The 972,694-nt window shown below is 43.7% G+C and overlaps 15 protein-coding genes and 3 long non-coding RNA genes across 60 annotated transcripts; 9 read left to right on the plus strand and 9 right to left on the minus strand.

Moving 5' to 3' along the window:
• Window positions 1–13,648: 13,648 nt before the first annotated feature.
• HMG20A (high mobility group 20A) lies at window positions 13,649–80,056 on the minus strand. Of its 8 annotated transcripts, XM_053402673.1 has the most exons (11): window positions 79,596–79,692; window positions 40,079–40,166; window positions 38,564–38,670; window positions 37,691–37,838; window positions 35,160–35,372; window positions 32,372–32,504; window positions 29,874–29,905; window positions 19,345–19,420; window positions 18,072–18,287; window positions 17,073–17,216; window positions 13,649–14,377 (listed from the first exon to the last, which is right to left on the minus strand). In XM_053402673.1, the coding sequence occupies exons 3-10, from the start codon at window positions 38,650–38,652 to the stop codon at window positions 17,080–17,082; spliced, it is 1,044 nt and encodes a 347-aa protein (XP_053258648.1). In that variant the 5' UTR covers window positions 38,653–38,670; window positions 40,079–40,166; window positions 79,596–79,692; the 3' UTR covers window positions 13,649–14,377; window positions 17,073–17,079. The 8 variants fall into 8 exon arrangements, with proteins under 8 accessions (XP_053258648.1, XP_053258644.1, XP_053258647.1 ...); XM_053402669.1 differs by lacking the exons at window positions 40,079–40,166; window positions 79,596–79,692 and adding an exon at window positions 79,933–80,056; XM_053402672.1 differs by lacking the exons at window positions 40,079–40,166; window positions 79,596–79,692 and adding an exon at window positions 79,937–80,054.
• A 69-nt stretch (window positions 80,057–80,125) lies between these two features.
• PEAK1 (pseudopodium enriched atypical kinase 1) lies at window positions 80,126–151,839 on the plus strand. 3 transcript variants are annotated; one of them, XM_053402640.1, is made up of 5 exons: window positions 80,126–80,242; window positions 118,083–121,304; window positions 135,013–135,209; window positions 135,970–136,718; window positions 148,759–151,839. In XM_053402640.1, the coding sequence occupies exons 2-5, from the start codon at window positions 118,192–118,194 to the stop codon at window positions 149,887–149,889; spliced, it is 5,190 nt and encodes a 1,729-aa protein (XP_053258615.1). In that variant the 5' UTR covers window positions 80,126–80,242; window positions 118,083–118,191; the 3' UTR covers window positions 149,890–151,839. The 3 variants fall into 3 exon arrangements, with proteins under 3 accessions (XP_053258615.1, XP_053258617.1, XP_053258618.1); XM_053402642.1 differs by lacking the exons at window positions 135,013–135,209; window positions 148,759–151,839 and having other exon boundaries at window positions 135,970–136,163; XM_053402643.1 differs by lacking the exons at window positions 135,013–135,209; window positions 135,970–136,718; window positions 148,759–151,839 and adding an exon at window positions 122,108–122,315.
• A 20,764-nt stretch (window positions 151,840–172,603) lies between these two features.
• Window positions 172,604–195,484, plus strand: TSPAN3 (tetraspanin 3). The gene is made up of 7 exons (XM_053402683.1): window positions 172,604–172,708; window positions 186,310–186,501; window positions 186,910–186,984; window positions 188,359–188,460; window positions 189,051–189,203; window positions 189,981–190,064; window positions 194,574–195,484. The coding sequence occupies exons 1-7, from the start codon at window positions 172,646–172,648 to the stop codon at window positions 194,664–194,666; spliced, it is 762 nt and encodes a 253-aa protein (XP_053258658.1). The 5' UTR covers window positions 172,604–172,645; the 3' UTR covers window positions 194,667–195,484.
• LOC128420777 (uncharacterized) lies at window positions 178,436–179,488 on the plus strand. Its single transcript, XR_008332118.1, has 2 exons — window positions 178,436–178,726; window positions 179,379–179,488. It is a non-coding gene; the product is annotated as an uncharacterized LOC128420777 (long non-coding RNA).
• A 2,622-nt stretch (window positions 195,485–198,106) lies between the features above and the next one.
• On the minus strand, window positions 198,107–241,643 carry PSTPIP1 (proline-serine-threonine phosphatase interacting protein 1). The gene is made up of 15 exons (XM_053402661.1): window positions 241,376–241,643; window positions 227,811–227,911; window positions 224,381–224,455; window positions 216,769–216,803; window positions 215,176–215,282; window positions 212,533–212,595; window positions 208,779–208,877; window positions 207,720–207,765; window positions 207,417–207,496; window positions 206,992–207,090; window positions 206,297–206,393; window positions 205,235–205,322; window positions 203,926–203,996; window positions 202,070–202,170; window positions 198,107–199,947 (listed from the first exon to the last, which is right to left on the minus strand). Exons 1-15 carry the CDS (start codon window positions 241,406–241,408, stop codon window positions 199,816–199,818), a joined length of 1,227 nt encoding a protein of 408 aa, XP_053258636.1. The 5' UTR covers window positions 241,409–241,643; the 3' UTR covers window positions 198,107–199,815.
• Window positions 241,644–246,132: 4,489 nt separating this feature from the next.
• Window positions 246,133–263,054, minus strand: RCN2 (reticulocalbin 2). The gene is made up of 7 exons (XM_053402682.1): window positions 262,879–263,054; window positions 258,847–258,952; window positions 252,085–252,281; window positions 251,403–251,516; window positions 250,450–250,546; window positions 248,220–248,362; window positions 246,133–246,848 (listed from the first exon to the last, which is right to left on the minus strand). The coding sequence occupies exons 1-7, from the start codon at window positions 263,011–263,013 to the stop codon at window positions 246,696–246,698; spliced, it is 945 nt and encodes a 314-aa protein (XP_053258657.1). The 5' UTR covers window positions 263,014–263,054; the 3' UTR covers window positions 246,133–246,695.
• A 4,501-nt stretch (window positions 263,055–267,555) lies between these two features.
• Window positions 267,556–474,765, plus strand: SCAPER (S-phase cyclin A associated protein in the ER). Of its 10 annotated transcripts, none has more exons than XM_053402648.1 (33): window positions 267,556–267,772; window positions 269,530–269,588; window positions 272,485–272,560; window positions 278,046–278,163; window positions 279,243–279,313; window positions 283,646–283,840; window positions 305,845–305,945; window positions 311,238–311,354; window positions 312,169–312,329; window positions 318,157–318,419; window positions 319,346–319,576; window positions 320,593–320,763; window positions 321,249–321,324; window positions 322,216–322,333; window positions 323,905–324,016; window positions 326,707–326,847; window positions 331,590–331,745; window positions 332,005–332,147; window positions 344,889–344,970; window positions 345,764–345,916; window positions 346,894–347,001; window positions 362,394–362,530; window positions 369,071–369,136; window positions 377,447–377,558; window positions 400,844–400,959; window positions 415,765–415,888; window positions 424,831–425,060; window positions 431,010–431,165; window positions 438,301–438,541; window positions 442,090–442,239; window positions 469,000–469,191; window positions 472,634–472,685; window positions 473,910–474,765. In XM_053402648.1, the coding sequence occupies exons 3-33, from the start codon at window positions 272,498–272,500 to the stop codon at window positions 474,011–474,013; spliced, it is 4,260 nt and encodes a 1,419-aa protein (XP_053258623.1). In that variant the 5' UTR covers window positions 267,556–267,772; window positions 269,530–269,588; window positions 272,485–272,497; the 3' UTR covers window positions 474,014–474,765. The 10 variants fall into 10 exon arrangements, with proteins under 10 accessions (XP_053258623.1, XP_053258622.1, XP_053258624.1 ...); XM_053402649.1 differs by lacking the exon at window positions 267,556–267,772 and adding an exon at window positions 268,027–268,180; XM_053402647.1 differs by lacking the exon at window positions 269,530–269,588.
• ISL2 (ISL LIM homeobox 2) lies at window positions 469,156–508,967 on the minus strand. 3 transcript variants are annotated; one of them, XM_053402678.1, is made up of 7 exons: window positions 508,888–508,967; window positions 507,917–508,106; window positions 506,353–506,624; window positions 501,602–501,885; window positions 497,409–497,576; window positions 491,679–491,791; window positions 469,156–469,234 (listed from the first exon to the last, which is right to left on the minus strand). In XM_053402678.1, exons 1-7 carry the CDS (start codon window positions 508,943–508,945, stop codon window positions 469,219–469,221), a joined length of 1,101 nt encoding a protein of 366 aa, XP_053258653.1. In that variant the 5' UTR covers window positions 508,946–508,967; the 3' UTR covers window positions 469,156–469,218. The 3 variants fall into 3 exon arrangements, with proteins under 3 accessions (XP_053258653.1, XP_053258652.1, XP_053258654.1); XM_053402677.1 differs by lacking the exon at window positions 469,156–469,234 and adding an exon at window positions 490,889–491,548; XM_053402679.1 differs by lacking the exon at window positions 469,156–469,234 and adding an exon at window positions 490,889–491,548 and having other exon boundaries at window positions 507,917–508,165; window positions 508,888–508,966.
• Window positions 508,968–530,155: 21,188 nt separating this feature from the next.
• LOC128420779 (uncharacterized) lies at window positions 530,156–533,934 on the plus strand. Its single transcript, XR_008332120.1, has 2 exons — window positions 530,156–530,703; window positions 532,417–533,934. It is a non-coding gene; the product is annotated as an uncharacterized LOC128420779 (long non-coding RNA).
• Window positions 533,935–541,919: 7,985 nt separating this feature from the next.
• On the minus strand, window positions 541,920–548,446 carry LOC128420778 (uncharacterized). The gene is made up of 2 exons (XR_008332119.1): window positions 548,373–548,446; window positions 541,920–545,324 (listed from the first exon to the last, which is right to left on the minus strand). It is a non-coding gene; the product is annotated as an uncharacterized LOC128420778 (long non-coding RNA).
• Window positions 548,447–548,875: 429 nt separating this feature from the next.
• Window positions 548,876–589,242, plus strand: ETFA (electron transfer flavoprotein subunit alpha). Of its 2 annotated transcripts, XM_053402680.1 has the most exons (12): window positions 548,876–548,992; window positions 554,896–555,045; window positions 555,848–555,929; window positions 556,021–556,103; window positions 556,384–556,483; window positions 562,195–562,305; window positions 564,242–564,343; window positions 566,881–566,949; window positions 567,678–567,760; window positions 575,809–575,874; window positions 580,377–580,457; window positions 588,969–589,242. In XM_053402680.1, exons 1-12 carry the CDS (start codon window positions 548,948–548,950, stop codon window positions 589,002–589,004), a joined length of 1,008 nt encoding a protein of 335 aa, XP_053258655.1. In that variant the 5' UTR covers window positions 548,876–548,947; the 3' UTR covers window positions 589,005–589,242. The 2 variants fall into 2 exon arrangements, with proteins under 2 accessions (XP_053258655.1, XP_053258656.1); XM_053402681.1 differs by lacking the exon at window positions 575,809–575,874.
• A 5,990-nt stretch (window positions 589,243–595,232) lies between these two features.
• On the minus strand, window positions 595,233–687,671 carry TMEM266 (transmembrane protein 266). Of its 6 annotated transcripts, none has more exons than XM_053402655.1 (11): window positions 687,394–687,671; window positions 660,001–660,161; window positions 648,917–649,105; window positions 635,631–635,785; window positions 628,586–628,659; window positions 621,173–621,229; window positions 619,444–619,582; window positions 618,656–618,771; window positions 614,028–614,217; window positions 599,467–599,529; window positions 595,233–596,553 (listed from the first exon to the last, which is right to left on the minus strand). In XM_053402655.1, exons 2-11 carry the CDS (start codon window positions 660,021–660,023, stop codon window positions 595,934–595,936), a joined length of 1,626 nt encoding a protein of 541 aa, XP_053258630.1. In that variant the 5' UTR covers window positions 660,024–660,161; window positions 687,394–687,671; the 3' UTR covers window positions 595,233–595,933. The 6 variants fall into 6 exon arrangements, with proteins under 6 accessions (XP_053258630.1, XP_053258629.1, XP_053258632.1 ...); XM_053402654.1 differs by having other exon boundaries at window positions 659,961–660,161; window positions 687,394–687,670; XM_053402657.1 differs by lacking the exon at window positions 621,173–621,229 and having other exon boundaries at window positions 659,961–660,161.
• Window positions 656,068–726,993, plus strand: NRG4 (neuregulin 4). Of its 11 annotated transcripts, none has more exons than XM_053402687.1 (10): window positions 656,068–656,295; window positions 696,192–696,326; window positions 702,759–702,824; window positions 704,794–704,855; window positions 708,252–708,311; window positions 716,029–716,122; window positions 723,373–723,522; window positions 724,500–724,579; window positions 724,684–724,773; window positions 726,291–726,993. In XM_053402687.1, the coding sequence occupies exons 5-9, from the start codon at window positions 708,302–708,304 to the stop codon at window positions 724,689–724,691; spliced, it is 342 nt and encodes a 113-aa protein (XP_053258662.1). In that variant the 5' UTR covers window positions 656,068–656,295; window positions 696,192–696,326; window positions 702,759–702,824; window positions 704,794–704,855; window positions 708,252–708,301; the 3' UTR covers window positions 724,692–724,773; window positions 726,291–726,993. The 11 variants fall into 11 exon arrangements, with proteins under 11 accessions (XP_053258662.1, XP_053258666.1, XP_053258659.1 ...); XM_053402684.1 differs by lacking the exon at window positions 656,068–656,295 and adding an exon at window positions 656,490–656,704; XM_053402686.1 differs by lacking the exon at window positions 656,068–656,295 and adding an exon at window positions 687,118–687,297.
• Window positions 726,994–737,478: 10,485 nt separating this feature from the next.
• Window positions 737,479–752,405, minus strand: FBXO22 (F-box protein 22). The gene is made up of 7 exons (XM_053402666.1): window positions 752,219–752,405; window positions 747,481–747,613; window positions 745,779–745,872; window positions 744,924–745,019; window positions 743,844–744,008; window positions 742,169–742,334; window positions 737,479–738,811 (listed from the first exon to the last, which is right to left on the minus strand). Exons 1-7 carry the CDS (start codon window positions 752,320–752,322, stop codon window positions 738,385–738,387), a joined length of 1,185 nt encoding a protein of 394 aa, XP_053258641.1. The 5' UTR covers window positions 752,323–752,405; the 3' UTR covers window positions 737,479–738,384.
• Window positions 752,406–755,139: 2,734 nt separating this feature from the next.
• On the minus strand, window positions 755,140–794,549 carry UBE2Q2 (ubiquitin conjugating enzyme E2 Q2). 4 transcript variants are annotated; one of them, XM_053402662.1, is made up of 13 exons: window positions 794,212–794,549; window positions 782,285–782,392; window positions 777,810–777,914; window positions 776,901–776,957; window positions 775,926–776,063; window positions 775,449–775,533; window positions 768,311–768,371; window positions 766,528–766,618; window positions 766,225–766,283; window positions 761,258–761,306; window positions 759,104–759,199; window positions 758,235–758,310; window positions 755,140–756,851 (listed from the first exon to the last, which is right to left on the minus strand). In XM_053402662.1, the coding sequence occupies exons 1-13, from the start codon at window positions 794,464–794,466 to the stop codon at window positions 756,820–756,822; spliced, it is 1,212 nt and encodes a 403-aa protein (XP_053258637.1). In that variant the 5' UTR covers window positions 794,467–794,549; the 3' UTR covers window positions 755,140–756,819. The 4 variants fall into 4 exon arrangements, with proteins under 4 accessions (XP_053258637.1, XP_053258638.1, XP_053258640.1 ...); XM_053402663.1 differs by having other exon boundaries at window positions 782,285–782,389; window positions 794,212–794,548; XM_053402665.1 differs by having other exon boundaries at window positions 758,244–758,310; window positions 782,285–782,389; window positions 794,212–794,547.
• A 104,170-nt stretch (window positions 794,550–898,719) lies between these two features.
• On the plus strand, window positions 898,720–911,877 carry CHRNB4 (cholinergic receptor nicotinic beta 4 subunit). Its single transcript, XM_053402821.1, has 6 exons — window positions 898,720–899,047; window positions 901,702–901,847; window positions 905,283–905,327; window positions 906,253–906,362; window positions 907,898–908,873; window positions 910,407–911,877. Exons 1-6 carry the CDS (start codon window positions 898,993–898,995, stop codon window positions 910,545–910,547), a joined length of 1,473 nt encoding a protein of 490 aa, XP_053258796.1. The 5' UTR covers window positions 898,720–898,992; the 3' UTR covers window positions 910,548–911,877.
• Window positions 911,878–926,687: 14,810 nt separating this feature from the next.
• On the plus strand, window positions 926,688–938,352 carry CHRNA3 (cholinergic receptor nicotinic alpha 3 subunit). Its single transcript, XM_053402719.1, has 6 exons — window positions 926,688–926,975; window positions 930,703–930,842; window positions 932,004–932,048; window positions 933,545–933,654; window positions 935,885–936,899; window positions 938,077–938,352. Exons 1-6 carry the CDS (start codon window positions 926,930–926,932, stop codon window positions 938,203–938,205), a joined length of 1,485 nt encoding a protein of 494 aa, XP_053258694.1. The 5' UTR covers window positions 926,688–926,929; the 3' UTR covers window positions 938,206–938,352.
• An 8,145-nt stretch (window positions 938,353–946,497) lies between these two features.
• On the minus strand, window positions 946,498–963,510 carry CHRNA5 (cholinergic receptor nicotinic alpha 5 subunit). Of its 4 annotated transcripts, none has more exons than XM_053402698.1 (6): window positions 963,403–963,510; window positions 954,801–954,952; window positions 953,438–953,482; window positions 953,057–953,166; window positions 947,355–948,056; window positions 946,498–946,729 (listed from the first exon to the last, which is right to left on the minus strand). In XM_053402698.1, the coding sequence occupies exons 1-6, from the start codon at window positions 963,488–963,490 to the stop codon at window positions 946,705–946,707; spliced, it is 1,122 nt and encodes a 373-aa protein (XP_053258673.1). In that variant the 5' UTR covers window positions 963,491–963,510; the 3' UTR covers window positions 946,498–946,704. The 4 variants fall into 4 exon arrangements, with proteins under 4 accessions (XP_053258673.1, XP_053258671.1, XP_053258672.1 ...); XM_053402696.1 differs by having other exon boundaries at window positions 947,225–948,056; XM_053402697.1 differs by lacking the exon at window positions 963,403–963,510 and adding an exon at window positions 962,972–963,143 and having other exon boundaries at window positions 947,225–948,056.
• Between the last annotated feature and the right edge of the window lie 9,184 nt (window positions 963,511–972,694).

Here is a 972,694-nt window from a genome sequence, read left to right on the forward strand (position 1 = left end):
TTATTTCAACCCAACATCTCTCCCAAAGTGTTAAGACAATAGGTGTGCTATTTTCTTTCTTTTATTTCTACTCATCCTGTAAATAGTTCCTGCCAAGATAAATCTGCTCCTGCATGAATAAAGCCTTTGAACTCCAGAAACTCTAAGTGATTGTTTCAATATAACTCACCCAAGCTGCAAGCTCTCCTAACAGGAAGCACCCCAAAGCCCCTCCATGGCAGTTGCCCAGTGTTGAACCCAGATGCAGTGAAAACCAAGCATCTAGGATCTCACTGGGTTACCAGGATGAAAGATTCCATCCAGGCCAAGACTTTACCCTGAGCTTAGGGTGTCTCTTATCCAATCCTCCCCTAAGGCCCCTTAGGGAAGCCGCCTATACTATGGTGTTACTGCCCAGTGCCATTTCCACCAAGAATAATAACAACACGTATTTCACTGAGGGAGGTCAAAAAACCTCCAACTGAGGACCAATTGAGGTTGAGAGAAAAAAATTATTTCTGGCCCGTTCAATGGTAAACGGGGGGGAGCGGAGCTCAACAGCAAAATGGCCCCCAATCCCTGGGCGAGGCCTTTTAAATGCCTCAGCCCCACCTTCTTAGTGCAAGAAGGTGCAACCAAAATGGTCAAAGGCCTGGAAACGATGCCTTATAAGGAACGGCTAAGGGAGCTGGGCATGTTTAGCCTGGAGAAGAGGAGGTTAAGGGGTGATATGATAGCCATGTTCAAATATATAAAAGGATGTCACATAGAGGAGGGAGAAAGGTTGTTTTCTGCTGCTCCAGAGAAGCGGACACGGAGCAATGGATCCAAACTACAAGAAAGAAGATTCCACCTAAACATTAGGAAGAACTTCCTGACAGTAAGAGCTGTTTGACAGTGGAATTTGCTGCCAAGGAGTGTGGTGGAGTCTCCTTCTTTGGAGGTCTTTAAGCAGAGGCTTGACAACCATATGTCAGGAGTGCTCTGATGGTGTTTCCTGCTTGGCAGGGGGTTGGACTCGATGGCCCTTGTGGTCTCTTCCAACTCTATGATTCTATGATTCTAAGAGCCCATGAGATTATCACTATTCTGTGAGAGAGACGGTTCCACCTCCCCCATGACTTTCTGGGCCACACCCTGCTGGGCAAACCTGCCCCCCCCCCCATAAAATAGTACTCCAGAATAAATCTTACAAAAATGTGTATATTAGGGAAGTTTCACATAGAAATGCTGATGAATCTTCATGAGGAAGAAAGAAAGAAAGAGAGAGAGAGAGAGAGAGAGAGAGAGAGGGGGAGAGAGAAATTGCAAACTGATCTGGAAATGTGGAGATCTGAACTCAAGACTGTTGGGAAATGAGAAATGTAGAGAAACCAAAACTGAGATATTCACCCATCCCTAGTCCTGACTCACCCCTTAACAACTGGTGAGGAGGGTGCTGACATAATAAATGCCAAGTTATAAATGTCAAGACAGCTGAATATTGTTGTTGGCATCTGTCTGTCCCAAGAGTGTGTCGCTGGGGGTGAAGTCAAACCTCTGTGTTAGCAGCACCCAAGTAACCTCCCCAGGGCTCAAGCCTGGGCAGTGTGTCTGGAGGTCCTGGGCTGCCCAGACGACAAGACTCCCCTCTCAGCCTCACTGATGGGGTCCAAAAGGAAGCACCAGCTGGGCTGCAGGAGTTACAGGAAGGAGGCAGACAAGGTGCCATCCAATTGCTTTAGGGACCACTTGCTCCTGAGCCTTTTCTTCTCCTAGATGGGCTCCCTTCCCAAGTTGATGAGCCTCAACTGCTCCTCACTTTCCTCTACAGCATTTGCACAAACTGCCTTCTTTACTGTTTGACCCACTCTTGGTCACGTTCGGCCAATCTACCAGATCCTGTCTTTGCATGCAGGGAGAAGATCCCTTTGATTATGTGCAAATGATGGGGGGGGCACTGACTCCTCATTCACAGGAAGTATTTTCACAGCTGCGTTTCCATTGCTGGCAAGATGTCAGCTCTCACAAAGACTTTTGCTCAATGTGCCACTTTTGGACTGTTGTAGCAAAATGTCTTCCCAGCATCTTGATTGGCTCTGAAAGCTCCAGGTGGTCTTTGAATAGAGTTGCCATCTAAGAAGGAAGGAAAGGCAAAAGCTGTGGATTGGTTTGCGTCCGGGAGAACAGAGAAGCTCTGACGTCTGATGGATTGCAATTACTTGCTCTCACCGGTACTGCAAAAAGGAAAAGGAAAAAAATGTGTCTTCCATCTCAGTTTCACGCAGCTGCAAAACCAAGTGTTGCCATCAGAGGGCACTGTCTCTCCCTGCTGGGACCAGCTCTCTCAATTCCAGACATCTGGAAATATGCATTTGCCACATTGTTGTGAAATCCTTTGGATCATCGGGCACACAGCACAAAGCTCGCCTTTGCATTTGCTACATTTCTCCCCCCCCTCCTAAAAAAAAGCACTCTTGGAATGTGTGGAATGTACAGGACTCAGCCCAGATATATACACACATGGAGTAAACAAAGCTTCCTCTGGAAACTCTTCCAGTCCATCAGCAAAGAAAGAAAAAGGAACTTTGTGGGCTGCCTCCAGCTCAAAATATTTTCTGCTGCTTGCCAAGACACCCTTTGTTTGGAGGTGGGGGCAGAGAGCGAGAGAAAGAGATCAGCCAAAATAAAACACAGCACAAGATAAGCAGAGCCCTGCAGGAGCAGATGACGGTCTCTTTCATTAGCAAGGTCACAGAAATAATGCAAAATACAGTTCCCAGGATGTTTGGGGGGAAGCCATGGTGGTTAAATAGGGACAATGCTGCTTGAAAACGTAAGGTTTGGATGTGAGCTTGGTTGCCTCTGCCTGGCATTGCTCTGGTGCCACCTCCTGTCAGTCTCCCTGCCTCCCTCCCGACCCAACAGTCTCAGCAGCTGCACACGCAAGCCGCCCGTCTCCAGCACCGTCTGTTTCCAAGTAACACAACCATGCAGAACACTGACCCCACTGACTGTGGAAGCAAGCAGTCCGCAAGGCTGCTCTTTTGTTTCTCCCGCAGCAGTCTTGGCCCACTGGGGCATCTGCCACATGCTTTAGACTACAGCTGGTGGGGCTGATGGGACCAGAGGGCGACAGGTTGGCCAAGACAAGGTGCCCCATGATATTCTTGTAACAAAGCTGGTAAAATGCGGTCTTGACTATGCTACCACTCAGTGGATTTGTAACTGGCTGACTGACCGAACCCAAAGGGTGCTCATCAATGGTTCCTCTTCATCCTGGAGAAGAGTGACTAGTGGGGTGCCACAGGGTTCTGTCTTGGGCCTGGTCTTATTCAACATCTTTATCAACGACTTGGATGATGGACTCAAGGGCATCCTGATCAAATTTGCAGATGACACCAAACTGGGAGGGGTGGCTAACACCCCAGAGGACAGGATCACACTTCAAAACGACCTTGACAGATTAGAGAACTGGGCCAAAACAAACAAGATGAATTTTAACAGGGAGAAATGTAAAGTATTGCACTTGGGCAAAAAAAATGAGAGGCACAAATACAAGATGGGTGACACCTGGCTTGAGAGCACTACATGTGAAAAGGATCTAGGAGTCTTGGTTGACCACAAACTTGACATGAGCCAACAGTGTGACACGGCAGCTAAAAAAGCCAATGCAATTCTGGGCTGCATCAATAGGAGTATAGCATCTAGATCAAGGGAAGTAATAGTGCCACTGTATTCTGCTCTGGTCAGACCTCACCTGGAGTACTGTGTCCAGTTCTGGGCACCACAGTTCAAGAAGGACCCTGACAAACTGGAACGTGTCCAGAGGAGGGCAACCAAAATGGTCAAAGGCCTGGAAACGATGCCTTATGAGGAACGGCTAAGGGAGCTGGGCATGTTTAGCCTGGAGAAGAGGAGGTTAAGGGGTGATATGATAGCCATGTTCAAATATATAAAAGGATGTCACATAGAGGAGGGAGAAAGGTTGTTTTCTGCTGCTCCAGAGAAGCGGACACGGAGCAATGGATCCAAACTACAAGAAAGAAGATTCCACCTAAACATTAGGAAGAACTTCCTGACAGTAAGAGCTGTTTGACAGTGGAATTTGCTGCCAAGGAGTGTGGTGGAGTCTCCTTCTTTGGAGGTCTTTAAGCAGAGGCTTGACAACCATATGTCAGGAGTGCTCTGATGGTGTTTCCTGCTTGGCAGGGGGTTGGACTCGATGGCCCTTGTGGTCTCTTCCAACTCTATGATTCTATGATTCTATGACTGTTTTACAGAGTGTTGCAGAGTCCAAGCGCTCAGGGATAGGCAGTGGTGGACCTACATTTTGGGGCCCTGAAGCCTGAGCTGCCATGGGAGCCCCTTCGCAACCCATGGTCTGGGTAACCATGGTTTTCTTCTTCAGTGGGGTCGTTTCTCTTTGGAACATCTCTGCTGCTGACTTTCAAACTTTGAGGTTTTTGAAAAATCAATCCATCTGAGTAACGCAACTCATATTGGGCCTACTAGACCGATTTTTTTTTAAAAAAGCAATGTGAACTAAAGTCACTTTTGGGGTCCTTCTGGGATTAGGAGCCCTGGAGCTTAAGCTTCATTAGTTTTATAGCAGATCCATCCTTGACAGGAGCGCCAACAAATAAAATGATGGTAATATAAGCAAGCCCCATCCTGCGTAATCGATCCCAAGACATGGTGCGCACACACACCATTTAAATGGTCGTGCTCTTCAACTTGGGAGGGGGGCAGGTCCTTGGCCCCTGGGAGTTGGTCCCATGGCCTCTGGTGGTGGACACAACCTTCCCTCCTGCTCCGTACCACTGATCCTATCTAGGCAAACACACCTGGCCCAGAACAATGGATAAATGAGTGTCTGGCTGTGTCTCTGAGCATGTGGGTCGCATTTTGTGCTGAACAAGCAGGCTTCTTCTTCCCCTGCTCTTGCAAAAGCAGACTGGAGGGCCCAGCAAAGCCGTCAGATTCTCTCCCCCCCCCCCCCGCCTTCCAAGGCAATGTCCCCCTGCTGACTGCATTTGCACTCTGGATGCACTCTGGGGAGGAAAAAGCAGCAGAGATTTCATGTGTCACACAGGAGCACCGCGAACTTCCTGTGGCTGGATCAGCAGAGCCAGCAAAGCGGTGGAATCGCATCGAGAAAAGTGGGGGCGGGGACCTGGAAGGCAATTCCTGAAACTCAAGCCTTAAGAGCCTTCACTAATTATCAGAGTTCAAGGACACATTTTTGCCACACACAAATAGTCAAGGATGGTACAGTACAGGACCAGGGATGGGGATGGCCTGGGGAGAATCCAGAGGGCCAAATGGAAAACTTTGGAGGGCCACTTAACAGCTAGTGCATTACTATGCCAAGAATGCTGCTCTTGCAGAGTTCAATGGGATGGATTTCCTAAGAGTGGTGGGATATATACCGTTCCATTTGCACATGTGTGTTTTAAAATTCAGCACAAATTATTTGCATTCAAGGTGGTGATCCAAAAGCTACATTTTAATTCTCCCCCTCCCTTTTTCCCTTATGCAGGTTATAGATGCTTGGAGTGGTACTAGGCACAGCTGCTGCTGTTGCAACACCTCTTGGAAATGGGGTTCCAAAAAGAGCAACAGGGTGTGATCATGCCTCATCCTTCCTGGGGACATTCTAGCAGGGGGGAAACAAGAGAGCTGCATCGTTCCCACCAGAGTGTGCAACTCAAGGGCCGGCTGATAGCAAACATGCTCTTCTGTCAATCTGCAAAAACAATATTAACAGCATTTTAAAACAACTTACAACCATAAAAATAAGCATGCAGCTCAAGTGTGAAATGCCAGCATTAAAAGGTGAATTCCACAGAATTCAGACTGAAGCACATTCAGACATTGGCAGGCATCTTCACTGTATTCCTTCCAGTGCCTGCTACAAACATTCTAGTTTAGGTGAGCCTACCAAGATACAAAGACTGTTGGTATATATTTTAAGGTAATTGTTTATTTTATCTTTTGAATGTTTTTTAAAGAGTTGCTTTGACTGACAATTGCTTTATTCTCTTTGTAAACCATTTTGAGGTTTTCTAATGATCATGGGGTATATAGGTAAAGGGACCCCTGACCGTTAGGTCCAGTCATGACCGACTCTGGGGTTGCGGCGCTCATCTCGCTTTACTGGCCGAGGGAGCCGGCGTACAGCTTCCGGGTCATGTGGCCAGCATGACTAAGCCGCTTCTGGTGAACCAGAGCAGCGCACGGAAACGCCGTTTACCTTCCCGCCAGAGCGGTACCTATGTATCTGCTTGCACTTTGATGTGCTTTTGAACTGCTAGGTTGGCAGGAGCAGGGCCCGAGCAACGGGAGCTCACCCCGTCGCGGGGATTCGAACCGCCGACCTTCTGATCGGCAAATCCTAGGCTCTGTGGTTTAACCCACAGCGCCACCCGCGTCCCTCATTGGGTATATAAATTTTATTAAATAACTGATGCTAGCTTAGGTGGCCAGATGCAGTATTGGGCTGCCTGACTGCCGAATTTTGAACTGCTTTAAAATGTCCAGACTGCCCAACGTTGGGCAAAAGATCCCTGCATTGCAGGGGGTTGGACTGGCTGACCCCTGTGGTCCCTTCCAACTCTACAATCCTAGCATTCTCTGCACAGAGTGCATTACAGTAATCTAACTGGTTATCCCAATGACTGAAGCGGGGTGGGGAGTAGGGACTTTCAAGGCAAGCAACTGATGTTGTGTCACAAAATGAGAGGCCCCTTGCATGCACACAGCCCTAATTTAAGATCCAAAATAACCATGTGACGGGGTAGCAGCCAAATCACAACTGAAGTGTGTGTGTGTGTGATTGTGAGATCTGTGGATGAAGGGCAGTAGACAAATTTAATATATAACAAAATAAAACAATAAAATGATGCACAATACTTCAGGCCAGGACCGTGTCTGAACAACCACCATGACACGCTTTGTATTTGAAGTGGTAAGAAAGATCTCAGTGGCGTTTGAACTGTAGTTTTCCTTCCACAACGCCATCACTGGCTCCCTTAGCCCTCACACGACGAATCGTAGGCCTCACACAGTGAATAAACACTGAAACGACCCTAAAGGCCACCCTCTTAAGTGAGCTCCATTCTGAGTGAACCCAACTCCCACCAACAGATAGAATGCCTGTTTGGAACATTGAAAGACCTTTCATTTCAAATACTCCCGTTTTTGTTTGCCTTGGAAAGATTATGGCCCATATTAAGTACAAACGTCTGGCTTTCCACTTTAAAAAGAGAGGAGAGAAAATTCTGGCAGAGCTAGATTTGGGGGTGGGGAGAAACAGAGAGAGATTACACAGATTTTTCTGTGGCATTTTCAAACTCTTGCTGCCTGAGATATTAACCCCCAAAGCATATGGGCGATTGCATTAACCCCAGGGGTGGACCTGGGTGTCTCAAATTCCAGGGGCGTCCAGTGCAACGCTTCTCGTGCTGCATTCCAAAGCAGAGTTGCAGCGCCCCTAAAGCTCAGCACCCAATACGAGGGACCCAGCTATACTCCCCTAACTCTGCCTCTGTTAGCACAGATGTAAGCGCTTCCAGGCATTTAGGAGCATATCACTCTCCCTCATTCTGCCCTAGTCCTCACAAAGACCCATGTTCACGCACATCTAAGAATGAGTGATTCAGCTCACTGCCCCATGCAGCACCACGTGCCAGGACCTCGGGTCTTGAGGCAGGAATGTCTGGGTCCAACACCCTCAGGGTTACTGGCACTGTGAAGACCCATCTGAGGAGACTTCAGCTATAAGGTCTGGGCAGGGCTGACCATTGACATCTACACACTCGCATTAAAATCTGAGCACCAGCTGCACAGTCCTCAGTCGCAGAAGGTGGGGCAGGGAGGGGCCTGGGGCAGTCCCTTTGCCACAGTGGCGCAGCTAGCAAAGGTTCTATGGTTAGGCTTGCTCCTTTTACTAAATGGCAACTTTTATTGCTACACTACATAGAATAATAATAATAAAAAAAATTATTTATATCCCGCCCTCCCCAGCCGAAGCGGGGCTCAGGGCGGCTAACAACAATAAAATAATACAACATTCATCAGCTTGGATGCGTTCGTTCCAGGGTCTAGAGGATGAATCAGAGAACTTTAGGGGTAGGAAGGGTCTCCCAAGGGTCATCTGGCCCACCCCCTGCAATGCAGCTACCATGTTTCTAGTTGTTAGTAACCACCTTGGTTGGGGGATTCCAGTGAGGGAAATCCCAACAGAGGAAGCTCCCTTGTGAAATGGACGCTTCCAAGTGTCTTTTGCAAATCACAAAGGCATCCAGTCCAGAAATCCAAAGGCATTTATAAGGGGATAAAAATGTCCACAAAGAGGAAGGGAAGGATGGATTGCCTACCTTTTGCTAAGAGAGAGTAGATCTGGAGTGGGGGGAGATATAAGCCTTTACTGAGGCTCCCACTGAGCTTGGATGTGCTCGTTCCAGGGTCTAGAGCAGGGGTGTCAAACTCAAATTCATCGTGGGCCGCATCAGCAGTTTGGTCACCCTCAAAGGGCCGGTTGTATCTATAGGACTCAACATGCGCTCAATATAAAAACAAGTGGAGGTTTCCTGAATGCATGTAAAGTGGAGGTTTCCTGTGTAGAACGGCCGGCGCCGCTAGAGGGCAGACGTTCTCTGGCTTGTAGGCTGCCGCGCATGCGCTGAAGAGGCGGCTTTCTTGTGTCAAAAAAAAAGAAGAAGCGAGAATAAAAGGTGAATGCTGGCGGCCGGCGGCGGCTACACGGGCCACATGACGAGGTCTGGCGGGCCAGATTTGGCCCACGGGCCTTGTGTTTGACACCCGTGGTCTAGAGGATGCAGCTAAACTCAAAGGTATCCCCCACCCCAATCCCACATAAGTTACAGAAGGGAAACTGCCTGCAGAAGAGGAAGGGGCTGTGACCTTGCGTAAGCATTGATTCCTAAATGATTTTTAAGGAGAAAACCACTACAGCAGCTGCCGAGTAGAGAGGGAGGGAGAGAACTTGCAGAGATACTTTGGCCCCTTTGCTTTTCCTCGCTATGACAATGCCAGCATGATGGAAGCAAGGCTAGCAACTCTGGCTGAACTGGAAACCAGACCCCTGCCTCTGGGGCAGAGAGGCTGCCTCAGAGCTACTGCCTCCCTTGTCCTGGAATCACACAAGTCAGAACGTAATTACTCTTGTAAGATTCAGAGAAGTGCAAAGCCTGAAGAGTAATTACATTCTGACCCACGTGTGATTCTAGAACAGGGGTCAGCAACCTTTTCACCTGTGGCCAGTCCACCGTCCCTCAGACCATGTGGTGGGCCGGACTATTTTTTTGGGGGGGTGGGGGGAATGAATGAATTCCTATGCCCCACAAATAAGCCAGAGATGCATTTTAAACAAAAGGACACATTCTACTCAAGTAAAAACACGCTGATTCGCGGACCGTCCGCAGGGCGGATTGAGAAGGTGATTGGGCTGCACCCGGCCCACGGGCCTTAGGTTGCCTACCGCTGTTCTAGAAGGTGCAAAGTTAAGCCAGTCTGCTTAAAATGTGGACCAAACAAAAGGGTTAGCACCACAAGGCGACTTCATATAACCCCACAGCCTTCAATTGAAGGGCTGCAGCCAACTTTCCTTGCTCAAATGCTGGCACAGGGAGCCAGTGGTACACCAAGACAAGCGGTGGATGGCTCCGAAGCATTAATCTCTGAAGTTTAAAAAAACAGATGAACATGAGAAATTGACATGAACCAGAAGCAGGCTGTTCTGTCCATCCCTAGTTTGGCTGATGGGAACCCAGGAATGGGTCTATCCCCAAAGTTGCAATCTGATGGTTTCAGGTTCCCCCCAGAAGATCATCTGAGGCTCTGGTCCTTGACCACAATGACACTCACAAGATTTTTCTCCCCTGCCTTGCCTCTAACAACCCCCCCACCACCACCACCACCAATGAATTAATACTTCATATTGCAACTGAAAATTCAATCTTGCCATTTAAAAAAACAAACCACAAAAGCACATTGAACTCTCAAACTGGCAACACGCTATTCAAAACACGGTCAAGGAAATGAGCGTATTACCAATTTGTAGCATCTAGGAATAAGCACTGGTGATGAATGTGAACTTGACGGAATCTTTCAAGAACAGAAGGCAACACTAGTAAAAATTCACTCATTAAAACACAGTTGAAATCTAAATCAGAACAGATTTAGCATTAAGCAGATTTAAAGAAGCAAATGTTAGAAGAGCACATTGACTCACTTTCAAACAGATCTTAGAAATTAAATTACAAAAAAAAAAACTTCTGCAGGAAACTTGAAGAGCAAAGACTTATCTAGTCCAGCCTCCTTTCCCTCAGAAGCAGCTTGCCAGCAGGATCTGACAGCAGCAGCAGCCCTCTGCTGCTCTTGGTGCTCAGCAACTGGCAGGCCTGATCCTGGATCCAGCGCATAGCCGTAATGATTAGTAGATATGGATAGACCTATCCTCCACAAGCTTGTCTAACCACCTTTTAAAATTTCATAGATCAGCTATTCTCTGAGTAAAGGGACCAGGATCCCAAAAAGCCCCCCTGCACCAGAGCCAATAACAAGATGTGGCACTGTCCCTAGGCAGTTGAGATTTGATCCTTATGAATTCTAATGATTTGACCTAATCTGACTAATTGGTGGATCAGAAAAATTGAATCAATTAAAAAAAAACTAATCCTGCAGATTAATGGAATGGAACAGACTAATGAGTGAATATATGTAAAAGTGACACAGACTTGAAATAACAATCCACCAGTTCCTAGTTGTGACTTTGCAAGACATCGTGCTGGTCATATACTGTGATTGGGTTTGGGCTGGGTGTTCATCAGTATGCGGATGATACCCAGCTCTACCTCTCTTTTAAATCAGAACCAGTGAAGGTCCTGTGTCTGCAGTGTCTGGAGGCGGTTGGAGGATGGGTGGCAGCTAACAGATTGAGGTTGAGTCCTGAGAAGACAGAAGTACTGTTTTTGGGGGACAGGGGGTGGGCAGGTGTGGAGGACTCCCTGGTCCTGAATGGGGTAACCTGAAGGACCAGGTGCGCAGCCTGGGAGTCATTTTGGACTCACAGCTGTCCATGGAGGCGCAGGTCAGGGCAGCTGTCTCCCAGCTCCATCTGGTACGCCGGCTGAGACCCTACCTGCCCGCAAAATGTCTCGCCAGAGAGTTGTATGCTCTGGTTATCTCCTGCTTGGACTACTGCAATGAGCTCTATGTGGGGCTACCTTTGAAGGTGACCTGAAAACTGCAACTAATCCAGAACGTGGCAGCTAAACTGATGACTGGGAGTGGGCGCCAAGACCATATAGCACCTGTCTTGAAAGACCTACATTGGCTCCCAGTACGTTTCCAAGCACAATTCAAAGTGTTGGTGCTGACCTTTAAAGCTCTAAATGGCCTTGGCCCAGGAAACCTGAAGGAGCATCTCCACCCCCATCGTTCAGCCCAGAAACTGAGGTCCAACTCCAAGGGCTTTTTGGCGGTTCCCTCACTGTGAGAAGTGAGGTTACAGGGAAGCAGGCAGAGGGCCTTCTCTTTAGTGGCACCCACCCTGTGGAACGTCCTCCCACCAGATGTCAAAGGGAAGAACAAACTACCAGACTTTTAGAAGACACCTGAAGGCAGCCCTGTTTAGAGAAGTTTTTATGTTTGAAGTTGTATTCTGTTTTTAATGTTCTGTTGAAAACTGCCCAGAGTGGCTAGGGAAACCCAGCCAGATGGGCAGGGTATAAATAATAAATTTGTTGTTGTTGTTGTCCCCCTCTACTAAACCATAGGGCTGAAAGTGTCAGCAGCAGTATCCCTCAAACCTTCCTCTGCAATTTTCCACTGCAGCAAACCTTCCTACTGTACTGTTGCATCTGGGCAGCAATTACTTGTTTTGACCTTTGCTCTTTTAATATGATCCTGTTTTACTGGTCCACTTCTGCCAGGACATTCCCATCGCAAAAGTTATCTCTATTCAAATGCTCACAGATGCCAATTGTGCTCAAAGTACAATTTGAAAGGTTTTATTACCCAATGGAAAACTTGGACACACCTCTTAGAAACAGGACTTTTATTCTGCCTGCCAGCTCCCTCATACAAGACCAAGGCCTTCCTTCCTTGCTATTATCTCTAGAGGAGAGAGGAAGGAAAGGGTCAAGTGTTGCTAACCCTGCTGCTGTTGTTGCTTCCTGTCAATGGGAGTTTTCCACACATTGCTGCCAGGAGAATTGTCCTGCATTGTGTTGCAATCTGTGTGTAGCTGCACAGTTGCTAGGGACTCTCTGGGAGGGGCTGCCACTGTTCCTGCACTCTTTGCACACCGTCGGTGCAAGAAAATACAGCTGCTGTGTGAACAAGGGGTACCAACTCAGACTGTACAGTTGCTATCAATAGCATTGTAGCAGCCCTTCTGCTGAAGCCACAAGATCAGATTGATGTCAGGAGGTACCAGGTTTACACGAAACTCAGATAAACATTCAAAAGGCAGTATTTTATCAGAGTTAAACATATGCCAACAGTACACTTTTGTGATGTTACACCAGTGTTTGCAGAAACCAATAGAAGGCATTAAATTGGGGGGGGGGTCACATTTGAGGAAGAAAAGGATTCATTTGTCAGCCCTGCAATCACTGTTTTTCCTCATCTATTGGCTGAAAGTACTGTAGGACCTTGCATCCACAATACATGTCTTTGTAATGAATCCCTGGCTAGCGACACACCAATGTCCTTAAGCTCGTTCCTCCAAATGTGATCTATCCAGAAATTCAGCAGCTCACAGGATTATCTGTAAATAAGGTAATAGGACAGCAAACTCAGGTGAAACTTATTTCATGGGTGGTCTACACTGGTTTCACACAAGGTGTTAGAATCTGGGCCAAACATACTCATGTTCTTGCTTGATTGATTCTGCAGCATTTCACATTTGTAGAGACATAAATGTAGAAGAAGAGTTTGGATCTCATATCCCGCTTTATCACTACCCGAAGGAGTCTCAAAGCAGCTAACATTCTCCTTTCCCTTCCTCCCCCACAACAAACACTCTGTGAGGTGAGTGGGGCTGAGAGACTTCAAAGAAGTGTTACTAGCCCAAGGTCACCCAGCAGCTGCATGTGGAGGAGCGGAGACGCAGTCTCATGTGTGCAGACTCAATGGAACACAGTGAGATTCTAGGTTAGGGTGACCCACATAATTCACTCTGGCCTCTACCACTGGCTGAAGCATGTACTGCAGCTCTTCAAAGGGGCAACTAGGGGTTTGCTACAAAGGAAGATCCCTGCCCCAAAGTAGGGCTTGCAGTCAGCGCTGATCAGCTGAGTGGCACCAGCTTCAAGCCCTGCTTTTGGCAGGGATCAGCTGGATTACTGAGCAGGAACTCCTGAGTGCAGCAGATCCCAGTGGAGCTCGCTATCAGCCCTGCCAAAGAACACTCAGAAGTGCACTTCAGGGCTCCCCAATGCTCCTTCGCAGTCATGTCTTTAGCTGCCCCACTCTCGACAGTGTAGGATGTCAGGTGTATGGCAGAGAAAATGCCTCTGCAGGGCAAATTATGAGCCCTACTAAGACTAATTTAGTCTGTGGGTCGGAGGTTATCCATGCCTGCTTTATGGTAGCCTCCAGATCCCCATTTTATTTACTTTGTTTTTGCTAGATCTCTGTAAAAATCCATAGCAAGAGACCTGTTTACATAGTTTATTTCTTTGGGATGGCCACACATTACCAGAAGGGGAAGGGCATGTGATTTCTCCTTCAGGCCCATTTCCTGTTGCTCAGAAGAGATATTTGAATCACAAGACTACCATGTAACAACTAGGTAACAAACTACAAAGAAGGTTTCAGTCCAACATGAAGGTTTTGAACTTACAATGCCGGGAGAAAAAAGAAAGCTGATGGTCCTTTTTCTTTTCTTTTTTTACTGAATTATCACAGAGGGTTGTTTTTTAGCAATTAACAGACGTCTGCAGACATTTTCACCAAATGGAAGAGAGGCTTTGATGGCCAGCAGAGCACACAGTGCATGCAACAGAGGTGCAGGGAAACAGGGTGGGACTGCGCTGGGGGGAGAGAGAGACTCTGTCAGAGCCTGGGCAACAGAAATTCCAGAGCTTTGTATTACCAAAGACAGACAACTTTGACCTGACAGAGAAGGAAGCATCACCATGGCATCTTCTAGTCCAGAGTGTGCCCACAGCCAGGTGATAAATAACAGGAAATGGCACACAGCAGTGCAAGCTTGCTCCGGAAGTTGGATAGAGGAGATGTCATCTTCTCTTGGGCTGCTCCTGGGTCCTCACAGAAGATGCTCGTCCAGTAAGCAAGAACCAGTGTCTTCGGCTTATTCCCAGCATGTCCCTCGTTCCTCACATTTGTTTCATCCCTTTAAGAAAAACATCCAGGGCCTAAGAAACTGCAAATAAAACAAAGGGGACGACGATGAGAAGATTTAGAAAAATGGGCATGAGCCGCGTTGCTGCAATTAGCCACTGTCATACTCAGTTCCCCCCCCCCCCCAGCTTCCCTAAAGACAACTTGATCAGGAATTTGCATACTGGGGCTATGCCCAAGAGGAAAGGATTTCAATGGGAATGCCCAACATGGTTGCCAGGCTCAATTGCCCTGCCATCATCAACTCAAGACAAGTTGGATACGAAAACTGTATGGAAGAGGTTTATTCAAAGTCACAACATCCTGTTAAACCATCCTTGAAGATGTAGAACTTCTATTTAAACACATTGTGAAGTGTTGGCTGAAACAGCTTAGGGTAAGTACCCACCCCAAAACTCTACAGATGCAGATGTGATAAAATACACATTTAAAATTCGAAAACACAACACCATAGATAAAATTGTCAATATGCAGCTCCCATCATCAAAAGAAGCAAGAAGAAGCAAAAAGCAGCAGTTTCAACTGCACAGACATGATGTAACTTAAAATTGAAGTGTGTATAAAAGAAATCCAATGTTACTAGCCCCGGTAGTGAATTAATTTTTTGTACCTCTGTAGAATATACACATTTTGAAGTGACATTAAGATCAGTTCTGTTAAACTTAAAACGATTTCTGGTGTTTATAATATGAATCAAAACATTAGGGTGACAGTTTGAGGTGAGTGCTGTAAGGGAAAGCAGGAGTGAAATAGTATCCAAGTGACCAGGTCCCACTGAGATGCGAAACAAGGACCCCATTACTTTCAAGTGATCTATAAGCTCCTTAACAGCCTTTCCCATCTAAAGTTACAGTGTTTTCAGTTAGCCTAACAAAAACGGGTGGAGCATCTTTTGCCAGAGATGTCAGAGTTTTGGCAATGGTCTCTGATCTCATACACCAGGAATCATTAGGTGATAACTGATTTTGTTCCCAGCATTTCTGCGTTTTTCTTAAAGGTAAAGGTAAAGGTACCCCTGCCTGTACGAGCCAGTCGTGACCGACTCTGGGGTTGCATGCTCATCTCGCTTAAGAGGCCGGGAGCCAGCGCTGTCCGAAGACACTTCCGGGTCACGTGGCCAGCGTGACGAAGCTGCTCTGGCGAGCCAGCACCAGCGCAGCGCATGGAAACGCCGTTACCTTCCTGCTATAAAACGGTACCTATTTATCTACTTGCACTTAGGGGTTTTTCTTACCTGCAGGTTAAAAGCCGTGCCAAAACTACATTTGACAGGGAAAAAGTTTTTCTAGTTAATGCAACCTGACACACAGCAAGAGCATTAAAAGCTACGTGGACTTATTGCTTTTCAGTGGTGGCCCCACCCTGACAGTTCCTATCCTTTGCCTTCAAAGCCTCCTCGTGTTCGATGAATATTTTGCCAAGTGAATGTCTAATTACAAACCGTGGTTGGAACATCAACAGCAGTTAAGTGTTCATATTTGTATAACTAACTCAGTCTGACATTAACATTTTAATTGCCTTATCTATGTTGTTTTTAGGGAGCGAGAACATGAGAACATGCCTTCTTAACCAGAACAGTGAGGAAAGAGGAGAAGCGTGGTAGTTGGTTTTTTGTGGCTGTTGCTTCAAATGATTCAAATTTGAATGCAATTTTTTCCAGAAGCAGAACACATTTCCATTTTGATGCCACAAATAATGTTGATAAGTCTCCTAGGGTCACTCACAACAGCAGAGACAACTGCATACAGCTAACTGTCTTAACATCTGAAGCTTCGAGTCAGGCTCTGCTGCAAGGTGTGTTGAATGGGAAACATCTGGTTCTGGGCCTGAGGTGCCCTTCCAATATCTGCCTAAAGGGAGACCTCTTCACTGACTGCCACATTCTGTCGCAGACAAACAGCCTCCCACCTGTCAATTCCCCAAGCCTCTCCTTTCCAGCTTACAGGCATCCTAACAGAAAATGCCCTGTTAAAACAAGAAGGCTGATGAACCGCAGAAAAATCCCAGACTTGTGTCCGCAAGCTGTTCCCTTTCATAAAACAGCGGCAAAAGTGCTGCTTCTAAATCCTGCAGGGAGCAGACATGACTTGGAATGCTCGTCTGTTCCATCTGGCTGCTTGAGGGAAGGGCAATGGCCTTTTTACTTAAGCTAAGCTGAAACGGGAATCACGCAATTAACTGCACTACGCAATTATCACAAAAGGTCAGGACCAGAAAGGTTGAGGACCTCTGGCTTCCCATGGCACAGATGGACCTCCGCTCAGAATCCACTGAATCAAAATGCCATTTGGTTTCATGCTGGCAATTCAGAATAATGGCTCAGGAACTTAGCCTTGCAGGTTTAAAACAAAAAGGTCAAGCTAGTGCTTCTGCTTCTTTTCTTCAAGTACAGCTGCATACAAGAGTTGATAAACACTGCTAACAGGAAATATACCATGGTGGGGAGACTTGATTTGTCTCTTTAGCAACCCTATTAAATATGCCCTTCTATATGGAAGTGTAACTGTGAAAAATGTAAGATATCAGAATATCAGAAACAGTGATTGTGGTGAATGTGGCATTTGTGCTGGACAACTAAATACTATTGGAGTTTGATTTCACCAAATACAGTCTATGGGATCTGAAATCTAACTTGGAAGCCAGCCATTTCAGAAGCCAGCGGCATTTCACTTAAGACTGAAGGAAGAGCAAAGAGTCCTGGCAAGGCAGCGGCTCACCCAGGCACTAGCGTTCAAGGCGGTTTACAACTTCTCGGACAGTGGCTATAAGATTCTCATTATCCTGCGGGTTTGACAGGATGATGTTGTGCAGCCGATTCATGTATGAATCAATGGTGTCCATTGTGGGGATCTCTCCACTTCCTGCAAGGTGTAGATGAGGAAAGGGAAAAAGAAAACAGCGTGTTAACTGCAATAGCTACAGCAGGGACTGGAGCTTCACTCTTATGCCAAATTGCAGGCGAGACTTGAATTCTCAAATGCTCCGTCAGTGCAAGGCACATGGGATGAAGGTGGTTTGCTTGCATGGATACAGCATTTGGCCAACAGTAGGACAAAAGGGACTGCTTCACCACACTGTATCACAGGAGGGACTAACCCGTGCCAACAAGTCAAATCAGGACCTCACAAGAGATTTCTGTGCCTCCCACCTATCACTTCTCAGATGTTTTCATTTTTTTTAAAAAAATAGTTTTAAAATGATCACTGACTGCTCCCATGGCTCCCTTGATGTGATATTTGGAGTGCCAAAAGGTTTTTGTGGGTCTCTGAGGCCTCCCCAAATTTGTCCTTAAAAATAAAAAAGGAAAAAGGTCACGTCTCACTTTTTGTGCTTTGGCAAATCCCCCTTTTATATGCAGCCCCCAGCCTGAATGAAGGCAACTGCCCCTGCTGTGCTGCATTCCTATGACTGTTGACAGGCCTTCAAGGTCCAACAGGCACCTCCATTCAGCTGGCATAGAGTGAAGGCCTCTCTTCTGAAGTACTCATAGGCAACAGAATGGCACAGCTAATTCAAACTTCAAACTTCCTCTCTCACACACATGCTCACACCATACACACGAGAGCAGGGGCAGCTCTCCACATTTAGAACATCCGAAAGCGCCCTAGCCAGACATATAGCATGCAATCCCTGAAGCAAACCAAGGGCTACAAACTCCCTGCCCCCCCCCCCCAATGAGGCTTCCGAGGTGAGCAGGCTCTGGAAAGGGTTTTCACCTGGCAGAGGGACTCCAGCAAAGCTGCTGCTGAGGGCCTGCCGCAAGGTCTCCAGGTGCTGTTGCAGGACTGTGTTGCGGCTGCGCTCCTGCACCACATCCACCTCCAGCTTCTCCACCGCTGTGCGCATGCTCTCCACGTGCTTCTGCAGGGCAGCATTCCTCTCCTCAAACTCCATGTTGGACTTGCGCAGCTGGCGCAGCTCGGCTTCCCGTGCTGTCAACCCCCCACCGGAGAAACAGATGACAAGGGGAGGGGAGATCATAAGCAAGCCCTTTTGTCCAACAGTTGGCTATGGAGAATATTTGGTAATATCCAATAAGGGAAGCGAAATAAACAACAAGCAGGTATATAAGGATTAAACTGAAGGGGGCAAGGGAAAGGGGGAGAAAATCAAGGCCTGGAACGTATTTGATGGCAAAGTAAGTCAGCCACAGCCACTGTTCCAACAGGCATATGCCAAGGTACTTTAGAGACCTCTTTTGACAAAGAGCACAGATAACTCAAATCCTCTTTGCCACTCAATTTCAGAAGAAAAGCCCCTAGCATCTGCTTGATTAATAAAATTCTTCCCATTCTCTGAAAATTATTTTCACCTTGATATAACTAAAAGGATAGGCTGCCCAGGGAATATCTCCAGATCTTGCTAGTACAAGTGTCTGCTGCCACTGCATCAAATGGAATGACATTCCAAGCCAGGCATTGCTGCAAAATCCAAGGGGAAACTCTCTCGCTGCAGATTTTGGTTAGCACCAGAAGTTCACAGCTGCTTTCATGGAGGAGAAGAAGGGGGTGAAAGGGGCTCCGAAGACTGGCTGATCTGGTAAAAGAACCAGTAAGTCTAATACGGGAACAACAAAGGGGTGATCTCTTTTTGAACAGGACTGGGACATACAAAAAATCAGAACAAACTCTACACCTTGAGCACAAGAGAGGGTTAGTATAGAAGAAGTTATATTTTTTTCAGTCTTGAAGCTGAATGGTAGCTAACCAATTTTAGACTTCATGAAAATTTGCTTCTTTAATTAAAATACTTCTATCCCTCCTCTTTGTCCCACAACTGTCCCGCCTCAAAGTGACTAAGGCCGAAATTCTATATGCACTTAACATGGGAGAAAGCCCCAATAAACTCAAGGGGACTTACTTGAGTAGATGTGCATAATGTTGTCACAAAACAAAACACTGCACAGAGCAATGTTTGCTCAACCCTTTGCTCAACTCTGCCAGTTATTGGGTGGGTGGAATGGGGACACATGTCTTGCATTCTGCTCACCTTTACTGTGGTTCAGGAACTCCTCCGTGAAGATTGGAATATCAAAAACGGACCTCTCCTTTGTATCAGCTTCCTTCTGCATACAGACAAGAATGGTACACACATCTTGAAGATTTCTCAGCATAACAACAGACAGATATGCTGAAGGTAATAGCACGTGAGGATTTCAATAAGCACCTCTCCCTTAACAAGTTTTAGGACATTCTCAAGATAGGATGAGATACTAAGATCTATAATAAGAGACAATGCCTCAGGGTGCAGTCTTAAGGAACAGAAAAAAACACGGATTCAAGTGAATTTCCTAGTGAAATTGGCTATTGCATGGAGCTTCAAAAACCTTAAAGCTTCCCTAGAGGAACAAGGAATGGCTTTTTAGCAGCTAACATTAAGTGAAGGCAATGGGCATTTTTGCAGTGGTTTCTTCATTTTGTCTATCAAGGGCCTCAGAGGTTAACACTCAGCTGAAAAGTTGAAGCCTCCTGAACCCAGGAATAAGCCCCCTTTCACAAAATGGGGATGCTTCAAAGTGAACATGCTAAGGATTGTGCTGCACATTTGTGAAACACTCATCTCCACCAAAGGAAGCACTAAAGAGACCATTTTCAGTTATGGATATTAATGGGGGCATGCAAATGATACAGAACTTAGGATGGCACAGCACTCACTCTTGACCCACTTCCTACTTCACATTTCCCATGTTCACTTGATGAAAGTTACTTAAGGATGAGACTCAGCCAGATTTCCTTATGCCACTGTAACCCATAGGCTCAGTTCAACGGCGCCACAAGGGGAGGGCATTTGCTCCTACATCACATCTCTGGCAGGTGAAGAGCAAAGCAAAATGTTGGCTCCAAAGTGTTGCTCAGAATTATATGCTGGCAAGAGCTATTAAGGTGGCTTTATTGTCCCAGCTGAGTCTAGAAGCAATCTGGGTATGTGCATGTGTGAGAAGAATGCAAGCCAGGAAGGGGAGTGAGGCAATCCTCTGCATCAGAGGCCCTTCTTCCAAGGAAAGCTCTTGTATTTACTCATGGTAACATCCTCTGTGTCAGTTCATCACTCACAAGCAACAAAAAAATGGGAGCCTACAGAACAGTGATCAAATCTCTTTTTTTTTTTAAATATATTTTTATTCATTTTCCAAAACAATAATACAAATTGTACAAATTTCCATACATTTGATTCCTTTTTTGACTTCCTTCAACTTCTCTGATAATCATCCGTGTTTACATCTCAGATACGCATTTCTCTATTTATATTGCCAGTAGTCTTCCCTCCCACCTCTATTGCTTTTTAACAATATATCTCAACTTTTACGGTGCTTCTTGAAACCCCGCCAGCGTTGTTTGCACATCACATATTCTTTTCAGATATTCAACAAATTTCCCCCAATCCTCGATAAATTTTTGGTCTTTAAAGTATCTAATTTTTCCAGTTAGTCTGTCCAATTCTGAATAATCTGTCAACTTCAGTCTCCATTCTTCTAACGTCGGAATTTCTTCTTGTTTCCATTTCTGGGCCAGTAGGGTTCTTGCTGCTGTGACCGCATATTGAAAAAGTTTACAGTCTTTCCTTCTTATTTCATTTCCTGTAATTCCTAAAAGGAAGGTCTCTGGTTTTTTCACAAATGTATATTTTAACATCTTTTTCATTTCGTTGTAAATCCTCTCCCAAAAACCCTTCACTTTCCTACATTCCCACCACATGTGATAGAACGTGCCTTCTTTTTCTTTGCACTTCCAACACTTATTGCACGTCTTGTACATTTTTGCAAGTTTTACCGGAGTGATGTACCATCTGTAAAACATTTTCATTACATTTTCTTTTAGTACTGTACATGCGGTAAATTTTAAGCTCTGATTCCACAATTTTTCCCAATCTTCAAACTGTATATTATACCCAAAGTCCCTGGCCCATTGTATCATCACTGATTTAACTTCTTCGTCTTTCAAATTCCATTCTAACAAAATTTTATACATTTTCGATAAAATTTTGCACTCATTATTTATCACCTCTATTTGAAACCTTGAATCTTTTTCTGCATAGCCCCTTTCTTTGACATCTTTTTTAAACATCTCATTAACTTGAAAATAGTGCAACCAATCATAAACATGTTCTTTAACTTGTTCATATGGCCTTAATTTCCATTTTCCTCCTTCCTTAATTATCAATTCACCATATGTAATCCAATTACCTCTCATATTTATTTTCTTTACAGTCATTACCTCTAGTGGTGACAACCAATGTGGAACTTTTGGCTCTAACAGATTTTTGTACCTGTCCCATATTTCCAATAATGAACCCCTAAATATATGATTCCCAAAACCTTTATGAATTTTCCTCTTTTCACACCATAAGTACGCGTGCCACCCGAATCTGTTGTCAAAACCTTCTAAATCTAATAGCTGACTATTCTCTAATTTTATCCATTCTCTCAACCAGCAAAGACCTGCTGCTTCGTAATACAATTTCAGATCCGGCAGGGCAAAGCCGCCTCTCTCCTTTGCATCCGTTAACAACTTATATTTAATCCTCGGCTTCTTGCCCTGCCAGATATATCTTGAAAGCACTCTTTGCCACTCACTAAAGATTGTTACCCCCTTTAATATGGGGATAGTTTGGAACAAAAACAACATCTTCGGGAGAACACTCATCTTTATCGTGGAAATTCTTCCCCAAAAAGATAATTTCATTCTCCTCCACACGTCAAGATCTTTCCTTATTCCATTCCAAACAGGTATGTAGTTATTCTGATATAAATCAATATTTTTAGGGGTTAGCCAAATTCCTAAATATTTAACCTTTTTTGTCACCTCTATCTCTGTACTTTGTTGCATTATTTCTATCATACTTTGATCCATATTTTTTGTAATTATTTTTGTTTTCTTCTTATTTAGTCTAAACCCTGCCAAATTGCCAAACTTCTCAATCTCATTCAAAACCTCTTTCACGCTTTCTAATGGTTCTTCAATTGTAATTACCAGATCATCTGCAAAGGCCTTGACTTTGTATTCATTCTGACCAACTGTTATCCCTTTTATTAATTTATTTTGTCTTATTGAACTCAGGAAAACCTCCAGGACCATTATAAATAGTAGTGGAGAGAGTGGACATCCCTGTCTAGTACCTTTTGTTATTTTTATATCTTCTGTGGTTACATTATTTATGATTAACTTTGCTTTCTGCTCTGTATAGATTGCCTTTATCCCATTACAGAACTCAATTCCCGCATCCATAAACTCTAAGTTTTTCAACATAAAGTCCCAAGCGATATTATCGAAGGCCTTTTCTGCATCGACGAACATTAACATAGCTTGTTTTTCATTCCTGGCAGACAGATATTCCAAAATATTTATTACATTCCTTATATTATCTTTCAACTGCCTGCCTGGAAGAAAACCCACTTGATCTTTATGGATAATTTCTTGCAGTATTTTTTTCAGTCTATTCGCTAAAATCCCTGCGAATATTTTATAATCTACGTTAAGTAGAGAGATAGGCCTGTAATTTTTAACTTGTGATAGGTCTGAGTCCTGTTTGGGAATCAACGTAATATATGCTTCTTTCCAAGTCTCTGGGATGTCTCTTTCCTTTAAGATATTATTCATAACTTCTTTCAATGGCGACATTAAAACCTCTCTCATTTCTTTATAATAACCTGCTGTAAATCCATCTGGACCTGGGGCTTTCCCTCTCTTCAATTCCTTTATGACTTCTTTTATCTCCTCCTCTCCTATTGGGGCGTTCAGTTGGTCTTTCTTTTCTGTCGGGATCTTTTGCACCTTTTTTTCTTTCAAAAAACGCTCTATTTTCCTCATATTGTTTCTTTCTCTGTTTTTATATAATTGTCTATAATAGTCCGTGAATCCTTTCCTGATTTCCTTCGGATTGTCCACTTCTTCTCCATTTATCACGATTTTATTAATCGTATTTTGCTCTTTCCTTTTTTTGATTTGCCACGCAAGCCACTTGCCAGATTTATTTGCATATTCAAAGTTCTTTTGTCTTAGTCTTTTAATATTCAGTTCTATTTCTTTGTTTATAATCATTGCAAACTGTGATTGTAGAACCTTAATCTCCTGTCTTGTTTTTATGTTGTTTGGTTTTTTAATAAGTTTTTGTTCATTGTCCATTATTTGATTTAAGATTTCTTTTTTCCTTTTTTCTCTGTTCTTATTCTTCAATGCATTCTGTTGGATGAAAAAACCTCTTAGCACTGCCTTGCTTGCGTCCCAGACTATGCTCATCTTCGTTCCTTTGTTGCAATTGTCCACAAAATAATCCATTAACTTCTTTCGTGCTTTTTCAACAATTTTTTGATCATCTAAAAGATAGTCATTAATTCTCCATCTAAAAGTTCTTTCCTCAAATCCTTTCAATTCCATTTTTATTGGATTGTGGTCCGAAATTACTCTTGGTTGTATCTCAATTTGTAGAATTCTTGGAGTCAAGTCGTTCGAGACCCATATTTGATCTATTCTTGACAACGACTGATTTGGTTCCGAAAAATAAGTGAACTGTTTATCCAATGGGTGTCTAAGTCTCCAAATGTCTATCAGATTGCAGTTTTTAACCATTGAGAAAAAAGTTTTTGGTAATTTTCCTTCTTTACTCATACCATCTCTGAGCCTATCCATCTCCAATGAAACCACCGCATTCATATCTCCCATTACAATAATTTTCTGATCCATATATTCAAATAACATTTCTTCCAATTTCTTATAAAAATCAGTCTTATTTCCATTAGGTGCATAGATCCCGACTATTATCAAATTTTCGCCTTGCCATTTGATCCTAACTGCTATAATTCTACCTTCTTCGTCTTTAAAGATTTGCTGCGCTTCAATTTTGTTTTGGATGTATAAAACTACTCCTCTTTTTTTCTCTTTATCTGATGATATGAATTCGTTTCCTAATCTCTTATTGATCAAAATTTTCCTGTGTTTCTTCGCAACGTGTGTCTCTTGTAAACATATAATGTCCAATTTTTTCTTTTTTAAGATTTGTTCAATTTTATTCCGTTTTTTTCTCATTTATCCCATTAATATTCCAACTCCACAACTTTAGTGCCATTTTGATTTTTGATTAAATAAAATTTATTTGTCTTTCAAGTCTTTTATAATTCCGCCAATTCTTCTTCATCCTCTCGTTCTTCCTCCTCTTCCTCTTCCGTCTTGTCTTCTTTCTCTTCTTCCAATTCATCCTTAGCACTTGCACCTCTTCCTGCGCCTTTAACTTCTTCTAATGCCTCTTCCTCTGTTTTAAGTTCTTTGTACCTCCTCAGAAATTTCCCTGTTTCTTCTGGACTCGTCAATCTTCGTTTTTTGGTTTTATAGAAAAAGGAGATTCCCTCCGGAAATTCCCACCTAAATTCAATATTATTCTTCTTCAGAATCTGTACCAATGATTTATATGGGTCTCTTCGTTTCAATATTCTTATTGGTATATCTTTAAAAATGATGATGTAGCTTCCATCTATATACAGTCTTTTCTCTCTGTTCTTCTGTAAGACCATATTCCTCATCTCTCTATCCTTAAAGGTAATTAGACAATCCCCTGGAAATTTCTTTGTTTTAAGTGTTTTTACCCTCATTCTGAAGGCATTTTGGACTGTCTTAGCTACCTCTTCTATTAGTAGCTCCAACCATTGGGCTAACTCAGAGACCAATCTTTCTTTAATATTCTCATTCTGTATCTCCGGAACTGCTCTTAACCTCAAATTAACTTCCCGTTGTCTAAGTTCATTCATCGCGATCAAATCTTTAATTTCTTCTTGGGATTTGTTTAATTCCATCACCTCCACTCTAATTCTTTCTTCTTCCCGCTTCACTTCCTTCATTTCTTGTTTCGTCTTCTTAAATCCTTCCTCCAATGTATGTGTTCTCTTAGAAACTTCTTTTATTTGCCCTTTCAGTTCATTAACTGTCTCATCAATTTTTTTATCCATTTTTCCAATCTTGTTATCCACAGATTCTAATTTTGATTCTAAATTTTTTTCACTTTGTTTTATTTCCGCAAACATCTTTAAGATTTCTGCTTTGAACTCTGTTTCTTGTTTAGACCCTTTCCTCTCTGCTGGCGTCCCCCCATCTCCTCCCTTCTTTACTGCATGTGACATTTTCACTTATATATTTCACTCACTTAGTACACCTTAAATCAGATATCAACCTTAACAATCCAAACTTCAATAAGCTAAATGTACCAGGTATACCAAGTAGAGAACAAATTAGTAAACAAATAGTGAACAAGTAGTGAACAAATTAGTAAAGGAAAAAAATCCTACAAAACCCAAATTAAACTTCTTGCCACCAATTAGGCTATTCCACCAAGGGGGGGAAGGGTTACGTCCATTATATTACAAACAGAGTTCTCTGATGAGCTTTTAATCTTCTTGCCACCAATTAGGCTAATTCCAGATTGTGTTTATGCGTTTGAAGGAAAAGGAAAGGAAAGTAACAAAAGTCACATCCAGACCTCCCAGAAAGAACAGGAGTACCAAAGGGGAGTGGATTTTAATCCAGCTTCGAAAATTTCCAGGGGTTAGCTCCAATTAATAATTAAAGTTTTCCATCAAATATAAATCAAAATTGTCACACAAAATAGGAGATAAAAGTTTTTAGTTATATGAAAAGCATAGGCACAGTTATTTGCGCTTCAGAGGCACTTAACCCTTTCAAATATTCCTCATAAAAAAGGAAGAAAGAAAAAAAGACTTGAAAAACAATGTGTAATATCTCCTTCCCGCCACTAGAGTTTATGTGGTTTGTCGTCTCCAAGAGTCCAATTTATAAAAAAGAGAATAAAAAGAGGGGAGGAAAATCCAATATGATATAACTTAGGTGACAGGTTAACTAAGTTCCTTTTTGATAATAAAAGGGGTCAGCAAAAAAGTTTTCAGTCTCTTTGCCCCCCTCAATATTCTGCTGCTGCGTAGTCAGAAACTAACAATGGCGTCTGAAGTTCCCTTTTGTCTTTTGTCTCCAAAGCCTTTGTTCTTTGCTCTTGGAAAGTGAAAGTATCAAATCTCTCCTTCCCTCTGTTTACTTTTCGATGTTATCGAGGTCTAGAAAAGTTCAAATCATCACCATCTGCTCTCCCTTTTTTAACTCTACAAGCATGTAACACTTGTAGCTTCCAAGAAAGTTACTTTTTTAAAAAAACTTTGGGAGAGAAGGGAAACAGTAACCGCAAGCGGCAACTCACTTTCTCTTTCCAGCTCTGCACGCTGCGCTGCGTCCGTATTGATTCCAGATGACAGCTGAACTCCGCAGTTTTTTATTTAATCTCCGATACCTTCCTTAGCCAAATTATACCAACTTTATAGTCCAATTGGGCTCGGAGTCCTTATATTTTGAGAATGTAGCGCTCCTCTTGCAAGCTCGGGGCTTCGCTATTTGGATATAGAAAATGGCTTCCCTTAGCCCGCTGCCCGCTCCGCCGTTCTCTTCGCCCCTTTTGGAGTTACCTGACGGCCGTGCGAGTTGCTCCTGGCTTCGCTGGGAACCTGACCCTCTGGTATCCCTCAGAGGTTAATATTGGGGGCCACTGCGCCCTGTAGCACCCCTTTTTATCCAAAATAGCTCGGGATTCACCTCGCGGTAAAATCCCCGCTTGCGGAGAGAGTCGCGCTGCACCGGAAGTCCACAGTGATCAAATCTCTTAATGCGCTTTCCTCCCAGCTAAATCTACAGCACCAAGGCCTAGGGCTTCCCATTTGATTGGAGCAGAGTTTCCATTTTACACCTGCCACATTTCTTCCCAAACCAAACTGTCTATTGAAGCCGCTATTAGCTCTGCTTTTTGCAGCGGCTGGGGGATGTGGTTAACTACATCGTGACCTTGCCCACATATGCCAAGTAGAAAATGCCGCTCTCCTGTTTTCACCAACACCGTGGCCTTTTGTTTTTGAACACCTTAGGCTTTAAATGATGTGTCAAACATGATTTGGGGCCAAGCAAGAAAGCTAAGTGGTTAAGAGCCTACAAGGGAATTCTGGCAGTTAAAGCTCAGTACTTCACATCAGTGTATGCCTCATAAAAGGGGGCTTGGCAGAGTTAACGGAGAGCCATTTGGCAGACAGCCAAGATAGACAACGGCTCGGTGGAACTTCAGAAAACTCTTTGTGTGTTTGCCTGAGCAAACTCCAAGACAGCTGCTGTATCTTCTAATAAAGAAAGCTGGCAGTTGGGAATGCAGACACAGGCAGACATATGAGGGGGAGAAGGAGAAAAGGAAATCAGGAGGAAGCAACAGGATGTCAAAAATGTTTCCGGTATCACTCCCACCATCTGCCAAATCCAGACATTTCTAGCAGCAAGAAGCTCTTAAAAAATAATAATCAAAAAATCCTTGTGTGTTAACTGTACATAACAACTGCACAAGGCAGTTACATATGCTCATCAGCATTCAAGAGGATACTTTGGGAAACCCTCATTGAGTGCGCAGGGGACAGCATCTCCCCTCAAATCGGGAAGGTCCCAACCACAATTTGACAGCCTCTTTTCCCCGCTTGGATTCAATACTGGAGCAGGGGAAAGGACAACCCTTTGGGAGGGGCCACTAAGTCACAGTCATTTGGACTGCGCTAGATCCATCACAGCAAACTGTAGCCCTTCAGATGTGGCAGGACTGTAACTCCCACCAACGCTGACCATTGACCATGATGGCTGGGACTGATGGCAGCTGCAAGTCCAAGAATATACTGGGAACCACAAGCCTCCCTGCCTCCCTGCTTAACCACAACTTGCTGTGTCGGCCAAATCCAACAAACCGCAACTAACCTTGTCTATAGTGTGAAACAACTCCATTTCAAACTGAGTTAATAAGCTACTGTCAGGATAAACCATAGTTTATGGTTTCAATGTAATACTAAGCTATGGTTATCTGAAACTGTCATCAAAAGTCATGCTGCAATAGAAGAGGGAAGTGGGTGGTGGTTGTGAGCCCTAGACTCACCTATCCTCATTCCCACTGTTTATTGTGACATCTGACTGCAGCCTTTGTATACTGCTTTTCTGGATATATTACGCTCAAAGCAATTCATAGTATAGCATGACAAAAGCAACCAAATATATCAACATGTCAACAACACATCACTGTATATAATGATCTCCATATAAATAATTCAAACAGACTGATTGTAAAAAACAAAACACCATAATAAAATAGCATAAGCCTCTCAACATGCTGCACAAATGACATTAAGAAGGAGAATGCAAAATGAGTATTAGCCTAAAGGAGAAATATGATGAAAGTCAGTCCTGAGGAACTCCCAAGGAAATCTGGCACTAAACCTTGGGAATGAATCACAAATAACTCCTCCTTCAGACTGGAGGCTGATGGAAGAAGACACTCTGGGCATTATAATTGCTGTCCCCAGGGTAGAGATTCTCTAAGTACAATCTCCCAACCCCCAAGCATTTAAGCAATTAAGCAAAATTGCTCAGTCTCTAAAAGGCAGAAAAATTCTGCTTAACGGAAGAGTGGTAATGAAAACCATCAGCACTCTTCCCCTATCAAGTGCATTACCCCAGCATGTAAAGGATCCTCTTGGGGGCTCCTATGTACTTAAACCACTCTAAGGCTCACTCCTGGGATTAAAATCATACGGATTTGATTACCACTTCATTGCAAAGGACTAATTTGTTCAGGCTTAGTGTCATTTATCATAAATTAGAAGAGAAATACAAAACCAATGCTTCTTTCATTATCCTTAAAATGAGACAGAGGGACGTTTGTACCAAGTGTCAGTCTGGAAAATAATTCTCTGAACTGCTAGAATACGCCCTAGTGTTCAGGTTCCACAAATTATCCCAAACCTGATGACACTAGCAGAGAAATAATTGGGAGGTGGGGTGGAGTGGGCAGGGAGGAGTAACAAACACAGAAAATGTCCGCAAAGCCTATCTTGAAATTTTCATTATCATTTCCGATTTTGTATTACTCCCAGTCAGATAACAATTTTTAAATCAACACCAGTGCTCTTTCAAGCCACTTACCTACCCATTACAAAATATGTGACTGAAAATTGTCAGCCTGCCCTAAACAATCCAAGTGCTTGCCTGGGACAATACCATTAAGATCAATAGGAACAGGATTTTTTATTTTATTTTATGTATGCATGAAAAAGCTACACCTTATTAACATCTCTGCTAGAAGTGAACTCAGGCTGCTGAAATTGGTTGAGAGCTTTACCTACATAGGCCAATGAAATGGAGCAAGTTGGCTTTGGGAGACTGCATACAGGAGCACCTTGGGCTAGAAAACAGTCTACCTAGCTTGTTGGTAAGAGTACTGTGATAAGAACAGCATTCCAGAAAAAGTACTAAATGGAGCTCCATTTAAAGCCAAGGAAACAAAGAAATCACGTATGCCGAGATCATGGTTTTATTTCCCTTTGTTCCTTGATCAGCATCACACAATTCACACTTGGATCATGTCACCCCCCACTTCTCCCCCACCCCACCCCTGGCCAAACTTAAACTACTGTATTATTTAAAAGTCAGGCTTGGCTGTATGAGCAAATTTACCTCATGGTCATGGGCAGCCTGTCGTGCTCCTTCTGGAAAAAACAAAACAAAAAGGGAAACAAAATGAATTTTGAAAGAGGGAAACAATTTCTTGAGTAACTTTGAGACACATCCCTTAATTCCTTTCCTAGTTACACTATATATCCCTATGAGAATGGTTATTCCATGTTATTTGTAACTTTTTAAAAAATGACCATTGCTGTGATAGGCAGAGACAAAGTTTTGTTTTAAACTGTTTTAAAAATTGTGTTTACATATTGTGAAGCCCACCCTGGGACCTTGGGGTGAAGAGAGCAGGTAATAAACAGTAGTAATACTAATACTAATGCTAACACTAATACTATTGCTAATACTAATAATAAACCAACAACAGGTCTATATATTGTCCAGCCCCCTGAGGATGCAATGCATTCAAACATACATTTGTGCCTCTATATCATGGGAACTGGGACACCCAATGTCAGGGCCAACAAAAGATTCCAGAAGCAACCAGTCTTTAAGTGACTAAGAGGAGCAGAGTGGCTACACCTGAGTTTTTGTGGATTTGGAGCTGTCTATCACCTTCAGAGTAAAATTAGTCTATAGGACAGGGGTCAGCAATCTTTTTCAGCCGTGGGCCAGTCCACCATCCCTCAGACCATGTGGTGGGCCGGACTATATTTTGAAAAAAATAAAAAATGAATGAATTCCTATGCCCCACAAATAAGCCAGAGATGCATTTTAAATAAAAGCACCCATTCTACTCATGTAAAAACACACCGATTCCCGGACTGTCCGCGGGCCGGAGTGAGAAGGCGATTGGGTCGCATCTGGCCCCCAAGCCTTAGGTTGCCTACCCCTGCTATAGGAGTTCATCTGTTTATATTTATTCTACCTGCTACAGGTCAGGGAAACTCTTTCCTCCCTTGCTTTTAGAAGGGAGTTGGAGTACCTGTGCAATGTTTAAGGAATTCCAGTCTCCCCCTGCACACCTGCTGCTAGCAAGACATGCAGGGCATGAGAAGTTGGTTTGGGAGATGGCGGGGAGAAAGAGGGTACAAGTGACATATAAAATGATTTCCAAAGTGGTGCCCATGTTAATCTGTTGCACAAGACTCTTCGTTATAGATAAGTACCATATTGGCCCGAATATAAGCCGTACCCGAATATAAGCAGCACCTTTAAAATTCGGGGGGGGGGGAGAGAATACCCAAATACAGTGGTACCTCGGGTTACAGACGTTTCAGGTTACAGGCTCCGCTAACCCAGAATAGTACCTCAGGTTAAGAGCTTTGCTTCAGGATGAGAACAGAAATCGTGCAGCAGCGGCACGGCAGCAGCAGTAGGTCCCATTACCTAAAGTGGTGCTTCAGGTTAAGAACAGTTTCAGTTTAAGAACGGACCTCCAGAACGAATTAAGTTCTTAACCCGAGGTACCACTGCAAATGTGTCCCTAAGCCAATCCTGGGAAATGCAGTTTCTCCCAAGGGGTATTTCAATAGTTTCCCTGTGGGCTTCTTGGATGTGGCACCAGAAGGAGGTGGTACTTCCCTGTTCCTGCCCCCCCCCCAAATTAAGAGTGTCAGCAGCAGCCAGGCATGTGGGGCAGGAAAAAGGGGTGGGTGGGAGGGAGGGAAGGAAGGAAGGAAGGAAGGAAGGAAGGGGAGTATTTGGAGGAACAGGGGGCAGGCAAGGAGGCTTATGGGGAGATAAGGGAGGGAAGCTTGGAGTTTAGGGCTGCTGCTGCTGCTGCTGCTGCTGGCCTCCAGTCCAAATTCAGATTGGCTCAAAAACAAGCCAAGTTATTTTTCACTTTTACAGACGGGATGGGGAATAGCATGGCTTATTTCTGATCCAACCCTGTTTGAGGAGGTGGGGGTCACCCATCACTGCTTCGCAACCTATGGTCAGGCCATAACATTAGGGCTACATTCACAGTGAACAACAGAGATATCTGTGCCTTCAAAACACAAAAAAATGTTGTGCTTAAAATACTTGTGTTGGCTTCAGGGCAAGTCCCATGCTCTGCAACTGACCTGTGCTTGGGGGCAAACTTGGGAGCGGTGGGTGGGCGTCGCACTGTTGCCCCACGCTCCCAGGCTGCTCTCTGGGGAGAGGGAGCCGCGCCCGCTTTGCCGGAGGCCTCCCCACCTTTGTCCCAGCAGTTCAGGGGAGGCTTGGGGGCCACGGTCAGGATGGGCGCCATTGTCCCGCACCCCCGACGGCCCTCCGGGGCAGCTGTTTCAGCAGTGATATCGTAAGGTCGCAAACACAAGCCGCACTTTAATTTTTCATGGTCGGAATTTGGGAAAAAAGTGCAGCTTATATTTGGACCAATACAGTATCCACATTGCAGGTACATCCTGTGCTCAAAGCAAGGAAGGGAGAACAAGTTAAATGGAGTGGCCGTGACCTACTGCAAACCATTATTCAATACCTGTTAAATGAGAACAAAATAGACAGACTAGTCAACAGTTCTAGGAGTTACTTTTAAGGACTCCTATGCCATAGTTCAGTACCTTGTCGATGCGATTTGCCTTTCTGCCTGTCCTGTGCTTTCCTGCTGAAAACTTTGTACGCCTCCGTCTTCTGGTACTGCTCCAGCTCCCGCATGTAACGTTCCTTATCCCTATCTGCTTCATCAAGGTAGCGCTGCAATAAGAGAAGAGATCATTCGTCCCCTGCTTCAGTGCACCAAGCAAGTCAACCAGGCAGGTCAACTTCTGCTGCAATCTTTGAATAAGCAGAACGGAGAAGTGTAAATGGAGAAACTGAATGCCAAAGGTTAAGGTCAGCTGAGGCTTCCTTCTTCTGTATGCCAAAGTCAAGGATACACAGAAAGACATCTCTGTGGCTGCTCCTCATCTGTGTAACATCCATCCTCTGGATATGTCCACTTTATGCTTTTCTGAATACATAAAACCATCCAATCTGAAGTGGCACTTACTTGCCAGAGTTAAGCCAAGACAAACCAATGTGAGTACACCTATATTGTAATGGGTCCCTGCCTTGAACTCTTGCAATGGGGTGGGCTATAAATGGAAAAGACAAAGAGATTGCATCTCAAGTTTAACTTCACATGCACAAATCACATCACCCTTGTATCCGTATGGGATGAATCAAATCCAGAGTTTTAGCTTTCATAACAGTGATGAGCTTGAATATAGTTCTAAAGAAATCATATCAAATGTTGCCTGGAGCATTCTGTCACATTTGCTTAATGAACGGAGCTTGGTTGCAGAAGACTTCAAAGGGAGCTGTCAATGTGTAAAGAACTTAAACAGTAGACACAAGCTAGCATGGAGATGATTGTGCCCTTTTCCATAAAGGCTTCTCTTCCCTCCTTTTCCATTTGGTTTTAAATTTGCTCCAGGCCTCTCCTCTTATTCTACTTTATAGCCTTATCTAGAAACTGGTGGTGAATGAAAAGAGTATGGGCAGTTTTACTTATTCTAGAGAGGCAAATAATTGTGGAGGGCCAGAGTGACTGCACGTATCTGTATACAAGATGCAATACAAGAGATTCTGGTGCTGGAGGCCCTGGGGTAACCCTCATACACATACGGCAATATCGTAATGCTTTTATGTAAGCCTACAGGATACCCCCATTTTGAATAAGCAATCAGTGGCTAATTACCATGGCTATCACTATCTTCAGAACCAGAGGCAGGATGCCTAAGAGTACTGGTTGCTGGGGAATGACGACAGGTGGCTCTTCCAGTCATGTAAACCACTCTAAGGTTGTTTTTAATAATTGGGTGGTGTATAAATTTTATGAAACAAAATAAATTTCTGCATAGCTGGGGGTTGGACTAAATGAACCTCCGGGTCCCTTTTAACTCTTCAATTTGTGATCCTATGAAATAAATGCCATGCTTGTGAGCTTTCCATGGGCATGTGGGTGGCCACTGAAGCAGAATTGTGGCTTTGGTCTGCTCCAGCACGGCTGCTCTTATATTAACTATGTAGGGAGCAGGGGTTTATCTCAGTCAGCTCTTTGCTATTCTTCCTCTTTACTCCTTCAGAGTTACCCTCTTCCCAAAGAGAAATCCTGGGCATATTTGCTTAAAAACAAATTCCACTCTTTTCAATAGGGCTTGCTCCTAACATAAGCGTGCTCGTAACTGCAGCCAAAATTTCCCTCCCCACCTTGCTGCAAGTCCTCCACAACTGGGCACAGGAGCAATTCTCAAGGGTCCAGGTCGCCCTGCATCACAGGTAGAGCTGAGGTGGTGGCATCCTGGCTTCCTCGCCCCCATCCAGCAATTCCATTGCAAGGTCTCTGATGACAGACTATATCCCAGCTTCTCCCTAACCAGGCCTGGGGTGCCCCACTTTCCGCTGCTGGTTCCCTAGGTTCTCTTGCTTGATGCAGAGAAAATGTGTGGCCACAGCTGATGTCAATTCTAAGCATTTACAGGCTGTGGCCAAGACGGGCAAACACCAAGGGGGAGAACAGGATGAGGCATGGTGGGAATGAAGATCCACCTATCTCCTGGGTAACTCACACTGCAGCACCTCTTAGAACACATGCAAGAAGCACCATTTTTTGGATGTTTTTGTGGACAGGTTATTAATGATGTGGTATATGCTTACAATGGCATTCTTTATTCGGCCTCCTATTCCCCAAACCATTCCATTTCTGCAGATTGCAAGTCCCTTGGGCACAAAACTATTATCACTAATGCTTCAATCCTACACCCACTTACCCAGGAAAGAACCCCATTGCTCTTCAGTGGCATTTGCTTCTGAGTAGGCAGCATGTGTAGGATTGCACTGTTAGAAAAACTGCTGTAAGCCACTCCGGGCCCATCAGCCCCCTCTTCACAATCCCCATTCTGGGATGGATCTTTTGATTAAAAATAGACTAATGAAGCAAATCTTCCTACCCAAAACCCTAGTGAGTTTAGCTTTCTCTGCATCACTAGCAGCCCTTCTAAGTGGAAGGATAAATCGTCAACAGCACCCCCATTTTCAATATGCATCCTGTCTTTTCCAAGACACCAGCTGTGCTGATGAATGTACAGCATGAAGCAATTCTACCTCTTAGCAATCCGGCTTGCCATTTCCCCATTCCCATTACGGGCAAAGGCAAACTCTTGTCCTGACATACTTTGTGATTCTCTCCTGAAGACTCACAGGGCTATGTTACATTGCAGAGAAAATTTAGGCCCTACCTATCTAAAATGAGCACGTAATTTTCTAGAATCCCTCTTTAGTTACCTGAATAGACTTTCTGTTAGCACCTGGGAAATCTTTGAAATAAAGCACCAAATTCCAGAATAAAGGAAAGTAATGTAATAGTACCCGTTTCTCTTCAGGAGGGAGTTTGCTCCACTCATTGCCCAGCATCCTGGTGATTTCTGGGAATGGAACTTCTGGCCTCTTCGCTCGAAGTTGCTCCCTCCGCTCATTCATGAACCGCACATAACCTGTTAGGGGAGATTTAGGAGCATTGCTATCCCTTAAGGGTTTCTTCCTCTTTCGCCCTTTGGACCAGCCTCCTCTCTTAGTTCTTTGCTACAAAGACAGGGAGAGGAAAGTTCAGTGTGAGACATCAGTTCCTTTAAAGCTGGAGGGAAGAACAACAACAGGTGGCCTCTGAGATGTTGTCACACTCCCATCACCCATAAGCCCCAGGCAGCAGAGCCAGTGGTCAGGGGTGTTAGAATCTGGGAGTCCAGCAACATCTGGAGGGCCATGGATCCCTGCTCCAGGTTTAAACCTACATTAGCATCTCAAATGCTTTTATCATTCACACACAGCTTCAGTAAACATCCCTGGTACAGTGGTACCTAGGGTTACATTCGCTTCAGGTTACATGCGCTTCAGGTTACAGACTCCGCTAACCCAGAAATAGTACCTCAGGTTAAGAACATTGCTTCAGGATGAGAACAGAAATCGTGCGGCGGCAGCGGGAGGCCCCATTAGCTAAAGTGGTGCTTCAGGTTAAGAACAGTTTCAGATTAAGAACGGACCTCCAGAACGAACTAAGTACTTAACCCGAGGTACCACTGTACTCTTTTTCAACAATCAAATTATGGTTCAGCCAAGCAGGCATGATCAAATACATCAAAAAATAAGCTGTGTTCAACAAGCAAAGTTGTTAAGTAATGGAGAAGGGGGCATGGTGAGGATCAGATAAGAGTGTAAGGGTTAAATTTGGGCAGAATCGGCTTTCACTGGTAAAGCCAAAATCAGAAATTCTTAAGAATTGTAGATAATTTTATTGTGGATTTAAATACACAACCCAAAAAAATGTTTTCAAAAATTTCCTACATGATAGCCATGTTGGTCTCCTGCAGCCAAAACAAAAAAAACTTGTGGCACCTTAAAGACTAAAAAATGTCAAAATAAATAAACCAAGACTGATATGGTTTGAAAGGCCCGATGAAAAGTTAGGAAGAGTTAAAACAGAAGATTTGGGGATAAGCCACACTCAAAGTACGTACAAAATGTACTAAGGTTTTAAAGATAGACAAAGCTGCCAGAAAATCAACCGCAATTTTAATAAATTTAAAACTGTTTGGGAATCCACAGCAATATTTCTCAAACAGTAGGCTGGGATGTGCCCATGGGTCGTGAGCCACTTTCAGGTGGGCCCCTGGGCCCCACCCACTAGCCGTGCCAAAGCCTTTGGGATGGGCAAGCGTCCGCACCAGGAACTCCTTGCATGCTGAGTAGAGGAGGCCAGGATACAGAAGTGGGGGTGGGGGGAACGTCTCCCACCTCTGAGGGGAAAGGGCACAGGAGGTGTTGAAGGTAATTAGAAACTGAGATAAAAGTCTAATATTTATTATTGTTATTATTATTAAAGAAATAAACAGAAAATAAAAAGAAATCCCTTATAGTAAGAGAAGAAGAAAATGTAAAAGGACCAGGAAGGAAGGATGAAAGAAACTGGAGTGGGGGTTGGCAGGGGGGTGGGGTAAAGTACATGTTGGCTGTAAGAAGAGAATGGGGCAAGACATTACAGGAGATGAGTAAAAATGCTTTGTGGGAAGTAATAATAATAATAATAATAATAATAATTTTTTATTTATACCCCGCCCTCCCCAGCCAAGGCCGGGCTTAGAGCGGCTTACAAGCAATAATAAAAACAAGATGAATGATTACAACTTAAAAACAAAAATAAAATACAACATTAAAATAACGGAAGTAGGGGAGGAGGGACTAAAAGAAAAGTGCCTTCTGCACCTAAAGCCTCTGGATCCACAAATTATGGCTAAAATGGGGAGGATGCCACAATATCCCCAGAGTCAATGACTGCACTTAGTTTGAGGAAAGTTGGGTAATGGGAACTCCTTGCCACAAAGCAAATGTTGTAGCAAAGAATTTAGCAAGTTCAGAAAAAAATGATGTCGGGAATTACCAGCTGATATTTGAGCAGCTTCTCATGGGTTATCTCTGTGTGACCTCACAGTTTGTACCTACCTGGGAACTATCCCCTGCATGTCAACAGGTGGGTGCAGCTCCCATCGCCTTGTTGACCGGGGGGGGGGGTGGCCTCTCTGTATTTCAGTGGCTTATTTCCACCACACCAGGCTAGGACCACCTCAGCCGTGTTTGCCCCCCGCCCCGGGCTTCCTGAGCTTTACTTAAGCTGGTGTAACTTATGCCAGCTTCCTAGGATTGCTGTAGTTCTACTGTCAGTCACTCATTCAAGGAAGGATTAGGAATGACAGCATAACCTGTTTCACTGCAGGTGTTATCCATTTACAGAGGAGAGGAATGCTAATCAAATTCCAAATAATCAACTCTCTTGTTTTATTTTTTGAAGATATGAATGGATAGAGAATTTAGGTGGAGGAAGACGACTTCTTCTAATTTCTGCTTACCTCCTCCTCAGGCCTTGGCTCGCTATTTTCAGCTTTATTAGATGACTCATTTCGCAACAGTTGACTGTGCAGCAAGTCCTCTGCAAAATCTGGATTGTTGGCGGACTGGGAGGCACTGCCAATGCACGATCCTTCTGAATGATTTAGCCTGGGGGGGAAATAGGTAATTATGCAATATAGTCCCACAATTGTTAGGAAAAGGTACTTCCTATTTTACTCCCTGGGATATTGTGTGATATTGCAAATATCAAAAGTAGTTGGAAAGAAACACGTGCCAAAGAATGACCGTCAGAACACGGCATGTTGCACCTGCCAGAACAATTTCTCTTACAGTCTATCCCAGTTATCATGTATTCCAACAGAATGATGTTCTAAAGCCCAAGGAAGTCTAAACAGTCATCATGCTGGAGCTTGGGATGAAAGACTGAGCTTTAACCACTAGCTCTATCCCATTCCTTGGAGCGTTTACAAGAGGGGTTCTACCAAAAAACTACCAAAAAGGGCACCGTCAAAGGCAAAGCATCCCCTCAGGAAGCGGCCAGTGGCCATGGCTCATATACTCCATCGTCTTAAAAACTATGCAGGTCTATCACATCACCAATACTAAGGAAATCTACCTCAGCTGATCAACACCACCCCTTTGGGTGCAGTTTATTTCAGGTATGAATAAGCACCACATGAAAACCACCTCTCCAACATACAAAGGGAAATGCTAAGTGTTTTTCTAAACAAGTATCAATAAGTCACTGAAGACAGAGTTTAGAAGTGGGTGTTTTAAACCAAAGCAAAGGAAAAATATTCAGCAAATCACCATTGTAGGTCCTATAGTGGACTATGTATGCATGAGCCAAAACTAGAGGAGCAGTTGCTTACCCTGATGGAACAACGTCATTACTCTCTTTTGAGCCATCATCTTCTGGAAAATGTGACAAGGGAGATGAAGTGGTCATTGGGTTCTCCATTACTGTTGCAACAGAAAACTGTAGAAGAATATTTCACATTACTATTACTTTAATATACCAGTTTGTCATCTGGCAAGCAGACTTGCAGTGTAATCTTAAATGTTTCTTCCCAAGTACTGTCCAGCAACTTGAGCAACATTTGCTTCTAAGGACAATTGTTAAGCTGCAGAACCCCAATTCAATCCAATCTCCCAAGTGGGATATTACTAGATCATGGACAACTGAGGCCAAGTTATCCCCATCCAGGAATGGCAGTAGCTGAGGGGTTCATCCATAACTGGAAAGAGGCCCTCTGTTTTACTGAGGCCACTTGGACCTCAAGTGACAGAGCATGGGAGAATTCTATGCACATGGTCCTTTAAGGAGAGTGCGACCCTATCTTCAGCAAGTCACCTTACTATTTCCCAGATTTGGGAACCACCAAGCCTCAAAACTTTCATCTTCTCAAGATTCAGTTTCAGTTTACTGGCAGTCACTCGACTCTCACTACCTCAAGATCCTGATCCAACACCTGCACAGCATCCCCTGATGCAGGCGGCAAGGAGAAACAGAGCTGCAGTGCCATCTTCGTAGTGATGGAACCTCACCCTGAGCTTCCAGTTGAGAGCTCCTAAGAACTTTGTACAGATGTTAGAAAGCACAGGAAACTAGATCAGTGTGTGACTGTGCAGCATAATTGCCATGCTGTGGTCGAAACCACTGAGCCTCTTGGGCTTGCCAATCGGAAGATCTGCCATTTGAATCCCCGAGACGAGATGAGTTCGAAAGCACATGCACTCTGGTTTTCATTGTGGTATTCCGTTGCACCAGTAGCGGTTTAGTCCTGCTGGCTACATAACATGGAAAGCTGTCTGTGGACAAATGCCGGCTTCCTCGGCCTGAAAGCGAGATGTGCACCACAGTCGCCTTTGACTGGACTTAACTGTCCAGGGGTCCTTTACCTTTACCTAATGACCATGCAACTGAGCAAGTGCCCTGCCCCTGCTAGAAATGAAATACATTTCCAATTCAAAAGTCATTTATTTTATCCCTCATCCACCAAACTCTATAGAGCAACAAGCTTGTAAATACAAATCTGAATCCTGCTTCTACCTTGCAGTCAGATAAACACTCCCCCCCCTTTAAATTCTGCATCAGCTTAGAGCCACTGCCATCTCTGCCAGCACTCAAGCCACACTCAGAGTTGGACCTTCTGGCTACTTGGAAACATTTTGAGGATATAAAATGACAGCAAAAAAAGAAAAGAGGAAATGGCTAATAAAACAATTCACACCTGTTTTACAGCAATTCTTTTAAAGAAAAATGTATCTACAGCAACTGCAGTCTGTGAAGAAGTGTTAGGCAGAATATGAGTGCCACAATGACATTTACAGATAGCCTTCTGCTCTGTTCATTTCAGGCACAATCTAAGGGCAATGACACCTACCCAAGCCTGAGAGAGATGAAGGGGATGCCTTGCAAGCACATGCTGATGTATCTGCCTTCCATGCTGACTTTGAAGATTTATTTCTATGCTGCAAGAAAATGCACTTTGTTGCTTTCAAATTGTTCAAATTTTGCTATATTATTACAATATATGTATGTAAGAGGCAGACAGGTTAGGCTGTAGTTTATGATGAATGCATCTCTTTGGATGCACAACCAAGGTATTCTTTGAAATAAGCCTTCCATTAATGCCCAGACGAGCAGATCAATGGAAGGTCTAGGTGGAACAGAGGATCCACATCAATCTTGCTGCCTCCAGGGAGAGATGCTATACTAGCCATTTGCATTTTAGAGAAGAGTGATGTAAGGGGTGTCAGTTCTACTAACCAAGGACATAATTTGCAATGGATGTAAGGAAGCAACCTGTTTCCTAAGGGAGGCAACACAAACACTTATAAAGCTATCTGTAGATGTGATTCATAGTTTGAGAGCAAAAATGGTGGACACTACCAGGGGTGTTGTCATGCTTTTCAAGGATAGGGAATCTATTGGACTACAACTCCCATTATCCCTGACCACTGGCCATGCTGGCTGGGGCTGATAGGAGTTGGAGGGCCACAGGTTTCCCATCCCAACTATGCACCACACTGCCATTAGACATAGGAGCAAAGCCTGTATTCATTGCAGACATTGTCAAATACAGGAGAAGAACTTAAGCTCTTAAATGCAATTCCTCAACTTACACAATTTATTAATATTTTGGTTGAAACATGGATCATTACACTAAAAATTGAAACTTTGATTTGTGTAACATGGAGAGTTTGGGCTTGTTTTCGTACAATCCAATTTGCCCATCTATGGGGGAAGATCTTCACTGTTCTGAGGAGCAAAGCTTTATACTCTCCTGTGCAAAGGTACCATAAAGTAGACTTTTGTAGAAGAGGCTTCAAAACGCATCTTTAAAATGCTATCCTTCACAATAGGAAGATATTTATTTATCTCACACAAATACAGTTTAGCTGAACATGGCACAAGGGCTTGGTATTCTGCCCCTTATGTTCCACAATGGCACACCTCTTTTGTTTTACATCTGGGGCCAGTCAGTGTCAAAGTTCCAACCTGGCTTTCAGTCTTGTAGAGGAAGCAGCTGGACATCAGCTTTAACACCACCCAAAACAGACCATATAAACACAGGAAGCTAGAAGAACACAAACTTCTTTCTTGTTTTAAAGCTTTGTTTTATTCAGTCCATATGGCTGGGCACTGAGAGTCAAGTCTCAGAAGTAGAGGTCAAATATTTGTGAGCATGCAGAGGTTATTAAACTATCCCAACAGGCAAGAAGGGAGAGGAGGAAGCAAGTTCCCACTGGAACTGAAATGGATAAAAACGTGCACAGGATGCTGTGTCAGGGGCTGATCTGCTAGCCTTGGGACCTCCAAATCCCATAGCTGTGCTGACAATAATCCTTTTTTCCATCACTGCCAGGTAGACTTCAGAGTTCCAAAACTGTAAGATGGCTCACAGAAACTCAAACATAGGTAGGATATATTTATGCTTTGGTAGGACATTTATGCATATTCTTCTGGTTGGAAAGTCTTGTTAATGGGTTAGTCCCAGCCAGATCCTTCCTTCCTTCCTGTATACTTTTGTCAGGATGAGAAAAATATTGAGCTGGATTCCAAAAGGAAGTAGCACCTTTGCCCTTCCAACCTCTGGTACAGCAGGAAGCCGCAGGTGCAAATAGAAACTTGAACATTTATAGAAACCACAGTGTTAATAAATGGGGATTTAAAATAAAAGGTTACTTGGTGATCCCCAACTTTTAAATCAATATTAGCATGTGCCACCCCAAATGGACAATATCATAATTCAAAGTATTTAAAGAATTCATAGGGAGTCTGCTGCAGAGTCAGCACTAGCTGATAAAATGCAGCATTTGACTCTTGGCTTTTCAATAGATATTGCTGTGACATGAAGCTAAAAAACCAAGCAACTTATGGAAAGCAGCATATGAGCCAAAGCTCTGGACTCAGTGTCATAACCACAATTTAGCAAATCAGCATCAGTGTATATGTGCGCACCGTTCCCAAGACAGTTCACAACAAAGAAGCAGTAAATACAAATTAAAGCTCAGAACTTTAAAAGGGCTGGAAGAACAAAAATAGAGCTGATTGGCAGGGAAAGGATAAAAAGTAGGCCTCTCTGGGGTAAGTTCCATAAATGGAGCACCATCAAATCCCTCTCTTATGTCAGATGGCAGAGGCACCTAGAAGGGAGCTATAAATTTGCTGACATCACTGCAGGTTGATGTGGGAGACTCTTAATCCCAGGGTCATGGCTTCAAGCCCCATGTTTGGCAAAGAATTTCTGCACTGCAAGGGGTTGGACTAGATGGCCCTTGGGGTTCCTTCCAACTCTACAATTCTATGATTCAGGTATTCCTTCAGATACTCAGTCAAAAGTGTAGACAACAAGATTTGAATCAGGCCACAATTTCATGGTTTGGGAAACACCAGCCTTAGTCCCAGGTGCTGTTGTAGGCTCTCCAATTCATGTTCAGGGTCTGTCTAAGTCCAATTCCTTCCTTCCACCACCCACAATTCACTACCGGGAATTCTGATTTCCTTTTGACAGAAATGGATGAAATTTAAAGGCTATTACCTCCATACTGGATTAAATTGGCCAAATTACAGGAAAATGGGTTCAGGGGGTTTGCCTGTTGTTGTTTTTAGGAAGCATCTCTATCTTCTTTACTTTGGGACAGAGTACAAGCAAGGATGTCCATTTTGGGAATTCCATCTCCCCCCACCTGCTGGACCTGCGGCCACTTGTGGGACTTCCAGACCAGGACCTGCCTGCAGCTGAACAAGTAGGGCAGGGACCAGGACCCTGGGCAAGCAGGAAGCACTGGAAGCACGCCAGCTAGGTGTGCTGGGGCAGCTCTATAAAGCCTGCCTGCCCTGGAGGCAGGGTGCCCCAGCAGTGCCACCACTGAAGCGGTGAAACAAGGCGTGGGCCAACCCCCTTGTGCTACAATTATGGTTTTGACAGGAATGAGTTTTTAACTTGGATGGGTGTTTTATTTGGTGGGGGGTTGTTTTAAAGTGTTTTAAAATGTTATAAGTTAATTTGGATTTTGTATCTTTGTGGGCCAGGGTATCGTTTACAGGCTTTTGTTGGGAAATGTTATTGGTTTGTACACATTAGTATTGTTAAGTGTTTTAATTATTTTTATTATGTTTTACTACTTTTTACATTGTACTTTGTCCTAAAAGTATAGGGCAGCATTATTATTATTATTATTATTATTATTATTATTATTATTATTATTATTATTTCCTGCCATTTCCAAAGTGCCACAAAATGTTGCTTGGATTCCTGGATGTGATCTCTACATTCCTAGTAACACTAGGAATTCCTAGTAACATTCCTAGTCCTTGGCTACTGACCTATTTTTGTTCATAAGAGTTTCAGTAACGTTTGATTACCTGGTTCTGATCCTTTTTGCAGATTGAGACAAATGGCAGCCACCAATCCTAGCCTTAGGCCTCAATTCAAGCCCTGACAAAGTCCCAAACCATGCAATAAATGTCTACAATTCCGCATCTAGAAAGAAAATGCTTTGCAGAAAAAATATGTGCACCATACCTATTTTTAAAAACCTGAAGATGCCATATAAATTCATGAGCCTGGAAATATTAAAATTGGAAGATTTTTAAAGTAAGACTTCTATATTACCAATGGATTAAGCTGAGTGGAGATCAGTAAAGCCATATATCAGGATGAGGAAAGGAAGGGAGAAATGCAAAAAGCTGCCACTAAATAAAAATTTAAAAATTAAAATAATAATAATAATAATAATCTGTAAATCATTAGTAGCGGCCACCCTCAAATTGCTCTGTGTAACTTAACATCTTCCCCCCAAAAAATTCTTTAAATACAATAAAGCCCCACCAGACATATTCTATTGTGGCTATAATGGTATTCCCAGCTATGGCTGTAAAAAGAAGATGGCAAACCTATGCACACAAAATCACCAGAGAGGTTACAGTTCAACATGGGATGCGATTTTATAATGATACTTCACACTTTGCATCCTATTATCGTTGCTTAGCAGCCACTCAACACATTCTCCAGTTCTCTCCTTCCTTTTCCCTGGAACAAAATCTGGCCAACTATGGAGTGGCAGCAGCCCTGGTATGAAGATGGGAAATATACTTCCATGCAGAAGCACATACATATATACAGCACCTAGAAAGTACAGAACTGGAAATTTGCCTGCTCATTTCCAAAATGTGGCAAGTCTAGTCAGAACCAATTAAACTCATGCTTGATTTACCAAAAAAGCAAAAAAGCTTGAAATGGGGCATAGCTCAGCACACCCTTTGAAAATAAGAAAAATATGTACATACCGTATTTTTCGCGCTCTAGGACACACTTTTTTCCCCTCCAAAAATTAAGAGGAAATGTGTGTGCATCCTATGGAGCGAATGCAGGCTCCTTGGCTTCAGCAATAGCAACACGAAGCCTACGAAGCGCAGAGGGAGCGCTCCCTCCATGCTCCGGAGGCTACGCGTTGCTTTCGCTGAAGCCTGGAGTGCGAGAGGGGTTGGCGCACACCGACGCCTCTCGCTCTCCAGGCTTCAGGGATAGCCGCCTGAAGCCTTTGGAGCGCAGCGGGACCTCACGCTGTGCTCCAAAGGCTTTGGGTTCCTTTTGCTGAAGCCGGGAGAGCAAGACTCTCCTGGCTTCAGCAGAGAGGGAGAGCTGCGCAGCGCCCCTTCAGCGAAGTGGGAGGAGAAATGGAAGGAGCTCCGTTTCTCCTGCCGCTTCGTTGAAGGGGCGCTGAGCAGAGAGGGAGAGTTTTTTTTTCTTGTTCTCCCCCTCTAAAACAAGGTGCATCCTATGGTCGGGTGCGTCTTATAGAGCAAAAAATACGGTAATTTGTTCTTTAAAGAGGCTGTGTGAGTGCTTGGCCCACAAACCGCAGGCATGAGAACAAATTAATGGGCACTTTGCAATTTTTTTGTATGAAATTTATGTATTAAATCAAGATTTTAAGTAAGCCCAGAAGTGTTTACCTGTTTGCTGCAGAAGAGGGATTTCCTAACACACATCTGTGACCACCATAGAAATGAAAGATGCTTGCCTCTTAGAAGGCTAGTAGGGGAAGGGCAGCTGAGGGATGGGCCAGCAATGAAACCAAGTAGACAGAGAAGGAATTGAGCAATTCTTCCTCCTTTGCCAGCTCACTCACTTCTCTACATGGAATACCTGGTCACTTAGGGCTATTGGATGAGTTTCAATACAAGGCTGTATTAAATCACTAAAATGCCCAACTATTTATTTTTAGATTTGGGCTATTTTGCATTGTCATAATGGCATGCTCCTTCTACCATTAAACTCAAAGACAACAAGCTTTCTGGCTCTGTGCCTGGTGGGAAATGGAAGTTGGTTCTGCTTAAAAGAGAAATAAAATTGGGGGAGAAATGTTTTCATTACTTCTCCTGGTATCCACAACAGTACTAAGGTTAAACATGCAAAAAGCATCTCTCCTAGGGAGCACATCTAGCTAGCAACCATTTATGGCCATTTATGGAAACAGTTCAGCAGCTGGAGATCGAAATGATAGTTGTGCCTCTACTTTCAGTAGCAAAAAGGTACCTAGGTACAGAGCTCAGATATACATATTTCATAAAAATCTGGAGGCATTGTTATCAACCGGTTTGGCTATATGCCAGGCACGCCAGCCTAGCTGCCAGCTTCCATAGCTGCCAGCAACATAAGCCAACATGCCTGCCTTCCCAAAGCCAGTGTAACATCTTGTGCAAACAGAGCATCCCTTTATCTGCCCATGAGCACACGATTTAGCAAGTCTTCTTTCCAAGTCTCTCTGTACATGGAAGATTACAAGGCATCTTAACATTCTACGCAGGCAGCATTTTAAATACGCAATCTATGGACACTCCACCTACAGGGGAAGGGAGGCAGCACAATGGCCCCTTCGGTTCCCAACAAAGTGTGGTGCCATATGTTAAACTGGGCACACAAGACAGCCATAGTACATCCACCTCATACTTGCAGCAAAAATCAGCCATACGTACAGGATGGAGCAGGCTTCAAACGCACAGATCCTGATAATGCTGACAAGCCACACAGTTAGGACTGACTTTATGTACTGGGATTAACACAAAAACAGGGTCTGGCAGGAAAATCTTTTTTGCTTTGCAAAGATACACAAGGTAGCTCTACACAAGCAGCTCTACCTCACATCACTGGAGAGATTTCTGTTTGCAGGCAGAGATGTGATATCCTTGTAGGTTCCCATATTTAATTCTGCTCTTCCTTGGGGCTTTTGGCTTTAAATCTTTAGAAGGATTTCTGCAGCCACTTACCATCTGACATACATGCATCACCTTCAAAGATGTTACAGAAGCACTGTGCGATTTTAATTAAGGCCAGAAAAATATCTAAAGCAAGTGTTCTTCCTTTCTTCATTTCACTGATCAAAACCACTACAGCCCATTTTGATATTTGTTCAAAGAGCCTGAATTTGCCTGCCAGTGCAATATATGCCCAAATGATTTGGCTGGGCTCTATGCCTTAAGTGTTTTTCACAATTCAAAACAAGGTCTCCAAAGCATTTCCGGTGGCCCATTTTCACAAACTGTCAGCACTACTCTCACCAAACAGAGAAGTTTTCCCCCATCCCGCTTCATAATCCTCACTCAGGAATAAAGCGGTAGGATTTGGTATTTGGTATTATTAATATATTGTCATCAATGGGCATCTACATTTTCAATTGTGATTTGATTATGTTTTCAGTTTAACTAACCCACCCCCACCCACCCACCCCCCTCTTTCCTTCCCAGCCTGCAACAAATGAAACTGATCTGTAGAATGTCTCACAACAAATGAAACTGATCTGTGGAAAACACAACTTGAAAAAAGACAATGCACATGCTTTTGTAAACTAGGAAATCTTTAATAAAAATTATTTGGGGGGGCATCCCACTTGCATACTCATCATACATCCATAATTCAAAATGTTTCTACTCCTTGTGACTTGAAAATGACCAAACACAGAAATCCATTATTTTTCACATTGCTTAAAGGTGTCTACAGCTGCGTTTGAGCATCATGCCAAACCCCAGTTCAGTGTAAATTGCATGAATTACAATGAGCTGCGGCAAGCATCAGGTTCATGAGCTACTTTTTCCTCTCTTGTGTGGACAGGAGTTCACATGGTTTTACTTCTGCTTTTTGCTAAACCATGGTTTGCTGTTTCATGAAACTGATGACTGATGACTGATGATTTAAAACAAAGTCAACCTGAAACTATTATGCAAACCATAATTAATCGTAGCCTTTTTGTCAGTTTGGATGAAGCAACAAACCATAGTTGAACAAAAGTGGAAACTTCTGAAGTAACCTCCTGGCCATGTGGGAGGAGAAGGGAGAGGGGAGAACAAAGTTTGCTGTGGCTTATTCACAGCACACAAAACTACTGTTAAGCATCATGTCCAGATGCAGCATATCAATTTTTTTAAAGAATATTTCCTTCTTTTTAAGTCCAACTATTTCAAGATTAAGACTATATTGCAGAATTCAACCAGCAACAGTATGATACCCAATATGCTCATGAGAATTATATAGGCAACTCCGCACTGATGTGGGTTATATTCCGGACCCCTGTGGGGGGGCGTATAAGTGAAATGTGCATAAGTGGGGAGCACCCTGGAAAGTCTTTGAGCTCTGGGGAGGGTCTCCTCGTGAGCCACAAGGACTTTCCAGCTCTCTTCCTCCACTTCCAGGTTACCAGCACTGCATGTGTGCACGGTTGTGCGCAAGTAGATCACATGCAAGTGGAGGAGCTGCCTGTATGCATCTTCTGGGCCACAATATTCTCATTACACCTTTCCATGCTGAACAAGCTGCCTGATCTTGCTCTGTGGGCCCCCAAAAGTATAGCCAGGCACTGACTTTATATTTTCATTAGTATGCTATAAGAACAGCCCTTTAAAAGCCCTGCAGTCATGACTGCCTGACTCTGCTGCTAAGGAAAAGCAAGAGTATCACCAGATTTTATGCCAGCTACATATATACCAGAGAGCTGGTGCCCAGATTGATATTTAAGATGAGAGACATGTAACAAAAAGGAACAATCAGGAGGAGTTGAGACAATTGTTCTGGCTTCCTTCACCTTCCCTTCCCTTTCTAAGAATCTCTTTTTGCAGAAAATTATAAAAATGAATTTTACAATTGAAAAACATTTCAAAACAATTATTTAGGAGATAAACAAAATATGTCCTAAGTTATTTTTATGGTACACCAAGGAACTTAAACACAGTCATACCTCGGGATGCGAACGTGATCCGTGCGGGAGGCCCGTTCGCAACCCGCAGCGTTCGCAACCCACAGTGCTGCGTCTGTGCACACGTGTGACGTCATTTTGCGCTTCTGCGCATGCGCTGAAACACAGAAGTAACCCATTCCGGTACTTCCGGGTTCGGCGCATTCCACAATCCTAAAACGCGCAACCCGCAGCGTTCGCAACCTGAGGTATGACTGTATCTCTCATTTGGATTCAGAAAGTTTCTACAGCAAACCCTTTCTATCATTAGAGAAACAGAGAGCTAATTAAAGATTGATCATGAGATAGGCAATCAATTTGCAGTTGGTTATTTGATTTTAGCTTGGAGTGACTTTTATTTATAATCCTCGTATTTCAAGCTAAGAAAACCCCTAAAGGTCTCTATTGTACTAACAGTAAATAGAGTTTACTATATTTTAAGTCTGAGATATACTGTGGCTCCTACTTTTTTTTTTAAAAAAAAAAGACCTGTCGTTTATTTATAGCAGGCTTCTCCAACCTGGCACCCCCCATATGTTTTGGACTACTGCTTTCATCTTCCCTGACTATTACCATGTTGGCAGAAAACGGATGAGAGTTGAAGTCAACCAACATCTGAAGGGAACTAAGTTGGGAAAGGGTGGGTTAAACCTTACTTTTCAGCCAGGATTGGCTTCCAGAGCATCTTACAACAATTCAATCTATCATAAAGATACCCTTAATAGCCTATCTTGTATGACATGGGAGTTTGACAGTTTCATGTTCTCTTTAGGAATAGGGGGCAGGAGCAGCTACATATGGACTCAGGGCAAAGATGCCATCACAGAGAAGCAGCTCTTCTCTGCAGAGGCTTTTCAACTCACTGCTGTGCTCCAGTCTCCGCCCAAATATGGCAATTAAGGTGACCAACACCTTCCTGCTTCTGTTCAACTGGTCCAGCCTTCTGCAGAGGGGTGGGGTGGGAGGCCGGGGGGCTGAGCACGGATGTGGCTTTAAACCTGCATCCTCTTGCAGAAGGGGGCTACCAAGCAGTTCGTGTTCTTTCTATGGCTCACTACTGAAATAAAATTTGCATGCAATAATGTATTACAATAACTTTAGTCTAGAAACACCAATGTCTTTTTGTGCATTGATACTTTGGAAAAAAATGATGAGCCTTCCAGGTCAAGCTGGCCCAGACTGGCCCAGACTACCACGTGGCTGACCCAGGAAAAAAGAGCATCAGTCATGGCTGGAAAACAGAACAGTCTACACTTCCGATTGCAACCTGTGCCAACTTGAAGGGTTGTCACGCACTTTTTTCCTCCTTATTAAAAAATAAAGTACCTTGCGAAGCACCAGAGCCTGGCTTTAGAATCCCGTTCCCAAGCAACTGAACACGCTGGTACATGCGACAGAATTTCTAGGCAGAGCATGTTCATTAAAAGGGTGGGAGGATGCAAGCTTTGCACTAGTGCCAAAACTGAATGTCACAGCAGCATTAGCCAAATTGTTTTTTGCCTAAGACTGCATGGGGGGGGGCGGGTGTTAGAAAAAGAAGAGATACAGCAACAGACATGATTGCAGCCCATATGTTTAAAATCAGGCCAAATATATCTGCGGAATAATCTGTGTAATAAGCCACTCTTCTGCTTCCTCCCCCCCCCCACTACCTCCCCCAAAAGTGAGTATTCACAGTGAGTCACTTGGAAAATGGAACACTCAGTGCTACCAGACAGACTAAAAAGACATACATGGAAGTACAGACTATTTGGCTGAGCTCAAAAACCCTTTGGGTAGGCAGGAAGAATTTCTTTCCTATATGCGTGTTCTCTTCCTAAAACCTCAGCTCTTTTTTTCCCTTTCTGGCATACGAAAGAGCTCTGAACTGGGAACAGGTACAAAAATATGCTTCCCTCTATAGAAAGGCATTATGCTTCTTTTTATGAATGGCTTGAAAGTGTAGGCTTTCTGAGAACTAAGAAGAGAAGGTGGTTCACAGCTTGAGAGAGGAGAGGGAAGGGAAGGGGGACACAATTTGAACAGAATTGTACGCTAAAGCAGCACGTTCACCATACACAGGTTCACAACCCCTTAGATAAATATACAAATTACAAGGAAAATGGGGGGAAAGAATCCAATCAAGCTAAATATAATTGAGCAGATGAAAATCACTATCTTGCACTAATTAATCCCACTTATGGTATTACTGAGTTTTCTACACTAAAGTGGCCAATAACCTCAGACAATATAAAATTGGAAATGACTCCCTTGTCAACAACCACACTGAAGGAAAGAACAGCAACAAAACATTAAAGTTTAATCACAGCAAAGTTAATTCAACCCCTTCACACAGTGCACAACTCCATAGCTAATGGTGCAAATCTTGCCTAGCCATTTGAGTTTTGTAGGCTAGTGCTACTGAATAAGGTAGTTTGCAGATATATATGAATATTTTTAAAAAAGAAAGCACATTAGCTTCTCTCTCTCATATCTTTGTTCAGAATCCATCTCAGTCTCACTCCCAGACCTGTTTTAGCTCATAGCACACTATTCATTATGACTACGGTAGATTCCAGAGAGAGTGCTGTTTTCCTACCTCCAATACACCTGAGATGTTTAACAAACAAACCCCAAACCCCCATGTACTTCATGGCAGAAACATTTTGACTTTTTCCATTACGTATGAATCGTGGCGTGCTTAGGAGGGGAGGGGCACCGCTGGGGGCACTTACCTTTGGGGGTGAGCCAAGGGGGTCCACAAGCCTAGGCACCCAAGAGCTCAGCACACCACCCTCAAAAGCAGCGCAGAATGGGTCTGTAGGTACACACACACACACACACACACACACACACACACACACTGTATTTTTCGCTCCATAAGACGCACCTAGTTTTTAGAAAAAAAATATTGTGAACGAAACAGTGGATGTATGATTCTTGTGGTTCATGCTGTGGCCACAGACATGTGATTTGACGGTGAGTTTGGGGTAGCCCAATGCAGAAATCTTGAGAATCCATATGGATCCGTGCTTTGTAACCATGTTTTTGCCCAGGAAACAGTAGATGCATGGTTTTTTTGGTGCAGGCTGTAGCCATGGACATGCTACGTGATGTGATGGTGAATTTGGGATGACTCAATGCAAAAATCCTGAGGATCCATGGGCTTTTACCTCCCCCCTCCCAGGCAGCCTCCTTTATCGCGTCCCTCCCCGAGCTGGAGCAGTTTTTTCCTCCTCCTTTTCTTCTAATTTCTCCCCTCATTGCTTTCCTATTCCTGTCTCCTCTCCTTGCAAGTTCGCTGTCTTTACCCCCACCCCCACCCCGCCCCAGGCAGCCTCCTTTACCAGCAGCCTCATCTCTGTCCCCGATTGCTTGCTGATCAGCGGCTTTGTTTCAACACCCACTTGCCTCTTTCAAAAAGAAGAAGAAGAAGAAGAAGAAGAAGAAGAAGAAGAAGAAGAAGAAGAAGAAGAAGGCATGATCTGCTTTTCGCCCCTGGGCAATTCAACTCCAGGGACCATGCATTCGCTCCATAAGACGCACAGACATTTCCCCTTACTTTTTAGGAAGAAAAAAGTGCGTCTCATGGAGTGAAAAATACGGGGGGGGGGTGTCTGTGTGTGTGTGTGTGTGTACATACACACACACATCATCATCATCATCATCATCATCATCATCATCATATTGATCTGCCTGCCCTTCACTCCAAGGTTCCAGAGCAGTCATATCAATTTAAAACAAATTACAATCACAAGAATAGTGTGGGTCCTAAAAATATGCCTAAAAATAAAAATAAGTGTCAAAGGCCATGATTACAGTTCAAGACACATTCCAGCCCGCAAGAGCTGAGGAAGCCCAAAGGCTGGTTTGAAAGGCCTGAAGGACTGCATTTAGCTCCCAGGCCTTAATATCCTCACCCCTGCTAAAAATGCAGATAATTTGTCACTAACTGAAAAATCCTGACCTATGAACTTCAATAGATCATGAGAACTGAACAATATAATGACCTGCATTTCTGTTTACTTAGCACAATTTACAAGCCTCTAGTAATTTTTTCTGCCCCAGTAACTATGACAGCTAAATTTTGACACAATGACAGTAGGGTCTCTCAAAATGCTAAGCTTCTGGGTCACATAAAAAATGCCCTAAGGTTGCAAGTCAGCTTTCTCTGAACAACTGAGGCACATTTTTCTTCTAACTTAGCTGTACCTTTTTTACTTCCTGAAAACTTTTACTGTGAAAGAGAATAATAATTACGTCATCTCAGAAATGTGCATCCTCTGAATGCAAATGGAATGCCCCTTGATTGATATTAGGCACTCATGCAGTTTAACAACAGGAAAACTCCACTGAGGAAGAGGAGGAGGAGGAGGAGGAGGAGGAGGAGGAGGAGGAGGAGGAGAAGAAGAAGAAGAAGAAGAAGAAGAAGAAGAAGAAGAAGAAGAAGAGGAAGAGTTTGGATTTGATATCCCGCTTTATCACTACCCAAAGGAGTCTCAAAGCGGCTAACATTCTCCTTTCCCTTTCTCCCCCACAACAAACAGTGGGGCTGAGAGACTTCAGAGGAGTGTGACTAGCCCAGGTCAGCTTTCTGCATGTGGAGGAGCGGAGACGCGAACCCGGTTCCCCAGATTACGAGTCTACCGATCTTAACCACTACACCACACTGGCTCTCACACCACACTGGCTCTCAGTAATTCTGGAGTAATTTTGGGGCAAAAGCACAATAGGAAGGATTGAATCATCCAGTCACAACCAGTGCACAAAGGTAGCACAATTACCAGTCCGGCAGGAAAGGGCAACTAGAAGGCAGCGAGACCAGGAAGATAAATCCTGCAGAGAAGCAAAAGGCAGCCTCCTCTGTGAATGTGCACTTTGGCCTTAGGAGCCTTTGCTGAATTTAATATTTATTGGCTTTCAAATATTTATCAGCTTAGTATCAGACTGGGGTTGCCACATGGGTGCAGTGGTGCCCTTGAGGACTTCTCCTGACACCCATGAAGCTTCTTAAAAAACCCACCCCCGCCCTCTTCACTATGAAAGGTGGTTACATTCTGCCCTCCACCCCCTAAAAAATTATGCAGACCTGAAGGAGGAAGTTGAAGAGAAATGCTTTTTCCTACTTCTTCCTTCAGCTGTATCTGCTTTTCAATGCTCAGCCTGGCACCTGAACAGCTCAGCAGAAAACAGAACAACAAAGCCAGCAATGGGGACATACAGGAGGGTCTCCAAAGCAGATTTCAGTTGATAGAGAAGTTCATGATGGAGCAGGCAGTCCTTTGGGGACCCCAGACTCTATCTGAACCTGCACAAGCACTTAACAAATATTACCAACTCAGAATGAAACAACAGAAAAATAAATGTTCAACCTACAAAGGCTACAAATAATACGATTGTTCTAGAATAAGTGTGTTGCTCAAACATTATTAGAAATATTTGGGTTTGTGCAAAAAGACAATAAAACCTTGCTTCCAAGAAATTGTAACTTCTGAAGAACATCATAAACTTAAAAAATTGTCCAGTAGCACCTTAGAGACCAACTAAGTGCTACTAGACAATTTTATTTATTTATTTTGACTGTGTCAGACCAACACGGCTACCTACCTGAATCTAGAATCATAAACTTAGGGTGTGATGTTTAAAAACTTTTTGGTGTACCTCCAAACAAAGTCCAACAAAGTCCTCATTAGAAAAGCAGCAAGAAGCATGTACAGTGGTACCTCAAGTTAAGTACTTAATTTGTTCCGGAGGTCTGTACTTAACCTGAAACTGTTCTTAACCTGAAGCACCACTTTAGGTAATGAGGCCTCCTGCTGCTGCCACGCCGCTGGAGCACAATTTCTGTTCTCATCCTGAAGCAAAGTTCTTAACCTGGAGCACTATTTCTGGGTTAGCGGAGTCTGTAACCTGAAGCGTATGTAACCTGAAGTGTATGTAACCCAAGGTACCACTGTAGTAACAATAGCTGTCATGGCAAGTTAGAGTTGCCCAAGAACTCTCTGGCAATTTCAGAGGAGTCGAATGACAGCATGCTTCAGATCTGCTTAATCTCCAGGGAAAGGAATGTAAAGCTCAGAGATATCCAGAGTTTATATCAAGCCCCGACAATACTATTAATATTCAGACTCCAGAAACTGTTGCCAAACATCTGTAGAATTCTATTTCAGCCAACCACCACATATTGCTACTCCCATCTTTATTACCCTACCCAACACTCTCTCTTTTTGTTAATGGCAGGAAAACTGTTCACCCAGTTCCTAGACACATCCACTGCAATCACACATTAAGGGGAGTGAGGAATGTGCGAGCCCAAGGCTATATAATAGTTAATGACACATATGAACACAGTAATTATCCAGGAATCCACTGCTTCACCCTATTCTCAATAAATTGTATTTGGAGCCTTGATTTTTATTCTCCTCAATCATCTACCCCAGTTAACCCAGTCTGGAAGCCATCAGAGGCCCTCTGTGAAAATTTTTGTAAGACAATTTGAAAACAAAAATCATGTAGACTTGAGTGACACCATTTATAAGTCTGCTATACTATCCTGTCCAACTCCGTGGGGTCAGTTTCAGTACTGAGGCTTGAGATTGGACAAGACTCTCCCAACCTGTGCCCATCCTGGCATATTCATGCCAGTCACAGAGTGCTGATCAAGTGGATCCAGAGTGTGGTGAATGTGCCATTACTTCATGCACTGTTCCTTGTTTCCTTGATGGAGGAAGTGGTGTGAGCATTAAAAAAACACCACCCTAGACAAAGATTTATACTAACTACCACCTTGTCACTGAGACACCTTTGTGGGGGACAAGGTGCTCAAGAGGATGGTAGTGGTTCAGCTGCAGGTGTTCCTTGGTGAAAATGATAATCTGGACCCATTCCAGTTTGGGCTCAGGCCCAGTTTTGGAAGAGAACTGATTTTTTGTCTCCCTGATGGAGGACTTGTTTGGATGAGGAAAAGGGGGAGTACAAATCTTCTGGATTTTTCCCCAGTGATTTTTGAAGTACAGCCTCTAGGAGGGAGGGGTTGGGAGCACCTTTTATGATGGTTTTGCTTCTACCAGTTCCAAAGAGTAGTATTGGATGATTGTGCCTCAGCCCCTGACAGCTGAACTGTGCAGTGCCACGGAACGTGATTTTGTCCCCAATGTTATTTAATATAGTTATGAGTTTGTGGGGTGTGAGACACCCTAAATTCTTGGGTCCAACAAAAGTTAAAATTAATCAAGGTTTGGGGAATTAAACCAGGGATCAGCAAACTTTTTTTGAAGGGGGCCCCAGCCCCTCCCCTCCCCCTGCCTACCTATGGTGCTGCTGGCGGTGCCGGCAGTGGAGGGACGAAAGTGGACAAAAAAGGGGGGGAAGCCAAACCCCAAAGGTCTCCAAAATATATCATCTGGGATAGCTGAAAAGCATCAGATCTGCCGCAGTTTAAAAAGTTGGGGGAGATGCCCGGTGTCAGGGAACTGCCATCTGAGACGCAGGAGGTGAAGGGGCTCACGGAGGGTGAGAGAGACCATTCAGCTGAGGAGGGGACCAGCAGGGGGAGAAGTGGAGTTCCAAGGGAAAGTGAGTCGGAGGGAGGGCTCAGAGACACTTCTAGCGAGAACAGTGGGGAGGTTTCAGGACCTCCTGTAGGGACACCCACTCCTCGCCGGAAACTGTCACGCTGAGAGTCCAGAAGACGCGTTTCCGTTAAGGAGCTTTTAGGCTGGAAGAAGTTCCGTAAACGCCCACTGTCCGATTCAACGAGCGACTGATGGAGCCATGCTTAAGGAGCTCCGTCACAGACAGAGGTTTGTGGACTTAGCCAAACTCTGAGGGACTAGGATTTTACGCACAAGCAGCTCACCATCCCATCACAGCAATCGGACAGTCCCTGAAAGCAGCTTGTGCAGAGAGGCATCATGAGCAACCCAGCCGGAGCCGGGGGAGCAGGAGGAGCTGGAGAGGGTCCAAGCCTGGAAGAAAGGTACAGGGTGTTGGAAGTCCAGCTAGCACTGCAAACGGCGAGGCTAGAGGAAAGGAGGGCGCAGGATGCAGAAAAGGCAAAAGGCGCTACACTAGCAAGAAAGATGCCAGGTTTGGTGCAGAAGTTTGGGGGGGACCCCAGGAACTACCAAGCCTTTAGGACAGAGATGCAGTATGCTCTCGAACTGCAGTTTAACGACTTTCCCGACGAGGCATCGCGAGTGGCGTTTGTGATTGGCCATCTCGAAGGGGGGGCGAGAGACTGGGTTAGACCCCTGATGGCAGGGAATAGTGAAATGCTGAAGGACACGAGGAAGTTTTTTCGCGCCATGGATTTGATGTTTTCCAGCGAGATTGAACAGGGACTGGTGCGCAGACAATTGATGGCTTGCAAACAGGGTAGCCGATCGGTTCGTGAGTACTGGACTGAGTTTACAATGTTGATACATAAATTAGGGTGGGACCTATCGGCGGAACCCATTCAAATGCTCTTTGAAGAGGGGCTTTCTTCGGCGGTGAAAGACGAACTTTCCCGAGCGCCCAGGGCGGAGTCTATGGACCAGCTGACCAAATCAGCGCTGACCATTGGAGCGCGCCAGGAGGCAAGAGCCTTGGAGAAGCGGGAGGGGAAAGGAGAGCGTTGGAGGGATTTCCGCATTCCAGAGATTCCAGAGCCGAGTTTCCCGCCAGGAGAGCCGATGGAAGTTGGAACAGCGCGCGCGCGCGCAGTTTCAAATCCCAGTGAAGGGAGGAAGAAGGAGGAAAAGAGCGCCAAGAAATGTTATCTGTGCCAGCAGCCAGGTCACTTTGCCAGAGTCTGCCCGCAAAGAAAGGAATGGCAAGGGATGGCGGGAGCTGTTGGGGGGAAGGAGGAGGGAGTACAGGAGCCAGTAAAAGCCAACGCCTGGCTGCCACCGTCAGGGCACTGCAGCCAGGCCAAGGAGCAGTAAAAGTGCCCACTCCGGAACCTCCAAGACCAGCCCTAGTAATAGAGGTGTTGCTAGAGCTGGCAAACGGATACCCACTAAAGACAAAGGCGCTGTTGGACTCAGGCAGCTCCTGTAATTTTATGAGTAAGGAGTTTACAGCCGAACACCAGATACAGATACTCCCTTTAAGCAACCCCCTGCAGGTGACCACGATCGATGTGAGGGAGCTGTTGGGAGGAGAAGTTAGCCTACAGACCGTCCCAATGGTTATGAGGGTGGCCAGGCACACCGAAAGGATAGCGTTCAATGTGGCCACCCTGGGAGGGGCTCCCGTCATTTTGGGAATGAGCTGGCTAGCGTTGCATGACCTGCTAGTGGGCTGGCATCAGAGAGTGGTCTCCTTTGGGTCAGCACATTGCCTGGAACACTGCAGAGAAGGAAAGGTGCCAGAAGGGGCAAAAGCCTTTCTAGCAGGGACGGAAGTGGCGGACAAAGGGAAGGTGCCCAAACAATACGCTGACCTGAGCAAGGTCTTCAGCGAAAGGGAAGCAGATAAACTACCACCGCATAGAGACTTTGACTGCCAAATTAACCTGGTCCCTGGGGCCCAGCTCCCCGTGGGCAAGCTGTACGCCATGTCAGACAGGGAAATGCAGGAGTTAAGGGAGTTTATTGATAAAAACCTGAAGAGGGGCTTCATCAGAGAGTCCAGAGCGGTGGGGGGGAGCCCAGTGTTTTTTGTGGACAAAAAAAACACGGATAAACCCAGGCTTGTAGTGGACTACCGGCGGCTAAATGCCGTGTCAGAACCAGTGACTTTCCCCATGCCCAGGATTGATGACATTTTGACCAGGGTGAGGAAGGGAAAGATATTCACGAAACTGGACCTGAGAGGGGCATACAACATGATACGAATAAGGAAAGGGGATGAATGGAAAACCACCATGTTCACCCCTTTGGGGGCTTTTGAATATCTCGTTATGCCATTCGGATTGCAATCAGGCTCCGCCTGTTTTCAATCGCTCATGAACCATGTCCTGGGACCTCTGCTCTACAAGAATTGCGTGGCCTTCCTCGATGACGTGCTGATATATTCAGAGAATGAGGAGCAGCATGTAAAGGATGTCAGGGAAGTGCTGAGCCAGCTGCAAGCAAACCAGCTGTGGGTGAAATTGGAGAAGTGTCAGTTTCACACCAAGGAGGTGGAATTCCTGGGGTACCGCTTATCAGACAAGGGATTAGCCATGGATCCAGGCAAGGTCCAGGCGGTGCTGGAATGGAAGACACCGAAAACGAAAAAGGATGTGCAAAGGTTCTTAGGGTTTGGGAACTTTTACCGTAAATTCATCAAGAACTTTGCCCACTTAACGGCTCCCATCACGGACTGTCTAAGCAGCAAGAAGAAATTCGTTTGGACGGCAGAGGCGGAGCAAGCATTTGAGGAATTGAAAAGGGCATTCGCTTTGGAAGAACAGCTCCTGCATGTGGATTTACAAAAACCCATGAGAGTGGAAACTGATGCCTCAGACCGGGCGGTGGGGGCGGTGCTGCTTCAGCCAGGGAGCAATAAGTCGGAATGGAGACCGTGTGCCTTCTTTTCGCGTAAGCTGAACAAATCCGAGAGGAACTACACCGTATATGACCGAGAACTACTCGCCATTCACAAAGCGTTCCGGAGATGGAGACATTTACTAATTGGCGCACAGCATAAGGTGCAAGTGTGTACGGACCACAAGAATTTGGAGTATTGGAGAACGGCACGAGTGCTCAACCAACGACAAGTGAGGTGGGCCCAGGAGTTCTCCAAATTCCATTTTGAAATCTGCTATGTGCCAGGTCCAGAAAACATTAGAGCGGACGCTCTCTCACGCAAACCAGAATATTTGGAGGGGGAGGGAGTGCCTGAAGAGAGACATATTATCCCAGAGGACCACTGGGTGTGTGGGGCGGCCTGGGTGGGGCAAAGAGAACTGGTAGAGGGAACGGTAAATGATGAATACACCCAGGATAAGCTCAGAGGTTTAAGGAGAGAGGGAGAAGACCCCGGAGGTTTTGAAGAAAGAAACGGGGCATTGTATTACAAAGGGGCACTATATATACCCGAAGGGGAATTGAGGGGGAGAGTACTCAAACAGCTGCACGACAACCCCACAGCGGGGCATTTTGGGCAACACAAGACCATGTGGTTGGTGACCAGGGAGTTTTGGTGGCCCAAGGTGAGGGAGGATGTACGGGAGTATGTGAGAAGGTGTGACCAATGCCAGAGAGCCAAAGGAGAAAGGCGGGCACCAGCGGGGTTATTAGAACCGTTACCCACACCAGAACAACCGTGGGAGGCGGTATCGATAGATTTTATGACTGATCTGCCCAAATCCCAGGGGAAAACAGCCATACTAGTCGTAGTAGACCTGTTAACTAAGATGGGTCACTTTGTAGCTTGCTCACATGCAGTCACGGCGGAAGAGACAGCGAAATTGTTTGTAGAACATATTTTTAGGCTGCATGGCGCCCCCTTGAGGGTGGTCTCCGACAGAGGGAAACAGTTCACGTCCAGATTCTGGAGGAAACTTATGAGCTTGTTGCACGTAGAGGTCAACTTTTCGACTGCCAGGCACCCTGAGACCAATGGGCAGGCGGAGAGGGCAAACGGTATCCTCCAACAATACCTGAGGTGTTATGTCAATGACAGAGAGAACGATTGGGTCGAAAAGTTGGCGCTAGCGGAATTTGCTTACAATAATGCAGAGAATGTGTCCACCGGGATGAGCCCCTTTTTGGCTAATTATGGGTGCCACCCCAGGGCGTTTCCAGGGGAAGGAGGGGAGAGATGGAGTGTCCCGGCCGCTGAACATTTTGTAGAAGAGATGGAAGCGATCCATCGTCAACTCCAACTCAACTTAGAAAGGGCCAAAGAAGAATATAAGAGGCAGGCAGACAAGAGCAGAAGGGAAGGTGAAACCATTAGGGTGGGGAGTCAGGTCTGGCTATCAACCCAAGGGTTGCCGTTCAAGGGGGGTTGCAAGAAATTGAGACCCAAAAGATTGGGACCGTTTGAGGTCATCCAACAGGTCAACCCAGTGGCTTTCAGACTCCGGTTACCGAACCACATGAAACTGCACCCAGTATTCCACAGGTCATTACTGTCACCATATAGGGGGGAAGGTGAAGGGGTATCCACACGGGGGCCAGCCATAGAAGAAAGGGAAAGCAGCAACCATGTGGCGGAAATCATCGACTCCAGGTGGAAGGGTAATCAGGTGGAGTATTTGGTCGCGTGGGAAGGGGAGCCAGAGTCGGAAAACACCTGGGTGACGGCAGAGGAGGTCCGTGACGAGATCTTGATAGAAACGTTCCACCAAAGGTTCCCCAGGAAACCTCAGCCAGTAGCGAGGTTCCGGAGGGAGTACTTTGGCACCACCGACGATGAGGAGGAACTGGAAGGATTCAGGGAATCGGAGTTGGAAGAAGGAGCAGACTCCGATGAGGAGGAGTACTTGGAAACCGGAAACAGCAACAGGTGGAGGGAAGTGTTCGAAACTTCGGAAGATGAGGGAGGTTCCTTCAGGGGTTTTGCTCCCTCGCCTCCCGCAGAGGAGGGGAGGGAAGGGGGTGAAGGGGGCCCTGGAGGGGAGGTGGATGTCAGGGAACTGCCATCTGAGACGCAGGAGGTGAAGGGGCTCACGGAGGGTGAGAGAGACCATTCAGCTGAGGAGGGGACCAGCAGGGGGAGAAGTGGAGTTCCAAGGGAAAGTGAGTCGGAGGGAGGGCTCAGAGACACTTCTAGCGAGAACAGTGGGGAGGTTTCAGGACCTCCTGTAGGGACACCCACTCCTCGCCGGAAACTGTCACGCTGAGAGTCCAGAAGACGCGTTTCCGTTAAGGAGCTTTTAGGCTGGAAGAAGTTCCGTAAACGCCCACTGTCCGATTCAACGAGCGACTGATGGAGCCATGCTTAAGGAGCTCCGTCACAGACAGAGGTTTGTGGACTTAGCCAAACTCTGAGGGACTAGGATTTTACGCACAAGCAGCTCACCATCCCATCACACCCGGGATATTTGAAGAGGGGGCTGAGATTGAGGGTTGCACTGAACTCCCCTTAGCCTCGGTGCCTTCCCTGGTCAGCCAAATCCAGAGCTCTCGGGGACCTTATATCACTTTAGGCAGGGCCGAAAGCAAGAGCAGGGAAAGGGGAGGAAGTTTTCCTGGTGGCTCATTTTACAGCCTCTTCCTGAGCAGGAATTTAAACACACACAATGCCTGCCCCCGCTCCCCCCCCCGAGCTCTCCAAAAACAACAGCAGGCCACCACCCTCTCTCCTGGACAACGAACGCTGACGAGGAAATGTGCCACCAGGCAAAAAGGTCCATTTCAAACTCCGGTTTGCCGCTGCCTCCCAAGTACTGAGAACCCACCGGCTCATCCCCTGAAAGACACCTCCAAAGATAGCAGGAGAAGGCAGGCAAGCAGCGAGAGCAAAAGCACAAGCTGAGCAATGCAAGTAATGCGCGCAGAGCTCCCGCAAAGTGCCTAGTCAAACTCCCCAAGAAAACGAGGCTGCAAAACACCTGCCCTTGCAAGTGGCAGAGGCTGGCGGCGGCAGGACGAGCGGGCCGAAAGGGCTGGCTGGCTTCGGAGAAGCGCTGCCCAAAATGGTGCTCAGCCCAGCCCCCTTCCTCCACTACACAGGGTGGGGAAAAGCCAGGAGGCACCACGGTGTGTGGGGGGGGGGGAATGACGCCGGAAAAAATGGCAGCGCCAGGGGGGGAAATAACAGAACAAAATTAACAAACAGAATCGGCCGATCCACGGACCGTCCGTGGGCCAGATCCAGCCTGCGGCCTGTAGTTTACCGACCCCTGAATTAAACTGTGCCAAACAGCTTATGTTAAAAATAAGAGCCACGCCAGCCTGGTGATAGCTCACTGACCGTGGGCCATTATGGGAACAAAGCCTTGGAGGTGAGCCATCAAAGCAGAATATTAAGAGGCAGAGAATGTGCCAGGCAACAAATGGATGAAGCCCTGCCCTGAGCAGAGAGGTAATTACAGCAGTTCGAAAGCACGTCTAAGTGCAAGTAGATAAATAGGTACCGCTCCGGCGGGAAGGTAAACTGCGTTTCCGTGCACTGCTCTGGTTTCGCCAGAAGCGGCTTAGTCCTGCTGGCCACATGACCCGGAAGCTGTACGCCGGCTCCCTCAGCCAATAAAGCGAGATGAGCGCCGCAACCCCAGAGTCGGCCACGACTGGACTTATCCGTCAGGGGTCCCTTTACCTTTAATTACCTCACTGAGCTGTCCAAGGATGTAGACCTGCCCAAGGCTGGACTGGGCTACAAGACTATTGCCAAGCAGCTTGGTGAGAAGGTGACAACAGTTGGTACAATAATTCGCAAATGGAAGAAACACAAAATAACTGTCTACCTCCCTTAGTCTGGGGCTCCATGCAAGATCTCATCTCGTGGAGTTGAAACGATCATGAGAATGGTGATGAAGCAGCCCAGAACACAGGGGGAACATGTCAATGATCTCAGGGCAGGTGGGACCATAGTTACCATGAAAACAGTTGGTAACACACTACGCCGTGAAGGACTAAGATCTTGCAGAGCCCGCAAAGTCCCCTTGCTCAAGACAGCACACATACAGGCCCGTCTACAGTTTGCCAATGCACATCCGAATGACCCAGAGGAGAACTGGGTGAAAGTGTTGTGGTTATAATACAGATTATAAGATATTTTCTGGAATATTAGCAAAAAGACTAAAAAAGATTCTGCAGGAAGTTATCCATGCAGATCAAGCAGGTTTTCTTCCAGGCAGACAGATGAAAGACAATGTTAGGAATATAATAAATATATTGGAATATCTGACTGCCAGGAATGAGAAACAAGCTATATTAATGTTTGTGGATGCAGAGAAGGCTTTTGACAACATATCGTGGGAATTTATGTTAAAAAATTTAGAAATGATGGAAGTTGGAAATGATTTTTACAATGGAATAAGGGCAATTTACTCAGAACAAAGAGCTAAATTGATTGTAAATAATATACTGACAGAAGAAGTTAAGATACGAAAAGGTACCAGACAGGGATGTCCTCTATCACCACTGTTATTTATAATGGTTCTGGAGGTCCTTTTGTGTTCAATCAGGAACAATGAAATAATAAAAGGAGTGACAGTCGGTCCAAATGAATACAAAGTTAAAGCCTTTGCCGATGATCTAGTAATAACGATTGAAGACCCAAAAAATAGTTTAAATGAGGTATTAAATGAGATTGACCAATTTGGCAGACTGGCTGGATTTATGTTAAATAAGAGAAAAACCAAAATAATGGCTAAGAATATGGATCAGAGTCTGATAGAAGAAATGCAAAGAGAATCAGGGATTGAAGTGGCTAAAAAGATAAAATATTTGGGAATTTGGTTGACCCCCAAAAATATTGATTTATATCAGAACAATTATACACCGGTATGGAACGGAATTAAGAAAGATTTAGAAACTTGGAGCAGAATGAAACTTTCTTTTTGGGGCAGAATATCAACGATCAAAATGTGTGTGCTACCAAAGATGTTATTTTTGTTTCAAATGATCCCTATAATCAGGGGAACAAGCGTGTTCAAAGAGTGGCAAAGAATGATCTCAAGATATATCTGGCAGGGCAAGAAGCCAAGAATACAATTTAAGCTATTAACAGATGCTAAGGAAAGAGGCGGTTTTGCCCTGCCAGAAGCGTCTTGTCTCTGTTGGTTAAGGGAGTGGATAAAATTAAAAAATAACAAATTATTAGATCTAGAAGGTTTTGATAATAGATTTGGTTGGCACGCCTACTTATGGTTGGAGAAGAAGAAAAGTCACAAAGGTTTTGACAATCATATCTTTAGGAGCTCCATAATAGAAATATGGGAGAGGTATAAAAATATATTAGAACCCAAAGTTCCGCATTGGTTGTCACCACTAGAGGTAATGAGTGTAAAGAAAACTAATATGAGAGGGAACTGGATAACTTATGGAGAGTTAGTAATCAAAGAGGGGGGGAAATGGAAAATGAAGCCATATGAACAAGTTAAAGAGCATGTTTACGATTGGTTACACTATCTTCAAGTAAATGAAAGGTTCAAAAAGGACCTTAAAGAGAGGGGATATACAGAGAAAGAATCGAAATTCCAAACAGAGATAATTGACAATGATGTTAAGACAATGTCAAAAATGTATAAAATACTTCTGGAATGGCAAACAAAGGATGAGGAGATAAAGTCGGTTATGATACACTGGGCCAGAGGTTTTGGTTACAATATACAATTGGATGACTGGGAAAAGGTATGGAATGAAAATATGAAATTTACTGCATCTATGACGTTAAAGGAGAATGTTATGAAAATGGTATATAGATGGTACATTACACCTGTAAAGTTAGCAAAAATGTATAAAACATGTAATAAGTGTTGGAAATGTAAAGAAAAAGAAGGTTCATTTTTTCATATGTGGTGGGAATGTAAAAAGGTAAAGGGTTTCTGGGAAATGATATACAATGAATTGAAAAAGATGTTTAAATATACGTTTGTTAAAAAACCAGAAGCCTTTTTGCTAGGAATAACAGGAAGAGAGATAAATAGAAGCGATTATAAACTTTTTCAGTATGCAGTAACAGCGGCAAGAATACTGATGGCCCAAAAATGGAAACAAGAGGAATTACCGACCTTGAATGAGTGGAGAATGAAACTTATGGACTATGCAGAACTGGATAAAATGACTGGAAAAATCGGATACCAGAAAGATCACAAATTCATCGAGGACTGGGGAAAGTTTACGGATTATCTGAAAACCATATGTGATGAACAGATAACGCTAGTGGGTTTTAAGGAGGCTTTGTGAGAATATAAGGTATATTGTAAAAAAGAAACAGAGATGGAAGGTTAATACTAAATCGGCAATATCATACAGAAAATGCGTGAAGATAAAAAAAATGGATGATTGAGGGAGGTGCCGATGGAAGTTTAAAAAAACAGTAATTATGTAATTATGGTTGCACGAATTATTTGTAAAAGAAAAACTGAATAAAAATTTATATATATATAAAAAAGAAAGTGTTGTGGTCAGATGAGACCAAAATCGAGCTCTTTGGACTCAACTTGCTGTGTTTAGAGGAGGAGGAACGCTGCCTACGACCCAAAGAACACCATCCCCACCGTCAAACACAGAGGGGGCATATTATGCTTTGGGGGTGTTTTTCTGCTAAGGGGACAGGACGCATTTAAGGGATGATGGACAGGACCATGTATTGTCAAATCTTGGGTGAGCACCTCCTTCCCTCAGCCAGGGCATTGAAAATGGGTCAAGGATGGGCATTCCAGCATGACAATGATCCAAAACACACGGCCAAGGCACCCTTAAAGGAGTGGCTCAAGAAGAAGCACATTAAGGTCCTGGAGTGGCCTAGCCAGTCTTCAGACCTTAATCCCATCAAAAATCTGTGGAGGGAGCTGAAGGTTTGAGTAGCTACACATCAGCCTCGAAATCTTACTGACTTGGAGAGGATCTGCAAAGAGGAGTGGGACAAAATACCTCCTGAGATGTGTGCAAACCTGGTGGCCACCTACAAGAAACATCTGACCTCTGTAACTGCCAACAAGGGTTTTGTCACCAAGTACTAAGTCATCTTTTGCAAAGGGATCACTTATTTCACTCATTATAATGCACATCAATCTCTGACTTTTGTCTTCTGGGTTTCTGGGGGGTTTTCCCAGGCAAATTTAGCAGGGGATCAAATACTTTCCCCCCTCACTGTAGTAAGACCAGTTATTTTTTAGAATTGCAGCTGGCAGTGCAGCACTAGCAAAAACAGTGACAGACTATAAAAGGAGACAGAGAACATGGCTGATTTCTGTTTTGAATCCAAGGCTGCTGTGCCCATGGAAGAAGCAAGAGACCTGCTTGGAGTGTAATGTTAGGAACCCCTCCAAAGTACGCTCATACACAACCTGAGTAATTGTGTAAATAAACCATATATCCTAAAGATACTGCAGTCTCCACTGTGCCACATTTCCAAAGGAAACACGAACCCTGGAACCTTGCACAAGCTGTGGAGATTGGGGTGGCGACTGATTTCTATATGAAGCTAATGGGAGTAGTCCTTAGAAGATTTGGGGCAAGATGTCACAAGTATGCCGATGATACCTAGCTCTATTTCTCTTTAACATATTGATCTGGAGAGGCTGGGCATGTCCTAAACTGGTGACAGAACAAGAGCTAATAAATGACAACAGACTACTGACAAGATGGAGATCCTATGGATAGCCAGCTCTGGGATTCTGGTTTGTACACCAGCTCTAGATGGGCTTTCCACTGAAGGCAAGCTATATATGTGGTTATTTGGAAGGGGGTTTTTTTGTTACAGACAACCCACATTTAAACACTTGAAGTGACCACTTTAAATGCTACTCCCAAATGACTTGTTTTCCACAACATTATAAACCAAACTATTCATTAGAATGAATAGCTTTCTCTGTATCTGTAGAATTATTGCATCTTCTCTACCTCCACCCCTGGCTGCCAGAAGTAAGAGAATGTTGTGTCTCTATTTGTTTATTAGAAATAAAGGTTTCCCATGAATTGTCTCTCAGGCTACAACCCTCACACTGTCCCATGCCCTCAGTATCAGGATCCATGTATCATTTTGTCTGAATGAGAGCCGTGAGAAAGGGCATTCCTCCAAACCCATGACCTTTCCTCAGCTCATATGGAGTCAACATTTTTGCTGGGAGCATAAGCACCACTGACAACGTGGAATTTGGGTGAAACAGGAAAGTCAGAGTTATTGTTTCAAGTCCATGACTCACCAAAATGCCACTCAATAATAGCTAAGGCTGCTCTGCCACCCACCTCCCCTTGATCACCAATGTTCCACTTGGAGGCAAAGAAGTGCTTTCTCCCCAGCTGCGTGGTCATTCATCAACACATCTGACTCACCGGAAACTAAGGAAATATTTCAGCACATAAATCTGTTCAGATTTCAGAGAAATTTTAATGCTGCTTTCATGGAGCAGCTAAAAGTCGAAAATCAACCAACAGAACTCTTCTCAGAATTGATGTTAAAGGGGAAGAGGAGAGAGAGGGGAAAAAATGGTATTGCTTGTAAAGGTGATGGCAGAAGCCTAGTCTGCAGCATGTTAGCCTTAAATAGTTATTCGCAGACTAATAAGATTATACCAGCCTCCCCCAACTGAGAACTCTTCAGATATTTTAGACTACAACTCCCATCAGCCTCAGCCAGAACAGCCAAGCTGGCTTTGGCTGCTGGGACTTGTAATTCAAAATATCTGGAGAGATCCAGGTTAGGGAAGGCTGGGTCAGACCAACACATTGCTGGCATTTTTTCCTTTCATGTTTGTAAAACACTGCATTTTTAAAAATCCACTGTCCTAGTGAAGCAACAATATTTTACTACTTTTCTGTATGATCAACCCATTGAAGAATCACAGTGAATGGACCCAGAATTGTTGGGGGGGGGGTAGAATAGAAACAATAGGAAAAGTTGGGACATTTGCTAACCTTTGCACCTGGCACTGAAGTTAGCAACCACTCTAAAATAAGGCTGAAAGTTTATCCCGAAATGTAATGTTTCATCTTAAAAAAAATCAGAATTTTACAATGAATTTAAAAGAGAAAACATCTCTCAACTTTCTGTAACAAAAGGAACACATCTCACAAACAACAAATGTGGTGATCATCTGGCTTCAGACTGTAGTTGTGTCTCACAAGACTGGACACTCCTCTCTCTATACATCATATTAAATACCTTTGCAGAAGCTTACAAAAAGCTTGGCCTATCGCTCAACATCCCAAAACCAAAATACTGCACCAACAAGTACAAAATAACCCCTCTGCAGCGCCACAAATCCAACCTAATGGTGTAACGTTGGAAAATGTTGATCACATCTCCTACCTGGGCAGTTATCTTTCCACAAGGGTCAATACTGATGCTGAAATGCAGTACTGCCTGAGCTCTGCGAGTGCGGCTTTCTCCCGATTGAAGTGCAGAGTGTTTGAGGACCAGGATATTCGCAAGGAAACCAAAATGCTTATTTACAAAGCTATTGTACTACCATCCTTACTGTACGCTTGTGAAACATGAACCACTTATAAACACCATCTCCAATTCCTTGAAAGATTCCATCAATAATGTCTCCAAAAAAATTTACACCTCACTTGAGAAGACAGGCGAACTAATACCAGTATACTGGAAGAAGCAAAGATTACCAGTGTTGAAGCAATGATTCTTCAACATCAACTTCGTTGGACTGGTCACGTTGTGTGGAAGCCTGATGATCGTCTTCCGAAGCAACTACTCTATTCCAAACTTAAAAACGGAAAGCATAATGCTGGTGGTCAACAAAAGAGGTTTAAAGACTGTCTCAAGGCAAGTCTTAAAAAATGTAGTATAAACACCAACAATTGGGAAACACTTGCCTGCAAGCACTCCAATTGGAGAACAGCCTTTACCAAAGGTGCCATGGACTGTGAAGACACTCGAACTCAGGACGCAAGGGAGAAACGTGCTAAGAGGAAGGCACGCTTGGCAAATCCACACCGTGATCAACTCCCGCCTCCAGTCACTTACGGACTCTTTGTTAAAACCGTGTTTATGGAAGACAATCTTACTCAGGTGGAAGATCTAGCTGAAGATGAAATACGGTAAATGTTGTGCACAAAAGAAAAATTATTTAAAACACAGAAGTGGAAAAGCAGTCTAGAAGAGTTGTGACTGCAGTTTCATTCTACCAAATGTAAAAACTAAACCTCTTTTATTCAATTAGAGGGGACAGTTCACCCAAACCTGTATCTTTATAAATTTGTGAGCAACTTTGTGTAGAGAATTTATTTGGTTCTTTTTGCAATTTGTGGTATATGGAGGGTGGTATATGTCACCTTCAAAAAACCTACAGCCACTCTATGTAAACAAAACGAGTTACATTATACACTGTGATCTTCACATTACTACAGTTACTTGGGGATCTAAAAGAGGTGGGCCTCTAGAAAGTGTCTACTCAATCAATAACACTGAACTTTAAAAGATAATGTGCTACAGTATAGAATATGTACTAAATGATTTTCTTGGCATTTGAAGTTTCCATCATCCACCCACTCTGTCTATTAGAAGGCTTCAAATCCATTCTTTATTTGCATATCAATACCCACAATGCTCTTCCAGCTCACAGCAGTGCACCTAAGCTCAGGGAACAAGTTGAAAGGTTTTCCCACAATCGTGTTATTTTCTGTATGCTTTGAAACCTTTCTAATAAACATATCCTTATAATAGCTCCCTTGATAATTGCTTTGCTGGAATAGGCTCTCAGAACAGAATTTCAGAAACTCTACAAGTGGCTACGAGAATTACATAAACTTTGAGAATTCTCCCCACCCACTCACCAAAAAAAGAAAAGAAAATTAACATTCCTTAAAAACTCTTAAGTGGCAGATGAAATAAATATAAGTTCAATTATCTGTTTTGTAATAAACAGTACAGAATACAGTGGTACCTCGGGTTAAGTGCTTAATTCCTTCTGGAGGTCCGTTCTTAACCTGAAACTGTTCTTAACCTGAAGCACCACTTTAGCTAATGGCGCCTCCTGATGCTGCCGCGCCGCCGGAGCACGATTTCTGTTCTCATCTTGAAGCAAAGTTCTTTTTCCACATCTCTTGTTGTTATTTTCATATATTTTTCCTTTCTCTTTGTGAACTCTGATAGTCTCCGCAAGCTGGTTAGAACAGTTTGTAATCCTGCGTGGATATTATTATTTTTTATCCAGTAGCCATATCCAGACGTTTTCCATATAACATCACTTCCATACATCAAAACAGTCTTAGCGTCATTCATCTTCACCAATCTGCCTCCTTTCTCAAAACCTCTGAGGAGATTCACTAGGAATGCAGTCTAAAAACAAGTCCATTCTTCCTCCCGGCTATAAATCCTTTGGCAAGATGGCGACTCCGAATTAATTGCTGCGCTATTCCAAAAGCTATTATTGCTTCTCGGTCTCCATAAAGCATACTTTTGGTTAAAGTTTATCTCCACACAGACCTTAATCATCCTGCTTGGGTCAGTTCAACCGACGGTTCTAATGAGGAGGGGTTCTTGTAAATCACATAGAAGGAAAGTAAAAAAGGTCCGTCCCCCCCCCCCATTCAGCCCTGTTGTCAACATACCCCGCCTTTGGTGTATCTTCATCGTAAAATATTCCTGTTTCTCCAACCCGTCGTCTTCTTTTGCAGAGGTCACTTAAATTAGCAGACTTCACCCCCCTTCTTCACTTGAAATATGTGCATTTGCTTCTTCTGTAATTAATTATTCCAAATTGCTGCAACTAGTGCGCGACCAGAGACAGCGTCCAGGAGAGCCGAGGTCCACACGGGGGCATTCTGCCTAGGGCCCTCACCCCCTTTTTTGGAATTAGGGGGTGATTTATGGGCACAGCAGGCAAGGGCAGTGTTCCCCATTTCCTTGGGGCAACAAGGGAGGCTGCCTACTCCCATAACAGCCTCTTAATTACCCCGTGTGGGTCGGAGAGATGGCATTGTCGGCCATCTTCCAATGCACCCCCTAGTGGCCCCCCCCCCCTGCACCGCGATATCTCAGTTGGTAGAACATGAGATGCTGAACTTCAGGGTCATGGGTTAGAGCCCCAAAATTCCTGCATTACAGGGAGATGGACTAGATGGCCCTCGTGGTCCTTTCCAACTCTACAATTCTATAAATTGTATACCTGAAGAAGCATCTCCACTCCCATCGTTCAGTCCGGACACTGAGGTCCAGCTCTGAGGGCCTTCTGGCGGTTCCCTCACTCTGAGAAGTGAGATTGCAGGGAACCAGGCAGGGGGCGTTCTCAGTAGTTGTGTCCGCCCTGTGGAATGCCCTCCCATCAGACGTCAAGGAAATAAACAACTATCTGACTTCTAAAAGACATCTGAAGGCAGCCCTGTTTAGATATGTTTTTAATGTCTGGTGTTTTATTGTATTTTTAATATTTTGTTGGAAGCCTCCCAGAGTAGCTGGGGAAATCCAGCCAGATGAGCGGAGTATAAATAAATAAATAAATTATTTTTATTTTTACTTTATTATTATTATTATTATAAACCTCATTACCTGAAAACATGAAAGACCATGCAGAAGAATAAGCACACAATTCAGAATCATCTGCTCCAGACAGTGTTCCTAGCCTCCATTTGGAAGGAAGGAAGGTGGGGAGATTTCTCATCCCTTCAGATAGTTGCTATTGTTGAATGGTTAAAACCAACAAAACTAGACAGCAATTATAGTGCTATTCTTCTATATCAATGGCATTAGCCTTCAAGAACAGCACACACTGTTTTCAACTTGTAAGATATTTGCATATATAACAACATGTATCAAGGCTTTGTCTGGAAAGCAAGGTATTTCTTCCTCCCAGAGCATCAGTATCTAATCTGTCAAACACATATCAACAATTTAACAGTGTTATTTATCCTCAAAAGCAATAGCCTTTAAAAAAAAAAGAAAGACAAAACAGTACTAGTACTTGCAGATGACCTGCTAAACTAGACAAAATAAGAGGAACTGTTAGGTTTGATTCAGACTACCATGTTTGCATTCTTTCATCACTGAAAATACTTCTGCCACTACTGTATAGGGTGCCTACTACCCTTACAGCTGCTCTTTCAGGCTACATCTTCAACTGTCAGGTTCACCTGTCACAGAAGCTGTGACTTTGCAAACTGAAAGAAAAAGATTCTCGCCAGTGAGTCAGTGTGGTGTAATGGTTCAACTTCCATTTTCTTTGCCCAGATTATAGCCACCAATTCCTCCTAAAATCAGAACATTTTAATAAATCCATACAAACTAAAGCACAAAGTGACTGTAGAACGTTACCAGTTGCCAGTTTTACAGAGCATTCCTATGCCATGTCCACCTGAGTTCAATGGGACATTGTAGGTGGGCAGATCAATCCTAATGAGTGGCTGGGGACAAGAGAAGTGGCAAAGCCACCAGCACATAAGAAGCCCTGCCAGCTCCTATCCGTCAGGGCAGAAGGTGAGTGGCAGCTTTGTAGGGATCATGCCACACCAGCTCCAAGCCCAGACTGGACCTTTCTCCACAAACTGGGGCAATTTAGGATCCAGCAGTTCCTCTCCACCACATAATGCTCCATCACAGGGCCCTCTGCCAGCATTAGCTGTGCACCCATTCAGGAAGAGATCACAGCTCTCCTGCAGAAGAGCCCATTGGCCAACGGCACATTCCTCTAATCAGCACTACCAGGCATCAGCATCAAAGGGACAGTGAGAATGAAGCACAGGGCCCTTTGTCTGCAAATCTTTGCCTGCAATGGCCACCTTTATTGTAGGTCAGGGCATCAGTCTTCGGAAAACTGATAAAAACAAATACTCAAGTAGCCTAGGAATTACCTCTCTACTCAGATATCACATGGCAGCAATGGAAATCTTTAAGAGGTCTGTGTTAGCAGGCTGTTAATCATAGCGGATTCTCAATTCTAATTGTACTGTCTTCTTCAGTCACCAACATTAGTTTTAGCTCCAAAACCAAATCCATAAAGGATAAGGGTTGACAGTTTGAGGTGATACAAATCATTTGGGAGAGAGGAGAAGGAAAATAAAGGTGGTGGTGGTTATGTTATGTGGGATGTTTATAGCAAAATCACTCATGTGACTCGGCTACAATAAGCACAAATTGTCCTTACGCATGCCTTAGCTTCAGCTGGGGAGGGGAGTGCGGAGAATGCACCATGCATTATGCACAGGCCAGCAATGTATGCTCATGGAATTTTAATCACACATCACATTCAATGCAAGTACTTTCAATCTGTGCATGCACAGATCAAACTACCCCCCAAGTTGTTAATGTATTTCAAAGAGATACCGTATTTTTCGCCCTATAGGACGCACCAAAAATGAAGGGGAAATGTGTGTGCGTCCTATGGGGAGAATGCAGACTTTCACTGAAGCCTGGAGAGCCCCCCCGCCAGCCCCGCAAGCTCGGGGGACAGCGGGGAGGCGCAGTGCGCCATCCCGCTGTCTCCCGACTTGGTTTGGAGGCTGGCAGCAGGGAGAAGCACGCTTCTCCCCGTTGCCATCCCCGCAAGCTCGGGAGACAGCGGGGAGGCGCAGCACGCCATCCCGCTGTCTCCCGACTTGGTTTGGAGGCTGGCGGCGGGCTTCCCCCGCCCCCAGCCCCGCATGCTCCCAGAGCGGGCTTCGCGCAGCTCTCCGCAAGCTGTGGGAGCCTGGTGCGACTTCGCGCCGGGCTCCCACGGCTTGCGGAGTGCTGCCTGTTCTGGGGGCTGGGGAAGCTCGGGCTTCCCCCGCCCCAGCCCCCCACCTGGGGGGGGGAAATAATTTTTTCCCCTTTATTTCTCCCCCTCCCCAAAAAAATCTAGGTGCGTCCTATGGGCCGGTGCGTCCTATAGGGCGAAAAATACGGTAGCTGAGGAGCTGGTTCCTTCTAAGTTTTTTTTTTTCACTTCAGCAATAGAACAGGGTGCCAGTGGGAGGGGGAGGAGGAAATATTCCACAGTAGTATAGCTGAGAAAACATTGGATTGGGATCAGTGTTTATAATATGTTCTGTGTTATGTTTACTTGAATATATAAACTTTGAACAGCACACATTTACACTGCTAAGCATTCAAACTTCTAAGATTCTACTACATGGAACTTTTGATGCACGCTCAAGGGAGTGAAGTGGGCAGGAAGCAGAACTCTTAAAGTTAGCCTTTATCAGTTATGGCTCTCTGGGAAGACCTAGAGATAGTAGCACCCTCCCAAACATCATGCGGGTGACTGCAAGACATGTGGCAATACTTGGAAGTGAGCTGAAGCAAATTATGGGGCAAAAGGGTGAGGAAGATGGAACAGTGGCAGTTGCTCAGAAGAAAATATTTGAATCACAGTGGATGACACTTTAAATTCCATTCTTTATACTACAAGGCCCAGTTAGGAGACCCAAGAGGCTAGCTCAGCCAAGAACTTTTCAAAGGGTCATTTACAAGATCACATATTTAATACACCCTTTGCTTCTGTGCTCACTATTCTAGTTCAGATTAGAATATCCAATTGACCCTTGAAAAATTCCCAAGATCACTTAACGTATCATCATCCTTTCATTCTTAGAACATGGTACTAAGGATGGTTGCGGTCCTATGTCAATGGTTTCCAACGGCTGATGCTTGGAGGTTGCTCTTTGGCCCCGAGGAGCCTTCAACAAAGGGCTTCCTAAGGTTCCCATTTACCGTATTTTTCGCCCTATAGGACTCACTTTTTCCCCTCCAAAAATGAAGGGGAAATGTGTGTGCGCCTATGGGGCGAATGCAGGCTCCTTGGCTTCAGTGATAGCAACGAGAAGCCTAGGAAGCCTGCGCTCCGGAGGCTTCGCGTTGCTTTCGCTGAAGCCAGAAGAGTCTGCGCTTTGAGGCTGGCGGTGGGGGAAAGCAGCGCTTCCCCCCATTGCCAGCCCCAGAGGATCGGGGGGCAGCGGGAAGGCACGTGACGCCTTCCCGCTACTCTCTGACCCAGCTTTGAGGCTGGCAGTGGGGGAAAGCAGCGCTTCCCCCCATCCCCAGCCCCAGAGGATCGGCGGGCAGCGGTAAGGCACTTGACGCCTTCCCGCTACTCTCCGACCCGGCTTTGAGGCTGGCGGTGGGGGAAAGCAGCGCTTCCCCCCATCGCCAGCCCCACAAGCTGGGTCGAAAAGCCAGCAGAAGCCGCGCAGCCCCTTTAAAGAGCGCACGGCTTCTGCGGGAGGTGGGAGAATTCCCCCACCTCCTAGAAAAGCCAGCAGAAGCCGCGCAGCCCCTTTAAAGAGCGCATGGCTTCTGCGGGAGGTGGGGGAATTCCCCCACCTCATAGAAAAGCCTGCAGGAGCCGCGCAGCCTTTAAAGAGAGCGTGGCTCTTGGGGGCTTTTCCCCAAGGAGGGAGAAGGGATGGACTGCCCGAGTCCGTCCCTTCTCCCTCCTGTGGGCTTTTGCAGGAGATGGGGGAATTCCCCCACCTCCCGCAAAAGCAGGCAAAAGCCGCGCGCTCTTTAAAGGATGCGCGCCTTGTGCTGGCTTTTCTAGGAGGTGGGGGAATTCCCCCACCTCCCACAGAAGCCCGCATAAGCCGTGCGCTCTTTAAAGGGGCTGCGCAGCTTCTGCTGGCTTTTCTAGGAATTCCCGCACCTCGTAGAAAAGCCCGCAGGAGTCGCACAGCCTTTAAAGAGTGCGCCACTCTTGGGGGCTTTTCCCCGAGGAGGGAGAAGGGACTGACTGGCCATTTCAGTCCCTTCTCCCTCCTGGTCGAAAAGCCCGCAGGAGTCGCGCGCGGCTCCTGTGGGCTTTTGTGGGAGGTGGGGGAATTCCGCCACCTCCCGCAAAAGCGGGAAGGTCTTGGAGTAGCGCACAGGCCGCGTGCAGCCTGTCCGCTGCTCCTAGAGCTGCGGGGGGGGGTATCATATTTTTTCCTTGATTTCCCCCCTGAAAACTAGGTGCGTCCTATGGGCCGGTGCGCCCTATAGGGCGAAAAATACGGTATGCCCTAGGCTGTTTAACATCTACATGCTGAGTGAGGTCTTCTGCAGTTATGGGGTATGTTGTCAGCTATATGCTGAAGACACACAGCTCTACTTCTCCTTCACATATGGAGTTGAGGCAGTGGATGTGCTGGACTCAGGGTTTGAAATTCCCCTTGTTCTAGGCACATTTTGTGACAGGGAATTTCGTCAGCGCAAGCAGTTTCTGAGCTCTGGGCACAGTACTATGCCAAAGATTTCAGTTTAAAACTGGAGAGTGGAAGAAAAGAAGAACCTTTTTCTGCCTCCCTATTTCCAGCTATTCTCTGAAGACTGAAGAAGAGACCCTCTTAAGAATATTAGGGGGGGGTGGGCAAAGAAAGGACTAGACCACGTGAAAAATGAACATAATATTTTAGCTGCAATTCATTCATTTTCAGCTTTGTATTCTTATTATAAAAAAGTGTGCCTAGACATTCTGTTGTTGTACCCATAACCTAATTTTAAGGTGCTGTTTAGCTCCTAGCTTTCATATCTCTTTCTAACACTGGCTGGACCATTGTCTTGCCTTGGTAATGGACTGGGTGAGAGCTAACAAACTGAAGCTCAATCCATACTGAGGCACAGTTAGTGGATGGTTCCCTGGACCATTAAAACCAATCCTGGCCCAGTTGCACTGGCTGCCATTTAGTGTTTGGGTCCTGTTCAAAGTGTCAGTTTTGACCTATAAAGCTCTAATTAGCTCCAGCCTACAACACCTCAAGGACTGTCTCTTTCCATATGAGCCAATCAAGACCCTGCAATCATCATCTGAGGCCTTTCTGTGTGTGCCTTCTCCACAAGAGGTCTGGAGGGTGGCAACATGAGAACGGATCTTTTCTGTGGTGGCTCCCCATTTGTGGAATGCTCTCACCAAGGAGGCTTGCCTGGGACATTTGTTACATATCTTTAGGTGTCAAGCAAAAACAACACTCTTCTCCTCTGCCTTTGGTTAATTAAACAATCTATGGCCTTTTATACTGTGTATGGGAGGGGGGTATGCAGCTATGTTATGTATTTTTATGTTTCTATATTGTAAACCGATCCTTGGATGAAGGTTGGTATAGAAATGTAGTAATTTAATAATAAATAAATATATAAATATTAGCCCTGAATAGCAGTTGCTGGAGAGTAAGAAAGAGGGCTGTTGCTCAGTGTTAGAAACTCATATATATAAGCTAGGTGCCAAATGGCACCTTAACCCAAGGTTACAGTCACCAAAGCAGATGTCTAGTTGCCATTTTGGGGCAAGGTGGCTCTAAAGTCTTATTTTTCATAAGAAGTCAAGATGAAATATTGTTTAACGAAGAATGGATACATGGATTATAATTAAAAATATTGTAAACAACTAAATACATTAGCAGGATTAATTTAAAATCAAGCAGTTTAAAGGTGATTTTGGAAGAAATATAGAGAGTAATAAACAAAAGAAGTTAAGGGGGATATACAGTTTTAAAAATGTTTTTATAAGAAACCAAGGAAGGGGAGAAGAGAAGTCAAAATACGTATGTATGTAATTTATTATGATTACTGTTAAATTGAAAAATGAAATTTATTTTTTAAAAATAAGCATTTTTCAAATGATTGATTGACTGTGATTGATCATTAGTTAAACATCTGGCTAGTTCAGATGACAACCATGAGCTAGGTTAAGAACTTTGAGAACTTTAAAAAGGCAGACCTTCTGATTAGCATATCACACTTCAAGTCCATAATATAAGTCGGCGCTACATCAGAGCACATTGCTACACACTGACCTGGTTTGCACTCAAATGTTAAAATGCAGTTTAAAATAAACAATGGTTTAATATGCTATGATACATGCTGCTCAATAGTGTTCAATTCCTTCCTTCCTTTACCACATCAGAGAGGAAACAAACCAGCAGCTTTGCGTCACATGCAAACCAGTGCTTGCAGTTTGTTTGGAGAGAAACAAACTACAAGAGCTGGTCCACGCATATCGCAAAGCCCAGGAGAGGCAAATCCAACACTATTGAGCAGTATGCACCAGCTTGCTATTCATATATTCATAAACCATAGTTTGCTTTAAACTAAAAGTCTCGTACCCAGCATTGCTCAGGAATTCTTTTGACTGGCTCAGTCCACCATCTTAATTCAAAATGGTGTCCAACTGTATTAAAAAAAAACAACCCCTGCTTCTTGTGCTCAGAAGTTATCATGCAGAATTTTGTTACGATATCTTAAGAGTTGCCCAATTGCACAACAAACAGGGGGGGGAACTTTCCATAGTACACTTGTACCTTGGTTCTCGAACACCTTGGCACTCATACGTTTTGGCTCCCAAACGCTGAAAACCCGGAAGTACCGTAAGTTTTCGAACCTTTTTTCAGAAGCCGAACACCCAACACGGCTTCTGCTTGAGTGCAGGAAGCTTCTGCAGCCAATCGGAAACCGTGCCTTGGTTTTCGGACGTTTCAGAAGTTGAATGGACTTCCAGAATAGATTACGTTCGAGAACCAAGGTACAACTGTATATAGTTTATACTGTCTCTAATCTTCTGAGCCACAAAGCAGGCAGCAGCAAAGCACAGGACAATGCTAGAAGGAATGGAGGCTTGGCTACAGCAAAGCCAGGACCATGAGGCCTTCCCCCACTGGTTCATCCGTTCCACAAACTCCTGCTTTCTGTGGCACTTGTGGCGTCTATTCTGCAGGCAGACCAAACCATCCATGATGTGCATTATGGGTAAGGGCTTTCCACAATACAGTTCAGTCTCTGAAAAGCTATTATTTGCACACAACCAGAGAAAAACTAAGTTTAGGAAGGCTGAAGTCTTAGTATGTAACAACACCAACAACAAAGTAAAATGAATTATTAAAAAGGGAAGGGCCTTTTGATATTTCTAGCTTTGAAACCACAAACCTTACATAGATAGTGCCACTGAAAATGTATTATTTTACAATAAATCAGCAACAGGAAACCTCTTCCACCATGCCTCCCCATGCTGTTTGGTTGAAGTCACACCCACCTGTCCATCACCCCCTGTCATATGCAGAACAGGTAAAACTGTAGCAAAATTCAAGCTGTGGATTCAAAGCAAGAGCCAAGAACACACTCCCAATTTCCCCTTTTCAATTTGGCACCTTACCACGTCATGCTGCTTTCAGCAGCAACTGGATACGCTCAGGAGTCCCAATTGCCTCTGGAGGCAGCATAGCCCCCCCTCCCTCTGCCTAACCAACCTCACAGGGTTGTTGGCGGGGCGGAGAAGTGGGGGGAAGGCGGGACAGAGCTGAGGCGAGGGGGAAGCTGCACAAGGACCCCGAGGTGCATTTCACAGAGCCATTAAGACAATATGGATGGGTTCTCATCGGAACAAGCCGAGGACCATGAGGCGCCAGACCCAAGGCGCCCCTTGCTCGGCCTCCTGCTCCCCCAGAGGCCCCCCGGCAGAGCCGGGTCCGGCCGCCCTCTTCTCCGCCCGAGGCCCCGGGCCAAGGCGCCCACTTGGGGGACATCGCAGCCCGCCGGAGCGAGCGCCGCCGGGACCCCGCGCTGCCGCCCCCTTGGAGAGAGAGGGCCGGAAGGCGGCACGGGGCGGAAGCGGAGGGAGGGGGTCACGGGGCGGAGGAAGACCCTCTCGAGGGGAGCCTGGCGGGAGGCGCCCCCGAGGCCCGCTCGCCCCTCCCGCGCCGCCGCCGCCGGCTGCTGCTGCTGCAACCCGACAGCCCTCGCCCCCCCCCCACTGACCTGTCGCTGAGTGGCGGGCGGGGGGGCTCCCCTTGAGAGACTGCTGCCCCGTCACCCCCACTCGGCCTCCGCCATCCTTCTCTCCGCCCTCTCCTCACACGCAGGGCGCGTTGCCCCGCCCCTTCCGCGTATCCTTCCGCGGGGACGCTCTCCGCCCCCCCCCCCTCCACACACAATTCATTGTCTCTCCCCACCCCTTTATAACCTCCTTCGAGAAACAAACCTCCGAAAAAGCCTTAGCTGCTTTCTTGGAATAAAGGCAGTAGCGGAACTATTTTTTGAAAGCGGAAGAATTACACATACGCGAGTTCGCACACCAACACCGAAAAAAACCTACCCACAGGGCGGGTTAGCAGCAATGCATGCTGGGGATCGTAGTCTCGCCCTTGGGCGAGCGGGATCCTCTTTTTGTCACCTTCCAGGGAAAGCGGAGCGTCGGCGTTGCTAACGGGACGGAGAAAACTAGGCGGGGAGCCACGCCCCTTTCCCCCTCCGCCCGGGCGCGCGCGGGGACGCGCGAGCGAGGGGCGGGGCCTGCGAGGGAGGCCGGCAGTTTGAGTTGCGAGGCGAGGAGTCGCGGGCGGCGCGTGAGGCGAGCGGGGCGCCCGGAGGGGAGAAGGGAGGCAGCCCGACCGACCGCCGCCCAGGTAACTGTCCTTCGCTGTTTCTATCCGGCGGCGCGTGCCCGAGAGTTCTCCGCCTCAGGCGGGACGCGAACCGGGGCGAGAGGGGGCCGGGTGGGGGCGCCGGAGGCCGCTTGGCGCCCGCGCCGCCTCCCCGCGGGGCGGGGTCGCCTCCGCTTCCTGGCGGGGGGGGGGAGGCCCCTTGGACGCCCCCGAAGCAGCGGAGAAGTTTCTCCGCGAGAAGTTTCGGGCCGGCCCGTCTCGCCCCCCTTTGCCTTGAGAAGGGAAACTTTTCCTGGCCTGTCCCGCCAGCAGCTCCGTGGGGCTCGGGCGCCTTGCCGCCTGCCTTGCCCGCCCTGAAAGCGCAGTCCGTGAGGGGAGGCATCCGGGCGGCGGGTCTCCTCGACGGGAGAGCAGGGAGACTCTGGGGAGAAGGGGCTGGAAGACGGGCGGCGGGGTTCCGTGAGCCTCTTGCCTCTCCCGCGCAGGGAAAGGCTCATCCTGGGCAGGAGGGCGACCGGGCGGCTCTGGGATCCGTGGCCTGGCCGCTTCGGTCCTGCTGCCGCTGATGCCATGAAATTTAAGGGGCCGGAAGATCTGCAGATCTGTAAGCGGATCAGGGCCCTGGACAAAATCAGCAAAGGGCTCCCTGGAAACCTCCCCTTGGATCTTTGCTCTTGACTGGATTTGCCTTGTGTTTTGTTTTGTTCTGCTCTTCAAGTCAAGAGGTCCTTGGTTTTTAGCCCTTGAAGTTGTATCCCTTCATTCCCATAAAGGAAATTCCACATAGGAAACTGACACATTGTTTCAGAACCACATCCCCCTAGTCATTGTATTTCTGGCCCATAGCTCACAAAATATGAATATGTTCCAAAATATATTGATTATTTTAGGCTTTTGTATGTTTTTCTTCCTTCCCCACACCCATTTCTTTTGCACTTGGACAGCTTGTGGAGGACAGGGCTAAGAACTTGATTACAGTATGTAAATGGTTAGCATTCAACATAATTGTGTTTCTGAATGGCTTTTTGAGCACCTTAACACACAGGCTGCTGTTATATGGAGGTCATCTATCAGAATTAGAAATGGAAAAATATGGGGCAGTTGATTGTACAGATGTTTAAAAGATCTTTCATTCTCTTATCTGCATGACTGGTGCTTAAAAATTATGTGTTTGCTTCTAAAAATTTGGAACTTTACTTCAGCCTGACAGCATATGGACAGTTTTACAGAAATGTGAAGTTTCTTCTTTTATCCCAAGTTGATTAAGTGCCTTCTGTCACACTTGCTAAAGCTGTTGCTGTGCGGTTACGTCAAATCTTTCCTCAGACATGAATCCACTGTGCGGCAAGTCACTATCTGCCTCAGGCTCCCCATTTTTAATATAGGCATAGTGCTAGTAGTAGCCCATTGTAACAATGAGGGAAATGCAAATCACTTTGAGCATGGGGAAAAAACATTAAATACTTTTTTATTCCTTAATCTTATGAATTATTAGATCTGTGAATGTGCTTAATGAACAATATATATTGAAAGAGAACAATATCTTCTGGCTTATCATCAGGTTTCCTTACCCCTCCTCTCCCCCCCCCAGCAAGGTCTTCTGTTGTGCTTTCCAGGATCAAGACTACCTTCCAAAGTATGAAATCCACAAGGTCACGTACATAATCATTGTTCTTGGCTTTTCAAGGCTATGTTAACTACTTATACAAAGTAAGAGTTTAGCTCTTTGCTTGATAAGAGTTTTCCGGTATTGAGAATCCATCCAGCTTTTGTTAGATTCTTTTAAAGTCATGGAGGCTGGTCCATTGGGTCAAATGGGATGCTACCCAACCAACCTCAGTCTGCAGTCGGCCAGTTCTCACCTCCCTCCCTTCTTTCTTACAACCAGTTTAGAGAGTGGCATTGGCTGTAAGCTTCCTTCTCCTTAGTCTTAGTCTCAGCCTTACCTTCATTGAAATGAGGGGAGGTTCTGACTGTTATTAGCTTTGACTTCACGTGCTGTTGGCCTTCCTCCCTACCAGTCCAATGGGCACTAGTCCCCACTGTTTAAGATTCCCTAGCCAAGAGAACAAAAAGTATTGCAATAAAGCAGGCTCCCTCAAACTCGGCCCTCCAGATGTTTTTGGCCTACAGCTCCCATGATCCCTAGCTAGCAGGACCAGTGGTCAGGGATGATGGGAATTGAAGTCTCAGAACATCTGGAGGGCCGAGGTTGAGGAAGCCTGCAATAAAGGAAAGCAGGAGCTATGTGTCTTATGTAGACTTGCATGCAGAAGCCAGGAAGGCCAAGTCGCTAGTGCCATCAGCTCCTTAAATAAGGCTGGGAATACTATACCATTGGTTTCTGTTATATTAACAGAATATTAACAGAAATATTAAGCTGTGTAAACAGTCTTTGGTACCTTGGTGGAAACTCAGGCTGGGTGATACCTGGTTTTCAACATCGCGATATGTCACCAGGTATATCACAAACTAAACATTGCAATTTAGTGATATATTGTGATGTCTGAAACATGGAACGGGTGGGGAGGGTGGAGATTGGGCGAAGGAGCAGTCATTGAAGATTGCACAGGGTGTGTGTATGGAGATTGGATGAAGGAACAGTCAAGGAAATTAATAGGTATGTGCTGTGTGCACTGCAGGTTCCTTCTCTTGGAGGCAGACAAACCCTCACATTTGGTGGGCGAACTCCTTCCACTCCTCTCTGGAAGTAGAAAGAGGAGGCGGCCCAGCCTTGATTCCTACATTGGGTAGAGACACCATGGTTATGGGGAGGCGCTGAGGCTGGGAGTGGGGCTCTTCTGCCATAGGAAGGGAAAGTGAGCTGAAAGGACAGCCAGCCAGCCGCCTGCCAGAGAGCTCATAATTATAGCACCCCTTGGAGTTTTGAAGGCTGTGCTTTGCAATACACGGCCGGTTCAGTTTTTTTGAAGTGGTTCATATGATGTGGTCTACAAGCTGGTGTTGGATGATCGATACATCGGTCAGATCTAGCGGAAAGGTGAAATATAAATGCAGGAAATAAATAAATGGGGAAGAGCAAGAACTAGAGATGACAGACGCTCTAGTAGATATACTCTTTCATGTAGATCCCTCTTTTTTTGCAGCATGCTTTTATCTCCTCACAGTTGTAGCAATTTGATTTTTGAGTGGTCTTACAGGATTTTACTTATATGTGGGAAAGTGTGTTTCAACCACAGATTAAAAGTAAATTCTGGTTATATAAACCAGGAGCTACTTTTATTTTATTTTTTAATCTAGAAGCTTTTCCTGTGCCCACTTTACAAATGAAATGTGGATCGAAGCATTGAGAGGCTGAATTTTTTGCATTGGTAGATTTACTTTTCCAACAATGCTAGATTTTTTAATGGTAAAATAGCAGCTGAAGTTGTACAGATCAGGATACTTCCTGGCAAAAGTATGATCTCCATTCTGTTTCAGGAAAACCTCATTTGTTCTCTGAAACACAGAAATACGTTAGAAATTATTTCTCTACCCAGTTGTTATTTCCATGAGTAGTCTGCTATTGTATGAAAATCCAAAGATAAAGATAATGTCATTTACTGACTTCCCAACTAAACTTTTTATCCTTATTCATATGAGTTGTACCTGACTTTCAATGGCAGATAAAACACATTTCTGAAATATTAGGTGCATAATATTAATCAGTTACATGATGATAGATTTTGTTTTGAAGCCTGCTCATATTTGAAGTGTCCTTTAAGTCTTAAGGACATCTGCAACTAGAAAGTAAGTTTTGTTGGTTAGGTTGATTTCAGAGTAGGGAGTTCATAGCTCAATAGTAAACTTGCACTGGCTTGAGCTCACAGCTTCACTTGTATATCTGGTACTGAAATGTGTCTTGTTGGATTGGGACAGTTATACCCTGATAATCTTGGTCACCCTCCTCTATACACAGTCCAGCTTGTCAATATTCTTCCACCAGATTACTATTATGCCTGCTATATCTCTGCTCTTTAAAATCAAATACTTCAGCTCACCCATAAAGTAACTCAGCTCAATCCGGAGAGCCTAGTTAGGCTGCTTGATGTTTGCCCACTCCCTCCCTCTGCAGCCCAGATGCCAGCCTGGGGAGCCTGAGACAAGAGTGGGGCTAACTTTGCCTGTCAGCCAGCAACTTCATTTCTTTCTCTGGCCACACAAGTGCCAGCAGGCTGCCACCTTCCCTCCCTCCCTGTGCAATTGCTGAGCAGATTGAAACTGCCTCCCATGCCTTGCGTAGTGCTCCAGAGGGTGGCTTCGGGTAGCTATCGCTTGTGTGGTGAGAGGCTATCTTTGGGGCTAGCCGCAGCTGGCGGCTCCAGGGAGGCCATTGGAGCCCCGGGGCTCTACGTTTCTGTGCACAGTGCCATGCCATGTGGTGCCCCGGCTGATGCACTCTGCCCGGGGCAGCGCTGCCTACCCAGCCTCGCCTGGAAGCGGCAGAAGCTGTGCACAGTTATGTTGATCATCTGCATGGCCAACAACTGCCTTCTTCGCACCTTCTTTCCTCCTTTATCAGGATATCACAAGGTTTAAAAAGGTAAAGGTACCCCTGCCCGTACGGGCCATTCTTTGCCAGACTCTAGGGTTGTGCGCTCATCTCACTCTATAGGCCGGGAGCCAGCGCTGTCCGCAGACACTTCCAGGTCACGTGGCCAGCGTGACAAGCTGCATCTGGCGAGCCAGCGCAGCACACGGAACGCCGTTTACCTTCCTGCTGGTAAGCGGTCCCTATTTATCTACTTGCACCTGGGGGTGCTTTCGAACTGTTAGGTTGGCAAGCGCTGGGACCAAACAACGGGAGCGCACTCCGCAGCGGGGATTCGAATTGCTGACCATGCGATCGGCAAGTCCTAGGCGCTGAGGTTTTACCCACAGCGCCACCCGGGTCCCATATCACAAGGTTTAGCTGGCTGTATATTAACAATGTTGGAAAGCAGATATCAGCCATCCCTAGTCAAAAGTCGCCCAACATACTGAATCCACCCCAATCTAGAGGATTTATTGCAGTCCCCTCCATCTTTTGTAACATATTACTTTTATAGTTGCAGTGTCCACTCTTAGTATCATACAAGTAATTTGGAATAATGATGTAAAAGTTAAACCTCACATATATCTTTTGTTTTTACTCTCTTGTGAACATCTCATGTAGCTTCTCTCTTTTTTACAGTGGTACTTCGGGTTAAGAACTTAATTTGTTCTGGAGGTCCGTTCTTAACCTGAAACTGTTCTTAACCTGAGGTACCACTTTAGCTAATGGGGCCTGCCGCTCTGCTGCTGCCACACAATTTCTATTCTCATCCTGAAGCAAAGTTCTTAACCCGAGGTACTATTTCTGGGTTAGCGGCGTCTGTAACCTGAAGCATCTGTAACCCGAGATACCATTGTATTTTCTTTATAGCTGGCTGATGTGTTGTTGTCTGAAACTAAGAGCGATAGGAGGAGGTAATAATGATAACTTAAAAGCTTTCACGATTGCAAAATGAAAAGGAATTGTCTACATCATGGGTAGGCAAACTAAGGCCCAGGGGACGGATCTGGCCCAATCACCTTCTAAATCCGGCCTGCGGATGGTCCAGAAATCAGTGTGTTTTTACATGTGTAGAATGTGTCATTTTATTTAAAATGCATCTCTGGGTTATTTGTGGGGCATAGGAATTTGTTCATTTTCCCCAAAATATATAGTCCGCCCCCCCCCACAAGGTCTGAGGGACAGTGGACCGGCCACCTGCTGAAAAAGTTTGCTGACCCCTGGTCTACATTATTTAACTATAACTACCAATGAAATGGGAAACATAGTTGTGTAGAATATGATAGAGGAACAGCTAGCTGTGGTTTCTTTATTGGGTTTTGTATCAGTTATAACAAACATGGAGGGAAATGCTCACCAATGTCAATTTGTGCAAAACACTGTTGCCTTAGTGCTGATTATGCAGGTCAACACTACAGTAACCTAATCCAGTGAAATTAGCAAAGAAATGACAGACTTCCTTAAAACCAGATTCTAACAAAAATGTGGGTGGAAAACCTTTCATAACAAAGAATGGTTTGGCATTCAGGGTGAAGTAAGTTGTTGCTAATTAAAAGGTTAGTACATATTCTTATAGATGGTAAATCACAGAGTACATTGAAAAGTCATACATCGTATCAGTGACACAGTAGTGTCTATGCAATATTAAGGCACTAATGGGAAGAAATAGTCATTTTCTTTTTGCTTAATACATATTCAGCAATATCTTACATGCTAAGAAAATATTTTTAAAGGATATGATTGTATGTGTTTTGTAAGGTATTATCCACCACTCTTAGATACAGTAGGGAAATGGAATCTTTATATACAGAGATGGGAAACATCATCTGATCCTGCCACAGTGACCCATACCTTAGTTACCTGGTATTTGGACGGCTTAGTGTACTCTATGTGAAAAGTTCAGAGACTTCAGCTGGCTTACAGAGCTGCAGCCACTGTTGACCAGGGCTGATTCTATGGAGTAGAGGTCGCTTGCTTCAGCAGCTCCACTGGTCTGTTTCCAGGCACAATTCAAACTGCTGATTATGACCTATACAGCTTAGGCCCAGGGTATCTGAAGGACTCTGTGCTTCCCTATGAATTCGCCCAGGCTCTGAGATCCTTGGGGAACCACCTCTCAGTCCTGCCATTTTCACAGGCACGCTTGGTTTAGATGTGGGGAGTGCATTCTTGGTGGCTGCTCGGAAACACTGGAACTCCCTTCCTAAAGTAGCTAGATTGACTCCCTCCTTGAAGTGAGCTTTCCTATCAGCAAGCCTTTAATGTAAAATGCAAGTAAAATCCTACCTTCAAAACCATCAGAACAGATTGCAGGAAACATAAAGCATTACATTTTCTGTACTTCATCTACATGTGTAGCTGTACAAATAATAAATACTATTTGTGCCTGTTTTTATGGTCTGATGACCAGAATTTTATAAATACTGCGTCTGTGTATCTTTTAAGCTTTGAGTGTTTTTCCTACTATGAGGACTTAAGGTGCACCACCATATGGAATGTTGTTCTCTAGCATTTAAAGTACCTGTTCTTACCCTTAGATACTGTTGGTTACAGTTGCCATGCAAAATGTTCTGCAACAGCTTAAGTGGTTTAAGGTGAAAATGCCAAACAATTAGATGCAGACTCTCCACCCTTAAATGATCTTTAGTTAAGGTAAGTTTGTACTGCATCCATGTCAGTGTGGTTGGGTTTGTTCTGTTTTATATAACACCAGACATAATTTGATCATTTCTCTGGTGCTGTTTTCATCAAAGACATGGATGCTTAGTTGTCTTTCTTATTAGTGTTGGTATTTGCATGGCAGTGAATCAAATAATATATTGCAAAATGCAGTTGATGGTGTAATTGTGAAACAGCAAGATTTATGTATTTATTCCCTCTTAATTTTGCAATATGGTAGTTCTGCATTTTTCTTTGTGTTTTATAAGATGGGTTTTGCTGGCTTTCGTTGATTAAAATGATGCAAATGTCATTGCAGAATAACAGGTATGACGAGAATTGGTGCTAATTAGACTAACTAGGGAAACACTGTAGTGAAGAGTGTTTCTGCAGATAAACAGAAAAAGATCTATGGTCAGAATATCCTGTATTTTATGTGCTGGTTGTACATTGAAACAGTGTAGGTCTGTTGCTGAATAACTACCATCACATCTCTTTCTCAGATACTTTAGCCAGTATAGAAATGTACAGCCATGATAAAGCATTGAGATGTTAATATTACAACAATAAATAAAAAAAAGAAAAATGCAATATAGCTTCATTTTAAAATAAGGGAACAATGTGTTACATTGAAAATCAGAAAACTAATTTCAGTGCTATCTTTCTCTGCGTTAAATTCTGCAGTGGGCATCTTAACAGATATCATGTCTACGTGTAAAGTATATGATACATAGATACATACTAAGGCATTCAACAAAAATATGTTGAGTACTGCAAGAAGTACATATAATTCATGTTATGAAGTTATATTCTTCCCACTATGGGGTAGTTGAATTGGGGTATTATAATTTCACCAATATGTCACTGGTATGTTGCAATTTGCCTTTTTATTTAGATTAAATTGCTAGCACAAAGGGGGGGGGAACTATTAAAAAATAAGACAGTGGAGCTGATGGTAGGGGAGCAGAGGCAGCACAAAATCGAATGGCTGAGTCATGGATGAATGATTTATTGTGCTACTGTAATGATTAGAAATAAGTATTGACAGATAAGCAGCAGCCTGCACTTCTCAAAGTTACATAACAGTTGTATTTTTAGGCATTCAAATTAGAAATAGTGTACAGTACATGATAAATTTCTATGTGATGTGATTAAATGCAACTTTTTCATGGTGGTAGGGTAATAGCATTATTTTTAACGAAAGCTAATATCAAATTTTTCAATGTCAGTATCTTAAAACAAGGTCCAAAACTGCAGTTGGGGAATACCTTGCATTGAAGGGAGCTGGACAAGATAAAATTTGGTAGAGCCTTCCAACTCTACAATTCTATTTTTCTATGACTGATCAAAATGTCTCCAAATAGTGGCAAGCTTTCAAGTTCTTCAGAACATTACATTAGGGCTGGGCGATATATAGTCCAAAACTACTTTGAAGTTCATTTTGTGATATCAGTTTCATATTTTTTTACCTGGCAATATATTGGAAATCATGGTTGGGTGTGCGCACTATGCAAAAAGCACAACGTGGGAAAAACTGCGAAGCCAGCCAATGCCTCTACATAGCTCCATCCTTATTCCAGCCATTGTGATATATATTGTTCAACTGATCAAACCCCGACTGGCAAATCTACTGGGAAAATCTGAAGCCTCCCATATTAAATATCTTTTGGATGACAGGTCTAGTGATATTACACTGGCCGTGGCAAAGTTACTTTCGGAAGTCAAAAGAAACAAACATCATCAAGCTTGAGACAAAATGACCACCTCGGTTTCTCTCTGTATTAACTGTATTTTGTTCTGAAATTGTTCTATGCGTCTTTGGACTGCAATAAAGAGTTTTTTAAAAAAAAAATTGTGATGTTTAGCTGGTGATAGTCCGGCCCACCACAAGATCTCAGGGGCGGTGAACCGGTCCTCTCCTAAAAAAGTTTGCTGACCCCTGGACTAGAGGACCCTTAGGGTCGCTTACAACTCTACAATTCTATTATTCTATGCTGCACAACATAGTAAGAGCCTACTGGATCAGGCCGATCACCCATCTAGTGAAGCATCCTCTGTGGGAACCCCACAAGCAGGATTCAAGCACTCTCCCCTCCAGTGGTTTCCACTCTGAGTTTGTGTATACAGTGGTACCTCAGGTTACAAACACCTCGGGTTACAGAATCCGCTAACCCAGAAGTAGTACCTTGGGTTAAGAACTTTGCCCCAGGATGAGAACAGAAATCGCATGGTGGCAGCAGCGGGAGACCCCATTAGCTAAAGTTGGTACCTCAGGTTAAGAATGGTTTCAGGTTAAGAACGGACCTCCGTAATGAATTAAGTTTGTAACCAGAGGTGCCACTGTAAATACAAGGCTGTTTTCCTATTTTCATGTTAACAGTATCAAACTGTGTTGTCATGGCTTAGCATTCCCTGTGAACGTATCCCTTTATGTTGCTAGTCCTACACTCTGTCCTTTATTGCCTTTAGAGAATAATTTGGTCTTTGACTGGCCTGGGATATCACTGATGCATGTACACATGCTGTGTTCTTGGAAGTAAAGAACCTACATTTGCAATACCTGAAATACTGGCTTCTGCTTGTCTACAGGCATGTAAACTCTTGTATTAAGGTACCCAAATTTGGTACCTTGGTGGGTTTTTTAGCATCCGAGATATGGCAGTAATTTAAATTTGTGCGGAATGAGAGAGTATTGGACAGTTTATGAGATGTGATAAAAGATTGCATAATATTTTAAAGAAATAAATAGACTGACTAACTTGATACTGTTTTGCCCATTCTTGACCTAATTAGCTTACATTGGGTCATTGGTGATGTTGTTACCTGAAGGCTTTATCTAAAAACATTTGATCATCCTTCCCCCCCCCCTTTTTTTTCTTGTTCAAAATCAATCAATATTGCATAGTGCTCTGTCTCTCCAGCCTATAAAAGAGGCCTTAAGTATGTATTTATATGTTCAGATCAGTGATTGCGCACAGTGTCAGGACCAATGAACTGTGAAATCAATTATTAAATCTTATTGACACTGCCTGGAAGCTGTTTTGTTGAGATTATTAGAAATATTAAGTAAATAAAACTTCAGTCATGCTTTTAATATTAAGGTTAATAAACTACCATTGAAGGAGTGGCAATACGGTAGAACCTCTACTTACGTCCCGTTCTACTTAGGCTCGTTCCAGTCGCGTCCGCGGCAAACCTGGAAGTAAACACCAGGTTTGCCACGATACACACAGAAGCGGCTGCCACGGTCTGCACATGCGCAGAAGCGGGCTGCCTCCGAATGCCCCTGTGCACAACAGCGCTTCTACCAGCAACCCGTTCCACTGTGTATTGTTTCTTCTATCATTCATTTCTAATGAAGTGGACTGTGGTACACAAAAGCTTATGCCATAATAAATTTGTTAGTATTTCAGGTGCCACTAGACTCTGTTTTTGATGCAACACATTAATATGGTTACGCCTGTGTAATTTCTATCTCATTTAAACCTCTACTGCCTTATGGAATACCTTTGGGAGAAGAAAATGATAAAGAGTAAACCCTGAACAAATCCAGAGTGGAGTTCCTAAGGCAGTTGGATAGCACCATGTATGCTTCCTTCCTGCAACTCCTGCAGCCAAGCTGGTGCCCAACATCTTGCTCTGCTTCCTTTTGGACCCCATCAGTGAGGCTGAGAGGGGAGTCTTGTCGTCTAGGCAGCCCAGGACCTCCAGACACGCTGCCCAGGTTTGCATCCTGGAGAGGTTACCTTGGTGCTGCTAATGCAGCAGTTTGATTTCTCTCCTGGACACTCACTGCACAGTCTCTCAAGACAGATGGATGCTAACCAACCAAAGCCCTCATTTTGCAAAAATGGTTTCTTTTGTGTACTAAACATTTGTGTGTTGTTGGCGTCCGTCTGTCTCTCACTACTTCACCATTGAATTCTATAGCAAAGGCAGTGGTGAGCCCCCATTAAAGGATGCAAATATAAATCACCCAAATAGAATGTGATCTGCAAAGCTTTATATAGTATCATTTAAGATTAAGGATTTGTCTTGAAGATTTCAGCTGAGGAAATGACACTTATATAAGAATCTGATCCACTGAAAGGAAAAACTATTAATTTGTTCATGGTTTGTAGGATTTGGTGATTTGAGTTCTGCACTCTGACGTGAGATTAAATGGTTATAAAAGCTTGAGCAGAACATGATTTCTGTGTCATTGCAGATAGTAAGGATAGATGTGGCATATAGATTAGAGAGCTAATCCCATACAATTTAAATTATTTAAATGTTTCATGGTTTTTAATAGGTGCACCTCCATATTATTTTTTTTCATCTTAGTCTTGATGGCAAACAATTCACTGTAATTTTTGTACTTGGCTTCCCAAGGACACATATGGGAGAATGAATACCAAAACATTATTTTTTGTGGAAACTAATACATGCAAAATTCCTTTTATTATAATATTCTGGTCATCTATATCCGCTGCACCATTCCACAGTCATGCTGTTGTTCCTCCACAGGAACCATCTCATGATCAGGCAACTGTTCTGTCCTGTCTCATATGCATATTGTTGCTAATTGTGTGTGCTATTGTTTTCTGGAAGTGTGGGTATGTGTTGAAAATGTAATTTGTGCTCAGTGTACAATAAGCACTTCCTTCCTCAGTTATTTGAATTATTGACATCTTATGCAGCAGCCTTCAGGATTCCAGAAGGGTGTATGAGTGAACAGCTTGTGTTGCTGTCTTTCAACCAATATTCTACACAAGACAAATGCAAGAGAGCCATTCCCCTCTGCTGCATTTTCCTTTCAGAGCTTTACAAGCACCTCGCCAAAGCATTTTACCACTGCACTTGAGAGCCCCCTTTCCACTACTTAAAAATTTATCCAGAATAGTTGGGAATGCAAAAATAGTTAAGCACACTTACTTGGTAATGTGATTCCAGTAACAAACTTTCCAAGTCCCTGAATTACTCAGGCTTTCTTATACAACTGTGAAAAATTGTTTGCGTGCTCAAAGGTGTTGTAGCTAGCCTTACTTTGTGTGCAAACAGGAAGATAAAGTGAAGGAAATCTCTTACCTATATTCAGTGCTGGTCTGTGAGTAGACGCTCATTCCTCTGAGGCGGAGCAATAGGCTATTTTTCAGAAGTCCTTTCTGTGTTCTGCTTGAGGCCCAAGTACATCACTAATGTAAGATGCTTCGTAGATGCTGGAAGGTGTACAGGGCAAACAGTGTATGTTTTTATTATAATTATGGGACTAATAGAAATATAGATTTGGCCTACTAGAATATTCCATAGCTGCGTTGCAGGTCCAGCCTATGGGAGACACTTGTGGTCAAAGTAGATGTGACAATGGTTGGCACACATTTCTTTTTGCGTTTCTGTTTCATTCACAAATAAAGTGGCAGATCTTACTTGAACAGAAAAAAATAGGATGTGCAAGAAGGAGGATTTTTCCCGTCCGTCATTTGCTCAAACATGAATTCTTTATTCCCTAAGCGGTGGTAGCAAAGAGATGACGTGTAGAAGGAGGGAAAGTTCAGTGTCTCTCCCTATTGTTTATTTTATTAACCACCAGAAACTTTATATGTTTATGGAGAGAATACATGAATGACAACTGTGCCATATCAGGTTTAGTCTTAAGCAGTTAGTAAAATATGAGTTAGAACTCTACTCGGATACTAAAGCTTCTACAAAACATGGAGTTCATTCCAGTTTCCTTGACTCATAAAATAATGCTTTGTGCTCACTGTTGTGCTTTGCCATTACATTTTGTTGTGTTAAAAAAAGTTTCAAGCATGGTTTTATTATTCAAATATTCCAAGTCAGGAAGCACAAGACAGTTCAGATATGACTTTATTCTTGTGAATATTTTCTTTTTCATAATCGGCTTTTAAAATTATTTATTGTGCTCCTAGCTGACAACCAATGCTTTCATTTGTTAATGTTTTATTTCATTTCATCAATGTGAATTGTAGGGCTAATTTAGAAGTGCTTTATAATTCCACAGATATAATAGAAAATACGTTCTTTAAAAGCGTTCTAAATGCATTTCTTAGAGCAACATATCAAATTTAATGTCCAAGCACACCTTCTGTTATGGTAAATATGTTATGGTAAACATAGTTTACTTCTTTAATTCATCCAGAAGCCCTGGCATTTGAGGCAACTTTTACTCCACATACTTGGCAGTTGGCCCAGAGGCTGCTTAAGCCGTGTTCAATGCTGTTATTGCAGAATAGTATAAATAGCTTAACTTAATCCCCTTATATGTTCACAGTCATCTCCAGTCTTAAGGTTCTGGTTTGCAAGGGATCAGAGAATTTTCAAAAAGTTGCAGGTGTCTGTATAGATGGACTTAATACATGAATATCTTCCTGTCTGTCTGTCTGTCTGTCTATCATTCCAGTCACTCATTGGGCTATAGATCTAAAACTAAATATAAATTGGTGAGTTGTTTCTTACTACTTTAAGCATGTTGTATTTTGTATTTTGGATTCTGTTTCTAAAGACTGAGCACTTATATAGAAATTTCTGTGGCAGATTTAATCCCCTGTTACTGCACTTCAATGAACTACATACTGGTTGCTTACTACTATAAACACAATTGAACAGGGGGGGGGACACCAACAAAATTCAAAAAAATGAAAGACAAATTGAGTCATAATAATATAAAGCAAATGTGGAAATGTCTTTGAAAATGAGTTTCAAAATCCTGTATTCACTAATTTGCATGAAAATCATGCCATGGTTTTATATAATTGGCATCCAATGCCTCAACTGTTATGGAAGTATAATAGGAACATGACCAGCAGCTGGAGATGTCATTTTCCAAATGATTTTTTGGATTGTTTATAATAAGACAAATAATGATTCCATAATCCTGACAATTTTATTATTAGATTATATAAATGATACTGCTCCTATTAAACATTATATACTGGTAATTGTAGCTATCTTCTGCTAGGAAGGAAGTTGATCACAAACAGTGTTAGAAATTGAGATATGAAAGCTGGGAGCTAGGTTATGGGTGTAACAACAGACTGTCTAGGCACGCTTTTTTTAATAACAAGAATACAAAGCTGAAAATGAATGAACTGCAGCTAAAATATTGTTCATTTTTCACATGGTCTAGAGGTTCATTTTAAATAAAAGCACCCATTCTACTCATGTAAAAACGCACTGATTCCCGGACCATCCACAGGCCGGGATGAGAAGGCGATTGGGCCACATCCACCCCCCTGGCCTTAGGTTGTCTAGTCCTTCCCCTGCCCACCCCCCTAATATTCTAAGAAGGTCTCTTCTCCAGTCTTCAGAGAATAGCTGGAAGTGGGGAGGCAGGAAATGGTCCTCCTATCGTTCCACTCTGCAGGTTTAATCTGAAATCTTAGGTGTAGTACCCAGAGCTCAGAAACTGCTCGCACTAATGAAATTTCCTGTTGCAAAATGTGTGGAGAACAATGGGAGTTTCGCATACTGATCACAAATGGGGAAAAAATGTTAATGGTCCAGTGATCATTGACTGGATGATTAGGACATTGGGTATATAACACATCTGATAAGGAATCAAAAATATGCAAATATTTACGAAAATTTATATAAGGTTATGTAAAGTATAAATTGATCATACATATAACCTTGTTTGATTCATTTTGATTTTTGTTATGTTTTAATTAACTAAAGCATAAGGTGTAATTTATGGAATAATGGAAGGGACCTCAAGGGTCATCTAGTCCAACTCCCTGCAATGCAGGAATCTCAACTAAAGCATTCATGACATATGGCCATCCAACCTCTACTTAAAATCCTCCAAAGAAAGAGAGTCCACAATCTCCCGAAGGAGTCTGTTCCACTGTTGAACAGCTCTTACTGTCAGAAAGATTTTCCTAATGTTTAGTTGGAATCCTCATTTTTGTAACTTGAAGCCATTGGTTTGTGTCCTACCCTCCAGCGCAGAAGAAAACCACCTTGCTCCATTTTCCATGCGCCAGCCCTTCAGATATTTGAAGATGACTATGAGATCTCCTCTCAGTTTTCTCTTTTCCAGGCTAAACATACCCAACTACTTCAACCATGCCTCATAAGGCTTGTTTTCCAGACCCTTGTTCATCTTGGTTTCCCTCCTTTGCATACATTCCAGCTTGTCAACATCCTTCTTAAATGGTGATGCCCAAAACTGGACACAGTATTCCAGGTGTGACAGAATAGAGTGGTACTATTATTACTTCCCATGATCTGGACAGTATACATCTGTAGTTGCAACCTAGAATAGTGTTAGCTTTTTTTTGCTATTGCATCATATTGTTGACTCATATTAAGCTTGTGGTCCACTAAGACCCATAGATCCTTTTCACATGTACTGCTGGCAAGACAGGTGTCCCCCCCCCTCCCTCTTATATTTGTGTATCTGGTTCTTCCTGCCTAAGTGCAGTACCTTACATTTGTCCTATCTGAAATTAATTTTGTTCGTTTGGGTCCAGTTCCCCAATCTGTTACGGTCATTTTGAATCCTGATTCTGTCTTCTGCAGCATTAGCTACCCCTCCCAGATTGGTGTCACCTGAATATTAGATGAGCATCCCCTCAATTCCTTCATCCAAGTTGTTTATAAGGACATTCAACAACAACGGACCCAGGACAGAACCCTGCGGCACCCCACTTGTCACTTTTTTCCAGGATGATGAAGAATCAGTCAATCAGCTACAAAGCCACCTAACAGTTAACCTCGTTCAGCCTAGATTTCACCAGCTTTCTCCTAATAATATCATGAGAGACTTAAGCTTTACTGAAATCTAGATACAGCAACATAAAGAGGATTAAAATATTGTTTAGCATTCATGTTTTCTGTGTACACACAGATGTAGTCAACCTGGTCCCTACCACCCACCAGTGGGCTTTTCAGGATTCTAGGTGGGCGGTAGGGGGTTCTACGGCACAAGCTGAATCCTCCTTCCATTGAGCACTGGTGGGCGGTAAGGAAATTTTACCATCAAGAAAGATACCTTAGTGAGCGGTAGGTATAAAAAGGTTGGCTACCCCTGGTGTACAGTATATGAATTCTCTCTGACTGCAGTACCATTTTTCTCATGCAAAATATATGCATTAACCCATTGGTTACTAATTTTGAATAGCTCATCATTGATCAAGCACAGAGATATTCTGAGGTGAATGTCCCCACCCCCAAATAGCAGAAGCAGCAAAAAGAGGATTTTTAAATTCATACCATTTCAAAATGTTGCAAGTTTTCCCTTTTGCTTAATCATAAGTGCTGATATTAGTTAGAGATGAGGTGTTACTTGCCTGTTGATGAAAATCATCATCCTCTATGTACAGGTTAGTAGCATTTGGCCCTAGGAATGGATCCAGTCTCCTGTGAAATCCAGCTGCCCTCTCCATTTGTATACAACAGACATGTCTAGAAGGAGGTTGATATGCAGACAGTCTACGTACTTGGAGGAGCCTTGAGGCTTTCCAGAAAAAGTTGCTGACAAGGCTGCCGTGCTTTGCTGTGGTGTAATGTACTGTGTAAGCCACCTCACTACTTGAAGCGGGGAAGCATTAGGCAGTTGTCAGGATTCTATTAAACTTTTTTTTTAAGTCAGTAGGAAAATCATTAAGTTCCTAAGGCAGTTCAGTCAGTTCACTGACAAACACTGCAGTGGGTAGGTGGAGCTGAGCTCCTGGCTGGGCCCTGTGTTATCTCATTTGACTCAACAGCAGGACCAGAACGCTTAGACTCTCTGAAAATGTTCTAGGTTGTTATTTTGTTCCAATATTCTTTTCCTCTTCATCTATAACAGTGAATAACACAAAAATGAAATGTTTTTGGTACAGAAGCTAAGGTTAAGAAATTTTAAGTCATTTCTCAACTTTTTATTTCCCTATTAGATTGATTTCAATATTGATTTAAATAACGTTGCTGTTCATGCATTCAAAAACAAAACTGTAGAATAAAAGTTGGAAGTTACCCCCTGTAAGTCCCTGTGGAACTCAGATGTCATCATGATCTTAATCAGTACAGTGGTACCTCGCAAGACGAATGCCTCGCAAGACGAAAAACGCACAAGACGAAAGAGTTTTCCATTTTTTGAGTCGTTCCGCAAGACGAATTTCCCTATGGGCTTGCTTCGCAAGACGAAACGTCTTGCAAGTTTGTTTCCTTTTTTTTAAAGCCGCTAATAGCCGCTAAGCCGCTAATAGCCGTGCTTCGCAAGCCGAAAAAACCGCAAGACGAAGAGACTCGCGGAACGGATTAATTTCGTCTTGCGAGGCACCACTGTACTGATTTGGGGAAAGTGCTGTACTGTACTTCCTGTTGGTTCATTAGCTGAATCACCTTTAGATACGTGAATCAGTTTGAAAGGCAGCGTATGGCTTGGCTTGACTGCCAGTTTCATTTTACAAACACATATACATGGTGCTCTATAAGGACTATGACAAGTACAGTGGTACCTTGGGTTAAGAACTTAATTTGTTCTGGAGGTCCGTTCTTAACCTGAAACTGTTCTTAACCTGAGGTACCACTTTAGCTAATGGGGCCTCCTGCTGCGCTGCCACCGCACAATTTCTGTTCTCATCCTGAAGCAAGGTTCTTAAGCCGAGGTACTAAGCCGAGGTACCAAGGAGTGTGGTGGAGTCTCCTTCTTTGGAGGTCTTTAAGCAGAGGCTTGACAACCATATGTCAGGAGTGCTCTGATGGTGTTTCCTGCTTGGCAGGGGGTTGGACTCGATGGCCCTTGTGGTCTCTTCCAACTCTATGATTCTATGATTCTACTATTTCTGGGTTAGCTGAGTCTGTAACCTGAAGCATCTGTAACCTGAAGCGTCTGTAACCCGAGGTAGCACTGTATTCTTATTTGGTGGTGTTATTTTTTGTTTATGTATACATACTTATTTATTGTTTCTTCCGGTTGTTTGAATTTACGTGTTTGTGTTTCTTATGTTGAGTTGAGTAATTTCAACTTATTTTGGTTTGTAATTGTTTATACTTGTGATATAAAATAATGTGCAAATTGTATTTTAAAATTACTTCATTATTTGGACATTTAGATTCCAGTTTGTTGTTAATCGCCATCATGATCTTAGACCATTCTGGGAAGTCATTTTTGAAATAGTATCTGCTACAGCTTCCTCAGTGAGTCAGTAAGGATATTTACAAAGCATAATGCACACCGTTACATTCATGATCTTCCACTTGTCAATAACTGGGGCCCACTTCCACTTGGGTGCCTACCTGCACCATGGGATTCACTCCCAAGTGCCCATGCAGTCACATGGCAGACCTCATTATCTAAACGTATGGGGTCAATGTACTAGATTATTTTATACCCATTCCCCCACTCAAAAAGCCAACTGTGAGTACCTTCATTACTATAGGTACATTATTAATGTGCATTTTTCAGTAAATATGTGTCCTTTCTTCATGAATGAATGTCTTCAAACGATACAGCTTTTTTAAAAAAAAAATCATAGTCATAATGATTGAAGGGGTGTGGAAGCGTTACAATGCTTATCATAAATAATAGCCAGTGGGGCTTGTTGACACTTGTGCAAGCATGTTGTACAGAAAAATCACAACTGAACACATTTGCTAGAGGGAGATAAAAATATTTCCTGGAAAATATAATATCCCCGTAATAAAATCACAACCATGAGGAAATGCATGGATGGGGAATAGCATATGGAACAGATTGGCTCTTTGACGTGGTAGGAATGACGGTGTGGCAAATTCCTTAAATTAGGATATAAAGAATTTCTATATATTGTGATGGGAGGCTCCTTTTAACATCTCAGTTTAGGGGTGTGCGGCTTCCTGCACCATAACGGAGAAGTGTAATGGAGCCCCCATCTTGCCTCTGGCTTGCACGAGGTGGGGACTCCATTACACTTGAGAGAGCCCTGATTCAGAATAGGTTGTCAGCAATATGCTGATGACAACTTTTTCTTTCTGCAGGTGTGACTGTGGGTGTGCTGGACTGTTGTCTTGCCTCAGTAATGGGCGGGATGAAAGCCAACAAACTGAAGTTCTGTCCAGATAAGAGCAAGGTGCTGCTAGTGGGTGGTTCCCTAGATCAGATGGATGGGAGGTTGCCCTCCTTCTGAAGGAGTAGGTACATAGCTCCTGGATCCATTACTGTTGCTTGAGGCTCAGGTGGACTCGGTGGCCTGGAGTGCCTTCTATCACCTTCGGCTGATGGCCCAGCTGTGCTCTTAGCTGGACAGGGATAGCCTAATGTTTTCTATGCTCTGGTAACCTCTAGATTAGATCACTGCAATGCATTAGATGTGGGGCTGCCTCTGAAGACAGTTCTGAAATTAGCAGCCATATGAACTGACCCTGGGCAAAGTGACTTAACAAATTCAATTAATAATAATGATGATGGTGATAATAATAATAATGGTTTATCAAAATCCTGTTGTAACTTTGGTGTGTGTGCTTTTTTGATCTTCTTGACCTAGTGCTAGATGCGCGTAGAGAGAGGACAGTGGGTAGCAAGCAGACACAATGCTGCTGCTGAAAGCTATGAGTTCACTTCACACAAGTCTGGGTATTGGGAGGTAACTGAAATGTCATTTGCCAATAATGCATTGTCTTCATTCATTGTGTAAAACCCTGCAAGGCAGGGACTTAGAATCATAGAATCATAGAGTTGGAGGAGACCACAAGGGCCATCGAGTCCAACCCCCTGCCAAGCAGGAAACACCATCAGAGCACTCCTGACATATGGTTGTCAAGCCTCTGCTTAAAGACCTCCAAAGAAGGAGACTCCATCACACTCCTTGGCAGCAAATGCCACTGTTGAACAGCTCTTACTGTCAGGAAGTTCTTCCTAATGTTTAGGTGGAATCTTCTTTCTTGTAGTTTGGAACCATTGCTCCGTGTCCGCTTCTCTGGAGCAGCAGCCAGGCTAGCTCATTTCACAAAAATTACAAGTTGGCTTAGAAAACTTTGCTTCTAGAGCACATAGGAACTTACTTCAAAGAAAAGAAAAGCTGAGAGTGAGCCCGGTACTGGCTTTGGGCTCCCTAAAACCCTACCCTTTCTATCCATTTATCAGTAGCCCTGGATTAAGATTTAAATAAAAGTAGTTGATTGTTCTGGCTTATGAAGTGCTAGATGTTTCTGTGTGGGAGGAATTCCTCTAGGGTTTGGGAAGGGTTGAGTAGTGCTCTCTGAACAGAACTATCTCAGCTGCATTGATGCATTGTATAATTTGGACAGGAAATAAAAAGGCTACTATTTAGATTATATTTTCCCTCTTCAACAACTGAAGGCTGTGGAATGGGAAAGAGTCTGTGTCCTTTGGATACATGTTTTTCAGTTGGTTTTCTGCTGGTGAACACAATTTTTCCACTTGACTCACTGGGTGAAATCTAAATGAACATTACAACATGTGTTTATAATCGCTTTTAAGCAAAGTATGTCCTGACCTGCTTAACAATGTTTGATTACATTATTTTACTCCTATATTGATGGATTTTAGCAAGGTTTAGTTTGCATTTCAGAAACATATTGAAGCTCAGACAACCTCCATTGGGAAGATACAGTTAATTCAGATGCAACATTCCTAGTCTCCCAATACATAGGATTGTAGTTCTTTCCTCAGCCCCTTGCACTCAATTTATTTAGTTGCTTATTCTTTAGTGCAGATCATTATTTATTACATCTGAATGGCAAACCATGGTTTACACCTCCTGTCAAATCAGAATTAAAAGAAGTGTGAGGAATATGAAACACTGACCCAGCACAGCCATTGCTTAGTGTGAATTAGCCAACATATGGGATTGCAGTTGCAGTTGTTTAGCTTAGAACTGCATCCAAACACAGGTTTGTGGTTTGCCTGAAATGAGGCAACCCATGAACCCAGGTTTGGGCATAATGCTAAGCCAAGCCACAGCTTGGCACAGCAGCAGGACCAGGCATAAAGCACTGTAGTCCTGATTTTCTCTCCAGGAACCTGCACATCTGCTCATTGTGTTAAGGTTAGCCTTAGTGCTATATGAGATTTCCAGATTTAAATAATAATAATAATAATAATAATAATAATAATAATAATAATAATAGTAATAATCTGTTCCAATTTTGACTGTGAGAAAAGTGTGTGCTAATGAGTCCCCTTTATTCGTTTCTGTATTCAGAGGACATCTAGCATGGATATTAAAAAGATGTAATCTTTGTTATCCTAGGATTTTTTTTCTGAGGCGTCAAGGCTGCTTGTTCCTTTATCTAATCTACTTCTCTAGTGCACTGCCAATGTCCTTTATAAAGACAGAAGGTAATGTGCTGAGATAGAAATTGTGTATCTTTTGAGTGAATAATGTGGAAATGCTTCTCCCCTGATACATTTTCCTTGGTACTTTTAAAACCTATTGGGGATAATCTAAATGTCAACAGATAATTATTAAAAGATTTTTACAAAATCAAGTTTGCATGCTACATTGTTATAAGAGTAAATATTTTGTTGAGTTGTTGATATCTAGCTGTAAAGGCTTACTCAGAAATTAAGTGCAACTTCTGTTACAAAAAACAACTTTATCAAGGGGGCGTGGAATGTTACTTGTTCAGAAAACATCTTGTTCAGAATAAATATTAAACATAGAAACATATTGTAGACCAAAACAAAACAGAAAGATCACTTCTCTTAACAGTTTCTGAGCCATTTGACTCAAATGCTTTTCTGGTTTCATCAGCAACAATAAAAGTTGGGAACCTAAAGGAGTTATCTTACCATTCTTGGCTTTCAGATATGCAGTTCCTGTTCTAAATGGTTCAAATGGTACAATGGTTCTAAATGGTACAAACTAGAGTGGCACCACATAATTTTTTTGTGTAGCTTGGCCAGTTAAAGTTGTTGTGAAATCCCTGTTGATTGGCAATTTCATCTTATGATAGCTTAAAATATAAAACAAAGGACAGAAAGCTTTCTGGGCATCTCAGTTAAAAATCTTGTTTTAATACATTTTAAATGGGGGGATGAAGAAAAGTATTTGTCCTGAATTTTGATGGACTGTCCAATTAAATCTGCAGCAGAAATCCTGACAGAAGAGTGTGTTGAAAATTCCAAGGTTCATCTGGAAGACCTGCCTCAGTTACTGGCATGTTTGTGGATTTGATCCCCGTATGGGCCAGCTGCACATTCCTGCATTGCAGGAGGTTGGACTAGATGTTCCTTTGGGCCCCTTCCAACTCTACAATTCTATGATCTTATTGTCTTCCCTCCAGTGTCTTATATACAGTTTGACATTCATTATAATGTAATTCTAGTTAGTTCTTCTGAAAACAGCAACAGCACTATTTCTAGTGAGGCTAATGAAGAAAACCACTGATATTGTATTCAGGACTGACAAAGGCAGAACCCTCATTCTCAGCCCTATAATGATCAATAAAACTAAGTATAAATGGAAGCAGTAAAAAATGTTTTAAGGAGAAAAATAATGTGTGCAGTTGCTATAGAAACTAGCCAGACACACATTCAAAGCAAAAATTCTAGCCTGCAATGCATGCTGTTTACTGACAATACCATAAATCAGAAGTTATATTGACTCCTTTTTCCCAATTATGAAATGTTACATTGATTATTATATACAGCATATTTCTTATGACACATTGGTGGCAATTGGGTTGTAGGAGTGAAACAATATGGTAGGTAAAAATAGAAATGAAAAGGGAGGGGGAATTCCAGTCATAAGGAAAAGTGACCAGAGTTGTGTAAGAGAGGAGACCAAAGTCAATAGCTAGTAGCTAAAAGAAGACCAAAGCTAATAGGATTGGAGATTCAAATGTCTCATAAGCACTGTAGTTTTACTAACAGCACCAAGCTATGCTGAAAAGTGTCTTACTCTGATTCAAATGGGCTTTGTGCTGTCACAGTTGCTTCTCTTCTAGGATAAATGTTGTGTAGCACCTGTCTTCTTCCTGTTCTTCTCCTTTGCAAATAAATACTGAATACTTAAACATTTCAGTTTTATCAATGCTTAACACCAAATATTCTTACCTTGGCTTAGAAAGGCTGTCACAATTGCTAATGTGGATTCATGCCACAACAACTGTACTCAGAAATAGGGCTGGGTGATATATCGATAAATCGTCCAAAACTGGTTTGAAATCCATATTGTTATATTGGTTTCATAATTTTTTGGGCTGGCAATATATCGTGAATCATGGGGGGGGGGTGCGCGCGCGCTATGCAAAATCACAATGCAAGGAAAACTGAAGGCAGCCAATGCCTCTACATAGCTCCATCCTTATTTCAGACATTGTGATACATCAGTATATTGCAATGTTTAGCTGGTGATATACAGTATTGTGATGTTGGAAACCAGATATCACCCAGCCCTACTCAGAAGTAAGTCCCACTGAATTCCATAAGGATTGTTCCCTGGTAAGTATGTACAAGATTCCAGTATGAATTGGTTAGTTTAAAAAGGTGCCACACAGCCCTCATAAATTTCCAGACCTATGGGAAAATATTATTCCTCTCTCCCCAGCTTATTTGCCTCTACATCTTTTTGTCCAGGCTAGGACTTAAAATCAAGTCCAGGGTTAAAATCAATGACAAAATTCACTGTGTGACCTTGTACTAGTCACTGTCTCTCAGCCAAACCTTCTTCTGTTCATGCACCTTGCAAGCTGGCCAAGAGAATCTGTCCAGATGGAAAGACGAAGAAGGGAGGGATGGGAAGAAAGATATGAAGGGTGGGTTTAATCCTTTTGTCCTCCCTGTGAGTGAATCTGTGTGTGCACATGAGAGGGATTGTATGCATGCATGCGCACATGCGCCACACTCCGACTCATCACCGCATGTGTCCTCCAGAGCCTGTTGCTCTGCTATGTTTGATTGTATTTGTCCTAAGTTTAATTTATGATACTCTGTTTCCATACATACTTTGATATGTGTGACTCACCTGGAAGAGCTGCCTTGGGGAATCAACGGTTGGCAATACTGTATTTCCATCAGTATGACAATGAAACCATAGTGGAGGATGTCAATAGAACTGAAGCTGGCCGGCATTTCAGTGTGTATGGATCCTTCTTTTGGGAAAGGAAGAAGTAGCTTAACATACCTTTTCAAAACTCTGATGCTATCGGTGTTAGCTACATCAAGTTGCTCAGAAGAAAAACACAAAAAACTATGATAAAATAAAATTGAATTAGATGGTTATTTTATAGGCACTTAAAACTACTGATGCCTAAGAGCACTAATGAGTGAGCAATACAGGGAATTTGTGTAATCTTTATTCTTAGACTGGGTTGTAAGGCTTTATTTGATGGTTATTTCCAATTTCATCAAGTCAACTCAGTGCTACCTAGTGTCAGACAATGTTTAATGAAATTTTAACATCTTCCCATAATAATTAGTTTATTATTTCAGAAGCTAAATGGTAATAATTGGACACTGAATGCTGGTGGTGTTTATGTAATAGTGGGGGAAAGTACAAGAGCCTTAGAATTTCAATAATAAAACAATTTAGTTGTGTGCATTTTCTAACAGTGTAAAATTTTGCTTCTACATTGGTACCTCTGGTTACATACTTAATTCGTTCCGGAGGGCCGTTCTTAACCTGATACTGTTCTTAACCTTAAGTACCACTTTAGCTAATGGGGCCTCCCGCTGCTGCTGCACCACCGCTGCGTGATTTCTGTTCTCATCCTGAAGCAAAATTCTTAACCCGAAGTACTATTTCTGGGTTAGCGGAGTCTGTAACCTGAAACGTATGTAACCTGAAGTGTCTGTAACCCGAGGTACCACTGTACTTAGTTATGGCCAGGTATGGGCAAATTTAATGCATACTATTAATATTTACATTGTCCTGTTTTAGTACAGTATTTGAGGGGGTTTTGTTGCATATTGGGATATTGTGTTCTACAAGACCCAGTGTGGTATAGCAGTTAGAGTGTCAAACTAGGACCTGGAACACGGGTTGAAGTCATCACTCAGCCATGAAGCTCACTGGGTGACCTTGGGTCAGTCATTCTCTCTCTTGGCCTAACCTACCTCACAGGGTTCTTGTGAGGATGAAATGAGGAGGAGGAGAATCATGGGGAACAAGGTGGGGTATAAATGCAATGAATAAATGAATAACAACATGATCTATAAGAATAATGTTTTCCCCCTTTTGTGTTTTGTCCTTTATTTTTTCTCTCTCCCTTTCTCTTTCTTTTCTTCTTATTGTTTCTTTTCATCCCCCCCCCCCCTCTTTTTTGTCTCTCTTCTTTGTTTTCCTATTTTTCCTTTTTCTTTGGAATCCTATGTCTGGGGTCTTTATTAGGGTCCAGGGAATGCATGCTCGTGGGGTGGTAGGTGGTTGATGGAGGACTCTGGATGGGAGAACAGGGAAGTGTTGGTATCCCAGGGTAAGAGGCTGGGAGGAGAAAGGAAAGATCCCAGGTGAATACTGGGAGGAGCTACTTAAGAGAGAACTGTGTATGCTACTTATTTATATTTTTTGTAGCTGTTATCTTAGTGTATTATGAAAAACTTCAATAAAAATCTTATTCAGTGTATAAAACCATGAGATCTGAACCTGCTGGTTTGGGCTTTAGGGCCTGTCAAGCAGTAAAAGCTAGTACATAGTGTGTCATGGGAGGCAGGAACCCCCATGTTTCACTGAAGCACCCAAGTCTGCTCTGCCTCCATCAAAGACTCACACACACCCATTTATTTACACTCCCATTTTTGCAGCTTTCTCTCAGGCAATTCATTCATCTCTTTTTCACGATTTTAGTTTTGCCTTTTTTTCTCATTCCGATCACTCTTGAGTGTCAGTTGCTGTTCATTGGCTGTTCTATTGCTCTCCTTCTCTCCCTCTCTCTCCCTCTGGTTCTGATTGCCATTTTGTGCTCTTCCCCGTTCTCCATCATCTCTGCCTCCCAATCACCATTTTGTGTTGTTCCCACTTCTTTTCTGGTCTGTTTTCTATATAAAGATAAAAAATAGGAAAAAAAATTCTCTCTGCTGTTTTCTTGTTTCCTCGCTTCCGCCCCTTTCTTCCGTTGTGTGTGACTGTGAGGCAGGGGCAGTGGGGTTAGCTTTGATCTATAAATAATAATAATAATAATATTACTATAAAACCATGAGTTTAGTCCATATGTTGCTAAAAGTAATTTTAATTTCTAAAGTAATTTTCATGATAGTGAGAAAAATTCAAAATGACTGAACTGCTCTTTTCACTGTAGTGAAAGTATTCCTGCATTAATATTCAGTCTTAAATTTGCATAACCATAAGCTTTGAACTGAATGGAATTATTGAATGTATGTAATAGGAGTCTGTTTGCAAGCATTAAGACATCACCAGGATCCAAAGAGAGTTTCTACATTGGCAGCAGCTCTCTGCTGTAATAGTTTACTGTGCCATGCAACAAAAAGCTCTTGAAACCCAGGGAAACTTCAGGAATGACCTATTACTGTATATTGTAAGATTGATTTAGATTGTGGACTGACAGAACAGGCACCTCTGTAAACTATCCGCGCCTGTGCAAAAAGAAAAGAAAAATAACTTCTAGGACAGCCACCAATTGCCAAATTTGATTGCATTTGATAATAGAATCCTCAGAGCTTGTGCTAAAGGCAGGGATGCTTCAGGAAGTTGCTACACCAGGGGTCAGCAAAAGAGGGCTAGTTGACTGTCCCTCAGACCTTTTGGGGGGCCAGACTATATTTTGAAAAATATATATGAAAGAATTCCTATGCCCCACAAATAATTCAACAAGAAAAGAATGTGTTCAAAACTCACATAGAACTGGGCATGTTTTACAAAAGGGAATTTCATTAGCGTGAGCAGTTTATGAATTCTGGGTGCAGTATACTGCACCTAAGATTTTAGATTAAATTTGCCACTGATGGTGCTGAGCGTGTGGGAGGAGAAATTCCTCCCCATTCAACTTCTGGCTGCAGCAGCCGGAGGGGACATGCTGCGTGTAGCAGGACAGGTAGGGGCTGAGAGAAAGGAAAAGATTGGGACAGCAGGAAGGGCCTGGCCCAGGTGCTGCCTTCCCTGGACACCGCTGGGGCTTCAATTTTGCTCCATTCGCCCAAGAGTTCACTCCCTCTGTCCCATGCCTCTGTTGCTCCGCCTCCATAGAAGTGCATTTGAAGTAGTACTCAGAATGGTATTTGAAGCAACCCTGGGAAGTAGTACTTGATGTGAATTTCTGTGAAGTAAAGTTGTTAGTGTTTGAAGTAGCCCTGAGATTATGAAGTGTTGGGAAATACTCTGGCTAACCTGCATTTACTTATCCCACCATTAAAAACAACATGAAATGAATTCATCCATAAGCATGAAGTGGTATTTCTCCTAAGCATTCTAACAGAAAACTCTATGTAGGAATAGCTGAAAATTTCTTACTTGATACTCAATGGGTCGTAGTAATTAGAAGCTAGCATGTTTGAGAATCTTTGAATTTTTGCCTGCACAAGTTATTATAGATGCACTCATACAGGCCATTTGTTGTGAAATTCTAATAGTAAATCAGCATTTTAAATTAAAGTACCTTTTCCATTTTCTTCTCCCTCTCCCAGCCAAAACTATCAAGCACATATGTGTGACTGGCATGTGAATAAGATTTTCTAATCTTTCAGAGCTGCCATAACTAAGTGAAGCAAGTTAGAATCATCTAAAAGTAAATCATTCTGTGATTATTCATAACAAAAATAATCTTTTCTATCAAAGCCAAAAATAAACAAGTGAATTGTAATACAAATACTATATATTACTCTGCTGGAACAGCCTCATCTCTGATAATGTTGTTATGACTACAAATCAGGACTAATATTACGGAAGTTATTGCTTTACTGAACAGGGAATAAACTCAGTCCAGTTTCTCTCTTCCCATCTTCAGTTTAGCAATTTTCAGTAAAATACCAATTGTTTTTTCTAAGAGTTTTAACTAAGTTATAACTAAGAGTGAGACACATTCCCTCTCTGTGGTTTTTGAGTCTTGCAAAGTTGGCCAACTAGCAAAACATCTAGAGCTGAATTTATTATGAAGAGGAGTAATTGTTTCTATCTTCCTCTAATGTACGTATATACCATTCTGCTTCTGAGAAGAAGTTCATAGAACACCATAGGGCAAGGTAAGCTGGTCATCATATCACCAAGCGCTCCTAGTAAGCAAGTTGCTCCAACTATTCTTGAGACCAGACTGTAGCCTTTAATGCCTTGATATCCTGCCTCCCCCTCCTTGGAAAGGTAGAAGACCTTGTGGGGCAGGCATCTGGCTCGGATTCCCAGCACTCCTTCTCTCCAAGAGCTCATCCTGGGAGCACTCTGCCTATACTACTGCACCAGCTCTGTGGTGTGAGAGGCTTTTGGAAGTAAGTATGCTAGCCTTTTGCTAGACCTGGATTGAGGTGTCTCAGTCCAGATGTTACTGCCATCTTTGTATTGGGCATTTTTCTTTCAGTTGTGGTTCTTGGGCCTTTTCCACCTTCCTTGGCACCACTGATCCCTTAGCCTCTGGGCCTGGGTCCAGGTCACTGCTGGCCTTTGGGGTCATGACAATACCTTTATTTCTTTCCTGTTTATAAACAATGGGAGGCAGCCTTCCCAGACTTGATACCCTGCAGATGTTTTGTAAAAGTCCTATCACCCTCAGCCAGCTAAGCCAGTGATGCTGGGAGTTGTAGAACAGCTTGGGGAAGGCTGCTTTGGAGAAGCAGCTTTCTTAAACGTCTCTTATAAAAGAGCCCCACTGCACATTTAACAAAAAGCGGGTTTGAATTTGGGTTCCCCTACGTCCAAACCTAATCCATTATACCACCAGTATCAGGTGATAGTCTCATCAGGGATACTTTTTGCAAGTAGATGAGGAATAATTGTGCAATCTTTTTTGTTTAGAAGAGGCTTTGTATATACCGTATTTTTCGCCCTATAGGACGCACTTTTTCCCCTCCAAAAATGAAGGGGAAATCTGTGTGCGTCCTATGGGGCGAATGCAGGCTTTCGCTGAAGCTTGGAGAGCGAGAGGGGTCGGTGCGCACCGACCCCTCTCGCTCTCCAGGCTTCAGGAAGCTATCAGCAAGCCTGGGGAGCCCGCGGGAGTTCCCGCAGGGCTCCCTAGGCTGCGGATAGCAGCCTGCCGCCTGGAGCGCTGGGCGCTCTGAAGTAGAGCGCCCCGCGCTTCGGGCAGATATCCGCAGCCTAGGGAGCCCTGCGGGAGTTCCCGCAAGGCTCCCTAGGCTGCGGATAGCAGCTTGCCGCCCGGAGCGCCGGGCGCTCTGAAGCAGAGCGCCCCGCACTTTGGGCAGATATCCTTTTCTCCTCTAAAAACTAGGTAGGTGCGTTTTTAAAAGCTCAGGCTTCCCCCGCGACTGGGGGGGGGATTTTTATTTCTTTATTTCCCCCCCAAAAAATTAGGTGCATCCTATGGGCCGGTGCATCCTATAGGGCGAAAAATATGGTATATCACATTCTGCTATTGTTCAGTATCAATTATTTTATCATCTAGAATCAATTGGGTGTTCACTACTATTATCATTGCTCCCTTTTTGGGGACACTTTAGTATTCTGACACACAGTGAACAAGCAGTGACTAGCTTTCAAACTTGTCATCTTCCCAGTCAGTATGCAGTTACTTAACTGGCACTTGAAGGAGATGAATATGTGTGCCCTGGAGTATGTTTAAAAATGTTCCAAGGGATTTCCATGGAAGCTATGTAAGGAAATTGTATATCTGGGCACGGGAATATGCCATGCTGTATTGAAGTGCCTTTTTACTCTTCACTCTTTGAAGTGCCTGGTCTCATTTCTATGTAGACACATGTAACTGGGTGTCTTTACTGCCTAGCAACTCATTTTAGTCCTTGTGTGTACCTAATCCACATAGAGGTTATCCATGGCTACCAGCCATGATGGCTTTGCTCCGCCTCCATGGTCAGTCTCCTCCTAAAGACCAGTCACTGGAAACCACAGGAGGGGGAGAAGGCCTTTGCACTCAGGTCCTGTTTGAGGGTTTCCCACAGGAATCTGGTTGGCCACTGTGAGAATAGAAGGCTGGACTAGATGGGTCAGTGGCAGGTGGTCCAGCAGGTGGTTCATACGTTCTAAAGTACAGTTTATTCAGACAATAATTGTGAATTGGATTTCTTTCTTTTCCTTTTTTAAAAGAATTATTGCAAATGAAGCTACAAGCTTCTGAACTGAAGAAGGAACCTAGCACTTATGTGGCTTTGCCAGTTTATGAGGAGTGGGCAATAAAAACATACAAAACCATCAGCATTACACTGGCACCTCTGGTTACAAATGCATCTGGTTACAAATGCTTCAGGTTACAAGCTCCGCTAACCCGGAAGTAGCTGCTCCTGGTTGCGAACTTTGCCCCAGGATGCAAACGGAAATCGCGCGCTGGAGGCCCCGTTAGCAAAAGCGCACCTCAGGATAAGAACGGTTTCAGCTTAAGAAAGGACCTCCAGAACAAATTAAGTTCGTAACCAGAGGTACCCCTGTATAGTAAAAAAAGAAAATTACCGTATTTTTCGCTCCATAAGATACACTTTTTTTCCTCCTAAAAAGTAAGGGGAGATGTCTGTGCGTCTTATGAAGCAAATGCTGCACGGAGGAGGGACGGACGGGAGCCATGGCTCCCCTCCCTTCCCTCCTCCATGGCTCACTTTAAAGCAGCAAAGCGGGACAAGAGCTGCTTACATGGGTGTAAAGCAAGCACAGCGGGAGCCATGTAATCCCTCCTCCCCCATGCTTGGCCACCCCATTTTGATGGGCGGGCGCGCACCACCCCCTTGGGACGATGCTTGTGTGGGCGACGTCCCACATCCCCACAGGCGACGTGCCACCATGCAAGACCTTCCCTCTGCCACTGGTCTTGCTGGGACAGTAGTGCCTTCCTTTGCAGAAATGGGAAATTTGAAGTGTGGCCGTGGTTTGGTCCTTGTGTTGTGTACGAAGGTGTCAATTAGGTAGGTTTGACTTTAAATGGGAATTGAATCGGATTTCTCTCTCATTCCTCCCAAATATGAAAGCCCCCAGAGCTCTCGGCAATGAACAAAAGGGAAGGAAGTCCCACTTCTTTTGGCTTTATTAAAATAATTGTGTAGGGCCAACCATACAGTCCTTAGATCTAAGGGACTCAACATGGGAAGCTCATATATTTCCATTGCCTGCCCCCCTTACTAGGGGATAAATTATTATTATTATTATTATTATTATTATTATTATTATTATTTATACCCAGCCCATCTGGCTGGGTTTCCCCAGCCACTCTGGGTGGCTTCCAACAGAACAATAAAATACAATAACCTATTAAACATTAAAAGCTTCCCTAAACAGGGCTGCCTTCAGATGTCTTCTAAAAGTTTCTTCATTTGTTAATGACAGTGATGGTTCTTAATGCCACTGTTGACTGCTGTTCACTTTACATGGTTGAAATATTATTATGATATACCAGTAGGTTATTAAATAGTTTAGTACAACATTTGATTCAGAATATTTTTTTTCTTGTTTTCCTCCTCTAAAAACTAGGTGCGTCTTATGGTCAGGTGCGTCTTATGGAGCAAAAAAATACGGTATTATGAATTTTGAAAACTTTAATTTTCAGTCCTTCAGTATCAACAGACATGAAATATTCAGAGAAAAAGTGTGGCAGGGGAGAGACAATGAATGTTACATGAAATTTAATCATTCTTCTTTTCTGAACTATCATGATCAGTTTCAGCTTTTTCGTATTTGTCATAATATTTATCATGGACTTCTAAAAATTGAAGGTTTGTGTAGACTGAAACAAGTTTCTCTGCTCTTTCACATTTCATAATACATATTCTTTTCCTGGAAAAAGACAAAGGTTTTGAAGGGGGAAAGAACAAACTTCCCTCTGAATATTTTCAATTTTTCCCCCTGGGCCTTTACACCTCTAATGATAAGCAACAATCCTCCTTTCATCTCTCTCTGCTTCCATTCTGTAATGGCTTTCCCCCATCTGTAAGAAGAGGTCCTCTTGAAACATGAAGCTGCCTTGTGCTGTAAGATCATTGGCCCATCTCCCCCAGTCTTGTCTATCCCAACTGGCTGTGGTTATTCATGGTCTCAGGCAGAGCTATTTTCTTGGCACCTGGAGATACCAGGGATTGAATCCTGAACATTATATATGCAAAGCATTTCTCTACCACTGGACTGTGTCCCTCATCTCCATTATATTACCTGAATTGGCTAGCTTTCCATTGTTGTCTTTTAAAGAGAGATTTATTTCTACCATTTTCATTTTCCTATTCCTACCACTTTGCTTGATGTTACGTAAAGGTAAAGGGACCCCTGACTGTTAGGTCCAGTCGCGGACGGCTCTGGGGTTGTGGCGCTCATCTCACTTTATTGACCGAGGGAGCCAGCATACAGCTTCCGGGTCATGTGGCCAGCATGACTAAGCCGCTTCTGGCGAACCAGAGCAGCGCACAGAAACGCCGTTTACCTTCCCGCTGGAGCGGTACCTATTTATCTATTTGCACTTTGACATGCTTTCGAACTGCTAGGTTGGCAGGAGCTGGGATTGAGCAACGGGAGCTCACCCCGTCGTGGGGATTCAAACCGCCGACCTTCTGATCGGCAAGCCCTAGGCTCTGTAGTATAGACCACAGCACCGCTCGTGTCCCATTCACTTGATGTTAGCCTTTATTAATAATCTAAAAAGAAGTAATTCACTGGTTCTTCTTGCTCTCTGCAATAGTTATAACTATTTATAGCTCAGTTTTATAACAGAAGCAATGGAAGAAATTGTAATAGTTTATGTACTGTATGTTAGTTTAGTTAACAATATATAACAACTTAGGATGACACTTACTGATGTGTGTAAATAGCATTTAAATACAATGGGTGATACCTAACATTAGTCATACTCAGAGTAGACCAGTTAAGTTGGATATCACCCAAAGTACTGCCTGCTCTAGCCATAGGAATGTAGAAATTATTCAATGAATTTTATAAAGAGAAAGCTCCTATGAGATGCATTTAGACATTTTCCCCACTTGGAACACTGCATAGGAATAAATGTAGTAGCTTACTTCAGAGGGATCAACATGAGTTATATTCCCTTCACCATTGCATATTCTATATTTATATTCATGTCAGTGATTTTCTGGAGTGATTTGTGGCCCATGCAATCATTTATTCTTTATTAAAACACCTGAGCATATCAAGGCACATTGTTCTCAGTCAATCTGGAGAGCTCCTGAATGTGGTCATTTTTGGAAACACAAGTACCCTTTGGTTTCAACAACATCTGCAAGCATGGAAAACAATTTTCACAAAGCTTCTGTAGGTAACACCCAAAGTGTTTGTTGATAGAAGGCAAGTGGATCATAGAATGAAATGCATGTAGTATAAATTAGGCATTGAGAAGATTTGTCAAGGACGTTTACATTTATGCACCCTTTTGTGATTTATACATTCTTACAATATTTGCTTTTTCTATGGGCAAATCTTAATTGATTATTTTGTAATGGCCTGAATGCAGTATGGTGAAACATAGTTTGGTTTCTCTTTTTCTTAGAAGTGCTGATGAAAGGCAAAACTCTCACAATTGCCTCCTATTGCTGTGAAATAATGATTAGCTTAGCTCTATGAAGAGCTGTCAGGGTTGAGCTGTGGTGCCTGCAGCACATTCTGGAGTATGCTGAAAGTGGGCAAACTCCTCCCAAACAGGTGAAACGATAAGTGTTCAACATTCCCAGTAGAAGAAAAACAACATAAACCATGCTTTGACACGAAGCATCTAATGATATAAAGGCAGTTGATTGGCTGGCACCATTGCACACTCAGATGACTGTAGCACACACTTGTCTGTATTGCTCACTAAATGAATCAGGCATTCATTTAAAGGGAGGCTTTTGCAGCAGAGAGCATTGAAAACACATGCCTAATAGGTACATTCATTTTAATAGGCTCATTCATTGAGCTGGCCTGATTAATTAGTGCATGTCACCATCTGGTACTTATGGAGACTATTCATTTTTAGAATGCTGAAATTGAGGGAATAGCGCACACCAATTAAGTTCCTTTTAACTGGATTATGTTGGTATAAAGTATTAGTGTAGGAGGTCTTCATTGTGATTCAGACAGCACACATCTGAAGAGGACCTGCCAGAACAAAGAAATAGTGCCTGAAATACATAGAAGAAAAAAGAGGCTGCATGTATCTCTTTCATTAGACAAATTGTTAATACCAAGAGAAGTAAACATAAGAAATTGCTTGTAAGCAAGTGGAGATTTCAGGCTTCCTCTCTCTGTCTGTCTGTCTGTCTCTCTCTCTCTCTCTCTCTCTCTCTCTCTCTGTGTGTGTGTGTGTGTGTGTGTGTGTGTGTGTGTGTGTGTGTCCTGGAAATAATGTAGCTATTTCCCCCCTAGCTTTTGCCTTGATGTCTTTAGTATCACAGGAAGAAGTTAAAATATCAGTATTCACTTTTTCCTCAATCTTACTTTTTCTTTTTGGTATTCAAAACCATAGCTCACTCTTGTCTCGGAAGACTACATTTTCCTGCATTAGAGTTAATAAAATCTACACAAAAAACTTTCACAAATTAATGCACTGAAAGGTCCAATAACCCAATGAAAGAATTTTAAATTTTTGTTCTCTACACACCTATCCTTATACTTTGTGCAGTTCATTATTACAATTTGACCACATTCATGTTGATATTGTTTGCAAATAGGTTATTTCTTATTTTGCTGTGTTCTTGCTTGCTTGCTTGCAACTGGTTTTACCCTTTTGAGCAACAGGGAAGTTTGTCATCAAAGGGGACTGTCAAGGGATTTCTTTTGCTGTCTCTGCCAGCCTTCAGGTTATTTAATTCATTAGTGTCTTCCGTTGTCTATAATACCGATAGGCTTTTTTAATGCTATAAAACTAAAGCACTTTGAAATATTCTATCAGCACCACTGAAATTAGGGCACCTAATGAATAACAAAGGGTGTTCATGAAAAGTATTCATCCCACAAACTGACTCTGATTTTAAGTCCTCTCTCCTGTCTGTCTCAATTCATTTAGTAATGTTTGGCACCTAGACATGAGAAAGCAGTTTGATCCGATTTATTATATTTCTAAGCCACTTTTCATTCAAATGAATCCCAAAGCAATTTACAAATAATAAATAACAGTAACATGACAGAACATAATAGAACATCACCAATACAACATAAATCATATAGAGTAATTAACAAATTATCAGTGAAACAATTACAATGTATAAAAACACTGTTAACAAAGCAACAAGTATAAAATAAGTTAAACATCACAATTAAAGCAAAAGTCTTATGATTAACAAATCAATGCAGCATCTATAATCTATAAAACAATTGTAACAGTAACAAAACAGCAACCCAAAAATAAACTAATTAATATTTATTATGATTTATTCAATTTATATACCACCCTTTATCAAAAGATCCCAGGGCAGTGTACAACATTAAAAACACATTACAGAACACCAATGATAAAAACATAGTAAAAACATGGTAAAAGGCATACTGACAGAAAGCCTAATAATAAAATAATCCTATACTCTCTCCACACCCCATTGCTCATAATACACATATTTTGTCTATTTTAACGTGGTGATCATAAAAGACTTAAGTTTTTCCACCTGTCTTAAAATTTGAAGTCCAATGGAAGGCATCATTTTGCCACAGTCTGATTAGTAGAAAACAGTGGTTCTAAAGATGTTGAAGCAAAGGCTGCTTTATCAAGGCAAAGAACACATACATATAAGCCAACCAGTCCTTTAAAAACCTTGTGAACTCAAATTCTTTGGTGGTTATGCTAGTGTATTTTCTAAGACATTTTACTCTCCTGACACTGCTTTAAACAGATAAAAGCTTTTCAATGGCTACCTGAAAGCAGGTGATAGCCAAAGTAATATTTCTCTCAACTATCTTCCTAATTATCTTCAATATTTTGGGAAGCAATTTCTTAAATTTAAACTTTTGAAGCAAGAATATATAGAACATACTTGCCTACCTTATATTCATATTGTTTTATACAGTAATTGTGTGCAATATTATCTTGTATGCAACAGCTAAAAGTAGTATGCATGTTCTACTGTCTTATAAGATTGTTTATGAGATAGTGAACCAAGGCTTGCATGTGATATTATTATTATTATTATTATTATTATTACTACTACTACTACTACTACTATTACTATTATTTTTTATTATTATTATTACTTGCCCATCTGGCTGGGTTGCCCCAGCCACTCTGGGTGGCTTCCAACACATGTGAAAACATAATAAAACATTACACATTAAAGGGCTTCCTGATACAGGGCTGCCTTCAGATATCTTCTAAAAGTTGTGTAGTTCTTTATCTCCCTGACATCTGTTGGGAGGGCGTTCCACAGGGAGGGTGCCACTGCCAGGAAGGCCCTTTGCCTGGTTCTCTGTAGCTTCACTTCTTGCAGTGAGGGAACCACCACATTCATCTTGTGTTATACTGCAGCTCCATCTGGTGTTTGGTAGGAGTGGTTACCTATTAAGTATAAAAATTAACAGTATCACTTACTATAAAGCAATCTAGTATTTATGCAGAGTGACAGATAAGTACCTGATTTCATTACCTGTACTTGCTGCATACCACAGTGTGATAAAGGCCAACTGCCATTATATTCTGAACAGTATTGTATTTTGTGAAATCCAATTTAGTAATGTAGTTGTCAATTTACAGTAAATTTGTGTGCATTCCATAACATCCACACACAAGGAGACAGCCACTAAATCAACATCAGAATAGTTTTTTCACTAAATAAATAAAGTTTCTCTGCTCAAGTGATATTCATTCAAATCAGTCAAACAGATTTCTATTTTTCCACACAATTCTAGATGTAAATAAGTTGATGTTTGGTTTTTTCCTTTGAGGTTAGTCATTACAAAAGCAAATTGCAGTTAATTTTCAGATTGACTATTCTCTAAGGCAGCTTGCTTTGTGAGCAGCTGCTTAAAAGACAACTTGCTTGTAGGCTGCTCCATCCAATATATATTTGTATAAACAGCTTCTTATGTGGTTTCAGCATTTTTAATCATGTGATCAGAAGCAAAATGAGAGGAGACAATGATTTGGTTGAAAATCACTGGTACTACATGGGTGTCCCTCATACAGATAGTTGACACAAGGAACAGCCTCCATGTGGTTGCATTTGAAGCAAGCACACAACACACACAATGTCGCTTAGCTACAAATCTCAGAGTTCTAGGAAGGAGGGACTGACTTAAGCAACTCTGAAAATTATAGCTCCTGGAGGGGAGTAGATGTTTCCTAACAACTCTCAGAAGCCTCAACAAACCACAGCTCCCAGGATTCTTTGTGGAAAGCCATAACTGTTTAAAGTAGTGACTACTTTAAAGTACCATCTGCACTATAGGCTAGCTAACTAACTAACTAGTGTTAGTTTATCAAATCGTACTTCTTGCTGGGATTATGTATTCCATGGTCATGTCAGGTTAGGGAAGGCTGATAAAGTGTTGGTTTGTTCCTATGTTAAAACACATTTTTTTATCCTGCCCTTTCTCTGGGTTCTCTGTATACCTGTTTCATCTCACAATAACCCTCTGAAGTAAGTTTGGGTGAAAGATGGAAGGGTAAATAGAACTTCTGAAGTTCCTTCTTCTACAGGTTGGGAGACATAACCTCTTGAGTAGGAACTAACTTCTCATTGATCATTTATGACCATTTTTTCTTCTTTTTTAGGATGACCAGGATTTGATTACACAGACAAGATGAACAAGCAAGATAACAAATAAAGGAGCTTACCATGCATTGAACAACTTCTGAGAGTCAAGTGCTTAGCCCTGGGAAAATGTCTGCTTGCAATGCATTCACTGAACATGTCTGGAAACCTGGTGAATGTAAAAACTGCTTCAAGCCAAAAAACTTGCACCAACTGCCTCCAGCTTCTGAAAAACCTCCCGTCTCTACAAATCTGAAAATCAATGCAAGTCACAGCAACAACCAACGTACTAAAAATACAGGAAATTTTCGACCTCCTGTGGCAAAAAAACCCACTATAGCTGTGAAACCCACCATGATGACAGTAGATGGACAGGGTATATGTGGCGAGGTCAGCCCACAAGATCTTTGCGAGAACAAGCCAATTGCAGGCTGGAACCAAAATAGGACTGTCTTGAAAAAAACCCCACATAACAATAATAATAATGAAGAAGAAATTGAAGGTTATGGTCATGTTCATAGGCCTTATGGGAATAGTGATGGTGTAGGTAAAGCTCCAAGCAACAATAATGGACTGACAGAAATGTTGAAGGAAATTGCAGGCTTGGACACGTCGTCTTCTCTAACAGGAAATGAAATTAATTCAAGGGAAGCATTCTTGGGAAGAATAAACAATTGTTATAAAAAGTCATTAGAAAGAAAGGTCCCTCCAAGTTGCATGTTGGGTGCCATGAAGGATTCGCAAAATAAGCATGTTGTTCTGAGTGGAAGCACTGATGTAATAAGTAATGAAGGTGGTCGTTTCTGTTACCCAGAATTCTCCAGTGAGGATGAGAGTGAGGATGATCTGCTTTTTGGCAATACGCATGAAGACCATGAGAGCTGGGATGAAAGTGATGAAGAGCTGCTGGCAATGGAAATTCGCATGAGGGGACAGCCACGCTTTGCTAACTTTAGGGCTAATACGCTATCACCTGTCCGATTTTGTGTTGACAAAAAATGGAACACAGTGCCTTTAAGGAACAAGTCTCTCCAGAGGATTTGTGCTGTGGACTATGATGATAGCTATGATGAAATTTTGAATGGTTATGGAGATGACACTGTGATTCTTTATGGGCAAGCAAGCATGCAAAGCATGGTGTCATCTGATTCCATGTCTCCTGACTCTTCTTTGACTGAAGAGTCTCGCTCTGGGACAGCAAGCAGTTCTTCTCAAAAGCTCTTCAATGGTGGATTATCTCCTAGCACTCCTAAAGATATCAAATTAATTGAGGAAGAATACAAAAGCTTTTGTGATGATCAGCAATTGACAGTTGTAACTAAAAACCCTCAAATTGCTACCAAAACTTTGGAAACTCATAAGGCTGTGCTTGCCCTTAGGTTGGAAGAAAAGGATGGCAAGATTGCTGTTCAAAGTGATAAGCAAGAATGCTGTAGTCCTTCAGGTATGCCAAGTCCAGCATCAGCTGCAAGTTTACTCCCCGTTGAAGAACAAGCAAAACCTTATAGGGTAGTAAACATGGAACAACCCATATGCAAGCCATACACTATTGTGGATGTATCAGCAGCCATGACCCATGAATGTATAGAGAATCGAACGAGAAGCTGTGATTCAAAAAGTAGCCTATCTAATCCAAATTCACACGATACTCTAAGTACAAAGGTTGCGCCTCATTCTGTATCATCTGGGCAAGTGAACACCAATCTTAAAAAATCTAGTGCAGTCAGATACCAGGAAGTTTGGACTTCCAGTACAAGCCCACGGCAAAAGATTCCTAAAGTGGAACTAATTCCCAACATACCAGGACCTTCTGTACCTTTAAGGAAGAACATTCACAAATCTGCTCCTGCTTCACCTACATCAACCAATATTTCTACAAAAACAATCCCTGTTAAATCTCCTAACCTGTCTGAAATAAAATTCAATAGTTACAATAATGCTGGCATGCCACCCTTCCCAATCATTATTCATGATGAGCCAACGTATGCTAGAAGTTGTAAGAATGCAATCAAAGTTCCTATTGTAATCAATCCCAATGCATATGACAATTTAGCAATCTATAAAAGTTTTCTAGGGACTAGTGGAGAGCTCTCTGTAAAAGATAAAACCACAAGTGTCATCAGCCACACATATGAAGAAATAGAAACAGAAAATGCCGCTCTGAAAAACATAACTAGCAAATCTACTGAACTCTCCCAGGCTAAAGGGTTAACTAATAGCTCTGAGAGAAGACTGGGCTCTGTGGCTCAGAAGGTTCAGGAGTTCAACAGCTGTCTTGGCAAAGGTCTGACTTCATCCAAAAGCTCTGATCACAGCTCCCCAACAAAAATACCAAGAACTCTTCATGATCCTGTGGCCAAAACAGAAGAGACACAGGAGATATGTAGTGGAAGTAGGGAAAATGCCTGTACAGTACTATCACAAATTGTGGCTTCTATCCAGCCTCCACAGTCTCCCCCAGAAGTATCTCAGACTGGACCCAAGTCTTGCAGTGCGGAAGAATTGTATTCTCTGCCTCCTGATGCAGACACAGGTGAAAGTGTCCCAGTGCGGCCCAAATCTCTCTTTACCACACAGTCGAGTCCTGAGAGTGAGGCAGGAAATTCCACAGAAATGGTGCCTAAGGAAACCCTGTCCAAGTCACTAGTTGCCTATTCCTCAAAGCCAGTGGCTGCCTCCCAGAATACCACAAATCCCCAGACTGAACAGACTCCCCCATTTCCTCCTCCTCGTTCCACGTCTTCGCCATATCATGCCAGCAAAGTGTTGCAGAGACATTTCAGCAATTGGACCAAGCCCACAAGCCCCGTAAGATCAACAGAGGCTGAATCAGTATTGCATTCCGAAGGTAGGCGAGCTCTTGATGCAAAGCCCAAGCGCTGGATATCATTTAAGAGCTTCTTTCGTCGCAGAAAGACTGAAGGTGAGGAAGAGAGAGAAAGAGAAAAGGGGAAACTGGTGGGTCTTGATGGAACTGTCATTCATATGCTTCCCCCTCCTCCTGTTCAACGGCATAATTGGTTCAGTGAGTCAAAATCAGATTCAAGTGAGAAACCCTCAATTGTGTTTATGTTTCAATGTGAACAAGCAAAGATGGAGGCAAAATCTGATCGAAACAAGACTGAAGTAGAGCCAGCAGTTGAAGTTGTGGTATCTGAAAGAGACGAGAGGGAGAAGTCTTCAGAGGTATTGGAAGAAAAGAGCCATTCTTCACCACCTAATATTCCAAAGGAAATTCTCAGGTAAAAATAGATAAAGGTTTCACTGACAATTTATGCACCTTGCTATATATTTCCAAAAGTGAGAAATTTAAAGGCTGCTAAATAAATGTACACATAATGTTTACAATTCATTAGACAGCCATTTCCATTAATGGTAACACCACAAAGTTTTTGGGAATCTATTTATTAACACTGTGTTCCTTCACACCAGTGTTCAGTAGATTTGGTGGAACTGCCTAAAACTCCATTTGTGTATGGAGAATAAAGTGCAGAGAGACTCCACATGGAACTGAACCCTAACCCTCCCCTTTCATGCCAGCCTCACATCAGGTGCAGTGCAGCATGTGGAGCTATTTATGAGAAGCACCCCAGCACACACGGTGCTCATAAGAGAGCTAGGAGTAGTGGCCCAACATGGGTAGGAGGATGGAGAGGAGTGTGTCAGTTAATTTTCTCAGCAAGATGATGGTGATGATGATGAAGGATTAAATGGCAGGGGTATATGCATCAGTATATAGAGCCTCTTTCTTGTCTGTACACAGGGAGCAGAACCGTGGCCTAACTTGCTGGGGAGGGGCGGGAACCATGAGTTTTGGCACCTTGCAGACTAATTTATTATGTTATAAGCTTCCATGATTAGTGTTCACTTCATCAAATGTATAAAGAGGCTTTGCATCTGATGAAGTGGGCTCTGTTGCGAAGACATCGGAAGGCAGCCCTGTCCCTGGTAGTTTTTAATGTCTCACATTTTATTATGATTTTATATGTACTGGAAGCCACCCAGAGTGGCCTAAAATTATTGTTAAATTATTATTACTATTCAGACTGACGGAAAGTACCCCATGAAGCACTCAGGAGTCAAGCTGTATTTCAAGTAGACTTTCTTCAAGTTGCAGTCTTGCATCATCATAAAGCAATCTTCTTACATCCAGGAATCATCATACACAGGAGGGATCACATACACGGGAGAAGCCAGCAGGGGGAGTCAGCCATACCTACAGTGGTACCTCGTTTTTCGAACAGCTTAGTTCATGAACAACTTGGAAATTGAATGCTGCAAACCCGGAAGTAGGTGTTCCGGTTTGCAAACTTTTTTCAGAATCCAAACTGTTCCGTTTTGAGTGTTACACTTTCTTTTTCAGTGCCACACTTCCGTTTTGAGTGCCCCCACTCCTGCTTGCATGCAAGTAGGAGCTGGATGGGGTAGCTCAGCTGGGGAGCACAAAGCCTCCATTTCCCAGCTGAGAGATCCAGTAGAAGCTGGATCGGACTGCTCAGATGGGGAGGTGCAGGCTCCGTCACACTTTCCAATGAGGGGTTCTCGGCTGGGGGCTCCTTTAAACTTCTCCCTTGAGGGGAGAAGTTTAAAGGAGCCCCCATCTCAGCATCAGAGCCCATGCACCACCTGAAGGCAGCCAGGCGGAATAGTTGCTGGGGTGGCGAAGGTGGAGGTAGCCTAGCAGCTGCATCTGAGAGCCCCTAAACTTCTGCTGAGGCAGTTGTCAGGCTGTCTCCACATTGCCACACGATGCTCCTTTAAACTTCTCTATTGAGGTGAACGCAGCCAGTGATGGAAAAGTGATGGAGCCTGCGCCTCGCCAGCTTAGCAGCCCCAATCCAACTCCTACTCCCGTGCAAGCAGGAGCAGGGGCGGAGATCTCTCAGCTGGGAAGCGGAGGCGCTCCTCAGCTGAGCTGCCCCATTCAGGGGCAGAGGAAGGGGATGCGGTAGGTGCAGGCTGCCCTGGGTGTCACCACTGAGGGTGCCAGGCCGCACTCACCGCGGGGCCTGCAGGGGGTCTCTCCTTGGAGAGACATGGTGGCTTGATCGCACACAGGCTCCGCGCTGCCCAAATGGTCCACCCACTGCCTCCCCCCCCCCAGCTGTAGGGCGGTTGAGTGGGAGGAGGCAGGTAGACTCCAGAGGCCCCGCAGTGCGCCACACCCCTGGGCGCGCCACCCCAGGCACCCGAGTGGCTTCCTCCGCCGCTGGCCCCATCCAGCTCCTACTCCCGTGCAAGCAGGAGTGGGGGCAGGGATCTCTCCGCTGGGAAGTGGAAGCTTTGTGCTCCCCAGCTGGCATTCAAAATTAAAACTGAAACTATCCAGAAAACCACAAAGCCAACAAACTTGCAACTCATGAAAAAGCAGCAACACCACAAACTGAAAAAAGCAAACCAACCACAAGTGAATCAAAATCACAAGAAAACATAAAACAACACTGACCCTAACCCTAATTCTAATCCTTACCCTAACACCAACCCAATCCTAAAATTAACCCTAACCCAGAAATGGTCTTGTTAAATAGTGAAATTCATGTTAAATTGCTGTTTTAGGGGTGTGTGTTTTTAAAAGTCTGGAAATCCATTTTGCGTTATGTTCTATGGGAAAGCGTGCCTTGGTTTTAGAATGCTTTGGTTTTAGAACAGACTTCCGGAACGGATTAAGTTTGGGAACCAAGATACCACTGTATTTATCCTAACTGGCAATGCCCCACCACTCATGATGCCAACTCATAGCGCCAGAGTCAGCATTTCCACTTCACACAGTGTTAACTCCTTGATACCCACAACACTCCCAACAGGCTCTGGTCCCCAAAAGCTTGTGGCATAGTAAATTTGTTAGTCATTATAATGTCACAATACTCTTTGTTATCTTTTGCTGCAACAGACTAACAATAACTACCCCGCTGGAAATGGTAATTTAAATTACCATGTTTTACTGAAATATGACATCACAGAAACTGGTTTTTAACCTTAAAACTGATTTTTAACCTCAAAATATCAGTACCTCTGATTTATTACAAACACTGAGATATGCTTGAGCATTTTCCATCCTAAGTTGGATGAACCCAGTAGAGTAAATGTATATAGTATTGCACCCTTAGTGTTTGAAGTAACTTATTTCTAGAAATTATTATCTGTGCAAATAGAATCAGAACTGAATAACCTCATGATACTGTACTTATATTTATGGGGTGTATATTCTTGCCATATAGTTTTGTTACCTGTGTATGCTATATTTGTTATACTTTGAGTTGTCAGGTTTTTTTTTTCATTCATTGCTACTTTAGGGGAAGGGGAAAAAATTATGTGAAATGTAAACTGCAAATCTTTAACATTTGCAGCCTTCACAATTCTGTCTTACAGTCGTACCTTGGAAGTCAAACAGAAACCATTCGGGAAGTCTGTTTGATTTCCAAAACGTTCGGAAACCAAAGCACAGCTTTGATTGGCTGCAGGAAGCAGCTGCAGCCAATCAGAAGCCCCATCAGATGTTCGGCTTCCAAAAATAGTTCGCAAACCAGAACAGTCATTTCCGGGTTTGCGGCATTCGGGAGCCAAAACGTTTGGGAACTAAGCTGTTCCAAAACCAAGGTACGACTGTACTTGGATTAGCTTTGAGGCAATCATGTCAGTTTTTATTGAGTTTTCATAGCATTACATCCCTGAGTAAACAAAGCAGAACCAATAACAAACAATACTGGTCTACCACATAAAAAAGGAATACATCAAAACAAGAGGTAAATATCATATACATCACTTCTAACTTGAAAATCAAACGACATAAACTGAAAGCTTTGTACACAAATCTTCAGGTGGCTTTCCTGCATGCCATCAGGAACATAGGAGTGGTGCCGATCCCTCCCTTGATACTGAGGATCAATTAGCGGAACAGGCAGGGGCTTCTTGCTAATCTTCACATCTTCTCTTCCCAGCCTGGGACAAGGGCTCTTACCATTTACTGTTGCACTTGTTAGAGCAGAGTCCAGATCCTTTTCACACATAAGGAAATAAAACAAAACAAATTTCTTACTTTGTCCTTGGAGTTGCCTTCCTTCTTTCTGCATTTCTTGATTGTCCAGCCTGAGCCGGTGCTCTTGCAGACTTGAGCTGAGGAGAGGTGCTGGGGGGGAGTGCCATCTGCTGCTTGGGACTGGAGCTCTTTCAGCATGTTGTCAGGCTGCTGGTTATCACCCAAAAGCCATGTTTTGCCTTTGTGCTGGACTATCAACTTTAAAAGGAAGCCCCGTCGATATACTTTGCCCACTTCTTTTAGTGCTGATGTGTAAAGGTGGAGAGCTGTGGCCAGGCTGATATCCTGGAATATTTCAGTGGTAGCTTCACCATATTTTAGGTTTCTAACATTCTGTAGTGCTCTGAAAATTGAGCCTTTGAGCCTATAGTGTTCAAAGCAAATTAGCATAGTTCTGCTTCTGCCTCCCCCATGTCCTCTCTCTGTGTCATTGGAGGACAGTGGTATGTTAAAATTCAGGGAGAATAGCCAGTCAATAATGAATAATGAATCTTCCTGATTCTCCGGTAGGCCTTGTAGACCAAAATCTTTGCCTCCTATCCCTTTCTGATTATTCCTCCAGCTTCATAGGTAAATCTTCAGTCATTTATAAAACCTGGATCTCAGACAGGTTGGTTAGAGCAAGATTGTGTGCATAAGTTACTGTTTTAGAAATAACTGACAATTCATTAGGTAGCATATCAAATTGGGCTTCTGTTTCTGGTAGCGAGCACAGAAAGTCATTCCCCTGGGCTCTCTGGAGCCCTGGGGGACTTAAATGGAGATACAGTGGTGCCTCGCAAGACGAAAAGAATCCGTTCCGCGAGTCTCTTCGTCTTGCGATTTTTTCGTCTTGCGAAGCAAGCCCATTAGCGGATTAGCGCTATTAGCGGCTTAGCGGATCAGCTGATAAGCGGCTTAGCGATCAGCTGTTAAGCGGCTTAGCGGATCAGCTGATAAGCGGCTTAGCGATCAGCTGTTAAGCGGCTTAGCGGATCAGCTGTTAAGCGGCTTAGCGGATCAGCTGATAAGCGGCTTAGCGGCTTGGGGAAAAGGGGGGAGAGGAAAAAACCCCCGCAGGAACTCGCAAGACATTTTCGTCTTGCGAAGCAAGCCCATAGGAAATTCGTTTTGCGAAGCACCTCCAAAACGGAAAACCCTTTCGTCTAGCGGGTTTTCCGTCTTGCGAGGCATTCGTCTTGCGGGGCACCACTGTATGGAGGGACAGTTGGGGGCTAGCATTCCCCTTAAAACCTCTGATGAAGTTGGAGGGTGTGATGTGAACCCACAGACATCTTTAAATGCCTGCTTTGGTCTTAGACGGAGTACTAAGTAGACAGAATACTTTGCCAGGAAAGGGGAGGCAGGATGCTGGATTTTATTGGGACTCCATTCTTGAGAAAGCCTCAGTCAGCAACCATGTTTGCTGTGGATCTCCTTTGATTTCAGACAATTGGGCCAAAGTGAAAAGGCACCCCAACTGACATGATGTCAACAAAAGCTGTTGGAGACTGTTGTTTTTGTCGGGATTCAAGCCAGAAGAGCCTCCAGCTCTTCTCTTAGTCCAGAGGAATTTGGCCACCCTCCAGGTGCCCGGCTTGAATCCTTGTTTACCTCCCCTGCCAGCGCCTGCCGGCAAGATCAAGGGAGGTCTCTTCGGCGATTCTCCTCAACGTGAAGGAGAACACACCACTCCTCCCCCACTCCTCTCCCAGGGAGGGGGAAAGAGACAGACAGAAATATATCTACATGTCTTTATTCCTGTCTTTCACCAGTACAGAGAAAACATGTCTGCACACTCTGATTCCCACTGCAGAGAGAGAATAAACTCCACCCATGTACTTCCAGTACAGGGTCATGTGCTGCTCTGAGGTAACATCCGGCTCTCAGAGCACTTTACAAACTGCTCCTGGTTCCCACGGTACAATCCAATAACACCCACATCCTGTTTACCATTCCAGCCACCTGGTGCTTGCTTTTGCATTGCTCCTTTTTCGTAACATCCTCCCCCAAAAGAATCAATGCGTGTTGCAGCAAGCAAAGCATGATCCAGAGAAGAAAACAAACAGTTGTTATACACATAACACTCCCCTGTTGTTTCAGTTCCACCCTTGGAACTCCCCGCCACTGGTTTCCCCAGTGTACCACTCTGGTTGTCTGGTTTCCAAGGAATGAGTGCATCTGCATTACCTTGGCTAGCAACTCTCTGTTGTGTCTTTGTCTCTGACTTAGACACAGCTCCAACCTGTCCTCGGTTGTTTACAACAGCAACACATGCAACAGTTAAGTTAGCAAACTCTTTTGAGTACCTCTTGGGTGGTTGACCCTTTGTAACTCTCTCAGACCTACGTATGAGGTGCTGATCCTCTCTGCTCACTGGTCCAGTCTCAGGACTCTTTGGAGAACTAGTTCCAATGGTAAACAGTGGTTCATCCTTCAGTTGTGAAGGCCTATCTATTGTGTGAGACTTCCTCTCAATGACTGTGACAACTGAGCTCTCCGAGCTATCAGTGTCATCACTTTCTGTACAGCCGAAATCAGTGAAATCATCATCATCTGAATCGTCCTCAGTGGGAAATGTGTGTACTATCACTCTCTCCTGTTCAGGAGCACTCTCTAGAAATTTTGTGAGAATCACCTGACCAGATTCAGACAAAATTACTCTGTAGAGACCCTTTTTATACCCCACAAAAATGCCTCTGGCATTCTTTACTCCACCTGGAGCTTCTGTTCTCACATGAGACCCAAAAACCTTGAAATGGGCAACAGAAGGTTTTCTGTGGAACAGTTTCTCAAAAGGAGAACTTCCCAACTCTTTTGAAACCTTTCTCATTTTCGTATAACAGAACGACATTAGAGACTCGGCCCAGTACTCATGTGACAGATGTGAACTAAGCAATTGCGCTTCCATCCCCTTTTGCAATTCTCTGTTCACCCGTACACAGACACCCCTGTTCCACGCTTCCGCTGAAACAGCAATCTTGTGTCTGATCCCCTTCTTCTGCAGGAACCTTTGGAAATCCTGTAAAAGAAAAATCTGCTTCTCATCTGTGAATAGACAATCAATGTTAGCATCATGCATACTCTTAACTTTGTCACAAAACTCCTGAAACCTCTCCAAGGCTTCCTGTGGCTTTCTCAACACATAAACCCAGACATAGTTAGAGAAATGATCCACACACACAAGATAATATCTTGCATTGCCTCTAGATGGTTCTAGAGGACCAATCACATCAGCATACACCCGCTGAAATGCTCTGTTGACTCCGGTCACCTTCTTGCTCACACCTGCAAGAGAAACTAGGTTAGACACAGATGAATTACATTCCATGTAATCACTTTGTGCAAAAGTCAACAAATATAGTCCATCCTTCTGTTTGGCAGAAAGATATAACTCTCCATCTTTGTAGATCTCGCAGCTCTCAGCATCGTAGCACAGTCTCAGTCCTCTCTTTGCAATCTGCGAAACACTTAGCAGATTGAACTTCAATTCAGGAACCAAGTAAACATTGTTTATTGTCAAGTCCAGACTCTTAAGATAGACAGTCCCCACGCCGGCCGCTTCCAGCTCCTGACCGTTGGCCTGTTTCACAGCGAAGCTTTGCTTCTTAAACGATGAAAAAAGATCTCTGTGTGGGGACATATGAACCGTGGCTCCCGTGTCAATAACAAACGAGTTCCCAACGTCTGGCGTGGTTCCTGTCGCCATCAAAGCTTTTCCAGGTTTCACCATAGGCTTGGTATGACCTTTGCCTGACGCCTCAGGCTTTACTGAGCGGCCCTTCGCTCCTTCTGGCTGATGTGGCTTCTTGCAGTTCCGCTGAAGATGCCCAGCCCGTCCGCAACTGTAACACTGGACAACATTCAAAGCTACAGCATCCTTTCCAGTAGCCTCATCGGTGGGGGAATTAGAACTCCGTTCCTCCCTCCCCCTGTCCTTTTCTTCCAGTGCAGCATGCCGGCTGTGTTCATCTAGAACCACGGCATTCAGGGGCACTCCCCCCTTCTTGGCATCCATGCTGAATCCAAGGGTCAGCTTTACAGTCAATCTCAAGCCAGCTTTCACTTTTCAAGCCAGTAAACTCCCAAAAGTCTCTGTTTACTGCTTCACTGGCAGGCTTGCCTTTGGGCTGTTTTTTCAAAACCCTTGCACAGCTGCGCAGATACACTTTCGATTTCCCAGGCTCTTTCCCAGCCATTCAGTTACTGGCAGACGTTGCCTAGCAACCTGCTTAGGACGGAACTCCTTATCTCACCACAGGAATTCCTGGTATGCAAGCTTGCTCTTTCAGAGCTGTTTTTTTCAAACGCAGCTCTTTCTTGTGAACCAGAAAATAAGCCTTTCTGCGTTCATTCTCTCTCTCCCAAAATGCTGCATACCTTTTCTGGCTCCGTTGCCTTGGAACACACTCCTCTCGGTGTCCAGCTGTCTGTTTCAGCTTCTGGCTGCAGGCAGACGCTTTTCTTTATCTTCTTAGGTGCAGAGGATGGCAACGATTCATCGACCTCTCACCTCTCATGCAGATTCTCATAGATCAGATAACCATCGTTCTGCTACCAGTTGTCGGGATTCAAGCCAGAAGAGCCTCCAGCTCTTCTCTTAGTCCAGAGGAATTTGGCCACCCTCCAGGTGCCCGGCTTGAATCCTTGTTTACCTCCCCTGCCAGCGCCTGCCGGCAAGATCAAGGGAGGTCTCTTCGGCGATTCTCCTCAACGTGAAGGAGAACACACCACTCCTCCCCCACTCCTCTCCCAGGGAGGGGGAAAGAGACAGACAGAAATATATCTACATGTCTTTATTCCTGTCTTTCACCAGTACAGAGAAAACATGTCTGCACACTCTGATTCCCACTGCAGAGAGAGAATAAACTCCACCCATGTACTTCCAGTACAGGGTCATGTGCTGCTCTGAGGTAACATCCGGCTCTCAGAGCACTTTACAAACTGCTCCTGGTTCCCACGGTACAATCCAATAACACCCACATCCTGTTTACCATTCCAGCCACCTGGTGCTTGCTTTTGCATTGCTCCTTTTTCGTAACAGTTTTTTAGTCGTTTAGTCGTGTCCGACTCTTCATGACCCCATGGACCAGAGCATGCCAGGCACTTCTGTCTTCCACTGCCTTCCGCAGTTTGGTCAAACTCATGCTGGTAGCTTCGAGAACACTGTCCAACCATCTCGTCCTCTGTCGTCCCCTTCTCCTTGTGCCCTCCATCTTTCCCAGCATCAGGGTCTTTTCCAGGGAGTCTTCTCTTCTCATGAGGTGGCCAAAGTCTTGGAGCCTCAGCTTCAGGATCTGTCCTTCCAGTGAGCACTCAGGGCTGATTTCCTTAATAATGGAGAGGTTTGATCTTCTTGTAGTCCATGGGACTCTCAAGAGTCTCCTCCAGCACCATAATTCAAAAGCATCAATTCTTCGGCGATCAGCCTTCTCTATGGTCCAGCTCTCACTTCCATACATCACTACTGGGAAAACCATAGCTTTTACTATACGGACCTTTCTTGGCAAGGTGATGTCTCTGCTTTTTAAGATGCTGTCTAGGTTTGTCATTGCTTTTCTCCCCAGAAGCAGGCGTCTTTTAATTTCATGACTGCTGTCACCATCTGTAGTTGGAGACTATTCAACTGTTAATTGAAGGTTTGGAAAGATGCTAATTTCTGCTGCAATGGGATTTTTAAAGAGCAGAGTAGACAGTTTCCATGTATTATTTCCTTCTCAAGGGTTTTTGTAACTACCCTCCTCTTAGCAATTGCAAGAGAAATTCCCTGCATCTCTCTTGAATCCTCTCTTTGTCCATGAACTCAGAATCCACACACAGACCCCAAAGTGCCCTTTTAATCATGTTTACATTTTGTAGAAACAAAATGCATATTTAGATGGTGTTCATGTTCTGTAGGGTTGTGCGCCCATCTCACTCAAGAGGCCGGGGGCCAGCACTGTCCGGAGACACTTCCAGGTCACATGGCCAGTGTGACATCGCTGCTCTGGCGAGCCAGAGCCGCACACGGAAACGCCGTTTACCTTCCCGCTAGTAAGCGGTCCCTATTTATCTACTTGCACCCGGGAGTGCTTTCGAACTGCTAGGTTGGCAGGCACTGGGACCGAACAACGGGAGCGCACCCCGCCGCAGGGATTCGAACCGCTGACCTTTCGATCGGCAAGCCCTAGGCACTGAGGCTTTTACCCACAGCACCACCCGCGTCCCTTATAAAAGGGGATATGCATTATATGTAATGTCTGTTTATATATAAAGGGGATATGCATTGTGCTGCATATTTGTGGAGGCAGTGGAACTTTGAAGTTGGGCTGTTTCTCAGGTTTTATCCAGTTTCTTGTATATTTTGGCTGGATCAGATTTTTTAAGGTTAGACTTCATTGAAGGAGTCTATCCACAGACCTATTTGTCCCCTGCAAGAAACTTGATGAAGAAGCAGGGGGGTGAGGGAAGATAAATGTGATGCTACCAGAAGGGATAGCTCAGTCAGTAGATAATGAGACTGTTAATCTCAGGGTTTTAGGTTCAAGCTCAGTGTTGGGCAAAAGATTCTTGCATTGCAGGGGGTTGGACTAGATTACTTTTGTAGTCCCTTCCAACTCTGCAGTTCTATGATTCTAAGTCAAAATGTTGTCATACTTCTCTCATTTAATTGCTAAGAGATTAAAGCTTTCAGTAAAATTAATATCACCTGTAAAACTTCATTCTTCGGTTTGGAACTCAAGCCTCTTCGCTTGATTCTTGTGCCTGAATCAGAAATTGTCATTGTCTTATGTTGAGTTTAGGTTTAGTAGATACAGGTCTTTGCTACTTCTAGTGAGAGAAGTTTGCATGTCAGATGGACATTTCTTATAGTTTGAAAGAGAATATAAATGAGAGGCCCTTAAACTTTGTTCTTCTGGACTGTTGGTCCTGAGTTGCTGGAAAACAATAAAGACTTGTGGGGTTTTTTTGGTTTTGAAAGAAAGAAAGCGGAGGTTCTTCATTCCTTCTTCAGTCCTTGCTGCTTCCCACTTCCCAGCTTTGCATGCAAAGAGCTTAGGTTCAATTTCTGGCATCTCTAGGTGGATTTAAGAAATACACACACACAGAGAGAGAGAGGGGGGGGCTGGCACCCCTCTGGAGGCTTTACCTGGGGCAAAGAAACCTGGCTAGCCCCACCCCCCTAAGCTAAAGCAGCTTCCTGTGTTCCTATTTTGGGATTGATATTCCTTTACTTCAGTGGGTGTTGGGGTGCTTGTATTTGCCCTTGCAGGGAGACCAGTCCAGATTCGATCAGGATTTGTAGTTCAGAGGTATTAAATTAAATAACTATTGTTTGTTTGCTGCATCTTTATGCTAACTTTTATCTTAGGAGCTCAAGGTAATATGCATAGAATTGGAGTTGGAAAGGACCACCAGGATCATTTAATGCAACCCCCTGCAATGCAGGCATTTTTTGCCCAATGTGGGGCTTGAACCATAATTTCTCTCTCCCTCAGACACACACATGCTCATAACAGGCATGCCAGGGGGTTGGACTAGGTACGTTAGTTTGAGATATGAAGGGCATAGTCCAGGGGTCAGCAAACCTTTTCAGCAGGGGGCCGGTCCACTGTCCCTCAGACCTTGTGGGGGGCCGGACTATATTTTGAAAAAATAAGTAAATGAATTCCTATGCCCCACAAATAACCCAGAGATGCGTTTTAAATAAAAGCACACATTCTACTCATGTAAAAACACGCTGATTCCCAGGCCATCCGCAGGCTGGATTTAGAAAGCGATTGGGCCGCATCCGACCCCCGGGCCTTAGTTTGCCTACCCATGGTATAGTGTATATAGCTGAGTGGTGAACTGAAAATCTCACATTCTGTACGTTACCCACAGAGGCTCTCCCAGAACCCCTCCCTTTTTTTACAACTTTGACCAGGGAATGGAAGACGTTTCCTCCTTCCATCAAGACTGTTGCCGCATGATTGCAGTTCTAAAATCGATGTGTGTCCCTGTTTCTGTGACCATGTTTTTAAAGCAGATTCATATGTCTTCTTTTTGCCAAGGAGATAGCAACTGCTCTTTGGACTTTGTCAGCTTCTTAAGTGACTTGGCCAAAGAAACCATTCTGAAGCAATGTCCGTTGTGTGCTGTAGTCAGGAGAGGGTTAAGAGGGCATGGCTTTGGCTTGGCTTCTGCTGGTTTTCCTGAGGTGTTCTGGCACATTCCCCAGACCATCCCCTGGAGGTAAACATCAAGGTGCACTAGGTGAGATCATTCCTATGCAGAGTTCAGTCCTGGTTGCTCACAGCTTTGCACAACTTGTAGCTCACCCGACCCCAGTGGAATAAATGCTTCGCCAGAGTTTCGAGACATGATTCAAAGGCTCAAGAAGGCTCTGAGAGAATTGCCTTTAATGGGGAACTGTGTGAGTGAATATAGTGGGTGAGTTCCTCTTCTTTCTTTTTTAATTTTCTTCCTTACTAGTTGTTGATTTACTTTGGCAGCATGTTTCTCAAAAGTATATGTAGAAAATTTTCACATATCTGGGGGGCTAGAAAGGAGCCTGTTCTATACTTCACCAATCAATAAAATGTTTTTAGAGACACTATCCTGTAACAGGAACCCTTGTTTCAAAATAGCACAGCTATCAGAGGAAGGCTGTTTTGAAAGACTAGCTCTATCTATTGGTGAGTAAAAGGGGGGTGTTATAAGGTTTGATAAACACTGTCTCCTCCATACCTCTGTTCCCAAAGTGAATTTACAACTTCTCAGATTTGATTTTTGAATGTGTCCTAATATGTGGAAAATTACATAGACTAACCCTTTGCTGTATGCACTGTTTTACACTTAATATGTTGTGATTTACACTGGTTTTCACATGTTGATAAAACAGACATCAGTAATGAAAGGCTCAGTAACATGACAGGTTTTTGGGGAACACTTTTCTGTCTAGGTTTGCTAACTTTTGTGGATGATTTATGCCAGCATGTACAGGTGGTTTCAGTAATATGTAAACATTGGTTGCCCTAATTTGTTGATTGCTTGTGAGCTGCATTTTGTACTTCGATCAACCACTTTTAGGCTGCAATTTTATGTTGACATTGACAGCTCTCTAATGATAAAACCTTGCCTTCCAGTCATATGGGAAATCATTCCTTCACATAGATACAGCATAAACCCTGTATACTTCCATGTCCTGTTTTGCACTGTTTTGGACAATAATTTAGAACCATTGGTATATATAGATTTTTAAATAGGATTGCAGCCTTTCTCTGATTGGAATAAATGATGTTATTGTTTTGCATGATTAGTTTAGTTTAATACATTGTGCTGAATACTACAGATATGCTAAGTGACAATGAGCCAGTGTATTCAGTTTTCTTGACTGAGATCTGAAACTGCTTTATCTTTTCTCCTTGAGTGTGATAGGATGCATTTTATGGAGTTTTGAATGCTTACCTCTCCAGTGTTAAATACTGGGCCTAACCTTTTTTTAAAAAAAAACTGGTTAATGGTAGCAATATACAGTCATACCTCAGGATAAATGTGCTTCAAGTTAAGTATTTTCGGGTTGCGCTCTGCGGTGATCCAGAAGTAATGGAGTGTGTTACTTCCGGGTTTCGCCACGCATGCATGTGCAGACGGTCAAAATGACATCATCCGCGGAAGTGGCGACACGCGCAGGCATGGGTTGTGTTCGCTTCAGGATGCGAACGGGGCTCCGGAACGGATCCCATTCGCATCCCGAGATACCACTGTATACTTTTAAATACTATCTACCATTAATGTGGTAGTGAACATGGATACATCTTTTAATATTCAGGAGCTTTTAAGCTAGAAACTCTGAAAAAATCAAAACAACAGCTTTTTGCGGCACCATGAGTCAGTTCAGTAAAACTGAGACTGCAGTCCTCTAAAGAATTTACATTGCTGGTGTCCATTTGGAACTTTTGCTTTTGTTTTAGTCAAGTGCCTGATGAACAAACTCTGGAAAATGGTTCCCCTCGGATTCCAAGATCTGCAATTGAAAAGCAGGAAAGTGGCAGTAATGCGTCCCTTGTTCCACTGTCCCCTCCCGAAATACCACAAGGACAAGAGGAAAGGGAGGAAATGTCAGATTCTTCTGATGTGAGTGCCTGCAGCGCTACATATAGTAACTTAGGTAAGCACCTTGCATCAGCACAGAAATAAATTGTTTCTTATTTCTTTATGTGTTGTCTGAGTTTTTCACATTCACTTGAAAAACTGGTTATGAGAATATGCATTGGTTTAATGTTCTTATGGGAACAAACAGACCTTTATATGTGTTCAGAACTCATAAAAATAAATATTGTTGCTTAACTTTTTGTGCCTCCCAAACTTTTGAAGTAAAGATTTAATTTTTAAATGTTCTATGTACTCTTTGAGTTAAATTTTATTTGAAATCCATTTTAATGAAAACTCCAGCACCCCATGTGCAATGACCTCAGCAATAGTTATACCATAAAAAATGTAGATGACTTTAAGAACATGTTTGATAGGTGCTAAATGAGTATATGTAGGAGATGTGAAAGGTTTAAGGAAGTCAATGCTACAATGCTATGGGGCTTCAAATGTTCAACTGAACATAGTTCTAATTGAAGATAACATTTGCCTTGTATATACTGTATTCCAACTATGTTTTTATAAATACAGATTTTTATTTAGGTCTTCAAGGCAATGACTAACACCTAACAAATAATTGCAGTCTCTCTGTATATTCTCTGTTATAGTGATACTGGTTTAGGTTCTGAAGTTTCAGTCTTCCCACGAAAGAATTACTTCCTGTCCAGCCTTAAACTGAGATACTCATGCTCCTCTTCATTCTCTCAATGAAAATGTCTTGTGCATATGTAACTTTCTAAGTAAAAAAAATACAATGACTGTTTTCTATTGTCACATAGGGCAATCCAGAGCAGCTATGATACCTCCAAAGCAACCGCGGCAACCAAAGGGGGCTTTGGACGATGCCATTGCTTTTGGGGGAATATCTGACCCAGACATGACAGCTACCTTACATCCCACACCACCTCCATTGCCAAAGAAAACCATTATAAGAGCTCACACGGAACCACTTCCAAATGAACACCAGAATCAGGCCCTTGAAAGTGTCCTGTGTGTGATGGCCAATCCAACTTATGACATTGACACCAACTGGGAAGCAAACAGTGCCTGCTCTTCTGTCAGCTCCGAATTCAAGGCAATGGACCATGAGTCCGGAGATTCCTTGGACAGGCCTCCAGAAAAGGGACTGGCAATCTCATCAGCAGCCAATGGTTTTTCCAATCTAACTGCTATCGGTGTGAAAGACAGGTGTTCCAGTAGTATGGAGTTTCTGTCAGGTAGACCTGCTACCCACAGCAAACATGGCAAGACTGTCCAGAAACCACAGAGACAAGCACTTTATAGAGGAATCGAAAACCGAGGGGAGGTGGTGAGCAGAATTAGAAGCCTTCACACTGATTCCCTGAAGAAACTGTCTGCCAAATGTGAAGACCTTTTCATGTCTGGGCAGAAAGATCAGCTTCGATTTGGGCTAGACAGCTGGTCAGACTTCAGATTAACCAGTGACAAGCCATGCTGTGAGGCTGGTGATGCTGTCTACTACCCAGCTTCTTATGCAAAAGATCCACTCAACAACTATGCAGTCAAGGTAAGAAGATAAGTAAAAAGAGTCACTCCACTAATCATATTCCAGAACTGTACTTAGTGTCCATTGCACTTCATTACTATTGACTTTGTGCTTAGCGGTTACAAAGAAACATGTTCTTTTGTGAGAGCTAGTGAATTTTTAATTAGTGAAATATTACATTTATGGCAGCATATAAAAATGCAATACAGTTAAAACAATAAACAACAATACCTACAACCTCAAAACAGTAATTTCATCCTGATCCTAAATCATTGTCTTTTTATCTTGTGAACCACCCTGAGATCTCTGGATGGAGTGTTGTATATAAACCCCATAAATAAGTAATAAATAAATAATTGCAGCAGAATAACAGGATTTTATTATTAGCTTAGGGCCATATTTGGGTTTACATGCTTGTATATCCTGTTATAAACTTTTATTTGCTAGAGCAGCAATTTTTAGGATCATTCTTTAAGCCCTTTCTCATACATTCCATTCCATATGTTTCCAGGATGGTCCTGGGAAATGCCCTCCAATGACCCTTCAGAAATGCATTGAGTAAACAAAACCTGAGGATGTTAGTGCCCCAAATTCCTTCTTTCTTTAAAGTGAATTTTTTGGCCTCCCCTTGTTTGTTTTTTTACCCTTCTGACTTTTAAAACAAAAAAAACGATTCTTGCCTATTTAGCATACTGCTGTTATAATGAGTTACTGTATATGAGGAGCTACACTTTTCCATTATTTATACAGAGGAGCAACTTAAATTATTTTGTTTCTATTTATTTTCAAAAGTGTGCATTATTTTATTAAAGTTAAAGTGGTTTACAATGTAGAAATTAGGATAATACAATACATAATTTTACAGAAAAATATAATATTTTTAAAAATACATTACAAATTGCAATTGGATGCAGACTTTTTATGGCAAGGACTTACAGAACTATGGTTTCACCACCTAAGGATCAAATTGCATTTGATATTAGTCAGGTATTTAAACAATTGTGCTTCTCCTGGTCACTTTTAATTTGAAGAAAAGTTAGCTGCAGGGTCCCAGTCTGTAATGTGCTCTCAGTTGGGATCCTGCACAGGTTTTCTGCTGAAAATCACTGCCTGCTTGGTTTTTGTTTCCCCTGATACTACTGTTTGCAGTAATCAACACTTTCAGGAATGAAAAGCAGCCAGGTGGGGACGGTTTTCAGTACAAAACATGTGCAAGGCTCTAATCAGATACACATTCTGGAACAGTGCACTGTGGGAGAGAGTACCCAACATGACTGCTGCTGAGTACTTTCACATTAGCAGTTTTGGTTGCAGAGGGTCTGCAGGATGTGGCGACCAGCAGGAAGGGGAGGGGATGAGAGAAAGAGAAAGCATTGCAGAATTACAGATGTTGAAGCTGGGAATTGGATCTGACATGTTGAAGAGTATTGTCCAAAATAATTATGCAGATCTCACCAATGGAGGTGACTTTGACAGTGCTTTTCAAAGGCACCCTTTGTTTTTTGAAAGATAACTGTCAAACAAAGCTGCAACCATGGTTTCAGTACTATGCCCAAGCTAAAATCTAGACTGACAGGAATTCAAAACCAAACCAAATTGAGAAATTGTACTCCTCCTCAACAGCCTTTGCCAGAAACAGAAGTTTAGAAACAAGGCATTAGCTGTGGAGTTTGTCTCCAGATTACAGTGTGAGCTAGATCTCTTGAAGTCATCTACCAAATGTTTGCCGGTGTACCAGGGGTGGGGTGGGGGTAAGATATCAGTATACCAAAGACTAGTGCACCAAAATGCTCTGAACTGGGCAGCAGCCTAAGATGACCATTGGTGCCAAGGGAGATGCAAGGTCATATGACCCAATACAGTTTCTTATCTGTGGGCTCATCCACACTTCCATTTGTCCCGTGATTTCTAGGCATGGGCTCAAGAGGTTTTTCTTTTGTATCACCGCTTTCCCCAGGAAAATCTGTAGTTTACTGTTGATTCAGAACAAGCACCAATCCACAGGTAAAACCCAATTTACCTTTGTTCTAATCCAGCAGTATACAGCAGGTTTTCCTGGGATCAAAGATGAACCTCTCGGACGCACGCCTAAAAGCATGAGACAAGCAGACGTGTAGTTGAGCCCCAAGTCTCTGTTCAAGCCAACCACCACCCTGTAAGGTTCAGCAGTTGCCAGTCATACAGAAAGGACTATACCATATAAATGTTCCATAATACTTGGTTCCATGCCAGGTGCTGTTTTACAAGATGTTAATTGGGTTTGTCATAAACTTTATAAAGGGAATAAAATCTGTTTAACACAGACCTTTAGTTTAGCTCAAGTGTTAATTTTATTCTGTAGATTCTATTACATACAACTGTAATATAAAATTACATTCGATGTACTTATATTGAAAACAGATATTTAAATTGTCCAATTCATTGAGGTCAAAAATTACCCAATCTTGCTGTGAACCCATAACACAGGGCTGCCTACTAGATTTAAAAATATTCACAAGTGGCAAAACATGTACAAAGGATCCCATTAAGATAAAGAAATTATGCCCTATAGGCCGCATATTCAGCAGGTGCAGCTGTATTGAGTTATTTCTATGGCATGGAGCCCAGCTCAGCTAATTGGAGGCATGGTTCTCATTTCATCTTGATAAGAACAAGTTTAATTGATTTCCTTGAGAAACTGATAGTGTGATTTTTATTTAACTTACCATGATTATTTTGTAGAAATAAAATGAACCATGGATTAGTTTTAAAACCATGCCTAAATATTACACATTGATGTCCTGTCAAAATACACCCAGACTTGTTCGTGAGTGTGCCATTTATTCTGATTAAGTACAATAACAAAGCTTTTCTCAGGTATGGCAGAAATAAAGCTCCACAGCATCTTACCGTCTTTTTGCTAAGTAGGTCAAGTTGTAGGGTGGTATAGATTAACTATAATTGCTCACATCCTAGCTCCTTTTGGCAACAAAAGCACAGGAATTACTGTAATACTTTGTAAGACAATGTGAAACTTTAAAATACAGTGGTACCTCATGTTACAGACGCTTCAGGTTACGCGTTTTCGGGTTGTGCACCGTGCTAAACCCGGAAGCATCGGAATGGGTTACTTCCAGGTTCAGTGCTTGCACATGTGCAGAAGCGCTAAATCACGCTTTGTGCATGTGCAGAAGCGCCAAATCGCGACCTGCGTGTGTGCAGACACGGCGCTGTGGGTTGCAACGCTGCAGGTTGCAAACGTGCCTCCTGCACGGATCATGTTTGCAACCCGAGGTTCCACTGTACTACAGTGGTACCTCTGGATACAAACACTTCTGGTTGCGCAAGTGTCAGGTTACAAACTGTGCTAACCTGGAAGCAGTTGCTCCCGGTTGTGAACTTTGCTTTGGGATGCAAGCAGAAATTATGCGCCAGAGGCACGCATGCAGCTGGAGACGCACTTTCACTAGTGGCGCCTCATGTTAAGAACAGCTTCAGGATAAGAACGGACCTCCAGAACGAATTAAGTTCATAACCAGAGGTACCACTGTACTCTCAAAGTCAGCATCCTTTTCTCATAAAGCTTCTGACTTGCATAATAAAATTTGTTGTTATAAAAAACCTACACTGCTGTGTTATACATAACACAGACCTGTGCTCACCCCATCATGATAATCTGCATCCTATAATGATGAGGGGGAGTTGGAATACAAAAGAGAGCGGTGCTGTAAGATGTTTCCTTTATTGCCCAGACAGTCCATCCTCTGACAACCCGTTCTGCACCTCAGTTTATCAATTATAGAATCATAGAATCATAGAGTTGGAAGAGACCACAAGGGCCATCGAGTCCAACCCCCTGCCAAGCAGGAAACACCATCAGAGCACTCCTGACATATGGTTGTCAAGCCTCTGCTTAAAGACCTCCAAAGAAGGACACTCCACCACACTCCTTGGCAGCAAATTCCACTGTCAAACAGCTCTTACTGTCAGGAAGTTCTTCCTAATGTTGAGGTGGAATCTTCTTTCTTGTAGTTTGGATCCATTGCTCCGTGTCCGCTTCTCTGGAGCAGCAGAAAACAACCTTTCTCCCTCCTCTATGTGACATCCTTTTATATATTTGAACATGGCTATCATATCACCCCTTAACCTCCTCTTCTCCAGGCTAAACATGCCCAGCTCCCTTAGCCGTTCCTCATAAGGCATCGTTTCCAGGCCTTTGACCATTTTGGTTGCCCTCCTCTGGACACGTTCCAGTTTGTCAGTGTCCTTCTTGAACTGTGGTGCCCAGAACTGGACACAGTACTCCAGGTGAGGTCTGACCAGAGCAGAATACAGTGGCACTATTACTTCCCTTGATCTAGATGCTATACTCCTATTGATGCAGCCCAGAATTGCATTGGCTTTTTGATTATGATGACAGAAATTCCCTATGGATGTAAGAATAACTAAACAGTAGCTGTTTCAATTAATGGTGCCCTATTTTCAGATACAGAGAGAATATAGGCAACCAATTTTACCACTTCTGCACCTGCGCTTTGAAGGATTATATAGTTAACTTCTGAATGAGAGATTTTACCCGGATAGTTTGCCTTGGCTCAAGAAGGAGCCAAAATGCATATCGTAGAATCATAGAATCTTGGAGTTGGAAGGGACCCTGGGGGTCATCTAGTCCAACCCCTTCCAATGCAGGAATCTCAGCTAAAGCATCCATGACTGATGGCCAGCCAAACTCTGCTTAAAAACCTCCAAGGAAGGAGAGTCCACCACCTCTCAGGGGTGTCTGTCCCATTAAAATAAAAAGCAGGTTGCAGTATCAAAATCTCACTGCTCTGAACCTGCAAATATTTGACTTTTTGTGTCCTTTGAGCTCAATTGTGTGTTTCCTTTGGAGCAGGAGCTAATATTTACTTATTTTTATTCAACAAGATTGACATACTGCTTAATAATAATAATAATAATAATAATAATAATAATAATAAATTTCTAAGCAGTGTGCATGTTCAATTTTTAAAAGCAATAAAAACAGTAAATATAATGGGCTGAATCCAACTAAGTTGTTACTCAGAGCTGAACCATGAATTTGCATCCAAGTTGAGCCATGCTTGGGGCAGACCCATTGAAATGAATGGATGCATGGCTTACTTTGAGTGGAACTTACTTGGCTACCACCCTGTTCATTTCAATGGTCTACTGTGAGTTTGAGTAATGCTGGATACAATCCATTAAAATGATCAAAATATCAGATAAACAGACATCCTTTACTGCTGCTGTAGTAGTGGGCGTTTTCTCTCCTTCCAATAATGGCCCAACACAACTATTTTGACAAGGGTCATAGCTCAGTGGTGGAACACCAGCTTGGCATGCGGAAGGTTCCAGGTTACCTCCCCATGTAGGGCTGGGAATTGCCCCCTTCCTGAAACCCTAGAGAGCCACTTCCACTCAATGTAGATAATACTGAGCTAGAAAGACCCAACAGAAGACATCCCAAAGCCAGATGTCACATACGCAGTTGCGAGATTTTGCGCTGCCATGATGGACATCCATCAAAGGATGGTTTGTGGCACAAACCAGGCCTAAACTGGAGGCCCATGATGCAAGACCTGTGCTGCTTCACATTCCCTCCCTTATGGTCACTTTTAACTGCTTGTCTTTTGTTTTGGTTTTAGGTTTATGTGAGTTATAATCACTTTTACTATTAGCTTTTATCCCTTTCCTCTTCAAGTTTTATGTGCTTTATTTTATTTGCATGTTTTTATCTTATACTGGTCTGCATAAGATAGCTTCCTATTGAAATCAGCCCTCTGTTCAGAACCATGAGGACTAGAATCTTTTTTATTTTAATGGCGCATTCCATTTTTGCCTCTTCAGTGCAAAGCTCCTCTTTCTCTGGTTGAGAAGTGTTAAGTTGTGGGTGAACATATCAGACGACACAGCGATTCTTCCAAAGCCGCTCTTTATTTGTAAGCTGGAACAGAACTGAACTGAGCTCCAGAACAACGTAACTGTAGCAACTTTCTAAAACTATCCAATCACTGAACATCACTTTCGATCCTTCATTTGCATAACTATCTACAGTATCCCCCTGCTGGCCCAGGGTGAGAACTTCAGTACATAACACCCCTCCCCACCGAGATAAGGCATTAGTTACAATCGTAATGGTTTCTTTATATACAGCACTACACGTAATGGTTCAATTAGGCACAAAAGCATATCGGTTACATTTCACATACTTAGACCAACAGTGATACATGTCCAACAACATAGTCCCTTAAATAAGTTGGGCGCTTGGAAACTCTGCCAGACCACCGGGGACTGGTAGCCAAGTCCGGGGGGCCACACAATTCTTGCTGAGGCTGTGATGCGACCCTAGGTGGCATTGAAACCAAGTCCCCTGGATCCGCTGCTGTGGGTAGAACCTCCGCAAGTGGAGTTGGCGGAATGTCAGGCACGGCAGTGGTCTGAGTCTGTGGGAAGTCCAGCAGACCCTCTGAAGTGGCTTGGTTCGGCTCCACGCCCGCAGTTTGCGAGAGAGGTGTAGGTGGAGCCTTGCCATCTGTAAGTGTCTGTTGTGGAGCCACGAGCGCAGTTGGGGGCACCACAGTAGTGTCCAAATCCCCAACCCTGTGCCTAAGCTGGTCTATGTGCCGGTGACACAAGTGTCCGTCTTCGAGTGCCACCTGGTACGAGCGAGGTCCAGTGACTCCCACTACTGTGGCTGGCACCCAAGGAATGTCCCCCACAAAGTTCCGGGCAAAGACCTGGTTTCCTGGAACAAAGACCGTGGCGCGTTGGCACAGCCTGGGGGTTCGGCCACGGCAAAGTCTGGGTGCAGCCTGTCGATCGGGGACCTGAGGCGGTGGCCCATAAGCAGTTTGGCAGGACTCTGCCCTGTGGCCGCATGAGGGGTGATGTGTTGTACAAACAAGTATTCGGCGACCCGCTCGTGCCAGTCTCCCCAGTCCAGGCGCGCCAGTGCCTCTTTTGCTGAGCGCACCATTCTCTCTGCTTGCCCGTTGCTGGATGGATGAAATGGTGCCTTTAGGGCATGGTGGATGCCCAGTCCCAAAAGGTACCGCTCAAAAGTGCCTGACGTGAACTGCGGTCTGTTGTCAGAGACAAGGACACCAGGACACCCATGCATCGCGAAGAGGCCTCGCAGCACCCGGATGACGGCCTCGGTAGTGGTGGAGGGCATCAGGGCCACCTCCAGCCATTTGGAATAGGCGTCCACCACTACCATAAAGGTCCAGCCGTGAAAGGGGCCGGCCAGATCGATGTGCACCCTCGACCAGGGTGTCTTGGGCGTCTCCCAGGTGTGTCCCTTAGCTGCCGGTGGCGCAGGCCTCGATTCTTGGCATGCTTGACAGGTGGAAACCCAGGCAGTGATGGCATCGTCCATGTTAGGCCACCAGACGTAACACTGAGCCAACACCTTCATTTTGACAATTCCCGGGTGGCCAACGTACAGAGCCTCAAGGACACATTGACGGAGTCTTTGGGGAATCACGACGTGGTCTCCCTACAGCAGACAGCTACGATGAGCCGAGAGTTTGTGTTGTCTGGTTGTGAAGGGCTGGAACTCCGATGCAAAAGGCCCTTGTGGCCACCCCCTCCACACCCAGTTGAGCACATGGCTGATGGTGCGATCCTGGGCAGATGCGGAGGCCACAGTGGCAGCTGATACAGACGCTGTCGGAAGATCCTCAATCAGGAGGAGCGATGAAGCAGGAGCCGGGTCTTCCACAAACGCTGGAAGAGGGCAACGGCTGAGGGCTTCGGCATGGCCCATCGATTTCCCCAGGCGATGGACGAGCTGGTAGTGGTAGGCTGCCAGGAAAACAGTCCATCGCAGTGTGCGCGGCTGCAGGACCGGAGGAGTTGGACGATCACCAGCAAGGAGGCCCAGGAGTGGCTTGTGGTCGGTGATGAGGTCAAAAGTCCTGCCGTAGAGGTATTAATGGAACCTCTTCACTCCAGCCACAAGTGCCAGTGCCTCCTTGTCGAGCTGGCTGTAATTCCGTTCAGTCAGAGATAGCGTCCTGGAAAAGTAGGCGAGCGGTGCTTCTCTTCCATCTGGAAAACGGTGACTAAGGACAGCGCCAATGCCAAAAGGTGAGGCGTCGCAGGCAAGGACCAGCGGCCTGGATTCACTGTACTGTACCAGCACACTGTCCGATGAAAGGAGAGCCTTGACCGTGTTGAAGGCCGTCGTCTCCCAATGACCCCAGGACCAAGGTGTCTTTGTGCTGAGGAGTCGGTGAAGAGGCTCAGCCACCGTGGCTTTGTGGGGCAGGAACATGTTATAAAAGTTCAGCAGTCCCAGGAACGCCTGCAACTCTGTCTTGTTCTTTGGGATGGGGGCCTGCTGGATAGCATGGATCTTGGATGTGGTCGGGTGAAGGCCGGAGGTGTCAATAAGATAACCCAGGAACTCCACCTTTGGAACGGCGATCTGGCACTTCTCCCTCTTTACCTTGAGCCCGGCCTCCTGGAACCTGGTCAGCACGGCGCGGAGGCGCTCAAACAGCTGCTGGTGAGTCTGCAGACACCAAGACATCATCAAAATATGGTACCACGCCCGGAAGCCCTTGCAGGAGACGCTCCATAAGGCTTTGGAAGATGCCAGGAGCCACACTTACCCCGAACTGCAAACGGCTGCAACAGAATGCCCCTCGGTAGGTGACAATCGTCTGGGCTTCAGCAGTGGCATCATCGACAGGCAGTTGTTGATAGGCTTGGGCAAGGTCCAGCTTAGCAAAGACCTTACCTTCACCCAGGGAATGCAGCAGGTGTTGGGCAACAGGAACCAGATAAGCGTCCTGCTGAAGTGCCTTGTTGATCGTGCACTTGTAGTCAGCGCAGATTCTCACCGACCCGTCTGGCTTGACAGGTGTGACGATGGGGGTTTCCCACTTGGCGTGGTCAACCGGCGCCAAAACTCCTTGGGCAATCAGCTTGTCCAGTTGTTCGTCCACCTTAGCCTTGAGAGCAAAGGGAACCCGGCGTGGCTTTAGCTTGATGGGGGCGACTTGTGGATCAAGGTTAAAGGAGGTGGTCATACCTGTATATTGCCCCAAAGTGCCGTCAAAAACCTCGGCAAAGTCTTTGACCAGACCCTCAGTCTCTGCGTTAGAGATGCAGTTGATGCCGGTGACTTCCAGGCCGAGGGCATCAAACCAGTCTAGCCCTAGGAGGCTTGGCCGCTGACCTTTGACCATCACCAGTCGGAGCAGACCCGAAAAATCCTTGAAGGCGATCCGGAACCGGCCAATGCCTACCATGGGAATGCCGTTTCCCTGGTAGTCTCTCAGGTGTATATGGTGAGAGTCGAGTTGCCTTTTGGACACTCTGGGTGCCAGTCTTTTGATGGTGCTCCAAGACACGATGGACAGGGCAGACCCGGTGTCGATCTCCATGTCACATGGAGCTCCTTCAATGAGCACCGTGACGTTCAGCTTGCGTCGTGTAGGCGAATCGGTTTGGCCAATCGTGGTTCCAGACGGGCAGTGGCAGTTGGTGAGAGCGAAACAGCTTTCCTTGGCGGACTGGAGTGAAGACTTGGACTTGCGAGTCGGTGAAGGGGGGGTGTCAGCCGGAGCCGATCGGCAGACCTTAGCGATGTGGCCCCTTCTGGAACACTTCCGACAGATGGCATCTCTGAATCGACACTTGGCACGGGAATGGTTGCCTCCGCAGCTGGCACATTCTGATTGGCCCTTGGACTTCTTTTGGAACTTCCTGCACTCCCGCTTTGTCTGGTGCACGTCATTGTCTTCACTGGAGGATGCCTCATCACTGCTGGCCTCTTCATGATGCACTGGAACTGGCTTTCTAGCAAGACACGGGCTGCTGGCCTTGCGGATATCCTGGGCGGAGCGTTTGGCAGCTTCCGAGGCCACGGCCTCCTCAATGGCTTTCTGCAGCATGAGGTCTGGCGTAGCGAGGAGACGCCGTTACAGACGGATGTCCCGGACCCCACAGATGATTCGATCCATCAGGGCATCGTCTAAGTCTCAGAACTCGCAGTGCATTGCAGCCTGTCGGAGGGCGGTGGTGTACTTGTTGATTGACTCCCCCTCTGCCTGGTTCCAGTGGTAGAACGCATGGCGGGCAGCAATCTTGGACGGCTTTGGTGCGTAGTGGTTGCGGAGCTTCTCTTAGATCGTGTCCCATGGTGTTGCCCAGACTGCTTCAGGCGCAACCAATGCTTGGGCCGTCTCAAACACCTCAGGCCCACAGAGGCTGAGGAATAGGCCTCGCTTCCGCTCCTTTGATACTTCTGTCAGCTCGTTGGCTTGGAGGTAGCAGTCGAACCGAGCGAGGTAGGAGTCCCATGATTCAGAGGCTGGCACAAACGGCGGTAGAGGCACAAGTGACGCCATGATTCCGATGCCGGCGTGGAGGGCAATGGATGGAACACTGTGCTCTAGCCAGAACAGTCAGCTCTGAATTGGTTCTGTTCAGTGATTTCGCTCAGTGATTCAGCTCAGTGATTCAGCTCAGTTCAGAGGGTGGCTGCATCTGGCTGTGCTCTGATGTCCATCGATCGATCCCACCTTCGTCGCCAGTGTTATGTTGTGGGCGAACATATCAGACGACACAGCGATTCTTCTAAAGCAGCTCTTTATTTGTAAGCTGGAACAGAACTGAACTGAAGAGCTCAGTCAGCCTGCTTATATAGAGCTCCAGAACAACGTAACTGTAGCATCTTTCTAAAACTATCCAATCACTGAACGTCACTTTCGATCCTTCATTTGCATAACTATCTACAGTATCCCCCTGCTGGCCCAGGGTGAGAACTTCAGTACATAACAAGAGGTTTGGTCTTTAGAGCTGAAACAGAGCTAGGGTGGTTTTTTCAGGCCAACTCTTTGCTTTTACAGACGCAGGTTGCACCTGATAGGAGTCAGGAACCACAAAAGCAGCAGTCCTGGACAGCTTGGACAGGCAGCTGCATGTTTTGGGGAACTTCTGGGGATCAGCTTGGGGTAGCACCACATGCGATGCCAGGGGCCCACTTTCCCTTGGGGTTGATCTGTTGTGGGGCGGAGAGGGGGGTGTTGGCTGCAGGCAGAGCCAGAGCAAAGCATGGGTGGAGTCTGTAATAATGCATGTCCTCGGCTGCACCCCATCTATTTTATTTTGCACTGAAAGCACACTATTTCTTAATTCTTGCTTCTTAGATTGAAAGCAGAACCAGACTCCGTCTTGAATGCAGACTTGAAATGGGAATTTGGATTCAGATTCAGTCTGTCTTCCATCTTGTTATAGATAATTTGATTTCTTTGTATGTTTTTATGGGGAACAGGGAAAAGGTTATAAACATTGATGGGATTCTAACAGGGACTTCTTCACGGTTCAGAAGTTACCTGTGTGGAGCTAATCTCTGAGCACAGGTGTGATATGCAGACAAGGCCTCAGTCCCTCCAGCAATCGGGCTGCAGCATTCTGTACTAACTTCCAAGGAAAGTCCCACATATGCAAATAATATAGTAGTTCTGCTGTCACCACATTTCTTATTCTGAAGAATAGTCGCTAATAGACTAGATCTGTTTACAGTCTGCTTATATTTCCATCTGAAAATCAGCTCAAACCATAAGCAGCATTTGAGAGAAAAGGCTTTGCTTTTGGCATCCAATTTTGGTTTTCAAACACTTGTATACTAATAATACATCAGTTGTTCCACTGAACTAATTATAATTTTTCATCTTTGCATGATGACTTTGTGCTGACTAAATTGTTTTCAGTCATTTTTAGGCTGGGCACATCACACTACAGAAAAGGGATTGAACTACATAAACACATTTCAGCAATATAATGCAAAACTTTCTAAAAACAATTCTAAAACCCTTCATTTTGAGTGGTCAGGCCAGTCCTAGAGTCCCTGTGAATGACAACAAGCAAATATAAAACTCATAAAATTGCATTGTAAGGGGGAATAGTAACATTCCAGATTACAAAATGAGTTTTCTGCGATCAGAACGTGAGGTATTCCAGGCATGCTCTTCCCCTTGCTCTGTATCTGGAATGGGAGGGTGTAGTCAAGGGTGATAAGTGATCTATTTTTCTTTCATCCCTTCAGATCTGCAAGAGCAAAGCTAAAGAATCGCAACAGTATTACCACAGCCTGGCCATCCGCCAGAGCTTGGCCATCCACTTCAACATCCAGCAGGACTGTGGCCATTTCCTAGCTGATGTGCCTGTTCGTCTGCTTCCATGGGAAGATCTCCATTCACCAGAAGAGGATGAGGAAGAGCAGGAAGATGACAAGCAGAAGAACACCGTGGACGTTTCACAGAAAGACAGCTCAAATCTGCCAGGAGCCACAAGCAAGCAGCGCAGCAGAGTTGTAGTCATCACTCGAGAAGTTCCCTACCTAACTGTGGCAGATTTTGTGCTGGAGTCTTCAGACTGCCATGCCAGCAGCCCAGACTTGTATGAAAGGCAGGTATGCCTCCTCCTCTTACAGTTGTGTTCTGGTCTAGAACACCTGAAACCGTATCACATCACTCATTGTGATCTGCGTTTGGAGAACCTTTTGCTGGTGGACTATAGGGCAGGGGGAAGCCTTCTGAACAATGAGAGCGTGGAGCCCTCTCCCAGTGCTGCTTGCCCTGCCAGGCTTATAGTGAGCAATTTCTCTCAAGCAAAACAAAAGAGCCATCTGGTGGACCCTGAAGTCCTAAGAGACCAGTCCCGCCTTGCCCCAGAGATCATCACAGCAACACAGTATAAGAAATGTGATGAGTTCCAAACCGGCATCCTCATCTATGAAATGTTACACCTGCGCAATCCCTTTGATGAAAATCCAGAGCTGAAGGAAAAAGAGTATACTTGTGCTGACCTGCCCAGTATCCCTTGTCGTTCCCTTTATTCCCTGGGGCTTCAGCAGCTTGCTAACTGCCTGCTAAACCCTAATCCATCGGAGAGAATCCTTATATCTGAGGCCAAGGGAGTCCTTCAGTGTTTGCTGTGGGGGCCCCGGGATGATTTGTTTCAGACTCTCAATGCCTCTTCCAGACCAGCACAAAGAGATACTGTGCTCCAAAACTGGCTGGACATCAAACGGACGCTGATGATGATCAAGTTTGCAGAGAAGTCTTTGGACAGGGAATGCAAAGTCAGCCTCGAAGACTGGCTTTGTTGCCAGTATCTGGCTTTTGCCACTACAGACTCCCTCAGCCGCATAGTGAAAATCATGCAGCAACATTAGTTTGTAGCCGCTGCTTTCACTTGGATGCACCACAATCCTCTCTTCACCCCCAGCCTCATCTATGTGTGCCAGTTTTAAAATTATAACCTAGAACTCAAGGTCACCAATAGTGAGCAAACTGATCTTGCCAGGAAGCTCTGTTTCCTGTCGTAGGTGCCAGGGAGAGGTCTGAAGCCTAGTTTAGCTGGTGGTTTGTTTGGACAAAGAGGTGTGTAAATTTATTAAGGAAACCACTATTTATTACATTGCTGTTTGGAGGTGTAAGAGTGTGGCGTGAGTGCTGCAAATGGCAGCATCCAGTAATAACTGCAAACAGAATTGAGTCAGCTGTGAATGAGCCACCAGAATGCACACCACTCTTCACAAAGACATGGCCTCTGCTTCATGCCTTTGTCATTCTGGCCCCATCTCAGGGGTGACTTGGCCATATCAGTCATACTTCCTGCAGGTGCAGTCTTTTATTTGATTGTTCCTTCCCCATGAGACAACCCTGGACCACAACAGGCGGCCACTGTGTGACTTACAGTCAGCTGCAGACTGAACAAGTTTCCTTGTTTCTTTTATTCTTGCTGGGGTCAAAGGACACATTACATGGAAAGCCCCAATATTTGTGGTGTGTTTTTAAAAAATAAAAACACAACCTAGTGATTTTGAGTGGAAGTGTGGCAGGAAAGATGGGCTCATCCCTTCTCCTTACAGGTCATTTTCCCATTCAGATTTCTTGCCTGCACGGCTTCCCCTCACCCCACAGAGTTCCAGGTGCAAGTTTACCCTTCTTGTGTGTTGCTTTTTCGTGCCTTTGTCTTCTTAACTCTGATGTATCAATCTAGAATATTTCCAATAGCAGCAGCAGATGTGTTTTTCTCTTTTTGCCAGCACATTTGACACAGTAGTTCTGCTAGAGATTATTGATGGTCTGTTAATTATAATGTTAACAGAGCAATGCCAAGAGCAAAGGGACGGTTTGAAGCAAATAGGAACAGCTATTCCCCTTCTGCTATCTGGCTGGTGTTTTACCCCAAAACCAAGGGTAAAAATGCCAGGCTTCCATGTCTTCTTTGCAAAGCAACAAGGAAGCAGGGTATTAAAGTTGCTCAGAGCTCATCTTTATGTAACAAATAAGCTATGTAAATAGAGATGAGTTTTCTACAGGTGTGGTTCTCTTGGGGGCAAAAGATGTTGTGCAGCTATCACAAAACAGTTACGTTTAGCAGTTTTAGTTTATGTAGAATCTGGCTATCCAATTGCTGTCAGTATCTAGTTTTTGGACATTTTAGCTGTTTAAGCATCATTGGCTCAGAGGGAATTGCTGCCTACTAAGTCCAGTGGCCTGTAGAAATGTTTGCGCTCCTTCCCTGACACACTGGCCTTTTCCTGTGGATCCATTACAGTACAGTCCTACTGCGCCTGATCTCTCTGCTCAGTATTGGTTGGACTTGTTTGAGTAGCTCTGAACTGATGGAACTGCAACCCAGTATTTAATTCCCACAGTTGGGGGTGGTTTTTGAAATGTGGACAGCTCTTGTGTTGAGCCCATGCTGCTGCTGCTCCTCCTCCTATGGATATATGTGCAATTTTTTTATGTATTATATGAGAAAGCTGTGTTAGTGTTTACGTTGCTTAACAGACTTAACCATATGTTAGATCTTCCCCCTTTCCTTTTCATGGCACATAGATGCACAAACTTATGTGTCATCTTTCTCCAGATTGATGTTTCCTTTCTTTATTGTTAAACTGTGACTAACCTGTTTACTTCAGCCTTAGAGACAAATAGCCACTTTGAACAGTTCTTGCATGTTTGGACCAGAAACTGAAAAGCAGACCTGCAGAAATTATGTCAGCAAAGTCAGCTCTGTGGTCTTGGAGCAGGGTGTGGATTTCTCACTGATGCCAACCCTGTAGTTCATGAAAATCTGACCCCAGCATAAAATATGTGGTGGCCTCTTTAAATGCTTTGAATCTTCTTGCTTCAGTACTTATTGATTATCAGAAAAAGACCAGACAAAGCTAAGAAGTGTGTGAATGTGTCCTGTATTGCTTTAAAATAAAAGTGCAAAATTTGTAGGCAGGCAGCTGTCCTGGCACACAAAAGGCCCCTCCAGACTGGGTGGTGTGAGGGGAATGGCGAGTGTATTCTGCAGCATGTCACTGACACAATAATAGTGCATTAGTGGTAGAATTATTCTGCACTGTCCACACCTCATTCCACTTTAATGGCTGCCACCTGGAAGGGCACTCTTGTACGATAGCACAACAAAAGCCAGACAAAAAATAAACATGAACATCCATGGTGTAAAAGGTTACAGGATTTCAGCAAGAGGTTGCGGGCTATGCACTGATTGGAAATGAAGCAGTGCTGACCACAAAATGTTTGCAAACAGTATTGAAAGTGGGGTTTTGCATAACCACCACAATTTCATCATGAGCACAGATCATGGAGGCACAGTCAAAAGGACACCTGGAAGGCCAAAGAGCCAAATGTAATGTAATGCAGCCCAGAATGTAAGAGGTGGTTTTGCTCCATGAAGCCCCCTGAATGGGGCATTTGGTACAGACCTCTGGCCAGATTCTTTGGAGAGTCTTGCACAAATATCCCATGCAGCCCTATATCACACAGGTAATTGTGTGATTGCTTGACACAATGCTTGCCTGTATGAGTCCACGTTGCTCACAGCTATGCGCTGGAAAGGTAGAGAACACCTCCTTCCCAAGTTTTATATATGCTTCTAGCTGATATCTGTGTGCACATAAGTTCTCACTTAACCAGCATGCTCATCCTAGTGGAACATGGACTACTGACCATTGCAGCAGGGCACATTCCTTTAGACCACTGCTCTACTTTTGTGCAGAGAGATACGTGCTTTGTGTCAGTTTCATGTGGATGTGCAGAGTAGACTATTGAATGTTACATAACCTTGTGTGTTTTATGCAGCAGATCCCAAAATTTTGTATCTTGTCTTTTAGTAGCTTTGTGATTTCATTTTGCATTTTGATAGCAGATTTCAACCAGTATTAGCATTGTGTACTCTAGGTGAGCATGGGGTATACACTCACTGCCGTCTCCTTATTTTGTAGCACTGAGTAAATTTGGTAATGAAGGATGGTAAGAGGAATTCTGTGTAAGAGAGGGTGCATGAGGGAGAGAGAGGTACAACCAGGCAAGCATTTCCATTCTTGGTAGTGCCTGGAGCTACCTTTGCAAGCATCCTATCAAAGTCTCATTAATTTGCTGAGCATTTGCCATTTAAGAGTTGGGCCCAAACCAAGCAGATTTCAAACCAAGACACTAGAACAAAATATTGTTACAGCACAGCATTTAAACAAAAGCCCTTGTTGCCCTCACAATTTGCTTCTGCAAGCATCAGGAATGAAACCTTAAATACACAGGCACATATATTTGTAGGGTTTGCATTTTAGAGCCTTTTGAGTTGAGCTCACCACAATTCATAGGATTGTGATTCTCAAAATAGCCATATTGACCATAAATGTATATATTTACTTATTGTAAATATATATACATTTAGAAAGCTGACACTCAGGCTTATTTTAGCACAATAAACCTAACCACAAAAAGTTCTGGGAAATTAATTGTGGGTTAAAAGAATTTGAATGTGTACTTCTCAGAGCTTTTGGTGTCATTAATCTCTTCTGGGATGGCAACCTGAGTCAATGATTAATTACACTAACAACAGTGCCTTGTCACAGAATTAAAGCTAACAGGGAGAGAATTTTGCAGTGAGAATCGCCCACTGCTACCTACCAGCTTAAAAAAACAATATTCCCCATATTTTGAAGGGCGTGGAGTCTAAGAAAGCTTAGTTGGCAATTCAACCAGAAGGGAACTCTATCTGGTGGCTTGGATTCAGACTTGTTTGATACTATTGAAAAACCAAACTAAAAGTCAAACATATTATTCAAATCTGCAACTTGTATAGGGTATTTAAAAAAGAACCTTTTGAAATAGCTGCTTAGACAATGTAGAATTGGAAAACCTGTTGCTCTGACAATCTTTTTCAGACTCCAGCAACAAAATTGTACACATAAACCACCTGCAACTCTTGTTACAAAATCTAATATTAGTTAGTAATATCAAGGAAGACTATACCCAACCTGTCCGTTAGTGTGGAACTCAGAGCACATGGAAGACGAGAAAGGGGAAAGTGGCAGACTTCTTACAGGACCATCCTGCATGTTGAATTTGGCTAGAAAAGAAACAGAAATGTTGCTAAGGAAACTGGTATAACAGGAGCTAAATGGGACAGTACCTAAGTTTACAACTTACTCCCTCTCTCCTTTCTGCAAATTCAAGCCAGGAAGCACCATGATACATTGTTCCCTTTTGAACTCTGTTTACAACTATTCGAATAGGATCTGGTCAACTATCCAACAAAGTTAAGAGGAATTCTGCCTTTGGGACAGGTTTTTATTAGGGAACATCTAGAACCCATCAAAGCATCCTCAAACTTTTCACTTGTTACCATTTTATGTTCTTGTATTTTATACTACCCTTCAACCAAAATTTTCAGTAAATTAAACATAAACCCAACAATAAAATTATTAATTATTATTTAATTAAACTGGAGCTGGTATTGTTTTGTTTTTTACCTGTAATCCTTGGGTGAAGGGCAGTATAGAAATTTAGCTAATAATTGAATTACAAAGTCTATTCAATGCAGAAGTGAAGTGACCAGGAACTGACTAACCACCTATTTGGTCCTCAAAAGCCAGACAAACAGGTGTCTTTAGCAGGTGTCAGAAAGCCATCAGAGAGGGAGATCCATGTACCTCTAAAGGGAGGGAGTGCCCACATTCCACTGATAAGGGCTCAATGTTCCTGTTTCATGAATATGTATTCTCCTGTTTTGTACATTAATTGAATCCCAAACCACCAAAGTAGGAATCGGAAGTACCCCATAAATGAGATTCTTCATGGAGAGAGAACTGAGGTAACATATAAGATGGATTAAGGAACACCAGGCAGCCTTCCGATGTAGCTTTGATCCAGTCTGGCCCCTGTTACATTACCAGCTAGGTTTGGTTTAGTATGCTGTCCAAGCCCAGGATTATGGTTAAGGTCTCGCCTTAAAACCACACTCTGTAGCCAAGGTTTGCCCTGTGGTGACAGTTTGTGGCGAAGGATGATAACACTTGATTCCAAGTTTGGAAAATGCACTAAGCCAAACTTTCATTGAACTCAAGACCCCGGGGGGGGGGAACAAGTGGGTGCAAGCGTCGCTCTAGGAGCCACATGTTTGCAAGTCATTCTCTGGCTTACCGTGAGGTGTGACCCAGGCCACAGTCCCAAGTACGCCTTTCGCCTTCTTCCATATAAATGAATGGTTGTCATTTAATCGGGGCAGGAAGGAAAGAGTTGCACTTGTGTGTGACCTCCATGCTTGGTTAGTAACAGAAACCCCTCCCTGCGCTGGTTGGGTGTGGGATCCCTCCATAGCTTGGAAGTACTTGGAACCTTAGTCTTACCTGTGTGGCAAGTCTTTGGTGCTGCACTGAACTGCTCATCTTTTGTTCACAAATAAATACAGCTCCTGAAGTTTTACTGACTCTTGCTGCTTCATAGTATTAGGACTTAAACAGGGAGCACCCTTCACAAACCCCAGGGAATACACAGGTAGTTGGTGACAATACTGCAGCGGAGGCAAAGTCTCCCTGGCTCTCTCTAGGAAGGCCCTGCAGAATTGCACTGGGGTTTTGTTGCCATTTACAAGCTTAGACATGCAGCCCTAGGTCCATCATCATGACAAGCATTTTGAAAGCTATTCATCCAATCCAAATCAATTTTACAAAAGGCATATTGAAGAATATTCACTCTGTAAAATTGCTGCAACTGCTAAAGTAGCCCTTTCCAGCTGTTTTTGGAATTCTGATGAGAGGAATGCGTAATTTGAAAATGACAGCCAACAAAATAGAACGGGCCTAGATGCACAGTGCCAGCCCTGCACTGAGTTAACGGCACCTAACTATTGGTTTCAGTGGGTTTGGCTCCCCTTAACTGCAGCCTTTATACTTGGGAGATCAATTGAAAGCACTCAACTCCCGAGAAAACCTCTACAGAAGTTGCTACACCTTCCTATTTCTTGTGGGAAAGCTCTTGGCTGCAAAGCAGACAATTGAGCCTAGAAGAGAGGGGAAAACAGATGGTAGTTCACAAAATTGCCCGCTCACTTGTATGGAAGTGCTTCCCTTTACTCACACCAATACCTTGCTTCCAACTCCTTGATTATCCCTTTAATTCAGAAAAGATTGAAATATTTTTTAACAAGGAAGAAATGCATCTATCCATATTTTTATAAATGAATTTTACTAACTACAAGAACAACCCACTTTGCCCTTTTGTTTTTCTGTGCCCTGTCTATATATTATATACATAGCTCATATGCACACAATGTGCTTGAATTTTAAAAATTCTTTTTTTTCCTTCAAAATACCATTTTCAGGATACAAGTAGTTAACCTGAACTTGCTCAGGCTTAGAAAGTTTTATAGCTTTTGCCCTGAGGGATATTTTCTTTTAAATTGAATTATGCAGAGCATGTAAAATATTAAAGAACAATCCCTATGTTTTTATTAAAAAGCTAATTTTTAAAAAATAAAAAGTTCTACACAAAGGCAGTGGTATTTCTTTGCAAATGCCTCCAGGTGGGAAATAATCTTCTCTGTTGAAAGACTCCATTCTCCTGGGTAATCTGTGTTTGGAGTTCACAGAATCGCAGTATCCGTTGTTTCATATCTATATTTACACATTTTTATAGATATAACTCCTAGGCTACCTTTGTGATCAGAGGGCAATAACACTCTGGTTTGCTGTGGTACTTTGCTGTATACTCTGTGGCATACATGTTACTGTGTAAATAAACTAGTTTTATTACACTGAGAATCCAGGTGTGCCCTTGCCTTCACTTCTTCCCCTACTGGGAGTGTTGCTGACAATAAAGCGGCCTGAGTGTGGCTCTTTTGTGATAGATGCAAACAGGTGCAGCTTAGGGGAAGGAAGGTAGCAAGGAAGGAAGGAAGGATCTTTCTTGAGGATACCTGGCAGAAACGGATAGCAGCTTTTAAGGCCAATGTCCCTACTGCATTCTGGATGCCAACATCTGTGGTGCCTCCCCTGCGGAAGATCTCACACCAGATGGAACTGACCTGTAGAAAGGACTCCATGAATGGAAAGCAGAGATGTTTAATGCACCCTTGTTAACTATGAAAACACTTTAAGTGATAGCATGCAGTCTGAAAGACACAAAACAAGGGGAAAGTAATGGGCAGACGGGAAAAAATTCTTGTGCAACACTTCACGGACTTTCATTGACACTGTGGGAGGAGAGGAGCCAACTTGTCCTTGGTCCCAGGAGAGTGGGGGGGGGGTGAAGAGGCAGCCTCCCCTTTCCCCTTCTGCAGCCAAGAGAAATACTTGCTAGTGGAGGCACTTTGGGTAGGGAAGGAGTCCAGCATTCCTTGGTTGCTGTCCAGGGGGATAGTGCGAGTCTCATTTCATGACTTCTACCATACAAAAGCATTATTATTATTATTATTATTATTATTATTATTATTATTATACTTACTTATAAATTTATTAATATCCCACCATTTTCCCATTCTAGGACTCAAGGCAGTTAACATAGATAAAATAGGAAATGAGGTAACTTGATGAAATTGGGGTTGAACAAGGTAGCTGTTAAGCGGCTTTGTAGCTGGTTGACTGATCGAAGAGTACTTATTAATGGTTCCTTGTCATCCTGGGGGAAAAGAATGTTTTAGTTGAGATTCCTGCATTGTGGGGATGGACTAGATGACCCTTGGAGTCCCTTTCAAATCTACAATTATATCATTCTATGACGCTAAGAAAGTAAACTATTAGGCACCATGCAGGGAGCTGCTGCGTGGGATCATGCAGCCTGGCAGTGATGCTCAGATCATTCCATACAGGAGAAATAACAGGCAAACGCTCAAGCTTTGTTACTCACAGGAGAGGCACCAGTTTCATAGAGGGAGAAGCCAGTTTAGCTCTGTTCAGGTATTTTCTGCTCCTGTATTGAAAAAGGGCACACACCCCTCCCAACATTAGACATGCCTTCCCTGGAGCCTGCACATGCATCACAAACATCGTTGGGAAACCTGTAAGCAGGGTTTGAGCTCAGGAGCACGCTCCTCCTCCTGTGGCTTCCAGCAACTGGTACTCTGGGCACAGGTGTTCTATGCAAGTGTGCTACAGCATTCTGTACTCACTGCAGCTTTTGGATCAAGTGCAAGAGAAGCGCGCCCCGCCCCCCTTCTTATGAGAATATTTTTTGTCAGTTGCTCTGAGAGTCTCCCAGGGTTACGGAGCACGCATTCTACATGCACGCATGCATGTGGAACTCAGTACCACAAGATGTTGCAATAGCCACCTGATAGCTTAGCTGGCAGAAGCCCAAATGCTATTTTGCTTTAGAACACGAGTTGTGGAAGATGCAGGTCCTCATCCAAATTCTAACGCACCAAATTTGAGTCCTTTGCTTCCGGATGATGTCGCTGGCGCCTCTAAACTATAAAACAGCACTGAAAAGTGATGAGAGGGGCTGAATGAGAAACTAGCCAAGCAGATCAAAAGAAAGGGTGCAGGATCTCCTGTTCCCAAGACAGAACAACATCTCTTTTCCTCCTGACATAAATAGGTTGTGCCCACTTTTGATCCACAGTGGTCTGGTTCTTTAGAAGTGATGCTTACTCAATTACACGCACAAGGGGAGGAAAACCCCACTCATGGAGCAAGAGGCGTGTTAGTTCTCAATGAAGGCAACATATGTTTTTTGACTAATGACAGGACCAAAAATGGACTACCAACACTCACCATATTTTTCGCTCTATAAGACGCACCAGACCGTAAGACGCACCTAGTTTTTGGAGGAGGAAAAGAAGAAAAAAAATATTCTGAATCTCAGAAGCCAGAACAGCAAGAGGGACCGCTGCGCAGTGAAAGCAGCAATCCCTCTTGCTGTTCTGGCTTCTGGGATAGCTGCGGAGCCTGCATTCGCTCCAATAAGACGCACACACATTTCCCCTTACTTTTTAGGAGGGAAAAAGTGAGTCTTATAGAGCAAAAAATACGGTATTTGATCTGTGACGTGGTCTTGTGTGCTATTTCTCTAGGAACTGACAGCGTTCCAGGCATCTGTATGCATCTGGCCTGAAGAGCAGCCTTGCTGGATGAGACCAAAGGTCCATGTAGTCCAGCAGCCTCTTTCTGGTAGGGAGCCAGCCACAGGCAAGACAAGAAGACAGCCCCCCTTCCATGCTGCTGGCCTCATGAACCAGCTTGGAGTGGTATACTGCCACCACACAGAGAGGCTTTGTTTAGGAAATGTGGTCCACAGCAATTGAGATATACATTTCCCGCTTAGGTTATGACAGTTCTATCCTGCCTTTCTGGAAAGGAGCTCAAGAAGACCCCAGCTTGATCAGGCAAGTGGCAACCGTTGAGTCCAGCATCCTCTCTTGCAGCTGACCAGATACTTGAATGTGTGGCCCCAAATTCTAGCATTAAGAGAGAGGGGGAGAGAACATGCTATCCATTTTCTCCACATCATAGAGGAGGAAGGTCCTCGTGGCCACAATCCAACACGAACATAGACAGGCTTAAGCTGATTGCAGGCTCCAACTGTTTTGCATTGTACCCATTGTGGGTATTTTTTCCCAAAAAAATAAATACATCATCACCTTCCATTCCAAATGCATCATTAGCTTGCCATCTAGAGGACACTTTGAGAAAAGACAGGATCTTTGCATGAAGATAAATAACAATGGAAGGAGGGAGCCTGACCTTATTAGTTCTAACAAAATGAATGCACTGCTTCATGGTAAGAGAATCTCTAAGCGCCAAGGCTTTCAGCTTGTTCTTTTCCTCAAGCAGTAGAGGGATTTTGTCTGCTGTTTTTTTCTTCCACCATTCATAGAATCACAGAATTGTAGAGTTGGAATCATCTCAAACTTGAAGTCGTCCTGGGAGGGGCAGACCACGAACACAACAGGTCATCATTTGGATGGATCAGAGGCAGGATATCACGGAGTCCAGGGCAGGTGCAGAGCCCTTTCCATTTTTTGTAATGGCAAAGTGTAGTTCCTCTGTTCTTCTCCTTCAAGTCAGGCAGGAGGTCAGCAGAGCACCTGTCTCTCTTGCAGAAGTCCCAGGGTCCAGCTGCCAGCACCTCCAGCCGACGAGTGAGGAGCCAGTCCTGCTCCCTGCGGGGTTCTGTTTCACCAGCATGTCCCTGGCAGAGCCAGTGGGTGTAGTGGTTAGAGTGTCAGACCAGGGTTCAAATCCCCACTCAGCCTTGAAGCTCTTTGGGTGAGCTTGGCCAGCCACTGCCCCTCAGCCTCACCTACCTCACAGGGTTGTTGGGGTTAAATGAGGAGGGAGAGAACCATGGGTGCCACCTGGAGCTCTCTGGAGACAAAAGTGGGGGGTGAATGCAACTAAATAAATAAATAAGCCTGCCCCAAACATCAGCTGTCAATATTTCCATCTGGGGTTCCCAAGACAGTGTCTGTGGGCAGGGTGCCCTCAGACAGCACTTTTGGCACCAGCCAAGGCCTTCTGCCCCTCCCAGTTGATTTAACATAATAATAATTGAGGGGGTGCGGTGGGGGCATTGCCTGCTTTTTTGTATGAGGGAATAGCTGGTTTGCCTGTTGCTTTGGAGGGTGTGCATTTTCTTCTTTGAAATGCTTGTTTTGTAGTACCCACGGCAGTTTATTAGATTCCCAAATCTGCCTCCAGGCCCCAGAGGGGATGAAGACCCCCATCATTAGAAATTTTGAAATGTGACAAGGAGACCAGGTTGCACTGGAGACCCTTCAGGCTCCCTCTTCTGGGTGGGGCCCGGGGTCTCTGCCCCCAAGTCCTCTCCTGATGGCACCACAAGCCCCAGGCGCTTCCTGGGATGCTTTGCACCTTTGCTAAGCTCAGAGTGTTCCCCCTCCCCACATCCTTTGAATAAGGCTATGCCCCTTAATTAAATGTCAACTTCCTGTTGCCTGTAATCAGATTATCCAATAATACCTGCTCAAAGAAGTCAGAAAATTAAGTCTGGCCACCATATGATTCCTTTTCACTATGAATCATTTGATTCCTGAGGCTTGGATTGAAATAAATTGGAGATCAAATTGTTGCATGAATTAATTAAATCAGACGCAGTATCTTTAACAAAGCAACCCATATCCCAGACATAGGCTGGCACTGTTACTGGGAACTTAAAAGGAAATCAGAAGCTTCTTGAAAATAATAAAATAAAATCATTATTCTGCATGTGAAATGGAAAGTCCCTAAAGGATGGATAAAACAAGTGCCAAATCACGTGCCATTGTGATAAAAGACGACTGAGCAGGGGTCTTGTAATGATGATAAGAGCATGGTGCACAGAAGGCTGTGTGTTGCAACATGCCAGGCTCCCCTTTGTAAAACCCACCCAAAGAGCAGCTGAAAGACAAGCCCTCTGAGATCAGACTAAGGGTCCACCAAGTTCAGCTGCAGCCCACATTATGCTCCATGGAAGTTAAATTAACTATGAACCCAACGTTGTCTGCTTCACTCCAAACCAGTGCCAAAGTGTGGCAACAATTTAGCAGTGTTTTGCAGCAAAAATAAAAATAAAAAACCCACATTTTGCAATGTTGCAGCAACTGAGCAATTGCTACTCAAACCTACGTTAGTATTTTCACTGCAAAACTTTGGGTTTGGGGGTGATAACTATGACCCCAGTTTGGGCAGCAGTTGCCCAGTTGGTGGGGCCCTGCAAAATGCTGCTAAACTGTTGCCGCACTTTGGCACTGGTTTGGAGTGAAGCAGACAACGTTGGATTTTGGGGGTAGCTATCACCTCAGGTTTGAGTAGGATTGCTCAGTTGGTAGGGTGCTTCAAAATGTGGGGTTTTCACTGCCAAATGCTGCAAAATGACTGCAACAATTTGGCATCAGTTTAGAGGGGATACTAAATGTTTGGGTTTGTAGTTAATGTTAAGTACTAACCCTGAGTTGATGTATCAATTACTCGGTTTGTGGGGCACTGCAAAACACGGGGGGGGGGGTTTGCTGCAAAACTGCTGCGAAAAACCTGCAAAACTTTGACACAGGTTTGCAGAGGGTCCCAAATTTTGGAGTTAGACATGGCTGGACTACACTTCCCATTTTTTCCTGGCTATTAGCCACGTCAGATCAGCTGAGCTCTTCCATCCTGTTTCCGGAACCATTACTCTGGGTACAGGGCAGTTTATAAATACAATAAATAAATAAATATTGCCCCCTCTAGCAACTGGCATTCAGAGATACACTGCCTTTGGACAGGGAGGTGATATTTAGCTAGCATGGCTGGAGAAGAGCCCTTTCTCATTCACTTGCAAATTCTGATTTGGTTCCATTCGTTTTGTTTTAACCATGTAGGATATAACCTGCTCCTTTAAAAGCAAAAACCCTCATTAATTTGCAGGCCCAAATTTAAGGGGTTTGGGTTGTTTGAGCGCTTGGCAGGCTGGCCTGTTTGGCTGTTTTGTGTGTTTCCTCTTTGTGATAGATGTTAATTACATAACAAGGCAGATTGGTTCCTCGCACCCTCCCTTCTTTCCTTATAGCTATCTGGCTGCTTCCCAACATGCATAAAAATTGCGTTTAAAAATATTGCTTTGTGCTTGAAGAATAATTCAGCAAAGTGCAGAGAGTGGATTATTCCCTTTGGGACATTTCAAATTCAGTCAAGTGCCCTTAAAAAGCAGTAAGCAAAGCAAGAGGGAAATCTTGGCACTGCAGCACAGTATGACCTGATTTTCTCCTTTGCTGCTCTAACTTGATGCCTCATCCCCTCTCCAGCAAGAGAGAATTCTCCCAGCAGGGGGAACAGTCTTCATTCATTTATTTCTGATCTGATGGATGCTGCAAGAACAAAGCAGGCGAGGGGAAATTGTATTTTCCTAGAACACAAATCCTCCTCTGCTCAGAGTGGCAATAGGGAGAGGGAAATTGTAGGTCAGTTTTTTCAACCTGATCCTAGGCAAAGGCAGAGAGAAGTTGAGCCCACCCCTCCATCCCCTCTGCATTTTATTTCTTTCCTGTCTGCACCTTAGGGCCAAGACAGATGTGGGCATTGAAGGCATCTGTGCATTTCACTTGAGCATTTTCCTTTCACAATAGGAGCTGAGAGGGGGCAGAACCAGGACTGTGGCATGCAGAGAGAGAGCCAAACTCTCCCCTCCATCGCAGTCCTGCCAGAACCCCACTCTTTCCCCCTCCCCATCCTCCAAGCTGCTATTCATCCCAGGAGGGAGACTGTTGTTGCATTGTGTCTGGGTGAGATTTGGGGCAGTGGTCTGATGTGAACTGGGAAGCCAGGAGTCGTGGAGCAAAGCTGCCAAAAGAGGACTGAGAAGCAAATCAGGACCACAGACAAACTGCGAGGCAGGATCAAAGAGCAAGCAAAAGAGACAGGGTCATGCCAGAGCTCTGTTGCTCCTCAACTGGAAGGCGCAACTGGAACATGGCGCCTGGTGTAAGCCTCATCAGTTCCTGGCATCTTGGCAGCACCAATTGCCTTAGAATCACAGGTCTGTAGTGTTGCTTTGTCAGGGTCACCAATTGCACAGAGACCTTCAAACAAGCACAAAGTAGATATGCTATGAACTGCCCTGAGATCTGTGGATGAAGGGTGGTATACAAAATTAATAAATACAAAATAATGAAATAACCCCCTTTCAATCTCCTTGCTGGGAGTGGAAACATAAAGTTCAGAGGAGTCAGGGCTGCTGGCACATATGACCACAACGCCCCAACACTGCAAGATATTTTCTGGGCAGTGTCCCCTGTGAAAAGGTTATTGTTCCAGCACCCAACAACTATTCCCCAATGTATCATAAAAGAAGCCACTGTGCTCTTTTGTCCATTTTGGAGCCTGGATCTGAGTACCCTCCTGGATCCCTCCTGCAACTGGTATCCCAGGCAAGGTAAAGGTAAAGAACCCCTGGACGGTTAAGTCCAGTCAAAGGCAACGATGGGGTTGCAGTGCTCATCTCGCTTTTCAGACCGAGGGAGCCGGCGTTTGTCCACAGACAGCTTTCCAGGTCATGTGGCCAGCAGGACTAAACCGCTTCTGGTGCAACAGAACACTGTGATGGAAGCCAGAGCACATGGAAACACCGTTTACTTTCCCACCGCAGTGGTACCTATTTATCTACTCGTGCTGGTGTGCTTTCGAACTGCTGGATTGGCAGGAGCTGGAACAGAGCAATGGGAGCTCACTCCATTGTGGGGATTCGAACCGCCGACCTTCTGATTGGCAAGCCCAAGAGGCTCAGTGGTTTATACCACAGCGCCACCCGCGTCAGTCCTCATGGCTAGTAGCCACTGATAGCCTCTTCCGCCACCATGAATTTGTGTAAATCTCTTTTAAAGCCATCCAGGTTGGTGGCCACCCCTCCCTCTTGGGGGAGTCAGTTTAATAGTTTAACCATCTTGGCCATTATCATACTGAGCCAAATTTTCTTGCATCAATCCATCATTAGAGGTGTGGCAGTGGATTTTTCCAGAGTTTAAAACAACCACAGCAACACATTCAACCCCAGATATAATAGTTTGTGATCCTCAAGGTTTCTGTTGTGTCCCCTCCTGGTGTGCCAGCAGATCAACTTCCAGCTAATTCTCCCCAGTCACCTGTTTGAGGCAGTGTTAAGTGCGTGCGCATGTGAACTTCCAGAGACACGTGCTCACAGTACCTCTACGGGACTGAATTTGGATTGTTCTGGGTGTTCCTGAGGATGGCTGCCACAAAGGTGGGCCTGGTGCCAGAGAGCAGACCCAGCCAGGCTGTTGCAAATAACAAAGATCGCTGCAAGTTGCCATCCACAAAATGGGACCCAAAAGCTTCCCCAGAGCAACGTGTTTCTATTCATTTTCTGACTTTTCCTTCCAGCCCCACACTGGGGAACACTGCTAAAAACACAGCTTGGGCACTTCTGGTGCTTACTTCCTTAATGGATGTAGCTCCCATGCTAACGGAGATCATTTGCAGAAGAAAGCAAGGATGATTTGGGAGTAATTGTCCTTGCAAGCTCCCCCAGGGCCTGGGGGGAGTGAGCTTCACTCGTAGATTGTCTTGATAAGTGGCTCTCGCTCTGGTATGGAACCCGAGAGGCAGTAGAAGCTGAGTGTAAAAGCGCTTTGCATATCGGTAAACCCCCCCCCCACGCAGCCGTGAAGAGCAGAAGTGCTTCTGTTTATTAGGATTAAATTGGCTCTAATTTACAGACAGGTGCAGAATGAAGGGGACAAGATTATAAACTGGCAAGTGAATCCCATTACTGGGTTGCAACATTTCGAACTGGAAAGATTTCCTTCACTGAAAAATACGGTACGTGAGGGAGGAGGGGAGTTTTTACCCTTTTTTACATATACTATATTTGCTACATAAATGATTTGGCAAACCTCCCCCTAAACGATAACAAATTGATAAAAAGCAAGAAGAGAAAGAGAGAACGGAATTATATTTATGTCCTAATATAAAAATAGAACTGTGTGAGAACACTGAAATGATTTAAAGCATCTAACTTCCACTGGACGGCAATTCGAATTATGGCCTTAGAAGACCTGGCGGGACGCCAGATTGTTAAGAGATCTAAGAATTGGAAGGAGAACTGGAATTTCGCCCAGAGCTACGGCGGGAAACCAGATTACTCCCTTACTCAGACACAAACAACAAAGATGGCGTAATGATGCAGCTTGAATTTCAGCAGAAGAAGAGAAAGATTGGAAAAGCGGAAGAAGAGATGCTGCTGCAGGACATGATTAGAACAATGAAGAAGCAAATGGGAAAATAAACATCTCACACAGAGAATTTACAGGATATAGAACTCTCCTGGAGGGGAAAAAATCTTTTTTTTAATATCTCAACACGAATGGAAGTCAAGAACTCTGTAGCTATGGATAAAGGACTAAGATCAGGACTTAATGCAACTGGATTAACTAAGATTTTGGAAGCAGGGGAAAATAAGAACTTTGCATCCCAAAACCCAGCACACAGGAAGTCACTCAAAATTTATAATTGGCTGTATAATTGATCTATATTTGGATGGGAATAGTAACATGATATTGATAAAATGTGGCTGTTATTAGATTTTAATAATTGAAAATTAATAAAAAATATTTACCAAAAATAACACCGCACAGCTTGGGATATCTGAGATATTTTTAATTTAAGTAGAGGATCTAAGATTGAACTTGGGACTTTCTGCATGAAAATATGTGCTGTACTGCTGAGCTATGGCACCACTTATGTCTGAGAGGGCAGGGTCTTTTGCCTCACCATCCCCACTACTGAATGCAATCTGAGTTGCTACTCAGCTTCAAAGTGTACCTGGATTCATTGAAAAAAATCTGGTAACCATATGATAGGAGGCAGGCACCAAGAACAAAGTTGGTCACAACTTTTAAAGGTTAGCATTTTGGCGTGGACATCCCCTTTGCAAACGTCAGTGGCACAAGGGTAGAGCGTCAGAAATACATCACACATAAGGTGGGAGTATAGTGGCTCAGGCGCAGATCAAGGTGTCACATTCCTGAGGATTAGTAAAAATTACATAGTTCCAGACAGAGGTTAGGCAGAGCTGGGAATAGGTTCTCCTAGGAATTGATACGGGAATCAGAACATCTGGAAGAACCTGGAGATCCTTTCAGGCGACACACCTGGGGAAACTGTCAGGAAGCAGCCTCCATGATCTCAGGAAAGGGGGATTGTGGGGGGTGAACAGCACAAAGAGGCACACATGACCAATGGTATAAGATAAAAAACTGCTCCTTTTCCCTTAAGGGGTACCCAAGAGCCCATATAGAGTCCTTTTGTAGGTTCTCTATCGGTAGGAGAAAATAACAGAGACCAACCAGAGAATATTGAGAAGCAAAGCAGCTAGTAAGCCTGATCTTTATTAACCGTTGCAACAGGGTGCCCCCTTCACGTGCAGGAGAGACAAGGAGGACCCCGATCCATGCATGCAAGCCCTTATATAGACATTTTACATTGCCCGCCCTGGAGTCCAAGACCACCCCCAGAAACATCATACATACATCACAGAAAAGGCGGTCTACAACAGAAATCTGAATGCGTTGTTTATCTCCTGTCTGGCAAGTTACCTGATTGCATTATCTGGGTTTTGGCTGCTCTTTGGTTATTATAACTACTTAATCCTGAATCTAGGTCACAGGTCACAGGCTTACACCCTCTTTATATCTTGAATGTGCCCTTAAGAGAGGATTTGTGAGGAAAGAGACAATGGGGAGGTTTCCACTTTGACCTTGCAGAGAAATTTTTGAGGTCAATTTGTTCAGGACCTAATCTGAGGGGTTTCAGACATGTGGTTTATATATACAGTTATGAACATATGTTTTATGTGTATGACCTTAAAATTCTTATAACAACCAACAAGTTTCAAAAGCAAGAATCATATACATTTATAAACAATTTTATACCCTGTTTCATAGGGAAATACGTTTTCCTTGTTTTAACATGCTAGCATGAAGGATGAAGGAAGATTGGGGAACATGCCTCCATTAGAACCAGGCAAACAAGGGGGGGGGAGCTTTCCCTGGGGAGCATGTGATGTGTGGTGCTTTGGGGCAACACAAGGATGTACTTATTTTATGTGCATCCTGGGGACTGTGGGGCACAGGGTGGTGCAAAATTAATGTACAGAGATAAGGGGGATTTTTCTGGTAGTACAGTGGTACCTCGGGTTACATACACTTCAGGTTACATACGCTTCAGGTTACAGACTCCGCTAACCCAGAAATAGTACCTCAGGTTAAGAACTTTGCTTCAGGATGAGAACAGAAATCGTGGCGTGGCAGCAGCGGGAGGCCCCATTAGCTAAAGTGGTGCTTCAGGTTAAGAACAGTTTCAGGTTAAGAACAGACCTCCAGTGCACCAGGGGATCACCTGGATCACCAGGTGTCAAGAAGTATTTAGTCAGTGCCTCTCACTGAAAATGACTCAGAAACAGATTCCAGGAGTACGATGCTCCTTTTTGTCCTGTTGTGTCTGGATCTGCGCATCACAACATACAGATTGCCTTGTTTTCTCATAGCCTGCAGCTAGGATCAAATTTGTGGAATACCATTTACTTGAAAGTAATGCCTGAATCCTGAATTTAGGAATTTGGAATGTGAGTCTTGGCTTGCAAGTCCTGTTGCAAAGTTGCCCAATTAAATGGGCACTTTTGACCTTTGGATACAAAGACGGCTGCTACACATTTTTTATTTCAAAGGAAGCAAAGCACTGTAGAACTTGTGCAGTTTTGTAGTGTGACAGAAAGACCATTTACAACGGATGCTTGAGTTTGCTTTTATCCCCTTCCAGATTTCTTTTCTGGGGTGTCTTCTGGATTGTAAGCCTGAGACAGGGCCTACCTTTTTACTGATCTTTGTAAGCTGCTCTGGGAGCCTCTTTTTTGGCTGAAGATTAGGGTAAAAATACTTTAAATAAATAAAATCAGAAAGCTGGAAAGGAATGTAAATTACATCTGGTCAAAAATCACGTGATGCAGGAAATCAGAGAGAGAAATTTAAGAAATTACTGCTATTTACTTCATGTTTGTTCCCAAATGAGCTACTCAAGTTTTACTTATTACTAGAACTGCCATCTGATTTTTAAAATGTCAGTTAATCAAAGGAGTTTCAATCAATTGATTAAGACAGTGCATGACCAAACCAATAGCTTTTTTTAGGGGAGAAAAGCATAGTTTGTTCTTCACTGGAGTGAAGATTCATTTAGCAGCAGACACATTAAGGAAATGCATTCTCACATGCCATCCCTGACCACTGGCCATGCTCATGAGAGCCCAACATCCCAGGGCTGTAAGTGAATGAGCTATCCCCAAATCCTGGCTCACTAACCAGACACAATATAAAACAAGATGAGGAACTCTCAAAAGAAATGTACTTCTCCAGTTACACAAATAGTAGCAAACCTCGGCTGTAACCCCTTCCAAGCAGGGATTCCACCTTGACTAAAATGGGGGGGGGGGCAGGTGAGCTCCAGCCCACATAATTGATCACATGACAGCACCCACCCACACCATTTTAATGGCAATGCCCATCAACGTGGGGGTGGGATGCTGGCCCCCTCCAATATTTTATGGGGGGGGGGAGGGACCTCAGCCCCTAGCAGTTGGCTCCCATGCTTCCCACTGAAGCTCTGAGTCACCAGTCCAAAATTCCATTTTGATCCTGTGAATAATGTTCCTGGCAGGCACCAGAGTCGCAATTCCTCGGCTCAGTATTTGCAGGCTCTCTTAGAAAAGTAGGTCACGAGGCAGCTATTCAATGAATCAGTCTTCAAATCCACAGGCAAGAAACAGCCACACAAGCCTCTGTTGTGTAACTTTCCTAGCATCGTTCTTTATCTGTTTACAAACCATTGCATCCTAAAATAGTCAAACGATTATTTCCCAACAAGGAAGCATTTCTGAAAACATCCAAAAACACATTATATATTTCACAGAAAGCTGTGCAGAGCAATATTTCACAGATAACAATATCATTCATTTCAATTTATTGTATATCACCAAAGTCCTTCACAATGAACAAAGAGGATCAAAAGCAAAACATTCCTCTAAAATCACACATTTACAGCATAAAAATTGAAAATTACAAAGCATTAACATAACTGGAATGAAGCTTCTTAGGTGCCAGAGCAAATATGGCTACCAGATGTGTATTTATTGGCTAAGAATTCAACTATCACTTCCTGGGAGGATCAATTTAAGAACCAATAGAGAATTTAAAAATTTCTCTGGACACCATATGTAAAGGGCAAATCTACAAGCAGTGCATCTGCAACCTGGTTACATCCAAAAATGCCATTCCATGTGTGCTATTCCAACCAATATGCTGAGGGCATCTGTTGAAACCTAAGTTCAACAAGGGCTCAACGTAATTGCAGAAAAGCCAGCATCTCAAGGTAGTGAAGCCCTGAATTGTTGTCCTTGATTTGAGGGGATGAAATAGAATAACAGGCTGTGATAATGGATGTGTGTTCTTGGCTGGCATCATGGCCCAGTTTCCAGTAAGTACAGAGAGTGCCTAACCACCGTATCTCAACAGGAATACTGCTGTTCCACAAAACAGGGACCTCCTCCCTGAAAACTCTGCTCCAAGTTACTCAGGAGCAGGCTACTGATATTATTGGGACCTGCAAAGTCCAATTTTGTTCACAGAAAACAAAACTAGGTCATCAGCTTATAACAGAATGGACACATTGCGATCCCCAAGAATCAGAGAGCCTGCTCCATTGTGGCACCTAACTGAACCAGTTCAAAACTCTCGAACTACTTCTGAGAGTAGTTCCCAGAGTTGCCAGGTAAACTGAAGGTGAATTAAGTTCATTTTGGGGTAGAACTTTGAATGATTTCATCTTCACGTCCATTCCTGCACTTTCGTGTTTCATCTTCTTTCTTTTTTAATGTCAGTTGGACACCTATGAAGAAAATTAGAAAGCAAAATATGAAGACAGCATTCCAAGTCTTATTAAGCAGATACAGAGACACTGCTGTTGCTGAGGCTGCTCAGTCATTTAATCACTATTGCTAAGCAATTGGAGGGAATCTGAGGCATTTCCTTTATCTTCCTTGCTGAAGAGACTGACTCTCTTCCAACAGAAGCAGCTTGCAGTGAAAACAGGTACAAGAAAGGATGTGATGCCTTACACCTTTAACAGCTGTGGGGCTAGCACAAATTAAGGAGGGCAAAACTTCTTTTTAGTAGAATACAGTTATGGGGAAATTGTCACTCTCTGTCAGACATCTTACACTGCATTACTTGTGTGGCCCTGAATAACACTTGGATCCTGTACTTTGGCACAACAGCTTATAACATTCTGAACCCGGGGGGAGGGGGGGAGGGATGGCTAAGGATGAACCCCAGCTGAACTAGCTAGTTTTGTAAAAAGAAAAACTGGAGTTAGTTCCTTTATGGGCCGGAGAAACTTGAACAACTTCTTTTTTAAAATGAACTTCACAAGCACTATTTATCATCCTGCTGTTCCCCTTTTTAATCGACCTTGTTTTTGTGGTGAACCACAGTACGAGTTTGAACCCTTCTAAGCCAAGAAAAATGAGGCAGAGCAGCAGAAAGACCAAATCAGTTCCTGACTGTGCCTATATTTAGTCTGCCCAAGATAATCTGGGACAAAGCTAACCAGAAACAGCAAACTTGATTGAGATGGGGAATTTTTTAGGTATTTCTAACCCTGTTCATTTGGGGCTAGTTTAGATTAATGGGCTAGTGAGTTGATGGGATAAGAAGTTCTAAGATGGTAAACCCCACCAGGTCAGTTAATCCAAAAGCGGGTTGGGGATACTCTTGGGGCTCAGAGATGCTAGACCATGGGTAGGCAAACTAAGGCCCGGGGGCCGGATCCGGCCCAATCGCCTTCTAAATCCAGCCCGCGGATGGTCCGGGAATTATTGTGTTTTTATGAGTAGAATGTGTGCTTTTATTTAAAATGCATTTCTGGGTTATTTGTGGGGCATAGGAATTCGTTCATTCCCCCCAAAAAAATATAGTCCAGACCCCCACTAGGTCTGATGGACAGTGGACCAGCCACCTGCTGAAAAAGTTTGCTGACCCATGCTAGACAATGAGCAAAAAGGCTCATCACAAACTACATGCATTAGTTGCAGACATTACGATTTCACCCTTGCTTTAGGCACAAATTGGTAGACATGTGTTCAGGAAATACAAGTGGTGCCTACCTACATCAAAATGTTGCAGTATGGACCACTCCTGTATAGGGCAGCCAGCCAGTCATACCCTTTTCCAGGATACTCCATTGCACAGAAATACCATTTTCTCCCCTGCAGCTCCTGTGGCCTCAGCATCTTGCCTAAAGCTTTTTTGTTATTCTGTACACCTAGGGGCTTCCCCAACCCTAAGCAGACCTCCCTCCTGTGACTAGACAGTGTGTGCCTTTTGTCGGTTTTTTGCCACATCAGGAAGAGAATGAGAGAATGAGTTTGGTATGACTTTGGAGGCATTCCATAAAGGCCTCTGCAAGAAACAGGACCTAAAAAAACACCCGAAAGCAAAACACTTCCCCATGGAAACTTCCACAGGTCCCATGTAATTGAACTTGACCTGTCAATCAATAGCTGGGCTGCAAGTGTCAGGACGTTGCCCGTAATAATAATAATAATAATAATATTTATTTGTGCCCCGCCCATCTGGCTGGGTTTCCCAGCCCCTCTGGGCGGCTCCCAACAGAATATTAAAAACCCAATAAAACATCAGTCCTCAAGAGGGCTGCCTTCCGATGCCTTCTAAACGTCAGCTAGTTGTTTCTTTCCTTGACGCTCCCCAGGGCGGGCGCCACCACCGAGGGTGCAGGGGGTGCAGGGCGACCCCTCGGGGAAGACAACGCAGGCGGAAGGCGGCCAGAGATGCTTCTGCCCAGCGGGGAGGCCGGGGCGAGACAGGATCAGGCCAGCGAAGGCCTTCCTCCGGCCGGGACGCGCGTGCGCAGACGCCTTGCAGGCCGGCGGCCATCTTAGAGGCCCTTCCGCCGCTGAGCGCCTCCCCCGGCATCACGTGACGCGGGCGGCGCCATCTTAAGCCTCGGCGAGCCTCGCCCTCCTCGCCGCCGCCATGGCGTCACAAAGGGGCGGAGCCACGTGGCGCAGGGCGGCGGAGGGAGCGCCGAGGAAGAAGAGGCGGCGGCGGAGGCGGAGGAGACGCCGGCCATGGGGCAGTGCGGGATCACGTCCTCCAAGACCGTCCTCGTCTTCCTCAACCTCATCTTCTGGGTGAGGCGCCGCGCGAGGGGGGAGGGCCCCTCCCGCTCCCCGCCCTGTTCAGACACGCATATAAACTACACGTGTGGACGCTGCACACGCGGGGCAGACCCGCCCAGGCCTGAATGGCGAGGGATCCCCGGGGGACGCGGCTCTTTCTCGCCCGGGCTCCGGTCGCGGGAGACGGAGGCGCCTCATCCCGCCAGGGGCGACCGGTTGGGAAGAGCGGGCCGGGAAAGGCGGGCCCTGGAAGAGCCGCCCGGGACAGCCCCTTCCCTCCGCCGCGTCCTGCCCTCCGGGGCTGGGAGGGATTCGCTGGGCCTCAAATTCTCTCCCCACCGCTTTCGCTCCTTGGAAGAGTGGTTGGGTTAGGGGGAAATCCAAGGCCGCCTCAGCCTCGCTCGCCGGGGGCCGGAGGAAGAGGCTTGTGTGGACCCGGCTGAGGTCCCGCCCCGTTCGCTTCCCCACTTCATCCTTCGCCATAGGTGGGAGAAGGGAAGATGCAAGCCGGCGCTCTTCTTGGCGACTGCAGGAGAGAGTGGGAATGGGTCTGCCCCAAACTAGGACAATGGGCGGGGCTGGCAGGGCTGGCATTTAGGATTAGGTCGGGCACAAAGTGTGCACAATTTTCAAGACTGGCCCGGTGTTCTGTTTACATAAATGGTTTGTGCCAAATTTTTATTCCCCCTCATTTAAATTTATATCCAGCTGAGCTCAGACTTTTGGGGGGGAGGGGGCTGTTGTCAATATTAAGGTGATGTGTGCAGGTTAGTAGAGCAGCAGTTTAGGGGAAAAAATACCTCTAGAAAATGGAGAGATGGGAAGGAAGACATGAGATCAGCATAACCTAACTTAAGGGAATACAATTGAAGAACATGATGGCATGTACAGTATAACCTTCAAGCGCCAGTGGGCTGGAGTTCATAGAATCATAGAATCATAGAATCATAGAGTTGAAAGAGACCACAAGGGCCATCGAGTCCAACCCCCTGCCAAGCAAATTACTGTAATGTCAGATTCATTATGCCAGCTGTTTGAAAAAAAGGCTCTGGAATGCGGTAATACTATATTAATAAGCAAAAATAACATAGCTATAAATAGTACTTCTACAGTTCAGTTGTTACCCACTTCTAGTCCTTTCAGTGTTATGTGGCATGTTTCTTTGGCAGCTCTCAGTAAGTTTTTCCTGATTTTCTTCTACTTGTTTTGGTATGGCAGTATGAACAGATGCCAATAAAAAAATACAACATTAGGCAGTTTCAAAGTTTTTAGTTTTGTTTACCAAATAAAAGTAAAATAATCATGCTACGTTAGATCACACTCTAGTTAGGACATCAGAAAATTTTCCAGTTCAAAGGAAAAAAATATTGTGCTATTTGTACGAATATACACACACACTCACTCTCTCTCTCCTGGCCTTACCTGGAGATGCCAGGGATTGAATCTGGGACGCTCTGCATGAAAATTGGGTGCCCTGCCACTGGGCAATGATCCTTCTTCATCAAACGTCCCAGATAAGATTAGGGTACAGTAGTTTGCAGCAGCAGAAATATAGTTGCAGACGGAAACATTTGTGCCACAGCTGTTTTTAGATCATAGAGGTGATTTTGTATACAAGGGAAAAGTAGAATTAAAGAAATACAAGTAAAAAAGTCAAAATAAACCAAGCTATAATTTAAAGACTAGAAAAGTAAGCAAACCAGTGTTAGAAACTGGAACAGAAAAGCTATTTGCCTCCTGGAACCTGGGTTACAGGGGCAAAAATAGAATGGCTAGTTGCCATCCCCCCCCCCCAGATGTGGGAGCACTTTCAATGTTTTTGAAACACCTGAACACAATTCATATCAGTGACACATTGTTAATATCACATTTTTAAGAGCAATTCTTAATTGGACGTCGCAAACATAAATGGGGCTCAGCCTCAGCAATAGTGGTCCACCATAAGTATTTGTAAATACTAGGGTGGTGTGTGTATATATGTATGTGTCACACACACACTTAGCCAATTGTGTTCACAATGGAGTCTCTTCAGCATGTAAAAAGGCTTTCTGGGAAGGGAATGCCAGATGCTCAGCCGCAGAAACCTTGCAGCAGGAAATCTCCGCTTGGTTCCAAGGGAGCTTTCCTGGGTCGCCAAAGGTGCCTGGTTGGTTTCGAACACTGAGGCAAATGCAAGGCTTTTTAAAAACAGTGCCTTATAAAAGATTTCAACCAGACCATTGTGTGCTTAGTGCCGAGCAATGTGCTTCTCTAGAAGGCAGGATTTTGAAAGATGTATGGGATACAGTGGACACTATTATACGGTGGTCAGCTTTTCTTTTGCGCTGAGATGAGAAGGGATGGCTCATCCATTGTTTCCAAGTTAGTGTTGCTCTGAAGGCAATATTGCTGCTGAGCTAGGTGCATTGTTCAGTTCTCTGGGAATTTCAGAAAATCTGTAAGCGAAAGATACAAATAACTTGGCCTGTATCAATTTAGAGCTAGTGGGAAATGTTGCATTTCAAACTACCTGTTGTTGTGTAAAAACATTTGAGTTAAAGCTGTTGTCGATAGGTAATTCTAAGACTCTGGGGAGGCGGAGGCATAGGTGGGCCTGAGCTGCCTTGGAGTAGCAGCTCCGATATTGACAAAAAAGTCACTGTATATTTCAGGAGGGTTTCTGGTATTCAGATCCATTTTTCTCTGCAACTAGGAGAAACTACTGTAGTCTGAAAAATGACAGTGGAAACATGCTAGGTTTTTTTCATCACAGGCTAGGGGAAATTAGCAAATTCATCTGCTATTTTAACTGGAGATGGTGCCTCTTTTATATACAAGAATTGGAGCTTGTCAAATTAATAGGCAGTAGAGTTTGGTTACTAAAGACAATAGAAAACACTTCCCACAATTCATATGGAATTTATTACCACAGCATGATGGGATGGCTTTAGAAGGCGATTTGACAAATGAGTGGAGGAAGAGAGCACTTTCTGTACTGGAGGCAAATGGAACCCCCTTGTTTAGATGCAGGTGTGCAGGATACAGTTTGCCAGAGGATGGGTGGGCAAAAGTAAGAAAGGGCAACCGCCTTCATGCCCAGTTTGTGGTTGGCCTCTCTGACAAAGAGGACGCTGGACTAGCTAGATACCCTGCTTTGTATGTTCTTATTAAATTTTCACAGGGGCACATTTAGTACAGAATAGGGACACATTTACTCCCCTAACCCTTGGTCAACCAGTGCATCCTTAGATGTTTTATATCTATCTCACCATGGTTTAATATGTGTAGCTATTAAGATCTTGCTATTTAACAAATTTGATTTAAGAAATGTAAAAACACACCAGAGCATTACAGAACAGACAGTTGGAAGTTCTCTGCAGATTTAAAAAAATTGTTTTCTTGGCAGCTTTTCTACCATACAGCTCTCAAAGGTGTTGCGTTGTACAGAACAATTGCAGCACATTCCTTAATAGCTTTGCGTGTATACTAGTTTAGCTTGGCTCCTGTCTGGGTTCAGCGTAGTGCTGCAAAGGTGCACCAAATAAGATTGATTAGTACCTGAGCCTATGAATTATTACTAAGTTTGAAACTTGAGAACTACAGCTAATGTTCTCTCCTCCTCTTCAAAACTGGACTAGTGTAATGTGAACACCATTTGAGAGCAGTGAGCTCCTAAGGCAGAACAAGTGGCTCACAGTTGCTTAGATGTGCATCAGTTTCTGTTGACCTGGAGCATGCTGTTTCTCTTGGGATCTTGCTGGGCACCTTTTCTTTCATGGCAGCCTTGAACTGCATGTAACTTCATCTTGGAAGAAGCTTGCTGTGGGCTGCATTGTTCTTACACACATCAAGGAAGCTGGTAGTGCTGAAGAGCCAGCTCAGGTTACAAAGTGGACAGAAGAGAATGAGAACAAAAAAATTTTTTTCCTTCCAGTAGCACCTTAAAGACCAACTAAGTTAGTTATTGGTATGAGCTTTCGTGTGCATGCACACTTCTTCAGATACCACTCTCAGAAGAGAATGAGGCTTTTGTTGTCCTGCTTACCTTTCTTTCCCATTCTTCCCCCCCCCCCCCCATTTCCTCTTGCCACTCATTGGGAGTTTTTTCAATACTAAGCCAGAGGTTTTCAGCCTTTTTGAGTTCCTGGCTCCCTTGACCAGCTACATTTTTTTTGCGGCTCCTCTGTGGAGAAAGCAGTTCTTTAAAGGGCAAAATGCATTTGCAAATGATACCTGTTCCATCTGATTCTGGTAATCTTGGGTCAGAGACTGTATGACTCTGAATACCAGTTCTTGGGACATAATTGCAGAAGAGGGCTTTTGCCTTTATATCCTTCCTATGACACCTGGTTGACTTATTAGTGGAAATGGCACGCTGGACAATGTTCCAGCAGGGCATTTCTGTTTTGTGATGCTTTTTACAAAACAACAACTGCTGTAGTTTTGAACTGGATTTCAGTCAAGAGATGAGAATGGGGCTTGTTTCTTAGTATTGACAACCTTTATATGATGAGAAATGTATTCAGTGTACATGTGTGGACATAATTTGAAGCCCAGGCTGCATCAGTGGTTGCAGTGCCTACAACAGGCATTCCCAAACTGCTTTCCACGAACCATCAGTGGTCAGCAGCTCTATTGACCAGATGCCCCTTAAATCTACGTTACAGGCGCAACACTGAAATGTCTAGTCACCTTTTTCCCCTTTAAGATTACAAAGCAAAAAATGCTTTTTGTATATTGTTGACGTTAATATATTTTACAATTCAGTCACACATTTTACCAATTACAGTAATCTTTTTTTAAAAAAACACGTGAACTAATACAGTGGTACCTCGGGTTGCATACGCTTCAGGTTACAGACTCCGCTAACCCAGAAATAGTACCTCGGGTTAAGAACTTTGCTTCAGGATGAGAACAGAAATTGTGCTCTGGCGGCGCGGCAGCAGCAGGAGGCCCCATTAGCTAAAGTGGTGCTTCAGGTTAAGAACAGTTTCAGGTTAAGAACAGACCTCCAGAAGGAATTAAGCACTTAACCCGAGGTACCACTATACACAGTTCACATCAGTGACACATTTGTAATATCACATTTGTAATAGTAATTTAATAGCAATTGTTAATTGGACACCACAAAAATAAATGGGGTTCAGCCTCAGCAATAGTGGCCACCCATAAGTATTTGTAAATACTGGGGTGTATGAGTGTAGACAAACACACACACAAACACACAATTTCAATCTCTCTCCTCCCCCTCTCTGTGCCAAATACGTTGTTTCATTTTCAGCAAGTACTGCAGCCACAGTACTATTATATCAAAATTAATAGTCTATTATATCAAAATTCTTGGAAGAACAGGCCTAACAGCACAATCCTAACCATTTATACACAGAAATAGATCCTACTGCAATCAAAAGGGCTTACTTTCAGGCATATGGAATTGGGATTGCAACCTAATTATTTTTGAATAGCACCTCTCCAGCAACATGCTTATGAACACTCCTTTCACAAGATACCGTTTTTTGCAGGACTGCCTGTACAGTTGAGTCTTCAAAATCTTGATACATTAAAGGTTGGGCATACCTGAGATGCCACAATTACCATGGCAAAATAACTATGTAAATGTTAATGCATTTTGCAGACCTTCCTTTTAATATCCACAATTTGAGAATCCCTTAAAACATTGAAAGATTAATGTTAGCACCATCCTCCCCCTCCCCCTTCACGGAGGCTATGTCCACTCCAGTGTTTCCTTGTGTAAATGCAGCTAATGGGACCCCATTATTAGAGATCTCAATAAAACAAGATGTCAGACTTGTGCTACAGTGGCATAAATGAAGCAAACATTCGTAGACTGCAGCCACCTTCATTACCTACTTGATTTGTAAGTTTAAAATTAAAAAGCATGACAATATCCTTGTGTTCTCTCTAACACAACTGTGTTTCAGTGATGCTGTGCATGCATTTTTTCTGAAGAGCAGAAATGCTGTGCTGGGATAGACCCTGTGTGCTCTGCAAGTTTTGCAGCTGTCTTACAAATGGTTCCGTGATCTCCTGGTGAGCCCTTTCTTTTCCTTCTGCACAGTCAATCTAGAAGCAGGCCTCTCTTTCAGATACTTAAGGGAATCTCCATGGACACAAGTATTTGTACTGGCAACTGAATCCCTGCATGTTTAATGAAGGTGCAGCTAAACACTCGCTTGGGATTTCCTCATGCAAACACACTTAACATTGTTACCCTTGAAGAACCATTAATAACTGTGATCAGGTTTGATGGATGGATGAGTGTTTCTGGGCGATGAGTGCAGAGATCAAGTTCTCTCCTGGTAGTTCAGGGACATTGAGTTTTCTGTGAATGGGAGAAAGTAGATACCTTTGCTCAAGCCATAGCCTATGATTGGTAACAATAAAAAGGAATGGTGGTACAGTGGTACCTCGGGTTACAAACACTTCGGGTTACAGACTTCGCTAACCCAGAAGTAGTACCTCAGGTTAAGAACTTTGCCCCAGGATGAGAACAGAAATCGGTTGGCAGCAGGAGGCCCCATTAGCTAAAGTGGTACCTCAGGTTAAGAACGGGTTTCAGGTTAAGAGCGGACCTCCAGAACGAATTAAGTTTGGAACCAGAGGTACCATTGTATTTCAGAGATATTGGAAATAATATATTGTGGTATTTTAATTGACTTCAGATTGCCGTTTGACTTCTTAGGAGATAACATGAAAGACTCCCCAAATGTGTGTGACAACTTTGTTTCTAACATCTGCTCTACTTGGAACAGGTATTGCTTTTTTTCTTTAAATAAAAGCCCTTTAATTCTGCAGGTTTGGATGCCTCATTCGGAAGTTTCCCTGATTTCTGGCCAGTGTGATTATGTGTTTCTTTAAGCTGGTGTGGGACAGAGCAGAACAACGTGGTGTGACACTGATTTTGCCATACTGATTTAAAAAAATAAATGCGTTCGAAATGATTTCTACAGACATTCCACAGTTGCATTAACTTGAGTCAAACGCATACTTTACTGGCATTATGACTGTGGCATTTGTTAAACAACTTTGATAGCCATGTATGGACCCAATCTAAAATAGCTGTGGTGGGGCTTTGGCAGGTAGCTCAATGTAGGGTTGGAACACCAGTCAATTAGCTGCCTGTTTTGTGGTTGGGAGTTATATAGTCCATGAATCCAATAAATACTCTTCCCATAAGAAGCGACCTTTCCTTTCAATTGTATTATGGGTTGGTTCCCATCTTTAGAATTTCTTCCTCAGAAAGGCTTGTCTGGCACCCTTCCTTTTCACATGTTAGCTGTTAGCACTGGGTTAAAATGACTTTCTTTACCTTGGTTTTTTTATCAACAACAAGGTGCTTTGCTGCTGCTGTTTTGTGGTCCTGGTTTTATTGATACTTGTTTATTTGGTAGTTTTGCTGGCTGTTTTGCTTCACTTCAGTTGTAAACGTAACTTGTGAACCCGTTGGATTAAAAAAGCTAGGTAAGCATGTCTGAATTAAATAAATGAATGCCTTGGGTGTGTGGCTGCTATTGCTGCTGTTCTTCCTTGGGGGCATGAGCAGCTGCCAAGGAAACTTAAAAGTTATTTGAAGTTTGTATTAGGAAATAGAGCCCAGCCAAACAGTATTATAAGAGATTGTGTCAACTATTCTAAAACAGATTTGAATGGATTTTACAGTATTTATTTTTTTAAAAGTGGTGTACGATATTTGATAAGCCTAGTCGCTTGTTGCTTATTTCTGCTCCTGATGTTAGAATCATAGAATCATAGAGTTGGAAGAGACCACAAGGGCCATCGAGTCCAACCCCCTGCCAAGCAGGAAACACCATCAGAGCACTCCTGACATATGGTTGTCAAGCCTCTGCTTAAAGACCTCCAAAGAAGGAGACTCCACCACACTCCTTGGCAGCAAATTCCACTGTCAAACAGCTCTTACTGTCAGGAAGTTCTTCCTAATGTTTAGGTGGAATCTTCTTTCTTGTAGTTTGGATCCATTGCTCCGTGTCCGCTTCTCTGGAGCAGCAGAAAACAACCTTTCTCCCTCCTCTATGTGACATCCTTTTATATATTTGAACATGGCTACCATATCACCCCTTAACCTCCTCTTCTCCAGGCTAAACATGCCCAGCTCCCTTAGCCGTTCCTCATAAGGCATCGTTTCCAGGCCTTTGACCATTTTGGTTGCCCTCCTCTGGACACGTTCCAGTTTGTCAGGGTCCTTCTTGAACTGTGGTGCCCAGAACTGGACACAGTACTCCAGGTGAGGTCTGACCAGAGCAGAATACAGTGGCACTATTACTTCCCTTGATCTAGATGCTATACTCCTATTGATGCAGCCCAGAATTGCATTGGTTTTTTTAGCTGCCGCGTCACACTGTTGGCTCATGTCAACTTTGTGGTCAACCAAGACTCCTAGATCCTTTTCACATGTACTGCTCTCAAGCCGGGTGTCACCCATCTTGTATTTGTGCCTCTCATTTTTTTTTGCCCAAGTGCAATACTTTACATTTCTCCCTGTTAAAATTCATCTTGTTTGTTTTGGCCCAGTTCTCTAATCTGTCAAGGTCGTTTTGAAGTGTGATCCTGTCCTCTGGGGTGTTAGCCACCCCTCCCAGTTTGGTGTCATCTGCAAATTTGATCAGGATGCCCTTGAGTCCATCATCCAAGTCGTTGATAAAGATGTTGAATAAGACCGGGCCCAAGACAGAACCCTGTGGCACCCCACTAGTCACTCTTCTCCAGGATGAAGAGGAACCATTGATGAGCACCCTTTGGGTTCGGTCAGTCAGCCAGTTACAAATCCACTGAGTGGTAGCATAGTCAAGACCGCATTTTACCAGCTTCTTTACAAGAATATCATGGGGCATCTTGTCAAATGCCTTGCTGAAATCAAGGTAGGCTACATCCACTGCGTTCCCTTCATCTACCAGGCTTGTAATTCTGCCAAAAACGAGATCAGGTTAGTCTGACATGACTTATTTTTCAGAAATCCATGCTGACTATTGGTGATCACAGCATTCCTTTCTAGGTGCTCACAGACTGTTTGTTTAATGACCTGCTCCAGAATCTTCCCTGGTATTGATGTCAGACTGACTGGGCGGTAATTATTTGGGTCCTCTCTTTCCCCCTTTTTGAAAATAGGGACAACATTTGCCCTCCTCCAGTCTGCTGGGACTTCGCCTGTTCTCCAGGAATTCTCAAAGATGACTGCCAGTGGTTCTGAGATCACATCTGCCAGTTCTTTTAATACTCTTGGATGCAGTTCATCTGGCCCTGGAGACTTGAATACATCTAAACTAGCCAAGTATTCTTGTAGTATCTCCTTAGTTATTCTGGGCTGTGTTTCCTCTGCTGAATCATTTGCTCCAAATTCTTCAGGTCGGGCATTGTTTTCTTTATCGGAGAAGACTGGACAGGAGTAGCTACTTTTGCTAAACTTTCATTAAGTTCAGTATGATTTTGGAATGGTTGTTTGCTTCCATTTTTCAAAAGGCCACACCTGAAATAACCCAAGGGAATCAAAACAGCAGCAAAAAAGTGGGAAAACAGCACATTACGCTTTAAAATTTTTATTGTACTGGCAATATTCACAATTCATTTTCAGCTCTGTGATCTTGTTTTATTTATTTTTTTAAAAAAGAGTTCCTAGACATTGTGTTGTTGCGACTGTAACCTAGGCTTCTTCTTAAAACACTTGCTAGACTTCGGAGAACCACAGGCAATTATAGGCTCTTTATGCATTGCTTAATAACCTGTGGCATATGCTGCCATAGAATGTGCCACAGAATAGGCTGGTTTATGTAGGGGGGTTTTAGGAGCACATTAAAGAAGCATGGATACATCAGTAACTATTAACTATGATGGCCAAATGGAACCTCTGAATATTAGACAGGAGGGGAGAGCTGGTTCCTTCATTTTCTGAGTGTCCCAGAAGTGCTGGTTGCTATGAAAAAGGAGGGGGGAGTCGATGCACCCTTTGGGTCAGATTCATCAGGACATCCCTGAGGCAGAGGGAATGAATCACACACCCAAAAGTCGTAATCAATTGAAAATGAAAAGGCAGCCAATAAAAGCACTCCAAAAATATTCACAAAACCAGGCACAGATGCTAATGGATCAGGGAGCCCAAGACAAAAAAGAAGGGAGGGGGAGAGGAGTACAGTGGTACCTCAGGTTAAGTACTTAATTCATTCTGGAGGTCTGTTCTTAACCTGAAACTGTTCTTAACCTGAAGCACCACTTTAGCTAATGGGGCTTCCTGCTGCCGCTGCGCTGCATCCTGAAGCAAAGTTCTTAACCCGAAGTAATATTTCTGGGTTAGCGGAGTCTGTAACCTGAAGCGTATGTAACCCGAGGTACACTGTATAATTTTATGGAATTCAAACTGTAATACAATAAATACAATTTATAAGAAACAAAAGAAGCAATTTGGGAACCATTTGGAAAAAGAAAAGGGTTGTTTCCAATCCTGATCTGGAGGCTGCCTTCTACTTGAAAGTAAATCCCTACAGTTCAGTGGGGTTTCCTTCCAAGTAAAGTGTGCATGGATGGGGACCTCAATGGCTAAAGCTGTGTGTGTGTGTGTGTGTGTGTGTGTGAGAGAGAGAGAGAGAGAGAGAGAGAGAGAGAGAGAGAGGGAGAGGGAGATTATTAAGGCTAGGGTAAAAGGGCACATATTAGATATCTAAATATTTATCTATACACACACATATGTTGGTATTTGTAAATATTAATTATTCAAATGACTTACGGTTTTGGCCATTTTTACAGGGTCTGAGCCCCATTTACGTTTGTGGTGTCCAATTAAGAATTGCTTTTAAACATGTGATATTAAAAGTGTGTCACTGATGTGAATTGTGAATTAGTTCATGCATTTCAAAAAAACAAATATAAAGTGTTGCTGAACTGTGAAGAAAAGGCAATTAGCCACTTATGTTTTTTGTGGCCATAGCCTAGGTTCCAGGAGCCATGTGGCAAATAGCTGTTCTCTCCCTGTTTCTAACACTCCTTTCAGGTAGACAATCCTAGTTGTCCCCAAGAACATAGATTTGGAGACATCCGGCAAAGTTGCTTACACTGAAGCCAGACGTTGCAGGTGACAGCTCTAGTGCTGTAAATTGAAAGCAGCAGATATAATGGAGTTTTTCTAGCACATGTCCTGAAGAATGTTAACTGCTTGATGAATATCCCATGTAGGATCAGACTTGGGACCTATGGTGTGATCCTGTGCAAATTGATTTATGGAACTTAACCCACTCTACTGAGGCTATGTGAGAACACCTCTTTATGTGTATGGAGGTTAGAAAAACATTCACCAGCATTAATGCTGCTGGTGTTGGTGTGGGATGTAATCCACTGGGAGCAGTCAAATACAACATTCCTTGTTTTGCCAGAGTGGACATGCAAGGGAATGTTTGGTCCAGCCAGTTGAAACTTCCTGTTCCTCCTGGCCTGGAGCATCCTTCTTTTCATGCAACTAGTAGGTGGGTGTGACCTTTCCAGACCCGAGAAAAGGCCAAGTCATGCAGCCACCTCTCTCTTTTCCATCTTCCTTTCGTCCTGTGAACTGCCGGACTGCTAACTGCAGTCACTAGGTCAACCCTCATGGGATAAACCTGTTAGTATAAGTTTGTAACTTTAAGCCTAAAGCCTGCCTTCAGGGATCACACTGTGCTTTGCCTGATCGTGAGTAAACTTTCTTTTTGTTAATTATGAATAAGACACTGGTGTCTTTATTCTTTTAGGAGGGATTCAAGGGGTTTTACCAGGAAAATATTAGAACACATTTCAATCTGGACAGGCCAGATCGAATTGCGTATTGTCAAGAAACTCACACAAGTTTGCAACAAGTTTTCTGCTGTGTAAAGGAACTTGCTAGCGCAAGTTAGCAAGGATGTTAATAAACAATATATCCTCTCCTGCCACCCTGAACGTTTCTTCTTTTTTTTAAAATAATTTTTATTAACTGGCCAATCACATCAAATTAAATCACATCACATAAATTCCAAATTACAAAGCCAAATTTTTAAATTTTGTTGGGGGAACCCATACTTCAAGATCCAAAGGGGGATTCAAATCATCTTCTTATTACTGCGTTAATGTCCAAATCAGTCCCAATCAGTCCAGACAAAGTTCATAATTCTATCCAGTCTTATCTTGGTGTTTCCACATCATATCTTGTTCATATAATTTCTCTTTTTCTTTTACGATCTCTTCTGTTAGTCTCCTCAAGCCGATAAGCAAATATAATAATCCTGTGTGAATTTCCCATTCTTCCAGTCTAAGTCCAGATGGTTTCCATATATCTCCTTCGTAGATAACATCGCTCTTTCCATCATAAATTAGGCATTTGTCACTATTAAGTCCCACTGAGGAGTTAATCCACAATATGTAAACAGCTCTATTTCTCTCTTTCTCCTCCCAGACACAAGAGCTCCAACAGTGCCTCCCAAAATGGCAACGGCATTTTTAACTACGTCATTCCAAAACTCTTAACTTTCCAGCTTCGTCTTGAAACCTTGCTTTGGTTTGAAAGTTTATCTCCACACAGCCTTAAATCCACAGCTTAAGTCCTTAAAGCGACATTTCTGACTCATTAGGGGAGGGGATTCTTGTTTAATCACATAAAAAAGGAAAGGAAGGTTTTTCCCCCCCTCCCCCCTCAGTCGTTTGCCATACCATATCTTGACGTATCTTCTCATATTTTATTCTTGCCTTGTTATCAGAGATCTCTTCTGTCAGCAGTCTTTACTCCCCCTTTTTCCTTGAAGTATGTGCAATTTATCTCGTCCAAATTGTTTCTTTTGAAGATTCTTGCAACTAGAGGCGCGGATCAGAGACAGCATTGAGGAGTGCCGGAATCCCACAGGAGGGCTTTGTGCCTAGTGCCCCCACCCCCACAAATTCGGGGGTGGTATAGGGCACAGCAGGCAAGGGCCGTCCCCCCCCACAATCCTGGGGGGGTTAAGGAGGCTAATTACCCCCATCATAGGCTCCAAATTACCTCGTGTGGGTCGGAGAGATGTTATTGTCAGCCATCTTCCGATGAGCCACCTAGTGGCCCCCCCACCCTGAACGTTTCAACAGTTGGAAGTGGAAATAATTTTGCGCTATTAGCACAATCAGCAGCTTGAGTTGGAAGTTTGCTGGGTTTGGGCAATGGGGCTTAAATTGGCAATGACCTTCGGTGCAGTCGCCATGAATAATATATAACGTAGCTTTTCTGGTTTCTGGGATTGAGGAATATCAGTTCCTCAAGTTGAGAGGGGAAGGAGTTGGTGCATTTCTCATCTGCTAGAAAGTAGGTCGTTAATTGTCAGGGATGTAATGCTTAGCACCTCAATCCTTAGTAGAAGCTTTGTGTGTGAGGCAATTAATAGCATCTCATGCTGAAGTTCATGCTTAACCAGTAGCTTGTACTAAGTGGTTATGATTGCAACCATAGATTTGCATAATGCTGCATTTAGTTTGGTATTACTGAGCTACAGCATAACCTGTAAAGAAATCACCCCATAAAATATTTGTATATTTGTTGAGCAGAAGCCTGAAAACCTGTGTGTGTTTGCACAAATACACACAACCCAAGTGTTAGGCTAAAAGGAATTCTGATCTTACCTCCCTTTTTTTTGCAGGCAGCAGCTGGCATCTTGTGCTACGTGGGAGCCTATGTCTTCATCACATACGATGACTACGATCACTTCTTTGAAGATGTTTATACACTCATCCCTGCAGTGGTTATCATAGCAGTGGGGACACTTCTCTTTATCATTGGTTTGATTGGCTGTTGTGCCACGATCCGGGAAAGCCGCTGTGGACTCGCTACAGTAAGTCTGATGTTTGGAAAGGGTTTTCTGTTTGACACACTGGCAAGCATTTCCTCAGAACTGCCAGTGTGTTTTGGAGCCTAATAGTTGCTGTAAATGCTACCTGTCTTTTTCATAAAATAATTGCTTCTTGAAATGCACCATTTGGAATGCAGAGTCAGCTTCCTAAGCTTAGTGTACCTTGTCTAAAGAAGCTGTATGCTGAACTTGACCATTTTGATGTTTTTGAAATGGTGTGTTTGCTTCCTCAAATTACCGGTAGAGTTGAGGCTCTTTAACACAATGGGTATTGAGTGCATTCACCATTACCGAAGGACTTTATTAGATTATCTGGGTGTAACCTATAAATAGCATAGTTATATCTTCACAAAACTGTAAGTTGCCAACATAATATGTTTTTTCTTGCAGTTTGTGATCATCCTTCTGTTGGTTTTTATCACTGAAGTTGTGGTGGTTGTTCTGGGCTATATCTACAGAGCAAAGGTAGTTGTCTCTTCTTAAGTGCTAAGTATTGTGGTTAACTGTGCTTAGGATTCTGTAGCATTGTATTTCTGATAAATAAAATTGCTGGAGGCTATTGGAATGGAATTATAGATGTAAAAATAAAGTGGGCACATGCTAAGAAAAGTATTTTAAAATTTCAAAGAGATAAAAAGCTAGAGAAAAATAAGGTAGTAAGCAAAGAATTTGGATGACTGTAGCTAACAGAATCCTTCAACCTTAGCGTTATCAGTACCACGCTCTAACCTGCTGAGCTATCCAGGAAGTTACTACTGTATGCCCAGCTGCTGTTCTTATGGCATTCTATTCTGCCTTTGTAGAAATTTCTAAAAACAAAAACCCTAGGGTTAACACTGAACTAGACCCACAGAAATTTCACTAATTTCAAAGAGCTGGATGAATTTTAAACAAATGTACAGTATTAAAATGTGTTTTTTAACATCGTACATCATTTGTTGCTTGTTGCGGGGCCTCAAACTCTTACTGGTCTCTCCAGTTTTTTTATGGTCAGATGCTTACTGTTTAATATGTTTGTGTACTGTTGTTTTGTGAGTTTTCAGTTGCATTTTTGTTTACTGGTATTGTTTGTTATTCTACACCACTTAGAATTTTTTTCAATATTAAGTGTTTATAAATGCTTTTAAGTAAATCATAAAATCATGGAATTGTTCAGTTGAAAGGGACCACCTCAGTTGATAAGTAGATTTCAGTTTTAAAAATTTCCCAAAGCTTTTCCCTTGATTGAGGGAGGGTAGAAGCGAAGGAGACCAGAAAATGCACGAGGGTTGCAGGCATACCAGCTTCCGCACTAGAAGGCTGCTGTATGCCTTCACCCCATCCATTAGTCTTCAACCCATCTTTGCCCCATTTGGGGGCCCCACTTAGATCAGGCTTTGACCAAGTAGTGAGAACCAGCCAAGCCAATCAGCTTGAAGCCTTTGCCCTCCAGCTGTTTTGAATTCCATTCAGCCCCCCGCCAGCATGGCTCAATGGACCAGGATGGTCAGAGTTGTAGTTCAAAGCATCTGATCAGACCCAGGTTGGGCAAGCCTGGTAGAGGCCACCATTTCCAAATGGTGAGTCAGAGCAATACAAGCAAATACAGTTGCTTCCAGCTTGGGTGTTGCATTCAAGGTACAGCAGCCTTGCTCTTCCTATGGCAATAGCCGTCTTGTGAGTGAGAAAAGCCCAAAGTCACCACCTGCCTTGCTTCAGAAGGTGAGGGCCCCCTAAGCGATGCATCAGGGAACTATAACTGTACACACTGATCAATAGACTCATAGAGGGAGTGGGGGCTCAGCAGGCCTCTAAATGGGATAACTTTAGAAAAGAACTTGCACTTGTTTGTTTTAATAGGTGGAGGCTGAAGTCGATCACAGTATTAAGAAGGTGTACGACACGTATAATGGAACTAACCCGGATGCTGCGAGCCGTGCCATTGATTATGTGCAGAGGCAGGTGAGAGCCAATGTAAACACTGTCAAGGCAAGCACTGTACTGCTTCCTGAAAAGGGAAGAAGTCCACATTTACAGCTCCTGGCTTGTTGCTTTCTATAAGATAGTATTCCTCTTTTCCCTTCCCAACAATGCTAGGGAGGATGCTGTCAGAAGGGTCTTCTGTTTTAGTTCTTGCAGGCACTTTGCTTTCTGTGCAGAAGGAAATTTTGAGTGTGGAGCAGCATTTCATCACAAGCTCCTGCCTGTAGCCTGATCTGGGGAAGCCCAGGCTTACCGCCTCAGTGAGAACTGGCCTAAGTCTCTGGCCTGGAAGCAGCTGGAGGCACTCTGTGCATGATGTTGCTCACGTAGAAGGGTGCTGGTGTATTGTTCACACATGCTTTATGTGCTGAAGTATGTTAGTTGGAAGATACCCAATTGCTGCTCATCTTTTGAGATAGGAGTCTTTCTTTATGAAGTAAGCAGAGGAATCCTGGGACATGCTGCCTCGCTCCACAGACCTTTATGCTTTGCTAAATATGTATCCCTTTTTAGTGAGCACAATTTGATTCACTGAGGGAATTTTTCACCCTTTCTCTCCTTCTTTGTAGCTGCGCTGCTGTGGGATCCACAACTACAGTGACTGGGAGACCACAAACTGGTTCAAAGAAACGAAAAACAACAGTGTCCCTCTCAGCTGCTGTAAAGCCACCAGCAGCAATTGCACAGGAAGTTTGACTCACCCCACAGACCTTTATGCCGAGGTGAATAGCTCTTTTGCTTAAGCTGCAAAATTTGCAAGGAAAAGGAGCCACTCTGTGAGGTAGGCTAGGCTGGGAGTGCGCGGGCGGACCTGATGCAAGGCCATCCAGCCAGCAAGGCAAAGGTGGCTCTGAACCTAAATGGTCTCAGATTTTGTCTGCCATAGCCTGCTGACTATTACATATTGGCTAGCAAATACCTTAATTGGGACCTATGGTTCCATTATAACCTATGAACCCCCCCCCCATATGCATCTTTTTCTTTTCTCTTGGAAAATTCAGGTATGTGATAACACTTCTGTAAGGGTTTTGCACTGTGTTTTCACCCAAGTGATTTGTATGTGAGTCCTCATACGCTAAAACAAAATGTTATAAAACCCAGGTTATCACAGTGTAGAAAAGGATGACACCAGCAGCGCCATCCTTAAAAGGGTTCCGTGGAGAAGCGCAAGTGCCAAGACTTGCTGTTGCAGGCAGTGCATCTCAGCCCTCTTCTAAGGCAGCAACTGTAAGCAAGGGCTTGAGGACAGCTGTTTGTTTCTTGCCTTTCTGGTTAATGCTTAGAACAGCCAAGGGTTCCCTTTTGCCTGGCAAGAGTGCAGAGGACACTGGAGGGCAGAGAGAGCAGTACACACAATCTGCAGTTTACTAAGCTTCATAAATCTAACAGACGGCAAAGGGTTTGGATTGAGGAGAGGGGTGTCCCAGAATGTAGCATAAGCATTTTAGAAGAGAAATACTACCGCTAACAGCACCACTGGCTTGTTCTTTTTCCTTAAGGGATGCGAGGCTTTGGTTGTAAAGAAACTACAAGAGATCATGATGTATGTTATTTGGGCAGCTCTGGCATTTGCTGCCATCCAGGTAAGACTTAAAATATATAACTTTTGATGTGTGTGTTCTCCATCTCCTACAGAGATTTTTACAAAGCTTTCCCATTTTCTCTGTATTGTTCTGACCAGGTTTACCAGGCAAAAAAACCCTCAAATATCATTCTGTCTCCATACATGATGGTTCTTAAATGGCCTCATCTCAATATGGGCATTTCTGGAATTGCCAACACACTGTTTCTTCAAAGACTGGTTAAACAGTGTGTTGAACTAAGCACACAAACATCTGCACAGAACAACTAGTCCTGAAGTATTGACAAAAGTGATATTACACATGGGACTATGCAATGTGCCCTTCCTAAAACTGGATGGTTAAACATCCAGTTCCGGAACAGATTGAAGTATGCCGGCAAGCAAAGAGGCTTTGCCTGTTGGCACAGTCCCATCCCTGGTGGGGCGGGGAGTAAGATGCCAGAAGGATTATTCTCTCACCTATGTCCTTGCCCATCACAAGCTGTTCCAAGAAGCTAGGCAGGGAAAGGGTGTTTGCAGTTGATTCTCCACCCCCAAGGCCTTCCCATGTGGCCTGGTTTTCATTAAACCACATCCATCTGACACCAGGTGTGGGAACAGGGAGAATCGGGACCACACCAAGTCTTCATTGCCGAGTCTTCATTTTTCCTTTGCAAGAGATATTCTTTCAAAGATTTTTCTTTGCAGCCTCTGCTTCAGTTCAAGCTGGGCTGCAAAGGAAGAGTTACCTGACATCAGGTAATTGACAAGTGAGCAGCTCCGCCCACACGTTCAGATGACCCAGAGGGAGAATTTTGAATCTGGCTTATCAACCAGATAAGCACTTTCCTTGAGTCCAATTTACCTGGTGGTGGTTCATGCTGAAAAGGCATCAACACAAATCAGAAGTTTGGACCCTTACCCTCTTTGCGATAATTTTAGATGTACCATTTTAGCATGTTATGTTTGAGAGGAAACTGATCTCCAGTGAAATTCTCAGATTTTATAAAAGCTGTAGTCAGGGTGCCAAACACTACTAAATACTTGAGTGTGTTTGAACATCAAGATCTGCACAGATACACAGATGCTGTACTTTCTTATATTAAAATGTGCACCGATAATGTAACAACAGAGAGGTGCATCAGAGTCTATGGGAACTGCAAACCCTGGATGACTGCTGAAGTAAGGTCACTCCTGAAAGCTCGGGATACTGCCTTCAAGGCAGGGAACATAGATATATACAGAGGGGCAAGAACAAAGCTCAGGAAAGGCATTAAGGCGGCAAAACAACAATATAAGCTTAGGGTGGAGAATTGCCTAGCTGATAACAACGCAAAACAAGTGTGGCAGGGACTGCAGCATCTAACCAACTACAAAGGCAATATGAGGAACACTGTTAAGGCTGATGATTTCTTAGCAGAGGAGCTGAACATCTTTGCTCGCTATGAGGTAAAAAGATCAGGTGTCATAGCTCCTGCCTGCCAGCCTACAAACTCTCAGCCACTTATTCTGTATGACCATCAAGTAAAAGCTGCAATGAGGGCGGTGAATCCCAGCAAAGCTGCTGGTCCAGATGGGGTGCTGTGGATAGTGGTAAAAAACTGTGCCGATTCACTAGCAGGGGTCTTGACAAGGATTTTTAACATCTCTCTGCAAACGGCTTGTGTTCCATCATGTTTGAAAGCAGCCACCATTGTCTCAGTCCCAAAGAAAACAGCAACTAACTGCCTAAATGACTACAGACCTATTGCATTGACACCTGTAGTGATGAAATGCTTCGAGAGATTGGTCCTTCAACACCTTAGGACATGTTTTCCACTGGATTTTGATAAACATCAGTTCACCAATAGGAGAAACAGGTCAACAGATGATGCCATAGCTACAGCCTTTCACCTTGCGGCGAGTCATCTGGAGAGACCAGGGAATTATGTTACAATGTTGTTTATTGATTATAGCTCGGCTTTTAATACCATCCATTCTTAACAAAAGGCTGATGGAACTAGACCTTTCTTCTACCATCTGTGACTGGATTAAAGACTTTCTGAGGGATTGTACACAAAACAGTGAGGATTGGGCCTGTTACATCTACCTCCCTGAAGCTCAGCACTGGCACCCCACAGGGATGTGTGCTGAGTCCCTACCTGTAATCGTTGTATACATATGACTGTATTTCATCTGATCCATCCACTGCAATCATTAAGTTTGCAGATGATACTACCATAATTGGTCAGATGGAGATGAATCAGTGTACAAGAGGGAGGTTCAAAAAGTATCTACATGGTACCTAGAGAATAACTTGCACCTAAATATTATCAAGACAAAGGAGATGGTGTTGGACTTTCGGAGGGAGAGAGGGGAACTAGCCGCGTTGTATATCGGAGGGTTGTGTGGAGAGAGTCTCTTTCTTTAAATTCCTGGGAGTTTGCCTTAGTGAAGACCTCACTTGGAAAAACAATATAACTCAGGTGGTTAGGAAGGCCCAACAGAGACTCCATTTCCTCAGGTTCTTGCGAAAGAACAATGTTAAACAACAATTGATGACCACCTCCTACTGGTCCACAATAGAAAGTGTCCTCTCATATTATATCACAGTGTGGTACGTTGGCTTGACAGCCACAGGCAGAAAGTCTTTATAGAGGGTGGTGAACACAGCACATGATAGCATAGGCTGTCCCCTGAGCCCGCTAGACAATATCGCAAGGGATCGTTGCCTTAGGAGAGCGAGAAAAATTCTCAGGGATGATTCACACCCCGGCCAGCACCTCTATAATCTTCTGCCCTCGGGCAGGAGATATAGAAGTATAATCAGTTGTAAAGGTAAAGGGACCCCTGACCATTAAGTCCAGTTGCAGATGACTCTGGGGTTGCGGCGCTCCTCTCGCTTTACTGGCCAAGGGAGCCGGCGTACAGCTTCCAGGTCATGTGGCCAGCATGACTAAGCCGCTTCTGGCGAACCAGAGCAGCGCACGGAAACGCCGTTTACCTTCCCGCCGGAGCGGTACCTATTTGTCTACTTGCACTTTGACGTGCTTTCGAACTGCTAGGTTGGCGGGAATAATCAGTCGTACCAACAGGCTAAAAAAAAGTTTCTATCCGTGGGCTGTTAGGCTGCTGAATGGAAAATAATATGCTGCAACTGACTTTCGGGGTTGGTGTGTTGTACGACAAGCACACAGAGAGCAAGGAGATTGAGTGTATGGGGGGGGGGAGGCTCAGTTAATTTCATTGTACACAGGTTGTACATTGACAATAAAGGTATTACAGTGGTACCCCGCAAGACGAATGCCTCGCTAAACGAAAAACGCGCAAGACGAAAGGGTTTTCTGATTTTTTAGCCGCTTCGCAAGACAAATTTTCCTATGGGCCTTTCTCGCAAAACGAATTTTTTTTTGAGTTTTTCCCCACAGGCTCCCTCTAAACTTCAGCGGAGCGGGGCGGGCTGGGAGGGAATCCCTTGGACCCCCGCCGGACTTCCCGATGCTCTTTTGAAGTCCGGCGGGGTCCAAAGGATTCCCTCACCGCCGCCCGCCTTTAGAAGCGCTCGGGGAAAGCAGTGCGCTTCGCTGCTTTCCCCAGAGTCCTTTTAAACGCGGGCGGCGGTGAGGGAATCCCTTGGACCCCCGCCAGACTTCCCGCAGCTCTTTTGTCATCCGGTAGGGGGAGAAGGGCTTTTCTTCCTACCGCCAGCCTTCTGAAGAAAAGCCGTTCTCCCCCCGCCTGCCTACAGAAGAGGTTCGAGGAAAGAGGCGAAGGAGCGCTGCCCCTTCACCTCTGTCCCCGGAGCTTGCCGTTCTCCCCCGGCCTGCCTTCAGAAGAGGTCCGGGGACAGACTGTCCCCGGACCTGGTCTGAAGGCGGTCTCCATAGGAACGCATTAATTGATTTTCAATGCATTCCTATGGGAAACCGTGCTTCGCAAGACAAAAAACTCGCAAGAAGAAAAAACTCGCGGAACGAATTAATTTCGTCTTGCGGGGCACCACTGTATTATTATTACTATTATTATTTATTATTCTTGAACTTTCCCTACAGAAAACACATGGCAACCAATGACAGCGCTTTTCCCCATGAGGCCTCACTGAATATCATTTCTCCTGTTGTGAGTCAGGGCACTTGTGTGATTGATAAACATGCCTAGTGTGCCTGTGCCAAGTTCTGCATATGTCACAGCCACAGATTTGAACTGTTCCTGCTGAGTACCAGAACCAGATATGCGTGCAGGCTCCTGCATGTGCCAGGTGGAACCCCCCCTCCTCTTCAACTCATGGCAGCCCCCATGGTGGGTTGATTCCTAAAACCTCTGGTGCTAAAGGGAGTTGCAAATAGCAAGCACTTCTGATTCTGAATGAAACACAGAACAAATGAGGGATTGCACAATGGAAAGTAGCTTGAAGGGAGAGGTCTGGCAATACCCTCCTGAAACAGAATGGCTTGAATTGCATCTGTGTGGTGTCTAGGCAGCTTTCAGAAAGCCAATACCTGGTACAAATAATGCTCCTGTGTTCTCAGTTTCCTTCTCCTCTTCTCTGCAGCTGCTGGGTATGCTTTGTGCCTGCATTGTGCTCTGCAGGAGGAGTCGGGACCCTGCTTACGAGTTGCTCATCACAGGAGGAACCTACGCATAGAAGAAGCTGCAAACCTAAGCTTGAACTCCATTTTCTCCACTTCGGAAGGTGGCTTGCCTGAGTCAGCTGCAGCAGTTCCTTTGCTGGCTTTGACTGGGTGAAAGTCCATTTTTCATAAACTGGGACTACAGGCACATTCACTGGTGATGGGCAAAGGCTTGGCTCTTGGTACCTCCATATTACTGTGACCCCCCCACCTACTACCTTAGCCAGCTTTCCACATATCTAGACATCATAGTAACCAAGTAAACACTATTTTGAGGCCATTAACTAGGGGAAGAGAGCAGCTTGGCACAAAAGCCAAAGGTAAATTTGGTAAGTTACTGCTAGAAGTTGTACTGATTTGATTCTTGTATGTGGAGTCCTTCCAATCTTCACTGAGCAATTGGCCAAAGTCTATACGAGGGAAGTCTGGTACCTTAATTTTGCAACACCTTCTTTCCCACCCCACCCCCCTTTTTGCTGCTTGCCTGTCACCAGTGTTTGTTGAGCATTACGTCAAGTCCAGAACACAACAACATGACTACTAACCAAAATTTTAGAATCACACGAGTGCATCTCTTGACCTTAAATTCAAATGAACAAATCTTCCAAACTTTTAGTGTGTTAAAGTACAGGCTGGCTTTTCAGGAGTATAATGTATGCACTACTGTTCTATAATGAATATTTCATTTTTTCTATGAAAAGGCTGTTGATGTGTTGAGTGAATTGTTATCATAGAGTAGCAAAATAGTATGTGAAAGTGAAATGTAAATAGGAAACCTGATTAAATAAATTGTCTGTACATCCCTCTCCAAACTAAATCATGCTTAACTATTTTTTATCAATGCCTGACTCTTAAGATATTTATGCTTTTCGTTTATGTAAAAGATGGGGCAACTTGTACCTGTGGGGATAATATCCAAAGCCCCCCGGATCCTGCCAGCTCAAACCTCCCTCCCCCTGCAGCCTCTGGGGAAGAGGGGTGGGCTGCTCTGCTTTGTGCTCTGGTCCCCGTCCCCCCCCAGTGCTCCCCTCAGCCACATCCTGCACCAGCATGTGGCCCCTGGACAGGTTCCCCCGAGGGAACGTGGCTGTGGATAGACAGAAAGAAACTCCTCATCTCTGATGTGTAACCATAATTAAGCATTTGTAACAGACTGGTGGTGCTTTTTGGGGTGTTCGACACAACACTCTATCTGGCTGCAGCAAACAGGCTGTGGTCTATCAATCCTTCACCTTTCCACATTTTTTCAGTCCAAATATTATGGTAGCATAAGTTTTCGTAGGCCAGAGCCTACTTCAGCCTGAAGTGTTACCTCCGATTGGCAGGTGCCTCTCTCTTTTTAGAGAGGTGTAGAGCATGGGGGTTGCTATTGCAAAGTGAGGCCCAGGAGCTACAGGCAAGTAAACACAGTCAACTGAAAAGGGCAGAAGATTGCAGGGGTAGTGACCCACTTCCAGTTCTGAAATGAATAGGCAAAACAAGAACTGTTCTAGTCCCTACCAGACTCCATTTAGCCCCAGAACGGATAAGGATGGTGTCTTCATAAGAATTCTAATTCTGCAGCTTCTTTCTGGAGTCCCACTTTTGATACTTTCCAGCGAAAGCATAGCAACTTCCAATTCTGTTACTGAATGTCCAACAAGACTGAAATGCTCCCACTATTTTGAGTGTTAACATTTTTAATGTCTGATTTGTGTCCGTTTATTCCCCTGCAACTGATAAACAACAGCAGGGTATTGCTGGCACACATTATCAGATTGGAAGATGTGAAGGGATTTTTGATAATGACTTAATTGCTTATTTTCCCCCCCAAAACACTTGGGGTTAATCTGTCCTCCCTGAGCCTGTAGCAATTGGTGGGTTTACACATTCAAATTAATAGATTAAGAAATACGCCCCAGCATCTGGAATGTGGAACTCCTAACAGCAATGAGTTTCAAGGAGAAGCCAGCTCTGAGCAAGTATAGATCAAAGGCAGTCCCTTTCTTGAGTGCCGCTTGGGTCCCACATTTTGCCCCCTCCGCGCCCCCCCCCGCCTCCTTGCTCAGCTTAGTATTGAATATCCTAAGCCAACAGTGGCCATTTAGTGTCACTTGCAGTGCCGAGATCTGAGGCACCTGCCATTTTCCATTCAGAGGCAACACTTTTCTCACATCTCCCAGCCCCATTGTCTGATCCCACTTCTGGCTGGGAGAAAGGTGAAAGATCACCACTTTCCCAAGCAGCTCCTCCACTGGCCTCTGTCTGCTCCCTGCAGCCAATTCCCCCCTTCCTGAATGCCACTGGTTGAAATCACCCTGAGCACAAGCCTTTTGTCATACAGCACCTCCCCTGCACACCACCCGTCAAATCAAATTACAAATCCTGACAAGGGAGCCAAATGAACCAGCTTTCCTCTGGGTCCAGCTGCAAAGAAACCTTCACCAGAGGCTTTTGTTTTGACTGAAGTAGGGATTAAGCTGCACCAGTGACAGGCCTTATTTTCCAAGCTCATCAGCTAATAAACACCCATGTTATTTCAAAGGAAATAAGCCTATTTTCATGTCCTTTTCTATTGAAAGAGCAGTAGTTGAACTGCATGTATCTTAAAAGATTTATCCATAACTGCAAGTGAAGACAGTGGCAGACTCACCCGAGGAAGAAGAAAATAGGAGAAAGATTGACTCTTAACATTTTAATAAGGTTCTCTATAATGCCTGCTAATGGAATTCTGCGGGAAGAGGAAGAAATGTAGTCATTGGAATTTCCTGCAAAACATACCTACAAAAAGTGCTTCAGGTGTGATCTTCCACTATTGTGCAATGCCAGCAGTTATGAAGTGATCTGGACAAGGAATGTGGGGGAAGAACATCATTCAATATATGACCACTTGTCTAGCCCTGGGACTAGTGGGACTAGAGAGGGAGCTATGTTAGTCTGTTGCAGCAAAAGGAACAGCCTTGTGACATCTTGAAGATTAGCCACTTCATAAGATTATTATTATTCATTGAATTTATATACCGCCCTATACCCAGGGGTCTCAGGGCGGTTCACAGAATATGCCATGATAAATTTGTCTAGGCTTAAAGGTGCCCACAAAAGTGTGTTTTCTCTGGCCAGAGGGTTATGGTTTGAGCTGTGGGGCCTGCCACTCGTAAGGCGCAGCTCCACACGTTAATCTGAAGATGGCGTTAGGGAGAAGGAAGCCCCTGTTACTCCTAACATTTCTGTTCCTCTGATTTGAGCACTTGGCTTTGTGCAGCTATCTTTGGATGGACAAGAGATAAATGTAGCTGAAAGACACATGACACATGGTTTGCATGAATTGGATGTAGTGGTGTGGTAATTTAGCAATGGGAAATTAGGCAGCTATAGTAGTATTAGGTGGTCTTGGAACAGCAAAAAGTCTTGTCCAAACTCTCAGTCTGTAAAATGACAAGCTAAGAGAGCTTAACAGAAAATTACACCATTCTGCTCATTGCAATCTATTTTTTATTATTTTAAAACTTTTGGATATGCTGTTAAATGATATGTCTGCAATTAAATACTTTAGACTACATTTTTAAAAATATAACATCGTTAATGTTTTACTTGTAACATAACTTTCATCAGTGAAACACGGAAAATTCATTGACTCTTTTTGTTTAAAACATATATTAAATTACTCTCAGTATTCACATCACTTGCCATCTCACACAACCCTGTCAGGTTACAAGACCATTCTTGCCTCCTTCCTTTTTCATTTATTAAAGGCACCTGCTTCCTTTCTATACCTTTAGAGTCAACCCCAAAGCACAGGAGATGCTCTCTCGCCTCCCTCCCAAAGCAAGCAAACTGTGCCTCCAGAGCAAAGCTGGACTGAGTTCCCAGGTGACTTGTTTCTGCGCTCTCTCCTCGTGTAGCTCCTGCATGCGGTGCAACTGGGCGGCAAATAAATGCTGGCATAGTTTGGTGTGGATGGCTCAGAAGGGGCTCAAAAAGGCCCTTGCTCAGTCTCCGACCTGTGAGCAAATTTGTGGAGGGCATGAGACTTCAGGGTGCGCATACATAGTTGGCTTCCATTGGGAGATGAGTACGTCAGTAGCCTTAGGACACCTGCAGGAATCTGCAAGTTGAAAGAATTTACAGGATGGGTTTCTTTCTATCTAATGAAAGAAACGGTCTGGCGTGTCATTGCAAGAGGGGTCCCTGGAACAGGTCATGGGAGTATTTCTCAGGCCTTCCACTTGCTGCTTGCCACTTGTACAGTGGTACCTTGGCTTTCGAACATCTCCGTTGACTAACATTTTGGTTTTCGAATGCCATAAACCCGGAAGTAGATGCTTCGGAAAGTCAACATGCCACACGGCTTCCGCTGAGTGCAAGATCCTGAGGCCTAGCTGTCAGCTGTTGAGTTTTCGGTTTTCAAACGTTTCAGAACTTGAACGGTCTTCCAGAATGGATTACATTCAAAAACCGAGGTACCACTGTATTCAAATTCTCACTGCTGGTACCCTAAACTCAAGCTGCGGCAGAAACCAGTGTTGGCACCCCAGTGGAACAACTGCAAGTGCATTTCATCCCCCTCCAAAGGAGCTTTTGATCCCAGGCAGCTGAGAATTTGAATGATTGCTGAGTGCAGCTCCAATGACAGCTCCCCCACCTTCATTTCCAGGGGGCAACTGCAGAGCCAGGAAAGGGCTGGTTTGATCTATGTGCTTTGGGTTCCGTCCGCTGGAGAGAAGAGGAACGACACCAGCACCAAGACATCCCTCCAGAGTGGCACTTGAAATGGCTGCTTTGCTGCCCAGTTGGGCTGCGTTGCAACAAAAGGGTCTTTTAGAGAGGTCCTCTGTGGATCCCTTATGAGGCCATCATCTTAGAAATCATAAACCTGGGGTTGCTAACCTGCGCCGCTCCCAGCTCCCATCACACCCAACCAGTGGTCAGGGATGACAAAGAGTTGCAGTTCAGCAACAGCAGGAAGACTGCAAGTTACCAAAGCCTGCTAAAATAGATAGGGGTGTATCTTGTAGTTGTGCTGTTTTGTTTTTAGCAGCATGGGACACTAGGCAGCAATCTCTGTTAAATTTAAGTGTAGACCCAAAGCTCTTCATTTAATGACATTCACAAAGATTATTAAAAGGCATATCTGGAGGGGGGTTGGAGAAGGGAAAACCCAAACACTCCAGGTTGCTCCTCTCATCAAAGTTTTTCCAGATAAGACCCAGGCACAAATCCTTGCTTTCCGTTCTGTTCTGCAGTCCACCAGCCATCATTGCCTACTTCGATGATGGAGATGACATCACCTGCTTGGATATCCAGTTCATCCTCATTCTAGAAAAAGAGAACAAATGGAGGACTGAAGAGAGGTTTGCTCCAGCAGCAGCTGGAAGGTCCCAGGCTTCTCCATCACCATCCCAGGTAGAAGGCTAGGCCAGATCCCTTCTGCCTGACTCCCTTGTTGTTCAGGTGGAGACAGCATTTTGCTTTCCCCACACCTATAGTTGGGAGTGGAGCTGCCCAGTCCCACCCAGGTGCTGCTACAGGTGCTCTGATGGGTGGGCAACCTTGCTCAGCCAGAGGCAAAAGTGGGTGGAGTAACAAGACTAAAGTTTTCCTTTGCACATTAGACAGGCTTCTGCACACACACACAGACACACATACACACACTCCAGACAAGCAAGGGAGGTTATCGGATATCAAGGACACATTCATGCCAGGCAAAAACATTCCAGGTTTGAAGCAGAGCTAGTGGCAGGGAAGTGGAGTGTTGCCTGGGAAGAGTTTGGAGGGCCAGGTAAAGAGACCTGGAGGGCCACAATCAGCCTGTGGCCTTGAAGTGCCCCCCCCGGCCCTGCATACCATAAAGGGCCAAGGAGCCCCTCCAGCCTCTTCCCCCTTTTGAAGAATGTTAATTTTAGTAACAAGCACAACCTTAAGCAAAATTAAGTGACTGACTGACCAATTAATTATAACTTAGTTGATAGATCAACACATTTCTTTAATCAGGTGATGGCCTTCCTTTTCGTTAATGTATGCTAAACTCTATAACCTGGTTACCATGACCCAAATCAAATTGTGAACATACACAGCAGCCAAAGCTGCTCTGGGTACCAGGCGCCCAGACGGAGCTCATTGCTGACTTGTGACTTTGACGCCCACAAAGCGTTTCCTTACCTGGAGCTCTAGCAGCTGATGGAGCTGCCATTCAACTTCCCAACATGAAGACCATCTGCAGCATTGTGGAGAACAGCAGCAGCAGCAGGGCCCAACAGCCCTGCTCCCAGCCACCCTGTGAGGCCAGGGGCTTGTCACTTTGCCCAGGAACCAGCTCTGATAGCAGTGGGGCTTTAGGAAATCCCACCCGCCGGCTCTTTGCCTTGGAGTGTGGAGTAAGGGACCTCGAGGTAGTTCTGCTGTGCTCCTGGGCTTCAGCTGATGGCTCCTGTCACTGATTTTTCTTCAAGGCCTACACTAGCTCCCAGTACGTTTCTGAGCACAATTCAAAGTGTTGGTGCTGACCTTGAAAGCCCTAAACGCCCTCGGTTCAGTATACCTGAAGGAGCGTCTCCACCCCCATCATTCTGCCCGGACACTGAGGTCCAGCGCCGAGGGCCTTCTGGCGGTTCCCTCATTGCGAGAAGCAAAGCTACAGGGAACCAGGCAGAGGGCCTTCTCGGTAGTGGCGCCCGCCCTGTGGAACGCCCTCCCATCAGATATCAAGGAGATAAACAGCTATCTGACTTTTAGAAGGCATATAAAGGCAACCCTGTATCAGGAAATTGTTAATGTCTAATGTTTTACAATTTTTTATGTGCTGTAAGCCGCCCAGAGTGGCTGGGGAAACCCAGCCAGATAAGCAGGGTATAAATAATAAAATTACTACTACTACTACTGCATGCAGAGAGATCAGAGGAAGAGCTCTCTCTGCAGCTCCCATTTCTTGGGATAGTTTAACTAGAACTGCTTTGTGGCTTTGTGTTTAAAGATTTTCATCCTTGTTTTTGGGATCACGAAAGCGGCCTGCAAGGGAGCACGTCAGCTGTGCATGGCCTCCACTTAAAGGCAATTCATTCAATCAATCAGCCAATAAAAATAAAACCACATTTACCTCCTGGAGTTTGTGTTCAGATTGATATTGATTTTGTTTAAGCAGATTCTATGCCAGGGGTCCCCAAACTAAGGGAAGGATCAGGCCTGAGGGACTCATTTATCCGGCCCACTTCTGGGTTGGAGGAGCACCGGAAATAATGCTTGCGCATGCGCACAAGCTATTTTCGGTGCTCCTCCAACCCGGAAGTGCACCGGAAAGAGCGTGTGCCCACGCATATGGGCACGTGCTCCCCCACCCTCCAGCCCTCTGGCCCGTAGCGCGATCAGCGCTGGAGACACTGTCCCGAGGTGCAGTAAATTTGCTGACCCCTGCTCTATGCACCTGGGGGGATTTGATGCTTACCTGGGCTGTGTAATCATAGAGGACTCTGTAGTCCTCAGATGTAGAAAACTCTTCTTCTTGGGCTACGTGAATTGCTGCATAAACACCATCTGCTTTCTCAGCTGTGGGAACAAAGGGGTTAACTGCTTGGAGAGGTGAAGGATCCTGTGCAAGTGCTCAGAAAGGGAGAGAATCTGTTCTCTATACAGGCAACTCCCAGGAATGTACTGAGGCATTCCAAGGTGGCAGCTCAGCAGGTGCAATTGAACCCGTCTATCTAGATTTAGCCTTAGTAACCACATTAATTCCATGATGCATTCATAGCACAAAGAAAATATTTTGGCCTCAGCAATTGTTTTCAAGTACCGGTGCTGTTTTGAAACCTCAAAGAATGGGATCATTTTTTTAAAGGGATTTTATTGTTTATTATGAGTATTTATTAACCACCAGCTCATTAAAAGACTACCATGGCAGTATACAATAAAATCATTAAAATATCATAAAATTATACAGAACAAACTAGCAACACCAAATCAGATTAATTCTCTGGGGTGGATAACTATTAGAGATCATTGATTTCTATCCTCCCAAAAGGCAACAAACACTATACAAAAAGTGTAAAACAAAAGCAATTGCATCTCACAGCTACTTTTTTCACAGTCGCCAATAACTGTATTTCAGCTATCAAAAGTCTGTGTGAACAGAAGTGTTTTAAAATTCCTCCAGACATGGGTGAGAGAGACGCACATCCGCAGGGAGGGCATTCCATCAATATCAATATTTGCACCAGCTGATATTGGGGGAGGTGCTCTTTGGTCTCAGAGCATGGAGGGCTTCAAGGATGCCTGAGCGGCAGCAACTGGGAAGGGAAGGCCCTAAGTGTGGCAGCACCTCATCTTTGGAACTCCCTGCCTATTGAAATCAAGCAGGTGCCTTCTCTGGACTCATTCATTTTGGCACCGGATAAAAATATTCTTGCTTAGACAAGGCCACACATGCTTAGAAAGTTGAGGTAATCTTAATATGCATGTTAACTTTGAGGGGTTTCTTTTACATTCAAGTGGTGTATGAATCTTATGAACTAACTAAATACACAGTTTATCGTCGTCATCATCATCACACTGCACTGAGCAGCAGGAGGAGGCAGGCAGGCAGCTTTGCACAACGCCTCTTCTGTGCCAGACCCAAACTCAGGTAATCTTTGTTTCTCCGGGCTCCTTCTGCCTGCTCCTGCTTCTTCCAGGGCTGGTATGACCTGAGGTTTCACTTCCTTTGCAAGACAGAGTCCTGACAGCATTGCTGCAATAGCAGCACCCTGTGGCCCACAAGCATGTTTTGGCCAAGTCACGCCCACCGTCCCACCAGGGGGACCCAAGGGCCTTTGCAGGCACAGCTGCAAAGGGGCGCCAGGTTTTGCCAGGGGCAATAATCAGCTGGTTTCCAGGGACTGCATAGCTCTGTGCACAAAGCGCCCAAGCCCCAGCCACCAGCTGATGATGGGGCCTGCACAGAGCTCTGGAAGGGGCTTTTGCTTATGGCCTTGATTGCTCGGGCAAAAACAGATCGCCTGGCGCCACTGTTCCTCTCCCTCTCCCCTGCCCCCCCCCATCTTACACAGAGGCAAGCAGAGCCTGACGGGAGGCAAACAGCAGCCCCTCCCTTCCCCTGCTGGGCCCCCCTTTCTCCATCAAGTGCTCTTGGGGGAATGGGGAAAAACACCCATCTGTTGCAAGCTTTGAGTCCCTTTAAACAGATTAACACAGCAATGCCCAAAAGAGTGAAGGGGGTGGATTTGTGTTTAATCCTGAGAAGGTGCCAATGGCCCTTTTAAAATGTGGGCTCGCTTCCTAAAAAGAACATCAGTTGACCAAACATACCAGCTGGTGGAGCTGTGGGAACAATACTGTCGGAGGTGTTTCGATTGTTTCCGTGGAGCAATCCAGAGAATCTGTGGAGCCATAAGAACCCAGGATGAGCTTCAGAGCAAGAGGCATTGTCAGCCCCCTGCTTTCTTATTTATCATGGCTCCTGCGCTCATGGCCAGCGTTGAGGGTCACCCTCAGTGGGCCCCTGCCAGCGCCCAGACCCCATCAGGGCCCCCACTGAGGACTTCCATAGCCTCCTGGCCATGCCCCCCTCTTAGGAACCTGAGAGGAGCCCTGCTAGATCAGACCCAAGGCCTGCCTGCTTCACCAGGTGCCTCTGGGAAGCAGGACAAAAGGGCAACAGGCCTCTCCTGTACTGCTGCAACTGCTGTGCAGGGGTAGACTGCCCCTGAACATGGTGGCTCCATGTTGCCGTCCTGGTTAGTATCAATGGGCAGCCCCATCCTCCATGAAATACATCAACGCTTCTCGAAGCCAGAATGCAGTGCTTGAAGGGGCAATGAGTCCCACAGGCTAACTCTTGCCCCCGCCTCCCCCTTGCTGCCTGGACACCTGACCTCCGCAAGTGTGCAATCAGTGGCAAAAGTCAGTCCCCTTGCCCTTTCCTGCTGGGTGGATTGGGCCCAGAGTCAGAAGGAAAGCCCATGGCCAGCCATCAAGATGGCAGTGTCATCGCTCAGGCCTGGAGAGACAGTTCATGCGACACCCGAGATCACTGCTTCAAGAGAGTTGTGTTCATTGGTATTTCAGAGGAACTGAGCTGCAACTTTCCCTGCAGCCGGGGGAGGGGGATGCTGATCCCTCTGGTCTCACGTCTGTTTTGAGGTTATTTATTACATATATGGCAACGCAGTCGCGTGGGTGGCAAACTCCTTCCCAACTCCTTCCCTTTCTTATTTATTTAATATAATTTATAGACTCTTTGATTGCAGAAGGACCTCAAGGTGATTTACAAAAGAAATATGATTTTATTTGGCAGCTTCTCTGTCTCTTAAATTGCTGTGTTTTCGTACCCAATTTTAATAATATAATAATCATATCTGTTTTATTCCCTCCTGAATTTTTATTTTTCTTTTGACTTTAACAAAAGCTCTGTGTGTCGATTATTTTGTTATTCAATTTTATTTTATTTTTTAAAGATAGCAGAGATGTCCTAACTCACAGAGGGGAGCCTGGTAACTGCATATTCCCCAAAACACCCCCCAAAAAACAGATGGCTCTACACCTGTGCTGAGAAAGCTTCCCCAAAGTCTCTTGGGAGAGTCCCCCATATTCAAGTTGCCCAATGGGCCTGTGTTACCTCTTCATCATCCCACATGTCGGGATGGGGCTGCTGCAGGTTTTAGCCGTCAGGACTCGGTCGTAGTAGTTTTCGTAGCCAATGGCAGCTGCATTGGAGAAGGGGTGGAAGGCATGGGAAAAACCAGCTCAGCATCCTTGTACCATTCCCCCCCCCCACTACCGCATGGTCATTATCTCCTCTAAAGCTCACATTTAAAACCTTTCACAATATTTTAAGAACGGCAGGTTTCTAATGGTCTGGCAGGGGAATGCTACTGGTGATGGCTTGGGAGTGGAATGGGAAGCAAAGGATCTTCTGGACATTCCCCTTTGAAGAGGGCACGAGGGGGTCGGGGGGGGGGGCGGAAAAGCCCCAAGGGCCAGATAGGAAGTTCCCCATTCCTGCTGCAGCAGAATGTGGAATCCAAACAAAACAATTCCACAAAAAGGGATCTCAGCTAAGTATGTGAACTTCCTGGCAGTGTGGGCCATTCAAGAGTGGAACAGGCTGCTTAGGGAAGATGGTGGACTCTCCTTTCTTAGAAGCTCATAAACAGTGTTAGAAATTCAGATCTATAAGCTTGGTGTCAAATGGCTCCTTAAACCAAGGTTACAGTTGCCAAAACAGAATGCCTAGTTGCCACCCCCAGAATACAACTTTTTGGTTTCTGAAATTCATTCCGATCGTGTGGATAAAATATAATGGATATAATTTTACGGGTTGTGGTACTGGTGTGTGAAAGCAGTCTAGATCCAAGGACCCCAGGGAGGCCCCTCCAGGTGGTGGAGGCGACAGGAGCCATTCTAGCCCCCGGGCATCTTCATTTGGTCGCAAGGGGATGAGAGCCAGGTGCCACGGGTGCTTATAAGCAGAGGCTGGATGGTCACCACCCACAAGCAATGCTGCTGCTGCTGCAGAAGGTCTCCTGCAGCAGCAGCAGCAGCAGCAGCCGGGGGCTGGACTAGCTGCCTGGGAAGGGCCTTCCAGTCGCCCTTATTCCCACCCCTCCTTTCTGGAGTTCAGAGGTGACAATCAGACAACCAAAAACGCTAAATAAAAAAGTTCCCTCAGCTGGGTTACCTGGTGGCTCCATCCCAGTCATCTTATTCTGAACGAAGTGATTCATATCCGAGTCTATGTTGCAGTTCTCCAGGCTCACGCGGACCTCTTCATACAGCTGGGAGAGCGAGAAAGGGAAGACATGGGTTGGCTCCTGATCAGCACATTTTATGAACCAAAAACTTTTGCTTCTTTTGACACCAGTCATCTTAGTTCCTTCCTTGAAAATGGGTTTTTCTGAGGCTAAGATTCTAAGACTGTGGGCAGAGCCTGTTGCAGCCTTAATTCAGATGAGGCTACTGAGCACCTTCAGATGCTTCATAAATAAATAGAACAAAAACATGTTTTTTAGGAGTTAAGTTGCGGTTGAAAGTGTTGCGCTCTTCCTCAATGCTCTGGGCCATTTTGTTGTTTAATGGTTACTAGGAATCCCTTGGATCTCTTCTGAGTTTCTGGGATTCCCTTCCACTTTAGTTTTATTTATTTCCTTTCTATCCCACCTTCTTCCCTCCAAGGAGCTCAAGGTGGTGGTAGATAGCCCTCCCCCCCCCCACTGGATCCTCACAGCAACAACCCAGGAAGGTAGGTCAAGCTGAGAGCTGGCCCAAGAGGAGAGCTTCCAGGGGAGAGCTTCATGGCAAAGGGGGGCAGGATTCCAACCCTGGCCTCCCTGGCCTTCTAACCACTACACCACCGCTGGCGTGCATTTCCCTTACCTCATCGTCCTTCACGCACTGCAGGGAGAGCTGGTTGCAATGGACCCACAGGGAATTCCGGAGAATGGTGATTCGGTCGCATTCCTGGAGCTGGAAGGCCTGTATCCATGAAGGACAAAGGGGGGTTCCGTTGGGTCCATGGTGTTCTGCGACAGGGCCGCCGTCCAAAGGTGGCAGCTTGGGCATTTGGCAAGGGGCCACACTCAGGAGGGGAGCCACGGCTAGGGGCCCCCGGGACCTGCTGCAGCAAAGTGGTGCAGACTCACGGAAGGGCTTTGCAAAACCTGGACCTGACCCCATTCCAACATGGCATGCAGAAGTCCCACATGTCAACACGGAGAATGCATAGGCGTCAGTGGACCACGAAAACTGTGGCTCATATTGAGCCGTGGATACAAAGTGCTTTCCAAATGCAAACCTCTTACCTCGCAAGTGCTGATATGCTCCTGCTCCCAGGCAGTCCGGGCCTGATCCAGCAATTCTATGTTCTGCTTGTACACTCTTTCTGCAGCAGCAGAAAAACAAATGAGAGGTGTTCACCAATGAGGTACAAGTCTCTCTTTGTGTAGCCCCATCCCATGATTAGGAATCCTCCAGGACAAAATACCCAGGACTTAAAAGAACAGGAAGACCCTCCTGGATGGCTGGGTTGCCAGGACCTGTGCCTGCCCCAGCAGTGTGGGGCACATGTGACCTACTGTGGGTTTTCTGGATATTTAAAACAATACCTGCTTCATTTGCTGCCTCTTTGCACTGCCTTGCTTTGGTCTGACTCTGAAATATAAAAAGAGAAGACTGTCATGGCTCTGCAGAAGAAAGAGAAGGGATGCTAATTATTGTAAATACTGGATACCCTTGCCAACACAAGAAGAGCCAAAATGGCCTCTCTAGTCCTGTTCTCACAATGTCCAACCAAATACCCAGACGGAAAACCCACAAGCAGGACTCAAGCACAAGAGCAATCCGCTCTCCACCTGTGCTTTCCAGAAACTAGTATTCAGAAGCATTTCTGCCTCCAACTGTGGAGCCAGAGCAGAGCCCCCCCCCCCCCCGGCTCCCAGCCACTGACTCCTCCATCGAGGTTGCTGGACATCCCTGCCCATTTGGCCAAGGCTGGCCCAGGAATTCCTCTGCAGCTGGCATTTCTCCCGTCACATCCCAAATAATCCAAATCCTGCCATTTATTAATTTCTAGGGTTTGGAGGCTCCCCCCCAAATCTATAACAATATACAACATATACAGAGTACATATATCAGAGTACAGCTCAAATCACCTCCAAACCCCACCCAGCCCCCTCGGTAGTTACCAAAATTCTTCCCATTAGCACAATATACAACACTATCAAAAACCAGCCCATACAAGGAATAAATATACCATCTTTAGCATGCAAGCCAACTGACTAAAAGAGCCAACCCAATCTGCACTGAACAGGAACAGACTTATTATTCTTTTTGTGTTAGCGAATTCAATAAAAGGGCACCAGATAAATACAAATGGGTCATTTTCCTGTTGACCATGCACACAAGTTTCTAACAAAGCAATCCTTGGGAACTGTGAATTTTGAAGGATAGCTGTGTTTCAGTTTGCATTAAAATACAGGCCAACCCAAATTTCTCCTCCACCTCTAGCTAAGGGAGAAATGACACCCTAGTTTTTCATCAGCTGAGTCAAATGGGACAACCCAGGAACCAGGGAACTAGGGAGATCACCACAGCGAGAAGCGGGTGTTTGCTGGAGGCCCAACACCCAGCTGCTCCCTTGAAAGACCACTGAGATTCTAGGATACCTTTTCTGTTTGCTTTGGGTTGCCCACGGCACTTATCCTCTCCAAGGTCTGTTCAGCCTCATCGGTGTCTTTGCACTTCTGCTCATAAGACTTCTTTGACTGCAGGCAAAGATATAAATACCGTCGATGTGTTGTGAACCACCTTGAGATCAATGGGTATAGGGCAGTATAAATTTAATAAATAAAATGAATAAAAAATAAGTAAATGAGATTGGGTGGGACGTGGGTGGCGCTGTGGGTAAAACCTCAGCGCCTAGGACTTGCCGATCGCATGGTCGGCGGTTCGAATCCCCGCAGCGGGGTGAGCTCCCGTCGTTCGGTCCCAGCTCCTGCCCACCTAGCAGTTCGAAAGCACCCCCAAGTGCAAGTAGATAAATAGGGACCGCTTTCGACTTCCGGGTTAGCGCCATCGCCTAATGGCGGATTCCCTCCGAGCTCCGGAGGGAATCGGCTTAGTAGGGGCCGGGTCCTGCCGCGGCGGCGACGCGGGGACCCTCAGAAACCACAGGCGCTGAAGCCTGTGGACCTGGTGACTCGGCGGGCACCATTTGCGCCCCCCCGACCCGCGAAGGAGCCTTTTTAAAGGCTCCGGAACGGGGGACGGAGAGCGGTGTGGTGCTGTGAGTCGACTGCTTCCCCTACTGAGTGAAGCCGCATGCCATGGACGGAGAGCGCTGACTTCTTTCTCAGAACATTTGGACTAAAAGTAACAACCCGTGAGTAATACGGAAATTGGACTTAAAAAGAGAATTTTTTTTTTTTTGGAATTAGGTACGACCAGGTAAGGTGCAAAGAGGAAGTCCGCCTACCCACCTTGTAAACATCTTAAAGCAAGGATTTTATAACTAAGGTTGAGAGAACACCTTTCTCTTTTGTGGATAAAAGCAATTAACTCCACGTTTTGGCAATATAAGTGATTGTGCTGGAGGATAAGAGCTAATATTGAGAGCGGAATTGTCACCCCTCCCCCAGGACCCGGGAGCGATCGGTGAGAGAGCCTGCGGAAGAGACATAGAAGACTTTGACAGCTGTCAAACTAGCTGTCAAAGTTGGGGGGAAAGGAGAACTTTGTTTCTGTTGTCTTTGCTGGTTATATTTGTTACAATTTGGTAACAAATTGTTAAAAATAAAGAAGAAAAGGCTAACTTGACTTTTGGGTTGGAACTGGAAGATACTAAGAAACCAGAATCCCTCTAGAGGACATTACAAAAATGGCTGTAAGTGGAAAAACACTGGCTGAACTGGAGAGGACTTTTTTTCTCTTGGGAAAGTTGCAGGAACAGAGTGATGTTTTGGCTACAAATGTTACAATATTGAATGGAACAGTAAATAAAGTTACTGAGCCTGGGAGGGACTTGACTCAAGTCTTTGCAGCTGAACAAAAAAGTTTTGCAGTTGAACTAAAAATTTCTGCAGCTGAACAAGAAAAGAAATCTGAGAAATTTGAGAATGTGATGAAAGAGAAACATGATGATTTGAAGGAAAAGGAAGGAGGAGCTATAATGCCACAGATGATTGAGGAGAGCCAGAGGCCGGTTAAGATGGATACAAAGGAAAATAAGATCAGGATGATGAAAATCTGGTTTGAATTGAAGAATGGAGAATGGAGAGATCTCCTTATGTGGAGATCTGAAGACCTATGGAATACAAACCTGGCTAAAGTGGAAACTGGAGCTTTTGGGACATTTGGACTTAAGAGAAGCAAGAAACAAGATTTTGGCTCCACTTTTAAATATGGAGGCCTGGCTGGAACATGGACCTTATTGGGACAGAGCTTCTTCGAGATTTGGTGTTCAATATAAAGGACTATCAAAAAAACCGGCAGAGAGGAATTGAGAGAGAATTAAGAGCCTCGGACGTGAGGTCGCCAGGCTGACAGCAGATGGACTGATGGACTTTTGTTGGGGTTCGAAACCGGGAAAGGGGGGGTGGGGCTTTGGGTGTACAATTATATTCTGTTTCATTCAATTTTGTTTTGCCACTAACATAAAAATGGGGAATTCGTGGAAGGGAATTGGGGTCGACCTTAGAAAAAGATTTTTAAGAATAAGTACTGATGTATAAAGATTGAGGTTTATAAGTTAAAATTGGTTAACTAAAATGAATTAAAGAAAATAAGGTAAAGTTTGGGGACAAGAACTTGCTGAGCTAAAAATTGGAACTGGAATACAAGAAGGGGAGGTGTGGGGAAGTCAAGGAAATTGGTTATTGATAGTAAGAAATGTAAATTTTATGTGTTTTTAATTGTTTTTTTGTTTTTTCTTTATTTTTTGAAAATTTCAATAAATATTTTTTTAAATAAATAAATAAATAAATAGGGACCGCTTTCTAGCAGGAAGGTAAACGGCGTTTCCGTGTGCGGTGCTGGTGCAGGCTCGCCAGAGCAGCTTCGTCACGCTGGCCACGTGACCCGGAAGTGTCTCCGGACAGCGCTGGCCCCCGGCCTCTTAAGTGAGATGGGCGCACAACCCTAGAGTCGGATACGACTGGCCCGTATGGGCAGGGGTACCTTTACCTTTACCTTTAAATGAGATTGGAGGCGAGGGAGGGAGGGAGGGAGGGAGCTGGCGGCACGACAGCAGGGAATCCCCAGAAGCTGAAGGCCCTTCTTAGGATAGTGTCCTAGGCTAGTCCTACTCGGAATGGACTCACTGACGAACTTGGGCTCATTAATTCCTAGGGACATTAAAATGCATTGCATTTAAAGCCTGCACTGCGGGGGTTGGACTAGATGACCCTTGGGAATCCCTACGAATGTAGGATTCACTGTGATACCGCTTTAGAGTCATGGCTTCCCCAGCGGCAGAGCATATGCCCGCGCTGCCCAGGGCGGGTGCACTCCTGAGGGGGGTGGGGCGCAAAGGGTGCCCTCCCAGGCGCGGGGTAGCCACTGGGGTGCGCCCAGCGGCCGGGGGCGGAGCGAGTCGCCAATGGCAGACATTCGGTGCACCGCCTGCCCGTGACTGCCAAATGTCACCCCCCCTCAGTGAAAACACCCGGGGGGGTCCGCCCCCGCCACACCCCCCTTCCTGTGCCCCCGGCTTCCCCAAAAGGATTATAAGAAGTGTAGTTTGTTAAGAGACTAAGAGTTGTAGGGAGAGCCCTCGTGGCCTCACAGAGCTATCATTCACAGTGCAGTCTAACAGTCAATCCCTCTTCTGCACACTGAACAAACTACAGCTCCCATAATTCTTTGCAAGGAGCTAGACCCCTTTAAAGGGGTATAATAGTGCTTTGAATGCATAGGGTGAATGTGGCCCAAGTGCTACTCAGAGAAGAACCTAAGTTAGTCCTGTCTATTAACTTCAATGGGTCTACTCTGAGTAGCATCCTAAAAATCTACGCACCTCAATGGATCATACCAAGGTCAAAGGTGGATTCTGGACAGGGTGGCCGGTGTCTCTGCACGGGGCATCAACAGGGCACCGCAGCTATAATGCGGTGCAATGAGCAGAATGGAGGGAGGGAGGCAGGGTTGCCAAATTTTGGGCTCACTCAGGGCACCACTGGAATTTTAAAGTCTGCCACTGCCAAGGGCCTCTATCCCATGGTGGCCAACCAAGTGCCTCTGGGAATCCCACAATCCCATGTTTGGAGGGCAACTCTCTCCCTCAGAGGAGACCCACCGGCAAGAAGGGACTTCAGTCACTCATGCCTAGGTGAGCTCCATTGTAAGGGGCCTCATCCTCAGCCTGATTAAAGCAATTATATAGGCTGTGGTGAAATACGTGCGCTCTTTAAGCTCATTTCTTACCTCCATGGTCTTCTTGTACATTGAGAGCTTGTTCTTGTGCACTCGCTCCATTGTACTTTCATACTGCAGGAAACACAGAAGATTTACAACTCTTGTCCCCCAGCAAAAGAGCTTTTAAGCTGGGGCTGCCCTACACCTGGAATTTCCTGGATAGAACTGGGATTCGGGGCAGAAATTGCTGAAATGTCCGGGAAAATCCAGACGTATGCAACCCATGTTGGAGGTCTATATTTTGACAAATTTCCTTAAAAATAGCTTAACAACTTTGTCTGCCCCCTCCCATAAAAAAAAACCTTTGGATTTTCCCTTTTTGAAACTGGGCAACCCAATTTTAAGCTCTCTGCCTTGCTTGGATTAAATTTGTGTGATTTCAACAAGCCTGCCTTCAACCGTGCAGAGCTGAAATAGTGCAAGTTAAAGACACATCAGATGCAATCTTGCTGCATTCACACAATTCCAGACGACTGGTGAACCTTGGAACACCACCTCGAACAGACAAAACCCCTGTGCACACCTCAAAACAGAACACAGGCAAAAAAAAGCAGGCAGCGCCCGACCCACCACCAAACAAGTAAAAAACCAAAGCATAAAAAGTAAACATTTGGGAGGAAGCCTTGAAGGTGCCTTGTCTCCCTTTGGGGATCTGACTGACACAGCGCTTCTCCTTCTGCTCTGGCTGTCTATTTGTCAGTAGGGCCAATAGGGCAACATCCTCAGAAAGCCCTTCTCCACAGTTAAACCCAGCGGCACTTATCACCTCCATTCAGGAAAAGCGGAGAGTTAGGATACAGCCTGTCTGTCAATCACATCCAATATATTAATGTCTCTCAAACATCAGAGAACCATTTACAGGGATGCTGTCCCTAAGTTATTGGGCGAAGTTAAGTCCCTTCGTACTCTGATCTGCAGCCTGGAGGGACCTGGGTCAGAATTCACAAAGTGGAGAAATGGCAGCATGTCTTTGAAAAGAAGCCCCTCAATATCTGAGGCAAGTTAGGCTTCATGGAAGGTCAAAGTGCACACGATGGACAGTTTCTTTCTTTCTTTCTTTCTTTCTTTCTTTCTTTCTTTCTTTCTTTCTTTCTTCTCCCTAAAGTTTTCTTTTAAAATGAAAAATAGCCAAGGAAAGCTGGAATTGGAAGGCACGGAGTGTTGGGAGAGGGGACTGTTTAACCATTTCCCTCCCTGTAGTTCCCCCCAAATTTCCCCACCAGATCTCTTCCTTCTGAATGAGAAAAGCAGCTTAGAGAGGAATGTAAGCAACCAAAGGGAAACAAGACCAAGTTGTTCTGCCTGTTTTCTCTACTTCTGATTACAGCCTCCTTCAGCTTTTTCATTTGGAAGAAAGAGCTACAATTCCCAGCATCCTTAAACTACAGTTCCCAGGATTCTTTGGGTGAAGTCACATGCTTTAAATGTAAACGCTGAACATCTTCAAATGTATGGGGTGGATCTGCCCTTCCAAGAATCACAGCAGTGCCTGTCATGTGAAGTTTGGCTCTCAGTCTGACTGAAAGCACAAGAGACAAACTGATTTCACTGGCATTGAGCTGCAACAATTTTAGGTGCATCAGGCCCTGCAGGGTTCTGGTTTTGTTTAAAAAGTATATTTCTACATTGCCTGGGCTGATTTAGCCTTTTAAATAATACACAGGTGTGTATAAAATAGATGAGCAAGAGGAACAAATGAGATTTCTAGTGCATTTGCCCCTTTCAATTATGCACCTGTCCCTTAAGTCTCACATATATTTTAAAGTTAATTGAGACGACAGTGGAAAACGGGGCAGCCAGAGGGGAAAGAGATTCTCTCCTATTTCCCAAGCAGACTTGAGATTCTGTAAGGTGACTCAGGAGAGGGCTTCCAGCACCTTCCTCTCTGCACTGCCACTATCATCCTGGGTCCTCAGAATGAATCCCAGGCAGGAATAGGGAACCTGGCCTTTCAAACCTCGTTGCACCTCTGACCACTGGCCATGCTGGCTGGGCAAGAAAAGCCTCCCTGTCTCTTTTGCTTGGAGGAAAATAAGGCCACCCTGCCCAGCTGGGCCTGGGCGCATCAGACAGGCTGCTGCTAACTCTCTTGCTCCAGAGTTGATTCCAGTTTCTGCTCTCTGAGACTAACGACTCTGGAGAGAAGGGAAGGGGGAAGGGGGAAGGGGGAAGGGGGATGGGGGAAGGGGGAAAGGGGGAAGGGGGGAAGGGGGGAAGGGGGAAGGGGGGAGGGGGGAAGGGGAAGGGGGAAGGGGGGAGGGGGAAGGGGGAAGGGGGAAGGGGGAAGGGGGAAGGCTTCTTGAAAGGCCATGTCTGCCTGTGATGCCTGGATGCATCCCCTGAAAACAAAGAAAAATTCTCTCTCTCTTTAGAACTATTGTGCTTTTCCCACTTGATGCAGACTTAATCAACTGAAATGCATAGAGTTAATCAACTAACCTTCTTTAATTGGGTTATGGTCATTATCATCACCATTCATATTATTTATACAGTAATTAACATTCATTTTCATTATTAATGATGGTGATATAAACATCTTCATAATCAATAATATAATACATAAATGTCTTTGCTGCTGCTCTGTCCCTTTGCTATCTAGTTGGGGACCCAACTGTTCACTCCTCCTGGGGTGACCATTATTTTATGCCTCACCTTTTTCCTCTGCTCCTTCTGCCTTTCTCTGAATTCTTCCAGGCCCTTCAGTTCCTCCTTCATCATTATGGCCAGCTGGATGTGAGAGTTCCCAATACTTTCAATTTCTGCAGAAAATCAGAATGCAGAGTTTGTCCGGATGAATCTTCTACACAGGAGCTGAGCAATCCCACCTTTGCAGGTGACCTTTCCTTCACAGTCACAGTGAAAGTATCCTTAGCCAGCATGAGGATGTTCACTGTTGGTGTGTCTGCTCAGCATTGCTGGTCATTGCTCAGCATACAAACTGACAGCATCCTTTATTCCCAGTGAGTAAAGTAAAATAAGCAAGCTGCACAAACACACTTCAAAACTAGTGCCTGATGGGGCACTTTCAACCTGCCACTATCACATCTTGGAAAATTCAGGTTGGGCAATTAGTGCGGATTGAGAGGTCTTGCGCAACAAACCCACTTCCCCAAAACAGATTCGGTTTTTTGCAGTAACAAAAGTGATGAGGAAATACAGGAAAGGGTGAAATAATATTTCCTTCAACAGCGCTTTCTAACCTCCCCACAGACAAATCAGGGTGAATGCTCATTAAAAAGTTGGCATCGTCCTCCTATCACCCCGCAAATGAATCAGGATGGCTGTTCAGTAAACAGGTTGGCTTGAAGCACAAGTATTTGTAACTACGCACACCAGGGACCCTCCCACAAGTTTCCTTCAGGAGAAACCAAGCCTAGGAAAGTGCTTTGCCCCCGGAACTTCTCACTGCTGAGAGAATTGTAGTGTGTGTGTTGTTACACTTCAAGTGGTCAGAGACTCTAGGGATTCCATAATATTAATTATTGTACTCTCCTTCTGTCTCTTTTTCAGTTGACAAGCCAATAATTTTCCGCATTTATTTTGGGATTCCAAGCTCTTTTTCAGGGTTCAGATTCCTTAGAAAGAGGGTCAAGGGACACTGCAGTGTCTTTAGGCTATATGGTTTTGTTTAAACACATATACCACCTGGGCGTAGGATGGATGGACTTGCAGCGTTAACACCCTGAAAAATCTTACTTCCTCATTAGGGTTCCAGGGGAGCCCCAAAGTCCAGCACAGGTTCAGCATAAAGCAAGACATGCCTCTCTGCGTCCCCACCCACAATTATGTCCATTGTTCTTCTACCTACCAGCCAAGGTAGGGGCCTGGGGGAAAGACACAGCGAGACTTCTTAGGGTATGCTAAATTGTGGACTTTAACCAGCCCAAGTCATCACCTTAACAAAGGAACTGTTTGGCAAGCTGCTGCTTTCTCAGGTACAGGATCTCAGGTTTGGGAGGGCCCCCAGGGCCCCATCCAGACTGACCCCCCACAAACTCATAACAATCCATTAGCATATGAGCTGCAATAAAACAGTTAACACACTCTAATGCTGCACTTAAAGGGATAAAAACACCCATCTGCAGTGAAAGTAAACTTCTTACTGGTGGGAGATGTGTAAAACCTGCTCTGTTAATCTGCAGCCTGGCTGGCCTCTTCCCCTGAGTAACCTTGGATGTTCTGCCCTTCCACAAATTACTCTCCAAGTGGAGAAGGGCAGCGAGAGGAGCTTCCTACTATACTTACGTTGCTTTAGGATTTCAAATGAAGCTTTCAGAGTGCTGAGAAGGAAGAGATAAAAGGGCAGTTATTTTTCTTACAGATAGAAATAACAAAACAGAAGAGTCCACAGCCACTCGCTTCATCACCCAGACTGCCAACACAACAATCACAGCTGAGGAACACAGGAGGAGCCTGGCTGCAGGATCAGTCCAGAGGCCCATCCAGCCCAGCAGCCTCTGGAACACAACGAAGAACCTGAGCGCAACAGACTCACTTTCTCCCCGCTTGCGATTCCCAGCAACTGGAGCTCACAATGGTGGCTGGTGCCCTCTGGGACTGGTAGGCAGCAAGCTGGGACCCCAACAGAAGGTGGCGCCGGAGCCTAGGGCAAGCAGAGCCAGCTAACTCTAGTTTTGCCCTCTCCTCCTCCCTGCCAAGTTCTGCAAGGCCGGGCAGATGAGGGCTGGCCGGAGGCAGAGTGACTTTGGCCAGCCTCCATGGGGTATTCAGAGGCCGGTTGTCTCTAGCAGTGGAGGTAGAACATCCTTTTCATGGCTAGTAGCCATGACACGGGTGGCACTGTGGTCTAAACCACTGAGCCTAAGGATTGCCAATCGGAAAGTCGGTGGTTCGAATCCCCGCGACGGGGTGAGCTCCCGTTGCTCGGTCCCTGCTCCTGCCAACCTAGCAGTTCAAAAGCACCTCAAAGTGCAAGTAGATAAATAGGTACCACTCTGGTGGGAAGGTAAACGGCATTTCCGTGCGCTGCTCTGGTTCGCCAGTCATGCTGGCCACATGACCCGGAAGCCAGTAAAGCAAGATGAGCGCTGCAACCCCAGAGTCGGCCATGACTGGACTTATCCGTCAGGGGTCCCTTTACCTTTACCTTTACCTTTAGCCACTGAGAGGCATATCTTTTGTGAGACCTTTAGCTGAGATTCCAGCATTGCAGGGCTTGGACTAGAGTCCCTTCCAACTCTATAATTCCATGATTCCACAACCTGATCAAGCCTCTTAATGTCTACACACGCAGCAACCACAAGTCAGACAGATACTGTAGACCAACTCACAGAGAAAAGATGTGTGAAATCGATTTCAGAATATCTTATAACCCCAGGAACAAATTTTCTACCTATCTGCTAACTGTCCTAACCTAAAAGCTAACTATATTCAGTATAAATCACTAGCATTTATAGAGAGGGAGAAAGAGAAAGAGTTGGCGAAAGCAATTAAATGCTTAGTGGAGCAGTGAGCTAAAGATTCCTTTGAGCTTTATGTGCCTTTCTTATCAATCCAACCTTCCTTACTGTGATCTCCAAACAGCTCCATTTCTTATCATTTTTACTGGGATTTGTGTGTGCGCATAGCAATTTTCTGATCCGTATCAGTGTGCTGGAATGTTACAAAAGCAACTGTGATAATGGATCTGCCTTTTTTAGTGCCTGAAAAGAAATCCGAGCCAATTACTGGTCATTGAACTCCTATATCTTAATTTTCCCTCGCTTCTCCGGCTTCCTTCAAACGAAAACAGGTAGCCCATAATAGAGCCCATGACGATGTTTCTTGGCCGCCCTCTTGTGGCATCGTTCCACCTTCTGCTTAAGACTCCTTAAGTCCTCTGGACAGCGCTTCTCCAACCAAGGGGCCTTGGACCACTTCCAGGTGGAGCTGAGGGCTGCCGCCGCCACCGCCTGCCTAGCGCCTCCTCGCTTGCCCAGCCGCCCCTCTGGCTGTGCCACAGCCTTCAAGTTGGACCAATGGCAGCGCCAGCAGCTCTTTATCTGCTGAGCAAAAGTTGCCAGGAGGCAGAGGGCATGAGAGGAAGAGGAAGGTAGGAAAGTCTCCCACCGCTTCTGAGGGGAGAGGCGCTAAGGAGGGGTCACTAGGAACTGTAGTGCAGTGTATTAACCTTATCCCAACTATTAAATTTAAGTAGTGCACATATTTCCAAATCACTAGTAATCTCCTTAAACATCTGGTCCAAAATCATTTTAATCATTTGAGAAATATCTATCGGAACTAAAATGCCTAGATATGTTACATCTGGTCACCAACAAAATGGCCAATTAGTGTATTAATGCCCATTGGCATTAATTTAAATTTTGACAAATTAATTGTATACCCTGAAATTCTATCAACATGATTAAATATTTTGATTAATACCAATATGGATGTTCCAAGTCTACTAATAAATAATAATAATAAATCGACATCCTGGTTCTGGGGAGTTTGTCACATGCCTTTCCCCCAGCCGGACTCATCTCTGCTTTGTGGCCTCCCTCCTCTCCTGTTTCAGCTTCTGCCTCGGCCTGGACTTCTTTCTGCCCCAGACTCCCCCTGCTCATTGAGCCCTGTGACATTTTCAGCTTCCGACACCTCCTCCTCCTCCCAGTCTTCTTCCTCTCATTGTCATCTCACCCCCAGGCTCTGAGCCTTCCTCCCTTGGGGGCTCCCCAGCTTGTTCCTCCCCACATCCATCCAGTTCAAGACAACTTCATAAATTCTTGAGGAAATCCACCTTTTTCCAAAGTAATAAACATAACCTCCTAATATACTTTGTCAAATGCTTTTTCAGCATCTAAGGAAAGAGGTGCAGCTGGATCCATTCTGTTATTGTTTAAGGCCACCAGATCAGTTACCAGTATTAGGTGATCAGTGCCTGACTATGCTACATAAAACCCACTTGATCCCTGTGCGTTACTGCCTGAGCTCTGCTCTACTAGCTAAAATCACGGTTAATACAGTGGTACCTTGGGTTACGAACGTAATTCATTCCAGAGGTCCATTCTTAACCCAAAACCGTTCTTAACCTGAGGCGCGCTTTAGCTAATGTGGCCTCCTGCTGCCGCACAATTTCTGTTCTCATCCTGGGGCAAAGTTTGTAACCCAAGGTACTACTTCTGGGTTAGCGGACTTTGTAACCCGAAGTGTTTGTAACCTGAGGTACCACTGTATTTCAATATCTATAATTTACACAGTTGGTTGGTCTTGGCCAGGCTTCGATTTAGTAGGACTATAAGCACCATACATTGAAAGAGACAAAGTGCCTAATCCAAAGCCCTTTTGTTAAACACAGAGAAGCTTAGAGGTCAAAAGATCTGGATGAGTTTCATACCATTCTGCAGAAAAGAAATCTTGTCCCCAGCACTTTCTCAGTACTTGTTTTATGAATGACATTCCTAATTTCTTCCATCTGTAATGGTTTTGCAAGAATATCATAGAATCATAGAATCATAGAGTTGGAAGAGACCACAAGGGCCATCGAGTCCAACCCCCTGCCAAGCAGGAAACACCATCAGAGCACTCCTGACATATGGTTGTCAAGCCTTTGCTTAAAGACCTCCAAAGAAGGAGACTCCACCACACTCCTTGGCAGCAAATTCCACTGTCGAACTGCTCTTACTGTCAGGAAGTTCTTCCTAATGTTTAGGGGAATCTTCTTTCTTGTAGTTTGGATCCATTGCTCCGTGTCCGCTTCTCTGGAGCAGCAGAAAACAACCTTTCTCCCTCCTCTATGTGACATGTGATGCAGCACAAATAGGAGTGTGCTAATGCAGTAGATGTGTGCAAATGAAATAGATGTGAGATTATGCTAAGCTGTTAAAGGAACTATAGCTACCTAAACCATGAAGTGTGAAGAGGAGAGGAAGGTGCTTTTTAAAAACATGATAAAGATCTGTACGTTCTGGACATCTGTTTTGGAGTCAGAGCAGAAGCTACAGGAGACTTGATGCCCCAGGCCGCAGACTGATTGCAGAAGTCTTAGAGCACATCCGTGAGCCCTGTTACCCTCGCCCTTTCTGCATTCTCCGTGCCATTTCTCCTTGCAAGACTGAATCTTCATACTTTTGCAGAGTGCAATTGCAGGGAAGATAGATACCGAAACCTCCCCATTTGAAAGACAGGAAGTGAACATTGAAGATGTTGAACAACGTCACTCACTCTTTGGGGACTGTTTGTTTCCCAGTTGCCTAGGGAAATATAATCAACTTCTCTCTAAAGACCCATCCTCTTAACAGGAACTGACTCTGGCTTTTCTGAAACTGGGGCTGGCTTTGCCTGCCGATTCAGGCAGCAGACGCCCGAGAGAGGGGGCCATGAGGTCCCTCCTAAGTGAGCAGGAGAATAAAAGGGGAACCACCGGAGAATCAAGCTGAAGGCCAAAATTGGTTAGGAATTATGGCAGATCACAGTGAGAGTCTGGAAGAAGAACCTGTCCCTCCTGTTGAGTTAGATATGACATGGAAGGGTACCAGCTAACAGTAAAAGATTTCCTAGATCTTCCCTATCCAGTCTAATATGCTAAGTCACCTTTTCTGTATAGCCAAAGCCCCAACACTGTTCCACCAGCCCTGAAACTCAGTGTATAATATCTCCTGTGTTGCACAATTTATATACAATCAGCCACAAGCAAAAACAAGATTAAGTCCTGGTATATAATGTTTTGCCTTGTCTCCAGAAAAAAATGGCAATAAAGCTAACTCAAGGCCTTTCAGAATGCCCACTTGTCAATCGCCTGCCTGATGTCATATGCTGTCGGGTGAGTCTTCCTTCTTCCTTTGAAGGTGTGGCTCTGCTTCAAGATGCGCCTGCAACTCTCGATTCTTCCTTTCCAACTGTAAGTGCATTTTGAATTTGGCTCTATTTTCTGTTGCTGTAGGGCAAAAGGAAAAAAGGTGCCAAATGCTAAAAGCACCAGATTCTACCAATATCTGGAAAGGAAGAATCTGGAGCAGGAAAAGCCAGAAGCTCATCTCCAGAAACCTCTACACTCTGCATGTTCACATTAAGCCAAATTAGCTGTGATTCCTGCATTGCATGGGGGGGGGGGTAGGACACTACAATTCTTTGCTTCCATGTTTTGGCTTAGCATTGCATTCAAATCAGCTTGTGTTGTGAGAGCACCCCGCCTTCTATGCTCATCTGCAGGAATATTACACAAGCTCAACAGAGGGAATAGGACAGGCACACTTAGTTATGGCTTCCCGTGGATAAGTGCATAATGCTTAAGCCAGACATTGCAGGGATCAGATGTGCAACCAGGGTTGGTCAAATCTGCCAATTTCACTTTCTTTTTTTCTGTATTTAAGTTCAGTTTTCCAGACCAGTTTGCAATAAAAAAAAGAGTCTTCCTGAAAATTCATCAACATTTTAGCGCAATTTTTTCCTAATATACACTTTTTTGTATGCAATTTTGCCTAACACAATGCATTTTGGTATGTCATTTTCTCTAATATGTGCATTTTATACACACTTCACCCTAGTATATGCATTTATAATGCTTTTATACTTGTTGGAAGTCATCCAGAAAGGCTGGGGCAACCCAGTCAGACGGGCGGGTACAAGTAAAATCCTTCTCATTCTCATTCACACTCCTTGGCTAGAGAACTGCACTGCAGACTTCAGAGGTCTGCTAATTCCAAGGGATGGCTTGTGCTTCAGCTCTTCTCTTATTCCAGAAAGTACATACAGTGGTACCTCAGGTCACAGACGCTTCAGGTTACAGACTCCGCTAACCCAGAAATATTACCTCAGGTTAAGAACTTTGCTTCAGGATGAGAACAGAAATCGTATTTGGTAACTTCACCTTTGAGTGCAAACTGAATCGATTTCTCCCCAGGATTTCTTTGCAACAAACAGGAAATGCACTAGCTGGCTCAAGAGTACATTTTTGCTCCTCCATCTGCAACTATGATTCTATATAAAGCCTAACACAGGAAGTCTCTACAAAGCATAGCTATTTTTCCTGCTAACATGAGTCAGAACTTCTAACATGTACTGGGTTATGCATTCTGATTGCATTTCTTAAGGACTTCAGCACAGTTGTGACACTCCAAAAGGCTTGGCTACCTTTTCTGATTTTGCACATGGGAATTCATGAACACATGTTGTGACAAAGCGTAATTACAAGCTACAGTGGTACCTTGGTTTAAGAACAGCTTAGTTCATGAACAACTTGGATTAAGAACGCTGCAAACCCGGAAGTAGGTGTTTTGGTTTGTGAACTTTGCCTTGGAATAAGAACATGTTTCACTTCCTGTTGATTGTGTTCCATATGTAAACTGAATCCCCCACTGCTATGGGAAAGCATGCCTTGGTTTAAGAACAGAGTTCCGGAGTGGATTAAGTTCATAAACCAAGGTACCACTGTGCTGACTGTGTGAGTTTGAGCCAAGGCACCTTTGCTTCAATGGGGCAGAAGACAAGCAAAGGAGGCCCTGGATCTTCGGTGGAGAACCTCCTGGTCTTTCTGTGTAGCCCTCAGGACTCTCCGCTGGGCATGCCCGCTCCCCAGACCACCCGCTCCTCTACTGGCCCGATCCCTAGGCTTTTACCCAGCTGGCATGTGTCCTTGAACTGGGACCATGCCTCAATTGAGGATGGATTGAGGATGTTTTTGGCAAAATGTTCTTGTTTAGTCAAGCCTACCTAGATATGTAAGCTTGACATGTATGTCATTTAATATTTGATATGTCATTTAACTAATAATAATGTACAAGCGACTCGCTACTTATGCAGGGGTAGCATTTCGGGGACCCATGCACATAAGTGGGGTGTCCACTGCAATACATACAGCTTCCCCCCATAAGCCCTTGGAGTCTTTAAGAAATAGGGTTTATTCACCTATTTACAGCTTCAGTCTGCATGGAGGAAGTGCAGATCTCACAGCAGGGTCATCTCAAGAGGGGCTTGTCCCTCAGAGCAGTGAAGCCCTGCAGTCCAAGGCATCTCTCCCAGCCAGCCAGCCTGCAGCCAGCCTACCCAAAGATGGAGCCCAGTCTTTCTTCTCCCATTCTTCTTCCCTGAACACCCTACTAAAAACTCTTTTCCTGTCATCTCACACCCAGTTACCCTGGCAACCTTCCAAGCTCCCAGTCTCTGTTCACACCTCAGGGCAAGAAGGGAGGACAGTTTTTTTGCATTACCAGTGGCCTCCATGGCCCTCTATTGTTCCTTAATGGCCCCTGCTTGGCCAGGCTGTTTGGCAGAGGCTGGCCCAAGAATTCCTCTGCAGCTGTTATTTCTCCCTTTACATCCCAAATGATCCAAATCCTACCATTTATTAATTTCTAGGGTTTAGGTAGGCGATCCCCCTCCCAAATCTATGACAATACTGTACATTGGTGTGAAAAAGTCACATAATCATCAAAATTTTGCACCTTGTTTGTGTAACCACTGATTGTGTAACCACTATTAATTAAAATCAGAGGTACCATATTTTTCGCCCTATAAGGCGCACTGGCCCATAGGACGCACCTCGTTTTTGGAGGGGAAATGAATAAAAAAAAATTATTTCCCCCCCAGCAGCCCGAAGCACGGGGAGTGCTCTGCACCCTGCCCTGTGCTTCGGGCTGCTGGCTGCCGCCCCAAGCCTCGCGCGCCCGGCGGGACCTCCCGCCGGGCGCGCAAGGCTTGCGGATAGCTTCCTGAAGCGTGGAGAAGGAGAGGGGTCGGTGCGCACCGACACCTCTCGCTCTCCAGGCTTCAGCGAAAGCCTGCATTCACCCCATAGGACGCACACACATTTCCCCTTCATTTTTGGAGGGGGAAAAGTGCGTCCTTATAGGGTGAAAAATACGGTACTTTGCAGTCATTGCTATCATGTTACATTCATGTTACATTCAAAAGGACTTACTTGATTTCTGTTTGGCCTCCTGCCTTCCGAGCAATTTGAACCAGCTCCTTCCCGTACCGCTCTTCTGCTTGTGCCCTGCAAAAAGAGAAGAAAAAACTTCACTATTTGAAGTTCAAAGAGTACCAACGCCCATATATTTTGGGGTCTCTTGCCCTGACAGGCCTTGTACTGGTCACTATTTGGGTACATTAAAAACAAGCCTATCAAGTAAAACAAGTAAGAAAAGGGAGGTGGTGCAAGCCAGTATTGGAAAGAGGCAGGTGCACACCCCATAAATGAAGACAAAACTGAATGGGATTCTTGCAATAATTAAGAACTGATGCTGGGAGGGAGAAGTAGGTGGGATTTTCCAAAAAGGCCACATGGGCAGTTGTGCTGCACAGCTGCAAAAGGCTCACCCTTTGCAGAATTAAAGACATGCAGCGGACATGAGCCTTGTGATGTGAGCACTGTGCAACAGTTGCACGGCAAAGTGACACATCACAGTCACTGATAGTGCTAGATGGTGATTGAGTTGCTTTTCTTTGACAATTGCAATTTCTTGTTAGAACTATTGGAGGAACAAAATGTGTCACAAGGGAGGTGCAAAATAATAAAAGTTCCAAGGCCATGGAAACAATTCTAATAGCTCAAGCAACATTGTGTTGTCTTGGTCCTCTTCACAGCAACCCTGAAGAAGCAAGTCACTAATATTCCCAGTTTGCAGAGAAAGCCTAAGAAACAGCAATCTCTCCCACATCAAAGGAATTCAGTTCATATGCTCAAAGAAATAGTTTTCCGTCGTGGATGCGATGGCAGGACAGAGATGCAAAGCCACAGCTGGTTGCATGGCAACATTTCCTAATCCAATGCACTGCCAAGTCCCACATGTCTACGCAAATTCATGGTGGCATTCTTTTCTTGTGAATCTGGTCTGGGACCGTAATACATTTCTTTCTTTCATTCTTTTCTTGTGCCCAGGGCTAGCAGGAATTACAAAACCCAAACAGCACTGAAGGCAGACTGCAAAGCATGGTCACGTGTCCACATCACAAAATTGCCATGTTCCCCTTTGCCTGGTGACAGCTCTCTTTTTTACCTCCGGACTTAGAACTTGGAAACCCAAACATGTTTTGCATGTCATGGCAGTCAGAGGAGAGTGTCTGCACAATTGTAATGGTTTGGGGAGGAGCAAGCCAGCTAAACAGTCGTTTGCTTATTTTACTTGTATGATTGTTTGTTATGCTTTTTCAGGTCTATGGCCACATAATGTAGAATCTGAATCATATTTAACTGAGAAAATGAGAAATTGAGAGAAACTGAAAATGACCCATCCCCCCTCACCTTCTCCATCCCGGCACCATCCAGATGTTGTACAGTGGACTACAATTCCCATCACCCCCGGCCATTGGCCATTCTGGCTAGGGTTGATGGGAACTGTGGTCCAAAACATGGAGGTCACCAGGTTAAGGAGGCTGGCCTCACCCCTTCAGCGTCCCACAGCGTCGCCTCATTTGACCAGCTTCATGTCCTGGAGGTCACCCAAAAAAACCCCTAATGCCTCCCATATATTTTAGATGACAGCTCCCAACAGCTCCAGTCGGGAGGAACCAGAAGGATGATGGGGGAAGGCATCCCTTAAACCAGCCAAGTGAGCCACCCCCAAATTAGTTCCAGGGGCCCAGAGCCACTCAAACCCACCTGCGCTTCTCACTCTGCCTCCACCCTCAGCAGGTTAACCACTCTGGTGCCTATGCGAAGCCACTGTTTCCACCAGGAGAAAGAAAACTTTGCTCACATGTTTTAAAATAGCTCTGGAGAGATGACAGGGGGCTGTGTCACTTGTGAGTGTATAATGATTCATTAGCAGGACACTGGGAGAGCCCATTTTACTCTCAGGGGCTGTGCTCCTACAAAGGTGGGGGGGGACAGAAGGGAGCACTGGGTGGGGAGACCACACTGCTTTCCTGAAGCTGAATGTTGGGCAGCTGAAAGACTTCTTCAGGCAGCACATAGTTACACTATGAAACTCCCTCCCTCCGCCAGGAGACACGGAGGGCCACCAGCTCGGATGGCTTTAGAGAGGATTGGACCAGTTCATGGAGGAGAAGGCGATCAAGGGCTGCTAGCAGGATGGCTCTGCTCTGCCTCCACAGTCAGAGGCAGCAATGCTGGAAACCGCAGGAGGGGAGACGGGGCTCTTGTGCTCCAGTCCTGGTTGTGGGTTTCACTTTGGCGCATCTGCTCAGCCGCTGTGAGAACAGGATGAGGATCTATACGTGCCACTGGCTTGATCCACCAGGCTTCCATTATTCTCTTCTCTTCCAAGTATATAAATATGCATTAGGAAAAATTCACAATTTTCATAATTCATCAGCATCTTAGCGTGAATTTTTCCTAATGCATACTTATATTTCTCTGCAGTTTTGCCTAATATCCACATTTTTGCCAAGCAGCTCTCACCTAATACAATGCACGTTCCTCTTTAACAACACTTAGCCCCTGGACTTACTACTTCAGCCAAGAAATGTGCTAGGAAATTCAAAGAATTGAACATTTTGAAGGATGGCATTGTTTCAGCAAGCACAGATATCAACTTTCATCCCCACTCAGAGGAGTGCAAGGCGACGTATGTGGCTCCCTGCTTCCCCATTTTCTTTCCCTTCTTCCCTTCCCTGTGAGGGAGGTTTCACTGTGGCCCTCTGCCAGAGATGGTAGTGCACTCTTAGATTTGCACCAGCAGGACTAGCACCTTGAATTCATCCCAAAACCTAACTGGGAGCTGGATCATTAACCATTACTGTTGCATGTTTTCTCACTGGCTGAGTGGGGATTTGAACTCTGGCCTCCCAGGTCCTGGTCTGGCACTTTTAATCTCTACCCCACACTAGATCTCTCCAGCTCAGTGTCTTTGCTTGTTTGCAACTCTCTCTCTCTCTCTCTCTCTCTCTCTCTCTCTCTCTCTCTCTCTCTCTCCTTCCTTCCTATTCAGCAAGGAACAGCAGGTGGAGGAGGAACTTCTTAGTCTGTCCTTCCTCCAGCAACTTGCTCTGCTTCTGAGCTGGCCAGGAAGGAAGAGGTCTCTCTGCAGCCAGCCCAGAAACCAAGTGAGCTGCTGCAGGAGGGACAGAGTATCCCACTACTACCCACCACAGAGCTGGAAGAAATCCCAAGGGTCATCTAGTCCACCCCCTGCAATGCAGTGGAGGAGAGTCCACCACCCTCTGAGGGTGTCCGTCCCACCATTGAATGAAGGTTACCACCGGCAAGTTCTTCCTAATGTTTAGCTGGAATCTCCTTCCTTACAATTTGAATCTATTGGTTTGGGTCGTCTCCTCTGGAGCAACAGAAAGCAAGCCTGCTCCATCTTGGTCCACGGTGCGCCCAGCGCCCCGACAGGGGCAGGGGGCAGGGCAGCCAGTGTTCCTTCTTAATTACCCTATTCAGTTACCTTTGTTTGATGAGGTCCTCCACATCCTTGCACATCTTCCTCCCATCCAGCAGTCGTTGTAGAAGTGCATCGTACCCAGCATGGACAGTGAATTCTTTACACTAGGAAATGGAAATTATGAATTCCAATTAGCTAAAACCATTCTCACCATATAAACAACTAGATTAGTCAGTCTAGATCAGGTGGGGGATCTTAGCGCTGCACAGTCATTTCCAATGCAAGTTGCTATCGCTCAGCAGTTCACCCAGCGCTGCCCTTGGTTGCTCCCTTGGTGCTCTGGACAGTGAAAAGACCCACCGCCTGGGGGGAAAGGAGGACAGAGCAAAGAAAAATCCCATCTCATGCATGTTTAACTTGCACAATTCCAGCCATAAACGGTTGAAGGCCAGCGGTTGAAATGCCACAAGTTAAATGCAAGTTTAAAAGTTTCAGATGAATTTAATTTGTTTTGGTCTATTTTACTGTGGTTTTAACTTACTGTAGTTTTAAATTGTGGTTGTAATTTTTTTACTGATCATTTTATTGATTCATCTTTTTTGTAAGCCGTTTTGAGGGTTTTTTCTGCAATCAAACAGTATATAAATTTCATGAAATAAAAAAATACCTAGATAGAATGCAAGGAAGGCAGAGAGCTTGGGGGGCAGCAAAGGTCCAGGAGGCTGGGGGTGCTTGAGCAGAGGTGAGTCTAAGGGGTGGGCTGAAGAGGTGATCATGCTGCACCCCAGAGCTACGCCATGTGCCAAGAGAGCATGGAGGCATCTTTACAAATGTGGTTGTACTGTGTTGTTTTATGCAAGCAGCCAAGGGGATTCTTTTGGCTTGAAACAGAGGAATTAAATAAAATGAATCAGTATCATGATGCAAATTCACAACTGATGTTCTACGCTTCATCAAGTATAGCACTCTGTGTGTCCCAGTAGGTTTCATCCACCTCCCTGGGGGTAGCAGTGTCACGCAGGCAAGAGAATAGGGATGCTCTTGGGTGTGAGTCCTGGCAGAACTGCTCCCGGCTTGGCAGCCTTTTCCACCTGGCCTGGGAGGGCCCTGACTGACTCTAGCAGCAAAAGCTGAGGCTGCTGAAGAGGCCAGAGACCATCTTGACGGTCTCTTGGGGCAGACCCAGGTCTGAGCTTCCACAGCCACCATCCGCCATGAACCACCACTGGCAGGTGAAGGGGTTTGGGGCAAAGGCGCCTGTTCCTGGGGTGACCCAAAAGCAAATAATCACTTCCAGGGGTGGAAATTTCCCCAGACAATCTTACATGACCTTACAGGTCTAAAATACAGAAACAGCTGCTGCAGGATACAAACACACATGGGATGGGATGGGATGTATGGTTGAAAAGGAGAAGGAGTTCAACCGTTTCCACTGCCCCCAGCGGGAGATTTCCTCCATTTGCAAAAGGCAGCAAGGAAGGGATTTATTGGGATTACTGTAGGGAGAGAGGTGAAACTCTTCCTCTTTGCCCACCTTACTCCTAATCCTGCGTGGGCCTCCCATGGTGCCTATTTCCTTTTTTTAAAAATGCCCATTAAAGAGACAAAACAATGGATACACCTAGAGAGGGACACAATTGAAAATACCTGCGCCACAGCATACCCTCTCCTCCCAAACAAACTAAAGAAAATTCCCACAACACTTAACAGGTACACACAGACCACACTCAAAGCATGGAAAGCAGAAATAGACAAACTATCCCCAACCCCACTAATTCTCCTGGCGCACCACCCATTATTGCACCACACAGCACAAAACCTCCAGATAAAAACCTGGCAAACCATAGACTTTTATCGCCTAATAGACTTATATAAAAATAAGAAACCTTTGTCAACACAAGAAATACAGGACAAACTAGAAGACTCCTAAATGTCCTGGTTAACACATCACCAATTACATGCCCTCTTAAATAATCCAGCAGTAAAATCAGCAGCAACTTGGCCCCTGACAACCTTTGAAAACCTCTTCCTAACAACAAAGGAACACGGCAAAGGGTTGGTATCCGCCATATACAAAATATACAAAATACTACTCCAAAATACCATGAACCCCCTAGATGCAATCAAAAAACAATGGGAGGATGACATAGGCTTAACCCCATAGGATTAACCCCACTCAGTGGACCAGAATATGGTCTAAACCCCCCTTTAAATCCATATCAACGAAAACGGAAGAACTCACTCTGAAACTCATCTACAGCTGGTACCTAGCAACAAGAAAATTAGCACTAATATGCGTAGGAACCTCACCAAATGCTGGAGAGGGTGCACCTCCACAGGCACATACCTCCACATGTGGTGGGAATGTCCCAAAATCCAACTATTCTGGACAACAGCCATATGAGAAACAGCCTTACTAAAAAAATTAACAAATAAACTGAAACTGACACAGGGACAAATAGAAGAAGACGCCTTCACCCCTGTATGGCTTCCCTTTATCACATACACAGCTCAACAAGACAACAACAAGAATCGATCAACAGCATACAAATCAATCTGGCTAACCTGATCCAAAACACCCACCCACCCCACTCACACATGAAGACAAAGATCACCACAGCCAATCACAAATGGAAAACCACACCCTAGGCCAACCCCAACCTCTCTCACCACCAAAGGAACACAAGTGAATAGCAGAGAACCTGCACAAGCGACGTTGACACAAAACCCCACACATACATTAAGTAAAATAGAAACATCGCCACCTGGCCCCACCCCCACCCATCTTCTCCCCCTCCACCTCTTTGCCCCTTTTCTTCCTAATGTCTCAACAAATGAAACTGATCTGTAAAAATGTTACTTGAAAAAAAATGCACATACCAAGAAAATCTTTAATAAAAATACATTTTAAAAAAATGCCCGTTAAATGCCCTATCACTTTTAATGTTGCTTCTTGTTTGGCCCTAAGACTTGTGGATGAGTGGAGATTTGAACCTGGGTCTCCCTAGCCTAGTCTGACCTGCCACACATGCCCACCCTTCTTAAAAGTAGAGACAAAGCTTTCCAACTTCGCTGAAGCACAGGAGAAAAGTCAGGTCATGCAATGACCCAATTAGCCTAAAGAGATAATATGTCACAGTCACAAAATTAACACATAAGGCAGCTGGCTGTAAGAAAAGCAAAAAAAAAAAAGTTTAAAAACTCTCTCTCTCTCTCTCTCTCTCTCTCTCTCTCTCTATATATATATATATATATATATATTCTAAGCATATCAAGTGGCCCAGCAGCAACTGGTGTGGGTGGGGAAGGGAACAGCTGCCTAAGGCATATACAACTCTTCCTTTAAGGCTTTCTTTAAAAAATGGAATACATCCTAATTTTTCTCCAAAAGGATGGGGGGGGGGAGACACCTTCCAGGCCTCCTGGTGGAAAAGATCCCTAGAGAGGGGGCCACCAAACGTAAGGCTGTGTCTCCAGCAGCCACCATCCTGCACTAAGCACATTTCCCTGAGAGGAAGCGCCAGGGAATTCACAGGACCTGCTTCTGAATAAACATATGTAGGATTTGTGCTGCCGTTTCCAGATTTTGTGCTATAGATACAATGACAACACACCGGTAGAGTAGCACAGTGGATATTTCCCAGCCAACATTTAAAAAGAAAACGGATTGCACCATGGTGTAAAATGCCTTTCAGAGCATCTTTTTTCAACACCCCCCCATAACTGAATAAGCAAACCTACAGTTGTGTTCGCCATCTCTCGAGTGTTCTGCCACACGGCTGGAGACGGACAGCCTGGAGGGCTCAGAGCCTTCTGGAACAGGCTGCTGGAGGGAGCAGCTGCTGGTGCTGCTGGCGCTGGTGTGCCAAATGGTCACAGCCACGTTGCCCGTCCCCTTCTGAGGCTGCCTTTGAATCATCAGATTCAAGACAGGGCTCAGCCACTGTCAGGTTTTCCCACCAGGGAAATTACACTGGATTTTAGAATAGAGGAAGATGAAAAACTGTATTGCAACAAGTCAGATAATGGGCTAATTAGCACAGGGTCATAAGAACATATAGGAAGCGGGTGGTGTTGTGGTCTAAACCACTGAGCCACTTGGGCTTGTTGATCAGAAGGTTGGCAGTTCAATTCCCATGATGGTGGTGAGCTCCTGTTGCTCTGTCCCAGCTCCTGCCAACCTAGCAGTTTGAAAGCACACCAGTGCAAGTAGATGAATAGGTACCACTGCAGCAGGAAGGTAAATGGCATTTCCATGTGTTCTGCCACTCATCACGGTGTCCCATTGTGCCAGAAGCAGTTTAGTCTTGCTGGTCACATGACCCAGAAAGCTGTCTGTGGGCAAACACTGGCTTCCTCAGTCTGAAGCGAGATGAGCGCCACACCCCATAGTTGCCTTTGACTGGACTTAACCATCCAGCGGTCCTTTACCTTAACCCAGGCATAGGCAAACTTGGCCCTCCAGATGTTTTGGGACTACAACTCCCATCACCCCTAGCTAACAGGACCAGTGGTCAGGGGTGATGGGAACTGTAGTCTCAAAACATCTGGAGGGCCGAGTGTACCTATTCCTGCCTTAACTCATAAGAACATGAGAAGAGCCTTCTGGATCAGGCCCAGAAGGGGGGCCCCTCTAGTTCAGCATCCTGTTCTCAATGTGGTCAGCCGGATGCCCCCCGTGGAAACCCACAAGCAGGACTTAAGCACAGGAGCCCCCTCCTCGCCTGTGGCTTCCAGCAACAGGCATTCAGAAGCACTGCTGTCTGAGTAGCCATTAATAGCCCTCTTCTCCATGAACATGTCCATTCATGTTGGTGGCCATCCCTGCCTCCTGTGGGAGCGAGTTCCACAGGATATCCGCCATGTGCCTATACCTGACCCGCACTGGCTGATCTCCGGGAGCCATAGCCAGCGCAGGTATTGGAAGGGCTTGGGAGCAGCAGAGAGGAACACAGAAAGGCACCTACTCTAAGACAGACCTGCTAGTTCGCATAACACAGCATGGTCTCCACTGACTGACTGTGGTCATCAAGGGTTTCGGGGTCTCTCCCGGAGCTACCTGGAGATGCCGGGGAATGAATCTGGGACCTTCTGTATACAAAATAAATGCTCTACCCTGAACCATGGCCCTTCCCCTGCCAGCGGGATGTCAGAGAAGCCAGACCACCACAGCGAAAACGGAAAGATTACTTTCCTAGTTCAAAGAATACAGCACGGAAAGTAGATTGTCATAAAGGTGGAAAGTTAGATTTCCTGTTTAGCAGCCTTTTTTTAAAAAAAAGGCATTTCCTTCTTACCAAATGCTTGCACTTGCTACATAAGTCACCTGACGTGGGGCTGGGCAGGTACAGAAACAACTAACCATAAGAAACAGTGCACAGAATGTCCATGGTGTCTCTTGCACGTTGCAATCATGTTTTTATTTATTTAATTACAGGCACCTGCATTTTAGAAAGACCACAGTGAAGCAGTTAGGTTTTGTTGGGGGGGGGATTTCTGTTGCTTTTGGTAGAAGCTTTTTTCAAAGCCAAATTTGCATCACAAGAAAGACGGGCCAGTACAGATTTTCATTGCAGTTATGATGGTTAAAGTCCCTGTTATGAATGGGGGGGCAGATTCCCCCATAATTCCTGGGTGCCAGATCCCCCCCATAAGTTCTAGAGTTAGTAAATGTAGGGGATTGAATGCTTGACGTCTTCACCCAGGTGTGAGACAGTTGAGCAGTGCAGAAATGCAGTCTGAATCACCTGGGGAGAAGAACCATTCTGTAATACAAAGGAAGGTGCCTAGTTGGTTTTTTAAAATCAATTCTATTAAGAGTTTTCAACATACAATACAATAAAAGCCAAACTAATCTAAAGAAGATAAATAGAACAGAAGCAAAAGAAGAAAATAAAAAGAAGAGAAGAAGAAAACTAAAAATAAGTAAAATAAAATAAAAACCAGGTCCACTATTACAATTATATTATAACCCTTATTCCACACACATCCCAGCACATCCCACACACATTCCACACAGCCATCCCAGCTCTCACCTGGGAGCTTCCCCCTCTTCCCCCAGTCTCCCACCCTGAGAGATCCTCTCTATCATCCATCACCTTCCTGGAAACATCTTCATCAATCCAAGATAGGAAACTTCAAAAAACGAAGCATAGATATAGATAGACTTAACTGGGAGAAAACAAGAATTAAAGAAAACAGAAAAACAAAATAAGAAGAGAAACAAGAAAAGAAAAGAAAAGAGGATCTTCTGATTCTCTCTGCTGCTGATTATGTATATGACAATTATGCAAAATATTCAAAGTATGCCAGGATACCATCTAGCTGCATTAATATCCAGCCTTTTCTCAGTCTGCTGGTGTTGTTTTCTCAGTCTCCAGTCCCCAGGCATCTCAAATTTGCCGTTTTCCACTCAAAAAGTCCAAAAGTAGCTCTTCAGTTATTACTATGTGACCAAAATAGTCCTTCTGTGGTCCAATATGATGAATTTCTCCCCAGGTTCTCTAACAAATCTTAATAGTGTAATAGTCTGTACTTATTTGCTTGTGTCTTCATTAAACCATAGTCAGTTCCTTATATTCCAGTCCCATTTCCTGTTGGTCCTGCTTTATCCTTATTTAAAGAAAAAAGGAAAAATCCTTCTTCCATTCTTTTTCCAAACCAATCACTGAGAGCTTAGAGGCTTTTTCTTCCGTGTTTGCTTCAGTTTCTGCCCTTTCTCTCTCTGCCTCATCTCTGCCATCTCAGATTGCCTCTTAAACCCCTTCCTTTCTCCTGTTTCCATCCTCCCATCCACTCCAACTCCTGCTGCTGTCCCGTGCTCAGGCAGAAGTCAATCCGCATCTTTCCCCACAGCTCCTGTGCATTCTGTAGTCTGACAGAGATCAGATCTAACTTCTCTTAAAGTTCTGCGCACCTCGGATCTTAACTCTGCCAGCTGTTCATCTGGGAGGCTTTGTAGGATATCAATGATTGGAGAAGCATCTGGTGTTGGCTTTGCCACATTGGGTTCTGCTAAGCTCCTCCTTGGGAGAAGTTCCACTTCCAGGAACTTGTCTCTGCTTGCACATTCCTTCCTCTTAAGAACCTCTGTTTCATTTTCGCAGCCAACACAGCACGTACAAGACAGAGATTTATAGGCTGTATAAATTGAAAATGTAAAGCAGATTCAGAGCTATCTTATCAGTTAATAATAATAATAAATTAATTTTTATTTATATCCCGCCCTCCCCAGCCGAAGCCAGGCTCGGGGCGGCTAACAACAATAAAATTAACTCAAATCAAATTGATGGCAACCATTGGGCTAGAGTTCTGTGAAGATTGCCAAAGGAGGGAGTCAGGCTGTGCCCTGGCCAAAGGCTTGGTGGAACAGCTGTCTTGCAGGCCCTGTGGAAAGATGTCAAGTCCCGCAGGGCCCTAGTCTCTTGTGGCAGAGCATTCCACCAGATCGGAGCCACAGCCGAAAAAGCCCTGGCTCTGGTTGAGGCCAGCCTAACCTCTCTGTGGCCTGGAACATCCAAGATGTTTTTGTTTGAAGATTGTAAGTTCCTCTGTGGGACATACCAGGAGAGGCGGTCCCGTAGGTACGAGGGTCCTAGGCCATATAGGGCTTTAAAGGTTAAAACCAGCACCTTAAACCTGATCCTGTACTCCACCGGGAGCCAGTGCAGCTGGTATAGCACTGGGTGAATGTGATCTCGCAGCGAGGACCCCGTAAGGAGTCTCGCCGCGGCATTCTGCACCCGCTGGAGTTTCTGGGTCAGTCTCAAGGGCAGCCCCACGTAGAGCGAGTTACAATAATCCAGTCTGGAGGTGACCGTCGCGTGGATCACAGTGGCTAGGTCAGGGCGAGAGAGGTAAGGAGCCAACTGCTTAGCTTGGCGGAGATGGAACTATGCCGCCTTTGTTATAGTTGCAATCTGCACCTCCATGGAAAGGGAGGTGTCGAAGATTACACCCAAACTCTTAGCGGACGGTGCTGGCACTAATTGCGCCCCCGCAAGAGATGGGAGTTGCCCCCTCGATCCCATATCGTCCCGGCCCAGCCAGAGGAGCTCTGTCTTCGAATGATTTAACTTCAACCGGCTCCCACGTAACCATCCAGCCACAGCTTCCAAACATCTGATCAGTGTGTCTGGGGCCGAGTCAGGATGGCCATCCATCAACAGATAGAGTTGGGTGTCATCAGCATACTGATGGCAGCCCAGCCCAAAACTCCGGACAAGCTGGGCGAGGGGGCGCATAAAGATGTTGAAAAGCATCGGGGAGAGTATCGCACCCTGAGGTACTCCACACACCAAGGAGTGGCGCGATGACAATTCCCCCCCAAGCGCCACCCTCTGTCCCCGACCAGAGAGAAACGAGCGCAGCCATTGAAGGACTGTGCCCTGGATCCCCACGTCGGCAATGCGGTGGTCCAGGAGTTTGTGATCGACCATGTCGAAGGCTGCTGACAGGTCTAGAAGAATCAGCAGCCCCGACCCACCTCGATCCAGCTGCCTGCGGAGATCATCTGTTAGGGCAACCAGAGCCGTCTCAGTCACATGACCAGCGCGGAAGCCGAATTGGAATGGATCCAGAGCCAATGTTTCATCCAGAAACCCACCAAGCTGTTCAGCAACCGCTCTCTCAATCACCTTACCCAGAAACGGAAGATTCGAAACCAGGCGGTAATTGGATAGATCTAAAGGATCTAATGATGCTTTCTTTAAGAGCGGGCGCACCACTGCCTCCTTCAGTTCCCCTGGGAATGTCCTGGTGCCAAGGGACAAATTGATGATATCCCCCAGGGGGGCCTGCACCTCATCTGGACACGCTCTAATCAGCCAAGACGGGCACAGGTCAAGAGGACAGGTGGTGGGCTTTCCAGCTCGGAGGAATCTGTCCACATCGGCTGGGGATATCCGGTCAAAGTGGTCCAATACTGGACCCGAGGACAGTCGAGGGGCCTCCAGTTCCTTTATTGTATCCAAATTGGCAGGGAGGTCATGGCGGAGCAACAATACCTTCTCCGCAAAAAAGCTCGCAAATGCCTCACAGCCGTGTGTCAAATTGTTATTTAAATTTGGCTGTCCTTCAAGGGACGTTAAAGACCTGATTATACTAAATAATTGCGCCGGGCGAGAGCTAGCGGATGCAATGGAGGCCGAGAAGTAAGACTTCTTAGCGGCCTTCACTGCCATCTCGTAGGTTTTCATAAAAACCCTATAAGATGTTCTTGAGGCTCCATCACGGGCACCCCGCCATACTCGCTCTAGCTGTCTGAGGTCCCGCTTCATTTTCCGAAGCTCCTCGGTAAACCAGGGAGCCCGGTTTCTGTGGGGTCGCAGAGGGCGCTTAGGTGCGATCTCATCGATGGCTGCCAGGAGCTGGGTATTCCAGCCCTCAACAAGCTCAGTCAATGAGTCGCCATGGGGACCAAGGTCCCACAAGGCTTGATGGAATCTATCAGAGTCCATCAGCCTCTGCGGGTGAGCCCAAATCGGCTCAGCACCTAAGCAGGGTGGGGGTGGAAAGTCAATCCTGGCTTTCAGAGCGTAGTGATCAGACCATGGCACCTTCATCAAAGGAAACATGATCACATCTATACCGACGCCAAAGATCAAATCCAGCGTGTGGCCTGCTTGATGTGTGGGGCCCGAAACAAACTGGGAGAGCCCTAGTGTCGCCATGGAAGACACCAGGTCCAGAGCCTGTGAGGAGGGAGTGGCATCAGCATGGATGTTGAAGTCCCCCAATACCAATAGGTTAGGGAACTCCAAGGTCCAGCCGGCCCCCGCCTCCAGCAGGCCTGACAGAGTGGCTGCTGGTGCGCTAGGTGGCCGGGACACCAGCCAGACAGCCAAGCTCTCCTCGGAGCCCCACACTAGGCCAACACATTCAATGCTGGGGATCAATGGCGATGGTAGAGCCCTGAAAGAACAATCTTCCCAGATTAATAATGCCACCCTTCCCCCCCCGGCCCACAGTCCGCGACTGGTGGAGGACAGAGAAACCCAGGGGTGCCATCTCTCGTAAGGTAACTGTTTCCCCTTCGCACACCCAGATCTCCGTCACACAAGCCAGGTTGACCCCCTGCGAGGTAAAGAAATCTTGCAGGGTGGCGGTTTTGTTGCCTATAGACCTGGCATTGCACAGCACCAGTGACACCCTACCCTCGTCCCTCGGGATGGGGCGCAGATTGGAAGGGGTACGAGCATATCCGTATCTCGGTCCCCTTCGCTGATAACATCTGCCCCCCCACCATACCTCCCTCGCCCCCCCACGGTCGCAGTCCCAAGCCTCATACTAGCCTCCATTGATGGCAATTGGCGTTATTCTTTCCTAGCCTAGTTGTTCTACTTATAGTATCAACAACTCGATAATTCTAATTAGTCGAGTAGAACAAGCCAGCTAACCTCAGCTACCTCTCTGATTATATGAAACTATTATGTTCTTTATCAGCCTACTATTATAATATTAGACAAACCAATTAATAAAATTAAAAAATAACCCCCAAAACATTCCACAGCTAAACAGAACTACCATATAACGTACATAAAGGAAGAAAAAACACCTAAATAACAGGAGAACAACAATCAAGCATCTCACAGTAAGCAAGCAAAAACTTAAATATTATCATGAAACAAAGGACTAAAACAAATGGCAAAGGAAGGGGGGAGGGGGAAAGGGAGGGGAAAGGTTCTTGTAGCAGACGAAGTTCTTGTAGCATCATGCGCCAGCTCAAGTCTGCTCAAATGATCTCTGAATCTGCCAACCTGAACAACCAGGCGGCATCGGGGGATGGGCAGAGGAAGGCGGGGTAGGCTCAGTAAATGCCCTGTTTGATGTCAATGCCGTGCCCGATGGTCTCGGGCAACTATTCTCTCAAAGAATAGTTGTATTCTTTCTTTCGAAGTCGCCAGTAATTAATTTAAACCTTTTGGTTTATTTTCTAGCCTGTTAACCAGTGTTTTTTCAGCCCCCAGCAGCCCACATGTTCTTTGGTGCTAATTAACTGACAGATAGAAAATCCAATTAGTATTTACTTTTAGTCTTAAAGGTAAAGGGACCCCTGACTGTTAGGTCCAGTCACGAACGACTGGGGTTTCAGCGCTCATCTCGCTCTATAGGCCGAGGGAGCTGGCGTACAGCTTCCGGGTTATGTGGCCAGCATGTCTAAGCTGCTTCTAGCGAACCAGAGCAGCACACAGAAATGCCGTTTACCTTCCCACCGGAGCGGTACCTATTTATCTACTTGCACTTTGACGTGTTTTTTAACTGCTAGGTTGGCAGGAGCTGGGACCGAGCAATGGGAGCTCACCCCGTCGCAGGGATTTGAACCGCCAACCTTCTGATCGGCAAGCCCAAGAAGCTCAGTGGTTTAGACCACAGCGCCACCCGCGTCCCACTTCTAGTCTCAGAAATAGTTAAAAGAATGAGGTTTGCTGACCTGACGCCCTAATTTAAGGGCCATTGTGTGGTGCATGGGATTGGTGAATGTTCCTTCCTTGAGATCTTCCTCCACCCCTGAAAACCTCTGTCTCTGGCATGATGAATGTCTCCTTCTGAAGACATGTGAGGTTTATCCCTGAACTCCCTTATCTCAAAAGGGAGTTTTGGTATACCTTGGTTTCTTAATCAATACATTTCATCTCTGTATAAGCAGTCGATGACCAATCCACCATCTTTCCTCCCCAGAGGTCCACAAACAATTAACTTTTGTGGTTTTGTGAGACCCTCTTCCCATGAGAGGAAGATGATCAGAGACGGAGGTCAAGGTTAGAATTTCAGTGTCCAATGATATAAGCTGGGAGGGGGGAGGTTGCTGGGAGGCATGATGTCACCGTAGGAATAAAAGGGGTTTAGAGGAACAGGAGGAGAATTCCATGCAGGGCTGGCTGGGAAAGGCTGCATGCAGAGACCAGGGAGCCTGGCTGTTTACTGCTCTGGGCGCAAGCATCTATGTATCTATGAGGGGAGCAACAAGAGACACTCTTGGGGTGTAATGCTCTGCACCCCCTGCACCTAAACTCAGGTGTAAATATGTGTAAATAAACCATTTTTCTAAAAGACACTACCGTCTCCACTGTGCCTTAATCCACAGGAACACAAACCCTGGTTACGTGCCAAGACCCCTGGAATCTTGCACCTGCTCAGCAGAGACGGGTGTAAAGCCCCCTTCCCTGTATACTGCCGTCCTGATAAAAGCCACACCTTCCCCACTGCTCCTCTGTAGCTAAATAAAACAGAAAATGAAGATGCGGCTGCAAGAGGTGCAATGAGAAGCACATATAGTTAGGCCCATAGAGAATAAAAGTTTGAGAAGAGGTTTAAGACATGGCTGCAGAAAGAAGTTCTTGTGAGATTTCCCGACATAACTGCACTTGGGACCCTATGTGCTCTCGGGGCAGCAAGGGCCTTGCCATTTGCTGTTCTGACACAACAACATGTATTGGGGCAGCCCTGTGGTGAGGAAGTTGCCAGGGTACGTCCACACACCATGACCTGTAGCTCCTAACTGGACATGATAGCCTGGAAGGCAAATTCTGAAAAATGTCCCTGCTTCTGGGACACCCACAAACCAAAAGTCTTCTCCTGTGATAGCAGAGTGTGGTGGCCAATCCATAGGCAAAGTGGAGTAGAAACATAGCCTGAAGCCCCCTACATCCAGAAACATGAGGCCATTCATCATGTTAGATAGATCAGTGCTCCTCAAACTTGGGTCTCCAGACGTTCTCAGACTACAGCTCCCATCATCCCCAGCCAGCTTAGCCAAATGGTTATGGATAATAGGAGCTGTAGTCCAACATCTGGGGATACAAGCTTGAGGAACCATGGGCTGGATTTACCCTCCAGATTCAGAGGCAGTATATCACTGAATGTCAGTATTGGCGAGCAAAAGAGGAGCAGAGGGCTGCTTCCTCCATGACGCATTTGCTGGCTTCCTAAGGCATCTGGCTGGACCACGAGATCACAGGGGGCTGCATCCGATGGACCTTTGGTCTGACGGAGGAGGGCTCTTCATGCCCTTATTTTTAGAAACAACCCCCACCAACTGGGAAAGGCCAAGATATTCAAGGGTGACACCTGAGCACCAGGGTGGGGCAACCGTTGCATAATAACATTCAGGTTTTGCATAAGACACTCTCTGTGTGGTGCCATGAGCATCCCCTCCACCCAAATAAAAGCGGCACTAGCAAAGTTGTATATCTAAGACAAAAAGCACCACGTAAGAATAGAAACATGAGCTGTCGACAGCAATGAACATTAGACCCATGTTCTGCCAGCATCCCCAAGAAAGAAGTTAGTCGTTCAAATTTTTTTAAAAATTAAACATTTAGGAGTTCATTTCCTTCTCTCTTTTTTAGCAATTAAAAGTTTGAAATAAGTGATTCTTTTAACTATAGTACAAGTGGATCCTAGAAGTCCCTTACCTTTTGACTGTGAGGATTCAGGTGTCCTAAAGAGGCCCCTTCCGCCGTTTCCTGTGGTAACCAGTTTGCAAACGTGCCCCGAAAACGTGCCCCGAAAACTAAACTTGCAGGCAAAATTGTGACAGTGCGGCACCAGGTCAATTCAGACCACGCAGCCAGCCAGTGTTGCCTCTTTATCTCCATGAAGGTGAAAATCAAGATGTTGGCACTTACCCAGAAGGTGTCTTTGAACTGCAGGTGTGTCATGAGGAGCTGAAGGAAAGGTCCCCTTTGGGCAGGCTTCCCCACAGCACCAAAAGTTTGACGGAGAGGAACCCAGTTGGCTCTGGCTGCCAAGCACACGGAAGCCGAAAGAGGAATGCTCTCTTTTGCAGCTTGCAAAACAGCTCTGGGCGGTTTAAGGAAGCTGAGTGTGAAATGACTTGCTACTTCGAGGGAGAAAGCACACCCCAAACCTCACAGGTCTCCCCTTCCTCTTTCCCTCCTCTTGCCCCACCCCTATGCTCTGCTATCAACCTCACTTCAGTTCTGGCAAATGGTGAGTATTGAAATGAGGAAGCAAAAAAACACCCTATCATCTGTGTGCAAATGAGGCAGGTTTTTTATGGGGGGGGGTTAGTGACAAGATTAGCTACACCCCAGAAAGCCAAAGTGTTGTCTGATCAATGGACAAAGCTACAAACTCTGGGAAGAAAACTGAGAGCAGGCCCATTCTGTTGACCACGGAGGCTGCATTTCTTGATGCAAGGCAGTTTGCGTGTGTTTTTGGTAATCTTTTGTGCTGGGCTCAAATCATAGCCACAGGAAGCAGACCTGTGACATTGCAGGCTCAGCAATTGCTGCAATATTTTCCAATTCTCATAAAAATTAAGGAAATGGGTAGATGGCACTTGCTTCAGCTTAGCCTATTTGGATCAATATGTAGCTTTTGGATGTGCTATGTTCATTCATTGCAGCTGTGAATATGAATGAAGTGGTAGCACACAAGGAACGTCCCTGGAATACTAATAGAGAGTCTTCTCCCATCAATATCACTGGGCGAGAAGTTTTAAAATGTGACATTTCAGTCACTGTTTGCAGACGGACCCGAGAACCATCATTTCCTCTGTTATGCCATTTGCAGATAAAACGTAGCAGAAGTTGCTTTTTGCCTGGCTATTTAGCTGGCGAGCACTTTCTTCAAACGAAATGGCAAACATTTTCACTGTTCCTAAGCTGGAAACAAAGAGCAGAAGAGAGTTAGATGCTCAGTAGAACAAAGAAACTTCCAAAGTATCTTAAAAGGGAAATGTAATTCAATGTACAAAATACATGCCCATTAAGAAGCGGGGGTAGAATTCTAATCCAGGTATAGGCAAACTCAGCCCTCCAGATGTTTTGGGACTACAACTCCCATCATCCTTACCACTGGTCCTGTTAGCTAGGGATGATGGGAGTTGTAGTCCCAAAACATCTGGAGGGCTGAGTTTGCCTATGCCTGTTCTAATCTAACAGTATCTGGAGTGCACTGCATTGACTACCCTGGCATGAACTGAGTATCAGTCATGAGGTACAATAAGGAATTGCCCCCACACCACTACTTTGCACCCTGACTATAATTTGTGGGCCTTGTGATTTTGAGTGAAAACAAAGTCGATTCCACAAGCTTGAAGTCTGACCACCCTCCTTTTCCACAGCACATCCCATTCTCCAAATTGCTTGTGCCAATTGCAATGGGAGAAGCAGCAGGAAAAGTTGTGCCTTGGAGGGAGAGATGCTGGCTTCAAGAAGCCAGTCTCATCTGTGAATATACAGTGGTACCTCGGGTTAAGTACTTAATTCGTTCCGGAGGTCCGTTCTTAACCTGAAACTGTTCTTACCCTGAAGTACCACTTTAGCTAATGGGGCCTCCTGCTGCCGCCACACGATTTTTGTTCTCATCCTGAAGCAAAGTTCTTAACCCGAGGTACTATTTCTGGGTTAGCGGAGTCTGTAACCTGAAGCGTCTGTAACCCGAGGTACCACTGTATATTCTTCTAATCTCACTCTGTCCTATTGTCCATCCCATTCCCTAAGTAGGAAAAGCCGGGGGGGGGTTGGGGCTGCTTTGGCCTGGGGGAACCTCTGCCAACCTTGCACCCTCCAGAGATGTTCTAGACTGCAGTTCCTGTGATGCTACAGCTGATGGGAGTCCTAGTCCACAATATCTGGAGGACAGCGGCAAAGGCTGGTCTAGGGCGTAGCAAATATTTTTCTATTCCAGACCAGCCTGAAAGGCCTGTCGCTTCACCTGCAAGTGGAGGGGTGGAGGCTGTTAAGAGAGGAGAGCTTATTCCTCTAGCAGCCAGTCATGCAAACCCACTTCCTCCAGTGTCACTCCAATGAAATCAATGAGTCTATTCAGCAGTGCCTGCAAGCCTTATCTACTGGCAGCTCCTGAAATAAGGAACTGGGCTGTTTCTTCCCATCTTACAGCTGTAACAAAATGGAGCAAGCAGAATTTGCTAATCCACATAAAACAGCAGCTGCTGCCTCTGCTGCCACCCTGTCCACATTCACTCCCTTCTCCTTTCCGTGAGTATTCCACCGCAGATGTGGCTGGGCTGAGACCACACCTGCTTTGCTGTTCCCTGGGCTTTTTAAGTCAGTGCAGGATGGCAGCTAAGTGAAGGCAATAATGTAGGAAGACCCTGCAGCAGCTAGACTGGGGACTGGGACTGGCCGCCGGGACCAGTGGCCAGTCCCAGTCCCCAGTCTAGCTGCTGCAGGGTCTTCCTACATTATTGCCTTCACTTAGCTGGGGTCCCAGGCGGGGGCAGGGGTACACGGAGGGCGCCTGGTGGTGGCTGGGGATGTCGGCTCCCTGAATATTGGGGGGTGCTGGGCCCTCTGCCTCAAACTATTGAGGGGGCTAAAGCCCCCTGCGCCCCCTATGCCCAGCACTGCTGTACCAGTATAAAGGGAAGTTGCAGGTCTAATTCTGGTCTCACCAGAATTGTGCTGGGCCTGCTTGGACTCTGGAGAACCAGACTTCTAAGGTTGGATTTCCCCTGCAGAAGACCCTTTGCCACACTAAACTGAGCCAGCCAAAATAAAGCCAGTCATATAAAGTAGCAGCCAGTAATCATTGCTCCTCCAGATGTTGCTGAACTACAACTCCAATCAACCCAAGCAAGCATGGCAAATAGCCAGGGAGGATGGGAGTTGTAGTTGAGCCACATCTGGAGGGCCAAATGTTCCTCACACTTGGCATAGAGGGTTAAATCGAAAGGTAGCCATGCTCACAGTAGACACACTGAGATGAATGTGCAACTTAGGTAATTGCAATGGACATCCTCTGAGTAGAAAGTAGTTGCATATGACTCATATACCAGAGGTAACTCATCAGCACGTGTCCTCTATGTAGAGGAGGGTGAAAGGTTTAGTAAGCTGTTTGTGAGGTTTTATACCACAAATCTATTTACTACAAGTGTTTTCACATTTACTCTAAAATGCTAAATTTGTCTTTGGTGTTTTCTGAAGTTTCCAACAGTTGAGACAAGAAAAAACAAGCTGATGCCTTCTTCTCTACTACGGTCTTCTTCCCATAACCCTGAACAGCCTGCTCCCTGCCCCATATTCTAGCGCTGGTTTTTGAGCCCTCCTCTCTTCCACTCCCTTCCCCTTCAGGCTGGCCAAAGATTGAAGTGCTCAGCTCTAATTCTCACTGCAGAAGCAAAGCTCTTTTACAACACAAACCTATGCAGGTTTACTCCGCAGTCATTCCAGTTACTTAACGGACCTTACTTCCATGTCAGGCTGCTTGACTGCACCATTAGGGCTTTGAGGGTCATTTGTTATATTTTTCTTTCAACAGCTCTCTAAGTACTTGGATCTGTACTGTATGTATTTTCCCTTCCCTACCAGTCAGAGACCACCGAGACCTTATCTGATGCCCTCAGTAACAACCATAATCTCCAGATTCCACTGGGAAAAAGTTAAGTTTCTAAAGTTTTTATATCCTGAGATACAAGGCAAATTGACGATGCCACTTGTCTCATTTTTTGGTAAGAAATTAGTGCAGACTTCTAGTGGGTGAGAGGGTGCAGGTGGTTGGGCGAGAGAGAAAACACATCTGCCTGCCTGGTCTGTGCTCTTGGGCAGAGATAAATGTACGGGTGAGAAAGACATGCGTGTCTGTGGTCTTTGGGTGCATAAGAGTACACTCTTTCCTGTACAGCAACAGAATCAGTATCTCCACAATCAGGGCCGGAAGGACAGAGCTTCCTTCCCAGGGCAAGCCTGTTATGCCATGTCCCCCACGGCAGCCATTTTGTGACTGGTGCCCACCAGACTTCCACAGCACTTCCATGTTGATTCATGTTTTCTTTTTGAACTTATTTATTTCATTTATTGTTTCCCACAGAGCAATCCAAAGCGATTTTAACAATAAAAACAATTTCAAATCCAGTACACATACATACAAACTGGGATAAAAATCGCCACTTAAAAGGCTTGATGGAAAAGGGAAGATCTTAAATAGGTGTTGGAAAGACAGGTATTGCACCTGCCTGGTATTTAGCAGGCAGAGTTTCTAAAATGCACATACATCTAGCATAAATCACTGGGAAATGCAATCCTGGCTTGATACAAATATACTTTCAAGTTAAGCATTTAGGATCCTAACAAATGACAAGGAATACATAGCAACAGTGAAGTGTGATACTGTGGACATGGAACAGGCTCCTAAGAGATTCACCTAGTACCTTTGCAACTTTCTTTTATGCGGCTGGAGAAAACAAGGCTTTCAGAGGCAAGTAGTTAACAGGGCTTTAAAGGATTTTGATTTGCTGTTTCAAACCAATGTTGGCTTTTAAAGCTTGTATCTGTATCCCTGCATTATATTTATTTCATGTAAACCACGTTGTGTGCTTTTGGGAGAATAGTGGGTCTAATGTATTAATTTAGCCCTAGTTAAGGGAGTCATAGCAAGAATGACAAGAAAAAATGAGGACATTTTGAGTTTTTAATCTTTAGTGTTTAAAGTTTGTTTCTTACTTAAATACAATACACTTTCTAAAGCGATTATCATTACAGTAAAAATAATTGCTATCTAGCTGCAAAAATAAGATTCTCAGAATATAAACACCATCTACAGAAGTTAATATACACAGAAACCTTACAAATATGTAAGGCTTTATTCATATTCATACAGAAAGATTCTTACAAAGATGAAACAAACACCGTAATAGTCTTTCCTCTTTCCCAAAATCTAACACAAACTAGTGGTATTCTCTATCCTATCACATAGTCACATCTTTGCATTTTTTCAAGTATGTTTCAAAAAGCAGGACTAAAACATGAAATGCTGGAGAAGGCTTCTGCTTCCTTTAAAAGTACAATAGGTTTGTAGTACCAAAATTATGGAGGCTAAAACATCGAAGGCAATGTACAAAGAAACCCAGGGATGCAGAAACTGCTGCAAACACCAGTATATTACTGTGTTGCTGTCTTCAAAGCTGAACACATAAAAAAAAAATCCAACTCTGGAACAAAGAATAGAGTCTCTTGGAAACTAGAGTTCTTCATGGTAAAAGCTTTCATCATGCAGCTGCCTGCCATAATCTGTGGCTTCACTGTTGAGAAACAGATCTGGATTCTCAAGAATCTCTGCCTCTGCCAGCCTTCCGTTACCATCCAAGTCCATTTCTTCAATGAGGTGGACAGCCTAGAGAATAAAATTAACAAGCATTAAAGTAGCTCACAAATTCATCTCTTGTCTGCCTGTCTGTCTTTCTTATTTGAAAAGACTGTACGGTACCTGTAAAGAGTTTCATAGAAATAATGTATCATCTGCTGTGTAAATATGATAAAAACATATGATGGAAAGGAGAAATCCAAGTAGTTTCTGCATTCTCTTTTGGCTGTCCATATTACACTGGTGTGTTGCCAGGGGTAGGGGTTGGATTGCCAGATTAAAGTCTCATCCTCCAAAAATCTCTATGCTGCTCAGATATTGCAGCAGGGAGTAAAGAAATCTATAGTGCTGAGCTGGGGAGTTATTTTTTGCTAGAGACCCGGATGCTTAGGTTCCACCAATCTCTTCAGGCCATCTTAACAGGTAGATATGGCTGCCTACCTATCAATCACCTGATGTCAGGTGAGGCGTTTTCTGTTGCCTATGTGGTTTGCCATCACTCAGGCTAGGACACAAGGTTTTGCAGGCACGGGGGCTGTAATCTGAAGGTTGCCTGTGCAGTGGCAGTTGCAAAGGCACAGGGTTCTGCCTAAGCCAAGGATCAGATAAACCCACTTTGAGCAGAAAATTGCATCTTTACCTGCTTAATAATAATAATAATTTTATTATTTATACCCCACCCACCTGGCTGGGTTTCGCCATCCACTCTGGGTGGCTCCCAACAGAATACAGTCAAACCTTTGTTGTCGAACATAATCCGTTCTGGAAGCCTGTTCAGCTTCCAAAATGTTTGACAACTGAGGCACAGCTTCTAATTGGCTGCAGGAGCTTCCTGCACTCAAGTGGAAGCCACGTCGGATGTTCAGCTTCCGAAAAACATTCGAAAACTGGAGCATTTACTTCCATGTTTTTGGCGTTCAGGAGCCAAAACGTTCCAAAACGGAGGTGTTCGGAATCCGAGGTTTGACTGTATTAAAAACATGATAAAACAGCAAACATTAAAAACTTCCCTAAACAGGGCTGCCTTCAGATGTCTTCTAAAAGTCTGGTAGGGAGGGCAGGTGCCACTACCGAGAAGGCCCTCTGCCTGGTTCCCTGTAACTTCGCTTCTCGCACTGAGAGGACCGCCAGAAGGCCCTCAGTGCTGGACCTCAGTGTCCACACCGAATGATGAGGATGGAGACGCTCCTTTAGGTATACTGCTCCACACTAGATGGGCACAGGCTGGCCAAAATGGCCTTGCAGGCCAAATGGGGGAGGCCTTCCGCACTACTGCTAGAGTAGGCTGTTACAATGCTGAGCCACAATTAGGTGTGTTAAAGTCTAATGGATTCCAGGGAGGACTCGGTACATTTGCGACTGTGTGATTGAAGTCTGGCTATCAAGTTCATAAACTCTTACCTCTTCCTGAGCAATACCTTCATTATTAGGTACTACCCAGCTTAATAACTCTTTAGGGTTGAGTTTCCCATCCTTATCCTTGTCGTAATCATTTGTAAATCGATCCTTCTCCACAAGTATCCATTCTGGGTCTTCACTGGCAGCTAAACACAATTTTTCACATGGATTAAGTCTCTTTCCTTTGTATACCATCAGTTAAAATAAAGGAACTGGAAAAGCAACCATGCTTTCTGAAACAGTATCAGAAGAAACTTTAAAAATGCTGTCACGGCAATTATTAGCAAAATGAAAACTATGTTCCAAATGTTGGATGTGCCAAAAAGGCTACCATTTGGTATAATGAAAAAAAGAAAAAAGGAAAAAGAGCATTGTGGGGAAATTTAATTAAATAAAAATATCTGAATTATTTTTATTTTTAAAAAATAAACAATTCATATATTACATTTCATTCCAGTGAGGACCAAAGTGATTTACAACCAAAGCAATGTAACAATAAATCATAAACCTCATTGATAAAAAGTCTCTAAAAATTTATCAGCAAAATATATACTATCCCATAGGATCTTTTGCTTATGCTCTTAACCTATCTGAATAATACAGATAATTATTATTTCAACTCAGCACCTCTGGCATAGGGAGGTACCGTCTACTACAGAGAGATATTGGAGGCTTAACACTGGGAAAGGCGGGTTGAGGCAAATGGCGTGAGGCTGTCCAGTGTACGCACTTTCTGGTCTGACTGCGGTATCTGAATGAATTTTGTCATTACCTTGTGGATCCTTTTCTGGACATTTGGAAGGCTTTTATGAAACATTTAAGTTAACTTAAGATGTATGTTATTGTATCCATGATGTGAATGGATGAGGGACTGTTTGGTTACTATTGGTGTATAGACAGATTAGATCGGGGTCAGCAACCTTTTTCAGCCGTGGGCTGGTCCACCGACCCTCAGACCATGTGGTGGGCTGGACTTATTTTGGAAAAAATTTTTAACGAATTCCTATGCCCCACAAATAACCCAGAGAGGCATTTTAAATTAAAGGACACATTCTACTCATGTAAAAACACACTGATTCCAAGACTGACTGCGGGCCAGATTCAGTAGGCGACTGGGCCGCACCTGGCCCCCGGGCCTTACGTTGCCTACTCCTGGATTAGATAGAGGAAGCCCCCCCCCCCCATTTACAGACGTTTGATGTGTGTGCAACTGTGTATTGCGCCGAACCCACAAGTGACCCGGAAACATCATAAAGTCACTGAAATGTAACAAAATGGGCAGGATGAGGGCGGGGGCAGAATGGGGTGTTTGCAGGCTTTTTCAATGGGTTTCAATCATACAGGATTTCACCGACGCACGTGGTGCCTCAGAACATAATCCCTGCATAAACAGGGACTGCTTGTACACACTCCTTATTTTATTGGTTTAATTATTTTATTCTCTTCCTCCTCTAGTTTGTTAAATCTGCAAATAATTAAAAAACAACTATGCCGATGACAGCATACCTACTGGAAACTGAGAACAGGTTACATAAATATTTATAGCAACCAGAATCACAGCAGACAAGCAAAACTACCAAGTATGGGCAATATAGAACAGATTCTGATTTCCGCTTGTGCAGCAGGACTTCCACTTTCTCAGAACATCCTATGCATCACACACCCCGCCGAAAAAAATGTGGTAGAGAATTGGGAGACCTTCCTAGGAGATGGAGGGGCTGCACGGCAGAGGAAGGGAGCTGAGCTTGTGCAATGCTGGTTATCACCCACTGAATCAACAAGGGTGTTTTTCATTAAATGTGAATGAACACCTTCTGGTGGCAAACCCCCCCCCCCAAATTATATTCTTGTTAGTTCAGTTCAGTTCTGAAAAAAATGATATTGCTGTATCAAAAACCAGACAGCTTATATTAACTCCCCACATTACTCCAAAGATTTAGGGCCAAAGAGCACTACTGCCATAGAAAAGGAGATGGACAGATTCCTATTTAAATGCTTACAAACTGAACAGCAATAGTCATAGAACTGCAGAAGCTAAATCTCCTTTCTCCTTCCCACATCTACAAGGCACACAAGGTCACTGCTATTCAGAAACCAACCAGTTGCCAAAGGGAAGATGAGTGGAAAGTTTATGGAGAACACCTGTGTAAAATTAAGGGCCTTGACAGATGTACTTTGCAAATGCAATGCAAAGAATTTATGACACTTCTAACATCATTCCCCGCCCACTCACTTGGATCTCTTCTGTAGTCACCAAGGAACTCTTCAAGGCTCACAAATCCATCGCCATTCTTATCATGTTCGTCCAAAGCCTCCTGAATTACAAACTCCTAACGGGGAGAGAAAAGGTCGGGTAACTTTGGCCAGTTAACCAACAGTGTTTAAAGCGCCTGCAGAAATCCACAGGATTCTTAATTTAGATGAGGTGCACTAAATTCCAAGTAAAAATACAAGAGACAAGAATGAATGCACTGTGTAGCTGGGCAAATTCTCACCAACACAGTGAATGCTCATTCTGGTATTTGCATTTTCCTTAGAACTTGTTTCATCATCATCCAAGTAAGTGAGCAAGTTGCACTAAGACAACAGTTTGAACTTGTGTATTCAGGTAAATAATTTTGTTAGTGAAGTCCAACCATTGTCCTAAGCAAGTGTGAGAGCACAGGAGATAGAACTAAAAGGTGCACAAATGGTGCAGAAGATACTGAATATTCTCCCATGCTAAAATTTGTTGAGGTGAGGGCAAAGGAAGGGCCATTCAAGAACACACACTTTTTTTTACATGAAGCAGCTATAAAGGTTTCTAACTTGACAGCATCAGAAACAAATACTGAAATGAGGGTTCCTTGATTTCTCCCCTTCATTTCAATGTGGCATATGCAGGACTGCTTGCCCTCAGCTGTTACACAGCATTGCAGGGCCTCAGCCTGGGGAGAGAGAGAGGTCTCACCGGCTTCAGTGGAAATCCTGCCCCCCAGCGGCTGAGCACTGGATTGCAGTCTGAAGAAACATCATCGCCACCACCTTTCCTGCGTATGTAAAAGCCCAGTGGTGGATTCTCAATGCTATGGAGAAGCTTGTTTTACTCAGAAAAATCTGTATGTTGTGCATCCCTATAGTGTCCCTCAGGATCTGAAGAATGAACAAACAGCATTTCCCGTGGTAGCGCTTTCTCTCAAAACTTGCCTTCATGTATTCTGCTTCCTCAGGATGTTCAAATGCAATGAATTCATCCAGATTCAGGCCAGAACTTCCATCCCTATTAGCCTTTTCAAACCTCTTCTTGTCCTTTAAATGGAGCTTAGAAAACAGTTTGGGGAATAACAGTTACATGAACGGAAGTCATATTGTATTCATTAGTTTCAAGCTACATAAACCTAACCTGCTTTTCCTTTTATTTTAAATACATGTTACAAGATCAATCTTATATACACTGAGAGGAGTTAGAGGTTCATCATAACTTATATCTAGCTAAAAGAGGGTTGATAAAGGATCTAGTCAGAGTGTGATTAGTGATGTAAAATGAGAAAATACAGAAACTACAAAATTATGTAAGCAAATGCCACATCTGTCATGGAAACCTATGAAGTACAATGTGTCATATTAGTATACATAGTGCTTAATTTTTTAAAAAGCTTCACGCAGATGAGTAACTTTACAAAAAACTGTTTACATGCAAGTTATTATTATTCTTTCCTTGTGTCAAGCCGACTGGCAAGGAAGGGGGAATTAGTGCAATGGCTAGAAAACTTAGAGAGGATCTCTCATACTCTGAACTTGTGGCATTCTCATCCACAGGGCTGGCCTTGACCAAGGGAGGCAACAGATGTTCCAGGCTGGAGCTACAGGAAAACACATGGTGTCTCACCTGCCGGAAAGATTCTTCTTCGGCATCTTCCAAAGTCGTATCATCATCAAAGTCTATTACACGATCATACATCTGAACATTGTATTCTTCCCAGGATACATATCCATCTCCATCTTTGTCATATTCACCAAACTGTTGCTTCGCGTCTTCTACAACGTAATGCTTAAAAGATTGCTGGATCCATGAACTCAGCTCACCTGTGGAGATTCCCCATAACATAAGGAGGTGAAGGGATTCCCCCCTCCCCGCCATAAATATTAAGAGGAAGCCAGCATTTTCTAGGCTCCTTCAAGCACAGGTGCAACCCTCATGCTACCTCCACAACAAATGGTGCCCCACCTGCACTAAACATTTAAAATACTATTATAGCATGTTTCATTTCAATTTCACAACATTTATACACCAAAAATTTGGAAAACTAATAAAAACTATTGGGCAAAATAAAATTTATACACTGCTTGATTGTAGGGGCAAACCCTCAAAGCAGTTTAAAAAAAGGTAAAACAGTGAAATCAGGAAAAAATCACAACCATACTTTAGAACATACAAACAGATTCAAATTGCCTCAACTTTCTAAGCATCTTGGTAGGCTTGTCTAAACAAGAATGGTTGTAGCAGGTGCCAAAAGAGTACAGGGAAGGCACCCGCTTGCTCTCAGGAGGCAGGGAATCAACTGCGATGGCTTTCCCCAAAGAATCCTGGGAGCTGCGGTTTGTCAAGTGTGCCGACAGTTGTTGGGGTGCCCCAGTCCCCTCCCTAAGCTACAATTCCCAGTGTGGCTCTACAATCAATTCCTCATCCCAGAGATGTGAAATGTAGTTCTGTGAGGGCAATAGGGGCAGCCTGACAACTCTCAATACCCTTAGCAAACTTTGTTTGAAGTGATAACAGTGCTCTAAATATATAGTGCAGATGAGCCCTTGGACAGAATTTGCTGATTAAATGTTGCAAGACTATTTCACTCCGTATGTATCCATCAAATCTTTATTACAGTCATAGAGAGGCATAAGTAGGGTGGGGAACAATCATTTTAAATCTGTAAAACATTTTGGGAAACTAAAATTATTAAAACAGAAGGTATATATAAAAAACTGTAAGAGGCTTAAAGAATCTAAAAGAAGGGTTGGGATCATTAAATGGATACGGAAGAGCATAAAAGGTTAGTATATAAAAGGCTATGGCTTCAATTTACAGAGCACCCTGATATGAGTGTTCATTAAATCTAGTTTGTGGCCCAGGTCATCATGCAACAAATTTTGAGCACTGCTATGCAGAACCTGGAAACACTGTATGCTGTAGCAGAGCCGGCCCTCCTTGCAACACTGTGTTAGCGCTCAGTGCTCTTTTGAGGCCAATGGGTGTTCTTGAAAGCTTTGCTGCATTGTCTGCCTAGAGCAGAACAGGGATGTGTCTTCCAGCAAGTTTTGGGGAGTGAAAGTTTGAGCTATGGAGATGACCCACCATAGAGTTGATGTAGAAATTAAACAAGAGTAGGGCCAGTATGCAGCCTTGCTTGACACCTTGCTCAGTTTCAAAGGCATTGGTGAGATGGCCCCAGGGGTTACATCTTACTTTTTGAGGTCCCTTCATGTAACATACAAATTAAATGGAGTAGACATGGATCTATTGAGATGGCCTCCAGTTTTTTTCCAGTTTAGCTCTGAGTATGGAATCAAATGCTGCTTTGAAATCTATAGAAGCAGCAAAGAGGGAGGTTGTGTTGCGGGAGGAATACTTCTCAATGAGATGATGGAGTACTAGGCACAGGTCAATAGTGGACTGACCTTCCCTAAAGCCAGCTTGCTCCTCTGAAAGTATATTTTCTTGTTCCATCCAGTCGTGGAATTTCCATTGTAGGTGTCTTGCGTAAAGTTTGCTAATTATGTTAAGGAGGCTAATCAGTCTGTAGTTTGTAAGATCATCCTTTTTCCCTTTTTTATATATAGGGGCAATGATTACAAGCCCCCAGTCCTTGGGGGCTCGGCGATGGGTGTCAATGCAGGTGAAGAGTGAGGCCAGAATAGGGGCCCAGAAGTCCATATTGTTTTTAATGGCCTCTGGAGGAATTAGGTCTTCCCCTGGGGCCTTCCCCAGTCTTAGCTGAGCTACCAGGTTGTTAATCTCGTTACCATCACTGGTGCCCACATAGGCAGATTCTCTATAGTTTGACTAGAGCCTCCACTTTTAGCAGAGGTGTCTGAGTAGAGTTCCTGAAAGTGAGCCTCCCAGGTCTCTGGCGGGATGTGAAAGTCCACCATGGTTGGGCCATTGCTTTGTGGGCTAGATGTAATATGCCAAAATGTGACTGAATCATTGGATTTGGCTGCCTGGATAAGTCGTGTCCAGGTGTTCTTCATGGCATCCCTTTTCTTTCGTGCCAGAAGGTACTTGTAGTATCTCTCCTGCTGGAGGAGGACCATTGCAGCTGTTGGTTTGGTCTTGGATACATAAGCCTTGTAAGTGGCAGCAAGAACTTTTCTGGCATTAACACAGTCCTTGTCAAAGCATGGCTTGGAGTGGTGCTGTTGTTGTCTCAAGGGTGTGCTATTATTCCAGGTTAGGTGCTGGTGGGGCTCTTGCATAAGGGTGTTACAATTCTCCAAGAGTGCATCAGGAACTCAGCAGATGTCAGGGCAGACCAAAGGCACTGTAGGCGATCTGAGGCCAGTAGTTCAGTTATCATTTGGTTTAGATGAGGAGTCCACTTGGGTCCTGATGGCATTAGGAAGGGGTGGTAGCAGTCCTCAGTATGTATCACTTGGGTGAAGGCTGTTAGCTAAAGGAGAATTGGGAAGTGATCACTGTCAAATTTAGGCATAACTTCTAGGGTCTTAACATAAGGAAGGAGGTCCCTAGAAACATATAATCTATAGCACTCATTCTGGAGCCAGATAGGTAGGTGAATTCAGCTGGGTAGTCACTTTCAAGGGCACCATTTAAAATGTAGAGGTTTAGCCTAAATGCTGTTTGAGCCAAGCAGAGGACTGCGAAGTTTGATTTCTGATCTTTTGAGCTGCGAGTGAGAAGGAATCCATCAGCTTCAAGGTTGGGAGGAGGACATTTGTGCCGTGCATACAGTGAGTGGTCCAGTCTGGCGTTGAGGTCCCCTCTCAGAACTACAATTGCATTTGGGTTGAGCAGGATAAGGTCAGTGATATAAGTTTCCAGATCAGTCCACAAGACTCTGATCTGAGGATTCTGCCTCATTGGTGGCATATAAGCATTTATTACCAACAGCGCATGACTGGATTAACACTGCCATGGCATAGTACTTGAATGGGGGAGGGCTTGAAATGGCACGTCGAGTAGTGGAGACTAGGACCCCCCAGGACCCCTTTTGCTCTTCCGTGCTTTACCCCTGGTTCTGCCCCAGTTGAGAATGAATGAAATCCACTGAGTAGTAGTATTAAGTAGTGGGTGGACATAGCAGATGGCACAGAGATTTCTCCAAGTGGTTCTTTATAGTAAGCTGGAACTGAACTGCTCAGCCGGCCTGCTTTTATAGCCAGGTGGCTGTCAACATTGTAACAAAAACACTCCAGGGTTTCCCACCTATATTAACTGACATGGACCTGAGTGAAAACTATATACACAATACCCCTGGTGGCCAGGGCGAGAACTTCAATACACAACAAGTAGTTCATCCACAGTCGGTGTTTCCTGGATCATGATGTTGTCATGATGCAGGTCATGTTTTGCTCTTGCTCAGAAGGGGTCTGTGAAGATTTTTTGAGATTTTCTTCCAGGGTCCCATTTTCCAAAGGCATGTTTCTACCCAGGCCTAGTCGACCCACCCAGGGAGCAGCATCCTTTTGGGCCCATTTTATAGAACTCACCCTGTCCCTGTTAGTAGTTTCTGGAGGGTCGACTTTGTCCCTTTCTGCTAGAATCACAAATCAGTTGGAAATAGTAGTCTGTGGCGGGTAAAAGTCTTCATTTCTTAGCTGTTTAGCAGCAGAAAGGATGTAATTCTCACAATCTTTCAGACAATTTAATTTAGCTTTAGTTTTGTGATGATTTAATCCTTGTCAATCCCAGGGCAATGTATTTTTAAGGTTTGTCCATTTTTGTTGCAGCTCAATATCATTATTTTTCATTGTTTCTTTACTAAGGTAGCATCTGGATATTCAATCGTTTTGGTCATTGGACATATTATACTCACACCTGTAATCACTGGGCCTTTCCTTTCTAAATTGGCCAATGGAGTAATTTCCTTTTGTGTTGATCCAATTTCCTCCTAGGTATCTCATTTCTGTCCAGAGCCCAGGATTTGACATCTTATGAATTGTTTTGGTCGCAGGAGGAAATAAGTTTTCCTTTTCCTCCTTTTTACTTTGTACATTATTATTTGATAACAGATTTATCTCTGCCGTAACCCGTTGTAATGTGGGGTCATTTTGGGGAGTGATCTGTCCGTTGACTGTACCATCGTCCATCACATCTCTGGGCTTGGCTTTCCCAGGACTTGTTCTCCCTTTCCCATTTTTTATCTCCTTTATCACTTGCAACTTAAATTCCTTTAATTTTAAGCCCGTTTCTTCTTCTGTGTTGCTTCTCAATAAGTCTAGCCTTTCCAAGATTTCTTTTTGGGCCACAGTTGGCAAGGTCCAATATTGATGCATTAAGGCTTTCTCTTCTGAAGTAAAATTTTCTATCCACTTGATCACAGAGTATTGTGGGTTATGTGTAGGTGGAGTCTTCCATTCTAGTTTTGATGTCTCTTGTTTATAATAGAGGAGGAAGGATTCTTGGGTCCAATTCAAATCTATAAGGTTTTCATCACTGTTTGGTTTCGGAGAATCTCTATATTTGCACTCGACAGCCATATCACCAAGAAAGGATGCCACTGGTGCCCCGTTTTAGAAAAATCTTATAATTTCTAGCCTATTATTTTAAAAAACTCCCTGATTTTATAAATAAAGTTGGCTAGATCTGGGTCCTTGAAAGTAACCACTGCTCATGCCCTAGCACTGTCATAGTATAGATATTCTATGAAGACAGTAGCATCGGGCCTCTTTGCTCCTGGTAGGGTCTTATCTAGAATAAGCAGCAGATGTGTTATACGTTCTGCCTGGGTAAGGAGGCCTTTCAGTTTTGGATCATTTGCGGTAACTAGTTTTTGTGGGATCATCACCAAATTCCACCCTTTTTCCTGGTGAAAAGTCACGTTGGGCTTCTGGATAATCAGCTGTTGAGTCAAGTTCAGTTTTGTGGACAGTATCCTCTCTGTTTCCCTCGTTCCCAGGTGCTTTCCCTCCTGGAGTCAAAGCAGCAACCTCAACTGAGGCATCTGTTTTATTTTACTCTGTCGGATTTTCCTTCTCTAACATTTGCTGTGATTTAGCAGCATTTGCTACTATCTTCTTCCCTCTGGGCTTTTGATGCAGACTTATTTGTATCCAAAGTGGAATCTGTTGGTATCAACATGTAAAGCTTCTGTAATTGATTTTTACATGCACATTGAGTTTTATTCTTCTTCTTTAAGTCTTTAATATTTTTACTTTTCTTCAGTGCTTTAGATTTTTTGTTATACAGTCTTTTGGTGATTTCTTCAGTATTTTCCTTTGCCAATGCAGTGATTACCGGCTGGGTTTGTCTAGCTGTCCTTTCAGTATCTTTTGGCTCTAAAGCTCTCTCTTGAGTTGTAAAATTTTCCACCAATGTTGTAAGCAGCCCCATGCTTACTGTAAGAAAGTTTTTGATGAGGGTTAATTCTAAGCAAACCACATGAAGCTGATCCTGGAGGTCAATGTCTCTCTCCTCTGCTTGTGTGCCTTTAGAAATGGCTTGTTGTTGGGTGGGCTTTTGCTTAGTTCAAAAGAATGCCTCTGTATAGGTTAACCCCAATTTATTTCTCAAATTGGCCTTGCTTATGTCCTCTGCCAAGGCCAAGTCTAGGGCTAATTTATTGAGGGACTTATGTTCCTAGGTTCCTGCATGTCCCCTTTAAGATGTATTGACCAGTCCAACGCAGGAAGTATAGGGGATACTTCATCTTGTATCAGCTTGCTCGACTCTTCTTTACTCTCCTGAAGGAAAAACTTTGTGATTTTACTTTGTCTTCTCCGAGGTTCAGGAGAGCTACTTGTAAAGTTTGGCGTAATTCCCAGGACTTTACATGCCTTCCTTGTGTAGACCATATTGGTCAACCACTCAGGGAGACAATGGAGCAGAGTCCCACAAAGAGTTACATCCAATGAAATGGAGGGGAGTTAATTCTTTCGTTTCTTTTCTTCCTCACCTTATCGGTAAAACACTGACTCACCCATCGTTTCTCTCAGCCCAGCACTTCTTGTATCCCAGCAGTTTTCTCAACGGTTTCTCAACTGGATTGTCTCATCTGGTAAGTTGCAGTTAGTGCAAATGCATTAGACTCGGAGGTCGGTGGCCATCTTGAAACCTCCACCCCATATATATTATTTGGGCCAACTCAAACTTATGTAGTGCATTCATACAGAAGCAACTGTATTGGACGGGTCATCTGCCAGCTTGTCCTCTCGCTTCTCATCCTTCAGCCGTTTGCTGAGCAGTTGTTGAAGTTCAGGAAATATTCTAACTGGCCAGAGTGAAGTGGTCCACCTGCAGTTGTGGTCAGACTGCAGGCCCACAAAGAAGCCCACCCTTGGGCTACCAAACAGCTGAATTATGTGGTTTGGTTAGGATTCATATCTGCTGCAAGCTGATGTAAAGATCTTTATATATAGTACAATGTCTATATTTTTTCATGAATAATTGGTAAATACTCTTTTCATAACATCATACCTTCTGTGAGAAAGCCATCAGCATCCACATCAATTTTTTTTATAATACCCTTCAATCTTTTCTGCTGCTCATCTGGACTCAGTCTGGCAAACTCTTCCACTTCTTCCTTTGGAGGGAACAAGAAATCATTAAAAATGAGCACATAATCTGGGTGGGTTTATCACTTTTGGCGTGCTGTCAAAGAAGGTATTTTCAGCAGACAAAACATCTTTGGATCCTCCACTCCTACCATCAAATGCCCAGCTGCTGCTCACTAAAAGGAACTGTGTGGCAGTTGGGCCCCTTCCCAAAACTGGGGAAAGTTGCCTGACTGCTAAGGCTGCAACCTGGGGCTTGGGAGTAAGAATGACTCTCAGCCATGGGCGTAGCCATGATTTTTGTTAGGAAGGACAGGACTTTTGTTAGGGGGGGCAGAACCACCGTGATTGGTCAGTTAAGTATTTCTATTGTTTTACTTGATGGGGGGGCCTTGGCTACTCGCATGCTCTCAGTGAGACTTTGGAGTTGGAAGGGGCCCAAGGGTCATCTAGTCCAACCCCCTGCAATGCAGGAATCTCAGCTGAAGCTTCTATGACAACTAGCTATTCAACCTCTGCTTAAAAACCTCCAAGGAAGGCGAGTCCACCACCTCTCGTGGGAGTCTGTTCTCAGTAAACATGAGTAAAGCTGTGGTATATATCACTTTATTCCAGCTGGTTCATCTAAAATTACAGCTGTTGTTAGACTCAGAATCCAGCCTAGTAATTGCACAGGGAGGAGATGAGAGATTCTAGCAAGTAGGCAACAAACTGGCTAGAAATAGTTTAAATAACTGTTTCATCATCTGAAATCTTACCAGTTACACAAACATGCCCTCTTTTATCATCATCATCTGAAGGTCCTATTTTGAGGTGCCAGGTAAGGGGCAGTCCAAAAATCTTTGCCACCTAGTGCTCTCCAGCAATGGCAACTGCCACCCTGCCACTACCAATCTCTTTCGTGCTTCAGGATCTAGCAGACACTAAGGCTTGGAACAAGAGCATCATCAAAACAGCATGTATGGAAAGGAAAGAGAGCATCAAGGATATTCCAAATTAATGGGCAATTGCCAATGCCTTGGTCCTGCACATCACATATCAGAAATCCTTCTTTGCATAAAACCATACACTGAAACAGTGCAGTGTGGGGAAAGCAATATTTCAATTGCCCTGCCATCCTGATTTTGAATGGCAACTGATGTAAGTGATATGCATTTGTAAACTTGAATGAGGAGTTTGTGTGTCCCAGGGGGAAGGAGTTGTTCCACAAAGGGGGGGGGGAGGAATCTGTGAACCTCCAGATATTGCAGGACTCCCATTCCCATCTGGAGTGTGATAGGTACCTCACTTCTGGCTTACAGAATATTTGGTGGCAACTTAAGTTTATTTGTGCAGTGATCTTTATGCAGAGGCAGAGCCACCCCAAGGCAAGATGCAGGAGCAACCTCAGGCAGGCAAATCTGGCGGGCAAATCTGACTCCAAAGTACACAACCCAAGGGAACGTTTTCTGGAACAAGCTCCATTGTCATGAATAGGAACTGTGCAAGAGCACAATGTTATAATAATAAATAATAATAAATTTTATTTATATCCCGCCCTTCCCAGCCGAAGCCGGGCTCAGGGCGGTTAACAACACTAAAATAGTGCAACATTCTAAAAACATTATAAAAATTAATTAAAATCAAAATTGATGGCAACCATAAACTAAAGTTCTGTAAAGATTGCCAAAGGAGGGAGTCAGGCTGCGCCCTGACCAAAGGCCTGGTGGAACAGCTCTGTCTTGCAGGCCCTGCGGAAAGATGTCAAGTCCCGCAGGGCCCTTGTCTCTTGTGACAGAGCGTTCCACCAGGTTGGAGCCGCAGCCAAAAAAGCCCTGGCTCTAGTTGAGGCCAGCCTAACCTCTCGGTGGCCTGGGACCTTCAAGATGTTTTTATTTGAAGACCGTAAGTTCCTCTGTGGGGCATACCAGGAGAGGCGGTCCCATAGGTATGAGGGTCCTAGGCCGTATAGGGCTTTGAAGGTTAAAACCAGCACCTTAAACCTGATCCTGTACTCCACCGGGAGCCAGTGCAGCTGGTATAGCACCGGATGAATGTGATCTCGCAGCGAAGACCCCGTAAGGAGTCTCGCCGCGGCATTCTGCACCCGCTGGAGTTTCTGGGTCAGTCTCAAGGGCAGCCCCACGTAGAGCGAGTTACAATAATCCAGTCTGGAGGTGACAGTCGCGTGGATCACAGTGGCTAGGTCAGGGCGAGAGAGGTAAGGAGCAAACTGCTTAGCTTGGCGGAGATGAAAAAATGCCGCCTTTGTTATAGCTGCAATCTGCGCCTCCATGGAGAGGGAGGTATCGAAGATTACACCCAAACTCTTAACGGATGGTGCTGGCACTAATTGCACCCCTGCAAGAGATGGGAGTTGCCCCCTCGATCCCATATCGTCCCGGCCCAGCCAGAGGAGCTCTGTCTTCGAATGATTTAACTTCAACCGGCTCCCACGTAACCATCCAGCCACAGCTTCCAAGCATCTGATCAGTGTGTCTGGGGCCGAGTCAGGATGGCCATCCATCAACAGATAGAGTTGGGTGTCATCAGCATACTGATGGCAGCCCAGCCCAAAACTCCGGACAAGCTGGGCAAGGGGGCGCATAAAGATGTTGAAAAGCATTGGGGAGAGTATCACACCCTGGGGCACTCCACACACCAAGGAGTGGCGCGATGACAATTCCCCCCCAAGCGCCACCCTCTGTCCCCGACCAGAGAGAAACGAGCGCAGCCATTGAAGGACTGTGCCCTGGATCCCCATGTCGGCAAGGCGGTGGTCCAGAAGTTTGTGATCGACCATGTCGAAGGCTGCTGACAGGTCTAGAAGAATCAGCAGCCCCGACCCGCCTCGATCCAGCTGCCTGCGGAGATCATCTGTTAGGGCAACCAGAGCCGTCTCAGTCACATGACCAGCGCGGAAGCCGAATTGGAATGGATCCAGAGCCAATGTTTCATCCAGAAACCTACCAAGCTGTTCAGCAACCGCTCTCTCAATCACCTTACCAAGGAATGGAAGATTTGAAACCGGGCGGTAATTGGATAGATCTAAGGGATCTAATGATGTTTTCTTTAAGAGCGGGCGCACCACTGCCTCCTTCAGTTCCCCTGGGAATGTTCACCCTCCTTATAAGGTTGATGCAAACATATCAAGAAGAGCACTTTGAACTCTTTAGACGCGCTATATAGTATTATCATGATTCACATTATTGACTTATTATTAATTAATCTAGAGAGACTGGTTTATAACTAGCATTCATTTAAGCAGTTCAAAACATCCATTTCTTCACACAGAAAACACAGTGCACCCTGTTGCTGAGGTCCAAAAGCAACTTGAAGCCCCAACCAATACCTGGGTTGCTTCTTTTTCCCTAGCATATACAACTATGTCCCAGTTCTTTGTGTTACCTATCCCCAAAGGAGGGGGGTCACTGTCCTCATTTTCCTGCCTTTTGTGAGTGCCTTATTCTGATTTGGGGGGGGGGGTTGGGGTTGGTGCAACATCTTTGTATGTGGGGTCACAGTCCCCCTCCCCTAGAAGTAAACCCCCCTGAGCTCCGGGGGACTGGATGCCCGGGCACCTGGCGAAAGCGAGGCCCTCTGCTCCCCAGCCCCTTCCGCCGCCCTCAGCAGCCTCCGTGCCGCAGCTGGGGGTGTTTTTCTTCGGGTGTGGAGGGAGGCGGCCTGCCGCAAAAATGGAGCCCCAGGGCAGCTGGAGGCGCTGCAGCCGCAGGCTGGCCACCCCGAAGCCCGCCCTCCCGGCTCGCCGGCTCCGCTCCCCAGCCCTGGGGCAGGAGCGGCTCCCCGCGCGCTGGCCGGGGGATTCTCCGCGGGCGCCCAGGGACTCCGGCTTCTCCGGAAAGGCTTCTCTGCCCCTTCTCGGTTTGCACTGCTGCGAACTGGGAGCGAGCGCGCGCGCGGCTTCCCCCGGCTCGAGATGGCGCCTTCCCTCCCTCCCTCCCTCCGGGCGACCCACCTGGCCTCCCAGCAGCGCCTCGCGGTCGTAGTCCGGGCGGTGCTCGCCGTCGCCGCCGTAGTGCTGCCTCTCGGCCGCCACGCCCAGGACCAGGCCCAGCAGCAGCGCCAGCGGAGGGCCAGGCGCCGCCCGCATCGCGGCCGCTCTCTCGCTCTCTCCCGCGCGCCGGCCCGGGCGAGGCTGCCGAGCGACGGGCTGCTCCTCCTCCCGCCCTCGAGGCCGCGCCGCGCGCTCCCCCCGCCTCCTCCCTCGCCCTGCGCAGCCGCGGACGCCGCCGGGCGCCTGGAAGCGGCTCCCGGGAACGAAGGCGCGAAACCGTCGCAAAGCAAGCTTGGAACGGGGCAAATAAACGTCTCGTGAGGAACGGTGAAACAGCGCACACGCCACGTTCCCTTTCCGTACATAGGGTTTTCGGGGGTTTTGCCGGTATTATATCCTGCTTTGGAACGAATTCCTAATTAAAATAGGGGAACAAATTACCTGCATTGCACAGGACGCTAAAAATCAAACTACAAAATCCAAGGTTTTTTTAATCCATTTTGAAAGGTTCCACACACCATCTGGCATCCAGCTGTATCCCAATGTACAGAAATCGCTTCTGTGCATGCCCAGATGCCAGAAATCGCACCTGCGCAGAAGTGATTTCCAGCATCTGGGCATGCGCAGGAGCGATTTCCAGAGCCACAGAAGAGAGTCCCCACACTGTGCAGCACTGGTTTAGTGCAGCGCATGGGGACTTGCTGAGCAGACAGCTCAATTCGGGGCTGGCTCATGCGCCAGTTAAGCAACCCTCATGGGCCGCTTCCGGCCCATAGGCCTTAGGTTGCCGACCTCTGGTATAGACCAAGACCTGCTCCTTCATTTCGGGAACCTTCATGCAAAAATTGGTTAAAAGCAGCGCAGTTCTGAAAATTTCACTCTGCCCTCTTGATTGAAAATGGTGTCCAATTGTATCCACAAAACCTGCTCCTTGATATTAAGAAGCATGAAACAGAATTGTTATGACATCTTACGAGGCGACTTAATGTTTCACAAACAAACATTTCAAAATACCGTATTGTGCGGCTCTTGGGGGCTTTTCCTCGAAGAGGGAGAAGGGACTGACGGGCTGCCCTTCTCCCTCCCCAGGGAAAAGCCCCCAAGACCCCTCTTCGCCGTGCAAAGCCTCTTCAGTGCAGCGGGAGCCTTCATCCCGCTGACCTGAAGAGGCTGCGCGCGGCTATCCGAGAAGCCAGAACAGTGAAAGGGACTGCTGCGCAGCAATCCCTCTTGCTGTTCTGGCTTCTGGGATTCAGAATATTTTTTTTCTTGTTTTCCTCCTCCAAAAACTAGGTGCGTCTTATGGTCTGGTGCGTCTTATAGAGCGAAAAATACTAGTAGATACTCGGAGAGGGAGGAAAAGCATAGTGAAGCATAGTGGACCAACACCAGCTGATGATATGGCTCCCCAAATCAACACATACTGTGGAAACTTCACACTGGACTTCAAGCATCTGGCATTGTGTGCCTCCCCATTCTTCCTCCAGACTCTGGGTCCTTGGTTTCCAAATGGGATGCAAAAGCTGCTCTCATCAGAAGAGAGATTTGGGGAGCCATGTCATCAGCTGGTGTTGGTCCACTGTGCTTCATTAAGTCCAGGGTCAACGCAGCCTTCTACCAGGAGATTTTGGAGCACTTCATGCTTCCTTCCGCAGACTTTGCAGCTCAGTATAGCCTTAGATGGATCAGCTGGAGGGTGATGGGTTTGAATGAAGAAAAAAATGGTCTGCGATAAGACTGTTTTTAGGGAAAACATTGCCTACACTTTGAAGGCTAAAGCACTTCTGGATCTCAATGCCTCTTCTACATCATGGGAGCAACTGGCTTCCTAATACAAAGCCTAGAAGATACTTCCGGTCTGCAGACTAGTCATGCCAGAGTGGTATGTGCCTTTACAGAGCATGGTGGGGATGTGATCCCAGGTTCAAATCTTTATGAAACATGCTCTAGGACTTCTCAGCTCAGAGAGCTGTTGTGAGGATTAAAAAAAACACCCTGCCACTTCAGCTCTGGCCTCGAGTCAGCAGTGCAGACAGCACAGGAGTTACTTACTTTCCTGATTTCAATATTGTCATCTATAGTTATAAACAATGACTTGACTCAAAGTATTTTAGTGATGAAGTAATTGTTAGAGCTGACTCTCAACTTACGCCAGGATTATGTTCCAGGGATAGCAGGTGAAGCTAAACCCATGTACACTGGTACCTTGGTTTTCGAACGTCTCCATTGACAAACGTTTCGGAACTTGAACGCTGGAAACCCGGAAGTAAATGCTTCGGTGTTTGAATGCGCCTCAGAAGTCGAACAGGAAACACGGTTTCCATTTTGAGTTTTTGACCGTTTCGGAACTTGAACAGTCTTCCGGAACGGATTGCTTGAAAACTGAGGTACCAGTGCAGAATCAAAACGCACTCTCCCTGCACCTCCAAATGCTCCCCCCACCAATGTATCCAGTCTCCCAAGGCTGCTGAACGTTATCCCTGCACCTCCAAGTACTCTCCCAAGGCGAGTCCAATGGTGGGCGGGATTGCTGACCTTTTTTCCTGGATGCCCACCCCTTTAAAATCCACCCCCTGTCCTGGGTTAGACCATTGCCCCATCTAGCTCAGTACTGCCTACAGTGAGCGGCAACAGATGCTAGAAGTTGAACATGAATCTTCAAATTTAATTAGCAACAATTAACAACCTGGAACCTTCTGCATGCAAAATAGATGTTCTTCTACTGAGCTGCAGCCCTTCCAAGGATGACAATAAATACTTTTATGTACCATCTGCATTAGAATTTGTACTTGAAAGGTGGATAGCAAAATCAGGTAGCACAAAACCAGTTTTAAGCCAAGAAATGTCAGAAGATGCAAGCAACAGTGTTTTCACACTGAATGCCTTTTCAAGCTGTCTTTGTTTACTCAAAGCTCAACAAGATCTCCTTAGCAACAAAAGCAACTTTCCTCTTTACAGCCATCCTTAGCAGGTAAGCCAAGATCTGTTTTGTGAATTTTTAACGTTAGCATTCATAAATTCTAAAATAGTCCAATGATCTTACAAGGCTACAATGCTAGTTTGTTGTTCTCTTAACACTGTATTGAATTTTCTAGAGCTCATGCTTTTCCTGGTTCTTTTGACACTAACATGAGTGGGAATGCATGAAGTACTGGCAGGAATCAGATGGGTGAGAACAATGAGGCAGATTTACGTGTTGGAGGAAAATGTCAGCAAATGACAAAACCGAATTTGCATTCCTTCCCATTACATGAAAACCTAAAGTTTGAGAAGTGATCTTAGCCAGTGCTTTTTTTCTTAAAAAATGTTTAGGGGTACTGTCATTTTGACTCGAGGAAAAAGTACAAAGATTCACAAAATGTTTAGGGGAATGCGTACCCTAAAGCACTGATGATCCTAGCAATAAGAAGGGTTGCCTTGTTTGTGATAAACAGAAAACCTACTCTTTAGAGCTGTCAGCTAATTAAATAAATTTTGGTTGCTTAATAAAACTGGAGGTGCCGTTTGGAAGAAGCATTTCCTCCTGTGTGAGTGAAGAGGAAATGCCTTTTTTAAAGATGCCAAGTTGATTGTTTTGTCACCTATTACTGTTTTTGCAAGAGACGCTGTACTTATTTTGCACACATTCTTCTAGCTATAATTGCCACTATCTGTCCTTGCATTTCCTTTCCTTCTGACCCCCCTGATCACATTACAAACATGGGTATAGTAGAGACTGCCCCCTGCTTGCAGCACTCGCCCACCCCACTCCGTTTCCCCCCTCCCCTTTCCACTTCATGCCACCATTGCTGCTGCCGCCACGGGTCCCAAAGTCAAATGGCTGTTGCTCCTGAGCGCGAGGGGCAATCAGCTCGAGAGACGGATGAAGCAGCGGGGGCAGCAGCGGCGCCTCCTCCTGGCCTTCCACGCCTTTCCCTCCTTCCAGGTAAGAGAAGAAAAAGAGGAGTTTGGATTTGATATCCCGCTTTATCCCTACCCGAAGGAGTCTCAAAGCGGCTAACATTCTCCTCTCCCTTCCTCCCCCGCAACAAACACTCTGTGAGGTGAGTGGGGCTGAGAGACTTCACAGAAGTGTGACTGGCCCAAGGTCACCCAGCAGCTGCATGTGGAGGAGCGGGGAAGCGAACCCGGTTCCCCGGATTAGGAGACTACCGCTCTTACCCACTACACCACACTGGCTCTCAAGAGCCCTCTGTTAATGGGCAGAGACCCCCGATTCACGCAGCGCGGGCTGTGGGAAGTCGCTCCCGCAAGAGGCTGGGACGGCCGCCAACCCAGATGGCTTCGAAAGAGGCCTGGCCTGCCTGGCCACTGGCCCTGGTGGCTCGGCCTGCGCAGTCGAAGGGCGGTCCGCGAGGGAGGGATCCCGGGGCACCCAACTCTTCCGCTGCGGAGAGCGCGCGCCAGAGGCCGGCGGGGCCGGGGCCTCATCCTGGCGCTCCTCGCCCCGCCAGCCCTTGGCCCGCAGCGGCGAGGGGAGGAGAGCTCGGCCCCGACTTTCCCGCCTGCTTCTCGCGCCTTCCCGCGCCTCCTTCTCCCTCGTGCGGCGAAGGGGCGGGCGCGCGCCTTCGGGCGACGCTGCCGCGCATGCCCGGAAAACCAGCCGCGCACGCTCCGTGGGGGCAAGAAGTGGGCAAAGGAGAGCGGGAAAGCAAAGTCCGAGGCGGCTTCGGCAGCCCCACGGAGCACGCGCAGAGCTCGCCGCGCACGCTCAGTCGGCTCCCCTCGAGCCGGGGGGAGGGGCAGGCGCTTGCCCCGCGAGCGCCTTTCGTCGCCGCACCGGCAACCGGCGGGACGAGATGACGTCACAGCGGCGGGACGCACGCAGGCGGAACGGCGCGGCGAGGAGGCGCGTGTAAGTGGCCCCGCGGCGCCGCAGGGGCGGGCGGAGTCGGAGGGGCGGGAAGCAAGATGGCGGCGCGCCGGTCCCTCTGCCGGGCCGCCCCGGGAGGGCTGCGCCTCTGGGCCTCGCCCGCCTCCTCAGCCCGGCGGCTGAGGCCCAGAGGCGGGCGGAGGAGGAGGGGGAGGACTCCTGCCTTGCCTTCCCCGTCTCCCTTCGGAAAAACTGAGAAGGAATAGTGGTGGCAGCCAAACCCCGCTGCCCTCGGGGCCGCCTCCGGGAGAGGCCGGGGAGCCGCTTCGCCTCTGCGTGTGGCGCGAGCAACAGAGGCTCAAGCGCAGGTGTCGAGGCCGGGAGGAGGGGTCGCCCTCGGGCGCCTTAAACACTAACCGAAGAGCATTGCGGACACGGTCTATCCCAGGGGTAGGCAACCTAAGGCCCGGGGGCCCGAGGCAGCCCAATCGCCTTCTCAGTCCGACCCGCGGACGGTCCGGGAATCAGCGTGTTTTTACATGAGTAGAATGTGTGCTTTTATTTAAAATGCATCTCTGTCCTATTTATGGGACATAGGAATTCGTTCATTCCCCCCCCCCCCAAATACAGTCCATCTCACCACATGGTCTGAGGGACGGTGGACCGGCCCACAGCTGAAAAAGGTTGCTGACCCCTGGTTCATCCAGTTGTGGAGGGTTAAGACATGACAGGCACGTCGTGCTTTTAAGGCGCAGTGGGCTTCTTGGATGAATGCCGGGGGTGTCAGAAGCAATAGGGGCATATTTCAGAGGGGCAGCCTTGTAAGTCTGTGGAAGCAAAAAGGACCGAGGAACAATAGGACTTTGGTTCTGGTTGATAGCCATGACATGCCTCCTTTACCCAGTTCCTCCTGCTTTTCTATGTTCCAGAGTGTATGTGAACAAGTGTTTCACTCACCTTCCCACACTTTTCATTAAATGGTCACAGCTGAGTGAAAGCCATGTCATTCTTTTTAATCAAAAAAAGTGTATACACGCTTCCATTTCTGGTCCATGTAGTTGTCCCCTTAATAAACAGTGTTTTCAAAAGAAACGCACTTGAGGCATTGGTGAAATTGGTAAGGGTTTTGTAAATTTCCTCCAGAAGGGAAACCTGTACTGATAAAAGGTACATCTCCTCCCTCCACAGTCCTGCCTGCCAATTTTATTGAAAAAAGGAATGATGAAGCAACTGGAGGGAGAGTAGGTAACACAGAAAAGGAGCTTATGCCCTGTTACACCGTCACCAAACATGTCATCATGGGATTGCATTTCTTACCAGCTGCAGAACAGTATGTTCATTATCCTAGGTAGACAAGTATGGAACCGTTTCCTTGCATTACATATCACCACAACCTCTCCAGCTAAAATGGGGGAAGTGTAATTTGTGAATCGTGATAAATGTGCATTAACTGAAGCAGAAGGAGATTCCAGAGTGATCATTAAAGTGCTTGAAATGGTTGTGTGATTTTTGGGCTGATTCTTCCAGCGGCCTCTGGTACTTTCAGACTCAGTTGCTGCTCGAGGAAAGGTGCTGAAGGTGGTGGTTAAAGCCAGGATAATTGAGTTGCTGAGGAATACTGTTCTGCACACTCCCCTTTCTTTTTTTAAAAAAAACGCTAATACCTTTGTTATTGTTATTGAGACACTACTGATTCTTTGCACATAAGCAATGCCTACCTGAGGGGGTGGGTTGGGAACACACTAAATGTTTTCATTCCATAACTTGATATGTATATATTTTCTTTCTTTCTCCAAAAGTGGCTGCACACTTTATCCGGACTAAAAGTCCCATAACGGACATAACTTTGCCTTTCATGGTATGAACAGCACTTTTCCTCTTCCTCCTATAGACGGTGCTGTGGCACTTAAAAGTTTGTATTAGTTCATCATGGCATGACTAGGGAGGCATTAGATGTTTTGTTGCACGGCACCCTCCCTCATACATCTTGGTCAGCCTCTTCCGCCTCCCACCCCGTCAGCCCCTCCCCTTGCTCCTTGCATGTTTTTAGCAGTGGTCACAGGCACTGCCTCCTTGCTCCCATGCCTTGTCACCATCTGCAGCTCAGCCTTCCACTTGATGCACCTGCATTGCCACTCTCTCTTCTGTCTCGTCTGGTGGAAGATTATCCTGGGAGGCGCTTCTACAGCTTCCTAGATTAACCAGTTCTTTTCAAAGACCCTGGCTAATCTGAGAGTCTGGCAGCACCTTAAGAATGTTAGGAGACCCCTGCTGGATCATGCCAGATGCCCATCTAGTTCAGCATCAAGTTGATTTTTGTAAACTGCTTAGATATTTTATTACAATAAAGCTATATATAAAGGTTGTGGAAGAAAGACAGACCTGAGTGGAAGACCACTCTCCTGACTTGTGATTCCCAACAACTGATACCCAGAGGCATGCCACTTCCAATACTGGAGGTAGTACACAGCCATCCTGGGTAGTAGTCACTGATAGCTTTATCCTCCAGAAATCTGTCTAACCCCATCTTAAAGCCATCAAAGTTTGTGGCCAACACTTTATCCTGTGATAGTGATGCCATAGTTTAACTATGCGCTGTGTGAAAAAGGACTAACTGATCTTTTCTCTCAGCTAAAAAGCCCCAGTAGTAACCTTTCCACATAGGGGAGTTGTTCTAGCTCCTTGGTTATTTTGGCTGCCCCTTTCTCAGTGCTTTCCAGCTCAACAATATCCTTTCTGAGTTGCTGTTTTATTGTAGATTGGCACTGTGATGCTAGTATTGAAGACTGTTGGCCGAAAAGAGTCTGAAAGATGATGCGGGTTTTCTAGTGTGGTGCTTTCAGGTAATAGTGCCACCTTAGCTCCTTTCCACCAGAGGAGGGATAATGGGATAAAGCTGTGAAGGCTGCAATCAGTGTGTCAAATTCTGGACATGCTCTCATTCTTGGCTGCCCCCTCCCCAGTGGGCTTCTCCTGCCTCATGTTTGAGCTGCTCCATGGCATGTGCTTTCATAGGCAAAAGCCTGTTTCGTCTGATGCACGTTGTGAATTGAGCAGCTATGTGTCCTCTTCAGTTCATTGGAGGAAAAATGAAAAAAAAATGAAGGCCAAATTTGTGTTTGCTTGTATGGTTCTGTCTGTTGCACCAAGTTGAATGATTCAAATATATATCTCTTGAGCAAAATGAGGTGTTTTGTTGCTTCTATGGAACTAGGATTTAGTGTTTTGCTTTCCATTTCGTTGTGTGTTTTTGCACCAAGAAAAGTCCAAGATAAAGCAATCTTACTGTTTTGGAGTGTGCCAAGGAAATAATGGTAGTCAGCAGCAAAACAGCAATATACATTCGGTGTAGGATTTTTGTACACAACCCAGTGCTTATTGCAGTTGCAGTTTTGAAAACCTGACATTTTAGCAGCATCCTTGACCCACGTTGACCCATGTTGTTTTGTTTTATACATTAAGTTTTCAGAAATGTAAATTAGCATAAATTAAATTCAACAATAGATCTCATTGTTGTATCCATTCTGGAATCAACAACAGTCCCTAAGAGAAAAGAGTTGGAAAAGTTTGGTAAATCCCACTTATTCCAGAAGGGATGACTTAGGCCTAATGTCATGAGGGTGTGGGAAATAGAAACAATAAGATGTAAAGCAAAATAATGATTATAATAAAGAGTTGAGGTGACTAGTTTGTTTAAGGGTATTGCTAGGTATGTTGTACTCAGCACCACCACAATTGATGATCTTTTCCCATTAGTAGAATTGAAGGTCCTCCTCTTACCTTTCATACAGATAGCTACCACCTCTTGATTTATCCTTGGTTGTCTATTTGCATATTAGGAGTTTCTTCCGATAAAATCATACCATGCAAGGAGAAATATTTTTAAATCCTGTTCAGTTATAGAAGCAACTAAAATGTGAGAAGAATAGAGTGGTTTGTTCTCAAGACATGACAGTATTAATCCTGGTTTAAAGGTGACTTATAAGGGACGCAGGTGGCGCTGTGGGTTAAACCACTGAGCCTAGGACTTGCCAATCAGAAGGTCGGCGGTTCGAATCCCCGCGACGGGGTGAGCTTCCGTTGCTCGGTCCCTGCTGCTGCTAAGCTAGCATCCGAAAGCACATCAAAGTGCAAGTAGATAAATAGGTACCGCTCCGGTGGGAAGGTAAACGGCGTTTCTGTGCTCCTCTGGTTCGCCAGAAGCGGCTTAGTCATGCTGGCCACATGACCCGGAAGCTGTACGCTGGTTCCCTCGGCCAATAAAGCGAGATGAGTGCCGCAACCCCAGAGTCGGCCACGACTGGAGCTAACAGTCAGGGGTCCCTTTACCTTTACCTAAAGGTGGCTTAGGGCAGTGTTATGAATGTGGGACATTGTCATGGATATTTTAAATGTAAGAATTGAAACATGATGCTTATTTGATTGCAATCTTCTTATATCTATGCTTCCCCAAGTTGTAGTTTTCTAGTGGTGATTACTCTGGTTGTTAATGAATAAAATGCATTGTTCATTCATGTTTGTTTCTGTAACAGCAGCGTAGTGCCCCATCATTGTTAGTCTAATACCATAGTCTTGCTAGCATGGCGGTCAGTGTGACTAGTCTAAGGAATTATCTGCTAGGCCAGCAAACTGTGGTCCACTAGCAGTATAATTGAATTTGGTGCCTGGGTGTAAATGTTAGTTGACTTTGCAACTTTAGGAATTCCTGATGCTTGTGACTTGAATATTAAATGTTTCTCTTTTATATTAAACAGCTATGATGACTTCATGGGGTCAGCAAAAAATGTGATAAATGAACCGGTTGATGTAGAAGACAGTTATAACATGATGGTAAGTTGTATGTCTACTATGGCCATATTTTAGGATCTTAACTTGTTTGGCTTGTCCTAGTTCACAGTTTTAGTTTCCACATATGTGGGTAATAGTTACCAGTCTTCCATGAAACTGTAAGGTGGTGGACTGTTCTTCACTGAAGGTTTTTAAGCAGAGGTTGGATGGCCTTCTACCAGGAATTCTTTAGTTGTGATTCCTACATTGAAGTGGGTTGGACTAGATGCCCCTTGAGGTGCCTTCAAACTATACCATTCTGTGATTCTATAATTTGATTTCTTCCCCTGCTGCTGAATCCTTCTTTGCTGTGTTAACTGATCACTACTAATCCTTTTTCTTTCTTTCTAACCCAGTCCCTTTCTATGTTTTGATGGATTTTCACATTTTGCACTATTAGGAATCAGGCAACTGTTAAACAAATTCGGAATTCATTTCTTATAGAAGCATTGCTATAACCTAGTTGTGTTGTTAAAAGGTCATAACTTTAATTTTATATCTTTTATGCTAGCTTGCACCAAATCCTAAAACTTACTCATCAAATTTTCCCCACCAGTGATGCATATTATGTCCTTTCTTTTAGGAATGGGCAATGTATAGCTGCTCTACACACACATATACTGTCAGGACTGGTCGTTGTCCTCTTCAGATCACCACACAAATGCTTCTTGTTCTTTTATAAAACTTTTTATTGCGTATTAACAAAACATTCTTATAAACGGTTCTTAACTATTATTCCTCAGAGTCACTTCTTTCAGATACCTTCTGAGCTCTGCTTCTCCATGACCAGCCACTCTCAAAATGGCGAAGGCGCCCTTCCCTTCGCTTTCCCGCTCTTTTTCCTCCCCTCCTGGCTAGAGCTGGCTTGTATCTCCCCTCCTCCCAATCTGAGCTAGAACTGAACCCTTGCCTTTCCTGGGAACAGCCGGTCCCTCCCTGTTGTTCCTCTTGCTCTCTTCTCTTCAATTCACTGCTCTCCTCCCCCCTTGGGGAATGCTTTCTCCCTCTGGGAAACTGGAATCTTCTAACTCTAACTCTTCCCTGACATATACTGTGAACGTTTCTAGTTTTAAACTGTTCATGATGGTTTTATTACATTTTTGGTTGTTGTTAGCTGCAAAAACAGTGCCCTCCTCACTGAATTAACCTCTTCACATAAACCTTCAAATGCAGTTAGTGGTCTAGTAACTTTTAAACATAATAAATTGTTTTTATTCATGAGATGTTCTGTTTGAAAGTGCTGTAGCCATGTCTCTGGTGAGGAAAGTTTTTTTCTTATGACAAAAGCACGTATATATTACCATAGAGATTTTGAAAATTGCTATTTATGAAAAGAGAACCAACGTTTGCCTAAGAAATTGCCTTTGTTTGTTTGTTGGTTTGTTTGTTTGTTTAAATTTGTATACCACCCTTCATCCAAAGATCCCAGGCCGGTTCACAACAGAAAAATACAAAATGAGAATACAAAATACATAATAAAGAACATGTCACAACAAGTATTTTAATGCATCTTAAAATCTGGTGTGGCCATTTGCCACAGTTTTATAAACAACAGGAATCACACTGTTTATATTTGAAAGGCTTTTTGAAAGCATTGTGAAGAATGGATCCTTTCCAGTCCCTCACAGATCTGTCTTTTATCAACAAAATGATGGGGAGATCGAGGCAAAGTCCTTACCCATCAAGTTCAGCAGTCTCTGGAAGACACCCACTCCCTGTCTCAGATAGAAATTGCAGCTAGTTCACACAAGACGTTTTTCCTCAATGCATGAACAATTCTAACTATCCCTGAGTCTCATGTGGGTAAAGTTAGGCAAAGAGCAGACAAACTTTGCCTCAGTTCCTATGCTGATCATTGGAATTATTGCCTGCTGTATTCTCAAGTGCCTGGTTCATGGGTTGAGCTGGTTCGGGGCTCCTTGTGTGACTTACTATGCACGGTCATCTGCTGCCTCATGCCTCTGTCTGTTTTCTTTGACCTCCTTTTATCTGTGGAACTCCTTGCCACCAAATATTCAATTCTTCAGTCCCTCAACTTCCTTCAGAAGTGACGAATGCAGTCTTTCCTCACCTGGTGCCCTGCAGTTGCTACTGCACTCCAACCCCAATAATCCCTGGTGGTCAGTGGTAAGAGATGAGGTGGAGTTGCAGCCCAGAAAAACATGCAGGGCACCAGGTTGAGGAACTGTGACCTGGACAGAGCTATTTTACCACCCCTTCTCTAACTCACTGCGCTTTTAACTGAGATGGGTGGTGTGCCAAGTGATCAGCTTTTTTTGTTGTTGTATTGCTTGGAGGGCTTACAGCCAAAGCGGTAGCGGCGGTGGATCTTTTATTTCTCCTCCTGCTTTTGGGGTGCTGATTGCAGTAGCAGCGGAGATAGCAGCACAACGCACAGTTGTGCTGCCAACTTGCAATCAGCGTTTTCTGTCCCATCCACCCCCCCAAATGCCCCTTAAGTTGTGTAATGCATTCAGGAAAGAGTGGGGAGATGGCAGCCTGTAGCAGCAGCAGCAGCAGCTGCCTTTTTTGTGGCAACTGTCTTTATCCTTCCCAGAATATGTCTGGGGTGTTCTGGGTGGTGGTGTTGCAATTAGCAGTGACTGAGAGGCTCTCTGTTCCTTCCACCCTGCATAGCAAAAATAGTGTTAAAAGAAAAATACCGTATTTTCTGCTCTATATAAGATGCACCAGACCACAAGACGCACCTAGTTTTTGGAGGAGGAAAACAAACAAAAAAAATATTATGAATCCCAGAAGCCAGAACAGCAAGAGGGATCGCTGCGCAGCAGTCCCTTTCACTGTTCTGGCTTCTGGGATAGCCGCGCGCAGCCTCTTCAGGGCAGCGGGATGAAGGCTCCCCCTGCCCTGAAGAGGCTAAGCCAGAAGCTAGAACAGTGAGAGGGAGCGCTGCGCAGCGATCTCTCTTGCTGTTCTGGCTTCTGGGATAGCTGCGCAGCCTGCATTCGCTCCATAAGACGCACACACATTTCCCCTTACTTTTTAGGAGGGAAAAAGTGTGTCTTATAGAGCGAAAAATACGGTAAGTTGATTCTATGACCCATAATGACTACCAACACAGTAGCCAGTAGGCCTGGACAATGTATTGATATATCACCCAGGACCAGTATGAGGGGCGGACCGCGATGGCGGCTTCACTCGGCGGTATGTCGCGAGTGAAACCGCCACCTCTCCTGAGTCCCTCTGTCACCAGCTCCCAGCACACCAGGGGAGAAACAAGCTGCAGCCAAGCGCTGGAGGCAGGGGGACTCGGGAGCGGCTGCGGTTTCACCCACAACATACTGCCGAGTGAAGCCACCATCCCACTCAGTCCTCATACCAGCAAAGAGGGAGAAACAAGCTGCATTGTCAAGGCGCCAATACAGCTTGTTCCTCCTCTGCTCCTTTAGACTGCTTGGCTTAGAAGTGGGCAGCTGCCCTTGCCTCAGTCAAGCAGTTTTTTAAAAACCCTGTCTTGTCAAATTTTCCCCGAGTTCTATCCTTCCAAGAAGATAAACAAATCCACTCTCTTCCTCCCCAGAAATTTCAAGCTGAAAGTTCTCACCTGAGAATTTCCAACTCAATTCTACTTGCTTCTTCAGTTGTCTTTCCTTACCTCCTCCTTTATTTCTCTGTTTGCCTAGATGGTAAGCCTAGGAGCAGTTTCTACATTGTTAAGTTTGTTACATATCATTCAGTGTCTTGTTTTTAGGTGTCGCAGAAAAAACCCTGATATTAATGGTTAATATTGCACAGCACTGTATTGTGTAAAGTCTTGAATGTCCCTTCTTATACCTTTTTTAAAAAGAGTGTGATTTATAAGGTATAATTTCAATATAGCAAACTGCAGTGTTCCAGCTTGGTTTGAGTAGCACGTGAATGCCTTTCCAGCTCCCACCTTGAGCTTGCATTAAGGATTTTGATTCTTTTGCAGAATCATTTCACCTGGTGCAGAATTAATGTTGGGTCCTGACAAACCATAGTTTTCAGTTAAGGAGATGGTCTTGATATGTGCAGTTTCATTCCTGTCCTTTCCATACTGGTATTTAACTGTGGTCTCATATGTGCCAAGGCAAACCATGGTTTCCTTGCAAACCAAAGATTTACACCAGTTGTTTGAAGTGGGTTTGTGAAACATGGTTATAAGAGAATTGGCTTATGTTAACCATGGTTTTGTCAGGTTGCACTCATAGCATGACACCGTGGTTAGCACTGGAAAGTTATCTTAACACTGGAAACATAGTTATCTTAATAGAGGAGAGGGTTCACATATTTTTAATACTGGCTCCCTGTTTACAAATTGTGGTTTGTTGGGAGCCAGCAGTCGCGCTACACTAACCTATTTGTGCCTATTTTGCTTTCACAACCAAATGCATTTATGTAATGTTCTTTCTCTGGGCAACAAAGATGTCTGGTGTTTAGAGTACTGTCAAATTATTACAATGCTGTCCTTCTGGGGGAGAAATATTGGATGGAGATGGTTCAGTTCATGTTAAGGAACTTGAGAAGCATATCTAAAATGTGCAGAATTGTGAATAGTGACAGTTCCACCGTTTGCAAAAATTTGGGAAAGCAAAACATTGTGAAAGAAGCAGCTCAGAGATGCCTGTTTGAGTTCTTCTGCATGACACTAGATGGCACACTGTGGCTTTGAAATCAAGACACTAGAAAATGATTGGAGGTGAAATAAAATATAAAAATTATCAACATAGCGCAGTATGTCCTCTTCGTATTCTGCATTTCACCCCATCCATTATTGCTTGGAAAAGTCTCTTGCTGAGGGGTTTTATATGTGCAACTGCTTCATACACGTATCTGAATGTATTTGCTTGAGCTTAATTATTAACTTGTTAATTAATATTTTAGACTATAGCTCTCATAGCTTCTCTGACCATTGGCTATGCTGGCTGGAACTGATTAGAACTGGAGTCTAGTAACATCTGTAGGGCCACAGGTTAGCCACCCATTGTAGATCTTTGTGGCTGGTGTATAAAATAACAGTTATATAAAACTTTTGTGTGTGGTTTTTTTATTGATCAGAAAAAATATATTAGTGACCGAAGACTTAAGAGATGTTTCAGAAGTAACAGTAAACTATGATTTGCCAATGGCTGATAAATCAGGATATAAAATAATGCTTTAAAGCTAATTTGCAAACCCCAGTGTGGGCACATTGTGGTTTTTGATAAAGTGTCTTAACTGACAAACCATGCCTTGGGACATTGCTCAGTCCATGGAGGCTGCAGTTTAGGATAGCATCTAGGTACTCTTAGGGAAGGCATAAACAATATTTTTTCTTATACAGCTGGAGCATGAATCACCACTTGAGTAAAGGAAGGTTAGCTCAAACCATGGTTTAGCATTGAATTGGAACCAACCCAATCCAATGACTGCAGTCCTATGCCCTTTAGAGTAATCCTCATTGAATAAGGTGTAGTATGGATAGGATTATTGTGCTGTTAGTGAAACAATTTCCTTCTCTTTTCAGGCTTCCTTCCAGCGTTCAAATAGTCATGACAAGGTTAGAAAAATTGTGGCTGAAGAGGGTCGCACAGCAAGGAACCTGATTGCATGGAGTGTGCCCTTGGAAAGCAAAGAGGATGATGGTATGCATTAACCATGGATCATATTTATGTTCAGCAAGTAATTATGCCAGTGAAACAGATTGGCATTCTGTTCTGCACAGGCAAAGGAAAGTTCAAATGTGGTGTACTTCAACTTAATGGAATTCGCCATCACATGATTTAGTTGTGGTCACTGTTTTAGATGGCTTAAAGGGGGATTAGATGAAGTCATGGAGGAAAAGTCTGTCAATAGCTGTATACTGTTTCCATGTTCAGAGGTCGTAAGCCTCTGGACACCAGTTGCTGGGCATGGCAGACAACAGCAGGAGAAGACGGTTGCCATATTCACGTCTTGCTTCTGATGTATCTGGAGAGTGGCCTCTGTCCCCAATTAGCTAAATACTTCAGCCCCAGTGTTTCACAAAAGCCAAGCCATGGACCCCCTACGTTTGAAAATGCTTATATCTCTATGGTAGTTTTGGTTGTGTGAATGGTGCCATGGACTGCCTGGGTGGGTTATGCAGATCCTCTTGGGTCTGCGGTCCACCAGTTGGAAACCACTGAACTAGATGGACCTTTGGTCTGCTCCAGTAGGGCTTGTACTGTATTCTTATTATGCCTGTCAGTCTCCCCCATAAGGCATGCAGCTAGAACTATAAAAGGAAGAAAAGGTTGAGCACCAGCAAAACTGTATACCCCCAAATTAGTGCTCTAATTATGGAGTGGAATGTTCTCCTTGACATCTGACATGTCTTACAGAGTTGCCATTTTTACAGAGTAAATTTTACTAAAATTGGAGAGAGCCTGGGGTTGTGAGCTATGCATACCATTAAGCCCCCCCCCAACCTCTTCTCCTTTAATTTTTGCCAAAATCCGATAAAAATGCAACCCATCTGCTAGGCATGAAGGAACTCAAGAGTTGTTAGATTTATGAAAAGGTCATATAAATGCCAGTGAAGTTGGATGTTGATTTCCAGCACCCTAACTAACCACTGTCCATTCTGGTTGGAGCTGATGGAGTTTTAAAAGTCGAGCAACATCTGGAGGACCACAGGTTTACCATATCCAATGTAAGCATTACGGAATTATTGCTTGCTTCAAATGCTGTTTTCTTTTCACAGGAAAACAAAAATGGCAAGTAGGAGGGAAATCCAAAAGAATAACTCAGGGAACTCATAAAACTACTAAACAGGTACATGCAAGTTTTCTTGTTGGGTTGCTCTTCATACCACACTAGAAAAGTAATGTGTTCTGAAACAAAACTTAAATGCTTCATTTGGAATGTTTTGTTCAACTGTACTGGAGATAAAATATATCTTAAGCCATTCCCATCCTTCCACAAAGCAGTTTTATTTCAGTGTTTGGTTTGCTGGCATTGTGTTTGGATGATCATATGCCAGTTAAGCTGTGGTATGAAGAAGCTTTATGGATGTGCATGCAGTCCTCTTCACATGAGCCATAAGACAAAGCAGGGCGGGGTTTAAATAATTGTTGTTGTTATTATTATTCCATTTTACCAGAAAGCTGCAGGTAACAGGTATGGAACAAGAAAGTATATTAAGCAACGTGGCATAGTGGTTAGAGTGTTGTACTAGGACCTGGAAGACCAGGGTTCAAATTCCCACTTGGCCTTACTAGGTGACCCTAGGCTAGTCACTGCCTCTCAGTCTAACCCACCTCACAGAGATTAAAGGAGGAGGGAGAGAACCATATATGCCACCTCGAGATAAATGAAGTAAATAAATAATAAATTCATGTGACCTGAGGGATTGAAGACTATTTAATCATGTGACCTCCCTTCACTGTCTGAAGCAATATGCAGGATTGTTGTCTCATCTGTCAGAAATTGTGAGAAATAGTCCTTTCTGTGAAATAATGATCACTGAGTGCTTAGTGTTCTCTTGATTCTACCATGCTTTGTGAAATTACGGATGTTCTCCTTGGGTGGGGAAAAGAGGCATGTGTCAACGATCATCTTGAAACCCAACCCCTTAATTTTCTAAAAATAGTTTTTAGCACCTGCCCTTCTAAGTGTTCTCTGTGTTCCTTACCTCCCTTTTATTCTTCCCTTAATCCTATGTGATGGGTTCTTGCCAGCTGAGCAACTGTTCAAGGCTTACAGAGACAAGTGTGTGCTGCACATGTTAACAGGCTCCTGGGATGCCAACCAGGAAGCAGGCCTCAGGCTCAGTGCTGCCTCCAGTAACAGCTCTTCTCTCATCATCGTCTAAGATCGCTGGGGTTTGGAGGCAATACCTCCTTGTTGACCTGTGTGTCTCCTTGAGGCTAGTTTTTCAGCAGTTCCTAAGTGATAGACTTGGGCGATGAGAAGCTTTGCATCACAGAAGGTGGAAACAGCAGCCCAGATAAGTCATGACTCATACTGTGGGATTTAAAATAAACTTTGCCTTAACCTCCCAGCCCCCAATTCTTCATTTAATCTTAGTCTGCAGTCTCACTTACTAGCAGGTAGAAGCCTGCTTCATATGAACACATGAAAGAAACCGAAGATATTGTCTGCAAGTTTGCAAGTCATTGATAACTTCCTGGAGCTCTGTGTCAGTTGGGACATGTCTCCTGTCTGTGCGTCTCAGTTGCCACATGTGTTGGTCAGATCCCTTGTATGTGTCATCTATGGTGAGTGTAATGTAGCTAACCAAGTGGGGCAGTTATACGTGGTCACGACCCCATTTTTCATTTTAAAGAAAAAGGTGGTATTGATGGTTAAAATGATAAAAACAAAGGGTAGTATTTGTCTAACTCCTACTCAGAGCAGACACATTGAAATTAATGAACCTAAATTGTTTGTCTCCAACTTTTATTTTAGGGCAGGCACTTTATCTGATAACTACTAAATGAAGTTTTAATTTTCTTTTCCATATTGTAAAAATATCAAGAACATACACATTGCATTTATTTTGCTGACAATCTGTAGCCTGAACTTTAAGGGTTTATTTTGCAGGTCTGGTTTTCCACAGATTTCTTTTAAAAAAGAAAAAGAAAGAAAGAGAAAATCCCTAAGTATAGCCGCATCTCATTTCAATTCTTTTTTTTTTTTTTGTACCAGATATGCTAAAATATTGCTGAAGAGCTAACAAGAAATAGATTTTAGATGCTCAGCAAATAGAAAATTCTTCTGGTCAGAGCAAGTGGAGGGTGAAACTAACATCCAGACGTGATGAATGTCTGTCTCACTCTCTGGGGGAGACAGAAAATTACACTGATATTTCAAACCACCTGGAGATTAAAAAGGGCAACACTAACACAAATACCCAACTGTTCCACTTCAATAATGAGGCTTTATGAAACACAAAATGGAGAAGCATAGATGTAAAATGATAGTCAGATATCACTAATGGAAACTTAATACTTTCTCTCTTGGGGCTGTTCGGTCACTTTGACACCAGAGCTGACTGGCAAAGGCAAGATTAATTTCCATAGGTTTTATATTAAAAGCAACAACTCTTATACAGTTCATTTAAAGGTATTTCACAGAGCAGTCCTAATGCATTCATGCCCAAAAGCAAGTCCCACTGTGCTCAATAGGATTACTCCCTTAGTAAGTGTGTTTAGGGTTGCAGCCCAGACACTATACATCAGTGGTTTTCAACCTTTTTGTTGTCCACCGCTCCCTTGACCAACCGCTTTATTCCTGTGACTCCCCTGTGGGTTCCAGCTCATCCTGGGGTTTTGTTACAGGATGTGCGTGAGTGGGGATTCCCCCGCTCTGCCCCAACCCATTCTGCCCTTGCCAGCTCCCCTGAATGTTCCTCGGAGGAGAAGAAGAGTTTGGATTTGATATCCCGCTTTATCACTACCCGAAGGAGTCTCAAAGCGGCTAACATTCTCCTTTCCCTTCCTCCCCCACAACAAACAGTGGGGCTGAGAGACTTCAGAGAAGTGTAACTAGCCCAAGGTCACCCAGCAGCTGCATGTGGAGGAGTGGAGACGCTAACCCGGTTCCCCAGATTACGAGACTACTGCTCTTAACCACTACACAACACTGGCTCTTGGAGAGAAAGAGAGATGATACAGGAAGATATGGGCTGAAAGTGAATGAAAGGACAGCCCCCCAGGGCTTCTCTGAACATTCCTCAAGTCTCCCCAGGGTGCCCCGGTGCGCTGGTTGATCACCAATGCTGTACACCTACTCTGCAGGACAGGGATGAGAAACCTGTGGTTCCTCAGTTCCCATGGGCCACAGCTTGCACAGCCAATGGCCAGGGATGGTGAAAGGTCTTGTCTAGCAGCACCTGCAGGAAGAGAGCTTCTCCATCCCTATTTTAGGAGCAGCTTTGGTGGCCAGCAAACATGGAAGAAGGAATGTTAGCCAAAGAATGGAGGAGAGTGTCTCCTGTGCTGCCCTGGATTCCTAGGCTGTGCTTGTAGACACTACAGCAAAATGCTTGGCAGTTCTGCCTTGTATGTGCACAGAGGGCTTTTTTGTGGGAATGGATGGGAAGCTGCTTGCACATGTATAGGAGAGGGCACATAATACGACAAGAGAACTGAACATGCCTCGTAGGTATATATTGAATTCTCTAGCTAGAGACATTAAAGAGTATTACTGTAATTCTATTGAATATAAGTGCTTTGTAGATTCTACCTGTGAATGTTAATTTAACATTTGCCATTATCACAATGTCTATGAGAAGAACTAAAAAGTTCCTTCACTGTGCTTGAAATGCTCCCTCTTTCTGTCCCATGAATGTGGCTCAGTGGATAACTTCCTGCTTTCATCAGACTGTACTTTGCTGCTTTGCTCAAATCAGCAAACTATGATCTGAGTGAGCCCTCCAAACTACGATTGTAAACCACAATTTACTCCTAGTGTTGTTGTTTTTAAATTGCTTTTATTGAAGATTTTCTTGGGTTATAAAAGTACAAACATCACCTCTGCTTTCAGATCACAGAGTTCTTTTTACAGATCATTTATATTTGATATGAGACTTTGATGCTGTATACAGTATAAGGGGGGGAAGAGAGGTAGGGGGAGAGAAGGGGGTAATTTGCTCCTAGTTGATCAAGCCAAAATGTTATGCGATCAAGGGAGTGCATGAGCAGAGGGCTTCCTCCCCATCCTTCAAACCCTTGAGCCCCCCCTATGTTGTTGGATTCCAGGCCCTCCCATCACAGACTTATGGCCAGTGGTCGGGGTGATGGGAGCTGGAATCCAGCAGGAGGCTTATCTGTGGAGTCTTGGAAACATTATATTCGGTGCTTTTTTTTCTGGGGGGATGCAAGGGGACGCATACCCCTAAACATTTTGTGAATCTTTGTACTTTTGTCCATTTACTATATTTATTGTTCCCATTCTGAACTATAAAATGGTGATTTTCTTGAGTCAAAATGAGAGTACCCCTAAACATTTTTAAAAGAAAAAAAAGCACTGATTATATTTAAATACTTTCAGTGCTTTGTTTTAAAAGTGTTTGGGCTGAAGCAAAATGCATGTCCTGTGAATCGCCAACTGTCGGCCACACTTGCTGGATTTTGCATTTCAAGTTGTGCCCCTTCTTTGCAGAGTACCACATCAGATTGCAAAATAACATCAGCAGCCGGAGAAAAAAACTTTGATAAAAGCCCAACTAAAACAAGACAGCCTCGGAAAGTGGATCTGCGAGCACGATACTGGGCCTTCCTTTTTGACAACTTAAGACGTGCAGTTGATGAAATCTATGTCACCTGTGAATCAGATCAGAGTGTAGTAGAATGCAAGGTAAGTTCTTCTGGTAGTGCAGTACATGCATGGATGATGCTTGGTTGTTACTTATAATCCTCAAAGTACTGCAGGACTCTTGAATCTTGTTGCTCTGTTCTTTATGAGTAGGCAGATATACTGTGGTCTAAGCTTTCATAGACTAGAGCCCGTTTCGTCATCTGCCACTCCAGACTTTAGGTTCTGAACGCTTATGTGCTAGAGAACATTCATTTCCATTGTGGTTGGGATCTGTGGTGAAACCACTGCCCCATCCAGGACCTTGCTGGTGAGCTGTGGCCAGAGTTGAGGGTGTGATTGGAGTGGCTTTTTCTATTTTTCTCTCCCCCCCCCCATAATGTATTTCCCCTTGACGGCATTGAGAGGAAAATTAAATCATTGACTCCAGGGCCTGTTTGTGGTGGGGATGATCCTGTAGATCCATAGCCTCCCTGGACCCACTGCATTCAGGGCAGCACCAGTGGGTCAGTGGCAGCAGCACTGATTTCCACAGCCACATTGGGGAAGGCCTGTGGCTGCAGACCTTCTTCTCAGTACACTGAGAGGGAGCCTAATCAGCTGCAATGTATTTTCATATGGTTCTGTTGGTGGGTGCTTTCATGGTCTCCGGCTGTCTTTTGCAGTAAGTTTTCAATGGAGTGGATGATAGTGGTTGAAAGAAAGGGAGGTGTTGGAGCAATTGGGTGGATGGTGTGTTTGTGTGTAAGGTGGACTTGTTAGTGGGGGCGGGGTCAGAGTGACGTATCGTAAATCGGTCTGCTTGGGCAAGAAGGGAGGATGAGACAGAAGGGATCCTTGACTCTGAAAATCTTTTCAAAATGTTCGTGTTTTTGCTTTTCAGAAAAGTTTATTGTTTTATTTGTTATTACAGGTTTTTGGTTTGATTGTTTATCTATAGTATAAGTTATTTTTGTAAATTGGTCTAAAACTGAAATGAAATAACAAATCTGCAGGATCCACATGAACCTTTAACCACCCTTCCTGGGAGCTTAGGATAGTTTCCTTATTCTTTAAGTTGCCTTTGGATTCCAGTTTGCTCTTTGTATGGACTGTAACAGGCTAACTTGACTAACCCTTTGAGCAATTGTCATTTTTAAAATTGGCTGTTTAAAACTCTCTAATCTTGTTTGTTTGCAGAAGATTAATCATAATTTAATTTTATATATACCCTATATGGTCAAAACTGCTTTAAAAACAAGAATATTATGGCAGTGTAAACCACTGAAATCCAATAAAACCAGAAGCTCTCAGAACAGAGGAAGCTCTAAAATAAGAAATCTTAAAGTCCTCTAATTAAAGAATAACTCTGAAATAAATTATTCATTAAACAACATTTAATATTTATATGATTCCCCCATTGCAGTGAGATTAACACACAGTAGACTGTATATGAATATATTGTAGTTGATTTACCTGCAAGTCCCCCAATATTTCAGTAATCAATCCTGTAGGTGGCACTATTGAGATTCAGCCTGAATTCACATTCTTTCGTTTCCTGTTTAATATCTTAATTACACATTGTTCCCTTTCTCCAGAGATAGCTATCGCTCCTCTCATTCACTTGCTGGTGGTAATTATGGAAGATTGATGGCTCAGTATAAACAGTGTCTGGGTGGGTCGTAGTCATAAGTTGGCTTCCCCCATATAATTTTAGATGGAAAACAGACACATCACCCAGTGTATTTTTCACCAGCTCAACTGAAAGGAAGCTGGCTTCCTTCTTTATAACATCAAATTTACTCCTTGGAGTTTTATAATAAGTAAAACAATTTGAATATATACATACATACACACACACCCCAAGAAATACATGGCGAGCAAAAGAGAGAAGTTTAACATTATGAAACTGTTGAAGGTATCCAAATTACTTTCCTATGAACTTTGAGTGAAAATATTCACCACATTCTGGAAACCATTATTATTGCTAGTCCATGACATGTAAAGAGAACTTTCATCTGGTCATGAATATTTAGTTTTCTGTTGAAATGAAAGATGACCAAATTGACTCTAGGGTTAGTGTACAAATAAAGCTGGAAGAAAGCAAATTCTGAAACCAAACAGTGGCTTGAGGTTTCCAAGCTGTCTGTTAGTTTAACACAATTTAACTCCCCCCACCACACACAAAAAACGAAACACTGAACTAAACTGAACTGTCCTCCTGCTCAGGAAATTTCCCCAAAGACCCTCCCCCCACTTTAAAGAGACCTGATACTCCCTGCAGTGTAATCAGATTATGATTTTCTAAACTTTTGTGGCTGAAAGAACAGTAGTTTATTTGTATGACATCTCCATAGATCCAAAACTGCATTCAGAATTCTGGTCATACCATTCATGCTAAGTTGGGAAGGAAATATTATATATCCAAAACCGCATTAAAACTAAAACAAAAAATCCCCCAAACATTCATTTTACAGAAGAGTTAAGATTGTTAAGTGATACCAGTGTAATTATCCAATGAATAATTTGTATACAAACCCTAAACATTAGGAAACTGTATAGAATTCCTGCCTTTCAAAAAAAGGGGGGGCTGTATTTTATTGTGCCACTGGAGCTTTAGTTCAGTCTTATGCATTGGTGACAATCCATGGCCACTTCAGTTATGGCATTTATGTTTTAGAAAGTACAAATGGGACCTACAAATGGGGGGGGGAGGTGTTTGTGTATGTCTGAGGATGCTAACTTCCCTCCTGTTTCTTAGCTGACCTTGTTTAATGTATATATGTATTTATTCTTTTCCTTAAAATATTGTAAGTCACTTTGGGTTGCTGTGGTAAAAAAGGTGTGAAAATAATAATTTTGCCTCTAGTTCTGTTGGCACAGGGCCACTGACGTCAATATTAGCAGGAGTGATTATCTCTATTTGCTTTATTGTGTGGGGTGTGTACATGTGTGGGGTGTGTACCCTGTAAAATGCTTATAGCTATGTGTTAGTTGGGGTGGGGGTGGGTGGCGCTGTGGTGGCGTTCTTGGGCTTGCCAATCAGAAGATCACAGTTTGAATCCGCATGACTCAGTGAGCTCCTGTTGCTCTGTCCCAGCTTCTGGTAACTTAGCAGTTTGAAAGCGTACCAGTGCAAGTAGATGAATAGGTAGTGCTGTGGCGGGAAGGTAAATGGCGTTTCCGTGTGCTCTGGTTTCTGTCACAGTGTCCCATTGTGCCAAAAGCGATTTAGTCCTGCTGGCCACATGACCCGGAAAAGCTGTCTGTGGACAAATGCTGGCTTCCTCAGCCTGAAGCGAGTTGAGAGCCGCACCCCATAGTCACCTTTGACTGAACCATCCAGGGGTCCTTTACCTTTTAGTTGGGGTGGGGAATATTCCACTGCAAAAGAAAGTGAAAATAATGATGGTTACGGTGACACTGCACTGTGATGTTGGCTTCTTCTGGATGGAAGTAATTCTGCTTCCCCTGTCTTTAGCACCAACCTTCTCTCATTTATACCATGCAGTGATCTCAGTTTTTGATGTGACTTTGACTGAGGCTACAGTGGCAGGCTTGAGCTTCCGTATCTGCAAGTTCCATCTTTTTCTGATATGTGCAAGTAAGTAGGACTGGGTGATGGTTGGTTTCCAACATCGCAGTGTATCACCAGCTAAACATTGTGATATACTGGTATATCACGATGTCTGAAATAAGGATGGAGCTATGTACGGTGGGCCTGGAGACTGGGTGTGCGGGTGGCTGAGGAAGCAGCCACAGAGAGGCAGGCAAGCGAGGGGCAACTGAGGCAAGCTCTTGCGTTTGGAGGGCAAACTCCTTCCACTCCTCCCTAGACAAAGAGAGGGAGAAGGAAGAAGCAGGAGCCTCGATTCCTGGCTGGGGTGAGGATGGATCGTGGAGGAGTGAGACACTGAAGGGGAACCCCCCCTCCAGAGCCTGGCAGGTGGTTCTTTAGGTGCCAGGAGGGGCAGGGCAGCTGGCTGAGATGAGCCACAGGGAAGCAGCTGGAGGGGGGAGGCAGAGCCGCAAGGAAGCAATCAGAGAGGAAAGGCAGGGAAAGAAGCAGCCAGCCAATCTCACTTTGGGGGAGGCAAAACGGTGTTTGGAAGGCAGCAGCCGGCAATCACCAATACACAGGGACAGGACTTCTCAAATTGCTCGCAATTATACCACCTCCTGGAGTTTTGAAGGCTGTTTGCAATGTATTGCCAGATCAAATATACTGAAACAGTTATCGCAATGTGGGCTGCTTCAAACCGGTTTTGAATTATGTATTGGTACATCGCACATATTTCCTCCTCATACATTATTCCGTAGTTTGGGGCTTTATTTAAGGTTTGAAGGAACAGAACAGAAATAGCAGTGTGTGATGTGCACCCAATTCTCCAGATGTTTGCTCATTAGTAAGTTCCACTCAGTTCTGCTTACTCCCAAGTAAGCATGCGTAGGGGATTTGTGCTCATTTCAGCATTGGCCATGGCTGATGGAAGAGAGAATGGAGCCATCTCAATCTCACCTGCTCTCCATCAAGGGGTCCAGAATTTGGTGTTTCCAAAGGTCTGAATTGCACGTGCTTTGGGAGAAGTAGACACTTTGTTCTCTTTTGTTTCCCTCCCCCTTCGTTTTGAAAAGTCTTAACTGTTTTTGTTCCAAAAGGGCGTCAGGAAGGAGGGCTGATGTGTCAAATATTTGGAGGCAACAAACATATAGAGATAGAAAAGAAGTAAGGAAATAATAATAATAATAATAATAATAATAATAATAATAATAATATCTTTATTGTCATTGCCCCCTCTCGGGGACAACGAAATTACTTGACTGCTCCATAAAAACACTAATTAAAACAATACAGTATAGTACAGCAAGGAAGATTAGATGACTTTCAAAGTCCAGGCTTCCCATTCAGGGCCGAGATCGCTCTGGAGAAGAAGCTGTTCTTAAGACGGCTCGTTCTTGTCTTCATCGTCCTGTATCTCCGTCCCTACGGCAGAAGCTCGAAGAGACAGTGACCAGGATGCGATAGATCTTTTACTATGTCCAGTGCCTTCCTATGGCACCTTGTGGCATAAATCTGCTCTAAGGTGGAGAGTGGGCAGCCAACAATGCTCTCTGCTGCCTTAACAACTCTGCACAACCCCATCCTGTCCTGGGTAGTACAGCTTCCGTACCACACATATAAGCCATAAGTGAGCACGCTCTCAATGGCACAGTGATAGAAGGCAGGCAGCAGTTTCTGCGGAAGATGGTTTTTCCTTAGAATTCTCAAAAAGTACACATATTACTTTTTAAACAGGTATATGTGCAAAACATGTTTGTGTACCTGTGAAAACATCACATGTGCATGTGGCAATCCATATTTATAGACACCAGTGTTAACAGTTTGGGGAACCAGACCTATCTGCTGCTCTCTGAATCATATACAGTGGTACCTCGAGTTAAGTACTTAATTCATTCTGGAGGTCCGTTCTTAACCTGAAACTGTTCTTAACCTGAAACACCACTTTAGCTAATGGGGCCTCCAGCTGCTGCCAGAGCACAATTTCTGTTCTCATCCTGAAGCAAAGTTCTTAACCCAAGGTACTATTTCTGGGTTAGAGGAGTCTGTAACCTGAAGCGTATGTAACCTGAAGCGTATGGATTGCAGAGTTTTGAGAAACTAAAAGGGAAGGTGAGAGATTGGTTGCACTATCATCAAATAAATGAAGTATTTAAAATGGACAGTAAAATTGGCTTCCAGGTGGAAAAATCAAAATTGGAGACTGAATTGTTAGAATCCAGTACTAGAAATTTGTCAAAAATGTATAATTTGCTGCTGAAATGGAATACACAAGATGAAACGGTTAAATCAAGTATGATTAAATGGGCTCAGGACATTGGTCATAACATCTTGTTTGCTGATTGGGAGAAGTTGTGGACCACCGGGATGAAATTTACGGCATGTAATGCCTTAAGAGAAAATATTATGAAAATGATCTATAGGTGGTACATAACCCCAGTCAAGCTTGCAAAGATTTACCATTTGCCTGACAATAAATGTTGGAAGTGTAAGGAAAAGGAAGGCACATTCTTTCACCTCTGGTGGACGTGCCCGAAGATTAAGGCATTCTGGGAAATGATCTATAATGAACTGAAAAAGGTATTTAAGTATACCTTCTCTAAGAAACCAGAGGCCTTTCTCTTGGGTATTGTCGGCCAAGGGGTGTTAAAGACGGATATAACTTTTTTTATGTATGCTACAACAGCAGCAAGAATACTCATTGCAAAGTACTGGAAGACACAAGATCTACCCACCCTGGAAGAATGGCAGATGAAGGTGATTGACTACATAGGCCTGGCAGAGATGACGAGCAGAATCCGAAATCAGGGAAGAGAAGCAGCGGAAGAAGAATGGAAAAAATTTAAGGACTATTTAAAGAAATATTACAAAATTAATGAAAGTTAGAATGATGTTGGATTAGAAAATAAATGGTTACTATTAGTAATGGATAAGATAAGGAGAATAAGTAAGATCAAACTAAATTAAAATAAGGGAAGATTTGCTGAATAAATGATTAGAAATTGGAATACAGAAAAAGGGAGGCATGAGGAAGTTGGAGAAGTAAGGGATAAGAAAACAAGATCTGAAATTGTACTTGTTTTTTTTGTTTGTTTGTTGTGTTTATTGTATTGTACTGTTATGTTTTTGTTGTTATAAAAAAAAATCCTTTAATAAAAAAATTAAAAAAAAAAAAACCTGAAGCGTATGTAACCTGAGGTACCACTGTACCCACAGCAGCCATGTTCACATTTCAAAGTAAGCCAGGATTCATAATACAACAACAAACCATGTTTTAAGGCATACTAAAAATCCTGACTCATTAGGAGAGGAACAAACTAGGATCCTGGGCTCAGATGTCACAGGCATGCCAAGCTCAATGGTGGCTTACTGGGTTTGTTTTTCCTCCTCATTCCACAAGAGGAGTGAAGCAGGAGCAATCAGGATGGGTGCCCCACCAGCCTTGGATTGTTGTTATGTGTAAATGCATCCAATAGAATCATAGAGTTGGAAGAGACCACAAGGGCCATCGAGTCCAACCCCCTGCCAAGCAGGAAACACCATCAGAGCACTCCTGACATATGGTTGTCAAGCCTCTGCTTAAAGACCTCCAAAGAAGGAGACTCCACCACACTCCTTGGCAGCAAAGTCCACTGTCAAACAGCTCTTACTGTCAGGAAGTTCTTCCTAATGTTTAGGTGGAATCTTCTTTCTTGTAGTTTGGATCCATTGCTCCGTGTCCGCTTCTCTGGAGCAGCAGAAAACAACCTTTCTCCCTCCTCTATGTGACATCCTTTGATATATTTGAACATGGCTATCATATCACCCCTTAACCTCCTCTTCTCCAGGCTAAACATGCCCAGCTCCCTTAGCCGTTCCTCATAAGGCATCGTTTCCAGGCCTTTGACCATTTTGGTTGCCCTCCTCTGGACACGTTCCAGTTTGTCAGTGTCCTTCTTGAACTGTGGTGCCCAGAACTGGACACAGTACTCCAGGTGAGGTCTGACCAGAGCAGAATACAGTGGCACTATTACTTCCCTTGATCTAGATGGGCATAGCCAAGGGCGTAGCCAAGGGGGGCGTAGCCAAGGGGGGCAGGGAGGGGCAGCTGTCTCCCCCCAAATCAATAAAAATACATAGCAACTGAGGTTCTGCCACCCCTAACAAAAATCTTGACTATGCTTATGATCCAATTTGAAGTGCACATGTGCTGTCATATAAGTGTGTGAAAGGGGCCCAATTTCCCCTTGCAAATAGTACTTGCAATAATATTTTTCCCTTTGCAAATAGTATGTCAGCATTTAGGTTTTTATCCCTGTAAGGAAGGATGGAGAGCCAAGCGCATAAATTTACTTGAAGTCCGTTTGAGGCTTCTAAGTATACTATAAATTGTTACTGAATGAAAATAATGATACAAAATCTCTTTAAACTGTTAATTGTTTTTAATTTTTCTACTGCAACTGAAGGATTTTATCATTTTTCTTAAAGTAATATCAGAAAGGACAATTGTATGTTCATCTGTGGAATATCTGGTCAAGTTTGTTTGCATTTTTGGAATTTGAAACAATATTTATTCAAACACAACAAGTAATATTTATTATATTCCTAAAGCAATTTGTTGCCTTCCTAAAAGAAAACCCCCTGCATTCATTTTAAATGAAGAAAGAGCAATCATTACATTTCAGTCTTTACATAATAGGAATTGGAATGTCTGTGTGCAGTGCAATGAGGGAGTGGGCCAGATTATTGATTTACAGTGTTGTTGAGGATAATGTTTATTGTATTTGAATGAGACAGGGCTCTGGTGACTGTTTGCGGTTGAAACTGCAGACGGAAGGGTTGTGGTGGAGATGCAAACAGGCTTGTGAGAAAATCAGCTGTTGGTAATCTCTCCAAGCTTTGGAGTTTGCCTTAAGGACAGTTGTATTTTACAGCTCAAACCTATACACATTTACTTGGAAGTAAGTGTTGTGTTCAGTGGGACTTGCTTTCTTGTGTTCAGGGTTGTAATCATAGTAGCTCTTCTTAAGCTGCAATATGCACATGCCATTTTTTCATGGTTTGGAATACAGGAACAAATAGTTAAAGCAGGCTGTCTCCATCAGTTGTGTGTTTTGGCGACTAATGAAATGAAGTCTGCAAATTTTCCAGGGAAAAGCAAATATATATGGATGAGATATGTCATTGAAATCCATGGAATTTCCAAGTATGTTCAAAGTTGCGTTCTGGATTTATCAAGGTTTTGAGGAGTTTGATCCATTTTCATTTAAAGGAGCTTTATTTCTGTGCAGTGATTATCCTAACCGGATAATTCTAATTACAGGTAGGTAGCATGCACACTTCTTCAGATGCACTGAAACAGAAGTCACCAGACCCTTATATATAGCGAGAGGGTGGGGATCAACCATTCCCACCACCCTTCTGAATAATACCCCTCCCCACCCTCTCACTATATATAAGGGTCTGGTGACTTCTGTTTCAGTGCATCTGAAGAAGTGTGCATGCACACAAAAGCTCATACCAATAACAAACTTAGTTGGTCTCTATGGTGCTACTGGAAGGAATTTTTTTATTAGGATAATTCTAAGTGTCTGATTATAGATATTAATGAAGGATGTGGGTTGAAATAGTGCCTTCTTTACCTCAAGAGGAGGGGCCATATTTTGGTGAGAGAGCACTTTGCTTGCCTTCAGACGGTTCCAAATCCAATCTTAATAGCTAGATGATAGGAAAGGATGAGTCTTACTCCAAGACTCTGGAACACTGCTGCCAGAGTAGACCACAGGTGAGCAACCTGTCGCCTTAAGGCTTCATGTGACCCTTGACCCAAATGTCATGAGAGTGGCAAGGATGGGGAAGCCGGTATTATCCCTCCTTGGTCCGCAGCCCCCAACAGATTACACCCAAGGAATTGCAGCCCCTGACAGGAAAAGGGGCTCCACTCTGGAAAGGACAAGACTAAGACAGATGGGCTACCAATCTGATTTGTAAGACAGTGTTGTATGAACTGGCAGCAGTTCTAAATCTAAGCCGTTAAGGATGTAATTATGCTAGAGTTGCACATGTACAGGGCTGGCAGTGATCACAAGAAGAGCCCTTCTGGATTAGGCCAAAGTCCCATCTAGTCTAGCTTCCTCTTCTCACTGTGGCCAACCAGATGCATAAGGGGAGCCTGCATGCAGGACTCAATTGCAGCAGCATTCTCCCCACATGTGAATCCCAGCAACTCATATTCAGAGGCTCCTTGCTTCCAGCTGGGGCGGTAGAACATAGGCAATAGGCTTTTCTCAACCTTTTCTCAACAAGATACAGCTCCATAGTCTCTTTTCTGAATACTGTAACCAGTACAGTGGTACCTCGGGTTACATACGCTTCAGGTTACAGACTCCGCTAACCCAGAAATAGTACCTCGGGTTAAGAACTTTGCCTCAGGATGAGAACAGAAATCGTGCTCCCGTGGCGCGGCAGCAGCAGGAGGCCCCATTAGCTAAAGTGGTGCTTCAGGTTAAGAACAGTTTCAGGTTAAGAACAGACCTCCGGAACGAATTAAGTACTTAACCCGAGGTACCACTGTATTCCAAGTGTGTCTTTACCGTAGATATAGTGTCATTATGGTATTGTCAGTTTGGGGCTCAGTCCCTTTCCTAATTATTCCTAGCATGGCATTCACCTTTTTCACAGCTACTGCACTCTTAAGTCAACATTTCAGTCACCTGTGTTTCAGATTCCATTTAGCATCTGTTCTATTTTTTTAAATTGCCTCAATGTGCAGCAGTGTACATTTGCTAACATTGAATTGCATTTGCTTTTACTGACTGTTAACCAATTTTGAAGAGAGTATTTTGGAGTGCCTTCAATCCCTTTTTGTTTTAACCACTTGCAAAATTTGGTAGCATAATCAAATTTGGCTAGCACACTGTTCACCTCTAACTCTAGATGATTAATGGACAAATTTAAAAGCACAAGTCCTAATACTAATCTGTGGAAGAAATCCACTTTCTATCAGTGGGGAACCTGCCCCTTTATTCCTACTCTCTGCATCCTGTTTTTTAGCTAGTTACTGATGCATATGAGGACCTCTCCTCTTATTTCATGACTTCTAAACTTATTCAGGAGCCTTTGGTGAGTTATTCCTAGACACCAGCATTGCTTTTTCAGTGCTAGCCCACACAGAACTGAATGAATGAATATTTCAGTATAGAGACAACAATCAAATTACTAAGTTCTCAGGGGATCTGGGCTTTCTCTCGCTATCCAACTTCCATAGACTTAAACAGGAATTGTTGTGTACAGAGTTGCAGCCTTGTTACAGTCTTGTTTCTTCTCCTGCATTTGTTGAGGTGTCCGAGGCAGATGAGTAGGATAGGGAGACAAAATACATGAGATTTGTTCAGGGCTTCTCCCAAGTTACTTTACATTGGTGGCATTCCACATCAATGCTCTTTTTAGCAGTTGACATTTTTGGTTTTCCCCCCTTAAATGTGGCTTAAGTCTCTAGCAGTTTTACAGAGCAATCATACATATTTTATAAACTATGCAGAAGCCATACAAGAGAAACTAGCAAATGGAGGTATTCTACTCAAGTGGATAGCGGGTCGGGCTGTGGTCTAAACCACTGAGCCTCTTGGGCTTGCTAATCAAAAGGTCGGCAGTTCGAATCCCCGCAACGGGGTGAGCTCCCGTTGCTCTGTCCCAGCTCTTGCCAACCTAGCAGTTCAAAAGCATGCCAGTGCAAGTAGATTAATAGGTACTGCTGCGGTGGGAAGGTAAACGGCGTCTCTGTGCACTCTGGTTTCCGTCACAATGTTCCGTTGTTCCAGAAGCAGTTTAGTCCTGCTGGCCACATGACCCAGAAAAGCTGTCTGCGGACAAATGCCAGCTCCCTCGGCCTGAAGTGAGATGAGCGCTGCAACCCCATAATCGCCTTTGACTGGACTTAACTGTCCAGGGGTCCTTTACCGTTTCCGTTACCTTTACCTTTTAATCTGTAGAACTGTTTTGAAAATACTGTATGAAACTTTGAAGCTTAAGAATCAGACTCACAGAATCATAGAATTGTAAGGGATCAACAGAGTAATCTAGTCCAACCCCCTGCAATACAGAAAGCTCAACTAAAGCATCTGTGATAGATGGCCATCCAATCTCTGCTTAAAAACTCCCAAGGAAGGAGAGTCCACCACCTTCCGAGGGAGTCCCTTCTACTGTTAAACAGCTCTTTCGCCCAGAAAGCTCTTCCTGATGTTTAGTCAGAATCTCCTTTCTTATGACTTCAACAGGACCTTCCCTCTGGAGCAGGACAAAGCCAGATTGCTCCATGTTCCATGTGACAGCGCATTAGATATTGAAGATGGCTAACATATCATAGACTTGTAGAGTTGGAATGGACCCCAAGGGACATCTAGTCCAACCCCTTACAATGCAGGAATCCTAGCTAAAGCATCCAGGACAGGTGGCCATCCAGCCTCTATTCCAAAACCTCCAAGGAAGGAGAGTCCACCACCTCCCAAGGAAGACCATTCCACTGTTGAACAGCTCATACTGTCAGAAAGTTCTTCCTGGTGCTTAGTCTGAATCTACTTTCTTGTAACTTGAAGCCAAGTTCGAGTTCTATCCCCCAGAGCAAGGGAAAACCATCTTGCTCCCTCTTCCATTGAGTTACAGCACTTGAGATATTTGAAGATGGCTATCATATCTGGGTATGGCTAAACATACCCAGCTCCATCAACCAATCCTCAGAAGGCTTGGTTTTCCGATCCTTGATCATATTGGTCACCTTTCTCTGCACACGTTCCAGCTTGTCAACATCTGTCTAATTTGTGGTGCCCAGAATTGGACACGGTATTCCAGGTGTGGTCTGACCAAGGCAGAATGTTGTTGTTGTCGTTTAGTCGTGTCCGACTCTTCGTGACCCCATGGACCAGGGCACGCCAGGCACTCCTGTCTTCCACTGCCTCCCGCAGTTTGGTCAGACTCATGTTTGTAGCTTCAAGAACACCGTCCAACCATCTCGTCCTCTGTCGTCCCCTTCTCCTTGTGCCCTCAATCTTTCCCAACATCAGGGTCTTTTCCAGGGAGTCTTCTCTTCTCATGAGGTGGCCAAAGTATTGGAGCCTCAGCTTCACGATCTGTCCTTCCAGTGAGCACTCAGGGCTGATTTCCTTCAGAATGGAGAGGTTTGTTCTTCTTGCAGTCCATGGGACCCTCAAGAGTCTCCTCCAGCACCATTATTCAAAAGCATCAATTCTTCGGCGATCAGCCTTCTTTATGGTCCAGCTCTCACTTCCATACATCACTACTGGGAAAACCATGGCTTTAACTATACAGACATTTGTTGGCAAGGTGATGTCTCTGCTTTTTAAGATGCTGTCTAAGTTTGCCATCTCCTTTCTCCCAAGGAGCAGGCATCTTTTAATTTCATTTAAAAAAATATATATTTATTGAAATTTTCAAAAAAGAAAAAGAAAACCATAAAAAAAACATAAAAGAAAAACAACAATTAAAAACACTTAAAGTTCACCTCTTACTGTCAATGACCAATTTCCTTGACTTCCCCACACCGTCCCTTCTTGTATTCCAGTTCCAATTTTAGCTCAGCAAGTTCTTGTCCCCAAACTTTATCATATTTTCTCTAATTCATTTTAGTTATCCAATTTTAACTTATAAACCTCAATCTTTGTACATCAATACTTATTCTTAAAAATCTTTTTCTAAGTTCACCCCATCAATTTAATTAACCAACTTTAACTTAAGAACCTCAATCTTTATACGTCAATACTTATTCTTAAAAGTCTTTTTCTAAGGTCGGCCCCAATTCCCTTCCCTAAAATCCCCATTTTTATGTTAATGACAAAACCAAATTAATTAAAACAATATATAGTTATACACCCTTCGGATTCCCAGGACCCCACCACCCCCTTTTCCCGGTTTCGAACCCCAACAAAAAGTCCATCAGTCCATCTGCAATCAGCCTGGCGACCTCACATCCGAGGCTCTCAATTCTCTCTCAGCTCCTCTCTGCCGGTTTTTTTGATAGTCCTTTATATTTAACACCAAATCTCGAAGAAGCTCTGTCCCAATAATGTCCATGTTTCTTCCAGCCAGGCCTCCATATTTAAAAGTGGAGCCAAAATCTTGTTTCTTACTTCTCTTAAGTCCAAATGTCCCAAAAGCTCCAATTTCCACTTTAACCAGGTTTGTATTCCATATATCTTCAGATCTCCACATAGGGAGATCTCTCCATTTTCCATTCTTCAATTCAAACCAAATTTTCGTCATCCTGATCTTATTTTCCTTTATATCCATCTTGGCCGGCCTCTGGCTCTCCTCAACCATCTGTGGCATTGTAGCTCCTCCTTCTTTTTCCTTCAAATCATCCTGTTCCTCTTTCATCATATTCTCAGATTTCTCAAATTTCTTTTCTTGTTCGGCTGCTGAAATTTTAAGATCAACTGCAAGACTTTCTTGTTCATCTGCAAAAACTTGAGTCAAGTCCCTCCCAGGCTCAGCAACTTTGTTTACTGTTCCCTTCAGTATTGTGATGTTATTAGCCAAAACATCACTCTGTTTCTGTAACTCTCCCAAGAGAAGAAAAGACCTCTCCAGTTCAGCCAGTATTTTTCCACTTACAGCCATTTTTGTAATGTCTTAAATCCCCTCTAGAGGGATTCTAGTTTCTTGTTATCTTCCAGTTCCAACCCAAAAGTCAAATTAGTCTTTTCTCTTTATTTTTAACAATTTATTACCAAATTGTAACAAAAATAACCAGCAAAGATAGCAAAAACAAAGTTCTCCTTTTTCCCCAACTTTGACAGCTAGTTTGACAGCTGTCAAAGTCTTTATTTCTCTTCTGCAGGCTCTCCCATCGATCTTGGGGGGGGGGTGAATTCCGTTTCCAATGTTAGCTCTTATCCTCCAGCACAATCACTTAAATTGCCCCAACGTTAATTGTTTTTCTCCACAAAGTTAATTGCTTTTCTCCACAAAGAAGAAAGGTATTCTCACAACCTTAGTAATAAAATCCTTGCTTTACGATGTTTACAAGGTGGGTGGGCGGACCCAACCCCTGCTGAGCCGATTCCCTCCGGAGCTCGGAGGGAATCCGCCATTAGGCGATGGCACTAACCCGGAAGTCTAGGCATCTTTTAATTTCATGACTGCTGTCACCATCTGCAGTAATCATGGAGCCCAAGAAAGTAAAATCTCTCACTACCTCCATTTCTTCCCCTTCTATTTGCCAGGAGGTGATGGGACCAGTGGCCATGAGCTTGGTTTTTTTTTTATGTTGAGGTTCAGACCATATTTGGCGCTGTCCTCTTTCACCCTCATTAAAAGGTTCTTTAATTCCTCCTCACTTTCTGCCATCAAGGTTGTCTCATCTGCATATCTGAGGTTGTTGATATTTCTTCCAGCAATCTTAATTCCAGCTTGGCATTCATCCAGCCCAGCCTTTCGCATGATGAATTCTGCATATAAGTTAAATAAGCAGGGAGACAGAATACAGCCTTGTCGTACTCCTTTCCCAATTTTGAACCAATCAGTTGTTCCATATTGAGTTCTAACTGTAGCTTCTTGTCCCACATAGAGATATCTCAGGAGACAGATGAGGTGATCAGGCACTCCCATTTCTTTAAGAACTTGCCATAGTTTGCTGTGGTCGACACAGTCAAAGGCTTTTGCATAGTCAATAAAGCAGAAGTAGATGTCTTTCTGGAACTCTCTAGCTTTCTCCATAATCCAGCGCATGTTTGCAATTTGGTCTCTGGTTCCTCTGCCTCTTCTAAATCCAGCTTGCACTTCTAGGAGTTCTCAGTCCACATACTGCTTAAGCCTTCCTTGTGGAATTTTAAGCATAACCTTGCTAGCGTGTGAAATGAGTGCAATTGTGCGGTAGTTGGAGCATTCTTTGGCACTGCCCTTCTTTGGGATTGGGATGTAGACTGATATTCTCCAATCCTCTGGCCACTGCTGAGTTTTCCAAACTTGCTGGCATATTGAGTGTAGCACCTTCACAGCATCATCGTTTAAAATTTTAAATAGTTCAGCTGGAATATCATCACTTCCACTAGCCTTGTTATTTGCAGTGCTTTCTAAGGCCCATTTGACTTCACTCTCCAGGATGTCTGGCTCAAGGTCAGCAACCACACTACCTGGGGTGTACGAGACATCCATATCTTCCTGGTATAATTCCTCTGTGTATTCTTGCCACCTCTTTTTGATGTCTTCTGCTTCTGTTAGGTCCTTACCACTTTTGTCCTTTATTATGGTAATCTTTGTACGAAATGTTCCTTTCATATTTCCGATTTTCTTGAACAGATCTCTGGTTCTTCCCATTCTATTGTTTTCCTCTATTTCTTTGCATTGCTCGTTTAAGAAGGCCTTCTTGTCTCTCCTTGCTATTCTTTGGAAATCTGCATTCAATTTCCTGTATCTTTCACTATCTCCCTCGCACTTTGCTTGCCTTCTCTCCCCCGCTATTTGTAAGGCCTCGTTGGACAGCCACTTTGCTTTCTTGCATTTCCTTTTCATTGGGATGGTTTTAGTTGCTGCCTCCTGTATAATGTTACGAGCCTCCATCCATAGTTCTTCAGGCACTCTGTCCACCAAATCTAAATCCTTAAACCTGTTCCTCATTTCCACTGTGTATTCATAAGGGATTTGACTTAGATTGTATCTTACCGGCCCAGTGGTTTTTCCTACTTTCTTCAGTTTAAGCTTGAATTTTGCTATAAGAAGCTGATGATCTGAGCCACAGTCCGCTCCAGGTCTTGTTTTTGCTGACTGTATAGAGCTTCTCCATCTTTGGCTGCAGAGAATATAATCAAGCTGATTTCGATGCTGCCCATCTGGTGATGTCCATGTGTCATCTCTTGTGTTGTTGGAAAAGAGTGTTTGTGATGACCAGCTTGTTCTCTTGGCAGAACTCTATTAGCCTTTGCCCTGCTTCATTTTGAACTCCAAGGCCAAACTTGCCAGTTGTTCCTTTTATCTCTTGACTCCCTCCTTTGCATTCCAATCCCCTATAATGAGAAGAACATCCTTCTTTGGTGTCATTTCTATAAGGTGTTGTAAGTCTTCATAGAACTGGTCAATTTCAGTTTCTTCAGCACCAGTGGTTGGTGCATAAACTTGGATTACTGTGATGTTAAAAGGTCTGCCTTGGATTCGTATCGAGATCATTCTATCATTTTTGAGATTGCATCCCAGTACAGCTTTCACCACTCTTTTGTTGACTATGAGGGCCACTCCATTTCTTTTATGGGATTCTTGCCCACAGTAGTAGATACGATGGTCATCTGAACTGAATTCGCCCATTCCCGTCCATTTTAGTTCACTGATGCCCAGGATGTTAATATTTATTCTTGCCATCTCATTTTTGACCACATCCAACTTACCCAGGTTCATGGTTCTTACATTCCAGGTTCCTATGCAATATTTTTCTTTACAGCATTGGACTTTCCTTTCGCTTCCAGGCATATCCGCAACTGAGCGTCCTTTCGGCTTTGGCCCAGCCGCTTCATCAGCTCTGGATCTACTTGTACTTGTCCTCCACTCTTTCCTCAGTAGCATGTTGGATGCCTTCCGACCTGAGGGGCTCATCTTCCAGGGTCATAACTTTTATATGCCTGTTGTCTTTGTCCATGGAGTTTTCTTGGCAGGGATACTGGAGTGACTTGCCGGTTCCTCATCCAGGTGGATCACGTTTGGTCAAAACTCTCCACTATGACCGGTCCATCTTGGGTGGCCCTGCACGGCATAGTTCATAGCTTCTCTGAGTTATTCAAGCCCCTTCGCCACGGCAAGGCAGTGATCCATGAAGGGGAAGGCAGAATAGAGTGGTACTATATTTTGCCTTGATCTGGACACTATACAGTGGTGCCTCTGGTTGCGAATGGGATCCATTCCGGAGGCCCGTTTGCAACATGAAAAGCCCGTAACCTGAAGCGCCATATCTGCGCAGGGGTGCGGCGCGATTTGGTCTTGTGCGCATGAGCGATTTAGCACTTAATGCGTGAGCGGCGAAACCCGAAAGTAACCCTTTCCGGTACTTCTGGGTTGCCGCGGGATGCAACCTGAAAAAACATCATGAAGCAAACATAACATGAGGTATGACTGTACTTCTGTTGATGCAGCCTAGAATAGCATTAGCTTTCCCCCCCTGCTGCATCACACTGTTGAGCTTGTGGTCCACTGAGACCCCTAGATCCTTTTCACATGGATTGCTAATAGGCAGGTGTCCCCCTTCTTATATTTGTGTATTTGTTCTTTCTGCCTAAGTGTAGAACCAGGGTTGACATATTTTGAAGAGCAAAAAAGAGGACACATTTGGTGACTTCCACTTTTAACCATGGAGCAGTATGATGACTCTGTCCATGAAAAGAAGGATGTGTCCTGGAAAAAGAGGGCATATGGCAACCTTATAATGTGGAGTTTTACTCATGCAGCAGAACTTTCCTTACCCTGGTCTGGTCGCCCAACCCTCTGTAGCAGATTTTGAGCATACATTGGGGAGGACTGCAGGAGAGGAGGTGGAAGTTCCATTGCACAAGTTGGATTCAACCCTCTGGCTGTATTTGCATGTACCACTAAAACATGGTTTAATGTTGCAAGAACATGTCTGTGTAGGTCTTGGGCTTGTGTGCTTCCCTCTCTCATCTGGCATGGCCACAAGGAAAGGTCCTAAACCTTTTCTTCCTTTGTAAACTAACCACAGCTTACAGGCATATTCATCTAGTCAAACTGTGGTTTATGAAGCTGGCTTGTTTTCTTAGCTTAAGATTAAGCACACTTTAGGTTGAGCATTACACTAAGCTGTGATTAATCAGCGATGGTTAATCAAAAGTGAAAGTAGAAGCTTCCAAGTTTCCCTGTGTTCCTGTCGGATGAGGAGAAGGGAAAGGGGATCTCAAAAGCCCAAAGTTCACCCAGGCTTGTCCTTGTAACATGAAACCATGGTTTAGCTGTTTACTTGGGAGTGAGCCCCATTGAGCTCTGTGGAGCTGACTTCTGAGCATACATGCATGGAGTTGTACTGTTAATAGCCAGCTTCATAAATACAACCCCATCTCAGCTCCGATAAATCAAGTTTTCTTCCCCTAAAAATTGCTGTAGGGATGCACTTGCCCTTGAAAAATAATGGGATTTTTAAATGATCATGACTATAGCACAGAAACAGACTTTCCTTTTTTGTCAGCACCTTTTCAAGTGGTACATATTTCCACTGCTTCAGCACTGTAGGGTATATCTGCTGCACTCATGACTGTGGGTGAACTGGAGAGCTGTATTGATGGCCAAGACCCCAGGGCCCTGTGCGCAAGGATTGTGTGTCAGTAGGACAAAAGGGATGGCGCCAACCATCCTGCTGTGTGCGCCAGTAACTAGAATTAATTACAAACCAATCGAATCCGTTGCAGCCAATTGGTAAACTAATTGGTAATTTTAGCTGTACATCTATATGTAGTTATCTGGGTGCCTGCCTGTAACAGCGCTTTCAGAGCCACTTTTGTTCGGCTGCCTCCTGATGGACAAAATGGCCTTCATAGCTTTAGGGAGAAAGATGTGCATCAGTGGATATGGGGCCGCTCCAGCTGCTTGTCTTGTTTGTATTCCCTTGTTCGTAAAACAGGATTCAGATTACAGCTGCATGGTGCTTGCTCTGATAATTTTGGATAACAGCAGAGCTACGCATTTCTTGAAATAGGCTCCTTTAAGCCATTAACTGTAATTTCTGTATGGCAGGCATCTCTTGAAACAAAATGTCATGTTTTCAAGTTAACTGGCTGTTTAGGAACGGGCAAATCTTCAGGTTGAGAGTTCATTTCTTAGCCATGTTCTCTGGGCAAATTGCTTCTTGTGGCCTGCGCTCCCATCTATGGCCACCTGAAAGAGAAGAAGGTTTGATCTGCCATTGGCAGGGTTGCGACTGGATGCCAGCTCTAATATTTCATTTTGTGGAACATGTCTTGCTACCTGCTGACTTGGCACTGCAAACAACTATCTATTGTGTCCACCTTTCCCTTTAAAAAGGAAAAGGAAAAGAAAAAGTTCTTATTAGAGCTACCTCTTCCAGCTGATTTAAAGTTTTAGTGTATTAATGTTTATATATTGTATTGTATTTTCTTTTTTTTTTTGCTTCTTTTTTTTCTTTTTTGTAAGGTTTAAAAGTAATAAATATTATTTTTAAAAAATAAAGTTTTAGTGTATTAATCATCTCTTTTTTAAACAAATAATTGATGCAAATGTACTTTTATTTAATATTAATACCTACTTTAAAAGTGCTGTTCTGGGTCCACCCTCCTGCTTTGTGCAGTGGCCAGTCAAGGCATGGTGGCAATAGCCCTCCCAGGCAGATGGACACTTCCCAGCAGCTGATATTCAGTGGCAAATTTAAGAAGGAAAACACACACAAAACCAAGTTTTTTTCTTCATAAAGGAGAGGCAACAACACAACACAGACTGTCAACTTACACTGAAAATACAATCATACTTCCTTCTAAAATTAAATGCGAGTTCACATAAGCACCCCACATGTCAATTTTAACATAATGGATAGCAGCCATTTGATAGATCCTCCATGAATTTATCTGGTTGCCTTTTAAATTAATGTGAAGCTGATCTCCTTTACGCTACTGTCCAGGATTCAGCACTTTTAAATAAAAAGGGAGTTGGAAATCGGATTGTGATGTTGTGGCAATGGATCCCATAAATTTAATTCTATGTACTTTTTTTAGACATGGAAGAGAGGCTGGAGGTGTTTTACAATTTAATAAACAAAAACTGCCACTCAGTTTTTGGCAGGGAAGGCCATCTTTAATAGTCTCTCTTTTTATTCCCTATTACACCATCTTGGCAGAATGGATACAGCTTCAGAATAATGAAGTGTGACCTAAACTCTCAGCACCTCTCTTCATAATTAATCAGCTAAAGAGAGGGTGGCCAGTTGCATGTTACCAACAAAGACTTGCCTCAGCAAAGCAGAGGATAGACGATTACGTTAATTTGCATTAAAACTGCATATAGTAACATATGCATAGACACAAATTTGGAAATAATAGCTATAATTTAAATAGAAATATAGTACATCTCGCCATGGTGGAGATGCCTGCAAACTCTGCTGACCAGGTGCTGCTAAGTGTTGGTGGGCAACTTCGAGGGCCACCAACCCTCCTTTCGTCATGATTTTTTGACATTCCTCAAATAGAGAGTCCCTTCAAATAGAGGACTTTCCTGTGTAGAGCAGAGCACATGGTAACCCTAAGGTGGTGAAATCAACAAATCCCAAATCAACTGGGCTCACGCTGGCAAAGTAGAAAGGGTGGGGGAAGCATTTTTCCACACCTTTGTTTCTTCTTCCATAGGCCTATAGTTTGGTTTTTCAGATTTTTGTTTCTTTCAAATTTTGCCTCTCATTGCTCTCCATGGAAGAGGAAATTAATATGGCAGCTCCAGGGCTGTTGTACTCCCTCTCCTCTTTGGGAGCCCCCTTTTTTTTCCATAGGAAGAAGAACACACACGGATGCAAAATGGCACTCTTCAGAATATGAGAATTAGTATAATTCTGGCAGAACTTAGAATAATTCTGGTGCAACAGCAGCAGTCTGGCTTGCTTGGAGTCTGCTGTTAAGGGAATTCAATTTTTTAAAAATCATTCCTCTTTTTCTGCTCTGTTGACTTGGACAAATTAGGTCTCTTAGTATGAACTACTGAATGGATTGCTTAAGCTGGACATAATGATGGTGTCATTGGACACTGTTAATTGACTTATTGAATATATTTTGTATGCATCTAAACTTGATTGTAATGTATTATGGCTATTGTTCTATTGTTGTTGTTGTTGAACTGTCTTATTTTCTGTACCATTGTCACTGGTTTCAGAGTCAAGGGTGGCTAAACCCATTAATCTTTGGGAAGGGCTCAAGCTCAGTAGTAGAGCACATGAATGCCCAAGGTCCCAGGTCCAATCCCCAGCAGCTCCCAGTAGGGCTGGGAGAAACCCAGTTTGAAACCTTGGAGAACTGCTGTCAGTCCATGGTAACGGTACTGTGCTAGATGAACCAGTATAAGGCAGCTTCCTAGGCTCATCATATGTGAACTTGGCCTTTAAGTATTGAAGTGAGAGCTGGAGTCGGAATCAGCATTGATGAGCATTTGCTAAAGCCCATGCCTGCATAGGGGGCCACTGGTGACCTCTACACCACCACCACGCCAACCAGCCCTGCTGCTCTTGCACCTTCTACTATTCCTTATTGTTGCATCTTCCTGGGAATTACTTGATAAGCTTCACCAACTCCAAAATACTGTCATTGTTCTCTTAAATGCCTTGTCTCCAAAGGCTGCAAAACAATGGAAATCAGGTGTGTTCTGCCAGTCTAGATATACCGTAGCTGGTGAAATATTATATAGAATAAGTACTGTTTTAAAAACAGGTTTTTTCCTCATAATTATTTGCTGCTGGGTTGATCCTTGTTTGTTCTATTTCATTTCTGTTCTTGGTTTGTATATGATATGTTCCTTTGATAAATTTATGTTGTAGGAGGTGTTAATGATGCTAGACAACTATGTACGAGATTTCAAGGCTTTGATTGATTGGATACAGCTTCAAGAAAAGCTGGAGAAGGCTGATGCCCAGAGCAGGTAATTGGAAAAATATTTCCATATAACTTTCCACATAACACTGGTCCTAAAGGATCTTTACTGGCTCCCAGTATGTTTCTGAGCACAATTCAAGGTGTTGGTGCTGACCTTTAAAGCCCTAAACAGCCCTGGCCCTGTACTCCTGAAGGAACATCTTCACCCCCATCATTTAGCCTGGACACGGAGGTCCTCCTCCGAGGGTCTTCTGGTGGTTCCCTCACTATGGGAAGTGAAGTTACAGGGAACCAGGCAGAGGGCCTTCTTGGCAGTAGCACCCTCCTAATGGAATGCCCTCCCATCAGCTGTCAAGGAGATATAAAAAACAACAACATTTAGAAGACCTCTGAAGGCCTTCAGGGAAGTTTTTAATGTTTGACGCTTTATTATGTTTTTTATATTTTGCTGGGAGCCTCCCAGAGTGCTTGGGAAACCCAGCCAGATGGGTGGGGTATAATAATAATAATAATAGTAGTAGTAGTAGTAGTAGTAGTAGTAGTAGCAGTAGTAGTAGTTGTTTTTATTATGCTTGTTCTCTATATGGCAGGCACTTTGTTTCAGATACTGTCCCAAATGCTAGCATGTTGTGGCCTAACCAGAGTTTGGCCTTCAGTCTTGTGCACTCCTTTCTCTGTGTGTGCTTCAATTCCCTTCCTCATTTGTAATAGCTGTAGTTTGAAATCAGGTAAACAATTATTATTGTAAACCATAGTTTGCATCTAAACTAGAATGGGAACTCATATTTGAACTAGATCTGGAGGCAAGCTGCAGTTTGTTCTCACTAAGTTTGTCTGATCTGAGATTACTGCAAACCTATTGTTACGTTGAACCAGAAGTGAGGGAGATGCAACTCAGTGCAGGTGGGGAAGATGGCGCATAGCACTTCAAGGCACGACCCTGAAACCCAAGCCATGGTTTGGCTGTTATATCTGAACCAAACTCTATGCACAGTTATGGTTAACTGTGGGTTCCTGGTTTATTTTCTGGATTATGTGAAGTGTGGAGTAAAGGAGCTGTATGCAGATGTATTGTGGTTTGTAAGCCAGGATTGTGTAAACCATTTCTCTCTGGCCATTTTTAACGCTAATGTTACGATGGTTCTGTATAATGAAGTCCTCTGATCTCCACCTGGCCCCTTCCCAAATTCATCTGAGGCTCTTGCTCATGCAACTTCATCTTCTGTATCATGTAGATTCTAGATCAAAATTATTATTCAACAGAAAGAAGCATCAGCCATATGAATGTTTGAATTTGAGAACATCACCTAAAAGAAACATTTCCCCTATATATAGCTATTCCATTCCAGCAGGGTTCAGTTTTAAAGGAGTTTTTCTCATTCATTCATTCATTCATTCATTCATTCAAATTGATGCTATGCCTTGTGTGTGTTTGATTTATATGCTTCTAAAGTTTTAATTAACCATTTGTCTCCTGGCTCAACCAAGGGGATTCAATTAGTTCATGGAGGATAGTTCTGTCAGTTGCCTCTGGCAACATTAGCTGAATGAAACATCCATATTTCATAATCTTAAACCTCTGAATTCCAGCTGCTGGAGGGGCAAACAACAGGCATCTTCATTGCCTTCATCCTCTGATGATGATACCCTGATGATTAATACCCTGCCCATCTGGCTGAGTTTTCCCAGCCACTCTGGGCGGCTTCCAATCAAGTGTTAAAAACAATACAGCATTAAATATTAAAAACTTCCCTAAACAGGGCTGCCTTCAGATGTCTTTTAAAGAGAAGATAGCTGCTTATTTTCTTCACATCTGAAGGGAGCGCGTTCCACAGGGCGGGCGCTACTACTGAGAAGGCCCTGTAACCTTACTTCTCACAATGAGGGAACCGCCAGAAGGCCCTCGGCGCTGGATCTCAGTGTCCGGGCTGAACGATGGGGGTGGAGACGCTCCTTCAGGTATACAGGACTGAGGCCGTTTAGGACTTTAAAGGTAAGCACCAACACTTTGAATTGTGCTCGGAAACATACTGGGAGCCAATGCAGATCTCTCAGGACCAGTGTTATGTGGTCCCGGCGGCCACTCCCCGTCACTAGTCTGGCTGCCGCATTCTGGATTAATTGCAGTTTCTGGGTCACCTTCAAAGGTAGCTCCACGTGGAGTGCATTGCAGTAGTCCAAGCGGGAGATAACTAGAGCATGCACCACTCTGGCGAGACAATCCGCAGGCAGGTAGGGTCTCAGCCTGCGTACCAGGTGGAGCTGGTAGGCAGCCGCCCTGGACACAGAATTAACCTGTGCCTCCATGGACAGCTGTGAGTCCAAAATGACTCCCAGGCTGCGCACCTGGTCCTTCAGGGGCACAGTTACCCCATTCAGGACCAGCCGCCATCCATCCTCCAACTGCCTCCAGGCACTCACACAGGACCTTCACCGCCTTCACTGGTTCTGATTTAAAAGAGAGATAGAGCTGGGTGTCATCTGCATACTGATGAACACCCAGCCCAAACCCCCTGATGATCTCTCCCAGCGGCTTCATATAGATATTAAAAAGCATGCGGGAGAGGATGGAACCCTGAGGCACCCCACAAGTGAGAGCCCAGGGGTCTGAACACTCATCCCCCAACACCACTTTCTGGACACGACTCAGGAGAAAGGAGCGGAACCACTGTATAACAGTGCTCCCAGCCCCTCTAGACGGTCCAGAAGGATGTTATGGTCGATGGTGTCAAAGGCCACTGAGAGATCCAGCAGAACCAGGAAACAGCTCTCAGGTACCTTTGTCCCTAGCCTGCCGGAGATCATCGACCAGCGTGACCAAGGCAGTTTCAGTCCCATGGTGAGGCCTGGAAGGGATAAAAATGGTCCACATCCTCCAGGCGTGCTTGGAGTTGTTCAGCAACCACCCGCTCAATCACCTTGCCCAAGAATGGAAGATTTGAGACTGGGCGATAGATGGCCATAATGGCCAGGTCTAAAGATTTTTTTTAAGAAGCGGTTTAATGACCGCCTCTTTCAGCGGATCTGGGAATGTTCCCTCGCAGAGGGAGGCATTCACCACCCCACGGAGCCCATCGCCCTGCCCTTCCCTGCTTGCTTTTATTAGCCAGGATGGACAAGGATCAAGAAGACAGGTGGTTGGTTTCACTCGTCCAAGCAGCTTGTCCACATCCTCGGAGGTAACAGATTGAAATTGATCCCATATAACATGACTAGACAGTACTCTAGCACTCTCCCGCCCCGGCCCTGCTCCCACGGTGGAGTCTACCTCCTTCTGAATCTGAGCGACTTTATCTGCAAAAAACTTTGCAAAAGCATTGCAGGAGATCTTGGGGTCCCTACCCGGCCCCGATGACAAAGGTGGTTCCGATAGATTACGAACCACCTGAAAGAGTCTCCAGCTGCTGTTTTCTGCAGATGCAATAGAAGCGGCGAAGAAAGTCCTCTTCGTTGTTGCCATTGCCACTTGGTAGGCTCGACTTTGAGCTCTAACCCGTGTCTGATTCAGAGTGAGTTTTCCGCCACCAGCACTCTAGCCGTCTCAACGATTGTTTCATCCCCCTCAGCTCCGGGGAAAACCACAGGGCTGTCCGGGCTCCATGCAATTGGAGAGGGGACTTCGGAGCCAGTCAGTCAATATCCCTGGTTAACTCCGTATTCCAGCGGGTCACCAGGGAATCAGCTAAAAGGCCATCAACTTGGGATAAAACATCCCCTACCACTCCCTGGAAACCATTTGGATCCATTAAGTGGCGGGGGCGGACCATCCAAATCGGTCCCCCCTCCCTGCAGAGGGAAAGGGTCGCGGAGAAGTCCAGTTGCACCAGGAAGTGATCTGACCATGGCACTTCTTTCATTTCGCTTTTACTTAGTGTCAGATCACCAACATCCATAGAGGTAAACACCAGGTCCAAGGCATGTCCACGGCTATGGGTTGGGCCAGACTTATTCAGGGACAGCCCCATGGAGGCCATGCTTTCCACGAAGTCCCGAGCGGCCCCTTGTAAGGTTGTGTTGGCATGGATGTTAAAATCCCCTAGGACAACCAAGCTAGGTGTCTCCAGGAGAACATCTGCCATGACCTGAAGCAGCTCGGGCAGGGAATCCTTGGTGCAGCGGGGAGGTCGGTACACCAAAAGGAATCCTGTACTGCCCCTATTTCCCAACTTCCAGAACATGCACTCCGAAAACTGGGTCTTCCCAATAGGACGCCTGGTGCAAACTAATGACTTCCTAAAAATCACTGCAACCACCCCTCCCCACCCACATGACCTGGGTTGCTGTGCGTAAGAGAAACCTGGTGGGCAAGCAGCGGCAAGGACAGGCCCATCTGCTTCATCCAACCAAGTCTCTGTCACACATGCCAGGTCAAGTCCTCCATCCACAATCAGGTTGTGGATCGCAGTGGTCTTATTCATCGTTGACCTGGCATTGCACAGCAACACTTTCAGGTCATGTGGGTTTCCCCTGCTGATTCCAGTATCCTTCTGGTCAGGACCAGACCTGGAGGTAGGGATAGTCCTCAAACAACGACTAAATGGTCTGGTATTAGTATAGCTCCTCCTCCTGCCCGTGACCACTGAGATCGGGTGTCCTGGTGCTTCTGCCCCTGTGGAACCTGCCCCAGCCATTCTGTTGGCTGAGGCCCACTCCCAGGCAGCCCTGACCCTTTCCCCTTAAAAAGCAAAATACAAACTTTGCAATGGCCTAACAAAATAGTAAAAGCAAAACAAAGCCAAAAACAATTATACTAAAATAAAACTAATCCTCACCCCACTCAACATTTATCCAACCCCAAACAAAAATAAAATAAAAATACGTAAATAAAAACCATCGTTCACAGTGGTGCAACAAAGTAAAAACGCTTTTAAAACATTTTAAAATATGTAAAAACATTTTCGACATTTGCTGCAGCAGCACCAGTGTCCTGAGGCCTCGCTGGAGCCTCTTAAAGCTGTGGCGGTGGTGAGTGTGGGCCCCGCCCCCTAGGCCCGGTGGAGGGAGTGGCCTTCCCCAACACTCACGATGGGCTTTCCCACAAGCATCTGGCTTTCACTGCTCTAAGCAAGAGTGTGGATTAGACAGACCGAATCATAGAATAGAAAGGGACCATGAGGCTCATCTAGCCCACCCCTGAACTCTCCATATGTGGCAATTATCAGGGATAAACTCATGCACCAAGGAGGGTGTCTGAGAGCGCTTGCATGGAGACCACTAGATGCAGTCTGCAGGCCTTGCATTGTGCACTTTTACAGCATCCAACATTGTGGCTTTAACTGCAAACAAGTAGGAATACCAGTGCCTAGTTTTTACTTAGTATTCCACGTTGAACTTGCAGGCCGACTTCACTAGCATGGGAAGTAAAGAAGATGTCTCCAGGACGCCATGTAATTCCAAGCCCATCAACTGACAGAATAAGTGTAACATCAAACGCTCGAAGAAGTCTGAACTTTGGGTATGGAAACGGAAACACTTTCCTATTTCAAGAGTGAAAACAGAGATGTTTTGAAAAGATCTGTTCATTGGCATAGATTTCTCACTGTAGCTTTTATTGCTAAACTTAACTTGCATCAGTTTTCTGTTTTTCTCTTCCTGCTTAGCTACTATGTTCCTATCATTGTTGGGCTGTTTGTCCCCCCCCCGCCCCCCCATTATGGAATGATTGTTCTTGTAGTTGTTGTTGCTCTGCAAACCTTACAGTTCCTCTGAGCATTCTCTCAGCATTCACCATATGTGTTTGCTATGAGAGGGAATGATTAAAATTAAAAATAAATATCACTGTCTTCATGCACACCTAAACTCATGCTAGAGCCTTTGAGGATGCAAGTTCCAAATTTGAAATTTGCTCCAGTGTAAGACAGCTGTCATTTTGCTGTGGAGAACTAGATGGAAAAGTAGTTCATGGAAAGAGGCAACACAAGTGAAAGTTAGCATACATACTTTTGTCAAAGCTCAACATTTTGTTTTGCCATGTTTCTAGACCATTTCCCACAAACGTATTCTATATGGTTCTATGTGGATCCCACTTTGATAAAATCAACCTATTTGGGTAGAATAGTCATGTGACTGCATCTTTAGATGTTCAGGTTTTAAATTAGTGGTGTTGAGTAGTGCAATCACGGTTAATTTTTGTGCTTTGGATAATTAATGATTAGGTTGAGCCAATAGAAACCATGAGGAACTGAAAAAGTGAGAGACGAAGAATACATGGAAGGTATCAATCTGTCCTTAATGAAAATGCTAGATGTGTGACTTTTTTCTTTGCTTAGGACACCATCTGCAACAGTGACTTCTAATCGTCTGGCTCCAGTGGGTGTAAGTTGGGCAGATAAAGTGAAAGCAAACCATATAGCAACGGTTACCAGTTCAGAGATGGCAACAGCACAAAAATGCATACCAACACCAGTGCAGAAAACTTCACGGAGAAATGGCAAGTGTTTATAAGTGACCTGATTAGTAATGTACCTTATGGTCATGTGCATACATTTATATGCATGTGCACTTGAGGTAAAGATGCATCCATAGCAAGATGTGACTTCTTAGGTATTTAACTTCTAGAGCAGTGGTCTCCAAACTTTTCACCCTCATGAACCACTTGATAGTTGCAGATAGTCTTGGTGGACCATTTAATGATTTTCCTGCCAGACATAACAATTGCAGTGCACTGTGCTAGATTCTCTATGATTCTTAATTGTATTTTTATTGCTGCTTTTATTTCTTTCATTGTATTAGCATTTTGAAGTTGGAAATGTTAAAATTGTGGTTGAATAATAGTTGTAATATATATAAATGAGAAAATACATATATTTCATAGAATTCAAATAGTAATACATTAAAGAAGCATTAAAATTACAATTAAAAAACTATGAATATTTAATTTGAGCATGCCACAGACAGTCCTCGCACCACATTTTGGGAACCCCTGTTCTAGAGATACTGTGGAAGCTGACAAACTTGGAGAAATGACAGCTTTATAAACTCATGCTAACAAGTGCTGTTAAGTGCTATTTTCATATTGATTTTATGCTGCTCCATAATGACTTTAGGCCGTTTGTGTGTTTAGCCCCGAGGCTAAAAACAAAGCCAGGACAGCGAGCGGGATCCATCCCGCTCGCTGTCATGACTTCTTTGGGGCTGGGGGGGGGGATAATTTTTTTTCTTTATTCCCCCCCCCCCAAAAAAAGTGCGTCCTATGGGCCGGTGCGTCCTATAGGGCGAAAAATACGGTAGTTTAGTTTGTATTTATCAATTTTGTTTCATTTTTTCCAAAAATAATTTCAGTCACTGGAAAAACTGGGTTAATTGGGCAGTGTAGACAAAGATCATACATAAACTAGACACTGTACAAAAATGGAAATAGTAATTTATCAGGGACAGGTACAAGAAAATACAAGGCTGGCCCTGTAAGAAGCAACAGTTGGAGCTGCATTGCTCAGTGTTTGTGCCAAGAGTTACTGTTTATGTTTATCCATTAAAAACTAAGTATTTCTTTTGTTTGGACAAGTTAAAAAGATATAGTTTAGTAATCCATCTGACTATTTCAGAGGGGTAGGCTTGTTAGTTTGTTTTTGCTGTAAGAGTCTTAAAAGACTCACAGATTTATTGTGGCATGAACGCTGGTGCGTGCAATTTTGTGCCACAATAAATCTGTTTGTTTTTAAGGTGCCACAAGCTTCCTTGCTCTTTTCATTGCTGACTACTAACCTAAATGTAAAGAATTAGAAAAGTATTAAGGGTTTTTTTCTTACGTAATTAAAAAGTACTGGATTTGTTCCCCCTTTGTTTTAAAATTCTCATAGACACTTTATACATCATCATGGACATCAGGGACCACTATTAAAAAAACAACCCCAAAAGTGTTGAGTTTCACAAGTTTAGACAAGTGACCCCACAAGAGCAGCGTTTGGCTAATATTTTCAAGAATATCAATATCTATTGATATTAATATGAACACTCTACATACAGGGTGGAAAACGTGGTTCTCTGGGTGCTATTGGATAAAAAATAAAAACCTAGCACCATTCATTTAAAAAAGTCATTCATTTAAGTAATCTTAAAAGTACTACTTAAATTTTAACAACAGTGACCAAATATTGATTGAGTGATTTATTCATTATATTTCTATGCCGCTTTTCATTCAAATGAATCACAAAGCAGCTTACAGACAATAAATAATAACAACAAGCTAGAACATGGGTTTTGAGATTTGAACATCACAACCTATTGGCTGGGATCAGAAGCCATGGGGTAGTGTTTGCACATGCATCCAAGCAGCTCGTTCCTTAGCTGACATTCCTCTCTGAGGAGGGACTTCATTAATCAGGAAGCAGGGCACACGAGTCACACTGGACCTCAGAAAACCCTCACATGAACAGAAGGCAGCAGTTTAGGATTTAGGAGCAATATAGAATTCACTGAGATATAGACTGTTTGGAACCAACTCATTTTGAGAACCTGTGTATTTAACTCTTATTGAATTAGGGGTCCTGCCCTTGTGTGGACCTGTTCCCTATCCATAATAGGACTTGTCCTCTTATTCCTCTCTATTCCTGGACTCCTAAGCTTACTCGGGAATCTTTGTAGAAAGACTTTTGAAAGTCCAAGGAAACCTCTGTCTGATGCGTTTTGACACTCAAAGAACTCTACTAAGGTAGTGAGAGAGCACTTGCCCTAGGTGGTCAAGTTGGTTGAGAGCTATTTGTTCTACCTCCAACTCCTATTAGAGTGGACTGAAGTGCAGGAAATGAGTCTGTTTCCCTTTTGCAATTACCAGTGACATTTGCTGGCTGCTGGTAAGGTTGTGATTCTTTGTAGCCCTGAAACAGGTCCTTTAGATCAGGGTTGTCAATGTTGTATCCTCCAGATGTTAAACTCCACCTGTCCTCAGCCCCACCAGTAGTCAGGGCTGTGGAGAGTGAGTCCACAATATCTGGTGAGCACCATGCTGGCTATCTTTGTTCTAGTAAAATATTTCAATGAGTGTGAGCTAACTAATGGTAGAGGACAACATTCAGTGTGACAGATCTCTACGAAAGAGATGTTTTAATATCAGGAACCGACAGCTTACCATAGTGCAAAGGGGCCCTTTTCTGACTAGTCTTGTTAATAGGGTTGCAGGACAGTTATTCCAGATGCAGTAATGTTGGAGGCATAACGCCTAAGGGGCTTTGGGAGGTGGGGTGGTGGGGGCTTACAATAACAGATGGTTTGTCACTTCAGTGTAATACAAGAAGAAGCCAAGAGTGGGAAGCTCAGATGTGACTAGAGAATTGTCAGAATACCCCAATGAATTATTCATTGACAAAACTGGGCATGTAACACAATCCAGATTGTGATACTCAGTGTGGGCTTGCCCATAAAGTGCCCCACACTTAACTAAAACAAAAACCTTCTCCTTTCTAGTTTCAGTTTGTGGTCTTAGTATGGGCACTCCCATCCAACCTCAAAGTGTGTGTCTGGTATTAAGGGCACCAACTGCACACTCTGTTAAGTCATGTAATGTAAAGCACCATTTTTAAAAGGCATATTTCCTATTTATGCTGCCCTCCAGATGTTGTGAACTGCAGTTCCCATCAGCCCTGACCATTGACCATGCTAACGGCAGATGATGGGTGTTGCAATCCAACAATGCCTGGAGGGCACTGGGGTTTTTTTTTTAATCTGAGAACTGCATTGTAAACTCGAAATGATAGCTATGTTCCAGGCTGCTGTTGGCGGGCCCTGCATGCTGGTTTCTCTCATTCATCTGTTTAGCCACTGTGATAACAGGATGCTAGACTAGATGGGCCATTGGCTTTACTTGAAGTACAGTAATGTAAGTGTACGTAGCCCTGGATCAAGATGGATCTGCCTTCCTTGAGGGGGCGTGATTGTTTGCTCCAGTGACAACTGTGCTTGGCTTGGCAGTGGAGGGAGGCCCTCTGGGGTGGAATTGGAGGAGGGAAGCAGACCTTCTGCCCCACTGTCCCTTGGGTCTCCTCTTTCTCTGCCGCTTTACGGACTGTGCCTCGTGGTGGTTCAACAGCCTACTCCTCTCTGTCTTCTTGGTGTTCCGTCCCTCTCTCTGAAGCGGAGCCTGGACCATGACACAGCTCCATCTTCATCAGGATACAGTCCAGAGGCGCCCTGGCTCCATCTTTCCCGATAGCCTCTGTTTTTAGAAGGCTACCCTGGACATGATTTGGTTAAAAAGAGGGTGGGAAGTCAGGGCTTGGGGTTGCCATTAAAGGCAGCTCCTTTATCCCCTCAGTTTGGTGACTGCTCTTTACTACGTCTCTTAATTCTTCCTTAAGGCGAATCTTTTCCGCTTTGCCCTTCCCATCTGCCCCCATGTTTGAGCAGCTTGCTACAGATAATATTTCTTCTCAGTGCTTTTTGACTTGACTTCGCATCTTTTTGTGGTCATGAGGAGCCTTGAGAAAACTTAGCGTACAGTAATGATTATATAACTCAAACTCTATATGTTATAATAGCCTTTGCTTGCAAATCGGGATGACAATCTTTTTATCAGTTTCCTGTGTGTGATTTGTTATTCTGCCTGAATAGCTATTCTTTATAGATCCTTCTCATTTCTTATTGAAATGCTTCTTTAAAACCTTTTAGATATAAAAGTAGCATTAACAAATATTCATAATTAACATCTTGCTTTCTTTAGGTACTAAATTTTGATTCGAATTTGCCTCCTGTGACCATTTTTCTTTTATTGTTTTTATATTTTATAACTTTCTAATGTTTGTGTTGGCAGTATCCTTGCCTAATGGATGAGTTCCAGTTTTTAAACAGCATTTCTTTTCAAATAGTGCTTTATACTCTTTAAAGTCCCCTCCACCCCAGGTCACACAAACCATGCTCGCCCTAAAGAGTAAAATTCCCCTGGAGATAAAGATTTGTTTGTAATCTGAGTAGAGTAAAACCCATGTTACTTTACACTCCAGCATTGTTTTCTTTTAAATTTAATTTAAGCCAGCTTCTGTTGGTGCATTTATAATTGCTAAATCATTTCCCCCCTTTAATGTGCAGTGCTCAGAATCACACGTTGCCTCCTATTAAGTTAGACCATGGGCCAAATCCAGCCCAAGCCTGTCTACCTCAGGGTAGCCAACGTGGTGCCCCCCACGTGCTGCTGGACTCCTGTCAGCTCCAGCCAGAATGGCCAAGGGTCAGGGGTGATGGGAGTTTTCCTTCAGCAGCAGCTGGAATGCACCGCTCTGGAAGCAGATCTCCAGGGTCTCTGGCATGGAAAGATCTTGCCCAGCTCTGCTGCCTGGTGCTGGGGACTGAGCTCAGGGCGTCCTCTGCCACTTAGCTGAGGCCCTTCTTACATATCGGACACAGTTGGCTCTAATCCATGCAAACTTACCCTGTAAAAGTTCTTTTAGTCTTTAAGATGCCACAGGCCTCTCTCTGTTGCTTTTTAAAATTCATAGCGCCTATGCAAATGTAAGTGCTGTGTGGCTCCATTTGCAGAATCAGAGCAGGAAAGTCAACTAGTTAAGGTATTTGATACGCACATCCCTTTGCCAGAAAACGTCCTCCTGACAGGAATATTTGAGGAATTAGTTCTTTGTGAATTTCAATATGAGTGGACCTAATCAATGCCCCCCCCCCGACTAATGCACAGATTGGAACATATTTTTATTTTATTTATATACTATAAATATTCTATACTTACCTTCATCTGAGGATTACAGGGTGGTTTATAATATAAAAACACAAAAAAGCACAGCACAGTAACAAACCATAACAGTAACAGTAAAAGGCCACAGGACTATTTACTTAGCCATAGCTATTCTTTGGATTTTGCAATGCAATTTTCAGATCAAAAATATCAAAATGCATATTATAAGATAAGATATAATATATCTTATACTTATAACACATATACTTATAATATATGTGTTTTAGAAAAATCGAAATATCGGCTTTTCTGCAGTTTTTATTTTAAATTTTTTGGAATTATGAGGAAGTGGAACAGAACTGATTTAGGCATAAAGACTCAGGAGGTTGTGGACTCTCCTCCCATGAAGGTTTTTAAGCAGAGTTTGGATGGCCATCTGTCCTGGGTGCTTTAGTTAAGATTCCTGCATTGCCTGGGGTTGGGCTAGATGACCTTGGGGGTCCCTAAAACCCCCAAAATCCTATGATTCCATGACACAGACTAACCTGCTCGTCCCTCACTCCTGATTTCTGTGTGCTCAGATATTTGTACTCAATCTTGCTTTTGATTTCTTCCTTTGCTTTTTAATGGTGCCATGTAGAGCGGAGGGATGCTGAAGGATGGGAAACAGTCCATCGTGGAAGACCTGTGAGATCCAAGTCTTCTGCTTTGGCCACAAAACCGACTTCATGTACAGAGTTATCACGCTTCAAGGATGACAGCGACAAAGAAAATGTCGCTCTTCAACCACCAGAGAATAAGCAGAAGGCCTTGCTAAATGAAGAGAGTCTATCTAAAACTGTAGAGCCTGCCCCCAAAGATTCTTGCTGTCTGTCTGAGCACCCCCTTGCTGAAAGGACTCAGGTACATGCAGTTGAGGGGAACTGTTTTCAAAAGAATGTTGGGAGCTAACTCTTGCAAGTAAAATTATTAAGCATTAGGTACTTGCTATAAAAAGAAAATTAATTCTGGAGATTAATAAACTAATGCGTTAGGACTGGTCGTTGTCCTCTTCAGATCACCACACAAACGCTTCTTGTTCTTTTATAACTTTTTATTGCGTATTAAGAAACAATCTTATAAACGGTTCTTATCTTTAACTATTATTCCTCAGAGTCACTTATTTCAGATAACTTCTGAGTTCTGCTTCTGAACTGAACCCTTTCCTTTCCTGGGAACAGCCGGTCCCTCCCTGTTGTTCCTCTTGCTCTCTTCTATTAGATTCACTGCTCTCCTCCCCCCTTGGGGAAAGCTTTCTCCCTCTGGGAAACTGGAAACTTCTAACTCTAACTCTTCCCTGACATAATGTTTCTTGAAAGATCACCATCCCCAACAGCTTTTAGAAAATTCAGCACAGTGGTACCTCTGGTTGCAAACGGGATCTGTTCTGGAGCCCCATTCACAACCTGAACGGAACACAACCCATGTGCAGGCCATGATTCGCCGCTTCTGCGCATGCGTGTGACGTCGTTTTGCGCGTATGTGCATGCGTGAGCGGCGAAACCAGAAGTAACCCTTTCCGGTACTTCTGGGTCGCCGCAGGACACAACCTGAAAAGATGTAACCCGCAGCGTTCGCAGCATGAGGTATGACTGTATTTGTAAAAAAACCAAAAACCTTGATTTTAATTATTACAAGTGTGTAAAGTATTTCAAGCTATGCTAAGCAATGAACTCTTACGCAGAGTAGAAATGACAAAATCCCTTAAGCAAAATTTGCTCTTGGTCAAATGTATGGGTGCGGTTGTGTTTGGAAGCTCAGTATCGATTTCTGTCTATCTTGCATATTAGTTCGCAGCCCGTGTCCTTGAGGACATCAAGATCTCTGAGAAGAGCAACAGTTTGCCAGGTAGTTCTCTACTTCCATCGTCTGAAGTGCCTGTGGTTCTCTTAGAGGCTGAACATACTTCAAAAAGTCTTCAGGTGGAAGAAATAATCTCTACTGATTCCAGGAGCGATGGAGGGAGTCAAACAGAAAAAAATAAGATTGAAAGAGAAATGGACCCTGCAGATATTTCAAATGTGAGCGCTTGCAGATGGGCAAGAGGATCTGTTCTAAAAACAAGCCCCCAAACTTAATGGCATGTAGTAAATAGTTACCACCTTCCCCTTCTGTAACACAGCTGTATTAGTCAAGTATGAGGGGATATAATGCAGTGATAAAGGAGATGCCTGGGAGGTCACAGGTTCAATCCCCTAGCGTCTCCAAGATGGTAGCAGAGCCATCAGTGCATCTGCATGCTCCTAACGGCCTGGGAGTGGAACTAGAGGAAGAGCTGTTTGGCTGGTTTTTAGCAGGTCCAGTGGTGAATCTTATCTCTTTGTTTTTAAGGTCCAGAAGGGGTGCCAAATACAAATGCTGCCTACATATAAATGTAGGAAAGCAGTTACTTACTCGAGTTACTTACTCCTAGCAGTTCGAAAGCATACCAGCACGAGTAGATAAATAGGTGGGAAGGTAAATGGTGTTTCCCTGCGCTCTGGCACTCGGCATGGTATTCTGTGTGCCAGAAGCGGTTTAGTCCTGCTGGCCACATGACCTGGAACAGCTGCTGTGGACAAACGCTGGCTCCCTCGGCCTGAAAGCAGAGATGAGCGCCCCAGCCCATAGTCAAATTTGACTGAACTTAACCATTCAGGGGTCCTTTACCTTACTATACAATGGTACCTCGGGTTATGTACTTAATTCATTCCGGAGGTCCGTTCTTAACCTGAAACTGTTCTTAACTTGAGGTACCACTTTAGCTAATGGGGCCTCCCGCTGCCATGCGATTTCTGTTCTCACCCTGAAGTAAAGTTCTTAACCTGAGGTACTATTTCTGGGTTAGTGGAGTCTGTAACCTGAAGCGTATGTAACCCAAGGTACCACTGTACCACCTCTGAGGGAAAGGGAGGAATGGAAAGTCAGATAGTTGGATATATGAATGATGGGGGTCAAATACCATCAGGTTGACACTTGGAATGGGAGAACCATTTACATAGCAGTAAAGTATTTTCAGGCTTCCAGCTGAACTCTGATTTTGGTTTTGCTTCTTTAGTCCATGGCTGAAGTTCTTGCTAAAAAAGAGGAGTTAGCAGATCGCCTGGAAAAGGCCAACGAAGAGGCTATTGCAAGTGCCATTGCGGAAGAAGAACAGTTAACCAGAGAAATTGAAGCCGAGGAGAACAATTACATAAACATTGAAACAGACAATGACAGTGACTTTTCCGTGAGTTTTCTGCATGTGTTGAAATAATTTATAGTGGATCAGGTTAATATTCCCAAAACAGGCTAGAATTTGACAATAGTTTTACATATTTGTATAGTTTTCAGATCCTGCCTTGTCCTCAAACCATAGTTTTAATAACCTTCAGTTTCCAAGTTTGGTCCTAAAAGAACTGAGGTTAGGTTAAAATGGAAAGCTATACCTTACAGGTGTGAAAGGAGGGCAGGAAGAATGTGTAAGGCCTAATCTGCTTTTTCTCACAGCAAAAACATTGGTTTCCTATTATGTCTGAAGTGGGCCATAATAGCGGCAACAGCTGCCTTTTGTGTTGGTCTGCTATTTTAAAGGAGACTGGAAGAAAGATGCTCTTGAACATTTGATTTATTTTTGCATTTATATATAGTTTGCATGGAAACTATGTAAGAAAGGTTTCTTTTCCAAATAGAAAGGTTGGTTTCTGTTTTCTGTTTTGCACTATGGAATTTTAGGCTGGCATGGGCAGTGGAAGCACATCTTTCTGTGGAATTTCCATGGACTGGAATGATGTCCTGGCAGACTATGAAGGTAAACTTCCTTGTCCAGAAATGTGAATTAACAATATCAGAGCGCATGTCTTAAGGCTTTCATTCTGTCACCCGCTGCTTTATTCCCCTTGCTTTTTAATCACAATAAATTTGTGAGAGTGATAACCATCACCAAAGTTTGGTGTACTGTGCAAATATTATCAGGCAAGTGGTTTTGATATTAATGCAATTGTTTAATTAAAAAAAAACTCTATGGAATAATAAAAGGGAACATTTTCACTATATTATTGTTCCAGAATTCTCTCTTTGGTCATTTCCATTCTGATTACATTCCAGAATGGAACAAATTCTGTACATGCACTATTCCTTTGATTTGTTTTTAAAACTCTATTGTATTGTTGATAACAAAGGCCAAGTTTGAACATCACGTTAAACCATGGTTTGCCACAAACATATCAGTTGCAGCTTCCCACTAGCATCCAAGAGAAACAAACCACAAGCCCTGGCTTAGCATTATGTCCAAATCAAGGGTTTTGGTTTATTTCACTCCAGATAAACTACAGTCTGTAGCCAAGATTTGTTCTTAGCTTACAGAACATGGTTTGTTTGAGTGAAACAAACCTCAAACCTTGGTTCAGACATAAGCCAGGGATCATGATTTGTTTCTCCTGTGCATCAGAGGGGAGCAGCAGCATCCAAGGTCATTTGGTTCATGGTAAACCATTAACTGCGATTTACTGTGATGTGTGAACAAGACCAAAGTCACCAATGTTACGGCACAAGTGCTACAACAGCCAACAATTTTAGAATGTGCTCCTTGAGAGTGGCATGGCCAATTGGGAGTAGGATCATGTACCAGAGTAAATATTGAGGATATTTTGCTTCCCATATGCTAGCTTTTACTTTAAAAAGGGATCCTGCTTTTGTGCAGCTCGTGAATCATGGCGTCAAAATAACACTTGGGGCGACATTGTAGAAGAAGAACCAGCTCGTCCACCCGGCCACGGAATACACATGCATGAGAAACTCTCCTCACCATCTCGCAAGAGGTCTTTAATATTTTTAAACTTTTGGTATAGAATAAGCTCAACAGGATCAAATTCCATAGTTGAATTACCGGTACAGTGGTACCTCAGGTTACAGACGCTTCAGGTTACAGACTCCACTAACCCAGAAATAGTACCTTGGGTTAAGAACTTTGCTTCAGCATGAGAACAGAAATCACGGCGTGGCAGCGGCGGGAGGCCCATTAGCTAAAGTGGTGCTTCAGGTTAAGAACAGTTTTAGGTTAAGAACAGACCTCCAGAACTAATTAAGTTCTTAACCTGAGGTACCACTGTATATATTAATCATTAGAGCATAGGAAGCTGCCTTTTACGAAGTCATACTATTTATTTGTCTATCTAACCCAACCTTCCCTATTCTGACTGGCAGTGTTTCTTCTGGGTCTCAGGCAGAGGAGCTGCTCAGAGTGCTGCTGCCACCACCAGAGAAGCCCACCAAATTTATCTTGTCTTTATCATTTATTTTTAACTCCCAACATAATGAGCTAACTTGGCCATTGAGGCAAACTCTGTTATTTCTTCACTAATTGCTTCAGACCCCGTATGTGATAGCCGTTCCTTACGGTCCATTCTCATTAAAGCATGGTGCTATTTTCCTAGAAAAAGAGGTGCTGGAACTGAACACGAACGCCTCCCTTGTTCTCTTAGAATGGCAATGGTGCCCATCTGAGAGAAGCCAGAACTTAGTTCCAGTGAGTTCTGGCTGGGGAAAAAAGCCCAGCTAAATCATATGTATAGTTGAACAGAAAGAATACTAGGTCCAATGGTTGTTGTTGTTGTTGTTTAGTCGTTTAGTCGTGTCCGACTCTTCGTGACCCCATGGACCCCATGGACCAGAGCTGGCCAGGAACTTAAGGTCCAATGGTACCTTAGAGCTTAACATATTTGAGAGTTGAATCTTGATTACCATATATTTCCATCCTTAAGATGCCCCTATGTATAAAACGCCCCCCTATTTTGGGGTACTCATATTTAATAAAATGGGGGGAGATGGCCCCATGTATAAGACACCTCCTAATTTTTGACATTATTTTTAAGGAAAAAAACCTAGTCTTATACACGGAAAAATACGGTAATTTCCAGAGGGTTTTTTGCCACTGCACATTCCCACCCTGAACATCACCCCTGCTGTTGCTTGACCATGTGGTAAATCACTTCAGTTGTGATCCCAAAGGGCCTGCATGGGACACATGCAGCAGGGCTTTTCTGTCCACCCGTCCACCCCCGAGTCTTTCTTCAGATCCAAATATATTTTCGAGGCTCAAAGAAAGCCCTTCCATGTGCTTCCATGGTGAATAGAAAGTTTTGAGGTTTGTTTCAATGATAATCCTTGCTAAATTGATGGACTCATTGATTTAAATGGGCCTACTCTGAGTAGCATTTACTTGGGTATAAGCCATAGCTTAAACTATTCCAAAATTATGTTCAGTGCCTGAACTAGATATTTGTGAGGGATTTCTTCAATTGTTGCCCGGTAACATAAGTTTCAGGTTTCCCCACATACCTTTGTTTTGATTCATTGTCCCATTAGCTTTTTCAAATATTTATTTCAAAAGGACAATAGCAGAATCTAAAAAGAAACATGAAGAAAAGCAGATGAAAGCGCAACAGCTGAGAGAGAAACTGCGTGAGGAGAAAACGCTAAAGCTTCAGAAATTAATGGAACGGGTAAGTTTGCTGTAGTTTAGCTTTTCATGCTCCATTGTGACTCATAATCATACCTTTTGTTAGATCTTTGGGCCACACTCATGCCTTTGGGAACAACTGGTCAATGCACATTCAGAAGAGCATTCTCCAAAAATCTGCTGGTTGGATTTCAAAGGTCCATGTGTAGCGTTTTACACTGGGGATTTCAGAAGCCCTTTCTCACTTTAACCCCATATATTCCCTGAAAAGATTTTCCTGAGTTGCAGGGGACCCTCAGGGAACAGTGTGTGATGAGGATGGGAATCATTGACCTCCCTTCTATGTGGATGTGATTATTGTCTGCTCATGTACAATGTACTAAGGTGGGTGTGTCTCTGAATAGGACCTCAGTGTATTGTTCCAGTCCTTTCAGCTTGAAGGTGTTCTGAATACAGCGGGCGTAATCCAGTTTGTCCTCCTAGGGCTCTTGCCTTGCTGAATCAGACCAATGCCTTAAATAGTCCAGCATTCTGTTCTCACAGCGGCATCCAGATGTCTGTGAGAAGCTAGGCAGAGCCTGAGGGTAACAGCCCCTCCCTCCTTGTGATTCCCAGTAATTGGTATTCAGAAGCATACTGAATATTTCAGTAGTACAGTGGTGCCTTGGTTCTCAGACTTAATCCATTCCAGAAGTCCAAAACCAAAGCATTCCAAAACCAAGGTGTGCTTTCCCATGGAAAGTAATGCAAAGTGGATTAATCCGTTCCAGACTTTTGAAGACAACTCCTAAAACAGCAATTTAACATGAATTTTACTATCTAACGAGACTACTGATCCATAAAATGAAAGCAATAAACTATGTACTATAAAATGAATAAGACAGTATGGTAGATGATAAAAATTTAAAAAAATTCTTACCTGCTCTGATGATAGTCATTGTTTGAATGGGGGGTTTATATCCATTTCTGCAGTCACACAATCAATCAGTAGCTGAACTGGGTTCCACACAGTCACAAAAACAAATTAACCGAATAAGCCTCAAAAACAAAAATGCCAAATAAACAGCACAAACAAAAGCACCAAACGTAATCCGTTTCGGAAGTCCATTTGACTTCTGAAATGTTCACAAACCAAAGTGCAGGTTCTGGTTGGTGCTGGTGCCCCGGAAACGGTAGCTGACAGCCACACTGGATGTCCTCTTCCGAAAAACATTCAAAAACCGGAACACTTACTTCCAGATTTTCAGCGTTTGAGAACCAAGGCGTTTGAGAACCAAGGTACCACTGTACAGAACACTGTACTTTGTAGACCCCAAACCCGCATGCTTCCTTCCCCTCTTGGGAGCTCTGATTCTCTCCCTAACTTCCTGGTTTGTGCTAGCCATGATTTGCCCTCATGTCCAAATTAGGCAAACTATGTTTTGTGCAAACTAGGAAGGGGAGAATTGGAGCACACAACAGAAAGAGAGGAGGTGATAGACAAACCTGAGGCTAGTTTTCTACCCCCTGTAATATGATTTAGAAGAGTATTTTAATGGACCTGTTGGTGAGGCATTTCTATTCTTTAGAAACAACTCCCATCTTCAGTGTCTGTTTCTGTTCTTCCAACCCTCCTTAAAGCATTTAGACTATAAATTACTCAGATACTTAAGCAATGACATCCTGTAAAATTATATTTTCCTGATCTTTGTCTGTCTTATGCAAATATTTCCCCTAGCATGGGATTGGTGCTGGTAAATATTACCTGAGGTTTCAAGGTTCATTTGCTTCTCTTACGTTAAGTGAAGTGAGAGCTTTTGTCATGCTGTGTATTGCGTTATGTTAGACCTTTTAAAATGTTGACTTGCATTAAACTTGGAATGATTGCCAACTCATGAAATATGAGATTTATGACATCTTTCCTTAACTCCATATTCCTCATGGTTGGTGCCATTAATGCTAACCTTGATTGAAAGACTTCACAATATCTTCACTATTCAGTTTTGAGTTAGGCTGACATTGCTCCAAGATTACTCTAAGCAGTATTTCTAATGGCACTTAAATGGTTATATTTATTGAATTGTTGGCAGAAAAGTGGAATAAAAATATCCTGAGAATTTAACACAATATAGACCTATAGTAAACCATAAATCATGATTTACTGTGCTTAATCAAATCTTGTCTACTTCATTGCTGCTGACTCATGTAGGGAGGAAATAAGCCATGATCCTGACTTAGCATTATGTCCAAACCTGAGATTCTGGGTTTCTTCATTCTCAGTAAATTATATTCTGTAGCCTAAGCTTCTTTTTGGCTTACTAATCATGGTTTCAATCCTCAGTTTGAATGTACTGCTAAGCCAGGGATATAGGAAACAAACAGCCCAGAATGACCCATTCACAGTATAGAACCATAGAACCCAAAGGTCCTCTAGTCCAGTGTTCCCCAACCTTGGGCCTCCAGCTGTTTTTGGACTACAACTCCCATCATCCCTCGCTAGCAAGACCAGTGGTCAAGGATGATGGGAATTGTAGTCCAAAAACAGCTGGAGGCCCAAGGTTGGGGAACACTGCTCTAGTCCAACCCCCTCCCCTGTAATGCATGACAGATGGCCCCCCAACCTCTGCTTTAAAACCTCTAATAAAACCATTAACTATGATTTACTGTGATGTGTGAACTGAATCATTGTGTGTATGTTGTTAATGTAGTCAAAAGATATCAAGGGATCTGTTGCTTTACTTACTATTTATGTAGGAAAAAGATGTGCGAAAGTGGAAGGAAGAATTGCTAGATCAGAGGCGGAGGATGATGGAGGAAAAATTACTCCATGCTGAATTTAAGCGTGAAGTGCAGTTGCAAGCAATAGTGAAAAAAGCACAAGAGGAAGAAGCCAAGGTGAGCCTCATGAATTTGGGGAAGCTTTTGGGGAGCTCCTGTTCATTTCAGTGGCTCTTGCACAGGAGAGAACTTCATTCTGGATTCTGCTCAATATTTACATTTCTCTTAAGATTGTGAATGGCCTGGTGGAAGAGAAAATATCAGAGCTTTTGAATGGTGTATCCAACTATGTCCTACTCAGACAAACCCATTGAAATTAATGGCATAGCTAACTTAGGTCCATTCATTTCAGTGGGTCTATTCTGAGGAGGACTTAGTTTTCTTTAGCCCTATTTCTGTCTCTCAGTTCCAGAACATCCGCTGTCCATGTGGGAGCCCTTAAACCAGGGCTGGGGAATCTGAGACCCCGCTGACGTTGTTGCATGCTGACTCCTGTTAACCCAGACCAATTGCCATGCTGGCTGGGACTGCTGGGCGGTGTGGCCCAACAGCCTCAGAAGAGTCACAGATTCCCCAACCCTGCCTTAGGCATTGTAATTAGCATGGAGATAAAACAGGACTCTTCCTCCCCTCCCTTGCCTCAGTTTCTTGTGGGCTGGTGCTCATCCATTGGTCTGTTGCTTACTTGACCACTTGTTTTGTTGCATATTTTTGTTGTTAATCATCTTGAGCATTTCCATAGAAAGTTCAAGGACAATTAAATACCAAAGGTTCCCTTCCTCTGATGGAAGGAGTAGTTCTGTTGGAGCAGCAGAATGTTTGGATACAGCCCAACGGTTACTTGGTTTGCTTGGCTAGTAACTGCAAATTGATGCTGTGTCATGGCAGATGGACAATTATGAAGCATTGTAATTGTATAAACCACTGTTTCCCAAAGTGGGCAATACCGCCCCCTGGGGGTGCTGCAACGATCCAGGGGGGCAGTAGTAGCCTTGGGTGCAATGAAGGGGGCATTGAATAAAAATTAGGTGGCAATGGAGGCATAAAGAAAGAAGAGAATAAGAAATTGAAAAACTGTTTGTACACATTTCATCTGTTGTTTGAAGATACTTACTGCCAGGTCGGGTGCCGTTGTGAGATGGTGATGACACACACACACACACACCCCCCGGATCCAGCAGTCATGCTGGAGGCAAGGGGTTTTCCCAGGCTTGGTGAACCCTTTTCAGCTTCATCCATGCCCAGGAAGTGGATTGCAGCTTGCCTGCCTATTTAGTCAAGGGCAGGCAGCTGCAACACCGGCTCCATCCCTGGGCGGATCAGAGGGTTCGCTTAAAGAAGGTAGATGTTCGGGGGGGTGTCAAGTAATTTCCCCCCCTGAAAAGGGAGCAGTAGGCCAAATAAGTTTGGGAATCTCTGGTGTAAACTCGTTCTTTGGTTACTTTGGTGATGGCAGTGGCAGTACTTTATGCATATGAGTTTGCTATGTTGTCAATCAAGGCCAACAGCCTGTTCAAGAGTACAAGTAATGAATCCCACATGTCAGCCTTCCCCAACCTGCTATCCCTTAGATGTGTTGGCCTGCACTTTCCATCAGCCCCAGCCAACACAGGCCCAAACTATCTTGCGAGGAATAGGTTGGAGTCGGCTGCTCTGTGTGATCTTTGGAGAGAGCCCTTGTGGTTGAAGCTCCAAGGAAAAGCACCTTTGGCTTCTTCTGTTAGCGTAGCAGCTGTTTCCATCTCTTAGTTGAGAATGGAATTCTAACTGGATTTGCCTTCATCCTTGCTTCATTAAGCCTATGTGACTTCTGTAATCAAATTAACTAAATAATGTAATGTAATTCTCAGCTAAACAGATGTGTGAAAAGTGTTGCATATGCTAAGCTGTGCAATATCTGTTGTCCCTTTGCTCTTGAAGATCAAGATTAATTGGGTCAGAATTACTAGTTGAGAGGAAGTAGAGGAAGAAAGCTAGGACTTCTGCTGCCACCTATTTTGTCTCTTAAATTCGCATTGATGGCTGCTCACTGAGCTGCAAAATCCATTCTGTAAATGTGGTCCTCTCAGTAAACAAAGCAGAAACCTGTCTTTTGTTTCTTCATTTAGTATCCCTGTAGACAAAGGTCTTTCATATGCGTGCGTGCGTGCGTGCACACACAGTAAAAGAGATGCAATGGTGCTGTAATGTTTTCACTGCAGTAATTTTATAACAATAATAATAATATTTTTTTATTTATACCCCGCCCTTCCCGGTTCAGGAAACCAGGCTGAGGGCGGCTAACAACAAATTTAAAACACTTAATTGATGCTCAAAAAAAAAAAAAGCATAAAATACGGTATAAAGCATAAATAACCATAAAATCAAAAATCAATTTAGGGGGGAAATCCATCCAATAAACATTAGATAATTGCCAGGGCTAGCTGGCTAAATTAGTCCCACTTGGGCCAGCGAGGAGACCAGGGGAGAACCAGCTGTGGGATCCCAGAGCAGGCAATCTTCACAAAAAGGGGAGGGGGAGGGAAGGAAGTGGAACAAAAGATCGGGCCAGGTTCAAATTGAAAACCAGGCAGAATAGTTCTGTCTTACAGGCCCTGCGGAAGGAGGTTAAATCCTGCAGGGCCCTGGTCTCATGGGACAGAGCATTCCACCAGGTCGGAGCCATCACTGAGAAGGCCTGGCCCTGGTGGAGGATAATCTAATTTCCTTAGGGCCCAGGACCTCTAAACTATTATTATTCATGGACCTTAAGGTCATCCGAGGGGCATACCAGGAGAGGCGGTCCCGTAAGTACGAGGGCCCTAAGCCACAAAGGGCTTTAAAGGTCAAAACCAGCACCTTAAACCTGACCCGATACTCCACCGGGAGCCAGTGCAACTGGTAAAGCACTGGGTAAATATGCTCCCATGGCAGGGACCCCTTGAGGAGCCTCGCTGCAGCATTCTGTACCCGCAGAATCTGGTGTCTGGGAAACCAGGAAGCAGGATCCGAGCACAAGAGCCCTCTCCCCTCCTGTGGTTTATAGCAACTTGTATTCAGATACATTGCTGCTTCCTATTCAGAGAAGGCCTGTTGAAATTAAAGGACATGGCTTATTTAGGTCCATTAATTTTGATGGGTCTACTTTGGGCAGAATTTAGGTGGATGCACCTACTTTTGTGCAGTGATCCAGGTTTGGTTTAGAAGTTTCTAATTTGCAGTGGAGACAGTGGCAAGGAGGAGGGAGCCCTACTGGGGGCATCTCACCCAGTTAAAATAAGCTTGCCTTATGAGGACGACCACCCTGCCCATGTTGCCACAACAGAGCAGAGGATATTGTGCTGCTTAACAAGCAAGCACAGCTTACCACCAGCAGCATTTAAACTTCATGCAAGAGGAGCACAACTCATATGTCAGGGCACGCTATATGGGGCTATATCTCTCTGGCGTCAGGGTGAGCACAAGGAGGAAGTTTGCTTATTGGAAACTTATCAGGAAAGGGCACATAGCAGAAAAAGGACAACACACCCTAGACTTACAACACACATAGGAACTTCTGTATATAAACATCTTACAGCTTAAACCCACTTCAAAACTGACTCAGATAACTTGGCATTAGGGAAATGATGGCTTTCCTTATATTTGTAGAGCTGATCAGAACTCCTTGTAAGCAATTTAATTAATCTTTTGCTGTTGCTTGCCAAATTAGAGTCACATAACCTCATTATTCTCTTTGACTGTTCCAAGAGTTGGAGGCTTTCCCAGCTCACGCACCAGGCCTGTTCCCAAAGTTTAAAATATCTGAAATGGCTGCCGACGCATCAGTTGAGGCTTCTGAAATTCTGAGTTAGAGAAATTAGTCAGCAACATGGAAAGTGTTTATTTGAAAACATCAAACTATTGCTAATAATGTTAAAAGTCAGATTTGGAAACAGTGACCTTTTTTTGCAGCATGTATTGTAGTGCTTAACCATTTTCTTGGTTGGTTGGTTGGTTGGTTGGTTTTAATATGGCCCTTGCAAAGTCATACCAGAAAGTGAACTGGTTGTGTAAACTGGTTCAGTTGGGTTGGATGCAGATCATCAAATTACTGGTGGAATTTCTCAGGTGCTGATATCCTCAAAACCAGGGCTGTCTAACCTTTTTGGCCAGTGGGCACATTTGGAATTTTGAGAAAGTGCAGTGGGCATCAGTCAGAAAATGGCTACTGTGGGAGCCTATCATAAAACAAGATGACTGCCAGATCCAAGAGACAAGAGTAGTTCTTTTGGGCAGGCTGATGATTAGTAAAGGATCCTAGGCAGCTAAGGAGCAGAGTGCTCTGTAGGGGAAGGGCCATAGGGTCTGGTAGAGCACATGCTTTGCATGCAGAAGGTCCCAAGTCCAATCTCTGTCATCTCCAGGCAAGGTTAGGAAAGACAGGTTAGGAAAGTCAGTTAGCAGGTTTATGGAGCACCACGTCAGTTTCCTGTGCCTCAGTGAGGCTATTATTCCCAGTAGCAGTTGTTCCTTTGTCCTCTCTAATATTGTCTCCATCTCCCTCAGGATTTAGTATAAAGCTTTCCTGATCAGTTTTGCGAGACTCTTAGCAAACACATTTTTGCCAACTGCTATGAGGTGCAACACATCTCTTGCCATAAGTCCTTCCTCAAGGAAGCCGAGACTGGGTTCTAAGAAGCCAACCTGCTCAGCCAGTGGTTTCTTTCCAGTACTTTCCTCTCTCACCCTGGGCCACAACCTTCAACAGGAAGGAGTGATTTGGTTTCAGGTTTCTGGTTGCTGTTAATTGTCCAGAGTCTTTATGATGTTTTATATACTGCTCTTACCCAATTTTTAAAGACTTCTTTATCACTCATATTCAAACTTTGCTTTAATTGCAGGTAAATGAGATAGCATTTATAAACACATTAGAAGCCCAGAATAAGCGCCATGATGTTTTGTCTAAGCTAAAAGAGTATGAGCAAAGGCTGAACGAGTTGCAGGAAGAGCGTCAGCGAAGGCAGGAGGAGAAACAAGCACGTGATGAAGCTGTGCAGGTATTGCTGGACTTTACAAATGCAACCAGTAATAACAGAGTCAGTATAAAATTGCTTTTAGCAGTTTCATTTGTTTTACTGGTGTGATACTTTCAAGCAGTATAACAGTGCATAAAAATAGGGCCGCAGTTCTGCCCCCCTGGGCTGAACTATCTGTCCCTGCGCTCATCCAGAAGTTTTTGAAAATGGGCCTATTAAAAGCTGCTTGCTTCTTGTGCTCATGTTCTGAGATTTTTAACCTGAGATGCTTGCTCTCCAGGAACGTAAAAGGGCTTTGGAAGCAGAACGCCAAGCCCGGGTTGAAGAGTTGCTAACGAAAAGAAAAGAGCAGGAAGCTCGGATTGAACTGCAGCGGCAGGAGAAGGAGAGAGCCCGGGAAGATGCAGCTCGTGAAAGGGCCAGGTAGCAACCTTGATTCTCTTAAACTCTGCTATCCTCAGCACTTTTTATGGGTCTTGGTAAAAGACAGGTTCTTTAGGGTTTTTGTTAAGGTGGTCAACCTTTTTTTCTGTCAAGAGGTTGCATCTCCTCAGGGCCGTGTCAGGGCAGCACGCCGTCAGTGGTGAGGTGCAAAGCCAGCAGCAGAAGGGGCCAAATCCAAGAGTGGCCATGACCACCCCTTTCTCCCTCCATCTAAGCAAAACATCATTTGTGGAGCAGCCATGTTTCTGACATTATGTGGATGCTGTCTCTCACACAGGTTGACCGGAAGTTTTGCCATCAGTATCAGATTGCCCAAATAAGTGATACGCTTCAGCTTTGACAAAGCTAGCTATTAACATTCTGACCTAGAATCGAGTTTCACTTGCAACATTACTACTGTAAAGTCAGGACATGCTCTACTACAGAATCTGAATGTGGCCCATTTTTTAGAAGAGAACATAATGTACCAGAAGGTATTTTGAAGGTTCTAGTTGACATAGAAACTGAAATTTTCTTTCACAGCCTCTTCCTGAACTATCCAATGTAACCTTAAGTTTTGATTTGAAACTGCCCTGTGAGTAATCCGGCTAGAGAGGTGGAAGTCAGAAAGTGGTTGTTTTATATGTCACTCACACACACAAATAATGGCCATTATTTTGCTAGCTTTTAAACATGCTTTACCTGTCAGGAGAAGATTATGGAGCCCATTATCTAAGAAATAGTGGCAGGCATTTTGTTCTAGTTCATGTGTCTGTTCTTCATTATTGAAGTTCTGTCTATGTAATATTCATTCCTGATTAAAATATTAGACCTGCAACCAAAGGTTGCAGTACTGAATGCTTGGGGAAGGTCTCAGGGGTGGAGCATCCCCCTTCTTTCTCTCTTCTCCTGACAGGCAGTTGTGGGAGGGACAGGTTGCTCTTGCCAGCGGTCTTAACCAGTTGCTTGCAGAGGGCATTTGAAATTATTTAGTGGACAATCTTCCAAGGGTCAAGGGTCACCCACCCCTGCTTTAGGGGGCTTTTGTGAATGCTGGTAGCTTCGAGAACACTGTCCCACCATCTCGTCCTCTGTCGTCCCCTTCTCCTTGTGCCTTCCATCTTTCCCAACATCAGGGTCTTTTCCAGGGAGTCTTCTCTTCTCCTGAGGTGGCCAAAGTCTTGGAGCCTACAAGAAACACATGTGACGAGAAAACACAGGAAAATCTTAATAAACAAAAAATTAGGAAATGAATTTATTTCATCGGACAAAATTAAAAAGAGAGGAGTGATATTATATATTAAAAACAAATTAGAAGCTCAACAAATTTTTAAAGATGATGAGGGTAGAATTGTGGCAGTACAAGTTAAGTGGCAAGGTGAAAAATTAATAATTGTCGGAGTATATGCACCAAATGAAAATAGAATGGACTTTTTCAAAGAATTAGAGGAAAATTTATTTGAATATATGGACCAAAAGATTATAATAATGGGTGACATGAACGCAGTTGTGTCATTGGACATGGATAGACTAAGAGCTACAGGTAAATCCAAAGAAGGGAAATTACCAAAGACATGCTTTTCAATGGTAGAGAACTGCAATTTAATAGATATTTGGAGATTGAAACACCCATTAGAAAAACAATTCACGTATCCGTCAGAAGCAAATCAATCAATGTCAAGAATCGATGAGATCTGGATAACTAATGAGCTTACAACAAGAATATTAAAGATCGAAATTCAACCTAAGGTACTATCGGATCATAATCCAATAAAGTGCATCTTGAAAGGATATGAAGAAAAATCTTTCCGATGGAGACTAAACGAGACTCTCTTTGAGGATCAAAAAGTTGTAGAGGAGGCACAAAAGTGCTTGAAGGACTACTTTCTAAATAATATGAATCAAGGAACAAAAATAACCACAGTTTGGGACGCTAGTAAAGCTGTAATGAGAGGACTTTTTATTCAACAGAATTCAATTAAGAATAAATTAAGAGAAAAGGGGGAAAAAGAAATTTTAAAACAAATAATGGAGAATGAGAAGAGATTGGTTACTAGTCCCGAAGATAAAAAAACGAAAATGAATATTAAAGCGTTACAAGCACAATTTGCAATGATAATAAACAGAGAAGTAGAATGGAATATTAAAAGAATGAGACAAAGGAACTTTGAATTTGCAAACAAGTCAGGAAAACTGCTTGCTTGGCAGATAAAAAAAAGGAAAGAGCAAAATACTATTCACAGAATAATTGTGGGAGATAATAAGATTGAAGATCCGAAAGGGATAAGAAAAGGATTTGTGGACTTTTACAGACAATTATACAAGAGAAAAGAAAAAGTCAATATAAAAAAAATAGAGGAATACTTAACAGAAAAAGGGGTGCAGAAAATCCCGACAAAAGAAAGAGGAAAATTAAATGAGAAGATAGAATTAGAGGAGATTAGTGCAAGACTAAGTGCAAGATATCATAAAGAATTGAAGGACATCCTACTTGTCCCATTAAAAGAAGTTATGAACAACATTTTACTAAACAGGGAAATACCAGAAACTTGGAAAGAAGCATACATCACTTTGATACCCAAGCAAGACTCTGATCTAAATCAGGTTAAAAATTTTAGGCCGATCTCGCTTTTGAACAATGATTATAAATTATTTGCAAACATACTAGCAAACAGGTTAAAAAAGTATTGAAGGAATTAATACATAAAGATCAGGCGGGTTTCCTGCCAGGTAGACAAATGAAAGACAATATTAGAAACATAATTAATATTTTGGAATACCTGAATGCTAAGAATGACAAACAAGCGATGTTAATATTTGTGGATGCAGAGAAGGCCTTTGATAATATTTCTTGGGAATTTATGTTAAAGAATTTTGAAATGTTGGAAGTGGGACAATCGTTTTTAAATGGTATTAAGGCTATATATATGGATCAAAGAGCTAAATTAATAGTTAATAATGTGACGACGGAAAATATAAAGATAACTAAGGGAACAAGACAAGGGTGTCCTCTATCACCTCTGTTATTTATCACGGTCCTGGAAGTGTTTTTAAGGGCAATCAGAAGTAATGATCAGATAAAAGGGGTAACGGTGGGTAGAAAAGAATTTAAGGCCTTTGCGGATGACTTAGTATTAACTTTGGAAGACCCCATGAATACGGTAACAGAAGTGCTGAAAGAAATGGACCAGTTTGGTCAGTTGGCAGGATTCATTCTGAATAAGAAAAAAACTAAAGCAATTACTAAAAATATTGATTCGGAGAATGTAAACAGATTACAGCAGTGAACTGAAATAGAAGTAGTAAAGAAAGTTAAAAATTTAGGAGTTTGGTTAACCCCCAGGAGTATTGACTTGTTTCAGAATAATTATATTCCAACATGGAATAAGATCAAAAGGGACTTAGAGGTGTGGGGAAGAATGAAATTGTCATTTTGGGGAAGAATTGCAACGATAAAAATGAATGTGCTACCGAAGATGTTATTCTTGTTTCAAACAGTTCCAGTAATCAAAGGGGCAGCAATTTTTAAAAATTGGCAACAAGAAATTTTAAGGTATATCTGGCAGGGTAAGAAGCCAAGAATAAAATTTAAGATATTGATGGACGCAAAAGAAAGAGGAGGCTTCGCCCTGCCAGACTTGAAACTGTATTACGAAGCATCTTGCCTCTGTTGGTTGAAGGAATGGATGAAATTAGAAGACACGGATGTGTTAGATCTTGAAGGTTTTGATAATAGATTCGGGTGGCACGCGTATTTGTGGTATGACAAGAGACGAGTACATAAAGGTTTTGAAAATCATATTATAAGAAGGTCTTTGATTGAAGTGTGGGAAAGATATAAAAACTTGTTGGAACAAAAAACTCCATATTGGTTGTCGCCGTTGGAGGCGATAAGTGTGAAGAAAGTCAATATGACGGGGCTGGGTGACATATGAAAAGTTAATGTGTAAAAGTGTAGGAAAATGTAAAATGAGACCATTTGAAGAAGTTAAGGACTATTTGAATGACTGGCTGCACTATTTTCAAATCAATGAGATGTTTAGAAAAGACTTAAATCAGAGGGGTTTTGCTGATAAAGAATCAAAATTTCAGACAGAAATATTGAATAATGATTATAAGAAATTAGCAAAAATGTATAAGATATTACTGGAATGGTGTACGAAGGATGAGGAGGTAAAATCAGTTATGATTGACTGGGCCAAAGATATAGGGCATAATATACAAATGGGGGATTGGGAAAGACTTTGGAAAGAAGGTTTAAGATTCACTGCATGCACAGTTATAAAAGAAAATGTTATGAAAATGATGTACCGATGGTATGTAACACCTGTGAAGTTAGCAAAAATGTATAAGATAAGTAACAAATGATGGAAATGTAAAGAAAAAGAAGGTACCTTTTTTCATATGTGGTGGGAATGTAAGAAGGTAAAATGCTTTTGGGAAATGATTTATAATGAATTGAAGAAAATGTTGAAATATACATTTGTTAAGAAACCAGAAGCATTTTTACTAGGCATTACAGGTAATAGATAAATAAGAAAGAAAAGAAGTTATTTTTATATGCAGTGACAGCAGCAAGAATATTGATGGCCCAGAAATGGAAACAGGAGGAATTACCTACGATAGAAGAATGGAGAACTAAAATGATGGACTATACAGAACTGGATAGAATGACAGGAAGGATTCGGAATCGAGATCAAAGATTTACAGAAGATTGGGAAAAGATTGGGAAAAGGTAACAAAAGGAAGGAATGGCAGACAAATTGAGGGAAGTCAAAAAAGATAAGTAAGATATAATTAAGATGTATGGAATGTATAAATTTGTTTTTGTATTTGAAAACTAATAAAAATATAATATATATATATATATAAAAAAAGTCTTGGAGCCTCAGCTTCACAATCTGTCCTTCCAGTGAGCACTCAGGGCTGATTTCCTTAAGAACAGATTTCCTTAAGGTTTGATCTTCTTGCAGTCCATGGGACTCTCAAGAGTCTCCTCCAGCACCATAATTCAAAAGCATCAATTCTTCGGCGATCAGCCTTCTTTATGTTCCAGCTCTCCCTTCCATACATCACTACTGGGAGAACCATAGCTTTTACTATACGGACCTTTGTTGGCAAGGTGATGTCTCTGCTTTTTAAGATGCTGTCTGTGGGGACAGCCCTAAGTAAATCAATTAGACAAGGAATGGTGATAAGCACAGCCCAGATTGTGATAAGCCCAGCCCAGCCACACAGGGCTTCAAACAGGACACAATGCATTCATGTGCTGCGATAAGAACAGATCATTTGGGAAACCTGGCCCTTGCAAAATTTGCACATCTGCTTTTGCAAGAAAATGTCATAAACAATCTTCCTCTCTGTTCAGTGGGGCAGAAATATCAGGGAAGAGTTCACACATCCATAGTGGAAATTAAGGCATTGTTGTGGAAGGAGTCTTGTCTGTCAACCTGCCAGCTTGGATTCCCCCTGCCTACAACATAAATTGAATTGGTTATCAGGAAGGTTTCTGAACATTTTAGATGTCAAAGAAGTTGAAGAAAACTAGTCCCATCAATTCAATTCATGCAACAACACCAATAAATGTTTGTGAGGTCAATGTAGGTGCTCTATAGTTGTTGTTGGCATCCGTCTGTCTCAGGAAACGCTGAGATTCCCTCTAACTTTGGGGGGGGTTAGCTCCGCGGAAATCGGGTCTTGCCGCTACGGCGAAGCGGGGACCCTTTAAAAAACCACAGGCGGGTGAAGCCTGTGACCGTGGGACTCGGCGGGCACCTTCAGCGCCCCCCCAATTTGCAAAGGAACCCGGCTCCGGAGCGAAACGGGGTGAGCGGCGCGGTGCTGAGAGTCAATTGCTTCTTCTGTGGAGTGAAGCCGCACAGCTGTTGTCGGAGAGCGCTGACTTTTTTCCTGTGACAATTCGGCTATCAAAACAACTACCCGTGAGTAGGTTAAACTCAAAGATTTGAAAACAAGGGAAGAAAAAAGCATTAATTTGGCACCGAAGCGGGAAGGTTTAAACAGGAAGTCCGCCTTCCGTTTCTTGTAAACAGATCAAAGCAAAGATCATCTAAGCTAAGACCTGGAAAATCGCTTTAAAAGGACTTAAATCCTAACATCAATACAAGAGATCTCCCTCCCTGAGCTGCAGGAGAGGGGAGGGAAAAGGGAGAAGTATTTTTGCCTGCAAAAAGAGAGGAAAGGAAACAAAGACCACCACTTAATGCCTGGGAACGGGCTGTCAATGGACAATAAGATTGCCGTACTGTGAATCGTGCTGTTTATGGACAATGTAACTTTTTGACAGTTAACTCTGCAAGAGAGATACTTTGATTCTGACTGGTTTCTCCGGACTTTAAGGAATTGTAAATTAACTGAAATTGAAACTGTTGCTTATTTTGTTAAATGGGGGACTTGGAAAAGTTATTTTAATGCAACAAGTATTGACTGTTACTGTGTCCCCCTAGAGGAACTTTGAAATTGTTACAACTGGCCAGGGAATTTTCCACTTTAAACTGGCCAAGGGAATTTTCCACAGCAAAACAAACTCCGGCCGTGGGATTGACCTTGAGTCTCAGATAAAGTGTTATGGCAGACTCGCTTCAGGAAAAAACAACAAGATCTGGTAAAATTCGGCAGCAGCGAAGAGCATCAGCATCTGGCCCTTCTGCACCACCAGGGGCAGCATTTGTTCAAGTTGGGTCAAAAGGAATGGCATCTGAAGATGTTTTAGCTTCGGCATTAAGTAAAATTAATGAATCTTTGGGAAAATTAAGTAAACAAGTAGCTGAAGCAACAACTAAAATTGACCAAAATACTACAAGCATTAATAATTTGGGACAGAAGGTGTACTCTAACACAGAATCTATTGAGAAATTGCTGCAGGAATCTACTTTGACCCGAAAGACAGCTGAAGAAGCAAAGGAAAAAGCACTGGCCGTAGAGGAAAAGATACCACCGATATGCAGGCAACTTGAGGACCACAGGTCGATGTTGTCCATGATTGAACTGAAGGAAAGACAGACAAATTTAAGGATCAGGGCTGTACCTGAACTTGAGAAAGATAACCTAAGTGACTTTGTTATGCAGGAATTTGCAGACTTTTGGAACCTAGATTCAGATAAGCAAGATTTCAAAATAGTAAGTGCTTTCAGGCTTGGAAGAGGGGGGAGAAAGAACAGGGTGAGAGACTGTTTGATTACCCTCCGAACAAAAGAGGAGAGAGACAAAATATTGAGTCTGCATTTTCACAAGACCTTGGAAATACATCAATCAAGAGTGGAGATATTTAAAGACATCCCGAAATATCTTCTGGATCTTAGGTCTAACTACGGAGATCTGGTGACCTTGTTCAGAAGTAATAGAATTGTTTTCAGGTGGGAATTCCCCCAAGGCCTATCTTTTACCTTCAAAGGAAGAAAGTTAAAAATAAGATCAGTGGATGATAAAGAAAGATTTTTGAAAGATTACGGAGAAGACCTACAGAAAGAATCTGAAGAAGAGCCAAGAACATTAAAACCAGGGATACTAGACATAGCATCACTATCTTTTGGATTGGATAACTCAGAGAAAGTGATACCACCGACAGAACAAGAACAATTACTGGGTGCAGTTGGAGGAAAATTAAAGTAACCACGCCATGGCTCTGCAACTATTAAGTTGGAATATTAATGGTTTTAACTCCCCAGAGAAAAGGAAAAAAGTCTTTCATTTATTGAAAAAGGAACAATTGGACTTGATTTGTTTACAGGAAACACATGTGGTAAGGCTACATAGGAAAGTATTGATCAATAAAAGATTGGGTCAAGAGTTTATTTCATTGGATAAGGTTAAAAAAAGAGGAGTAGTGATTTATGCAAAAGAGAGCCTATCACCGAAATTTATTTTTAAAGATGACTAAGGAAGATTCGTGGCAATTGAAATTCAAACACAAGGAGAGAAATTTTTGATAGTAGGAGTTTATGCACCAAATGAGGGGAAATCTGAATTTTTTTAAAAGTTGCATGAGACATTGCTGGACTATATGGATTACAACATTATCATGATGGGAGATATGAATGGAGTGGTATCTACAAATATGGACAAGGCACAGAGACAGGTAGTCACCAAGGATGGCAGACTACCAAAAACGTTTTTTGAGATGACTGACAATATGGACTTAATTGACATTTGGAGAACAAAGAATCCCTTGGGTAGAGAGGGAACTTTCTTCTCTGAAGCCAAAATGACATGGACAAGAATTGACCAAATCTGGATAACTAGAGGACTGGCTCCTAAGATTCGAAAAGTAGAAATTTGCCCTAAAACTTGCTCCGACCATAATGCTGTGAAAATGGAGATGAAACTAACACCAACTGGTTCCTTCAGATGGAGGATGAATGACACCTTGTTTAGAGACGAAGAGGTTACCAAGAAGGCCCAAAAAACCTTGAGAGACTATTTTGAGATAAATATGAACACTACCATTGAAAAAAGAGTAATCTGGGACGCAAGCAAAGCGGTTATGAGGGGGTTTCTAATTCAACAGAATGCAATAAAGAAGAGAACTCAAAATGAGAAAAAAGACAAAATTTTGGAGAAAATAAAAGAGGGTGAGAAGAAACTGAGAGCGAAACCAAAGTCACAAGAGATTCTGAGAGAAATAAAGTTATACCAAGTCCAATATATGAAAATGATGAATCAGGAAATAGAATGGAAAATTAAACAGATGAGACAAAGGACATTTGAATCGGCTAATAAATGTGGGAAACTGTTAGCTTGGCAAATGAAAAAAAGACAAAAACTTAACACCATTACTAATTTGGAAGTGGAAGGAAAGAATATACAGAATCCAGTGGAAATTAGAAAATGTTTCCAGAGGTACTTTAAACAGTTATATACACAAGGGCCACAGAAAGAGATTGATATAGACCAATTCTTAAAAACAAATGGACTACAAAAAATCTCTCAAGAAAACAAGTCAATGTTGAACTATAAAATAACAGAACAGGAGGTAGAAGGTGCCATCCAGAATATGCAGTTGGGCAAATCTCCAGGGCCGGATGGTTTAACCTCAAAATACTATAGATCCTTGAAAGATTGGATAATTCAACCACTAAAGGAGGTTTGTAATGAAATTTTGGAGGGGGGAAAAGCGCCAGAGTCATGGAAGGAAGCCTATATTACACTTATACCGAAAACTGAGTCTGAAAAGACACAACTTAAGAACTACTGTCCCATATCCCTGCTTAATGTGGATTACAAAATTTTTGCAGATATTTTGGCTAAAAGATTTTAAAAAAGTATTAGTGGAGGAGATACATAAAGACCAAGCTGGCTTTCTCCCGGGCAGACACTTGTCTGATAACACAAGAAATATAATTAACATTTTGGAAAAACTGCAAGTGAATATTAATACTAAAGCAGTCTTAATATTTGTAGATGCGGAGAAAGCTTTTGATAATATCTCTTGGAGTTTTATGAAGAAAAATCTTCAGGGGATGGGGGTTGGTCAAGGCTTTGAAAATGGTATAGGTGCAATTTACTCAGAACAAAAGGCTAAACTAATTGTTAACAATGTGGTGACAGAGGAATTTAAGATAGAGAAAGGGACACGACAAGGCTGCCCAATTTCCCGATTGCTCTTTATTTTGGTCCTGGAGGTTTTGCTAAATATGATTAGAAGGGACCATTTGATTAAAGGTATACAGGTCGGAGCCAAACAGTACAAATTGAAAGCTTTTGCAGATGACTTAGTACTGACACTACAGGAGCCAGAATCTAGTACTAAAAGAGTATTGGAACTGATTCAAGAATTTGGTCAAGTGGCAGGATTTAAGTTGAACAAGTTAAAAACTAAGGTTCTTGAAAAAAATTTAACACCGATTGAGAAAGAGAGGTTTCAGAAGGAGACGGGTTTAACACTGGTTAAGAAAGTAAAATACCTGGGGGTTAATATGACTGCTAAGAACTTAAATTTATTTAAAGATAATTATGAGAAATGTTGGTCAGAAGTGAAAAAGGATCTAGAAATATGGTCAAATCTGAAGCTTTCCTTGCTAGGTCGAATTGCTGTTATAAAGATGAATGTATTGCCAAGAATGTTATTTTTGTTTCAATCATTGCAAATTTTGGACAAAATGGACTGTTTCAAGAAGTGGCAGAGAGACATTTCTAGATTTGTCTGGCAGGGCAAGAAGCCCAGAATAAAATTTAAAATACTAACCGATGTAAAGGAAAGAGGTGGATTTGCCCTGCCAGACCTTAAACTCTATTATGAATCAGCAGCATTTTGCTGGCTGAAAGAATGGCTGCTTCTTGAGAACACAGACATTTTGGATTTAGAAGGCTTTAATAACGTTTTTGGGTGGCATGCATATCTGTGGTATGACAAGGTTAAAGCACATAAAGCATTTAAAAACCATATTGTCAGGAAAGCATTGTTTAATGTCTGGATAAGATATAAAGATTTACTTGAAAACAAAACCCCAAGGTGGTTATCACCGATGGAAGCGAAGGCTCAGAAAAAGCTCAATATGGAGGCCAAATGGCCGAAATATTGGGAGATTTTGGAACAAGAAAGAGACAAATTGAAATTGCAGAGTTTTGAGAAACTAAAAGATAAAGTGCGAGATTGGCTTCATTATTATCAAATAAGGGAGGCTTACAATCTGGACAAAAAAATTGGCTTCCAGGTGGAAAAATCAAAATTGGAAACAGAACTGTTAGACCCCAAAACTAAGATACTATCAAGAATGTATAACTTGCTGTTGAAATGGAATACTCAGGATGAAACGGTTAAATCTGCTATGATTAAATGGGCACAAGATGTTGGACATAACATTATGTTTGCTGACTGGGAACACTTGTGGACCACAGGTATGAAATTTACGGCATGTAATGCCTTAAGAGAGAATATTATGAAAATGATAATACAGGTGGTACATGACACCAGTCAAGCATGCAAAAATCTACCATTTGCCCGATAATAAATGTTGGAAATGTAAAGATAATGAAGGCACATTCTTTCACCTTTGGTGGACGTGCCCAAGGATTAAGGCTTTCTGGGAGATGATATATAATGAAATGAAAAAGGTATTTAAATATACCTTCTTGAAGAAACCAGAGGCCTTTCTCCTGGGCATGGTCGGCCAATTGGTGTTAAAGAAGGATAGAACTTTTTTTATGTACGCTACAACAGCAGCAAGAATACTCATTGCAAAGTACTGGAAGACACAAGATCTACCCACCTTGGAAGAATGGCAGATGAAAGTGATAGACTATATGGAATTGGCGGAAATGACTGGCAGAATCCGAGACCAGGGAGAAGAGTCAGTGGAAGAAGATTGGAAGAAATTTAAAGATTATCTACAGAAACATTGTAAAATTAAGGAATGCTAAAATGATGTCGGAATGAAATGAAGCGGTTTTAGCAACAATGTTAAAAAGGAGTATGTAAAAATGGATTGTTAATAGATGAAAATATAAAGTTATAATATGTTAAGATAAAGAATTAAGATAAAAACAAAGAGGGAAAGGATTTGCTGAATTAACCATTCGAACTGGAATACAAAAAAGGGAGGTGTGAGGAGGTCAGGGAAACAAGTAAATGAAAGGCAAGACATGGAAAGATGGATTTATTTTTAATTGTTTTTATTTCCTCTGTATTTTGTATCTTTTGTTTTCTTTTTTCTATCTCTTTATTACTTTTGTAATTTCTTTTGAAATTTTAATAAATATTATTTTTTTTTAAAAAAAGGAAACGCTGGAGGTGTGTGCCTTTGGGGCTGAAGTCAAACCATTGGAGAGTTACAGCGCCTGCTGTGGCTGTAGAGACCGATATGGGAGAGACAGCTGGGGCAGCGGAAGGCATCCGCTTGTGCTCCTGCAGATGCACCATGGCATTTTTTCTCTCTGTGCTCCTCCCATTGGTCATCCCTCCTCTGGCCACTTCTGTTGGATACACAACCTGGCTGTCTCAAGGCGCTGCAGCCATCTCCAAGGCATTTCCTCACAGCGGGGGTTAATGTTGCCAGCCTTGTTTTCTCTAAAGTTGTTGTTTATATATTACTTTTTATTGAAACCAGAAGTTTCCGTGTGTGTTTTTCATCAGCTTCAGATGTCCAGTAGGTTTTTGTCTTTGAATTCTCAAACAATAAAAGGAACAGTCTTTCTCAGCTATTGGATCCATTTCTGAGCTCTTGAGGGTTGACCTGGTAATCCGCTGCCGGGAATATTCATTGTCACAGCTGGTGTTATTTACAGTGGCCAGGAACTCTGCATAGAAAGGGTAAGCAGGTTAGGCATCCTTTTAAACCTCAAGGGAGGCATTTCTTTTGGCGCCTTGGGTCCTTTAGGCCCCCAAACAAATCCTGAAGCATAAGGGTGGAAGCCAAGGGTGTTGATCTGTGTCAGCCTTTGCCTAATGCCACCTGCTGCCTTGTAGCTGATGCAGTTGGGTGCTGCTTTCTATTTAGAAGTGTGTCAGTAAAAGCTGCAGCCAGCTTTTAACCCAGTTGTGTGTTTTGCCCCACTTTCATCCCCACCTGCTCCTGCATTGGACACAGTTCATTTTATTCCATTTGGAAATGGTGGGCATTCTTATTTATTTATTTATTTAGCTAGCTAGCTAGCTAGCTAGCTAGCTTTATACACTGCTTGATTGTAAATCACTTTGAGATCAATATCTATATATTACAAGGTATGGGGTGAATTCTTTGTATCTTTTAAAATGTTTTTATCTTCACCCTCTTATTTGCATAGAGATCGAGAAGAGAGGCTAGCTGCTCTGACAGCAGCTCAGCAGGAAGCTATGGAAGAACTGCAGAAAAAGATCCAGCTGAAGGTAGAGCCTGAAAATTAGTTGCTATTTGTGGAGTTCTTGTCTTTATCTCTGGCATTTTTTGTTTAGCAAAGTGATATCAGGACCGAGTAGAAGAAAGCAGTTGTGTGGCAGAAGAAAGCTGCCTGCAGAACATTCCAAATATGTTAGCTCCCTCTCTGGTTTTCTGGTTTTGGTCAAACTTCTCTGGCTTCTCCTTGTGAAAAGTTAGTTCTTCCTTTATTGTCAAATCTTGAAGGTCTTTGGTCCACAGGTCAGCGAGTCATGAGAACCTGCTTCCCAGTGTTGGCACACTAGGCTTTTGGGCACAGCCACCACGTGTGGAAGTCATAGGCGTTGCTGGAAGATAGTCAAACACCAATTTGTCCGCCTGCGAACATTGTTGTAAGCGTCATAATGATTCTGTACTTAAGTCGCATTAAGCAACAGTGGTTCAGTATGGAGACAAAAGATGGGGATGGGAAGCAGATCACAGCAAACAGAGCTCTAGAAGGTGGGACTAACAGGAAACATTTAAAAGGATTGCAAAGTGGGGAGAGACAGGCAGGATGGAATAAATAAGGCCAAAACTAACCTAAAATAAAGCTAAACTCTACCGTTAATTTATTGGAAGGTGTGTGGCACTGAGAAAAATTGCATCTCCATTCCCCCAAACTATTTGTTTATGTTTAGGATTTTCTAAATTAACTTGCTATTTCCAGTAGTGCCATTGTTTTACACTGATTTGATGTCAAGCCCTTTAGCTGTCTTTTTGAGCATTTTGATGTCACTGTTTACTACTTCTGATTTTGCTCAGCATGATGAGAGCGTTCGGAGGCACATGGAGCAGATAGAGCAGAGGAAAGAAAAAGCAGCAGAGCTGAGCAGCGGAAGACATGCAAATACGGACTACGCCCCTAAACTTACACCGTATGAGCGGAAGAAGCAGTGCTCACTCTGCAATGTCTTGGTGAGCTTATCATTCTCTTGAGTTTGTGCAGACTGTGGCGCATGATCCGCTCCTTCCTTTTTCAACAAACTTTTTGAGTGGAGATAGGTATCGCAGTCTGTGTTTATATTGGATTTGAAATTGTTTTTACATCTGAAAGTGTTTTTAATTGGGTTGAATCCAATAGCAGTCCTACTCTGAATATACCCATTGAAATTAATGAGCAGGTTGACTAAGTTAGAGTCATTAGTTTCAGTCCACCTACTCTGGAGTATACCTTAGTTGAATTGACCCCACTATTTTTTATTGCTATATGAAATTGGTTTTATTGCAGATGTTTTTATTGGGAAATCACTTTGAGATATTTTGGAGGGGAGAAATTAATAAATGGAATTAAATAAATTACCATGCAACATCTCAAACTATTGCAGAAGAGTAGCTTAAACTAAGAAGTGTTTTGTGAGACAGGAAGGTCCCCTGTTTCGATTTCACCTCAGCTGGTCCTTAGGCCAGCCACTCGATTCCCCACTCCTGCTTCCTCTCACAAGTGTAGGTGTGCACACGCAGACAGGTCATCTGCAAGATGGCAATAATAATAATAATAATAATAATAATAATAATAATAATAATAATAATAATAATAATACAATGGTATTAGCCTACGTTACAGAATTGTTCTAAGGTTGCTTTTTTTTGTTTTGTTTTTGGTGTAATATTTCCGCTAGCAATGCAACTCAATTTTTTTAAAAAAACAACAACTCATTAATAACATTATTTATGATTGAGTAATCAATTTTGCCTATGGGTAAGACGGTACTTCTGAAGCAAGGAGTATTTTTCATTTTTAGATATTATATGTGTTTATAATGGAAGGCATGTTGGACAGCTCCCTCTTGTGTGGGAGAAAAGGAGGACACATTCACTGCTGCCTAATTTAATGCAGGACTCCTCTTTGCACTGTACTTTTACTCAGATTATTTTTTTAAATCCCTTTTCAGATTTCCTCAGAGGTCTATCTCTTTAGCCATATTAAAGGTAAAAAGCATCAACAAGCAGTGAGAGAAAACAGCAGCATCCAAGGACGGGAGCTTTCAGACGAAGAAGTGGTAGGTCTTCGTCCTTTTTCTTTCCGCCTCTTTAAGGTCATGTTCATATTTTCCCTAGAAATCTTTCTAATCTTCCCCAAATTAATAGGTGGTTAAACAATTTTTTTAAAAAAATATTTTTTTTATTAGATTTTCCACAGTGATAACACAAACCACAAAGCAAAATGATACACAAAAACAGAAAAAGAAAAAGGAAGAAAGAAAGGGGGGAAAGGGGGGAACAATAAACAGATAAACAATAACAACAAACTTAATTCTTCACAAATCCAACCTTTTAAACATCTTGGTTGACTTCCTCAAATCCCTCCCTTCTGAGTTTCCTTGTAATTAAAAGTAACAGCTTTCCAATATCATTATTAAACTAAAACAATTTCCAATTATAGTCTATCTTATTCACTTTTCTTAACATTCTAAATCCCATTTATTTGATTATAAATTAATTTAATCCTAGGCCTATTTGTTTCTTTCAAGTAATTTCTAATTTTTTATATTACAATATTTATTCAAATAGTCCTTGAATTTCCTCCAGTCCTCTTGAAACTCCTCTTCTTTCTGGTCGCGGATTCTTACCGTCAGGTCAGCTAGCTCCGAAAAGTCCATCATCTTCATCTGCCAATCTTCCACTGTTGTTAGTTCTTATGTTTTCCAATTTTTAGCAAGTAATATTCGGACGGCCGTTGTGGCATACAAAAATAATTTAACATCTTTCTTGGGCAATTCTAAACCTGTTATTCCAAGAGGAAAGGCCTCTGGTTTCTTAATAAGTGTATATTTCAACATTTTTTTCAGTTCATTATAAATCTTCTCCCAGAAGTCTTTCACCTTGGGGCAAATCCACCACATATGGAAAAAAGTACCTTCTTTTCTTTACATTTCCAACAAAGGTTATCACTATTGTGATAAATCTTTGCTAGTTTTACAGGGGTCAAGTACCATCTATACATCATCTTCATAATATTTTCCTTTAACATCGTACATGCAGTGAACTTAACCCCTTTCCTCCATAGCCTCTCCCAGTCCTCCATCATTATATTATGTCCCACATCTCTTGCCCAATCAGTCATAACCGATTTAACTTGTTCATCCTTTGTATGCCACTCCAACAACAAATTATACATTTTAGACATATTCTTATCATTAGTATTTAACAACTCCGTTTCCAATTTGGTTTTTTCTGTTGCAAAACCATTTCTCTTATCCATCTTATATAATTCATTAATTTGATGATATTGCAACCAATTCACTTTATCTTTAATTTGTTCAAATGGTTTTAATTTAAAACCTTCCTGATCCTCTAACAACAAATCTTATTACCTCAACCATTTGTTTTCCTTATTTAACTTTTTTGGGGCCTGTGCTTCCATTGGCGAAATCCATTTTGGTGTTTTTCTTACTAAGAGATCTTTATATCTAGTCTATATATTGTATAACACCTTTCTAATTACATGATTCTTAAAACCACTGTGGGCCTTTATCTGGTCATATCATAGATATGCATGCCATCCAAATCGATTATCCAGTCCTTCCAAATCTAGCACATCATTCTCTAATTGAATCCAATCCTTGATCCAGCAGAAGGCAGCAGCTTCAAAGTATATCTTCAGGTCTGGTAGGGAAAAACCCCCTCTTTCTTTTATATCTGTAAGTAATTTATATTTAATTCTAGGTTTTTCCTCCTGCCAGATAAATTTAGACAATGCCTTCTGCCATTCTTTAAAACATTTAACATTATCAATGATTGGTAGAGCTTGAAATAAAAACAACATCTTCGCCAATACATTCATCTTAACCACCAATACTCGGCCCATCATTGAAAGTTTTAGGTTTGACCATATCTCAAGATCTCTCTTGATTTCATTCCATAATTTTTCATAGTTATCTTTTTGTAGAGATTCAAATTCTTTACTGATAAATTCACACCCAAATATTTAACTTTTTTTCACAGAAAGGCCTATCCTTTCAGAAAGGGTTTTTCTTTCCTCATTAGCTAAGTTTTTTTCTAAAACTTTGGTTTTGCTCTTGTTTAATTTAAATCCTGCTACCTGCCCAAACTCTTTTACTGCACTAGTTTCTGGATCTTGTAAAGTTAAAACCAAGTTGTAATGGTTATGGGGTTGCTCGTGCGTAAGTTGCCGCCACTCCTGGGTAGGTGGCCTGGTTAAACCTTTCCTGGCTGGACAGCCCCTCACTTCGTGGCTGCTCAGTCGCTGGCAGAATCCAACAGTGGGCGTTTCTTCAACCTTTTCCAACATAAAAGTTGTTTGACGCCCAGTCTCCTCCTAGCCTCCCTGCGCGGAAGCCTTCTGCGCAGGGTGGGCGTGGGTAGCGGAGGACCTGTGCTCTCTCCGCTGGTGTCCAGTGAAGAGTCTCTGAGCCTGCTCTCCGCTTCCCCCATTGGTCCCCCTCCATCGCGCTGATTTTCTTCCCCAACAGGAGACCTGCCTCTCTCCCTACTTGGCCCCTCTCCAGCATCGTCGTGGAGCCCCTCCTCCTCCTCTCGTTCCGATGGCAGTTCCCTGACACAAGTGATCAGCAAAGGCTTTTAATTTATATTGCTTGGATCCTACTACAATGCCTTTAACCTCCTCCTCTTTCCTCAACATGTTTAGCAAAACCTCCAGAACAGAAATAAATAGCAGAGGGGAAAGCAGGGACCCTTGCCTGGTTCCTTTCTCAATTCTGATTTCCTCGGAGACCACATTATTAACTATGATTTTTGCTTTTTGTTCAAAATAGATCGCATTGATACCATTTAAAAATTCCTGGCCAACCTCAATTCTTTCTACGTATTTCATCATAAATAACCAAGAAACATTATCAAAGGCCTTTTCAGCATCAATAAACATTAACATTCCTTTACAATTTCTTTTCGCTTCCAACCTTTCTATTATATCAATTATATTTCTAATGTTATCTTTCATATGTCTCCCAGAAAGAAATCCTGCCTGGTCCTTATGTATATAATTTGATAGAACCTTTTTTAATCTATTGGCCAAAATGTTTGCGAAGATTTTATAGTCCACATTAAGTAATGAGATTGGTCTATAATTTTTTACATCAGATCTATCTTGATCTATTTTTGGAATCAGAGTGATAAATGCATCTTTCCAGGTTTCGGGAGCTTTGTACCCTCTTAAAATCTTATTACACACATCTGCCAGCAGTTGAATTAGCCAATCTTTCAATATTTTATAATATTTTGCAGAAAGACCATCCGGTCCTGGGGCTTTGCCTAACTGCATCTTATTTATTGCCATCTCAACCTCCTGTCTTGTAATCATGCCATTTAGTAGGAACCTTTTATCCTCGGGAATTTTCTGCATTTCATTCGCCGCAAGAAGTTGCTCAATTTTATCCTTATTTTCTTTACCTTTTTTATACAGCTGTTTAAAGTATTTCTGAAAACATTTTCTTATATCTGCAGGGTTTTCCATAGATTTTCCATCAGATACAATGTTTGTAATAGTACTTTGCTTCTGTCTCTATTTTAATTGCCAAGACAACAATTTCCCACATTTATTCGCAGATTCAAAATTTCAAAATGTTAGGTCAGAAATACTAGATAGATAGATAGATAGATAGATAGATGTAGTCTGAGAGTCTATGGGAATGGGGACTATTTCTACCTAGAATTTACACATCCAAGGATTATATTTGTGTATCACTTTTACTTCTGAAATGAAGCACAAAGCAGCTGACCCAAATTTAGAACAGGTTTTACCCCTGCCAAATTTAATGTCCTTTCATCAGAATTATTGCAGAGCAGATTTGAAGGCAAACCATATTCAAAGCAAAAATGCCTGTGTGGTTTGAAGGAAGTTGAAACTGCTACTCATGCCCTATTACATTGTCATTACTACAAAGTTATATGCTCTACGTTTATCACTCCAATCATGCAGCAAACCCCAAGCAGAACTGATGATTATTACTTAAAATACTTAATAGGAGACAGGAAACAGAGATTACATTAAAAGTTGCTAAATTCTGTGCTGCTGCTATAAAATTAAGGAGACAAGCTTTGAATGAATCTAACAGCTGATGTCTTAATATGTTTTAAATTAGTGATTAGGGTTTTAACTTAAAGAATCATAGAACCATAGAGTTGGAAGAGACCACAAGGGCCATCGAGTCCAACCCCCTGCCAAGCAGGAAACACCATCAGAGCACTCCTGACATATGGTTGTCAAGCCTCTGCTTAAAGACCTCCAAAGAAGGAGACTCCACCACACTCCTTGGCAGCAAAGTCCACTGTCGAATAGCTCTTACTGTCAGGAAGTTCTTCCTAATGTTTAGGTGGAATCTTCTTTCTTGTAGTTTGGATCCATTGCTCCGTGTCCGCTTCTCTGGAGCAGCAGAAAACAACCTTTCTCCCTCCTCTATGTGACATCCTTTGATATATTTGAACATGGCTATCATATCACCCCTTAACCTCCTCTTCTCCAGGCTAAACATGCCCAGCTCCCTTAGCCGTTCCTCATAAGGCATCGTTTCCAGGCCTTTGACCATTTTGGTTGCCCTCCTCTGGACACGTTCCAGTTTGTCAGTGTCCTTCTTGAACTGTGGTGCCCAGAACTGGACACAGTACTCCAGGTGAGGTCTGACCAGAGCAGAATACAGTGGCACTATTACTTCCCTTGATCTAGATGCTATACTCCTATTGATGCAGCCCAGAATTGCATTGGCTTTTTTAGCTGCCGCTAAAACAACTATATATCTTAGTATATAGTTTTATAGTTTTATATCTTAGTTTTATATCTGAGTTATTTATTGTGTATCAGGTCATAGAGCTTAATTTTAATCTATTTATGTTTGTATGCTCTCTGTTGTTGTATAGGTTGCATTCTGGTCAGTGACCAAAATAAATTGATTTGATTTCAAACTCCCTTGTTTTTGTTACCACCAAGAGATGTACCATATTTTTCGCTCTATAGGACGTACTTTTCCCCCTCCAAAAATCAAGGGGAAATGTGTGTGTGTCCTGTGGAGCGAATGCAGGATCCTTGGCTTCAGAGATAGCAACGCGAAGCCTCTGAAGCGCAGAGGGAGCGCTTCCTCCGCGCTCCAGAGGCTTTGCGTTGCTTTCACTGAAGCCTGGAGAGCGAGAGGGGTCAGTGCTCACCGACGCCTCTCGCTCTCCAGGCTTCAGGGATAGCTGCCTGAAGCCCTCGGAGCGCAGCACGAGCTCCCGCTGCGCTCCGCAGGCTTTAGGTTCCTTTCTCTGAAGCCAGGAAAGCAAGACTCTCCTGGCTTCAACAGAGAGGGAGAGCTGCGCAGCGCCCCTTCAGCCAAGTGGGAGGAGCAATGGAAGGGGCTCCGTTTCTCCTGCCGCTTCGCTGAAGGGGCGCTGAGTAGAGAGGGGGAGAAATTTTTTTTCTTGTTCTCCCCCTCTAAAACAAGGTGCGTCCTATAAAGTGAAAAATATGGTATGTTGTATTGAAATGCTGTTGAAATGAAATGTTGTTGTTTGGAATGCTGTTGCATTTGTTCTCTGTTGCTTTTTATTATTCCTCTTATGAAACGCTTCTTGCAGTCGTTGATTTTGGGATGTTTTGTTATCATGATTTTGAGGATAGGTTGCATACAAATGAAATGATGATGACTTGGGGTAAGATTTCAAAGCACAGGGTAAATAATGTGTTTGTGGGTATGCTTTGTTGTCAGTGCTTCCCATTTTATTTTTAATCAATGAAGGTAGGAACACACTATTCCTACTTAAAGTTATTGCTTGTCATCTCCAATGTCTTCATATTAAATGACCTTTCTTCTTTGGCATATACGATTTTTATTTATACCACCTCTGACCTAATGAAATTTCACCTTTCACCTTGTGCACTTGACACTTCAGGTAACATACAGTTGATCTTTGACACATTTTTGTTTTAAGCCCTGTACGCACAATAGCTGCCTGCTGAGAAGCAAAGGCCCTTTGCTGGATAGAAAGCTCAATGGGGAGCTTCCATAGGGTTCCCTGAGCTACCAAAGGAGCCAGCAGATTATGTGGTATTTATCTTGATCAAGAGAAAATCTACTGACAAAGAGCTGGCCGATTTTTAAAGTTGTTTCATTAGCAATCATACAGCAATGCCATTGAGGATTGTCATGATCTGTTCTGTAGATTTTCATCCAGGGCAGGGGGACAGGATTGCTGATTTTGTTCTTTAGATTAGTTTTGGATCACTTGTTTATAAAAGAGGCGTAAAAATGGTGACGGTTAAGAATCCTTCTCCTAAACTCCATTATCTTCTTATTGTAGCTTGTGCTCCTTGGAACTTCATTTTCTTTCTTTGATGTAATCTCCTGTAGTATGTTTGAGTTTTATGGGACACAACAAGCTGCCACATACTAGGCAAGACTATTTGTCCACCGGGCCCTATATTGTCCGCCATGACTGGCAGCAGCTCTCCAGGGTCTCAGGCAAGGCTATTTCCCGTCACCTGGTACCTGATCCCTTTAACCTTCCTTTCTGACCATGTTTCAACTGATGCAATGTGGTATCTCTTTACCTTTTCTGTGCTTTGAGCCACATTTCATCCGGCATGTGCGTTGCAGAGGGTTGGACTAGATGATGTTTGGGATCCCTTCCAACTCTACAGTTCTATGATTTCATGTTCCTTAAGGGAGTCAAAAATACATTGGATCTGAATGGAGGGCATCCTGGCATAGGACCTAGCAGAGGGCAGTGGTAACGTGTGTTGCTCTGGATTGCCCAGAAACAATATTATGTTTAATCTTCTTAAACCATCTTAATAGCATAAAAATCTGCAAGCATCCAGCACAATGATTACACATAAAAAGTGGAAGCATAAACCTCATTCATAGTACAAAATGCTACTTCATGTCATGCAGAAGTTCTGTTTGGTTGTAAATCAGTGTTTGACTGAACAAATGAGAATGTGCTTTCTTTAAAAAATGAACTACTAATGGAGAGGTTGATTAAAGTAATTGATTTAAATAGAGGCTTGGTGATACAATTTGTCTTGATTTTAAATCAATTCTGAACACATGAACTCTGATCTAAGCTGGAATTACACTAGGAGTAAAAGGCCCAGTCAGCTGATACTGGGGGTTTTTAAGTAGGAATTTTTTGTTACAGTGTCCCAAGGAGAACTCTTCTGTAATGATTTCACTAGATAGAAGATGATATACAAAGCTTCAGAGGACCAGCTTTGGTGTACCGGAATCTGTTGCAACTGTCACTGTTTTCTGGTATGTTCTTGCCTGACTCCAGGCTTTGGAAGGCCTGCCTGCCCTGGCCCTCCTCCCTGCCATTCTCCCTAGCTGCTGCTGCTGCTGCTCCTTTTCTTCTCCTCATCGCTACCACCGGCTGGCTTGCCAGGCAGAGCACCAAGGAGCAGGGGGTCTGCTGCTTCTCCTTACTGCCACTGTTGTCTGGGCCAGAGTGAGAGGCAGCTGAGCAATCCATCTGGGTTGTCCTGTTTCTCACCGTATATTGTCTTCTTGAACCTAGTGTGTTGTGCTGACATATAGTGTGGTGGGTGGGGGAAGAAGGGGGTTAGAGTTACGGATGGACTGAAGATGGGGGGGTAGGTTATAGAAAGTAGCCGTTATATAGATGTTTGTTTGGGGTAGCTTGGACCATTTGGCTCCCAGCCGGTTGGTCCTGTGTCTCAGCTGGCATGGATGGCCTTGTTTGAGAACAGGCCGTCCCCTCTTGCGCTTGTGATGGGGGTGAGTCATTGAGATGGTGTCAAGTGCCTTTGTAGTGCTTGTGTTGGGTGTAAAGTTTATAAACAATGTTGTCAGTATTGTTAACAACATTTTTGGTTTGTTGGGGTATTAGGGTAGGGATGCGAGTGTTGGCACGCTCTGGCGCCACCGTTATGTTAGATATTTGTTGGGTTTTAGCCTATTTGTTGATTGTTTTATTGGGGTGGGGATGTTGTTTTAGTTAGTATGAGTTTGCCTTTTTCTGTTTGCTTTTATTTTTTAACCTGAACATTTTGTTTGTTGCATTTATGTGGTGGGTGGAGATGAGGAGGCGGGTGAGCTCTATTTTTGTTTGTGTGCTTATTTTTTGTATATAGTCATTGGAACAAGGGGTGCATGTGGTTGTGGGGGTTGTTGAGGGATGGGTGGAGTTGGGGAGAATGGAGGAGGATGAGATAAAAGACAAGAAAGAAGAGAGAGCGCTATTGAAAATGGTTGGGGAAGTATGTTGTTGTTGTTTAGTCGTTTAGTCGTGTCCGACTCTTCGTGACCCCCTGGACCAGAGCACGCCAGGCACTTCTGTCTTCCATTGCCTCCCGCAGTTTGGTCAAACTCATGTTAGCAGCTTCAAGAACACTGTCAGCCATTTTGTCCTCTGTCGTCCCCTTCTCCTTGTGCCCTCCATCTTTCCCAGCATCAGGGTCTTTTCCAGGGAGTCTTCTCTTCTCATGAGGTGGCCAAAGACTTGGAGCCTCAGCTTCAGGATCTGTCCTTCCAGTGAGCACTCGGGGCTGATTTCCTTAAGAATGGATATGTTTGATCTTCTTGCAGTCCATGGGACTCTCAAGAGTCTCCTCCAGCACCAGAATTCAAAAGCATCAATTCTTCAGCGATCAGCCTTCTTTATGGTCCAGCTCTCACTTCCATACATCACTACTGGGAAAACCATGGCTTTAACTATATGGACCTTTGTTGGCAAGGTGATGTCTCTGCTTTTTAAGATGCTGTCTAGGTTTGTCATTGCTTTTCTCCCAAGGAGCAGGCGTCTTTTAATTTCGTGGCTGCTGTCACCATCTGCAGTGATCATGGAGCCCAAGAAAGTAAAATCTCTCACTACCTCCATTTCTTCCCCTTCTATTTGCCAGGAAGTGATGGGCCCAGTGGCCATGATCTTCGGTTTTTTGATGTTGAGCTTCAGACCATATTTTGCGCTCTCCTCTTTCACCCTCAATAAAAGGTTCTTTAATTCCTCCTCACTTTCTGCCATCAAGGTTGTGTCATCTGCATATCTGAGGTTGTTGATATTTCTTCCAGCAATCTTAATTCCGGCTTCGGATTCATTGAGCATAGCCTTTCGCATGATGAATTCTGCATATAAGTTAAATAAACAGGGAGACAATATACAGCCTTGTCGTACTCCTTTCCCAATTTTGAACCAATCAGTTGTTCCATATCGAGTTCTAACTGTAGCTTCTTGTCCCACATAGAGATTTCTTAGGAGACAGATGAGGTGATCAGGCACTCCCATTTTTTAAAGAACTTGCCATAGTTTGCTGTGGTCGACACAGTCAAAGGCTTTTGCCTAGTCAATGAAGCAGAAGTAGATGTCTTTCTGGAACTCTCTAGCTTTCTCCATAATCCAGCGCATGTTTGCAATTTGGTCTCTGGTTCCTCTGCCTCTTCTAAATCCAGCTTGCACTTCTGGGAGTTCTCGGTCCACATACTGCTTGAGCCTTCCTTGTAGAATTTTAAGCATAACCTTGCTAGCGTGTGAAATGAGTGCAATTGTGCGGTAGTTGGAGCATTCTTTGGCACTGCCCTTCTTTGGGATTGGGATGTAGACTGATCTTCTCCAATCCTCTGGCCACTGCTGAGTTTTCCAAACTTGCTGGCATATTGAGTGTAGCACCTTCACAGCATCATCTTTTAAAATTTTAAATAGTTCAGCTGGAATACCATCACTTCCACTGGCCTTGTTATTAGCAGTGCTTTCTAAGGCCCATTTGACTTCACTCTCCAGGATGTCTGGCTCAAGGTCAGCAACCACACTACCTGGGGTGTACGAGCCATCCATATCTTTCTGGTATAGTTCCTCTGTGTATTCTTGCCACCTCTTCTTGATGTCTTCTGCTTCTGTTAGGTCCTTACCACTTTTGTCTTTTATTATGGTAATCTTAGTACGAAATGTTCCTTTCATATCTCCAATTTTCTTGAACAGATCTCTGGTTTTTCCCATTCTATTGTTTTCCTCTATTTCTTTGCATTGCTCGTTTAAGAAGGCCTTCTTGTCTCTCCTTGCTATTTTTTGGAAATCTGCATTCAATTTCCTGTATCTTTCACTATCTCCCTCGCATTTTGCTTGCCTTATCTCCTCCGCTATTTGTAAGGCCTCGTTGGACAGCCACTTTGCTTTCTTGCATTTCCTTTTCATTGGGATGGTTTTCGTTGCTGCCTCCTGTATAATGTTGTGAGCCTCCATTCATGGGGAAGTGTGTGATCTTTTTATTTGTTTGTCTATTGAGAGGGGGAGAAAGAAGTGGAAAAGAAGAGTGTAATAACGTGTGATTAAAAAAAGCAGGAGAGGAGGATGAAAACGTAGGGACTTTAAAAAGTTTAAATTAATATTAAAAATGTTGAGGTGTTGGAATCTAAAAAATAAAAGGTAGAAATAAGATGTAGTGAGAGTGAGAGAGCAGACTTTTAAATGAAAAAAATTAAAAAGGGGGAAAATAATTTAAAAGATATATACAGTGGTATATAAATATACATACAGTGGTACCTCGGAAGTCGAACGGAATCCATTCCAGAAGTCCGATCGACTTCCAAAATGTTCAGAAATCAAGGTGCGGTTTCCAATTGGCTGCAGGAAGCTCCTATAGCCACTCGGAAGCCGCGTCGGATGTTCGAACTTTCGCAAAGCGGAACACTCACTTTGGCCAGTGTGGTGTAGTGGTGAAGAGCGGTAGTCTCGTAATCTGGGGAACCGGGTTCGCGTCTCCGCTCCTCCACATGCAGCTGCTGGGTGACCTTGGGCCAGTCACACTTCTTTGAAGTGTTTGTTGTGGGGGAGGAAGGGAAAGGAGAATGTTAGCTGCTTTGAGACTCCTTAAAGGGAGTGAAAGGCGGGATATCAAATCCAAACTCTTCTTCTTGGCATTCAGAAGCCAAAACGTTTGACTTGCAAGGCATTCAGGATCCAAGGTACAACTGTATATTAAAAATTAAGAAGGGATTAAAAAATATAGTTTAAAAATGAAGAATAGTAAAAAAATAAGTGAGTAATTATAGAAAATGTGTAACAATGAATTAAAAAACAAAAACTAATGGTTTTATGAAAAAAGGGGTTATTTATATAATTAAAGAATGAAGAATGTATTGGTAGTAATTTTGACTCATGGGCAGTTTTTGATTTCACTGTGGGGCTCAGAGGGCCTGATTATCAGGTCCCTGGGTTAGGGCCAAGGCTGCATCCCTTCAGTGGTTCAGGCCTCCTGCATGAACACGATTACAGTTCTTCGAAGAAGAAGAAGAAGAAGAAGAAAGTATGATAACGATAATATTTAAAATATAAAATATGAAATATAGTAATAATAACAACAACAACAATAATAATAATAATTCAACAACAACAACAATAATAATAATATTTCCCAGCAGAGGAGGGCCCGTACTGCATTTGTTTTCCCCCAGGGTGGCCTCTGGCACGCAGTTTTTCCTGGGCCCCAGCCTGCTCTTGTTGTGCCAGCTGGGGAAAGTTTGTTAATAAGACAGCTGACATGCATTTTCCGGGAAATTATCATTTCTTTGTTTGAAATGCTTTTTTAATATGCCGAGCTGTAATCTATTTGTAAGCTTCATCTGAAGTGTAAAGTCTAACTTTTCTATTCTAATGCATTCGGATGATTATAAATGCATTAGAATAATGAAGTTTACATAAATCTGAGTTTATATATCATTCATGAAAGTATTTATGCACATCAGTATTTTTTTTTGTCCTTAGCAGAATATAAAGAACCAAAACAATATTCAGCATCTTCCATTTTGTGTGTGTGTGTGTGTGTCATTTTTCACTTCCTATAAGCCATTTTTGTGTTCAAAATCTCTTCCAGCTTCATAGCAATACCATGTGGGGCTTTCAAATGCGATTCAGTCATGTTTCGCTTTTATGATAAAGGTGTAATCATAAAAGTGATCACTGATGTTTCTAAGAAGTATTTGCTTCAAATAACCTCTGCTGTTTCCAGAGTTTACAATACTAAGTGTTGCCTTTGCTTACCAGAATATTATAGAAACACTTCTTCAGAAAGTGTTAGTGTACTCACACATGAAACAGAATGCACTAGATTTTTCTTCCCTACCTTCTGCTATTGAAATTTGAAATTATTAACTAATATATTACTTACATGGAAAACTGACTTCTGAGCTGTTTACAAGTATAAAATTACCATAACATCCTTACATAATTAAAATTCACAGTAAAACAATTCCATCAAAGCATTAAAAACAACCATAATTGAAATATACAACAAAACATGCCAGGTTAAAAAGTTAACAGTTAAAACTATTAAAAATAGTAAATGTTACATGACCCCTGTGCATGTCTTAAAGGGTAGGCCTTTGGATGAGGGACTATTACAGTTTACTTTTGTGCACAGTAGTCTATTAGGTGTTTGATAAATGTTAAGTAATGCTTTAGGAAATAGAACCTGACATTTTGCAGTATATTTCCTGAGGTCTAGAAGAGGGCATCAAGAAGTATTTCTGCAAATATTTATAAACTAAACAAAAGATGGATGATTCTCTTTGTCAAGTGACAGAAAGAAGAATGCTATGAAATATAGTTAAAATCAACCTAGATTTAATGGCTTTCCTTTAGATGTGGGCTAAAACCATTATATATGGTATTTGTAGGGCACAATCTAGAAAGGATAACTTTCCATTGAATGAGTCTTTTAAGCACATTTGACTTTGATGGGAAATTTAAGCAGAAGTTTAACTTAACAGTGTTTCCCTTTGCTCGGCTTGTGCCCATGTGGGATTGATAAAGGCTTGACGGCTTCCTGATTTCAATGGGAGGTTGGGGCATTTATCGTTTTTTACTAGCAGGTGACCCATGTATTGCAGAACCAGACAAGTTGTATGTCAACGGCTATGATAATATGAATGGGTAGAGCAGTATCTCATGTCACTTAAACATTCAGTTTTATCTCCTTTTACTTCCAAAAACTACAAACATAAGTGGGGTTGGTGATAAAATAAACAATTAAACAAAGATGCCCAGGATTGCAAGAACAGCAGGGCCAGGTCTGTGTGTCCATGGGGCCTGTGGGACTTCTCAGACCAAACTGCCCCCTCCCTGCTCCCAGTTCTGCATGGCAAACTAATTTTGAAACCAGTGGGACTTTCAAAAGTGTTGGTGGTATGTCCTGTTGATTTGATCTACGAAAAGAAAAAAACTGGACAACATTAATTCTGTTTGGGTCTCAACTCTTATCTTCTCTGGAACAGAGTGTGCGTGAGACTTCCTTGCAAGCTATATTTCTCCTTAAGTAAAAGCTTGAGGAAGATTAGCACAATTTGTTGAATATCATACCACTGTAGGACCTCCAATTACTTTGCATACGCGGACACCATCTTTTTCTGTGTTGAACTTTGCTAAGTTTCCAATAAGTGAAGTGCTCACAAGGTAGATTTTCGTGAATTTAGCTGGACGTGATAGCCAGTGAAGCATAGCACCGCATGGCAGCTCCAAGATTCACAATCTGCCATTGATATTTGATACTTTTTGAGCTTCTGGTTGGATGTCCTTTTCTCCCCCCTCCCACTTTAGATATTAGATCTGCCCCTGCTGATAATCCCCCACTTTGATCTGCTTCTTGAAGAAGTGACAGTTGGATGTGATGCAACGTGTTATTATTCTGCTTCTGATTTAGAAAGATGAAGTTTGAGATTAATCTGAGCTGCTGCAGCTGAAAGCCGAGAACTCTGGGAAACCCCTTTTTGTTCAAGCGCCCGTTAAGATGAATGAATGTGTGTGCTGTATTCTTATCGTTCGGATAGAGATGTCTGTTGGGTCTCAGATTAGATCAGGAAAGACACGTGAGGAGTTAGAGGAGGTCATACCTCATTCATAATTTCCACCTAACAGGCAGAGTGTTTATCAGTTGTTGCTGAGCATACGGGGAGGGGGCAGGTAATGTCACCTTAGATTTGGTGGTGGCCCACATGTGAAGGTACCTGTTTCAGAGAAGGGGATTAACATTTCCTTCCTTCTGCTTTCAGAAGAAACTAAAATAAATAGGGAGTAATGCCATGGAGCTTAATTACAGGTTGACAACCCAAGGGGCTGATGTACATTTTTGTTTCTAGCTGTCAATAGGACACCAGGGGCATCAAACCAGCAAAGTCCAGCCACTATTTACTCTCTGCACCACCATTGGCTGGGGGCAGGAAAAGGGAGCTTCTGGCTTGGAGCACCATCACTGCAGATGGCCAGGGGTGGTATTGCAGCTAACAGTACAGCAAGGACCAGGTGACATGAGGGGCCAGTTGAGTTCCACCCATTCCCAAAAAGCTGCTGACTCCAGTCAGGTGCTGAACCAGACCAGTTTTTGACTTGGGGCACCTGCTTGCCTGCAGTCCTGGTCTTGTTCCTCTCCCTCTCTGAGTGCCTTCGTGTGCCTAGAATAAGTCCTTAGCCTGTGATGATGCCTCTTCCTTGACCAGATGGAGAGAGGTGTGGGTGGAAACCTCTGAATTTGCATGACTTGAGTGTGGCCTCCTGACCAAAAGCCAGTGTCACATCTGTTGCTCTGACGGTTTTTGCTTCTGCCCACACTCATCACTGGTATCCAATGCCTGGTAGGATGCTCACAAGGGAATTTGGCCCTCAGGGTGAAAAAAGTTCCATGCTCCTGTTGTACACCATGTATGTGATTTAAGTGGTTTATAAATCTTCCTTTAAAAATAATATAAATAAATGTACGTTTGGGAGGAAGTACCTTTTGATCTATTCAACATGAGTACAGTGGTACCTCAGGTTAAGTACTTAATTCGTTCCAGAGGTCCGTTCATCACCTGAAACTGTTCTTAACCTGAAGCACCACTTTAGCTAATGGGGCATCCTGCTGCTGCCGTGCTGCCGTAGCATGATTTCTGTTCTCATCCTGAAGCAAAGTTCTTAACCTGAAGCACTATTTCTGGGTTAGCAGAGTGTGTAACCTGAAGCGTATGTAACCCGAGGTACCACTGTACTTGAATCCGTTCAACAGATTCCTGACCTCAAACCTCAAGGAAAGAGTTCGTTAACTTGAGAGCTAGGTCATTGCTTTGTAATAGATTAGTTATTCCTAATAAAGGTATTTGCAATACTGTTAGATTTTCATGTAGAAATGTTACATAACCCACTTTTTGTCCATTTCCCATGATCATGGTGGCTCATGGTTCAGCTGCAGCGATGGTGGGTACTGGAGAACACAATTCATGCCTTCATCTGCCAAGCATGGCGTGGGAGCAAAACTGAATTTCTGAACTGGCCTTGAGCCTGCGATTCTTCTATCATTTTTCATTATCATCTTGCATATTTTCTTTAAGCATGTACCGGTAGTTTTTTAACATTTTAAAATGGTCTCTTTTTGATGCAGTGGAAATAATATTTTATTGCTTTTTAAAATAAAACCCCCCAATACTTTCTCTGTTAAACACTGATTCCTTATTTCCTCCAGGAGCATTTGTCATTGAAGAAGTACATTGTGGACATAGTAGTAGAAAGTTCAATCCCAGCAGAGCCCTTAAAAGATGGTGAAGAGAGACAGAAATCAAAAAGGAAGGCTAAGAAACTGAAGGCACGGATGAACTCAAGGTATTGGGGGGAGATTCATCTAGCTTTGCCATATGTAAAGCTTGTTTTTTCTTTCGTCCTTCAAAAAAAATAATGCTATAAAATATTTTTTAAAAAACCTTTTGAAGTTATTTGTTTCAGGAACATCTTGAAAATAACACTGATGAGCCTAATTTATGGCCACTTTCTCTGATTGAAGAAGAAAACTGAATATCGATCTAGAGCCCTTTCTTTCACCTGTTAAGAGCTTTCCTCGTAATTGGATGCTAGAGCCCTGCCAAAACTGTAGCCTCTTCCAGCATACAATAGTATGTTTAAGTATGTGTAAACCATGACTATTTTTCTTCCTGGCTATTGATTTTTAAAATGAAGTATCAAAGAAAATCAATAGTAATCAACAAATAGAAGCCTGTCGGCTGGAGTGTCAAATCCCCAGGCCGGGTTTAATCCATTTTGTTGCCTGCCACAACAAGGAAAAGTTAGAAATATCTTAAAATGGAAAGTGAGTTGTCAGACCTGCCCTTTGTCATTGGCCTAAAATGTGACATCTGCGTTTCAGGATGGAATGAGGCATCGTTCGGTCATGAGCCGTGGCGCTGCAACGGTGTCCCCATCAGAGGGTCATCTCCGCTCCAACACACACACACACAATTGATATTGTTAATTTTGTTAAATATCTTCCTCTTTAAAAGATTCCTTTCCCTTGGTTGGAATCAATCATAAGCAATGAAATATTGGCACAGCTCTTCTTAATTGTCAAAAGGACAGTGAATCTGTTCAGCAGCTTTGTTGTCTGTTTTATTACATTGTAATAAAAATTGTTTTGCATTCACATAGCTGTTCCTCTGATGTCAGGATTTTCCTCATTTTTCAACTCAGTGGCCAATGTCAATGAATAGGCTTATCATTTAGCACACAAATCTTTTAGATAAGTTAGCATCTTTGCAACTATTCACTGTTAAAGTGTGATATTTACAGTGGCGTAATTTTGCATGTTACATTCAGTAGGACTCTGCAGTATTGTCTTGAGTGCCTTTGCCAACCTGGTGCCCTCCGGATGTTCTGCATTACAAGTCCCATGAGCTCCAGGTAGCACAGCCATAGTTAAAAACATCTGGAGGACACAAGGTTGCCAAAGGCTGCTATAGAGCAGGGTCAGGTGGTTTAGACCATAGTGCTAAGCCTTTGGGGTTGCAGCCAATGGTGTCACTCCAGTAATGGTGAGTCTTTCATCAGTAAAAATGGGGAGGGAAGCAATATTTGGCAATTTCCCCTCCCACTGAAGCCCCCAGAACAGAGAGGCAGGGACGGGGGATGATGCAGGAGGGAGGGGGAATTACTGAAAATATATTCTCTCTTTATACCATCAGCTGTACAATAACATGGCTTGTTTTTAGTTTCTGTGACCAGTAAGATTATTTTTTGTTCTTTGAGCAGCAAATGTAGCCTATAGAATAATTTGTAGCTGAACTGGAATTAAGCCCTGTTGAGAATCACTTTCTTAGCACTGTGGGGCAATTGGGAAAAAATGTCCCCTTTTGAGCAGGTTTTGAAGACCTTTCCTTTTTAGATAGGCTTTTTACCTGTAGTTGTTGTTTCCAATGCTGACCCTTGATTTAATTTTGTTTCTGCTTGCAATTTTAGTTCTATTGCAAAAATATTTAAATTGTACCCTACTTTGAGAATCTGGTAAAACTGAAAGAGTAGGCTTAAACTAACTCTAAACAATGTGCGTGCATCCTTAGGATTAGAGGTTTAAGTGTATGTACATTTAATTTTAATTACACATCTCTTGCTGTACTTTAGCTTACTACTTGGCACATTGGCAGCAATGGTAAATACTGTGCATATTAAGGAGGAGATTGCTCATGGCTCGTAAATTAAAGAGGTTATAATCAGTGGAATGTGAGAAGATTCTTTTTCTTGGTTTTAAGTGCTTAATTCTAAACACAATTTACTAGGAAGTAAGCTCCTTGGAACCAAGTGGGACTTGCTTTTGTGTAAACATGCATAGGGCTGTGTTGTAAGTGGAATTGTTAGATGAAGAAATAGTTGGAGATTGTTAAAATGGAACTTGATTAGATTTCAAATTTAAATAAATTAATTAGCTTGAGGCAAGTAAAAGGTTGAAGAGCAAGACCTGCTCTTAATCCATCTACAACATAGGCTTGGAGGTGAGCTGCCCACATCATTCATTTAAGTATGCATTTGTAGCTGTTCTGCAACCTTTATTGTAAGACACATCATAAAGCAAAACCTGCCCAATTTAAGAACTTGTAATGTTAAGCACACTTCAGAAATTAAGAAAAGGGTAACATTTTAAAAATAATAACATATTAAAAATTGAGGACAAGCAAGTAAGTGGACCCAGTTGTTAGATCTTAAATCAAAACCAGAATATGCAACTACCCATAATGGCAGAGGTGAATGAAGGGACAGCCCTTGATCAATGAGATATCTATTCTCTTAAGAAGTTTTCTTGGTCTTATTAATAATATTTATAACCTGAAGCCATTAAGCAGGTGCTGTTACTGCTGATATATAGCAAAGTAAATTATTCCATATTAACATGTATGTGACGCTATCAAAATAGTGCTTCAAGATGCACACAGCAAATTGGTGACTGATGAACAAAATTCTAAATTGTAGGCAAATGGCATGGCATTAATGAAGTCAATTGATGTGATTTGCCTGTGGTTTTCTCTTGCAGACTGCATATAAAACTTTCTACTTTCCTAAGATTTTGATAGCGGTTTTGGTTTGATGAAGAAATAGATTGCTTATCTGAACCAACTTCATAATGTCACTTTCTAGTTAAGCAGCTTTTACCAGCATTTAGAAACAACATTCTAAAATGTACTCACCTTTAGAGGTAAAACATGAACTGAAGGAAAACAGGAAATAGTGCCCTTCTGAGCAAAGCAAACCTCATATGCGAAAAAATAGCAAAGCAAATTTGAAATTAATCCTGCTGTTGGACTGAAAAATGGTGCTTAGCATCTTGAGTTAGCCAAAGAAATAAAAAATCACTTGCCAGCCAGCAACAGGAAAACTATGAACTAATCAAGGAAGATAATTAAGGGGCAAAGGATAGCCCAGGGCAAGAATTTAGTGAAGATAAATATTTGCAGAACATACAAAAGCTACTTCTCACTGACTTTGTGCAAACTTGAAAATCAACTTCCTTGCTTGTCACTCTAATCATGTCATGTCTCTCTCCGAATCCTTCCTTTCTCCTGCTAGATAAAGGTCAAGCTTTTCATCCCTGACTTAAGAGCTTTTCATAGTTCTGCCTCTCCCTTCTTACCCACCCATGCCTGTCTGTCTGGTACACCCAATTTGCTGATAGAATCTCACAGGTTTGGGAGATGACTAGAAAGAGAGAGTAAATAATAAGTGCAATTACACGATTTTTTCCTCCTTCACAACATCAAAGGGGGATATCTTTAATGGGCACTGATGACTATGAATTTATGTATTTTAAAGCCAGATGCGTTTTGTCAAGATCTCCCTGGTGGCTATCTAACATTAGTGATGCTCAGCATCAACACATTCTAAACAATGCATAAGTAACTTACCTCCATTGTGAGTATGACTTAGTTGGATTTAGAATCATAGAATTGCAGAGATGAAAGGGAGCCCAAGGGTCATGTAGCCAACCCCTGCAATGCAGGAATCTCAGCTAAAGCATCCATGACGGATGGTCGTCCCATGGTATTGATAGAAAGTAATATCTAAGTTTATTAATGCAACTGCTGCATTGGATGTGTAATTTAATTTGAAAATGTTGCAGTTTGGGCTCTGTTTACATTGATTACTTCTTCTTATTATTAATATTAATATCATCGTCATCTGAAGATCCCAGGGTAGTTCACAACAGAAAAATACAAAAAGCATAAAACACAAACACATTTAAACACATTTAAAAGCCACAAAATCAGCCAAACATAAGGCAGTACAGACATAACTCGCTTACCAAAGTCAAGTAATTGTGAGTGAGCTACAGGATTGCTGCATCCTTTCCCCAGTTTCCATTCTGGGCAGAAAACCACTCTGATATAGTGGTTAGTATTGGAGAGGAAGAGACCTGGGTTTAAATCCATGCCTGATTGGGCATCTTTAAGTCCATTCTCTCTCTCGGCCTCACTTTCAATCAAATGCTTCTTGTGAGGGTAAAAATGGGGAAAACACATAAGCTTCCCTGAGCTCCTCGGAGGAAGCGCAAAATAATAATGTAACCAGGAGAAAACTAAGTAAATGCAAATTCATTTCAGTCACAGTTAAGTGTTGCAATAATTCCTTTGTTTGCTTATTTATTGCAAAAATGTATGCCCCACTTTTCTTATAAGTAGGTAATGACAAAAGTACTAAAAGCAATAGTGAACACTATAGATAAAAAAAAATGTGAACCCTGACCAGAGAGATACCAGAGTCAGTCTGCAGAAACTCAAAAGCGAGCCGTGATCAGCAACACAGGGAGCAGCAGCCCATACCAAAAATAATTCCACAGAATTGGAAACGGTTGCTAGTAAATAGGGTCATGTTTGCAACTAAGGGTTCTACAAAACTTGCTTTCGTGACTAGAACACATGCAATTGCTGGTTTGTTTACTTTTCTGCTTTTCTTTTTTAGCTTTTTTGGTGTACTTTTTCCCAATGAAATGCTACTACCTTTTAGCTTATTTGTTTCACCTCTGGGCTTTGTTTGCAGGAGCTGAGAATTTAAACATTTCTAAATCATCAAAGTATCTTCTGAATTTAATTTTGCCAAGGCTTTGTTTGAGTCGTTGGCTGGGCTGGTGAATCACATCTTGTCCCAAGCCAGATTGAACAGAGTTAAGCTGTGTCAAAAGGAGCGTTTGCCTCTGTCTCCAGCATGTTGGCATTTTGCCAACATAAACCTGAATACTTTTAATTGTCTGAACAGGTTTGTACTGCTGACTCCTGCTTACATTTCTCTTAAGTGAAACAGCCATTCATACAGGGCTTTCCTGTGAGCAGGGGACGGGTAGGGGCTCATGTAATTGCATCAATTGCTAACCCTGTTATTCTGCCACAAAACATTAATGAAACCCAAGTGATTAAAACACTGTCAACCAATTAATAATTCTGTTATCAATCAGAAGACATACCTTTTTAATGCTAGAAGTGTGTTTTCCTCTCTTGTAGTTAATGCTTATGATAATTATAGATGCTTCAATTGTTTCATTAGACAGTTACTAAAACGGGAGCAGTGTCTTCTCCAAGTATCAGGAAATGCTGTTGATGGGGGAAATGGTCTTACAATTAGTCTAGTTTTCTAGGATGCCTGCCAATTTCTATTAGAGGAGTAGTAGTAGTAGTAGTAGTAGTAGTAGTAGTTGTTGTTGTTAATTGAATTTATATACCACCCTATACCTGGAGTTCTCAGGGTGGTTCATAGAACAAAACAGAAATATAAAATCACAAAATATATACCGTAGATTCCGGCGTATATGGCAACTTTTTAACCCCGAAAAAGAGGTTAAAAAGTTGGGGGTCGCCTATACGCCAGGTATGGGTGGCGCAGAGCGGAGCCCCCCCTCCCCCCCGTTGCTGCTTTGGAAGCAGCAGCAGCGAGCGGCAGGCTCAGCTCCGCGCCGGGCGGCTTTCTCCTGGCACGGAGCTGCCCAGCGCATTAGGCGACTGGGCTTATAAGACAAATCCCCAAATTGCAGCTGCTAATTTGGGGGGTCGTCTAATGCGCCCAGTCACCTAATACACCGGAATCTACGGTAATCAAAATAAAAACAACAACCCCTCCCCCAAAAAACCACATTTTAAAAGGGCATAGGATGTCAATCAAATGTTTTTGCCTGGTGCCTAAAGGTGTACAGTAGTACCTCGGGTTACATACGCTTCAGGTTACAAACTCCACTAACCCAGAAATAGTACCTCGGGTTAAGAACTTTGCTTCAGGATGAGAACAGAAATCATGCTTCAGCAGCACGGCGGCAGTGGGACGCCCCATTAGCTAAAGTGGTGCTTCAGGTTAAGAACAGTTTCAGGTTAAGAACGGACCTCCAGAACGAATTAAGTATATAACCAGAGGTACCACTGTATAATGGAGGCACCAGGTGAACTTCCCTGGGGAGAGCATTCCATAGATGGGGAGCCACTGCAGAGAAGGCCCTGTTCTCGTGTTGCCACCCTCCTGGCCTCTCAAGGAGGAGGCACACGAAGAAGAGCCTCAGAAGATGATCTCAGGGTCTGGGTAGGTTCATAGGGGAAGAGGCGGTTCCTGAGGTATTGCGGTCCTGAGTCGTTTAAGGCTTTATAGGTCAAAACCACTACTTTGAATTGGGCCCAGAAACTAATTGGTAGCCAGCGCAATCAGACCAGGATCGGTGTCATATGCTCAAACTGTCTTGCTCCGGTGAGCAACCTGGCCGCTGAATTCTGCACCAGCTGAAGCTTCCGAACCATCTTCCGAATTTCTATTCTGTCATTGCTATGAAAGAAAGGGAGGAGTAAAATTGTAAGGAAGTCTACAAGGTGCCTTGTGTGAGTTATAACTAATATTTTAAAATGTTTTCCTCCTTAGGGCAAAGGAATATGAAAGTATAATGGAAGCAAAAAACAGCTCTTGTGACTCCCCTTACAAAGCAAAGTAAGCATTTAGACCTTGTTTTAAATTTGATATGTAGCACTTAGATAAAATTGTGTTACTGGAAGATGAAGATGTTGATGTTCAATGCATGTAATATGGTCAGCCATTTTTCGTTCTTGTCAGCCATTAAATCACAAAAAGCGAACCATTAGGAGTAAGTTGAATTATCAGAACTGCACATTGTAAAATTGTAAAGTTCCCAAAATCATTTAAATTAAAAAATCTATTTTGCAGTCGGCACTGTTTTTGATTTTGAAAAAAAAAGTCTGTAACTCTTTTACTGCTGGTGCATATAAAGCTACCTTATAGATAACTACCGTATATACTCGAGTATAAGCTGACTTTTTCAGAACATTTTTTATGCTGAGAAAGCCCCCCTCGGCTTATACTTGAGTGAGGCGGCGGCAGAGGGATGAGCGGCCCAAAAGGAGCCCTTTCTCGCTGCTGGTCCTTTTGGGCTGCTTGTTCTTCCTCCGCCGCTGCCGCCGCCACCACCAGGTTTGTGGTGTGGTGAACTGGCTTATACTCGAGTCAATAAATTTTCCCAGTTTTTTGTGCTAAAATTAGGTGCCTCGGCTTATATTCGGGTTGGCTTATACTCGAGTATATACGGTAACTGGCCCACATAGGTCGGCAGCTATCTAATTTTGAAACCCTCTGAATGACCTTCTAGAAATTAATGAAATGAATAAATAAATCTATCCCTTGCGTGAATAGTATAAAGGACAATGCACAGCATCTTTGATCTCACTTGATCCATGCACATAAAGACAGTCATTTGTTGGCCTGTTAAAGCATTCACCGGTCAGATATTCTGTGGGCATAGTTTGAAAGCTAAGCTGCATAAATGCATGTCTAAAAAGGGGAAAATGCTAATTCCCACAGATAAAAAGCCATTTTGTGGTTAGTCTTAAATATACCATACAGAGGATCCACATATGTGGTGCTTTGCAAAGTTGGAGTGACAGAAAACAGACTGTGGGTGTAGCATGAGAAGAGGAGGCAAGGGACAAATCTCTGGTCATTTCAGTTACATGGACTTAGGCCTTACTGAAAGGTCCCCCGTCGTTGCCTTGTTTTGTCAGCCTGAGGGCTTCATTCCCCTCTGGGCAACCTTCCACGTGGCTGGAGCCAGGGGCAAAAAATGGAACAGAACAATGGATGTGACTCTTTCATTTGTTCAGTAGGCAACATTTTGGATGCAAAAATCAGAGGTGTACACATGCCTGCACACTCACACTCCTCTACCCTCTATTCAGGCAAGCAAGAGGCATTGTTGCAGTCAAGAACACATTGCAGCCAGGGCAGATCAGTCATGAAGGACTCGGAGCAGCCCTGGAGAAGGGCCTCCCTGGGTGGGACCTAGGTATTGTCCCAAGGGCCAGATAGAGAGTCCCGGAAGGCCTTGTTAGGCCCAGAGCCTGAGGTTCCCTGCCTCTAGGAAGTTGTGCCAAAGGCTTCACAGAGAAGTGTGGATGTGGGGGAATATCTGTACACATACACAGCTAATGTGTCCATTGACCATCCTATGAATACGGGGGGTGGTATTATTTTTCAGATTAGTCTTCATCACAAAACTTCAGATCTACTAGAGGTTTTAAGGGTGAAAATCCTCTGGTTCCCGAGATTGAAAAATGAGAATTTGAGGAGGCTTTGCCTGTATCTGGAGCATATGCTACTCGTGGTGGTATATGGGGCTCATATAGGGACCCTGGGGACCATCTAGTCCAACCCAATGCAAGACAGGGGCTTGAAAACCTACTCCTGGCCCTCCCCCCCCCACTGTGTATTTCCTATGGCCAGGTAGAGCTTAAAGCACCCACTTTTTTATCATGAAGCCAATTTGGTGTATTGAAGGAAGAAGTGAGGGGATAGGACGATTTTATTTATCAATGGCCTGAATGTAGTTTATACTATAATTTAAAGCTAAGCACAGAGAGAACTTTTTAATAGAGTTTTAACAGTATTTCACAATTTCCTTCTACTGGCAAACCTACCCTAGTATAAATCTCTCTAGCTTGACTTAAGTTCTCTGGAGTTTTGCCAGTATATACAAATAGAGGAACAAGCCTTTCTCCCATGCAGTCTTTTTAAATACATTAGTGGGAAAGCGCAGAATGTTGAGGAAGAGGAAGAAGTAAAATCTGAATTTTGTACTACTGTTGCGGTGTCTGTGGAGTTCTGTTTTCTACCACCTCTGCACCTGTGTGTTGTGTGTCTTCCACCCTTATTTCAAGAACCTCCAAAAAGTATACAGTATACTTGCAGCATCCTGTCTGCTTTTGAATGGGTGTATTGTTGATATTGGAGGGTAATAACATATCTATCGATCTATCTATTTGACAGAGCCAGAATGTAGTCCTCAAGGTCTTGGGATATTTTCCCTTGAGGCTAAAGAGTTACTATTTCATTGGAGATGTTTGAACATTCCTGCAATCATCCTCTGAGGCCCTCCTTCATGTGCCTCCTCTATCAGAGGCCCAAAGGGGGGCAACACGATTGCGGGACTTTTCTGTGGTGGCTCCCTGTTTGCGGAATGCCCTCCCCAGGGTGGCTCACCTGGCACCTTCATTACATATCTTTAGGCAAAAATGTTTCCCTTCAACCAGGCATTTGGCTGAATTTGTGGGTTTTTTAATGTGTTTGTGGGCGAGTGGTTATTGGGTTGTTTTTGTTTTATTTATTTATTGTATTTTTCTGTTGTGAACCGCCGTGGGATCTTCAGATGAAGGACAGTATACAAGTTGTTGTTGTTAATACATAAAATAATGTTAGTATTTTTATTTTGCCCTCTACTATACCTTAATTTCTGAGTTCGTTTTTCAGCAATAGCAATGGATACAGATTAGATTATACTTTTAATCTTTATTTAACCCACCTTTAAATATTTCTGTTTTCTTAAAATAACCATCCTAGCAGCTAGCAGTAAATATAGAATCAATTAATTGTTTGAGAAACAAACAGAAAAAGATAAAAAGGTAACTCTTCTTGATTAATAAAACTGGTTCCATCAGAAGATTTCATTGGTCTTGTGTGAGACAGCTTGAGCTTGCTGTTTTCTTGCCCGTTATTGTTCAGAAGTTTCCTTCTCAGTTCCAGCTGTGAGACATCTGAGTTTCCTAGTAAGATCATTTCAGGAAATTGGGTATTTTCTTTTAATCCATTTCATCTAACAAAAATAATGGGTCTGTCGGGTGTTTTTACTATTTTGGGTATCTGTTTGCTAATATCATGACTCTCAATAGCTAATCTTTTTATTGTGTTGATTGTTTGTAACAAATGGGAATCAGAGAAATTGTGAGCATAATTTTTTCCCCTTCCTTTCCCGTGAAAGGTTTGTGAATTGATTTGGTACAACTGGAAACCATTACATGGCATGTTCTCCATTCTTCTTTTTGAAAATATGTTTATTGAAATCTATAATAAAAAAGGGAAATTGAAGCCAGTAAGACAAAGAGGGGGGAAAGCAAGAACCCCCAAGATTCACAAGGCATGTGTGCAATTAGAAAAACTGAAATCACTGTCTTTCATTTTTCCTAGGGGAGTTGTTTAAAAGAAGAAAGATGCCTTTCACAGGGCATTCCGCTCCCCACCCCCATGTTCCGTTGATGCTCTAGGCCAGCCATGTCCAACTTCAAATAGGCTGCCATCTACTACCCAGGATATTAAAAAAAACAGGCAGTGATCTATCCATTGTCATTGGAGAGACGAGGAGCGTGCATGGGTGCATGTGTGGAAGGAGGTGGCTGAGGAGACAGTCTCCCCCCCCCCCAAGCCAGCCCTTCTTGCCTAAAGTCTTGGTGGCACTGACCACCTTAATTGGCTATTAAAAGGAGTGATGATTTTCACTCTCTATTTTGAGAGACTCTCTGACTTCCTGTGAATGAGAAAAAGACATGCAGAAAGTTACTTTGGAATGGGGAGGGGGAATTTTGCCAAAATCCATAGTAGAAGTAAGAAGCTAAAAAAGTTTGAATCTATAATCACAGTGTAGAATGTACAAAATGATTTTGGTGCTGATAAAGGTAATGTTTCCATCAATTCCAAATGTAAATACTCTTGTGTGGATTGTTGCTGCTGCTATTATAGTGTTTAAATAAATGAAGGGCTGCATGGGATGGTGGGCTATTAAAAAGCTAGTTTTGCCTGAAGGCTTACGATCCAAATACTGGGATAAGTAGAGGGGGAGGGGTTTAGGGAGTCAGAAAGGGCAACTAGAATATGCAGAGGCAATGAGGCAGGGGGCCGTATCCAGTCCTAATCCTCCTCTGAGTTGAGCCATGGAAGTTAATGATCTTGACTATCTTAGGTTCATTAAGTTAATGGGTCTGCTCTGAATAGGACTATCCTTGGGTTCAGCTGTGAATCCCTTTCCCCAGGCATAAGGCATTTTCCACTCAGGCACCTTGTGCTAAAGAATAGCTTAAGAAAAGTGAGCCTGTTTCTAACATGGTCCCCTCATTGTTCAAGCTGGGATAGAAGAGCATGTACAGTCTCTTGCAAGAGCAGAAACTCAAGAACCTCTAGGGACCCTACCAATTAGGCCACCATGGGAACTTTTGCCAAGCATTTGTGGGACAAAACTAGCACCACAAACCACTGATACAAGATGGGTGGAGGTTTTATCCCCACCCAGACACTCTTAATCTGCTTTGCAGAGACGCAGGTGGCGCTGTGGTGTAAACCACTGAGCCTAGGGCTTGCCGATCAGAAGGTTGGTGGTTCGAATCCCCGTTGCTGAGTCCCAGCTCCTGCCCAGCTAGCAGTTCAAAAGCACGCCAAAAGTGCAAGTAGATAAATAGGTACCACTCCAGTGGGAAGGTAAACAGAGTTTCCGTGCGCTGCTCTGGTTTCGCCAGAAGCGGCTTAGTCATGCTGGCCACATGACCCCAAACAACTGTGGACTCGGCCAGTGAAACGAGATGAGAGCCGCAACCCCAGAGTCGTTTGCAACTGGACTTAATTGTCAGGGGTCCTTTACCTTTTTTACCTTTATAATCAAGCAGTGTATAAATTTTGTGAAATAAATTTAAAATAGTTCCCCTTGCTTCCTCCGACTTTCCCACAAAACAGATCACCAAAAGCTAGTTCTTGATGCTTCTCTAGACTTTTTTTTTTTTTAAAAAAAGGAGAGCTCTCCACTTACCAGGGGTGAGAGGCCTTGGGATAGAAGCAGTCTTTTGTACAAAACCTGTTGAACGACAGAGCAACTTGAGCCCCAGCCAGCATGGCCAATCATCAGGGATAAGAGGAGCTGAAATGCAGCAGTGTCAGGAGTGTATGACGTTGGGGAAAGCTAAAGTAAACCACAATTAAATCCCCCTCCTAATTTTTTTGATAGAGACTGATTTAAGAATGAACTTCCTACACAATCCAGCATAGTCTTAAGTTTGACAGATCCTCAGGCGGTTCCTACAATATTGATAGGGAGGCTAGATGAGCATTTAAAAAGAAAGGAATATGACTACTTTCCTTGAGTCCACAGACTGCTCAGTCCATAGTTCTCCAAGAAGTTAAGCAATTCTGTAACAATCAGAGTTATCTAAGAGAAGGTAACTTTATATTCTGCAATATGAGGGGAAATGAGAGAGAAAAATCCTTTAGGGATGCGGAAATGCAAGTCTCGGTAGATAGGGCTTTGAAGAATTGTGGAAATATTGTAAGGCTCCCCTTTGACTTAACTATAGCTGGAAAAACAGAAGGAATGCAGCACCATTAAGACTATATCTGGGGTTTGTTTCAGGGGGGGGAAGGACTATTTTCAAATGTATCTGTCAAGCCAGAATACACATTAGTTGAGTGACAGCCCCCAATCCTGTACCTGGCTGATTAAAAGGAAACTAATAGCAGGGATCTACGGTCTTTTAAAAAATGATCCGGCTTTAAAAGGCCAGTTTAAGGTAATCATGACAATGGCTGTAATCAGTGTTTTTTAAAATTAATTAATTAATTAATTGTTTAGGGGTGCTCTCATTGACTCAAGAAAATCACTATTTTCTAGTTCAAATCGGGAAAAATAAATATAGTAAATGGACAAAAGTTCTACAAAGATTCACAAAATGTTTAGGGGTATGCGTGCCCCCCAGAAAAAAAAAAACACTGGCTGTAATCACAAACACACTGATTTTATTCCAAGTAAACATATGAGTAGCAAGTAATTTGGTGTCAATAGAACACACTCATAACTGTTTCCTGAGTTGAGGCCATTTTTACTATGTCCACTCTGAGAGACCTTTTAAATATATCAGTTTAGATGGAGATTTCTTCTGATTTTTTTTTTTATTGGACAGGATTTATATGCTGCTTTACCATCAAAACCTCAAAATACGTTAAAATATTGATAAGGAGATGTTACAAATTATTATAATGCTCACTAAACATCTGAAAAAGAAAGTTAAAAATACAAAATAAACAGCTGCTGTCAGCACAATTATAATCACAGCAGAATCCACAGTAGTGAGGAGAAATCAGCTAGCCAGGACTTAATACACAGCTACCCCCCCCAACCCAAAGCCCCTCCAGAATAGAAAGGTTTGACAGCAGAACAGAAAATAGGAGTGACAGGGCCAGGCAAACATCTGGGAGTGGCCCGTGGGGGGGGAGATACAACCTAGCCACATGTATGACTTTATAGATGACAGTCCTCTTTTTAAGGAGCCTCTTATTTGCAGGCTGACCAGTCCAGGGGCTGTTTAAAGAATCAGAAGGAAAGGAAGGAAGGAAGGAAGGAAGGGCAGATGAGCCTTGATGTTACCTGTCAGCTTTTAGCACCTGGATAGCAGACTGAGCAGGCACATAGGTCACCCACAAGGAGAAGAGGGGACTGTGTTTCTATTTAAGCTACAGGAAAAACGGGAAACTTAATGTAGCCAACTAAGCTGTACTCAAGAGTTGTCCCATTGAAATAGATGGATCTGGCTTAGGTCCATTCATTTCAATGGGTCTGCTCTGAATGCAGCTTAGCTGGATACAGCCCAGTAGTTTTTAGTGAAGGGTCTTGTCAAAATGGCCTCAGAAAAAAATCAGCTGAGTGTGGTGCAAGTATAGATACCACTGACTCGTGGGGTGACCACAGTTTGAGATTCTCTGTCCTTGCTCATAACGCTGGCTGTCAGCATTTCTCCCAGCCGGAAAAATCCTGGAGCCTTTTGCAAGCTCAGCATGCACTGCACCAATGAGCCCTCTCCCTTCTTGACTTTATCTAGCTCCTGGTCAATCTAATAACTGATAAGTGTCCATTTTGTATCCTTTTTTTTAAAAAAAAATATGCTTTTCAGATTTATACATTTCACTAGTTTTACAATCTAATAATAATAATAATAATAATAATAATAATAATAATAATAATAATAATAATAATTTATACCCTGCCCATATGGCTGGGTTTCCCCAGCCGTTCTGGGTGGCTGTCCACAGATTAAAAACAGAATAAAACATCACACATTAAAAACTTCCCCAAATCATTTTAATATTTCAGAACTTGACTTCCTTCCCTCTCTTTCCTTTAATTTATTTTTAATATCTTCTGCATATCCAAATTAACATAATTTGCTCATTTATTCATCTACTTAAAATATATACCCTTAGAAACTGCAGGTTATTACAGTAATCCTGTCAGTGTTCTTATCTGTTTACAATTTATCTGTAAATATTAAATAAACCATTTCCATTCTTTTATTAAGTTTGTTATCTTGATTTCTTATTCTTCCACTAAGTTTTGCCATTTCTGCATATTCCGTAAGTTTTTGTGACCATTCTTCCTTTGCTGGGACTTCTGCTTCTTTCCATTTTGGGGCGAGTAACATTCTTGCCGCTGTAATAGCATACATAAATAAGTTTCTATACAGGATTTTACTTGCTCATCCTTTTGTCTCCCATTCCAATAATATTTTATACATTTTAGACAGCACTTTTACATTGCATTCCAATAGGTCTCTCTCCAGTTGTGATATCCCCGCCCAACCCTCGCCAAAGTGCGAGAGGAGAGGCTGGATAGTGAGAGAAGCTTCCGACTCCCAGAAGGCAACCCGCTAACAGAAACCCAACCCTGTGCCTTGGAGCATTTCTCCGCCATTGGATGCCACTGCAATATAAACACACATTTGGATGGCAGTTACTTACACACTTACCGGGGGGGGGGTCCATTGAACTTGGTGGAGTTTACTTGTGAGTAGGAGTGCCTAGGCTCACAATATTTCTCTCTTTAGCATGCTATGATTAATCAAGTCTCAGTGATATATTACAGGAATGCCGTTTTCCCAATTCTGATCTTTATCTTTCTTCTCTCCCCCCCCCCCATTTGCATGGAAGGCTGCAGCGATTAGTAAAAGACCTACTAAAGCAACTTCAAATTCAAGACAGCAACAAAGTCTCAGCTCTGGATAGGATATTGGGAGAGATTTCGCGTATCCTGGAAAAAGAGGTATCATAACTCTTGTTGCTCAACTCACCATTCCTCTGCAGACCCATCATTTGGTTACTTAGACACGCAGGGGCGCACTCTCTCTCTTTCATGCACACGTTTGTGTTGGTATAGATATGTGTGTATGTGGATTAATTAATCTGTGGCATTTATGATATTGACTGACCATGCAATTCCATGCATGTTTATTCAAATCCCAGTATGTTTTGTTCATGTCACTTTTGAAAGTGTTGTTACATCCAACTAGTTTTACTTGGACAAAACTCACTGAAATGGATGGCCATTACTAACTTACTCCCATTAATTTCAGTGGGTCTACTCTGAATAAAATGTAGTTGGTTGCAACCCCAAGAGGTGTAAATGAGAGGTTTTATGATTATGTGTTATATTCTACAGCTATTAGGTGAAAGTTGCACTATCAATATATCGAAAACAGAAAAACTAGTTGAAAATGCCATCCTGAGCTGCTGCATCCTTTTGAGTTGATTTAATTGTTTTTAAATGTTCTTTTCAAATATTTTTATCATAAATATAGAAAAAATAGAAACCAATCATTCATTAAATATCACTAAATCTCCAACATTAAACCTCAGAAATCTACTACAGCATCAGAGAACAGTGCATACGCATATATATTTATTGTTCTGAAACGAGAAGAAGAATACATTTCACAACAAATTGGGCATCTTATGTTTGCTTCTCTTGTATGCATATGGAACAGGTGGGGCTTTTTTTCAGCCGGAACTCAGTTCCAGCACCTCTCAGGTGGGTGCCATTGCCACTATAAGAAAAGGGAGGCATTAATCTTCTTCTAGAAAAATAGCACTGGGAGCAGGTAAGCTTTTTTTGCAGCCGCCACGTCAGTTGTATTCTCACAGCTCAACAGGCCCTCTTCTCCTTGTCCTCATACCTTACAGCAAGGATGAGGACCTGTTGCCCTCCAGGTGTGTTAGATTAAAACTCCCATCATGTCTGGCCATTGGCCATGCTAGTTGGAGTTCAGCAGCTTCTGGAGGACCACAGCTTCCCTTTCAGTGCCATACAGCTTGATGGAATATAGAGCCAGGCCTTGCTTACAGATCCTAGTTCTGGAGCACAGAGAAGGAGCCAAACGGGAGAAGGCATTTCCTACAGTGTTTTTCCTACAAGTAATTTACTGTTCCCAAAGTGTGTGTTTCTCCTATTTCATCTAACATTGTGAAAATCCTTAATGCTTTAACCAAACAAAATGGAAAATCACTGCATCTCGATTCAGTCTCATGTAAAACCATTTCTCTGGTTATTGGTTAAAGATGAATTTAACTTCAGGCTTTGAATCGCAACAGAGTAACATAAGCTTTGTGCGGCTTATCAGCAGCTTTTCAGACATGTGTGTGCCATTACTACAAGTAAACAGAATTTAAATGGATGGAGTTGACATGGATCCCCCCACAAAAAAATACCAATCCTGTTTTTAAGAATACAGCCAGACTGCTGCTTAAAGCTGGCAGCATGTCACACAGACGTTACTAAGTAAGTTCATATCTGCCAAAGTTTATAAGCTGGTGGAAGTGAGAAGGCAAAATATTCCCTGACCCATGTCGCCGAGTGTAATGCGGTGCAATATCAGATTCTGGCAAAGCCTGCTTTGGTTTGGGTTCATTGAAATCCAAATACCACAAGCAATGGAAGAAAAATAAATATGGGCTGTAGAAGTATCTGCTTGAAAATGGGAGATCTGTACTGTGCAATGTCTATTCTACATGTCACCACTCATGTAGCATAGCACAACTGAACCATTCTCCTAGGAGAGTGCAATGTGTGCATTCAACATAGGAGATGTACATGTGAGAAAATGTACCCTGGGGTCTACTACACAGTTATTCATGCCTTGGTAACTTCCGGGTTAGACTACAGCAGGGAGTGACTGGCATGTGGCCCTCCAGTTGTTTGTACTCCAACTCCCATCATCCCTAACCATTGATCATGCTGACTGTGTCTGACAGTAGTCTTAACAACCTCCGGATGGAATTACATTGGCTACACCTGCTCTAACCATTACGCCATATTGACTCTTGACTAAAGATGTGTGTTCACTTCTCAACATGTGAAAAGCTGATCTGAATGGGGTTTTTAATTTGTTGTGGAATGAAGGCTAACAAGTTCCATTTGTACTCATTAATACCATTTGGGCGAATGGTCAGGAATACAGAGCACCTCTTTGGCTACCCCTGGTTAGAGTTTGGACTTGAATTGGGGAGGACCCAGGTTCAAATTCCCTCTTACCTTACCTCTTCCATAAGCCTGCCCGACCATTACAATAATCTTTGGAGCCCACCTACCCTTCCAAAGCCCCCTTTCAATCTGAGATTAGGTGGGTAGTGACAGGAGAGAGGGCTTTTTATGGGGGGAAATAAGATACATGACCCACGTGTGGGTAATTACCCACACCCCATAGTCTCCTTTGACTGGACTTAACCATCCGGGGTCCTTTACTTTTAATTAAAAGAATTGGCTGGGTGTCTAGATTCAAAGCATGGTGCTTAACACACTCTCCAGCGGGAGTGAGCCCCCAGCAGAGTTTAAAATGGTCACAAAGTCAAGGAGCAATATAACATGGGAGTAATAGGCTGATAGACCTTTGTATATATCCCGATTAGTTTGCTTGCAGCGTTTCTCCTTTTCTTCCCCCCTCTCAATGAACAGACCACTCTTAAGTAGGTTTTTAAAAAAGGGTTTGCTTACAAAATCCAAAGGTCCGATTTATGCGCTATCACATTCAGCAGCAAGGAGAACACAGGTAGAATACTCTTGGGTACAAAATACAGAAATATGGTTTTGAGCATGCAGGCTGAGCTTAGAGCAAACTTAGACATGTCCTTCCTGGTTACAGAAGGCTGCCAAATAAAGGCTGCCCAAGAGGTGATGATAATAACACACACACACACACACAGAGAGAGAGAGAGAGAGAGAGAGAGAGAGAGAGAGAGAGAGAGAGAGAAACAGACAAACATGCAAGCCTTCTCTCAGGCTAAAAGACATGACCTAAAAGGGAAAGAGGGATTGAGAGGGAAAGGATATGCATTTGTAAGGGGCCTCAAAGAGAAGGATTTAAATTCATTAATTACATAAACCGTTAAAAGATTCAGTTTCCTTGAATAAGAGCAGGCTTACCTGAAAGACGGCTTTCTCCCATCCTCAAACATTAATGTCCTAGGAGGCCCTGCTCCGTATTCCCAGCAGAATGAAATGGGGCAGGCCTTTTCAGGTTCTGGAATAGTGTTCCCCAAAGGCACACCGGACACCGTGTTTCTGGTCATTTCAGCACCTGGTGAAGATGTTTCTAGTCACCCAGGCCTTTTAAATAGATTGCGCCTCTGTTTTAGAATTCGTTTTAATTCTAGGAATGCAGCAGGTTGGGGGTTTTATATTCTTGTTTTTAATGGTTTTATTTGAATTTCATTAATTTTTTCACTTATTTATTCAAAGCTGCCATACAAACATCATGTTATGAAGATGGCACACAAATGTCATCAATAAATGATGGAGGATATTTGAAAAAAAAGGCGAACAGTTTGTAACACTTCCTTAACTCAAAAGGTTTATTGCAGTAGATCTGCCCCTATAATGGGACACCATTTCGCTATAAGTTATTTAAATCTTGCACAGATGGCAAACTGTTCTTTAGGCCTCAGGGCGGATAAGGAAAAAATGAACATATGTACAGTATTACGAATATCTGTTCTTAATTGGTCCATTTGAGCCAAGGGTGTGTATATATTTTAACAGGAAAACATGGATTCTTGCTGCTTGCATTGATATCCATCAGCTAACAGCATAATAGGTCTAACTCTTCTCAGGAACTATTGTACACATGAACTTAAAATGTTTTTTTAAAAACAAGCCTGCAGTTTAATCAAACAAGTATTTTCCCCTTATCGCAAGGAGGTATCTCTCTTCGGTGGCAGATTTGTAAGCAGTGCGGGTTGTATTTCTGATGCTGTCTGTAATCATACCATTGCTAATTGTGGCGTAATACAGTAACCTAAACAAACGTTATTGAATTTTCCTCACAAATTCTTCACGAGTCGTTTTACTACAGAGACTGTTTTGTAGGTAGTACAGGCAGTAATTTATTTATTTTTTAAGGGGGGGAAAGAGTGGCACAGAAGTGGTTCTGTTTATATAGGTGTGTGTATACACAAGATAGCACTGCGAAACTTTATTTGTCTTACTTATTTTGAAAAATTAGACCCGACATTTCTCTATAAATATACTCAAAGCATTTATAGATTATACCCAATTTAACAAATTAGCAATAACAGAATAAGTGAAAAATGAAACATAAACCCACACTTTGACAGCAGAAAGAAGCAGAGAAAATAGTGATGCTGCAGTGCAAAACAAATAACACCCCCAAAACAACACCCGCCCCCCTCCGGGCACCTGAAGATGTAGGGAAGCTGTTGCCTGCCAGGTGTCTTCTCATTCCTGACAGTTGGCAGTGTTGGTTGGGGCAGATGAGAGTTGGGAATCCAACAACTGGAGGCCATAGCTTGTGGGGGCGCACGTTTGTGATGAGGTTGGGCGGGTCTCCTGGCCTCCCAAGGCCCCTTGGGGAGGGTATTGAGAAGGCCCTGCTCCTGGCAGAGTTGTGCTGGGCTTTGGTTGGTGGGAGCACCTGGAGCAGGATCTCACTTGTCGAACAGAGTGAGTACACATGAGGAATGGCATCCAAATATTCAGGTTACTTACACCATCATTTCTTTGACTATAATTTAATTTCCATTTACAAGTGATTCTCCACTTCCACTCATAGCTAGACGTGGGTGGTTCAGAAGATGGGTAAGCACCTCTTTTTCTTTCCAAGCTGTTTCATGTGTTCTTGGCACCAGCTGCTAGAAGTGAACATTCTGATTTAATCTGGTGACATCTTTGTGGTTAGTTATTTAAGTCGTGTGTTGGTTATTTGAGTTGCTTTTCTAGCATTCCGGTCTCCAAGTTGGCTCAGAACAATTAATTTAAATGTTAACATGAATTAGCCCTTCCTCTCACCAAAGTTTCTTCCAATGCCCACTGTCTTCTCTCATCTGCTGTCTTCCTCTACACGCCAGGCAGGAACAAGCCTCTCTCCACTGGTAGCCTGAAAGTGGGTGACCTGGTGGCTGAGGGGGCTTCTTTTACTCCCTAGGAGCAGAAACAACAGAGAGGCAAGATGTTTCTGGCTGCTGTTGGTTCTTGAAGCCATGGTAGGCTCAGTGTGAACATAATAGGGAGCACATTGGATGCAGCATGGTGTGTGCCTGGGCTGTGCAAAGAAGAAATGGCAACAAGGGAGTGGGCCTCTTCGGTTGTGGCATGCTCTGCTGTGCCAACACTAGCCTCTTCTCAGCATCAGGCTGAGACTTTCCTCTTCAGTTGGGAGCTTGATGGAATTTTTATTCTTTTACCGTATTTTTCGCTCTATAACACGCACCTGACCATAACATGCACATCGTTTTTAGAGGAGGAAAACAAGGGGGGGGAATTCTGAATGAAACAGTGGATGTATCATTTTTGTGCTTCATGTTGTGGCCACAGACATGTGATGTGATGGTGAATTTGGGGTGACCCAATGCATAAATCCTGAGAAACCCTGTGGATCCATGCTTTGTAACCACGTTTTTGCATCATTGCAGCCCCAGGCAACAGTGGGTGCGTGATTTTTTTGGTGCAGGCTGTAGCCATGGACATGCTATGTGATCTGTTGGTGAATTTGGGGTGACCCAATGCAAAGATCCTGAGGATCCATGTGGATCCATGCTTTTTAACCACATTTTTGTACCATTGCAGCCCCAGGCAACACTGGGTGCGTGATTTTTGGGGAGCAGGCTGTAGCCATGGACATGCTGTGTGATCTGATGGTGAATTTGGGGTGACCCAATGCAAAGATCCTGAGAAACCCTGTGGATCCATGCTTTTTAACCACATTTTTGCACCATTGCAGCCCCAAGCAACAGTGGGTGTGTGATTTTTGGGGGGCAGGCTGTAGCCATGGACATGCTATGTGATCTGATGGTGAATTTGGGGTGACCCAATGCAAAGATCCTGAGGATCCATGTGGATCCGTGCTTTGTAACCACGTTTTAAGTGGGGAGGGAAGGAAAAACACAGAAGGGACAAGGAGCACGAGAGGGGTGTGCGGAGAAGCAGCTGGCTAAGAATGCAGGAGACGGATTTAACGGGAGGGAGGAAAGAAAGGCAAAAGTTCCCCCCCACACACACACCCAAGCCAGCCCTCTCTCTCTCTCTCTCTCTCCCTCTCTCCCACCTGCATGTTTTCTGGCTGCCTGCGAGGAGCAGGGAGAGGAATTAGAAGGAAGGACGCTCTGCTTTCCCCTCTGCTTGCCTGGAGGGGAGGGGATTTGCCTGCTCTTTGTTCCGTTTGAGCAAACACAGCAACGAAACACAAGAGAGTGGGCAGTAAGACCCTGAGGCAGAATGCAGGAAAGCAGCAACTTCCTCTTTTCAGGTTTCCCTTCTCCGACACACGATTTGATTTTTGCCTGATTTTTGTTCCTGCGCTCGCCCTAGTCGGCTCCAGGGACCACACATTCACTCAATAACACGCACAGACATTTCCCCTTCCTTTTTAGGAGAAAAAATCTGCGTGTTATAGAGAGAAAAATATGGTAATTTGATTGTAAGTCGCCTAGAGACTGCCCTGCATTAGACAATTAATTAATTAATACTTATGAATTCATAGAATGATAGAAATGTAGAGTTGGAAGGGATCCCAAGGGCCATCTAGTCCAACCCCCTGCACTGCAGGCTAAAGCATCTGTGACAGGTGACCATCCAATCTTCGCTAGAAAACCTCCAAGGAAGGAGAGTCCACAACCTCCCAAGGGAGACTGTTCCACTGTCAAACAGCTCTTATCAATTGGTGGGACACGGGTGGCGCTGTGGTCTAAACCACTGAGCCTCTTGGGCTTGTCAATCGGAAGGTCAGCAGTTCAAATCCCCGTGATGGGGTGAGCTCCCATTGCTCTGTCACAGCTCCTGCCAACCTAGCAGTTCCAAAACACACCAGTGCAAGTAGATAAATAGGTACTGCTGCGGTGGGAAGGTAAATGGCGTTTCCGTGCGCTCTGGCTTCCATCACGGTGTTCCTTTGTGCCAGAAGTGGTTTAGTCCTGCTGCCCACCTGACCTGGAAAGCTGTCTGAGGACAAATGCCGGATCCCTCGGCCTGAAAGCGAGATGAGGGCCACAGCCCCATAGTCACCTTTGACTGGATTGAACCGTCCAGGGGTCCTTTACCTTTACCTTTATCAATTGCTTGACAGTTGCTGGTCCCATGGCTAAAAAATCAAAGCCAAAATAAATTGCCTTCTTAAAAAAAATATACTGATGGATAGTTAGTTCATAGTTGCTGCTTGGGCAGTAGTGCTCACCGAAATGTGATATAAGCAGGATTGAATAATCTGGCAAATTAGAATGCCTACTCTGGCCTGTTTTCTAAATACAGAAAGGACGCTTTTAGTATTCCTTGGTATTGCAAATTCCCTTAGCAATCGACACAGTTTAAGGATACACTAGTGATGGATGGCTGAACTTCCTCTCCTTATGAATAAAGTTACAATGTTCTTCACATTTTGTGAAAATAATATTTTTCTTGCATTTAGTGACACTGCCAAAACCGACCACTTTAGTGTAACAAGAAAGGAAATAAACTGTCAGTAATATAAATGCAGTTCCCCCCAAATGACATCCATCTTCCTTCAACATTACATAATCAGCAGGCTACCAAGAGCTTTAAGTTTCTGAGAATTTTAGTTGACTTTTGTGAAAAGAATTGTACCAGTGTGCATGTTGCTATTGCATACTCCTGGGCAGTGCTTTTTTTCTACGCATACCCCTAAACATTTTGTGAATCTAAGTTTGGCCTCATTGAGGGAGAGTATTTCAATATGGTCCTATCACCTCCTGGCAAATAGAAGGGGAAGAAATGGAGGCAGTGAGAGATTTTACTTTCTTGGGCTCCACGATCACTGCAGATGGTGACAGCAGTCATGAAATTAAAAGACGCCTCCTTCCTGGGAGAAAAGCAATGACAAACCTAGACAGCATCTTAAAAAGCAGAGACATCACCTTGCTGACAAAGGTCCGTATAGTTAAAGCCATGGTTTTCCCAGTAGTGATGTATGGAAGTGAGAGCTGGACCATAAAGAAAGCTGATCACCAAAGAATTGATTCTTTTGAATTATGGTGCTAGAGGAGACTCTTGAGAGTCCCATGGATTACAAGAAGATCAAACCTCTCCATTCTTAAGGAAATCTGCCCTGAGAGCTCACTGGAAGGACAGATCCTGAAGCTGAGGCTCTAATACTTTGGCCACCTCATGAGAAGAGAAGACTCCCTGGAAAAGACCCTGATGTTGGGAAAGATGGAGGGCACAAGGAGAAGGGGACGACAGAGGAGGAGATGGTTGGACAGTGTTCTCGAAGCTACCAACATGAGTTTGACCAAACTGTGGGAGGTCCATGGGGTTACGAAGAGTTGGACACAACTAAACGACTAAACAACAATTTCAATATGAGTAGGAAAATCATAATAGCACTGCTCTCGGGCAGAATTTAAGCAACCTTGTTGCATTGGAAGTGCTTGAAAAACTGAAGAGGTACCAATAGTTGTTAGCATAATTGCTCCCGTGTTAATTTGAGATCTCATTGGCTCTATCTTTCCCTGCTTGCCAGAATAGCCTGTGTTTTCTGATCGCTACCTCTGATAAATCACTGTTCTAAGCTTGTCCTTCCAGAGGATCCTTGTTAAAAAGTTTAACGTGAGCCGCTAAGATTGTTGTTTTTCATGGTTCAGCTCCCTCCCCAGTAGCCTGGTTAAAGTTCAGAGTGGGGAGCAGACACATCACCGAGTGCTTGCGCATAAACCTTAAGATACTATACATTGCACAGCCTGCCATTTCACTAACTGCAGCTGCAGAGGCATTGGTTGAACTGCTGATCACCTGTTATTGGACTGCCATGTGTTCCTAGCATAAAGCCCTGCTGAGGCATTCTGTCAGCATAGAAATATGAGAAGAAGCTGACTTATACTGAGTCAGACCATTTATCCATCTAGTAAAGTGTTTTCTACACTGACTTACACCACTCTCTTCTGCCTTGGTCAGACCACACCTAGAATACTGTGTCCAGTTCTGGACACCACAATTTAAGAAGGATGTTGACAAGCTGGGACTTGTACAAAGGAGGGCAACCAAGATCATCAAGGGTCTGGAAACCAAGCCTTATGAGAAACAGTTGAAGGAGCTGGGTGTGTTTAGCCTGGAAAACGAGACTGAGACAAGATATGATGGCCATCTTCAAATATCTCAAAGGCTGTCACATGAAAGATGGAGCAAGGTGGTTTTCTTCTGCTCCAGAAGCTAGGACTTGGACCAATGGCATCAAGTTACAAGAAAGGAGATTCTGAGTGAACATCAGGAAAACCTGTCTGACAGCAAGAGCTGTTTGACAGTGGGATGAACTCTCTGGGAAGGTGGTGGACTGTCCTTCCTTGGAGGTTTTTAAGCAGACGTTGGATGGCCATCTATTATGGATGCTTTAGTTGAGATTCCTTCATTTCAGGGGGTTAAACTAGATGACTTGGGGTCCCTTCCAACTGTATGATTCTTATACTCTCCTGATTTTGAAAAAGTCACATTCATCATGAAAGAGAGGGGAAACATTGATTGCTGCCTTTATAATCTTGTTCCGTTGCTCGTAGATTGTGCAGTGAGAAAAGGGCAAAGGAAAGGTGAATACGACGGCATTTGTAAGGAACAGATACATTCCTCCCTCCTTTCCCCACCCAAGCATTATTCTGCCACTAGTGAAGTCTCATTATTTCTGAGTGTCCTAATCAATAGGGTCATGAAAGATTGATTTTGGCAGCTGTCACGCTGTTTATGACACAGATCATATATAGTCATTTATAGAAGTGGGCAGTAATTCTCTTGTTAACTTGCAAGTCAAGAAATCAGTGGACACATCTTGCTTGTCAGGGGTGGTGAAAAAGATCTTGATAGTGTCACTCATTGACTGAGAGGAGGAGACTTGACACTGTTAATTGAATTTCCCAGGGGAACATAAAAAGAAAGAAAGAAAGAGACCCTCATACCATGCCGTCAGGAGGAAGGAGGGGTGGAAACAACACAAGCTGTCACCATGGGAGAACTGCTTGCATTGATTTAACGTTGCTAATGGTTGGGCCTGGATGAAGCATTGCCCAAAGGGAGAACAGAGGTCACCACAGTTGCTCCTTCGCACTTACTAAAAGTCTTTCAAACTTGTTGCCCTTTTACTTGTGGAGTTATAAGAGATAATGCACAAGCAGTATTAAAGTGACTTAAAAATAGCTTAAAACAAATGAGACCACTCGTATTTATGTTCTGGCTCTGCCACAACAATTCGCCTCCCCTAATCCCCCCGACTGTAACATTTCTGGCTACGGGCCTGAGACTGGAGTACAACCTGGTTTGTGTTTCTGCATAATGTGAAAAATGGCCTTTATGAATGAAACATTCTTCCCACATGGACAGGATGCTGCACTTCTGCCTGTAAGGCCTGCATTCAAATCCTGAAAAGCAGAGAACTTGTTTTGGGGACATGCTGCACCCCTTGATTTAAAAAACATGGAAATATTGGGGCTGTCTTCCTCTGTATGAGCTGTCCAGGTTTTGAGATCTTTCAAAGAAGTCCTCCTCCCAGTTGTACCTGTTTGGCTGGGACATGAGAGAGAGCCTTCTCAGTGGCTGCACCCAACAGTGGAGCTTTCTTCCTGAAGAGACTCACTCACCTCTTTCTTGTCCTTTTGCTGCCAAGCAAAGTCTTATATTTAGGAAATATTTTGGTCTTCAGTGTCGCTCTTTCTTGATTTCTTGTCCCTCTTACTGATTGAGAGTTTTCCGTTGTCTGCTGTCTTATGCTTAATGTGTTGATGTGCTATGCTTTGATGACATGGCTTTTTCGTTTGGTTTTAGTTTTGTTAGCTGCTTTGAGTATCCTCTTAATAAAAAGACGGGTTTGTGTGTGTCTACTGTTGTCTGTAGACCAGGAATGAGGAACCTTTGGCTCTCTTGACCCTGTTGGACTTCAGCTCCCATCAGCCCCAGCCAGCATGGCCTGGGGGTTAGGGATGATGGGAGTTGGAGTCCAACAGTTCTCGATCCCTGCAAAAATAGTTTAGAGTCCTTACCTCTTCCACCTGGGGCTGCTTTTTGGATTTGAGCTTTGCAAAATTTAATGCAAACTGACCTGATCTGAGCCTCCTCGGCTGATTTGCAGATTGGAACTTGTTTATTCTCTGGCTTTCGCTTTTCCCAGACATATCAACCCCCTTTCTCAGTCCAAAAACAGAAATAAATATCAAAGTATGTTTAAAGGTGCAATATTTGAGGGAGAACACATTCACTCAATGCATATTTTAAGAGAAAATACATTGAAATAATATTTTATATGGAGTTTTCCAGTGAATATGTCTTTTCTTAAGAAGATGGGTGCAAAAACAAGATGGTACAATTTACGGGTGAACCCATATGAAAGCAGCATGGATCAAAAGTGGAAAGTTTTGTTTTCTCCTTTCCCACTTCCAGGGCATTTCTCATTTGGCAGAGAAACACGATGCCATTTTAATACCATATCTTGACTTCAGCATTGCTGTAGGAGTCCTCGCTTCTTTAGCTTTAAAATGTCTTTAGTCTATATCATTCAGCAACTTCACTTGCTGTGTGTATTTTTTTAAGAACAAAGCACAACACTCCTGACCTCCTCCGAGTGCTCCCTTAGTGACCACTAAGGTTGGCTTTTTTAAAGAAAACAAGGCGTCAAACAACATTTTGGGGTTTCATTCTGTTTTTTAGATAAATTTGCCGTCCATTGCTTCACCAGTCATGATGTCAGATATTTACATTTCAGTCCAATGTTTGTCGTAACTTTCAAATACAAGGGACTGTGGGCAGACAGTGTTTATCACAGTGGAGAGACAGTCGGGAATGGTTGGCCTCAGCGGTGCAGAGTCCGGCTTGGTTATTTACTCTAGAATCTGCACATTGTCAGGACCGTAGCAAGTGGCTCATTGCTGCCATGGCTGTCCCATCTGAAGCTTCGAGGCAAAGGGGGATACACTGAAAGTTTCTTTTAAAAATATACATCTAAGAGTTGAAGCAAAATCACCATATCAGTAGATTTTTATAGTATCTGGAACTCTTGGGAGTTCCTGCAATTTCTTTAGAGATGTATTTTCTTTTTTATACTAACTGTGAAAAGGGGTAGCATTCTTTCTGTTGGTTTTACAGATGAAATTAGCATTTTTTTTAATGGATTGTGATTTTTAAACATTGTGTTTTGTTTTTATTTATTTCTCTCTTTTATTTTTTGGTACACTGCAGTGAATGGTAGATGGTTTATAAGTTCTTTAAATCAAGGATGGGGAACCAGCGGCACTTCAGATGTTTTTGGACTTCTAGTCCTATGCGCCCAAGCAAGCATGCCCAGGGGGGAGGAATTATGGGAGTTTTTCATCAAACAGTTGGGGGTCCAGAAGTTTCCACCCCGATATACACATAAAAAATTAACATCTGCTAGCAACAATTTCAAAACTGAGTACAGGATGGAGGTCAAAAAGATGCACAAGGGTGGAAGGCTTTGGAACTACCCCTTCTCTTTGCAGTTACAGCGGGTGGTGAGGTGCCTTCTGGAAGCGGCAGCATCTCCACTTGAGGGATCTCCAGGTGGGGAAAGACCTCTGAGGCAAGAACATAAGGCCCCTTTCTCATCTCACCCGGCATCCTGTTCTCCCAGGGACCAACCAGATACCTGCTGGAAACTTGCAAGCAGGATTCAAACACAAAAGCCTCTCTCTTCCTGTAGCCTACAGCAACTGACATTCAGAAGCATTGCTGCCTTGGACTATGGAGCCAGAGCACAGCCATCAGGGCTAGTAGCCATTGATAAGTCATGATAGATGAATTTGTCCAGTCCTCTTTTTAAACCTCCCAAGTTGGTGGCCATCACTGTCTCCTGTGGGGGTGAGTTCCATAGGTCAACTGTATGCTGTTTGAAGACGTATTTTTATCTGTCTTTCAAACATTCAGCTTCATTGGATTTCCCAAGTTCTAAAGAGGGAAAAAAGCCTGTCTCTGCCCCCTCCATGACATGCTTAATTTTATAAACTTCTATCATGTCACCTCCTACTTGCCACTTCTCTAAACTATAAAAAGCTTTCTTCATAAAGGAGTCACTTGATCTGCTTGAACATTTTGGTTGCCCTTTTCTGAACCTTTTCCAACTCTACCAAAACTGCACAGTAGTCCAAATGTGCTTGCACCTAGAATTGTAAAATGGCATGATGATATTGACAGTTTTATATTCAGTTCCTTTCCTAATGATCCCTAGCATCTGGAGGGCCACCAATATTCATTCACGCTGCTTTGGGGACACCACTTTTTCCTGAGTTTTTTTGCACAAATATTTCGTGGGTTCGTGTTGTCGCTTCTTATTTCTTCTCCCCCTTCCACGTTTCTTGGGAGGAAGAATCTTCCTCTTCTGCAACAGTTCAGGGCAGGTGCGCCATCTCCATGGGGCAGAAACCTCTACAGCACCCCCCATGTCCACAAGGATGGGGCCAGGAGGCCTGAAGGGATGCCGCCCCAGACTGTGCAGCGTCAGCCTGACAGGCGAAGGTCACGCATGCAACGCGCAATGCATGGGGTGTCACGTACACTGCATGCATGACGTCACCCCCCAAAAAAATGTTGGGTGCAACTCAGTGCCTGTGTTCGGGGGGCGGGAATGTGGCCTTACTTGTGTCAACCAGTAGCTTCCATTGTACAGCCCCCACACCCCACATCAGAAGACCCAGCAAACTGGCCCAGCATGCATTTTGTAGCATCATAGATCTTGCCTAATCTGAGCACCAATTTGGTTTTTATTTATGGGGACTCTTTTTCTCCAGGAAGCTCTGTTGTAAAACTGTATTGGTGCATAAATGTCCTGCTGTTTGGTTTTTTCCTTTAAACACACACACACACACAAACACACACACACACACACACACAGAGAGAGAGAGAGGGGGGGGTACAGGTGCCTCAACTTGGCCACTAGAGGGAGCAGTGCTGGCAGGAATATGGTGCTGTCTTTGACTGGGCTTGAAATCACAACAGCTGAAAATGGGAGTCTTCTAGTGTATGCTCAGTATTCAGTGTAACGTATGAATAAAAAGTAAACTTTTTAATCTATTCCTAGGCATACTTTTACTGAAAAAACAAGTTCCAGCAACTTCAGTGAAGATTAATCCCTTACGTATCTATTCACAAGTAAGGCCCACGTTATTAAGCAGGCTTGCATTTGAAAAATAGGCAAACAGTACAGGAGACAAACAGGGACGCGGGTGGCGCTGTGAGCTAAACCACAGAGCCTAGGACTTCCCGATCAGAAGGTCGGCGGTTCGAATCCCCGCGACGGGGTGAGCTCCCGTTGCTCGGTCCCTGCTCCTGCCAACCTAGCAGTTCGAAAGCACATCAAAGTGCAAGTAGATAAATAGGTACCACTCCGGCGGGAAGGTAAACGGCGTTTCCATGCGCTGCTCTGGTTCGCCAGAAGCGGCTTAGTCATGCTGGCCACATGACCCGGAAGCTGTACGCTGGCTCCCTCGGCCAGTAAAGCGAGATGAGCGCCGCAACCCCAGAGTCGTCCACGACTGGACCTAATGGTCAGGGGTCCCTTTACCTTTACCTTACAGGAGACAAACATCCTCAAAGGCTTCTGCTCAAATTCCTCTGATTGCACTATTTTTTCCATTCTTGTGATGACCAGCTGGAAGAGAGAAGTTTTTAGGGAGAACAGCTGGAGAGGCCTTAGTGTCCCATCTCTTTCACTGATGAAATGGCTCCTGTGTCATTTGTAGTACAGTGGTACCTCAGGTTAAGTACTTAATTCGTTCCGGAGGTCCGTACTTAACCTGAAACTGTTCTTAACCTGAAGCACCACTTTAGCTAATGGGGCCTCCTGCTGCCGCCACACGATTTCTGTTCTCATCCTGAAGCAAAGTTCTTAACCCAAGGTACTATTTCTGGGTTAGTGGAGTCTGTAACCTGAAGCGTATGTAACCTGAAACGTGTGTAACCCGAGGTACCACTGTAATTCAAGTTAAGAAATCAGTAATTAATATTGATAATTGGGTGCCTGAGTTTGCTTCCTCTCTTTCCTCCCCTCCCCCTCCCCCTCCCTTTCCCCTTTCATGTCAGGTATTTTTAGAATGTAAGCCTGATTTTTTTGGGGGGGGGGGGTTGCTGCTTTCATTGCTTCTAAGCCACTTTGAGAGCCTTTCTGGCTAAAGGGGAAGGTATAAATGCTTTGAATGAATAAAAAATAACACTCTGGAGAGTGGGCAGTAGGAATGAATTGCAAATTCTGCCAAGATTCAAATAATTTCAGCAAAAAAGTTTGCCAATTGACCTTTCTCTATTTTTTAAAAAAATAAGCATCTCTGAATATAGACCAGTTTACGTCATTTGTTTTTTGCAGAGAATTTAAGTTTTTTCTTGGCACAGAAACGGAATAGTTCGTCTTGTGTGCCTGTGGTGATGGGGATGCTGCGAGTCTCGGACCCCTGCCAAGAATAATCCCAGAGCCTTCACACCATAGGAATATAGAGAGAGTTGCAATTGAAATTATTCAGCCCCCATTGCATAGCTGTCAACATTTCCCTTTTTTAAAGGGAAATTCCCTCATTCCGAATAGGATTCCTCGCAAGAAAAGGGAAATGTTGACAGCTATGCCCTATTGCAAATCAGGTTATTATCAAAATTTACAGACTTTCAACTATTTGAAATGAGCAAATCAAACAAAAGCAATTGAAATAGCTCAAGACAACTGATGCTTCAGGTGGTTCCCCCAAATTCAACTGAAATTGCAACTTCTAGTGGCTTCTCCAGTCTCACTATTATTCAACCCCTTCCCAAAACTTCTCTTTCTTATTTATAGGATTTTGAGCATATTGGAGCCAACCTTTCTTGTGCTTTTAGGTCAGCAGTGCTGTACGTCTTGCAGTTCTAGCAGGGAAACCTGTGTTTAGTACGTGCCTTACTGTGCTCACTGAAACACACCCACCCGCCCCTGGTGCATCCTGCCCCAGCCATTCTGTTAGCTGGCTCCCACTCCCAGTCAGCCCTGTCCTCCCCCCTTAAAAGAAAATAACTTAACTAATATAAAAAAGTAAGCTAAAAATACAAATACAAGTTAAAACTACTAGTTCTCAAAGTAAAACAATTTAAAACAACCCCCCCCCACACAAATAAAAGCTCCATCCCTATTAAAATAGTAACTTTGTAGTCACAGGTAAGAGAGCATAATTACTCTTTATAAACCTCAATACAGATTCAAAGGATTCCCATATACCCTAAACCAGTAAATTAGACTTTGAACACATTTATCCCCAGTATGATCACAGCACCTCCTACTGCCTACTGTATTAAGGACTGGGTAGGGTTTTCACACCCAGGCTAAACTCGCCTTGCCAATAGCTTCTACCTGCCTTAGCAAACGTCCCACAGGCCAGATGACTGCATGTTAAACTTTCTTTCCAGTCACTGTTACACTAACGAACTGTTACTGGGATCTAAATGAGGTTGCAATTTCTACTGGAATAGCTTGCATGGTAATCAAACTCCTTTCTGAAAGAAATGTCAGAAGCTTTATTGCTTAAATGAGGGAGAGGGAATTTGTAGCTTTCCATATCGGTTTAGCCATGTTGGCCACATGACCCGGAAAGCTGTCTGCGGACAAACGCCAGCTCCCGCAGCCTGAAAGCAAAATGAGTACTGCACCCCATAGTCGCCTTTGACTGGACTTAACCATCCAGGGGTCCTTTACCTTACCTTTTTTCTATGCTAGATGAAGAGCGGAACTTTGTAAAGAACTTAGAATAGCCCTATATTTCTATATTACTTGAGAGACCAGGGTTGAAATTCCTGCTCAACCATGAAACTCATCAGGTGACCTTGGTGAGAGAGCCATACTTCCTCAGCCTAATTTACTTCACAGGGTTGTTATGAAGATAAAATGGGAAGGAAGAGAACCATGTTTGCCACCTTGAATTCCTTGGGAAAGAGGTGTGATATAATTTTAATAAAATAGAACAAGGTTGCTTCCAATGACAGTTATCAATACATTGTGGCTTTAAACACTTTGAGGTTTTATACCACTTTGAGGGTAGGGGGTAGATTTCAGATAGTAATTTATTGTGTTCCGATGTGGCTGAAGGTATTCACACCCAATGAGTTCATAAGTGCATAGATCTCAGAATACACAGAAGATTGGATCCAAAGGGACCCATGAAGGAATCTTCCACCCAAGGAGTTTAAAGAGCTGCCTTTTGGATCAAGTGGCAGGAAGACAAGCATTGCTGGAAAGCTTTATGAAGAAGCCAAGTAGATTTGATTGTACTTATTGCTATAAATCTAATGTAGTTTATACTGAAGATTACTAATGAACAAATCAGTATTAGCTTTTTGTCAAATGTATTGATTTTATGGATTGGGGAAATTGCGTCACTGCAATTAAATATTTTCTTTACTGTGTTTTGAAAGTAGCAACAGGTTCCCACTGTTTCTACAAGGGTACTATTCAGTCGGGGACGCGGATGGCGCTGTGGGTTAAACCACAGAGCCTAGGACTTGCCGATCAGAAGGTCAGCGATTCGAATCCCCGCGACGGGGTGAGCTCCCGTTGCTCGGTCCCTGCTCCTGCCAACCTAGCAGTTCGAAAGCACATGAAAGTGCAAGTAGATAAATAGGTACCGCTCTGGCAGCAAGGTAAAGGGCGTTTCCGTGCGCTACTCTGGTTTTCCAGAAGCGGCTTAGTCATGTTGGCCACATGACCCGGAAGCTGTACGCCAGCTCCCTCGGCCAATAAAGCGAGATGAGTGCCGCAACCCCAGAGTCGGCCACGACTGGACCTAATGGTCAGGAGTCCCTTTACCTTTACTATTCAGTCATTTCTTTTAGGCTCTTAATAAGACCCAAGTAGTTAATAAAAGTTATTTTGGGCCATTTTATGCATTGATTTTCATGGTATGACCTTTAATATCATGGCCTATGCCAAGACCCCCCCCCTTTTTTTTTTTAACCTTTTCAGTGAAAACGAGGTCCTCCCAAACCGACTCAGATGTAGAAACAGGCTTAAGGTGCAGCTTGGAATATGCATCCCTATAACCTTTAGTGTCTTAGTTGGCCAATGGCATTTACCAAGAAGGGCAACTTTTAAAACAATTAAACTGTGACACTTGTAACAAGTTAGACCATTGGTCCATCTGCGCAAGCAGTTCTCTGGTTCCCAAGAGGAGACTTTCCCAGCCCTGCCTGGAATTGATGGTGGGTTCGATCTGGGATGTTCTGCATGCAAACGAGACGCACTGAGCTACATCTATTTGCTGTGTAGAGCCACAAAGCCTCCCTTGAATGTGACTTCAGCACTTTCATAAATGCAGAGCTGATAAGAACAACCTTAGTACTTTCTCTCAGTGTAAAGCAATTTGTACCCTCATTGTACCTTCATTTTGAAGCTGGGTTCAAATTGCTTTCAGTTTTGCAGTTTGATCCTTCCTGTGATTTGTAGGCAATTGCTACCATTTCGAAGATCAAGGTTTTTTTTATCCAATCAGAGGTGTCTGCTAATGGATGATTAAAGGTGAGGGAGACAATTTTTGCCAATTTCCTCCTCCCACCAGTAAACCCCCCCCCAAAAAAGGCATTCAAGCAGGTTTTTGGGAAACTGTAGTGGTTGCCTGGCAGAGGGGAAATCATAAAAAGCCTCTTCCTGTCCACCTCTTCAAGCAGACACTTTCACCAGCGCAATGGTGCTAGAAGGACCAATAGGATTTCACCCAGGCTATTTAGGTAAGTGGTGGGCTGCTATTGAGGAGTCAAGAGGAATGTCTCTATGCCTCTCTCAAGTTGAGGAGCATGCCAGAGTTTTCTTCACCAAATATCTTTGACACAGTTCTGACAGATTCACACATTGCTTGTGATTGTAAACAGGGGCGGAGGAAGGGGATTGAGGTGGGGGAGGGGTGCCCCGAGTGTACCCACTGAGGGGGGTGACAAAATGCCGGGCGGCACTCACCCCAGCACACCCCAGCCAGACGTCTTTCCTGGGAGTGACGCGGTGGCTTGGGCTCCTGCAGGCTCTGCGCTGCCCAAACGGTCTGCCAGCTGCCCCCCCCCCGCCCCCAGCTGTAGGGCGGCTGAGTGGGAGGAGGCAGGCAGACTCCGGAGGCCCCGCAGAGCGTCCTGCCCCGGCTGGCCCTGCCCCTGGGCGCAGGGCACGCGCACCATCCCAGGCGCCCGATCGGCTTGCTCTGCGGCTGATTGTAAAACAATATAGTAAGAATTAGGGTTGTGACATTTAATAGATTTACAGTATTCATCAATTACAGTAACAATTTAAAACTTTTTGATTGAATTGTCGAATATTGCAGAGTATACGCAGACTTTCTGGAAGTATCTTGTTGGAAGCTGACAGGATGACCAGGAACAAAATGCTGCTCATTAGTAACTTGGTTACTTAGAGGCTTATTATTTACAGTAGACTCACAAGTTACTACAGTGGTACCTCAGGTTACAGACGCTTCAGGTTACAGACTCCGCTAACCCAGAAATAGTACCTCGGGTTAAGAACTTTGCTTCAGGATGAGAATAGAATTCGTGCTCCAGCGGCGCAGCAGCAGCAGGAGGCCCCATTAGCTAAAGTGGTGCTTCAGGTTAAGAACAGTTTCAGGTTAAGAACGGACCTCCAGAACGAATTAAGTTCTTAACCCGAGGTACCACTGCATATACAAGATACAGACACGGATCTTAACTTTCTCTCACACTGAACTCAACTTCAGCTGACTCCAAGCCTCTCCTACACCCACCAACAGACCAACCAGAGAAGTCATGAGTCATTATGCCTATATGGGTGACCTCGACCAAGAGCAAAATTGTATCCAAGGTTCCCATATCACCAGGCAGAAAAACTTCTCTGCTCAGACTTCCTGGCCTTCCGCCAACTCACTAATTGCTTTTGTGAGAAAGCTGGATCAAAGCACGTAGGCAAAATCCCAACATGAATAAACAGGCATTCTAATTAATCTGTTAACACATTATTATTATTATTATTATTATTATTATTATTATTATTATTATGCTATTTTCAGTACGTTTGTCCAAAGGCTAACATGGCAAGTAGGCTCTTAGAAGAGGCATTCCGTCCTGTAGGAGAGAGGAGGGAGATGAGGGAATGCCTCATTTAAGAGGATGATTGTTAGAAGATATATGTGCATCTTCTAAAAACAAAATAAGGGGGTTTTTTTTTTGCTTGCAAGTACTTAATTTCAATCAGCCTACATATTTAATAGATAGGTCAACATCCTATGATTATAAAAGTTTAAAGCCTGGTGGTGGTTGTGATGATAATAAACCAGTTGAAACCATTTATGAGCTTTAACAGATTGGTAAAGGCACCTGACGTTTGTAATTTGGCTGCAGAAGAGTCTGTGGAACATTTTTAAAGGAAACATAAGGATTTTTAAAATAACGAAGTAGTTAGCCAGCTGATTTTCAGCTTTTCCAATCCTACAGCTTCCAGACCCAGACACCCACCTCTGCCTTGTAAATGAATGTGCAGAGCCTTGTTCCCCATCTGCTGCCTTTGCCTACAGCCAAGGATGCTCTTCTCCCCACCCCCACCTGGCCTTGATCACAAAGGACGTAATTATTGTCTGCGGGAGAGTCAAGTACAAAGACAGTTCATCCAGCCTGACCGCCACTGCTCTATGGGCCACCAAAGATTAACAGCTGCTTCTCCTTTGATTAGGTTAGGTAATAACAGTTACTTTAGTTAATAATTGGATGGGTTCCCAGTCTGTGTAATTCAGGTTTAGGCTGTCATTTTTGCTGGCATGTAGCTGAGCTGTAGTATTGGAAGGGAGCCTGTAATCCTATCAGCTGCCACTAAAGTCATAGCAGATTCAGATCCATTAAGGTGTTGTCAGGTAGAGAAATAAAGAAGCCACACGGTCAAGGTGCAGCCTTTCTTCTGTGTCTAATCAAATCTGAACCGAATAGTTTTTTAAAGGGTGTTTTAAATACAGTATACATATATGAATACAAAGAGCTTTGTCTGTTTGGGCCTGCTATTTTCTTTCCTTCCATATATATATTTCCTATCTGCAAAAGCACTCATAGCATTTCACAGTTTAAAATAACTGGTAGTAATTCAATTAAAAAATATATGAAAAAGGACAAGTTGGGAAAAGGAAAATAAGCAAATTCAGATATTACAGCCTCAGTTCTTGGGGAGGAAGAGCCCCGTGGCCTTTGGTCAGACTAATCATGGGGATGCACATTGATGGAGCCAGATCTGAGAGGGGATGAACAAAATGGCAATTAGAATAATAATATAATTGTAGTTGGAAGGGATCCAAGGGTCATCTAGTCCAATCCCCCGAAATGCAGGAATCTCAGCTAAAGCATCCATAACAGATGCCCATCCAATCCCTGCTTAAAAACTTACAAGGAAGTAGAGTCCCACTGTCCAGCAGCTCTTACTGACAGAAAGTTCTTCCTGATGTTTAGTTGGAATCTCCTTTCTGGTAACTTGAAGCCTTTTTTTCAAGTCCTAGCCTCCAGAGCAGGAAGAAACAATGAGACCCCCTTGAATCCAGAGATTTGGATATATGCCCCAAGTTTAGATTTGTGACACATGGCCATTTCTGCCTGTGGTCACACCTTGGACAGTGGCGAACTCAAAGGTGTTTTCATTGCAGGGTGAAGTCTTTCTCCCCCCAGCTCTGCTTCTGACAGAGACTCCAACCCAAGTGCTTTCAGGATCAGGACTTCTTCTGGTTAGAAGGAAGCTGGGGTTGAAAGGTCGACTCTAAGAACTCTCTCTTGCTGTCAGGCTAGTGCTGGCTCCGTGCTTTTCCTAACGAGCTTGCTGTTGCTTGCCTTGTCACGTCTTTCAGATAGTTCTTCTTCTTAGGCTCCAGTGCTCAAGTCTTTTCCCCTAGCTAAACAGCTCTCCTCATCTTGCTTGCAAGCCCATGTCTCCATGAATACCAATTTCTGTTGGTATTCAGCTGCTGGATGTTCCAGCTGTGGCAACAGTTGGATGCATAGGTCTTTTCCACATGGATCTCTTTTCTTTTTAGCTGGAGATGTCAGGAATTGAACTTGTGACCTTCCGCACACAAAGCATGTACTCTTCCGCTGCACTGCGGCACCTCCCCTGTGTGGTCCCTCCTCCCTTTGAGCATGTGGAACTAGCTGTGTAGTTCTCTGTGTCCTGGTCAAATTGCCCAAATGTCACCTAAGTTCATACATTCTGTGCGCAGACTTGGCATAACCAAAAGCAAACAATCCCTAAAGCAAGGAGCATGAATCATCGTGGGGGGGGGGCAGTAATAAGGTCCTTTTGCTTTGCATGGCTTGGTTCGTGTGTTTGCTCATTCACAATAGAATTGATTATAGGTAGTTCCCACTAGTGGTTGCCAAGGTTTCTCCAAAATATAGTCAAAGCGAGAGGTGTTTCTTTTTCTTTCCCCCAGTTATCTGGCTAAGACCCAAAGAACTGTGTGACTGGTTCTGCACACCAAAAGGATTGGTTTACCTTGCTCAAATAGCTGCCTCCTATGTCTTTTGGCAAACTTCTTTTGAAACTGAAAGGACTTCAGTGGCATGGAGGATCCAATACCTGGAAGTCAAAGAACCCCACTAGCTCAATGGAAAGCTTGGTGCTTGGCTGAACCATTTGTAGTCAACATTTTAATCAGGCACACATGCATCATGACCAGGCATTGAAGAAACATGCTCTCACGGAAGGCAGTGATGGCCACCAACCAAGAAAGAGGATTAGACAGATTGACGGAGGAGAGGGATGTTGATCACTCCTAGAAAGGATGGAGGCAGCAAGGCTTCTGGAAGCCACAGGAGGGAGAGGGCTCTTGTGCTCTGGTCCTGCTTGTGGGTTTTCCACAGGGGCATCTGGGTGGCCCCAGTGGGAACAGGATGCTGGTCTAGATAGGCCTCTTCTGGCCTGATCCAGCAGCTAGCTCTTCTTACATCCTTGAGGGGAGTTCATGCCTAGTTCTCAAAGGTTTGCTGCATTTGAATGTGTGCAAGAGTTCTATATAGCACTGAACAGTAAACTTGTGCAGTCAGACAAAACATTGCCTGATAAATCAGTAAAATACTTGGACTAATTACTCTTACTTTTTATGTTTTCAACACAGAATACAGCAGATCAGGTTGCATTTCACGTGGCAGGGGGATTTACAGCCCTGGAACAAGTCCTTCAAGTTGTGACAACTTCGGCCAATGTGAATGCAGTTTCACGAATCCCTCTGAAGTGAGTAGGATGTTTTTTCCCTTGCCTTTTTTTCGCGGTCAGTAAATTAATGGCATCATTGGTGGCTAGAACTATTTTTCTGGCTCTTGTTCTATCTGGCCTTCCTCTTTATTGATCTGTAAATGATAGTTGGTTTGCAGAGGGTTTTATATCGCTGTGTCCTGCTTTTGAAATCCTTTGTGCAAGGCAGGGCCTGACGCCAGAGCAAGTTTTTAAGCTATGTATTTATTTAAACTGTTTATATGCCACCCTTTGAGACTCTTTCAATGCAGCTTACAATGAAAACACAGAAATACAATGAAACTGCTGATAGATAAAATACTAGATGAGACTAGATGATAACACAGGCAACCCTTCTAAAATTACTAAAATATTAAAATTATTTTAGATGGCTTTGAGTATATTTTCACACGCTTGGACTTGCAGTTGTTGCGTATTTGTACAGAGAAAGTTATCTTGTCAGTCAAGCGCATAGGAAGATGCTGCCCCAAATCTATGGTAGGTGCCAGCTTGCCATAGGTTTCATTTTGTGCCCACATGGAGCCACTTGGCAGCTGAAGTGACTTCCTCAGCACCGGTTGAAAAACTGTTCTGCCGGTGCATCGTGTGTCCCCCCCCCCCGCCCCCCTGGAACTGAGAAGCCATCATGCACAGGCTTTTGACTTTGATTATTTATGTTGGTGGGATCTGTTGCAGAAGCTTTGTGCTACTTGTGATCTGTAATTTTGAAATGATTCTTTTGAAACTAGAGGACTCATTGAAATAATTTTGTGTTGGGCAATGGTTTTGAAACCCTACAGGTTTTGAATACCTTTGCAAATTATTTTTGGTTACCTCCAGTCTACCAGATTGTTGTGTATATGCAAGTCTCATGTCACCCCGCTGCACTCCCCAGCCATACCCCATTTTAGTGCTACCTCATCCTCCTGTCCCTTCCATTGAAGAAGGAAGAAAAGAGGGAGGACACATGCAAACTTTGCAGGCAAGTTTTCCTCCCATTTCTACTGATGGGGGAAACTGGCATCTAGGCTGAGGGTATGTAGGAAATGAGCAGCAAAAAGGGGAGGGGAGGCACATGAGAGAAACGTGGAACTTAAAAGAAGGAAGTTCCTAATGAATGCTGAACTGCTTTCCAAGTTGTGTGAATGGAGCCTTTTGTGAGGGTTGCTGGATTTCTATGGTACCTTTGGCAGTGATTCCAATTGCAGGTTCAGGACAGGCATACAGTTAATCATAGATAAACCTTGGCAAATACTAATTTCAGGGCTTCAAAAGAACTAATCATAAAAGGAAGGATCCTATGTAATTCCAGTAGAAGCCTACATGGTATCCAGACAAGTGCAGAACGCTATACATCTCACAGTCATTGCAGTTACTGATTTTAGGGTCACTATGACATGTTTATTGTATATGATGATCCTCTAGATTTCAGCAGTCATGAGACACCAGAGGTCATTTCAGAAGTACCTGAAAATTCAAATAGTTTGTAAAGGTACAGGCAGCAATTTCCTACCTATCTTTTCCCTGCCATTGCAACAGAGCAGTGCTCTGGGTGTGTGTTGTGCTCATGTCAGGAAGAGAAAACAGCCTAATACTTAAGGAGGGACAAATGGTAGCGTGAATAGAAAAACTCCTTTGTGACTAGTGCTCAGTTTGCACACAAACTGAAACAAAACTATGACTCAATGAGCATATGTTAGTGTGGGGGTACCCAGAGCAAAAATTGTGGTGGCTGCGCTCCCTGCTCCCTCCTCCAGCTGTGCTGCCTGGAGCTAAGCCATGGTTTGGCTTAGACTTATTTACAAACCCAGGCTTGTCGTTTGTCTTGCAAGCTGTAACTGAGGTTGGTTGTTCATCTTCTGCTTGCAGTTTGTTTTGGGGAGACAAAACATGAGCCCAAGTTGACACATAACACTAAACCAAACCATGACAGAGCTCCAGATAATGCAGTGGAGCTGGGGCTGCAGTAGGAGGGACGCAGCATAGTATCCACAGGCGCGCACGCTCTCGCTCTCTCAGCCATCGTTTGTCTTAGCACTGCAGGTGAACCAGGCCAGTATTAGTTAAGGTTAGTCTCTTCCACATTCTCTGCTGTAGATGGACTGTTCTACAGAGGAGCTTCCATTAGACAACTTTCTAAAAATCATCAGAGGCATTTCCAATATGGTTACCAAGAGCAATAGGCAAATGCCAAATATCTTGCCCACGTTATATAACTGAGGGTAAGCTCTTGTCTGCCAAGTATTAACACAGAACTGGCAGATTTATATTTAAAGCAAACAACTTAGAATAAGAACCTTAGATGAGGCCCTTCAGAGAAACTTTTCAGTCATAAATTACATTGACGTTCCAAGAAAATATGATAGAGATGATATGCTTATGCAGTTTACGCAATGATTTAAAAACACCAGTTTAGAGATACTGTGACGTGCCATGGAGAAAGAAGTGTCGGGTTATATGAGGGCAGCATTTGGGTGCTGAGGAACCCTTCGGAGGTAATGGAAGGCTGCCACAAATTGTTCCGTAAGCATCATGGGACGCCTCGGGGTTCTCATGCTGCTGGTGGTGACACGTGAACCCCCAGCGCCCCTTGGGTGGAGCTGAAGAAAGGAAAGGACCAAGACAGAACGAGAGCTCCAGACAACTTGCCGGCGTGGCTTAGGACCGGGGAGGCCACGGTGAGGTGTTTGGTAGGAGAGGAATAACAGGCAAAGGAACTTGGCCTAGTGTGGGATTGTATGGCAGAGGTCCGCCGCTTCCCAAATCTATTCCATTGAAAGGTATTCCTCCCACCTCAGCCTGGTGCCGCTCCTTGTGAAATTATTGCTTCTAAGCAGCTCTTACATCTGAAGGTGTCTTTATACTGCTAGCCCTGCCAGGCCTCCGGACAGTGGTGGCTGGAGGGCCAAGAGGAAGAAAAGAAGGCAGGTGGATTTCTCAAGCGAAATCTGCTCTGGAGGGAGGAAAGTGAAGCAAACGTTTCGCCTGGGCAACACTTCTGCGGTGCTAGAAAAATAGCCTGCAGGGCCAACTCTCTTTTTGGGAAGGTTGTCAGCAAGACAACTCTGTGTTTCCCAGCAGTGTCTGTCCCTTTGGGTGTATCCCATACAATCTTTCCTGATATTAGTTGTTTCTTTTGGTTTCAGTCGGGTTTCTTTGTTGTTGTTACACATTATCCTTTTAAAAAAGAGAAAATAAAAGGCCCCAGTGGTATTTTAATAACATACCTGTTTATGTCTCCCTCGGGGTGGATGTGAGGAGATTATATGCACTGTTATCCTCATCTCTTTCCCCAAAATCCTGGCAGCATGGGGCAGCTCAGAACCTTAATCCAATGTCTACAAGATAAAGCTTTATTTTAGCAAAGGTTTAACGGTATGCCTTTTGTTTTGGATTTGCTGGTATTATTAGATCAGCAGGGTAGACAGTGCTATGAAAAAATTTGCATTTGTTCATGAAAGATGAGGGTTGGTTCCCTTACTGCCCTCTAATAAAACATTCAATCTTACAAAATAGAGGATACATTTAATATTATGAGCCATAGAGATGAACAGTTTTATTAGAGGCATGTGCAGAAAGTCAACAAGACCTGCATATCAAAACCTACAAATGAATGTAAGAAGAGGATTCACATAGCTGCTTCATAAATTGCTCAGATTTGCTACTGAGTGTGCTTGACACGTGTTTGTGTATACCTGTATGATAAACGTTGCGATATCTGGTGCAGAATTGTGATTTGGTTAGGAGTAATATATTTAGATAGACATTTTGTCCTGTGCTTCTGCTGCCTATGCACTACTCAGGGTGGCTTATAGCAATTTAATATAAGCAGAAAGACAGGTCCTTGCCCCAAGGAGTTTACAATCTAAAATTCAACACAGGGGAAACAACACAGCAAAGAGAAGTGGATGCAGATTATTTACTTATTGCATTTATAGGCCACCTTTCCGCCATATAGTTCCAGGCAACATATATATTTCTCTCTCTCTCTCTCTCTCTCTCTCTCTCTCTGACACACACACACACACACACACACACAGAGAGAGAGAGAGAGAGAGAGAGAGAGAGAGAGAGAGAGAGAAGCAGCTGCAAGAAAAAGTCAGGTGGTTAAGTTAACTCATACACAGATTTATAATCGATAGTGTTTGCTGTAGAAAAAATGGCTGTCACCTAGAGAGGCAGCTTCTTTACATGCTCCAAAGGGCTTCTTTCCGCCCTTGAACAGCAAGCCAATGTGCTGTATCCCCAACTGCTTTTGAAAACCCAAGTAAGAGGTTGCCATGTGTGGCTATGACTGTATGAAACAATGCAGGTCCACATCCTATTGGACACACAAACTAGTAATTATTTGGATCCTGGCCTATGTCTCTATAGCTAATAAAATGACAGATTAGAGTAGTTAAGCTATGGAAATATTTCAGCTTGCTAGAGTGCTTAATCACTTCATCACCTCCAAATATTTCATTTTCATTGGAAGTTGGGAAATAGAATCAACCTTCATATAAATCATACAGATTTCTATAATCTATCTATCTATCTATCTATCTATCTATCTATCTATCTATCTCATGTTAGGCAGTTAAATCTGAGGTTTGAGAGAGTGTATGAGTGTGCATATGCATGCAAGTGTGGGCAAACAGAAGCACTCTATTGTTTTTTATTATTGTTTTCAAGGTACAGTACTAAAGATTCAAACCTTTTCTCTGTAGCTGCATGGCTTGGAAATTCACTTTTAAGAAATGGAATACTTGCATTTATTACCTAATGTAAGATTTTTGTAGGAAGACCGGCTACAAATCCCTAAAATATTTTCATGATTTTCCATTTTGGAGCTTTTGGGTGCATTCACATGTTACAGTAAGCCATAGTTGATGGTTTACCATGAACACATGTTGCATCCACTTCCCTCCTCCCCTGGCATGAGCAGGAGTGACAAACCATGATCACTGCCTAGCATTATATCCAAACTAAGGATAATTGCTTGATTCACTCCAAATCATGATGTGTTTCCAAGTCTTGTTCTTGACTTAGTAGTTGTAGTTGGAGCAAAACAAACAGTGATCCATGGTTTTGGCCTAACACTAAGCTAAGGATCATGATTTGTTGCTCATGCTAAGGAAAGTGCAAAGCTCCATGTTCACAGCAAAACATTAACTATGGTTTTCCATGATGTGCAAACTGGGCCATAGCCAGACTTAAAATTTGAAAAAGCATAGTAAATTCTATGACGTTTCCAATTCTAACTTTCTCTCCCCCCCCCCCCCGTTTCCTTTGACTTGAGAAAACAAGCAGATGATAAATGTGCTGGGCTTAACACAAGTTGCTGATCCGAGGCATGTGGAAAACAGTAGCTTATCCATGTGTCTGGGCCATCACCTGTGGCAGGTAGAGGAGTTTGCACTGATGTAGCTTCAGAGCCTGGCGTGCTCTGGTTCATGGGGTCACGAAGAGTCGGACACGACTAAACAACAAAGCTTCAGCAGTGCTACTCTGGCTTGGCAGGTAGAGAAGAACATCTTGTTCTGCCAGACATCAAGTTATAATTTCATTATAAATCTTTCTTTTAAAATATCATAGGAACGTAGGAAACTGTCACAAGCCAGGTCAGACTGTTCATTTGTCCTTCCCAGGGTTGTCTGCCCAGACCGGCAGTGGCTCTGCAGAGTCTCAGACAGAAATCTTTCCCCATCGCCTGCAGCCTGGTCCCTATAGGGGAAGATGCCCGGGATCAGCCAGGAAACCCTCTGCCTGAAAAGCATGTGCTCTGCTATGGAGCTCTGGTGCATCCCAGTATACAATGCGCCTATTTTTTACCATTGCATGACAAAATACATGTAAACATGCTGTGAATCAAGTTGTACATAGTTTCTTGCAGCCAAATCTTAGGAAAAATAGGAGGGATTTACTAGAAAAGCACAACCATGCTTCAGAGGTAGACAGATTGTAGGGTTCAAGCTGATTTAGGGAACCTAAGACAAAGCAGCCACCAATCATATTACATTCAACTATTATAATAAGCTCTTTGCATGCTGGATATGCTTTGAGGTGTGTGATGCTGGGCAGGGGAAACAGGAAATGCCCCAATTAACTAAATCCAATAAACTGAAGCTCAGTCCAGATAAGACAGAGGCAACGTTAGTGGATGGTTCCCTAGACCAGATAGGTGGAAGACTGCCTGCTCTTGATAGGGTTTCCCTCCTTCTTAAGGAGCAGGTACATAGCTTGGGGGTGCTGCTGTGTCCACTGCTGTTGTTGGAGGCTCAGGTGGCCTTCTGTCAGCTTCAGCTGGTGGCCCAGCTGCATCCCTCTCTGGACAGGGAGAGCCTAACTTCTGTGGCCTACATTCTGGCAACCTCCAAGCTGTATTGCTGCAATGCATTATGCGTGGAGCTGCCATTACAAAATGCAGTGGCCAGATCACTCACCAGAACAAGACAATTTGAGCATATAACACATATAATCTGGCACAATTGCACTGGCTGCTGATTAGCTTCTGGGCCCAATTCAAAGTGCTGGTGTTGACCTTACAGAGATCAGGACCTCAATACCTTAAGGACTGCCTCTCCCCATACGAACAAATCTAGACCCTGTGCTTGTCATCTGTGGCCTTTCTTTGTGTGCCTTCTCCCTGAGAGTTTTGGAGGGTGGCAGCAAGAGAACAGGCCTTTTCTGTGGTGGCTTGATTGTGGAATGCTCTCCCCAGAGAGACTCACCTGGCACCATCGTTACATGTCTTTAGGCACCAGGCAAAAACATTCTTCTTTACCCAGGCCTATGGCTATTAAATATTCTATGGCCTGTGAGGGGGGGGCGACTATTATTATGATGACTATTTTATTATTAGGCTGTCTGTCTGTATGCTTTTTACTGTGTTTTTATCATTGATGTTCTGTAATGTGTTTTTAATGTTGTACTGCACCCTGGGACATTTTGATAAAGGGTGGTATATCAATTGAATAAATCATAATCCCAGTGGTGCAGCGGTAAAACTGCTAGCATATTTGCAAACCTGTGCAGGGTCCGGTATGGTTTCAGATTAAATGGGGACTGCATGTTGAGATTCCTGCATTGCAGAGTGTTGGACTAGATGATCATCGGGGTCTCTTCCAAATCTACATTTTTATGATTCTATGAACAACATACATGGAAAGTGGAATTTTGCAAACCTTTGTGTTTAAGTGGGGGTGTCTTGTTTTAATTCATAAACCATTTCATGCTCATCTCAGGGACCTTGTACAGAAATGGTAACACTAGACAGCTGTCGTTTCCTTAATAAGATTAAAATTAAGAAATTAGTTTGCTGACTTTAATCTGCCATTTAACCCTGTAAAGCACCTGGGACCTGCTCTGCTGCCAACACTTTGCATTCTGAATTTAAAAATTGTATCTCTGAACCTGAGCCGATAACATTTCTGAATATATTCTAATTATCGCTGTCTGAGGTTAACAAGCTTATACTGCCGGTTTTCTGCCTCCATGTTGTAGCATAGAATAAATGACAGAATTTGCCTTTGCCGCCTTGGTGAAGTTCCTGAAGTTTTACCACTTGGGGAATGGATGCTTGTGTGAGTTGGCTTTAGAAATGTTGCAGTAAAACAGCCAATGTGTGGACTTTAATTCAAGATAAACAATTAAAAACATTTTCAAATAAATTTATTTGAATGTATGTGTTTTAAATTTATTTTTTGTGTTAAGCAAAAAAATAGAAGAGGTTCTTTATTAATAAATGACAAATCTTGATTGAATGATTTTTAAGAACAAACCATTTTAGTTATCCTTTATAGTCAGGATATGTTGATGGGCAGCTGACTCACCCAGATTCAAATAAACGGTTGGATGACCACACTGCCGAGTTACTATTGGAACAATGCCTTGTTTTTTGTTTCACAAATTTAATTTCTATGAAATATTTCTCTCCTGCCTTTTGAGCATGTGATTTCTAAGGTTGTGCAGAAATAAAATGCTAACATAATAGTATGTTGTAAAAAATGGAAGCTGGCTACTTTAAAAATGGTAGGCAGAAATCCACACAGAAGTGGGAATAATTAAATATCCTTAAACATCTGTGGAATTTTCGTTTAACCTAATATCCAAATGTCAAAGCTGGCTCCAGGTTTGCGCAGGCCCAGTCTGGGCAGTGTTCCCTGTCGGTGGGCCATGATGGACTTGCTGAGTGGCTGTCTCTGGACACCCTTTTTATTTCCCACAGTGTTGACTCTATTATGGGAAATGAAAAGAGTGGCTAGATCCAGCTGTTTGGCACTGCTTGGAGTCCCCAGATTTTGCAGGGGGGGTTAAGGGAGGCCAAGGTCGGGTGGCATCCGTGGGCACTTTCAGGGCAGCTGTTCTTCCAAATGGCACAGCTGCCTGGTAAATCAGCGGATTGAGTTGCAAGACATTATCTCTGGTTGACAACCAGCTTACCTCTGAAGGTGGGGGCACGCAGAATGAGACCTACTCTGAAGTTGTCAGGAATTGGGCAGGTCTGGCAGAAGAAAGGCAACTGGGCAAAAGGAAGGACATAACCTTTCCTATGGGAATCTTGACAAATAATCCAATCACAGTCCCTGCCGGCAAGCAAGTATATACCTCGCATTTGCTCAAATGTCTGGTGGTCACTGTAGATGTAAGATTTGCTTTAACTATCTAGCCTTCCATGGGTGTAGACAAGGAGGGACAGCTGCCCCCCCAATCAAGTAAATCAGTACAAAATACTTAACCAACTAAGGTTCTGCCCCGCCCCCAACATAAATTCTGGCTTCGCCCATGTACCCATCCCTATCTTGAGGGCTCTGGATTGGTTGCAACATCTTTAAAACCCATGAACAAGGCAAAAGTTTACTAATCTCAACATGGTTAAAGTACCGTATTTTTCGCTCGATAACACGCACCTGACCATAACACACACATAGTTTTTAGAGGAGGAAAACAAGAAAAAAAATCTGAATGAAACAGTGGGTGTATCATTTTTGTGCTTCATGCTGTGGCCACAGACATGTGATTTGACGGTGAGTTTGGGGTAGCCCAATGCAAAAATCCTGAGAATCCATGTCGATCTGTGCTTTGTAACCACGTTTTTGCACCATTGCAGCCCCAGGCAACAGTGGGTGCGTGATTTTTTTTGGTGCAGGCTGTAGCCATGGACATGCTATGTGATCTGATGGTGAATCTGGGGTGACCCAATGCAAAGATCCTGAGGATCCATGTGGATCCGTGCTTTGTAACCATGTTTTTGCACCATTGCAGCCCTGTTTTTGCATCAGATCATTGCTATGTGATCTGATGGTGAATTTGGGGTGACCCAATGCAAAGATCCTGAGGATCCATGTGGATCCGTGCTTTGTAACCACGTTTTAAGTGGGGAGGGAAGGAAAAACATAGAAGGGACAAGGAGCACGAGAGGGGTGTGCGGAGAAGCAGCTGGCTAAGAATGCAAGAGAGGGGTTTAAAGGGGGGGAAGGAAGGCAAAAGTCCCCCCCCCAAGCCAGCCCTCTCTCTCTCTCTCCTGCATGTTTTCCGCTGCCTGCGAGTCCCTAGATGCAGCAGCAGCAGCACCGGAGCACGGAGAGGAATTAGAGGGAAGGACGCTCTGCTTTCCCCTCTGCTTGCCTGGAGGGGAGGGGATTTGCCTGCTCTTTGTTCCGTTTGAGCAAACACAGTAACGAAACAGAAGAGGGTGGGCAGTAAGACCCTGAGGCAGAATGCAGGAAAGCAGCAGCCTCCTCTCCTCTGTGACGGTGCGATATGATTTTTGCCTGATTTTTGCCCTGTACTTGGGACAGTCAGCTCCAGGGACCACACATTCGCTCAATAACATGCACAGACATTTCCCCTTACTTTTTAGGAGAAAAAATCTGCGTGTTATAGAGGGGAAAATACGGTAAAACAATTCCGATACTGCTTTCCTTTTGGCTACAAGAAGCCGTAGCACAAACAGAAACTTGGCCATGGATTTTAAATGTTCCTCTTGTTCTTCTTCTTCTTCCTCTTCCTCTTCTTCTTCCTCCTCCTCCTCTTCTTCTTCTTTTTAAGTCAACAAATGATTCCTGATACTCCTGTTTGACAGGGATATGTCTGCTCTTTTATCTGCTCTTTCCTAAAGAAGAATTGCTAGAATATGCTCATGTTCAGGGGTGCCAATCGTCTCCCAACCTGACCTCCTGGCACTACATAGCACGGCAGAAGGATGACAGAAAGATTTGGATTCCTGTTCACAGGAGAGAAAAGATAAAACTGGAGGGTGACAATAAGAAGATCTGTCCTCTCCTTGGTCTCTCCTCTTCCTGCCCAGCTTTGTCTTCTTTTTTCTTCTTTTTTAAAGTATGTCCACAATTTTATTCAGGTAAAAACCTATTTTGGTGCTAGAACATTATATAAGCAGCTACCGATCCACCCAAAATAATTGTCGTCACCAAGAGTTTTTCCAGAGAAAACAGCATGAAATGTGTGTACACAACACAACCTTACATCAGTTGCTCCAAAATACAATTTTGCAATATATATATTCCTTGTTTGTTCTCTGTTTACTAACATCACACACTCAAAACAAAAGCTCTCTGTACAAAAACAGATTAATAGCACCAATTAACCTCTGGGTTTGGAGAAACACAGGAGAGCAGACCTGGGCAAAAACATGCCCAGTGATGCTTCCCTCAATTCCTTTTTTTTAATGTTTTTTTATTAAATTTTCCACAAACAACAAATAAAACAATCTTTTACAATCAACATTTTGTGTCATCTTATTTACATTGCGTATCTTCATGCCACGACTTCCTTCCTTCCCTGCGTCGGTTTTCTTAAAACATATCTTATTTTGTAGATTCTTATACACATCACAGGATTTATGTTAACCCTGCCGTAGTTTTTAAACTTCTACAGTTATTTCTTATATATACCACAAATTTACCCCACTTTTCTTCGAACTTTGTACCTTTTTGGTCTCGAATTCTATATGTCATTTTAGCTAATTATGTGTACTCAAAAAATTTGGCCTGCCGTTCTATTATCGTTGGGGTCTCCTGTAATTTCCATTTTTGGGCCACAAGTATTCTGGCTGCTGCAGTAGCATATTGAAAAAATTTATGGTCTTCCTTTTTTACTTCCTTCCCTATTATCCCTAATAAAAAGATTTCCGTTTTTTTCGGAAATGTGTACTTGAAAAGTTTTTTCAATTCATTATATATTAGGTCCCAAAACTTTTTCATCTTTTCGCAATCCCACCACATGTGGTAGAGATCCCCATCTTTTTATTTACATTTCCAACAGGCTTTATTGTTCAATTTATACATTTTGGCCAATTTGACCGGGGTAATATACCACCGGTACATCATTTCCCCCAAATTCTCTCTTAAGGTTGAGCATGCTGTAAATTATATCCCTTCGTTCCATAGTTTAGTCCATTTATCGTATTCAGTATTATAGCCAAAATCAACAGCCCACTTTATCATAACTTCTTTAACCATCTCATCCTTAGTATCCCATTCCAGCAGGTAATCGTACATTTTAGACAGGAGTTTTGTTCTGCTTTCCAAGATGTCTATTTGATATTTTGACTTTTTCCTCACTGAATCCCTTTTTTTTTTAATCCTCTTTTACTAAACCATTTACCTGATGGTATTGTAACCATCCTGTAAGCCCATCTTTTATTTCCTCATATGGTTTAATTTTCCACCCGTACTCTGTTTTCACTAATATATCTTCATAAGTTATTCTCTTTCCCTCCATATTTAATTTTTTAGTTATTAACACATCTGTCGGGGATAACCACCAGGGTGTAGTTCTCTCTAGCAAGTTTTTATTTTTGTCCCATACGTCATATAAGGCCCCCCTGAAGATGTGGTTTGTAAAACCTTTGTGTATTTTCACCTTGTTATGCCATAGATAAGAATGCCATCCGTATCTATTATTATATCCTTCAAGGTCCAATAAATCAATATTTTTTAAAATTATCCATTCTTTTATCCAGCATAAACAAGATGCTTCATAGTATAACCTCAAGTTTGGTACAGAGAACCCTCCTTTCTCCTTCTTATCTGTCAATAGTTGAAATTTAATCCTAGGTCTCTTTCCTTGCCAAATGAATCTTGATAGAGTTTTTTGCCAGTCTTTAAACTGGGATGTCCCTTTGATCACAGGTATCATTTGAAAGAGAAACAACATCTTCAGTAAGATATTTGTTTTAATTGCAGCTAATCTTCCGCTCCAGGATAGCTTTAATCTGTTCCAAATGCCCAGGTCCTTTTTAATCCCTTTCCACACTGGCATATAATTATCACTAAATAAATTAATATTTTTCATCGTTAGCCAAATCCCTAAATATTTTACTTTTTTCATCGCATTAATTCCAAATTTTTGTTCCAGTTATTCTGTCTCATTCTTATCCAGGTTTTTAACCATCATTTTAGTCTTTGTTTTATTTAACTTAAATCCGGACAGTTTACCAAATTCCTCTAATTCCTCTATTGCTTTCCCGACACTTGTTCATGGTTCCTCTAAAGATAAAACCAGATCATCAGCATAGGCCTTCAATTTAAACCCTGCCCAGCTTTGTGAACCACTTGGAGGAGGCAGGTGGGGTCAGAGCCACAAAAGTCAGGGGCACACACTCCCCAAAGTCAATTTGCCAACCTCTACCTTCATGTACATCACGTTTGCCTTTTAACTGAAGGAACTGCTGCAACCTTTGCAAATTACTGCATCAGCTGTGCCCAAAGTGCCAGAAAGCATATGTTGCCACAAAAAAGAAGAAAAGTTTTCAGAAGGCCTAAATGGTTGACAATCATATAGCAGTTCGTTCTGCTTGACTGCTGTCTGACATCTAGTGTAGTCATTTATAACTGCACGCAGCTTAGTACAAAATAGCTGCCTTTGTGTTCTTTCCACACTCTTAAGAGGTGTAAATGGCTCCCTAAACTATGGAATAAGTCCCAGTTGTCTGTAAGGTGATTGGTTATGACCTTTTGTAGTCTCAAAAGTCATTCAGGTGCATTGGCAAGGTTCTGTTTTTTTGTTGGCTTTTGTTTTGTTTCCCTGTTTCCTCTTTTGTCACATTGCACCACTTCCCAGGTGATGCCTTGATGAACTGGTCCCAGCTGAGCACTGTCAGTTAGACAGGAAGATGGTGCTCATGTACCCTTGTCGCTGATGATTTTTCAACAGAATTGACGTTGATTGTCTCTTCCCTAATGCTTACATTTATTGTAAAAGATGGTTACATGGCAATGTCAAAATGCTAGAAATGTCTGCTATGATCATTTGCAGATGCTCTTTTATTAAGGATTAGTAAAACATGTATCATTTTAAGGGCTTTTGTATACATATGGAGCCACGTGTGTTTCACCCTTTACCTTGTTATGCCCTGTACAAAGAGGCAGCACTTTTAATGAATCTTAGCTTTCAGAGTTTTTGTTTTATGCTTAAATTTCCGCCACAGGGCAGCTGTTGAGACTGCCATGGACAGGCAGAATATTTATTTATTTGCATAATAGGTAAAGGTAAAGGGACCCCTGACCGCTAAGTCCAGTCGCGGACGACTCTGGGGTTGCGGCGCTCATCTTGCTTTACTGGCCGAGGCAGCCGGCGTACAGCTTCCAGGTCATGTGGCCAGCATGACTAAGCTGCTTCTGGCGAACCAGAGCAGTGCACAGAAACACTGTTTACCTTCCCGCACTTTGACGTGCTTTCGAACTGCTAGGTTGGCAGGAGCTGGGATCGAGCAACAGGAGCTCACCCCATTGTGGGGATTCAAACCACGACCTTCTGATCGGCAAGCCCTAGGCTCTATGGTATAGACCACAGCGTCACCCGCATCCCATAATATGTATATTGCCCAAATACCATAGTTTCTGGCGTATAAGGCGACTTTTTAACCCCAGAAAAGAGGTTAAAAAGTTGGGGGTCGCCTTATACGCCGGGTATGGGTGGCGCAGAGTGGAGCCCCCCCAGATGCTGCTTTGGAAGCAGCAGCAGCGAGCGGCAGGCTCAGCTCTGCACCGGGCGGCTTTCTCCTGGCCCGGAGCTGCCCAGTGTATTCGGCGACTGGGCTTATAAGACAAATCCCCAAATTGCAGCTGCTAATTTGGGGGGTCGTCCAATGCGCCCAGTCACCTAATACACCGGAATCTACGGTAATAATGTCCTCTGAGTGGTAACTTTTTATAGAAAGAACCACACTGTTCCAAAATGAGCCCACATTGCTCTATGAACAATCATGTGGTCGTCTTAAAGAATAAAGGTTTACACTCTCAAATTTTAGGTTGTTGTGTGCATTGCAAACAATTACCCCATTTAAATAGGCTGCATCTGAGGGACAGGTGAGAAAGCAAGAGCCGCAAGTACAGCAAGAGTTGCCGTCTGCCGCCATTCCACAGGGCCACATTGCAGGAGAGATGAGCCACAGCAACCACCTTTGGCTGCTGAGCAGCGACTCCTGGCCGTGGTGACAGTGCTCTTATTATTCACATCATCATCAGGCTGGACCTGTGGAGAAGCAGCCCAATAATCGTGGATCTCTCTCCCTTTGTATATTTACCTAAGAATCTTACCAAAGTATTTTAAGTAGTTTGCTGGACCTTTGAGGGCCACATTTAACTTCATCTTTTTATCTGGAAATTCAATTTTTTTATTTTATGGGTTCTTTCTTTCCTCCTGTTGTGTTCCATAGTCAGAATTTGCTTTGTCCTTTGGCTGTGGTCTGCTGTTGGCATAAAAGTCAAGCTCAAAAGATGTCCCACAGAACTATTGATTTATATCACCTTGATTGGCAATTTCCCCTTAAGATGATTAAAATTTCACTTTATCTCTTAGGTCACTCTGCAGTACAATAAACGCTTATCACCTGGCCTGCAGTAACTGTGTGGAAAACTGCACCTATGTTTTGTTCAGCAACAAGATTACATTTTTAATGGACCTGTTGATGCACCAGTTAATGGTATGTAATGCTTTAACTTTGAATTAACTGTGTTAGTGCCATAGTGGTGACTAGAAATACCTGATATAACTGGACCACTTACATCATGGATGTTGTGTTTACTTGATTTTACCAATGTGATGTGCGGACATTTGTATCTTCCTCTGACACGTAAAAAGGAGCAGAATCGGGAGCTTGCAGGTTTGAGGAGGGCAGCAAAGGGAAGGAGGGGCTCAAACCACAGCCCCATCATCTGTAAAGTAAGAGGCAACATTTTAGAAAAAAAGGACATTTGCGTGAGGGGACTTATTCTTATTAATAATAACACTAATTACATTTATCAGTTGGTTTATACAGTAAAATTTCTCAAAGCAACTTGACAAGGTAAAATACAGCATATAAAGCAGTTTATACCAATGAACAATACAAAATGTGTAAAATGCTCACCCAGCAACATATTAATAGGAATAATTTGTACCCACCCCACAATAGATGAGCACCACCATAGGAGACAACACAAATTAGCTTGGGTATACAATAAAAGTCCTAGCCTGTTGCCTAGAGGCTGACAAGGATGGCACTAGGCATGTTTCCCTGGGGAGAGCATTCCACTGACAGGGGCCACCACTGTGGTCAGGGGTTGAAGCCATCTCATGTTCACTGCTTGCTGCCACATAACTTCCCTCTAACTGCTTCCACTTGGTCCAGCTAGGGGATAAGTGGCAAAAGGAGACAAATGTTTAGGGGCAGGGGCGCATTCGCCTGAAAGAAAGCTAACGTCCGCTTTCTACATGTTGGGTTTGTTGCCCTCTCACATAGTTGAAGTCTTGGAATTCACATGGGCTATTCTGCATTCTGTTTTTATTACATGAAAATGCATCATTCTGCATCTTAACAGGTTTTGCAAATGGGGGGGGGGGTGGAAGAGAAAGACAGATACATTTTAATGGGGAAACTTTTAACTTTCACTTAATTTCAGATGTCATTAAATATTTTATTAGAAACTCATTTTTTATTCATAGTAACCTCCTTATCATGAGATATTTAGTCTAGGACTGCTACTTATAAATGGTGTGTATATGTTTTCATGAGCCAAGCAGTTTGTTAATTGAAAAGTTATGTATGTGCCTTGAATAATTTACATTGCACAGTTAGAACCAACACGCCATAGGACAGTTGACAAACACTTAAGAGGAAGCCTTCGTTGTCAACAAAAGGAACCTGAACGCAACTTGTAAATTCTGTTTTTCATTCGTCACATGGTCATTTGCCTTCCTCCAGCTCTTTCCTGGAAGAACTGAGGTATACAATTTGAGCTTGCTTCCACTTAGCTCTCTGTTGCACGTAGGAAGCCACAGTATGGTTGTACGTCCTCTGCTGAATGCACAAGATACTTGTTTGAGCAATTAAAGTATAAAAGAGGTCCACCAGCAGTTAATATGGTTTGATGTCAAAGGCCTGTTCCTGGGCTCAGATTTCATTCGTTATAATTATTTCTCTTTTGCATCTGGCTTGGGTTGGTGAATCTGGGGTCCCAGTAAAAGGCACATAGTTCCCATAAGCCTGAAGTCTGTCCTTTCCTGGAATAGGCGTTCAGTCCCTTTGTTTAGATGAAGAGGCAAAACTCTTCCACTCAAAAACGAACTCACGCCAGTTCCTTCATCAAGAATCAGCCTCAGTGGCCATAACCTTTTCCCCAGATGGGCCTAGACCAGGGAGCTTCCACATATTTGCTTACATCAGAGCAGCAGGTCCTGTGGACCATTTCCAACTTCTGACACTTGGAGCAGCATCCAGTTATCTGCTGGCTCGTTGTTTTCCTTGACTCAACAGTCCTCTTTTTGTCTAACCACTTTAATGCTGACATTTGCTATATCAGAGACATGCAATGCAGTCCCAAGCACATTTACTCAGAAGCAAGCCCCTCTGTGTTCAGTAGGTCTTATGCCCCAGTGAATGTATATTGGATTGCACGTTTATCCACTGAGACAAAAGTGTCCACTGGAATGAATGCCTGTAGGGTTTTTGTGAACTTATTGCTGAAGGGAAAGTTTAGTGAAACAAATCAGTGAATGTTCTATTGTGTGCATGAATTGAGCCACTGAGTGTCCCACATTTCTGTAATACGGATTATTGCATAGAAAACTAACATTGGGGGAGTGTGGTGTCAAGGTGTGTTTTTTTCTCTAGTGAAAGAATCAAATAGATTGTAAGAGAGGCTCACTTGTTCTGTTTGAGCAGTAAACTTGAATTGTTAATTTATAACAAGCAGTTGCATCCTATAAAATTTATAGTTACTTTTTGACATTTTCCCTAGAAAGACATGTGTGCATTGCATGATGAAACCTAAAAACTGAATATTTTTAGCAGTGTCTTAAGTTGGGGAGAGGTGGTGGTGATGTATTTCAGTACAAATTCTTTTGTGTTTTAAAAAATAGACTCTATGGGGCAGGTTGGATTAATGTATTAATCAAGTGCTCTCAGATAGATCTAATGAGTGTTTCCAAATGTCTTTGAAAACAACAAGCTGAGCAAGTTAGCAAGCAATCTGAGCTTGCCTTGAACCTGGTCTTAGGTGCTTTTGTTCATTCAGTTAGTTGCTTTCCTTTCAAAAGTGTCACTGCCACCGTGAGTTAAATGTTCCCACCACATTTACTAAGCACCAGATTCTTGCTTCCACTGCCTCTTATGTACAGTACCTATTCCTGAACTATATCCAAATTATGGACAAAACCACGCATGACTAGCATACATTTTACCTTGGATTGCATTAATCTAGGAATCTTAATTATTTAGAACAGTTCCTGCAAGATTGGACTTTCCTTCTTTTTATTCACTATGAAATAATGCATTCCATTATTTATTGATGGATTTGATTCACTTTATATCCGCCCTTCCTCCCGAAGGAGCCCAGGGTGCCAATGTATCCCCCCATTCCTCAAAGACGCTCAGGACGGCATCCACCGTTTTCACTCCTCTTTGTCCCCTCCTTTCATTTTATCCTCACAACAACCCTACGAAGGAGGTCAGCCTGAAAGTGACAAGCCCACGGTCAGTGGACCTGCCCAGTCCTAGCGTGACATTCGTAGTCATGATACCACAAAGAGTCACAGTCTGGGATAATTTGAATTTCAAATTTGAGAGCCATCTTGGCAATCCTTTATACTTCAAAGTGTCAGATATGAATAAAACATTAACAACAGTAAATAAAATGCATTGATTGCTAGTTGTTTCTTGTTTTAAGTATCTCTCTGTTTGTAAACTCTCTAAGAAGCATCTGACAATTATTATTTTTTGCTTTTCCTTTTTTGAGTGGCCTTACAGCTAAAGGAGGGTGAATTCTCTTATTGCCACTGCATTTTGTAGCTTAAATTACTTGAATGGAGATGCTTATGTCATATTTCATATTTGAATAAATTATGGAGCAAAATGTAAACCCTTAAAGAAAGGTGCTTTTATCAGCCAAGTAATGGCACTTGCATGTTTGACTCTGCAACAGAGGGACTTGCTTTAATATTGAGGCTTACTAGGCTTTTGTCCTCCTCTGGGTTATTTCTTCTTGTTGTCTGTCTGGAGGCTGAAGGACTGGAGCTGTCAGGAGCTAAAAGCTTTGTTTAGTCCCCAGCCAGGTAACACCAGTCAGCTTTATCTTCCCTTCCACCGCCCTGCAATTGGCCTCCACCCTGACCTCGCAGACCACCCACCTTAGGAAGCAGCGCCAGTCGCTCCATAGCTTAATTGTTCGGTTTTGTAAGGGACAAGAGAGAGAACGTCAGTAGTATTTACTGCAAATACTTTCCAGAAGTGCCTCTTTCTCAAAACGTTTCTGTTCAGGCAAGCCCAGAGGTGTTTTAAAGTCTGCAGAAACCACAGCACCACTGCTGATGTTGAGAACGGGGTTCAGACACACCAGGAATGCCATGATCAGAGATAGCAGCACAAGGTGTACAACACTCCTTGGTGCGTGTCCCCCGAGGGCACCCACAGAAAGACAGGTTCTGCTTTGGAGAGGAAGGGCAGTCACAAAATATTATCCTGTGGCGTCAGCCAAGAGATCCTTAAGGTCATCCTGAGGAATGTTTGGGAAAAATTAAAACCAACAACATTTTTGCTCTTTCCGTGGGCCTGCAGTAGATTGTACATGGAAGGCTTAATAGTGGGTGAGATTGATAGATAGATGATTTGAATGTTTCAGTATAGGTTGCCTACTTGTCCCATATTTGTTTCATCTTTTTAAGTTTTTGATGTTGTAGCTTCTTCACTTGCTGTTTGAAGCTGAAAGCTGTAACTTGGGAGAGTATAGAGAAGGGATTTATGTAGGCAGTAAATTGGGAGTTTGCGTGTTGCCAGGAGGGGGTGGGGAGTTCTTCTGGCATGCATTTTGTCAATTGTAGAGGTTTTCCCAGCAAAAGCTAGAAGGTAAGTGGGAACTGTGACTTGGGCCTGAGTCTCCCACTCCACGAAAAATTTCCTTAATTTTGTTTATTTAACTGCAAACTAATTGGAGTCTCTTCCTCCAAGTCCCACCGTCATCTTCGATTAGAAAGCCTACTCGGTGATGGCACCTCATATTTAAGATGTCCTCTGTAGACCTGGTTCCCACTCTACAGCCTTTTAAATGTCAGGTGAAAAGTTATTTTTGTGCCCCCGGGCATTCTAGCGCACTGAGAGTTTGATGGTTTAATAAATGAACACTCCAGTTTTTGTGTGTTTTCATTCTGACTACAGAACTTTATTGTACTGTTCTGTTCTTTAAACTGTATGCTCCCCTGAGAGCTTATGCTCATTCTCTAAATTATTCAGTGATAACATGTTTAGATTTAAGCTAATAATAAAAGTAAGGCCAGATGTTTCATCTTAGGACTGCTCTCATTCTCTCCCCCCCCCAATTGCTTTAAGATGTAAAAAGAGTCAGTGGGTACCATTTTGATACTTTGATGACTGTGTCAGGGTGTTTGTGAACATTTTAGTTTGCTTTTTGGGCCAAGAACTGTATCAGAGGATTCAGATATTTTTTTCTTTAAAAGAAATTTTATTAATAAATAAAGAAGGAAATACATTATCATAAGGATAATTAAATTCTGATTCACATATTAGTTCAGGAGGTGTGAATTGGGTCAGGATGATTAAAAATGCAGACTGAACAAAATTCCCTGTCCCTGCTTTGCAGCAGGATTGCAGATTCATAGGGAAAACTATGAACATTAAAGCTGCATCTTGATCAAAAAGCAGCAACAGGGACATCAACATTTCAAACAGAAAAATTAAAGTGGTCGTTTTTTGTTTTTGTTTTGCAAAGTGCTACCTCACAAAGTGCTGACTCATGCTAATTCCAAAAGAATGTGTATCTCAACTTTATATTCCCTTGGGTTTCACTTTAGATTGTTTTGCAGTGTCCACTTCCGGGCAGGATGACGTTCAAAGAACAGCATCCAATGGGACAGTGGTGAAGAGTATTGGTGTGCTCCTGTGTTTTAGTACTACTACCTGCTTACAGCTGTGGGAGCCAGTAGCATTTTAAAGAATACTAGCCTTTAAAGCAGGATTGGTCCCCCAAGCGCAAACAGCTGCCCTCCCCAGAGCTGCTCCTTCCAGCCTACAATAGCAGTTGTGCGGCTGCCTTTATTGCGGGCTCCATTCAAGCACTGCAAAACTGTTTCTCCTCAGCGCCTGCTCAAGCAAACTGGTTATGCTCAGGGGCTAGTTGCCACCAGCCAGGTACACAAAAGCCAAAAGGACAGGTTATCTCTTCGTTCTGCTGCAGTTTCTCATTATTATTATTATTATTATTATTATTATTATTATTTGTAAGCAGGTACTGTATTATGACTTCAAAATTCAGCAAGAAAAAATGTCAAACACAATAAGATAGTATAGGCAAAACTGTTCCTTCCACTGCTGAGAAGAATTGTTTGTGCAAGGAGCACAGTTGTTGCCCAGAGTTATCCTGTCCGTGATTCTCAGCTGTGGGTAGAACATGCTAAGACAGATTCAAAATGGTCTGCGAAGTTTACACTGGAAGCACTAAGCCCATCAAAGAGGATTAGGCCTCCCACCTTTTTAGCATTTACCTGCTGGACCTTCTTGGATGTCTTTAGGACTGTGCATTAGAATGGAGCAAAGCTCCTGGTCCTGTGGGTCAGTCAGTAAGAGCATGCTGAAAGCAAATGGGAAGAGCCCTCAGTTCAGTTAGCCAGTGTATATCTTTCCTTTCCCCTGCCTGGCTTTGTTTACAGGAGATGCGTTAGGTTTATTGCACATCATGCGTAGGGGCAGAGGAGGTGGAGTAGAGAAAAGGGCAGGTCTGTGGTCCTGAAAATGTAACAGACAAACAAGATGACAGCCCACTTTCCTATTAGCAGCACCAGGAAGATAGGAAACTTCCTTAGTGAGACCACCAGTCCGTCTAGCTCTGACTGGCAGCAGCTCCCCAGGGTTTCAGGCAGGGAGTTTCTCTCAGTCCTACCTGGGGATGGAACCTGGGACCTCTTGCCTTCAAAGCGGGTCCTCTTTCCCTAAGGGCTGCAGCCCACTTGGTAAGGGGGGGGGCAGGAAAGATTGCTGTTTCTGGTGGCCCTTGCCCCCTGCTGGACTTGCCACCATAACTGACCTTGTGCATGCATCTGCTGATCTCAGTAAGGACCGCTGTGCATAAATTATCCACTTCTGTTAAAAGCCCCGTGTCCTAGTCCTACTAACGCTAGTTTGAGAGTACAACCCACACAGAGGTTTGTTCATTAATTTATTTTAAAACATGTGTTTTGCTTTATTATTCCCAGTATTTGTACCCTACCTTCCTATGACAAATAACAGAAGCACTTGGCAAAACCAAATAAACATACATACATACATATATATATATATATATATATATATATATATATATATATATATGTTTTAAAAGGCCAAAATATATATTTTAATAGTCCAAAAGCAACAATACAAAAACAAAAAAGTCAGAATCAGCAGCATTCAGATCTCATTTCAAAGCATTATCCAAAAAACACCTGCTGAAATAAAACCATCCTTGCCGCTGCCAAAAGGCACACAGCAGTGGGACCAGGCAGGCCTCTTTTGGCCAGCCAGTTCAGATTTTGGATGCCTGGATTGAAAGGGCCCTGATCTGTTATATCTGCCTGCCATACATCTGTGGTGTTTTAATCATGCAGATAGATGTGAAAGGACCTCATGGCTGCTGATGTCACGAAGGCACAGAAGTGAGTGCTCATGTGCTAGAAGAGCAGCATAATTTACCTTTTCCGTATTGGCAGCTTTTTGTAACCACTGTGACTTTTTGGTTTCCTACCTGTAAATGCAGGTACTCAGCTGTGTCCTTCGCAGCCCTTTCCCCCCTCACACACACAACACTGCCTGGCTGCATTTTTAAAAGGCTCCAAATTGATCACAGATCATCCAGTGTTGTGTGTAGTTTGAGCCAGACATGTTTAGGGAAAAGAATGGAATACCTTAAGTTGTACAGTGGTACCTTGGTTCTCAAACTTAATCCGTTTGGGAAGTCTGTTCCAAAACCAAAGCGTTCCAAAACCAAGGTGCGCTTTCCCATAGAAAGTCATGCAAAATGGATTCATCCGTTCCAGACTTTTAAAAACAACCCTTAAAACAGCCATTTGACATGAATTTTACTATCTAACGAGACCACTGATCCATAAAATGAAAGCAATAATCAAAGTACTGTACTATAAAATAAATAAAAACAGTATTGTAGATGATAAAAATTAAAATTAAAAAATTTTCTTACCTACACTGATGATAGTGTTTGGATGCGGGGCTTTTATCCATTTCCGCAGTCACACAGTCAATAAATCAACCAGTAGCTGAACTGGGTTCCACACAGTCACAAAAAAAAAAGCCTCAAAAACAAAAACGCAAAATAAATAGCAAAAACAAAAGCACCAAACCTAATCCATTCCGGAAGTCGGTTTGACTTCCGAAATGTTCGAAAACCAAGACGCAGCTTCTGATTGGTGTAGGCGCCCCGTTAACAATAGCCGACAGCTGCATCGGACATTCAGCTTCCGAAAAACATTTGCAAACCGGAACACTTACTTCCAGGTTTTCGACATTTGGGAACCAGGGCATTTGAGTACCAAGGCGTTTGAGAACCAAGGTACCCCTGTACAGAGAATGCTTGCTGTGCTAATGACTTCCAAATTGTAGCATCTTACTTGCTTATTAAATAGGCACACGTGTTTTAAATACAGTCCATCTACTTAGGTAGAGGATCAAAATCACCAGGCGTGAATTACTCCAGGCTGTGTAAATTACTGATGCAACACAATATTCTTTCTTCAACTGAACTTGAATAAGTAGCTGAAGACTTCTCACTTCCTAGCTTGGCTCGTTACCAGGAACAGACTATTACAACGGATTTTAAGTACCAACTCAAGGCACAGAGCTGATGAATAATAAAAAAAAATGTGCATGTTCTTCATTGCCAAGTGTTACCATATTCCCATGGAGAGAGATACAGCACTCAACTGTGGGGCAACTGTACTTTATGATTCCACTATTGTACAATAAAAGTGTAAATACCTTTTTTTAAAGTGAAATCACTTTGGAGTTATCATTAATTTCTGAGTTTAGAAAGCAGCCTTATTTGTTTTGGTATTCATTCCAAAGTTCCCTGGAGCCAGCCTTTTTCTTCCTAGAATGATACCCAGCTCTGGACAGTGTTGACAGTCTGCCACTTAAGACACATCTCCTTCTGTTTATCTTCATCCTTATTATTCCTAATGCACGCCTTAAAGACTCTGGGGTGACTCGGTGAAGGGCATCGCCTCACCAGCTGGAGGGCATCCAGAGGCAGGCGACCAGGGTGGTGAGGGCTCTGGGAATGAAGTCCTGTGAGGAACTGTTGAAAGAATTGAAACAAATAATTTGGAAAATGGAGCAGGGTTGTTTTGTTTTTTAATAATTTATTTTGTTTTGATATATGTGTGCAGGTTTACATTCCAGATGACCATAATGCTACCTTAGGAAGAACTGCCAACAAGCAAGTGTTTGAAGGTGTAACCACTGGAGTTCTAAGAATCATAGCTGTGGTGTTCGGGTGCCTGATCTCCAGTGTATCGTATGGGAACAAACAGATTTGTGTGCCAAAATTAATTCAGGAACCAAAGAACAAGGCCACACAAGCTGAAGCCTTTAACAGCAGGATGCAAGATCTCATTAGGTGAGAAAACAACTGGATGTCTTTAACCTCTTCATAGGGGAAAATGAAAGATCAAGTCCTCTCCATCAACCTGGCTGGAGTGAACTGCCATTTGGCCCCTCCTCTTCCAGATTAGTCTCCACCCACAGTTTCCCCACTTCATCCAGGGGAGAGGTGACGGCCGCAGGGCTGAGCTGTAAGCAGCAGTCCTTTGACACCTCCCCTCCTGCAGTGGCCATGGTGCCTGAGCAGGTTTGTTGTCCTGTTCCTTCCCTTCCTCTTCTCTCTTTCGTATCATTTAATGGTGAACCATCTTGAGTACATTGGCTGATATAGTAAATAAATAAATATTGAAGCCATCTATTTGTTTATCAAATGTATATCCTTCCTTCCCTATATGGCCTTAGATCCCAAAGATGCATAACAAAATCATCTATTAAAACCCAACATTAAAAATACAATATAAACAAGATACATGTTAGCAAAATACATGTTAAACAAAATCAGTATAGCATTATGGGCCAATAATGTTAAACAAATTCAGTATAGCATTATGGGCCAATAACATCATCCATCTTCAAAGGCCTGAATAAGGATTTGCATACTTGGCCACTGACTAAAGTTCATAATGTTGGTGCTAGGTACATCTCAAAGGAGATCATTCCAGAAACATGAGGATCCATGCCAGTATTCTTGCGGTGGTGATTTTTATTGTGCTGATTTTTGTTGTGCAGCCTGTAAGCTTTAATTTGATGGTAATTTTTTTGTGAACCCATGTGAAATTATGCCGATTCAGGAGGATCCATTCTAATTCTGCTGGATCCAAATTTTACACAAACCTTTTTTCAAAATTCCATATATGTCCAGTTGGCAGCCCCTAAAGACATGACATATTCGGCATGAGACCAAAAGGGAAGGGAAATCAGTTGTCTGGTGCCTGGGCTGGGTGATGTGGGGAGCCCCCTGCACATCATCTTTTGTCTGTTTCCTCTCTGAATAGGATTCTGGGAGAGTGCCTCCCAACCCCACCCAGATATTTGTCTTTCTTTTGTCTTTGTCATCTGTCTTCCACCTTCTCTGGAAGATGCAGTAAAGGATACATTTAATTTTTCAAGGAGGTCTCCCTCTTCTCTTAATAAATTACCTTTTGCCGTGTCTTCAACCCCCCTCTGCCCCTTGCACTGACCCTGGCCTTCCTTTTGCTCTGACCTCTTGCGCTAGATGCACTTGAAATGCCTTTCTCGATACATTAATTTCTAGATGGCAGGAACTGCACTTGAATGCACAGCTCTTTATCTTTCTGTATTTTGTCTACATCCTTTCCTATGTGCTGTACCATTTTTATTTAAATTGGCATTTTTGCCACCTCTTGCTGTTTTTCCAGATAGATGCAGGGATATTCCTTCTTTACCTTGGTGCATGTGGAGTCCTTTTCTAATGCAGATTTCCTTAAGCGGTAGTCGCTGTTGCTTATGAAATTTCCCCTTCATATTCGCTATTAAAATATCTGTGAAGTCTTTGAGAAGATTATAATTCATACATCATATTAAACCTGAATCCTTATTTCTCCCACCTGCCTTTGCACGAATCTTTACATGATGAAGTTACCTGTTCAGTTATTACAGGGAGTCTCTTTGAAGCCTCTTTGCAGGTGTGGTTTGGATTCAAATTGTGCCAGCAAATAGACTCACGCCAGACCTCTGTGAAGGTGCACTGTCGATGGAAGCATGCCTTCAAGGGGTTCGCTGACAGTGCAGATCAACAGGTTGCCCTGATAGCAAGCCCTCTCAGCTGCACTAGAGAGTTCCTGGTGGCCAGCTCCCTAGTGCAGCTGATCCTAGTGGGGCTTGCTATCCGTGTCAGTTAGTTGATCAGCCCTGGCAGCAAGCCCCGCTGGCCAAGAAGCAATTGGAAGCTCACTTTAATTATTATAAAACCATTAGCTGTAGTTCAGTATGATGTCTGATGATAAGCCATTTTTCATGGTATTGGCCAGTAAATCAAGGATTCAGACATTGTAGTTTGAAGTGGGTTTGCAAACCATGGTTTGTGCTAACCATGATTTAGCATGATGTCTGAAGTGACAATCCATGGTTATGGCCTTTACTGTGGTGCCAGAATACACTGTACCTCTTGAGATGGAAGTGCCAAGCAGGTGAAAAGCCAAAAGAAGCAAGCAGCTGTAAACCATAGTTCAAAACATGATTTCAATTCTAAACAATAGTTAAAGCAAAACAAGACTTGGAGAAAGGTCTGAACTGGGTAGAGAAATAAAATGAACAATTAGGCAAAGAAACCAGGAATCATAGCCCTTAGTTTTTTGTTTTTGTGTGTGTGTGTGTTTTGGGGGGGATTTACTGAAGATTTTCTTGTTTTACAGAAGTATGTGTAATGTCTCTCGTATTTTTTCCGTGTAACATTTTTACAAATCAGTTTCATTTGTTGAGACATTGGGGGGGAAGGGGGGGAGAAGGGGATGGGGTCGGGTGGCGATGTTTCTAATTTGCTTAATGTATGTAGGGTTTGGTGTCAGAGTTACTCGTGCTTGTTCTCTGTTGTTCACTTGTATTCCTTTGGTGGTGAGAGAGGTTGGGTTGGCCCAGGGTATGGTTGTTCATTTGTGATTGGCTGTGGTGATCTTTGTTTTCGTGTGTGAGTTGGGTGGGTGGGTGTTTTGGATAAGTTAGCCATATTAGTTTGTGTGCTGTTGGTGGATTATTGTCGTTGTCTTTTTGGGCTGTGTTTGTGATAAAGGGGAGCCATACCGGGGTGAAGGCGTCTTCTTCTATTTGTCCCTGTGTCAGTTTCAGTTTATTGGTTAATTTTTCTAGTAGGGCTGTTTCCCATACTATTTGGTACCATTGGTCCATGCTTACTCCTGACGGGTCTCTCCAGTGTCTGGTTATGGTGTTTCTGGCTGCTGAAAGTAGGTGAGTTATGAGTTCTTTGTCGTGTAAGTGGGCATTGTTGTCTTAGAAGATGTTTAGTAGGGCCAGTTCTGGGGTGATGTCTAATACTTGCTTAGTTATTTTACATATTTCTCGTATGGCTGTTGTCCAGAATAGTTGGATTTTGGGGCACTCCCACCACATGTGGAGGTATGTGCCTGTGGAGGCACACCCTCTCCAGCATTTTGGTGAGGTTCCTGGGCGTATTAGCACTAGTTTTCTTGGTGTTAGGTACCACCTGTAGGTGAGTTTCAGAGTGAGTTCTTTTCTTTTTGTTGATATGGATTTAAAGGGGGGTTTAGACCACATTCTGATCCATTGAGTAGGGTTAATCTCATAGCCTATGTCATTCTCCCATTGTTTTTTGATTGCATCTAGGGGGTTTGTGGGATTTTGGAGTAGTATTTTGTATATTGTGGATACCATCCCTTTACAGTTTCCCTTTGTTGTTAGGAGGAGGTTTTCGAAGGTCGTCAGGGGCCTATTTGCTGCTGATTTTACTGTTGGGTTGTTTAAGAGGGCATGTAATTGGTGATGTGTTAACCAGGGCATTTGGGTGTCTTCTAGTTTGTCTTGTATTTCTTCTGTTGACAAAGCTTTGTTATTTTTATAGAAGTCTATTAAGCAATATAAGCCTTTGGTTTGCCAGGTTTTTATCTGGAGGTTTTGTGCTGCATGGTGGAATAATGGGTGGTACGCCAGGGGGATTAGTGGGGATGAGGTTGGGGATAGTTTGCCTATTTCTGTTTTCTATGCTTTGAACATGGTCTGTGTGTACCTGTTAAGTGTTGTGAGAATTTTCTTTAGTTTGTTTGGGAGGAGAGGGTACGCTGTGGTGCAGGTATTTTCAATTGTGTCCCTCTCTAGGTGCACCCATTGTTTTGTCTCATCTTCAAGTATATATTGGATTATATGGCGTATTTGATTGGCAATGTAATATGCTTCTATGTTGGGGATCCCCCATCCTCCTTCTGAGGTGGGGAGGTGCAGGTATTTGGGGCTTATTCTTGGGTTTTTATGTGAGAAGATAAAAGAGTGTAGTTTTCTCTGCCATCTGTGGAGTTGTGTTGGGGGAATCCAGATTGGGAGGGTTTGGAATAGGTAGGTTAGTTTTGGGAGGGTGATCATTTTGATCATGGCTATTTTGTCGAATCATAGCCCTTATGATACACAGCTAGATCATGTATTATTACTTAATTAATTGATTGATTAATTAATTAATTAATTTTAATACATTTTAAAACCACACTTTAAAGTTCTGTGTTACCCATTGTTCCACATTATTTGTTACATTTCTAACTCTTCCCTTTCTCAAGGTTTCTAGCCATCTCTGAAATAGAAAACACTAAAATGTTATATTGAATTTTAAATTACCCCATTAAAATTATGAGGGTGACTTTCCTCATTTAGGATTAGGGCACTGAAAGGCATTCAGCTTTTATATGTCACTGACAACGTGAAGATTTCCATTTTAGAAAGTGGTTCTCTTTTACAGATTTATTAAATTAGATTCCATGATACATCCACAACTAGCAAGACTTGTCACAAAAAACATATGTAGAGAACTGTCTAAATCTGCCTTTCTGAAATGCTGCTGCCCCAGCCTGAGACAATCTCTGAGTAGTGTGACTTGGTCACTAAAGCACGTTGGGGGCCTTTGATGTTGCCAGCTGTTTCCACATGTTTCTGAAGGCCAAATTGATTCTAAGCTGGCACTTCCTCCCAGTTTACTCTTGACTTTCGCTCCTCTTACATCTTTATTGCAAGGTCATTTGCATCTACCTGATTTCTCCACAGTCCTTTCCTGCAAAAAGACTCCACCTCTTGGATCCCACATTGGTTCTGTCTTCTAGTGATCAGAACAATTTAGGGAGGTGGTGGCTGCTTCCAGACAACCTGTTTGTTTAGCATTCACTCTGATTTGTTTGCAGGGAGGTTTTTTATTTGTGTGGCTGTTAGACTATGTTGTGCTAAGTGTGAGTTGTCCTACACTTCCCAGTGCCTCTTCCTGTCACTTTCCATATATATCACAAACTTTCCAGTCTTTCAGGAAGCAGGTTTGTTGCACAGGTTCTCCCCATCAACTTTACTTCTGCAACCTGAATTTGCCAGCATGTGATTGAAGCCAGCCCTTAAATAGTGACAGTCTGGATGCTCCCAAACTTGAATTGTCAGGAAGAGGGACAATACTGCCCAACAGCAGCAAAAAGATAGCAGGGAATGGTTCAGGAGTCAGTTTTTTGTAAAGGTTATGTTCCAACTGATGAGACCATGCCTTAGGGTTGATTTGAAATGTCTGCTTCTATCTGTGGGGAAAGGATATTTCTTTGAACAACAAATAAGTTCATCATTTGTTGTCAGCTAAAAAGATAGAGGATGTAGAAACTAGACTTGGGGAAGACTGTCTTGTGATCATATTGTGTCTTGTGTGTTTTAGTTGATTTTTCTCATTCTAAACTATTGCTTAAATATAAAAACCATTGTGAATCATTTATTCATATATAAAAACAAAGACATCCATTAATCTTGAAGTAATACATTAGGGTTTACAAGTAAAAAACAACATGATAATGGCCAAATATATGTGATTGACGCAGAATTATTATTATTATCCCACCCTCATACAAAGCTCAGGACAGCTATTAACATTAATTTAAAAATCAGCATAAAAACCACAATTTACAATAAAATCCAGTTACAGTAACCTATGACAATCAGTGGTATTCAAGACAAAATAAATGTGTTTTAGACAAATTAGACAACTAGGGCCTCTCTCACTATACTCTGAAGGCCAACAAAAATAAGCTGGTCTTAAGATAATGCCTGAATAAATACTGCATGAAGGACAATCAGATATATACTAAGAGGGAGTTCCATAGATATGGTGCTGCCACCGGGAAGGCACTGCGTTGTATAGTGTTTCCACACTGGGGGGAATTTGCCACACACCTTGGGAATATCACAATTGGGGCACCATGACCTGCTTTAATGCATTTCCACCCCCTTCTCTTTCCTTTGCTAGCTATGTGGTAAATATGGGATTAATTGAAAAGCTGTGTTGCTGTTTCCTCTCCGTCCAAGGCCCAATTGATGAAAACCCCAAAATAGCCACTTTCTTACAGAACGCTACAGCAGTACTGCATGGGATGTGCCAGCTGTGTTTTGCTGTCAATGGCAGGTAAGTGGCTGCTGTTTGTTTGTGTGCCATTATCCTACCCTGGTATTTTTCAATCATTTCAGTATAATTCTCAAATCATTTGTGTTGGAAGGAGCACCATTTATATCTAGGAGACTTAACGTGGTGAAATATTTGAATTTGGATCCATTTCTTTTCCCATCCCCATAGTGCAGTGGTTTTCTCAAGCAATGCACCATGGCACGCCTTGAATGATGGTGGGCGCAGTCACGGGCAGCACCAGCCTCCGTCCCTCCTTTTAAGAACTAGATTGCATAGATTATATTAATAGAAGTAGCCACGCATGGCGAAAGCTAGCGCTGCATCACCTGCAAAGCGCGCCTGACAGGAAATGTAATTTCCAAGCCCCCCCCCCCCCGAAATGAAATGGAGTTGATTTTTATCTATTCATTGGTTTGTAATACACACCCATCTTATTTACAAAAACGAAGGTCTGATCAAAAACGAAGGTATATTCCAGTATGTTGTGATGCAGTGCTGAGATCAGTAGCAGAGGCTGGAGTGGAGCCACAAACACGGGAGATGCTTCTTACGGGAGCAGGCATGGGCTCAAGGGCCCCACACAGTTGAGAGGGCAGGTCCACCTCACCACAAATGCCACTGCTGATGGAGAGCCCATTTCATGCTGATCCACTTTGGCAATTTCAAGAACCTCAGTTTGCCATTTCTCAACTGTTGGCATTGCCAGAGTTTTCTAATATCTAGCAAATACAACTTTTGCAGTGTTCAGAAGGTTTCCAACAAGCAGTTTTAAAGAGGATTGAATTCTGTCATTCAAAACGTTACAACAAAAGAGTCCAAATTAAGATTCTGCCTATTTGTTCTGTTATTCCCAAGAATTCTAGCCAATATTCTAGCAGCTAATTACAGTTCCACCAAAGGTGCAAAATATCGGCCTAATCTACTGCACACTTCAAATACTAAAAATGAACAGTTCAAAAGAGTCTATTCATTCAAGTTCGAATCCCGTACTATTTTTAAAAAAAACTGATCCTCCTCCTAAACTATAACTTGCTGATAAACCTTTGATGATTCTGATGAAGCCTGCGCCTCCATTTGTTCATTGGTATATTAATGCTTTGGTTTTTGTTGCTTGGTATGCTAGTAATAATAATAATAATAATTTTTTTATTTATACCCCACCCTCCCCAGCCAAGGCTGGGCTCAGGGCAGCTGAGTAGTAGCCTATGTTCTGTCCCAAGAGTGAGGATGGTGTAATGGGTAGAGTTTTGGACTTGGACCAAGAAGGCGAGGGTTCCAATCCCCACTCTCTCAGGTCACAATAACACAAACCAAAATGCAACTATTCTTTGAAATTCATGCATCTCATAATTTTGCAGTGAAGTTTTCCAACCAAAAAGATGCATGCACTAGGGGACAGTGCGGACAAAAATGTGTAATAGCAAGGGAAATTGCTTTTAAAAATGCCTAGATTAGGCAAAACTGTATATATTAGGAGGAATGGACATGAAAATGTCCTTTTCTTAAACCTGTGAGAACCTCTTAAGTAAAAAGTTACTGGCTTCTTATGAGCCCTGGATGAAGATGTTAAATTCTGTAACAGACACAAGTGTTAAAGGCTGTAGCACTGTTTGGGTCCACTCCAAAGTTCGCTGAAGTTAGTGGGAATTGTTCCAGAGACATTAGCAAGCTTCTCGTGAAGCCTCCCAAGATCTGTGTGCCAATGTCTATAAAACAGGACATTTCAGAGGCATTTCACTGCAAGAGCTTGGTGGTGCAGAATAAAAACTCCCAACTAATCAGATGCATACAAAACATCTCCAAATAGTATATCTGCACATCCACCTGCCCTTTAAGAGTGAGCAGTTATTCTTCTTTTGTTCTTACTGTGCTGCATTTTGTAATGAAAGGTCAGCACATGGAATCCTTGCTAGCAGCTCATTAACCTAGAGGTTGAATTGTTAGCTATATGTCCCCAGAATGGGCTAGGATTTTGTGTGTGTTTTTTAAAAATAATAATAATCAAAGTTCAAGTCAAAAAGATCAAAGGAATATGAGCTGCCTTTGTCTTGTGTTTTATTTCAGTAATTAAGATAATGTCTGTTTTGGCTGCTGGGTGACAAATAAAATATATGCAGTTTTTCTTGACAACTGGTTGTTCTGCCTTCCGTTGCCGGCAGACAGCATATTCACCAAATGCTAAGGACTACAGCAAGAATTAAGTGAGCTTATTTAGAAGAGAACAAGGGACACAGGTGGCGCTGTGGGTTAAACCACAGAGCCTAGGACTTGCCAATCAGAAGGTCGGCAGTTCGAATCCCTGTGACGGGGTGAGCTCCCGTTGCTCGGTCCCTGCTCCTGCCAACCTAGCAGTTCGAAAGCACAAAGTGCAAGTAGATAAATAGGTACCGCTCCAGCGGGAAGGTAAACGGCGTTTCCGTGTGCTGCTCTGGTTCGCCAGAAGTGGCTTAGTCATGCTGGCCACATGACCCGGAAGCTGTCTGCGGACAAACGCCGGCTCCCTCGGCCAATAAAGTGAGATGAGCACCGCAACCCCAGAGTCGGTCACGACTAGACCTAATGGTCAGGGGTCCCTTTACCTTTACCTTTATTTAGAAGAGAAATGGGCAACTGGAAAACCATGATGCCCATGGACTCTTGCTTCCTTTTGGATGTGCTCCTCTGACCCAGAGGAGCATCGTATTTATGTAAGCCACACCATCCGAGTTTAGCATTGTGTCAGAAATACTCCCTGGTTCATAAAAAGGGGCCAAAGGCATTTTGAACATATTCAGTGGTCTTTCTGATATTAGCTAGCTGTATTAGGAAGATAAGTGGAGTGCACAGTTTAATTACTATTAGTATTGGGCACAATGCAGAGAGAGGCTTTGTTGTTGTTGTTGTTGTTGTTTATACCCTGCCCATCTGGCTGGGTTTCCCCAGCTACTCTGGGTGGCTTCCAGTATGTATAAAAACATAATAAAACGTCAGACATTAAAATCCACCCAATGCAGAGCTGCCTTCAGCCGTCTTCTAAAAGTAGTGTCGTTCTTTATCTCCTTGACATCTGATGGGAGGGCATTCCACAGGGAGGGTACTACTGCTGAGAAGGCCCTCGGCCTGGTTCCCTGTAACTTCTTGAAGTGAGGGAACCGCCAGAAGACCCTCAGCGGAGAACCTCAGTGTCCAGGCTGAACAATGGGGGTGGAGACACTCCTTCAGGTATACTTGGCCAGGGCCGTTTAGGGCTTCAAAGCACCAACACTTTGAATTGTGCTCAGAAACGTACTGGGAGCCAATGAAGGTCTTTCAGGACTGGTGTTATATGGTCTCGGCGGCCACTCCCACTCACCAGTCTAGCTGCTACATTCTGGATTAGTTGTGGTTACCTTCAAAAGTAGCCCCACGTACAGTGCATTGCAGTAGTCCAAGCGGGAGATAACCAGAGTATGCACCACTCTGGCGAGACAGTCTGCGGGAAGATAGGGTCTCAGCCTATGTACCAGATGGAGTTGGGAGACAGCTGCCCTGGACACAGAATTGACTTGCGCCTCCATTGACAGCTGTGAGTCCAAAATGACTCCCGGGCCATGCACCTGGTTCTTCAGGGGTACAGTTACCCCATTCAGGACCAGGGAGTCCCACACACCTGCTTCCCCCGTCCCCCAGAAACAGTATTTCTGTCTTGTTGGGATTCAGCCTCAATCTCTTAGCCGCCATCCATCCTCCAACCGCCTCCAGACACTCACACAGGACATTCACCGCCTTCACTGGTTCCGATATAAGCGAGAAGTAGAGCTGTGTATCATCTGCATACTGATGAACACCCAGCCCAAACCCCCTGATGATCTCTCCCAGCGGCTTCATATAGATAGATGTTAAAAAGCGTGGGGGAGAGGACTGAGCCCTGAGGCACCCCACAAGTGAGAGCCTAGGGGTGTGAACACTCATCCCCAAACACCACTTTCTGGACACGGCCCAGGAGGAAGGAGCGGAACCACTGCATAACAGTGCACCCAGCTCCCAGTCTCTCTAGACAGTCCAGAAGGGTGTCATGGTCAATGGAATCAAAGGCCGCTGAGAGATCCAGCAGAACTAGGAAACAGATTTCACCCTTGTCCCTAGCTCGCTGGAGATCCTTGACCAGCGTGACCAAGGCAGTTTCAGTCCCATGATGAGGCCTGAATCCCGACTGGAAGGGATCGAAATGGTCTGCATCCTCCAGGCATGCCTGGAGTTGTTCAGCAACCACCCGCTCAATCACCTTGCCCAAGAATGGAAAATTTGAGGACTTCCGGGTTAGCGCCATCGCCTAATGGCGGATTCCCTCCGAGCTCCGGAGGGAATCGGCTTAGTAGGGGTCGGGTCCTGCCGCCGCCGCGACGCGGGGACCCTCAGAAACCACAGGCGCTGAAGCCTGTGGACCTGGTGACTCGGCGGGCACCATTTGCGCCCCCCCGACCCGCGAAGGAGCCTTTTTAAAGGCTCCGGAACGGGGGACGGAGAGCGGTGCGGTGCTGTGAGTCGACTGCTTCCCCTACTGAGTGAAGCCGCATGCCATGGACGGAGAGCGCTGACTTCTTTCTCTGAACATTTGGACTAAAAGTAACAACCCGTGAGTAATACAGAAATTGGACTTAAAAGGGAAATTTTTGGGGGGAATTAGGCACGACCGGGTAAGGTGTAAAGAGGAAGTCCGTCTACCCGCCTTGTAAACATCTTAAAGTAAGGATTTTATACTAAGGTTGAGAGAATACCTTTCTCTTTTGTGGATAAAAGCAATTAACTCCACGTTTTGGCAATATAAGTGATTGTGCTGGAGGATAAGAGCTAACATTGAGAGCGGAATTCACCCCTCCCCCAAGACCCGGGAGCGATCGGTGAGAGAGCCTGCGGAAGAGACATAAAGACTTTGACAGCTGTCAAACTAGCTGTCAAAGTTGGGGAAAAAGGAGAACTTTGTTTCTGTTGTCTTTGCTGGTTATATTCGTTACAATTTGGTAACAAATTGTTAAAAATAAAGAAGAAAAGGCTAACTTGACTTTTGGGTTGGAACTGGAAGATACTAAGAAACCAGAATCCCTCTAGAGGGGGTTTAGGACATTACAAAAATGGCTGTAAGTGGAAAAACACTGGCTGAACTGGAGAGGACTTTTTTTCTCTTGGGAAAGTTGCAGGAACAGAGTGATGTTTTGGCTACAAATGTTACAATATTGAATGGAACAGTAAATAAAGTTACTGAGCCTGGGAGGGACTTGACTCAAGTCTTGGCAGCTGAACAGGAAAGTTTTGCAGTTGAATTAAATTTTTTTGCAGCTGAACAAGAAAAGAAATCTGAGAATGTGATGAAAGAGGAACATGATGATTTGAAGGAAAAAGAAGGAGGAGCTATAATGCCACAGATGATTGAGGAGAGCCAGAGGCCGGTTAAGACGGATATAAAGGAAAATAAGATCAGGATGATGAAAATCTGGTTTGAATTGAAGAATGGAGAATGGAGAGATCTCCCTATGTGGAGATCTGAAGACCTATGGAATACAAACTTGGCTAAAGTGGAAACTGGAGCTTTTGGGACATTTGGACTTAAGAGAAGTAAGAAACAAGATTTTGGCTCCACTTTTAAATATGGAGGCCTGGCTGGAAGAAACATGGACCTTACTGGGACAGAGCTCCTTCGAGATCTGGAGTTAAATATAAAGGACTATCAAAAAAACCGGCAGAGAGGAATTGAGAGAGAATTAAGAGCCTCGGACGTGAGGTCGCCAGGCTGATAGCAGATGGACTGATGGACTTTTGTTGGGGTTCGAAACCGGGAAAGGGGGGGTGGGGCTTTGGGAATCCAAAGGGTGTACAATTATATCCTGTTTCATTTAATTTTGTTCTGCCACTAACATAAAAATGGGGAATTCATGGAAGGGAATTGGGGCCGACCTTAGAAAAAGATTTTTAAGAATAAGTACTGATGTATAAAGATTGAGGTTTATAAGTTAAAATTGGTTAACTAAAATGAATTAAAGAAAATAAGGTAAAGTATGGGGACAAGAACTTGCTGAGCTAAAAATCGGAATTGGAATACAAGAAGGGGAGGTGTGGGGAAGTCAAGGAAATTGGTCATTGACAGTAAGAAATGTAAATTTTATGTGTTTTTAAAAAAATTTTTGTTTTTTCTTTATTTTTTGAAAATTCCAATAAATATTTATTTTTTAAAAAAAGAATGGAAAATTTGAGACTGGGCAATAGTTAGCCATATTGGCCGGGTCCAAAGATGGTTTTTTAAGAAGCGTTTTAATAACCACTTCTTTAAGCGGGTCTAGAAAGGCTCCCTCACAGAGGGAAGCATTCATCACCCTGCAGAGTCCAGCCCTGCCCAGCTCGCTTTTATGAGCCGGGATGGGCAAGGATCAAGGAGACAGGTGGTTGATTTCACTCTTCCAAGCGGCCTATCCACATCCTCAGAGGCAACAGATTGGAATTGATCCCATGCAACTTGACTAGGTGGGACTGGAATCCATGGGATTTAAGCATGTCAAGTGCTGTCGCTTTCCTCTTACCTCTATCAACTATGCTAATCCACAGCTGCTTCTAGCAAAGATTTCTGTGTGGTCCATGGATTGCCAAGCTGGCTGCACTGAATTTGGTATCTCACCCCCAACAGGTGGTATTCCCAACATGGCACCTATGAAGACCTCATTCCCCTCAACATCTTCCACCTCTCTCACCTTTGAAAGTGAGGCAGGGATGATCTCTTGCCTGGAACGCTAGAGAGATTTGAGAGAGGAGGTGGGAGGAATGTCGTTACTTCCCACTTTGTCTTTTAATTCTTTAGGTTTGCAGAGAGAGATCAGCACCTGAGTAGACTGCACATCCACCAAGTGGACGTTGTAGTTCAAATGGTTGAGCTTTTAGCAATGCATAATGGGAAGGGGTGGGGGCTTATCAAAGCCATTCTTGCAATAAAAATGACAGGAGGGCTTGCTAGTATATCCTTGGTTTTGCCTGTCAAACGCTGTAAAATGTCATATTTTTATTTATATATTTCAGTGTTCTTAAAGCCTAGCTTATGAAGGCACTGCAATTTTTTTATAGAAAAGCTTGATATAAATAATCTTAGCTCACGTTGCTGGTTTACAAGAAGATACTTTGTTGCTTTCTTCAGCAGGTCTTGGAGCATATTTGATGGTGCTCATCAGGATCCCACCGGGCTAACAACTGCTCTTGAGACTACAGACCTGGTTGGGGTGTTGCACATGTTATACTGCATTCTTTTTCACGGCACAATTGCAGACCTGAGCACGACTAGCCCGAAAGAGAGCTACGCTGAGAACACTGTTCAAGTGGCTCTCAAGAGTTTACGTTTCTTCAACAGTTTTGCAGTTCTTGATCTACCAGCTTTCCAGGTAATATTCTCTGCCACTCTTCAATGTATGCACACACTGGGGTGGTTCAGACACCACCACCCCTGACATGGCATGGCGTTACATGGATGAATAGCAAGGAACCTTAAGTAAGCACACTATGTACCTTCAGTCCTACCTAAGATGGCAAATTATGATTTCTACTTGCCTTGCCATCCAGGATTGGAAACTAGGGTTGGATGGCAGGGGGGAGCACAGGAGCCCATTGACATAATGCAGCCCACCCCTCACTTGGCATTCAGCCTGAACCCCCCCACCCAAATGCTTGAGAACTATTAGACTTCCCCTTGTTACGTATATGTGTTTATACAAAATCCATAGAACTGGAAGCAGGACTTCCTGACACCCACCTCCCCTTTGCCGCCAGACATGTGCATCCTTGAAAAGCTCCTGGAAGTTGCGGGGGGGGGGGAGGAGAGAGTCGTGTGTCCTGTGGTTCCCCCTCTTTTTTTAAGAGAGTGCTGCCTAAGCAATTTGGGCAAGCAGCTCTTTTTTCTCAAAAGGTGATGAGCCCAAGTGCAGGACTATGGGCAGCATGAAGATTCAGATAAGCACAAATAATCCCCAAGTTCATAGGTACGTTTTCCATTTATCTTCAGAGTCTAAACAATTGGAAGGCATCAGGGAGAAGCAGTGCAGGATTCTGAACTGCTATTAAAACTGGTTAAAGAGGAAATACATTGTTTCCTTGAAAAATGACTTTTAACATTTATATACAAACTCTGGTGCCCTCTGGTCTGTTGTTATCAGTGAAGGTTAAACATGGACCACTAGAACATACGGGAACCTGTGTTGGGGAAAACGGACTAAACCCAAGAAGATGTCAGCACGTAATACACTGTAGTAAATGACTCTGAGGCAATCTCCCAGGGACGCCAGTGCAAGGAGCAGTTAAATGAATGCCAGAAAAGCTTTTCCTGCTGCATTCTAGCTAGACGTGGACCCAGCGGCAATACCCTACCCTTGCAGAAGGATGGGCAGAAACAGAACATAAGACTTCTTCTATCTTTCACAGTCCCATTGCTTACTCAGAAGGCAGGCAGCTGCTCACTTGGTTCTGACTTTGAATTGAGGTGCTCCTTAGGCTGGTGACTGATGGTGTCCTGGTCCTGGGTCACAGGGGGGTTGGCCCTCAAACTTGTTTTGGCTGCCGGGTGGTCAACATTTATGTGCCATGATGTTTAAGGGGTTGATGAGCACAGCCAGAAAGATCCCTCTGCCTGAAGCCAAATCCAGAAAGTCAGTGAGTGGTCAAGTTACTGCACAAGGATACCTGCAGCCTGGAACCTTGTCGTGGAAACCATGCTATCAGACATGGCTCTCGAATTCAGAGCTATACCTGCCACTTTTTGAAAGTACATGTACAGTAGCCCTCTCAGGGCCCAATGGTGGTCAAGCAAGCAAGGTTCCCAACTGTCTTGTATTAGGATTTGGAAGAGATTTAGTGAAATGACCCAGTAATTTGAGGGGAAGGGCTTAATAAAATTGTCCAACATGCAACTTTGTTTCTTCAAATCATTTTGATTGGCTGTACCTATTGAACTCAATGGGCCTTACTTCAGAGTCAAGCCTCATCCCACTCAGGGCCACTCAAGCTGTTTTGCTTCTAAAAATACAACAGTAATACCGCAATAAATACCTAGCCATTTGCTGTTCATTCATAATACCCAGTGCAGGGTTCCTCATTTTGCCTAATGGTAAAGGTGGCCCTGATTGGGACCGCCAATTTCTGAGGAAATGTTTCTCTGAATCCCAGTTGCTGTGGGCTGTTGCCTTCATGCCCCGTTTTTGAGCTTGTGGGGGACATCTGGCTGAATCTTGAATTAGGTGAGACGGTTGTCTGATCCAGCAGAGCTTAAGTTCTTGTGAAATTGTGCTAGGAAATGTTTTATCATGGCATATTAATTTGGGTGATGGAAGGTGTATCTTTCTTTTTGAAGCAAATATGGCTGTTGGGGGAGGGAAGGAGGGAGGGGAGAAGACCAGTGGCAGAGCTTCATGCTCTGGCACTGGGGGGCAGAGAGCAGGCGGGGGGGCCGCCTGTGGGGGCAATGCTCGCCCAGCGCGGGTGGGCAGCTGCAATGGCACCCTGCCGGGATCGTGCTGGCGGGGGGACGCTCCCCCTGCACTCCTCTTCCTCTGCCAGTGGAGAAGACCCCAGCTTTCTGCTGAATTTTGGCTGGCATGTGTCCACTCTGCCATGTAGGTTAAACACATCTATTTTATGCAAACTCCAAGACAGGGAGCTAAGAACTGTAGATGGCAGATATTTTCCCACAGGCCTATAGGGTTGTTCCATTCAAGCTAGTAGACTTTGATGTTCTTTCCTCATACATCACGTTCCCCCTTTGACCTTATGTCGCTTTTTCTGGCTGACATGTTTATTAAATAGAGGCTGGGGGCTGTGCAGATAAAGTGGGCTTCTCCAGAATAAGCAGGGAGCCCCTTTTCTTCTCCCTCAGCCAACCATCATTTAACACAGACAGACACACACACACACACACACACACACACACACACAAAACCAAGCTAACAAGGATCTTCTTCTTTTGATTATACCTTACCAAACAATTATTTAAAAGTACTATCTTTTTGCTTCCAACAGTGTCTCTTGGAACATTCAGTGCCTTCACTATCCTTTGGTATCCTGCTTCTTCTTTGTGAAGAGTGATGATCTCTTCTCTTACCTTCTTGGACCATTCTCTTGACTAAGCCTATTTTTAACATGCAGCCAAATTTGACACTCAGCAACCCCCTAGCCAGTTCAGGAGAAGCCAGTATAAGATGCAATTTCAGCTGAATTTGGGGAGTTATTGTTGCATGTATTTTTGTGTTTTTATATTGTAAACCACTCTGACCTTTGGAAGAAGGGCAGTATAGCTATTTAATAAATAGTAATAATGTTTATATGTGATATGAGGGTGGCTGTTCAGCACACTCACAAATTAGTAATTAAGCATATATTTTACCGCATTAGTAAAATAAAAAATTATTTCTTTTACTTTTTTACTGAATTTTTTTATTAGAATTATGCTTTCTTGGAAGATACATTGTTGAATTGGTCTGATTAAATTGGGTTTTTAATGCTAACAGAGTGCCAGCAAAGTCATCTCTGCCCTTTTAAAATTAAAATTCACTCTTATTTACAGTAGTGCACATTAGGAATATCCTGCGGTAGGAGGGAGTGAGACATGAATTGAGAGGATACGCTTTGGTTCGTTTAACCAAAAAACAAACACAAATCCTAAAGCACTGTATGACTGGTTTATCAAATTTTTACATCCTGAGCATATTACAAATTCTGAGGTAACAAAATGTGCTTTTTCATAGAATTTTGAGTTGGAAGGAACCCCAAGGGTCATCTAGTCCAACCTCCTACACTGCAGGGTTTGGGATGCAAGGTTCTTCCTGAAGTCAGTAGGCACAAGCCAATGGCCAGGTTGTAAAGTCATGTGATTTGTAGCAACACCTCTCTTTGGTTTCATTGGGAATCTGCAAAAAGGTGTAATTTTTCTTTGTTTGTTTTTCAGTCTATCGTGGGCGCTGAAGGACTGTCCCTTGCGTTCCGACACATTATAAGCTCTTTGCTGTGGCACTGTTCCCAGCACACCTGTGAAGCCCTCTTGCACGAAGTCATTGTGTGCATTGGCTACTTCACTGTAAAGCACCCAGATAATCAGGTAAGGCCATCCATTTGCAGATTACAGCTGAACTGAGGTTGCCACTCAGGAGGCCCTTGTGCCTTTCTTAGAGCAAAATAGCACAGAGAAGCCACAGCATAGCATCGCCTTTTCTTTAGGGTGCTAGTGAGAACACCCTTACTTACTTGATAAGCCCCAGAAAAATCAACAGAATGTATTAGAAGTAAACCTGGTTAGAATTTAGTTGTTAAACTGTTTCCCAAAGGATAGAAGATACTAGTAACAACAATACAGGTATTGGTGCACATTGCATTCAGTAGGACTGGGCATTTGGGATTTAATTTAGTGGTGGTTCTCGGTCATAAATTTGATCCCAGTTTTTGTCAATATCATTGCTAATGATGCCGTGTTATTTTTCTTACATCAAAGAATGGCGCTTAGAGGGGTTCCTTCTTATGAAGGTCGCCCCCAAACCTGCACCTAAATATCACTTGAATTAAACGCTTTGTGTGACAGACTAGGAATTCACTTTCACTTTCTTGTAACTGTGGCTTTTACTGGATTTCATGCTTTTTGCAATATTGAAAGGAAACTGCAAAATTTAATGTATTTTTTGAATTAGTCCAAAGTTTCTGTTCTACTTTGTAAACCTACCAATATCCCCATTAAAAGAAGAGGAGGCCTTCTTGGTTCCCGAGTGGTCAGGGGACCTGAAATTGGGCAATATCTTTATGAGGACTGAAACATGGTATATAATGGTATATAAATAAATACTGTAATGTAAACCAAAGTGTCAATGAAATTTGAGTCTGCAGAAAGGTAAGCAAGACAGGGAGGGTAAGTGAGGAAAAGTTGACTTGATGTTGAAACCACATTGTTGGCACTTGATGTTAAAATGAAGGGTAAGAGGAGATTTCAGACTTCTTAGACACATGTAGTGCTGCACTGTTAAGTGGATCAGACTCTACAAGCTGCTGTGCAGATCTCTGGTTGCACCTTCACTTGAGCTGCTGGGACAAAGAATATGATAGATAGTTCCCATTTTAAAAAAGAAGTTTATTAGTGTATTAACTCAGAGCAGAATATGGTTTTTGGTTTTGGTGTTGAAGTATTTGGGCATTTTGTTAGCCAATATTTTTCTGTGCTCCTCTCCTCTCCCATTCATTTACATTAGTTCCTCAGCACCTGAATGCTTTTATACTAAATGCATGGTTTGCCTGTAAACATGGAAACAAGTGAATTTTTCCACTTGTGAACCTTACTACAGGATTGCTGAGAACTGCTTTGGTGCTGCAATACCTTTAGCCCAACGCGGAGCAGTGCATGCAATTTGTGTGGGAAGATGGAAAACTGCCATAGACTGAGTCAAGACCATTGGCCCATCTAGCTCAGCTACTCTGACTGGCAGCAGCTCTACATAGGTTCAAGCAGTGGTCTGCCAGCCCTGACTGCACTGGCTGCCAATTAGTTTCTGGGCCCAAGTCAAAGTGCTGTTTTTTTATTTATAAAGCCTTAAATGGCCCAGGACTGCAATGCTTCAAGGATCGCCTCTCCCCATAGGAACCCACCCAGATTCTGTGATCATAATGTGAGGCCCTCCTTCGCGTGCCCCTTCCCCAAGAGGTCCAGAAGGGCCTTTTCTGCAGTGGGTCCCCCTTGGTGGAGCCTCTCCCCAGGGAGGCTCTCTGGGCACCACATCATTGCATATCTTTAGGCACCAGGTGAAAATACTCATTTTCAACCAAGTCTTGGGCTGTTAAATCATCAATGGCATTTTAAATGTATATTGGGAGGTGGCATTATTATTACCATTATTATATGCATTTTGCGCTTTTGTGTTGTAAACCACCCTGTGACCTTCAGATGAAGGGCAGTATATAAATCAGTAAATAATACCTGGGAATGTGGAGGAATGTACCTGGGAACTTCTCTTTCACCCAGCTCAAGATCTATAGCCCACCGCCATCCTTTTAGCATGACAATCACTAGAAGTTGAGACTCTTTGCCATCTCTGGCACCAGTCCTTCAGAATGCTGACTCCAGAGCTAAAAGCAGCATTTTGGAATATGGAGCATCATTTAACTCCAGGGAAGCAGGATCCAGAAACAGGCCTCTGCCACTCCTTCCACACGCCCTTCTGACCGTATTTTAGTTATGCATTCATGCTGAATTCCCAAGAGGCAGGACTGCACTCTTTGAATTCCCATTGCAAAATAAAAGTGGCCTCGTTGGCATACAGAAGTGCCAAAATTCCTCTTACAGGTTAACTTTTTTATTTTATTTTTGGCAGAAATTTAGCGACAGATGTGGCTCATTAGAAAGGGCTGGGCCGTGCGAGCGTGCCAGGAACAGCAGACAACAGAGATTCCCAAGACAAGTCCATTCTGTGCCCATCACTGCTGACACTTGTGCCCCGAGGCAAAGGTCTGACCACCTTGCGAGCAGGCACTGTGCCACCATGGCAGATGGCCTTTGTGAGTGCAGCCAAGAGGCAGAGTCTGAGGCTGTGTTTCGTCTCAGAGTGCTAGCGGCTGTATTGCTGCAAGGCTTTGCAGTCTGTATAGCGCGAGGGGCTGAGGCCATGAGCCAGTGTGATGTAAAGACCTGGGAGAGCACAGAGTTCAAATCCCCACTTAGCCATGAAGGTCACTGGATGACCTTGGGCCACTTGCCGTCTCTCAGCGTAACTTGCCTCACAGGGTCAATGGGGGGATTGAATAAGGGGGGGGGGACCACAGACACCACCTTGAGCACCTTGAAGGAAAGTTGTGGTATAAATGTAGTAGTAAATAAAATAAAATAGATCCTTAGGTGCTTCATAGCTCCATTTAAGAAGCTAAACAGATCTGGGCCTTGCTAGTGTCTGGATGGGAAGCTTCTCTTTTCTGATGTTTCAGCAGCATTGGGGCAATAAGGGCAAGATGCAGATCTAAAACAATCACTTGGTGACTCCATCTATGGTTGGTTATAAGAGCTGCATGGACATATGTTGTCATGTTTTGGAAAACTGTGCCCCCTTTGCAGAGATTTTTGTTGTGTGAACTTCTCACCCTCAGTAGACATGTATGTATTTTAATTATTTTTATTTATTTATGTACAGCCCTTAATCAGAGGATCACGGTTTACAGGTAGATGTATAGTTCCATATATATTTATTAATAGAGGTCTGGATTTGATTGTTTCCTCAGTAGCCTTGAGTACATTTCAGAGTGGGAAGGCAGATTTGGGAGGGGGGATTTTAGCAGCGCTTTCGTTTTTAGAGCACCAATCCTTTCTCCCTTTTTTGGCCAAGGCTCTGAAAAGGACTCTGAGCCTCCTCCTCCCCTTCTTCCTCACTCATCGCCTTAAAGGGGTCAGAAGACCAAGTCCTCCCCCTCCTAAGTGGAACATGGGAAGCTGCCTCATAGCGAGCCAGACCACTGGGCCAGCTGGCTCAGGATTAGCTACCCTGATTGCCCACAGCTCTCCAAACTTTCAGACAGAGGCCTTTCTCAGCCCTGCCTGGGGATGCCAGAGACTACCCTGGGACCTTCTGCATGCAAAACATGTACTATCCCCCCGCCCTGCTCCAACTATGGAGGGCATCTCATAGCAGATTCTGAGCCCCAGAACTATGCACGCTTGTGCACGCACACACACACTGATGCACACATAGTTGTTTCAGAGAGAAAGGGAAGGTTCACCCTCTGTTTGCCCCCAAGTCAGCTGTTTGGTGGCCAGGATTTCCTCCGCATTCTTCACACTGCCACCTGCAAATCTGGCAGAATCCCCACATTTTATTAGCCACCATTAATTCTGTTGGCTTAACAGGTCCCACAATACCATGGATGGGTGTACAAGTGAAACCGGAGTAATAAGAGTAATGCTCCTGCCTTTGGGTAAGCCAATCAGGGGCTTACTGTGGGATTACAGTTTCTAATTCAAAATGTTGTCTTTAATTAACAACCCTCTTGCAACTTGTGGCACTTTTGGTTTTCTCATTGCTATCTGATCTAATTAATGAACACAATTAGTATGTGCTATCAACTGTTGAACTCATTTGCATTTTATATTGAATGTGGTCTGATAATTAAATTAACATGAATGACAGATGAGCTGGCTTCCCCCACATTACTGTACTGGGAATTTTAAAAGAAATAAGCCTTTGCATATCCATTACAAATATTTTGTAATTGGGCAAATCTTTGCAGATTGAAGTACTTGGACACATGAACTTGCATGACGGGATGCAAATGTGGTTGGCACGGTTCATTTGTCCCACAATGCCCCAAATCATAAATCTGACACATAGTCCTTCAACATAAAACATCAGTCTTGTGTTTTACTCTTTTTTGTCAGCCTTACAGCTCCAATGCACAAATGTTATTGTTCTGAATTGTGTATTTGATACAGACTGACTCAGAATTAGTGGCTTGGGGAAAGATTTTAAACTACATTTCTCTAAATTTAAAATATTGATTGGAAAACAATAATCTTTTGGAAGGAATGTGAATAAATATTCAGAATAATTTGCTGTTAGATTTAATGAGCAGTTCAGTGCGGAACTGCAGTGGAACACTTTGGGCATCATCAGCACATCTGATGGAAGCATTTCGTTAAGAGAGACCTCTTCATATCTCATTTATACCCAAAACTGGGTGGGATCATAAAGTTACTTTCTTGGGATCCAACCTCCCGTGTTTACACTACTGTTGTAAAAGATGCTCACAGAACGGGATGTATTTTGGTTACGTTTTAGACATTTACAAGGTACTAAGTAACTGAAAATTGAATTTTATGTGAAATGGGCATACTCTTGTTTCTTTAAACAAACAAACACTAAAATCAGCTGGTGCATAATTAATTTTAATGACAGATAGATTCAGGTAGGTAGCCGTGTTGGTCTGACACAGTCAAAATATATTTAAAAACTTTTTTTAAAATTGTCCAGTAGCACCTTAGAGACCAACTAAGTTTGTTCCTGGTATGAGCTTTCGTGTGCATGCAAACTTAGTTGGTCTCTAAGGTGCTACTGGACAATTTTTTTATATATTTAATGGTGGAGGTGGTGATGTAAACTCATACCTTCATTGGATCATATTTTCTTCCATTAGCTGTAGTCATATTCTTCAGGATATAACTAATAATCATTCTGGCCTACTAGTAGCCTTTCAGAAGAAAGTGGCGATTCCAGTAGCGACCATTAGGCAATGTCAAAAACAAGTCTTTTTTAGGCATACAGTGGCACCTCGGTATACGAACTTAGTCCGTTCCGGAAGTCCGTTCTTAAACTGAAACTGTTCTTAAACCGAGGTGCGCTTTCCCTAATGAGGCCTCCCGCTGACAGTGCCCTTCCACTGTTCGGATTCCGTTCTTAGACTGAGGTAAATTTCTCAAACCAAGACGCTATTTCCGGTTTTGCAGAGTTTGTAAACAAAATCATTCTTAAACCAGACTGTTCTTAAACTGAGGTACCACTGTAATTCCATTGAATATGTCATTTCTTGTGAGGCAAGATGATAAGTCTTAAACACTAGAGTTTTTACAACTAAATAGCTTAATTTAGGCAGTGGATTCCATTCGGTGGTCTGTGGACCCCGGGGAATCTGCACAGCCCACCCAGGGGATCTGTGGCACCATTCACGTAACAAAAACTACCATAGAGATACCAGAATTTTCAAAAGTTTGGAGTCCATAATCCTGCCTTTACTTGCTAGGCCTGTAACCAAGCCTGTCATTCCTTTCCCTTCAAAGGCAATCCTGACATCAAACAGTAATTTAAAAAAAAGTCAGCCCTGACATGATGATGAGAGCCGCCGTCTGTTCTGACCCATGCGACAGCTTTATAGGCTGTAAATCTTCGGCTTTCTCTCTGAGTATAGTGGATTCAGCAAGGCAGAAAAACAGTGACTTGCTCTGTGTTTAGGATATTCTGATCCAACAGATCTCAGAAAGCCAGGGATTTTTTCCAGCGAGAACTCACTGGACCTCAGTTCCAGCTCCTCTCAGGTGGGCGCCATTGCCATTCAAGAGAACAAGGGAGGTGTTCATTGTGAGTTCCGGCACCTCTTTTTCTAGAAAAATAGCATTGCAGAAAGCTATATTATGAATTTTCAGAGACAATGGATGGACATATCCACCATTTGGGGATTTTTTTCTGATAGTGATTTCAGTCCACATTCACTGAATTTGTATATTTATCTACAGTGATTGGAAAAGGTATTTGATCCCCTGCTAAATTTGCCCATTTGCCCTCTGACAAAGAAATGACCAGTCCATAATTTTAATGGTAGGTTTATTGTAGCTGTGAGAGTCGGAATAACAACAGGAAAACCCTCAGAAACCCAGAAGACAAAAGTCAGAGATTGATGTGCATTATAATGAGTGAAATAAGTATTTGATCCCCTATCAACCAGCCAGATGTCAGGCTACCTGGTATCTTCACTGTATGTAATGAATCATAGAATCATAGAGTTGGAAGAGACCACAAGGGCCATCGAGTCCAACCCCCTGCCAAGCAGGAAACACCATCAGAGCACTCCTGACATATGGTTGTCAAGCCTCTGCTTAAAGACCTCCAAAGAAGGAGACTCCACCACAGTCCTTGGCAGCAAATTCCACTGTCAAACAGCTCTTACTGTCAGGAAGTTCTTCCTAATGTTTAGGTGGAATCTTCTTTCCTGCAGTTTGGATCCATTGCTCCGTGTCCGCTTCTCTGGAGCAGCAGAAAACAACCTTTCTCCCTCCTCTATGTGACATCCTTTGATATATTTGAACATGGCTATCATATCACCCCTTAACCTCCTCTTCTCCAGGCTAAACATGCCCAGCTCCCTTAGCCGTTCCTCATAAGGCATGGTTTCCAGGCCTTTGACCATTTTGGTTGCCCTCCTCTGGACACGTTCCAGTTTGTCAGTGTCCTTCTTGAACTGTGGTGCCCAGAACTGGACACAGTACTCCAGGTGAGGTCTGACCAGAGCAGAATACAGTGGCACTATTACTTCCCTTGATCTAGATGCTATACTCCTATTGATGCAGCCCAGAATTGCATTGGCTTTTTTAGCTGCCGCGTCACACTGTTGGCTCATGTCAAGTTTGTGGTAAACCAAGACTCCTAGATCCTTTTCACATGTACTACTCTCAAGCCAGGTGTCACCCATCTTTTATTTGTGCCTCTCATTTTTTTTGCCAAAGTGCAATACTTTACATTTCTCCCTGTTAAAATTCATCTTGTTTGTTTTGGCCCAGTTCTCTAATCTGTCAAGGTTGTTTTGAAGTGTGATCCTGTCCTCTGGGGTGTTAGCCACCCCTCCCAGTTTGGTGTCATCTGCAAATTTGATCAGGATGCCCTTGAGTCCATCATCCAAGTCGTTGATAAAGATGTTGAATAAGACCGGGCCCAAGACAGAACCCTGTGGCACCCCACTAGTCACTCTTCTCCAGGATGAAGAGGAACCATTGATGAGCACCCTTTGGGTTCGGTCAGTCAGCCAGTTACAAATCCACTGAGTGGTAGCATAGTCAAGACCGCATTTTACCAGCTTCTTTACAAGAATATCATGGGGCACCTTGTCAAATGCCTTGCTGAAATCAAGGTAGGCTACATCCACTGCGTTCCCTTCATCTACCAGGCTTGTAATTCTGTCAAAAAACGAGATCAGGTTAGTCTGACATGACTTATTTTTCAGAAATCCATGCTGACTATTGGTGATCACAGCATTCCTTTCTAGGTGCTCACAGACTGTTTGCTTAATGATCTGCTCCAGAATCTTCCCTGGTATTGATGTCAGACTGACTGGGCGGTAATTATTTGGGTCCTCTCTTTTCCCCTTTTTGAAAATAGGGACAACATTTGCCCTCCTCCAGTCTGCTGGGACTTCGCCTGTTCTCCAGGAATTCTCAAAGATGACTGCCAGTGGTTCTGAGATCACATCTGCCAGTTCTTTTAATACTCTTGGATGCAGTTCATCTGGCCCTGGAGACTTGAATACATCTAAACTAGCCAAGTATTCTTGTAGTATCTCCTTAGTTATTCTGGGCTGTGTTTCCTCTGCTGAATCATTTGCTCCAAATTCTTCAGGTCGGGCATTGTTTTCTTTATCGGAGAAGACTGAGGCAAAGAAGGCATTGAGGAGTTCAGCCCTTTCTGTGTCCCCTGTTTGCATTTCACCATCTTCTCCTCTGAGTGACCCCACTGTTTCTTTGTTCTTCCTTCTGCTACGAACATACCCATAAAAGCCTTTTTTGTTGCTTTTAACCTCTCTAGCAAGCCTGAGTTCATTCTGTGCTTTAGCTTTTCTGACTTTGTGTCTACACGTGCTGGCTATTTGTTTGAATTCCTCTTTGGTGGTTTCCCCCCTTTTCCATTTTTTGTACACATCCTTTTTTATGAGCTGATATTAGAAACTCCTGCTGTAAGGGAGAGGTCTTACCTATAATCCCAGCTCATTACTGTACCTGTACAAAAGACACCTGTCGACAGAAGCAATCAGTCCATCAGATTCCAAAGTAGCCACCATGACCAAAACCAAAGAGCTGTCCAAGGACGTCAGAGACCTGCCCAAGGCTGGACTGGGCTACAAGACTATTGCCAAGCAGCTTGGTGAGAAGGTGACAACAGTTGGTACAATAATTCGCAAATGGAAGAAACACAAAATAACTGTCTACCTCCCTTAGTCTGGGGCTCCATGCAAGATCTCATCTCGTGGAGTTGAAACGATCATGAGAATGGTGATGAAGCAGCCCAGAACACAGGGGGAACATGTCAATGATCTCAGGGCAGCTGGGACCATAGTTACCATGAAAACAGTTGGTAACACACTACGCCGTGAAGGACTAAGATCTTGCAGAGCCCGCAAGGTCCCCTTGCTCAAGACAGCACACATACAGGCCCGTCTACAGTTTGCCAATGCACATCCGAATGACCCAGAGGAGAACTGGGTGAAAGTGTTGTGGTCAGATGAGACCAAAATCGAGCTCTTTGGCATCAACTCAACTTGCTGTGTTTAGAGGAGGAGGAACGCTGCCTACGACCCAAAGAACACCATCCCCACCATCAAACACGGAGGGGGGCATATTATGCTTTGGGGGTGTTTTTCTGCTAAGGGGACAGGACACCTCCACCGCATCAAAGGGACGATGGACGGGACCATGTATTGTCAAATCTTGGATGAGCACCTCCTTCCCTCAACCAGGGCATTGAAAATGGGTCGAGGATGGGTATTCCAGCATGACAATGACCCAAAACACATGGCCAAGGTACCCTTAAAGGAGTGGCTCAAGAAGAAGCACATTAAGGTCCTGGAGTGGCCTAGCCAGTCTCCAGACCTTAATCCCATCGAAAATCTGTGGAGGGAGCTGAAGGTTCGAGTAGCTACACATCAGCCTTGAAATTGTACTGACTTGGAGAGGATCTGCAAAGAGGAGTGGGACAAAATACCTCCTGAGATGTGTGCAAACCTGGTGGCCACCTACAAGAAACATCTGACCTCTGTAACTGCCAACAAGGGTTTTGCCACCAAGTACTAAGTCATCTTTTGCAAAGGGATCAGATACTTATTTCACTCATTATAATGCACATCAATCTCTGACTTTTGTCTTCTGGGTTTCTGGGGGTTTACCTGTTGTTATTATGACTCTCACAGCTACAATAAACCTACCATTAAAATTATGGACTGGTCATTTCTTTGTCAGAGGGCAAACGGGCAAATTTAGCAGGGGATCAAATACTTTTTTCCCTCACTGTAGCTCTCATTAATTCCTATGTGGTTAGAGGCTAAGTGAGGTCTTCTCCAACAGCCTAGTTAGAACCATTTGGCTCCTCCCTTTCCAGGGTTGTCTCCATTCACCGCCATTCTTCATGGCTGAATCAGAAGCAGAAGTGAGACACTGAAGCCTTCTCTATTGACCTGGTTGGGGCCAGTTGCCATTTTGACCCTCCCCTCTCAAACCTATCTCTTGTATTGTCCATTCCACCAGATCTTTTTGTGACCATGTGAAAGAACTGTTCTTGGAATTACTCATTTTCCTATCCACACTCTGTTCTCCTTTTAAAAAATAGTCTCTTTGTTTGCATGGCATGTATTTTTAAAAATTGTATATTTTTATTACACCTGCTGTCTGAATTCAAAAAGCTTAAGGAGCTACTAGGTGAGATCCCATGGTCAGAAATACTCAAAGAGAAGGGAGTCCAAGATGGATGGAAGTTTCGAAATATTGAAGGTCCAAATGCAGACAATTCCAACAAAAAAGAAAACGAATCTATTTCACTAGTGAAATCACTAGGGCACTGAAAACTCTGCTCACTCATGTTTAAGCAGCTCACAGAAAAAATATGCTGTGTGACTACATGGTACAATTACAGATAGGCTAATGCCAGAAAATAATTCATCCTAATCGTCCCTGAAAAGAGTGGCGAAAGCTGTAAAAGAGTGGCGAAAGCTGTAAAAGAGTGATGAAAGCTGTACTGGGATGCAGTCTCAAAAATGATAGAATGATCTCGATACGAATCCAAGGCAGACCTTTTAACATCACAGTAATCCAAGTTTATGCACCAACTACTGGTGCTGAAACGGCGTTCCATGTGCTGCGCTGGTGCTGGCTCACCAGAGCAGCTGCGTCACGCTGGCCACGTGACCCGGAAGTGTCTTCAGACAGCGCTGGCTCCCGGCCTCTTAAGTGAGATGAGCGCACAACCCTAGAGTCGGACACGACTGGCCCGTACGGGCAGGGGTACCTTTACCTTTACCTTTTTACTGGTGCTGAAGAAACTGAAATTGACCAGTTCTATGAAGACTTACAACACCTTATTGAAGTGACACAAAGAAGGATGTTCTTCTCTTTACAGGGGATTGGAATGCTAAAGTAGGGAGTCAAGAGATAAAAGGAACAACTGGCAAGTTTGGCCTTGGAGTTCAAAACGAAGCAGGGCAAAGACTAATAGAGTTCTGCCAAGAGAACAAGCTGGTCATCACAAACAAGCTTTTCCAACAACACAAGAGACATGGACATCACCAGATGGGCAGCATCGAAATCAGATAGATTATATTCTCTGCAGCCAAAGATGGAGAAGCTCTATACAGGTATCAAAAACAAGACCTGGAGCTGACTGTGGCTCAGATCATCAGCTTCTTATAGGAAAATTCAAGCTTAAATTGAAGAAAGTAGGAAAAACCACTGGGCCGGTAAGATACAATCTAAATCAAATACCTTATGAATACACAGTGGAAGTGAGGAACAGGTTTAAGGATTTAGATTTGCTCGACAGAGTGCCTGAAGAACTATGGATGGAGGCTCTTAACATTATATAGGAGGCAGCAACGAAAACCATCCCAATGAAAAGGAAATGCAAGAAAGCAAAGTGGCTGTCCAACGAGGCCTTACAAATAGCGGAGGAGATAAGGCAAGCAAAATGCAAGGGAGATAGTGAAAGATACAAGAAATTGAATGCAGATTTCCAAAGAATAGCAAGGAGAGACAAGAAGGCCTTCTTAAACGAGCAATGCAAAGAAATAGAGGAAAGCAATAGAAAGGGAAAAACCAGAGATCTGTTCAAGAAAATTGAAGATATGAAAGGAACATTTCGTACAAAGATTACCATAATAAAGGACAAAAGTGGAAAGGACCTAACAGAAGCAGAAGACATCAAGAAGAGGTGGCAAGAATACACAGAGGAATTATACCAGAAAGATATGGATGGCTCGTACACCCCAGGTAGTGTGGTTGCTGACCTTGAGCCAGACATCCTGGAGAGTGAAGTCAAATGGGCCTTGGAAAGCAATAACAAGGCAGTGGAAGTGATGATATTCCAGCTGAGCTATTTAAAATTTTAAAAGACGATGCTGTTAAGGTGCTACATTCAATATGCCAGCAAATTTGGAAAACTCAGCAGTAGCCAGAGGATTGGAGAAGATCAGTCTACATCCCAATCCCAAAGAAGAGCAGTGCCAAAGAATGCTCCAACTACCGCACAATTGCACTCATTTCACACGCTAGCAAGGTGTGAAAATTCTACAAGGCAGGCTTAAGCAGTATGTGGTCCGAGAACTCCCAGAAGTGCAAACTGGATTTCGAAGGGGCAGAGGAACCAGAGACCAAATTGCAAACATGCGCTGGATTATGGAGAAAGCTAGAGAGTTCCAGAAAGACATCTACTTCTGCTTCATTGACTATGCAAAAGCCTTTGACTGTGTCAACCACAGCAAACTATGGCAAGTTCTTAAAGAAATGGGAGTGCCTGATCACCTCATCTGTCTCCTGAGAAATCTCTATGTGGGACAAGAAGCTACAGTTAGAACTCGATATGGAACAACTGATTGTTTCAAAATTGGGAAAGGAGTACGACAAGGCTGTATATTTTCTCCCTGCTTATTTAACTTACCGGTATATGCAGAATTCATCATGTGAAAGGTTGGGCTGGATGAATCCCTAGCCATAATTGCTGGAAGAAATATCAACAACCTCAGATATGCAGATGACACAACCTTGATGGCAGAAAGTGAGGAGGAATTAAAGAACCTTTTATTGAGGGTGAAAGAGGAGAGCGCAAAATATGGTCTGAAGCTCAACATCAAAAAAACGAAGATCATGGCCACTGGGCCCATCACCTCCTGGCAAACAGAAGGGGAAGAAATGGAGACAGTGAGAGATTTTACTTTCTTGGGCTCCATGATCACTGCAGATGGTGACAGCAGTCATGAAATTAAAAGACGCCTGCTTCTTGGGAGAAAAGCAATGACAAACCTGGACAGCATCTTAAAAAGCAGAGTGATAGCTGGACCATAAAGAAGGCTGATCGCTGAAGAATTGATGCTTTTGAATTCTGGTGCTGGAGGAGACTTGAGAGTCCCATGGACTGCAAGAAGATCAAACCTATCCATTCTGAAGGAAATCAGCCCTGAGTGCTCACTGGAAGGACAGATCGTGAAGCTGAGGCTCCAAGACTTTGGCCACCTCATGAGAAGAGAAGACTCCCTGGAAAAGACCCTGATGCTGGGAAAGATGGAGGGCACAAGGAGAAGGGGACGACAGAGGACAAGATGGTTGGACAGTGTTCTCAAAGCTACCAGCATGAGTTTGACCAAACTGCGGGAGGCAGTGGAAGATAGAAGTGCCTGGCGTGCTCTGGTCCATGGGGTCACGAAGAGTCGGACACGACTAAACGACTAAACAACAACAACAAATAGTCTCTGTAGCCCTTCTGCTTTTTCCCATCGCATTCGCACAAGAACTAGAAGAGCTGGACGTCTGCAGAGCAGCCAGTGAAGGCACAGACCCTTGTCCACATTTATAACCGGAGAACCTGGGGGGAACATTTCTCTCTTTGTTTGTGTATGTCCATTTCCAAGCTTTTTTCTCTTTCCTTCCCTCCCTTCCCCCTTTGGCTGTGTATTTTCTTACATCTGTTACTTATCTATACACCATTTCTCTTAGAACTAGTTTATCTGTTTTAAATGCAGGGCTGTTTATCCTTTTCATTTTATTAAGATGGCTATCTAAACAGTGTTTAAAAGGTGTCACAGTTTTCTTTGTTTTACAGGCTTAGGCTGCAATCCCACCCCTGTTAAGGCTGTTTGAAGTCAGTGAAATTTAGGAACACCTACTTGTACACAAAAACAGGCTGCACATACTGTTGCATGCAGGATTGTGACCTTTAACTGGAGTCCCAAACACATTCACTTGGAATGCCAAGTTCTACAGAAATTCATTTGGTCCTTTCAATACTGGCTTTCTTTCTTTCTTTGTTTTACAATGGATTTTAAAAATGTGGAAGTGGTAAATAAATCAGTATTACTCCCTATGGCAGGGGAGATCTGTTATTATGATAGTCCTCATTTTTAAATGAAAAAAGGACAAGACCAGTCATGGAGTGGGGCTGAATTGGATTAGCATTGCAGCACAAAGAAAGGGAGGTTTATCCCTTTTCCCTCCTGCTGCTTTCCTAGTGCTTGTATTTAGCCCTGAAGAGGGGTGTATGGGTGCCCACGCACATGCTGCCCTTCCTCCTAGGGGCCAAACAGTGACTGGGGGTAATGTATGCAAATTTAATGGGAATAGTGAGACAGGAATAAGGATTCGTCCTCTTCCTCCTGGTGCTATGGGCTAGTCAATTATTATAAAAAATATTACTGATATTTGTTTTTTCTTGTAGACGTGCTTAGGATGCTGCTTTCAGTGCACAGAGCCTGCAGGTTTAGAGATGAGCAAAAAGATTTTTTTAATGTGCATTTCAGTGTATATATAGACAGCTATTTCTTTTTTGTGACTTACCATATTGGCCTGAATATCTGTCGCACCCAAATATAAGACACCTTTAAAATTGGAAGGGGAAAAGAAAAAATACCTGAATATAATCTGCTCCCTTCCACACTGCTCCTGGCTGCATACTGGGGGGTGGGGGGGGAGCCGTGCTGCGTTGCCAGCGTCCTTTCCCCTTCCTCACTCTCCTGCTTCCCGGGGAACTACGCACGGGGCGGGCACCACTTGGCCGCGCTCCTGGCGCTGTTTGCCCCGTGTTCCTGGCTGCATACCCTGAGGTGGCGAATATAAGCTGCACCTTAACTTTGGGGGGAAAGTGTGGCTTTTATTTGGGCCAATATGGTAATATAATTTATTTTGGAAGGTGGATTTAAGTATGAAGATAAGCTTGACTTTTCAACTGCATGTTCTCTCCGTGGCATTCAATTTGAAGTCTTGCCTTTTTCAAAATACTGAGCACGGGCGGGGGGGTGTTAAACCAGCATTCAATTTTTTAAATAATCTTTTAAACCCCTGAAATAGTACAATTGCCAGTTCTGTAAAACTCACCATTGGGTGGGGCACAAGATAAATAGTAGATGAAAACTAAGAACTCCCCCTGCCCCCCACCTGGAAAATCAGAGCTTTCCGAATGGTGGAGCCAGAGAAATGGGAAGGTACGGAGCTTGACCTAAGCAGTGACATGCCCTTCTGATTAAACACTTAGTCTGGGATTTGTTTATAGAGTAGCAAAGAAATAAGGCAGATCTGACTTGAGAGGGACATACTCAAGAAACAACTTCTTTTATCGTTATAAATAGTCTCCCGTAGACTCTAGCATTTTAATTGTTAAATGGGGTTTTGTGCCATTAGAAACCATATACTGCTGAAGTTCAGTTCCTGTTGCTTTGAAACTCTTACACTCCCTGGTATGACTGTCTTTGAAATACTCCTCCTGATACAATGGCATCTTGTCTACAGGATCCTAAAATATAGAAGAACTTTCTTCATTAGTGCTTCAGAATGGTATATGTTGGCATAATGGTCACACTAAAACATTGGTTCCAGCGCTGCCGCTTTGCTTTTGGCACAGGCTAAGGCAGGCTTCCTCAACCTCGGCCCTCCAGATGTTTTTGGCCTACAACTCCCATGATCCCTAGCTAGCAGGACCAGTGGTCAGGGATGATGGGAATTGTAGTCTCAAAACATCTGGAGGGCCAAGGTTGAGTTAATCCACCCATTATTGCTATCTCATCCAGGGTGTTCAGCTGATTATGATGTGACTTTCCCCTTATTGGTCAAGATAAGCTGGTGACAGCAAAGACCACAGAATTTCTGGTGACCACCATAAAAATAATGGCCATGATTATGAGTTTTAATTTTTTAAAAAATAAATAGTTTGGCAGTTTTATCTGCATAATTGTGTTTATGTGTCTTTGCTTTCTGCACAAATTGCAGTGCTGGTGATTGCTGCAATTTCTCTCTCTCTCTCTCTCTCTCTCTCTCTCTCTCTCTCCTTTATTTAACCAGTATGTGGAAAAGGAAATAGTCAGAATCCCCAAACTCCTCACTGGGAGTTCAGCAGCTGAACTGTTCCTAATGGTCGTGTTCCCATTTGTATGGCAGGATTTGAGAGTGGCAGCCAGTGGCCTTTTAGCTCCATTAGCTTTTTAGCTTGAGCATCCCTAAGAGACTAGCATCTGGATAGGGAATAAATAGCTGCAAAAGAGCACAGTCGAGTAGAAGAGAGTGTGTTTTGGCACTTTACTCAACATAGAATTCAACTCTGGTGCAAAGAATATGTTTCTGCAGCATTTAGTTCAATCCCCCCAAGAATCAACAGCTATAGCACATAATAGCACATGAAATAAGCTGAAAATGCTGGTATAGAAATATTCGGTGTCTCCAGCAGGGACTTTCCTTTTTGAATATAAAAGTTAGAAAAACATACAGCAGACGGAACCAGTTGCATCTTCTGAAGGGCCACTTTCTCCCATACAAAGCTGCCCATCCATCACCCCATAGTGGAATTATTTCCTTCGGCAGATTCAACCATTTATAACTTTTAGGCATCCAGCAAAGTCCACCCAATTCACTCACGCTTTTAACAACATGCGGTGTCTTCTGTGAATTACTCTGCTGTAGCTGTTTAATTGATAACTACAAAAGATAATGAGAACACTGAAATAACAGTGGGAACATTTTTCTGTCATCTGTCTGAAGAGAAAACAAATTCTCATTCTCAAAATGCCCTTTGAACCTTACCAAGTATGTATGTTTAGTTAGAAAGAGTGTCCAACTCTCATCTTTAGTCCACTGTCTGTATTTCTTTTTGCTAGAGATCTCCATCCCAGCAGGGAGAATCAGATTTATAATCCACATCTTATACAAACCTGAATCTAACGGAACTCGGCCCGTTGTATCTGTGGTGATAACCTCCTCCCAACAAATCCAAGTTTACATTGTTGTACAGCTCCCAGGGCCATCATGGCTGGACATGGATAAAATTCCAAGAACCGAAAGAGAAATGACAGTCACAGACAGAACCAACCTATATGCTCTGCCATCTGCATTTGAGGATGTGCGGCTCCAACAGTTACCTGTACCTTAACTCTCAGCCCTGTCCGTATTACAGATTGCTGGACTCAACTACAACAGATCTTCCACTGTATGTGTGGTGGGGGTTTTTGGCTGGATCTAGCAGAGGCAATAGAATTGCTATTGGTGATTTCATACTTGAAGTTTCATGCTGTGCCCTGTATTGACATTAGATTAAATTAATGTTTTTGTGCTTCCTCTTCTGACACCAGACTGTTGCCGCTGCCAACTGTTGAAATACTTTTTTTCATAGATCATCTGGCTTTAGACAGCTAATTATTACATTTCAATTAATATACACTTTGCCACTCTGCAGGTGCTTTTTGAGGAATCAGAAGACCTCGGATATACTCAGAATGGATTCCGGTCTATAACAGTTCTACATGTGTTCATTCATAAGTCTATTCCATCCTGTCAGAGGCTCAGGAGCAGAAGAGCAGGGGAGAGAGCAAATAGAGAGCGGAGGAGAGGAATCAGAGGGGAGCGTAGGGGAATATGACAGTGGACCGAGAGATTCCATGAGCTTCTCCAGCGAATCAGAAGATTCCCAGGAGGGGGCGCCTATGGTAAGGGCGAGGCGAGTCCCAGGGGGGACGATCCATAAACAAGGAACCAGAGGGGAGTCCCAAAGGAGTAGCGGAGGAGTAGGACCAGTTCCCCCACCAGAGCACAGTGGGGGGGAAGAGTCACGTGAGGCAGGACCAGCTTCTCCTCCATCGGGGAGTGGGGAGACGGAGGGAAGGCCAGGTCCAGCTAGCCTCCCCGAAAGGGGGAGCAGTGACACAAGTGTAACGGTCAGAAGGAAAGTGGGAGGCTGCGTGCGCGCGCCAAGTTCAAATGTGGAGGAGCGCGGGACAGCAGAAAACCCGGATTGGGAGCCAGGTCCTAAAGCCCGAAAGAGGGGGGGGGAAGAGTCGGCAGAATCAGCGTCAGAAGAATCTAGGAGGGCTGAGACTCCGACTAGCAGAAGGACCCAGAGAAAGAAGGAACAGAGGAAGAGGTGGAGTAAGGCTAGAATCTTAAGCTGGTGTCAGGGGGGAGGAGATTCAGATGGGACTTCTACGGTCTGATGGATAGATGTAGCGTTGCGCGCTGCGCGTCTGGAAATGAGACTGAACTTCAATAAAGACTTTTTAACTTGAGCAAGAAGCAGCGTTGGTCTTGTGTGAGCTGGGACCTTGGGCAGCGCTGACACATCCCATTTCAGCATTTGTGTGGGTGTGGTAAAACAGTGTGAAAGTCCACATTTAAATGTGTATCTAAATTCATAATGAGGAAATTTATCTCAAAGTAGCATTTAAATCCATATTTTTATCTAAATGTTCACTTTTCGAACTGCATTTTATCCTAAAATACCCTATTTTTATGCACTTTGATTAGTTTTTTTAACTGAAAAATGTGTTGCAAAATTTGAAGAAATAAAAAATCCTTATTTTCTGTGTATTAATCAGGGAGATGTGCATTAGGGAGATGTTGCTCTGTCCCAGCTCCTGCCAACCTAGCAGTTTGAAAGCACACCAGTGCAAGTAGATGAATAGGTAGGGCTGCAGCAGGAAGGTAAACGCGTTCCTGTACTCTTCGGCTTCCAACACTGTGTGGTTTAGTCCTGCTAGCCGCATGACCCGGAAAGCTGTCTGTGGACAAATGCCGGCTCCCTTGGCCTGAAAAGTGAGATGAGCGCCACATCCCATAGTCGCCTTCAACTGGGCTTAACCATCCAGGGGTCCTTCACCTTTTACCTTTACCTACGTCAGCCTGGATAGGTCAGTTGGTTAGAGTGTGGTGCTGATAACGCCAAGGTTGCAGGTTCAATCCCCATATGAGACAGCTGCATATTCATGCATTGCAGGAGGTTGGACTGGATGATCCTTGGGGTCCATTCCAACTCTACAATTCTTTGATTCTATAATTCTGTGAAGTGAGAAATTGTATATAGGATTGCACCTTACCTTATAGTTGATTTACATGTGCCATTAATGTGTGAGGCACTTCACAAAGTACAAGAGGACAGATTCCTGCCCCAAGCAGCTTATACCAAACTTTTAGAAGACATCAGCCCTGTTTAGGGAAGCTTTTAATGTTTAATAGGTTATTGTATTTTAGTGTTTTGTTGGAAGCTGCCCAGAGTGGCTTCTGGGGAAACCCAGCCAGATGTGCTGGGTATAAATAATAAATTCTAATTCTTCTTCTTCTTCTTCTTCTTCTTCTTCTTCTTCTTCTTCTTCTTATTATTATTATTATTATTATTATTATTATTATACTTAGAATTTCAATACAGGAAAGGCAACAGGAAAAGAGAAAGGAGGCAGAGATAGAATAAACAGGGACTTGATTTGTTTATTTGTGCTTTAGACCTTATCGCATGGCGTCTTACAAAATGTTTAAAATTACAGTAAAATGCATTAGAATAAAAACATAAAACATATAGAACTCAAAACACCATAAAGACAAAATACAGAGGACTAAAAAAACCTGGAAAAATAAAATGGCCTTTGCCTAGTACCAAAACGACATCCAGGTGACCTGGAAGGAGTATTCCACCATCGGAGTGCTCCCACCAAGTAGGACCTTTCCCCTGTAACTAATCACTGCACCCAAAGAAGATAGTCACTTCACTGACCTTAATTTGCAAGTAGATTTTCTAGAAAGAGCACATCTAGAGATTATTCTCACACACTACTTCAACCTGCTCAGATCTGGTGAGTGAGAGAACCTTCTCATGCTACCTATCCCTTATTCACTTTAGTCTTTATCAAATGGGCCGAGTACAAGATACTCTGATAGAACCAGCTGGTTGGTGTAGCATAGCTATCTACTAAAGGCTGAAGCGAGGGCGGGTTATCGGGTATCTCCAGGACTGAGATGAAACACTCAGGGCTAAATGGAGGAAAGCGAGAGAGAGAGATTGAATTAAGCATTCTCAGCTTCCCAGTCCCACCAGGGTGGCTAACAAGCCATATTTGGTGGGGGGTTTTAATTCTACCGAACCAAAATAAAAGTGAGCCAGACAGAGGCGTAATAGTAATTAATTTTTGTTTTTTGAGGGAGGGATAGTTTTGTTTTGTGCATTCTGCATTATTGGCTATGAAACATCCATAACACAGTAAGTTGTAAGTTAGTAAACAAATTAAAGGAACGCCTCAGAGATTATAACAAATTCCACCAAACAGCATTAGCCGCAAGAATTGAATTATTTTTACCATTATGAATAATAATAAACCCAAAGTAATAATGGTGTGCCAGTAGCAAAACCAAGAAGGGAAGACATTTATAAGAGGTTCTGCAAGCCGTAGGTCCAGTAGAACAGAACAAAATGCTCAGACTTCAGTGGAGTGGGAGTGCCTGAAAGAGGAGTGTTTTGCAAATGTTCAAATTTTATTATTATTATTAATATTATTATTATTATTATTATTAGCCCGTCCATCTGGCTGGGTTTCCAAATGCTTTTCAAAATTGTGTTGTCATAAGTGTACTAGATATTACCAAGGCGTGTATGACTGTGGCTAATATGTAACTGTATGTATGTATTGATGGTTTTTTTATTTAAAACATTATTCAAAAGTTACTATGCAGCTTTGTTCAGCTTTGTATTGATCAGTTTAACACCTGCACACCAGCTCAGTGCTATCCAAAGACACATTGTAGATGGGCCCTTGTTTATGAATAAGGATGAGCAAATGAACTTATTTATATTTCATGTCAGTTTCAAATGCACTCAGCCAAGGGTCCAATGTGCCAATTTTGGCACATTAAAAAAAGGGAAAAATGCATTTAAATTATACATATGTTATGAATTTTTATATGCATTCTTTCTCTAGACAATGCATTGTGTATGTTTTTCATTTTATTTTCCTGTAAAATGTGCATTTTTGTCAGCATATTTTGAACCAAAATCGAATTGCAAAATTCAAAGAAATATGTAATCCAATTGAAAGCTGCATTCTGGCCCCACATAGAGGTCTGGGACTGGTAAACTAAGTTGGTTTATTCAGGGGCGGACCTTGTTATTGTTGTTGCTTAGTCGTTTAGTCGTGTCCAACTCTTCGTGACCCCATGGACCAGAGCACGCCAGGCACTTCTGTCTTCCACTGCCTCCCACAGTTTGGTCAAACTCATGCTGGTAGCTTCAAGAACACTGTCCCACCATCTCATGCTCTGCTGTCCCCTTCTCCTCGTGCCCTCCATCTTTCCCAACATCAGGGTCTTTTCCAGCGAGTCTTCTCTTCTCATGAGGTGGCCAAAGTATTGGAGCCTCAGCTTCACGATCTGTCCTTCCAGTGAGCACTCAGGGCTGATTTCCTTCAGAATGGATAGGTTTGATCTTCTTGCAGTCCATGGGACTCTCAAGTCTCCTCCAGCACCAGAATTCAAAAGCATCAATTCTTCAGCGATCAGCCTTCTTTATGGTCCAGCTCTCACTTCCATACATCACTACTGGGAAAACCATAGCTTTAACTATACGGACCTTTGTTGGCAAGGTGATGTCTCTGCTTTTTAAGATGCTGTCTAGGTTTCTTTTGTCCCAAGAAGCAGGCGTCTTTTAATTTCGTGACTGCTGTCACCATCTGCAGTGATCATGGAGCCCAAGAAAGTAAAATCTCTCACTGCCTCCATTTCTTCCCCTTCTATTTGCCAGGAGGTGATGGGCCCAGTGGCCATGATCTTCGTTTTTTTGATGTTGAGCTTCAGACCATATTTTGCGCTCTCCTCTTTCACCCTCATTAAAAGGTTCTTTAATTCCTCCTCACTTTCTGCCATCTGAGGTTGTTGATATTTCTCAGGAGACAGATGAGGTGATCAGGCACTCCCATTTCTTTAAGGATTTGCCATAGTTGGTTGTGGTCGACACAGTCAAAGGCTTTTGCATAGTCAGGGGTGGACCTTGGTAATATGCAACCCTGTGGGAGGCCAAACTTTGACACCCTTCCCCCACCCCTTGCTGTGCCGAATTAACCTGGGTTTAGGGAAGGAGGTGCAAGACTCTGGCAGGGTCCTAGGGCCCTCCTACCTCCTTTCCAAACCCTGGTAAGCACTTGCCTGGTTTTGGAAAGGAGACCAGAGAGGTTTAGGACAGTCAAGAGGCTGTCAGCGCTCTCACGCCTCCTTCCCCAAACCGAGCAAGCGCTTTAAGAAGGCACCCTCCTCAGCTGCGTGCCCAGTTCTTGCGGCCACAGTTCTTGTGCTGCCCCACATCCGCCTCTGGTTAATTCTAAGGATTTCTCTTCCATCCCTGCTGACATGCTTCCAGTCTAAGGACAAGAAGCAATAGGAATGGGGAAGGGAAGGGACACGGATGAAGGGCAAAGATAAATCCGGTAAGGTCTGGAAAGCAAGATAAGGCTTAAATACCATTGCGGGAGCCCATTGGATGTCATGGGAGAGCATTCCTGTGATAGGGAGCAGCCAAAGAGAAATGGCAGAGATGGAAAATGGAAACAGAGATGCAGTGCTTTGAACAGAAATTTGTGGCAGAGGAACAAAGAAAACCATAGAATACATGAAGGGAGGAGGATGTTGATTCTAAATTCTATGATTTAGAATTTTAGGTAATGGAACTGCAAGCTATATGGGGCCGTGTAATCTAGTGGAGTGTGGATGGATGCATGTGCAATAATTGTTTAAGAAGAGGGTCGTAAGTGATCCCAGAAAACAAAGAAGAGGAGGGATTGCTAACCCTGGTGCAACTACTGCAAAGTGTGTCATTGATAAATTGATGTTATACAGGCTATTCTTTTAACCCTGTCATTCCCAAAGGACTGCATAAATGTACTTTAACTAGTGACATGAAAAGAATATTACTTGCAGTTATGCAGAAACATCCATCATGACCCATTGACACTGATGTTGTAGAGTATATCTGAATCTCCAGATTGGCTGCTCCCTTTACTCTGCTGCAGGCCTCTGAATGATGCCATCCCTCTGGTACCATCAGTATCCAGGATGCACCAGTGAGAGCTTTAGAACATGGGTGCAGCATTGATTTATAATTTTAAAGACACTCCCTGACACAGGACACTACTCAAACCTTTCTTAGGAAATGATAATTTGCAGGCATGCATACCCTTAGATCCCATGGGCTTGTAAGAACAAAGTTTGAAACTGTGATACTAACTGCTGAGTCAGTTTCTGGATTCAGGTTGCGCATGTTACACCAGTTCTCACTTTGTATTTATATTTACAGGTCCCCACCCCACCCCCACAAAGGCAAAAAGTTGAATATTCGTTTTCAACTTTTAAGTAGTTTCTGCTTTAATTGCTAACACAAATGTTCACAATGGAATGAAGCAGAAACTAGCATGGTCCTTGTTCAATAATAATATGCAAATTCATTAAGCATCCACAATTCTTGAAAAGCAAGAGGAATCAGTCAAAGTAATTCAGCTTTCTTGGGACCCTGTGGCTCTCCTTAAAGTACCCCTTGCAACATAGGCATTTGCCCCTACCACGAGGAAGTGATTGAACTTTGCTTTTTCTCATTGGGTATAACTCAGCCAACTCATGAGATTGTACACATGCTTTAAATCTCACCACTGAGTTTAACTTCTAGAAGGGAAAAGGCAAACATTAATACTTCACAGCAAGTGGAGGTATTTCAAATCATGCTGGTCTACAAAGGATTCCAGATCCCCAGTGAACTGGCTGCCAAGTGGCTACTGGGCTAAGTTCAAGGTGCTGGGTTTGGAGTGTAAAGCCCTATGCAGCTGGGACCAGGATGCCTGATGGACGGTGTTCTGCAGGCGAGGTCCCTTCACACAATGTAGGGACTGGACCTTTGGCACCGTGCCACCTGCCCCTCGGAATCCCCTTCCTCTGAGTATTAGACAGGTACCACCTCTGTTTTATGTTTGGCAACTACTGAATACCTTCCTCTTCCAGCCTTTTAAGTTGATATCTTTCTCAGCCTGTGTCTTTATTGGAATTGTTTTTTAAGATACAGTGTTTGTTTTATCGTTTGTTTGCTGCCCTGGGCTCCTTTGGGAGGAAGAGTGGGATATAAATATAATAAACAAATTCCCTATCACTTGACTTCCTATCACAGTATCAATCTTTTGCTTCTGACACCACATTGCTCTTTGCCAAGAATTTTTACAAAAAAAATACAGATAAATAATACACAATGGCTGGTGAAATAATAATAAGTGCATTTAGGGGAAAGGGGGATGTATCTCAGATTTTCTTCTCTCATATTCTCCCTCTTTACCAGAAACAATCTTGATTTTATCTATCTATCATCTTTCTATCTTATCTATCACATCATCATCTGTTCCCTGGTAAATCACCATCCTTCCCTTGCTATTGTGGGGTTTTGTTTTTTAACTCTGTGGAGCTGCCTTTTTAATGTTTTAATATTGGAGTGAATTGCTATTGCTGCTGTTCTTCAGGCTTCCCTCTCTAGGGTCTTTCAGAGTCAAAACTCTGAAGGCAGATTTGGCCGAACCCCCTCATCTGTTAGAGCTACACATTAGAGAGCTGGGGGCTCTGAGGACCAGCCACCCCCCACCCACTGGTGACAGGTTCAGCAGCCCCATGCCAGGAGGCAATGGTGAATCTTCATGCAGAGGAGAGCTGCATGTGGACATCCTCTTTCACGGTTCCCAAGGCAAGGCCTGTCTGGCAGGTGCGTTGGCAGCAAGGGCTGGGATCACGCACCCACACAACCCGTTGAGACATGCTTGAAGTGGATGAGAGGGCTCATCTGCAAACAGACACACACCCCAAAGAGAGGTGCATTTAAAAAGCTTGCAGCAGCCAGAAAAAAGCCTCCAGTGCTGTATATTAATGTGGTTCTTCTTCTGAAAACAGGTGTTAACACACACATACCCTCATTTTCATCTCAAAAGGTATACTTTGCTTGGTCCTTCTAGTTTCATCTGAGTCCCTACAGTAGAAAGGTGGAATTTGGACCATAATGTGAACTGTAACTCAAGGTACTCTTGAGTCAGAGGCAAGGTGGTTTGGATCAAATGCTACTTTCCCCCACTCTGGCATGGAATGAGGAAGAGTCACTATTTCCATTTCTTTGTTAAGAAGGTTATTGTTCCATTGCATGCTTTGAGTTGTAACAGTTTTAGTAGCCATGTTGAATAACATGAACACCAGTTGGTGCAATAAAACACCAGACCAACAAAAATTAACGCCTTCTTGAACATTAACTCCAAGTAATGATACTGTCACATTATCCCAGGCTTAAATATGAGACAGAGGGGAAGATAAAAACATGTTTTCAGGTTGTCTGTGAGCTTGTTTTAGGGAAATGTTACAAATCAGGCATAGGGTTCAGTAGGTCATGTAATGGAGTTCAGGATTCATAAAAGGAGAAATTCTGGGCATTGGGAGGGACATTTTGTGCTCATCACTTACAGTTGCTTCAGTGTTGTGAATCAGGATCCATTTTTTAACCATGGGAGTAGTTAATTTCTCCCCTAAAACTACACATTTATAAGGAAATGAAAAATCAAATCAAAAACAATGATTGAAAATACAAAATGGAATGTGCAGCATTGGTCAAAATATTGTTTCAATATAACACTTTTAGTATTTTAATAAGACTTCTGCTTCAATGGGGTCCCTTCAGGATGTCAGAAGAGTGATGCCTTAAATGCAGTGTACCTGCTCACATATTTGGCTGTCTTTAAAATTCCATTTGGATTTAGGAGAATTAAGGGGTTCCTATCTGTGTTCACTGAAGGGTTTTCAATTTCATTCTGCCTATTGAACTAAAAAATGTGAACTATTACTTTGTTGATCTTGTTCTTGACCTGAACTGCATTACGAACTGAGAATGTGTTCTTAGTGAATTGTTAAAAGTTCTTTGAAAACTTGTAAATCCCTGTAATTTATGTTCCTCTGGTCTCCATCTCTTCTTTTTTCCCTTCTGTTTTTAATTTGAGTAGTGTTCTGTCCAAGTGTGCATACTTGTAAAATGCTAGTTTTTCAAAGTACAATTTATGGTTGCAACCATAGGGTTTTACAGCAGTCCTAAAATTATAATAGATTCCAAAAAGCCAAATTTGGGTCAAGCAGCTCTTTTATATTATTATATAATATATAATAAAAATATTTTTATTATATTATTATTGTCATCATCGTCAACTTACCAAGTTTCCCTTGTCTAGCTCTGATGTTGACAATTCTCGCTAAGACATTATGGAAGAAGCTAGTCACTTAAGAGTTTCTCTGGAAGATGCCATTAGCAGCTTCACTCTGTGGCTCAAGATATGTACTGTTATAAACCCTACTCACATGACAACAGTTCCATTTATCTAAACAATTCCCCTTTTAAAGTCTATGGCACTGATAGAAACTCGGATAAAAGAGCAAATGGGAGGATCTTTCTGGCTCTGTGCATATTGATTCCCACTGCAGTACAGCATGCAGTCTCCTTCCCTTTTTGGTTCTGTGTCGCTCACGGGCGTCTCTCATCCCCCCCCAACACACATCTGGAGAGGCATTTGATAGGAGCAGCTCCCATTTTCTGACCATCTTTGAATCCTGTCTCCTGCCCTCCAGCAGCTTGCTCTGCCTGCCTGCAGGTATTCATCGCCTCTTTGCAATATTTCTGTCTCGTTTATGACACCTTGAGTGAAAAAGTGTAAGGTTGTGTTATTATAGTATAAGGGAGAGAAGATAGGGTGCAGCAAGAGGGAGAAATAAAAAAAAACATGGAAAATGGGATGGGAAGTTGACAAAACAAAAAATTATTATGTATTGGAGTGTATATGTGAACTTTATGAAAATTTAATAAAATATAATTGGGGGAAAGATAAAATTAGTTTCTCCTGTGCAGTTACTGTACATAAAAAGAAACTGTGAGGACAACATTTTGAGCTGAAAGGTTTTTGTTTTGTTTTTAATCAACATGTTCAGCTTGGTTTTCTCTCTGTTAACATTTTTCTGTCACCCTTGTGCCTTATTTTGCTCTGGCTTCCAGCTGCTCTGGGCAATCGGCCCCTGTTCCTCTCATGTTGTGCTGTCTCCATTTCCCAGGTGATTGTGCAGTCGGGCCGCCATCCCACTGTCCTGCAAAAGCTCTGCCAGCTGCCTTTCCAGTACTTCAGCGACCCTCGCCTCATCAAAGTGCTCTTTCCCACGCTAATAGCTGCTTGTTACAGTAACCCCCAGAACAAGGTGATCCTGGAGCAGGAGATGAGTTGCGTGTTACTCGCCACATTCATCCAGGTACGTGGTTTGTTTGTGTATCTCTGCTTAGCCATTTCTGTGCCTATGAAACAAATATGCATTAACTTACAATAAAACCAGGGTTTCTTTTCTTCTCTCTCCAAAATGAAAGATCCAACATGTGTCCAAGAGTTTTTCCCCTTAAGGAGCAGACATATGCAGAGTAATGTTAATATTATGTTCCATTCTTATTTAAATTAGCAGGACTAGTGAAATGTTGAGGAACTTATATTTAATAATGGATGGGGAAGTCCTTAAAGCCTGCAATCCTATAAGTGTACATTTTTATATAATCAGACTCAAATGTAAAGATAAATGGAAGTACATATATACACAGAGAAACAATGCTTTTTATCACAGATTTTGACTATTGATAGGGTTGGCAACAGTGTATACCAACTATGCTAAATATGCAAAGTTTTAAAACTCTAATTTATGAAAGCAGCCATTTCTGCTTACTTGAACTGTGCATGTTTGCGATATCATTCTGCATCCTGTAATTTTATTTAAAAATCAGGTGCTACACACTTATATTATGGAATTACTATTTTTTCTAATTTCTGAATGTGCCATGTTTTAGAGTTGTTGGAATTAATAGCTGTGGAGTGTTTTTTCCTTCATAGCTGATAGCATATCTCTGCCACCCACCAAGCCCTCTGCTCCTGCCCCTTCTCTCCACCTCAGAGGTGCTTGCAAGGAAGCTGAACTTCAGGGGTTGTGCCTGGACAACTGCAGCCAAATGAAGAAAATTAAGCTTGTTTGTTAATTGATCCAAACAGGCTAAATGCCTGAAGGCTAAATGCATTGTCAGCTTTTAGGTAGCTTCATAGTTTTACTGCTCAAGATATTAGGAATATAGAAAATTGTTGTAACATATGCATACATAACTGAAACATTTTAGCTCCTGAAACATTTTTTTAATGCATAAAACAGCAACAGCTTACAAAATGTTGTTTTTTAATGCTTCTGATAGTACTGTTCAGAAGCAGATGCTGCAAGAAGAAAACCCCCCCTAGGAGTGCTGGTCCTTATGTGGATAAGGAGTTGTTTGCTTTCCCAGATAAGCAGCTGGCAGTCAACTATTTGATTTGGAAAGTATATCATAAATAAAATCAAGCTTAATTTTACTGAGAATTGATTTAGGTACTTCAGCATTTTGATTTCTGGTCTGCATGAACATATCCAGCTCAGCAGCCTGAAGATATGTTTGTTTCTCCCAGGCTTTGGGCGAATGGTTTAGCCATCAGAAACAAAACTCTAATATAGTAATATTAAACAAACAAACAAACAGGCTGTAGAAAATGCAAAAAAAAACTCCCCCACCCCAGATACTGTGAATGAAAAACAGGCATGCATTTGTTCTTAAATTTCAACTTGCTATCATGGGGAGACACAATCTGTGCGCCTTCCTGAGGCAAATATCCTATTTATTTCAGCAGGGAGAGTCCTCCCTCTGCGGGGGAATGTGAGATAGCTGACCCCAGGATTGGAAAATAAATGTTTACCATATGGAAGAAATGGGGGGGGGGGGGAATGGTCTGGTTGCATGCATCTGGGGCTGTGTAAAGATGCAGTAAAATACAGAAAATGTATAAATGTCTTCTTATTAGTAAAACATCCACCCTTCCACCCTTGCTGCTGTATAGCGTCTTTCCTCTTATTGTCTCGGACAACAGCTTTTTTTCCCTTTTTGTCCCTAAAACTACTTATATTAAAATAGAAGATGGTATTACTTTAGCAAGAATGTTTGAATTCAGCTTTCACCTGCTGCCTAGGGAATCATTCTCTCTTAGTTACATTTCATAGGGTACATAATCCAAGCATCAAAAGCCCAGAATTATGGTCCTCATGTTGACTCCTGAGAACATGAAGTAAAGATGCCTTAACAGGACTGAAATAGGGCACAGTGTGCCTTAATTATACCATCCGATCTCAAGGAAGCCTTCTTTGTGTCAGGAGTTCCTGCACTGAGCTGATTCGTTGGGTCTGGTTCCATTTAAGAATCTATTCCCATAAAATAACTCAAAGAGATTTCACAGTAAGAACATCAACCATTTTTTAAAAATCCATGTGCACAAACAGTGAAAACACAATAATATATTTAAAGATTTGTGCCATGTAGAGAAATAATTCATTTTTCAGTCCATAATAGCCTTAAGCCAACAGTTCAATCTTTAAACCCCTCAGGAGAGTAAGCACTGCCATTTGTTCTCAATTGTTGTCTAAGACACTTTGCAATTCTCTTATCATTTTTGTTGCTGTTTATTTGTTTGCAGGTTTATAAATGAATTCACAACCAAAAGCTACCAAAGTAGTGTACAAAAAAATTACAAAATATTACAGACACATTAAACTAAAAGCAATATTAGTATTTCTACAGTTGTACAATTAATATTTCCTAATAGGACTGGGTCACACTACAGGTAAAGCCTTTTTAAAAGTGTTCAATATCCATCTAAATATCAGGACAGTAGGAGCTCATCTAATTTAAGCTGGTAACTAATTCCAGATGAGTAGAGCTGCAACACTGAGGCACCTGGTTTCTCGCACATGCCAGACCCGACCACTGGGGCATGTGGCATTACCAGCAGTGCCCCATATGAGGAGAATGGCTATGAGGCAGGAAAGTGACCTGGTATCAGTTGCCACTGCTGCTGCTGCTGCTGTTGTTACTGATATTAATTGATCAGAAACTCTGGAGACTGGCTGCCAGTCAGTGTTGGCAACCCTGCACTAAGTGGACCAGTGGTCTGACTGCGTATACAGCAGCAACGTATGTCTGGGTCAAAAAAACCACCTCAGCTACCACTGCAAACATTTTAAAGCAGTTTGTTGTTGATTTCCAAGCTGTTGTTTCCTGCAGCACCACTGAGACCTTTCCAGTCACTCCACAAATGCATAGACTGATAAGGTCCTCTAGCCCAACCCCCTGCAATGCAGGAATCTCAATGGAAGCATCCCTGGCAGGTGGCCATCCAAGCTCTGCTTAAAAACCTCCAGCTCCCGAGGGAAACAGTTCCAGTTGTTTTGGTAAATTGTGTTCAGCAACAGAGCTGCATGGCATTGCCTGAGAAGTCTTACAGTAGAACTTCTCTTTGTGATTCAGGCCCGCTGCATTGTACACCAGCCAGGAAAATCACTTTTGTACAGTGTACAATGTTTGTCATACCCACTGAAATCAGTGGACTTAGTTGGATGTACTCCAGCATGATGACTTTGCGTCCTGCCTTCAGTGCTGGAGGCTGCACTCCTCTGATCATCAGCTGCTGGGAATCACACGGGGGGGGGGAGAGCGCTGTTGCCCTCAGGTCTTGCTTGCAGGCTTCCCTTGGGCATTTGCTTGGCCCCTGGGAGGACATCACTCTTTTGTAAAATTGCGTGAGGGGGTGGTGTTTGATCTTCCCTCTGTGGTGCTGAACATTGTTGGGTTTTGTTTCTGTAGGATTTCACACAAAGTTCAAGCCAGACAGATAACCAGTCTTCCCAACAAAGGGGTAAGTATAATATGGCCCCTTGGGAATTGCATAGCAATCGTGCCTTGTAGCTTTTAGGAGGCAAACAGACCAAGGTGTTGATTGCATCCTGCTCCTCGTGGATCATGTAGCCTCTGTCCTTGAGGGGAAGTCATTGCCTTCTGAAAGAACCTGGGAGAACTCTTCATAAAGAAAGGGCTTGTCAGCCAAATAAAACATAGCAATACTGTGCAGCCAGAGAGTTACCAGGTGGTATTTGAATGTTGATGGCATTGCGTGGAAAATGATTGGCCCACAGCAGAAGGGATAAAGAGTTGTGGGGTGCTTTGAAGACTAACAGATTTGTTACTGGCATAATCTTTCATGGACTTAACAGAATTTCTTATGGAGTAGGCTTGGCCCAGCGATAGTCAAGATGTTGCAGATTCCCAACTCGTAACATCGCTGATCATTGGCTGTGTTGTCTGGGTCTTATGGCAGTGCACAACATCTAGAGGGCACAATGTTGGCTACCTACCCCGGAGCCAGCCTATGGTGCTTATGCTGTCATTTTCAAAGCAGCTGTGGGGAAACCTGTGGCCCTGCAGATGGCGATGGACTCCAGCTCTCATCAGCCTCAGCCAGCATGGCTGAGGTAATGGATGATAGGTCTTGTAGTCTTGCAACAAGGAGAAGTCCTTGCACCAATTTATTCTTGCTTTGTAGGGTGTTGGACTAGATGACCCTTGGGGTACCTTCCAACTCTACAGTTCTGTGATTCAATGGGACAACTTCATTGGATGCAATCCATAATTTGTTTATTAGAAGCTTCCTTCCTTCCCATTGATTTTTGTACCACCCACGGGGATGATGCATCTGTTTTTCAAAATTTTAGAGATTATGTCTCTCCTATGTGCAAGGTCTATGCATGCAGGCCAAAAGAATGCAATCGGTTTCCTTAATAAAACCTGGCAACTGACTACAGGACTGTGAACTTCCTTGAATGTTGCCCACCCCTGCAAGGGGTCTGCAGGGGCATCGGAGGGGGCCAGGTGCACCTCTCTTCTCTTCAGTTTCTTCTTCTGAAACGTTGACCTGTTCTCCAACATATAATGGGGATGAAAATTTAATTTCCTGACAGAAAAAGAGTCATGTCCAGCCATTTTACTATCCAGAAACAAAACATACACAAGCATTTTTACCCTCCTGTTTTTTCATTTTACAACAGAATAGTTATGATGACGTTCTTTGTTCCTTGCTTGACAGAAAAGATCTTCAGTTCTCAAGATTACCTTGAGCTCTCTAACCGGTTCCCTCGCCAGACTTGGGAAGAGGCACGACAGTTCTTCTTGAAGAAAGAGAAAAAATAAGCGGTGTGCGTGTGTTTAAACTTTGAAAGCATCTTACCTTTTCCCGTTATTAAGTAATTTGTTGTTCTCTTTAAGAAGGTTTTTTTAAAGATCCTTTTATACTAAAAATGCATATACTGTAGTTATATATATAAATATAATTTGCACTATTTCAGTCAGAAGAACTGTACATACTTTAAAATCCTGTTTATGGCTGTTTTGAAAATAAAAGAGATTCCCCCCCCCCTTAATATGTGCCACATCAAGGATCCTTGTACTCTGTGGTGTAGCATGTCTGTAAAGCTGCTGATTTTTGTGTCTAAATATTGGCAATGGGCACAATGATCAAGAAGTTCCATTGCACTGAATGGGGGCTGTGCTAGAGAGTTCTAACACTCTCTTGCTCCCGTTCATTCCTGTGGGCTTTTGTGCCAGGAGAATTTCCTAGTGGAATATGTCCATGGTTGCGTTCTGTATAACTTGTAATAAAATAATTTATTCTGTTTCATTGTCTGTTTTGCATAACTTTTTATACAATGCTCCTGGCATATTCAGTTGTTTAGAAAGCACAAAATCCTAAATTTAGATAAATAAGCTATGGAAATCTAACCCAAATGCTTGGCAAAGCCATTTAAGACTCCTGGGCTTTGTATCCAGTTTACTTTACATTTTGTGGGAACGTTGCAGAAGAATGTGTACAGTCACAGCAATTGTTCTGAATTGTCTGTATATGGCAAGAGTTTTCACTAAACTTATTAAAAGCAATATCACAACTGTTGAGGTCGTTGTTGTTGGTTTCGTTCTCTACCTTGCAGGAAACTCAGCATTAGAAATATGACCGTCGTGGGACCATAGAGAGCTGCCTCATACTGAGTCTGACCTCTGCTCCATCTAGCTCCGTATTATCGGCAGCAGCTCTACAGATTTTCAGACAGGAGTCACTCCCAACCCACCTGGAGACGTCAGGGGTGGAACCTGGAACCTTCTGGCTGCAAAGCAGATGCTCTTTCCCTTTGTTCAAACATGCCTGGCCCCTGGAAAAAATGTTAACTTCTACTGTATAGCCCGCTCAGCAATGAAGCTCACTGGATGACCTTGAACCTGTCACCCCATCCTGGCCTCATCTCCCCCACAGGGTTGTTGTGAGGATAAAATGGGAGCAGGGAGGGAATTGTGCGCCTCCTTGAAGGAGGCTGGGTTGGAAAAGAAACAACCACGTCAGCAAACACAAAAGAGCAGCTGACCAGAGAGGCCTTATTTCTGACCCTCTCCCACCTTCCACAATCACCATCTTCCCTTCCATTGCATTTGTTGAATGAATTGATAGCCCCCTCCCTTCCATAAGTATTTCCAAGGATTAAAATATCTCAATTGTGCAACCCTCTAGCACTTCCTTCCATATTCACATATGTTTCAGACTGGTTGGGGAAAGGGTCCATCTCATACTGTTTTTTAAAGGCAAAAATGTTCTCACAGGAAATCACAGCTGTGTCAGAACAGATGTGGGGGACAAGAACCAGAGTGCATCTTTCCAAAATAGCATTGCAGTAAGCAGCAGTATCACAGAGGTAAATTCTGAAGTGAAGCTACCATAGAGAGCCACCCCCCCCCCATTCAGCCACGTCGATGCATTGCATATTTGCAGGCACACAGAAATATCAAAGAGAAGCAGCGATCCTACGCTATAGTATCCTGGGGAGAAGCTCCATTGAATTTGGTGGCACATCTAACTGTGTAGGTTCAAATTGTAAAATGCAGTCAACTCTTAAAAAATGAATTTGGACCCTCTGAAATGCAATGTTTGGTTTTTAATTAGAAATACAAACTACCTTGCCCTGTGGTCATTTTGGACAAGCCTACCCCCACACACCTGTCAGTCACCTGACATCACAGTGCCAGTTGAATCAACATTAGAAAAATATTTGTGGGCATGACTCTTTGGGACTTGGAGTGAGCGCCATCCCTGCAAGACTTGCTGCAAGCAAGTTATTACAGCAAACTCTGCAGTGCTCAGCCAATAACAGCGGAGCTTGCTGTCTCCCCCCTTCAGCAGACAGCAAGCTTTGCTTGCCAAGAAACCAGGAGCACTTTCAGGCTCCTGGTTTTTCCTTTGCAGCCAGGTCTTGCTTGCTCCACACCTGATGTCACTTTTGCCAGTTGTAAGGCTGTGGGTGTGGTTTGAGGGAAACTTGGTGGGCCAAGCTGGGACCTGCGCAAGACCTAGTTGGGTTCATAGACCAGAGGTTTCCCAGCTCTGTGCTGGTCTGAAATTTTAAAAACTCATCAAAGGAAAGGAAAGTAGTATTCAGTCTTTGCTTTATTATTTTCATTCTCTTTTAATACAGTGGTACCTCAGGTTAAGAACTTAATTCGTTCTGGAGGTCTGCTCTTAACCTGAAACTGTTCTTAACCTGAAGCACCACTTTAGCTAATGGGGCCTCCTGCTGCCACTGCGCCGCCGCTGCACGATTTCTGTTCTCATCCTGAAGCAAAGTTCTTAACCTGAAGCATTATTTCTGGGTTAGCGGAGTCTGTTACCTGAGGAGTCTGTAACCTGAAGTGTATGTAATCTGAGGTACCACTGTACTGTTGCCCTTCCATCCCAAGATGTCTGATTTAATGCCTATAAAATTCAGCTTGGGATCTGACTATCAGGAAATGACTTCAGAAAGCCACAATGAGCAACAAAATGGAGTTAAGTGTCCTGGTAGAATCAAGAATCCATGATACAGTTTCCTGCAAGAATAGACCAAAAAGGAAGGGACTGGAGGCATCTGTGTTAGTACTGACAAGTGGGATTTAGACAATTCCTTTCGGCTCCTTGACAGAGATGCTCGCAGGTGTTCCTTAATCCTGTACCAGGAAAAGATAGCTCATTAAGCCCATCTAATTGTGCACAGCACCATGAGGTTGGGCTTGGTTTTGAAAAAAGGCAGAGCTGTGCAAAGAAGTTGCCCTCCACCATTTGGCTTGTTTAAAAGGAGATCACCCAGATAACAGCAAGAATTCTCTGCTGGTGGCATTTTCCTGCAAGATGTAGCCTGAGACAAACTGTAGAAATACTTTTGATCAGGATAGGTTTGCTAAAAAGCCGTAAGACGGCTGTGATTAGCCTTCCAAGAAACCACACCAGGATTGCAATTTTTCCTCAAGTCTCAATTTTTCCTCAAGTCTCATTGCTTGATGGAAACATGAGGGGGACACAGGCGTATCCAGGATTTTTGGTGGGAGGGCAGGTCTTTTGTTAGGGGGGCAGAACCTCAGTTTCCTATGTATTTTTATTTATTTTTATTGACTTGGGGGAGCAGCATCAGGGAGGGGTCCCTGCCCCCCTTGGAAGAGGAGGGTACACCCTTTGCCAGCCTAGTGCCCTCCAGAAGTTTGGGACTATAACCCCCATCACAGGCATGCTGACAGGTGGAGGGGAGTTGCTAGATTGAAGCATCTGGAAAGCACCAGGCTGGGAAATGCTGGCACGGCAATAACCCATTCATAGGTGTGCTTATCTGGAATTAAGCCCCGCTGAGCCCAATGGTGTAATGGTGTAAAGACCTTAGTAAGTGGATTCAGGATTAGTAGTTTATAGAACAATCTTGAGCACGTTTACTCAGTCCCTCCCCCTGGGGCTCAGGGGGGCTCCCATCTTTGTGTGCAATAAAGCTTGAAGTCAGAATCTTTCCACACAGGTCCATGGAGTTCCACGGCCAGCCCTACCATTAGACAAAAGGAGTTTGGTCAAAGCAGCTTCTGAAATTGTTGTATGTGTTTGTGTGTGTGTTTATTAAAAGATTTTCCATAAGTAACAAAAGTACATTCAGTGTCACAGTTTTCAAATCGTAGAATTCTTCATACAGGTCAGTTACAGTCAGTTTGAGACATTTTTGTTGAGGGGGAATGAGAAGTGGGGAGAGGGGAGAAAATAAAGAGAAAAAGAGACTTCCGGGTTGGCGCCATTGTTTAATGGCGGATTCCCTCCGAGCTCCGGAGGGAATCGGCTCCGTAGCGTCTGGGTCTGGCCGCTGCGGCGAAGCGGGGACCCTTAAAATCACAGGCGCGGATGCCTGTGAACACAGAGACTCGGCGGGCACCATTTGCGCCCCCCCAATCCGCGCCGGAGCCTTTTTAAAGGCTTCGGAGCGGAGGCAGGGTGAGGCGCGGTGCTGAGAGTACTCCCTCGCCTACGGAGTGAAGCCGCAAGCCATAGACAGAGAGCGCCAACTTCTTCCAAGACCGACTGGACTCTAAAATATAAACCTGTGAGTAATACGGAGATTGGAACGTTAAAAAACTTAATTCTGGATTTGGAACGAGCGGGAAGGGGCTAAAAAGGAAGTCACCCCCCCCCTCTTTGTAAACAATTTAAAGCAAAGGACTGGGCAACTAAGGTCGAGAGAACCTGTTTCTTAGTGAAAAGATCTTGATTTCACGGTTTTGACACTATAAGGATTTACTGGAGGATAAAAAGAATTTGGGGACTGAAATTTCACCCCCCCCCCCCCGAGACCCGGGAACGTCCTAAGAGAAAGTCTGTTGCATGGAAGATTTTGACAGCTGTCAAGAGAGCTGCGAGTCAGCTAGTTGCCAGCTGGAAAAAGAGAACATTGTTTCTGCTGTTTTTGTTGTTTTATTTGAAAATAACGAGGGCTGATACAAATTAACTGGACTTTTGGTTTTGAGTTGAAAGGAATATTAAGGAACTAAAATCCCCCTAGAGGGGTAATAGGGATACTACATTACAAAAATGGCTGGAGCACGTAAATTTCAAGCAGAACTGGATAGAACACTCGCTCTCTTGGGAAATTTGAAAGATGAATACAATGTTATGTCTACAAAGATATCACTACTACACTGGACAGTGAACAACAGTTTTGAGCCTGATAAGGACTTGAAACAGGAAGCCTACTTAACTGAACAAGTAAATGAAACTGAAAGTGCAGAAATGATGGAGCAAGGTGCTGTCTTTGAAGAAAATGAAGGAGAAGCAGGAGATGTGCAGGAGTTAAAGGAGAGTTACAATATGAGGCCTGACATGATGATAAAAAAGGACAATAAAAATTGGATGTGGAAAGCCTGGTCTGAATGGGAGATTATAAATCTGCGGAAGGTGAAAGCTGGAGCCTTGGGGACATCTGGATCTGTAAGAAATTTGAAACAAGAGTTGGAGCCCCCCATAGGCTTCGTGTTCAAGTATGGAAGACTGGCTGGAAGCAACAAGGATTCTGCTGGGCCGGAGCCCCTCCGAGACTTGGGGTTTAACATTAAGGACTATCAAAGAGACCGGCAGAAAGGAACTGAGAGAGATAAAAGGGCCTCGGACGTGAGGTCTCCAGGCTAAATAAATAACATAAAGACTGATGGACATTGGTTGGGGACTGGAACCGGGAAAAAGGGCGGGTGGAGGTTGGGATCCAAAGGGTACATAAGGATAATTTGTTTTTCTTTTCATTTTTAATTAGTGGTAAGGAAATTGGGTAAATCGTGGAAGGGAAATTTTGGTCGACTTTAGGAAAAAGGTTTAAGAACAATTAATGAGGTATAAGTATTGATGTGTGTTTTTAATAAGGTAAAATTGGTTTCTTCTTTTTTAAATTAATTGAAAATAAGATTGTAAAAAATAAATGGAGGAAATGGAAAAAAGAGGCAAAGTAAAATAATGGTATGTTAGAATAAATGTATAAATTAAGGTAAAGAAATAAGTTAAGGACTTGCTGAACTGATAATTTAAATTGGAATACAAGAAGGGGAGGTGTGAGGAGGTCTGAGAAATAAGGTTAAGAACAATAAGTATGAATAATTTTATGTGTTTCTTTTCTATTTTTTCTTTTTTTGTTGTTTAATTTTGTTATGTATTTTTTTGTATATTTTTTGTTCTTGTTTAATTCTTGAAAATGCTAATAAATATTTAATAAAAAAAAAAGAAAATAAAGAGAAAAAATGGTGGAAGGGGGCAAGGTAAGGAAGACAGCAAACTTTCATTTTTTACATGGTATACGAGTGGTGCTTTTTTGACAGCGTCACATGGATAGGTGTCATATTTTTGTTGGCAGAGCAAGAGGTCAGAGGGCCCAAGAAATGGTTGGTTGCAGCTGATTGGTTGCAGTGTGTTTTGATGGGGGGGGCGTTGCTGGCTTCAGTTAGCCATACTGATTCGTATGTTGTCTGGGGGGTGGGATTGGTCATTGTCTTGTTGGGCTGTGTATGTGATAAAGGGAAGCCCCACGGGGTGAAGGCATCCTCTTTCACTTGTCCCTGTAGTTTTGTTGGCTAGTTTTTCTAGTATGGCGATTTCCCATACAGTTGGGTACCAGTGGTCCATGGACGCTCCCAAAAGGTCTCTCCAGTTATGACACTCCTAGCTGCTGTAAGTGACTTAAAAGTTTTTTGTCATGTGAGTGTGCGTTATTGTCTCAGAAGTTATTTAGTGTTCTTTCCTAAAAGTGTTACCTGTTTTATTATTTTGCAGATTTCTTGTAAGACAGATATCCAAAAGGATTGAATTTTTGGGCAATCCCACCATATTGTGGAGGTATGTGCCCATGGCGGTACAGCCTCTCCAGCACCTAGGTGAGGTTCCTGGGTTCATCATTGCTAGCTTACATGGTGTTAGGTACAATCTGTAGATAAGTTTCAAAGTGAGTTCCCACCTGTTGGCTGAGAGGGCTTTAAAGGGTGGTTTGGTCCACAGCTTCAACCATTGGGTTGAGTTTATTTCGTAACCTATGTTGTGTTCCCATTGGTCTTTGCTTGTGGTATTGAAGCCTTGGAGCTGTGTTTTTTATATTGCTGTGTCACTCTGCTGACAGCAGTTTTTCAAAGTTAGTCAATGGCCTAGTATGTGCTGCCTTTGTTTCTGGGTGGCTTAAGAAGGCATGTAGTTGGTGACAGGCCAGCCAGGATATTTGGTTGTCTCCTAGTTCATTCTGTGTTTTTGTATGGGGTTGCCATTTTTGTAGAAGTCTGTTAGGTGGTGTAGGCCTTTGGCTTGCCATATCCTCATTTGAAAGCTATGTGGAGCCGAGGGTGGTAAACCTGGGGGATTAGCAGGGGGAGGGCTGGGGACAATGTTCCTACTTTTTCTTTCCATGCTTCAAGCATGGTCTGTGTGAACCTGTTATGTGTCGTGGAGTTTTCTTTAGTTTGTTTTTGGAGAAATTGATACAGTGAGGTGGGGGTGTTTCCAATTATACCTATCTCCATTGTTTCATTTTGTCTTGTAAGATGTATGAGTTTATTTGGTGCACTTGGTTGTCGTTGTAGTCTAGTTCTATAATGGGAATTCCCTTTTTCTTTTGAGGAGGGAAGGTGGCTTTTGAATGAGAAGATAAACGAGTGTAGTTTTTTCCGCCACTTATGGAGTTGGGTTGAGGGGATCCAAAGTGGGAGGGTTCGGAATAAGCAGGTTAATTTGGGGAGGGTTATCATTTTGATCATGGCTAGTTTGAGAAAGTGACCTTGGTTCTACTCCATCTCCTCAGGTCTTTGTTGATTTCCCACCAGAAAGGGGTATAGTTTTGAAGGTATAGCTTGTTGAGGTTTCTGGTAATTTGTAGCCCTATGTATCTTAATCTGGTTCAGCAAAGTTTTTTCTTTGTGATGTCAGTAATATTTTTCTGAATTTAATTGGGGGGGGGTAGTGTTGAAGCACATAGACTGTGGTTTTGCAAAGTTCACCTATAGACCTACACCACTGCAAAAGTGTTGAGTTGTTTTGGTTAAGGTGGCTAAAAGAGATAATCATTAGAAATAATTAAAAGTAATAAATGTTAAGCTTGGCCAGCGACCAGGATGCCCAATTCAAAGCGGGGGGGGGAGAATCGAGGGCGGGGGAGACCTCTCCTGTTTTGCCTCCCCTCCCTGGGTGCTCCAAGGCCGGTCCTGGTGGCAAGAGGCTTCCCTCAGAACTGAAGAGAGTGGGCAAACTTGGAGGCCCTTCGGTGTGTGCGGGAGCCCTGCAAGGCTTGAGGGCCAAGGCCAGGGTCGGGTCCTCGGCTCGGGCTTCCCTCCCTCGCGTGTCTCGGAAATGGCCTTCTGCCTCGGTCCGGCTGTTGTGCCTCACAAGCGCCGTGCGCCACTTCAGGGAGGGAGAGTCCCAAGGCCAGAGAGAAGCGCCTTCGGAGCGCCGGCCCGACGCCCAAATCCATGTGTTCTCCATGTTCTCCGCGCAGGGAAGGGAGGGATCCTGTGCTGGCCGGACCCTTGGAAACGCCGCCAGGAGACGGACGGACGAATTGTATTTCTAGGCGACGTCGCGGCTCCTTCCGAGGAACCCCCGAGCGCAGCGAGACCCGCAGCAGCCCGGGGCGCTTCTTCCCGGGAGAGGCGGCCGCCGAGTGCCGAGGCCTCTCCGCTCCCGCCCGGCTCCCCCCGCCGCCGCCGCCGCAGGGCCGCTTGGCAGGCGATGCCAGCGCAGATAAGGAGCCGGCGGCCGCTCCGCCGTCTAGACAGGAGCCTCAAGAAGCGCGGCCTCCGCGCCCCGGGGACGCGCAGCCCCCAGCGCGCCGCGCCCGCTCCTGCTGCGGGCACGAGCCCCGAGGCGCGCCCAGCTGCCGCCCTCTTGCTCCGGCTCTGGGCTGGCTCGGCCTGCAAACGCCCAAGCGGCCAGGAGCGCGCGCCAGACTCTGTCGCTTTTCACTTGCTCTTAACTTCTTTTGGTTTCCTGGGTTCATATTGTTGCAATTCTGATAAATTTGTATGATATGGTGGAACAGAACTATTTTTTACAAATACCAATCAAAGGCTGATTGCGGCTTTGCTGAGGCTCCTTCTGGGGGAGGTCCCCGGTCAGTCTAGCTCTGTGAGGCCACACTGGCTGGCCACAGCTTGCCGGTTTCGACTGGGAGTCTGCCCCCCTGAGGTCTGAGGCAACTGGCCATGACAAGAGACAAAGGGACAAGGCCTAGAAAGCAAGCAGATCACCAGGTGTAGGTGGCACCCATCGGAAAGTTCTTAAAGGGCTGGTCATCTAACAGATATATCCAGCGACGCGGACTTATAAAAAATATTGGGGGGGCCCGGGAAAGCTCATGAATAATAAATAAGCTCATGAATATGCAAATAAAGTGGCGCCGCCTCCTCGTGAGCGAATAGGGGAGAGCGTGCTGCGCCTATTAATCAGCTCCAAAGGAAATTGGGTGGAGCTTTTGCTCGGGAGGGAGGGCAGGAGGCATGCAGCCCGCCCCCCCTGTGCATTTTGGGCTGGGGGAGGGGCGGCGATGGCGCTCTGCTGGAGGGGCGCCGGAGATTATTGGGGGGGCGGAGCCCCCCCAAACGAATTTTTGAGGGGGCTCGGGCCCCCTCAAGCCCCATGGAGTCGGCGCCTATGGATATATCTCTATTGCCCCTAAGAACAGCCTCCATACCCAAGAACTGGAAAGTGGCCGGTGTGAAATCAATTTTGAAAAGGGGTCCAGGAAGGTTCCAGGAAATTACAGGCTGGATAATGTCTGTTCTAGGAATACTAGTGGAAAGCATGATTAGAGATAGAATTACGAAGCACACAGAAGAAGAAGTATTGCTGCAGAAGGACCAGCCTGGCTTCCATAAGAATGAGTCCTGTCTAACTTTTTCGAGTTATTTGAGTTGCTAGGTAAGATCCAGCCCACATTCTGTGCTTAGGCTTTGAAACATCTCCCACCTTTAGGGGAGAGGAATGTACAGATCTGAGAAGTGGGTTCCTCCAAGGATCAAGAATAGGAACTCTGCTTTTTAAGTCAGGAGTGAGCAATGAGGTGGCCACGTGTCCCAAGGACACCACATTTTTCAAGGTAAGAACAAGAAGGGATTGCAGGGAACTCCAGACTGGCTGAATGGGCATTATAATAGGAAATGCAATACAACATAAGCAAGTGCAGAGTGATTCACATTCACACCTACGCCTTCTGGGGGATAAGCTGTTGGGGGAAACCCCCCAAGAAATCTTAGAGTCAATGAAAATGTCAACCTAGGCCAGCTCCTTTTAGGTTTTTTTAACCAGTATTGTTGCTTCTCTGGTGATGTGCTGGTATTTCTGACCCTTTTTCTGGGATTTATCAAACTAGTTTTATGCCAACTTCTTTGATTTATTGCATTTTACTTTGGCTGGCCATGCCAAGTGAGCCAGCAGTGTGATATTATTGCTGTTATTGGCAGGAGTATCCTTCATCTTGCAGAACAAGTCGAGTATCTTTCTCCCCAACTTCCTCCCCAGCCGATTTTTGACATTTAACATCCGTAGGAAGCCAGTCTTGTCCTTCATGTGGTGTCGTACTCCACTGTGCAATAGTGCGTCTGCACTGCTCTTATGTATTTGAAAACTCTTTCAGGAATTAAATTTGATGTCTGTGTGAGTTTTGGAACAGAGGGGGTTAAACTTGAACACAGAGTTATCCTTGCAGGTTACTGGACAAAGAAAATTGAAGAGGGGAGAGAGTAATATAGATTCCATGTTTGAGAGCAATGAAACACTGGAAAATGTAGACTCCAGGGAATCAAACGCCAGGAGGGACGTTTTAATCTTTGCTCCCTGCTTGGCAACACTGCAGACTTAAATTCCTTAATTAATTACTTCCTCTCCTGGAACAATTTGTACTCAATCCCTGGACAGCTATTTGTTTTGTTTCTTAGTAATAAGCAATGACAATGTAAAAAAATTATGCAGATTTGTCTTTAACAATTAAAGGCAATTGTTTGCTGCTGCTGCTGCTGCTGCTGTGTGATTTGAATTGGTTGGATGGTGGCTACTGAGACTTGACTTTTCCTAAAAGAGCAGAGAAAATCCAGCAGACAAGTTTCCTACTAATTGAGTTGTGAAATTGGCTAGACAGATGGGGTGCAGAGAGGATTTCTCCTGGCCAGGCATTTGCAGGTGAAACTCATGGGATGCGCAGCCTGATCAGAGCTAAGGCCACAGTCCTGGTCTCCTCTTAGCAGCCACTTTTTATTTTCTTCTTAATCACTATTGTGCAGCCAACATTTTTTTAAAGGATTAGGTGTATTAAATACAACACACACAAAAGTATATTTTATAGCGAGGGGACCTGTAGTCCACCAGTCGCCGTTGGACTATCATTCTTGACCCCAGGCAGGGCACAGCCAGATGCAGGGTGAGTCCGTGGGGCCTGAGGACGTCACACTGGTGCCTCCTCAGAAACAGAGGACCAGGTCGCAGAAGCATGTCGGAGGCCTAGGCTGCCGGAGCTCACGAGGCAGAACCGCTGTTCGTCTTCTGCATGGCTATCTAAAAGATGTTATTCCAGAAAAGATTGAGAAATAGTGTTTAATCTTATAACTGCTGCTAAGATGATAATAGCTAAATATTGGGTGAGGGAGCATATATCTTACTATATTTGAATGGACTGAGAAAATTTGGCCCATAGTAACTAACTTTAGTATTATTACAAAAGAATAAAGCCAGCCTAAGAAGTTTATGGGGAAATGGGTTTTTGTTTTTGCAAAGCTTTGGAACAACAAGTTCAATGATGATGTCCAACCTTATGCTGCTTTCAACCTACAGTTGAACAGTATTTCTTTATGCCCTTTATCTTTGGTTTATTTTATTAATAATGATAAAATAGTAGTAGTAGTAAAGAACTGCTGCTTCTCCGAAGGGCTCCATCTAAGGCTGGCTGCTGCTCAGGGACATAGCATGGGGGGGGCATAGCCCTGGGTGCATGATTTTGAGGGGGCTTGAACCTGGTGCCCCCATGCAGGGCTCCCTGTCCTGCCCTATCTGCTGCCAGGATCTCTGGGACCCAGAGCCTAGCCTCGTCGTTGTGCTCCCAGCCCCCTCACTGAAAAGTCTCCCGGCTGGGGGGGGGATGCGCCCACCAAGGCCCACATTGGCTGGCCGTGCTTCCCCCTGAGCGGGCAGGCAGGCAGGCAGCACAGCAGAGCCCTGTGAGCCCTCCATGCCCCTGGTCCCACCTGGGGGGAGGGCTGGACTGACGCAGTGAGTTTTCTTCACCCTTTGCGCCACAGCCCAGGCGCTGGCAAAGGACACAGTGCTGCTGCTGCAGCAGCAACACCAGAACGCTTCTCTCCCATAACACTGTCTGGGTCTTCCAATCAGCCTTGGTTTGCCACTTGCCTTGCAACATCACCCAATATTGTCATTCCACTGTTCTGGGAGAATTAAAATAGAGATTTGCAGACCTTGTTGCCCAATGCAGGAGCAGAAGTCAGCACTGGTGGCCCTAGCATTGCCTTGCCAGGCCTGCTGCCGTGTAGAGGGGCAATGCTGCTCCACAGCTCCTAGTTTGGGGGCTGGCAGGGGAGGAATATAGCCCTGTTATTGCAGTTCTCACCAAAGGAGGATCCCTTGGCAGAGTCTAGTGCAAAACCCTCTGCCTACGCACCCCTTTGCCTTTGGCCATTCTTGACTCAGAAAGTGTTTCTTCCTCCACCTTATTAGGGTGGGAAGGAGCGGGGCCTGGAGTGGTTGGCTGGGTTTAACTAAGCTACTAATTTAGAGCAATTTGCTCAGCAAATTCTGTTAAGCACAATTAAGCTTATTAACTTATGAAATTCATTACCCCCAGGGTGTAGAAATGTCCACTGGCTTGGTGGGCCAGTGGCTCTGCTTATCTGGAATACATTTGAACTCTGGCTGGAAAAGGTCACAGACTGGGCCTCTTGCATTTCATAGGCTTTTGGCCTCAGCGTGTACAATTTTTATTTTTTGCTGTACACACACATCTGCCAATGAGAGCGAACATTTTAGTCTGTCTGATGGAGTGAACCCTGCCCACAAGCACTTAAGTTGCAGTAGATATCATACGTCAGTCTTTAAGGGAAGCTGGGGGACCTGTGGCCCAGCCAGTGCTGCTGAGCTACGACTCCCATCACCCCCGACAAGTGACCATGATGGCTGGAGCTGATGGGTATTGTAGTCCATCAACTTTGGGATGGGGTGCAAGATTGTCAGCCTTGCTATGCACCCCTCTCTGCCAACTCCTTAGGGAGAATGTTGAAGTGTATATGGATCAGGAGCAGCTGTCCAGATGCTGCCACACATTCCCCCCATGCAGTGTTCCCCACCCCCATGGTACCCGGCAGCGGCACCTTTTTTCTTCCCCTCTTGGGGTGGCCTCCCTGAGTGCGCTTGTGCCGGGCTGGCCAGCAGTGCAGTCCGGCCGCTGTAAGGGGACAGGACGGGGGGCAGCTGGCTTATTGAGCAGCAGATGTTTTGGGGGGGCCCACAATGCAGCCCCTATGGCCTATTTTATTTTATTTTAGTTATTGCATTTATACTCCCCCCTCCTTTCCACCAAGGAGCTCAAGGTACAGTCCATAGTTCTCTTCCCCATTTAATCCCCACAACATTCCTGTGAGGTAGGTTAGGCTGAGAGGCAGGGACTAGCCCCCAAGATGAGATTTATTGCTGAGCAGGGAATTCGAACCCTGGTCTCATCCAGGTCCTAGTCCAGCACACTAACTGCTACACCACAATGGCTCTATGGGTATTGTAGCCTAAAATGTCTAGAGAGTAGAAGGTTGAATAAGGCTGGCCTGGGGAATAGGGAGGGGGAGAATGGATATTCTATTTTAAAAAGAAAACAAACAAAAAACTTTATTTTATTTAAACAGATACCTTTTGAATGAAGCAGCATGTCAGCTGTCCTCATTTTTGTATCCCATCCCCCAAAATCAAGCAATTCTGCTAGAAAATAAATAAATAAATAAATAAATAAATAAATAAATAAATAATGTTGTGGTTTAGTCGTGTCCAACTCTTCGTGACCCTCTGGACCAGAGCACACCAGGCACTCCTGTCTTCCACTGCCTCCCGCAGTTTGGTCAAACTCATGTTCGTAGCTTCGAGAACACTGTCCCATCATCTCGTCCTCCGTCCTCGCCTTCTCCTTGTGCCCTCCATCTTTCCCAACATCAGGGTCTTTTCCAGGGAATCTTCTCTTCTCATGAGGTGGCCAAAGTATTGGAGCCTCAGCTTCATGATCTGTCCTTCCAGTGAGCACTCAGGGCTGATTTCCTTCAGAATGGAGAGGTTTGATCTTCTTGCAGTCCATGGGACTCTCAAGTCTCCTCCAGCACCATAATTCAAAAGCATCAATTCTTCGGCAATCAGCCTTCTTTATGGTCCAGCTCTCACTTCCATACATCACTACCGGGAAAACCATAGCTTTAACTATGCGGACCTTTGTTAGTAAGGTGATGTCTCTGCTTTTTAAGATGCTGTCTAGGTTTGCCATCGCCTTTCTCCCAAGGAGCAGGCGTCTTTTAATTTCGTGACTGCTGTCACCATCTGCAGTGATCATGGAGCCCAATAAAGTAAAATCTCTCACTGCCTCCATTTCTTCCCCTTCTATTTGCCAGGAGGTGATGGGCCCAGTGGCCATCATCTTCGTTTTTAAATAATAATAATAATAATAATAATAATAATAATAATATTTAATGGCATAGGAAGGGGAAAGGTGCAATTGGTTTAAACGACTCTGAGACTCTGGTTTGACTTTGGCATTTCTTGCAAGTGTGAAAGATGAACGATATTTTGTTTCTAAATGTTTGGAGGATCACACTGATGGCTCAGTGGTTTCAGTCACCAAGCAAGCTGGTTCCAGGTTTGCTGCAACGCAGGAGGTCAGGCCTCTGCTACTGCAGTCAATATGACCAACAGTATTTTTCTCCACTGTAGGACAGAGGAGGCTTTTAATGAGTAATAAGAAGGGTTGCAACCCCTCCCATAAAGACTACATAGCAAGAAAATGAATAATTGCATTTCAAATAACGGTCATTGAACAGATACACACTCTCTCTCCTCTGCCTTTGCTTCACTAACTTTCTTGGTGCCCTTTCTGTCCTCCTCCAAGTGGCAGAAAAGGGTGCAAGTGGGAATGGAAATGGAATGACTGACCAAAAGGAAGCTAACCAACAAGCTTGAGCAGAAGGCAAATGTAATGCACTTTCCTGCAAAGACCTCCTCCAGCCTCTCTCTCTCGCTCCCTCTCAGCCTAACCTTCCCCACAGGATTGTTCACATCCACCTGAGCTCCATGAAAGAAAAGCAGGATATTTGCAATGTAATAAATCCGCCCCATAGACTTACAGCCTCTACTGACACCCTTTCAATAGGGCTGGGTAAACCTCCTTGCTGAAGCCTTGGAGACGCACTGCCAGGCCCCGCAGACCGGGAGGAGAGAGATGGGCCAAAGGTTGGACTCCATGTCTGGCAGCTTCTGGTCTTCCTACAAGACCATTATAAACCCATTTTGTTACAACCAAATGGCCTATAAATTTTTGTAAACTAAAATAAAAAACTCTCCATTTGCTATACAGAATACAATTTTAAGCTGCCTGGTCTGTCATGACTTCCTTCAAAGAACTATTGTGATTGCTGGCTTTTGTGAGGTTGTTAATATGGAAGCCTTAGTCTTCCTCACAGAACTGCGGATGTGTCAAGTGATCTGCTCTAAGTGCTTCAGGGGTGACTTTAGGCTTCCTTGCACTGGTGCTGTGACAGAGATGATGCCTTGAGCCCCTTCCAGTTCTTGGGGTCCTGCACCCAGTGAGGGTTGGAATCTAATAGAAGTGGAACTAGTCAGATAATTTTTTTGTAGGCCAATGACCTTATCCGAACACTTAAATGTCCTCATCAGCATCCCAAAAGGAGCCGCCAAGTTGCAATAGCTGCAACTAAGTGATGGTGCCTTCCACCACCACCCCTCACCTCGCTGCCAGGTAGGAGCTAGGCGGGAAGCAGGCGGGAAGCTGGAGACACGGAGACCTGAATGTGCTGGAGCCAAAGCTGTAACTCATGGAGAAGCAAGATCTCCATGGAGTGGTGATGCAGTGAGTCCCTCCATCCCACACTGAGGTTGCATCTATGTGTAAATAAAGACCACAGCCTCTGCTGACCTTCATTCCAAGGAAACCAAACCCTGAGTAAGTGCCTAGAACTCCAGAATCTTTCACTGCTTAGAGACAGAGGAAAACATCCAAAGAGCAGCTTCCCACCACGAAGTGCATATACGTCTATTCAGAAAGTGCCACTGAAATCCTGAGTGGGTAGACTTCAGCATGTGCAGATGCCAGCCCTGGAAAAGACAGGTTCTAAGCACATCACATTGCAAAAATTGGCACTAGGCTTTCTCAGAGGCACTTCAAAGCATGAACCAATTTGTGAAAACTGCTGAGTAGTTCAGGGCTGGGGACCCTTTTTCAACCCAAGCGCCACATTCCCTTCTGGCAAGCTTCTAGGGACCACATGTCAGCAGCACATGGGGCCAGAGCCAAACATGCATGGAGCAAGGAATTGAAAATTTGCCTTTGCACAGTGAGTTGATTCCTGCACACACCCCTCTCCATTACCCGTTTCATCCAAACAAGAGGCACGATCAAGGACACAGTCCAGCCAGACAAAAACGTTCAAGGAAGGGCAAAGGAGGTTCAGAAGGGAGTGTGGCTGGGGAGCAGGAAAGTCCTGAGGGCTACATAGAGAGCCTAGGTGGGCCACATCTGGCCCCTGAGCCTGAGGGTCCATGTCCCTGCACTAATTCAACCAGCACCCTCACTCTGCTCCTCTCTTGTCACAGGAGCCTCTGACACCACTGTGTGAGACCCTGGCTGGATCTTGGAGCCTCCTCACCTTCCGCAGGGAAGTGAGGAGGAGAGGGAAGACGCATGGACACACCTGCCCAGATCAGGGCCTGATCAGGGCCAGGAAGGCGGTGGAGCCTCCAGCTCCCATACAAGCTTCCAGTCTGATGTGTGGCTGAAGGAGAAGCAGGTTTCATATAGTTCCAGTCTGTCTGACCTGGGGAAACCGTTCCGTGTTAAGATGTCTTCATTCCACACAAACAAACACAGGGAATGTTCATGTGGCCTCCATATTTGACGGCAGTGATGATCCTTAATCCCAGCCTTCTGATCCTGTGTGGCAGTGATTCACACAGACTTGCAGCACTTTCTCATCAGGTGTTTGTTCGTTTTTATTATTAAGGTCAAAATATCAATCCCAACCATTTTATCTTCTGCCGTAACAATAAATAATAATAATAACAATAACTTACTTTGGTCTGCAATGGCCTAACAAACCTCACCTCCATCCAGAAGATAATTTAACATTGGCAAGAGAAGTGGGGGGGATACTTTAAGTCTTGCAGATAGTTTTCCAGCAATCATGCAGGCTTGGAGGGGGGAGGGAAAAAGAGAGAGAGAGAGAGAGAGACAGACAGACAGACAGACAGACAGACAGACAGACAGACAGACAGACAGATCCCCCCTTCCAGGGCCAGCAAACAAATATAAGGGAGTTCAAGATTTGTCCAGGCTCCTGGCATAGTGTGGCAAATGGCACTGGCAATTCCAAGACGATCAGGTTTGCTTCTTCCCAATGAAGAGTGTTTTGTTTGTTTGTTTTTTTAAAAAAAGACAAGGTACTCTAAAGCTACCATTACATGAGTCAGGAAAGTCATCCTAGTACAATCCAGAGGTATTCACGGAGGGTGGGGGCACGGAATCCCTTGGGAGTCTTGCTCTGCTCCCCCCGGTGTGCTGGAGAGTGCGGTGCAGTCCAGAGGCGGGTGCCGCTTACAGCCATGACGGTTTAGGAAAGATCGGGGAGCTGGGTTTTAAATAAAAGATAATAATTTAAAGAGTTGAGTTTGCTCGGAGCTCAGGAGATCTCATGCAGGGGTCAGGAGCATGCGAAAGTCCATGGGGAGGTGGGGGTGGTAAAAGGAGGCTCTTCTCACGTTTCCACCGGGCTGGGGACCATGCTGTTGGGGGTATCGGGGAGCTGAGAGGACAAGGAGGTCACGTCGCTGCCAGATGAGTTGCCCAAGGAGCCGGACTCTGAGAAGGAGACCTGCGGGGGCGGAGAGAGAGGGCGACAAGGTTGGGGATTAGTCAAGTGATGCCAATCTTGCAGCAGGAGTGAGCAGGGAACCGTTTTTCAGCCGGGGGCCGCACTGCCTTCTAGGCAACCTTCTGGGGGGACACATGCCACTGGGGCAGGTGCAAAGGGGGGTGACCTGAGCTATAGAACAGACTGTGGGAGATGAGCCGCCAAACCTAACAAAAGCATATTCTTGCTAGTTAGGATGAGAGGGAGCTAATATCACAGAGCTGGATTGCTGAGGCAGATACACGGCCCATAGAAACGCAGTTAGCAGAGAGGGCTCTGTGTGGCGCCATTTGCCCTGCTCTCCTGGAGAGGAAAGAACAGAGCACCTCCTGTCCCTCCTGCCCATCAGATGCAGACATGCCTCCCCTCGCTGGAGCTGGGTTTACTGTAAGTATTTTGCCTGCATAGTTTTTACTGCTTCCACTGCTGTGAACCAATAAAGTAAGTTGCTGCCTGATATTTTGTTAAGTGGGGTAAGAATGGGGAAGCCAACTCAAAACAAGATTTTACAGCTCCTATGCTTTTTATTTTGCTTCCAAGGATGGGATTTTAAAACTCTGTTTAGCCCCCACATGCAGGTGCCTGGAGGGATAAACTGCAATTTAATTGCATTAAAACTCATCCCACACAGACTCCCCAAAGAGGCTCAGCCAACACCTTTTCTATGGTCTTTGTAACACCAGGTGATGGTGAAGATGTCTTTATTCACGCAGGGAGTTTGGTGGTTTAAATCAGATTGTAATCTGCTCTATGCTGTCTCTGTTGCTCTTTCACTTTAATTTTTATTTTAAAATGATTTTAAGCCACCCAGAGAATATTTATTGATGAAAAGATACAGGAATTTATTTGCCCCAGTTCTTTAGTTTTTAAAACTTAACTCACAGGAGGCTGTCTCCTAGCAGGTGAGACCATTTGTCCCTCTGGACTGGAATTGCCTACTCCTTCCGACAACAGCTCTCCAAGGTTTCAGGCAGAGAAAGCCTTTCCCAAAGCGTGCTGCCTGATCCTTTTTAATATCCTTCTGCATGCAAAGCAGATGCTACGGTCCCCAACCCCAAAAGCTCATCCCAAAAACAGATATCAGTTAATATTGCCAACCCTTTCCTTGTTGCCAGGGCCAACTGAAACACAGCTGAAGGCAGAATGAGAAGCTGCTTAAAAGATATGGTGGATTTGAATTATATCAAAAAGTGTTTTGGGGCAGCACTCAGCAACATTTGATGCCGCTACCCCAGCCCTCGTGCTGCCTTCCCAAAGCTGGCCAGGTGAGGAGGCACTAGGCTTTGGGAAGGAGGCCTAAGGCTTTGGCAGGGTCCCCGAAGCCTAGTTAGGGCTTGCCCATCTTTGGGACCCTGCCAGAGTCCCTTCTTCGCACTTCCCTGAAGCACTCTTGCAGCTCACTGTGGGATATTTACAAGGCAATCAAACCAACAAAGCATGTTTGCTAGACAGGCACATGATCAGAGCTGAAGCTGACAGAGTTTTCCTGTAAGTTTGCTAGACAGAACTCTAAGACAGACACTCCCTCTGTGCCCTGATGGGGGGGGGGGCGGCGGCATAGCCATGTATAGTTACTCACAAGGCTTGGCACTTCCTCTTGGCTCTTTGGCCTCTCTTCACTCTTACCTCTTCATCTCAGCACCAAGTCAGAAAGGTGAGAACAACCTGCATACCTGAGCTCCATTGCTCAGACATGCTAGACTTAAGCTAGACTTAAGCATGTCTATCTAACTGAATTACCATTTTAAGCCTGTCTGAACAAAGCTGCTGTATCTGTCATTCTGCAACAGAAATGTGGAATGAGTAAATGTTATTTTTACCTTTTACAAGAATGTTTGTATGATTATTGTTTTAAGGGGGAAATACCAGGAGAACCCAGTCTGCCTTAAGGCATCCTGGATTACTTAAACTAAAAGGCTAAAACTAACCTATCTAAGCTTCGCTTTTAAGCTACAAAGGGATGCACTCTGCTGAACTTACAAACGTGAGGAAGGAAGGAAGGATAATCTCTAATAAATCTATACATGTCTATTCACATCCCTACACGCACTTGGTATGAAAAGCAGGAGCACAATCCAGTGGAATGAAAAGGAACTGAACATGAGCACGTCCTCCTCATGTGCCGGAGGACTCCCAAAGGAATATTATGAGTGATAGAACCTTCTCCCAAACTGTCAGGATCCCAAACGCTTCATTATTCAAATGTGAGGTGTGCCACTATATATTTCCTAAAAGGACTCAAATTATGGGGAGAAAGTAGGGGGCTCATCATCTGAGCTTCATCAGTTGTGGCCAGATCACACTCACTCACCAAACCCATGAATAATGGACCTAAATAATGGGTGCAATTAAAGGGCACTGCTTGAAATTATTTGAACTGATTAATTCAAGCACGGTTCCTTAAACACACCTTTTACGTAGGGTCAGAAGTTCACAAACTTTGGTCTGTGGGTTGCTGGTAGTCTGTGAGCTCTGTTCAGGCGGTTTTGTGGAAGGCTTGCAAAGCAATGGAGGATCTCTATCCGCAATGCTTTTCCCTCCCACCCTTCTCTTTTCCAACAACATAGATTCAGTCTGAACAGTCTAGATTTATCAAGCAGTACCACTGATTTAGATGTCTGGGGTGTTCTCCAACCCATTCAGGTAACTTGCCATACTGTATCACAAGAGGAGGGAACCTGTGGCCTGGGGCCCAATGTGGCCCCCCAAACATCTCTATTTGGCCCTCAAGACCGTTCCCAGGCCATATTCCTTGCACCCCAGGCCTGCTCTGCACACTCGTCAAGTGCTCTTGCCTGACTGTAGCGTGATCCTGCCACTTGGGGGGATAGAGAGGGATGTGTGAATGTATAGCAACTGGACCCTCTGCAAAGGCAAATTTTATACTCCTTTCCCCAGCTACATTTCCCTCCTGCATTGCCTAGCGCTGGCTTATGGCACCCAGAAGGAAATGTGGCCCTTGGGCTGCACAAAACACTTTCCCTTCCTTCCTCTAGCAGGTTTTCCCTCCATAAGGCTCTTGGGAAACCAGAAGGGGAGGCCTTCACCTTTGTCCTAACATCATCCCTATTCCCCCACAGAGCTACAATTCCCAGAGTGGTTTAACGGCTGATCCCTCTTCCCAATGAACTCTGGAATTGTAGCTCTAGGGAACAGGGGAGGCTTCTATCAACTCTCTGCACCCTTAAGAAACTGCAGTTCCCCAGTTCTGGGGAAGAAGCCATGACTGTTAAAGTGGCACATAATGCTTTCCCTCACGGTCTCCAGTTGCAGAGCCCCCTTGAGCCTTTCTCCTGCAAAGAGGAAACTGTTCTGTAAGGAATTTGACAGACTTCCTGCACACTCCTCTCTGTCTAGGCAAAGCTCCAGTGGCAGCTATGCAGAGCCGGGCTCCATATTTCATAAACTGATGTATAGGACCCATATTTCATTTAGTGGCACTTCCGTTTCTAGCAAATGACCATTTAATTATGCAGGCAGCTCACCCGTCTCAATTCTCCATTATCTTAACTAAATATTGCACCAGATTCATTTTTGATTATCCTCTAAAGCATAATCAAGATACAGGAAAGAATGCATTAGGAGGGGGAGAACCCTTCGATGGGCACACATTCCTCAGTATTCCTTTGTAATTAACGATACAGTTTCACGGACTTCCCATCAGCAGTTCTGAGCTGTGATCCAGCAGGAGGACAACTCTATTTTAAGCCTGTTCATTTCCATTAGCCTGGCACACCTAACAACGGAAACTGGAATCCAGCGGTGCAGTTTTGGCATTGCAGCAAAACATCACAGCTGATGAACTGAGGCCAATTCACTCATAGCAAGCTGATATATACCAAATCAGAACACTGGTCCCCCCAGCACAGTACCGCCTGCACTGAGGGGCAGAGGCTCTTCAGGCAAAGATCCTTCCCACCCCTACCTGGAAATGCCAGGACTGAACCCGGGACCCTGAGCTCACCAGCAATAGGCATAGTTTAGAAAGGTGTTAAGCCGCTGCATGCTCAACAGCAGGCATAGGCAGCCTCGGCCCTCCAGATGTTTTGGGACCACAACTCCCATCCATCCCTAGCTAACAGGACCAGTGGTCAGGGATGATGGGCACTGTAGTCCCAAAACATCTGGAGGGCCCAGTTTGCCTATGCCTGCTCAACAGGCAAGTTGAAGTGAACTAACCTTTACGTTTTCAGTGTGCCTGTGCTAAGTATTTGACAAAACTGCAGCCTCAGTCCAACACGGAGTTGACATTTTGTATTTACATCTCTCTCCCTCCAAAATTATCCCTCTTCCTCAAGCATTAACATGACCTTATTCTGGTGTATTCAGGTAGAGGATAAGGCCTTTCTTTCAAATACATCCCAGCAACTTCTTTATCACACAGTTCTGTGAGCACAGTAAGCTGCCTTCTTCATACCGCTGGTCCACCTAGTTCAATATTGTTTACACTGACTGGCAGCAGCAGCCCAGGGTTGCAGGTAGGGTGTCTCCCAGCTCTACCTGGAGATACTGGGGATTGAACCTGGGACCTTCTGCATGCCCTACTGCTGGACTGTGCCCCTTCCCCATTTTGTCTAGGCATCTACCATTGCCTGAAGACTCTGCCCCAAATGTACAGGTAAGTGCATCTTACACCACAATCCTAAACATCTGCTCATGATGCCAACATAGGATCACATTTGGTGATGCTGCATTGAGGCGGTTCTTGATGCAACTCCATCCTAACTCCGCTTTAACTAATGGTGCAAGTACTCCAACAAATCATTAAAGGATCCTCTGATGTTGCAATGGGAACCCAAACTTAGGTACCTGTGCACATACCTATATGCATCCAGAGGGCCAGTTTGAATTTATATTAAGCAGCACATACTTCAAACACACCAGCACAGATGAGATTGCACTCAAGATCACTTAACACACCACGAAGCACAATTTGAAGAGCTCTTTCCCTGTCACACAAAAGCACGAAAAAGTGCTAGAGGGGTCTCAATTCCTGCCCTCTCCATCTTCCCACTTATGTCCACAGTGATCCTCATCCTACACAGAATGTAGTGATTGTTCGAGAGTGCTTAATCCACAGTACAGAGCACAGATGGTTCTTGTGTTGTGGCTGTCAACCACCGTCCTCCCAACCTCCTTTTGATCCCCAAAAGTCTGAGTCAACACCGAGGAGAATTTGGGTTGAAGCAGGCTTGCTTAGGAGATGCGTCCCAGACAGGGAGGTGGGCTGGGTGTCAAGGGAACGAGGAGGGCCAGCGGAGCCACGAGGCAGAGTGAGGCAGCTGGCTGGTGGAAGATGCCGGGCCTGCGTGCAGGGAGCTGCAGTACAGAGCTGTGTGCCCCACATGGCCTTCCCTGTGCCCCAAAGCAACCTGACTGTCCCCACGTGTGGTAGAGGGCACAGCGTTTAAGGAGGAATCAACTGCTCACATACAGTCTGGGAGTGAGTGGCAATGTTTTTCTTAGGCTTGAGCCACAAAGGCCACGAAGGTGCGCCTTCCCCACTCTGCTCCCAAGCTGGTTCAAAGGAAGACCTGGTCCTCTTGGCTGTGTATTCCCACCTCTCCTGGTCCCTTACCAGTTGCTGGAAGGCTGGCTGGTCCAAGTCGCTCTGCAAGGCGAAGTCACTGAGTGCTTTCCAGGGGGGCTGATAGGTTTGCACCTCCACTGCGTTGCCCTGCACAGCGCTGTCATGGCGGATTGGGCTGCCAGCCACCAGTGGAGTCCCAGTCAGGCCCTGAAGGCTCTTGTGGAGGAGTGAAAAGAAAGGAACAGTCAGCAAAGACTCAGCCCGACCCACCTGTTCCCAGAGGAAGAATCTGGCAGCAGTGACAGACTTGGATGCATCATCATGTCCCAATGTCACATCCAGCCATGCGCTACAGATCAATAATAGCAAATCACCCCTGGTTCTTTAAAAAAATTATATAGTCACAAGACTTTACAATGAAGCAAAACTATTTCTAAGACTCATATGTAGTGATAAAGCAATTTATGGAGGTCTCTTCCCACCCCACCCCCAAAAACACCCACGGAAAGACTAGAGTATCTGCATATGTGTTGTCAGAAACTTTTTCAGATCCATTGCAAGTCACCTCAGGGATCTTGTCAGTAGATCCCGATCTACCTTTTGCTCACCCTTGTGATAAGCCATGCCTACAGATGCTGAGTGTAAAGGGGCTGACTATGGCTGCTCAGTAGCAAGAATTCTTGACATGTTCAGGGACAATCTCCTGTTTCATATTACTTGGTATTTTGCAAAGCCTTGGACTGAGCCCCACCTCAAACCCCCCACCCACCCACTGATACTCAGTTGGAAGGCTGGTGTATTTTGGAAAACCCCAATTTGCAGCTGCTTATGATGGCAAAAGGGATGTACCTCGGCCCTCCAGATGTTTTGAGACTACAATTCCCATCATCCCTGACCACTGGTCCTGCTAGCTAGGGATCATAGGAGTTGTAGGCCAAAAACATCTGGAGGGCCGAGGTTGAGGAAGCCTGGGTTAGGGGGAGGAGAATTCTCTTACAAAGTGCTCCATATCAGGGAAGAATGGACAACAGAAAGAAGTGGAAGAACCCAAATGGGGGAGGGGCTAATCAGCAATTAATCATTAATTAATGCTGGATTAGCCTACAAAATCTGGCAGTAAGGAGGGAGGAGAGTGAAAGAAAGTTTCCCTTTATTCTCCTTCTGCCCCAATCCAAATCCTTTATAATAACCAAACTGGCTTCACCAGCAATAACATATTTTTCCAGAAGGGCAGCAGTTGGTTTTTCCACTTTGCCACAAGGAGAGCAAGTGCTCTTCCCCCTCTCAGTTTGATCTGTGGCAGTAATGGAATGAACATTAAATGATTTGGTTTCTACAGAAATTAAGCAACACTTCCACCTCTGATGGTCAAGATACGTCTCCTGCCTGCCTTCCTGATCCCACTGCTCTCAAGGCTTTCACCTCCCCCACCTCAAACCCCTTACCCAGATCAAATATGCTTCACAGTTATTTATAGGGAAGAGCAAAAAGTTTCTACCCCGCTTTTTGCTCCAAGAAGCTCAAGGTGGTCACATGGTTCTGCCCCTCCTCATTAATGCCCCAAACCAACCCTGCAAGGTAGGCTGGGCTGAGGGGCAGCGATTGAGCCCCAAGTCCACCCAGTGAGATTCACGACCAAGCAGGGGAGTTGAACCCTGCTCTCCCAGTGCTAGTCCTAACCACTACGCCACACTGCCTAAATCACATAAATCACATATAGTAGTTTTCTAAAGAGTTTAAAAGGCAAACAAAAGAGGTGGGGGCTAAATTTTGATTCATTTTTCAAACATAATTTTAATATCGTAATTTAATCTATTAAAAGTAATAGGATTTATTTATGATGACATTATCTGCTGGTATATTTGCTGCAGAGCCTTAATTGGAATTATATGGGTGGTGGCACTAACAATTGCTCTGGATGGGGGAGCCAAGAAGCAGTTTAAATTAGCATTATCTTCTCATTCTTTTTAATTTGCTTGAGCTTGCCTGGAAGTTTTGCATGAAACCCAATCAAAAGAGGGTTCTCTCCGGACAAAATCCCTAAGAAAGTGCCTCTCCTCAAGGCTGCAGTTTCCTGCTGTCATTTTCTGCAACGCCCATGAACGTGGTTTTGAAGCCAATTAAAAGTATTTTGGGGCTGGGGGTGAACCACCGGGGAAGATGCAATATTTAATGCCACCGGGGTAATTATTAATTAATCGATAATAAAAACAATATGAGTGATAACATTCCAGGAGCAAAGTGTTCCCTGCTATGCCGATAACCGTCTCCGGCGAAAACGAACTCTTTCGCCCTGACCCTGCGCGAGCCTCGCTCTGCTCTCCAGCTCGTCCCTTTCGCGGAGACCCGTTTGCGCGTCGGCTTAGAAGGAAGGAAGGAAGCGCGCGCCCTGGAGGGCAGCGGGGCCAGGCGCGGGGCAAAGCCCATGGAAGTCAAGGGGCCTGGCCTTAATGTGCAGCCATATATTTCCTCCCTCGTCCCTCTCCTCGCCAATTTCACTACGGCCGAAAAGTGACAATTCTTCTAGAAGGGGAAAGCGGGGAAATGGTGGTTGTGGTTTTGTTATACTTCATTTTAACAATAAATGGATGCATTTAGATGGTTTCCCATAACAGTATAGATGGAACGACAAAATCCACCGGGTAATTATTCCACACATTGAGAGTTATTGCATCTTTCCCATTCATTTCAATGTAGTTTACGCACAGAGAACCTTTCTGAGAATCCTAATTGTAGAGCTGGGAGCGACCCTCCACTCTTGGACTATGTAACCTTTTTCGTTATAGAGTCCTGTGCAGCACCAGTCTGTGCCCGTTTACTCGGACGTTTCAATGGGGACACGCTCCCACATAGCTGGGGTTGAGCAGCAGCCTTCACAATATTTCTGTCCTACAAAAGCCCTGTAAAACAGAGGCAATAATACTGTTCCCTATATTCCAAGTAAGATTACAGTGGTTTGCCGCGGAGGTGTGGGCAGAAAGACTTTTCCGGCTCGTATATTGAAGTAGCACAAGCCTATTCCCGGCTACTCAGAAGTAAACCCCAATTAAGTGTTCATAGAGGTATTGCTTTAGCCAGTAACAACACAATTTCAACCATGTCTACTCAAAAGTAAGTGTAATCGAATTCAGTGGCGCTTACTCCCAGGTAAAATGGGGTTAGGATTGCACCTGATTTACCTGGGACTCGGGAATAAGTCCCAAGGAACGAAACAGGACTTTCTTCTCAGTGCACACGGCTAGCATTACACTGTTCGTGACACCGGATCTGTTAATGTGCCCCTTTGTGGTTTTCAAGCGCCCTTCAAAAATAGATTATATATTAAAAGCAAAAACATTATTGTTGTTCTATTTTTAAGATGGGGCGCCAAGTTTATTTAATCGGAACTAAACTAATTTAGCAATAGATTTTGCTCAAAAAACACTTGGTTTTTTAAGAACTTTCGATTATTATTATTTTTTAAAATTCACCCGAATACATTTTCAGGGACGCTCTAGAGACACATTGTATTAGGGATATAGTAAGAGATCTGGTGTCATGAAACCTTCTCCTAGTCCAGCTTCGAGAAAGGTGGCCTTGTTTAGTTTGTTGTACCAAAAAACGAGAAAGAGTCTTGTGGCATCTTAAAGACCAAGGCACTGGCATCTATATAAAACGGAATCCAAAACACTGCCAAACACACGTGTGCGCGCGTGTCTAGGGGTGTTAAGCAGGAGGGGAGAGGGATCCTAGTGATGTGAAACGCAAAAACAAAACCGTTTGCCTTTTAAAACAGTCCGTGGTCCCCACCTGCTGTGATGAAATTGGAAACCTGCTAATACACGTTTGAGTTTCGCTCCGATTAGACCAGATTATAAGGATGTAGCTTCTACAACTGTCACGTACACAACATTTATCTTCCTACATCTTCAGGTGCCGGCGAGCACCTTTCAAAAACGAGAGAGATTGGAGAGAGGAAGGGAAGCCCTGCGCCACTTAAGCCATAGGTGTTCACTGCAGACTGTGCCAATTCAAACCGTCCGCGGATGCAAAACGTGGGTTCGTGCTGGTGGATCAGGCCTGTCCAGAAGCCAGTTTAAATCCTCTCCCCGAAATCTCTAGGAAATCCTCCCCCTTGACTTGGGGACTTGGGTCTCTCGAGATGGAGGGGGCTCTCCCGACCCCCTAGAAAAGACCCGGCCATTTATTTCAGGGAGGGCGACGGCTATTCAGACGTGCAGAGTAAGGGAAGGGGCACTTACGGCTTTGTCGCTGTGCTGCTGCTGCTGGAGCTGCTTCATGAGGATCGACTTCTTCTTGTCTTTGCAGCGCTTGTTCTGGAACCAGACGCGGATCACGCGCGGGCTCAGGCCGGTCATCTCCACCAGCTGCTCCTTCATGAGCGCGTCGGGCCGCGGGTTGGCCGCGTAGCAGGTGCGCAGCGTGTGCAGCTGCTTCTCGTTCAGCACAGTCCTCACGCGCGTCGTCTTCTCCGCCTGCTTGTGCACGTGTGGACGCAAGGAGGGTTGGCGCCCGGGCACGGAATCTGCGGGGAGGGAAGATGGCGGGAGAGAGAGAGAGAGGCTGATCAGGAGGGGGGAGGGAAGATTGCGCCCCCCCGGGGAAAGGTTGGGACGACCCGCCCAGCTAGTTCAACGGCGCGCCTTCCGGGGGCTCAAGCCACCCCCATGTCCCAGACTGAGAAGCCCTCTGGGGTTACCCTTTGTGGCTTTTAGATGTGTTTTAGTTACAATTTTATTGTGTATGCACCGCCGCAGAGAGCTCTTTAAGACGTTCAAAACTATTTCTGGCTAATGTTTCTAACTTATTTTAATGGTCTTATTGTATAGTCTTATATTCCTGTAAACTGTAAAATATTTGTATACTTCTGTAATATGATACAGGGGTATACAAATATTTTTATAAATAACTAAATAATTAATAAAGTAATTGTTTTTCCTAGTTCTTCGCAGATCATTAGTCAGTGAACCTGCCTTTGCGAAAGTCACATTGATACCAAAAATTAACAGCAGCAGCAGCAGCAACAACAACGCAAAACTGAGCCCTTTCTCGGAGGGGGGGGAGTGACTGGCACCTCAGGACTGGCATCTCCTCCTTGAGACAGCAGAGGAATTTTACTACGCCCCCCCCGGGCGCAGTCTAGGAAGAGGCTCAACTCGGGGCCGGAAAGGCAAACGCGGCGTGAAACAAAACAAAACAAGACCAACACGCGCAGCTTCTAAACTGCCATTTCGTTGTACAATAATTGCACACCCCATAGCTAAGTCTCTGGGAGGGATTGCCGCCCCCCCAAAGAAAACGCACCACAAGGTCTCCCCGCTGCCCCTCGGTTCCCGCAGGCCTGGAAGGGGGCTCCCGTCTCCCGGCGGAGGGCGCCTCTCCGCCCAGCACCAAGGGGCGGCGACCCGACCCCCGCCACCGCCCGGAGCCCCGGCTCCTCCCTGGCACATCAGGCAAAGCTTTCCCATTGAAGATCAAAATAATAATTAAAGAACAGGTTGTACAGGAAGTTCCTATTCCTGTATTATTATCGTCATTATTATTATTAGCCAAGTCTAACAAATAACCACGAATCTTCTCAGAAAAGGACCAACTTGAAAGAAACATGTTTAAATTAAAATATAGTAGCAGGAGTAGTAGCAATATTATTATTATTATTATTATTATTATTATTATTATTATTATTATTATTATTATTTATTATTAATACTTTCGGCCTTGTCCCTCCCCCCCCACTCCACAGGTTCTCCAAATAATGTTAAAGATGTCATTTCAAGCGCACAAGCCGAGGGCTGGAGAGGGACTGGACAGTCTCAGGAGAGGCTGGGCTTGAATTTCGCAAGGTTTGTCTCTGTACACACGCGCGCGCGCGCGCACACACACACACACACACACAAATATCGATCAGACTGCGCAAAAATCAAGCTACACCAAAGAGAGAGTTTAGACCAATAAATCCGATTGTTGCAATTATTACTATTATTCTATTTTTTATTAAACAAATCCCAAACTAATGTTGGCCTCGAATATTTACGTCCTTTTAAAAAGGTGCGCGTGTGAGGGGGTCGGCGGGGGGATTTAGCTCAGCAATGACTCAGATGACAGCCCGGCGTTAAAAGGAGACGCATCAGATGTCACACAAAACAGATGTCGGGGGCGGGGGGGGACCGGGCGGCGGGAGAGGAAAGCCGAGACCAACGGAATTGCCTGCACTTTCCGTCCCTGGGAGCCGCGGCCTCCGGGCGAGGAACCGGCTGCAACAGACAGACGCTTTGCGGCAAATGTTAAGAGACGGATTAAAAATGAGTCGTCGTCGTCGTCGTCATCCCACCGCAACGCTTTTAAAACTAAATAATTTATTTATTTATCTGTTTATTAGATTGCTATATTATTCTAAACCCGCGTCTTTGGAAGGTACAGGTACAATGCATCACATACAGATGATTATGATAATAAAAATAATTAATAAAAAACCTACAACAACTCAATATAGTTTATGTGGTTTGGAGATAAGGAAGGAAGGAAGGAAGGAAGGAAGGAAGGAAGGAAGGAAAGAAAGAAAGAAAGAAAGAAAGAAAGAAAGAGGGAAGGAACTGTCCCAGTGTTAAGGAATTGCCAGCACAATCTTATTATGCATGTATGTCTACTTGGGAGTAAGCCTCACTGTATTGAATTTGGCTTGCTCCCTTGTAAGTGAGCCCAACGTCAGAGAACTCGAGGCTGAAATGTTTAATTCACTTACTCGAGAGTAAGCCTCAGGATGGAGCAGTGAAATTTCCTTCTGCATAAACACCAGAGTGTTGCTCAGTTCAGTTGCAAAGCCAGCCTCGCTGTCCAGGGAGGACTTTAGTTCTAAGCAAATCCGGGGAGGTTTGGGCTGTAAGAATAGTAAAAGGAGTTCCCATGTCTAACTTTTGAAATCTATTTTTGTTCTTGTTTTTGTTTTGTTTTTGTTTTAAAGATTAACGGAAATCTGGTTATGCGCTGTTCCCCAAATTTTGTTTCAAACCTGATACACAGCCTCTGATTAAAAGAGCACATGAACAGCATCAATGTTTTGCGGGTGAGAAGGGTAAAACAAACATATTTTCTTCTGTTTCTAACCCCGCCTCCTCCCCTTAATCACTTAAGATCCCAGGACAATTTGCAAAAATTACATTAAAGCAATAAATTTAAGTAGCCCGTGTGAAAAGCAATTAAAATCCCAATATTCTAAAAGAGTGCGTACGTATGTATGTAATACATTAATTCCGAAAACTAACCGTGGGGTAATAGTGCCTTTATTAGGACTAATTCAACAGTCACAAAGGAAGGAATTCCCGTGCTGTTGAGCTGGGATTTCCCCCGCCCCGCGTGGAGCAATAGAGTTATCTGAAATTTAATAAATTAAAATTGAGTGCGAGACACAACTTTCTGTGTTTACACTCCGATCCTGTTTCCTGAAGAAGCAAGTCCTCCTGCCCATTCAGCGGGACTTGCCTGCCTGGCAACTCGAATCAACTCTGCTTGGGGGTTTAGGTCTGAAAAGAAACTTTGCTGCAGGCTGCACGTCCTCTCTCTTCCGCGGCCCCCTTTTCTCCACGGAGTGGGCGAGGGAGGCGCTCCCCCAGTGGGTGTGCGAGAGAAACAGAGAGGGTTACTTGGCCTCCACTCCGAGGCTGGCAGAGACGTCGCTCAGAAGGGAAGCCCCCTGCCCAGGCCTGGAGGTCCCACTCTGGTTTTCCTAAAAAGCCCTCAGCTGTGGAGACTGGGCTGTCCAACGAGGTCCAAACGCAGGACGAGAACCAGCGCCTTCAACAAAATCTGGAAGCTCTCCCCCTGTATTTTGGACCTCCCTGCCTATATTGTTATTCACGTGTGTAACTGAGGGGCGAGGGACTAGGACCAAAGTTTGCCACTGGGAGAGACTGGAGGAACGGGATTCAGACAGAATCCATTCACCCAACACTCCTAGGTCTGTGTGCCCACCATTTAAAGCAGACACACACACACAGCCCGCAAATGATCTGGGAACTGCAGTGCTTGGATGCACTGAACTACAGTTCCCGGGGTTCTTAAAGGAGATTGCTTTAAATGTGTCGCACTCACAGTACATTCCCTAGAAGTGAGCAGGATCTACTTTCTTCAAAGTATTGATTTTGGGGTGGGGGGGTCAGTGGGTTCACCATCATCTCCGCATGTCTTCTCTGTAGGTTTAAAAGAGGCTAACTGAACAAAGCAAGATTAAGTGCGGGCGGGGGCTCCCATCAGACCAGAGCTGGAGAGTATCAAAAGTTTGGGACATATACTCCTTCCTAACTCTGGGTAGGTGGCAAGATTCTCTCCGTTTCCCCCAGGGATGTTTTGGAGTCCCCTCCCTGGCTGGCGCGGTCTCTCCCAAGCAGAAAAGGGCAATAGACGCGGGGAAGGGGAGAGGGAGGTCCTTCTTCCTCCTTTTATTTTCTCTGTCCTACTCCATTTTGCAAGCGCTTGGGGGCAAAGGATCTTCACTATTTGGTTCGCCTACTGGGGTACTTTTGCGCCTCCCCTGACCTGTTGATGACAGCAGAAGTGATTGCATTCGGTCTCCTAAAGCTAAATCCATCTGTTCGTCTGAAAGGAGCCTCAATACACGTGTGTGTAGAGTGCACGGGTGGATCCAGAAAGGGTCTGCTGTTTGGAAAGATCCTAGGACAGAAAGAGTTCCGTCGGCTGTTGCGGAGGTTGGGAAAAGAGAAGGCGGGGAGGCTAGAAGATGAAGTGCGGAAGGGCGGGGGGAGTTGTGGATAGAGAAAAGAGAGAATCAGAAACGAAGGAACAGAGGGGGAAAGTGAGAAAGGAGTCAGGGCGGAGGGAGGGAAGGAGGAAGGAAGGAAGGAAGGAAGGAAGGAAGGAAGGAAGGAAGGAAGGAGCGTTAGCTGAGGTTTCTACATTGCAGGGGTTGGACTTGACGACCCTGCGGGTCCCTTCCAGCTCTCCACTTCCCCGGTTCTCTGCTGGGGCGCCCGCCTACCTGCGAGCTGGAGGCCCTGCCGGGCGCCTTGGAGGTGTCCGGGGCTGCGCGGGGGGCTCTCGGCCGACCCGGCCCGGTCGACGAGGAGGCTGTGGTCTGCGCGGCAGAGCAGCTCGTGGTCCCGCAGCGAGAACTCGTCTCCCGGCAGGAGCTGCCGGCTGCACACCGAGCAACGGAAGCACTCCAGGTGGTAGACGTTGTCCCGGGCGCGCATCACCAAGTCGCTGCTGCTGAAGCCCGACGCGCACTTGGCGCACTTGATGCCGAAGAGCCTGCGGGGAGGGAGGGAGGGAGGGGGGGGGCAGCCGTCAGGGGGGGCGGGCCGGGAGGGAAGGGGCACCACGGGCTCCCCACCCCTCGCAACCCCCCCGCGGCCTGGCAGGGACTAGGTGGCCCTGGGGACCCTCCCGGCCCTCCCATTCTGTGCTACCAGGGCGGCCAAGGGAGGCTCAGGTGAGCGGCGCGGGCTGCACCGCAGTTACCCCCGCAACCTCCTCGGGGCAGGAACCTGGCGTTTCCCTCCGCTCATTTAACGACAGGCAGCAATAAGGAGGAAAGAACCAGCCCTGGCGGCCTCTTGGGAGGCTGCTATTAGGGATACTCTAAGGCTATCCGTAAAGGGATCCATCGTTAAGCATTTGAAGATTTGTAAGCTCCTCGAGGCGGGGACCTAGGCTGCCAAAGCCGCGAACTTAATAACGGGCAACTTCAGCTCGGCAGCTCTTATGGTATACTATGATGAATAACGATTCAGATTTCAAGTCTCTTCAGACAGAGACCTAAGTTGCAGATGAGTGGTGCCAAATTAAGAATAATAAAATAAGAAGAATCGGCCTCCCTCGGACTCAGTTACGGAGAGTCCGTTCCGCCTTCCCATCGGCACACTGGGTATTAGCCGCCCTTCTTGCCAACTGGCTTTGGGGTTCGCTTTAGGGTGCCCAGGAATTTGTCTGGCCGGCATGTCTGACCCAGGCAAAGCTTGGCACAGCGTAGATCGGAAATGAAAAAAACAAATAAGCGGCACCGCTTAGGATAAGCTGGAGCAATATAAGAAAATTAAGCCACCTGGGGGGTTGGACTAGATGACCCTTGGGAGCCTTTCCAACTCTACAAATCTATGAAATCCCCCGCTTTCCCTCCCTCCGAACTCTGTGTGAAATGTCTCGCTCTTATCGCATCTGTCGGGTGGGAGACCACCAAGGGAGGAGTGTGAAAAATGAGGCTTCCACAGGCGAGTCTTTCTCTGGACTTCCGGCCGTCCGGAGTTCAAAGACCAAAAAGACATCCCTCCATCCTCTGTGGCCTGAAATCCCCCCCCCCCGCAAGCAAGCAAGATTTCAACAACATAGAGAAGAGAGGGCAGGGGGAGAAGAAATTTGCCAAAATAAAGCAAACATTTGCAAACAATTAATCGAATAAATAAAAGGGGGTTGTGTGACAAAAAGGCTCCGAAGAGGAGGAAAGAAAACGAAAGGGAAGCGGGGGGCAACTGGATTTGCTAGGCGTGTTTTTCCTTCCGCTCGGTGGGCGTCCCGCTCCGAGAGGGGGAGGAGGTCAGCATCACCTGATATAATCCCTTTTACAGTACGTTTTGCCATCTCTCACAAAACAAGTGCAGGTCTCGTCCAAATACTGGCTACAATCCGCGCATTTCAGGCAGGCCGCGTGCCACTCCAGGTCCGGGGAGACCTTCAGGATGTACTGGTCGTGGATTTCGCTCCCGCAGCCCACGCACATGGCAATCCCGGGTTTCTCTGCCGGTGGAAAGGAGCAAAGGACACTAAGAACGGACAGAATCTCTCATCAGGACTTTCTGGAAAGGGGGGCGGGAAACAAGTTTTCTTTTTAAAAAAAAAATCAGTCTAACACCAAACCAAATCAATCCGTATAATTTAACCCCAAATCAGGCACCGGTTTGGGTGCTGCGGCGGCACCTCTTTTATAAATCAACGCCCCCGCCCCAGCAAAGCAGGGGCATAAAAAGAAGAACGGAAGAACTCGGGGAATTTTGCATCTTTGACTTTCCCGTATAACTTTGTTTTCCGACTGCACCGCAGAAAATAAAAGCAAACGGCCACGTATTTAATACGCCCAGAAGAAAAGAGAAAGAGAATCTGGAAATCTTTCCATGACTTCGTTGTATTCTCATAATTGCTATCTTTATAGTTATTGCTAATTCTCCCTACAGTTTTCTGGAGGATCGTTCAAGTGTCGGGCGACAAGCCCCCGAATAAAAACATGCTCGTTTAAAAATAAACCAGCAGCAAATTCTGCAACTGCCAGGTTTTGATAAGAATCCAGGAACGAAAAGGCAAACGGTGGCGTAAAGGAGAGGGGGAAATTTATGCTTATAAATGCATATCTATATATAGCCGTAGATATATAGATGGAACCTTTTTACAATATTTGTTATGTTTGGCCATCTCCCCGCCCTCCGCGAAAGGGTCTTGCAAAAGCAAAGCCCCCGCAAGAAACCACATTCCAATGCACCCAAATCTTTACGCACAAGAGAGAGAAAGAACTGGAGCCACTTACTTTTGGAATGATCCCCCATAGCACCCAGGAAAGAAGAAGGAAAAAGAATATCCACCATGCAGAAGGCGAGGTGGGGCAGTGCTGGGAGTCGGAAAGGGGGCGGGGGTCCAAGCGGGCTGCCGAGCCCCCAGCCTGCCGCCGCCGAACTAACTCTTCCAGCCCCGGCGCGCGGGGAGGGCTGCTCGCGCCGGCCCAGACGCAGCATGACGTCAGCACGCCACGGACCACCCCCTCCCGGGGGCGGGGCGCTGACCTCACCCAGCCTCTCCCGCGCCCCGGAGGCCATTGGCCGGGAAGGCGGCGGCGAGCGCGGATTGGCCCGCGGTGAACAATGGGACGCCGAGCCCGGGGCGCCAAGTCCCGCCCGCGTCCCAGGGCGGAGATCCCGGGGCTGGAGGGGAGGAGGGTCCCGAAGGGCGACCCCCGCCTTCCTCCCTCTCCTTCGTAGTCTTGCAAGTCAAAAACGCCCCTCGAAGGGGCCGCCCGGGACCAGCAGCCAAAGGGGCTTCTTGCCGGCAGCCCCGTCGCGGCGCCTCCTGCTCCTCCTCCTGCTCCTGCCCCGTCGGAAGGGGCCTCGCTCCCGCCCCTCCCGCGCCCCCCGGGGCCTGGAATCCCGGAGGAGTCCTGCCGGCGGCGCCGAGCCAGAGAGATCAGCGCTCTGACCCGGGAGAAGGCAGGCGCCGAGTTCAGGGTCCCCTTATGCGATGGCGTTTCCTCTCCGGGAACCGCGGGCGGGACTGCGGGCCTCACCGGCGCCCCAGCGCAGCCCCCTAGCAGCATCCTTACCCAGAAGTAAGTCCCACCAAGTCTGCTTCCCTCCCTCCCTCGCCCGCCCGGGCTGCGCAACCCGGACTGCTGTGGAATCTGCGTGCCCAGGATGGCGCTATGAAGCGTGGAAAAGTCCATCTTTTTCTTTCGTATTTTCTCTTCCCCGTTTCCTTCCTTAGGCAAATACTGGCATATTTTCTAGATTTCTTGATGTTTTATCCCAGTTCATTTACTGTGTTTTTAAAATCACAACTTTCTCCCCGCTGCTTACTTGACCCATGGAAATGGTTAAACTCCTGTCATGTTGCAGCCTCGGGACTCGGAGAAGCCGCAACAATCCGCCTAGAAAAGTTGTTTATTTTTTTCTCCCCCCGCTAAGCCGGCCAGCCTTATAAGAAACAGAACTACCCGCAACTCCACGGGTTTCAAGCGTTTCTTGAATTTGGAAACACGTTTCCGAAGAGAAGGTTCCTTCGTTTGGATTTTTTTAAAAAACCCTCTGTGTTTCTTTTTAAAATCCGTTAATTAAAAGTGGCAGGAATAAAAACCTGGGGAATGTTTTGGATGTTATTTTTTTAACAATTAAACCGGATGCAACTCACCCTTAATTTTATTCAAACGAAAGGTTTCTGATTTCACTTCACTTCTCTTAAACCAGAAGCCTTTGCGAGGCGCCAGAAATTAATAGAAACAAGGCTCCTAACAGCTAATTCCGTGACCTCCTTTCCATATATTTAAATCTTTTTCTCTCCCCACATCTTTTTTAAAAAACGATGGGGATGCGGCGTGTGGGAAAGGGACTTTCTAGCATAGCCAGAAGCTGTTCCGATGGTCATGTACACAAAATAAATTTGGTGACAGAAATCGTCTTTAGTTGGTAGCGCGTGCAGGTTTTATTATTACACAGAAATCTTCGTCAGGCAAACCAGAAATTTAGTGAAACATTTGAACTTTTAAACCAACTGAAGTTGTTTCAATAAAATCTACACCAGCTCAATCCCTGCTAACGAAACTATTGCCCAGAACTGCTTGGTGGACTTTTCCTTCAAGGAGTGGGCTACCTTAAGGTCTAGCCACTTTATTTAGTATATATTTAGTATTTATAGTTTTATAGAACAGCATTATATTGTTCTATTAGGATAGGATTACACTTGTTTGGTATTATGCATGCCTATGCGTGCTTCTCTGAAATCCGTGCAGCTTTCTCCCAGGTATATGAAGGCATCAAGATGTGAAATACGTTTTTTAAAAAATAATGTTTGTTTCTCCCTCCTCTTCACATAATGGTATCGACAACTCTATATTTTAATAGGACATAACTCCCACATATAATTTACTGATTTCAAAACATCTTAAATTATAAATTAATATTACCATTATCCATAAAGTTAGGAAGAGAGTGCATATTCAGGCCACATGGCATATATATACTATAGCTTTTTTGCGGGCGCCTGCCCTCCCTCCCCAACCCCGCACTCCAGTTCAGGGTATTCCGAGGAGGCCCTCGGCCCTCCCCAGGGACCAATTCGCGCCGCTCGTGTGGACGCCCCCGATCGGACCCGGGGCGAGTTCTTCTCCCTCCTGCCTTTCCCTCGGATGCAAGAGGGAGCTCTGCCGGGAGGGCGGCTCCGGCGCCCCAAGCGGGAAGCAGCCGCGGATCCGCCCCGCGAGAGGCGCGCCGGCCTGAATGAGGCAGAGCCGGGAGGAGCAGCTCCGAGCGAGGGAGCCTCCTGCCGAAGGAGCCGGGCCTGGGGAGCGGAGGAACAAAACGGCCTGCAACTAAGCAGAGATGAACCTGCTGCTGCATCAATTTGCATTTTTAAGTTGTTGCAACCTTGGGATAAAAGGCGGATATTAATGAATTGAATGTTCGGACACAGGGCTCGCCTCTTGACCCCCATAGACAAAGCTCAAGCAGGATCTGCAGGTAGATCTCTAGGTGATTTGCAGTATTGGCAAAAGGGTTTTGCTTATATCTGGTTCTCCCCCTCCTCACCTGAATCCCCGCAAGAACCCGGGCTCGGCTGGGAGGCACCGGTGGGCTGGATTGCTGAGGGGAGATTTGAACCCTGCTCTTTCCCAGGCCCGAGTCCCTCATGAACCACTCCACCAAACTGGCGCCCCATAACAGAGGCCTGTCAGTTTCCCACAAGAGCCAGTCAGGCCAGGGGGCGACAAAAGCTGGATCAGGACCTACAAGTGATTTGCAGTATTGGCAAAAGTTCTTATTCTAACCATATTTACCACTGTGTTTTTTTTGTTTGTTTGTTTACCATCTTTATATCATGTCTTTCCTCCAAGGAGCTCAAGGCAAGTATTTTTAGTTGCTGCCTCTCCTCCCACCCAGTAAAAGCAAGGAGAGGAGATCACCTGTGATTTGTGTCCTTCCTCCCTCCCACCTTAAACAACACTCTAGATCCCTCATCTTCACATTTCCTGCCCTGAGCTGTCCTCTTCCACTTCTACCAGCCTTCATCACAGGGTGTTTCTTTTGGAGGGGGGGGGTGTTGAAAGTGGCCATGACCTTTATTGGTTACAATAAATAATAGAGACACAGGCTTTCACAATTTTACTTCTGTTGTTGTTGTTGTTGTAACAAAGTAATAATAAATAAATAGAAATGAAAATGTGCACCCCACCCCTGAGACCATTCCATTATAACTATCTAACTATCTAACAAATACTTTCCATATCTCCTCAAAATCATTTCTCCTACATATTCCCCATCTTACCTTAATAGCACATGTTAATTTATCATTAATAACTATATCCCACACCTCTTTACACCATTCTTCCATTTTATATTCTGCTTGCCCCTTCCACTTCCTAGTTATAATATCTTGTGCAGCTGTCAATACATTTGTGAGCAAGTCTTTCATAGCCTGCGAATCTTCCACCACATTGTAAACTGATAAGAATGCTACCTCTGGACTTTTGGTCAGCTTTAACCCTGTGATTTCTGTTATCTCCTTAAATACCCTTTGCCAAAAAGTTTGTATGTATTTACACCTCCACCACATGTGAATGTAAGTCATCCTGGCATTCCCTCCAACATAACGCCAAATATTCCTTCTTTAATTGATTTAATGATGTGCAGTACCATCTCCATACTAACTTATAGTAATTTTCTTTTCTCCACCCAATCCTTTATTTTAAGTCTTTTCTTCTTTTTCGCTTTTTCAATTTCCTTTTTTCAATTTACTGGGAAATCTTCTATCACTACCACCAGAGTTAGTGGGGAATTTACTGGTAACAAATTTCCTTTATATTTCGCCCATATCTCAATAATGTTTCTTAATAAGGGATTTTCAATATTCTGCCACCATTGCCTACTTGGTTTGATAAAAAATATATTCACTAACTTCTCCCTCATTTCCTGTGTACCACTCTCACTCTCCTTGTTATATTATCCCATCTATAATATATCTTAACTGATTTGCTATATAATATAACTTTATGTTGGGGAGACCCAGTCTACCTATTTTCTGGGGTTTATTAATTCTGGGTTTATTACCCCAGTTACAAAATCTTTTGATCATATTTTGCCAACCCTTTAGCTCTATGTCCGATATCTTAATTGATAACATTTTAAATAAAAAAATATTCTAGACAAAATTTTCATTTAAATTATCACTATTCTTCCAAACCATGAAAGCTTAATTTTCTTATATTCCTCCAGCTTTTCCTTAATTTCATTCTTTTTTTTATAAGATATTTATTAAAGTTTTAAAGATTTATATAAAATAGAAAAAACAAAAGAACAAACAGAAACAACAAAAATATATACAAAACACATACAACAACAAATATAATTTCAATCCCCTATATTCATAAAACTTACTTTCCCGACCTCCTCATACCTCCCCTCTCTGTATTCCAATCTCTAATTAGTTCAATTCAGCAAATCCTTCCCCTAATTTCTATATAGTTTTTGACCTTTCTTTTCTTAATTACATAATCATTACAGCTAAAAACCCCTTAATTTCAAAATCAACATCGTTCTAACATTCAATAATTTTACAATGTTTCTTAAGATAGTCCTTAAACTTCTTCCAATCTTCTTCCGCCGTCTCTTTTCCCTGGTCTCGGATTCTGCCGGTCATTTCTGCCAGTCCCATATAATCTATTACCTTCACCTGCCATTCTTCCACGGTGGGTAGATCTTCTGTCTTCCAATACTTTGCGATGAGTATTCTTGCTGCTGTTGTAGCATACATAAAAAATGTTCTGTCCTTCTTTGACACCAATTGGCCGACCATACCCAGGAGAAAGGCCTCTGGTTTCTTCAAAAAGGTATATTTAAATACCTTTTTCATTTCATTATAAATCACTTCCCAGAAAGCCTTAATCCTTGGGCATGTCCACCAAAGGTGAAAGAATGTACCTTCAGTCTCTTTACATTTCCAACACTTATTATCAGGCAAGTGGTAAATTTTTGCGAGCTTGACTGGGGTCATGTACCACCTATAAGTCATTTTCATAATATTTTCTTTTAAGGCATTACATGCCGTAAATTTTATACCAGTGGTCCACAACCGTTCCCAGTCCTCAAACATAATGTTATGACCAATATCTTGTGCCCACTTGATCATAGCTGATTTAACTGTTTCATCCTGTGTATTCCATTTCAACAGGAAGTTATACATTTTTGACAAGTTCTTAGTTTTGGATTCTAACAATTCTGTCTCCAATTTTGATTTTTCCACCTGGAAACCAATTTTCCTGTCTAACTTAAAAACCTCCATTATTTGATAATAATGAAGCCAGTCTCGCACTTTATCTTTCAATTTCTCATAACTCTGCAATTTCAATATATCCCCTTCTTGTTCCAAAATTTCCCAATATTTCGGCCATTTGGACTCCATATTAAGTTTTTTCACAGCCTTTGCCTCCATTGGTGACAACCACCTTGGGGTTTTATTTTCCAATACGTCCTTGTATCTTATCCAAACATTAAACAATGCTTTCCTGACAATATGGTTTTTAAAAGCTTTATGAGCTTTAACCTTGTCGTACCACAAGTATTCTAGGTCCAAAATATCTGTGTTCTCAAGAAGCAGCCAATCTTTCAACCAGCAGAATGCTGCTGATTCATAGTAAAGTTTAAAGTCTGGCAGGGCAAATCCGCCTCTTTCCTTTGCATCAGTTAATATCTTAAATTTTATTCTGGGCTTCTTGCCCTGCCAGACAAATCTAGAAATATCTTTCTGCCACTTCTTGAAACAATCCATCTTGTCCACAATCTGCAATGTTTGAAACAAAAACAACATTCTAGGCAAAACATTCATCTCTATAGCTGCAATTCGACCCAACAAGGAAAGCTTCAAGTTTGACCAAATTTCTAAATCTTTTTTTACTTCTGTCCAGCATTTTTCATAATTATCTTTAAATAAATTCACATTTTTAGTTGTCATATTAATCCCCAAGTATTTCACTTTCTTAACCACAGTTAAACCTGTCTCATTCTGAAACTTCTCCTTTTCCATAGGTGTTAAATTTTTCTCCAATACCTTAGTTTTAGATTTGTTCAGTTTAAATCCTGCTACTTGGCCAAACTCTTGAATTAGTTCTAAAACCCTTTTGGTACTAGATTCTGGCTCTTGTAACGTAAGTACCAAATCATCTGCAAATGCTCTCAATTTGTATTGTTTAGCTCCGACCTGTACCCCTTTAACCAGCTGATCCCTTCTGATCATATTTAACAAAACCTTCAGGACCGATATAAAAAGTAATGGGGAGATTGGGCACCCCTGACGTGTCCCTTTTTCTATCTTGAACTCTTCCGTAACCACATTATTTACAATTAACTTTGCTTTCTGCTCTGAATATATTGCACCTATACCGTTTTCAAATCCTTGGCCTACCCCCATCCCCTGGAGATTCTTCTTCATAAAACTCCAAGAAATATTGTCAAAGGCTTTCTCCGCGTCCACAAATATCAAGACTGCTTTAGTATTTATATTCACTTCTAACTTTTCCAAAATGTCTATTATATTCCTTATATTGTCTGACATATGTCTTCTCGGGAGAAAGCCCGCTTGGTCCCTATGAATCTCCTCCATCAAAACTTTTTTCAATCTCTTAGCCAAAATGTCAGCAAAGATTTTGTAATCCACATTTAGTAACGAAATAGGGCGGTAGTTCTTAAGTTGAGTCTTTTCAGTCTCAGTCTTCGGTATAAGTGTAATATAAGCTTCTTTCCACGTTTCTGGTGCCCTTTTCCCCTCCAAAATTTCATTGCAAACTTCCTTCATAGGTTGTAATAGCCACTCCTTCAACATTTTATAATATCTGGAAGTAAGCCCGTCCGGTCCCGGGGACTTGCCCAATTGCATGTTTTGAATGGCACCTTCTATTTCCTGCTCAGTTATTTTCTGATTCAAAATTATTTTACTTTCATGAGAGATTTTTTGTAATCCATAAGTCTTAAGAAATTTGTCTATATCCATTTCTTTCTGCGGCCCTTGTGTGTATAATTGTTTAAAATATCTCTGGAAGCAATTTCTGATCTCATTTGGCGCATATATGTTCTTTCCTTCCACTTCTAAATTTGTAACCGTATTTAATTTTTGTCTTTTCCTCATTTGCCAAGCCAATAGCTTACCACATTTGTCTGCTGATTCAAATGTCTTTTGTCTCATTTGTTTAATTTTCCATTCTATTTCTTGATTCATCAGTTCCATATATTGTGTTTGGTATAATTTGATTTCTCTCAAAATCTCTTTAGACTTTGGTTTTGATCTTAGTTTCCTTTCCCCTTCTTTTATCTTCTCCAAAATCTTATATTTTTTCTCATTTTGACTTCTATTTTTTATTGCATTTTGTTGTATCAGAAATCCTCGCATAACGGCTTTACTTGCGTCCCAGATTACTCTTTTTTCAACATTAGTATTCATGTTTATTTCAAAATAGTCTCTTAATGTTTTTTGGGCCTTTTTATACACTTCTTCATCTCTAAATAAGGTGTCATTCATCCTCCATCTGAAGGAGCCAGTTGTTATTTGCTTCATCTCCATTCTTACTGCGTTGTGGTCGGAGCACGTTTTTGGGCAGATTTCCACTTTCTTTATCTTTGATGCCATTCCTCTAGTGAACCAAATTTGGTCGATTCTGGTCCATGTCATTTTGGCTTCAGAAAAGAAAGTTCCCTCTCTTTCAAGAGGATTCTTTGTTCTCCAAATGTCAATCAAGTCCATATTGTCAGTCATTTCAAAAAAAGTTTTTGGTAGTCTTCCATCCTTAGTAAGTACCTGTCTTTGTGCTTTGTCCATATTTGTAGATACAACTCCATTCATGTCTCCCATCAAAATTAAATTATAGTCCAGATAGACCAACAAAGTCTCATGCAACTTCTTAAAAAATTCAGATTTCCCCTCATTCGGTGCATAAATTCCTACAATCAAAAATTTCTCTCCTTGGACTTGAATTTCAATTGCCAAGAATCTTCCTTGTTCGTCTTTAAAAATTAATTTCGGTAGCAATTTTTCCTTTGCATATATCACAACTCCTCTTTTTTTGACTTTGTCAGATGAAATAAATTCTTGTCCCAATCTTTTATTCACCAATATTTTCCTGTGTAACCTCATCACATGTGTTTCTTGTAAACAAATCAAGTCCAATTGTTCTTTCTTCAATATATGAAAAACAGCTTTCCTCTTTCGAGGCATATTCAAACCATTACAATTCCAGCTTAGAAGTTGCAGAGCCATGATAAAACTATTTACCTCCTACTGCTCCAAGTAGTTGTTCTTCCTCTGTCGGTGGTTTCAACCCGAATGACAAGTTTGATATGTCCAGTGTTCCTCCCAATGGGGTCTGTTCCTCCCCAGATTCCACCTCCTTCTGCAGATCCTCTTCGTGGTCTCTCAAGAATTTGTCTTTATCACTCAGTGTCCTTATTCTTATCTTCCTTCCTCTGTATTTAATAGATAGGCCTTGTGGAAATTCCCACCTGAAGAATATCTTATTTTTTTTCAGTAAAACAACCAGATCTCTGTAGTAGGTTCTTACGTCCAAAATATGCTTCGGGATATCTTTAAAGATCTCCACATAGGAATTTTCAATCTCCAAGGCTTTTTGGTAGTGCAAATTCAAAATTTTATCCCTTTCTTCTATTGATCTTAATGTTATCAAGCAGTCTCTTGCCTTGTTCTTCCTTTGTCTTGTACCAAGCCTAAATGCACTCACTATCTTGAATTCATCCTTCTCCAGGCCCTGTTGCCAAAAGTCCAAAAATTCTTTTGTCAGGAAGTGCGCCAGATTATCTCTCTCACTTTCCGGAACTGATCTGATCCTTAAGTTTCTCTCTTTTCTTTGCAATTCGATCATAGACAAAGTCAGATCATGATCCTCCAATTTCTTAATGACCGGTGGTATCCTCTCCTGAGTGGCAACAGCAATTTCCTTTGCTTCCTCAGCAATCTTTCGAGTTGTCGCTGAGTCCTCCAAAAGTCTTACAATAGTCTCTGTATTGGAATTTACCTTCCTTCCCAGTTCATCAATACTTTTCGTATTCAAATCAATTTTTGCTGAGACCTCAGCCACTTGTTTATTAGTTTTCACAATTTGTTTATTAGTTTCCGCAACTTGTTTACTTGTCTCTGTTCCCTGCTTCGTTAAATATTCCAAAGATGCATTAATTTTACCAAGTGCCTGTGCCAGGGCGTCTTCTGTTGACATAGTTCTTACTTTTGTTTGAGAGGCAGCAGCTGCGCCCGTGCCTCCGGATGTTGAAGCTCTTCGCTGGTGGGAAATATCAGTCTTGTATTGTTTACCAGATCTTAAGCCTTTTTCTTCCAATTTCCCCTTATCTTTATCCATAACACTTTCATTCAGAGCCAAGGTCACGTCCTACACTTGTACTTTTGTTTTCAAAAGGAAATTTCCACTGGCTCTCACTTCTGGTGGCTTAGTTGTTATTGTTACAACAAAGTCTCCACTAGGGGGAAAGATTCCACCTTCACTTTGAAATTTTGTAACCAATGTCCCTTTAAAAAACCCCTTTTCTCCTATTAGCCACAGTTTCCAGTTTGTCTTCAATACTATTTTATATAGAAGTCCATCCAAAGACACTGTATCTTTACACAGAGTTAATACTACAAACAATCCCAATATGCTGACAGTCCACCATTCAGTTTCCCTGTCAAGGCAGTCTGACTCCAGAGATCAAGGCAGCAGATATTCTTTTTTTAAGTTCTTTCCTTTCATGCAGGCATAAAAAAAGTTCAATTTCCACCTCCCTCCGCTCCTGCCAAACGGCGGGGAGAAATGTTCATCCAAACGATAGATTACTAATTTCAGAAAAATGTTCACTCTTAAGTTACAGCTTACAGTCACTTTGCTTTAGATTATCTACAGAATGGAAAGGCAGACTTCCTTTTTGTACCTTTCCCGTGCTAGTGCCAAAATTCTTGATATTAATTTCAATTTAAGTCTGTTAATCCTACTCACGAATAGTTGCTTTTAAGTCCAAATTCTTGGGAAGAAATCAGCGCTCTCCGATCATGGCGATGCGGCTTCACTCAGCAGGCTGGATAGACGACCCTCAGCACCGCGCCGCTCACCCGCTGCCGCTCCGAAGCCTTTAAAAAGGCTCCTTTGCGGTTTTGGGGGGGCGCAAAAGGTGCCCGCCGGGTCTCCTCGTTCACAGGCTTCCGCACCTGTGATTTTAAGGGTCCCCTCTTCGCCGTAGCAGTCAGGACCCGAACCCGCTGAGCAGACTTCCCCCGGAGCTCGGGGGGAAATCCGCCATTAATAGCTGGCGCTGACCGGAAGTCCTTAATTTCATTCTTTAATTTCACTCTTTAATTTTTCTCTTGTTCTAAATTTTCTAAGTTTCTTGTTCTATTTATTCCCAAATACTTTATTACATTTCTTAGTTTTATATCTATTTTTTTCCTTCAAAATTTTTCATTTTTCATCTTCGTCATAATTAAATATAATCATTTCTGATTTGAATTAATTAATTCGCAACACTGTTATTTCTCCCCCCAAAAATCCAAATGTGTTTCTATTACCTGCATATTTTCCAATGGATTTTTTTGTTGTTAGCAAGGTGTCATCTGAAAATAAGCTTATTTTCTCCTTTCCTTTATTGCTTATTCCTTTTATATTTCCATCTTCTCTAATTACATTGGCCAGAGTCTCAATGACCAATACAAATAAAATTGGGGAAAGGGGGCATCCTTTGTTGTTTGTTCTGTTATACCATCATTCACTATGAAATATGCCTTGTTCATCAAATATAATTGATTTCTTAATGCTTTAAATAGTTCTGCAAATCCTAAACTTTCTATAATCATTTTTAATGTCGGCCATTCTATACAGTCAAAAGCCTTAAAGATAGCCAATGCTACAATACCAACTTTCAATTTATTTCTTCTTCTTATATCTATTTTATTCAACACTTTCCCTATTAAACTAGACAAACAAAACCACATTGGTTTTTATTTATACTTTTTTCCATTATTAAGGTCAATATTTTACCATCTTGATTTATTAGAGAAATTGGCCTATACAATCCTGGGTCCTTCAAATCTTTTCCTGGTTTTGGCATTAAGCTAATTATTGATTGTTCCCACAATGGTGAGATCCTCTCACCCTCTATTACTGAATTATATACTCCTTCAATTTAGGAACCATTTTTTAAAAAATACCTTATAATATTCCATTCCCAATCCATCTGTTCCTAGGACTTTACCCCCTTTTAGTTTCCCTATAACTTCCTCTATTTCTTTTTCTGAAATTGGTTGTTCCATAACCTCTCTATCCCTACTTTCTAGCTTTATCTTCCAGTGTCTCTTGATATATTCTTTCAGCTTCCCCATAGTATTGTTAACTGCTGAATATAACTCTTGATAAAACTCTTCGGAAACCTGAGCCAGTCCGGGGGGTCCGGCACACTTCTCTGCGCGACTCTGATCTTCCCCCAAAGACCTTCGACTCCAGCAGCACGTAAACACAGCGGAACAGAAGCAGGAACGTCGTTCGTGTGGTAATAACTCAGACTGGACGCAGCAGTCTCCTTATCTTTTAAAGTCTTTATTCCTTAGCAAAACACAATAGCTATAAATCCTGGCGACAGTTCACTCATCGCTGCTCTCTCCACGGAGCAAACACACACACTGACTGAACACAGGAAACCACTCCCCTCAGTGTTCTAAACCCCGCCTCAGAATGTGAGACGTCACTCAGAACTTCTTAACCCTGTGAGTTCTGAGCCTCTCTCCACACCCCCTCTCGAATCACGTTCTGAGAGGACCTCTGAGTGTTCAACACTTTCCCCATTGCCTTCCGCCCCTTCCTGGCATCGTTGTTAGGCACCTGTTGAACCTCATAAATCTCAGGTTCGCACTGTGCGAAACCAACCCACGCATTTGTGACCTGAAACCTCTCAGGTGGAATTCCCTTTGTAGCCCGCGATGACCGCCTGGGCACAAACTGGGGTGCTCCTTCTGACCCACTGGGGCCAGCATGTGCGTCTTCCTCATCAGAAGACTCCCCCTCTGACTTGACACGTCTGTGAGCTTTCTCCATTATGCGCACAGGAGATGAGGGCTCACTCTTGGACACTCTCTTAACAACCTGTGGAGACGCCCTACTCTGTTCAGGGACCTGGTCTCCACCAGCAGGTTCAGGCTCTGGCTCTCCCTCCTCCTCAGAGTCAGACAGACAATCCGAGTGAACGTCAGAGCGCGCTTTGCGCCTTGCCTAACCATCCTGCTCAAAGAACTCAGCCTGTTTACTGACCAGAAGCTTGGTCTGATCACCTTCTGGATATGCGAATCTCCACCCTTTTGTCGCAGGCTCATATCCACAGAAGATCATTTCCTGGTACCTTGGGCCACCCTCCTGCTGCAGAAACTTTGGTACAGGCACCATGGCTCTGCTACCAAAAGTGCGAAAGAAATGCACAAGCGGCTTCTGTCGATGAAGCAGGAAATACGGGGTGTCACCTACCACTGAATTGTAGTACCTGTTCATCGTGAAATTGGCTGTCTTTACCGCCTCCCCCCAAAAACTTTGAGGCAAACCAGAGTCATCCAGTAGAATCTCTGATGCTTGAACCAGAGCTTTACTCCTAAGCTCTGCCACGCCACTGTCCTGAGGAGAAGTCACCTTGTGACGTATCCCCCTCTGGCGAAAGAAACCCTTTAAAGCAGACCCAGTGACCTCTGAACCTCGGTCACACTTGAACCCCTGCACCTTGGTGGAGAACCTTAGTTCCACCTCTGCAACCCAATCTTTGATAAGTTGTGTTGCCTCCTCCCTAGTTTTCAGCGTGAATGCCCATGCGTTCCGCGTAAAATCATCTGTCAGCACCATCAGAACCTTGGCCTTGCCCAGACTTGGCTGTGGCATACCAAAAAGGTCTGCATGCACAAGCTCAAAAGGCTTTGTGGTTACTCTCTCCACCCTGGGATGATTAAATCCCTTGTTCCTTGCTTTTCTGCAAGCTCTGCAATTCAAAGGTTGACCACATTCTTTTACCCGGCACCCTTTGGTGCACTCTGATAACATCTGAATGTCCTCACAGGACCCATGTGACATTCTCTTGTGCCACACACAAGCACACGACACATGAGTGTGATCAGTGGCTTTCCCAGCATTCCCCTCACCCTCCAGAGGTGTTTCCAGAACAAAGAGGTTGTTCTGATTCTTCTCAACACTTATTAGCCATTTCCCCCCTCTGGAAATTGTACAAACATTTTTCTCAAAACTCACTGAATATCCCTCCTGTAAAAGGCAAGGTACAGATAACAGGCAATGTTTTATCTCAGGTACAAAATAGACCTTCAGTTCAGCCTGTAAGAAAGAGACAAACACGTTAGCAAAATGAGTCACATGTCCCTGTGAACCAGTAGCAAATTTAACTGTTTTCCCAGTTGAAACAGCCTTGCAGTTCCACATTTGTCCATCAGGTGGCGCTGTTACCAGATGGGCATTAGCAGCCGAGTCCACAACCCAACGTAGCACTCTGGAGTTGACCTTCTTTGTTGCCTTAGCAACCGACTTCCTGCTGCCCCCGACCTTGGGGCCTTCGCTGCAGGTGTTCTCCAAAACTGCCATTGACGCAGTCAGCTGATAAGCGTTTCCTCCCTTCTCTGGAGCTCGTAGCGTAAGCGCTTTCCCATGCCTGCCTGCTCTGCAGGACTTGTTGCCATGGAAACCCGGCTGGTTCCCATGGGAAGCAACCTTGGACACATCCTGCCCTGTCTCCCTTGCTCTCTGTGGGCAGCTGCGACGCAGGTGTTCAGAAGAAGCACAAACAAAACATCGCCGAGTGGAAAACTTTGCAAACTTGCCTTTGGTCTTCTCTGCCCCCCCAACCTTTCCAGCAGCACTCCTTGAAGCTTTTCTGCCTTTGGGGAAATGGCCTTTGGCTTCTGCTGTGGTTTCTCTGCAAACCCCCTCCAGCTCCTGCCAAACAGCCTGGGCACTCTCAAGACCCTTGGAATGGCTTGCACCCCCACTCTCAGGTGCATCTCTCAGCTCTTCTCTCAGCCGCTCTCCAGCACGCAGCTCATGTGTTGGTGCATTCCAACAGCTTCTCAACACAGTCCCAGCCCCCTGTGGGCCTTCTGGGCGTCCCTCAGCCCCTCTTGGGCTTGGTGCCTCCTCAGAGCAATTCTCAGCCCCCTCTGGCCTGGCTCCCACTGTCTTCTTCAGTGCCTGCCTTCTCTCGACCCAGGGCTTGCTCCCGTCCACCTTATCAAAAGGGATTGATGATTTCTGGCTGTCTGCCATCTTGCCCCGGGGCCCGGCCTACTTACAGTACCTCCCGGTCCAGCAGATCAGATCCTCCCAGTGAGCTCCCTTCTGGGCACAACTCCAACTGGTTCCAGCCTCCTTAGCTGGCCTTTGGCTGCTCCTCAGCCGACTCTGACTGCAGTCTTTCTTCCCAGCGTCTCATCAGCTGGCTTTTGGCTGCAGTCTTCTCCTCAGCCGGCTTCGCCCACACGCACGAACGTTGCTTATCTTAATTGCTGATGGTCCATAACCTCTTCGGAAACCTGAGCCAGTCCGGGGGGTCCGGCACACTTCTCTGCGCGACTCTGATCTTCCCCGAAAGACCTTCGACTCCAGCAGCACGTAAACACAGCGGAACAGAAGCAGGAACGTCGTTCGTGTGGTAATAACTCAGACTGGACGCAGCAGTCTCCTTATCTTTTAAAGTCTTTATTCCTTAGCAAAACACAATAGCTATAAATCCTGGCGACAGTTCACTCATCGCTGCTCTCTCCACGGAGCAAACACACACACTGACTGAACACAGGAAACCACTCCCCTCAGTGTTCTAAACCCCGCCTCAGAATGTGAGACGTCACTCAGAACTTCTTAACCCTGTGAGTTCTGAGCCTCTCTCCACAAAAACTCCTGAAATACTCTCAACTTATCTTTCATCAGATTGTGAATATTACCCATTTTATCTTTTATTAGGCTAATTGAATTCTTTACTTTTTTTTACTGTACGGCTCTAGCCAGCAATTTAGAATTTTTATTACTATGTTCAACAAATTCTCTTTTCAAGAATATCAAATCTCTCTGCACTTTTCCCATATCTTTATTTTCTCCTTCCTTTTTGCCCGTAATTGTGCATAACTTATTTTATCATTATCATTAATATATTGATTTTCCAATGTCCTAATTTCTTCCTATAACTTTTTCATCTCTTCTTGTTGTTTTTACAATTTACCGGATTCCCTAATACCAACTCCTCTCACCACCGATTTCATTGTATCCCTTATTATTTCTTGAGTACTTTGCCCCTTCTCATTAATCTCACATATGTCTAATGTTTCTTTCCCTTATTTACTGTTTGACTATTGACTCTTCTTCCAGTTCTACCACCCTACCTCACAGGGTTCTGGTGGGGTTTAGCTGGGTAGGGGGAGTTCCATATACACCACGTCAAACTCCCAGGAGAAAAAGTTGGGATATAAATGAAAACAATAATTGTTATTACTTTTATAAAGTCTTCTCATCCCTCTCCTCACAACAACCCTGTGAGGTAGATTCAGCTGGGAGGTAGTGACTGGCCCAATCAAGGCTGCCCAGTTAGCTTTATAGCAGAGCTGGGATTTGAACCTGTGGTCTCCCTTGTCCTAGTCCAACACTTTTAACACTACAGCAAGCTGGGTCTCTGGCTTCCAGCCGTTGAATAACAGCAAAATGAAGTGGACATTGGTGCAAAAGCAGCTGTGTTGAACTCAGTTCAGTTCCCATTCTGCAAAACAAATGAAGGGGCTCAGAATGCACTCAGAAGCACCCTGTTATTCAATACTGAATACGTCTTTTGTATCCTGCTCTGGTTGGTAGCACTTAAGGTTCTAGTAAAACAAGGAAACGAAGCAGATCCAACGAGCCCAAAGTCTGCCCACACCTGTGCTAGGTGCTTTCAGGAAGCCCACAAACAAGATGAGAGCAACAAGCTCCCCCCCCCCCCATTTCTTTCCCCAGCCCCAAGCAACTGGTATTCAGAGACAGACTACCTCTGCAGATGGAGGTTCTGTTCCTAGCTGAGATGATTAAGAGCTCTGGATGGACTCTGTCTAGGAACAAAAGCAGCTGCCTTTTCACAGAGTCAGATTATTGATTTATTTAGCTCAGCAGACGGAGTACACTGAGTGGCAGAGGTGCTCCAGGGTTTCAAATGGGGGTCTGCCACTCAGTGACTTCCCACTCCTACTTGCAGGTGCCTGCGACTGAACCTGGGACCATCTGCATGCAAAATTCCTAATGGAATTTCTCCAGCACTGTGCTGGAATCCCAAATAATTTTGGACATGCAGTATACTAAATTGGTTAGGGCTTCACATTGAGATTTGCTAAATAAGGAATACTTTTCAGGTTAGTCCTTCTTGTCTCATCTGGTTTCAGCAGAGAGCAAGAGATGGGATGCAGAATCTATTCGACTGGCTTAGTGAAGAGATCAGCTCATTTTGGCTGTTTCCATTCTAGGCGATCATTGTAAGATGATCATGTAACTTTGGTGCCCAAAAGTTGCTGGTTTTCCTCCTCCATCTCTGTACATTTTTAATTTTATGCCATCTTTTAGGTGTTAAGCCTAACACCTTAAGCAGGAGAGGTTATGACTTTATGGCCGTAGAGCAGGGTCTGGGTGTGTGCGCATAACAAACAAACCAGGAATCCACCTAGAAAGATATATTAGCAATGTTAGCATCGGATTAATTATGGCTCAAAGTTTTACACGATCAGTATGGTTAATTGACTGTAGCTTCCATTCCAAACTAAAGTGTGGTCCTTGATTAACTGATCTAGTGAAGTGAATGGGGAAGATGTTTTGAGGGGGAAGAATTCTGTGTGCTCCTCAGTTCCCCCATCTCAAAGAGGTTGCTGCAACACTCAGCAAAAGAACCTTGTGAAGCAGTCCTCTTTAGGGAGGAATCAGCAAGTTTGGGAGAACCCCAAGATTTGTACTACCAAAAAATATTTAGGGGGGATGATGGAAGCCGAAAGGTGGGGCCAAAAACAGCACAATGAGAACAGAGCATTCTGAGTGAGCACAGAGTGCTGACTGGCTGGAACGCTGAACAGGAGACTCTGTGCTGCAAGATTTTGCTGCAGATCTCCCTAGTTATCCCTCTAATACAGATATGTAACTGAGCTCAAAAGATTATGGTTTCTGTGAAGCCTGCTTTATGTCTTATGCCCTATACTGACTCTCTGGAATAAGAAGTTCTTTGTGGCATGCACATGGATTGCAGTATGCTAATAGGCACTAAAAGATAGACTTCATGATATAATATCCAGTGTTTCCATTTCTTCTTCTACAAGATCCCCTTAGGTCTGAGATTCCAGGTCTTTACCAAGCCAAGCCTCTTCCCCTCCAAACCACACACACACACACACACACCCCTACATAAATTTCCACGTATATACATATATAAAATTAGTAGTTTGATATTGGATACAGTTTGAAATACTGGCAATGCTGAAATGTTTTCCATGTGGGCTGTGTTGGAAAGGTTCCTTTTTGGCTGCCCACATAAAATAAAGGTCTACAACTACATGCATTTTGGAAATGTCATTGATGGGCTGGTCTCTGGGCCTTGCTATGTTTGACATCCTGTGGAAACCTTCTACCTAAGGACAACAGGAAAGTTTCTTCCTAAGAATCTGAGGCAGAAACAGGACTGAGAACTAATCCTTCCCCAAAAGAGGTATCCATTTCAACCACAAAAACAGTTTTTCGTGCAGGGTTTTTATAACATTTTGATAGTCACACAATAGACTAACCAAGTAGTTTATGGCTGATGGCAGGACTCAGTACAATTAATAGTCTGTATTTGCCATTATCTACAAACTCATGATTTTTCAAAGGCAGAATAGAGAACAAAGTTTCTTTTCAAACCACTGTTCTTTGAATTAATCTATTCATGAGCATCTGCCATAAACAGTTGGTTACTACAACAGCTGGGAGGAGCTAGCCAGCAGAATATAACTTTGGAACCAGCTAGTGAGGGAGCCCCCTCCACAAGCTAGAGGGAGCCCTGGCTGGCAAAGCATCAATGCAAGTTCAGCAGATGCGTGAGTTTGGCAGCAAACTAAGAAGGCCAGGACACCCCACTCTGCTCAACAGAATCCCTTACTCTTAATCGTGTAACAAAAACAAGCAAAGAACAATCAGGCAAGTGGAAAGCCAGCAGGGACATGGGGGCTTCCCCGTGTTTACCCCCCCTCAACCCTACTATATGTGTGACTATCTCTTAATGGGGCAGAAGTTGTGGGTATGTATGAAATGCAAGGAGCTATTGGATCTCTGGGAACATGTTTGTTTTTTCCCCCTTTGAGGTCAAGGTGATGGAACTGGAAAATTTAAGAGAGGCAAAGAAAGTGGTGGAAAAGGCCTTTAGGGATGTGGTCCCACACGCTGGATGACAGCTCCCCTGCTGTCAGGGAGAAGGAAGGTATTGAGGAAGGACAAGATCATCTTGAGATAAAGGGAGGCATTTCCTTGGAAGGGACCCATTTATTGGCAGATGACCATCTATCTTCTCATGCCAAAGATACCTCTTCTATGGGTGGGGTGGGGGTGGTAGTGGGCAATTCAATTGTTAGGAAAATAGCTGTTTGTGTCTGTGCAATGCACATAAGACCACTAAGTTAATTGTGGGTTCTGCTCATAGCCTGGTGCTGGGGAGGAGACAGTTGCTTTGGTGCACCAATTATATGGGGAAATGTAGCTGTAAGATCCTGGAAGCCAAATTTAGGGTGCAACATAGGGTGCTGAAAACCAGGACCTCGAAGGTAGCTTTCTCTGAGATGCTACTTATTTCACACTTAGGGTAAGACAGACAGGTTTGTGGTCTCATGAGATTATGGTGTTGGGAGGAGGGGTTGGGATTTGTTAAGGGCAGTCGGAATCATTCTGGGGCAGACTGGACCTTTACCAAAGAGATAGGCACCACTTGTGAGGCGATAAAGGAAAATTTGTTAAAGATGTTTTATAGATGGTATTTCACACCAAGCAAAATATTTAAAATGTATAAAACAAAATCTAAATTGTGTTGGAGGTGCAATCAAGCAGAGGGGGCGCTCCTACATATGTGGTGGACCTGTGATAAAATTAAGAGCTTCTGGGATTTGGTATATGAAGAGCTGAAGAAAATATTTAAACAAACTTTTGTAAAAAAACAACAACCCAGAAGCTTTTCTATTGGGAATATTAGATCCAGATATCGCTAGGGAAAACACAAAAATATTCCTGTATACAACATCAGCGGCGAGAATCCTAATTGCCAAAAATTGGAAAAACGAGTCAGCACTAACAAAAAAAGAAAAATTATTTGATTACCTTGAGTTAGCTAGAATGACAGATCCAGTTAGGGGTCAGTCTAAACAAAAATTTCAAAAGGAATGGGGAAAATATAGTGATTACAGTGGTACCTTAGCTTACGAACTTAATCCGTTCCGGAAGTCTGTTCTTAAACCAAAGCATTCTTAAACCAAGGCGTGCTTTCCCATAGCAGCAGGGGCCTCAATTTACAAATGGAACACACTCGACAGGAAGTGGAACATGTTCTGCTTCCAATGCAAAGTTCACAAGCCAAAACACCTACTTCCGGGTTTGCAATGTTCTTAATCCAAGTTGTTCATAAACTAAGCTGTTCTTAAACCAAGGTATTATTTATTTATTTACGGCTATTAGCCCATAAAATATGTACAAACATAAAAACACAGAGACATAAAAACCGATATATCCGACAACAGAAGGTGAACACCATGATGCAAGGGTGGGTCATTGAGCAGAGCCAAATGACAGTTTGGGGCCAGGAGAGCTCCAGGGGACGGATCACAGGAAAAGGAAAACTGAAGACGAAATCCGACATGCACTCTCATCGTAACAGTCCGATTAGTTTTGCTGTTGTTGTTTTTTGGTGGTTTTTGAGTGTGAGATAACCGCATTCAGGAATCTCGCCACCTGCAGAGTTACAGAAGGATCTGTATCCTGCAAAAGCAGTGCGGCGTGTGACTCAACAGGCCTGCCAACCAAGCGCAGTAAAGCAGGACCCAGGAATTTAGTCCTGGCTATGCTATGTAGGGGACAGTTGAACATTATATGTGTAAGAGATTCTACAGTTTCCCTGTCACACACGCATAGCGGAGACACCAAACCCTTGGAAAATCTGTGGCTCAGCTGATTCGATGGAAGGACATTGAACCTTGCACGAATAAATGCAAGTCGGTGTGGTACTGATGAAAGAGATGACATGTATGATGGAAGGCCAAGTGGTGGGGTTATTCCATGATACCTGGGGGAGCAGACACCCCCACCCCTGGCGAGGTTGTGTTGGTTTTCAATGTCCGCTAATCTTTGCTCAATAAGGCTTTTGGCTGAGCGTAAGTTCAGGGACGCGGGTGGCGCTGTGGGTAAAAGCCTCAGCGCCTAGGGCTTGCCGATCGAAAGGTCGGCGGTTCGAATCCCCGCGGCGGGGTGCGCTCCCGTTGTTCGGTCCCAGCGCCTGCCAACCTAGCAGTTCGAAAGCACCCCCGGGTGCAAGTAGATAAATAGGGACCGCTTACTAGCGGGAAGGTAAACGGCGTTTCCGTGTGCGGCTCTGGCTCGCCAGAGCAGCGATGTCACGCTGGCCACGTGACCCGGAAGTGTCTCCGGACAGCGCTGGCCCCCGGCCTCTTGAGTGAGATGGGCGCACAACCCTAGAGTCTGTCAAGACTGGCCCGTACGGGCAGGGGTACCTTTACCTTTACCTTTAAGTTCATCTTTAAGGAGTCCGCTGGGGAAATTCCGATGCTCAGAAGTTTGGCATGGATTTTTCCTACCCACGGATTGACAAAGACGTCCCGCCAGAGGCACTGAAAAAGGTAATGGTCGGGAAGCCTATGCCAGCTGGACAGCCAATAGCCAAAGACTCGCTTCCAGATGACAGTCTCCAATAATAAATAAAATAAATAAATAAATAAATAAATAAATAAATAAATAAATAAATAAAATAAATAAACCAAGGTACCACTGTATCTTAAAAAGCAGTGCCCTCAAATTAATCCCTGGACTTGTTTTGATTAACTTTTACAAAACAAATTAAGGTGTAAAAGTCTAAAATAGAAATAAAAGTAGGAAAAAACAAAATGAGAAGGAAACAGTTTATTAAATATGAAAGTAGACCAGTGTTGAGGACGAAGGAAGTCAATTAGAAGAAAACAAAAAGTGAAATATGGTTATATATTTATTATTTGTTTAGTATTTGTATCTATATTCGTACTTGTATTTATATTTTCTTTTTAAGTTTATTCCTTTAGTGTCGTATGTGTTTGTGTTGCAACAATAAAATTTATTTAAAACAACAACAGCAGCAGCAACTAGATGGGCACCACTTCAACAGGGATGGAACCAGACGGTTGGTGCTTAAAATAAAAAAGGTGGCGGAGCAGCTTGTAAACTGATTGAAGAGGAGGAAGGAAGCCAACAAGAACCGAGGAGGGTCTGGTTCATAACAAATCTCCTCCCTGGGATGTAGATGATAAAACTGATGAACATTTACATGGGAGTTGCAGAGAACTGGGCATTGTAAGTGCAGGGGACCAAAGTGCCACAAGCCTGATCTATCTGGCTATTCTTATGTTCTTAGGTTAATTACAGGAATTACTGGTCACATAGGGCTCAAGGGCTGTCACATAAGAACATGGAAGAGGAGCCTACTGGATCAGGCCAGTGGCTCATCTAGTCTAGCATCCTGTCCTCACAGTGGCTGGCACAGGTGCCAACTTGAATAAAATATTAGGGGGCCCCAGGTAAGTCCCGCCCACCCCACAAAATCGATCACATGACAGGGTGCACACACATCATTTGAATGGCAATCCCCATCAACTTGGGTGGGGGCTCCCTGAAATATTTTTTGGAGGGCCGAAGACCCCTCAGTCCGCAGGTTCATCTTGGCCAACCAGAAGAACCATGGGAAGCCTGAAAGCAGGACCTGGAGCAACGGCACTCTCCCACCCTGCAGTTTCCAGCAACTGGGATTCAGAAGAAATGCTGCCGCCTCCTGTGGAGGCAGAGCAGAGCCACGGCTAGCCTCCTCCTCCTCCTCCTCCTCCTCCTCCTCCTCCTCCTCCATGAATTTGTCTAATCCTCTTTTAAAGCCTTCAAAGCTGATGACCACCCCTGCAATTTGTGGGAATAAATTCCATAGTTTATGTTGGGTTGTCATATTTTGAAGAGTAAAAAAAGAGGATGCATTTGCCGACTTCTACTTTAAACTATGGATGTCTATGGCCACTCTCATCATGACAAAGAGGACGTGTCCTGGAAAAAGAGGACTTATGGCAACCCTAGCGGTGCTTTGCTTTGTCTGTTCTGAATCTTTCAACATTCAGTTTTGCTGGGTGCCCATAGGTTCTAGGGCTATGAGAAAGGAAGAAAAACTTTTATCAGTCCACTTTCTCGATGCCATGCATAAGCTATGATCTCCTTTGATAAATGGATCAACAATATGATAACGGTCAACTTATGAATGGACTGTTTTGTTTGGATAAATATGACAATATTTGGAATGAGTTTATACAAAATGTAGTAGGCTATTAGGATAATAATATAAAAAAAACGTATGGGTTAGGGTAAAAGGTAAAGGGACCCCTGACCATTAGGTCCAGTCGTGGCCGACGGGGGTTGCAGCGCTCATCTCGCTTTATTGGCCAAGGGAGCCGGCATACAGCTTCCAGGTCATGTGCCCAGCATGACTAAGCCACTTCTGGTGAACCAGAGCAGCACATTGAAACGCCATTTACTTTCCCGCCAGAGCGGTACCTATTTACCTACTTGCACTTTGACGTGCTTTCGAACTGCTAGGTTGGCAAGAGCAGGGACTGAGCAACGGGAGCTCACCCCGTCGCGGGGATTCGAACCGCCGACCCTCTGATCGACAAGTCCTAGGCTCTGTGGTTTAACCCACAGCGCCACCTGCTTTCCCATGGGTTAGGGTAGTTTTCGTATATATTCATATATTATTTTTTTCTACACATTTTTGTGCTTTTTATTTTTATTTTCTGTTTCTTTGTATCACTTTATTTCTTTATAATTGAAACCTTTTCAGTAAAATAGTAATACCAAAAGAAAAAGAAAAAAATTGTCATGCATAAGTTTATACACGGCTATCATATGGAAGAGGGCAATGTCCTGTTCTCTGTTGCTGCTCCAGATGACACAAGCCAAGATCTCATGCACTTAAGTTACAGGAGGGGAGATTTTGGTTGAACATTACAAGAAATGTCTTTATTGTATTAGCAGGTTGACAATGGAACTTTGACCTTTGCCGAGAGCATTGCTGGGCTCTGCCTCTGCCTCCTCAAGCTGGACAATAATCTGGTGGAGATTTTCTGCATTGAGCAAGGAGTTGGACTAGATCAGGAATGGGGATTCTTGAGCCCAGGGATCAAATGTGGCCCTCCAGGCCTCTCTATTTGGCCCTCAGGTGTGTTCCCAGGGCACACCCCCTCCCACAGGGCACACCTTTTTTTGAGTATTTTTGCCTTGCTGGAATGTGCCTTCTTGAACTGTGATAATGAATCTCTCTTTCCAGGAAGGAGGATAGAGAGAGGTGTGTGAGAAGACCTCTGAATTTTGCATGGCAGGAACTATGGATGGGAGAATATGTTAATTTTTGTTTCGGTCAGTTTTTGGTTTTTCCAATCTTTAGTTCTCTACATTTCCTCATCAGTTTGTGATTTTTTAAAAAGAAGTTGTCATGAAAATTCAGCAGCATTTTGGCACATTCCCACCCTAATATACATGTTTTTGTCAGCAATTTTTCCTAATATAGGAAATTATAGATACTTTTGCAAAATAGTTTCTTTAGTATATAATGCACTAGTGTGTGTTATTTTCAATAAATGCATTTTATGCATACTTTGCCCTAGTATGTGCCTTTTGAAGGTACACATTACTTGGCTGGAGTACTTCGTGGCAGTCAGGCAATGCAGGCAGTGGGCAGGCAACTCCTTAACCCCCTCCCTTTTGTTTGTGTGTTATATGCACTGCTTTCATTAAGGAGGCTTTAAAAATAGTTATTGATTTTCATTTCAGAGGATCTTGGAAACCAAATGAACAATGATATTCTCTCAATGAACAGCTTCCTCGATGTTTGTAAATAATGTATCGCTCACAAGCCCAACCAGTTACCCCCCCCCCTCCATCAAGTGATGTGGCAAAACCTGTTTCAAGCTGCGTTTCTACTATCTAAGATCCAATTAACCATTTGGAGCAGACTAAAACATAACTAGATCAATCCAGAATCAGATTAATATCCCATCCATAATCACATTAATCACAATCTGTCCATAATTAGCCATCAGATAATCCCATTGGACAGGAGGTAACAGGCAGTATCCAATTATCTCATTAATTATCTATTTTCAGTATCTGTGCACAGTCCCACAACATATGAAAATTGTTTCTCCAGGAAAATAAAAGAAAGAAACTGCAGCCCTTTTAAGGCAAGCCCTACCCAAAGACAAACATTCCCTTTTCTGGGATCCTGTTGAGTCTTTGTATCTTTACACCTACACTCTTTTTGCTCCCACAAAGTCCTAAGAGATACCATTCTCACCAAGTAAAATATTACAACCTCCTTCAGAGAGAAATAAAGTCTCTCCCCCCAAAAAAAATCCCAATAAGTACAGCTGAATGAAGAAGCAATAGTTAATAACTATTTTCCAATAGTAGCAGGACTATTATTGCGTAAGGATTTATCTTCCTACAGATATTTCATGATGTATATAATAAATTGCATTCCATTTGTTTTGATTTTATAATGGACTTAATCTGTTGCTGGATTTGTCATTGGGGTCAATCCAGAAGAAAGTTTGGATGAATAAACTCTGTTCCTGCATGGCTCCTATTCATTTCAAAGGGACTTGAGCCAGGTAACTTACCAGTTGATTGGGCCTTTGCAATCTATGAGCAGACCCCAAATAAACATTCTGCAGTTGTGGTACCACTTCACACTAAAGGTGGGAGGTCACATTTGTCAATGCTCTCTTGTGTAAAAAGCTCCCTGCAAGTATACAAACCTAGTACACCAAGGAGAGACTGGGCTTGCAGTCTTTAGTCCCGAGGGGCTAGATTTTCACTTCCAAGACATTTTGTACACGAGAGATCTTTCAAAAATGGCACCTTCCCCACCTATAACTTGAAGTGATGTTGTACATTTACAAATATACAAGCAGACCCTATTGGAAGGTGACAGACTCCCACAGAAGGCAGCATAACAATTGATCCTGCTTCAGATACTGACAAGACCAACTGTACCCCAACATGATTATTCTTCAGTAATTCACCCACTCTCTCTATGTAAATTCACACTGCAAAAACTATTTTCCTGAGCCCAATCCATAGCTTAAGGATGCCACCTTCCCCAGGCAGGGGAGAGGCCCAACAGATTTAGAGTGTGTGCTTTTGATCTATCTTTTCTAGAAAGGCCAACTTCCAAATTCTGTGGCAGTCAGACCAAGACAGACAGGCAAGTTAACAACTAAGGTCAATCTTGGGTGGCAGCACCTTGGACAGCTCCAAGACAAATTGCTCTTGCTCTGGTAAGGTATGGAAGGAACCCAACAGAGAATTTTTTCGGGAATGGGAAACCAATGGGCCTCCAGATGCTCCTGGGCTGCAATTCCTCGTCCCTGATCATTGGTCTTGCTGGCTGTGGCTGGAGTCCAACAACATCTGTAGGGCCACACTTTCCTCACCCCTGCCTTACATCTTTTTCTGACCCAGCTACCTATCACAGCCCTTCCCCCGCCCCGAGATGGGTTGAGAGGTTTAAAGGCACAGACCAGGAGCCTTAAGTAACATTGCTGTTCACTTTTTTCAAGCATGGTGTGTTGGCATTAGTGCCAGGTGTGGGTTGGAGATCCTTGGGGACAAGTGCAGGGGCTCCTGTGAATGTTCTGGCTTGAGGGCCTCTGTCTGGGGAGGAGACGCACCAAGATCAGAGATCCACGACTGGTAGCTTCATCACCTGCACCACCAGGGCCCAGAACTCCCCAGGACTTTGGGGTACCTCCTCCCCCCAATCCATGTCCTGGTCACTACTTGAGGTGGGGGCATGAGAATGGCAGCTTTGCAGGGGGAAGTCCACATCTGATATATGGTCAGTCTTACTGGGGAGGCAAATCCCAATCATCTCATCCATGCTCTTTTACGGGCTATGTAGGTAGCTATGATTTCAACACTGGGTCACTATTGTATTTCTGTGATTTTGGCCATCTTGAATGGGACAGCCCTAGGCAACTCCTGTGTGGTCAGGGATTTAAGAAAAGGATGTTAAGGTTCCCTAGTGTCTGGAAAACATAGTCGGTTTGGATCCACCCACCTGCTACTCCCATTCCTCTGTGGGTTCTCACTTGTGGACAGGACATGGTAAATGTGCATTTCTTCACATCTCTCCGGCAAACAGACAAGGAAGAAGCCTTTGGTGGGTTTTGGCTGCAAGGGAGCAGTCTCACAGGAATAGGAGCCAACTTCTAGGGGCTGAGGTCCCTTTGTTCCCCCTCCAAAAATATTTGAGGGGGCTGCCCCCCGGTTGATGGACAGTGCCATTCAAATGGTGTGTGTGCACCACGTAATGTGATCGATTAAGCAGTGTGGGGTTTACCTGCCACCCCCAATATTTTATTCAAGTTGACGCCCCTGCTCACAGGCATGGAAGAGAATCATTTCCTTCTCCTACACCAGAAGGAAAGGGAAGCAGGCTGAGTTCCAAGTATCAGGAGCCTAGTGATAAGCTATGCCATGGCTCAGTCTTCCACAATCTGGTACCCTCAAACTGATTTGGACTACAACTCCCAGCATCCCTGGCCATTGCCCATACTGTCAGAGGTGGATGGGAGTTGTAGTCCAAAACATCTGGAGGCCTCCAGGCTGGGAAAGGCTGCTGTGGAGGTTTGCATCAGTTTCAGTGTGCAAAATTTCTCTCTGTGCTTGATGAAGTGGGCGAGAGATTTAACTAGTAGCAAGCCAGAAAATGCTTTCTATCACAAAGTGCAATTGTGGTGTACATTTCTAAAGCAGGCTCATATATTTGAGCACTGTGGGCCAGGTGAGTGATGGGGAATGTTTTATAGTCTAGGTGTCATGGGCCAGGGGTCAGCTTCACCTGCTGAAGAGGCAGTGACTCCACCTGCAGCTGATTACAACCTTCAAGGACATGCAGGAGAAGGCACTGAGGAGAAACAGCTGGCTCCAGTCTTCTTAAACAGAGCTCTCAGCAGCAGTCAGATGATGGAAAAAATGCCTGTGGTTCCCAACCCTACCTTGCTGCTTCCTGCTCTCTGTCGGGACCCTTGGCTTCGTTATCACCGGATTCCCTGACTGCTGGGTTGCCTGACTACATGGATTGCTGTTTGCTCGACCCTCAGAACGGACATGACTTTGTACGCTGACTCTGCCAAGTGTATCTCAGAGACTCTTCTTTTGGTTTGGCCTCGCACTCCACAAGCTCTGTGCACTGTTACTTGGCAATGGGACTACGGCACTGAGGGCCACATTTTGTTCTGCACAACCTTCCACATGTGAGTGGTGGGCAGGGCTAGAGGCAAAATGGGTGGAGCAACAAATGTGCGTTTCACCTTTCTTTAGCAGGCATGTTCCTACTCACCCCCCCCTTCTCCATCTGGGCAACCAAGAGGCATTACTTGAGTTGAAGGACACATTCCATTCACTTCAAAACATTTAAGGAGACTTGGTGAGATGTGGTCCTGGCAGAGTGGTGTGTAGTGCTGGGAGAGTGCCAAAGGTCTGAGGTTCCCTGCCACTGGCCTAAGTATAACCAGACTGAACCATTCTCATGGGACAGTTGTGATCAAAGCTGCTTCCTGGCATTTTCTATCCATCCTTGAAAAGGATTTTACAATTACTGTCCAAATGCTGCCAATTCCACGTGGAACTCCTGGTGTTTTCCCTAGAGCTGGTATATATTAAGCAGTATATGAATATTCTCCAGTAAATAAGATCTTTTCCCACACCTCCCCACCAAATAATCATTTGCAAAGTAACAATAAAGGATGCCTTCACAATTTTTAAATTATCCAGTAGTGTGGTAAAGCAGGTTGGGATTCTTTAATCATTATTGGATTTTGGAAGATTAAGCAGGTGAATCCTTTCAATTCACTGTGGGGCTCTGCCATAAAAATGTGCTGGATAAAGGTGGGAAGGTTGCAGAAAGAAGTTGGCATGGAGAGACAGTTTATGGCACTGCTGGCATTTTTAACAATGGAACTGACACTCTAATGTATAATGGCAGTGCTGGCCTGACTTATGGCTATATGGGGAGGGACCATGGCTCAGGGGAGGGCATCTGCTTTGTTTGAAGAAGGTCCCAGGTTCCATCCTGCACTGCAGGGGATTGGACTGGATGGCCATTTAAGTCCCTTCAGTTTCATGATCACTGGAATCTCCAGGCAGGGCTGGGAGAGACCTCCTGTCTGAAATCCTGGGGAAGCACTGTAGACAATGCAGAAAAACCAAGGTTCTGACAGTTTAAGGCAAGTTCCTTGCATGAGTCAGGTCTGCCGAGAGCTGCCTGGGCCACCAGAGACCTCCCTGCCAGGGGGAAGGCAGACAAGTTTGAGGAAGCCTGGGCACAATGAACCAGTACTGGTGGCGGGTGGGTGGGTGACATTGAGATAGTAAAATCCAGTCTTACACAGCTGTAGGGAGCCTCATGTATACAGCTGCATACACAGAAAGTCCTTTGCCTGTGATCAGGAACTGTGTTTTTTAATGCTAATAAATGCCTGAAGAGGGAAAGCATAGGACAAAAGCAATAAAGCAAGGATCTTAGGCGCTACGTGCAGAGTGCTCCAGCTTTTGTATTGCTGATAGCAGGCTTCCTCAAACTCAGCCCTCCAAATGTTTTGAGATCATGGGAGTTGTAGGCCAAAAACATCCGGAGGGCTGAGTCTGAGGAAGCCTGGCTGATAGGAAAGGGCCATAGCTCAACAGAGGCATGCAGAGCTCCCTGGTGCAGTCTTCAACATTTACAGGTAGAGTTGGGAAAGACCTCTTACCTGAAACCTTTGAGAGCTGCTGCCAGACAGTAGTAGACAGTCCTAAGCTAGAAGGACTGATGGTCTGACTCAGGATAAGGCAGCTTCCTGGGTTCTTCCTATGATATGCATGCACTGTGAAGTCCATACGGCTGGACTTTTCAAACTAAGCATGCTGGTCGTCCAGGGGAGGCCTTGTCTGCCTTCCCCTTGGCAGGGAGGTCTCTGGTGGCCCAGGCAGCTCTCGGGAGACCTGACTCATGCAAGAGCCTTACCAGGCATCCCCAAACTCGGCCCTCCAGCTGCTTTGGGACTACAATTCCCATCATCCCTAGCTAACAAGGATGATGGGAATTGTAGTCCCAAAACAGCTGGAGGCCCGAGTTTGGGGATGCCTGATTGTGCCCTTATAAACATCTGCATTCTTTAAAACATGGGCCTTTATTCCAAATTGATCAAATCACGACACTTCCACCCTGCCTGTAGTGAGATCATGTAATGCATCATACATTTGAAGCATGTACCTCCTCCTGGAAACTGCAGTGTGTTAAGGGTGCTTGAATCAGCTCTGTGAGGGGAAACTACAGTTCCCAAAGCAGTTCCCAATGGGGTATGTGCTTTAAATGAAGAAACTGTTGCAACATCTTAGTGATATAATCCTGGATAAGAATGTGCTTCCCCTAATTAATTACTCCTTTTTACTATAAGTTCATTACAATATCATGCTGTACTTCATAAAGCGTGCTTAAGCAACAAAGCCATAGGCTCACAAGTAGTTTGCACTGGAGGTCATTAAACAACAAAAAAAAGAATTTGTCATGGTTCAGATACTATGGATCATGCTGATATAATCTCTACCTTATTGCAGTTATAAGCTCCTAAAACACTAGCCATAAGTGATAAAAGACTCCCTTTGTATGTCAGGATCTAATCTGCATCAAGCCAGATTTAGTATAGATTATTCATATCCAAAGTGCTGCCATGGTTGTCAAAATTCAAAGCATAAAATCTAATACAGGAAATCTATTGTATCCTTTTAGACTGAAATCTAAAATTTAGGGCCAAGCTTATTGTTTATCTCAGGGCAGTTCACAGCACAAAATGCATAATAAAAACAAGAACAAAACAAACCAGTAACAGATACTCAAAATAATATTGTACTTGTAAATTGTTGGAACCTGGAATCTTATGAAAAAGGCCAGGCAAAAATTGAAAATAATAGTAGTAGGAGTAATAACAACAAATTTGTTAAATCTACTCTTTAACATATATAGTTATTATTGAATTCCCTTGCCTTGCAGCTAGATGCTTAATTTTGTAAAATTGTAACACACTTTTAAATGTTATAAAACAGTATACATTGCTTGTGCAAAGCAACAAATTTTTATCTGCATAAAAGAACTGTTTCCTGTTGGCTTTTAGAGGACATCAGAACACCATCGTTAAACTTTTATAACATTATCATCACCATTATCTCACCTTTCTTGCAAGAAGCTGAAGGTGGTGCTCACAGTTCCCCGCTCTGCTTTATCCTCACCACAACCTTGTGTGGTAGGCTAGGCTGAGAGACTGCAACTTGCCCAAGGTCACCCAGTGGAGATTTGAACTCTGGTCTGCTGGGTCCTAGTCTGGTAAAGGTAAAGGGACCCCTGACCATTAGGTCCAGTCAAGACTGACTCTGGGGTTGTGGTGCTCATCTTGCTTTACTGGCCGAGGGAGCCGGCGTACAGCTTCCGGGTCATGTGGCCAGCATGACTAAGCCGCTTCTGGTGAACCAGAGCAGCGCACGGAAACGCCGTTTACCTTCCTGCCAGAGTGGTACCTATTTATCTACTTGCACTTTGACGTGTTTTCAAACTGCTAGGTTGGCAGGAGCAGAGACCAAGCAACGGGAGCTCACCCCGTGGCAGGGATTTGAACCGCCAACCTTCTGATCGGCAAGTCCTAGGCTCTGTGGTTTAACCCACAGCGGACAAACAGGAATGAGAATGGATGGAGTTGCTATGAATTAAAACAAGAGTCTTTTAGCAACTTAGAATTGTAGAGTTGGAAGGGTTCCCAAGGGTCATCTAGTCCAACCCCCTTAAATACAATAGATCCCTCAGAGGCATCTGTTAAAGTGGATTCTTGCTCAACTGCTTATGGCCATCATGTGATAATTATACTTTACAGAGTTATGCGGAAGTTGCCCTGGGTCATTTAACCCTTTTAATAGTTCTCTCTTTCTCTCATAGAAAAGACTACGTATGATACATTGTTTAAAAATAACATATGCCTTTTACTTGGTATACTGAAACATATTTACATGAATATGTATCTGAGACTGACTAATATTTACATCCTGATTCTGAGGCACACAGCAGCACAAAAGACAACACCAGCAGCTCCCACAGTTAAAACTCCCTCTCTTCAGCTGATAACAGAAAAAAAACCTGCCTGCTGTGTTGCGGCATCACAGGATTCTATTCTATAGCATCAGCCTTTTGCATAGTATTTTGGATGCACCATTCCCATAGTAAATCCCATTGAACTCAATGGGCTTCCTGGTAATTAGGCATGGATAGTAAATCTGTTAGGCTGTGTGCGCGCTCCAATTTATTCTGCATTTTGGGGTATTTCCACTGGTGGCTTGGGAAGCGGTGGGTGCATGGAGATGTTAGCCATTTCTATTTATTTCATTAAAAAGAGAAATTAAAAAAACAACTACAAGCAGTTTACAAAAAAAGATGTGTATCTGTCCTGTATCTAAACCACCATTTCTTGAATACTGCATTTTGGTATGTTACCGCCCCCGCCCCCCCAAAACCAGCTTTGATCCGAATTGAAAAACAGAATAACCTCTGTGTTTTAAGCTGGCAATGTGTACTCAGTCTCTCAGTCTTTAAGGGGACACAAGTTTTGCTAGCCCTCTGGAGCATGAATGACATCACTGGTCTTTAACAAGTGACCAAGGTTGGTCACAACAGGACCACTACCACCATGCAAATTTATGGCAAAATATTAACAAAAATGCATGCTTGGGTTAAAAGTGGATCCTGGGTCTGAAAAGGTTCAAGATACCTACCTTGCAACCATTTGCTGGGCTTTTCATAGCTGGTGGACAAATTTACAATATATATCTCACATGATTTTTTGTTTCTCATACTTTTTTTTTTAAAAATCAGAACCTGTATCTACTACTTTTTACTGGATTTAACTGTGAACAGCTTTGTTCTCCTCCTAAGTCACAGATCCATAATTGGCTCAAAGGAGCTAATTTTCTTGGCAGGCTTTCCCATATAAGGTTTAGCCTTGTTTTGTTATTTAAGGAAGGCAAAAATCCCAACCTGTTCTATTCTTCATTAACAGCTTGATAACCCCACTAAAAATTCCTTCTGCCTCATCACCCTAGAAGCTGATTTATTTTTTTTTGGAAGCTTGAAGTCGGATTAAAAAGGGGTGTGTGCCACTCCTTTAATAAGTAAACACATGGTAATTAATGAATAAAAAGGATATGAAGGGGATTCAAAGCCTCCTTACTCAACACACAGATTCACATGCAGCCTGATTCTATGCCTGCTTACTCTAAAGTAATTACAACAGATTTCAGGATCAGGATCAAGTAAATGTTGTGAGGATTGCACCTTGAGGTTGGAGAAACAAATGGTGTTGTTTTAAGAGTTATATTGGTTTTACCTCTTTGGAATTTATTATTTAGGGTGTTCACAAACTGTGGTCCGGGGACCCCCAGTGATTCACGAGTTTCATTTTTAAAAACATTTTTATTAAATTTCTGAAAATTTTAAAGATAAAATTCCAATACATTTTAAATAGAGATTTCCTTTCTCACTTCCCAACCCATCTTCCGTGATGTTTTCCTTGTTCCTGTTTTGCTGCACCGTCTTCATTCCTTTTTAATGATAATCATAACACAATAGTCCCTAATTTTTTCTGTTGCTCATAGCTCAAAACCTGGTTGTGGATTCTTTATGTTGTAATATTTCTTCAAATAATCTGAAAAGGGCTTCCATTCTTCAAAAAGGTAATCATCATTAGATGATTAGTATAGCTGTTAGCTTTGCTGATTCAGCACAGTCTGAATCTTATCCATCCTTCTTTAGCAGCTACTTCTTCATCTTTCCATTTCTGAGCATAATGAAGCCTAGCTGCTATAGTTACATACATAAACAAATTAACCATTCTTTTTTTTAAAATTTCTGTCCCCATAATCCCTAGCAGGAAAGCTTCAGGGGGTTTTTGGGTTGTGTTTTTTGGTAAACTCACTTTAAACATCTTTTTTATCTCATTGTATATCTTATTCCAAAATACCCTTTTTTGGAAATCCACCATATATGAAAAAGGAGCACCTGCTTGCTTACACTTCCAGCAGTTATTGGAGACCTTCTTATACATTTTAGATAATTTATCTGGTGTTAAATACCATCTATACATCATTTTCATATAATTCTCTTTTAAATCATAGCAAGCAGTGAAGTTCATATCTACTGTCCACAACTTTCCTCAAGTGTTTATTTCTATATTAGGTCCTAAATCTTTGGCCGATTTTATCATTACCTATTTCACCATTTCAACTTTCGTCTCCCATTCTAATAATAGTTTAAACATTTTTGAAATCAGTTTTTTTCTTCCTTCAAGCAGAATCTTTTAAAAATCTGATATTTGGTCCGTAAAACCTTTTACTAAATCTTTTTTAAAATATTCATTAATTTGATGTTATTATAACCAATTTGATCTCCATTCTCTTGTGTCTTCATATTCTTTTTCAATTTACAGAGATTTCCACACTATATCTCTATATTTACCCCACTTCTCCATCATATTTAATTTCTTTGATGCACCAGCTACTATTGGTGATAACCATAAAGGGGTTTTCCTTTCAAATAAATCTCTGTATCTAGGCCAAACTCAATATAAGCTTCTCCTTATACAATGACTCAAAAAATCCCTATTTCCTTTTACCTTGTCGTACCATAGGTAAGCATGCCACCCAAATTGTTCCCATATCCTTCTAGATCCAACAGTCTTGTATACCTTGTATTTCACTATTTCCCCTTAATTCCCTGCATAACACTTCTTGTTGTTTAGTCGTGTCCGACTCTTCGTGACCCCATGGACTAGAGCATGCCAGGCACTCCTGTATGCACTTCTACTATCAAGATAAACAATAATGGTGATAGTGGGCAACCTTGTCTCGTGCCCTTTGTAATGGTGTACTTTTCTGTTACCACTCCATTCACTATTATACTTGCAATTTGTTCTGTATATATTACCTTTATCCCTCTCACAATTTTCTCCCCCCAGCCCATTATATTCAATATTTTCCCCATAAAACTAAAAAAAACAAAAACATTATTGAACATCTTCTCTGCATCTAATTGCTTATCATTTCTCTTTTCAAAATATTCTACAGTATCTAATATAGTTCTAACATTGTCCTTTATTGCTCTTGTTGGGAGAAATCCAGCTTTATCTTCATGCATCTAATCTTTTAAAACTAATTTGTCTCCTAGCTAATATTACTACAGTTTGTAGTCACAGTTGATCAAGGAAATGGGTCTATAGTCCAACCTGAGTTGGATCTTGATCTTGCTTTGGTATCAATGTAATATTAGCATATTTCCAGGAATCTGATTCATTAGTTTTATTCAGGTGATCCACCAAGGTGTGTCTGTGGATTTGTGGCTGAAATCAGGAGACAGCATATCCATCATATTACTACTCCCTTTTTTTAGTTTACAGCAGGAGTTGAGAGTGTCCTCTATTAGGGAAGAAATTTAATTCAGTTCTTATTTAAAGGTGAACATACCTAAATCACACTTCCTGAAACAATACATGAATTGAGATAGTCATGCCCACTAATTTCAATAAGCCTACTCTGAGTAGGGGGGACGTGGGTGGCGCTGTGGGTTAAACCACAGAGCCTAGGACTTGCCGATCAGAAGGTTGGCGGTTCGAATCCCTGCGACGGGCTGAGCTCCCATTGCTCGGTCCCAGCTCCTGCCAACCTAGCAGTTTGAAAGCACGTCAAAGTACAAGTAGATAAATAGGTACCGCTCCGGTGGGAAGGTAAGCGGCGTTTCCGTGCGCTGCTCTGGTTCGCCAGAAACGGCTTAGTCGTGCTGGCCACATGACCCGGAACCTGTACGCCGGCTCCCTCGGCCAATAAAGCGAGATGAGCGTCACAACCCGAGTCGGCCATGACTGGACCTAATGGTCAGGGGTCCCTTTACCTTTACTCTGAGTAGGACTAATACTGGATACGGCCCTAGGGTTCAAATCCTCATTCAGTCAATGGTGACCTTGGGTCAGTTGCTGCCTCTCAATCAAGCCCACCTTGAGGAGGTGGTGTGAGGATAAAATTGAGAGTGGGGAGAATCATGTGACCAACTTGAACTGCTTGGAGGAACCAAGGATAATAATAATAATAATAATAATAATAATAGGAGGAATCTGTGTTTCCTGGGTCACAGGTTGCCCACCTGTAATATAGACAATTTACCATAATTTATTTCATTATCTCTATTTTGAATGTTGTGCTCTGCTGACAAAAAGCAAATATCTACAATTCCATGATTCTATGAATCTGGAGAACATCCACAACGTGTTATCTGTCTCCAAAGAAGGAAACTTTATGGACAGAAGATGGTCATTAATTGATTTCTGGTTTGCAAGGGTTATGGGTGTATGTCACAAATCCATATGGCCTCATGATGCTCGCCACATTGATCCAATTGATTTGAAACTAAAGGACAGATACATGCTGTTAAGTGCCTCTCAAATGTTTTTAAGGATCTATAACAAGTGCTGTTGGGGGGAAACTGGGCCGCTCGCTTTCCTTGTGCCCTGAACTGGTCATTCACACACACATCCAAAGTTTTTTTTAAAAAAAGAACCTTCAGTCTTCAAAAAAAACCTAGTTCCTGCAAAGTATAGTGTTATCTAGTTTTGATTGTATTCCAGGACTAATTATTGACGACTCTGCTGTGCTTCCATGGAATCATGCTCTTATTATTCATAGCATTGTTTTTATCTCTGTGAAATAACAATTTCTTCACTCTGCATTATTTTCTTTCTTAAGTTGTGGACTGTATGATGTCAAACAGGCAAGCCATTGATAGTTTCTGTATCTCTCAGACATCTGTATTGCTATATGAAACAAAACAAAACAATTTAATTAAAAAAGAAGAAAACAAATGAACAAAACAATCACTTTTAAAAAACAAATTTCCCCCAACAAAACTCCCCTTCTACGGTAAGGCAGCTCGCTCATTCTCTGAGTGTCAGGGGCCCCTCAGGATAGGGCCTTTTTGTGGGTGCACTTCTGCAATATGTCATTGACACAATAAAAGCACATTCGTGGTGGATTTATACTGGACCATCCACACCCCATTCAGCTTTATTAGTTGTTCTGTGGTGCCCCAGTGTTACAACATTATTGCGGTCAGGAGGGGCACTCTTGTGCTACAGTGCAGCAAAAACAAGACAATCCTCCCCCCTCCAGAACATTTGTGGCCTGGAAAGTGACAGGATTTCATCAGAAAGCTATGGAACAAGCACAGATTGGAAGCAAAGCAGCATGGCCACCCTGAAACATTTGCAGGCCCAAACAGCATTGAAAGCAGGATCACATCTATCCACCTTGACAGCATCGTGAGCACAAATCATCACGAATGCACAACAAAAAGGATGGCTGGATTGGCCCCACATCATTATGTAGCCAAAACTAAGCTGTCTATATTACAAATGGCCTGTCCCCACACAGGGCTAAAAGAGAGGGGTTGTCAAAACACTTTGAGAATTGTAGTTCCGTAAGGTGGATTGGGGTCTCCAATCAATTCTCAGCGCCCTTAACTGACTATAGTTCCAAGGATTATTTGGGGGAAGCCAAGGTTATTTAAAGTGGTATGATACTGCTTTAAATATATAGTGCAGATGGGCCTTTGTGGCTTATTCTGAGATGCCACAGGGAGGGTGGCAATCGTATCTGCTGGGTTTTGAACTCAGGAAGCTGCCATAGCCCTTTAACATTGTGGCAGCACACAGCTCTGCCCATGTGGCTGCAGTTGTGCCCAGTTCTTGTCTCTCTTGAGTTTCATGAGGAAATTTAGGCATGTCATTGGTTTTGGAATTGATCTGTCTCATCTGCTTTCTCCATGCACTGGAACGCAAGTCACATTCCAAGGAGTTATCCTCTTAATCACTTTCATATTTTCCAATGAAATTCAAATCCCAAGTTAAAGACGCTCAATTCCTTAAAAACTCCTGAAAGCTCATAAATCACGCAGGCAAATGAAGGAGCCTCCAAATCTGAAATGGGCTCTGCAGACTTAATGGGGCTTGTGCTGGCTCTTGAGGAAGGGGCGTCGGCTGAAGGAGTAGTAAATCTGTCCTCTGGAAATGGGGATACCATACTAGGCTGGTGTTGCATGACTGGTCTTTGAAGTTGCTGGGTCACTTAGACAATTGGCAGGTCCTGCAGTAGCGGGGCAAGAGGGGGGAGAAGCTTAATGTCTGGTCTTTCTGACCCTGTTCCAGCCACCTACGCACAGATGAAAAGGAGGGCCCCCTCCAAGTTTCAAGCAGATGCAAGCAGAGGGAATGGGAGAGATTTACTGTATGTTCCACTTAGATACAAATGTTGGGTTTCTTGGTTTTGGCAAGATATGCAAAGCACAGCTTCCAGAAATTGGCTGAAGGAGGTGGGAGAGAGACCTCATTTCAATTTGGTAACCAAAGGCCCATGTATTTTTTATTCTGGGTAGACATGCAAGAAAGTGGAATACAAAAGCTCTTGTGTTTTTCCTGAAGGGTCCTTGCTCAGGGATACAGGATACTTCTGACTAGGCTATGAAGAGGCAGGAATGCCTTGTGGGGACTGAGAAAGTATGGTTAACCAAGAAACAAACCATGTGGACTCCGGCCAGGTGTGAGAATGGGCACTCCTTTGTGTTCCCCCACCCACGGGGCCAACAGAGTTGTGTTGACCTTGGCTGACAAGCCCACAGCTGTGCTCCATGTCATCCAACCCAAACTGCCTTCAAGCTGCATCAGGTTTCAGAGGTTCTTAATGTGTTCCTTGCAACAGAGCACTGGCTTGACCTCAATCCGTATCAGCCACACTGAAACTTTCTTTTCTTTTCTTCCCCAAATCTCTGTTTGCAATAGCTGATGTGGTCTTTAATGAATATGGTGCCGAATGGAGATCTGGGTCCAAATCTCAGCTTAGCCCTGGGTGCACAACGTGGCTTTTGCTAAGAGCCCCTCCAGACATCCTTTATATTGTGCATTCATGACCATTTGTTACCTCCATACCCCTGTACATTTAAAGCACATGGTTTCCTAGTTAAAACTAGTTCAAATCTGTAAAATGTGAATAACGACCTTCCTTTCCAAGATTGTTGTACTGAATAATATACATTAAAAGCAGGACATGCATCAGCCCCTAACAGCCTTTCTGTTCAGGGTTTCAGCCAGCAAGGCAACCATTCCTTCCTTTGGAATTCTATTGGTGTTAGGGGCTCACACAGCCCAATTCACCTTCATCCCCTCTTGATTTCCACCTTTTCTTTTCCAACTTTTTTTCCTGTGGCTCCTGGTACATACCCAGTCCTCACTGGGCTGTTTTGTGTGTGGGTTGCCAATCTTTAATCATTTTAAAAATACTATTTTTGACCTGCAGAGCTGAAGCAGGGCACACACCAGCCAGCGGATTAGAGCATTGCTGGGCTGAATTGTGTATGTTTGTTTTTTTGGTAAGTCACTTTGAGAATCACTTGGGTACAAATCTTAAAAAATAATAATCCTATTGCACCATCAGTGTGCATGACAACATACACTTACTTCAACCAGCTGCACCAGGCAGGCTTTTGATTAACAAGCTGGATACTCTTGATAAGTTAAAAAGCATAATTGAGTCTATGGCAATGAGAATGTGTGAAATCCGATGAATACAGTTGGGCCTACTTCAAAGTCAATGTGTAAGGAAAGGGCTGGTGCTGTGTTTTTATTGTAACTACCTGTATGTGATCTTTTTATATGTATGTATTTTAATTGTACCAATCCTTGTTTTTTAATTATTGATTTTTGTATGCTTTAAGCTGTTTGTTTTAATAGTAAGCCACCTTGAGTTGGGGGGGAGAGATATACATTAATATAATAAGAAGCCTCGCCAACGTGAAAACTCTGGGCACTAACTCGGGCGGCTTTAAAAGTCCACCGCGGGCTTCTAGCCAGGGAACCTGGGCTCCGCCTGCAGCCTGGAGGGCCGGGCGCTGCGGCACGACAGCCCTGCGAGGTAGGCCGAGGCCCCGGGGCGCCTCGCGAAAGGCTCCGGTTCTCTGCCCCCTCGCAACTGGGCGCGAGGCTCCCTGAGGCGGCGACTGGGAGAAGGCCCTTTGGGACCCGGGCGGCGGAGCCAAGCGCCGCTCTGCCTGCCCGCCTTGGGCTTCAAGAGCGCGCGGCTCCGTCGGGGCCCCTCAGAGCGGGACTGGCCAGGATGCGGCGCTCCGGCGACAACCCCGCGAGGGAGGCCCGCAGGCGGCCGCCCGCCCTCTGACTCGGCCCGCGCTGCCCCCGAGGGGCCCCCGGCCGCCGACCAATCAGAGACAAGGCGCCCCTCCTCCCACCCGGCGAGCCCGCCCTCGTTCCCTCACCTCCGCGCCCCTGGTCGCCTCCCTCCACGAGCTCTCGCGAGATTTCTCTCCTCGGAGTGGGCGACGGGGAGGGGCTTCCTCTGGGGCGGCTGAGGCGCAGCGGCTTCCAGCACCGCCATGTTTCCGGGGCTCCTCAAGGCGCAGCGCCTGGCGCACAGAGCGGTGAGTGGCGGGACTTGCGCGGCGCCCCGGGGGGGGGGCAGGCAGGCGGCCCTCCTCCTCCTCCTCCTCCTCTGTCGTCTTGCGCCCGTCTCCCGCCCGGGCAGCTCCGCCCAGCCTCCCCGCCGGGCGGGCCGCCTGGGCCCAAGGTCGCGCCGGGGCCTGGTTCCCCCGGCCTGGCTCTGGCGTCGCAGAGGGTCGGAGAGGATCCAGGCGGGGAGCGAGGGCCGGGGGGCCCCGGTGGGAATTGGCCGGCTTCCCCCGGCCTCGGCCGCCTCGCAGGGGGGTCTGGAGAAGGAGAATAGCGAGGAGGAGGAGGAGGAGGAGGAAAAGCAGCTGTGCCGCCTGGAGCTCCTTTCAGGGATAAATGTCAGTGTTTCTCGGTGTGTTTCTTTTACATTTCAGCCTTGCCAGTAAGCCCACAAAAGTTCCTGACCGGCACATTCCGCCCCCCCCCCCCGCAACCAAAGAGGCTAATAGTCTTGTTTCTATGTGGGCTGCAGAAAAGTGGACTCCCCTCTCCTCTGCAATCAGAATGAAAATGCAGGATACTAACCTCTTAGCAAGAGTTTCATATATATGAAATTTCATATATATGAGTTTCATTCATATGTGTGTGACGTTTAAAGCATCCCAGAAACCAGATAAAGTGTTCCTCCTTCGCCAGCCCACTCACTCGCCTGCATGAGTGGCTTTCATGATAATATTGTGGGAAACTGGGTTCACAGAATGTAGATTGGTTGATCTCTGGGTGGCTTGCGGGAGCTCTGCAACAATTTCTGATTCACTGTTACGTCACAAAAGCAGCTACTAAAAGACTCGGGGGCTGTGAGCTCAATTCTGGTCCTGAATCCCCCCCCCCCCCGAACTGAGCATGTACTCGTGTACTTTGCGGGGTGGGTCTTCTGTCTCCGAAACTTAAGTATGGTTGGTAGACCTTGTACTACCGATAGTTTAAACAATGTAGTTCCTCCAAGTCAGATCTGTACACCACTGGTGTAAGTAATTACTGAAACACAGATGTCTTATTCTCAAGAGTGTCACCCCCATTATTCCCTCTGTTCCACCAAACACATGGGGACCCCCCACAAGTAAAATTATTTTTCCTTCTCAGTTGATGTACAGTTGTACATAGATGCTTTACACTTCTGTGAGATTTGCTCTTGTTCTTCTTTAGCCAATGTAACCTGCCAATGTAACTAGGGCTGGGTGATATCTGGTTTTCAACATCACAGTATATCATCAGCTAAACAGTGCAATATACTGCTATATCACAATGTCTGAAATAACCATGGAGCTGATTTTCAACTTCGTGATATAGCACCAGCTAAACTTTGTGATATATTGATATCTGAAATAAGTCTGATACTGATGTCTGAAATAAGGATGGAACTATGTAGAGGCATTGACTGGCTTCATGGTTTTTCCCACATTGTGATTTTTGCACAGCACACACATGCACCATGATTCACAACATATTGCCAGGTCAAAAATTATGAAAAATTATATTGCCCAGCCCTAAATGTAACCTGTTCATGGTCCTCTGGTTTCAATAGGCAGTGGGACCCATTGGTTCACATCTGTGGGTTAAGGTTAGTACATGTGTAAATATGACACTCAACATGTCATGTGAAATACAAACAATCTTTGCAATAGTTGGTTAAATGTTCAGTGTCTGAAACCGGACAGATTGTACACATCCTGTTTCTGCAGCAATGTCTTAGTAGCTAAATGCTTAAATCTCGAAACAGTTGCCTTAATGTGGCACTCTGATCTTATCCTGTCAGTCTTACTATACCATACTAGTCTAGCTCATTGACTGGTAGGGCCCCTCTAGGTTTTCAGCAAGAGAGAGGTCTGTTTCATTTGACAAAATGGGCTTCCACAAGTCTGTAGAACACAGTTTCAAATATTAGCAATGCAGCAGTGTCTATCTTGTGGAATTTAATGCAGTGTTACAAGAAGCATTAATAATAATAATAATAATAATAAGAATAATAATAATAATAATAATAATAATAATAATGTAGTAATAGTTTTTATCCCAGGATGCATTCCAGTCAGGCAAAATTACTTGAGGCATGAAGCACTGAGGATGTGGCCTGTGAAGTGGGGGATCTGAAGCCTGGATAGAGAAGGCTGCATGTGGCTTCCTATGCTCCTACATGTCCTTGAGACAGAGGGAAGAGTATGTATTAATGGAGTGATTTGTAGAATGGGAGAATCTGATGACTCTGTCCTGCGCCTTGCAAAGAATGATGGTTATAGGACATTGTATATGTGGAGCTGTAGTGGTAGTAGTATTGGTAGTGAGAGACTAGGAACAGGAATGTAGTAGAAAATGAAGGTGGTACAATAGGTAATAAAAATGTTCAGGGAAAGAGATAGTGAGAAGGAAGCGGTGAGGATCTGTGTGCCAAGTACACCATGTCCAAACTGCTGCTTGGCCAAAATTCCACTTCAGGCATCTCCAGAAAGATATTCAGAAAGATTTAAAGATTCTGAGCTAAGGAGAAGAACAGCATTGAAACAACAGCATTGTTGCTTTTAAAAATTGTTTAAAGACATTGGAATAGCTAAAATATTTGATTTTATTTCTATATGGTCATCTAAGTGTGGAAATTTGATGGATAAATTATATACCGTAGATTCCGGCGTATTAGGCGACTGGGCCTATATGGGCACTGACAATTTGGGGTTTTGTCTTATAAGCTCAGTCTTATACGCTGGGCAGGAGGAAGCCGCGCGGTGCGGAGCCCGCCGTCCGCTGCTGCGGTGGCAGCTTCGGCAGCCTCCAAAGCAGCAGCGGGTGGCGGTCTCCGCGCCAAGAGGAAGCCACCCGGCACCCACTGCTGCCTTGGAGGTAGTACCTGGCGTATAAGATGACCCCCCGACTTTTTAACCTCTTTTCTGGGATTAAAAAGTCGTCTTATACTCCGGAATCTACGGTATTTCATAGAATCCTAGAGTTGGAAGAGACCACAAGGGCCATCGAGTCCAACCCCCTGCCAAGCAGGAAACACCATCAGAGCACTCCTGACATATGGTTGTCAAGCCTCTGCTTAAAGACCTCCAAAGAAGGAGACTCCACCACACTCCTTGGCAGCAAATTCCACTGTCAAACAGCTCTTACTGTCAGGAAGTTCTTCCTAATGTTTAGGTGGAATCTTCTTTCTTGTAGTTTGGATCCATTGCTCCGTGTCCGCTTCTCTGGAGCAGCAGAAAACAACCTTTCTCCCTCCTCTATGTGACATCCTTTTATATATTTGAACATGGCTATCATATCACCCCTTAACCTCCTCTTCTCCAGGCTAAACATGCCCAGCTCCCTTAGCCGTTCCTCATAAGGCATCGTTTCCAGGCCTTTGACCATTTTGGTTGCCCTCCTCTGGACACGTTCCAGTTTGTTCTTTATTTATTCTTTACATTTATATCACATCTTTTCTCCAAGGAGCTCAAGGCAGCATGCATGGTTCTCTCTCCCCCGTTCTTCCCCCCTCCATCTTATCCTCACAGCCATCCACTGAGGGTAGGTCAGATGAGAGAGAGGGACAGGCCCAGGGTCGTCCAGTGGGCCTTATGGCTGTGCAGTGTTTGTGTTCTATGATGCAGCTATGCCCAACTAGGGAGTAATATAGTGCAAGGCAGGGTTCACACTGGAGGCAAGGGAGGTCTCAGTCTGTGCTCTGGGGAACATGGAGCTCTGGACTGTCTTTCATTGGAAGCTTTAAAGCAGAGGTTGGATGACCACCTGTCACAGAGCCATTGATTTTCCTGCATTGTAGGGGGCTGGGCTAGATGACCCCCAGGGTCCCTTCCACCCAACATTGGAAATTCACCAGGTGCATTTTGAACCTGGCTATTGGCCACCGGTGACCAAGTGAAGATGCCTGGGTGCCAGGATGGCGCATGACCTCTTCACCATTTGGAGGTGCATACCTAGGGATCCTTGGATCTGGACTGTTTTCACACACTAGTGACACACCCTATAGAATTCTATCCATTATATTTTCTCTGCACAATCAAAATGAATTTCAGGAAACAAAAAGTTGTATTGAAAAATATGCCTTTCAAACCGTCTGGCCCCAAAATGGCAATTAGGCATTCCATTTTGGTGACTCTAATCCTGGTTTAAGGAGTCATTTGGCACCTAGCTTATATATCTGAGTTTCTAACACTGTTTCCAACTCTACAGTTCCATTATTCTATGAGCAAGGAACAACCTGAAAATGGGTCCTCAGTCACATGACCTAGCAACCCAGCACAGGGGTTTAGAATAGGTTCAAGTCTGTGCCTGCCCTGTCCAACCCTCCTCTTCCTGGGACATCCTTTTGGGGGACTTAACCTGGCTTTGGTTCAACTGGCTTTGGCTGAGCTGGTATAGAGGACTTAACCCACAGCATCTCCAGCTGAACTGACATGAATAACTTCAGCCTGGGCTCACTGTAGATCTGCCTGTTCCAAACTCGCTCATTGTGGCAGGTCTTGGGTTTGGAGCATGCTATAAATAGGTATGCCATCAGATTTAAATGGAAGTTCACAGCACACTTCCAAGGGAAGGCTCAAATCTTTGAACACTATAAAAAACCATTTTGCATGAGCCGATGATAATAATGAGTGAATGGAAATTAACTCAGAACAAGTCCTTGTTATGTTCCACATGAAGGAATAGTGAAGACATTGATTTATTTTTATGTAATCTCAGAAATATTAATAAATCAAACCCTCCTTTTACCCTGTTAAATGACTAAGTTACAAAGAGCATTTCTGCTTCTTCAGATTTATTTTAAGAAGTTTACATTATGCTTTTTTGGTAAATAGATAATTATCTATGCTACAAAACTTGTTATAGGAAGACTGAAGCTTATCCTATAACAACCATTCCTCTCACTGTATGTTCCCTCCAACAAACACCAGATTTTCTTTTAAAATACATTTTACTTTGGAATCTTAAACTCTAATCTTTCAGTGGTTCTGCACATTTTGCTTGTGACCGGACTATAAATTTTAGCAAGTGTGGGCTTTTTGCCATGAAAGCATGGATTTATTAATCAAACAGTCCATACATGCTAGTAACTTTTATGAAAAATGATTTATGAAACATAATCAAAAATATGGTTTTTGATATATATTGGCAGTAAGTAATTTGTTACTGGCAATTCACCTCAATGATTTAAAAATCCTTGACTCCTTGATGTGATTTAATATACTTAAGTTGGAACATGAAGAATTTTACAGGAACTTTTACACTTCTGATCATAGTTACAAATTGTAGCCTAATTCATTGTTGCATATAACAAATTGTCTTGGATGACTACATAAATTGAGTTCAGTGACACCTCCTGTGTATGCTAAGCGTGTATTGCAAATGTCACTTGAGAATAGTGAGTGGAATCTGCACATTGGTTGGGGAGTGTTGTGGAGAAAGACCCACCAAGTTAGGGAGGAAACCTTTGGCCCTAGAGCTCCAGCAATTCTGAGATAGTTGGGGAGGAGCATCTTTGTGCTGTATAGATATTGGGGTAAAGGTTTGAAGGGAGGATTTGGAACAACTAATGTAAGAACATGCACCTTCTTGCTTGTGCTGCCTGAGTATGTTTTGCCTCCAGCTGTTTCTGGTATGTCCTTAGCATCTGGATTACAAGGGGCCTTGGGGCATGGAAAATCCTAGTTAAACAGAGGGGATTGGGCAGAAGTGTCAGAAAATGCACCTGCTCTCTAAACAAACTGTTGGTCGAGATAAGATTGCTGACTTACGTGATTTCATACCATATCATTCCAAACTCAGAGATTCTGTAAGGGCATATGAAGGTGCATATACCTGCAATGTTAACCAACAGATTAGTTGAATTTAAGAGCTACAAGTGTTATTGTTAAACCCTCTCCCCCCTTCTCTTGTTTTAAAGGTCTCCTTGCTTCACCGGTTTCAGAGTACACTAGTAATAGCCGAACACACAAATGAGGCTGTTTCACCTATTACATTAAATACCATCACTGCGGCAAAGCGTCTTGGAGGGGACGTTTCATGTTTAGTAGCTGGCTCCAATTGTGAAAAGGTAAAAACATTGAAAAGGGGAGGAGGAAGGGAAGTCTGCTTTCTGTTTCTGAACTTGTTATTTGTTTAAAAAAATTGTATCCTGCCTTGAGGGAAGGAGGGGGTGGGGAATTCAGGTCAGTGGAACATAGTCATGCCTCATCTTTTTTAAAAGACTGCCCAAATATCATTTTTTTTCTTCTTTTCAGGATAGGCACCTTATTAGTGATGATAAATGAGACCACGTTTATGACAGTTGTTCCATTGGCTTTTATTGCTCTGAGCGACTGATATATCCAGTTGTTTATAGGCATGCAAATCACCTAATAATGGATTGATGTCCTTATATAATGTATGCTTAAATACAAATATATGCTGGGTTTGGGAATTGTAAAAGCAGCTTCTCTTATCTACAACCACCATGATAAAGCTGAAAAATTACAAAAAAACAGAATGTAAGGCTTTGTCTAGTAAAAATGGTTAACTAGTTTGGCAAAGAGAATCTCAAACTTGCATATATCAATCAAAATCTGGTTGATTTTTTTGAGTGCTATGCTAATTTTGCATTTGGAATGCAATTCGACTCTTGGTCCTTGGGTGCTGCTTTCAGCCAAAATAAAGTATATGTTGAAGCATGTGTTTGAATGACACTTCAGAGAGAGTGAGAGTGTTAAAGCAGAATGCTGCATTCTTTCCCCCCCTCATGCTCTATCAGCCCCGGGAGTCTTCTCTTACTATTTATTTACCACTCTTCCCAGTAACATCTGGTCACAGCAGCAAGGTTTTGCATGCACAAATAGTGATAATAAACCTTTTCATTGCAGGTAGCTCAAGAGCTGAGTAAAGTGCAAGGGGTTGTCAAAGTTCTTGTCTCGCAGCATGATGCATACAAAGGATTTCTGCCCGGTGAGACTCATTTGCTTGTCATTAAGATTCTCTGCAGTCACCACTGTGATGGAAAATATAAGGTGTTTTGACCAATATGTTTCATCCCCAGAGGAGCTGACTCCATTGATTCTGGCAGCCCAGAAGCAGTTTAATTACACCCACATCTGTGCCGGGGCATCTGCTTTTGGGAAGGTGAGCATATATGACACCCACCACAAATCTGTTGTTCCAGAGAGATTGATCCCTAAACTAATTTATAAATTATGACTTGTAATTATTGCATATTGATATATACAGGGCTTTTTTTAGTGTGCTGCTTCTATAGCGCTTCCATTACTTTCATTTGCCAGATACGTGTTTAGTGTATTGTCTCAATTTGTAATTTTTAGCAATAAAACTAGAGTAGTAGTCAGCATTATGCAGGTTTATAACTTGTTAGCAACATTTGCTTCTATCTGTTTCGTTTGTTTAGAATCTTCTTCCCAGAGTGGCAGCTAAGCTTGATGTTGCTCCTGTCTCAGACATAATTGAAATAAAGTCTCCTGACACATTTGTGAGGACAATTTATGCAGGTGAGTGTTGTCAGTCTGTATACCATATATAGTAATAATAATAAAAAATTTATTTATATCCTGCCCATCTGGCTGGGTTTCCCCAGCCACTCTGGGCGGCTACTAACAGAATTAATGGTATAATAATAATAATAATAATAATAATAATAATAATAATAATAATGCGATAAAACATCAGACATTAAAAACTTCCCTGAACATGGAAGAAGTTTAAGGACTACTTAAAGAAATACTATAAAATTAATGACAGTTAGAATGATGTTGGGTTTAAAATAAAATAAATGGTTACTATTAGTAATGGTTAAGATAAAGAGAATAAGGATGATTAACATAAATTTATAGTAAAATAAGGGAAGATTCGCTGAATAATTGTAAGAACTTGGAATACAGAAACGGGAAGCAAGAGGAAGTCGAGGAAGTAAGGTTTAAGAAATTAGGACATGAAATGGTACTTGTTTTTTGTTCTGTTATTGTTTGTTGCTTGTTTATGTATGTTTTGTTTGTGTTAATATAAAAATTGTTTAATAAAAAATATTATAAAAAAAAATAATAATAAAATAAAAACTTCCCTGAACAGGGCTGCCTTCAGATGTCTTCTAAAAATCAGATAGTTGTTTATTTCCTTGACATCTGATGGGAAGGCATTCCACAGGGTGGGTGCCAATACCAAGAAGGCCCACTGCCTGGTTCCCTGTATCCTCACTTCTCGCAGTGAGGGAACCACCAGAAGGCCCTCAGAGCTGGACCTCAGTGTCTGGTCTGAACAATGGGGTGAAGACGCTTCTTCCGGTATACTGGGCCAAGGCTGTTTAGGGCTTTAAAGGTCAGCACCAACACTTTGAATTGTGCTCGGAAACGTACTGGGAGCCAATGTAGGTTTTTCAGGACCGGTGTTATATGGTCTCGACGGCCATTCCCAGTCACCTGTCTAACTGCTGCATTCTGGATTAGTTGTTGTTTCCAGGTCACCTTCAAAGGTAGCCCCACATAGAGTGCATTGCAGTAGTCCAAGCGGGAGATAACCAGAGCATGCACCACTCTGGCAAGACAGTCTGTGGGCAGGTAGGGTCTCAGCCTGTGTACCAGATGGAGCTGGTAGACAGCTGCCCTGGACAGAGAATTGACATGCGCCTCCATGGACAGCTGTGAGTCCAAAATGACTCCCAGGCTGTGCACCTGTCCCATTCAGGACCAAAGAGTCCTCCACACCAACCCATCCCATCCCCCCAAAACAGTACTTCTGTCTTGTCAGGATTCAACCTCAATCTGTTATAGAGGTTTGCATTAAGGCATCTAACATCGCTTTGGTAACAGGAAAAGTGGAAATGGCTTTTCTGACGCAACTAATAGGATCATCCCTAGTACTGCAGGATTGTAGTTCAAAGTCCTGAGAAACCAGATATAGCTTCTTAATTAACAGAATCTGCTGACATGTATTGTATTCCTGTTAATGCATTTCTGATAAGATTTTGCAAACTGTAAGCCATTCAGTTAGTTCCTTTTATTTAATATGGGTTACATTAGTTCTGATTTCAGTAATCCATAGGGTTATCTTTTTTCGTTAGTGAGACATTGATACGATTATTTGTAATATTTAATTGACTTTCCCTAATTATTTTGCTGCCCTTATTTGTCTAGCCTTATCATGCTTGTCTGATCTCATAATTTAATTTGGACATGAAAGCATTAGCTTCTATGGCTTTTAAATTTGTTATGGCAGGATTTATTTCCTTTCTTTTGTCAATGTTCCCTTGCCTTCAAATACTGATGGATTGCTTCTAGGTTTTGATGTACCTTCTAATAATTTTATTCTACAGTTATTTGTGCTTATCTATTACTAGCAATGTCTGTCCCCCCCCCATATCTTTTTTTCTGCCTCTTTCATCATCTCTTGTAAACATACAAGTGAGAAGAACCACATTGACAATGTGTTGGGTTTATAATGAATTAATTGGAGACTTAATAACCCAGTTTTTAATGATTGGTCTACCCAGATGTTACATACTCAGTTGCTAGATTTTGTGCTGCCTTGAAGGATATTCGCCAAAGGATGGTTTATACAACAAACTAGGCCCAAAATGCAAGACCTATGCTCCTTCACGCTTCCTCCCTTATAATCGCTTTTAACTGTTTATCCTTGTTCTATATTTTAAAGTTATGCATAATATAATCACCTTTTAATTACTAGTTTTTATCCTTTACCTGTTTAAGTCTTATATGTTCAGTTTAACCGTATGTTTTTTCTTATGCTGGTCTGTGACCGAAATAATTTGATACTACAGTAATATCTTGTTTTGAGTCCGCCCTGTTTAGGGTCCATTTCATCCAACGTCTGCGGCAAGTCCGGAAGTACCGGGACAGGTTACTTCCGGGTTTGCAGCACGCGCAGAAGCGCTAAATCATGCTTCGCGCATGCGTAGAGCGGTGGTTTGTCAAGGGTCCTTTTCATCGAGTGTCTGAGGCTCCGGAACGGATCCTAGACGCAAAAGGAGGTGGGACTTGCAAGGAAACGTGTTTAGGACTGCAGTAGGCCTTCTCGGTAGTGGCGCCCTCCCTGTGGAACGCCTTCCCACCAGATGTCAAAGAGAATAACAACTTTTAGAAGACATCTGAAGGCAGCACTGTTTAGGGAAGCTTTTAATGTTTGATGTATCACAGTATTTTAATATTTTTTTGGAAGCCGCCCAGAGTGGCTGGGGAAGCCCAGCCAGATGGGCGGGGTATAAATAATAATTTATTATTATTATTATTACTGGCAGACTTTCCGAAGAACAAATAGGTGTAGTATGACATAAAAAGCTACAACTTCATAAAAACCATCAATTATTTCTGAGACTTGCCTTTTTATAACTTACTTGTAAAGTGTGGTTGAAGGAATTAAAAGTGCAGCACTTTTAATCTTTTCTTGTTTCAAATGCAAACCAAATTTGTCAGTAGTTTCTTCATGGCAGTTGTGACTTTCTGAGCTTGTAACATTCTTTTGAAAACATAACTTCATTTCCTTGCAATGAGAATCACAGTGAGCATCCAACTACAAAGTCTGCCCAGGTTTCTTTGTTTCTTTAAAAAATATTTTTATTAAATATTTTCTTTTTACTTTTACAAAAGTACATGCTTTGTCTCTTTTTCAGGTTGTACAGTCTTTCTTACAAATCAGTTACATTTCTTGTGAGACATTAGTGTTGAGTACAGTATAAGGTTTGGGAAGAAGAGGAGGGGTGGGGTGGTGAGGCTTATATTCTCTTGTATGGTAGGTTCTCTTACTATTCATTTATTACATTTCCTTGGAAGTGAGATGTATTAGGGGGCAGGGTATGGTTAGTTGTCCGAGGTTGGCTGCAGTGAGGTTTGTTTGCATTTGTGGGGGGACGGGGCTTGTTGGGTCAGGTAAGCCAGATTGATTTGTATGTTGTTGTTGGGTTCTTGTTGTTATCTTGTTGGCTGTGATAAAGGGGAGCCATACTGGGGTGAAGGCGTCCTCTTCTATTTGCCCCCATGTCAGTTTCAGTTTATTGGTTAGCTTTTCTAGCGAGCTGATATGGACTTAGAAGGAGGTTTAGACCACATTCTAGTCCATTGGGTGGGTTAATTTCATAGCCTATGTTGTGCTCCCATTGTAGTTTGATTGCGTCAAGGGGGTTTGTAGGATTCTGGTGCAGTATTTTGTATGTGGATACCATCCCTTTACTGTATCCCTCTGCTGTCAGGAGAAGGTTTTCGAAATTAGTCAAGGGCCTAGTGGCCGCTGATTTTACTGTTGGATTGTTTAAGAAGGCTCAGTGATGTGTTAGCCAAGGTATTTGGTTGACCCCTAGTTTGTCTTGTATTTCTTGTGTTGGTATAGGTTTGTTGTTGTGTTAGAAATCTTTGTGTTGGTATAGGTTTGTTGTTGTGTTAGAAATCTTTTAGACAGTGTAGGCCTTCGACTTGCCAGGTTTTTATCTGGAGGTTTTGTGCTGCGTGTTGGAATAGTGGGTGATAGGCAAGGGGGTTAGTGGGGATGGAGATAGTTTGCCTGCTTTTTCCCTCCATGCTTTAAGCATGGACTGTGTGAACCTGTTCAATGTTGCTGCCCAGGTTTGTTCATATCTCACCACCACTTTCTAGGCAATTGTTTCTTAGTCATGGAGTCAGTGAGCATTTTTTTTGAGCAGGTTTACGTGGTAATGTTAATGACTTAATAAACCATGCTTTATTTTCCCAAGCTCAGGCACTGGGTTTGCATGCTCACTTCTCTCCTTGTGAACAGCTTCAGTGTTTCTGCCACGGTGCATTAAAAATGTTCCATCTGGGAAACATCTTGGTTGACTAATGTCACATCTGAAATAGAACTAGTCTCCCATTCTTAGCCTTCAGTCCTTTGGACATTTCGTTTGGGAGTAAGTCTCATGGAATTCAGTGGGGTGTATTTCTGAGTAAACCTACATAGGAGAGGCCTGGTGTACAATGGAAGTAGGAACTGCATGCATCTGCTGTGCAAAACATTTTTTTGTGGTTGGATGGCTACGGTACCTTCATGCTGAGGGAATGGATATTTTTTCAGATACAGTGGTTCCTCCTGTTACAAACACCTCGTGTTACAAACACTTTGGGTTGCAGACTCTGCTAACCCAGGAGTAGTACCTTGGGTTAAGAATTTTACCCCAGAATGAGAACAGAAATGGCGCAGCGGCAGCGGGAGGCCCCATTAGTTAAAGTGGTACCTCAGTTTAAGAACGGTTTCAGGTTAAGAACGGACCTCCGGAACGAATTAAGTTTGTAACCAGAGGTACCACTGCACTTAGTGTCTAGTAGATGTGGCTAAACGCTTTTGTAAAAATAATAATATCGGTACTTCTTTCTCTCCACTATCAGGGTCACAACTGAAGTTTTTGTTTTGTTTTGTTTGTTACTATGCTTTGTATTTTTGTGTTTTTATATTGTAAACCACCCTATGATCTTCTGATGAAGGGTGGTACAGAAATTTAATAAATAATAATAAGTAGTAGTATTAATGAGTTGTCTGAAAACTTGAATGTGTCCAGTGGTGCTTAGTGGGGTGCCCAGGGCCTGGCGGTGTTGCACACCTGGCCAGTGTGGTGTAGTGGTTAAGAGCGGTGAACTCGTAATCTGGGGAACTGGGTTTGCGTCTCCGCTCCTCCACCTGCAGCTGCTGGGTGACCTTGGGCCAGTCACACTTCTTTGAAGTCTCTCAGCCCCACTCACCTTACAGAGTGATTGTTGTGGGGAAGGAAAGGGAAAGGAGAATGTTAGCCGCTTTGAGACTCCTTCGGGTAGTGATAAAGCGGGATATCAAATCCAAACTCTTCTGTCTCTGCCGCTTACCAAGAGGTGGAGGCACGAGGTGCAGGGAACTCAGTATGGTGCCAGCATGGCAGCAGGAACCTTGAATTGGCTGCACCACCAGGCCCTCACTGTGCCCCCCCCCGTGCAGAAGCGACAGCGATGTTCACTGTTGAGATGCCAGGTGTGCACTACACCAGCATGCCTGAGACACCAGGGAAGGTGAACCCTTGCTGTGTCTTACTGAAAAATTCTCCTGTGACACCAAGGAAATGTAAACCTATTCTGAGTCCATTTTTTAGTCTCTTAAATTTTCCTGCCTGAAAGGATTGTTTTGTCTAAGCAACAGCATTACTGCCCTCTGCTAAAAGCAGCTGATCATTGGAGTTTGCAATTTTATTTTCACAGAAAGTGTGGTCTTTTTGTAGGAAATGCCCTGTGCACTGTGAAGTGTGATGAAAAAATAAAGGTGTTCTCTGTACGAGGTACTTCCTTTGAGGCTGCATCAATAAGTGGTGGTAGTGCTATGGTAGAGAAAGGTGAGTGTTCAGTTTGTCTGGGTTTTTTTCCTTCTCAAGTTGAAATTGGATTAAAAACATTATTGTCAAATAAAAAGACAAAGTTGCACAAGTTTGCATTTATTGAATTCTTCCCTCTTTACACTTTGCCACTCTTTGTCTCCTAGAGTCCTCTAATCATTCCACATGGATATCTCTTTTCTTGTAGCCGTCTTGGGTCGGGTTACATGTAAAACTACTGTATCAAAATTGTGAAGCCATTTTGAATGGTTCAGTTGATTCAAACAAAAAGGAGAGGCTTTCCCCATAGATGCTGGAAAGGATGCATGTTTGTTATTCTGTTAGCCCAATGCATTTCCTGCCAAAGTAAAATTCCCCTTCCCCCAAAGTATGCATCACACCAGGTCTCTTCTACAGCTCATGCTCCATTAACCTGCATGCACTACTTTTGCCCCAGCCAAAGCATCACATAACCGTACCAAGACCATATCTTAAACTGAGTGGTGTTTCACCCTTGCTGTTTCCTCTGTGGTGGTGATGTGCTTTATTTCTGTCATGGAGAGTTAGAAATGTCTGTATTCTTGTTTTTGTTTTATTATGAATTCTTATGTTCTTATTTTGTATTTTCGTGTCGTGAACTACCCTGTGATCTTCAGATGAAGGACTGCATACACTATAACAACAACAAGAATTGCAACAGGCTAAATTGTGGATAACTGTGTACAGTCCGTAAGCCTATCTGTAAGCCTTATTCAGGGGCTTATCTGTAAAAGAAGTAAAAGGACAACACTTACTAAACCACATATAAAACACTTGTAAACCAATTCAAAACCTAGTTTTGGCTGCTTTGATGTAATAATAGACATGATGTAATAATAGACATGCATACTTGGAAATAATCCAGTAGAAATAATTCAGACTTCCTTCTGAGTAAACATCTTAGTGACTTCACATGTTGATTTATTTGCTATATGAGCCCTAATGTTTCTGACGGGCAAAAACGCATGGCGGCATTTGTGTGTGTAAACTAGATCAGTTACCTGCATCTAAAGGACAATTACATGCACTACTACCATGCTGGATGCTCGCTGTTTCTCACTGTACATCCCCTTCTGGCAGTCTCAGTTTCAGTTGTTTTTATTTTATCTCTTGTTGTTTGCCACCCTGGGCTCTTTTGGGAGGAACAGTGGGATAGAAATTTAATAAATAAAAAATCCTATTTAAGTCTTGGTATATTTTGAATGAATTCATATTAACATCCAGAGGTATAACCGTATTGATGTTTTCTTTTATTTATTGTGTTTTTTAAATGGAGGCAGGACTATAGACTTCAAACCCTGTCATCTTCAGGAAGGGCTGTGAAAGACTGCTTTCTGAAATGCTAGAGAGCTGCTGCCAATCAGTGTAGGCTGGGGAAGGGAGCATTTGGCTTTCCACACGCTGCTGGACTACAGCTCCCATTATCATTGACCCCTGTCCCTGTCCCCTGTGACTGATGGGCATTGGGAGTCCAACAACATCTGGAGGGCCACAAGTTCCCCATTCCTAGTGTTCATAGTACTGCCATAGATGGAGCAATGATCTGACGTGGCATAAGGTCTGCTAAATTTTTTAATTACTTGAGGTTTGCCAAACCCCCCCATTAATTAAATGTACAAAAAGTGAGGTGGAAGGGACCATGAGGGCCATCTAGTCCAACCCCCTGCACTGGAGGAATCTTTGGCCAGAGATGGAGAACATACAACTCTGGGATTAAGAGTCTCCTGTTCTTATTGACTAGACTGTAAATAATTGTTAACATGTTTTTGTTTATTAATGCAAAGTTGTAAGATGAGCTGATATATATAATATCACATATACTGCAGAGTTTGGGCATGGAGGTCGTTTTTATGGCTACGACTTTGTACCTTTCAAAAGCTCAGTGTCTTTTCTTTGTTTTGTTTTTTGATATAAACAGTATCTGCAGCTTCACCAGCTGGTCAGTCTGAATGGATCGAACAAAAGTTAACAAAAAGTGATCGGCCAGAACTGACTAGTGCGAAGGTGGTTGTTTCAGGTGGTAAGTAGTGGCTAATTGGCTAGAATTGTGATGAACTAGTGGTGAAATTTCTAGCAAAGTAGAAAATAACAAAAACTTTGTTATACAGTGGTACCTTGGTTCTCAAACTTAATCCATTCCGGAAGTCAGTTCCAAAACCAAAGCATTCCAAAACCAAGGCCCGCTTTCCCATAGAAAGTAATGCAAAACAGATTAATCATTTCCAGACTTTTAAAAACAACCCCTAAAACAGCAATTTAACATGAACTTTACTATCTAACGAGACCATTGAAATGAAAGCAATAATCAATGTACTACGCTATAAAATAAATAAAACAGTATTGTAGATGATAAAGATAAAAATTATTTTTTTTTTCTTACGTTCACTGATGATAGTCACTGTTTAGATGGGGGGCTTTTATCCATTTCCGCAGTCATACAATCAATCAGTAGCTGAACTGGGTTCCACACAGTCACAGAAACAAATCAACTGAAAAAGCCTCAAAAACAAAAATGCAAAATAAATAGCAAAAACAAAAGCGCCAAATACAGTGGTACCTTGGTTCTCGAACTTAATCCATTCTGAAATGTTTGAAAACCAAGGTGAGGCTTTTGATTGGTGCAAGCGCCCCAGAAACAATAGCCGACAACTGCATCAGACGTTAGGCTTCTGAAAAATGTCGAAAAACCAGAACACTTCCAGGTTTTCGGTGTTTGGGAACCAAGGTGTTTGAAAACCAAGGTACCACTGTACCTTCTACCATACCTAAAGAATTCTGACCAGTAATTTGTAGTTGGAAGCTGGAAAATGAGAAAGTGTACAATTCATTGAAGTGGTGTGGGATTGGATGAAATAAAGTAACTGTAAATATCAGCATTTGTTTTGTAATCAGCATGAATAATAAAAATGCTAGAAAAGCTTAGCTTGAAGAATGATACAGTGAAGGCGGTTTGCATGCATGACAGGTGGTGTCCCCTGCAATGATGCAGGGATTACATTCCAGGCCCCTCCCCATAAGTAAAATCCCGTAAAATGAGCAGCCTCTAAAAAGCCTCTGAACGCACACATTTTCCTGCTGTCCACCTCTCTCCCCCACTCCCTCGCCACACCTCTTTTTTCCATTAGAGTTGGAGCTCTGGGGCTGGCTGGAACCTGGAGGACATGTGGAAAAGTGGTTGCTTCTGCTGCTGTTGTCTACCCCACTTGTCAGTTATTAGGCAGAGAGACTGAGCAGCGTAATCAAAGCCTCGCTGCGCCTCCAGTCTCTTTGGGGCTTCCCCTGCCCTCACTGGACGTCCTCTTTGGGCTTTGGGGGGGGTGTCTCCTCACAAGCCACAAGGACTCTCCAGTTCTCTCCTGCCATTTCCTGCTATGATTCTATATATTTAATTATTTACTGGTGCTGCGCATATACATGGTCATATGCGATTAGAACGTGCATAAGTGGGTACTACAATAGCACAACTAGTTTATCACATCCATCTCAGGAAAAAATAAAATAGCAAAAAACAGTACTCTATTACAGTCGTACCTCGGAAGTCGAACGGAAACCTAGGCTTGACTTCTGATTGGTGGCAGGAAGCTCCTGCAGCCAGTTAGAAGCTGCATAAGCCGCGTTGGACGTTCAGGTTCCAAAGAACGTTTGCAAACCGGAAGACTCATTTCTGGGTTTGCGGTGTTCAGGAGCAAAAACCTTTGACTCACAAGGCATTCGACTTCCGAGATACGACTCTACTTGAAAGCTGTAACTCTCAAGCCAGCAGGGGGAGTGAAGTGCAAGTTACTATGCTCTAATTCCTCAATTTTTTTCAGTTATGGTAGATATGTAAATAAATGTGTAACCCTCTATCATTCTGAAGAAATAATTACATTAATCTCAAACAGACAACATTCATGTTAAGGCTGGTGACAAAAACCAGTCACCCCTGGCTCCATGCCTGAAAAGAGCACAACAGGGCATGGGCAAAAGTAGCATAGTAGCGTGAAATCCCGTGGAGTTCCAGTGTAAGAAAACGCACACACAGGAAGCAGAAGTACTTCAGTAAAATTTTACTGAGGTTCTTAGAGCATAAAATGGTTACAAAGCCCAATATTCTTGCTGGATCTCCAGGCAAAGTGCAGAACTTCACTCTGAAGAGCATGTCCAGTTACAGAGCCGAAAACCACAGACTGTACTGAAGAGAAAAGATAGAAGGAATACAGAACCATTCAGTAGCAGGATATTTATCTCCTACTCTGAGCATTTTGACCTTGAGTCTCATACGACTGATAAACACAACCCAGCTGCAGAGAAGCTTTGAGAAAATTCAGGAACATTCTGCACCCATAAAAACTCCACAATCCCTGACAATTCAAGATTCATAAAAGTGCTACAGAAGGTTCAGTTGGAAAATGAATTGGTCCTTGGCTGGGATGTGTATATGTGCCTGATAGAAAGCACTGCAAAAATCGACAGTGGGTGGAGCGTACAACAACACTTTATTACGGTCATGTGTTTAGTCTGACTCAGAGATTTCAAGGCACTTGAACATATCTAACCTCTTATCTTACTTTTAAGGACGGGGCTTGAAGAGTGGAGAAAACTTTAAACTGCTGTATGAGCTTGCAGATGAGTTGCATGCTGCAGGTAACAACTGCTTTTACTCCTTGGTTCTAGAGCAGTTGGGGATGCTATCTATCCTATGAGATGCTATCTATCCTATGAGAGCCAGTGTGGTGTTGTGGTTAAGAGCGGTAGTCTCATAATCCGGGGAACCGGGTTCGCGTCTCTGCTCCTCCACATGCAGCTGCTGGGTGACCTTGGGCCAGTCACACTTCTCTGAAGTCTCTCAGCCCCACTCACTTCACAGAGTGTTTGTTGTGGGGGAGGAAGGGAAAGGAGAATGTTAGCTGCTTTGAGACTCCTTAAAGGGAGTGAAAGGCGGGATATCAAATCCAAACTACTCCTCCTCCTCCTCCTCCTCCTCCTCCTCTTCCTCTTCTTCTTCTTCTTCTTCTATGGGCATATCTTTTGAAGTGTGTGAAATTTGGGTAAATGGCTTGTAGCTGGAGACTTTTGTGCATACATTAGCTTGGATCCTAACTTCCATGAGGAGAGTGTAATAGGGCTTTCTTGCTGCTGCTTTATGGCTCCCGTCATGACCCCCCCCATCTGTTCCTGAAGGTTGAGGGCCTATAGCTCCTGAGGGGCCTAAAGCTGGAAGGGTGAACTGGGGAAAATCAGGGATCCCCACTTTTGTTGGGGAACCCAGTCAGATGGGCGGGGTATAAGAAAGAAAATGTTGTTATAGGATGAAGCATTAAATGTTGGCTTCTATGTTTCTTGAGATAACTATCTTTTTTTTTTGCTTCTAGTTGGTGCGTCTCGTGCAGCTGTTGATGCAGGCTTTGTACCCAATGACATGCAAGTTGGACAGACAGGCAAAATTGTAGCACCAGTGAGTATTCAAATTATTTTTGCAGAAGAGACTGGTTAAAATTCCTTGGAATAGTTTGGAGGACCACTGCCTTTTCCTAATGGAGCTGTAGGTAATGCAGTCTCCAGGCTTGCCTGCAGCCTGCCAGCTCCCCCACCCCCTCTCCCAGCCTGGAGAACCTTTAGGATTGCTAGAACCCTGCCCTTTTCTCTTCATGGTGCTGCCTTATCTTGGGAAAGATTCCCTTCTGGTGCATGGTATCACAGCAGTTTGAGTCGAGCTTCTCATAACTGACTGTCCTCACCCGCAGAGCGTGTGACATTGGTGAAATGGGTGTGGTTTTCTAAAGTAGACAGAAGCTTTGCCTCTTGGGATGAAGGGGAAAAAGGGAGTGTGATGGAACCTATTGTAACCTCTTAGCTTAGTCATATAAAATTTACAGCAAACAAGCAAAACTAAGCTAGGCCTCAGCATCTTAATACAGCCAAACAAGGGGCATATCTAATGCCAAAATCTTTAATGCTTCATTTTATTTCCCTCTAAGAAGGCATATAAAATAATTAACAAAAACAAGCATTTGCTGTGCCAGTTATTTTTTAGAAAGGTATTTAGAGAGCTCTGCCTTATTTGTCCTGAATGATGCAAAGCTCTGAGGGCTAGGATACATTTCCTAATCTTACGGGATATGTAACAAGAATGACTGCAATTATATATTTGTTTGCATGGTTTCAGCTCTAAATGCAACATCACTGGCCTGTTTTGTTTTCATTCTTGCATCTCCAGGACTGCAGTAACTTGACTGGTTACATATTTTTTAAGGGGAGCAAATAGATACTACAAGGTTCTATTTAAGGCAGTGGCTAATTCAGAACAAAACACAGAATGGCCTCATAACATAAGAGGAAATTGAATTTTAGTTTTGTGGACCTTGATGCAGATTTTAAAATCACAATACTGGCATAGGAAAAATATTAGAGACAGGAGACTTAATCATTCCAGTATAACTAGTTGCTATAATAATATAGTGCTTAAACATTTGGCACGCCTAATGAAATGGCTAAATGCCTCTTTTAGGACATTTAGAGGATGCTGTGTGAATTTTGAGTACTAAAATTTTAAACTTACCTGGTATAGAATCTGAAATGGGGGGGGTATCCACAATATGGGGAGTTTCATATTTAGGCAGCTCTGGTTTTTGCAATAAGTTGTGTTTTGTGTACAACTGCACTTAGTAATATCGTGATGCAGTATGATCTTCTATTTTTTTTAAAGAATATTTATTAAATTTTCCAATTTTTAAACAAACAAACAAAAACAGAACAAACAAAAACATTAAAAAAACAAAACATAAAATTCATAAATCATACTTTTAAATAACAAATTTCTCAGACCTCCTCATACTTCTCCTCCTTGTATCCCAATTAAGGTTATTTGTTCAGCAAATCCTTCATTTAAAGCATTACAGCTTATAACATTACCTTATTTTTCAAACCCTTTTTTCCCATCTATGTTCCTTTATATCATTACAGCTAGAAACCACTCAGCTTCAATCCAACACCATTTAACTTTCCTTAATTTTGCAATATTTCTGTAAATAATCCTTAAATTTTTCCCAATCTTCTTCTGCCGACTCTTCTCCCTGGTCACGGATTCTGCTCGTCATTTCTGCCAGACCCATACAGTCAATTAGTTTCATCTGCCATTCTTCCAGAGTGGGTAGATCTTGCGTCTTCCAATACTTTGCGATAAGTATTCTTGCTGCTGTTGTAACATACATAAAAAAAGTTCTGTCCTTCTTTGGCACCACTTGGCCAGACATACCCAAGAGAAAGGCCTCTGGTTTCTTCAAAAAAGTATATTTAAATACCTTTTTCAACTCATTATATATCATTTCCCAGAAATCCTTAATCCTGGGACATGTCCACCAAAGGTGAAAGAATGTACCTTCATTTTCCTTACATTTCCAACATTTGTTGTCGGGCAAATGATAGATTTTTGCAAGCTTGACTGGGGTCATGTACCACCTGTATATCATTTTCATAATATTCTCTCTTAAGCCATTACATGCCCTAAATTTAATCCCGGTGGTCCACAACTGTTCCCAGTCAGCAAACATGATATTATGTCCAACGTCTTGTGCCCATTTAATCATTACAGATTTAACCGTCTCATCCTGAGTATTCCATTTCAGCAGCAAGTTGTACATTTTTGACAAAGTCTTAGTTTTGGATTCTAGCAATTCTGTTTCCAATTTAGATTTTTCCACCTGGAAACCAACTTTCTTGTCCAAATTATAAACCTCCATTATCTGGTAATAATGAAGCCAATCTCGCACTTTATCTTTCAATTTCTCAAAACTCTGCAATTTCAGTCTGTCCCCTTCTTGTTCCAAAATTTCCCAGTATTTTGGCCATTTCGCCTCCATGTTAAGTTTTCTCTGAGCCTTAGCCTCCATTGGTGACAACCACCTTGGAGTTTTATTTTCCAATAGATCTTTATATCTAGTCCAAACATTAAACAGTGCTCTCCTGACAATATGATATTTGTCGTACCACAAATATGCATGCCACCCAAAAATATTGTTAAAACCTTCAAGATCCAAAATGTCTGTGTTCTCAAGAAGCAGCCAGTCTTTCAACCAGCAGAATGCTGCTGATTCATAGTAGAGTTTGAAGTCTGGCAGGGCAAATCCACCTCTTTCCTTTACATCAGTTAATATCTTAAATTTTATTCTAGGCTTCTTGCCCTGCCAGACAAATTTAGAAATGTCTTTCTGCCACTTCTTGAAACAATCCATTTTGTCCAAAATTTGCAAAGTTTGAAACAAAAACAACATTTTAGGCAATACATTCATCTTTATAGCTGCAATTCGACCCAACAAGGAAAGCTTCAAATTCGACCAAATTTCTAAATCTTTTTTCACTTCAGCCCAACATTTTTCATAATTGTCTTTAAACAAATTCCCATTTTTAGCTGTCATATTAATCCCCAAATATTTCACTTTCTTAACCACAGTCAAGCCTGTTTCATTCTGGAACTTTTCTCTCTCTATCGGTGTTAAGTTTTTCTCAAGAACTTTGGTTTTTAACTTATTCAATTTGAATCCTGCAACCTGACCAAATTCTTGAATTAATTCTAAAACTCTTTTAGTACTAGATTCTGGCTCCTGTAGTGTCAAAACTAGATCATCTGCAAACGCTCTTAATTTAAATTGTTTGGCTCCGACCTGTATACCTTTAACCATCCGGTCCCTTTTAATCATGTTCAGCAGTATGATCTTCTAGGCCAGGGATGTCCCAACAGGTTGATCACGATCCAGTGGTTGATCGCAGTGGGTCTGGTTGAACGTGGGATCCTGCTTCCCACCTAGTTTGGGTCCCTATAAAAAGCTCAACAACTTTGGTAGATCACTTTTTTTATAGTGGGAGTAGATTGCTGTCTCTTGAAAGTTGGACGTGCCTGTTCCAGGCTAAATTTAGACCAATAAATAGCAACTTGCCTATGAAAAGGATTGACTTGATTGTTGATGAACTGTATAAATTTTTTTAAACAAGAATCTGCATGTCACATGGCTGAGATTTTACTTTCGGCAAGCATGTCTTAAACAATTACATCAGGTTAATGGAGTAAATTCATTTTTTTCAGAGGATTGAAAATTGAAATCTGATTGGAAGGGATATAAGGAGCAAGTAAAGTTGTGAGGGAAACTCTTGTTCACGATGGTGGGGGAGAGTATTTTGTCATGGATGCTTTTATTACTCTATTTAAAGGCTTCAGAACTGGCCTAGTGGGGAATTCAGCTGATATTGAGTAGGGTGTGTATTTGAGGCAGGTTGGAAGAGATTTTGACTGATGCCACTGCTTCTCTGCTAATGGTTGGGAGATGTCAAAGGGAATGGTTTTGAAAGAAGATAGCCACATTTTTCTAACTGTTTGCCTTTAATTATGCTTTCACTGATTTCAAGAGATATCTTTGCTTTTGGCCCTTTTAAAAAAACCCTTCCTGTGCTAACCACAGACGTATACTAGTTTGTTGCAGACCACTCTGGAAAGCTTGGCAGCCTGTTGAGTTCCTTTAAGTGGAGTAGAAGCTTTCTCAAAATGCACTTGTCTTGCTCTGTGAACAAATGGCCAGTTTGTTCAGATACGTTAAAAGTGCGCTCAGTTAGCAGCATAGTCCTTTGGGAACGTTCTTAGAAGTAAAACATTAAAAATGATTGTACTTAGTTGACTGAGGGGTGAAAAAAAATTCCCCATTCAATAGGAATGTTGTCTGAAATGGTTTCATTATAATGCGGGACTTAAAGTCTGAGCTGTGCAAATAAGTGGTCCCTACCATTTGAGATCTCAGCCTACAGCATTATGGCCTGGGACTGCTGTGGTATGGATTGCAACATTATTGGGCATCTTGGCCATCACCCATGTTGTCCTCATTCCTCACTATTTCCTAGCACCAAATTGTGCAGAGCTGAGATAATAAATGGGCTTTGTCATATCTTGCATAATCCTGAAGGGTTTTTGGCCACCAGAGAACTGTTCTATCAACATGTTCACAGGCACCTAAGTTTTCTCTCCTTCTAATAGTGAACTTGGGTGATAAGTGTGGACAGAAATGGAGCCAAGATGGGGCCTCTGAGGAACAGGAGGGAAACATCTGTATGTTTGGTGGAACCCTGAGGTTAGCAGAAAGAGGCTGAAATATTTAGAAAATTGCTCCAGCGGACTGGGACAGAACATGTTCAGTAGCTGCAGTCTTAGTCAAAAAAGAAAAACTGAGGTTCCTTGGTGAGTGGGAGGAAAATAAATTGGCCTGTTGGAGGAAGGTGGTGGCTGGAGCACTCCTGAAGAGGAAGCACTCAACCTCGTGTTGGGAATGAACCAGCGATTTTTAAACAAACAAACAGCACGGTCAGCTTGATAATAAGCCCTCTTGGTTTAAAGCTTATTTTGAAACTGACCGGAGTTTCTTTTTTAAGATCCCTGGTTCCTGTGGTTAAGCTTGACAGAAGTCCTCATGGCTGTGTGAGTAGAGTGGGGAGTTTATGACTGACACTTCACTTGGAATTGCGATGGCTTCTTTGCATAATTATGTATTGTGGTTTGGCAGTACATACACACCAGTCTATTATTTAAATATTAAATATTTATCTTATACCTCAACGATATTGGCATTCATTCTGCTTAGCAAGTTGTGACTTTAAAAGAGTACATTCTGGAGCTCCTTACTGTAAAATTTCCGTAAAGATGCACATGGTAACTAAATTAAGTTCTCAGAACTGACAGTTTGCTGTTTGGGAGGAGGGAATTTGGGTATTTTATTAATGGACCAGGAGTGGTGTTGATGGCGCAAAGGTTAAGTCAGTGCTGTTAACAGATTTGGGGGGGGGGGAATGCCCATTTCCTCTGAATGCGCAGCAGCGTTGTCTTGCTTTTTTGAGCCACAAACTTCAAAGAGCTGTTTGTATGCAGCTGGGACTGAATTTTCAGGTTCTCTTTCTCTGACTTGCTAAGAAGCTGAAGACTGACAGCCCCTTTCATCCTACATTATCCAGTGTGGCTTTTAAGTCCAAGAGAACCGTGTTCTCAAATTGATGCTCTGTTCCTCAGGGGTTGGTGCAGAAACATTAAATTGTACTAAAATATTCATATGAGAGTGCATTTAGCTGAAAGCAATTGATGTGCTTTTCCCACGAGAGCAAAAAGAAACGCTGTATGGCCCTGCACTCAAGCAGACACCCTAAGCTTAAGAGTAATCACGTGTCCTGGCTGATCAAAGCCCCATATAAGTTCTTAAAGTGAAAAGGATTAGAAAGGGATGAAATTGTTTGACCTGGCAGACTCTATAGTGATGTGAACTACTTCACTGCTTGGGATTTGAGCAGTTTTTTCCAGTGCAATGTGGGCTCATGCAATATCCACATTTTTCCTTGCTTAATTGCTGCTTCTTTGCTCTGCAGATTCAACGGGGCTGCATGGGGGGTGGTTAGAGGGCTCCACAGATATTGGCTTCACTTATTAGCCAACCATTGTTTGCAGTTTCCATTCCGCACACCCACCCACACCCTGGTTGCCTGGCATCTGCAGAGAGCTGGAGAGAGAGAGAGAGAGAGAGAGAGAGAGAGAGAGAGAGAGGTGCATTTGGCCCAATATTGTTGAATCTGAGTGGGAGAGACTTCCAGGTTTGAGGCAGAGAGCTGTTCCCATCACCTGCTGAGCCTTTTAACTGGAGTATCTGGTAATTAAGTATTGGACCTTTTACATACAAAGCATGTGGTCTTCTGATTCTTCTCCAAAGATAAGAAACCACATTTATTTCTCATATGGCTTGGAAGAGATTCTCCAAACTGCAGTGCAATTGAGAACTCTGGGATGTTCCCTGTGTGCTCCTGGCTGTTCTGCTCTCTATATGGCCAGGGTACCTGTTGAGCTTGCAAGTGGATTTGTTGGCACCTTCATAAGGAAAATATAAATATTTAACCCAGAGAGCATAGCACATTGCAAATTGCACTGTACTACCACTGCAGGGATGATAGCTTACTGTGGCAGGCAGATATGCTGTTACAAAAGTTTTGGGTGATGGCTGGTCTTAGAACCACATAATAGGTGTGTGTGGTGCACACGTGCGCGCACACACACAGACATTCCAGATGTGCTTAAGGCATTCAGAAACTTGATAAATTGCCACCGGTTGTTTCTTTACTAATTCGTATGATTGCCTAACTTTGTATTAATATGTCACATTCTGCATGCACAAAAACAGACCTCTACACATTTCTTGGCCACCATTGCCCCGTTAGTGCAGCCTTATCATAGCACTGCATTGTCAGCAAGATCCACAAGTGCAGAATTCCCGTCAGGGTCTTGACTCTATTTAAAGTGTTTTGTTTTGTGGGACCCACCTCTCTTGTTGAATCTATACGATTTTGTTTTGGTTGTAACTACCAAAGCCTCACTTGCTGATGCCACTCTTTGATGCACTTGGGTCCCAAGCCATTTAGAGCTTTGTATGCTAGTACTAACACCTTGAACTGGGCCATGCTGCTTGCTGCTTTCAGGTCCAGTGGTACGTGGTCTCATGGGGCTGCCCCACCTAGCAGCTGCATTCCAAACTAGTGGCAGTCCCTGGAATGTCTTCAAGGTCAGCTCCACATACATTGCATTATAGTAGTCCATGTGGGATCTCACCAGAGCATGGACAGCTTCAGTAAAAAATGTTACTTTTACTTACTTTCATAATTGAAATTGTTTATTTATTTTTATAAATGTATATTATATTGTTGTAACCCAGCCTGGGCAGAGGAGGAAGAAATATTATAAATAAATAGGGTGCAAGCCCTGTCATTGGGACTTTACTGCTGAGTAAACATGCGTGGAAATGCTTTGAGAAGTCAATGGATAAGAAGTTTGCTGTGGGGTGCAGTTGCTTTCTGAATCTTACATGGTCTGTATGCCTGTTTCTCCCCTAAACATTGACTTAAAAGGCGTGGCTTCAGTGTCAGTGAAAGAGCAGCTAAAATGACAGATTGAGAATTGCATTGCTGGCTCCTCCCTTCTTAGGATCACTAGGTTTTGACATGTTGGGCGGTGACTGATGTGGTTTCTTCCCACAGCCAGTAGAATCATAAAATTGTAGGGTTGGAAGGGACCTCAGGGGTCATCTATCCTACCTCCTGGAGTGCAGGAGTCATAGCTAAAGAATCTTTGCCAGATGGCCATTCAAGGAGAGTCCACCACTTTCTGAGGGAGTCTATTCGAACAGCTCTTATCGTCAGAAAATTCTTCCTGGTGTTTAGTCAGTATTTCTTGCAATTTCTATCCATTGATTTAGGTCCTACCCTCTGGAGTGGAAGAAAAGGAGCTTGCCCCATCATCTATGCAATAGCCATTTTCAAATAACTGAAGAGCGATCACATAGATGATGGAGCAAGCTCCTTAAGCCAGAAAGAATATTGAGGAGCAGAAGAAATGTAGACTGAACCTAAGTCACCCACTGGTAAAATTTGTTTGCAGAATGCATTTTCCCACTAGTTTGAATCTTTATTTCAATTCTATTCTGTTTTCTGTTTCAGGAACTTTATATTGCTGTTGGAATATCTGGAGCAATTCAGCATCTAGCTGGAATGAAAGACAGCAAGGTACTATAGAAAAGTTTATTGGTCATAGTCAAAGCAGAGACAAGCTTCTTTTGGGTGGTGGCAGTTGAGTAAAATATACAAATAGAATAGATTAATCCCATTCTAGAAAGTAAATCAGTTGTCAATATCACAACATTATTGCCAATAGTGCATTAACAGTGTACACATTCCAAAATAAACAGAAACAGACCATTCGTAGAAGCAGACTGAATTTATAGCTTAAGCAAAACAGTTTCTGTTTAGAATCCTATGCCGTAGACCTATATTCATATATTTCAGAATCTGACACATGAATTCATGCATAACAATGTGCAATTTGAATTATGGACTTACTATTCCATAAAGTAAAAGACGCTTTTTGAATGTTCCATCATTTATCCATTCAAATGGAAACCCTATTATAAAATGATAATAAAACTTTAAAAGGTTTAACTCATTAGTAGCTGAAATGTTTTTCAACTATGTTTTTCCACAAGACTTGTTCAGATTATCTTTCTGTACCTCCAGTGGAAGGTGGGTTTCATTATCTCTGAAAAAAGAGCTTTCCTGCCTTTTTAAGAGGCAGTTTAATGTGAGAAAAATCACACGTTGAAGCATGAAAACTATAAAACTATAAAATAATTCTGTGTCTTCCCTGTATGTCCCAGTTTTCTTTTTTGTGTTCTCTGATGTGCTTTGTTTTCTCTTTGAATTGTGAAGAGTCAGACTATTTCTTGTCATTAACAAATCATCCTAAGGACATTGGAGCCATGTAGTCAAATAGATATGTCTGGGCAGAACAATGCTACACTCCTTTTTGGGACATAGTTTCAGTACCTGAATAGTGTCACAAACACACACACACACCACTGTGGAGACTGCTGGGGGAAAATTGCCCATAGTGGTATATGACACACCAGCTGGGGTGCCTCTTACCTGTTCATTAGCCCAACTCATGTAGCTGATACTCTGGGCAATGTGTCTTTTAAAACTCCTCCTCCTGCTTGGAGTCTCCGAAATATTTGTTGATGGTTAGTGCATTGAGGTTGAATCCAGTGTTCAGAGCAGACTCGTTGATACGAATGGGCATGAAGAGCTTTCATCCATTAATTTTATTGGCCATGACCTTAAGATTATTACCCTATATAAAGTTACTTGGGGAGGAAACCCCATTGAACACAGTAAAACCTTATTTTGGGCAGATTCAGGTAGGTAGGTAGCCGTGTTGGTTTGACGCAGTCGAAATAAAAAAAATAAAATTAAAAAATAGTCCAGTAACACCTTAGAGACCAACTAAGTTTGTTCTGGGTATAAGCTTTCATGTGCATGCACACTTCTTCAGATATCTGAAGAATAACTTATTTTGGGCAAATGTGCACAGGAGTACAGTACAATTCACAAAGTGACTTATCTGAGATGAACAAGAGAACAATTTGCCCTCTTTCACATGAACAGTACTTTGAGAGACATAATTAAATGGCAGAAATGGCAAGAATGAGCATTCTAAAGTGAAGGAACTATGGTTTAATATTTAGGTGGAAAGGAATCTAGCAAAATGATGCTCCTGCCAGAATGGTGAAATTGGTGGAGGAAGATTGTTGATGCTGCAGTTTTCATTCTTAAACTCTATGTCGTTAAGATAGTTTCCTGCTCCGTATGATTTTTTTGTGGGGAGGAGGCATTAAAAGTCAATATGGAAAGGCGAACATCCAATTCATGTTCCATCTTGTGTGCTGCTCCCTGACTGGCTTGGACTATATTGGACCATCTTTTTTGTCATGACCACCCAAACAGATGATTCCACCAGTAATGCTGGGGAAAACATTCACCCTCTAATACTCGAGCAGAATGATCTCTCTGTAATGATGGTGAAGGAACTGTCCTATCGAAGCCCTGCTGGGTTGGAAGCTGGTGGGGTGGGCAGCTTTTTGCCTTGGCTGGGAGATTTACTCTGCCAGCTCCAGGGCTGGCACATGTTTCTTCCTAGTTTAGAAGTTTCCCCGGAGAACAAGGGAGCTTTTAGGACTCTCTCTCCCTTGCGCCATTGGAACACAGATGGCATAAGTGTGTGTGTGTGGGGGGGGGGTGCAGCTGCAGAGGTTTCTGTGACCACAAGGGGATCTCTAAGGTGAATCTTCCTTTTCTTGGGCAGATGAAGAAATACACTCTTTTCTGTGGCCCCTGGGCCGCCCTCCTGGCGGGAACCACTTATTTGCGCCCTAAGGCAGGGGTGGATGATATCTGGTTTTCAACATGCAGTATATCACCAGCTAAACATCACGATATACCAGCATATCACCATGTCTGAAATAAGGATGGAGCTATGTAGAGGCACTAGCTGAGCTCACTGTTTTCCCCACATTGTGATTTTTGCATAGCACATACACACATCATGATTAGCGGTATAATGCCAGGTCAAAAATTATGAAAACGATATCACGATATGGCCTTCTGTCTGGTTTTGGATGATATATCAATATATCCCCCAGCCCTACCCTAAGGCTTCAATGATCTACACACATGCTCAGCTCAGTGGGACAGAATTCTGAATAGACATGCTGAGAAATGTGCTGTAAATTGCTTTGGCACTGGACTTGAATAAAACAAATCTTTAATCACTTCAGTAAGTTGTGCTATTTCTGTCCACTGCTTTGGGTGTTGAAAAATGCCATTTTTTTAAAAAAAAGATGATCAAATATGTTTTGCTAGAGTTTTTTTCTGAATATTGTTATATATTTGAACTCTCATAACATATTTTTGAGAGCTTAAACTTTATTTTACTTTTACTTGAACTGTGCCCCACTTCTGTGTGTTTATCAAACCCTAGACGGAGTTGGGTTGTATCTGCTCAAACAATGTGTGGAAGCAAGGGAAACCCTTCTGTAACCATGGCAACAATCTCCTGAGTGGATTTCCACTCTCCATGCTGTCAATTATCTGGCACTGTGAACTTGCACACTTTGAATATGCTTCTGAAAGCAGTCCACAAAGCTTTTTGCAAGCAAAATGTATAATTTATTTGTCGTTATGTCAAGGTAGAAAACCAGTATTTATTTATCTTTAAATAATGGAATCTCTCTGCTTTCCTCTCTCCCCTTAAAAACTAAAAGTAAAAGTAAACTGTTGATAACTAGCAAATAAATATTATTGTGACTTACAGCTGCATGTAAATAAATTCATGTTATGCTTCTTCATTGCCTGTAAGCTGCTTTGAGTTAGTTAGTTAACCTTTTGCTTAAGTAAATTAACTAAATGTTTAAATAAAAGACTTGAAAGTAAAAACAGGTGAGGCTTAAGCATTAATTGGGCCAGTGGCTGATTTGTTAACACAATTTATTGCAGGACAGTGGTGTTGCTGCTATTTGAAAGAGAGAAAGTAAAATGTCCCTTTGGAGGTACTTGAGCCGTACGTCCTTAGGCAGGTTCAAGAAGCCTGTGATGGCTTTATTGACCCTCTCATGTTCAGAGGCAGTGTGCCACTGAACCTCAGCTGCTGGGGAGCAACAGCAGAGGTGCTCTGTGACTTTTCTGTCCTCCTTGTGGACTTCCCAACAGCATCTGCTTGGTCGCTATGCAGAATGGAATACTGGACTAGATAGACCTTTGGTCTGAACCAGCAGGGCTGCCCATGTGTTTTGAAGCCCTCGGGGATGTTGAAGGTTGCTCTTTGCACAATGGCTGCAGTTTCTAATTATCTAGCCCACAGCCATAAGATTGTTGCAGTGATTCCAATCCAGGGGGCTGTATCCAATGTTGCAGCTCCTGCAACAGACTTCCAGGGGCAGTGGAGCTTCTTTCTCTCCAGTCCCCTCCAGCCCCCCCAGTAGTCCCCCAAATTGGCTCCAGGGGGTTGGGGGACATTCCAGAGTAGATCTGGCAGTGGGGGAAGGGGAACTGGGAGTCCTCTTGCCCCAGCCCAGAACTGGAATCTGCCCATTGCCTATGCTGATTATTATTATCATCCCATGTCTTTGATTCTCAGGCACATCTTTTTACATGTGTTGTTCAGCTTATCTTGAGGCTGGGAATGGGTCTTGTTGGACTCCAGCTCCCATCAGCCCCAGCCAGGAGGGCCAGTGGTGCTCCAGCCCTGCTTTAGAGTGAGAACGGAGAAGTTGAGAGAGCACTAGCAGGTGTTGGTGTTTTCCCTTGGGAGTTGCTTGTGATGAAGGGTGGTAGGCTGGATTTAAAGTGTGATCCGGGGCAGGCAAATAGAATTTCACCATGTGGCATTGCATGTGCCCAGTGTCTGGCTTGACACATGCATTGCCAACAGATTCGGGGGGGGGGGAATTAAGATTGAGGCACCACAAGACAGGTTGTAAACATTCAGCTTTTTATTTCTGTTGTGAAGAGTGAGAAAGAACCTCCTTGAAGAGCAGCAGGGCCAGCCAAGGCTGGGGGCATGGAGCAGGCGGTTGGGCAAGTGGGTCTCCTCACACTCTGTGATTCTGTGACTACAGAGAAAGCCACCAATAACTTGTACTCCATGAGTAATCTCCCTCTTTACTTTCTTTTTTCAGACAATAGTAGCTATCAACAAAGATCCAGAAGCACCAATATTCCAAGTTGCCGATTATGGTTTGGTAGCCGACTTGTTTAAGGTGAGTTTTGTTGTGGGGGAACCAACCTGATTACATTCCAAAAGTTGTTGGGTTAAAGCTGCCTATCAGTCCTCACGGACGTAAACAGAGATTGAATGTGCGCTGATCACTTTCCTTCCACTCTTCAGTACTTCTAACTTTAGAAGTGTTTCCTTCACCCACCTCAATCCAAGGAAGGCTGTTTGGGATGGGCACGGATTTTGATAGCCCTGCAAAAAGTCAGTATGTCATAGACCTTTCCCTTTAGGATCTTGAAACCTCATATGGCAAGGGTTATATTCAATGAATCTGCCAATATCTAGGTAGCCCCTTTTAGCAGCCAGCACTGCCTCCCAAAAGGGGTTATACAACCTTGACCATATGTGTTAAGGTAAAGGTAAAGGGACCCCTGACTATTAGGTCCAGTCGTGGCCAACTCTGGGGTTGCAGCGCTCATCTCACTTTATTGGCCGAGGGAGCCGGCATACAGCTTCTGGGTCATGTGGCCAGCATGACTAAGCCGCTTCTGGTGAACCAGAGCAGTGCATGTGAACGCCGTTTACCTTCCCGCCGGAGTGGTACCTATTTATCTACTTGCACTGACGTGCTTTCGAACTGCTAGGTTGGCAAGAGCAGGGACCAAGCAACGGGAGCTCACCCCGTCATGAGGATTCGATTGGAAAGTCTTAGGCTCTGTGGTTTAATCCACAGCGCCACCCGTGTCCCTGTCCATATGTGTTACATGATACTTAATAACATGTTTCCTATCTTATTAGCAGAATGGAACTATATGAAAATTCTGCGGGCAAGGGGTTGACCATAATCTGCATTAACTGAAGCAGGGCTTGCATTTGAGAGCAAATGGCTGTACAACTTTATTTTAGCAGATTACAATTAAAAGATCCTATTGGGTTTGTTACTTGGGAGGCACTTTTACATGCAACAGCAATGGCCGAAATCTTGAGCCCTCCTCTCCCGGTGCTCTGTTTTCTTCTCCCAGTAGCTTGGCCAAGGACAGAGGGAGATTTGCTTCTCTCTACTCCCACTTCAGGGCTGCAGGTTAAGATGGTAGGAGGAGGTACACTCTGATTTTGTGCCAGTGTACACTCCTACCTTCCTTAGAGGTGAGGATGCCCCTGCATAACTGTAGTGCCCCCTGGAGGGACCAGTGGGAAGAATGCATTCAAAGTAAGGAAGCAGAGCGCAATTCTCCCCTCTTCCTCCACCTCCACTGGTGAAGTTGAATATGGTCTAGAGCTCCTCAGCTGGCTTTCGTGATAAAGCAAGCCAATGTAAATAAGAACTCTGCCAAGGATGGGGAACCTCTGGCCCATGGGGCAATCTGGGCCTGTCAAGGGGTCCAATTTGGCCCAAACCTTGCCTACTTTCATGGAAAGCCCTCCACTGATCCCTACAGTCTCCAAAAGGACCGGTTTCCAAATAAATGGGGTCTGCTTGCTTTTACTGCCCATGCAAGGCCAGCTTTCCCCCCTTGATTTCCCCACCATTCTGTGATGAAGGACCAGTTATGTGCATTGCAGTACTCTCAACAGTCTCCCTGCCTTAAAACATCTTTAAAGGAAGTGGGAGAAAAGGCTGCTTCAAGGAACCCTGCAAAATGTTTCCCAGGCACTCCCACACTCCTTTTAATCTCTGATTGCTGGGCAATGATTTTGACAGGTGGGTGGGACAACTCACTTGATGATGATGATGATGATAAATCATGTCATAGAATCATAGAATCATAGAATCATAGAATCATGTGACATCATGTATCTGACAAGTGGGTTGCCCTGACCACCCGTCAAAGTTGGCCTGTTGGGTGAGGCAAGGTAAACCAGAGCCAAAAAAGGTCCACACCCCTAGACTGGGCTAAGGTGGCACTTTGGAAACAGAGGGTACGTATTATTTCTGGCACTATTGCCCCAACCACATAAATTCCACTGGCACCTGTTTTACCTGGATCTATACTGTGCTACCCCACCTCAATAATTGAGAAAAGTGTCAAAATCTCTTTGGCAACTGTGGCAGTGAAGGAACAGGCAGCAAGGGTGCAATCTTGAATAAAATGGGGGGTCACAGGTAAACCCCACCCCAATCGATCACAAGATACACCATATGCACAGCATTTGAGTGGCAATGTCCATCAATTTGGGGGGGGGGTTCTGGCCCTCTCAAATATTTTTTGGGGGGGGCCAAAGGGACCTCGGCCCATAGGAGTCAGCTGCTAGAATCATAGAATCATAGAGTTGGAAGAGACCACAAGGGCCATCGAGGCCAACCCCCTGCCAAGCAGGAAACACCATCAGAGCACTCCTGACATATGGTTGTCAAGCCTCTGCTTAAAGACCTCCAAAGAAGGAGACTCCATCACACTCCTTGGCAGCAAATGCCACTGTTGAACAGCTCTTACTGTCAGGAAGTTCTTCCTAATGTTTAGGTGGAATCTTCTTTCTTGTAGTTTGGATCCATTGCTCCGTGTCCGCTTCTCTGGAGCAGCAGAAAACAACCTTTCTCCCTCCTCTATGTGACATCCTTTTATATATTTGAACATGGCTATCATATCACCCCTTAACCTCCTCTTCTCCAGGCTAAACATGCCCAGCTCCCTTAGCGGTTCCTCATAGGGCATCGTTTCCAGGCCTTTGACCGTTTTGGTTGCCCTGCTCTGGACACGTTCCAGTTTGTCAGTGTCCTTCTTGAACTGTGGTGCCCAGAACTGGACACAGTACTCCAGGTGAGGTCTGACCAGAGCAGAATACAGTGGCACTATTACTTCCCTTGATCTAGATGCTATACTCCTATTGATGCAGCCCAGAATTGCATTGGCTTTTTTAGCTGCCGCGTCACACTGTTGGCTCATGTCAAGTTTGTGGTCAACCAAGACTCCTAGATCCTTTTCACATGTACTGCTCTCAAGCCAGGTGTCACCCATCTTGTATTTGTGCCTCTCATTTTTTTTGCCCAAGTGCAATACTTTACATTTCTCCCTGTTAAAATTCGTCTTGTTTGTTTTGGCCCAGTTCTCTAATCTGTCAAGGTCGTTTTGAAGTGTGATCCTGTCCTCAGGGGTGTTAGCCACCCCTCCCAGTTTGGTGTCATCTGCAAATTTGATCAGGATGCCCTTGAGTCCATCATCCAAGTCATTGATAAAGATGTTGAATAAGACCGGGCCCAAGACAGAACCCTGTGGCACCCCACTAGTCACTCTTCTCCAGGATGAAGAGGAACCATTGATGAGCACCCTTTGGGTTCGGTCAGCCAGCCAGTTACAAATCCACTGAGTGGTAGCATAGTCAAGACCGCTTTTTACCAGCTTCTTTACAAGAATATCATGGGGCACCTTGTCAAATGCCTTGCTGAAATCAAGGTAGGCTACATCCACTGCGTTCCCTTCATCTACCAGGCTTGTAATTCTGTCAAAAAACGAGATCAGGTTAGTCTGACATGACTTACTTTTCAGAAATCCATGCTGACTATTGGTTATCACAGCATTCCTTTCTAGGTGCTCACAGACTGTTTGCTTAATGATCTGCTCCAGAATCTTCCCTGGTATTGATGTCAGACTGACTGGGCGGTAATTATTTGGGTCCTCTCTTTTCCCCTTTTTGAAAAGAGGGACAACATTTGCCCTCCTCCAGTCTGCCGGGACTTCGCCTGTTCTCCAGGAATTCTCAAAGATGACTGCCAGTGGTTCTGAGATCACATCTGCCAGTTCTTTTAATACTCTTGGATGCAGTTCATCTGGCCCTGGAGACTTGAATACATCTAGACTAGCCAAGTATTCTTGTACTATCTCCTTAGTTATTCTGAGCTGTGTTTCCTCTGTTGAATCATTTGCTCCAAATTCTTCAGGTCGGGCATTGTTTTCTTTATCGGAGAAGACTGAGGCAAAGAAGGCATTGAGGAGTTCAGCCCTTTCTGTGTCCCCTGTTTGCATTTCACCATCTTCTCCTCTGAGTGACCCCACTGTTTCTTTGTTCTTCCTTTTGCTACGAACATACCCATAAAAGCCTTTTTTGTTGCTTTTAACCTCTCTAACAAGCCTGAGTTCATTCTGTGCTTTAGCTTTTCTGACTTTGTGTCTACACGTGCTGGCTATTTGTTTGAATTCCTCTTTGGTGGTTTCCCCCCTTTTCCATTTTTTGTACACATCCTTTTTTAATCTTAACTCAGTTAAAAGTTCTTTAGATAGCCACCCTGGCTTCTTTAGGCACCTTCCATGTTTCCGTCTCATTGGTATTGCCTGAAGTTGTGCTTTTACTATCTCCCTCTTAACAAACTCCCAGCCATCATGAACTCCCTTTCCTTTTAGTATTACTGTCCATGGGATCTCACCCAGCACTTCCCTAAGTTTTATGAAGTCGGCTTTCTTAAAGTCGAGAAATTGAGTCCTAGTATGCTTGGCTGCTCCTTTCCGCTGTATAGTAAACTTCAGAAGAGCATGATCACTCGCGCCTAATGATCCTTCCACTTCTACCCCACTAACCAGGTCATCAACATTGGTTAGGACCAGATCTAAAATGGCTGTTCCTCTTGTTGCTTCTCCCACTTTCTGGACAATGAAGTTGTCTGCAAGGCCAGTGAGGAATCTGTTTGACCTTATGCTCTTGGCTGAGTTTGACATCCAACAAATATCCGGGTAATTGAAGTCCCCCATTACTACTATCTCCCTTCCTTTTGCATGCTTGGCCATCTGTTCCAGGAAGGCATCATCTATGTCCTCCGTTTGGCTTGGGGATCTATAGTAAACTCCCACAATGAGGTCACTGTTATTCTTCTCTCCCTTAATTTTGACCCAAATGCTCTCACTTTGGCTTTGAGGTTCTAAATCTTGGATCTCTTCACAGGTATACACATCCCTGACATATAACGCCACTCCTCCTCCTTTCTTGTCTGGTCTGTTTCTCTGAAATAGATTGTATCCCTCCATTATTACATTCCAATCGTGGGACTTATCCCACCAGGTTTCAGTGATGCCTATTATGTCATATTTAGTTTGCTGTACCAAGAGCTCAAGCTCATCTTGTTTATTTCCCATGCTTTGCGCATTAGTGTACAGACATTGAAGTCCATTAATCATTCCCCCGTGTCTCTTATTTAAGGATTTTTTCCTCCCACCACTAGGTCTGCGTGCTGTTTGCTCCATTCGGTCTATGACATTTGGATGATCATCTTCATCAATTGATAGACTCCTACCTTCAGGAGCACTGTCTCCCTCCCCCACATTAGTCAGTTTAAAGCCCTCCTGATGAGGTTTCTGAGATTTTTTGCAAAAACATTCCTCCCAACCGTTGTGAGGTACAGCCCATCGCTTGCCAGAAGTCCATCTTCAAGAAACTGCATTCCGTGATCTAAGAATCCAAACCGTTCCTGTTTACAGCATTTGCGAAGCCAGTTGTTCACTTCCACTATTTTTCCCTCTCTCCCTGGGCCACGTCGTTCAACTGGGAGGACAGATGAGATGACAATTTGTGCATTTAATTGCTTCAGTTTCCTGCCCAGAGCCTCGTAATCTCTTTTGATCTTCTGGAGGCTATTGCTTGCAGTGTCATTGGTTCCCACATGAACCAAGAGGAAGGGGTATTTGTCAGTGGGTTTTATGATTCCTTGCAGTCGTTCAGTTACATCTTGGATCTTAGCCCCGGGGAGACAGCACACTTCCCGAGACATCTTGTCAGGCCCACAGATCACTGCTTCTGTTCCCCTCGGTAGGGAATCCCCTATCACCACTACACGCCTCCTCTTAGGTCTGGTCGGGGTTCTTCCGTGAGCTATCCGTTCCAAGGTCGCCTGCACATTCCCTGAGGACTGACTTTGCTGCTCGTCTTCATATACCTGATCGACTGTAATGAGGGAGAGATCCTCAAATGGAGTCTGCTCTTCGTCTTCCATGCTAGGGGGGAGGACCTCAAAGTGATTGTGTATTTCTAAACATTCAGAGCGAACCCTGGGCCTCCTACTTCTTTGAGTCACGTTTCTCCATATATCTGGCTCCTGTGTTGGTGAACTAGCCTCCTTCTCAGGGGATTCCCGTCTCCTCCTTGGTGGAGATGGTGTGCTCTGTTGCTTCCAAGAAGAGCTCCAGCTCTCTAATTCTTTGGAGCGTAGCTACACGTTCCTCCAGTTGCTGGACTTAATAATCGGCAGTCAGGTATCTTAAGGCTTAGTCTGTATGTGATGGCTTGTCCCTCTGTTAAACAATTCCACCTCTTTAGTTCTTAAATGTGCTCCTGGAAGGGCCACATCAGGCTAGATTATTGGGCGGGTGGCGCTGTGGTCTTAACCACTGAGCCTCTTGGGCTTGCCAGTTGTAAGGTTGGCGGTTCAAATCCCCATGACTGGGTGAGCTCCCATTGCTCTGTCCCAGCTCCTGCCAACCTAGCAGTTTGAAAGCACACCAGCACGAGTAGCTAAATAGGTACCACTGCGGCGGGAAGGTAAACAGCGTTTCTGTGTGCTCTGGTTTCCATCACGATGTTCCGTTGCGCCAGAAGCGGTTTAGTCCTGCTGGCCACATGACCTGGAAAGCTGTCTGTGGACAAAGGCCGGCTTCCTTGGCTTGAAAGCGAGATGAGCGCTGCAATCCATAGTTGCCTTTGACTGGACTTAACCGTCCAGGGGTCTCTTACCTTTACTGGACACACACCACTAGGTCAGCTCTGGTCAGGTAGGGGACTGGGCTGCACTCCATAGAAGGGGCATTTCCTTGTCTGACCTCTTGCCTCCAAGGATTTCCCCTAGAATTTCCTGGGCAGGGCAAGCTGGCTAGGGCTGAGATTCCAGCAAGCCAGACTTGCTACCTTGCTCTTCAGCTCTGAAGACATGGCTGAGCTGTGGTTGGGGCAAATGGATTTTGGTTGGTAGTCACAATTCCCTCTCTCTACATGTTAATAACAAAAAGCTGGAAGCTTCCGTTTGGTATGTGCCTTGGTGTCTAAATTCATCTCCAGTAGTAAGGAAAGCAAAGGACTCCCACTGGGTCAACCCCATATCACGCTGGCCTCAGTGGATCACATTCATTTTTATTTTTTTTACAATCTATGTTATGTCTTCCTAAATCTTAATCAGTTGGCTTCACCCATTACAGAATGTTACTAAAGTAAACACTAATATATAAGGAAGAGTGAAATGGCTTACACCAAATCTAAGATTGGCTTAGTTTGTTATGTAAAGTGACAAGAGTGTGAATTTCCCAGAACGAAACAGTGCTGACATTTATTTCATGCCATCTTATATTTTGTGTTTGAAAATGCTTTCTTGTGCTGCTGAAACGGCCGCTTGCCGTCTCAGTCTTTTTCTCTCCTCCCCCTTTGGGGTTCTCCTAGCATGTAATCTGTGCCCCTGGCATGGGTGCCTGGTGGTATATAGATGGAGGAGAGGCGGCAGAAACCCTGCCAGCCCTTAATGCTATTCCTGAACTAATGCCTGTCTGCTTGGCAGTAAACATGGGCCTTTTAATAAGCTGGAGACAAAGTGACATTCGGAAGAAACAACATGTAGACAATTTCCTTAATAAATTTTGTACGACCACATTATTTCCACCTAATGGAAATGTAGATCTCTTAAATAATTGAGAGGCTTTATTCATCAGCTGGGATCTTGCTGAGTGAGGGCGTCCTACAGCCGCTGGAAAGAGAAGGTAACTGATATTTACTAGGTAGCATTTCAGGTGTAGTCCGTAGGCCAATCCACCACCTGTTTTCATGGATTGCTGCTCTTCAGAAGACTAGTAAGAATCACCGTGCAGCATGGGCAGAGCTCAGTTAAGTGACAGATCTGCTGCAGGTGCCAAGGTGCTGGCACCTGTCCCTCTGAAACACCGGCTTAGTTAAATGAGCTCTTCTGTCTGCCTTCATGGCCTGACTTTGCACATCCCACCACAAAGTTGCATTTGAAATAAAGTGGACTGCTTGCTTAGTGCTTCTTTGGCTTCTCAAAACTAGAGAAATAAAATCAGAACTCTGTTTTTCACATAAAATTTTTACAACATTCTACAGCAACAGTTCTGAGCTTTATAAATCAGCTGAAATGAAAGTTTGGCTATGCCGTAATTTGTTGGCTTTTTTAAAGAAAGACTTCAGCATTGCATGCTAAAGCAGGGAGTGGGGAACCTGTGGCCTTCCAGTTGTTGTCCAGTTACTGCTCCCATCATCTCTGCCCAATAGCCACTCTCACTGCCACTAGGTGAGTCTGGATTTAGCAACCTGCTCTAAAGGGGTTTTTTTCTTGGCTGCAGCTGGGACAGGCTTTAGAGCCCAGTGCAGAAAGAAGTCTTCATGTTCAGTCATCCTGCTGATCTTGAGCATCGCGATCAGCAGCCATACACCTTTTGCATCTGTGACGGGCAGAACAAGCATACAATACCTTGAGCTTGCTGTTGGTCAACACGTGGTGGTTTGTTTGTTTTTAAGGTCATCCAAATGTGCTTAGGTTTAGCTGCTTAAACATGTTTCTTAAGCTTTCATAACACTTCTAAGATGTTCCAGTTCTTTGCATATTTAAATTTAGCTGCTTTTATGGCTTTTTCAGGTTGTTCCTGAATTGACAGCGGCATTGAAAAAGTGAAAACCTCAAGTATTCGGGCAGAAATGAATGTGACCAGCTTTGAAATGATCATTTTAAACAATTATTTTTAAATGAAACAAAAAATGTAATAACTGGTGATCTGTTGCCAAAATTGTATGTTCTAGGTGATAATCTGAATGCCTTGTAATATACATTGTTTTTGCCTTTTTAGTTCCCTTTTGACTACAAGCTATTTGATGAAGACTTTCTAATTCTGTAATAAAATATGCATCGGATACATTTTGTGTTGTACTTATGTGAAGAGGAATCCCCATGAATCATAGAATCAGAGTTGGATGGGACCTAGAGGGTCATTAGTCCACCTACCTGCAGTGCAGGAATCTCAACTAACGCATCCATGACAGACGACCATCCAACCTCTGCTTAAAAACCTCCCAAAGAAATCTCCTTTCTTGTAATTTGAAGCCAAGTCCTGCCCTCCAAAGCAGAAGAAAACAAGCTTGTTCCATCTTTCATGTTACAGCCCTTGAGATATTTGAAGATGGCTATCATATCTGGGTATGGCTAAACATACCCAGCTCCATCAACCACTCCTCATGCGGATTGGTTTCCAGACCCTTGATCATCTTGGTTGCCCTCCTCTGCACACGTTCCAGCTTGTGAACATCCTTCCTAAATTGTGGTGCCCAGAACTGGACACAGGACTCCAAGAGTGATCTGACCAAAGCAGAATAGAGTGAGACATTACTTCCCTTGATCTGGACACTAGACTTCTGTTGATGCAGCCTAGAATAGCTTTTTTAGCTGCTGCATCACACTGTTGATCCATATTAAGCTTGTGGTCCACCAAGCCCCCATGATCCTTTTCACATGTACTGCTGGCAAGCCAGGTGTCCCCCTTCATATACCGTACTTTTCTGTGTATAAGACTATGTTTTTTAACTGAAAAATTATGTTTAAAATCTGGGGTCGTCTAAAAATGGTTAGTGGCTAGGGGTGGCATGGGATTGGTTGATGCCGCAAGTCGGAGATGTTCTGCAGCGTGCTATTGGTGTCTGCGGCAAGGGGTGGTGTTGATTGGATGTTGCTGTGGCAATTGGGTGGGCAATAGGCTGCTTCTGCCATTGAGGGGACGACGTTTGGAGCCTGTTGCGACGTGCACGAGTGTTAAGTGTCGGCCAGGCAGGTGAGTGATTTCCGACAACCCCCCCCCTAAAAAAGCTCAACAACTGGGCAATCTCCCATTTTCTTAATTTTTAGTCCCCCAAAATAGATAGGGGTGTGTGTGTTATACGTGGGGGGGGGGTATACACGGAAAAGTACATTATTTGTGAATTTGGTTCTTCCTGCCCAAGTGCAGAACATTACATTTGTCCCTATTGAAATTCATTTTGTTGGTTTGTGCCCAGTTTGCCAATTTGTTAAGTCATTTTGAATCCTGATTCTGTCTTCTGCAATATTTATCTACCCCTCCCGCTCAATTCCTTCATCCAAGTCGTTTATAAAAATGTTGGACAACGGTGGGCCCAGGACGGGAACCCTGCAGGACCCCACTTGGCACTTTTCCCCATGCCTTGACATGTATCTACTATGCCCTGAAATATACTGATCTGTGCTGGAACAACTAACCAACTGTTGGTTGTTCAGTGGACAAGGACTGAACACAGAAAAACATGAGCAAACCCCGTGTCTTAAAATGACATTAATGTTGGTAATCCTTTGGGATTTCCTGTGTAAGCAGAATGTAGAAAGCTTGTTTGGCGAATGCATTTTGTTGCATGCACTGATTATAATAAAACATTATATTGTGTCAAAATGTCCAAATTATGCAGACAGATTTTGCACTGTCCTGCAGTTCTAGCACGTGAGACTAAACAGATTAAAGACAAAGGTAGCTTCCACTTCCAGAATGGATTTTGCTCCTGGTTCCCTCCCCCCATAAGTTTGAAGATATGACTGCTTATGATATACATGGCATGTTGAATCTACCTTTCGAAACAATATGTCTTACAGTTCTTGAGTTTGGGGCTTTTTGGAGTGGGGGAAGGGAAGAACTAAAATTATTTACCACAATATACTTGCATGCACTGGTACAGTCAATCACCATTTGGGCTTATTTGCTTTGTTCACATTTTCAGTGTAGTTACAATTCTAAGACTTAGCTGCTAATCTTCAAATATTGTTTGGAAATGCAACAATTGTTCACTTGTTGAAACAGAAGCTCTTAACACTTGGAAAAATTAGAATATATACAGTGGTACCTCGGGTTAAGAACTTAATTCGTTCTGGAGGTCTGTTCTTAACCTGAAACTGTTCATAACCCGAGGTACCACTTTAGCTAATAGGGCCTCCCGCTGCCCCCGTAAGATTTCTGTTCTCATCCTGAAGCAAAGTTCTTAACCTGAGGTACTATTTCTGGGTTAGCGGAGTTTGTAACCTGAAGCGTCTGTAACCCGAGGTACCACTGTATGTGCTTTTTTTATTTATTTATAATGATAGGCCTCCCCTGGTTCCTTTAATAAAATATCACTAGAGCCACTAGCTTCCTTAAAATAGTGCATCTAGCAGTACAGCAGCTGCTTTAACAATAGGCTGTGGATTGCAGGCCCAGAGGTCTGTTGTAGGCCCTTGGGAAAAAACTTAACCTGTGGATAGCATGTTGTCATCTTGGTTTTCCTCTCCACCAAGCCTGCATGGTCACTAGGTTTTATTTTACCTTGGGCTCCTATCTCCTGCTCTGTCATGATCTGCATCTTTAATAAATAGATGACAGTTGGGCAGATCTGGTGCCTGTCCTGGGAGTTGTGACTTCCACCCTATTAGCAGATCTAATCTGATTGTGACGTGATTAGACAGCCAACATAACACGGAGGGGTGGGGTGGGGGGAGGATGGTTAGCTGCTATAACCAGACCAGAAGCCTTAGAGACAGCCTGTCTGTGGTGGTTAGGCTTCAGAAGATAAAGAAACCACAAAGTTGAAAGAGACAAGAAGCAAAAAGGAGTCGGACAAAACAATCATGTAGGCCCAAAGGAAGCTTGTGAATGGTTTGCAATAAATGGTGTTGGTCCTGCAAAGCTGTATCTGGCTGTGATAAATGATTCAAGCCACTAGGAGCTAGATAGGAATATTCCCTGGTAGGCTATTGGAGGCATTTAGTTACAGAATGTGTAGGTGAGCTATGAAAGGAATCATTGATATTGTGCAAGGAGGTTCCACCGTATAGAAAGCTATATAATGCTCCATCTGTGTTCAGCCAGTTTATATCGGCAATTCCTTCCAGCTTCATGAGACATCAGCTGAAAATTAAAAGGGAGAAAAAATGATTCCTCTCTTTATAATTCTCTGCCTTTATAATGGCAGTCCACTGGCCTGTCTTCAACTGGATGAGAGCTAATAAATTGAAGCTTAATCCAGAAAAGGCAGAGGCACTGTTAGTGGGTGGTTCCCTAAATTGGATGGATGGATTCAGGTAGGTAGCCGTGCACACGAAAGCTTATACCCAGAACAAACTTAGTTGGTCTCTAAGGTGCTACTGGACAATTTTTTAATTTATTTTGACTGCATGGATGGGATGTGGCCTGCAAGTCCTTCTGAAGGAGCAGATGTAGCTAAAGGTGTGCTGCTGGGTCAATCACTATCACTTGAGGCTCGTGGCCTTTGGTTGGTGGGCATCTACACCCCTATCTGGACAGGGATTAACCCAACTTCTGTTGTCTATATAGGCTCTGGTAACCTCTAGGTTAGATTACAGCAATGTGTTGAAGATGACTTGGAAACTGCAGCTGATGCAGAATTTTGACAGGAGGTTACTCACTAATCCTGGCCTGACTGCACTGCCAGTTAATTTCTGGGATGAATTTAAAGTGCTGGTTTTGACCTATACCTCAAGGGTCGCTTCTAGCCACGCGAACCAGCCTGGACCCTGTACTGGTCACCTGAGGCCCTTCTGCATGGTCATTCTCAGAAGGTCTGGAGGGTGGCAACACAAGTGTGGACCTTTTCTCCCTGCTGGCTCCCTGCCTGTGGAATGCTCTCTCCAGAGCTCACCTAGCCCATCTTCATTTAGCTTTAGGTGCAAGGCAGGAACTTTCCTTTTTACCCAGACTTTTGGCCCTTAGTTTGAAGGGTTTTTCTTAGTATTTGTGGCTTCTTTTGGTGGCGCATGATCTGCTGCGTCTTTCATTTGCTTGTTTTTAAAAAGTTTTTATTGATTTGTGTTTATAGTAAGTGATTTTTGTGTATTTCCGTTTTGTGTCATTTTTATGAGTAAAAACAACTAAACAACAGTATGTGGAATTTACAGTAATTTACAAAAGAGCCACAGGAATCAGATTTTTCCTGTGTGAATCCAGCATGAACAGATTTTTTTCCTAATAAAAACTGGCAAAAAACCACCTGAGTCCTCCAGCATAAGAAAGGAGCAGAGATAGCTATAGCTTTGCCCCAGCCTCCATCTTTACGCAAGCCCCAGCCCAACACACACTTCAGCACTTCCTAATGCTAAGCACAGATCACTGTCAACAGCATAAAAACAAGCTACTGGTGTCCTGATGTGACTGGAAAAGCAGGATCCCTTTTAGCTGCTTTACAGAAGTATTAAAAATAATAACCGCCATAGGGGACAGACTGGAGCATTGCCAGATACTGCCTCCAGCTGCTGAGCCTCTGAGCCCATCTGCCGGTCTAGCTTTTGACTTGCTCAAGACCTCTCAGCTTCATGGGCAACTCCCATCTTCAAAATAGCATCTGTCTTGCAGAGGAAGGGGATAACCGCCATCAAAGTTACAACCACTTTGTACCTCCAGGCAAAGATACAGCAAATACCATTAGATTCAGCTGCGGGTATCACATACTTTCTGTGCGAGGTGGTGAAGCACAAGTTGGCTCAATATAATATCCTTGCTGATCTGGCATTGTCCCGTTTGAAGCACCAAAGAGCTGCTTCTATTCAGTATGGACAATGCTGAGCTTGGTAGACTTATGATAGCTTCCTATTTTCCTATATTGGTTCATCTTGGTTCCTGAAGTAGAAGATGTAAAGGTCAAAGAAATGAGTGGGGGATCTGCAGGTCACCCACAAGAAATGATTTTGAAAATACAGTGTCAGAAATGCTCAAGGAGACAGCTGCCATGCAGACACAGAGCAGACTTCGCTTCAGCAAGCGGGTGGCCTCATCTACCTTCGGAGCAAGAAAAGAAATACTACTGCCCTTATAAGAAGAGGAATCAATCCTTCTAGCCATGTGTTATTTAGAGGGGAAAGCAGCTAGGTAGTCTTCATAGGCTTGGTAACTATCTGGAGTTAGTGGGTATAAAATAATTCCTTATCTACCAATATTTTGAAAACAAATTGTTCACATTCTCACCGTAAGAAGGGTGCCCTTGGATCATTCACTTTCAAGCTTCCTGTTTCCAACAGCCAGAAGCATCTGGGAAGCAGGTCATGGAGACAACCCTGCCCCACTGTTGCCCCCCAGCCATCCCTGTACAGGAATTCGGAAAAAATGGGGCCTGCAACAAAATGTGGTGGTGTATCATTGCCTTTCAATAGGAGTGCTCCAGTTCAGGGTTCCAGCCAGCAATGCCCCCCTCCCAGTTATTCCTTCCAGCCTCCATTTTTCTTTTCTAAGTAGCACTCAACTGTCTGTGGCTTCTGAGCATTCCTTATTGGGAAGTTTGGGTTTTTTCTTTGTTATCCCTCCCTCCTTAAAAAAAATAAATTGCTGTATTTCTGCAAATTTCTGGATTACCCTCAGCATGCAGATACCAATCCTATTGTTGCTCAGGGGGCCCATTTTGGTTCTGTCATGTCAGCACCCGCCACTTCTGAACTTGGGAATAAGGAGCCATGGCCAATGCTTGCTGATAATCTCTCCTCCAAGACATGGCAGGATAGGCATAAGAGTTACATGGCTACCACTCCTCCCTCCATAAGAATAAGCCACATCAAATGGTCTGAAAAGACCCCACCCCCTAATGTAGAAAGGAGAGCTAAACAAATGTCTAACATGAAATGACATTGCCTGCTTTAGCACCGGAGGGGCCAACCTGTGGCTCTTTAGATGCTGATGTGGGACAAAACTCCCATCTGCCCAGGCAGCGTGGCCAATGGGATGATGGAACTGTAGCCCAGGATCATGCGAGTGCCACAGGGGACCCACTGCTGCTTTCGGCTGTTTTAAAAAACAAAAGACAACACCCACACCCACCCACTACATATCACACCAAAGTAGGCTTCAAGTATTTTTTAAAAAATGAAGCATCATGCATTTAGGATTTTTTAATATAAAAAAATTCTTTTTAATTAAAACCATATTTGTAAAATGTCCATTTTTACTCTGTTGTCTTGGAGACGACAACTTTTAATTTTGTCAAAATATTTTCTTCCCAAAGTTCATGCTAAAAATAAAAAGATCACTTTTTTAAAATTTCTTTGATCTGCATCATTCAAAGTACTCCCTGAAAAATGTTTTTGTTTTCTCCTCAGGAAGAACAAAAATATTTGCCATCTTTATACAAAGGGGTTTGCAGTTGTCACATATAAAGGGAGATTGTAAGAAAGAGGAGGAGAGAAGTTTACATCCGCTTGTATCATATACCCTGCTGAAACCTGACCTGATAGAAGATTGTCCAGAATTCCTTAAAAACTGTGTGATTTGTGTCTGCTTCTTTAAAAAAACCGCATTAAGAATCTATACATCTTTGAGGTCGTTGTTTTAACATTATGGGTCTCTGCCCCCATCCCTTCAGCCAGGACTTCAGGGGGTAGAAATGTCAAATTTTCCATGCTGGCTCTCTCACAACTCATGCATTTCCCCCCCTATTTAAAAGAATATTTAACTCATTCCGATCCACGCAAAATACCCACCCGGGGGTTGGTTCCGGCAGCCCCATTTAAAGCTTTAGTATGTCTCCCTTGCAAAGCATCTCCTTTATTTTTTTATAACCCCAATGGCAGCAAAAGGACTATGAATCTGGGACCCTGTTTAACTTTTGCTCTTTGGATTCCAAAGGCGTATACTTGTCGATCACAGGCGTATTCTGCTGAAAGTGGATTACCGGCTTTATCTGAAACATACCAAAGCTTTCTTGGTTCTTCCTGTTGTAAATGTTCACTCGGTGCTCCAGTTCTGGGCTGGCTTTGGTAGACCCTGATGGGCTTGGCAGTTTAAGGTTGACCGGATCCAGTCCTTTTTGCGTCAAGCAGGAATCGTCGGACAAGGATGACAGCAGTTCTTGCACCACGGCATTGTTGACTCTGCTGTGGGTGGAAGAAGAATCTACCTGATCACGTTTGGCTACATGGCAAGCCCTCTCCAAGGGGCAATACTCAGAGGACTCCTCCCGGGTTGTACTGCAGTCCGTGGAAGAGCCAAAGGTCTGGCTGCTGTCACTCTGGGCTCTGGTGACGGAGCTGTCTGTGGACCTGGAGACACTGCCTGAGGCAACGCTGGCGGAAGTCCCGTTGCTCCCCATCATCTTCATGGGCACGTCCACTGTGAAGAGGTCGGAGGAGATGTTGGGGTGGTGCACGTCAATCGCAGCCGTCGTAATGACACAGATGGCTCCTTCTGGAACACCACTGTCTACAGGCACACAGCAGAAGGGGGAAAGTGTTACAGCAGCAGCTTTATTCAGGCCACCACTTGCCCCCCCCCTCCTGTGCTGGTTCTCCAAACTTACCCCACTGCCCCTAACCCTATGCTACAAAAAGCACCACCCACTAAGGGAAGATCTGTGAACCTTGGAAGTTGTTTTTGGAATTGCAGATTTCACAGAGATACAAACAGGTAACAGTCACATGTTATCACTTCTTTATTAGGATGATTTATAAATTTATTTATTTATTTATATGTATTAAGATATTTATGAATCACCCCTCATCAAAAGGTATCAGGGCAGTAAACAATAAACAGCCATTCCTAAAGTAATGACTTTTAAACACCTCTTAAAAACCTAAATGTTTGCCCAGGCTTTTCTGAACTCAAACTCTTAGCATTTTAATTTTCTGTTTTGTACACTGCTTTAGCTTTTAGGACGTTTTTAAAAAGTTTACATGTAAACCACTTAAAGAGATTTTTTTACTATAAAGAGCTACATAAAATGTTGGTTGAAATCCTGGCTGGATCCAGGCCACTGGCGCAGGGAGCCCAGCCTCCTCTTCTCACGCGGAGCCACAAGCAGGACCTCAGGACAAGAGCCTTCCCTGGAGACCTCAAAACACAGGCAGGTTGTTCCAGGGAAAGGCCGACATGGGGGGAATTTCTGGATCAGCAAAGTCCTGGCAAAGAGGCGAGTGTGACTGTGAGGGCTGCCTCTTACTTTCTTAATTTACACAATTAACAGAATCTGAGGGTTTTGGTTGCAAGATTTACAGGTTCCTTCCATCTCATACCAGGTATAATAAAAACACACAAAAGACACCTCAACTTTTCTGTAGCTTGCATCCGTGCCCTGCATTTGTGAGATATAGATGCAGGTGCCTGTTAAAATATATTATTATTTAGGATAAAATAAAATGTATTTATGATGTTAATTTGCAAATTAAAAATTCTGCTTTTTAAAAATGGAGTTCCACCCAACTCCCGCTCCACAAATCAGGAAAGCTGTTTCGAATATATGCTTTCTACTTTTTAATAACATGAATAAAGGGTTATGTGTGCATGAAGTGGTGCGGCAGTTTCAGAATGAAGTCCATTTCAAGTATGACCCAGTGACCACTAGACTAACATTGGTCTTCTCTAGTGTCAAGTTATTTTATCCTTCACTCATTCAGCTTAACCCCTTTAAAAGGACATCAGCATGACCTATCATCAGTTTCCTCCCCATAGGGGAGCTGCTTTCCCTCGTTTCCATTTGAGATGCTGCATTTTGAAAAATAAAATATTTAGACCTCAAAGTACACCTGAATCTTAAAACATTACTGTTTGCTTCCAAGGGAGGCCTCCTGCTGTCCAGCCCACAGGCTTCCAGAAGCCCAGGGCAGAAACAAGCTGGAAGGATCATAGTTCACTGGCAGAGCATCTGCTCCGCATGCAGAAGGTCTTGGATTCAAATCCTGTCATCTCCAAGGAGAGCTGTATGTGTCCTCAGTCTTGAACCCTAGCGAGTCGCTGCTAGTCAGGATACACAAGAGGGAGCTACAGGGACCAGTGGTCCGACTAAGTGTGAGGCAGCTTCCGACACCTAGGAAGTTTCCCTTGCAAGCCCCATGGAAAGGAATCAGAACTCTACCGCCTCCACTGATTCCCATGGAGAACAGACTTGCACGTCTGGGTATGGAATCATGTTGCTGCGTATCCCGCCCCCCCCAAATATATTCACAAACAATGAGTAAGAAACTACTAATGGCCAGCAGTCACCAAAATGAAACTTTAATTATTTAATTAATTACTTTATATATAAAAATATTTATATAATGCTTTATCATAAATATATATCACAGCAGTTTGCAACAATATAAAAACAAAAAAATCAGTAATATTGAAGCCCTTGAATAATAATTGCTACCAGATGTTTAAAGGGCATCCGTAAGGATGTGCTGGAAGATGAAAGGTTTGACATGGCATGAAACCTTCCTATGCCAATACAACAGAGTGGATTGCACAGGGAGGTGCAGATTTTAAGAGGGCTTGTGTTCTTCCAAGCTGCTAGGTGGGTGGGCAGTTGGGTGAAGTTGGTTGCAAGATCTGCTGGAATCAGACAGCTTGCTCAGCGGCACTGTACTAGATGGGACTCCAATTCCCACCATCCCTGACCACTGGCCATATTGACTGAGGCGGATGGGAGCTGATCAACATATTCCCATTCCCAATATGGGCAGACATGAATGTTTCTACCGGAAGGGAGGAGAAGGAGAAATAGATTCGGCAGGAGGGCTTAAAGAAGAGCACTTTGCAGTTTCCAGGGGCCAGTCACAAAATACAGCCCTACTTTGGGTTGCAGACACCTTGCAAGTCGAATGCTTTAGCTCCTGAACGCCACAAACGCAGAAGTGAGTGTTCTGGTTTGTGAACATTCTTTGGAATCAGAAGTTGCTCCTTGGTTTCCAAACGTTTTGGAAGTTGAACGGACTTCTGGAATGGATTCTGTTTGACTTCTGAGGTACTACTGTAGGAAGCCAACATGTGGAATGCTTTCCCTTGGCTACTATAACCTGCCTCATTCTGTGTGGAGAAGTCAGGTGATGCCCTTCTGAGGTCAGCTCAAGGGACACGGATTCTAGTTTTAGAATTAAGCCTCTCACTGGAGCCTTCTTCACCTGAAGCCTGCGCAGGTTCAAAACCTGCTTCAGCATCAGTAACCACATCACAGTGGTGGGACATCTGCTCTGCATGCAGCAAGTCTGACTGAGAAAGCCCTGGGAGAGGCTGAAATCCCGGAGACCCCCCAACCTCTCAGCGTCAGCAATGCTGAGCCAGACAGACCAGTGGCCTGACTCTGGCTCACTTGCTGAGAAACGGCAGCAAGCCTCTTTAGTTTCTAGAATTCAAACTTACCACTACTGGGCTCATTGTAGTACTGACTGATGTAGTTGTTCATATCGTCTTTGACCATGGTCTCTGTGAATGTAAATGGGGGAAATGTCAACAGAAAAATTCCAATCATGTACTAGATTAAGTTCTCCAGCACATGGTCCCATAATGCCATTATGGGAAGAAACTCAGAATCCTATTTCACACAGCATTTTCAAAACACAAAATTGTGAGTTCCTCATGTGATGTTTGAGGGCTACACTTGGTTATCCAAAAGAAAAAAGAAAAAAAAGAGAGCAGAAAGGCACAAATCGTGTGTGAAATATGAAATGAAAGAGTACTTGTGCCAAACATGGTGGTGAGCATATATTCGACTACAAGGATTACTTCCATGCAAGATGTGTAAGAGAGAAACAGCTTCAAAGCAATATTTCTTGACAAAGGAGGAAAATAAAACAGTGCGTGAGGGGGAGCATTTGCATGATTGACAGGTCAAATCAGAGGGAATGTTTTATCAGACTTCTACAATCACTGTGTTTTAAAGAAGGGATGTTGACCTGACATAATGCACCACCTTGCTCCTGTCTGTTCCGGTCTCTGTGCTAGTTGTGCTAGTACTGCTGCCTTGGAAAATGCCAAACACACAAATCCTTCTGCTTCTGGGCCACGATTTTTGGTGCCAAGTGAGCAGAACACAAGTGTAGCTCTTCATTCATCATAGCACCCCAGCTCCTACACCCACGCTTCTGAAATTATGCTGGTTACTTTCCCAGGGGCACCTGTCCAATATGTGCCATTTTCATAACAAATTCATCACCTCCCAAACCCACAGGGAAGGAAGCAAATCCCTTTTAATTCTCCCTATTAGGCCTGGGTGATGCATCGATACTGGTATGAGGGCCAGACTGTGATGGCAGTTTCACCTGGTGGTATATTGTGGGTGAAACTGCTGAGTCCCTCTGCCTCCGGTGCCTAGCAAGCAAGGGAAAAACAGGCTACAGAGGCAGCTTGCTTGCCCCCCAACTCCTCAAGACTGAGGGACCCCTGCCAACGGAGTGTTCACAGGGCTTCCTCAAGTGTAACAGAGCCCTGACTTTGCCTATGGCTTGAGCGAGCTGGAGCTGGAGTGGGGGCTCCTTTAAACCTCTGTTCAGGGGTGCGTGGCTGCCTGCCCCTCAATGAAGACATTGGGCTCGCTCAGCTGGGGGAGTGGGAGAGTTTCTGCCCCCCAGCTGAGCAGCTGCACTGGCCCCACCCCCCAAGGCGCTGGGGTGAAAGCGCCTCAGCTGCCATGGCGAGAGCTGCAGCAATTTCTTCACCTGCGCCTCACGGGGCCAATGCAGCTCATTTCCACCTTGCAACGTTTGGCTGGTGATACATCGCAATGTTGAAAGCCTAACATCGCCCAGCCCTACTCTCTATCTATCAACTTCAAAGGTGCCCAGCACAAGACACCCTGATCCTCACTGGTGGTAAAAAATATGACAGAACAGAAGAAAAATTAGTTGAGACAGATAACAGAGCTGGGGATAGAAAAGAAGCTGAAATATCTAGGGGTATGGTTGACAACAAAAAATATAAACATCTTTAAAGATAATTATATAAAGGTTTGGAATGATATTAAGAGAAATATATATGGAAATATAGGGAAGAATGATATTACACTGGTCAACAACAAATTTGTCGTCTGCATTTTTTCAGTTGATTTAGGGCGAATCTGATGCGCTGAATCCAAAAATCACATTGGTTTTGCTCAATCAGGTCAAGTTTTTGAGCTATGGCCACATGTCGTTTTTTTACGTTTTTGTTCACATGTACGCTTGTGTGGAGCATTTTAGAAGAAGTTGGTGGGGGTAAAATGCCATGTTGAATAATTGTTTTGATTGGAAATGATTATTTTAATGACAAGAAGTATTCAGGTCCGATAGTTCTGGGTGATTATGTCGAAAAGGGATCAGTTTGAAATCATAAAACCTTGAAATCTTCCATATATTGGTGCGGCAAAGCATAAAGTTGCTTACCATGCTTATTTTGGTATTAAACTTGGTGACCAGGATAAAGCTTGGGCGCCACACATGGTGTGCAAGGCATGCACCAAGGCTCTACATTGGTGGACCAATGGCAAGAGGAGTCTGAACTTTGGATTTCCCATGGTTTGGAGGGAGCCGACAAACCATGTCACTGACTGCTACTTCTGCGCTGTTGATGTGACTGGGATCAACAGAAAGAACCAGAGCAGCCTCAAGTATCCTGATCTTCAATCAGCACGTCGTCCTGTAGCTCATTGTGATGAAATTCCAGTGCCTATCTTCAGAGAACTTCCTGACATTAGTGACGAAGATGCCTCCAGTGTTGAAGGACATGAAGAAGAAATGGTTCTTGAAGATGATGCTCCACATCCATTTTCCCAAAAGGAGTTGAATGATCTAGTTCACAACCTCAGCTTGTCAAAGGACTCTGCCGAACTGTTGGCACCCAGATAGAAGGAAAAAAACCTCCTCTCTGACAGTGCTCGCATCAGCTTCTTCTGCAACAGGCATCAAGAGTATCTCCGTTTTTTCTCAGAAGAGAAGGACTTGGTGTACTGTGCAGATATTGCGCAGCTTCTGCTCAAGCTTGGAGTGCCACAGTACGAACCCAAAGATTGGAAACTGTTCATTGACAGCAGCAAGCGATCACTGAAATGTGTTCTGCTACACAACAGCAACCAGTTTGCCTCTATACCCCTGGCTCACTCGACTACACTGAAGGAGAACTATGAAGCAGTGAAGTATGTGCTGGAGAAAATTGGTTATGATCAGCATAAGTGGTTTATTTGTGTTCACCTGAAGATGGTGAACTTTTTGTTGGGACAACAGTCTGGCTTCACCAAGTACCCATGTTTTCTGTGCATGTGGGATAGTAGGGACCGTGCTCAGCATTACACGAAGGAGGACTGGCCTGTGCGGGAGGAATTGGTGCCTTGCAAAAAAAGGAACGTCATCAACGACCCTCTGGTGGACAGAGACAGAATACTCTTCCCACCGCTGCACATCAAGCTCGGCTTAATCAAGCAGTTCACCAAGGCTCTGGACAAGGATGGTGACTGCTTCACTTACTTGTGCCAGGCTTTTCCAGGATTGACCATGGAGAAGTTGAAAGCTGGCATCTTTGACGGTCCTCAGATCCGTCAGCTCATCAGAGATCCAGAGTTCGGAAACTCAATGAACGAAGTGGAATTGGAAGCGTGGAAGGCATTTGTTCTGGTAGTGATGAACTTTCTGGGCAACAATAAGGCCAGAAACTACACAGAACTTGTCAACAACATGCTGACTGCTTTCAGAAACCTGGGCTGCAACATGAGCGTCAAGATGCACTACCTATTTTCACATATGGACCGGTTTCCTGAGAACCTGGGTTCAATGAGTGACGAGCAGGGGAAGAGATTCCATCAGGACATGAAAGAGATGGAGACCAGGTATCAGGGTCGCTGGGACGCAGTCATGCTGGCTGACTACTGTTGGACTCTGAAGAAAGACCTCCCTGCTGCTGAGCATTCCAGGAGTTCCAAGAAACGGAAGTTCAAGCCTTGAAGTTTGAAAAATGGTGAAGCAACATGCAATTTACGTGTACTTACCTTTATCAACGGCCACCATTCAGTTTACAGTAAACCTGACCTGATGGAGAGAAACGGATGCCATTTCCTGATTCAGCAGTGCAAAAATACCCTAAATCAGTTGTAGAAATCTAGACAACATTCAAAAAGTAAAAAATTGTTGCCCAGTGTTATCGTTATGGGGAAGAATCTCAGTAATAAAAATGAATGTCTTGCCAAGAATGTTATTTTTATTTCAATCTATACCGATAGTCAATGGAACAGGACACTTCAAACAATGGCAAAGAGATCTATCTAAATTTATTTGGCAGGGGAAGAAGTCTAGGATTAAGTACAAGTTACTAACAGATGCTAAAGAAAGAGGTGGATTCGCCCTTCCGGATTTAAAATTATATTGAGATGTCTTGTCTTTGCTGGCTATGAGAATGGATGACTTTGAGGAATCCAGATTATTTTAGATCTAGAAGGCCATGCTAATAGATTTGGGTGGCATGCATATTCTGGTATGGAAAATCGAAAGTTCATAAGGATTTCTAAACTGTATTGTTAGAAAATCAATTTATGCTGTTTGAGAAAAATATAACAACATATTAGGGAATAAAACCCCATGGTGGTTATCACCATTAGAAACGTTGTTAGTCAAAAAAATAAATGTGGAAAAAGAATGAGCAACGTATATAGAGTTGTTAACCGAGGAGGAAAACCAATTGAAATTTACCAAGTTTGAAGACATAAGACATCTGCTAACTGATTGGCTACAATATCACCAATTACTGTATTTTTCCGTGTATAAGACGCCCCCATGTATAAGACGACCACTATTTTTTTAAACCCAAAATTAAGAAATTAAGTTGTTTAGCTTTTTTTTAAATCACACACGCCCCCTCTGCACTCACTATCCGTGTCTAAGATGACACCAATTTTTGCCTATTTTTTTTTTTTTGCCAAAAGCATCGTCTTATACATGGAAAAATACGGTAAATGACATCTTTAGGGTAGATAAAGGAGACGGTTTTGGTAAAGAATTTTTCGAGGTTACAGAAAAAACTGTTGGGAAACAACGATAAGGTTCTGTTGAAAATGTAAAAATTTGCTGGAATGGGAAACAAAAGATGAGGAAGTAAAATCTGTAATGATACATTGGGCAAAAGATGTGGGATATAATATACAACTTGCTTCATGGAAGAAGTTGTGAAATGAGGATTTAAAATTTACAGCCTGCTGTATGTTAAAGGAGAATTATATGGAAATGATGTACCGATGGTATTTGACTCCTACAAGACTAGTGAAAACGTATAAGAATTCGACCAACAAATGTTGGAAGTGTAAAGCTAAAGCTAAAGAGGGTATATTCCATCATATGTGGTGGACTTGTACAATAGCAAAGGCCTTCTGGAAAATGATTTATAATGATCTGGGGGGAAAGTTTAAAATAATTTTTGTTTAAAAAACAGAGGCTTTCTTATTAGGTATAATAGAAGAATTACCGAAGGCTAAGAAACTACTGTTGATGTATGCGACGACAGCAGCAAGAATGTTATTTGCCCAGGGATGGAAAGAAGAAAGAGCCCCATTGAAAGAAGAATGGATAATGAAGATGATGGACTAGGCGGAGATGGCAAGGCTGACCGGGAAGATCAGGCACCAAGAGGATAAGAAATTCAACAAAGAATGGCATAACTTTGTAGAATATATTAAATAACACTGTAAACATTTAAAGATGTTAGCAGGATTGACATAGCACTTGTAATTTAAAACAACAAAGGATAAAATTGAAGTGTAATAATTTAGATAAATGTAATTAGATGCAGTAAAAAAGGAAGTTAAATTCTGGAAGCCACGGGAGGGGTGGGGGGAAGTCCGGGGGTTCAGGGAACCCCATAAATGTACTGAAATGGATTATGGTTTAATGTAAACGTGTGTGTATGTGTAAAAAATTGGGTTTTTTTGAAACTTTGAAAATAAAAATTGGAAAAAAAGAAACCCTGATCCTATTTCTCTGTATTTGGCTGTTTCCCCAGGGGCACCTCTCTCTTCTATGCTACATCCATATAAATTGCCTACAAATTAAGTGAATCCCTTTTTAATGACAGCCAAACTGTAAAGATTGCCCTTATAGGCACAGCCATCCTTCCATTTGGCAGCGTTCAAGCTCTTCTAAGGGGCTCCCTGCAAGCTTAATCCAGTTCTGCCAAAAAGAAAACAAGTTATAGATGATTCCTTTTTTGGAGGGGCATGGGAATCAAAATGGAAACGGTGACCAGCACAAATACCCATCTGTTCCCTTATCATTTGACAGGCCTTCTTCATTCAGGAGGGCTACAATGCCTGCAAATGACATCCAATTCTATGAAAATGAAAAGTTACAGATGTTTTGATTTCCCCATATATTGAATAGGAGGAGGTGCAAAGCTTCATGGAATTTGGATTTCTAAGCCAACTTTTTCTCTTTTCTGTGGAACCTTTGCAGAGGGCAGTTTTTGGAGAGATTAGCCCTTTAGTTTCCTTGAAAAACATTATTTTCCAGTAGGAAAACAGAGTTAATTCTACAATTTTTCAGCAACATAAATGTAAGATGCTGAGAGATACTGCACAATGCTGAGATGAAAAACATTGCTCTGGAGATATGAAAATGACGTGTTTTTTTTAAGTGCAAGAACACCCAAGCAGAAAAGCAACTTGATCTGCCCACTTTGAGGCATATCACATGCTTTAAAAGCATCCTCTCCTTTTAAGTGCTCTTTTTGATACTGTGTTCCAGGAGGAGGGCGGAGGGGAGGAGGACAAATTTATGCTCATTCCTTTGAGCCAGATCCTCCACGGCCCCCTGGGTTTCTGTGGCTGCAGCCTTGCCTTTTTCACAGCACATTGTGGTTTGCAGGTGAAAGGAACAGATGTTTTCCGCAGCACATTTTCTCCACCCAACAAGGCCCAAACCACTAAGCGCTTGGTACCTGAAAATAGCTGCACTCCTAAGATGGCAATCAAACTTGACACTGAAAGGGAACATGGATGCCTTCCTGGTTTCATTGGCTCTTTAAAAGCTTTTTTGGCCTCTGTTGATCTTTAAATGCCTGCAGTCAGAGGTGTGCTTTCTGATAATGTCTGAGTTTAAAAAGAAGCCTCAGTGTAGCTCAAGGCAATACCACCAGATTAGGAATACACTGCAAGGCTTTTCAGCTATCTGCTCTTAAAATACACTTCATTTCAGTCATCCATAATTGATACTATAAATGCCATGTAGCCATAATGGCGTACACAGCTAGGTCGACGTTGCTTCGGAGGGCCAGGGATGCTGAGAGGCTGTGAAGGACCCTTCTGTGTGCTAACACTGAAGGTGCTGCAGCTACGAGGGAGCAGAAACATTTTTGGAAAGGTTGGCAACCTGCAACACACAGCTGGATGGAAACCCCTGTGATCCATTATTCAGAATGCAGCACTGGAAAGCAGGACTAGGGGAAACCCTCTAATAGATTCACTGACCAAGACTCATACAAATAACTGATCAATATGCCAACATTCGTAAGGACCCAAGAGCAGCCCGGCTGCATCAGATCAAAGACCCGCCTGGTCCAACATGCTGTTCTCAGAGCGCCCAGCCAGGTGCCCACAGGTAGGACATGAGCTCAACAGCGCTTTCACCCTCAAGATCTCCAGCAACTGGCATTCAGAGGTATACGGAATGCAAAGTATGACTAGTAGCCTCAACCACGATGATTTGACACTGTACTTAAGTCTATACTAGAAGTCTATAAATATAATCCATTTTCAAGGCTGTGATGGCTTTCACCAGAAGAACCCCTTAGCACTGCTGGACTGTAAATGGGGATGAAGGACCTTTAGAAATGAGTGTTCTACATCGGGGGGGAATCACTGTACCCAAGTCCTTTGAAGGAAGAATTATAAGAATTAAAGTGATTTAAAAGGGAGGGGAGGATTTCTTTGTACATGCATTCAAGGAGAGGGAGAAATGGAAGCTGTGTACCAGCCAAGGCCAACACTGTAAACAACAGGAAGTGATAAACAGTACGACTCTTCCATTGCATCTCCTAATGTAAGGGATTGGGGCATTTAGAGACAAGAAATTGTCCTCATTTGATTCTGGACTAGGCAACTTCTCCTGTATGAGAAACACAAGTCTTATTAGACTCGGAGAATAGAATTATAGAAATGTAAGTTGGAAGGGATTCTCAGGGTCTTCTAGTCCAACCCTCTGCAATGCAGGAATCTCACTTAGATCATACATGACCGATATCCATCTTGTTCATTTTTGTCTTTTTAGGTAATGATTGTGTTTCTACAAGTTGAAAGCATCTATGCTCAAGTCATGGGCTTTGCAAACAAGCACAGAATATTCTGAGTACCATATGTTCAGGTACAGGCATGCAAAGTTATATGTTTATACTCAGGGGAATCTGAAATTTGGGAAATGAATAGTAAATTCTCTTGCAAGCCTGGAGATATAAATTTTATCCTTTTGCTGCTAGCCACAAAAGATGAACACACTTCAGTATGTTTTGAGAGAGGCAGTTTCATCCACTTCATTATGATGGATATTTAGCAGTTTCATCGGCGATACTTTGCACTTCCACCACAGGGCACCACTCAGTGCAACTTCATGACTTTGTTTTTAAGAGAACACAGCTGGAAGCTTATGGCTAACAGCATTTGTGATTCATTTTTTAAAGTTTCCACTGCTCCTACTGAATTCTGCCTGCTGGGACTCAATTCTCTCAGTAAAGTTATTCTTTGTTCAGAGCATTATTACTGGAAGAGACGATAGCTTTATTAGGTTTATAGTGCTCCAATTCCAGCACCACCTAACATCACTAGTGGGTTTGTCTGGTGGTGTTTTTTTAAAAAAGAAGATATTATTAAGTAGCATTTTTCCCTTTAGCTGCCTTATACCAACTGGTCCATCTACCTAACACCATATTAAGTCTTTGCCCATCTAGAAATCCAAAAGACGGATCCTATGTTTTGCATGCAGAGCATGTGCCCCTCCCCCACTTCCCCCACTGAGCTTTCGGCAACTGGGCACGTGCAACACTTGGAATAATCTAATGATAGGATTAATCTTGTGACCACATAACGAAGTGCCCTGATTAATTAGACAGCTTTAATTTTTAAAGTACTTATAAAAATTTAAGATGCTTGACATCAGCAAAGAGGGATTCCCCTTCTCACACACACGTTTTTTGACCAATATTTTGACCAATATCTTATCTGCTCTTTTTCATAACACATTTTTAATTCACTACCCTAGTGATTAATAGCTTTGTCTGCACTAACTTAGCTTATTAATTAATTAATTAGATTTTTTTTACCATTTACCATAAGGTAAGCTTTTTTGGTGTTACTTCTATTTCTAGCTTATTTAAGATAAGTGTTTTTGCATTATTTCTATCCTGTAAAGTAACTTTTTTTGCATTATTTCAATCTATGATCAAGGATGATTAAACATTTTTAATGCAAGTGCATTCATCTTAGTTAAACCCAATTTAACTTTGCCAGCATATGACAAAACAAACAGGCTGCCTTTTATTAAGCAAAGAGTCGTCACTGATGGATCAGCTTCAGATAAAAGACAGTCTAATGTCATTATTGCCTCCTCACTTTGGCTGCCTTATTGCAACTTCATTTAATAAGCTAACTAGCTATCTCTGGGGACAGCATAACAAACACACGCTCCGAGGTTCCAAGGGCTTTCTACAAAGCATTAATTGTTTTAATGGAAGATGAGACAATGCTATAGGGCTGCAGGAATTAACACAAGGGAAAAAGTGGGAGAGAAACGGGGCACCACCAGAATGAATCTGCTACCCCCAAGATCACAACTAACTCCATTAAAAAAACGAAGTAGTTGGTTAGGAATGCTTAAAACATGTTACAATCCCTTTTCTTCCCCTGTCCAAAAATGGTCTTCAGGATGTGTGCCTGAATAGGGAAACAACTGCATGCTTGCAAAGGTTAAAAGAAATGTGTATTTCTAATAATGTATTAAGAAAAAGATTAATGGATTGAAAAGGAAATACTATGAGTTAACATTGTGATCTTGGCATGCCATGAAGACTGGGGCTTTTTTCTCCAAGTTTTAAAAGGATTTTTACAGGAGCAAACTCAACAGAAAAAAGGTTGATACTGGTATGACTGCCATATACTGTTAAAGACTTTCTTTGGCATCTGCAGAACATTCTGCTAGCAATATGCGAATAGGTAACATTTTACAAAGATGTGAATACTCCATCCAAATGCTAAAGTTTTAGCATTCCCATTCTTCATTAGTCAAAACCTTCACAAGTCATTTCCAACACAATTAACAGTCTGAAAATGAAAACCAACTCTACTCAGATGTGCAAAGAACATCCCTGCCTGGTTGCCAGAATGAGATTCTTCATACCTAGCAGAAAAGACTGGGCATCTTCTTTATATTTAAGTATTTTTGACATAATTCCTATGAACACCCCAAAAAGCCCCATTTTGGTCATTCTGTAACTGGAGAAATGAAATTTAAGTAATTTGCCACCACCACCACCTGCTCTGACCACAAACACACCTCCAGATCGGATGCTGTCACTCCCCATCTCCCCGCTGCTCTTGTCCCACTGCCTATGTCACTAGGCACCTACGCATGGGTGTACCATTCAAATAAGGCACTTTGGATGATGGCTAGGAAGATGCAGGAAGGCCCAACATAGCTATGAGGCTGTGAATTGGGTCTGAGTTTTACACAGCTGCTCTGGCTCCCAGCACGTTAGAGGGAGGACGTGATCTGGCTGGTGGGCCAGATCCTCCCCTCCCCACCCCCACGGACCAACTTTGACAGGCAGAGTTGCCCAATTGTCAATCACCTGTGTAGGTAAAAATAAACATGTGGGTTAAGAACTAACTGCAAACTGTCTGTAATCATTGAAAAGTTATCTGGATACTGCACTGTTTAAGAGTTAAGTACAGCTTGCATCGCTGATGTCTGTAGCACACAGAACATGATCCTGTGGCTTTGAGGACTTCCAGCATTGCACAAAGTCCCAGGTAAATACACCAGTGAAATTTTCAGCTGCTCTCCAAGGAGCTTTAACTTATGGACTGCTCCATAAAAATATCATTATGAAGGGAGGGGAGGAGAAATCAGCAAAAGTCTAACGTTTCTCTTGGAATTTTGCGGCCCTTCATGGTCAAGTAGCCCACGCTGAATGTTTCCATTGTTCCTTATGGGTGGGGGAGATATAATTAGCTTTAGAGGGAATATCCTGTTTCTCATGAATTAGGTAATTCAGCTCACTAAAAGCCCATTGTTCAAGGCAGAATTGAAGGTCTCTAAACCTGCAGGATTTTGAGGAGACCTGAAGGCAGGTTTTGCACAGGAAATGATTGCCCAGCCTGGTTTATGCCTCTGCCTCTCTAGGCACACTGATGAAGGCTTCAGAGTTTTCTGATGCTGTGACCCACGCCTGAACGGCCAAATGCAACTGGTGGTTCCGTGTCAGGCCATTTCCATCAGGCAAAAGGCAGTTTCCCTTGCAGAGCTACCATTCCTAGCACCTTTAACAAACTACAGTTCCCAGGATTCTTTGGTGGGAAGTTACATGCTGCCATTGTGTGATGGATGGGGTTTAAAAAGCATGGTGTGGATCTGCCCACAGACTGCAACATCAGCATGTCACAGTGAAAGAGAAATGCAACATAGATGTCCAGGGAAAAATTCCAGAAGCTTGGCAATTATTGGTAGTGAAATTCGTGTGGGGATATGCGGCAAGCACGGAACTAAAATCTGATATTGCCCTCTGTGCATAAAGATTCATTATATTTACCAGGATTTCTTGAGATGAACAAAACAAATCTAGGGTAATACTCCACACTACCTCTCTAGTCCCAAGTTGTCTCGGACGGTTAGTGCCCTAGGAAGGAGTTTGGTGTAAAAATCAGGAAATAAATATTTCAATGAATTAAAAATAAAATAGTTCATACTATATTCTGATGTTTCTTTGTGTAGTTGACATAAAACCCACGAGAGGCCCCATTTCTATTTCATTCTAAGACAGTTATTTTAGCTGATTGATGCTGTCTCAATATATTCAACTATGCTAAAAGCACAATATTTATACTTCCAAAAAAGATCAAATTCAAATGTAGAATAGGAGAGAAGCTATGGAATCTGTGTCTAGTGTATGAAAACTTTCACAAAGCACGAATACACTAGATATATGCACAATACCATTAGGAACTTCAGAAGACATACTGTCCGTATTACATCAAAGAAAAACTCCCTTTTGTTACATGCTGCATTCTGCTTTTCCATCTCTAAAAGGCACACATTTGAAAATTAAGTCCAATTGATTTTAGTCAGACTTGCTTCCAAGCGGGCTGTGAATCTTCTGCACGCTTAAGTGTACTAATGTAATGTACCAACATTCAAGAATGATTTATCTGGCTATGTTTTATGCATGACCAAGCCTTTGAACACTATGTGCTTGTGGCAACCTGAAAACAAAGTCTAGAAAGTATAAAAGTTTAAGGCTGACTCTCAGAAGCACAATAAATTCAGCAGACCTACTTAGAATTGTGAACCACTCTCGTCCATTCCTAATGTAACCCTCGAGGAAAACATGCATAAATTATAAAGTATCCTCATGAGGAAGGTACTAAGAAATCTTATTAAAAAGGGGTAAATGGATTAAGGAGGCTAGATGCAAACCCAGTTTGGAAAGTGGCATGCCTGCAGTAAATGGGATTTGATCATACAGCACAACAAAACTGACCATGAATTTGTTTGTGCCAGAAATACTTATAGGACCAGGAGGGGCTCCATCCCATCCACGTTCACCTCCCTGCTGCTGCTGCTGCCAACTAGTGCAACAGCTTACTGGTAGGCTGAGAAATCTTCCAACCGCCCTTTGTCATGGGAGGGGTGTGTGCAGGCAGCAAAACAAATAGGAATTATTTATTGCACAAAATTCACAAAATTAATCACTTCCTGCAGACTTTTCAATTTTGAAATGTTCACTTATATTGGGGTGGGGAACCTGAGACCTTCCACAGGTTGCTGGACTCTAGCTCCCATCTCCTCTGACCTCTGGCAATCCTGGCTGCGACTGATGGGAGTTGTGAGTCCAGCAGCATCTAGTAAGTCACAGGTTTCCCATCCCTGACGTACATACTGTAACAAAGGTGGCAAGTTTTCTTTGCTCCAGGAAAAGCAAAGTCTTACTCTTAAAAGCCACAGGGCCAAATACAAACAAAGCCAGAAAACGCCTATTGATTTGGCATGGATATTTTGTCATGGACTCCAAAAAAAATGGGGGCCATTTTGCTATCATGAGGGAGAGAGAAAGTCTTTGCTGAGAATCTTCCTTTACTGAAACAAATGTTTGCGAAAAGTGGCTGATCTTGACCACACGCTTTAGCACAAAAGTAGCCAACGTGGCGCCCTTCGGACTACAACCCCCATCAGCCCTGACCTGTAACTGATGGGGGTTAGAGTCCAAGAACTTCCAGTGGGCACCATGTTGGGCAGCTGGCCTGCTCTAGCACTAAGGCCACACTTTCCAACATTTTACTATACTGCCATTTCACTCAGTTGAATTTCGTTCTCAACGCCAGTCAATTAAAAAAATACCCCCTGGAAATAAAAATAAAATGTGAGGTTTTGGGTCATGACCAGGTTGCACCCACTTCTTTAACTCTTGCAGCTCTCGAATAAAATGCTAATTTTATGTGAACCACCCAGAGAACATAACGCTATTGGGCAGCAATATAGGTATAGCAAAATACCTATTTTTACCAAAAGGTAAAAATAAATGAAGTGTTATAGGAGAGGGGCCCCAAGGAACCTTCCGGGGAGATATATGTCAGGCTGTCCAAAGAAGACAGCACACCTATGGGTGCTTTAACAAGGTAACTGTAATCTTTCCTGGGGGAACACTTCCCCTGCTCACCAGGAGAAGCTCATGGTATGAGTTCCAGCCCAAAATTTCAGAGAGACTTATCTGGAAACAAAACTGCTGAGAGAGCAAACCCAGTTCCCAATTCCCACCTGGCATACTGCATCCAGTTCTGGGCGCCACAGTTTAAGGATATTGGGAAGCTGGAAGGTGTGCAGAGGAGGGAGACCAAGATGACCAGGGGTCATCTGGAAACAGAGCCTTATGAGGAATGGAGTTGGGTCTGTCTAGTCTGGAGAACAGAAGATTGAGAGGTGATATGATGGCCATCTTCAAATGCTTGAAGGGCTCCCACACGGAAGACAGAGCAAGCTTGTTTTCTGCTGCTCCAGAGGGTGGGACCCAAACCAATGGATTCAAGATCCAAGAAGGGAGATTCTAACTAAACATTAGGAAGAACTTTCTGACATTAAGTTGTGTTCAACAGTGGAATGGGCTACTTCTGGCGGTTCCCTCATTGCAAGAAGCGAAGTTGCGTGGAACCAGGCAGAAGGCCTTCTCAGCAGTTGTGCCCACCCTGTGGAACACCCTCCCATCAGGTGTCGGAGAGGTAAATAATCATATGACTTTTCACAGACACCTGAAGGCAGCCCTGTTTGAGGTAGCTTTTAATGTTTGATGTTTTGGTGTGTTCCTTTATACTTTGTTGGAAGCTGCCCAGAGTGGCTGAGGCAACCCAGTCAGATGGGTGGGCTACAAGAAATTTATTATTATTATTATTAATCCTCAGAATGTAGTGGAATCCCCTGCATTGGAGGTTTCTAAACAGAAGTTGGATGGCCGTATGTCAAGGATTATTTAGCTGTGCTTCCTGCATTGCAGGGGATAGGACTAGATGACCCTGGGGACACCTTCCAAGTCTACAGTTCTAGGGTGCTATGAATTTCCTGGCAGCTTCATCTTGGCAAACCACAACTGCTTGGCAAACCACAACCCCCCGGACCCTGAAGATTCTACACAAGTCCCACTAAAATGAACAAAGACTGCATAGCACCAGTGCTCAGTTGGACCGTGTTCGGTGGCATTAAGCAGCCGGCTCTACTACTCACCCCGAGGCGGCCGCAATTCTGAGATGTTTTCAGTTGCCTCGTCGTCGGAATCCCCTCCAGCCGCCACAACTTTGTATCGGTTGCTGCTCTGCTTGTTCAGCATGTGTGGGACCTGCAATGCAGCCTCCCTCTCAGCAGCAAGGTCCAGATCTTGCTGAGCCAGGTGAGCCCGCAGCTGCCTAATTTCAAACTGAGGCCAAAGGGAGGAAGGAACGAGGAAGACAAAAAATGAGGAAGGGTGGATACAGAGGCATATTGCACTTGGGGAAAAAACACTTTCTGAATTATTAGTGCTTGGGCAATGTTCACAGAGAGGCATTCAAAAACCCACTGTTTGCAATTCATAAAAATAATAATCTGTGTAACAGCAGTTATATAAACTTGATTTATGCACCTTTCAAATGCTATCGGCTTTGAGCTTGACATCTGTGTGTGGCAGAGTACTGTCAAGTGGAGAGCCCAGGGTGTTCGGTTTCACTGCGGCAAACACAGCAACTGGTAACGTGCAATGTTAAGAACATAAGCTTTTGCGGACTTTGAAGTCCATTTCATCAGATGCATGAATGATACCCTCAGTCGGAAGATGTATATTTACAACTACATGTGTGCATGCGTACCCAAGCACATGCACACACATGTACAGAGGCGGGAAACTGAATACTGGGACCAAAAAGCCATACAATGCAAGAGGAACAATGTGAAACTGCAGGTGTCCACAGAATGATGGCTGAATTTCTAGGTACTATCATTCAAAAGAAAAAGGAACATTTTTTTACAGCTGCATTACCTGTAGACAAAATCTAACAGCAATATGTTACGAACCAAAAGCCATCACCTTCACATTAGATTACTGCAATGTGTTATACGTTGGGCTGCCTCTGAAGACAGTTCGGAAACTTCAGCTAGTGCAGAATTCAGCGGCCAGGTTGCTCACTAGGGCAAGATGGTTTGAGCCTATTACACCAATCCTGGCGACTGCATACTGCCTCATACCCAAAGATCTCAGGGCGGTTCACAACATAAATTTACTATATAAAAACCACAAAATACATAATAAAATTAAGAACAAAACTAAACCAATAATCTCACTGTTGTGAACCAACCTGAGATCTGTGGATCGAGGGCAGAATACAAATTCAAACAAACACTTTGTGTGGTTTGAAAGCTGTAATCTGATGTGCCATGCATGCACAGCAAATTTGAGATTGGATAAACTTTCAAGTTTGAACGTGTATTCCAAAATCAAGCCTGCCACAGCTGCCTGAAAACATTCATTTGATTTTAAATTTGTTAAATTTAAAGCATTATTTAATCCCAATTCAGGACAGAGCAAGATGGGACATTTGAAAAAATAAAACTATTTAATGTGTCAAAAGGCAAATGAAACATTTACGCTCACCTAGTCTATGTCCTCCAGGAAGAAGGGTTTTCCTTACTTCCAACATTTATAACAGATTATGCTGACTTTTTTTTTTTAAAAAGGCGCTTTGGGGCTTGGAATCCTATGCCCTTTAAGCTCTATTAAACTTAATTACACTCAGAAATTCACTGCTAAGTGTATTTTTACCCCATTTACCCTCCAAGGAGTTCAGGGCGGTATACTGTTCCCACCAAACCATTTTCTCTTCACCATGACCCTCCAAAGTAAGTTGTCCAAAGCTTCAGGGTTGACAGGGGTCTCCTCATTCTAAGCCCAGCACTTCAGCCATTACACTGCAGAGGCTGCTCCCATTCCAATGCAATTTCCCAAGGTGACCCTCCCCTAAGGAAAGTGAGACAGCTGCCTTATGTGATGGATCTGTGGCACTATCAAGAGGCAGAGCAGGACGGAGCTATGTAAATGGAAAATTCTCCTGTGCTAGGCACATTCAAGTACAGTCAAACCTCTTCTTACGTCCACCTCCGCTCGTGTCCATTTCACCCAACATCCGTGGCAAACCCAGTAGTAACGGCGGATTTGCTGCCGTTTGTGCATGCGCAGGAACGGGGAATTGCCGCCCACGCCTGCGCACAACGGCGCCTCTCCCCGCGACCCATTTCGACTTCCGAACGGCCTCCAGAAGAGACTGTGGTCGTGAGTAGAGGTTCTACTGTACGTGTATAGACATGGGGACTGTTCAAGTGAGCTGCTCAGTAGCAGATGCTGCCGACTCCTGGATTTTCCACCTCAGGCACAGGAATATCCCATGTCTGTTTAGACAGGTTTAAAACCAGTCAACAAGTTACAGTGGCTGAGCGGGGTCTGCTCCATGTTGTCAACACACTTGTGCACACACTTACACACACTTGATCCTGGTTTCTTTGAAACCAGGTTTTACCAAGCCATGCCCTCCGAGTTCTTCCAGAAAACAATGATTTGCTTTTTGCTTTTGCAAATCCAGACCTCTGACACAGTGAACTAGATGTGCAATTCTGACAGGTGCTAGAGACACTGGCATGTCAGAGACAAGCCGTATAAAAAATAGTGAGCTGATTAACACATATAAACAAACATAGTGCTTTTGCTGCCCTCTTATGACCAACAGACAAAAATGCAACCAAGCTTGCTTTACTTTTCATTTTTTTTAATATGCAGTGTGTATATTTGCATTGCTTTTGGCCCTTGCTAAACACTTTTATATTTAAGCAAGCCTATCCAGACACATATTTTTAATATGCAATTTTATCTTACAATGTATATTTTAATAACTGCTGGTTTTACTTATATTTTGCTGAATTTTAAGATAACTTGCTGTTTTACTAGTATTTTTAAAAGAGCATTTTATATTCTACGATTCCAAGCACAATTCAAAGTGTTGGTGCTGACCTTTAAAGCCGTAAACGGCCTCGGCCCAGTATACCTGAAGGAGCGTCTCCACCCCCATCGTTCTGCCCGGACGCTGAGGTCCAGCCCCGAGGGCCTTCTGGAGGTTCCCTCATTGCGAGAAGCAAAGCTACAGGGAACCAGGCAGAGGGCCTTCTCGGTAGTGGCACCCGCCCTGTGGAACACCCTTCCAGCAGATGTCAAAGAGATAAACAACTACCAGACTTTTAGAAGACATCTGAAGACATTCCCTGTTTAGGGAAACTTTTAATGTTTGACAGACTATTGTATTTTAATATTTTGTTGGCAGCCGCCCAGAGTGGCTGGGGAAACCAGCCTGATGGGCGAGGTATAAATAAATAATAATAATAATAATAATAATAATAATTTGCTTTTCCTACAGGTTATGGATGATTAAGTAGTTTATAAATCCAGTTAAATTAAATAAATAAGAAAACACACACAACCCCCAAAGCTTTTTCTGAAGCAGCTTTCAGTCCCTCTCAGACAAGGAACTAAATACACTATAATAAATCCCCCTCAGCAGTGCGTTGCATTAAGTAATTATTTATAAACACCCATAAAAGGACAGGGACGAGTATGGGACCCAAGGGAACACCAGCCTTTTATGGCTAGACATATAAAAAGGGCCACCCCATCTTGTCTAGTGCTTTACTGAATATATAGAGGACTGGAACTCTCTGTGAATCATACAGTTCTCTTAAATAGCCAGTAGCAGAGGATGTCTGGCGCAGCCTTGGAGAGATCAATGAAAGCTTTAAAGCTGAAGCTTGCTCTTCTCTAATGCAACAGTCATCATTTTGCTCTTTGGATGGAATGCCTGAATGCTCATCTGCCACTGGGACACCATCCAATGTTTACTTCCATTAATTTGGGCCTTTGTTGCTAACATTATTTCTTTAAAAAACAAACAAACACCACACAAACCAAGAGACAGTTGCGAACTAGACTAGAATAAAAGGCAGGGTGATTTGGGCTGCCTTCCAACAAACAGGCAAATGATTGGTTGTTAGGAATAAATTAACATTATTGCAAGTAGAAGCAGAAGAAGGGGAAGAAGAATCAAAAGAAGCAGAACAAAAATGCTGCCAGTGGGAAATGTATAGTCATTAGAACCAAAATCTGTTTCACAAATTATCTACCATGTTGAAAGGGAACAAGAATTCTTCAACTTCCAGTGTTATGGTTTGATTTTTAAAAAGGATAAAACCACAAAGCTACCTGAATTAACTGAAGGGGAGAGGAAGGGTGGTCATTAATAATCTACACAGCTCTGCTAACTTTGAACGCTTTGCAATCACCTTTTATTGTTCACCCTCATCCTATCTGTATGAGGCAGCATTTCAATGGCATAGATGCCTCACACTCTTATCCTTCAGATCCCTCCGCAAAACCTCATAGGAACGCAGGAGACACTGCATTGCACTGACCCAGACGACTGCTTCAGCCAATTCAGTATTGCTTCAATGGACTAGCAGAGGTTATTCTGGGTCCTCTGCAGTCTGGAGTACTTGGAGATAGCAGCTATCCCACCTGAGATCTCAGGTATGGAAAACATGTGCTGAATCCTCTGGCCCAACCCCCATAGTATGGATAGTGGAACCTGTAGTCTTTTGGATGCTGCTGGACTACAACTCCCATCATCTCTAACCCTTGGCCACGTTAGTTGGAGAAAGTTGGAGTCTAGCATAATCTGAAGTGTTGCGAGCCACTTCTGGGTGAAAAATGTTGTGGCAAAGTAGCATACAAATTAAAATCCGTAATAGACACACATTTATAAAATGAAAATATAGTTTTGCCTTACTCCCTGCTCTTGGCAGATTTGGGTTAGTCTTTCCAGCTGCTCATCTTGAATGACCTTTGCCTTCTCATACTGTTGAATCACCATCTCCATTTCCACCTTAACTGGTAATACGTAGGCTAGAAACCACAACAAAGGGATCTCTGAGTTTATTTGAAAAGATGGTCATGCATCTAATAAATGCAACTACTATTCAACAGCAGTTAAGTTTCTGAAACGGTCAATTTTATGTCTTATTAGTTTCAGTTGGAGAACTCCAATAATGGGCTTGATTTGCTTTGCTTTAAATCAACTGGACATTAAAGATCACAACTATGGTTGCATAATATTCATATAGTATTCTGCAACCCTGCACTTATTTACCTAGTAGTAATCCTGTTTCACTCAGCAGGGTTTACTTTTGAGAACACAGATGCAAGATTTCACAGTTAAGTACAATTCCCACACTTCCCTAGTCCCTCCCCTGCATATTTCCCCAAAATTCTCTATCCCAATTTCGAAACATACACACGAACACATTTTATTTTCACACTCTGAAAAAATCAACACAATGTTCCTGCTGCCTAAATTAGGGATTATTTTAGTGCAGAGTTCCCACTCTACCCACAGCTACTAGGAAACTGGTAAACAATATAAAAAAAGTTGCCATAGGAACACTGGTAATTTCCCCATCTTATCAATGAGGGTTATCCAGCTAAAATCTGGCTTTCTACTTGAAAAGAGGTACTGACTATTTTAAAAAGTAATTCCTACACCTCCACAAATCTTTACAAAAGTTATCGATAACTTGCCATCAATAATTCTCTTCACTCTCCAAATTCTCAGTGTGATAATAAGGCTAATAGCATCCCAAGGACTGCTTGGTCCATTCGCCACTGTAGAAGCCACCATTGGAGCCAAGGATAAGATGATCACAGCACCATCAAATACCTAATAGGAAAAGGATTTCACAAGGATTTTACTCACTCCTTTTTTGAATGCAAATATCAAAATGCACTCAACAAAGCAAACATCAAGTCCAAGTCAAACCATTCCTCCTTCTGGCTTCTTTCTTTTCTACTGATGTCATGGATATTATTACTGTCTCATTTTTAACTGGGGATAAACGTTTGGATGCATCAGATAAGCTTTCTGTCAAACATCTGCAGTAGCACCTGAATCTCAGTAAGATACTAATAGAGGATCAGCTAAATGAGTTTTATTGTATTAGTAAGACTTAACAGTTTCCTCCCTGAAATGGGCCATTGCACTGGAGAACTATGTAGCAATGCATCATACTGTGGTACTTAGAATGGTTTGCATGTCTTGGTGGCATTCAGCACTTGTCCCAAGCCATTCAGAGGGTTATTGATTCAAGGTCAAGTCATGCTCAGTTTCTGGGGCCAAAGCAGCTCTCCACCCATTAAACCAAGGCACCCCACATGAGCCATGTTTGCACATAGTGCGGCTCTCCTTGTTCCACAGCTGGGAGGAGCAATCCAGAAGCTTTCACTACCACTTTATTTCACTGTAGCTTGTCATGTTGTTTGGACAGACGGTGAGTTTTAAAGAAGCCAATTTCAACCCATAATTACTGAAACTAGGCTGTTTGAATCAGGACTATGGCCCCTCCAGCTGTTGCTGGACTGCAACCCCTTCTCCTTGACCATGCTGGCTGGGGATGACGGGGGTTGAGAGTTCAACAACATCTACATGCTCCCCACTCCTGATTTAAACTAGCCGGAGTTAAGATCTCCAGATCCAGATGAAAGCAAACTACGGTTTATCAAAATCACACTATGGCTTAGTAAGATGAGCAAATGCAGCCACTAATTACCAGTGTATGAACTATACTCATTAAAATTAATAATAAACTGTACAAATATCAGGTCAGCATCTAGGGCATTTGAAATTAAGCTCGACTGAGAGAGGAGGAGACTAGAATAAAGAAGAAACAATCCTAGTTAGTTAGTTAGTTAGTTAGTGACAGAGGACTTTCTTAGTGGGCTACAGAATCTAGTCCTATTGTGGCAATCCCTAGAGTTGAGGAGGGACCAAGGGCTCTCCAGCTGAAAGGATCAGGTGGCAAATGAGATGACCCAAGACTCTGGAGATCCACTCCAGGGCTGGATGGACAAATCACAGGACTTGAGACAAGGCAGCGTCATACATGGAAGAGAACTTTAGCATTCCTTGCTACCAATAAGTCTCCAAAAGTACTACAATAAGGTTAAGTACAACTAATCATTTTCCAGTGTTCTTTAATTGCTAATTAAGGAAGCTAAAAATATTCCTCTTTACCCAGATAGCTGAAAGATATTGTTCTTGGCAAACCTGATATATCACTGGTTGGGAGAATGTTTTTAACTGTTTTTAGAAGCCTTTTAAACTGTTTTTAGTGCTGATGTATTTGCCTCCCTGGGCTTCTTCGAGAGGAAAGGCAGATTATATGTTGAGTAAAATAATGAAAACAATAACACAGCACAGTGTGTTGCAAAGGATGGAGGTGCTATTAAATATAAAAACAGAGGTTTTGCTTACCTCTATTTTATTTTCAATGTAGTCCCATATACCAAGAACCACTATTCTCAAAACAGTCTAATAAAAAGATATGTGGGAAGAGGGAAGACAGAGAAAATCATAAATCATTAGCATTGTTAATCATTAATAACTTTTTGTAACAAAATGGAGAAAATCAGTCCTGTGGAGCAGAAAGGTTTTTTAAAAAATTTCAAATGCTTAACTTTTCTGTGGAAAGTGTTGTGTTTTATAAGTTCATTGTAACATTGTAAGTGTATCAGGTAAATGTAGGTTTCCCTGCTGACCCTAAAATGTGAAAAAGTTGCAAGTTACGTCAAAATATTCTCCATTCTGGGAGAAAGTAGAAACAGGGATGGAATCAACACTGTTGACAGAAAGAGGCAGCAGGTGTAAGAAAAAGTGTAAAATTAAGAATCATGCCCACTTGTAGCATAATTATTGATATACTGTAAGAGCATGAAGGTGAGCAGTGCTTCACAAAGCACATGTGGACAAGGCCCGGAGAATCCAAAGCACAACATGGAAGACAATGGAGGAAAGGAATGCGGAACATGGGGAGGGGGGTCAATTCATATTCTTTCCACATTTCTCCTTCTCGGTTCTACCTTCCTCTATGTAAAATAGGAGGGGGAGGAAGCACGCCAGCCAGCTCCCTGTGTGCTAGTAGTGCTATTTTACTTGCAAGGATTTCTTTTTAACATGAAAGAGAGCATTTACAAGTGGCACCCCCATCTACAGTCCAAATCAGTACAGTTCGTTCTACCACTCCATAACTTTACAAACTCTCCAGAGTTCACTCATTAAGTGACCTGTGGATCACTTAATAATATGTTCTACGGATGTTATCAGTTGTTATTAGTTGTGGTGCATGTACAGGAATACACGTTTTCTTGATCTTTTGGGGGGTCTCCAGGGAAATGAAGAAGAAGAAGAAAAAGAAGAAGAAGCTGTTTATCATGTCATTCTGCTGAATGTATAGATCAGACCTTGCTCTTATGCCACATGAACTAGAAATTTGATGAACATTTCATGACATCAGAACATCTCAAATCACCACAACAGCTTTCTAAAACAACAGACTGAGGGTGCTTGATGCCAAGTGCCTGAAGGCTGGTTCTGCTTTAGTAATAACGGATCAAACAATGTCTCTAAAAATAGCAGATGTACAGTTTCTTCATGTGTTATGCTGGTTATGCCTCTTTTGCTACCTGTGAATTTCCTTTAGCCATTGCTTAGGCAAATGCATCTGTGGTATTAGCCTACCCTCACAGGGTGGTTGGGAGGATTAAGTGAGGAATGGGGGGCCCATACAGCCCCCCTTGCGCTCCTTGGGATATAAATGTCATGAATAAATAATAGTGGAAGGGTAGAGTATAACGTTTTTCCAAACCCTGAACAGACACAGGACAACAGGGATATTCCCCTTTCTCCTCTCATCTCCTATGTGAAAAAAAGGCTACAGGTAGCTGAACTGATGTGAGAAAATGATTTTGCTGTTGGTAATATTTTCTTTATACAATAGACAGGATTATCAAGCATCTTTCATGCGAAACACTTCACAGATGGCTGGCCTCCTCGTAGTACATATCTGCTGCTGAAAGAAGAGCATCAAGTACTAGAGCTGAAGAAAATTGGGGGGGGGGGAACGATTCACTGGGATTGCTGTTTCAATCCGTCATGCAACAGTCAGTGAAAGAAGCAAGTGAATTTGAACAATATCAGGATTTAGCACACATTCCCTTCACGCAAAAATGCCAGTGATAGAAGACAGTTGCAGTTGCTTTTGTCTGGTCACCCCAACCCAGATATTTTATTGATTTACAATAGTTTTAATATTCAAAACCACATTTTGATTGAGCAAATATAGAACTTTCTCTGCAGTATTCAATAAAAAGTGATCTTCTCTACCTAATGTTAAATGTAAGCCTTCTGGACAGGGGCCATTCTGCAGAACCAGCATGGAGTAGTGGTTAGAGGGATCACGGAGGACAGGGAAAATCCAGGTTCAAATCCCCATAAACTTGCTGGGCTGACCTTGGGTCACTCGCTCTATCTCTCACTCTAGCCAACCCCATGGGTAGGTTGTAGAGATAAAATGAAGAGGGGGAAGGGGAAGAAGAAGGAGGAGGAGGAGGAGGAGGAGGAGGAGGAGGAGGAGGAGGAGGAGGAGAGTTTGGATTTGATATCCCGCTTTATCACTACCCTAAGGGGTCTCAAAGCGGCTGACATTCTCCTTTCCCTTCCTCCCCCACAACAAACACTCTGTGAGGTGAGTGGGGCTGAGAGACTTCAGAGAAGAGTGACTGGCCCAAGGTCACCCAGCAGCTGCATGTGGAGGAGCGGGGAAGCGAACCCGGTTCCCCAGATTACGAGTCCACTGCTCTTAACCACTACGCAACGCTGCCCTGAGCTCCTTGGAGGAAGAGGAGAGTAAAGGGGGGGGAGCTAATTGTAAAGTAACTTTTTAGCAAATTGGAAACTATTTACTGAATACTGCAGAGAAAATTTGATACTTCATCAAAATGTGGCTTTTTAATGTTGTAAGAGATTGGTTTACATGCTCAAATACAGACATGTTTTATATATCTATATTTTCAGTTACAATAGTGTTTTCAATTATAACTGGTTTCTCTCTTCTCTTGCTTTATCTACGTAAACTGGTATCTTTGCTGGCTTTTGCACTATTGTAAAAACAGAGGCAGGGAAAGTGTCAGGCACACTGAGACGGGGATCCTGTCAGAACTGACGCAGGGTGTTTTCAGCTGCCCCACACATTCCTCTGCCTTTTCTCCTGGCACAGAAGGGTTTCTGGTGAGTTCAGCATCAACCAAGGAGCAAATGCAAGAATTTTATGGCAGTTCTACTCAGGCACCACTCATTACATATTGAGATAATAATCCTTGAACATTATAGTAATATTAGAATCCACAGATTCTATGCTGCACCTCTGATATGTATTGTGCTTCCAACTGAACAGAAGAGAGCAGGTCTTTGCCCCAAGCAGCTTACAAAATAAATTCTGACAGCAAGGTGAGGAGTGGGGAAGAAGTTGGAGGATCACAGGAGAATAATACACCCAACCAAGCACCTGAAGTGCCAGAAGAAAGCACTTTGGTCTGCTCCAGAGGCCTGTAATTCTGGTCTTGATTGACCAAACCACCCATTTCCGACACTTCGAGTAATAATGGAAAAATAGGAAATCTCTGTCAATAATGTGGCTATTTATGACCTTCTCTGTGTAACCTATAGAGACTCGCCAGGGCATCCTCTTCAGTTCATCTGTGCAATTTGTTCCCCTCCCCCTCAGCACATTAAGGTTAACTAGGGAGATCCTGCTCTGAAACCACATGCATCTTAAGCCTCAATCAGGACAGGAGGAACCCCGTGATGTCAGTTAGGCTGAGAGGCAATTTGAACCTCAGTTTTTCCATTATCAAGATGTTCCATAGTATCTCAAAAACTTGCTGTTGTCACAGATACGAGTGGCCAAAATTGTGGCAATCTTTTTTTGGAATGATACCATAAAATTATATACCAGTGGAAAGATACTTTAATGAATACTGCAATGCAACAAAGTTCGTTCAATTATCTGTATTCTATCAAAAGTTATAGCCAAATAACCAGAAAAAGGAAGCACAACTTGCTTAGGTTGATATGCAGTAGCTTTCCTTCATTTGAATGTAGCCAATGAGCAGGAGGGTTTAGAGAGCCAATCGGGTGTCATCTTGTTTTGGCAAGGATCCAATCAGGTCACAGTAAGATTCAGCTATTGATGTTATGTACTGGAGCTGAGAGGAGGACATTTGTCAGCGTGTTATGTGATTGCTATCAAGTTGGTTGGGGTTTTGGTGTTCTTTCATTTAGTGAGCTTGTAAAATGTAATAAAATTCAAGAAATGGTGCAAAGAGTTGACTGGTCAACCAGAAAGCCATGTAAAATAGAACTATTAAGCAAACATGGCTACAGTTATGAAGAAAATAGAAGAAAAATTGGGGAAACTTAACCGAAGGTGGCATTTCTAAATTTTTGAAAAGAAATAAGGAGACTCGGTCACTACAAAATCAGACTGGTAAGGGCAGGAAAAGGTGCACAACAGCAAGTGATGTTAGAAGAATTGAGAGACTGTGCCTACGTGTCAGAAGAAAATCATCTGGGTGTATACAAGATAACATGGTACAATGTAATGTGAAGTTGAGTGTAAGGAATGTTCGGTGCAGACTGCAGGAATATGGTCTAAATGCCAGAATTCCAAGGAAAATGTCATTGTTATCTCTCAAACAAAGGTTTAAAAAATTAAACTGGGCTAAAACCCATGCTAACTGGACAGCGGAACAATGGGACAGTGTTATTTGGAGTGATGACACCAAAATCTTCTTGCTTGGTAGTGATGGCATGAAATATGTGAGAAGAATTGGAGATGATTTACATCCTACTTGCATTACAGCTACTATGAAACACCCAGTCAGTGTTATGATCTGGGGTCATATGACAGCAAAAGGTGTGGGCAGAGTTTGCGTCATTAATGGGAATGTAAATGCCCCCAAATACATATCCCAGACTTTAACCCAATAAAAAATGTATGGAGCCGACTAAAGAAACTTGTTAGTCAGAAGCAACCCAGCAATAAAACCCAATTAATAGAGGCAATAATTCAATTTTGGTTTCACATTTTTACAGATGCAAAACTAAAAACCTTGGTTCACTCCATGGGAAGGCTAAAGGTTGCCCAACTAAGTATTAACTGACATGGGGAGAATTTTTGTATATCTCATTTTTTTCTATGTATTTCATGTTTCTTCTTTTTGACTGCTGTTGTAATAAATAATCATTCATAAAACTTATTGCATTACATTCTTCATTAAATTATCTTCCCATTGATATATAATTTTATGGTTTTACTCCAAAAAAAGTGGTGTTATAAGCCATCATTGCCAAAACAAGATGACACCTGATTGGCTCTCTAAACACTCCTTTTTCTGGTTATTTGGCTATAACTTTTGATAGAATACAGATAATTGAATAAACTTTGTTGCATTACATTCTTCATTAAATTATCTTTCCATTCATGCATAATTTTATGGTACTACTCCCAAAAAAAGTGGTATGAGCCATCAAACCTCGGAAATCCACTTTCTCCAAAAGGTTTCCACAATTTTGGCCACTAGTGTAGAAACACACAAACACACCCAGGATATTCTACACCTCTTTTAACATTAATCAACTAAATCCAATAATACACTAAAGTATGGGGCAGAGTTGAGCCAGTTAAGAATCTACTTAAATCAATGGTGATCCCCTGCCAGGTGAGGGGCCCAGTTAAGACCCCTCTACTGCATGGAGCCAGCACAGCCACCCAGCCACCCCTGGCGGAAAAGGCCTAACTGGCAGAAGCCAGCAGGGATTCAGGTGTGAAGGAGGCTCACCTGCTCTAATCGTCTCCGGACAAGGTTAGAACTGCTCTGAAGTCTGAACACTTCATTTAATAATTTGAATTAAACCCTAGCAATAACAATACTGAGTCAAAATCCACAGTAACGGCAAAATGTATCAGCCCAAACTACAAAAGATATGAAGGAAAACCTTAAATAAGTCTATAGTCAACTCATCAGACCAAACACACCAAATATCAAATTGCACTGAGACTGACCAACCCTCAAACAATTCACATTAATAAGTCCTGACAACAAAACACAAACACCAGTTCCCAATTACCATAAAAAATAATGAATCTAACCCCAAATCAAAATCATTGTTATGGGAAAAGGAGGAACAGTCATTTCTTTATCCATTTTCTCCACTTTATGCATGGTATTAATACATATTTTCCTCTTAGCCTTCTACTTTTCCCACTTTAGTGTTCCTTCCAAGAAAACTGCTTTCCTATCCCTGGAGCCCAAATTTTGCTCATTCAGAACTTTTTCCAGTTGTATGGCATCCTTTTTGAACTGTACAGTGGTACCTCAGTTGAAGAACTTAATTCGTTCCGGAGGTTCGTTCTTAACCTGAAACTGTTCTTAACCTGAAGCACCACTTTAGCTAATGGGGCCTCCTGCTGCCGCCACGCCGCCAGAGCATGATTTCTGTTCTCATCCTGAAGCAAAGTTCTTAACCCGAGGTACTATTTCTGGGTTAGCGGAGTCTGTAACCTGAAGCATCTGTAACCCGAGGTACCACTGTATAGCATAATTAGAATGTGACCACACCAGAAAGCCTTTGTTCTGGGACATGGTCTACAAATTCTTATGGCTGCAACCTTCTGAATTCCCCAATGTAGAGAGAAACATAATTGGAAATATTAAGAAGAACTTAATATTCATTTATCCTCACATCTGTCCATCTTGAGGAAGCTCATCATCAAGTAGCAAACATGTTAAATAGCATTGCACAACAAAATATTAATTAAAACCCAGTCTTACCAACAGCCCCCACAAATCTGCTAAAAACAGCTTAGAGGGTTCCAAATGCCCTCTGGAATAAGACTTGCTGTCAAGAGGCTACTAGCAAGGGGGCAGATCATCCTTCTCCCGTGAAGAAGTTTCAAAACATAGATGCCACTGTGAAAAAGGGCATCCTTTGAATAACCTTCTGCCACATCTGTGATGAAGGACTCTAAAGTAGGGCCTTCAATGCAGTTATAAACAAGTAGCCAGATTTCCTGAGAGAAGGTGGTTCTTCAGTTACTCTGCACCCAGATGATTTAGAGCTTTAAAAAGGTAATGATCAGCATCTGGGGTGGGGGAACAAACTTGGTCCAAGAAGGAGCTGGGAGTCAATGCTGATATTTCAAGATTGTTGCCTGTGTGCTGTCGGTGGTCAACTCCTGTTGATAACCTACAAGTTGCATTATACTCCAGCTGCACTTTCTAAGAACTCTTTAAAATACAAGCTCATGCACTAACATAACATATTATAAATATTTATTATTTACTGAATTTATATACCACCCTATACCCAGGGGTCTCAGGGCGGTTCTCAGAATAAAATCAATATACCTACCACAAAATAGCTAATAAAAATACATTTTAAAAGGGCAGAGGATGTAAATCGGATCAAACAAAGGCCTGGTTTAAAAGGAACCTTTTTGCCTGGCGCCTAAAGGTGTATAATGAAGGCACCAGTCAAACTTCCCTGGGGAGAGCATTCCACAGATGGGAAGCCACTGCAGAAAAGGCCAGTCCTAATGTTGCCACCCTCTGGACCTCTCAAGGAGGTGAAACACGAAGAAGGGCCTTAGAAGATGATTTCAGGGTTTGTGTAGGTTCATTTGGAAAGATGCAGTCCTTGAGGTATTGTAGTTCTGAGGTAACTAAGACAATTTAGGTGCCTAGATATACAACCGAACACATTTCCTAAGGAAGTAACCAGTTTTTCAGTCATATTGTCCTTTGTCACTTACTTTCACATTTCACTTACCTCTGAAAAGAACACAGAGAGGATAACTAGACTGATCCAGTGAATAACTCCAGCAAACTGTGATGCATTTGAAACTGAAATTAAATAAAGATTATTATGAAGCATCATTTTGGTTTCCCAGCATGCAAGTTGCACATTATACATAATGAACCAAACATTCTGAAGCCTCCCTTGATTAAGGCTGACCCCCCAGGAGACTGTGGGCCAAATCTGGGTTGGGAGAGAAGGGACAAAATGATGAAAGAAGTGAACTCCCCACCAATTGCAGAAACACTGGTAAATATTCACAGCTAGTACACAACATTAGAGATATAGGCTCAGTCGAGACATAACACCAATTGTGGTTTTTATTAACAATCATTTAGAATGCACACCTTGGTTTAAGCTTCACTAAAGCTTAACATGATTTACAGTTACTTGTCTGCTTCCATTTTCCATCTTCTCAACTCTCCCATCTCTGAGCCTCCAGCACATATTCTCCCCTACTGGCACAGGATCAGACATTTCACCTCCGTTTTCAATTAGCTGCAATTAGCATTATTGTCCAAACCAAACTGTGGTTAATCTGAACTATGGTTCATTGAAACAAATCAGGTTTATAAACGATGGTTCCAAGTTTGGCTTCTTTCAGTAACAAGTCCAATTTTCAGGATTCAAAAGGTACCAAAAGTAGAATATAAGAGCCAAGAATGAATTAAAGTCACTCAACGCCTATGACTGCATTTAATGCTAGGCCAAATGATGGTTTAGTCTGAATGATGCACTGTCTTGCAGGAAGAAGACTGCGGTTGTCATGTTCATCCATGGTCCTTTACCTCAGCACAGAAAGCTCTGGTTTAGGGTTGGAACTCAGGGTTGTGGTTAATCTCCATAACCATGATTTGTAGTCAGTAATAAAGTGGAGACGTGCTCCTCTTTGGAAGCCAGCATGCTTGTGTCATTACATGATGTGTGAACCAGGCCACATGCCATGAGACTGACCTGCATTAAGCCTTCCTTTGTCCTCATGTAGAGTGTAGGAAAGGCATATTACTAAACAACCATGTTTAATTCTGGATGTAGGTGGGGGAGGAAGAGAACACGCCATGTTTTGAGGTTCTGTATCTGGTGCCAGAGAAGAAGCCAAAAAGCCTGGGAACCCGTTCAGTGCCTGCGTGTGATGGATTAGTAGCTTGGAGGGAGGACTCAGGAAAGCAAAAACAAGCACAGTTTATCATTATTTACCATGATCACAGTGCAATACATCCCATGAGAGAAAAGATGTTGGCCTTACATAGTGGTACCTCGGATTAAGAACTTAATTTGTTCCAGAGGTCCGTTCTTAACCTGAAGCACCACTTTAGCTAATGGGCCTCCCACGATTTCTGTTCTCATCCTGAAGCAAAGTTCTTAACCCGAGGTAATATTTCTGGGATAGCGGAGTCAGTAACCTGAAGCATATGTAACCCGAGGTATCACTGTATCTGGATGCATGAAAGGAAAACTCCAAGTTAGCCACCTGCCAGCACAAAGCAGACCTTAGAAAACACCCTGGACTCTTGCTGTGATGTAAGTCTCTCTCAGGAGCCTTTAGGTAGACCAATTTCCCCTCTTTATGTTGAAAATGTTTCATGTGTAATATAGTGTTAAAATAACTTTGGGAATACATATGAGTTTTGTTTTCTTCTCAATAAGGAAAAAAACTTCAAGTTTTCAGGGTTGTGTGCAGGCACAGAAAAATGCAAAACTGTAGCAGAATATTAATCTGTTTGAGTGAAACACAGTATTTCACTTTTAGGTTTGTTTTATTTTTTAAATCCTGTAACTCCACTACCTATGCAATGTTGCACTGACACATTTATAGCCCTGTCTCCATATTGTGAAATGCTAAGAGAAAGAAGGAAAAAACCTCAGCTACATTGTTCATTTTCAGCAACGTCCTGATGGCTGCAATAAAGGGAAATGGGAAAATGCTATCAACAAGGCAGCAACCCATATGTTGGAAGGAATAAAGGAATGTGCAACATTCTGTCTGCCCTCTTGTGTTCAACTAAAGATGTGCAGAATGGACAACATGCAAGACAATAAAATATTTTTATTGCACCACCCTACTCCAAGCTAGTATTGACTGTGAATGCTAATGGGTATTCTAAAGAGCCATACAATGAAAAGATCATCAGTTGCATTATTTACTTATTCATTCTATTTTTGACATTTATAGGCTGCCCTGTAACAAGTGTTCTCTGGGCAGCTTACAGAATAAAAACAAAAAAGTTTAATAAATAAATAAAAGGACTAATAAAATAAAAAGTGGTGTAGCATTAAAAACTGACTAAAAATGAATATTAAGATTAAAAATAAAGCGCAAATAATAACACAAAAGGCTGGAACTAATTTAAAAACTACAGCGAGATTTATACGGCCTGGGATTTTTTTTAAGGTCTTCGTCTGCAACATTCTCTGATGGGCAAAAATCTTGAGTGCCAGAAAATTCCAGAAAAAGAAATGCTCTTTTCACATAAAGCTCCCTGCACTTAGAAAAATAGAATACCAGTAAATGGAGAAAAAATCTATTCTACTCCCAGATGTGCTGTGTGAAAGAGTGACCCTATGCAGTTGAAGGACAGCTGTTGAAATTCTGCAGGCTAATGCAAGCAAAGCAGAGAGCTTAACATTTCTTTTAATGCTGGGTTTTCCCTCTCAGCATGATGGTTCTGGGATGCTGTCGTGAAATCTCGCAGGGCCATCCAAGTTCCCGTGAGATTTCATGTGAGCATCCCTAGCCTTCCAGATCAGTCTTGTGCAGCTGTCTAGGAATGGGAGACTGGATCCAAAGGCTCCCGTCCTCCATTGAAAAAAATCCCTTTATTCCACTGTCGCAGGTTTCCCATGTGCATTTCTTTCCACACATATTTCTTGAATTTCCAAGTTCAAACAGAGCAAAACCTTTTTTGGAAAAGGTATAGAAGCAAACCCTTTCCTAAACAACAGCATCAATGGCTTTAGTCCCAGCTTTCAAACCAGGTGCTTTCATTACTAGGGCTGGCCAATGCGCATTGATACACTTGTCCAAAACCCAGTATGAAACTCACATCGTGATAACCAGTTTCATAATAATAACCTGGAAATGTATCACTAATCATGATGTGTATCGTCGCTCAAGATTTCTGCAGCTGGCTCAGCTCTCCCCTGCCTCCTGCAGGCGGCGGCAAACCACAAGGGCAGGTGGCTGACGAAAGCCACTATTCTGCCTGGGAACTTTCCAAAGAGCACAGACACCTACAGGGAACTTTCCTCTGTAATGTAGGCAGCATGTTTAACCCTCCTCCCTCACTTCTGCCCGTCTCTCTCTGCGTGTGGCTCCCCCACCATGCCTCTCGTCATGTCAGCTCTGAAGGCTGGCATTCCCTGCAGGCTCTGTGTTCCTACGAATGCATGGTGCAGTGGGGTGGGCTCTTCAAGCTAGCAACTATTACAAGTGCCAATGAGACATGGAAGGAGCAGAAAGGGCGATGAAAGTCGGCTTGGGGAGGAGAAAAGGAACGTTTGAATGGGTGGGCATGATGGTTGTTTTGAGTCTTATTTGGGTGGGAAGCAGGTAAGAGTTTATCTAAAGGTCTTCTGGCAGAAGCAAAAGTTAAGAGTGGACTTAGGGGTTAGGTGGCACTTAGGGAGAGCTGTGCGTGTATTGGGGGAGTCAGGCTGTATTTGGCAGCAACATCCCAGTGTTAGGATGGCTGACGAGTCCAATAAGTTGTTGCAATATCAGATAGTGTCTATCGAGGTATTTGGAGATTAAAATTCCTTCCCTGAGCCCGTGCTTTCCAGAATACAATGACGTTAGGTTTAGGTTTTAGTTGCCTTGTTTAATGTACTTTTAATGTGTGATATGCCTTTAATTTGAAATATACTAGCAGGCAGTGGCTTGTGAGGGTGGATGGGGAGGGCTTCTCAGGCTTTGAGAAGGTGGTGGTGGGGCTCTTGGACCCTCCCGCCAGTAAATTTATGGTGGTTTAAGTAGAAGGGGAAGAAATGGAGACAGTGAGAGATTTTACTGTCTTGGGTTCCATGATCACTGCAGATGGTGACAGCAGTCACGAAATTAAAAGACACCTGCTTCTTGGCAGAAAAGCAATGACAAACCTAGACAGCATCTTAAAAAGCAGAGACATCACCTTGCCAACAAAGGTCTGTATAGTTAAAGCTATGGTTTTCCCAGTAGTGATGTGTGGAAGTGAGAGCTGGACCATAAAGAAGGCTGATCGCCAAAGAATGGATGCTTTTGAATTATGGTGCTGGAGGAGACTCTTGAGAGTCCCATGGACTGCAAGAAGATCAAACCTATCCATTCTGAAGGAAATCAGTCCTGAGTGCTCACTGGAAGGACAGATCGTGAAGCTGAGGCTCCAATACTTTGGCCACCTCATGAGAAGACTCCCTGGAAAAGACCCTGATGTTGGGAAAGATGGAGGGCACAAGGAGAAGGGGACGACAGTGGACGAGATGGTTGGACAGTGTTCTCGTAGCTACCAATGTGAGTTTGACCAAACTGTGGGAGGCAGTGGAAGACAGAAGTGCCTGGGGTGCTCTGGTCCAGGGGGTCATGAAGAGTCAGACACGACTAAACAACAACCAAGTAGAGGACACTTTCACCCCTGTGTGGCTCCCTTTTATTACACACACAGCCCAACAGGACAACAACAAGAACCCACCAACAGCATATGAATCAATATGGCTAACTTGACCCAAGAACCCCACACACCCTCATACACACAAACAGATCCCACTGCAGTCAACTGAAGGCAGGCCACCACGCTCTGGGGCCCCCAACCTCTCTCAATGCCAATGAAAATTAATAAATGGATATAAAGAATGAAAGCTTACTACCCACCTCCCTTCTCTCTCCTCCCCCAACCTTATACTGTATTCCACATTAAAGTCTCACGTCGAATATAACTGATCTATGTTGTTGTTTAGTTGTTTAGTCGTGTCCGACTCTTTGTGACCCCCTGGACCAGAGCACGCCAGGCCCTCCTGTCTTCCACTGCCTCCCGCAGTTTGGTCAAACTCATGCTGGTTGAAAAATATGGTATGTGAGGCGGGAGGGGAGTTTTTACCCTTTTTTACATATACTATATTTGCTACATAAATGATTTGGCAAACCTCCCCCTAAATGATAACAAATTGATAAAAAGCAAGAAGAGAAAAAGAGAACGGAATTATATTTATGGATTAATATGAAAATAGTACTGTGTGAGAACACCGAAATGATTTAAAGAATCTAACTTCCACTGGACGGCAATTCGGATTATGGCCTTAGAAGACCTGGCGGGACGCCAGATTGTTAAGAGATCTAAGAATTGGAAGGAGAACTGGAATTTCGCCCAGAGCTACGGTGGGAAACCAGATTACTCCCTTACTCAGACACACACAACAAAGATGGCGTAATGATGCAGCTTGAATTTCAGCAGAAGAAGAGAAAGATTGGAAAAGCGGAAGAAGAGATGCTGCTGCAGGACATGATTAGAACAATGAAGAAGCAAATGGGAAAATAAACATCTCACACAGAGAATTTACAGGATATAGAACTCTCCTGGAGGGGAAAAAATCTTTTTTTTAATATCTCAACACGAATGGAAGTCAAGAACTCTGTAGCTATGGATAAAGGACTAAGATCAGGACTTAATGCAACTGGATTAACTAAGATTTTGGAAGCAGGGGAAAATAAGAACTTTGCATCCCAAAACCCAGCACACAGGAAGTCACTCAAAAATTATAATTGGCTGTATAATTGATCTATATTTGGATGGGAATGGTAATATGATATTGATAAAATGTGGCTGTTATTGGAGTTTAATAATTGAAAACTAATAAAAATAATTATTTTAAAAAAGAATATTAAGGGGCGGACAGGGTAAGCATGACTTTGTCTTCCAATGAGGACAAGACCATATTAAGAATGAACATAAGATTTTAGCTAGAGTTCATTCATTTTCAGCTTTGTAATCTTGTTATATATAAAAATGGCCTAGACATTCTGTTATTGCACCTGTAACCTAGTTTTCAGGCACCATGTGGCACCTAGATTGTCTAACTGAGTTTCTAACACCAATCTGTTACCAGGTCAAGTTCAAAGTGTTACTATAGACATATAAAGCCCATAACAGAACAGTAATATATTCTCCAGAATTCTTTAATGGTTTAGTCAAGCATGCAATCAGAGTAAAATTTCATTTAATTATAGACATCAAATTAAAAAAAATAATAATTCAGTATTTCCCCAGATTAATATAAGCTCCAGCCTCATTTCAGACAACTTGATACAGTGCTACCTCAGGTTAAGTCCTTAATTCGTTCCGGAGGTCCGTTCTTAACCTGAAACTGTTCTTAACCTGAAGCACCACTTTAGCTAATGGGGCCTCCTGCTGCTGCCGCGCCGCCGGAGCACAATTTCTGTTCTCATCCTGAAGCAAAGTTCTTAAACTGAAGCACTATTTCTGGGTTAGCGGATTCTGTAACCTGAAGCGTATGTAACCTGAAGCGTATGTAACCCGAGGTACCACTGTATATTGAAATACTGCAATGTTTAGCTGGTGATATATTGCAATGTTGAAAATCAGATATTACCCAGCCCTATTAATTACTCTGGAAGACCAACGAACCCCATAGTGCTGCCAGTGGGGGGGGGGGAGAATTCAAATGTACATCTGAATGGGACAGGTGGGGAGACAGTGGGTAATGTTAGGTCTGGGATGAGCCCCAAAGGAATATCAGCACATCAGAGGTTCACAAAATTCCATACACTTCATACCTCATACAATCTAGACCAGGCTTCCCCAACCTCGGCCCTCCAGATGTTTGGAGACTACAGTTCCCATCATCCCTGGCCACTGGTCCTGCTTGCTAGGGATCATGGGAGTTGTAGGCCAAAAACATCTGGAGGGCCGAGGTTGAGGAAGCCTGATCTATTCCCAAGCTATTTCCACCCACCCACCTGCAACCCATAGTGCATTAGCCTCAATATAATTGCCAAAAGTTTCAGGAAAAAGAAAAACCTGCTACTCACACTGGAGAAGCTTTATATCTATTAGGAGTTCCAGAGTCAGCAGGATCACCACCAATACTACACAGGCTACCAGGAAACTGTTGAGACTTGCACTGAGCAAAAATACCTGCCACACAGCAGCTCGCCTCCCACAGCACGGCTTAAGCCAGTTAGATCTGAAGAAAGAAAAAGAGGGGGAAGAAGGGAAGAAAAGTGACAGGAAAAAAGGAAGATAGGTAAAGAGTAACAGGACAGAAACTGTACAGCTGTCTGTATGAGCAGAAGGAATCTCATTCGAAAAACACCCTCTGAATATTTTCTGTTTGGTCAACCTATTCTGTTTGGTCAACAAAGAATAAGTATGAATCTCTAGGTACATTTTACATTACAGGTGAAATTCTTGTTTAGACAAGCCTACCTAGATGCTTATAAGGTTGAGGTAATTTTAATCTTTTAGTATTTTAATTTTCGTATGTTTTTAAGTATGGTTGAAAATTTTTATTAATTGTATTGTTTTACCTTTTTGTCAGCCATTTTACAATCAAGTGGTATATAAATTTTGTATAATAATAATAATAATAATAATAATAATAAAAAACAACCAACTCTTACTGGAATGATAAATGCCTGTTTTCTTTTATTTCTTTGTATTTGCTCCGCAAGTAGCACAGAACTGGACACCTGGGAAATCAAAGCTTCCATATAAAAATACTATTCCTTTTCAGAGGGATAGCTGTGCTAGTCTGTTGCCCATCTCTACATCAGACCACGTGTAGAGATGCTAAGACTCCAACACCCACCATCTCTGGTCATCAGCCAGGCTGGCTTAGGCTGATGGAGTCCGGTAACATCTAAAGTGCCACAGATTTCCCCATTAGAGGGAAACTGCGAAACAAAACGAGTAACATCACCATACAGAACCATCTTCTTTTAAAAGGTTCTAAATGCCACTACAGATGTGCTGTGTTATGAAAATCATAGAATTGTAGAGTTGGAAGGGACCCTGGGGGTCATCTAGTCCAACCCCCTGCAATGCAGCAATCTATTTGCCCAACCTGGATCTCAAACCCATGACTCTGAGACGAAGAGTCTCATGTTCCACCAACTGAGCCACCCCACTAGGGTTAGGAGCATCGATGTTTCCATTTTCTAAATTCACAGCTTCTTGACAAGACGTTTTAAATTTAAACTGAGCAACTACTTGGGTTCTGTAAATGATCTTACTAGCACTACATTATTGCTTTTGTCTTTTCTCTACATTTCATACCATTTTCATGAGTGGTACCTCGGGTTAAGAACTTAATTTGTTCGGGAGGTCCGTTCTTAACCTGAAACTGTTCTTAACCTGAAGTACCACTTTAGCTAATGGGGCCTCCCCATTTCTGTTCTCGTCCTGAAGCAAAGTTCTTAACCCGAGGTACTACTTCTGGGTTAGCAGAGTCTGTAACCTGAAGTGTTTGTAACCCGAGATGTTTGTAATCCGAGGTACCACTGTACAACTCTGCTGTTTAACTCTAGACTTTTCCTATAAATTTCCCAGAATGGACAGCAGAGGGCAGAGATGCATGTCTTTACAGAGATTATAGAATATAACATTTTAATTTCAATCTGACTGGGACAGGTTTTGCAAAAAAAAATTGAGAGCAGTAATGGAACTGGCACAGGTTTGTATTGCCAATGATAAAAGATGTGTTTAGAGCCAGAAGTGCCTGGAAAAACCTTACTTTATTGTTTCCTTACATAGAGTCATGTTTGCCATTCATCAGAAGTGTTCGAAGTTATATATAAATATTTAAAAAGCTTGTATTATCTAAACACATTTAACAGCAAAACAGCAGAAAAGTACAAATTTAAAAGAGTCACTAGCCACTATCAAGCTACAGCAAACATTTTCAAGAAGAAAAATATTCTGTTGGCATTGAAGAAAGAGGTGGCCAAGGATGGGCTGTACTCCTGCAGAATCATGCCACTTTGGGGCAAAGGAGCATTCATTCAAATGAAACTTTAAATAATGCCCATGAATTAGAATAGAGTCTGAGGTTAAAAACCAACATGCCACCACAAAACAGTCAAGAGGGCAACCTCCTGGCTGCAAAGACCAAAAGCTAAAACATGACAGACACATCACAACTGGTTGAAGTTGTCCATGTGGTGACAGTAATTCTAAGGGAGGGGGAAACTTTGAGCAACAGAGAGATGGTCAAGAGGTTAAGCTCGCCAAATCCCAGGTACTTCTGGGAACATGTTCCTGAAGCGAAAGATGCAGCCCCCAGCTGAAAGTATTATATTTACCTCCCACCGCCCTTAAATCAGTTCTTGAGTGACATGCCTGTGTTCAACCACACATAAATCATGCTACTTGGTTTAAAATGTAGGAGAGAATACTGATACAGGCAAAACAATGATTCACACAAAAGGGCTGGTCAGCATGCTATGGGTGCCACAAAGAAACGTTTTAAAAAAGCACATGCCACATAAGGCGGCCAATCCTGTCACAGTAAGGTAAAGGTAAAGGGACCCCTGACCATTAGGTGCAGTCGTGGCCGACTCTGGGGTTGCGGCGCTCATCTCGCTTTACAGGCCGAGGGAGCTGGCGTACAGCTTCTGGGTCATGTGGCCAGCATGACTAAGCCGCTTCTGGCGAACCAGAGCAGCGCACGGAAACGCCATTTACCTTCCCGCTGGAGCGGTACCTATTTATCTACTTGCACATGACGTGTTTTCGAACTGCTAGGTTGGCAGGAGCTGGGACCGAGCAACGGGAGCTCACCCCGTCGTGGGGATTCGAACCGCCGACCTTCTGATCAGCAAGTCCTAGGCTCTGTGGTTTAACCCACAGCGCCACCCACACCCTGTCACAGTACAAAGGTTGTTTATCTGCAGTGGCTCAGAAAACACTAAAGCGAGATTTTCTCCACAACACCACAAGTCTGTGGTGTGTAGAGGGAAAGCTGCCTGGACCACTTGGCAAGGCTCCTTGACAACAGCTGTATTTATGGATGGCACAAGAACATACAAACACGCCTCACACGCGGTTGGACTCCTGGGTCCATCTATCTCAGTACTGTCTACACTGACTGGCAGTGGCTCTCCAGGACCTCAGACCAGGAAACCATCCAGTTTCGACCTGGAGATCCCAGGGATTGAACCAGGGACAGTCTGCTTGCAAAGCCAGCCCTCTGCCACTGAGGTCGGGCCCGGTTCCATCTTACAGCATTGATTAAAAGGGAGAGCTAAGCTGTAGTAATATTTTTATTCCGTTCTTCCCCCAGGAGCTCTCCACACACCTTCTAATCCTCAAAACAAAGATCCAGTAAGGTAGGTTAGGCTGAGAGGTAGCAGCCAGCTTCAGGCAACCACTGAGCTTTGTACAAGTCAAAATGTGATCCATCACAGCACTCTGGCAGCAGCTCCTCCACTTAGAATCTCAAGCACTAGACAAACACTTTGTCAATGTAACCTGAAATGAGCAACACAGGAAGAGAACATATTTTTTGCCCACTGACTCCTCTAACTAGATGCAGTTCTCCAGGGTTTCATGGTCCTTCCCAATACTTTTAAACTTGAGGTGAACATAGGGCCTTCTGGATGCAGAGCATTTGCTGTGCCAATGAGCTAGCAGTTCTCGAATTCTGGAAATGGATGGCATTGGCCCTGGAGAGGCAGTTTCTGGAATAATGTAACCCTGCACCAGGGCACTCACTACCTATAGCAGGGGTCCTCAAACTTTTTAAACAGGGGGCCAGTCCACTGTCCCTCAGACACTGCTGGGGGCCAGACTATAGTTTGGGGGGGAAATATGAATGAATTCCTATGCACACTGCACATATTTTATTTGTGGTGCACAAAAACAGGAAAAACAATACAATATTTACAATATACTTTAAGGGCATTGCACATGGTGACATTATGGGCACTAGCCAATTTGCTCTGTTCTGCCAGAAATGTAAGAATCTTCTTCTGCAGAACGTGAACATTTTCAAGAAGATATATTTGGATTAAATGCAGTGAAGTTGCTTGGCTATCACAACTAGGAGCTGTTGAGAGCCTTCTCCTCCATGAATTGGTCCAATCCAGCAACTTCCAGTTAACTTGGTGCTGTGTGCGTGTTCTTTCCATGGGCTTGGAAGTATGTGATGATCGGGGGGGGGGGGTGTTTCACTTGTGTTACACGCACGTCTTTGGAGAATAAACTCTGATTGCAAGAAATGTTCAAAGGAGGAAGAAAGAAGGAGAAGGAGGATGAGAAGTGTGTGTAAAGGGGGGAGAGGAAAGGCTGGGTCCACTTAAAGGGAGAGGCTCTTGGAGATTTCTGAAACCCTGACTGTTGGGAGGTGAGGAAAGTGACCGGTTAAGGGGATCTCCTTGCCCCCTGGCCACGGGCAAAGGCGAAGACTGCAAGCGCTGCCAACCAGAAGGGGAAGCTACAATGGAAGGAGCAGCCCTCGCCGGGATCCTGCAGAGAAACCATGGTGGCTCTGGCGGGGCCGGCTCTGCCGGAGGCGGGCGATGGCCAGCGCAGGTCTCTTCCCCCTCAGCGCAAGCAGGGGCAACTCCCAGGTTAAGGCTGGGTGTACTGATTCCCCTCGGAGTCCAGGCGACTTTGGCTTGGGGATTTGCAGGAAAGGAAGTGGGTCTCCAGGTAATCATCTCTCTCTTAAGGCAGGCTGTAAATGCACAGGAGAGCGGGACGGCATGACGACTCCCCTTCTCTCCTCTTCCTGTGATTTGACAGGGAACGGGAGAATGAAAAGCAAAATGTGGCGCTCGAAGCCAAATGACTGTTGAGGGAATAGTTGAGTAAGAAACTGCCTTTGCGCAAGAAAGACAAAGAAAAGGAAACCGGGGAAAGAAAGGGAAGCAAGAGGAGCGGCTTTTCGGTTGAAACTGCCAGGAAACAAAGCAGGGAGGGCAGGAAGTGCAAAGCGAACCGAGGAAAAGAAGCTGCTTAGCAAGGCGACAGGAAGAAAGGAGCGTGGAGTGAGAGAAAACCTCGGGGTTCAGTCCACAACAGCCTCGCCGCTCCTGGGGCTCCTCCGTGCCTCGTCAAGCTAGAGCAGCCTCTCTCCCGGCCGATGAGGCTTCGCCTTCCCTGGCCCTCTGGACCCGCATGTTCCCTGGCGCCACCCACCATGTTCCTGTGCCGCTAAAGTTTTGGGCCAAGACCCGTTAGACAGCGGCGGGTTCTGCAACTGCCGGGCAGACCAGGTTCAGGACCCTGGCGGGCCGCATCTGGCCCGCGGACCGTAGTTTGAGGATCCCTGACCTACAGCTTACAGCTCTGCATGAAACTGTTATAATAAAAAAAGGGCTGGTGTTTGACAGTCCTGTTATAAATTTTGGGTTATGATAGTGGCTGGATTCAGATGACCATCACAGCTTAAAAAGCAGAAATATAAATGAGTTGCTTTGCACAAGCAAAGAAACAATCCCAGAAGCCCCAGCTTCCTACTGTATCTGAACTGGGAAACTATGGTCAGTAGCTTCCAAGGAAGCAAGGACACTCAAAAAAAAGTCTTTAAAATATAATGAGTGGGAAAGGTCAGGAGTGCCACTATAAAAGAGAAGGAAGAAAAGCACATCTTTCAACATTTGTCTCTGTGTAAAGCCAATCTGTTACCAGCTCAGATTTTTTGTAATACACTAGTATTTAAATGAATGTTCAACATGGAACAAGAGTGGGAAAAGATTACCATATTTCTTTGGTAATGAGCCACGACAAACACTTCAAGTCAAGCTGCTAACAGCTGCCCCTGTTTCCGCTTCCTTGACTTTGGAGGGGGGTGCCACATTGTGGCATATTAACAGGTACACAGTTTTGCTCAGTATGATTTGAAGATCACAAAATAGAAAAGAAATAGGTCACTTAAGGATGGACAGATGGAAGCCAACCCTTCAGTGTAAAAAATGATTTTAAGGAGATGAGGATGCCTAAGGATGTCTAAGGAGACCTAGGAGTTGTTTGCCACAGGAGCACATGGATGAATTTGAGTATTTTAAGAGGATTATCGTTTCACATTTACTAATTCATGTCATCTGTATACTCATAGTGATCCCATTTTTCAGTTCACAGGCTTATGCAGCCAAAATATCAACAAACCACGCATGACGGTATAAGCCAACTTGGTGGTTAGGGAGAAACACTCCTAAAAGCAGCCCAGCGAGAACAGAGGGCACTCAGTGGCTACAGAATGCTGGCTGCTGAAGTGAGAGGGGGAATGCAATAGGGTATCTAGAAAAATAAGTCAAGTCATTGTCTGGATAGGTCATTTCAAGCATTTTCCACTTTAGTTGCCATATTCCATGTTCTCCCAAATCTGGGCAACCAAATTTGGAAAGTCACAACAGGGGTTTTCTCACTGTCTTCCCTGCAAATGATGCAGCATGGATCCAGAAATCCTATCAGCATTTCTCTCCAACTGAAAACCCTTATCAAAATACTAGTTGGCATATTTATAGGACCTTTCTTGCAAAACTGACCCAACTGCGTGATCTGCTTTAGGTTACAGGACAAGAATGAAACTAAGATTGACAATTAACAAACATTAGGCACTTGCCACCAGGAAGATAGGTTAAAACGAAGGTCAGATATAGGCTTACAGACTATATGCAGTTGTCCAAAATTTAGCTTGTTGCACTCCTTGTTATTATTTAATGTGTATACAGCCCTTCATCCACAGTTCACAACACAAAAATACAAAATGGGAACATAAGAATTCAGGTTAAAAGCAAAAGAATAAAAACATTTCTAACTCAAGGTTGGGGGAATGAAATTGCCTCCTCTCCCCCAATGAAATAAGGCCCAAGTTTATAATAAGTATGAACTCCTGTTTTTGCTGGAACATTTTGTTTCAGGGTAGATAGGTTACTGCCCAAGCACAGCTACACTAAAACTCTAGATTTTTCTCTCTTAATAGATCATTAAGCAAACAGTCTGTGAGCACCTAGAAAGGAATGCTGTGATCACCAATAGTCAGCATGGATTTCTGAAAAATAAGTCATGTCAGACTAACCTGATCTCGTTTTTTGACAGAATTACAAGCCTGGTAGATGAAGGGAACGCAGTGGATGTAGCCTACCTTGATTTCAGCAAGGCATTTGACAAGGTGCCCCATGATATTCTTGTAAAGAAGCTGGTAAAATGCGGTCTTGACTATGCTACCACTCAGTGGATTTGTAACTAGCTGACTGACTGAACCCAAAGGGTGCTCATGAATGGTTCCTCTTCATCCTGGAGAAGAGTGACTAGTGGGGTGCCACAGGGTTCTGTCTTGGGCCCGGTCTTATTCAACATCTTTATCAATGACTTGGATGATGGACTCAAGGGCATCCTGATCAAATTTGCAGATGACACCAAACTGGGAGGGGTGGCTAACACCCCAGAGGACAGGATCACACTTCAAAACAACCTTGACAGATTAGAGAACTGGGCCAAAACAAACAAGATGAATTTTAACAGGGAGAAATGTAAAGTATTGCACTTGGGCAAAAAAAATGAGAGGCACAAATACAAGATGGGTGACACCTGGCTTGAGAGCAGTACATGTGAAAAGGATCTAGGAGTCTTGGTGGACCACAAACTTGACATGAGCCAACAGTGTGACGCGGCAGCTAAAAAAGCCAATGCAATTCTGGGCTGCATCAATAGGAGTATAGCATCTAGATCAAGGGAAGTAATAGTGCCACTGTATTCGGCTCTGGTCAGACCTCACCTGGAGTACTGTGTCCAGTTCTGGGCACCACAGTTCAAGAAGGACACTGACAAACTGGAACGTGTCCAGAGGAGGGCAACCAAAATGGTCAAAGGCCTGGAAACGATGCCTTATGAGGAATGGCTAAGGGAGCTGGGCATGTTTAGCCTGGAGAAGAGGAGGTTAAGGGGTGCTATGATAGCCATGTTCAAATATATAAAAGGATGTCACATAGAGGAGGGAGAAAGGTTGTTTTCTGCTGCTCCAGAGAAGCGGACACGGAGCAATGGATCCAAACTACAAGAAAGAAGATTCCACCTAAACATTAGGAAGAACTTCCTGACAGTAAGAGCTGTTCGACAGTGGACTTTGCTGCCAAGGAGTGTGGTGGAGTCTCCTTCTTTGGAGGTCTTTAAGCAGAGGCTTGACAACCATATGTCAGGAGTGCTCTGATGGTGTTTCCTGCTTGGCAGGGGGTTGGACTCGATGGCCCTTGTGGTCTCTTCCAACTCTATGATTCTATGATTCTATGAAAACACGGATTCAAAATGAACCTGGAAGTCCCTTCTCCAGATAGTGGGTGAGACACTCTTCACTTAAAACTACAATGAACAAACCAAGCACTATGGCTGCCAGTGCTCCCATCACTCATTGGCTGAACATTGGCTTGCTTTTGTCTAGCTCTACAAGAGTGAGAGACTTCCATTTTAAAAGAAAACCAAAGTATGGAACAGCCTGAGTGAAAACTGGCCGACAGTTTGCTGACTCCATTCACATCAAAATATGTCCTTGGGGATCGATGCGAGAGCTGCTCAAGAAATCCAAGCCTTTAATGCAGCTGTGACTGGGCCCTGCAGGGCCCATACCACAAGAAATGCTGACTGGGGGGAGCAGTGGGGGCACCAGAAGAGAGGGGTGGTTGTACACAAGAATGGAATGGCTGGAACCCTGAACAGAAGCCCTCCATGCTGCAAGGCAGAAGGGTGCAGATAAGCCAGGCACCAGGCTGGTTCGCCAGTGTGACCACGCAGCCCTGATCCTCCCACCCCCAGTCACACTGTTGTTGGGAGGGTGCCCCTTCCATGCCATACAGGACACCACTGAGTAATATTGGATTTAACCTCCAAGTGCCTATCAATGTAAGAGCTGGAAGCTGCTTAGCATAGCAGCTAAAGGAATGAGCTCTGAATTAGGAAGCTACTAGTAGTGACTCCCTCATGTCGGTCAAGAGGCAAGCCACCCTCTTGGCCTCTTTCCTCCAGCCCAACTGCAGTAGGGAAAAAAATTGACCTATTTTGCAGGATTCACGTAGGATAATTACACCAGGATAACATATGCAAAGCACTTTGAACAATAAAAATGCTCTGTATTACACTATTCAGTTTTTTTGTATCCTTGAACTTACCGTATTTTTCGCACCATAGGACGCACTTTTCCCCTCCTAAAAAGCAAGGGAAAATGTGTGTGCGTCCTATGGAGCGAATGCAGGGGGGGAGGCAGGCGGGAAAAGCCCCCAAGAGCTGCACACAAGCTCCGTGCGCTTTTGCGGGCTTTTCCACAGGAGGGAGAAGGGACTGACTGGTCGCATCAGTCCCTTCTCCCACCTCCCAGAAAAGCCAGGAGAAGCCGCGATCTCTTTAAAGGAGTTGCGCGGCTTCTGCCGGTTTTGCGGGAGGTGGGTGAATCCCCCCACCTCCCAGGAAAGCCAGGAAAGCCCTGCGCAGCGTCTCCCGACAAGGAGAGGCTGCACGGGGCTAAAGGGAAAGCCAGAACAGCGAGCGGGATCCATCCCACTGGCTGCCTTGGCTTGCTCCATAGCTGCGCTCAACCCCTCCGGCAAGGAGAGGCTGCACAGGGCTATGGATTCTTTAGCTCTGCGCAGCGTCTCCTAGCAAGGAGAGGCTGCACGGGGCTAAAGGGGAAGCCAAAACAGCGAGCGGGATCCATCCCGCCCCCTGCCTTGGCTTGCTCCATAGCTGCACGCAACCCCTCCGGCAAGGAGAGGCTGCACGGGGCTATGGATTCTTTAGCCCCACGCAGCCTCTCCTGGCAAGGAGAGGCTGCACGGGGCTAAAGGGGAAGCCAAAACAGCGAGCGGGATCCATCCTGCTCGCTGCCTTGGCTTGTGCCATAGCCGCGTGCAACCCCTCCGGCAGGGAGAGGTTGTGCGCAGCCTGTACGCTGCTCTTTGGGGGCGGGGGGGGGGATTCTTTTTTCTTGATTTCCCCCCCCCTAAAAACTGGGTGCGCCCTATGGTCCGGTGCGCCCTATGGTGCGAAAAATACGGTATGCTTCAGCATTCTTCTGAATAAACATTGCTTTTTGGGGGGGCGGATTATTTGCCCCTGATAATTCAAAACATTTCTTGTTCAGAAACATAACCGTTTGAAGCATGTACTGTAAACACAATGTTAACACAGTATGCAGGAAAGTCACCTCAGTTAAATACAGAAAAAGTGTCTAGATATGTCAGTTTTATTCCTGAGCATCTTCATTCCTGACATTATGTTGGCAACCTCAAAGCAGTTGGAATCTCTCATACCAAAATTCCACTTGGACTGCAGCACTGCATGTATTGGGATGTCAGCTCACCACACCAGTTAAGGAGCCTTAAAACTTTTCAAGGAAGGTGGTGGCGAGGAGCCCAAGATGAGTGGGAACTTTTCACAGGATAATTTTCTAAGTGGAGACTTCTTAACAACAGGCCCCAATTTACTGACTGTGGCATCCTTCTGGATAGGCTCTCTTGGGTTGAGGGTCTGAATTGTGATTCTACTCCTACTTGGAAAGCCGTTCCAGAAAGTGGTGACTATTGCTCTGCCTCATGGCATCGAGGATACGTTGTCCAACAGGGTTGTTTTATCCGTTATGCTTCTTAAGGTCCATATGAAGCCACTGGGAGACACTACCCAGGCGCTGTCAATATGCAATGACACCAAGCTCTACCTTTCCTTTTCATGCAACCCAGGTGGAGCAAGTAAGCATTCTAAACCAGTGCTTAAAGCTCAGAATGATGGGGTTTTAATCTGGTTTAGTATTTTAACTTTTGTGTGTTTTAAAGTATGGTTGTGAATTTTCCCCCACTTTATTGTTTTATTTCTTTGTAAACAGCTTTGAGCTGGTTTTTTTTCTTTTGTAAAAATCAAACGGTGTACAAATCTTATGAAATAAATAAATAAAAATAATGGACTGTATGAGGGCCAATATACAGAAGTTCAATCAGACAAGATGGAGGTACAGTTTCTGGTTTGTTCGTCTACCCAGTTAGGTGGTTTTAGACTGTTTTGGATCAGATTGCACTCCCTGTAAAAGGAACAGATTCAGAGTGTGGCGGTACCCTTAGATCCAGCACTGTCACTCGAGGTATAGATGGACTATTATTCCTTTTCTTTTTTAAAAAATTATTAAATTTCTGTACCGCCCTTCATCCAAAGATCACAGGGCGGTTTACAATACAAATTGTAATGAGGAGATTAATGAGAGCTGGCAGATATAAACTTATCACACCAGTATTTTGTCACGGCTTCCAGTCGGAGGCTGTATGGTTCTGAACACCAGTTTCTGGAAAGTGAAGGAGGGGAGAGGGGTCTTGTGCTTGAATCCTGCTTGCTGGTTTCCCATTGGGGCATCTGCTGGGCCACTGAGAACACAGGATGCTGGCCTAACCCAGCAGACTCTTCTTATGTTCTTACTAAAGAGTGGGCTGCAAGTTGCCTTGATCTTATGGGAAAGGGGGGGGGGATAGAAATGTTTCAAATGGGTGACCCATTGGTAAGTATACGGAGGGTCTTGCATAAATATTGAAGTTTGGTCAAGTAGCAGGCTTTAAGTTAAACAAAAATAAAACAAAAATGATGGCAAAAAATATGGCAGAACAACAAAATAAGGATTTACAACAAAAAACAGAATTGTCAATAGAGAAAAAAGTGAAATATTTGGGGGTATGGCTGACAGCAAAAATATAAACTTTTTAAAGATAACGATATTAACACTTGGGAAAAAATAAAGAGAAATCTGGAGGTATGGGGGAGGATGAATTTATCACTGTGGGGAAGGATATTAGTAAGAAAAATGAATGTATTGCTAATAATGTTATTTTCGTTCCAGTTGATCCCAGGAGTCAGTGGAACAGGACACTTAAAACTGAAAGATATTTCTAAATTTATCTGGCAGGCGAAGAAACCGAGGATAAAGTATAAATTGTTAACAGACACTAAAGAAAGATCCCTGCCAGATCTGAGATTATATTATGAGGCGTCCTGTCTTTGCTGGCTACAGGAGTGGATCGATTTAAAGAATGTGGATATTCTGGACTTAGACGGTCACAATAATAGATGTGGTTGGCATGCATATCTATGGTATGAAAAGACAAAAGTGTGTAAGGGTGCGTAATCAATTTACTTGGTGTGGGAGAAATATAAAAACTTATTGGAACAGAAAACACCTTGGTGGATCTCCCCACTGGAAGCAATGTCTGTGAAAAAGCTTAATGCAAAAAGTGAGTGGGCAACTTATAAAGAGTTGCTATTTGAAGCAGAAGATCAATTGAGAATAAAAATTTTTGAGGATGTAAGACATTTGGTGACAAGACTGGCTGCAATACCACCAATCAAATGATGTGTGTATGAAGGATAAAAGGAATGGTTTTAATACAGAAACTTCAAGGTCTGAAAAAGAACTATTGGAGAATAATGTTAAACTGATTTCAAAAATGTATAAACTACTGTTAGAATGGTATACTAAAGAGGAAGAAGTGAAATCAGTAATGATACAATGTGCAAGGGTAACTGGACCTAATATACAACTGGCATGATGGAGAAAAATATGGAGGGAAGATTTAAAACTTACAGCATGTTGTATGTTGAAAGATATTTATATGAAAGTGATATCACTGGTACCTCCTACTAAACTAGCAAAAATGTATAGAACTGCTACAGATACATGTTGGAAGTGTAAAGAGAAGGAAGGCACATTTTACCACTTGTGGTGGATGTGCAAAAAAAAAAAGCATATTGGGAAATGATTTATAATGAGTTGGAAAAAAATGTTTAAAATAACTTTTGTAAAAAAACCTGAAACTTTCTTACTAGGAATTTTAGGTCCAGAAATACCTAACAATCAGAAGAGACTATTTATGTGTGCTACAACAGCTGTGCAGATGCCACTTTCCCAAAGATGGAAGGAGGACAATTTACCTACAAAAGAAGAATGGCCGATAAAGATGATGGACTCTGCCGAATTGGCGAAAATGACCGGGAAAATCAGAGATCAAGAGGATACTCAATTTAATAAAGAATGGGGATTTTTTTTAAGTTACTTAAAAGAACACTGTAAACAATTGAAAACATTGGCAGGATTTTAAAAACACTTGCAATGAAGCAAGAATTATGATAAAATTGAGATTTAAGAAAATATGGAGAATACGATACGATGCAGTTTGAAAAGAATATCTGGAGAAACCATGGAGGTGTGGAGGGAAGTTTGGGGATTCTGAGAATCCTATTTGTAAAATGATTATGATTTGTGTATGATGACAAATGTTAAAAGTGAAAATGAATTTTATTTTATTTTTTTTAAAAAGAAAGGTTTCAAATAAATATGTCATTTTGCACTTACCCTTCTCTTTGGTACTCCTCGTCCAAATTTGACAAGAGTTGGGAACCTGCTACAGACAGATCTAGCGCAGCTAGTGGTAAATCCCGATAAGCAAAATTAACAAGCTGTACAGGTGCTATGCTTTTGGTCTCTTCTTCTATTTGCTGAGATATTATTTCAACTTCTGAAATTCCGCCTTCTATAGGAGGCCTAAACAAATAAAGTCAACAGAAATGAGAAACAAAAAACAGAACACACATGATCACCAAAAATGGCAAGCTATATACCACAACTGGCACCACTCAAATTTTATTTTATATAACAATAAGCTGTGCAATCATCCTTTGTAATGCAGCACAGAGAATATAAACAGGGTTATCTACTTATACATATACAGTAATTCTTTCTGCACAGCCATCAAAAGAGAGAGCGCCACTCATGGAGGAGGGCAAAATATTATCCAAGATATAAGACTGAAGCCTCTGCTTGAAAATATTCCTGTGAATGGACACAGAATGTACAAATGTATCAGGGCACTCAGTTTTAATCTCAAAAGGTCTGAGGTGATGCAAGATCTGTTCCAGATGATGGTGGTTAATGGAACTACCATGAGTAAACAGTGTCTATGTCTTACATGCTAATCTAGTCATTGGGCTCAGGTAAAAGAACTGAAGGCTCAGGACACAATTTGAAAGTGCTTATTTGGAAGTCTAGAGGCCTCTTGGCAAATTAAGATGGTGGGCAGTTGGGGTTTGCGCTTTTGAGGGCACCCACCTGCCCTAAAATCAAACTAAAAAGAAAAAGGTAAAGCTTAAAAAAGGGAGGGGCAAGGGGCCTGGACTCAGGAGACCCGGGGCTTCAGCCCCACCAACACCACCCATGCGGACATTAATTACGTGTCCTCAAAAACAGTTCATAGAATCATAGAATCCTAGAGTTGGAAGAGACCACAAGGGCCATCGAGTCCAACCCCCTGCCAAGCAGGAAACACCATCAGAGCACTCCTGACATATGGTTGTCAAGCCTCTGCTTAAAGACCTCTAAAGAAGGAGACTCCACCACACTCCTTGGCAGCAAATTCCACTGTCGAACAGCTCTTACTGTCAGGAAGTTCTTCCTAATGTTTAGGTGGAATCTTCTTTCTTGTAGTTTGGATCCAGTTCAGTGATCTACATATACAAAAATATATCTTATATATCTTATTTTACATGCAACAGAACCAATAAGAAAGCTGAGGAGAGCTGCACACAGGGCCCTAGGAGGGAGGGATGCGATTCCCCATAAATCCAGGCCAAAGCCTCTCTTCCAGTTTGACCCACACTGGGATGTAGTTACAGATTTATAATTCGATATTATATGAGAAATTATATATTATATGAGAAAATGCATGAAAGCATCTTCCAGTGTCCTAAAAGCAGCCATGGAGGGAGTAATATAGACTGGGGCTGGAATGCTGGGGGAGGAGGGCGATTCTTTAACACCTGATTTACATCACACACACACACACACACACACACACACACACACCACTGGAGCAGGGAAGGAGAGGTACCCCAAATTCTCTCCCCCCCCCACCACACACACACACTTAATAGCAGATCAAGCAGTTGAAATTTAAAATTGGGGATACGCTACAGGGAACAGCACCCCACCCTATCAGATGCTTTAAAGACAGATACCAGAAGACTCAATCATAAATCTTCAGCATCAACTCCAGTTTGGGCTCCAATAACACAGGGCAGCTTTTTAGGTTTTTTTTAAGCAACTGCTGGGCGTTTTGTGCAGATTTTCTCAAGGGAAGGGGAGAGGAGGGAAAAGGAAATAGTGACTATAAAAAGGCATGATTATTTCCTTAGGGAAGCAGCCACAAGAATGCTTTGTACCCCAACGCCCCAACTTTTCCTTTATAATTTGGCTGCAGACATTCCTCTCTGAAGCAGGTGATCAAAGTCCTCTATTGATTTAAGTAACATGGACAATCATCTGTATAATATTAATAGCTCTCATGTTCCACACAAGGGGCAGAAATTATGCAAGAATCTTAACCAGATACAGTACTTCGTTTGGAGAAACTAGAAAACTAGAAAAAGGAGGAGCCAATCAGAGCACAAGGTGTTTTGTTTTTTTAACCATCTGTGTTCCTAGATTACAGTGGAGAAGAAAACAGTGCCTGGATTACATAGGAAGAGCAGATTAGAAAACTAGAAATTCAACAGGGGCATTTTTAAAAAGCATGTTTTTTTTAAAAAAAACCAAAAACAAGAAGTCACCTGTACTCTAGCTAAGTACCGTAGATTCTGGCGTATTAGGTGACTGGGCGTATTAGACGACCCCCCAAATTAGCAGCTGCAATTTGGGGATTTGTTTTATAAGCCCAGTCACCCGGCGCGGAGCTGAGCCCGCCGCTCGCTGCTTCAGAGCTGCCGCCGCTGCCACAACAGTGGGGGTGGGGGCCTCCGCTCCGCGCCACCCATACCTGGCGTATAAGGCAACCCCCTTTTCCAGGGTTAAAAGGTCACCTTATACGCCGGAATCTATGGTAAATATTGCACTCTTCTTGTTAAGACCAACCTTACAGAATCTGGTGTCCTACAGATGTTTTGAACTACAATTCCCATCAGATCCAGTCAAGATAGTCAATGGCCAGGGATTATGGGATAATTTTTGTTTCTTCTTTTACTCACCCTTGTGTGTTGTGAGAGTTCACATTTCAGGGCGATGAGGCTCGCCCGCTGCTAGGGGGCACAGAGAGGAATGATTACAGGTACTTTGATTCTGCCTACTTCAGCAAAGGCTAGTTATTCCTTCCTCCTGCTCAGAATGATGTAGGACACAGACTGAGTCCTCTGAGCTTGCCATTAATCATCTTTCTCCCGAAGGATTGCTTCCAGCAAAACTGTGAGAAGTGGGAAGCGCCTGTCCCACTTCAGGACAAAGAGCATCTAGGAGCCTTAGCCAAAATCTGCAGTGACATTGGAAAACTTTCTGCAGTCAGGACTTCTCACTCTGCTACAAGCAATCTTTCTCTTATGGGCAGGGGAGGCGAGAGACAGAGAGATAGACAGACAAGCTTGTTTTATAGGTAAAGTGGAAAGATATCAATCTCTGATCCAGAAAAAAATAGTTCTGGGTTACTACCACTGAACATCCCTAAGCATTAGTCTTTCCTTAACCTCCCATTTTAATGATTCTCACACCCAAAGGAAGTAACGAAGGCCCAGGAGGGGCCACTTACTTAATTGCACAGCTCTCTGCTGTCTCTGTCTGCCCTCCACCCCTGCTGAGCAAAAGAAGAGTCCCCAGATGACAAGAGGGTGACAACGGAGCGTGCCCCCTCTTCACTGCCACTATTACATAGACATTCAAACCAGGTTTATCCAACCCATCTTATATAAGTTCCCTGGGCGTTCAGAACAACACAACATCTCCCTGTTACTACAGGACGAAAGCCCAGAAGTCACATATTCAGTCATCAGATTTTGCATTGCCATGATTGATATTCGTTGAAGGATGGTCTATGCGACAATTCAGTCCTAAATTGAAGGCTCATATTGTTAGATCTGCACTTCTGAAGCCCCACCCACATAGCTGTTTTAACTGGTCTTTTAAAATTTTCTTATCAGTTTTGATCCATCCTTTATTTACGCTTAATTAAGTATTCTATGTATATGCTTTAAGCTTAATTAAGTATTCTATGTATATGCTTTAAGCTATGTTTGGTTCTTGCTCCCATTTATTTAATAATTATTCGCTTAGACTCATGTTGTTATGCTATTTATTTAGATGCTTTGCTTATGCTGGTCTGTGACTGTAATAAAGTAGATTCATTCGTTCATTCAAGAGGGCGATGGAAGGGTGGTAAGTGTTAGAGGCAGGCTCCTTAGTGACAGTAAGAGAAAAAGGTTTGCTCTGAAAGGGAGCAGCACCACCTGCTTAGGGGCAAATGCAGATTTAGGGAAGGCTTCTGGACTACAATTCCCCAGGTCCCTAACTATTGGCCAGGCTGACTGAGGCAGATGGAAACTGGACTCCAGAAACTGGGCGGGGGCCGCATTGGTGCTGGAAGGAAATGGACATGAAGCAGAAATGAAGGTTAAAAACGGCCAAGTTGGATTTGTAAAAAAACATTAAACTATCACAGTATAAGCCACCACAACAGAAAAAGAGCAATAAGAAAAACAACCAGCAGAATTTAAAACCAACCAGCCAACCTGCCAACCAACCTATAAAGCAACATCAAAACTGGAAAGTGTCCAGAGGAGGGCAACCAAAATGGTCAAAGGCCTGGAAACGATGCCTTATGAGGAACGGCTAAGGGAGCTGGGCATGTTTAGCCTGGAGAAGAGGAGGCTAAGGGGTGATATGATAGCCAGGTTCAAATATATAAAAGGATGTCACATAGAGGAGGGAGAAAGGTTGTTTTCTGCTGCTCCAGAGAAGCGGACACGGAGCAATGGATCCAAACTACAAGAAAGAAGATTCCACCTAAACATTAGGAAGAACTTCCTGACAGTAAGAGCTGTTCGACAGTGGACTTTGCTGCCAAGGAGTGTGGTGGAGTCTCCTTCTTTGGAGGTCTTTAAGCAGAGGCTTGACAACCATATGTCAGGAGTGCTCTGATGGTGTTTCCTGCTTGGCAGGGGGTTGGACTCGATGGCCCTTGTGGTCTCTTCCAACTCTATGATTCTATGATCAAAGCAATTTGCAGAGGATTCCAAAGGCTGGGGAAATTAGAAGGTCTCCATTTAGACATACATAGAATGCATTAGTGGCACAGAAGGCTAAGGTGGAAGAAGGCACTCCATGCCACACAGGCAACCTGTGCCTCCACTGAATGCAAACTTGCAACCTCATTCAACACAGTCAGCACCACTAACCTGGTAGATGAACTACCCATCCAAGAGGACTGCTGTATTGTTTGGACTGAGCTTCAGTATTGGCTCTCAACCAATCCATTTTTACCCCCCATCAATCTTAACAGGCCTGGAGGGAACTGCAAAATATTAAGAAGTAGTACACCCTTTCAGTTGGGTGGACCTAACTAGCTATAATAACATGATCAAACTAGGCTGAATTGAGGCAGACCAATAAACTATATTAATCTGGGGAAGAAGGAGCTAAAGAAAATAGAGTCCGCCATGTGACTGATTTCCCTTACATTTGGCAGTAAAATAATAAATCCAGTGTGCGCTTGTGTTCCTTTAAGAAAAAAGGTTGAAGAAAGCCATAACTCCCCTGAAGCCTTTTTTAAAGCTAAAATTAATTCCTCTCCTCCTCGGCCTCTTGGATTGAACTTGTTTAGATATTTAGCAACTGCCTTTCAAGTGCTCAAAGCAGTGAACAAGATATAAAAGAAAGCTATCAATATAGAACTGTAAAATTCTAGAACTACACGAGCAACAGAAAACCAACCAAAGGCCATTGTTCAGCCCGGACACTGAGATCCAGCTCTGAGGGCCTTCTGGCTGTTCCCTCAATGCAAGAAGTGAAACTACAGGGAACCAGGCAAAGGGTAGTCTTCTCGGTAGTCGCATCTGCCCTGTGGAACACCCTCCCATCAAGGAAATGAAGGCAGCCCTGTATTGGGAAGTTGTTAGTGTTTGCTGTCTTAAAAAGGTAAAGGAACCCTGACAGTTAAGTCCAGTCGCGAACGACTCTGGGGTTGCGGTGCTCATCTTGCTTAAAAGGTTGAGGGAGCTGGCGTTTATCCGCTTCCGTAGACAGTTTTTCCAGGTCATGTGGCCAGCATGACTAAGCCGCTTCTGGTGAAACCAGAGCAGCGCACAGAAACCGCTTCTGGCGCAACAGAACACTGTGACAGAAACCAGAACGCCATTTTCCTTCCTGCTGCAGTGGTATCTATTTATCTACTTGCACTTTGACGTGTTTTTGAACTGCTAGGTTGGCAGGAGCAGGGACCGAGCAACGGGAGCTCACCCCGTCGTGGGGATTTGAACCGCTGACCTTCCGATCGGCAAGCCCTAGGATCAGTGGTTTAGACCACAGCGCCACCCGCATCCCTGTTTGCTGTCTTACTGTGTTTTAATTTGCTGGAAGCCGCCCGGAGTGGCTGGGGCAACCCAGTAAGATGGGCAGAATGATGATGATGATGATGGATGCAGCCCCTTCTAAACCCAAGCAAGAAATATATTTTTTTTCATTTTAACAGGCAGAAGACTTCGAAATTCAGCAGCCATATAGGTCCCTTACTTTTTGCAAGGGAAGGAGAGTAAACAATGACATCTAACCAGAACACCTTGGCATCTGCAATTTGAAGAGCCCAAGATTCATTCAACTCATAACTTGACCACAGGTGCACAAAACTTCAGGCCTGTGAACTGGATGTGTGTTGAAGCATTCACAAGACCTCGGGTGAACTAAGCCTAGGTTGACCAAAGGACAGTGGGAATGTGATTAGAGCCACAGATTTTAGTGGTAAGTAGGGATAAACAAGAACTCTCTGATGAGACTACTCATTTTTAATTAATTAAATCACATCTCAAATACCTGTTACTTGTACCTCCCGTTGCCCAAGTCACTGTTTTCATCATTTGAGAGTATCAACCACCTATTTGGAAACCAAGGCAATAAGGCTCAAACTTCAGGTTCTCCAGATTACTTCCCACCTTACAGTTTTAGTGGGTTCTCAAACATTTAGTCTGAGAACTACAGTTAACCCCAAGAACTGGTGGTGTGTGGTTTTTCAGTGCAAGTGTCCCCCAGATAAAGCCATGCCTCTGCTTCATGAGGTACAGGGTTCACTTTGTGTACTCTAGTGTGTGCCTGCTAAAGTAACACTTTCAAAAGGAAAAAAAAAATTCCCCTGAATGCTGGTGCCCAGTTTGCTCTGCTTTGAGCCTCTGGGAGCTCACATTCCACTACTCAGCTACAGTCCATCAGCCAAAGAGAGAAACTAGGTAAGTGAAGCAAGTGTGTGGAGACTCCTAGCAGCAGTGATGTCAAAGTCTGGCTGACACTCGCCACATATGAGAAACAGACACACACAGGAGAAATATGCTTATCCAAATAAAAGTGTTTAGACTGAGACAACAGGTGCTTCAAACCAGAGCAGTACAAAGAAATGATGCCAGATTTATTCCCATGCTCTGCAGCTGCTCATAGATGTAAAGCAAGAGCATTGTCATTCCGCACATGCACACCCAAACATACCACCCGCACAGAGAGGGAGGAACAACAACTCTGAAAGGTTCTTTTACAAACTATATAAAACTCACTGATGGCTGGGAAGGCGCAGAGTCCACGTGCCCTTAGGTGAAAGGGCACAGACAGTGACAACACAGAAAGGGGAGAACAGTGAAAAGAAGGAAAACCAAGAAGGAAGAGGCAAAGAGGGAGAAGGAGAAGAAGAAAAAGAAAGCCCTTGCAGGGCCAAAAACACGGTAAGAGTAGTAAGTAATTTACAAATTGCTTGCTGAGTTGAGAGATGATCCATTCATATGCTTTTGATATACAGCACCTACAATGAAAGGGAGGTTCAACTATCAGGAGCAAGTGGGTTTTCTGCCCTTATCTTTTGTTTGCACTCCAGAGGGGTGTTGCACAGGCAATGCTGGGAAACGCAGCTCCCTCCCTGACAATGGAAAGGGGAGGGACCTGGTACAAAAGCTACCATGAGGATGTGCCTGAAAAGGAACCGAAGCAGCTAATATTCTCTTCTGCACAGTCTCTTCGCCACATGCCCTGGTCAGCACTTTATACAGATGAGAATGTTTCGTTGACCTCCTGAACAAGTGATTGGCATTCTCCATCTCCGCCTAGGAGGGACAGGAGCAGAATCAACACTTCTGTGTGAGTACAAAAAGATACTGACATTACGATATACATATTTTACTTCTAGGGACACTGAAAGGTCTGCGTGTTTCAGCAGCATGTAAAACGTGAGCTTTGTGGATCCTTTCATTTCTCAGTGAAGTGGGGTTTTGGTTTGTTATTTAAAGGGAGGAGGGTGGGGAGAGCCAAGATGGGATACAAGCCAGACATTTTTACGTACAGGCTTCTTGTCTGCACATCTTCTAAGCTTTGTGGCCAAACTGATCGGAGCCGATGTCCTCAGGAGTCTTGTGGTTTCCCTCTTTAATATATAAAGCATGCTTTGCTTTAAGTCAAGATTGTGGCTCAAGCTTGTGAAGTTGGGCTGGCAGTTATTATGATTCAGCAAAGTGTAGCCCTTTCTGTGATGCAACCGCAGAGGTAACTGCACACAGTCCAGCCGAAATGCAAACACCGTAGTCTTTATTTGGAAAGAACTTTGGAATGCCAGAACCATTTGGGTAACAAAAGTTCTGGAATGCTCATCTGTATCTGGCTGCTTACAGAGTGCAAGAAGAATTTTGACGACACCATCTCACTCCCTTCTGTGCTCATCAGTAGAAATGCATTCAGTGAAAACTGGGGGAAGAGTGGGAGATGTACTTTTTAAACCTTCTGGGCCAAGGTCTTTTAACTACCAATAGTTTTTCTAAGACTGAACATAGTTCTATTTATGAAAGGAGCAGGTTGCAGATGGCCAGTTGTATGCATGGACTTATTCAGGTTCCCTGAAACAATCGTATTTCTGTGATTTTAGTTTTTTAGAACTTAGAAGCTTGCTTTTTTACTTTCCGCAACATAGCAACAAGATGGTTCAGCTAAAAAAACAGTTTCGCTGCTTTACCAAGGGTTAGGCAGAAGAGAGTTGTTTCCTTATAATCAGGGTAGGACACCTCTGAGCCCGCAGGCCAGTTTCCCCAAACCACCCTATTTAGGTCACTGGTCTCTTTGCTGCTCACGTGTGACTGGCAGGGACGTCAGGGCTCGCTCAGCTGGGGCAGGGGAGCCCTCCCACTGCCCGGCTGAGTCTTGCAAAAGAGCCCCAGGTCCCTGCTGATCATGTGGGGCTCGCTCAGCTGGGGGCAGGAGACCCACAAGGCACTGGGGTGAAAGCGCCTCAGCTGCCGTGGTGAGAGCTGAGTCAGTTTCACCCCATGCTCACCGACTGATGTTTGGTTGGTGATACATTGCAATGTTGAAAACCCAACATAGCCCAAACCTAAGTCAAATAGAAATAAATAATTTCTCAGGAGGCACAGAAAAATTAATCTAAATGGGAGAATAAAGACATCAAGTTGGAGATCCAGCAGATATTTATTAAAACTCCTTTATTTATACTCCTGGAAAGTGTGTATAAAATTTCATGTGACAAGACAAAGGAAAATCATTTTGAAATGCGAGCCATTTCAAAAGAGAAAGAAATACCCTCTCAAATGTGGTCTCTACCTTTTCCACACACAAAATTGATGAAATGTCAAATTGTAGCTCCTGATTAATTGTTTTACAGACTTAGCTTCCTTCTGGAAATGCAGTATACAGACCTCAGGAGGTGGTGGACTTTCCTTCCTTGGAGGTTTTTAAGCAGAGGTTGGGTGGCCACCTGTCCTGGGTGCTTTAGCTGAGATTCCTGCATTGCAGGAGGTTGGACTAGATGAGCCTTGGGGGTCCCTTCCAACTCTACGATTCCATGATTCTATGACTAAGGGCTAAGTAAACATTAAAGCAAGGATGGATCCTTGTGTTTCCACCATGTGTTGGTGGAAAGGCACCTGTGTTTGGGGAAGCGGGGAGGTGACAATCTGGCTAACAAGACATCTGGGCCTGCAACTCGCTTCAGGGAGAAAATTTTAAGCTGCATTTTCAGCCACCCCAAATTCCTTCTATCGTCACACAAGAGATGCAGTTGATATGCAGTGAAGACAGAAGGACTTGGTGTGCTGCAGCATATGAAGTGGCTTTAGATAAGACCACTTTCCATGGCGCTCAGGCTCCATAGAGTCGTTCCCTCCCAGTCCTGCAGTGCTTGGTCATATTGGGCAGGAAGAACAACCACAGTCACATCACTGCTTTGAGATTTCCAGCTCACACTTGTCAAGGAAGATACAAAATGAAATCCCAAGGGACCCTGGAAGCTCTCTTCCATCAGGTCAGACTACACTATTATTGTCTTCTCTGACTAGCAGTAGCTCTTTGCAGAGCTGGACAAAAATCTGCCCCATCATCAACTACCTGGTCCTTTTGAAACTGGGAGATACAGGGATCGAACCTAGAATTGTGTGCAAAGCACATGATGCACCACTGAGCTACAATCCCTGCTTGACAAACCATCCTGGGATAAATATTGGGAGGGAATGTGTGTAAGTTCCTGATTTTTAAATATAAACACACACACCCCCACTTGGAGACAATGACAGTCTTAAGACCTTTCAAGGCATCCAAGATTGATCCTTAAGAGGATGAACTTTGCCAAGCATGACACATCAAGACCCGTTCAGATTCAGATCTGAAATTTGCAGTTAGGATAGCAAATTCACACCATTCTGAGAGTGCCAAAGAAGTGGAAACTCCATTCCTTTTATCTCTTTTCCATGACTCTGCCACAAAAGTCACAAGGCATGCATCTGGAGGTCACATGGCAGAACACTGCTTTGCTCCTGCTGGCTCACACTGGGAGGAAACAAACAATGATTCCTAGGCTTAGCATTACAGCACATCCAAACCCGGGGTTTCATGCCCAACAAACCAAGATTGGTAGCCAAAGCCCCCCCCCCAAGAAGCTGCAGTCTGTAACCGAAGAAGAAACAAACAAACCATGTCCCTGGGTTCAGATACAACACAATGCCAGAGACTGTAGTTTGCTTCCCCCCGCATACTGGGGAGCGGGGGCTCAACAACTTTGCTGAAGCCTCCCTCAAAGTAGAGCAACAACTTTTGATCTTCCTCCCCCAGAAAAGCTCAACAACTTTGGTCTATCCAATGGGTAGATCACTGCCAGTGTTTTTATAGTGGGAGTAGATCACAGTCTCTGGGAAGTTGGACACCCCTGCTTTAAGCAATTAACAATGATTTAGTGTGATTTGCAAACTTGGCTAGCGCAGTCCAAAGGGTGCTTCAGATACCAGAAGAGTGAACCAGAATTCCAGGAAATGACCCAAGATTGTTATTATTTTAAATGAAGCCCACTATTACTGGCCCCAGTAGACCCAACTCCATTAAGACGCATAGATTACCATACCTTTGCACCATAGTGGTGACCTTGGCTTCAGGCATCTCACCTAATGCTGCAGAAAGATTCCATTAGTCATAGGATACATCCACCATCTATTGAACTAAAGTGGAACACTTTTGAAGCCCATTGTGCCGCTGCGAAGTTGTGCTGCCCTTTTCATTTAATAGATGAGTAGATTTCCAGAGATAAACAAAGCTCCATTCACATCTGGAAGCACAGCAGAAAATGTCATTAGGAAAGCAGACATTGTGCATCTTTTCAATGAAAAGTGCCCCTGGAAGTTAGGGGAGTACAGCAAGTATTTCAGTCTTATTTAGTCTCCCTAAAACCTGGATAGAAAACTTGAAGTCAAGTTCCAGCACAGCCACGTGTACTTTTCACCCTGGAGAAAATAATGTTTTACAGAGGTTCTTGACCAATTCTGTCCCCAAATACTGGTATTTCAATATTTAATTTTAAAAGAATTTCCAGATAAAGCTCTCACAGTTGGAAGATTTAGACTAAGAGAGAAGGGAGGGGTAGGTTTTAAAAGTGGGAAAGTATGAGCCAGTATAGTAACTGTTCTCATCCATTCCAGAAGCCTTGCCTCCTCCGCAAGAAAGTGCCCTCTCCATGCTGTCCACAGAGACCTAACCCTCACATCCCAACCAACCCTAACATCTCTTCAAGCATTGCTCCCCAGCTCTTAAGTTCTCTGCTCCTGGATAAGGTGTTGGAGAGCAGAGCATCCAAATCCAGCAGCCTCCAAACCCTTCAACAGCCACCTTCAGGCACAGACCCACTACTAGGCAGCTGTCAGTGAGAGACATTTCTTGCCAGAAGGGAGAAAAGCATTTCACAGTGATACCCCTGAAGTGGCAAAAGGGTGCTTAGATGTCTTCCATTACAGAGCCCATGTTATAGATACCATTCATATCCGAACAGAACTAGGAAAAATACATCCCAGGATTAATCTAGAAGGTATAGGAGGAAATAGAGCTGGAAAACCATTTTTTAAAAATAAAATAAAAAGCTCAGATTAAAGCTTGCGTTGTCATATAGTTCAGACATTTTGGCGCTGTCTTATCATAGCATTTCAATTTAGGTGGGGAGGGGTTATCTAAACAATAAAAGGTTGAAAGCAAATGGGAAGAAAACCAACAAATTTCATCACATGTGACCACACACTCAACCACCTGATGCCATCCATCAGAAACTACACTAGGATAATTAGACACAACACACACACGGGGGGGGGGGGGGGGAGCTGGGAAACCGGTAAAGAGAGGTGCCTTGGAACCAAACCCAAAGGAACAGTGATAACCCAAAACAGTTGAACATGAGTTGTAAGGGTGGCTGTTATCTCCAACCTTTACATTCCAACAACAGATGAAAAGGACTCATTCTGAGAACATGCTCTCTTGCTGGTTTGACTTCTTCTGTGTCGTTTTAATGCACTGGCCATATTTTATCTAGCCAGTTTTTCAAATGGGGTGGGGGGTGGGAATCGCCTCAGTCTTTCCGTCTTGAGCAATGTAAATTCTGGCTGTCACGAGAAGAGCTGCAATTGCTTCTAGGCGCAGCAGCAGCAGCAGCAGCACAGCTTCAATGGCCTTGACTTCTCCTGCTCCTGCCACCTCCACTGCGTCACGCTCGGCTCTGGGCTTGGCCTCCTCGGGAGCTCTTTGGACTCCCCCAAAAATACTGGGGGCCCCAAAAGGGCTCAACCCCAAGGAGATGGTGCCCCTGTACCACTGACAGATTGTCTTGGAAGAAATATGTTTTCAGACTCATCAAAGATCTAGGAATGTTATTAGACATCCAAGCTCATTCCCCTTGCTGGATATTAGAACTTTGTTTTATCAAGTCTGTCTCCCATTTCGTCTTATATGTGGGCTGTGTATAAGTCAATTTAACTTCAGAAAGAATTGTGTAAACATTAGTTATTAATTTTGTTGGGTTTGTTTTCAGTCAGTTTCAAATGCTGCTCATCTACAGTCTTCCATATTTGTTTATTAGTTGTTCTGCCACATGTCTGAGCTAGAAAATCTTTGACTGAGAATTTATACATAGCAATTTCTACATGGCAAGCAGTGTTTGAAATCAAACAGGCATATTTTGTACCTGGCTATCGGCCACCTGCAAGCAAGTGAAGATGTCTGGGCGCTAGGATGACGCCTGACATCTCTGCCATCTGGAGCTGCATGCCTGCGGATCACTGGATCTTGAATGTTTTCACATACCAATACCACATCCTGTAGGAATAGGCCTATCTATCTATATCTATCTGTCTGTCTGTCTGTCTGTCTGTCTGTCTGTCTGTCTGTCTGTCTATCTATCTATCTATCTATCTATCTATAAGTTCTCAAGGTTCTTAACCTAGCTCAAAGTTGTCATCTGAACTAGCCAGATGTTTAACTGATAATCAATCACAAACAGCCCATCATTTGAAAAATAAGACTTTAGAGCTACAAAAATGGCAACTAGACCTTCTGTTTTGGTGACTGCAAGACTCGTTTAAGGTGTGCTCTATATATGACTTTCTAACAGTGTTAGGCATGCTCCGCCGATGCATACAGGGATCTGAAGCAGAACTCCTGGGCAAAACAAGGATTGCCTGTATTTATAAATTTGAGGACAACTGTCATTGAATGTCCACTAACTGAATTTACTTTGGCTCATTTCAGACAGCAAGCATCAGTTTTCCAACACAGTATATCAATGACCTAAAACAAACTTTGAGGTTTTCTGTTTCTATCTTAACAGCATTTGTTTCCATTTTTAAACAGGCCACTGTTCTCTGACAATCAAATTCAGGGAACTATGGTTTCTCTAAATGGTAAATGAGAATAAGACAGGTGCTGAACCTATAGTTTGATGCTGGCATGTTCTCTCACCACCCATTGTTCCCAGGGTTCAGATGACACAGGGATTGTGCCTTGCAGAGAGATCTGAATTGTCAATAAACTGGTTGAGTATAAGCCCTGCACAGTCTGGCAATCAGCTGGAATTGGCTGCACTAGAATGTTCCCAGTGGAGCCAGGGGGCTGGACAAAGCGATGGCCTCTGAGTGCTGCTTCCTCCAGCACTTTGGACATAAACTGCTTCCCCTTGAAAGGAAAAAAAAGTTTCATTTTTCAATCAAGCAGTTTGTAGTCAAAGCACTTCCTTCAGCACTTTGAATGCAAGCTGCTTTTCCTAGAAAGAAAAGGATAACCTGTACACAGGAGTACAAATCTAGATCTGAATTACTACAGATAGGGGATCTGAACACAAAATTTGAAAACTGCACAAAGGCCTGTCCAAAGGCAATAATGAATACTCCTTTTTTATAGGCCTGGAAGACTGAAGCTGAAAGATAAATGATTATCACAACACCAGCCCAGGGCAGATAACATCCTTTTTTCACTCAAACCTGTTGACTATTGGAGGCAAGAAAACTTTACCAATATGTGGCAAGTCACCCAGAGATCTGCAGTTAGATCCCAACTTGCTCTTCTATATTACAAGCAGACAAAAGGTGTTAAAAGCACACACATGTGAAAAATGAAAGCATTCTTACTGTGACATTTGAAGTTCCTCATGTGCAACTTGGAACTGTAAGCTGGTATACTCTACCAAAAGACTGCCTGGCATACAAAAGCACTACAGGATTCAAGTCACACACAGCCTAGAAATTACCCATGTTTGCCTTCACAGAGTCACACACATATAAACTCCTTTTAAAGACCAGTGACATGATGCTACTCTGGAAAAAATTCCAAAGCTGTATACAGTGTAATTTTTGAGTTATGACCAGGCCAGGCTTAAGCATTCTCCCCACTGGCACAACCGGGACGTCAAATCCAATAATAGGAAGCAAAAGCTTTGCATTAAAAACCACTCTCCTCAAAATAAAATTTGATGGAACCTAGAGATAGCATCTGCCATTAATACTATGGGCATACTTCCAGAAAGGATGCATTTAATCTGTATGAATTTGTAGCTCGAAATGTATACCGTATTTTTCACCCTAAAGGACGCACTTTTCCCCCTCCAAAAATGAAGGGGAAATCTGGGTGTGTCCTATGGGGCGAATGCAGGCTTTCGCTGAAGCGTGGAGAGCGAGAGGGGTCGGTGCCCACTGACCCCTCTCGCTCTCCAGGCTTCAGGAAGACATCCGCAACCTAGGCAGCCCTGCGGAAGGTCCCGCAGGGATGTCTAGGCTGCGGATAGCAGCCTGCTTCCCGAAGCGTCAGGCGCCATGAAAGCAGAGCGCCCGGCGCTTCGGGAACACATCCGCAGGGCTCCCCACGCTGCGGATAGCAGCCTGCCGCCCGGCGCGAGGGGCACCCTGAAGCAGAGCGCCCCTCGCACCGGGCAGACATCCGCAGCGTGGGGAGCCCTGCAGGAGTTCCCCGCAGGGCTCCCCACGCTGCGGATAGCAGCCTGCCGCCCGGCGGGCGGGGCGCCCTGAAGCAGAGCGCCCCTTGCGCCAGGCAGATATCGGCCAGCCCCACAAGCTCGGGGGACAGCAGGGAGGCGCAGCGCCGCCATCCCGCTGTTCCTCGACCTGGTTAGGTTTCCCCGACCTGCTTTTGGGGGGGGGGGAATAAAGGAAAAAAATTTTTCCTTTATTTCCCCCCCAAAAAACTAGGTGCGTCCTATGGGACGGAGCGTCCTATGGGCCGAAAAATACGGTATTTTAAATACCACCTGCATAATAACACAAGGTCACCCTATTAATATGAAGTACAGCAATCTTCTCCCAGATGCAAAGTGCTCTGCCGTTTAGTTCCTGATGACAAATATTCCTGATGTTTTAAGACTGTGCATTTCCAAAAAGCTACAGCTACTTCATCCTGGAGTCCCATATGGTACAGCATTTGCTAGCCTGGACCAAGTAATCAATCAAATGTGGTATTTATCTTTTGCCTTGTGCTTTGGACCATCTTAGTTGCTTAAACTGGAGATGCACCCCTCCTCTGCTGGCCTTAGGGTTTAGCTTACGCCCTGAAAAAGGAGGTCTTGCTGCCCTTGTCATGCAGTATAGCGAGGGTGGACTGGCACATTACATGCCTGCATCAGTGCTAATGGCTTTCACTCAGAAAGGGGAGAGGGAGAGAGATGACAAAACAGAGACACAGGACTCAGCTATACAGCTGCAAATAAAACGTTTTAAGTGTGCTGTAAAGTGTAATATACAAACGTGACACTAGATGGCAATGGTGAACTATGGCAAATTCAATATGTTTTTCAAAACATTTTTTAAAAAAAGCATTTTCACAGTGTTTTTTTATGGGTGTGTAGATTCCACCACAGTTTGCTTTCAGCGTGGCAACTGGACAGGATGGAATGCTAAAGCCTAGCTCCTCCTGCTTCTCCGTCTGATCTGTGGGATAGCCATCACTAGCTCCCAGCAGGTTTCCAGTAGAAACCCAGACCACACAGGCTCCTTCCCTCCCAGGCCCTCCATCAGCAATTCCTCTTTTTAAAATCGAATTTATTAATTTTTCACAAAGAAAAAAACCTAACATAAACCATAAATTACTTTATCAATTGACTTCCCGTCCTCCCCTTCCATTGTTTCCATATTTACCCTTAAATGCTGCATATTCCGCCTATACTATTCAGTACATTCAATTTAACCTATTTATCTTAATTCACGCAGTTGCTCATATTTCATTCAAATGCTTGAATTTTCATCTCACTATAGTAGTTTTTGTAATAATCAATAAACGTTTCCAGTCCTCAATGAATTTTTCATCATTTTGATCTCTAATCTTTGCTGTTGATCTTGCCAGTTCCGCATCATCATTTTCAAAAGCCATTCTTCCTTTGTTGGAACGTCTCCTTCTTTCAATCTATGGGCATACAGTACTCATAACTGCTGTCGTTAGATACATAAATGAGTTAACCAACTCTTTTGGTACATCATTATCTATAATGTCTAAAATAAACGCTTTGGGTTTCTTGGGAATCATCAATTTAAACATAGTTCTAATCCCATTATATATCATTTCTCAATAGTCCTTAGCTTTTTTGCAAGTCCACCACATATGAAAAAATGTTCCTTCTGTCATTTTGCTGTTCCAACACATACCTGACTTAGTTTTATACATTTTGGCTAGCTTATTTGGTGTTAAATAGTTTCTTAAATAGTTCATTAACCTGGTAATATTGAAGCCAATTTTGTATCCAGTCCTTAACATCCTCTAACTTTTAAAGCTTCAAAGAGGAATTCACATAATACAACTCTATAGGTTTCCCATTTCATTTCCATATTACTTTTCATTTGTGAACTTGCTTCAGTAGGGCATAACCACAAAGGTGTTCTTTCAAGCAAATTCTTATATCTCATCTATACACCATACAAACCTTTCCTTACAACATGATTCAGAAACCATTTGTGGACTTTTGTTTTATCATACTATAAATATGCGAGACATCCAAATCTTCTGCCATATCCTTTATCCTTCCAGATCAAATAGTCTAGCATATGTGAATTCCATTCTTTTAATCAACACAAAGGATGCTCCAGAAATATAGTCTTAAATCTGGAAGTGTGAATCTGGCAGTCTTTCTTTAATATCTGCTAATATTTTATACTTAATTCTGGGCTTCTTCCCTTGCCAGATAAACCTTGAGAGATACTTTTGCCATTGTTTGAAGCATCCTGTATTGCTTATTATCGGAATTGTCTGAAACAGAAACAACATTTTAGGCAAAACTTTCATATCAATTGCAGATTCAGGTAGGTAGCCGTGTTGGTCTGACGTAATTGAAATATAATTTTTTTTTAAAAAAAATTGTCCGGTAGCACCTTAGAGACCAACTAAGTTTGTTCAGGGTATAAGCTTTCGTGTGCATGCACACTTCTTCAGATATTAATTGCAGAGATTCTTCCTAGCAGTGAGAGTTTCATTCTTCCCCATCTTTCAAAATCTTTTTTTACTTTAACATTATCAAATGCAGAGAGACCAATTCCACCTGCCTCCTCATCGCCAGGGAAAGTCAACATGTGCAATTTTAACGTGTACTGGAACATACGCTTTTTCAGAGCATGCGTTCCTGCACTACTAAAACATAACCTGAGATAAAAAGTTACACAGTTAATACCACTAGACATAGGCAGCAACAGCAGTTAGAAACGAAAATCAAAAATCAATCAACAAAACAGCAGTCAAAGCTACCTAACATGTGTCCTAAATGCCAGCAGACATAATTGTGTTCAGAGACAGCTTTCCAGACTTAGGGCAACACCACCAAAAAGATCCTTTGTCTAGATATCAGCAATCTTATCTCTGAAGGGGAAGGAAACACTTCTGAAGCAGTAAAGAACAAGAAGGTTCAAAGCTGCCCAGAGTGGCTGGGGCAACCCAGTCAGATGGGCGGAATACAAATAATAAAATTATTATTATTATTGGCAAGGTACACAGTTGCAATGGGATGGAGTAATGCTGGACAGAAATCATGTCACAGTATACTCAAATGATACCCAGGTCCCTACTATTGTCTAAGGATGCAGAAATTCAATTCTGTTTGCATTCAAAGGCAAACATACATAATTCACTCATTTTGAAACAGTACACAAACTGAAATAGTCATCCTTCAAGATTCACACGCCTCCAAATTTTACAATGCAATTTTCCAGCCAAGTTGTGTGCACAAAAATGCATATACAGTACTATGTTAAAATAAATGCATACAATAGTGGAAACAACATACAAAAACACATTATAGGAGGGGGAACTGGGGCTTCACTCCCTCTGAAGGAGCATGTCTATAGCCTGGAGGTATTCCTGGATCCACTATGGTCACTTGAGGCTTACTTTGGAAACTTCAGCTGGTGCAGCATTGGGAACTGATCCTGGCCCGACTGCACTTGCTGCCAAGTAGTTTCTGGGCCCAATTCAAAGTGCTGGCTTAGCTATAAATCCTTAAATACCTCAAGGACTGCCTCTCCCCATATGAACTGACTCAGACCCTGCAATCATCTGATGGTGTTTCCTGCTTGGCAGGGGGTTGGACTCGATGGCCCTTGTGGTCTCTTCCAACTCTGTGATTCTATGATTCTATCTTCCGAATGCCTTCCTCCATGAGAGGTCCAGAGGGCGGCAACACAGAACAAGCCTTTTCTGTGGTGGCTCCCCATTTGTAGAATGCTCTCCCCAGGGAGGCTTGCCGGGAACCTTCACTGCGTATCTTTAGGTGTCAGGTGAAAACGTGCCTCTTCAACCAAGCCTTTGACTGAGTAAACAATCTATAGCCTTTTAAATGTGTTTGGGGGGAAATGTATTGGTTTTTTGTTATTATGTTATGTATTTTGTGTTTTCATTTTGTGTTTTTATCTTGTAAACTGCCCTGTGATCTTTAGATTAAGGGAGGTATGATCTTTAGATTAAGGGAGGTACATGAATTTAATAAATAATAATAATGTTTTTCCCCAAAAAATGTGTACTAGGCAGAATTGAAAACAAAATGTATATATTAAGAGAAATTTCCTTTAGAATGCTGGAACTTAGCATGTATATACAATAATACAATTTTGTCTACCTAATGATCTAGACTCATTAAGAGTATTTTCACAGCTAAAATACACATCTAAGATTTAAAACGTTCTCTTCTACTAAAAAGAGTTTCATTACCAAATTTCCTTGAATTGTGTTTTGAAAGTCCAGTGCTTTACTGTTTTTCAGTACAGGACTAAATATTAAGAGAGAACAATTGATTTGTAGCAATGCCTGAGCATATGGAATAAATAGGCTTTGATAATTGGGGCATGATGAAGTTTCACAACTTAAGTTGTGAAAACCTGATCTTGCTGCAATTAGCAAAGCCTAACTGGAGTTAATAGACTCATTAGTTATTTGGGTAATGTATGAAGAGAAGCAATGAAGCCAGAGGGAATAATAGTTTTTGAAAGCACAGAAATTAAAGGGCTCTGTGCAAACTAAATCAATATTCTGAAGCAAGGACAGAGTCACTACTCACACAAGAGGTAAAAATATATCAGAAGCGTTTTAAGAATCTCCTCCTGATTGTTTCAGGGGTCAGCAAACTTTTTCAGCAGGGGGCGGGTCCACTGCCCCTCAGACCTTGTGGGGGGCTGGACCATATTTTGGGGGGGAAATGAATGAATTCCTATGCCCCACAAATAAGCCAGAGGTGCATTTTAAATAAAAGGACATATTCTGCTCAGGGCTGGATTGAGAAGGTGATTGGGCCGGATCCGGCCCCCAGGCCTTAGGTTGCCTACCCATGGTTTAGACCAGTCTCCCACAACCTGGTGCCCCCCAACCCTAATCCTCCATCACCCCCCACCAGAATTGCTGCAGAACCTGAGAGGGTATTATTGTTGGCAAGTTCCTCAGGGGGCCAGAGAACGTCATGACGTTTTCAGGGGCAGGGAGCTTATTAGTAAAAGCAGTGGCAGCAGCATATTCCCCCCCCCCCACTTCACTCATGACTGAGCTGCAGCAATTGGCAGACAGGTTGGTCGCCACATTCCCTCATTCTTCTCTAAATTAAAAACTCCCAATGTGTCCACTTTGCCAGTTGTGGTAGTTGTGTGTCGACTGAAGCCTGGGGAAATTCTTTTAAGCAAGTGGCATGCTGGGGCAAGAGAAAATGTGGCCACTGCTTCATTTTTACTGGTACCGTGCATGAAAATGAACTAATTTCTTCACACACTGAGATAGGGAAATAATTTATTCCTCTTAAAGCTCTAACCCCCACCCTCCCATCATCCCAGACCACTGGACCTGTTAGCTAGGGATCATGGGGGTTGTAGGCCACAACATCTGGAGGGCCACAGGTTGGGGATGTCTGGGTTAAACTTTTGGCTCAATAATAGAAAAATAAACCTAGCAACTCTTCAACAAAAATAGCATATAATAATTCTTTCCTAAAAGGGCAAAGGAGATAAGCAAAATTTCTAACTGGTTGAAATATATTTTGGGTGGTTTTTATGGAAATACACAGTGAACAGCAACTCTTGGAGAAACTGCCATAAAATTATGGAAAACACACCCCCCCCATCAAGATGTGCTCCACCATGATGGAGTGGATGTTGTGCTCAGCCCACCGGAAAAGGAGGGAGACTTAACTGAAGATCTTTCACTCTTGTGATTGTACTGAGGGATGCCCGGACATTGAGGTCCAGCTCCGAGGGCCTTCTGGAGGTTCCCTCGCTGCGAGAAGCCAAGTTACAGGGAACCAGGCAGAGGGCCTTCTCGGTAGTGGCCCCCGCCCTGTGGAACGCCCTCCCACCAGATGTCAAAGAGAACAACAACTACCAGACTTTTAGAAGACATCTGAAGGCAGCCCTGTTTAGGAAAGCTTTTAATGTTTAATAGGTTACTGTATTTTAGTGTTTTGTTGGAAGCCGCTCAGAGTGGCTGGGGAGGCCCAGCCAGGTCGGCGGGGTATAATTATTATTATTATTACTGGGAGCTCTACCACCTTCGCAAGACACCTGTCCTTTCTCCACTGCTGGTGGGTCTGAAAGCCCAACTTGACAACTCCCTCTCATTATGGGAGAAGTTCACCTATAAAATTCCCTTAGCTAAAAGCTTTCCGAAATAACAAGCTAAAAAAACCAAAAATGTAACAGGAAGCGACCAACCTCCACAAGGCAAGGATTGGGGCAACTCAGAATGCTCCTATCCAGAAGGCTCCTGATTTTACAGCCAACTGCCACACAAAATTAGGGGCATAAGAACCTCCTTGGGTCATTCAGGGTGTGCAGGACAGAAAGATGAATATATGGCATAAGGCACATTTTTCAGGAGTGGGACCTAATCTTTCTAGGGCCTTGAGGGGTGGGGGAATACATCAAAAGCATCCTTTTGAATGGGGCCCAGAAACAAACAGGTAACCAATGAAGATCTCATAAGTCTGGCAATTCTATAGTACATACTGTCTGCGCTACTCAAAAATCTGGCCACAGCATCTGGGACCAACTGATGTTTCCATAAAGTCCTGAAAGGCTACCACACATAAATAAATTACTGAACCGCACTCCAATTTATTAGGTTTGTATCCCACTTTTTGATTGGAGTTGCTAGCATAGCTTACAAGAACCAAACACAAATTCCATTAAAAATCTTACAAGTCAAAAATAGAGAACCAAAGCAATGTGGTAATATTTGGAGTGGGGGGGGGGGAGAGCAGAGAGACAAACAGAAAGCATTTTCTCCAATATTGTAATCCCGTTCTGGAGGTGAGTTCTTGATCGTGGCGAGAATGTGCATGAGGAGCATGGGCCCATCTCAAGCATACCACTCATCTTCCAGCCACTGGCACAGATTTTTTTAAAAAACAGAATTAGATGAATGTGTGGAGGATAGCCACATCCATGGAAACCAGCCATAACAGCTAAAACAGAATCTCCACGTTCAGTGGCTGTACACCTCCAGCAATTAATTTTGGGGATAAACATCAGGAGACAGCTCTCACAATCATGCTTTTGCTTGCATGTTTCCCAGAAAGACACTGCTGGTCACTTCTGGAAACAGAATGCTAACTAGATGGACTCTTGCTCAGATCCAGCAAGAATTTTTGTTTTGTTTTTGCCATTCTTTAATTCTCCCCGTTGCAAACACAAGATTGCCTAGCTGAGCCTGCATGATTTGCATTCAGTTCTCAGTTGAATTACACAATAATCTGATTAACTGCTCCCATTTTTAGCCTATTATTAGTACGCTTTGATCTTCTATCTGAAGAAACTGTACCAAAGTGTTATATTCTACGTGCCTCATTACCTTGGAGATTGGAGTCATGATCACAGTTACTGGGGAATGATCCCAGAGGAAGGCAGGATGCTTGAGGAAGGGGCTATCAATGCATAAACAAGCCACACGCCACAGAGTTTTGCTTCTACAAGCTAACAAAACTGGGACCGTACTAGAGAATATTCCCAAGGCACGCCTGCGCAGAGGCTTCCACCACACAAGCAAAGAAGGCAGCAGACCCAGACTGTGCCCTGTGTGGGGCTAACCCTGATGATTCCCAAGTCTGACTACAGAGGGCAAGGAAGACATTAGCAGGCTGTACAAGAAAGCTATGTGGTCTTTGAGAGGAACAGATGCAGTAATTAATGCATTCAAAGACTGACTGGAGTGGGCCAGCACACTCTTAAGCACAGTTCAAACAAAATGTGAACAGGCTTGCACAAGTCTTGGGCTCATGTTCTTCATGCCTCTCCCTTCCGCAGCCAAGAGGCGATGGAAGCTTTTAAACAAATGGACTCAAATCCCCATGCTGCCTGAACTCACAGAACCATTATCAGATTGTAATTAAAACCCAGTTATTAAGAATAAACCAGGAACAAACTATGGTTTCAAATTCTGGTTTGTTCTCACTAGAGTTTAAACCAAGACAGATGTCATTACTTGCCATAACTTGGGTTTGCTTAAAGCTTTAAACAAACCACAGTTTCCCGAGTTAAGGCATGTCACACTCCCCCCTCACACACACATCTTGAGAAACTTATAAATCTGTATGGAATCAGGAGATAAGCTATGGTCCGTCTTCCCATAAGTCTCATGCATCAAACAATTACGGGTACCTACCCACTCCATCATTCAACCCACCCCATAGTGGCCTTATTACTTCAAGTGTTCATAGGAAGCCACCTGAAAATTGGAACTATAAATGCCTTTTAAGCTCATCTCACCACCGCCACAGACACTTATACCTAAAAACCCCAAACACATAAAAACCCAAAATTAATACTAGCAGAGTTCTTCTAATAGACATTTAGTACAATGAAAGTAGACAAGAATGTGAGGTGCACATCCTAGGCCTGTTAACAATTTCCTTGAATATGTCACAATCCATCCAGTTTTTACAGTACTTATAGAACAAGACTTTTAAAATCCAAATATGCTGTGTGGAAACATTTTGACGTAGCCTTTAATGAAAACACTGCTGCCGTTTACTTGACAGAAACCAATCAGTCAAACTACAGTCAAGCTGTTATAAGCAGAATGCCTGCAACATGTCAGCTGACAGTGAGTTGTCTTTGGACCCCAGAAGAACAAGCTGTGGTGTATAATTAAAGGTTTTTGAGGCACGGTCTACTCCTGACAAATGCTCTCCACACACCCAGAAAAGCTAATAGCCAAATGATATATTTCAGCCAGGGAATCACATGCTTAAACTCTCTTAAGTAAGCCAGCACAGATGGGCATTGTCACAGGGGTCTAGGTAGAACTCTAAATGGATATGATCGTACACATCTGTCCAACAGCATCTGGCTACTGTTAGAGAGAATCTCTGTTTTAAAGCAAGAAAGTTGAGTGCCACTTGCTTTGCTCAGAGAGCAAGTAGAAAACACAAAAACAGTGAGTTCACATACCTTGAATACCTTGGATGGGGAAACCCAGCCAGATCGGCAGGGTATCAGTAATAAAATTATTATTATTATTGTTGTTGTTATTATTATTAGGAGAAATAGATGTTGCTGTCAAAGAGCACAAGAGAAGCTCCAGCTACAGTATGTTAAAGTTCTAAGATGGCAAAGTAAGGAAGTTTGCAACTAGTGTTAAGATCCCAGGTTGTGCCACTCTCCTTCTGATCAAGGTGTGAGTCCATGAGAAAAAGCTGAAGTATGTGAGGCTTTTTCATTTCAGAAAAGAAACACTCAGCTAAGGAGGGCATGCTAGCATTCTGTGGAGGCAACCCACTTCTGGTTTACCTTGAAAAAATCTAACTTGAGAAGCACTCTGCCTCTTAAGCAGTTTTGTTTTGGCTACAGCAAGAACTTCAAAGGAAGTCCAGGATGCCTGCTCAGGTCTCTCCAAAAGATTTGTTGAAATGCAACAGCCAAGTTCTGTTTGTTGATCTGCAGTACTTCTGAAGACTGCCCATATAGTAGTAGTAGAAGGCAAGAAAGAGGGGTAGCCAGCAAAGAACAAAAATCTTCAATATATAGTGTTTGAAAAAACGTATATTAACTGAATTTCATTTCATTTTTATTTTCTAACTATTTATATACAACTTATCTGCTTTCATCTAAGCGGTGTGCATCCTGCTTTAATGAGTGTCCTGCAAGGGCACTATATAATTTTAAAAACTTTTATTGGAGTCCTCAGAAAGAAGCAGGGTTAAACTTCTTGTCACCTTTGCCAACACCTAGGAGAAAAAGAAACCGAAAATACTCCTCATCGCATGAAGGACTCTCTGAAGGCTTGGAATTTGTCAATATCATGATTCACTTTACTGCAACAAACACAGCGCCTCTTCCTGTCAAAGAATAAAGAAGATTAAACTGTATTTCTTAGCTTTCCCAGAAGGCATGCTTTCCAGTTGCTCATTGAAACAGAAGGACCTCCTATGATGTCCTTCTGAAAATGAAGCTAGCGTTCATTTACAACACGCTCTTTGGCATTTTTGTTAAAAGTTAGGGTGACCCCATGCAAAACAAGACAGAACTGCTACAGCTTTAATAGTGGTAGAGAAGAGAGCGTGCCAGCCAGCACAGCTTCTCAGCATTATCCAAATTTACTCTCTCACACACTCAAGAACCCTGGTTTGGTTTGGTTTTTTGCATCTGGGTAACCCTAGTTAAAAGTACTACTCAAACTAGTTCCCACCTAATAAACATAATTATTTTATATTATTTCAGAATTGTGGATACCCAGAAGTAGAATAAAAAATATTGGGCTTAGGAAGTAATGATAGCAGGCTGCACTAGAGTTCCATATCAAAATGAGTTATCAAAACTGTCTCAATTTTGAAAATGCAGCCTTTGAAAAAGGATGTGAGGTGAGCTTTGGGGATTTTTTAGGTCAGTCAAATTGAATGAGGGAGATACAAATAATAGTCTTAACAAGTGGAAAACAAAGAACTAATATTCATTTTTTTGTATTTATGAAGCAGGCAATGCTACCATTTGTGCTGCACAGTCAAGAGAGAACTTCAAAAGGTGATGCTTTCTTGCAGAATTGATTGTCTGCTAATTTAAACATCTGGATATAGCACCAGTGGATAGGCATCAGTAAAACCCACAGTGAAAGTTGAACTGAAGGTCAACAGACAGAAGCCATACAAAATGAATATTCCAAAACAAACTCTGCATATTTGATAATAAAGTTTATTTTTTTAACGCACACCAAAAGGTTTAGAAACCTGGTGGTGCTTCTGTGAACAGAGCAATAATCAAAAAAGGCCATTATACTTACAATGAAAGGTATTTCTGGATCCCGAAAAAGCTGCCAAGTTGGGTTTAGGTTTGGCGCCACCTGGCGGTCAACAGGCAACATTGCAAGCTTGCCAAAATAATTCTCAGCTAGGGCGAAAGTGTTCATCTGGAAATGATAAAGGAATGTGGAAGGTGGTGATGCGGAAGGTAAAGGAACTAGAACTACAGAGAAATTCAAGGAGAGGTAGAATGAACAAGGAATTAACCATCCTGGAAAAAAAGGTGAACACCAGGAGTCTCAGGAATAAATGACTGCTTTCTGCAAGGCAAAATAAAAAACTGAAGAAGGAAGGAGCCAAGACAGCAGCATCCTGTTTGGTTTGTTTATTTTTGCAAGCTTGCAATGTTGCTTATTGACCACCAGGTGGCGCCAAACCTAAACCCAACCTGGCCACAGCTTTTATGGGGCCTCCAGAACAAATTTATATCAAGAAGAACTGGAAAGTGCTAGTAAAATCTCATACGGAGTCCTGTGTTCAGAATTGGTCAAGTAAGATGCAGAAAGAATTCAGTGGAAACCTATGAAGATGATACAAGCCCAAGCTGTTCATTTTAATGGAAAACCTCAAAGAATAACGACAGGCGCCTGTTAGGGACACTTGTGATCCAGCCAGAAGAGCCTGGATAGGTTTAGATGAGAAGAAAGTACACAGCAGTTTCCACACACCAAACATATCTAGATCAGAACCATCTATAAAATGTAGTTCCTCCCCAAGGTCTCACAGATGAAGGTTTATCTTAATTCTGCTGCAACCTGGAAGTGCAGAAACTGAGCTTAGGACTTTTATCGATGCAAAGCTACCGTAGGTTGAAACTTCTTCCATTTTATAAATTATATATATATATGTGTGTGTGTGTGTGTGTGTGTATTATATATATATATAAGGTACAGAACAGTTTGTTTCTCCTGCCCACTGAAGATATAGGCATGAAACAGTTTGATCTGGTTGAAGATTTAAAACAACATTAAGACAGGCTGTTCTATTGAGGGGAGCTCATTAATACAGGAAATTATCTACAGCTGGCTTGTAAATAAAAAGTCACTTGCTTATTTGTATTGAAAGGTAAGAATTGCCTCTAGGACTAGGTGAACTGGAAGTTTTTATAAACTGGGTAAGAAAGAATAGGTCCTCATTTTTTATGCCCCTCATCTGCATGGGCAGGAAGATGCTACGATTATTTGTGGGCGACTCTTTCCCCACAGGCCTTCAAAATGAAGAAAGGGCAGGTGCCTGTTAGGGACCCATGTGTGATACAGGGTTCTCTTGCCATAGGACAGCTTGTTCTGCTGCGCTGACGGATGAGATCAAACAAAATGTTCCCACTCCTCTAGCCACTTCAAGCCCTTGTTCCAGGTCTTCGCTTGAAAGGAAAGTATGGCTACACATTTTGCCCAGTTCAGATGCAAGAGCAAACTATGGCTTGATCAAACAAGGAAGGGAGGCAATGTGAATATGCAGGAGCAAGAAGGGAGGGGAAGCACACAGGGCAGGGGTCAGCAAACTTTTTAGTCCACTGTCCCTCAGACCTTGTGGGGGGCTGGACTATATTTGGAGGGGGAAGAGAACAAATTCCGATGTCCCACAAATAACCCAGAGATGCATTTTAAATAAAAGCAAACATTCTACTCACGTAAAAACATGCTGATTCCTGGACCATCCACAGTCCAAATTTAGAAGGCGATTGGGCCAGATTTGGCCCCCGGGCCTTAGTTGCCTACCCATGACATAGGGCATGCCCGGACTTGTCCACATCACATTTCATGTCAGTCTCATTTACTCATCACAAATTACTGCTTATTTTTCATAGGTTGTCCCTCTCCTCCTAGAACTGAAAGGCACTCGGGAAGCCTAAATTTGTGTGATTGTTTCAGTGTGCTAAAGAAGCGGGGAGAAGGCTTAGTTCCTTTGGTATCCGGCCATAACAATACAGTTTACTAACTTCATAACAACACATTATAACAAACTTGCAATTACAGTTATCTATAATCCTAGTTTGTTTCCCTATGGTTTAGAGAAACAAACTAGGATCAGAAATCAGTTTATGAAGTTTGCTTGCTCCCAAAACCAATTATTTGCTTGAGATCATACATAACACAACTAACCATGGTTAGTTGAAAACAGAGTTTGGAAGCTTTTGCAGACCATCTTGATTACTTCAAGAGTCTGAAACAGGACACTTCATGAAGAGACATGAACAAGTACTTAAGGTATTTCCATAGCAACTCCAAAGCTGAAATCTGCTGCATAGACAAGTTGTCTTGAATGATTAGGATGGGATATGTATGCAACTTCAATAGGAAGAATGCAGCACTCCCCCTGAAGACACAGGCCCACTGAGCGTGCTCCTAGACTTGTCCCTAAGCATGGATGCTCAGGTTTCTGCAGTGGCCAGGAGTGCAAGTGTGCAGTTACAGCTTGTGCACCAGCTGCACCCATTCGTGGAGATGTCTGACTTGGTCACAGTGACACATGCCTTAGTTACATCCCATTGGATTACTGTGACGTGCTCCACATGGGGCTGCCTTTGAAAAGTGCTCAGAAACCTCAACTGGCTCAAAGAGCTGCTGCAGCCAGAATGCTGACCGCAGCTGGTTAGAGGGAGCATATGACTTACTCAGTATAACAACTCCATTGGCTACTGGTCTGTTTCTGGACACAATTCAAAGTGCTGGTTAGAGTTGGGCGATATCTGGTTTTCAACATCATGATATATCAACTAACTGGTCATTGTGATAATCATTGTGATATAGTGATATATTATGATGTCTGAAATAACACTGAAAAGGGCTGAAAAAGGAGCTGGGGTGTGCAGGGAGGGAGGAGCGACCAGGAGGAAGGGAAGGAGGCTGCTTGCTTGCTCAAGCAAAGGCGCTTCTGCCCACTCCCTCCCCAGTCGAGCCTCAGCCTTGGCAGAGAAAGCCTAAGAAAGTGCTCCATGTGCCTGCTGGCCTGCGCATCTGCCTCCGCCCGAGCAAGCAGGGTAGGCTGCTTCTTCCCTCCCAGTTGGTCATTCTGCCTGCAACCGACCGGCAGGAAGGAGGCAGCCTAGCCCACTTGCTCAGGTGAAGGTAAATCACAGAGCACGCAATCTGAGCGGGCAAGACATCGCAGCTCCCCACCTACCACCAGCACAGTGCAGACAGGCAGCCTGCTGGCGGCAGCCAGGGAGCCGTGAAGTATTGCCAGCTCAAGAAGTCTGAAGCCAGTATTGCAATCTGAACTTCATACCAGTTTCAGACAATGAACTGAAATATCGCCCGGTTCTAAGTGCTGGCTATGGCATATAAAGCCCTACATGGCTTAGGTCCAAGCTACCTGAAAGGCCATATTCCCTCATACAAACCTTCCCAGGCTCTGAGATCTTTAGGGGAGGCCCTTCTCTTGGTCCCACCACTCTCGCAGACATGCTAGGTGAGGACGTGGAAAAGGGCCTTCTTGGTGGCTGCCCCCAGGCTCTGGAACAACCTCCCTAGAGCAGTTAGACTGGCTCCCTCCTTGTTCTCCTTCCACAAGCAGGTGAAGACATTGTTTCATTCTTGCTGGAAGGTTGGTGCCATGCTGTTTTTACTGTAATTATTTCTACGTTCTAAACCTATTTTACATGTGTATATAGTTCTATTAATTCTATTGTTTAACTGTTATTTAATTGTTTTCTCAATGTTTTAAATGATTCTTATTTTTATCTGAAAGCTGTTTTGAGTTCCATCAGGGAAAAGGTGGGGTATACGTAAATGTATAATAATAATGAGCCCGTGAAATGCACATCAAAATGACTACATTGCTGACACACTAGGTATTGTTTTTCATTATTTATTAAATTTGTATACCACCCTTCATCCGAAGTTCTCAAGACGGTCCACAGCATAAAATTACAAAATAAAAACAAGAGCAAAACAAACCCATACCCCACAAAGACATCTAAAAAGACATAGAATGTCAATCCGCCAAAGCCCTGGTTGAAGAGAAATGTTTTCACCTGGTGCCTAAAGATGTATAATGAAGGCGCCAGGCAAGACTCTCTGGGGTGAGCATTCCACAAACAGGCCCGTTCTCATGGAGGAGGCACACAAATAAAGGCCTCAGGTGATTATCACAGGGTCCAAGTTGGTTCACACGGGGAGAGACAGTCTTTGAGATATTGTAGTCAGTGCTTTTTTTTCTAAAAAAATGTTTAGGGATACTCTCATTTTGACTCAAGAAAACCAGCATTTTATAGTTCAAATTGGGGGGAATAAATACAGTAAATGGACAAAAGTACAAAGATTCACAAAATGTTTAGGGGTATGTGTAACACTGTGTCCCCCCAGAAAAGAAGCACTGATTGCAGTCCTAAGCTGTTTAAGGCTTTATGTGTCAAAACCATCACTTTGGCTTGGGCCAAGAAACTGATTGGCAGGTAGAAAGCTCACGTTTGGGGCACATATAGTCCAATACACTTCTAGTTGGCAGAAAAGTCTGAAAATGGGCACACACAGTACAAGAAAGTCTAGATAGGTGACTAAAGCTATGTTTGCAGGCTTTTTCAATGGTGTTTCAGATATACATGATTTCACTTAAACGCACAGTACCTTAGAACATTACCCCTGAGTGCCATTTCCACAGCTAGCAAGGACAATCCTAGGTCAATCTCTCTCTCTCTATCATAAAAACGCATTATCTGCAAAATTTCTGAAGCCAGAGGAAACCCCTGCGCCCACATCCCAGGAGTGAAGCTCTATGTTCTGGCTATTAAATGAAGAAGGAAAAGCACTCTGCATGTACTCAGAGGCATTTATTAGTTTTCCTCTTCAAAGTTCCTGCTTTTTGTCATGAAGAACAGGGTCTAGAGCCGCTCACTAATTCAGCCCGGCCCTCCAGTGTACCTGGAGCGTTTCTTCTGCCCAAGGGAGCAGCTCAGAGGCTCCTGAGTGACCAGCACTGTCTCCAAGACCCTTTGATACCATTTCCCCCTATTTTACAAGAGGATCACAATTAAGACCATAACTTTAATGCTGCTGATTTCTATTTAAAAATATCTTATTAAAATAAATCAGCTAGGGTTCAATTTGTTTTCCCACATGACAACAACAGCTAAGGATCATGTAAGATATTAAGCAGAAACTGCACAACCCCTTGAAGATTTCCATTTTTAAAAAAAGTCAGGTTGGAAATACATACATTATGTATCACATACTGGTCATGAGAGATTTAATGGGAGATGAGTTACAATACAGGATTTCTGGTACATTCCCCAAGCATCATTAATTGCTTAATTAATTAATTGTGTCCAGATGTCACACAGACCCCCCTGGTTGAAATTATAAATTTGTCCCTTGGCACGGGGACATTCCCAGGGGAACTGAAGGAAGCAGTGGTGTGTCCGCTCTTAAAGAAAACTTCACTAGATCCTTTAGACCTATCCAATTACTGCCCAGTTTCAAATCTTCCATATCTGGGTAAGGTAATTGAGAGAGCTGTTGCTGAACAGCTTGGTAGGTTTCTGGAGGAAACATCGGCTTTAGATCCATTTCAGTCCAGTTTCTGTCCTGGTTTTGGGACCGAGACGGCTCTGGTTGCTCTAACAGACGATCTTCGTAGACAGCTGGATCGAGGCGGGTCAGGACTGGTGATCCTTTTAGATTTGTCAACAGCCTTTGACATGGTCGATCATGATCTTCTGGACCACCGCCTTGCAGACGTGGGGATACAGGGCATAGCCCGTAAATGGCTGTGCTCTTTTATCTCTGGTTGGGGACAGAGGGTGGCACTAGGGAGGGAAATGTCGTTGCGCCACCCCTTGGTGTGTGGAGTGCCGCAGGGCGCAATCCTCTCCCCGATGCTTTTTAACATCTTTATGCGTCCCCTTGCCCAGATTGTCCGGAGCTTTGGGCAATATGCTGATGACACTCAGCTCTATCTGCTGATGGCCACACCGACTCGGCCCCAAACACACTGACCAGATGCTTGGAAGCTGTGGCTGGATGGTTTCGTGGGAGCCGATTGAAAATAAATCCTTCGAAGACAGAGGTCCTATGGCTGGGTCGGGATGGCATGGGGATGAGGGACCAACTCCCTTCTCTTGCGGGGGCCCAATTAGTGCCATTGCCTTCCGTTAAGAATTTGGGTGTAATCCTTGACGCCTCCCTTTCCATGGAGGTGCAGGTTACAGCAACAGCCAAGGCAACATTTTTCCACCTTCGCCGCATCAAGCAGTTGGTCCCTTACCTTTCCCGCCCTGACCTGGCCACAGTGATCCATGCGACGGTCACCTCCAGGCTTGACTACTGTAATTCGCTCTACGCGGGGCTGCCCTTGAAGCTGTCCCAGAAACTCCAGCGGGTGCAGAATGCTGCAGTGAGGCTCCTCACGGGGTCTCTGCCATGGGAGCATATTCACCCAGTGCTTTTCAAGCTGCACTGGCTCCCGGTGGAGTACAGGGTCAGATTTAAGGTGCTGCTTTTGACCTTTAAAGCCCTTCACGGCCTAGGACCCTCGTACCTACAGGACCACCTCTCCCGGTATGCCCCACAGAGAGCCTCAAGGTCCATAAATAGCAACACCCTAGTGGTCCCGGGCCCTAAGGAAGTTAGATTGGCTTCAACCAGAGCCAGGGCCTTTTCAACCAGAGCCAGGGCCTTTTCAAGTTAGATTGGCTTCAACCAGAGCCAGGGCCTGGTGGAACGCTTTGTCTCATGAGACCAGGGCCCTGCAGGATCTGATTTCTTTCCGCAGGACCTGTAAGACAGAGTTGTTCCGCCTGGCCTTTGGCTTGGAGCCAATTTGATTCCCTCCCTTTTCTTTTTTCTTTTCCTTTCTCCTCCTGCGATGAGGCTACATTTTATTATTTTAATGTTTCAATATTTTAATGTTGTATTTTAATTTTGTTTTTAAGTTGTAATCATTCAACTTATTTTTATTATTGCTTGTTAGCCGCCCTGAGCCCGGCCTTGGCTGGGGAGGGCAGGGTATACATAAATATTATTATTATTATTATTAATGATGGCATGGTTTTTCAACAAATGGCTACGGGGACTTTAGTTGGCCTTTAATACTAACAGGCCTGTTTGTGAATTATGGCAATGGATTCACTGGACCTTAAACTGGCTAAGGTCAAATCAGAAGGGGGAAACCCAGGTGCCTAGTGGCTTAAGTCTCAGGTGTCACCACTTAAGAATATGAAATATATATTTCAGCTTTATTTTGGAGGAGGCATGGGGGTCCTTTTATGAGGTCGTTGAACAGGCGTGTCATAAAGGGAATCAGGGTGTCTTTCAATTTCTTGCAGAATTCTGCTGTAAAGCCATCTGGGCCCAGGGCTTTGTGTGGTTCTACATTTTTGAGGACAGTCTCTTTTTCCTCTGGGGTAATAGCTGTCCATAATTCTTGTTCCTCTGCAGTTAGGGTTGGCATGGTCAGTCCTGCCTAGACCTTGTGCCATGGCATCCAGACAGGAATGTGAGATTGGTGTTGCCTGGGTCTTTGTCACCCCATGTTTCATACAGGCCTTCGTTTTTTAGCATTTTTAGTACAGTGGTATCTCTGCTTACGTACTTAAATTGTTCCAGAGGTCTGTTCTTAACCTGAAACGGTTCTTAACCTGAAGCACCACTTTAGCTAATGGGGCCTGCCGCTCCACCGCCGCCGCCACACAATTTCTGTTCTCATCCTGAAGTAAAGTTCTTAACCCGAGGTACTATTTCTGGGTTAGCGGAGTCTGTAACCTGAAGCGTCTGTAACCCAAGGTACCACTGTAGTCTATAGGAGTCTCTGCTGCCTCTTTTTTTGGCTTCCTTCAGAGGAAGGTTGTCCAGAGGATTTGGGGGTGAATGTCTTGGAGAGGTATCTCTGGTCTTTAGGTTGAGGTCACCTCCTAGAATTGTTTCCCCTCTGATGCAGGAGATGAGTTTATTTAGTCTTTTCTGGAAAAAATCTAACTGTTTTGAGTTTGGGGCCAATTGTCAATTTAGTTTTGCCATCTAGTGCTCCCCCTAACAAAGACGAACCTGCCTTTTTTGTCCTTCATTATTGTTGTAGTTTTAAAATGTAGGTGCCTGCTAAGCACTATGGCTCCTTCACTCTTATGCAGTACCTTAACACCACCAATAACCATGGCTGAAACTAGTTTGTGGGGAAATTAATCATTTACAGATTTCAACAACTATTCACTGAGTTTCACAGTCAATGACTCTTTTAGTATCACTGAGGTTTGGATTTCTCACTTCCTGCCCCCCAGAGACAAAGCAGGCCCCCCCTAACGTATGCACTGCCTGGCAAGGGTCTGTTTCATCACTGACTTTGTTCCTCCATTTAAAAAACAACCAGGGTGTCTGCTTGTCGCAAACCCTCCCCTCCTGCCTGCAACACTCATTCTGTGTCCCAGCGCAAGACATAGCCTGGCACCATCTTTGAAAGGGGCAGACTCAGACTCCTGTGTACAGTACTGCTAGGTATCACTAGCAACTAGTATCAGGTCAAAGGAGCCCCTCCCCACTCTAGAGACACTTAAAAGACAGCTGGAGGAGGGAAGGAGAGAGAGAAGGGAAGAGAAAATGATAGTTCCTATTACATCACTTTCAACAACATCATTTTCTGGATGAATAAAAAACAAAAACCTGTCCAGTAGCACCTTAGAGACCAACTAAGTTTGTCTCTAAGGTGCTACTGGACAGTTTTTAAAATTTATTTTGACTGCGTCAGACCCACACGACTACCTACCTGAATCTAGAATCGTTTTCTGGAAACAGAAGTGCCAACTGATTTCTGATAATGTTTAAGGCAGAAAAGATTTCACATCACACTTGCGCAACTCTATTAGCCTTTGTTATACTAACATGGAGGGGGGAACTTTTTCAGAAGCCACAAGAGACAGCCAATAGGAAGGTGCCATAGCAATAGAATAGAACAGAAGGGCAGAGAAGTCAGAGGCATTCTCCAACACCATCATTTACCTTACATAAGACCTTTGCATTTAGGTAAAAAACCACTGCAGATTTTGGACAGTTATTTAGAAAAGTAGACAATTAAACTTACACCTCTAGAATATGACTACCATATGATTTAAGGTATATAGCCCTAGCTCCCAAAGGGTGCTGTGGGATTACCTAGGGGAGTGCTAAGAGGCATGGGGCAGCAGGGGGGCACTGTGGTGAGCCCCACCCGAGTGAAGTGATCACTTATTTTGATCTTGGGGAGGGCAGCTGCTAAGCCACTGGATACTGCAGAACCTCCTCTATGATTTGAGAGCAGAAGGAAGCTCCCTGCTAGGGTTTTCCAGCTCATGCCACACACAACTCTGAGAGAGAGAGAGAGGCGTGTGCATTTCTGCATGCAGGTGTCTCCTGCTCTTAGGTTCACGCACACACAGTTATAAAAGCAACAAACACTTCACACTTCCTTTGGATCCCTTTTAGGATTTGGTTAATCACTAAAATAATACTTATGCTACTGTGATTAACAGAGGCAAAGAATTTACCTTCATCAGCTGCTCCGATAAAAATGAAATAACGCTGTTACCAAGGTGGCAGTTATAGAGCTTTGTGGGGGGTGTATGACTTTGGGTAAAGTCACATTGGAATACCTCTTTTATCAGTAAACAGCTAACTAATGTAATATAGGAAGAAGCAAATGCCTCATGGGAGTATTTTTCTCATGTGAAGAGATTGCTAATTAGGAGGTCACTATTGCATTTTAATCTAGGTAAAAGCAATTTAGACCTACAGTCTCACAGTCAAGATGGCATTTATTTGCTAGCTAATCAGCAGATATTTGCCCAAGTGATAACTTACATTGTTGATGGTAGGCAACAGTAAAATTTAAAAGACAAGTTACTGCATGATAAATGAAAACTGCTGACAAGATCAATATGTAATTAAGTATTCCAAGAGTCACAGATCTAGAGTTGTCTTTCAGTTGGGTACTTGATCAGAGCAAATAACTTGCCAGACCCATGGCCCAAGCCACCCTTTGGTACATATGTGTGTGCAGGCAGACATGCAGGTACATTAGTTCTGCATATCAGCAAACCTAAGCTAAAATAAATAAATAAATACAGCCAGGATGTGCAAGGGCTAGCACTGCAGAATCAAAAGCAATACTGTGTTCACATAAAGAGAAGCAGGTCAAAATGAAGAAGAGTTGCACAAAGTCTAACTACCTTCTGATGCGCTCCAACTTGGTCCTTTGTCAAGTTTAGCTTTCGTTTGGTTGGTGTTGTGTCCCCCCCCCCCCCAAATTCAGCCTATATTACATAAACTAGTGTGGTTAAGGACACATAAATCAGACTGTTACCCAAATACCAAGGAACCAATATATCATTAAATTAGGTCTTTGAAAGTCAGTGAGCAATCTTTATTAATGCAGGCCAATGTATTGTTGCAAATTAATTTTCAATGCAAAAGAAAAGCATGTCAAGGCCACTCAGAAAAACTAAAAAGAGGCAAATGAAAATAAAGAGGTATGCTACCATTCACTTTGAGAGGCTCTGCAACCCAAATCCATGTGCAACAAGTGCACAGCAAAGCATATTTATTGCACTAAACAGCCCGTTGCTGTGCAGAAATGCCCTTAGTCATGCACCTTTTTAAGAAGAAGAGCTTTCAACATGAAGTAACTCAAAATGTCTTATTTTAGAGTCAGACATTAAGGAAAGCTCTCCTCTTAGTTTCATGTAAAACAGAGTTTTAGGAAATAACTGAATTACCAACTACAGTTAAGCCCAAGGCGGAGACCTCCAAAACAATCTGTTTCCCTGTCATATAGAATTCTGTTGTTTTACCTCTTCCCACTACCCTCACTGTAGGAAAAACATCACTAGGATCATAGCAGTTGACTTTCAAGTACCACTCATTTAACAAGTCATCAAAAGTCACCTCTCTTAAACACAAAGGATTCCCTCAAGCCTCCCCAAAAGGCCAACCAAGCTTGTATACAAAAACCCACAATGAATTCATGGGCATAACTCAAGGGGGCAGCTGCCCTCCATCAATTAAATCAATAAAAATACTTAACTAAGGTTCTGCCCCCTAACATAAATCCTGGCTACGCCCATGAATGAATTCCAAAGAAGTACTACATCAGTAGGATCTGTCCTACATACACTTCCATAGGAAAATTCATGAACTTCTCACTAGACCCACCCTGACATGCATATTGTTTTACAGTGACAAAGCAAAGGGCTGCTTACTTGCCACATAATCAACTCTATGAACTTGAGAAGCAGTAAATTCATATTTCTCTTTCAAGTATGTAGGTAACCAGAGAGAACCTACAAAAAATTCAATGGGCAGAGAGGAATGCCTCCCTAACACACTTTGGCAAAGGGTACCTCATCACCTTTTTGCAGATAAATGGCTCATAAAGCATGCACTCCTCCTGTTCCCTGCTGTGGTGAGATTTGCAATCTGGTACAGAGAAAGAAAGATGAAGGAAAACAGTCTCCCTTGGGGAAAACCATACACTGTATTCTTTTCTTCTTCTTCTGGAGAAAGTGTTGCAGTGGCCACACTTAAAAGAATCCCATGGAGTTCAGCACCACCACAGTGGCAACAGGATAAAATGATGACCGGTCCTCCACCACAGAAATATGCACCTTTTATGTATAAGCTGATGGAAGGGACAATTCATTGCCCTAATCTTTTTAACTCTGCAGCTTTAAGAATGAGTTTGGACTGAAGGGAAGGGTGCTCAGCATCTCACCCCAAAGCAACGTCAAGTATGAACTGCATTTGGGAGGCAACAGGGAATCCCCGGCTTGTGGTGCAGATCCTCACATGAGAAATGCCTGCTTTTAAGAAAACAAAATTTGTAGAAGGGAGTCCCAGGCACTCCTAACAAGCCAGTCCCCATCCCTCTTCCTCCACTAATACAGCCTCTTCATGTGCAATATGTCCGTCCCTCACGAAAGGGATGCCTTGCACCTTAGCAGACAGGATATCCCCGCCACCATGACACTCGCACGGTGCTCGTCCGCCGCCTGCCGCCTCCTCCTCCTCTGCAGTGGGGAATGCCGGGCTCCTTGGCACAGGAAGCCCCCTGCCCAGCTCGGCCAGCCGGAGGGGCTTCCCTCTCGCGCGCACACACGCACCCCAGGCGCAATTCGGGGGGGGTGGATGCTCCGCTGTCACCCTGGACCCCCCCCTTTTGCAGGGCTCGGTAGTGCAATCGGGATTGGGGACCCCAGCGCCTCCCATTGCAGCAGGTGAGCACGTGCGCCTTTGCAGAGGCCGGGAGAGGCCGGGAGGTGGGGGGGAAGGAGGGGGGGCAGGAAACCCCCCGCCCCAAAGGAGCCACGTACCTGCTGCTGGGGCCGCCGCGGCCGCCCGAGAAGCCTAACGGGAAGCCGCTCTCCTCGGCTGCTGCAAGAGCAGCTGCAGCTCCGAAGGATCAGGCTAAGCGGCGCGCGAGCGAGCGCCGAGCCACACGCACGTGCGCGCGCCCTCTCCCTCCGAGGTCCAGGGTTCCAGCGCCACCACGCATGCGCCAGCCCCTTCTCCTCCACACTCCCGCCCCCGCCGCCTTCCCTCAGCCGACGAGCCCGCGCTTCCTTCTGCGGGGCGGGAGGGAAGGAGTCCCCCCCCCCGCCATTCCTCTTTCCCTCCCGCCCGTCGGTCGCCTTGGAAACAAACCCGCTGCGCGGCGGGCGGGGCGCTCCCGCGGGTCACGTGGTGGACTCTGGCGGCCCAATGGAGGCGGCGGGCGGAGGGCTTGGTAGTAATAGTAAGGCTGAGGAGAAAGGGGCGGGGCGAGGAAGGGGATTGGCGGTTGCCGAGGGGAGGCCTCGCCGGGGGGGGGCTCGCCTTCGCCTCAGGTTTAGGCGGGAAGAGAGGCCGGGAGGCTTCTCACTGTCCCACGACGCCCCCCCCCCGCCTGGCACCTGGAAGTCACAAAAGCTGTCAACATGAATAAAATAGCCAAACTGGTGCCACCATTACTTAAGCCCCACTACAAGGGTGGGGCTTTTGTTTCTTTCTTTCTTCTCTTTTCTCTGGCATGGAATATTTGTATGTTTACCCTCCCATCCCAAACGGGCCCTCATGTAATATTTATAAGTAATTAAATGAAACGAGGACTATTTGCAGTTGTCAACAGGTGTAAGAAAATCTGCCCACAGCTGACTCAAATTCTCTTTTTATTGAAGGTTGTTGCTCTTAGCAGCAAGTTTACTTACAAAGTCCTAATGTAAAAATTCAGAGCCTAGCAACAAGCTAAGCTAATTGCCACCAGCCCTCCGCCAGTGGGGCGGAGAATGGTGGGATAAGCCAGTGGTTTCCAACCCGTGTGCCATGGCACCCTGGGGCGCCTTGAAGGATGGCCGGGGGGCTGCGGGCAACCCTGGCCTCCCTCCCTCTTCCCTCCCTCCTCGGATGCCCTCTTGCCTCTGGCTGTTGCAGCAGCCCTGGCTACAAGTTCTGTGGGCAAAGGGTGCCCTTAGGGCTGGCCAGGGGGTGCTGGGTGCCAGGAGCTGAGGCGGCCTTGGAGGAAGGAAGCCAGCGGGCGAGGGAGCCCAGCCCTGGCTGGACAAGGGGGAGGCCAGGCAGGCAGGCAGTGCTGTGCTGGCCTGCCTTGTGCTTGCTGCATGCAAGGCCTGCCTGGGAGCTGAGGGTCTGGTGCTGAAGGGGAGACTCTGCCATGCAGGCCCAGTGGCGCCCGCTGCTGCCTCCCAAGGTGAGTAAGGTGCTGGTCTCACGCTCACCTTTGGCCAGTCTCTGTTGGGCTGCTAAGGCTGGAGCCACCCTCTTCCCAGGCCCCTGGGGGGGGGAGGCGTCAGGAAGCTCCTCTCTTTGGCGTGTCTCAACACAAGGGAGGGTGTTCAGAAAGGGGTGAGGGGCTGCAGGCGAGGGGTGACCTAACGCCTCCAGAGCCCCCTGGGGGAGCCGCAGAAAGAAGGTAGTTGGTCAGGGGAGCCGTGAACTCAAAAAGGTTGAAAACCTCTGCCCTAGAGCAAAACTAACTAGATGCCAGGTCTAAGGCCACAATCCTCCATTCAATTTATTGGGAGTACGGTAAATCTAACTGAATTTATCAGGACTTAATAGCTGATGAAAGCTTCCATACATAACTAGAATTTATATATTTATATTTCACTATCTTCTGCCAACCTAGCAGTTCGAAAGCACGTCAAAGTGCAAGTAGATAAATAGGTACCACTCCGGTGGGAAGGTAAACGGCGTTTCCGTGCGCTGCTGTGGTTCGCCAGAAGCGGCTTAGTCATGCTGGCCACATGACCCGGAAGCTGTACGCCGGCTCCCTCAGCCAATTAAGCGAGATGAGCGCCACAACCCCAGAATCGGTCATGACTGGACCTAATGGTCAGGGGTCCCTTTACCTTTATACATCACTATAGTGTTCTTGAAGCTACGAACATGAGTTTGACCAAACTGCGGGAGGCAGTGGAAGGCAGGAGTGCCTGGCGTGCTCTGGTCCAGGGGGTCACGAAGAGTCGGACACGACTAAACGACTAAACAACATGGATCACTAAGGGCATTGTGGTGTAAACCACTGAGCCTAGGGCTTGCTGATTGGAAGGTCAGCGGTTCGAATCCCCTCGGCGGTGTGAGCTACTATCAAGTAGATAAATAGGTGGGAAGGTAAACAGCGGTTCCGTGCGCTGCTCTGGTTTCGCCAGAAGCGGCTTAGTCATGCTGGCTACATGACCGAGAAAAACTGCAGACAAACGTTGGCTCCCTCAGCCAGTAAAGTGAGATGAGCTCCGCAACCCCAGAGTCATTCGCAACTGGACTTAACTGTCAGAGGTCCTTTACCTTTACCTTTTTATACATCACTAAACGAGTTTAATCTAAATGTTGAGGTCAGAAAAGGACAAAATCAAACAGGATTTGACTTTGGGGGGTGGGTCTGGTTGGAGTTGCTTTTAAGTAGAAGATTTGTCTCGTGATATAATCAAACTTTTTTCTGTAGCATGTTTTATTATCGCTTCATTATAAAATACATGAGTTGTATAAAGGGATCTAGTAATATAATGGACTTTGTTGTTACCATACTTCGGACAGTAACTGATACATACTGGATCCATTCAAATAACATAATTCTACAAGAGAAGTGAGAGACATCTAGAGAAACTGGTTTGGTTGCATAAGGAACTGAGATGTAAGAAGGCTATGTATAAGAAATGGAAGAAAGGAGAAATCAGAAAGGAAGAGTGTATACAAATAGCAAACAGTTGTAGGGAGAAAGTCAGATGGGCCAGAGCTCAGAATGAAGGTTTGCAACGACTTGGATGAAGGAATTGAGGGGATGCTCATCCAGTTTACAGATGACACCAAATTGGGTGGGGTAGCCAATGCCACAGAAGACAGAATTGGAATTCAAAATGACCGTAATAGATTGGAGAACACGTTCCAAACAAACAAAATGAATTCCAGTAGGGACAAATGAATGGTTCTGCACTTAGGCAGGAAAAACAAGCTACACAAATATAAGATGGGGGACGCTTGGCTTGCCAGCAGTACATGTGAAAAGGATCTAGGGGTCTTAGTAGACCAAAGGTTTGCCATGAGTCAACAGTATGATGCAGCAGCATAAAAAACTGTTATTCTAGGCAGCAACAACAGCATCAATGGTATAGTATACCATTCAAGGGAAGTAATTTGTTGTTGGTATCCGTCTTTCTCAAGAAACAATGGAGTCTGCCTCCGGGGGTGAAGTTAAACCACTGGAGAATAACAGCAGCCGCTTTGACTGCAGAGACCTGTAAATTGTAACTGCTGCCTTCCACATTGTTTCTTCTGTGTTAGCAGCACAAGCCTGGGTAATGTGTATGGAGGTCCTGGACTGGCCAGACAAGAAGATTCCCTGCCCTCCAATGCGGCCTGGCTGATGTGGTCCAAAAGAAAGCAGAGCAATACATTTGGCACCAGCTTGGCTGCGGGAGTTGCCAGAATGAGGTGTACAAGGTGCTATCCAACCATCTTAGGGATTGCACTCCGCATTTATGTAGGGTTTGCTCCTTAGGCTTTTCTTCTCCTGAAGATAATAATAATAATAATTTATTATTTGTACCCCGCCCATCTGGCTGGGTTTCCCCAGCCACTCTGGGCGGCTTCCACAAAGACCAAAAATACACTAAGATGTCACACATTAAAAACTTCCTCGAACAGGGCTGCTTTAAGATGTCTTCTGAATGTCAGGTAGTTGTTCTCTTTGACATCTGATGGGAGGGCATTCCACAGGGCGGGTGCCACTACCGAGAAGGCCCTCTGCCTGGTTCCCTGTAGCTTTGCTTCTCGCAATGAGGGAACCACCACAAGGCCCTCGGCGCTGGACCTCAGCGTCCAGGCAGAACGCTGGGGGTGGAGACGCTCCTTCAGGTATACTGGGCCGAGGCCGTTTAGGGCTTTAAAGGTCAACACCAACACTTTGAATTGTGCTCGGAAATGTACTGGGAGCCAATGTAGGTCTTTCAAGACCAGTGTTATGCAGTCTCAGCGGCCGCCCCCAGTCACCAGTCTAGCTGCCGCATTCTGGATTAGTTGTAGTTTCCGGGTATGGAAGGAATAGTCCCGCTCTATTCTGCCTTGGTTAGACCACAGCAGGAGTACTGTGTCTGCTTCTGGGCACCTCAGTTTAAGAAGGATATTGACTAGCTGGAATGTGTGCAGAGCAGGGCAACCAAGATGAAAAGGGTCCGGAAACCAAGCCTTTTGAGGAGCTGGGTATGTTTAGCCTGGAAAAGAGGAGATACATCTTAAAATACCTAAATGGCTGTCACATGGAGGATTGAGCAAGCTTTTTTCTCCTGCTCTGGAAGCTAGGACTTCAACCAATGGATTCAAGTTACAAGAAAGGAGATTCCAACTAAACTTCAGGAAGAACTTTCTGACAGTAAGGACTGTTCGACATTCAGGAGGTGGTGGACTCTCCTTTCTTGGAGATTTTTCAGCAGATGTTAGGTTATCTGTCATGGAGACTTTAGCTGAGATTCCTGCATTGCAGGGGGTTGGACTAGATGACCCTCGCGGTCCTTTCCAACTCTAGAATTCCATGATTCTAACAAAGCAATGTCTGTTGTTTTGTGCAACTTACATGCATGTTTTAGAGTCTGGCTAGCATATTATTAATTGACACAGGGCATATTGGCACACCATGGGGAATGGCAGAAGCTTTAAAAGAGCTGCATTTTAAAATGCTAAAATGTTGCCTGCTTGTTCATATATGCACACTGGGCAGATTGCATAACCATGCAGAGAGAACAGCTGCAAGATTAGATGGTACAGCTTAGAGATTACGTTGATTCAGCAGATTGCCTTGTGGCTGTCTGAGAAAGATTACACCATTGGAGTAAAGAATACCCGTTTACACAGGGTAAGCTCCAAACTAAGTAGAAAAAACTAACTCAATACAAAATTACATTAAAAAGAGGGGTGGGGATAAATTGTCACAATCTCATAAAATTTGATATATATATATTTCTGAGTACCACATCAACCTCAGATTTCTAAACTGTTTTTGCTTTGTGTGTATTGCCTATGATTAGAAGTAGTTTTTGAATAAGTTAATTCAGTTATATGTTGTTCCATAATCAAAGCTTTACAAGTATATAGTAGGGAATGGAAGGAGCACTGGGTTGACTGAATACAGTGGTACCTCAGGTTACATACGCTTCAGGTTACATACGCTTCAGGTTACAGACTCCGCTAACCCAGAATATTACCTCGGGTTAAGAACTTTGCTTCAGGGTGAGAACAGAAATCATGCAGCAGCGGGGCAGCGGCAGCGGGAGCCCCATTAGCTAAAGTGGTGCTTTAGGTTAAGAACAGTTTCAGGTTAAGAACAGACCTCCAGAACGAATTAAGTACTTAACCCGAGGTACCACTGTAATGTGATGAAGGAATGTGCTAAACTGGTGCTTGGCTGTAGTTATGAACTGGATGAAAGCAAAAACAAACAAACAAAAAACCCTAACGCTCAGTCCAGATGTGACTAGGCATTTTAAAATGGTGGTTACTCAGTCTGGATTAGGGGGGATGCAACTTTATATGGTCATACTTTTCCTGAAGGATCAGGTGTGCTACCTCTGGGTACGTTACTGCCAGTCAATGGAGGCACAAGTTAGCTCTCGGGCACAGGGTGCCTTCCATCAGCTTCAGCTAATGGCACAACTGCAACGCTTATCTGGGTGAGGATAAGCAGTTTTAGTTGTCTATGTTCTGGTAACCCGTAGTTAGATAACTGCAATGTGATACATGGAGCTGCCTCTGAAGCAGCAGCCTGATCACTGATTGGAACCAGGATGTAGTAGCCTATAATACTAATTCTGGTCTCACTGTATTGGTTGCCAGTTGTTTTCCAAGCCCAGTTCACAGTGCAGGTTTTGACCTATAAAACACAATTTTTTATACAGCTCAGGACCCCGATTATAGGCTTTCCCAGTCCAAACCTTCCTGGACCTTTTAATCATCATCTGGCTTTTCTCCGCGTGCCGCCTCTGAAAAAGGTGTCGTGGGTTGCAGTGAGAGAACAGGCTTTTTCAGTTGCTGTCCCTCAGCTGTGGAATGCCTTTTCCAATGATGTTTGCCTGGCATGAGCTTTGTCCATTTTTAAGCACCATGCAAAGGTGTTATTGTTCTCCTAGACATTTGAATCTCAGTGTGGTTTCATTTTTGTCCTGTTTTTTTGTGTCCATCTTTTAATTGGGTGGAAAATGATATTTTCCTTGTTATTGAATGTTGGTTGATACTGTGTATCAACACTGGTTGATACTGTGTATGATTTTACTGTTTTACTGTTGTTGTTTTTGGTATCTCTGTATTTTAAACTTATAAATTGCTTTGAGACCTTAATAATGATAATGATGGAGATTGGAGAGTTTTGTTGGTGAGGTGAAACTGCAAGAACTCTGGTCTATGGCTCTTTAATATGAACAAATATCACTATTTAGGAGCAATGACTATCCTTGCTATATTTAATGTACATGGGGCATTTAAAAATAGTATATATATAATGCTTCTAGAACATCTTTAGGGAGTTCCCTAGGTACTGAACATGTGATTTTATACATCTGTCAACTAATTTACAGATTACAGTATGAAATCAGGCATTCAGAAATAATGGGACAGCTGTTCTCAGTTGCACTCATGCATCCCTACTGAATGCAGCTGGTTTTCAGGAGGGAAATTAGCCTGTTAATGTGTTTAGGGTACAGGAGTATCCAGGATGCTCATCATCTGCTGTCAACCTTAGTAATGACCAATATACACAGTTCAACATTAATTTGTGTTTTGTTCAACGTTAATTTGTGTTATATTCTGATGAAAAGGAACTTGTGCTTATTTTGTATATTTTAGTATTTTTCTTATCTAAAGTACAGCTAAGTTCTAATATTTTTCTTACGCTGCAGCCCAACAAACTGTTTGAGCATAATTCTGTTTAATTCCATGCTTCCTGGCAGACAAGACACTGCAAGAATTTAATTCTGGTCAATGAGCCACAATAGCTGCTAGAGGGCCATGAAAATTCCAGATTTGTTCTGAATCTATTAAATATCTAGGTATATTAATACCAAAAGATATAACACAGTCACAGAAAAGATATAACACAGTCACAGTTAATATAAAGTAATTAATAAGAGTTTTCTTCAGATATTGATAGTTGGGAGTCATTGAACCTTACCCTTTGGGGAATGGTGAATGCTCTCAAAATGAATATTATTCTGAGATTCACTTATATTCTGAACGGGATTTCAGTTTTTATATCTGGATCATATTTCCAAAGATAAACACCCTCATTAGGAAATGCCTTGCAGCGAATGCAGCTAGAAATTAAAGAAGGTGGTTTCAGAATTCTGAATTTAGAATTAGATAATTATGCTTATATACTGTTAATGTAGTAAATTAAATATTGGAAAGCTACTGCTGGCCTCAATTTTCCAGCGTGAGCAACCCTGGAATATATGCATAAGTACCTTTGGTTGCTTGGACAATACTCAGAAAAAATATTTGAAATCCCAGGTGACTGGAAACAACTACATTAGAAGGATATAGAATAATAAAAACAAATTTGATCCATTTTCACATCCTAAACTTACTTTCTAAGGAAACCCTACTCTAAAAATTGCAAAAAAGATGGTATGGAAAAATCAGATGGAAGCAGGTGACTGATAGATAAGGAAGAAAATATCAGATGCGGCCCAATGGCAATATCTTCAATTACAACATCGCCTAAGAAGTGTGTTTGGGCTGGCAGCCCTCTCAGCTTCTGAGACACCTGAGATATTAGAACAATGGGATAACTCATTGAAGACAAGCTAAGGATTGAAGGACTAGCTAAGATAGCTCTGTATTGGAGATGTGGCAAGGACAATGCCCCCCTGAAACATATGTTTGTACAGTGTTCTATACACACCAAGTTTTGGGAGAAAGTGCTGGACTGTGCAGAAAAAAGTTCAATCTTTCAGCGGAGAATATTCTTTTGAACTATATACCTTTTGAACTATATACCTCTTTTGAGCTATATACCTAACAATGGGACATGAAAATGGATTCTACATGCCCTAATAGTGACCAAGAGTCTGATACTGCTGAATAGCTATGATCAACATTAATTCATGGACCAACAGTATGACAACACATGCAATTTATGAACAGACTACTTAACAGATGTTTGGATAAATATGACAACATTCGGAATGAGTTTAAACAGAATGTAATACACTATTAGCCAATGTATCTATTAGGATAATAACACTATATCAATTTATATAAGAATTTATGGGAGTAGATTACATTTCAATTTTGTATATTTCCCCCCCTTTCTTATGCACATGTTTTAGTTTTTCTCCCTCACTTCCCCCTTTTTTCTTTGTATCACTCTATTTCTTTATAGTTTAAATTATTTCAGTAAAAGAATATGTTTTAAATGTCTATCTCAAAGAGACAATTAAGCTCTTATTCAGCCTTATGTCATAATACATTTGTTTGTTTTTGGTGCAGTAACTAACAGAACCTCCCAGGCTACTGGTGTACATGTGTGGGTATCAGATGTTCTTTTTGGCAGCAAAACAAGCTAATGCTACTGTAGGCTGCATGAACAGTGTCCAAATCAAGGGAAGTAATAGTGCACTCTATTCTGTCTTAGCCTGACCACACCTGGAATACCGTGTCCAATTCTGGGAAGCACAATTAAAGAAGGATGTTGACAAACTGGAATATGTGCAGAGTAAGGCAACCAAGATGATCAAGGGACTGGAAACCAAGCAATATGAGGATCTGGGTATGTAGCATGGAAAAGAGGAGATTGAGAGGAGATATAATAGCCATCTTCAAAGATATTAAGGGCTGTCACATGTAGGATAGAGCACACTTTCCCCCCACTGCTCTGGAGGGTAGGACCTGAACCCATGGCTTCAAGTTTACAAGAAAGGAGATTCCGACTAAACAGCAGAAAGAACTTTCTGACAGTAAAAGCTGTTTGACAGTGGAATTATCTCCCTCATGGGGTGGTGGGCTCTCCTTCATTGGAGGTTTTTAAGCAGAGGGTGGAAGGCCACCTGTCACGGATACTCTATCTGAGATATCTGCATTGCAGGGGGTTACACTCGTCAAATACACCCCTTTGTCTTGTGGCTTCATCCTACTTTAGGGTGGGTAGGCATTGGGATTGAGACGGTTATCTGTCTGACACTTTGAGGGCAGAATATCACCAGTCATGACTCCTTGGGAAGGCCCTGCAGACCTGACTGTACATCTTGGGGATTATACCTCACTTCCCTGGGTCCTAAATGCCATTGGAACTGAGAAGATTGATACAATGATGTGATTTCTTATGAATTTCTAAAGTTTTCCCATTGATCCTGTACATAGATACATTTATCAATGAATTGCTACATTTTGTAATGTGCAGTGGAGGCTCTTCATCTTTGCCTCATAGTGTGGAGAGACAAGGCTCAGAGTGTGGGGGAGGTCTCTCCTCCCCCTTCCAATTTCCCTGTAACAAATGCAAACTGGTTTGATTTGGCTATTGCATTTAACCCTGAAATGCAGCTTAGCTAAGAGACTGACTGAGCCATGAATCAAGAAGTCTGCTGCTTAAGTCTTTGCTTTGAATTCACTATATGGCATTTGGTAAGTCACTCTTTCGCAGCCTCAGTGCCCCCATCAACAGTATTTATTTGGCCCTGCAGTTTCAGAAAACTTCTTTCCTAGCCCAACCTGGAGATACAGGGGATTTAAAATGGAACCTTTTGCAAGCAATGGATGTCCCCTGCCAATGAGCTACAGCCCTACCCATTTTGCCAAGGGAAAGATTTTCTTCAGGCATCGCCTCCAGGCTCATAACAAAATTGTCCCAACTTTCATTTAGGGTTGGCGGTATGACGTACACCTTTGCAATGTCTTGTTCCTGCAGCTCCACAAATGTTTTCTTTATAGCTAGCAGGTGGTATTTGCTGCTGTTGTAGCCTTAACATAAATGTCTCTCAATGCTTGCTGGCTCTGCTTAGCTTCAGCAACGCCCTCACGTTGACGAGTTAGCTGTCCTCCAAACCCAGGATGATAGTGGCATGAGCTCGCTCATCCTTCTGTAGACACGCAGCATTGGGGTTGTCTGAAGTCTGTTCACTTATCAGAGGCCATAAATCCTCCCGATGCAGAAACAGCTCCATCTGGACACTCTAGGTCAAATATTTGGTTAACCACTCTTAAGAGCGTTTCTGAAGCAATGTGGTTCAGGGGGAGGAGCATATAGGGATATATACAATATTAGCCATACTCAGAGCAGGCCCACTGAGATTAATGGACATGACATGGGTCCCTTAATTTCAGTGGGTCTGCTCTGAGTAAAACTTAGCTGAATACAATCTATTGACTTGCAGAGATTTGGAATGCTTATTTATTATACTTTATAGTTTGTGAGGGACTGATATATTAAAGTTGGTAAGAGAATAGTACCATGTACAGAAATTACTACCACCTCTGGTAGTAACACCTGCAAGGAGTGTTGACAGCCAGTACTAGAACGCTATATTAATGCAACTATTACAATGCTTGAGTTCAATTACTGTTTTACAGTGTTGTAAAGCACAAAACCAGCACTACCATTCTCTTACCAATGGGACTTCCAAGTGTTAGAGCTACAAGTGTTCTTTGTACAGAAGCCAGTGCCTCAAGAGTTAAAAAGGAACAGAGCTGGTTATTAAATTGTGTAGTTTTTACTCTGGTCTATTATCTCCAGGTTTTACAGCTGTCATTTCTACTCTTTGAATACTCGTTTTGAGAAGTGATAACAATCCGTTGACAAAGAAAAATGGCTTACGTGTGGTAGAGAACTATCTATGGGAGGAAGGCATCTTCTCTCACTCTAGTAAAACCTGACTGTAATCAGTTAATGTAATCTTCTTGTAACAATACACTTCCCTGCATGCACCAGAGAGGCCTCAGGGATGGTTTTCTGTGTAGGTATGGTTACTAGACTAGCATCCATGGAAAACAAAACTGCAAAAATAAATAAATAAATAAATAAAATGGATACAATAAAAACATGAAGCAACTAGCTTATACAATCTAAAGTTTTTATCACTGTAATTCATAACACATCAGTGGTGACTATGGCATCCAGTGGATCGTAGCTGAAAGTGAATGTTAACAGAAACAGGTTGCATTGATAATTGTCCTAGAGAGAGCTTTGCATCAGCAGCATTACACATTTGGTGGGGTGAAAAGATAATTGGCAATGATCAACAAAGCAAAATGATTCCTCACACAGAGTGATCCTTGCACAGGTGTATTGCCCATAATAGACAAGGTAGAGTCAGTGTGTTCTGCACAGCAAGTAACTTCCAGCAGCTAAATGGAATGAACAGTTAAAAGTTACTAGCTGCTAACTACTTGGGGAGCCATTCCAAATCCCCAAAGAACCACAACTTCGGCACTAGAATAAATATATATTCTTGCATCCTTTGTTCCCACAATTACTCTAAGAAGACTGCACCATTTTTTAAAGACTTAATAGTTGGAAACCACCTGATCTCCAGCAGCAGCAGCAACAACAACAACAACAACAATAATAATAATAATAATTTATTTATTTATACCCCACCCATCTGGCTGGGTTTCCCCAGCCACTCTGGGTGGCTTCCAACAGAATATTAAAATACAATAATCTATTAAACATTAAAAGTTTCCCTAAACAGGGTTGCCTTCAGATGTCTTCTAAAAGTCTGGTAGTTGTTTTTCTCTTTGACATCTGTTGGGAGGGCGTTCTACAGGGCGGGCGCCACTACCGAGAAGGCCCTCTGCCTGGTTCCCTGTAACTTGGTTTCTCGCAGCGAGGGAACTGCCAGAAGGCCCTCGGCACTGGACCTCATTAGTGGCCAAATATGGTTTGCTCTAAGGGCAGATCAGACAAAATCCTGACAAAGGAGTCTGTCTATCCCGCTTTGCCTGCAGCTTTGCCTTTAGCACTTCTGTCAGGGCCATATGAAGAATTCCGTTAAACTGGGCTGCAAACACCTTAAAGGCGAGAATTCTTTCTATTTCAAGGTTGGAGTGACGAAACAAAAGATGCACTCTGTAAGATGAGAGTTCTTCCTAAGGGGATAGAAATGTTTACCTTTTTAGTGTCTCTACCCTCATCCCCCCAGTAACATATTGCACAGGTTCTTCTCAGGGATTATTAGCACAGAAGAATAATGCACCTGTTACTCAGTTGATGTGAGGGATCCTCTCATCTTTTAACCACCTCCACCCCAATTTATGAACGACACAGCTACTTCTCATCATGCCATTTATTTGGCAGGCCAACATTCCTCTGGCAGTACAAGTGAAGAACTGAGGCACTGCTTTTGTTAAAGATAGAAATTGAGATGCTTGTTGCATTGTAGTCTCAAAATGGAAGTTGGAAGTATTTATGTTCTAGGAACATTTAGATAACAGAAAAATGTGTAGAGCTACTTCTAGTAGCTTTTGTTTAACATCCACCTTGATGTAGATTTCTTAATGATAATAATAAATGGCATTTTAATTTACATGAAGGTATTGCATTACTAGGATAATAGAAATGCATGGGGTGTGTCTAAGAGGGCATAAGAGCCCATGTCAAGATAGGTATCTCTCTCTAACTAGTCCAGTTTACTAGAAATGCAAGAAAAATATGCCTTTGGTTTCAGAAAACTATTATTTGGTGAAATACTGAGTAGTTTGAAAATATTTAAATAAAATGAGAGGTAGAAAATTACCGTAATTCTGATTTCCAAGCTCCATGAACTGTTTGAGGAGACAAATATATATAGAGGTGTAAATTAAAGACATACCAATAAATACATTATTGTTAAGTTAGGAGTTAAGTTGATATGTTGTTGTTGCTTTGCTTGATCTGCAAAAATGTAATTCTGGCTTCTTCCTTTCATGTTTCTGTTGCCCTGCCTAAATATCTGCACTAGTCTAGAAATAAGAGTAGTCCATCTGCACAGAATTGTAGCAACTCGCTGTATCTAGAGTTCTTGTCCTAATGCAAAGATACATAGCTAGCAATCTCTATGTTCAGGGCAAGCACCAAATTATTGTTATCATTATTATTTGTTAATATTTATTAAATTTGTATACTGCCCTACACCTGTAAATCTCAGAGCCATTCACAACATAAAATTACAATATAAAAAACATAGAATACGTAATAAAAGCAAAAACAAAGACAACCCAATAATGCCCCATTCCACAACATATTGAAAAAGGAATCAAATGTTAAGAGGAACGTTTTTGTCTGGTGCCTGTTAATGAAGGCACTAGCTGAACCTCCCTGGGCAGATCATTCCAGGAAGAGGGAGCCATCACAGAAAAGGCCCATTCTTGTGTTGCCACCCTCCGGACTTCTAATGGAAGAGGCACATGAAGAAGGGCCTCAGAAGTTGATCTCAGGGTTTGGGTAGGTTCAACTGGAGAGTAGTAGTCCTATGTCACCTAAGAAATTGTTTTCCAAGTGTGTGTGTGTGTGTGTGTGTGTGTGTGCAGTGGCGGAGTTACATGCTCTGGCACCAGGGGGCGGAGAGCAGGCGGGGGTGGGGCTGTTGCGTGTCCTGGGGGCGTGGCGTGCTGCCTGCCGGGGGCGTGGTGCCCAGCGTGGGCAGGGGGCAGCCAAGATGGCACCCCACCGGGATCGTGCTGCCGGGGGCGGTGTGCTCCCCCCGCACCCCTCGTCTTCTGCCAGTGTGTGTGTCTGTGTGTGAAAGAGAGAAGCGGGGGCAATGTATCAGTTTTGTCATACCTGTACCACCTTCACCTGACTGCTGGCAGGAGAAGGCAATCCTAGCAGGGCCGACAGCAAGTGGTGCACACTTTTCTACAGAACTTTATTTGAAGTTGTTGGCTCCCAGGGACTTTTCTTGGGGGGGGGGTGCAGGGTGTGCCATGGAGCAACAGTCTGCCACAGAATGCCATTCTGGAAACTACTTCCTTGACTATGTCAATCAGTGTGTCACAGCATTTTTATGACAAGGTTCCTAGTAAAGTGATATCATTTTGCAAACAAAGTGAGTAATCCTGCCATTTCTAGATAGAAAGATAATTTCCTACAACATGTAACAAAATGTTTTTTAGACAATCAGTTGCTGCTAGAGATTCAGTGACGTATACATTTTTTTCACATCAGTTCAGCCTATTTGTAAAACAAAACAGTGATCTAGTTTGTATGAGCAGTTACCATGGCTTCCCATCCAAACTGCATGTGGCTTGAAGGACAGGTAAGAGACCTCCGCCTCACATCTAGCTGACTGTATCTAGAATTCTAGAAATTGATTCAACATAGTATTTGAGAATAAATCTTAGGCAGACAGGAAATATAATTTGTAACTATTTGCAAGATCATTAAAAACAGTGACTCTCTAGGATTTATAGTATTTTATCCCAATGGAGTGTCAGGTCGTATTTAAACCTTCACTTACCAGAGCCCCAGCCAGCCATAAATAAATAAATAAATCCCCCAAACCCCAGACATTTCATTTAAAATGTAAAATTCCCCTTGATGGACATGTTGGCGCTGAAAAGAGATTATGTCTGGGATTTCCCGGACATGTGGCAACCCGTGTATGTGTGTGTGAATGCTGTTTGAAAGAACATGGAAGTTTACAGAACCTGGCTCCATGGCACAACTAGTGCTTTTTCAGAACTAGAAATGTTTATAAGTAAGTTCTGCTACCTAATAAAGAGCAGGGTAGTTTGTTACCTCAAAATACTCTGGGTTGGTCTAACTCAGGCAAACTTGGCCCTCCAGATGTTTTGGGACTACAACCCCCATCATCCCTAGCTAACTGGACCAGGGATGATGGGCACTGTAGTCCCAAAACATCTGGAGGACCAAGTTTGGCCATGTCTGATCTAACTGAACATGCAGACTGCATACAGACCGTACATTTAAAGCACCCCCCCAAAAAAAGTCCTGGGAATTTTGGTTAACCACAGAGCTACAAATCCAACACCCTTAGCAAATTGCAATTTTCAGGATTATTTGGGGGGGTGATAATAAATTCAATATATTCAGTACTCATGACAACCAGAGACACGAGAACAATCCTCCCTTATTATGTAAGCAAACTCTTAGAAATGATATTGTTTCTAGGAATTTATTTGCACAATAAGGGTAGTTACATTTGCCATAAAAATTAAGCTTAGAAGCAGAATGCAAATATGAAATTACTTTCTGTTTTTCTTCTAGCTGAACAAAGTTGAAATCACCATCGACATGAGTTCCGAATCTAGTGCACAAAGAATTTTTTTTAATGTACGTTACTATTTTATCATAAGATATTTGCAGATGTATGTTTTTAAAACACAGAAAACTATTACAGTGTGTTCAGTAATGGGTTTAATGGTTTAGTAATATTTCTGTCTAATTATATTTAAATGATTATTTCTATATCATTATAGTTAATGCAAATAATATGAAGGTCAAGGAAAACTGCCCAAATGTACATATTTTTTAATAAAAATGCACAAATATTTGGTTTAATACAAATAACTATTAATCATAGTATGCTGGATTTATTTGAATTTAATGTCTTATCATTTGGTTTTACAGTTTTGGTGTAAAGATTATAAGCCATAAGGATTATTTATTTTGTCCCACGGAAATCAATACTAACATTCCAGAGGTTTGGGATTGCACCATTAATATAGCAACTACCCCAAATGAAGAAAACAGAAAAAAAATGATTTTCCTGAATACTCTGTGCAAAATGGAATTGGTAGCACATTTGGGGCAGTGTGTCCTCTGCTGGTTTAGGGGTAAATCTCCAACCTGCGTAGTGGAAACGGCTCTTCTGAACCTCTGCATGCAATGGGAGTGCTCCACCACTGAGCTATGTGTGCACTTTTTGGTAAATCAATTTGAATTGAATTAATTTTATAATGAAATGATTTTAGAATGCTGTACTATTTTATTGTTGTGAGCCGCCCTGAGCCCGGCTTCGGCTGGGGAGGGCGGGATATAAATAAATTTTATTATTATTTATTATTATTATTAAATGCTTAAAACCAGAGCACGTAACTGGGATTGAGAAGCATTACCAACATAGAAGAAATTGTATGTCTGCATTCAGCACAGTTTCCTAACCCTTCCCATGGCTCATCTTCTTCCGCCACCCCTCCCCTGATATTACCTCCCTTTATTAATCCCTGAGAAAAGCTGGAAATGGTACTCTCAAAAATTCTGCATTCCTAAAAAAGTTTAAATTATATGCCAGTATGCATTTAAATGCTACAGTTTATGGCCCATTGAGTTAAAATGCAAAAACTCCAATAGTTTGTAATGATTCTGGATTGTGCCCTAAGTAAATATATGTAAATAATTTTATTATCGAACTTCCCACAAACATACGTATATGCATGCCTCAGAATTTGGATATGCTTTCTCTGAAAAATGTGACAAAGAGATAGTAAAGATAGCATCACTGTCACATAAGTAATTCACAGGCAACAGGTTGCCCTAAAGGTGATTATATGGATCTAATCAAAGTACTTTCGGGAATTGGTTTGAAGTATAGGTTCAGGTGCATAGATCTAATCAACCTGGGTGCAGTAGTTGATTTGAAATGTAGGTCATGGAACTGCCTCTAAGCGCTGCAAGGTTAGCCACTGGCATTTTAAAGTAGCTTGGAACTCTCTGTTAAGAATACAGAATACGGTACATTTCAAGTGTTAAACAAAGTAAGCATGTATTAAATTTACGTTTGTAACCAGAGAGTTAGCTTCTTCTGTTTATGTTGCTATTTGGAAGCTGCTTTGAAGTTCAGTCAAATGTCACTGACAGTGCATTTTTGCTTTACGATCAAAGCCCTGTTACAGTGACATGTATGCAATGCTGTGAGAACAAAGGGGCGGTTCTCCTGACCCATACCTGGCCTCTGTGTACACCTTTGTCTGTGCCTCAACCTCACCCACGTTGCACTATGCAGTCATATAAATTGTCAGCTTTGAGCATCAAGTACATAATGCCAGACCTTGCTGCTGAATACACTGCATTTTCTTTAACTTAAATGCATCATTTTGTGCACGCAGTTTGGAATTTTAACACTCAGGTAAGCACTCAGGTCTGCTTTTTTTTTTTTTTACTGATGCCTCTTACTGTTTTCAGTTTTATTTCCTTATATACAAAGTTGATAGAACATACAGCTGTAGAAATGAGCCACAGAGAAGAACTGTTAATTAACCAGTGTAATTCAGGGAGCTGTCATTTAATGTTTCTGTTGCAGAATCAGGATACATAAAGAAATTGATTATTCTTTCAAGAATCATCATTGGTTTTATTTATACCGTAAGTATAGATCTCTTTAACCTTTTTATGAAACAGTATGCCATTTACAATGAACAAAATTTATTCAGACGTTTCCTCTTGACAAATATTGGATGATCCTGCATTATCCAGGGCAAATGGAAAAAAGCGTTTCAAGTGACATAGGTGAATGTGTAATATTCCAAGTGCAACCTCTTTCATCCACAAAAGGTCCATGCTCTACTGGTTGATTTAGTATCAGGATTTAGATTACCTGCAACAAAAGCAATATAGCACAATTTTACCTTTTTTGTAGATGTTATTGCACAAGTATGAAATGTAAATTTGAAAATAATCATTGTTAGTAACTATGGAAATTAGTAAGTGCAATTTATTATATTTTCCCCAAATTAAACATGTTTAGTTTAGGACAGGGATGGCTATTTCAGCAAGAAATCTCTGAATCTCTCTCACTCTCTCTTGCAAGGTTACAACTCGAAACAGAGTTAAACTCCTTTAGATGGTTATTTCTCTTCAATTTTGTTTGCTCTGGATAAGGGGCTGTTTAATCCTTTCTTTCCTCCAACCTTGAGTAAAACAGGATCGTCTGTATATTTACTTGAAGCACAGTGGGTATCCATTTCAATTTTTGATCTCCTTTGGAGACTCTGCCGGTTAATAGCCCTGTGCACCCATAGTATGGGAATGGTGAATTCACAGCAACTAAAATATAACTCCTAAAGCATTGTCACCAGTACATCATTCAGCTTTCTCCTGGGATATAGTAATCTGTACATTACATTATGCAATACAGTACTTTGTATTGCTCCTTTCCTTGTAAACACAGTGGGAATGCAGTTAGTTGTCAAGCACTGAAGTCAGATTACACAAAGTGCCATTTCCTATTGTTCACGCACTGCCTGGGTAATTGGTAGGAGGAAACTTGCCTGGTACATGTGAGACCTTGACACTGATTATTACTATTGCAAGTGTGTCTGTGATGGTCTTCTAGGGGTAGGGGAAACTCCATGATCAGTTGACTGAGGGCCATTGTTTAGACTGATTTAACCAGCAGCTGACCTGAAGTATGTACTAAAAATAACTGGGAACTGATAGAAACACCACTAGAAAATGTATGTTGCAAGGGTCAAATTGCACTTCTTTGAAAAGTAGCAGAAGATGTGTTTGGGTGGAAGATACTCACTAATGTTTCTTGGAAAAGGAAGTAAGATTTTCTCCGCCACTGTTTGTCCTCATATCTATATCAAATCTGCTCATTAATAATCCTTGAACTAGGAAGGAATATTTTTTGTTCTCCTGGATAAGTGATGAGTATCCCCTGCATATTTCAATGGAAAAGGAAATAATTAAAAGGAATTGAATTAATCCAACCACACTGCTAGTATACAAATATAATAAATAAATAATAAAGATTAAAAAATAGTTTGTTCCCAAATGTATGTGAAATCAATAATGGCCAATGTAAATAAGTTATGTAAATGTATCTTTAGCAAGCAACGAACCTGGCAAACCAAACACCTTGGCTGCAATGCTTAATTGCTTAATCAGATTAATCAATTAAACATATTTAGTTGACTAAAAGACTTCACAATTAATCCTCCGCTAGATATTGTTTATTATTTTTAACACGAATTACTCATAAAAACTGTAGATGCAAGTACTGTCTTCCCACACAAAAAGAATGCTCTTCTAAGATGATGCTTGCTGCATCAAACAATGTCAGCTGGGTATAACTTACACTCTGGAATTTATAGTCCTGTGCCTGCTCTTGTTAAATGTGCTGCATCTGGGGGTCCTCCTGGTGCTCATTTAGCTGAGTGGACGCTGGCCAGAATACATGTGTGCATAAACTTAAAGGAAATATGCTTTTGGCTTTGGGGATATTGTTTTTACTAATATGAAATTTAGACAAATTTAATCTATAAATTAATTGTCTGAGACTTACATGATTAATGAATTAACATTTTTATTACTGGGTTGCATCCCTACTCAGAACTCATATGAAACTATTCTAATGAGCCCCACATTGGATGAAATGGGGTTGGATTAGAATGATCCATGTGGCCCCTTTTAACTATGATTCTATGGTAACTAATTTTGCCTTAGTGGGATTCCCCCCTCCCCGTTTCTTCACCTTGATTGGAGGTCAGCTCAACAGGCCATCTAAGTTTACACTTTAATAATGTCGATCGTATGCACTGGTGTAGTGGACTGAAGAGCTGGCATCATAATTCATAAATAAAGCTACCACTGATGACATAGATTTCGACAAAACATTTTCCTTACCAACCTCACTCTTGATTTATACTAAGAGGTAGAACCATATCTCTGTTGAGTTCTTGGAGAGGAAGGGGTTTGGGAACATCATCTGCAAGCCACACAGGAGCATCTATGCATTTAACAGACCAGGGGCTAGCACAGGCTTCCTCAACCTCAGCCCTCCAGATGTTTTTGGCCTATAACTCCCATGATCCCTAGCTAGCAGGACCAGTGGTCAGGGATGATGGGAATTGTAGTCTCCAAACATCTGGAGGGCCGGGTTTGAGGAAGCCTGGTCTAGCAGATGAGCTGAAGAGAGTGACTGATGAAGAAAAGCTCCGTTCTCTTTGGTAACTGCTCCATAAATTACTTTCTTCTTCTCTCCTCTCATTCTGGTTGCCACTACATTGCTAGAGCAAAGGTCAAATTAAAAGGCAGCCTGGACTCAGTCTTAGACACACAGCAATCCATAGGTTAAGGATGGCACTTTCAGATGTAATGCTAAACCATACTTCAGTATAATATCCTCATTCTGTTTATATCACAATGCATATTCACAATAATAAACAGCAATTAATAGGCTATAGATCAGTCATAGCCCATTTAAACTCATTGGGATGTATTACAGTGGACATAACCTCCAAACTGGATTTAATTAAAGTTACAATAATATTTAAATATTTTATAGTGCTGTTTGACTATGCTAGACTGACTGGTGCTGCAATTTGCAGGGGCGTGGAGGTGGAGTTAACAAAAACTAAAGGAGAATTGCCCAAATAAATTACCGTATTTTTCCGTGTATAAGACACCCCCATACTTTTGGGGATCCCAAATTTAGAAAATAGGTATATGCAATATCCATTTATAAGATGCCCCCAGATTTTTAACCTTATTTTAAAGTTAAAAAATCTAGCCTTATACACGGAAAAGTACAGTAACTGCAGGAACAAAGGAAGCAGTTAACAAAAAATCAGGACCACTGAGCTATTGAATGCAGCAGTGTTTGCTGTTAGATTTAAAATTAATTGTGTTTACATAAAGGGTAACAGATATCTGCTGACTGCCAACTGAGTATTTATTTAGTTTTGATGAAAATAATCCTAGCTGTTTCATCAGACAGAAAACATTTGGAATGAAACAAGGTGTTTTTGTCTTCAGGGCATTCGAAGAATAGGCGGTGATCAAGAACTACGAGCGGTCAGAATAATATGCGAACAGGTAACTTCCTTAAGGTTTTTGGCTGTACCGATATTCACAACTCTTTTATATTTCTGACTGCTCAATGGTTTGTTTTTGTGACTCATCAAACCACTTCACATACTGGTTTCATATACTTGTGCTCACATGTTCTCTCTCCTGCCCTTGTGGAAAGGGTTTATTTTATTACTTTTTAACCCGGTTTGGATTGTTTGATTGCAACCAGTATCTTGTAATCCTCCTTATATTTAGCCCTGTCATATGGATTCGTGTTATCCCCATATTTCAGATGGGTAGATGAAGTTTAGAAAGTAAGAACGCCACTTAGTCATGGCAAGAGGTGAGATACAGACTGTTGTACAAAAGGATAGAGAAGGTTGGAGAAAAGAAGGTCATTCTGTACTTCCTCTGGCAAATTAACTTGTTTCTTGGGCAAAACATTCATAGGTAATGTGTGTTGACAAGATTGTGGATTTTGCAGACTATTTTCAGGCATTTACTGTTTTGGACTGAATTGCCTGATGTATTAAAATATCTGCATGCAGTGGTGTGTCCCTCATTTGCAGGGGCATACAAATTTTAGGCTTCTGTTTACATTGCCAGATTAGTGGGCACAAATATTCAGCTGATATTGATGTGCATATTGAACAGCATAACATATTAGTGTGAAAATGTGGAATTATCTATGCATAAACGAATTAACATGATTAAAGAAGCTCCATATTTGCTTTGCTTGTGGGCAACATATTGTTCCTATGCACAGTGATAGAGAACACAGTGGAGATGATCATACCTATATATTAATTAACTTTTCTAAGCAAGAAAGCTTATGGAGAAATGAAATACTACCTGCTCTCACAGAAATGCTCCACCATTTAAATAATATTTTCCTATTTTAGTGTCTAATTTTATTTGATTTAGTATATGCCCACCCTCAGTATGTTCTTGAACGCAATATGTTCTTTAATGTTCAAGAACGTTTGGTTAACGGTTTCCCTGAAGTTTACTAGATCATGAGTTGTTTGCAATGTCATCACTTTCCACTCTCTATTAGACTGCACAAGAACACAGCCATAACATCCTAAAAACAATGGCTCATCTAGTTCAGCATCCTGTTCCCATAGTGGCAAACCAGGTGCCATTACAAGGTACCTGCAAGCAGGACCTGAGCACAAGACCCCCTCCTGTGCTTTCCTGCAACTGGCATCCAGAAGCATTGCTGCCTTTGACTGTGGAGGCAGAGCAGAGCCATCCTGGCTGGTAGTCATTGGCAATCCGTACAATTAGTTGATGGGGCTCCCCTTATAGCGCAAGCACATAACAGCCCTTCTCTTTACTATCAACGTATGGTTTTGCCATAAAATCAGTGTACTGCAGAAATAGGATGACTACTAAGAGAGGTGATTTTTCCCACTAGTTTCAATCTATAGCTTGGGGAAAATGAACTAGGTGGTTCATTGCAATTACCTTCCCATCACCTCTTTCTGGACCTGAGCAAGGGAACAGGCCCAGCGTATAGCATCTTGAGTTTCCTGTCCTCCAGTGGAGTGAGATTATAGCTTGGCACGCATATGATTAGCATGCAGAAAGTCCCAGCATTTCCCATTTAAAAGAAGCTCAGGGATGGGAAAGAGACAGAGTGCCACGATCATTCAGAGCAGATACTGCTTGATGCCTCTGGTCTGGCAGTGTAGGTGGCTTCCCATATACTATGCCCTTTTAAAATTTTGTGGTTCTTTTTTTAGGGGTGTTATTGGGTTGTTGTTTTTATTTTTATTTTATATTTTGATTTTGTTCTGTGAACCACCCTGAGACCTCCAGGTATAGGGCGGTATATAAATTCAATCAATCAATCAATAAATATGGCCATTCCAAGGATGTTGGGAAGAGAGGAGGCCGCAGGAACTGAGTTCTAGCACTTTTGATACAAGCTTTTTTTTTACCATGAAAATCAATACAATAATTCATCAAAAATATGAATTCCTTAATAGGCTATTCTCCTGACTAGATTCCCCCCACCCCCACCCCAGATTTCCAGACTAGTTTATTTTTTTAGTTCCTCAACTTGTTTCTCCCCTCTCCAGAAAGCATGCACACCCCCCCACCCCTATATGTACTAGTAAGAAGGAATCCAGTAGGCAAGTTGTACTGAACCACAGATCATAAACATTTCAAATTGTAAAGTGTCCTGAACCTTTGAGATAGGATGCAAATAATGAATGCTCCTGTTTGTTTGTGGCACAATGTACAAACAACTACTATATAATAAATTCATTTGTTGTTCTCCATGTAATTAATATTCAAATCATTTCTACATGATAACTTGATTGCAATATTTTGGAGTCATATAGGCAAATACCTGTCTAATTATTCTGAATTTGAATATTTTTTGCATTCTTTATCCTTAGGCCCTGTGATTTCTACTTCCCCTTTTGCTTCTGTGCAGCCTTTTAGATCCCATGCCTTCCCGCAGCACACAGTCTTTAATATACCTAGTCAGAATCTCTCTCTCACCCAGGAAGGGGGACTTTACTTCCATGGCCACATTGCATTCAGCAAGTGACTAACTCCCAAAGTTCCCCTGGCTTCAAGCCCCTTCATAGCACAATGCACTCCTGTCACGAAGCCTGTATGAAAATTTCCCCCAGCCAAGCTGGCGTTCCACTTCCTTCACTGTAGCTGCATGGAGCTCAGCATTCACAGCACAAGTTACGAAATTCAGAAGAGCCTACAAATGAGTACAGAGATTGATGATATTTACTGTAGCTTTTTATATGAGCTTTTAGAGTGTTTTGTAAACCATGAAGTTACTTGTAGTGATTACAGCCCTCTAAATACAGTAACACAACATTTGTATTCTAGTCACATTGTAGACATGCCATAATACAGACTGTAGACCTGCCTCGAAATCAGACTTCCCTAACAAACTTCACAGAATCTGAATAAAAATAGAGAAACTCAGGTTAGATGAGTTTATTTTGTCAACAAAGAACAGTACCGGATGAACAAGCAAATCTGGTTATGGTTCTGTAAAAACAACATCCCTGAGCTACTCTCTGCCCTCCTGGCTTCCTTCCTGGGCTGTGCTGGTCAGGAAGCAGCCTTTCTGTTACTGGCTGGGCTGCGGGATATTTCTCCACTTTGACAGATCATGCAGAGAGGCCTTTAGAGACTCACATTTATATATGGGAAATATCAACTTAAGCTAGATCTCTTTTTTAGTGTTTGAGAATGGAAAAATTGGTACAACTTTCCGACCATTTAAAAAGTGGTCTTACTGTGGCACCATGTTTCCATATTTGCTGCCCCATTTTCAGGTGCTGCTAGAAATAACAGTGACTATGACACCTAGAGTGCAAGCTAACACGTAGTTCTCAAGGGTGTTATGCCACAAGCGGATTCTTTTTTAATGGAGATGCTTGGTCTTAACATGTAGCAATATTTTTAAAAATCTTTTTAAAAATAGCTCTTGCTAAAATATTCTTTCTGATAAATATTGATATAATGTATAGCAGGAGGAGCTGCTAACTTGTCCCACCCATTGCATTCACGTAGAGAGGGGGGTATAATTTATTTATTTCAAAAATTATTTGGTGGGGGGGAGGCCTTAAAGGCAAATAATATATTTTCTTTGTGGAATGATATTCCCTGCAAGCTGATCTCTTGAGAGAACTATAAGGCCACGAAGAGATGCTTTGCTCCTCTTGCCTGCTCTTGCTGCCCCGTCCCACCAGCCACTTTCAGATGATTATAGTGGATCTGGACAGGAGTGTTAGCAAAAGCAGCTGCTGATTTTTGCCTCTTCCAGTACGCTGACATTAGTTTGCTTGTCTTCCCAAGTCATATGTAATTTTTCTCGGAGACACCATTGATGGAATCACCAGACCAAAGATCACCAGTGTCAAAGCAATGATTCTTCAACATCAACTTCATTGGACTGGTCATGTTGTTCAGATATCTGATTACCGTCTTCCAAAGCAACTACTCTATTCCAAACTTAAAATGGAAATTGTAATGCTGGTGGTCAACAAAAGAGGTTTAAAGACTCTCTCAAGGCAAATCTAAAAAGTATAGCTTAAACACTGACAATTCAGTAACACTGGCCTGCAAGTGCCCCAGTTGGAGAACAGCCTTTACCAAAGGTGTCATGGACTCTGAAGACGCTCAAACTCAGGATGAAAGGGGAAAACGTGCTAAGAGGTAGGTTCATTTGGCAAACCCTCACCGTGATCAACTCCCACCTGGAAACCTATGTTCCCACTGTGGAAGGACATGTGGATCCATAACTGGCCTCCACAGTCACTTACAGACTCATTGTTAAAACCGTGTTTATGGAAGACAATCTTACTCGGCTGCATATGATCGCCAAAGAAGAAGAGTAAAAGCAGCAGCTCTTTATTTCCTTTGTTCTCCTGGAAGATCTTTAGCATTACTTCTCTTCCACTTTAAACTCCGATACTAGGTGAAACTCAGCAAAATAATATCACAGTTTTCAGGTTACCAGCTGGCCAGTGCCAGATTACCAGATAAGCATGACAATGGATCAAAATAATACTAATTTGATCTTGAAAGAAAATTACAGTCAAGCTTTCTTAGTTCCATGTTATCCCACTAGAGCGTGCATACAGAGGGGCGGGGCAAGATTTCAATTGCCTAGGGATCTCCACAGGGTTTATGGCAGTGCAGATGGCTAGTTTTTGATCTGTTGGACCCGTTTATTTCTGAATAGGGTTGTTGTAGTGGTTACTAAAGTTCACTCTCAGTGCTAGTTTAAAGGCAACTTTTAATCTAGGTATTTTAATATATTGTGCTGTACCTTACAGCCTCCTTACAGCATTGTTCATGCAACTCAAAATGCAGGAAATGAAGAAAGGTGTTGTCTGCCTGCCTCTCTTGATGATTTGGCAAAGCTTCAGGAAGATTCAGAAATGTTGTAAGAGATCCTTATCAGGGAAAGATGTCAGAGGCAGAACTAAATTGGCGGACGGATGGAGTTTTAGCATTTTCTACGTTGTTCTTTGAATTCACTTTTAACCAGAATATTCTGCCATCTGTCCCCTTCCTGTCCTTGAGTTTTCAGCAAGAAATATATTTTTATTTAAAGATTGTGTACCCTTAGGGTGTTTTTGTGGAAGCTTTCCTAGTGGCTGCACATCAACTATGGAATACCTTGCGCTATGAAGTGCGTTAACACTCTCACTTGGAGTTCTTAGCTGAAGATAGTGTGTGGCATACTTTTATTGTAAGTGGCATATTTCCTTCATCTGTTTTGTTTGTTGCTGTTCCTCCATCTATGGCTCAGGAGCAGCAGTGGAGGCAGGGACCACCGGGCAAGTCAAGTAGTTGGGAGAGCTCTGGGTTGGTGGCTTTGCACACACCTGTATGTCAGAGCTAACATCATATCCTTTTGAAGACAGTCGTACCACCACCACTGTGAGGATGCCTCTCCCTCTGCCACACCTGACAAGCCACTTCTGGTTTCCTCTATCCTTGCTTAGTTGTTTTATATTCTTGTTTTTATGAAATAGCAATTTGAAATGTAGCAAATATTTGTGTGTTTTTGCACACAACGTTTATGTTGTTTTCCACCAGAAGGGTGGGATATAAATGTTTATATCAGCAGCTCTGAAGTAGCTATTGGAGAAACAGTGCAGCGTAATCATTACACTATTTGATTAGGACTGGGAGAACTAGATTTTCAATCCTTACTCACTGGAGAAGTTCTATTTGTGAATTTGGCCAGTTACTTTACTGGCTGAGAACAAGCCTAGCCTTCCCCTAGGCTAATGTGCTCCTCGCCTCCTCTGGTGCAACTTTGAGGAGGAAATCAGAAGCTTTGCCTCTTGTTTTTGTCTGAACTCAGAAAAACTGTGGTTAATCTTATCTGTGCTTAGTGGAAACAAGTAGACTTTTCAATCTGAAGGTGTAAGGAAGATTTCAAGATTTGTCTTTTAATACTTGGCGAATGCTTTTCAGCCCTGTGGAACCTTCAATGTGGGGTTTCGCAGGGCTCAATCCTATCCCCCATGTTGTTTAGCGTCTACATGAAACTGCTGGGTGGGGTTATCTGGAGGTTTGGAGTATGTTGTCAGCAGTATGCTCTATTTCTCCTTTACATCTGCAGGTGAGGCAGTGGAAGTGCTGGAAGTCTTGCCTCAGTAATGGACTGGATCAGAGCCAACAGACTGAAGCTCAGTCCAGATAAGACTGAGGCACTGCTAGTGGGTGGTTCCTCAGACCAAATGGGTGGGAGGTCATTTGCTCTTGATGGGGTTACGCTTCCTCTGAAGGAGCAGGTTCGTCACCTGGGGGTCCTCCTGGATCCTTTGCTGTCACTCGAGGCTCAGGTGGCCTCAGTGGCCCAGAGTGCCTTCCATCACCTTCAGCTGGTGGCCCTGCTATGCCCCTATCTGGACAGGGATAGCCTAACTACTGTTGTCAATGCTCTGATAACCTCAAGGTTAGATTACTGCATATGTAGGGCTGCCTCTGAAGAAGGTTCGGAAACTTCAGCTGGTGCAGAATTCAGCGGCCAGGTTGCTCACTGGAGCAAGATGGTTTGAGCATATTGCGCCGATCCTGCCCTGACTGCACTGGCTGCCAATTAGTTTATGGGCCCAATTCAAAGTAGTGGTTTTGACCTATAAAGCCTTAAACAGCTCAGGACCGCAATACCTCAAGAACCGCCTCTTTCCATATGAACCTACCCAGACCCTGAGATCATCTTCTGAGGCTCTTCTTCGTATGCTTCCTCCTTGAGAGGCCAGGAGGGTGGCAACACAAGGACGGACCTTCCCTGCAGTGGCTCCCCATCTGCAGAATGCTCTCCCCAGGGAAATTCACCTGGAGCCTTCATTATACACCTTTGGGCGCCAGGCAAAAACATTCCTTTTTAACCAGGCCTTTGGTTGATCTGATTTATATCCTATGCCCTTTTAAAATGTTTTTTTGGGGGGGGCAGTATTGGGTTGTTGTTTTTTATTTTTATTAGGTATTTTGTGGTTTTATATCTTGATTTTTATTCTGTGAACCTCCCTGAGATCTCCGAAAATACTACTACTACTACTACTACTACTACTACTACTAATAATAATGCAAGCAGAGCCTATCAAGTAAAATCTGAAGGCTGTCATCTAGTGCTGAGTTTTATGCAATTAAAATCCCACTGAACTCAGTTGCAAAAGGATACCCCTACTCTAATGCACTAGCAGAGACCTCAGATCTGTGCAGATGTTGGACTGAAACCGGTCCTGACTCCTGCATTATCAGTTTCCCACAAAGTACTGAAGAGCTAGCTCTGCATCAGGGTTCCTGTTCTTGGTCCTTTGGCAGAAGGAGAGGATTCAATAAGTCTCTGCTTCCCTTTGCTGAAGCCCTTTTGCACAGACCGTAAAGCAAACAAACGACAACGCTGCCTTTCTCACTCCTCTTTTGTAGGGTTTTGTGCTTGGATCTTGTGTCCACCTGTTCATGCAAAAGAATCCCAAAAGCTGTGTTTGCATAAGAGGAGATGGCGATGATGCCTATGCATTTGCAGGCTGTGAGAGTAAGGTTAATCCTTCTTTTATTTGTCATGATTAAAAGTAATAATAATAGAAACACTTTTTCATACAATATGAAGGCAAACAAGGTGTTAAAACACTTCAGTAAGTTATTCTATTTCCCCACATCATCACATTTGTTTCATGCAAGAAGAGCAGGCTAAAATTAACCTACCTTATATTTCTTTTTGTTTTAGATCATGAAGAACTTTGTGGCAGCAGTTATGGATCTTTTTGTTTGAATGGTGGGATTTGTTACACGATACCTGCCATTTCCAGTCCCTTTTGCAGGTAAATGTTTGTATTTTCATTGCTACATAAGAGTCATCTCCTGGGCTAAATTAGCAATGGAGGAAACACATTATTTCATCAGCTTATCTAGAGCATGTTTCTTATGTATTGATTATATAATCATTTGTGTGCCACCCTTCAGGGAATATCCTACTCAAGGTAAATCACAAAATCACACTGGAAACATTTAAGCTGCATTGTTTTTAGGTAATATACAAAGGGGCTTCTCCAGACTTTTGTAGGGCTTGAGACAGATAGTGCTCTCCTAATACGCACACTAACCACCTAGTCACACACAAGGCTGCCTGAGGGTTTACACCTCTTTCCTCTGGTGCTAGTAACTTTGCCACCTCATTGCCTTTGCAGTTGCCATCGCTGCCAGGCTTATTTTGTCTTTAGCCCCAATCTGGTGTGTCAAGGAGCAGGAGCGGTAGTTTATTAGCACACTTCCATTTAGTAACACATCTGTTATATTCTTCTTTGCACAGTTGTAATGCCAGTACCTGATGCTAAGTGGTACATATAAACCAAGACTGTAATCATAATTGTCCTCTATAAAAATGGTTATTGGCACACAGTAACTGCCTGTGGTAAGCATATATGGGATGAGACAGAGCACTTTATACTGACAAAGCACAGCACAGGGAACGGAATTGTTATTTCCTCAGTTCACAGGACAAGACAAGAAGCGAAGGGTTCAACAGAACGAGTAAACATTAACCGCCTACTTAAAGAGTGGCACAGCAATGGCACAGCTTGGCTAGAGAAGTTGTGAAATGGCCTTCCTTTGATTTTTCTATTTCTTTTAAAGTTGGACAGACAACTGTCAGGTATTATGACATCTGGTTTTAGTATAAACATCAATTTTGCTTTGTTTATTTAGTTCGTTAGTTACTAGTCTTTATATTGCATTTTATTGCTCTAGTCAAATCAGCTAACAACAATCACATATACCAATATGCGGGTTTCATGCACAAAGATGTGTTTCATGCATCTCTGTGTTCAGAAACCAGTATCTGAACAAAGAGGCCACTTGCTGGCTGGATAACCTACACCTCCTGTTGTGTGGACTATGATGTTACCTGCTCCCTTTCTGCTATAGAGTATAAAACACACCTTGCTTATCCATTCCCCTTCCTCCACCCTTCAGGAAATGGGCTGCATTTCATTGTGTTAGCAATCACTGGGGCTGGGAGTCAGGATATTGAGCTGCTAGGATCTTCCTCATCTACCTGGCTTTAGTGTTAAATGAAGTAGCCACATGCTGAATTTTCACTTGTACCACTTCAGCAAGCATAACTTTGGGCAAAGTCAGGACTAGCGACTCATTTTTTCCCATTGCACCAGAAGAGGCTAGTGAATATGGAAGTTGTTACAACTTCTTATCAACTTATTTAGTAGCAATTCTATCCTGCCAAGTATGTAACTAATGGATGGGATCGCTCTGTGAATTAGAGTATTCTGTCCCAGCATGTTCTTATTCAAAGCATGGCATGCTCCTTATCAGTCAGGCAAGAAAGCTAATTATAAATAAGAAAGGTTTTGTTTACACTGTGCTATCTCTTGGTAATCAGTAGAGGTAGGAATAGTAGTAATGGAAGAATATGTATTCCACAGCTCAGTGGTATTACAGAAGGACCAAATGCTTGCTTAGACAAATACTGGCATGTAAAGGATCTATCCCTAGATCTCACCCCAACTTCTCCAAGTTGCTAATCCTCTGCCTTGATTCCTTCTCAAATGATTGGCAAAATTGTAGCTTTGTGCAGAAAAGACTGGGTGCTAAGGTAGTTGGCTTCCATAGCCAGTAGCAGAGTCAATCACTAGAAGACTTGAAGAAGAGAGTTGGCTTGGGACCCCAAAGTCCATAAAAATCTTGTTAATATTTATCTGATTGAAATGACATTTGAATCATCTTGGCTGGTTTCTATGTGCTATAAAGTGTAAGGTAAGAATTCACAGTGATCTTTCTGCCTAAGGAAGATCTTGTGAGAGTACATCTTCCTCACTTGCCCACCCACCCCTAAAGATTTTTTCCAGACATTTAAAGTTCTCATGGTAAAGAAAAGAAACTGCATTGCCATTTAAAACTGTAATAGTCATACTTGGATGCCCTACCACCACTACTATTGGAGCTGTACTGTCCAGGACACCAATGGACCTATAACTTTAATGTATATCTGTTGTGATCATGTGTGGACTGGCAATGGGGGGGTGTAATTTAAATGCAAAGGAAATGTGCAATTAGAATTTTTAGCTTTCTACTCCCTCATTTCCCTCATCTGTGTTTGTCCCCAGAAAGCCCATTTCTGGTATCAGAGTTCAGTTGGGGAGGAAATGGTAGGAGAATTTGGTGGTGGGAGGGTCCAGCCTCGCCACAACCAACTGCTTTGCACTTTGATTTGGCACCTGAACCCACACTGCTCCACGTTTCATGTGATTGGGCCAGACCTTGTAGTTTAGCCTGGTTGCCATATTTGGGGTATTGCAGAGGATAGAAAACCTCCACTTTTCCATCATATTGCTGATTTAGTCCCGTATTGTGTTTTGAGCACAAGGAAAATGTGATATCCCTGCAACAAAAGTGCTTGCTTGGGGAAGACTTCTAGCTCCTCTGCAGCAGTTGACTGTTTATCAAGGCAGAAAGTTCTCTGGAAAAGTCCTAAAGAGTGAATGATGAGGGATCACTGCAGTGCAGGTCTAAATGTGGTCTGAGGCTTCTTGGCAATAAAAAAATGCAGTATTGAGAAAAGTGGTATGCTAAACCAGGACACATGATGCAAGAGAACCTTGTGTAACTCTGTGGACTGTGGACTGTGTACACAGCAGAATCACACCTTTCTTTTGAATAGATAAACATGCCCTTTAATGAGTACATGAAGGAAATGATTCCTGTTTGCTTTTGGATTTTTCACAGTTACTGCTCTTTTTGGCAGAAATGGGGATTTGGGTGAAGCGGGAGAGGTCTCATGGCTGATACATGGCCTTTCATTTTTTTAAAAAAAAAAAAATTTTATTGGTTTTTTCCACACATAATACAAGACAATACAACACAATACAAGACATACAAACATATAAACACGTATAATTTCTTAACCTTTCATTTCTTAAGCCTTCTTTCAGCGACTTCCCCATACCTCCCCTTTCTGCATCCCTGTTATCAATCTTTTCAGCATCCCCTAATTTCAATATAATACTTTCTTTAGATCTTATTTCTCATATCCAATTGCTAATCGCTGCAATTCTTTTTTGCATTACCCAAAACATTTTAGCATTCATTAATTTTACAACAGTTCTTGAGATAAATTTTAAACTTCTTCCAATCTTCTTCCACCGTCTCTTTCCCTTGGTCACGGATTCTGCCGGTCATCTCAGCCGATACATGGCCTTTCAAAAGCTATTAGGCTACTACTACCCATTCAGATACAAAATCCCACACCGATGGTAACATATTTTTTTGAAATAAGGCTGAGTGAATTTAACAGGACCCACATTGAATCCCGTGGCTCCATTTAAAATGTTAGGTCCCCCAAAATCAGTAGCAGTCAATGGGAGAAACTTTTATATACCAGTAGGAACACTTTTAATTTGGCCTGATAACAAATTGGCAGTCAGTGCAGACCTCTGAGCAAGGGTCCATCACATAGCCTGAGCTATACCCAGACTGAAATGGGTCTAGATAATCTGTGTCTTCCAAGAACGTCCACAGCTGTTGAACCACATTGTCCCGTCAATTTTGAAAAGATTTAGTGCTTGCCATCTTTGGCATGTTTACTCTGAAGACTACTTATTGCACATGTGACTGTTGCATTAGGTGCAACTAACTTTTTCTAGATTGAGGCAATTGTGTTTTTTGTGATTGGACTGTAAAGTACTTAGCTGTGATCTTCACTCTGACATTCAGCATCTCTCCTAATAGCGAACTCTGGTGCAGAGTGGAAACAGTAGCCAAAACAAGGCCACTAGAGGGGGAATCAGCATGCTTGAGGGATTTGCAGAAATACGAAAGCTAATTTTTTTTTTAACCTGGTGGGCAAAACAGACCAATGAGGACTAAGACTGCTAACCATGTAATGATTACAGTAAATTGGAAAAATAAAACAGAATGTGATGGGAATGACTGGAGGGCAGGATGAGATGGCCTGCTTGGAAAGGTCACTGTGGACATCTAGGACCCAAGGACATGTGGGGGGCACAGGGGGGCACACAACAGGTGCCTAGAGAAGGGCAAAGGGAGGAGGCAATGGGCATTTTTCTGGTAACAATATAATGTTTCTGGTAACATACCATAATATAGTATGGCAGACCCAACTAGGTGCAGTACAGGAAATAGCACATGGTGTTTGGGAGAGAAGAATGTGGTGTGTTTGTGTGTAAAGCAACACTAATATCTACCAAATCCTGCAAAGAGAAAGTGCAATTCTGTTACCAGTATAAACATGCAGGTCAAGTTATTGGCATACACATTTATAATTTGCATTGCTTTGTTTTGACTGCAGAATTATGAGGCACTAAAACTTTGCATAAGTAATAAGGATCTTGGCTCCTTGGCTTGAGCAGACTTTAGTGGGAACATGGTATTTTTTGCCTGCAACGGATATTTATATACAAGGCACGTTAATAAAGAAACCCCCTTGATTTTCCTGATTAGACTAGAGTTCCAAAAATAACACTATATGTTCTGATTAATATTGCTAATCAGAAAGAAAGCAGTGGGGGGTAGTATATGAGTGCAACGCCTACTAAACCTGCAATGCAACTGGAAGAAAGAAAAGGAAAACTACTTTATGCTGCAGACCAGGACAGATTTCACATGTGCCACTCAAAGCACTTTTGAACATAGGAACATAGGAAGCTGCCCTACACTGTCAGACCACTGGTCCATCCTGCTCAGTAGTCTACAGTGATTGGTATTGGCTCTTCAGGTTTCAGGTAAGGGACATTCCCAGACTTACCTGGAGATGCCATTGATTAACCATGGGACCTTCTACAGATGCTCTTCCACTGAGCACCCCTTCCCCAACTTCTCTCCTACTGTTAATGTGCGCATGTGAAATATCAAAAATACAGAAGAGCAGTGATACATCAGCAGGCAACTGCACCAGGTTTCCTCCCACTGCTGAATGAGCAGCGCAAACATCGACAGCAGAGTTGGCAAACACCAGAACGCAAGCAGGAAATGAGGCAAGTCTGTAAGCAGCCCGCTCAGAAAATAAAGCAGCTACTCTGGTCAAGCCTGTGTCTCAACAGAGGCCATACATGTGAGAAATAACCCAAGTCTTAAGTAAATTCCAGTCGTATTTCAGTTCAGTTCATTGTATATAAATCAAGAAACGGTTTCTACTTTTAATGGTAATATTAGCCTAAAGCCAAAATCCTGTGCAGTCAAATCTCATGGGGTTCAATGGCAGGTGGAATTGCCAAAGTTATTTCCCCCGGAACCTTGTTCCCCTTTCTGCCCTGTCTTTTTTGTTTTTTTGCCACGTGTATAAAGCTGAATGCATAAAAGTTAAATGCATTTAAGTTGCGGGCTAACGGTAAGAGTAATTTGAGGAAACACATCTACAATCATTCTACCCCTCCAGTGGCATGTACTACAGCTTCCTTTAGTCCCATCAGGGGGAAAGGTGGGGTACAAATAAATATATTACTAGTAGTACTAATTATTCATGACATAGTTATGTTTAGTAGCAGGGAGATGTACCACTAACTTTACCTGCATTTTGGTCTGGCACAAATACAAGGGCACAAGTTGCTATTGGAAGGACAGTGGCACTAGGATATTAATAAAGTGCTTCAGGGACACAGGTGGTGCTGTGGTCTAAACCACTGAGCCTCTTGGGCTTGCTGATTGAAGGTTGGCGGTGTGAATCTACATGGCAGGGTGAGCTCCTGTTGCTCTGTCCCAACTCCTGCCAACCTAGCAGTTTGAAAGCACGCCAGTGCAAGTAGATAAGCAGGTACTGCTGTGGCAGGAAGGTAAACACCATTTCTGTGTGCTCTGGTTTCCATCATGGTGTTCCATTGCGCCAGAAGCGGTTTAGTCCTGTTGCCTGCCTGACCTGGAAAGCTGTCTGTGGACAAATGCCGGCTCCCTCAGCCTGAAGCGAGATGAGTGCCACAACCCCATAGTTGCCTTTGACTGGACTTAACCGTACAGGGGTCCTTTACCTTTTACTTTACTCTGCTTCAAACAGTTGCACAAGAGTCGACTAGCCATTAGGGATGGGGTTGCCAACACTGCACCTTTGTGAATTTCCTACAACCTGAAATGCCTCTGAATGCCTTTTTCCATCATCATGAAAGGTACACAGCACAGGGCTGGAAGGTACCCAGAGGGTCATGTGTCCCACCCACTGCAATGCAGGAACCTCATACATGACAGATGGCCACCCAACTTCTGCTTTAAATCCTCCAAGGAAGGAGAGTGCACAATCTTTCATGAGAGTCTGTTCCACTGTCAGAAAGTTCTTCCTGATATTTAGTTGGAAGCTCCATCTGTCTAATTTGAATCCAGTGGTTTGGGTCCTACCCTCTGGAGCAGGAGAACAAAACTTTGCTGTCTTACATGTGACAGCCCTGCAGATATTTGAAGATGACTGTCATATCTACTTTCAGTCTCCTCTTTACCGGGATAAATAAACCCAATTCCCTCAGCCATTGCTCATAAGGTTTGGTTTCCAGATTATCTTGGTTACCCTTCTCTGCACATACTCCATCTTGTGAATATACTTCTTAAATTATGGTGCCCAGAACTGGACACAATATTCCAGGTGTGGTTTGACCAAGGCAGAGTAGAGCAAGACTATTACTTCTCTTGATCTAGGCACTAGACTTCTGTTGACGCAGCCTAGAAAAGTATATTTTTTTGCTGTTGTCACACTGTTGACTCAGGTTCAGTGTGTAGTCTACTCCAAACCAGGACATAACCCACTAACTGAAATGTCAAATGTAAATTGTCTTAAGGGGAGCCTTGGAGAATGACACTCATCTGAACTGTTAGGATGCGAGACTCATCTCAGGGTCATAGGTTTGAGCCCCCAGTCCTGCATTGCAGGGGGTTGGACGAGATGACCCTCATGTTCCCTTCCAACTCTACAAATCTTTGATTCTACCGGCACAGCCAAGATTTGCTGCTTCCTGGCCATGCTTGTGTGTCAAGACAAGCAAGTGTTGAGAAGTACCGGTAGATTAAGTATATATAAGCTGTGCCACAAGGTACTCGGTTAATGTAAACCTCTGTTTCGCAGGTGTGTTGAAAATTATACAGGAAATCGTTGTGAGGAAATTTTACTACCGAGCATCAAGAGCCATCCAAGAGGTGAACTGTTTGCAGCTGTTTTAGCTTCAGTGGTGGTCCTAAGTGTCCTGGTTGCTGGTGCATTCTTCTTTCTTTGCAGGTAAAATGGTAGTGCTTATGTCAGACTCTGCCAACCCAGCATCTTCTAGATGTCTTGGAGATGGTAGGGGTTGTAGGGCAGAAGACCTAGAAGGCCCTGGGCAAAGGCTGGCTTAGCGATTCACATAACGTCTCTGATTCTGTCCTGACAGAATTTAAATATTCTACATGATATAAATATTCTCCATTTATAATGCATGCAATATTAGTCTTTGAGGTTAATAAAAACATTTCACTATGCTTATGGTTTTTCACTTTTTAAAACTTTAAAAAGCATTGCTGAGGCACCGTGTAACAGCAGTTCTTAAAAGGAAATATTTTGTGACACACTCCCATCTCATATTAGAACCGAGTCCCTTTCAGCAATAGAGAACTGAATGCATTATTTAAGCTGCCCATTGTCACCTTTAGAAAATATTAAAAGTACAGAAGAATAGCTTAATGGGATAAAACATTTTTGCAATGTACATTTATTTATGTAATTTCTGGGACACCTTCCCTTTTAAAAATATCAAAGCAATTTAATATACATATGAAAGCAGCTTGTGTAAAACCAAACCCAACATACTGTGTATAGGGCAGAAATGATTAGCATAAACTTTATTTCAAATGTCCTGTCTCCACTAAAGAAAGACTTGCAATGACACAGCAAATAATGATGTGGACTTGTAACTTAATAATTCAGATGACTGTGTGATGTGAAAAATGAAAATTAATTAAAAAACTATTCAGATGGCCCATTCAGTGTACACAGCATTTGGTCATGTGCACAGAGGATGCATGACTAAGCCTTGACAGCCCAATCCATGTCTCTATTTCAAACTAACAGCTGATTAAATGCTACCTAACTGTGGAGCAGTCAGTCTGAAAGTTCGATGTAAAAGCCCATTAGGCTGTAATAGCAAAAGCCGCAACCGCTAAATGCAATGTGAACTCACATCCACATTTATTCTTTTTAATTTTCCTAATCACTATCAGGAAGGGCCAGATTCCACGGACCAGTTCCATAGAGCATGGCAACAACCTGATTGAAGGGAACAGCAGTGATGGTTGCAACAGTAAGTAATTTTCAAATACAGTAATGGTAAAGGGATACAGTAAATGGTAAAGACTTTCTGCCAAAAGAGTCTTGATGAAAATAAAATTCTTGTTTTTCCCCGAGATAACTGAATAAAGCAATCAAAACAAGAAATTATGGAACAGCAACAAGCAAAACAGCTATAGACAAGCAAAAACAATGTTGGAGAATATGGTAAGAAGACTGAACAGAGAAGACAAGGTGCTGTGTAAATCAGAGGAGAGTTTTCTGAAGGAACCTATCAGGACAAAGTTATATTTAAAAGGGATCCTGGTTACTTCAAAGAAAGAGACATTGTGTACAAATGTCTTATCCGTGAATTCTATGTTTTTGTAAAATGCATTTCAAGCTGTTTTCTATTTAATTATTATCTAATATGTACTGATAGGTGATGGGATTCTACCACACCAAACATCTTGTTACCAGAATGACTTAATGCCATCATAGAATTGGGCAGAGTGGTACATATACAATAATCTGAATTTCTATTTAAGACATATCTTGAAGGACCTTTTTTAAAAACAACAACAACAACAACATTTAAATGAAAACGAGAAACTTGTGAACGATGAGAGTATTTGGGCAAAATTATCCCTAATATTAGACAAAGGGACTTTCTTGATTCTGTTCTTCCTGTCCTGAAATTTTCTTCAGAGAATCTTACTGTAGACTACTTAACCACTAGTTTAAACCTAAAAGTAGGGAACTGGGAAAATTCCAGTCCCACTGACCCATATTTAAAACAAAATGTTTCCCATCTGCTTATACTCATGAACCGTGGGAATCACCCATATCATTCATGCCCAAATGTAGCTCTCACTCCAGTGGATTCTAATTGTGTTTTCACTGAGAAGCTTCTGGGGGATAAAAAGAAGAGGGAATGGCCATCATTGGCCAATGATGATATGTAGATATAAGAAAAGCAATAAAATGGCTAAAAAATGGGAACTCAAAATGCTGCTGTTTGAAGAGGGGTCATGCTAAATGTTCTGAGCAGAAAAACTATTCATTTCATTAATAACAACAATAAATTAGGAGGCGTTTAAAACAGTACTAAAGAAGAGTATCATTGATACAGCTTCTAGAATCAGCAAAGAATAAAATGCAGAGCAGAATTGTCTTTCCTTGGATGCACAAGAGTTGAATTCAGTGAAGAGTCAGTTGAAAGGAAAATTATGAAAAAGCATACAAGCCCTTAAGGGATATCTAATAGTTCTCTTTGAGGAAAAGTAGCTCACACTTTCCCCCAGAACAAACAATAATGTAATGAGATGTGGAATAAAGAACCAAAGAATTGCATGTAGGATCAGGTGGAAAGAATAAAAAAACATGCAAATTGCTATCCAAAAGCAAAATATGAAAGCACACCATAAATTAAGCACTGATTCTGCTAAAAAAATCCACTGTTTTCTATTTCTATGAATTCAAAATAGTCACAACTAACTTTGGGCTCATAAGGAAAGCAGATGTGCCAAATGATTTGCTAATTAGATTGTGCATATCTTCATCAGCTAATTTTTACTGCTTCTATGCTCTAGGCTATGTGATTATACTTGTTTTGGAGACTATTTATATTCTTTTAATGATTTTTGTAAATCACCTTGAATAATGGTGGAAAGCCAATAGACTATTTTTAAAAAATAATAATAATAATCACTTCTAATAAAGCTATTCTCTTATATAATTTTCAGGAATCCATAACACTGTTCCCAGTCACTGTGAAAGAAGAAGATATTGCTAATATTTTACAAGACCAAATATATACACATAAATGTACATTGCTTATGTTCTTGCAGCTGTCAGACACAGAATGTACAAGGTATGTGAAGCTTATCAGAGGCAAGTTAGAACGACCTTTATGCATAGTAGTTAAAAAAGATAAAATACTGTTGAATCATGACAGAATACTGTTAGATAATATTGAGAAGCTATGTTTCATTCATCTGTATTTATCAAAGGCAAAAATAGGTATATGCTTTTTCCTAGGCATGGAAAATGGTAAGGCCTTTGATTGTGTTGAACAGAACTTTAAATGGGAGGGCAGGGCTAGTAAATATATATATATAATGGACCCTATATATGGACCACAAGTTGTAACTGGCTGAAGACATGCAGAACCTTCTCAATGACTTAGTTACTTCTAAGTTTTGTTTGAACTACTCAGAGGGCTTTAGACCTGCACAAAATACAGTGGTTAAAAATTAAGGTCAGTCCGCAAAACAATTTCATTTGTAAATAAAGTTTATCTTTCTCTCTTTAAATGCCTATTCCAGGTCTCTATTAAAAAGCATTCACAAGTTTAAAATCAGTTCTTTCACAGCTTAGCTGGCTGCAAAGGTCATATTAGGAAACAAAACTGTTTTTGTTGGCCAAAAATAAAACCACATAGCATGATGTAACCTCTGAAAATCATTTGCACTTCCTTAAAAAAACAACACTGCATGAAGTCTAGAGCTGGCTAATTTTTAAACACTAAATATATTGAGGTATTGTTAACTGCTGCTTTATAGTTCCAGTTGAACTGGAAAACCATGCTTCCAATTTGAGGCATTAAAGAGATGGTTGATTTGGGGAAACAGTTTTCCAGACTAAAATTGATTATATTTTTAACACAGAAGTGTAGTTCAGGGATGACAAACCTGTGGCCCTTTAGATGTTACTGGACTACAGTCCAAGTCATAGTATCAAGATAAATACACCAAAATAAATAAATAAAATGATATAAAATCACATATACATAAAAAAGCAGTTATAGGGAGTCATTTATCTGTCAGAAAGGAAACCCTTCTGACCTAGAGAGGTCAATATATTATATTATATATAATACTAATGCTTGGCGGTAGTCATTATATGTCATATTTTGATTGCTGCTGCACAAAATTTGGCTACCTTGTATAACAGGATTTTTTATTAAGGAGCAACAGAGTGGCAAATAAATGATCAGAGCATCCAGCGTATTTCTGGAGTATTGGCAGAATAAGGTCAGAGCCTAAATCTCTGTAGAACAGTAATAATAATAATAATAATAATAATAATAATAACAATAATAATAATAATAATAATAATAATAATAATAATAATAATTTATTATTTATACCCCGCCCATCTGGCTGGGCCTCCCCAGCCACTCTGGGCGGCTTCCATAGAAACCAAAAATACACTAAGATGTCACACATTAAAAACTTCCTCGAACAGGGCTGCCTTAAGATGTCTTCTGAATGTCAGGTAGTTGTTTATCGCTTTGACATCTGCTGGAATGGCGTTCCACAGGGTGGGCGCCACTACCGAGAAGGCCCTCTGCCTGGTTCCCTGTAGCTTTGCTTCTCGCAATGAGGGAACCGCCAGAAGGCCCTCGGCGCTGGACCTCAGTGTCCGGGCAGAATGATGGGGGTGGAGACGCTCCTTCAGGTATACTGGACCGAGGCCGTTTAGGGCTTTAAAGGTCAGCACCAACACTTTGAATTGTGCTCGGAAACATACTGGGAGCCAATGTAGGTCTTTCAAGACCGGTGTTATATGGTCTCGGCGGCCGCCCCCAGTCACCAGTCTAGCTGCCGCATTCTGGATTAGTTGTAGTTTCCGAGTCACCTTCAAAGGTAGCCCCACGTAGAGTGCATTGCAGTAGTCCAAGCGGGAGATAACCAGAGCATGCACCACTCTGGCGAGACAGTCCGCAGGCAGATAGGGTCTCAGCCTACGTACCAGATGGAGCTGGTAAACAGCTGCCCTGGACACAGATTTGACCTGTGCCTCCATGGACAGCTGTGAGTCCAAAATGACTCCCAGGCTGCGCACCTGGTCCTTCAGGGGCACAGTTACTCCATTCAGGACCAGGGAATCCTCCACAGCTGCCCGCCTCCTGTCCCCCAAAAACAGTACTTCTGTCTTGTCAGGATTCAACCTCAATCTGTTAGCCGCCATCCATCCTCCAACCGCCTCCAGACACTCACACAGGACCTTCACCGCCCTCACTGGTTCTGATTTAAAAGAGAGGTAGAGCTGGGTATCATCCGCATACTGATGAACACCCAGCCCAAACCTCCTGATGATCTCTCCCAGCGGCTGCATGTAAATGTTGAAAAGCATGGGGGAGAGGACAGAACCCTGAGGCACCCCACAAGTGAGAGCCCAGGGGTCTGAACACTCATCCCCCCCCACCACTTTCTGAACACGGCCCAGGAGGAAGGAGCGGAACCACTGTATGACAGTGCCCCCAGCTCCCAGCCCCTCAAGACGGTCCAGAAGGATGTTATGGTCGATGGTATCAAACGCCGCTGAGAGATCCAGCAGAACTAGGAAACAGCTCTCACCTTTGTCCCTAGCCCGCCGGAGATCATCAACCAGTGCGACCAAGGCAGTTTCAGTCCCATAATGAGGCCTGAATCCCGACTGGAAGGGATCCAAATGGTCCGCTTCTTCCAGGCATGCCTGGAGTTGTTCGGCAACCGCTTGCTCAATCACCTTGCCCAAGAATGGCCGCATCTAAAGATGGTTTTTTAAGAAGCGGTTTAATAACCGCCTCTTTCAGCGGGTCTGGGAAGGCTCCCTCATGGAGGGAAGCCTTCACCACCCCACGAAGCCCATCGCCCAGTCCTTCCCGGCTAGCTTTTATAAGCCAGGATGGGCAAGGATCCAGGAGACAGGTGGTTGGTTTCACTCGTCTAAGCAGCCTGTCCACATCCTCGGAGGTAACAGATTGGAATGGATCCCACTCAACTTGACTAGACAGAACTCTAGCACTCTCCCGCCCCGGCCCTGCTCCCACGGTGGAGTCTACTTCTTCCCGAATCTGAGCGATTTTATCTGCAAAAAACTTTGCAAAATCATTGCAGGAGAACATGTGGCCCGTACTGGGCCCCGATGTTGCAGGTGGTGCCACTAAATTGTGAACCACCTGAAAAAGTCTCCTGCTGCTGTTTTCTGCAGATGCAATAGAGGCGGTGAAGAAATTCTTCGCCGTCGCTATCGCCACTTGGTAGGCTCGACGTTGAGCTCTAACCTGTGTCCGGTCAGATTCGGAATGAGTTATCCGCCACCGGCGCTCTGGCCATCTCAACGATTGTTTCATTGCCCTCAGATCCGTGGAAAACCACGGGGCTGTCCGGGCTCCATGCAATCGGAGAGGGAGCTTCGGAGCCAAACAGTCAAGCCAAACAGTGAAGAAGCCCGTGTTATACAGTTTCAATTTGGCCAGAGTCACAGGGGCAGCATCTCTCCAGGTATGAGATCTTTCTGTAGCATTCTCCAGGAGCAGCAGAAGGGAGAGTTCAGCATTGAGCCAGGGATAAGGTCCTACGATGTGTAGGCAGTTCCAGACTGCTTAGATATGCCATAGGAGCTGAAAGATACCTGCTGACAATAAAGGAAGGGGACCTGCCCATACCTAGAATCATAGAGTTGGAAGAGACCACAAGGGCCATCGAGTCCAACCCCCTGCCAAGCAGGAAACACCATCAGAGCACTCCTGACATATGGTTGTCAAGCCTCTGCTTAAAGACCTCCAAAGAAGGAGACTCCACCACACTCCTTGGCAGCAAAGTCCACTGTCGAACAGCTCTTACTGTCAGGAAGTTCTTCCTAATGTTTAGGTGGAATCTTCTTTCTTGTAGTTTGGATCCATTGCTCCGTGTCCGCTTCTCTGGAGCAGCAGAAAACAACCTTTCTCCCTCCTCTATGTGACATCCTTTTATATATTTGAACATGGCTATCATATCACCCCTTAACCTCCTCTTCTCCAGGCTAAACATGCCCAGCTCCCTTAGCCGTTCCTCATAAGGCATCGTTTCCAGGCCTTTGACCATTTTGGTTGCCCTCCTCTGGACACGTTCTAGTTTGTCAGTGTCCTTCTTGAACTGTGGTGCCCAGAACTGGACACAGTACTCCAGGTGAGGTCTGACCAGAGCAGAATACAGTGGCACTATTACTTCCCTTGATCTAGATGCTATACTCCTATTGATGCAGCCCAGAATTGCATTGGCTTTTTTAGCTGCCGCGTCACACTGTTGGCTCATGTCAAGTTTGTGGTCCACCAAGACTCCTAGATCCTTTTCACATGTACTGCTCTCAAGCCAGGTGTCACCCATCTCATTTTTTTTGCCCAAGTGCAGTACTTTACATTTCTCCCTGTTAAAATTCATCTTGTTTGTTTTGGCCTAGTTCTCTAATCTGTCAAGGTCGTTTTGAAGTGTGATCCTGTCCTCTGGGGTGTTAGCCACCCCTCCCAGTTTGGTGTCATCTGCAAATTTGATCAGGATGCCCTTGAGTCCATCATCCAAGTCATTGATAAAGATGTTGAATAAGACCGGGCCCAAGACAGAACCCTGTGGTACCCCACTAGTCACTCTTCTCCAGGATGAAGAGGAACCATTGATGAGCACCCTTTGGGTTCGGTCAGCCAGTTACAAATCCACTGAGTGGTAGCATAGTCAAGACCGCATTTTACCAGCTTCGTTACAAGAATATCATGGGGCACCTTGTCAAATGCCTTGCTGAAATCAAGGTAGGCTACATCCACTGCGTTCCCTTCATCTACCAGGCTTGTAATTCTGTCAAAAAACGAGATCAGGTTAGTCTGACATGACTTATTTTTCAGAAATCCATGCTGACTATTGGTGATCACAGCATTCCTTTCTAGGTGCTCACAGACTATTTGCTTAATGATCTGCTCCAGAATCTTCCCTGGTATTGATGTCAGACTGACTGGGCGGTAATTATTTGGGTCCTCTCTTTTCCCCTTTTTGAAAATAGGGACAACATTTGCCCTCTTCCAGTCTGCCGGGATTTTGCCTGTTCTCCAGGAATTCTCAAAGATGACTGCCAGGCATTCTATATTGATGGATCATTACGTAGGGTGGTAGTAGAGATAATGGACTCTTTCAAGGGCTCCTTAGGCTGAGAGTCATTAGGCATATTGTAGGAGTTATGATGTCTGCAGATATCTTCAGCAGGCTAGTTTTTCAATAATCTGTTGTTGCTCTTGTGTTGGTAAATCTTTAAAGAGCCTTTCAAATGCTCCTCCAATACACAGTTGTCCTTGGTTGGATCCTCTGGTTCTGCCAACTGATCAAATCCTCTTGAATGGATTTGCTTAAGCTCTTTTGTGTTCTTTTCATTAGGGTCCTGTTATAATTATGGTGGCTGGCTGCTTTAAAGTTAGTTATTAGTGGTGATAAAATCAGGTTGTTAAAAACGTACTGGGAAAATTCCTTTGGCAGTCAACACAGACTTGGTGTGATGAAGCAGTGAGGGAATTTTGGGGCTTCTAAAGTAAGACTTTCTGAGCTTGATTGGAGTAGTTCAGAGGCTACACAATGATTAAGTCTATGTAACCCTAATAAAATCCTCCAATGCCTCTTGGCCAGTCAAATTGTATAAAAGGATGGAACCCAGCCTTTGTTGCTGCGTATTGCAAGACTAAGCTTATTCAGTTGTAACACTAAGTGATGTTGTTCTTTCATTCCACAAACAAGCTTCTGGTTTACATCTCGTGATTTGGAACACGTGTCCTGGATCATATATTTAGCTCACAGTGAGTTAGATAGAGAAGGTTCCTTTGGTACCTTGTTGATTTCTTTTCTGAGTGTCTCTGTGACCTCACTGATTAAAATGTCCATTTTAGAAAGCAATGAGCTAAGCGTTTTACAAATAGAATCAATTGTTTTAGCTGTCAACAGGATCAGATCAGCCAGGTTCTCTTTAGTTGTTTACATATTTGGGACAGCCTCACCGATGTATAATGCCACCTATGTAGAAGTTTTAGCAAAGCTTCCTTCCTTTCTTTTTTTTTTAATGATATTTATTAAGATTTTTCCATTATAATACATCAAAAAATAAAAAAAACGAAACAAAAAAATTTAAAAACACATAAAATTCAAAGTCCTTATTTTCAATGACATATTTCCCTGACTTCCCCACACCTCCCCCTCTTGTATTCCAATTCAAATTGTTGGTTCAACAAGTTCTTGTCCCCAATTTTTAACCTTTTTATATTTCATTCATTTTAAAAAAACCAATTTTAACTTATAAACATCAATATTTAAACAACAGTTCAACAAGTTCTTGTCCCTAATTTTTAACCTTTTTATGTTTTATATTTTATATTTAGTTCATTTTGAAAAACCAATTTTGCCTTATAGACATCAATAATTATATATCCGTGCTTATTCTTAAAGTCTTTTTCTAAAGTCGACCTAAATTCCCTTCCACGATTTTCTCAATTCTCATACAAATAACAAAACAAAATAAAAGCAAAACAAATTATAATTATACACCCTTTGGATTCCCAAACTCCACCCCCCCCCCTTTCCCGGTTCCAATCCCCAATAATCGTCCATCAGTCAATCTACTCTCAGCCTGGGGATCTCACGTCCGAGGCTCTTAATTCTCTCTCAATTCCTCTCTGCCGGCTTTTTGGATAATCCTTAGTATTAAACACCAAATATCGGAGAAGCTCTAGTCCAATAAAGTCCATGTTTCTTCCAACCAGGCCTCCATACTTAAAAGTGGAGCCTAAATCTTGTTTCTTACTCCTTTCAAATCCGAATGTCTCCAAAGCTCCAACTTCCACCTTAATCAGATTTGTAATCCTTAGGTCTTCAGATCTCCACACAAGAAGATCTCTCCATTCTTCAGTCTCCAATTCAAACCAAATTTTCACCATTGAGTTCTTATTTTCCTTTGCAGCCATCATGTCAGGCCTCTGGCTCTCCTTTATCATCTGTAAAATTACAGCTCCTCCTTCCTTTTTCTCAGGAACAACATATATATCTTTCTTCACACTCTCAAAGCTCTCAAGTTTCTCTTCTTGTTCAGCTGCATGGGCTTCCTGAGTCAATTCCTTATCAGATTCAATGAATTTGTTTACTGTTAAGTCCAGAGTTGTAACATTTGTAGCCAAAACATCAATTTGGCCTTGTAACTTTCCCAAGAGAACAAAGACTCTGTCCAATTCAGCTTGAATTTCCCCTCCTTCAGCCATTCTTGTAATGTCCCAAAAACCCCTCTAGAGGGATTTTGGTTACTTAGTGTTCTTTCCAGTTCAAATCCAAAAATCAAATTAGTTTGTATCAGTTCTTCCTTGTTTTCAACAAAATATAGTCAAATTGTAACAAATATAGCCAGCAGAAACAACAGAAACAAAGTTCTCTTTTTCCGTCTGACAGCTGATTTGACAGCTGTCAAACTCTTCCAATACCTTCAACAGGCTCTCTCGCGGATCACTCCCGGGTCCGGGGGGTGGCGGCACTTCAGCTCCCAAAATTAGCTCTTATCCTCCAGTAAGGTTTCTTCTAGTGCCAAATCGTGAAATTAATGTCTTTTATCAAATAATAAAAGAAAAAATTCTCTCGACCTTAGTTAGCAGGTCCTTGCTTTAGATTGTTTACAGGAGGAGGAGGCTGACTTCCTGTTTACACCTCCCCCGATCGTACCTAATTCACCAAAAAATTTTCTTTAAAAATCCAATTTCCGTACTACTCACGGGTTGTTATTTTGAAATCCAAATCACAAGAAGAAGTCAGCGCTCTCCGGCCATGGCAGCGCGGCTTCACTCCACAGGAGAAGCAGTCGACTCACAGCACCGCACCGCTCACCCCGTCCCGGAGCCTTTAAAAAGGCTCCTTCGCAGGTCGGGGGGCGCAAATGGTGCCCGCCGAGTCACCAGGTTCACAGGCTTCACCGCCTGTGATTTTTAAGTGTCTCCGCGTCGCCGCAGCGGTACGACCCTGATCCTGTGGAGCCGATTCCCTCCGGAGCTCGGAGGGAATCCGCCATTAGCCGTTGGCGCTAACCCGGAAGTCCCAAAGCTTCCTTTCTTTTTGCAGAAACTGATTTCAACGGTCTCCCAGACCACAAAGCCATCCATTTTTCATTTGGTATTTGCACATCTAGGTCCATTTCCCATGGCATTTTTGTGTATCATAGATTGCCATATTCTAGTGTTATTAGAGCTTCGTAAATTGAGGACACTCTGCCCCTAGAGAGTGAAGTTAACAAAGATGTGCTCTATTGCTGTTAGTTTTTTGTTTGCTTGAGTGGAAATGTCTGGGTTTAACAGGAATCTTAACAGCTGGTTGAAGTGGTACCATGGCCATTTAAAGTTTGGTATGGCTGCAATGAATTGTTCTTTTTGTAGGGGGGTACCGTTCTTAGTCATGGTGGCCACATGACCCAGAAGTTGTACGCCAGCTCCCTTGGCCAGTAAAGTGAGATGAGCGCTGCAACCCCAGAGTCGTCTGCGACTGGACCTTTACCTTTACCTTTACTGTTTGCAAAGAAATCTTTCAATCTATAAAGGCCCACCTGTTCCCAACCGTTCCAATCTAAGCATTGCCCTGCTTCTTTAAAAGATAGGTGAAAGCTAAGGGGAGATATTGGGGGAGCCAGTTTTTTAAATTTTGCTTTCCACACATTTAGAGTGGTGCGGAAAAAAGGGTTCACAATAGTATGGGTTTTAGTGAGTGAGGAGGGTAGATAGGGATATGCTCTATATACAGGATCCGAAATTTCTATATCTACCCATGGTTTACCTTTTTGCCTGTGGATCAGTGACATCAAATGCTTTCCTTGGAAGGCGCTGTAATCAGTTTGGATATGTGGGATTCCAATCCCGCCATTTTGGACACTTCCATATATAATTCTAGAGCCTAGTCATGCTTTCTTCCCTTCATGAATAAACAAATTTTAAATTGTATGGGTGTAATCATAATTGGCAACACTTGAAAGAGAAACAAAAATTTCGGTAGGAATAGCCATCTTAACTGCAGCTAGGCGTCCTGACCATGATAAATGTAGATCTTTCCAAGACTCAAGATTTTGTCATACCTGTAGGAATACTGGTGTGAAGTTTGCTTTCTTTAGAGCGGATAGATTTTTAGTTATCTGCACTCCCAAATATTTTACTACCTTGTAGCAGGTTTTAAAACCTGTTTGGTTTAGAACGTTTAATTAGACAGGTGGAGGAATGCCTATCTACATTATTTCTGATTTCATTGATTTTGAATCTGGCCACTTTACCATAATTGCTTAGTTCTTTCATTAATACAGGTGTTGCAGCTTTTGGGTTAGAGAGCATTATTACTATATCACTACTATATGGGTAGTGAGCTCAGGGAGAAGGAAACTGGCAAATACTTTGTCTTAAGAGTTTTGCAGTCTTAGCTGCCACGCTTGAGCCTAGTTCTTCTTGCTGCTGCTCAGAAGTTTGTGGTTGATTTCCTGATACATGGCTTTTGTGACTGTTGTGGTGTTAAATGAGATCCCTGGAGCATAATCTGTAGAGATCTTGTTTCACAGAGTCACTTTTTAAGGTTTTCAGCTTAAATGGGAGGTTTGATAGCGCACAGGGTGTTAAGAGTAAGAGAGTTAGGCAGCCATCTTGCTTGATGACATCACACTGTTAAATTAAATCCTCCTGAACTTTTATCTGCATAAGCAGCTGTGTATGTTTTGTCTGCAATTACCTTTCAACAGCTAAGGTCAGAGGAGCCTTCACTACAGGTATATCTAAGTATGAATATAAACTGTCACTCTAATTTTATCCTGCTGGTTGTCCACAATTCAGATAGTTAACTTAAATAGATGGCATTTTTAGGGAGGTTTCCTCACTGCCACTGCTTTGTTGTTGCCATCTTGCTCTGCAAACAAAGATATAAACTACAAGTCCCATCATCCCTAACCATTTGCTAAGACTGAGGCTGATGAGAGTTGAGGGGTTGCACAGATGGCAGATGAAAAGGTTACCAATGGTTGACCAAAATAAGATTGACATCTGCTTTTATTTCTAGCAGGTTACTTAAGACTTTTATTAGTTGTGTAACCCAGAAGGAATTCACCAACACTTCTCTCACCGGTACCATCTGCACGCCAGTAAAAGCTGTACCTGTCAAAATGCTATGCACACAGCTTTTCCAGAGGAAAAAGAAAAAGAATAATCTAGAGATCCAGATTTGTTCGTTAAAGAGAGCTAAATAATGTTTTCCTTCCTGGTAAAAGAAATGTGCTTCTTCTTCTACAGCTTAGAGAATATTTCTTATATACTTTTCCCCTAGCCTTAAAGATTAAGATTTTAAAAAGGCTAGAGACAGTACAGTTATATCACATTTCTTATTGTTTGGCAAACTTTTAAAAATATTATTGTTGTTTTTAAATGTGGGAGTTGAGCTTTCAAATGCAGAAAGGACAGTGTTGAGCTGAAGAGAGCCTTATCTCTCTAATTAAAAGCAACAAATTAAAGGAAGCTATTGAGGTTAAGTGAATTAGCTTCTTGTTACTTCAAAAGCGGAGTGGCTAATACCACCTTGAATACTGATTCATTGTGACATAAATTTTATGGGCTACATGTTATTGGCTGGCATAATATGCATTTTAAAATATATATATATGGATGATTGTGAAATACAAAAGGTAACAGGTGGTATGCAGCATCCAAATGTCTCCAAGATCACACCTGATTTTTGAACCTATATTGTAGTAGGTTCTGACCTACAAGAGGTTTTGCCACAATAACCCTGTTAGTCTTTAAGAGGACCACAAGCTCATTTGCTACTTTGGGTGCAAATGAGAAAGATTGCAACAGTTTTCATAGCCTATAGTTGATGGAAAGGGGTCCTGCAGAAATGCCCCAGAGATAGGAAGCCCACGCAGAGGGTTCCCCAAATATGCTGTTTATCTTACGGTGACACTGGCACTCCTGAGTAGCTCAGTGAATCAGAGCTAGCTGAACACTTCCAGTAAAGATTGCGGGCTCTTGCTTTCATGTTTTTGCTTCACCTTGTCCCCCACACCAAGATATTCCTTTCATACTGTTCCAAGGAAGCATGTCATCTGTAAGAAGTGGAATTAGTTTTGTAAATCCAACAATAAGGATATGGAAAACTGTCGTTAGTGCCTTATCAACCCCATTTATTCATTTCCATCTCTTTGTGGGTATCTTTATATAAAGAGCATTGTCTTACATTTCAAATACATCCACTCACGAGGATTTGCCACACAGCAAAGTGATTTATGTGATCATGTGTTCAACAACAGCTTAACCTCCTGCCAAAAGCAGCTTGAGAGGTAGTGTTGCAAACAAGCCAAGGGCAGCATAAGGTTTCATTTCCAACACACCACTAAGACTGGGTGGATTGGTTTGAAGGGTCTTCCTAACCACTTTTTCTAGCTCAAGAATTGTCCTGTTATTCATATGTGATGGCCCAGCCTTCTGCAAAGTAGTGCTGCTGTCACAGTAGAAAATTGTAATGTAATGTTGCTGTAAAACAGAGGCATAGCAACAGCGTTTTTTAAAAACATAACTGAAAGTTCGTTTAATGCTTAACTTGATTGTTGTGTCAAAATCTGGTACATAAACTGCATGCAGAAATGCTAATTATGTTACTTCTAAAGATATGAGTTCACTTAACTCTGACCTATATAATTTGCAAATTTAGAAATAAATAAATTCTTTGGGTTGTATTCAACTAACATTTAGTCAGATTACATCCAATGAAGTTAGTAGCCATCATTTAGATAGATTTCAGTGGGTCTACCATCAGCAAAAAGTTAGTTGACTAGAACCCTTTACCAGAGATCTGACAAATCTGAAATTTTAAAAAACCCTTTCTTCCTCATCAAATTTAATTTAATATTATGCTACCTAGACACCCTAAGTCAATGGTACAGTGATTACAATTGTTTCAGGATCCACTTCTGTTGGAAGTGTGTACAGTGTTTCAGATTTTATTTTGTTTTTACATTGCTGGAATTAAAACAGCATCGTTTCTCTGGTGCACATTTACAACTAAAGGTTTAAGCTTGATTTGCTTTGGCTGAACCCAGATGGATAATGGTCATTACAGTGGTGTAACCATGGAGCAAGTCATCCTTTGTGTCATTATACTCTCGGAGTATAAAATTCCCGGTCACAATTCGATCACATCCTATCTCCCCATGTCCAAAGAAGCCAAAGAGGGGAATGTTAGGAAAGAACTTCCTAAAAGCATCAGCCTCAAGATTCTGTTTGGTTTTATAATGTTGATATCCCCTGCCAACACATGCGAACATAAAACCAAGGCTATTGTGTTCAGGAATGTTTGTGGCTTTGAGGCGCTGCACTGCTGCTTCTGCTGTCCTCTCATCAATTACATCCTGATCTAACAGAACAGTCGCACTCTGGATCTGCGGTCCACTGAAAGCCAAGCCAACAACACCACAAGAATCAGCAGCCTGAGTGTTACTGAAAGAGAAGAGAAACAAAACACCATATTACAAAGGGGGGTTGTCAGAATGGAACAGCATCATCAAGACTCTATACAATACAAAACAAGAAAAACAATGTGAATATTATTATTATACATAAATACTAGGCACTCCACTGTTTCTCTCGGCATGTTCCTGCCCACATCCCCAAAGTCTTGTTTGAAGGCTGTGAACATTTATGAATCCAGAAAATTTTAACTTCCCAAACAAGCAAATTGTTTTCCAACAGGACCTACTTTGTTATTCTGTTTGTTTATGTGTGCTTCCATTGGGAATATAATTGTAGTATAACATAAAAATACTTATCATACATAACACAACAGTGTTGTAGCTTTTCTTTACTGAATGCCTTCCTGGCTAAATATATCTATATACCCCCCCCCCCGTGAATCTAAGTCTGTTACTGAGGGATCCATAATTTGTGTGCTTGACTCTACTATTTGGAAGACGTTGCTAGGAAGTTACAATATAAATACACAAAAATATTTAACAAACAAAAACCCTTTACCCCCCCCCCCATTTAAAAGGCCATAGCTTGTTTAACTAGCCAAGGGCCTCATATAAGAGAAAGGTTTTGCCTGGTGCCAGGTGAGCCTCCCTTGGAAGAGCGTCCCCCAAGCAGGAGCCACCGTAGAAATGGCCACCATTCTTGTAATGCCCCCCTTCAGATCTCCTGTGGGAGACCTCAGATGATGGTCACAGGGTCTTGGAGAGGCGGTCCATAAGTTTGGAAGAATGGAATCTGTACCTTTCCCAACATGTTAGCAACTGGTATCTTAAAATCAGCTCAGACAGATTCATAACCCATGTAGGGCTTCCTTCTATACTTGCTAGCAACTAGATCAACAGATAGCTTATCTTTTGAGGATGTTGACCTACAAGCTCCAAATGGGAGCTAGCCAAGCTAAAATGTTGACAAACAAAAGATATTTGCTCCTGAAAGACTACTATTTTTCAAGGGGAAAGAAATCACAGCTGCTGTAACAGGTAGCTAAACACCCTTTGCTGAAAAGCTACATTATTAACCTTTAAATGGACAGAGTGCAGTTCAACCAATGGCTGTTGTCCAAAAGATGAAAATTCCCCTTACCAAACTAAAGAACTTGCAAAATGCTTTAGAAAAGCAGCACAATGGTTATCTAGCCCACGCTGTATAAACTTATAAAGTTCTGAAGAGGTTCAGAACTTCGGCCCAGTATACCAGAAGAAACGTCTCCATCCCCATCGTTCTGCCCGGACACTGAGGTCCAGCTCCGAGGGCCTTCTGGTGGTTCCCTCCCTGCAAGAAGTGAGGTTACAGGGAACCAGGCAGTGGGCCTTCTTGGTAGTGGCGCCTGCCCTGTGGAACACCCTCCCATCAGATGTCAAGGAAATAAACAACTACAGTATCTGACTTTCAGAAGATATCTGAAGGCAGCCCTGTTTAAGGAAGTTTTTAATGTTTGACATTTTATGTTTTTAATATTATGTTGGGAGCAGCTCAGAGTGGCTGGGGAAACTCAGCCAGATTATCATCATGATCATGATCATCACCACACCTGCTGTACACTATTGAAGATTTTGTTCTGTGCTGATTTATAGAATGTCATTTTGGGTGGGAGGCAGTCCAGGAATACTGCCAACCTACTGGCTGCCAACCCAGATAAATAATACGAGTAAATTACTTCATTATACCAACTGCAAGTTAACATTACGGCATCAGCTATCCTGCAAGATTCCCCCAGATCAATGAGTGGTGCTTATTTCTTGAATTAAAAAGTACTGTATCCTCAGACTAGACTTCAAATGGACTGTAAGAGAGAGGTAAGTGGTGAAAGTTCTGCCTCCCTTTGGTTAATTTGCTACGAAGATGTGATTTGACCATAATTCACCTGACATGATGCCTGTTCCAGTTGTACTGTACACTGAGTAAACACCATATAATAATACAGACTGATTTGAGAGGGACACTTCATTCTGACAACTGCTAGAACACCACTGGAATGTAAGCTGCTACATCTGTGTACAGAAGTAGCACATCACTGTTTATATTCATCCCTACACTATCAGACTTTCAGAAGCCCATGCATTTGCCATGGATTCATTGGGAAAGGGAGAGGATGTATATGGCTTGATATGCCATGCACAAATTAAGATTGCCAAGATTTCAAATGCAAGCCCAAAAACCACAGCAAGCTCATCTAGGAAGCTCACAGCACCTGCACTGGTGGCCCCTGTTCAGCTCAGCAACATTCTTCAGGGAAGGCTGGACTGATTAGTAACCAATCAGGAAAGCTAGGTCCAGGATGCACTTCTGATTAGCAGCCAAACAACCACATGTTGTTTAGCACCCTCTCCTGAATAATTTTCACCAAACAGAAAAGAACGAATCCAGCACACAGCTGATCTCCCGCACACTCCCAAGCACAATCATGCATGGGCTAGCAGCTAAAGCGATCTGCTGTGTTTGGCGCTGTGCCTTCCAAGCTTCAAATATCAAAGCAGATACAGTTACCAGCCTCAAAAAAAGGTTTCATTTGCAACGGCCATGCCATAGCTTTTATAAATAAATGCCGCAATCAGTGTTTTAGCAAAAATAAAGAGAAATCTGTAATCTAGCCACATTTCTTCCAGGCTCAGCTGCTTCAGTTCTATGTTAAGTACAGCTATTAATTCAACAGAGGATTCAGGAATCTAAGGAGTTCCTTGAAATGTTAGAACCAGTGATGTTTTCTATGCCTTCAAAAGGTAGTGATCCGACTCCAATAACCACGATCCAATACCCAGATAATCTATTTTCCAAGACAATAAAAAACAATGAATCCATTGCGCCCTGTTACATACCTAACCAATTATTATTTGAGACAGATGTGGCTGTTAGGGAGATTACAAAGTTCTAAGGGAGGGCATGTTGTGGAAAAATTAGACAGCAGTTTTATTCCCTCTTCTAACCCAATGACAGTAGAATGAGAACAGATCAAGCAAAGCACATGGGATGGCTATATGCCATTGAACGCTAGTTGCTGAGGAGGTAACAGAAGAGAGATACTGCTTTCATGTCTGCCAGAAGGTCTCTCATATCATCTGACTGACCACTATGCGGTACACAGTATGCTGGACCTTTGTTCTGATTCATCTTGGCTTTTATTAAGCAATCATCCCCACCTCTAACCTCAAGAGATTTCAGCAGACCTTGAGAGTCAGAAACTTGTTTTTAAATAAACGTAAGCCGAGATTTTCAGAAATGGGTGGAAACTAAATTAACTATCTGGTACACAAGAGATCATTAGGCAATCCAGGGTTCTAGTGGACACCTGAGGGCAGAGAGATCCCCCACTCTTCCAAAGATACCCACTTCTCAGAAGTTAGAGATGTAAAGCTCTCCACATGTCCGCCAGCCAAGATGATGCTTTTTTCATTCAAGCGATTGACTATTTGGTGTAGAAATCGGGTTCCTCCTGACTTCCATGTGTTGTACCCAAACAAAAGAACCACTCTGAGATCGGGATTATTCTTCAGGCCTGGTTACAGAAAGAGAAGGGGGAAAGGATTAACCTCTGTAATGTTGTCTTTTGGCAGGAACAACAACAGGCAAGGCAGTCTTGCATCTGGACTGGATGAACTGCATCAGTTTTGTTTTCTGGGCTACTTCTCCCTAAAGGCTCAAAGAGCAGAATGCATATCATAAAGGCAGAGGCTCTATAAAGATTTGTTGTTATCATTAAGGCCCTCTAGCTGTTTATGACCTCCTCTTCAGCATATAATCCTGAAGGTTTCGTGCAGCCCCTAATTGTATGTTGTGTTTTGTTTTGCTCTGCACATGGTGATTTTAACCAGTAGCTAGCATTTTACGTGTCAGAATGCACCAACCCCATAGTGCAGGAAGTAACCAACTTCCTTTGAGGTCAGGTAAACAACACACCCAGCATATCTAAGTTACGTTCCCCAAAGTTAAAAAGGCCTATAAAAACAAGTTGGACTTGTTACTCTTCACAAGGGAGATGCTCCAACTTGGACAACAAATCTATTAGATGCTTTAGGTTAAACTGCATGTCCACTGGAGGAAAGATTCTTCTTCTCCCCCCCCCCTTTTTTTTTACTGTGGCTGGTGGGGAAGATGAGGACTGTGGGGAACATTTTTAACAAAACATCTCCATGCTATTATTCCTGAGGGGTTAAAGAATATCCTTTTCCAGGATAATCAGGACAACACAGAATATTTCAAAAACTCCCATGAGAAAAATACCATGGGGAAAAGAGGCTTGGGAAACAATGCAAATTTGCTTCTTCTCGCAAACTGGTTACAAAACATTTATATAAGGGTAATCAGACACTTCTAAGGCTTGCATAGGACACAGGGAAGGTCACCAAAATAACCTAGAATGAGACCGCTGAGAAAGCATCCACTGCATAATTCAATCCAAGCCTATTTCCCCAATCCTGGATACTTTATATCTAAAACACCCTTGACAAGTGCCTGTTTCCTTTAGAAACACTGAAGGAGGAAGGCGGTTTATTTGGCTGCTGACCTTCACATTTAAAAAGTGTTCTCCCTGGTGTTTTGCCAGAATCCCCCTCCCTTAAGCATAAAACTATTGTGCCTCTTCTTCTATCAGTTGGCAGTACAGAAAGTACTGGCCCCTTCACTCATTTCAAAGAGGCTTTTAAATATTTGAAAATGATGTGTATGCATTGTAGCCACAATCTTCCTTTCCTTTGTCTAATATAAAGTCAGTTCATTCACCTTTTGCTCATGGTGCTTGTCTCTGTGGCTGCATAATGCATACAATGGCCCCAATTCTAGCTCTCCAAAGATACTTGCATGGCACACACACATCCAAACACTTTTTGTTGCATTCACACTATATGCACTTAGGTGTATATCTAATATTCTCTTTCAATGCACACTTAAAAACATTTATCACCCTCATAGTTCTCTCCTGAATCCATACTCAGTCAATAGCTTAAATTGAAAATTTGGCTGCTAAGCTTTAATATTTTACTACTACAGTGTTTTAGTCATTACGTACCTGCTTCAGCAAATTGGCTTTCATCAAAGACCCTGGTCTTCAAGTCTTTACAAAAGTGGAAGGTTTGAATCTTCACCCCATCAATCTTGGGGAACAATATTGCAAAGCCAGCTTCACCATCTTCAACTTCCAGAGGCCGATTGCTGCGAGACCCCATTGGAGTAACTAAGGAGGAGAGTTCAAAAGCAGGTGAATCTTGACATCTGTCTGCTGCTGCTTCCCCATCCCCTAGTCATGTAGTTCCACATGAATTTTTTTTTAAATGGTCCCATTTTGAAAGCAATATGACCCCAAGCACTGTCAGCTAAACCAAGAAGGCTCTTACTAATCTCTGACACATCCTGCAGGAAGTTTTAAAAACCCCACACACGTGGCTTTAAAATCCACAGGCAAGAGGCCCACAGTGCAGTTGTTAAGAGCACATTCCTAGTAGGCAGAAGGTCCCAGGCTTACTCTCTGGTTAAACAGGATTTCAGACAGCTAGGAATGATTTGGGGTACGAGAGTTCCTAGGCTCATTTCCCAGGCAAACCTATGAGCAGAAGGGAAGTGGCGGGGGTGTCACACCTCTGGGCAAGAGCAGATGCTTTGAGTATAAAGAGGCTTGTTCCCTGACATATCTCAGCCAGGCTGCGAAACATTCATGCCTGAAACTGGAGAGAAGGCCAGTCAATGTAGACAGTACAGGCAACCCCCAATTTGTGCGGGGGTTGTGTACCTGGCCCCCACGCACGGCAGCAGAGCACACATAAGCCCGCCTTACTCCATTCCACCCTCTTCCAGGTCCAAAAAGACCTGCAGATCGGTGGTCACACATCACCTGAATGTGGGCAAAATGGTTGCCGTCTGTGGCAACCTGTGGACTGGCTTGGTATAAATGCAGCTGGGGGGGGGCATGCACTCATGGGGCCCATCAACTAGTGTGAACTGTTCCTTACTTTGCGAAGGGTCGGAATTTGCCCCTCCCTCATTTACTTTTACAGAAGACCATTGTATTTTGGGCCAGTGGAAGGAGTGGTTTGCAAGTGTGCTAACATTGGGCAAGGTGCAGACAGCTGAACGCATTACTGCTGTTTCTTACCTACAACTCCAGGTGTCACTAGACCAAGGACTTGGCATCGTCTGGGCAATAGTTTTTCTAAGGCAGTGGCTGTTTCTTTGCTATTTCTTCTTCGTGCTACAAGAAAAAACAATTTGCACAAGTTCACATTGAATCAGCAGTACAGCTGGAAAAAACTGCCAGGTCTCCATGATATTTTTAATTAGCTGCTTTAGCATGCATGGCTACTCCCCAGGTATGTTTAACCACTTGGCAATCTGTCCACATTTTTTCTAGGAGTGTGAACATTAAGGTGTTGGTTCAGGCTTCTGATAGGGCCAGAATTATAAGTGGCCAAAACAGGGAGGTATCATGCCATCCAGTATAACCATGTCTCTACAAATGTCTGAAGAAAGCAGGGAAATAACTTGCTACTTTCAAAGCCTTCCTGTGACCTTGGAGGCTTCTCTGCTCTGCTCCTGAGCCAGGATAAGAGCACAAGGAGCCTCACTTTCTGCTGGGCCAGCAAGAGGCTTGAAAAGCACCAACGTGTCTTGTTTTGCAAGCCTCTCCGCAGCTTGATCTCTATCAGTGTCAAACTGTTTCCCATCTCCACTGATCAGGGCCAGGACTTGTTGCTACAATGATCCTGGGTCTTGGAGCTCAGACTTTACCTCTTCCCACAGCATTGGTGGAGACTAAACCTTCTGGCTGGCTGCCAAGGCTATTCAATGCTATTTACTATTTAAATTCCTCTGGAATTTAAACACAGTACTTCATCCACTGGATAAAACCAGATCCCTCACACAAGTGCTTCCATGTATAAATGTATAAAATCAGAAAGGATGTGGAGCAAAGCTTCTTCATGGCAGAAGGAAACCCAACACAGATGCTCACCTTTCTTCTGCCTGTGGCTTGGACACTCTTCGTGTTCACTGAAAGTCTCTGCATCTGCTATATACAATACTGTCTGGGGCAGCACCTGAACCTTCTGTAAAGTAAAAGCTGAGTATAAGAAAACAGAAACTGGAGAGGTGAATGAACAGGAACTTCTCTTTCAAAGGAAGAACAAGCATAGCAAGAAATGGGGGGGGGACTATTTAAACCCCCTAACATATATCTTTTCTCTCTTTTTAAAGTTATAGACATCCCAATACAAAACATGCTTGGTTTCGAGCATAAAGAATCATTTTACTTTTTGAGAGCTCCAGGGCCAGCCCTATCATTAGGTGAAGTGACTTGGCTACCTCAAGCAGCTGATTTGGAGTACCGTGAAATAGTTAGTATTCAATTTATTGTTGTGCTTTTTTACTGCTGAAAGGAGAGGGGAAAGAGAAGTGCTTGAGAGATTTTATGCCTCAGGTGCCAAATAACGTGACATATTTTGAGTACTGCATGTATTGAAAATGGGGGTGGGGCATTGCACCATTACCTGCTCTGCCGCAGGCAGAAAAATGTACTGGGCTGGCCCAGAAGAGTCTGAAAGTGTGTCTGTTACTATATGTATTTACACCATCATTCACACACATCCTTTACAAAATATGATTCTTCAGGGCCAAAGTTTTCAACACGCATCTAAAACATTATTGTTAGAGTGACTATCTAATGTCAAGAAGCAGTTCTGGATACAGTCTGCATACGAAGCAGTTTTGAGTTCTCTCTGTTTTATGTTCTACCACTCTATATGGTAATCTAGGTCAACGTATTTTTTCTATTAAAATATTGCATACATAAAAGACTATACAGTGGTACCTTGGTTCTCGAACGTAATCTGTTCCAGAAGTCCATTCGACTTCCAAAACATTCGGAAACCAAGGCTCCGTTTCCGACTGGCGCAGCTCCCCGGAAACCAGCCAACAGCCAGACGGTCGGCTTCCAAAAAACGTTCAAAAACCAGAACACTTACTTCCAGGTTTTCGGCATTCTGGAGCCGAAATGTTCTAGTACCAAGGCATTCAAGAACCAAGGTTCCACTGTAAACCCTTATAGTTTAGGACTGTAATCCTAAAGACACTTGCCTATTGCAACTCCCACTGAGCTTAGCTGGACTTACTTCTGAATAGATACGTTCAGGAAAACACTATGTCACATACAGATAAATGCATGGTTGCTCAGAAGCAAGTTCCAGTGTGTTCAACTGGCTTACTCAAAGGTATACGTGCACAGAATTTGAGCTGAGAACCCCATGTCAGTATCAAACACCTCCTTAAACCTAAAGACCAGCTGATACTATAGGACAGGACAAGCATTTAAGAACTCAGCTTCTCCAAATCTGACAATCAACCAAGTAGCAAGTTGCAATAGGTTACAAGTATGATCAGCACTGTCACAGCTAAAGCAAAATACATAGCAATGCTACAGAATCAACAGGGAAGCACCAATTGGATCTTAGGAGGCTATACACCAAGAGGAGCAGAGGAACAGTCCTTGTGAGATTACCAATTGTGAATCATGGAATGGTAGAGTTGGAAGGGACCTCAAGGGTCATCTAGTCCAACCCCCTGCAAATGCAGGAATCTCAACCAAGGATCCAAGATATATAGTCTGAATATATAAAGATCCAAGTATATAACTGTTCAAAGATGTTCCATTCACTTACCTCAAGCTCCTCTGCTAACACCTGAACCAGAGCATGGCTGCTTGATGGCCCTGGTTCCACTGTGGAGACCCAGACAACACTCTGCTGGGTTCTCAGGATTCTGCGGGAACACTCTCTCCATAACCGGCACACACTATAAAGAACAACCCAGAATCAGCATCACTACAGACAGGAAGATAGCGATTTGGAGGATTCAAGGAATATGTCACCCTTGCAATAGCCCAATAAGTGAGGGCAGCATTTCCCCCCAGAAGGCAGGTGGGGGCGCAGGGAGCTAATAAAGACTCCTTATGTTGGTGGTTGAGCTTCCCCACTGCAGCTCACTGTTTCAGCCACTACCAGCTCTGTACATGCCCTGCAAGAGCAGATGACTCCTTATCTGGAAATGTCTATCATGCACCTTCAGTGGTAGCAAACACTTCTTGCATCTTCTAAAAATGAACCACTTTGAAAGCCCAGCTATCTCAATCTCAGAATTTTTTTAACAGGTTCCTTCACAGGAGTCTATGGCTTCATGCAGTTCACATGGAAAACTCTTAAAATATTACGTAATATTACGCTACAAACTCCACTGGCAATCTGACATTGCTTTTCCTCCTAGTCACACCTGCATTTCTAAGAGAGAAGTTCAGCATCTGTCTTGGAATTTGATCAAGCTTCACCTGTCACTGCCTAGAAAATAAGAGAAGGGCCAAAGCATCTGTTATGTCAGCCATGGGCTCCATTTGAAAGGCAGCATTCAGGAGTCTTGCGATTCCACTCCCCGCACCAGCTGCATTGAATAGGGACAGGCGTTGGCAAGCAAAGTTTCCAGGACAAGGGCAACATTTGTCACCCTCTCTTCCCCAGGAGGGACCAGGTGCTATACAGAGCATCTTCCAAGAACTCAAGAGAGATATGAGACAGAAACAACTCCATTTTTAATTCCATTCCCCATCAAACACTTACCCTGATGAGTGAAGTATAAAAGCAAGGGACAAGTAATGGTAACATACCTAAGTTATGCCAAGCTCAGCCAATTATGTTTCCCTTTCCCAAAGTGAAAGCAGACAGTAACTTACATTGCAAATAAACTTATATTATGATTAAAGTTCTATACAACCCTTTGTCTGAGGATCACAGGAAGTTCACAATATAAAAACACAAATATACATATCACAACAATGAAATAACCACCCACCCAGTTTTAAAGGCCATAGATTGTTTAGCCAAAGGCCTGGACGTAGAGGAATGTTTTTGCCTGGTGCCTAAAGATATGGAACGAAGGTGTCAGGTGAACCTCCCTGGGGAGAGCATTGCACAAATGGGGAGTCACCACGGAAAAGGCCTGTTTTCATGCTGCCAACCTCCGGACCTCTTGTGGAGGCACACAAAGGAGGGTCGCAGATGATGATTGCAGGGTCTGGGTTGGTTCATAAGGGGAGAGGCAGTCCCCTAGGTATTGCAGTCCCAAGCCCTTTAAGGCTCTATACTGTAGATCAAAACCAGCACTTTGAATTGGGCCTGGAGACTAATTGGCAGCCACTGCAGTCAAGCCAGGATTGGTGTAATATGCTCCAACCATCTTGCCCCAGTGAGCAGCCTGGCCACTGCATTCTGCATCATCTTCAGAGGCAGCCCCAAAGGTTCAGTAAACTAACCTACAGGCCACTGGAGCATAGACAACAGACAATAGGTCAGGCATGGCCAAACTTGGTCCTCTAGCTGTTTTGGGACTATAATTCCCATCATCCCTGACCACCGGTCCTGTTAGCTAGGGATGATGAGAGTTGTAGTCCCAAAACAGCTGGAGGGCCAAGTTTGGCCATGCCTGCAATAGGCTATCCCTGTGCAGATAGGAGTGCAGCTGGGCCATCAGCCAAAGCTACCGAGGCTACCTGAGTCTCAAGCAACAACAATGGATTCAGAAGTATCCTCACATCCTTCAGAGGAAGTATATCGCCAACACATGCAGGGAAGCGCTCACCCTTCCAGTCTAGGGAACTAACAGTGCCTCAGTCTTATCTGGATTGAGCTTCAGTTTGTCGGCTCTCATACATCCCAGACAATAGTCCTGGACAACCACTTCCTGCTTGGCTGCTATGATGTCCGGCTGCCCATTCCATTGGAGCCGTCTCACACGGAAGATTTTGAGGATGAGATGAGAGTAAACATCCTTCCAACCCCCCCCCGGGCTTGGGGGGGCAGCTTCACCCGCAGATTGCCCAACACTTGCTCCCAATCTGGAAGGAATGAGGGGGCACTGGGTGGAAAGCACCATGCGTCTTTTTGGCAACTCTCCAAAGCCGCTGCCATAAGCAACAAACACCTGTTTTTAAAGATGAAATTTGGACTTAATTAACGGGCATGCTCTGAGCGAGGGGAGGTAAATTACACTGCTAACTGATTCAGCCACTGGGGTGCCAAAGGGTTTGAGTGGAAGGATTACCATCACTACGGGATTGGTATGTCAGAATGGAAGGGGGGGTGAGCCTCCATTATTTCTTTTTGATATACTTTGTATTTGCTATCTTACTTGGCAAATCTTCCTGGAAGGACTGACTGCCGGATTGCTTATGTACACAAACGGGACTGGAGAGTATTTTATTATTGTTATAATTTTGGTCTAATTATTAACTGTGTGGAAATGATTTATGAATTTGCAATTACCTTCAACGGATTGTTAAGAATAGAAGATGGAAATTATGGTTTCTAGCTAAAGTAAAGACTTATTTGTCTTGGAATGAGATAAAACAAAGAAGTTTGGACATATGCCTGGTACAACTGGCAGAAAGCCAGATTTCCTTCATCTTGGGACGTGTCGCAGTGGAAAATCACAGGTGCGAGAAAGCGAAAGTGAAATGCCACGGACAGACTGTTGGAGTACAAAGAATATAAAGAGAGAAATAAAAAACAAACACACACCCATAGAGAAACATACGCTATTGGCTTAACTCGCTTGCCAGACGAACTCAGAGGCTGTTAAAAATAAATCAAGGCTTAACATCCGATTGTTTTATTGGAACTACCTGGACTAATTAAGAGAAGCATAAATGTGAGATCATCATCACCCCCCGAACCTCAGAGCATAGGAAGCCAACCAAAGACTTATAATTTGGCATAAAAATTGGATCGTTTGATTATTTTATAATTTGGAATGTTATTAATGTGGTTTTTATTGGATTGTTAAAATGGGAAACTTAATAAATATTATTATTATTTAAAAAAAATTGTCCAGGACAACCACTGTCACACCTGCAGGTGTAAAGGAGAAGCAGAGCTGTGTGTCACCAGCATATTGCAGACAACGTATTCCAAACTCCGGATGACTCTGCTCAGCCATTTCATGAAGATGTTGAACAGCATGGGGGATAAAATCAAACCCTGGGGAAATGACCATCCAAGTATGACCAGAATGACAGCAAATCAGAGCCACTCACCCCTAGCTTGGACAGCTGCTGCAGAAGGATACCATGGTTGATGGTACTGAAAGCCTCTGAGAGGCCAAGGAGAGGTTAAGGATACATTTCCCCTCTCCTGACAGAGGTCATCATTCAGGATAACCAAAGCAATTTCTGTGCCAAAACTGGGCCTAAGCCCTGATTGAAATAGATCTAGAAAATCAATTTCCTCCAAGATTGGCTGGATCAGGTCCACAACCACCTGCTCAAGGAGAGATCAGCAACTGGCCGTTAGTGACTTAGATTTTCTGAGTCCAGAGATGGTTTCTTGAGGAGTGGTTTCAGCACTGCCTCCCACAAGTAGGCAGGAACCAGCCCCTCTAGCAAGGAGGCACAAACCACTTCCCTGGTCCAGCCAGCTGCATCCTCCCTGCTAGTTTTTATCAGCCAAGAGTCCACAATGCCCTGACCGATCCAAGCACTTTGTCCACATCCTTGAGCCTTAGTAACCGAAACTAATCCAGGATAACAGGACTAGACGGTACTCTGGAGGTCTCTCGAGAGTCATCTGTTGTAATCGTGGAGTCAAGGTCTCAGCAGATGCAAGTGATTTTATGCTCAAAATGCTTTGCAAACACAGCTAGCTACCATCTGCTCTTTCACCTCCTTTGGGCCAGACTGTAAAATGCCTTGCACTACCACGAAAAGTTCTGCTTTCACTATAATATGATATGATATAATAGAATATCTTTTAAAATTGGTAATAAAAGGAAAGAAGAACAATTATAATTTCGCTACTGCATACTAGCACAGCTAGAAAACGAATGAATTAATTTATATTACTTCCCTGCAACAGAAGTTCTCTAGATGGCAAACACAACAATTACATAAAACAAAAAAAGAGAGTTGTATCCAATGCTGGTCATACTCGGAGTAGGCCCATGGACTTTCATTTCAAATTTTGATCCAAGAATCTGCTACAAATAAAACTTAGTTGGAGACAAATCGTATATTTCCAATCTAAGAGAAAAGCTCCCAGGGGAGGCTTTTCCACCGCTTCCCCAGGTCACGCTCCTGCACTGCAGCAAAGCAAACCCGGGGAGCTCAGCAGCAGCAACTAACTGAGAAGAGGATTGGATGGAATTCATGGGTGTGGAGGCTACCAATGGCGGGGCTGCTTCCGGGCGAGGGCTTCCCGGGGGCACCTGCGAGAAGAGGGCGCTGGGCCGGAGGGCGGGTCCCGCAGGGGAAGGGGTCCCAGGGTCATCTAGTCCACCCCTGCAGCGCAGGAATCTCGGCCGAAGCATCCCCAGGAGGGAGAGCCTGTCCCCCGCCGGCCCCTCGGAGCCCCCCCTCACCAGGCCGCGCGCAGCAGCGCCTTCGTCGGCAGGAAGCCCAGGATCCTCTCCACCACCTCGGCGAGGTTGCTCAGCACGTAGCCCCCTTTCGGATCGGGCTCCATAGCAACGCCAGGCCGCGCCGGTAGCCGAGCAACCAGCGGAAGCGGAGCGGGAGCCGGAAGCGAACTCGGCGCGCGTCATCAGAACTGCGACAGCCTCGGCACCATAGAGACGGAGCCGAAGGGAATGGTGAGCGCCGCTTCCGGCGGCCCAGGGGCTCCTCGGCGCTCTTGCTCCGCCTCTGGCGCCGGAGAGGAGGCGGCGGGGGGGGGGCGGGAGCGGCGCCTCTTTGGCTTCGCGATGCAAGAAAGGAGTGAGGCGGAGGAAAGCAGCCTCCCTGCCTCCCTCTGGACCTGAGAGAAGGGAAGTTCTGCGCCTGGTTTAGCCTGTTCTATCTCTCCCGAAGCCGTGAGGGGAAGGAAAGACCATTTCCGTCTTCAGAAGGAAGCAGGACCCAGCTGGCGGGGAAATAAGCAGGGAAGGGCAGGATGGCGCGATGCAAACTCAAGCCCTCCGATTCGTGGCTTTTCTTGGCAAATTCTATTAAAATAAAACTCCCAGTATCACGATGTCTTTCTAAAATTCCAGGTTGTGGTCCCAGCATGAAACTATTCACAGCTACCACACACAACAGCTCTCCTGGCCTCTTGCCATCACTTCCAAGATTAACCCATTTTCTTATGGCCTAACTTTTCCTAGAGTTCATTTCATGAGATGCATGAAAACCTCCGCATGGAGATTTATAAAACATGCCAGGCTTTTAAGGTGTGCAAATTTCTGTCTGTTTTGCTGTAGCAGACTAATGCAGCTGCCCATATTCTTTGAAACTAGTATTTTTAGCCCCACTTAGAATACTGAGCACAGTTCTTGTTGTAGATCTCCAAATGGTAGGCCTAGGAAAGGAGTACCAAGACCATGAAGGTAAAGTTATAAGAAAAGGTTACAAAGTATGGAGGGTGTATTTTAGTTCAGAAAAAAGCCCCTCTCACACGACACTGGAATCCAGGGTCATTCAGGTAGCAGGCAAGAGATTTTGGATAAGGCAGACAGAAGTCCTTCACACAGCCCATAGTTGAGCTATGAAGTTTGTACAGTGGTACCTCAGGTTACAAACACTTCTGGTTACAAACTCCGCTAACCTGGAAGTAGTACCTCGGGTTGAGAACTTTGCCCCAGGATGAGAACAGAAATCGCACATTGGTGGCAGCGGGAGGCCCCATTAGCTAAAGTGGTGCTTCAGGTTAAGAATGGTTTCAGGTTAAGAACAGACCTCTGTAACGAATTAAGTTCGTAACCAGAGGTACCACTGTAATTGCAAAATGTCATTATGGGTACAAAATTAGATGGCTTTAAAAGGGGATTATACAATTTGTGGAGGATACAACCACCAGCAACTACAAGTCATGGTGGCTTCATGGTACAACAGGGGTCACTGGAAGAAGCCCCTGAACAGCAGTTGCTGGGAATTTATTGAGAGGCACTTTTTATGCTCATGCTTTGCCTGTGCTAGTGTAATCTCACTGTATACAAGTTGTACAAGTGGCAATAAAGTATTTCAATTTCAATCAAAGTAGAGACTTCATGCATTACACTTGTATCCCACTTTTCTTCCAAGAAGGTCAAGGTCCTCCCCCCCAAAAAAAAATTATCATGAGAACCACCCTGGGATGTAGCTGCAGCCGTGTGTTGACTAGAAAATTCCTGTAAGGGGTATCTGAAGGAACTGGATATATTTAGCTTGGAGAAGACTAAGAAGGGACAAGATTGCAGTCTTCAAAAGACCTAGAAAAGGCCAACATTTTGCTGTCTACTGGCCCAGCATTGTGGCTCACTACTCACCTCCCCATGAATCCCAGAAACCAGTATTTCAAGGCATACTGTCTTTGACAGTGGAGGGGTGTGTGTGTATCCAAGCTGGTGGGAATCACTACCTCTTGAAGGGACAAATTGCATAGCACTGTGTGTTTGTCCTGAATCCTCAGATACTATGCTGCATTGGGGCCCCAGGTTCCATATCACAAGATACTGCATACACTTTCTCCATGCCATACATAATTTCACACACCTCTATGATGTCCCTTTACTTAACTTTTCTTGAAACTAAAATGCCCCATATAATAAATCTGTACACTGTTTCCTGCTGTCAAGGATTTTTTCCCCTCGGGGGCCGGAGGGAACTTTCCCCCTGCCGAAGCAATTTAGGTTTTGTGGGGCACTGAGGGGACTCCACCCTGAGTAAACTGAAGACCCCCCCCCAAACCCTGCATGGCTCTCTGGTTTCTACTTTTGCATTCATTTGTCTCAGACTGCAGACAAACAACTTCAAATATTTTCTTTAAAGCAGCCAACAAAGCTTCAAAATTACTTCAGTCACTAATGTCATGTCTATATGAATCTGTATCACAGAATGTTATGTGTGAGACTGAAAGACAAAACCAACTCTTCATGAGAGCTTTTGAGTGAGAAGTAGGTCATTTAAAATTATTACAGTGCTCTCTCACTTTCGCCAAGTTGTGATTCATGCTTTTGGTTTTTTCTAGTTTCTAATTCAGTGACAAAAAACACAATAACTTAGCTTCTTCATTTGCAAATGTGAACATGCAGCTTTTATGCAGGCCCATTGAAACTAATGAGCCTATGTTAGCCATATCTATTTACTTCAGTGGGTCTACTCATGGGTTGAATACCACACTATGGACTTAAACACCACTACTAAAGATTGGTATTATGCTTTTTAAACTATTGTATTAGTGTACAGCATAGTAGATCACCTTTTTAGTACTGTGTGCAATTTCTCATGTTTACAAAACATCAGCTGCAAGATACCACACTCAGTCATTGAAAGCAGACTCCTTCCAGAAATAAAGTGACAAACAGAATTCTTAAAATGGTTCTTTATTCATAAACTTGATGCAAGTTTACAGATTACCGTACACTGCTAAATAATTCTGCAATGAAAAATGAAACTCAGAAACAATAAAAAGCAAGCCAAGTGTGTACCTGTCATTCTGCTTGTCCATTAGAATACTAAAGAATTCAATAATGTATTCAAAGTTTTAGCCTCAGGTTTGAAAAGGAGCTGCAGAAATGCTTACAGAATTCGGCCTCTGCCTTATGGCTGCTAACAGGATTTCACTGGAATAATATGTACAATCAAACAAGCAGGGAAGCTGGAAGTCATCCACTCCCTAAAAGACTGCATGAAACAGTCTTTGACCAGGCCAAATCCTTCTAATCCAATCCTCCAAGCTAAAAAAATCAAAACAAAAACAGCATATGTGACCAAATGCCTGGGCACAAAAAAGCACAAATTTAGGATTTTTTTCTCCAAGGTCAAGAAGGAGGGCTGAGGGGCAGAGACATTTCTGGAGACCCCCCCTCCCCCCCAAAAAAGTGCTTATACCCTTATTTCCTGTGAACAAAAAGGTCTAGTCAATTTCAGCTACCAAAAAATAAAAATCACACCTGATTTTTTTTTAAAAAAGGTAAGGCAATGTTATAGCAGTTCCTGACCCACAGCAGCTACAGATCCAGATTCATTTCCTAAATGGAAGAGCAGTTCCCCATTAGTTTTTCAACGAAACCATGGTCACAACTATAGCAACCTTCTTAAAAAAACTCTGAATCAAGTGATCCCTGGGACTTGTTACTGTTGCTTTTGTTTAAAAAACATTTTCAAAGGAGTGTCTTCTTGATTTCTGCCAATTGCTTTTTAAAGTTCATTACTCTACAAATGATTGCAACAACCCGTTAATAGAATCGAATGCCTAAGAAGGTTTCTAGTATTTTAAATAACTTCAAGCTTTATATCTATGGCTCCTCCTTTCAAAGGAGGCAACAAGAGCCAACAAGTAGCAAAGTAGCCCAGCAAAAAACCGATGCCCCAGTGGATATGACTAGTCACAAAGTTCTCTTGGCACAGCCTGGCTCTGCTGAAGCAGCAGGGCACCTCAGGGGCATCTCTGCCCAGAAACAGCTCATATCCTCAATACAGCCATGAAAGAAGAAGGAAAGTTTTAATGATTTAACATTACGGTTCTCCTATCATCATCAAATTTGGCAATACTATGAACGCTCTCAGTTTTAGACCAAGGGGAGGAGGAAGGAGTCTGATTTAATGAGACCTAAAAACGTTGTAACATATTATTAAACTAACTTTATTCAATTTGGTTGGCTTTAAATAAAATATATTGCAGCTGTCTGCAGTTTGGGAAAACAAATAAGTGCATACAAAAGGGGGGAGATCTTAATGACTGGTATTTTAGTAAACCCCAAGAGCCCAGTTTGAAGGATTCACACTCTAAAATGGAGTGGGGATTGGTATGCTTAATGCATGGGGACAATAAAGTTCTAAAACTGTTCAGTTGAAGATACTTGACAGAAGAGCAGAATTGTACAGCTGTAGCTTATACTGGATGCGTCAGTCAACAGATTATCCACTAGTTATCTATGAGCTAGAATCTTCAGTATGGCTGTTATGGGGGCATTCATAGTTGAATCTGTGTTGGAAGGAAAATCTTTTACTGACATTGGTCCAAGTGTATGAAAAGTCCACAATGTTAACCATCTTCTTTAGGAGGTGTGAACCAGCCTGCAGGAAGTATATATAAAAAAAGATTTGGCATTAACAAATGTGCAGCAGTGGTGGCAACACCCATTTTGTAATTGCACACGTGCTTAATAACTATATAATATACCATGATACTTGGTTGAAGCACCAGTGCAGACAGGTGTTCTGAGCATCCACATAAGACAACATGAGTTGTTTAATGTGTTTCAGTCTACACAGAAATAACTCGGTGCTTAGGAATCCAGTTCTGCAACTGGTAGGTATTATGCAAAAACCAGCAACATTTGGAAACAACTTACTTGACCGCCTGTCCTAATGATCCAACATGCAAGCAAAGAATTACCAACCCACCTTAATATTAAAAGGTAAAGGTACCCCTGACTGTTAGGTCCAGTCGCGAACGACTGGGGTTGTGGCGCTCATCTCGCTCTATAGGCTGAGGGAGGCAGCATTTGTCCAGTTTTTCCGGGTCATGTGACCAGCATGACTAAGCCGCTTCTGGCGAAACCAGAGCAGTGCATGGAAACGCTGTTTACCTTCCCACCAGAGTGGTACCTATTTATCTACTTGCACTTTGACGTGCTTTTGAACTGCTAGGTGGGCAGGAGCAGAGACTGAGCAACGGGAGCTCACCCTGTCGTGGGGATTTGAACCGCCGACCTTCTGATCGGTAAGCCCTAGGCTCAGTGGTTTAGACCACAGTGCCACCTGTGTCCCCTACCTTTATATTACCAGTATCTAATACCAGGACCAGGACCAGTCTTAAGGGGGCTCTTAGTACGGTGCCACTGATGGGCCTCCAGCTCCCCCCAGTGTGGGTCTGCTGGGCATTGCACTTTGCATTGCACTTTGGAGAAGCTAAATGGCAGCTGGCTGTCACAGATGGGAACAGAGAAGTGGTACCACGGCCTGCTCAATACTGAAATGGCTGTCCGGGAGCCTGGCAAGGAAAGTGGTAGGGTGGCACAGCTGGGTTGGGCCAGCGTGAGGGGCCCTGGGACAACTGTCCCACCAGGCCTGGTAGGATCTACAATGAAACCAAATCAAAACTACAATTCAATATTAGAAAGGTAAATTTAAACTTCTTTTCCCCACTTCTTTAATTCACTAGACCTCCCCAAAAAGTGTGACCTTAAATTGCTGCCCTACCAGTCTACTGAGATCAATTAGCTGATCTAATTTTCAGATTAAACCTTGGTGGGGGTTGCGATTATATTTATGTATCAGGGAAGTAGGAGTTAAGTTATGACCAACTTCCCAACACACTATTACACTGTTTACAGAACCAGACTATGCGCAGCTCTGGATGCCTGCGAAAAACATGCATATGGGGAGCGGAGTGGCTTCTCTCCTCTGACGTTATACTTACACAACTATGTGTTTTACCATAGCATGCATACATACCATACATACCATTTTTCTCATGTAACTGTACTAGAGATTTATAGGATTGCTGTGCTCTTGCTAGGTTATATTGGTTCTGAAAGAAAGAGATGAATGGTTGAAGTACATATCCCAACCATGACAGAGTAGTTCTGACTCAGCCTGGATGCATGCTGCTTAGTTTTTACGCTGCTGGTGACAGGCTCTCCCCACAGTCTGTTTAAAGTGTTTTTCTTCCCCGACTTCCCAACTGGTGGGATCCTGGGGGACATAAACGTTGCTTGGAATGGTTAAGTTCCCTGAACAGGGGGCTGCCTCTTCTGCAATAAGCCCCAACTAAAAACCGCCAAAGCCCAACAACCATTCTTCAGCACACATTACATTATTTCACAGGTATGGGGTTGCAGTCAACTAGCCAAGAAAATATTGCCAACTGAGTGCCTGTTTTGATCATTTACTGTGGGTCACACACATTCATACCAGGGTAGCCTTTTTTGGTTGCCCCAGGCACGGCAGGGAGCAAGAAGCAGCTCCTGGGGCAGCAGTGGCCTTGAGAAGGAGGCAGGAGGACTCTGACTGGGTCCTTGAGGCTCCCCCCTCCCTCCCCAAGCCCAGTTAGTGCTTTTCCAGCTCTGAAAAAAAGTGCCAACCAGGCTGAGCTTAATTCATAACCACAGCCTCCCATGTTGTTCTTGCTGCATTGGAGGCACGAAAGTGACCTCTCTGGGGCGCAAGTCCTGGGCCCAGAAGACACAACCCCCCTCTTGGCCTTGCTGCTGATGTGGTCCAAAGGAAAGGAAAGCAATACCTTTGGCACCAGGACTGCTCTTACACTAGCTGTTCTACCACAATACATGAACAGCAGAAAAAGAATACTGGCGTGTATTTACCTTATTTGCTCCAAATTGTACTCTGGCTTTTCCTTTGACTAATGTGGCATTGATCTGCATGATGACAGATTCTGTTGAATAGGCACTACTCCAACCCTGGAAAAAAAGAAAAGAAAATTCCAGAATAGGATTGCATTTTGTCCGCTTGTCTTGCAGAAAACATTCAATCCCAAACAAACCTCTCTACACTAAACCAGGTTAATTTGGGTTGATGTTCTAACTTTTGAAAATGGCAATTATTTGCCACAAGAGGAGAAAATATGAAATAGGAGTACGTTACAGGGGAGCAAGGAAGAGTAAAAGTCAAAGTTTCCTGGCAAGGCAAAAAATAAAATCGTAAGCACATGTCTCCAAATGCCATGAAAATTCATAACAATTACAATGTTTGTTTAATAAATTAAAAACATATTCAGATCTCATTACTTATAGCTGGAAAGAAAGATTTACTGTGACACACAGTCTAGTGTTCTGGTCTATCTTTCTAATTGTTTTCAGCTACTTTGTTTTGATTAGTTTGTATTTTAAACTGTTTTTGTTTTAATTATTTTTATTTGTCTTTAACCAATTTTAAATTGTGTTTAAATTCAGGACTGTTATTGGGATGTGCCTGGGAAAAGGGGAGCGGGGGAGAACCAATCACAATGGTTCAGGGTAGGGAGAGGTACGGTGCAGGAGGTAAAGCAGGCAGGCCAGGTAAGGGGCACAATCGCAGGCAGTTGGTGACTGTGTCGTGTGCCAGCCCCTCCTCCAACCTGAGGAACTGTGCTTGTCATATCAGCCTGCCTGGTCTGCAGCTGCTGTTGCTGAATGCCAGCATGAATGAATGCAGCTCGAAGCATTATCCGGTTGTGGATAAGGAAGCCCGTGGGTGGGTGAGCAGGGTGGTCTCACTCAGTTGTCCCCATCAGGCCAGACTTGAGGGTCAGGGAGGGAGAACTGCTGTGGTGTAAAGAAATTCTCTCACTGTCCAGTTGCCGGGGGGGGGGCAGAATCTAGAGTGTGTGTTCCAGGCGTTGGGCAATAGGGACAGAATTGGGATTCTGCTGGTTTACTGCCCACCTTCCTGCTCAGCAGTTTCCCTGCCTGAGCTGACAGAGCTGATGTTGAGGACTCTCAGACGGTTGGTTCTGAGGGACCCATGCCAAGGTGACTGGCTCTGTGGTGGCTCAGGACTTCATGGCTGCCATGATAACCACGGGACTGTCTCAACATGTCACCAGGCCAAAGCAGGTGGGAGGCCACACTCTGAACTTTGTTTTTTCCACTGGGCAGGAACAGGGTGCTCTGAAAGGGGGGGTATTGACCCTTGTCACGGTCCAGTCACTTCCTCTTGAGGCTTTCAGCATTCTTTCCCTTCTGCAGAGGTGGGGACCTATGAGGATGGTCTGTCCTCGGAGGCTGATGGATGCAATGGGTTTCCAGGTGGCTTGGGGGGATTTTGCAGCTGATATGACTGGTGCTCCTGTTGAAGCCCTGGGCAATCTCTGGAATATATGAATGGCTCAGGCCATTGACATGATCACCTTGACTGCTCTCTCCCACTTCGTGGGAGCCCATTGGACTCCCTGGCAACCTCCAGAGCTTAGGGTGATTAAACAAGTTGGGAGACAGCTCAAACAACTGGAGGAAAGATCTGGCTGCATCATCAAGCTTACCTAAGTAGCAGTGAAGGCAGCAAAGAAGGCATCGAGGGTGGACAAATGCTTGGATCGGTCAGGGGATTGTGGACTCTTGTCCCTCTTGGCTGATAAAAACTAGCAGGGAGGGGACAGCTGGCTGGTGATTAGTGCCTCCTTGTAAGAGAGGGCGGTCTCTGCCTGCTTGAGGGAGGCAGTGGTAAAACTACTCTTCAAGAAACCATTCCTTGATTCAGAAAATCTAAGTAACTACTGGCCAGTGCTAATCTCCCATTCTTGAGCGAGTGGTCGTGGACCCAATTCAGGCACTCCTGGAGGTAACTGATTTTCTAGATTCATTTCAATCAAGGTATAGGCCCAGTTTGGCACAGAAACTGCTTTAGTTGCCCTGTAAGATGCCATTCTGAGTCAGCTGGATGTTATAAGAATTTGGAAATGGGGGTCTTGTTCAACCAGCTGCAGAGGACTTCCATAGGAGCAGACAAATCTGGAGCAAGATTTTTGATTCTGCATGTACCTGTTTAGTAAGCAGCTCCATGCATAATGCACCTCCACCGAGAACATACCTGCAGGACAGAAAAGCAAGTTTAGAGTATGATTTTCAGTAAGACCTTGGAAAGACTAACATATTAATTATGAGACAAGCATTTCTGTACTAGAATCATATTCAACAGAAGGGTTATTCTGAGTTGTACAATCTGGATCTTCCCAGCAGTGGCGTAGCGTGGCTTGTCAGCACCCGGGGCAAGGCAAGTAATTTGCGCCCCCTAACCCGTGGATTTGCGCCCCCTAACCCTAACCCCCAGATGTTGTGCCCGGTGCGGCCGGCCCCCCCTGCACTCCCCACGCTACGCCACTGCTTCCCAGCACTGTTTTGTCTGCTTATGTCATTCAGATGGGAGCCAGCCATTTAGACAGCACGCTCAGACAAGGAGTATTAAAAAGGTTAAATACTGGTGAGCCAAAGTCAAGCTGTCCTCATTGGCTTGGTCTATTGGAATTATTCTGGACACAAAACAATAAAAGCTCGTGAATGTACAAATGAGAAGCAATGTGAACTCAAAGCATCAAACAGAAACAGACTACCCGTGAGACCAGGTGAGGCAGGTATAGAGCTTACCTCTCCCCTTCTTCCCTGGCAGGGAGGAGGGTGCCATTTTGTGGTTTGCCTCAGGTGCCAAAATGCCTTGGGCCAGGCCCTGGCATCCAAGCTATTCAATCCATGGCTTTAAACCCCTTTGGCATCAGCTCTATAATCAGCCCTGATGTAACTGAGTTAGCCAACTGTGCATAATCACTGCGCACTCACTGTTTTGATATCACTGTTCTGACAACAATCCAGTCCTCATTTTAGTGCATTTTATTACTGTTACACTTTGCTGTTCTCTTTGTCAGCGGCTTAGAAAATACAACAAGGGAAACATTTAAAAACAATCACCACTTTTAACCTTTGTTCACTTCCCTCCAACTGGAGTAGAAAATTAGCACAGTCGTCTTTGGTTAATCTCTCACATGATTTATTCTGAAGTTATACATGTCAGAGAGTCAAGAGTGGAAGTGCTATCAGATCAACCCTTCCCCCAGCTGGCCACTACCACCAGTTACAAAAAGTATGCAAACAGCCCACAAAGGAAAGCCACTTTACTAAATGATGGCCCAGTTCAGATGCAAGAGGAAACCATGGCTTCCCATCATGCGAATCTAGAGCTTAATCCCCCTTAAAATGTGTGTGTGTGTGTGTGTGTGTGTGTGTGTGTGTTTATTGAGGCTTTCAATTAAGTACTGACAACAGATAATGTAAGAAAATATTAACATAAATAAGGACATAAGCTGAAACATAAAATGAATACAAACATTTCTTCTTTCGTTGGCAACCTGGAAGCAAAGTTCTTAACCCAAGATAATATTTCTGGATTAGCGGAGTCTGTAACCTGAAGCATCTGTAACCCGAGGTACCACTGTAAAGAGAAATGGAGGTTTGCTTAAAACTGGATATTGTTGAAGAGGAGTCCATTCACATGAAAGGTAAGTACAGGTCGCCAAGACCCCTCTTTTGTGGCTGAAGTATCAGAAGCAGCTGTTCCACTTTTAAGCAAACCTCCATTTCTCTTTACAGTGGTACCTCGGGTTACAGGCGCTTGAGGTTACAGACGCTTCAGGTTACAGACTCCGCTAACCCAGAAATAGTACCTCGGGTTAAGAACTTTGCTTCAGGATGAGAACAGAAATCGCGGCATGGCAGCAGCGGGAGACCCCATTAGCTAAAGTGGTACCTCAGGTTAAGAACAGTTTCAGGTTAAGAACGGACCTTCAGAACGAATTACCGGTAAGTTCTTAACCCGAGGTACCACTGTATATCAGATTTTGCAAAACTGGTTTGTTTAAACTCTGGATACGGAGGACAGCCCAGGCTCAAAACCATGGTTTCAGACTTAAAGGGGGAAGCAGAAGCTTCTGATCTCCTCCCAGCAGAAAAAGGAGGCAGTGGGATTGTGAGACTGAGGGTCACTGCAGCTCATTCACATAACAGGAAACCATGTTGTCCTGTTACATCTGAACCAAGTCAGAGTTTAAATCATGCTTGATTTTTTTCAAGTGACACGGCTGTGCTTTTGGCATCTCTGTGACCAGAGAAACTGGTCACCAAAACATCCATCATTATGCTTCTGCTTTAGCAACTGCAGTGAAGACTGGCCTCACTATGTTCACAGTGTCATGTGTGAATGTGGGGGAAGGGGGCAAACCTTCTCTCAGAGTCAGCCGGCTGGGAGGTATGAACCAAAGTTGGAAGGAAGCAAGACAAAAACCAACTCCAGGTGGTCCTTACAGGCAACTGACAGTCATGCTGCAGTCAGAACAGTATCCAAGGTTTCTAGTAGGAGGCAAGACAAGGCGGGAGCGGGGACAGGTCACAACGCGTGGGAACTGAATTTGTGCACCTGAGCGATAAAGCTGTCAACTCTTGGCACGCGCATCAGAACTGATATGGACAGCAGTGCAAAACAAACCATTTCTGCCAAGCTTGTGTATGAAAGTAGCAATCGAGAGATTGGGGGCTTTAAGTTTTATTCTTCCAGGCCAATTGCTGGATTCCTTCCTTGGGCAAAGGGGCATCATCACTAAAGTCTGGTGCCACCATTCTCCAAAACCTTTAAATGTCAAACAAACACGGAGCTTTGCTTTGATAGCAACTCTTCTCACACAGCCGTGGGAACCACTGCTGCTCTTCTCACGCCCACACATCCCCCTATCAGCTGGTGGCTTTGGAGAGGTCGGCCTCACACAGTTTCTCAGCCAACAGAGTTCAGCTGGAACTCTGCCCTCCTTCTACTGTTCCCAACACGTCTGTGGGAAGGTGCAGAAGAGCCAAAGGCAGCTCCTTTTGATTCCTAGAGCTCCATGATGCTGAAATGGGGATGGGGAATCATGCAACGATGCATTGCTTGCTGGACAAGGAAAGTCCCAAGGCTCTATGACACTGAGTACTTGCAATGGAGATCCAGTGACAAAAAACTACAGAACTGGCACAGGCTGTACCATGGCCTTAGCTAGCCCACCATTAAAGATGAAGAAATATCAAGGCCAACACTGCTCCTGGCACTGTGCCATTTGAGAAAGCAAGTGTGGAGGTCTCATGTTTGCATGCCCTCAGCCGCCCATGCCAATTCCTTCTGCAAAGGAGATGAATGGACATGCCAGCTTTCCAAAGGCCCAGGGCTTGGCACAGTACAAGTGCATGAGCTTGCAACTCAATTCCCCTCCACCCTCGGTTTATGAAGTGGCATAGTCCTTATAGGGGTGAATTCTTGTCAGCTTCACTGACGGCAAAGCGGTCAGTCTGTTACTTTACGCTGACCTCCCCACAAGAAGACCAGTGTCACAAACATGGTCTCTCCCTGTCCCTGCCCCCACCCCTTTCATCCTGCCAATTTCACCTGTGGGTTTGCAGCGTTAGTGTCACCCAGCGAGCTTCAAGGCTGCAGGGGATTTGAGTGTGGGGTCTCCCAGGACAGAGAGAAGTTCACCACTTTCTCACCTAACACTAGAAGGTGGAGCATCCAAAGAAGCCAACTGCTGGGAGTGTTAGGATGGACAAAACCGCAAACCACAGTTACAGCTCTTGAACTGGCTGCTGCACAATGTGGCGATGGCTACTAGCCAATATGCCTTTAGAAGGGGACTAAGGTAATCTGAATACAAATCATGATGTCTAGATGCCTCAGAATACCAACAGCATGAGAGAGCCACTGCCCTCATGTCTTCTTTGCAAGCTTTTCAGAAGCAACTGCACGGCCACTGGGGAAAAAAGAGGCTTGACAAGACAGGCCTTTGGTCTGATCTAGCACAACTCTTGTTACGCCACAAGCAGTATGAGCCAATGCACCCTGCCTATGGCTGCTGCAGAAAAAGGAGAATGTGCTCAACACCCGCTCCAGCCTCTCAAAAGGCACAAGCACAGCAAGGGAACATTAATTAAAACTCTGGAGAGAAGAGGGCTGGTGTATAAGCAACACATTTTAAAAGAGAGATTAATGTAAGTCAGCCTCATCTTCTTCTCCTCATTGCAGGCAAGTGAGGTGACTTAAAGTAACCTGGTCCCAACTGGGTACCTTATGGGTTGCTTTTTCCTACATGAACCAGCCTGGCAGGAGAGTCAGTCACTGGACGTCCTGTATGTTTTACCCCGCCCTTGGAAGAGAGGCAAGTGGCTTTCCTAGGGTTGCACTCCCAGCTGTAAAACTCCCTCCCAAATGGTTTTTATTGTTGCCCTCAGTACCACCTGATTGAATAACTGCTCATAAGCAGCCTGGCTTTAGTTTTTCTGGTGCTCCTGGTGTTCTTTTTTTGGTATTGCTGTTTTAAATTATCTAGATTTGATATTGCTGTACAATTGCTGTTTCAGGATATTTGTAAGCTGCCTTGAATGCATTTGTAGGGTGGAAATACAGAAATTCCATTAAAACAACAGTTCTAGTTAGTTGATTGCAGTCTCTGGGAGCTCATGACCAGGACTTGTAAACAGGGGTGTTTTGAGGGGGAGGTTGGGGTGCTGTCTCATGGGGTACATAGGACCAAGAGACATGGATGGCAAGGGAGCTGCTGCAGTGACCTGCAACAGCTGTACCATGCTTGTCTTCCTGCCCAAGAATGTGCACAGTTGTGGGGTTAGACTAGATGACCCTCATGGTCCCTTCCAATGCTATGATTCTAACAAGAACACTTATCCTGGTAGAGCCAAGTTAGGAAACCTCCTAGGTCACTGCTGTCTATGACAGATGTCTGCACTGCATAAGACTTCCAGTGCAACATCAGGTGGCCACAGAACCATGTGCTAAAACATAACTCCCCAAATGTTAATGTAACAGCTTTGTGATTTATTTTTAAGAAACACTGTGTGTGTGCGCGCACATTCTTACGAAACACTGTGTTTGTTTGTTTGTTTGTTTGTGTGTGTGTGTATGTGTTAAAAAAACCAACACCTACCCGCCAGTGAGCACAGGAGAGACCACTCTCACAAATGGAGGATCAAAGGGAAAGTTATCCTAAGAACAAGAAAAGTAAATCCAAAAGTCAAAAACTTTCTAAATTTGATGCCCTGTTGCAAATACATCATTCTGAAGTCCTATATTTTAATTATTTTTATTTGCAATATGGGATTGTATCCAAACAAGTTCTACTCAAAGGAGACTCAATAAAATTAAAGAACATAATTCTTGTTAACTATTTGCTTTGGATTTACATACCAATGAAATTTTTTTCACACACTGGATACTATTTTCCTCTTACCTTAAAAGAGAAGTTGAGCAAAATATATTCTACACCTTCTTTTTCTTTTAAGACTTGAAGATCACTATGCAAAGGGCTGTCAGGATCAACCCTACCAAAGGAGAATGAGGAAAAGCAGAAGGATTGAGTTGCTCAGTTCTGAGTGGTTGTCACTACCTTTCGCAAACAACTAGGCCGTGCCATGCTGAGTGAAGCATTTCCTTCAGAACGAAAGGACAGCTGTTTACAGGGTGTGGCTCACCTGCAGTTAAGGGTCCTAATGAACATCCTGGCTGCAGGCAAGTGTTTCTCTGGAGGGCAGTGCTGGAGTCATCAGAGAACAGGGAATATTCCTGCACATCAGCTGCAGACTTAGGAGTCTTGAGGAACAGATTCCATATCCTAAGACTCTCTGTTTCACAGGAATCTCAAAGAATGTATGACTTAATAAAAAAAATGCCCATCTCTCTAGGCTTTGAATTCTTAAAGAAGGATGTTAATTAAACAGTTTAAATTTTTTATTTTCTTTATGTTTTGGTGCATATTTTTAAAACTGTTTTTGGAACTGTTTTTGTTCTTTCTTGAGAACAGTTTATAAACCTGTTAGATAAATAGCAAGCAGTTTGAAATGCTCCTTATGTATTTATTGAAATGTATAAGGAACAGTTTGTAGCCTTGGGGAGGAGGAAGGGGTTTTTGGGTGAGGAGAAGAATAGATGAGATGCAGCATTCAGGGCTGCTGTGTCTTGTTTAACACCTCTTGTATGAATAAAAACAAGGTTTAGACAATATACAGTGGTACCTCAGTTTTCAAACAGCTTAGTTCCCGAACAACTCAGAACTTGAATGCTGCAAACCCGGAAGTAGGTGTTCCGGTTTTCGAACTTTGCCCCAGAAGCCGAACATGCTCCTGAGCTTCTGTTTTCACTGTTGCACAGCTAATTTGAGTCCTTCGCATAGTAATTAAGGCTTTTTTCATCCCGTTTTACCCTTGCACAGCAAATTTAAGCCCCCCCCATCGTAATAAAGGCTTTTTTCATTCCGTTTGCATCATTGAGCAGCTAATTTAAGGCCCGCCCCTACCAAAATTAAAGCCTTCTGTTTCTGATTGCAGTGTTCTGGGGTGATAATTGGTGCTTTTGTTTTTGCTATTTTTTGCTTTTTTGTTTGTGTGGCTTTTTCATTTTTGTGACTGTGGCTTGTTTTTCATTTTATGATTGATTGATTGATTGATTGATTGTGTGACTGTGGAAATGGATAAAAGCCCCCCCCCTCCAAACAATGACTATCATCAGTGCAGGCAAGAAAAAAAATAATTTTAATTTTTATCATCTACAATACTGTCTTATTTATTTTATAGTACAGAACATTGATTATTGCTTTCATTTTATGGATCAATTATCTTGTTAGATTGTAAAAAGTTTTGGAACAGACTTACAGAGCTAATTAAATTTGAGAATTAAAGGTACCACTGTACACTGTGTCACAATGGGGACTGATTTACGTTACACAGGAAGGAATGCCTCTCCTGCAAGAGTATCAGCCCTCTGCAGTTTTATAAGTCTGTTTTTTAAAAGAGATGCACTGGCTAATCAAGTGACCTAGCCAATTAGAGCTACAAAAAAGTCTAGAGTGACAACCCTAACCTTAAGCAAATATGCTAATCTGCAACATAGTATACAACTTTCCTAGGTGCGGACATCAAATTATTGTCATCATGCACCTTCATCCACCAACCCAGCTATCCATCAATAGCAAAACCACTGATTTAGGACAGTGTTGGGGTGGGGAAAAGTGAACTTACCTTAGAAGTTTTACATGCCAGTCATATAGGCTGTCATTTACAAGTTCCACTGAATAAATCCCTGCAGAAAATGGAAATGAAAAGAGTTGCTTGCTTCCATTGTTACTAGAAAACACACCCACACCCAAACCCAAGATAGCGATCTGGAACTCCACAAAGGTTGAATGCAAAGAGATGCTGAGTTCTGAATGAGCAAGGTCCTCTCTTTTCCTCAGCAGCACAGAGCTGTTTGGATGAAAGCAGAACTTCACTAATAAGAGCAATCCTACCTTTGTATCTGAGGGCAAAATTATATCTTGCTCCTACATGGCACTCCTAATACCCTCCACTACAAGACTGACTGGCTCCACATGTGCCTAGCTTCAGAAAACCTACAGCATCTATTTTGACACTATTTACAGTACCATGAATTATATGTGCCTGGACAACCTCTTGCAGCCTTTTTCCACGACAAGTTAGGGTTTCCCTGACTCTTTCTCCACCTTTCCTCCACAAACTCTCCTCTATTTTGCAGCAGAAATTCACACCAGGGAAACCTCCTGCTGCAGGAAAGAACAGCTTGTAGAGAATGTCTCAGGGAAAGAGCTTATTGATTCATTCTACTTGCACCTTCAGTAAAAATAATAACAGCAACACTCTAACGGCAGCAACTGCACATATATTGAATGACTGCGCCTTCTCCCAGCTCAGGGGTCTGCAACCTTTAAGACAAAAAGAGCCACTTGGACCCGTTTCCGAAGGAAAAAAAACTGGGAGCCGCAAAACCATTGCATGCGCGCCGCTGCCCTCCGATCTGACAGCGGGCGGGAAGGTGATGTCGGGACGGTGCGTGACTAACGCACGCACCGCCCCCATGCGACGTCACAGCCAGTACAGCGCTCGCCACAGTGGGGAGTGTTGGGGCGCACAATGCGCCTCCTCCCCTCGCTAGTATCTGCCCTGGAGCCGCGGCAAAGGTGTAAAAGAGCCACATGGGGCTCTGGAGCCGCGGGTTGCTGACCCCTGTCCCAGCTGATCTGCAAGCAGACACATCCGCTGAGGTTCCCGGGGCAGCACCTGCTGCTGAATGAGGCAAATAAGCATATAGAAAATCCCCAAGAATGTATTTTTAAAACGAGGGCATTCTGTGGCTTTCAAAATGCCACACACAAATATGTGTATACCTGTATACCTGAAGGAGTGTCTCCACCCCCATCGTTCAGCCCGGACACTGAGATCCAGCGCCGAGGGCCTTCTGGCGGTTCCCTCATTGCGAGAAGTGAGGCTACAGGGAACCAGACAGAGGGCCTTCTCGGTAGTGGCGCCCGCCCTGTGGAACACCCTCCCATCAGATGTCAAAGAGATAAATAATTACCTGTCATTCAGAAGACATCTTAAGGCAGCCCTGTTCAGGGAAGTTTTTAATATGTAACGCTGTACTGTTTTTAACACTGATTGGGAGCCGCCCAGAGTGGCTGGGGAAACTCAGCCAGATGGGCGGGGTATAAATAATAAATTATTATTATTATTATTATTATTATTATTATTATTATTATTATGTGGAAGAGAAGATAAAGCAAATAAAAAGGCCAGGAAAATCCCTTTCAGTTTCTTTCCTGCATTTGTATTAATAGAAGAAGCTACAAAATTTAGCCAGTTTATGCAGTCTTTCCAGTGCCAAACAGTCTATGTTGCCAGCCCCAACTAAAGAAGAAAGTCCTGGAGAGATGCTATCTCTAGAGGGAAATCTCCTAGTTAGTTTAAAATGACTTACAAATAATAAAAAGTGGGGTCTTAGCAGTTGCGATTATGTTGCGAAAAGTAGGCAGGCCTCTCTCTGCCTGCTCAAGCAATAATAATAATATCTGGGTGCCGTTCAGAGTGGCTGGGGAAACCCAGCCAGATGGGCGGGGGTATAAATAAATAAATAAATAAATAAATAAATAAATAAATAAAACCCCGCCCATCTGGCTGGGTTTCCCCAGCCACTCTGGACGGCTCCCAACAGAATTAAAAGCACAATAAAACATCAAACATTAAAAACCTCCCTGAACAGGGCTGCCTTCAGATGTCAAGGAGTAACTATCTGACTTTTAGAAGACATCTGATGGTGTTCCAAAGGGCTGGCACCACTACTGAGAAGGCCCTCTGCCTGGTTCCCTGTAACCTCACTTCTCACAGTGAGGGAACCACCAGAAGGCCCTCGGAGCTGGACCTCAGTGTCTGGGCTGGAGGCACTCCTTCAGGGATACTGGGCCGAGCGTTTAGGGCTTTCAAGGTCAGCACCAACACTTTGAATTGTTCTCAGAAACGTACTGGGAGCCAATGTAGGTCTTTCAAGACCGGTGTTAAGTGGTCTTGGTAGCCGCTCCATCACCAGTCTAGCTGCACATTCTGGATTAGCTGAAGTTTCCGGGTCACCTTCAAAGGTAGCCCCCCCTTAGAGTACTTTGCAGGAGTCCAAGAGAGAGATAACCAGAGCAAGGGGCTGCTAGGTTCCCTGAGTGAAGAACGGGTTACAAATGCATAGAAGAAGGCAGTGATTCAAGAGTAGCACTTGCAGTTCTTGCCAGTGCCATCATGCCTTACAGTTGTAAGCTGCCTTTTCTGATCTGAGATTCTGTTGGCCTTAGTAGAACACAATATTACACTTGGGGCGAGGAGAAGAGTTTGGGAAGGGAGTTTCTGTAAAACTAAGTTTCCCATAACAACTGGTTAAGGATTAAAGGAAACAGAGTTGCAGAGGCATCGAGTGGTTGGAAGATTATTTAAAGAAATGAAGGATTTTGTCTATGTAAGATTGCACTGGTTCATCCCACACCCACCCAAACAAATGACTGCAGCAGGCCTCCTTGAACAGGCATGGCATTTTCGCCCCAAATGATTTTATTAATGTTCCAAATTTTAAACAAATAAACAACAAATTAATTCAAAGGGCAGGCATAGGAAGCCGAACCACCAGTCCATACATATAATGGTCCACTATGCAAATGATCAGCAGACAACTCCCTTGTTTGTGGGTTGTCTTCCTGGGCTGCCATCTTTTGAACTTGCAAGAATGTTTGCATCTACCTTTTCACACTCACCTAGGCGCTCTAGAGCAGGGATGGGAATTCTGTGGCCCTCCAGCTGATGTTGGGCTCCCAATTCCCATCAGCCCCAAACTATATCTGGAGGGACACAGGTTCCCCATCTCAGCTATGGAGGGAAGAGCGGATTTGTGGTCAAGATGGGAAAATGAACTGGGAACTTTAGTGGAGGTGGGATGCCAGAAGCACTCCTGTATTTTTAATTAAGCTGGCCAGGCCCCTAAAAACAAGAATCCTTCCATTTTGTGAATATTTCACTGTTATCTCCAGTGTCAGTGCTCAGCTCAGACTGCAGTCTGAAGATGAAGCAGCTGGATACTGTCAAAATGCACAGCTGATAGAATCTCCACTCTCAAGCCACTTCTATTCCAAGGTGCACCGGTTCATATGGGGGCCTTTCGTAAGAGCAAATACAACACAACACTACCTCGGGATTACTAGCTAGCTGTGTGGCAAGGGCTTATATCTATAGATAGCAAACACCCTGGCACTGATTAAGAATGCCGCGTCTTAAGGATGCGTTCTTTTTAGCACGGATAGGTAAGTCCCCAGACATGAAATGAAACCAGGAACACCCCAGGAAGCACAAGTACCATGCAAGCCTTATTAAAAGCAGATGCAATGCATCTGGATAGTCTTTATTCCAGAGCTAGACACATTTAAGTCAAAAACTAGAGAGAGTACCTTTCAACATCCCTACCTGAACCAGACTTGTGGGATCGACCAGTTTGTTTTTTAATAATCCCAAGAGGATCATCAACTAGAATCACATCCAGAAACAGCAAGTGGGCAAAGTCAGGTGCAAAAATATTGTGCAAGGAACTGCAGCATTTGCCTCCTGTGTCCCATAATAAACTGGGATGAATAAACTCAGTCCTGCCACAGTAATACCCACTCCTGGGTTTCTCCCAAGCTGCCTTCATTTCAACAGAATGAAGGGGTGAGGGAACAACCATGTGTTCTTGCTGCTGTCAAACAGCTGGGAGTAAAAAAACCAAAACACTTCTCCATCTACTGAGAACCATCCAGTGATCCAAAACTTTTGCTGCCTTGGGGGCTTTGCACATGTATCCATGCCATCCTGAGTTTCCCATGGAATGTCTCTTCCTCCAATCACATAGCCCTTTTATACTTCAGTTGCCCCTTGTGCCAGGCTGAAGGGCTAGACATGTTTCTGGTTTTGAGATGCCACACCAATGAAGCACTTGAGATCCTCCAGCCCTACCTAGAATGTTCTCACCAGTCACAACTATCATACCAGGCTTGCTTCCATAAAACAGGTCTCACCCTCTTTAATGCAGAAGGCAGAACTGGGGATTCCAACTCAACATCAGGAAGAACATGCTTTCCGACAGTAGGAGCCATTCAACAGTGGAACAGGACTCACTTGGAAGGTGGTGACTCTTTCCTTAGAAGTTTTAAAGCAGAGGCTGGATGGTCATCTGTCATGGATGCTTTAGTTGAGATTCCTGCATTGCAGGGGGTTGGACTAGATGACCCTTGGGGTTATTTCCAACTTTACAATTCCATGATTTTATGACAGGCACGGACCCTCGGGAAAATCCTGGCTCCTTTTAAGGCTTATTAAAAAACTTTCTTAATTTCAAAGGGTTTTTAAGTTTCTAAATCCCGCAGAGACGTGTAATCCCTGAAAGCAATGCCATTATATAAGTTATAGCAACCTTTCCCCCCACTCTTATACTCCCATTTCATATCTCTTGTTAATAAAATCTTAGCACAAGTGTTCAAATCTAATATAAGAAATTAAAGCCACCTACAAACACGAATCATATTTCAAAGAGTAATTTTTTTAAAATGTGTGCAATTAATTTAAATTACCTTTTTTGTCAATATCCATTAAGAAGACTCAAAGCTCAGTTCAATAAATCCAAGTATTACTCTACAAAAGCCTCTCCTCCTTTCCGTATCTTCAGTGGGCTGCACTTTCCAGTTATTATGGCTACCCTTTTCGGGCTGTTTAACGTATCTAACTGTTGGAAATGCAATAGGGATAATACTTCTCTAAAACATGTTATTTCATTGTCCTATACTGACATATTTTTGGCAGAAGGTAACTGTAGCCATCAACAGAACTGTATGGAACAACCTTACATTTACAAAGCAAAGTATCCTCTTGAATATTTTCAAGCACATGGAACCCTACAAAAGGACAATATGAGTGGACTCTCCGTGCCCTGACCACAGCAAAAAGATGGATACTGAAGAATTGGAAAAATAAAAATGCAGCTCCCTTCTATGATTGAAGATTTATACAAACTCGCAACATAAGAACAACTTGCATATAAACACAGACTTGCCATGGACAATGATATTTGGAATCCATTCTTACAAATAGTGTAATAGGTTAAGATCTGGTGGAGTACAATAACAACTTTGTAAAGTATAATTTTGGGTTTCCTCCCCTCCCCCCTTTATTTTCCCTTCTACAGGGGTGCTGTTTCTCTTTTTCTCTCTTTTATTTATGTCTCGTCATGTTTAGTGCACATATAAGTATGTACTTTTTGAACTTTCAGTAAAGATGTCTGGATAAAATTTTAAAAATCTAGCTACCCTTTTAATAAGTTAAGGTAGCCACCCAATTCAAACTCTCATAGAAGCGCAAAAGTCAAGGCCAGTTTTTGACAGCCTCTGGGAACCCTTGCGATATTTCTGCAGCTGCAAGGACACACTCAGATGTATACACCTTTGCCAGCACCAAATGCCTGGTTTTGTGCTCAGTATTAACACCCTATGAATGCCACTGAGGCTCCTAGACACAGCCTGACCTTGTGAAAAAATCACTACTGAAAAAAAGCCTTAAAACTCAATATGGAGGCAGGTCAAACAATGTCTTACTCCTCTACTGTGCTATTTCAGGAACTGAACTACGTACAGAATGAAGAGGACAGTCAGATAATTGGCTGGCTGTGCTGATCTATAGGAGAAAATCTACAAGCATTTGTTTACCAAGTAAATGCACAATTTTCCTCAAGAGAACATAGGGCAAAAGCCCTGGAGCATGCCAGTTTCATATATGCTAATAAACATAGGGAACTCAAGGATTCTGCACAACTTGTTGTATTTTATTGGAAGGATCATGCTGTAGTCTTTGAACAAGGTTTTAGCTCTGTGTTAAGGAGAGAGAGAGCACAATGGCAGAAAATTTCAGCCTTTGCCCTTCATACGCAAAGTTAGGGAGTGCTGCCTTTAAAAATATGCAGCAGCCATGAGAGGTGGAGGAAATCAACTGGTGATTTAGACCTGCAGAATGTGGAGTACATACTAGGAATGCAACACAAGGACTTTCTGGTAAGCTGGGAGAGTAAACGGTCAACTGTGATTTGATTAACAAGAGAGAGGCAAGGAGAATGGTTTTCTCAGGAAAAGCATTTTCAAGGCCAGGCCATTTGTAATCAAATACAGAGACAGACTAGATATTACACTCTTCAGATAAAAGCTGGGGTTTCCCACACTTTCTTTCTGTGTGGGAATTTGCAATTGATTTTTGATTCAGAGAGGGAGTCCTGTGACTGGTGGACAGGACTGTGAAATTTGAGGGTATTTGTGTTTTCTTTACTTAACACAGATTTCAAACTGTTTGATGGTTGTTTAGTATTTCACCTGAGACACTTTGATAAAGTGCACAATGTTTATAATTTCATTAAAAAAAAATTCTTAAAAGTATGAATGCTGAACTGAGTGCAACAGAGGAATAGCTCAGAATCTGATAGCACAGACACTAGGAAAGAAGGCAAAACAAGCCACTTACTCAGTTTCAGATTTGGGCACATTTACAACGGAAATCTATGCATGTCTACTCATAGCTATGTCCCAGATAGTTCAGCACAAGCAAGTCTACTCTACATCAAGTGCAGCCACCCTGACACCCTCCAGATGTTTTGGACTCCAACTCCCAACAGCCCCAGTCAGCATGGCAAAAACATCTAGAAGGCACCACAATGGCCACCCCTGCCATACATTATATAGGATTGCAGCCTTAATTTTGCATATCATAGCCCAGATCAGAATAGAACGTTATGATTTTGCTCATAAAAGATGCAGATACTTACCTGACTTGTAACTCTGCGACCTATATATATCCCTGAGTTCTTTCATAAGTCGATCTGAAGCCTGGACAGACCCAGAGACTGCACCCTAAAAATAAGTTAAGGGTAGCTTGATTTGATAAAACTCTTAAAAGAACAGTACGAGGGCCATTAAAAGGCTGTTTAAAAGAAGGCTACCAATGATCAATATTGAAAAAGTGGCACAATCATTTAGGACACTAATTTTAAATATTTAACAAGTTGGAAGGTAGAAAAAACAGTACATTTTTGGTAAAGTGATTTAAATTCTTTCTATATGTATAAGTAGAATAAGGACATACACAGAAAGCATGGAGAGACTGTAACCTTATAACTCCCAATATAGCTATGAAATTTACGGAAGTGTGCTAAAAGTACATACATTCCTGCAAGAAACGGTGCAGAAAATGAAATGCTGTATGCATTCTACAGCATGCTATTATTTGTTTGATCGCCTCTTACATTTAGGTGGTCTTGCCTTTGACTCTTTCGGATTTTTTCTAGGATTGCCAGGTTCTCTTTCTCAATGCCATCATCCTCTGTCTTCTTTCCATCAACAGGTTCTTCCTCCTTCATATCATAATGATCCAGGTCAATATCCTACAAGACAAAATTACTATACTACTTAAGAAGAACAAGGCCAACAAAAGCAAAATTCATGTGCCTTAGTGCTTTGCATCAGTCAGGGTTTCTCATACAGGGCAGGGATGGGGGAGAACACAAGGGCAAAAATGCGGCTGTATCTCATTGGCAAAATGCTTACAAAAGCAATTGAGACTTCATGGCTGTTTCTCTCCCCCTGCCCTAAATGTGCACTATTGGATCAGGGGAAAGGGAAGCACAAGCCCCCCGTTGCTTTGAACCCAGTTATCTCAGGCTGAATATGCACACAGGGAGGAGAGTGCATAGGAGCGAAGGGAAGCTCCACTGCAGGGTCCCTGGCAGTCAGACAGATATGCACAATGCTGTTTGGGTGGGATAAGAATTGCACACAGAAGGGTTATTGAACTTTAGGAGGGCAGATCTTCAATTGATTCCCCATGGTTTCCACTCCTCCTTCCCTAGAGAGATTCAAGAATGATAGAAGCCAGAATAAGAATAACGAAGACACTGAGGTCCAGCTCCGAGGGCCTTCTGGCAGTTCCCTCCCTGCGAGAAGTAGTGCTCTGTGGAACACCTTCCCATCAGTTGTCAAGGAAATAAGCAACTATCCTACTTTTAAAAGACATCTGAAGGCAGCCATGTTTAGGGACGTTTTTAATGTTTAATGCTGTATTGTGTTTTTAATATACGATTGGGAGCAGCCCAGAGTGGCTGGGGAAACCCAGCCAGATGGGCAGGATATAAATAATAAATTTATTTATTACTACTACTACTACAGGAAAGCATGCGCATGCATGCACAGACGTGCGTGCACAGATGTGCACACAGACATACTTCACCCATATCTTCCTCCTCCTCTTCTTCTGATGTAACCTCTTCCGTTGTTCCATTCTGGAACATAACAAAATCAGATTCTTTGTTACTATCACTTTCAGTTTAAAAAAGAAAAAAGAAAAAGTATGCTAGCGGCCAAGAGGCTGAGTCAGTTTAAATTCGACCTCTGCTATAATCTCACTAGATGGCCACAACACATGCTAGCTTGAGCATCCCATTCCCAGTAACAACACTCACTTACTTTTCAGGGAGGTTTCGTCCCGTAGGGTTTACAAGATAATGCACATGATATGCTTAGAACACTCAAAAGCATGTTACAAATGCTAAACACCATTACTGAAAATAGGAATTGAGCTTATGAGCTATAAAGAAGCACACACAAAGATGCAAACATATGCACACACTGATTGCACTTTGATAAAGAACTATCAGTTTTGGAAAAAACATTAGAAACGGAGAGGTGTCTAGTGGCGAGAGATTAAATTCTCAATGAGGCAGCGCTACGAAGGCCACAGTGAGCTTCTTAAAGCTGGAGGAGAGTAAGCATCTTGCATGTAAGGGAGGAACAAGAAGACAGGAAAGCTTCGCCCTCATTGGAACTGACTAAGCAGCAGAACCTAAAAGTTCTTTATAAGCCTACCCTGCTTTGTTCCATCACAAAGATAAACACAATACTCATCTCAAACAATGAGGAATGTTGTTTTCCTTAACAAGACAATGAGTACCACTTGCTCTGCATAGAAATGATTTGTGAATTAGTCACCTTTACACACCACAAAAAATAACCCATGTTGCACTCCTATGTCTGGTCAGCAGCATGCTTAAGGGGGGTTCAACAATCTGTGCCCACAGCCCAAACATCAAGCAGACCCATTAGCACCTGTGAGTCAGAGGAACATTAGGATTTACCTGGCCGGTCGGCAATGGTTGATCTAACATTTCAACATCAGGATGCTGAGGAAGATTATATAGTCTGCAGAGGTCGCATATCAATCGTTTCAATTGTTGGAGAAGCTACAAAACAAGTAAAATGGCTTGTGAATGGTTTGTTCTCATGTTTTATTTGAATGAAAGTTTGCCGTGCTGTGCCCTGAATCCTGTGCCCAACAAAGAGAATACCCACCTCTTAAACAAATAACTATAATAAACCCTATAATATACAAAGGCTATAAGTTGTTAAGTCTTAGATTTCCTGGTACTCAGATTAATAAAGCAACAGCCTCCATCTTGTATCTATCCAGCTATTCTGGGAGGGCACGCAGGACGGTCCTCTTGACCTGCCAGCACCACCTGGAGGAACTGCTCAATTGAAAGCACATACCCTGAGCATTGAAGTGTGCACATCAGAGACAAGGATTCGCTTGAACCCTTCTCCATGATGTATCAGAGTTCCATACGCACAGGAGACAGAGAGGAGATGTGTTAGCTATCTTCAAATATCTCAAGGACTGTCATAGGGAAGAGGGAGCATGCTTGTTTTCTCCTGCTTTGGAGGGTAGGACTCAAGGCAATGGCTTTGCCGACATCGTGATATATCAGCATATTTCAGTATTCAGCTGCTGATATATCATGATGTTGAAAACCAGACATCACCCAGCCCTAGTCTTAACTGCACCAGAACAGACAGACTCGCTTCAAAAACTAACAAACATCTAGTTTGTTTACAGAAATAAATTTATAGAAATCCGGTGTCTGACAGAATATTTGGTACCAGGAATAAATTTTCTCTGTGGCTTGTGCCATCCGGACCCACCTGTCCTGCAAGACCCTGGAAATGGAACACCTTGCTTACTCCAGGCCTTTGCTGCCCCGATCAGATGTCCTGCTCTGCAGAGCATTCTGCCTTGGCCTGGCAATTGCACTTCCTTCCAGCCCTATGAAAATTACCACTTTTACACACACACACTCAAAGCACCTATTCATCTGGGCCTTAAGTGCTTTTACTTTTACCACATACACACAAATCCTAGTTTTTATCAAGTGTTAAGGGCAAGAGGAGAGGATCCATTTGCTGGCAGCAGCCCAAAACAGACAGAATTTTGTCTCCCAATAAGCTACATGTAACCTGAGTTTTGCACCTATGGTAGCACAGATTAACAGCTGGGAATAACATGACCACCTGTGACCACCTATGGATCTCGGGCAATACATCAGTGTTTTGCTTCTTCTGCTCAGAGCCCATAGGATACTATTTTTAGCCTGCAAAATGCTGTTTCCCTTTAAATACCCCTCCATTCAAGGACAGGTTTAGGAATGGCACATTCAGCGTGGAAGTGTCAATGAAAGATCTATTAGACCGATTTGCAGATTTTTGTTTGGGCAAAATGTACAGCACTTACTGTGTAATTCTTTATGAATGTTAAAGCTGCAACCCTAAACATGCTTACTAGATAGTTCTATCCCACTGTATCCAGTATGATTTACTTTCAAGGTTTTTCAGACTTCTTTAGGATTAGCCCATTAAACAACAAGGCAGATTTAGTGGCATCCATAAGACCCCGTGTCAAGTTTGGCTTCGTCGTGCAGTGCCACTGTTTTCCCAAGCACCTGAAGCTCCTTTTTAAATAAGAGTGAGCAGGTTTCAACTCCTCATTTTTACTGTGGAGAAATAATGACCAGCTACTGTTAAATGCTTAAGCAACCAACAGAAGGCACTGGCTTCTGCAACCCAAACAGTCCCCCTCAGTGGATTTTAACTATAGCATAGGATTCTAGCAGGCAAATTAATTAAATTTGAGTACAGTTGTACCTTGGTTGTCGAACTCACTGAAACTTGGACGTTTTGGCTCCTGAACGCCGCAAACCCAGAAATGATTGTTCCGGTTTGCGAATGTCCTTTTCGAACCTGAACATTTGAAGGGGCTTCCATGGCTTCTGATTGGCGAAGCCGTGATTTGGTTTTCAAACGTTTTGGAAGTCAAATGGACTTCCAGAACGTATTCCATTCGACTTCCAAGGTACGACTGTATGCAGAGCATGGCAGACAGAGGAGGGAGAATTAAAGCTTCTGGATCTCTAGGTCAAGGCAGGGCCTCTACCAACACTTGCTTGGGAAGGTAACATGCTTGGCTTACAGAAGCAGAACTAGCTAAGGCCCCAGTTTGAGCTACAAACTCATGTCGTAGAAAGTTGGTCACATCCTTCCCTGCCCAGCAACCTTAGATAACCAGGAAATGTGGTGCTATTGTGGGATGCTATTAAGCAGCAGATGAAGCCACAGGCTAGGAAACAAGCATAGAATTGTTAGATGCAGAAAGCATAATGCACTCATGGGTAGGAATGAACAGTGTCGCTTGCTCCTATTTAGAACCAGCTACCTCCCAGGCAGCCTTGAAAGAGGCAGAACTAGTACAGGTCCAACAAGGCGAATCTGGGATAATAGTGCCAAAATGTTATAGTTATCTTTCTTGGAACTGTTTCTGAAAACACAACTTTCCAGATGAGCTTGCTGCTGCATCAGGACTCTTTCCAACTCATCTGAAGCTGCAAAGCCTAAGAGAATGAGTCTAGTCCAGACGCTTTGATTTTTGTAATCTATTCTTATTCAAAATATGCATGAAGAAACTTAAGCAGATGCCCCAACATCTCATTTTTAGAACAGCCTATCCCGCCTGCCTGGCAATGGACACATGAACTCTGATGTCACATCTACACATCAGCATTAGATGTCCTACGCAATACTGTATGCATTGGTCTATAACATGTTACACTTATCAATAGTCCACAGTTCAGATTTAAGATGCAGCATGAAGCAGTTACAGACTGGAAAATGTTTAACCAAAAGTGTTTAAACTCCAGGAGTGCAGAGTAAGAGCGAGAGTAACATTTGGTACTACTACGTTGCTGTGCATCTATAGACAATTCAGGATACTATGAAGCAGGATGTGTCTCAAATGTTTTCAGCTCAACTGGCTTCACAGGGCTGGCAAACCCTGAGAATGGTAAACATTGCTCATTACAAGAGACTCCAGGAAAACAGAATCTATGCTCATGAGCAGCTGGAGAGCCTTCTTGATGTGTTGGAACAAAATTAAATCATGAAGGAGTTTGCCAATAAATACTAAATATCATTTAATAGATTTTCCAGTTGTAACCTTATTTCTGGAATGCTATTATTGCTATACTTCTTTTTATTATAACTTGTGATCAACTCCAACACACTGCCAGCTCTGCTTAGACTCTTACACACACACTCTCTCTCTCTCTCTCTCTCTCTCTCTCTCTCTCTCATCCTCACCAACAGGCACATGTAAATGATATCAACTGGAACACTAATCCAAAGCATCAGAAGACAACCTGAACAGGACAACTGTCTCCTTCCTAAAAGCAGCCAAGTAAGGGAAGCAGCAGCAACACCTGTTTCTAGATGCTCTACCATCCTACTGCTGCTCCAGAATTCCCATGGTTAAGATTTTTGGGACTGTAGCATCAAATCATGGCTGCCAAGAAGGTGGCTTGGGCTTTGCATGTGTACACCACCCATCCAGAAGACGGCAGTCCCACAAGCCAAGAATTTAGGCTAGGAAGAAATATTATTTCCCAGTAGTGCAGATTATGAATTGCCCCTTGGTTAACACCCCCAATTTGATTTCAAGAATTGGTGGTAGAAATACATACGTTGGAAAGCCCAGTAGGACTTCAGCCCTCTGCTTTGGTCACGTGTAAAGGCAGGGTAGCTTTAAAACTAAATACAAGAAACCACTATGATTTCTTGAAGAAGCCTTTCCCAACCTGATGCTCTCCATGTTTTAGAGTGTAATTCATATTATCCCTAACCATTGGTCATGCTAGCTGGGGCCAATGAGAGCTGCAGTCCCACAACAACTGGAGGGAACTGGGTCAGAGAAAGCAGCATGAAAGAATCACAATCTGAAGCTCTTCTTCTCCTGCTTGCAAGTCATAATACAGCCAGCTATGATAAGAAAAGAGGGCAGCGCTAGTTTCAGTTTTGGCACTATGTGTTAAGAAGTACTGTCACAATATCTAGAAATTATTTTTGACAGGAAAGCATGAAAAATCCCACCTGCTTTCTCCCATACAAATGGACAATTTTGTTATTTATAACATGCCCCCCTCTCCACGCAAAGCACACTTGTTTTCTGGCTTCTGCTTTTTGCAATTGCTAAAACATTTGTGGTAGTTACCCTGCATGAGCCTTTGCTGTGAATAAATGGTTTCTGCAAACTGAAAGAGACACTATTCTAGATCAAATCTTTTTAGATGGCCAGCTGGTGAAGGAGTGCCACTTGTGAAACCACAAGCAATATTTTTGCTTAAAACAAAAAAGGCACCACCAAACAATGGCATGGCTGTGGGATTCTGACCTAATACCTAGTTCATAACCAAATGCCAGATTAAGCAAAGGAGGACAGGTGATCACTTACCAGAGTATTGCTCTTTTTAATATCATCTAAACGCTCCAATACTGAAGTCAAGTTGGGGTCATCTGAGTCCACGAACCATATTGGCGATGAAGAGGGATAAGACTCCTGCTTTAAATAAGTAAGTAAGTAAGTAAGTAAGTAAGTAAGTAAGTAAGTAAGTATTATGCCTGAACTACACATTCATATTTCAAAGCTTCTGGAGAACTGCACTTGTTAAAATATAAAGTATGTCCCATTATCAAGGTGAGAGAAAGAATGCTTTTTTAAAAACCAATAAAGCAGACCACTGCAGCTCCCCATCTCAACTCCAGACAGACACAGAAAGTCAATTATGTAGAGTGGGCAACTGTTTTCCAAAGCAGGGAGCACACTTGGCTATGAAGATTTAACTAATTGCCTGAAAAGAAAAAGCACCAACTTCTTCAACCGCCATCTCAACTTTTCCTTCTTTTTCTGAGGGTACAACCACTTTCTTCTAGGAAAGGGTCACTAAGACAGTTGTGCAAATTATGCTCACATGAGCCACTAGCCAAAGGGTGTGTGGAAAATTGCCTGCCTACATATCGTAGTAATTTGTCACCAAAATCAGAAGGTAAGTTTTCCTGCTAGTCAGCAGGAAGCAGTTTGCATCTGGCCAATTTGAGATGTGCAACCCCTCCATTGGCTTTTTGAGCATGCCAGTGAACACCAGGAGCCCCACTGTCCTAGCCAAAAATGGGTGCTCCATGCATCATTATCCCCCGCCAAAGAGATAAGAACTGTGAACACATTCCCCTTCCTAATTTTAGCCTCACAACAATTCTGTGAAGTAGGCTGGACTGAGGTAACCCAGTGAGCTTCAGAACAGAGTGAGGATTTCAACCTAGTTTGATATCGTTAACCACTGTACCACACAGGCCTTGCCTCCAGCTCAGTTTGCACATAAAGCTAAGTCAAACTATGATTTAGTGAGAATGAGCAAGAGTGAAAATTGTGCCTGCTTCACTCCTTGTCGTCTGGCTGGTACAATACTCAGAACTGTGTCAAAGTGAGCCCTCTACCGCTTCTTGCCTACTTCCCCAAGGTGAAGCCTTTTCCTTCCAGCAGGGGAGGGGAGGGTCTGTAAAAGAAAGCAGAGCAGCAGCAGCAGAGATAGGGAGTGAATCCCAGATCCAGCTTGAAGGGGGCTGACTCCAACTTGAAATGAGACTACGCATTCCATCTGGAGCTCCTCCTCCAAGGTCTCATCCCATCCCAAGAAGAGTGGTTATTTACAAGCCTATGCTCAGAAATGGCACTAATAAATGCATGAGGAATCCCAGAGCAGGGCAGGGCAGGGCTGGTGAAAGGTTTGGATGCTGGAAACAGATTAAAATCACTGGATAGCCATGAAGCTCCCCAAAGGGCCTTGGGCCAAACACTGTCCCCTCAGCCTAACAGGGTTTTTCTAAGGTAACACAGAATGTGGCTACTTTCACGGCAGCAAATTTCTTATAGGAATAATTAATATAACACTTATTTCCATTTCAGATGAAGCTTTCAGGCATAATTAGCTCCCTCTTGTTCTTTCCTCACCCTCCCCAATGCTAATTAATACTCTCCATACATAAACCTTCACTGGAGAAACAGAATTTGTTGGAGGAGAATCCATACTTGAGCCACTAATTACTCCACTAAGTAATTATATAAAAACTGAACAGGTTAAGCGTGGCTAAAAAGATATGGGACTAACCTATCTCGAAGGAACTCAAAAACAACCCTAATTCCAATCAGAAAAGTATGTCATCTCAGACATACACACACTCTTCTTAAATGAGATGTCAGGCCTAATGCTAAAAGAAAAGAATCAATGCAAACCTAAAATAAGATTTGTTTGCTTTTAAAAAACCCCAAAGCTGCTTGGCTTTGTACCACATTCAAGAGACAATCCAGGCTCACCCTCATTTATAGTGCAACTCTTGAGGCTTGTTTGCTAGTCTGTGGACACTGGGACCCCCAAAGTGAGAAGGCTCAGGAGAACACCAGACACAACGCCTGACTGACATGAATGTAATGAATACAGACTGGGAGCACAGGGGAGAAGGAAGAAAAGTTCAACATTTCCACTGTCCCAGCAACAAAAGGTTGCTCCCTTGAAATTGCACACAAACAGCACCTTCAGAGCTGCCACTTTTTGTCAGGGAGGGAGAATTAAACTCATCCACCCCACTCGCTCTGGCTCCAATGCTGCCTAGGCCCTACTCCCTGGCAGCTAAAGAATATGCATCAAACACATTCACACATCTTATGTCTAATTTGGCCCTTAGTAAATGTCTAACATACAGTATCTTAACGGCTAGAAGTGGAAGATCTACCAATAGCTGCTCACTTGGGACACAAAGCAATTGTCTCCAGAGAGATGTGGCAAGTGGAGCAGAGAATCCCAGGTCAGCAGGACTGTTTTCAGTGCTTGTAATCTGCAAAATCTTCAAAGGCAGCCTCTGTCTAACACTCTGGGGAGCAGCAGCAGACAAGCTAGATAGGTCTGCTACTGGGCAGCTTCTTGTGCACAGAAATGTTGATTTCTGGCCCTCAAAATTTTTATTTTAATTATGTATCCTCAAAAAATCCTATCTGAAAATGAATTATGACCAAGCACAAGAAGGTCTCTCCTTGCTTTGTTAGTGAAATTGCTTCCCCCACTCCCTTGCTACTATATGTATGATAAACATCTGTCAAGTTTGTCACAAACAGCAGATGGATGTGCTAAATCTGTTTCTGCGATACATTATATCAGATTGCAGATAGGGGACCCAAATGATCAAATGCTCCTCCATACAGTGGAATAAATAGATCAGAAAGAAGAGTTTTAGATGCTTTCCTATGTGCAGGGAAATATCTATACAGAGACTGTTCCTGTACAGCCCAGTCACAAATGAACTGTTGTTTATCAGAACTAACCCCCGTTGAAGACATGACAAAAGCTCATGTTTATTCTGCAAAACTAGCATATTCTAAAACAAACATCCCTAATGACCAACAGTTCTACACACCTTTAGATCAAAGAGTTCCTGGTTTCCCTTAATACTGGATTTCTACTACTTGAATGCTGACCCTCTAAAGGAAGCATGTAACGCTTAGCACAGGTCTTAGCAAAAGTCAAGACGGCCTGCCGTTTTCAAAAAGGGAACAGATTCATGCAGTTTTTGCCATAGGTTGCACCAAGTTCCACTGTTTATATTAGAAGCAGATGGGTCATGTTGCTTGGCACCAGTTTTTATTTTGCAAGATGCCTGCCATGATTCAGGATGCTTGCTATTTATTAAAACAAGTTGAAGGAAGCAGGAGCTATTTAGGGTGTCTGATAATTTAGAACTATGGTCAGTCTGGTCTGTGCTTGGATGGGAAATGACTGTGAACACTGTAAGTCTCCTTTAGCTTCCCTCCCTTGTGGAAGAGAGGCAGGATGAATGGATATTTATTATCAGCTAGCAATTGCCCACTCCTTCCTTTGGAGTGAGGCGGGGGAGAGAGCTCTGCATTTAATACCTGCATTTCTTCACTGTGCAGTTCTGTGGAGGCCCAGAGGCTTCTGCCAAAATAACAAGTTGATAATACTCCAGTCCACAGAGGAGGTTTAGAATGCAGAAAATATCTCCCCTTCCTACGAGTATAGCTAAATACAGGTATAGGTAAACATGCCAATATCTGTTTTGGGGTAGGTGCAGAAACAATCAAGCCAGCTTTTACAGATTGCTTTACACCTCTGAAGGGAAATTACTGCAACTCCGAGCTCTATAGTACTACTGATGCTGCCTACAAACTATCAAGCCTTTGGGTTCACACAAACTACCTCCAGGAGTCTCCTCTTATGAAGAAGATTAATTCCCCAACTTTTGGCTATGTGATCATGATGCAGGTCACCCTGGGACAGTAAACACTCAGATGGCCAGCTGCTGCCAGTAGTCCTAGGCCCCAAAATGCCTTACTGGCCATGAAAAAAAAGAACACAACATTAGAATTACACCCCATGGCATAAAATGAGTCTAACTGCCTATGACAAGCTGGCACAGCCATTTTCAATTATCCAGTGTGTCAACGCCTTCATCTGTTTATTGCGTAAGGACCACATACAAACACAATTCTGTGTAGCAGGGACAGTAGTTCCAGGCAGAACAGACAATTCCCTCTTGAAGCAGCATGAGCTAAAGTACATCTTGTTTGCTGTAAACAGTACGACACCTCTGTACCAAAGGCACGCTGACATTGCTAAGGAAGTCCCAAGAACAGCTTAAGTCAGCTTTTCCCAAAGTAGGGCAGGTGCCTGACATGGCACTCAAGTTCTAGTGCGCAGGCCCCTTGGCAGGGGAGCAGGGGAGGAGCAACAGGCACCTCAAGACTACTGCACTCCTTTCGCTCTTGAGACCCTCATGGGACTCACAGGGCTTCGTGCTGTTAAGTGTGGCTGCCAGACAGTGAAAGCTTTTTAGCATAATAAACCTGTTTATGGTGTCAGCACACTTACTTGGCCCTTGACTCAGAAATAAACCCAACTTTGGTTCAATGGGTTTAGAACCACAATCCAAGTCAAATAAATGGTTATGGCTGCTTAAATCAGGGAGCTGAACTTACATTTGTGGTAGTAAACAATAATGGCTACCTCATCAATATGTTTCAGATGTGTTTCTTGCACTGTTTTCTGGATCAGGTTGGCAGAACTGGCATGAGCCAGTGGACAAGTCTTGGAACGCAACCAGGGAGACTCAGGTTCAAATGCCCATCCAGTCACGAAGCTAACTAGATGACCTTGCACCAGCCACTAACCTACACTCCAAGGGTTCTTGCAAGGATAAAACGGGGGGAACCAACCTGAGTTTCTTGGAGTAAAGGCAGGATTTTAAATAATAATAATAATAATAATAAGCTGTATCACAGCATTGTTCCCTGCAGCCTTTTTTTAAGTGAAGTGCTGACTTGTCAGCTCTCTCATTCCTGGATCAACAGGAAAACAAGGGGGCGGGGAGCTACCACTACTCTCATCTCTGCCATTCCAGTTTTCACCAGCAATTAATATTTGTCCCCAAGTCCTCTGCCTATTATTTGACATCATACACTGTCCCACCCCAGTTCTACAATTATGTTTAGGGGCAAATCAGACACACATTGTGGTCCACTGGTAGACTACAATTAAAGGATTGTTCACAATATGGATTTGTGGGAGTAAATATTGGGATATGCCTCCATTAAAGATTAATATTGCAGTATATTAAAAGTTCACCTTTTGCTTTCTGTATAAGAAAGATGATAAGGCCAAAGATAACTCCTAGCAGGGAGCTAGAACATCTTCAGTTTGAGTACTTAAGAGAAGTGTAACTAGCAAATTCCCAAATATGGTGGAGATTTCCATTGCTCCCTTGGCTGGGGCTTGATGGAAGCTGAAGTCCAACACAGCTGGAGGGCACCAGGTTGGGGAAGGCTGGAATAAAGGATCTCAACCAGTTAAGATCCAATAGGGATTCCTCTCCTACACAAAGAGAAGCAGAGTTTCTGCATTCCTACAACAGCGATGGTTGATATTTAGTCTGCAGAGCAGCTTGACATGGCTAGAATTTCTATGTTTGTATAGAACAATCCTGAGTTTTTCCTATCTGAAAGAGCTCACTTTCATCACATGTCACATTAAAACAGCACTGAGCCAAGTTGAGCATTAGTTCTATAAAACTACAGTCCTAACACACTGCAAGCAAGCAGGGACCTTTTCAGTTTCTCCTACACAATGACAGCAAGCCATCAGCATCACCACAACTGCTCCTTCCCACCCTGGGCATATTAGGACAGGAGAAATGAATGGTTGTTGGCATGAACTTACTGTCTCCTCTTCTTCCACAAAATAAGCAAGACTCATCAAGGAAGCCCAGTGCCATACACAGCTATTTCAACCAATATGTAACCTGATCCTATCTGTGTTTAATCAGAAACAAGCTCCACCAATTTCACTGAGGCTTACTTTGAAGTGTGCATAGGACTGGTTGCTCAAAACCCTTTGCCAGTTTACCGGTGGAACTGAATTCCTAGAATGTTTACAGCTTTGCAGGAAGGTATGGCACCAACGTGCAAGCCTGCAAAAAGAGTTATGCCACTTCACAGCTGAGTGTCACAGGGCTGTTTTACCAGTAGGGGTGGCAAGCTGTTAGCCAACATTAATTTAAATTTATGTATAATAGCATTTATATACTGCCTTCATATAAACTATCAAGGCAGCGTACAACAATATGTACACAATAGGAACCATATGACATTTGCCTTGTGGGAGAAGAAAACTTCAAAAGGGGTGGGAACTACTATGGTGTGTGGCAATTCAGGATTCAGTAGGCTGCACTAGTGGCTCCCATCAACAGGTACCTACCACTCCTACAAGGGTTTATCAAATCCTGTAACTCTAGTGTTAGTTTTTGGCTGATAAATCTTTTGATGGTTTCAAACTTGTGTACCTCTGCTCTTACTCACCTTTGATGCTTAGTATATAGACGCGGGTGGCGCTGTGGGTAAAAGCCTCAGCGCCTAGGGCTTGCCGATCGAAAGGTCGGCGGTTCGAATCCCCGTGGCGGGGTGCGCTCCCGCTGCTCAGTCCCAGCGCCTGCCAACCTAGCAGTTTGAAAGCACCCCCGGGTGCAAGTAGATAAATAGGGACCGCTTACTGGCGGGAAGGTAAACGGCGTTTCCGTGTGCTGCGCTGGCTCGCCAGATGCAGCTTTGTCACGCTGGCCACGTGACCCGGAAGTGTCTCCGGACAGCGCTGGCCCCCGGCCTCTTGAGTGAGATGGGCGCACAACCCTAGAGTCTGTCAAGACTGGCCCGTACGGGCAGGGGTACCTTTACCTTTACCTTATATAGACCAAACAAACTGAAACTGAGAAAAGAGGGAGATTCAATGGGGTGGGGGGAAATCACATTTTAAATTTATGTCATATTACAATAGTAAATTTGCATGCTGTATCTAAATAACTTTTCCCCCAAGCGTGATCAGACAGGCTCCATTGCTTCAAATGGACCTTGAAAACTTATTTGTTTACTGTGGCCTTTTTGTAATTATTTTAATTGGACCTGCAATCTGTGATGCTGTTTTATTGTGGTTGCATTATAATTCTAAGGTTCTGCTGCGGCTGATTTTATTTTAATGTGTTTCATTGCCTGCATGCTCATTAGAATTTTTAATTTTAGTGCTCTGCTTTATGTTTTTATGTATGTGTGTGTATATATAGTTATACGACATAACAGTCTGAGTGATATATCTGTGTGCTTTCCTTATGAGAAAGTTGTCTTTTAAACAGGTGGGCTCTAAATCTATAAACATTAAGGAAAATGTTCCCAGCTCATAGCCCTTCATGGTCCTACATTGGGTTGCTACCCATTTCTTTCTAGTAGGGCTCCTACACCTTTAAATGCTGAATAGGAAGCAGAAATTCAACACATATAGTTTCTCAGAGGAGAGAGAGCCAGTAGCAGAGTGTGGGTTTAATGGCAGAGAAGTCCAGCCAGGGGGCAACTCCAGCCTTCTACCTTGCCCACCTCTCTTCAATTGGGTTTTTTCCTTAAGTGATCTGCTTTCTTCAGCAATCCTGGGACCGAGTTACGTCTGGGTTTTCGGTGTTCGAAAACCGAAACGTTCGACTTCCAAGATGTTCAAAAACCAAAACGTTCGACTTCCAAGATATTCGAAAACTGAGGTATCACTATGCTGCAGGAAGATAAATGGTGTTTCTATGTGCTCTGGCTTCCCTCACAGTGTCCCGTTGCACCAGAAGCAGTTTAGTCATGACCCGGAAAGTTGTCCGTGGACAAACACTGGCTCCCTCAGCCTGAAAGCAAGATGAGCGCCGCACCCCACAGTCACCTTTGACTGGACTTAATTGTCCAGGGATCCCTTACCTTTTACCTTTTTACTCCAAACAGAGAATTCCTGACTTGCTTTCAAGCTAGTACCTCCTCAGCTGGTGGAGAGGCAAGTTACTCCGCTCATGCCTTGTTTTAAAAGCAGGTCACACATTCAACAATATGGGCACACTCCTTGTTCTCTCTGGGCTTCCACCTCTCATGGGTGGAGAGAAATTACTTAATCTAACTTCCAACTAATCAGGGAGGAGCACTTTGCCCACATTCTGCTCTCTCTCTCTCACACACATATACCCGCCCTGCAACACTTTTGTTTCAATTTAAAGAAACAAAATCTTCTGGCTTCTTTTGTCAAAGTTGTCTGTTGCAAGCACTCCTATACTTAAAGAAGTTGAATGGCTGAAGAGGAGGGAAGTACATTTCCTTTCAGACTGCCCTTCCCAAAACTTCAGTAATGCAAATAATATTTCCAGAGAGAAAACAAAGGGAAAAACAAAGAGGGAAAGAGAGGCAATATGACTACTGCGAGCAAAGAAAGGTTCTAAAAAACAAAAACAAATTAACAATTTGAAGGAGAAAATGAAGTTCTGAGTAGTAAGTTTTTACACTATGAAGTTTCAGAATTTACACACAAAAAACCAAGTGTAGCCATGTGAGATCTGGATGGTAGTAATGTAGTTCCCTTCATATTTAAGAACCAGCCTCAACAGAGCCTCTCTTGTCGCCACCTGATCTTCTGGGAGTAGCCCCCATGTATGCTCCACCACAGGACTATTGATCCTAGGCGTGCACGCGCACCCACCCCATGCTTCAAAGACCCAGTTTGGAACACCTAGAACACACACACACAGAGGCTGGGAGCCTCAATGGCGCCCCTCTGGGACATAATACCTGGCTAGTCGTCCCCCCCCCCCAATAGCTACGGATGAGCCACCAGCTCATCTGACTGCAACAGGAAGAGAAAAGAACCTTGGGTGTCTTTTCTTCTCTGCTTCATTAGGAATGACTCTCTGCCTCCCCGCCTGCCACCCCATAACTAAGCAAGCCCTAGAGTAACCTAAGAAATCACCCCTCCTCATCTACCCTCTATCAATCTTCCCTACCTCAAGAAAGGATGCCTCCGCCAACCCTTTCTCTAGAATGGCAAGGTCCAAAAGTCTGGGATGGGGAAGAAAACAGGATTAAATTTAAAATATTAACTGATGCTAAAGAAAGAGGAGGATTTTCACTGCCATACTTAAAACTATGTTATAAAGCTGCCTGTATGAGTTGGAAGAAGGAACGGCTGGTACTGAAAAACAATAGGTTATTTCAGGTATGTCCAAAGTCCGTTTCAGGGGCCTAATCCAGCCCGCCGGTTGGTTTAATCTGGCCCCAGTGGCAGTTTCTTTCCTTAAAAAAAAAACCTCAACAACTTTAGTCCTTAAAAAAAGGGTCAACAACTTTGGTTGGCCCTCATGGCCCTTCACTTCATCAAATCTGGCCCTCTTTGAAAAAAGTTTGGACACCACTGTGTTATTTGATCTAGAAGGTTTGGGTGGCATGCATATTTATGGTATGAGAAGGGTAAGGTTCACAAAGAATTTTTAAATCACAAGTAGTGTGTGAACCCGATATAAAAATTTGAAAGGAAAACACCATTGTGGTTATCTCCAATAGAGGCATGTGCACAAAAGAAATTGAATGTGGAAGCAAAATGGGGTACATATAGAGGTTTTACATATTAAGGTTTTCTGGAGACTGTTGTGAGTTGAAACAACAAGAAGTCCAAAAGTGAGTGATGGGATGGCTCTAATATCATCAAGTAAATGAACTATGTAAGAAAAATAGGACATATGGCTTTATACAGTGGTACCTCTGGATACGAACGGGATCCGTTCTGGAGCCCCGTTCACATCCTGAAGCGAACGCAACCCGCGTCTGCACGCGTCGCGATTCGCCGCTTCTGCGCATGTGTGTGACGTCATTTTGACAGTCTGCACACGCGGCGAAACCTGGAAGTAATGCGTTCCATTACTTCCGGGTCGCCACAGAGCACAACCCGAAAACGCTTAACCTGAATCAACTTCAACCCGAGGTATGACTGCAGACCAAAGATCTGAATCTGAATTAACACTGTTAAAAGGTAAAGGAAAAATGATTTTGAAAATGTACAAAATGTTATTAGAATGGGAAACGAAAGACAAATTGGTTAAGTCTGCAATGATACACTGGGCTAAAAGATTTGGGACATAATATTGATATGGCTGTATGGGAAAAGTTGTGGAAAGTAGATATGAAATTTACTGCTTGCTACACATTAAAGGAAAACTATTTGAAAATGATATACAGATGGTATTTAATACCTAACAAACTGGCTAAAATGTATAAGACTATATCAAGTAAATGTTGGAAATGAAAACAGTCCCAATGGTTATTTTTTCATGTGTGGTGGACTTGTAAAAAAACAACAAGCTTTTGGGAGATGATACACAATGAATTAAAAAAGATCTTTAAAACAGTCATCCCCCAAAAGCCTGAAGCATTTCTTTTGGGAATAATTGGGGCAGAGGTCTCAAAAAAGTTGGTTAAATTTTTATGTATACTTCCACTGCAACCAGAATATTGTATATGCAGAAATGGACAGCAGTTCCAACAAAAGAGGAGATTTAGACTCTATGGAGATGGCAAAAATAAGAGACCAAAGAGATAAAATGTTTGTGGAAGAGTGGAGGCAATTCTTAGACTATCTGATAAAATATTATAGCCAAATGAAATCACAGGCAGAACTGGAAATATAAGCAAAGGAATAAGAACAATAAAGGAATGTAATGTAGGATATATGTTATAGAAATATGTATTATAACTAAGGCAGTAGATCAAAGGATTTGAACAGAAACATCATGGAAGTGAGGATGGGAAATCAAAATGCGAAGGGAACATTGTATGAAAACTGAATTTGTTAAATTGTATGAAAATCAATAAAAAATTATGTCAAAAAAGGGTTGGACCATCACCAGTCTCGTTCTAATCCCCAGAAATCCCCCTTCTCCAGACTCTGGAGTGACTCAGCCTCACAATCTGAGCTCATGGCTCTCTACCCCACCCACCCTGGCTCCTGGGCCGCCTCCTCCTCCCAGGCCCCAAAGCTCCCTTTTCCAGGAGGCCAACAAAACCACCGTGGGGTGTGTCCCCCCCAGCAGAACTCTTATTTCCCCAAGTGACAAGCCCCAACCCTGGGCCAGCCCCAATCTCCAACTCCCAGGATTTCTCCCTGGCATAGTAAACCCAGCCTTAATAATCCCCCAGGTCCCTTGAAGGGTATGTCCCAAACCTGCGGCTATGGCCACCTCCCAACCCCATTTCTCAATCCTTGGACTGTTCCCCACCTCCTGCCCCTTCTAGCAAGGCTCCTGCTTACTCACTAGCTGGGCTGAGGACACAGCACCCACCAGCCCTCCTGGGTGCTCCTTACCCCACATCCTGGAGAATTACCCCTCTTCTGAAAATTTGGGGAAACAGGTGAGAGAGCCAGTGCAGTGTAGTGGGAGAGACCAGCGTTCAAATCTCACTTGGTGACCCTTGGGCCAAGCACTGCCTCTGCCTCTAATCCAGGCACAGGGTTGCTGCACCAGGGAGAACCAGGTCCCCCGCCTTGTGCTCCTTGGGAGGAACAGGCTGGGATATAAATGCAAAAAGAGAACAGAGAAAGTAAGGAAGCCCCAGTCCTCAACTCCTGGGTTGCCTTGTACCCTGTTTCTCACACTCCTGGGGGGCAGTGGGGAGGCAGCCAGAGCCTCTCTTCCCTCCTAGGTGCTTCTGACCCTCCTTAACTGCCCCGGAGCAATTACTCCAGAGGAGCTCTCCCACCCCTCCAGACGGGGGTTCCAATACCCACTGGGGCAGGAAGCTCCGTGGGAGCCCAGCACCCCCTCGGCCTACCCTACACCGCAGGGCTGTTGTGAGGATGAGGAAGGGGAGACCCGAGTCAAGGGGGGAGGGAGAAATGCAAAACAAAGCTCGGCAACCCCCTCGGTCCCCGCCCGCGGCTCTGCGTGGCTCCCCTTGGCCCCCCGAGGCGCGGCGGCGGCACCCACCGTGATGTTGCAGTGGATGGTGAGCGGCGGCGGCGGCGGCGCGGGGAGGCTGCCTCCCCCGGCGCTGGCGGGGCTGCTGGCGGCGGCCGTGGCGGGGCCGGCGGGGGTGGTCGGGGCCGGGGCGGCGGCGGGGAGCAGCACGAACTGGCAGTGGAGCTCGTCGAGCTTCCAGGAGACGATGCGGAAGCGCTCGTGGTCCTTGTCGAAGATGGACTCGAGCAGCTTCAGCTCGGCCTTCAGCCCTGACACAGACATCCTGGCCGCATCTCCGGGGCCCGCCGGCCGCGGCCTGCCTTGCCTGCCCGCCGGCCCGCCCGCCTCGCTGCCGCCCGGCCTGCGCTTGCGGCTCGGCCTCGAGGGCGGCGGGGGCGCCTCGCCGAAGCCGGCCGGCCCCGCGGGAGGCCCCCGCCCGCCGGGGAGCAGCGCAAACACCGCCGCCGCGGCGCTGAGGGAAGTCGGCGCGCTGAGGGAAGCCGCGCTCTCCGCTCGCTTGCCGGCCGGCCGGCCGACTTGTGGCTCTGGAGGACTAGGCCGGGGCGGCTGGTCTCCGTGCTCCTCGCTCGCTCGCTCGTTCTCTGGCTGGCTGGCTGGCTCGCCCTCTTGCTGGGCCGGCCCCTTCCTCCCAGGCAGGGTCAGACCCACCCACGGGGCAGGGTTTGGGCCGACCCCGAGGAGCAGGCGGCGCACCGCCTTCCCCACAGCATCACAAGGGGTCTCTCCCGGGGGGCGGGAGGAGGCGGAGGCCGGGCTGCTTCGCTTTTTCAGGGGGAGACGGGGAGGAGGTCGGAAGCCCCACGAAGCTGAAACGAAACAGATGTGGGGTTCGCAGCAGGGGAGGAAGAAGGGGTCGGGCTTTCCGTGGGGTGGAAATGTTACAGAATCACAGAGCTGGGTCGTCTAAATTCTAGTGCAACTCCTACAATGCAAAGCGTCCAGGACAGATGGCCGTCCAACCTCTGCTTAAAAATCTCCCCCACCTCCCAAGGGAGTCCGTTCCACTGTCGAACAGCTCTTACTGTCAGAAAGTTCTTAAGTGAGGTTTAGTCGGAATTTCCTTTCTTATAACTTGAAGCCATGAGTTCACGTCCTACCCTCCCTCCCCCAAGCAGGAGAAAACAAGTTTGCTCCATCCATCACGTGACAGCCATTTGAAGATGGCCATCCTATCTCTTCTCCAATCTCCTTTTTTCCATGCTAAACATACGCAAACTCCCTCAATCATTCCTCAGTGTAAGCCTTGGTTTCCAGACCCTGGATCATCTTGGTTGCCATCCACTTCACACCTTCCAGCTCATCAATATCCTTCTTAAATTGTGGCACCCAAAACTGGACACTGGACTCCAGGTGTGACCTGACCAAGACAGAATAGAGCAGGACTATGACTTCCTGTGATTGGGACACAATAGTAGTCTTGATGCAGCCTAGAATAGCATTCACATTTTTTGCTGCTGCATTACACTGTTGTGTGTTAAGCTTGAGGTCTGCCAAGACCACCTAGATCCTTTCCATATTGTAATGGCTTGGGTCTTTCCCACACAAGCAAGACGACTCTGGCAGTTAATTATTTCAGATTTATTAGTCAAATCAAAAGGTCCTGGTCGGAGCTCAGCTAATCTCCTTCATCCTCAGAAAGCACAGTTGCCGGAACTGAGGCCCGCCCCCTTTTTCCCCAACAGGAAACCTCCCCCCATTCCCTTCCTGTCCTGTTTGCGCTTCTTGGCTAATCTCCTGATCCTATGAGGTTTTGGAGAGGGCACTCCATGTATTCCTGTGTCTGTATCACTGTCTGAGCAGACAAGTTGCATTCTTTCACTTTGGCTCTCTCTTTCATTTTCCCTGTGTCAGAGATCAGGTTTTTGCTGCTCCCTGCTGCTGCTGCTCCCTCCCCTCTGCACTCCACTCTTACCTGCTCTCTCTCTCTAGGCCTGTGTTCTCATTCCCTGTCATTGAAGGAACGAGCTGACACATAGGTACTACTGGCAAGCCAGGTGTCCCCCATCTTATATTTGTTCAACTGGTTCTTTCTGTCTAAGTGCAGAACCTGACATTGTCCCTACTGAAGTTCATTTTGTTAGTTTTGGCCCAGTTTGTCTTCTGTGGCATTGGCTACCCCTCCCAGTTTTGTGGCACCTGCAGATTGGATGAGCATCCGCTCAATGTGTTTATCCAAGTTGTTTATAAAGATGTTAACCAAAAACAGGCCCAGGAAAGAACCCTGCAGCACCCCACTTGTCACTTTTTCCCAAGATGACAAGGAACCGTTGGTCAGCACCCTTTGGGTTTGGTCAGTCAACAGCTGCAAATCCACCTAACAGTTATCTTGTCCAGCCCACTTTATACCAGCTTCTCTGCAAGAATATCATTTGTCAAAAGCCTTACTGAAATCAAGATACACAACATCCACAGCATCCCCCTGATCCACCAAGTTTGTAAGGCTATAAAGAATGAGATTCATCTGGCATGATTTGTTTTTGAGAAACCCATGTTGGATCTTAGTAATCACAACATCCTTTTCTAAGTGCTCACAGACTGACTGTTTAATTATCTGTTTTTGAACCTTTCCTGGTAACAACATCAAGCTCACCAGTCAGTAGTTACCTGGGACTTCTCCCCCTCCCCTTTGAAGATAGGGACAACATCTGCCCACCTCCGGTCTGCAGGGACCTCACCTGTTGTCCAAGAATTCTCAAATATTATAGACAGAAGCTCTGAGATTACATCCATAAGCATATAAAGTGAAAGCCTTTGCCGATGACTTGGTATTAACAATTGAAGAACCAATTACAAGTGTTAAAGAAATATTAGAGGAGATAGAACAATTTGGGCAAGTGGCAGGTTTTAAATTGAACAAAAAGAAAACTAAGATATTAGTTAAAAATATGAAACAGGACCTGGTAGAAACATTGCAACAACAAATAGGTATTGAAGTTGTCAAAAGAGTTAAGTATTTGGGAATTTGGTTAACTTATAAAAATATTGATCTTTTTCAAAATAATTATACACCAGTGTGGAATACTGTTAAAAGAGACTTAGAAATGTGGGGAAGGATGAAGTTATCATTTTGGGGAAGGATTTCAGCTATTAAGATGAATGTGCTACCTAAGATGTTATTCTTGTTTCAGACAATTCCAATAATCAAAGGGGCAGCAATTTTTAAAGATTGGCAAAAAACCATTTCAAGGTATATCTGGCAGGGAAAGAAGCCGAGAATTCAGTTTAAGTTTACTAACAGATACTAAGGAAAGAGGAGGCTTCGCCCTGCCAGATTTGAAATTATATTATGAAGCATCTTGCCTTTGTTGGTTGAAGGAATGGATGAAATTAGAAAAAAACTGAATTGCTGGATTTAGAAGGTTATGACAATAGATTTGGGTGGCACGCATATTTATGGTATGATAAGACAAAAGTTTATAAATGATTTGGAAGCCATATATTTCGAAGATCTCTAATAGAAATCTGGGATAGGTATAAAAACCTATTGGAACGAAGAACACCACATTGGTTATCTCCATTAGAAGCGATGAGTGTAAAAAAGTTCAATATGAGTGGGAAATGGATAACATATGGGAAATTAATATATATGGAAGGAAGTAAATGGAAACTGAAACCATATGAAGAAATTAAAGAATATGTTAATGATTGGTTACATTATCGCCAGGTCAACAAAATGTTTAAACAAGACTCTAAAGAAAAAGGATTTGATGAAAGTGGATCAAAGTTTGAATTAGAGATATTAAGTAATGATGCAAAATTTCTGTCTAAAATGTATAAATTGCTGCTTGAATGGCATTTGAAGGACGAAGAGGTTAAGTTGGTTATGATTCACTGGGCCAAAGATTTTGGGTATAATATACAACTGAGTGATTGGGTGAAATTATGGAAGGAACGTTTAAAATTTACTGCATGCAATGCCCTAAAAGAAAATGTGATGAAAATGATGTATAGATGGTATATTACACCTGTTAATTTAGCGAAAATGTGTAAAGTTAGTAATAAATGTTGGAAATGTAAAGAAAAAGAGGGGACATTTTATCACAGGTGGTGGGAATGTAAAAAGGTGAAATGCTTCTGGGAGATGATATATAATGAGTTGAAAAAAATGTTGAAATATACATTTATAAAGAAACCAGAAGCATTTCTATTGGGCATTGTGGGGAGTGATATAAATAGAAAGGAATGTAAGCTCTTTTTATATGCAATAACAGCAGCAAGAATATTATTGGCCCAAAAATGGAAGCAAGAAGAGTTACCGTCGATTGAAGAATGGAGGATGAAGTTAATGGACTATGCAGAATTAGATAAACTAACAGGAAGGATTTGAAACCGGCGAGACCAGGACTTCCGGGTTAGCGCCATCGGTAATGGCGGACTCCCTCTGATTCGGAGGGACTAGCTCCGCGGAAATTGGGTCTGTACCGCTACGGCAAAGCGGAGACCCTTCAAAAATCACAGGCGGGTGAAGCCTGTGAACGTGGGACTCGGCGGGCACCTTTTGCGCCCCCCCAATTTGCAAGGGAACCCGACTATGGGCTCCGGAGCGAGCGGGGTGAGTGGCGCGGTGCTGAGAGTTAACTGCTTCTTCCTCGGAGCGAAGCCGCACAGCCGTTACCGGAGAGCGCTGACTTTTTCCTGTGACAATTCGACTTCAAAAACAACTACCCGTGAGTAGGATAAATTGAAAAAGGGAAGAAAAAGGTCGGATTTGGCACTGAAGCGGGGAGGTATAAACAGGAAGTCCGCCTTCCGCTTTTTGTAACCGGATTAAAGCAAAGAAGCTGTAAGTTAAAGCTTTGGAAGTTGATCAGAAAGGACTAAAATTCCAACACCAAAATAAGCGATTCCCCCCTCGGTTGCAGGAGAGGAGGGGGGAGAGGTTTGGACTTTATTTGCCTGCAAGAGAGAGGGAAGGGAAAAAAATCTACTGCTCAAAACCTGGGAACGGGCTGCCAAAGAACAATAAGACTGCCGCATTGTGAAATGTGCTGTTTCTGAACAGAGTACTCTTTGACAGCTAGCTGCAAGGGAGATACATTGTATCGGGTTGTCTCCTGATCTTAGAAAGAAGGGGAAGTAACTGAAGTATCTGAAAAGTAACTGAAATTGAGACTGCTTTTTTACTTTGTGAAATGGGGGCTTAAAAAGTGCTACTTTTTAATACAACAAGTACAGACGGTTACTGTGTCCCCCTAGAGGAAGTTTCTGAATTGGTTGCAACAATCAGGCCAGGGGAATTTTCCACTTCAAAACAAATTGTGGCCATGGGACTGACCTTGGGTATTCAGCTGAAGTGTTATGGCAGATGGAAAAGAAAAAGCAGACTCGCTCCAAGACAAAATAACAAGGTCTGGGAAATCCTGGCAGCGAAGACCATCAACATCTGGCCCTTCTGCCTCATCTGCGGTTGCATCTACACAATCTAAGTCAAAAGGTATGTCATCTGAAGAAGCCTTAGCACTTGCATTAGGTAAGATAAATGAATCACTGGAAAAGTTAAGTAAACAAGTGGTTGAAGTATCAACTAAAATTGACCAAAACACTATAAGCATTAATAATTTGGGACAGAAGGTGAATACTAACACAGAAACTATTGAGAAATTGCTACAGGAATCTACTCTGACTCGACAGACCGCTGAAGAAGCTAAGGAAAAAGCAGCTGCCGTAGAGGAGAAGATACCAGGTATACAGAGGCAATTGGAGGATCACAGGTTGACTTTTTCTATGATTGAACTTAAGGAGAAACAAACAAACTTGAGGATCAGAGCTGTGCCGGAATTAGAGAAGGACAGTCTGGCAGACTTTCTTATGCAGGAATTTGCAGACTTTTGGGATTTGGATTTGGAGAAAGAAGAATTTAAGATTGTGAGTGCCTTTAGGCTTGGAAGAGGAGGGAAGAAGAATAGAGTAAGAGATTGTCTGATTACCCTCCGATCTAAAGAAGAGAGAGATAAAATTCTGGGTTGGCACTATCAAAAGACTTTGGTAATATTGCAGTCAAGAGTGGAAATATTCAAAGATATCCCGAAACATATTTTGGACCTTAGGTCCAACTATGGAGACCTGGTTGTCCTGCTGAGAAGGAACAGAATCATCTTCAGGTGGGAATTCCCTCAAGGCCTATCTTTTAGTTTTAAAGAAAGGAAAATAAAAATAAGATCAGTTGAGGATAAAGAAAAGTTTTTGAGTAACTACGAAGAGGATCTGCGGAAGGAACTTGGAAAAGAGCCAGGAGCATCGGACAGAAGATCACCAGATAGAGGACTAGAGCAAAGAGTACTGGACAAAAGATCACCAATAGTGGACATAGCAACGCTATCCTTTGGATTGGACTGCCCAGCGAAGGCGATACTAACACCACCGACAGAACAAGAGCAAGTATTGGGTGCAGTTGGAGGAAAATCAGTGTAACTACATCATGGCTCTGCAACTATTAAGCTGGAACATTAATGGACTTAACTCCCCTCAAAAGAGGAAAAGGGTCTTTCATTTATTAAAAAAGGAACAACTGGACTTGATTTGCCTACAGGAAACACATGTGATAAGGCTACATAGGAAAGTATTGATTAATAAAAGATTGGGTCAAGAGTTTATCTCATCGAACAAAGTTAAAAAAAAGGAGTAGTAATCTATGCAAAGGAGAGCCTATCACCAAAATTCATATTTAAAGATGACCAAGGAAGATTTGTGGCAATTGAAATTCAAATACAAGGAGAGAAATTCTTGATAGTAGGCGTTTATGCACCAAATGAGGGAAAATCAGACTTTTTTAAAAAGTTGCATGAGACTTTGATGGACTATTTGGATTATAATATGATTATGATGGGGGATATGAATGGAGTGGTATCTACAAATATGGACAAGGCACAGAGACAGGTAGTTACTAAGGACGGCAGACTACCAAAAACATTTTTCGAGATGACTGACAACTTGGATTTAGTTGACATCTGGAGAACAAAGAATCCCTTGGGTAGAGAGGGAACTTTCTTCTCTGAAGCCAAAATGACATGGACAAGAATTGACCAAATTTGGGTAACTAGAGGACTGGCTCCAAAGACAAGAAAAGTGGAAATTTGCCCTAAAACTTGCTCTGACCATAATGCTGTGAAGATGGAGATGAAACTAACACCAACTGGCTCCTTCAGATGGAGAATGAATGACACCTTGTTTAGGGATGAAGAAGTGACCAAGAAGGCCCAAAAAACCTTGAGAGATTACTTTGAGATAAATATGAATACCACGGTTGAAAAAAGAGTAATCTGGGACGCAAGCAAAGCGGTTATGAGAGGGTTTCTGATACAACAGAATGCAATAAAGAAGAGAACTCAAAATGAGAAAAAAGATAAAATTTTGGAGAAAATAAAGGAAGGTGAGAAGAAACTGAGAGCGAAACCAAAGTCGCAAGAGATTTTGAGAGAAATAAAGTTATATCAAGTACAGTATATGAAAATGATGAACCAGGAAATAGAATGGAAAATTAAACAGATGAGACAAAAGACATTTGAGTCGGCAAATAAATGTGGGAAATTATTGGCCTGGCAAATGAAAAAAAGACAAAAACTTAACACCATTATAAATTTGGAAGTGGAAGGAAAGAATATACAGAACCCAGTGGAGATTAGAAACTGTTTCCAGAGGTATTTCAAACAACTATATACACAAGGGCCACAGAAAGAAATTGACATTGATCGATTTTTGAAAATAAATGGACTACAAAAAATCTCCCAAGAAAACAAGCTAATGTTGAATTATAAAATAACTGAACAGGAGGTAGAAGGTGCCATTCAGAATATGCAACTGGGTAAATCTCCAGGGCTGGATGGTTTAACTTCAAGATACTATAGATCCTTGAAAAATTGGATAATACAACCACTAAAGGAAGTTTGTAATGAAATTTTGGAAGGGAAAAAAGCACCAGAGTCGTGGAAGGAAGCTTATATTACACTTATACCGAAACGTGAGTCTGAGAAGACACAGCTTAAGAACTACCGCCCCATATCTCTACTTAATGTGGATTACAAAATTTTTGCAGATATTTTGGCTAAAAGATTAAAAAAAGTACTAGTGGAAGAGATACATAAAGATCAAGCAGGCTTTCTCCCGGGTAGACACTTGTCTGATAACACGAGAAATATAATTAATATCTTAGAAAAACTACAAGTGAATATCAATACTAAGGCAGTTTTGATATTTGTGGACGCAGAGAAAGCTTTTGACAACATTTCCTGGAGTTTTATGAAAAAGAATCTACAAGGGATGGGGGTTGGTCAAGGTTTTGGAAATGGTATAGGCGCAATATATTCTGAACAAAAGGCCAAACTAATTGTTAATAATGTGGTGACGGAGGAATTTAAGATAGAGAAAGGGACACGACAAGGTTGCCCAATTTCCCCATTGCTTTTTATATCGGTCCTGGAGGTTCTTTTAAATATGATTAGAAGGGACCAACTGGTTAAGGGTATACAGGTCGGAGCCAAACAGTACAAATTGAAAGCATTTGCAGATGATCTAGTATTGACATTACAGGAGCCAGAATCTAGCACTAAAAGAGTATTGGAATTGATTCAAGAATTTGGTCAGGTTGCAGGATTTAAGTTGAATAAGTTAAAAACTAAGGTTCTAGAGAAAAATCTAACAGTGATTGAGAGAGAGAGGTGTCAGAAGGAGACAGGTTTAACATTGGTTAAGAAAGTGAAATACCTGGGGGTTAATATGACAGCTAAGAATGTGAATTTATTTAAAGACAACTATGAAAAGTGTTGGATGGAAGTCAAAAAAGATTTAGAAATATGGTCAAATTTGAAGCTTTCATTGCTAGGCCGCATTGCTGTGATAAAAATGAATGTATTGCCAAGAATGTTGTTTTTGTTTCAAACACTGCAAATTTTGGACAAAATGGACTGTTTCAAGAAGTGGCAGAGAGATATTTCAAGATTTGTCTGGCAGGGCAAGAAGCCCAGAATAAAATTTAAAATACTAACTGATGCAAAAGAAAGAGGTGGATTTGCCCTGCCAGACCTTAAACTTTACGATGAATCAGCTGCATTTTGCTGGCTGAAAGAATGGCTGCTTCTTGAGAACACAGACATTTTGGATTTAGAAGGTTTTAATAATGTATTTGGGTCGCATGCATACTTGTGGTATGATAATGTAATGGTTATATGGGGTTGCTTGTGGGTAAGTTGCCGCCACTCCTGGCTAGGTAGCCTGGTTAAACCTTTCCTGGCTGGACAGCCCTTCACTTCGTGGCTGTTCAGTCGCTAGCAGAATCCGTCAGTGGGTGTTTCTTGAACCTCTTCCAGCAAAGAAGTTATTTGACGCCAAGTCACCGCCTACTCTCCCTGCACGGAAGTCTTCCGCACAGGGTGGGTGTGGGCAGCGGAGGACCCGTGCTCTCCTCGCTGGTCTCCTGCGAGGAGTCCTGGAGCCTCCTCTCCGCTTCCCCCATCGCCCCCCCTCTATCCCTGGTGTTACGCTGATTTTCTTCCCCAGCCGGAGAGCTGCCTCTCTCCCTGCTTGGCCCTTCTCCAGCATCGCTGTGGAGCCTTGCCTCCTCCTCTAGTTCCGATGGCAGTTCCCTGACAGATAAGGTCAAAGCACATAAAGTGTTTAAAAACCATATTGTCAGGAAAGCATTGTTTAATGTCTGGATAAGATATAAAGACCTACTTGAAAATAAAACCCCAAGGTGGTTGTCACCGATGGAAGCAAAGGCTCAGAAAAAGCTCAATATGGAGGCCAAATGGCCGAAATATTGGGAGATTTTGGAACAAGAAGGAGATAAATTGAAATTGCAGAGCTTTGAGAAATTAAAAGATAAAGTGCGAGATTGGCTTCATTATTATCAAATAAGGGAGGCTTACAATTTGGACAAGAAAATTGGCTTCCAGGTGGAAAAATCAAAAGTGGAAACAGAACTGTTAGATCCCAAAACTAAGATATTATCAAGAACGTATAATTTGCTGTTGAAATGGAACACTCAGGATGAAACGGTGAAATCTGCTATGATTAAACCGGCACAAGATGTCGGACATAACATTATGTTGGCTGACTGGGAACAGTTATGGACCACAGGTATGAAATTTACGGCATGTAATGCCTTAAGAGAGAATATTATGAAAATGATATACAAGTGGTACATGACACCAGTCAAGCTTGCAAAAATATATCATTTGCCCGATAATAAATGCTGGAAATGTAAAGAAAATGAAGGTACATTCTTTCACCTTTGGTGGACGTGCCCAAGGATTAAGGCTTTCTGGGAGATGATCTATAATGAAATGAAAAAGGTACTTAAATATACCTTTCTGAAGAAACCAGAGGCCTTTCTCCTGGGCATGGTCAGCCAATTGGTGTCAAAGAAGGATAGAACTTTCTTTATGTATGCAACAACAGCAGCAAGAATACTCATTGCAAAGTATTGGAAGACACAAGATTTACCCACCCGGGAAGAATGGCAGATGAAGTTGATGGACTACATGGAACTGGCGGAAATGACTGGCAGAATCCGAGACCAGGGAGAAGAGTTGGTGGAAGAAGATTGGAAGAAATTAAAAGACTATCTACAGAAATACTGTAAAATTAAGGAATGTTAGAAGGATGTTGGAATGAAGTTATGTGGTTTTAGCAGTAATGTTACAAAGGGGTATGTTACAGTGGATTGTTAACAGGTGAGAATGTAAAGTTACAATATATTAAGATAAATTATTAAGATAAAATCAAAAATGGTAAGGATTTGCTGAAACAACTATTGAACTAGAATACAAAAAAGGGAGGTGTGAGGAGGTCAGGGAAACAAGTAAATGAAAGACAAGACATGGAAAGACTGATTTGTTTTTAATTGGTTCTATTTTTCTGTATTTTGTATTTTTTGTTTCTTTTTTTTCTTTTCATTTTTTCATTTTTGTAATTTGTTTGAAACTTTAATAAATATTAATTATTTTTTTTAAAAAAATGAAACCGGCGAGACCAGAAATTCACGGAAGACTGGAGTAAATTTACGGACTATTTGAAAAGTAATTGTGAAGAACAGATGACGTTTGTAGGGTTGCAAGAAGTTTTGTGAGGAGTATTATTGGAAGTATTGCAAAAATGGAGAAGGGGGAGGATGATTTGTTAAGAGATGTAAAGGCAATATAAAGTTAAGAAATGCATAAGAAGTGGTTAAAACGGTGGATCATCAGAGGTGCTGATGGAAGTCCAAAAAGATTGTATAAGTGATAAGTTTTGTGGTACATTTTATAATTTATATGTTAAAATTAATAAAAAATATTATTAAAAAAAGAGATTACATCCATAAGCTGCTTTAGTAACCTTGAGTGCAGCTCATCAGGCCCTAGAGATCTGAATTCATTTAAAGTAGCCTGGTGTTCCCTTACCACCTCTTTTCCTATTTTGGGATGCAGCTCCCTCCTTGCATCATTTATGATGTTATCACCAGGTTGGTCATTGCTTTCCTTTTGGGTGAAGACAAAGTAGGCGTTGAAGAGTTCCACCTTCTTTTTGTCACCTGATAATATTTCTCTGTATTTTCCATGCAAGGGACTTACTACTTGCTTGATCATATTGTTTCAAACATAGCCAAAGAAACCTTTTTTATTATTTTAAACTGCTCTTGCAAGCCTAAGTTCATTCTGAGCTTTGAGGAACTATTTTATTGCATTGGGGTCTCAGGGGGAATTGGATGAGAGTTTAAAAGGGTGTGGAAAGGACTCTTCCTCATGCCTCCTAGAAGCTGTCAGCATGCCCCACACCCTAGGAACAGCTTTCACTGGTGTCTTAAGCAGGTGAGGGTAGCCAATGGGCCTCAAACCTTCAGTGAGCTAGGGACTTCTTCTGCAGACAAAGACAGGCTCCAGCCTATTGAGCGGAGGCGACCAGTAGTGGGTCCAACGATTGAGAAGGCGGTTTCTGTACGTTCTGTAGAGGGAAGTGAGGGACAGGTGGGGCTTATCAACCTGGTAAGGTATCCCATCTAGGAGAAGGAAAATTCTGATCCTAAACCTCCACTACTTTGCGGGATATCTTCAGGAGAAGAAAAGGCTAAGAAGTAAACTCTTCACAAATCCTGAGTGGAGTCCCTTAGTTGGAGGGCGCCTTGTAACCTCTTTCTGGCAATTCCTGCAGCCCAACTGGTGACAAATGCCTTGCTCTGCTTTCCTGTAGACCATATCAGTGAGGACAAGAGGCGGCCTTGTTGTCTGGGCAGCCCAGGACACACTACCCAGACTTACGCCCCTGGGAGGTAATTTTGGTGCTGCTAACGCAGCAGTTTGACTTCACCTACAAAAGTGCACTCCATTTTCGTTTGAGATAGATGGATGCCAACAACAAATGTGTGTCTGTGTGTGTTAAAAAAGGGGTGTCAGAAGAAACCTTTCAACTTCAAACTATGCAAAGTAAACAAAGTAACAAACAATGAAACAAAGGGATAAAGATATTATGACACACACTCATCCAGGAAGGCCCCTCCCCTCACAATAGGGTAGCATTGGCTCAAAATAACGTTTAAACTGCATATTTTTAAAAGTGGTATTATGATGATGATGATGGTGATAATAACACCCTTCATCCAAAGATCTCAGGGCAGTTCACAAGATATTGATACATATTATACATCCTATGGATGTTGAGAAAGAGAAATAAATAATAAGGATGTCCTAGGGTTGCCAATTTTGAAGAGCAAAAAGAGCATTTGCTGGCTCCAGGGGGAGGGGGTGAAGGAGTGGGTGCATTCTACAATGTCCCTTCAAAATATACAGAAACAAGGACCTGGTCCTTTCCTGCATAATGCAAAACTCATACAGTATGTATATGTTTTGCACTTGGTTGTCTAGTACTGCATATTCAACATATAAAGTGGCCCACCCACTTCCGCACTCCAGCACATTTTGGCAAATTCAAAAAATCCACCTGGACAGAAATTTTACCCCTGAAAAAGAGGCCATGTCCTGGAAAAAGAGGACATATGTCAACCCTATGTTCCTACTGATTTGGGGTTGCTATTATTGAAAGAAAAGCAAAAATGGTGAGTCTTATTACAGATTTCATGCAGCATGCCAGATTTGTCCCTTTCTAGTGGCCTTTGCACAACACCTTGTGCACAGCATTTATCTGTTTATCACATAAATATATAAATAAGTACCACATAGTGTTAATGGACACTAGTTGTTTTCCCCCTCATTAATTATTTCAATGCATTTTTATCCTGCTCTTCAGCTGGAAAGGCTCCTCAAAATATCAGTAAAAGTGAAAATATCAGTTTTCAAAATATCGGTGAACAAGCCCCTCGACTGACTTCAGGACCAGTGTTGGACCATTTCGATTGGATACTCCCTGCTGATGTGGATAGATTCCTCCAAGTTGGTAGGCCCACCACCTGCCTCCTTGATCCGTGCCCATCTTGGCTGATTAGGGAGTGTCCAGATGTTGCGCGGACCCCCCTGGTTGAAATTATCAATTTGTCCCTTGACACGGGGACATTCCCAGGGGAACTGAATGAAGCAGTAGTGTGTCCACTCTTAAAGAAAACTTCATTAGATCCCTTAGATCTATCCAATTACCGCTGAGTTTCAAATCTTCCATATCTGGGTAAGGTAATTGAGAGAGTGGTTGCTGAACACTTGGTAGGTTTCTGGAGGAAACATCGGCTTTAGATCCATTTCAGTCCAGTTTCTGTCCTGGTTTTGGGACCGAGACGGCTCTGGTTGCTCTAACAGACGATCTTCGTAGACAGCTGGATCGAGGCGGGTCAGGACTGGTGATCCTTTTAGATTTGTCAGCAGCCTTTGACATGGTCGATCATGATCTTCTGGACCACCGCCTCGCTGACGTGGGGATTCAGGGCATAGCCCATAAATGGCTGTGCTCTTTTATCTCTGGTCGGGGACAGAGGGTGGCACTAGGGAGGGAAATGTCGTCGCGCCACTCCTTGGTGTGTGGAGTGCCGCAGGGTGCAATTCTCTCCCCGATGCTTTTTAACATCTTTATGCGTCCCCTTGCCCAGATTGTCCGGAACTTTGGGCTGGGCTGTCACCAATATGCTGATGCCACTCAGCTCTATCTGCTGATGGACGGCCAGACTGACTCGGCCCTGAACACACTGACCAGATGCTTGGAAGCTGTGGCTGGATGGTTTCGTTGGAGCCGATTGAAAATAAATCCTTCAAAGACAGAGGTCCAATGGCTAGGTCGGGATGGCATGGGGATGAGGGACCAACTCCCCTCTCTTGCGGGGGCCCAATTAGTGCCATTGCCTTCCATTAAGAGTTTGGGTGTAATCCTTGACGCATCCCTTTCCATGGAGGCGCAGGTTACAGCAACAGCCAAGGCGACATTTTTCCATCAAGCAGTTGGTCCCTTACCTTTCCCGCCCCGACCTGGCCACAGTGATCCATGCGACGGTCACCTCCAGGCTTGACTACTGTAATTCGCTCTACGCGGGGCTGCCCTTGAAGCTGTCCCAGAAACTCCAGAGGGTGCAGAATGCTGCAGCGAGACTCCTCTGTCCACTCCTATGATGCCATGGTGTCATGTAGAACTGTCGGGGTTTGGAACTGCATGGGCTGGAGGGTGGGGGGTTCTACCTTTGGGGACTGTGTGGATCCTTCCTGGAAGTTTTGCCATTGTTTTCTAGTGTGTGTTTTTTGTTTGTTTTTTTGAAATGCTGTTGACTTGTTTTTATTTAATGTTGATGATGATGCGATCCACTTAATGGTTTTTAAGGAATTGTTCTGACAACTACAGTGGTACCTCAGTTTTTGAACAGCTTAGTTCCCAAACCACTTGGAACTTGAACGCAGCAAACCTGGAAGTAGGTGTTCTGGTTTTTGAACTTTGCTGCGGAAACCAAACGTGCTCCTGAGCTTCTGTTTTCACTGTTGCGCATCTCATTTGAGTCCCCTGCATTGTAATTATGGCTTTTTTCATCCTGTTTTTACCCTTGTGCAGCTACATCATCATCAACCTTTTATTCGACCGTCAGTCAGAAAAAAGTACATTTGTCAATACACAGTTAAAACATCCAGGAAGATTTTAGAACTTAGCCAACACTAAAATGGGCTAAACAGATAGCCCCATATCAATACAGTCAATTATAGTCTTGCAACGCTTAAAAGCTAAAAAAAGAAATTTGGCCACCAAGGAAGGTATAGCTCTAGTGACATTATTCAGCAAGTGTAAAACCTGGTTTTCTCCGGGTAGGAAGCTAAATTGACATAGGTGTGGGTCTATAAAATTTTGTCTAAGCTCTGCATATGAAGGGCAAGTCAAGAGAATGTGTTCGGTGGATTCAACCGCACCCATGGCACAATGACAGGCTCTCTGGGCGTATGGTACTCCCCTGTACCTTCCTGTGATGGGATGATGAGCTGCTTGTGCATAAAGTCCTAGTCCCTCAGAGTTTGGCTAAGTCCACAAACCTCTGTCTGTGACGGAGCTCCTTAAGCATGGCTCCGTCAGTCGCTTGTAGAATCGGACAGTGGGCGTTTACGGAACTTCTTCCAGCATAAAAGTTCCTTAACGGAAACGCGTCTTCTGGACTCTCGGCGTGACAGTTTCCGGCGAGGAGTGGGTGTCCCTATGGGAGGTCCTGAAACCTCCCCACTATTTTCGCTGGAAGTGTCTCTGAGCCCTCCCTCCGACTCACTTTCCCTTGGAGCTCCTCCTCTCCCCCTGCTGGTTCCCTCCTCAGCTGATAAGTCTCTCTCAGCCTCTGTGAGCCCTTTCACCTCCTGTTTCTCTGATGGCAGTTCCCTGACATCCACCTCCCCTCCAGGGCCCCCTTCACCACCTCCCCTCCCCTCCTCTGTGGGAGGCGAGGGAGCAAACCCCCTGAAAGAACCTCCCTCATCTTCCGAAGTTTCGAACACTTCCCTCCACCGGTTGCTGTTTCCGGTTTCTAAGTACTCCTCCTCATCGGAGTCTATTCCTTCTTCCAACTCCGATTCCCTGAATCCTTCCAGTTCCTCCTCCTCGTCGGTGGTGCCAAAGTACTCCCTCCGGAACCTCACTACTGACTGAGGTTTCCTGGGGAACCTTTGGTGGAACGTTTCGATCAAGATCTCGTCATTGACCTCCTCTGCCGTCACCCAGGCGTTTTCCGACTCCGGTTCCCCTTCCCACGCGACCAAATACTCCACCTGATTACCCTTCCACCTGGAGTCGATGATCTCCACCACATGGTTGCTGCTTTCCCTTTCTTCTAATACTGGCCCCCGTGTGGAGACCCCTTCACCTTCCCCCCTATACGGTGACAGTAATGACCTGTGGAATACTGGGTGCAGTTTCATGTGGTTCGGTAACCGGAGTCTGAAAGCCACTGGGTTGACCTGTTGAATGACCTCAAATGGTCCCAATCTTTTGGGTCTCAATTTCTTGCAACCCCCCTTGAACGGCAACCCTTGGGTTGACAGCCACACCTGACTCCCCACCCTAATGGTTTCACCTTCCCTTCTGCTCTTGTCTGCCTGCCTCTTATATTCTTCTTTGGCCCTTTCTAAGTTGAGTTGGAGTTGACGATGGATCGCTTCCATTTCTTCTACAAAATGTTCGGCGGCCGGGACACTCCATCTCTCCCCTCCTCCCCCTGGAAACGCCCTGGGGTGGCACCCATAATTAGCCAAAAAGGGGCTCATCCCGGTGGACACATTCTCCGCATTATTGTAGGCAAATTCCGCTAGTGCCAACTTTTCGACCCAATCGTTCTCTCTGTCATTGACATAATACCTCAGGTATTGTTGGAGGATACCGTTTGCTCTCTCCGCCTGCCCATTGGTCTCAGGGTGCCTGGCAGTCGAAAAATTGACCTCTACGTGCAGTAAGCTCATAAGTTTCCTCCAGAACCTGGACGTGAACTGTTTCCCTCTGTCGGAGACCACCCTCAAGGGGGCGCCATGCAGCCTAAAAATATGTTCTACAAACAATTTCGCTGTCTCTTCCGCCGTGACTGCATGTGAGCAAGCTACAAAGTGGCCCATCTTAGTTAACAGGTCTACTACGACCAGTATGGCGGTTTGCCCCTGGGATTTCGGCAGATCAGTCATAAAATCTATCGATACCGCCTCCCACGGTCGTTCTGGTGTGGGTAACGGTTCTAATAACCCCGCCGGCGCCCGCCTTTCTCCTTTGGCTCTCTGGCATTGGTCACACCCTCTTACATACTCCCGTACATCCTCCCTCACCTTGGGCCACCAAAATTCCCTGGTCACCAACCACATGGTCTTGTGTTGCCCAAAATGCCCCGCTGTGGGGTTGTCGTGCAGCTGTTTGAGTACTCTCCCCCTCAATTCCCCTTCGGGTATATATAGTGCCCCTTTGTAATACAATACCCCGTTTCTTTCTTCAAAACCTCCGGGGTCTTCTCCCTCTCTCCTTAAACCTCTGAGCTTATTCTGGGCGTATTCATCATTCACCCTTCCCTCTACCAGTTCCCTTTGCCCCACCCAGGCCGCCCCACACACCCAGCGGTCCTCTGGGATGATATGTCTCTCTTCAAGTGCTCCCTCCCCCTCCAAATATTCAGGTTTGCGTGAGAGAGCGTCCGCTCTGACGTTTTCTGGACCTGGCACATAGCAAATTTCAAAATGGAATTTGGAGAACTCCTGGGCCCACCTCACTTGTCGTTGGTTGAGCACTCGTGCCGTTCTCCAATACTCCAAATTCTTGTGGTCCGTACACACTTGCACCTTATGTTGTGCACCAATTAGTAAGTGTCTCCATCTCCGGAACGCTTCGTGAATGGCGAGTAGTTCTCGGTCATATACGGTGTAGTTCCTCTCGGATTTGTTTAGCTTACGCGAGAAGAAGGCACACGGTCTCCACTCCGACTTATTCTTCCCCGGCTGAAGAAGCACCGCTCCCACCGCCCGGTCTGATGCATCAGTTTCCACTCTCATCGGTTTTTGTAAATCCACATGCAGGAGCTGTTCTTCCGAAGCGAATGCCCTTTTCAATTCCTCAAATGCTTGCTCTGCCTCCGCCGTCCAAACAAATTTCTTCTTGCTGCTGAGACAGTCCGTGATGGGAGCCGTTAAGTGGGCAAAGTTCTTGATGAACTTACGGTAAAAGTTCCCAAACCCTAAGAATCTTTGCACATCCTTTTTCGTTTTCGGTGTCTTCCATTCCAGCACCGCCTGGACCTTGCCTGGATCCATGGCTAATCCCTTGTCTGACAAGCGGTACCCCAGGAATTCCACCTCCTTGGTGTGAAACTGACACTTCTCCAATTTCACCCACAGCTGGTTTGCTTGCAGTTGGCTCAGCACTTCCCTGACATCCTTTACATGCTGCTCCTCATTCTCTGAATATATTAACACGTCATCTAGGAAGGCCACGCAATTCTTGTAGAGCAGAGGTCCCAGGACGTGGTTCATGAACGATTGAAAACATGCTGAGTCTGATTGTAATCCGAAGGGCATAACTAAATATTCAAAAGCCCCCAAAGGAGTGAACATGGTGGTTTTCCATTCATCCCCTTTCCTTATCCGTATCAGGTTGTATGCCCCTCTCAGGTCCAGTTTAGTGAATATTTTTCCCTTCCTCACCCTGGTCAAAATGTCATCAATTCTGGGCATGGGGAAAGCCACTGGTTCTGACACTGCATTTAGGGCCCTAAAGTCCACTACAAGTCTCGGTTTATCCGTGTTTTTTTTGTCCACAAAAAACACTGGGCTGCCCCCCACCGCTCTGGACTCTCTGATGAAGCCTCTCTTCAGGTTTTTATCAATAAACTCCCTTAACTCCTGTATTTCCCTGTCTGACATGGCGTACAGCTTGCCCACTGGGAGCTGGGCCCCAGGGACTAGATTGATTTGGCAGTCAAAGGCTCTATGCGGTGGTAGTTTATCTGCTTCCCTTTCGCTGAAGACCTTGCTCCGGTCAGCGTATTGTTTGGGCACCTTCCCTTTGTCCGTTACTTCCGTCCCTGCTAGAAAGGCTTTTGCCCCTTCCGGCGCCTTTCCCTCTTTGCAGTGTTCCAGGCAATGTGCTGACCCAAAGGAGACCACTCTCTGATGCCAGCCCACTAGCGGATCATGCAACGCTAGCCAGCTCATTCAGAAAATAATGGGAGCCCCTCCCAAGGTGGCCACATTGAACGCTATCCTTTCGGTGTGCCTGGCAACCCTCATAACCATTGGGACGGTCTGTAGGCTAATTTCTCCTCCCAACAGCTCCCTCCCATCGATCGTGGTCACCTGCAGGGGGTTACTTAAAGGGAGTATCTGTATCTGGTGTTCAGCTGCAAACTCCTTACTCATAAAATTACAGGAGCTGCCTGAGTCCAATAGCACCTTTGTCTTTAGTGGGTGTCCGTTTACCAGCTCTAGCAACACCTCTATCACTAGGGCTGGTCTTGGAGGTTCCGGCGTGGGCACTTTTACTGCTCCTTGGCCTGGCTGCTGTGCCCTGACGGTGGCAGCCAGGCGTTGGCTTTTACTTGCTCCTGGACTCCCTCCTCCTTTCCCCCAACAGCTCCCGCCATCCCTTGCCATTCCTTTCTTTGCGGGCAGACTCTGGCAAAGTGACCTGGCTGCTGGCAGAGATAACATTTCTTGGTGCTCTTCCCCTCCTTCTTCCGCCCTTCACTGGGATTTGAAACTGCGCGCGCGCGCGCTGTTCCAATTTCCATCGGCTCTCCTGGCGGGAAATTTGGCTCCGGAATCTCTGGAATGCGGAAATCCCTCCAACGCTCTCCTTTCCCTTCCCGCTTCTCCAAGGCTCTCACCTCCTGGCGCGCTCCAATGGTCAGCGCTGATTTGGTCAGCTGGTCCATAGACTCCGCCCTGGGCGCCCGGGAAAGTCCGTCTTTCACCGCCGAAGAAAGCCCCTCTTCGAAAAGCATTTGAATGGGTTCCGCCGATAGGTCCCACCCCAATTTATGTATCAGCATGGTAAACTCAGTCCAGTACTCACGAACCGATCGGCTCCCCTGTTTACAAGCCATCAACTGTCTGCGCACCACTCCCTGCTCAATCTCGCTGGAAAACATCAAATCCATGGCGCGAAAAAACTTTCTCGTGTCCTTCAGCATTTCATTATTCCCTGCCATCAGGGGTCTAACCCAGTCTCTCGCCCCCCCTTCGAGATGGCCAACCACAAACGCCACTCGCGATTCCTCGTCGGGAAAGTCGTCAAACTGCAGATTGAGAGCATACTGCATCTCTGTCCTAAAGGCTTGATAGTTCCTGGGGTCCCCCCCAAACTTCTGCACCAATCCTGGCATCTTTCTTGCTAGTGGGGTGCCTTTTGCCTTTTCTGCATCCTGCGCCCTCCTTTCCTCTAGCCTCGCCGTTTGCAGCGCTAGCTGGACCTCCAACACCCGGTACCTTTCTTCCAGGCTTGGACCCTCTCCAGCTCCTCCTGCTCCTCCGGTTCCGGCTGGGTTGCTCATGATGCCTCTCTGCACAAGCTGCTTTCAGGGACTGTCCGATTGCTGTGATGGGATGGTGAGCTGCTTGTGCATAAAGTCCTAGTCCCTCAGAGTTTGGCTAAGTCCACAAACCTCTGTCTGTGACGGAGCTCCTTAAGCATGGCTCCGTCAGTCGCTTGTAGAATCGGACAGTGGGCGTTTACGGAACTTCTTCCAGCATAAAAGTTCCTTAACGGAAACGCATCTTCTGGACTCTCGGCGTGACAGTTTCCGGCGAGGAGTGGGTGTCCCTATGGGAGGTCCTGAAACCTCCCCACTATTTTCGCTGGAAGTGTCTCTGAGCCCTCCCTCCGACTCACTTTCCCTTGGAGCTCCTCCTCTCCCCCTGCTGGTTCCCTCCTCAGCTGATAAGTCTCTCTCAGCCTCTGTGAGCCCTTTCACCTCCTGTTTCTCCGATGGCAGTTCCCTGACACTTCCCCACAATATCGCAGAGTCAAGGACATTTAATCTAGCCGCTGTAAGAAGTCTGCGGTATTCCACATAGTGGATTTCTGCAAGGTAGGGGGCTGGTATGGTCCGATAAATCTGGTCCCCTAGGAACATCCCTGGTTTTACCAGGGCTATGTCCTCTTGTCTGGCAATGTCACTCAGTCTCCGGGAGATCACAGCTCTAGCTTGATTGTACGTCATAGACTCAAAGTAAAGGTGAGACAATCCGCAGGATTGAACCTCGTTAATAACCTCCCTTTCCCACGATGATTGGAAATCGTCCCTCAATATCAAGGGGGCAATACCCACTGGTTTAAAACAAAGCTTGAGCCATAGCCAGAGCTTCGTCTTCAAGGCCACATACCATAGAGCTTGCCAGCCAACCTCTAATCTCATAACCGCACCTGCTACCGAGGGGGGAATCCTAAGGATGGCTCTAAGGAATCGCGTTTGGATAGAATCCAGTTTCAAAAAATCCCTACGGGAGCCTAAAGAGATGCCCACCAAAAGAAGGGGGAGGACTTTCATTTGAAAGAGTCTCAAAGCTATCTTCACTGATTGAGCCTGATTCTTAGCATATAGAGATCTAATCTGGATGGCTGCTTTAGATGCATTAGTTGTTATATAGTCTCTATGGGCCAGAAAAGACCTATTTGACCGTATTACTTGTCCCAGATATTTAAAGCAGTTAACCTGCTCTAGGGGGATCCCGTTCATCGACCATCGATGGAGTCTCGGTCGGGCAGAGAAGACCATGATCTTGGTCTTAGCATAGTTGGGTTGGAGCTCATGCTGATCACAGTATTCATGTAGAGCTTGCAACATTCTCCTCAGTCCAATAGGGGATCTGGCAAGAAGTGCGGCGTCATCCGCATACAGAAGAACATTCAGAGATCGGCCTGCTAATTTGGGGGGGTGGAAAGCATCATTGGCCATGTGAGTCACCAGTGAGTTAATGTAAAAGCTAAACAATGCTGGGGCCAATAGACAACCCTGTCTTACCCCTCTAGTGGTGGTAACAGGGTTGGAGACTAGGCCTTTATTGTCTAGCCTGATTCTCAGAAAGGTGTTTGTATGGAGGCTGATAATCAGATGAAGGAGACGACGATCAATCTTTGTAGCAGCCAGTTTTGTCCATAGCTGCTTTCTAGAGATTCGATCAAATGCCTGCTTAAGGTCAATAAAAGCCACATGAAGAACCTTTGGGGCTTTGCTGGCATACTTTTCCGCCAGGTGATTCAAGGTTAATATTTGGTCTGTGGTAGATCTTCCAGGGCGAAAACCCGCCTGTTCATCGGCAATGATATTGTCGTCCTCCATCCATTTCGATAGTTTGTTTAGCAGGTACCCCGAGTAAATCTTCCCAATGACATTTAGCAAGCTGATTGGCCTAAAGTTGCTCGGCTCTGTACGTGGGCCTTTCTTATGTATTAATACAATCAACACAGAGCTCCAGCTTGAGGGAAATTTTGCTGTTTTGTTTATATGCGTGTAAAGTGCTGCTAAAAGTGGGATCCACCAATCTTTATTTGTTTTGATGGCATCAATGGATATAAGGTCATCACCGGGGGCCTTGCCTGCTTTAAATCAATCTATGAGAGTTTCAACTTCAGGGCATGTAACTGGGTCCCAACCGGGCAGTGCTTCCAGCTCCACCGTATCTCCGTAGGCATCATGGGCTGCATACAGATCGGCGAAGTATCTTTCCCAAGTGTCCGCTGAGATGTGGGGTTCTATTCTTGCAAGCGGCCTACCCAGGTATCTGGAAATTAACTGCCAAAAAGAGGCTGGATTTCTATCCTCTGCAGCTATCAAAAGGTTGTTCCAATTGTTTCTTTCTGCCTCGAGCTTCTTTTCCTTTAGTAGGACTTTGTAACTTCTCCTGAGGGTGATAAGGCGGTTATTTGGCATGGGGTCATTTGATGCTCTGTATGCCAACCATTCATTATACAGATGATTCTTGAAGTTTTTGCATTCCTCATCGAACCATTTTTTGTGGAAAAACTGTTTACCATGCTTTGTGGGGGACCGAGCTAATGTTGGTTTTAGAAGTTCTACTAAATCGTCATATATTGGTAGAGGCTCATCCGCCTGCATAAGGGAAGCCCTTTTTATTTGGAGCTGATCAGACCAGAGAAGTTCGTTCAACTGCTGGGCCGAGTTGGAGGTCCATTTAAGGGCTGTAGGTCTTATCTCCAGATGATCATTTGATAGGTGCACAAAGGAGTGCCTATCAAGTTCGTCAGCCAGAGTCAAGGAAATTGCTAGAGGGAAGTGATCACTCTCCAATCTTGTAGCCACCTTAAAGCTGGATATTTTTGAGTTAAGGTCGAGAGATATCCATACAAAATCAATAGTGGATGCACGTGAACCTGACCAATAGGTGAATTCGGCAGGGTAGTCCGAGCTGACTGCACCATTTAGCAGAAGGAAATTGAGGGCCAGCAAGGTTTGCCTGCATTTGAAACCTGCGTAAGTGGCTATGTTATCTTTGAATTTCCTTGGTAAAAGATCTGTAGCCATAAGAGGTGAAGAAGGGTACTTGTTAAATTTAGAGAATAAGATTTGGTCAGTATGTGACAGGCGTCCATTAAAATCTCCCGCCAACAGAAAAGTGGCTTCGGGGTATTTATCAAAAAGCATTTCCAATGTCACTTGGATTTCCTGCCATCTCAGATCAACCAAATTTCTCTTATAAATTGGACATAAGTAGATATTGATCACTACTATCGTTTCCTCTGCTGTTTGCAACTTTATAATCAGCATGAGTGACGACTGGATGTCGATTTTTTCGGCCTGAAGATTTATGGCTAAGGAAACAAAAGTAGCCAAGCCTTGTGCAGCTAATTTAAGTGCCCCCATCATAATTAAGGCTTTTTTCCTCCTGTTTTTACCCTTGCACAGCTCATTTGAGTCCCACCCCCATCGTAATTAAAGACTTCTGTTGCCAATTGCAGTGTTCTGAAGTGATATTTGGTCTGATACTGTCTTATTTATTATATAGTACAGAACATTAACTATTGCTTTCATTTTATGGATCAATGGTCTTGTTTGATAGTAAAATTCATGTTAAAATGCTCTTTTAGGGGTTGTTTTTAAAAGTCTTTTAAAAGTCTGGAACGGATTGATCCGTTTGGCATTACTTTCTATGGGAAAGTGCGCCTTGGTTTTGGAATGCGTTGGTTTTGGAACGGACTTCTGGAACAGATTAAGTTTGAGAACCAAGGTACCACTGTATGTATGTGTGTTTGAAAGCTGCTCTGTGCTGTGGGAAGAGGAAGGCCTGAAGTTACAGTGATGGGATGGAAATTTGCATGAAAAGAGTAAGCTGTTACTGTGCTGGTATTGGGTTAAAGGTGTGATTGTACTTTCTTATCATTCATGATGATGTGTGTTCTAATGTTTTTGCTAGACTACCTGTTATTTTTCTGCAAGGAAACTGTGTTTTGTTTCCTCATCTGGGACAGATGTGTCTCTCTTGGGAGGGTGTAGTATTATGAGTTTGCAGGTGGGTCAGACTCCCATAGTTCCTGAAACCAGTAAAGGGTTAGAATTTAATCTAGCCGCCTGAATCCACAGATCAAGCAGAGATTCAATTGCTGAAATAGCCAAGCCAGCCTGATAATGGCTGAGCTGTTAAACCAACAAAGGCAAGGATATGAGCCATTCCCCAGACCCTTGGAGTGTTAATGCTGTGAACCCCTGCAGCCCGCTTCATTTTCCACAAGAAAGTACAGACCCTGGGTAGGTGCAGCACCTGGTACCCCTGGAACCTGGTAATTAGGGTCGCCATATTTTGAAGAGCAAAAAAGAGGACACATTTGCTTTTAACTATGTATAGCTATGATGACTCTCATTTTACGTACCTAGTGAAAAAGAGAACATATGGCAACCCTGCTATGGTTTAGGTGGAGCAATTGGTCAGGAGGTGGCAGCAGAGTGACAGTAATACAAACGTTTTCAGTAGAATGAGCCCAGTGGCTTCAGTTCCTTGATCACTTGGGTTGCCTTTCCCAGCACATCACAGTCATTTCTGAAATAATGCAGAAGCTGCCACCCTCTGCTTGCTGCTCTCCAGATGTTTTGGAATGCATTAGTTGTGAATTGAGCGGGGCCTTGGTAAGAGAGGCTGAATGTGGAAGGGGTCATAAATAAAAGCAAACATGCTTCAAAATGTGCTGCTGTGTTTTTGTTTGTTTATTTGTGGCCATTTTATTGTTTTTAAATGCATCACACTGTAGTTTTGTTTGATGTTGGATTGTATTCTATTAAAGAAGCAAAATACCAATGCTAGCTTAAAAGATTTTTCCTTAGACAAGCCTATCTAGGCCAACATAGATGTTGACATGTTTTAATCTTTTGTTGATAATTCATCTTTATTCATTTATTTCATATTTTTATGCATTGCTTGATACTCAGTAGTCACTAACTGCTTGCAAAATAACAAACACAATATGCATATATAAGGAACAATGAACCCAAGAAACTACATTTAACAAAAGATATCTATCACTCCTTGTAGTAAAATCTCTTAAGAGGTTTACATGAAAGATTAAAATTATCGATGGAAAAAAGTTAACAACAAACAACAACTTTTTAAAATAATTAAAATTAACTTCAAAAATGTTCCCTATAATAAATATTAGCTTTCTTCTTTTCCAAAACTCTGTGTAAACTTTGTGCAAGCAGATCAGGATGAAAGCGCCATTGGATGGACACACAGACACATGTATTTGTGTGTTTGTCAGATATCATACTAAATAAGTGTTTGTAATAATAATAATAATAATAATAATAATTTATTATTTATACCCCGCCCATCTGGCTGAGTTTCCCCAGCCACTCTGGGCGGCTCCCAATCAGTGTTAAAAAACAGTACAGCGTTACATATTAAAAACTAGTGATTAACTGCATCCTTCCCAGATCCAGAGGAAACTGGCAGGTTATGAAAATCACAATACCAGACCCAAGTTGCTCAGGCTGAGGACCAAGGTGGGCGGGCCTGGTGGGCAGAAGGCCCTATAAGGCTGGCATCCTTCGAACATGGAGCTCGGTCGGCTGCTCCTGGAGCTAGATTGCGGGGGGGGGGCTCAGGAAATGAGGTGCTGAAGGCTGATCCCAGGGAGCCCCCGCTCAAACCCCTCCTCCATCACCCAATACCTTCTAGTCCAATGAGGTTAATCAGAAACAGGGTTTATTCCTGTGATTTGTTTTAGTGCTGCAGCAATGCTCCGGAAATGTATGAACTCATTAGAAAGAAAGAAATGTCTCTGAACATGTGCAAAGTGCCTTTTTCTCACCATTGGGAGCTGTAGTGTGGAGATCAATATCAGTCAGAACACTTGTCTGTTCAGACACTAGTCTCTGCACAGAAAGCTGTGCCATTTTTGTGATATACACTTTGCCCAAATCCACCGGAAATTGATCCTTGGGTGGAAAGAACTGGCAGTATTTTCTAATGCTATTACATTTTTACGTGGGTGGATATGGTCTGGGCATTTCTTCTCATCTTTCCTTTGACTTGAGTACACAGTGAATAAAACCACTGATTAAATTTGTAACATACTTTAAAGCATTTTCCATTAGAGGAGAACTTCCTCATTGCTCCTTTCTGATACTTAATGATTTTCTTTTTTTGTCTGTTTCTTTTCAGAATTCTGAAAGGGCCAATAAAATAAATAGCTGTTCTATGCAATTTACAACTCACCAAATTGAACACAGCCCACCAGTTGTAGTCGGAGCTGCTCCAGCAGTTCTTCGGGGAAACTTGCTTTTGGACTTGAAGCAGAGCTCCTGATGGGGAAAGAGCGGCTGGGGCAAGCCAGCCAGATGGGTGGCACAGAAATAATGCATTAGTATTAGTATTCATGGAATCTGCATTCCTACCACTCACTCTCTTTTGCTGTCTCCATTGCATGCTCATCATAGTCATGGTGACTGCAGCTCCTGCTGCTTCTGGCAACATTCTTATTTACAGCTTCCTAGCCAGAAGATGCTTTGATGGGGCCATAAAGGCTACATGGAAGCACATGTGCGGGTCCAGCGTTGCTGGAGAGCCAGGAAAAGGTGGAGTTCAGCTCCTATGTAAGTTCCTAGTCTGAGCTGCCTCCTTGCTGAAGCAGCAGCTCCAACCACAGCCCAAGGTTCAGCCTGCCTGACCTGGGGAAACAGACCACAGAGGGCTTACAGGGCATTGAGGTGACTGGAGAGAGGACACAGCTGCAGAGTCTGGTTCTCCTGGGCTCAGGTGCCAAACATTCTTTCTATGGGCCAGCAGAGGAGTCTTCCTGACACCGGGCCTCAGGTCTGCTTGGCATTCTGCAGCTCTGCAGAGGTCTGAGACATTGCACCGCCCAGAAAACAATGCAATCCACAAGGAAAAGCAGAAGGCAGCCAGCAGTGCCTTTCTGAAGCAGGGATGAGGAACCAGTGGCGTTCTGTATGTTGTCAGACTCCAGCTCCCATCAACCCTTGCCAATGTGGTCCATGGGACTAGCAACACAGCTGCAGGTTTGCCGTTCCTGTTATGAGTTTGCAGTGGACAAAGATCCCTGAAAATTCCTGGGTGCTAGGTCCTCCCCATAATTTCTGAAAGGGGTAAAGTGGAAGTTGAAGTCAAGCCAGAATCCTCAGGAGCTGGATTTAGGGAGGTGGCATATAATAATAATAATAATAATAATAATAATAATAATAATCTTTATTATTAAGAACAAAAACAACTGAGACCAGAGACATTCAGCATCCGACAAGAAAGGGAAGGCTGTTGGGATTACAGGGGCCGTGAGGTCCCACAGGAAAAAGTGCCTTTTGCAGGAGGCTTTTGAAATGGAGGTTGCCAAAGTGACGGGGGGGGGGGGCGATGCTGGAAGCGGAAGAGTTGTTTTCTGCAAAGGCTGCTGGGAAGAAGGAGAAGAAGGCAGAACATGCAGCGCTGGCTGGAGGAAACTGCACTGTGAGCGGGAGCCATGACTGGCTGCTGCTTTGCGCCCAGGCTCGCTCTTGGGATGTGATGTTCACCACCCTTCACCCCCTCCATTTACACTTTAGCTGTAACTATATGTAAAATGAACCATTAAGCAACAGTCTGTGAGCACCTAGAAAGGAATGCTGTGATCACCAATAGTCAGCATGGATTTCTGAAAAATAAGTCATGTCAGACTAACCTGATTTTGTTTTTTGACAGAATTACAAGCCTGGTAGATGAAGGGAACGCAGTGGATGTAGCCTACCTTGATTTCAGCAAGGCATTTGACAAGGTGCCCCATGATATTCTTGTAAAGAAGCTGGTAAAATGCGGTCTTGACTATGCTACCACTCAGTGGATTTGTAACTGGCTGACTGACCGAACCCAAAGGGTGCTCATGAATGGTTCCTCTTCATCCTGGAGAAGAGTGACTAGTGGGGTGCCACAGGGTTCTGTCTTGGGCCCGGTCTTATTCAACATCTTTATCAACGACTTGGATGATGGACTCAAGGGCATCCTGATCAAATTTGCAGATGACACCAAACTGGGAGGGGTGGCTAACACCCCAGAGGACAGGATCACACTTCAAAACAACCTTGACAGATTAGAGAACTGGGCCAAAACAAACAAGATGAATTTTAACAGGGAGAAATGTAAAGTATTGCACTTGGGCAAAAAAAATGAGAGGCACAAATACAAGATGGGTGACACCTGGCTTGAGAGCAGTACATGTGAAAAGGATCTAGGAGTCTTGGTTGACCACAAACTTGACATGAGCCAACAGTGTGATGCGGCAGCTAAAAAAGCCAATGCAATTCTGGGCTGCATCAATAGGAGTATAGCATCTAGATCAAGGGAAGTAATAGTGCCACTGTATTCTGCTCTGGTCAGACCTCACCTGGAGTACTGTGTCCAGTTCTGGGCACCACAGTTCAAGAAGGACACTGACAAACTGGAACGTGTCCAGAGGAGGGCAACCAAAATGGTCAAAGGCCTGGAAACGATGCCTTATGAGGAACGGCTAAGGGAGCTGGGCATGTTTAGCCTGGAGAAGAGGAGGTTAAGGGGTGATATGATAGCCATGTTCAAATATATAAAAGGATGTCACACAGAGGAGGGAAAAAGGTTGTTTTCTGCTGCTCCAGAGAAGCGGACACGGAGTAATGGATCCAAACTACAAGAAAGAAGATTCCACCTAAACATTAGGAAGAACTTCCTGACAATAAGAGCTGTTCGACAGTGGAATTTGCTGCCAAGGAGTGTGGTGGAGTCTCCTTCTTTGGAGGTCTTTAAGCAAAGGCTTGACAACCATATGTCAGGAGTGCTCTGATGGTGTTTCCTGCTTGGCAGGGGGTTGGACTTGATGGCCCTTGTGGTCTCTTCCAACTCTATGATTCTATGATTCTATTCTATGTTTCTTAAAGACACCTGAGTCTCGGTTTTCCAATGGAAGCACAACCCTGAGTGCCTGGAACTCCCTGGAATCTTGCTATCACTTGGCAGAGATTGGGGGTGGCGTGTCACAATACTATAGATAGAACATTAACAACACAGAGAAATGGCCTTCTCATGATGCTGCTCACAGGCCTTCTCTGCAGCAGCTGCCTATAAGGCTTCCAAGGGCAGGGAGTGGGGGAGATGGAAACATCCCCCCACTAAATGCAATGGAGGGAGTGCCAATAGCAGCCCTCTCTTGGGGCACCATGGGGCAGTGGGGGTCTCCAGATAGTGTGGACTCCAACTCCCATCTTCCCTGATGGTTGGCCATGTTGGATGAGGAGGGCACCATGTTGACTATTCCTGGTGTAGTGTGTAGTGCCAGTTTTGGCGCGGGGGGGGGGTAGTGGCAGCATGGCCCCAGCATATTCTGGAAAGGCAGGAGACGTCAACCCTCCAAGTCACCCACCCATTCACCACCTGAGGAAAGACAGGTAGGTCCCCCCAAACCCTGTCAAAGCCTGAGCGGTGGCGGGGGCAGGTGGGGCACCCACAGGGGCACCACCCCACAAGATTCTGCTCCCCAAGGTGGCTGCTCCAGCCCACCTCGTAGGTGTATTTTCTGGAACTGGAGATGAGGAGACAGTGAATCGCTTCTGTCCACACCTCTATTTCCTCATCAGCTCCTGGTAACAAGTCAAGCAGTCAACTAACTAATAACTGAAGAATTGCTTGCATTCATTATTTATTGGCCTTTGGGATTTCCATGCCACTCAGAATTAGTCTGCATTCCCCATAAATCATTCAGCTTGTTACAGTTCAGTGGTGCCACGTACAGATCAGAGCACGTACATTTCACATAGGAGATGCTCACTTGAGCTTTCTTTGCAGCTAGCCCTACTTCCACAATGTTCTTCTCAAGCATCCCCCTTTGGCAGCTGCTCAGCCATCTGAACTTTAAAGATTTAATTCAGCACTTGCAGAATGTGGTCGATCTGCAGCTGGGCTGGAGAAGCAGCAGCCTTGCCTTTCTTTACCGCAGCAGAAGCTTGGCCAGCTTGGCCGCCTGCAGAGACCACTGGACTGCAGCTCCCAGGATCCCTGAGGGAGATGGGACTTGGAGGGTCCAACAGCATTTGGAGGGTTGGATATCCCTATTTTCAATGCCTATACACCACGAGGGTGATAATTTTGCCAGCTGACACTCTAATAGTAAGTCAAGAAATGGAAGTGGGGGCAAGAAGAGTATACCTGTCCTTAACTGTGTGTGTGTTCATTCCTTGTGAGCACCGAATGAAGGTCCTTGTTAAAGCTGGCAGAGCCATGATAACCAACTACTGAAAATCTGGGTTTTAAAAAATATTTCTTGCTATGGCATCTTAGTGGGGAAAGGAGGGGCTGTGAGATGAACATCTCCTGTATTTCATAGAATCATAGAACTGTAGAGGTGGAAGGGACCACAAGCATCATCTCGCCCAACCCCCGGCAAGGCAGGAATCTTCTGCCCAACACTGGGCTCAAACCCACAACCCTGAAATTAAGAGTCTCATGCTCTGCAGACTGAGCTACCCAGCATTTCCTGCCCATTTCTCACCTTGTCCATATTGCAAATTGAGAGTGTGAAAGCAAGTCATCCTAGTGGGCTGTGACTGAACTGGCTGTCTTCAATCTGCTTTCTGCCTGATCATTACCTTGACCTTCACCTTGATGGACCCCATTTAGGAGTTTGAATATACTATACTTGGCAACAAAATTTGCATTTGTTGACCTTTACAAGGTGTGAGGAACTCAGGATGTCTCCCTGAATGTCTTCAGGACCCTTTTTGAGAGGAGACTGGTATCAGGCTTGTACCAAGGCCAAGAAAGATTCATGATGGAAACTCTTTAGTTATGTCAATCTTTATACTTATGCTATGATCTACAACAGACATGTCCAAGGCATCCATCATGATCGACCAGTCAATCCTGGGATGAATTTTGGTCAATTGTCACACCTCCTCCTGAGCTCAGGGGAAGCAGGCTGTTTGCAACCACCCCTGCCATGGCGGGGGAAGCAGCCAGCGCCCACCTGCCCACCCGGCACCCATCCCTGGGGGGGTAGATCACTGCCAGTTTTTATATTGGATCGTAGATCACAGCCCACTTCAAGATGGACATGCCTGATCTACAGAAATAAACCAAAGAAATATGGTAAGTTCATTCACACATCTGTTCACAGGATGGCTGTTCATCCAGGTATCTGAATTATAGAATTGTGGAGTTGAAAGGGACTCCAAGGGTCATCTAGTCTGACCCCCGCAGTGCAGGGATCTCAGCTGAAGAATCCCTGACAGGTGACTGTCCAACCTCTGTTCTAAAGCTCTCACTGGTGCCCTCACTTTCTTAAGCTGATCAGGCAACAAGTGGAGTGAGGGCCTTCTTGGTGGCGGCGCCCCAGTGACCCTCTCCTGACACTGGCTCCATTAGTTTTCAGGTACTGGATAGATATTTTTCTTCCAAGTGGGTGTTGAGTGGATGCTGGAACTAGAAGTCCTGCCAATCATTCACCAATTATCTGTTGGTTGGAGAAGGAACTGCAGGCAGTTTTCGTTGGGACATTTGCACAACAGCACTTAATCCTCTTGGCCTGGGAAGTCAGGTGATACCAAAGAACCAACGTGCACCCTGTCATATAAAAGGTCCCAGATTTGCTACCTTTCCTCAGTATGGGTAACTTGTCCTTAGAGAGAGCACTGAATCTTTTTGTGTGAGGGTGTCTACACTTTGGAACTCCCTGCCCATTGATATTAGTCAGGTGCCTCCACTATACTCTTTTTGGTGCCCACCAAAAACATTCTTGTTTAGATGCTTGGAAAGTCAATGCAAGTTTTAATCTGTTTTTTAGTCTATTGTTATTTTAACTTTTTAAATGTTTTAAATTATTGTTCATTTTTCTTAGTGATAATTTTGTGGTTTTATCTTTTAATTGCTTTGAGGTTTGTTTCTTTTTGTAGTTGTTTTCTACAATCATGCAGTGTATGTATAAATCTTATGAAATAAAATAAATGAATTCCCTATTATTTGAGCACTCAGATTCTCCCTCTTCACCACCAGCAGTCTCCCTTGCAAACTGCCTTTTTGTCCCAGGCCTGTCAGTAACAGAGGGATGGATTGACTCTAAGCCCCCTTTCTTGGGCTCCAGAGTCTTTAAATACAGATCCATTCCAGCATCCTTTACTGACTTTATTCCAAAAGCCATAAACTCTCCACCCAAGCGTGGAGCATGAAACCATGTATTAAATTGTCCTTCTGCTGTGCAGCAATCATGTGTGAAGCCTCTCCCTTTCAAAATAGCTGCATTTGACAAGAGGCCGCTCAATGTTTCATAACTCAGCGCGGCCCATTTCAATGAAGGAAGCGTTTCCCCCTTTGTGCCTCCAAACATCCCTCTTCTAAATATTTCATTAGGGATCTGTCCCTCAAGTGGTGGTAAAAGGCTGGATGCCAAGCGACGCGCGGCAAAGTTACTTCCTTGGAGAACAAGAGCAGCCCAGTTAGGATTCATGGAAGAGTTTTCTTCTTGGTTTTGACATGTCTGTGTGTTTATAATGGTGAATTATTGAAACATGCAAAGTGAGGAATATATGAGGGATCAGATCCATCCCAAGGTGGTAGCGCGTGCCTTTTGGTTTTTGTTTAAAGAGGAACTAGTCCTCATGATCTGCAAGGCAACGGTACTCAGGGGCTGAGTGCCAATGGTTATGTAGCCAACTTGGGGATACCGAGGAATGAAAGGAGGCATCAGCAGCAAGCCTGAGGGGGGACCCCAAGGTTTGCAGAAATGGGGCACCAGAAAAGAGGACTGAGCATGCTCAGTGGCCATGGATTGTTAGCGACTGTTGGGGAAGGACCAGAGCTCAATGAGAGAGTGTCTGCCATGCAAGCAGATGATTCCAGGCATCTCCATATAGGGCTGGGGGAGACTCCTAGCTTATATCCTGGAGGGGTGCTGCCAGCCAGTGTAGCCTATACTGAACTAGATGGACCAAAGGTCTGAGTCCATATAAGGCAACTTGCTATGTTCCTATGGGCCAGAGGCGGAATGGAAAACTAGGGGGAATGACTCCACTTGCAAAATATGCAAGGAAATGAAATTGCCGATAAGGAATACGTATTGGGATTTGACAGGGGCATTGCAGCCCTCCTCTTCGTCTCTCTCCATCCCTCTGTGTGTGTTCCAATAGAAGGAGAAAATGTCCCAGAGAGCTACGCTTGATTACCTTCAGGAAACTGAAAGACAGCCCATGCGGTTTTCTTTTGGTGTGCTTCCGAAGCAGAGTGGTCCCATGTTGATGCTTAGGATTCAGATGGGTATCTTAATGCTAAACGTCTCTGTGGTACTAATGCACTGAATGATAGCTGAGCAAAGAATCATGCATAACTAAATGCTATGCCCAAAGTACTATAACTGATCTCCCAAACTTCCATTTAAAAAACCCCAAACAAATGAGAGCAATGCAACTCCAGTGCAGAAGGCTGCTTTCCCCTCTGCATCATTTCCCATAATTTAAAGCTCCGATTTGGTCACAGGAAAAACATATGCACCCACGGAGCCCATGAAGTGAGCCTCTCCCTCTGACGCAGACGGCTGTCCATAGATGGTGGTCTATAGACGGAGGCTCAGACAACAAAAAATAATGTTTAGAATATACTGGACCCCATTACGTTTGTTTAAAAAAGGGCTATCTAAGGTATCTAACTGTTGGAAATGCAATAGGGATAATACTTCTCTAAAGCATATGTTATTTCATTGTCCTATACTGACATATTTTTGGCAGAAGGTAACTGTAACCATCAACAGAACTGTATGGAACAACCTTACATTTTCAAGCACATGGAACCCTACAAAAGGACAATATGAGTGGACTCTCCGTGCCCTGACCACAGCTAAAAGACGGATACTGAAGAATTGGAAAAATAAAAATGCAGCTCCCTTCTATGATTGGATTGAAGACTTATACAAACTCGCCACGTAAGAACAACTTGCATATCAGGGCCGTCTTTACCCGGGGGTGCAAGGGGTGCGGGGCACCCGGGCGCCAAATTCTGGGGGGCGCCAGGCCCGCTGCTGAAGCTGCCTAAGCTCTTAACTATCTACCTGTTATGAAATAATAAATAATTTTGATCAAGCTAGAAAAACAAAATACATATATACCTAGGTATTACTGAAATGTATACCTACTGTTTCACTAAAGGACTTTCAACTTTGTGTGCTCATTTACCAAAGACGCACCGCATTAGCAGCGGCGCTTGTCATTTACAACGGCGGTGCTTGTCATTCTCAATGGCAGCGCTTGTCATTCTCAACGGTGCAGTGCAAGCGAAATTAACTCTTACATATTAACATATTATGTTACGTATTGTATTGAGCTGCTTCATGGCAGTGGGGTCACTTTGATACCTTTGGGGGTGGCTAAAATAAATTTGGGGGCGCTGGGCGGATCTTTGCACCTCCGGCGGCGCAAATGCTAAAGACTTCACTGTTGCATATAAACACAAATTCAATGATATTTGGAATCCATTCTTACAAATAGTGTAATTGGTTAAGATCTGGTGGTGTACAATAACAACTTTGTAAAGTATACAGTTTTGGGTCCCCCCCTCCCCCCTTTATTTTCCCTTCTACACGGGGGCTGTTTCTCTTTTTCTCTCTTTTATTTACGTCTCATCATGATTAGTGCTCATATAAGGATGTACTTTTTGAACTTTCAATAAAGATGTCTGAAAAAAAGTTCATTAATTTTTTTAAAGAATTAATCAAACTAAATAGGTTTAATTGGCTTCTGAAGAAATGTGCAATTGATTGTTATTGTTTTGAAATTTATTGTGCTGTTACCTTCCTTTGTGGGTTGTGCAAACTGCCCTTCTGCATAATGCTTTTCATAGGGCAGGGGGCACTGGAGATGAGTTCATTGAACCAAGGGGGTGATGGCACAAAAAAGTTTGGGCACAATGTTTCAAATTGTTTTGAAGTGTTCCAGAATAAGCACTTTCAGCTTAGAAAAAAACAAAACAATTATATTGTAGTTTGACACCATTACTCCCTTGTGCCATTAAAAACAAAATTAAAAACCACAGTTGATTAATTTCCCATGCTCATCTGCTGAACCATAAAGTGCAGATAGACTTTGTACATCAGCAATACAATGCAAAGTCCAAACAGAGCTCACACCCACAAGCACAATACATTTAAACCCCTCATTATACCATTTTAGCAGTTGTGGCTTTCCCCAAAGAATTTCAAAAACTGTAGCTTGCGAAAGGAGCTATAATTCCTAATAATAATAATAATAATAATAATAATAATAATAATAATAATGTATTATTTGTACTCCGCCCATCTGGCTGGGTTTCCCCAGTCACTCTGGGCGCATCCACCAGAACACTAAAATACAATAACCTATTAAACATTAAAAGCTTCCCTAAACAGAGCTGCCTTCAGATGGTAGTTGTTTTTCTCTTTGACATCTGATGGGAGGGCATTCCACAGGGCGGGTGCCACTACCGAGAAGGCCCTCTGCCTGGTTCCCTGTAACTTGGCTTCTCGCAGTGAGGGAACCGCCAGATGGCCCTTGGCACTGGACCTCAGTGTCTGGGCAGAACAATGGGGTGTAGACACTCCTTCAGGTATACTGGGCCGAGGCCATTTAGGGCTTTCAAGGTCAGCACCAACACTTTGAATTGTGCTCGGAAACGTACTGGGAGCCAATGTAGGACTTTCAGGACCGGTGTTATATGGTCCCGGTGGCCACTCCCAGTCGCCAGTTGGCTGCCACATTCTGGATCAGTTGTAGTTTCTGGGTCACCTTCAAAGGTAGCCCCACATAGAGCGCATTGCAGTAGTCCAAGCGGGAGATAACTAGAGCATGCACCATTCTCAGATTCTCTGGGGGGAACCATGGCTGTTAGAATGGTACAAGAGTGCTTTAATTGTATGGTTTAATTTTAATTTCTCTGTACATGCTCTGTACATGCTTCCATGAAATTATACTAAGGAGTAACCTACGCTTTTGGTAAAACTTACAAGCAAATGTCTTTGGGGGGCTGCCATTTGAAACTGTTGGCAGAGAGAGGAAGCACACTTTTGAATGCTGCACCGCGTGTGGTTTTTTTTTAAAAAAACTCGCTGCACGTTGAAAATCAGCACGTCAAGGAAACTGCTAGCCTAGAAAAATCTCTATTTGATTTCTTTAGTACATTCAATTGCTGCATTTAGTAAAATTTCAGACCAACTTCCATCCATTCTGCTTCTCAGTGTGTGTGTGTGTGTGTGCGCGTGCAAATAATATCACAGACAATTACTATATCCAACCCAAAAAATAAATAATTTAAGTAAAATAGGTACAACACAACAGCAGCCAAAATTTAAATTAAATTTGTAACTCGGTTTTTTTTAATTATTGCACCAGTGAATAATTACACTAAGAACACAACAAGAGCCGCACTGCAGTAGTCTTCAACTTTTAAAGAACTCCTGAGACCAACCTTTAACCTGACTATGCATTTGGAGACCCATTCCTTAATTTTTAAAAAAATCATTCGGTTTATATGCTAATGGTGCTGCTTTTGTGAAACCCTTGCTTCCACTTGCACAAAGAGGCTCCCACCAGGCACCCCCCAAATAGGCTCGGGGGGGTGGGGGTGGTATAATATTTGCCCTCATGAAACACTTGCCACAGAGCAATGCTGATTTCCTTCCCATGAATTCCTGGAGTCGTCTTGGTTTCAAATTGTCTTGGTGTCAGTTTAATTTTGTATTTGTCTAACTCTTAGTGACATCTTTTCTCACGAAAAGCTGATTATAATTAATAAACCACGCCTTATGAGGAAGGGTTGAGGGAACTGGGTACATTTTAGCTGGCGAAGAGAAGAATCACAGAACTAGATTTGGCGGGTCATCCAGTCCACCCCCTGCACTGCAGAAATCTCAACTAAAGCATCAGAGGTGATATGACAGCCATCTTCAAATATCTGTCACATGGAAGATGGAGCAAGTTTGTTTTCTTCTACTCTGGAGGGTAGGACTGGTTTCAAATTGCAAGGAGGACGAGTCCGGCCAAACATTAGGGATAACTTTGTGACAGTTACAGCCATTCAGCAGTGGAATGGACTCCCTCGGAAGGTGGTGGACTCTCCTTCAGTGGAGGCATTCAAGCAGTGGTTGGAGGGCCACCTGTCAGGGATTCTTGAGCTGTGATTCCTGATTTGCAGGGGTTGGATGATGACCCTTGGGAATCCTTCCTACTCATGAGTATCACAGCAATGGGCACCAGCCTTGTCTGGGTTTGCTGAGCTTCAGCATGGCTGATTCATCATGTACCACCACACCAGACCATAGCCTGGATTGTATTTCTACATATCTTATAAACAATTCTCACTGCTCCTTTAAAACAAAGCCATAAATTTTTTATCTTCTCTTAAAGATCTTTGGAACAGCTATCCCATGGACATGAATAACGTCACTGAAACACAATTTTGCCAGTTATTAGAATGAGTCAGAAAAGCATCCAGGGGACAAGCAAGAGCAGAACCACTTCTCCTCTAATAGCCTATCCTTCATGCTTAGTCCTTCCTCAAGAGTTCCCATTATGCACCTAATAACTCAAGTGAAGGACTGGAGAGCCATTTAGTCTTTGGCCATGATATAATAGAAAAGGTGAGATGAAGATTAAAAACATGGCAACGAAACAGCGACTCTTTTCCTGTGCAGGAGGGCATGGAAGATGGATAAATGAAGCGTGAGGAGCAGTCCATGATCTCCTGCCAAGAGACTTTATTTTAAATGCAAAGGGTGCAAGGAGGTGACAGTCAGAACGAGGGGAAGTTGGGAGGCAGACTTCTGGTCTCATGCGACGCAGACTTCATTGTGATACGAACCCAACATTGTTGTCACTGCAGTTGTTACATGTACACCCAAGACCTCAGGTTGACAGACCTGGAAGGAAAGGAAAAGACAGAGCCAAACTAGAACAATCACTTTTGCTGGTAAATCCCAGCGGATGTGACCCACTGTTGCATTCTGAAGCATAGGAGTCTTTTCATTTAGAATGAAGGCAGCCTTCTGTTGCTGGAATGCTGACAGCTGCTTTTCAAGGTCACTGGGCTGAGATGTCACATGAGTGCAGGCAGAGAGGAAGGGTGGCGTTTTGAAGGGACATAAGGGACCAATGGACCCATATCATCCAGCATCCTGCTCCCTACAGTGGCCAGACAAATACTCCCGGGAAGCCCGCAGAGAGAAAGGCCACAGCCCTCGGCCACAGCTGCTTCCTGACAGCTGGCATCTTTGTTTGGTGACACAACTGCAGCCATTTCTGGACTGGGGTAGCTTGACGACTGTGATCCAGGCATTGGTACCTCAAAATTAGAGGTACCAATGCTTCAATGTTCTGTAGGGAGGGCTTTCCTTGTGTTTGGTCCAGAAGCTGCAGTTGAGTGCCTAATGTGCTTCCCATCAGCAATATATGACACCTTTGTTTAAGGATCTCCACACGCTGCCTCTATGCTACTGAGCTAAATTCAAGGTCTTACTCTTAGTCTATAGAACTCTGAACAGCTTGAGACCAGCTTACCTGAGGGAACCACTTTGCCCCCTGTATAGCTGCCCACATAAAACATAGACTTAATGACATAATTCAAATAGCATATACTGAAAAATTATGTATAGCTCAGCCCGCATCACTATCCTGATGTTACACATTTTTGTGCTGTTTTATGGGTGTGTGATGTTCACCATCTTAGCATATTGGGGGTTTTGTTTTCTGTTTTGTTCTTATTATGTTATGTACTTTGTGTTTTTATTTTGTGAACTGTCCTGTGATCTTCAGATGAAGGGTGGTATGCAAATTTAATAAATAAGAAAAATATTTTATTGTGCAGTTTATAGGAAATAAACAAACAAACCAAGCCTCTGAACATGACACTTTCAGAAATTCATCAAGACTAACAACCACGGATAGACTAATCTCCCATGACTTTGTCTAATCCCCTTTTAAAGACATCTAAGCTGGTGTCATGCCCTTTCTCATGGCAATAAATTCAAATTGATTGTAACAAGAACAAGGGTTGACAAATATGCCTAGAGAAGTTGGAAGGCTGGTGAACTGTCAGCATTTATTAGTAGAATCAAATGCACAACTCAGCTGATAAGCAACAGTTTTAGAAGCTCAGGAACAATGTGATAAAGCATGACTGAGTTCATGCAAGTCACCAGTCATGGGTTGACTCAGATAGGCAGGTTGTCGCTCAGCTTTGCTACCCAGACACTGTTGGGCAGCTCTCTTGCTGGTCCAGATCTCCTGACTCAGTTCCTGTTCTTGCTGTCCACATCCTGTTGGACAGTTCTCCTAGCTGGTTTAGGGCTTCTGCTTGATGCTCCCTTCTGGCCCCCGTGTCTTCCTGCATTGCTCAGGGGTGTTGGAAAGGAAGGCCACCTTTGCATCCAGATTCCTCCCCACCCTCATACTTTGGGTGATGAGCAAACTCCATCATTGAAAATAAACAGAGGGAAGGCAGGTCATAACTCCAAGATATCCAATATCCTGTCATGGCTGCGGCCTGGAACTGAGAGTCAAGCGTGGATAGACTGGCAGGGTCCAGAGGTTCAGAACCACCAGATGATGAACTGGACCTAAGCTCCCGATACTGAACCTGAGGCTGGTTGCCAGTTGCCTGTGGAGCCTGAGCCAGTACCTTCATAAATGCTTTCCCTGAAGAAGGACATGCCCTCTGCTGCACTGCGCCTGCTCAAATGTTCATTGTGGAGGCCACGAGGGTTGTTTGTTTCCAGGCAAAGGGGTTAGCCCTTGAAGGATTCACACTCTTCAGCCGGCCATGTTCTTGTGGAATGCCAGAGCCCACAGAGAAAGAGGCCAGGCTGGAGGCAGCTCAGAAGTTGCAGGACCTCAGATAGCGCCCAGCGAGCAATGTGCTCTTGTAAAGGTTGTCAGCGGACTGAAAGCTTGCAAGCCTCTGTCTCCAGACTGCCTCCTCCAGGCCCCACCCCCTCATGGGGAACTTCAGAACCTTAAAGGGCAAACCCTCTGACCTGAAGATGGACACACCTCCTCTGTCGCATGCTGGGCTGGCCATGTGCAGTGGGAGGCATCTGGTTCCTCAGGCGCAGGGCAAGGAATCTCTGAGGATCTGGGCTCTGGTTGTTTGGACCCTAGTGGTCCAGGAGGTTCTTCTGGGGGGTTCCTGTCTGATGGCCCCAGGGACAGTGTTTCCTTCATCACCGTCAGACAGTTCAGAGGCCTGAACTTGAACCTGGTGCGTCTGCAACCTCCAACTCTGTGTCTGCCGGATTCAGAGATAATGGCATCCCCACCAGGATAGACTTGGGAGGGATGCAGGGATGCTTCAAGACAAAACACACCTCCAGCCTTTGTTGCTCACTCAGAGCTTGTCCTGGCTTCTGGCTCCTGGAGGAAAAAATGCAAGGCAAAATTTTTCCCCAAAAGGTTTTTATATTTACAGTAAGGTAAAAGTTAAAGGGACCCCTGACCATTAGGTCCAGTCGTGACTGACTCTGGGGTTGCGGTGCTCATCTCGCTTTACTGGCCGAGGGAGCCGGCGTACGGCTTCCAGGTCATGTGACCAGCAGGACTAAGCCGCTTCTGGCGAACCAGAGCAGCGCACGGAAACGCCATTTACCTTCCCACCGGAGTGGTACCGATTTATCTACTTGCACTCTGATGTGCTTTCGAACTGCTAGGTTGGCAGGAGTTATTTAGGGTACTGCACTACATAAACAGATTAAGGCAATTCAGGCAATCGCACAATGCTAATCCTATTCAGCGCTACACAAAGGTGAGTGCCCTAACTAGCTTGAGGCCTCAGAAGGTGATCCAGTGCTGGGCAAACTTTCCCCTTCTGGGCTGACACAGCTGTAGCCAACCTCTGGCTGCACTGGGAAACTTATTGGTGCACAGCTCATCCCCATCTGGAAAGTCTGGCAGGGGCTGAAGGACAGGAGGGACACACCACAAAGAAGATTGGAGTGAGGGAGTAGATTCAGAAACCTTCCTTGGATTCCCACCCTCCCCACCCCTCAGGCTCCCCCCAACCCACTGGATCCCTCCCTTGAGTCATTGTAATCCTGACTTGGCCAGCCCATGACAGAACTATCCATGGTGCTGCAGCTGCTTTGGGGGTACCTACTAAGCTGCATAAGAACAGTCCCTTGTTTTGCTAGACACCCCCTCTCCCTGGAAACAGAAACAACCACGTATTCTTAAATACTTTACAAGAACACTCCATTCACTAAATGTATAGACCAGACTCAGACTTACAGACACAATCCAGCCAAGGGAGATCCAGGCACAAAGCCAACTTGCACTCATGCAGTGGATACGTGCGCAGGTGGACATCTGCAGTGTTGCTCTGAGCCCTGTTGAACGAGCTCAATGAATCTTCAGGCGCTGATGGGAATGGTCATCTAGTCATTGCACAGGAAGGTGTGCAGAACTTAGCACTGGATTGTGACCAGGCTCCACCATACAACTGATTATGCAATGGAGCAGCGATAATGATATGGTGATGACAAACCTGGAGCCATGTAATTTTAATCGCCAGGCTGACTGCCAAATCCAGAAGACAAAATGGCTCCAGTTAGGTTGCTTATCTTGCAAAATTAGAATGAATATAAATAATCAGACTGTACCCTGAATGTCCATGAAAATTCTGCATGTAAAAATGAAGACACAAAAACAACGCAAAGGATAATCTGTTAGGATCTGCCAGTGATCATTTAGCATGAAATTTGTTCCAATGGTATACGCAAGGCTGAAAGAGAAAAGAGAAGACATGATAGCTGTCTCCAAATACCTGAAGGGCTGTCCCATGGCAGACGGAGCCAGCTTGTCTTCTGTTGCTCCAGAGGGTGGGACCCAAACCAGTGGATTCAAAAGACAAGGAAGGAGATTCTGGCTAAACATTAGGAAGAATTTTCTGATGGTCAGAGCTGTTTGACATGGAAACAGAAACCCTCAGAAGGTGGTAAGCGCTCCTTCCTCTGCCAGGGATTCTTCAGCCATGATTCCTGCACTGCAGGGGGTTGGACGAGGTGTACCTTCCAACGCTATGGTTCCATATTGCAGAGAGAACGGAAGCTTTGGACACACCTGTGGACCTCCAGATGCTCTTGGACTCCAGCTCCCATCAGCCATGATGGCCAATGGTCAAAGATGACAAAGTCCAGCGACATCTTGCAGGCCATGAGTTACCAATCCCTGGATTTAAACAAGGAACGAGGGGGGGGGGATGGCATATTACAAGATGGTGGGTGGTGAATAACCTAGAAGGGGGTGGGGGGAACAAAGATTAGCATAAGGTTTCCGCCACTTCCTTATATTCTGCATTCTTGTACCAGGGCATGGTGTGCATTCCCCTTGCTGAAGCCAAACAGATCAGAGCCTGTGAGGGGCCAGGAACCCAGAAACACCCCTCTCCCTTCTTCAGCATTGACTGGCCCTCTTCTAGAGGAAAGGGCTGCCAGCAGCGATGCTCATACCATCTGGCATGTGGAGAACATCAGGGTCAAATGCAGCCCTCAGGTCTCTTTTTGGCCCTTTCGATCCTCCCCAGGCAGCATCTCCCCCCACCAAAGGCTAGAGCCTCCTTGAGTGCTTTGGCCAGGATGCAGTGTGTCCTTGGGCTCTTCCTTGCCTGGAAGGAGATGCAGAAGGGGGTGACTTTTGCATGGCAAGAATGCAAGCTATTGCGCAAAGGAAAGACTCAGATCTATTGTTCTGCCTACTTTTGCATCTGGCACTGGCCCCGAGAAGGCTGCCCATGAAGGAATGTGGCCCTTTGGTGGAAAAAGATTCCCAACCCTGGCCATATGTTCAGTTCTCCAACTATACATGCCTAAATGTACAATAGGAAAACATCAGTGGACTTGAGGGAACCCCCAGGGCTTTGCTGAAAAACAGAAAATCTTTAGAAAAGAAAGCTTCAGGGGAGGCAGACTCACAAAAGCAGGCCCAGGAGGACCGCGTATGCTCAGTGGTGACAGAAGAAGGCGGGGGGGGGGGGGGAGAAGAGAAAATGGAAAAACACACCGCAACATTTTGTTGCAGAGCCCACTTTTAATTACTGAAATATTTATCCCTGTGAGCCAGGAGAGAAAGTGGTCAGCGTCTCCCATGGACTGTTGTGCTCTTGCCAAATGGCTTACTCACACCTTCAGCAAAAGTGGCATATGGTGGAAAATAAGACCTGCAGCATGCTCCCAAGGGGGGGGGCGTGATACCTGCACTGGGGCTGTGGGGGGATGAGTGCTTTTTGCAGTAGGTTGGAAGCAGATGTAGCTGCAGACCCTGGAGCACAGGCAGCCTTATAGAGAATCAGACTCTTGCTTCACTGAGCTCAGCACTATCTGTCAGGCTGGCTCTCATTCAATGCTTTCAGACATTAGTCTTTGCCAGCCTCATTTGGAGAGGCCAGGAATCGAACCTGGAGCCTGCTGAGTGCAAAACAGGCACCTCCCACTGAGCAACGGACATTCGCCTTTCAGAGTTGGAGTCCTTTTCCAGTTGTGTATCCATTAACCCTAAAAGTAAGTGTTCCATGTTAATTCAAACAATACTGACAGCTTCAGGAGCCACAGGTGAGAGATGAGTGCAGAGGTGGACAAACTACCCCAGAAGGTGCGTGACATGTCCCCCACCAGAGGTACAAACCCTCCCCTAACGCCCCATGCACCCCGCCTTACTAAGACAACTAACAATGCTTTCCGTTTAGCCTGGACTATTACTAGGGCAACATCCCTCAGCCTTCAAGATAGCCTGGCTTTCAGGCAGCCCTAGTTGTTGTTGTCCTGCTTTTTCCCCAGTCCAGGAGTCAAGGCAGCTTACATAGATGAAACAGAACAAGCTAAAAACATAGAAAGGATAATCATTAAAATGTAATTAAACATTCATAGAATTGAAATCATATTTAAAAATCCCTTAAACACAGACAATAACAATAAAACATCACAGCACCAACCCTTTCCTCAAAAACAGCCAGTTCCCAAAGGCATCTTGGAAGAGAAAGGTTTTCACTTGCTGGCAGAAGAATAGCAAGGAGGGAGCCAGTCTGGCTTCTCTAGGGAGGCAGTTCCAAAGTTGTCTGGGAGCAGCCACCACTGAGGAGGCCCTCTCCCCCATCCCCCGTCCCCCCCAAGCCACAAAACGCTTGGTTACTTTTGCTGTAACAGACTAACCGGGCAACCTGATCTGGAAACAAGCAAGCAAACAAAAAATGTTGGCAGTCTTTATTGGTAATCTTGGATGACAAGTAAGAGTATTCTGCCCAGGAAGACTGTTCTAGGTAGAATCAAGCCAACTAATGGGTTAAGAAATGAAAATAGCAGTGTATACGGCTAGCCTGGCCCACAAAATGCAATTTATTGCTCTTGATAATTCACTGCAAAATCAGTCTAGCTGACAGCTCTGAAAGCAATTAAATTTCAGATTGTTTAGCCTGCCTTTCCATTTGCAAGGCAAACTATATCTCAATGAGTTCCAAGAAATAGTCTGCAAGCTGCTTGAAATCCCATGCACCACAGATATATAAATTATAAACAATGCTGGAGGGGAAAAGAGAGATAACTATATTGAAAAAGCACAAGTGGGCCAAAGTATTGTTTGAATGAACATGGAAATGGCATTTGGAGAAAGCAAGCAGCCAGCAGCAATGCAGCAAAACTCAGAATCCGTAATTCAGGTTTTTTCCTGCTGCCCACCCCCCGCAATATTCACACAGTATGTGTTCTTAACCCCTGGCCTGCCTGGCAGCAAGTCCCACTGGCCTATGCAGTATGTCAAGTCCAAACAGGAGCACCATTGGGGGGAGTTTTAAGGCGTGTGTCAGGCCCCCTCGACATCCCATGGCTTGCTTTCGTAATTCTGGGGCTGTCCCTGGAAAACTGGGACGCTTGAAGGGTATGAGAGGCACTAGTCAAATGCAATGCAAAACAATTCAGGGAAGGCAAATGTATAAGCCCCATGAACTCTGCACTATTGAATTTGTTTCCTCCTCCCTCCCGTCCCCTCTCTTTACCACCTTCTTTTTCATTTAACATCACTAATACCAGGAGCTATTTGCAATTCTGCCCATCCCTTTAAGTTAGGAAGCAAGGAGCAGGAGCTGGAGTTCCGTCAATCTGGCAGTTGGTAAAAATTAATGGCCAGTGGAAAGGTTGCCAGTGATAGATGACACTTTCATGGAAAGAAAATTGAAAATGCAAGCAAAGAGAGGCAGCTGAGCGTGCCAGGACTGAGTTGGGGTATTGCCAACAACAGAGTGAGAAATATCCACCCTGCACATTTTTACAACTTAGAGGGATCCGGCCCAACAGCGGCCAAGCACTGACTGCTCCACAGCAGCCAGAAACTGCTCAGCATGTGGAAATGTCACAATGGAACAGGCAGAGTTTATTATGAGGCTCAGCAAGTGACAGGGATAAGGAGTCAGTGATTTAAAGAGGAAGTGTTTGGGGAGCAGGAAGATGGAGCCGTGAGAAGCTCCATGGGCAACAGCAGGACACATTTCCTTTCGAGGAGAACACTGGCCAGCAAATGGGAAGGCCTGGCCACAGTAGTCCATGCACTGGAGACTTTGAGACTGGATTACTGCAATGCACTGTAGGTGGAGCTTGTACTTGAGCCAGAAGCTGCAGGATTGCTGACAGGAGGGAGGCCTTGGCAGCATGTAATGCCTGCGCCTGCCAATTTGCTACTGGGCCAATTTCAAGGTGTTACTATTACAATTGCTGCTGCTGTTGTTGTTGTTGTTGTTAATTATTATTATCATTTATACCCTGCCCATCTGGGTTTCCCCAGCCACTTTGGGCGGCTCCCAACAGAATATTAAAACCACAATAAAACATCACACATTAAAAACTTCACTAAACAGGGTTGCCCCTTCATGGATCACTGCCTTGCTGTGGCGAAGGGGCTTGAATAACTCAGAGAAGCTATGAACTATGCCGAGCAGGGCACTCAAGATGGACAGGTCAAGGTGGAGAGTTTTGACCAAACGTGATCCACCTGGGGCAGGAACCGGCAAGCCACTCCAGTATCCCTGCCAAAAAACTCCATGGACAAAGACAACAGGCATATAAAAGTTATGACGCTGGAAGATGAGCCCCTCAGGTCGGAAGGCGTCCAACATGCTACTGAGGAAGAGCGGAGGACTAGTACAAGTAGATTCAGAGCTGATGAAGCGGCTGGGCCAAAGCCGAAAGGACGCTCAGTTGCGGATATGCCTGGAAGCGAAAGGAAAGTCCAATGCTGTAAAGAAAAATATTGCATAGGAACCTGGAATGTAAGAACCATGAACCTTGGTAAGTTGGATATGGTCAAAAATGAGATGGCAAGAATAAATATTGACATCCTGGGCATCAGTGAACTAAAATGGACGGGAATGGGCGAATTCAGTTTGGATGACTATCATATCTACTACTGTGGGCAAGAATCCCGTAAAAGAAATGGAGTGGCCCTCATAGTCAACAAAAGAGTGGCAAAAGCTGTATTGGGATGCAATCTCAAAAATGATAGAATGATCTCGATACGAATCCAAGGCAGACCTTTTAACATCACAGTAATCCAAGTTTATGCACCAACCACTGGTGCTGAAGAAACTGAAACTGACCAATTCTATGAAGACTTACAACACCTTATAGAATTGACACGAAAGAAGGATGTTCTTCTCATTATAGGGGATTGGAATGCTAAAGTAGGGAGTCAAGAGATAAAAGGAACAACTGGCAAGTTTGGCCTTGGAGTTCAAAACGAAGCAGGGCAAAGGCTAATAGAGTTCTGCCAAGAGAACAAGCTGGTCATCACAAACACTCTTTTCCAACAACACAAGAGACAACTCTACACATGGACATCACCAGATGGGCAGCATCGAAATCAGATTGATTATATTTTCTGCAGCCAAAGATGGAGAAGCTCTATACAGTCAGCAAAAACAAGACCTGGAGTGGACTGTGGCTCAGATCATCAGCTTCTTATAGCAAAATTCAAGCTTAAACTGAAGAAAGTAGGAAAAACCACTGGGCCGGTAAGATACAATCTAAGTCAAATCCCTTATGAATACACAGTGGAAGTGAGGAACAGGTTTAAGGATTTAGATTTGGTGGACAGAGTGCCTGAAGAACTATGGATGGAGGATCGTAACATTATACAGGAGGCAGCAACGAAAACCATCCCAATGAAAAGGAAATGCAAGAAAGCAAAGTGGCTGTCCAACGAGGCCTTACAAATAGCGGGGGAGAGAAGGCAAGCAAAGTGCGAGGGAGATAGTGAAAGATACAGGAAATTGAATGCAGATTTCCAAAGAATAGCAAGGAGAGACAAGAAGGCCTTCTTAAACAAGCAATGCAAAGAAATAGAGGAAAACAATAGAATGGGAAAAACCAGAGATCTGTTCAAGAAAATTGGAGCTATGAAAGGGACATTTCGTACAAAGATTACCATAATAAAGGACAAAAGTAGTAAGGACCTAACAGAAGCAGAAGACATCAAGAAGAGGTGGCAAGAATACACAGAGGAATTATACCAGAAAGATATGGATGTCTCGTACACCCCAGGTAGTGTGGTTGCTGACCTTGAGCCAGACATCCTGGAGAGTGAAGTCAAATGGGCCTTAGAAAGCACTGCTAATAACAAGGCCAGTGGAAGTGATGGTATTCCAGCTGAACTACTTAAAATTTTAAAAGATGATGCTGTTAAGGTGCTACACTCAATATGCCAGCAAGTTTGGAAAACTCAGCAGTGGCCAGAGGATTGGAGAAGATCAGTCTACATCCCAATTCCAAAGAAGGGCAGTGCCAAAGAATGCTCCAACTACCGCACAATTGCACTCATTTCACACGCTAGCAAGGTTATGCTTAAAATTCTACAAGGAAGGCTCAAGCAGTATGTGGACCGAGAACTCCCAGAAGAGCAAGCTGGATTTCGAAGAGGCAGAGGAACCAGAGACCAAATTGCAAACATGCGCTGGATTATGGAGAAAGCTAGAGAGTTCCAGAAAGACATCTACTTCTGCTTCATTGACTATGCAAAAGCCTTTGACTGTGTCGACCACAGCAAGCTATGGCAAGTTCTTAAAGAAATGGGAGTGCCTGATCACCTCATCTGTCTCCTGAGAAATCTCTTTGTGGGACAAGAAGCTACAGTTAGAACTGGATATGGAACAACTGATTGGTTCAAAATTGGAAAGGAGTACGAAAAGGCTGTATATTGTCTCCCTGCTTATTTAACTTATATGCAGAATTCATCATGCGAAAGGCTGGGCTGGATGAATCCCAAGCCGGAATTAAGATTGCCGGAAGAAATATCTTTTTTTTAAAAAATAATATTTATTACTTTTAAACCTTACAAAAAGGAAAAAAGAAAAAAAAAGAAAAAGAAAGAAAAAACAATACAGTACAATATATAAACAATACACAACACAACATTAACACATTAAACAAAACGAGAGCAAAAACAATTCAAAAAACACACATCATACCATCTCAATACCCTCTCTTTCATTCCCTTGTTTCATCAACCTCCTCTCACCTCCCTTTTTGTATTCCATTTCTATTAATTATTTCAGCAAATCCTTTCCATCTTTCTCTATTTTCTGTCATATGGTTATCTTAACATATTTTAACCTTATTTTCCATTAATACTATAGTACTTATTTATGCTTAATTCCTTATAACATTTCTACTAAAGCCGTATAATTCCATTCCAACATTTTCCTAACACTCATTAATTTTACATTATTTCCATATATAGACTTTAAACTTTTTCCAATATTCTTCCACCGTCTCTTCTCCCTGGTCTCGGATTCTGCCAGTCATTTCCGTCAATTCCATATAGTCCATCAACCTGGTGATCTTCTGTCCGAGGCTCTTAACTCTTTTCCAAGTCCCTTCTGCAAGTCTTCTTCATATTTATACATGCACTTTACTTTGTCTTCTCCTGATCTTGTTCTTATTTTCCTTCCTTTGATGCTGAAGAGTAGATCTCGGGGAAATTCCCACCTAGCAATGTTTTTATTCCTTCTCGACAAGTCAGCCAAATCTCCATAGTTAAAACTGAGATTCAAAAGATATTTCAGGACGTATTTCAAAGTTCCTCCAAATCTGGCGGTCCCCACAACTCCAGTCTCCTCCTGACCCAAGTCCAGGTCCCAAAGGTCAGTAAATCCCTGCATGAAGGGATCTATCCAACTTTCCTTCGCCAGTCCAAGCAGGGCTCCAATCCTCAAAATCTGACTTTCTCTAAATTCAATCATAGAAAGCATCAACTTATAGTCATCAAATTGCATCTGTAAGGCTGGGGCTCTCTCCCTCTCCACTTGTGCTACTTTAGGTTCAACAACCACAACTTTCTCCCCTGCCTTCTTCACAATTTGCCATGTCAAAGTAGATCCCTGTATCGATTCCTGAATAGTTTCTGTATTAATATTCACTTTTTGTCCCAAATTAGTCACTTTTTGTTCCAAGTTATCAATTTTTATAGTCATAGAATCATAGAATCATAGAATCATAGACTTGGAAGAGACCACAAGGGCCATTGAGTCCAACCCCCTGCCAAGCAGGAAACACCATCAGAGCATCCGTCTTCTTATGGAGCTGTTCCAGTGAATCATTTATCTTACATAATGCAACCACTAAGGCTTCTTCTGTCAACATTCTTAACGGTCCAAGGTCAATCCCAGATTCTCACAGTTTTTTATCTTGCAGCTGGAAATTCCCCCAGCTCAGCTCATGTAACAATTTCAAAGGCTTCCTCTAGGGGGAAACAATTTCTATTTGTATCAATCCTTTTAAGCACAGTTCAAGCAATAAAGTTAGCTTCAATTTTCAGTTACTTTTACTCCTTTTTAAACGCAGAAGGAGACAATGAAAACAATGTATTTCTCTTATTTTACTAGCTGTCAACAAATGATCTATTTACAATCAATGAGCATTTCCAAAACGTCAGTCTTACTAGCAGCCCGTTTCCAGGTTCAGAGCGGTGGTAATTTGACTTTCTTCACTCTCTCCTGCAGGTTTACACGATCCAAAATTTCCCCCCTCTTCTCCTGCTTCCAAGGGGGGTTTGATGATTTTAGCCGATGGAAGTTTAATCCTTTACGGAAGGCTTTCCAAGACTTTAGCTTGCAGCCTCTTTGCTTCAGTCTATTTACAAAAGGGGAAGGCGGACTTCCTGTTTGAAACCTCCCCGTTTCGGTGCCAAATTAAGATGTTTAAAAATCCAATTTTCCGTTCTACTCACAGGTAGTTGTTTTAAGATCAAATTGTCCACAGGAAAAAGTCAGCGCTCTCCGGCAACAGCAATGCGGCTTCACTCAGTGAAAGAAGCAGTCAATTCGAAGCACCACGCCACTCACCCCACGTCGCTCCAGATCCCCGAAACCGGGTTTCCCCGCAAGTAGGGGAGGCGCAAAATGTGCCAGCCGAATCCCACGTTCACAGGCTTCTCCCGCCTGTGATTTTTTGTGGGTCCCCACCTTCACCGTGGCGACCAGACCCTAATTTCCACGAAGTAAATTCCTCCCGATCAGAGGAATTCAGCCATTACCGGAGGCGCTAACCCAGAAGTCCGATTGCCAGAAGAAATATCAACAACCTCAGATATGCAGATGACACAACCTTGATGGCAGAAAGTGAGGAGGAATTAAAGAACCTTTTAATGAGGAGAGCGCAAAATATGGTCTGAAGCTCAACATCAAAAAAACGAAGATCATGGCCACTGGGCCCATCACCTCCTGGCAAATAGAAGGGGAAGAAATGGAGGCAGTGAGAGATTTTACTTTCTTGGGCTCCATGATCACTGCAGATGGTGACAGCAGTCACGAAATTAAAAGACGCCTGCTCCTTGGGAGAAAGGCGATGGCAAACTTAGACAGCATCTTAAAAAGCAGAGACATCACCTTGCCAACAAAGGTCCGTATAGTTAAAGCCATGGTTTTCCCAGTAGTGATGTATGGAAGTGAGAGATGGACCATAAAGAAGGCTGATTGCCGAAGAATTGATACTCTTGAATTATGGTGCTGGAGGAGACTCTTGAGAGTCCCATGGACTGCAAGAAGATCAAACGCATCCATTCTTAAGGAAATTAGCCCTGAGTGCTCACTGGAAGGACAGATCGTGAAGCTGAGGCTCCAATACTTTGGCCACCTCATGAGAAGAGAAGACTCCCTGGAAAAGACCCTGATGTTGGGAAAGATGGAGGGCACAAGGAGAAGGGAACGACAGAGGACGAGATGGTTGGACAGTGTTCTTGAAGCTACAAACATGAGTCTGACCAAACTGCGGGAGACAGTGGAAGACAGAAGTGCCTGGCGTGCTCTGGTCCATGGGGTCATGAAGAGTCGGACACGACTAAATGACTAAACAACAACAACAAACAGGGTTGCCTTCAGATGTCTTCTAAAAGTCAGGTAGTTGTTTATCTCCTTTACATCTGATGGGAGGGCGTTCCACAGGGTGGGTGCCACTACTGAGAAGGCCCTCTGCCTGGTTCCCTGTAACCTCACTTCTCACAGGGAGGGAACTGCCAGAAGGCCCTCAGAGGAGGACCTCAGTGTCCAGGCAGAATGATGGGGGTGGAGACGCTCCTTCAGGTATACTGGGCCGAGGCCATTTAGGGCTTTCAAGGTCAGCACCAACACTTTGAATTGTGCTTGGAAACGTACTGGGAGCCAATGTAGGACTCAGGACCGGTGTTATATGGTCCCAGTGGCCACTCCCAGTCACCAGTCTGGCTGCCACATTCTGGATTAGTTGTAGTTTCTGGATCACCTTCAAAGGTAGCCCCACGTAGAGCGCATTGTATTTCTATATTGCTGTAGAAAGCCCTTAACAACTTGGGGCCAGTTTACCTGAAAGATTGCCTTTCCCCATATGCACCTACTCAAACACTTAAATCTGCAGAACTGGCACTATTACGGGTGCCACATAACACCCATTCTGCAATCTTCTAGTGTAGCAGCTCCTACATTTTGGAACTCCCTGCCTATGAACAGCAGGCAGATGCCTTGCTTGTGTAACCGGTGGAACTCTCCGCCACTTGTACCCTCACTCCTTTTAACCATTAATGAGAAGGCAAAAGGAAGGAAGGAATTGAAAAAGCAGTTTATTTTGATGTTGCAATATCAAGATGACTCAGTGGGATCTCTTTGCAAAGACTGAGCTACACAGGTCAATTATAATGTTAAAAATTAAAAATATGTTATAAAAATATGACACCAGGGGCTGCTGTACAGCAATCAATGGAAATTTGAATTGAGAGCTATATACTGCAACCGTTTTTTCTTAGCGTTTTTTTAGATCCATGTAGATCCAGCCTGAGTGCCTGTTAGAAATACAAGACACATTTTATACTGTTGTACAACAATGTCCCACCAGCCAGTCCCCTCCAGTTGGTGGAAATGTATAAAATCAGCACAAACAGAGCTTAACAGTCCGCTTCTATGGCTTGGTTTCCTGATTTAATCATGTTCTAGTGACTTAAGCAATTTAGTGCTTTTCATCTAATTAGCTGAGATAAGCCAGCAGGTCTCTATGTGTGCACTTGCGTCCCAAAATAATTCCAGACAGGCTTGTGGTCACTCTTCACCTGACCCCTCCCTTAGGGCACTGTATTCTTGACACAACACAGGAATATCGCTTGATCAGCATTTGCCAGGTGCAGATCTACCTTTTAGGTGGCAGATTAAATCCTTACTATGCATTTCTATAGATAGCAAATGTTACCTATGCAAATAATAATTATCAAATTACTAGCTACTCTTCTACGTGCACACGGACCTCCTATCCAGGCCCACATGGCTTTTAATGTAAATACTAACTTAATGGAAGAGGTTTACGGACTTGAGCAGAGGATGAGCCTAGCAGATGGCTAATGGGGCCCCTTCTTTCCCAAGGCTATAGATGGCTAATATTAGAATTTAACCCAACTCAGCAGCTGTTTGCGGGATAAACAGACTTGTACCAAGAGGGTCTTCTCCCTCTGTGTGTAGTCTAGGTCCATAGGCCCAGATAAAGTCCTAAAATCCAGGTATCACTTGAACTCTTTTCGGTGTCTGCTAAAAATATTTTTGCTTATATAAGCCTACCCAGATATCTAGAATGGAGATATGTTCTAAGTTTATTGCTGGTTTTAATTTTTTGAATATTTTTAATAGCTGTTTTAATTCTTTTTACCAATAATTTTATTGTTTTATTCTTTTTGTAAACCACTTTGGGGTTTTTTCTTCACAATCAAGTGGCATATGAATTTTAAGAAATAAATAAATGAATAAAAACTCACAATGACAAAAAAATAATGTGACATCTCCTCAAAACTAAAAGAGGGACTGTCATTTCCCCAGGACAGGAAGCAGGAAACGGTGGTTGTCCCTGGTAAATAGGGGCAGGTGGTTCACCTGAGTCAGGTGGGAGCAGCAGGGCACAGCAAATGACTAGAACATTGTCTAGTCTAGTGGATGTTTAGTTTGAAATCCACCAAACACTCTAAAACCATGAGGATGCAAGGCTGTTTTCAAGTCTAAACAATCTGAAGGGCTTTTGCTGCCTCTTTCAAGGCCACACAACACACGGCATTTCTTCTGGGTGCCCACGCTGTCCTGATGTCAGCTAATATGAAATGACAGGAACTTTCCTCTGCCGTTCCCCAAATAGGCTTCTGATGGTCAATCAGGAATAGGGGGGTTTTCAAACTACTATCTGCTTGTTGGTCCCACAGGGAGCAGTGATAGCCACCAGCCGAAACAGCTTTGAAGGAGGATTAGACAAACGGACAGAGGAGGGCTACTGAAGGTGGAATCCACGATGGCTCTGCTCTGCTTCCACAGTTGGAGGCAGTAAATGCTTCTGAGTGCCAGACGCTGGAAAGCACAGGAAGGGAGAGGGCTCTTGTGCTTGAATCCTGCTTGTGGGTTTCCCACTGGAGCATCTGATTGGCTACTGTGAGAACAGGATGCTGGACTCGATGGGCCATGGGCCTCATCCTGCAGGTTCTTCTTATGTTCTCCTATCAAGGAGTGGCTGTTGCTTTCTCCAATTGCCCAGCTGATACTTCTTGCCAAACATGGGGGCACCTACAAAATCAGAGCCAAGCCAAATGTGTTAAAATACAACTTTAGACTGCCTAATGTTTAACACAGGGATTGGGAACCTCCGGCCCAGGGACAGAATTTGGCTTTCTAGGACTGGCTTCCCTGCTCCCTGTCCTTGCTTAACTCCCTCCGAGACTGTTTTTGCCTAGCTAGGAGGTGTCATTGATCTCTGACAATACCTTTCCTTGTCTGGATGGCGAATGCAGAGGAGTGTAGAACCTAGCCTACCTTTCTAAACCAGTTAGTGGTTTTCTTGCAATCAGGTGGTATACCCATTTTGTTAAAAATAACTGCTTTGTTCACTTTTGCCTCTGGCCCCATCCAAAAGGGAATGCAACCCCCTGGCTGAAAAAGGTTGCCCATCCCTGGTTTAAGATGCTGGTAGCAAGTTTTAAAGGTGGGAATCTCTCCTCAAAGGTCATATTTAAAGTTACCAAACTGAAATCCAAAGGATCCCCAGGATTTTTCAACAAGGAGAAGGATGGGGGTGACAGTTTAGAGAAAAGGTGAGTATGATGTGACACGATAGAAGAATATAACATGATGTCTGGCACTGAGAAAGTGGATAGAGAAAAGTTGTTCTTAATTGAAAGCTTTTGCAGATGATCTGGTTTTAACTCTACAGGAGCCGGAATCTAGTATGAAAAGAGCTTTGGAATTGATTAAAGAATTTGGTCATGTGGCGGGATTTAGATTAAACAAGGTAAAAACTAAAGTATTAGAGAAGAATTTAACTCCAATGGAAAAGGATAGGTTTCAGAATGAAACAGGTTTAACTGTGGTTAAGAAAGTGAAATACCTAGGGATTAATATGACTGCGAAAAATTTGAACTTATTTAAAGAGAACTATGAGAAATGTTGGTCAGAAGTTAAAAAAGACTTAGAAATTTGGTCTAATTTGAAGCTTTCCTTGTTGGGTCGAATTGCAGCTATAAAAATGAATGTATTGCCAAAAATGTTATTTTTGTTCCAATCTTTGCAAATTTTGGACAAGATGGACTGTTTCAAGAAGTGGCAGAGAGATATTTCTAGATTTGTCTGGCAGGGCAAGAAACCTAGAATAAAGTTTAAAATTTTAACTGATGTAAAAGAAAGAGGTGGATTTGCCCTGCCAGACCTTAAATTGTATTATGAATCAGCAGCATTCTGCTGGTTAAAAGACTGGCTGCTTCTTTAGAACACGGACATTTTGGATTTAGAAGGTTTCAACAATGTTTTTGGGTGGCATGCATATCTGTGGTACGACAAGGTTAAAGCTCATAAGGCATTCAAAAACCATATTGTCAGGAAATCTCTGTTTAATGTCTGGATAAGATATAAAGATTTGCTGGAAAGCAAAACCCCAAGGTGGGTGTCACCTATGGAAGCTAAGGCTCAGAAAAAGCTCAATATGGAGGCCAAATGGCCAAAATATTGGGAAATTTTGGAACAAGAAGGTGACAGATTGAAACTGCAGAGTTTTGAAAAATTAAAAGACAAAGTGCGAGATTGGCTTCATTATTACCAAATAAGAGAGGCCTATAATTTGGACAAAAAAAATGGCTTCCAGGTGGAGAAATCAAAATTGGAAACAGAACTGTTAGAACCAAAAACTAAGATTCTGTCAAAGATGTATAACTTGCTGTTGAAATGGAACACGCAGGATGAAACGGTCAAATCAGCAATGATTAAATGGGCGCAGGATTTAGGTCATAACATTATGTTTGCTGACTGGGAGCAGTTGTGGACCACCGGTATGAAGTTTACGGCATGTATTGCCTTAAAGGAGAATATTATGAAAATGATTTACAGGTGGTACATGACCCCAGTCAAGCTTGCAAAAATTTATCACCTGCCTGACAACAAGTGTTGGAAATGTAAAGAAGCTGAGGGAACATTCTTTCACCTTTGGTGGACATGCCCAAGGGTCAAGGCTTACTGGGAAATGATATATAATGAACTCAAGAAGGTATTTAAAAGTACCTTTCCTAAGAAACCAGAGGCCTTTCTTTTGGGCATAGTTGGCCAATGGGTGCCAAAGAAAGAGAGAACATTTTTTATGTATGCAACAACAGCAGCAAGAATACTTCTTGCCAAGTACTGGAAGACACAAGATTTACCCACCGTGGAGGAATGGCAGACGCAAGTGATCGACTACATGGAGATGGCTGAAATGACTGGCAGAATCCGTGACCAGGGAGAAGACTTGATCGAACAGGACTGGAAAAAGTTTAAGGACTATCTACAGAAATATTGTAAAATCTTGGAGTGTTAATATGTTGTGGGAAGTGAAGGAAACAGGGTTTGTGTGACTTGGTTAAAGGTGAATTAAAAGAAGAATGTTAAAAAGGACAAGGGGTTATGAACAGAACATTATTATGTCATAGTACACAAGATGAGATATGGATTAGGAAAATCGGGACATAATAATTAGAAGAATGTAAAATTAAGTATGGTTCAATAAGGTTTTGAATTTGCTGAATTGGATTAGAATAAGGAGGAACACAAAAAAGGGGGATGTGAGGAGGTCAAGACAGAGGGGTATGGAACTATATAAATTTAAGAAAAAGGCTTTTTCATTTTTCTTGTTTTTCTTTCTATCTTTCTTTTTTTCTGCTATATATTTTTGTTTTTTTGTCGTATTTGTTTTTTTATGTGAACTTCATGTCTGGAAAGGATACATTTTGTAATGATGAATTTTTGTGTTGTAAAATGTTAATAAATATTTATTTAAAAAAAAAAGAGAGAGAAAAGTTGTTCTTCCTAACAACTTGTGGACATCCAGTGAAGCTGAATGTTGGGAGATGCAGGAAAAAAGAAAGTCCTTCTTCACGCAGCACAGAGTTAAACTATGGATCTGCCTGGAGGCAGGAATGGCCACCAACCAAGATGGCTTTAAAAGACAATTAGACAAATCCATGGAGGAGAAGGCCATGGATAGCATGGTCACAATGACTGCTCAGAATCCGCTGTTGGAAAGGACTCTTGGGCTGGAATCCTGCTCCCTGGTTTCCCATTGGGGCATCTTGATAGCCACTGTGAGATGGGCCATCGGCCTGATCCAGCAGGCTTTTCTGATGTTGTTATGCTCTAGTGAGCAGACCATGCATGTCCCGCTTCTGTGGAGGAGTTCCTGTTGGCTTCCCCTTCCTGAGGGTTGGGACATTGGCCATGGGAACAAGCCATGGCCACCCCACGCTTCAAAAGGAGAGCACAGCACACATGTCAAAGGTCAGATCAATGTCTTAGCTAGGCCCAGCCAGGTATCTTGGCATTCTGCTGTGATTTACCTGCTTGTAACCTGTAGACCCATAGGGGACAGTGTACTGATTTCATCAATAAAACTTTCAAAGCCTTCAATGGTGGTTTGAGTTCTGCACCCAAGAAGGAGAGCCAGGAACTGGTGCATTCCAGATGTTTTGGACTGCAACTCCCAGCATTCCTGACCATTGGTCATGCTGGTTGGGGCTGGTGGGAGTTATAGTCCAGAACTCTTCTTTTTTAGCAATCACTCGTAGCTGAGTAAGATTGTCTTCCATAAACACGGTTTTAACAATTAGTCCGTAAGTGACTGTGGAGGCCAATTCTGGACCCACACGTCCTTCCACAGTAGAGACATTGGTTCCCGGGCGGGAGTTGATCACATCAGGAATGGGACAGCAGGCACAATCCCCTTCTCTCCACCCCTCCACATACACAAATCCAGTTCAACAAGTGAACAGTCATCAAGTCTGTAGCCTCTGAAGGACCCATTCGCCTTTATCAAAGTCACATAATTTGAAAAAATGTGAAGGCTCTTTTTTCATGCATCAGAGCCAGAAGGTAAATTCACAGGTCTGAGCAGCACTGGATTTTAAGACCTCTTTTCCATGAAGTTTTCCAAATGAGTTCCAAAGACAAACATAAATACCAGACCCTGAGGGCCTGATTTTGATAGGACTGAATTGAATTATCTGTTGGAGGAAGCTGACATCTGGCTAGCGCTTGGCTTAATTCAGGCTGTCAGGGCCTGCTTTAGTGTGCTGTGCCCAAGCCTTCCTGATGGTCCAAGACTGATAGTCTTGCTCTGTAAATTGAATTTTCTGGTGCATATTGAGCTCTTGACTGCATCAGGGTTTTATTTACCAGCATAACCTCCTCTTCTTTGCTCTCTGGATTGGACTGATGAAGAACACATTTCCTCCTGCTTAGAAAACGCATAACAACGGCTCAAGCCCAACCTGAGAAGGTGTTGGCTGGCTGCCCCATCTCTCTTTAGCTTTTGGGGATGCTCAGTATGTGTTCAAAGAATCATAGAATCGAAGAGTTAGAAGGGACCCAAGGGTCATCTAGTCCAACCCCTTGCAATGCAGGAATCTCAGCTAGAGAATCCCTGAAATGTTGGACACCTAGATCCCTTGACTTTAGATCTGGTCCCTTGATTTTAGATCTGGTCCTAACCAATGTTGATGACCTGGTTAGTGGGGTAGAAGTGGAAGGATCATTAGGCGCGAGTGATCATGCTCTTCTGAAGTTTACTATACAGCGGAAAGGAGCAGCCAAGCATACTAGGACTCAATTTCTTGACTTTAAGAAAGCCGACTTCATAAAACTTAGGGAAGTGCTGGGTGAGATCCCATGGACAGTAATACTAAAAGGAAAGGGAGTTCATGATGGCTGGGAGTTTGTTAAGAGGGAGATAGTAAAAGCACAACTTCAGGCAATACCAATGAGACGGAAACATGGAAGGTGCCTAAAGAAGCCAGGGTGGCTATCTAAAGAACTTTTAACTGAGTTAAGATTAAAAAAGGATGTGTGCAAAAAATGGAAAAGGGGGGAAACCACCAAAGAGGAATTCAAACAAATAGCCAGCACGTGTAGACACAAAGTCAGAAAAGCTAAAGCACAGAATGATCTCAGGCTTGCTAGAGAGGTTAAAAGCAACAAAAAAGGCTTTTATGGGTATGTTCGTAGCAAAAGGAAGAACAAAGAAACAGTGGGGTCACTCAGAGGAGAAGATGGTGAAATGCAGACAGGGGACACAGAAAGGGCTGAACTCCTCAATGCCTTCTTTGCCTCAGTCTTCTCTGATAAAGAAAACAATGCCCGACCTGAAGAATTTGGAGCAAATGATTCAGCAGAGGAAACACAGCCCAGAATAACTAAGGAGATAGTACAAGAATACTTGGCTAGTCTAGATGTATTCAAGTCTCCAGGGCCAGATGAACTGCATCCAAGAGTATTAAAAGAACTGGCAGATGTGATCTCAGAACCACTGGCAGTCATCTTTGAGAATTCCTGGAGAACAGGCGAAGTCCCGGCAGACTGGAGGAGGGCAAATGTTGTCCCTATTTTCAAAAAGGGGAAAAGAGAGGACCCAAATAATTACCGCCCAGTCAGTCTGACATCAATACCAGGGAAGATTCTGGAGCAGATCATTAAGCAAACAGTCTGTGAGCACCTAGAAAGGAATGCTGTGATCACCAATAGTCAGCATGGATTTCTTAAAAATAAGTCATGTCAGACTAACCTGATTTTGTTTTTTGACAGAATTACAAGCCTGGTAAATGAAGGGAACGCAGTGGATGTAGCCTACCTTGATTTCAGCAAGGCATTTGACAAGGTGCCTCATGATATTCTTGTAAAGAAGCTGGTAAAATGCGATCTTGACTATGCTACCACTCAGTGGATTTGTAACTGGCTGACTGACCGAACCCAAAGGGTGCTCATCAATGGTTCCTCTTCATCCTGGAGAAGAGTGACTAGTGGGGTGCCACAGGGTTCTGTCTTGGGCCCGGTCTTATTCAACATCTTTATCAACGACTTGGATGATGGACTCAAGGGCATCCTGATCAAATTTGCAGGTGACACCAAACTGGGAGGGGTGGCTAACACCCCAGAGGACAGGATCACACTTCAAAACGACCTTGGCAGATTAGAGAACTGGGCCAAAACAAACAAGATGAATTTTAACAGGGAGAAATGTAAAGTATTGCACTTGGGCAAAAAAAATGAGAGGCACAAATACAAGATGGGTGACACCTGGCTTGAGAGCAGTACATGTGAAAAGGATCTAGGAGTCTTGGTTGACCACAAACTTGACATGAGCCAACAGTGTGACGCGGCAGCTAAAAAAGCCAATGCAATTCTGGGCTGCATCAATAGGAGTATAGCATCTAGATCAAGGGAAGTAATAGTGCCACTGTATTCTGCTCTGGTCAGACCTCACCTGGAGTACTGTGTCCAGTTCTGGGCACCACAGTTCAAGAAGGACACTGACAAAGAAGAAGAAGAAGAAGAGTTTGGATTTGATATCCCGCCTTTCACTCCCTTTAAGGAGTCTCAAAGCGGCTAACATTCTCCTTTCCCTTCCTCCCCCACAACAAACACTCTGTGAGGTGAGTGGGGCTGAGAGACTTCACAGAAGTGTGACTGGCCCAAGGTCACCCAGCAGCTGCATGTGGAGGAGCGGAGACGCGAACCCGGTTACCCAGATTACGTGACTACCGCTCTTAACCACTACACCACACTGGCTCTCCCAAACTGGAACGTGTCCAGAGGAGGGCAACCAAAACGGTCAAAGGCCTGGAAACGATGCCTTATGAGGAACGGCTAAGGGAGCTGGGCATGTTTAGCCTGGAGAAGAGGAGGTTAAGGGGTGATATGATAGCCATGTTCAAATATATAAAAGGATGTCACATAGAGGAGGGAGAAAGGTTGTTTTCTGCTGCTCCAGAGAAGCGGACACGGAGCAATGGATCCAAACTGCAGGAAAGAAGATTCCACCTAAACATTAGGAAGAACTTCCTGACAGTAAGAGCTGTTTGACAGTGGACTTTGCTGCCAAGGAGTGTGGTGGAGTCTCCTTCTTTGGAGGTCTTTAAGCAGAGGCTTGACAACCATATGTCAGGAGTGCTCTGATGGTGTTTCCTGCTTGGCAGGGGGTTGGACTCGATGGCCCTTGTGGTCTCTTCCAACTCTATGATTCTATGATTCTATGACACTGGCTTTCTGTGGCTTCAGTCTCTCCTGATACGTTTTACATTGGTTATGTTGTCTGCTGAACCTGAACTGCTAATACAGGTTCCACAAAGGTGTTGGTAGCAAAACAGCATCATTGAACAGTGTATATAGAGCAGAGGTAGCCAACCTGGTTTGGACTACACCAGCTCCACACAATATGTTTCCTGTTACTCTCCCCATCAAGGAATCATAGTGTTACATCCAATGCTGGTTGGAATGCTAGTCCTACTCAGAGGAGACCCATTGAAATAAATGAACACCTCATGCATTCTAAATAATTCAAGCAGAAGTTCTGAGGATTTGGTGTCAACAGCTGAGCATGTTAGGAAATCCTTGGTTTTCATTAATCCCATGTGATTAACCAGCTGCTCATCTAGGAGACCAGAGGGAGGAGAGGGAGGATGTCATTTTTCATTTGCAGAATAAAAACAAAAGGCAGGTTTGTTACATTTTAAGGGTTTATTTCAAGCCTGCCTGGATTTCTGGGTTGCTTAAATTCCTTTTGACGCCTGAGCCCTCTGCAGCCATCGACTGCGGGCCAGGGAGGTTAAAAGCAGCTTCTAGCGCAGAGCCTGCTGGCTCCAGGGGTCACTGCACAACAAGGCTTGTACTTAGCAGCTTCTGTGGAGCAGAAATTCTTTCTGATACTGTTCCCTCCCCTGCCTAAAAACAGGTTTCGGCCCTTTAAGTTATTTCAAGTTGAACTAAAATAGGCAGCTCCTCTTGATTGTGGCTTGTTTCTTGATCAAAACGTACACAATTACTGGAAGCATCAGGGGCTCTGACCACACGGAGGATTACGTTTCCCACATTTCAGAAGTGCTGCCTCTCTCCTGGCAGAAATGCTTCCAGAAACACTGGAAACTACGGAAGGGGAAAGTCCTGGGCAGGGGTTGGCAGCCTAAGGCCCATGGGCCACAAGGGGCCCGCAGGGGATGTTTAACCGGCCGCCCCCCACGAGCCCCCCCCCAACCGAGCCGCCCGCTTGGCGAGTCCCTGCACACTGCGCTAAATCAGCCCAGGGACTCACTTCCACGGTGCTGAATATTGCATCTGTGCAGATGCAGATGACAGAAATGGCGGGCGTGGGATCGTCCCTGGAGTGAACTGGCCCAGGCGTGGTAAAGCTTGCCGCCCCCTGGTTCTGGGGGATCTGGTCACTGTGAAAACGGGCCCACATGGGCCAATGCCCTGATCCAGGTGGTCTTCTTAGGTTTTTATTGAAAAAAGCAGAAAAAGAGACACAATTCCTAAACACAATTCTCCACATTTTCATGTCAGTTTTTAAATGCATTTTGGCACACCTGGAGAACTGTATCACATTTTGAAAGATGGCTGCATTTCATTTCTGTCATTGTTTCGAAAGGTATTAATTGTGTAGGTTAAACACAAGCTGGGTTGAATTCATTCCTGTTTTAAAGCCTTGTCCCCACTCGCCATGCCATCACCAGCACGAAGGGCTTCTTTGCTTCTACGGCTCACGCAGGGCTGCAGCTCCAAAATAGTACAGCTCTGCAGCCCAGATGCAGACAACGGAAAGCCTGCAATGATTTCCCCCAAAATGCACTTTCCAGGCTTGCTGCACTGATGAGGAAGGACAGCCTTCATTTATTATGTGCCAGGCTGCTGGGGCTGCCCTTGAGCAGAGAGAGAGAGAGAGAGAGAGAGAGAGAGAGAGAGAGAGAGAGAGAGAGAGTTTGGGTAGCTGCAAGCAGGAAAATGCAAAAGAGACCTTACAACTAATGGTAGCCCGTAGCCCAGGTAGAAGCTGGGCTGAGGGGACTTGTAAAGATAAATAAATAGCAGCAAAGCTGTCTATGCACATTTCTGCATTATTTATTTATCTGGACAATTTATTGTTAAGCTAAATACACCACATAAAAATCAGCGACAAAATGACAGTGAAAATGCATAGTAAATGACTAAACAAAATATCTTCATGCAAAAATTATACAAAAAAATGATTGTATAGATATTGGATGATGTTTATTTGGTGGTCTAATTATAGTTTAAATTCATACATCATCGTTGTTGTTGTTGTTACTATTATTAATTTAATAATAATTTATTGCCTGCCCTTCACAAGCACCTCCCAGGGTGGATTACAACAATTTAAAATTCAGAATTAAACAGATCAGAGTCCCAGGATTAGGGATTCAACATCCATCATAAAGTTGTTGATCTTCATGGGTTTTTTTAAGTAACTCATTTATCTTTTAACTCATTTATTTTTTTTAAGTAACTCATTTATTCTGTTTATCCTTAGTTTTCATTATCAAAGGTGCCAATGTTTCTCTTGGCTGTTACTGAGAGTCGGCAAGAAGTTCCAAGCAGCCTGCACAAATGTAGTACACAGCTGGATTTGTGATCCTTCTTGGACTGTCATGGCTGCTTTGTCATTTGATGGCTGTGACGGTTCCTGAGACCTAGCAGGGTCCAGATTAACAGATGGGGGGGGGGGGATACCCAGCATGGTATTTGCACATGTGAGGAGGCTTGCTGCTGATCACAGGCTGAACATAAGTCAGCAGCATGATCTGTAATGGAGCTGCAAAAAATCCTGACGTGATTCTGGGATGCATTGCAGGAACAATAGTTTCTACGTCACAGGAAAATGAGAGTTCCACTTTATTTTGCACTAGTCCGCTCTCTTCTGGAGAACTATGTCCTGTTGAGAGTGTCACAGTTCTAAAAACCACATGGGCAAATTGGAATGAATTTTGAGGAGGACAACAAAGATGGTCAGCACTATGGAAAACAAAATCTATGAGAAAATGTTGTAGATGCCAGGTAGGTTCAGCCGGGAGAAGAAACAACCGCAGAGGAACAAGCTTAGCTAGGTCCACAGCTTCCCTTTTCTCTCTCTCCACCTTCCTAAATCGGTAATTGGTTCTGAAATACAAAACTGAGTTCTTCCTCTTAGTCTTCCTCTTAGTTAGCCACAACCCTGTGCTTAAATGGCATTTTGGCCTTCCATATTCCTGGCAATGGCGCTTTACCTCTTACCTCTGGGCTTTGATACTTGGCCCTCTGCCTCCTGCCCAGCACTTAGCCTGGCACAAATTCTGACACTTCACACGTTGTCAGCTCTTATTACTGGCACTGCACAGAGTTAAACTGGCTCCAGCAACTTGTCAGCAAGTGTCCACAAATGCGTGTCCACAAATGGACAGATGCTGTTATGCTCACCCCAGTTCTTAGAGTATTGGGAATTCCAGAAGCACAGCACCCTCCAAGGTTGTTTCATTTGGAAGGAGGAAACTGGAGACGTCCAGTGATTCCAGATGGCCTGCTTGAGTGGGGAGTGCCCTGTGCCACCCAGGGATTTTTTGAAACAAACAAAAAGAAAAGTGATTTTTGAATGGATAGTGTAATTTGTGAGTTCAGACATGTCACACCATGGGTGAAATCATGCCAAAGTCATATTCAGTCTACATCTTGTTTCAAAATGGTGCCCAGAGTCCAAATGGTGACGAAGTCTACTGCCTTCACCTTGTGAACCCTCGTGTCAAATTTGATAACAGTATCTCAAGCAGATGAACTTAAGCTATAAAATGGGCGAAGTCATGTTTTGGTCCACTATCTTGATGTAGTGTCCAAACAGTAATAAAGCTTTGGAAGTTTCTGCCAAGTTTTGGGACAATATCTCAAGAGGCGGATGAACCTATTGCCAAAAAATGGGTGAAGTCATGCTAAATTCACATTTTGGTCTGCCATTGTGAATCAAAATGGTGTCTGCATCCAAATGCCAATGACGACCACTGCTCCCACCTCAGGAATGCTTGGGCCAAGTTTGGCAATGATATCTTGAGAGGTACCTGAATGCATAGCAAACAAATGGAGAAACGGACAAACCACTTTCCAAAATACAGTATATTGTAGATTCATCCTGATTAGTTTGCAGGGAGACTAGATGAGTTTTCACCAAAGCTTAGCAAGGTTAAGCATGAAAATGTAAGATGAGGGATACCTGGCTTACTAGCAGTACACATGAAAAGGATCTTGGGGTCTTGGTGGACCACAGGCTTAACATGAATCAACAGTGTGATGCAGGAGCAAAGAAGTGAAGGCTATTCTAGACTACAGTAACAGAAGTATAGTGTCCAGATCAAGGGAGGTCATAGCCCCACTATTTTGCCTTGATCAGACCACACCTGGAATTCTGTGTCCACTTCTGGGCAGCACAATTTATGAAGGATGTTGACAAGCTGGAAGATGTGTAGAGGAGAGAGACCAAGGTGATCAAAGGGTCTGGAAACCAAGGCTTATGAGGAACGGTTGATGGAGCTGGGTATGTTTAACCTGAAAAGAGAAGACTGAGAGGAAATATGAGAGCCATTGTCAAGTATCTCAAGGGCTGTCACATGGAAGATGGAGCATGCTTGCTTTCCGCTGCTCTGGGGGTTAGGACTTGAATCAATGGCTTAAAGTTACAAGAAAGGAGATTATGACTAAACATCAGGGAAAAATTTTTAACAGTAAGAGCTATTCAACAGTGGAATGGTCTCCCTCAGGAAGTTGCGGACTCTCCTTCCTTGGAGGTTCTTAGGCAGAGGTTGGATGCTTTATCAGATATTCCTGCATTGCAGGGGGTTGGACTAAATGACCCTTGGGGTCCCTTCCAACTCCACGATTCTATGATTCTAAGTGCTTGATTAGTTAATTGCTGCTCACCAAAGGCCCAGGCAAATGAAAGTGCTTTAATTTACTGTCTGAAAGATGGGAGCCACCCGCTGTCTTTGGGGAAGCCATTTCACAGTGTCAACACAAAGAAGGCTCCGCTTGTACTTGCTAGTGGCAGCCATGGAGCCTACATTGGTTTATCAGCCCAATAAGTGACTGCATCACAGACGCTTCCCAGGAGCAGGTGTAACTTTTGTATCATGTGAGAGAAATGAACGGGGCATCAGAAAGCCCAAATCTTTAGTGAGGAAGTTGCTATTAGCAATTTGTTCCAGCTAAGTTTACAGTCACGATTTAAAATGGTTGGGATAATTCAGCAGGTTGATCAGCTGCTGGGAGCCTATCAACTGGCTAGCATGGCAATGGACCAGGCAGGCATGTTGCAAAGCCTAGAATGTCAGGTTTCCCACACCTGACAGAGGGACACAAATAGAAGCAATGTTTTCTCCTCTTCCCCCAACAAATGGGATCAAAACCCCCCATTTATAAAAACACTGGCATCTGGGCTTGCTCTTATGGTGTGGAAAAGAGGCTGAGACCACAAAGCTCCCTTTCTCCTTAGCAGAACCAGACCCTGATTCTACCAGGATTCAAGACTAGAGATTTGGCGTACCTTTTCCCTTGCTGAAAAGGAGACAATTTTCTCAGATTTTAAGGGAGCTTGGGTTTCTTCCTCCCAGGGCATTGTGTTCTACCACAAAGTGTGGGCTGGGGCAGCCAAGAGAAAGAAATAACTAGATAAGGAGGAAATGCAGCAAAGGAAATTTGACAGCTGTTATCTCGCCATTATTGGCCATCGGCTTCTGCAGGTACTCACCCTGGCCTAACTGCAAAGTGGATCACGTCTCTGCTTCCTAATGGGAGCATCTGATTAAGCAGCCTAATAGCATTTAGGAAGTAATTATGGGTGGGGAGAACTGCAGGGAGAAGGGATGCATTTTAAAAATGATGTCTTTCATAATATTAGAACCAATAGCTTCCTGTAGAGCCTCCTGTGCTTTTAACTTGGCTGCATGACAGCAGCGTGAAATTTGACAAGTGTAGCTTTTCTCTTTTTTTCTAATTTATATTTAATTCTTCAGTTTTAGCCAAAATAGATATAAAAAACCAACAAAAGAAAAAGAAAGAGAGAGAACAATATTAACCACAGCAAGTTGGCGTACAGAGCCATCACAAGAAAAATATGGTTCATTGGCTGTACAGCAGTCAGAAGAAAATGCCATTCCACCCTGTTCCATGAGATGATGGCGGGTGGAAGCCGGGCTCAATAGTTTGTGCGTATACAGTAAAAGGACACCACGTTCATAAAGGTTTGTGGTGTATTTTCCAGTGGGTGTTCGCGTTGCAAGGCTGTTGGTTTGTCCATAAGGATAGAGTTTCATATCTGTGACAGCCAAGCCTCAAAGAGAGTTACATTAAGACAAAACACAGTGCTTTAAGAACACACTCACAACTGTACTTTAAATCTAGTCCCTGTCCCCATCAAATCAGAAGCACAGTTGGTGGTGACCCAAGAGGGAGGCTCTTCTGTGTCTTCTCTTATATTGTGGAATTTTCCCTCCAAGAGGTTAGATTGGCTCCTGCTTTTTTATCCTATATCTGGCAGGCTGAGACCTTTCTATTCTGGCAGGATTATGGAAAAGAAGGCAGTGCTGACCAGCAGGTTGCCATCAGGGCATTAATGGGATATTAAGGGCTGGTTCTAATTTTTCTTTTGGTATATTTCAACTATTGTTTTTAATTGCTTTGTACTTTACAATTATGTTTTTAAATATTGGAAGCCGCCTTGAATCCCAGCTTGGGAGAAGGCTGGAATACAAACACACATAGCTGTCAACTTACAGCCTTGAAAATAAGGGACCAGCAGCCAAAATAAGAGACCTGCAGCCTCACCTGTTCCAGGCACTCCAGTCTTCCTGTCCTCCTGCAGTCTGGTCAAACTCATGCTGGTAGCTGCGAGAACACTGTCCAACCAACTTTGTAACCAGAGGTTCAACTGAATAGAATCTGAATCACATGCACCACAAGGCCTATGCAGCCTCAACTTAAGATGGCTCCCCGGCCTGGCTTTGCACTGCAAAGTTTGCAGCAGCACGTGCAACAAAATGGTGTCCAGCATTCAAAAAACCCCTCAGCTTGCATTAACGAGCCACACACACACAGCCTCCCCCCCTCGCCACGAGATCGCCAGTCACCCACCATTTTAGTCAACCAGCTCCTTTCTTTCCCCCCATAAGTCAATCAAAGGAGCCTCCAAAACAATTTCAAAAGCCCCCCCCCCATGAGATCTCCTTTCCTTTTCCCCCACCATGTGCCCTCGTTCCAGACAGACCTTTTCGCCGGCAAGGGTGAGTGGACCGTTGATGACGTATCCATCTGATTCCGATCCGAGCACTCAGCACAGGTATGTTCAACTTCTGAGCCCCTCTGAGCCAAAGGCAGAAAGCCCAGCCAGCAGCCAAACAAAGCCTCAAGGAAAACCACCGTCACCTCTCCACTGGGAAGCGCTGAGCAAAGGCGAGTCCCCAGGCAACGCGGCCGATTTGATCAGTACAAGGCATGCAAGCTCCCAGTCGTTCTTAGACTTCGTATTGGGTGAGCAACACAGCCAAGCAACACAGTTGGAGCCTCCCTCCTCCCTGGCTGGCAGGGAGAGAGGGAGAGGAGCTGCTTCCTTTGAAATTTAAGGGACATCATTTAAGGGACATCCATCAATAAGGGACAGCAGCGGGACATGGCACTGGAATAAGGGACTGTCCCTCCAAATAAGGGACGCTTGACAGCTATGTAAATACATTTATTAACAGCAACAACTACCTTTCTAAACACAAGCTGCTAGAGAGCCACGTGGATCACCAAAGGGAGGGGGTGTCGGGGGGGGACCCTCATTCCCTCATGCTTTTCACAGAGGGCTCTTCCAGCATTCATCCTGATTTGTTTGCAGGGAGATTAGATGATGCATTCATTTTGATTGGTTTGTGGAAGGGTCAGATGACTTTACTTTCCCCTTCCCTTATCTCAAAAAGGCCTGATTTTTGTGGGGGGGGGGGGGGAGAGACAAACTAGGTTTGTCATGCAAGACTTCCCCAATCAATAACAATTGTGTGACCTGAAATGCCCTTGTATGTGGCAGCATCGATGTAGCCGGGGGGCTGGGGGGCAGCTGCTTCCCATCAAGTAAATCAATAAAAATAGTTAACTAACAGAGGCTCCGCCCCCCACAACATAAATTCTGGCTAGGCCCATGTGTGGCAGGCTGGAAGCAGCCAGGGACAGAGATGCAAGGCAGGCAGGGGAACCAAACGGCAAAGATGGAATAAAAACCTGACAAAATCAGATGAATGGAGAGGGAGCTTTTCTTTGGAGGCCTTTGGGACAACTGAATCTCTAACAGCCTGTCTTTCAGCTATGCTGAGAGAGGAGAGCCATCTGTATTTAAAAATGGATAATTCCTCACTAGCTTTAGGACATTAGGAAGCTTTGCTTGCTCAGCCCACTCCAGAGAACTGAGCCCACCACCAAATTTCAGCTCAGTGTTATTATGCACCCAAAAGCCAGAAGGATATCGATGTCTCCCTCTGTTATACATGAGTCAGGGGGCTTCCCAGGCATTTTCATCCCATCTGCCCATGTTTTATGGTGTTATATTGTTTGTTACTATTATTATTAAAGTATTCCATACTCCATACTGTCGTATGTTGGGATGATGTCCCGAGTCTCTTCCAATTCTTGGGGTTTTAGACCCATGAGAGTTAGAGTCTCATAAAGGATTCTATTGCGGAGCTTGTCAGACAAGTTTATTCATAAGACAGTGACCTGAGTTGGCCACTTAGGTGTCCTCCTCAGGACCCAAAGAAGGAGCCCCGCTGCAAGAGCTGCAACTATGGGATGAGGCCTCCAGGCCAAGGGGTGGGCTTTCCTCCACCCCCTTCTCCTAGCTGCAAGGCAGGAGGACAAAAGCCAGAGCTGTGAGAGAGAGAGAGCTGAAAAGCAGAATGGAAAGCTGGAGGCACAGAGACCTGCTTGCTCTGTGCTGGATCCAAACTTGTGATGAATGAAGGAGGAAGATCTGTTGGGGCGTTAATGCTGTGAGCGCCTGCATCTTATGTTCGGGCTGTGCATATGTGTTTAAGTAAAACTATCTATCCTAAAGGCACCACAGTCTCTGCTGAGCATCATTCCAAGAAAAGTGAACTCTGGGAAAGCCTAGAACCACTGGCGTTTCTCACCACTTGGATAGAGAGAGAGAGAGCGATCCAGCCCAGACTTGTGAGAAAATACATCCCTCCAAAATGATGGAGACAAAGGCCTGCAATCTTGGTGACTTTCAGTTGCATAGCAAATGAAGAGGTGCCACATATTAACATATTAAGTGTCAGAGGAAACTTGTCTTCCAAAGCTAGTTGCCATAATCTATTGTACCAGTGTCGCCAGAATAAACACTGTTGCCCCTTTCCAATTTTTAGTGATTTTAATATGTGCAGCTGCAAGGCATTTGGTGCCCAGAGCTTTTCTGTATCTAGTCATTCCAGCCTCCTCTTTAAATAGACAAGAGGGCCAGGGCTGGATCTGGATTGATAGGTTTTTTTATGAGCAGATCTGGATTCTTCTGCAGAAAAAGTGAAAGAACAAAAGTTTGTGTTTCCAGGAAACAACAGCTAGTGTGGATGCTACCCCAGAAAGAAATAATAGAATTGTAGTTGGAGGGGATTCCCAAGGGTCATCTAGTCCAACCCCTTGCAAAGCCAGGAAGGTTTTTAGGTGGTGGAGGAGGAGAGACACTAGATTTTATGTTTAGTTTGATGAATCCAGCAAGGCAGAATGCACCCAGAACAAAACACTCAAACAGGGGAGAGATAAATCAATAAAAAGCACAGCAGCAGGTGCTTAGGACTAGAAAAATCTGAGAAAGCAGCGGGTGACTTTCTCTAGGGTTCAGCAGTTTCTGAGCGGCTCCATCCTTCTCGGTACAGACAATAAATGCAAACCTATCAACCATTCAGATCATACTTCAGGGCAGGAGCTGGGAACACACATTAGGAAAATCTCCCCCTCCCCCTCCTCAGGAGAATCTTGCTGCATGATAAAGCTAAAATATATAATAATTTCTCAAATCATGATACACTGGGCGAGAGATTTTGGGTATAATATACAACTTACAGCATGCACAAAGTTACGGAATTGGGATTTAAAATTCACAGCATGTTACACGTTGAAAGAAAACTATATGAAAATGATGTAATGTTGGTATTTAACTCCAAGCAAATTAGCAGAAATGTATAAAACAGGGTCAATTGTATGTTGGAAATGTAAGGAAAAAGAAGGAACCTTTTATCATATGTGGTGGAAATGTAAGGTAGTAAAAGAATTTTGGGAAATGATATATAATGAGTTGGAAAAAAAATGTTTAAAATAACCTTTTCTTTAAAAAAAACACGAAGCCTTCCTTTTAGGAATTCTAGGTGCTGAAGGACAGATCGTGAAGCTGAGGCTCCAATACTTCGGCCACCTCATGAGAAGAGAAGACTCCCTGGAAAAGACCCTGATGTTGGGGAAGATGGAGGGCACAAGGAGAAGGGGATGACAGAGGAAGAGATGGTTGGATAGTGTTCTCAAAGCTACAAACATGAGTTTGACCAAACTGCAGGAGGCAGTGGAAGACAGGAGTGCCTGGCGTGCTCTGGTCCATGGGGTCACGAAGAGTCGGCCATGACTAAACGACTAAACAACAACAACAACAGATGCCGAAATCCCAAGGGAGCAGAAAAGACTATTTCTGCATGCGACCACGGCTGCGCGGATGTCACTGGCTCAGAGATGGAAAGAAGATAAAGTCCCGACCAGAGAAGAACGGCAGATCAAGTTGATGGATTATGCTAAAATGGCTAAAATGACTGGAAGAATCAGAAATCAGGAAGACCAAAATTTTAATAAGGAATGGGGAAAATTTATAACTTAAAAACCATTGTAAACAGTTAAAATTGTTAGTAGGATTGGAATAACATTTGTAGTTTAATGGTGAATTTTGGATACAATGGAGATGTAAAGGATTTGGATTATTATAAAAGATGCAGGAGGAAATTATTAACAATAGGACCCACAAAGGGGAAGAGGGAAGTCTAGGAGATTCTCTGGAATCTTGTTTCTATATTGTATGTTGGATATATGACTGTAAAATGTTAATCTGAATATATATGTATATGAATGAATTTCTCAAATCATGTAATTAGACAAAATGTATATAGAGTATGCAAGAAATACAAAAGCCTACTGGAAAGGAAAACACCCCTATGGCTATCACCAATATAAACTAAAGCTGAATATGGAACCAAAATTGGCAACATATAGAGACTTTTTTTTTCTTCAGACCAAGAGGTGAAGTTGAAGAAGCTAGAAGACCCCAGAGGTCTGGTGATGGACTGGTTTCAATATCATCAATTGAATGAAGTGTTTAAATTAGATCAGCAACATGGATTTACAGATCAAAGTTCCTAACTTGAAAGGGAACTAGTAGAAAACAAAGAAAAAATAATTTCTAGGATATATATGTTACTGTTAGAACGGGAAATAAAAGATGAAATGGTTAAATCTGCCATGATACATTGGGTCAGAGATGTAGGGCATGATACAGAATTGGACATGTGGGGGAAACTATGGAAAACTGGTTTGAAATTTACAGCATGTTACGCTTTGAAAGAAAATTACATGAAAATGATATGCTGATGGTACCTGACACCAAGTAAGTTAGAAAACATATGTAAATCAAAATTAGGAATATGTTGGAAATGTAAAGAAATAGAAGGTACATTTTATCATATGTGGTGGACATACAAAGGTTTTGTGGAGATGATAAATAATGAGTTGGGGGGGAAATGTTCATAAAAGCACTCCTCAAAAGACCAGCAGCATTCCTTTTAGGAATGGTTGTGTCAGATGTACCAAAGAATCAATGGATTTGATTTCTATATTCAGGTACTGCAGCCCGAATTTTATATGCCCCCAAATGGTGGAAAGGTACAGGACCCACGAAGGAGGAGTGGCAGATGAAACTGGTGGAATACACAGAATTAGCAAGTTTAACCAGTAGAATCAGGGAGCAAGATGAAATAACCTTTAAGAAAGATTGGAAAATGTTTGTAGACTATATAAAGAATTGTTGCAAATTATTGTAACTGTATGAATAAATTGGAAAACTATAAATAAAAAATAAAAAAGAGAGAGAATCTTGCTGTGTTCCTGGAGCTCTCCAAACTAGAAACTGCCACCTGCTCGTTGTTTGGGTGCCTGGCACATTTGGTGCACCACAATCTTGATTGTGTCGACTTTACCACAAGAGCCGCAGCACTTGAGCCAGAAGCAGCAAAGAAACCGCTTAGATCCAGAAAAGGGAGAGAGAAGGGGCAGGGGGAGCGACAGAAAGGGTGGATTGACAAGAACAAGCTGTTGCCTTTAGATGGAGTCCAGATAATGATGACTGGCTTCATATGGATGAAGAAAAGGTACTTACATCTACAGCCAGGAAGGAAGGGCCCCCTTTGGCAGGGTTTAGCAAGCTCTTCTTATTTTCTTGTCTGTGTTTGTTACTGAAACACAAAAGCCCCACCCGTGACGTGCTTCAATTTTAACTCGATCATGCCTCCTCATGTAGTCTTCTGAAAACAGTAGCTGAGGTAGGGTTGCCATATTTTGAAGAGCAAATAAGAGGACACATTTGTTGACATGTACTTTTAACTATGGGTCGCTATGACGGCTCTCATTTTACATACCCAGTGAAAAAGAGGACATATGGCAACCCTGAGCAACCCTTCTCCCTCTTAATTCCAGCGCGGAAAAGGGCATTTGGGTCCTCCAGCCTGGACTTGGTCTAGGCAGCCAAGTGATGGAGGGAGGGGGCCCCATGGAAGGTGTCTCACCCAAAGGACCACCCAATCCTCGACCTGGAACTGGTTTGGAGAGGGACCCCACATATCCATCCCCGGCAAGAAAAGAAAATTATCGGAAAAGTTCTCAGAAAATTGTGAGAAATTCTCCAGCTGGACCAGCAGGTGGCAGCCCGAAGTCTCTGGTCAGCCAGCCCTGGGAAGATTCTCTAGGGAATCTGAAAAGCGCTCTTCTTTGGAAATAATCAAGGGAGCAGGCCTTATGTAATTTGTTAATGCAGAAAGATGCATTGCACTGTTAAGGGCCTCCAAATTCCAGTCGCTCATGTGCAAGAATGCTGGATCATGGAACAAGTGAGATCATATCTGTACTTACAGAAATGGATGCTTAAAATGCTGAAAATGAACGTTGGAATCACACAAGGCTGTGAGGTAGAAGGAATCAATGCTGACTCAGCTTTGCTGCCTGGTCTTTTACCAGCCAGCTCTGCAGAGCCTTTAATATCACAATAGAAATGGAAAGGAGCTGGAGTTACTTAATTAGATTGCATTAATTAGATTCTAGTTTCTGGAAAAGCTAACCTGGAGTCAAAGCAATAAATGAAGTGTGTGTGTGTGTGTGTGTGTGTGTGTAGACGGACCAGAGGGACCTTCAACAAAATGTTGCAGCGTGGAATGGTCACAATCCTCCTCCAGGAAACTCTATTCCATTCCTTCTTCCTCCGTCAACATTCGGTGGCCACTAAGCCTGTTCAGTGCACATTTGGCTGCATTTGGCAGGTTTCCCCCTCCCATTTGAGGGTTTCCTCTCCTAAAGAGTTCTTGTAGTTCTGCAAATCCCAAGACTTTCCCAGGACTGCTGTTGCCGCTCTTCTTTGAGTTTGACTGAATGAAAGCAACAGAGCTGACCGCATGAAGATTAGAATGATTAGTATTTATGATGGAGAGATAGATAATCAGTAATATGATAACCAAATGCTAAGACGCTTCTGAACCCATTGCAGAGAGCAGCAGCAACGAGAGCTGAAATGTAACAGAGAGCGCATTACTGCATTTGCAAAGCGGGCATTATCTTAATCATTTGCCCAAGGGGGGCAGATGTGGGGAACATCGTCCTACAGGCCTTCACTCGGCACCCACAAAGCCCTTAAACCTCCCCACTCATTGCCTCCTAGCTCATAAGGTTGTGAGGGCGGCTACCTTCTGCCTCCTTGGAAACGGAAGTTGGAAGAGTGGCCTCTTTTCCACTTCCTCTTTCAGCTCCATGTGCTTTTCAAGGCTCAGGTTCATTCTGTTGGATCTAACATGTACTCAGATTCCTTGGGAAAGGGAAATGTGTATGCATGTATTCTCTCCTTTTCCAGGCCGGGGGCTGATCCAGGGAGGGAAAGAGAAGTCACCGGAAGGGATGGCACCCAACATCTTTACTCAAATATCCTAATGTGCCCACAAGCCTAAGAAGGTTGGCAACCCATGCACTATATAATGGAGGTACCGTAGCAGTGGGCCAAAGGCAGGGAGGCCAACAGTAGGTGGCGCCAGAGCCAGTGACTGGTTGTGCTGGAGCCAAAGACAGGCAGAGCTGACCATTCTAGGTTTGTCCCCATCCTCTTCCATGCTGAGTTCTATTGGGGCAGCGCTAAGACTAAGGAGAAGGAGGCTGAGAGGCAGGGCTGCCCCCTGAATTGGTGGTAGGTAAGAAGGCAGGCGGGGGGGGGGCTGGTGAAAGCAGACAAAACTTGTGGGGGGCAGGGAGCAGTGCCCCATTTGGCTTAATAGACAACCAGGTGTACAGAGGGCCAATCTGACAAATCTACCCAGGAGACAACTTGCAATCCCCCAAAAGTTGTGAATCCTTCCCAGCACTTCTGGGACCCAAAGGTGGTAAGTTAAGAGTTGGCAGTCTTTGCTTGAAGTGCTGGTGCCTTCCCATTCTGCCCCCATCTCTGTGCCCCACTGCACTTTTTCAGCACAGCCCCAAATTGCAGATCAAATGTCCACTTTGCTCCTGAATAAGTCATGTCTGAATCTCAAAACTGACATGATTTCTGCTTCCTTTCATCCATCGACTTCTGGCAAGCACTTATCCAGAGTGTCTTGCGGTGTTCTGTATTGTGATGGGCAGCCCCGAGTCCACCTTTTAAAATGCTCTATGTGCTAATGCAGAGGTGTGTTCAATGTGATTTGCTTCCAGGTCACTTCCCTACATCTTCCAAAGTGGCTTATCTGGGAGAGTCTAAAGTTAAGGCAATCACATTGTGTAGAACAGTGGCTCCCTCCTGGTGATCCAGACTCCAGGGGGTCCACATAACCCCCCCAGGGGGTCTGTGGCACCTTCACAGAACAAAAGCTACCACAGAGACATCACAGTTCTCAAAAGCAGGGAGTCCTTGGCTTGGCTTTGGAAAAACAGGGGGGCTGCATTACTTAGCTAATTGGGAACCACTGTGTAGAACATTCAATTGCAGCTTGTCATTATTATTAATAATAATAATAATAATAATAATAATGATGATGATGATTTATTACTTATACCCTGCCCATCTGGCCAGGCCTCTCCAGCCACTCTGGGCGGCTTCCAACAGGATATTAAAAACACAATAAAAGATCACTTACCAGCCTCCCCATTTGACTTGTGTTAATCTATATTATTTGTCCATTCAAATTCATTAACTCGGGTTTGCACATCAGAAGGAGAGGCTAGCACTCAATAGCACCTGGTTTATGGAATGTCAGGTGACTTTTTACCTTTCTCTTTGCGAAGAGCAACTCCTTTCCTGCATCCCAACAAGTCAGAGGGGCTGCGAAGGACAATGTGGCCGGGTGGCTATGAGCATTGAAATAACCTGCATAATAATTCCCTTCCTGTCACAACTTATTACAGCCCCACAAACAAGCAACATTTGCCATTTCTAATGGAGGCAGATTATGTCTCCATTCTCAGATGCTGTAATGACTCAGGAATTAAACTTCATCATTATCCTAAACTATTTCTCTTTTCCTTTCCTTGTTTTGTTTTTTCTTCTTTCAAGTTGCTGATCTGAAACTTTTCTTCTCCCTTTTTGCCTGCAGGGCACTTAGATAATGTCATCACAAATTACTGTTTTCCACACAGCGCAGATGATAAGACCAGAGGCATTGAAGGAGCATAAATGGGGAAAACAAGATCAGAAGATCAAGGAAGCCACTTTCCTTGACTTGTAAATAACAAATGTTCATAATAATGTCATGGGGAAGGCAAAGCAACTATAAATATTTAGGTCACTCAAGGATCTTTTACAAGTGCTTCTCAGAAGAAAATCATGTATGCAGCAATGGCAGATGAAACTGGTGGAGTAGGCAGAGATGGCGAAACTGATGGAGAAGATCCAAAACCAGGAAGATTGAGTATTTTCTAAAGACTGGAGCAAATTTGTAATTTATTTAAAAGACCACTGTAAAAAGTTAAAATCTTTGGCAGGAATGCAGTGACACTTGTAATGTGGAATTATTTATGCTAATTATGGTTATATAATAGGTGGATAATGGTAAAAGATGTAGCAAATTTAAACTCAAACATGGAACCCCTGGAGGAAGGAAAGGAGGTCGGAAGGTTCAAAAGAACCTTGTATTTTAATGTTTGAAATGGTAATGTTTTATATTATAAAATTATCAAAAACCCTATACAAAATTATAAAAAAAGAAAATCATAATGGAAATCCTTACCTTTAAAGAAGAGAACATATAATCTATTCAATGTGCTTGCACTGGCAATAAAAACATCTGAGAGTTCTGCTATCAGCAGACATAGGTATGGATATTCCCTCCATTCACACGTCCAGGCACTGGCGGAGGAACAGGGGTGCGGGGGGAGCGCACCGCCCCGGCGGGCGGCATGACACGCCCCCAGGATGTGCGCCACACCCCTGCCTGCTCTCCGCCCCCCCGACAGAGCTTGAAGCTCCGCGCCTGTGTCCAGGAAGAGAATTCCTTAAGAACATAAGAGCCTGCTGGATCCGGCCCATGGCCCATCTAGTCCAGCATCCTGTTTTCACAGTGGCCAGCCAGATAAGAGACCTGCAAGCAGGATCCAAGCACAAGAGTCCTCTCCCTTCCGGTGCTTTCCAGTGACTGGCACTCAGAAGCATTGCTGTTTCCAGCTCTGGTGGCAGATGATATACCTCATGGGTCCTAGCCATTGATACATAGCTGTCAACTGTCCCTTATTTGGCGGGAAACTCCCTTATCCCAGCGCCGTTTCCCACTGCTGTCCCGGATTGATGATGTCCCTTAAATTTCCCAGGTTTTGTGCTCACCTGGCTCGGGAGGGAAGCAGCGGCTCGGGGTCCTCCTCTTTGAGAGAGCGTGCACATGAACTGCCGCGTCTCCGTCTCTCCCTTTCCCCCCTCAGGGGCACGTAGTGAGGAGACGGGTGGCAGCGGACGGGCCGGCAGCCCCTCTCTTGCGAGACTTCCGCCGCGCTGCCAGGGGAAGCCGGAGGCGGCATCAGTGGCGGAGGCTGAGGAGGCGGCCTGAGGGAGGAGGAAGAGGAGGGGATGGGGAGGAACGCAGAAGGGTGGTGCTTCAGCGGCCGCCGCAAAAAACGCCTCATGCCGGGCTTGCGGATGGCGTGGGCAAGAGTCTCTGTCCCTCCCTCCCTCTCTCTGATGGAACTCCTGGCGCCAGGACGACGGCAGCCCCGACGTGCTGCTTAGCATACCCTCCAGCCAGTGCAGCATCTTAATGTAGTGATTTCCCCCTCTGCATCCCTTTCATAACTCTATTTGTATAAATCATTTGTCCATCCATAGTTCAAATTTTTACTACAAGTTTTCTGTCAATCCTACCAATGTAGGTATGTAACTCTTTACAATAGCTTTTCAACTAAATTATAAACTTTCCCCATTCTTTATTAAAGAGGTCCTCTTTCTGGTTTCTAATTCTGCCTGTAAGCTTTGCCATCTCGACGTCGTTCATCAGTTTTGTCTGCCACTCTTCTTTGGTCGGAGTTGTAGAACCTTAGGATCATCTAGTCCAACCCCCTGCAAAACACAGTCAGTGGCAGCAAAAGCAGCCTGACTCCATCAGTGCCGGATTTATGTATAAATTAAGCAAATCCCTTATTTTGGCTGCTGATCCCTTATTTTCGAGGCTGCTGGTCCCTTATTTTCAAATCTGTAAGTTGACAGGTATGCATTGATAGCCTCTCCAGTCCTCTCCTAAAGCCATCCAGTGGCCATCACAGACTTCTGTGGGAGTGAGTTCCATTGTTCAAATATGTGTTACCATGGAGTTCTTTTTATCTGTTCTTGAAGCTAATTCAATCCAATAATCACAGAGGGGTCTAGAAGCCTACAGATAATATGTAATTAATGTATTTTTTACATGTTGTTTTCTTTGACATTTCCTAACCTAAACCTAAACCTACACCTAAACCTAACCCTACCCGAATCCAAACTTCGACTTCTACCCTAACCCTAACTCTAACCTCTACCCTAACCCTAACCCTAACCCTAACCCTAGCCCTAGCCCTAGCCCTAACCCTAACCCTAACCCTAACCCTAACCCTAACCTCTACCTCTACCTCTACCTCTACCCTAACCCTAACCCTAACCCTAACCCTAACCCTAACCCCAACCCCAACCCCAACCCTAACCCTAACCCTAACCCTAACCCTAACCCCAACCCTAACCCCAACCCTAACCCTAACCCTAACCCCAACCCTAACCCCAACCCCAACCCTAACCCTAACCCTAACCCCAACCCCAACTCTAACCCCAACCCCAACCCCAACCCCAACCCCAACCCCAACCCCAACCCCAACCCCAACCCTAACCCTAACCCCAACCCTAACCCCAACCCCAACCCTAACCCTAACCCTAACCCTAACCCTAACCCAACCCCTAACCCCAACCCTAACCCTAACCCTAACCCTAACCCTAACCCTAACCCAACCCCTAACCCCAACCCCAACCCTAACCCTAACCCAACCCCTAACCCCAACCCTAACCCTAACCCTAACCCTAACCCTAACCCTAACCCAGCCCCTAACCCCAACCCCAACCCCAACCCCAACCCCAACCCCAACCCCAACCCCAACCCTAACCCTAACCCTAACCCTAACCCTCACCCTAGCCCTAGCCCTAACCTTAACCTAAAATCTAACCCTAACCCAGCCTGTAACCTAACCCTAACCCTAACCCTAACCCTCACCATAACCCTCACCTCTACCCTAACCTCAACCCTAACCCTAACCCTCATCCTAACCCTAACATTAACCCAACCCTAACTGTAACCCAAACCCGAACCCGAACCTCAACCTCAACTTCACCCCTAGCCCTAGCCCTAGCCTTAGCCCTTACCCTAACCTCAACCCTAACTCTAACTCTAAGACTAACTCTAACCCTAACGCTAACCATAGGCTCAACCTTAACACTAACCGTAATCTCAACCCTAACCCTAACTCTAACGCTAAACTTAATGCCAGCCCTAACTCTAACTGTAACTTCAGCCCTAATACTCACACTAACCTTAACCCTAACCCTAAGCCTAAGATCAACCCAAACACTAACTGTAACCCCAACCCTAACCCTAACCTCAACCCTAACCATATCCCTAACCTCAACCCTAACTATATCCCTAACCCTAACTCTAACCCTAAACTCAACACCAACCCTAACCCTAACCCAGGATGCCCAAACTTTTTTCAAAGAGGGCTAGATTTGATGAATTGAACATACGTAAGGGATGACCAAAGTTGTTGTTTTTTAGGATTGAAGTTGTTGAGGTTTTTTAACAATTTTATCCCAAAGTTTTTGAGCTTTTTTAAAGGATTTTACCCCAGGACATATACTGCCACGGGGGCTGGTTTAAATCGGCGGGTGGGCCGGATTCCAGTCCTTTTATTGTTGAGGTGGAAGTGGCCACCCAACACTCCATAGGGCTTGCTAATTTCATTAAAGACTTTCCTCCCATAGCCTGAGCACTGACTGGGGAATGGGGTCCTGGCCCTTGCTAAGAGAACCAGGCACCACAAACCTGTCTGTGTTATTAATCTATGAGATGTTGACCACACACTAATTGCTGCAGATGTTCCACCTGCAGGGCTGGTATCTCAGGACAATGGTGTGCAGGTTGTGTGTGTGTGTGTGTGCGTTTGGAGGGGGGATTATGAGTTTGTAGTTTGCTGGAGAGAAAGGAAAGGAAGATGGAGAGAAGAGAGCTGTGTTTCTTGCAATAATTGGCTGAAAGTGGGTAAGGAAGGAGTTGTGCCATGTGCTCCCCCAGGATCAGCTGTAGGCAAGCCTGCTGTTTGCTTCCCTTAATGCTCCATTTGCATGTTTGTAAATAAAGCAAATATGACGAAGACACTGTAAGTCTCTGGTGCTCTCATCCAAAGAAAACGAAACACTTTAGTGCTGTCCCTGGAATTTCCCTTTGCTTAAGGAAACAGGGAGAACATGATAAGACAAAGAAAGCCAATGCTTTTATTACACCAAAGTAAATAAAGACAGTTTCAGGGTGCTACCACATTGTAGCCTAACAATGGCTACTTAGATATCAGTCCCATTTAATTCAGTGCTAAGTGAGGTTAGAATTGCAACCATTCTCAGTACCTTGATTTCATATTTCTGTATAAACTTGTCATCCTAAATTGTCTTCAGGAAGCAGCAGTTTAGTTAGAAGTCAAGAGGAGAGGAGAAATGAATTTTAAAATGATGATTTTGGGTGGTCAATAACTGACAGTCAAATGCAGATGGTTACCTCCACTTTGGCCAAGAGGGTAGGACTTTACCAAATGAGCACAGATAAAACCATTTTTTCCAAGTAAAAAGAACAACAATGACCAACAATGGCATTCCATCATTTTTTTAAAAAAAATTCACAAGGTTAAGGTTAAGGTAGAGGTTTGGGTTTGGGTTTGGGTTTGGGTTTGGGTTTAGGTTTAGGTTTAGGTTTAGGTTTAGGTTTAGGTTTAGGTTTAGGTTAGGCTTAGGGTAGAGGTTAATGTTAGGATTAGGTTTAGGGTTGAGGTTGAGGTTAGGGTTAGGGTAGAAGTTGAGGTCTGGATTAGGGTAGGGTTAACGTTAGGGTTAGGGTTAGGTTTGAGGTTAGAGTTAGGGGCTAGGGCTAGGGTTAGGTTTAAGGTTAAGGTTAGGGTTAGGGTTAGGGTTAGGGTTTAGGTTACCGTTAGGGTAGACGTTAGTGTTAGGATTAGGTTTAGGTTTGAGGTTGAGGTTTAGGGTTAAGGTTAGGGTAGAGGTTAGGGTTAGGGTTAGGGTTAGGGTAGAAGTCGAGGTTTGGATTAGGGTAAGGGTTAGGGTTAGGGTTAGGGTTAGGGTTAGGGTTAGGGTTTATGTTTATGTTTAGGTTAGGGTTAGGGTTAGGGTAGAGGTTAGTGTTAGGATTAGCATTAGGTTTAGGGTTGAGGTTGAGGTTAGGGTTAGGGTTAGGGTAGAGGTCGAGGTTTGGATTAGGGTAGGGTTAGGGGTTAGTGTTAGGGTTAGGGTTAGGGTTAGGGTTAGGGTTAGGTTTAAGGTTAAGGTTAAAGTTAAGGTTAAGGTTAAGGAGCTGGGACGCGGGTGGCGCTGTGCGTAAAACCTCATTGCCTAGGACTTGCTGATCGTAAGGTCGGTGGTTCGAATCCCCGCGGCGGGGTGAGCTCCCGCCGTTCGGTCCCAGCTCCTGCCCACCTAGGAGTTCGAAAGCACCCCTAAGTGCAAGTAGATAAATAGGTACCGCTTTATAGCAGGAAGGTAAACGGCATTTCCGTGTGCAGCACTGGTGCTGGCTCGGCAGTTGCAGCTCGTCACGCTGGCCATGTGACCCGGAAGTGTCTTCAGACGGTGCCGGCTCCCGGCCTCTTGAGCGAGATGAGCGCGCAATCCTAGAGCCGGTCACGACTGGCCCGTACCGGCAGGGGTACCTTTACCTTAAGGTTAAGGTTCAGTTAGTGGTTAGGGTTAGGGTTAGGGTTAGCGTTTAGGTTAGTGTTAGATTTGAGGTTAGAGAGGGACTAGGGTTAGGGTTAGGTTTGGGGTTAAGGTTAGGGTTAGGGTAGAGGTTAGGGTTAGGGTTAGGGTAGAAATCGAGGTTTGGATTAGGGTAGGGTTAGGTTTAGGTTTAGGTTTAGGTTTAGGTTTAGGTTTAGGGTTAGGGTTAGGGTTAGGGTTAGGGTTAGGGTTAGGGTTGAGGTTAGGGTTAGGGTTAGGGTTAGGTTTAAGGTTAGGGTTAGGTTTAAGGTTAAGGTTAGGGGAGAGGTCAGGGTTAGGGTTTGGGTTTATGTTTAGGTTAGGGTTAGGGTTAGGATTAGGATAAAGTTTAGGGTTGAGGTTAGGGTTAGGGTTAGGTTTGAGGTTTGAGGTTAGAGTTAGGGTTAGGGTTAGGGTTAGGGTTAGGGTTAGGGTTAGGTTTGAGGTTAGAGTTAGGGTTAGGTTTAAGATTAGGGTTAGGGTTAGGTTTGAGGTTAGAGTTAGGGTTAGGGTTAGGGTTAGGTTTAAGATCAAGGTTAGGGTAGTGGTTAGGGTTAGGTTTTGGGTTTGAATTTAGGTTAGGTTAGGGTTAGGGTTAGGTTTAAGATCAAGGTTAGGGTTAGGGTTAGGGTTAGGATTAGGATAAAGTTTAGGGTTGAGGTTAGGGTTAGGGTTAGGTTTGAGGTTAGAATTAGGGTTAGGGTTAGGGTTAGGGTTAGGTTTAAGGCTAAGGCTAAGGTTAAGGTTTAGGTTAAGGTTAAGGTAGAGGTTCTGGTTCTGGTTAGGCTTAGTGTTTGGGTTTGGGTTTAGGTTAGGGTTAGGGTAGAGGTTAGTGTTAGGATTAGGGTTAGCTGTAGAGGTTAGTGTTAGGATAAGGGTTAGGGTTCAGGTTAGGGTTAGGGTAGAAGTCGAGGTTTGGATTATGGTAGGGTTAGGGTTAGGGTTAGGGTTAGGTTTAGGTTTAGGTTTAGGGTTAGGGTTAGGTTTGAGGTTAGAGTTAGAGTTAGAGTTAGAGTTAGAGTTAGAGTTAGGGATAGGGTTAGTGTTAGGGTTAGGGTTAGGGATAGAATTAAGGTTAGGGTTACGATTAGGTTTAAGGTTAAGGTTAAGGTTGGGGTAGAGGTTAGGATTTGGGTTTGGGTTTAGGTTAGGGTTAGGGTAAAGGTTAGTTTTAAGATTAGGATTAGGATTAGGGTTGAGGTTGAGGTTGAGGTTGAGGTTCGGGTTAGGGTTAGGGTTAGGGTTAGGGTTAGGGTTAGGGTTAGGGTTAGGGTTAGTGTAGAGGTTCGGGTTAGGGTTGAGGTTAGGGTTAGGTTTTGGGTTTGAGTTTAGGTTAGGGTAGAGGTTAGGGTTAGGGTTAGGGTTAGGATTGGGGTTAGGGTTAGGGTTATGGTTAGGGTTAGGGTTAGGGTTAGGGTTAGGGTCAGGCTTGTTTTTGAGTTTAGGGTCAGGGATAGAGATAGGTTTAGGGTTGAGGTTATGGTAAAGGTTAGGGTTAGGGTTTGGAATAGGGTTAGTGTTAGGGTTAGGGCTAGGCTTGAGGTTAGGGTTAGGGTTAGGGTTAGGGTTAGGGTAGCGGTTAGGGTTAGCGTTAGGGTATAGGCTAGGGTTAGAATTAAGGTTAGGGTTAGGATTAAGGTTAGGTTTAGGTTTAGGTTTAGGTTTAAGTTTAGGGTTAGGCTTGAGGTTAGAGTTAGGGCTAGGGCTAGGGCTAGGGCTAGGGCTAGGGCTAGGGTTACGGTTACAGTTACAGTTAGGGTTAGGTTTAAGGTTAAGGTTAAGGTAGAGGTTTGGGTTAGGGTTAGGGTTAGGGTTTGGGTTAGGGTAGAAGTCGAGGTTTGGATTATGGTAGGGTTAGGGTTAGGATTAGAGTTTGGGTCAGGTTTAAGGTTAAGGTTAAGATTAAGGTTAGGGTAGAGGTTAGGGTTAGGGTTAGGATTAGGATTGGGGTTAGGGTTAGGGTTAGGGTTAGGGTTAGGCTTGTTTTTGAGTTTAGGGTCCTTCCTTCCCCACAAGGCGGCGGTAGCGGAGCCCCTACACAGACTCCTGGACAAGCGGGCCCCTTGGGTGTGGGGCCAGCGCCAGGAGGCCGCATTCCAGGCAGTCAAGGACTTGCTTGTCTCAAACTCGGTTAGGGTTAGGGTTAGGGTTTGGAATAGGGTTAGTGTTAGGGTTAGGGCTAGGCTTGAGGTTAGGGTTAGGGTAGCGGTTAGGGTTAGCGTTAGGGTATAGGCTAGGGTTAGAATTAAGGTTAGGGTTAGGATTAAGGTTAGGTTTAGGTTTAGGTTTACGTTTAGGGTTAGGCTTGAGGTTAGTGGTAGGGCCAGGGCTAGGGCTAGGGTTAGGGTTAGGGTTAGGGTTAGGTTTAAGGTTAAGGTTAAGGTTAAGGTTAAGGTTAAGGTAGAAGTTTGGGTTAGGGTTAGGGTTAGGGCTAGGGTTTGGGTTAGGGTTAGGGTAGAAGTTGAGGTTTGGATTATGGTAGGGTTAGGGTTAGAGTTTGGGTCAGGTTTAAGGTTAAGATTAAGGTTAGGGTAGCGGTTAGGGTTAGGGTTAGGGTTTCGGTTTCGGTTTCGGTTAGGGTAGAGGTTAGTGTTAGTGTTAGTGTTAGTATTAGGATTAGGATTAGGATTAGGATTAGGGTTGAGGTTGAGGTTGAGGTTGAGGTTGAAGTTGAGGTTATGGTTATGGTTATGGTTAGGGTTAGGGTTAGGGTTAGGGCTAGGCTTGAGGTTAGGGTTAGGGTAGAGTTTAGGGTTAGCCTTAGGGTTAGGGTTAGGTTAGGTTTAGGTTTAGGTTTAGGTTTAGGTTTAGGTTTAGGTTTAGGTTTAGGTTTGAGGTTTGAGGTTTGAGGTTTGAGGTTAGAGTTAGGGCTAGGGCTAGGGCTAGGGCTAGGGTTAGGGTTAGGTTTCAGGTTCAGGTTCAGGTTCAGGTTCAGGTTCAGGTTCAGGTAGAGGTTTGGGTTTGGGTTTGGGTTTGGGTTTGGGTTTGGGTTTGGGTTTGGGTTTGGGTAGAGGTCGAGGTTTGTATTAGCTTTAAGTATACAGTCCTTTCTTGGCAAGGTGATGTTTTTGCTTTTTAAGATGCTGTCTAGGTTTCTCATTGCTTTTGTCCCAAAAAATAGGCGTTTTTTAATTTTGTGACTGCTGTCACCATCTGCAGTGATCATGGAGCCCAAGAAAGGGTTAGGGTTAGGGTTAGGGTTATGGTTAGAGTTAGGGTCAGGATTAAGGTTAAGGTTAAGGTTAAGGTTAAGGTTAGGGTAGAGGTTAGGGTTAGGGTTAGGGTTAGGGTTTGGGTTTGGGTTTAGGTTTAGGTTTAGGTTTAGGTTTAGGTTTAGGTTTAGGTTTAGTTTAGGTTAGGTTAGGGTTAGGGTAGAGGTTAGTGTTAGGATTAGGGTTGAGGTTGAGGTTGAGGTTAGGGTTAGGGTTAGGGTTAGGGTTAGGGTTAGGGCTAGGCTTGAGGTTAGGGTTAGGGTAGAGTTTAGGGTTAGCGTTAGGGTATAGGCTAGGGTTAGAATTAAGGTTAGGGTTAGGTTTGAGGTTTTTGGTTTAGGGTTAGGGTTAGGGTTAGGTTTGAGGTTAGAGTTAGAGTTAGAGTTAGAGTTAGAGTTAGAGTTAGGGCTAGGGTTAGGGTTAGGGTTAGGGTTAGGGTTAGGGTTAGGGTTAGGTTTAGGGTTAGGGTTAGGTTTAGGGTTCGGGTTCGGGTTCAGGTTCAGGTTCAGGTTAAGGTAGAGGTTTGGGTTTTGGTTTTGGTTTTGGTTTGGGTTTGGGTTTGGGTTAGGGTTAGGGTTAGGGTTAGGTTTGGGTTTGGGTTTGGGTTTGGGTTTGGGTTTGGGTTTGGGTTTGGGTTAGTGTTAAGGTTCAGGTTCAGGTTCAGGTAGAGGTTTGGGTTTGGGTTTGGGTTTGGGTTTGGGTTTGGGTTAGAGTTAGGGTTAGGGTTAGGGTTTGGGTTTGGGTTTGGGTTTGGGTTTGGGTTTGGGTTTGGGTTAGGGTTAGGGTTAGGGTTAGGGTTAAGGTTCAGGTTCAGGTTCAGGTAGAGGTTTGGGTTTGGGTTTGGGTTTGGGTTTGGGTTTGGGTTTGGGTTTGGGTTTGGGTTTGGGTTTGGGTTTGGGTTAGGGTAGAGTTCCAGGTTTGTATTAACTTTAACTATACAGTCCTTTCTTGGCAAGGTGATGTCTCTGCTTTTTAAGATGCTGTCTAGGTTTGCCATCGCCTTTCTCCCAAGGAGCAGGCGTCTTTTAATTTCGTGACTGCTGTCACCATCTGCAGTGATCATGGAGCCCAAGAAAGTAAAATCTCTCACTGCCTCCATTTCTTCCCCTTCTTTCTATTTGCCAGGAGCTGATGGGACCAGTGGCCATGATCTTCGTTTTTTACTGCCATTAAGTAGGTTCAATGATAAGCCCTCACCAGTGATTGATTGTATGTGAGTGGAGTTTTCCTCCACTCGTGTTTGAGCCGTGTCCCAGCTTGTTTCCTTGTCCTAATGTTCTGGAGTAAACCAATAGGGGTGGGCATTGATCTTTCAATTTGTAGTGGCATCCAGTGTGATACCAAAATCTGGCGTGCACACATCTATTCACTACTATGCCATAGTTGTGATGCCCAGCAGTGCCCCCACGCTCAGTGCCCAGAGCAGTCGGACCAGTTGTGCTGCCTTAAATCCATCTCTGATACCAAGGAGCCAAGCAGGCTCCACAAAATAGGGGAGGGCGCTTAGGGGCAATTGTGTTAATGGCCCAAGCCATTCAAATGTTTCACAAGTCAGCCTGGGCTTTGACAGGAGTACCAGTCATAGCCGCGAAATCACCCAGAGCCAAGTCAAAACCCTTTGGACCCATCAGCCTCAGAGGACAGACCGTCTTCATAGGTCCCCCACCTCTGCTGAAGGGAAAAGCTGCTGAAAGCTGCATCTCAACAGAAAGTGATCTGACCATGACAAGGGACTGATGTCAACATCCCCCACTTTCAGATCACCCTCAGGCAGCTTCAGCTTAGAAAACTGGACATTTTTGCCTCTGGTACTTTTTACGATGCAGGCAGAAAACTAAAGAGAAAGAATGACAAAGCTGCAGAATGCATTTCAGTGGCCAGGAACAACTCCATACGCCTGGAATACATGGTCTGTAATGCACAGCTTTCCCACTCCAGTCTTTAGTTAACAGGTTGGTGACTTGTAGCAGTCTACCTTGTTGTAAGGATGACAAGATAATGTTTTGTGACATCACTCTGTGGCCTGATCACTGCACTGCCTGCAGAGTAAAACATGCAGTGGAAACAACTAGAACCTCAGAACAGTGGCAAGCGTAGCAAACTGCCATCTTCAGTCAGCAAATACTGGAGAATCTGTCTATTTTTATTTCTCTCTGTTTCTCATTTTTTGCTGTCTTAAATTCAGTTCTCCATATTTCCGGTGAGGGAACTGGGTATGTTTAGCCTGTTGAAGAGGAGATGTGATTTGGATAGCCAAATAAGTGAAGGCACTTGGAGCTTTGCTCAGGAGGGAAGGACCCAGACCCATGGATTCAAATCAATACGTAAAAGAGACGCTGACTAAGCATTAGAAAGAACTTTCTGATGGTAAGAGCTGTTCAACAGTGGAATGGACTCTTCCAGAAGGTGGTTGACTCCCCTTCCTTGGAGGTTTTTAAGCAGAGGTTGGATGGCCATCCATCAGGGATTATTTAGCCGTGATTCCTGTATTGCAGGGGTTGGACTAGATGACCCTTGGTGAACCTTCCAACTCTACTGTTCTATGATTCTATTATTTCCACATTGTTTTAACTTTTCCCCATGAAAATTAATCAGTGTTTTCCTGTTAATTTCTCCAAATAATCTGTTTCAGTTTGCCTAATCTTTCAGAAAGTGCAGTTAGGTAGATTCACCATTCAAACTGAACCGAATTTCTCCCCCATTTCTATGGCTGGTATGAAGGATTTGCCCAAGAACCGATAAAATAAACCAGACAGAGCGAGTCTTGGTCTTGACCTATGCACTGCAGTCTCCCAGGTCTCTTCCTACTATATCCCAGGTGTGAGAGTACTTGGGCGACTGAGGGGTCTGCTTTCGGAGCTTTCAGCTTTCTGGATCTTTGGCAACTTCTTCCTGAAGCCCAAGAGGCATTTAATGGAGAAGACATCTTGCAGCTCAGCTGTGCATCCCTCATTCTCTTTGCAATTGGCAGCTGGCTCCTGCTTTGCCAGGAGACATGGAAATACAGGGCTGATTTCTCACCCCCAGGCTGCACTTGGCTTTCTTTTCACTTGCTTTACCTGCTCTATGTGAGACACCGAATTCTTCTGGGTGGTTCCCTCCCCCCACCAGGCCTCATACTAGAGGGGGCTTCCAAGGAGCATCTTGGATTTGGGAATCGCAGGCATATCTCTTGCCTGTCACTGTAGATGCTAATACATTCTGCCAAGCAAGCGCCACATTGTATTCTGCTGTCAGGGGGCACGGAAGGTGAGGAGAATAGCTCTAGGGGCCCAAATCCTGTTCCCTTCTGACTGCTGTCGCAGCCCTAAGCTATGATCAGATGGCAGATGGAGATGGTTCCTTTGGGGGAGAGAAGGGAGAAATGTGTCTTCTTCTTCATGCTTTCCCCAGAAGTCAGCACAAGGGTTTTGCCTGGCTGTTCCATGAATCGCTGAAGATTTACCAAGTTGACAGGCCATTGCCTTGAGCGCAAGTTCTCTGAGGCAGGCTGAAGCCGCAGTATGTCTGATGAGGTTGTTCCCCGACAAACGGCAAGGCCTGTAGAGTCACCGAGCTAATTTGCTTCTGTCTTCATGGGACAGGAGAATCCACATCTTCCTGCAAAAGGGCAGCTGTTTGACAAAAGTTACAAAAATGAAATGCGTTCAGTTCTACAGTTCTCAAGGTGGCATCAAAACCCCACTTAGCCACAGTTATTTTTACTTATATACCCCCCCTTCATGATATGATAGATAGGTAGAGCAACCTTTCTGAATAAGGAAGTCACTCCATCTCCCTGATCAATTTGGCTGCCCTTTACTGAACCTTTTCCAGCTCTACAAACCCCTTTTTGAGGTGAGGTCCCCAGAATTGTACACAATATTCCAAATGTGGCTGCACCATAGATCTGTGATATGTGATATATTTTTCTAATCCTGTTATACTTTTTATTGTTAGTTGTCTTGAGGGTTTTGAAAAGATGAGATATAAAAATTTTAAATGAAATAAAATAAAAGGAGATAGCAGGGATCAAACTTGGAAGCTTCTGCATGCAAGAGCTGAGCTGCAATTAAAAAACCTATATTATCGATAGTGTATGCCAAGTCAGAAAGGCAGGAAAAAACACGACCCCTTTTAAATTTCCAAATATTTAGCTTACCTAAGCCAAGATGTTCAGGGTTTTTAAAATACCTCTAATTTAGGATATTAGAGTACTGTATTATTTTCTCTTGCGCAGCCAAGCAATTAAATCTTGGATGCACTTCAGTGTCTGGACCTGAACTCGACTTCTGGTACAGCAGGATGAAAGAGGAAGCAGGAGAAGGGCGGAGCTTCAGCTTTGTATGCAGAAGGGCCCAGGTTCAATCCTTAATGTTGATGGCACAAGGGGCAGCGGCCTGGTGGAGAGAGCATTCTGGCAGCTGGGGAGCCACCACTAAAAAGGCCTGCTCTTTGTGTCACCACCCTCCACACCTCCCTCGGATGCCACACATGAAAAGGGGGCTCAGGTAATGAATGCAGGGTCCCGTAGGGCCATGTGTAGAGGCCACTTCAGTGTTAACATGGCTGTTGATAAAAATTAACCAGTGGCGTCACCTTTCCTACATTCTGACTTGCAGAAGTGAATAGGTCTTTAATTGCTTCCAGAACAAGAGCCGTGTGAGAGACAGCCTGCAAGGAGTTCCAGAGCCGCAGCATTCTGTGTGTTGCAAGTACAGGAGGAGGATATGGACCAAACCGCATATTTTTAGGGCCATGCAATTCTGCCCCAACACATTGTTCCAGAAAGACAGGATTGACCCCGTGCTCTGGAGGAGATGAAAGAAGCCCCCTCCTCCCCCTGACCCACAACTCCAACATCTGTCCAACTGAGCCAGCCTCAACATGCCGGGAATGGGCTGGGCTCCAGGGCACCCTAAGCAGAATCTCCTGCCAAATCAGAAGCAGGCTGAAATCCAACCCGGAGGACCTCACCGGTGCCAAGAGCAGCTGTCCATCGCATAGGCAGGATTTGCAACAGAGGACTCTGCATTTCAGCATGTTTGGCAGAGATTCCTCCAGCTATTTTGAGATTAATAGTGCCATTAGTTTGCAAAGAAAACTTTCCACAGGTGGTTTTGTGTTTGTAAGGGTGAGGCTGTGATGCCGCTGCTTCTCCTTTGCTTCTCCTTCTCTTTCCTACCTTTTAAGGGAATAAGGTGAGGAGGGCTATTTTGATATTTGTGTTTCTCCCTGGAGTTTGGCATCCTACTTTATAGGAAGTAGGATGATTGGCTTGTGAATGAGAGCCACCGCAGTGTAACAGTGGGACTCTGCAAGCCTAGGAACGAGCTCTGAGGAGAACTCGGGTTCAAATCCACACTCAGCCATGAAGCTCACTGGGTGACTCGCCACCTCTCAGGGTCACGGATCTCACTCCATGCTGAAGCGGCTGCTTGGAGAAAAGGCAGCATGTAAATGTTATAAAAATGATTGAAGGGTTGGGCGTGAAATGTGATCAAAGGATAAATTTGTATCTGTTGTGGCTTGTTTTTCCTGAAACACTGTGTTGATTTTATATACCTAACAGAAATGGGTTTTTAATAACACCCTCTGAACGTAGCTCTTCCAACAAATTAGGAAATTGAAGGATCAACCAATTTCAGTACTACTTGTAGTAATTCATACGTCTGATCCAAAATCTTAGAACCACAGAACTGTAGAGTTGGAAGGGACGACCACAGTCACCTCACCCAACTCCCTGCAATGCAGGAATCTTTTGGCCAACGTTGGGCTCAAAGCAACAAAGCCACAGCCCTGAGATGGAGAGTCTCCTGCTTCACCAGCTGAGCTAACCCAGAGCTATTATTCTGTCCCATCTGTGCATCAGTCTGCATGTCTGACCTCCAAATAGACACTTCAACCCTGCAGTCTGGTGTTTGGGGAGCCAAGAATAGTATTTAGAGAAGTGTGCGATCTGAAGCATCCCTGCATCCTGATCCATATTATTTGTCCAGGGAGCGTCCATCAGGTGAGTTTGCCCAAACCAGGAAACCAAATCACAAGGCCAGGGGCCATGCTGGGATTGGGAGCCTTTCCATTTCCTATTTCCCCAATATTACGTTTGCCACTTTTCTGGGTCAGTTTGCAAATCTGGCAATTTTGTTTTCTCTCAATTTCTCGTTTTTCCAGTTGTAAGTTCAATTTACCATATTTCCACATCAGCTTGCATATTTTACTTACAATGTCCTTGTGCAAATTCATTGGCATTTTAGTGCAAATATCTGCTATAATACACATTTTCTGCAATGCAAATTCACCCAAATTTTTAGGGGGGATTTTTTTTTTGTAATTTTCAGTAATAAAGGTACTTCTATACACAATTTCCCTTGGTACTGTATATGCATTTTAGTTGGAGAACTGCATTGTAAAATTCACCGAAGTGTAGATTTTGAAGGATGGCTGTGTTTCAGTTCACAGGTTGTTTTAGAAAGTGTGACTTATGTAAGTTTGCCTTTAAACGTGAACTGAAATGAACTCCCACATCCATAAATATTTATGTTCCAACCCTAATCAAAAGTCTGAAAATGACCTTTAATGCCAAAAGGAAGTTGGAAATTTCAGCCGATTTGCAAAACTAGGTAGCCAAGTAGAGGTTTTAAAGGACACTTGGGAAAGAAGAAAAGTAAGAGTGATATGTGCCTTATTTTCCTTTGCTGGAAAGTCTATGGCAGGTAGAGAGTACTCATTCCCAAATGGAAGTATTATTGAGATGGGTGAAAAAGAGCCACAGACAACAAGTAAGGTTTTAACAGCAGACAAGGCCTCAGTGCTCTTGTGTACTAATCTGCATTGAGTAAAGGAGCTGGAAAATGCAGATTGAGTGCTTTGTCATCAAGGTGTTCTTGTTTTGCTGAGTTTCTGCTCTTTCCCATTTTCTTCTCTTATGCAAAAGTCCCACGAGTTTTCTGAGTTTTCTTACTTTCTCCCTGACTGTTGAGATCACTGTACTCTCTTAGATGCCGGCTAAAACACATCCTTCTTTAGACAAGCCTACCCAGATGCTTTAAAGTTGAGGTAATTTTAATCTGTTTTAGTATTTTAACTTTTGTATGTTTTAAGGTAAGGTTGTGAATTTTGCTTGATTTTACTGTTTTATCTTTTGAGGGTTGGTTTTTTTTACTATCAAGTGAAGAAGGAGGAGGAGGAGGAGGAGAATAGAAATAGGAGTTTGTATTTGATATCCCGCTTTATCACTACTCTAAGGAGTCTCAAAGCGGCTAACATTCTCCTTTCCCTTCCTCCCCCACAATAAACCCTCTGTGAGGTGAGTGGGGCTGAGAGACTTCAGAGAAGAGTGACTGGCCCAAGGTCACCCAGCAGCTGCATGTGGAGGAGCAGAGACGCGAACCCGGTTCACCAGATTACGAGTCCACCGCTCCTAACCACTACACCCCACTGGTGTATAAATTTTATGAAATAAAGAAAGAAATAACTCTTTCTTACTCCAGTCAATGCTAGCATTCTTGGGGGACCTTTGTGAGCATCTGTTAGAGTTGTTTCGTTTTAATTTTTTTATTAAATTAACTTATAAACAATGCAAACAAAAAAGAATATATATATATATATAACATGACATTGGACGACTGGTACATTTGTTATAAGTTTGACAGGCAAGTTATGTTTACTTCCTCATTTAGCATCTGAACCAATATACAAATTCCATTTCTTTTTCTTCCTGATTTTTACAGATTCTGGATGGTAAACCTGTCAGATTGTTTCTGCAACTCAGGGTGGTTCTAAGTACCATCCAGGCTTCTAGAGGGTTTCACCCCACTTGATCTTCCCCTTCCCCTTCTTTTTATCAAATCCTTGCATTATTTTAGAAAAATAGAAATTTTACCCTTTTGAAATGAAATGTAACCATGCAACGCTTCCTAGGCAAGTGTCCATAGATCTATGTTGAATAACAAAGAGAGTGTGGTAGCTTCTCTCAAGTGGTCTAGCAACACTTTAATCGGGGATGGAGAACCTGTGACCCTCCAGATACTGTTGGACTAATATCCGCAAATTCCACTGGAAATGCAAATGAAAGTAAAAATTGCTGCAATTCACATGTTTGTCTGCAGTATCAGTAGGGTTTTTTAAAACAACAAATGTAAATAAATTTTAGTCCACAATACATAAATAAAATTTCTTCTTCTTTAGCATTGTTTTGTTGTTTCCCTTCTGTTGAAATGCATCAAAATAAATCATGCAATAAATTATGTGGGGGGGGGGGTTGGGCATCGGATAGTGAGATGAACAAAGGTTTTAGCAGAAGCCAAACTGAAGCAGAACAAAAACAGTCCTGATTGTGATGAACACAAGATGGGGATGGGGATTGCTGCCTCCTTACATCTCTACCCCCAGTCAGCACCAGAATTCTGATCAGGGCTCCACTTCTAGGCTGTGAGAGAACTGGAATTGATGAATTGGATGGACCTTGGAGGTCATCCAGCCCACCACCTCCGCAATGCAGATCTATGGTACAGAATCCTCCAGAAAGGCAAGCAAGGGACATTATCTTTTTTTAAAAAAATAATTTTTATTAACCGACCAATCAAATTAAATCACATCACATAAATTCCGAATTACAAAGCCGAATTTTAAAATTTTGTTGAGGGGACCCATATTTCAAGTTCCGAAGGGGGATTCCGATCGTCATCTTGCTACTGCGTTAATATCCAAATCAGTCCAAATAAAGTTCATAAAGTTCATAATTCTATCCAGTCTTATCTTGCTGTTTCCACATCTCATCTTGTTCGTATATTTTTTCTTTTTTCTTTATGATCTCTTCTGATAATCTCCTTAAGCAGATAAACACCAATTATAATCCTGTGTGAATTTTTCCGTTCGTCCAATCCTCATATCAAGATGGTTTCCATATATCATCACTTTCATAAATAACATCGCTCTTTCCATCATTAATCTTGCAAAACTGTCGCTCTTAAGTCCCTCTGAGGAGTCACATCCACAATATAAAAGCAGCTCTATTTCTCCTCCCAGACTTAAGTCCTCCGACAGAACTTGCCAACATGGCGACGGTATTTTTAACTGCGTCATTCCAAAGCTCTTATACTTTGCACGATCTTCTTAAAACATGCTTTGGTTAGAAAGTTTATCTCCACACAGTCATAAATCCACAGCTTAAGTCATTAAAACGACATTTCTGACTTGGGGGGGGGGATTCTTGGTTAATCACATAGAGGAGAAAAAAGGAAAGTTTTTCCCCCTCCCCCCTCCAGCCCTTTGCCGTACCGAGCCTTGGCGTTTCTTCTCATGATTTATCTTGTTCCTCCGACCCGTCTTGTTTATCAGAGATCTCTTCAGTTAGCAGTCTTTACTCCCCCTCCTTCCTTGAAATATGTGCATTCGCTTCTTCCTAATTGTTTCTTTTGAAGTTCTTGCAGCTAGTGGCGCGAATCAGAGACAGCGTCCAGGAGCGCCAAGATCCACAGGAGGGCATTCTGCCTAGTGCCCCCATCCCCACAGATTCTGGGGTGGTATAGGGCACAGCAGGCAAGGGCAGCCCCCACACAACCTTGGGGGGGTAGGGAGGCTATTTACTCCCATCACAGCCTCCTAATTACTTCGTGTGGGTCGGAGAGATGTTATTGTCAGCCATCTTCCGATGCGCCCCTAGTGGCCCCTCGGCAAGCAAGGGACATTATCAGAGTCCAAGGACAAATTCCAGCCAGGCAAAAGCACTCTAGTACACAGCAGGGCCCTACGGGCGTGTGCCCTGGGGAGCATTCCAAGGGCCAGACAGAGAGGTCCACAGGGCCGCATTCATTTGTTTTATAAGATATTTATTAGGGTTTTACAAAAAACAGAGATTTACAGAATAAAAAGAAAGCAAAGAAAAGGAAGAAAATAAAAAAATAAAAAAATAAAAAAATACATAGAAAAAAAGAAAATACAAAATACAAAGAACAAATAGATAGGAAAAATTTAAAAAACAAATCCATTTGTTAATATCTTTAAGCTCATTTGCTTGTTTCCTTGACCTCCTCACACCTCCCCTTTTTGTATTCCTATTTACATAATCAATTCAGCAAATCCTTACCCTCTTTCATTTATCTTAACTCTATATCTTAACATATTATAGCTATATGTTTTCATCCATTATCAATCCATTTTTGCATATTTTTATTAACCTTGTTGCTAATGCCACTTATTTTCAATCCAGCATCATTTTAACATTCATTAATTTTACAATATTTCTGCAAATAGTCTTTAAATTTCTTCCAATCTTCTTCCACCAACTCTTCTCCCTGGTCTCGGATTCTGCCAGTCATTTCTGCCAATTCCATATAGTCCATCACCTTCATCTGCCACTCTTCCAGGGTGGGTAAATCTTGTGTCTTCCAATACTTTGCAATAAGTATTCTTGCTGCTGTTGTTGCATACATAAAGAAAGTTCTATCCTTCTTTGGCACCAATTGGCTGACTATGCCCAGGAGAAAGGCCTCTGGTTTCTTCAGGAAGGTATATTTAAATACCTTTTTCTTATAGATCATCTCCCAGAAAGCCTTAATCTTTGGGCACGTCCACCAAAGGTGAAAGAATGTACCTTCATTTTCTTTACATTTCCAACATTTATTATTGGGCAAATGATATATTTTTGCAAGCTTGACTGGTGTCATGTACCACCTGTATATCATTTTCATAATATTCTCTCTTAAGGCATTACATGCCGTAAATTTCATACCTGTGGTCCACAACTGTTCCCAGTCAGCAAACATAATGTTATGTCCAACATCTTGTGCCCATTTAATCATAGCAGATTTAACCGTTTCATCCTGAGTGTTCCATTTTAACAGCAAGTTATACATTCTTGAAAGTATCTTTGTTTTGGGATCTAGCAGTTCTGTTTCCAATTTTGATTTTTCCACCTGGAAGCCAATTTTTTTGACCAAATTATAAGCCTCTCTTATTTGATAATAGTGAAGCCAGTCTCGCACTTTGTCTTTTAATTTCTCAAAACTGCAATTTCAAATTGTTTCCTTCTTGCTCCAAAATTTCCCAATATTTCGGCCACTTGGCCTCCATATTGAGCTTTTTCTCAGCCTTTGCTTCCATCGGTGACAACCACCTTGGGGTTTTATTTTCAAGTAAGTCTTTATATCTTATCCAGACATTAAACAATGCTTTCCTGACAATATGGTTTTTAAATGCTTTATGTGCTTTAACCTTGTCGTACCACAAATATGCATGCCACCCAAAAACATTATTAAAACCTTCCAGATCCAAAATGTCTGTGTTCTCAAGAAGCAGCCATTCTTTCAACCAGCAGAATGCTGCTGATTCATAATAAAGTTTAAGGTCTGGCAGGGCAAATCCACCTCTTTCCTTTGCCTCAGTTAGTATTTTAAATTTTATTCTGGGCTTCTTGCCCTGCCAGACAAATCTAGAAATGTCTCTCTGCCACTTCTTGAAACAGTCCATTTTGTCCAAAATTTGCAATGATTGAAACAAAAATAACATTCTTGGCAATACATTCATCTTTATAACAGCAATTCGACCCAACAAGGAAAGCTTCAAATTTGACCATGTTCCTAAGTCCTTTTTCACTTCTGACCAACATTTCTCATAGTTATCTTTGAATAAGTTTAAGTTCTTAGCAGTCATATTAACCCCCAGGTATTTTACTTTCTTGACCAATGTTAAACCTGTCTCCTTCTGAAACCTCTCTTTCTCAATCGGTGTTAAATTTTTCTCAAGAACTTTAGTTTTTAACTTGTTCAACTTAAATCCTGCCACATGACCAAATTCTTGAATCAGTTCTAATACTCTTTTAGTACTAGATTCTGGCTCCTGTAACGTCAATACTAAATCATCTGCGAAAGCTTTCAGTTTGTATTGTTTGGCTCCGACCTGTATACCTTTAATCAGACGGTCCCTTCTAATCATATTTAGCAGAACCTCCAGCACCGAAATAAAAAGCAATGGGGAAATTGGGCAGCCTTGTCGTGTCCCTTTCTCTATCTTGAATTCCTCTGTCACCACATTGTTAACTATTAGTTTAGCCTTTTGTTCTGAGTAAATTGCACTTATACCATTTTCAAACCCTTGACCAACCCCCATCCCCTGGAGATTTTTCTTCATAAAACTCCAAGAAATATTATCAAAGGCTTTCTCCGCATCTACAAAGATTAAAACTGCTTTAGTATTGATGTTCACTTGCAACTTCTCCAAAATGTTTTTTTTTTTATTAAATATTTATTGGTATTTTCAAGAAACATGTAACGAACAAAAACAAAAAATAAACAAAATAAAAACACCACAAAAATACATAAAATTCAAAACTTAACAGAAAAATAGAAAAAACACATAAAGTTTCAAATACTTATTTTCCTTGACCCTATTTCTCAGACCTCCTCACACCTCCCCTTCTTGTATTCCAATTTAAATTGTCAATTCAGCAAGTCCTTAACTTATTTCTTCACCCTAGCTTGAACATTTATTCCAACATGCTGTTATTTTACTTTACTTCTTTTTTCCATTTCCTCAATTTATTTTTACCAACCTTATTTTCATTTAGTTTAAAAAAGAGAAGAAAAACCAATTTTACCTTATCAAAATTACATATCAATACTTATACCTCATTAAATATTCTTAAACCTTTTTCCTAAAGTCGACCAAAATTTTCCTTCCACGGTTTTCCCAATTTCCATACAGCTAACAAAAAATATAAAAAAAAAACAAGGCAGATTATACTTATATACCCTTTGGATTCCCAACGTCCACCCACCCTTTTCCCGGTTCCAGTCCCCAACCAATATCCATCAGTCTTTATATTATTTAGCCTGGAGATCTCACGTCCGAGGCCCTTATATCTCTCTCAGTTCCTTTCTGCCGGTCTCTTTGATAGTCCTTAATGTTAAACCTCAAGTCTCGGAGAGGCTCCGGCCCAACAGGATCCATGTTGCTTCCAGCCAGTCCTCCATACTTAAAAGCAAAGCCTATGGGGTACTCCAACTCTTGTTTCAAATTTCTTTCAAATCCATATGTCCCCAAAGCTCCAACTTTCACCTTCAGCAAATTTGTAATCCTCAGGTCTTCAGATCTCCTCCAAAGGGGATCTCTCCATTTTTCAGACTCCCATTCAGACCGGGCTTTCCACATCCAATTTATGTTGTCCTTTTTTATCATTATGTCAGGCCTCATATTGCAACTCTCCTTTGACTCCTGCAGAATTCCAGCTCCTCCTTCATTTTCTTCAAAAGCAACATATTGTTCCATCGTGTCAACACTTTCAGTTTCATTTATTTGTTCAGTTGAGTGGGCTTCCTGTTTCAAATCCTTATCAGGCTCAAGACTGTTGTTTACTGTCAAGTATAGTACTGAAACCTCTGTAGACAAAGCACTGTACTCCTCTTGTAACTTTCCCAGGAGAACAAATGCTCTGTCCAATTCTGCTTGAAATTTACATGCTCCAGTCATTTTTGTAATGTAATGTCCCTATTACCCCTCTAGGGGGATTTTAGTTCCTTAATATTCCTTTCAGCTCAAAGCCAAAAGTCCAGTTATTTTGTATCAGCCCTCCTTATTTTCAACAAGTTATACCAAATAAACCAGCAGAAACAGCAAAAACAATGTTCTCTTTTTCCAGCTGACAGCTAGCTGACTGACAGCTAACTTGACAGCTGTCAAATTCTTCAATACAGCAGGCTTTCTCATAGGACGTTCCCGGGTCTAGGGGGGGGGTGTGAAACTTCAGCTCCCAAAAAGTTCTTTTTATCCTCCAGTAAATCTTCTTATAATGTTAAAACCGTGAAATCAAGATCTTTTATTAACAAGCAAGAAACAAATTCTCTCGACCTTAGCTGCTCGGTCCTTTGCTTTAAATTGTTTACAAAGAGGGGGGGTGGACTTCCTTTTTAGCCCCTTCCCGCTCGTTCCAGATCCAAAATAGAAATTTTTTTTTTTTTAAAGTTCCAATCTCCGTATTACTCACGGGTTGATGTTTTGTAGTCCAATCGATCAAAAGAAGAAGTTGGCGCTCTCTGTCAATGGCTTGCGGCTTCACTCCGTAGACGAGGGAGTACTCTCAGCACCACGCCTCACCCTGCCTCCGTTCCGAAGCCTTTAAAAAGGCTCCGTCCCGAATTGGGGGGGCGCAAATGGTGCCCGCCGAGACTCTGTGTTCACAGGCATCCGCGCCTGTGATTTTAAGGGTCCCCGCTTCGCCGCAGCGGCCAGACCCAGATACTACGGAGCCGATTCCCTCCGGAGCTCGGAGGGAATCCGCCATTAAACAATGGCGCCAACCCGGAAGTCCCAACTTCTCCAAAATGTTAATTTTATTCCTCGTGTTGTCAGACAAGTGTCTACCTGGGAGAAAGCCGGCTTGGTCCTTATGTATCTCTTCCACTAATACTTTTTTAAATCTTTTAGCCGAAATATCAGCAAATATTTTGTAATCCACATTAAGCAGGGATATGGGGCAGTAGTTCTTAAGTTGTGTCTTTTCAGACTCAGTTTTCGGTATAAGTGTAATATAGGCTTCCTTCCACGACTCTGGCGCTTTTTTCCCCTCCAAAATTTCATTACAGACCTCCTTTAGTGGTTGAATTATCCACTACTCTGAATGGCACCTTCTACCTCCACAGGGCCGCATTCAGCCCCTGGGCCTGAGGTTCACCACCACTTATATAAATGCTCAGTATATAAATGCTCACTCCCCCAAGCGGGAAGTTGCCTCTAGGGTCAATGTTACGCCAGGCTGGGGGCTGGATTGAGAGGAGGTGTCCCTCCCTCCCCTCCCCACTCCTGGCTGAGCTGGCCTCCCACTGGCCTCTGCTGGTGGAAGGGCATAAGCATCACTTCATTGGTGCTGGCCTGCTCCTTCTGCCTCGGAGGGGGGCTGCTGGTGGCATCCCCACCAGTGGAGTTCAGTGCAGCCCCCCCAAAAAATGGGGCATTCTAAGGGCAGGAAGGAGGCTGATCCAGCCTGAGATCCACTGGATCCCAGACTCACAGCCAGCATTAGACAACACTGAGCCTGATGCGGGACTGATCACCTTAGTCATCAATGTTTGTTCTAACCTATCTGCAGATTTTTTGATTTTTTTGATTTTTGATTTTTTTATTATTAAAATAATTCAACATTAATACATACATGTTACGAATATACAAACATACAAACATACATTTCACACAATCCTTAAAAATATTCAGACATACCCACACTCAATCCCACAGATACTTCCTTTTCCCATCACCACCCCTCACCCCACCCTTGTGTTAGACTTCCAATCTACTCAATTGCAATTTCTTTCCACTTCTATTACTTTCTTTCACACACTTTTAAACCAATTTTCTACTTCTTTTTCTGTTACACATTGTTACCCATCTTATTTAGTATTTCAGTATTTATAACGGAACTTGTTTATTCTAACAGGAGTCCTGATTTTTCAATATAATTTTGCAAGTATACTTTAAACATCTTGCAGTCCTTGTCTATCTTCTCTTTTGAGATCCTTCCAATTTCTCCCATTGTTTTGGATACATTGTAATACTCCAATAATTTGGAAATCCACTCTGTTTTTGTCAGTATAATATCACTTTTCCAATTTTTCGCAATCAATAGCCTTGCGGCTACAGTTGTGTATAAATATAATGTCTTGTCTTCTTCCTTTAGACTTCCTGGTACTATTCCCAATAGAAAACCTTCTGATGTTTTCCTAAATGAATATCTGAACATTTTTTTCATTTCATTGTATATTGTTTCCCAAAATTGTTTAATGTTTAAACAATTCCACCATATATGCAACATAGTATCTTTTTCAGTGTTGCATCGCCAGCAGACATCACTACAATTTTTATTCATTTTTGCTACTCTTTCAGGTGTTAAATACCATCTATGTTGTATTTTAAGGTAATTTTCTTTCAATATATAACACATAGTGAATTTCATATCTTCTTTCCACAATTTTCTCCATTGTTCAAGCATAATATTTTTCCCAATATCTTGCGCCCATTTAATCATGGATGCTTTAACCAGTTCATCCTTTGTTTCCCACTCTAAGATCAGATTATATAATTTAGATATAGTTTTTGATTTTTCTTGTATTAAATATTTATCGAATTTAGATATTTCTTTTTCAAATTCTATCTTTTTATCTTTCGCTAATCTATACTTAATTTGAATATATTTGAGCCAATCACTAATATGAGCTTTAATTTCTGTATAATCCTTTAATTCCAATTCTCCATTTTCTTCCTTTAATACAGTTTTATAAGTAGCCCAATTTTCTTTCATATTTTATTTTTCCACTGCAACAATTTCTGCGGCGATGCCCACCAAGGAGTTTTCAGTTCTAGGAGTCTTTTATATTTCTCCCATATTTTATATATAGACTTTCTGACTATATGCCCTAGGAAGCCTTTATGTACTTTGATTTTCTCATCTATTAGATAGGCATGCCATCCAAATCTCATCTCTACTCCCTCTAAATCCAATACATCTGAATTGTCTAATTTAATCCATTCTTTTAACCAGGTCAGACCTACCGCATCATGGTATAACTCCATGTCAGGGAGGCCAAATCCTCCTCTTTCCTTCTTATCATTATTTTATGTATTATTCTTGGTTTTCCCCCTGACCACACGGATTTGGCCAAATCTCTTTTCCAATTATTAAAACATTTCTCTCCTCCTCCTAGTATTGGGATACTTTGAAATAAAAACATCATCCTTGGTGGTATGTTCATCTTTATTACCAGTATTTTCCCTATCTGCAGATTTTTAGCAGTTTTTTTTGGGGGGGGGATTATGGTTCCCTTGAGTATTTTTGCTTTCTAATGGTTTGGTGGGTTTTAGCTGTGTTTTTGTGTGTTTATTTGTATTTTTGTAAATAATTTAGTCCTTGGTTTTCAAATATTTAACAGAGGTAACATGTACAATACTTTACCATATGGCTTTAGCTTATTTTATTGATCATTTTGTTATAAACTCTCCACTTAGAAAGCTTATAAATCTGTCTAGATCTAAATAAATTAATAAAGCCCTTTTAAAAAGCAAAACAAAACTAGGGCTACCAACAGCTGAGCAGCAACAGCACACCCACCCACCGACCCCCAGAGAGAGAGAGAGAGAGAGAGAGAGAGAGAGAGAGAGAGAGAGAGATTTCCACCCATCTTGCAAATTGCAAATACTGGGGGGGGGGTGAGGACCCTTGCCAGGGAAAATGGCCCTCCCCCGGCTTTGGATGGCGCCTGGCTCTCCAAAGCATTTGCAGTCTGCTGCTGACAGAGGGAAGAATAAGATCCTGTCCCAGGGACACAAGGCTGAGTTAGCTCCTCCTGCCACCAGAAACTTTGATTTGTAAGCCAGATGCTTGCAGTAAGCCTGAGTCAGACAATGCACAAAGGAACTTCACAAAGACACAACGCGAGAGAAAGTGCAAAGTAGCGTAAGATGCAGAGAGAAGGGGAAGCAGGAGAAAAGATGGACCATCAAGAGGGTCAAGGGGGTAGCAGAGCAAGGGATGGAGACGACATTCAATTCATTTAAAGATTTGGCATTTAAAGCCAAATCTACCAAATTCACGCTTTCCAAAACAATATGCAAACTAGAACCCAGCTCTTCTTTGAAATCTTCCCCCTCTGATATTTCTCTGAATGCTCCTCTATGAACCTCATTTCTTGGTCCTGGCAAACAGAGAGGCAATATGAGAAGGGGAGAAGTACTCTGCACATGGTCAAAGGCACCTTCTGTCCAGCTTACATGTAGGAGACTGAAGTTGGTGGAGCACAGGAAGCCTCCTGGATCAGACCATTGGCCCACATGCCCCAGCCCTCCCTGCACCAAGGGTGGGGAATCTGTGGCCCTCCAGGGTTGCTGGATTACAACTCCACTGGCCCCAGTTGACGGCAGTCAGGCGTCCAAAGGCATCTGCAGGGGCACAGGTGTCCCATTCCTGGTCTGCACTGACTGGCAGCAAACTGGCCAGGGTTTCAGGCAGGGGGTTCTAACAGAAACATAAGAAAAGGCTGCTGGATCAGATATCCTGCACAAAAGCAGCGCTCTGGTATTCCGCTGTAGAGGCACAGCCTAGCCATCATGGCCAGGAGCCATCCCTACCCAGAGGGGCCAGGGATTGAACCCGGGACCTTCTGGATGCCAAGCATGTGCCCCACCCCTGAACCATGAGGCCACTCTCTCTGCTTTCCTTTCAGCTGAGAGGGTGTGGGTGAGCTGGGGGAGGCCTGATGCCCACATTTATCCTGCAGTGGTGCTGGGGGAGCCCTAAGGAGTCTGCTAGAGCGAGGGCTGCCTGGACACGCACTGCTTTGGTCCATAGTTCTGTCTCCCCCCCCCCCCCCGCGCTCTATTGCATCTAGCTAATGAACCTCCCCTGTAAAGAAACCTGGTCACATGGCCCATTTGCTCGTCCAGGGCAAGGGCGCTCAGTGGCCCGTCGACGCGGCTTCCCCCTTCTTCTCCCCACACGCGCACATCATGATGCCTCCCGCACATCTCCTGCGCTGGAAGCAGCTGCGGAGAGGGAGGGATCTCGGCTCCCCTGCTGGGTCCTACAGCCTCCCTGCTCGGGGCGCCTCGGGAGCTCCGCGGTGCTTTGCTTTCCCCCCCTGCCTGTCCTGCCCTGACGGCTGAGCCCCCCCTCAGAACAGGGCTCCCCTCCTTTCTTACAACTGCCATGAGGAAGATCAACTGGCTCTCTCTCTTCGCTGGGCTTTCTTTTTATATCAACGGTGAGTTGCCTTTTCTTTTCAATGCAGTTCTTGCAAATGGACGGGAGCTTTGGAGGGGGAGGGAAGCCATTCTTTGGGAAACGAAGGTTCTTCTCTAACTTTCAAGCAGGACTGCTTCTTTGAGGGGGGGAATGCATGAAAGTTGAAGCACAATTTACGCGGAACAGGATTTCGATGGGATCAGGAAGACCGGCATGTAGTGCAGACCTGCTTAACTGAACCGGTGCCAAAGCAGAACGGCAAACAAATGTGCCTCGGCTGGGCATTGAGTCGAGGGGAGATGTCAGGAGGGAGTTTCCTGTCACTTTATGGGAATTGCAGAAGCAAGACGCTCGAGGTCTTGCAGCCCTTTTATTTGAGCAAGTGAGAAGCAATTGGTCGTTGAGAAAGTGGTAAAAACAAGCCCCCGGCTGAAAAGCCGAGCATCGGTATTTTCCTCCCGCATTGAGATGTCTTCGTAGCATCTCAGTGCAGAGCGGCGTTTAATAGGGTGTTACTTTAGCCATGTTCGATAGCCCCATCCCCAGCCTCCCTCTTTGTTCTACCAGATTCCAAGGGAGCAAACTGGCTCGAATTCACATGCTCTGACTTAACTAGGCGATGGATCTTGCTGTCCTTCCAGAAAAGGAAGGCGTCGTTTCGTTACCCAAGTTGTGCTTCGTTTACTGAATTTATGCACAGGGACTTTTTGTCGATAAAACACCGCATGTGTCTGGAGGGGAGAGTTAAGGCTGAAACGAAAAGAGAAAAAGAACGCTGACTTTTGACCTAAACAAATATCTCTCTGTGTGTTCTGTTTTCGTTTTTTTAAAAATGACTTAGGTTTTTTAAGTGAGGATCCATTAGATCTTACTTGCCTCGGACACGATGCTGACATGATTTTGCTAGAGTGCAGCAGCCAACATTTAGGCAACATGAATAAATCATGTTCTAATAGAGCGTCCTGAGAAGCAATAACAATGGCATTCAATAAAGACGTTGAGGCATCTTAAAATTTACATTTCCTCCCTGTTCTTTGCTGACATAGAGAAAGAGAAAGAAAATCTGGAATTACGTAAAGTCTAGCAAAGGATCCTTTCTTGTTGCAAATAGGAATTCTGATCATATAAACATTTGGATTAAGTGAGGGAGCGTGACATTAGCCAGTCTAAAGCAGAAGACAGAGAAAAGAAGTTGCATGTAGTTTTTGCTATGTTGCAGAGCCTGTAAATGCATTTGCCAGCTTCACAACAAATAAATTGATTCTGTTTCCAGAGTGGGCATGTGGTTGCTGTATTGACTGAGGTCTAGTGACTCACTTTGAATCCTTAGATAAGTGTATTCTGTGGAACTGAAACTGCTGCATAATTAAACCAGCTGTAGGGGAAACGTATCAGTTAGTTAAGTATCAGTTAGTGATTTTAATTCAGATTTTTAAATGACTGAATGGCTGTGTTTTTAAAATAATTTTCATAGGCCGCTTGAACAGGGTTGGCCCCCCTGGTGACAATGTTAATTGGTTGAATGAAAGGTTGCTAGCCTGTTGTGGTGCAAGGAAACCACCAGTCACACATATTGGTTGGTGGTGGTGGGAATAACCAGAGGTTTAGCCATAATTTGTAATATGACACAGTGATGGCGATAATTTGGGTTATTTTGCTTTCAGAATATAATGTGCCCAGGACTTAATTTACGTAATAGTAGTAGTAGTAGTAGAAGAAGAAGTAATAAGGGGAAGGACCTTAACACTGATTGAAGGAACAACATGGATTTTGGGCACCATTGAGGCTCCAACATAAAAATATATATTCCAAAGCAACCTGCTGCTGACATCTAGTGGCATGTCCCTATTTGCCACAAAATGAGGAGAAAATAGCATTTGGCGGTGGAATAGGATTGGTAGTTTATAAAGAGTCTGGCTCTTAGATTATTTTCTCACATGGACCTTGCCTGGATTAGTGCAGTTGGAGTGGGGAAGAGGGCTGAACAGGTGCTGGTACATTTGAAAGAGAAGAAATTGGCAGGGGAAGGGTAAAGCAGCTGGGGGGGCAGGCAGGGAGAGGCTTCAGTGGTTGGGGGTATTTCAACAGCAAACAAGTAGACAGGAAGAGGGCTAAGCAAGTGGGGAAGGGTTCGGAATGGAAGACGTGAGCGCCTCTTCCCTGGCTGCTTCGGGACTCTAAAGCTCTCTCCCAAGTCTGCGATTCCCATCAAGCTTTCATTACATGAATTTTCATGCAAAATGTTGTTCCACCACCTCAAGGTTATGTTGCTGGGTGTGTGTGTGTGTCTGTGATGGGGGCGTGTTTTATGGTTTCTTCTCCCATGGTTAAATTTTCTACTCAAAGGCTGTGAAGGAATGAAACCGTCCAGCCATTTGATGTGCTTGCTCTTAATTTTAAAATGGTTGCTTTCTGCTTAAAGTCATTCTGCTTTTGAGGCTGTTCTTCCTAGTGGGTTCAAAAAGTCATAGAATAGACCTATAATGAGTCCACCGAGAAACTGAATCCTATTTATCGTGTGGGGGAAGAAACCTAGTTACTATGGGATCTAGAAACATCACATAAATCTCCTACCCAATGTGTTTTCAATCCAATCCTCTCTGAAGTCAAGCAAGAGGTATGGCGGCACAGTGCTGCCATTTTGTGACCCGGTTGCCATTTCCTGTTTTATAGGAAGTGACACAGCTGATGCTGAGGAGAGGCTGATGAACCACCTCCTGAACACATCTCGCTACAACAACTTAATCCGCCCTGCCTTCAACTCCTCACAGCTGGTCGTTATAGAATTGCAGGTTATCCTGGCCCAGCTCATCAATGTGGTGAGTCTGAGCATCCCTTCCATCGCTCCTTCCTAGCAAAATCTATGACTGTGTGGGTCACATCATGAGCTTTGGGACTGGACCAGCACGTGGGAACTCTTCCATGAAGGCTGGCCGTGCAGGGTTTGCACAGACTGACACTGTTGCCTCCACAACCCTGGAGACGGGGGGGTGGGATGGGGTAGGGGGTTCAGTGAAGTCTGGCCACGGTTGGGCTTATTCTCAGAGACCTGTCTGAAGAAGAGAGTTCTTCGCCGACAGTGACGTAGCACCTGAGGTGTCTGCTATTACAGAGATGGGTCTTTCCTTTAACAGACCACTAGGCCCATCCCCATAATCCAGACCCCCTTTTCCTAAACCACTGGGACCCTCCTCCAGATAAGACTCCACTTGGGTCTCATTCCCCATCCTACTAGCACCATCCCTTGGGTCAGCCTCTTCTGTGAGTACCTCTCACTCGTCTTCCACACTGGACTATCCTCTCCATGGCGTATCCATGGGATTCATGACACCAGTGACCCCAAAAGGTTGGGGACAACATCAGGAGAGCCTGCTGGATCCGGCCCATGGCCCATCTAGCCCAGCATTTTGTTCTCATAGTGTCTGAACAGTTGCCTTTGGGAAACCAGCCAGCAGGATCCGAGCACAAGAGCCCTCTCCCTTCCTGTGGCTTCCAGCAACATGACTGCCTCCAGCTGTGGACACCTAGGCAGAGGCATCCTGATTGGCAGCTATCAATAACCCCCTCCACCATGAATTTATCTTATTATTATTATTATTATTTGAATTTATATACCACCCTATACAAGGGAGTCTCAGGGAGGTTCACAGAATAAAATCAAGTTATAAAAACAAAAAAAATACATAATAAAAATAAAAACAACAACCCAATAGCGCCCCCCCAAGTTTTAAAAGGGCGTAGGATCTGAACCAAAGGCCTGGTTTAAAAGGAACATTTTTATTCCACTTTTAAAGCCATCTAAGATGGTGGCCATCCTCGTTCTGTAGTTTAACTATGTGCTGTGTAAAGAAGAACATCCCTTTATGTGTCCTGACTTAAGCCTTCTTGTGGTTGAGCAGCCATGTGAAAAGAAGCTGGAGTCCCTGGAGATCTGCTGTGAACCAGAGGAGACAATGCCATCCTGAACACAGTAACCTGGGAGTCACTAGCACAGCTGGGGGGTGGCGAACTGGGCAACCACTTACCCCAGGGGCAGCACTTACCCCGGGGGGTCTGCCACGTGCCCAAGCCACATGTCTCTCCTGCTGCACCACGGCTGGGAATGAGTCTCATTGAATTCTCAGGAAGCTTCCTGCAGCCCTCTGGTATTGTCTGCATCTGAAGGCAGGCCATGCCTGCTAACTTTGCAGCTGATCTCTCTTTTCCTTGGTACAATGACTTGGAGTGACAAGAGCACATCCTACTTTGCGGAGTAAAGGTGGCAGCTATGCAGTTTTCCTAACCCCCCCCCTTTAGCCACCCACTTTAGTGCTGGATCCCACCCCCAAGAACCCCCCCTTTGTCTCTGTGCTCTATGGCTGCCTGGGCTCATGTTGCAAACTGGGGTTCCGGGGGGGGGGCAGCTCTTGACCAGTTGAATGGCAGTGCTGCGTGGAAAGAGATCAGTTCCTCTGTGTGTTAAATGTATAAATTCATCTTGAAAATATTTTATTGGAAGTGAGTGACAGAAAGGAGACTTTAATCAACTTTAGTGAAATGGCCAATCTGCTTGAAGTCCTGCAGCATCTAGGACCCTGAATACTCCCTAAATAAATATTAGAAGGTTCAGGACAGACAAACGTCTTCCTGCAGCATGTAGGAAAACTATGGCTTTTGCTCGCACAAGATGCAGTGGTGGACACCAAGTTGTATGGCTTTAAAAGATGGATTGGACAAATTCATGGTAGACTGGGCTATTAATGGCTGCTAACCCCATGGCTGGGACGCAGGTGGTGCTGTGGGTTAAACCACAGAGCCTAGGACTTGCCAATCAGAAGGTCGGCGGTTCGAATCCCCGTGAGGGGTGAGCTCCCGTTGCTCGGTCCCTGCTCCTGCCCACCTAGCAGTTCGAAAGCACAAAGTGCAAGTAGATAAATAGGTGCTGCTCCAGCGGGAAGGTAAATGGCGTTTCCGTGCGCTGCTCTGGTTCGCCAGAAGCGGCTTAGCCACGCGGGCCACATGACCCAGAAGCTGTACGCTGGCTCCCTTGGCCAGTAAAGCGAGATGAGCGCCGCAACCCCAGAGTCGGCCACGACTGGACCTAACGGTCAGGGGTCCCTTTACCTAAGCCCATGGCTATGTTTTCCTTCTGTTGCTAGTATGCCTCCTCTGAATACAGGTTGCTGCAGATCACAAGTGGGGAGAGCTCTGCTGCGTTCAGGTCCTGCTGTGGATTTCCCTTGGGGGCATCTGACTGGCCCTGGCGAGAAAGAGGATGCTGAACTAGATGGGCTTTGGCGCTTGAGGGTTTTCTTTTCTTCAGAAGAGCCTCAGCTCAGCTGTAGAGCAGAAGGCTCAACCTCCAGTGGCATCTCCAGTATTCTGAAACCCTGGAGAGGCCCTGCCCTCAGCATAGGCAATACTGAGCTCGATGGAGCCATGAGTCTGATTCAGAATAAAGCAGCTTCATGTGTTCCTGTTCTGTAGGACTCTTCTTGTGCTCCTAGGTTCCCACCCTAGCAGAATCCATCCAGTCCTCCTTCCTTTCCTCCTGGATTTCCCTTCCCCTCCTGTCCCAGGAGAGGTACAAGCGTAGCACAGCAGCACAGCAACTGCCAAAGCCTTTTAGGTTGCGACTTGTCCATTAATTTTCCAATTTCTGTGTTGCCATGGGCCTTGTTCTCATTTAAGAAATCTGCCTAGCAAAAGAGCCTGGAGCCTGGTTCATCAGAAAGCTCTCTAATCCAATTTCTCATCTGTGGTTTATTTCCACCTCCAGCCACTTAGCCTCTTCCAGATGTTCCAAGGCTTACTGCCACATTTATTTTGTAATAATCTGAATAAACTCCACATAGAATCATGTCTGCTTCTAGAAGATTTAATGTCCCCTGGGCCACCCTGGTGCCTTACAGATGTTTTGGACTATGATACCCATCAACCCCAGAGGTGTAGTTCACAACATCTGGACCAGCTTGACAGGCTATGAAGGCCTGCTTATTTTAGCATTAACTTTCATGGACGGGATGCAAAAATGCAATTCTGCTTCACGTGAAGTGGCCAGAGTGGTCCATCAAAGCTTGTGCTACAATACATGCTGGCCTTCTGAAGTCCCCAAGGGAACTGGAGGACTGACTGCCTTGCTGCTTTCTACCTGAGTGCCCTTCTAGGTTCAGGAGAGAGGATGGAGGGAAGGGTATTCAAGCCTAATGAATGGATCCAATTAAGATACTGCTGTTTACCACATAGATTTTCTATGTCTTTCTCTTTCTCTTCAGAATGAGCGTGAACAGATCATGACTACCAACGTCTGGCTCAATCAAGTAAGCATCCCATGGATACATAATTTCTGCTCTATAAATTTACAAACCCATCCTCTCATCATATTGGTATCTGAGAATTTGGAAGGTTGCTATGACGTCCAGCCTGTTTTATTTTTGAAGGCAGCAGTCCTATAACCATTTACCTATAGCCATTTATCATACATACTGTAACTACTCCAGCTCAACTGAGTGCACTTTGAATAGTTGTGAATGGGATGGTGCTCTGAGGAATCACAGTGAATCCTGCAATTATAGATTTACAGGGCTGGGAAGCTGTTTATCTGTCACATTTTGGCACAGATTTCAAGGTTCACGGCATCTGTTCAGCTCCCATCACATTGTTGTAGATAACTGTTTTTTCTCTCTATTTAAACTAGATAAATGTACAGAGCACTTTTTCCTTCACAGTATATTTGTACCTTTTGGAGGAGAGGGAGTGACTTATGTTCTTATTAGTCTTATGTACTTATATGCCTACTCAGCCACTTACACCTGTGGAACTGGCCCCACATTTGTAAGAAATCAGTATTTTAGTGTGGCAGCACTGAAAACTCCCTGCATCTTGATATTAGGCAGGTGCCTCCCCTGTACACCTTCTAAAAATGGGGGGAGCCTATTGAGACATGTTGAACACTGGCATGCTTTTTACTTATTTTAATATTTTAAAAAGTTGTAAACAGTTTTTAATAAAAATGGTAATTTTATTGTTTTATTCTTTTGTAAACTGGTTTTATTACAATCCAGTGCTATATAAATCTTGTAAAATTAACTAAATAAATGGTTGTTGCAGCAGCAGCTGGAGTGTGTGTGTGTGTGTGTGATTCTAATTGTATTTTGTACAAAAAGGCTGCCAAACAATTAACCGTGCAAGTCTGTTGTGCAATGGGAACAGCGACTCAAAGTGTGGGTTGTGTCCTGCTTCTAGGAATGGACGGACTACCGCTTAGCTTGGGAGCCCTCGGAGTACGAAGGCATCAATAAGCTGAGAATACCAGCTAAGAAAGTCTGGCTGCCCGACATTGTTCTATATAACAAGTAAGTTTGTACAACTCGGCGCTATGAAGGAAATGTCTGACTTAGGACCAGATTCCATCCCTTTTTTAAAAAGAAGCCTTCCTGCCATGGTGGATAGAAAGCCTGAGCCTCCTCTGACACCTCCCCCCCCCCCCGCAATTCAGGTGGGACCCTGGCGGCCTGGGGGTGGGGGGGCCATAGTGCAGGAGTCCTAGGCTCCGCCTCCACTGGCATCTCCCCTGCCTGGAATCCCAGAGGGCCTTTGCTACCAGTCAGAGTCAGTGGTCTGACTCAGTAGAAGGCAACTTCCCATGTTGCATGTTCAGCTAAGTTGGGGGGGGGCTCCTGCCTGCAGGCCGGAGAGCCAGTGTGGTGTAGTGGTGGGAGTGCTGGACTGTGACCTAGGAGAGACCAGGGTTCGAATCCTCACTCCTCCATGAAGCTCTCCCTGGGTGGGACCGTGGGCTCACTCTCAGCCTAACCTACCTCTCAGCTGATGCGTGTTGAGTAAAATCCTGCCAGATCAGATACGTAACCCATGGATCCTGATGGATCATGCAGCCAGTCCCTGCAGAAGTCAGCTTTGTCAGCCCCAGGCTTGCCGCTTGGGAAGAGCCTTGCACTTCAGGTGCCCTGGAACTACTCTTGAAGGAGGTTTGTTGAGTTGGTCGTCCCACCCACTGCTCAAAATCATCCTGCAGGGGGAGACCAATAAGGCTCTTGCCTGCTGGGCCTAAAAGATGTCCCACCCCTGAGCTAAGCCCAATACCTCAAGGACTGCCCCCCCAGCCCAGCCCTGACCCTCCAGTTGCCACCAGAGGCCCTTCTTCATGCTCCCCCTCCCAGGAGGTCCTGAGGCAACAGCATGAGAACAAGGCCCTTTATGGTGGCTCCCCACTTACAGAATGCTCTCCCCAGGGAGACTTGCCTGGCACCATTGTTACATACCTTAGGTGCCAGGCAAGACACCTAAATCCATGGATTTATTTATTTTTTGCATGACGGGTGGAATGTTTTAATCTAGTTTTGAAAAGAAGAAAAAAAATTCTTTTATTTTTTTCTTTTAATGTTGGTTTTAATCTACGTTCGTGTTTGTTTTCTACTTAAAATATTGTAAGTCACTTTGCATTGCCAGCTAATTATTATTATTAGTGGCTTTCTTCCTTGCCTCATGACTGTAGGGATGGGATAGCATTGTAATATATTGGTACTGAATCTGGATAAGCAGAAACACCAACTATTTATGGGCTCTTTCATGGCCTTTCATTGTCAAAAAGCCCCCATATTTTATTATCGGAATTAGTTTTGAATCATAGACTCATAGAATTGTAGAGTTGGAAGGTACCCTGAGGAACATCTAGTCCAACCCCCCGAGATACAGGAATATGGAGCTGGCACTTACTGGGATCGAACCTTCAACCTTGGGGTTATCAGCACCATGCTCTAACCAACTGAGGTGTCCAGGCTGGTTCAGGTCACAAAAGCTGGCTGGCCTTTGTAGCGCTTTGAAACCCACAAGTCCTTTTCTATAGTTACATTTTTCTTGACTCCTTTAGTGCTGATGGAACATATGAAGTCTCTGTTTACACCAACGTGATCGTGAAGAATAACGGGAGCATGTTGTGGCTGCCTCCAGCCATCTACAAGAGCGCCTGCAAAATCGAAGTGAAGCATTTCCCCTTTGACCAACAAAACTGCACCTTGAAGTTCCGGTCATGGACTTACGATCACACCGAAATCGACATGATCCTTAAAACCGGCTCGGCCAGCATGGATGACTTCACACCCAGTGGTGAATGGGACATTGTGGCGCTCCCGGGGCGGCGAACTGAGAACCCCTTGGACCCAAACTACGTGGATGTGACATACGACTTCATCATTAAACGGAAGCCTCTTTTTTACACCATCAACCTCATCATCCCTTGTGTGCTCATAACATCCTTGGCCATCCTCGTCTTCTACCTGCCGTCAGACTGCGGAGAAAAGATGACGCTGTGCATCTCTGTCTTGCTTGCTTTGACTGTGTTCTTGCTCCTGATCTCCAAAATCGTCCCCCCAACATCGCTGGACGTCCCGTTGATTGGGAAGTACCTGATGTTCACAATGGTCCTGGTGACGTTCTCCATTGTGACCAGTGTCTGCGTGCTGAATGTGCACCACAGGTCTCCCAGCACCCATGCGATGCCTCCGTGGGTGAAGGTGGTCTTCCTCAAGAGGCTGCCCAACTTCCTGTTCATGAAGCGCCCAGAGAATAACTCCATGAGGCAAAGGCTGTCCAGCAGCAAGAGGAGCAAAGCAGACACGTTTGGCAGCAACCCGTCGGACCTGTATAAGGGCTCCTCCACTTACTTTGTGAACACAGCCTCTGCCAAAAAATACGACCTGAAACTGACGGAAAACCCTGATCACATTGGCAGCCATCAGGATGTCAGGCTACGGTCATCGGCAAAGTTTTCTCCTGAGGTCCAGGAAGCTATTGAGGGAGTCAGTTTCATAGCAGACCACATGAGAAGTGAGGACAACAATGAGACTGTAAGTAGCACAAGGAACCTTTCATTTCCCCACCACACTTGATCCCACAGTCTCTAGAAATCTCAGGCAATTTGAGGGCCTCTGTCTTATTGGGTGTTCATGATGGTTTGTGTTCATGGCGGTCCTCTTGCCTCTTGGTGCCCCATAGGTAATCCCACTCCCCTTGGACAGATTCAGGACACAGAGCACAGAGTTAAACTATGGAACTCCCTCCTCCAGGAGGGCACCAATTTAGATGGCTTTAAAAGAGGATTAGACCAATTCATGGGGCAGAGGGCTGTAGATGGTTACTGGCCACAAAGCCTATGCTCTGCTTCCACAGTTGGAGGCAGTAAATGCTTCTGAGTGCCAGACGCTCGAAAGCACAGGAAGGCTCTTGTGCTCGGATCCTGCTTGTGGGTTTCCCACTGGAGCATCTGATTGGCTACTGTGAGAACAGGATGCTGGACTAGATGGGCCATGGGCCTGATCCTGCAGGCTTTTCTTATGTTCTCCTATCATAATATCCTATTATGTTCTTGCTTTCTCCAGCATGGGGGCCTCCAGGCTCTTCTTTGGGACCCAGTGGGCTAGAGCTAGAATTAAAAACTTTAATTTTGTTCAGTAAAAAAGTATACCTCATCTAGCACATTGCATTGCAATGGCTACAACAGGCAGAAGAATATATGTTGGGAGTCATAGATGGACTCACAAGCAATTTGCAAGTGGTCCATGATGGGGTAAAAGTTTGGCCCCAATGGCTTTATTGACCTAATTCAACAAAGCTTTTTTTATTGGTTTTGTGGAACTGCCCATTTTAAACAAAGATGGTTGTAGCCATAGGAGCCAACTCCTAGGGGCCATGGGAGCTTCAGCCCCCAAAATGAAATATTTGAGGGGTCCGAGCCCCCACAAAGTTATAGAGTATTCCCATTCAAAGGGTGTGGGTGCACTGTGTCTTATGATCAATTATGTGGGGCAGGGCTTACCTGGGCCCCCACAATATTTTATTCAAGTTGGCACCCCTGGTTGTAGCATAAGGATTAGGCCAGCATTCTTCAGTGTTGCATCCCCAGATGTTCTTGGATTACAACTCCCACCAAAGGCCAGGAATGATGGGGCCTGTCATCCAACAACAACTGCTCCATCAGAGGGGGATGGAGGGTCAAAAGAGTCTCCCACCGGAGGTGGCACCTGGAGGAGGAGGAACCACCAGCCATTGAAGCCGTGCAGCGGCTGTACTCAGTCCCCCCCCAGCTCCTCCCAATGTCCTGATGTCACACACATGACATTGCCCCCCCATCACCCTCGTAAGGTGGTGCTTCTGGGCTTGAGGCTGAATTAAGCAGTGTGCCTTTCTGACCCTCATATCTTCTGAAGCCTCAGACTGATTCCCAGATTACTTCTTAGCTGGTATTTAAAATTCATCAGTATGAAATGATCGAACGTAAGTTCCATAAACACCATGCAAAGGAGCCACTGTGGGACAGGCACTTGGGCAGTTTATGCAATGGATAAGTCATTAAATTATTTAATTGAGTTTTTCTCTTCTAGGTCATTGAAGACTGGAAATATGTTGCCATGGTAGTGGACAGACTGTTTCTCTGGATATTTGTCTTTGTTTGCGTGGTGGGGACTGTTGGATTATTCCTGCAGCCGCTGTTTCAAAACCACTCAATTGGCGTGAGCCCTTAAACGGGTAAATCCGAGACCTAGGATTGCTTATTCACTGACCGGGCTGGACTCTCTTTTGAGTTCCACAAGTGTAATTTCAAAGTCCAGTCATTTGAGCAGGATTTATTTATTTATTTTTACTAGGGTGGGGATAACATAAAATCATTATTTGATTTAATCAACTTCTTTAAGGTGGGCTTATATCCCACGTGACACTTTAGCCTGGGTGTTGGCGCTGAGTGAGGTGTTGACGAAAACTGGCAAAAACAATTAGGAAACAATTGTACATTTAACCCCAGTCCCCAAATGCCTGCCCTTACACGGCTTCCAAAATACAATCCAGCCAGGGCTCTGGTGGGCCTCCAGGTCATGAGAGTCCCATGTGTGCTCAGCAGGTAGGGAGAGATCACCCCTATAGGCACCCTTTAAAGTTGGAACAGTTTCATTTCATCAGACTTTTCAGCAAAATACTCCATCTTCAGTGTTACCTCTTTATTAACTTCATTTAAACAGAGGTTGGGTGCCCATCTGTTAAGGACTCTTTAGCTGTGATTCCTGCATTGTTGGGGGTTGAACTAGATGACCCTTGGGATCCCTTTCAACACTATAATTCTGTAAAAACACTTGTTTTCAGCTCACATACATTTATATATTTTTTCAGCACAATTTCTCTCCCCCACAGTAGGAGCCCAGGAACATGCATAGCCTGTCAAGCACAGGCTTGGTCTGTGTCGTTTGGCAACCTTCTTTAGTAGGAAGTGTGCATTGGGGGCACACACAATGCTAAAGCAAAGCTTAGTGTTGCAAAAATGAGTCTAGGCAAGTCTTCGCCTCGTGTGCTGCCCTTCCTCTCGGGGTTGAGAGGAGATGACTGGAAGCGCTGGCTTCCGTTTCACTACAGCTTGCCATGTTGTCTGAACCTGGCAGACTGCCGCTGGTGCTTTGCAGAGGCAAGCTGGCTTCAAACCATAGTTTAAGAAGCTATCTTGTTTGCACGAACTGAAATTAAGCTCAGTTTAGAGATCAGGTGTCCCATTGTGGCTGTGCTGGAGGAGTGGGGAATGGGGAGCACGAGAACTGAAGGCTCACTGCAGATCATGGGTCAGCAAACTAAGGCCCATGGGCCGGATCAGGCCCAATTGCCTTCTAAATCCAGTCCTCAGTCCGGGAATCACTGCATGGATCGCTAGCATGCATGTTCTTTCCATCTCCCTCCCTCTCCCTCACACGGCAGCGGTGGCGCCTCCTCCCTCCCTTCTCCTGGCTTCTCCCCGCCCTGCCTAGAGGAGAAAGAGGGCTGGGCTTTGCTGGTGCCAGCCCCTCTTTGGAGCCCTTTCACGCACCGCTCATCATCCCTCCGCCGCCGCCACCAGCCCCTGCCACAAGACACAGGAGCTGTGGTTGACTGAGCGCCCCTCTCAAGCAGCCCTTTTGCGCACCGCTCACCATCCCTTGTTCACCCCCCCCAAAATATAGTCCAGCCCCCCGCAAGGTCTGAGGGACAGTGGACCAGCCCCCTGTTGAAAAAGTTTGGGGACCCCTGCTGCAGATCATCCTTGTACTCAGCCATACCTTTAGGCAGAGTGGGGTGTTTGCCACAGGCAGCAGATGAGATACTGAGGGTAAGAGGTTGGAGGGCTGTATGCAGCCTGCCCTGCGACCCTCATGCAGCCCGCTTACCAGTGCAGAAGTAAGATTCAACTGCTGGTCCAGCTGACTTCAGATGGCAGAATGTGCTCTTGTCCTTCATCTCAGGCAGCAAAATGCCCGGCTGGCATTGACCACAGTTAGCACAGGGCTGGCTAACTGGCAACCCCCCCAGATGTCATTGGATTCCAACGCCCATCAGTCTACGGCAGCATAGCCAATGGCCAGAGATGATGGGAGTTGCAGTCCATCAGCTCCTGCAGGCCCAGATTTCCAGATTTCCCTGGTTTACGTCATGTGCAGGTTGAACCTGTGATGGGATGATGAGCTGCTTGTGCGTAAAATCCTAATCCCTCAGAGTTTGGCTAAGTCCCCAAACCTCTGTCTGTGATGGAGCTCCTTAAACATGACTCCATCAATCGCTCGTTGAATCGGACAGTGGGCGTTTACGGAACTTCTTCCAGCATAAAAGCTCCTTAACGGAAACGCGTCTTCTGGACTCTCGGCGTGACAGTTTCCGCCGAGGAGTGGGTGTCCCTACAGGAGGTCCTGAAATCTCCCCGCTGCTCCCGCTTGAAGTGTCTCTGAGCCCTCCCTCCGACTCACTTTCCCTTGGAACTCCACTTCTCCCCCTGCTGGTCCCCTCCTCCGCTGAATGGTCTCTCTCACCCTCCATGAGCCCTTTCACCTCCTTAGTCTCAGATGGCAGTTCCCTGACATCCACCTCCCCTCCAGGGCCCCCTTCACCCCCTTCCCTCCCCTCCTCTGCGGGAGGCGAGGGAGCAAAACCCCTGAAGGAACCTCCCTCATCTTCCGAAGTTTCGAACACTTCCCTCCACCCTTTGCTGTCTCCGGTTTCCAAGTACTCCTCCTCATCGGAGTCTGTTCCTCCTTCCAACTCCGATTCCCTGAATCCCTCCAGTTCCTCCTCATCGTCGGTGGTGCCAAAGTACTCCCTCCGAAACCTCGCTACTGGCTGAGGTTTCCTGGGGAACCTTTGGTGGAACGTTTCGATCAAGATCTCGTCACGGACCTCCTCTGCCTTCACCCAGGTGTTTTCCGACTCCGGTTCCCCTTCCCACGCGACCATATACTCCACCTGATTACCCTTCCACCTGGAGTCGATGATTTCCGCCACATGGTTGCGGCTTTCCCTTTCTTCTATGGCTGGCCCCCGTGTGGATACCCCTTCACCTTCCCCCCTGTATGGTGACAGTAATGACCTGTGGAATACTGGGTGCAGTTTCATGTGGTTCGGTAACCGGAGTCTGAACGCCACTGGGTTGACCTGTTGGATGACCTCAAATGGTCCCAATCTTTTGGGTCTCAATTTCTTGCAACCCCCCTTGAACGGCAACCCTTGGGTTGATAGCCAGACCCGACTCCCCACCCTAATTGTTTCACCTTCCCTTCTGCTCTTGTCTGCCTGCCTCTTATATTCTTCCTTGGCCCTTTCTAAGTTGAGTTGGAGTTGACGATGGATCGCTTCCATTTCTTCTACAAAAAGTTCCGCGGCCGGAACACTCCATCTTTCCCCTCCTTCCCCTGGAAACGCCCTGGGGTGGCACCCATAATTAGCCAAAAAGGGGCTCATCCCGGTGGACACATTCTCTGCATTATTGTAAGCAAATTCCGCTAGTGCCAACTTTTCGACCCAATCGTTCTCTCTGTCATTGACATAACACCTCAGGTATTGTTGGAGGATACCGTTTGCTCTCTCCGCCTGCCCATTGGTCTCAGGGTGCCTGGCAGTCGAAAAGTTGACCTCTACGTGCAACAAGCTCATAAGTTTCCTCCAGAATCTGGACGTGAACTGTTTCCCTCTGTCGGAAACCACCCTCAAGGGGGCGCCATGCAGCCTGAAAATATGTTCTACAAACAATTTCGCTGTTTCTTCCGCCGTGACTGCATGTGAGCAAGCTACAAAGTGACCCATCTTAGTTAACAGGTCTACTACGACTAGTATGGCGGTTTTCCCCTGGGATTTGGGCAGATCAGTCATAAAATCTATCGACACCGCCTCCCACGGTCGTTCTGGTGTGGGTAACGGTTCTAATAACCCCGCTGGTGCCCGCCTTTCTCCTTTGGCTCTCTGGCATTGGTCACACCTTCTCACATACTCCCGTACATCCTCCCTCACCTTGGGCCACCAAAACTCCCTGGTCACCAACCACATGGTCTTGTGTTGCCCAAAATGCCCCGCTGTGGGATTGTCGTGCAGCTGTTTGAGTACTCTCCCCCTCAATTCCCCTTCGGGTATATATAGCGCCCCTCTGTAATACAATGCCCCGTTTCTTTCTTCAAAACCCCCGGGGTCTTCTCCCTCTCTCCTTAGACCTCTGAGCTTATCCTGGGCGTACTCATCATTTACCGTTCCCTCTACCAGTTCTCTTTGCCCCACCCAGGCCGCACCACACACCCAGTGGTCCTCTGGGATAATATGTCTCTCTTCCGGCGCTCCCTCCCCCTCCAAATATTCAGGTTTGCGAGAGAGAGCGTCCGCTCTGATGTTTTCTGGACCTGGCACATAGCAAATTTCAAAATGGAATTTGGAGAACTCCTGGGCCCATCTCACTTGTCGTTGGTTGAGCACCCGTGCCGTTCTCCAATACTCCAAATTCTTGTGGTCCGTACACACTTGCACCTTATGTTGTGCGCCAATTAGTAAGTGTCTCCATCTCCGGAACGCTTCGTGAATGGCGAGTAGTTCTCGGTCATATACCGTGTAGTTCCTCTCGGATTTGTTCAGCTTACGCGAAAAGAAGGCACACGGTCTCCATTCCGACTTATTGCTCCCTGGCTGAAGCAGCACCGCCCCCACCGCCCGGTCTGAGGCATCAGTTTCCACTCTCATGGGTTTCTGTAAATCCACATGCAGGAGCTGTTCTTCCGAAGCGAATGCCTTTTTCAATTCCTCAAAAGCGTGCTCCGCCTCCGCCGTCCAAACGAATTTCTTCTTGCTGCTTAGACAGTCCGTGATGGGAGCCGTTAAGTGGGCAAAGTTCTTGATGAATTTACGGTAAAAGTTCCCAAACCCTAAGAACCTTTGCACATCTTTTTTCGTTTTCGGTGTCTTCCATTCCAGCACCGCCTGGACCTTGCCTGGATCCATGGCTAATCCCTTGTCTGATAAGCGGTACCCCAGGAATTCCACCTCCTTGGTGTGGAACTGACACTTCTCCAATTTCACCCACAACTGGTTTGCTTGCAGCTGGCTCAGCACTTCCCTGACATCCTTTACATGCTGCTCCTCATTCTCTGAATATATCAGCACGTCATCGAGGAAGGCCACGCAATTCTTGTAGAGCAAAGGTCCCAGTACGTGGTTCATGAGCGATTGAAAACAGGCGGAGCCTGATTGTAATCCGAATGGCATAACGAGATATTCAAACGCCCCCAAAGGGGTGAACATGGTGGTTTTCCATTCATCCCCCTTCTTTATTCGTATCAGGTTGTATGCTCCTCTCAGGTCCAGTTTCGTGAATATCTTTCCCTTCCTCACCCTGGTCAAAATGTCATCAATCCTGGGCATGGGGAAAGTCACTGGTTCTGACACGGCATTTAGGGCCCGGTAGTCCACGACCAATCTCGGTTTATCCGTGTTTTTTTTGTCCACAAAAAACACTGGGCTCCCCCCCACCGCTCTGGACTCTCTGATGAAGCCCCTCTTCAGGTTTTTATCAATAAACTCCCTTAACTCCTGCATTTCCCTGTCTGACATGGCGTACAGCTTGCCCACGGGGAGCTGGGCCCCAGGGACCAGGTTAATTTGGCAGTCAAAGTCTCTGTGCGGTGGTAATTTATCTGCTTCCCTTTCACTGAAGACCTTGCTCAGGTCAGCGTATTGTTTGGGCACCTTCCCTTTGTCCGCCACTTCCGTCCCTGCTAGAGAGGCTTTTGCCCCTTCTGGCACCTTTCCCTCTCTGCAGTGTTCCAGGCAATGTGCTGACCCAAAGGAGACCACTCTCTGATGCCAGCCCACTAGCGGGTCATGCAACGCTAGCCAGCTCATTCCCAAAATGACTGGAGCCCCTCCCAGGGTGGCCACATTGAACGCTATCCTCTCAGTGTGCCTGGCCACCCTCATAACCATTGGGACGGTTTGTAGGCTGACTTCTCCTCCCAGCAGCTCCCTCCCATCGATCGTGGTGACCTGCAGGGGGTTGCTTAAAGGGAGTGTCTGTATCTGGTGTTCAGCTGCAAACTCCTTGCTCATAAAATTACAGGAGCTGCCTGAGTCCAGCAGCGCCTTAGTCTTTAGTGGGTATCCGTTTGCCAGCTCTAGCAACACCTCTATTACTAGGGCTGGTCTTGGAGGTTCCGGAGTGGGCACTTTTACTGCTCCTTGGCCTGTCTGCAGTGCCCTGACAGAGGCAGACAGGCGTTGGCTTTTACTGGCTCCTGGACTTCCTCCTCCTTCCCCCCAACAGCTCCCGCCATCCCTTGCCATTCCTTTCTTTGCGGGCAGACTCTGGCAAAGTGACCTGGCTGCTGGCAGAGATAACATTTCTTGGCGCTCTTTCCCTCCTTCTTCCTCCCTTCACTGGGATTTGAAACTGCGCGCGCGCGCGCTGTTCCAACTTCCATCGGCTCTCCTGGCGGGAAACTTGGTTCTGGAATCTCTGGAATGCGGAAATCCCTCCAACGCTCTCCTTTCCCCTCCCGCTTCTCCAAGGCTCTTGCCTCCTGGCGTGCTCCAATGGTCAGCGCTGATTTGGTCAGCTGGTCCATAGACTCCCCCCTGGGCGCCCGGGAAAGTTCGTCTTTCACCGCCGAAGAAAGCCCCTCTTCAAAGAGCATTTGAATGGGTTCCGCCGATAGGTCCCACCCCAATTTATGTATCAACATTGTAAACTCAGTCCAGTACTCACGAACCGATCGGCTCCCCTGTTTGCACGCCATCAATTGTCTGCGCACCAGCCCCTGTTCAATCTCGCTGGAAAACATCAAATCCATGGCGCGAAAAAACTTCCTCGCGTCCTTCAGCATGTCACTATTCCCTGCCATCAGGGGTCTGACCCAATCTCTCGCCCCTCCTTCGAGATGGCCAATCACAAACGCCACTCTCGATGCCTCGTCGGGAAAGTCGTTAAACTGCAGTTCGAGAGCATACTGCATCTCTGTCCTAAAGGCTTGGTAGTTCCTGGGGTCCCCCCCAAACTTCTGCACCATTCCTGGCATCTTTCTTGCTAGTGTAGCGCCTTTTGCCTTTTCTGCATCCTGCGCCCTCCTTTCTTCTAGCCTCGCCGTTTGCATTGCTAGCTGGAGTTCCAACACTCTGTACCTTTCTTCCAGGCTTGGACCCTCTCCAGCTCCTGCTGCTCCTCCGGCTCCGGCTGGGTTACTCATGATGCCTCTTTGCACAAGCTGCTTTCAGGGACTGTCCGATTGCTGTGATGGGATGATGAGCTGCTTGTGCGTAAAATCCTAATCCCTCAGAGTTTGGCTAAGTCCCCAAACCTCTGTCTGTGATGGAGCTCCTTAAACATGACTCCATCAATCACTCGTTGAATCGGACAGTGGGCGTTTACGGAACTTCTTCCAGCATAAAAGCTCCTTAACGGAAACGCGTCTTCTGGACTCTCGGCGTGACAGTTTCCGCCGAGGAGTGGGTGTCCCTACAGGAGGTCCTGAAATCTCCCCGCTGCTCCCGCTTGAAGTGTCTCTGAGCCCTCCCTCCGACTCACTTTCCCTTGGAACTCCACTTCTCCCCCTGCTGGTCCCCTCCTCCGCTGAATGGTCTCTCTCACCCTCCATGAGCCCTTTCACCTCCTTAGTCTCAGATGGCAGTTCCCTGACAGAACCAAAGGCTCTTTCAGACACCAGGGGACCTGGGTGTTAGAGGAAATGCCTGAATGCTCCTAAGCTAAAGTCTTAAGGCACTGGGGGTGGCAGTAGCATGGAGGGAAATAAGGAAAAAGTGGAAGGCAGGGACAGAAAGATTCAGACAGATGCAGGCATATGTAGTCAAAATAATAAAATAAATAAATCAAGTGGACTCCATGCAACAGGCTGCGGTTAAAGATGGGATTCAGGTCTGAAAAACTGAATTGAATGCAAAATACTTTATTTTGGTCTTTTACAGAAATGGGAGGAGGTATGTTTGGAACTTGCAGATTTTTCTCTGTAGGCACAAAGACAGTCTATTAAAATAGTATTTTACTTAAAACGCTTTCAGAGTGGGAGTCCTCTTTATTTCACAGGGTGCTCTGTTGCTCTGATGCTTGTTTCCACAAAATGCACCACACCTGACTTATAGTCCTTTCCGGTTTCAGCCAAAACACTAATTATTCGAAGACAACAGACTAACACAAAGGAATACACAAACATGTTGTTATGGGTTTCCTAACTGATTGCTACCGGTGTGGGCTGCCTGAGGCAATACCTGTCCCAGCAATATGTCTCCACCTTTTATGAGAGCTACGAGCTAGTTGATGGTCTGTGGAGATGGCCCATCAGGATTGGTTGTGGGAAAGCAAGGTGTCTCTACACAAGAAGAACAATAGATTGCAGTAGCAGTGAAACTGATACCGGGCACCTCCAGATGGTCACTGTTTTGCAGGAGTGAAAATTTTAGGCTTGGATTAGGATTGAAGAGTTCTGTTATCCATGTGTAACAAATTCACTTAAAAAACAGCTGGCATTTTGCAGTTTGGAAAGTGACAGGGGAAATGCATGGAAAAGGATGGGATGAACAAATGTTTAAGGGGAACATGTGTATATTTTTTTTAATAAGATATTTATTAAAGTTTTTGGAAATACAACAAGAAAAATAAAAAAACCTCATTTTAAACAAGAAAAGATAAAATACAAAAAAGAAAAAAAGAAAAATCAAAAAGAAAAAACAGAGAATTGAAATCCATTAAACAAAAAAGAAAAATCAATAAAAAATACAGCACATCTTCCCATTACTGATCTTTCATTAGCTTATTTCCCTGACCTCCTCACACCTCCCTTTTTTGTATTCTAAGTCAATTATCCATTTCAGCAAATCCTTTCCCTCTTTTCAAATTTTTGTCCTGTAAATTTATCTTGAAATTAATAAACCTTTACTTTCCCTCCTTTCACCAATTAACAGTCTATTTTTCCTAAATCTTTGTAACATTTCTGCTAAAATCACATAACTTCATTCCAACATCATTCTAACATTCATTAATCTTGCAATGTTTCTGTAAATAGTCTTTGAATTTCTTCCAATCTTCCTCCACCGACTCTTCTCCCTGGTCTCAGATTCTGCCAGTCATTTCCGCCAGTTCCATGTAGTCCATCACCTTCATCTGCCATTCTTCCAGGGTGGGTAGATCTTGTGTCTTCCAATGCTTTGCAATAAGTATTCTTGCTGCTGTTGTAGCATACATAAAGAATGTTCTATCCTTCTTTGGCACCAATTGGCCGACCATGCCCAGGAGAAAGGCCTCTGGTTTCTTCAGAAAGGTATATTTAAATACCTTTTTCATTTTGTTATAGATCATCTCCCAGAAAGCCTTAATCCTTGGGCATGTCCACCAAAGGTGAAAGAATGTACCTTCAGTCTCTTTACATTTCCAACATTTATTATCGGGCAAATGATAAATTTTCGCAAGCTTGACTGGTGTCATGTACCACCTGTATATCATTTTCGTTATATTCTCTCTTAAGGCATTACATGCCGTGAACTTCATATCTGTGGTCCATAACTATTCCTAGTCAGCCATCATAATGTTGTGTCCAACATCTTGTGCCCATTTAATCATAGCAGATTTCACCGTTTCATCCTGAGTATTCCATTTCAACAGCAAGTTATACATTCTTGACAAATTCTTAGTTTTGGAATCTAACAGTTCTGTTTCCAATTTTGATTTTTCCACCTGGAAGCCAATTTTTTTATCCAAATTATATGCCTCCATTATCTGATAATAGTGAAGCCAATCTCGCACTCTATTTTTTAATTTTTCAAAACTCTGCAATTTTAATCTGTCTCCCTCTTGTTCCAAAATTTCCCAATATTTCGGCCATTTGGCCTCCATATTGAGCTTTTTCTGAGCCTTCGCTTCCATTGGTGACAGCCACCTTGGGGTTTTATTTTCAAGCAAATCCTTATATCTTATCCAAACATTAAACAGTGCTTTTCTGACAATATGGTTTTTAAATGCTTTGTGTGCTTTGACCTTATCATACCACAAATATGCATGCCACCCAAAAATATTGTTAAAACCTTCTAAATCCAACACATCAGTGTTCTCAAGAAGCATCCATTCTCTCAGCCAGCAAAAAGTGGCTGATTCATAATAAAGTTTTAAGTCTGGCAGGGCAAATCCCCCTCTTTCCTTAGCGTCAGTTAATATCTTAAATTTTATTCGAGGTTTCTTGCCCTGCCAGACAAATCTAGAGATATCTCTCTGCCACTTCTTGAAACACTCCATTTTATCCAAAATTTGCAATGTTTGAAACAGAAACAACATCCTTGGCAATACATTCATCTTTATCGTAAGGGGAACATGTGTAAACACCCTAAGAGCAAATGAGGATGAATGCAAGATGAGTGCACATTATTGTATAACCAACCTGCAAACAAACTGGAATGACTGTTCAAAGCTCAGAAGCACAGCAGTCTATTTTCCATGTCATGGTAAAGTACACGAAGACACCTTTCTGAGTTGTTGTGGGCAAAGGAAACAAGAGACAGTTCCTGGCTTAGCCAACGAGGGATCCTGGTTTGTTTCACACCAACAAACCATACAAAGCCTTGGCTACAGAACATGGTTCATTGGGAGCAAAGCAAACTGAAAGCCTTGGCTTATGGTTTGTTTCCTCCCAGTAAGAGTGGGAAGAATCAAAGCAGCCAGAGTTGGCACCTTCACCGTAACTGTTAGCTATGTAACCTGATGTGCAAATGAGGCCAGCGGGACAGAGATCCGAGTTTGGCTTCCGTGTGCATCTTAGGTGCTGGCTTTCTCCACAGATCTGAAGTGAGAGCAATGCTATTTAAGCTATGTGCCTCCATTTACATTTGGACATTACAAAACACCAAATCAGCCTCTGAGCAGTCAGAAAAGTAGGGTGAGCTACTCTGGATAGAAAAGTATTATGTTTGGTTTAATTGATTATTTGGTGAAGGACATATGCCTAAGATCTTGTTTCATTATATACTTTATTTGTTACGGTGTTTTACATTTACATTCCCCACCCATGTATACTGGATACAGCAATATGAAAAAAATGAATGAGATGTTTATGAAAAGAGAAGTGGGGTGAAAATAACAATATGCATAGATATCACACAGACATCATCCTGGCTCCTGACTTATCGAAGTGGAGAAACGTTTCAGAGGCAGCACTACTAGCCACATCACAAAGCTACATCCTGTTGAGCACAACGGGAGAGAAAGGGGTCCTGGAGAAGCTCCTCAGATGATCTCAGATGATGTGCAGAAGAGGGACAGGTCAGGGTCCTGAAAGCAGCACCAGTTCCTCCATAATCAACACCATCTCATTGGAGCCTCACAAGGCTGTTTCTTGCCAGCAAATTCAGGCATCTGTCTCTTTTTCTGACCACATTCCAACTCTCCAATTGTTTCTCAGCATCCCACCGGAGCAGCTAGCTAGTGGCCACCAACCATCAGTGTTCCCTTGAAACATCCTCTAGTCAACCCCCATTAAAGAGACATCTCTGGCTATTAGACAAAATGTAACCATCATCTACAATAGGGATGAGGAACCTGAGGCCGTCCATATGCTGTTAGACTGCAACTCCCACCATCTCCAACCGCTGGAGCGATCTCCACAGACTCTTGGCAGTGCTGAATGGCACTGAGGGGAGTTTGAGTCCAGCAGCCTTGAGGGATGTAGGTTATCCCTCCCTGATATAGAACAAGAAGTCTTGCTCAGTAAGAACCAGCCTGGGTTCTACAAGTTCTGTCTCACTAAGGTTTTAGAGCTTTTTGAAAGTGGCAACAAGCATGTAGACAAGGGTGAACTGGTAGACATTGTGCATTTGGATGAAACAAACAAACAAATGAACACAAAATGTGTATACCAGTCAAACTCATATACCTAATCATAAAAAACCTCTAAGTGGTTTACATAAAGTGTTTTTCAAAAAGCTTTTGATAAAATCTCACCAAAATTGTCTGAGCAAGCTTAGCACTAATGGGTTGAAAGTCCTGTTATGGACCTTGAGCTTGTCTGGAGGTTCTAGCAGGGGAGCGCAGCTTTCGTATACCCTTGACTGAAGAACAGTACACTCCTTCTATCTGGGATGGTTGTCCTCTTCCACCGAGCATGAAGCTTTGGGAGGGACACACATGGAGCAGTGAGGGAGGAAGGGGACACCAGCCTAGCCAGCCAGATCAGCCGAATCAACCCTGGCGATCAGTGGGGTGACAGGTGTCACAGCGAGATAGCCCTCACATCCCTACTAGCAAAAATAGCAGCGGTAAAAATTAATGTTTTGCCAAAAATGCTCTTCCTTTTTCAGACACTCCCAGTAATGGTGAAAGATGATTGCCTCAAAAGATGGCAGAAGGAAATTTCCAAGTTTATTGGGGGGGGGGGGAGGCCAAGAATTAAACATAAGAGAGCCAGTGTGGTGTAGTGGTTAAGAGTGGTAGACTCATAATCTGGGGAACCGGGTTCGCATCTCCGCTCCTCCACATGCAGTTGCTGGGTGACCTTGGGCCAGTCACACTTCTTTGAAGTCTCTCAGCCCCACTCACCTCACTGAGTGTTTGCTGTGGGGGAGGAAGGGAAAGGAGAATGTTAGCCACTTTGAGACTGCTTCGGGTAGTGATAAAGCAGGATATCAAATCCAAACTCCTCCTCCTCCTCCTCCTCCTCCTCCTCTTCTTCATAAGATGCTTACAGATACAAAAGAAAGAGACGGTTTTGCCCTCCCAGACCTTAAATTGTATTATGAGGCTGCATGTTTGGTATGGATCAGGGACTGGATAAATCTGGAAAAGGAAGAAGCATTGGACTTAGAAGGCCACGATGACAGATTTTGATGGCATGCATATTTATGGTATAGGAAAGGAAAAGAACATAAAGGATTTTACAATCATATAATTAGGAAATCATTAATGAGGGTCTGGGAGAGATATAAAGATTTAATAGAACAAAAGACACCTTGGTGGCGCTCACCAATTGAAGCTTTGCTGCTCAAACCACTTAGGAAAAAAGGGAAGTGGCTTACATACAGTGATTTATTAAAAGATGAAGAAGGAAAATGGAAATTAAAAGAGTATGAGGAAATAAAAGATCATTTTCAGAGTTGGTTACATTACAGGCAATTACATGAGATATACAAAGAAGATAGCAAGAAAGGATTTAGTTATACCACTTCTAGATTTCAAAAGGAAGTTATAGAAGGAAAAGTGAAGTTGCTGAAGGGTGCATATAGTAAGTATCCTGTTAGAATGGGAAACAAAAGACAAGGAAGTAAAATTGGTCATGATCAAATGGGCACAAGATATAGGACACAACATACAATTTGAGGATTGGGAAAAACTGTGGAAAACAGACTTAAATTTACAGACTGTTCTCTTCTGAAAGAAAACTATATAAAAATGATGTATAGAAGGTATATAACACCAGTACAGATAGCAAAAATGTACAAAACCCTGGTGAAACATATGCTGGAAATGTAAAGAAAAGGAAGGGACCTTCTATCATATGTGGTGGGAATGTAGAGAAAATTAAAATTTTTGGGAAATGATATATAATGAATTGAAGAAAATGTTTAGAATGACATTTGCAAAAAAACAGAAGCATTTTTATTAGGGATTGTAGGACAAGACCTGCCAAAGAAAACAAAGAATCTATTTATGTATGCAACAACAGCGGCAAGAGTCTTGATAGCACAAGGATGGAAGAATGAGGAAACCCCAACAAAAGAACAGTGGCAAGAGAAATTGATGAACTATGCAGAACTGCCTAAATTGACATACAAACTGCGAAATAAGGACAACTGTGACTTCAAAGAAGAATGGGAACTTTTTACAAATTACTTAAAAAAACAACAAAATGAATTGGACTCCATGGCAGGTTTTGAATAAACATGCACAAATTTATTGATGGTTAACATAGTAGACAGATAATGTAAGCATTTATACAATTTTACAGTATGCAGAGAAAAATATGTGTTGAGAAATCAGAGAGAGGAGCTGAGAGAAGTCATGGGGGAGGGAGGGCTTGATGGGGAGGGGGGAAGGGGGGAAATAATGAATATGATACGTTTTGATATTCTGATATGTTGAAATTGTTTTTTTGTTTTTTAAAGTCCTATTTTGGATCCAAAACAGGAAGCAGAGAGTAGGAAAAATGGAGAGTTCTCAAGATTGGGGATGTATGGCGAAGCACTGGCACCCAAAAGCTAGTGCTTTTTAATTTGTTCAAGAATGAGCAGTGAATTGGCCAATCTTGTTGACAACAATTATTCAAATGTAAAAAAGGATATCGTCAAACAGGCTAACTGGACATTGAAATGGCAGGTGCCGTTCACTGTAAGGAAGTGTAAGTTGATGCAAATTGGGGCAAAAAGGTCTTAACTTCCCATGTATGAGCTGATGGGGTCTGAGCTGGCAGCAACTGACCAGAAATGAGACCCAGGACACAGCAGCTTTGAAAGAGGCAAATTGCATGCTAGGAATCATTTAGGGAAGGGATTGAGAATAAAACTGCCAGTATCATAACGCCATAGTTCAACTGGGAGGAAAGTTCATGGAGTGGATTGATAGCAGCAGGTACCAGGCCTTCTTACTACTGTTCTACTTCTGAAAGAAGCAAACTTCCATAGCTGGGCTGGTGATGTTGATGTTGATCACCATGATATGATTGCCCCGTCCTCCCTCCAAGGTCAGCAAAGACTGTGGCGCCTCGAAGATGCATGGTCTTCTTGCTGCAACCTAAGCAGAGGATGGAGGGGCTCACAGCATTAACACCCCAAAATTGTTGCACACCACTCCAGTCTTCCAGGGGTTCCAGGCATTTACCCATGGCTTGGGTTCCTTGGAATGAGGGTCAGTAGAGATGGTGGTGTCCTTAGGATATGTGATTTATTTAAATACTTCTCCCATGGTCCTAGCTTTGTCATCCAGCATGGGTCTGTCTCTCTGGCTTTGTGTGCTCACACCCCCCACATTCTAAGTACCAGCCAGGGGAAGGGGAGGAGCCACACCAGCGCCATGCATTGACCCTCTGGCACAGAATCTTTAATTAGGCTAAGCATGGTGCTCTGCTGTTCTATTCACAACCATTGCCTAGACCAGGCTTCCTCAGCCTCGGCTCTCCAGGGAGTCTTCTCTTCTCATGAGGTGGCCAAAGTATTGGAGTCTCAGCTTCAGGATCTGTCCTTCCAGTGAGCACTCAGGGCTGATTTCCTTCAGAATGGAGAGGTTTGATATTCTTGCAGTCCATGGGACTCTCAAGAGTCTCCTCCAGCACCAGAATTCAAAAGCATCAATTCTTCGGCGATCAGCCTTCTTTATGGTCCAGCTCTCACTTCCACACATCACTACTGGGAAAACCATAGCTTTAACTATACGGACCTTTGTTGGCAAGGTGATGTCTCTACTTTTTAAGATGCTGTCTAGGTTTGCCATCGCCTTTCTCCCAAGGAGCAGGCGTCTTTTAATTTCGTGACTTCTGTCACCATCTGCAGTGATCATGGAGCCCAAGAAAGTAAAATCTCTCACTGTCTCCATTTCTTCCCCTTCTGTTTGCCAGGAGGTGATGGGACCAGTGGCCATGATCTTCGTTTTTTGATGTTGAGCTTCAGACCATATTTTGCGCTCTCCTCTTTCACCCTCAATAAAAGGTTCTTTAATTCCTCCTCACTTTCTGCCATCAAGGTTGTGTCATCTGCATATCTGAGGTTGTTGATATTTCTTCCTGCGATCTTAATTCTGGCTAGGGATTCATCCAACCCAGCCTTTCGCATGATGAATTCTGCATAGTAACAAAATGGGTCCTGCAGCACATCTAGGAATAACTGTGACTCCTGAGGAGTGTATGGACCATAATTTTAAAGAACATTCAAAGCACTTTCTTCCCCTCAGAATTCTGGGCACTGTAGTTTACCCCTCACAGAGTTCAAATTCGCAGCCATCCTTAACAAACTACAGTGCCCAGAATTCTTTGCAGGAAAAAAGTGCTTTGAATGTACATTAAATTGAATGTACAAGCACAGAGCCTAGATTCCTCTCTCTCCGTTTCTGTCGCGGTCATTAAGAAAAATCCATAAACATCTAAGAACTGTGTTAGCTAATTCATTAATGGTGCCTGACTACCAGCTCAGCTCCAAAGTGCTGCTTTTAATGATATGCAAACTCAAGTCTTGTCAATATCCGTTCCATGCACAAATTCAATTATCCCATTTTCATTAACTTGGACTTGTCTGAAATAGCTTGGCATGAAATTTGGAGTAAGGTTCCGATCTTCCCTGCATGGCCAAGTGCAAAAGCTCTTAACTATGGTTATCAGGTTATCAGCTTTGCTTATGCATGAGCACATCAGCGGATGAGGAGGTTTTCATGCTTGCTGTAGCTGCACCTATTTGACTTGACAATTCCCCTATCTTGGTGTGGGCAGCCAGGAAAGGGGCAGGGCTGTGGTGATAGAGCGAGCTTCCAAGCACAGAAGGGTAGGTTCAGGGCCCTGCTGGCAACCCACGGCTCCTGGCTGCATCTGTCAGAATCCAGGCTGTCTTATTTTGCAAGGAGTCTGTGCAAAGCTGCCCAGCGGCTTCTGTCTCCGGCAGGCTCTGTTGCCGAGTGGAGAGGATGCTGGAGCTGCTCCTGCCAGTGGCTCTTTTCCCTTTCCTTAAAGGTGAGTGACTGTGGACGGCGAGGGGAGAGGATTGCGGGTGGGGTAATTGCAAGGGTAGAATACACTTATTGGATTTCAATAGAACCTGAAGTTGGGTTTGGGAATCCGTAATGTAAGATTCTTTTTCATTCTGGAGGGTTGTGCAGCTGGATTATTCTTTTTTTATCTCTCCTTTGAAAAAGCAAAATGGTTGATTGGGAAGGCCATACATTTCTCGTAATTTCCCAGGGGAATGTGTTGTGTGTGCTTCAGTTTGACAATGTGGTAAAGGCCAGAAATGGTGACATCCTCACCCTGCAGAATATATGGGAGAGAAGTGACCTAACCTCTGACAAACTCATCCTTTAAGCTTGTTTTGGTAGCAGGGAGGGTGGGGTCATCTTTAGCAGAGAGGTGGGTGCTGGAAAGAGGGAAAACTCAAGAGGAGAACAAGCCAACTAGGAGAGGCAGGAGGCGAGAGAACAAAAGAAGCTGGATGAAAACTTCCTATATATGCCAAGGAAATCATACATGAAAATAAGGGCTGGGGTTTTTTTAAATAAAAAATCTAAAATGCTAATGTTCCAGGTTGTCTCACTTAAGAGGTTATCTCTGAAGGACTTAAAGTTATATATAAATTAACTCAGAATTAGTAATTTCCTTCTTTTTGTAAGGAAATATCACTTTCCCAAGCAAACCAATGAAATATTTTAAAGCTTGTACAGCCTGGACGTTTGGAGCACTGAATGTTACATGTCTGCAATATGTAAAATGTACCTGAGGATAAAAATCCATGCTGTTTTTATTGACCAGTTGGGCACATGTCTGTTTTCCTGTCTCCTGGAATAAATACAAGGAGTGAAACTTCTCTCCAAACAAATGTAGTATGAGCTTTCAAATTTCTGTTCTGCTGTTGAGTAGCTGTTGATTGAGGGGATATGTGGCAGGTTTTCACAAAGGCAAGATTTTGAAGCAAAACATTAGGTGTGCAAAAATAGATGGCTTTGAAAGCAGAGGTTATAGGCAACCCACCCATTCCTAGGATGGCCTGTTAAATCTACAGGTCTGTCCAACCATAAATAAATTGTGCTTTGTTACTTGGTTGACTGAACATAGAATCACAACCAAATTGCACGTGCTCAGAGGAGCACAACCACTTTTGCAAATGGGAGTCCAGAGTCTGCATTGCATTTTGAGCAGCCCCTAAATTGTGTCGGTTTGAAGAGAGAGCCAAACGAAGCGTGCCCCTCTTTTTCTCTAATCCAAGATGGTAGCAAACATTGTTGTACCACTTGTAAGTCTGCTTTGATCTACCGTCTTTGCGCAGCAGATTATGTTCCTTTGCATTTCTGCTCATGTTTCAAATTTGGGGAATTTGTTTTAAGAGGTTCTGTTGCCATTTCTATCAGCAGTGCACCCTTGGCTAGAAACATTTCAAAATATTTTTAACAAATCATAGCGAGCAATACGAAATGGTTAGAACACATCGCAGAAATTTTAACAGTGGTGTGAAGATAATGCAAAATCCATTACCTCCCCCCCTCCCTGCACTTTGGAACAGCAGTTCATGGGGCAAAGGGGCTGTTGCAGAGGAAAACCAGCCACATCCCTGTGCTCAGAAGCAATCTGTGCATGCTCAGGCACGGCCCCCTGGCCACAAAACAGTGTTGATCAGTTCTACCATCAGAACATGATTTACACATGCCACGAGCATTTTGATCAATCTTTTGTTTTAGCCTTAATAGAAAATATTCAGTATAGAGCGTTTGAACTCCGGGGGGGGGGGGCAAGTATATATATATATATTTCTTTTGAGGGGGTGATGCTGCAGATATTTCTTTAGCTTCCTTCATGAATTGCTTTCATTTATGACTGTAAACCCCAGGATACTAACATGATCTTAGCTCACTCACACTTTTTTGTGTAGGAAGGAGTCTCCTCTACCAAAATAAATAAGCCAGTGCCCATCTGCACAGGTGCATGGTTTTAACTGCAGAGATTTTAGGGGAAAAATTAAAACAGTAGCAGTAGTTCTGAGTTTTTAAATAGTTAGTGGCTGAGAATATGTATCTAGAATTAATTTTGGTAGTAGAGTATCTTCAGTATTGACAAGCAACCGCTGTATTTTTATAATCTTAGAATTGTAGTTGGAAGAGACCCTGCAGGAATACGCAGCTGTATTTTGTTCATGCTGTATGGATTAATGCAGTTAGTTGTGGTTAATTATAATGGATTTCTGTGAATTGTGTCAAATGTTAATTCGACATGGCATACTCTAGCATGCTTTAATCACTTTATAAAATAAAATCCCCCCCCAAAGAAACATCAACTCTTGGACAAACACGGGCTGTGTCCAATGATTCTCATTACATCCCCACTAAAAGGCACATTTTAGCTTACAGAATGCAATTCAGCAAAGTTCCTTTTGTGAGGTCAGTAGCTGTTGACAATATTCGGAACAAGTAAATCAACAGCACTTTCCATGATTTTAATTTGGCAAGGCAAGGCAAGCTTTAATGTTTCCAAACTCATTGCATCCCCACTGCTGGCTAGATATACGCATTATACTGCTTAAACACACCACATCCAATGCCATTCTTCTGTTACTGCATGGGCACCAAGTAAATTAAATTGGGTATCTCTCCATCTAAATAATAAATCCCAGGCTACTTTCTCTGGTTTGCTGCCTGTCTTCTGTGTCTATGGAGTTTGTTGGTGGAGGAGGAGGCACACTAATAAGGGCAGTTGCAGAAGGGTCATGGCTTGTTATTTAATTTTTCACCGGAAATCATAGAATTGTGGAGTTGGAAGGTGACGCCAAGGGTCATCTAGTCCAACCCCCTGCAATGCAGAAATTCGAGCTAGAGAATCCCTGGCAGACAGACACCCCACCTCTGTTTAAAAACCTTCAATGCAAGAGAGCCCAGCACCTTCAGAGGTAGACCGTTCCACCACAGACCATTTCTTCCACAACCAAGCCTTTGGGCTTTCACTATCTGGGACCTTTGAGACGTGGGTCGGAAGTTTTCAATGTATTTCTTTTTCCCCTTGGTTTTTATATCTATGGAGGTTTCCTGTGTGGTTAGTTGCTTGCAAGTTGCCCCGGCCAAGATACAGAGACTAACAAATTCAATTAATAATGATGGTGATGATGTCAGTTCTGTCCCTTTGTTCTGTCCCCTTCTTGGACAGAGGAAGGGACAGGGGTAAAGGAAGCCCTTTGCATGCAGAATGTCCCAGCTCCAATCCCCAGCATTTTCAGTTGCAAGGATGCTCTGTCCTGCCACCAAATGCGTTTCTGGAAGCTGCAGGAGAGTGAGGGCTCTTGCACCTGAATTCTGCTTGGAACCTGGTTGGCCACCATGAGGACAGGGTGCTGGACTGGAGAGGGTCCCATGGCTCTTCACAGGTTCTTATATTCTTAAGGTTCTGTAGTAGATTATGGGAAGGACTCTGCTAGGGTTGCCATATTTCAAAAATTGAAAAGTTTTGAAGCTATTTTTTTAAAGAAATTTGCCCCAAAATCAACACTTCCAATATGGGCTGCCATATACCTGGGTTTCCCTGGACATTTTTAACCGACTTTTGAAAATTCCGCCCAGATGCCATTTTCGATGGGTGAATCCCAGCTCTGTCCTAGCAATTCCAGACGTATGGCAGCCCTACTCTGACCGAGCCAAGAATGTTTCAGAAATCCAGGCAAAAATGTCGTGAGGTTTGTATGTGCTCCAACCCTGCCCTCTTTTAGGTTGCCATTGTTTCGAAGCTGAACACCGACTCTACAATGAGCTATTTGCCAATTACAACAACATCATCAGGCCTGTGGAGAATGTGTCTGACCCGGTCATGATTTCGTTCGAGGTGTCCCTATCGCAACTCGTGAAGGTGGTGAGTAGACTGTGAGAGAAGCCTTGACGCCTTCCGGTTGTTTTCAGGCTTTTACAGCTGACGGGCAGACTGGGAGGCAGTGTGGTATGGTGGTTAGAGTCCTGGAACCTGGAAGACCCAGGTCCAAATCCCCATCTTGGCCATGAAGCTCACCGGGTGACTTGGGCCAGTCACCGTATCTCAGTCTCGCCTACTTCACAGGGACGTTGTGGGTGAAATGGGAAGAGGCAGTAACAAATTAAATAAATAAACCACCCAGAGGGCGCTGGGTTGGCAAAAGCTGGACCAGAGACTGTTATTTTTTGTCCCAGTTCAGTTGCTGAAATAATCCGTTTGTGTCACGTTGCCACTCAACTCTGGAAGTCAAAAATTCTGGTGAATGGATGGGATGTGAACTGCAAAACGGGTTCAGGGGAGAGCCCAGCCTCTTTCCACTGGCCCAGCATTCTTTTGGGGGGGGTAGTACAGAAGCTGTGAACAGGGGCAGGAGGGGGGAGACTTGGCTGGGGTTCTACTCAGATCATATGATATAACCTATTTTGAAACAACTGCACTGGATGCCAGTTCATTTTCGAGCCCTTTTCAGGGTACTCACTCTGGTGCGCAAAGCCCTAAACAAGTCAGGCCCCAAATACCTGAAAGCCTCTTCCTCCCCTTTAAACCCTCAGGTACTGGGATCAGCAGAGGGGCCCTCCTGGTAGCTCCTTCCCCCTCAGGGTTATTTTGGGGAGTGGAGGGTCTTCTCCGTGGTGACCCCTAAGCTGTGTATGCCCCACAGAGGGTTGCCTGGTGCCTTCCCTTGCTTTTGACACTTGAGGCCTGTGTTTTTAGGATCCACCTTACTTTTATGGCTGTAAGGTGTTTTTTTTTAAAAAAGTTTTTAATGTTGTGTTTTAATGTTTCAACCTGCCTTGGAGTGAAGAGTGGATTATTATTAATAATAGTCATAGTAATAACTGACCTGAAAGTGAAGGAACCCATCTGTGCCATTTCCCCCCGGGTTGCAGAGCAACCCTCCAGCCAGCTCAAGAAAAACGGCTGAGCCCCCTCGATCCCCAGAGACTTCCAGGCGGACAACAAAACCAAAGCATTGTTGAATTACACTGGGAATGTAACTTGGATGAGGGGTTTCAAACCCAGCTATGACTTTTCTTTTCCCAGGACGAAGTGAACCAGATTATGGAGACTAATTTATGGCTGAGACATGTAAGTAACACCCCCCCCCCAAAAAAAAAACCCCGCCCCTACCACAGAAGGCACGTTTTAGGATTTTTGTAAAAACAACAACCAAAAAGCATTGGAAGTCTTTTTAGTTATATATGTAGATTGCACACATTTAAAGCACATAGCTTCCCCCAAAGCAACCTGGGAACTGTAGTGTTAAGAGTGCTGAAAATTGTAGCTTAGTGTCCTATATTGGGGGGATAGCTGGGGAAGGGGAAGAGATATGAAGTGCAGTACATGCAGACATGCATGATGATGATACACCTGTGTGTTCAAGGAACCCATTGAAGAAGGAAACCCCGAAAACTACAGCCCGAGTCAGAAACAGGAAACATCTTTTATGCTCTTCTGCCACCTAGTGGTTGTCTGTCTTGTTGGCATTAAATAAATCATAACAGCATCCTGGAGAATGAAGAAATCCCACAGAAACGGTGTGAGGAATTCAGAGATCTCATTGGGTGCCCTCCCCTTTGAGAAAACAGAAAATGGAGAGCAAATCCTAAACTATAGGACCCCCCCATTTTATAACATCATCTAAGGGTGCCATACTTCAAAAAGTGAAAATCCAGACACAAGACATTGAGTCGTCCCCCCCCGATATACTTTTAAGGAAATTTGCCAAAATCTACACTTCTGACATGGGTTGCATCCAGGTTTTCCCAGACATTTAAGCGATTTCCGTTTCTGGCAATGTCCAGGAAATTCCGGACATATGGCAACCCTACATTATGAGGCAGATTTAGCCAGCCACTGAAAAATGTGGGGCTTTTGATTGCTCAAGGTGACCCATCATTCCTTGCATTTCTGATGTTTACCCTGCGAATGCTTTTCTTAGGCAGCCAAAAGAGCATCACCCTTGCAGAAGGGGAAATTAAGAGGGGAATGAGGCGGGGGGGGGCGTGTTGTGAGGCTTGCAGATGTACAAAAAGACATTCCCACGGCTTATCAGGGATGGAATGTTGGGTGTGTTTGTGCAGAAGGAAGAGAAAGCTCACATCCACACCACATTTAAAGAACATGGCTTCCCCCAAAGCATCCTGAGAACTGTAGTTTGATAAGGGTGTTGGGAATCATAGCTCTGCAAGGGATAAACTATGGTTCCCAACATCATAGATAGATGATAGATAGATAGATAGATAGATAGATAGATAGATAGATAGATAGATGATAGATGATAGATGATAGATAGATAGATAGATAGATAGATAGATAGATAGATAGATATAGATAGATAGATGATAGATAGATGATAGATAGATAGATGGATGAGCACTTTGGGTCTAATTTTAGTGTTGTTTTTACATTTGATTTTCACATATTTTTTTCCTTCTGGTTTTATTCTGTAAGTTGTATTGAGACACATAAACACCCTAAATGAATGAATGAATAAAATGAATGAACGAATGAATAAGCTATAATAGGAAGTTGTGGGAAAATTCTAAAATACCGCTTGATTTCTCTTCTTCTTCATTGATTAGATGTGGAACGATTACAAACTGAAATGGAATCCAGAGAAGTATGGAGGTGTTCAGTTTATTCGAGTGCCATCGCAGAAAATCTGGAAGCCAGATATTGTGCTATATAACAAGTAAGATTATACAGTCTGGTCTATTCTTAAAAGATTACTTTATGTTTTAGCATCTTTCCCTTTCCAAAGGTGTAGTAAAATCCATGGTATGGAAGCTGTGTCCCACCAGCACGGCCACTGGGTGGAGGAAGTTGTAGTCCATCATCATCTAGAGCAGGCATAGGCAAACTCTGGCCCTCCAGATATTTTTTGAGACTACAATTCCCATCACCTCTGACTACTGGTCCTGTTAGCTAGGATCATGGGAGTTGTAGTTCCAAAACATCTGAAGGGCCAGAGTTTGCCGATGCTTGATCTAGAGAACCACAGATTCCCAGTCTCTGGTTTACACTGAACATCTAGCACTGGTTTAGACAGAGTAACATCATTGGTCTCTTGCCCAGCCCAGTACTCTGACTAGGAGTTGCTCGTTACCCAAGACCCACATAACCAGAGACCCAAGAGCACCCACAAGGAAAACACGGGTCCTTATCCCGGCACAGCACTCTCCTTGTTAAATGCCCATTTGGAAAGGAAGGAATCCCCATATAACCTGCTCATGCTATTTCTCAAAACAGTAAATGCATCCTTAAACATAGAACCATAGAGTTGGAAGGGACCCCAAGAGTCATTCAGTCCAACCGCTTGCAATACAGGAATCTCAACTAAAGCATCCAGGACAGGTGGCCATGTGACCTCTGCTTATACACCTCCAAGGAAGGAGAGTCCACCACCTTCCAAGGGAACTTGCTCCGCTGTGGAACAGCCCTCAACCTCCCAAAGTTCTTCCTAATGTTTAGTTGGACTCTCTTGTCAGTTGAATCAATTGGTTTGGGTCCGAACCTCCAGAGCAGCAGAAATCAAGCTTGCTCCCTCTTCTATGCAACAGCCTTTTAGATGTTTGAAGATGGCTATCATATCCCTCTCATTCTCATCCTCTCCAGGCTAAACGTTCCCAACTCTCTCAACCATTCCTCATCGGGCAAGGTTTCCAGACCAAGCCTTGGTATCACCTTTTCTCCTTCATGAAGTAATTTTGTGCACCACCACCCCTTTTGCAATTTCTTGCCATTTCACAAATCTCAGGGATCATCAGACTTTCCAGGGACCATAGCGCAGGATATCTGACTCAACTAAGTCACAATCACACAAGGGCCACTAGAAGGGCTTCACTACAAGCTGCTTGCAAAAGTCAAAATCAGAAGCGGCAAAGTGATCATCTGAATCCACTCCCTTGCTAGCTTCTTCTTCTTATATTGGACAAATCCAACCCACATCGGACTTTCTTGTCTCAGTAGTGTGTCTGTGTTATGGACTGGCACAACCAACTCCAGCATTGCAGGGGGCTTGACTGCCTGACTATTGGGATCCCTTCCAACTCTAGGATTCCTGTAGATGAATCTCAGTGCCCCCCTTTCCCTTCCATTGTTTCTCTAACATGGTGTCTTCTACTGAACTGAAGAAATGAAATGTGTAATGAACTTGGAACAGAGTATGGCAGAGGTAGCATTACATTTCTAATCTGGTAGCTTCCAATAACAGTAAAGAACAATACAGCTGACACTCAGGTTGCGAACGTGATCCATGCAGGATGCACGTTTGCAACCCAGTGGTGCGTCTGCACACGTGCGGGTTGCGATTCTGAAAAAATGCAACCTGAAGCATCTGTAACCCAAGGTATGACTGTAATTGCTACATTGGGGCACTAATTGAATCCCATCAATATACATTAGGAGGCATCGAGAAAGAAGCTGTGCGTACCCCGTGCAGAACAGCCATCCCTCCAGGGCAGCGTTTCCCAAACATCTGATAGATATGATGCTAATTATGTTCAAGCGATTCACTGTATTGTGTTTTTAAAAGGTAAATTGCTGCAGGATCAAGGATGCTGCCTGAGGGAGGCGACCTTTGGCCCCTTGCTTCAGTTCCAACAAGAGTCTGAAGACACTGCATGCAACGGGAGGAACACAGTTCCAGAGGGTGGGGGATAAATGCAATGCAGTTTAATAATTTCTGAAACAATGTGAGAGCTGAAACACAGCCAACCTTCAGCATTAAAAATTATCCAAATTTTGCAATATAGTTCTTCAGCCAAATGAGAGGTGCAAAAATGCACACGCTAGGGTTAAGTGTGTGTTAAAATGCATTAGTGAATATAACACTCAACAATGCATTATATTAGGGGAAATTGCTTTGCAAATTAGGAAAAATTCACACAACTTTTGGGTCTGTTGTTTCCCCCACTCCCTAGTGCTGTTGGAGACTTCCAGGTGGACGACAAAACCAAAGCACTGTTGAATTATACCGGGAATGTGACTTGGATGCCACCAGCTATTTTTAAGAGCTCATGTAAAATAGACGTGACATACTTTCCATTTGACTACCAGAACTGCACCATGAAGTTTGGCTCCTGGTCCTACGACAAAGCCGAGATTGACTTGGTTCTCGTTGGCTCCACTATGAACCTCAAGGACTATTGGGAGAGCGGAGAGTGGGCCATCATTAAGGCACCAGGCTACAAACATGACATCAAGTACAACTGCTGTGAAGCCGTGTACACAGATATCACCTATTCCCTTTATATCAGGCGGCTGCCCTTATTTTACACCATCAATATGATCATCCCATGCCTCTTGATCTCCTTCTTAACCGTGTTGGTGTTTTATCTGCCTTCCGACTGTGGTGAGAAAGTGACGCTGTGCATCTCGGTCCTTTTGTCCTTGACTGTTTTCCTACTGGTGATAACAGAGACCATTCCTTCAACCTCTCTAGTGATTCCACTGATTGGCGAGTACCTCCTCTTCACCATGATATTTGTCACTCTCTCCATAGTCATCACAGTGTTTGTGCTCAATGTACACTACAGGACACCAAGGACGCACACCATGCCTGAGTGGGTGAAAACCATCTTCCTGAACTTTCTCCCCAGGATCATGTTCATGACCAGGCCCACCAGTGAATCAGATGACGGTGGCCAGGACTCAAAGCCGTCTTACAACACGGAGCTCTCTCCCTTGGACTGCTTTGGCGGCACAGAGACCAGGTGCTACAAAGACAGCCTCCCGTGCCAAGAAACGACCTGTGTTTGCTACCAACACCAACATATAAAATATGTCAAGGTGAACAGCAACCTGACCCAGAGCTCCAGTTCTGAATCTGTAGATGCTCTGCTTTCCTCTTTGGTAGTATCGCCAGAAATGAGAGATGCGATCGAGAGCATTAAATACATTGCAGAAAATATGAGAATGCAAAATGAAGCCAAGGAGGTATGGGCAAACTTTATTAATTATTCAAGCTACATGCACCACACTTTAAATTGGGGCTAGGGAACCTTTGACCCTCCATATCAGCCTTTCTCAACCTTGGGTCCTCAGATGTTGTTGGACTACAACTGCCATCATCCCTAGCTGGCAGGACCAGTGGTCAGGGATGATGGGAGTCATAGTCCATTAGCATCTGTCAGGTGAAAGGTTCCCAAGTCATGGTGCAGAGCAGGGCAATAAACCTGTGTACCCAGGGAACAAAACATCAGACTGCAGGGGTGAGGAACCACAGGAAGCTATCTTGTCCCAGGTCAAACTATTTGTTCACCTAGCCCAGTACTATTTCCTCCGTCCTCACCATTTCAGATTCTGGGCTACCTTATCACTTGCAACTCAGTCCACCACACACATGGAGTTCACTGTCACAAGATGTACTGACTTGGATGACACAGTACTTACTACTTACTCATTGTAGTAGTAATACTACTTACTGTGTATTACGTACAGTAAGAACATAGGAAGAGCTTGCTGGATCAAGCCCATCTAGTCCACTATCCTGTTCTCACAGTGGCTGACCAGACGCTTCTGGAAACCTGCAAGCAGGACCCGGGCCCAAGAGCCCTCTCTCCTCCTGTGGATTCCAGCAACTGGGATCCAAAAGAGGCAGAGCACAGCCATCCTGGCTAAAGCCATCCATAGCCCTCTCCCCCACGAATTTGTCCAATCTTCCTTTAAAGCCTTCACTGCCTCTTGTGGGAGCAGAAGTTCATAGTTGAACTTCTTCTCTGTCCTGAATCTTCCAAGATTCAGCTTTCTTAGATGTCAGGTCCGAGTGTTGTGAGGGAGAGAACATTTCCTGCCCCTTCCTCCATCTCACACATGCTTGAAACACTTCTATCATGTTGCCTCTTGCTCAGCCTTTCCTCCAAGTCCCACCCGCTGCCTTTTCCCATAAGGCGGCTGCTCCATCCTCTTGATGCTTTTGGCTGCTCTTTTCTGAACTTTTCCAGGCTGATGGTCCTGGTGAGGAAACACTGCAATACCAGTCCAGCCATGGAGCAAATTCACATGGTGGATTTTGTTATATCAAATCACAAATACCGTATGGAACTTTCATACTACCACAATAGGTTTATAAAAGTTGTACCTGAATTGATAAAAAAATATTTTTATTTTCCAGACTCAAGATGACTGGAAATACGTCGCCATGGTCATTGATCGCATTTTCCTGTGGGTATTTATTCTTGTGTGCATTCTGGGGACAGCAGGACTGTTCTTGCAACCGCTAATGGTTGGAGATGAAGTATAGGTGATATTCCCCTGTAAAAAAATCTATTTCCTGTTTGCTGTCCAAACGTCTTACCTGCTCTCTCTTTATGTTAAAGCACTTATTCCTATGTCTTTCAGTGGTGGAGTAAAGATACTTAAACATTAGGCTAGATTCAGCCACCTTCCATTTAAATATACAAATACTAATGATTTGTGTAACACTGTTATGAAATACTGTATAAGACTGGAAAATTTTAATTTCTAGGAAGACTGCCAGTTTTCTTCTTATATTCACTCCTAGAAGAAAATGAGATCTGAGTGGGTGTCAAGAGCCTCAAAGTAATGCAGTTCTACACAAGTGGGAAAAGTTTGTTCTACTGCCCAAAGCCAACCAAAGATATTGCAATAGCTTTAACAATGTGGATCACGGCCACAACTCTAGCCATATCATTGATGGTGTGTCAAGAGTGAAGTCCTCCTCTCCAAATACACTAGGACACTGGATCACTATGAAATCAATTCCTCAACTCAAAAAGGAAGGATTTCTTCACATACACAGCTAATTTATGGAAGTCCTGGCCATAGGATGGGATACACACATCTATAGGGAAGCCAATAAAAATAGCAAAACACCAGGAAGCTGCCTTTCTTCACTGCGTCTCTTGTGGCAGGAGAAACCAGAACTTGAAGCACAGGACATGAGGTCCTACGAGGCTGAAGTTATTCGCTAACTAAGATATAGACCTCGTGGCTTCTGAGCTCGCCAGAAAATGAGGAAAAGCAAGTATCTTGTTTGTTTCTTTTTAAACCTACCAAAACTCCTTTCATTTCCCAAGTCAGGCATTCACAACTTCAGGTCATTTGACCATGAATGACACACGACTTAGGCAACCCACTTTTGCTTGGGCCTAGAAACAAGCTCGTTAGCCATTGAAGTGTCAAGGAAAGGAAGTTATTCTCTTCCTTAGAGGGACTCATCAGAAAAGAGGTCACTATAGATGAGAAACAGAACCAAACCTATGTGCACTTTCAGTCAGACTTGCTTTTCTTACTCCCACACCGTTGAGTTCAGGCATTGCAAAGTGAAGAGAGTCATATCAAGCAAACTGAGGACACTCAGAAGATCTGTTAGCCAAGGATAAAATGAGGGTCTTGCTATTCAGGGGCAGCATACCTTTGCTGACCAGAACAGGGGGCAGCCATCTCCATGGTGCCTTGCCTGGCTGTACAAGATGGAACAAGGCAATTCACCGGTTCTTAGCTGTTGCTGTTTTTACATCCATCTGGCAAATAACTGCAAACAAATCCTGCTATGCAGCATAAGATGTGTGCAAAGAGGGATTATTGTTTAGGCAAGATGGTGGATTAGTCAGCTAGCACCCGAAAGGCTTTTCCGTTACCAGACCTAAAACATTGCAGACACAGCAAGACCTCTTCCACATCTCTGTTTGCCTTGCTTTTCCCTGGGAAAACATTTATGCTTTACCGCTGAACTGGGAAAAAAGAAGATACAGTGGTACTTCAGTTTAAGAACAGCCCTGTTTATGAACTATTCGGTTTACGAACTCCACAAAACCGGAAGTAGTGTCCCGGTTTGCGAACTTTACCTCAGTCTAAGAATGGAAGCCGAACGGTGGAAGGCACTGGCAGCAGGAGGCCTCATTAGGGAAAGCACACCTCGGTTTAAGAACGGTTTCGGTTTAAGAACGGACTTCCGGAACAGATGAAGTTCATAAACCGAGGTACCACTGTAGTTTGGTTTTCCACAAATTTCCATTTGTCCCAATTCAGCAGGAAACGGTGGGGTTTCCCAGGGGAAAGCAGCGGGGCAAATGCAAAACTGCTCAAGTGCATGCTTTCTGGACACGAGACAAGTGGAAGTGTGCACAAGTCCCAAGTATAGTAATGGCTAGTATTAGAGGGAACAGATCTGCAGTTTGCAGGTAGGATTTAGACTATCTGCACAGAGCAGAGAACTGTTTTGATGGATTTTGGCAAAAAGTAGCTATAGATGTCATCCCAACTGCAAACGACATTCTGATCCAAGCCACCTATGGAAATCACCAGTGGAACCAAGACTGGGTCTGTGTCCCCCTGGCTTGCTTTGGAGCACCTCTAACAAAATGTAATTCTGTTATATATCTACTGAATAGAGTGCTGTAAAGAGAACAGAAGGAATAGACTCATTGCATGTACATTTTACTTCATATACTATAAAATAAACTTCATTCACCAATAATGAAAATACTCAGGGTCTTTCAAAGCCATTTTTTTGAAATCCCAGATTTTGGCTTTGATGCTGTATTAGCCCCATTTTGTGGGAGTAGCATAGAATGAATGGTGGGGCTGGGCTTTGCCACAGTGGAATACTCACAAGCTTATTTGTTCCCTTAAGGAATATGAGGAATTGCATTGGAATTGCATTCATCAGCACTGAAGAAGCAGTGCAGTCTTTACAAATCCACAGTAAAAAGCTTGGACTAAGAAGCTGAACAAAATTAAGAATACAACAGTTATTCTTAATTTCTAACTGGCCTCATAATTTTCAATGATTAAAACCAGGAATTTTGAAAATAAATAAATCTTGTTTTAAGAATATTAAAAGGAAGATGATTAGGCACGGGTTAGTGACACTGGGACCCGCTGAAGCAAATGAATAAAAATCGTACAATTACTGCAATATAAACTGATAATCTAGAGAAGCCCAAAAGGCAAAAGGAAAACAACAGGAGCATATCAAATGGGACCTACTATTATAATAATGTAAAATGCCTTGGGACACAGGTGGTCTTTTCATCACTCCTTCCCGCTGAATGTCGTGGCCCAAGAATGGAGAGGAAAATACTGGAGGTATACCGCTGACTGCACAGGTGGTAGCATCAAGAAAGGTTTGGCTTCTTGGACCATGGTCTCCATTTCCTTGAGGAAGGACTTGTGGCAAGAGTTGGGCTGCACCTCACAGTGGTTGGCAGGAATGTGTCTCACAAACCTGATCAGGGAGACCATACAGGCGCCCCCCAGTTACGCACAATCAACTCGTGCACAATTGCGCATGTATGGCACCAGGAAATAAGTAAGTACTGTATTTTTCGCCCTATAGGGCGCACTGGCCCGTAGGGCCCCTAGTTTTTATTTGGGGGGGGAATAAAGGGGAAAAAATAAAGGCGCGGGGCTGGGGTGGGGGAAACCTGAGCTTCCCCCGACCCCAGCCCCCAGAACAGGCTGCCAGATATCTGCCCGAAGCCCGGGGCACGCTGCTCAGCCCGCCTCAGGCTTCGGGATGCAGGCTGCTATCCGCAAGCCTAGGGAGCCCGGCGGGAAGTCGCGCCGGTCTCCCAAGGCTTGTGGAGAGCTGCCCGAAGCCTGGGGTGCACTCCACTGTGCTCCCCAGGTTTCGGGCTGCAGGCTGCTGTCCGCAAGCCTTGGGAGCCCGACGGGAACTCCCGCGGGCTCCCAAGGCTTGCGGATAGCTTCCTGAAGCCTGGAGAGCGAGAGGGATCAGTGCGCACCGACCCCTCTCACTCTCCAGGCTTCAGTGAAAGCCTGCATTCGCTCCATAGGATGCACACACATTTCCCCTTCATTTTTGGAGGGGGAAAAGTGCGTCCTAAAGGACGAAAAATACGGTAATTTGATTCAAACCCAGAAATGGTGGGAATGAGCTGGCGAATCCTCATGACTCTCAAAGAGACACTCCCTGGAGCCCAACATCAGTGAGGGTGGAGGAAGCCCCAAAGAGACAGGAGGCACAGCAGGGCTTTGTTTATGCTGCTCAGCCTCCCCACCTAACAGCTGATGTGTGGGGTAGCACAGCAGCAGCAGCCTCTTTCTCTCCAGTCCTTCAGCCTCCTACCAGCCCGAGAGCTTCAATTCTAGTTGTGAATATGTTTGGATACAGTGTTTTTGATATGGATTGGAGATAGAGCGGCAGAGAGGGCATTTAAAGGGTGCTCCCCACTTGAGTGAGTTTTGTTTATGTGCACGGGGGCCAGGAACACCCCTGCGTAAGGGGGACGGACGACGCCTGTATTACAGATGACGGGGGTATACCTGGTACTGGGGATAATGGCATCACTGATGCACAGGAAACTTGGTGATGCTCCAGGAACCTGCTAAGGGGCAGGAAACTACAAGATGGAAGCAGCTGGAGGGAATGACTCATGGTTTCAGTTGACTCTATATTAATGAACAGAGTATGGGAAACAAGACAAATCTGAGTTCTTAATGAAGGATGGCAAATATGACCTAATAGGCTTTACTGAAACCTGGTGGGATGAGATTCATGACTGGAATGTAGAAATTGAGGGATATAACCTGTTCAAAAGGAATAGACCAAACAGGAAGGGAGGAGTAGCATTATATGTAAAGGATGTGTGCACTTGTGAAGAAATTCATGCCCTGGGGCATGGAAGGCAGATTGAGAGGATATGGGTAAAAATCACAGGAGAGAAAACTACAGTGATGTTACTGGGGATGTCTGTGACAGAACTCTAAGCCAGACTGAAGACTTGGGTGCCTTCTGGAACAGATTACCAAACATTCAAAATGAGAGATAGAGTTGTCAACTTCCCCAATATCTGTTGAAACTCAAACTCTGCCCAGAATGTAAGATCCCACAAATTCCTCCATTGCCTCACTGACAATTTCATTTCTCAGAAGGTGGAAAAAGCAACAAGGGGATCATCTATCTTGGACCTTGTCCTCACCGACAGGGAGGAACTGATGGAAGAAATGGAAGTACTGGGAATCTTGGAAGGAAGAGATCATGTCCTCTTGGGTTTCAAGATACAGAGGCAGGGAAAGCTGAGTGTAGTCAGACACGTACTCTAGACTTTAAGAAGGTCCATTTCAAAAAGCTTAAGGAGATCCTGGGTGAGAGTCCCATGGTCAGAAATACTCAAGGAGAAGGGTGTCCAAGATGGATGGGAGTTTCTTAAAGGTGAAATGCTGAAGGCCAAAAGGCAGACAATTCCAACAAGAAAGAAAAGTGGGAGGCATCTGAGGAAACCAGTGTGGCTCAGCTTACAGATGAGATGAGAAGGGGAAGAAAGGGGAAATTGTGAAGAAAGATCTTGCAGGGAGAAGGTCAGGTGGACTAAAGCTTAGAACAGGCATCCCCAAACCCAGTCCTCCAGATGTTTTGGGACTACAATTCCCATCATCCCTGACCACTGGTCCTGTTAGCTAGGGATGATGGGAGTTGTAGCCCCAAAACACCTGGAGGGCCAAGTTTGGGGGTGCCTGGCTTAGAATGAGCTCAGGCTTGCAAGTTAAAAATAATTTTGAAAGGTTTCTTCGGCTACGTTCAAAGCAAGAGGAACAAGCAAGCGGTAGGCCCTCTGCATGGAGAAGATGGATAAATGCTACTGGGTCATAGAGAGAAGGTGGGACTGCTCAATATCCACTTTGTCTCTGTCTTCACCCAAAAGGAAATCAGTGCCCAACCTGTTGATAACAGAATGAACAATATGAAAGCTGGGTGCAGCTTTGAACTTCCTGACTCAAAGAGGCTGAGCATTAAATGAAAAGAAATATGAAATGGTAAAATAGGTAAAAGATAAAGGACCCCTGGACAGTTAAGTCCAGTCAAAGGTGACTATGGGGTGTGGCGCTCATCTCGCTTCAGGCAGAGGGAGCTGGTGTCATGTGGCCAGCATGATTAAACTGCTTTTGGTGCAATGGGACACCGTGACTGAAGCCAGAGCACATGGAAATGCTGTTTATCTTCCCACCACAGCAGTACCTATTTATCTACTTGCACTGGTATGCTTTTGAACTGCTAGGTTGGCAGAAGCTGGGACAGAGCAATGGGAGCTCACCTGTTGTGTGGATTCAAACCGCTGACCTTCCAATTAGCAAGCCCAAGAGGCTCAGTGGTTTAGACCACAGCACCACCTGTGTCCCTCTGCAACATGAAATGACATCCCTGCTAAGAACAAATAATATCAACTGTTTACATAAAAAGCAAACAAATTATTATGAGAGAAGCAAAGGGTGACAAAGGAATGAGAGTGTATAAAAGCATACGCTGTGTAGGGTTCTTAATAAATTAAGAATGCTTAATTAACCATTCATTGCATAGTAAAAATGCATTATACAACAGAGATTTAAAGTCAGATATAAACATGTTTCAGATGTTACTAAAGGACCCGTGGCCGTCAAGTCCAGTCGCGAACGACTCTGGGGTTGCGACGCTCATCTCACTTTACTGGCCGAGGGAGCCGGCGTTTGTCCGCAGACAGTTTTTCCAGGTCACGTGGCCAGCATGACTAAGCTGCTTCTGGCGAAACCAGAGCAGTGCACAGAAATGCCGTTTACCTTCACACCGGAGCGCTACCTATTTATCTACTTGCACTTTGACGTGCTTTCGAACTGCTAGGTTGGCAGGAGCAGGGACTAAACAACTGGAACTCACCCCGTTGCAGGGATTCGAACCGCCAACCTTCTGATCAACAAGCCCAAGAGGCTCAGTGGTTTGCACCACAGCGTCACCCATGTCCCTCAGATGTCACTAATGAGTACCAAATGCAATATTTAGTTTATTATCATTAGTATAAGATTTCTCCCAAAGTGCATTAGCGTAGCTGGCAAACTTGGAAATTCTTTTTAAAAACACTTTAAAAACTGGACTCATCCAGATACTTTAATAACCCTCCTCTGCTCAGAAGACAAAACCATTAAGGACCACTATCTTATGCCAAACACAAATATGAATTTTTAACAGACTGCAGCCCATGGTTGATATGGTTTTCCTACTTTATACCGTATCTCTAAAGTGATTTTAAACAGCATTACAGTCTTCTTCTTTTTTCTGACATAACATGCAAATTTTCAGAGACTTTTTAATTTCAGTATTTGATATTTGTTAGTATGCTAAATTTAAGACCCGTTTACACAACATGTTTTTCTCCATAAGAACAGTGGAGTGTGCCCATGCATGTAGGAAAAATGTAGCCACCATATCACAGATAAGTCTTTAGCTAAGATTCCTGCATTGCAGGGGTTGGACTAGATGACCCATGGGGTCCCTTCCAACTTTACAACTTATGATTCCAAGTCACCTTCTGTAATAAAAAACACCTCATGATTGCAGAAATAGCTGCTGATCCATTAGCTCCTATATTTATTTTCCACACCCAAGTGTACAGCCCCCCCCCAAAGTATTAATAATTGAGACTGAGGGGAGAAATGCATTTTGTTAGGTAGCCCAACATTTCCCAGTCTTCTAAGGCAATCTACCGATGAAACATTAACTTGTTTATACTTGAACATTTCCGTGTGTGTTGTAGAACTGAAAATAACAGAAGCCTCACGCTAAATCAGACTGAGACCTTGCGGCTCTCATGTTCTTCATTCTCTTCTCCACCCGTCCCGACCCAAATACTTACACAAAAGTAAATATATGCTAGCATCCCCCCCCCCAATTTCATATTCAGAATCTGTTGCAAAATAAATTCCTTTGGCTCTTCAGGGGATGAAGGTTTCCTTGGCCTCCATCTTGGGAGCCTGCCGTGTTGTGCTATGTGTCCAAACAAGCAGCGGACATTAGAAGAGACTCTAGAGAATATTAGCTGTGGTGGAGACCTGGCAGATAAAGGATCATAGGCCAACAGAAGCACTGCAGAAAAGTATGTTGGAGCTAGGTGAAAGCACGAAACCACAATAAATACAGATTGTGGCTAAGAATATGAGCTATGAACAGGCCAGTTTCAGACCACAAACTCGCTAGATTACTTTAAGCCACCCACTCTCAGCCCCCGTTTGAGGATTATAATAGTGTCCTGTCTTACCGAAGCCTTGCACGGGATTACGAAGGCTTAAAATGTTTTGCATTATTCATATATCCTGCCTCTCTCAATGTGGCTTACAAAACACAATACAGGAGCGGAAGAGAACATGGCACCCATATGGGGTGGGATCAGGATTGTTCAGAGAGAACTTCCTCTCCTTATCTTTGTTCCTCCCTGGTGATACACCTGGCAGTAGCTCCCTCCCAACTCTTCTTAGGCAACAGCTGAGCAGTTGGATCTCGCTCAGCTTGATGAAGTAGCCTTCCAATGCTGGCAGATAGCAGGTCTTAAAAGTGATTATTATTAGTATTTACATTTGGAGTGTCCTTTACTCTACATTGCCCCTCACTTATTCCACAGGTGGTTTTAGGGCACATCAAGGCAGCAATGGCATATCAGTGAGCTCTAATAGGAAAGCAATGAACTAACACTTAAGGGGCGAAAATGCGTATGTCCTAAGAGGTCCATGATTAAACTTAAGCATGAACTCCAATCCACACCTTCCAAGATTTCAGAACTGTAGATTAAAATGTGCCAGATAATTTCACTACTATTTACCTCTAAGATTAATATTTCTAGAAAGATTGGTACAATTTTGTCCTCATCACACACTTATTTGTTGGTGCTTCCAATATGGACTGGGACTATTATGTTTGCCCACTTATGGATTACAGGAATAAATAGAGCCAGAGATCCAATAATTGAAACCAGAAGGAACGTCCATAAGAACACACGATCAAGCACCTGAGCTATAAATTTCCAGTCTTCAACAACCTAGAGAGAGAAGAAAGAAAATCAGTACCTTTTCTGAAATACACTCCAGAATATTTGTATACACACTACAACTAAAGAGTAATAATAATGGCACAAACCCTACTGTCTCTCTTATCGGGCCAGATGCAAAATAACTTATTGTGGCTCCCTTTATATCATAATGAAATGGGTGTTCCTAAGAAATAGCCACATATGATTTAAAATGGGGCAGGGAGCCTATTTGTTGCACCACAAAGGCATAACATTTTAAATAAGGATTTCTGCATTATCTCTGAAAGTGTCCATTTTCACCTTTGAAATTATTCTCATGCAAAAGTTGCCTTGTTACTTCTATTAGAGATCATGGTGCCTGAAAATATGAGATATCTACAGTGCAGGATATATTTGACATGAGCAGGCAAGGATTTTACTTATGATTAACTCCACAACTGCACATGCGGCTGTTCCAGACTGCCAGCCTCAAGAGTTGACTGCAACGTTAACTAATACACACACCTCACGTACTTCGTTCTCCTTGACAATGTGCCTTGTAATATATCGGATAGAATTTAGGGCGGCTTCCAAGGTAATCCGAGATGCCTCAGCACCATCCGCATTGTTGGCATCCCCCTCCTGAGTGAAATACCTGTCGACGTGGCTTCTCATACAAAGCAGTTTTGGAAGTTTGTGAAGGAATATCCTGCGGACCCAAGGTGCCATTGCATCGTGCGTAGACGAGGACCGATGGTGAACGTTAATAGCAAAGACAGTTATTACAATGGATAATGTAACAAATATCATCGTGAATACCAAGTACTCGCCGATAAGAGGTATAACTTTGGAAGATGACGGTATGATTTCTTCAATGACAAGCAGAAAGACCGTTAAGGAAACCAGAACTGATGTGCACAAAGAAATTTTCTCACCTTCATAAGACGGAAGGTAAAAGACAAGGACGGTTAAGAAGGACAACCCTATGCAGGGAATAATAAGGAACAGTGTATAAAAGAGAGGCAAGCGTCTAATTATAAATGAGTAGGTAATAAATGGATACCAGCAACACCCATCAGTTCTGTTCCCTCTGATTCCTGTTGCCATTACTATTTCCCATTCTCCATTATCAAAGAAATCTCTCTTGTCTACTTCATCATCCACTAGAATTATGTCAACTTGTGAGCCATCATACGTCCAGGATCCAAACTTCATGGAGCAGTTCTGGCGGTCAAATGGAAAGTAAGTGACATCTATGGTGCAGGAGCTTTTGTAATTTGCTGGAGGAGTCCAAGCAATTGTGCCATCGTGTTTCACTACTGTTTTTGTAGATGTTCCTTCAAAACGACCATCTGCACTGAAAAAATATTCAATGAAAAGTTATTTAAAAATGTAACACGCTGAAGTTATTTTCCTCAAACATTTTCCTTGGTTATTTTCAGATGTTTATGTGACGCTCTTAAGAGTGTCACCCAGTACAGAATGAGGTCAAAATAAATGTTTTTTTGTATTTTGTTTGAAAACAACAAACAATGCACACTAACAATCCAGCAAGACTATCGTTACCTTGAAGCCGTTGCTCTTGTGCTGGGAAGAGAACTGACGGGAAAGGCAGACGAAATACCCTTTGATGTGGGCAAATGGGGAATGGAGACAGGGAGTCACCCAAAACTCTAGCTCAAGAACCCATACACATTCAGAGACTGCAAAGAAGGAATGGTTCTTATATTTGGTTTGAAATCAACAAGCAAGGCATTTGCTGTATTAAAAGTGGTCTGCTAAATGGGCTTTCTGCAAGCTAAAGATTTGTTTGAAGAACGATTTCACCCATTCATTCTTTCTTTGTAATATATTTAATTGATTTATACCAAGTTATGCTGAAGGTTATGGCTGTCAAGATCCATAATAAAGGTCTTTTATTCTTTCCTGCAAATTCATGTAAGAGTTAGTTCTAGGACTCTAAGCGGCCTGATCAGTCCTGAGACTACTTTCGAGGCCCCCATATGCTATGGCTGCTAAGGTCGCACACAAAGCTCTGCAGTTCATATGTGGCAGCATTTCCAGCACACAGAGGAAAGCTGAGCTCCAAAGCTTTCTGAAGACACCTATTTCAAGGAGTGACTCCTTCCTCAGCTGAAACCTGTAGTAAGTGCCTGAGGGCCCCGCTCCTGCCACTCACCACCTGGCCCGGGGCGGGGCCTGACAGGCCTCACAAGGACCCTTGCTGCTACTGCTGTCCAGGAGGACTCGGAGGGGTGCAGAGCTCTTTTTAAAATGTTTTAAAATTTTCTTTTTCCTTTCTGATTTTTTTGTATGTGGGGGTGGGGGGTGGATGTTTGGTTGGGCTTGGGAATTTGTTTGATTTTGATGTATTTGTAATTTTTACAGTTTTTTGTTTGTATTGTTTTACTGTGGTTTGTTTGGGGTTTTTTAAGGGTTTTTTTGTTCTTATGGGGAGGGGTCAGGGCTGCCGGGGAGTGGGTCCCACAGGGGGGGATAAACTGGAACAACTGATCTCAGTGATCATGGGCAGGAGGAGGAGCTACGCTAAGACCAGACCATGTCATTACCGAGGAGGCAGGTTTAGTCGTTGTCTGAGGACTATCCCTACCTCCGGGTCTGGTCCTGACCGGAAGGATACTGGAATCAGCAGGGGAAACCCACATGACCTGAAAGTGTTGCTGTGCAATGCCAGGTCAATGATGAATAAGACCACTGCCATCCACAACCTGATTGTGGATGGAGGATTTGACCTGGCATATGTGACAGAGATCACTCATGGTTGCCAGATTCTTGATCAGCGTCCTATCCCTAAAGAAGAGAAACGGACTCCTGTGCGGCTCGGATAATCTCTTTAAACTATGATCTATGTTTTAGGATGTAATTAGGTGATTTCACCATTGATGTCTTCTACTAATTTATGAGTAGAGGGCGATGTTTATGTTACAAATTTATTGTAATGTATGATGTTGGTCTTTTGTTTTTGTTTTGCTTTGGTTCTTGTCTGTTTTTTGTAAGTCTTGGCGGTTTTAAATTTGGAGGTTTAAGTACATTATGTTGGTATGGGAAACTGTCGTGTGATGGGCCAATGGCCGTAATAAAGATCAATACAATACATATGTGACAGAGACTTGGTTGGATGAAGCAGATGGGCCTGTCCTTGCCGCTGCTTGTCCACCAGGTTTCTCTTACACACACCAACCCAGGTCATGTGGGCGGGGAGGGGGGTTGCAGTGATTTTTAGGAAGTCATTAGTTTGCACCAGGCGTCCTCTTGGGAAGACCCAGTTTTCTGAGTGCATGTTCTGGAAGTTGGGCAATAGGGGCAGTACAGGATTCCTTTGGGTGTACTGACCTCCCCGCTGCGCCAAGGATTCCCTGCCCGAGCTGCTTCAGGTCATGGCAGATGTTCTCCTGGAGACACCTAGCTTGGTTGTCCTAGGGGATTCTAACATCCATGCCGACACGACCTTACAAGGGGCCGCTCGGGACTTTGTGGAAAGCATGGCCTCCATGGGGCTGTCCCTGAAAGAGTCTGGCCCAACCCATAGCCGCGGACATGTCCTGGACCTGGTGTTTACCTCTATGGATGTTGGTGATCTGACACTAAGTAAAAGTGAAACGAAAGAAGTGCCACGGTTAGATCACTTCCTGGTGCAACTGGACTTCTCCGCAACCCTTCCCCTCTGCAGGGAGGTGGGACAGATTCGGATTGTCTGCCCCCACCACTTAATGGAGCCAAATGGTTTCCAGAGAGTGGTAGGGGATGTTTTATCCCAAGTTGATGGCCTTTCAGCTGATTCCCTGGTGGCACGCTGGAATGCGGAGTTATTGATTGTTTGGCTCCGAAGCACCCTCTCCGATTGCATGGAGCCCGGACAGCCCCGTGGTTTTTCACAGATCTGAGCGCAATGAAACAATCGTTGAGATGGCTAGAGCGCCGGTGGCGGATGACCCATTCTGAAGCTGACCAGACACGGGTTAGAGCTCAGTGTCGAGCCTACCAAGTGGCGGTAGCGACGGCGAAGACTTTCTTCACCGCCTCTACTGCATCTGCAGAAAATAGTAGCAGGAGACTTTTTCAGGTGGTTCGCAATTTAACGGAACCACCTTTACCACCGGCGCCTTGTAAAGACCCCAAGATCTGCTGCAACGATTTGCAAAGTTTTTTGCAGATAAAATCACTCATATTCGGAAGGAGCTAGACACCACCGTGAGAGCAGGGCTGGGGCGGGAGAGTGCTACAGCTCTGTCTGGTCAAGTTGCATGGAATCAATTTCAATCCGTTACCCCCGAGGATGTGGACAGGCTGCTTGGACGCGTGAAACCAACCACCTGTCTCCTTGATCCTTGCCCATCCTGGCTAATAAAAGCAAGCCGGGAAGGGCTGGGTGATGGGCTTCGCGGGGTGGTGAATGCTTCTCTCTGTAAGGGAGCCTTCCCAGACCTGCTGAAAGAGGCGGTTATCAAACCGCTTTTAAAAAAACCATCTTTAGATGCGGCCACGATGGCCAATTATCGCCCAGTCTCAAATCTTCCATTCTTGGGCAAGGTGATTGAGCGAATGGTTGCTGAACAACTCCAGGCACGCCTGGAAGAAGCGGACCATTTGGATCCCTTCCAGTCGGGATTCAGGCCTCATCATGGGACTGAAACTGCCTTGGTCGCACTGGTCGATGATCTCCGGCGGGCTAGGGACAAAGGTGAGAGCTGTTTCCTAGTTCTGCTGGATCTCTCAGCAGCTTTTGACACCATTAACCATAACATCCTTCTGGACCGTCTAGAGGGGCTGGGAGCTGGGGGCACTGTTATACGGTGGTTCCGCTCCTTCCTCCTGGGCTGTGTTCAGAAAGTGGTGGGGGGGGATGAGTGTTCAAACCCCTGGGCTCTCACTTGTGGGGTGCCTCAGGGTTCTGTCCTCTTCCCCATGTTTTTCAACATCTACATGCAGCCGCTGGGAGAGATCATCAGGGGGGTTGGGCTGGGTGTTCATCAGTATGTGGATGACACCCAGCTCTACCTCTCTTTCAAATCGGAACCAGTGAAGGAGGTGAAGGTCCTGTGTGAGTGTCTGGAGGCAGTTGGCAGATGGATGGCGGCTAACAGATTGAGGTTGAATCCTGACAAGACCGAAGTACTGTTTTTGGGGGACAGGAGGCGGGCAGACTCCCTGGTCCTGAATGGGGTAACTCTGCCCCTGAAGGACCAGGTGCGCAGCCTGGGAGTCATTTTGGACTCACAGCTGTCCATGGAGGCACAGGTCAATTCTGGTACACAGGCTGAGACCCTACCTGCCTGCGGACTGTCTCGCCAGAGTGGTGCATGCTCTGGTTATCTCTCGCTTGGACTACTGCAATGCGCTCTTTGTGGGGCTACCTTTGAAGGTGACCCAGAAAGTACAACTAATCCAGAATGCGGCAGCTAGACTGGTGACTGGGAGCGGCCGCCGAGACCATATAACACCAGTCTTGAAAGACCTACACTGGCTCCCAATACGTATCCGAGCACAATTCAAAGTGTTGGTGCTTACCTTAAAGACCTAAACGGCCTCGGTCCAGTATACCTGAAGGAGCGTCTCCACCTCCATCGTTCTGCCTGGACGCTGAGGTCCAGCGCCGAGGGCCTTCTGGCGGTTCCCTCATTGCGAGAAGCCAAGTTACAGGGAACCAGGCAGAGGGCCTTCTTGATAGTGGCACCCGCCCTGTGGAACGCCCTCCCACCAGTTGTCAAAGAGAAAAATAACTATCAAACTTTTAGAAGACATCTAAAGGCAGCCCTCTTTAGGGAAGCTTTTAATGTTTAATAGGTTATTGTATTTTAGTGTTTTGTCGGAAGCCACCCAGAGTGGCTGGGGGGACCCAGCCAGATGGGCGGGGTATAAATAATAAATTATTATTATTATTATTATTATTATTATTATTACTACTACTACTACTACTACTACTGTTCTGCTTGCATTTCACTATCTCTTATAACACTCCGCTTTTGCTCTTACAAAATGAATGGCTAAAGGGTCCCTTTTACTTTTTACTTCTTTTATCTAACAAAGACCATGAGGCTGCCATTTAGTGAGATGCAAATCACTCCGGTAGTGTTCTGTGGAATGTCTCTTTCACCACACAGCACACATAACTGAAGAAAATACATCTCTCCAGCAAAAACAATATATTTCATGGTTTGAAACTATTACTCTCATTTGAGAATTCTGCATGAATGCCATGCTATCGTGCCAAATATATCATTTCAGAAAAAAAGATGCTCTCAACTCTAGCAATTTCAAAATACAACTTATTCAAATTATTTCTCTCTTTAATTTTTGGAACTGTAAGAATTGTGTTAAAAAACATTAAATACTTACTTGTCATACAAAACAATATCTGGGATCCATATAGAATCTGAAGGGACACGGATAGATGTTATTCCAGCATAATCTTTAGGGTCCCACTTCAGTTTTACATCAATCCATTCCTACAAAGAGAGTAAAGATAGTATTAATTGATAAACTAATTTGTTTACTTTACAGTGCAATTATATACAGGCCTATTCAGAAATAAGCACCACTGAATTAAATGGGATTTATTCCCAGAATAGTGTGCATAGGATTTCATCACCGCTGTAGCAACCTGGTTATTTGAGTTTACACTGAATAATACACCTCAGTCGCAACCGAACTGTATAGATCAACATCCCTCCCAACATCATGGTTACAGTCCAAACTTTTTCCTAATATACTACTCACCTGCTTCAACCAAACATTTGTTGTCATCAGTTGATTTTTCTCATCCTATTGAGAGAAAAAAGCATTTCGTATGAATGACAGCACACTTCTCTCACTTCCAGACAGCGGTCAATTAACATATGGCATATATTCTACAGCTCTCACCAGGGCAGGCTCCAGGCTGACACCTGAATTTCCCAAAATGCCCCAGACTAACGCTATGTTGTGGTTGCTCTGGGGCACTGGAGGAACTTTAATCTATTTATTATTGGCTGGAAAGTTTTTCTTTCCTTTTCAAAAACTTTTTTTAATTTTTCAACACAAGAGTATGGAAAGTCATCAGAGAAATACTTACATAATAATGGTAAGTACAATTCTACACAGGTTTATTAAACTAACATATTATTCAGGACAGGATTTTTTTTTTAGGTGCCGATAAGAAGTCCTGCAGGTCATTGTTTGAAACATAAGATAAAAGTCCCAATTGTTCTACTGGTTCTTACCCTTGCATCACATGACTCACGTCGGCTATCTTTTCAGCAGTTGTGAGGTTCAGTAAGTTTTTATACCACAACTCGAGAGACATATCATTTAAGTTATTCCATTTTTGTGCAAAAGAAAGTCTGGCAGCTACAAGAAATCAAGTTAGCAGTTCCTTTGAAGATAATTGTTTGAGAGAATCATCTCATACAGTGCTATTTTTCTTTTAAAAAAAGAGGTGCCGGAACTCTCCCACTTATGTCTACACACAGAGGCCTCAGATACATGACAGAATAAGCAAGCTCCTCTTAAACCAGGGCTGGATTGTGACCATGCCTCTCCCTTGCTGCACAGGCTCCTGCACAACCTCTCCTCTCCTGCGCAGCTCAAAGAAGCCATACTATTGCTTGACATGTCTTCCAAACCCAGGCTTACCAAGCGGTAAGTCAGAAATAACCTGAGAATGAATGCTGGTTTATTTATAGCTTACAACTCGTTGTTTATTTGAAACAAATAAACCACTGACTGGATTTAGACAACACAAGAAGGCATAGTATGGCTTGTATGAGCTACGAGAGGACACAATAAGCAAAAGGCATATTCATGATTAAACTATGCTTTAAAGCAAACTCTGGTTTTTTATAACATGCAAACCAGGCCTGTGTGAACAGATAGCATATGAATGCATGGTTCCTTCCTCCTATCCTCTCAACAGCAAGTGACCAATAACACACGTACAACTTTTGCAACCCCAACACCCTGTGTGGCGTTATGGCATCCTCTTTATGAGGAGAGGCTCTGTGAAAAAGCCGGGGATGCTGTTCGGACGATGTGCTTCTGACAAGCAACTATTTTACGCCACCATGCCTATTTAAAGAGCAAACACCAGAGGTTTCCAACGTACCACATCCACCAACTGTGAAATTGCAAGGCCAAACTTCACTTTGATTGTGTCGTTCAGACGCTCTACTGGGCGAACCCATCTTTCATAATCTTCAAATAAGTATTTAAACAGACGGTCTTCACTTTTAGCAATAAAGGAAGGTTCAGACATACCTGTACAGATGGAAAAGAGGTAACACAAACATTACAATTCTCCTTTGTATACAGATGGCAACCATTTTGCACGCGCTTGATTGGCACGTGACCGCAGACGTGTGCGCCATTTTTGGCCCTGGAAAGGGATGGAATGGGGTAGGCTTACACCCGCTCCACTGACACACACAATGACATGGAACACAACCCGTGTAAACGGGGAATTGCCTGTATAGGAGGAAAGAAGCAACAATTTATGCTTTTTCAAATTTGACTTATGACTTAATACAAGTAAGGTAAAAATGGGCATGATAGTCATGTCAGTTTGCATTTCTTGGTGCAGAAAGTATTGATCTAATGTGTAGAGATCTTTCCTATTCAAATTCATTCAATAGGTTTCTGGAAGCTTCTCTGTGTGAAAGTAGCTTCATGATGTTTGGGTTATACCTTCAGAGAAGCTAAGTACAGCTGATGTAAACTGGTTCTCTTATCTCTTTCTGTTAAGGTCATGCTGATATAGGCCAGAAGGAGCATGGGTCTTTCTTACTTTCTATCTCTCTTCCTTCTGGTGTGGTGCTCTGTACATAGCATGCTTAGCCTTATGGTTTAGTCTTGTTATAAGTTTTTGTAGGTGCTGCAACTGGATTGTTTATGGAATGTACCAATCCTGAATGTATTGGATTTGTGACCATTATGCTCATCTGCCTTCAGTAGCAGTAAAGCTCTGCTGGGTGAAATACAATTGCCACTAGTCTATTTTTTGGGAACTCTGCATTGTGTTTAAGTTTTTCCTTCTCCAGAGAAGGCGCAACAATTCAGTGGATGAGAAGGGCAAGTACAGGCAATCTCCCATTTATGTGGGAGCTCCGTAAGAAGGGTATTTACAGATTGGGAAGTGTATTGCATTTGTGGCCATAGATTATGACCCCACATACCCTGTTAACCATCCTGTGGGCTGTTTCATTCTCCTCCATGTAAATCACACTGCAAGGAAAAGTAACACTTCGCTAACTATAGTTTGGAGGTGTGGGTTGACACCACCCGGTTTGCATGGACATTCGCTCTCTCTTTCGGTTTTGGACGTAGCTATGGTCAGCCTTATGGAGGCAGTAGCATTTTTGCTAACCACAGTTGGCACCAAAGAAAAATTGGCAACCATAGATAGAAGTGGACTTGATACAGCTGACTTTGATTAATGCTGTCAGCGCTGCCCAAGGTCCCAGCTCACACAAGACCAACGCTGCTTCTTGCTCAAGTTTAAAAGTCTTTATTGAAGTTCAGTCTCATTTCCAGACGTGCAGCGCGCAACGCTACATCTATCCGTCAGACCGTAGAAGTCCCATCTGAATCTCCGCCCCCCTGACACCAGCTTAAGATTCTAGCTTTACTCCACCTTTTCCTCTGTTCCTTCTTTCTCTGGGTCCTTCTGCTAGTCGGAGTCTCTGCCCTCCGAGATTCTTCTGACGCTGATTCTCCCGACTCCTCCCCCCCCCTCTTTCGGGCTTTAGGACCTGGCTCCCAATCCGGGTTTTCTGCTGTCCCGCGCTCCTCCACATTTGAACTTGGCGCGCGCGCGCAGCCTCCCACTTTCCTTCTGACCGTTACACTTGTGTCACTGCTCCCCCTTTCGGGGAGGCTAGCTGGACCTGGCCTTCCCTCCTTCTCCCCACTCCCCGATGGAGGAGAAGATGGTCCTGACTCACGTGACTCTTCCCCCCCACTGTGCTCTGGTGGGGAAACTGGCCCTACTCCTCCGCTACTCCTTTGGGACTCCCCTCTGGTTCCTTGTTTATGGATCGTCCCCTCTGGGATTCGCCTCGCCCTTACCATAGGCGCCCTCTCCTGGGAATCTTCTGATTCGCTGGAGAAGCTCATGGAATCTCTCGGTCCACTGTCATATTCCCCTACGCTCCCCTCTGATTCCTCTCCTCCGCTCTCTATCTGCTCTCTCCCCTGCTCTTCTGCTCCTGAGCCTCTGACAAATGCTAACATTGGTTCAAGTGTAATGCGGACCAGTTACCCCTGTAACTAACAGCTGTTCTGTCATGAAAATATTTTACTCTCACTTCAACCATTTCAATTTCACACATTATCAATTTTTGTCTAAGATACTCCATAGTCTGTACTATACACCATTTATTGAAATACACCTGGAAAAACTGAGAGAAAACAGAGAAATCCACGCTATTGTTTGTATAGTTGTACCTTGGATCCCAAACGCCTTGGTACTCGGACGTATTATCTCCCGAAAGCTGCAAACCCAGAAGTGAGTGTTCTGGTTTGCGAACGTTCTTTGGAACCCGAATATCTGATGTGGCTTCTGATTGGCTGCAGGAGCTTTGGTTTCTGAACGTTTTCGAAGTCGAATGGACTTCCGGAACGGATTCCGTTCAACTTTCAAGGTAACACTGTATATAAATCTGGCAGTTTCCATGAAATATTAGCTTCCTCACCACTGCCACCACCCCGGCTGAAAAATCACGTTATGCAACCTGGAGCAATTTGAGAAAGCCAACAGCAGTAGTAGATGCAGAAAATGTGAGTGCTGACACCATAATATTCTGCTAAATTTGGCTCATATCCTAAATTTACCACAACGGCAGTGTTCAAAAAGCTATAAAACTTTGATGCTGAAAACAGAATTTATAGGTAAACATCAGCAGACGCTACATCAGATGCCAAGGAGATAAAGAATTACACAACTTTTAGAAGACATCTGAATGCAGCCCTAGATTGGGATTTTTTTTATGCTGATGTTTTATTGTGTTTCTATATGCATTAGTTCTTCAAGCCCCTTCGCCACAATCAGCCCTGAGTGCTCACTGGAAGGACAGATCGTGAAGCTGAGGCTCCAGTACTTTGGCCACCTCATGAGAAGAGAAGACTCCCTGGAGAAGACCCTGATGTTGGGAAAGATGGAGGGCACAAGGAGAAGGGGGCGACAGAGGACGAGATGGTTGGATAGTGTTTTCGAGGTTACCAGCATGAGTTTGACCGAACTGCGGGAGGTAGTGGAGGACAGAGGTGCCTGGCGTGCTCTGGTCCATGGGGTCATGAAGAGTCGGACACGACTAAATGACTAAACAACAACAACATATGCATTAGAGGCCTTCCAGAGTAGCTGGGGTGGCCCAACCAGATGGGCAGGGTATAAATGATAAAACAACAACAACAACATCTTGCAAGCTTGGCAATGAACCAGTGGGAAATATAAGTTGTACTTGGTTGTTACAAGGAATGCAATTGGGTTGTATATATATTTTTATATATTTTTTAATTAAAAAATCTTATCAATTTCTCTCTCTCTCTCTCTCTCTCTCTCTCTCTCTCTCACACACACACACACACACACACACACAAAATCTTAACATATTTTAACATAAAATGTAAATTGTTTCTCCGGTGACTTCCCCTCCTCCCTTTCCATGGTTTCCATATTTACCCTGACACGCTGCATCTTTCATCCATAGTCCTCCTATATTATTCAATACGCTGGTGGCTGTTACAGCTTTCCTTCCCCTCTGTGCAGTGGCAATCGCAGATTAAGAGCTTAACAGAGCAGAGAAATGTTCCCTTCTGAATTATTTGGAAAGCAGTTGGCATTTTGTAGACATTAATGTAAGGACAATTATTCAAGTTGTGGCCTTGCAAGCTGTCTGGCAATAGCAATAAGGCTGCGGTCGGCTGTCATACAGGCAAGCTTTAGAAAGGTCCCCTTGTGAATTTCACCAGCCATCTGTTAAGAGGTGCTGAAATCATGCCTAAATTTTAGTAAACGCACTGATCCAGTGCATGCTGACTCAGATGTATTCACAGGGAATTCATAGGGAATTCAGTGCATGGGATTAAACCCCAAAATGACATACATACATATATACATACATACATATGAACATTTTTATACCAAGCTGGTGAGTTTTAATCAGTGCGCCCAGAAGGCAATTGTTATGGGGGCAAAGAGGTCAAAGGAGACAATATGAAAAAAGAAAGAAGGATGCAAAGTAAGATGGCTGTAAGGTATATCTATTATAGCCACACATAGTTTGTCTATTTTGTGAAGTTTATGAATGCAAATTGACATTTTATGTAAATGTATATGCAAATTAGGGACAGCCTTCAGGCTCCTAGAGAGTTGCAAAATCAAGTCTCCAATGCAGCAAGGCCTGTGTGCAGGTACATAATCTGTTATAGCTGCACTGTACTGTAAACAACTATTTTCCAGTGCCAGCTACGCAGAATTGTATTGCCAGCTCCACTGGCTTTCACAGTGATTATTGCCAACATATCCATATTAGCATTCTCATTTGGGGAGTTACATAAGCACTCCTCTTGCTCTAATTTCTCTGTAGCCTACTGGAAAATTTGCATTATTAGAAGTAGAGCATGAGAGCATCAAAGGAAAACCACAGGAGAAAAGCATTCATATTTGAAACTAGCAGCTGCATCTCCTTTCTCAAAAACATTTAATACTCTTGCTTGAGGATAAACATCTGTAGAGAACCATAATCACTTATGGTTTAATCAAACAGTTTGCAAACCGCATTTCAGAGCCAGTTATATATGAAGCAGTTCTGCAGTACTGCAACAAGGATTATGTGCACATTACTTTTTAATCTTAACTGGCACACACACCAATCCGATGCCAGTTTAAAGCAATTCCTTACAAATGGAATTTCCAGCAGAGTTCTCTGTGATGTTCTAGTACAGTGGTACCTTGGTTCTCAAACACCTTGGTACTCAAACAACTTGGAACCCAAACACTGCAAACCCAGAAGTTAGTGTTTTGCGGACTTTTTTTGGAAGCCGAACGTGCTCCGTTTTGAGTGTTACGCTTCCGATTTGAGTGCCACACTTCTGTTTTGAGGTCTGTTTTTGCTATTTTGTGTTTTTGCGGCTTTTTTGTTTTGTTTTTGTGACTGTGTAGAACCCAGTTCAGCTACTGATTGATTGTGTGACTACAGTACATTGTTTATTGCTTTCATTTTATGGATCAATGGTCTCATAAAAGACCATGTTAAATTCATGCTAAATTGCTGTTTTAGGGGTTGTTTTTAAAAGTCTGGAACAGATTAATCCATTTTGCATTACTTTCTATGGGATAGCACGCCTTGGTTTTGGAACTGACTTGACTGGATTAAGTTTGAGAACCAATGTACAACGGTATGTTCTACTGAGTTCATCTGGGCTTATGCTGAGATTGCAACCTCATTTCAACAGCCTTCCTGTCCCCAAATGTGATAAATCACTTTTAGAGTGGAAAACAACATGCAAACTAGTTCATTATCCAATGCACTGTGGGACTGAGTTTGACAATACCTATGCCTGAGGTTGTACTCATGGTTAACAGGGATTGGAGCCTAAATCCAGTAATCAAGCCATAGGACCTCAGCACCTCTCAGCTCCACGAGAAGCAGAAAACTCCCACCTGTTGCCTCATAGCTACAGAATTAGGTTGAAATCCTATAGACAGGTATTCATGAGAAAGTCCCATCTGCTGGTCTTAACACCCAAGAGGGTCAAGTCTTTATGGAAAGGTGTGTTTTGTCAAATATTAAGTCATTTAGGGCGGCTTCATTTTGGACCAATGGAAGTTTCTAGGTTCTCTTCAAGAGCAGCCCATATAAAGCACACTAGTAAATTTCAGATTGGATTACTGCAGAGTGTGAAATATAGTGGCCAGGTCCTCTCTATCTCTATCAAAGGGGGGGGGGCATTACTGGCCAAGTAGACAAAGCTTGAAATGGGCCCGCCCAGCCTCTGACAATGATGAATCCAGAAGCAACCCCAATCTACGGACCTGCTCCTTCCAGGGGAGTAAAACCATCCAGAACAGGCAGTCTCCCCACTTCCTAGACTCAAGAGCCTGGAAGGCGGAGCACCCCGTCTTTTCAGGATTCAGCTTCCGTTACTGGTGCACATCCAGCCCATCTCCATCTCCAAGCACCAGTCTAGCTCAACTGTCTCTCCCGATTCATATGGAACAGAAGGACAAAGGCAAACAACCAGATTTATACTATTGTTGTAACTGATGTCATGAAACAGAAGTTTGACTAGAAGCATCACTGCATTTCTTCCATTGCAATATTCAGTCTCCCATCTTTGCATTTTTTAAAATTAAAATGTTAAAATGCTCAACTTGATGTTCTCAATATTTTTCTTCTTCACATCACACCAAGCATTAAAACTGAACAAAAGTTTTGAGACAGTATTTTCGTACCACCTCACACAGAAAGGAAGCTTAAATACTGCATTTCCGCAATTTAGCTATTATGACTCAAAATGCATACTTCATTTTTCTTTTTATTTATTAAATGCCTTTCCCATCTACTTGGCAAGAATACCTGGCAGTTCAAATACATTCAATAAAACAAAATTTTTACCAAGCTGGAGTCTACAGGATTCTATAGCCAGTCTTTCCACTGTAATCCTAATGCTTTCAGTTTTTGTGTACATTTTTGTTTTGCTTTATTGTGCATTTCTAAACTAACTTCTGTTCTACTTATTTCTGGAAGGTTAGTTATTTAAAGATCCATTCTGTGTACCTCCTGAAGAAGATTCCCATGTCCCACATAAATGTATAGGAAGCAGCATCAGAACAGTAGCAGCAAAATAGGAATAAGGAAGCAAGAAAATATGTCAAATCTACCATTATGATTGTGTAAGATAGGCAAAAAGCAATATGCTTATAAGAACAAATTTGCTTGATTGTGTTTAACAAGTTAAAGGAAGGGACATAAATATGTACGAGAGCAGAGAATGTTCAATATATAAACATACATTAATAAAATAGGTAAGAGGGATTATGTATGAATAAAAACCAGAATGAAGTGTAGTCATAGCATCATCAGTTTTTTCTGCAGAACAGAATTGCAAATCTGCTTCCACATTGTCTCCCTAGGATTACAATGCCAATGTTCAAAGCCCTCAATTGTCCTTCAAATAAGCCTTAAATCATCAGAAATCTCTCCAAAGCAAGGAAACATTCAGCATATAACATGTCACAAGCCTGTATCCACTTAAATGCCTGCAGGATTCTCATCCCCAACCAAAACAACCACCTTCCACTATTAGTTTTAAATTCCAGTATCCAGCATCATCCCTTTGTAAAGACAAAAAACAGACTTCTGCATCTTTTCTGGACAGCCCACTGTAAAAGTTAGCCTAGAAAAGTCAGATTGACAAGTCTTTGCAGGGCAACTGCCCTGCCCAAAATGGGGGTGGGGGCAGTTATGGATAGGGAAAAGTCAAATGTTGTTGTTTAGTCGTTTAGTTGTGTCCGACTCTTTGTGACCCCCTGGACCAGAGCACGCCAGGCGCTCCTGTCTTCCACTGCCTCCCGCAGTTTGGTCAGACTCATGTTTGTATCTTCAAGAACACTATCCAACCATCATGTCCTCTGTCGTCCCCTTCTCCTTGTGCCCTCCATCTTTCCCAACATCAAGGTCTTTTCCAGGGAGTCTTCTCTTCTCATGAGGTGGCCAAAGTATTAGAGCCTCACCTTCAGGATCTGTCCTTCCAGTGAGCACTCAGGGCTGATTTCCTTCCGAATGGAGAGGTTTGATCTTCTTGCAGTCCATGGGACTCTCAAGAGTCTCCTCCAGCACCTTAATTCAAAAGCATCAATTCTTCGGCGATCAGCCTTCTTTATGGTCCAGCTCTCACTTCCATACATCACTACTGGGAAAACCAGGGCTTTAACTATACGGACCTTTGTCAAATACTCCCCTGCTAAAATCCTACTTTATCATAATTCTGAGCAAAATGACCCATGAGAATTGCTTGAATTATATGAAACTGTACAAAATGCTCTTCCTTCACTCTCACAAGTTAGCAACCAATTTATGGCAGTTATGTGCATATTGACCCAGAAGCCTTTTAAAAATATAATTGGACCAACAAAGATCTCTGCATTTTTGTCATAATTCCAAGGGATATGAATGCTGCCAACCCATTGCTTACTCTAGCCACTTACTTGGGAGCAAGAGCATTTGAACTCAACGCGGTTTTCTTCTGAGTAGACATATAGAGCAATGCCCTTACCTGGGATTCAATCCTTTGGAAAGCCAGGATGGCTTCCTTCCCAGTGGACAAATATAGGGTGAGGCTATTCAGCCCCGATTACGGTGCCCACTTGTTCCAGTACCATCCCGCAAAACAGAAACACGCATTTACATAAAAGTTACTTTTTCCGTTTTTAGCATTACCACGGGCTCTGAAGTCACCCCCCCCCCGCGAGGGCACGACTGGGCACCACTATTTCCCGGGGGGGAGAGAACAGTCTGCACCCAAGAGCCCCGTGTCCGGTGGCACCTGGGAGGCGGAAGGGATTCCCCGGTCCCGCCCGCCCGCCCGCCCGGTGGATGGATCGCTCTGCGAGGAAGATCATCGGCCACTGAGCAAAGCCCGTGCCGCCCCAGTCCTCCTGCATCCCGGCCAGCCTCCCTCCGCGGCCCCGCCGGGGCCCCGCTTACCCCGGGAAGGCGCTCCGCCCGCGCCGCCCGGCCCCGCCAGCAGCTGCAGGAGCAGCAGCAGGAGGCTTCTCCGCACGGAGCCCGCCATGCCTCGGCCAGGACGGAGCAGCGGCGGGCGAGGAGGAGCAGCAGCAGGAGGAGGAGGAGGCGCCGCCCCGAGTGGCCGCGGCGCGCTGCGCAAAGACCTCCTGCAAGAATCGCCCGTGTGACCCCCAAACAAGCACAGTTAGCACACGCACACACACACACAAAATAAGTACTTGCGCGTTTCTTTCTCTTCTTCTTAGGTATTTTTATTGGGTTTGACACCCCGAAAGTTGTTGAGCTTTTTAAGGAACATCCCTCCCCCCCCCAAAAAAACCCGATTCTTAAATTGACTTCTCCAAACCGCTCCCCAGAAATCCCTGTAATGACCTGGAAAATCCGGGCATATGGCAGCCCTGAATATACATGCACGAAGAGAAGGTAAGGGACCCCCAAGGGTCATCTAGTCCCACCCACTATAATGGAGGGAATACCAATAAAACAGTGATACAATGACTACTGCAATCTACACAAGATAATATCACCAAGGCAACTGCCTGCAAACAAAATAAAAATCCATAAAAATGGCAAAAGTTTCTTTCCCAAAGCAGTGTTATCTTAACAGCAAACACAGTAAATAAAGAGTTCACTTGCAATATGTTGGTGCTTCAGTGCTCATTTCTTCTCTTTCCCAAATTAGATTTTATCTTAAACAATTGCAAGCGCAGTAATAAATAGTCCACTTTTGATACAGCAGTGGTTCAGTGCTTGGACGTTGTTCCGGTAATCCAACATTTCAGCACTAAAGAGCTGAGTCATCAAGCTGCCAAAATCTATTGTAACAGAATTGCAATTAATTAACAAGTAGAATAAGGAGAAATAATAATAATAATAATAATAATAATAATAATAATAATAATAATAATTTTTATTTATACTCTGCCCTCCCCAGCCAAGGCCGGGCTCAGGGCGGCTAACAAGCAATAATAAAAACAAGTTGAATGATTACAACTTAAAAACAAAATTAAAATACAACATTAAAATATTGAAACATTAAAATATTAAAATGTAGCCTCATCGCAGGAGGAGAAGGAAAGCAAAAGAAAGAGGGGGAGGGAATCAAATTGGCTCCAAGCCAAAGGCCAGGCGGAACAACTCTGTCTTACAGGCCCTGTGGAAAGAAATCAGATCCTGCAGGGCCCTGGTCTCATGAGACAGAGCGTTCCACCAGGCTGGAGCCAGTGTTGAGAAGACCCTGGCTCTGGTTGAAGCCAATCTAACTTCCTTAGGGCCTGGGACCACAAGGGTGTTGCTATTTCTGGACCTTGAGGCTCTCCGTGGGGCAGACCGGGAGAGGCGGTCCTGTAGGTATGAGGGTCCTAGGCCATGAAGGGCTTTAAAGGTCAAAAGCAGCACCTTAAATCTGACCCTGTACTCTATTTTTTAAAATTAAAAATACGTTGAGAATATGTAATTAAGGTATACCTTTGTAGCAAATGATACACAAGAGAAGACAGTGTGTAAACAGCTTAAAGCAGGGGTATATCTACAAGAAAAAAGTGAGACAATAACTCGTCTATTTGCACATACAGTGGTACCTCGGATTACATACGCTTCAGGTTACAGACTCCGCTAACCCAGAAATAGTGCTTCAGGTTAAGAACTTTGCTTCAGGATAAGAACAGATAAGAACAGAAATCATGCTCTGGCAGTGCGGCAGTAGCAGGAGGCCCCATTGGCTAAAGTGGTGCTTCAGGTTAAGAACAGTTTCAGGTTAAGAACGGACCTCAGGAACAAATTAAGTACTTAACCTGAGGTACCACTGTACAGTCATACCTTGGGTTAAATATGCTTCAGGTTGAGCGTTTTCAGGTTATGCTCCGCAGTGACCCAGAAGTAACAGAATGCGTTACTGCCGGGTTTTGTTGCTCGCACATGTGCAAACACTCAAAATGACGTCACGCGAATGCGCGGAAGCGGCAAATCGCGACCCACACAGACGCACAGTCGCGGGTTGCGTTCTACTCAGGATACGAATGGGGCTCTGGAATGGATCCCGTTTGCATCCAGAGGTACCACGGTACCTGGTTAATACCCCCAGTCACTAAAGAGGACAATGTCCTTCCATTTGTCAACCCTCCTTAGGAAACGTGGGCAGAGCTCACAAATTTAAAAACATAACAGCAGAAAGTCCACAAACAGCTGCATGTAATTACTTGAATCCTGTGAACTAATGTTGAATTTAGTCCACATGGAACTAGTGTGTTGAGTTTATAGCAGTCTTAACAGGGCGGGTGGTGGCACCAATGTATATCAACTGATAAGGGCAATCAATTAATTAAATCACGTTTCTGGTGCCACAGTTAGTGAATCCATTCGATTTCAGAATCATGGAGCTGTTAGGGACATGGTAAGAGGCACTTTCAATAGCCTGGTTGCAGGCTAAACAGCCTCCACACTTAAAGTGTTCCAGTGGTAGACGAGAAGTTTTCTGTGGTCTTTTAAAAGACCACCTGCCCTGTTAAGACTCATATTTCAGAACACCGATCCCACATTAGAGGCAACATCAGAGAGGCTCCGCTGGTTGAACAGTTAATTGAACAAAACCACACTTGTGATGACGGTCGCTTATTTGTTGTAAAGCACCTATCTTCAACTCTCTCCACTGGTTTTAATGTCTCCAGATTACATTCCCAGATGGAGTCCTAATATATTTATAAACCAATAAAAATACCTAAGAAGGAAACAAACAAACAAACAAACAAACAACGCATAAGTAATTACTTCGAGAGTGTGCTATGGTTTAAGATAAAACTGATTTAGGAAAGAAACTACTTTTGCCATTTTTTATGGAAGTTTATTGTTTATAGACAGTTGCCTCGGTAATGGAGGGATGGCAGCTACAGAATCCGTGGCAGGTGGCAGATGCCTGGACACTATTCTGCCCCTTCCGAGACAAATAAAGATCCCCCGTATACACCGCAAAGATAAATAGGGTGGGAGAGATTCAAATGCATTATTTGGGTTGTGTGAAAATGAGCATTTGTAGGTGGTCCAAGCCCTGAGCTCACTGCAAATGATTGGGGTGTAACTTCTCCAGATCCTCTCGTGGGAAGGAGAGAAAGAAGCCATGACGCAACAGCAATTCCACACAACATGTTGACCAATAAGTGTATGACTAATAGTATGTAAATACAGATAGATATTATGGACCAAGGACCACTGTGCCAGGCTGTTCCAGAGTAGTTCAGCCTCACAGCCTCCTTTTTCCCTTGGATGTAAACTCTGCATCCCATAAAATAGATGCAAGTCCAGAGCCTCTGACTACCAGAACAGGATGCAAATATCTGGCTTGTATGCGACGCGAATCATGAATCCTGTTGAGAGTCAAGTCACCAGAATATGGGCAGGACTTAAGTAGATTTGAATAGTAAAAGAAGAATCAACAGCACAAGGCCTATTTGCTTCTTCTCAGGTAACTGCAATAGGACTGTAGTGAAATCTTCTGCCTTATAGAAGTACTTAGCAGTATAATGGTTTCATATACATAAATATGGCTTTTATATGTAATTAGTGTTATTCATAATTAGACCGACAGTTTTCAAACACACCATTCCATAAAATTAATAACTTTTGATCTTCTCTTTTTAAAAAAATGGCATTCAGGTTGTGTGAGTGAGTGGATATAATGCAAGCAGATAGTCATTTAAAGGAATCTGCTTATATAGTACTTTCCTCTCCATCTATCATGCACTGGCTTGAGATATTGATTAGAAAGCTCTGCAATAAACCCCTGGCACTTGATTTATTTGACGGTTTTCTTCATTGCAGGGTCCCTGCTTCATATACACCAAAATCCTATATTGCACACAGGCAATTTGCAAAGAATATTACATGCCTTTGTCTTTCGTTTTACAATGTGTGCTCAACACAAAGAATTAGATGAAGCAATGTATTTTCTTCCGACAGCAAAAAAATGTGTTCTAGTGCTGCCCATCAAATTGCATTCAGCAATCAAGCTTTATTTGTGGAGCCAACCATTTCCTGAATGGGCTCTGTTGTTCCAGATTTATGGCACTATTTTTATCACCAAGTGGATCTAATGGCTTGCTGCAATCTTAATTGGCATAAATTAGCATATCCATTGAAAGCTTTTTCAGCTTTATTCTTTACCATTACTGTAATTTATTAGGTCAAATGTCTAGAACTTTCCCTGTGTGCACAACTTGGAGATTCTTGACCCTTGGTTTCCTTTTTCTAGGTGTTATGACAAATGATTATATATTTTCATGAAACCAGCTGCGTTATACTAGGCCACACTATTGGTCTGCCTAGAGGATCATACGATCTCTTGCAGGCCAAGAGGGGCTGGTGTGTGTCTTGGGGGCAGGGCACCCAGCGTGGGCGGGGAGGCAGCTGCGATGGCACCCTACTGGGATCGCGATGCTGCTGGGGGTGGTGCGCTTCCCCTGCACTCCTCTTCCTCCACCAGTGGGTGAAGCCACCCACCTGCCAATCATATAACATTGGGGTGGGGCTTGGGGGCACGATTTAGCCCATTATTCTGAATAAAGTATTAATCTCCTGCCCAGTGGCAGACTTTGGTAATATGGTGTCCTGAATGAGGACAAAATCTGGAACCCCCAAGCTTTGAGTAGACACCTCCATAAATATACCCTTTAGGTAGTATTATGTTGTTGTTGTTGTTGTTGTGAGTCCCCTTGGCTCGGAAGTCCTGCACCACCTTAAATCCGGCCCTGCCCTGCCTTCTCCCTTCAGTGGATTTGTGCTTATGTGGGTTGCTGTGAAACAAGTGTCCTTACCCACTCTTCACGGCTGTGGCTTTCACGTCTAGGGAAGCACACCTTGCCTCACTCCCTTAGTGAATTATTAACAGCTTTATGCCTTTAGCTAGAAGCATTTTGTCCTGCCTCCCATGTCCTTCTAATTCCACAAAGATGCAGCTGCCCTAAGTAGCAGTACATCACAGCAACACGTAGCTGGATCCTTCTGAAAATCAATAATCACAGCCAATGTTGTTTTCTGGGGGGATGCATACCCCTAAACACTTTGTGACTCTTTGTACTTTTGTTCATTTACTATATATTATTTCCCCCCAATTTGAACTATAAAATGGTGATTTTCTTGAGTAAAAATGAGAGTACCCCTCAACATTTTTTAAGAAAAAAAAGCACTGATCATAGCTAAACATCTTTTTGTCAGGTCACCTTTTGTACCCAAGAACCTCAAACACTGCCTCCATTTTGGTGCAGCAGTTTCCTTTGGTACATACTGGACAGTGAAATCGACTTAATTTTTTTAGGTTTGTTTTGTTTTTTGGTCTGTCTTTTCTACATATAGATGAATTTTAATTACAGCAAAGATGGTGCAAAACATTTAAACTACTTCACACTGTGAAGAATTTATTTTCTGTCACTCCAAAGGGTAGGACCCAAATCAGTAGGCTCAAATTACAATAAAAAGGATTTAAACTGAATACTGGGAAGAATTTCCAGATGGTCCACTTGGTTGACAGTCGAACAGACCCCCTGGAAGGTGGGGGCTTTCCTTCATTATAGGTTTTAAGCAGAGGCTGGGGCCACCCGTGAGGGATATTGTAGTGTGGATTCCCTGCACTGACAGGGGCTGCACACTTGAGGTCCCTCCCTCCCAAATCTATGATTCTCAGTTTATAAATACTCAAGTCAAAAAATGTGATCCAGTGAAATCGTATTCATGTCTGCTAAAAAATAAACCCCACCGAGTTCAGTGGGGCTCAATCCCAGGGAACTGAGGATAGAATTATTATAGAGTTGGAAGAGGCCCCCAGGGCCATATAGTCCGACCCCCTGCAATGCAGGAATCACGGCTGAAGAAGAATCCCTGAGAGGTGGCCATGCAACCTCTACTTAGAAACCTCCAAGGAAGGAGAGTCCACCACCTTCCATGAGAGTCCATTCCACTGTTGAACAACTCTTACCATGTTTAGTCAGAATCTCCTTTCTTGTCATTTGAATCCATTGAATCCTACCCTCTGAGCAACAGAAAGCAAGCTTGGCCATCTTCGAGGTGACAGCCCTTCAAGTATTTGAAGATGACCATTGTTATGTACTGAGTTGAATATGATCCAAACTGCAGCAGTCTGATTGGTCCTAGAACAATAGGATCCAAAAGGCAGCAGTCTGATTGGTCCTAGAACAATAGGATTCAGAATGCAGCAGTCTGATTGGTCCTACAACAATGCAGCAGTATGATTGGTTGGCAGGAACCACCCAATCATGCTCCAGATAGAAGTGAATCCACAACCTGATTGGCTTACAGTAGAATTCCGGAATTAGCCAATCATGTGCAGCCCATTGTGTAAATAATGTATATAAAGCAGATACCTTGATGGGACTTTCATTCATTCCTCCTCACCACTATGAGCTGAATAAAGAACATGAAATCACTTTGCGACTCTGAGTATATTTCAACCATCATATCACTTCTCATCCTTCTCTTCTCCAAGGAAAGCATATCCAACACCCTCAACCATTCCTCATACGGCCTTCTTGCAACTTTCAATATAACTAAAAAACAAAATATAAAAATATCCCTGATCAATGAAGCCAGGGTCCATCTAGAACACAAAAGTATGCACAGCTATCTCGATGTTGGGCTCCCACAGCTCCAGCCAGCATGATCAGTAAGGGGGATGGAAATTGTAGTCTAACAGGAGCGGGGGGGGGGGCACTTTTTCCCTATCCTTGCATTGCAGTCTCCAATGTCCCACTGTAGATCACCAAACTGTTCTGGGAAGTGCAGAAGTGGGGTGTGAAGGTAGCAGCTCAGGCTGTTGTCTTTACTTTTTAAACAAAGTGATGTTTTACTGATTAAAAACCCCCAGGATGATTGTTCTTTTGATCTGGCAAAAGTCTCTCCCCCCCCCCCCGCAAACTCTTGTGAAGTTGGTTTAACCTTTTTAACAGATTAAATGCAAGGAACTTGAAATTACCATTTAGTCGTAAGACTCCAGTTAATTCTTTTCCAGGAAGGACAAACTATTTAAGGGCACTAAAGCAATTAAAACTTGAAAGAATAACCACTGAAAAGTTTTAATGGATATTTATGGCTGAAATCCTGTACAGTTATCTGGGAGTCTCATAGAACTTACTTCTGAGGGGTCATGCATAGGATGGTTTTGTGCCTGATCAAAAAAATTGATTCAACTCAGATGATTAGGGAATTGGCCTGAATGGACAAAAAAGAATTTATGCTATTTAGATTCATGTGCTTTCAGGTTACAAGGGTACATTTCCAGGAGTGCTCCAGATGTCACCCCACGACTAAAAACAGGAACATGGTGAGATACTTGTCAATAACCTGGAAAGGCTTTCAATGCCAATCATTCTTTAAACTTCTGCAAATAGAAAAATAAAATATTTAAAATATTGAACTGGGAAGTAGACTCTACATTAGGGAAGGGGAATTTACCAGAAGTTAACTTTTGCCTTTGGCCCTGCCTCCCCCTGGCAAGTTTATGATCAACCATCCTGAAGAGTTATTAACTTGGTCAGAGGAAGGGCGCATTCACTCTGCGATCATGCCCTTCCCCTGACCAAGTTAATAACTCTTCAGGATGGTTCACCTGATGTAACCAGCAATGCGATTACCTGGGGAGCAGAGCTGCAACTGAGATACAATTGGTTCAGGCGGAAGTGCATTTTGTGTGCATTATTGCCTCCATGTGCAGATGCTTCCCACACTGTAGCGGGTGCAACTATGGCATGCATCCACAATGGATGCACAAGGTCGCCTCCTGACCCATCTGTCCACATGCTAAGCTAGTGAGATCTATTAACATGGAGGTGCAAAGAAAGTTAAGATTCTTCAAACTAACTTTTTCTGTATATACATGGAGATTCTTAGCCCAATGAAAAATTCTATAGACAGTTCTGTACTTGCAGCCACTATTCACACAACCCTTATAGGAATGGCAGAAGTGAAATTGTATCATTACGTTTTGTAGCAGTATTCAAATATGCTGCATGCACTTTCAGGAACTTGGACCACTCATTTAGAAGTATAGCTAATCTTAATCACCAGAATAGGCTTTGTTTATGTTCTCAGGACGCCGATTGCATGAAGCATATCCTACTGCATTGTGGGCAGTATGAGCAAGCAAGGGATCAACTGATCAAACCCTTACTAGCAAATTTGCCGGGGAAATCTGAAACCTCCCATATTAAATACCTTCTGGAGGATAGGTCAAATGACATTACACTGGCCGTGGCAAAGTTTCTTTCGGAGGTCGCAAGAAACAAAGACCATCATGCTCTAGACATAACAAAATGACTACCTCGGTCTCTTTCACCTGTTTGGCTGTTTTAACTGTATCTTATTTTGAAACTGTTTTGTGGGTCTATGGACCGCAATGAAGATATTTGGTCTGAATCTTAATCATAGGATCTCATGGACTGGCTGGACACAGAGGAGTGATGGGAAGCACCAGTCAGGGAACCAGCTAGAGAGGCGCCCTGGGGAAGGCGACTCAGAGCCAGGGACAGGTGGTGGGAAGACGAGAGTGGTCAGAGGGAGCAGCAGACTGGGAGGGGTGCCAGAAGCAGAAGAGGTGAAAGGGTTTAGTGAGCCGCAAGAGGCCAGGGAGTCTCCCCCTCCTGCTGCAACCAGCTCCTCTCCCTCCCAGAGAAATGAAGCGGGCAGAGCAGAGGGAGGCTGTGTGCAGACTGCATGGGAAAGACCCTGGAGAGGAGTCCTGGTGGGCACTGGGAAAGCAGGGACCTTCAGGCCTCACAACTGCTTCATCTGAGCAGGACCTCTGGAAATTGTTGCTGAGACTACCAGGCCAAAGCTGTGGTTTGTTTCCTTGAATGAAGAGTTAACTTCACTGGCCTCAACTGATTTGATTGTTTGCCTTTAGAATCTATTGTTCATTGTCTAAAAACGATCCAGGGAAAGCTTACACCACAATTACTCACAAGGGGAGGCAAAAATGTTATTTGCAAGAATCTTTGGACAAATCACCAATTTGCTGGACACAGAGTACTGTGGACAACATGAGCCAACATCTGTAGTAGTAAGCAATTACCATTTCAAATGCATTTTGCTTCTAGTTAAGTGCTAAAGAGGTTGAGGTGGCAACCCTATATACACTTACCTGGGAGTAACTCCATTCAACTCAATGGGACTTAATTCTGAGTAAATATGTAAAAGGATTGCACTTTTAGCCATTTTTGACCAAATGTCATTTTACCTGCTGACAAACTCA

Source organism: Podarcis raffonei, chromosome 9 (genome assembly GCF_027172205.1).
Source record: "Podarcis raffonei isolate rPodRaf1 chromosome 9, rPodRaf1.pri, whole genome shotgun sequence".
NCBI classification, from domain to species: Eukaryota; Metazoa; Chordata; class Lepidosauria; order Squamata; family Lacertidae; genus Podarcis; species Podarcis raffonei.

Excerpts from the sequence above, each read along its gene's own strand:
- HMG20A (XM_053402669.1), bottom strand. The coding sequence starts at position 38,652 with ATGGAGAACCCAATGACCACTTCATCTCCCTTGTCACATTTTCCAGAA. Across the intron at positions 37,839-38,563 it reads AATGACGTTGTTCCATCAGG|GCTAAATCATTCAGAAGGAT; the intron begins GTAAGCAACTGC and ends TTTCCCCCCCAG. Across the intron at positions 32,505-35,159 it reads TCCCTCCTGAAGAGAAACGG|CGCTACCTTGATGAAGCAGA; the intron begins GTACTATTACAT and ends CTCTTATTGCAG.
- PEAK1 (XM_053402640.1), top strand. The coding sequence starts at position 118,192 with ATGTCTGCTTGCAATGCATTCACTGAACATGTCTGGAAACCTGGTGAA. Across the intron at positions 135,210-135,969 it reads CGCTACATATAGTAACTTAG|GGCAATCCAGAGCAGCTATG; the intron begins GTAAGCACCTTG and ends ATTGTCACATAG. Across the intron at positions 136,719-148,758 it reads TCAACAACTATGCAGTCAAG|ATCTGCAAGAGCAAAGCTAA; the intron begins GTAAGAAGATAA and ends TCATCCCTTCAG.
- TSPAN3 (XM_053402683.1), top strand. The coding sequence starts at position 172,646 with ATGGGGCAGTGCGGGATCACGTCCTCCAAGACCGTCCTCGTCTTCCTC. Across the intron at positions 189,204-189,980 it reads CCACAGACCTTTATGCCGAG|GGATGCGAGGCTTTGGTTGT; the intron begins GTGAATAGCTCT and ends TTTTTCCTTAAG. Across the intron at positions 190,065-194,573 it reads TGGCATTTGCTGCCATCCAG|CTGCTGGGTATGCTTTGTGC; the intron begins GTAAGACTTAAA and ends TCTTCTCTGCAG.
- PSTPIP1 (XM_053402661.1), bottom strand. The coding sequence starts at position 241,408 with ATGACACACCTGCAGTTCAAAGACACCTTCTGG. Across the intron at positions 224,456-227,810 it reads GAGGACCTCATCAAACAAAG|GGCACAAGCAGAAGAGCGGT; the intron begins GTAACTGAATAG and ends CTCTTTTTGCAG. Across the intron at positions 199,948-202,069 it reads TCTATGATTACACAGCCCAG|AATGAGGATGAACTGGATAT; the intron begins GTAAGCATCAAA and ends CTCTTTTTCTAG.
- RCN2 (XM_053402682.1), bottom strand. The coding sequence starts at position 263,013 with ATGCGGGCGGCGCCTGGCCCTCCGCTGGCGCTGCTGCTGGGCCTGGTC. Across the intron at positions 258,953-262,878 it reads AGGCGCTGCTGGGAGGCCAG|GAAGAAGTGGAAGAGTTTGC; the intron begins GTGGGTCGCCCG and ends TTCCCTCCAAAG. Across the intron at positions 251,517-252,084 it reads AAGAAGAATCTTTCCGGCAG|CTCCATTTAAAGGACAAGAA; the intron begins GTGAGACACCAT and ends CTGTTTTCTAAG.
- SCAPER (XM_053402647.1), top strand. The coding sequence starts at position 267,717 with ATGACGTCACAGCGGCGGGACGCACGCAGGCGGAACGGCGCGGCGAGG. Across the intron at positions 319,577-320,592 it reads ACCCTGCAGATATTTCAAAT|TCCATGGCTGAAGTTCTTGC; the intron begins GTGAGCGCTTGC and ends TTGCTTCTTTAG. Across the intron at positions 438,542-442,089 it reads TTGATCTACCAGCTTTCCAG|TCTATCGTGGGCGCTGAAGG; the intron begins GTAATATTCTCT and ends TTTGTTTTTCAG.
- ISL2 (XM_053402677.1), bottom strand. The coding sequence starts at position 508,945 with ATGGTGGATATTCTTTTTCCTTCTTCTTTCCTGGGTGCTATGGGGGAT. Across the intron at positions 508,107-508,887 it reads TATGGGGGATCATTCCAAAA|AGAAACCCGGGATTGCCATG; the intron begins GTAAGTGGCTCC and ends TTCCACCGGCAG. Across the intron at positions 506,625-507,916 it reads TGTAAAAGGGATTATATCAG|GCTCTTCGGCATCAAGTGCG; the intron begins GTGATGCTGACC and ends CCCTCCCCGCAG.
- ETFA (XM_053402680.1), top strand. The coding sequence starts at position 548,948 with ATGTTTCCGGGGCTCCTCAAGGCGCAGCGCCTGGCGCACAGAGCG. Across the intron at positions 548,993-554,895 it reads AGCGCCTGGCGCACAGAGCG|GTCTCCTTGCTTCACCGGTT; the intron begins GTGAGTGGCGGG and ends CTTGTTTTAAAG. Across the intron at positions 564,344-566,880 it reads GAAGGTGGTTGTTTCAGGTG|GACGGGGCTTGAAGAGTGGA; the intron begins GTAAGTAGTGGC and ends CTTACTTTTAAG.
- TMEM266 (XM_053402654.1), bottom strand. The coding sequence starts at position 659,995 with ATGCCTGAAGCCAAGGTCACCACTATGGTGCAAAG. Across the intron at positions 614,218-618,655 it reads AAATCTGCCAAGAGCAGGGA|TTTGAAATTAGGCAGCTGCG; the intron begins GTAAGGCAAAAC and ends CTTTGGCCTCAG. Across the intron at positions 596,554-599,466 it reads CTACAATGAGCCCAGTAGTG|ACAGTGGTGTTCCAGAAGGA; the intron begins GTAAGTTTGAAT and ends GTGTGCCTGTAG.
- NRG4 (XM_053402687.1), top strand. Across the intron at positions 716,123-723,372 it reads ATTTCCAGTCCCTTTTGCAG|GTGTGTTGAAAATTATACAG; the intron begins GTAAATGTTTGT and ends TCTGTTTCGCAG. Across the intron at positions 723,523-724,499 it reads GCATTCTTCTTTCTTTGCAG|GAAGGGCCAGATTCCACGGA; the intron begins GTAAAATGGTAG and ends AATCACTATCAG.
- FBXO22 (XM_053402666.1), bottom strand. The coding sequence starts at position 752,322 with ATGGAGCCCGATCCGAAAGGGGGCTACGTGCTGAGCAACCTCGCCGAG. Across the intron at positions 747,614-752,218 it reads GCGCTGCTGCGCGCGGCCTG|TGTGTGCCGGTTATGGAGAG; the intron begins GTGAGGGGGGGC and ends TGTTCTTTATAG. Across the intron at positions 745,873-747,480 it reads TGTTAGCAGAGGAGCTTGAG|AAGGTTCAGGTGCTGCCCCA; the intron begins GTAAGTGAATGG and ends TTTACTTTACAG.
- UBE2Q2 (XM_053402662.1), bottom strand. The coding sequence starts at position 794,466 with ATGTCTGTGTCAGGGCTGAAGGCCGAGCTGAAGCTGCTCGAGTCCATC. Across the intron at positions 776,958-777,809 it reads AACCATTGCCGACCGGCCAG|AATGGAACAACGGAAGAGGT; the intron begins GTAAATCCTAAT and ends GTTATGTTCCAG. Across the intron at positions 758,311-759,103 it reads TACAATTTGGAGCAAATAAG|AACCAATATAACCTAGCAAG; the intron begins GTAAATACACGC and ends TCTTTCTTTCAG.
- CHRNB4 (XM_053402821.1), top strand. The coding sequence starts at position 898,993 with ATGAGGAAGATCAACTGGCTCTCTCTCTTCGCTGGGCTTTCTTTTTAT. Across the intron at positions 905,328-906,252 it reads CCAACGTCTGGCTCAATCAA|GAATGGACGGACTACCGCTT; the intron begins GTAAGCATCCCA and ends TCCTGCTTCTAG. Across the intron at positions 908,874-910,406 it reads GTGAGGACAACAATGAGACT|GTCATTGAAGACTGGAAATA; the intron begins GTAAGTAGCACA and ends TTTCTCTTCTAG.
- CHRNA3 (XM_053402719.1), top strand. The coding sequence starts at position 926,930 with ATGCTGGAGCTGCTCCTGCCAGTGGCTCTTTTCCCTTTCCTTAAAG. Across the intron at positions 926,976-930,702 it reads TCTTTTCCCTTTCCTTAAAG|GTTGCCATTGTTTCGAAGCT; the intron begins GTGAGTGACTGT and ends GCCCTCTTTTAG. Across the intron at positions 930,843-932,003 it reads TATCGCAACTCGTGAAGGTG|GACGAAGTGAACCAGATTAT; the intron begins GTGAGTAGACTG and ends TTCTTTTCCCAG.
- CHRNA5 (XM_053402696.1), bottom strand. The coding sequence starts at position 963,490 with ATGGCGGGCTCCGTGCGGAGAAGCCTCCTGCTGCTGCTCCTGCAGCTG. Across the intron at positions 954,953-963,402 it reads GGGCGGAGCGCCTTCCCGGG|GTATGTCTGAACCTTCCTTT; the intron begins GTAAGCGGGGCC and ends CCATCTGTACAG. Across the intron at positions 946,730-947,224 it reads AGGAGAACGAAGTACGTGAG|GTTGTTGAAGACTGGAAATT; the intron begins GTGTGTGTATTA and ends TTCTCTCTCTAG.